Source organism: Podarcis melisellensis (assembly GCF_964234715.1).
Source record: "Podarcis melisellensis genome assembly, chromosome: 11".
Classification (NCBI taxonomy): domain Eukaryota; kingdom Metazoa; phylum Chordata; class Lepidosauria; order Squamata; family Lacertidae; genus Podarcis; species Podarcis melisellensis.
In genome coordinates, this window is record NC_138543.1 from 30067773 (window position 1) to 31221205 (window position 1153433).

The 1153433-nt window shown below is 41.6% G+C and overlaps 5 protein-coding genes and 6 long non-coding RNA genes across 36 annotated transcripts in view; 5 read left to right on the plus strand and 6 right to left on the minus strand.

The window, feature by feature from the left end:
- Positions 1-7614, plus strand: part of MEF2C (myocyte enhancer factor 2C) — a 160060-nt gene extending 152446 nt beyond the window's left edge. For 11 of the 14 annotated variants that reach the window (XM_081930179.1, XM_081930186.1, XM_081930175.1 and 8 more), the window contains one exon: positions 1551-7614. In XM_081930179.1, coding sequence (XP_081786305.1) covers positions 1551-1872 — 322 coding nt within the window. In that variant the 3' untranslated portion in view covers positions 1873-7614. The remainder of the gene's footprint in view (positions 1-1550) is intronic. The other 3 variants (XM_081930178.1, XM_081930176.1, XM_081930177.1) reach the window with 1 other exon arrangement.
- Positions 7615-23917: 16303 nt separating this feature from the next.
- On the plus strand, positions 23918-587768 carry LOC309380349. Of its 7 annotated transcripts, XR_014172848.1 has the most exons (6): positions 35560-35789; positions 50216-50264; positions 140815-140933; positions 146762-146880; positions 156644-157218; positions 587706-587768. It is a non-coding gene; the product is annotated as an uncharacterized lncRNA (long non-coding RNA). The 7 variants fall into 7 exon arrangements; XR_014172847.1 differs by lacking the exons at positions 35560-35789; positions 146762-146880 and adding an exon at positions 23918-24569 and having other exon boundaries at positions 140815-140929; XR_014172849.1 differs by lacking the exon at positions 146762-146880 and having other exon boundaries at positions 35561-35789; positions 140815-140929.
- Positions 50970-54358, minus strand: LOC309380365. The gene is made up of 2 exons (XR_014172881.1): positions 54247-54358; positions 50970-52521 (listed from the first exon to the last, which is right to left on the minus strand). It is a non-coding gene; the product is annotated as an uncharacterized lncRNA (long non-coding RNA).
- TMEM161B (transmembrane protein 161B) lies at positions 216111-243865 on the plus strand. The gene is made up of 12 exons (XM_081930172.1): positions 216111-216766; positions 223362-223465; positions 225244-225327; positions 225875-225972; positions 227058-227214; positions 230416-230567; positions 231687-231747; positions 233935-234075; positions 235807-235920; positions 237588-237762; positions 238601-238697; positions 240014-243865. The coding sequence occupies exons 1-12, from the start codon at positions 216764-216766 to the stop codon at positions 240289-240291; spliced, it is 1464 nt and encodes a 487-aa protein (XP_081786298.1). The 5' UTR covers positions 216111-216763; the 3' UTR covers positions 240292-243865.
- On the minus strand, positions 364339-446648 carry LOC309380362. 5 transcript variants are annotated; one of them, XR_014172875.1, is made up of 6 exons: positions 446534-446648; positions 401416-401530; positions 400613-400713; positions 396444-396552; positions 366311-366389; positions 364339-364421 (listed from the first exon to the last, which is right to left on the minus strand). It is a non-coding gene; the product is annotated as an uncharacterized lncRNA (long non-coding RNA). The 5 variants fall into 5 exon arrangements; XR_014172878.1 differs by having other exon boundaries at positions 364372-364421; positions 366230-366389; XR_014172874.1 differs by lacking the exon at positions 396444-396552.
- On the minus strand, positions 482680-493655 carry LOC309380371. Of its 2 annotated transcripts, none has more exons than XR_014172887.1 (3): positions 493518-493655; positions 486351-486469; positions 482680-482780 (listed from the first exon to the last, which is right to left on the minus strand). It is a non-coding gene; the product is annotated as an uncharacterized lncRNA (long non-coding RNA). The 2 variants fall into 2 exon arrangements; XR_014172888.1 differs by lacking the exon at positions 493518-493655 and adding an exon at positions 486941-487916.
- CCNH (cyclin H) lies at positions 496922-506748 on the plus strand. Its single transcript, XM_081930229.1, has 9 exons — positions 496922-497178; positions 498221-498343; positions 500048-500121; positions 501052-501262; positions 501457-501620; positions 502647-502717; positions 504506-504617; positions 505640-505700; positions 506586-506748. The coding sequence occupies exons 1-9, from the start codon at positions 497062-497064 to the stop codon at positions 506616-506618; spliced, it is 966 nt and encodes a 321-aa protein (XP_081786355.1). The 5' UTR covers positions 496922-497061; the 3' UTR covers positions 506619-506748.
- On the minus strand, positions 507412-555192 carry RASA1 (RAS p21 protein activator 1). The gene is made up of 25 exons (XM_081930143.1): positions 554744-555192; positions 539791-539943; positions 537946-538081; positions 536397-536467; positions 534550-534667; positions 533258-533289; positions 531781-531833; positions 530230-530380; positions 526061-526139; positions 524849-524969; positions 522964-523120; positions 520917-521004; positions 518583-518660; positions 517671-517828; positions 517307-517383; positions 516395-516567; positions 515942-516101; positions 515639-515781; positions 514611-514726; positions 513941-514027; positions 512955-513022; positions 511767-511855; positions 510313-510390; positions 508912-509046; positions 507412-508242 (listed from the first exon to the last, which is right to left on the minus strand). The coding sequence occupies exons 1-25, from the start codon at positions 555184-555186 to the stop codon at positions 508159-508161; spliced, it is 3048 nt and encodes a 1015-aa protein (XP_081786269.1). The 5' UTR covers positions 555187-555192; the 3' UTR covers positions 507412-508158.
- On the plus strand, positions 555310-557605 carry LOC309380353. The gene is made up of 2 exons (XR_014172861.1): positions 555310-555435; positions 556110-557605. It is a non-coding gene; the product is annotated as an uncharacterized lncRNA (long non-coding RNA).
- Positions 587769-589752: 1984 nt separating the features above from the next.
- On the minus strand, positions 589753-600548 carry LOC309380373. Of its 2 annotated transcripts, none has more exons than XR_014172890.1 (3): positions 600449-600548; positions 598381-598442; positions 589753-589824 (listed from the first exon to the last, which is right to left on the minus strand). It is a non-coding gene; the product is annotated as an uncharacterized lncRNA (long non-coding RNA). The 2 variants fall into 2 exon arrangements; XR_014172891.1 differs by lacking the exon at positions 600449-600548 and adding an exon at positions 600212-600271 and having other exon boundaries at positions 589777-589824.
- Positions 600549-675075: 74527 nt separating this feature from the next.
- On the minus strand, positions 675076-678387 carry COX7C (cytochrome c oxidase subunit 7C). Its single transcript, XM_081930885.1, has 3 exons — positions 678219-678387; positions 676231-676361; positions 675076-675183 (listed from the first exon to the last, which is right to left on the minus strand). Exons 1-2 carry the CDS (start codon positions 678291-678293, stop codon positions 676245-676247), a joined length of 192 nt encoding a protein of 63 aa, XP_081787011.1. The 5' UTR covers positions 678294-678387; the 3' UTR covers positions 675076-675183; positions 676231-676244.
- Between the last annotated feature and the right edge of the window lie 475046 nt (positions 678388-1153433).

Below are 1153433 nucleotides of genomic sequence, written 5' to 3' on the forward strand. Positions count from 1 at the left end.
GTCTCTTTAATTGAAACGAGTGCTTTTGAATTCTTATCTTTCATTTACTCTCACGACACTTCTATAAGGTTTGTCAGGTTTGAGGTTTTATTCAGAAGTAGAGCAGTGGGTGTGACAGAATAGTGCCATTGCTGACAGCAGTATCGACATACGTTTCTTCACACATACACACACACACACAGCCCCATCCCATAGCAAATTATCATCAAATTGGTTTTGTCATACTGGTTTTCAGTACACTTCAAGCTGAAATCAGGACAGCCTGATCCCTCCTCTGAAGAGGCAGGCAAAGAGTAATTCCACAGATGTAATTTCTGTTGTGGGGCATGTTGGCTGTTGCCCGTGACACCACTGGAACACAGTAGTTTTACAGCTTTGTGTGTGTGTGTGTGTGTGTGTGTGTGTACACGTAAGTTCATGAGTGTGTGTGCGTGCACACACAGACACACATTTTTTAAAGTAACTATATAGATATAGGCATAGGGATATAGATGTTATTTTCCTAGGCGCCATTTTTCACTGAGCACACAAACCCTCTTTCCACCACTAATAGTCTACATCTGCTGTATTTTTAATTTTGTTTAAAAATAGCAAACCTTTCCCTCCATAGCCCACCCCACCCCCTTTCCATTTGTATGGTTATTGAGCTTCTGAAGCAGGACTTGGGGATAGGGCTGTCATCATAGAAAGGGGGAAATTATTTTTAAAATGTTGGAAGAACCTGAGATAATAACCCAGTTTAAAAGTAATGCTAAAGCATCGTTTATGAGCAAGGCCTGGGCTTGCATGCTTCTGCCTCACCTCTACTCCAAGTTCTGGTTACTTTAAACTATGATTTCTTGAAATACAACAAGCTGGAGGAGGAGAGGAGGGAAAGAGTCCATGAGTCCAAGGCTCGCTGGTGCTCATTCATGTAAACCTTAAACCATAGTTTAGCATTACATCTGAACCACCAGAGAATTTTCCGAGAACTTTGTTGAGCAAGGATTTAAATCTCCCCCTCCCACATCCAGGTTAATCTTTTGAGTGCACTAGAGAGTACAGAGTGCGGATCCCTCTCGCTGTTCCTGGAAAGTGTGGTCTGAGTTTTGACCTTTCTTAATTTGCCGCATCCTGGCTCGAACCTCTTCCCAAAGCGGCCACAGTGATTTGCAGTTCCAACAGGCATCAAGGCGTTCACGAGGTCAAACGGCCCGGCGGGGCAGAGCCGCAACACTAGCTTCCTGGCAGCAGCCCTGCTGCCACTTCCTGAGAAAGGCTCGAGGGAGGCTAGAGCTGTGCGGACGCACCAGTGGCACCAATCCCACATTCCCACAAGCGAGCCCACACAGCCTTGACCTCCCCACCGCTGCCAGAGAGTAGGGTTATGGCTCTACCCCTGCAATGGGGCCACTTCCACCTCTGTAAATAATATCACCCCTTGCCCTCCTCACTTCCTGGCATGCCCCGGTCTCGGCCTCGAGTCTTTGAGCTGTTGTTTTGTGTTACGTGTGCATTTCCGGGGGGCTCTGCCTCCTCAGTCTGTAACTGGGTTTCCTTTCCTCCTACAGAGCTTGCACTAGCACTCATTTATCTCAGAATGCAAATCTCTCCCTGCCTTCTACTCAAAGCCTCAACATCAAGTCAGAACCTGTTTCTCCTCCTAGAGACCGTACCACCACACCTTCGAGATACCCACAGCACACGCGTCACGAGGCGGGAAGATCCCCTGTTGACAGCTTGAGCAGTTGCAGTAGCTCGTATGACGGAAGCGATAGAGAGGATCACCGGAACGAATTCCACTCTCCCATTGGACTCACCAGACCTTCGCCGGACGAAAGGGAAAGCCCCTCTGTCAAACGCATGAGGCTGTCTGAAGGATGGGCAACATGATAACATTATTAGCTATTAGGGTTTTTTTTTCCTTGCAGTGTGTGTGTGCGTGTGTGTGTGCTATACCTTAATGGGGAAGAGGGCGGGTGGGAGGGGGTCGATATGCATTATATGTGCTGTGCGTGTGGGGGCGGGGGGGGGGGAAAGTCAGGTACTCTGTTTTGTAAAAGTACTTTTAAATTGCCTCAGTGATACCATATTAAAGATAAACAGCAATGCTGAGATAAGCTTCGCACTTGAGTTGTACAACAGAACACTTGTACAAAATAGGTTTTAAGGTTAACTTCTTTTCACTGTTGTGCTCCTTTGCAAAATGTATGTTACAATAGATAGTGTCATGTTGCAGGTTCAACGTTATTTACATGTAAATAGGTGGAAAAAAAGAGAAAAAAAGGAAACTTTTTTTGCCCAACGGTGGCAGATCTTTACTGAGAGAGAAAGCAGCTGTTATGCAACATATAGAAAATGTACAGACGTTTTGGGAGACCCAGAAATTGGGTGACCAAGTAAACAAAGAAAAAGGATGGTCACCTAATATATCTGAAATGCACACAAATATGTTGGCGTATTATTGGAGTATGGCATTTAAAAGTGGACCATACTTGTAAAAAAAAAAAAATTAGTTTGAGGGCTAACCTATTTAATTTTTAAAATTCTGGGTCTGCATCACTTATTAAATAAAAATATAAAAATATGTAAATTACATTTTCCTTATTTTCATATTAAAAAGTAAGACAGAGTTCGCAAAGCATTGTGGCTTTTTGTAGTCTACTTAAGCCAAAATGTGTTTTTTCCCCTTCATAGCTTCGCCAATATTTTAAACATCCCTGAAAGAAACATAAGGGGATTTTTTGTTTTTGTATAGAAAGCACTACCCTAAGCCATGAAGAACTCCATGCTTTGCTAACCAAGATAACTGTTTTCTCTTTGCAGAAGTTTTGTTTTTGAAATGTGTATTTCTAATTATATAAAATATTAAGAATCTTTTAAAAAAAATCTGTGAAATTAACATGCTTGTGTATAGCTTTCTAATATATATAATAATTATGGTAATAGCAGAAGTTTTTTGTTATCTTAATAGTGGGGGAATTATATTTGTGCAGTTGCACATTTAAGTAACTATTTTTTTCTCCTTTTGGTTTTTCTTTTAATCTGCATACATTTTACAGAATCAGTCAGCTGTTGAAGGCTAATCTGCAAAAGATTAGATTTCCCCCCCTTCCTCTAGCAGCCCATATAATTCTAATCCACCTGCCATCAGTTTTCTGATCCATTGTATATACTGATCAGCTCCATCCTACTGATCTACACATTTGAGGCCCTCTTCTTACTTTATTTATGTCTTGCGTAACTTGTGGCTTTCTGCAAATATTGATCACAACATGATCTGGCTCAGCTTGGCCTTCATTCCATAAATCCATCAAAATTGGCATCCTCATCAGATTTGCTCTGATTTGCAACCTGGAGGGAAAAAAGAAAGAAAGTTTAGGGTAGCATCCTTCAAAGCATAGACATCCATGGTGGGAGAAGGCAAAGGAGACAGTTCCCCACCCCTAAGAACCATAATATCCTGATCCTCAGCTTTTTGGGGTATTTTTTAAATATTAAGTTTAAAGCATTTTTAGGACCTGAGATAGGAGGCAAAATGAATAGGCACTTTTCTCTTTTTTGTGAGAAACTAGCCAGCTCCGCATTTCATATGCTTTTCCATTGCCACCGCCACCCTAGAAAAATTCCTTCAGACTCCCATGCTTCAAAGTGAAGTGGAAGTAAATATAAAAATCCAATAAGGAGTTACCTAAAAGGGGAGGTGCTATCCCAAGTGTAACTGTCTTTTAAACCCAAGGAAGGTTACGTTACCTCAGAAATGTGATTTGGCATGCAAGTGTGGAATATCTCTTCCAGCTTAGACAAAAATAATGGAGGACAGGAACAGCAGCACACCAGTTCTAAAGCTCATTGCAAAGATGACTTGATGGAACCCAAGGCCTGATATATATATATATGCATATACATCACTTGCAGCACAGTCTTTAGTGGAGATTACTGCCAGGTAAACGGGGTATAGCATGACAGTCTTGGTCATGCATCATTATGGTGACTCAAAGCAGAATGGGTGATCCATCTGCAGTGAAAAGTATTGCATTTGTGTTGGGATCTTTACTTAGTCTCGTGTTGCAGTCAGAAAGTGATGAGCGTGCAGGTCTGACCCAGCAACCTGAGTAACAGGAGCTGACTGTTCCGTTCAAGAGCAGTCATGTTTTGCACTGCCTTTGTCGCGAGCAGACAAGATGTCCTTAAATCCCAATCAATTGCTTCATCAGTTTTAGGCATCCCACAGTTTCATGACCATGCAAACAGAATAGCCATGTTGTGCTATTTCCAAACCTTCATTCCACCATCACCCCAATATGGAGGAAAGCAACTGCAGTTGTTAAGCAGAAACATGTCCCACAGGGGAAAAGTGAAGGACCTCTTCTCTACCCGCCATTTCTGTTTTGATGGCTGCCTCTTGAGACTTCTTTTCTTTAAAGAAAAAAAAATTATAATGTTAGGAGGAACTTACACCTGCATGTAGCATTGAGTTTGTCCCTTATGAAATGACATGTTTTGTTAAGCAGAAATAGCACTGCGCGAATGAGAGCGTCATGCATCTTTTCCTTCTCGTGTGGGACTTCAGTGGCAAGTGATTGGTAGTTAATTCATTTTCTTTCTTTTAAAATAATAATAATCCTGAGACTGAGGCTTGTTAGGAATCCAGTCCCTCTATTCCCAGATGTGTGTGTGATGGTGGTGAGGCTCTATGTAGCTTCTTGGTAGGATAAGAAAGGCACTCTGCAAACAGGTCAAAACACCCTTTGTCTTCATCACAACTTACTGTATTTGAGGCTTGACATGGGACATTCCAAACAAGCCCTGCATATCAGCCTTGCTGAGCTCTGCAAGCGATGCAGCACATATTCTCAGTTGGGAAGGAGGAATACGAGTTAGAAAGCCAAGTACTGTAAACTTCTTGTACTTCAGTGACATAAGTCAGCTGGTGCTGCTGCTGTTCCTAAATTATCCCTACCTCCCACATAGCTATATTGCCAGTATAAAGAAGAGTGGAGAGAATGGAGGACCTCCTATCCTTTATTACCTGTTAATACACACTCTTGCTGTGCACTGCTCATTAGTCAGCAATACTTTTTCAGTGTCACAAGCGAGAATTGCACTATGACATGTATGCAAAACATCCATCTTACATTGGACCAATGCTGATGTAGATTCATAGGTTTAGTAGACAGAGGTGAACTGTTTAAGCTTGGTTTACGCCACCCATCGCAAATTGTAACATGCTTTTGTTGACGCTTAACAACCCCCAATAATAGGCATGAACAACATAGGTGAAACTTCCCATTTTTTTCTCATATCATGAATGTTACTCTAGACCTATTTGCAGGTATACATTTGCACCTGTGTCTCTGCCTACTACCACAGCTTGTAGCACTGCCGTTTGGGGTGATGAGCTGGTTCAACAATTGCTTGGTCCCATCCTAAGTATTTATTGGCTGGCACAGAAAATCTTAGGAGCATGCTGAGACCACATATTCCAAGCACAGAAAAACAGCTGATCATGCATCATTCTTACACGTGATTTACAAAAGATATGCAGGCATTAAAAGAAAGTGAGAATGGGGCAAATAATTGATTTTTTTCAAGACATCTGCCAAATTATATCCCTCACCTTGACATATAACAATAGTCACATTCTCCATTTGGGAACTTTCAACTTAGATGTGTCTTAAATATGCAAATATGTCACAATTGTACCTTGTCGTTGAAACAAAATGAGAGGGAGAGAGAAACAATATTTGGTTTTTCAGTATTGTTGGAAGTAATTTGTCAATGGGGCTGATGGGGTCAGTCTTCTGAGTTTGAAGAATAGCCATATGAATAGTTTACCGTACAGCTGCCTCAGCTACACAACAAGGGTGGGGGGGAGATAACACTTGAGCTTCTGAAGAGAAGTGGGTGTGTAATGTTAACTTACCGCATTGTACCTGTGTGCAAGTAGGTAACAGTGTAAACAAGCTCATGCAACTAAGCTAGGCAATCTCTTGCAGTTAAAACCTTGGTTTTTATACAGCCACAGAACTGAATTGTGTGGAAATAGACGTGTTTTCGCTCCTCTTTCCTCTACTGAGCTAAAGTGAAGTATAGGGGCAAGAAGTGAGGGTTAATTCATAATTGTAAATGGAGTTAATTAATAAAGAAGCACAACTTTTAATTGTGATGTCGCTTTCTAGAAACTTTAACTGTCTATCTTTAACTGTTCCTTTTATCTGTACCTTAACCATCTATTGCATTTGCAAAGCTACTTTAGGGGCTTATTGTGTGATTCCTTTATATTTAAGCAGTTTGGGGCAGCGCCCCAAGAATGGATTAAGATTTACTTCAACCCAGGCAGTACAAAGGTATAGGCAACGTGAGATACCTTAAGAGGAATCTCCTCCCTTTCTTGCTGATCCTTATTTGGGAAAGCCTTGTCGATGACGTTATTAAACCTAATCGCTGGTGACAATGATATGATATACACAATCTGCACAAATTTGTATATTGTATGCATTGATGCCTTTCCCGGTGAAGTCTTTTTAATCATTTCAATGTTTTTTCAAAGTTGTTTTTTGTAACCAAATGGTTTCTATTTTCCCCGGAAGCGGAATTTAAAATTTTTTAATGATTAATATAAAGATATCTGCTGTTTCTCAGAGCTTTTTTCAGGCAAAGCTAAAAGCAAGAATAAAACAACTGCTACGCTGTTTGCAAGAATGTCAAGAACCCCTTTTTATTGTTTGCATTTGTCTTAGGCCCATCTTCCCTAGTAGACACAACATATGTGGTTTTGGTTTCCTTTCTCTTCTCCTTCCCCCAGAAGGCAAATGCTTTGTCTTTGTTTCCCAAAAAGCCACTTGAAACCTCAATAAAGGCTGTTGCCTAAACACAGCATACTTCATCTGCTCCCGTTTTATGCCATCTGCAGTGACGTCCTCACTTCTGTGGCCTCCATTTCCCGGCATTGCAGGTCCCGTGAAGGAGTGGTGGGACATTGGGGTCGGTTGAGAATGCTTCACTGTTAGCTAATAACAGGCTTTTGTGAATATACTTTAACCAAAGATGTGGAGCAATCCAAGTGTTGAGTTCCATACATCCTGTATCATGTTCCATGCTGGATTATGAGCATAACCAGGTCATTTGGCTTCACCATCCCATCCCTGTTCATCCCTCAGACTGACCCATGCCTCAGTGTCATTCAAAGAGGTCAACCCCATGACAGATGAAACCCCCAGCATCGATGCTCTCTGTGGAGCCACTGACATCAGCTCACATTGCACCACAAAGCATTTGACTTGGATTGCTTCAGATGATTTGCTTCTGTTTTCTTTTCCTGGGGATTTGTTTTGATTAAATCAGCGATAATTAAGAAATCATCCTGTAAATGGGGGCATACGAGCATTTTGCAAGAAATATTAAACTTAAGAGGCTCACAGCGGCATAAGCTGGACTTTGTCGCCACTAGATAACAAGACATTATAACCAAGTTAAAAATCACATCTGTGAATCTCAAGGGACTTAATTCAGCTGTCTGTAGTGAACAATAAATAAATAAAATGGGAAAATTTCAAATGTTTCTCCTGCTGGAAATAAGGTATAATTTGTATTTTGCAGCCGAATCAGTAAAGTTACTGGCTTTCTTAGTGATACAGTGTCTCTGGTGCATTTTTTAAAATAATCATAATAATATAATTATAATAATTAAATAATGCTCTGCTACTCAGTTAGACATTAATGTAAGCTCAAGACCTGGAGTCCCTGCCTAAAGCTTCCAGAGGTTTTCAACCTTTTCGAGTTGACGGTTCCCTTGACCAACTACATTATTTCTGCAGCTCCCCTGTAGGGAAGCTTGCTCCGAGTCTCAGAAGCTCAGTTATGTTGCCCTATGCCTGCCAAGCTGTCAGCCCCTCACCCCTTTTTTTGACACCCTCCCTTGTGGTTTCATCAGCCTCCTCTCCTCTCCCCTCTCCTCCAAGGCCACCTCGGCTCCCGGCAACCAGCACCCCCTGGCCGGCCCCAAAGGCATGATTCGCCTGGAGAACTAGTAGCCAGGGCCACTGCAACAAACAGCTGTGCAAGCCTCTGGAAGCGGAGACTTGAGAGGGCACCAGAGGAGGGAGGGGAGGAATAGAGGCCAATGTGGCCTGCGGCGCACCTGACCACTATTCAGAACCACTGGCTTAACCCACAACAGAAGAAAAGGGATGATTAGACCATTAAGGACAAATGGTGCCCTGGAGATCATAAAGCTAGAGGGGAGGAACTGACAGCCTTTGGGTCACCTGTGGCTCTTAACTGAAGTTCATAAATCCATCTGCATGGAATTAGTTCACTTCAGGTTTTCTGCAAGTGCTTGTTCAGACCTGTTTTAGTGGAGGGCAGGAAAGCGGGGCAAAGCCAAAACAAGTGGAGGGAGGGGACGCACATGAAGCGAGAAAGAACAGTCTGCAGTGTTGCAATTTCCACCCACATTTGACTAGTTCAGCCTACCATGAGTTGACTTTTCTCGTAAATCAGTCTTTCGTAGGAAAACAGTTCTGTCTTGAAGCTAAAAGCAGGATCTTCAGATACGGATATGGCAGTTAAAACACAGAAACTCATCAAAATATGTTATTGTTTTCAGGGTTGGGGAACCTTTGGCCTCCTAGATGTTGGACTACAGCTCCCATCATCCCTGAATGTTGGCCATGCTGGCTGGGGTTCATGGGACATGTAGTCCAGCAACATATAGAGGGCTGAAGTTTTCCACACCACCCGCTTCATATGCTGTATGCTATTGGAACAATGCAGAACACTTAACATTTCAGTAGGTTGGGTCAAGCCCAGAAGCATCTAACATAGCAATGGTGAAGCCAAACAATCATGAATCTCTGCCTGGATGGGAGACCACTAAAGCCCCAAGTAAGCAGTTCTTGGCTGTCTAAGGGAAAAGTAGGCTATAACAAGCATGGTTCTTGGCATAGCCTTCTTTCCTGTTAGGCATGCTCTAGCACAATATGATTTCTGTGTTAACCAGGTGATTAGATGAGATGACCTACGAGACCCATTCCAGCTCAGTCGTTACTTTCATTCAAGATTCTTCTTTCCATTTCCCTCCCATACTGCTGAGCTCCCAAGAAAGGAGTTAGCAGCCAAGTCTTTCTGCAGATAACATTTCTAGGGCAGTTTTGTGAATGCAAAATCTGTGCAGAACCAAGTGAATCACATACTTATTTGTGCACTTTCTGTGCATCGTTGTACTCATCAGAATCAAGAGTTAAGATCGTAAGACACACCTTCCTGGATCTGACAAAAGGCCTTACTAGTCCAGCATTCTTTGTTCACTGGATACTCAGCAAGAAGCCCACCAACCACAGCACTCTTCGACTCATCATCTGCAGCAACTGATATTCAGAGGCAGTGACTCATAACATTGACTAAGCAAAAGTATGAAGTAGGCCCTCCTCCTTGAGGTTTCTACCCCTTTTTCTTATTAAGGTCACAAAGAGGCAAGGGCAAACTCTGTGGCCTAATAAGGCAATATGGCATTCACATACCCTTCAACATTTTTCCAGTGAAAATTGAGACATCCTATTCCATACCCTCCAACATTTCTCCAATGAAAATAGAGACATCTCCTCCAACATTTCTCTGATGAAAATAGGGATGTCCTATTTGGCACCAGCCAACATTTCTTTGATGAAAATAGGGACATTCTAAGTCATCTAAGGAAGAGCAGGACATTCTGGGATCAATCAGAAACCGGGACAGTTTCTGTAAATCTCAGACTGCACTTGGAAAATAGGGATACCTGGAGGATTTTCATTCACAGCCAGATAGCAGAGGTCAGATATCCCTGCATATTCCCTTGCAGAGGTCCCTGGAATAATTATTATTATTATTATTATTATTATTATTATTATTATTATTTTAAATTAAATTGCTATACCACCATTCATCCAAAGATCAGGGGGGCAGTTTACAATATAAAAACACAAAATAGCATAGCAATAAACAAAAACAATTCCATTTTTGTGTTGCTGCCAATCAGACCTTTCCTGGTGGAGGCACACAAAGAAGGGCCTCAGATTATGATCACAGGGTCTTGGTCAGTTCATATGAGGAGAAGCAGTCCTTGAGGTATTGAGGTCCTGAGACATTTAAGGCTTTATAGGTCAAAAGCAGCACTTTGAATTAGGCCCAGAAACTAATTGGCAGCCAATGCAGTCAGGTCAGGATTGGCATTCAGTGCTCAAATTGTCTTGCCCTGGTGAGCAACCTGGCCACTGAATTCTGCACCAGCTGAAATTTCTGAACCATCTTCAGAGGCAGCCCCTTGTAAATTGTGTTATAGTAACGTAACCTAGATGTTACCAGAGCATAGACAACAGACGTTAGGCTATGCTTGTGCAGATAGGGGCACAGCCACCAGCCAAAGCTGATGGAAAGCACTCCATGCAGTTGAGGCCACCTGAGCCTCAAGCGACAGCAATGGATCCCAAAGTACACCACCTCCCATCCAGCCAGTCTAGGGAACCTCCTGCTAATGGTGCCTCAGCCTTATCTGGATTGAGCTTTGTTCAGTTTATTGGTTGCCATCCAATCCATTACTGGACTGGCGCATACACTGCCACACCTGCAGATGTAAAAGAGAAATACAGCTGTGTGTCATCAGCATATTGCAGACAATGTACTCCAAAACTCCAGATGACTCCACGCAGCAGTTTCATGTAGATGCCAAACACCATGGGGGATGAGGAGCCCCACAATGAAGACTCCACAGGGCCTTCCCCAAGCATCATCCTCTGGAAACAACCATCCAAGTAGGACCAGAACCACCACAAAGTGGTGCCACCCACCTGCAACTCGGACAGCCGCTCCAGAAGGATACCATAGTCATTGATATTGAAACCCACTGAGAGGTCAACAAGAATTAACAGGGATACATTTCCTCTGTCTCTTTCCCAACAGAGGTCATCATACAAGGCGACCAAAGCAGCTTCTGTGCCAAAACCGGACTTAATCCCAATAGAAGTTGATCTAGTAAATCAGTTTCCTCCAAGAGCACTTTTCCTTGCCTTTTCCAATTCCTCCCCTGTTCTGCCATTGATATCAGAAGAAGAAAAAAATCACTACATGCCCAACATCTGATTAGGGAGGCTGTAAGACTTCTTTCTTTCCCTCCCCATTTTGTAACTACACTCCTTTTTGTAATTAAAGACCTCGTCCTTTTCTTTGTTGAAATCACACTCCCTTCATTACATTTGTTAAATTACGCTGGGTATCTTACAGTCACGTAATCTGCGGGGGTTAGTGGGGCATCTTGGCGGGTGAGTGACAGATGGAAGCTGCCAGGAGTGGCCATTGTGGTCGGCTCACCTGCTGCCACCACCATTCACTTTGGAATGAATAGAAATTGAATGGGACACGTTCATTTAGAAATAAATGCACATCCCTAGATCTGACTTTTTTCAACCTGGTTTGACATACTTGCATTGGGTAAATCTAGGAAGTGGCAAACCATGATGGAGAAACAGGCTTGGGCATATGGCAAAGCAGTTATATGACAGGTTCACCATCTGCTTAAGCTTATAGAAATCAGCAGAATCAAACACTAAAGCTTTTTTCTGAACCGTTCCAATTTAAACTGCAGGGATGTGTGTGTTGCATATTTGGGAGGGGAAAGCATATTGGGAGAGATAATTTGAAGACTTGATATACATCTTCCACCCGCAACACACGCAAGCATTTATGGGCCCTTTAAAAAGTGCAGGATCCACCAGCAGTTCTTAAATGGCTACAGTAATGTTTAAACCAAGGGTGGAAAATGAGTCGCCTAGTAGAAGCAGTTGGACTACATCTCCCATAGTCCTTGAGCATTTGCAATGCTGGCTGGGGCTGGAGTCTAGCAACATTGTCATGGAGCCAGCTGGTCAGTAAATCACACGGCTCAAAGCTGGAGTTAACTCTTTATTAGCGAAACATGATCTTCACAGACTTAGCTGAGTTTCAGGCCTAATGAGCATGGCAGCTTATGCCCTCCACGCAATCAGTCCCAACTCCTGACAGCCATCTCCTACATGTCTCCTCCTCTCCAGGGCTTCTTCCAAGCTATAGGAGACTGTGCCTGCATGCAGCCTGACTTTGCTCCTCCCTTTTCATACCCCGTCTGGTTCTGGGAGTCAAGAGGGAGGGGAGCCTGGACTCTTCACCAGCCAGACTCATCTCTACCTCTTCACCTCCCTCCTCCCACTCACCTGCTTCAGCTTCAGCTTCTGCTTCTGCTTCTAATTCTTGACTTCTCTCTGCCACAGACTCTCCCAGCTCACTAAGCCCTGTGAAGGGGTTTTCAGCTTCCAGCATCTCCTCTCCTCCCTCTGACCACTCATTGTTGCCCCACCACCACTCCCTGGGCTCTGAGCCTTCTTCCCTCGGGGGTTCCCCAGCTCGTCCTTCCCCCCCATTCTTCTGTGTCCAACCACTCCATGACAGCAGACAGAGCATCTGCCATGTGTGGAAAACTCCTGGTTCAATCCCCAACATCTCCAGGTAGGACTGTAAGAGACCTTTGTGTGGAACCCTGAAGAACTACTGCTGCCAGCCAGAGTGGGCAGTACTGCTCTAGATGGGCAAATAGTCTGATTCAGTATGAGGCAGCTTTCTATGTTCCTATTCAAGCATCTGCAAGAAAATGCACATTTCTCCATCAATTCAAAAAGATGGTTTGTTCATACTCTTTCATCATTACATTCTTATGAATCTGCATCAGCCTCTGCCGCTTTCTGCACTTGAAATGGTTAAGCAACAATATTATACAGATTTTGTGCATTGCGGTTCATTGATGGAGTTGTCCAATTCTTTAATACTTGAATGCCTCTGCTAGTTCTCTGTAATTGGAACACATGGCCCTGGCAAAGCCCCTTTTCTTTAAATCCTGCTATTGCATTATATTGCACCTGATGTGACCTATTGTTTTCTGTGCTGGGAGGAGCTGTTCAGCTGGGCTTTAATGACCATCAGTCGTCTCTTTTTTCACAATGGCTGCTCATTTCTTGGGTTTCCAGTTCCCTCTGATTACCATGTTTGAGGATGTGTCATCTAATCAGAAAAAAAAGGAAATTAGGGGGGAAACATAATAGGAGTTAAAGAGGGTTCCGCAACCAGATGCAAATGAATGCACTGAAATGTTCAGAGGCTCCATTATCAAGAAACCGTGCTGGAAAGGGTTTTTACAAGATAATGAAACCATGGCAAGGAACCAAGTGATGATCGGAAGCAACTGATTCAAAAAAGGATGCCAACCTCTCTGCCTTTCAATGCCCCAAGTCACAACATTAAGCACAAAGATGAAACCACGCGAGTGAGGGACAAACCCTCTTCACTTGCCATCTTGGTTGGGCTTTTAGGCTTGGTTTGGAAAGGGGGAGCAAGAGGGAACCAAGTGTGGGGAAAAGAAGTATGAGAAGGACCTCCCACCCTTTGCTTTCCCCACTTGGTGACTTTGCAGAGCAGGAAGAAGCAATGGAGCTGCCTTGTCCAGTCTGAGTCATGAGCATGGCAAGACCTGAGAGATGGAGAGACTGCAGGCGTATCAACATGAATAAAATATGGGAGGGGGCAGGTAAGCCCTGCCTCCCATAATTGATCACAAGACATGGCACACACATACCATTGGAATGGCAATGTCCATCAATTTTGGGGGGGTAAGCCCCTCAAATGTTTTATTTGGGAGGCTGAAGGGACCTCGACCCTTAGGCACTGGCCCAGGTTTATAGCATCCTGGAGGACAGCATGACTGACTAACAGGCTGGTGGAAACCCTGCCAGTGTGGTGTAGTGGTTAAGAGCAGTGGACTCGTAATCTGGTGAACCGGGTTTGCGTCTCCGCTCCTCCACATGCAGCTGCTGGGTGACCTTGGGCCAGTCACACTTCTTTGAAGTCTCTCAGCCCCACTCACCTCACAGAGTGTTTGTTGTGGGGGAGGAAGGGAAAGGAGAATGTTAGCCGCTTTGAGACTCCTTCGGGTAGTGATAAAGCAGGATATCAAATCCAAACTCTTCTTCTTCTTCTGAGCCAATAACACTCCTGAGCAGCATGAAGATGCACTGCAACATATTGTTGTTGGTCCCTCTGGTTGGAGCCTGAATTTCCGTCTCCCAAAAACAGCACATCTCCATGGCAAAGCTTTGGCTCACTTGCTTCTTCTGCAATTCCCTTTCTCAGAGGAGGCAGTAGGAACTTCTTTTCTTTTCCCAGCACAGATACCTGTCAACGTGGAGGGGGGGAGGCGGGGGGATGTGTGTGTTGTGACATTATCCCACTGTTTGTATTATCTCCAGTTCCCGAGTTTAGTGTTGCCGTAATGCTGCACCAGCTCTGAGTCAAATCATGTGCTTTTCTCAGTGTGCAGTTACATTAATAGCCTTCTGTTTTGATAGATTTGCAAAGGAAAAACTCGAGCCTGGTAATAATCTTGAGAAGCCCGATTCTGCCCTCACTCTCCTGGGTTCAGCTCCCAGGGGACAGCAGAGTGATGGCTGAGTTCACTGCAGCTTCTGCATTGACTCCTTTTCTGTCTAAGACAGTGACTTATCCTGGTTTGCACATTACCAACAGGGAGATGGTTTGGCACTGCAGGGACACAAGCAAAGCAATGCCAAAGGCCCTGGGGTTTGCCTGGCTTTTTTCTTTCTTTTTTACTTCAAAGAAGTAGGAGAAGGACTCTAAGGTTTATTGTTACAGTGGGCATTTTTAAAGCTATTTTTCATCTGGTTATTTTAATATACAAGATGAAAATAAATTACAACACAGGAGAAGACAAATGCTTTCTGTATGAATTAAGTTGATCTAAGGACACCAATTAATTTATTTTGGTGCCCTTAAAGGTAAAGGTACCCCTGACCATTAAGTCCAGCCATGGACAATTCTGGGGTTGGGGCACTCATCTCACTCTACAGGCCGAGAAGCAGGCATTTATCCACAGACAGCTTCCGGATCATGTGGCCAGCATGACTAAGCCGCTTCTGGCGAAATCAGAGCAGCGCACGGAGACGCCGTTTACCTTCCCGCCAGAGCAGTACCTATTTATCTACTTCCACTTGACGTGCTTTTGAACTGCTAGGTTGGCAGGTGCAGGGACCGAGCAACAGGAGCTCACCCTGTCGCGGGGATTCGAACCGCCGACCTTCTGATCGGCAAGCCCTAGGCTCTGTGGTTTAGAACACAGCACCACCCACATCCCTCAAGGTGTGAAAATTATGGGGAAGTTTCTCAAATAACTGTTTGTTTGTTTTTTGTTTGTTTGTTTGTTTGTAAAAGTATTTGTATACCACTATATCATTAAAAAATCTCTAAGTGGTTCACAGCAATAAAAACATAAAAACATTTAAAAAAATAAACAGCTAAAAACAGACATCAAGTAACCATTGCAGAAGGATGTATTCTTAATTGCCTGTGAAGGAGCCAACTCCTAGAGGCCAAGGTACCTTTACTCCTGCCTCCAATAAAATATTTGAGGAGGCTGGGCCTTACCAAAGTTGATGGACATTGTCATTCAAATAGTGTGTATGTGTACTGTGACTGGTTGTGTAGGGTGGGGTTTACCTGCAAACCCCCCTCCCTCCATGTTTTATTCAAGTTGCCACCTCCAATTGCCTGCATAGGCCTGGTGGGATAGAAAAGTTTTCAGTAGGCACAGAAGACATCTACGGAATCAATATTCATCTTTGGATGAAGGTTTTGTTATTATTGAATTTGTTATTATAAATCTAATAATAATAAGAACAATAAATTCCACAGGACAGAGCCAATGACTTTAAAGGCTCGATTTCTCATTGTTATCAAACAAGCTTCACCAACTCAGGGAGTGACAAGTGATGTTCCTGCAGATGATTTGACTTTTGGTTTCTGCTCTTGTTATCATGGTTGGTTTATTGTGTAAATATATCTGATTTTGCTTCTCTAGTTTTACTTTAAGATATCTGAAGCAGCCTTGAGTGGCATTTATGCCTTGAAGGGCAGGGTGCTTGTTTGTTTGTTTGTTTGTTTGTTTGTTTGTTTGTTTGGCATATTGATTACTCACCATTCACCCGGGGGGGGGGGTTACAGCTTGAGAAAAAGAATAAAATACAATAGACAGTAAACAAGTAAAACAACAGCCAAAAATTATAACCAGAAAGCAAACAGAGAGGCAGAGGGCTAGTTTAAGGGAAAGTAGAGGAGGGCATGTGGAACAGCCAGCTCTATCCTTGGGTACTATGCTGCCTTTCCACAGTATCTGCTACCTAAAGCAGCTGCTTCACTCTGCCTAATGCTAGGGCCGGGACATAAACATATAATGTGCCTGGGATTTCTTGCAAGATAAAAATGTCCAGAGTGGGTTTTTTTTCCCCTTAGATCAACATAAATAGCTGCTTTATAAATAAATAAATAAATAAATACAATATGCATATAAAATAACATTCAACATTCATTAAAACAATATAGAATAATATTAAATGTCAGCATTTCAAAATTAAACAGAAATCCACTCAACAGTTACAATAAGTAATTTCTAAACTCCAATCAATAAAATAACAGCAAACCAGAGTGCACAATAACACAATACAAAATGAGAAGCAGAGACTGGAGGGTGGAGCAAGGCCGGTAGGAGGAGGCCTTGCCTGATGGAGTCTCTCCCCTCACAGTTCTTCCTCCAGGCACAGCTTTCTTATGAGAAGACCCAGGGCCGGAGGGTGGAGCAAGGCAGGTGGAAGGAGGCCTTGCCTGATGGAGTCTCTCCCCTCACAGTTCTGGTTTTAAATCTGGTTTGTAGGATAAAATATTTCCTCCCAAAGGTAGCACTGAAGAAATAGGTTTTTTAGGTTTGACTTTTTATATATAAGTCCATACACTATATAATCCACAACCCAGTTAAATCAAACCACTTGCATTTACATGAGCTTTCTCAGTGGGCATCAATGGGATTAAAATGTTTTGAATCCAAGTATTTTGGTTTCACTGCATTGTATGCTGGCTTGCCAGTTAGCTACAGGCACCTCCTTATAATGGAAACATGATTCTCCTTACATAAAAGAAAGTCATTTTGGCTTCCTTTGTCAAGCTCACATTCACCATTTCCTTCTAAAGGAAAATGGGACTTTTTTCTTCTTCTTTTAACAGAACCATTTCTTAGCAACCTGAGTATACCGGGGAGAGCAAGGCAGGCAATGAAACTTTCGGCTCCATCCTTGCCAGTATTTTCCTCTTCTTCTTCTTCTTCTTCTTCTTCTTCTTCTTCTTCTTCTTCTTCTTCTTCAGTAAACATTGCCTGCAGCAAAATGTCAGCTCTCCCTAACAAACAATCAAACCAGATGCAACCGACATTCACAAACAGGCTGTCTGACAAGTGTGCCCTAGTGATTCATGCAGCAAATTTGGCATCCAAACAGCCAGACAAGCTGTCTCTATTGACATCTGCTCCTGTTCAGCACATGAGTTATCCTCATGGGCTCTCTCATCTCCAGATATTCCAGTCCCTGAGACCACGACTCATTCCTCCTCTCCAGCAGGCCCTCCATTATCCACAACTGGGACATCATACACACTGCTGAGTTTGCCCCACTGACACCTAAATGCACAACACACTTTACAAAACACCACCATAACTTTCAAATCAAGGAATGTTCCTCGTGGAACTAGGGAGAGGTTGAGCATTGCCAAGAGATGCCATTTGGGGCTGGTTCCATGGCAGGGGTACGAAACATGACAATGACGATGGACATTCATTTATATTGCATCACCAATGTACATGGCTCTGCAAATCTACCCCCAAAGGGCATACAATCCAAAACAACAAATTAAAAATATATTAATGAAATCAGTAGTTTAAAATGTACAACTTTTCAGAACGGCATTCTTTTCCAGGCAAACGTCTGGGGCCACATGGCAGTGGTGGGAGGGTCAGATACAAAAGTGAGTGGAGGAAAAGCCAGTTAGAGTGTGGTGCTGATAACGCCAAGGTTGCATGTTTGATCCCCGTAAGGAACAGCTGCATATCCCTGCGTTGCAGGGGGGTGGGATTATTATTGTTTATTTATTTATTTATTTATTTATACATACATACATACATACATACATACATACATACCCTGCCCATCTGGGCGGCTCCCAACAGAATATTAAAAACATGGTAAAACATCAAACATTAAAAATTTCCCTGAACAGGGCTGCCTTCAGATGTCTTCTAAATGTCAGGTAGTTGTTTATCTCTTTGACATCTGATGGAAGGGCGTTCCACAGGGCAGGCGCCACTACCAAGAAGGCCCTCTGCCTGGTTCCCTGTAGCCTCACATCTCACAGGGAGAGAACTGCCAGAAGGCCCTCAGAGCTGGACCTCAGTGTCTGGGCTGAACGATGTGGGTGGAGACGCTCCTTCAGTATAACGCTCATTAGCCGCAAGCAGTCCAGCAAGCACAGAAAATGGTTATCATCAATTCAATTGGTCTTTATTTACAAAAGCATACATCCAAAGTGGTTCTCTCACAACAGATGTCCTAATCTGAATCAGTGCTCCGCCCTCAACAGGAACAGCTCCAAAACCCCTTACGCCTCTTCTGCTGGGTCCTGGGGGGGCCACGTTCCTGACATTCAGGTATACAGGGCCGAGGTCATTTAGGGCTTTAAATGGGACTAGATGATCCTCAGGGTCCCTTCCAACTCAGCGATTCTATGATTCTGTGTTATCTTTGTACAATAGGCTAGTTTTGTGACCCTCACCCCCTCTCTCTATTCTCCACCCAAGTTAAGCAAGAGGTATTATCAGGGCTTAGGGACACATTCCAGCCAGGCAAAAACACTCAAAGAGGCTGTGCAAAGCAAGGCGGGTGAGGGTCTGGATGAGAAGGGTGTGGGGTTGGATGAGAATCCTGAGGGTCAGCTGGAGATGCCCTCAGGCCTGAGGCTTCCCACCCTGTTCTAGGGTTCTGGGTCCTGAGATCCCTTTGTGATGTTTCCCCTAATGTATGCCCAAAGGTGGCTAAGTGGCTGGGATAGTAGTAGTAGTAGTAGTAGTAGTAGTAGTAGTAATACGTATCTTAACATAGGGTTGCCATACATCCGGAATATCCCAGACATAGCTGAGATTCAGCTGTCTGTAACAGCACCCAGGCAGAAATCACAAATTTCAAAAAAAAAAAAACAACTTTTGTGTCTGGATTCTCACTTTTGGAAATATGGCAACCTTATCTTAACATGGCGGGTGATTTCTTCCAGAAACAGTGAGTACTAACTTAAAGCCATGAACAGCAAACACCTATTTTGTCAATTTCCTTCCAGGAGTAAAAGGGGAGACGTTTTGCTGAGGTAACTAAGGGCCACCATTTTTAAACCTGCAAACAGGATCTGCAGTGGATTAAGAGCCCCTAGTTAATACTAAATCTCAATCCCTAATACAGGTAACTATTTGGTCTACAGCAGCAGGTGCCATTTTGCTCCCAACTGCAGCCCACCCTTTTGGATAAATCCACTCTGTCTCAGCACTACTGCAGTGGCTACTCAGAGGCTACTAAACCTGACAGCTAAGCTCCACCTTCACTGTAGGAGGCAGTCTGTCTATCTATGACTACCAGCTGCTGGGAGTCACAGATGAGGAAAGTGACCCTGAGTACCTGTCCTGTTTGTGGACTTTCCATGGGTATCTGGTTATAAAGCACTGACACTGAGCATTAAGCAAACAACATTGACTTTAATAGAATAAACAGTCCCTCAGATTGTTCCCAACAACATAGGTTACTGAATATTCATACACCAACACATAATGAAATCATTCTAGGTGAAGTATGAGGTTGAATATATAATGTATATAGAAGTGGGAACTGCAAAAAAAAAGTTGTGTGTAGTGCTATCATTCAGGGTTCCTGCCCACTAGCCATGCCCTATTCTAGGGTATTCAATTTTGTTCCCGCCTCTTATTTCCCATTCTAACCCCCACCCCCACCATGGACAGTCAGCATTCAATGATAATTGGGCATGATCATTCATTGTGAGGCTGCTTTGGGGTCTCCCCATTAGTTTTTCTTTCTAAAGTATTTTGCACTTCTGCAGAAACTGGGGCTCTCCTGAGCCTACTGATATTTTCCTCTTGGGCTTGGCTGGTGCCACTGTGAGTTTGCCATTAGTATAGCAAATTTGTCATGGCACACATCAGTTTATTTACTCAGCCCTGTCTTCCAAGGGCAGGAGTGTGTGTGTGTGTGTGTGTGTGTGTGAGAGAGAGAGAGAGAGAGAGAGAGAGAGAGAGAGAGAGAGAGAGAGAGAGAGAGAATCTTTGTGTGTTCCATAATGTAGTTCAGTTGAGATGTTTGCATCATCTTCTGTGTTTAGGAATTGTGGACAGGAGAGATCGAGCAGACCAGCAATGAAGGCTTGGGTCTAGAAGAGGACATCCTGTTCCTAGTAGAACAACATGTGTTTTAGGAGCTGAAAAAGAGCAACAGGAGAGGCTTCTCCCATCACTGTGTCCCCAAGCTGAGTGCCTGCTGGCTGTGCAGAGCTCTTAAAAAGCACAGAGTCTTTGTTGGGGAAGAAAGGTGGTGACCTTACCTGTTGCTGTGCTCACTGACTTTGTAGGAGATCATCTGAAATCAACCTGGAAATCAATTGGGCAATACTAATCATTCCTGCTGTGATTCCTGCATCTCAGGGCATTGGACCAGATGACCCTTTGGGTCCCTTCCAATTCTATGATTCTGTAATGGGCTTCAGTGCTGCTGTCGGGCACCCCGTTCACTCTGCAAAACCAGGAATCCCTTAAACACGTGGCCTGGAACAAGGGTTGTTGTTTTAAAGCTAATCACATCCAGGCAACACATTTCTCCAAACATTTCCCAGCTATCCATTTGCTGGAGGAAGGCAAAATGGGGGGTTAGGTTGTCACCTTTCACCTTTCCCTGCCAGAAGTGCATGGTGGTTTAAAAAACAAAACAAAACAAAACATGTGCATTACAAACAGACCTTCAACAGGCGCTGCTTTTCCCCACCATTGTATCTCTTGGCTAGGAAGGTTGCGCTGGTGAACCATTGCCTAGTGTCCTGAAACTAGGAAAGTCAGAGGAAGCATCTGTGAAGAACGGGGTGGCAGAAAGAAGGATAACGATTGTGTCCCTAAGAAATTAAGTGCCCAGCCTGTGACATAGTCTGAAACCAGTCAACACAGCAACCTTGCAGGAAGTAAGTGGGCCTAGATGGGAGACTGCCTGGGAAGTGTGCCCTGCATAGTCCCCATAGGAAAGATGAGGCTATAAATTCATCATAAAATTCATGCAAATATAATCCTAACATTGAAGATCTCCCTGTGCTGCCTCCACTCGGTCCAAAATGGGCTTTGCATCATTTGGATTTCAGCAGGTTTGTGTTCACCTGGAAATGCTAACAGACTTCAGCTGCTGTCTGGTGCTGAGGGCTTGCAAGCTGCTTTCTCACCCACGTGGCTTGAGCATCCAGGAAACCCCTGCGGTGTGGAAGTGACGGAAGCTTTTCCTGTTGTGTTAAAACAAAAAACAAAACAATCCCATTTATTTATTTATTTATTGTGCATCCCTCTTCTTACTAAAGGTCCATCTTTCTGGCCATTTTTTTCACTCTGCCCTTCCGCCTTCTCGATTCGTTGAGCTACCTTCTTCAGCCTTGTCTTCCCAGGCGCTCCTCCACTCTAATTCCCATCTTCCCCACGGATGATGGGAGTTGGCGTCCAACCACATCCGGGGAGCCAAGGATACAAGGCGTCTGGACTGGAGACCGATGGCTCATCCTCACAATCACCATTATTAACCGATTTCACTTTAACAACTTTATTTTTTCTTACCTGGGTTATATGTTCGCTCCCTCCCTTTTTCCAAAGCCTCCAGGTCCGTTCCTCCAGAAAGCTTTCCGTGGAAGCGCTCTACTTTTGCGTCCAATAATAAACCGAGAAGACAGACCTTGTCGAACTGTCTTTATCCAAGTGTCTAGGTATTTTGCACCCAAAATGTACAATACTGTTGTGTGTTATACTGGATACATAGGATGCTCTCATGCAGGAAAGGGGGGAGAGAGGTGGTTTCCGTTTGATTCCTACATTGTTTCAGAATACAATCACAGAATTGTAGAGTTGGAAGGGACCACGAAGATAATCAGGTCCAACCCCCAGGAATGCAGGAATCTTTTTGCTCAACGTAGGACTCGAACGCACGACGCGGAAATTAAAACTCTCAAACTGTACCAACTGAGCTATCCCGGAAAGAGAGAAGAGGGGTAGGCTTCAACATGGAAATAGTTCAATAGTTGGGAGTGCAAATAATTTGGGGAAGCGTGAAGTTTTTTGGGATACAGAGTATCGTGGAACATGAGGACTAGAGACTTAGGATTTCTCCTTCATTCCCCGTCGCTGTTAGGGATTCGTTTGTTTTTAGAGGAACTTTTAAAGGCTTGGCTTTGCCTTTCGGTTTAATCACAATTTCATTTGGGCGCGGTTAAAATAGGCACCTGCGCGAATCCAGAAGGGGAACGCGGATGGACAGAAACAACAGGAAGCTGCGGATCCTGAACAGGCCCGGAGGATTCCTTTGCAAGAAATCATTTTGAGAAGGATCGCATCCCTGCTCAATTCCCCTGCCTGCGCGTCTCGGTGTCTTTAGCGCACTGCGGAATCGGGGAAACTGAGCGAACAATATGATCGAATAATGTCCATGGCTATTTTGGCTGTCGATCCTAATTCCAGTGCCACCAAATTTCTGGAAGAAACTCGTGCTTGTGGGAACTCACGCGGGCAGAATCGCCCAACCAAAAATCGGCCACTTTTTGAAAGCCCCGTTGGCTTTGGCGAGAGAATTAAAGACCGTCTGTCCCAATAGGACTTCAGAGTGCGTAACGTTAACTGGATCGCGCCCTTGCAGAGTAAATTCTGCTACGGCCAGAATTTCTTCACATGAAGACTCGTGGAAGTACTTTCCATGGCGGCTTCTTTCAAAATCCAGCTTTTTTTTTTAGGCTACAGTTCTGAACGCGCTTGGCTGAGAGTAAACAAGGAGATTTGCTTCCCAAGAAACGGGCATAGGATCGAACTGCGCGGGTCTCGGCCATCCCCGCTGGATTCAGTTGAACTACTGTATCTGCAACGCGCCCGTTTAGAACTTCTGACGTTGTTTTATTTTGCTTTCTTGTTTTGTTTCTTCTATTTCAGCATGCTTGGCAACACTAAAATCATTGTGTCGTTATTCCGCAACACGCCCATAAAATCAATCGCAGAAGCAAAGGTATTAAAACAAGACGAAGTAAACATAACGAGATTAATGGGAGCCATCTGTGTAAGTCTCTCCTTTAGTCTGTCACCCTGGCCGGCACCTTACATTTAAACACATTTACAGCGCAATCCTGTTTATTCAGATATCCACTGTTTTTAAGGTACGTGGGTGTATAGGATACCCAAGGAAATGAGTTGGGATTTCTATGGAATTCGCTCCCGCAAGAGGTATTGATGACACCCAACCTGGGTGGCTTTTAAAGAGGGTTAGGCAAATCCATGGAGGAGGATGCCATTAATGATTCCATAGGGTCAGAAGCAGCAGGAATGCTTCTGAGCGCAAAGTTGCTGGGAATGGCCGCTGGGGAGAGGGCTCCTGTGTTGGGGTCCTGCTTGGAGGCTTTCCATGGGCATTTGTGAGAACAGGACGCTGGGCTAAATGGTTCATTGACCTTTCCCTATGATATTGGACAGGCACAGGATTGCGCTGTGAATTGGCACGTCCTGCTAAGCTCAGCGGGACTTCCTCCCAAATACATTTTCTTATGGCAGAATCGCAACTTCAGCGTATCTGGGCACAAGCGTACCAACCTGAACAAAATTTTGTGTGTTGTGGGGGGGGGGAGACCCAGGTAAACCCCGCTCCACATAATCGATCACATGACACGCTGCAATCACACTATTTGAATGGCAATCAATGCCCATCAACTTGGGAGGGGGCCCCTCAGATATTGGGGGGGGGCGGAGACCCCTTGGCCCCTAGGAGTTGGCTCCTATGTCTGGGTGGGAAATGTGTTGGCTAAGGACCGGAATAACCAAATTGCTATGTTTGTTCAATCCGGTGTGGAGTTTCAAAGAGTTATTGCTAAGCTTGCCTCTGTTGACCCAAGATGCCCGCATCTCCCCGTTTCCTCCCCGTCAGTGGCTCTGAGCTTGTGAAGCTGCCTTAGCCACAATTCGAATCGTTGCAGGACTCTTTGGTGCAACATCGCATCAGCTCGAGTTCCGGCTGAAAACTTTCTCGGGGAGAGACGCGCAGTTGAGACGACCTGAGCGTTTTGTTCAGCCAGTTTCCTTGCCTCGGTTCTTCAGGCGTGCATGGCCTCAATTTGCCACTAGAGGTCACTGTCCCATCGCAGTCTCGCTCTCGCTCGCTCTCCCCAGTTCCACCTCCCTTCACTCTTAAACTCAAATTAGCACAGTATTAATTAACGCTGTAGTCTATCAACCGGCTTTCCACAGCACAGTGCAAACGCAGGGTATGTGTAGAACAAAGAAAAAAACTAATTCTTGACTTATTTTCAAATGACACCAAAAAGCCCCATCGTCATTCACAAAACTGGAGGCGAGCGTCCGAGTTTCCAAGGTACAGTTCCTTCTGTCTTTTATAACTTGGGGTCTTAATTTCCTTGCGATGAACTCTCTTCTCCGCGTGCATGTTTCCAAGGTGGGAGGGGGCAGAAGGAGAACGGACATTTCCCCCTTGAATTCTCTCTTGTGCCGGAATATAATTCTCTTCCTCTAACCAGCCTGATTTTACTAAAATAATAATAATAATAATCTCGTTTCCTATTTAATAATCTACATTGGAATGAATAAGAATACTTCAATTATCTCAGTGTTAGGCTTTCATCCCCCCCTTCCCCAAGATGGGCTTCATGTTTCGGTTTTAGAACAGCATGTATGAAGAAGAGGGAAGAGAGTAAAGTCTTCTGGGAGACTAGATTTTTGCCCCAGATAGCTGGCAATCTCTTCAATTGCATGAATGAAGAGGGGTTTGTTTTTAAGGAGCAGAGATAAACAGAACAAAGATACTGTAATGGAAGTAGGAAGTGAAGGTTTTTTGTGGGGGGAGTACGCATTTTTTTCAACATAGACATTATACTGTACTGTACTCAGGAACCCTCCCGACGCTGTGACCTTGCCAGATTTCCTTTTATTTTCTGAGTTTTTTGTACGTCTTTTCGTCCGCTGTGAAAAGGCCCGGTCGGTTTGTATTTGCAGCTTGTTCCTGTTTAGACAAACGCCAAGTGTCATTGACCAGATCTCCCACCAGACCTGCCCTGATGGAAAGGGGTTCTATTCGGAAGCGAATAGATTTCTTCTTTTCTCCCTTTCCTCTCCCAGGACCAATTTTACCTGTCTGCTAGGAGGGTGTGTTTTGAAGCACCGGTCGCTTCTCTCTCTCTCTCTCTCTCTCTCTCTCTCTCTCTCTCTCTCTCTCTCTCTCTCTCTCTCTCTCTCCAGCTCTCCCTTCCTATAGGCCGGGAGATTTCGGGAGGAGGGAAGCCATTCAGCGGCGGAAGCGATTAAGTGGGGATCCATCATCGCTGCGCCAAGGGCCGAGCTGCCTGAGCGGCGGGCGGCGGTCCCCAGGGTGGGGCGGCGGGTGACTGGGGTCAATGACTGGTCCCTCGTAAGTTCATTCGCATTTCCATAGGGGAGCAAAGACATCCGGATGTCAAGCACTCCGAGGGGACGGGCAGGGCTTTGGTGGTCCTTTGTTGGGGAGAAAGGCCCAGGGTCAAATGTCATCCTGCTTCGCCTCCGCCGCCACCCCGCCCCCGAGCGCTCTCCTCAGCCGGGCTGGGCATTTTAGGCGCCCGCCTGGCTCTGCGCCCTCGTCGGAAGCTCTGGCTGGCCTGGAGGTGCTCCGATGCTCAGAGAGGGGCGCACCTTCCAGGCTAGCGGGCCGATCCTGTGCTCCCGGGGCCGTGGAAACTGCCTTCGGCCATCCCACCACCTTCCACACCGGCCCGAGTCATTCGGCTTTCCCCTTGAAGCCCGGTGCATTTCCTTGAAGGTGCCCCCGTCGATTTCTCAGCCACAGATTTCTTGCTTACAAGAGCCTGTTCCGCGTTACAATGGCCGCGCTGTGGAGCGGGGTGGGTGTGGGTGGGTGTGAACGCGGCAGTCAGCTGGAACACCGCCCGTAGGGCTTAATGGGCACAGGATCGTGGGCAAGCTACTCAACAGCCTGGGGGAGCAAGACACGCATACACACCTCACTCGCTTCCATCCCGGCTCTTGAAAGGAAAAATAAAACTGAGCCCGCAAATCAGAGCGTTATGTAACAGGTTTGGCACTGCGATCCCTACCAATAGGGATGCAGGAGACTTCTCCCCACGACGGGGTTACCTGCAGCTCAGCCGTGTAAGGGTAGAGAGTGCTTCTTGGCCGTGTGAGCGCGGTGGGAGGACACGCGTCAGTGGCAGGGATGGAGAAGGGGAAGAAACAGGGAAGCGATCCTCCTATCGCGCCCAAACACAGACACTTATTTGGCACCGACGGCAGCTGGGAATACTCCCTCCAACACAAACATACACATACACGCCACCTTTCAGATTCACATTTATTTGCCCACGGATACAGCGTTTATAGTCAGAAGAGCTTGGCTGTGGTTCTGGGTTGAAGTAGGCAGCGTTGAGCCAGATCCTGCAAAAATCCAAACGGGTGGCTGTTCAGTATGAAAGCCAATGCAGTCCCTTGCAGGATTCACCTGTGTGCCCGTGACTCACCAAGGCTTGGTCTCTATGATAGAGAAGGAGAGAGAGCGCGAGGAGAACTGGTACCCAAAAGTAGCTTTGATGGCTGGGAGCTGGGGAGGAGGGCTCGTTCACCTTCATCCTAGCACTTAAAGGCATCTTTTTCTCTCTCCTTTTCCAACGCCCGCGGAAAGAGTCGCCCGTCTCCCACACGCGATTCGAATCCAAAGCGTTTCCCTTCACTGGAGCGCGCAAACCAAGCGTCTATCGGCTTGCGTCCTTCAGCACGACTGAAAGCGCTTTTGTTTGTGTTGATTGCTCCTTCTTTTTTCCACTCTTTGAAAACACTCCCGACTGGAGGGCTTTCCCCTTCCCCCCGGTAGAATTCAGGATGCCATGGGGTCCTTTTCGAGAACAAGTTTGCCATGATCCGAGCTACCCAGGGGATAGGCGCGCTGAGTCCTTAACGCGGAGGTCCCAAAGGATGCCATTCACAAACATCTCTCGCGCGAGAGCGCTTGCGCTTGGAAACGACTTATGCCTCGATCCTAAATGCAGTTTATGAAGCCCCGCTGACTTCAACAGATCTCACGTCTAAGTGGAAGCGCTTAGCGCGCCGCAATTTTAATGGCACGCTTTTAACCCCTCCAAAGTTCAACGGAATCGTTTCGTTTTGTTTTTAAGCCTTTGCACGGTCCCGATCCAAATGGGTTCGTCTTGCACCTCTTATTTCCTCAGAGTTAGGCTCGTTTCAGCTGCATTTTCGCTCCTGGTGGGTAGGATAGAGGTATGTGGTTTAAGATAGGGGCTTAGCCCGTTTAGGAATTGAGCTCCCAAAAATCAGATGGAATCTTTATATAGAATTCTTACTAGAGGACGATAGTGGCAAATATGTCACTAAAATGAAACAAGCTGCGGGGTGGGGGGGTGTCTTCACGATTTTAAAACAATCAAAAGCGTCCAGCAATAGACTAATAAGACGCTGGTTCTTTATTGGCTAGTCAATATCCCTTGGAAATTTCTGAAGGGATTTTCAAGGTAGCGTTTTGTAGCCCCCAGAGTTTGTGATACTTCCGCTGTCACTAGGGGAAAACAAAACAAAACCCCAATTTCGGCAGCTTTGCATAAACCAGGAGTGGCCTTGCTTTAGAGTTATTATGGATCTCATGTTTTCTTTTGTGATAACTGAGCAAGGCGCAGCCAGGTAAGTCCTGCGCATTTTCACCCTGGAATATGTCCCAATTGATCAATGGGAGCACTAACTCTAGTAGTAAGCGCGCAGGTGGTTGTAGCTTGAAAAGCTTTTTTAAAAAAAGTTAATAAAAACATGACATTTATTTATTTGTTTGTTTTTCTTAATGAATTATTTTCGAAGCAGATTGTTCCTTATGGAAAAATTTTGAACTTAAAGTGGAGCGTACACAGAATCCTCAAAAGAGAGTAGTCACCCCAAGAAAGTGGCAAAATGTTTTCCCAAGGTAGAGAGGGTCATAAAAGTTTCCACTAATCTAGAAATAAGGGGGAAATGAAACTCTGCAAAGGTTTTTAAAATGATTTATGCTGATTTTAGCCTCCATTTTTTTATTTAAAAAAACACCAGCTCCCCAAACCCTTCCTAGATACTGTAATTATCACTGATGCTCAATACAGAGAAAGGCAAACTTTGTATAGCCTGTTCCCATACATATCCTTTCAAAAGTCCCATTGAGTTCAATCGACCTTATTTCAGGTAAGTGGGCACATGACTGCAGCCTTAAGGTCCCCGTGAGTTCAACCCCACTGAGTTGGATATTGTTTATGTTTTTATTATGGTGTGAGCCGCTTTGGTGTTTTTTCAGTTTGTTCTGGGTAAATGAAAAGCGGTATAAAAATCCTTTTGATAACATAAAACAATACATCTGAGATCATCACATGTTTAACATTTCCCCCATTAAACTAAACTGGACTTAAATATTAAATTTGAACTTGATATTGTCTTGTGTTGCTGTTGTTGAAGGGGACCATTGGAAGGAAGTCATGAAAGAGAATGGAATAATAATAACGTCTCCCCATTGAAGTTTCCTGTGCAGCTTCCGTTCATTTCAATGGGACTTGCGCAAGAGATCTTTCTGCTGCTCTGTAGTCCGATATAACCAAATATATTTTTTGTTTTTCCCGTTTTAAAAAGAATTTTGAACCCTGTGTGCCCTTGTTAATGGTTTTAAAAAATCTGATCAGCAGTTAGGTTTGGGCCATCATCTCTAGCTCCTCTGCTTCTAGGTAAATAACTCTGACGTCCAAGCAGGCAGGAGATATCAACAGAAGTTGTGTGACCTGCACCTTGATGCTCGCACCCATTTACTTCTGAGGAAGTCCTAGGGAGTTTAGCTGACTAGCCCCAGAAACACAGCCCCAGATAATCACATAAATGTAGCATGTGAAGTCAGCGGGGCAAGGAACCTAAAAAATCTCATTAGGCAGAAGCATATGCATTGAAGCCGATGATTGCCTGTGTGGTTGGGTATAATCATTCTGCTGCAATGGGACCTGATCGATGTTAATCCTAATTCTTCGGTTTAACTGATAAATTGGGTTAAGGTTGTCGCGGGTAGCTATGTAAGCAGTTTGTTTTCAGTTCAGCTGAAATCAGTGAGATGTTTTCTCCATCTCTGCACCGTGACCAAGATGTCCCTCCTTGACTGGTTCGTATGGATGCAACTGTAGCCCAGAAGCCAGCTACTTATTTCAGTGAAACGAAAGGTGGGGGGAGTAAACAACTAAGGTATTGGTCCATAAGAAAAACAAAAAACCTCAAAATCCAGAACTGGGCAATATATTTATTAGGACCAACCGAAATGTCACAAAATAATGAGCAAACCTTCGAGTTCTCCGCACGAGTTTCGAGTTACACAAAGCAATGGGAGGGCGGGGCGACGAGGAAGGACAATACGAAACACGACACGCAGATTGGGCAGGATCTTGTAGCCCTGAGGTCTGCGCTCAGACTTAGTGTCTGTTACATACCGCAAAGTTACACCAAGGTTTCTGAAATAAAGACCTCATGTCAGATTCCAGTTTGTCTGGTTTTTGGTTTATTTACATATAAACCGCCTGAGATCTATGGATGGACTACTACTACTACTAATAATAATAATAATATCATAAAGCCCAGCTGTAACTCAGATCTGTTAACTTTAAACAAAGCTCTTATGAGAATTAGTGAGGTTTATCAGAAATAGTTAATGAGAGTCCCTAAAGCACTCATAATGGTACCCCCATATATCACTGAGGATGCAGTCTGCAGTTAACAGACCAGATTGCTTCCAGTTTCATTTAAGGCAGTTTAGTCCTGACAACTCTGTACCCGAGCTTTTGACAATGGGTGGGTTTGGGGGGCGGGTTGTGCTTTATTTTGACAGTTGACAACAAACGTTTAGACTGGGGAAATGTTTCATACTAAAAAAGAAAGAAAAGAAAAGGTTTTTTTAAAAAAAAATAAAAAAGTACAAAGGTAATTTCGAACTCCATCCGAATGAAATATACCATGTAATTGATGGTCCACAGTATGAAGTCAGTTAATTTAGTCATTTGGCAATTTTATGGACAATAGAAGGAAAAATTACTCTGCTAATTCCTGGTTTGAATAATAATGGACCGAAATTTTACATGCTTCAGATTATGGCACATTATAAAACAATATGCAGACGATTGTTCTCCAGAAGTTTCTCATAGTCGCATTAAGTTGATTTTCTTTTCATTTAGTGAAATCTGGCCCCAAAATATAATTTAAACGATGTTCCCAGTTTTGTTTTGACATTAAAAACTTTATGTTTTGGAGAACATGTTTAAATTATATTACTGCAGAAAATAGATCACTACATTTAAAAAACATAATTAAGTGCACTTTGCATAAAGCCAGATTTATTATACATATTCTATTTAAATTTAACCAGATTATGTGGAAGACTAAGGGCCTAAGACACAATCCACTGGGATGTTCTCATCGCAAGCCCCATAGAAATGAATAGGGCTTGTGCAGGAGAACTTCTCAGTGGATGGATCTTCAAACAAAGCAGTTTATCCTCCGTTTATGAAACCAATTGTATAATGAGTTCAGAATCTCTCTAAAAGAGTGGGGGGTTGTGGCACCCTGAAGAATTTATTGTAGCACAAACTTTCCTGGACTAAAGTATACCTTTCCAGGTGAGTGGTACACAGAGAGGGGGGGGGAGAGAGAAATGTACACTGAAAGCCCTTGCTGGATCAGACCTATGGTCTGTCTAGTCCAACATCTGCTTCCCACCCCCTTGGCCAACTAGGTGTATCTGGGATGAGCAATAGGGCATGAATGCAATAGCCCTATTTTTGTGTAGATATAGTAAACCGTGGGGCAAAGGCGAAGAAATGCAAGTAAGTCAATTTTTTCCTGCAAGACTCAAATCTATGCTAAATAAGGACACAGTGACGATTTGCAACACCAATGATTCGCAATGATAGTAATGATCAATAAGAGTAGTAATTGGGGTATTAGACCCACGCAAGATCATTAATACCATCCAGAGTGCACGGAAGTCAAAGTTACTGAGAGGGGCAGATCGGCAAAGCGAGTAATTTAAGAAGGGTGTACTGGTCAACTGGAAATTCGTTCGCTTGTTAGCAAGCCCCACTAACCTCATAGGACTTGCTTTCTAAGCGAGACTGAAATGGAATTAAATCTGAGCAAATATGACTGGGGAATGGGCGGGCTTAAGCATGTTTCGAGCCTCCACCAAAGAACCACATGTGTACCTTGATCCTAAATACATTACAGTGGTACCTCTGGCTACGTACTTAATTCGTTCCGGAGGTCCATTCTTAACCTGAAACTGTTCTTAACCTGAAGCACCACTTTAGCTAATGGGGCCTCCCGCGCCGCCGCCACGCAATTTCTGTTCTCATCCTGAAGCAAAGTTCTTAACCCGAGGTAATATTTCTGGGTTAGCGGAGTCTGTAACCTGAAGCGTATGTAACCTGAAGCGTATGCAACCTGAGGTACCACTGTATTTAAAAGGAGATTGTCTTGACACTGGATTAATTTCCAAGTAATGCATTGAGGACTAGAACTTTACACCCTCTCCCAAAATCTGGTTTTAAATCCCGCCTCCTGCCTCAACCACGTTCCAGAGTCCTAAATATGATTACTTGCAAGTAACTGCTTCTCAAATCCGCCTAACTCTCCACTAAATAAATACATCTAGGATTAAGGTGCTAATCTGATTAAAAGGAAGGGTTAGGTTTAACTGGTTTGCTGTATATCGGATTGAATGAGGCGAACCACTCTATTCTGTAGCTGAGTAACAACAAGAATTCGGATTTGCAGGATGCACTCTAGATAGCGCACTGAAAGCGCGCCATCCTTCAAGCGCCATTACCTGGAAGGCGTTCTGATTAGTCATCGTTTGAATAGCGCTTACGCGGTAGTTTTAACCTGCTGGTTAAAGCGGGGCGTGTTGGTTCCCGGTTTTCATTCAGGCATTAACTCATTTGGAGCAGCCCTAGGTAAGCCAATATGGCGATGGACAATTTGCTTGGGCCTGGCATCAGATATCCATAGATAGAATCAGATTGCACTTGTTAAGCTCAGCCGGCTCCCAGGCAATGTTGGAGAAATAATGCAGCTGCAGCTTCCTTTAAAAAAAGCTAGTTGGCTTTTGGATTACTGCACAATGCAACGAGTGTTTACTTGGAAGTAAAAGTGTCATTGTAGCCAGTGGGTGTACTCACAGGTAATAGAACTGCAGCGCAAGTTTGACATATCAGTGGTATAAAACGAATAAAATAGGGTAGGGGGATATCTGGAACGTGTTAGGACCACGGCACTAAGAAACAACTGTATAAGGTTATAGTGGAGTTTTATGTTTTAGTAAAAGATTATTGAGTTATTACAACATATGCCTGATAGAGAGATCCTATGGCTGGATGTCTGCTCTGAAGTCCCATTCAGTTCAATGGAACTTATTCCCAATAAACGAGAATCCTGTGTACATTTAGGAATAAGCCTCAGTGAAGACAATAGGACTTACTTCAGAGTAAGCAACCATAGGATCGGGCTGAACATCCATCCCATTGAAATCAATGGGACTTAAAATGTGATTAACTGACCAGATAAAATAAATGAAGTGCCTTGAGGGCTTATAAATAATAGATTTCATAGGCATAATAAATAATATTATATTACAACTACGTACTTGAGATCAATAGGAATTACTTCCAGCTGTGTTTAGGATGGAAGTGCCAATCACGTGTTTGTTATAAATGGTCTCTGTTAAAATATGCTGTGTCTGTGAGACTTCCTAGTAAAAAGCCATTTTGTTTCACGGCATTTATAAAAAGAAAACACATTTTATTTCTCTCGACTTTAACAATTCTGTCTTTATACACACAACTTGGAAGTCGCGTTGATTTAACACTTACTTCCAAGCCTTGCGTTTAGGACCAGGGACGAAGTTCTTCAATACAGTGTCTTGTAAATGCCAGTCTATAATTTGAGGCAGGCGAATTCACTAACTCAATCCAAGACGACGGAAATACTAAAGCTGCAATTCTACGCACGTTTGCCTGAAAGTAAAATCCATTTAAACCCCACCCCACCCGTGTAAATATGTTTAGAATTTGAATGTAAAGCACCTCGTCATATCTCCCATCATGCACGTGTTCACATCTCTATTTACGCAGCCCTCGCTCCGGCACATAATACCGCTTACATAACTTCATGCCAGCCACCGTCTCCCCCTTGTGCTCGGCGCACCAGTTAAATATTATCTGCCCAATCATACTGGGGCAGAGTTTGCATTAAAAGAGGAGAGGATTATCCCGCTGCATCGGATCTTGTGTAAACTGTGGACAGACTGCTGTAGATGTAACAATTACAACTGCAGAAACGGGGTTATTTTCAAGGAGGCCTGAGTCAACTAATGTAAGCTGTACCGTGTTGTGTGTGTGCGCGCGCGCAGGTTTTTTTTTTAAATGCCTATTAGTCTTCTGTAGAAGCACCGCTCACTTTCAGTTCATGCAGAAAATCAAAAAGGCAATTAGCGTGTCTACAATGGCGAGGCTTTTGTGCCTGCTTTCTAAAAGTGTGTGAGAGAGAGGAAGAGAGAAAACGAAATTCCATTCAGAGATCAACCTGTGCGCACAAGAAATCCTTGGGATACAGTGCGAATCTTTGACATTTGTCTTACGTACACACCTTTCCTTTCAGGGAAACGGCTAATTCTGCGATCCTAGGTGAACTTCTCGAGTTTAATGCCACGTTCCTCTTTCAAGGATGCAACAATCGGGGCAGTGGAAGGAGCATAGGCGTAGCTAGGCTCTTTGTTGGGGGGGGGAGAACCTCAGTTAGTTAGTTAATTATTATTTTTATTGATTTATTTGATTGGCTACATCCATGGGAAGGAGAAGGGCGCTACTAAGCGGACATGTTAGGAGCACAACGCCAGCCTTCGAAGCGATGGTTTCCTCCATCCTTCAGGCACCGATCCGGCCCTCAAGTTGAACTGGCCACATCCGCGAGAAACCAGTCTCCCGCTTCTGAGGCCGTTCTCTCTTCCCCGGTTTAAACTTGGGAGAGACCCATTCATCTCTTTCCCCTCCCTCCCCCGCCACCCATTTGGTTCCCTCCAGGATAGAGAAGAAAGGTGGCGAATGGGTCTTCTCAGGGCTCGCAGACTCGCCCGAAGACCCTCCTACCTAAACAGGTCCAGAGCAAGTCTGGGGGACACGGGGAGGGGAGTCTGAAAAACGCGCGCTCCGTGAAGCAGGCGGCTCGGGGAATGTCTCTCGGCAGGTTGTCTGCTCTGGAACGAGAAAGGAATCTAGTTTATGCGCAAAATAAATCCGAGGCTGAAATGAGCTAGGAGTGGGGGACGACTAGGCTATCTCCCGCAACACGACTGTGTTATTACGCATATTACTACACAGTAGCTACTCAGGCGAGGATCCATTCTCTCGAACCCAGTTCGTCGGGCGATAAAGATCCCCGGGCTGAGAGAAAGAGCGAGTTCCCCCGGGGAAATGTCGGCATGGGCAGGATATGGAGACGAAGGTGTGTGTGGAGAAGGCGGGAGACGCGAGTCTAGGCAGGAGCTGCGCGACGCCGCCCTCAGATTCGAAGCAGCCTCGCCTGTAGCGGAGAAGAAACCCTGAGGGGATGAGAAACGCGACGCCAGGCTGGTTTTAGTCCCTGAGGCGGATTCCCGTTGGTTTCGCTCACACAGACTAACAGGGAGAGTTTTAGGCAATTTGGCCTGAGGGAAGAGACCGAGTCTAAAAAGATGGAGGGGGGTTGTTCTTATTTTAAAAACTTCCTGAAAAAGAAAAACAAGGTAGAGACTGAAACAGGAAGCTGTGGTGTAGGGAGAAAAAGGAATCGAATCTGTCCGAAGGGTTTCTTGGCGCGCCTCACTGAGGAAAGCTGCCTGAGAACGCATGGTGGGAAAAACAAGGGCCGGAAGGCGAGCTGTTGGCGGGAAGAGCCCGCCACTGCCTGCTGCCAGCCTGACCTCCATTTTAAAGGCCCCCAGTGCCAAATACGTTGACTTGACAATAAGTCCCGTTATTTCAGTGGGACTTGAGTAACCGACTTCCACGAAGGACATGTGTCACAGCCCCTTCTGGCACTAGGCGGTGGTGCTTTGAGGTTTCGTCAAACAGGACCGGATGCTTCCCGTGGCTTCCCGATTCCTCGCGCCTGCGTTAAAATTGGCCGGCTGAGGCGCCGTGCCCGGTTTCCCTTCTCTCCCCCACCCCGCCCCGCCCCTCCGCGAGAGCTATTTGGTCCTGGAGGGGAGGGGGGCTACGGAGGGGGCGTCGCGTCCCAGCAGCCCAGTTAAGGGGCAGCCCCAAAGCCACCTCCCCTAGCCGCTCCACCTCGCTCTCTTTCAGGCGCGCGCGCGCACACACACGCACACGGGCTCTTGGCTCGCGCTGAATGAACAGCGCTCGGTTCGCAAAAGTCAGTCACAAGTATAAGCGCAGGGGGCGGGGTGCCGTCGAGAGAGGCGCTGAGGAGACGCCTGCGAAGGCCGCCGGCTCGGGAGAGCGCCTTGGCCGACGCCTGCGCCGCTCATAGGGCCGCTGCTGAGGTGAGTTACGGGGAGCTGGAGGGAGAGCGAGCGGAGGCGGGAAGCGAAGCCTTTCGCCCTGCTGTGGCGCCAGCCCGAGCAAGACTCGGCGTCCTTTTCCGGGCTCCTGAGGGGAAACTCGTGAGGGTGATAATAGAAGGGAGAGAGGGAGCGGCGGCGACGGGACGCCGACTATTTCAGCAGCGCCGGAGAAGAGGGGCGAAGCAGACGAGCGGCGGGTCTCCATCTCCCGCTCCTTTCCTTCCCGCGCTTTGCACCCTTGAGGCAAGAGCTCCGCTCAGCCGCTCTAGAATCCCCGAGGGGGCGGGGACTTTAGAACGCTGAGGACTAGCTGGCTGACATTATTTTACCATTACTGTACTATTATTATTCGATTCCTCCCGAGCGAATGTGAGCGCCTTTCCATTTCTTTGCTGTTAACGAAGCTGTTTCTGCAGAAGAGGGAGGGGAGAAATACTCATGCTAACGCGAATACAAATAGATCCCGAAGTTCGATCATCAGGTGGCAACCTACCTAGAGGGTTAAAACAAAAAAACTCTACCAAACTGAACTCCCGTGGCCTTTTGGGAATTTCTGTGGGCATTTATTGCCACTTCTGGGGTCAGGGATGGAAGTGACGCACTTTCCCCCCTAGGCAGGGGGATCTGAGGTGGCATGACAGCCCTTCGAAAAGGCCAGGCGGTGTTCGAGACCAATTTATTTCTTTATTTTAAAAAGAAAGAAACAGGAGGAGGAGGAGGCTATTTCTCAGGGCGTGTTGTTTGCGGGGGGAATGTCCTTTGCTGTGACGCTGGAAAGGGTTGGCACTTGTTGGCTGACAGGTGTGTAGACAATTGGCTCCGTGGAAAAGGAGACCAGTTCTCGCCTGGTTTGGGTCCTGGCTTCCCCACCAGCGGGGCCTGGCACTGGGAGCAAGCAGACCAACCATTACCAAAGGCCTCCAGCTTCATCCAGCTCTTGGAAACTCTTGAGCTGGCCGCCAAGCGGGCTCCATTGAACCACCCCGCATCAGCTCTTGCATAAAATATATTATTATAAATCTATCCTAGATATTAGCTTTAAGCCGGACTGATCCCTCTGTTCCATATTAATTCTAAATATTAATTCTTTTCTGTTTTCTGCTTTGTTGATAGACCTGTGGATCTCCTAAGGGATGATGATTGGGGGAGAAATCAAATTGTTTTGTCTTAACTGGGCTGTGGAAGACTGCTATCCACAGGCCAGTTAACCAAAGGCCTCAGTTTAGGAGTTCTGTCTTTACTTTCGTTTAAGTGCAGCTCCAAATACATTCGGCAGTGGCTGATACACTTCCAGCTGAACTTGTCAGAAAATGTGCTCCCAGATGCCAGGCCAAACAAATTTAATAGTTACTATAATGCTGTAATACCGATCAGAGGACCTTTAAGGGAATTTACTTCCAAATGGGCGTGCTTGCGATCGGGATGCAGCCTCAAGTATTCTGGATTAGCTGATAAGTAGATTGGTGTGCCAAATTTTGTTGGCAGAATTTAGCCTGGGAATTGACTTTTTTTTTCTGGGGCGGACTGTGCAAAGATGTTTTAATGAGGCTGGGAAGGGGAGGGGGAACCTTTTGAAAATGGCTGCAGAGCCGGCCACTCCCAGGGAGTTATGCAATAGGCCCACCGCATCTCCGGAACTAGCGCCAGCAGAGAGAGCTCTGCACACCGTCAGCTCTGGACTAATCGGCTTGTTTCCTTTCATTGATTAGCACTCAAAAAGCGTGGACAGAAGACGACCAGATTGGGGTCGGGGCGGGGTGAGTGGATTTTGAAGATGACATTTTAGGACAAAAGGTCAGGCCGATTCGTAGTGCCACTGACTAACCTGCGTTTCCTTGTTCAATCTGTATCTTAAAAAAGAAGAGAGGAAATGTATAAATTGTCTGGAAACCGTTCTATCCGTTTAAGGATTCGTGCAAGCAATTAAGAAAAGAGTTGCAATCTGGTAGTGCTAAAATACCTAAAATGTGAGGGAAAGACCAGTCTTTTATTTTAAACATTCGCAGGTGGATTTTTAATTTAATGTGTGTATAGCATATTACAATAACTGCATTCGCTAATTCCCGAATGATTTTGCCATTGCCATTGTTATTTTGTTTTAAAAGCAAGCATAGCAACAGCAGTTTTCTACACTTACTAGAAAGGGGAAGGAAAGGACTGAGTCAGTCTGATCCACACAACCAAGCTAAGCCGAAATTGTTGGATTTAAATCGGTTTGCGCTCTATGGCAGACACCAGACTTGATCAGCTCCAGTGCATAGAATTGCTTGGGACTGTGTTGTGGACCAGGCCGAGAACAACTGCAACCGTTTCCATTTCTCCCCCCGCCCCCCGCGGGCCAAGTCAGTGTGTTTAGCTATGTCCAGAAGGGAGTAAAAGCACGTATTGGCACTACATCTGCCTTGGAGAATTGCGGTTAAATGACACCCTACCCTTATTCTAGGAAATTCAGTGTTGTATAACGGGTGGAGAAATCCACGTTTAAATACATGTGCCGCAACGCTGCGCGTGTTTCCTCGGAAGTACATTGGACCGCTTTCAGTAGTACTTACTTCCTAGTAAGACTGCCGAGGACTCCAGCCTTTGACATGCAAGAACAAACAACAAGAAGAACCGCAAATTAAAATAAAAATAAAAATTGACCCACCCAGCTCGCTGCGGCTGCAAAAAAACTTAATTTTCTCCTATCCCTGTTTCTTTTATTTATTTCTTTTAATGACCCTAGGTGTAAAAAAGGAAAGAATAAATGAAAAAGATTTATTTATGAATAGGTGTCCAAGACATAAGATATACTTTCTCTCTCTCGCTTGCTCTTAAACACACGCACACGCTTAATTAACTGCTGAAATAAAGATATGAGCGAAATGGCTTCTTGTTCCAAGCATAGGTACTCAGCTACCTGCTGCAAGTCCTGCGTATTATTATAGGCCTCCTTTTGTCTACCCAATTACTTCGCTGCTCTTTCTGTCCCTGAAATTAAGGATTCCCCTTTCAAAGACGAGCTCGACCCTTTTTTTCCGGGTGGTGGCGGGGCGCTCAAAAAGATCCAATGAGGAAACCTCGAAGTTGCCTCCTAGCAGAGAGCAGGAAGATACTGTCCCTTAATGTTACCTTCCTCGGGCTAGTGAAACAGAGCCGCTTCTGTCAGCGAGCTAAGAAGTCATCATACATTCAAAAAGCCCTCAGGGGAAATATATTTTTAAAGGGGGAAGTCGCTCCTCCCTCCCCACCCTTCCCCAGCCATCTAGAGCAGCGGCAGAGGGTCTACCTGGCCAGATCGTGGGCCTGGCGACGGGGAAGGAGCGAGGCAGGCGAGCTCTGTGGGCAGTCAGTGCTCCCGGCTCTGCGCATCCGCGGCGTCCTTTTCTGCCTTCGTAAGAGAGCCCAGTTAAGGATTTCTAATTGCTTTCTAATTTCGGATTAACCTAATCCTTTATGATTATCGTTTAAAGAAGAGGATTGTCAGCGTTCAGTGGTCTAGCTTGGAGTTTTGATTCGTTTACTTGCTTCCCCAGAGCAGACTAGTTCTGGAAGACCCAGTATTGCACGATTACAGTCCATTGAGTCTCCCTGAGCGTTGGTGGTTATTTGTGGCTATATCTCTCTATCTATGCTATCTATTTGGATGATTGTGCTAGGGCTGTGTTTCCTGGAATTTTAAGAGTGGCTGAAATCTAGTTGCGAAGGTGTTAAATACAAGTGCTGGGTTCCCTACCCCCACTTTCCCCCCTCTTTGTTGAAGATGTTATATCAGGGAGACTAGCGCGATCTTAGCTGTTTAAACGCTTCTTTTATTCAAATACACTCGCCCCCTCCATCCTTCCCACCACCCTTTGGATTTGTGTGGGCAGCCAGTAGGTGTCGCTGTCCCCCCGCTGGCCAGAATAGGGTAGCCAAGAGCCATTCAGGGGCAAGGAATGCTCTGCCTGGTCCTTTCCCTCCAGGGATCCATTAAGGCTGCAAATAGCCTCAAAGTGACAGACAGCACTGGCTCACCTCTCGCACTTGACCATCCTACCAGGACGGGGCGCGCGAAAGTTGTGTCCGTTTAGCTGAGGCATTTTCTGGAAGGCCTCTTCCTCTACTTAAATGGGCACAAGCAATGGATGGGCCGAGCGAGAGAAATCCAGTGTCGGGGATCACCGTCCGCCCCCCACCCCGTGCGCCATCTACATCCAGATTTTAACTTGGTCTCTGCACAATATAATCGCTGCCTCCGTCCAGCCAACCATCCAATTGGTAAGAGAGAGAAAAGGGCCTAATGGAAATAACCAAGGAAATAACAGATCACATCAGATTTTAGAAATTTTTAAATTTTAAAACCCGGTGCTGAATTAGGGAGAAGTAACCATAATAAAAAAAAAACCCTACCCAGATTTAGAAAATAAAACTACTCTGCTACTGGGGGAATATGTGGGCTGACGCTTCTTCTGGAAATGTTGGGCTGCAATCAAATCCGCATTGGCTACTTTACGCATGTGAGCCTGACCTTAACCGTGTTGAATACTCTCAGTGTTATTGACTCACCTAAATGCTTTTATAACAAAGAGCTTTGCCCACGTCTACACCCACACACCCACACCCACACCTTTCCCCAGCCCTCATCCTCTACGGAAAACTAGTTCTCAATTATCTGAAATCCATATTCATTTCCAGACTATTAAAAGCTCTACCCCCAGCTCCTCTTGCCTTCTGCCTTGAGATGTCATGCAAGAGATTATTAATAAACAGGAGGCTGGGATTTTATTTATTTTGTAATCTTTCAGGAAGAATCCTTATCCCCCCCACGAGGTGTTTTAAGCGTGCCTTTTACACAAGACTCGATCTCAATTTATGAATTGAAAAGGGGGGAGGGGGAGGATTCGGGAGAGAAATGTTAAGCTAAATTGGAGATGATTGGCATAGTGCATTTGCATTCGGAATGTATCTCATTTCAGTGGAAATTGTTCTTAAAAGCGTGCAAACAACGCTGTGGGCTACGAATGTGCTGTGGTTGTTGTTGTTGTTGTTGTTTTTAAAGTTCTGCTTCCAGATCTATATAACACACCTCCCCACTTTGCAAAATCTAAAGAATCCTAAAAATTGCACGTTTTCATACGTGAAGTGTTTCTATACGTGTCTCACCATATCGAACGTGTCTTGCGAATACGTATCGCAGGTTTAAAGGGCGGGGGACCTCGAGAAAGATAAAAGCAATGAATTTGCTTTTTGGTTTTAGAGATCCCACTAAATTGAAACGAAGAAAATATTATTTGGAGCATTTTCTGTTTTTCTGACCCAGTGCTTAAATTATGAAAAAAGTGGTCCTTGGCTATATAAGACTTGGCAGGAGGGGTTATTATGAACGGGGCGGTCGTTATCTAACGTTTATCCATGGGCATCGCATCGCTGTGTATTTGGGGTGCAATCCTAAACGAGAGCAATGTGCGATACGATATAATGGTGGTCGTGGGCGACTCGCTACTTATTGTTCGCGCCGTCATGGTTCGCGTTTTCGTGGCATGTGGCACAAGACGAGGCAGCTGTCCCTTGATCTCCCTGGGGCCCAGGCACTTGAGGTGCTGTGGGTGGGGTGGGATGGGGTGGGTGGGGGCGAAGAGGGAGACGAGGAGAAGAGGGGAGGGGCTGCGAGATGCAGGAGGGCCGTGGAAGTGGCCTTCACAGCGAGAGCAGCGTGCGAAGGAGTTGGGATTTGTGCAGATTGCGAGGCTCATTCAAACGCCGCCCGCTGGTGCTGCGATTCGCAGGGACTCGGCCTCCATATGGTAATTTTAGCAGGGCAGGGGGCGGAGGTGTGTGGGGCGCGCGCGTGTGTGCCTGTGTGTGTGTGCTTGTGTGTTGGAGTGGGTTCCCGACTAGCAGCTAGTAGCTAAGCTCGGACAGAGCACGGGCACCGAAGGCAGCGGACGCCACTCTGCACCTTTCTTGCAGCGACAGCATCCACGGAGCCGTCGACCCCAGGGTAGCAGGAGCCAGCGGGAACGGGAGAGAGCTGGGGTTAGCAGGAAGCAAGACATCGCATGGACCTCGGTAGGGACTTAAGCATGATAACGACACCTAGATCGAGGTGTGTGTGTGTGTGTGTGTGTGAGAGAGAGAGAGAGAGAGAGAGAGAGAGAGAGAGAGAGAGAGAGAGAGGGGAAGAGCGCACTTGTAGGCATGGGGTAGACGCCCAAGCAGATGCCTGCGATAACAGATCTGCTCCTTGAATGGACACATATTTTACTCCCACGTATGTATCCTTCGTGTGCGGCGATCCTCTTTAGATCTCTGCAGGACTTAGAGCTATAGCCAGCTCAGATGGTTCACGTGGTTTAATTAGTCACTCGAGGAGGTTGGGATTGTCTCAATCAGCGAAGTGTCCCCAATGTTCTATGTAAATGGCCAAGTCGACTGGCAGTCGGTGCTGTTGCTGGAGCCATATATATATATAGGCTCTTTCTATATATAGCTGAATATATATATATATATATATATATATATATATATGGCATGTGGCGAGCATACTCACCTAAATGTATTGTTGTGCTCTCTCTCTCTCTATGTATATATATAGGTAAGAACTAACCTAATGGAGGAAGAGTGTCTGGTGCCCCCCTTCCCCCTTTAATGTTTTACGTGTCGCCATCTGACCACTTTTTATTGGGTGACATATCATATGAGCACTTTAGTGTAGGGCACGTAAAACTGGAGATGAAGGTAGGGCTGAACATGCCATAAGACTGCTCAAAGAACTAAAGTGAGCAGCTCGGGGAAATAGATGCTGCATACCACAAAAACGAAAAATTGCTCTCCTGAGCCTTTCTCAAAACATATGCATGGCTGGCTTTGAGGAGAGTTAACTTTCACCCTATGCCTGTGTGCAGGTAAGTCATTCATGCTGTGCCTAATTACCTATGCATGTGCTTTGGCTTACTTGGCTTTAAATAGGTATGTGATGTAAGTGTGCGTTCATTGTTCTTTTGGGTGTGAACCCTGCGTTATTTTAAAGACGTGTATAGATTACAGGGAGAGGGTGAAGGAAATGTTTTATTTGTAAACAGGATCGAACTATTTAAAAACAAAAAACACCGAACTCCAAATAAAATGTCTCTCAAATAACCTAATATTTTAAGATAGATCTAGGCCCCTCGGCTTTCGAGCAAACAGAAAAGCATTCGCATAATAGACACTGATTTGAAACAGCATATCAAATGCATTGTCGCTCAGTAAAGCGGTGCTTGGCTTTAAGCCAAGCAAGTTTTAAACGAAATGCAATACATTACTAATGTACCGCAGCTAAGATAGAACATACAACATGGTTGAAAATGTCTTCCTTAGATAAAGCTCTCCCTCACCTGGGTCTGGGCACATTTTTAAAGAGCGTATTTGAAAATTAAAGGTTCCCGGAGCCAAAACAGAAATAAATGTTCATACAAGGCAGCCTACAGCACTTTAAACTGTCCCTATTATGCAAGCTTCGGTTTTGCTCCGCCCTCTATTTTATTATATTGCTCATGATGAGGTTACTAATCAAACTTTTGAATCTCCGGTTGCTGCCATTATCGTCGATCAACATAACATGCAAGTATATATTATATTTTTAAATATAGAAATCCAACCAACCGACCTCTCCTCTTTTTTATTTTTAAAGAGGCTCCTGACGCTTGAAAAAAATTGCGTTAGGAACAATGTCGGTACATATTTTGTAAGCCCTATGGAAAAGGAAGAAGCAGGGAGCAAAATTGCATCTATAGAGCAGCGACGCGGCAGAATAGAGGTATTGCCAAATCATAAACAAACAAAAAATATTATTTTTTAAAAATGTTTTGTTTATATAAAGAAAAGAAAAGAGAGAGAAAGGCAATCCAAAGACCGTAACTTCCAGTAAATGTTTTAAAAATGCAAATCTACCTTTACATATGCATCAGTATGAAAAATAATACCCGCTGGAGCCAACCGGAGCAGCAGCAGGAGGAGGAGGAGGAGAGCAGAATGGCGCAGCGTTGATTATGCAGAGAGAGAGACGTCTGGGCTGTGCCGGAGCCTCCGGGTAACCTGCTCGGCTTCTGCGGCTTCTTCTCCCAGCAGCGCTGCGCGCAGGCCGGCTCCCTCGGTTGGCGCCAGGAGCCGATCGGCAGGAATCTCATCCCCCCATGTTTTAGCAGATCTTGGCCATTTGGGCTTTTGCTTGTTTGGTTTGGTTTGGTTTTTTTGGAGAGGGGGGCAGTTGCTGCTGCTGCTGTTGTTTTAGGACGAAAGGCTTGCTTTGGTGAGCTCAGCTTTTTCTCTCTCCCACCCCCGCCCTTCTTCATCATCTTCTTCCTTTTTTTGCGTTCCTTTAATTAAAATCTTCAATGAAAGGAGGCGATCGCTCCGGGAATCTACAGTCTCTTCTTCAAGCGGCAGGATTTGCATATTTTTTTAATGCCCTAATTTCCTTGATGTATGTAAATGTAGCCGGACGTACAGTAAGACTCGAGCTGACGTCAATGGACGTGACCTCGCTGCTAAACCTTGAACGTGAAGCTGGGATGAGGGAAAGCGGAGAAGGAGGGAGGAGAGCGAGAGAAACGGGGGAAAGAGGAGGAGGAGGAGGAGGGGGGAGGGAGAGAGAGAGAGAGAGAAAGAGAGAGAGAGAGAGGGGGGGGGGAGAGAGGGAGAGGGAGATGCGAGAGAGCAGTAGCTGCTGCTGCTACTGCTGTGCAAACAGAAACGGCGGAGACGACCGGAAGATGCAAAGAGACAGCCAAAGACCCGGCGAAGACTCCTAGTCAGATATCGCCAGCTCTCTCTGCCTCCTTGTACAGCACTGTGCGAGCCTGGCAGCATCTCCCTCTAACAAAATAAACATTTGCATAACCCCTCCGCCTCCCAATATATTCCCTCTCTTGATAACAAGAAAGCAAATGCAACGTGTGTGTGTGTGTGTGTGTGTGTGTGTGTGTGTGTGTGTGTGCATGCATGTATGTAGGGGAGATGTCCCCAGTAGACCTATTTTTCTCTCCTCATCCTCCCAATGCACAGCTCTCTGAAGTGGTGATACAAAAGTGGGGGTGCAGCGACTGCTTCTCCTCTCCAGAAGATCAGGGGCTTCAGAGAAGGACCATAGCCAGCTATGAATGTGCCACTTACCACGCCAGCTTACGTGTGTTGCGTAGTACAGTGGTGTTGTTTTGCAGTGTGAAGGGAATGCCGATGGCACGTATGTACACAAAGAGGAGGAGGAAGAAAGAGTGTGAAAGAGAAGAGGGAGAGAGGAGACATTCATGGCCCCTATATGTATGAAGGAAGGAAAAGAGAAAGGCGAGGACGACTAGGAAAAGCACAGGGGTGTAGCTAGATCACCTGTGAACTTGTAACCTTTGGCAATTCAACCTGATCATCATGCAGTTTTTCTGCGGGCTCAGATGCCGAAGTCAACCTTGAACATGGCCTTCTTTTGGCTTTACTGTATTCTGGTTTGCAGCCAGAGACTGAATGTATGGATAACCCGGATTCCTGCAGTCAATTCTGCACTGGACTTTTTTATTTTTTATTTTTGGAAGAAAAAGGAGCTAAAGAAGTGGTGTGCGGCGTGGTGGAGGTGAGAAGGATGTCTGGAACTCTTGCTTTCCCGGTCCCCTCGCCTGTCATCCCTTCTCGTTCTTGTTAAACACAACAATAGTATTATTTGATTCGCAAGCGCTAGGTCGAGTTTTCTCGAGGATGGCCCTATACTTGGAGCCTATCCAGCTCTGGGGTTTTTTGAGAGAGGGGACGAAGACCCTCTTCAGTCAGCGTCACCTGGCTCCCTTTCCACCATCCAACCCGCAAACCATCCTTTCGACGTGGTCCACCATGGCATTCGCTTCCGATTCTGCCAGGGCCTTTTGGAAAGGTATAAGACAGCCGAAGAGGCAAACGAGCGCCTTCCCCTTAATCCTCCATCCAGTGATTCACCTGTATTAAAATATCGAGGCAGCCTTGACAGTTAGAAGCTATTTGGGCTCCGTATTGTGCAGGAGAGCAATACGTAGCCCATGGAACATTCTGTCCCTGCTTGCTACAGAGAGAGGTGCCCCTGTGCAAGATACAGATATATCTATATCTATCCCCCGAATAATGTGTTCTTTCTCCGCTCTTTATTAGGCTGGGGCAGGCAGCTAAGCAACAGCCAGAATACTGCCGTGGTGGGTGTGTAAAGAGGAGGCAATGGCAGCCATTGACGAGAACACGAGTGACAGCCTCTCCTTAGGCTACATTTGGCGGGAAAGTTGCTGCCAGAGCAGAAAGGTCTGTGCTTTCAGACGGCGCCTCTCCCTCCTTGGGTTTCTCATTAACGGCTTCCCCGTCCCCCCCCCCCACCTCCCGGCAGCCCACATTTCCATACGAGATGCTCATTTGAATCTGTGCCCCCTCCCTTCGCCTGGCTCCACCCCTGCAAGCCTCCCCCCCTCTCTATCCCAGACACACGTCTCCAACACGCAGCTGTGGACATCTCGCGACACACCTACAAGCGACACCCAACGGCCTCTCAGACGCAGCCCTGCTGCTGGGGAAACGTGTCCACATGCAAACCTCGTCGGGAAGGAGACGCACCAACCGAAGCGCTTCTCTCCCAAGGCGCGGAATCCTTAGCAACGCCCCAGCACACCCTGGCCATACTCACAAGTCAGTATTCCTGTATGCACTCTGAGCACCCGAAATCACACAAGGGGCTAGCCTTCTCCGTTGCGCAGCCCTACACCCGTGTCCTAGGACACAGACGCACACGCGCTCGCTCGCATCCTATTGCACTGAAACTTGCGTGTATAGGGCGCAACCTGCACCCGCGTTCTTCCAAATGAACCGTACTAGGGCTCATTCTCTTGCCAGCCTCTGTGAGCAAGGGGGACGGGTGCCCTTTCAGATCCTTCTGCGCCGAAGACATCAACTCGAGCAGCCTGGTGCCGTTGGCTTTTACCTAAAAAGCGTTTAAGAAAAGGAAAAGAAAGCCGATGTTGAAGTACCGGCAGCCCAGGCAGCCCAAGTGTTCGACAGAGTCCTGACCTACCGCGGAAGAGCACGGAGCAAGTTTACAAAAAACTCAGATGGCCATGAGTGTTTTGCAGAGAAGAAGGCAACAGCTTAAACTCACAATAGCTCGGTTGCCTCAAGAATTGAAGAAAGAAAGAAAAGGAGTGAGAAGGGAAGGCAGGCAGGAAGGAAGGCATAGAGAGCAACTCTATTCTTCGGAAGGAAACATTAAAAAGAAAAATCGTGAAAGTGAAAAGTTTTTTGTTTTGTTTTTAAAGGCGGGCTCTTGATGCAAAGGCAGTTTTTAAAAAAGAAAAGAAGAATTCCACGCAGAAATGCATATTTCCCTGCTCTTCCACCACAGGGAAATGTAGCCATTGCTCCCGTTTAGGCTAGACATTTCTAATTTGTTCCGTCTGTCAGAAAAGGGCTGGGAGAGGGTTTGGTGCAAATTCATTATCTCTGGCAACGCATAACGTATAGCAGGGATTGAAAAAGACCGTGGCAATGGACGAACAATAGGGCTTCAGTTCGCGAGCAACAAAAGCGTTGGGGAAACTGGTTGAATTTCAGAGCACGTCCTCCTTTCCAGAGAGGGCTGGGCTAGACCTCGCCAACCCCCCCTCCCGCCCCCGTTTAAAAAAAAAACTTGCAGAGTGGCTCACACATACAATACTTCACTTTCTACTCTGGCGCTTTGTGCAAGCTGTATTGGGAAAAGAAAACTGTTTGTTTAAATCCCCTCTTCATTCTCACCCCCCTCTGGATGGAAAAGGACCCATTTTAGAATCCAGTCGTGCAAGTGTTCTACGATGGAACTTTAAAAAGCCAGTTATAAATAGAGATGACGAAAGGGATGATCCGAATCTTGGGAGACTTTGAAACTGCTTTCTGCGATTTAAAAGGAAGTTTTGGCTAAGGAATCCTTGTTGCTTGCCGAAGATTCCACCACATTCACCTAAGATCTAGGATCAGACTGTCCTTCCCCCCTCCCTCCCCCCCCATCTGTTGGAACGAGAAGAAACGAGAAAAAGTAAGTATATCTGCCGACTTCTCACGACTAGCCTTCTTTATAAACTAAATGTGGGGAAACTGGGAAAGGAAGAGAAAGTGTGGACTATAGGAGAACTTTATGCTACAGTTCATCTGATTCATGAGCGGTGTGTGTGTGTGTGTGTGTTACTCTGAACGTGAACTCCATCGGTGTCTGTGTCAGGTTCAGGGCTAGAAAGAGGAAGAGTGAGATAGTTGCTTCATTGAACAGGTTGCATTGTTAGAGCTCCCACTGACTTTCCCTGGAACCTAGGAGGAAGATCAACAGAAGTGGAGAGCTTTATGGGTTAACCGGAGAGCTTCTGATGATTTTGGACGTGTGATATGAAACCTGTTGGCGTTGCAGGCACTTCCTCGGGACGAGGGGACTATTAATTAGCACACAGATTGACAGCGAAGGAGGGCGGAGGAAGAGAGAGAGAGAACAGTGAAAAATGGGAAGAGAAAGTGTTCGGTGAAATTAACTCTGGCTGCACATTTGCTTATTTTAGAGAAGGGTGCAAGGGAGGCGTTTTCTCACAATGTATTTAGATCCAAACTTCCCGACTTAGCAACTCCCTTTGATCCCCGCAACTTGGACTTTTGTGGCTATACCAATTGAAAGGTATATTATTTACTTGCATAAGGGTTGAAAAGAGTGAGGAGAGCTGTTGTTGTCGTGTCTTACATCTAGAGAAGCAGTTCTTTCTGTAACTTCAAATAGGCATGACTGGTGAAATAATGTCTAATGAATTCCTAATTTGAAACTCATTCCGTACTTGGACTGCCAAATTTATAAAGAAAGTAGTGTAATTAAATTTATGGCACCGTGAATTTGCCTCGCAAGTGTATGTGGATTTATTTACCTTGGCATTGTTTGCAAGGAGCTTTCGAGGTGTAGATTAGAAGTCGTTGGCAACGTTGTCATTGGTTTTGCTAGTTCTGAATGAGACGCTCAGGTTGTGGGTTCGAGAGCGCCTGCGAGGAGTGTGATAGCTTGGGAGAGTTGCGAACAGCTCCATGCACAAGTCAGTTAAGGCCCAAATCCTGTACAAGCTTACTTGGGAGTAAATCAATGGGGCTTGCCTTAAGCAGACACACACACAGGTTTGCGTCGTAGACCGACTTAGGTGATAGGTTTTGGAGTCGATGTCGCCCTTGGATTTGAGTCGGTTCAGCTAGCTTTGGGTTCTAGATCGGCCTAACTCCCAGATTGCCTGGCTTCGCTGAGCTGCCGGAGTCTTGGAAGATCCAAAGCACAGGTTGCTATTAAGCCGGTGGAGTTTCGCCTCCGCGCTCTCTCCTCCCATCCACCTTGAATGCTACTCACTCTAAGCACACCCAGTTCGCCAGCTCCGGCGCGGAACAAAGTCGAGAACCATGTATTTATGCAAGGGGACTCATTTTTTTAAAAAAAAAGGTGGGAGAGGAGACTGAAGAAGGATACCCAGTATATTCAGGGAAAAGAGCAAATAGTGCTTCTCCTCGTCCTTTTTTATTTTTTTTTAAACACACGTGATTGATTGGGAGTAGCATTAAGACACCCCCTTTCTCTCCCCCCTCCCTTTTTGGCTGAAGTGATTAACACCATCCTGTGATGCAAAGAAGAGGGGTGGAGTGGGGGTGGCGAGAAGGAATACATGCACGAGCACTGCTCTTCTTTGAGTAAATCTGTAACCAGCCTAAGTCTGTTTAGAGCCAAGTAGCTCCGTGAAGCCAGCCGCGATCTGAACCTGCGAGGCTTGAAAACCCAGAGAGAGAGAGCGCGTTTTGCATATTTTGAAAGCGGAGGCTAGGTGGAGCCTCCGACCTTTATTAAGCAACTGGCAGCCTACAGCATGTAAATACAGACGCCTCTGCCTTCCCTGCCTCCCACCCCACAAATCAAGCTATTCTTATAATCTCAGTTTAGAAATTCGGCCTCCCTTCTCTCATATTCTGGGCTTTCTATCCCAGTTTACCACTGAGGATATATACATATATATCTAAAATGAAATATTTAACTCTTCTGACACCAGAAAAGAACATACACCCCTGGTTTTCTTTTCCTGTTCAGTATATAGATTCATCTTAAGAAAATAATATTAGCAGCTCTTTGGAAAATGCAGTTTGGAGCCACGGGCCTCAATCCATCAAGAAGTTCTCCTGAGCAGCCCTCATGACGAGAGCTGGTGCAGGCAGCAGGATAATGCCCTACCCCAACACATTAATTTTCATGGGGGTTGCGCAGGAGAACTTCCTGGAGGATTTTGCCTCTAGGATTCAGTGGATTGGCTGATCTGCTGCTGCTGCTATACAGGCCTTGAGTCAGAATGCACTTGCACAATCCATGAATAAACATAAATATTTATTTTTAAATGATCGTTCGCCTCTCTCTCTTTTTGTCTATTTTCCAGAGCCAGACAGAAAGCGACCATCAAATGGAGTGACAATCAGCACATAAAGGTAATCCCTTTTAAACCTAATGATTAAATTAAGAAATGTACGTGGCTGCCGAATAAGCAACAGCACAAAAAATAGCAAAACATTTGCCTCTGAGAGACATTTTCAGACCCTTTACCTTTCGCACCCTGGATATTAGGTGTGGCAATACTGCAGACATGGTAGTGAATATATTGTTTGTGGAAGGTACAGCAGGTATAGAAACCAATATCAGGATTGCAATAAAAATCCAAGCAGGTACAACGAGACTTCTTGGGGCATGCAGATTCGAGGAATAAAATGACTTTACACGGGGCTCCAAAGAGAGGATTGCAGTTTACGTTTAAGGCTGCAATCCAGTTTCCTGTGAGTAAGTTCCATTGAATTCAATTGGACTTACTTTTTAGTAGCCATGTGCAGAATTGAGCTGTAAGTGAATTATCGAAGAATCAGGGATTGGAGTGTGTGCTCTTCAGTCTCGGGATTATGGGCATCCTTTCATGGGAGCCTAGTGGGCTTCCTATATAGACACCCCCTTCCCTACTATGAAACCGGAGGACTTGTCCCGAAGGCAGAATTTTGGTTCGTAGGAGGTGCAACAGATAAGATCCACTCGCAGGTTAACAGCGCTTGTTTATTCCAAAGGAACCCCTTGCAGGATTCTCCGCCTTTACGTCACAACCATCTGGAGACCCATAAAGAGATTAGAAAACAAGCATGGCAATCACATCCAAATCTACAGGCCATTTATTAGAGAGCCTAGTTAGAGTTCAGGATCTTTCAAATAACGCAGATTGCTTTAAAATGGCGATTCCATCGTTCTCGGTGAATTTTTATTTTAAAATAAGGCTAACCCACTTACTGGAAATGCCTATAATGAAAAACAAAACAAAACCCAGCAACATGGCGGTGTGGGCAGTTTAGCATTGCCAAAGGCTGCATCTCCTGCTTAACCAAATGCGGTTTATTTTAAGGACATACGGAAGTGTAAAGAATACCTGGAGAGAACAATTGATTCATAGGCACTGTAGACATTCAGAGACGTCAGGGCTTTTCTACGCTGCCTTAACAACACCTTAGTCTTAAACACACGTAATTGGAAATCCCATTGAAAGCAACTGATAATTCTTCCATGTGAAGACATTTAGAATAACGTGTGGATTTCCTAGACACCTGCAAAGCAAAGGAGAAGCAGGAGGGCGATCCTTTCTGTGTTTAATGATCAGCAAGGTCATCATTGTGACGTTAGCTGTTTTCACGTCATGAGGGCTCCAAAGGCTATCGATCTGCAAAACGACACAGGTGTGTTTCTTGATCTACGTGGTAACTGATAGAGGAAAACAAGTCATTCTCTTTTTAAGTGCAGGAGGTGAATAGTAGCAGAAGTCCCATTGAATTCAATGGATCCTGAAGGCAGCGTCAAAATAAATAAGAGCCAAGGCTTGACTCCTTAGCCAACTTCATTTTAAACGCATTCAGGCGCGTGTACACACGTGTTATATATGCCAATATGTATAGCATGCCCAGAGAGACCTCACGTTATCTGAATGTTCTTGTCTCTGATTTTAATGCATCAGCTCATAAGCCTGGTCTGTTATAGCACATGCCCGATCATTCGCACTGCTGCCTCTAGCTACTGCGAAATAAAGTGGGGGGGGGCAGGGCTTTGTTCTGTGTATCTGCCAATTCAAAGAAGCTCATTAGACTTCTACAGACCATCAGAATGAACGTGTATCTTTATACATATTGCTGCTCAACTCACTAATGCCGCTGGTACCCATGCAGCCTCAGATGGTTTAAAAAAAATAAAAGCGCAGCTCGCTGCACTGTACATAGGAATCCTCACCATTTTGTTCTGTCTGTGGAAAAACAGAGGCATGGCCTTCTCATGTCGTCTTATATAACATGACACTGACGCCGTAAGCATGGTTTACCTGACTATGGCATTTCACGATGCATAATTAACAATACAGGGAGAACACTGAATGAAAACATTTGTGGCTTGAGTGCATCGTCAGTTGTGAAGGTGCTTTGTTTTTGGAACATTTATAGGTAGCATCAACCTAGGAATCATTTCAATCAATTAATCGGGGACTTTGCCTTGCCATTACTTTATTTTGCTTTCCTTTTGCCTGTATATATGGCAGCATTCATCTTTAGCCGTTGACAAGTCTAATTTCGAGTATTGAAAGTAGACATTGGGAAAGCAGACATGTCTCGCTCCACAAAACCCCACAGATTTCGCCCTTCAGGGTAGTGACAGGCATGCAGGTTAGATACCCTGGAAAACACACAAGTATAATGCAAGCACGTTAATATGGTGATGATGGCTGGTTGTGGTTGGTGTGTGGGTGTGGAGTGCACATACACGTAGGTATCGCACACAGGCGCGCGAGCACACACACATACACAAATGTTGCCTTTTTTATATGTGAAGGAGAAAATAAATGCTAACTCATGCAGGTATGGCACATTGTAGGAAATATGCCTTTTTAAAATGCACTCTGAAGACTGTCCTCTAAACAATCCTGGACTATATTGAACAGTATAGTATATATTGTTTCCTTTTGCCCTTAACATACTATACCTTAACATGCAACAGCAGGACTCCTGGTTCCTTTTGGAGTGTGGGGGCAGACATAGCTCTGCTGAGTGTTTAAATATAAACTGCCAAGCGGTTGAAGTGCATTTATTAATTTGATCAGTAAGCAGCGCAGCTCTCTGCCGTGAGATTCATTGTTTCCCATATAATCAAGAGGGCCTGTAATGTTTGCACTTTACACTAGGAAGAATATATAAAATCTCCCAGTCCGAATTCTATAGCAGGAATTCACAGGGTAATGTCCCTTATGCCTCTTTCTGAATGCCTGCTCCTTTTTGCCTTTTGGGAGGTTAGGGGAATGGGGAGAGGCTGAACAGGGTGTTTATGAACCTTTCAGGATGGAGGGCTTCCCTAGGCATACTGCTTGCCATTGCCATCAGCAGCGGTAGGAAGTTTGAAAAACAACCCAGAGTACATTTTCGCTGTGTTTGGACACATCTTCAAATGAAACAGATGCATTAAAATTGGAAAGGAAAGCCGCATGTTCGCTTGCGCTGCGCTGTCCAGAGCTGGGAAGGGTCAAGGGAAAGACGGGAGAAATGTGCTATGTGTGAAAAGGGCGAGCGGGAGCGCGCGTCGGTTGGAGAGGGGGATTTGCTGGAAACAGAGAGCAGCTCGGAAAGGAAGAGAGGGAGCGAGGCTTGAGCAGCCTGCTCTTTGCAGCATCCACCCCCCTCCTCCCGCGCGCGTAAACTGCGTTGTGCAACCTCCACGGTGCAAGTAGCACTGGCGGAGAGGGTCTTGTAGCCCCCGAGCAGGGAGCGAGAAGTGAAGCCATTTCCAAAGCGCCAGACGGGCAGAGCGAATTAGCAATGCAATGGCACCTCTGCTCGCGCTGCGTAAAGACGCGCGTAGATTCCCAGTCCCAGAAAGCAGGCCCTGCTTTAAGCAGTCATCGCAGCAGCAGCGAGCCGCGAGTGCCTGGCTCAGTCACACACATCTCCCTGCACAGCACATGCAGAGTCTGCCAGAAGAGAGAGAGAGATGCAGGCAAAGGCGCCTCTCCTCTCCTTTCCCCACCCCGCCCTATTTCCATGCCGCTCCCCGCCTCCCCCGACCTGAAACGCTTTTATCTGTCCTTAGAGAGAGATTCCTCCCAGTCTTTGGATATTAGAGAGATCTGCGCTAGCAACGGGGAAGGTAAAAGGCCGCGATATATATATATATATATATATATATATATATATATATATATTTCCCGCCCCCTCTCTCTCCTCCCGGTAGCGCTAGAGAAGGCGATCCTGTGCTGGTTGGGAGAGTAGGAATGATGTTCCGAGGGTGCTGCTGCCGCTGCTGCTGCCGCCGCCACCGCTCTTCCCCATGGCGCGGAGGGGGCAGATCGCTGATCGCTCATGCATAGCAATAACCGGGTGTACTTGAGCTTCCTCGTGACATCATCATTACCTTGGTCTCCCGCGGTCCAGGACCTCTGACCTTGCCGGGCTGGTCAACATTTTTTGGCACTGCAAGCCCTCCAATGATAGCCCTTTTCTCCTTCTTTCAGACCGGGGGCAGCAGCAGCAGCAAGCCAGCCAGCCAGCCAGCCAGCAAGACCTGCAGCTCCTCATGGGCAGCAGCTTTGGGAATCCTGAGAAATCGTGGATCTGCCAGGTTGCTTCCTCCCCCAACTCCCCTTCACAACCCGCAAGATATTTGCTGCCACCATTTGGTTAAAATAAGAATTTTTAAGAGCGCTCTGATGCATAATCCGCAAAAGGGATCAGGAGGGAGAGCTGGATCCTCGCACCACCACCACCATCATCTTGTCAATTTCTTCTGAAATGGGAGACACTCCCACACCCCCTGCTTCCTCCTTGCTCTGCGCTGGAAATTGCCGATGGCTTTACATCTTTATAGAGGCTAAAGACTTTTCACGAGAATGAAGCAATTTACAATGCAAATAGAGGCCTGTGGAGGGATGGATGCTTCGCACTCTTAACAGCTTGATGCACCTTAATAGCTGGTTTTACTTTCTGATATTAAACAGATGAATAGTTGGTCCATCGCTGCCGGAAATCGCTGGCTTTAAAGGAGGGAGAAAGAGAGAGGATGGGGGTAAAAGAGAAAGAGACAAGAAAAGTTCGGAATAAAACTTTGAAGGCGACGGATCTACTTGGGATGTGGTATTAGAAGCACACACAAGTCCAAACACTGTGAAGCAGGTGACAATTGCGCTGAAAGGATGAATATTTTAAGGCACGGCTGGTGTTCTTGGAGAAGTCTATTTGCAGAAACAATCTGGATTCTAGAGAAGGAGGGGCGGAAAAGACCCTCCAGTCGACCTCAGAGCATATGAGGGAAGCGAGTTGTTATCTTTGGTTATCTAGCTGTATGAGTGTGTTGGTCTTCATAAAGCTAGATAACCGAAAGTAAAAACTCCTTCATGATCTTCGTGCTGCACAAGGAAACGAGAAACTCCAGCAAGAGACAGACCCAGCCATGTCAGGAATTCTTATTGAATGGCACCTTTTCTACAGCTCAAGGCGAGAGAGAGAGGACGAAATTCAGTGACATACGAGTGCCAAATCTTTCTGTACATGTATACATGTACAAGATGACAGGCACAGGATGATGAAGAGTAAACCATACGCTGCAAAGAGGATATGGTGCTCATGGTAAACAAATGCATGTGCAAGTTTTTGCTGTTCTGGGAGGTGGAGGATGATTAAGTTAGTACTTTAAGTTCTGATGTAATTGTTTTCCAGCGGTTGCACGCTTCTTCAGAAGCAAGTTCCATTGAGTTCAATGAAACTTACTCCTGGGTAAGTGTGTACAAGACTGCAGTCTTTGCTAAACATTGAGAAACGATTAGCATGTGTTTGGAAGCATAATGCTGTGGCCTGTGTGCTTTTAAAGTATTTATAATTTATTTTTAAGGGTGTGTGTGTGTGTGTGTGTGTGTGTAGGGCCAAACTCTGCCTGTGAGACTTTTAAAAGTTTTGTAGTGTTGCTGGGTATGCTGTTATTCCAAGAGACGAAAGCCAAAGCCTAAAATAAAAAATAAACATTTGGATTGAAGAATAAGGCTAGGTTAATCATTTCGGTCTACTAAGGATTTGGTAGAGTTCCACAAAACTGAGGGGGGGAAGAGCAAGGTGAAGGTTGATTACTATTACCATTGCTATTATTATTTTTTAAAAAATTGGGGGGGGGGAATCCACCAGCCGACCAGTCTTCTATTCAAAATACAAGCACAGATGCTTCTCTGTTCCAAAAGGGTTTCCTTGAGGAAGCTACTGAAGCAGAAAAACGTGATGGAGACGAGACTGCCTCCGCCCTTGTCAAAGTGTTAAAAAGTAGTCTGTGTCTTATTCTGCGTCTAGTATTAGAAATGAAAGTGACATTTACGCCAAAACCCACGTGTGCGCCTGCTCTCTTCTTGTTTAAGGATGATCAGATCTATCCAGGAAACTGCTCAGGCATCTCAAACTGAAATAATTAGGACGTATATAGACCTGACCAAAAGAGAGAGAGAGAGAGAGAGAGAGAAGGCAAGGGGGTGGGGAATCTGAGGGGTCTGGTCTTGCCTAATTGATTCCGTTAAACGGAATGCCTGAGATGTGAACGGCTGGACGCTCCCATTCCCACGCTCGGGGGCAAGTGGCAAAGCTATGGGCCCGGCAGCCTATGACAGACAGCCCTGTGGGGGTTGCCTATGAAAAAAACATCAAGTGCACCACACCAGACTCATCTCCATCCCTTAAGAAAGTGGAGGCATTTCCCACCCACAGCCATCTGCAGGCTCCCAAGTGGGGACCCCAACTGTTCTGTAGCTGCAGACTGTCTGTTTCTGTTAATTCTATAACCACTGTTTCAGCTACTCATAATCAAATGTAGCTTTGCTTCTGAGATGGAAATTTTCTACAGTGAAGCTCACAAAAGAAAAGTGGTGGGAAGCAAGGTGTTTATATATTTCCTTGGCAAATCCTCTCCCTCTCTGCAAAACACTCCCCTCCCCAATATTTAATTTTAATTTTAATTACTGCACTTTGCAATTTTTGATTTTTTAAAAAAAGAAATTATATTTAAATCAGCTTGTTTTGGAAGTGCAGTCTTTGCCCCTGGGATGCTCCCAAGATAAGAAAGCAGACTCTTTATTTCTGATAAACTTCAGAGCCACCCTAGGCCAGAATACACCCTGTGCATATGTGTGTGCATGTGTAACACATGTGATAGCAAATTCCTATGTGTTTTTAATCAGCATATAAGCCCCATTTAAGCCCCAGCATATAAACTTGCAGCCAGTTATGACATGCACTTGGCATTTAAAAATAAAATAAAATAAAAGCAAGGATGTGGCTTTAAATTAAGGCACCGTGGCCTGCAGACATAAATGATTTTGCAAGAGCTTAGTTTTAAGGAGCTTAGCTTGTTACAGTACTTTGCGCTGAATTTTGGATGGCGAGACTGTTTACAAAAGAGCCGTTTTTGGCTGCTGTGCACGTGCCAGAGTTTACTACTCTAGTGACCAATGAACAGTCCCCTTGTTTATTTACTTTGGAAGTTCTGTTTGTGTGACCAGCCTCTCATTGTTAAGTGCCTAGCTGCCTTCCCCCCTCTTCTTTACTGCATGTCCAGGGGTGCTGTTTACCTAGGGTCATTGTCTACTACAATTAACATTTACATTACAAAGTGTGTAGTTTTCTTAAAGAGGTTCAATTAAGGTAACAAGATGTTGTCTGGGGAAATCTTTTGATGAGCAAAAAACAAAAACAAAAAACCCTAGTGGAGTGAAATTACTTTTACTTTGTGAAATGAGATCTTATTTACCTCTTGGTCCTTTTCTGTACATTTGTTAAGGAAAGCACCTAAGGATTCCCCCCCCCCTTTATGATATAATTCTGTGTTAGCCATTGTCACATCAGAATTGTTTTGTACCCTGCTAATGTTACATGAGTATCAATCAATAAAATACATTTTAATGTTATTTTTTTATTATTTATTATTTCTCTTCCACTGATTTGACACAAAATAGGTTAAGTCCATTTATTCATTATTATTTTTACTCCACATACTGTCAACCTATAACAATTGTGAGAAAAGTTCAGTTTGGTTTGTGATTTACAATATTTCAGTCAAAATGATTTTGTGGCAGTAAGGTGATATTTCTTTTGAGAGCTTGAAATAGCCTGCAAACATAAAGCTTAGTCCACAGAAGTATAAATATAATCTGAGCAGGCCTTTGATGGCTAGCTTTAACACTGGAAGAGCCCAGATCAAATTTATTTAGCATACCATTGCATTGTAAAACAGTTGGGAGTGAAGTTGCAGGCTTGCGTGAGTATGCATGTTAACTAGTGGGAACCAGCCTCATTCTTTTTTGAAAAGAGAGCACCAGATTGCTCTGCAAGGCCAATGTTAAAAAGGCAGCTGAATTTAACACCATCTGGAAGAAAAGATCCCTTCACGACTTTCTCACACCGTCAGACAAAACTAGTGTCTCTTGTTCTGAGCCCTTGTCTATGCGGCCATACAATACTGAGTCATTATACTTTTGCTGAGAGAAAATTTGAGAACACAATATGGGTAACCAGTGAATGACCAAGTTTCATTGTGCCCGCTTAAGTCGATTGAAACCTACGTCTAGAGCCATGAATGGCAGTATTGTTTTCCTCACTAGGGCTATGCTAAATGTCAGCACAGTGTAAAGAAAAACTTGAAGTCTGCAAATAACTTACCAGATCTCAATTATAATATTTTCCCACACTAGAACTAATATCATTGCTAGGCTGTACAATGCACAACATAACAAAAAAGCAACTAAAAAAAGGGGTCTTCATTTAAAAGTTATTTCAGGCAAGCAAACTCCCCCCCCCCCTTTCTTTCTTCCCAGTTTGGGAGTTTGAATTGCTGAGGTAGAGCCTGGGTAATCCTTTCTCTAGAAGTTCAAGTTGCAAAACTGCTTCTCAAGTAATCTAGAAAATAAACAGCATATACAGTCTGTATTCTTAAAAAATGTTTCAGCTGGCTGGTTTCATAGTAATGATAGCCTAGAAAGTTTGCTGTGGTTAGCTCTCCAGTTTACTATATTTAGGACTTCTCTTTGAATATTAATCAGTTTGAGCTTGACAAACAACACAGTGTATGTGAGAGGAGCTTTAATGAGGAATTACAGGGGCTTGCCCATACAGGATTGGGTGCCACAATAGTGCTTCACAATGAAATACTTTGCTTTCTTTGCTTTAAGAAAATTTATAATGATAACTTATAATGGACCTAACCAGTTCAGCCTTTGATTTAGCATTTAAAAGGGGCAATTGGTGAAATTTAAAAAAATAAATCAGTAGTTTGTGATGTTATACATAATTATGCTGCTTTTGTTTTAATTCTTACTCTCTCCACTATTTTGTTCGCCATTAAGTTTTATTGTATTTTTTTTCAAAAAACCCCACAATTTTGTTGAGTATTCCAGCTATCAACACCATGAATTATAAAGGACTAATTAACTAGATGAATAGTAAAATGTGATCATAATGGATTACAAAATACTGTTGGTTGAGAGGAAGGGGTGGCAGTATCAAAATGGTTTACCAAAAATTAATAGTAAAATGTTTTCTTTTCTTAGTGTTGTATCCAGCTATGCTCTACTTGGGTTGACCCATTGAAATTAATTGACATGACTAACATGGGTACATTCATTTCCATGGGTCTGCTATGAGTATGATTTATATTGAATACAACCCTTAACAATTATGGGTTAGCCATACTCAAAGTACACCCATTGAAATTAATGGGCATGGCTAACTTTGGTATAGTCATTTCAATATGGGTCTACTCTACTTGAGTAATAATGATTTTTAAAGATTTTGAACATAATTCAGTTATTGAACTTCCAAGAGTGAATGGCACTGACCAGAGTCCTCAATTCACTAAGGTTGCAATATTATACTCACTCAAAGGTAAAGGTAAAGGTACCCCTGCCCGTACGGGCCAGTCTTGCCAGACTCTGGGGTTGTGCGCCCATCTCACTTAAGAGGCCAGGGGCCAGCGCTGTCCGAAGACACTTCCGGGTCACGTGGCCAGCGTGACATCGCTGCTCTGGCGAGCCAGAGCCGCACACGGAAACGCCGTTTACCTTCCCGCTGGTAAGCGGTCCCTATTTATCTACTTGCACCCGGAGGTGCTTTCGAACTGCTAGGTTGGCAGGCGCTGGGACCGAGCAACGAGAGTGCACCCCGCCACAGGGATTCGAACCGCCGACCTTTCGATCGGCAAGTCCTAGGCGCTGAGGCTTTAACCCACAGCGCCACCCGCGTCCCTTATACTCACTCACCTGAGAGTAAATTCCATTAGAATCATTAGAGTTTACTTTTGAGTAGACATGTATAGTATTGCTGTTCACTGGAGTAAGCTATTTCAGCTGTAGGCCCCAAATTAAAAAAAAAATGCATAATAACTAGCCAACAACAGCCAACATTTTTTTTAAATCAACTGTAGGTCTGGGTACTCAAGGGAAGGTCTGAATGAACAAGTAGAGAACTGGACCACAAAGTTTGTGTTTCTAAATATTTATTCGGAAGTATGATCCATGGAACCAGTGGAGTTTATTTCCACATAAAGGAACATAGAACTAAGGGGTTCATAGGGTGTCATAAGAGCCTCTCCATTGGCTAAAATAATAGTTGTCATCTGTACATTTTGGGTTATTTTAAACAAACATTTCATAAACATCTTTAATTTTACTCTGTTGCTTAATCAGTGTTTCTCTGTCAAGGAAATGGGGGATTTACTGGGATTTCTTGCCTGTTTCTCATTTAATTAGGGTGGGGCAAGAGGGAGGTTGTGAAGGAAACAAACAGAAAGTAACCCTAAGAAGAAAAGGACATTCACATTTTGAAAATGCACATTATTTTTTAAATGATTATCTAAACTGACTGGGAGTGCATTTCACAATACCAACACATGTATATTATTTACCTTTTGATAATGATGATGGATTTTTGACATCTTAATACATTTCAATTGCGTGGGACTTAATTTTCTAGTGAAATATGCCAGTAAGAGTTTCTTTTATGGACTTTGCCAAGACTGAAGTTTAATCCAAGACTCATAAATTGCTTCCAGCAGCAATTTACTGTTAACCTCAATGTAAACAGGGTTATGACTCTATCCAGGACTCTCTCCGACTCTGTCCAGTTCTTTGTCTGAAGTACCTGTATGGAAGTTGATGTGCAGTGCAATCTTATGTATGCTTACTCATAAGTAAGTTCTCTTTAGTCAGATGGAGCTTATTCCCAAGTGAGCAGGCACAAGGCCTTAGTCCCATTAGCTGCAGTGGAATTACACAAGATTACATCCAAGTCTTCCAGCTTTGTAGTTTAGGCTGCAAATCTGTTTTTTGTTTTAATGCACAGTATGTTTAAATCAGGAAGACCTTCTTTAGTCACAGATTTTAGTGAGTCGAGGGTCTGATCTGTTTCAGGCACTATGTAGAGATCCACAGATCACAGGAGGGACACCTTAGCTTGGGAAGTTCCCAGGGCAGTAACCCTTTCTAGTCTGTTACCCCAAAGACAACAGCATACAACCTTGTGGCACCTTACAGACTAATTCTTTTGTCATGGCATAAGCTTTTGTGGACTGCAGACTACTCCATCAGTTGCATTAAGTGCTATTCTGATACACACACAAACACTTTGTGGGGTGGGATTGTAAGCAGTGATAGTCCAGGCAGTGACAATTGTGTTATTAATATTATTGGTTTTCATGTTATGGTTCTGCTATTATCCTAGGTGGGTATAAGCAGAAGCCTTTCTTGGTTCGTGGCTCTGGTTCCCCTTTCCAAAGCTAGCTGCTCTCCTGGATAGCCCAGAGGAGTGAGGGCTCTGGCTGGAACAGAGAGCCGTGTTGCTGTTGTTGCTGCTGAGCCTGACTCCATGCTGGTCGTTCCCTAGCACCGTGCAATGTGATCTTAGTGCAGCCCTTTATGAAAGATGCCGAAGATCATTGAGGGCAGGGAGGAGGTGGACAGACAGGCAGTTGGCCTGCTGAATTCCTGCCGCTTGTTGCTTAATGACCTGAGGCTACAAGAAGAGAAAGGAAGGGGGGGTGAGAGTTACCTGCAAAGATGCTCAAAACCAAACCAAACCAGCACCAGACAAAAGAGGAAGGAAAGTTTTTTTTGCTGTTTTTTTGTATTATTATTACTGCTTTGTTTTGGTTTTTTAATCCCTCTCCTGAGCTGAGAATATCAGATTACTGTATTCTGATGCTTGTGTGCATTTTTCTGGGGAGAAGGCTAGGCTAGTTCAAAAGAAGGTGCACTTGACTCAACCGTTTGAGGACGGATGCTGCTGCTGCTGCTGCTGCGAGGACTGGCGTAGCAATGGCAGCGAGCGGGCCGCTGGGCAGTACCAGGCTGCTGTGTGACAAGCACCAGTTGCCTCTCAGGCGCGAACAGTGATTGGTGTTTCCCGGGAGACGGGATGGCTGATCTCCTAGGCTGGCGCGCACTCTCTCCTCCCTCTGGTGCAGGCTCTGCCTCTGCTAGTGCAATGCAGCGTCTTCCCTGTCCTCTGCCTTGTCAGGTTAGGCATGTCAAAGTTTCCCACCCCCACCCTGTGCTCTCTCCCTCTCCCTCTCTCTTTATGCCCTTAGGTTGCTGGCCTTCCTTTTACCAGCCACTTCCCTTTGCAAAGGAACTCGGTTTGCACTGAATGTATTACTTTCATCTTTAGTTGCTCCATCACCACGACCACCGTCATTTTAAACACGCAGTTTAAACACCACCACCACCGTCATTTTAAACACTCCATGTTAAGGGCAAACTAAGGCCCGGGGGCCGGATCTGGCCCAATCGCCTTCTAAATCCAGCCAGCAGATGGTCTGGGAATCAGTGTGTTTTTACATGAGTAGAATGTGTGCTTTTATTTAAAATGCATCTCTGGGTTATTTGTGGGGCATAGGAATTCGTTCATTATTTCCCTCCCAAAAAATATAGTCTGGCCCCCCACAAGGTCTGAGGGACAGTGGACCAGCCCCCTGCTGAAAAAGTTTGCTGACCCCTGTTCTAGTCCTCCGATGAAGATCTTACAAAAGCTGTACCCTCTTCCCATTACATATCCCTGCAAAGTTACTGGCAGTTATTGCTCCTTTTGATTTGTTACTCTGTGAAAATCACCTCCATAGTTAGATGGGGTGGCTGGGTTGGGTGGTGGTGGTGGGGAGAACTTGGCACTTCTCATCTACATTTCTTTCATCCAGTAGCCACAGAGTAACATCTTTCTTTTGGTGGCATCAAGGAATCACTGCAATGTGGAGTCTTTAATAGCACCACGGAAGCAAACTGGCTTTAATGGTAGTGATGTTGTTTGGTTAGATTGTCAGTTTTTAACACTGCTTCATTGGTTAAATTCCTCTTTGGAGATTCTTCTTTTTTTCAGCCAGCTGAAAGCTTTGGCATAGACATGTAAAACATTTCTGATGCTATATAGGGATGTACACAGGTGTTTTGGCTTTGTAGTCATGTTTTTCAGAATGCAAGCCTTCAGTCCTTCTGCTTGCATGACAATCTAACACATTCTTAATAACAATGAAACGTCAGATAGGTTTTTAAAATTGAAGTTTCTAGTCCCTAGGACTGTACCCGTTTCCCAGCAAGCTGTAACATTTACAATTTGTTCCACTCATGGAGGGAATAACACCTACATATGTAGTTCTCTCCCTCCTCCAGTCTTTGCAAATTGTAGTCTGCACTGGCTAGCTGCACCTTTGTTGCTAGGTACAGTAAAACATGTCTAGAGGTGGCTTTAAAAAATTCCGTGTCTTAAGTACTCACTAAAGCCAGTTAATAACATCATGCATGGACATTTAAACTTGTTGTAAGTTCCAGAGAGGATTAGAGGGAAATCATGCTGTGCGCAACTAATGATACCATCTTAACTCTTCAACTGGGAGTTAAATCCACCCACCTCAGTGTGGCATGGAGACTGCTTTCTCCCATGCCAATAGGCCAAAGAGGAAGCGAAGAAAGAACTTGACTTCAGTTTAAAGAGAAAACCAGTCAAAGAGCATAAGAGGACAAGTACACATTTCCTTCTGGTTTCAATAGGGCTGGCAGATTGCAGCCTTCAATGGATGTTGGTCTGTTACAATAAGTCATACACCTGCTGAATTTGTCAAAGCAAATGTTTTACTTACACTGGCAACAATGTTTTGTTTCTAATGACTAATTGACTAATGTTGAGTGCCCAGGATATGGGGAATGCTAAATTTCTTATTCTAGAGGCAGCTGATGAGCTATAACTTGGAAAACTACCTCAATGGGCTTTCTAATAAGTTGATGAAGAAGCCAGAGTTGTATGTGTCTGTGTATCCTTAATTAGTCAAGGTCTGGAATATGGAAATAATACTGTTATTTAAGGAACTGTTGACATCAGCAGGGTCTGTTATTGTGTATATTCTCTGTTTGTACAGTGTGCTTTTGTGAGCTTGTTTATTTTATTGAAAAACAGACACTATAGAAACATACTTCTTTTTAAAAAGTAGCATTCTAATACCTGCTGGTATCCAGCTCTATTGCTCAGTGTTACCTGTTTTTAATTATAGTGGCTGGTTGGCTTCCAAAATGTTAAGAGATTCTGTTTGCAAAATAGGTAGAGGCTCCGGAAATGGTTCTACATTGTACAGATCACATACAGAATTATATGGCCATCTGTACATGCTGCATGCTGGAATAGTTCATACATTCTCAATTCCTCCATCTTGTGAAATTTTTTTATACTTACAAGTAACATTGCATGTATTCACAATGGTCCATGCTTAGAGAGAAGACAGTTATTTTTAGTCTTGACTAATGTATGCATATGTGAGTAAATGCCTGTGTGCATAAATATGTCCAAATGTGTATTCTGGCAAATAGATAGACATGCAGCTGTTGCTAAAATTAGAGGCCTATGTTGTTAAGAAGTAAGCAAACACTATAATAGGAACTAACTACATAAGTATTTCATTTCACATTACAACTGGAAAACACATCAATTGCTCCATTTTAAAAAGAAAGTTTGGGGAGCAATTTGCACATTGACCCCACAACTGCTCTGCAAACCAAAGACAGGCAAATTAAGTTGCTTATCGGTAACAACAGCCAGAGTCCTCAATCCACAAATACATATTTATTGGGAGGACATTTGCTTCCACTAAATGTATTTCAGGTTGGGATGTTAAGAAGACAATCCATATCACCCTGAATTCAGCAACAAAGATCCCACTGATTGGAATAGTTGCAGACTGAATCCCATGTATCTGGAAATTAATGCAATGTATTAGATCACTTTGTGTACTTTATGTCAATAGCATCCATTCTATGTACACATTGAAAATATGCCTGGAGGGCAGCACATAGGTTTAGGTATGGGACGATTGCCAGGTATTATTGGCCGTGTTGGCAATTGTACCATAATACTTGTCTAAGCACAAGCCAAAAACAACAAGGAATCTTGCAATTCCTTAAGGACTAGCAATTTTCATTATGCCAATATTGTTTCAGTGCGGTGTTAGCTAGAAAGAAGGAGGTGGTAGATCCTCTTGAGTATCATTGATCTCTTCTACCATCATTCTCTTACCATATTGTATTAATAGAACATGCTTGCTTACACTATTGAACCTTTTAAAACAGAAGATAATATATGTCATGAAGACACCACATGTAAATACAGTGGTACCTTGGGTTACATATGCTTCAGGTTACATACGCTTCAGGTTACAGACTCTGCTAACCCAGAAGTATGGTAGTGCTTCAGATTAAGAACTTTGCTTCAGGATAAGAACAGAAATCGTGCTGCGGCGGCGTGGCAGCAGCAGGAGGCCCTATTAGCTAAAGTGGTTCTTCAGGTTAAGAACAGTTTCAGGTTAAGAACGGACCTCTGGAACGAATTAAGTACTTAACCCGAGGTACCACTGTAACAAGAAAGCATTTCCTAAAATATAAAAAGGCCATAACTCAGTGGTAGAACACAGAGAGCCAGTGTGGTGTAGTGGTTAAGAGCGGTGGACTCATAATCTGGGGAACCGGGTTCGCGTCTCTGCTCCTCCACATGCAGCTGCTGGATGACCTTATCTGAAGTCTCTCAGCCTCACTCACCTCACAGAGTGTTTGTTGTGGGGAAGGAAGGGAAAGGAGAATGTTAGCCACATTGAGACTCCTTCGAGTAGTGATAAAGCAGGATAACAAATCCAAACTCCTCCTCCTCCTCCTCCTCCTCCTCCTCCTCCTCCTCCTCCTCCTCCTCCTCCTCCTCCTCCTCCTCCTCTTCTTCTTCTTCTTCTTCTTCTTCTTCTTCTTCTTCTTCTTCTTCTGAAAGTCTCAGGTTCAGTCCCTGGCATCTACACTTATGAAACTCTGCAGAGCTACTGTTAGTCCATGTGGGCAATGCTGAGCTAAATAGACTGAAGGTTTGACTCAGTCTAAGGCAACTTCCAAAAAATGGCATAGGAAAAGCTAGTTTATTTTATTGTTCTAAATCCACATCCATCCATTGGCAAAGCATTTCTAGCATGGCTTACAGAAAGATGGTTTACAGCAAGTATAGTGTCATGAATTTTAAAGCAAAACACACTTTCTTATGATTGTCCAGTGCAGAACAATATTCACGTAAAAAATAATTCGGGTTATAAAAAAAATTGTTATTAAGAGAAGACATGGTCCTATGGTTTCCTGTAATTCAGATCTGAAATGCACCATCTATCCATGAGATTCTTGGAGGGAGGATGGAACGTATCTGCACAAATAACTCAATGTTCAGGAACAATTGTGAACTTACTGGAAAAAATGAAAAAAGGGGGGAGTACTTTTCAAAAATGCCACCTGTAATCTGAGCCACTTTGGAGGATAGGAATTATTGGACCATTTAGGTTCCTCCATCTATAGGTACAAAATTACTTCCTTGTAGGAATGGATATAGAACTACATTCTTCAAGAATATCTGATCAAAAAGTCTTCTCTTGTCTCAATTTATGTGACTCAATAGATGCATGTGACTAGAAATGAATTATTAGGGTATGTTAAAGGAGAGACCCAGAAAAATATTCTCTCCCTCTCCTTCCACCTATTGTTTCTCTCATTCCATTTTTTCTACCTATTTATTTATTTGGTTAAGGGTTAATTCTATATACCTGCAAGTAAGCTCCACGAAGCTCAATTAGATGTAATTCCAAATAGACCTTGATAGGATTGCACCTGTGTTTCTTCTGTGATTTGGTCATCCTGAGGTTGGGCTCTGGGAGATTGAGCAGGCATCTGGAAGGCTCCTGCAGTTTTATGAGAAAAGGTTGGACAGGTCAGGGAACAGAAAGCCTGCATTTATTATAGATCAAAGGTTTTGGTATTGTTTGTTATATTTCACATTTTATTTGTTTATTAAATCTTTATCCTGCCCTACCTTCCAAATGAGTCCAGGTTGGCAGGTGCTACAGAACAGAGCTAGCAACTATTTTGATGTACACATTGAATATTAAACAGATGGAACGCCATCCTAAACACATTATCTGGAAACAAATCCTATTGATTTTAAAAGGATTAATTTTTGCATGCTTGGGGATGGAGCATCTCTAAGATGTTTATGGAAGTATATATTCAGTCAGTGCTCAATGGGACTTCAACAGCATCATGCCCAGTGTTGTTTTGTTTTGTTGGTTTTAGGTCACTGAATGAACCAGATCGAACACAATGGCTTTAGAATGGCAGAAATATAAAAATTTATGCCATTATCATCTCCATAGTATTTAAAATGGAGTGTTCCTGGAAAATCATGTTAAACTTCAATGACCTACAATAATTACATACATAGTACAAATAATGTCGATTATTGCAATTATTGCAATGTGTTGTACAGTGGGCTAGAGACTGCAGTTGGTGCAAAGTAGGGCTACCAGGTTGTTAGCTGGCGCTGGTGATTTGATCATACCAAGGCACTGCTTTGTTAGTTGCACTGGCTCCCAGTCTGTTTCCTGCTCAGTTCAAAGTGTTGGTTTTATCCTTGTACGTTCCTAATGGTTTGAGACCGCCATGCCTGAAAGATCACTGTCTCTCAGATACATCCACCCAAACAATGAAATCCTCTTCAGAGGCCCCATTCCAGGTGCCTTTGCCAACTAAAATGAAATGTGTGACTACCAGAGAGAGACTTTCCTCATTTGTAGTTGTGGAAGGTTCTCCTGCCACCTTCTTTTTGGTCATTTTGGCACCAAACGAAAAGGGTTTTTAAAAAATTTTCCCAGGTTTTTTTTGTGTTTTTTTTAAAAAAAAACAAAACTGAAAAAACCTGTGCTCATAGTGTTTCAAATCATTTCATATATTAATTATCTGCATATATTAGTAATCTGCTTTTATCCTTCACTTTGCTGGTGAATTTTAAAGCTAGAAATGTGCTGGAAGTGGTTATTTTAGGCTATCGTGTCTTTTAATTGCATTTTATCAGTTGTGGCATTATATTAAATATTTGTGGCATTATATTAAATATAGTAAAAATAGAGCAACGCTAACTCTAGCCAAAGGCCAGTTGAGGGCTGTTTGGAGGACTCTGCACCACTCTGGAGGCACCAGTGTGGTGTAGTGGTTAAGAGCGGTTGATTTGTGATCTGGTGAACCGGGTTTGCATCTCCGCTGCTCCACATGCAGCTGCTGGGTGACCTTGGGCCAGTCACACTTCTTTGAAGTCTCTCAGCCCCACTCACCTCACAGAGTGTTTGTTGTGGGGGAGGAAGGGAAAGGAGATAGTTAGCCGCTTTGAGACTCCTTAGGGTAGTGATAAAGCGGGATATCAAATCCAAACCTCTCCCTCCTCCTTCTCCTCCTCCTCCTCCTCCTCCTCCTCCTCCTCCTCCTCCTCCTCCTCCTCCTCCTCTTCTTCTTCTTCTTCTTCTTCTTCTTCTTCTTCTTCTTCTTCTTCTTCTTCTTCTTCTTCCTGGCTGGTCCACCCACACCAGAAGCAGCTCTGGTATACCTATAGAAAACTCCACGGGTGTAAATATACCACTGAGGGGTGGGGTTCAATGCAGAGCAGTTCAGAGGATTCAAAAGGCATGTTAGGGGCATCCTCAGGACTCTCTCATGTCCCAAAAGTCTTTCAGATCAGGCTCCGTAACTCTGTAAATCCTGAGTGGCTTGGTTAATTTACCTCCCATTTAAATCAGAAGGAACAAAAATCATAGCTAGCTTCTTCCTTGACTACAGCAGTCTAGCAGAACTTTGGAAATAGTGGCATTTAACCACTCTCTATCCCATTTAGGATTACTCTATAAATATGGTAAACAAACAAACAAACAACTATTTACTCCTGAGGAACATTCCATAATGTGACATATCTAATATGAGGCACGTTAGCCCAGTCTCCAACTATAATGAGCTTTGGGCCTTTGCTTTCACTTTTAACTTTGATTCTTGATTAAAAAGGAGCTGATGTATTTCAGTAGCACCTAAACTGGCTTAAATCCGGTGGTGGTGGCTTGATTGATTTGTGGTTTGAGTTATAAATATTTATGTCTTTGGCTTAACGGGTTTGTGGATTGGGCTGTTTGCCCGAATCATCTGGAAAAAAGCAAAGTGTTTTTCAGAGTACCCTAGTTATTGACTACAGCTCAGATCTCTTCTAGTATTTTAAAAAAAAAAAAACGATAGTAGAAAAACATTGCCTCTGCTAGTTCTCTCCCTAATAGTTCTGCATAAGAAGCAGAAAACAATACGGGCACCTTCATCATTTAAAAATGATTCATCAAATACAAGGGATATTAGAGATTCCAGCATCTTGTATATGATATTGCTACATTATTAAGTCAATCTAATGCTTAAGTCATTATCACACTCATGGATGTCTTTCTGATATCTCTCCAGTCCACTGGATTTTGAACTGTGATTATGCAAATTATTTTTTTTTACTGATAAATAAATTACTCTAATTGTAGTTGAAATACCACTCAAATTCTTAAGACCATTGCATCTAAATAATATATTATGCATTACTTAATTATTTATCAGGACTAATTTAAAATAACTGTAGGGCAAATCATACATTTATTTTTGAATTGCACGCCCCAAACACACACACGCATGCAACACCAGGTACAAAGATGTTTTGGATGGCAAAATGATTGGGGTGGGGTGCAGCAGAGAGAAAAGAGGAAGTCTTTTTTTTTTAACATGACCCAGTTGTTTGGCCTAATAATATTGCTAGGCATGCCAATGCCATAGCCTTCATACTAGCTTATTATGTGTGAATTAAAGAGGAATGGTATATAATGCATGAATATGAGGTAGGCACAAGTAATAGACAGTAGAAGAGAACTGATTCTCTCATCATCATCATCTGCTTAACTGGCACATGGGAAATATCATATTGCTGCCAGAATTTGGACCAAATGTGCATACAACAAGTAAAATAATTAAATATATATATAATTTTAATTTGCCATTCAAAATCAAATGCAAAAAATGCACAAACAGCTTTGCTGACATACTGTATGTGAATAGGACCAATGCTTTCAGAAAGCTAATTTCTCTACATTTTTCGTTTGGAAAACTTACATAAATCCGAATGTTCACATATATTGTCACCATTGTATCATGTAATCATATTCTAGGAAGCAACACAACATTTCCCTCCCTTCCTATTTCTCCCCCCCCCCTTTCTGACCCCACCCTGCATAAGCTGCTAATGAAATACTGGAGATTGATTGCAGCGAGCTTGCAAGGGCATATTTACTGTACCATATATAGTAAACCCCATTTGGTGCATTAGCATTTAGCCATTTTATGCAAATTTAGTGAGAAAATGACTCATGTATATGATTTAATATGCATCAGCGATAACTCGGAACATCCTTATATGAAGAAATTAAAAATTCATTACGGAACTAGACTGGTGTTGCTACATGGTTAAAACATTATTAAAGCATATTTCAGTATTTTGCTTACACTAGTGTTCTCATCATGGTGCCACCATCTCATGACAAAGACCGCAGAAGAGAAAACATTCAACTTAAAATGTCTGCTGGCACACATCGCTGGATTTGTGTGTCACTAAACAATGAACGCACATAGCCTCGAATACCAACTATTTAATTAGCACTTTTGCTAGCCATGCATAGAAAAACAGCTCATTTACATGCATCATGCTTAACAATTATTCCCATAAAAGCCACCTTTTTTATATATATCCTAGCATGCTAATGTAACACCGCATGGAAGGGGAGGGGGAGCGTTATTCGTTTTAAAACCTCAAAATGCAAGGATCTGATTAAAACAGACAAAAATCACGATATTTCCATGGGCGATACAGTTCAATTATTTAATATAACCATCTATGTGCCATAAAAGGCTGGATACAACTAATAATTAAGACCTTCAAAGGGCAACAGAAAACCCTGTAACAATCGCCAGTTTAATTAAAGGCTATTATTATAAGCCTCTTGGATGTACAGTTATATTGAATGACAAGTGGCGATACGAATTTCTTATTGTAAATATTGGGAGAAACTGCTGCAATGTGTAAATTAATCTAGCAAAAATATTACGCTTGATAATTTGGAGAGGGTGGGAAGACTTACATATTTCCATGTTGTTGAAATTTTGAATTATTCTGCTTAAATTGTTTCTTCAGGTGCATTCAGTAAGACAGGGAAGTTACTGTTGCATGATGCTAGCCCATGTAAACATATATATCAATACGCAACAAAACAAGGCATTGGTAAATACAGCTGCTTCAGTATATATAATCTGGCATGTTAACCCTGTCAAAAGAGATTGGAATTGTAAACAATTCACTTTACAAAGATAAAATTCAGAGAAAACTGATCGACAAAAAACAGTATGTGCATTATTGCTGGCAAATAACACACTTTAGGGTATTTATTTTGTGCTAGTGGGCCTTGTTTATATAATCTTAAATTTTATATTATAAAGATGCAATACACACTTAATTTAGAATATCACTGAACTCATTGGGGCTTACGTCTGAGTAGAAATGTGTAACATGGGGCTGTACATGTATTTAGATAGGGTTCACATAATGGTTTGTTTCCATTGGGCCTAGAATGCATAGAATCATAACAGTTTATCACTTTCCTTTGCATTAAGTATGCAGACTTTCATAATCCACCAATAGATTATTCTGATACATGACACATATGAAACCTTTATATTGCAATTGCCCAGTTCTGTAGTTAAATGTTGCTTAATTAAATGCAGCATTAAGAATTTGCAGGTATATGGAGTTAGAATAGCTGAAATACTTGGCTTTCTTTTGATAATTAAATAAAGCAGCAAGCAGTTTATATGAGAGATTTGCCAGAAATTTCAGAGGAAAAATAATGAAAGAAATTTACATGCTTAATAAATGGAAATCTGATTTCATAGAACACTGTTTTCATAAATGCTGTCTTGCTTATTCATTGCAAAAGACCAAAAGGAATTTTTAAAGGGTGTTAGGATGAATTTTTAATCTAGAGAAAACATCGTATGATCTAAATATACACAGTGAGAGTTTTTTGACCCAAAATAACAAAGGATTACATTCCATGACTCTTGGGAATGTCCCCTAATTCATAAGAATAGCCAATTTATAAGGATCATTCCATACTCTGTGTTTTTCCTACATGGGTGTATACTCTTAGATGTGAAGATTATGTAGTATATTTTAGCACTTCCAATGAAAATACATTTATCAAAATACGATCACCAGATGTGAAAATGTACACAGGTGCAGATAATGTCATATGTGAAGCAGCCTTAAACAGACCTTTGACTAATACCTCATATTGGAATAATCATGTTTAGAATTCATATTTTTTTCAAATATTTTTTCCTCCAAATACTGTGGTAAGCAGGTAAACAGCACATATTCTGTATAGTATATAGAGGTGAGTGGGACTGTGAAATTCAATGTGTAGAGCAGAGGTGGCTAAAGCCCAGCATGAGGGTCTGATCCAGCACCCCCACCCCACCCCATATGTTTTCCTGTGTCTACAAGAATTCACTGATTTTAGGGCAGCAGAAGCATCAGAAAAGCAAAACAAAACCCTTTCAAAAGGAAACACAGGGATGGGATGGGCTTCTCCACCCAGAGTCTTGTTGGGAATGCAAATCCTGATTATCAGATCAAACATTTGATGAATGGGGACAGGAGAACCTGCTCCTCAAATTATCTGCATGGATCAGCTGAGGTAGGAGGCTGTGTGTCATGTGTTTGCTGAATGACTCACAGTTGTATGTGTTTGTTCAATGTACATTTGTATGTGTGCATGCAAGAGTGTGGGATAGCGAGACCCAGTGTGGCCTGATGCCAATTGGGACTGCCAGAGTGGGAAGCTAGGAGACCCATGGTAGGCTGAGTCAGAGTCAATGACAGGAAGAGCCACAGTCATTCTATTTTTGTCCCCATCCTCCTCTCTACTGAGGTCTGCAGAGGTAGCAATAAGACTAAAAAGGAGGAAGCTGGCAGCAGACAATGCCAATGCCCTGACCAGATGTAAGGAAGAAGGCAGACAGGTGGGGGCTGGCTTAGAGTAGACTGTGTTGGATGGGGCAGTGTTCTATTCACCTCTATTTTCTTGGCATCTGTCTGTCTGAGGAGACAATGGAGGAGTGTGTTTTGAGGGTGAAGTCAAACTGTTGGAAGGTTACAGCACCTGCTGTGGCTGTAGAGACCACTAAGAGAGAGACAGAGACATTTTTTTGTTGCATTTGGGGCAGATGAAGGTTTCCAGTTTTGCTGCTGCAGGTGCACCATGGCGTTTCTTCTCTCTGCAGTCATTTCTCCTCTGGTCACTGCTATGGATGCACAACCTGAGACTCTGTGTCTCATGGCACTGTGGTCATCTACAAGGGATTTTCCCACACAGCAGGGTTGATGCTGCCAGCTTTACAAGAAAAGAAAGGTTTTCTTTTCTTGTAAAATTCAATAAAAATTATATATATAAAAAAGGGAAAAGATGCTGCCAGCCTTCATGTCATGTAAACAAGCATCCATGGGCCAACCATTGCTAGCATGTGGACCTCAGAGAGCTGGCCAGGAGTGAACCCTTGCACCAAAGAATAATAATAAATAACTTCCTTGGTAGAGAGCTTAGTGGTGGACCTGTCTCATAGCATTTCTGTGTGGGTAACAATAATAAACATTGTAAAGCACATGGCAGTATAAATGATAAATAGTGATACAGTGGTACCTCAGGTTACATACGCTTCAGGTTATATACGCTTCAGGTTACAGACACCGCTCACCCAGAAATAGTACTTCAGGTTAAGAACTTTGTTTCAGGATGAGAACAGAATTCGTGCTCCAGTGGTGCGGCAGCAGCAGGAGGCCCCGTTAGCTAAAGTGGTGCTTCAGGTTAAGTACAGTTTCAGGTTAAGAACGGACCTCCGGAACAAATTAAGTACTTAACCCGAGGTACCACTGTACCAGTTGCTGGAAAACACAGGAGGGGAGAGTGCTCTTGTGCTCAAATCCTGCTTGCTGGTTTCCCAAGGCAACTGTTCGACCAGTGCGAGAACAGGATATTGGAGTAGATAGGCCATTGGCCTGATCCAGCAGACTCTTCTTATGATGCTGTGTTATGATAGTGTATACAGGCAAGATAAGAACAAATATTTATGTGCTTAATGATGTGGGTTTCTTTTGGTGATGATGCGGTTAGAAGACTTATGCCAAAGGATACTTACAACCCCCAAAGGGTATGGTCTAATTCTTGCATTGTCCATCAGTGCAAATAATTGCCAGTATGCAGGTGCAAATGCTTCAGAATGTATGTTGTATAGCTGTGGTCCACAACACTGTGAAGGCTCCAGTCCTAAGTATACTTGCTTGTAAGCATGTTCCTCTGGAATGAATGGGAGTTGCAGGTAGGAGTCCAATGCTAGAAGGACCTTCAGGTCTGAGGGTGGTTGGATGCTCCTGTATCTTTCATGGTTGTACAGAAAAAGGAATTTCAGCAGATATAGCTTGCATGACATGTTACACCTGCGGAAATTCGCTATTTTACATAACAATTGAAGGCACAGAAGCCTTGCCCTACAACTCTGATCGTATGAACGTTCAATTAGGAACAACCCCACGTGTTTTGCAGAGGCTTTTTTGTAAATTCCTTTAAGATCACAGCCTTAGGGTGTTTCCACTGGCAATTCTAAGAAGGCATTCCTAATTTGTAAATCAGTAAAAGAGCTACATTCACCAGAACATAATACAATTTAAAGATGGCTCTCTTCTGCTTTTTATAATAACATTCTGAAGCTACACATGGGAGCCTAACAGATGTTCATAGTCAAAAAAAAAAAAAAGATCTCCCTTATGAATATGCCCTTACTTTACTGATAAACAAATGGAATGGATGGGAATGTGTTAAGTCTTAGTTTGTTCAGGGCACTGATTGCACCCTTACTTAGGGTGCAGTGGTAGCACAAAGCTACCATTAATAGCAGGAGATGCCCAAAGCTTGCCTTTGAAAGCAGCATTTGGCCTTACATGGAAAAAGGTGTGAGTTTGATTGGTGCAAGGGGGAATACCTTGAAGCAGTGAATGAGGTGCAGCTGAGCACTGGAAAACACAGGCAGGCTATCACCACATATTTCCTAATGACGAAGTACGTCATTGAAATGGCTTCTCAAAGGGAGCAGCAGAAGCTCTGTTCTTGCATCATTAAAATCTAGAATCGTAAGAGAATCCAACAGAAAATAATCTATGATACAATGCTGCATAGAAAAAGATGGAGCAGATCACAATTTTGTTCCATTTTTTAAATGGATCTTTGTTTTTAAAAATAAAAAAAATGGAAAAGAAATGAAAATACACTTTGAGCTTGCTTTTCAGATAAAGCCTTGATGTTTTAAGAGCATCCTTCAGGGCTAATTTGCATAGTGGTTTGAGAAACAGCACTGATGAATGCCTTGCGTGGCAGTATTCCTGCCCAGGTACCATCATGGGAGTAATGGAAATACAAACATAGGTTTGAAGTATAAATTTAAAAATCAGAAATGAAAATGACTGGTTTAAGATGCACAGGCTTATGCTGTATATCCCAAGGGTGTAATTATATTTGACACAGGTACATTATTCCCCTTTATTTGACACAGATAGATAAGAATTGTCTATGCTGTTTCGACTGTATCATACAAAGCAGCACATTAAAACTTTCTTTTTACAAGAAAAGGTGAATTCCAAACATAGCATAAGGAAGTCATATTAATAAATTAAACACATTTAAACATACACTTTTCTGGAGCCATAGGTTACATGCATTTGCTCCTATTCTTCTTTTTTAATAGAAGAACACAGCAAAACTGCACAGCATTTAAGGAGAAAAGACAAAGACCTGTATAGGTGCAATTGACCAAGAACTGTTTCCTTACACCTTCACTTTAATGGGTTTTTCACAGAAACTGTACCCCCTTGATAGTTACAAACAGCTTCAGTACTATGTAATATATTATTGATTTAGAAACTTAGAAACCAGACATTATTAATTCTGGCATGAAACTGTAAAGAATTAAGAAGCTAGGATGTTATAGTAAATTTGAACCAGGGACACTGTGGTTCAAATTTTCACTCATCCATGAAGTTCATTTTTGGTGAATCTCTTAGTCAAATCTACCTTGCAAGGTTGTTAAAATGATAAAATAAGATCCCCTCCACGTGTGTTGCCCTGAGTTCCTTGGAGGAAGGGCTGGGTATTATTGGAATATGTAATAATATAAAGGCTTACACTCTTGCTCATAGTTGCCTGGCATTTAATTTAATTTTTGCTAAAATCCTAAGGTCCACCAATCAGAGTCAGGCAAAAGTTAGAATGGGGCAGAATCACACTTGGGCATGACCTCCCTATATATGAACCCATTTGCATCTGTGTTACTAATGATGAGGGATATTATAGCAGCCTGATTTGGAGAAAAGGGGAGACTAAAGCCTTTGTTATGTTGCCATTATTAAACAACAGAGAATCAGAAGTCCCTGCTGATTTGCAGAAGTCCCTGCAAATCATTTAGTGATCTACCAGGAGAAACTGACCTATCTCCTGCCTGCTGCCCTAGTGTAGATGTCCCAGTTAATTGAGTCAGATACCAACCATATATCATAGAGACACCACAGTCTCTGCTGTGCCTTATTCCCAAAAGGAAACACAAACCCTGCGTAAGCACCTGGAAGCCCTGAAGTCTCTCACACTGCACGGTGGAGATTGGGGTGGCATGTAACAGTATCTTCACTTATTTCTGCATATCTAGCTGATCCCAGACTGCTAGGTCTCATCAAGCTGCTGACTGTCCACCTACTTCTCATTTCCATTTGACTGTTTCCTTCCTGCAATTCTTTCCCTGATGCCTCATCCTTTCTTGCCTCGTATTCCTTGCTGCTTCTCATTAGCAGATGTGCAGGCTTCTGAAAGGACTGGGGCCGGGGATCGCAATTTAGTTCTGCAGCCTCCATGCACATTTTAACCTTCCAAATATGTGCTGCTGTTTGTGGGCTACAAGCCAAATTCACAGGGGTGTTTCATACGGTTGTTCACATGTTTCTAAACAGATATCAGCTTCAATTGATGGAGGTATCATGGGATGGAAAATTACAGACATATGAATTCCTACTTTTCATTGGAATTCCAATGAGAAAGTATTTAGGAACAAAATTTGAAACAAGATGCACAGAAACCTGTTTCAATGTGGCATTTCCAATTGTTGATAATTGAAATGGAGTGTTAGCTTTATTCAAACAGCTTTCCCTACATGTATAGTATTATTTTCATCAGGAGAAAATAAAGGTTAGATGCATCACTTTGACCAAGGATGGAGAACCTGTGCCCATCCAACTGCACAGCTCCCATCATCCCAAGCTGGCATGGCCAATGGTCAGGTCATGCAAATTGTTGCCCCAAAACAACTGGAGGACCAACTATTTCCCATTCTAGAGTTAGAACATACCAAGGCAAAATGTGACTTTTGGGCTACATTCAGCAACTTTGAGATGCATGGCACACACTGTATATCAAATTTAGGGCAGTTGTATGACCACCTAAACTCATAGCAGCCAGTGTTTTGAGTCAATTGCATTGGCTCTCGGCTAAGTTGTCACAGGTCAGCACACACGGAAGACTGTGTGGATTGATTTTACATTTGACTGCATCTTAGGACCAAACTAAATGTTACACTCAAATGCAATGGTTCATTCTTTAGGAGAAGGCAGCTCCAGATGGGGGCAGTTTCCAGCAAAGAAATGGCAGCTGGGAGGTGATGTTTAACATTTCCCAGCTTTTCCACTATAACGCCACCCCATCCCTGCAACTGCTTTTCCTGTTGCAGGTTTCCATATGTTTTTCAACAATAAGCATGCACTAGAGCTCTTGTGGGGCAGAGAAGCCGCTTTAAGCTGAGGGAACTACAATCAAGGTCAAGCAGAACTTAGTTAAGTCTTGCCCAAGAACTTTTTTCTGAAAATGTAGCATGGCGTGTATCACAGGACAAATGAGCTGAAGAAAGAAAGAAACTGTTGGTCCTAATGGTGCAGCACCAGCATGTAAACTACAATATTAAATAGCAAATGATACTCAGAAATAGTCACCAAGTTAAAGGTGATGTTTTGGCTGCTAGGCCTTCTTCAAGCCATGAACTAAAAATTGATATTTTTCTGTTTTTCTTCAGCCTACAGAAGACCCAAAAGACAAAGTGTTGCCTTTAACCCTTTTCAGTATTTTAGTATGTATTTTAAAGACTAGAAGGGTGTTGCTGGGGCAAAAGAAATGAGGTACTGAAAGATCAGAAGAAAACCATCATTATTTTCCTCACCTAAAGAAGCTCTGAGAGCCTCACCCACAGAGATATTCTAAATTCAGTATTCTGTCTAGTGATTCCACGAGAAAATAAGTCAGGCAGTAGCTGACTTCACAAAGCTAAGTTCTGAATGTAAGCATTATATCTATTTTTATTGTTACATGCCCTCTTTCTCTCCTGAATAGTCAGAAGTCTTGGGGTAGCACCATAGGATTGAGTTTCCTATGGATGTAAGAAAGCTGGAGACTTAAGATGCCCCCCCCCCCATACTTGCTTTATTTACCACTATACAAGCTGAGAATAGTGAAAGGAAGTGCAGACTGATAAGCAGGCAGCAAAGTTGCTTTCCAAATAAAGTCCCTGCAGCCCATGACTTAAGCCAACTCCCAACTTTCTGTCCCTGATTCTCCTAGTTCAGACTACTGAACTTGCAGTTCCCTCCACCAGCACTGATGAATGTCATATTGCAAAGACTAGGTCTATCAAGTAGGAGCCCCATGGTACAACACACCCCAAACTGACAATGAAAGGTGATGTACGTATGGAGTAATTTCACTGTTGTAAATAGCATATATTTATAGCACAATCTTATACATACCTACTCAGAAGTGTGTATAGAAATGCAGCCTCAAACTGTCATCAAAGTAAAACTCAAGCAGGTTACTTTGCGTACAGTCTACCATGTGGATTTTATAGGGTCTCCAGTCCTTTTAATAGACCTTGCATGGAAGCTGGGCATGATTTAAATTGAAATGTGGGTTGCTCAGCACCATGCAATGCAATGCAATGCAATACATATCTTAATTAGATTTCTTTTTCAATTTTGATTTTCAGATGTTGCATTATAAACACCAACTGCTCTGATGGATTTGGGCGGGTTATAATAAAGAACCAATATAGTTTATTTCACTTATACCCTGAAATAAGTATATTTCTTATTAGTGAACTCTTCATATAAGTCCTGTTACGTAACATACACACTAAAAAGTTCTGCTAAAAATGGGCTTGCTATTGACAGATATGGCCTTAGGCATGCACAGAGTGTGACATTCAGAGTGTAATGTATGAAAGTCTTAAACACAGAGGCTGCTTCTTGCCAGGCTTCTGAGAATGAAGTGACAGATTCATAAATTGTGAGCTTGGAATATAAGTGAACTTCCTCACAACGGCAAGTAGTATTGTTCAGCATCATACTAAGAGCAAAGCCTCTTCCTTCTAAGCACTTAAATTGTATTTTTGTTCAGTGCAGTACAAAAGAATTTGATAATTGATCACTAAGGAAGCTGATGAGAGAGAATGCCTTTGCACCTAATATAATTACTTTATCTTTGCCTGTGACAATAAATAGAGTGGTATGTTGACTGAGGAGTATGAAATGAAAGACTGGAGAATTGAGGGCTATGTTTTTGTTCTGAAAATGCAAAGCAAAATGCAGTTAGTAGCATGTTTGTAAACAAGACATTGGCAAGTGGTTAGGAATCCCATTCTCCATTACCATGCATGAGAAACTGGACTTGCTCCAGGCAAGTTCAATTGGAATAAAAGTATCCCCCTTTCTATTTAGGCCATTAACTGTTGGAAGGCTCCTCACTGTCCAGGAGGCTGAACCCTGGGTGAGGTATAAGACCTGTAGCATTCAGGGAGGAAAGAATTCTACCTCAGGTTAGAATAATTCCTTCTCTAGAGCCTTCAGGGGAAGATACACTAATTCGCCCCATGCTGTATTTATGCTGCACAGGTTTGGCAAGGATATATATTAGGGGAGAAGCCTCAGGACATAATACAGCAAGGGAATGGCTTCCAGTTTCTGGATATGCAGACTATATTCTGAGATAGAGACTAATGCAAAACTATTTACATATTGCATTTATTGCTGAAAACACAATCCAATTAGTCACTATGGACAAAACAGCACAATCCTGCATATAACTATTCAGAAGTAAACCTCACTGAGTCAAATTCAGCTTATTCCCAGGTAATTGTGTATAGGATTGCTGATTAAGATCATGATCCAGCCAAAAGTTAAACATTTTGAAGTCCTAATGAGTCCAGTGGCAGAAAGGAGATCCAATGGGATCCAGAAATGTTTAAGTTTGGCTGGACCATACCTCTCTCAATATAGTCCTTTATCTTTTGCATACTTGAAAGAATTAGAAGATAAACAAAACAGTGAAACCTCATAATTATTTCTTCTTCTTTTCTTCTTTGGTACCTACCTTTACTTCAATAAGTGTTATGAATGAGGATATGGATCCCAGTATTTTTTTAGAAGTGCAAAGGAAGATAGCTCAAGAAAGCTGATTTTCTGATGAGAAAAATTCCTCCTTACACCATCTAACATTCACAGTATCACCATCTTGAAAGAGTGTAGAAGTCTCCAATAGGTAAATAATGCAAACAAAACTTCCCAAAAGACAAAAAGAAGATGCTGGAATTGGGATCTTGAATGGACCTCTCCTTTGAGAAGAACTGGGCATCCAGTTTCTTAATATCTATTAAATATGTGGCAGGACAAACTACTTCCTGTCATCCTATTGAATTTAGTGAAGTCTTTAGAAATTTCAGCTTTGATGTTTGGTTATTATTCCCATGCCTGCTTGAATCGCTCTGCTTTGGACGTTGCCCCAGTCTTTCCACTCAGTAGGGAGAAGAATAAAGTTCTAGATGGCTCTATCTAGATGAACAGAGAAGCAATGTATTATAATCTGTCCATTTTGTACAGCCTTTGGATTATTTTGATGAGATTACAGTTGATCTCTGTTTCTACATGCCCATGATCACCTAATAGCAAACCTTAGAACTGTAACTGCTTAGTGACCTGGCACATTCTATAAGCTACTTACAACATACATTTCTAGAGAAAAGGACTTTTTTCCTAGGCTGAAGGTTGCTAAGTTAAATTCATCTCTTTCATGTTTAAACTGGTTGTTCCATGTCTTTTTTTGTCACTCATTCCCTTGGTGCATTAATCTACCTGTAAAATGACTCCAAGATTGCTCTCAGTTCTGCTCTGAATTTCGTACTGTTTTTAATCTTTTGTTTTGCTTGCAAGTTGCTTTGAATGGGCACTTGCCTAGAAAAGGGACCTAAAATATAATTTAGATACATACATACATAAATCTGCTTTAGATTCTGCTTTGTATTTCCCCAGGTATATCATAGAGGATCTTAGGGCTACCCTTCTAAAATTGCATCTGAAATGTTAGCATCTTCTCTACCTTCTTGAGGGAAGGTTGCTACTATCTAGCACAACTTGTCAGCTGCTACATAGTGGTTTGAGCTGTTAGTCCCTAGCATGCCATATCTCTTTCTAGTTGAAGCCGGTAGCTATTAGGCATTTAGTGGAAAGAGAACAGACACACTTTTAAGTGTTAACAGCCCAATCTTATGCATGTATTCAGTGGGACTTATTCCTGAGTGCCATGGAACAGCAGCCTTAATGCATTTTTCTTTCTCCTTCAGCTGCCATTGCTTATTCCCAATCTCTCCCCTGAAATAATATACTTTCCTTTTGACTTGCTGTTGGGAGCATCTCATTGTTTAACAATGGGATCATTCTGTAGTCTGGTATTCCTAGGTAAGCTTAAGAAGAGCTCTGTTTGTTTTTGTTAGAATGGCAGCTACCTGTCCTTAAATGAAGTATAAACACATTTTGAATGTGCACTCTGCTAATTCCTTGTGGTCATTCATGTCATTCACATTGTTACTGATTATTACTATTTTTACCAGTGAATCCATTTTCATTTCCAGATGGAATTGTGCTTGCTCAGAAGCCATATAAATTTCCCTTGTTTTGGCAAGAGAACCTCTGTTTTGAATAGTACAGTTTTGTTGCTGGTGTTCTGTGTGATGGTAGAGGCCATTGTGATGATGTAGAGAATCTGTGAATGCATTCACACTTGGAATATTTCCGTTCATTTTCTTGCCACAGATCCCCGAGACAAAGAGCTCAAGCTAATGTTTTGTTTCAGAAGTTGTGTGCCTCATTGGTTAAGCGAGCTGTACGGGCAAACTGCACTTTTGGTTTCTTGCCCAGGAACACACAGTGTCCTTGGATCATGGCCTATGCAGCATGTTTTGCCAAAATATATTTCAGTTTAGCTGGATGTTGTGGGTGGAGAATTACAGCACAAGCTGAAGCTGAACAAAAGGCTCCCTAATGGCTTGAGTAGGCGCTAACCCCAACACAATGACCACTTTGTCATCCCACTCATGCAATATCAAAATACAATAGTGACCAAAGAAATCAGTAGTCTGATTAGGGTGTATTAAAATACCTGTGGCTCCAGTGAAATGAATACAAAATATCAAATAATGCTCAGGCCAAAATATACAAACACCTGGCATTACCACTACAATAACCCAAAATGTGGAGGGGTTTTTATGTGTGTGTGTAAAAAACGCTTTGCCCCATGTCATCTTTCCACCTCTTTTCTCAGTAGGATATAAGCTGTTTTCCTGAAATAGATTAGTGGAAAACATCACTTACTGGTAGCTCTCTTTTCTTACTTTTCTTCTTTTGCTTAAGGGTTCATTTCTGATTAATGAGGAAGGGCAGGGAAGGGTGTGCTGCAGGCATGGTTGCTCTGTAGGTTCAAGAGGGCATTGAATAATAATGATGGCGATCATGATAATATCATAGAAATCATCATCACCATATTGAAAGTTTTCAGTAAGGAAGTAAAGAGAAAGAAATGAAAAGAAACAAAACCCTATAAATTTTAAAAGGGTCAGTGTTCACAAAACTGCTGTGCCTGGCAATACCAAATAATTTGTTACTTGGGAAATACTATCACCCCTTTTACCAAAGTGCTCAGGGTGATCTTGAGGTGGAGAATGAAATAAGAGAGGCAGCCAAATAATAAGTATTGCAGTAAATGATTACTGAATTGTCCTCATATTGACTGGTTGTGACAAAGAAGAGGTACATTTTTTAGGTAGTGCTTAGAATAATTGGCCATGGAACTGATGAGAGGGGGAGCCTTAAATTTAATCCTAAATACTGCCCTAGACCAGATGTATCTGTTGAACTGATTGGAAACAGTGACCACAGGGCTATCAGGTTCAGTTTATATCTAAGTGAACAATTGCTAGGGAAAACAAAAAAAATTCCTTCCAGGGAAGGAATTGCTAGGGAAGTTTAGCACAACCACGTTTGGCTTCAGAAGAGAACAGTTCTGAAAAATGAGGAGACTGGTGAAAGTGAAAGTAAAGAAATGCCAGCAGGCAATAAGGAATGCAAAATAAAGAAAATAATGTGAATGGCATATCTAAAAATATTAAGACAAACAATAAACATTGTTGAAGTACATCATGAGCAAAGCTAAGGTAGTGGTTGTACTTTCGGATGATAAGATTGCTAAAGGTACTCTAAAAGAGGATTAGATCCCAGAGAGGCAGAATCAATTCTTTGCATCTTTATTCACTGCAGAAATGTAGGGTACATGTCTGTGTCTGAACAGAAATTTTCAGAAACAGAGCCTGAAGAACTGAGGCAAATTGCGGTGATAAGAGAAGATGTTCTAGGCCTTACTGAGAGATTCCCCACCCCACAAAATCAGTGGATTGGGATGCTATCCATTTAAGAGTTCTTAAAGAACTCAGATGTGAAATTTTGGATCTTGTAACAAAAATACGTAATTTAGAGACTCAGAAGGTTTATACCAAGTTGGCACATATTATTCAGTCATATTGACACTGGCAGTGGCTCATCCAAGATTTCAGATGGGGACATTTCCAGCCCTATCTGGAAATACTTGGGATTGAAGCTGCTCTACCACTGCTCCTGCCAACCTAGCCATTTGAAAGCATACCAGTGTGAGCACATAAAATAGGTACCATTGCGGCAGGAAGTAAATACAGTGATACCTCGGGTTAAGAACTTAATTCGTTCTGGAGGTCCGTTCTTAACCTGAAACTGTTCTTAACCTGAGGTAGCTAATGGGACCTCCCACTGCCCCCGCTGCATGATTTCTGTTCTCATCCTGAAGCAAAGTTCTTAACCTGAGGTACTATTTCTGGGTTAGCGGAGTCTGTAACCTGAAGCTTATGTAACCCAAGGTACCACTGTAGTGTTTCTGTGTGCTCCAGCTTCTGTCACGGCGTCCCATTGTGCTGTACATGACTTGCTATATGTATAAAGTTTAGATGAACAAAACAACCATGAACAGGTAAAACCGTACAGAAACTTTCTCACTTCTCTGGGTCATGTACAACAATCCATCATGGAATACCTCTTACCCCTCATTCTAGCTATATGGCATCAATACCAGCCATCAGATACACAGAGCTTTGAAGTTCCCTTGTGTTGCTGTTGCTTTTTAAATGCTCTTTTAGACTATTCTCACTGAAGTCATTGGAAATTTGGTACAGGCATCCCCAGACAAAATTTGCTGACAATAGCTAAAGGCTCCTCAAAGTGGAAGCTTTTGTATAAAGTAATAACAAGGGGATACAATAAAATGCACTAAGACGGTTACCTAAATTGTTCTAAGATTGTTCTTTAAAACCCCTGTGAAACTTGATCCTCAACCTAGTTAAAGCAGAATATGGATTTAGGCTGTTTTAGTTCAACAGACTTCAACAGGGCAAAAATGCCTCAAGTCCTGATAACTTGAGTTAAATGGATTGTATGATTCCCTGCCCTTCATATCTAGGAACCATCTAGTATGTATTATTTGTAGGGTGTGATACTCTTTAAAGCTCAGTTGCTGCTTGTTCCTTTTAAAATGAAAAGGGGCTAATCAAAGGCTAGGGGCCCAAGGAAGACTCAACCACTCCAAAGGCATAGGAAGAGCATTTTTATATTATTTTAAGAACTTTAATTCAAAAGTATTACAGGAAGAAACAGATATAGCAGACTGAGAGCACATCTTCCTTTCCTGGTTTTCCCTCCTTAGTCCTTTACAAAACTCAAACCTCACACAAATGTGCTAGAAAGCAGCAACCTGGCCCACCCACTTGCCAATTTATCTTTGATATTGCACAGCAATAAACTCTTAGGCATGGCTCTGAGAAGGTTATTGTTTCATCCCAATAGGCGCCTATGGGAATAACGCCTGCCTGTTTTGCCAGATGATGCATAGTGCTCTTCCCCTAGTTTAAGTGGAGTGTGGGAGTGGCCAACAGCTCAGTCCTATGCATGCTTACTTGGAGGAAAGGCCCATTGAATCAATATAGCTAACTCCCAAGTAAGTGTGTATAGGAGTGTAGTCGAAAAGGGCAAGCTGTAAACCATGAATTTGCAAGGTGGCCTGAAACAAGCCGTTCTATTTCAGTCTCTGCTCTCCAACAGCAACACGAGGATAATAATTTCAACCTACTTTACAGGGTTGTTGTAAGAATTACCAGCTAACTGGAATAGTCTAACAGAGTAGCAGTGCCTGGGCTGAGAGAGCACAGTGTGGAAGATTCTCTGCTGCATCTGCAGCCCTGCTGGATCCAGCTAGCCAGTGTGGCAGAGACGGGGCAGTTATTCCACCTATTCTGCTGCACCAGCTCTGGACTAGCATTGTAGGCTCATCAGGTGATGGGCCAACTTTGGATTCAGAGAACCCATCACCTGTTTTGAGGCCAGGATCATGTTGACAGTAGCATGTGCTTTGCTGCACTTTTGGTAGATGTAATGTAATGTAATGGAGCCCACCCTGCCATCAGACATCAGCAGAGGGACACACTGCCATTGAATCCTAACCCCCACTGGCAGCACAGATCAGAGGCTTGGATTGCACTGTAAATTTCTGTATACAAACTAAGAATTGTTATCTTCAGTTTGGCTCTACAACACCCACCTCTAAAAAAATTAGCAAAATGTGAGACCTTAATATAGGGTATTAAGGAGATTTAGAATATAGGCAGTTTCTCATTAACAGGCAGAAATTAGAAACATTTATTTATTAGTTGCTTATCCTGTTTTTCATAAAGCACAGCCCAAATGCATTTACATCAAAATATCACACAATAAAACAAAATAAACCAGAAAAAATGAGCAAAATAAATATGAAATATATTAAACAATTCCAGTGATAATTCATAAGAACAAAAAGAGCACAATACAAACAGACCGATCTGGAAACAGCGGCCTCAAATCATACTGTCTGAAAGGCCATCTGGATGAGCCAAGCTTTGTTCTGGCATCTGAAAGTCCACAATGTGTTCAAACTTCACGGGTCACCCTAAGGAGGATGTTCCATTAAGTGGTGACACATTTCAATAGGCACTGTTTCTGGCAGATACCACCAGAACTTGGTCTGTAGGGGCTCATGGAGAAGGACATTAGAAATTAAAGACTTCTCCCTAGGGGACATATGTGGGAGCAAGTTGTCATCATGGTTTTCAGAACATAGGCCATTTCTATGTTTAAAAGTCAAAACCAGCACCTTGAATTAGTCTGGAAGCACTTAGGGACTTGGCACTGTTTTTACAAAATTGGAATTATGCATTCTGATTGAAAGCTTTCAGCTCAATAATCTGGCAGGTAGGGTGGGGTTGTTGTTGTTGTTTGCAACAGCTGAACTTTTCAAACACTTTTCAGAGGCAGTCCCATTACAGTAGTCAAGTCTGAAGGATCTTCAATCATGAATAATCTCAGGAAAAGGTGAAGCCAGTGCTTGGGCAAAAAAATGGTGAATGCATTCCTGGTCATCATCACAATCCAGCAATCTAGGTACAGTACATCGGGTTCAGGCCCATGCCCATGCTGTGAACCTAAGGACTAGGACCACATGCATACATAAGTTTATTTGTATGCTGCATTTCCACAGTTCAAACCATGCTCAAGACAGCTTACAACACCATATCTATATCTATAAGTACAGCACAACAAAAGTAGTTGTAAACAATAAATAAAAAGGTAAAGGTGAAGGACCCCTGGCAGTTAAGCCCAGTCACAGACGACTCTGGGGTTGTGGTGCTCATCTCGCTTTATAGGCTGAGGGAGCCAGCGTTTGTCCGCAGACAGTTTTTCCAGGTCATGTGGCCAACATGACTAAGCCGCTTCTGACGAAACCAGAGCAGCACACAGAAACACTGTTTACCTTCCTGGCAGAGTGGCACCTATTTATCTACTTGCACTTTTTGGCGTGCTTTCAAACTGCTAGGTTGGCAGGAGCTGGGACCAAGCAACGGGCCCATCATCACTCCATCATAGGGATTTGAACCGCCAGCCTTCTGATCGGCAAGCCCAAGAGGCTCACACAACCAAACTGAACCATTTCCACACAAATCACAACAAAATCTCAAGTAAAGGCACAAAAGGCCAACAGGAACAACAGAAATGCTCAGCAAATCCTACCACACAACGCCCCAGTGCAAGAGTCCAAGACAGCCTGCACTCTTAGTCCCATATCTGATGCTACCCTGGCCAACAGTACTTTATTTATTTGATTCCATCTCATCAGGATTAAAATTCAATATGTTCTACTCCATTCAGTCCCTCACAGCTGAGAAGCAACAGTTGAGGGTTCCCTGTACCTCTCTAGGGTCTGATGGAAATAAGAGAGAGCTGGATGAAGTATGGAATGCAATTCCAAACTATTGACTATGTGTTTCCCAACCTTGGGCCTCCAGCTGTTTTCGAACTACAATTCCCATCATCCCTGACCACTGGTATTGCTAGCTAGGGATGATGGGAGTTGTAGTCCAAAAACAGCTGGAGGCCCAAGGTTGGGAAACACTGGACTATGAACTTACTTGTGAACTCACTACCATCCTCCTCCTTGTCTATGCAGCTCAAGATACAGATTTCTGTGTAACGTGAAGGGCTGCAGCACAATGGTAGATCATCTGCCTTGTGTGCAGAAGGTCAGAGGTTCAATCCCTAGTGCCTCCCTGTAGGGCTGGGAATGTCCCCTGCTTGTAGGACTGTTGTCCATCAGTGTAGACAGTAATGAGCTAGATGGTCCCATCACTCAGTATATGGCAGCTTCCTATGTACCTTCTCAGTGTTAAATAATGGCTTCTTAGGATTTGAAAGTGAAGCTACTGTATCATGTCTATCCATCAATGCTGAAATAGACATTGGTATTTTTCGTTCTTCTTTGGCCTTTCTCCCTTTGTTTGTACCCAGTCCAAGAGGCTTTCTTTGTTTACCTCTTTTTCTGTAATTATGTCCCCTGTTTCCAAAATTAGTGCAGATTAATTCAATAAAAGCAGCAAACACAGGCCAACATAAATATGCAAAAGCCGTGTTATCCAGTCCATAAGCAGGGAGAAAAGAGTGTATGCTGCAAGATACATTATTTAAAATATATTCCAATTGTGACAGGAATCACAGAACCAGTATTATAGTGCATTTTATGTATACTTAATCGTCATAAAAAGCAGTAAAATGTGAACCAAATTTACAGCCTTGAATATTATAAATCATCTGAAGGATCATTTGATCTCCGCATACATATTCAGCAATATGGTGTGTTTTTTTAAAAAAAGTATGGGCATTTGAGAAGTGCCCCACATCTTCAACCTCAGGTCAATCAATGCCTTCATAAATGGAGAGCAGCACACACAATAATATTTTACTCATCATCATATACTTAAATGAAAGCACTAAGATCCAGTTAGACCTACAATCATGAGACCACACAATTTATATTTTTCTGTGTGCTATATATCTATTTATCTATTTAACGTTCTATTCCAGAAGCTATTGAGAAGTTCATTGCTGTAATCTGTTTTATCATGTGTAAAAGGTAAGGTGCAGTCTTCAACCTAGGTCTGATGTTTGCAGACTTGGCCATGGTATTTCAAGCTCCTTCAAGTCAAGAGAAATGGTTTAATCCTCCACTGTGAAGTTGGAAAAAAATAAGATCAGATATGGCTCTGTTTTACATTTGAGTAGGAAAGAGTAGGAGCAGGGACCTATGCAAATGTGAAACAATGCCCCTTCATTAAATAAGAAATCATCTGCACACAGAACACTAGATTTGACGGAGAAAAGGAGGTTAGAAGCCCACTCCCTGGTTTTCTATGTGAGAAGATTTTTCTGTGTGGAGGTACATCCAAACATATGAGGCCCAAAGTGAAGTAGTAGCGTAACCAAGGCACAGATCGACACACTAGTCCATTGTCTGTTCACCAGAAAGTCCAGGACTGGTTAGTTGCAATGGTACCCAAAATAATTTTGTATTTTTGTCCTAATATGCTCACTGAAAAGTCAAACACTCATATTAATATTTTGTCCATAAGTACAGTTTTCAGTAGAATTCCCACAGCAATGTACAGCAGTGCATTGCTCACTCCAACTGTTATTGAACTGAGAGGTAAGTAATTTCATAACCAGAGTTATTGGGTTGCTCCATATCTTTGGACATTGCTGGAAACACTCTGTTTTTTTGTAACCCACAGAACAAAGTGTTAAGGAAAGGATTGTTTCACTGTAATCTTAGACAGGTTAAGTGGCATAACATGTTTTCTTCCCTATTCTCTAAATAGATACATATACACTTTTTCAGACGAATGAACAGGCTGCATTTTGCATTTTACTTTAGTGTATAGGGAGAAGCAATGTTGAACAAGTAGTTTGCTAATCTACAAGTTTCAGGAAGTCCTTCCCATGCCTCCGCCATATGACATTCATGGCATTTAATGACTGGACATGAAGGAGGGAAGGGATCCATTCAGTTTAAATTAAATTTTTTTAGGAATATGCTCTAGTTTACATGAGTTTTGTAATCTAGCTGGAAAAACGATCTGCAGAGTATCCTCCCAGTTCAACACTTCTTGTCTAGGTTTGATGTTTCTTATAGTCTGTAACTCCTTGGGGATATACAAGGTGGCCCAAAAGTAAGTATATTGCTTTAGAATCCACTTTCTTTGTTCTTGACTCAAATTCGCTGTCACCACCCACAATATCAGTATAGATACCAGCCTGAAATTTAACTGCCACTTGTGTGTCAGTTGTGTAAAGGTAAAAAGTAAAGGACCCCTGGACGGTTAAGTCCAGTCAAAGGCAGCTGTGGGGTTGCAGCGCTCATCTCACTTTCAGGCTGAGAAAGATGGTGTTTGTCCACAGACAGCTTTCCGGGTCATGTGGCCAGCATATCTAAACCACTTCTGGCACAACAGAACACTGTGATGGAAACCAGAGCGCACGGAAATGCCATTTACCTTCCCACTGCAGTGGTCCCTATTTATCTACTTGCACTGGCATGCTTTCGAACTGCTAGGTTGGCAGAAGCTGGGACAGAGCAATGGGAGCTCACCCTGTCAAGTGGATTTGAACCGCCGACCTTCTGATCGGCAAGCACAAGAGGCTCAGTGGTGAGCCCACATGTGTAGCTGAAGTGATGCAGCCTGGACACAGGTACAAACTGTAGCATAGAGACTAAGGTATGAATTAGGAAATCTCCAGCATTGATCTCACAAGGTGGCCTGAGGTAATATGGGGATAATCTGTAATATGGGGATAATAATACCTGTCTGCCTTAATATAAGTGTGTTTTCAATACAGTTGTACCTTGGAAGTTGAACAGAATCTGTTCTGGAAGTCCGTTCGACTTCCAAAACATTCGAAAACCAAATCGTGGCTTCTGATTGGCTGCAGGAAGCTCCTGCAGCCAATCAGAAGCTGCGGAAGCCCCATCGAATGTTCGGGTTCAAAAAGAATGTTTGTAAACCAGAACAATCACTTCCGGGTTTGTGGCGTTTGGGAGCCAAAATGTCCGAGTTCCAGGGCGTTCGGGATCCAAGGCACAACTGTACTCAAAAGTGCTAAAAAGATGTGCAGACCTAAGTGTACAAAAGGCAGCAGTCTTAAGAAGTGTTCACATATGTGCAGGTATATGCAGCAATGTAGCATCACCACCCAGAATTCACCCAGTCTACAAAAAGATAACTATGTGCCAGAATTTTGTAACATTTGCAATTTTGTAAGATCTGCAACCCATCTCAATATGTTTCCCCATATGTCTGCTTCCACAGGTTGTGTGTTTCTGTGCATGCGTGCATCCCAACCATTTGGGTAGACAAGTGTGGTACCCATAGATCAAATGATATACATTTTATTGCACACAGTATATAGAACATAGTAAATGAGTATAGAATATGAGACTTCATTGAGTTCAATTTAACACGAACTGTAGCCACAGTATACTGAAGTCTTCATTTGTAAAGAATTTTGACCTTCTACTTGGCCACCACATGTTGGTCCAGATTATTTTTTGAGTGGTTGCTTTGAAACCAACGAGGGGAACATCCAACAGTGTTTGATAGCACCGCATACTAAGGCCGCTCTCAAATCGAGACAAAAATTCAGGCAATGCCAATTTGTAAAGCAAAAGAAACCAGCAAAAATAAGAGAGCAAGGGATAGGAACAGCATCTGTTAGGCACTGCAAAAATGGCTGTGTGTTCTTTTTGTGATGCCCTCTCCTTCTGAATAATCAGTTTTAGTTGGCACTAGCTGTTTTTGCTCTTGTGGCAAGGCAGCAAGTAGGCACAAAAGCACAGGAATGGAGGCTTGATGAAGGCCCTGGGCTTCTGTCAGGAAAGAGCAGGATCCAAAGAAGCTAAAGTGCTGCAGGGGGCTTTCTCACTGGGGGAATAGATAAATGAGATCTGCAGCGATCTCCTGAATTCACTGCTGAGTTGCCTTTCTCTTGCCTGTGCAAACTGCTGCACCTCTTGACTTACCTTAAACACCAGCCCTAATTGTCATAGCACAATATTTTGTTGATTAATACTAGATTCAAGTAGTATTCATCCATTCCCTCCCCTCCCTCTCATTATATATAAGGATGTGGTGCATGCACACGAAAGCTTATACTGCACTCAGTTGGACTCTAAGGTACTAATTATAATTTTAAAATTATTTTGGAAGGATTCTTTTAAAGACTTTCTTAGATCATATAACTTTTTTTGAAGGGTTGATTCTTTTAAGGGAGTTTCTAGGTTTTTAAGAAGTGTCTTTTTAACTTTTTAAAGAATTGTTTTAATTTATTTTGTTGATTAATGTTACTCTTTCAATTTCCTTCTCTCTCTCTCTCTCTCTCTCTCTCTCTCTCTCTCTCTCTCTCTCTCTCTCTCTCTCTCTCTCTCTCTCATGTTTCGATAAGGAATCATATTCACATATTTTCAATGTGCTCCTAGAATTGTCAGCTCAACTGTATGTTCAGATGTCAGCAGTGGCCAGGGCTGTCTTTTACCATCTTAGGATATTATGCCAGCTGCACTGTTTCTTAGAGATGATGGACACCGCCATTCATGTTTTAGCAACAAACAGATTGGACTGCTGCAATATGATCCACACAATGCTACCTCTGAAAAGTTTTTGGAAACTTAAATTATGGTGCCTATAGTCCATTGGTATTTTGCAGGAAAGATTCAAGCACATACTGGGAAATGTGGGTTAGTAAAGTGACAGAGAAATGCACTGATGTGTAGGATGAATGAATGATCCACAGGGAAATGTGTAAAGAACCCACAAAAAGATCAGGATGAATGCTCATTGAAATATAACCTACCCGCAAACAAATCAGAACAAAAACTTGATGTAACCAGGTATAATCTAGCTTCTGCGTAAACTACATATATATTACTTTGTGTAAACAAATCAGCATGAATGCTCAATAAGTAGGCCAGTAGTTCAAAATACAGCCAACTGAGGGGAGACATTCAGAGCATATCAATCCAGTATTGTATCACCTCACTGGTTACCAATTTGCTTCTGGGCTCAGCTGAAAGCCTTTGTCTTGATCTTTAACATCTTAAATAGAGGGAAATCAACGATGTCTCAAAAATCATCTCTGTTCATCCATACCTGTCTGAACGCTTAGGGAGTACAGCAACTGAAGAATCAAGAAGCAAACAAAGGTTAGTGTAAATGCAGAATGACACATGGCTCTTAATTTCAGTGAAGTATATTTCACTGAAATCAAGTGTTAATGGGTCCATCAGTAGGGCATGAAAATCTTAATCTCAGGGTTGTGGGTTTGAGCCCCATGTTGGGCAAAAGATTCCTGAATTGCAGAGGATTTCTCTATACGACCCTCGTGGGCTCCTCAAACTTTACAATTCTAGGATTCTATTTGTTTTAACACTGTTCATTTCAGATCACTTTAACTTGCTTGGTTGCTCTGGGCCCATTGTTATTATTGTATCCTGGAATAACTACCCTAGAACTCACTTCAGCTTCTGATTTGCTTACACACTCAAGGATAAATTGGAATGAAGCCTTGCTGGCAGCCAGCGCATTCCTTTCATCCCAGGATACTTGGTCACATAAACCAATATTAGATTTGTGGGTGGAGATGACTGTTCTATGGATAAACACAGTGCCTTTAAATGACCTTAATTATCAAGACATGTACCTATCACACAGGCATTGAAATTCCTTGTTTTTGTAGATAGGAGTGTTACCTCAAGGCAGTTTTGGAGCAGTGATCTCTGGATCTTGACAGTGTAAGTAATCCATATTGCAGAGAACGGTAGTCTTCCCAAGTATTCTAAATCTTTTCTAATTCAGATTGTCTGGGATACCAAATTAGGGGAATTGCCAACACAGTATCGCTAAATGAAAAGAGAGGTAAGGAAGCAACCGTTGCTTTCAAGGGTCTCTCTTCATTGCTCTTAACCTCATAGCCATTGACCACATAAATACGATATTGAAGTGAGACAAGAAACTGTTATTTTGAGATAAGTGATTGGGTAAACATGTCTGAGTTATCTATGGGCAGTATTTCATAAGCGCTGAAGTTCAGAGAGAAAATAATTTCCTGCAGATGAATTGCAACCTTTATCCATTGTTCTTGCAAGTGGGTTATCTTGCATGATATCTATTGTGGATTGTACAACTTTTGCACTTGTATATTATTGTTAACAATCTTGATTACTGAAATCCCTGAGCAAAATAAAAATAAAGCAAAGTGAACATTGCCAGAGGGAACCTACATTATCTTTGTTTTGAGGGAATATTTGTTCTCTTTTACATTCTGATCTTAGGGACTGGCATAACTGCCATGCTTTCTGTTACCTTAGCTACAGAAGCATCCCACTGAGGGAACAACAGGGAGTCGGTGTGTTGCCTGTTGATTTTAATCCCTTTATAGCAAAGATGTTTCATTATATCAATGAGCTAAGTTTGTATTGACATACCTGGTTCATTGGTGGCCAATGTATTATGACTTATCCAGCAGCAGACAGTTATAGCTCCATTGCACCACATATTTTGACATTCTGTTCACCTAGTAACCTTTGTACTGAACCCTACTGGTTTCATCCCACTGTTATACTCCCAGCATTAGTCTATGAAATGATTACTCAATTATAAGAGAACCTATAGGCGCAGTAATATACCATTCATCTGAATCCTCCACATTTTCAGAAATCTTTCATCCTTGTTTAGGAATTATTCTGTATTCAGCTAGATTTAAATAAGAGGTCCTACTGTTTGACCTAAAGTAAGCTAAAGCTCTTTTGCTGGAGTCTGTTCAAGGTCACATTGTGTTACCACCACTACTCACAGTAGCCCTCAAAGCTGAAAACTGGCATCACCTGGGTTTGGGCTGGACATACTGGGGCCGAGCAGGACATAATGACTTTATTGGTCCCTCTTGGCCTTATGATCCTATGAGCTTGAGTAAAGGTTCTTGCTTTTGGGGGTGGAAGGGAGAATTCAAATTAAAATGCAAGCAAATACTCTGCGGCTTATGTACTATTTTAAAGGTAGGTGTATAAAACATACGGCGTGTAGTACTGTATTATAGTGTACATTTGGGGGCTTGTTAAATAGAGCTGTTATTGAAGCTTTATATAATGTGTGTTGTGGACTGCTAACACCAAAAAGATGCTATTTTGCATTTTGTTATAAAAAAAACCATATTTATTCTTCATTCTGATATAGTTCTTGTGAATAGGAAATGTATTCATATAGCAATTTCCAGAGGGGGTATTCATGTTAGTCTGTTGCAGCAAAATCAACCCGAAAGTCTCGTGGTACTTTAAAGATGAACAACTAACTGTATTATGCCATAAGCTTTTGTGCCCACAGTCCCCTTCATCATATAAAGTTAAACCAAAATACTTGAATTCAAGTTGATTTTGGCTTCATCTTGACACGTTGCTCAAACACCCACAAAACAGATTTAAGCTGCACCCTGAACCCATTTATCTGCAAGTAAGCCCTTCAGGAACTCCACACGGGCTTACTTCTGAGTAGACACGCATAAATAGTCAAATTGTTGGTGATCTGGGCACTGTTGCTGAAATTTGCTGGCATGGGTAGGTAGCTTTGCTTTGAGAGCAGGCAAACCTTGTTTTCTAGCATATCATTGTTTCTCTTCCAGTTTAAACAAGCTGTTCTGTGTCTGCCCTGAGGCATAAGAAGAGGTTCAGTGAAATACATCAGTCTGGTGACAAGGTCCAAAATAAACATTACAAAAGGACTCCACATGGTACTCCCTGACATCCACATGGGTGCATCACTTGGAAACTTGCAATGTGTGAACTGAGCTCTCACTGAGGACTCAGCTACATTGGCAGAGAAAATATGCTCTATATGCATTGTTTATGCACTCTAACAATGTGACACCAGAGGGTGCTGTGGAGTTCTGTTTTTGCTAACCCGATATCTCATACAAAGTTTGCAACACATTTAACTGAAGCACCTCTTTGATGTGCCTAGATCCAACCTGCATACAATCACAGGTTCTTGGGAACAGTTTCATTGGTTGCAGCAGCAGACAGATGTTCATCCTCAAATTTGGAGGTTGCTATCAGGAAGCCATATCTGTGCCTGTGGGGATGTTTATTATGAAGGGAAGAGATAAACTGCACTGTATGCACATATCCCAAATTTATAAGAAAGTGTGGTTTTAAAATACAGTACAGTAGTACCTTGGGTTACATACGCTTCAGGTTACATAGGCTTCAGGTTACAAACTCCGCTAACACAGAAATAGTACCTCAGGTTAAGAACTTTGCTTCAGGATGAGAACAGAAAACCTTGGTTCCCGAATGGCTCCGTTTTCAAACGTTTTGGCTCCTGAACGCCAAAAACCTGGAAGTAAATGCTCCAGTTTTCAAATGTTTTTCAGAAGCTGAACATCCAATGCAGCTTCCGCTTGAGTGCAGGAAGCTCTTGCAACCAATCAGAAGCTGCGCCTTGGTTGTTGAACGTTTCAGAAGCTAAACAGGCTTCCAGAACGGATTACGTTCAACAACTGAGGTTTGACTGTACATGTCTATTCAGAAGTAAGACCAACTGAGATCAATGGGACTTACACTTTATTTATTTATTTATTTAATTTATATGCCACCCTACACCCAGAGTTCTCAGGACGGTTCACAGAAAGGTCACAATATATAAAATCAAAATAAAAAGAACAACCCAATACAACAACAACAATCTTTATTATGGTCCAGAGACCCAACAAAACATTACAAATCAATACACAGTTCATACAGTCTACCTCCAGGTTAATCAAGCATTTTGTTTAGAATATAGGGCTCATTTGTTCTTGCAACAACCCAATACAGTCATACCTCAGGTTGAATGTGCTTCAGGTTGAGCGCTCATGCATGCGCAGATGCTCAAAATGACATCACGCGCATGCACAGAAGCGGCAAAATGCATTCGATTCAGGATGCTGACGGGGCTCCGGAATGGTTCCTGTTCGCATCTCGAGGTACCACTGTAATGTAACACCCTCCCACACACACACTTGTTTAAATATGCATAGTTAAGAGTGGGAAATTCATTCATCATAAGAGACAGTGTGGTGCAATGGTTAGAGTGTTAGACAAGGACCTGGGACACTAGCGTTCAAATCCCCACTTGGCCCTGAAGATCACTGGGTGACTTTGCTTCTCAGTCACTGCTTCTCAGTTTAAGCTACCTCACAGGGTTGTTGTGGGGATTTCTTGAGAAGGAGCAATCCATGTACGTCACCCGAAGCTCCTTGGAGAAAAAGGTGGCATATGAATACAGTAAGTAAATAAACACGCACACACACACACACACACACACACACACTAAAAGGTAAATTGTTCTATACCACTATTTCCCCCCCACGAGATAACAAAGACATAATGCAGAAAGTTAAAAAAACAATCTTAGTTACTTTTAATTTAGAAAATGGTAGAAATGTTTTATTTTTTATTTTAAAAATAGTGATTTGGAATTTCAGATCAGAAGATGACTAGCAAGCTCTTTTCTGCGGAGGGACAATTGAAATGGCTGCTTGGGATGATTCTTAGCGTAAGCCCAGGGTGAGCCCTTCTCTGCCAGTCTAAGGTAATTCTGACGAAAGGCAAGAAATCCAAAGTGATGTATGTCTAGCTGGTTGTGTGTTGACAGTGGCAGGCCTGGCAAAAGTCCCGCCTGCCTGAAGCCAAAAGAACAGGGAGAGTGGATAAACCTAGACTCCATCACTGCAAGGCACAATAAATGCAAGCTTCTTTTTCACAGGTTTTCAGTTGGGGGACTAGACATAGTAGATAAACCCTCATCATGTCTTCCGATAATGTACAGAAGTTACTGGGAAACCAAGTGTGTAGTTAGTCATGCTAAGCTACTCATCTAGTGCAATAAATCTGGCCAGTAAACAAAATCAAGGAGTAAAAAGAAAGTACAATCAAATGCTAGAGCTCTGTTTAAATTTGAATGAAAAACCTTTCAAGCTAATTACCCTTTTTTTAAAAAAAAAACTGCTACAAAAGAGAGGTTTATTTACTTCTTTTTTTAAAAAAAAGATTTGATAACATACAAGCCTGCAGAAAGAAGCTGCTCTTGCCAACACATGGCTTAATCTGTTTCACCAGAACATTGGTGCACATTGGAGTGTACATCAATTATGGTCTTTTCCTTCAGAACTGCACTTGTGTAATAGAACAGTAGAATCTGGTCCACCGGGACAACAACTCTCATTTCAGAAATGTACAATTGCACACTGTGGCTATTAAAATCTAGCTGTTTCCTTAAAAAATGTGCTTTCAACATATTCTCTGAATTGCTTTAACCACATAACAGCAGAACATGCAGTGAGGTCTGAGGTTTATCCTGCTCTGTCTGAGGCGGCTTCCTTGGGGTTACATAAATTATGTATACTCCCTTCACTTTATATAACGGCCTAGTCCCTGAAAGATATTAATTATTATGTAATAACTTCCCCTAATTGTTTCTCCCCTTTGAGTATTTTAAAAAAAATCAGTTGCATTGACAATAGTGTGAAGGAGTAAAAGATAATTAATGGCTGCTAAGTTGTCAGCAATGCAAAATAAAATACTTGGTCTCTGCTTTTAATTCTTGAGAGGGAGAGCCAGAAGTATTTTAGTGTTTTTTGGGGGGGGGTTCCTTTTATAAGGGGAAACTGTAAGTTTGACGGTGATAATGAGTAAGGAGTGATCATTAGATTATTTATAAACACAGCTTCACTAAGGTGCCGGGAAAATAATACATTAGCACATTATAGATCTTAGTACAATTCCATGCACACCCGAGTGTTAATTGGAAATTTGTAACTACAGGACTGAAAAGCTGGGCCACTGCTATAGATATGTGTGTGTATTCATGGACACAAGAAAAAATAAAAGACAAAATAGGCATGAAAGAAAATATCAGGACTGTTAATGACAACAGCAAAATTTCAGCTTCTTCGGCCATATCTATCCTAGAATGATCTCCATGCAGGGTTTTAATAGAATATGGAAAAGAAAGGTAGAACTGAATGTCATCAACATACTGGACTTCCCCCAGCAATTTCATATAGATGCTAGAAAGAATGGGGTACAATATGGAGCCAGTTCCTCACCAAAGAGGTACAAATTTCCTGCATAGCATTTGTGATGCCTAAACCTGATGGAGTAACATAAATAAGTCTGGCAAATGCTTGTGTAGCAATGGGTGAGAAATTTGTTTGGCTCGCTGTTTACAGTGGATCAACCTGATTCAGAACCCCCAAACTTGATTGCAGATCAGAACACATTTTGGGGGCTCAAAGAGGGATCACACAAATGCATAGTTTACATAAAAGACACATACAAAATGTGTATTTGAAGCATGAATTGAGTGGAAAGAATTGAAAGCTGTGGGTTTTAAATTTAAAATGTATGTAAAATGTACGTAACACATATTTCATGTAAAAAGTGGTATACAAACACTTTCAATTTCATGCACCCACACACAAAAGGGAGAGAACAGACTAGTGATTGAGCACCAGCAAGATTGTAACAGGATGGAATTAGATGTCATGGACTGGTTGGAAGCAGAGAAATGGTGGGAAGAACTAGCTGGGGAACCACCAAGGGAAGAAGGCTCAGAGCCCAGGGAATGGTGATGGGGCAATGATGATTGGTCAGAGGGAGAAGAGGGAGAAGACTGGGAAGAGGATGTGTCAGAAGCTGAAGTGGTAACAGTTAAGTGAGCTGGGAGAGTCTGTGGCAGAGAAGTGTCAAGAATCAGAGGCAGAAACTGAAGCTGAAGAGGGGGAGGAGGGAGGTCAAGAGGCAGAGATGAGTCCATCTGGTGAAGAGTCACTAGTGTCTCCTCCTCCTGTTGTGACAAGCTCCCCACTGACTTCCCCTCCCTACCCACTTCCAGAACCAGGAGAGGCATGAAATGGGAGGAGCAAAGGCAGTCTGCATGCAGGCACAGTTTCCAATTGCGAGGAGACATAGATGGCTGTGGGATGGCGGGGACCTTTACTCTCGCAACTAATTGCATGGACAAAGACCTACAGGGAATGAGCTTCTGTAGTCATTGGGCCTGACACTCAGTCAAGTCTGTGAAGATTGTGTTTTTGCTAATAAAGAGTTACTGCCAACTTTGAACCGTGTGATTTACTGACTGGCTCACTCTGTGACAACTGTACACTCAGGCAAGTGGATGCACTCACAAGGAAGTGCCCTTGCTCATTTTAGTCCTATACTGATGTTTGCATGTGTATACTGCAGCTGTGTAAAAACTAGCACAAGAAGAAAAAGGAACAAGGGGTGTCAAAATAAAAAAGGTAATTAAATAGGTTAAGGGGAACAATGTGGACACAGCTGTCAAGGAGGGAGTCGCTTTCCCAAGTCCTCCTTCCAAGCTGCTAATCAATCACACGCAGGCACTGAATGGGTTACCAGGTTTTATTGGCTTCTTTTCTGGCACCAGCTACAGAACATCAAACAGCAAGTCTAAAACACAGCATGTTCTCTTTCTCCCCCGGGAGGTTAACATGCAGATTTATAGGGGCTGGGGGATGTTGGCAACTAGACAGCCCCATCACATGCTCCCACCTGAGGAGGCTAATTCTTATCACCTGCCTGAGGGGCCCCACACAGCAGTTCTTGCTCGCAGGATCACTACTTCATGACATCTTTCTTTTCTCTGAAGATGAAATTCTAGATGTTAGAATTTTCATCTTCAATTAGACTGAACCACAAACAATATATTTACCAGTGGTTTTTTTCCGGGGGGAGAGGAGCAGGGGTATGCATATCCTAAATATTTTGTGAATCTAATGGGAGAATTATTATTTTTTAAAAAATTAGTTTCTTCTCTAGCGTGGTGAATTGTCAGTTCCATTGCTACCCCCGATGGCAGCCTCATTTTCTGTCACAGTGTTAGAAAACACTCAGACAGAATGAGAGTACCCCTAAACATTTTTTTAAGAAAAAAAAGCACTGATATTTACTCTAACAATACTAAAACCAATGATAACAAAGCAAATAAGTTGCAAAACAAAACAAGAAATATCCATAATACTACAACTTTAAAACACACCAGTTAAAATCAACTTTAATCCTCATAGATTCTAGATAAACAGTCAGCAACTTTCACAATCAAGGTGCTGAAGACTCCCACATTACTTCACTACTGTGACCATCTCACTTCACTATGATTCTCCTCTGCCTTGTGCCTTTTAAACCTATAAGGAGACTCATAATGTTTTTGGTCAGAATTCCACAAATTATCTGTCACGGCCCAGAGATAATATTATAGTTCACAGTTATGTCCCTACGTTGAGGTAGAGTAATTTCTGTGAGCTTGGTTCTCCCCAGTCTAACATCTCATTTTTGCCAAACCATCAAATCAACAGTTAGTTCCTTTTTTCCTTATTACATTTTTTCTGGAACTGAAGAGACTTAAATAACTCACTCTGCAAAGTAATGAATCAGTATTTCCACAAGCAGATCCATCCAATTCTTCTCTGGCTAGGTAAAATAAAAAGGTGCATTTATTTTAAGGGGCAGAAGAAAATATACAGAATGTCAAGGGAGATTCCACAGGGAGATTGTGCTTAAATGACTGCAAAGAGCAATATACGGTAATGCCTGTGCAGTCTTCTCTGCCAATCAGCTAAGCTCAATAATTTCTTGAGAATTTGTATGACCCTATGCTAAATTGTGGTGTATCCCCAAAGAACAGCTTCAGATGGGACCTCATTATATGATTATGATTTTAGTTGTGTGGGGTTTTTTAAGGAACAATAGAGGAGTTATATCATGCATGGCTCTGCTAGTTTGACAGTTTGGAAGAGAATGAAAACTACAGCTGTTGGAAAAGCTTCTAAGCCACCTTCAATTAAAAATGTTTTAGCTCAAGTTGAAACCAATAGCATATTTTTAGGTAGTCAGATCACCTACAGATAACAAGACACATGCTTTCCATGGATATTATCTTTATCAGTTTTATGCTGCACAGCTCTTTCCAAGGCCAGTTCCCATCCCAGTAGAATTTGCATTAATTCTTCACTTCTCACACACAGTTCTGTGCCCTGTTTGTTCTACTAAACCTTGGCTTTTCTGCCAAGCAGAAACAGGCTTAATTTACCAACTCTCCAGAAAAAAAGTTAATTAACTAGCTAATCAACTAAGCTGTACACATAACCAGCAATTCCAAAGCAGGATTGCTTCCCAGCTAACACAGTGTTCTACAGAAGACAAAAGTGTTGGGTGTCTGACATCAGTTACTACTAGTTCAACTTCAAACTTCAAACGAAAAATACTGCTGCCTGCTAAGCACCCCTTAGCCCATCAAGCCACATTATCAAATCTAGCCTGGAGCTTTGGGTCCTTAGATCCAAGACTCAAAGCTGCTTTATTTTCTGTGATCCAGGTGCTGTCCAAAGCTACCTAAAAGAACGGGGAAAAAGGAAAAAACAAACTATCACAGATGGTTTTAGCAACAAGTGGTAGCTTCTTTAGCTGTACTTCAAGACAAAATGCCCCTTTTGCTCATGATCTTGGCCAGGCTATTTCCTGCCGGGTTACATCTGGTACGACATATTCTATACCCTCCAACATTCCTCTTATGGAAATCAGGAAGTGAGCCTTTCAGTGCTGTGCTCAACGAGGAGGATGAGATGGCACTCACAACCAGCGCTGGTGCTTGCAGTGGTGCCATGTTCTTGCACAAGTCAGCTGGCTCCCAGGAGAGCATAGCTCATCTTCCTCCCTGAACCACCCAGAGTGGCTTGGGGAAACCCAGTCAGATGGGCGAGGTATAAATAATAAAATTACTACTACTACTCAGAGCCATAGCTAGATGATCTTGTGCCCCTGGCAGAACTGTCTAGATTGCACCCCCTAGCCACGGACAAATTAGCTCTTCTTTCTGCCTCTCCTCCACCCCACCCCCCATTCAATTCACCCTCTATTTAAAACCTTTTCTTATAAGGCAATAATCAATATTTTTATTTATAGACATATTTATGTACATATTTTAAAGCCAATTTTGTGGGAGGACCTTGCCTGTGCCCCTGGCAGGGGCCCACTTTCCCACCCTCTAGGTATGGCCTTGCTGCTGCTGCTGCTACTACTACTACTACTACTACTACTACTGAATAGGACATCTCTATTTTCATCAGAGAAATGTTGGAGGCTACGGCATTGGCCTTGATGTCAGAGGCTGAACTCACCCTGCTTGCAGACAGCCCCTCCTTGGCCTCACCATAGGATCCTGGGTCCATACCCTCTTACAATTTGGTGTAAGGCTGGGTCTTCCTAGTCCTCCTTTGATGAGAAGCTCCATAGTTGAAGCAAGATAACTACATTTCCCCCTCTATATTTTTCCTTTCCCTCCCTCATTTTACCAATATTCTCTTCTCTTTCCATCTTTCTCTGTTATTTTCTCCTTCTTTCCTGCCTATCTCTTCCTGTTCTCTTTCTTTAAGAGGTAGGCAGGGTCCCAGTTGCTTGTGTAATAGGCAAAGCTTAGAATAACCCCTAGACACTGCAGACATTGGATGTTGTCTTGACTGAAGCTCAGTATTGAGCCATGAACATATCTTGCAGCTTCTGAACTTCTTCAGAATAAATGGAAACTGGATCTAGGTAGTTTTCAGGATCAACTACAAGACAGGACAAAAAAAGAAAGAAAGTTCACAAGGAAAACTTAGCCAGAATATGCTGCTGAGCACTGTGTGACTAGACATTTTCACAACTTTTCAAGCCCTCTGCAGATAGCAGAAACACATTTGCCAACTGTTCAATAGTATAATTCTTGAGAACACCTACAGATGTTATCAGCAGTGTTGAAAGTCTCACCTTAAATTTCTGTGACTCTGGGAGTCCAAGTTTTGAAGCTATATGAGGCAAACCTGCGTGGAAGAATGTGTTAAAAAATGATGTGCAGTTACCATAACTGAAAGTGAAAACTGTAATCTGGAATCTAAACAGCAATTCTGTGTATATTTGTGTGCAGTCATGATTCTATGCAAGCTTGGAAAAATACACATAATGCAGAATATTTTTTCAACTGGAGTGCCACAGGCTTCCCTTCTCACAATATGTGGTGGTTCCATTTAGCTTCCACAGCTAACAGCTGTTAAAAAGACCAGAAATTCATCAATTCATTTTTTAATCCCATATGCACATGGTTTCTTAGAAGACTATTGATACTCACATGGTCTCCAAATAGATGGCTGGCATTGTCAGAACTGACCCCACAGTTCATTGCGCATGTGAGCAATCCGCTACTCAGATGCATGAATATGGGAGTCTTGTAAGCAGAACCCTTTTGAGAGTGCAGTACCTTAACCAAAAAGAGACCCGCAGATGGAACTCTTCACAGATGGAGCCAACTTACTTGCAGTGTAAGTTATAATATTTCAGGAAGCACATAACTCAGGGTTTTTCTAATGTTTGCTGATATGCCTTATTGAAATAAATGTAGATGTAGATGCCAGTCAATTTAACAGTTACATTGACTCAGAGGTTTAAGAGAAAGGAGAGGCTCCAGGTGCCAGATCTCAGTGTGCCAAGTTGCCCATGAGAGAGACAAGAGTTCTGAACTTACCTCTTCCCACCCAAGACAGCAGGTGAGGAGGCGTCTTTTAAAACTGTATCTGTATTTCAGCTTCCTTTTGCTGGGATTATTAATAGAATTGTTTGATTTTATTAAGTGCCTCCATTCTTTTTCAATTCTAGACACAAAGAAGCTTCTTTTTTATGGCAGATGCATCAATCTGAAATGCAGAAAGCCTTTAGAAAAGAACTAGGGAGCCTGTGGCCCTCCAGATTTTATTGGGCTTTTAACACCCATCAGCTCACGTCAGTACAGCCAATGATGGGACCTGAAGCTCTGGAGGGTTGCATATATCTGACATGTTTTTGAAAATTTTAAATTGATGTTTTAGATCAAAGCAATCTGAGTCTAGCAACCTTGATATGCAAAGCAAAAAGCTGTCAGGACTGCATGCACAGAATACGACAAACTACATCTCTTGTGATTAGCCTCTTGTGATTGGGCCCATTTTCTGTTGTATTCCCTGGGGCTTGAGAGTAAGGCTAGAATGCTCAGAATCGGACATTGTTCATCCTCTAAGTCTGTGGTTAACAGAAAGTGCCAACAGGGTTGTGGTGTGTCTAGCTGAGCCATACACTCTATATAACCTGTACCTTTAGAGTCTACAGACATGGGCAGTGGATCACATGTCATGACCAGAGGATCTTCAGTGTTGCCCTTTCATAATACTTTCACCTCTGAACAGGCTATGGCATCCCACCATTGAGAGCTGTCCTGTTCTGCTTTAAGGTCAAAGAAAAGATAGAGCTCAGATTAAAAGATAAACCCATTCTATTTCTCCTTCTATTCAACCATCATAAAGGTACACTGCACATTTCAAGGGACTACTTTTTCAAGATCCTAATAGGTATAACAGATTGGGCTATCTAACATGAGTGCTACATTACCTGTTTGTGACCTATTGCTTACATATATGTTACATGATTAAAATGTGCTAATGCATAAAACACATTGGGAGAAATTTGGCAATTGCCAAGTGCATCAGTTGAGATCGTGGAATTTAAATGGTTAACTGGGCATCTAAATACCATTGATATCAACGGGACTTGAAACACCCTAATTTTCTCTAGATTGTACCCACAGACACCAAGTTTGATTTTTCTAGAAAACGTTAAACATATGCATTTTAAATTGCGTGTATAATTGTTGCCAATAGTATTTGAAGAGGATGTATCTGGCCTAGTTAAGATTGCTTTATAGTGCATCCACATATGCCAGATAGATGAACCATCCTTTAAACACTCAGAAAAATTCCATTCTTCAGTGTACCACTTGCTTTGCGCGCGTGCCGTATTCCATATCTATAGAACAAAGGCTATCTGCATAACTACCACATGGAAGCAGAAATCAGCAAAATTACAGTGTGGAAGGGGGGGAGATGTAGAATACGATAGTCAGTATAATGACCAGGGTGTATGGAATTTAAATGTTTAATGCTGCACATTCAGACTCATTTTTTCTGCAATCCTTTTGAACAGACTGAGATTCCTGGAAGGACAGGAAGAAAACATTGTCATTTGGATACATGTTGGTGTATATACTGTATATATTTGTATGCACAGTTTGCAAATATGTATCTTGTGTATCTCTGAATCTGAATAGAGATCGATGCAATAATTAGCAGCTTGGGAAAGTAAGGAAAAAGAAGCCTCTGCCAAATGCAAATCCTGCATTTATTTATTTATTTGCTAATGCACTGACTGAATGCCAGCTTCCTATTTCCCAGCCATGATGGAAACTTGGAGTACACAATAGAATCGCTGCAAAAATGTGAATTACAAAAATGCACGCATATCTTACTGTGCTATCTTTTCTCCCACAGCTCTCAAATGAGTGTCTTCTAAAAATAGCTACCTACTGTAATTGGTATATTTTACACACACACACACAGAGAGAGAGAGAGAGAGAGAGAGAGAGATAGAGAGAGAGAGAGAGAGAAAATATTCACCCAAACGATACAATCATGCCAAAGCTGGATTCCTTAGTTCCTCCTCCTCCTATTTAACATATATTTAGTGCCCAGTGCCTGCTCCACTCTGTAAATGAACATTTTATAAATGTTATAAATGTCATTTAATAAGCTCTGTGCCCAGCATATGTTGCAATGCAACTGCCTTTGCTAACTGTGTGAGTATTTTATTCATCCTGAATGTATGACGCTTTGGCATCTTGCATCAAAAAGAATGCATGTTCTGTATGCATAAATCGAACTGCTTTTCCAAATTAGTGCTACTGGGTCAAATAAATTAATGCACAGTCTTGACAAAATGCCTCATTAATATACAAATGTAAATTGCAGAGAGATTGGGGGGGGGAGTCAGTTAGCGGGATGTATATTAAGCCTGCGATGTGATTGCAAGACCTTTAGTACTTTGCAGAATCTTTGGTATTGCAAGTCATATTAAGATCACTGTTAGTGTATAAATGGGTAAGTACATACATATTTGTAATATCAAGCCCCTAGCCTGTAAATATTAAGCAAATAAATCATTGGTGAAATTTATGAAACAACCCCCCCCCCACGCCAATTTGACAGTGAAACCACTATGCAAATATCCATTTCATGCTTGTAATGTTGACTGAAAAGCTCTCTGAAAATTAACTATGAATGGTTTCTTTTGAACTGATAAACCCTTTCTTCAGTGGAAACCAAAAGAAATGCTGAAATGAATAAGTCTTTCTTCAGCATGTTAACCCTTTTGTGAAATATTTAAATGTTGTTAGTATGTGAGTACTGAGCTTAATCAACAAAATTGACTGGATTTATGAACTTTTCCCTTCCAAATGCATTTGCATATACCCAGGCATACACATGTACATAAATCCATTTTATTACAGCCATTTTATACAAACTGAACCTTAAGTAGCCGAAGTACTAAAAAAGCCAATCAAACTACTCTTCATATATCTGCAAGTCCAGAAACCTCTTAAAATCCTCTCTTCTAAAAAAAAAGAAGAGGAAGAGGGAGAAGAAAGAAAAGGGGAGGTAAAAACAAACCAACCCGGAAGCCCTGATAAATTATGAGAATGTAGACAATATTGCAGAATATTTGCTAGTTGCATTTTTATTCTTATTTGAAATTTCCACAGGAACATGGGCATGACAGTAATATAAACTACAGAAACAGCGGAGGAGGGGAGAGAAGTAGAACACAGGGACTTGTAAATAAATCCATGAATATCAAGAAGCAGAGATGCTAAGATTATGCATTTTACCACTACACTTCTGTGCTTGTAACCCATAAGGCCAGACATTTGTAAGATGCAGAGCTGCCAGAGAGAGATTGGGAGGGAGGGAAGGAGGGAGGGGAATGGGGGGAGGGACAGCCAGACACAATGAAGCATAATGGCATTCCTGCATGTCTAATAGCTTAAATATGCCATGCCTCACTATATCCACACATTGTGAGTAATGTCAAAGAATCAGTTAATATTTCATCAATAGTTTACTTTTGAATTAAATACTTTTACAAAAAGGGAGATTAGTAGTTTTGAGTGAGAGAAATGAAATGATTAGAGTTAACAATATCCCTCAAGTGCAAGCAAAGCTCTCTGTAGAACTCGCACGTTTGTGCCAATCATAAACACTGCCTTTTTATTATGTATATGTGGCCATGCCAGGCCTGTGTGTGTGTGCGCTCACGTGCCTCAGATATTAGGCAAATGAATGCAGATGGCTTCAGCATTATCCCCCCCAAAATACATGGCTATATATTTCCAGTGGAAAATGCAGCTATTAGCTGCCATGTTTCTCTCCAGATATTGCTAGAACATATGGGTTTTTCTATGGAAGTGGAAGGTGAGGCGGTTGTTTGTTTGCCAGTATGTTGATTGGGCAGAGACTCTGCCTTTAACAAAGAATGATCGGATTGTCTTAACAAAGAAGATGAAGGCACTATGTGTTGCATACAATAGAGTAGCCACCTCCCAGATCTCTTCAAGCCACAAGTATATGTACAAGGGAGTCCTGAGTGGCTTTTATTTCCAGTGTCTTTTGTAAGCTTTTTGGAGAGCGCCCTTTTACTTCCTTCCTTCCTTCCATCCTTTCTTCTCCTTTTTTCACCCTTCCCCTGCATCAAACGTCAAATTAATTTGCAGGGTGCTATTACTGATATTTTCCTTTGGTTCGTGATTTTCTGCGAAAGGCAGGCAGCTGAGACCAAGTCTTAGGATGGGGAGGGGGGAGGGGCAGGAGGAGAACCCGCCGCCACTCTGGTGTGCCAGCCAGCGTCTATAAGCAGGTCTGCCTCTATTTTGACAGCAGGCCAAAGAAACCTCCAGACCTCATTTGCATCCTGAAGAATATCCAGGATTAAATGGAACTTATTTTCATACGGGATTTAGATCTGACATTTATTATTCGGTTCGCAGACCTCTTGAAGGAAAGTTTGTTTTCCACTTAGAGATGATTCTCTCTCTCTCTGTCTCTTTTTTCCTTCAAAAGATAAATAAAGGTTGGCTTAGAAGTAGCAGTAAATAAATATCTCCTTGGTAATTCTTAGGAATTTATCTTACATGATCGCAAGACAGATGCTTGCCATTAAATTATTACATTTTGCTTCTTAGCATCCAAAAGAAAACTACCTACCGCATCCAGTCTCTGTCATTTGTAATATGTGGCCATTTAATGCGAGAAGCTTATTTCCTGTAAATAAAAATGGCAGTAGGATTTTTAACAGCAAATTAAAACAAGAGTTTGAATGGGAGTGATAAATTAAATGTCTGAAAGTATTTCATTTTATACCTAATTTGCCTGGTTCTCGAATCTTTTGTGTGGTTTCATTAATTTTTCCAGCTAACTGTACATTAGTATTTTTATTACACAATCTATGAATTATTGGGTTTCACCCTTGTAAACTGAGTATACAAGATATTTCTAGTTTGTTTGTCATTGTTTTTTAGATCAAAAATATTTTGGTAGTGCAAAACGTGAAAAGTGATTTAAAGTGTTTTACTGAGGTTCAGTGAAGCAAAACTTTACTTTTAATTACCACATAAAGGGGTGTGCTTGTTTCTTTGTGCAACCCAATGTACGAATCTCTTCAGCTCCATATATATATATGGATTCCCCTTTGGACATATGATACTATTCTCTAGGATGGAGATGCCCAGGGTTCTGTGGAGCTAGCTGGCACACATGGGCAAATTACCTGCAACGCAATTGGTCAGTTAGTTAGGTATTTTTATTTCTTTACTTGATGGGGGGAGCAGCCTCCCCCCCCCCCGGCTATGCCCACGATGGCACATGCCTTTCACCTTGCATATTGTGCATACATCACTCCCCCTGTAGAGTACTAGCGCCATGCATTCAGCTGCATCCTCAGTGAAAGATAATGAGCACAATTAATACATCGACAAAGATAGTCATTGTTGGTTTTCTCATTGGTGGGTCACTGGGAGGGCGAGGGGCAAGGCAGTGGGGCAGACGGTGTGCTACAAATGCACCAATGGAGCGAATGGGGCACTCCTGCTCATGTGTTTGCACCACGCTAACCTCCCTGCTGCCTCGCCCTCCCTGTCTTAGTGAGCAACAGCAGTCAGTGGAGACAATACTGAGCTAAATGGACCAGTGGTCAGACTCAGTATATGGCAGCTTCCTGTACTCCTAAACATGAACACATTTTAGGGGAGGGGGGATTTAGGGAAAATATTAAAAGTACAGTTAAAGCCATCCCTATAAAAGACAAGTGGCTACTTCCAGGAATTAGAGGTGCACAGCAACACCAACCCCAAGAAAAGGCAGCATCTCTGAAGCTCCAGAAGTTCTTCTGTTAACCATTTCCAAAAACCTAGGCACCCTTTTTCTTTTTCTCTAGTTAAATTCAACACTTCCATCAAATCAAAGCCTAGGGTTGCTCTTTTAGTCTCTCATTCCAGATAGCTCAGTTGGTTAGAGAGTGGTGCTCATAATGCCAAGGTCACAGGTTCGATCCCTGCATATTCCTGCATGGCAGGGAGTTGGATCAAATGATCCTCAGGTCCCTTCCAATTCTGCAATCCCAAGATTCTATGATTCCAGATGCTGCAGCAGCTTGGAGGAGCCAGCTGTCATTGGGGCCCATTAATCAGGACACTACTGAATGCAGGACCAATTCTACTGTGAGTGATAGACTAGTATAGCATATTGCAAAGTTCAGGAGTGTCCAGCAGTCAGAGATGGATTTAAGGCAGTGCAATTGGTACTTTGCACTGGGCATTGAGCTGAGAGGGGCACTGCATGGTGCCACAACCAGTGGCGTAGCGTGGGAGGTGCTGGGGGGGCGGCCTCACCGGGCACAACATCTGGGGGGCACTCGCACTCGCAGCTCTCTGCCCCTAACTGGCTCACTTAGGGTTAGGGGGCGCAAATTACTTGCCTTGCCCCGGGTGCTGACAACCCACGCTATGCCACTGGCCACAACTATGACGTAGTGCACACACAGACTGGATGTAGAGAGGCGGGGGGCCTCAAACTTTGGACTCGTACAGCACACTGCTGAAATTTGAAAGACCAACATATTCTGTAGCAGATCTTAAGGTGGCCACATGCCAACTAAATAAAGTTTCAGAAGCAGACTCCAAGGTGAAGCTGCCAAGGCAAAATTTATTAGCCAACCTGACACTTGGAAATTTGGTCTCAACAAATCCTTTCTGTTGGCTTGCTTGCTACAGAAAGTATTGCTGCCTCCTTAGGTGTTTATTTACACTATTGATCTAGCTGTACCTATTCATCATCAATGTCTGCTAGTCTGGAGTGAGCTAACTGGATCTTATTTGTTTGATTAAAATCTGCATAGTTCTGTAACACACGTACAAACTATCTATTGCATTTTGGTCCCTCGTTGTGAAAAACCCCAAACATTGCAAACCCAACTTTTAAAACATACCCCTCCCTCCCTCCTTCCCTTAGCTTCTAGACAAACCATAGATCAGTGGTAGAGTACATGTTTTGCATATAAAACATTTCTGGGTTCAATTCCTGAAATGCTGGAGGATCACTTGCAATACTGAGCTAGTCCTGTGCTCCTAGGACAAGGTGGGCAAATTTCAGGTTTTGTTGAATGTAGTGTTTGTCTCCTCAAGGTTTACTAGCCACAACTAGGTGCAAAAGAAAGGCAGAATGAAAGAGCAGGGTGCTTCTGAACACATTGTGCATTTAAAGCATACCCAGTGCCCATTTAAAGCATACTACTTCCCCCAAAGAATTCTGGGTACTGCAGTTTCCCTTCGCAGAGCTACAGTTCCCAGCATCCATATCAAACTACAGTTCCTAGGATCCTTTGGGCAAAGTCAAGTGCTTTGAATGTGCATAGGATGTGTTTTAAATGTTCTCAATATGAGAACAGAACTGAGCTCACACTCTCTTCATGCTGAAGTTCACTCCCGATTAACCCAAGGATCGCTGCAGTTCAGTTGCATTGCCTGCTTTGCAGGGGGTTAGACTAGATGACCCTCAGTGTCCCTTGCCAATCTATTTCATATCATCTATAGACCTACCCATAAATCCAGATTTCCTTTATGCGCAGTCCTGTCCTAGCTGATCGCTTCATGAATCTGACAAGGTGGTTTCTCATCCATAAATGTTTTTGCCACAATAAATGTGTTTATCTTTAGGGTACAACAATACTTTGTAAAATGTGATAGGAGGGCTGATTTGCTGTTTGGACTTGTACTACCAAAGTGTAAATGTGTGTGTGCTCACATATTTCTCTTAACGGTTACCTTGCCCTTTCTCACCATCTTGCCTCATCGGAGTATTTAGCACCTGCATGGATATTCTACTAAATAGATTGCTAAGGGTGAAGACAGGTGCAACATAGTTAGATCAGCAGGTACAGGATGGAAGCCGCCTCATTGCATTCATTTTTTTTTTTAAAAAAAATAGTGATTCCTTTCCAAGAGTGAGTTCTAAAAGTTGGTTTTGCAGGTTTCCCCCAGAAACTGGCTGGATATAGAACTGACTGACTGATGCCCATGAGTTGACCAAATGCCTCCCCCACAATCAGTTTTGCACTTCTAAAAAAAGTCAGATTTTCAAATTAATAAGAAGGTAAACAGATAAGCAAATAACTGTATATGCAGTGCTAAAATAAAACCCTACACCAGCTACCACCAGCAGGAGGACCACTGGAAGTAGCCTCCTGTTCGCTTGGGTGAAGGTTGGACATCTGTTGCAGTGGAGGACCCCACCCTACCACCAGCAGAGCTCCTCTCCACCAGTGGAGGCCAGCAGGGAGGGGCTGCACTTCAATGCAACACACACCCCAGCCATCAACATGGTGGAGTAAGGATTGCTTCCTAGTTATGTCTTTAGTCTGTCAGGAGAGAGACAGGGGAAACGTGTCTCTGCTAATTCTCCTCGACCTCTCAGTGGCTTTCGATACTGACAAACCTTGGTATCCTTCCGGAGTGGCTGAGATGGAGGTGGAGATGGTTCCGGTCCTACTTGGAGGTCTGTTTCCAAAGGTTAATGCTTGGAGAATGCTCTTCAGCCCTGTGGAGCCTTCAATGTAGGGTTCTTCAGGGTTCAATTTTATCCCCTATTCCAGTGGTTCCCAATTAGCTAAATACTGCGGACCCCCTGTTTTTCAAAAGCCAAGCCATGGATGTTGATACCTCCGGTTTTTGTTATGTGAATGGTGCCATTCACCACTCTGTGTGACTTCCAACATATATAAAAACATATAAAACATTGAACATTAAAAAACTTCCCTATAGAGGACTGCCTTCAGGTGTTTCCTAAAGGTTGTGTACCGTAGTTACTTTCAGACTCAGCTTGGACTAAATGGAATGTTAGGGTCTCTCCCAATCCTGTGACCATGACAGCGATCACAGAAGGCCAAGCTGGTAGGGCAAAATTAGGCTGATAGATTTGTTGTGAGGAAGAGCGTCAGCCAAGTGCAGGTGATTTGTTGCCAAGGAGGACAGAACTATTAAAGTCCAGCCCAGCTCAGTTCTGCATGGGGACTGGACTGAGTCCATCCTGTTCCACGCAGGTTTTAAAGGGCAAATCCTTTAAAAGTTCAACAAAGGCTCAACAAATGCTAATCAAAAGGATTAAGGCTCAAAAAGAATTACATTATGTCTCAATTCCAGGTAGAAATGTTACAGATTTTACATGTAAATGAAGTTTCAAGCAATGAATTCCACCATAAAACCAGTGAGAATTTCAAACTGATTGGATAGATCTGATTCATTTCAAAAACCTACACTTAACATGCCCACTTTTCTACTTTGTCTTTGTAGCCTATCGTGACGTCAAACAACATACATAGAACAACAGAGGCTTAATTTTTTCCCTAAGGCAGTAAATCATCCTTCTTAAATCATGACAGCCTATGATTTTTTTAAGTTAAAATCTGACTTTTAACTAATGACATTTTAAACAGTAATATGCTAGTAGAGAGCTTTGTTGGAAGGAATATTTTTTTGTGGGGGGAACACCCCTGAATTTCATTCTAGTTTTTGATTATTTCAAAGAGCAAGATAATATTTTAAAATACTATGGAAATAAAACCATAAGATATTTGTCACTCTTGTTTAAATTGATGTGTGCTGCTGTCCTATAAACGTCACATTAGATAACCCTGGAAAATTACCATAGATCTCCATATTTACCCATATTCATGATGCTCTTTTGCATAGGACTAGTCGCTAGCTGCCTGTACTTAGGTGGGGAGGAGGGGGAGAATAACCCAGTGATTTGACAGACTGAAATTATTACCAGCATCCTAGAAAAAGACGCAGCAACTGCTCAATTTTGTTTGGTTTATCAGAGAAAAAGAAAAGCCCTAGTAGTAATTATATAAATGGAAATGTTCTGCTACATATTGTGCCATAGAATGTTAACAAAGATAAAATGCTAAGAAATGTCAGCGAAAGTTTGAATGTGCTTCTTTATTACGGGAAAATTTAGACACTAGAAATGGAAAAGTAAAAGAATATTTTCTCCCTAATATAATCTGTTAGGCAGCATTTCCAGCAGAAGATCGACACAGTGAGTTCTTACATGATACAGACAAGCTGAGTGCAAATTATATTAGGCCCTCCGTTGTTCCTGCAATGACTATGAAGCCTGTCCTAATGATCCCGTAAGCTGCCAAAAGACTATGGGCGCAATCCACCAGGAAGGTTGCTAGGAGCGAGCCCCATTGAAAGGAATGTCAGCTGTGCAAGGGCACTGCTGAAACCCCTCATTTCAGCGGGGCTGGTGCAGAAGCAGCTCTGGGTGGATTGTGCCCTCGGAGTGATAGCCGTGTTGTCCTGTTTGTGGCTCAATAGCTTTTTGTGCTGAGGCAGAGAGCAGAGTTAATCAGGGGCTCGAAAAGTAATTATCGGAAGAGTTTGGGTAGTACAAATGCTTGGGTAAACAGCGATTGTTCTTTCCACAAAATTCCGAATGGAAACAACAATGCTGGCATTGTCCTCCCCTTCTCATTAAGGGGATTCAAAGATGGAGCTGAGCACTCTGAAGCGGATGGGAAACTGACAGGGAAACTGTACTCTGAACGAATCTCTCATGATCCCACTACAACAGTCTCTGGCTTTTGGCATCAGCCGTGCCAGCTGCATTGGGAGAAGCCAAGCCTGTCATACCATCTTCTCATCAAATCCTCAATATACAGGGCAAAAGCATAGTTAGAGCTTAATGAAGAAACAAATACAAAAGGCAAGATTAGGCCTTGTTAACACTTGCATTCATTTGTCCTTATAAAAACCCACACCAAAGGGTTTTCCTTGGGAGATATGGTCCTTGTTTTTCTTCTAAAAGATCAGCAATATTGGCGAGGCCTTATTTTCATAAATGCTCTCTTGTTTTCTTGTTTTCTTAATTTCCTCGTCGGTTCTCGCTGTGGCTGTGCAAATATTAGGCAGTAAATTGCTTTTGCCAAAAATGACATTTAAAGCGGTTCCACCAGTGACAACTGGCCATAAAGATATATGTTAACATAGTTGAGTCAGCCAAACAAAAAAAATTGTTTACTCTTCCACTGTAAGTGTTTTTTTTTCTTTATGATTTCCTTACATGCTTTACTGATGCAATAACACCTTCCTGGAAATGGTTATGGGGAACTTTATCTGTTAGGAGACAAAAAACAACAACAAGAGCTCCCAATCAAGGAGACTTGAAAATGAGCTGATGCTGCATTTGCTCAAACACAGCCCTGTCACCATTAAGGAAGGATGTATGTATGTATGTATGTATGTATGCATGTGTCTATCTATATCTATCTATCTATGCCTCCCTTGTTCTCTTATAATGGCAATAGAGCCCACCTGAGAGGTGCTGGAACTGAGTTCTGGCTGAAAAAAAGCCCTCTGTCTATCTATATCATCTATCTATCTATCTATCCTCTATCTATCTATCTATCATCTATCTATCTATCATCTATCTATCTATCTATCTATCTATCTATCTATCTATCTATCTATCTATCTATCTATCTATCTCTATCTATCTATCATCTATCTGTTTGTCTATCATATCTATCTATCATCTATCTATCTATCTATCTATCTATCTATCTATCTATCTATCTAGTGGTGGCATCCCACCCAGATCGCACTGCTGGGGGCGGTGCACTCCCCCCGCCCCCTCTTCCTCCACCAGTCTGTCTGTCTATCTATCATCATCTGCATGTGCATATGTATATGAATACAGTGGCACCTCAGGTTACAAACGCTTCAGGTTACAGACTCCGCTAACCCAGAAATAGTACCTTGGGTTAAGAACTTTGCTTCAGGATGAGAACAGAAATTGTGCTTTGGCAGCACGGTGGCAGTGGGAGGCCCCATTAGCTAAAGTGGTACTTCTGGTTAAGAACAGATCTCCAGAACAAATTAAGTTCTTAACCCGAGGTACCACTGTATATGAATATAAAAAGCAGACTTATTCTGAGTGACCACTGGTCTGTCTAGCTTAGTTGCCTGGCAGTGACGCACAGACATGGAGCTCTCCCAGCCCCACCTGGAGATGCTGAGGAATGAACCTGGGACCTTCTGCATGCAAAGCAAATGCTCTGCCTCTGAGCTACAGCTTTTCCCCTCAGCTGGGGGGGGGAGGGGTCTCTGGACTGAGCTAAATTTAGTGCTCATTTTAGACCAGGGGTGCTGTACAGGGGAACTGAATGCAGCCTAGCATGCTGAATATAGGGGTTTTCTAATTTCATCCTGGCATTGGGATAAAACCACATACAACAACTTGATCCATGCACAGATTGGGTTCTCTAAAGCGAAGCTGTTCTTTAAGACAATCTGGCTGGAGACTTTTCTGCATCTTCCCGCCAACCTTTAGGGTCACCGTATTTCAAAAAGTGAAAATCTGGACACGAAAGGTAGGGTGTGTGCTTTGGCCAAAGAGGTTGAGCTTTTTTTTTTGCCAAACCGCAGAAAAATGCAGTTTTTTAGCTCTCTCTTTTTTTGGCCAAAACAACACTGCTGACATGGCTTGCCATACGTCCAGATTTTCCCAGACATTATTCCAATTTCTGCCCAGACACTGCTACAGTTTTTGAGTTATGTCTGGGAAGTTCCAGACGTATGGCAACCCTACCCACCTTGTTTGCTGGGCACATAACCCTTGGCGCTTGATAAATATATTCAAGACACACACACACCCCGTGGAGAAATGGTTGGAGGGAAATCAGTGAGGTATTCCCTCTCCCCGCCATTGCTCCACTCAAAAATCATAGCTTGAGGTTGCTTTAGGTACTTCTTCACAGGGCACATGCCTAAACTTTGGAACTTGCTCCCACGAGAGACAGTGATGGCCACCAACTGGATGGCTTAAAAAGAGGATAAGACATGGAGGATAAAGCTAGTAATGGTTCCAGCCACCAGGGCTATGTTCCAGCTTCACTATCAGAAGCTGTATGCCTCTAAATACCAGCTGCTGGGAATAGCAGGTGGGCAGGATGGTGTTGTGCTCAGGACCTGCTTGTGGTCTTCTTATAGACATCCGGTTGGCCAATGTGAGAACAGGATGCTGAGCTAGAGGTGCATTTGGTCTGATCCAGCAGGACTGTTCTTGGGTTAGAAACAAACAAATGACAATTTTAGGGGAAAGAGACATGTGAATCTGTGTCAGATCGAGTTTGTGTCTAAGGCCAAACTGCACATTATATGTAACATGTGAAAAGGTGATGACACTGCCCTTTTTGCACAGGAAAAGCTGCTTCTGGAAGAAACAACTGAGATCAGACAAGCATTGTGGGGAAACTTTTTCTTTTTCTTTTACACCACTGATTTAAAATGGAAGCTTATTTATTTATACACAACTTTCAAAAATCCATAAAAAGCAACTATACCAAAAGGAATTATTGTGAAAAGAAGAAATATTTAGGAGCATGTGCCATATTTGGTCATTGCTCACTGCACCATATTACCAAAGTCTGTCCCTGGTGGAAAGGAAGGGAAAAGAATTTAACTTTTGTCCAAACTGCATTTCCAGAAATGAGTGTTTTCATGTGTGTGTGTGTGTGTGTGTGTATGCAAAGAAAATGAGCCCTTGGCTACTGTTATGTATGTAAGACAGTATTTACTGTAAAACTGCAATTAGTTACACCACTGATTTAAAATGGAAGCCTATTTATTTATACACAACTTTCGAAGAAACATCTCCACAAAGTGGAAATCTCTCTCTCTCTCTCTCTCTCTCTCTCTCTCTCTCTCTCTCTCTCTCTCTCTCTCTCGTGTGTTTGCATGCATTGCAATCTTTCTTCAGAGGGCAGTTGCTTGGCACCTAAGTGGCAATAAGACCAGGCTGGCTTCCTTAGGAGGAGTTCCACAGATGAAAACCCTCTCTCCCTGGTAACACTTGTCTCAGTTCTTATGGTGGAGGTACTCAGGGAAGGGCATTGGCCAGTGATCTTGAAGTATGGCAGATTGATAGAGGAAAAGGCATTTCTTTGTCATAAAGCTTAATGAAGTTAGTCCTGAAATGGATGATGCAGCAGAATAGGCACTGCTGCACATCACGTGATGTCTTCGAGTTCTTTCAATACACATATTTGCACAATTTATGTAAACAATCTCAATATAAAACATTTATATTTGCAAGGGTATTTACTAATAAGATTTGTGAAAGGGGCATTTGAGTCCTTATTCCACTAAGCAGTTTACAAAGCATAATTTGTTTGTTGAAAACCTACATTAACAGGTGGATGCAAGTGCATAGACAAACAGCGACAATCAAATGCCATTGTAAATGTAGTTTTCTACAAAGATCGCCACATATATTGAAATGTAAGGGCTCCAGAATATTTGGAATCATTGCAGGTTTCACATCAGTAGTAGTCCACATGGTAGTCTGGCTTAGGTTCTGCTTAGCTCGACAGGGCTGGGATGGCACAGGTGGATTAGGGGAGCACAACCAGTTTGCTCGCTACAACAATGACTTAGAATGGAAGGTGAGAGGCAGGTGTGTGTGCTGAATCTTGGCGTTGCTTAAATTTTAAAATCCAAAGTCTGGCACGGTGGGGTGGGGGTGGAGTAAGATGGTGGTGAGTACCTGTGTGCATCTGTGGATAAGGTACGTTGCATGTGAAAGGAAAATGAGATAACCAATTACAGGAGAGGCATAAAAATACTTTGAGAGGCATGTGGAAGGAAAAATATTAAAGAAATTCATTTGGAGCTCAGCAAGCAGAGCATGAGATCTTGATCTCAAGGTTGTGAGTTCAAGCCCCACATTGGGCAAAGGATTCCTGCATTGCAGGGGCTTGGACTACTAGATGATTCTCACAATCCCTTCCAACTCTACAATTCTTTGAAAACTGCCTTATCCACTTAGAGATTCAGGATCAGCATTTCCTGCCTAAAATGGGGAGGCTGAGTCTCAATACCTCCAGAGCAAATATGTCTGAGCTCATTGTGAGGAAAGCTGAACTATGGAACTCCTTACCACAAGGAAAACACTGTGGCAAAGAATTTAGTTATCTCCAAAGAGTGACTGGATGGCAATAGAAAATAATGTCAGTAACTGCCTACTGATTATGTCAAATCATGCCTCCATCTTTTACCATATTGCGACTAGATCTGGTTCTGAACAACTATTTTGTGACTAGTGTGCCTCTGTAATTTTCAATCATTTCAAGTTGGATCTGGAGAACCCCGGGGGTAGACTAATATTCTTTCCACTTTTCAGTTGGGAGGGGGACAAAAACTGGCAAAGTTCTATGCAGAGAGAGATCGAAGCCAATTTCAAAATAGTTGTGTTAAATGATTATCATTATAATATCTTATTAGTTTTAGAAATGTTGATGCAATTATGATTTGTATTCTGAGAAGTATATATTGTTTCAATTGTTGTGTCTTATGGATAGTAAGCCGCCTTGGGCATAACCTCTTTTGGAAAGATAGCATATAAATAAACTGAAGCTGGTGATTAAAAGGGCTTTTATTGCCTTTGCATTGTAGGAGATCAGAGGATGAGAAAATAGTGATTTGCTTAAGGCCCCCTACGCCATAGTTGAGGTGAGAGTTGACCCAGAAACTTCCTAGCTCTCAAAGGAACGGATATAGGTTTTTTTTATTACTGTGATGCAACCACCATTTTAAAATGTACTATGGGTTCCAGTTAACCACCACCCTAATTTCAGAAATAGTTTTTTAATTTCCAAGAGTTCCAGCTCACGCCAATATGGTTGAGAGCCAGGGTAGGCAACTGATTAGAATGATGTTTTATTTTGTGCACTTATTTAGCTGCTTTGTTTTGTCTGTGTGGAATACCTAGTTCATTTGGCAAAAATGAACAGAACACCCACAAAGATGAGTGAGCACCCCCAAATTTGATTCAGAATGGATTCATGTAGTATAATCAAATTTGGTAGCAAAGCTACAGGGAACCAGGCAGAGGGCCTTCTCGGTAGTGGCGCCCGCCCTGTGGAACGCCCTCCCATCAGATGTCAAAGCGATAAACAACTTAAGAAGACATCTTAAGGCAGCCCTGTTCAGGGAAGTTTTTAATGTGTGATATTTTAGTGTTTTTTGGTTTCTATGGAAGCCGCCCAGAGTGGCTGGGGAAACCCAGCCAGATAGGCGGGGTACAAATAATAAATTATTATTATTATTATTATTATTATTATTATTATTATTATTATTTAGATATACCCAGAATCAGCTTGTTTTAAAGTCAGGCCCATTCTGAGCTTCAGATCTTCTCCTCTTCCAGTGAGACTACTGGGAACCAACATAACCAGAGGCCTCCCCAGTCCAACATCATTGTGAGCTGAGAATAATCTAAATGATACCTCTCACCCACTAAGATTTGCAGCTAGAGAATCAGAATGTGCTGCTTGACACAATAGCTTCACATCATCACTTCATGGCAAAGCCATGCTTGTTGGATCAAGCTTTTTTTTCTGTTATCATCATTATCATTATTTATTAAATTTGCATACCACCTTTCATCCAAAGATCACAGGGGGGTTTGCAACATAAGAATACAAAATTAGAACACAAAACACGTAATAAAACATTAACAAACAGAAACTAATTACCCCTTCCCACAAACACATTTAAAAAGCCATCAATTGTTTAATCCATGAGTAGGCAAACTAAGGCCCAGGGGCCGAATATGGCCAATCGCCTTCTAAATCTGGTCCACGGATGGTCCAGGAATCAGCGTATTTTTACATGAGTACAGTCATACCTCATGTTACGGATGCTTCAGTTTACGTGTTTTTGGGTTGCAGACTGCAGGAAACCCGGAAGTAACGAAATGGGTTACTTCCGGGTTTTGCTGCTCGCACATGCGCAGAAGCACTAAATCACACTTTGTGCATGTGCAGAAGCACCAAATCACGCTGGCACCTGCACAAATGCAGCACTTCAGGATGTGAATGCTGCGGGTTGCGGACGTGCCTCCATCACAGATTATGTCCACAACCCAAGGTTCCACTGTAGAATGTGTCCTTTTATTTAAAATGCATCTCTGGGTTATTTGTCCATTTGGAATTCTTCCATTTCCCCTCCCAAAAATATAGTTTGGCTCTCCACCAGGTCTGAGGGGGACAGTGGACCGGCCCCCTGCAGAAAAAGTTTGCTGACCCTTGGTTTAATCATCCACACATTTATTCAGTTTTAAGTGCCATTGAGATCAGTGGAACTTACTCCATTGTGTGTGCAGGCCATTCCACAAGTTAGTTTAGTTAAACTTTCTGATTAATGTTAGAAAGCAGCCTGGTTCTACATGTGAGTGTGCTATCAAATACATCCTGGCAATCACCCACCAACCAGTAGCACAATGTAGGGGGAACAGGAGATCAACAATAGCTGGCCCTCCAGATTCTGTTAGACAGTTACTCCCATCATCCCTTGTATTGGCCAGACTAGGTTGGACTGGAGTCTGGAGGACCACAAATTCCCCACCTTGGAACAGGGAGAAGCCATGCCTGTGACCTACAAGTCTTGCTTGTTTCTTGTATATAAAGATGAATCTGCTGGATCAGGACAATGGCTCATCTTCTAGACCAGCATCCTGTTCTCACAATGGCCAGCCAGATGTCTGGGGGAAGTCTGCAAGTTGGACATGAGCGGAACAGCACCCTGCCCACCCGTGATTCTCAGCAACTGGTATACAAAGGCAACATGTCTCTGACAGTGGAGGTAGAACATAGCCATCATGGTTAGTTGATAGCTTTGTCCTCCAACTTCTAGTATTATGTGATCATGAAGGCTAGCACAGCCTTGTGCCAACAGCAGTAACAGTGAGACATTATGGTTCGTTTTCTGAAAGGGGATCAGTAGCAAAACAGCATTGGGTTGTTATTTGCAGGGTGCATCCAGACTGTCAACATTTTCAGGTGGGATTCAATCATGTTGAAATTAGGCCGTGAACTTATTGTTGACTTGGAGGTCTTGCACAACAAACCCATTTCCCCCAAAGATCAGACTTTTTTTGATGTATGGAAAGTGATGGGAAATGCACTGCAAAGTGTGAAATGACACTTGCTGGCAAAATGTCTGTCTCAGCTCGGTTGACTGTAAGGCAATGCTTACATTCTTAGGTCAATCTTTCTCCAATCAATTCTTGCTTCATAATATAACCGAAAATATTAAAGACACACTATAGGTGTCCTTAAGGAGAAATCATTGGCGGTTTTATTGAGGGGGTAGGGAAAACAAACACTGCATTGCTAATATAATTAATTTTCCCAAGAACATTTTAACAGATCCTAAATTATTTTGAGCAATAATCAGCACCTGGTATGTGATGCAAGGCAGAAATCAGGCGACAGAAAGCCTGTCACATAGCAGAGCAGCTTGTGCCTCTATGGCTGCACATGTTGACGCTAACCATTTGATCAGCGGTGACTGGCTTTGTTTTGTTTTGTGTTTTCTGTTTTGTAAATGCCACCGCAAGCCCAATTAAAATGCAAAGCATCTCGGCCGTACCATTACTAATAAGTGATGCAGGGTTTCAGGATATGGCAAAAATGTCAGTTGAAGCTAAGCCTGGGGATTGAACAGTGGTAATGAAAGGTGGTGCCATAGGCCCAGCTGCAGCGCCTGTGTCTACTGTATATGGAATCACTGGAATGGCAAAACCAGTTTAGGTTCAAGGTCGCTGCTGACATTCAGCTGTCATGGCTTTATTGTCTGCATGCCTTCTCGCCATCGAAACATTCAAGAGTACTTTATAGCAACCACAAAGAACCAGTCAATTGATACCATTACACTTCATGCACACATAAGCCACAAGCCTGTTCAGAACTGTTGATACAGTCTAACATTTATTCATTAGCCGCACCATTGAAATTGCAACTTGCCAAACCTCACTTCTAACAACGTAAATGTACTTGTTTAGCGTAAACATTTAGCTTTGTCTTTTTTCCCTTCAGATTTTGCACAGCCTTCCCTAATTGAAAGAACATAATCTGCATTTTAATGCCAGGCTGTTTGTGGCCTATGGAGAGAGAGAGAGAGAGAGAGAGAGAGAGAGAGAGAGAGAGAGAATCACCTTAGAAGATTTCAACTATTTGTGACTATAATAAATGCATGCAGGTAAAGAGAGATTGTATAGATACATTAGATAAGATGCATATGTGCAGGGAAAGAAGGGGTATTTATTTAGTTGGAGAGTGCCATAGAAAGCCAATTGCTCAGAAATGAAATAAGAGTCTGGGGTGAAAAGGAGGAAAACATAAGCTTGGGTCAGGGAAGAGGCAGTGATTAGCTCCATTGTTAGGGGCTGTTTGAGCTTCCTTGGGTCTAAAGAAAAAAAATCACTAATGAATCTATTGAAGCTTGCCAGAACTTTGTGTGGAAGACAAGTTAAGTTATGGTGCTTCCCTAAGACGTGGTAGTACAGCATGTCGATACAGAAAACAGAGCATGTGTCTGTATTCAACACTTCAACACAGAACCCAGAAACACCTTTAAGGCTTTTTTTATTTTACACATATACTATGTTCCTAGGCACTTCTCCTTATAATGGGAAAGAAAATGAGCAATAACCTACTAAAGCCTTTTTTTTTTAAGGAAAGCATGAAAACTAGTAAACATAAGTTCAGATCCACAGTCCAGGTGCTAATCAGTGCAAGAAGGGAAATATATATATATATAACACCATATATATATATATATATATATATATATATATATATATATATATAACCAAATGTTTATTGGGTCAGGTTTCCTATTCACAGCTACAGGATGATTGTTTAATGCAATTTACATTGAGGCTAGTTTCCTTTTATGGCTTTTCAGTGTTAGTTGTTTATTTTTCCAAATCAGCCTGATTATTAACAAATACCGGTACCTCCAGGCAATAAAGAATGCAGAGCTCTTCACTTTAAGTTGCAATATGAGTCAGCACATCAAACGTCACATTGGGGATGTAATTCTACATACACCTGATAGTGAGTTGTCCCTTTGCATTCCATGGGACTGCTAAGAAACATGCTTAGGATTTCACAGTTACCAGTAATTATTTTACCTGGTGAGATGTGTGTGTGTGTGTGTAATATTCCATTGTTATCTGTATCAAATTTTAGTGGATGTGAAATGCACTAGAAGATACTATAAATTGAAGCTCTATTATCACAGAAGAGGTATAGCAGAAACAGGGGCAGAGCAAACGTCTTATGCACTGTCCTTACAACATGTCTCAGTTTTGATGGGTGGACCACCTCTCCAAAGGTTATAAGGTTGCTGAGAGACACAACAAGGGGGCCAATTAGTGTCAATTATTATGGTGTTTGGGAGTCAATGAATACCTCTCCTTGATCACATTTTGACCACTTGATCCAGCATCCTAGAAGTGAATGTTTGGTACAATCTACAGCCATTTATTCAGAATGGTGTTGCTGAAATTCTCATGGAGGGATATGAGGATAGACTGTAGTCTCACTGTCTGGTTGTTTATAGCCCCCCTGTGTCTCACTTGATTCCTGCCATTCTTTTGTTGTTATTGTTGTTTTTTGTTTAAACCTTAAGTCTTTTTTTATAATTGCAAGGTATCACCCCAAATGCAATGCAATGCAAGGTATCACCCCAAACATGCGAAAGTCCTTTTAAATAGGGGAAAGTAGAATAAAGCTCTTGTTTTGGAAAATATCAGACTATCCACATGATTATTTGGACATCAAGAAAAACCTGTGACTACAGTCCAGAATGTATAAAGCAAGTGAAATGATCTTTGCAATCTGTTCTCCACCTAGTTAATGAACTACTGCAACACATCAAGCTCATAGTCACACATATCTTACCTGTGCATGAGTTCACTTTGAAATGTCTGAAGCGGTTGAATATAACTGCTTGGGAAATGTATCCAAATATTGTTGTCAAGTGCATAATGTGTTGTTGTTTTTCACAGTCAAAGACAAAGTTTGCACATAGACATTCTTTCACTGGCATCTGACTGAGGACAAGTTGTCTGTCAGTGTGATGATTAAAAGTGTAACAATATACAAGAGACCCAACTGGTTGAAGTGACATCTTTAATTGGGCGAATTTATATTGAGAAAGGGGTTAGCAAGCTTCCAGGTAACAATCAACTAAGCATATACTGAACTACACATCCAGCAGAATGGAAATGTAGCTGATGATGCATGGGTCGTTAAGATGCTGCATGGCATTTTAATATTGATTTATTGTTTATTTTACGTTTACACCCCTCCAAAAGAAACCCTGACAACACCCCTGCCAATCTGAGGCTGCTTCAAGTTTGTGAAGATCGATTTTACAGTGCAGCACTTTTTGCAAGGGTAGAGGAGCTTGGAAAGGGTTGCAGCTCAAGGAAATAATGCAGGCTTTGTGTGCGAAAGATCCCAGGTTCAATCCAAGTGGCACTGGAAAAAGAATCGTATCTGAAACCCACTTGCTGAAGAACAATCCCATTGGTTTACATCAGATCCGGAATGAGCGGGTGATGGGCTGCAGCTTGAAATTTGCTTTGTTATTTAAATTTCATACAGATATTGTTAAGAAGGAGGCTTTTCTCAGTGCCTAGACTCCAGCCACCCACAGCACACTTACCACTGGAAGCATCACTTGCATTGATGGAACTTGTTCTGCCAAAGTCTTTTGAGGGATCCACATGATGCTGCACTGCTAGTGTACTCTTACATTAGATCAATGGTTTGTTGCCATCTTGAATTTACTACAAAAAAATGAGATCTCTTTTATTTTAGATTGATCACGATTAAGCCAAAAGTAGGTGCATTCATTGTTTGTTTGTTTACAAAAATTCTCACGGTGAATCTTTTATAACAGATAACCAACGTGACAACTTTAGCATTTTAAGGCTTGTTTATTGTTTGGCTTGTTGATGTTTACCAAAGGAGACACTTCCTTTCAGGTCCAGTCCTTAGAACCTCAGGGCTCTCTTTTAGCCACTCCAGCCTAACAGAATTAAGGCTGACATGTTTCGAGTCTATTCCTTTGTGAAAACAAACATAAAACAAGGGCTCGAGCTTTCTAACGAAGCTCTTGAGCCGGGCAAGCCTCAAACTTTTCCCCCTGTTCCTTTTACACATCTGTATATATACGGTATATATATATACATGAAGACTATCAAAAAGAGGGGTGCAACTGGATAAATCAACATGAATTTGAAATCCACTGCAGCACATTAAATGGTGGAGTCTCACTGAAAGAGAGGACGACCCTGCGGCTTCTTGCCGTTTGAAGCTAATTGTTTTGGTCAGGATGGAAACGTCTGGAAGTCCAGTGCAGTGTCCCACCAGCAAGGCTTCAGTAACTGAGCTGGCCTGCAGAGAATGAACCCACTTTGTAGCGACACAGCGGGCTCAGACACCACCTATTCTGCTCTCCAAACTGTCATGCATAACAACTTTATTGTGCTAAATTGAACTTGAAAGCAACCAAAGGCTATGAGAAGGAGACGCTATGAGAAAAGCATGCTGTCAGTGCTGGCAAAGGCTGACCTGGAAAGGAGGCTCAGAGACAGGAGAATAAAAGATCAGGGCCCATGAACACAGCATATTGTTTCATTTTAAAGTATGATTCCCATACCAGAGAAAGTAGCAAATGTGATGTAAATTTATTTAAATAGATTCCGCTGCTAAAAAGTTTGCCAGCCGCTCTTAGCCAACTTTCCCAGCTCTCTGATTCGTTACATACAGTGGGAATATAATGACATATAGTCATCATTGTAACAGCTTCTTTGCAGGGGCACAATGATGATTAATAGCTAGCAGCAAATTTTCACATGGGCTCTAAAGCACTATAGCACTAAGCAGCCAAACACTCCCAAATCCCCCTTTTCTGTTCCACTGAAAAGTCCTCTCCTTGTACCTTGCAGATATGAACAAAGCCTATCTTAATTCCAATCAGCTTTTCCTCATTCAAAGAGACCTTCTCTTTTTCATAATTGATTCATGTGCATTTTTAGTCTTTCAACCAAGCCTGAGCTATTTTTCTCCTTTTCTGTGTACTTTTCTGGTAAGCAGAATCATTTAAGCAATAATTTGTTTTATTCTTTTTTAAAAAAATAATAATAATCTGCTGAATAGATTTTGCTTTGATTAGTTTGAGATTATCATTATTTTTAAAAAGTAGAGTAATACCATACTGAAGAAAATAACTCTTCACTTTCCGAGTTATTTGAAATGTGTTACCTTAGAACTCTGAGGTAGCAGCTCAGAGTAAAACTCTGGCAAAGATAAGTCAAAGACTTGAGTGCAACAACAATGCATTGGCTCTATTTATTGTGCCAGCCCTTATTCCCATGAGAGACTTATAGCTGAAACTGTGGAACATAGACCTTTGAAGGGGGAGGGAATTATTTAATAGACAAAAGCAACTTTGAAGGTATTTCAGTTTTGTAAGTTTATTTTATTTTTATTTTTTAAAGGCTGCCTGAGTATTTCGGAATTACTTGATCTTCTACACTACAGGTATCTTCCAGTTATCACAGAAATGATGTGTGCTACTGCTAAAGGCTAAATTTTGCACTCACATTTCAATGGTTTTTACACTTGTATACAGCTCACTTCTGGGACTTACTTCCTATTTACTTCTGTACAAACATGAAATTATAGCCTTTTAAGGTTATGATTTTCTGTCTCCTCCTCACAGGATAGTTCCATTTAACAGAGGCATTTTGAAATAAAGTGGTTTGAGGATTACTGTATCTTTTTCTAATCCAAGTGTGGATACACCTTATTAATATTAAAGTAGCAAACAGATTTTAGATGCCAGCCCATCTCTTACATTTCTTCCTGTGTATCTGCTGTACAGTGTGGTCCAAATACTAAATCTGTTACAGTACTTTATTTTAAACACATAACAAAAGGGATTGGCTAGAGTGCTTGAATTTAAATCAGTTTCTTCCTGCTTAAGGTCTGTGGGACCGAAGGCTATGATCATAAGCACAGTGATCTGGAAGCAAGTTCTGTTTAAATCACTGGGAATTACTTCTGAGAAAATGGTTTTAGGCATAAATTAGCTGGAATCTGACCATCTTCAGTTTACACTGTTAATGCAACACTGTTTATGAGCAAGGTCCATGATGTGAAAAACAGAATTAACGTACCTAAGAACTCTATATGTGGTCAGTGTTTTTATTTATATTTATGATTATGAATTACATTCTAGATAGAAACACAATCCAGTATGATTTTAATAGCCATTTTCCCCCTGCTGATGCATCTAAAAGATGAGCCACTAAGGTTCAGATACAGATAATTTGTCTGGCCATGAATCTCTATGGGCCATTTAGGGACATCTGGCTAGTCTAGACAAGAAGGGTGTCTTGTCAGGTAATTAGCATACAACAAGGAACCTGCCCAGTCAGATGCTGCGCTGCAGTTGTATTCACCATATATCTGATGCAGTATGAGTGATAAGGACAGCATACAGGGCCCAATCCAGACAATTGTAATTGGGAATGCAGCCCTGTGGGATGCAACCCAGAAACAGACATGCTTGAGTCCCACTGATGATTTAAGCATTCCTACATTTCCCTGTATTGCATCCATAGAGTCATAAGAATACAGGAAGCTGTCTTATGCTGAGTCAGACAATTGGCCCATCTTGTTCAGTACTGTCTCCACACCTCTCCAGGATTTCAAGCAGGAGTTTTTCCCAGCGTCACTTCGGATTGAACCTGGGTCCTTTTACAGGCAAAGCATGCATTCTAGCACTACTGTCCATAGTTTACGATATCACATACCCTACCAGTACACTGCAGGCCACATTTGAGCTGCATAAATTTAGCAACCACTCTCTATTTGAGCAACTTGCCTTGTAATTAGATTTGTAGTACCTGATTTGCTTCTCTCACACATATCTCCAGCAGTGTTACTCAGCTGAGTTTAGTACAGCTCCTCCTGATTAATGTGTATCTATATATGAAGGGAAACAGGCCTGTGGGGGTTTTTGTCATGTGGTATAAACTCTCAATGAAGTGGAAATAATAGTGCAAAGCTGGCTTTTTAGCTGCAACCAGAGTGTGTCGTGGCTTTTACTTCACTGGGAACCAAGCTACACGGTCATATCTTGCAGAGAGCTCTCTCATGGCTCATATGAGAATTTTTAGTTCATCATTTTTTTTCTCCCCATTTAAGTTGCTCAGAATTGGTTAAATATATATATTCCTCCTAATATGTACTGTGCAAAGGTATGCTGATAATGCTTACATTAGTCGTTGAACACAAAATATTACCTGCCTGACAGAAGCAAAATCCTGAAACTGCATATAGATGAAGGTAAATCTCTTCATTGGTTTATGGACCCAAAGTTTTCAGACAGAGTAACAAATTTAAATGATGTCCCTGGGTACGAAGTATTGCATTCAGGTGTCTGTGGTAGCTGTAAAGTATGTAAAAATCTTATGCAGCCAGAAAACTCTGAACTGAATACACACTAAGCAAGAAAATGTGTAGCATGCATGCATACACTCTTGATGCCTCCTGAGGTGTAGATGAATAACTGACATAAGGGGCTCAAAATCTCAACGTAAGCACACCCAACACATTCTTGTTGCCTGATGTACCTTCTGAGGGAGAATAAACCAATCCTCCTCCTACTTTGATTGGTGCATGCATAGTCAGAAAATACAGTACACAATTTTCAAATTCAGTGCACTTTCACATGAATGTGCAAGGAACACACACACAAATGCAGAGCATAAAAATGATTCCTTATGCTACATGCTCAACATGTGTACTATCCTGATGATGTATACAAGTGGACAGCATCCATTTGGGATAATGTATATTAAATGGTCAATGCATGTATTCTCTATTTGGGGATTATTGTGGGGGAAACATAGGACAATGCTGTGGAGACTGTATATTAGCACTGAGCCTCTTGGGCTTGCTGATCAGAAGGTTGGCGGTTCGAATCTCTGCAACGGGGTGAGCTCCTGTTGCTCTGCCCCAGCTCCTGCCAACCTAACAGTTCAAAAGCACGCCAGTGCAAGTAGATAAATAGGTACTGCTGTGGCGGGAAAGTAAACGGTGTTTCCGTGCATTCTGGTTACTGTCATAGTATTCCATTGCGCCAGAAGCGGTTTAGTTATGCTGGCCACTTGACCTGGAAAGCTGCCTGTGGACAAACTCTGGCTCCCTTGGCTTGAAAGCGAGATGAGTGTCACAAACCAATAGTCGCCTTTGAGTGGTCCAGGTGTCCTTTACCTTACCTTTCACCTTACCTATTAGCAAGGCAACACATTAAATGGCCTAACTCTTTAGGAACCTCAGGATCCAGGGTTTGATTTCTCCATCCTGCCTCTGATACATATCATCTTATTTGTATTGTATCTATGACATAGCATTATTTTTGCATATCTTGGTCTGAATAAATCCTATAAATAAATAAATATATAAAATGAGAACCACACAGCTGATCAGGACACATGCTACCTCAGCAAACATCATGCCAGTCTGTCTGGTTGCTAAGCAACACCTCCACCTCTCCCACTTGGCTAGTTGACTTTAATGCTAACTTAATTAACACTCTAATTGCACATGGGATGATCTCTGCTGTTGCACTTCCAACAAAAACACTGGTACCTTTATGCAGCTAGAGCTAAGCTGCTAAAATGATCCACTCACACAACTAAGCTTCTGGGCACTTATCACTTGCTGAACCCAAGAACTATGGGCGGATATCCAATGCACATAAGAATGCTCAATACTAGCACAGATGCCATTTTCTCACACAGCATTCCTTTCAATGAGATGCATGTTTGAATGCCTTCTCATTTGGCCTGTGAGGCCATTTGGGGAAAGCCATGCCCACTTGGTTTGCACCTGACATCAATCAATCATTTCAGAACCACTGGGCAAAGCACTTTGCCTGTCTTCATGTTTGGCCAGCTAATTATGCCAGGTGACGGACAGGTGAGTTGCCTCGCCCACCTGCCAAAATTGGCCTGAAGGGATTGGGGACAGATAAGAGAAACTGGCTAGTTAATATTAACTCTCTGCCTCTGCAAGTTGCGTGGCAATGCCCCAGGTCCCCCACAATTCCCTAAGATAATAAACACACGGACACCAATATTTTGGGTTAATGGGATAAATTAGGCCACAACTTAGGTTACAGATGTGAGCGGTTTGGCTTAGGCATTGGGTGAAACCAGACTATATCCTAATGACAATCTAATAACACCTTAAAGACTAACAGGTGGGAGAGGGGTGAGGGTTAGTGTGACATCAGCTTTTATGGACAAGCAAGTGTCACCATCTTCATCACATGAAGTGGACTCTGCTCCATGAAACCTTAGTGCCCAAAGTGTCACAGGAATCTTTACAGCTAACTCTCTGGAATATGATTGTAGAGCAACTCATAAGTTCAGGATGAAAGGAAAACAACGTTAAGTGGGGAACCTCCTCTTGAAATGTCTAATATCAGATACTTCCTTCCAATCACGCCAACATTCCAGACCTTGAAAAAACAACCTACAGAGCTCATTCAGTCCTGTATTTCTCCTCTTCTTTTTCCACTCTCAGTTACAAAAGAAAGCAATTGAAGTCTCACCTGGATAGTAGTCAACACATTTTGCTTTTCTGTTTGGAGATGCCCCTGTTCACCTGGCAATCCCCTTCCAGCAAAGCAGGTTGAATAAGGCAGTAATCCCATACTACTTACCTGGAAGTAAGCCCCACAGAATTCAGTGGGACTCATAGATCTATTTCCTTTTGAAATAGGTAGCTATTCATCTGATTTCAATCACAACCCTTTTTCACTTTCATATACTCATGGCAGTTTTTTGCCCTTTTGTTCTTTTAAGATGCTTGGACATAATTTTTTTTTATTTTTTGCCCTTTAAGACTCATACTTGCAAGTTAATATCTTGCCTCAGACTTTTTTTGTTATTTGTGATAAATGAAAAAAAAAGTTATTATTAAAGAGATGTTGCTATTTGAGGCTCTAAGTAGAAGAATAGCTTCAACTTTTCCTGACTAATTTTGGTGTACTTTCCAAGTGTTTGATTTTTTTGCTTTTGTGAAATTTTAGAGATACGGTTTCTTCCAAGATGCAACCTTCAATAGTCTTTATTGTTAAGGATGTAACCAGATGCTCTGCTAAAATGTTAGGGTCACTCAGTGGAAAGCTCTTTCTTTCTCTCTCTCTTATTTAAAGGGAAGGTAGGTGGGTGGGTAAGGTCAAAGCTACAGCGTTCCTTTACTTTGTCAGCAGAAGAAGTAATCTGGATGTATGTTTTAGAAAAATCTCACTCCGAGCACAGAAATAAAGCCCAAGCTAGAGCTGGTTTCAAATTTAATATCTTTCATTGAAATCTGGGTCTTTTGAAATCCAATGCAAGGTAGAACTCACAAGGTGGGATTTTTTTTTTTATTGTAAGGATTAATTGCATTTCTTAGCTCAAGTCTGGATAAGCTCATATACATCTTTTCCACTTGACTTGTGCCTTTGCACATGATATAAGCTACTGTCACATGTTTCGGAATACCTGATCTAGGTTTAAAGCCTGGTATATAGGTTTCAGTGCGCCAAACATTAACTTTTCTTCCCTTAATGTGATTTATACCAATTAAGAAGGAACTTGAGCACCCTTTCTAGGAAAGTCTGACAGTAATGGATATAAATGGTATAGTAAGATTGTAATTCAGGTATTGCTGTTGGGCTTCCGTGGCATTATTTTTTTCCTAAGGTGAGTGTTTGGTCTTATGTTAAATCTCTGGTACAATGTTTAGATACCCCTCCAGTCTCATTTCAGATTACTTCTGTCACACTTCTCAGCCCCAGTCAGATTTGATGCAGTTGTATTTTCCTCTCCAGTTCTGATTAGTTTTTAATTAACTCTGGTGCACTACATCTATATTTCCCCCTTGCTGTGAGTTGGATAGAATAAGTAGGATTAGAGTGAAAGGGGCACTGCCCCACTAACTTCAGTCTGCCAACCCCTGCCCATCTGCCTTCTTACAATCAATTTGGAAGACAGTGCTGCCCAGCAGCTTCCTTCTCCTAATAAATCCGTAGAGAGAAAGGTGGGGACATAACTAGAATCAGTTGGCTCGGACTGTCATTGGCTCTGGCCCCACTTACTGTTGGTCTCCCTTCAATCTGTCTTTCCAGACCTGTTGGGCACCAACCACAGCCAAGTAGCAGCCTTCCAGTTGTTATCCCAGAAATATGAGGTGGCATATAGAAAAAGTTGGGGCTACAGCAGCGAAGATGACGGCAGATACTTCTGCAGGGACCAGGTCCCTGGGCAAGCAGGTACATTGGGAACAGCTCCTGGGGCGGCATTATAAAGCCAGTTTGCCTGCCCTGGGGGCAGGGCTGCCCCCGAAGGGGTGACACCAAAGGGGGTCATCCTTTTCAGGTGACCTTTTGAGGGTGGGATGAGGGTGTGGGATAGCCCCCCTGCATTAATCTGTAGTTGTTTTAACTTGTATTGTATTGTTAGCTCTTTTTTTAGTTAAGTTATTTTGTTTTAAGGGGGGAGGGCAGGGCTGTCTGTGAGGGGTCCCCAGGCAACAGAATGGCTGGGGCAGGTTCCACTAGGGGGGGTGCACTGGGACACCCAATCTCAATGATCATGGGTAGGAAGAGGAGTTAGGGCCAGACCATGTCATTACTGAGGAGGCAGGTTTAATCACTGAAGACTATCGCTACCTCCAGCTCTAATCCTGACCAGAAGGATACAGGAATCAACAAGGCTGAAGTGCTTTCTAAGCTGCCCAATTTGTTCTCCTGCTTCACTATTCAGTATATTTTAAAAGTTTTAATTTTGCCTTTTTTATATAAGTGGATTAAATTTGCAGACATTAGGGATAAAGCCTAATAAACTACAGGCAAATAGGTCCAAGGGCTTTTGTACTGAACACCTTTAAAGTTCTCTCTCTCTCTCTCTCTCTCTCTCTCTCTCTCTCTCTCTCTCTCTCGTACCTTGGGTTAAGAACTTAATTTGTTCCAGAGGTCCGTTGTTAACCTGAAATTGTTCTTAACCTGAAGCACCACTTTAGCTAATGGGGCCTCCTGCTGCTGCCGTGCCACCAGAGCACAACTTCTGTTCTCATCCTGAAGCAAAGTTCTTAACCCGAGGTACTATTTCTGGGTTAGCAGAGTCTGTAACCTGAAGCATTTGTAACCTGAAGCATTTGTAACCCAAGGTACCACTGTATATATAATGTTTTTATAAAAACAAAACAAAAGTGAAGGCAAAATTGGATGAAATTTGCAGGCCTTCTTATGCCTTCTGAAAGTATTACCGGTAATCCTGCCAGGATAGCTGCAGTGGTGCCTCCCCCGCAAAAAAAGGGATAGCTGTTACAGGTTTAGAGTGAGTAAAAAAGAAATAACTTTTTCTCTCTTAGTCAGTGTTTTCAGTATTTTCTGGATAATTTGTCTGAAAATTGCAGACACAAGAGAGGTTCCCCTGGTAACTTGCTAGGAATAGGTCCAGGGGCATTTGTGCTAGGCACTTTTAAGTTGATTTGGGGATGAGGAAAACTAAAATGAATTTGTTTTCTGAGTAAAACCACTCTCTCTGATTACAGGCATATCCTGTCAGTCACAAAGAACTTTTCCTCTACCTTCTTCCCATTGTGTCATTTGCTCTCCCTTCTCCCATCACTCCATTACTTCATATATGGTAAGCTTAGAGACACTACTTTCACTTTTAGTAGATGCTTGTTTGCACCACAAGGTACTTCAGGGGTCCCTGTTTCAACTCATGCCATCTCATCAGATCCTGCTTTACCTCTGAAAGGCCCCCAAACTCTCTGTACCCCTACTTTGATACTGAACCTGATGCACACACCCTGCTTTTTACACTTTGGGTTGGGAGAAGAAATATAATTTGGTGGCAGATTGAATAAGGAGGATAACAGAAAGGAAGAAATCAAAGGTATTTATTTACTTCATTTATTTATCACCCAATTAACAATGTTCTCTGGGCAGTTAACAATAAAAGACAATAAAAACTCTAAAAAAAAAAGGAAGCCAACCATTTACAAAATTAGGTAACTAACTATAGCCTGCAGCAGCAAACTATAACTTAACACAGAAGAGCCAAGAAAACTGAATATCTTAAAATGATCTTCAAACACAGGTAGATAAAAAGCTCTTACCCTGGAACTGAAAAGACTATAATGTCGGTGCAAGGTGAGCTCTTAGGAGGAGGGAATTCCACAATTGATATGCCACTGACCATACATCATGTGGTGAGGGCATACAAAAACAGGCTTCCAAAGAAATGTTTAGGTTCCAGATAGGTGAGCAGGTCAGATCAAGGCTTTATGCCTGGTGAATAGGAAGGGTTATGATGCCAATTGATTCATAGAGTAATAAAGGAAAAGTCAGTTTTTGAGAAGAGAATATTAGTAACGGACATAAACACAGAGCAACACATAAAAGCACCTTTTCACCAAAAACTTGCTCTATCCCTTGTGCTTCTGGAAATGCTAGGCATTGACAAATTTGTCAATGCTGGTACAGTGGTACCTCGGGTTAAGTACTTAATTCGTTCCGGAGGTCCGTTCTTAACCTGAAACTGTTCTTAACCTTTAGCTAATGGAGCCTCCCGCTGCCGCCGCACGATTTCTGTTCTCATCCTGAAGCAAAGTTCTTAACCTGAGGTATTATTTCTGAGTTAGCGGAGTCTGTAACCTGAAGTGTATGTAACCCGAGGTACCACTGTATTTCTTATTTCTGCAATCTGAAATTGCACTGTTTCTGCGTCAGTTTGCACATCCTTTCCTTAAAATCCATACAAAAATTTCAATGCATTTGCATGCCCTTTCCTCTTAATCTGCTTATTCTGCACACAATTTTGCCAAATATATCCATTTTTGTAGAATGTACTGAGAGGCCCTTCCATGAGGTACAAAAATGCAAGTGTAATATAATGCAACATCTTTGGCCAAGGCCAGGAATGGAGAACCTATGGCCCTCCAGATGTTGTCAGACTACAACTCCCATCATCCTGACAATTGTCTATGCTGGGTGGAGCTTATGGGATGCCACATCTGTGGCAGCATGCCCCAAAAATCCAAATCAGCACCACCCTGCAACTATATCACTATAAATGGTAAGTGTCAGGGGTTCAGGAGTGGAGGCACAGGGGAAGGAGGAAGCGGAGAGCGAAGGGGAACAATCCGAGGGCAGTGTAGGTGAGGAAGACAGTGGGGCAAGAGATTCCATGAGTCTGTCCAGTGATTCGGAAGATTCACAGAAGGGGGCACCGATAGCCAGAGCAAGGGGGTTCCCGGGAGGGAGGCACCAGAAGCAAGGAACCAGCGGTGACTCCCAGAGCAGCAGCTGGAGATCGGGACCAAGTTCCCCACCAGAGCGTAGCGGGGGGGAAGAGTTCCAGGTGTCAGGACCGGTTTCCACTCCAGGGGAAAGAGAAGATGAGTCAGGGTTGACCACGCCCCTGTCACTGAGTGAGGGAATAGAGGGGAAGTCAGATCCAGTTAGCCCCCCCGAAGGAGGGAGCAGTGAAAGGAGAAGTGTAACGGTCAGGAGGAAGGTTACCGGCTGGGCGCGCGCGCCAAGTTCAAATGCACAGGCGCGCGGGACAGCCGGGAGTGCAGACTGGGAGCCAGGTCCTAAAGCGCGCCGGAGGCAGGGGGAAGAATCCGGGGACTCATCAGCATCAGCATCAGAAGAGTCCAGAAAGGGCAACACCCCAGCGGGCAGAAGGACCCAGAGGAGAAAGGAGCAAAGGAGGAGGTGGAGCAAGGCTAGGGTCTTGAACTGGTGTCTGGGGGGAGGAGATTCAGACGGAGCTTCAGCGGTCTAGGGTTGAGATGTAGAGCTGCGCGCTGCAGCTTTGGAATCGAAACTGAACCTTAATAAAGACTTTTGTATATAACAAGAACTGGCGTTGGTCCTCTGTGAGCTGGGACCTTGGGCAGCTCTGACAGTAAGCATTTAAAATCTTACAATGAGTAACAACACAATCTTAACCATTGCACCACACCTGTTTGGATTCTTTTCCACCCAGGATGGCTACCAAGTCCTTTAAGTACTTAGCAAAGCCCTTGCAAGGAGACCATGCAGGTAGAAATTTTAATAGATTGCAACCAAATATTGTGTCAATCAGACATCACCATTCTTAGAGCCTTAAAAAAGTTCTAGCAAAAAGCAAACAATAACGGGAATATAGGAATTTCATTTATTTCTCTCAAAATACAGTTATTAACAGAAAAGTCTATGTCAAAGAATAAGATTCTTCTGCTACATACTACTAACATTGCAACTGCTGCTAAGATACTATATATACCCCCTTAACTGCTACATTGCTTAGATCAGAGGAGCCGACCTTCTTCAGAAAATATAATACAGATAGCACAAGGCAAACATATGTCAGAGATTGAAAAGCTGCTACTTGTTGAGACAGCAAAGTGTTCAATTTCTCTAGATAATTCCACCTGTCAGCTAATCATGAACACAGGTTATTGAGCATCCAATCTGAATTTTTAACTGGAAATAAAATAATAAGGAATGCTGGGTTTTTAATGTTAAAAACACTTTCTGTTTTCAGACAATGCTTTTTAAATATTACTTCCAGGGAGGCAGTAGAACTTAAGTACTATATCTGAAACCTCCCCTTTTCTTCTCTCAAAGATAAAAGGTGGAAATAAAATAAAAAGACAAATACCCAGTTCTGATCTTTCTGTTAACTAAACAATTTTAATTGCTGTTTATCTAGGTTCTTATATGTTTGATTCCCTAAATTTGATTTCATAAACCTCTCCTGTCATTACAGTGCTGAGGTGGAGAAATTGTCCCATCTCAGCGCTGAGTAGAGAGAAAAGAATTAATCTGTCCTCTCAGCTCAGCGCTGAGATGAAGAGATCCATCCCTTGCCCCCTCTCTATATGAAAGAGAGTGTGTGGAGTGGGTTCAAACTTGAAGATCAAGCAATCAAGAGAGGGCAACAGAAGACCTTCAGAAACCAGAGGATGGTGGGATTTCTGCCAGTATAAATTATTCAGGTCACTTTTAGAATGGGACAGCATCTCAGATTGGTACTAACCCACAGGAAAGAAGCAGTAGAAGTGTATCATCCAGGTATCACACCTTCACTCTTGTTGTTGTTGTTGTTTAGTCGTTTAGTCGTGTCAGACTCTTCATGATCCCATGGACCAGAGCACGCCAGGCACTCCTGTCTTCCACTGCTTCCTGCAGCTTGGTCAAACTCATGCTGGTAGCTTCGAGAACACTGTCCAACCATCGCGTCCTCTGTCATCCCCTTCTCCTTGTGCCCTCAATCTTTCCCAACATCAGGGTCTTTTCCAGGGAGTCTTCTCTTCTCATGAGGTGGCCATAGTATTGGAGCCTCAGCTTCACAATCTGTCCTTCCAGTGAGAACTCAGGGATGATTTCCTTAAGAATGGATAGGTTTGATCTTCTTGCAGTGCATGGGACTTCTCAAGAGTCTCCTCGAGCACCATAATTCAAAAGCATCAATTCTTCAGCGATCAGCCTTCTTTATTGCCTTCTTTATGGTCAGCTTCTTTATGGAAGTGAGAGCTGGACCATAAAGAAGACCACCTTCACTCTAGAGCAGTATATACATAGGTATGTTGATCATATTGAAAGAAAAGCGATTTCTCGTCAGAATGTTTGCTAAACTGTTTTCTGCTCTGTTTCCTTTCACAACTGAAATTCCCCATCTCTTGAAAAAAGAGACACAAAACCCACTTTTTTGCTATAAAACCTGGTTTTCACTAGAACTGTGTGTAAAAGACCTCTCAGATTATTCACCCTATTCATGAGAAGAGGAACTGTAGAAGCCATTTCATTTAATTCTTTCAGGAAGAAGATAAATATTCAAATTTTGGCAGGGGTGGGCGTGGGTGAGGCTTACCAGTAACGGTGTAGTAGTACAGCTTCTTAGTTTTGGTTTTCCTCCTGAGAGGTTTTTTTGTTTGTTGGCACTGCCAAGCTGGTATCCTGGCAACCATTTTCCATTCTCCACAATGCCTGTGGCCTACCATTATTCTGTGGTATTGTGAGGGGGAAATGGTGGAGAATATTTGGAGAAAATTCTGCAAAGTGGTCTTCTTTTTCTAGGGTGTTGAGAAAACAAAAGTATCAGAAATTTGTCAGGGGGAAAAGGGCCTCCCATGAATTTCAGCTCAAATCTAGTCTCAGCCAAATTAAAATCTGGCCTCATAAATCCATAGTCCTTCAATTTTTCACCTCTCAGTGTTGAAAGGAGTTGGAAATTTGAAATCATACTTGCCAGTTATGAAAAAATACAGCAGTTTTAATTAACATTTTGTACCTGTGACAATCTCTTGACAAATGGAGAAAAAAAAGAATTGTTTGCTGCTCTCTTCAATCTATTGGATGTTCCTTTATTTGTTCTTAGTTTAGATGTTGTTGTCTGTAATGCCATGGGCTAACAGAAGTAAAACGCCCTTTAGGGAATTATAATTTGCCACCATAATTGTTGTTAAGGCAGCAGAGAGCATTGTTGGCTGCCCACTCTCCACCTTAGAGCAGATTTATGCCACAAGGTGCCATAGGAAGGCACTGGACATAGTAAAAGATCCATCGCATCCTGGTCACTGTCTCTTTGAGCTCCTGCCATCGGGACGGAGATACAGGACGATGATGACAAGAACGAGCCGTCTCAAGAACAGCTTCTTCTCCAGAGCGATCTCGGCCCTGAATGGGAAACCTGGACTTTGAAAGTCAACTAATCTTCCTTGCTGTATTATATTATATTGTTTTAATTAGTGTTTTTATAGTTGTTCTGATTTTGAGTGGAGTGCCCTATCTGGGTGGATGGAGCAGCCAAGTAATTTCGTTGTCCCTGAGAGGGGGCAATGACAATAAAGATATTATTATTATTATTATTATTATTATTATTATTATTATTATTATTATTATAGACCTACATACAGAATTAAAATTTGCTTGGATTTTGGGGAGATAAATACTTTCTGGGAGCCCAACAATGTTGTTTTCTTGCCTATGCTGTTTTGTTTGTTGATGTATTCTAATTGTTGCTTTGAGATTCATCATATTTTACCATGTTGGAACCACCCTGGGCTCCTCTGGGAAGAAAGGGAAGCATATGAACATAGTAAATAGTAAATAACCTAAATCCTTTACTCTTTCAGGTGTATGAAACTTCCATTCTAGAGAAAGCTGGTGTTCCATGGTGACCAACGATGTAATCCCATGCATGTCTGCTCAGAAGTAAGTCCCATTGAATCGCGTGGGACTTATTCCCAGGTAAGTGTGTATCAGATTGCAGCCTTAATGACTGCGATTAGATGGTTTAGGCAACGCCCTGTGCCTCAGTCACCTCTGTGCAGTATCAGGGTAATAATAGTGAGGTACCTAACAGCGCTATTGTAAGGTGTATTGAAATTGTGCATGTGCAGCTACCGAGCACTCTAAAATGATATATAAATTATTATTATTACCAAAAGAGATACAAACGAAAGTAAACTAAAATTGTGCTTGAGGAGAATAATAGTGAAGATAATAGGCTCGCTGACAGAGGTAAACACATATAATAGTTGACTCATGCATTCTTGAATGCTTAGCTAATTGTGCTAAGGAACAGGAATTAAACACACACAAAACAGAATGTTGGAGACACAGAATCCTGAATGACATGTGATTATATTTACATAGATAATGAGACAATAAATGTAAAAAATAAAGGTATTCATTTCATCTTTCATAATTACCTGGAAAATGTTTAAATTAATAACATTCATTGAGGAACAGAGAAGAAGTTATAGCAAATGCTTTATTTTGAATTAACTATGAAGGATTCTTGCAACAGGGCTTTGTATATTCTGCTCTGGTTTGGATTTACTGAATAATTTAAGTTCATTTCTGATGTGAGTTTCAGAAAATAGACAACTCTTTTCATTTCTATCTCAAATCCTAGGTTGCTGTTGTTTTAATGTATTTCAACCTTCAAAATGTTGTACCAGCGTACAGAAATACCTCTATATTGGCAGGCAGATTCAGAGCTGTGGTTGCCACTATTTTCACAGGAATGTTCTTGGAATTTTATATTTTCCTGCAATGTAATGTTACCATTCTGGTCAATGGTTTCCATTCAGGTAGGCAGGGAGTGCCCAGAACACAAACTACATGTTGGAACCAGTGTTGAATATAGTGCCATTAATGTCAGTAAAAGTGGGTTCCGAGTGGGAGTGTTTGGAATTGTGGTATAAACTGATTTGCTACAGCTACTCTTTCCATGAGTTGTGGAAGTGTCCTTGGTTTGTGTAACTGACCATGAACAAGGGACTTTTTTGTATTTTTGGAATTTATAGGAGTCTGGGAGTAGCTACTTATATCTATGACCTGGAGCAGTGGTATATAATTTAGTTTAAACAAGACCTTCCTTACCTGCCCAATTGTAAGCAGTGAGTAACTGATTAGTTAATACTATGAACTATTACGTCTGAGTAATAAATATGAAATATAAATGATTCTGCCATTTAAGATTACTAACTGATCATTTCTGATGAGGCTTTCAAATGAAAAGAAGATGATTTAATACCGAATACAGTCTTCTTGATGTTACCCTCTTTTAAGTCATTAACATCTATTATCTACAAATTTAGAAGTCTCTAAGTAAGCTCCATAGACCTTAAAGCTTCAAAAGAAATTAAAAAATTTAAATTGCCATAATTATGGGGCCAATAACCCTTTCCTGAGAGAAACCCCCAAGGAAGGAAGTAAAGGGGATGAAATACTCATGTCATTTCATTTGCTAAGATAATTCTCTAATTGCTCTGTGAGATGATTATAGTTGGATGGGGCCATCCACTGTTATGAAGTAGGCCACGGATATAATGTCTTCCCATAATGCACCCAAAGAAATGGAGGACTTTAAAGCTGCAGGCTGCTCATTCCTCCAAGCCAGAGAAAGAGCAGAGATGTTGGGCTAGAAAGAGCCCTGGTGGCCATTTCCTTCAGCTTCCTAACATGGAAACCTGCATATCTTGACCAAACAGCCCACAAGATCCAAATTTAGTAGAAGTGGAACAGGCGACCTGCCATGGCTAAGGAAAAACTTGGTGAGAAAATAATTTGGAAAGGCAAATAATATGATTGGGAGAAAGTACCTTATCCCTCCCAAATTACACTGCAAAGCAGCATATATCCAGTTTCCGCAAGAGAAAAATGACTGAGTCTCTAAGGCCACTTGATTTTGCCTGAGACAATGAATGAAGCCCAATCTTACTGGTTTTAGCAGCCAATACACAAGGGCCACCATGAAGTAGACTTGAATGTGTGCTGGATTGTGGCCCAGTATTTTAAAACCATACGATTTCCTGTAATTCATTGGAAAAACAAGGTTATCTGTTTCCATAACAGATCTAGTAAGTCTGTGTCAGAAATTTTACTGTATTGGTTAAAATCCATTTTCTGATCCTTTTGATTGACAGAAAATGTAGCCCTCTATTCTACCAATTTCCCTAATATATGCTCATTTTGCTAGAACAACCAGTGCCCCCAATAACAATTTTCAACTACAGCTCTTTTAATATGTGTCTATAGATAAGCAATTATATCCTTTAGGCTACAATTCTAAACACACTCAGTAATAAACCCCATAGGACACTGAAGGGTTTACTTCTGAGAAATTATTAATATAATTGCTATTTGATAGTGAATTAATATAATGCAGGATCTTTAAATTTTTCCTTTAAGCTGCAATCCTATATTTACTTACCTGGGAGTAAGCCCTATTAAAGTCTGTGGGAATAGGCCTATATTGAACTATACTGTAATAAAGTTTGGTTTATTTTTTTAAAGTTTTTGCTATATCCTTTCTGTCTGAGCTGCATATAAGAAAATTATTTGTGCAGAACCAAGTGTCACTAGTTCATTGCAATCATAATGTTTAAATTAAACCCACTAAAAATTTTAATATATTGAATTTTAAAACAATTTTTAATAAAATTCAGCTGTGCAATTGTGTATATGTCTACTCAAAACCTGCAGTGCAATTGTGTATATGCAGTGCAATTGTGTATATGTCTACTCAAAACCTAGCACCACAGACTTTTGTGGTCCCTGCTACCAGGTAAACTGCAGCAGATTATATAACATGTTCATGTGATGTTCTGTTTTTAGGCCAGGACTGTAACACACATTTTGGCAATGTAACATAATCGTTTAAGTAATTTGGTTTCTTGGCTTCTGTGTTTAATATCATTACACTTAGGTTTTTCATCATATTAATATAGAAATCCAAGTTTTTTATTAAATTTTGTGGTGCTCACTTTAAACCAAAGGGGTATGTTATTTTTAAAAAATATTTATTAAAATGGGAAAATCTTGTATTTTATCAGAAATGTCTTAAACTGCTGTAGGTCAGCCCTTTGATGTTAATATTGCTCCTTCCTTTTATTCAAAATTATGTGAATGCTTTTGTTCTAAAACAGTAATTCTGAGATAGAAAAACCAGAACTATCATATTACTATATCCAACTTATATGGTATTTTTCAATAAATAAATAACACACATAGCTTTATTACAGTCCATAGACCCAAAATAAACAGTGCAACAATAGTATATATAAATCCCAGAGTCTACACAGTAACCCTGCTCTCTTTAGTTAGATTAGTTGTTGTTGTTTTAAAAAAATGATTTACTGGCACATGGTGCATTGCAATATTTGGATAATATGAACAGGACAGTAGCATACGTTTTCTACTTACTCTTTCTGCTTTGTTTAAAAACATAAAATCAAAATGTTTTGTATGTTGAAACAGTGCCAGTTCCCATCGCTAACTTTGTCCATAAAAGTAGCAGGGGTGGAGGGGAGCGAAATCCTTTATCTAAACTCTAACTGTATCTGCTAAATATTTGCTAACTGCCCTAAAACTGAAGTAGGGGGGGCAGGAATCCCAAAGGCAAAGTAACAATGAATACAAACAATACTGGTCAGCTGCATTTGTTGCATGTTGTTTGAATGAAAACTAATTTATCACTTCTGAAATAAAAAGCTGTTTATTCCTGTGTTCCACTGTCTCTAAAAATCTTTACAATGTATCCGTTGAAGGGAAAAAAGTGAGAAACTGTACTGCTATTAGCATATGAATAGTTGACACATGAAATTGGTTGTACAATAACAGAAGGACATTTGCTGTTGGTGTGTGCACATAGACAAAGCAGCCATTTTGGGGGGGGGGGGAATGGTGTTGGGGTTAACTCTTTGCCTGTCTGTCTGGTTTCACACTATTGCTTTGATAAGGATAGCCTTGGAGAAGGCATCAAAACACTGGGAATATATGTGTATCTTTCTATCTATCTACACATAAAAACACACACACACAGCTTAAGTAAAAAAACAAGACGGAAAGGCAAACTGCTGCATTATTTCTCCACATATAGTGGGGGGGGGGGGAGGAAATGTGAGAAAGGAGAAGAGAAAGCTCTATATAACTGCATCTGTGCATTTGCATTTCTGTACCTCCCAACTCCCAAGTGTGGCGAGGAGGGCAAAGTCAGCTCATGTGGAGAGTGTCCAGGAATGAAACATTGCCCTGCCTGCACACACTTTTTATTTCATGACAACAACATTGTGGTCCTTGGGTCAGATGTGTGAAACTATTTCTCAAAGAAGCTGCATACATAATTGAGGCCCAATGACGGGTTCTCAGCGAAAGTTGCCAGGCTACATTCATTTAAAAAGCAGAGCCATTTGTTATCAAATTTAAATTAACTCTCTTCACACTGAAGCTGAAAGCAGCCTTTTTTTTATTAAAAGAAAACCTGGAGAGAGACTGTGAGCAGTAAATAATTCTCCCCCACAACCAGCACCCCTCTTCCAATAACAGGTGATACCCTTAATTGGACTTTAAAAACAACAATCTAAGAATATTGATTTCTGGTAGCATGATTCTGATGTCACTTGGAGACAGTTCATCACATTTAAATTCCAATCTAATTTAACCAGGTAAAACAGGATTAACAACTTAGCCTTCGCAAAGTATAAATATCTCAAGGTGCTGTGATTGTCTCTGAATTAAACGTGTTAGCTGTATATTATTCCACAGGTATATAAAGAGAGTGTGAAAGAGAACATTCACAAAGGCTAGGATGCTAACAGAGCGATTCTAATATGATTCTCAGGTTGATGAGATTTCATGATAGAGGAACCTGCCACTTCTTCAACCCTCCTGACTTACTCCAGCCACAGAAGGTAGCAATGTAAGTCTTTGTCTAGCTCCCACCCCCTTCCAGCGACACCGATGGGGTGCGGATGGCTGCTGTAGCTCTAGGGCCAGTGTGGTTCATCACCATTTTCAGGACCATGTCAAAGGAGCTTTGGATCCTATGGAACCAAGACTCCCCACAACACATTCCTAGAGCACCACTTTTCACCCCAACACGCACCATGAGCAGTGGAGTGATGGTGATGGATCCTGAGGACCATGAGCAGTGGAGTGATGGTGATGATGATGGAAAAGGAGGTCCAGCAAAGGGGAGAGCCCTTTGCTGGACCTCCTTTTCCACCTGTGGACCACTAGGGAGAGCGAGCTTCACAGCACCCAGCTGCCCTCCTTGGGAGCTTAGGGTTGTTCTCTTAGGCTGCTTACATACCTAGGGGTAAGCTTATTGAACTCAATGAGACTTACTTCTAAGTAGACATGTATAGGATTACACAGCCAGTTGCTCTTCTCTTCACATGAGAAGGGTGATTTCTGCCTGTTCTTCCAGCATCTGACACACCCCTACACCATTTCCAAGCACCACCAAAGTCACAAGAAGGACATAAAATGGCTTGGGGGTGGGGGTTAAGGAAGTCCTGTACTCTTCTGTGACTGTGAAGTCTGTTGCATTCACCAAATGATTTTTTTCCACTGTGTATCAATATAACTGGGCTACTTTTATTCATTTTAGAAAAAGGAACCTCATGCACAGCAATCTGTGGTTTTAACCTTAGAGAATTATTTTATATTATTTGTCTTTGTTTACATAGATGCCCGTATTGAACTTACCTGTTATATAAAAGTAGTAGATTCTTGATGATAAGTTGTGTTCATTCTAATAAATTCTAGGATATGTCTTTTGAACCATAGCCTGAGGCTGCAGTCTTATGAATCTTATACACTGCTATCTGGAAGTAAATCCTGATGGGGGTTTTCTTCTGAATGGGCATGCATAGGATTGTGGTTTAGAACACTGGATGTAGACGTTGGTAAGAAATTGCATGCCATGGCACATGTGTCTGCATAGGTAAGGACGGAAAAGTTTTGAATATTTCAACACTTGATTATTATTATTATTACAGAATATAAAAGGTTTAAAAGAATCAAGATATGCATAGAACCATAAAATCATGAGTTCACACTTACTCATAAGTATGCAAATATGCATGTGGTGTCAACTAAGATCAAATTCGGCATTCAAATGTGCTACAAAAGCAGACTCTGATATTCATAGGCTCCCAACAGCTGTGAACAGGGCCTTTGCCAATGCTACAAAATGGGTACAGTACATTTTCAATGATAGAGTGCCAGCATGGGTCTTTGTCACATGGGAAGCCTTCAAGAGTCCTTGGGAGACAGTAAGCTCACTGAGCTATTCCTGAAGAAAGAGCTGAAAGATTAGGATCAGCACCCAAGAGAAAAAGGCTCATGAGAAAGGGCTTAAGGCAGCAAGTCATTTCCACAACCAAGATCTGAACTCATCTACTCAGACTTCAGTCATCAGTGTCAGATCTGAAAACTGTCACATATGCAAAGCCCATACATACATACATACATACATACATACATACATACATACATATGCACTCTGAAAGTATTCCTTGTAAGGTGTCCATGCTTCTTTAGTGTTCCATTTAACTAAATCAAAATCTATGAGTAATTGACCACAGTCGTAAACATCTCAAACAAAGCTATAGGCCCCACTGAGTTCCGCTGGGTTTTACCTCCCAATGCTACCTGGAGCTCATTAAGAATATTCTTTCTAAATTGCTGATTATGCAATAAAATGGTCAGACAAGTTACATGGTGCTGTAGAGACATAGATATTCAAATTCTTAAAAGTGTTATGTGTGTTTTTTGTGTGTGTGTATCCTTACCTGAAGAACGGGACGTGGGTGGCGCTGTGGGTTAAACCACAGAGCCTAGGACTTGCTGATCGGAAGGTCGGCTCCCATTGCTCGGTACAGTACCTGCTCCTGCCAACCTAGTAGTTCGAAAGCACGTCAAAGTGCAAGTAGATAAGTAGGTACCACTCTGGCGGGAAAGTAAACGGTGTTTCCATGTGCTGCTCTGGTTCGCCAGAAGTGGCTTAGTCGTGCTGGCCACATGACCCGGAAGCTGTACGCCGGCTCCATCGGCCAATAAAGCGAGATGAGTACCGCAACCCCAGAGTCGGTCACGACTGGACCTAATGGTCAGGGGTCCTTTACCTAAAGAAAGTTATACATGTTCCTTCACAAAAGATAAGCACGATCTTGAGAAAAACTAGTCACTACTCAGACTGGAAGCAACGGAACGATAATGAACATTTCTATGGATTTCAACTGGCTCTCTTGATGGATATCAACAGGGAAGTCCATGCTTTACATGCAGAAGGTTACTGGTTCCAGTGCTATTTTTCTAGAAAGAGAGGTGCTGGAACTCACCATGGACGTCTCCCTTGTTCTCCTCTAATGGTAATGGTGCCCACCTGAGAAGATCCAGAACTGAGTTCCAGTGAGTTCTGGCTGAAAAAACCCTTGCCTGGTTCCACCCTTGGTGTCTCCTGGTAGGGCTGGAGAAAGACTTCTGCCTGAATCTCTGGAGAGCCGCTGCCACTTAGTGTTGGACTAGTGTTCAAATGGACCTACATAGGGTCAAAATGGATGTGACATTAAACAGGAGGCTGGCTCTTGTGTACTTGGCTTTTGTTTACTAAATTGTCGCTCTAAGTGCAAAATCTGGATTGGGACTTCAGCATGGGGAGAGATTGATGCAAACCTTTGCCCCTACCACAGTTTTGATTTGAGAAACTACTGCTTTATATGTTTAGAACTGTGTTATGAGAAAGCTCTATGATCTTTATTTATGGCTTTATTCATATAAATCAGATATCTAGCTTCTAGCATCTAGCATATTTATCAGAAACAAATCAAACCTGTTATAAAAGTTGACACAATCAAGAGTGACCTAAATTTTGCATTTTGTCTAATCTTTGTTTCAAAAAAGGCCACATAATTTTAATTCAAAGTAGGTAAATTCCAAACACATTTCTTTCATCTGGAGTTACTTGTAAGTCTTTTATTTAGGTCTGCTATGAGATTTTGGCTGTAAGAATCCTTTTTCCTGCCTTTGGTAATAACAAGGGTAGAGGCAATCCACTGGGAAGTTCTCACAAGGATGCCCTATGGAAATGAAGGGGACTTGTATCCCATTCATTTCATTGGGTCTCGTACAAGAGAACTTCCCAATGGACTGCATCCATAGAAAAAAGGTTAATTGCCACTTTCAATTTACAATGTGCTTGGCACCTAGATTCTGGACCTATTAATTTGCTTAGCAAGATCTGAACTTGACTGACCTAATGGACCATACATGCTCTCTCAACTTGCATTATTAAATATTGTTTAATAATTATATATATAGATATTGATCTCATTGGAGTACATCTCACCATTTTCAGTCTGTTTGCAGATGTACACCTTAATAAATGAAATAATATATGCAAAGATTAGTTTTAATTAAAATATATATCAAATCTAAGCAAGAACAATGCAATTATACACACGCACATCAAATGCACATCCTCTCACCACTGCATATTAGTTTAAACCCACAGCCATTTGCTTATTTAAAGCTCTTAGCAGCTAACAATACTACAAGCCTAGCAAATCCTACCAGGCACTCTTTCAGAATCTTTATTTACTAGTGGAAGTAATGTACCTTACTTGTGTATCCATGACAACAGTGTAACATGCCAGAGCAATACTAGAGTTTTCCTTGCAACTGCAATATGAGATTAAAAGTAAGAGGCTAAATCTTATTAAATAGCAGAAGCTTTTCAAAAGATAAAACATAAAGTTTATGGGAGCATATGATAGTTGTTCATCATAATATATTTGTGCCATTTTCTTTCTTCTGTTAGGTCTGGCCCATTGATCGTAAACAGCACTGAATAGTGTGTGCAATGCATGCCGGCAAAGATACAATTTAGCAATTCCTACCTTAGATTTTTGCATCAGGAAAAGGTAGTTTCACAAAGTTAAAGGTGAATTGTTAACAATACAGGTTTGAAAGAGTATTAACTGGGATAATTCTGCAGTTTGTTGTTGTTGTTGTTGTTGTTGTTGTTGTTGTTGTTGTTGTAAGGCTTTCTCCAGGCCAAAGTTTATTTCATTATCGTACCAAATACTTTGATTAAAAGTTGTTTTTGAGCCAATGGATTAGTCCATATTTTTGCCTTGCTCTATTTATAAATTCTTTTGTGCTGTCTACAAATTTGTCTTGGCCGTGTTACTGATATTAAGTGATATACATACAAATTGAATTCACCGTATGAAGGTACATGTGGCAGAATGTGTTTAAATGAAATAGAAAATTCATCATGAACGAAGTCTCAAGATTTAGTAACATGGCTTTAGAAAATTTAATTATTTTCACTACATTACTCTAAAGCAGGAATAAACAGCATGAGGCCCTCCAGATATTTCTGGACTATCATTCCAATCCTTCTTGGCCATTGGAAATGTTGGTGGATTTGATGGGAGCTGGAGTCGAATCTAGAGAGCACTATGTTGACTACCTGTCAGGGGTGCTTCCCAGCCAAAGGAATGCACACGACAGATACTTAAATATTTATTTTCAAAAAGTTGCTTGTACAGCTCTGGATATCTATGTACATCAATCTAATGGCTTGGCACCTATTCCCAAGTCTGCATCCTATGGAGCAGTTGCAGCAACAGGTGACCATTCCCCCGCCAGCAGTTTATATACCTTCCCCCGATGGGCTGTGTGCATGCAGCCAGAGACTGTGTCTGTGCAGAAACTTCCTCCACTCCTCCCTTTTCAATTCCCTCCAGGTTCTGGGGGACAGTGGTGCAAGAGAGGGTGGCACTTCACCTCCCTGACCTGCTTCTTCTGACCCATCCTGTGCTCCACCCTCCAGCTCTGAAGCTTCCCCTGCCTCTGATTCTTGACTTCTGGCTGCTGCAGATCCCCACAAAGATTCACTTCAGACTCCAGCCCCCACTTCCCCCGGTGCACACTCATCAGCGTCCTGCTAACACTACCTCTGCTGTAAACAACTCTTATTTCCACACCAGTAGATTATAATTTTTTGGTGATATGTCTTGAAGCTAATACCTCAGGCCAATTCACTGTAGACAGGATGCTTCCAATAGCTAGCATTAAAAAGTGAGAATGGTCAATAAGGCACCATATTCTCTTGCCCTTCCAGAAACAGCTATGGCTTATATGTCTGCAACCATGCTTTATACCACTGGTGGCCAAATTTGGCCCTCCAGCTGTTTTGGGGACTACAATTCCCATCATCCCTGACCACTGGTCCTGTTAGTTAGGGATGATGGGAGTTGTAGTCCAAAAACAGCTGGAGGGCCAAGTTTGGCCACCACTGCTTTATACTAACTAGGGTCCCTACTGTAACCAGATTTGGAAACCAGTGTTCTGTGACTTCTCCTGAAGTCTTAATGGTAGTTAGACCTCAGTATCCTTATGTCAGAACCAGATATTTAAGTTACAGTGGATGGTCTGGGGCAAATTTGTGGGAGTTTTTCCCCACATAAATGTAGGGTGCACTTAGACCTCCTATGATTCTGTTTCTCTAGCCACCATTAATGTATAACCTTTCATTTCCAGATTTGGGGTTTTGTTGTTTTTTTAAAAAAAGTGTTCATTCTTCACAGCAACTCAGTTGTAAAATTGTTAATTAAAGTCAGAGCTAAATAGGTACAGAGAATGTATGAAACGGCTTAGTCTTATTTCAAGTCATTAAAATGAGAAATTACTGTACCAAATATTTTGAGAAAGGAGAAAGAAAAACACAGCATCAAGATTGTGTGTGTGTGTGTGTGTGTGCTTGTGTGTGTGATTACTCTCAGTTTTATGCAGTATTGGAGCTGCTACCTCCCCACTAGTATCTGTATGGGTCATTGAGGGGGAATTAGACTCCCATACAGCCACTGTTCCCTTGCTTGTAGGCACCGAAAGCAAGCACAGTGAGGTCAGAAAAGGCGGGGTGTTTTTCTCTGTGTCACATCATTCTGGATTCTTTAGTCATTAGCTTACCGCAGTTTTGTTCCTAGGGTTAAAAGTTAAAGCAGAAACTTGGGACATCTTCCCATTACATCACATGTACATATTCAGACAGTAAAAAGTTATACTTCTGCTCTCAGCTTAAGAAGGTAGACTTACTCCAGTCCCTCGTTTCAGATGCCTCACTTTTCTTGCAAAGCTAGCAGTAAATCTGCTTCCACATTCACAAAGTCAGCTCCAAAGTTGGTTCTTAAATCAGCTTACAGAAACACACATCTGAGGAGATGGCATATAGCTCTGTCTGAAGGGAGAAATTTTTAAGCATTTTAAACGATGGAGCTCCACTTCTGGCACTTTGCATTATGTATTTATTGAAATATTTGCACCATGTTTTTCTGTTCACATATGGGACCTGTATGGCAACTCGCAATCAGCACTTAACAGAATAGCAGTAAGAGAGCAGTTAGTGAAATAATGCAGAGATGCAGAACAGCAGATGAAACACATCAACTGGCAAAAAAAAAGGTTTTAAAAGTGAAAAATAACTTAACTATATACTTAACTATAACAAAACATTCCAGAACAGGAAACATCTCACTTAATTTATTGTATTGGTATGGATAATGAGCAAATGAATAGATAACATTTGACTTTAATACATCTTTGTGTCAGATTATCATTAGAACAGAAATTAATATTCCCCATGGTACTCTCCTGCTTATAAACATGATATGGATTGTTGTATGCATTTAAGTCTCCTTGCTTTCAGGACCAGCCCTACCATTAGACAGAGGGAGGCAGCTGCCTCAAACAGGAACAGTGGGCAGAGTTAGGGGGCAGAGTTGTGTGTGGCATATGTGCCCTGCCCTAAGCTAGTCATTGATCTCAAGTACACTGCCCTATTTACAATGTTGAAATAAGATTCAGCTATTCGTCCAGTTAGCTTTTGTACATGAAATGAGGAGAAGTGCCATCTTTTTATATATTTTTATTTTTTGCCCTAGGTGGTAGAATGTATTGGGCCAGCCCTGCATTCTTTTATTTATTGAAATTGCTCTGTATTATAAATACCACAATATACTCTACCTAGGGTCCCTGGAGCAGGCCTGGCTGCAGCAACAGCAAGATGACAAAAAAAAAAAGCACTCTTTAGAAATTCAGAAACTGGAGCAGTTTTGAAACTTTTCATTATTTCTACCAAAGAACATTTGTTTATTGATGTTGCCGCTCTGTCACTTTCTAAACTTTCAATCAGAACTACCAGCTCAAAAAAACCTCCACATTATATTTTATTTAACGGATGGCTTATCTTAATTATAATGGCTATCAAACCATGATCCAGGGATCTCTTGTGCTTTGTGGTATACTTGGCTAAGTAGAAGCTTCACACTTTTCTCCTTATTTTCAACTTATATTAGGGGCTTAAATTACAATATAATTTTTGTATGTCGCATAATGCTTCATTTTGGTTGGGAATTTTAAAAAAAGAAAAAAAGATGAGGTAATCCAGTCAACTAAAAGACACTCGTATTTAATGCATTGCTTCTTCAACATCTTTAGATAGATGCACGTTTGTTTTCATTCATCTAATCTATCATATATGTCACAACTCTGCAGTGAAAACTGGGCACACTCTCTAGATGCAGCAAGGACAAGAGTGTTGAAATCCATACGTGTTGTCCACCCATACATATGTTGTCCAAAGATGGATAATAATAAGTGGAGAGACAATACAGGTTTCCTTCCAAACTATATATATATTTAAAAAATCATTTGAAGGTAACTGAAACCTAGAGGAGCCCAGTTTAGGAATTACAACTTTATGGTGATTTTTTTTAAAAAAACGTGTCTTTAAGACTGAAACATCATTGAAGATTCATTCTCAATTATAACACATATTTTACTATAGTTATTTTTCCCAACATAAACAGAGTGAACTTTATAACACACATACACACATAGCCAGCTCAATACATTTGGCTCCCTGAGACAAACCACAAGATAGGGATGGACAGATCCATCAATTTCATTTTGTCTCATTTTTTGAAATATTAAGTTAACTTCACCACATTTCCACATCAGTTTGTGATTTATTTTTTAAGTCCTCAGGAAAAAATCACCAACATTTCTGTGCACATTTCTCTTCATATACACTTTCCAGCAAGTCATAATGCATTTGTATATGTAATTTCCATGAATTTGTGCATTTTTATGCAAACTTTCCCAGTAACACAGAATGGAGACCTGTAACACAGAATATGGAGAAGTGTAAATTTCAAAGGAAAGCTATGTTTTGGTTCACACATTTGGTTTTGCATGAGGAATGGCCTTCAAAACTAGGTTAACCACATAGTATTTATTTGCGGTGGGGCAGAGACTGTCTGGCACCAGGTTATTTCAGGTTCGGATGATCATGTTAATGATGGTGTGAAGGCTTGCACCCCATAGCCTTATGTAGTGGGGTGGGGTGTCACAAGCATTGTGTTGCATGGACTGGTGTACTTCTCACCCACAAACATCTCTCCAGATAGCCAGAAATCACATTACCAATTGTCAGCTTGATTTTCTACAATGGCAGGTGCAGAGGCTTCTGCTTAACCTTGCACCAGATCTAACAGCCGTCTAGTCAACACAAGAGGTCCAAAGGAAGAAGAGTTGGCACATACTACAGATTGCAGCAAATCATATGCATATGTAACATAATATGTGCATGTTTTTATGCACATTCACACACACACACACACACACACACCAGTATCTTATTCTTCCTAACACAATATTGTTTACTTGGCTTTGCTATGGGGTGAGAATTTTATTATTATTATTATTATTATTATTATTATTATTATTATTGTCAGGGTTTCAGGGAGAGAAGGGCAGATGGGGGAGGAGACAGAGAGCGAGGGGGAAGAATCCCAGAGAGATGAGGAGGAGGATGACAATGACCAAAGGTCGTCCATGAGTCTGTCCAGTGAGTCAGAGGACTCCCAAAAGGGAGCCCCCCTGGTCAGACCAAGGGGAGCCCAAGGGGGGAGCAATCAGGAGCAGGGGAGCGAGAGGAGAGCCCCCAGTGGGAGTGGGAGATCGGGGCCGGTTTCTCCGCCGGAACGGAGTGAAGGGGGTGGAGTTACCAGTGTGTCAGAGGGAGCAGAGCAAGAAGGAGACAGGGGGAGGAGATCGGAGCAGGGCGCTCTGCCGGAAGGGGCGGAGAGTAGCACCGGGAGCAGTGTAGCGGTCGAGAGAAAGGTCAGAAGCGACGTACGCGCGCCAAGTTCAAATGTGGAGGCGCGCGGAAGTGAGGAGAGCCCTGGGGAGGAGCCCGGCCCCAAAGCGCGAAGGAGGGGGGAAGAGGCGTCAGAGGATTCAGCCTCGGGCAAGTCCCGGCGGGAGGGAACCCAGGGGGGCAGAAAGACCCTGCGGAAGAGGAAGGAGAGGAAGAGGTGGTCCAGCACAAGCCTCTTAAACTGGTGTAGAGGCGGTACCGACTCAGAGGGGACTTCAGCGGTCTAATGTTACAGACGTAGAGCCACGGAGATGGAATGTAAAAGCAGCAATGCTCTTCAATAAAGACTTTTGTAAATAAACTGGATTGGACTTGGGTCTCTTGTGAGCTGGGACCAACGGGTGGCTCTGACAATTATTATTATTATTATTATTCTCCTCCTCACCTCAGACTACCCCTTTCACTCACCGCATTAACATGAGCGTTTATCCTGGCAAACAGCACAAGAAGATCAATACAATATTACAATAACTGGTTCTTTATTTTCCTATTCATTTTCCAATGCTTAATTAGAAGGAACATCTGCTGGTGTGTGTTTTTTCCCTTGCCTTTTTATGTTTTCTTCTCTCTCTGTCTTTCTGCCTCTCTCATTCCTCCTCTCTTCGACTTTGTCCTCTCCTTGTTCTCTCTACCCCCAGTTTCGCCCTCCCTGCTCATTTGAGCCTCTCTCTGTATTGTGATTTGAAAGTATGAATCCAAATCTGAATCCTGGTTGGACATGTAAAGGGCTCATGAAAATCCAAAACTTTTACGGGAATAAACGTTTAGGGAGGAATTGAAATTACATTGGTTGTGAAGCAAAGGGGAAAGGGAAACATTGACAAATTAAATGAGAATGAAATAATATGCACTGATAAGTTGGTTAAACTAATTTTATTGATTGACAAGGTTGAAAAAAATAATAAAATGTAAATTTAAAGATACACGGCTAGATAAAAGGACAAGTTGATTACTTTTATTTATTTCATTTATGAATCACTATCCATAAAATAACTGAATAACACCTCTGACCTTCATGAGTGTTGGCCGCATTGTACACCCAAGCAACTTCAAATGTGATGGCATATTTGTATTTGACTAAATTTCCAAACAACAAATAAACTTGGACAGATTTTGTCTTAGTTTGCTCAGTATTCAAAAGGTTGCCATCTTTGATACCAGTCTTGAGTTGATAGTTTACGGTACTTGCTATTCAATGTAGTACCTAACTTTATCAGAAAGATCAGTGGAGTTCTTCACACCTACCTGAAAAAAATAAATAGAACAGATATTGGATTTGTTTTGTTTTGTTTTCTTCAATATATAAAGTAGGTAAGCAGTACCAAAGATAACACCTTGTGCATGGATCATATCTTAGACCTACGTGAAAAAGAATTGTATGTTCATGGACATTTGTCTTAAACAAAAGGTTAAATTCTAACTACTTTTTTTTTTAACAGATGGAGCTTCTTCAGGTCTGCAGAAGTTTGCCTCTACCGAATGGAACAACATTTTCCGCTGCTGGGGCTAGATTTTGGATCAAGTATATTGGAAAATAACAGCAAGCAAACCAGCGTTTGCGAGGATTTAGATACTGTATTCATTGGGAAAGCAAACAAATAAATCTGGATGGCAGTCAAAACAAAATATGCTTTAATTCAGGAACTTGTATGTGCAGTACTGTGTGAAAATATCTGTCTTCACCTTCCTGACAAGCAGATGGCCCAGGGCTAGCTCGGGCACCAGCATCAGTGGCCTACTTAAGAGGGGGAGAGAATATTGCATTTAGTCTCCCATAAGCCTCCCCCCCCTCAAAAAAAAAAAAGATAGTTGGTGCTTTCAAAGTATATGAGTCCAACCATCTGCCCAAGACTATTTCACAGCCCTTATTCAAAGTGTTGGTGCTGACCTTTAAAGCCCTAAATGGCCTCAGCCCAGTATACCTGAAGAAGCATCTCCATTCCCATCGTTCAGCCCAGATACTGAGGTCCAGCTCCGAGGGCCTTCTGGTGGTTCCCTCCCTGCAATAAGTGAGGTTACAGGGAACCAGGCAGAGGGCCTTCTCGGTAGTGGCCCCCACCCTATGGAACACCCTCCCATCAGATGTCAAGGAAATAAACAATTACCTAATTTTTAGAAGACATCTGAGGGAAGCCCTGTTTAGGGAAGTTTTTAATGTTTGATGTTTTATTGTTGCTTTGTTATTATTAATAATATTCTGTTGGGAGCCACCCAACCAGTTGGGTGGGGTACAAATTATTATTATTATTATTATTATTATTATTATTATTATTATAGAACTGATCAGGAAGCTGTCTTGCTACCAAGTCAGCCCATTGGTCCACCTAGCTTACTACTGTCCGAATTTAAACTGATACACTCTAATCTGATACAAAAGGCTCCAGCTTCCAGGGGCATAGCGTGGAGGACAGGGGACCGTAGACCCGGGAACATGATTTGGAGGGGGCACAAACCAGGTGCCCCCACGCAGGAATCCCCATCCTACCCTGCCTGCTGCCGGGCGTCTTGACTTAGTTGTTTTCATTTCAATCAGTATTTCCAGATGCTATTCATAGGGCATTTGGTCTGCACGCCTTCACACATGCTCAAACCACAAATAGAACTGTTTTAGTGTGGGTTGCAACAAACATACTGTGCATCTTTTCTGCCCTGTTTAGATTGGGCTTTTTTTTTTAACTTGAAACACTAGCTATAATCATGTTCAAAGAAAGCCCTCCCTCTGCTCAAAATAAAGGAGGGGAAATCATCTTATAAAGACAGCATCACATGAGAACTGGGCTTGACTCCTATGTCAACGTGCTGAGGATCAAAATACAAGACTGCATCCGTGTTTGCGAACGACATAAGCATCTGAAGGCAAGCACAATTGTCCTCATTATGCAGCCTCCCAGCCGTCCCCTATGCTGATGCCTGATATCTCACCATATTTTCATATTCAAACAAAACACTTGGGGAGGCGTGCGGGGAGTGCTTGCCCGTTGCACGAGCATCCACAGATGAGAGCGCGATTGAGAAATGTGCCTTATTCTGCGCCCATTGCAGCCAATCCCACTGCTGAAAGCAATAACTTAGAGGAAATGAACAAATATGTTTTGAGGAGATGGAATTTGTTTCATTAGCAATGTTTACATTAAATTAAATTTTAGCAAGAGGAGTCATTTGCAATATTGGCATCCCTGTTTTTTTTAAAAAAAGAAAACTGCCTGGAACACGTGGAAATTGTCAACCAACCCGGAAGCTACTTTTCATATTTTGTTATGCAGCATTTTTTTTAAAGTAAAATAAAATAATAGATTATATTTTATTCTGAAATGGAGTGAAAAATACAGTCAGCAAAAACAGATTCACACACAAGACAATATAAGAAGATCACAAAATGAAGAAAGGAAGACATCAATTACAACCATCCATAGCATGCCATGCTTGGGAGAGAAACAGCTCCCCAAATACGGGTTGTGGCCAACTAAGTTTCACTCAGAGTAAGCCCATTGAAATAAATAGGCTGCAATTCGTCCATTAATTGCAATGGGCTCTATTCTGAGTAAGACCAATGTGGGTTATAACCTTGTATCATAAGGGAGTGAAAGATCATGATAATTAATATTGTTGTGCAGTGCTTTATTAATTTAATAACATTTTTTAGAAAATGCCATTGCAATGCACTTCATCCCAAATATTCTTTCTGTCTTCTGTTTGTAGTGATCTTCATATTTTTGTTATGCTTTATTTCTAGGAGTCATTATATAATACCTCCTTGCCTTATTTTTATGTGGTGTAATCTTTTTGTTAAAATGTAAGGCTACATTTGAAAAATTAGAGAAAAGCTGGTTTTTTAAATTAAATAAATCAAATTTCAAATATAATTAGTTTATTAGACTGTTTGTCAGTTTGTGGTTGCTCTTTTTTTTTTCTTTCTGAAACAAACTTCATACTGTAACAGTAACTGTACAGGTTCCAATGAAGATGTAGAGTTATATTAAAGAAACTTTGCTTACAAAACACATGAGCTTAGTGAGTCTATATTTGATTAAAGAAAACTGGACCATTGGAATTGCTAATTAGGAACACAGGTAGTTGCCATCTACTCAGTTAGGCCCTAAAATGATCCTTTGTGGGTTTTGTCAGCACAGCTGGAGTTCCTCCAAGGGTGCTAGTGCCCTGGCAGCTGACCTGAGGGAGCTACATACTGGGGATCCTATTTTCAGTTCATTGAGTTATGTGGTAGAGGAAAGATAGGATAGAAACATAATAACATTAATCAATAGGTAATCAAGGGATGGCTTATGGTCTGACTTGCTATAGGAACACAGAGCCAGCTGCTGGCATTCAGGTCCTCTAAACCAGGGTTTTCCAACCTTGAGTCTCCAGCTGTTTTCAGACTACAAATCCCATCATTGCTGACCCCTGGTCTTGCTAGCTAGAGATGATGGGAGTTGTAGTCAAAAAAACAGCTGAAGTTCCAAGGTTGGGAAACACTGTTCTAAACTACTGGGGGGCCACACTGCGTATTTGCATGGGCAAATTTGTTCTTCAAACTGTGGGTTGTGTTTTGCCACGGAGAAATATATTGTCATAAATTATCAAGCTCCATTATAAAGAAAATGGTTTCATTTAGCAATAAGGGCTTCACACGTGTGGAGCACATGTACTCAGGAATAGCACAGCAGTACAGTGGTACCTCAGGTTACAGACGCTTCAGGTTACATACACTTCAGGTTACAGACTCCTCTAAGCCAGAAATAGTACCTCGGGTACTATTTTGCTTCAGGACTTTGCTTCAGGATGAGAACAGAAATTGTGCTCGGGTGGTGCAGCGGCAGCAGGAGGCCCCATTACCTAAAGTGGTGCTTCAAGTTAAGAACAGTTTCAGGTTAAGTACGGACCTCCGGAATGAATTAAGTACTTAACCCGAGGTACCACTGTATTGGAAATGAACTACTTATAAGTGTCATAGTTCCCATTACACATCCCCCACAACATGGCAATTTTCAACAACAGGTACACTGTGCGTTTGTCACTCATGGGCCAGCCCAAGGCTAAAGTTATAACACCTCTGGACCCCAATGGGCTCTTCAGCAGGCAGGCAGCAAAGTGCCCTGGCAAAATAGGCTTGGCTCCATGCTGCAAGTATATCTTGCTGTTGTAATTGCTCGCACTACACTAAACATTTAATATGCTAGGTGAAGAACGAACCCATGGCAAAACAATGCACATGTGCAAACACTGGTTCACATTCAGCCACTGGAGCATTTGTGACAGCATGCAGTTCACCGCTGCCCAAGGGACGAGGCTGGCAGCAGTGGCCACAGAGAGGCAACAGGGTGCTCCCTTGCAGCTGCCACTGCTGCTGTTGCAGCTCAGGATGAGCTTCGGCTCGTCCTCCTCCCTGAGTTTGGCTGGGACAGTGCTGGTGGGGGAAACAGGGACATTCTGGGATCAAATCAGAAGCCAGGATGGCTTTTATAATTCCAGGACTAACCCTGGAAAATAGAGACATTTTTATGGTAGTTTGTCACGTGGTATTTTGTCGTGGGCTGACAGGGTTTTCTTGCTCCAATCAAAGCTGGATTACCAAAGAGGCAGAGAAGGCAGGACACCTTTTAGGGGCCCTGCAACAATGGATTGAAATAAATACGGTTCATTTTGTGTAATAAAATTGGTTTATTAAAATTATTGGTTGATAGAATCAAAAACGTATTAGGTGATGTTTTGTGAGCTCCCCCCTCCACCCCTGCCAATATTTCAACTTGCTAGGGGCCTCCACAGGGTTTAATCCTGTACTATGTACATGGATTCAGTTAATAGGAAGTGTGATGCTGCATCAAATTTGTCATCCATAGCATGCCCCAATTTGGATACATAGTATCCATCACTACAACATGGAATAGTTAACCTTCACTGGAGGCCAGAATGGGCCATAGTCTTGTCATGAGCTCAAGACTACATCTGCCCATTCCTCTTCTAGTATTTTAGGCTGTAATCCTAACCCCATTTACCTAGGAGAAAGCCCCGTTAAAGTCAAAAAGTTACTTCTCAATAGACATATAGGATCAGGCTGTTAAAGGCCTTTCAATCACCTAGATTGATAAGACTGTTGGTGCTTTTTCTTAATGTAAGATAGATCAAACTGATCCATCCTTAAGGAAATCATCCCTGAGTTCTCACTGGAAGGACAGATCCTGAAGCTGAGGCTCCAATACTTTGGCCACTTTATGAGAAGAGAATACTCCCTGGAAAAGACCCTGATGTTGGGAAAGATGGAGGGCACAAGGAGAAGGGGACAACAAAGGACGAGATGGTTGGACAGTGTTCTCGAAGCTACCAACATGCGTTTGACCAAACTGTGGGAGGCAGCGGAAGACAGGAGTGCCTGGCGTGCTCTGGTCCATGGGGTCACGAAGAGTCAGACACGACTAAACGACTAAACAACAACAATGTAAGATGTTTTGTATGGGTATGACAATTTGCAAAAGCCATAGGATGCTTCATTATAAGAAGCTGGCTGTCAAAGCAAAGTATAGCACAAAAATCAGCAAAAAACCCACCAAACATCTCTTGGATGGTGTATATATAATATTGATTTTCAGTTTAGTAAGAGGACGAAGGGAATTTCAGAAGCATCAAACAGTATCTAATCTGTTTAATGACTGCACTCATTTCCCTTTTGTGCCATTCTTGGGTGTGAGCCAGTCTACAAAGCACTTGCTGTGGGTGCTTTCTGTTATTTTTGTCACACTGCAAGTAGATCAAAGAGTTAACCAAACCTCCCTGCTCTGAAAGGTCATTTCCAAACTAAATGCAGCAATTCAAAGTGGGAAATGGAATGTGTGCCAAGGAGATGTTTAATGAAGTAACATTCGAGCTGTATCCTTTCAAGAACATTTGTGGAATTGTTTGATTGCCGTAGAGTACACAGGAAACAATAAACCTACACAGCGCTAACAGGGTCTCTGATGGTTACATTTTGCTGAAAAGCTGCCAAACTACTTGGAATTATAAGTACAGCCGAGGCTGAATTATCTCATATGCTAGAAATTTCACCACATATTCTGCATAGCAGTATAGTTGGGGGGAGGGGGGAGAGAATTTATTTTGTGGCTTAAATACTCAAATACAATTAACCTGCCTATTCATGTTGAACATTACACATCTATTTAAATAGCATTAAGCATACTTCTTAGGGTACATTCTCACGATACCATTATCCCACAATATGCTGCTTCCATGAAGTCTGAACCAAAAATCAGCTCCTGCTGCAACTGATGGACCTTGCTGCGAGCACACACTGCATTTCTTATGAGCTTATGTGAGTTGAGTGAACAGGAAAATGCAGCACGATGCGTTTCACACACATCGCATACTAGGCATTGTGGGTTAGATGCAGAGGATTATGGAGGCAGACCCAGTTGTAGCATAGTGAATTAATAAGAATCCTTTCCTTGGAACATGCATGGCTCACTTGCTCAAGCACTGACAGTTGCCTCTTGGACTGCAAAGAAACAGTGATTCAACAATAACAGCTGTGAAACTGATCAAGTAATTTGAGGAAGAAACAGTGTCATTAAATTGCCCCACCCTGATATTGTTTCTCTGAATCATTTAGCATGCTTACTTTGGGAGTAAGTTCTAGTGAATTCATCGGACAAACTTCTGAATAAATATGCACAGGAAGAATTATTATTATTCATATTACAGTATTACCCGGCCCATCTGGCTGGGTTGCCCCAGCCACTCTGGGCAGCTTCCAACATATGTAAAGACATAATAAAGCATTAAACATTTTTTTAAAGCTTCCCTAAACAGGGCTGCCTTCCGATGTCTTCTAAAAGTCAGATAGTTGTTTATTTCCTTGACATATGACATGAGGGAACAATGGGGGTGGAGATGCTCCTATACAGGGCTGAGGCCATTTAGGGCTTTAATCTCTAAAATTAATCTCTGTAGCTCTAAAACTTTTAAAAATTAATCTCTAAATCTCTATATTACACCCCTCCAAAAAAGGAAAGGAAAGGAAAGGAAAGGAAAGGAAAGGATGGTACATCTTTTAGACCTTCAAAAAAACCATATTTAGGTTTTGCTTTTATGCAAGATGTTCCCATATGTAAAGACTTTGAGACATGAAAAAATGTTTTCCCTTCTGGTTTAGGATTAAAAGTAGAGTTGCAAGAAATGGCAAAGCTGTGACTTTAAATTTGTAACAATTCTGGTTTACTCCCTATCTTTTCTTTGGATGGGTAATATTTAGCACTACACCTCATAAATAAGATGAGCTGCTAGGGAAGGATTTAGCCTATCTATGGTGGAATCTACAGACATATAAAAACTGTTCTGAAAATGCTTTTTTTTAAAGCATTTTTTAAAAAATACATCGAATTTTCCATAAGGCTCACCATCACCATCTAGTGTCACATTGTATATTGCACTTAAAACATACTTAAAATGTTTTATTTGCAGCTGTATAGCTGAGTCCTGTGAATATGTTTCTCTATAGATACTCAGCTAGGTGCTGCCAGAGATAAATGAGGCACCTTTATAATTACGGGAGCCATTTTGAATTTCTCAAAATCCAAACCTGAGAACAGAATTATCTAGCAAAACAGAATGATGGCTGGTGTAGACATTTGTGAATTATATAGACATATGTACCCGGTTGCTAGAGACTATTCTTCCAGATATCTAGAAGTAGCACTCATGATTGATCTACCACCAATTGTTCAAATACTGTATTTGCCAGGTGGGATATGCCAATGAACTTGTAACGAAGAGTGACCCACAATTTGGAGAGGATTTCACCCACTTTGCAAAGAAACATAATTTTAGCCATAGTACAGCCACCACCCCATTCACTTTATTGTGGTCAGTACAACTGCCTTCCTGCCAAACAATTTCAACTTGTTCCAAAAATATCACCAGAACAATGCAGACAGTTTCAAGGGTGCACAAAATGGTTGAGAAATAGTCCATCTCAGTACAGCCGTTTTGCCTCCAGGTGTACACTGTTCACCCCTACTTCTCTGACAGTTTGGATGGGCCAGACAGCCACAGATTGTGCAAGTATAACGAGTCAATATGTAATTCAATATGGCTTTAAAATTATGGAATTGGAATACTAATGGCATGAATGATAAGAAGAAACGAAATAAAATTGAACAAGTCTTAAAAAAGAACATTATATGCCTATAAGAAACCCACATGGCAAGGAAACATAGAAAAATTTTGATCAATAAAAGACTTGGGAATGAATTTATATCTTCAGACAAAGAGAAAAAAGGGGGGTTGTTTTATACATTATAAACAAAATTGAATCCCAACAAATATTTAAAGATGAAGAAGGAAGAATTATAGCAGTGCAGATCAAATGACAAGGTGAAAAGTTAATAATTGTCGGGATCTATGCACCTAATGGAAATAAAACTGATTTCAATAAAGCTCTGGAAGAAAAACTATTTGAATACATGGATCAGAAAATTATAATAATGGGAGAAATGAACGGAGTGGTTTCACTGGAAATGGATAGATTAAGAGAAGGAACAAACAAAAAAGGGAAACTACCTAAGACTTTTTTCACAATGACTAAGAATTGCAATTTGATTGATATTTGGAGACTTAGACACCCATTGGAAAAACAATTTACGTATTATTCAGAACCGAATCAGTCAATGTCAAGAATTGACCAAATATGGGTTTCAAATTAATTGACTTCAAGAATCCAACAAATTGAAATACAACCTAAAGTAATTTCAGATCACAACCCAATAAAATTGGAACTAAAAGGTTTGGAAGAAAGAACTTTTAGATGGAGAATCAATGATTATCTGTTGGATGACCAGAAGATTATAGAAAAAGCATAAAAGAAATTAACCGAATACTTTATGGATAACATCAATAAAGGTACAAAGATGAACATTGTTTGGGACGCAAGCAAAGCAGTCATGAGAGGATTTTTTTATTCAGCAGAATTCATTGAAGAATAAAAACAGGGGGAAAGGGGAAAAAGAAATTTTAAAGCAGATTATGGACAATGAGCAAAAACTAATAAAAAACCTCAATAACTTAAAAATCAAGCAAGAAATTAAGATTCTACAAACCCAATTTGCAATGATAATAAACAAAGAAGTAGAATGGAACATTAAAAGGTTAAGACAGAAAAACTTTGAATTTGCTAACAAATCAGGGAAATGGCTTGCGTGGCAAATTAAAAAGAGAAAGGAGCAGAATACAATCAACAATATTATTGTAAATGGTGAAGAGACATCTAATCCGAAAGAAATAAAGGAATTTTTTGATTTCTACAGACAACTATATAGAAATAAGGAAAAGAACAATATGAAGAAAATAGAAAGATTTTTAAAAGATAAAAAGGTGCAGAAGATCCCGACAGAACAAAGAGACCAGCTGAACACCCCAATCAAAACTGATGAGATTAAAGAGGTTATAAAAGAATTGAAGAGGGGAAAGGCCCTGGGACCAGATGGATTTACATCAGGCTACTATAAAGAAATGAGAAATGTTTTGATGATACCATTGAAAGAAGTTATGAACAATATTTTAAAAGTAAGAGAAATTCCAGAAACGTGGAAAGAAGCATTCATCACTCTGATCCCAAAACAAGATTATGATTTAACTCAAGTTAAAAATTATAGGCCTATTTCATTGCTGAATACGGATTATAAAATATTTGCGGGAATTTTAGCGAAGAGAATGAAAATGATATTGACAAGAATCATCCACAAAGATCAAGTGGGTTTCCTGCCAGGCAGACAAATGAAAAATAATATAAGAAATATAATTAATATTTTGGAATATCTGACTGCCAGGAATGAGAAACAAGCGGTATTAATGTTTGTGGATGCAGAAAAGGCTTTCGATAATATAGTATGTGTCAGGGAAAAGAATTAGAGGATACCGGGAACAATCTCCACTGCTCAGTACTGAGTCCTCCTCAGAAGACAGAGAAGAGGATAGTGAGTCTGGGGAGGAAGGGGTGCTTCAGAGAGAGGGGGATCCACGTCACAGGGAAAGACGGAAGGGCCTGAGCCGTTGGTTGTGTTGGTCTCGAGGGAGAGGGAAAAGAGAAACTAGTCAGAGCAACGCGTCATGAGAGACGGATTGCTTTGTTTATTCTGCATGTAATCTTGTCAGAAGGAAATAATGAAAGGAAATTATGGCTTGCTGCTGGGAGTGTTTTCTCTGCTAAGTGCAGCAACGCGTGCAGCTGGCTAGCTGACAGTATGGGATTTTATGTTGAAAAATTTGGAATATATGGATGTGGGGAAAGAGTTTTTCAATGGAATTAAGGCAATATATACAGAACAGAGAGCTAAACTGATAGTCAATAATGTAATTACGGAAGATATAAAAATATCTAAAGGGTTGTCTGCTCTCACCACTGTTATTTATAATGGTCCTAGAGGTCTTTTTAAGTATGATTAGACAAAACAGATCAATAAAAGGGGTAACAGTAGGTCAGAATGAATATAAAGTTAAAGCCTTTGCCGATGATCTGGTAATTACAATTGAAGAACCAATGGAAAGTGTAAAAGTAGTACTGGAGGAGATTAAACAATTTGGAAAAGTGTCCGGGTTTAGATTGAATAAGAAAAAAACAAAAATGATGGCTAAAAATATGGAGCAAAATACGATAGAAACAATGCAACAAATGACAGAGATAGAGGTGGTGAAAAAGGTAAAATACTTGGGAATTTGGTTAACGCCTAAAAATATTGACCTGTTCCAGAACAATTATGTACAGGTTTGGAAAGGAATAAGGAACGATCTGGAGGTGTGGGGTAGAATGAAACTGTCCTTTTGGGGCAGAATTTCTACGATAAAGATGAGCATGCTTCCAAAGATGTTATTTTTATTTCAGACTTTTTAAAGACTTTTTAAAGAATGACAAAGAGCGATTTCAAGGTATATCTGGCAGCGGGGAAAGCCAAGAATAAAATATAAGTTACTAACGGATGCAAAAGAAAGAGGAGGCTTTGCCCTGCCAGATATGAAATTATGTTATGAAGCAGCATGCCTATGTTGGTTAAAGGAATGGATAAAATTAGAAAATAAGGAATTATTAGACTTGGAAGGATTTGATAACAGATTTGGATGGCACGCATATTTATGGTGTAACAAAAAGAAAGTTCATAATGGTTTTGGGAACCACATCTTCAGGAATTTGTTAATAGAAGTATGGGACAGGTATAAAAATCTATTGGAACCAAGAGTACCACATTGGTTATCTCCGTTGGAGGTTATGAGTGTAAAGAAAATTAATATGAGAAGTAAATGGATTACATATGGTGAAATGGTAACTAAGGAAGAAGGAAAATGGAAATTGAAACCATACAAACAAGTTAAGGAGTATGTATATGATTGGTTGCATTATTTCCAGGAAAATGAAATGTTTAAAAAAGATATAAAAGAAAGTGGTTATGGAGAAAAAGATTCAAAGTTTCAAATAGATATAATAAATAATGAATGTAAAAATTTGTCAAAAATGTATAAGATATTATTGGAATGGTATACGAAATATGAAGAGGTTAAATCGGTAATGATACAATGGGCCAAAGACCTTGGGTATAATATCCAATTTGATGATTGGGAAAAATTGTGGAAAGAAAATTTAAAATTTACTGCATGCATGGTATTGAAGGAAAATGTGATGAAAATGTTTTATAGATGGTACATCACACCAGTAAAATTAGCAAAAATGTATAAGACATGTAATAAGTGTTGGAAATGTAAAGAAAAAGAAGGGGCGTTTTATCATATGTGGTGGGAATGTAAGAAAGTGAAGAGTTTCTGGGTGGCAATATATAATGAATTGAAAAACATGTTAAAATATACTTTTGTAAAGAAACCAGAAGCTTTTCTTTTAGGGATTACAAGAAAAGAAATAAGAAGAAAGGATTGTAAACTCTTTCAGTATGCAGCTACAGCAGCAAGAATTTTATTGGCCCAGAAATGGAAACAAGAGGAAATACCGACGATACAAGAATGGAGAATGAAAGTGACAGACTATGCGGAACTGGACAAACTAACCGGGAAAATTAGATACAGTGGTGCCTCGCAAGATGAAATTAATCTGTTCCGCGAGTCTCTTCATCTTGCGGTTTTTTCGTCTTGCGAAGCACGGCTATTAGCGGCTTAGCGACTATTAGCGGCTTAGCGGCTATTAAGAAAAAGGAAACAAACTTGCAAGAACTCGTAAGACGTTTTGTCTTGTGAAGCAAGCCCATAGGGAAATTCGTCTTGCGGAACGACTTGGAAAAATCTTTCGTCTTGCGCGTTTTTTGTCTTGCGAGGCATTCGTCTTGTGAGGTACCACTGTATGTGAGAAATCAATAGCTTACCGAAGACTGGGAAAAGTTTGTGGAGTATCTGAAAAATGTGTGTGATGTGCAAACAACGCTAGTGGGGTTTCAAGAAGCACTGTAAAAGTTAAGATGTATTGTCAAAAAGAAATAGAAGGGGGAGGGAAGACAAATGGCAATATATTGAAGGGAATGCGTACGGAAGAATAACTATGGATGATTACCAGAGCAGCTGAAGGAAGTCCAGAAAAGATCAAATTTGTTAAAAAATTGGATAAAATTGTATAATTTTGTTGGAAAATTAATAAAAAATTATTTTTTTAAAAAACAAACAAATCTGTGTCCAGGGCAGCCGTTTACCAGCTCCATCTGGTATGCAGGCTGAGACCCTGTCTGCCTGCAGACTGCCTCGCCAGAGTGGTGCATGCTCTGGTTATCTCCTGCTTGGACTACTGCAATGCGCTCTACCTGGGGCTACCTGTGAAGGTGACCCGGAAACTACAACTAATCCAGAACGTGGCAGCTAGACTGGTGACTGGGGGCAGCCGTCGAGACCACATAACACCGGTCTTGAAAGACCTACATTGGCTCCCAGTACGTTTCCAAGCACAATTCAAAGTGTTGGTGCTGACCTTTAAAGCCCTAAATGGCCTTGGTCCAGTATATCTGAAGGAGCGTCTCCACCCCCATCATTCTACCTGGACACTGAGGTCTAGCACCGAGGGCTTTTTGGCGGTTCCTTCACTCCGAGAAGCTAAGTTACAGGCAACCAGGCAGAGGGCCTTCTCAGTAGTGGCGCCCTCCCTGTGGAACGCCCTCCCACCAGATGTCAAAGAGAGCAACAACTACCAGACTTTTAGAAGACATCTGAAGGCAGCCCTGTTTAGGGAAGCTTTTAATGTTTGATGTATAACAGTATTTTAATATTTTGTTGGAAGCCACCCAGAGTGGCTGGGGAAGCCCAGCCAGATGGGCGGGGTATAAATAAATTATTATTATTATTATTATTATTATTATTATTATTATTATTATTATTTCAAGTCTGCGCAACCAGCACATCTGCTAGTGCTCACCTTCGTTTCTTTGCTACATTGCCACTGCATCACTGGGCCATGTCACAGCACCAATGTGTTCTGGAACTTTTGCAGATGGAGGCATAGGACTATTTCAGGCCTGAACACAGCTGAAAGCCCAGCACAGTTTCCATTTGTCAAACAATAAACATTTAGAAATTGTTCAGTGGTGGTCTTGAGAAAGAACTGCACTGAGCTGACCAGAAAGAGCTCAGGGTCTGGAAATTGAAAGTGAGCACCCAGGTGTATGGGCAATAGCTGTTTATGCCACAATGAGTGGCATATGGATTAGGGAGTATATGTCAGTGCTTAATAACAGTCCTATCTGGAGATGCCAGGGACTGTGCTTTACCACCAAGCTATAGCCCTTGCCCGCAGGCTGATTAGGATCGGTTTCCATTCGCTTTGTCCACCAATGTGGAATGAAGGTGAAAGCCAGCTAAGAAAAACGTCGATTCTCTGGTGTCTGAGGAATATCAATGCACCGTTCGAGAACCCAGAGGGTGGCTTAAAAAGGAAATATTTCAAAACCTATTGAATCAGAGGCGTATAAAATGCCTTCATCTATGCACACAGGACATAAATGCAGTTATAATTTGCATTTAAGAGGAGACATTTAAGAGCAGACATTTATCCTGACAGAACCCACTCCCTGTTTTGTCTGCTCGTGCAGTGAGATACAGTGCAATGCCTTCTGCTGTGTTTTGTAAATTTATTGCTAAATATTTGCTTGGAGGAGGGTGCGCAAAACAGGCTACTCCATATCTTCCCATGATAAAAAGAGAGGTGGACAGGCAGAAGTTCAGTTGGGAAAGGTGGTTCCATATAATCCTTGCACACCTCTTATCATGACGATGGAGATACACATCGAGTTGTACATTCACAAATCATGGCAGTACATGCACTCAGTGGGGAACCACAACCCTAAACACAAAATCAAACCTTGTCCATCAAGTCCAACATGTATACTTAGAAGCATCCTACTTCATTATCACACCCTTGGAAAAAGGAGTGAGTTGCCAGGATATGGCAGCCCAAAACTGTGCTTGAACATTTTCAAACATCAGATTTCACGCAGATATCCACCAATGCCAATCCACCAATATTGGTCAATGCCAATAAAACCGAAGAGACACTATAGGAAATCTACACTATACTAAATGATTGTCCTATATCAAGGAGCAGAAGAATAAAGGCACATCTATAAAGCCAGATTTCCAAGCCTGCTGATCCTGCTGTCTCTAGTGATACATTCAGGAAAAAAGCTGGAGGAATCACTTTTTCTGTTGCCAGGAATCCTTTCTGGGAAAGTTCATTTTAGGGCTTATAACATATAGGAAGCTACCTCACACCATGTCAAGCTGCTGGTTCATCTAGCTCAGCATTGTCTACCCACATCTGGAGGGCCCTGGGTTAGCCATACCTAGTGCACTCTGACAACAACTCTCCAAATTTGCAGGTAGGACTCTTTGCCAACTATGCTTTGAGATGCCAGGTATGCAGAACAAGTGCTTCATCATTGAACTATGATCTTTTCCCTTAAAACAAGCTTCTACATCATCTATAATCCCACCAAACCATGTCAATTTATATCCTTATACTGGTAAATAACTTCTGAGACTTTTCAGGGTTTTCCTGTGCATTTTACATTAAAATTTTTATTTGCAGGTTCGACATGATTTATTGTTCCTGTTTACCATTGCAGCTGGATTAGAATAGCTTCTGACTTGCCCCAGCATATATGTCTGACCCCAAGGAGGAAGGGCATTACTTGCTTTGTATATTACTTTCCTTAATAATTCCTTATGGTGAAATCAGGGCTTTTTTCAGCTGGAACTCAGTTCCGGCACCTCTCAGGTGGGCGCCATCAGCATTATAAGAGAACAAGGGAGGCGTTCATGGTGAGTTCCAGCAACCCTTTTTCTAGAAAAATAGCACTGGGTAAAATAATGCTATTTTGACTTAAGGGGCTGCTCATTGTTGATCCCCCAGTCACAATCAACAGGAAACAACAAAATAGGCAGGACACTTTCAGTCAGTTGAGTGAACCTCTGCTGAACAGGACAAAGTTACAATATAGAAGCACCTTGGCCATGGAGAAGGCAGAAGATAACATAGTAAGTGCATTGCAGAACCTCCTTTTTAATCTCACTTCTATCTAATTACAGAAAATCAATGCCTCAGCAGTGCTAAAGGTCTCTAGTGTAAATGCAACCTGAATGAAAGTCAGTGCAGGCCAACGAAAACGTGGCCTCCTAGGATGAAAGGCTGGCATGAAAAAGCCCTGCATTGCACCAAGTCAGCAAAATATGGTACAGTCCTTACCTCACAAATATGTGCCAGAGAGAGAGATGTAGCCAGGGTTAGTATAACTGAAAGTGTTGGCTAGATCCATTTGTAGTGTAAAATATACTAGGAAGAAATGTTCACAAAATATTCACCCCATTTTAAAAAAACCTGATATCCTTGTTTTTAACTCTGGCTTCTCTATGTAGCCTAATAATTATGAAGATAATAATGTCTTGGTTTTAGTTAATTCTGTAGAGAGTGGTGTTAAAAGAAGAAGAAGCCATTTCTATTTAATCCAGTTAGTTCTTCTGCCTTCCTTCTCATATGCTTCATCCTTTTCTGATTCTGAGGAAAGGGCATCATCAGGGCTGAGGTCAGAACCTGGCATCTGTCAGTAGCTGCAAGGGGTCTCATAACCACTGATGCCAACCACTGATGCCTGCCCTGGAACCTCCTTTAACTTTATTTATTTTAATTTATTATTAGGCCTGCTGCTCTGAGCCACACTAGTTCCTGGGGCTAGTCCACAAAGAAAACTACCAAAAAAAAAAGTTTTGACTTCCTTGGTTTGGCAGCCAAGTATGGCCACCATTATAATTTCTCACAATCTCCTGGAGTGATGCTACCTCATGAGTGCTGTGGGAGATTCAAACAGAAGCTAGCCCAGCTCCCTGGCTCTGCTAGGAGCACACCTAAAAGCATTGGTGCTGCCACTGCTTCCCACAAGGCCACTACTTGATCAGCCACCAAGATACAACGGAGGTGAGAGAGGAAGCCCAACATTCTACCAACAGTAAGATAGGGATCTGAAAAGATTGCTTTGCAACTGAGAGAAGAATGCTAATACGTTACTTTAAAATGTTGAGGAGAATAATCAACATCAAATCTGCAATTCTTACATGGTTTTACGTGGCATTTCAGATGTGGTGAAGTTACCCAAAGCTTTATTTCAAATGCAGTTTTTTTCCCTCTTTTTATTTATTTATTTATTTATACAACAAGGAAAAAAAACACACAAAAAAACACAAATACCAAATTACACACAAATTACAAAAATAACCATAAACACATAATTTTCTTGGCAAAGAATAAAACATCTATTGGTCTTAACACTAAAGACCCAACTTCCCGTCTATTCCATATTTCAAATTCATATTACTTATTGCCAATACACATTTCAAATGCAATTAAAAGAAGGAGCAAATACACACAGTGAGACACAAATAACAGTGTTTGTGTGAACCCTGTCTTTAAAGGACTTATGACCTGATTTGGAAAACTCCACTTCATACAACTGGCAATGATATGATTGCTTGAAACAAGACAGTAACTTTTTTAGAGGGTCAGAGAAATCACAGAGTATTTAAGGCTAAACAAATTCTGATTAGCCCATCTGTATTCATACATACGGTACATTTAATGGGAAGTGTAAAAATATTGTGTGTGAAAGGTGCTTATATGTCAGGTCTCATGCTAATTTATGGGATCCAAGTTGTGCAATTATGAAATTATGATTTTATTATTGTCATCATAAAAGAACACCCCACCTACAGGAGTATCAGAAGTCAGGAAATGATTTAATTACAGAATGCACTGGTTTACAAAGCTAACCTCAAACCAATGGGCCCTCTACCTTCTCTGTCATGATCTGTATTATAACAAGAGGGGTTTGCTTATACATTTGTTTGTTTGCTTGCTTGTTTGTTTGTTTTTCTGTCTTCCTCCTGACAGATAAAAAGTGTTTCTCTAAATGAAACACCTGTATAGTCACTGACATTTCAAGCAAGGCAGTAGAGGAAGTCCTTGGAAGATCCACATTAAGCATAATTTGATGAGGCAATGATAAACGAAACCATATTTAAATAATAAAGAAATAAAACATTTATGCAAGCATTTGAAATAATGGCTCTCTAGGTCTTTGAGAACCCCCACCCTTAACTCAGTTGCATGCAGAGTCCTACAGGTTCCTCAGCCAGCATGATACGTCTTCCAGCTAGATATAAAATCTACTCCATTTTTCTACCTTTCTTTGCATTACATACACATCTGCAGCTGCTATTCAGGAAAGAGGGTGGGAGGGAAACCAACCCTTAACAATTCTTTTTATAAAAAGAAAAGAAAAAAGCCCAACACCAAACAACACTTCATTATATTTTAATTCTACACCACAGCACATTAAAATGAAAAGCATTGGCACCTTGTATTAACTGATGAGCTTTCCAGAAATTGTCATAATTGCGTGCGGGGTTTTTTTAATGACTTTTGTGTAAAATACCTTTGGTGGCGCGAGATCAAAGGAAAGCAGTGTTGCCTGCAACAAGATGATAATTCAGGTAAACACCTTCAATAGTAAAAATGCAAATGTTTCAATGAGATGGATTTTGCTTCCATTTTAGGTTTATTTTTGGCTGCCAAAGAAACAATTTCAAATGAATTCCATGTTTTTCTGTAACATAACCTCCTACCACTCAAAAAAAATCCAAACATACCTATAATCGAAGAGGAGGTAGAAAGATTGAAATCCTAGAGAATGCCTCTTAATCTCAGGGTTGTGGATTCCAGGCCCACGTTGGGCGAAAGATTTCTACATTGCAGGGGATTGGACTAGGTGGTCCCTTCCAACTTTATGATTCTATGATTTACCTGGAAGCAAGTCCAAATTGGACTCCTTCTCTGCAGACATGCATAGAATCGGACTGGTAACCTAGATCTCCAATGTTTCATTTTAGTCATGTTTTCGAGAAGGTACAGCAACAAGAAAGGAAAGACTCAAAGACATGAGTATCACCAGAACTATCTAGAAAAACCAATTCAATTATAACTAATCAAAACAGTGTCAGAATGCAGTTCCCCTTCTACAGCCAATACCGACAGCCAGTTCTTTCCGTGCAAAATGGACAACACAGAGCATTAATCTGCTCTCACTAGCTAATCCATCCATTTATGATAGGGGCAAAGGTGAACTTTTAAAACACTAGAAGTCCAGTACAGAGCTCCTCTGTATCGCAAATGGATTTGAGATGTGTGTGTGTATTATAGAGCCATGTTCTGAGCAGGTCGGAATAAAATGAATTTCTGTGGACCCCATTCACTGTGATGAGAAATCTAAAAATGACAGTAGCTAACCCCTGTTTAGGCCAATGTGAATGAAATTTACAAGAGCCACTCCTGAATGGAGTGAACTTGCCAAATTGCAGACAACTGGGTCCACAGTTTTTGTGGTCCAAGAAAGAGTGATTTGCATTTCCCCATAATCCCTTGAGAGGAAGGAAAACTGGGATTGTCTCTTGCTCACCTCACCTCTTAGTTGTCTTAGGGGTGTGTATTTTTGCATGTACCTTTAAAAAAAAAAAACCTTTCAACTTCCTTTCCTTTCTGGTACTTGTATCCTCTGACAGGATTTGCAACATTAAACTGTCCAAAATGTAGCCTGTGGTGTTCCGAAGACTTCTGGATCTGTTTGGGGTTTTTTTAGCTAAAGCAGAGCAATTTGTTATTTTTTAAAGCCTTTAACTTTTATTGTTGTTGTTTCCTTGCAAAGGGAGAGGGGAAGTTGTCTGCATTATATTGCTTTTGCCAACTGCTCTAATCCACACTGGAGGTGCAGGCCTTAAAAGGCAGAGCACAAATCCTGTAACAAATAATTAGATGATCACAGTCTGTGTCAAAAGCGACAAAAGCACAGGCTGCAATCAAGCACACTGTGAGGGAAGCAGTGGGCTAGATCCAAAGCTTCTCTTCCTCTGACAGAAGAAGCTTCCTCTAACTGAGGAAGGGGAGTATGAGAGCCAATTTATTGACAGCTTTCCTGATAATATTTATTACTTCATGAAACAGATCTGAATCAAGCAAACAGGTCCCTGGTGAGGCAGAAAATCATGAAAAGATCCCTCCTGGATATGATGAACCAGCTTCCTGTTCTTCTTGTGGCCAACCAGATTCCTATGGGAAGCATGACAGGAGCGCAACAGTATTCTCCCCCACTTGTAGTTCAACACAAATGTTCAAGTGGGGGCAGGAGTCAGGGTGACTAGCTCAGCATTTCCCCCAAGGATGCATTCACAGATACATTACATGACCCATGCTGTCCTTCCCAACAATACCACGCCACCTTTATTCTCCATAAATTCCTTCTGTGTAGCTGCATCTCCTCAACTTCGTATTCAGGTGTTCTCATTTATTGGGCTAATGGTATTCTGCCAACCTGTTACCTGCCATTTTGGATTAAAACAGATCTATAATAGATCTCCAGCTATGGATATAGTAGTGTATCACACAGGTGGTGGCACTGTGGTCTAAACCACTGAGCCTCTTGGCCTTGCTGATCGGAAGGTTGGTGGTTTGAGTCCCCAAAATGGGATGAGCTCCTGTTGCTCTGTCCCAGCTCCTGCCAACCTAGCAGTTCGAAAGCACACCAGTGCAAGTAGATAAATAGGTACTGCTTTGGTGGGAAGGTAAACGACGTTTCCGTGCGCTCTGGTTTCCATCACCGTGTTCTGTTGTGCCAGAAGCGGTTTAGTCATGCTGGCCACATGACCCGGAAAGCTGTCTGTGGACAAATGTGGGCTCCCTCAGCCTGAAAATGAGATGAGCATCACAACCCCATAGTCACCTTTGACTGGACTTAACCCTCCAGGGGTCCTTTACCTTACCTTAGTGTATCATTTCAAATCTGTGCATAGGAGATGAGGTCCCTTCGGCCCTTCCTCAATAAAATATTTGAGGAGCCCCCCAAATAAATGGGCATTGCAATTCAAATGGTGTGTGTGCTACGACATGTGATTGATTATGTAGGGCAGGCCTTACCTGCCCACCAATATTTTATTCAAATTGGCACTCCTGAATCTGTGGGTGTAGCCATGGCTTAAACACGAACCCACATCAGCCTATACAAGCAGCTGGTCATTGAGCTTGAAGTCCCCCATCCCTACTGAGTGTTAGTGTTATATTTCAGGCCTGCCTGATCCTACTATGGATGCTATCCTCAAATCTACACCCATCTCTTTGCTACTGTATCTAGAAAATGTTTCTGATGTCTAGAGAGATCAAACATATGTTAAAGCATATTTCAGACACACATGCCCTTGGGGCAATTTGGATAAGCTCTTCAAAGGGGAAGCCCATCTTAAAAATTCAGCAAAAAGCCATCATGATCCTGTGGGAAAAAGAGAAATAATAACGAAATCCGGCTCCTGAAAAACACGTATCCATTTATCACCAATCCACCAGGAGAATCACACTACATCATTTAAGAACTGCAAAAAAGAAGAAGAAAAAAGAACCACATTTATCCCTATTTCCTAACTACTTATTTACTTTTGTGTCACATGTGATGGATCTTTTCATTTCACATGAATACAGAGTTTTGCCACTTAAGGATACAAACTATGCAATAATATGACGGCACAAAGAAATAGGAAAGTTCTGCTTCAAGTGCATTTATTTACTTAAAATATTTCTAAGTCACCCTTCAGCCAATGGATTTCAGGGCAGTGTACAATAATGATAATAAACACTCATACAATACTAGTACAATAAAAACAACATCCTTCATAACTGAGAGGCAGCAAAACTGGAAAAACTAAAAGACGTAAGGCAACATTTAGAAATATATCTGAAGCTGCTGATGACAGAGAAGTGAAAAATTACACCCTAGCAGAACATGAAATAGAAATACAAAAATTCTGACTCAGAGAATTCCACAGAGCTAGATATTCATTACATGCCTGCACTGGTGCTGTGCTGAGATCTGCTCTCCAATTTCATGAAAGTTTTCTTACCCTGCAAAAGAGGTTTCCATTTTTCTGCCTCATTCCCAGAGCACTTTAGTATTTCAATGAATGTGACATGAGATCTTTGGGGGCACGATGTGTGTTTTTTCAAGTTCTCTGCAGACTCCCTGGCTGCCCACACATCCTGAACTGGGGGGGTGGGAAGTGCCCCATTAGTAGGAGTTAACTCATGGTGTCTTCTCCTAGGCTATAATTGAAGTGTAGGCATCTAGGAAGGCTGAAGAGCACAGACCACTTTTGAGATGATGAGCAGAACAAAATAAAGAACACTTAGAAACAGCCACCACCACCTCAGAAATATCAAAAGTGTTATGAAAATCCCACCCATGAAAATTTCACAGGAATTTCTCTCCCCTTTGATAATTTTAGAATGCAATTTCTTTTGATGAGAAAAAAAATATCAGGATAACATTTCAGCACTGCATTAGTCTACAGCAAGGCTAAAATCCTAGACACACTTACCTGGAAGTAAATCCCACTGAACTTGGTGGACCTGTATAGGTTTGTACTGTACAATATTTAAGAACAGTAAGGGGGGGATCCACAGTAAATACGGTAATGACATAAAAAACCTAGTTTTGATCTCTCCACTACCCACAATGTAGCTGTCAAGTGGGGGCTGTAAAGAAAGATATATAGGAGCATATTACAGAGAATAGGTATATAGGAAGTTGTCTTATACAGAGTCAGACCATTGCCCTATCTAGCTGAGTGCTATCTACTTTCTACAATGACTGGCAGCGGCTCCCAGAGTTTCAGATAGGGGTCCTCCCAAACTATCTAGAGATACCAGGAACTGAACCCAGGACCTTAGCTCTACCACTGAGCTAAGGCCCTGTCCTGGAAATATATACGGTATCTGGTTTCAAATTTTAAAACAGAGTTTGCAGCTTTGGCAAGAAGAAATATTCTTGCATTGCAGCAGGTTCGATTCCAAGATCCATGGTTTTACCTTCCAGCTCTTCAATTGTATGATTCTGTCATTCTATGAAATAGTAATTTGTAATGTACCAAAAAATGGGGGGAAACTATGCATGCACCCATTAACAAATCTTTCAGGAACGCACAACCTGAGTTAACACACAGTTTAGCTATTATCTACCGGTAGCCAAGACTTTTAGTCATTGGCTAATTTGATATGATGTCACAAAAACCTGGAAGTCAAAGCTTTCATCTTCATTTGGAAATGGGCAAAATATATAGTAATATTCCATAATTTCAATAAGATACATATAAATTGTTTAGATTTGGCTTTTGTAAATAGCAGTGCTGGTGCACATTATTGCACATTGGACAAATATAAAAAGATATTCGGTACATTATGATTTCACGAGCAGCTGCTGCTCCCATTCCTTGCATATTCATTAGCAACTTCTCATCTCACAAACTAGCTGAACTGGGGAGTCATTTCAAACAAGCAGAAAGAACATTCACACACCTTAATAGCATACTCACAGCTGTTAGACAGAAACCCAGTTTATCATGTCATAATTTGATTGCATGCAATGGTCCATCACAAATCGCATGATATGCAACCTACGTCTATCTGAGGAAGGTACCTGGTCCCATTTCTTCATTCACAGACAGTGTGCTTTCTCAGGTAAACATTCTGCATGTTAACCATCACATATCAATGCACTTGCCAACAAGTTGGTTCATTTTTGTGTGCCCTCAATCTTTCCCAACATCAGGGTCTTTTCCAGGTAGTCTTCTCTTCTCATGAGGTGGCCAAAGTACTGGAGCCTCAGCTTCACGATCTGTCTTTCCAGTGAGCACTCAGGTCTGATTTCCTTAAGGATGGATAGGTTTGATCTTCTTGCAGTCCATGGGACTCTCAAGAGTCTCCTCCAGCACCATAATTCAAAAGCATCAATTCTTCGGCGATCAGCCTTCTTTATGGTCCAGCTCTCACTTCCATACATCACTACTGGGAAAACCATAGCTTTAACTATACGGACTTTTGTTTGCAAGGTGATGTCTCTGCTTTTTAAGATGCTGTATAGGTTTGTCATTGCTTTTCTCCCAAGAAGCAGGCGTATTTTAATTTCGTGACTGCTATCACCATCTGCAGTGATCATGGAGCCCAAGAAAGTAAAATCTCTCACTGCCTCCATTTCTTCCCCTTCTATTTACCAAGAGGTGATGGGACCAGTGGCCATGATCTTCGTTTTTTTGATGTTGAGCTTCAGACCATATTTTGCACTCTCCTCTTTCACCCTCATTCAAAGGTTCTTTCATTCCTCCTCACTTTCTGCCATCAAGGTTGTGTCATCTGCATATCTGAGGTTGCTGATATTTCTTCCACATTGGTTAGTCTGATTGCTGAGCAAGCCTCACCTGGAAGCTCTTAAAGGGTTCAGAGAGTGCCACATTACTTGCTCTGTCTGACCTATTGTTATTAAGAAGCCTCCCTCTGGGGTTGGAGTGCTGGGATGGTTTAACAGCATTTCCCAACTTAAGCCAGAGCTGCATGGTGGAATCCAGTTTCTCTTGTGCAACTGAATCTTGGCAGAGCAGCAAATCCTATCAGGTAACTGTTAGCCTAAACATACAAGTGAATCTGCTCCATTTCATGCTCTTCCAACCTTTAACTGTGATGAAAAATGCAAAAGTCTGAATGTTTTACAGATTGTATTGGTCCAGCCAACTGTTCAAAAAGAAATCATTTAATCTGCTCTGCCCCCTTTTTCCTTGGGGCCCAGAGCAGCTCCAAACTCTTTCCACCTTGCCTCTTTTTCTTTTTTAAAAGTGGAATTTTCCTCATCCACTTTCCAAGCAAGCTCTAGACTTAGCTCAATTGATGCCAACTGATAAACTACATTACTCTCTCCCTAGAAATGTAGCCCCAAAGTGTGTGTTTTATCACGATGAGAAAGAAAGAGATAAAAAGAAGAGTAAGTCATTTCCTTTAGGAAATCATAACATGTAGTGGGGCTGGGGCGGGGGGAAAGAAACACAGGAAAATAAACTTAAATGGAATTGTAATCCCCAAAGAAAACTCTTCAGTAATGCTTCACTCACAGCTGATAGCTCACAAACATGTAAATCATTTTATCTATAAATAACTCAAGATTCCAATAAATCAGGTAAAGACAGTTTTGGTTAACTTAAACAAGCAGGATTCTTAAAAGAGAGTTATGGAAAGTTAGGCATTTGGGCTAGGCTGCTCAAGACATTTGGCACCTGAGACAAACCACAAAATGGTGCCTCCTTCTCTACCAGGGAAGAAGGGGTGAGTGAAGATTTCCGTCAGGAACAAGGGGGAGAATAATTGATTTATTATTATTATTATTATTACTATTTATACCCCGCCCATCTACTGGGTTGCCACAGCTACTCTGGGTGGCTTCCAATATATATAAAAACATGATAAAACATCAAACATTAATAGTAACAATCTGATCCAATATAATTGGATCACAATAACTTTAAAATAAGCAACTTACATCAAATAAAGCAATATTCAACAACCCATTAAAATCTATAGTAAACAGTACAATTAAACATCAGCAAATGAGAGTTTACACTTATCAGTTATGATAAAGAATTAGAAAGCTATAATCAATAAAAATAATACCAAATCACAATGCATAAAATTCCACAGAACCTACAAAAACATGTAAAAGGATCGAACTGAGAAACAAAGAAACACAAGTTGTAATTTATTTATTTTTAAAATATCCCTGAAGTCCTCTCTTTCCAGCTGCTTCTGCTGTACAGTGGTACCTCGGGTTAAGTACTTAATTCGTTCCAGAGGTCCGTTCTTAACCTGAAACTGTTCTTAACCTGAAGCACCACTTTACCTAATGGGGCCTCCTGCTGCTGCCGTGCCACCAGAGCACAATTTCTGTTCTCATCCTGAAGCAAAGTTCTTAACCTGAAGCACTATTTCTGGGTTAGCAGAGTCTGTAACCTGAAGCATATGTAACCTGAAGCATATGTAACCTGAGGTACCAATGTACTCAAAATCATAGTCTGGGGAAAGCTCCCTGGGCTGGAGGGTGAGGCAAGGCAGGTGAGCAGATTGCCTGCTGGCAGCAGAAAGTCTCACTCGCCTCACCTACACTGGGATCTGCTGCTGTTGTGGATCCTGCCGACCACCTCACCTTGCCTCATGAGTGGGCCAGCCCTTCTCAAGGGTACAGAAAAAGTGAAGGGGCTCTTTAGAATGCAGGGTCTTCCTATTTCTCCCCCCCCCCCGCAAGATATCAATGCGTGCCAGCCACACCTCCCAACAGCTGTGCCAACTTGAGCAAAATATATGGGGGGGGCAGGTAAGCTCTGCCCTCCATAACACGGTGCATCCACATCATTTTAGACTAGCTGTCTTTCTAACATGCAAGGAGATTTTTGGCAAAGACCACATTCTAAAAATGGGAAAATATTTAAAAGGTATTATGACCTAGTCCAAACAGATGCTGTCTAGAAAAGCACTGTATTTAAACCGGCTCTTAATGCTTCTGAATTCAATGGGGCAAGGCCTAATCTTAGCTACATTTACTTAAAAAGAAACCATTACTTTGTACATATCATATGATTAGGGGAAACCTGGACTGATCTTGGCGATTACTCAGTCTGTACATGATCTTGGCATGATCTCATTTTGTTAAAGCTTGTTATGCTGGGACTTATTTGTGGGAATGTTCAAGGTGGCAGGACAGAATATATTGTTTATTAAAATCCTTCCTAAAATCCTTGCGCTAGCAAGTTCCTTTATGTAGCAGGGTTACATTTCCCTTTTTATATGCACAGCAGATAGTGAGAGGCTCACACGAGCCTGCAACCAGCTATTATACAATTCGATCTGTCTCAGATTGAATTGTGCATTCCTGGTAAATTCCCTTTTATCCCTCTTAAAAGAATAAAGACACAACAATCTTATTTAAAATCAATAAAATAAGTTTACTCACATCAGTTCACAGTTGGCTTCCTGAAGGGAGACTTAGTTACAAATATGTACATGTGGATCTACCCCATATGGGGGAATAATCCCAGTGCTTCTGCTAGCTGAGAGCTAGAAGAGCAGTCCTAGCTAGAAGTTGGTCAAATGAAGAATGAAGTCAAAAAGAGAGAGGAAGGTGCGCTGCGTGACTCGTCCTTTTGTTACCTAGACAGGTTAGGTCACGCCCACCTTCTATCACATGCAAAAGGAAGGATGCTCCAGCCAGGAGGAAGAGGAAAGTTTCAACTGGCTGGACCAAACATTCCCTCACATGTCTCCTCTAGCATTACAAGGAATGTTGTACTTGACTGCCTCTCATGGATCACATCCCACATTATTATTATTATTATTATTATTATTATTATTATTATTATTGATGCTGTATCAAGCAGGGGTGCTGGTACCCAGCAGAGTTGAAGTCACAGTTCCCCACAAAAAGAAATCTGCTGTGGATTCCAGCAACCAGTTTCTGCCAAGATAGCACCACATATCCAAAGGAAGTGCATTGCTTGATGGGCCTACATGGGCAGTACAGTTCTTTCCCCATCCACCATGGCAGGCATATCATTCAAATCTCATTGAATCGCTGCTGGAACATCGTGTATTCACTTTGCTATCAGCATGGCGTGGTCCTCTCAGCAGAGACCTGTCTTACGTGCAAGTTGTGAAGTGGAAGGATACTGCTGTGCTCAGGTGCCCGGACCATATTGCTCACAGAGGTAGTGTGGCGATGATCCCACAGTAAAGCAGTTTGAACCATGCCGCTGGTTTGTACACCAACAAAATATGCCAGCTCTACTTATACATATAATGTTACATTTTGAATTTATTAATAAGGCAAATAAATAAAGATTGCAGCCAAAAACACATGGATATACTGTAAATTATACATAAGAATCATACAAAAAGATAAAAACTTGACCTGTACAATAAATTTAACATACATAAAACACAGAATCTTAGATCTTGGGTGAACATATAATAACAGCTACAATTACAGCAATAAGGCAGAATGCTTTCTTCTTCTTTTGCATTGTTAAAAAATATTTTGTCTTTCTTTAAATTGTAATTTTATGTTGTGAACTGCCCTGAGATCTATGGATAAAGGACAGCATACAAATTTAATAAATGATAATTTTTAATTAATAATAATAACAATAACAACAACAACAATAATAATAATATACCAATGCTCAAATCCCCACTGATTTTTTTAAAAAAAACAAAGCAATAAACAATGAAACATAAGATGAAATATGTAACATTTCAGCTTAACTATACATAACATTGTGCTGTTTGTGGTGACAAAGAAGGGGAAATATTTTGAAAAATCATTTAAATTCTTTGGAAGGGATAAATGGACTTTTTTCTATATAGGTGCCGAACTGTATATTTATTGTGTTCTGGGTCCCTTCTAACTCTACAATTCTATGATTCTATGGTCATTACAATTTTTTTAAATCCCCAAAGGTGGAAGAGCATGGAACTGAGCAATAAAAATCCACATATGGAGATCCATGTGAAAATATACACACACATGCGCATGAAAGCGCACACACACACTATGAGAACTATGACCACATGTACATAAGAATACCCATTTGGATTGCAGTACTCCTTCACTTCAATTGGATGCGCCACATTTGGATGTACATCCACATTTTGGTGCAAGAAGTGTATCTTTGGAACTCCCTGCCTATTGACCTTAGGCAGGCGCCATCACTGTATTATTTTAGCTGCCTGTTGATATTACATTTCATTGTGTTTCATTGTTTTGAGGCATTTTAAGCAGTTTTTAATTATACTAAATATGTTCTTATTTTATTTTTAATAGTATTATTATTACATATATATTTGCCACTCTGGGTTCATTTGACAGAAAGGGCAGGATAAAAAATCTGATAGATAAATAAATAAAATAACAGAATTTTCTCTGCCAATGCCCAGTTTCTACTTGGGGAAAACAAATATAAGGATATTTGGACTTTGTGGGTTCACCTCCTTCACTTTGCACGGGCTGAGTTTTCTATGGCTGCTTTTCTTTGGACTCACCATGTTACTGTTCCAAGCCATTTCTGTATTTCAGTTATTATTTTCAGCCCTCAAACTGCAGCCATAATTCTGCTCCCAGTTAAGTTGCCCAACATGCCACAATATGCTGTAAATCATTCTTCTGACTCATGTATCCTATCCAGCTCGGTACAATGAGTGAAATAATCTGGGTTTTCTCCCCCACTGCACAAAAATGGCTCAGATCCTAATTGTCCACAGCAGGGGGCGATTGTGCTAACCCCTGAAGGAGATGGCAGGATGAAGAACCATAACTTTTGAAACAACATGGAGTCCTGCATTTGCCCACGGGTCAAAGCCAAAAATGCATGCTTCTTTATACATTGGAATTTCCTTCCCCACTGGTAACCTCTACTGTGACCTCCAAGATGCAGTCTCTTTCAACTGAAAAAAGTAAAGTTGGTTCTTGCACTCCTCAGAAGGTAGAAACTGAAATTTATGTCAGATAAAAGTGTGGAGGAGGAAGGTAATTGTGGTATGATGCTGTCTGAGTTCTGAACTGCAGTTCACTAGGAGCTAATCCACACTAGATTAATTCCAAGTCTACATGCTTTGCTGTTACTGCTTTTTTGTGAGAACTCAACAGAATTTACAAGACTTTACTCATAGAATCGTAGAGTTGGGAGGGACCACAAGAGTCATCACGTCGAACCCCTGCAATGCAGGAATCTTTCACCCAATGTGGGGCTCAAACCCACAACCCTGAGATTAGGAGTCTCATGCTCTACCAACTGAGTTTAATCTCAGAGGCCCCTGACCCCTTTTAAAGCTGTACTAGCATCACGCTTTCCCACTGCATAATCCTCTGCCACTGTGATAAGCCACTGAATTTCAAATCCGCATGGACAGGACCAATCATGGAGGTTAGGGATTGGGCATTCCCATGTCTCTTGGCTAGCTGGAGCCAGTGGCACTTGGCATCCATCATGATCAAGGAAGGACAGAGTTTTCCCCATCCCTGGTGGACCTCCCAGCCACTGACCCGACCAGAAGAGTTGGAATAAGAATTTACAATCTCTTCTCTTAAAAATGAGAAAGGATGGCATATGACAGTTCTTAAATTAGATTTTAAAAAGCTTCTGTGGTCAGATGATGGAGGAAATCACTACTCATGATGGTTATTTCTGTTCATGCTTTTGGAGTCCATCGCCCTATGGGGCTGGTGGCCACAGAGACTGTCCATTCTTCAGAATGCTCATTGCAGTAAAAATTGGCAGCATCCTAGCCAACAATAGGAACATAGGAAGCTGCCTTATACAAAGTCAGACTGATGGTCCATCCAGCTCAGGACTGACTACACTGATTGACAGTGGCTCTCCAAGGATTCAAGCAAGGTTTTCTCCTCAGCCCAGCATGAAGATGCTGGGAATTGAACTACTGAGCTATGGCCCTTTCCCAAAAATATATCAACTAGTGTAGAGTTCTGGCACTGCAGTCACTATTCTGACTCTGCCACGGGTGGCGAGATTGTGGCTACAGGTCCCACTGTCTCTAGTGGTCATGCCAGCTAGGACAGATTGAGTTGGAGGTCCTGAAACATTTTGAGGGTCACTGGTTGCCCATCCTTGGTGTATGCCACGCTTGCTGATAAGAACCAATGTGGTCCCCTGAACAGTGTGCCAAAAAGGCCTGGGCTCAAATCCCACAATAGTCACAAGGCACATTGGATGGCCTTGGCCCAGTAACTCTCCCTCAACCTAACATACTTCAGAAGAGTCTTGCAAAGATAACATGAAACTGAAAGCCATGAATGCCTTGCTGGTGCCATTTGTTAATCTTCTATCTCAAGGGGCTGAAAAGAATGGAGGACAGTTATTTGTCTTTTCCTGAGCCAAGAACTGCCTGGATTTAGGGGTGTCTGAGCTGATATAGCTCTTGCTTTGCTTGCCACACCCCTGTAAGAGATCTGCTCAGCTTTTACATTTGTAAGTGAAGAGATTATTACAAACATGATTAGTTTTTAATGTGCTCTCTCTCTCAAAAGGAAACTGACCTGAGCCTGAACTGCTGAAGCCCTTGGCTGAGCTGATCATTGATTGCAGCATGGAAAAGTAAAACATATAAATAAGATTCTTTCTGCTCAGCAAAAGAAGCACATTTGCTTTTTCATTTTTTTAAATTAATTTGTGGGGTTTTGTTTTTTTATGAACATACCTCCTTTATTCCCTGGCTACAGAAGATCTGTGCTAGGGTTTTATAGGTGCATGCTGTGAACCATTTATTTTTATTTGTTATTTTTTTAAAAAAAAATAATGACCACATAGACACCTTTAAAAGATTTCCTTATTTGGAGGTATTGTTTGGTCTGTCAAAATGCAAAACTACACTGTATGTCACACCGCTCTACATTTCCATGCTATGATCTTATTTGGCCAAGAAGGAAAAAAGCATTCCGACTTCTAAGAAATCATCCAAGACTCATTTATAATCCATGTGGCTTTATCTTCTAATTCTAGCAAATCACATTTTAATTACAGGGGAAATAAAAATCGTAACATGTTTTTTGTACATGATGTGTATGCTGCATGTGTAATATCTGAACATGTGACACTATATGGATGGGCTGGGCTTTTATATGCTTAATGCCAATGAAGATTTATAAAAGCAGCAAGGTTGCAGGGATGTTTATGTTCAGATTCCATATGCAGGTTTTATGTCATACATTCAAGCATTACAATAAAGGGGGGGGAGAACAGCTGATACACAAAAGGGGCCGTCTAGACAGTACCCCATCAGTCTGGCTAAATTTGGTGTTGGCATTCCCAAAGGGACTGTAATATAATTGTTCTGTGTCTGAATCCATTCCCCCTGTCAAACACCATCACAAACAATAAATATACATTCTCTTTCCTATAACAACAGGCCCCAACTGTACAGCTGATAGGGAGAGTGCTGCTACAAAAGCAGCCTTTAAAACAAAACAAATAAAAGCTAAGCAAGTTTTGCCATTTCTGGGAGAAATGTCACACTGTTTATGAAATAAATAATAATAATACCCAAGGAAATTGCTTAATTGACCTAATGAAATTGTAAACTACTTAAAAGGATCCTTTTAGACTACATAAAAATCTCTACTCTATGTGTCCCCCCGCCCAACGTTTATTAACCTCCCAAAGAAAATTTAACACAAACTCAGAGATGTGAAAGTGTAATGATGGACATGGATCGTAAATTCTAATGAACAAAAAAAAATCTAATGAAAAGGAAAAAGTGATAATAAGCAAAAGCACGGAAAAATATAAATGTCATTTCATAGTTAAAAATAGCCTCTCCACCTTTCCTGAATTTCTTTAAAGACATACAGTCTTATATAAAATGTTAAAGATTCAATCTTTGAAAACAGAAGATGGGGATAATTTAATATATTTTTGGACAACAGCATTACACTGGAATATGACTATTCCTGGATACTTAAAAACAAGAAAAACCAAATTAAGATTGTCTCATGTTACAATACTTTACAACAATTTCTGCAAAAGGTAATAATATAAATATATTAAAAAGTGGTGGCTTTGGGATGACTCTTCCTCTTTCTAAAACAAAAGTAAGGATGACAGTCCTAAGCTTAAAAGTGGATTCTGCTGGTTTAAGGAAACCTCTAAGTACAGCAAAATCCTACTCAGCAATTAAGTTCAACTGAGTTCAGTGGGTCTTGCCCTCTAGGTAGGTAGATAAATTTGCAGTCTAAGCATGCTTAGTATATGTTTGCTGCCTGAATCTGGTAACCAAGGAATTCCTTAAGATCACAAAATTTTAAAATTCTGCTTCTGATCACACTGCTTTCCATCGACACAGAAGCCGACCTGTATACGTTTAAAAAACCATTTTCAAAATACTGTTTACCAATTTTCAGCATGTAAGGCATGCTGTATCCTTTAATTATTTAGATTAGAAACATACATTCTTTGGTTTGAAATCCATACAGTTCAAAAATAATAGGACATGACATCACTGGCTCTCCTACATGGCTTCTGATGTGATTGTGACTACTCATTGGAAAAGAACAGAAAACAGCAGCAATGTTGTACTAAACCTCTTCACTTGGAACAGAAGACAAATAGCAGAATTGAACCCCAAATAATGGAGTTCCACCAAAGTCCAGAAAAAAATATTGCCAGCCAGTCTCTTTCTTTTCCCTGTTCCTATCATACAAGAAGACTACAATCAAAGGGAGGGTGTGTGTCAGTCCAAGGAAAAGAGAAATGGACTGGCAATATTTCCCCCCTGGAGATTGTTGAAACACCAATCCTATCTGGAAGACACACATTCAACTACAGCCTTTATTTCCAAAATAACTTACATACAACCATTAGTTATATATTTCTTTAAAAATGAATTTGTCTATTTATTTTTTTAAGAAAAGAAACAAAACAAAAACCCAACCCAACGTGATTTGCAATATGAAGAAATTAAGAACAATAAAGACACAGCCAGGGTGAAACCAGCAAAGTTCATGATAGGACAGGTATCGAAAGATGTATCAAAATACATCACTATCCATAAAGATCCAGATTCAAATTCTGGAGAGAACAGAAACATCTCATAGCATACCAAGGGCTTGAATTATGTGGGGTAAGGCCGGGGGTCCTTAACGAAATCCACAAGGGCCCCTTAATCCACCACCCCATTTTAAAAAACCAAATCATGGTTATCCTGTACACTTCAAGAAGAGTGGCTAGGGGGGCTGTTATGATAGGAGCTAAGCAAATCCTGCCGCCTATAATTTGAGCACTGCATGCAGTAGCAAGGCAGCTTAGTAAGACTCTTTGGGGAGGCTGGTCCATAGAGAAAGTCCCACCTTGTGCAACTCTAGATCTTACCTCGTAAGAGAAAGACACCCACAGGCAAGCCCCTCCCCATTAGTTCTTAAAGAACAGGAAGGCTTATAAGAGCACTGTAGACCATAGATTTATCTGATATGGAGAACTATTGCCAGATGGAAGGCCTAAATATTAGTGGATTATACATGTTCCCCAGTATTAAATCCAAAACACTGAATAAAGGGGCAGAGTAGATGAAGTACTGGCCCAGAGAGACCTAGATTCAAATCCCTGCTCTGTTACAAAACTTGCCATGGCCAGATGAAACTCAGTCTCAACCTAAGCTACCTCACAGTTTATGAGAATAGGGCAAACTGCTTTAGGGATGTGATTTGTCATATTTTGGGGAGGTGTTAGCTCTCACCCCTCACTCTGAATGATCTTGCAACTTAAAACAAACCAACTGAAACTTTGTAAGGAACACGGTCCTTCTCTCCCACCCATCTTCGAATACTACACAGGGACTACACTATCTAATCCATATTATCATAAGCAGCCCAAGCCATTCCCTTCATGTCTAGACACACATCAAAAATTGCATACTTGTCGAATGACACCTTTACCAACAAACACAGGAAAAGAGAAGAAAAAAGGTGTGGTGGGGAGGTGAGCTACTATCTGAAGGGGGAAAGAAGCTTTTAAAAATATCCAGATCTGTGTTTATTTATTTATTTATTTATTCTTAAACTAAATAAATTGTTTATTTCTTTATTCTTAAAAGTACAAATTATTTAAATTTGTGAAAGCAAACAGTTGCTGCATCATGCACCATGGCCCTTTCCACAGTCTTTCAGCTCTGGCGGGTGGGATAAAAGCCCACAACCCAGTACCTTCCAGGTACCTCTCTCCCAGAAGCTGTTTACAATTAAGCTCTATGAAAATGAGATGCTTGAATTGTATTTAAAAGAGCTGGACTATTAGGAGTGGCCTGCTGACTCTCTCCTCCTTTACCCTGCCCCTTTACAAGATCTTGCAATGGGGATGTCTGTATGGAAAAATAATGCAAGATTTCCTTGAGATCTATTGGGGCGGAGGTGGGTGGGTGGTGGGTTGTTGTGGTTTTGCTTTTTTAAAAAATGCCCTTTTCTGTGTTATTTCTGTGAGAGGTAAATCCTTAGAGGTATGTTAATTTTATTTTATTTTTCCTTTAAGGAGGGAGAGTGAGAGAAAGAAAGAAAAAACAGGGAAAAAACCAATGTTTGGGATGGAGTTCTTTTCAGCTAGCAAATGTCATTATGGATTGGCACAATGTGGTACAACAGAGGAAAGGGAGGTGTGTTTCGCATGGGCCTGCGTCCCGGCTGCTGGTTCTTGTGGCAGAGAGAGGAGTGGCATCTGATGCTGTTGACTCAGAAATTGCTGGGCTTCTGGTTTTTTTGTTTTTGTCTGCCTGGGAGTGAGAGTTGAGGGGGGGGGGGAGAGAGAGAGAAGGAGGGAGGGTAAACAGTCTGGAATTTCAGGTTCAGGTTGGAGTGCAAGGAAAGGGATTGTTGCTCTGTGTGAATGCATTTTGCTGATCGCCACTCTGGGTGCTGCAGTTCAAGGGGGGGGGGAGTTAAGGCGGGGAGGGGAGGGGAGGGGAGAGGGGGTCGCCCTGTCTGCAGCTGCCCCTCTCACACTTGAATTCAAAAAGAACTTAAAAAAATCGGAGAGGGAGGAGAGAAAATCCGTGAATACCTCTCCCCAATAAGAGATGAGGCATATTGAAAACTATATTAAATTACCCTGATTAACAATTTAACCACGAACAGGGGAGCTTTGGGAGAGCTCTATAGGCAGGGCTGAGGGCTATTCATGGCAACAGCTCAGAGGTCGAAAGGGTTCTGAAGTTCACAGGCTCAGCGCTTTTGTTATGCTAACAGACAATCTCAAATCAGCTGCCTAGTGGAGTGTGAAATATAAATGATTCCTTGAGAACTTCCAATAAGTTGTCACTCTTGCTCTCGCCAAATACCAGGACAGGCTGCACATTTCCTAGCCGGCCCCTTTTCAGCCACGTCCCGGACGGGCCAGCCAACGCGCAGCGATGAATGAAGGCCTTTGTAGTTTTCCCAGGGAACATTGCTTAACGGGCCCGCCAAGTCTGCGTGGCCTTCTAGCGCGAGAAGATCCTCAGGGGCACTTGGGTTTGGACCAGTCCGTGGAAACTGAGGGCGGGGGGGGGGGGAATCGCGAGAAAATTTGCCTAGGGTGACTCTCCTTCCCCGCCTCCTTTTAAATTCTCTGAAGGCGGGGAGACACGCATACGGAGCTGGATAATAAAAGTTTCCAGGCACGGCAGGCGGCCCAAACCCATTAGCAACAGCTTGAACCCTGGAGTGCCTGCGAACTAGACCCTTCAACCTCCTCACCCTGAACCCAGACAAAGCCCAGGCGAAGATTTACGGGGTCTGAAACTGCTCCCCGCCACCCCCCACCTGATAATCCACTGCGATCTGATTTAGGGTCACCTTGTTCCCCAAGGGCGCACCGTGGCCACCCGATCTGAAGCAGCCACCGTCCAACAAGCCAGCTGCATACGTCTGCGGGTTCAGTTTGTGCAGTTATCGCAACCCCAGAAGTCTCAGCTTGAGTCTGGCTCTAGGGATTTTGTTTCCTTCCTTCGGGATCAGCCCGGAACCCAGCAGAAATGATATATATATATTATATCATCTCCAATTCTAGGATTCTATGCGGCTATGCCCCTTTTCTCTGTCTCTTTCTACCACGCTTTGCCACCAACTGGTGGACAAGTTGGTGGGAAACCCTGGAAGAAAGAGACAGAGAGCGAGTTAATTATCTTTATAAACAGGGAGAAAATTAATCCGCGCCGGGGTGGGATCTCGTCTAACGCGAAGGATGGAGGCGGCAGAAAGCGCGACGCGGAATTTGGAGACCCGGGTTGGGTGAAGGAGCGCCTGGCGCAGACGGGTGTGGCCGAGACCTGGGGAGTTTAAATCTAGAGCCATGTTTACAGGAGCGCAGAACCTATACAAGTTGTGTCTTGTGTACACACAAAAAATAAAGGGAAAGAGAGGGCGCGCTGGAGCAGTTGCACTCTTTTCTATCGTTCTCGAAACCTCAGCTCACCTTTGGTTTTAGTACTCGCCCCCTGCTCTGAGACGTCCAGGGAAAGTTCACATGCGTGGTTAGGTCTCTAAGGGTCAGGTCCCTGCTCAGGGTCAACTGCCACCACTCCCGTGTTATTGTTTTTAAATCTATAGGCACAAGCAGCAGTTTTACTTCTGCAACTCCTTCTTTCCCAAAGTTGTTGTCTGCTCTTTTACCGGATAATTAAAAATCTTAGGGGAAGGGAGTCCTTTCCGTATATTTACGGAGAATGTTAAGAATCAATAGTCCATTTTCAAAAAGCTTTCTCTGTGTATTTCCCCCTCCAAGGTAGATTTCTTAAGTTGCATATACCAACCATTTCACTATAAAAAGATCACCCCCCCCCACAGGGTCACTTGCGGGCATATTTTACAGTGGGAAAATTCTGAACAAAGTATTTATTTATTATTATTTTTTAGTAGTACGTAGTAGTATTCTTCAGGAAAAGAGGGGGAGAAAATAATCGGCGATTGTCTCCATATAGCTAGAGTTCTTCCATAACCTGCTCTTTTAGGTTAATTTACAAGTTGCTGTCAATGATGTCCTTATCAGTAGCTGAACGTCAGCGGCTCTTTCAGGGACTGTTTTTTCATTGATAAATACCTCCACATAATAATGGTTAATAATATTACCGGTGAGACTTTCGAGACTTCATTTTTAAATCAACTTAAGGATTATGAAACGAGAATTCTGGCATATGTGTGCAGACAACAGCGTTAGTTTAATACCATGATTGTTCCTTAATACAATTAGGAGGCCAGAATTCCTTTAGGATGGCTGCTTTTGCAGATGTTCCCACTAACCATTTCCAATACTTTTAAGTCACTGGAAGATTAATGATCCAAGGTGCAGGAATCGACACCCAGCTTGCAGTCCTTAACTCTTTAACTAGGGAGTGCAAGTTCTACAGACTTCCTTCTGAGTAAACACGCATCTCCCAAATATTGCCTGCGTAAAATAAGCATTATTAACTCTTCGTGTTCTTCTCTCTTCCTCCTTCCTCCCCCCTCCCCTCCCCAACGTGGGAAACTATTAGCTTAACTATAAAATAAATCCTTCGACGACACATCATGCAGCACAAAACTTAATCTGGAAGAGTGAAGCGTTTCACCCTCTTCCTCACTCTCGACTTGGAGAAGAAGCATCTGAAAGTCTGCTGAAAAATCAAAATGGCTCATCAGCTTTGGGCTATTCTCGTTACATATATTTGCTTGTAGTAAATAAACCTCAGCTCACACTTGCGCCATTGTACAGTATGCAGATCTCTAAATGAAAGCAGCTACATTACAGCTGTTGTAGCAACTGCAAGGATTCCCTCTCTAGTAGGAAAGGGAAAAGGCAGGTTTGCTATGGACTATGAAAGGGCGGGAAGATAAGACCTGATACACATTAGTATCTTCCGGGCTAATTAAGCAGATAGAAAAAGTCATAAGGGGGGTAAAAAAAAAAGGGACTGGGAAGACGACGAAGACAAAATGACACCCACAAGATGGCTGCCTTCTCATTCTCTCTCTCTCGCTCTCTCTGATGGTAGCCTAATTTCTACCCACAAATTAATTTGAAGACATTGTTTAGCAGTGCATTAAGCAATCCAAAAAGAAGGAGGCCGACTGCCCTGAAAGATCTGGATCGCTCCCTGCACATAATATCTCGTGTATTGACATTTTCCCTTTGCATTTACCAGAAAGGTACACTAAAAGGTGTAGTACTGTACACATCTCTCATTATGCTAGGCTCTCTCCACGCCTCTGTATGGGGTTGATAATGGCAAACACTCCAACGCAGGGGAAGAGTGAGCGAGCGTGCGCGCGCAGGAGAAATCAGGGCTTTTGCAAAAAAGGAAGAAGCTGGAATAAAGGAATATAGCGGAGAGAGACAGAGATGACATCACCCTCTCTCTTTTTAAAAAGGAGAGAAAGAAGAGGGTTAAACAGCGTGCTTCTTTCCTTAGATATACATTTGCATATCTGATCTGACGAACTCATCGCCCCTTTGCTTAAACCTACAATTATGAAACGTCTCCCCCCTTTTAAAACGTGCTGGCTTTTTTATTATAATTATTGGCAACTCTTTCTGCAGCACGGTTTCGGAGGTAGGGTTAAGGACTAAATCCAACGTCGATGCCAACCAGTGAGTTAAGCAATTAAAAAGAAAAAGATAGATATTGGGGGGGGGACACCACTGTAAATAGTTGCGTTGTGCGTGTGTGCTTTTAAAAGACCCCCTTTCACTAAAACAGAGAGGTGAAAAGGTTACTCCGGGAGCTGACACTGGCGACGAAAACAAAGGCAACAGTTCAGTTCCAATAGGAAATATAATAAAACCTCCTTTATCTAAAAGCCATCAGGGACAAGCACCCAATGCGAGTTAACAAGCAGGAACTGATAAGATAACATTTATATGAGGTCAGAAGTCAAATGCCAGTCAAAGGCATTTAACCTCTTGGGTCATCAGTAGGAATAGTTAAAACACATAGATGGTTATTTATCGGATTTTGAAGGTACCTGATCATTGAGGGAGGCTTAACGGGATGATTCAGCTAATGAGGATTTATACAAGGAGGACGTTGTGGTCGTTAACATTAAGTCTAACACTAACACTAACACACACACACGCACGCACACCCCTCCATGCCTTTCATTCGTCTTAAAAAAAGAAAGAAAAAGGGGGAAATGTTTCCTTCTGGAAGTCATAAATCTTGACATCCACGCAGGCAGATCAATCACCAAAACGTTAAGATTTGTTTTAAACAGGATCACAGAGAGACACCCCACGCCAAGCAATGCTCTGAATCTCCTTAAAATCCTCGTGAACGATTTGACAAGTAAGCAGGCGAAGATGGGACGTTAGTAAGAGGGGATCTTCTGTACGCATGACCCCCGTCGAAGTTCTCAGAAAACAAGATAAAATCGAATCCTGCTAGAGAAAAGAATGGCCAACTCTTGCCACGTTATTTCTAAAATTCTTTTTTCATGCATGCACGATTCCAGAATATTTAACTCTGCTTAATAACACACTTGTTCCTAATGGGGGGGACTTTCCAATTATTATTATTATTATTATTATTATTATTATTATTATTATTATTTTGTCCTCTTATATATTTACTATTGCAAGTCCATTATGACAGACAAATCTACGCTTAAACGAGCATTTTGGAGGTCCCGTTTAACCGAAATGAAGATAAAATATACAAATCAATTCATCTAGCGAGGGGGGGGGGATCAGGTTGCAAGGCCTTTCCAGGCCTGCTGCTTCTGTAACCAGGGTTTGCACAAGGCACTATATAGACGAAGCACATTGTGGATTGCAAATGCTTTTAAATATTTATCAGAAGCATTTTATCGCCAGATTTCAAATGACACCTGAAGTGCACTCACCTTTATTGACAATCTCTGTTCTGAAAGTCCATTTGCTTCCCGAAAGCCCCCCAAGCACAACAAAGAGGACAACCCGTCTCCATTCAGTTAATGTTTAGGGAGGGAGGGGGAAACCCTCGGCAACCTTAATCAGCATGCTGATTGCATCGTCAACTAACAAATAATTTACTACTCCGAGCATTGCATTCCATTAAAAGCTCATTAAATTTTCTGTTCTCCAATGGGAGCTTTCCCTTTCCAACTGCATGCTTGGGCTCGGAATTATCACTTATTCAATTTTCGCAATATTTCAGCCCCCCCCCCCCACATCCCAAATCATAAGTGAACGTTTCAAAACCTATAGCTGCTAAACACATAATGATCCGCGCAGCTTTGCCCCTGATCCAAAGATATTCGTGATTTTACTGGAGAAACGGTGCAAAGAACCAAGGCGATGCTTTGCTGTTAAGAGACTCCCTCACCTGAGATTGTGGCAAGGTGAGGACTGTGAAAAGTGGACAGGGGTTGGTCGTGGATTAATGATTTGACAAGCTGGGTCCCTATCCCAGGCAGGGGTCCCCCACTTCAACTGCAGCTGTAAATCCTGCAAGGATCCTTTCCCCCTCCTTTTTTCTGTGCAAACTGAGGATCCCGCCCGCCTTGCAAATTGCTCATAGACAGCCAGTGTGTGAAAGGAGTCAACTTACTACCTTGCTCAACCTGAGTGGGGAATTTAGTTCATATGTCCGGAGGCTGGGGGTGGGGTGGGAGGAGGAGGAGGAGGGGCCTCCACATTCTCTCTCCCCTCCTCCCCCCCCGCACCAGCCTTGTCTAGTAAACTACACATAATGATTATATTTAATAAGTAAAAGGCAATGAAATGTCAGCTCCCAAATTAACATGCATTTGGGCTTGCTAATTGTGCTCGCTGCAAAATTTGGGTCATTTTGCATGAGTGACTCTAATAGAGGGGCTGAGATTGCCATGGAGCGGGGTGGATTCCTGATTCCCTGCGCTAATCTTGAACTCCCTGATTGTGTCAGGTGCAGTTCTGTCTGCTCCAGCAGCTGGCTCATCCTCATCAATGCAAATAAGGCAACTCCTACAATCAAAGCCTCGTGAGTCGAAAGCCTGATTGCTGAGGGCAGGCGAACACACACACACACACACACACACACACACACACACACACAGGCTCTCAAATCAGGCTAACTGACAAGACAACTGCAGTGTCCCGCCAGTTCAAAATTAACCAAAACAAAGGAAGCGGCCTCTGGTTTACTCTTGTGAAGATGTGTGCGCATCTATTTCTGGAAACGCAGAGCTTGATCTTTTCCTGGATGTGGCCAAAGAGCCTCCTGAACTTGAATCAAGTCCCTACAGTTAGAGACTTTGGAGTGCCCTTGTCAAACACACACACACACACACACACACACACACCCAAGCAGCTAGTCCGTTCTGGGTAGAGAACGGTGTTTTCAAAGGGAAGCGTCTGGTGGGTCTCTAAGTGTCCCTCCCTCTCTGCGTGTTCTCTCTCCAGGGGCGCGCGGGTGGAAATAAAACGCCTGCTGTTTTCACAGGTGATTCAACTTGACTCCGACGGCACCCTTTGCAGCAGCTTCCCGGAGGGCGTTGCTCTGTTAAAGAGGCAAGACGACACACGCGAGAGAAAGGCCCGCAATACCCTGTCTTGATTCTCCAGCGAGGGAAGGCTGCCGAGCGGAGTTATTTCTGGAGAGAGAGAAGGCCAAGCTGGGGCTACTATTATTGTCGATATAGTCTCCGAGAGGCATTAGGTTCTCCCACCCTGGAGGCTTACTTTCAGCGATCGATGCCCTCACTTTTAAGTTTCCCAGTCGGACCAGCTCCCCCATTCTAATTTCCCAGTTCCAAAAGCTTAGAATAGCTCACCGCTTGCATTAAGCAACCCACAGTGTAGCGACCGGAATTCTGCAAGCTAAACTTGGACTGTTCCTTGGGGAGAACGGAACCATTGCCGTGTTAATACAAAAGCATATTCGTTCACCTCTTATATTGGGGTGCCCGTGTTGGGCATACGGGACAAGACCTGTGGCGCAGCTTCACTCCCACCAGAGAGATTTTGTATCTTTTGGCGGCTACAGGACGGCCAGTAATTCAACAGAGGCAACTATTTCTGACACAGAAGTTCGCAAAGTTCTATTTGGGGCCGTTTCTTTTTATCCTATCTGGTACGGGGAGCAAGTGCAGGTGCCTGTACGGGGGGCGGAGTTCATATCTCATGCACCAAAAATTAAATAATTGGGGATTAGCAGTGACGGTTAGTGGCAATTTTTGGGTGCTGAAAGTCGCACGGTTAGAATCTGCTGGTTTTCTCTCCCTTTCTCTCTAAATTCATCCATGGCAATCGCAAACCACTGGAGGAAAAAGTGAAAATAACGGTCCCGCTTTCCAGGCTCAGAAAAGGGGGGAATGAACTTTGCTCCTCCATTTCTCTGGCTATGTTCGAAGTGATTGACAAACCCACGAGGTTGCAAGTTCTGCGCTGCAAGACCAGCCGTTTCCGCTCCATGCTTGAAGTTATGCAAACTCTCACTCATGGTATTTAAAGAACAAAAACAAAAGCGAGAGAACAAATAAGATCCATCTGTAATCCTAATGTCATCGCTGCTCCCAGCAATATTCCCCCCACCGCCCTTCCTTTTACTCGCACACTTACTTTTCCTATGTGATAGATTTAACAGGCATTTCTCTAAAAAGGAGAAGCGGTATCTGCCAAATGACTAGGGTTGCAGCGTTTAGTCAGTGAATCAGTTAGATTAATTGATTAAAACAATTTTTGATCAAAGTGCCTCCAATTAATCAGGCAGTAGAGGCTTTTAAATTGCTAATTATTTTGCATACACGCACTTACGAAGGCCGTCATCTGATGTAAGGAATGTTAATCGATTAACTGCATTTCTTTTGTGGCTCAATCGATTGGCTAATTGATTATCTGCATATATATGCATATAGGAAACCAATTCGTTTATTTTAAAGGGTGTGGTGTGCTTACTTCCGCTGTCCTAAAATGCCACATCAGGCTTCTCAGACATCAGGCTCACACTCTGGAGTGAATACCCCTTTGGGTGGCGGGTTGTCATATTTAATTTTTATATGTATTAAAAACAAGGTTAAGCTTTTAAGAATCTGAGTAATTGGGGACATTTTTTCTTTTTTGAAGTGCATCTAGCACATCTTGTCCTAAGTGCTATAACTAAGGACTGGCCTACATATGCTGCACAGTGAGATGGAAATAAGGTGACAGAGCAAACTGTACTTCAGGCTACAGGTGGAAAACCACGTGTGTGCACGTTCCCCTGCCTGCATAGTAAAAGGGCTGGGTGAGTGAGGCTTCTTGGCTTCGTGTGATGAAATGACACTTGTCTTCTGCATTTCTTTCTTTGTAACATATCTCCCCTGAAGATATGGAGGTATCCTCAGGCCCAGGCTCACCATACAACATCCTGGGGCAGCTGCTGAAGACCTGCAGAGCCCACAGCTGACGCATGTCCCCAAGCCCTTCTTGAAAAAGCAGCTGGTTCAGGTAGCTGCCAGTTAAATGTCTCCCAATGCACTGGAATGGTGTTAACAATGGGGGCATTGTAGGAAACTGAAGTGGTGGCTTCTACCCACCCAGTGCTAGAAGTTCTAGCACCACGTAAGCCCACCAGGGCTCATTGAGGCAAGAGGGGAACTAACCAGAGAATGCTTTGCTAAGACTCCCGCACCTCAAAAAAATAAAAATAAAATCTGAAGTTGGCTCTGTATACCAGAATAGAAGGCAGTGTGCACATTCAGGATCCTATTCTAGTTTTCAAGTTTAAACACCAGCTTAAGCCCTGCATCCTTTATTGAGGGGGGCAGTCAAGGTATAAAACAGATCTTAATGTGGTATGCTTTTTGAGCACTGAGATATATATATTTAGGACAGGCATCGCATAACAAGACTGTTGTGCCCCTTTCTCTCAATGCGAAGAAAGATGGGAAGATGGGATTTATAGTTCAGCAACATTTGGAGAGCCACAGGTTCCCCTCCCCTGACTAAGACTTGCCCCAGCCCACCTTCCACATCTGCGCTGCTTTCTCACTTCTGGGATTCGGGCATCAGTGTCTTTTTTTGCAGTCACGTAGCATTGCCCAAATTTCCTCGGCATAGGAGCTGCTGGGAGAGAGAGAGAGCCTTGTGGGCTGTTGCTGCTCAACTCAGTGAGGAATGGATGTGGGGTAACAGAAACATAGATGTAGGAAAGGGAGGAATGAACTGAGAGACTGGGAGGAAGAAAGAGGTAAAAGAAAATAGGATAGCTGAAATGTGATTGTGCAAAAGGAACTGGGGGGGGGGGAGTAGGAAACAGTTTATCTTCCATGAATTTGTCTATCAGTGGATGAGTAGGACGAAGAAGAGGAGGAGGAGGAGGAGACTAGGGCCCTGTGGAACTTGACATCTTTCCGCAGGGCCTGCAAGACAGAGCAGTTCCGCCTGGCCTTTGGTTTGGACTCAGTCTGACCCTTATGTTTCCCTCCCCTTCTGGTTTTGATCTATGGGCTACTATTAAAACGAGGCTGCATTTTAAATTGTATTTTTAACCTGTATTTTAAATTGGTTCTCTCCCCCCCCCCCATTATGTTTTTATTGTAATTTTACTGGTGTTAGCTGCCCTGAGCCCAGCTCTGGCCTGGGAGGGCGGGGTATAAATTATTATTATTATTATTATTATTATTATTATTATTAGTAGTAGTAGTAGTAGTAGTAGTATTTTATTTATACCCCGCCCATGGGGCTGGGTTTCCCTAGCCACTCTGGGCAGCTTCCAACAAAACTTTAAAATACAATACAGTCAATCCTCGAGTTGAATGTGCTTCGGGTTGAGCACGTTCGAGTTGTGCTCCGCAGCAACATGGAAGTAACGGCGCGTATTACTTCTGGGTTTCGCCACTCGCACATGTGCAAACGCTCAAAATGACATCACGCGCATGCGTGGTAGCAGTGAAACACGATCCGCGCATGCGCAGACACGCCGTTGCATCTTGCGTTCCCTTCGGGATGCGAACGGGGCTCTGGAACGGATCCCATTCGCATCCCGAGGTAGCACTGTAATTCAATGGCTCTGTTCTCTCCCCAGGGTTGGAAGGAGTATGCTTCTGAATACCAGTTGCTGGAAATCTTAGGAGGCCATAGTGCTTTTGTGCTCAGGCCCTGCTTGTGGCCATTGTGAGAACAGGATGCTGGACTAGATGGGTCATTGGGCTGATCCAGCAGGCTCTTCTTATGTTTTTAAAAGGTACAGAGAGGTAAGAAACAAACAGTAGCAACAGAAGGAGAGAAGAGAGATCTCTATAGGGTTTAGAGAAGAAAAGAGTAAAAGGTAAAGTTAAAGGGTAGGATGAGCTAAAAACATACTGTACAGTGGTACCTCGGATTACAGACGCTTCAGGTTACAGACTCCGCTAATCCAGAAATAGTACCTCGGGTTAAGAACTTTGCTTCAAGATGAGAATAGAAATCGTGCCTTGGTGGCGGGATTAGCTAAAGTGGTACCTCAGGTTAAGAACAGTTTCAGGTTAAGAACAGACCTCCAGAACGAATTAAGTTCTTAACTCGAGGTACCACTGTACTCGGTTTAAATTGACAAACATTCCATCTTCAAGATGGTGACGTAGCCTTCAAATTGAATATAAAACCGGTTCTTAGAGTGATCAGAGTAGCACACTTCTGCTTTAAGACAAAACTCTTCATTTCAAGGTTCAAACAAAAATCCGTGATGCCCTTTTGAAGAAAACATACATGTGTTGGAAGAATTCACCCCACCCCCAATCTTGCAATTTTACTAGAGAATAGAAAGGGAAGTTAAAAGCAGCGAAACTAACATGATTTCCCCATAATATTATCAATTTCACTGGAAGCCACTGATGAATTGGCATGATATTAATGGAAACCAATGAAATTAATGGAAACCAATGAATCACTGGATGAGGGAGTTGCTCTCCCTCTCATCTATGTATTTATCTATCATGTATTATCTATTTCATATTTCAGCAGAAATCTATAAGCGATTTACAAATCCCAACAAAAAAGGAATTAATGTAAGAAATACAATACAAATCCCATTCAAAACCAAAACTATTACTACTAATTAATAAAAATTCTATGGTTTATGTAACATAATTTGAAAAATACTGTATCTCCAAATGATGCATGTAAGTAAAACAAATTTTGTATTCACCTCTTCCAAAACGTATCTAAATACATGAAAATGCAACATAATTATAATATATCACAAAAATCTCATAAATATTACATACACACCATACATAATACAACCATCAAACCATTCACCTACAGTATGCATTCACACTACACAGAACTACACAGTAAAATGATCAAAGTCTCCCTTCTACACAGGGAGGAGATGCTAAAATGTGAAAAAGCTCAAAAGTGTCGAGGAAGAACTGAGTGAAGCATTAAAAATCCTTCAAAAACCATTTGTCATTATCATTTCAGGTTTCTAGCCCCTAAAAGTGTGGGGTATAGGTTTGATGAGAGCACTCTTTAATTCCCTGGTTAGGAGAAGTAGAAGAAAACCTTCACTGTTTTGTTTTGTGAGTACGCAGGCTTACATTGTTCTGATTGATAGATTTATGGAATTGTACTGTACTTTGATGCATATTTTGTTGTTTTAATATGCTGTTCACCACTTTGGGGGCCCCTGAGCTGGAAAGCAGCAAATGGCAATAATAATAATAATAATAATAATAATAATAATAATAATAATAATAATAATATTTTAAAAATGTGCTTGAGATAAAACTCTTCAGTGATGTCACAATAACTGCTAGGAGGTTGATATGTGTTTGCAAATCCATCTTCTTACATTGTGTGTTAATTGGTTTCCAGCCTGCTACAACAGTATTTAAAACTGCATTTCTATCATTTGCAGAATTCAATAGCAGCAAAGAGATTCAAAAGTGCTGGAAGGGGCAGGTGTGAAACCTGTCCAAGCTTTCTCTGTCAACTTCCTGCTGTTGGCAACAGTAACAGATTAACATGGCTAGCTGCACCTCTGGAATTAGCAAAAACTGTATCTGGCTGTCTATCTAGCAACGTGCACAGTCTAGATAATATATCTAATATCTGGATCACAATGTACTTGAATTCTAAGAAGCTCTCTGAAATGCTAATTGCAGCTGTTTCAAACCTAATTAATATTCCACAACATTTTTAATTTTTTTCTCCCTTTTTCTCCCTTTTTGCTCTTTAATTTTTTGGGGATTATTTTTATAGCAAAGGGACATGTTGACCATTTCCTGTGCTGATTAAATTGAACTGTGCTGGTTTTTGCTTCATCCTCATTTTAAAAGTGTTTTCAGTGATTGCAATTAGTAAGTTTTAAATTGGCTAGGTGAGGATTTTACATAAATTAAATGGATGTAGTAATTTATTAAATTGGGAAATGAAAACATTATAATGTATACTGATCTGAAGTGCCAACTGGTACAAAAACACCTTTTCCCCCTCTAAGTGCTAGGACACAAAAGCCTTACTTTTTAAAACAGAAAGTTTGTGCATAATAACGAAGGGACGACATTTAAATGGGAGAAAACTCTTCCTTCATTGAATTGTAGGTGAATGATGATTTCTACTGTCCATTCATTATAGTTTAGAATCTGCTTTGTTTGTGGGCTTTACTATTCATGTCACATTAGGACTGAAGTTGAATAGGAGGGGGGAGAGAGAGGAGGAGGCAAGAGAGACCAGCTGACAAGTGTGTTGGTCAGAACAGGGAAGCATCTTGAGCCAACAAACTGAATGACACTTGCCTTGGCATTCTGAAGACTCATATTTGTCTCCAGGTCTGCATTTGGTAGTAGACGTCATTATTTCACAGTAACCTGTCTGGAAACCAAGCCTTATGAGGAACAGTTGAAGGAGCTGGGTAGGTTTAGGCTGGAAAAAGAGGAGACTGAGAGTAATAATAATAATAATAATTTATTATTTGTACCCTGCCCATCTGGCTGGGTTTCCCCAGCCACTCTGGGTGGCTTCCAACAAAGATTAAAAATACTTCAAAATGTCATGCATTAAAAACTTCCCTGAACAGGGCTGCCCTCATATGTCTTCTAAATGTCAGGTAGTTGCTTATCTTTTTGACATCTGATGGGAGGGCGTTCCACAGGGCGGGCACCACTACTGAGATGGCCCTCTGCCTAGTTCCCTGTAGCTTTGCTTCTCGCAGTGAGGGAACCGCCAGAAGGCCCTCGGCACTGAACCTCAGTGTCCGGGCAGAACGATGGGTGATGGGGGTGGAGACGCTCCTTCAGGTATACTGGGCCGAGGCCATTTAGGGCTTTAAAGGTCAACACCAACCCTTTGAATTGTGCTCGGAGATATGATAGCCATCTTCAAATATCTCAAGGGCTGTCTCATGGAAGAGAGAACAAATTTGTTTTCTCCTGCTCTGGAGGGTCAGACTCGAACCAAGGGCTTCAGGTTACAAGAAGGGCAATTCTGACTAAATATTAGGAAGAAATTTCTGACAGTAAGAGCTGTTTGGCAGTGGAAGGGTCTCCCTTGGGAGGTTGTGGACTCTCCTTCCTTGGAGGTTTTTAAGCAGAGGTTGGATAGCCATTTTCCATGATGCTTTAGCTGAGTTCCTGCATTGCAGGGGGTTAGACTAGATGACCCTTGGGGTCGTTTCCAAATATATGATTCTATGATACCTGTTGGTTTTGTGGACTTCATTCTGCTGTCTGAGCCCTCATTTGACTCACAACTCTGCAATGCCCAAAGGGCAATCCTGATGTTGTTGACATAGACTGGGTTGTAGTGAGTGTGTTGTGACTTTTGCACTTAACCACCACCACATCTCTGTTCTGTCCACGCACAATGTATTCAGTAGGACAGTGACACAAAATAAATACTGTTGCATTAGCCAGAGCTTCTGCACCAGCAGCCGCCTTGCTGTTTTGCTGCATCGGCGACTTGCAATGTTGCATTTGACAACAGACCACACAGCAATGAGATGAACTGGGTGTGTGTGTGTGTGTGTGTGTGTGTGTGTGTGTGTGCGCGCGCTGGAAGGGCAGACTTATACAGAGATAAGCTATACTTCTCAGCCCCAGAAAGGTGGACGATAAACTTGTGCATTTAAAACTCAATAGTAGTGCAACTTAGAACCAACTAAAATGACACAAAGCTGTGAGTGAGGTTTCATGTTTGGACAAGCTTGCTACTTTGTCATGTTTCAGTTGGTCCTGCTAAAGATAGGGTTGGGTACAGGCTACAAGTTACATAAATCATATACAGTACAGTCCATTCTTAACCTGAAACTGTTCTTAACCTGAAGCACCACTTTAGCTAATGGGGCCTCCTGCTGCTGCCGCACCGCCGGAGCATGATTTCTGTTCTCATCCTGAAGCAAGTTCTTAACCTGAGGTAATATTTCTGGGCTAGCAAAGTCTGTAACCTGAAGTGTCTGTAACCTGAGGTACCACTGTAAAAACAATCATGAACTAGACAGTAAACATAATCAGAGCATTTCAAACTTGCTTTAAGCTACAGCACTTGCCTTAAAACAATGAAGAACCTGCACTAAATACTGCAAAGAATGGTAAGTCTTTACTTGGCAGCAGAATGATAAATGTGTTTGTACCAAGCTTCCAAGGAGAAGGGCATTCCACAAATGGGGTGTCACCACAGAGAAGGTCCTTTAATTAGAGGACTGTCCTCTGCAAAGTAGGGTACTTGGCTACCCAGGACCCAAACTCCTCCTACTTATTTTTATGTCAGTCCATCAGCTTTCAGAAGCCTTAGTTCTCTACTCCGTATGATTAATGTTTCTTACTGAGAGAAAATGTCACAGGGCTTTCTGTGTTCCTGCTCCACATATCTTCAGATCTTAACGGTCCTCTCAAGTATTCTATTTCTCAAGAAAGGAACAGGGGGAGGAGAATGTGTACATGCCACTCTAAGAGAAAGTGCTTGGATTCCTGCTTCTTCTATTTAGCAATTGTATAGCGCTAAACAGTGTAACAGTGGCAGGCTTACAGTTCTGACTTTACATATTCATGGCTCTTCAGAAACGGGGGTGCCTCCTGAGAGACTAAAGAGGAAACAAGGCCATGTTTGCACACTTCCCTTTTCTGTATTTGTCCTTTATCCAGACTGGGTGGAGGTGGGGAGGAGAGAGAGATGTGGTTCATACCCAAGAGGCAATCCACAATTCTTTGCTCTGTGTCTAATGCCTAATATCACGGGTAGGCAAACTAAGGCCCGGGGGCTGGATCCGGCCCAATCGCCTTCTAAATCTGGCCCGTGGACGGTCCTGGAATGAGCGTGTTTTTACATGAGTAGAATATGTCTTTTTACTTAAAATGCACCTCTGGGTTATTTGTGGGGCCTGCCTGGTGTTTATACACGAGCAGAATGTGTGCTTTTATTTAAAATGCATCTCTGGGTTATTTGTGGGGCATAGGAATTCATTCATCCCTCCCCAAAAAAATATAATCTGGCCCCCACAAGGTCTGAGGGTCAGTGGACCGGTCCCCTGCTGAAAAAGTTTGCTCACCCCTGCCTAACATGCTTACAGCACAGGAAATAGTTAAGGTTCAATCTTCCGTTCTGCAGTGGGAATCCTTAAATTTGCATTTACATTCTGCAATCCCTGTTAGGCTGACTACACATTCCTTCACACATTTCTGCATAAAATACAAGGGAAAGAAGTGGTGTAGTGTTGCCTGCCTTTTCTGGCTGGGCTCCTGTGTGACAAGAAGCATACTGTAATTTCAGGTTAGCTAAAGCTCCACCTGTTGAACTTCTGCTTCATCAGAAACATGTCGTCCATCACAAGGGTGATGGGGTAGATGTGCACCTGTCTGCTCCCTTCGCAAATAGGGTTCTTTCACCAAAAGGAGTCCATGGGGGAGGAGAGAAGGAACCTGCTCTTCCCTCACCTCACTGTGTCTTGCTCTTTTATTCTCCTAACCCCCCCCCCCGCAAATTTGGCTCTGATACTGGAAGTGAGCCAAGAAGGGAGAAAATTGCTCCAAGCAATGGAGCACATTTCACTTCTTCTTCCCATAAAGCACACAGCATTGCACTGCCAGTCAATTAGATGTTTGCACACATTGATTCAAAATCATTCAACTAAGAAGGCACCTCATTTATCTGGCAACAATTCTTCAATACTTTTGAATGTATTTTCAGTGTGTGCTAGTCAGGTCTATGCTGGGGAATAGAGGAATTTGTTTTATGATTTGACCACCTCCATCTGTATTACATTGGCTTCTAACTTTGCACTCGCACTGGACTTTTAATTTTTTTTAAAGTCACTTCAGGACTTTTGCGGGAAGCGATAAGCCATATTAACTGAATTATTATTAATTAATGTTGTTATTATTATTTAATTTATTATTAGCAGTAATAATAATAATACAAGCTGAAAAACTGTATTTCTCATGACAGACATCCCTCTTGCCTCTTTCAAGATGGTGCCTGCTGTGTCATGTGCTGACAGTCTCCAAAAACAAAGTATGCATTTTTCTTCACAACCACTGCTACTTCTATGCAGAGGCCTGGATATTTAATTTATTCTTAAATTAATAGTCATACAATTAATCAACTAAGATTTCTTTACTTGGGTGACAGCCCTCACCTGAAGAGAGAAGAGTTTTAAAATCCCAGAGCTCATAACTGAGTTTGTTGAAATTCCCAGGATTATTGTCAGAGTCATAACAACAATTAGTACTCAATTATTAAGTCCCTTCTCACTTTTAAAGGATGTTGAGTAGAAAAAAGAAGGTATAATGCTTTTGCAATCCAGAAAGAGTAGCTGAAAATGGTAGATCTTTATAAAAAGATGGTGTACACCTAAAATGAGCTGCATTGTAATGAGCAATGACAGAGACAGGAGAGCCATAGCCATAGGCCTAATTTCACACAGCCCTTGACTTAATTTTATGCAAGTCACAAGGAGAGGGGGGGAAAGTTGAGAACATCATCCCCTTACACTGTATTCTCTCACACCTTAGGAGAGAGAAACTATGAAGGTGGTGATCACCCTCAAGAAAGATAAATTCTGTAGGGTGGGGTGGCTCTGGGGAATTCATTTTCAAAAGGAACTAGTTCTATCTAGTACAAGAAGGAGCTAATTCCAGTTCATTTTTGTCCAATTACAAAATGAATCAGCTTGGTTCACATTCATCCAAATTATCCTTGGCAACTCTCCCTGCCCCTCAGGATTCAGAATGTTGCAAACTGCTCTGCTGAAGTATAAGACTAAGAAAACATCAAAGCATGCACAGAGTGAAATAGGAATTGTTTTATTTATTTCCCTCAACAATTAAGATTTTGAAGCTTCAAGGACCAAAGAGTCAAAGAGATTTTTTTTAAAAAACATACACACATGTAAGAGAATGAACTTAGAAGATGAACTAGAAATCATCAAAAGTTCTATTCCAAAATGAACTTAATTCACATTAAATTCACCTGGCAATTATGAGAGCTGCTTTAGGGTATAATTGTTGTCATGCCTGTGTTCTTACTTACAACCAATCCAGAGAATGAGTCTGCCTGTTAGCTGCCTGCTCTTTGGTCTTAGTGTTGCTTTTGTAGAACTTGGCACGGAGGACAGGGACAAATCTAGAATGATTTGACTTTGTTTTGGTTTTACCTGCAATCGGTCTCCTTGCTTTCTGCCCTGCCAAATAAGATTCCAGTGTGACAGCAGCTGCTGGTCTGCTGCAAGAAGCTGCTAATCAAAATCTGAGGTTTCAAAAGAGGCTTAAAAATTACAAACTCCTTGTTGGTCCTCAGCATTGCAGTGGGCCAACACCAGTATTATCATGAGTTTCCTTTCCTAAACGGCTGTCTCTATTCAAGCTTCACTTTTGTAAGCTTTGACTTTTTATTTTCAGGCAGTTGTAAGTAATAGTTCACCTGTTTACTCTTCTAGCCAAATGCCATGACAAACTTATAGCAATAGTATTAATAAAATAATACAGAGCATGCATCCATCATATAAGCCAACATTCATGATGGTACAAGAGAGAAGATATCAGAGACACCAACAAGTTATGTCTCCTGGGTTTGTTTGTTTTTTGCAGCCAGTGCATGGAGGGCCGCTCTGTGTTACAAAGCTGCTGTTGTGTCTCAAAAGAAAGCAAAGCATTTCTGCTGGGTTGTACTGCTTGCTTGTGTGCACAAACATTTCAGAAAGTAACCCCTTAGGCCTCTATATAAGGGGCAGGCTAATAGATAATGAACAGTGTATTCCACTTGAGGTTGACCACAAATACTGTCTGCATACAGACTGTGGTGGGCATCACTTGGAAATGCAGCTCAATAAAAACATTTCTTAAGAAAACTGGTGTTTGGTCAGATAAAACGCTTTGTTCTCAGGAGTGGATACCAAGGGGTAAAGTTGGTGTTCCTAATTAGTTGCAGGTACCTTTTGGATTCTATCCAGAATAGCCAATCCCTTAGTTGCCACTTATTCAAGGTCAATGTAGAGTTCAGTTCTCAGTCCCAAAATCCCTTTAAAATCCATGTTCAAAAGTTTGGCACTTTCTAAAATGCACCTTCTTATTGGATGAGATATTTGCCAGTTCAGAATATGGTGGGCCATTGAGCCTATGGCTGAAAGTGTGAAGGGTTCTTAATTTCATCATTTAGATCACCCACTTACCGGTACTTTCCTATCCAGTTTACCTATGGTTAAGCTGTGGTAGCTTAAATTATTGTTTTATGTGTGTTAGATTTCCTACCCATTATTCATTTCCTATAATACCCTATTTCTAGATAGTCAAGGAACTGTTCAGCCACGACCTTCCGTGAATTCCAGGACTGTAGGAATTCACCATAATCATTACTTCCATTTCTGAAGTTCATGTGGATTCTTAATGGCACCATCTGTGCACAAGAGGAAGAAAGGTAGCAGCAGATCCTAAGTTTTGCAAAAGTATAAAAATACTCAGAAAAAGACTTTTATGGGACCCTCAAAACTGCCCTATAAGGATTAAATGTACTCACTTGAATGTGGAGTGAATGTTGGGAGATGAGAATGAGGGAAATGGAGTATCTTAGGATAGAGCTTCACTGAGTGATTCAAATACTGAAGAAAAATACTCCACAGTATGGTATTTTGTTGCAGATCTCACTTGTATATCCTCACAGAACTAAACGAGGTGATGTGCCACGATTCCCCGCCCCTACCCAGCCTAACCATTTGAAAATAGAAGGACCCTGCAATTTTTGTTCCCATCTATCCAAAAGGAGGCAGGCTTTCAGTATCACTTAGCAAAGGGAAACATACAATTTCATTGATCACTTTACATATCAGCAAGCGCATAAAATGACACTTATTATGCAGAGAACAGAGTTCTTCACATTTTTACCTTAGGCCTACTTTGGATTCACATTAAGGCACACATGGGCCTAGCTGAAAACTTGACAGGCCTCACTATTCTCTGTGGGTTTTTAAAAATTTGAACTTAATATTCTAAGTACATGTCCTGTATTTAAAAAGTGACCCAGATTCTGGTGTAATTGCTGAAGTCAACGAAACTGCACCAGGGATTATTTTCCTCTTAGTATTAACAACTCTGCTTTCTCTGTAATCTGCCTATATCAAGATATTTCCAAGGTTTCCTCTGTTTGAACCAGGGTGAATAGTCAGCCATATAATAGCACTTGCAGAGAGACACACAGTGAGTAATAAGTACAAACAACAAAAATCCTCACTAGCTTTTATTCTATGATCAGACATCATCACTTCCAGCTAATGCTATAGAAGCAATGACAGACTTTACTATTGGGTATAAACAAAACATAATGAGCATCTATGGGACACCACACAACTCCCACCAGTGAGGAAAGACCTTCATAATTCACATGTTGGTTTACCACTTCAGTTTATTTAACTCTGTCATTAGGTAGCAATTGTGTCCTCAGCTGAAAGTGGCAACTGCATGTTTCTGAAGCACTGAAAGCATAAAGGGGTCCCACCTGTGTACTTTCAATGGGAATGGGGAGGAGATAATTTAATACATTATGCATGCGCGCTGGTGTTCTAGCATTATTCTTTAGTCAGAAGCCAGTATAGGTGAAAGCAACAAACTGACCCCTTTATACTTCCACACGTTTGAATGACCCCTGAAGTCTGGCCCTTTAATTGATGAGCTGGTCTTCCTGCTTCAGACAAGACAGAAGAATAGGAAACTCATCATCTGACCTTGCTATCCCACCCTGACCCTTGCTGTTCCCTAAGCGTCAGCGGTCTTTCAGCAAAGAAAAAAGCTGTTGCTTGAAGCTCATGCCCTGACATTTATTCAACCTAGGTCTTTTTCTTTCTGGTTTGCAGAAAGCTTCACATATCTGAATGCCCTTAACACATTATAAATATGACACAGGGATTCTTCTACTTGCACTATATAATATAAAGCCTGCTTTGTGGACATGTGTTTCACATATACTTTCTAGGAATCTCATGAATTAGGGTCTTTAGACATTCCCAACAATTTGTCTTGGTGGATTTATTTATAAAAATATTTATATACTGTTCCATAAAAAAAACAACCCATAAGAGTCGATTACAACAGCCATACATAAAACCATACAATAAAAACCATATTATTATTATTATTATTATTACATATTTATTTATACCCCATATTTTCCCATGATGGAACTCAAGGCTGCCATATAAACATTTAAAAAGCAGAAATCAGCTAAGTGTTATGGAAAGATGTATTATTAATTGACTGCATATGCCTGGCAGAATAGAAAAGTTTTCAGCAGGTGTTTAAAGGCTGAAACAGGTGCCTGCTGAATTAGCAGAGTATTCCACAGGACTGGGCTGATGACACTAGAGAATTAGGTTTGTTGGGTCTAGTCCTTCCTCTGCCCACCTTCCTAATGTTTTCCAATCTTCAGAGAGTAGCTGGAAGTGGGGAGGCAGAAAAAATTCCTCCTTTCCTGCCACTCTGCAGTTTTAATCTTAGGTGCAGCACTGCACCCAGAGCTCAGAAACTGCTCACATTAATGAAATTCCCTGTTGCAAAATGCACCTAGAACAATGGGAGTTTCAAACACTGGCCTCAAGGTTACCATCACATGGACTACAGTGGTCAGGCTATGCCTGTACAGCAGTCATTGGTGAACTAGACAAAGCTGGTAAAAGCAAGTCCTAGCCCAGAGCTTTGAAAACTGTATGTTGAGACATATTAGTGTGTTAGCTGCAGTGTGTAGGTATGTTGCGTGAATGCTCCCCACACTCTTCCTGGGGCTGCAAAGGGGTTAGTTTAACCTCCAGTTTGCTAGTAAAACTGAATTACTGCGACATGAAATGATGCATGGCTAAACAGTGTGTCACCAACAGGAAATGTTTGGAAAGCTCTGTCCTAGCCACAGAGAACACTCTTGTATCCAGGAGTACCCCTAAGCTACTTGCTCCTTCAGAGGAAGAGCATCCCCATCCAGAACCAGTAATTTGCCCATCCCCTCAGACATGGAACTACCCACCCAAAGAATCCCCATCTTTCCAGGAGTCAAGCATTATTTATTTGCCCTGATTCAGCCCAGCACTGCTTTCAAACGCCACTGAGATGAGCAACTTTACAAAGTATTCTAAACTTTTCCCAGCAGTTCCCAAGCACTCCCTTTGCAAAGTTAACTGAAGACATTTTTAAAACCATATAAGCTCGACTCGACTGTCTCTTAGGTTTATAAGCTAGTAGCTAGCGTGCCAACAATTCTTAAGCTGCAGATCTTGGTTTTCCTGTACAGATAGAAGGCAGTACTTTTGTACCCATCCATATATTTGGAGCAAACTTCATGGCTGCTTCAGGAGCTCACAACCCAGACTGGGCCTATGGCATTTTTCAAAAAAATTGTTTTCAGGTAGTTAACTTGCTCCCAAGCCTCAGAACATACTGTAGTTATTTTGTTCATTACAGTAGTTCCCCATGAAAGAATGGATTGATTTTCAAATTCTGTTTCTGACCTGTGTGACCTTGCAGTGGTCAAGTTCCTGTAGACTTGAATAATCACTGTTCCCTACCTGTCCAGCAGGAGCAAGTTACTTTTAATCATTTGCTATTATGTCTGAACACTATGAGAATACAAAATCTTTACACAGGATGCACTACAACTCTAGAATTCTGATTGTTTCTCAAATAAAAATGATCCTTATACAAAAGAATCCATTAGTTTGTACAGATGGGTAGGACCAACACATTCTAATTGTTCTGATCACATTCTTATACTAATACAGATTTCATAATTGTTTTCATTTAATATTTTTGTCATTAATGATATTTCTGCAACTAACCTCCTGGGATGTACAGTATTAGAGAAATATAACTCATAAATCCCATAAAGGCAGTATGTTGTGGAGCATGAACAGCTACTGTGGGATAAAAACAGCACTGAGTACTGAAATTATGTGCAGTGTGCTTTGGAGATGGAAACCTGCTACTTCTTTAAAGCAAGGGTTGGTTAGAAAACCTGTACAGTACATTGCCAGACAAAAAAAAAAGTAATGACCATATCTTTCATCTCAGAAATCGAAGGATAATATCTGCAACTGTGACATCCTAAAATTTAGTTGTTGTTGATATGCAGAAGGCTTCTTTTAATGTTACTACATTGAGGTTTTCATGTTGTTGTATCAACATTGCAATTACCAACTGATTTTACAAGCTTAGTTCTGTTATGGTATCCCAGTAATGCTACACATAACTGTAACATTGGCTGAGATGTATGCTAAACCATTTTAACAGAGATATGGCAGAAAGCTAGCCTATTAAATTTAAATCTATTATAGGGCAGCTAATTGAATCTTTTGGCTGATTGTGTGTGTTGGCTTTGGAGAACTGCCACTGATATAATTAAAAATGCTGGTCCAGGTGACTCAACACATGCCCTCCTGGTATGCACTCTGCTTTTTTCCAAGCCAGCATACAGTATTTCCTCATTTCCATCATTTACTGGTTAACAGGTTTTGTTTTGTTTTGGTTCTTAAAATGTATCCATATCCTTAAAATTGGTGGTTCTTAAAATGTATCCATATCAGAAATGATTTTGTAGCAAATGTGACATTTACACCTCTGCAATTGTTAAAAAAGTGTTTCGGTTTGTGGAATTTGGTAGCTTCCAATTACAGTATGAGGTTCTTTTTCACTCCTGGCCTACCAAAGTGCAAAATGGAGCATATTTCAGAACACTTATGGGCTCTTCTTTACTGGGCTGGCCTTTGAAATTCAGAGTTAATTTGGAATGAATAGGGGGAAATGGATGGGGAACTTGTATGTGCAAGCGTGTGGGGGAGATGTTTTGGATCAGGCCTTTGGTATCGGTGGACAATATACTTAAATAGAGAGAGGAGTGAAAACACAGAACAGCCTAGAGAAATCTAGCTCCCAGGGTTCCAGCTGAGATGACTTTTTGTTACCCAACTGCCACCACAGGATTATCAAAAGCTAGGTTGCCCTGAGGAAATAAGAAAGGTTCCCGATTGCAGAGCCACCACCAAAAAGGCTCTGTACTTGCCAACGTAACCAACTTCACCAGCAGGAACACAAACCAGACCTCAGACCTGGATCTTAGATTATGACCATGGTTAATTGCAGCAAGGTAAGGTAAAAAGGTAAAAGACGTCTGGACGATTAAGTCCAGTCAAAGGCAACTATGGGGTTGCGGTGCTCATTTCGCGTTCAGGCCAAAGGAGCTGGCATTTGTCCAGACAGCTTTCCAGGTCATGTAGCCAGCACGACTAAACCGCTTTTGGCACAACAGAACACCGTGACAGAGTGCACAGACTTTGATTTAGGCCTAGAAAGCCAACACAACTGGTGCAAATAAGTGGTGCCACATCTTTAGGCCTTCTGGCTACCATTGGAGTTGCCTTCAGAGGTAGCTCCATAGAAAACACATTGCCTTAGTCCAGTTTTCTCTCCCCCTCTCCCTGCGCCCATCCAAACTGGCTGGGGGGCTGGCGGTATTGGGAGAACCCCCAGAACACCTCAAGGGAGGAAAAGAGGGGAGGTTGTTCCATCAGCTCAAGCACTTCTGCTTGCCTGATGAAACCATCTCCTAAGTACTACACTGAATCCCTTCCATAGCATTCTTCAGCCACCAAATGCCTATGCAAACAGGAATGTCATCCTAGGATGGAGAATAGGCCAAGCGGGGGCTGTGCGTGCATGCATTTTCAGCTGCGAGCTGAAGGAAACAGGAGGCTTGAGTTTCTCTGCAGGCTAAACCCCACAAAGCTGTGGTTTGGTAGGTGGCTGGGCTCCCATTAAAACAAGAGCTGTTGGAGCATCCATGCTGTAACTCCTTCCACCCTATGCTAGCCAGGATGCACACCTGTGGATCCATATATCCTAAAGACCCCCCAGTCTCTACTGATTTCCATTCCCTGGAAACCAAACCTGGGTAAGTGCTGGAGCCTCTCGGAGATTGGGCTGAATGCAACAGTATTATCCTTGCTCGTTATTTTCATTTCGATTGTAAGCCACTTTGTATATTTTTTATAGGAAGGTGGAATATGCTGCTTTATTATCTTTATGTGGTGCAGGCAATTCTACTGAGGAGTGGGTGAGGGGCTTCCACATTTCTCTCGCGTCGAAGCAGCTAGAATTGACACACAAACACACACACTCCTTATATATATTCGCGACTCGGCAACCAGAGATGAGCTCGTGCAATAATTTTGGTGTCCGCGTTAAGGAGCTGGGAGGCTCGCGGTTCTGCACGGGTGGAAGCAACGCGCGCTGAGGCTCCTCGGGCGGGAAAGAGCCTCCTCCTCCTCCTCCGCGGCCTTAGAATAACGGCAAACGTAGCAGGCAGCATGCGCGAGCCGCCCCCAACCGCCTTTCGCCTCCGCAGCTCGCGCGAGACTCCTGACGCACCTCCCTCCGCTCCTTCCCCGGCACGAGACATGCCAGCCAAAACTTCCGGGTGTACGCACTTTCATACCAGGCGGCGGTTGGTTATAACGATGCGTGCGCACTCAGCCGCCGTTGGCGCTACTCAGGGCGGCGCATGCGCTAATTGAATGCGCCACTCCGGTAGTCAAGTCTTCCCTCCCTCTCCCCTCATTGACTATGTCTCTTATCTTGCTCTCGTTATTTGTCCATCTCTTCACACCGTTTTAAAAAGCCTAGCTTTTGCCAACAATCCTTGTGCTTAGATACCTATGAGTAACCGTATTAAGGGGGTTTTTGGGTTGGACGGACAGCGACCTGCAATACACACAGATAAGAATCGCAAGCGAGAGGCGTCCCCGCTTCACCTCAGACTATTTTTCTCGGACAGCAGAAAGGGCGACTCTGGTGACCTCCCATGTCACGTGACAGGGCTCCTGCCCTTGCAGCCCGGCATCGGGATGCCCTCCCTTGCGCCTGATAAAACAAATAATTCAAGAACAGCATCTTATGGGCGAAATGCATTCCCTTTCCGCTTAGAGCCTCGGTGTGAAGCAATTGCATCTCCACCGCGACAGGAATGCGGCGAAGCGGTGCGCCGCGAACCGAGAGGCTCTTCCTTTTTCAGGCGGATCTTCAGGGCAGCCCTGCTCGGGGTCCTTGTTCACCTGGGTCCCGGCGTGACCTCTGCAGGCTTTGGGAGGCGTGAGCCGGGCATTAGAAACCGGCGTTAGCTGGCGAGCGGGGTTCCGAGCGGCACCGGAGCCTCCCCGCGAGCATTCTGCGCTTCTCGGCTCGCGCGGGGAGGATTTATGAGCTGGGTGTGGGGAGAGCCCGCGAGGCGGCGGCGGCGGAGGCTCCTGGGGCAGCATGGTGAGTCTCTGGAGGGTGAGACCTCGGAGGGGAGAAGAGAGGCAGGGAGAGTTGGAAGTTCTTCGTAGAGCCGGCTGGCCCTTTTAGGGCTTTCGGGACAAATCTTGTTTTTGAGGGCGAGGGCTGAAGCCGGAATAGGGGTGTCTGTGTGTGGGGGGGGGGGGAGAGGTCGGGGGTGGGGAAGCTGTGGGCCTCTGGATGTTGCTGAACACCACCTTCTGTCCGCGCCAACCAGGATGGCCAGTGACTAGGGGTGATGGGAGCTGTACCCCAGCAACATCTGCAGGGCCACAGGTTCCCCATCCCTGTTCGGAAACGAAGGCCGGGCCTTCGGATGCTACAGACCTTATGGACGTCAGCCCATCTTCTGCCCAACTGCCTATTTGGGGATGTGAGGTTGCCTGTTTTCAAATATCCGTGTGCAACCTCACAGGAGGGCAGTGGTGGCCACCAACTGGGATGTATTTAAAAGAGGACCGAGCAAATTCGTGGAGATGGGAGTTATCAATAGCTACTGAGGCAGCGAATGCTTTTGGGTGAAGGTCTTGCTTGTGGACTTTCCACAGGCAGCCGCTTGGCCACTGTGTGAACAAGATGCTGGGCCAAATGGAGGCAACTGTGCTAATCTAGTAGGCTCTTCTTAGGTTAACTTGGGGAAGCTTGGCTCCATGTGTTCTCCTTTTTCCAGTGTGGGTGGACTTTCTAGGTGGGGTGGGTGAGGCCTAGTTTCATCTGACCAGCCAGGGCCCAGGCCTGCTGATAAGCCATTGTTCCTGTTGAGGTGTTCCTGCTCTTCATTTGTGATTCAGGGACAGTCAATTGATCAAGCTCAATGGAATGCATAATGTATGTGTGCACTGAAAACAAAGAAGTCACCAAGTCAATGGATATAGTCAACCTGAAACTACAAATTTATCCAGATTTCCAGCTATTCTAATATATACCCTATGAAAAAATATAGTTGGGTTTTATTTGCTTGTTGAGAACTGATTTGGCTGAGTCTAATCCATTTCTGGTAATATTGCTGTTCTTAAATATAAGCACAAGCTGTTAGGCTGGATAAGAAGGGCATATAAACATGCTGAAATAGCAATTCCACCTCACCTGCTTCTGTGATGAAAGGTAGTTGTCTCCTTGTACCATATTTGAAAATTTCACTTGGAAATATACATAAGTATGAGAATGAGCACTGGTGGCATTGGTACAATTTGCGGGGGGGGGGGGGTTGTCTGCAGATGGCACCTGTGATAGTAGTATGCATTCCAGATTACAGTGACCCAACCTGTGTTGTTTCAGTGACCTGCAAGCCCTTCTGTGAAACTTCAAAGAAAAACAATCAACTTCACATATGTGTTTCAAATCACCCTGAATATCACTTCTTACACTCCATTACCTAGGTTTGCCACCAAGCATACACTGAGTCATGGTGTCCTATGAAATCTCTGCTCTTTCCCAACTGTATTTGTGTGATGTGTCATATATGTATTTTGCAAACGTATTTGCCACATTCACACCATGTAAGCTTTACATGTACACCTAAAAATATTAGTGGAAAATGAACCCAAGTGTATATGGGATTAAATACTATTAGTCATATAGTTAAGTGGAATTGCCATACCACTGAAACTGGATGCCTCAACTGTTGGGAAAGGACAGCTATCAACCACTTAAGCACATTGCTTGTGACCTTCCAAAAGCACCCATTTATCTGCTGTTGGAAAAAGAATGTGGTATTGCTTCCAATCTAGTGATGAAAGTCATTATTTATTTATTTATTATTTTTATAGTATGCTTAAATATGTTCTATAGCATTAAAAACAATAAAATTCAATAAATTGCAAAAAAAATCCAAAACAAAAAATCAACAAAGCAGGATGTAAAACAAATAAAAACATGCAGTATGCTAGAGTTCTTCATTGTAATTTCAGGTGTATTGTCCTTCAGTTGTCAACTTGAAAGTGAGAACTGAGACCTTAGTTATCCACTGAAAAGTATTTTTTGGTACTTTTTGAGTAAAACCCTGCAATAAACTGGATTCTCCTAATATTAGGCCAGCACTGGTGAATGTTTCCTGAAACATGGTATTGTGACCAGCTGAGTGGATGCCCACTGATGTAGATCTGGAAGGGAAGGGGTTCTCTTCTTATGTTAACCTTATGGTTTGAAAATCACTGCTGCACATCTCTTTTCTAGTTTGCTGTTTAGACCAGGTCCTGTATTTCAACATGGCTCATTCCATGCTAGTGTTGCCCTGTTGGGGAACTGGGGTGATCCTGGCATGGAAAGGAGCAATATTTTCAACTCCCTTTCACATGGCCCGAAGCTTCTGAAACCACAGAAGAGATGCAAGAAGGAGCCAGGCTGCAAAGAATCCCATGCTGTTGAGACTGTTGAAAGAGCTTTAGAATTTATACTACATATTATCTTTAGGGGCAAAACTTCTTAATGTAGGCATGATAAATGTTGCATGAGCTATATCGTACTTTAAGAACCTCTTAGCCAGTGGTGTTTGAGAAACTAGGTCACTAAGCAGCAGTCTTCTGAACTACTTATTATCTTCCATTGATTTAGACTGTGGGAAGCAGCCTTGTACAACTGGAACCTAGTGAATCCTGCTAGGACCTGTTTAGTTTCTGTTTTCAGCCTGGACTTGAGGATCTGTTGCATTTCAGCAGAGCAAGGATGCCAGCTCCCAGATTTCCAGCTCTACAGTGCCATTGGTTGCTACCCATGCTATGAGTTAAATTTGTATATAATTTATATAATAGATTTACATTTTCTACCTTTTGGGGGCAGTGGGAGTGTGGTAGACCTGTCACACTTCATCATTAGGAAGAGAAGCAGAACACTCCTAAAGTTTAACACTGAATACTCCTGTTCACGCACCTTGACACACAAATATTGCCTGCAAATGTATCTCTCTCTAATGCTTATATGAGATCTAATTACGGTATTTTTTGCTCCATAAGACGCACCTGACTATAAGACACACCTAGTTTTTAGAGGAGGAAAGGGGGAAAGCCCTGTTTTTTGGGGGATCAGTTCACAGTTGTGCAGCTTCTTTTGCAAAGGGGAAAAGCCCCTTTTTTGAGGATCGGCTCAAAGTTGTTGAGCTTACTTTGCAAAGGGAAAAAGTCCTATTTTTATGGGGTTCAACTCACAGTTCTGCAGATTTTTGAGGAAAGGAAAGGGAGCCATTTCTACAGTTTCCAGATATATAATCTAATCAGCCGGTCACATGTCGCTGGAGAAACAAACAGCCTCCGTCTGCAGAACATTCAACAATGGAGGCCTGGGCAAGGGGGCGGGGCCGGAAAGGGAGCCAGCGATCGACCACACAATCACGCCAAACAAGACGCCATAAGACGCACAAACATTTCCCCTTGCTTTTTAGGAGGAATAAAGTGTGCCTTATGGAGCGAAAAATACGTTAAGTCATAATCAGAGTAGATTCATTGAAATCAATAGCCTGATTTAATTTAATTGATTTCAGTGGGTATATTCTGAGTATGGCTAATGTTGACTTTTGTCCTCTGTATCTTTGTGTTATATTCATAATCTCTGCAAAAGAGATGGATGGATCACGTGAATGGAATATGAGTATATAGAGAGTTGATCTTTCATGACCTTGTATGCACAGTGAGAATGTACGCAAGCCTGAGACTTGTTCTTGTGCTCTGCTTCATGTGGTGCCCTCCAGATGTTGCTGAACTACTACTCCCATCATCCCATGACCATTGTCTATGCTGGATGGAGCTGATGGAAATTATAGTCCAAGAACATCTAAAGGGTACTATGTTGTCTACCCTTGATGAGGAGAAGCTGTATGAATCAACCCTGAAATCTTAAACTCAAGAGTACTTAATGTTCCTAAAGGGTTGGTGCTTATAGTGAAGCTGTTGTTGTTTTTGTTAGAGAAGCTACTAATGCTACATTGGAAACAGTTTTGAAACTGAGTTTCAAAAGCAGCGTCCCAAATCAGCTCTGTAGTCATGTTATTTCTAAAGAGCAATATAAAAATCTGATAAATAGTGCTGTTGTGCTCTGCATTTCAGCTTATACATTTCTCTCTCTGTTAACCTTGTTTCCCCCCTAGATCATGTCTTCCATATTTAACCTGTTTTGTCAATTGCTCTATGCTTACCACTTATCACAATGCCTTATCAGAATGTGGTTCCAAACTGTCTGACCTCTAGATATTGTTACAATGCAGCTGCTAAATTCTATTCAAAACAAAGTGCTGCAGCAAAAGTAAATATTAGGCATAATTGTGTGCAAACAATTTTCTTGCCCTTGAATAAGTTATTTCCTGGGGGCCTTTTATAGTCTGACTGTATTATGGTCACTATTTTTCCATGAAATCTCAGACTATGATTTATTATAGCACTGGGATGAAAAGTGTATACTATAGATTTACGCAATAGTAATGTGTTTGGTAAGTAATAAAGTGATGTTTAGCAATTGGTCAGCCTTGCTTTTTACCAATATTTTCAGAAAACATGGATTGCCGACTTGGGTATATAAGATGCTAAAAGCATCTTGGGCAGTTTTCTCACTGTGAAGTAAAATGTTAGTCTTCTGCTTCTCAGATGGTGCACTATGCTTGCCTAGCAGTTTTTTTTTAATTCCAATATGCAGAAACTTGAATGTGGGTTCCAATTTCCACATTAAACTAATAATTTCTAACTGGTGTTGGTTGCCAAATACCAGATATACTCGAGTATAAGCTGACTTTTTCAGCACATTTTTAATGCTGAAAAAGCCCCCCTCAGCTTATACTCGAGTGAGGGGGGTGGCAGTGGCAGAGGGATGAGCAGCCCGAAAGGAGTCTTTTCTCGCCGCTTTTCCCGCTGCTGCCCGCCTCTCGCAAGGGCAGACACAGGAGCCGCGGTTGGGAGAGGCGCTGCTCTGCGCTCCACTGCACTGCACTGTGCCTCTCCCAACTGCGGCTCCTATGCCTGCTCTTGCAAGCGGCAGAGGTGGCGGCGGAGGGATGAGTGGCCCGAAAGGAGTCCTTTTGGGCTGCTCCTTCCTCCTCCTCTGCCTTTGCCGCTGTCGGTGGTGGTGGAGGAGGAATGAGCAGCCCAGAAGAGCCTTTTCGGGCTGCTTGTTCTTCCTCCGCTGCTGCTGCCACTACCAGGGTTGTGGTGTGGTGAACCGGCTTATATTCAAGTCAATACGTTTTCCCAGGTTTTTTTGCTAAAATTAGGTGCCCTAGCTTATATTCGGGTCGGCTTATACTCAAGTTTATACAGTAAATGTGTGTGTGTGTTGTTGTTTTTCCTGCTGCATCACACTGTTGATTCATGTTAAGCTTGTGGTCCACCAAGACCCCTAGATCATTTTCACATGTACTGCTGGCAAGCCAGGTGTCTCCCATCCTATATTTATGCATATGGTTCTTCCTGTCTGTGCAGGAAGTTTTTGTTTTGCTGTCTTTAGAATTGAGATGCAACTTTTATGTGGATGGGGTGGGATGTGCATTCTCTGTCTTGCACTGGTAAATGGAGAACTGGAATGTGAATCTGATGTGTGATATGGGATGGTGCTTCGGGAACATTTTGTGTGTGCATGCTTTCCTTTGTTAGCTGGAGAGCCTTTCTGGCTCTGCCCACTGTGTGGCCCCTGGAAGATGACCATCTTTGAATTCAGCCCTTGAACCAAAAGAGTTTTCGCACCAGATATTTAGTCTCTGTTTTTTTCTTTGTTTTACTTCTTATTCCATATCTTTACTTCTTATTCACCCAACATAAATTTCTAAAGGCTTATAGGTATAAGACTTTGTGATGGAAATTACCACATGTATTCTAATTATGCAAATTCATCACTACAGTGTTTCACAGACCACATTTGAAAGTATTATACTCACAACCTCTTTATTTTAGGCTGCAGGCTGGATATGCAGGTGTACAGCATGGTAGCATGTAACATTTCTCATTATTTTTTTTTAAAAAGCTTTATTTATAAAATTGTTTTATTTATGAAATTGTCATTTTTATAGTTCAGTTGCTTTGAAATATTTTATAGGAAGTGATTCATAAATGGTAATAAATGCAATAAATATGTGGGGAACAGACTTGCCATGTGCCCAGGAGCAATGGTCAGTCACTCTCTTGAGTTTCCTATAGTAGGCACAGGTGCATCTGGGCTTCTGCATGTATTATGAATCAGCTCTAAATATCCAGTTTTTAAAGATAAAAGAGAGAATGGACCCAAGTCTGGAAGCTGTGACTTGTTTCTGACAAGTGACTAATTGTAAGCTTGGCCCAGGCAGGGTAAGAATTTGAACTGAGCATTCTCTGTCCCCCTTTAAAACACATTTTAAAAAGTAATGTTGGCGGTTATGTAATTTATTTGATCTTCAGAAATAGTGTGCTACAATGGAAAAACAGCTAGATGTGTGCTTTCTTTCCTAGAAAGCCGTATTTCTGAATCCTTTATCAATGCCTTTATGGAGGGATTAGGACAAACAGTCGTAAGTTCACAGTTACAAAAACAACCCTGCAGTATATAAAGGTTCATTTCAGAACTGTAAGCTTTGAAATATAAAAAAATGTTCCGGCATGTTAACATACATTGGCTTATTCCTCCACAGGGTGTGATAGGTGTGCAGCTGGTGGTTACCATGGTGATGGCTAGTATTATACAGAAGATCATACCTCACTACTCTCTGGCACGATGGCTTCTCTGTAGTGGCAGGTAAGATAAGGGCAACAAATTGAACGTCTGACAAAGTGGGTTCTAGCCCATGAAAGCTTATACCATAATACCACTGATAAGACTGTAAGGTGTTGTTGTAATTGCCCAATTCTGTAATGCATTTCCGTTTACCTAGAAACAAATCATAGTGATGTGCAGATCTTGAAAGTTTGGCTTTCAGTAGAATAGTCACTTTCAATCTTTTAAAGTCATTTGGAGATTTATCACTGTACTGTAACTTCAGATGAAATTGAGTAATACGTGGTATGCTTAGTTATACTACTGTGTATCTTAATGAACATAACTCTTGGCAGGGTTCTTGTTGCAGACTATTCTGTTCCATCTAAGTTCCTCTTAATCCTGTGGCAACATATTTCTTCCTTAAGTGCCTGTAATAAAATACAGTTCCTCCTATAGTTGAAATACTAAGTTGAAAATGAAGCAAAGAAGCGGGATAGTTTATTCACAAAACAAGCTGTTGTTAGGGGCAAGTATACTATTTGTGATACATTTCTTAGTGATCTGGATCACAATAGTTCAAGATTAGTCATAAATTTCCATTTGGATGTGTTCTTTTCTTTGTGGGTTGTCTTGTCAACAGATAGTTGTGAAAAAATGGTGAAGTATTAGCAACATAATCCCCTAGCTTGCAGACTATTCTGATACAAATGTTCTGAAATTCCAGATAGCAAGAATTAATCTTTTTTTTAAAAAAATATTCCCATATTAAAAAAATCAGTTAAAGATGTTGATTAAATAATTCCACACCTAGTTCAAACGAAATCACTTTAAAATGTGTGATGCCGAGGTGTTCAGCTGATTGGTTTTACAAGTAATAACTAATGGTTTTCCCATTCACCTTAAATTATTTCTGTTCCGAAAAAGGGTGAGTTGATTATTCAAGTAAGGATTGTATGAGCCAGGTGGCTGCATGGGAAATGCAAGGAAGGATTGTGGGAGCTGGTACTCATCACCAGTAGTTGCTTGTTTTAGACAATTGCTCAAATATCTCACTAGAGAGGACAGGTAGAAGCACAAATTAGGCAGGGGGGTGATATAGTTGCATTGACCTTTGCTTGGTGTTAAAACAACAGCATTTTGTTGGTCCATCATGGACGCCTATAGAGATTTTTACAGCTGCTCCTGGGTATTCATGGGGACTGTCATAGAATATTGGAAGTCCTGACATTAATTTATCTGCAGTAGTGAAAATATTGCATGTTGCCAGTGGTTATTTTTGCATAGCAACACAACCCTTTTTCTGTTTTGTTCTGAACTCTTAATAACCAAGTTACTTAGAATGTGGGATTTTGGTTTCAGAAGCTGTTTGAAAGGATGAAAATGTTGAAAATGTAGGCAAATGGTGAAAAGGTGGGGTTTGGGCAGAAATGAAGAGTGTGATTGCTTTGCCCCCCCACCTCCAGTCACCAGAGGCTTGTGGTAGTCACTGTGTGCTTTTAAAACTATTTTTGAACCTCATTAGTTGAGTCACAGCACTTTTAAACTGATATCTTAGAAGCTCCTTGTGTGTGTTTCTGTAACATAGTAAGCTACTTTTTTGAAACCTCGATGTACAAAAGTGACACCAGTTTGGAAGCTCATCCTGATAACTGGGGCTATCTACTACAGGGCAACATTTATGTAAGGAAGTATGACATATGATAACATCAGCTTGAAATAAGGAATTTTGTGAATGAACAAGAAAACAAATTATTTTATATTTAGTCTGACAAACACCTGTATTTCTCTTGATACCTGCTTCTTCAAAAACCTGGTAGCTTGCGATGGTATCTGCATCCCACAGAAGAAGAATTACGTATTCTTGCCGGGAAACAACAAAAAGGAAAAAGCAAGAAAGATAGGTAAGTAAGCAATATGAGCCCATCACTGTTTTTCAACCTCTGTCTCCTAGCTAGAAAATGGGGATGACTATTTGCTATTCCAATTAGTCTTTGAAAATGAAGAAAAATACTGTTCTACATATGGAAAACTGGATGGATGGATGTGCACATCTGCCCCCCAATACACATAGAATAGAATAGAATCTCTAAGGTATTTGCCTTCTCTCCACCATTATCCCCATATTGAGTATGGCTTATAAATTTTGTTTGTTTACTGTAGGAGTGGCTAACTCTCCATTTGCGGCTCTGATCCAAACCATTTTTCTCCCTCCCTCCGACTCCACCAACTTTAGCTGCACCCTGATGCTAAATAAATCTCACACACACACACACACAGAGAGAGAGAGAGAGAGAGAGAGAGAGAAAGAGAAAGAGAAAGAGAAAGAAAGAAAGAAAGAAAGAAAGAAAGAAAGAAAGAAAGAAAGAAAGAAAGAAAGAGAGGAAGACCTGGTAACTTTGATGGCACTCAGCATATGGAATCGTTTTTATGATGTGTCTCTCTTTACAGGAAATATAATGGTCATATTGAAAACAAACCACTAACCATTCCTAAAGACATTGATCTTCATCTGGAAACAAAGTCTATTACTGAAATAGATGCATTAGGTAAGGGTCTGAGACCATTATAAACTGTATGGTGTCACAATTGTGTATTCTTTAATCCTAAATGTATGGTGTTGTTCAAAGAGAGCTAGATAATTCTTAATTCCAGGTTTGTCCAGGTACTTTCTTGTAGAACAAACATTTTCAAAGGTGCAAATTAGCCTTTTTTGAATTTCAAATCTGGCCCCTGTTTTAAAAGCATCTAGTTTCTAAACAATGACTTGCAATTTTAGTGGAGAACTTGGGAGGTGAAGGGTAAGCTCATTATAGGTGTCCCTAACTTTGCGTAGTAAATTGTGTAAGTTGAGAAATGAATTCCATGTAACAACCATTATTTGTTTTACAGCCAATTTCAAATAAATCATGAAGGGAGGAAGCTATTTTAAGTTTTACATTGGAAAGATTTACTTCACTTTGAGCATCAGTGCATGTTGGAGGAGGACTTTCTGATGGCATACAGAAAGGGCTCCAATCAGCATCATTTTAGAGAGAGAAGACCCACTATACATTGCAGGCTAAACTTAAAGTTTTTAAGCTGTCCCAAGATGATACTGATATCAAACTGGTCATGGTAGTTCTCATAGAGTTATGTATTTGATGGCAGGTAGAACACATACTTTGCATGGATGCAATCCTGATCAGTCCATGGCATCCTCAGATAAAACGTCTGTGGTTGCAGAGCTGGGGAACATCCCTGTTTGTGATCCTGGCAAGCCATTGCTAATCAGAGTGGACTGTATGAGACTGGATGGACCAGTAGTGTAGCTAGGTATAATAAAGCAGTGAATCCATTTGAACTGGATTCAAGGAGCAATATCCTCCTTGCCAGAAAGCTTGTGCCTTCTATTTGGTGTATCTGGATATTCTAGCTATTTTCGCATTTTGTGATTGGTCTTCTAGTAATCTAATTATAGTTGAAAGTTGTTGTTGGTTTTTATTTTTTTAATTTTTAAGAAAACAACAATGAAAGGTTGATAACTGCAGTTCATGTATGGACATCCTGGGTGTATTTGAAACTCTAGGAACCACAGATGCTAAAAATGTTATCCACTTGTATTTCAGTTACTAAGTAACCATTTATATTTCAGCCTTGCATTATTTTCCTGAATATCAGTGGCTGGTGGACTTCACAGTTGCAGCTACAGTGGTATATTTGGTTACTGAAGCCTACTACAGCTGGGTGAAGCCCTCACAAGAAATGAATATCAGTATAGTCTGGTGTCTGCTTGTTCTGGCTTTTGCAATGTATCCTTTTACAGTGTCACAACTGTTCTGTATGACTGCTTAAAAGAAGATCTAATGTTCTGTGAAACACGCAGGAGATAATTTGTTGCTTTTAATTGAATCATAGGAAGTCTTATGGTAGTGTTCATCTAAAGCATGCATAATTCATTCTTACATAGTGCATTATTCTGTATGAAAGAATTTTTCTTTGTCCAGAAGCATAGCGAACATCTACAAGACATGCACAGTACTGTGCAGCAATGCTAAGCTTCTGCTTGCTGGTCCTGGCAGTGGTGACTGGATAGTACCAAAGAGGTGTTTAAAGAATGCCAAAACAGTCTTGCATGGCCTGCCTATATTTTGCAGAGACAGAGTAAGTTGCAAATAAGTTGTTGAGCCTCACGCCAAGCCTCCCTACTCTGTCTTGTTCTGGATATTTTTGGCTTTAAAAATGACTTTGTATGTTTTAGGTCTACACAGCATTCTTTGTCAGGCTGGCTTCTGTTCACAGTGATAAGATTTGTAAGAAGGCTGAGTAAATACCCTTGCTTTCTAATGTCCCCCCCCCCCCCCGTCTAGTGCTAGTGATTGGCATTGCTGCTCAGGTATTGATAAATACTATTTAATGATTTGTTTGCTGACATAAGTAAAATAAATAATATTTCTAGTTTTAGGTTTCAGATTTTCTGCAAGATGCTGGTTTTAATGTCTTTATTGTAAGATATGTTAACTAAACAATGCACTATAAAACTGTCCAATTTATGAACTCTTTCAAGGGCATGGCTGTAAAATCTTAGCCTAGATCTTGCTTTGTAATTATTTGCATAGGGAGAGATCCAAAATTGTAACATTTTGTTAGACTCTAAATACAAACTTGTACTAAATAATTGGACTGCAACAAAATTAGGGCTTCTGCCTACAGCTGCCTATATTGCACAGCATGCAGCAAAAGTCATAGTTATGAATAACATATACTAAAAGGAGCACTTGTGTTCAGACTGCTATTGTAGAAGAGTACCACCAGCAGCAATCTATATATAGCTCTTTTTCTCTCCTTTGTAAAAAGATCTCAGCATGTGCCGGCCTCTGCTTATCTGCAGGCTTGCTGTCAAAGAGGAGACCCTGCAAAAATACTGCAGCATTTAGGGTAGGGAATGAAAAAAAGTCAAATTGCTGATTGCTATCTCTTAGTTGCATAGATTGTCCTAAAAACTATTATTTTGCATTCTCTTGAAGCTTTAGACATGCTTTAACTTAAGACATTTGCTAACTTTGAAAAAGGATGGCACTGCATTATCTACTGGAAAGCTCAGTCGGTTAGAGTGTGGTGCTGATAATGCCAAGGTTCCAGGTTTGATCCCCATAAGGGAGATCTGCATATTCCTGCATTGCAGCGGGGTGGATTAGATGATCCTCAGAGTCCTTTCCAACCCTATGATTCTATGCTGCCTACACCCACCCACACTCACAACCTCTCATACTGTATGGAATGAGATCTCCATTGAAGAGTTTTGTGCACTAGTTTGCATCTCTTGTTCCTGAAATCTGTCTTCTGAACCATAACTTACCCACCCCAAAAACCCAGATGGATATATGGGCAAAAAAATATGAAGAATCTGACAGCTCTCAAAAGGTGGTGGCACCAGTTGTATGGTGGCAGCCTTCTTTGTACTCCAGTCTGGAAAACTCCTACAGCTTCTGTACATTGTCACATAATTAAGAAAACAGACCATTGCTGCTTCTATAACAAGTGCTGGTCAAACAGCTTTCTGAAGAGAAGCTTCATAATGAGTCTAAACTGGCTGAAGCAGAGGAGGCAGAGTTCACTGCAAGATGTTGGTGTCTCTTGAGCTGATAAAGTCAAATGAAACAAAATATTCACAGTGTTCCTTGTACGTGGATAGCAGTTTAATCAGTGTAGTTCATGGCTAAAATAATATTTACCTCTACGCTATGAATCAAATAAATGCCCAATGCATACTGATATGTGCTTTGGGCATTGTTGACTAATGAATCCACAGGCCATAGAGTGTATGTACATTCAAATTCTGATGTACATTATATTAAGAATCAGTATGGATTGATACAGTTAATAAGTGCTTGTTTGTGCTCTTAAAAGTGTTGCTTCAATAGCGATATGTCTGCATTAGTTGACTAACAGTCAGTACTGTATTATGTTCTTGATTTTCTTTTTTTAATGAAAACTCATTATGTTATTTAAACTATTTTAAAGTCTTTTAGAAACTGATGATAGTGTGATTAATAGAGGAAAAATGATTGTGTGATCATGTTATCAAGTCATGTTTTTGTGTTCAACTTCTGCATACAATTTGTTAAATTCTGGAGTTTCTGATCAGAAAGGCTGTAAGCTTTAATATCCTAATATCTCAATTTAATTCCAGCTTCCTTTAAAATAAGTGAAATTAATATTTAACTGTACAAAAAGCTTGTTTGGTTTCTACAAAATTGTTGGTTTTGGATGTAACTTGAGAGAAATCAAACTTTGTTAAGCGCAACTCCTTTTATACTTCATTTCTGAATAAATCCTTGGTGTAAATACATCTCTTTAATAGGTAAACTGGAAGTTGTATCTAATTGTGTCTCTCTGGTGATGGGAGGCTCGTTGTTTCAAAAGTGGCTTCCATTAGTGGTAAGGGGGGAGGGGGGAGTTGGTTTTAATTTATACCCTCTGCAGCACTCAATCTACTCCAGGGAGTTTGGAGACCCTTAGGAAAACCGGGAGTCACGCAGGGGATGCCCCTCCCCTCACAAACCCTTCCACCAGTGGAAACTTCTGCTGAATTAAGCATCCTTCCATCAGCAGAGAGAAATATACAATTAGATACAAACCAGGATCTGAGCAGCTAGATGCACTATGTAGGGGTGCATCTAGGATTTTATTTATTTTTATTCTGATCAGCAACCCTTCCCCATTCCATATCATTAACTTCTTTTGGTTGAACTTGCCTCTGTTTGAAGAGGAGGGGACCATGTGGCTTATTGGAGCTATGTCCTGATGATAAAACATAAGCCAAATTCCCTTTGGGCATATGGAACTAGTTGTCTGATTTTTTTGTAATAAGTTTAGTATGTGTTGGCATCACTGTGTTTAAACAAATCCATTCAGCTATGCTTTCTTCATATAATTTTCATCATAAGCTACTTTTTGGCTAATTTACGGATTGTACAAAACTGTTCTTTTCCTTAACTATTCTTATGTAGCAAAATATTGTTTTCATTAACTGCACACTACTTCAAAGTAGAAGAGGGAGGTGAGCGATCCGTCTGCGTAACCTTTGGCTTCTTTTTCTTTGTCAAAGCCATGACCATTCTGATAGTAACAGAAAATTATCTAGAATTTGGACTCGAATCAGGTAAGACCTTAAAACGTTCTGTTTGGGCAACATTAATGTCATTTAGTTGGGTCCAGAGAAATGTTTATACAATATTTATCTATTTCCAAAATTTATAGATTGCTATTCACCACCGGTCACAAAACGATTTACAGAGCAGTCCATATAACAACTCACTGATCAAATAATTTGGTGTTTAAAACAATAATAAACACAGGGAAATTATAAAGTGGGCATAATACAACTTCTTTTAAATGCGTGCTGGAATTGAAAGGTCTTTGTCAAGGAGACCAGTGGAAGGTGACTTTTTGATCTGGCAATCCCCAAGCCCCACCCCCCCAACCCTTGGGCCCTGCCAAACGGGTAGGATGTGGAACAGGAGGAAGGGGGGATAATGTAAAATCAGGTGGAAATACTTGTGCTGCTCTGGTTCGCCAGAAGCTGCTTAGTCATGCTGGCCACATGACCCGGAAGCTGTCTGCAGACAAACACCTGCTCCCTCAGCCTATAGAGCGAGATGAGCGCTGCAACCTCAGAGTCGCCCACGACTGGACCTAATGGTCAGGGGTACCTTTACCATTACCTCTACCTTCTGTGTACAAGATCTCTCATAGAAAGTGGTTCTACAAAATTTCCAGCACTAACTTTTTTCTGCTCGGCACTGACACATCACAGCACACCATATACTGACCTTTGAGGAGGCAAGGTTCAGCCCAGTGTGTGCTTTACAAACAGATTCTTTCTCAAAATATTTACTACTCTTTTGCCTACTTCTAACCTTAGCTTGTTTTCATTTCTTCAATTCTTTCCCCATTACTGCAGTTGCCTGAAGTACCTCTTCTAGAAATTGGTTATGCTCTTAGGTTGTAATTTAGGCCCATTAAGATCAACACTGTTGACTTCACGTGGATATAGATTGCACTCTTAAAAAGAAGACACAGTCTGTTCACCCTTAAGAGAACATACAAATAGCTGAGAGATATTTTCCAAGGCCTCACCTGTTCATAATTGAATTAGAGCATTCTGACTGGCGAATGCAGAAAAACCTGGCTAACATTTGAAAATTGCCTCTAAAATGTTTTGTGTTGCTAGTGTTCTGAGGTTCTGCGTTTCACCTTGTGCAAAATTTTCCACATGCAGGCTTCTCAAATTTTTCAGAAAGTGCTGTGCAGTTTTTTGAAAAGCAAGGCTTGGAATCCCAGTAAGTATAACGAACAACTATGTAGAGATGTGTATTGTTATTACTGGGTTCTGTCCAACTAACTTTTACTCAGAAAGGACCCCCTGAAATTAATGGCTATGATTAATTTAAGGCATTCATTTCAATGGGTCTACTCTGAGCAAAGGCTAATTGAATACAACCCATTGAAATGTTATCCATGCTCTCCTTTTAGTTGAATTTTGTTTGTATTAAGGTTCTTTAATTCACAGGAGCACATGGGACAAGGGTTTCAAGCCCAACAAAGCCTTTCACATTCTGTTCATGACAGTAATTCTTTGTATACCTCAAACTGCTTCTGAAACTGTTGGGTACAGCTTCTGATGTGGCACGTGAGAGCTGCTCTTGAGAGAAAGTAAAGGTTCTAATGGACTTTAATGATATGGGTCCTGTTGCAGTAGGACCTCATATTCCTGAATACCGCATTCCTGATGTACCAGACCACGCTTTCTGTTTTTCAGTTACTCCTTTTGAATTTGTAGAAACTTCAAAAGCCTGTGAATCAAATGTTTTTGAAATGGGAGTTCATAATTTGCAACTCCACATTTTTAGAGGAAAGGTGATGAAATGCAAGTGAGAACAGGGCTCCTGTCCTCTTTTTTAATTATTGAGTTTAGTTGCATAACTAGCTGCAGTTGCTGAAATTTCTTATTGTATTGGAACTCTGTCTTTTTCTTGAGTCATGGCGGCCTGACTTCAGGAACGGACCCCGTTCGCATCCAGAGGTACCACTGTATTTTGTTGGAAGCCGCCCAGTGGCTGGGGAAACCCGGTCAGATGGGCAGGGTATAAATAATAAATTATTATTATTATTATTGGCTGAATGGCAGGCGAACAAGACTCAAGAAAAAGACAGATAGCCCTGTTCTCATGAGTGTGACGTTATTTCGAGCGTCTGCGCATGCGCGAGCGGCAAAACCTGCAAGTAACACGTTCCATTACTTCTGGGTCGCCGCGGAGCGCAACCCGAAAACCCTCAATCCGAAGCTACTTCAACCCGAGGTATGACTGTATTAAAATACAATAGTCTGTCAAACATTAAAAGCTTCCCTAAACAAAGTAATATCTAACTAATTCTGACCACTGTAGCCCTCCCCAATCATGTTTTTGGTGTTCTTCCCCTGCCCAAGTGCACACAGATTTTTTGGGTACTTTTGTAAACCTGGAGTTTTCCCCAAACTTGCTCCTGTTACCTCTCTCTTCTGGGTGTGATTCATCATGTTGCCTATATAAGTATATAAGTATCCACAAATGGAGAAAGAGTTTTCAATTAGTCTATAGCAAGAGTGGGCAACTGGATCTGGTGGACAGGCTAGCGCCACCCCACCCCAAACACCCATCAATCATCGAATGTCAGGTGACCTATTTTATCTACAATGGGGCTTGCAAAACACTATATACAGCACTCTGCAAGCCCTTATAACTGGTTGGTTGTTGAGGCTTGCAAAACACAATGCAATCCTACTTTTAGCCCAGTTGCATCTTTCCCTGTATCTCATATGAGGTTATGTGTAGGTATGGTTTGGTCAAAATGGCCTGGCAGGACAAATTGGAATATCTGGCAGACCTAATTTGATCCATGGGCTAGAGGTTCCTTACTACTGATACATTGATGTTGACACACAGAGTTGCACACATGCACCTGCTATTCCTCTCCTGTAAAAAACAATGAACAACCCATTATTGGGCAGCAAGTACCAAAGGAACTTTTGCATAAATGACTTGATATCTCAGAAGACACTTTTTTACTATTACAGTCATACCTCTTGTTATGTTTGCTTCAAGTTGAGTGTTTTCAGGTTGTGTCCTGCGATGACCCGGAAGTACTGGAAAGGGTTACTTCCAGGTTTTGCTGCTCACGCATGCACAGAAGCGGTGAATCACGGGACGCGCAGACGCAGGTTGCGTTCTTCTAATGTTGCGAACAGGCCTCTGGAACGGATCCTGTTCACAACCAGAGGCATCACTGTATGCATCCTGCAAGAGTAGATTGGTTTAAAATTTCTGATTTTCAGTAATAAGTTTATTTCTTAACAGTTGGAAGGGAAATATGGCTTTTGTTTGCTTTTTTGTTTTCCTTTGTCATGTTATATAAGAGCAAAATATATACCATGTCCTTAAAATGTTGGAAAAGTTGACCATTGTTTCCCCTTTTCCCTTTTTTCTTAGGGGTCCTGTTTCTAAACTAACCTTCAAATTCTTCTTGGCTATCCTTTGTTCGTTTATTGGTGCTTTTTTGACATTCCCTGGATTGAGATTGGCTCAGATGCATCTGGATGCTTTGAGTTTATCAACTGAAAAAATCACCCAGTAAGCCACGTCATGTAGAACTTTGCTTAAATCTGCCAGTAGTAATATTTGGGCAGCACTTTTTCTTTTTCCTCAGCTAAAATACCAATTCATAACCAGTTTTCAGTGTACAATAAAAGTCAAGGAAGGGCTGAAAAAGTCAAGGAAAGTTGTAGCAATTGTTCTGCACGCAGAAAGTTTCAGATTCAGTCCCATGCATCTCCATGCAGCGCTTGAAAAGATTCCTTTTTGAAACTCTGAAGAGCTGCTATTGATTGGTGTAGAATGTACGGATCTAATGGGCCAATAATCTGACTCTGTATAAGGCAACTTCCTATTTTCCTAATGAGAATATGGCTAAACCATCTATTAAACATTTTAAAAGAAGAAAAGGTAGGGGTGAGGAGAGGAGGAAAACGCGACCTGTGTTCAGAAGTCTTAAAGGTGAATACCCGGTACAGTTGAATATCTGAATAGAGCACATTTATTCAGTGAGGAACCTGGCATAGTGCAGGGGAAGTGGCCTGTGCTGTCTTAAGGCACAGCGGTGGCAGCTCCAAATTGTGTGTGATATCTGAGACCCCAAGAATGTTCAAGAATGCTGGACAGGAATAATAACATCATGGTTGCCTGTGCCTGTAAGCAACCTTGCTGCTGCATTCTGAACAAGCTGCGAATGATGGAGAAGCACTGTTGGAAACCCCTATAAGAGGATTAACAGACATTTAGTCCTGTGGCTAACCCAGAGATAGGTTGCAGTGACGGGTCAGCCTGGGAAGTAGTTTAGGGACATTATGCCACTGTGAAGAATCCTCAGACGACTTGATCATTGGATATGCTCATAGAAAAGTCACGGAAAAAGATGATGCCCATAAATTATACTTGATCTGCTGCCTTCTGTTGGGCCCCATTCACAAGCAGAAAAACCCAAGGGAAAACATAAGTTTCATACCAGCTACCTCTTTCTACTTGCATTGCCTTAGTGCTTTCAAATTGCAGAGATGTTGTTTGCTAACTAAACAGTTTATCTGTTTCAAAGTTTCCTTCTCTACTGTCTAATCAACAAATGTGCTACTTTAGAATAACAGTAACTGAATTATATTTTGGTTCATTAATAAATTTGGGAATCAGGTTTGGTGTGTGGATTAGGGGTGAAGCTGTGCATTCATTGGAATTCCCTACACTTAGCTTGACTGTCAATGTAATAGACTGAAATATCTGTTTGGGAAGCCCAAAGCCCAGTGAGCCTGCCAGAGAGTGGGGGGCATTCCTGAGCACATAGCTAACTCATATTCATGCTATCGAGACTTTTTGGGCTTCACTGTTGCACTGTGCAACTGGATAGTGAATCTTACAATATAATCTAAATTGAAAATTTGGTAGTGGCAAGCAAGCTAGAGCCATTGTGGGTCTTCCTCCTGAAGAAATGATGATGATTTATTAAATTTATATCCTGCCCTCCATCTGTAGATCTCAGGGCGGTTCACAACATAAAAATACAAGATCTCCCCCCATATACAAAATTCATATTAAATACAAGAACAAAAACAAACTAACAACCTCACCCAGGATTGAATACAGGAGCTCCAGCATTTTCAGTGACATTTTGAAAACCACCATCCTAGCAGATAAAACAAATGTATCAGAAGGGCTATGAGCTAGTTTGTATGTATTTTATTTTATTTTCAACACAGCAGTTTGAAAATGCAGTTATTATGGTGCATTAATTTTGTTTCTCTATTTAACTTTCAGAACTCTGCTGCATATAAACTTCCTGGCACCCCTCCTGATGGTCTTATTGTGGGTAAAACCCATTACTAAGGACTATATAATGAATCCCCCATTGGGAAAAGAGAATGTGCCTTTGTAAGTTGTTCTTGAAAATCTACCTTGTAAAATCTTACCGTACATGTACCACTTTGTACAGGGACACGGGTGATGCTGTGGGAAATCACTGAGCCTCTTGGGCTTGCTGATTGTAAGGTCGGCAGTTCAAATCTCTCTGACGAGGTGAGCTCCCATTGCTTTGTTACAGCTCCTGTCAACCTAGCAGTTCAAAAGCATACCAGCACAAGTAGGTAAATAGGTGCCACTGCGGCATGAAGGTAAACGGCATTTCCATGCGCTCTGGCACTTGTCACGGTGTCCAGAAGCCATTTAGTAATGCTGGGCACATGACCTGGAAAAGCTGTCTGCAGACAAATGCCATCTGCCTCGGCCTGAAAGCAGAGATAAGTGCTGCACTCCATAGTACACTTAACCGTCCAGGGCTCCTTTACTTTTATCTTTTTTACTTTCTAAACCATTATAGCTCTGTTGAGTGGAAAGAGGACAACTTAACAATTGCCCCAGCTTTAATACTTGGAATTTTGATCTTTTTTAGTACCAAGGAATATAACATATATTATGGTAGCTTGCTATTCATTCTCTTCTAATGGTTTAACTTTGATGGTAGTAACATAGAGAAAGGCGGCCACTGGAATCAAGAAAAGGCATTGGTTAATGTTATCAAACAGAACCTACTCCTTGGTCTACAGAGATCTCAACTATTAATACCACTATATTCCCTATATAACTGCAACGGAGGCAGCTGCTTATGTAAATCACCGAGAAACTGTAATGCAAAGGATCTATTGATCTTTAGGCATTGGGGAGAAACTTCTGAAAGTTAGCTATAACCACTGCGTGCACAAAAATTGTTATATTTTAATATGCAATGTTCTTACACATCTGCTATGAATTCTTTGGTAAATACAGATGGCAAGGGTCTATATTTGGTGCCTGTCCTCCTGGCACCTTCAAGCAAATCTTGCTTTGCCACTTCATAAAAATGTTTATATTTAATTTCATAACTGTCACTGGGAGGTGGGGAGGAAGTGTTTAATAATAACTTAAGAACTTGCTTGTGAGCATAAATGGCACCATTTTATAGCTTGTCTAGCTCTCTGTAACAATGAAACGAGCTCTGGGCTTGGATAGGATTTTTTTAGCATGAACAACATACAGAACAATTTGGAAGATTTCTTGTAATTGCTTGACATTTAATAGAACTGTGGCATGAGATAGAATGAGAATGAGACTGCAATACAAAGCCCAAAGCAGTAAAAAGACCAAATATCCTGTCCAGTAAACTGCATAAATTAAAACGTCAGTATTAATTATCTTCTGTTGCATCCCTCCCTGTAAAAATACACTGAACATATTTTTGTCCTTCTCTTTGACAAGGGAAAGGAAAGACAAATGTGTCAACTCATTTATTTACTTGAGTACATATTGCACCCAGTATCTAAAAATCTCTGAGATAGGAATGCTAACTATAAAGTAGTAGTAATAAGAGATTTTCTACACTCCTTCTCCTAAAGGCTTGTGACCATCAACATCTCTGTATATTCCATTGACACTTGAATGTTTTCACTCTGTAGTGGAATTGTTTCTTTCAGCACTCCATCTTGTACAAAATGGAAAGTATGTGCTTAGTACAGTGTAGGATGTCCTTTGGAAAATCACTGCATCCCTTTTTCTCTAATCTACAGAATGTCAGAAGCAACATTTGATACTCTCAGGTTGTGGATTATAATTCTCCTGTGTGCTTTGAGGTTAGCCATGATGCGTAGTCATCTCCAAGCCTATCTTAATTTAGCACAGAAATGTGTGGATCAAATGAAAAAGGAAGTTGGCAGAATAAGTACAGTTGAACTACAGAAAATGGTAAGCCTGCCTGAAAGAATAATAGTGTGTATAAAACAAATGAAGTAACTAATGATATATTTAGACTCATGATATATTATATATATTTAAATTCATTTGTACAGTACTGTCCCATCTTGTATTTATAGTGAACCTGAAATGTTATCTGGAATCATGGTACTGTGACTTTAGGGACATTTAAACCTAATATTTTCTGGCAATAATTACTTCTTGCTTTTCATTAGTTCTGAAGGATATTACTGCAATTCTAATGGTTAGTTGATAGAGCAATTCATGACATTGTAGGAGGGAAACAGTTGTTATCAATGAAAATGGCTGTTTTGATTGAAGGCTAAAAGACAATGAAAGTTGCAATCAGCAGATCTATGTTTTTTTGCCTTGGAGAAATAGTTCAGTGCTATGGTAGTGGGAGTCCCTTTGATTTTCAAGGGGTAATACTACTTTAACCAGACGAGTACATGAATGGTAAATCTAATCCTAATGTAAACTATATACTTGCTTTTAGGGAGTGTTTAGGACAGAAATAGCAAACAGATTTCAAAGGGATCACTATTAAAATTGCATGGGTTTTCAGATTGTTCTGTTCAGTGTTGTGATTTACTCATTTACTCTATTTTGATACTATGTATGCTTTAGATTTCAGCTTGTGATTTTGTTACTGCATTCTTTCTTGTAAACTGTTCAGAAGGTTTTTCTGTTAAGTGATAGATAAATTGTACAAAATAAACTGCTTCTAGACTACTTGATAATACCAACAACTGTGCTTAATTGCTTGCTATGTGATAGTCATACTGCCTTGGCTTGTGCACTGAGTTACTCGATCTTTTTGTTAACTTAGGTGGCCAGAGTGTTTTATTACCTTTGTATAATTGCACTTCAGTATGTGGCGCCTCTGGTTATGCTGCTTCACATGACTCTGCTGCTGAAAACTTTAGGTAAGATGTATCCAATAGAGAAAAGAATCTGCTAAGTAATGCTGTTTTCTAAAATGGTATTATTTTGTTAAGTATTCTGGGAAGAAATGGCAAGCCAAGATGTTGAGGCACAACTGCTTGACAAGCATTCCTGCATGCTTCTGTGTACGTAGCTCTTATCTCTGTTGCAAATCCAGGAATAACTGGCAGGATGTGCATATATAAGACAGCTTGCAATTAGGGCAGTTCTTGCTCAACAACAGCTGAAGAGATTCAAAATACGCTTGTTGGGCATAGCATATTACACTCCCACTGCCTCCCACCAATAAGTGCTGTTCTTGCTAGAAGGTATAAATCAGTTCTTAGAGACACAAAGTTTGTTCAATACAAAATAATTTTCATTGGAAACTAGAGTTGGGAATAAGGTGAGCAGATGTTTTGGTCATTACTTGTAAAACTGTAGGACAGAGAAACAGCATTTCTTTATTAGTCTTCTCTCTGTTATTTATAAAAAAAAACTTTCACGTCACTATTCATAAAAAATATCAGAGTGGTTTATAATAATAGTATATAAAACCATACAGTAAAAACTGTACTAAAAAGTTAAAATCAGAAATCAGTTAACTATTGTGGAATTCTTAATTTTCTGAATAGAAAGGTTTTCAGCAGGCATTTAAAAGTTGAAACAGAAGGCGCCTCTATTGGTAGAGTGTTGCACAATAATGAGTTGATGAAACTAAAGGCTTGGTTTCTTGTTGTTGTCAAATGAGCCTTTCCAGCTCAAGGAACAACCAACATCATTCCTGCAGACGATATCAGTGATTGAGCTGGGATATAGGGGTTTAGGCAGTTATCTTGAGGTACCTTGGACCTAAATTATTCGGGGTTTTATAAATTAATACAAGGACCTTGAACGTGGCTTCATATTAGATGGGTAGCTGGTGCAGAAGTTTTCCCCTTCCCAAGTCATGTATTCTTAATTTCTGAATGGTGCATGCTGTCCTAAATTTTATATCTCCAAGCTCAGGCTTTGCACACTAAAAACAAGAAGAAAGTATAACTTGTGATTTTGGAACTTGCACATTTGACTTCAGGGGAGATGTGCAAATTCCTGTTTCATCTGTTGCTGAGAGCACAAAAAAAGGAAATTAAGTTTGTATTGAGCAAAACTGCTTTGTGCATCTTGGGAGTCAGGTGGCTTCCATTTTATTACCTTCTACAAACTGGTACAGCTCTTTACACCATGAGCACTAGACATATCCTTGCTTATGGACATATAATTAAAAATGATCAGAGAGACTATAACCCTTAACATCTGTCTTGTTTTCCTCCTGTAGGTAACTATTCCTGGGGCATTTATCCAGAAGCTACTTCAGATTTACCAGTGGAGAGCAGTCCACTGAGCAATTCAGTAAACTCTGAATCTTCATCTGATGATGGAAAGGTGAAGGTAACTGTAATACAGCTAACAATGGCACTGGCTAGCCTGAAGAACATTTTCACTCCACTCTTATTCAGAGGACTTCTGTCCTTCCTCACTTGGTGGATTGCTGCTTGTCTCTTTTCCACAAGCCTTTTTGGGCTGTTCTATCATCAATACCTAACAGTGGCATGACCTAACAAGTTCAAAGCTAGGAAGCCCATGTGCCCAAAGGAGACTGAAGAAAAAATGGAAGAAATAACACGACAAAGTCTTTTTCATAAATGCTTTCTCCATGTTCCGGGCAATTGTTGGGTAATGTTGGAAATCGCAAACGAGTTTGTAACTTTGTTACCTAAAGTTGTAGGTAACTGCTGAATTGTTTTTGGACTGCTTTGAAATATGTCGGAAGTACCTTCTGTTTTGGTGAACTTCGTGCTGCCCTGAAAACACTGTGTTATTCAGTCATTGATTGGCTGATCTTAGTGGTGTTAAGGTACTAGGGTTAATAGTCACTGCATAGAAAATGGAACGTTCAACTGAGCCATATAAGAGGGTTGGAGAAGTTATCCTGTTGGCAAAAACATGGGTGACTTTTCTACTGAAGAGCAAAGTCATCCAACAGGACAAAGAAATACTGTATATTACAGTAAAGGAAGCTGTTTCAAAAGAGTTTATTGTAAATAAAATGCATGGACTCAGCAAGCATTTGTGCTAAAGGACTTGTTTACATATTACAGTAAGGGTATTGTATTGCAATATTGTGTCACTTGGTTACTTAATGTATGAATGTTCAGGAGTGTGCAGTTGTCAGACTTTAAAAGCATTTCACTCTTTGAGCACTCACATACTTGAAACGCATCTTTTAGTGGTTATAATGGAAGAGCAGTAAGTCGTAAGACTGCAAGACTGTATGTACCTCACTCCTGCACATTCATGTATTAGAACTATGCAAAGTGGTATAATATGCTGAGGCTTCCACAGCATATGTGAGGCACTGTATCCTATAATGTAATGTGTCAGGAAGTCCTAAAGAATTTTCATATTGTAAAAGTAAATATATTGTTGCAGTCTTAATAGTCTTTAAAAAAATAATAAATGGCCATATGACTCCTTGGACGTATTGGTGCTAATATTTATCCACTTAGATCCATTTGGGTTTTACTGTTTTGAAATTAAGACAGATTTCATTGGATTCACAAGAAAGGTTGACACTAATCAAAGTCTCCTAAACTTATTTTACTATGTGTGTATAGTTAATAGATCACAATAGGTGAAAATATTGAAATTTCCCTATGAATGTGTACTGCAGGACAGACAAGCTTGGCAGAATTAATAAGGGTTATGCTGTGAAAAGATCCGTCAATGCCTTTAATTATAAGTAATCATAGCTGCAATGTCAATGAAAGCACTGTAGTTCAGGAGTAGCCAGTGAGATGCTCTCCAGATATTATTAGACTCCATCTCCCGTCAGCCCTAGCAGCATGGTCAGTGATCAGGGACTATGGGAGTTAGGAGTTCAACAACATATTGAGGATACCGAGTTGGTTCTAGAATTGCTCTGCTCTAGAATTGTAGTAGATTTTGTAATTTTCAGTGAGCCACCTGCCCTGCCTGGCTATTACAATCTTGTTATAATGGATGCAGATTCTAGATGGTGTCAGCGTACATTGCTCTGTTGTGGCCACCTTTTTGCTATGGCACATATAATACTGTATAGCAGTAGCTGCTGTCACCAGACTATTAGCACCCTAGAATATGGTACCAAGTGCAATATGACAGCACCATGGATCACTGTATCACACTCATGCAATAATTGCTATGCCCCGTCCTAAGTGTTCAGCTGTCGCAGTAGCTGTTGGGACTATGTTAAGAAACTTTGCTAACCCAGGTGAAGAAACTCCAGCTAAAGCTTTTCATTTACTTGTCTGTATATTCTATTTCGGTTGACAATGTCCATTTGGAAAGATAGAAACAGCAATTGTTCGTAAAACTGATTTTTCTAGCATTTTGCTTGTTTTTGTTTCAGGAACTTAACTGGGCATTCATATAGATAAGGTGGAAGGATTTCTTACTGTAGCATGAGAAACAGCAATTCACAATAATCTTAACAGTTCCCTCTACTAGTGTAAACTTGAAAACAGGAACTTCTAGACAATTTGCCTTAGATACTTCTGCCTAACCAAAAAGGCAGTATTTCCCAAATGCCAGGCTCACCTTCTAAACTGACTGTTTCTTCATTGTACCGCTTTTGTTGGACCTTAAACTTAATTCATTATACAAGCCTTGGTTCTCTCTCTGTGTGCGCGGATAGACACAGCACATAGAAACCTGAGAATTGCCTTGTGGCATCAAACTTGTCATCCACATGCCTCCAAGAGGTTCGCAATTAAGGCATGATGGAGACACCTGTCCCTTTTTGGTTGATCACGTAATATGGAGGTTTCATTTCTCTGCCTTAGATTCTACACACTTCTGCTTTTCTACTTCAGCTCCAGCCTGTTGTAACTTGGCCTGGAATGTCAGGGACTTGTAACATTACCATCATTTGAGAAGAGTAGTTAAGGCCTAAAACGGTACATTGTCACCTTCACTGCTGGTGTTTATGCACTTTATTCAGACAGAGAATGCTGTTAGGATTATAAATACTGTATCTCAAAGGTGATTATGCTGGTGTAGAGTAGTTAAAAGAATGAGTCCAACTGGTGGCTTATTGACCATAACAGAGTCACACCCTGACCTAAAGGGAGCCATACCTGTAGTGTCATCACTTGTACTTAAAAGAGAGAGAGAGAGAGAAGAGAAAGATGAATGTCTACCATCAAAAATTGGAATTCATTCCCATTAGCAGGGTGCATTTAAAGGACTGCAGGTCTGAAAACACCAAAGCTTAAGATTAAGAACCACAGAAAGAACTGGACAGAACAATGGTGAATGGTAGTAAAACTGATTTAAACATCTCTTGTACATCTCATTCTGCTAGTAATTATAAACCTGACCAGCTTTTTATAGGTAGGCAAGGTATTTGTGTAAAGTACTCAAGTGTTTCATTCATAGTCCTGGCTTGCATGTAATGCTTTGACAAACAATGACTTAGTGGAAATGTGCGGGTTGCCGGAGACAAGATTCTGACTGCTTTTTTCCTCCAGTCCTGGTGCTTCCATTTTGCTGTGAACTAAAACATAGTTTGGCTTAGCATCACATCCAAATGCAGGCTTGTGGTTTAACACAAGATGTAGCCGAGTTTTATTTTGTGGCATACCATTCATGATTTGTCTGAAGAAGATAAACCACTAGCCCAGGTTCATATGTAATGCTAAACCCTAACTATGGCTTAGCTCGCAGCCACAGGACTGGAAGAGGAACAAAATGGGTGCATCCTTCTCTCCAGGATCCCACACATTTGCTTGTTCTCACTAAGACTTGAAACCTTTTTATGAAGTGCCCTGGCAGGCTAACACTTTGTCAGTGATGCTGTGTAGACTCAGTGTTACTAGAATACCGTGTTACTAGAATACTTTACTTTGACTCTTTGTATGAAAAGTGCATGTGTACTTAAGCTTTGCACAACTCACATCTGAACATTGCAAAGGCTGGTGATGTACAGACAGCATTCATTTGTTTAAGGAGAAGGAAAAAATCAGAATCCAAACAGTTGTTCTGTTCTGAAGTGTGGTATCCAGCCCAAGGGCTTAAAACCAAAAAATTAACACAGTTAGTTAGTTTAAATGGTAGTAGGGTTTTATGGAATTCTGAAGGATGCATTTTTTTTAAATAATGGCTTGGATCCTAACACAAGCAAGTGAAAATCTACAATCACACAATGGAGCTTTCTTATCTCTCACCTCCACTGCAACCACTTGTGCCTGAAAAGCCACTTTTGAGGCACAAGCTCCTCAAATATTATGGTACAGGAGACTGCGGCAATAGAAATGGGGGGATATCACTTTGGCTTGCACAGTTGCACTTTTGGATCCAAATCATTATATCAAACTTGGCCTGAAAAATATGGGTGTCCTGTGATGGCTTCTACAGCATTGACCATCCTTCTGAAAAACAGCTGTTACTAAATAAATAAAATATCTAGGTTATAGTGATGCTGATATGGTTCACCCCAAGAATGTTGTTTTTCTGCACATAAATGTTCTCATCAAGTGATTTCACCATGCAACTTGCCTGCATACCAGAGCTTCCGCACTCAAGTTTCATAGAGAGGGGGTAGCTCTGTGTATGTGAAGGAATGTGCACCAGTGCCTCGATCAAAGTGAATGGGACAGCTTGCTTGCATAGGATTTCCACATGCTGATTGGAGCATACTGAGCGATCTCGTGCCCGTTTGTGCTATTGCACTTCCGATATGTATATGTGAGCTGGAGAACATGAAGCATGGAAAAAAGATTGCGAAGGAAGGAAACAGTATGGAGAAAAGCATTCTAATAATTGGGGCTATCAACAGTGGCTGAAACCCAGGTCTGTCTTGATAAAAATACATAAAAATTGGATTTATTTTTTAAAAAAATGCAAGTTCAAAAACAATCTCTGTTTAAAGGTATAGATCTTGCATTTGCTTGAATCTCTGATGTGACACACTATATAAATAACCCTTTCCATGCAGTTGATGCCTTTAGGTTGTCTTTAAATGCTTGTTAAGCTATGATACTTCACAACAATTTCAAGTAGAATTAGAACTGGCAACTTTTCTGGCTTTTAACAGGTGTATCTATTTCTTCATCACTGCACCACCATTTTTGCAGAAACTTTGCCAGATGAATTTCTCCTTGTCATATAATTGGTTTAAACATAAGAGCTTGCTGGGGAAGAGGTGGATGTTGGCAACAGTGAAATACAGAATTAATCTTTCATTGCTTCATGATACTACTATACTTTTGCCTGTGACTAAGCTTGCAAGGCAGATTAACTTCATTTTCTAAAAATGTTGGGGGTAGCATAAAATTATACACCTGAGATCATTAGAAACCAATGTCTTTTTTAAAAAAACAACTTTCTTTTTTGTAAAATGCAGAACCTATAGAAAAGATACTTTAAATTTTTCAGTACCATAGAGCAAGAACTATCTAATCCTTAAAAGAAACCCATTACTTAAGCATCCCTGACCATCCAACTTGTTTAAAATGCTCTAAGGAAGAAGAATCTATTGCCTTATGAGGCAATGTGTTCTGCTTTTGAACACTGTTAGGTTTCTTGTGAAACTTGAACCCATTGGTTTGAATTCTACCCTCTCGAGCGCTAGAAAACAGATTTGATCCATCTGTGTGTCGGATAATGTCATCTTTGACATCCTTGCTGTGTGATCTCTTTAGAAGTGGTTGGTAAATTGGAACATGGTAGCAATGATAGTTTAAGATAGACATTTAAGGCAGGAGTCACCTAACTTTGTCAGTGGAAGCCATGAACAAGGACTTCTGTTTGCAGAATGGCGTCCCCCCCCTCCTCACACCCCCAGAAGAGCGGACAAGGGGAAGAGAAGGATGATCCTTTCATTTGGCAAGCTGCAATGCTTGTGCAGATGAAACATTAATCATAGTGTGATATCAACTTAATATTGTATGGTTTCAACTTTATCTTGATCCAATGCAAACACATCTGAATGGCAGAAAACCTTCTTAGAAGTTGTGCCTTTCTGGGCTGTTGTGTGATAAAACCAAAAAGTAATATGAGAATTAACTTTTTGGTCCCAGGTAAGAGAAAACAAGTTACACACATAAACCAAGAGACTGGACTAGTCACTAATTTTAAGTGCAGCTCTAAGTCCTGAATACAGTAACTGGAAGAAAGTCTCTCAGTGTTACGTGAAAGTAATCATGTTTAAGTCTTCAGCTTCTTATATCCAACAGACATCTCTATCTTCTTGGCTAACTGTTATTTTCTCAAAACCCACACACAGCTGGAGAATTCAGATGAGAAATGAGCTTCCATATTTATTTATTTATTCATTTATATATAAAACCTCCTTTTTAGTGGATCAGTTTACAAATCAAAGTGCAATGCTTGTAACTGGAACTCCATAAAATTAAGATTGTGCTGAAGGAAGCCACCCCCCTTTCAAGGGGGGAAAAAGTCTCTTCTATACTTTGTCCATCTCTCAGTTCATTGCCCAATGCAGTTTGTGTAATATTCCAGTGTCCATAGGGTAGGCTATACTTCAAAACCAGCAGGAAGTAAGAAGGTATATGCAAAAGGTGGGGGCCAGAGACCTCTTCTATAACCTACAAATTTTTACACCATGTGTAAAGAAATCGTATTGCTTATTGCTATATTTTATGCCTGCAAATAAAAGCAATATATTAATCTGCTTTATATTTCTGCATGTCAGGCAGCACTTTACTAATAATGGTGGGAAAGGATAAGAGGTAGTTGTAATAAGGCTTGTAAACTGCTCTGTGCTCTGCAAGTGCTATAGAAATTATATCCCATTCAGTCTGTGTTGATACCAATGTAGTAAACACTGTGACTCAAGATTTGCTTTTTGTATAATTCGTCAAAATATTCTAGGAGGAGCCGGATTCTACAGTCTTCTCTGAAATGGGTTGCTGGCTAAGCACCAGCCATACTGGATTTATATGAATGTTAATGCCTACTGTGGATAGCAGTAATTGCATCAATAAGTTTGCCTCTGCAAACTATCACTTCAGCTGGTGGGAAGCAATATCAATTACGCTGAATTTACTAGGCAATAGAATGTTCTTAGTACTGTAATGTTAATGTTCACTGTAACTTGACCATTTAACCTGTTCGTTTGTTCATACTATACACGTGGACTGTTACTGTATCTGTTCCTATTGAATTGCCCAGATCAGAAAAAGGCAATTTATTCAAACCAAAGATCAATAAATATGTTGTGGTGTTGACTTCTTTTTGTACATGTAGAATGGATACACCTGCTTGGTCTCTAAGATAGTACCATTATTTGATTTGTCCTGTTTCAAAGCCCTTATAAATATATTTTATGCATAGTGAATATTTACGGGCCAAATCCTTAACAAAAGGCATTGCTGTTTCGCAGAAGTTTTCTCAAAATAATCATGTGCTTGGCACCCTGAGATCAATTGTTGTTGTGCTTTTTATTTCTTTGGAGACTAGCAAAATAATGCTTAAAGAGGGAGTTGGGAACTTAGGAAAAGGACCCAAAAGTGCAACTGGAGTCCACAGAGGAGGTATATGAAACCTTGTTGGGAGTTCTGTGCTATCAATATGTTCCCATGCTTTCCCTACTTCCTTATTTTTCCAACTTCATGGTAGTACACTTTGTGGAATTTGAAAGGAACCATATTCCTTTGAGGGTTGTGCTGTGTGTGTGTATGTGTGTGTGTGTGTGTGCTTGTTGCTAAAGTAGTCTGCCTATACCTTTGAGATATCCAGTTGTTTTTTGTTTTTTTAAAGACAGTATCAAGCTATTCCAGTGTGTGAGAGTAGCTTTGCCATTTTTATGGACTGGGGGGGGGGGCAGGATTTGTCTCATGGATAAGGTGTGTGTGTGTATATATAATCTAATGTAAAAATATAAAAAGCAAAATATAAGAATCTAAGTTATAGGTTGGAAAATATAAATTCTATAAATGTTACAACTGGGCAAATGCATGAGTTTTATGAGGTGCTGATCACTGAAGTACTATAGCCCACCCCAAAGAGTCACAGCCTCCATGACTGCACATCCCCTCCATCGAAGAATCTGTATGCTCTGCTCTACCTCAGCTGAAATTTATTTTGAAGTAGGGAAACTGTACTCAGGGTCCAGTTCATCCAACCACTTTTGTTCTCCAGTATTGTCCTTATGAGAGAAACCTGTACCTTACTGTGCCACAGGGCTAGCAGGTGTGATAACTGAGAAGATCAATTGCCTAAGGTAAATTTTGTTTTTGGTACCACACACTCTTTTATGTCTTATCCAGCCCAATCTCTCTAGTACAGTGGTACCTTGGTTCTTGAACTTAATGCGAATCCATTCGACTCTCAAAACCGTTCAAAAACCAAGACGCGGCTTCCGATTGGCTGCAGGAGCTTCCTGCACTCGATTGGAAGCCATGTTGGACATTCGGCTTCTGAAAAACATTCGCAAACCGGAACACTCACTTCCAGGTTTGCGGCGTTCAGGAGCTGATTTGTTCCAGTACCAAGGTACCACTGTACTATAATTGTCTCCAGAGCCCAGTTTGGGGGCAGGAAAGCCAGGGAAATAGTTGAGTGCCTACCCCATAAGTGACAACTCCCCACTAGCATCTATTGAGCAGCTGAAATAAAGACGCATGACAGATGGCCATCCAACCTGTGCTTTAAAACCTCCAAGGAAGGAGAGTCCACAACCTCCCAAGGGAAACCATTCCACTGTCAAACAGCTCTTACTGTCAGAAAAGTCTTTCCTGATGTTTAGTTGGAATTTCCCTTCTTGTAACTTGGAGCCACTGGTTCGAGTCCTACCCTCCATAGGGTAAAGAATAAACAACAGCAACAACTGTAAGTGAAGCAGAAGAAAAGCAAGCATTAAAAACTCTTTCTGTCCCAGGCTAAAAGCCTGGGGAAAATAAAGAGATCCTGTCCAGGCAGTAATATAGTTGTCAGGTGAGCCTCTCTGACGAGAGCTCTCAAAAAATGGGGCACCACCACTGAGAAGGCCCCTCTCTGTTCACCACCCACCTCACAGCAGGCAGTGGAGGCACTTTTCTCACCCACTGTGAAGTTTGACTCACCCTAGCAGGCAGGCTGGGAATATGGGCCACGGTAGCAGTGGGGGATGAGAGAGACGATCTTCCTACATAATCCTTCTCTGCCCTCAAACTGTTAAGGGCCATCCAGAAAGCACTGCTGAGCTTATTGTATCTTCCACTGATGCCTAGGGCTGCCTCTGCAATTCAGCAACGAACCTGCCGTATATTTCATTCCAGCTATTCAGCTATGAAGGATTTCCTTTCCTTACAAGCCCATGGGATCCCCACAGGCTTCCTTAAACTGGCAAGCACAATGCAAGCTTGGGTGCCTAGGTGGAACTATTTGGGTGGGTGGGGGGAAGGTGAGGGAGGAAGGGAGGAATTTTTTTTTATTAGCTTTAATAATCAGGAAAGGGAAATTTTAATTGAAGTGCTTGCAATTCAACTGACAGGTTGAGCGTGCCTTTTGATGCTAAAAACGGTTACAAAATTAGTGTGAAATACTTCGTCTCAACTCAGTCACAAAAAAATGGGGGTGGGGGTGGGAGAGGAAGTAAGCACATTTAAAAATTGATTAGTGCTGCACGAAGCTGTTCTCCAGAGATTTGAACTCTTGTGCATATGCCCTCCGAGCTATCTGGCTCGTTGCTGCCTTTGCCCATTTAGTCTGCAGCTGCCTCACCTTGTTGGTTTGTGCTGACCTAGTTTATCTGATTACTAGCATTGGCTATGGCAGAGAGCATTGTGGGAGGAGGGAGACCTTGTCCCTAGGACCCCTCTGGCCTCCAGCTCAGCAGTTTCCTGGGTATTATGATGGACCATCTTTGGGGCAGAAGCTGATTTGTGGGGTGAACTGGGCTGAGTTTTCCAACACAGGGAAAGAAAGTTTGTCCTGTTTACACATTTTGCAGAAGTCGAATGAAAGAGGCTCTTAAAACCATTCAACAGATGAGATGTGTTTTGGTTTTATTTTAAGCAAACATGAGGGACTCATGCATAACATACACATGGTATGACACATGCAGCTTCTACTTGCCTGCTTGTATAGCATGTTGGGAGATTTTGGTATTACTGCCGGCTGTACAACTTGGTATTGGGCTGTAAGACAGTATTGTGCATTATTTCTGCACACTGCTGAACTAAAGAAGCAGAAGAAGGGGTGGTGGAGGTGAGCAGGGCTGAGTGATATATCAATATACAGTAACATCCAAAACCAGTTTGATGTCCATATAGTGATATTGGTTTAATAATTTTTGGCCCAGCAATATATTGTGAATCATGGTGGGTGTGTGGGTGGGTGTGTGTGTGTGTGCTGTGCAAAAATCAGAATGTGGGGAAAACTGTGAAGCAAGCCAATGCTTCTCTTGATTCCTGCAGCCCCTGTTAACCGCTGGGCTCAGCTCTCCCCTGCCTCAAGCAAGGAGCAGTGAATCCCAAGAGCAGGCACTGAGAAAAATCACAATGCAGGAAAAACCATGAAGCCAGCCAATGCCTCTACATAGCTCCATCCTTATTTCAGGCATTGTGATGTATTTGTAAATAGCGATGTTTAGCTGGTGATATATCATGATGTTGAAAAACCAGATACTGCCCAACCCTAGATGTGAGCATGACCTGGGGGTAGATGTCAGCCATAACCACATAACCTTGAACAGCATCCACGACTTCACATTCAGGAGAAGTTAGGAACATGAGAAGCTGCTTTATACTGAGTCTGACCCACTGGTCTATCAAGCCCAGTGTTGTCTACACTGAGTGGCAACAGGTTTCAGACAGGGAGTCTCTCCCACCCCTACCTAGAGATGCTGGATGTTGAACTTGGGCCATTTTGCATGTAGAAGAGATGTTCTGCCACTGAGTTATGGCCCCTTGTATTACAGGAATTTGTTAAGATACCTCCTTCCATATTTGCTGTAGTGTGTTGTGTTGTAATAGGTCCATGGAAACACCTCATGGACCTGACTTAAACATCATATAGTATTTTGCCTATTGGACAGATGATTACAATCCCTTAGCCAGTCACAGAAAATAAGAATAAATTGGGTGTTCAAGAGCTTGGGTCCTAACTAGGCTTCTGCTGGCAGGAGCATCCCAAGCACTACTCCACTCATGGGATGCTCCCACCACTGAAATGGTTGTGATGGTGCTGGGGAGAGGGGACTCAGCAACTCCCCTTTCCCTTTCCTAACCCTTGCGCTCCATGAAACTCTGCTCTGGGGGGTTGTTGGACCTGAGCTGCATGAGAGGTGACTTGGGAGGATGAGAGGAAACCATAAGAAGAGCCCTGCAGAACCAGGCCAATGGCCCTTCCAGTCAAGAATTCAGACGCCTGCGGGAAAGCCCAAAAGCAGGAGCTGAGGGCAACAGTGCTCTATTGGTGATTCACAGCAACTGGCATTCAGGGACATACTGGCATTGCCTTCTCCTGCCCCCCCCCCCCAATTTGCTGGTATGATCCCTTGCTAGATCTTGATGCTGTCTGTGAATGGTGGGAGGCTTTCCATTTGCAAACACCAAGTTGGAATCCAAGCCATTATCTCTTGAAAACTTGCTGCATTCTGATGACTTCTGCATCTAAACATGGAGATGGTGTGTGGGATGCACATGCGCGACTATCTTATTTTGACCGGGTTTTTTTGTGTGTGTGCTCGGTGAACAAGAACAACAACAAGGTGTACATGTGCGCGCCTGAGGCAATACAGAACAATTTCATTCCTGAAATGGAGGAAGCTGATTACTGTCATTTTGATGCTGTGCCTTTTTATATACATTGGTGGTGGTATGGAAAGACACTGGCTTGGAGCACGGCGTACTTTAGAGTGCTTTGAAATTGTTAAAGAACTACACATTTTACAAAGTGCTCCATTTTGCTGCTGACTCAAGTAGCATGGAAACCAGTGAACTGGCTGTTGTGTGCACAGAAAAGCTCACTGCCAGATGAAGAACTCCAACTCCCAGCTCAAGTTTCTGCCAAAGGCTTTAATGCATGAATCAGATGGGCTCATGGGCAAGGTACAGGTTTCAAGGTGTAGTAGGGACACAACAGGTATATAGATACATGGCTAAGCACAAGCTAAGCTGTTGATCCAACAAGTGACATGCCCCCTGCACCTTCCTTTTGAAGAGCAGAGCAGGCACAGCTCTTAGCACGGCAAGCAAACAGTGTCCTGGGACTCTGGGCAAGCAAACAGGCACTCCTTCAGGTGGGTTGGATTTGCAAGATTTGTTCATGCTGGCATCTTTTTGTCCATGGAGATAGACCTGGTGTTGGTGCCAGCGCAGGATCAGATTTACTCTCAGTTGCCACCCTTGAAGAAGGAAGCTCCTCACTGGCAGAAGGAGTCACTGAGTGCAGCTCCACAGCAGGAGAAACCCGAATAGGGGTTTCTGCTGTCACCAAGCCACTTGGTCCCTCCTCTGGATTCAGCCCTCTATTCCCTGGGCTACTAGATTCTTTGCTAGGCTCAGACACTTCTTGGGGTCCTGATATGCTCTTTCCTCTCCTGCAAGAAGCTTCCCCAGAATCAACCAGATCCAAGTCTCTGATCTCCTCCCATTCCTCCTCAGGATTGGACCATCTCCTCCATGACACCTCCCACAGGGCTTGTGCCAAGAAGAGTTGCTCTGTCAGATAAGGAAATAATGACATAGCAACTATTTGTTAGGGAACTAGGCGCCATATGCATTTTTAGTTGGTGCTGTTCCTAAGGGGTAGAATAAAATATGAGGGGGGATCTTTACAGTCGTACCTTGGAAGCCTTGACTCCCTGCAGCCAATCGGAAGCTGCGCTTTGGTTTTCAAATGGTTCCAGGAGTCGAACGGACTCCCAGAACGCATTCTGTTCGAAAACCAAGGTATGACTGTAATTTAAAAGCTTGTAATAAATAACCTTTTTAAACAGGTCTGCATGAGCTTCTCTATTCTAACCAAAACGAGTTGATTCTCATGAAGCTTAGAAGTTAGTTTTAGAGCAGGACTGGGAGAGATGTGGTCTTTCAGATGCTGCTGAACTACAGCTCACATCATTCCTGACCATTGGCTTTGCTGCCTGGAGCTGATACAAGTTGGAGCCCAACAACAGCTGAGGGGCCACAGATCTTCCATCCCTAACTTAGAACAATTCTGTGAGGTAGGTTAAGTTGCTTTGGGTTGCCTTGGGCAATATAAAGTGGCTAACACATTTAATAAAAAATAATGATCACAGATAACCCACTGAGCCAGTGCTGAGCAAGGCTTTTGTCTCTGAACCTAATACTTCCATCTTAATAGCCAGGGATTTTTTCAGCTGGAACTCAACTTCAGCACTTCTCAAGTGGGCACCATTGCCATTATAAGAGAACAAGGGTTCATGATGAGTTCCGGCACCTCCTTTTCTAGAAAAATAGCACTGTTAATAGCATAGCTACAGCAGGCATGGTTAACCTCTTGCCAGGGGGCCTCTTTCAGGCTCCCAGGTAACTTTTTCTGTCCTCTCTGTGGGAATGGTGTAGATACTAGGAGAGGATATATTGATTTAATAGTATCCTTCCTAACTCACGCTAGTGAGTCATACAGCAGAATGCATTCCCCAATATATAGCAGAAAGCTAGCTGGTAGTTTCATTTGAATCTTTTTACTTATGCAATCCAATCTGGCTTTGTTCAGATTGGAGTATATTCCTGGTAAGACCCTTTTGTTTCCCTCCTAAAAGAATAAAGACACAAGTGTCTACCTTATATGTACAGTAATAAGAAGTTTTCTCTCATTCAGTTCAGGGTATGATCCCTGAAGGCAGGCAGAAAAGGGGTTGAGTTCATCCCATATGGGAACTCATCCCACATGCTGCTGGCTGAGAGCCAGCAGTGCAGTCCAAGAGAGGTCAATGGAATCAAAAGAGGAAGGTGGCTGTATGACTGGACCTTTTGTGGGGTCTGCCCACCTACCTGGTCACATGCAGGGGGATGGTGCTCCAGACCAGGTGGAACAGGAAGTTCAGCTCGCTAGATCAGCATCCCCCTGCCTGTGTCCACTCTAGGCAAACAGAAAGTGTTGTACTTGACTGCTTATGTTACATCCCACACTCTCCCCACAAACCCACCAATTTTGGTGGGGGTGGCAAAAATATAGTTTTGAATGAATACACAGTGCTGGAGTAGGCAGAGAGGTTTAAGTCTCTCTTCCCATCCCAGCACCTCAATAGGGAAACAAATCACCCCTGCCCAGTCTTCAGATGAATAATTCGGCAAGGGGTGATAACTGTACCCCTTCCATGGCTGATCAGAAAAAACCAGCTGGCTGCTGGTGGTTGAGTGCCTCTGTTATGTGTGTCTCCTAGTGAGTGCATGCAAGAACCACTGTTCTTTTGGCCTCACACCCCCTGGCATGCAGCTGCTGGAGAATTGGTAAATGCAATCAAAAAGGTTAGCCATTATTGAGCTATAGGCTGACTTTGGCTCTCATGACCAGAAGTTTGCAGGGCATATCCTCCACCAGGCTGATCTCACTATCCACTAGTTATGTTTGCTGGTTGCCATTATACAGACTAATCTTTTGTGCTTGTTGAATGGGCCACATTTTAAAGCTTTTTGGATCTGAATGTTGAAAATTGCTGCAGTTTCAAGGAAGACAGAGATACTTGGTCATTTGCTATGTAGGAGGAAGAGATTTTGAAATTTTGAATTCAAAGTGCATTGCTTTTACTTTAAATCTTTCCAAAGAGATTTTTGGAGATGACTACTGACACAGCTTATGCTTTTAAAGTAAACGGGGACATTTGAATGTATGTGTTTTTCTCCAGTTATCATTCTTTGTCTTTGCAGGCTGCTGTACAGCAAGTATATAATAACACTTGCCACCTTATCTTGTATTCAAGATCTTTGCAAGTGTAAAGAGACTGCCTATTTTCTGTGCTCTTTAGAAAATGTGGTCTTCTCTTTCTATCACTCAGATGCCAAGTAATTATTTAAAAAGCCCAACCCACACTGCACCGTAATTTAGTACATAGCTCACCTCCTAATTTTTCAACAACATAACTTTTCATGATAAACACAAGTATTGTTTTTACATCTTCGAAGGAGGAGGAGCCAGAGATGTTCTTGCACCAGAGGCAAAATGGTCCTCTAGTGCTCCCACAATGGTGCAGCAAACTCCATAAGGAGTCTCCTTACAGTGGGGCTGTGCATTGGCTCCTTCCTTCAGGAAAAGCCAGGGCAAATGCCTGTCACACTGCAGGATGGGAGAGAGAACTCCTTCCCTTGGCAGAGCTTTCCACCAGTCCCTTTCTGCCCCTTGAGCCCAGTGAGACCAGCTGCAAAGCTGGATGGTGAAATGGGGCAGGCACTCCTTGGGGAGGTGCTACCTGAGGTGGCTGCATTACCCAGCCTCATAGGCAGGCATCTCTGCTTTCCAGCAAACACCTTCCAGTTCAAGGCATGGAAGGCAAGACAATGGCAAGGGAAGTGCTTGGAAGTTCTGTTGAATAATGTTTGAAAAGTTCCGTTTCTCCAAACCTAAGCTTCCACACTCCAAGTGGTTCTTGGCAAAGTAACCAAGGAGTTAGAAAGTAAAAGCATTGCTACAAAAGTTGGGCACCACTCCCATGCTCTGCTGAGCGGTAGCAAGATTCTAGGGGGTTCCAAACACTCTCCCAGGATCTGTGTTCCTTTGAGAATCAAGATGTGGTAGACACTGCCGTAGTTTTAAGAAATATGATTTATGCACATATTTATACCTTCAGTCTGCATGGAGGGAGACCATAACTTACGCCATGGTCATCTCAAAAAGTGCTTGTTCCTTACAGCCATGGAGTCCAAGGCATCTCTCCCAGCCTGCCTCCAGCCAGCCTGCCTAAGATGGACCTCTCTCTTTGTTCTTCCATCTTCTTCCCAGCACACCTTGCTCAAGACACTCTTTTACTGTCACTTCACACCGGTTACACTGGCATCCTCCCAAATCTCCAGTCTCCATTCGCACCTCAGGGCACGGAAGCCAGTTCTCAGGGGCCTTGATCCCAACTGGTGATGAATTGGCAAAGCATGAGGAGTAAGAGGAGCACTTAAGAAGGGACAATTACTTTCTGTAGTGAGTTACTCTCTCCCAGAATATTAACACATTGTGATTAAAGCTTTCTAACATTTATGCATTTTTTTCATTGTTCTCGCTACTACTTGTTCTTCCAACCATCTGCATTATATCAGTTCAGGCTTCTAGTGCACATGGTTAAGGGCATTAAAAACAACAACCTTCCATGTTCTAATTTGCATTTTGTGTCAAAGTCTGCCCTATCAGTGGTTAAGACACACTGGTTCCTCTGCTCTTCTTCTTACCCTACAAGCTCTTTTGTCCAACAAGATAAACAAATTGTCTGGATGGCACTGTGAGCAGCATGGCTGAATATCTATCAGCCAATCAATATTTATTGCTAGCTTCACCTATCCAATTTTCTCCACATTAATTTATACAGTATATAATAGGAATGCTTTTAAAAAATGCAAAGGAGAGCTGTCTGCTATCCTCCACCACCCCTCGAAGAAAAACAGAATTTAAGCAAAAGCGGGTGGTGCTGTGGGTTAAACCACAGAGCCTAGGACTTGCCGATCAGAAGGTCAGTGGTTCGAATCCCGCTGTTGCTCGGTACCTGCTCCAGCCAACCTAGCAGTTCGAAAGCATGTCAAAGTGCAAGTAGATAAATTGGTACCGCTCCGGTGGGAAGGTAAACTCCGTTTCCGTGTGCTGCTCTGGTTCGCCAGAAGCGGCTTAGTCATGGTGGCCACATGACCCGGAAGCTGTACGCCGGCTCCCTCGGCCAATAAAGCGAGATGAGCACCGCAACCCCAGAGTCGGACACGACTGGACCTAATGGTCTTTACCTTTAAGGGTTGATGAGTAGCTAAATGTGACATCTATCATGATGACATCCTGGATTCTTGTTCTCACTATGGTCTAAAACCCAAGTTGTGTGCATCTCATTTTACTCGAGTAGCACTCATCCTGCTTCTCTAAGCACTGAGATCTTCAAAGGGTGTAGCACTTACCGGTACTTACCTAGGTTTGGTTCACTTTGAGAGGAGATCATTGGAGGCTTATAGGTACTTTCCAGTTTTTGCATTTTGTTACTACTATAGAGGCTGTGTATAGATAGATGCCCAGCTTAAATACTCCCCTCTATCCACTTTTTGCATGCCATGCCTTATTTTATAAACTTCTCTTGTGTTGCTTCTACCTGCCTTTTCTCTAAGCTAAAAAGTCTCAAACGCTGCAATCTTTCCTCATAGGGAATCTTGCTCCATCCCCTTAAACATTTGGCTTGCCCTTTTCTGAAGTTACAATATCCTTTTTGAGCTGAGGCAACCAGAACTGAACACACCAAAACAGTTGCACCAAAACAGTTTCCAAATTTTGCCCTTCTTCCCCACACAATTTCCTCATTTCAAATGTTACTATAGCAGAACAGACATGTTGCCCAGATACAATATGAGCTGGGTCTAATACCTGTGGAAAAATGGGGTGGCCAAACTTATTCTCTGCGCCTTGGGAAGTGTGGCCTTCACTGACAGGGCAAGGTGCTGAAAAGTTTCCCTTCTATGCATGTCCACAGAAACTTGTAGGCATGCACGTTGTGTCTGTAGGAACAGTATTCATCAGCATAGCCAAGGGAGAAGGTAGCACTAAGTAACCAGGTTATATTTAGTGCACTTTCCTAGCAGTGCTTTTACCACTCTGCTAGCGTTCCATCTGTATAACTTGTCTACCAAAGGGAGATGGAAAGCTTTTTACAAAAAACACCTGCCATTTATGCAGCCTAGTGCTTTCCAAGTCCAAAAGCACATTATTTACAGATTTTTCATATTTTTTTATGAAGCCCAAGAATAAAAACCATCCATTAGAAAGATTCAGCTGAACTAAAGCTGAATAACTCACCCAGTCTTTCAGGCTGTTTGATAAATCTTAACACAGGAATTCTCATGAATTAGTTTCAGTGTATACTCTGGTCCAAGTGCCATCCTAAATCCAGATTCATAACACTTGCTCGGCTATGAAGATTGACTGCCCTAGGTAATCCAGCAAACTCTAAAATGGACAGTGGAGAGCAGGTATGCTGCCTTGAGCTCCTAAAGGTAGGATATAAATGTAATACTTATGCCTTGTTCAACTAAATATTTACCAGTACTAACCATTAGCTTGGATTGTGATCAGTGATTGTCTGTGTGTGTGTGTGTGTGTGTGTGTGTGTGTGTGTGTGTGTGAATAGTTTGTTTGCTTTCTGTGTTATGGTTTGTTTTCCTTTATTTTTATGACGTTGCTAAATTATTCTGGAAACTGTTTAGTCATGCTAAGTGAAAAGCTGCTTGTAAATCATTCTAACTAATAACAATAGAATTGTTATAAAATTTAATAGCAATTCTATTGTTAAAACAAAAAAAATTCCTTCCAGTAGCACCTTAAAGACCAACTAAGTTAGTTCTTGGTATGAGCTTTCGTGTGCATGCACACTTCTTCAGATACACTGAAACAGAAGTTTCCAGACCTGTAACTAATTCTATTGTTATTAGTTAGAATGATTTACAAGCAGCTTTTCACTTAGCATGACTAAACAGTTTCCAGAATTTTATCAGCATTTTATTTTAATAAGGTAATATACATTTTAGAATATTTTATTCTTAATGAATTATTGATGCATACTTTATTTATAAAATTAGTCTTGGGTACATTCACTTGTACCCTGTTCTTAGTTTCTGATTCGATTTTGTGTATTGTATCCAGCATGTTGTACCCTCATCCACCTTCTGGATGAAGGGCAGTTTACATGGCTGATGATAGATGATAGATAGATAGATGATAGATAGATGATAGATAGATAGATAGATAGATAGATAGATAGATAGATAGATGATAGATAGATAGATGATAGATAGATAGATGATAGACAGATAGGTAGCTCAGGGCAGCATACTTGACATCCCCCCTTGTCTGTATTTATTCTCACAACAACCCTGGAAAGCATATTATGTTTTTATATATGTTAGAAGCCACCCAGAGTGGCAGGGGAAACCCAGTCAGATGGGTGAGGTACTATTATTATTATTATTATTATTATTATTATTATTATTATTAGCTAGGCTAGCCCAAGACCACCCAGTGAGCTTCATGGCAGAGTGGAGATTTGAATGTCCATCTTTCACATCCTAGTCTACACCACGCAAGCTCTCATTGAGTGTCCTGACCCTGCGAGGGGCCACAGGAGAGTGCTGTTAAGTGAACACCTCCCATGTTGTAATAGACATGGTCATATTTTGTCTGATAATTTGTGCTCATAAACTACGTTTCTTTGCATGTGATAAAATAAATACATGATAAGATTAATATTAGGGTGCTTTCCAATTAAGCATTACTCAGAGCAGACCCACTGAAATTAACGAACATGACTGAGTTAGGTCTACTAATTTCAACAACTCTTCCCGGAGTAAAACTTAACTGAATGCCACTTAACTGAGGTTCATCTCCAGTCTGCAAATGGCCACTGAAAGAGACGAAGGGTCCCCATAAAGCTATTCTGAACTGTGTCTCTCGCCAAGAGTTTCTCACAGTTACCTCAGACTTGGGCTTCATATACCAGAGCAACGTATTCTTTGACTGCACTCTTCCCAGCCCTTTCCAAAAGCACAGGATTCTCACGCTGAAGACCTTTCCCATGAACTTCCACAAGCCTTTGCATTTAGCCAAACAAAAAGTTTCCCAATAGCCTGAAGAAGGCGGCTCCTCTCTCCTTCGGTTCACACAGCGCCTGTAGACCTACAATGCAGCCTCCTCTGACCTGCTTCATCTCTGCAAGCTAGAGTTGCCATGCCTGTTAGAATGGGTAGCTATGAAAAGCCTGTCTCCCATAATAGCCTGCTAAATCTTTTCCTTAAGAAAGTAATGATTGCCAACACAGGGAAGCGAAATAGTTTTCATTAGTGTCCTGTGGGTGAAAGTACACATCTACTGGGATCCTAATTCATTCAATATCAAAAAAATGAGATAATAGTATTTATTTAAAGCAAAGAAATTGAAAAGACTCTTACATGATCTGTGTCTCTTGCAGTAGCCAAGTGACTGGACCTTTTTTAAAATGACCGGCTGAATTTCAAATCCATACCTTCTGACATTGTGCTGTGAAAATTGTGCTTTGAAAATGGCTTTGTGCTGTGAAAATGGTTCCAGGATTATTCAAAAGTGACTGAATTTGAACCAGTTTCCACTTCTATGCCCATTTGCTTGCAATTGTCCTGTTGATTTCAGTGGTGCCTGTGTTCATATATGTTCACTCCATGTGCAGTCCATAACCCATCAATGGCAGTTGTGCCATTGACTTCAGTAGAATAAACCTACATTTCCATCAGACATCACCTCTGATGGTGAGTCCAGAAAGAAGAATAACAGCAACCCTTCGTATCTGCATCAGATAAAAAAGAAAAATAAACCCAGAAATCTGGGGTGAGAAAGTAAGGGGGCATGAAATATTAAGGGCAGGCACAGCAATGAGGCCCTGCTTCCGATTGAATCTGTGATTACTCTACATTCATGTAGCACATGGATAGAACTACAGTGACCAAATCCATCCAACGAGTTTCATGGTTTAACATCACCCTTGAAAGTGAACCAAGTATAAAAAATGGGGACAAAGTTCAAAATAGATATGCAATTCATACACCCACAGAGTCGATTTCTCCCCTGAACCTTGTACAAGCTTTTATTTTATAATGAGCACTTTGACAATCCAGAAACAAGTATTAGATTAATAATTGGTCACATTTTTTAAATTAATTGCTAACATTGTGGAATGTATTATTACCAGAGCAGTCAAGTACAACATTTTCCTGTTGCCTAGAATGGACACACAGGGAATGCGGCTCCAGATAGGGACTTCCTGCCATACCTGCTCTGGAGCTTCCTCCCCCTGTGTGTGACCAGGGTAGATGGGTGTGACCCTAGCTGACCAGATCAAATGGCTGGCCATGCAACCATCTCTCTCATGGACTCTTGGACTCTTGCTCCCCTGGCACTTAGCAGCGCACAGCTCAACCTTCACATAGGATGGAGCCCACAAGCAAAAAATTTGAGATGTAGCTCAGGCTTCTTCTCACTGTAACGACAAGATAAAGCCTGTCTTCAGATTACTGCTGTGAACTGAATATGAGTAAAACTTTATTCTTACTTTTAAAGAAGACTGCGTTGTGTTGTTATTATTTTAAGAGGGAAATAAAAAGGGAAACTTACCAGGAACAAGCCAGGCTGGATTGCTTAATTAAAGAATTCTAACGAATCATCAACTTGCTTCCAATAAGTTGCAAAGGGAATATGCTCTGCTGTTTACTCACTAGCGTGAGTGAGGAGGGATAATATCAAAACAATATATCCCCTCCTATCTTCCTTTAACATTCCCACAAACCTTAACAGAATTATTCAAAGTAGCTTGATAAAGGCAACCATACTAATGCAATCCAGTCAAAGTTGGGCACATATTGGACTTCAATCGTACTGTCTCTTACTTAGCTCCACTGAAATGAGTGGACTCTACTTCTGAATAGTCATGGATATGATCAGACTCTGCATTGCACAGATTTCATCAGAGAAGTCACCCATGTGTAAATTCCATGTAAGACTAGATCACACCCATCACTAGTTGTGGTGGTGTTTGGTATCACTGATGAAATGGGTAGAGATGAAAAAGCTGAAATAATAATAATAATAATAATAATAATAATAATAATAATAATAATAATAATAATATAGATGGGGCTGTTGTTTCTGGGTGCCAGAAATTTGGGTGCAGATATTCTGGATGGAGTTGCAGTCCTCCTAAAAGATCAGGTTTGCAATTCAGCAGTGCCTTTGATGTCATAAGTAATTCTGCATACTAAGAGACAGTGGCAATGGGAAGGAGTGTGCTTTATCAGCTTTGGTTGATATGCCAGGATGGCCTTCTCCAGAGAAACTGGAATTAATGCCTTAGTTATGTGGGATGTGTAACACATAGCAGTCAAATACAACATTCCTAGAGTAGACATAAAAGGGGATGTCTGGACCAGCCAGTTGGAACTTCCTGTTTCCTCCTGGGCTGGGACAGACTTCCTCTGCATGTGACCAGAGGTGGGCGTGACCTCACCTATGCAGGTAACAAAATACCTCAGGGGAGGCAGCCATCTCTCTTTCTGACTCCATTCCTCGAAGAAGCAACATCTTCTTAGCCTGAGATGCTCTCTTGGCTTCCAGACAAGAGAGGACAAAGAAACTATCTCCTTATGGGATAGATTCCAGGTGTATATATTTTGTAACCTAAGTCTGCCTTCTGGGATCCATCTGTGAACAGAATGTGTGTGAATAAACTCTTTTATACTTTTATACAAGACTGTGTCATGTCTAATCTTTTTAAGAGGGAATAAGGGGAATTACCAGGAAACTTATTTTAGAGGCTTAAACAAGCCTGGCAAAGATGTTATCTGCTGCACAAGTTTAAAAAGGTGAATGTTATTCTGCTAAATTATAGAACATGTTAACACAAGTTTGGAAGGATATAATTAAACAATATATCCTCTCCTGCCTCCCTGAACATTCCCACAAGTTACAGCCAAACTAGATTACTATAATGTGTTGTATATGCAGCTGCCTTTGAAGATAGCCCAGAAGGATTACTTGGTTCAAAATTCAAATACAGTGATACCTCGGGTTAAGAACTTAATTTGTTCTGAAGGTCTGTTCTTAACTTGAAACTGTTCTTAACCTGAGGTACAGTACCACTTTAGCTAATGGGGCCTCCCCCTGCTGCTGCACAGCCACACGATTTCTGTTCTCATCCTGAAGCAAAGTTATTAACCCGAGGTACTATTTCTGGGTTAGCGGAGTCTGTAACCTGAAGCGTCTGTAACCCGAGGTACCACTGTACCAGGGTTTAAACTGGGGTCCATAGATTAGACCATATAATTCTAAGTGATCTCCATTGGTTACTAAATTGTTCCCATACAGAGTGTTGGTTTGCCCTTTAAAGCACTAGCTGGGACAAGGAGAACTAAAGAACCTGCTCCCCCATCAGAGTTTGCTCAGGAGTTAAGATTGGCACCAGAGGACCTACTCTGCATTCTTCCATTGCTTTTAGATATTGGGTGAACTTGCTTGAGAAATGTCCTTGTCCATAGTGTCTCCTAGGGATGGGGGAGAAAGGTGGTTTTGATGAAAACCTACGTAATTCATACTTTATATAATAATATGTGAACCGAGTTGTATTCAACCTCTGAGAATGCCAATTAAAATTAATGGACATGACTAACAAAGGTATATGGATTTTGTTGGGTCTACTCTGAATCAAACACAGTTGACTGCAACCCAGAAACACAGCTTACCTTTGAAATTCACAGTTCTCCAAATTTTGTGACACACTAAGATATGTGGAGGAAAGTGTTCCTAAAGCATATACTAGTGAAAACATGTAATATATTTAGACCACCATCCAAGTTCTCATTATATTAGGGGAAATGTATTTATTAGTAAAATTGCATACAAAATGTCTTTATTAGGAGATATCTGCATTGAAAAGCTAGTGCTGAGATAAACTGAAATCAACAAGTTCATCCATCCTTAGTGTCACCTTGATTATGAACCACCCTCACAGGGAAGTTCTACCCAACTCCACCTTTGTATATCTTTCTGAAAGACAGTTAAGGCTTAATTATTTCAGCAGGCTTTGGGTGTCTATGGATGCTTTAATTGCTGTTGCTATGTTGATCCATTTGTTTTGTATGTCATATTAATATAGTGAGCAGAATTTTTAAAAATAATAATAAATGCTCTACTACGCTATTAGATCAGAGTTCATTATCCACTTTGAATAACTTATCTAGAAAAGTGGGATAAAAATATAGTGAAATAAATATTTGTTTAAACAAAGAACCAGTCTAATATGAGTGTCGGTTACAAAAGTTGCATTAATCTGACTTTATAGTTTAAATTGCAGATTATTCCTCCCTCCAGGGATTGGATATTTTCATTTATGGGATGTAAAGCAGATAAAAATTCTGAAGTGCAGATGCTTTTCATACAACCTTTTTCCATAGGCACAACCCTTAGAAAACTATACAGCATAAAAGGATTGTTTAGCAGGGCAGATATTCTGACCCTGTTTCCACCCTGTTTTGCCCTGCTCTGCTTATCTATCATTTCACCTGTTGAAGAGTTCTGTAGGGACTCAAAAGCTTGCTCACTATTTTGGGACATTTCGGTTGGTTCAAATAAACAGATTCCCCCCCCCCCATCCAAAATAGAAATGGCATTTTAGCCCTTAGTGATGCTTGGTAATATAACCTACTTCTGCCTCTGTTTTGCTTATTTAATGACTCTCCTTCTGGGGGCGGGGAATGTCTGGCGTGGACAGGATTGGCAAAAAGCACCCCAGGAGATGACATCACAGTCCTTGCTAAGAAATGGGTGTTGGTGCGTCCTTCGTCTTCCGATACATCACTGATGCAATGTAACCCTTTTGCCCCAACTCTGTCCAAGTCTAATATCCTTAGTCCACCGTTCAACACATGCCTAGACTGCAATTCTAGGCACCGGGCAGACTCTTGTCAGCACAGCAGCGCTCACTTTTGAGCACACTCGTGCAGGACAGCTGTGTTAGATTTTGGATATGAATGTACGTGAAGAGGGAACACTTCTTAAAAAAAGCTTGTGCTTTAAATCAAACTCTGCCTGAGCTCACCCCTTCCTCCAACCTGCTGCGTTTTCACCCTTCGGATGGTGTTTCCTTCGCACGGTGCAACTTTACGCACGAAACAGATACCTTCTCCGAGGGTGATGTAGACAGATAGTTTCCCAAGAGCAAATCAGTGAACATACAAGAAGTAGAAAAACTATTCTACTGTGCTAAATAAATGCAGGGCTTACTCAGGAGTAGAAGCACGTAGGCTATAGACATTTTGTAGGCTTGCCCTGTTAATTTGACAGAGGTTTCTCCACTTCGTTCCTTAACAGGGTTTTGCTGCGAAGTCCTCATTTCTATGAGGCTTACTTTCAAGTCAGAGGCTTGACGTTTCGCGGGTCCATCTTCTGACGTCAGCGAAGATATTTTCCCTCCCAAGGGAATTCGAGAACTAGAGCAACACGATCCCAGGGCGGGGCACTTTCTTCTTCTTGGAAATTAGCTGAACTGCAGCGGGATCCTACACGAGTCTGCTCAGAAGTAAGAAAGACCCTCGGAGTTCAGCGGGACTTATTCCTAGATAAGGGTGAATAGGATTGCAGCCTTAGAGTATACTATATTTCGAAGGAGCAGGACATCAGTTCAAAATCAGATAAGGGTTTTCCTTTCTTTTCAACCTCCGGTTTCATTTAAACATCATTATTTGGAGCAAAGAAGCAGCAAGCTATATTTCCACTGTTCATAATTTGGGATGACGAGTGTTAAATAAATAAATAAGGCACATTCTATCCAACTTCAGCGACTTCAAGTCTCAATGATGTCAATGGGGCACAGCGGGAGCCTCCTTAACCCTCGACAGGGCTTAAAGGTGTTTGACTTTGGCTGGATCTTGACCACTGTTTTCACCCATTGGACATATTAGCTCGGTTTGCAGCCCACTTAAGCCGAAGTATTGGCCCTTAAGCAAGTTTAAATCTGGTTGGTTCCTGCGGGACTGGCGTGCCATGGAAAGCAATGGGACTTCCTTCAGAGCCCTGAATTGTTGAGAAGCAAAGGCATACCTTCATGACTGAATCCCTTTGCGATTACAGATCCACGTGTCGCGATTTTAAGCAAACATTGTTATTCTCAATGGGGAGTTGTTTGGGTAAATCCTACACCTTCGCTTCCGGAATCCGCAAACGTTTGACAGGAATACTGTAACTCACTTCCTTAGTGAGAGTGATGAAGGCAGAAATATGTCCCTGCCTGGGAGTTTATCCCATTGAACTCATAGTAGAGCTTTCCTCTGAATCGACGTGCATAGCATTGCACGGTAACTTTCCAATCCTAAAAGCCTGGATTTGGAAAACAATGGTGCTGATTTCTGGAGAACGTGGCTAGAAGGGAATTTGCTGAGAAACCACAGGGAAACCTCTCGCCCTAACCCTAGTGATGCACCCCACTTCACCCCCAAATCCTTCAAAGTAAAGATGCATTTATTCCAGTGGAATCTGCTGCCAACGCGGAGTGCACTTACCTGGCTCTGATGGTTTATACTGACAGCATTGGCACATAACTTCTCAGGAAATGGGTACACGTGTCTACTCGGAAGTAAGCCCCACCGAGATGGCACAGGACTGCCGCCTTAAGAAGTTTTACTGTGATTTCGAACTGACTAGCTGCAGAAGCCCCATTAATTCACAGTCCACACGTAAATGTATTCAGAAGTTATTTAGCTATCCTTATATTATTTTATTTGGCACGATCCACACTCGATATATCCTATCTGCATGCCTTGAATCAGGAGGACCCATATTTACTTCTGACCCTCCCTCCTTCCCCTCCCCCACGCAAGGACCGATCCTCAAGCAGTTAAGTCGAAAACCTTGGCATTTAAACACTGATTCCATCGTTTTGAATCTGGGCACGTCCAGCTGCTTAACTAGACTGCGGATTCCAATAACGGCGATGATTCCTGAAATTACTTATAATTGTCTACAACACGCTTGAGAGGCAGCCAGAAAACAAAAACAAAAAAAACCCCACCGCTTTCCTGAACCAATCTCTTCCTGCCCCATTCACCTCGGCATCACTCGGAAGGGAGTTTAGTGATATTTACTCCCAAGTCAGTGTTTACTCGGAAAATTGCACGGAAGAGAATTCAACGGGATTCACTTCCAAGTAAAATATGTGATTGCAGCCAGCCCGGATCTCTCTGAGTCTGAGCTGCAGGAAAGTGTACCAACAGAACTCAGAACAGAACTGCAAACCCAGGCATATTTCTTGACCTCGGGGATCGAAAGCAGTGGAAGTTCCTTCCAAGATCACACGCCTGGGTTTGGGCTGCGGGTCAAGGAAGGATCCCTTTCACCTCACAAGGGGGATTTGGACCCCTCCTCGTTCGAGTTAAGCCTCATTCCTGTGGCTTCTCTTATCAGCACCGGCTGGCTGAGTGCATCAGAGGAAACCTTCAAGGGCTATTTAAACGCGGAGACCACTTGGCTCCATGCTCTGTTTGGGTCATCAGTGGGACCTGAAAGAGAAAAGCGAGCTGCTTTGGCAATTGTACTAAGGCTATACAAGTACCGCAGAGGTAGCTTTGTGCGGTGGTCAGAGGGTAGGACTCGAACCTGAGACACACGGGTTCAAATCCCTTGACCAGCCGTGGCGCTCTCTGGGTGACCTCCCAGGTATTGTCCCTTAGCCTTAACATACCTCACATCATGAGCGTGGGGGTGGGGTAGCCGTCCTTCCTAAATCAATTCAAATAAATAAAAATAATAACTAATTGAGGTTCTGCCACCCTAACAAAACCCTGCCCCCCCCATGGCTGTTGTGAGAATATAAAATAATGGGCAAAGAGAGTACCCTCATGGTTGACAACATTTTCCATTCTTAAAAAGGGAATTCATTCAAGGGGTTGGGGATGGCCGGAAGAGATCCCCCACACACAACACATATCCTTGAGGCGCCAACTCCCTCCGCCACCCCTTCTCATTTGCGAGGGGTCCAAATTCGGTTGCTGCCAGGGAGCCGCAGAGCACAGAAGTGGGCACAGTCTTTCTCCTCAGCCTGCCCCCAACTCCCCAAATCCCAGCCCAGCTGAAAGATTAGTTTAGCAACAACAAAACAGGCAGGATGCTCATTCAAAAGACGAAATCTCAAGGCGATAAAAGAGAAGCATGTTCTCTTAACTCATGTTTGCTCAGCATCTTGATGTCTTTTGCGGACGAAAAAAGAAGGAACTTCTCGTCTAACTTCAGCACCTCCGAAGGGTGACAGCAACCTGGCTGCCAAGTCTTTGCAAGCGCGATACTGCGGGAAGCTCAAAATAGGGGGTGATTTCACCGGCAAATTATGCAGGTCTAGAGAGGGTTTTTCACATCCAGTGATGGGTGGACCGTGGCTGCTGGCTCCGATTTTGTCTCTAACCGGGTAGGTTGGGCGACAGAAAACTTTGGAAAGAAAAGCCCTAAGGAACTTTGTTGCTGAGTTAAATGGAAACAAGTGGAAATCTGTAATCAAGAGATCGAGAAGTAGCGCTATGCGATATAATATCTCAGTTCAGTTATCTGCAATTATCTACAGCCCTCCGACATTTTTTAAAAAAGAACAACATTGGAGCATCTTGACATAAAAACAAATCACCGCAAAAGTTATAATGCAAACTGATATGGTGCCTTGATCCTAGTTAAATGTCCTATCATTAATGCATTTACTCTGAAGTAAGTCACACCGGACTTATCCCCTGATAAATGAGTTTAGGATTGCAGTAACAAAATGCTAGTGTGCTCAGAGCGCAGTCTTACTCAGATTTACTTTGGGAATAAGCATCACTGTATAAAGTTGGATGTAATTCTGAATAATAATTACTGTGAATAAATCAACGTATAAATAACGAATTTGCCAATGGGGTGGAAAAAGTATGTTAAGAACCACTTTGTTGGGGGACAAAATAATTGTGGTGATTGCCACTGTTAATGTAAAAAATTGCAAAGAAAATTTATAATGATACATCAAATGTACACGAAACAGACAAATTTAGGGGTCAAGCTGTTTTATCTAGTTTTCCAACCGATCAAAATATGCTTGCTTTTTCCTGTGAGTCAGTAACAATTTCTCACCTCTTTACTCAGGATTAATGTTGCAATCCTGTACATTTATATTCCAACCTAAATCTCAATGGTTTAATCCTAGTTTACTCCCAGGTAAATAGGTATAATAATAAAGTCTAAATCCCACGTAGAGCGTAGCCCAAGTAAGAGCACAAATGTACACACATTTATTCAAAAGAAAGCGTGATTAAATTAAATGGGGCTTACTCCCAGGTAAGGCAAGCATAGGATCCAATCATCCCGACGACCCCATTCCAGAAGTAAACGACACAAGACATCACTGGATCATGCATAAGAACATGGGAGGTTTCTTCTGCACCATCCATTGGTCTATCCAGCTCAGTACTGTCTTACACTAGTTCTCCAGGATTTGGGGTAGGGAGTGGCCGGAATTTGAACCTGGGACCTTCTTAGCGCAAAGCAGATCCACTGTTACTGAGCTACGGCCCTTCTCCTTATTTAGACGGAAAGCGCTTTGCAAAGAGGCACTTTGCTGCGCTCCTAAGCGCACCCAGCTTTGAAGCAAGTGACCCTTGTATCAGCCCGGGGGTATTTTTCAAGCAAAGCTGTAGTCTGAAGGACCACCTGCTTGGTGGGAGGAAGCTCCATTGAGGGGACTGGCTGACTCCCGAAGCAGCAGCTTAGGATCCCCCAGCTCGCCTGCGACCTGTTAAAGAGTCCCCTTCCAAACTAGGATGACGTCGCTTGTTGGATCGTCAGCGCGTGGGTCACCTTCCACACCACATGCTCACCTGACAAGGACCGCCCTTGGATTTGCTCCTCTTGAACGATGCCCCTTAAAGGATGCTTGTCACTTTGAAAGCTGATGGGGAACCCTTCCCATTTCCTATGCAAAAACTGTTCCCTAATGGTCACTTAAAAAAACACAAACCTGTTCATTTTTAAAAGAAAAACCTAATACAATTAGATAAAAGACGGTAAAAGCAAAGCGCCATTCATTTCAATGGAAGGATGCCAAGCACGTGCTTCACTCCCCCATTGAAATCAATGGGACTTCAAAGCGATTGACTTTGGCTGGATCGTTTCCAGCTGTGAAGCTGCATTTATCACTAATAATTAATAAATCGCCTCATTGTAGGAGAGATTTAAATGGAATTTTATTTCGAGCAAGGGCGGTAATTCGAATGACCTTTGGAACCGAAAGCCACTGTCACTCCAGACTCAAAGCCACGTTGAACCTTTCAATGAACCTTTCTTACATGTGAAATGCGTTTAGGATCCCTGTTTGACTTGAAACTCGCCTGCGTTAGGCGGAATAGGACCTCCCTTGAGGTGGCACACTTCAGAGGATGACAGGTTGGGAATAAAAAGGTGTTATGAGGAATCAGGGCGAAGTGGGAGGGAATGTAGAACTGGGATGATAATGGGACGAATCTATAGCATCACCTGGAAATGTATGCGTTGCTTCCACGCCTATCCTATATACATAGCAACACAGACAGGGAGACATGTGAACCCCAAACCCTGATCCTGTTTGCTGTGCTCAAGCAAAAAGAGCCCCGCAGGAGGGCGAAAAGGCATAAATAAATGCGCCCAATATCTGGGTCTCCCAGCTACTCCCACAGCTTATCTTGCCTCTTCCATTCTTTCGCTCGGAAACCGTTTTAGCGGGAGAGGGAAAGTTCAATATTTGAACAGAACTGTTAATAAAAAGGCAATTCTTGTCACGGAAGTCTGTTTAATAATTCCAAAAGCATTCCCCCTCCCTCTGTATAGGAAACGCAGCCAGCTCGATCCACAAGCCACTTCAGCCGCTGCTCTTGGGCTGAGGCTGCTTGACAAGTTTGTGGCCCGATCCCTGTGCATGTTTACTCGGAAGAAAAGACCCCGTCTGTTCAACGGAGTTTGCCCCCCCCCCCATCTGCATAGGATTGTAGTCTTAGACTGATAGGGTTTAAAATTCATTTACTTCCTCCCTCTTTTTCGAGAAAACCACCCCCTACTTTTCTACGGTCTGTTCCAAAATGCTAAAATCAACGTGTAAATATGTCCTCCGGCGATGCCCTCAAGTCTAGCTGTTTCCTTCTTGCCTGCGCTTCTGCAAAAGTATCTTTTTGCCTGCGGTAGCTCAGGATGAGCGAAGAAACCAGCTAGTATAGCACTCTTGCTTCCCCTCCCCCCTGCAACAGATTAAGAAAGCTGCTTTTCATCGTATTGCGACAAAGCAAAGGATCGCACCATTACAGCCGAATCCTAAATAGCGCGATCCGAACATGTTTCAATGAAACTGTGAGACACATGTGAAGGAAGCGGTGACTTCTGATTTATTACATTTTTATTCCTCCAAGAAGCTCAAGGAGCCGTAAATTATTTTTCACCCCCCCGCCATTTTACTCACATAACGACCTTCTAAGGAAGAGTTCAGTTGGCCCAAGGTCACAAGTGAGCTTCAAGCTTGTGTTGGGATTTGAACCCATGTCTCCCTCTAATCTTAGTCCGGAACTCTAACCACTACACTGCACTGGGGCTCCACTTTTGAAATCAGTGGGCTTAAAAAATGGTTAAAGATCGGCTGCATTGTGCCCTATGCTGGAGAAACGAGTGCAATTCTATATAGCTTTGTGAGTCCTATTGAGTTCAATGGAGTTTACCCCTCCGGCTGCACTCCTAATCACATTTGCTTGGGAGTAAGACCAAACTGAACCCAGTGGGACTTATTTCCGAGTAATCAAGCTGTACGACCTCTAATATTAATAGGGATCTGGAGCTCTATTTTTTAATTGACCTTACTTCCTAATGGAATGTCTTCCCTTGAAATCCATAGCGCGTAAGCGTGCATTCACTTTTTGCATACAGTATTTGGCCGCTTCCTTCCTATCGGTTTTTTTTATTATTGTTTTGACCCCCAAGCATTGCATTGTTGCAAAATAACATGCATGCAGGAATCCATGTTTGTAATCTGTTGATGCAGTTACACTCTTGATTGGGGGTGGGGAGCCTTCAGTGGCCATGGACTGTGTACAAAATGACAGGCATTGTGGGAATTCTGATTTCTAAGAAATTTAGCAATACCTGCAACTTGGCGGCGGACCTCAAACGAGGAGCTTTGATTGCATTTTTATGCCTGCATCTGCGCGCATGCCCACTGTGTCCATAGCGGGCGCTGTTTTAAGCGTGCTTGTGACTGTAATGATAGATTTCCCTTGCTTCTCATTCGGCATCACCGACGCACACACCTTATTTGCTGGCTCCGTCTACAGGGGAATTATTTACATAAGCTTATGAGCACCCTCACATACTTTGAAAAGGGGGTGGTTTCAGACGTGGAAGCCGTTCACTGGCTTGCTGTTCCCCTATTAATGCTTTCTTGGCAAACGGGATCTTTGGCATGGGAGACGCGTGCGAAGGGACAGCAACATTGGGGTACCGCTCCCCCTAGTGGCTACGGCGAGCATCGCCCGCCTCCCGGTTCCTTTTCGTTTCGGTGCGAGCAACGCCCTTTGAAACAAATAAGAGGGCGGCGGAGAGGGTGGGGGACGAGCCCCCTTCTTGACACGCCCTCTTTTCCAGCAACCAATCACTAGGGAAAATGCAAATCGACTCATGAGCGTTCGCGTACACCCGTTGGCTTGCCCCTCCCCTCGCTGCTAAAGCTGCTTGCGGATTAGGTCAATGCACGGGAGTCTCTTTCATGAAAACGTTCGATAAAGCCCCTTCCTCTCATTGCAACTCGCTTAGGTACGCGCCGTCTCACCGTCTCTTGAATGAGGGGAGGGGAGTGCGGGGGGGGGACGTTGCTAGGCTCGACGACGTGATATGGAAGGTCAAGTTTCTGTCGTGTTAAAGGATAGAGGCTGCAGCCTTTCCTAAAATATCTTGAGTTGGGAGGGGGCGACAGGAGGCGCCTTCCTTCCAATATGTACCCGTTTTGGAGTTAGCATATCCTGTACGTATTCCAATAGCGAGATTATGATCTGGGAAGCAAATACAGACTGCTAGGTGCCAGCTTTTCTTAAGAGGCAGTGTGGTGCAGTGGTTAAGAATGTCAGTCTTGGACCTTGGCAGACCAGGGTTCAAATCTCCATTCAGTCATCAGGCTCACCGGGTTGACCTTGGACCAGTCACAGCTTCTGAGCCTTGTTGTCTGGATTAAATGCCCCAGAGAACTATGTACATCACTTGGACATCCTTGGAGAAAAAGATGGGATATAAAAGCAATAACAAATAAATAAAGAGGTTTCTAGTCATCATGGTTGGGATAACTGCCCTGCACACTTCTCCGTCATGAATGTAGCCTGGATTTATTTTAGGGGGGCAGGCTTTATGTTAGGGGGGCAGAACCGAGTTATTTGTGACACAATTGGTCAGTTAGTTAAGTATTTATTTATCCACTTGATTGGGGGGGCAGCTGTCTCCCCTGCCCCCCCAGCTATGTCCATGTTCTCTGTCCCTGTCCTGCCCCTCATTCCCCCCTTTTAAAAGTAAAGACCAGTTAAAACTTTTTAAAAGTAAAGACCAGTTAAATATTTCCAAATGATTAAAAAAATCTTATTTAGGGAAATACAATAAATTATGCAAGTACTTTTAATTTGTGCAATTTATTGTGATAGCAGAATTTGGGTTTCCAGCTGGGAATGTTGAGCTTTTCTTGTGCATGCACCAGATCAGCAGGCTTTCCTGCTATGCTGCAAGAGTGAAATAATCACATCCTGAAGCATGTGTGCTGCATTAGCAAACAAAGGGAGTTCTATAACTAGGTTGACTCAGCAGCTTCTCACCAGACTGCTATATGTGGTGCTAATGGGATATTGCTGCCCTTAGGTATTAAGCAGAGAGGCTCCTTCCTGTAGCTTGTGTATAGTTCCTAGTGCTGTTTGGAAATGGTACTTGCTAAGAATGAAGAGAGTCGGCTGATTTTTTAATTCTAGTGTTTTGCTCATCTGTTTAAGGACAGTTCTCGTTTGCTTTGCATAATGTCAACAGATCTCCCCAGTGAATTATATTTCTTTTACAAGTTGGGACTCTTAATATCAACTCTCAGGATGTGAACAACACTGCCTATGGCTTGGTCCCTTAAGAAGATGCGTTCTTCTGCAATCACGATTAAAACATCCCATTTCTTTGTGAGATGCAACAGCCTTTTAAACTTACGCTGCCAGTCTCCCTCCCACTCCCACGCAGGGTTAAAGAATTCTCCTGCTTTTGTTCGAACTGGTTTCCAGCTCTGTCAGAGATGTACTCTCTGGTTGGTTAAACACTTAGACTGCAATTAAACAAAAAGTGAGGTTTGCGTAAGATAATCGACTGAAATAGGCCTGAGCACGCTTATGCCACGCTTATGCTGGACTAGTGATATCTTAGCCACACATCAAAACATACAAAGTACTGAATACATTTTCATGTTGTTCCTAAATGTTTATTAGCATATGTATTATAGTTTGGTGTTGGGGAAGAGCCAGTGTGGTGTAGTGGTTAAGAGCGGTAGTCACATAGTCTGGGGAACCGGGTTCGCGTCTCCGCTCCTCCACATGCAGCTGCTGGGTGACCTTGGGCCAGTCACACTTCTTTGAAGTCTCTCAGCCCCACTCACCTCACAGAGTGTCTGTTGTGGGGGAGGAAGGGAAAGGAGATTGTTAGCCGCTTTGAGACTCCTGAAGGGGAGTGAAAGGTGGGATATCAAATCCAAACTCTTCTTCTCTTCTTCTTCTGGGTGCCCCATCCACGCAATGACAAGACTATTAATTCACTAAATCCCAAGAGCATGATGCATCTGCCTATGTGGTGTTCTGCATACAGTTTACTTATGTTCAATCCCTTTCCTTCTATTATTCTTCCCCAAAACAGACAGCTGTCCTTATGGGAGGACTGCACATATCTGCAAGGACTTCAGGGATGAGAAACTCGTGGCTCCCCAGATGTCATTGGACTCCAGCTCCCATCAGCCCCAGCCAGCATGACCAATGGTCAGGAATGATGGGAGCTGACTCCTAACAACACCAGGAGAGTCACAGGCCCCAATTCCACCTTAGTTGTTTTTTAATTATCAGTACTAATTTGCATATGAATGTTTTGTCTCACAATGCAATCCTATATGTCTCCCTATGAATCCCATTCAGTTCAATAGGACTCGCTCCCATAGTGTTAGGGTATCAGCCTAATTTACTGATGGATATCAATTTAACTGATGGGTGCATTAAAATAGGATAGAGAGGCAAATTTGCCTGTAGAGGATTGTGTGTTTTCTGCCTTTGAAAGAAGAAAACCTCCTTTGAAATGATGATGGGTCAAACCCAAATCCTCTGAGCCTAAGCTGTTTTGAATGCTTTGGGGAGTCAAAAGGACACCACTTGGAATCGGACACAGGTAGGCATGCCTATATAGCCCATTCCTATGAATGATTACACAGAAGCAAAAGCATTGGTACTCACTCCCCACTAAAGTGCCAATAGGTTTGCATACTTAAGCTCACTGAAATGCACGCTGGATTGTGGCTGTTACCTACAAGTTGCTGCAACTTCATTTAATCATCATCATCATCATATTTATTATTTGTACCCTGCCCATCTGACTAGGTTGCCCCAGCCACTCTGAATAGAGAACCAAAGGCTGCTCTTATGAGACAGCTCCACCCCCACATGCTGAGTTTCCCTGAAGATCCATTATTAAACCTACCAAAATAGTTATTCATGCCCAAGCGACATCAATCATTGGGGCTGCACAATGCCTGACTGTAAATTATAACATTATCTATGAGCAGAATGATGATAATAAGAATAATGAAGCTCAAGTCACAATGCCAGGAGGCCAAGATCCTCCTCTTGATCTGTCAGATTTGTTTTGCGGCATGAAAGGCCTGGTTTCTTCCATCCCAAGCTCAGACATCATTAGAACTGTCACGGGCTTCCAGCAGGACCGGTTGATATCACTCAGAACGGCAGTTGTTTCTGCTGTTTGGAGAGCCCGGCTGGAGAAGCAGTTGCCAGGGTACAAGCGCTGCAAGCATTCTCCTTCAGCCTGACATCCCGGTGAGCTGTCCTGCAATTGCCCTCTGTAAGTCACAACACGAAGTAAACTGCTGTCAGGGAGATGAAAGACCCCTTTCCTCTCATCTCTCCACTGCAAAATTACTTCAGTGCCACACTGTATTTTATGTCAACACACACACACACACACACACACACACACACACACTCCTTATGGTCCCCCCCCCATCTCAAAATTGAAAAGGCAAAAGAAAAGAAAAGATATAAGTACATTGTTCCCTGAATTCCTGACGTTCAGTGTAACCTAGCAACTTCTTGCCACAGCAATACAGCAGAGTGGGAGCATGGATGCAGTACATTCATGCAGCCAACAATACCGTGTCGTCTCTGTAGATATTTTTTGAGGTGAAACGCGTCCTTAATCGCTTCCTTAATTTCAGCAAGGATGGGACCCGCCTCGGCTTTCACACCGCTTTGCAAACGTGCATGCTGATTGTGTCGTTTTGTGAGGGTGGCGGTGGTGGTGTTTCTATTCAGAGGCTCCCTCCTTAGCCTCTCTCAGTTGCAAAGGGAATCTGGAATTTTCCCGTCACATACGGCTCACAGCCTGCAGCAGATCACAAGCTGGGACTAGGAGAATATGCTCAGCGGCACATTTTCACATTGTGACAAATGTGCAAGTTCAAAATGTACTTGCAAGAAAGAGGGGAGGGGCTGGTGGTTTGCTAAATCAAGAGATTGTGGTGCACGTTGTTAACAAACAAATGTTGGGCGAGGGCCAGATCCGGCTGACTGGGAGATTGGTTGGTCAATGAGGCCTCCATTCTTTCTAGACAAAGAACTTCAGCAGAGCCCTATGAGTCAGGGTCAGGTAATAGAAAACCGTGAGAGAAGAATAAGTAGTGTTTGGTAGAGCAGGGCGGGGACCTGTGGCCCTGTCAGGGATAATGGGTGGTGGACTCCAGCAACATCTGGAAGAGCACCAGTTCTCCAACTCTGTGGTAAGAGTCTTGCCAAGTGAGCAAAGGCCTTTCAATGTTCAATGATTCTGGCCATCTGATCTAGAGTATTTTCATAGAATCATAGAAAATTAGAGTTGGAAGGGAATCTAAGGGACAGCTAATCCAACCCCCTGTAATTCAGGAATCTCAGCATCTGCAGAAGTCCCTGCAAAGAGGCATAGGTTGGATATAAATCACTGCTTCAGGCAGTGCAGATGCTAATAGAAACAATTAAAGCCCAGCTCTGGAACATTCTGCTTTACCCAGCTATGGCTCTTCCTCTCTCTTTTGTACAGAATCACACAAATATAGGAAACTGCCTAATACTGAGACAGACAGCTCAATGGTAATTGGCAGCAGATGTCCAAGATTTTCAACGGGGTGTGTTCCAAGCCCCAACTGGAAATGTTTTGTATGTAAGGCAGATGCTCTACCACTGAACTGCTGTCCTTCATTACCACATACAAAGGGGAGTACGGCAGACATGCTTGGAAAGAAGCATCAAGTGGAATAGCCATAGTTATATGGAGCACATCTGAATGCCCTCACAGACTCCAAACTCCCTGCCTATATAAATGTAGCAGGCGCACCTGTGTCAAGTGCTTCCATTCCACCCTCAAGCTTCCCATATTAAGTGGGAAGATCACAGGAAGCTGCTTTCTCCTGCGTCACACCTGTGGTCTGTCTAGTTCTATCTTGTCTATATTGATTAGTAGTTGCTCTCCAGAATCTCAGGCAGGGGTTTCTCCCAGCCCTGAATGCATCTTCAAGCCTCCTCAAGCCTCCTCAAGACTGGGAATGACTGTGGTTTCTAAGCACAATGTGTGAAAGCAAACACACATACAAACCCCTTACTACTTAATGTAGGAATGTTGGGGATGGATTTTGTACAAGGGGGGGGTTCACATCCTGGGGGGGGGGAAGCTGGCATGTACTCACCTGCTCCTATCCCACTGTTTATTTCCCTCCCATGCTGTTTGAATGCACAAGGAGGGCTTTAGAATTGGCCTAAACTGGGAAATACTTCCTCAAGCAACTCCTCTGTCGTACAGCTGTACTCGGTGGAATTATTCTAAGATAAATCATTTCAGTTTAAAATGCACTTCCCATCTTGGTAATCTGAAACTGGTTTCATCAGTACCATGCATAGCCTGATTTGTAAATATTAGTTCACTAACTTGATTTTTGAACAAAGGGGAGACCAAAGAATATTAATAGAAGCACACAGCTCCGAGTGAAGCACTGAAGAACAGAAATGGAAAACCTGATCTCACAGTTCGGGAATGCTCTCATCACCATGGTGAGCAGGGGCTTCCTTGCAGTCTTGGTTCAAGGTTGCCTTCAGTTCTCTATGCCAACAGAGAGTTTTCCAGTACTGGAAGGATACTCAGGAGATCAATTAAGGGCCATGGAGAGGCAGAAAGCAAACAGAAGAAAGCTTTTTTAATTTTATTTTAAGTATGATTATCGGCTTATGCTGCAATGTTTACTCTTTGTCTCTAAGTAAAGGTAAAGGTACCCCTGCCCGTACGGGCCAATCTTGACAGACTCTAGGGTTGTGCGCTCATCTCACTCTAGAGGCCGGGAGCCAGCACTGTCCGCAGACACTTCCGGGTCACATGGCCAGCGCGACGAAGCTGCTCCGGCAAACCGGCACCAGAGCAGCACACGGAAACGCTGTTTACCTTCCCACTAGTAAGTGGTCCCTATTTATCTACTTGCACCCGGGGGTTCTTTCGAACTGCTAGGTTGGCAGGCGCTGGGACCGAGCAATGGGAGCGCACCCCGCCGCAGGGATTCGAACCGCCGACCATGCGATCGGCAAGTCCTAGGTGCTGAGGTTTTACCCACAGTGCCACCCGTTTCCCCTACAAAGAGTCTTTGTCTCTAGGTGCACAATATTTTTAATGCCACATCTTTCCACAAGTGTTTATTTCATATAGCTATAATATGCAAGACTGTATTTTTCTAATTGTTCCTTTCAACTTTTCAATTTGGGGTGTGTTTGTGTATAAAACAGTAGAACAGAGATGGGAAATTTTTAGCCCTCTAGGTGTTGTTGAACACCGATCAATCCTAGGCAGCATGGCCAATGGTCAAGCATGATGGGAGTTGTAGTCCAGCAACCTCTGGAGGGTCACAGATTCCTCACCCCTGTAGCAGAACCTTGATGAGTTCTTCAGCTCTGTATTTCTTTGACTGAGCATGCTGTGGTTCTGAACTAGTGTCTAGAAGCCACAGTCAGATGGATGAAGTTTAACAAGCTGAATCTGAGTCCAGACAAGAGAAGACAGAAATGGTGTGGTTGGGAGGTAGGTGGATTTGGGAGGATGGCATTTACATGTATGCCATGCAAGGCTTAATGACCCACCAGTCATGAAGCCGTTTATTGTCTCTCTGCAAAAAAGAAGAAAGCAGCAGCAGGAAACTCCTGACATGTACAATAAGTCCAGTGCCACCTAGTGACTAGGTCATAGAACGACACTATCCACACAATGTATATGTTGCTTTATCAGAGCCTGCTATTTTGGATAAGAAAGGGGCAGCAGTGATGAGGAATGCTTCTTTTCACCTATGCTTTATATGCTAAAAAGGATTGCCTAATTTGTGGCACATTTGTATATTTCCCCTGTTGCTTTCAAGGCCTCTTGAGTTCTTCCCACCACCACTGCTCCCTGTCTACTTCATTATGAATTGGCAAGGGTGGCTATATTTTTCTCCCTTTGAAAAGGACCTAAACCTGGAGGAGGACGTTAAAAAAAGGAACACTTCTTTCCCACTTCCTATTTCAGCTCTATCTACTTTGCAAGGCTCAGACTGGTAACCGAACAGTAGCAGGCCTGAAAGCAGAGCAATTGAGAGGGTGGGAGGCAAAGGAAGGCAATCTGGGAGGCTGCAGGGGGTAAAGAACATTGAGTGGTGGAGGTGGGGGGGGTAGTGGAATGTCGGGGGGAGAGATTCGAGTGCTGTGGAGAGAGGGGGCACCTGCAACAGAAGTTACATCCTCTTGAAATGGCATGATTATTCCCATGGGTCCCAGGAACACAACCCGATCTCCAAAGTTCTCGCACACCAGCCTCTCAAACACCCATTTTTGTCTACCAGGAACACAAAGAGACATGGCTATGAATGTAAAACTGTGACATTTTAGCCCTTACTGCCAGTGACAATCAACCCTACCTATTTCCCTTCAATAAACTTCACCTTTCAGACTTACTCCCCGCATTTTACAGGCTTCTGCTTAAGCCTGTTGATAATAAAAGTGTGATAAGTAAATATCTCTCAGGGTGATCCTGAAAGAACTGGGCCTTCTGCTGAGTAGGAGGAAAACCTTTTCATTAAGCCAGTTGCTACTGGCGGCCTGACAAGATGGTAAATATTATTGCTAGTGCAGTATGCCATGGTGATCCTAGGAGGGCGGCGGGGCTGAAAAGCACAAATACAATGTGCAGTCTGTCTGGTATATGGCCAAAGGCTAGTCTTAGCTCTGAAATCAACTCCATTCTGTAAAGAAGAAGAAGAATACATTTGGCTTTGCAAGATTCCTAGTGTTTTAGAAAGCAGGGGTCCTGCATGCTCTCTCTCTCTCTCGCTGTGGCAAGTTTTGAAATCGAAAGCAGCACCTGACAAGAAAAAGAAACATTTGGGTTTTTGTATCAAAGTCACACAAAAGTACAAATAGGAATAAAACCCAGACCACCCATGGCGAGAGTGTTCTCGTTAAAGCTACCGTCAACTGACCTGTGCACCAGAGGTTTTCTGTTGCTGAGGCAATGGGATGTAGGTTTGAACTAGACTATCACAGCCTGGATTTCCAAGAATCCTTGGGGGCAGAAGTTCATAAAACATATATTTCTTTCTTTTGTGTGGAAAAAAATAGTCTCCATTGAAGCTGACACACACACACACACAAGCACATGGGGATATATATATAAAATAAATCAGATAACTGAAAGCAGCTAATGACAGTATTCTTCAGTGCTAATGTCATATTGAGAGTATTTAACGCAGAGATGATGATCTATGAAACACTAAACTAATATTCCTGTTGCTTTTGAGATGACAAAGGGTTTGCAAAGCCTGGCAAAAATAGAATAGTGACAAATAAATGCATAAATGGAGGATTTGGAGGTATGAAACGTATATTAGGGCTTTGCTATATATCTGAAAATAAAATAATATTGTAAGTTAGACAAAATCTGACCAAAAAAGACCTATACATATTTCAATATGTATGCTGTGCCCTCTAAAAATACTTACAGTATGACTGGCCTGGCCTTAAAGCTGATTTGACTTGTAGCAGGCCATGACTGATTCACTGCAGAGTTCTTGACAGTCAGCTGGACTGGAGTGATAGTCTATGGAGGAGCAGAATGCCTTATTTTGATCTGTGTTTTACAACATTTAGTTACAGTATATTGATGACCCTGCACTGGCAACCCCATTGCCAGCATTAGAACCAGGTGAACCCCAGACATTCTCTTTAGGGAGGGAATCAAAGCTGTGGAGAGAAACCTCATGATACCAAGAAGCTTGTCAAAAAAATTTATTCTGCCACTGAGTAGGTTGGGAATTCTATTCTAAAGTAGCCACAGTAAAAAATGAAGCAAGGCCATCTTTCTTTTTTCTCCAAACAAGGGTGAGATTAAATATCAAGGGTACGCACAAATAATGATTTTATGGGTCCAATGTGTTTTGAAAGACTCTTCTTCATGGGCACTTAAAAAAGTGGACCACTGTGTTCTCTGTGGCGATCCTGAATGCGGCAGCTAGACTGGTGACTGGGAGCAGCTGCAGGGCAGCGGCATAGCTGATCAGGCACCTAGGGTGGTGCGTGTGCCCTGCGCCCAGGGGTGGGGCCAGTCGCCCATGGGGCGGGGTGAGCCGGGGCAGGATGCTCCGTGGGGCCTCCAAGGAGTCTGCCTGCCTCCTCCCACTCAGCCGCTCTACAGCTGAGGGGGAGGCGGTGGGCAGACCATTTGAAGCATTGTGGAGCCTGCGGGCACCCAAGCCACCGCGTCACTCCCAGGAGAGACATGTGGCTCGGGCACGCTGCAGGCCCTGCAGTGAGTGCCACCCACCATTTTGTCACACCCCTCAGTGGTGACACCCGGGGGAGCTGCCCCCATTCCTCTGCCCCTGCTGCAGGGACCATAACACACCGGGCCTAAAGGATCTTCACTGGCTCCCAGTATATTTCCGAGCACAATTCAGAGCATTGGTGCTGACCTTTGAAGTCCTATATGCCTTCAGCTCAGTTTACCTGAAGGAGTGTCTCCACCCCCATCATTCAGCCCAGACACTGAGGTCCAGCTCCGAGGGTCTTCTGTTGGACTCCTCACTGTGAGAAGTGGTTACAAGGGCCTCATCAGAGGGCCTTTTTGGCAGTGGTGCCCTCCCTGTGGAACACCTTCCCACCAGATGTCAAGGAAATAAGCAACTACACAGCTTTTAGAAGACTCCTGAAGGCAGCCCTGTTTTAGGTTGTTTTTAATGTTTTATTAAACTGGAGCTGGGGCTGGGAAGCACTTAACCTCTGTGAACTGCAGAATGTTTTAGTAGGCAAACAATTGCAATGGAATAATGGGCAGGTAAAAACACCACATCATAAAGTTAGGCAGACCCCCTCCCCAACCCCTGCCAAAATCAATTTATTACATCAATCCCTGTCCATAAACAGTTTTTCAAATGGTGGTTCTCGACAATTGTCTTCTGATGCATTCGTTCTGAAACGGAAGAAAGAAAAATAAGAAAGCAAAATAATTTTTCTGAAAAGAAACTTCTTTTAAGCATCCATCACATGGGACCACTGAACCCACCAGGAAGAGTGTTTCTGCTTTCTCAGGCTCTCACTTCATTTGAGATAAGAAGCAGAACTTCGTCCTGAATCCCTTGCCTTTGTGTTTGTATCACTGTTATTTCTCTAGGGCCGTATTTAATTGTCTGTGTCTACCTGGATTTTGCAAACACCAGCTCTCCTGCACAGTTTGGTGCTTGCTGGGAACAGAAATGCAACTGCCAGGGATGTCCTGCTTCAGAGAGAAGGCAGTTGCTCTCCCGCTGCGCTTGGGTTTAGCAATGTTGATCTTATGCATTTATGACCTCCCTTTGATTATTGTAATTCCTGGTATCTAGGCATGAAGCTCTTGACCTTACAACAGTAAAAACCACTCCAGAACACTTTCTTCACGGGCTCCCTGCCAAACAACACATCAAATTGATGGTTTTAGACCTTATCTTAGACACACTCTATGGGGTATTAGTGTGGCGGGCTGGCTCACCATGTGTGAGCATGACCTACAAAACAGCTACCTTCCACTGCAACAGCAGAAATGTCAGTCTTAAGATTTCAATGTGTGCAGGAGATACAGAATTTTCCCAGCAAGAGCATCTTGAATCTGGAAGGCACACCCAGGAGAGGTGAGAATGGGAACAAACCGCAGCATAGAAAATATGGTGCACTTAACTGTACATTTTGTGCACATACTTTTAATGAAGATGAGGGTTGCCAAACGTCACTGCAGTTCAGGGTGTGTATATTTTTTTTGCATACTCAGAAATAAAGCAACCAAAATTCTGCACCCAAGTACCTCAAATCCAGTGCTAGTCAAAAGCGGAATTCTACAAGCGATGCACTCTAAGAAAATTTATCCCAGGTGGGATTCACCTAACAAATTCCACTTTCACAGCAGAGCTTCTCCCACCATGTGCCTCCCTCTCTCCTTAAATTGGCTCTGGGTAGGGGGCCAAGAGAACCCCAGAACAGGATGCAGGGGAGGAGGTGCAATTCCTGCACTGATGGAATGATCAACTTATGGTGCTGTTCAATTCCTCCCCCAGATGTTTTGACATCATTTTAAAAAACCATTTCTGCTAGCCACCCGACAACTTCAATGGACTTTAGGCTTGCCTGCATAACAAAGAGGTACTGATTGCAATTTGATTGGATTTGGATTTGATATCCCGCTTTATCACTACCCTAAGGAGTCTCAAAGCGGCTAACATTCTCCTTTCCCTTCCTCCCCCACAACAGACACTCTGTGAGGTGAGTGGGGCTGAGAGACTTCAGAGAAGTGTGACTAGCCCAAGGTCACCCAGCAGCTGCATGTGGAGGAGCGGAGACGCGAACCCGGTTACCGCTCTTAACCACTACACCACACTGATTCTCTCATGCCACTTCAGGAGCTGAACATCGTTCTGGCCCTAGGATGGAAACAACCAGAGGTCAAACTGCTAGCCGTGTTGTACATTAAAACCAGTGGCGGATTTAGCAGGGTGTCACTGGTTTGCCAGCACCTGAGGCTCAGCCGAGAGGGTGCCAAAGAGGGCGCCACAACAATGACAAGCAGTGGCTGTTGGACTAGAGAGAACTTTGGTCTGTTCTATTGGGATCTTCTTGTTATGTTATGCATGGCAATAGGCTCTTGGAGGTGTGTGCATGCCTAATTGCCATATGGGAAGGGGGAATTTTGACAGGGATGGAAGGGAAAAAGGGAAAGAGGGATAAAAGGGATAAAAGGGAAAGGGATAAAGGAATATAACAAAAAGGAGAGAACTGGAACACTGGGCATTATAATGGTGCATGCAGTTGGAAGAAATTTAAGGACTATCTACAAAAATATTGTAAATTGTTTGAATGTTAAGAAAGATGTAAGATTAGCAATAACATGGTTCCAACAAATTAGTTATAAGGAATATGAATTTAAATGCAATTGAAAGAAAAGACAAATTTTGGATTAATAGTATGCTAAAACTAAGTCTACGAAAGAGTGATCTAAATTTTCTAAAATTTGAGATTTAATATTGGAAAATTACATTATATGAATTGAAACATGTTGATAAATTGCTGGCAAAATTTAAGAGTTTGGAATGCAGGAACAAGAGTTGTGAGGAAGTCCAATGATGAGAATGAAATGTAGATATTGGAAAATGCTATGTTACTATGTATGTCGTTTATTGTTTAAACAAAACTTTAATAAATATTATTATTATAAAAAAAATGGTGCATGCAGCTTTGTGCCTGGGGCTCTCTTCACACATTCAAATGGAAGGGTCATCAATATTTTGGGGTCTGTGTGCTGACTTGCAAACGGGAGAATAGTTGTGGGCACCACACACACATTGCAACCAAACACACAGCAACCTCTTCTATTGCCTAAAGACAGAATGCTTCTTCAAGCCTAATTTCAGCAGGGGAAGGGGACACTGTGGGCACCAGGGAAAGTGTCTATGGGCCCATGTGTGCACCAAGGCACCAGATTGGAGGTCCCTGCTCTAATGAATGTGTGTAGTTTGGGAGATGAACCTGCTGCGAGGCTGTTGCTCTCTTAATAATACATGGAAATGACTACTATCAAAAGCCACTGAAATCAACTGACAAAAGGTGACCGAAGAGAAGATCGGAAAATCTCCCACTGATGTGCTTCACTCCCTCATTTTAATGAGTTTGGTTGGTTTAATTTTGCATCCGTTCTCTGCACTTGGTCCTAAACTTGCATCATTTCGTTATGTCAGAGGGTTTTCTTTCTTTCTTTTTGCCTTGCAAGGATTATTCCAATCTCTTGTATGGAAATTTCTTGAAAGATGGATGTGAAAATTTCTGCAATATTTCTGCCCTCTCTGTGTTTGAAAGCTGATTTGTCAGCGTTTGTATGTTATCTGAATTTATGTGCAAGCAAGTAAAGAGCAGGCAGGGGTTTTATTAGTACACCCAGAGAATCATCCTAAATCTCAGAACAAATGGCACAGATCTCTGAAATTTTGCTAGGCTTTCGCAATCTGTGCTGGCTGGCAAATACACTGACAGTGAGCTTTCAAAAGTAATATTGTATCATTTCTCTCCACCCTCTCCTGAAGCCTACGTTTTCCATACTCCGTTAGAAACAGTCATTTGTTTATTAAATATCTTAAAACGGTGGATGGTGAACACAAAGTTATTGGATAGATTTCTCTAATTCTTTAAAAAAAAATCTAATTCATTTTACTAAAATTAACTAATTCATTAACTAAAGTAGTTTTCATGGTGGTAAATACCAAGAACTAAAACATTCCGTTACTGAGTGCACAGTTCTGGGGAATAACAACAGAGAACTGAAACCAAAGGCAACCACCATTTTGACAGCTTTTGCAGCAACAAATTCGGCCATGGTGGTTCCTGACAATTCAAAAGGCACTCAAAAAGTAGACTGATGGTTCATCGTTCATGTATGTCATTTATTGCAGGCATATTTTGTGTGCTCCCCCACTCCCAGCTCCTTTAGTCAAAGGTAACATGTTCATACCAGGGATACACGGCAACATTTTGTTTGGGGTCCCCATGGACTCATAATAATGATAACCTCCACAGGTCCACAGGATGAGCTTTCATCCTGATTTGCTTGCACAAAATTTGTGGGGAGGTAAGATGGCGTCCGCTATTTATTGAGCATCCATCCTTATTTGTTTGTAGGGACGTTGTGCCAAGTTGCATCTCAAACTTTCCAGCGCATTTCCCCATTGTTTTCCTTATTGTATGAAGTCCACTCTTTGGGAGGAAAGCAGGAGCCCTCGTTGTGCAAGGGTGCCAAATCAACTTTAATTGTGCAATCTGAGTTTGCCAGTTTGTGATTGAATCTCACCCCGAAACAGTGACAGTCCAGAAACACCCTTAGCTGTCACAGGCCATGCTACAGCAACACTAAATTCAGATACATCAATTTCACTCCTGCCTTGACAGCAGTCATGAATGTTTTCCAATGCCGAAGTAGATCAGGGCTGTAGCTCAACATGAGTGAGACTTTCAAACCATGGGGGGGGGGGGAGTGTTGAGATTTATGTGCCAGTGTCAAGATTTTATTTCCTTCACCAAGTATAACACTTTTCTTACAGACTGTGTGGGTTGCGATGTGAATGGCCATCAGTATGAACTTATGGTCAATGTACTTCAAGGGAACACCTCTTTGTCAGAATACTGGTTCAATCCAATTTTATTAAGTTATAGGAGGATTTTTAAAAAAGAAGTGTGTGCATGTGCACACACAAAATATAATATGAAGTTATATCTGAAATGGCTATAACCCAGATTTTTTTGTGTGTGTCATGTGATTCTGCTGAACATTGTTGCTTGGCTCTGAGTAGCAGGATAGTTTTAACACAGTGGCTCATGGTCAGGATAGTTTGGAAACCGTGGTATTTTTCTAGAAAAAGAGGTGCCAGAACTCACCACAAACATCTTCCTCATTCTCTTAGAATGGCAATGGCACCCATCAGAGAGATGCTGGAACTGAGTTCCTACGAGTTCCCCCTGAAAAAAATCTCTGGATTGGAAGCATGGCTGCACTGTGCTGGCCCCAGCCAGAAATGCACATGATTTGTTCTCATTGCAAAGTTTTGAAAATTACAGGATATAGTGCCCCATTGTTTCCTCCTTCTTTCCCCCTCTTACAGAATCACAAAGAAGGGAAAGGACACCCAGTTCAACACCATGCACAAAGGCTAGTCCAGTGGTTCTCTGGGCCACCCTTTCAGAATAAAAATTTGCTTGCACCACACTGATTTTTTTTAATTGATAAGGAATACACTGGAAAACAAAAAGAAACAACTTCTATCAGGGCTGAGTTGATAACATAGAATAAAAGTACTTTATAAAATGATCAAGGGACACCCAGAAAGTATAAAACATTGCAGCTACATAAGAACAGGAATCATTCCCAAAATATAATATTGCTTGTCGTTGAAACTTCCCACCTCACTTGCCACAGCCTCTACTGCCACACCCTTTGAGAACCACTGTTTTAGTCCATCCATGCCCACCACCAGCCTATCCTAACCAGACCTGTACAGAGAACAGGTTTTGTTAAAAGCAACAAAGCTGCTATCTTAAAAAGGGCTGATTCTGCACTGATGTGAGTTTGCTGTGAAGCCTATGTGGTTTTCATGCCAGCAGACCACAGTGCCGCATTGCTGGCATATGCCTGCAGGTCTAATGTTGTTACTCTCCATGAATACTCTTTTTATTCAGTTGTCTCCTCTTTCTGTATTATGCCTCCTGATACAGCCTTCCTTTATGCCTAATCTGCCATGCTCTGATCTGGACACCCTCTGTTCTGTACAAATTTTATGTTCCTCTATGTCTGCATGGAGGTAGCTGTATAACAATGTACATTTTAAACCAATGACATTATAAATCGCCCCTTAAAAAAATCTGCCCAGTGTTAAGGAGGGAAAAATGGCCGTGCTTTGTCTGTTGGGTGAATGCCGTTCATTTGAGAAACCTATACAATATTGACTCAATAGCTGCTTCAGTCTGGTGGGTAGAGTATACAACTCCCAGTGATATAATGTTTTAGTTCTCCTTCTCTGTCTCTCCCCACAATGGAATCGGTGCAGATCAAATTGCCAGATTCAACTGTGTGTTTCCTTGCATTTGTCCATTTGTGTAAAAATCTGAACAGTTTTTTAAACACAGGGTACTTTGTATTTATGAGCTTAAATATTCTCGCCTTTTCTCTTCTACCATTCTTGGGAGCTGCTGGAAAGGGGGAAAGTGAACAACTAAACAACACACACAGTGTATATCACGTCTCATTGAAATGCAGCGAGTGTTGTCTGCATCTTAATTCTATTAGAGCATGGACAATGGATGTATTTGTGTTAGTTACTTTCCCACTTTGAGCTTAAACAAACCAGTCAATGGAAGTCTGGGTGGCAGCAGAATGACATGCTGTGGATGACGATGCAGTCAGCAAAATGCTAAATGAAATGTTTGTCCCTCTTCCCTCCCTGTCCCACCCCACCCAACCCCAATATAGAACTCCCCCTTCCCCCCTTGTCTCTCATCACTTTTCATCCAGTTGGAATCTGTGTGTGTGTGTACATGGTCTGAAGGGTCATGTGCTGCATTTTGCTTTTGTGCTGTCGTCTGGTGAGAAAACCCCCCAACAATCCCAAATGTGCCCCATTTTCAAAGGCTACCTGAATCAACTGATGAACATTTGTTCTGCTTCTCCAATTAATATGCCTTATTGGCTGACTAAAGGTTCTAGTTGACAATGGTTGCTGGGTTGAATGACATGCTGTAATTCTCCAGCCAATGCCACTACAGGCTTTCCCCCCATGGATACGATTAGTTTATCATAGTGCATATATATATATATATATATATATATATATATATATATATATATATATATATATATATATTTTGTGTGTGTGTTGGGGGGGGGGTCCTTAGCCTTTCTGATTATAGAGCAGCTCCAGTTATGGACCTGTCTTGATTGTGCCACCCATCTGTTGTTTGTGAGAATACTTTTCCCTAAAGGGAGATGGTTATATACAGGCAGAAAGTACCACCTGTCTATTTGTTCCCCAGATTTCTCTCTCTCTTTCTCTTTAAGCTATTAATCAATGCTATTGGGAGGTTCCTAGAGGAAAACCTGAGGATTATGTGATTAACTTACTTGTCTTTCTGAAAACTGATATTCACAGGTAAGGAAAACTTGTTTTCAGGATTCACAGAATCAAGTGACAGAAATATCATCTGTTTTCTTTCAGGTAGTCCTTTATGTCGTGATGAGACAAAACTGAAATTTTCGGAATACCAAGCTGCATATTAGTTATTAAATAGAATTTCTCTTGCTTTTGAACAAAACATCATTACCGAATCCTATTAAGATGTGAGCAATTGAAGTTAAGCTTGACGTATGTGAGTCATTTGCTCCACAGAAGAAAGTAAGAGTTATAATCTGAATTGGCACTCCCAAGCTCAGAGCAACATGGAAGAAAAGAGGACGGGAGAAGGTCATGTTTGAGAAGATGTCACTTCATTTGTCACTCACAGTGTTGGGCTTGATTCAAAGGAGAGATGGTTTTGCCACCAACACCGTGACACAGGGAAATCAAAATTCCTTTTTGCACTGTAGAAATGTGGGCTACTTCTGCATCTAAGTAGTGGGTGGGGTCATGCTTCTGAACGCAACAAAACTTCCCTGCATGTAATTAACAAGGACATTAGAGAAAAGGGATAAATGTAGCTCAGCTTTCACCAGCTGGGTGTCTCCAAATGTTTTGGACTACAACTTGCATTTTAATTCTGGTTTTAGCTTATTGGTTTAATTTTTTTATTGTTTTAAATGGCTGATTTTAACTCTTTACTGATAATTGTACAGTCATACCTCGGGATAAATATGGTTCAGGATAAGTAGCGGCAACCCGGAAGTAACGGAGTGCGTTACTTCCATGTTTCGTCACTTGCTCATGCACCGACGGTCAAAATGACGTCATGCGCAGAAGCGGCGAAACGCGATCTGTGCATGCGCAGACGTGCAGTCGCGGCTTACGTTCTATTCAGTATGTGAACGGGGCTCCGGAACGTATCCCAAGGTACCACTGTATTGTTTTGTTCTTTTTCTAAACTGCTTTGAGATTTTTCCTACAACAGCAGTATCTACATTTTATGAAGTAACTGAATGAAATAAACTTAGTCCTGTCTTTCATGCTGAAGGTTGTTCCAAAAGGAGGGGCTGCATAATGGCCGCTTACCATGTGAGTGGTGGTTGAGGCCCGATGCTGCGCCCCCCAGCTCGTCCCGCTGTGCCATACCATGTTTCTGTTGCGGTGGTGCCCCCCTCGGCTAGCGCGGGGACTCATGGGTTGCTGCCAAGCCCTCTACTCAAACAAGCCAATCCATGCTGACTTGGGGGAGGTGTGGCTTGGGGAGTGGACCTGGATGAAGCAGGCTTCACTCAGGTCCTCTCCCCGGCTATTTATCCCAGCCGGCTCTGCAGCCTGAACTGCCTTGTATTAAAGCTCTTGCTGTGCCGTTTTCATCCTTCGCTGAAATTCACTCCATCCCAAATCACACAGAATAAGGAACAGTCCTTCTGCAATCTCGTTCGCTGAGGCAGTAAGATTATTCACAGTTTGGAGTTATTTAATGTCTTTTGAACAGAAGGTTTCGAAAAGCTGCTCTCTCCCTTTTAAAAAACAGTTCAAAATCGCACCACAGCCAAGATTTCAGAAAGAAAGACTATTTATACATCAAACCAAAAGGCAAATTACATATTTTGTGTTTACAAATTCCAAAGCATTAACTGTGTGTTGTTCGTTGCACTTAAGCTTTGAGATAATGCATCAGGAACAGCAGCCAGCGTGATTTTATAGAAATGTAAGAGAAACCAGCAAAGAGGTTCTTTTGAAACTTGTTCTGCCCTATCAAGATATGATTAGCTGTGATACCACAGCCTCTCACACCCCTCAGGGCTGCATTTGGCCTGGTGGACACAAATGGTTCAAGTTTAGGATAAGTCCTTTGAAAAGGTTGACACCTGTCGTACTTTATGCGAGCCTCCCCTGCCATCTAATGGAAGGTGGGTGGAACCAGAGAGGGTGGGGCTTTTTAGGAACATAGCACTGAATTCAACCAACCCCTTATAGCGTAGCAAATTACAGTAACCACAGGTTTGTTTCCATTCCAGTCGAACAGAGACAAAACCTTCAAGAGAGCTCGTAAATTAATCAGTTTATTTAAGTACATTAACATGGTATGTTCAGCAGCAGGCTTATTTTATTTATTTATTTAGTAAGATTTATGTACTGCTTGGGGTGTGTGTGGAAAAACCTTCACGGTTTACATAAAATGGTATGGCACATTCATTACAAAGAGCAATAAAAAGACTTTGAAAACTGGATAAACTTCATAAAACAATCAAAACATCAATAAAATCAGCAGATTTTTAGAAACAAATGTACATAATAAAATTACATTTCTGGGTAAGTTTGCCTAAATACCGGTAAGCACACAGAAAGAGAAACAGGCCTCTCCCATGTAGCGGATATGTCTCCTGTTTGCATTAAAGGGTGAATTTCTTCTTTTCCACAGGAATCAGAGAATGGATATAGATCAGATCTCCTCAAGCACCCAAGATGATGTTTGATTTTTGGTTCAGTAGCGATGCAGAGAATGGATCTATTTAATGTATAAAACATACAATAGTCTATTTTTAACATTTGCAATCCAGTATGCAAAAATGTTAGAGTACTAGACTAGGACCTGGGAAACCAGGGGAAAAACAAACTCCTCCCCCTGTATCCTTTTCAATTTGAGACGGACTGTTTGGTGATTTACCTAATCTGTGCTAAGATGCCAAATATTTTCAGCATATTGGAACATAGGAAGCTGCTTTACCAAATCAGACAAGTAGTGCATCAACAGAGATATACTGTCCCAATCTAGGGAATTAAAAGCACCACTCTATTCTGCCTTGGCCAGACCACACCTGGGGTGGATCTACACACAGGGGGAAAATGCTATAAATAAGTCAGAAATTAGATCGTTATAACAGGAAAAAAAACCCCAATGTGAAATTGCATAGGAAGGTTTTCTGCTCTACAGTGCCATCTGGTGTCACAGTGTTATAAGGCATATAAAATGCTGCTTCTTTACTAATGTAGCTGATTCCCTGGAGTACTTCATCTAGTTCAGAGTGCCACAATTTAAGAAGGATGTTGACAAGCTGGAATGTGTGCAGATGATCAAGGGTCAGGAATCCAAGGCTTATGAGGAATGGTTGAAGGAGTTGGGTATATTTAGCCTGCAAAAGAAGAGACTGGGAAGAGATATGGTAGCCACCTTCAAATATCTAAAGGGCTGTCACATGGAAGATGGAGGAAGCTTGTTTCTTTGTGTTCTGGAGAAAAGCTTGTTTTCTCCTGCTCATGCAAGACGGGGATTGAGGGGTGCATGGCTGCCACGTCCCCACACCGCCCTCCTTGAGCAGCCTTACAAGGCTTGGATCCAGGGGGCCATGCCACTCGGGACTGGTTTTGCTCCAGTGGTGGGCTTGCATGATTTCGGGAAAGGTTCCCCAGGCTGCTGGTCTTCAGATATTTTGGGCTACAACTCCCATCAGCTCCAGCTAGTCCAAATATCTGAAGGATTTTCTTTTTTATTTGTAAAAACAAGATCTACTCATTTCTGCTGTATTGGTCAACGTTGTCTGCTCACAACTTGTGACTTACCAAGCCAAGCACGGTTCATTAACCATTTGTTGTAGCCTCCTGACTGCTTGGCAATCTCCCATCAGTTTGTTTTTGTAACTCTAAGCTGATAGGGAAAAACCCATTGAAGTTTGTTAAATGAAGGGGTATTGTTCAACGGTAGAAGGCAGAAGCTCCTCACTGAATGGGCGGAGCTGCTAGACTATCTTCCCAGCAGGTGGGAGTGTACTATGCTGACCTCCCTGACACCTTGCTGCTCTCCCTCCCTGTAAGGAAAGTGACCCACCTGCTGGGAAGCTAATGTTGTAGCTTCACTTCACCTGCTGAGGCGCTTCTGGGAGGATATATGCCCAAGGCCTAAGTTCAGTCTCTGGCAACTCCAGGTAAGTACTGGGAGAACTGCTATCTGAAACCCCAGAAATTTGCTACTAGGCAATGCAGATAACACTGAGAGAGGTGGGCACATGCTCTGATGGGATAAAGTATCTCCAGATGTTCCTATGAGAACCTAGTGGATGGCTTTGTTTAGACACCAGCCATGTTTGCATGTAACAATAAATCACCAATCCTGGCTTAATAAATCCTTGTGGGAATCAGCAACATGCCGGCACACCCAGTTTTTGCTCCTGCTTCAGTTCTCCTTTTTCACAAAGGGAAGCAAGCAAGGAATGGACAGCGTCACATGACTTTCAAACTTGGGAATCTGGTTTGCTGCTCCCAGAAAAGCTAGAATTTCTTGTTGTTGTCTGTCTTGAGTGACAATGGAGTGTGCCTCTGGGGGTTGTATTAGCAGCCAAAATGACAAGACCACCCCCCGCCTTTGTGGATGTGGTCCAAAGAACAGCAGAGCAATATGTTTGGCACCAACTTGGCTGTGGGATTTGCTGGAAGGAGACGTACAAGACATCATCCAACCATTTTAGGGTACCAAAACAGGATCCTAAAAGTAATGACTTTAAAATCACTTTGAATTGTGCTCAGAAACAAGTGGAAGCCTGTGGCAGCTAAACACTAGCACTGTTCAAGTGTGCTGCTCACATGAGGAGAGGGAACGGCAATGAGAGCACCAAACTCTGCCGGCTGAATGTTTGCTCGTTCTCCATGAATTGGAGGGTGAAGTCTGAAGCAGGGAGCCTCTTCTACATGTGGAAGCTCACTGCATGATTCAGAACCCCAGAACAAAATGCAGTTCCTATAATTCTTTGTGTGTGAGGGTGGAAGCTTGGACTGTTTAAAGTGGTATGTCGGCATCCATCTGTCTCAAGAGACAATGGAGTGCACCTCCAGAAGTGAAGTTGAACTACTGGGTTAGCAGCACAAAGGTGACCTCCCCGGGCCTCAAGCCTGGGCAGTGTATATGGAGATCCTGGGCTGCCCATCTGACAAGACCTCAGCTACACTGATGCAGTGGCCCAAAGGAAAGCAGAGCAAATCAATACATTGGGCACCTGCTTGGCTGCAGAAGTTGCCAGAATAAGACATGCAAGGCACCATCCAACCGTTTTAGGGACTCTACTCTGGATTTGTGTAGAGCTGCTGCACTTTTAGAAATGAAACTGGAAAATTGACATAGCAACAGTAGATAAATGAATCAGATTGTCATTCTGGTGCAAAATATTCACATGGCACCAGCTACAGTTAAGTCTAAAATGACGAAAACCTTGAAAAAACCCACATAAAAACCAAACAAATTTCCAAAACACTGAGGATTCCATTGACTTCTTAAAAATCAAAATCAGCTTTTTTCACACCTTACTTGTCTTTTACCACCAATACCAATTGACCATTAATTAAACCTTTGCTTTGGAAATGATTTAAGATTTTTTAATGTAGAATTCGGTTGCAGAAGACAGGGCAAAACATATACCAAAGTGCTAGTTATAGCCCTCAATTAAATCAAACTAATTTTGAAGTAGACTGAAGCAGCTGTCATGTAATTGAAATGTACATAACATTTTGTTGATAATGCTCTTGTTTTTGATACGAATGATGAAGCTCTAGCCTACGCAAGGCATGAGTCTCAAGTTGAATATGCTGGTTGTAGACAACCAAGACTTCCCAAATGCAGGCTGCCAACTACACAAAGAGCAAAGTTTAGTCAAAGTTCATTGGAAGGTCACCCACCAAGTGAAACCATCAATCTAGAAAACCTCTGAGTAACCTCCACATACTTCCAGACAGGATCTGGCTTCCTTTTTGTGCTTATTAGAGCATGCAACAGTTAATTTGTTCTAAATAGAAAATTAAACAGTCATGTAAAGAGTTATATTAGCGACTATAAAGGAGAACGTCGTGGGCATTTATGAGGTCAGCTTGGAATTCCACGGGATTCAAGTATATTTTAGAAAGGTTATGTGGATGAAACAAAGTTCTCCTCTTGAGATGGAGATCTTTATCAGCAGTAAGACTCTGAACAATGAATATGCATCTTGGTTTTAAAATTGATTTTCCTGCTCCTTATAAATGACAGGACAGACACATATAGCAGAATGAGTTGGAAATGAGACGGCTAAATGGATGGCAACAGTTCAGCTTATAGGCACAGTAGCCAGTGTGCTGTAATGGTTAGAGGGTTAAGCTTAGGAAGGTCTAGGGAGACCTGGGTTCAAATTGTTGCTAAAACCTAAAGTTTACTGGACAGCCTTGAGCCAGGTGCGCTCCCTCTCCCTCTCGTTCTCTTGGCCTCACAGATTTCCTGTAAATATAAAAGGGAAGTAAACCATTATACATCACAGGTCAAAAATTTTATCTTTGTAAGCCAGCATTATTTAGGGTAATCTTTATCGTTTCCAATGAAGGCTACTTCCAAGTCCATACCCTGCAATTGTCCTGGAAAAACAGAACTTCCCATTTTGATTGTGGTGATCTTGTGCAATTTCTCAGAGTGATCCCCCCCCCAAAGCTGCGATCTTGCATGGTGCCCCAAAATGCACATTTTTGGGTGCTGTGCCTGGGAAAAGTGCCTTTGTGTGTGTGTGGGGGGGGGACCATGGTGCCAAATCATACGAGATCACAGCAACCAAAATGCACGATAATAAATGGGAAGATGGCATCCCAGATTATGGCTTCAAAGTGTTGGAGGGTATGCAAGTCCCAACTCTTCCTAGATGCTGTTCCAAATTTAGACATACCCAGCAAAGCCCTTTGGTTCCTGTACACACGGATACTTAGAAACACCAGTTACTGTGTTGCACGCCCTGTGAGAAATTCTTAGAGCCCTCCCCGTGTCTCTAGGCTGAGGATGGAGAACATGTGGCTTTCCAGATGCTGTTTGACTCCAACTCCCATCTTTCCTGACGGTTGACCATGCTGGCTCTGTCTTATGGGAGTTGGAATCCAACGGCAGCTGCCTACAGGACCCCATGCCTGTGCAAAGCCTTTCCATGCGCTTCCTCCCAAAGCCAAGCTGGTCAGCAGTATTTCCCCTCAGGATTGTGTCAGGCCATATCCTTTCAATGGCAGTGCCTATCAGGAGGTTACATACATGCAACATAAGCATTCTTCCAAAGGAATATAAACATATCTTTAAAAAAAAATCTACATGAAGGGCAATTAAGTGGTCTACATTCATACACAGAGTGGCTGAGGGACAAAGAAAGGGGGAAAGAAAGGAAGAAAGGAAGGAAGGAAGGAAGGAAGGAAGGAAGGAAGGAAGGAAGGAAGAAAGAAAGAAAGAAAGAAAGAAAGAAAGAAAGAAAGAAAGAAAGAAAGAAAGAAAGAAAGAAAGAAAGAAAGAAGCAAATACATAGGCTGCTTCTTTTCTTGAAGCTTGGTATGTCTTCTAATCTAAAAACAGAAGTCAGGTTATTTGAATATGCAATTATATATCTAATTATTCAGGTGTTGTACCTCTCCAGCTAATAGCAGCATGAATAATCCACAGTGATACTTGTAATGTGCAATGATGATAACACCTCTGATATTTGCTGGCTCAGCTTACATTCTCTTGCTTTTGTGGGTTCTAAAATAATTTTTGCACAGGAGATTTAACCCTTCAGATAATGGAAATACACAAAGCCAATTGTGGGAATCACATTTATGTTTGTAAAGTCAGCACAGTGGTACCTCGGGTTACAGACGCTTCAGGTTACATGTTTTCGGGTTGTGCACCATGCCGAACCCAGAGGTACCGGAACGGGTTACTTCCAGGTTTTGGCACTCGCACATACGCAGAAGCACTAAATCGCGCTTTGCACATGCGCAGAAGTGCCAAATCATGACCCGTGCATGTGCAGACGCGGTGCTGTGGTTTGCAAATGCTGTGGGTTGCGAATGTGCCTCCCGCACGGATCACGTTCGCAACCCGAGGTCCACTGTATCGCTATTGGATTTGAAATAGTTTTTTTAAAAAAATAATAATAATAGATGCAGTAGTTTTAACTGTTTTTATATATGTAATGGTTTTTAATTGCTTTTCATATATGCAATTGTTCAACTGTTTTATTAATATATGCAAGAGTTTTTTGTATTGTGAAATTGCTTTAAAGTGCTTTAAAGAAAATGATTCATATATAATATAAATGATAGTTAGATCTGTAAAGAGGGTGAGAAGTATTGCACAGAGCCCTAGAATATTATTCAGACTATTATTATTATTATTATTAACATTTCTAATTGATCGTTTTTACAAAAAGTAACTGAAAGCAACTTACAGTATAGTACAAATATAATATAGAAACCTAAACAGAATAAAAACTTAAAGAACACATGCATATTTTTTTTAAAAAAGGCAAGTTTAATGCAACCCACTCAACTAAAAGTAGGCAAGGAAGAGGCCACAAATATATGCCAAACCCTCCTAAAACCTGGGTAAAAAGAAACATTTCTGCTGGTACCCAAAAATAGTTAATAATGAAAGCACCAGAAGTGTCTCCCTGCTGGTGAGCTGCCCACCATTAAATATGGCAGTTTAGGAACAGAAACTGTTTAATTGTGGCAAAGTAGAATGTCAAAGGCTTATTGTGTTCACAGTACAGAGAGGGAAAAAATAGGTCCCCAAATTCATGTTGGGGTTTCAGTCCCAGGTCTGAAAAGGTTATAGTGAGTGTACAAAGTGAAGCCGATGGCTACATAGATTGCACTATTCTGATAGAAGACATAATGGGTTAGTTAAACAAATCTATCAAAGTGACAGACACATCACTTATGATTCAGCATTCATGTGAAATTCATGGACCTCTATCAGGATTTTATTTTATTTTTTAAAATTGGCTCATCAACAAGAAAATAATGTATGCAGATTTTGTATCTAATAGATGTCCAGACTTTGGCAAATAATAATATTATTCAGAACAAACCATAGGAACATGAGAACCTGCTTTATACCAGGTCAGGATACTTGCAACATCTAGCCCACCATGGTCTGTTCTGACTGATTCTCCAGGGTTTCAAGTCAAGAAGTGCTGGATGTGCCCTGATCCCCTTAATGACAAAATTCCAGGGACTCAATCTGGAACATTCTGTAGGCCAAGCATAACACTGAGCTATGGCCATCTCCAAAGCTATAAACATTGTAACTGAGTTGCTGGATGAATTTCCAGAATGAAAGTGGCCAAGGCTCCTTCAACTTGAGTCCTCATTTATTTCAGTAGAGCTTGGTTAGAGGTTAGGGTGCAGGCAGACTGGGCCCACAATTGCTACCCTGCTAATATTCACATGTCACTCTAGCACCGGAAAGAATTCTAGTACAATCAGTCCAAGACCCATTCCTGGGCCACTGTAATCTAGGGTGGGTTTTTATTATTATTAAATGCGCTACATAGCACATAATGAATGCTGTTCAAAGGAAAAAGCTGAACCAGCTGGGTACACAAAACAAAAAATCTGCAGGATTGATCCTTTTAAAAATGCTAGCTTTGAGATTGCCTTTAATTTCATATCCCAGAGCAGGAAATCTTGTACATTAAATAAACATTACAGTATTTTTACTGCTTACTGTTAACTTCCCCTTTTGTGATATGTAAGTTGTCCAAAAACCTTTAGTTGAAATAAAAGCAGCCACAGGGTATTCCCAAGGCTATAATTTCACTGAGGATTTCTCTGATGTCACAAACCAAAGAGCTAAGTTGAGCTGTTTAGTCAGAGGAACCCCGAGATGAAAATTACATCCTTGTAACACACAGCAGGGGACTTTTTATACATTAACAGCCTTAAGTGAGCCATCTCTGATGATTATACCTTCTCTAAAGACTCTGGGTTCCAGAAAAATGGTTTTCATACCTACAAAATAAGTATTTATTTCATCTATTTTTACCATTCTGTCCTTGAATGAAGAGCTGTCTCTCCCACTGCCCCCACTTCCCCTTAGCCAAGGAGGAAGCAGGAGTGTTACCCAGCTTAAAATGGGATCACGAGAAGAAGATGAGAAAGAAATGTTTGACTACTTGGAGCTTTTAATCTGGAATGGATAAATTTTTCAAAGTCCTGTCTCAATAGTCACACATTATCCTTTGCTGATATCTGTGTTGTCAGGATAATCTTATAATTCCGACAAAGATACCGACCTCCGAGTATGCATATTGCATATAGGGAAAGCTGTCATAGATTCTCCGTGTTTATATCTATAGGATCTCCAGCCTAGGTTGTCTAATGGATTCTAGTAGTAATAACCAAAACTTGACCTCCCAATCCTCCACGTACATATAGGTGTTGTGGTTTTTTTTTTTAAAAAAAAAAAGTATAAGAGACTGAGCCCTCAATGGTTCAAAGCTATCTTTTCTAAGATACAAATACATCTTGGGATTTTTAAAAAATACTAGCCAGTGCTAAATAAATGTATCTTCAGAACAGTGAAACTGCTGCTTCTGCTTCCCTGCTGGTCCTATTTCTTCTATAAAATATGGGATTACAGTGGTACCTCAGGTTACAGACGCTTCAGGTTACAGACTCCGCTAACCCAGAAATAGTGCCTCGGGTTAAGAAATTTGCTTCAGGATGAGAACAGAAATCGGGTGGCGGTGGCGTGGCAGCAGTGGGAGGCCCCATTAGCTAAAGTGGTGCTTCAGGTTAAGAACGGACCTCCAGAACGAATTAAGTTCTTAACCCAAGGTACCACTGTATATGTACTGCGTCTACCCCAGCCTCTCAGTGTAGAATCAGAAAGCTAATATGGTAGCAGCAAGCCATGCTTACAAAAGAACAAAAATCAGTCCAACCTGGAGCACAAGAAACACATTAAAAAGGCAATGAGGTCGGGGATAAATGTGGACAACTTGCTTATCATTTTGCAGAGTGATTGCCATACGTCTCCATTAGCCAGAATTTCTAGTCTGGCTGTTGAATAGGCATTACACAAAATCTTCACTCCCCACATCTACGCCCCGCTTACATACAACAAGCCTACTGGAGACTTTTGCTTTCCTGAAACATCCAATGTATTTATATGAGTCAAAGTACATGAGAACGTAAGATGGGCCTGGTAGATCAGGCCAATGGTTCATTTAGCTCAGCATCCTGTTCTCACAGTGGCCAACCAGATGCCTGTGGGAAGCGTGCAATGACCTCTTTAACAACACCACCTCCAGTACTTCCTCCCCTGCCCTTCTTATAGAGTTTATATAGAATTGTGTCCCACTGGATCTGCCATTTTATCAGACTTCTGTTCTGCCCACTATATCAATGCCATCCTCCAAGGCCAAGTACAAGTAGGCATGTAGATGACCAGTCAAATGGCCAGCCATAGTGACTGCAATCCTATACCCACTTATTCACTGGGGCTTACTTCTGAGTAGAAATGTAGAGGATTGCACTGGGTGATGCCCAACATAAGTCATCCTTAGAGTAGACCCACTGAGAATCCTGCGTTGCAGGGACTTGGACTAAATGATCCTTGAGGTCCCTTCCAATTCTATGATTCTATGAAATCCTATTGATTTCAGTGGTCTATGAATCAATTTTGATTCTCTCAGTTTCTCATTTTTTCTTTTTTTTTGTTCTGCACATTTCTGCATCAATTTGCAAATTTTCTTTTTAAAAAACCCTCCTGAAAATTATCTAGCATTTCAAGATGATTTTCTCCCATTAAACCCAGTTTTGCACGGTGTTTTGACAAGCATGCACCCTTTTGCAAGCAACCTCTCCTAACAGCATGCATTTTGTGCTCTGTTTTCACTCATGGTTTCATTTTTATGCATGCTTCCCCCAAATAGATGCATTTTTATTAACACCGATTGGTTGGCGTGCTGCATCGCAAAATTCAGATAGCTGCGAATTTTGAAAGATGGCTGCGTTGTGATACTCAGACTTTCAGAAAATGCGAATTTGAAAAATTCAGCTTTAAAACGGGAACTGAATCAAATTCCATCCCACTCCTGATATCAAACCTTCTCCCTCTGCAACTCCTCCCCCCCCAGGAATTTTAAAGCTAGATAACAAATGCAAGGCCCCAATACCACTTTCAATCTTATACCTACTTACCTGAGAGTAAGCCCTCCTGAACTCAATGGAACTTACTTCTGAGTAGATGTGTATAACATTGTTCTATCTCTCTATCTATCTATCTATCTATCTATCTATCTATCTATCTATCTATCTATCATCTATCTATCTATCTATCTATCTATCTATCTATCTATCTATCATCTATCTATCTATCTATCTATCATCTATCTATCTATCTATCAATCATCTATCTATCATCTATATCTATCTATCTATCTATCATCTATCTATCTATCTATCTATCTATCTATCTATCATCTATCTATCTATCTATCTATCTATCTATCTATCTATCATCTATCTATCTATCTATCTATCTATCATCTATCTATATCTATCTATCATCTATCTCTATATCTATATCTATCTATCTCTCTATCTCTCTATCTCTCTATCTATCATCTATCTATATAGAGAATAGAGATAGAGAAACACCCTCACAACATGAACAAGCGTGACGACACATCCCGCTTGCCAGACATCTGGAAATTAGCCCTCCCCACAAAAACTGACACCAGATCCAGAGGCACACAGAACGCCATCACCAATCAACCACACCAGACCCAAACCCAGACCCTCTCCACAGATAAATTACAGACACCATCCAGTAGCCAAACCATGGTGGCACCTCCGGATGCTGCACCCCCCTGCAATCCCTACACAGATCTGGCTGACACAGGCCACAAAACCACAGCTCGCCCCTATACACGAAGCCAAGCCAGAGCACAACTAAGTGCAGTACAGCCATCTTCTCAGAAAAACTCTTCACAAAGTTCAAGAGGTCAAGACACAAAGACTTTAGCAACTAATCCACACCTAATGACCCACCTAAGTGGTACTCAGGATATCACTCAAGAAATCACTCAAGATATCCCTCAAGTAATTAAGGAACAAAAGAAGAAAAGGCACACTAGCCTGGGAACTTCCTCTCTGCCCAGAACATTGGAGGCTATACACCACACCCCCTCAACAGTATTTATAGGAACTCAAACACTGAGATCCTGCTCTGTTCCAGTAACAAGAAGCCGAAAGCACCAGCCTGAAGATGACGAGTGAGACCTCGTCGAAACGTCGCCTAGACACCCCAACTTTTACACGGGAAGACACCCGAGGACACCAAAACCTGCATCTATCTATATCTATCTATATCTATCTATCTATCATCTATCTATCTATCTATCTATCTATCATCTATCTATCTATCTATCTATCTATCTATCTATCATCTATCATCTATCTATCTATCTATCTATCTATCTATCTATCTATCTATCATCTATCATCTATCATCTATCATCTATCATCTATCATCTATCATCTATCATCTATCTCTATCTATCTATCTATCATCTATCTATCTATCTATCATCTATCTATCATCTATATCTATCTATCTATCTATCTATCTATCTATCTATCTATCTATCTATCTATCTATCATCTATCTATCTATCTATCTATCTATCTATCATCTATCATCTATTATCTATCTATCTATCATCTATCTATCTATCTATCTATCTATCTATCTATCTATCTATCTATCTATCTATCATCTATCATCTATCTATCTATCATCTATCTATCTATCTATCATCTATCATCTATCTATCTATCTATCTATCTATCTATCTATCTATCTATCTATCATCTATCTATCTATCTATCTATCATCTATCTATATCTATCATCTATCTATCTATCATCTATCTATCTATCTATCTATCTATCTATCTATCTATCATCTATCTATCATCTATCTAATCTATCATCTACCTGATACTCAAATAGAAACAGTTAGCAATTTCCCTGCTAGGTCTAGTAGACACACAAGCAGCGACAGCATGCTTTCCAAAGAGTCTAGCAGGATTTTTTTTTTTTTGTAATGAAGGAGAGTGAGATTCGAAATGCAGGCTCAGGGAAAAAACAGAGGTGTTTCCCATCAGCCGAGAGCAACTCCCACTTCTGTCACGCAACCCTGTCCATAATTGACGCAATTAGCTTGCTGTTTAAATCTCACACATGATCATGCTATTTTCCCCTGTGTGTTTGAAGGGTGGGGTGGGGGGCGATTACGGGATGGAACTCGGCGAGTGTGAAACAAAATAGTTAAGTTGGGCTTCGGGAAAGAAAAGAAGAAAGAAAGGAAGAAAGAACTCCTGTCCCATCTGTCAAATTGTATGTATGACATCATCAGATATTCTGCACTTGTTTGCAGCTATTCAGGCCAACCCGCCCTGCAGTCTAAGCATTGTGTTTGAGCTCTTTTTTGCAGGGTCAGCGGGCTGGAAAATTACCACATGCTGTCAGAGTTAGCTCAGCCAGGTCTTGTTATCGTTGTTTCCAAGGAATCCATTCATTCCTTTATTTTACATATTGGGCAGACGTCCTGAAACTGAGGCTTGGGCCGTACTAACTTGAAGGGCCAAACGTTAATGGGTCTCTATTGTTTGTGGAATAGTGGTGCAATACGTGGGAAAAAATACCCAGACAGCTCCCTGACATTGGTTTAGGACCTGTAGACTCAGGGGGTAGCCTGAGAAGAGCTTTTATGTAAACAAGACTTGGGTAAACAAAAGCTGTCTTCTGTGTCAATATTCATAACCTCTTAATTTTTTCTTCTTCTTTTACTCCCTCCGCCCCCCTGAAACACAAAAGTGTTGTTGTTGGGTTGTTTTTTAAAAAAGCAAAGGACCCGTATGTATGGTAATGTATGGTAGTGTTCATGGATTTGTGTGCTTATGTTTAAATTAAGAAATACCTGTTTTAAAATGCCACCCGTTTCAAAGTGATCTTTCTCAAATATGAAATCCCAGCTGACAAGTTTCATCTGGAATTTGCCTCACGATATTTTGTGGCATATAATGAATTGATGACTGGGTGTCTTCAAGGTATGACATCCCTCCCATCCAAGCCAGATTTTGTTTGGAAGCTGACAAGACAGGATGTGTCTTTTTAATGGTAATTTGCCAGCATTTAGAACTTTGAATAATTGATTATATACATTTCAATTATTTGCTTTCTTAAAAAAAACGGAAAGATAAATGTCAATGTTCTTACGAATTGTAGGAAATTATTGTGAACAAAAGCAATTTCAGCATTTAAGTACCCAACTGGATCAAAATGAGGGGAGAATTTTTCACCGGTAGGAACTGTTCATCCCCTCTACCTCCTGTTTCTTCTATTAATTTAGTATTGCCCTATGGGCAATTTTGTACTGCCCCCAGATCTTGAGATTAATAATAATATGGGACACATTTTAAATTCCCTGTAGTTTTAAGTTACTAATGAAGAAGTTGTATTTCCAGATGCAAGAGAAATAAGGCTGGTCAAATCACATTTAGGAATAGCAATTTCAAATGTCAGAGGTGACAATATAATCTTATGGTCAAACATCCATACCATTCCTACCTGTTTTGCCTACTTATCAGCAGTCCCTGTAAAATTCTCACCACAAAAGTCTGCTGCCCTCTAGATATTTTGAACTATAATCCCTTCAGCCCAGTTGGCATGGTCAATGCTCATGGATGATGGAAGTTGTAGTCCAGAACACCTAAAAGCTACCTGGTTGGGGGAAGTTGATTTAGCTCAATTTAAATAAAGACCACCTTCTCCAGCAATAAAGTCATGCAGCATCTACCTCTCTTTTCCATCCCATGTCAACTGCTAAAGACTCTCCTCCCTGAAAGAGAGGGGAGTGGTTGTGGACGGGAGCCCGAGCACTGCTCCTAGCAGGGGGCGTTGCCCCCTGCCTCCAGCTCACCTGGCTGGCACTCACACCCCCCCGGTGACCGTCCAACCAGGTGCCATGGGGGGCGTGTCCAGCAGCCTTTATGCTGCAGTGCCAGCCTCCCCCCCGGCCTCATTTCTCTTTGTCGTCCTGGGCGAGTCACCCACCCTCCACTCCCTTTGAGTTAGGGCTTAGGTCATTGGCCTTGCGATGGACCTTAGGTCATTGGTCGCCCCGGTTGCCCGGGGGGCCTGGTAGGAGTTTTTCCATTTGGCATTAGGCTTTTTGGTTTTTTCGCCTACCTCGTAGCAATCGTCACAACTTTTTGGTGGTATTGGTGGGTAGGTTAGGCATTGGAATAATGTGTTGTGGTGTGTTGAAGTGCTAGGTGTGGCCATCGCCTATGCCTTCAATTTCTAGGGGTATTCCGTTAATGGAATCTGGCGGTCGTGTATTCCGTCCGAAGCCTGCTTGGCGGGAGGCCATGGCACGACCCTCGGTGACATCAGGGGTGAGCCTATAGTTGGATTAGCATCAACTGGTGATGAACCCCTGGTGAATAAACCCACTTGTTTCGCGATGAAATGCCTAAGCCAATACCTTTTCATTGCTGTAATCAATAAAGTTGTGTCCTTTTCTAGCCCATTAACCTTATATCACGTGTCCCTGTGTCTTCATTTTACTTCGCGGGGGTCAGGTCCTCGAACCACAACTGCTAGATATACACAGTAAAACAATATCACAGTGAAGTAGTAGCTATTTTAGGAGAATAACTGATAAAGTTACTTCCACATCTAGAATTATTTTTGTGACAGCAGCCTAACAAACTATGTTCCTATTTGCCCAGTCCTTTGGGGTGATGATAAACTAACTGAGCTTACATCAGCACAGAGGAACAAGTTGTCTGTAGATGAGATTATGACTCTCTAATGGAAACACACAGCATATAAGAACACGATACTTAGACTACTTAGAACTGCTGAAAAATTAATCTGCAGTGAGGGTGTCCATTTCCTTTCGCCTTAGGCTTAATTGTCCAATCAGACCACACCATCTTTTCGTAGGGACTCAAAGAAGGCTGGAATGAGTTTGACCTTTGAACATGCCACTCAAAATACGGTATTTATTGCAGGTGTTGGTTTTCATCCTTTTAGGATATATATTGTGCTTCAAGGCATTTCAGATACATCATCATGGTTTTGTTTTTTCGTTATTTCTTTGCGCTTGAGAGCACTTGCTCAAGTGGCTGAGCTGTGGTCAAATTAAAAGAGGCAACTTGCCTGGCAAGGTGGAGCCACATTACCTTTCTGACAAGAATGTTGCTATCTGTTACAAGGAGTAAGAGAGGGAGGTTGGAAATGGCAGGGAGGTTGGTGTGGTGTGAGTGCACCGGTGAGACCATTGGATCAGTTCTGCTGGTGCAGCTACACTGCACTGCACTGCCCACCACCTGGTCCCTCCTCATACCTCCCTCCCTTTCTCCTCTCCCTCCTGGTAAACACCAGCAGTGACATACGTGCCAGGAAGGTAGCATTGCGACTCCCATTGAGTGACCATTTCTGCATACTCAGACCAGGGAGATTCAGATTTAGATCTTCACTCAGTTATGAAGCTCACTGAGTCAGCACTTAGGTTGTTGTTGTTTAATCGTGTCCGACTCTTTGTGACCCCATGGACCAGAACACGCCAGGCACTCCTGTCTTCCACTGCCTCCTGCAGTTTGGTCAAACTCATGTTGGTAGCTTCAAGAACACTGTCCACCCATCTCATCCTCTGTAGTCCCCTTCTCCTTGTGCCTTCAATCTTTCCCAACATCAGGGTCTTTTCCAGGGAGTCTTCTCTTCTCATGATGTGGCCAAAGTATTGGAGCCTCAGCTTCAGGATCTGTCCTTCCAGTGAGCACTCAGGGCTGACTTCCTTCAGAATGGATAGGTTATAGCACTTATAGTCTTACTTATCTCACAGGGTTGTTATAAGGATAAGATGTGGTATGCCTGCATCTCTGTGTGAGGAGAACAATGAACATCACCTTGAGGCCCTTCAAAGTGGCTGTTGAGTGCTTGGGGAACACAGCATAATGGACAGGTGGGCAGGATCTGTCAAGCATCTGATGCCATAATGATGGCAGGTGATTGAAAGGTGGGTTCCCTATATAGCTATGATAGTTGGCCCATGAGGTGGAACCAGATAAGGATCTAGCCTGCCTGGCCAAAAGGATTCCTCATCCTTGCCGTAAGGCCTCACCTGAAACATGTTTCAGGTAAGAAGAGTTGTTAAAATGTACTGCCCCACATTCAGGTCAGTCCCTTCATTCCTTTTTGAAATACATTCAAAATTTCAGCTAAGATTATTTCTGTCTCATGGTTAATTTTAAATCATTTCTTTCTTCAGATGGCATTAAGAGCCAATTGAGAACTTTATTTTTTTCATGAAATAATGTGTGTCAGTGCTAGACTTCTTAAGCCAAACCCTCCAAAGCAATCATCATAATCATATTGTAAACCCCTTGATAATTTCATCTGTATGTATGAAAGATTCCCTGTATGTATGAAATGTTACGTTAAAATAAATATTAGAATTTAACCTTCTTAGACTGACTATAATCTTCAAAAGAAAATCTATCAGGGTTTAAAATGAATATCTTGAAGTAAAATGGGAAGAAAAATGGGAAGGAGTAAATAAACGTCTATAAATAAATAATTTCATTCATTTTTCGATTTAATTTGTGCTTTCTTTTTCATCTTTTGCCAACACGAAAGAAAGCACATGCAATGTCTGCATAATAACTGAGATAATCATTATGCACGGGTTGCATTAATAATGCTGGGCATGATTCTGCCAAAGCTGAGCACTTTTAAGTCTCCTTAATTCCAATGGAAGATCTACTCTTATGCTAAACTTTCTCCTACTGACAGTTTCTCCTACTGACAGTTGCAGGATTTGTGCTTAACTTTGGTTGGATGGTGGGGATTATTTTATAGATTTCAGTTTAGATTGCTTACATTATCTATTCCCACAGATACAGGGCCATTTACAGCCTGTTGAGAAAAGAAACATCTACAGTATCTAAAATCTATCATCAAGTAATCTATCTAAAAACAATGTGGGCTGAGATTGGCATGGTTGGATACATCAGGGCTTTTCAGACCTTCTTCCTATTGCAGCCCCTCATATTCACCAAATAAAAGCCTGGGGAACCTTCCAGACTGGCATCTGAACAGACAATGGACAGAAGTTGGAGGTGAGAGTCATCAAATGGGCTCCTTAACTTCCAGGTGTTTTAAAGTCAGATTTTGGTGGACTCTTCTTCGAGTCTTAAAGGAAGATTTGAGGGTTTTTGTTTTTCAATGAGTGCTGAATTCAGGTACTGAGGTAGTAGAGCACATGCTTTTCATGCAGATGGTTCAGGGTTCAATCCCTGGTGTCTCATGGGAAAAACTCCTGCCTGAAATCTTGGATAGATGCTGATAGTCAGTGTCAACAATAATGAGATAAATAGATATAGACTGATTTGGTATGAGGCAGCTCCTTATATTTCTGTGTCAAGTGTTTGTTTGTTTCTCCACTCCAGATCCTGGGTTGAAACCAAAAAGATAATTCATAATAATAATAATAATAATAATAATAATAATAATAATAATATTTACACCCCACCCATCTGCTGGGTTTCCCCAGCCACTCTGGGTGCCTCCCAACAGAACATTAAAAACATAATAATAATAATAATAATAATAATAATAATAATAATAATAATATTTTCTTTATATCCCGCCCTCCCCAGCCGAAGCCGGGCTCAGAGCAGCTAACAACAGTAAAACGATAAAACGATAAAACATTTTAAAATCATTTCATTATAAAATTAATCCCAATTAATAAAAGATCAAACATTAAAAACTTCCCTAAACAGGGCTGCTTTCAGATGTCTTCTAAAAGTCAGATAGTTGTTTATTTCCTTGACATCTGGTGGGAAGGTATTCCACAGGGTGGGTGCCACTACCGAGAAGACCCTCTGCCTGGTTCCCTGTAACCTCACTTCTCGCAATGAGGGAACTGCCAGAAGGCCCTTGGAGCTGGATCTCAGTGTCCAGGCAGAGCGATGTGGTGGAGATGCTCCTTCAGGTATACGGGGCTGAGGTCGTTTCAAGCAGAAGATCCTCACACAATATAATTCAATTTCTGGCAAACCTTGGGAAAAGACTTAGGAGCCACCCTTCTCTCTCGAACAAGTAAGACCATCTTGGAGAAAGTGCCCTAAATTAGCACAAACATTTATTAGAGGAACATTGTTAACATGTTGGAAACATGTTCTCTCAGCCATGTTCTCTCACGTTGCATTAATATCCCAGATATTTAGCATTTGATTTCCCTAACAAGATATCACTGTGCAATTGTTTCAGCAATTTTCATATCAGATTAGTGAATTCCATGACTAACACAACATGACGTTAACATGAACATAGTTAATAGAACATGACAAAAATGCTGGCATTTTATTTGTGAATTCGCTGTCTTCTTGACCACTTTGGAGTTTGCATCCTGCTTCTCAGGATTTTGGCAGAAACCAAAACTGAATATATACATTGAAATCCAATTAAAGCCTTGTATTTTTACTCCTTGTGCAGAGATGCTTCACATGTTATGTTATGAGCATAGGTTCACTCACATCTTTGTATACCTGGGTGAAACGGAACAAGGAAGTGCACAGATTTAATTAATGACCCTGCCAATATATTCCATGTATTCTAGCAGCCATTTCAGTTTATGGTTGGTGAGAGCCAAATTCCACTATGCGCCACATATTGCATATCTCCAGTCTGCTTTGCATGCAGAAGGTCCCATAAGGTCAATATAAGACTGCTTCTTCTGTTCCTTTGATTAACCCCAAACACATGCAGCATGTGAATCAGCCCTTGTTCAGTTGAGGAAAGAAACAGCAAATGCAGGAGGAAACACCAAGAATTGTTATGAGCTAGTATTCTAATATGTAAGATTTAAGGGATAAGGTTTTTAAAAGGTAGATTTAGCATGAATACTGATCAAAATTCAAAATAGATTGTGATAATTTTCTCGGTTAAGTGCTGAAAGTTCCACTTTCAAAGCCAGGCTGGAAGGGGGGAAAAAAAACCCAAAGCACTGGAATCTAGAGAGATAATCCTGCATTTAAAAGGAGGATAAAAGAGATAACCTAGGTGTTTTTCTGAGCCTCTCAGATGCTATGGTTTGCAGCCAGGGTGCAAGATGGAGAGCCCAAGGGCGCTTAATGGTCTGCCAACTCCTTATCTGATGTAGAAAAGTTTTTATTGCTTTTAGAAATTTAATTATTAAAGAGGAAAGGGGATCTCCTTTTTAAAAGCCTCTGATTCTTTTGCCTTAGGCAACACTGATATAAAATGATTATTACACATCTCTTTACCAGGCTGCATTTACACTGGAGAATTGAGCTGATGGTATCTGAAATGGCTGGAAAGTGCTGGTATACCGTAGAGCTATTTTGGGTCTTAAGATGTGTGATTCAGCAGTGCTTAATTTCCGTACATTTTTCTACTGCCTTTTGAGTGATTATGTCTAGGGGGTCAGGGAGCCAAAGTTCTGCTTGTGCAAGGTCCTTCTGTCTTATTCTGGGTAAATCCCCAAGTCTCACCATGATGCTTGAAGGGTTGGCATCATTTCCAAAGGGCAAGAAAATGTGCTCAATTTCTTCAGATTCTTCTGTAGCTCAAATATCGGTCACCATATGACTACCTTGAACCTTTGATGTTTGAGTAGAGAGCTTTCTTGTTAAGCAAGTGAGTGCTCATTACTCACTTGCATAGTAAGTTACTTACCTGTAGGCCCAGTAAAGCATAAAATAAGACTAAAAGGAAAATATAGCAAAACAAAGAATGGGATTTTATCGGCATTGTTAAATAAGGCAGGGAAACAAAGCAGCCTTTGGTGACTCAAAGGCCTTGTTAGAGTGCAGAAAATACTGCAAATGGAGATCTCAAAACTGACACACATCAATACAGTGTGTTAAGTCTTTTCTGCATTGGGAGACAATGGAAGAGTGTGCTTCCGGGGGGTAAAGTCAAACCATTGGAGAGTTACAGCACCTGCTGTGGCTGTAGAGACTAATAAAGGAGAGACATGTTTCATTGCAAGTGGGGCAGATGAAGCCATTTTGCTGCTACAGGTGTTTCTTCTCTCTGCGCTCCTCCCAGTGGTCATTCAGGCAGCAATGCTTCTGACTATCAGATGCTGGAAACCACAGGAGGGCATAGTGCTGTTGTATCTGGATCTTGCTTGAGAGATTCCCCTGGGCATCTGGATGGCCACAGGATGCTGTAGTAGATGGGTCATTGGCCTGATTGAGCAGGCTCATCTTATGTTATTAAGTAGTTAGAGGGATTGTTGGTAACTTGCAGAAGTCAGTTGGTAGCTCACCACACCTCGACCTGTATGATGCACCAGCAAAGTCTTCAGAGATTTCCTGTTCCCAGCAGAAATAGCTTCTTCCAGGTTAAGGGGAAAATTCCTCTGCCACACTGTGCAAAGTAACAAAGTGCTTATTGTATCCAGTCACAAGACACAGCTAAACACTACTATCTACTCTCTCTCTCTCTCTCTCTCTCTCTCTCTCTCTCTCTCTCTCTCTCTCTCTCTCTCTCTTCTCTCTCTCTCTCTCTCTCTCTCTCGTTCTTCTGGTCCTTGAAGTAAAGATACACATGTACAAATTCACTAACACTATCACCATGCCTAGAAGAAGAAGAAGAAGAGTTTGGATTTGATATCCCGCTTTATCACTACCAGAAGGAGTCTCAAAGCGGCTAACATTCTCCTTTCCCTTCCTCCCCCACAACGAACACTCTGTGAGGTGAGTGGGGCTGAGAGACTTCAAAGAAGTGTGACTGGCCCAAGGTCACCCAGCAGCTGCGTGAGGAGGAGCGGAGACGCAAACCCGGTTCCCCAGATTACAAATCTACCGCTCTTAACCACTACACCACACTGACTCCCTAGCTAGGTAAAACTGCTGTGCAAAAAACAGCCTCATCCCCTGACTCTCACAGTTTCAGAGTCAGACGGCAAACAGTACAGCAGCAGGATTTGCAACAGGACTTAAATGAAATGAAAGCAATGCTCCGGAGATGATCATACTACCCACATTCCTGAAGAAATGGGAGGGTGAATGACTCAGCAAGTCATACGCTCAACCTCTGATCTGTTGCTATGGTAACCCAGTGCACCTGCTCTCTTATCTTTGAACATCCAGGTGTGGGTGATGTGCTCCTCAAGACATGAGACCAAGCACTGTGTAATTTAACCCATTGCTCACATTACACCAACAGGGATATCTAAAGGGCATCCTGAACTGTGTGGAATGTGTGTGCTCCTTGAGGATGGATCCAGAGATAAAATGAGTTGCCCTGAAAATCACAGGACTTAAGTTAGCCATGCCTATCTTTCCCCATTGTGTACAATAGGACCTAAGTGTAATTTAGGCTAGATTGGACCCTGTCTGTTACAGTACATTGATGGATAAAATAAACAAGATCAACAATGGGGCATATTCTACAACACAGCAGTATTGTGAGCCCTGCTTCATCCCTATGCTTGCAAAGTGCTTCTGAGATCTCGAGATCAAGTAGTTATTAAGTGGGCAAGTATTGTTACTTTTACAGTCATCAGGAAACAGTGTTTCATGGGGAGGGGACCGCACATCTATTTGCAGCTTGATTCAAGATGGGGCTCACAACTACGCAGAAGAAGAACATAAATGTTTTAAACAATTTTTTAAAATATTAAACTATGAGATCTTCTAAATCTACACTAACTGCTTTGCTGCAAGCACTGCATGTGCAATTACCTAGCACTTTGGGAGACTCCACTTCGGCATAATTCCCTTACTGATCTTCTTAGATACTGAGTATTTATACTCAACCGCACCATTTTCCACTCCACTCCAATCAGCACAGCCATCTCCTTCTTTGATGAAACATTTCTCCCTGATCCCTGGAGAGGAGAGGGAGAGAGAGAGAGAGAGAGAGAGAGAGAGAGAGAGAGAGAGAGAGAGAGAGAGAGAAGAATGCCTCCTGTGGCCACTCTCTTCCATCCAACAGTATTATGCTGAAGCAGACGAACAAACAAGAAAACACATTTTGGCATGTTGGATATATATTTTGAGGGATGTGGAGGAAGCAGTGTGCTTCAAGGCATGCTACGAACAGTTTCTGTAGCCTAGCCCCAAGGGTACCGCTTGACCTATTTGGCGTGGGATCTGATAATCCCATACAAATCCAAAAGATCTTCGTAAACTGCAAGAAACTGATGTATCTGATAGGCTTGGAGGTGCATTTGTTTCTGACCATTGCAATGAGTCTGGCCAGAGCTGACAGGCCACTTTCCATCTAAGGCTAGTTGCATTGACTTCATTTGCCAAATCTGCACTATTTACTCATAACTATATCTTGAACAGATAAGAATATTTCGAGCATCAAGCTAGGATTCAATTTATTGTTCTATTGGGCTTTCTTAAGGAAAGAAAACTTAACAAAAAAAACTTTATTTTAAAAGAAAAGAAAAACAGTTTAACCTCATCTTTAGTTTATCTCTACTGTCATAGTTCATTAAAATGATGACTGCAGCTGGGATATGTCCTGGTGATAGAAGAAGAAATTAATCTATTTAATAACCCACTTTCATAGAGTAATGCAAGACTGAGAGAACAATTGCAGCTCAAGCCAGGAGAATATTGTTTCCAAATATGGGGAGCTTGAGCATCATTGCAAATATTGGGTTTCTGCTATGTCTCTTTTTACACTTCTGAAAGCAGATGAACTGTTTGCTCAGAAATAAGCCCTGTTACATTTAGAGAGACTTTCAAATAGCTGAGTGTGTATAGGACTGAGCAGTGCTAACCTCCCCATACATTCATATAAACAACTGCATGTAAACAAGTGACCCAAGCAATCACAATATATGCCTGGGAGAAATTATTTATTTTAAAATATTTATACACTGCCATTTTTTAAAAAAAACAAACCAAGGTATGAACAGCATAAAAGTTACATCAATAAATATCAATGGCAATAAAAAAAGCAATTAATCAGATTAATAATGATTAGTAATGAATTTAACAGGCTCACCCACCAGGGAAAGCCTGGATGAACAAATGTGTTTTAATTAGGTGCCTATATTCCAGTACTGTAGACACCAGCCTGATAGTTACAGGGAGCACATTCCAAAGGGCTTGGACCCACAACCCTAAAAGCCCCCTCTTTTTGTTGACATAAGGTAAACCTCATGAGTGTGTGACCAGGCAGAGGTATATAAAGTAAGACAGTCCCAAAGATAACTTAGTCTCAAGTTGTTCAGGGTTTTATATGCTAAACTTGAGCCTGTATCATATTGGAACCTAGTGCGTGTTTTTTCATCAGTGGTGTTACATATTGTCAAAAGGATACCCCATCCTGCAAAGCTGCTGCAGCATTCTGCACCAGGACCAGTCTTAAAGGAAGCTCAATCACAGACTTGTCTGAGGAATGTGCATCAAGTTAATTGTTGCTGGTCATATCCAGGATTGTAATGTCCACACATAACATTTGACCAGATGAACATGAAGTCAAAGTGTGGGATCAGCCCTGAATCAAAGTGTGGCTTCTGAACACACATGAACACACACACACACGAGAGAGAGAGAGAGAGAGAGAGAGAGAGAGAGAGAGAGGAGTTGGTGCCTACAATAAACTTTGGAGGGTTTGTTTTTAAAAAAAATAAATTGGAAGAATATTATATGGGAATATTAAGATACCATTCCAATATTCCAATATTCCAATATTCCAATATTCCAATATTCCAATATTCCAATATTCCAATATTCCAATATTCCAATATTCCAATATTCCAATATTCCAATATTCCAATATTCCAATATTCATTCATTCATTCATTCATTCATTCATTCTCTCTCACACACATCCATTTATGCCCTACCATCATGGAACCCAAGGTGACATTCCCATGGAGCCCCTCCACCCAGGCCCAGAGAACACCCAAATCTGCTTGGCTTCAGAAAGTTAGTGGCTTCAAGTGGTTTCAGACCATACCCTGGACCTCTAGATATTTTGTAATGAGTCACAGTGGGAGAGCCACTGGAATAGTATTTTTTTTCAAGGACAACTTTTTTGAGTGGGGGTCCCTGGGGCATATGCAGGTCAGTCACTGGTGAATTAGTGTATCAAGTCTTTAAAATAGAGGGTACAGTCTATTTCAACATGCATAATGACTATTAAACTAAATTAAAAAATAAATTAATTAAACGAGGAGATTCCAATTTCAAAATCTAATAAATAAATGCTGGGGGAGGGGTTCATGAAAAGTGATTTTTTTTAAAAAAAACATTTTAATACTAGTATCACAATCCTATGCATGTCTGGTTACAAGTGAGTCCTACTGAGTTCTGCAGATGTTATTCACAGATAAGCATGTATAGGAGTGTAGGCTGCTTGTAATCTTCTACACAACTCCCTGGGAGTTCTACTGAAATCAAGTCGTAGTGAATCGGCCTGCTTTTGTGTCATTATGCATAGGGATTGCATTGTTATCCCAGTTAAGCTAGAGGAAGATGGAATGTACTCCCTCCTCAATATTCAATCCTGGTGTTGACGTATTTCAAAAAGTAACATTCCTGACACCTACAAAGTTGAGCTTTTTTTAAAGAAGACCCCAAAATTGTTGAACTTTTTTAAAGAAACCCACCAAAATTGTTGAGTGATTTAAAGCTTTTTGAGCTGTTTCAGCTGCTTTTTCTATCACATTGCCATGCAGCTGGTTCGGCAAAATTCCCCCCAACCCCATCTTTACACCTGAAAACCAGGACATGTCAGGAATTTTCCTGACGTATGGCAAGCCTATTCACTCCTTGTGAATTACCTTGAAGTTACTGATACAGGAAGGACTGAAGCAAACAGACAACAAATCATAAAGCAACCTTCTCTGTTCCCTGTACATATGATGCCTGACCTTTTGAATGAAATTGCTTAACTCAGTTTTAACCATGTGAAATGGTTGCTGGACTCACCACTTGGGACTCAACCCTTGACGCTCTTTCCATGGTGTGTTACGCAGTTATGAATTATGGCAAAATAGCATTGTTTCGATTTGCACTGCGGAGCTGACTTGGGAAAAAAGAAACAACATTGGCGCTGTTTTTTCCTTTGGGGGATTACTAAAAAGGTCTATCAAGAGCTTCACCAAAGAGCTTCCTGATCACTAAAAAGCCTCATCCTGAAGCCAGCTCTGTCAGCTGTTAGGGCTAAGTGAATATCTGTTCTAATTACAGGGGGGAAACAGACAGCATTTTTCATTAACATTATTAATAGTCATTAGACCCTTACCATCTGTCTTGGAGGCATGGATCTGATTCCTGAAGAGAAATGTCACCAGCCTGGAGCATAATTCCGAGGTTAAGGAAAACAGACCATCGGGGCTCCAACACCTCTTGTTACCAAGGCTTTTCAGTCTTGGCTCAGAAGCACATATTGATTCTGGCACACAGACTGCAACCTAGCCTTTAGATGTCAAATCTGTTACAGTGCTTCTTCCCACTATAACACAGCTCAGCTTGCCAGCAGAGAGACTTTTGATATTTGTGGTCAGCTGGGAAGGAGGCCTTTGTTGCCAAAAGGAGGATGAATTGATTTTTAATTTTACACACACACACACACACACACACACAGAGAGAGAGAGAGAGAGAGAGAGAGAGAGAGAGAGAGAGAGAGAGAGAGACTACTGGCTGGAAATGCCTTTGCTGTGGCTCAGTTGTGATGTATAACAGTAGTGATGCTGTGCAGTTGGAGAGTGGAAGCCCCAAATGAGATTTTCTGTGCTCAAGAACCAAGCAGGATTCTACAAACAGGAAGTTGCCTGTCTAGCTAAGAATTGTCTACATCAGGGGTGGGGAGCTTGGGGCCCTGCAGATGAGACTTCAACTCTCATCAGCACCAGCCTCCATGGATAGTGGTCAAGGATGATCAGTGCCGCAGTCAAACAACCTGTGGAGGTTCCCTACATCCAGGGCTTGAGACAGGAGTCTTTCTTGAGATGCCTACCTTGAAGATGCAAGAGATTGAACCCTGGGGCATTTGCATGTAAGCATATGGTGTACCACTGAGCTATGATGATGTGGCAGCCAGGGATCATCCAGCCAGTGATACAATTGCCAGGAGCAAAACTGGCATTTATCTACGATTGTGTGAATATCTGTCTGCATCACCATGGCTGCAATCTGACACCGGGGCTGTTGCATTAGTTTTCCTGGTTATAATGCTAGCACTTCTGTCCCAATTTCAAATGTTCCTTTTACATTGTGGCATTATGGAACTGAGGTTTTTTGATAGCTATACCTCCATGCTGTACTAAATTTTAAAAAGAATTGCATGTCAAGATACCACCCCAAATTTGTCACGTGAAATTATGACACAAAACTCCTGCAATTTTCAAAGTTAACAAGGTTGCAAATGGATTTTTTTTCTTCTGGAAATAATTATCATGGAAATTAGCACATTTTCTTCCTCTAGATTCCACTAGATTCCCAGAAGTGGCTTTTATGTTGTGTAAAATAATCACATAAAATTATTATGTCTACTCCCAGCACAGCAAGCACCAGAAAAGGCAGATGTGAAGTTCATCATGTTTACTCAGAAGTAAGTACCTTTGAGCTCAATGAAATTTACTGACAGATGAACGTGTATATGATTGCAACCTTAAAGTAGTCCATAAAGAAAGCTCATCTCCTAGGGATTTTGATTGATACTAAGACGATGTAGAAAACGTGACTACATTCCCCCCCATGTAAATTCTGAATGACCTCCCAAATAATCAATGTCACATGATGTATTCAGTGTTTATGCTATAAGGAACCAATGTTAGTTCCCATCCCATCTTGCCAGCTGTTTCTGCATATGCGTCACTAATTATGTGCATTAATTTGCCCAAGATTTACATGTATTAATTATGTATACAGTATGGTCACCTGCAACAATGTCTTTGGATTAAGACTTAATCCTGTTACTAGAATTTGTGAAGTGAACTTTCACTCGTCTGTGTGGTCATTATTAACTAGGACATATGAACTAGGACGCTAATGAAATATGTATTCATATTAAGAAAATGTATCATTTCCAGTTCCATAATGCCAAGGGGTGTTTGTGTATGTGTGTTTAATGGTAACATTATCAATATTTTGTCATGCTGAGCCCTGCAGAAACTGGGACTTAAATTTCACCTATCCCTGGTTCCTCAGTGAATGAATGGGTTGTACTCAACCCAGTTTTACTCAGAGTAAATCCATTAAAATGAACAACCCTAACTCATTTCTATTGATTTCAATGGATCTACTCTGAAAAGGACTTAGAGTGAATACAACTCAATATGATTCTGCTATGCTGGTCCTGATTGTGCTCTAAAATTGTGCTCTAAAAAACAGTTTTACCGGGTACATTAATTAGGACAGCTGTTTTAAGCTGATTCACCAATATTTGAGACACACATAAGGTCCTCCCCACATACTTTTTATATATGGAGAGGTAAAAATGTGCAGAAAATAGTGATTGGTGAATATCACATTTCCACACCATTATTTTCTGACATTGTAAAGTCAACATGAAGGTATGGGTCTCCCCGCTCCCTTATATCAATTTTGCATCATGAATATCCTTATATCCTCATAGAGTGTGAGCTGGAAAGTACCATCACAGGATAAACTCCAATTGCCTGTGGGTTCCCTTCAGGAAGTAGAAAACCACCTCTTAACATGTAAAAAAATATATACCATAGGCTTGTACCCATGCCTGTTTACTCTGCATCCAGCACGCTCTGGTTTGGGAAGCCACACATATATACTCCATAGTCTCCAGCGGTCTACGTTCATACCAGCTTGCCATTTCTCCTACCAGTCTTCTCGCAGCTCTTGTCTAAACTCAGAGCTTTCACAGATAAGTGGAGGCAGATTTCTGCGGTGATTTTTGTGCTCCCGGTGGAGACCAGTTTCACCAATCTCTAGGTGTGCCTTTGGCTGGTTTTGCTTTCTTGTGGCCTTTCCAAGTAATTGGTCTGAGTTTCTGGGGCTCCTTCTCTTCCTCCTAGCTGCTTTCTGTTCAACCTCCCCACCTCTGTTTTTGACTATTAAATGCTATAGAACATCAGCCTTGCCCTGTGGGGATCCCTTCCAGACAACCACTGTGCTTGGAGACAGAGAGTCAGGTTGTGTACCCACAGCAGTGACGAGAGAAGGAAGGGAGCGCAGAGAGAAGAAATGCCATGGTGCATCTGCAGCATGGAGTGTTTTATCTACCTGAGCTGCAACAAAACATGTCTTTTTCTCATCTGTTTCCACAGCGACAGCAGATGCTACAAACTTCCAATAGTTTGACTTCATCCCAAAAGGCATACTCCTCCATTGTCTCCTGAGATGGACGGATGCCAACAACAACCTGCTTCTAGGGCCTCATGTTGCGTGTATGTGGACAAATCTCTCATTGTTTGAAGCACTGTTTTCGGTAACTGTCATCACTGCATGGGACAAGGGTCTTGCTACCTAAGCAAGTCTAAGGCAGAAGGCATTAAAGCAGATGGCGCTGTTGAAAGCTCCTAAAATTATATCAGATAATTTCAAAATGCCCTTTTGAAAAGAGGTGTTCTTTTTAGGAGAGTGTAAGACCGGCAGACAGTGTGATCATTTCCATAGAAGGGCCACACAGAGTCTGGACAAGGGACAGACAATTGTTGAAATTCCTTGGAGGGACCTTTGAACAGCATCTTGCACTTGGAGTCCATATAGTTGTGAAACTGGATCCCCCCCTTTCCTTTTCTTTTTAGGTTGTGCTCTGCTCCGCCTCTCTTCTCTCTCTTTCTCGTCGTGTCATTCACTCAGCTGCTCCACGCCATGTCAAAGGTGACTGACCTTTTCCCTCGGATGACAAAAAAGCACAGGGAATGGATTGTGCTCACATAATTTGTCAGTCGGTGTTTTTAAAAAGAGATGAACAAGGAGCCTAAATGCAAAGCTTTGTCTTTGGAGTGTTGTCTCTTTAACCAGATTTTCTTTAAATTGCAATAAAGGCAGTCACTTCCATTTACTCCCAGGCCCTTTGGTACAGAGTAAACTTCCTACTAATCTTTCTTGGCTGAATTTAAATTTGATGCCTGTCTCCCCCATGCAGCCCACTGCTTCTCTTAGGCAAGTTGGAATCTCACTGATTCCCACCCCCTCCTGTCAGCAGATCCAATCCATGTTGATTTTTAAGAGAAATTTATTGAAAACCCCCATCCTGCCCCACCTCAGGTGAAGACTGCAACAAACTCTGGCCTGCAAATATTGGAAAGCTGAAGGCAGCTTCTGTAAGGCCAGTTTCCTTTGGAGAAGAAATAACTACTAATCGGGGGTGTCTGTCATTGGTTATAACAGGAGTGCATAAGTCTGTGTGCAATTCTAGACTCACACCAATGACTTAGTGACTTAGACTTCCTTGTGGAAACAGTACAAAAAGCAAGAAAGTACTGAACAAGAGACAGTACTAGTACCACATGAATATGTACATAGAATCATAGAACTGTAGAGTTGGACAGAATCACAAGGGTAATCTAATCCACACACACATCCCGGTAATGCAGGAACCTATTGCCCAATGTGGAGCTCAAACCCACAACTCTGAGATTAAGAGTCTCATGCTCCACCAACTGAGCTAACATGTTTTGCCACCATAATTCCCTGTGGGTGCATAGCCCACAATGCACACATGGAGCTTGTGCACCTGCCTGGACTTTTCTATTTATTTTAGCAAACTGGGAAGCTTTCTGTTCATAAGTGGGTGGTGGTATCTGATTGTCATCCTTCTGCTGAAGGGCAGTCTCCATCAGTGGAATGGGATGGTAGAAAAGACAATTGCTCTTCACCTTGCATCCCCCGCCTTGCATTCCAGAGGAGATCTGGGGTGTGGGGGGCTTTGTGGGGAAGGGAATCACCCAGAATTACTTTCCTCCCTGTTCTGCTGATGTATGCCTTTTGTCAGCAGAAGGGTGGTAACTGGATACCACCCAGAGTGTCTGTCTCCATTGCAGTGAGGCTGCACATGCAACATTTCTAACCAGGTTGGGGAAAAGAAATAGCAATGTGATATATATGCCCTCTTTTCACTGAAAAAACTTTAATCATATTCCATTTCTTTCCAGCATTCCGCATTAATTTCTTGTCTTCTTTAGGCAACATTTCATAACTGAGAACTACATACACAGAGACAGGCAACATGTACCTGGGCAACTGTGAATCTGTGTGTTGTGTTAACAACTCCCATGGATCTATCAAAGCTGTGAGGAGAGCATAGCTATTAATTAATGGGAGATATTACCATAACGGAGACATTGTGAGAGTCTTCATAGAGCTGTCAAAACATTAGGTGAGTTCTATGCAACTGGCATTCACATTCCTGACAAAACTGTATCTAAAATTTTGCTTTCTTCCCTTTGTTAGGCAAATGCAACAAAACAGGTTTTTGTGCCACCTACTAATCTTTTATCAATCAGGAATAAGTGTTTATGGCAAGCAAATCAAGTTTATTTTCATACCGAAGACATCTGTGAAAGCTATGGAAGTTAATCCAAAACTAAGAGCAACTTGGAGGGTGGGTGGGGAATTCAGATGTTGCTCCGATTAAATGGTGCAAAATATGTTGCTTGTCCATACTAATGCTAGCAGCATGTGAATAAGCAAACAAAATGATTGATGAACAGCCACTATCATCTGTGGAAGAGCCTGACTGCTCCTGGTGGCTCAGGATGGAGCTTTCTGAACGTGATTGTGGGAAGAGTGAATGACAACACCTTTCAAGCTAATAAAAAAATAATCTTCCGCCACTGATTCTGACCCCTCACCCAGAGATTTCCCTCTTTCTGTTTGAGAACCTAAGGAGGAAACAATTTTGGTCAAACCGTGCAACCTTGGATTTGTTTACCACACCTATATGCTGCCCAGTAATTGCTGGTTGGCTGTCAGCGGCCAGGCTGAGGAGTACTGCTCTGATGAGGAATGGTGGGAGTCTCCCCATCCCCACCCCCCTGCTCCTGACCAGGATCCTGAAGCTGCCCAGGAGCAGTGGAGCAGTATAGATTTGGAACAGTTGTTTGCAGAGGGGCATAGTTCTGAAGACCAAAGTTGGGATGAACTGAAGGGTGAACAGCAAAGTGAAGAAGAACTGGAAGATAGTGAACAGACTCTCTCTCGCTAGAAAGTGTTCCCCTTATCAGTCCAAGGTCACGTAGAGCAGATAAGGTGGCTACACAAAATGCACAGTGGTTGCGAGATCAGGTTGCAAGATGCAAAGTGATTGGGGGGAAGTGGGGGAAAACCTTAATTGGCAACACCGTCATTCCGAGAATGGCTACCTTGTTCTTTTGCTGTGATCATTAAAGATTCTTTAAATGGTAAGTGTCTCTTTTCGCTTTGTCCTGCTTATCTACGTCCAAAGGGGCGGGGGAGGCGAGTCCTCGAAGCCTGACACTGGCTTACAGTATCAATAAAATATTAAAATAAATCACCAAACAATAAACAGGAGATTTAAATAACAATATTTTAAAAAGATATAGGAGATCTTTGAAAGTCTTAAAAGACATCAGAAAATAAAATAAAAGACCTGGTACCAAAATGGCTCCAGGTGAGCCTCTTTAGATAAAGCATTCTATAAGTGGGGTGCTAACACCAAAAAGGCCCTATTCTTAATATTCACTTAGTAGCCCTCCAGGCTGGTCTGGGTATATTCTGCAAACATATTTGTTGCCACAATAATAGTGCGTTAGTAATGGATTATTCTGCTTTACTTTGTTCTGTGATACTTCTCCAAGGCATTATTGCTGTCAGGACAATAATGGGGACAAAGTGGGACAACAATAAACCAGAACATCTGTGGTATAAATGATTTCAGCAGGAAGTTACTGGATATCCACTGACACGAAATGAATCAGTGTGACTACCTCAAAATGTGTTCGGACACAAACAGTATTGAAAGTGTGGTTGTATATGACTGCCCTGATAGCATCATGTGGACAAATCATCATGAATGTGCATTTAAAAAGGATGTCTGGAAGAACCCTTGGTGGCGGCCCAGGAGAAGATCCTGTGAAGATGGCCTCAAGATCTAGGTAGGTCTATATGGAAGGATCCTTCAATTAACCTGATCCCAGGATCTCAGGGACAGCACTTTATATCCCTAGGCTGCTTCCAGACTGTTTATATTGTGTCAGTGGGGTTCATTTGCATACTAGCAAATTCATGTCATGCAATTAAAGTTGATTTGGCACTTTTGAACAACTGATCCACATTTCAAAAGAAGCAGACTTTATGTGGTAAGGAAAGTGGCAGGAAAATAAACTGGAAAGGTGAGATAACAATTGCTTGACATGATGTCCTATAACTCTCCACAAGCAAATTAGAATGAATGCCCAAGAGACAGTGGATGTCACGTAACATCCAAACAAACTTCATGCTATGAAATCAGGATTAAATAAATAAACAGGATGCTAAATAAACAGGTTGTCAAGTGACCATAGAATAAGCTGTCGGCTTTAGTAGAATTCAGATGGTCAAAGTGGAAAATGCATAACTAGAGGCTGGTGTTTTGCATCTGATTCATAGACAGGTTGAAAATTCATACCAACTTCAGCTCTGCTTCTTTCTACAGTGTCCTGCAAGATGGGCAGATGCTCCCTGCTGTGCAGTGCTCTGCATTGAACAGCTGGTGGGCAGGCGCTATAGCATATAGCAAGATGGTGCTATGTTTTATTATATGCTATACAGAGCAGAAAGACTGAAGTCAGATTTTCAGTTTAATAGGCCTGCCGTGTGTTTGGTGTGTGTAGTCAGTGATTGATAAGCTTAAGCATGTAAAATAAACAGCAAATGAAATCAAATATGTCACCCAATATACCCACCAGTCAGCCAAATGTTCCTTTCTAATGGCTTTGCATGCTGGTAAACTGTCATTTAGTCACAGGGCTTCACAAGTGACTCAGCCAAATATGACTATGCCATGAAGGCTGTCAGTTTCTACACCACTGGTCCCTAGGACATACTTTTCAGCTTGCAAAACAATTCTTTGTGGAGCAACAGAGGTCATGCTTGGCTTTCACAACATATAATGCAGAGGTTTCTTTTATTTTTGAAAAACAACAAGGTACCAAAGTTAGAATTAAGCTGTGTACACGCCATACATTTAAAGCACATGACTTTCCCCAAGGAATCCTGGGAATTGTAGTTTGTTGAAGGTGCTGGGAATTGTTGGCCTCTACCAATCTTACAGCATTAAACTGAGTAATATGGCACCACTTATATTAGACAAAAATGTGTCAGGCTCCTCACTTAAATGGGAAACATGGAATGGCTTTTGCTGGTGGTGTGTGTGTGTGTGTGTGTGTGTGTGTGTAAGGAGTGCCAAAAAAGGCCTTTAATAGTTGGGAGAAAAGAGCATTTCAAAATATAATGGGCCTATTTTAGCTAACATGTTGTCAGCGGTTAATGACTAGTGGTGTAACAGATGGCTTTGATGTAATTTCTTTTGAAAACACGAGATTACAAGCAGTTTATTGCATTCCTGTCACCAGACTGCTCCTTGGATACAGCCGAATGTCAACGAGGTCAAAGGTCTAAAGCCACAAGCCAAAGGATTTGTCATCGTTTTACAGGTCACTTGTTGCTATGCACTGGGCAGGCAGGACAACTCCATGGAGCCTACCCAATTGGCAGGATTGACTCCGTTTGTTCAGAAATCTCATAGGAAAACGTCACTTAAAATTTGATTAATATAGTTTGCATCTTTATATCCAAGTGGTCCTCCACAGAGCTCCATTAGCCATATCTAAGGCTCCCAAGTGGTCCTCCTGATCAGACATTCACAAAACCTACAGAGTAATCCTCATATGATCTGGGAAGGAGTGGAGTGGCTGGCTCACCAATGTGTCTCAAGCTCTTCCAGCTCATTCCAGCCAGGTGGGAAAAGGAGGCAATTCATTATTGCTATGCCAGCTCCAGGCTGGCAACGGCGAGGTGCACAGGAGTCATGCCACTGGTAGGATCCGCAGAGATCTGCAACCTCCAGAGCCACAAGTGCCCCACACTACAATCTTATATGTGTCTACTCAGAAGTAAGCACCGCTGAGTTGGGTTGGGGTTTATTCCTAAGCGGCTGCTTAAAAGGATGAACCACATTTACATGTATTTAATTTAACTTTTAAATAAATGGGGTTTAAGAGGATGGTCCTCATTGGTTTGAAGATATTGATAGGAGATTCAACTTTTTTTAAAGAAAAAAAAAGCAAAAAGAAAATATAGTTGGTCAAAGTTTGGCTCAACAACCTTTTTGGTATTTTGCATTCATAAGGCAACGTTAATTTAACACAAATTATCAAAATATGTAAAAAGGTGAGTGTGCTGCTCTCCTGAGAACCTGACTAACAGTGGAGTAGCATGTGGAATTCTGACAGTGGATCCTTTTCTGACACAGGTGACTCAAAAGCATTGAGGAGTATGGCAAATCTCTGTTCCCTCAAAAGATAAGATTTAGCTCACTTCACAACATTTATTTCATTCGGTTGAATTATTATTATCAAAAGGTTAATGAGAACTTAGCGGACAGAGAGGGGAGGTTCATTGCTGTTGCTCCCCTGTTGCCATTGCTCTGGTAGTGGAGAGGGCAAAAAGGGTCATGTGGAGGTCAGCTTCAGGGCGATGGGGCTGTTTAGTCTGGAACACTTATTAAGGAGCAATGAGAGGGGAACACATCACCCAAATCCAGTGTGATGTACTGCTGGACTATGACCTGGGAGACCAGGGTTCAAATAACCCACTAGGCTCACTGGGTGTGACCAGTTCTATTAGCCTAACCTACCTTACAGGACAAAACAGGTGAGGGGAAAACAAAACAGGTGAGGGGGGAGAACCAGTGCTATATTTCTAGAAAAAGAAGTGCCAGAACTCACAATGAACACCTCCCTTTCTTTCTTAGAATGGCAATGGTGCCCACCTGAGATGTGCCGGAATTGAGTTCCTGTGAGTTCTGGCTGGAAAAAAAAGCCCTGGGCAGAACCATGCAGTGGGGTAGGAAGGAGGGTGTGGTGGGTGTGGCCGCCCCAGGAAGGGGGGTGACAAAATGGCAAAAATATGTGTGTTTTTTAAAAAAGGGGGGCTCCTGGCACTTTTTTAAAAATAGTATTATTTAAAACGAGTTTAATAACTTTGTCTTACAATTAATTAACCTCAACAAGTCAACATAATATGTATTGAAACTTTGTAGTTCAGTCAACAAACGCAACGAAACGTGGCTGAACTTGACACTGTGTAATGGAGAGCGTATGGATAAGGAAGGGCAGGGGGGTGTTTCTTTCTGCCGATTCGCCAAAGTCTGTCTCTGCGGTTTGTACTCGAGCGAGATGTAAACAACCGGTGACTCATCATCACTCAACCCGCAACCAATCCTTTGCTCTGCCATGCCAGTCAGTCACCCCACGTCCTTCTGTTGACTTAGTTGTGCATTATTATACTGAAGGTTATAAGTGCTGTGCTGAATTTATTTTTGTTACATTTTTTAGTTCATTGATTCATTGTGATCATCCTCTTCTCTATGATATTGGGTTTGGTAAGTAACGTAAACGTTATAATGCCTGCTGTTTGTTTGTACTTGTACGTTAAGCCAAAACTGCAAAATTGCAAAATTAAGTAAAAAAATTCATCCATAAGAAATTCCCATTGTGAAAAAAAAGGTTTTAAGTGCTTATGCTCACAATGTTATGTAAATAAACCAGAAAATAACACTTGCAAGTGTAAGTATCTTATTTTTCCTTCTTTTAATAATTTCAATGTGTGTGGGGGGGGGGGGTGAAAAGAAATTTTCTGCACTGGGCACCACCTGACCTTGCTACGCTACTGGAAAACCATATACACCACCTTGAGCGCTTTGGAGGAAGGGAGGGCTATAAATATCAGTTAATTAATTAAGAAGTAGAGAAACGGGGGGTGGATCCCCTCACTCTTCCACCACAATTGCAGCAAGACTTTGGATTTGGTGGTTCATCTACCATGGCTACTCCCTCCTGAAAAACCCTGCAGGACTGCTCTTCTTACATTGATGAAGGGCAGTGAAGGGAATAAATCATGGAGGGGCCATAGCTCAGAGGTAGGATATTTCTTTTGCATACAGAAAGTTCCAGGTTCAGTCAGTTCATTATTGGGGCAGGGGGCCCTCTGCTGGTCTTGGGGCCCTAATAAATGCCCAACTCTGCCAACCTCTGGATTCACCCCTGAACACCCCTTTTCAGTGGTGGCTCCCCAACTGTGAAATGCTCTTCTCATGGCTTCTCATCTGGAATCTAATCTGATATGTTTTAGACATCAGGGTAAGACCTTTCCATTCATCCTTCAACTACTGTTTGATAGCATTTTAACATATCCTGCCTACATTTAAACAACAACCCTGATTTAGTGTTCCATTGTATTCTTTTTTTGGAAATCAGCTTTGAAATTGAGATGTAAAAGCCATTGTGGGTGTGTTAAAATAAATAAATAAATAAAGTTGCTCTTTTGAGGAGTTTTACACATTTTGTAAATATGTTGCCTGGATATGTTTGGAGCATGCTGCCAATTTCTATTCAAAAATGCAGTAGATGTCATTCTAATGAGAAGGGCTCATCGTGAAAATGTACAGTGGTCTCAAGGGAGCACAATTTAAATTGAGCGAAATGTCTCTCTTGGGGGGGGGGGATGTCTCACATTTTGTCGTTTGTTTCATGGCTTCCTTCTAGTCAAAGCAAACACAAACTACCGCATAAAATATCTGTTTAAAAGAGGACTTAGAGTTTCATAATATTTTTTTTTTAAAGACGCCATATGCAGAATGATGGACTATCACTTTGCAAACAATTGCACACAGCAGTATCTGTAACCCTGAATGTATACCACAGTGTTTGGGAGTTTTCAACCCAAAATAGGACAGCCATAGCCATACAACTCAATTAAACTGAAGGACTAGGATTTAAGACGATCAGTTTCAATGGCAGTAAATTAAGCACTTTCTCTTAATCTGACTCAGGAACTTCAACTCTAATGCATGGTTGACTGCGTAATAAATTTGATTTCTTTTGTGATGTATATTGATGTGACTCCTGGGGAATCTAAATTTATAACAAAATGTTATAAGACCTGAGAATTGCTTTGTATATCCTTGATAAATTCATCCTCCCTACCCCTTTAAGTCAGATTCAGGTATATGTGCAAAAACATCTACAAGATAGGGCTGACCTTTCTGGCTTGCTTTTGTTAGTAATGATACCAGTATTTTAAAGACACTTAAAAACAGCCTTCCTGGGTCTTCTATTACCCGTGTCATTTAGAGCAGGTTAGATTAGGAACACATTTACTGCTAGCTTTATTCAATGCCTATCATGTCCAGAGGAACTAGCCTAAGGGACAGAATAAGAAACCTGACCGCTGTCAGCATCCTTTTGTCCCTCCCCATATGGGGAGGACATGATTCCACAGGATTAGCCCACAATTATGTGCTCTGGACTGATCAGTTCAGTCAATTTACTGTGTAAAGTAAATTGATCCTTTGGAACAAAGGATCCTGTATTCAGCTGTTTGTACTACAGGTAGCTGAGAAAGCCGTGTGCCTCTGTAAACAGTTGTCCCTGCCCTCATGTGGAGTGGACCAGCGCCATATGGTGCCACTATGAACTTATTAACTGGTGGATTAACTCATCTCAGCATTTGGGATCCCCAGTTTCCAGCTGTGAGAATGATTGATGGGTTAACTACTGCTTCAGTCTTGAAAGTTATTTCCTCCATTTAACAGAGTCAAGAAGACAGAAAATTGCCCCCTTTGTAAATGCTAATCTCACCACTCCTTCGAACACCCAACATAACAATTTATTCAAGGCAAAGTCTTAAAATTGGTATAGTACACATCAAATGCATACTAATTAGCAATTTCTTTTGAAGGCTCTATCACTTATTAAGGGTCTCCTTTTCCATATGTTCATCATGCCCCACTTCACCCTTTAATTACAAAACAGCACTTTCTATTAATTGTGAGAAGGTACATTGTCCCTGGTATTCGTATTAAATACTACACCTTCAGAGGCCCAGTTTAGGGTCAGAGAAAAGGCCGTCATTAAAGCTTAGTATCACGGCCATCATTTTAAGCATATTCAATTTTTTCCCCTCAGTGGATGTGCTGGTTAAGGAGATTTGCTTGAAAAGAGTTTTTCTTTCAATATGTCAATTTATGTGTTCCTGTTATAGTACTACTGGCCCTAGATAAAGAGATGGTGATTACTCCACTATGGTTAAGTGGCAATTATTCTACTGTCGACATTGAGCAAGAAAGTGCACGGTTCCCACTTGGAACCACAGCTTTAAGGTCCTCTGCCCCTCTTGTTTTGTAACACCCCCCCCCGAAAAAAAATACATTGGGTCCTGTAATCAATGGAAGAAAAGTTAGTCCAAAAAAAATCATACATGAGACACTATTCATAAGAAACTGGTTTTTATTGAGGTTGATTTAAAATCAACGGCAACTAATTGCACCCTTAAGTGTGTTTATCAAATAGGCTAATTCACAGATTGGACATTTCCCAGTTAGTTATGCTATGTATGGGTTATGGGTTCACACAATAAATCTGTAAAAGGAAATACACATGTACTATCAAGAACTGATCTCATGTCCTTTTTAAATTAGAAGGAAAGATATTTCTTGAGCTCAACTTTTACACATTGACAAAATAAGCTTGAGGTTTTAAGCTTCTTATGGTTGTTGCTATCTACATCAAGAACTGGCAGAGAAACAACTGCTGGTCAATCTCTTACTTAGATAAAACTGGCACAATTGACAAAATCCTTGTCAACTGGATTGTTAATACTTTGGTTGAGTTTATTCATAGCTTGAAAAATGGAGCCATTAAATTCTTGAGTGATATTTAAATAAATATATGAAACAAGTATACAGAAACTAGATATGGCAGGATGCCTTGCTTCCCTCCCTCCCTCCCTCCCTCCCCTATTTTCCAGAAATAGTGTTCCCAGAGCATGTTTTAACTTTGCAAAAATAGCCACTGTTGTGTTGCTGCTCCATTTGCAGAATGGCTTTTGATCCTGTGGACGCACCCACTAACTAAAAAGGAGAGGTGATTTTCTTCAGTTTCTCATTCTGCCCTGTATGTCACCTTCCACGTTATTCTGCAGGGTCCTACAATCTTTGGAACAGAATTTCAGGGGGCTCAGGAGGCTGCAGTGGGAAGGTAGCATCAGTGGAAATTGCCTCCCCTAAGAATGTGAGAGTGTTAGCTGATGACTCTATTGCAGAGGGAGCCCATCGATGAGGCTGAGTGAAGCACCAGCTCAGGTAGCAGAAACACAAGAGGCAGTGCCCTGTCTGCCCTACCAGTTCTGCCACTGGAGGAATGTCCCACTCTCACTGGGGGGTGTTCCCTGGTCTTCCCTGGTGGAGAAGACAAGCAGCAGTGCCTTGAGGAGTACCCCAACACTTTCTGAATTTGGCGAGAGATTGAGCATTCCTCAAGGTGTTGCCAGTCATCTCTCCCCCCCCCCCAAGCACTTTGTGGAATGCTCCAGCTCTCACCAAACAAAGAGCTGGGGCATTCCAATGATGGTGGAAGTGAGGGGCAGATGGCAGGGGGAGGGCAGGCAGTGGCACATTCCTGTTTGACCTCAGCTGGAAAAATGGTACAGGCTTCCCCTGCTCCATTAGATCAAAAAGCTGTTCTGCAAGTGGCACAGAATTTCACCCATTGGCCTTATCAGAGAATATTGGCAGATAATTTCTCTACTATTTAAAATAACACGAATTCACATTATACAACCAAGTACTTACAACAGTGGTACAGGCTGTACAGTGGACATTATTTCCATTTGGTGTTCCTATGCTACCTTTTCTTGTTATTACTATCATTTCACTTCCATTCTCAACCAGGAAACCTCTTTTGACTGATAAGAAATCCATCTCAGGATGTACCCGTCTCCATACTCTTGTTGACATCTCTCAGGCATTCCTTGCAGATGTGGGAATGTATCTCAAGAAATTGGTAAAGAAAGGCAGACTGGGGGGAAAAATCAGCCTTCAAGGCGTGTTTGAAGGCCTGCACTGAAGTTCCATAGGGAAGGAGTTCCACAACCATGGGGCCACCATCAAGAAGGTCTTATCCATTGTCAGTGGTCATGCTCATAGCTCAGTGACTCACAGTTTCTGCTATCTATCATCTATCTATCTATCTATCTATCTATCTATCTATCTATCTATCTATCATCTATCTATCTATCTATCATCTATCTATCTATCTATCATCTATGCACACATACTTTAAAAGTTGGCTCCGTAATGCACAAAAAGATTTAAAGGGCACATATATGTAAAACAACTTTTAAAAAATGAAACAATTTTATCATGTTTAAAAGTAATCCTGTACTCTCCAAACAAGTCTAGCAAAAAAAGAACAAAACAGAAACAAAGCATATTTGTACAGTATCTGTTTTTGTTGTATCCAGTTAAATTATATCATTGAAATTAATGGACTTAAGTTAGCCAAATTAAGTAATTTCAATGAATCTACTCAGAGTAACAGCCATTTAGATTAAAAAAAAACCCCACACCATTAGGCAAACAAGAACTCTCAGAAATGAGCAGAACCATTTTTGTCAGGCTTCCAGTGCTTTTATAGCTAGGAAACACTCCACATGGAAATGTCTTAGAAGTTGTCTTTCTCTTGATTGTTCCAAAGAATGGTTTCCCTCCCTGCTCATGCCAGACCCCCTTCTTGGGGAAGAGACAAAATTACATCTGGCTGTCAATTTAGACAATGTGCCAGATTTCAACCTCTTGTATTTTGAAATGGGCCAATATTTTAAATACCCAAACCCATGGTTTAAAATGGAACTGACAGCCTCCTAACTACAGCCTAGCAAATGCTGATGCTATCATAATGAAATGTAATTAAATTGTCTCTGTCAGGGAGAGAGCTGACCAGTCATTCAATGTATATCTTATTGCTGTCATTCATTTAATTAGCTATTAGCTTCATTATCTTTAGGTGTTTTATTTTCAACCAAATGATCATACTTCTCTCATTCCTGACATAGCCTCTTTCTGTATTCATTCCTAAAGCAACTTTTTTATAATAATAATAAAAAAAAATAAAAAAAATTAGACAACCCCCGCTTCCATTTGACAAGAAGAATGTAATGCTAATCATTTTATTTCCTTTTTTAAACGCAGGACTGCCAGATTGGAACCCATAAATACTGCCTAACCAGGTGTAAGAGTAATTTCTCTCTAGAGTTTTATGTAGTTTTTTATAAAGCAGGTGTCAAAATTGACCAGTGCAGGGGTTGGCTAGGCAAAACCATCACACTCTTCCTTTTAGGCACAGGGGTCTAGCAGCAGAAGTGTGGGGCACTATGGACATCGTAACTGCAGCAGGCAGCAATGGATACTATGATGAATGGTACTGAAAGCTGCTTAGAGGTACAAGGGAATCAACAAAAGTACTTTCCACCTGTCTCTCTCCTGGTGTAGTCATCAAACAGGGGAACCAAGAACATGACGTTCTGAGGCCTAAAGCCAGACTTTCTCCAACCTGCTATTCTCCTGTTGTTTTGTCCTGCAAATCTCACCAGCCCCAGACAAATTGGTCATGCTAGCTAGGACGGGTGGTGGTTGTAGTCAGTGCTATTTTTCTACAAAAAGAGGTGCCAGAACTCACCATGAACACTTCCCTCGTTCTCTTGGAATGGCAGCGACACCCACCTGAGGCATTCCAGCAAGTTCCAGCTTGTAGACCAAAACATCTGAAGGGCACCAGACTAGAGGAGGCTATTGCTAACAGTTAAACCTGGGACCTTCTGCATGTGAAGCAGATGTGAAGCTCTGAGCTACATCCTTCCACCAAATTCCCTCCAAATTCAAATAACAGTTTCAAAGAATGATATTTCTCAGCAAGGGAGGAAATGGTTAAAATTCCCTCTCACACCTGCTGCAGCATCATTATCAGCCTGTAGCAGATGCTATTTACAGGATGGGCAAAAATGCATTTAACTGGGCTGTTAGGTGAGATCTCAAGCACCGTCTATGTGCAGGAAGAGAACCCATTTCCAAATGTCACCATCATGGTTTTTAGGACTGTTCAGTCCATTGTGTATGCCCACCATAGTAATCCACTATCCAACCAAAATAACAACAACAACAACAACAAGTTAATACTTTATCAAAAGGTGAAATGCAAACTGAAGTACTAAAGTGCTCAAGCTCCGAAATGCATGTTCATTTTGTAGCCTTTGCTAACAGTGTTGCATGAAATTGGATTCATGTTTTGATCAGGGGCACATGAATACCAAAATTCCATTCATGAATATGCATTTGGTCAATTCATCCCAACTCCATTGAAAATTTTTGCAGCTGCTGTGTGCCAACGGAATGTCAAAGGAATCACACGGCCTCTTTCACATCCCAGTTCAATTGAATCACTTGTATTTAAGCTGATTTAGTCCCACTGAACTCAGGCAGTCTTATCCTGTGGGTCCAATTTAGCTACAGTGGCACAAACAGTAGCTTAATTTATTTACCTACCTTCTGTTATGCTTTGACACTCTTACTATTTGCAGCTTGGATCTTAACTATGTGTCCTGTATGCATCTAATAAAAAATGACTGTGTTCTTTTTCTGCTTAGAACATTTATTGAACTTTGGATTTTGAAGGTGTGCTTCAGTTCTAAATCAGGCACTGAAGAGGCCTGGGGAAGGGTTTTGCATAATCTGAAAGTTTGCATCAAATTAGGGTCAAATTAGATATTATTCTAATTGTCTAGTTAGCAACCATGTCTGCTTTTTAAATAAAATAAAGTAAAATAAAATAAAAAAGGTTAGGCATCAGTGGAGACCTGATTGCCATCAGAACTCCAGAGTGTGGGTAGCAAAGTTGTACCCTTCTCTTCCTAGCTAAAATGCTAAAGAATATCTTCTCCACATTTAGGAGGTGCCAATGGAAGATTCCCCTCCCCCCAAAAAAAGATTAATTAGAGTGTGTGTGAATTTTTATTAGGATTATAGCTAAAGAGAAACAGGGGAAATCTCCCTTTCCCACACACTGCAGTCCTGATGAATATCAGCCCTCTAGTAGTAGTAGTAGTTTCCCCAGTAGTGATGTATGGAAGTGAGAGCTGGACCATAAAGAAGACTGATCACCGAAGAATTGATGCTTTTGAATTATGGTGTTGGAGGAGACTCTTGAAAGTCCCATGGACTGCAAGAAGATCAAACCTATCCATTCTTAAGGAAATCAGTCCTGAGTGCTCACTGGAAGGACAGATCCTGAAGCTGAGGCTCCAATACTTTGGCCACCTCATGAGAAGAGAAGACTCCCTGGAAAAGAACCTGATGTTGGGAAAGATGGAGGGTACAAGGAGAAGGAGACGACAGAGGATGAGATGGTTGGACAGTGTTCTCGAAGCTACCAGCATGAGTTTGACCAAACTGCAGGAGGCAGTGGAAGACAGGAGGGCCTGGCGTGCTCTGGTCTGTGGGGTCACGAAGAGTCGGACACTACTAAACGACTAAACAACAACAACAAAGTAGTAGGAGTATTTCAATAAAAAACAGGTGTGATTGCTAAACATGCAACTAAAGTAATATGTAATTTGGCCTGAAGTGGGCCAAGGAAAGGCATTACCTCAAGGCCAAACAGAATGTGATGCCCAGTTGAAGTGCAGGGGTTATTTATTTATCATTAATAGCTGCCAAGGGTGTGTGAAAGAGATTTGTCAGGCCTGCAACACACAGAGAGGCATTTAACTCTTTCCTCTACTGCCACTTACCCTACAAAAACAGTCTTCTCCCAACTCACAGCAAGTGCCCAAAGGTGCTATTAACAATTACCTTTAAATTGCACATGAAAGATTACCCAGTCAAAATCTTTTAACCTCACTTCTGCCGCTTTCCCCAGGAAAACCTGGTTTTTAATCCTGAATTGGAACAAATGGCAGTTCAGTGGTAAAGAGAGGGTCTTCATGGGGAAAGCACTAGGGCAAAAAAAGCACTCAGACACAGTGCTTTGAAGTGTGGACCTGTGTCTAGAAATGTGACACAAAAGGAAGTCTGGATGAGCCCTGATATCTAGCAATTTTTAACTGTCTATAAAATGTCTTTTGTCTATTGATCAGACTTAGAAAAACACATGCAATCAGAGGGTTGGATTTCCCACTCCAATCATTAGGTTTTTGTCTTCAGAAGTTGATAGATAGATTAGATAGATAGATGATAGATAGATAGATAGATAGATAGATAGATAGATAGATAGATAGATGATAGAGAGATGATAGACAGTCCACAGATGCTCAGAAAACAGAAAACAGATGTGGCTGGGGAGCAGTCAAAGAAACAATGGCTGTGTATGTACTAAACACCACTGATGAGCTGAGTCCCCAGAGTACATGAGACTTCTATAGAGGTGAAAGGGCACAGAATTAATGAGAAGGTCTCAACAGTGAGTGTGAAGGGAAAGGTAAGTCTGTGTTCCTGGCATTGATCTTGAATGTCCTTTTATTGGACACATTGTCCAAGGTCATCAGTTACAAGTGAAGGCATTGTAATGGTCAGGTTAAATTAAGTAGAATTCTAGGATATGCCACCCCACTAAGATACCAACTCCCCACTTCATATTCCAAAAGTTAAGGCTTTTACAAATTCTCTTGCAGAACCGTCTTGGGTAAATCATGGGGCCATATTTAATGATCAGATAATCAACTTTCCACTTTGCTTTTCCCTGGTGAAGCTAGGTATAGGCACTTCATAAAAGGTACATGACAACTCTTACACTAAGTAAAATATCTAGGGTGGATAAGTTTCTAGGTGCTGGATGTGCAACAACCAGTAGACAGATTTATATTGTGTTTGGTGAGCCTGCCCCTCAGTCGATGACACTCTGCACATGAGTAATGGCACACTTTCCTAAATAAGTGCTGTACAAGTCCTATTATGATGAAAACAGTAAGCTTAAACATTGCAGTCCTACCATGTCAAAATGTTCCAGACACTACTACTTACTCTGGTGCAATTTACACCAGATCTCTGTGCTCAGGATGCTCTCCTTGCTTGGATTTCTTACCCACTTTTCACTATAAGGTCTCAAGGCAGGTTCCAACACTTAAACACAGCTATCTTTCAAAGTTCACCTTTCCCCTGAATTTTGCAATGCAATTCTCTCACCCCTTGTGTAATGTGTTGTATTTTAGGAAACTGCTTGCCAAAAAAAATGTACATTTTAGAAATGCACATAAAAATGCATACTAATTTTAACATGGACTTAAAAAAGAATTGGAATCTCATGTGGGAAAGGGGTGGACCGAGAGATTCATCCATTCTGCTGCTTGCAGCTTCTCATAATGAGTAAGTAGTCCCAGTGCTTTTTGATGCTGTTAAAAAAAGGAGGCCCCAGTATTCATATCCTGATCAAGTGCCGTGGGTGCCAGCACAAAATGGCTGCCATGGGCACCAAAACAAAAGAGGTGATGGTAGTCCATACTAGCAAATACTGTCAAAGAAAGACCACTGCTAAGCCCAGGTTTGTTGTATTAAATGGCTCTTAGTCATAACTATTGGCTAAATTGTGGTTGGTGTGTCTAGCCTTCCTGCTGCCCAACTATCCAACTCCCTGGTCACATCTCTTTAATGACTAGCATGACATTTTAAAGCATTTATGGTGGTGGTGGTGGTGGGGTGCTGCTGTGATGAGTAGGTGTGATTTGGTCTTCTAGGATGAATTGCAGCTGAAATACATGAATTAGTTCCATGGAATAGTAATAAAGGGTAAATACAAAAAGGAGAATAGACATGCCTCTGAATCCTCAAATCTTTATCCTTGGGGATTTGGATTCCATTACAAATATTAGCAAAGATCAAGGACATTTTATTTTAAGGGCAAGTCTAATTGGAAAGGAGTTAATTCTACCAATCTGGAAGTCAGCTAAAGAAATTAAAATTGATGTGCGCAAATGTAGAGGGAAGCATTTGCTCCTTCAGGGTGCAACTTACATTTGAGCTCAACCTGAATCTCCAAGGTATCTCACTCATATATTCAGTTATATACCTGCCTCCGAGTCATGAAAATCTCCACATTACAGTTCATGAAAGTCTCTTAAGGATTTACAACTCTCATGATTTTTATCATGCCTCTCTTTTAGGTGTATTCTTAAATCCTAAATGCCTGATACCAGGTAAAACTTAGCCCCTTTATCATATTATTTTTTGATGTGGTACAGCCACGGCGATATTTTCCCTGCCATTTTCACACAGTGAACCGCATGTAGTAAGATTTGTGCCCTGAGTTGGTAAAGCTGATCAGGGCAGGGGCTGGGGCAGTCTTAAGGGCCAGGCTGCCTGTCACAGCTTTTGTACAGACATTTTCTTAAATCACTCCACACTGCAGTTGAAACGGTGTAGTGAGCTGGTTGCATAATGTGATTCATGCCGATTAGAAATCGACTCTGGCTCCCTCTTCAGCAGGAGTCTTCACTGTGTTGAAGCTGTTTCTGCAAATGGAGGGGCACATCTGGATTCAACCCATATTTTTCAACAATGTCAGTGTTCTCTTGTTTTTTGCACTTTTATTTTTATTTACAAAGAACAATACAACTACAATAGCCACACGTATCAGAACCTCACTGCAAAGTATATGCTTTATATAAGACAAGGTTGAGTCCAGCATATGATTACAGCCCTGTGATGATAAATACTTGAAATTTCAGGTCATCTGAATAGTTAACATTACCTTAGCCCAGCTGCTATAAACTGGAAATGTCAGAAAAGAAAAGCTTCAGGGTGGTTGTGTGTCCTGCTTTACAGAGCACAGTTGTCTATTTGAAAGGATGGCAGAGGGCTGTCCTTTATTTTAAATAGTCCCCTAGCAGAAGAGCTGGTCTAAGTCCAGTCTAAAAATGAAGAACCACAGGAAAGGAGAGTAAGGACAGGTTAGCCCCTGAACAGCAGATGGGCCCAGCACACAGGTCACAGTCTTCCCTGATATTTCTACTGAAATTATAGTCATTCTAAAACTGAAGATACAAGCATAAATTAGCACATGCCAGTTTTATGCAGACCTCTATCTTCTCTGGTCCTCTTTTTAAAGCAATGCTGTGAAAGCAGCCACCTTACTTGCACCAGCGTGATAAGGAGCAAGTGGTTGAAACATGTGGCAAGCCTTTCCTCTTGAAGAGGCAACGGACATCAAGTGGAGCTCATTGGAGCAGCTTACATAGATAGACCATGGTCTGTAGAACATCTCCCAGCATACCCAGTAGAGGTTAAGCAGTGAACCAGGAGGAATGCCATTCACTTCTTGATTGGGCCACGAATGCAAGTCAATATTCTCTTAGCCTCAGCATCCTCCCTGTGGAACTAATGTTGGACTACTTCATAGAGCTGTTGATAGGTTCACTAAGCTACTGTATTTGAAGTACTTAAATTCAGCTTTGTAGCAGAGGAGGCAAACTTGGGAAAAGCAGGTAAGGAATAGACCTGTGTTAAGACTGAAAATGTATCCTGTGCCATGGATGGACTTTTGCCCCTCCTCATGAACGGCACATAAAATGGTCAAAAAACAACTGCAGAATAAATTGTGCAAAGTAAGATAAATTATTCAAATGTATGTATAACTCACACAAAGCCAGTCCAGCTCTTCTTGGTGAATGTGAGTGACTGTGACAGAGTATTTTGACACACATAGAAGCAGATATAGCTGTACCCAACCTACAGGGCAGGATCTTGCAACACATCTTTACCTCTGACTTACCATGGGGAGCCATTTTGAGTAGCCTCCGAGTGGTATATTATAATTTGATCAGGCCCTTTGAGTTCTTGAGAAAACAACAAGAGGGATTTTCAAACAAAGCTAAAACTTTGCTTACTCTGCATGCCTTGCAGGAAAGTTGCAAGGCTTAGCAGGGAAGAGCGTTTTTAATTGCCTAGCAGCATTCCATCATGGAGTCTACTTTAGGCCTAGCCTTTAGTTCTTGGGCACACCTATGGTTTGAAGGATTGCAGCTGGCTCCAAAACAGGCAGCTACTGCAGTTGAGACAGAATGTGCTGTCAAGAAAAGAGGAGAGAGAGCGCATGTCCTCTGAGAGGGTCGTTCTTCTGGGTCACAGGTGAGGAACAAAAACAGCAGGGCTTAGACTCTCTAGGTAGCACATGGCTATTTATTAAGGTGGGGGGGGGGGGAGATGGCATCACAGGCTTTTGTGTCACCATTCTGAAAATGAAATGGGACATTAACTGATTCAGGTGAACGCTGCAAATGTTGCTACGTGTACCCCTAAAAATAAGATCTTTGCAAACAGACATATACCCTGCTGGTACATGCTCCAGGGATTTGGAATTTGTTGCTTCAGCCTGTACAAATAAGAGTTGGCCACTCTGCAGTGTCAGTTCTCTGTTTAAAAGGCTAGAGGTGTGGCAGCAACAGCTTGATTTTATCATGATATCATGACCTTCAGGGTCACCTTGAGTGTGAGGTTGTTGTCTGTGCCTCCTACCAGTGCTGCTTGGTTATTTAACATCAGTTGGGCATGTGCAGTACCAGGCATGAGACAACTATGTCATTGGGAGGGAGTGAGTGGGTGGGTGGGAATAGTTTTACATCCCGCAGGGTGAGAGACTGCTGTGGTGTAAAATTGGGCCCCTCCCAGGTGAGAGATGGCAAAGAAGCATCAGATAGTCTGGTGGTGATGAGGCACAAGCCAATTAGTGCTTCAAAAATTGAAAGTATTTTATACATGTATGCTAGGCAGGGGTCCTTCCTAGGCGATTGGTGAGTTGATGGAAAGAGTGTTTGATGTAGTGAATGATTATAGTGGTCATGTTGAAGAGTGTGTGAGATTGGGTGAGTGGTTCTTACAATAATGTGTGTTACAATTGTTTGAATTCTATATTATACAGGCAACTCCCCATTTAAGCAGGGACTATGTTCCGAGGCACCACACGTTTAAGTGAAATCATGTATATCTGAAACACCATCAGAAAAGCCTGCAAACACGCTATAAACCTCTGGAATCCCAAGAAAAACACTCTAAAAAACCAGCAGCACTTACCAGATGCCAAACTCTGCCAAATTCCACCACATTCACTCCTGCCAAACCTCCTTGCTCAAACTCCAACTCTCCACAGGCTTCAACAGTAAGTGCAAAGGCTCGTGGGATTGCTAAGTGCTGTTTTTGCACCTTTTCTGTCCATTCTCGGCTCTTTTAGGGCATTTTAAGCCATTTTTAAAGTCACTTCCAAGTTCCGTGCAGTGCACATATGCGTGGTCACACAACAATTGGACATGCATAAATTGGTTGTTGCCCATATTGCTTTTTTAATCCTCTCTGGTTGTATTTGTATTAATATTATTTATATGTAGGGCATTGTGTACACATTTGTCCTCGTATGTAAATTATTTGACATGATTTTTATTGTGTGTGTATGTATAGTATTTATCTGTTGTAAACTGCTTATAATGCTAAGTGGTCTATAAATGGGAAATAACAAATAAAAATAAATAACCCACATCCCATTGAAATTAAATATTTGGGTTATGTTATGTCTCAGCAGTGAATTAATAGGGGGCACATCAAAGCTCACCAGGTTGGCCTCAGAAATGAGTTCTCATCTCAGAAGAAGAAATAAACATTACAAGGTACCAAATTGATCTGCCCCTTAGATTAAGATTTGGTTTAGAGAAGAATTCCCAGCTTCCTTCCTGCTCTTCACAACTTTGCTTCCCAATGGCCTCATCAGTCCACAGGAAGAGGGAAGGAGAGAGGTCTGTCCCTTCCTTTCATTTTCCACTGCCCTCAACTTTGTTGATCAACTTTGTTGATCCTAGGGAGATATACTTCCAAGAACTCCTGGAATGGCAGATAGGGTGCTGAAGCTGAGAGCCACTTGATGGATTCAGGGCTGGTGGTGCATAGCTATACTTTTCAGCAGCCTTTGGGTTTTTTAGCTATTAGATTTATTCTTTGTGACCTCAGAGTATATTGCTTTTTTTGGCCTAGAATTTGTACTGGATGTGTCCACATATCATCTGTGCAAGGTGATGAAGCTGATCTTTCTTTTTTCTTTCTTTCTTTCTTTCTTTCTTTCTTTCTTTCTTTCTTTCTTTCTTTCTTTCTTTCTTTCTTTTTAATATTTTTATTATTTTTTTACCCAAAATTTGACATTATTCAATTCACTTTCAACAGTGATCTCTTGAATGTGTATATGCAGAAGACAGCAATAGCAGGAATCTAGTCATTCCAAGAGTGCAGCATGGCAGATGGTTTTTACCAAGAATAAAATAAAATAAATGAGAATTTTTTAAAAAACAACAACACATATATACCTGGGGGGGGGGATATCAAGGATACACAGAAATGAGCAATCTTTTCCTTTAATATGTGCCCATTTAATGCTCATGAGCCATCAGAACCATAAGATTTTATTTCCTATCTGAAAGGTGACACTTTTAAGAATATCCTTGTGTTTAAAACATTGTCTCCCTCCATACATCCAAGCATTTCTAGGTGAGATATACAAAACAACAAAATAAAACAATATAAGCACCAAAGCTGAAGGTAAAAATACAGTTAAGAGTCAGTGGTGGATATGACATGATTCATGTTTACCATTTGGGATCCAGTTTTTATTGCTACTCTTTTATCGATAAGCCTTAGGCAACCAGCCAAGCAATGAGCCGCTGATTAATATTATAGAACCACACCAAGCCTAGGCTTAGAGACTGTGTTTTGTTTTTCTCAAATTGTCTCTCTTAGAGCCAATGTTGCCTTCAGGGGCAGGATCTTGGGGCAGAAGGTGGCATGTCCCACTAAGCAGAATAAGAAGCAGGGCATGTGGAGCACAGCAACTTTCTGAAGTAAGTGAAGGAGGGAGACCCAAAAAGAGACATTTCGTCTGGAATTACTGAATGGTACCTCTTGTAAAGAGATCCTGAATTTAAGATCTTGATCCGGAATTTAAGGATGGAGGAGAAATTTGATAACATTTGGATTTAAAGGCAAACCTACCTGTCAGGGAACTGACATCTAAAGCGCCGGAGGCGCAAAGGCTCACTGAGGGTGAGAGAGCAGTAGCAGCGGAAGAGGGAACCAGTAGAGGGCGAGCAAGAACTCCAAGGGAAAGTGAGTCGGAGGGATGGCTCAGAGACGCTTCAAGCGAAACCAGTGGGGAGGTCTCAGGACCTCCTATAGGGACACCCACACCTCGACGGAAACTGTCACGCCGAGAGGCCAGACGACGTGTTTCCGTTAAGGAGCTTTTATGTTGGAAACGTTTCCGAAAGCAGCCACTTTCGGATTCTACTAGTGATTGACGCAGCCATGCTGGAGGGGCTCCGTCACAGGCAGAGGTTTGAAAGCCTGATCAAACTCTGAGGGACTTGCATTTTACGCACAAGCAGCTCATCGTCCCATCACAGCAATCCGAAAGTCTCCGAAAGCCAGCTTGTGCAGGGAGAAGCATCATGAGCAATCCAGCCGGAACCGGGGGAGCAGGAGCAGCTGGAGGAGGTCCAAGCCTGGAAGAAAGGTACAGGGAGTTGGAGATCCAGTTGGCGCTGCAAACGGCGAGGCTTGAGGAGAGGAGGGCTCAGGATGCAGAAAAGGGAAAGGAGAAAACCACCCCGCTCGCCAGAAAGGTGCCAGGATTGGTGCAGAAATTCGGGGGGGGATCCCAGGAACTATCATGCCTTTAGAACAGAGATGCAATACGCTCTAAACTTGCAGTTTGATGACTTCCCCGATGAGGAATCGCGAGTGGCGTATGTGATTGGCCATCTCGAATCCGGGGCGAAAGATTGGGTTAGACCCCTGATGGCAGCGAATAATGAGATCTTAAAGGACACGAGGAAGTTTTTTCGTGCCATGGACCTGATGTTTTCCAGCGATATTGAGCAGGGGGTGGTGCGAAGGCAGTTAATGGCTTGCCAGCAAGGAAGCAGATCTGTCCGTGAGTACTGGACTGAATTTACCATGTTGATTCACAAATTGGGGTGGGACCTATCGGCGGAGCCCATCCAAATGCTTTTCGAAGAGGGGCTTTCTTCAACCGTCAAAGATGAGCTTTCCCGGGGCCCCAGGGCGGAGTCTATGGACCAGTTAACCAAATCTGCGCTGGCCATAGGAGCGCGCCAGGAGGCGAGGGCTATGGAAAAGCGGGAAGGGAAAGGAGACCGTTGGAGGGAGTTCCGCATTCCAGACATTCCAGAGCCACCTTTCCCGCCGGCAGAGCCGATGGAAGTTGGAACAGCGCGGGCGCGCGCAGTTTCAAATCCCAGTGAAGGGCGGAAAAAGGAGGGAAAGAGCGCCAAGAGATGTTATCTCTGCCAACAGCCAGGGCACTTTGCCAGAGTTTGCCCACAAAGAAAGGAATGGCAAGGGATGGCAGGAGCTGTTGGGGGAAAGGAAGAGGAAGGCAAGGAGCAAGTAAAAGCCAACGCCTGGCTGCCACCGTTGGGGCACAGCAGCCAGGCCAAAGAGCAATGAAAGTGCCCATGCCAGAACCCCCCAGACCCGCCTTAGTGATAGAGGTGTTACTAGAACTGCCAAACGGACACCCACTAAAGGTCAAGGCGCTTTTGGATTCAGGCAGCTCCTGTAATTTCATGAGTAAGGAGTTTGCAGCTGAGCACCAGATACAGACTATCCCTTTAAGTAACCCCTTGCAGGTGACTACGACTGACGGCAGAGAGCTGTTGGGGGGAGAAGTTAGCCAACAGACTGTCCCGATGATAATGAGAGTGGCAAGGCACACCGAACAGATAGCGTTTAATGTGGCCATCCTGGGAGGAGCGCCCATCATTTTGGGGATGAGCTGGCTGGCGCTACACGATCCGCTAGTGGGCTGGCATCAGAGGGTGGTCTCCTTTGGGTCAGCGCATTGCCTAGAACACTGCAAGGAGGGGAAGGTTTCGGGAGGAGACAGAGTCACCCTAGCGGGGATGGAAGTGATGGACAAAGGGAAGGTGCCCCCGCAATACGCAGATCTGAGCAACGTATTCAGCGAAAGGGAAGCAGACAAACTGCCACCGCATAGACCCTTTGACTGTCAAATCAACCTACTCCCAGGGGCCCAACTCCCAGTAGGCAAGCTGTACGCCATGTCAGACAGGGAGATGCAGGAGCTGAGGGAGTTCATTGACAAAAACTTGAAGCGAGGTTTCATCAGAGAGTCCCGAGCGGTGGGGGGCAGCCCAGTGTTTTTTGTGGACAAAAAGAACACAGACAAACCGAGACTGGTGTGTGACTTCAGGGCCCTCAATGCAGTGTCGGAGCCCCTGGCTTTCCCTATGCCCCGAATTGATGACATTTTGACCAGAGTAAGGAAGGGAAAGATTTTTACAAAACTGGACCTGCGGGGGGCGTACAATCTGATACGCATAAGGAAGGGAGATGAATGGAAGACCACCATGTTTACCCCGTTGGGAGCCTTTGAATACCTCGTTATGCCCTTCGGTCTACAAGGGGGCTCCGCGTGTTTTCAAGCTTTTATAAACCACGTTCTGGGACCTTTGCTCTACAAGAATTGTGTGGCCTTTTTAGACGACGTGTTGGTGTATTCGGAAAATGAGGAACAGCATGTGAGGGACGTTCGAGAAGTGTTGGGCAGGCTGCAAGCCAACCAGCTGTGGGTGAAACTGGAGAAATGCCAGTTTCATACCAAGGAGGTGGAATTCCTGGGGTACCGCTTGTCAGACAAGGGATTGGCCATGGATCCAGGCAAGGTCCAAGCGGTACTGGAATGGAAGACACCGAAGACCAAGAAGGACGTGCAAAGATTCTTGGGATTTGGGAACTTTTATCGGAAGTTCATCAAGAACTTTGCCCACTTGACGGCGCCCATCACCGACTGTCTCAGCAGCAAGAAGAAATTTGTTTGGACGGCAGAGGCGGATCGAGCCTTTGAAGAACTGAAAAGGGCTTTCGCCTCGGAAGAACAACTTCTGCATGTGGATTTACGAAAACCCATGAGAGTGGAAACAGATGCATCCGACCGGGCGGTAGGGGCGGTCCTTCTTCAACCGGGGAGGAGTGCGTCGGAGTGGAGACCGTGTGCCTTCTTCTCGCGGAAGCTGAATAAGTCCGAGAGGAATTACACGGTGTATGACAGGGAACTACTTGCCATTCACGAAGCATTCCGGAGGTGGAGACATTTATTAATTGGGGCACAACACAAGGTGCAAGTGTGCACCGACCACAAAAATTTAGAGTATTGGAGAACAGCTCGAGTGCTCAACCAACGACAAGTGAGATGGGCACAGGAATTCTCCAAATTTAACTTTGAGATTTGTTATGTGCCAGGCCCAGAAAACGTCAGGGCGGACGCGCTCTCACGCAAACCAGAATATTGGGAAGGGGAGGGGGTGATCGAAGAGAGACATGTCATCCCGGAGGACCGCTGGGTGTGTGGGGCGGCGATGGTGGGGCAACGAGAACTGGTGGAGGAAACGGAAAATGATGAATATGCCCAGGATAAGCTCAGAGGTCTCAGGGGGGAGGGCGAGAGCCCCGGAGGTTTTGAGGAAAGAAATGGGGCATTGTATTACAAAGGGGCACTGTATATACCCGAAGGTGAATTGAGGGGGAGAGTACTCAGGCAGTTGCATGATAGCCCCACGGCGGGACATTTTGGGCAACACAAGACCATGTGGTTGGTTACCAGGGAATTTTGGTGGCCTAAGGTGAGGGAAGATGTAAGGGAGTATGTAAGAGGGTGTGACCAATGTCAGCGAGCCAAAGGGGAAAGAAGGGCGCTGGCAGGGTTATTAGAACCTTTACCCACACCAGAACGGCCTTGGGAAGCGATATCAATAGATTTTATGACGGATCTGCCAAGGTCCAAGGGGAAAACAGCCATCATGGTAGTAGTAGACCTGTTAACTAAGATGTGCCACTTTGTAGCATGCTCACATGCAGTCACAGCGGAAGAAACGGCGAAGTTGTTTGTGGAACATATCTTTAGGTTGCACGGGGCTCCCTCGAGGGTGATCTCAGATCGAGGCAAACAATTTACTTCCAGGTTCTGGAGGAAGCTCATGAGCTTGTTACACGTGGAAGTCAATTTTTCAACTGCCCGGCACCCTGAAACCAACGGGCAGGCGGAAAGGGCAAATGGCATTCTTCAACAATATCTTAGGTGTTATGTCAATGACAGAGAGAACGATTGGGTCGAAAAGTTGGCGTTGGCAGAATTTGCCTACAATAATGCGGAGAATGTGTCCACAGGGATGAGTCCCTTTTTGGCTAATTACGGGTGTCACCCCAGGGCATTTCCAGGGGAAGGAGGGGAGAGATGGAGCGTCCCAGCGGCTGAACATTTTGTAGAAGAGATGGAAGCCATCCATCAGCAGCTCCAGCTCAACTTAGAAAGGGCTAAGGCACAATATAAGAAGCAGGCAGACAAGAACAGAAGGGAAGGTGAAACCATAAGGGTGGGGGATCAAGTGTGGTTGTCAACCCAAGGGTTGCCGTTCAAAGGGGGTTGTAAGAAACTGAGGCCCAGAAGATTGGGACCCTTTGAGGTGATTCAGCAGGTCAACCCGGTAGCTTTCAAACTCCGATTACCCAATCACATGAAATTGCACCCAGTGTTCCACAGGTCGTTACTGTCACCATACAGGGGAGGAGGTGAAGGGGAGCACGTCAGGGGACCAGCCTTGGAAGAGAGGGAACGCCGCAACCATGTAGCGGAAATCCTCGATTCCAGGTGGAAGGGAAATCAGGTGGAGTATTTAGTGGCGTGGGAAGGGGAACCGGAGTCAGAAAACACCTGGGTAAGTGCGCAGGAAGTCAATGACGAGGTTTTAACAGAAACGTTCCATCAAAGGTTCCCGAGGAAACCTCAGCCGATAGCAAGGTTTAGGAGGGAGTATTTCGGCACCACCGATGAGGAAGAGGAAATGGAAGGGTTCGCGGAGTCGGAGTTGGAAGAGGGAGTGGACTCTGATGACGAAGAGTACCTAGAGAGTAGGAACAGCAACAAGTGGAAGGAAGTGTTCGCGACGTCGGAAGATGAGGGAGGTTCTTTCAAGGGTTTTACCTCCTCACCGCCAGTAGGAGAGGAGACGGGAGGGGGTGAAGGGGGCCCTGGAGGGGAGGTGGATGTCAGGGAACTGACATCTAAAGCGCCGGAGGCGCAAAGGCTCACTGAGGGTGAGAGAGCAGTAGCAGCGGAAGAGGGAACCAGTAGAGGGCGAGCAAGAACTCCAAGGGAAAGTGAGTCGGAGGGATGGCTCAGAGACGCTTCAAGCGAAACCAGTGGGGAGGTCTCAGGACCTCCTATAGGGACACCCACACCTCGACGGAAACTGTCACGCCGAGAGGCCAGACGACGTGTTTCCGTTAAGGAGCTTTTATGTTGGAAACGTTTCCGAAAGCAGCCACTTTCGGATTCTACTAGTGATTGACGCAGCCATGCTGGAGGGGCTCCGTCACAGGCAGAGGTTTGAAAGCCTGATCAAACTCTGAGGGACTTGCATTTTACGCACAAGCAGCTCATCGTCCCATCACACTACCTAATTCACATTTTCTGAAACTTCTTCTTTGGCGATCACTTGTAGCCGAGTAAGATTGTCTTCCATAAACACGGTTTTAACAATGAGCCCGTAAGTGACTGTGGAGGCCAATTCTGGACCCACACGTCCTTCCACAGTGGGGACATTGGTTCCCGGGTGGGAGTTGATTACAGTGTGCATTTGCCATGCGTGCCTTCCTCTTAGCACGTTTCTCCCTTGCGTTCTGAGTCCGATTGTCTTCAAAGTCCATGACACCTTTGGTAAAGGCTGTTCTCCAACTGGAGTGCTCACAGGCCAGTGTTTCCCAGTTGCCAGTGTTTAAACTACATTTTTAAAGATTTGCCTTGAGACAGTCTTTAAACTTCTTTTGTTGACCACCAACATTACGCTTTCCATTTTTAAGTTCAAAATAGAGTAGTTGCTTTGGAAGACGATAATCAGGCATCCGCACAACATGACCAGTCCAACGAAGTTGATGTTGAAGAATCATTGCTTCAACACTGGTGATCTTTGCTTCATCCAGTACACTGATATTAGTTCTCCTGTCTTCCCAAGTGATGTGTAAAATTTTTCAGAGACACCATTGATGGACTTTTTCGAGAAGTTGGCGATGGCGTTTGTAAGTGGTCCATGTTTCACAAGCATACAGTAAGGTTGGTAGTACAATAGCTTTGTAAACAAGCATTTTGGTTTCCATGTGAATGTCCTAGTCTTCAAACACTCTGCATTTCAATCGGAAGAAAGCCACACTTGCAGAGCTCAGGCGATGCTGGATTTTGGCATCAATGTTGACCCTTGTGGAAAGATAACTGCCAAGGTAGGAGAAGTGATCAACCTTTTCCAATGTTACACCATTGAGTTGGATTTGTGGCACTGCAGAGGGGTTATTTTGTTCTTGTTGGTGCAGCACTTTGGTTTTTTTGATGTTGAGTGACAGGCCAAGCTTTTGTAAGCTTCTGCGAAGATATTTAGGATGGTTTGGAGGTCATCCTCTGAGCATGCACACACTACGTTGTCATCAGCATACTGAAGCTCTATGACAGAAGTTATGGTAACCTTACACTTTGCTTTCAGCCTGCTCAGATTGAAGAGCTTTCTATCTGTTCGATATATGATTTCTACCCCAGTGGGTAGTTTCCCTTCGACAAAGTGTAGAATCATGGCAATGAAAATAATGGATAGAGTTGGGGCAATAACACAACCCTGTTTAATACCTGATCCCACTGTGAATGGTTCACTTTGAGAGCCATTGTTATCTGTGATTGTTGCTGGTATATTATCATGGAGGAGCCGAATGATGTTTACAAATTTATCTGGGCATCCAATTTTCAGAAGGACAGTCCACAGGGCATTACAACTTACAGTGCCGAAAGCCTTAGTCAGGTTGATAAACGCCATATACAGTGGTTGGTTTTGCTCTCTGCATTTTTCCTGAAGCTGTTGAGCGGTGAAAATCATGTCCACTGTCCCCCTAGAAGGCCAAAAACCATTTTGGGATTCAGGAAGGGTCACCTTGGATATTGTTAAGAGACAGTTTGCTAAGATCCTTGCAAAAATTCTGCTGGCTGCAGCTAATACAGAGATGCCTGGATAGTTTCCACAATCAGTTCTCTCACCTTTTTTTTAAAGAGATTGATAATTTTGGCATCCCTAAAGTCTGCTGGGATCATATTAGTTGGTGATCTGTCCAGCAGTTGTCGGCGCTTGTCATAGCTCTGGTAAGGAGCACATCACGTCGATCTTTAGCACAGTCAATAACATAGTCTAAGAAGTGCCAGTACTTTGACCGAGGATGCCTCCATGAAGTTTTTAATTTATTTTTCTGTCGAAAGCATGTGTTGGTAATAACAAGGTTATTCCTTTGAAATTTGCACTTTCTGAATTTTCCAATAAAGTTTCCCAGATAAGTAATGTGTACAAAAATGACACTAATGTGAAATGTGCATATAAATGCATAGATTGTTGAAAACAACGTGCAAAATGTTGAAAATAACATACAGCAGTGATTCAGCATGTGTTACTTTGGGAGTAAGGGATGATATCTAAGAATTTTTGTTGGGGTGAACTTACCAGGGGAAGTTGGGCAAAAGAGGCACTGCCAGTCCCCACCTGCCTATCTTCTTACATACAACCTGTCCAGGGAAAGGCGCTGGCTGTCACTTTCCTGCCACTCATCTATCTCACTATTGTTGATGTAGCAGGGAGACGGATGGGACCAAAATAAGGAGGCCCTGCTTGCCATTGGCCTTGGTTCCACCCACTCTTAGTCTCCTGGCCTTCCACCTTGCCTGCCTCAATCTACACCAGTCACCAGTGATCTTACCATTAAGGCAAAGTACTTTTGCTTTTTTGTTAGCTGTCCATTCACATTCTTCATTCAAAAACAAAACAAAACACGTATCCATGGGACTCTTGCTACATTCTAAGCAGTATTCAACAAACTTTCTGCTTGCACAGAACAAGGCCCTCTAGGCCCACCACACTTGAGAGCCAGTGTGGTGTAGTGGTTAAGAGCGGTAGTCTCGTAATCTGGAGAACCGGGTTCGAGTCTCCGCTCCTCCACATGCAGCTGCTGGGTGACCTTGGGCCAGTCACACTTCTGTGAAGTCTCTCAGCCCCACTCACCTCACAGAGTGCTTGTTGTGGGGGAGGAAGGGAAAGGAGATTGTTAGCCGCTTTGAGACTCCTTAAAGGGAGTGAAAGGCGGGATATCAAATCCAAACTCTTCTTCTTCTTCTTCTTCTAGCGCAACAGGACTTTTCTGCACTGGAGAGTTGGGAGAAGCTCTGAAACTCACAAGTAAGGAGGGGGCACAGAGCCCCATTGCCCAAGTGCAAGTCCTATTTTGAATAAAGTGTTCACTTCAGAGATGCACAGTGGACACACACAAAACGCATCTTTCCTGAATTGGGTGAAGCTAAACTCTTAAAAGCACAATGGCCTTTTTGATGCTTCAAGTCCGAAGGGTCTGTGGTCCACTGTGCTGTAAGAGTGTACCCTCATAATATCCTTCAGGGACCGAAGGAACTGAACAAATTACTCTTAAGTTTAATGACATACCTTATAACCCAGTTCTTCTATTAAAAACGTTTAAGATGGTTCAATTACTTAAATGGCAAGGGAGGATGAGGCATGATGACTACCTAATTTCAAGATAAGTATTGCGTTCCGAAAATGGAAACCCCAAATGATGCCACCCCAATTCTGAGCACTAGATTTGTGCTGCTCTGGAAAAAGTTTCTTTGCAGATACCATAGAAGGTAGGTTCTCTTTCTTTCTTTCTTTCTTTCTTTCTTTCTTTCTTTCTTTCTTTCTTTCTTTCTTTCTTTCTTTCTTTCTTTCTTTCTTTCTTTCTTTTAAAAAAAAGCCTACAGCAAAGTTCCAGGGTGCTGAAGGAACTTGCACTTGCACAAGTTTGTATTCTGTTGGTATGTTGGGGTGCAGCTTAATGTAGATCTGTTTTGTAAAATTCCAGATTCAGTTCTTGGAATTTCCAGCTAGGGTTGGGACTATCCCACTTTTGAAACCCCAGAGAGCTGTTGTCAGTCAGTGCAGACAGTACTGAGCTATCTGGAACAATGGTTCTGACTCAGAGGTGGTGACTGGCCCAAGGTCACCCATTGAGCTTCAGGACTGAGTGGGAATTTGAACCCTTCTTTCCCAGGTACAACACTCTAACCATTATACCATGAAGTTTTATAGATATTTGTAGACTGATTTTATGGTATCTTCTATATTGCCATCTTGTTATATTTTATGAAAGAGTGCATTTTGTTTTCAAACAAACAAACAAGACGATGGAGTGCAGAAACATTTGAAGGCATTGAAACTCTTCCTCAACCTGGATGCTAAGCATTTATTATTTTTTTTAAGAGGGAGGGTAGGAGAGAATACAATGAAGCAGAACATAATAAGCAAATCCTTTTCTGCAGTTTGGAAATAGTCTTAAAAATGGAATGGGGAAAGTGTTAATGCAAATTTAATTAGGTTAGGTCATCCTAACCAGATCTCAGTTTTCATCAAAAGCTACAGAGAAAAGTGGCTGCTCTCCCTTCGAAATGATAAAGGCTAGTGGTTCTTCACACAGCACATAGTTAAACTATGGCACCCACTCCCACAAATGCCGTGATGGATGACTTGAAAAGAGGATTAGACCAATTCATGAAGGCTAAGATTATCAGTGGCTGCTAGCCATGAGGCTATGCTCTACCTCTATGGTATCAGTTGCTGGGATCAGTGCTGTTGTGCTCAGCTTTTGTTTGTGGGCTTTCCAATGGCATTTTATTTGCCCCTTGAAAGCAGCAGACATACTATATTCTGCCTTACTCCATTTTGTCCATTCAAAACTCAAAAGGCTCTTGTCAGACAAAGAGAAAATCATAGTAGCCTTATATTAGCAAAGGTGGAGGCTACTTTTAGCTGGTGCACCAAGTATAAAAGTCTATAGAAGACAATTTGAGTGGTGTTACCTAGTGGTTTGGGAGCATGCTATTTCTCACATAAATAAATTCCATTAGTGGGTGGGAGAAGGTATGGTCATCCAATGCTAGACTCCTCCACTCAGATGGTTAAATGTGGGACAAGGAGGGACAAACCCCACAAGTAACTGTGTTGTTCAATTAGGATTCAATTTAAATGCTTGGTACTCAGCCTGATAAAAACTCTTAATTACTTTTGCTCACTTTTTGTGATTTGTTAATTGTTCCTAATCCAAGTATTATCCTAGTTGCTTTTGGAATTTTTTCACCCAGTGACCAAAAGGGCTGCTAGCATTTTCTATCTGCTTTAGTAATATTCCAGTAACATTGTACAGAATGGAACATTAGGAAGCTCCACAGGGTGTCTGAAAAGGTATCGCACCAAAGGCAGCAAGCATTTTTTCACACAATCCTTGTACGTCATTTAGCATTAAAGGAATTAAATTGGGAAGGGATGATGTGATTAGGGCCCAGAAGGGGAAATCCTTTAAAGTCCAGAGCAGATTTTAATAAATTAGGACTATCCAATTTATGACACTGCAGCACTCGTTTTTAAGAAATTCTGTCACATCCACAAGTGAAGCTTCTCCAGTTGATGGAGCCAGAGTCCTGCTGTTTTCTAACTACCAGAAAAGCAAAAGTGTGGGATTGTGCCTTCAGAACAATTGTGAAACCAAAGAATCTCATTAGTTTCTAAAACAAGAGTTCATTAGATCTAAAACAACTAATTTCAGCAGTGGTCTCCTAAAGTTTGAGGGCCATTTTCCCTCAAGAATGGCAGCAACTAGAAATGAGCTGTCAGATGAGCTTTACAGAATTTTGTCTTCTAGGAGACTCCATGGCTGCTTAGGTCTTTCACACCTTGTCGACAATTTCCTTCCTTTTGTCTCCTTAAAGCAATGTGTTGCTATCTCCTCATGTTTGCTATGGAAAAATGGTGAGGGAATCTAGAGAACTGATTTTGTTCTCAGTCCAGCACAGACTCACTATCATCTCTGAAGTCCTCAATGGCCTTGCTTACATATATCACCACCCTAATAGAATCATATATTCCAGCTTTTGTGCTTCCTTCCTCCATCTCTACCTTCCTCCATCTCTATTGTCCGAACTTCTATTGCTCTTTCATTACACATTCTTCCTTGCCATACCCTCTCTCCAAGAATGCCACCTAGAAAACCTGTGAGATGCCACCACCATCTCATTTCAAATTCTTCCTACCTTTTCTGTGAAACCTTGGCCTAACTCTTTTGCCATCATTTCATATTTGTGCGACTGATCTATTCCTTCTTTGTTATCCTCACTTCCTCCTCTTCCTCTCCTTCTGATGTGTTGTAGACTTTAAGTACTTCAGGGGCCAAGATACCCATTTCTTTAAGTACTTCAGGGCCAAGATACCCTTTTCTGTTACTTTGTAAAACACTCTGCATACTGCAGAATAACAGATACAACAAAGAGCAGTAATAGCTGTTCCCCTACTTGGCACTTCTTTCCTCTCTCCCACAGAGGACTCCTAGACTTGCTCTATTTTATGTAAGGTACTTCTAACCTGCCCTTCACCATTAAGTGATGTGCTAAAACCAACAATAAAATCAATTTAAGTCTGTAAACTGTTTATTATTGTTGCCATTAATGGTTTCTATTGATTTATTGGTTTGTTTGTTGCTCATATAGGATATTCTGTTTTTAAATGCTTGATGCTCTGTTGTGTTTTTATATATGTTGTAAGCCATCCAGAGTGGCAGGGGAAACCCAGCAAAATGGGCAGGATATAGATTTTTTAAAAACATATTATTTATTTTTATTCCTTGATACCTACTGTCTTTAGCCTGCAGCTGAAAGTTGATAAGTTGAAAGGTATCTATTAAAAAATCATGTCCATTAATAAAAAGGTCAACCTTCTTGTTATTTCCTCCTAAACTTGATCTGCCTTTTTGATGAAGCAGAAATGGTTTTGTATACCAGCAATGAGCGAAACATTAGGTATTTCAAATATGGGGAATGTTTTTTAAAATATATATATATATTTATTAGGTTTTTGCAAAAGAAAAAACACATAACAACCACAAAAGTATGGGGAATGTTTAAACAAAAACAAATACACCAAGGAACATAACAGCTAAATTTGCAGGTGCTATTGTTTTCCTCCCTTCATTGTCTAATGAGGTTAATGACCTGGGCTGTTTCTCTTCCCCAAGCCTGGAAATACTCCTAAAAAAAAAAGACTTGCAAAAAGTTGAAGTACAATTCCTCAGATCTCCTGATTTTGACAGACAATGACTCTGCCATAGAATCAAAGCCCTTCCTATCACAATAAATGTAGAAGCACGATTCTCTAGAGGTGTCCTTGGGGCACTGTGTACGTGTGCTTGTGTGTATATGTGTCAGAGAAAGAGGCAAAAGAAAAAGCAATACTGTATAGCATCCAGCACATAGAAGATTTGGCTTTACGGCAAATACAGCTGTGCCAGGGGACCCAGTTGCAACATAGTCTCATTGTGCTGTGCAGATGGTACCTTGACCTTTGAGTCTGGCTATACAATGCAGCCAAGGTTCCATCGATGCAACAAAATAAAACCATGTTTTAACTTGTTCAAGGGACAACCCGGTTGTCGAAGCGTGTTTCCTTGACAAGCACCTTCTTTTTAACACCGGCTAGCCTTTACAAAGCTGGTTATTCTATTATCTGCTAAAGCAAATTGTTATTGGTGTTATAAAAGTCTCATCTATTCCCATCCTGTAACCTCTGCTGTGTAAAAGGAAACCATTTGCCAGTGGCAACAGCTGTAATTCATTCTTTTCAAGTTATGCTATTATGGATTGTTAAATAATGTAGTTTTCAATAAAGCCACAGCTGGAAATTTTGCTTCCACAATGAGCAGAAGAAGAGCTATGCTGGATTGGACCTGGACTGTAAGTCCAGGATTCTGCTTCTAAAAGTGGACAGATAGATGTTTATGGGAAACCCATCGAAGGGCATGAAACCTACTCTTCGCTATCATATAGCAACCATGCCTGAGCATCAAGTGATGCTAGCAACAAAATGTTGTACTATATCTGAAGTCCCTAACATGGGGCTTTTCTGTTCAGGGGATCAGCCAGCCTGGAACAGGAGCCTTGCAGCACCTCCTGAGATGAAGAATTCATTTTTCTTTCCCATCCTCACTAAGGCCTCCCACTTTCTATGCTATACCACCTCAGCCAGAGGGTTTAGGTTTGGAGCTGGTGGCCAGTTCTGAATTTGTACATTTGATTGCTGTACAGTGGCAAGGGAGATGCTCTGGTGAATGGAGAAGATATGAATGAATGTTGCCATAGAGCACAGGGAGGAGAGGGATGCTTTTGCTGCTTCTTCTTTTCATTTTTTCTAAATGCAGAAACAAAACATCTCGTGGCCCGTGTGCCCCAACCTAATCCACCAGCCAGGGGTAGAGGAACCTTGTAAGCCCAAGGACCACATTTCCTTGTGGGCAATCCACATGCCAGTGATGGGCATGGCTAAAGGCAAACGTGTGTGGGCAATGGAGGTGATTCTTACCTATGGGTAGGCAAACTAAGGCCCAGGGGCCAGATCCGGCCCAATCGTCTTCTCAATCTGGCCCAAGGACGGTCTGGGAATCAGTGTGTTTTTACATGAGTAGAATGTGTCCTTTTATTTAAAATGCATCTCTGGGTTATTTGTGGGGCATAGGAATTCATTCATCCCCCCCAAAAAAATATAGTCCAGCCCCCCACAAGGTCTGAGGGACAGTGGACCGGCCCCCTGCTGAAAAGGTTTGCTGACCTCTGTTCTTACCTTTGTTCCATAGGCTACATTCCTGCCATGCCCACAGAGAGGCAAACAACCTCTTCCATTCAACTAAGCAAGAGCTCTTACCACAGTTTAATGACATAGTCTGGTACCTGAGGAGGGTAGAAGCAGGGCTGGGGTGGGTGGGTTCTGAATGGGTCAAATATATTTCTTGTGTCTGGGGTGCAAATGTGACCCAGTGGTTGTCTTTTCTCCTTCTGGGCTAGGGACATGTGTGCCTATGTATTTCCCCTCAGAGGTGAAAATGCTTTGAAGTGATGGATTCGGAAAGAAGCTGGAAACGAAAGAATTAAGTGGTCTCCCGCCTTTTCTGCTCAAACTCAGCTTCCCCAATGTTATTTCATGTGTGTGTGTGTGTGTGTGTTTCTAAAAATGTAACTGTGTACCCATTTATGCACAGCTTTGTTCCAGGCAATTTCCTTGGCGCACTCTAAACCTTCATAAGGACCCAAATCAAAGAGTAATTTGGTCTGTTCTCAATGCAGATCATGAACAGATGGTTTCTGCTGAATAAACAAATAAATCCTGGTTTCTGGACCTTTTATTTCTCTGATGAAGGCATCCACCTGCAAGTAACTTTCTGTTCTGTCTTGGGGCATGCTGTTGACAGCCTAAAACATAGCCTATAATTGATAAGAGAAGAACGCAGACGGCGAAGCCAGTCTAGATGGGACAGAGGTAGGGCCATTTGTGGGATCTGCTCCATTCATATGGTGTGTGTCTTATTTTGAGCCATACTCTCCCTGTACCCACCGTTTGCTTCCCACAAAGGTTTTTCTTCTAATATCAGAGCTCAGCTAAAGGGTGGGAGAAGAAAACATTTGAGGAGGCAGTACCTGTGGAGAACTAAGCCAGAAGCATGGGAGATTTTAGCACACCCCATCCAAGCACCTTATTTCCCTTTTATATATGGTTGAAACGAACCATGGTTTAATCAGACAGGTCTGCTGCCACCACTTCTAGTTTGGCCTTCACACACCAGCCAATATCTTGGCCAAAGGCATCACCACACTGAAAGGATTTTGAAATGACACAATTTGGCCTCCAGGAATTTCAGGCAAATCAACCATGAAAGTAAGCATGACTCCTGCTATTTATAAGTAGAAGACTTCAGAAGGTATTTGCACAATTTCTCATCTATTAGCCATGATGTCTATGCTCTGCCTCCATGGTTGGAGACAAGAATGCTTCTGAATACCAGTTGCTGGAAACCTCAGGTAGAGAGGGTGCTCTTTTGCTCAGGTCCTGCTTGAGAGAAAGATGTAGGTTAACCAATTTGTCTTTGGTACGTTTAGAAGACGCCTGCACAACCTTTTACCAACAGGATTGTTTATACAAATGAATGGCTTGCAATTGGGTGTTTACAGCATCATTCTTAAGATTTACCCCAATTCAGCAAAAGCAACACATGCACATCGGAGCTGACACATGCACATTATCTACTGGACTGGAAGCCATGCACTGGAAGAACGGCTGCAATAGGCCTGGTTCTGGGTCTCACATTGTTGTGTCCATTTCCCTTTAGTGGATCAGGAGCTCAACTTACAGCCCCAGCTGGATGCTTGGCACTGTACACTTTGAGAACAGTCACTTTTGGAGGGTGGCATGGATTCCAACTCACACCATATTTGAGCAAACAGTTGGTGCTGTTAAACCTAGAAGCATTGATTGACAGGAGAGTATGTACAGGGGTGTGCTGTGGAACTAGAATGTGACCATTGTCTTTTACAGATTAATGTTCTTCAGTGGGAATAAAAAAATCAATCACATAAGTGGTTTGGAAAAAATGTTTAAAGATGAGTCTAGGTTTATCGTTATTGCACTTCCACCACATGCAACTCCCAATATGTTACAGACTCCCTTTACAATCAGGAGAGAAAAATGTTGGAGGGCAGGGATAGTTGATAGTACTGTGACTAGGAATGGGAGGATCTGCCAAGTTTGCTTCTCTCAGTTTCTCATTTTTCCCAGTCATAAATTCAGTTCTTTACATTCTGGGAGCACATGACAAATTTTCAGCATTTTAATTCAAATTATTCCTAATAAACATATGTTTGTATGAACCTTTGGTGAATGTACACATTTTTGCAAGCAATTTCTCCATGTATAATGAATTTTTGTATATTGTTTTCAGGAATATAATCATATTTACACTACACTACACACACACACACACACACATTTTTGTAAACCTTATTCGGTTGGAGAACTGTCTCACAAAATTTAGATAAATGCTGATTTCAAAGGACTGCTGGGTGTGTTTCAGGTCTCATACTTTTTCAGAAAGTGTGAATTCAATAGATTGCCTACAAATACAAATTTATCCTCCTTTCCTAGTACTGGTGGTGCCAAATGACAGTGGAACAAACTATCTGTGGGATTGCAACAAAGCAGAAGGCTGGCATTGCTGCTGTCTCCCTCCTTTCTTGCCCAACAGCCAAATGTTCTCTTTGGTCTGTGAGTAATGGAAGAACTATCAGTAAACAGTAGCACATGTTTGGCTCGAAAACAATTGTCAGGCTCTGATATAAAGTTTAGAACAAATTTATTTCATGCTAGGGGAAGATTTGAGGCCTCATAAAACTCTTTGGTTTCAACCCAATGAAATAAGGTTAGCAAAATACATAAACTCTGATACAGCAGGGTGAAGCATGCCTTCCATCAACCGCAATTCACCAGTGGCTTTCCATGAGATATGCCACTGCAGCTCGGTTGCTTGATGCTGGTTTTGACCAAAGTTGCATCCTTACAGCTTCTCTTCCTCCTCGCCTCCTGCCCCCACTTCTTCATGCTGTATGCCAGGCTAGGGGATTGAGATTTACTGATTGCAACCATCAGTGCTCAGTATTGATGTTTCAGCAGAATCTGCAGCAAGCCACTTGAATGATAAAGACTGTGTTAGCAAGCACCAGCCTGAGACAGAAATGCACACTTGTAGAATTAAAAACAGAACCAAACCACCAGCAGATGAGCAGCAAAAGCGGGGGCGGTGGAATCAGCTTTGATGATGACTGGCCTGTATCATAGGGAGGAAAAAGCACCAGGCAGAAACACCATTTCGCCCCCACTCCTCCATTCTCTTATATTTCATACACCATTGATGTGATGCTGAACAAGTGCTATTAATCAAGCGGTCTGTAATTCATTAGGCACCACGATCTACTTGAAATGTGATATTGTTCAAAGCTTCTGTAACTGATTGGGAAGAAAGTAAGCCAAGATGAATTAGTGACTGTATTTCTAAAATCAAGGGCAAACATTAATAGGGAATAGTCATTTACTTCCTATAAACTCCCATGATAATAGGAATAATATATACAGGGCCAGCCCACCCACCTCTTCCCACTGTAGCTCCTGGTGTGATTCCCCAATCTGCTTTAGAGGGTTGAGAGACCCTCTGGAGCAAATTTGCAGAGCATAGGCAACTGCAAGAAAATGAGGAAAAGGGGGAAACTGCTTGTGCAACACTGGATAAGTCTTATGAATCTCCTCTACTGCAAAAAAAGCTAAGAAAAAGAAATAGAGTATTCCATAGACAGTGAATATGAATTCATTCATATTATCAGATCTTCTGAGTTTTTAATTGGTTTTCTTTTTGTTGTGTTTTTATCAGTCTGTATTCTGCTCTATGTGCTAGAGAAGAAACAAATGTACTGCAAATATACCAAATATACCTCTAATATCAGTGGGTGCCTGATACCCAGCAAGTTGGTTAAAATGTATAGAAAGGGATCCAAATTGTGCTGTAAGTGTTAAGAGGTTGAAGGAACCTTTATGCACATGTGGTGAACATGTAAACAAGCCAAGGGTTATTGGGAAATGATCTCTGTAGAGCTAAAAAAGATCTTAAAATTTATATTTCCCCCCAAACCCGAGACCTTCCTACTAGGCTTAACATATGATGATATCCCCAAGAAGGCACTCTGTCCCTTCTTATATGCAACTGTAGCAGCCTGAATAATGTATGCCAAAAAATGGGAGGAAAGAGAGCCCTCAACTAAAGAACAATGGCAGAACGAATTTATAGAATACATGGAGCTAGCATATATGACAGCGAAAATAAGAAACCAAATAAGAAAATTAGAAACCAATATAAGATACAGATAAGAGATGAGTGGCAATACCTGGGAGAGTACTTAAAGAGATATAATATTTAAATTAACTTACATGTAGGAATAGCAGCATGAGCAGCAGTTACTAATAATAAGGGATATTTATAGGACAAAACAGGGTAGAAGAAAAGTATACGCAGCAAAATAAGGTTTGAATCAGATGCCACGGGAGGATGGACTGGGAAGTCCTGAGAAAAGTGATTTATTATGGAAAAGTATATTCAAAAATCTGAAACAATTTTATAAAGAAAAATAAATAGTTGGCATTAAGTGGCAAGTATTTATGGGCTATTTGAAAAGAACCAGGGCAGGAGGGAAGAGTCATGGTGTTACATCTTCCTTTATACCCACTTCTCAAAGCCACTGCACTTCTGGTTCTGATGACACAGCTAGTGTGTGTCCAACATAACCAATTGAGAAGCTGCCTTGAGAAAGTCCCTTTAAAATGAATGGCCATTGTACAAAAGCAATATTTCCACATGCACTGAGAAACATGAGATTCAGGGCTGACATTACAGGTGAGTGAGCTGTGTTTTTAATCTGGGTGCCAAGCTCAAGGGGGTGCCAGTGTCTTGGTGTGACCAAGGCAAGATACCTGAGAGGTAGGTCTGGGCCCTTATCATGGACATTGCTGGGAAAGCCTAGGAAAAGGGGAATCTGTCACACTGCTAAGTTTTGCAGACTTGTGCAAGTCACATTGCTTGGCAATGCTGCAAGGCTGACCACAGGGTGGGGTGCAGCTGAAGGCACTGTTAGCCCAGGGTGCTATTTACCTAATGAATGCCGTTAAGTGGCCCTAATCCATTAGAAGAAACCACATTTATATGCTGAGGCGGGTGCACAAATGACACTTCTTTTGGAAGCAGGGTGAGACCAGCTGCCATGTTGTCTGTCTCTGAAATACTTGCAGTCAGCTACCAGCTCCTTCCGTGTAATTCCGGACAGCCATGAACCTCAAGTGGCAGAAGAAAAGCTAAACATTTTGCTTCATGAAGAGGTTTCACAAGACATCTCAAAATGCATTTGACATCAGCCCTATTGAGAAATCTCTTTTGTTAGTGAGGAGGATTTAACTGGTCCTTTCTCTCAGGTTTGTGTGTTTAATTAGCTGACAGAACAGCGAAAACAGCAGGAGCCTGAAAGCTGAGGTCTCTCTGCAACAGAAAATAAATGTGGAAGCTCACGGATGATCTGAATGTGTCAAACACTGTTAAGGAACAAAAACAGGGCAGAATTTAACTGGAGACTTGCTTACCTTCTTCCCATGGGCATGTGGTTGGTGATGCTGAGACTAGATTGTGGCCTGGTCTAGCAGGGTTCTTCTTAGGACCATTGCCTGACTATTGGAATGAGCTACCACAGCTTTTTGGTGCTCACTAAAAACATGCCTGTGATCCTGGCCTTTTGCGGGTGCTTAATTTCCAATATAACATCCTTGGGGTTTTTAACTTCCATCTATATATTGCAATTTTCATGGTGATGTCTGTACTTCTCAAGTTGCTGTTTGACGCCTTGGAATTGGATGTGAGAGGCTGTATAGAAATACTTTAATAAAATAAATAATAGAAATAAATGAGAAATTCTTTGTCAAATTACCCTCAAGGCAAAGGTGCAGTGCTATTCTTCAATGAGTTTTGAGTAACTTCAAGAGAAATGCATTTAAGCTGCAATCCTAATCAAGTTTACTCAGAAGTAAGTCCCACTGAATTAAGTGGGGTTTACTCCAAGGTATGTGGAGTTAGGATTACAGCCTCGGGCTGCTAACTACTGCTATCCATGCTTACCTGTGTAAAAATCTTGTTGAACACAGGGTTTGTGTAGGACTGGATTGTCAGAGCGCCTCGGATTGGAATGTCGGTAGAGGATTGGAATGTCAGAGTGCATTACGCACCCCATTCAACCTATCAGCAGAAATCTGATTGATTTCAATGGCTTCCTGGATCACAAATTCTGGGAGAAACCCCACCCATAGGAAAATGTGATGCAATCAAGTAATTCCACTTATCCTGCATTCCTGAGAGTATGTCCTATTGAACTCAATGTAGCTTACTTCTGAGTAGATAGGCATAGGATTGCATAGTTCTGTAGTTCCACTGCATTCCTCAATTGTTAACAGATGAGGAAACGTTCTGGAGAAAAGGAGAGAGAGCAAACCAAAAGCATCATAATTAATGCTTAACTATATGCATGGGGATAAAGGATTCCGAGCAGCTGGCCACTGAGCTATCACAACTATGGCTTGAAAATGGTGTTCCCTTATACAGTACTGAGTCAATACATTGGTCCATCTAGTTCAATATTGTCTAGGCTGATTGGCAACGATAACCCTAGGTCTGAGGCAGGAACCTTTCCCCACTATACTTGGGGAGAGGCCAGGGATGGAACCTGGGACCTCCTTCATTCAAGGCTTATGATCTACCACGGAGTTATGGCCCTTCTGCTATGCGATCCTGCCCTTAATATCAGCTGGTGAGGTACTTTTCTGGGTTATTCTGCTGACTTATTCCTGCTGAGGTCTGGCAGGTGAATAGTGGCAAATGAGCATCTTTGTGGTGGCATTGCATTTGTGGAACTCCCTCTGCGGATTGGTGCACTTGGTGTGAACACATGTGCATTCGGCGCTAGGGATGGGTGAATCCTGTCATTTTCAATTTTCTCCCATTTCTCATTTTTCCAGTTGTAACTTCAGATCTCCACATTTCCACATCAGTTTGCTTTTTTTTTTAAGTGCACATTTCTCCCAATTATGCACACCTTTGGAAAGCAATTTTTCTTACTATAATGCATTTTTTCATACTTTACTCTAGCATATGCATTTTATACACATTATTAGCAAGAGAACTGCATTGCAAAATTCAGAGAATTCAGAAGCATGGCTGTATTTTGCTTTGTGTTTGCAGCTGCTGTTTTTATTTCTTTAGGTTCTTTCCACTGAAAATTTACCTGGATCTCTTTCCCTGTTACTTGTTCTGAAAATATAATAGCATCTCAAGAGGCCTTAACAGCTTGTACAAGTACCTTACTCTTTTTCTGTGGTCGGTTTCATCAATGTGTCACATGATCATATTTGAACTGTTATCTCTAGCCAGTCAAACTTTCTGTCTTTTAAAAAAAAATGGTGTGGGTGTATGATGTGGTGGATCATTCAGTACTTCCAAAAGCCTGCTAGCTTTTTATTTCCAGGTGGGAGTGTGGCATTTTTCCTTTTGTCTTGCCTGGCGGATCTCCATCTTTCAGAATTACCCATCCCATTAAAATCAGTGAGGCATGGGCAGGATCCTGGTGTTCATCTAGGGCTTTGGATCCAGGAGATAAAGGCTGCCTCTTTCCTGACTCTGCCCCCAAAATGCCCTGTTTTGAGACCTCACACTGGCCACCACTGGCAGTAGATTCATTCCTTAAGAGATTTCCATGAGTATAGCATAGAGTCTCTGAAGCAGACAATGGACACCTCTGCCCCATCCTAACTGCCTCTGTCCAGCAGACCTGGTGGGGTTAGGATTGCGCTCTGTAATAGGATCAGGACACCAATTTATTTTGTTGATATCAAAGGTATTTCGAAGAGAATCTAGGTACCTAAATGCCCTGTTGTTAGCCACTTTGGAGTTAAATATTTCTTCTAGAGGAGCAGAATAGCTAGCTGGATAATTTCCCCCACCCTGTTCCTTTCTGTTTGAATAATCAGCCAGCAATAAATTTACTGATCTAGAGAATTTGGCGCAAAGTGAAAGTACTGTAACTTAATGATATAAAATAACTCCTCCCTCGAAATTGAAGAAGAAAGCCTACACTTTCCTTACATTATCATACATTAGTAACAATCCCAAATAATTGTAATGTATGGAAATTGGGTTTCTTGACTAGAATAACCATCTCTTCGGCATGCAAGAGTAGTGGATAAATGCTTCATCGTCTCAAGTATTCATGGAAGAGGGACTTTTAGCAAGTGAATAAAAATATATCAATGTGAAACATGTTAACTCAATGTAACAGTGTATAATTTAGCATTCACATTAAATGTGTGTTATAAAAGCATCATCAACTTTATTTTAGTTTTAACAGAGAAAATTAAATGCGCAAATTGTGCTAATGTAATGGTGTAGCTCAGAAGTGTAACAGAGAAGTTGAAAAATCAGGATCATGCTCTGCCCCCACCCACAACTCTGGCAACTTCTTCAGCAAATGCAATGGTTATTTTCGAGGGTTTAATTTAGCACTTAGCTTCATTCAAAAAGTCCCATTTTAGGTACTTAAGTGAAGGGGATATGTGGGATGCACGTTCAAATATTACCTCAATGCTGGACCTAAGAACCATCTGCATTGTTAACATTGTAGGTGGGTTACACCATTTGGGACTTTTCAGTTTAGGGAAAACAGTGAGTGAGGGGAGGACCCGGCGGAGCTGCAGACAATTACGTATGGTGTGGAGAATATGAATAGAGTCCTTTTCTCTCAAAATACTAGAACTCAGAGCCATACAGTGAAGGTGAATGTTGGAAGATACAGGTTAGACAAAAGAAAGTACTTCACAGAGCATATAGTTAAACTGTGGAATTGACTCCCACTAGAAGTGGTGAGGGTCACAAGCGTGGGTGATTTTAGGTCAGTCTCATATGCAGGCCAACCTTGATCAGAGTAGAAGTGGCCACTTCTTTCTACTCGTGCCATGGCTTATACAATAGCAGCCCTACTGCAAGAGTAACAGTGAAAGCCCAGGTTTTCTTTTTACCTTTAACTCCTTACTAGAATGTTCCATATAACTCTGATTTAAGAAGTCATTTGAGGACACTCTGCATTCCACTGTAATGAAGAGCAATATAACAATGTAACAAAAATGGGAACTCCCCAAAAGGATGTGGATATGGAATCAAAAAGTAATGGGGCAGTCAAGAGAGAGGTTTATTGAGCCAATGTGTTCCGGACCCTACTGGTCCTCCTTCAGGGAAATTAAGAGAATGAACAAGTCAACATTTAGATGTACTGCTGCTCCTTCCCTTATACTTAGGGCCTGAAATGTGCTGGATTAATAGTAATCTCTTTTGCCTCCTCCATTGCGTTTTTGCTTCTACTTCCTGTTAGGATTTTTGTTTGCTTGCTTTAAGCCTCTACAGCACTGCATCAGAAATGGAAGTGCAATGGGTAGGAATTTATGGAGTGTCAAGGAGGAAGACCTAATCATTAAAATTCTGAGCATGAAGGTCTGAGAAGGAGCTAAAGAAAACTTAGAGAATAGCAAAGGTTTGCTACATTAAAGTAGCAAAAGGGAACTTCTCTCTAGACCTATGCAATATGGTTAGAATATGGTTTCTTCCCCCCCCCCAACACACACACAAATGTGCACACACATACACACAGAGATGAGCAAAACCACTTCATTTGAGCTCTTCCGTAGGAGATGTTAATTGGCCTATAAGGAATAATCTCCCTCTGATGCACATGTGTAAATTGGCATTTAGTGAAAATTAATTAATCTAAATACAATGGTAACAACTGGAGGACATGTAATCAGATGTGGGTGGAAAAATAAGGGAGACCAATCTAGAAAACCAAGATCTTTCCTATATTTGCAGTATTTCATGAGTATAAACCTGTTTGGTTAGAAATCATGACGAAACTTTGTAACAGGAGTCCCAATTAGTGGACCAATATCTTATAGTTTCTGATAATTTTGCATACCCTGTAAAGATGTTGATGTGTCAGATCAACAACCAAGATGAACGGAAGAATTAGGCCAATTTACACCCCACTCCTCACATTATATTTGGAATGACAACGTAGTGCAGACAATCTCGAGAGGATTTCCCCCACCCCACCCCAAGTGGTGATCCACACTATGCAGATGGATAATCATGAGAAGTGCAATATATCACCCAGTTTCTCTCTGGTGCTGGAGAACTGGAAGTACGGTATGTTGGGAAAAGGTGTGATGTCACACTTTATGTGATTCATTCTCTCTGTGCTGGGAAGCATCACAAAGGAAAGGGAGGATTTGATTTATTTTTTATTTTTCATTTTTCTGAGGATCAAAGTCCAGGGGCTAATTAGCATGATCATCTGGACTGGGGAGGGGGGGGATTTCTGTGGATAAAAATGAAGTGTAAATATTACCCCCTACAGGCAGCGTGGCAAAATTGTCAAGAGATTGCATCTTCAAGTGGCCACAGTTCAATATGCAACTACTGTATCCCATCCCCGCATCTTGCGATAAGGTGGAAATATGGCATCTAGACTTGTAGTGAAGTGCTATTGTGGCCATTTAACCACAAAGGGAATCATTCAAACCACATTTGCTCAAGCCCCACCACCTCATCACTAAAAAGAGCCATGTGGTTCGGCCTGATGAATTATGCAGCTGATGGGTTTGCTGCTTGTGAGATACATGTCTCCTAAAGCACACTGAGTGCCTTAAAGGGCACACGTGGCTGTAAATGCACTCAGCTCATGTCTGCCATGGTGGTAGTGTGGGCAGGACATGCATCCTAATCAAATATTGAGTATTTGTCAGAAGATACTCTGTGGACAAGCACATATCTGTGCACATATCTGGCACATGAAGCGGGAATCATGTTTATTCCTATTAGATATCAATCCAAAATTCTTCCACTTACCTGACTGGCTTCTGGGGTGGACTGCCCTCCAGAAAAATACATAACTACACATGAATATTTTTTATTTTATGCTGACCAAACCTGGTATTCAAGCTGCAGTGGTGTTAAATACTTGGGTTGAATTCAGCGGGCTGCTTCAGTTTCACTGGTGTAAGGATGTCTGCAAGAGATGAGAACATGATTAATCAGGTGTTTACATTCATGGGTATTGAAGATGACTTTTGTTGTTGTGAACAATCTCTAATCTGTTTAAAACTTAAAGAAATTGTGAATGGTTTTCTCTCACACACCAAACTGGCCGTCTCAGAATAAAAGCATAAGAAGAGCTGGATCAGGCCAAAGGTCCTTGTCCATGGGAAGCCATAATAATAAATGAATAATAATATTTTTATTATTTATATGCCGCCCATCTGACTGGGTTGCCCCAGCCACTCTGGGAGGCTTCCAACAAATTAAAACACAGTAAGACATCAAACAAAAAATTTCCCTATACAGAGCTACCTTCAGATGTCTTCTAAAAGTCAGATACAGTGGTACCTCTAGTTGCGGACACAATCCATTCTGGGGTGCCGTTCGCACCCCGAAAAGTCTGCAACTAGAGCAGCGCTTCTGCGCAAGCGCAGAGCACGATAGAGCACTTTTGTGCATGTGCGAAGTGTGCAGAATGCTTTGCTGCGTTCGCAACCCGAAAAGCCGCAACGTGAAGCAAACGCAACAAGAGGTATGACTGTAGTTGTTTATTTCCTTGACATCTGATGGGAGGGCGTTCCACAGGGTGGGCACAACTACTGAGAAGGCTCTTTGCCTGATTCCCTGTAACCTCACTTTTCACAATAAGGGAACTGCTAGAAGGCCCTTGGAGCTAGACCTCAGTCTCCAGGCTGAACAATGGGGGTGAAGACGCTCCTTCAGGTACACAGAGCCAAAGTCATTTAAGGCTTTAAAAGTCAGCACCAACACTTTAAATTATGCTCGGAAATGTACTGGGAACCAATGTAGATCTTTTAAAAACTGGTGTCCTGGCAGCTGCTCCCAGTCACCAGTCTGGCAGCCACATTTTGAATTAGTTTCTAAGTCACCTTCAAACATAGAGCACATCACAGTAGTCCAAGCGGGAGATAACCAGAGCATGTACCACTCTGGTGAGCCAGCAAGTGTGACCTGGTTGCGACAGCATTCTCCCAACTCATGATTCCCAGAACTTATCTTCAGGAGCAACTGGCCTCTGACAATGGAGGCAGAAACATGCCCATCATGATTGTTATTGTTTATCCAGTTTGGATCCCACCAGTCCAGGGTGGCAAGGCCTCATAGTCACTGATAGTCATATCCTCCATAAATTTGTTTAATTCTCTTTCAAAGACATCCTAAGTGGTGGCCGTCACTCTATTAAATACATTGAAGGTCTTTTCAAACACTAAATGTAGATGAAGCATGTATTCATTGCAACACACACACATACACACACACACATTATCTAGACTATATTTCCCTTGATCATATCTGGAGAACAATGTCAAAATGTAGCACAACAACAACGCACCCATAAGCAAATGATGATTGCCCAAACACTCCCAAGGAAAAAAAATATTGGTCCTAATTATAATCACCGTAGATAATTGGTAGGCAATAAGGACAAGCACAATAGTTCATTACAGCTTATCCTCAATTAGTTGACGACTGTATTTCTCAGCATACATAATGTAATTTGGAAGGAAGGTGTGTCTATTTCTAGACAATGAGGAACAAAAAAACTGTGAGAGTCTTCTTTCCTCCAGAATTTATTATTTAGGTAGAGGACAGGTGCATTTAGGCTTGTTTAGGTAAGGGACAGGAACATTTTTGCAAGGAACTGGACAATAGAAGAATTAGCACATTTTTTGCACAATCTGAAAAATAAGGCTCATGAAGCTTGCACAACCACCTCCCCACACCTTGATAATTATTAATAGAAACCTAGCATGCTGTATCTTCCTTTGAAAAGTCAAATCAAATTAAAATACAATTAGCATTATAATTCAGCCAGTTCATCCTGAGTGGCATTTTAAGAAATTAAAGCTCTGTAGCTGGTATGCTATATTTATAAAAATTTGCTTAGGAAACTGTGTCAAAGAGAATCACCGCAGTTTCAGCACTAGAAGCTTCAAAACCTGCCATTGCTCTATGCATCTTTTTGTTGTTAAGAGCCAAATGCAATTACAAGTGGTTTCAACCTTCACATTTAGCTCATAATCAAAATATTTATTAATTATGTGCATTCCACAGAGAAAGCATTGCTGGATGGAAGTATTGCAACAGGCATTGAACGAAATCAAAGGTGAACACCGATAGATGTCACATGAGGAAAGTAAATAAACAGAGGCAAAGCAACTATTAGAGTTAAAAAAAAAGCATATAGATCAATCAAAAAAATCAATACGGTCATAAACATATGGTGAAAAGATAATTAATTCTTTTCTTTTGTATGTGTTCCTCTCAAAAGCATCTCGCTTTGTATGCAGCTCTTTCATGTCTCATCACACTTCTTTTTATCACTGCAGTATTTTCTATCCTTCCAAAGATTTTTATCTGTCAGATGTTTTTTGATACTAATATTTTAAACATGCAGCATGTTAGTAGCAGCAAAAGTCTTAATATACTTTCTGCATGGATATCATGAATCACCTCATTGATGAGTGCATATTTGAAGGGTTTCTCACCATCAAACATCAAAACATTTTAGCTATTAGAAAGGTGACACATATTTTTCTTTGAATGCTGGACTACTTTGCTTCATTTTCTTAATTTTTATAACTGTGCTGCTGACTACTAGGGAAAGCTTTTTATATGCTCCCCCTCCCTGGCTCTCTGTGTGCTGTTCTTTCAAATAAGTCTATTAATAATAAATACCCCAAAAGCCCTTATCTTTACATACTAGGAACAGAATTAATATTGGTATCATTATTATCTGAACAATTATTTCATTCTGCACTAATGGCTAATTTGAGAAGTATCACTTCAGAACATTTTGTTGAATCTAGCCATCACTTATTATCATGGCATAATACAATGTCTATTTGGAAATGGATTGTTTAAATCAGTATTTTTTCCCCTCGCATTGTAAACTATGCTCTGACAGAGAACTGCTGTAATTTCTGATACACACGTAAGAGTGAAAAATATGGAAAAGACCTTTACAGCTCAAGTCTATAGCTTGAGTGTGACTGAGAAACAGCACGTTCAGATTAAAAGCACTGACATTGACTTTGGTACAATGTAAGAACTTTTTTCTTCTTTTTCTTTATTATGTTATTTGCAGCTACAGTTCACAATGCATTGTGATAATAAGAGGGGGGGTGTCCTCCACTGACCGTAAATTAACACCCAATGTTATCATGAAGAGCTCCTCTAAGCTAACATATTCCAGCAAGACCAAACTGATTGTCACATAGTGAATAGCCTTGAAACACAATTGGTCTAACATCAAATATTATCTAGGTATTATCTAGGTCTAACATCAAATATTATTCTGCCTTTTTTGAACCACATATATGTTTGTAGTTTTAAAAGTGCTTTGTACTTCTTTTGAACTCAGCAACAGGTGTTACGAATATTTCAAATTTCCCTTCACTCAAATCTTGACTTGAATTTGCCACCTATAAGATTGTGGGCACAGCTTCTTGCAGTTACTGTTGCAAGATGTTGACACAGCTGTAACTGATGATGCTACCACAAATGTAAATTTGTTCCTTATATAATAGTTTGATGGTAAGTAAATAGCTTTATTTATTTATTAAGTGCCTGCATGGGGAAAAAAGCACTGGGAGGTTAGCTGGATTTAGTGCCCATTGAAGAAACTGCAATTCTCTGATTCAGTCTACTATTGTTGGTTTTAGTTTAGCTCCCTCTCAATCAATATCGAACAGGGCATGATTTAATACGGTTTTATAATCTCCAAAAAAATGGGGGGGAGGGGGTTAAAGGAGAGAGGAGGGCAGTTGTGTTATTGTCATTCATCAAAGGGGCCCTTTCACATTTCTTTGCTTTCACCTGCTGAGACCCATTTGGTCTCTTTCAAAGAGAATGCAATGACAAAATGAATGAAAAATGCAAGAATAAGAGTCCCCTTTTCTATCCAATAGTATAATCAATGGGTACTTGTTATCCCTATTGTATTTCACAGAGGTAGTTGTAAGACAATTAAATCTCGCTTCTCAGGCAAATAATTTTGGTAGTTAACCTGAAATAGCCAACAATATTGAAAAGAATGAATGCATGTGAAGCAGTGATGTAATGGGATACTGCTTTGCCAGGGATTTTTTTTTTAAAAAAACCACCAATTCTTTACAGCTTCACTAAACTACAGTATATGTGAGCTGTAATTACTGACTGATACCATCCAAATGGAAGACAGAGAGAAGTGGAACGTTCCAGCAGATGACAAAAAAGGTGAACAATTGTGATACCGTCTTTAAAATACAGAAAAGTAAAAGAAAGAGAACAGTAGCACAATACTGTATTATTTCTAAAATCTAACTGTATCTTAATAAACAGGAAATGTTTACATAGTTAACAACTATGGTGTAACAACTAATTTAGTTTTAATTCCTTTTGCACCAACCTACATTTGCACATTAATCTTTCCCTCTTCTTACTGAATTGCTTACATGTCGAAAGAAAGATTGTAATGGGTTGGAGCAACAGAACACTCGTTTTATATATTTTTTGTTATTTATACAACCTCTTTTGGAAGGTGCTCAAAGCCCTTTCCTGATCTCAATGAGTTAGAATTTACTTCACCACCTAACATATCTATAAACCTACATAAGCTTATACCTCTGTTGATAATTCTGTTCCGTCGGTCTCTATACAATTAAATACTCTAGCTATTCTTTCCCTCTGGTTTTAGTGAAACTGGTCTCAGCCCTTAACTATTTAATTCAAGCACAGTCTAGATAATTTAACCCCTATTGAATGACAATGAACAAATCTTCTGGTTCTGTCTTAATAAGTGGCTCCTGCACATTCTTGGGCCTCTTTCTTTTGTCAGGAGACTTATCCATGCACTTGATCAACCTCACATATGAGTGGGTAGCTCATAGATCAAAGATGCAGCAGTTTCCCTGATCTTCAGAATATATTTCAGAAATTTAGAAAGTATGTCCCCAATATAATTGGTGAACGTGGTGCTTCAGCATACAGTACACCAAAGCATGACATAATGCAATGTTGGGCAAGCACTGCAGTGATATTACAGTGGCTTTGAAAGGAGAGAAGACAGTGTACATTTTAGAAGCCCAAGCAGAAAATTCAGATCGCTGGAACCATGGCACACACATGGTTGCTTCAAGGTTCATATTGTGCTGATTCCTGGGTTCAGGGAAGGGAATCTGATTGAATGGAGGCTTCTGCTGGCAGATATTAGATATTGGTGAGACTTCAACTCTGATCCCATGACTCTCTGCTTCTTAATAGTAGGACACTGATTACAGTGGAACTCTAAAATCTCAAATTATGGCTTAAATTATTATAGACCTGGATGCTGGTCCCATTGAAATCAACAAGACTAATGATCCTTTACTGACACTTGCAAAGAAAACCACAAAACGCTCTATTTCATCTCCTGAACCAATGTAAGGTCATGAACTATCACATTAAAGTCACTGCTACTGGCATTTGACTCCAACTTTGATAGACAATTGGTAAATATCCACTCTAGGAGGATAGCTGTTTGAATGAATCACTCTTTCGGTATAACTAGTAGCAGATTGAGTTGAAAGTTATGTGATAGATCCACTGTATTTGTACACCCCCAAAAGTTGCTTGGGTTGCTTTTTTATAGTCTCCTGCATTCAATGTGACACATGTGTCTGCACACATACATACATACACCCTTCCCAGATGTGACAGTGCCAAGAACAATGTTGGGGCAGGAAAGGGGATTAAATCCAGGCCTCTGTTCCTCCTTCCATCAGCTGATGGAGCTATCAAAGGTGACACTGTTGACCTTCCATTTAGAAATTACATGCATAGAGATCTCTGCGCACAGAAACATCTGTAAGGATCTGTGGATCAGGACCTCTGTTTTTGTTTTTTTAAAGCACAAAAAAGAGGAAAAAATCATTATTTTTTCATCAGAGGCAACGAAAACACTGTGATGGAGGGAGTTCTTTTTTTAAAAAAAAGTACAAAGAAACATCAGTTGCGCAGTAAATAATGTGCCTGGGATTGTGGCCTCCAATGGTGCTCACGGATATTTGTTAAGAATAGCCTTCTGCACCATACAGGACTGTCATGATGGATCGAGACATGCTATGGTCTCAGTTTCATTCATCCCAACACTGGCTTTGAGTCCATGTCAGATTCTGTACCCTTCAACAAAAAATGATTGGCAGATTGTTTCAGACTGAGGCGTAGGGGACCAAGTGCTGTTGTTAGTCAAATTCTACCGTTAATTCAGTGCAGAGAAGCAAATGGGAAGAAGGATAATAGACCTTCCTTCATGTTGTGCAGCATTTCTGGCTGATACAATTGGCCCTCCAGAAAGGAACACAGTTTCTGGAGCTGCTATTGTTTTGTACAGGGAATAAATTGCATTCTTTCTGGCATTCTCCCTCTCCCTCTACCCTCCTGCCTTCTTTCATCAGCACTGTAGGGGGAAGGTAGAATTCACAAAACTAGCCCCTCATTTAGTTTTTTCCCTTTCATCTTTTCCGCCTCCGTTATCTTTTATTTATTTTCTCTTATTGTTTATTTATTATGAGATTTCTGATAACTGCCCCTTTGTCAATTAGATATCAGGGCGGTGTACAAAATGAGACCCAAGATGGTTATACAACCGTAAATAACAGCCATGAAACTGAACAGCAAACAAGCAGTCAAAACAACTTTCAGAGGCAGTAAAGAGAGACTATGCAGCTAATACACCCAGAAGACAAACAGACAAGTTTTGACCTGGCATCAAAAAAATAACAAACTTTGCTGTACTTAATGCCTAACACATTTCGTAGATTTTGGAAAATCAGTCAATCATCTATATAACTATTTATTGTTTTCTTATTTTCACAATCCTGTTCATGTTTCATTTAGCGCCGTTTTAATAGTTTTCCTGCATATTTATAATATTGTGTATTTAGTTATTGTTATATCTATCATCTATCATCTATCTATCTATCATCTATCTATCTATCATCTATCTCTATCTATCTGTATCTATCTATCTATCTATCTATCATCTATCTATCTATCTATCATCTATCTATCTATCATCTATCTATCTATCATCTATCTATCTATCGATCGATCGATCGATCGATCGATCTATCATCTATCTATCTATCATCTATCTATATCTATCTATCTATCATCTATGCATGCCAACACTTTTTGGAACTGATTCCAATATTCCTAATCAGATTCAGAAATTCAGAAAATTAGAAATCCTTGTTGCTGGCTACTTTGTCAGAGAGTAGGCATAGACACACTCTGACAAAGACAAGAGCCAGACTAGATTTAATGGCCAGTTTCATGAGTTTAAATAAGGAATTCCCTGCTTACATGGAAAGAGCTTGCCACTGCTTACATCCCTGTAATCTCCCTGCTTCCAAGTGCTTTCCCTTCACCCTCCCTGCACAGAAGCCATTTCTGGTATTGGAGATCAGTGAAGGAGGAAAGTTGTGGGAAGATCTCTGCATACATCAGACATGTACCTCCTTGCTTTCTAAACTCAGATACCTCCCCTAGGCTCCTCCTCCTTTGTGACCAATGTAGTTCTGTGTTTAAATGCAGTAAATTCCTGCATTTAACATTTAGTTTGGCCCTAGCTAACCCCAAATAAGGTTCCCTACTGACAAAACAGTACAAGTCTGCCAATAAAATCTAAAGCAAATATACTGATAGTCTCAAAACTATCAGGATGCTTTGACTCTAAGCAGACAGACTTGGAAAGAAATCCCTTTGGCTTCAGTGGGATTTGTTTGTAGGCTCACAGCTTAAAGATGCAATCCTGCACCCAGGTAGGCACATTCAAGGTCACTTTACCAGCCAGTCCCATACAATTTATGAATAGAGGTGGAGAAGCATGCATACTGTATGATTGCTGCGACTACGCAGGGTGATATGTTAGCCGGGATACACTAGCTGTGTATTTTTCAGAAATTCTGATGGCATATCTATATATTTCTGCATGGAAATTATTTCCATTCAGTGGGAGAAATGTCCTATCATTCCCACTGAAGTAGATGGTTGCAGTCCAGGTGTGTAGGTGGAAGATCATACTGGGGAGGCATATCTAAGCTGCACTGAGCCCTTTAGATGAAGAGTGCCTCACTACTTTCCCCTGGGAAAACCAGCTGAATCAGAACAAATGGCAATAGGGTTTTCTGAGGATTGGCGTTCGCTCCAATTTACCGCTAAAGGGTGGGGGAATGCAGCAGATCAAAGGCAAAACTGCTTGGGCCTATGGCCAGAAGTCACAAAACAATCAGAAAGCTGCTTGGAACTGTGTTTTCTAGGTATGGCAGAAGCAGGAGTGTATATGAGCCCTATGTCTAAATCTCAGTGGAATTCGTGCTTCTCAGTGCTCTCCATTCATGGGAAGTTCTTTGATTCAGCAGAGACTTCCATGAATGAAAGAGGAAGGGCTATGATTTCCTCAAGTTCGCTTTTCTTCTAAAGCTTTCCAAGCCACCCCTATGATATTTTGCAAAGTCTACTCTACAGCAGATGGAGAAGGTCACCAGAGACTGCAGAAGGAAAGGGAACCAGTAAATAAATGACTTACTTCCCCTACTTCTGCTCTTGGAAACTTCTGCTAGATTAAAGAGCAATCCCTGGGTGGAAATGGAACATTAGTTACAGACCAGGGTATTCTAAACCTATGGCTTACAATGGGATTTGGTTTCAACTACCTACTCATTGAATGATGCCCAGTGACAGGTCACACTTGACATGTGAGTATGTTGTCAACAATGGTTTGCAAAATAAATCTATTAAGCCTTGTTGTCAGGTAAAATTGGATCATCCAAGTTGATAAAGATCCATGGAATTTCTTCAAGGAAAAAAGGAAAAAAAGAACTAGTTCACAATCTGGCATAGTCAGATTTTAGGGGTTGCATGGGAAACTTCCCTGTGGAGAGCTGTACTCACAAAAGCTCACCTTTTCACCCTCCTAAATATGTAGGCATTTGAAATCAGGGTTCCAGAGCACTTGCTATTTGGGCTGGGGAAGAGAGGTGCAATCTCACTGACCACTCCATGTGTTGGATGGATGTACTATTGCAGATGGATTTAATCACCAGCTATTATGTTTAAAAAAATGGGGGGGGGGGTTGACTTATGGAAAAGACTTCTAGAACTTTGGTTAGTGAAAGGATGAAGGGCGGGGGGAGATTACATTAATTGCCTTGCCTAAGATGACCTACTAAGCAAACCTAGGGCTATCTGGTGTCAAAATGAGGCCACCCCTCCATCATTTACAATGCCCCCCATTGTTTTACCTTTTTTCTGAATCAGGATTATCTGCTATGAACCCATTCTGCGCATTTAACAATTTCTGCCACAGATGTGCTTTCTGGTCTTGGGCAAGTTGCTTTCAGTCCCTTTACATACAGAGCAGAAGGTAACTGGTTGCTTCTTCCAGTGTTATTTTGTAGGCCTCAGTTGAGTTCAGCAAGCTGATTTGAATTGGTTGGCTTGCTGTTCTCTGTGGACTTGCCAAAGGAATAATGGGTATTTATGTTTAGCTCTTTGGAAACTTTCTTAAGAACTACAGTTATAGAAAAAATCTTACTTAAACTTTTATCTCTGTTCCTTGAGAAAGCATTGCTTATGTAAAGGAATTCTGGAGAGGTCTGGCAGCAACCAAGCTAGGGAAGCTTTGGTTGGCTGGTGAGAGTTGTGGGACAGTCAAGCCTTGAGCACAGACTCTCTTATGAGGGAAATTGCCACTGCTGACAATCCACCAAGTGTGTTGAACCCAAACCACTTTCTTCCCAAAGAAGCCTCCTCCTGAAATATTAAATAGCTGCCTTTTAGTGTGGTGTCAGTAACGTTCAACATCAGGTCCAGAATTAAGGGTTGACATTGTTGGGCATCTGCTGAGACCCACACCTAGACATGGACCTCACTGCTGGTCACCAGGGCCTCCCTGGTCTTGGTGCTATTAAAAATAGTGGAGAATTTAAACAGCACTGGAATAGCATCAGTTAATGTGTTCATTCCCAACCCAGAGCAGAAATCTGGCAAGTGAATATGATGGATATTTACTTCCGTTGGTTTTTTAAAGTTCATAAGTGTAATGTGAGTGATGGCATTCATGACCCCTTTTCTTGATGTTCCCTTCCATTGAATTGAATGGTGTGGCCTCACATAATGGTCACATACAAATAATTGCATTAGGTTCGGCATCAGCAGATAGCAAGCCGAACAATGTTTTCGCAGAAGCCAAAGTACATTGGGCTGGAAACAGCGCTGCTTGTGGCAAATGCAAGATGCATTCATACATCCCCAGTGTTCCTCCTCTTACCTTGGCCACTTACTGACCCACTTTTCTTCCTTTGGAAAGAAGAAGTAGCGCCAGGTAACATTGCCTGTTCGCTTGCCTAAACTTAGCCTCTTAGTGGTGAGGGACAAGCAGACAGAGCATCTTGCCCAAGAATTCCCCACCACAAACACACACACATACACACATGGGTCAAAACTGATCTGGATCAGAAACAAACCCTCCAAATACTGCTGGATCACACCTCCCATCATTCCTGGCCATTGGCCATGCCAGCTGATGCTGAGTTCAGCAATATCTAGAAGCCACAGTATCCTGACCCCTAGTCTAGGTGATTCATGGATCTGGATTAGGCTGCTGCATATGAGGCTGAGTATTCATACCTCCTATGCTAATACCTCTTTTCTTAATTATTTGTTTTGTTTGATTTGGGGAAAAAACGGGGGGGGGGAATCCCAAATTTTGAGCACACCCAATGTATTGTTTAGAATCACAATTGGGTGAAATTAACAATGTCTGCCTCATTCTAAAATGAACCACACGAGAATTAGTTCAGATTCCTAGGTGGGTTAGAAAGCAGCATGCAGATCTTAACTATCCTTAAATAGAGATGCATTTTTAAAACCTCTTAGATTGTAAGAAATACATATGATACCAGTTCAAAAAAGTATAAAATGTATTATGCAGTCTCTGTATAAACACAACGATATCAGTAGCACAGGGAAATAAATTATGCTGCTCACTTTCCCAGGGTGTAATATCTTTTCTGAGCATATGTAAATTTGCTTTAAGAGGTTTAAAAGGAGTTTCTTAAAATATACTCCAAACTACAACAGATTTGTCATTCATGCACTGCTGAGCATAGAGGCTTAATTTTACTTTTTTTGCTATTATTTTAAATCAAGGCACTTATCCAAAAGATCAAAACAGCTTTTAAATGGACATTTTTGTGATGGGGGAAATGATAATATGTGTAGGAATATGGTAATTTTCCTACTGTGGAAGTAAAGATAGGTACCATGAACATAAACCTGCACCAGGAAAAATTAATCCTTCCTGCAATCTAAATAACATTGCCCAGTGAACAGAAGGGCTAAATTTGTCTTCATCAGCCAATATTGGGACTTGCCAGTATAGAAATATGCTGAGAACGCTCAGTTTCTATCTGAAAATTCAGATGAGGACTGTAATAAACAGAAAGAGTCCAAATGTAGTATTTGAAAGGAAAGGTGAAAAAAACCCTTCAGATATTGACTGTGACTCTGCAAACCAAGTTAGAAACATAGTCCCATACTCAGCGATGGAAGACTGAGCAAACTCATCTATGGACTGGCTGTATTGTTGACCCGTGCTATGTTCCGTGTGTCTTTTTTCACAAGTTGTCTGTCGACAATCTGGTTGTCAAAATATATGGAATTAAGCCAATCTAGCCCTTTGGGGAAAGGGCACGCACCAACCTTAAAGTTTCAACTGAAATGGATTGGGAATTGACCAGTTTGGAAATGATAATTTTGAACTGGGCTGTCATTTTCTCATCCTTCACAATCTAACCCTTAACGAAGAAGAAAAAAAATAATCAGTGGCAGGAAGAAAAATGTGTGCATGTGTGTGTGTGATTTCTCTGCATGCATATGCAAAATAGGCCATTGTGAGGAATGGCAAAATACATCATAACTTTATCTGTTTCCAGCACAGAATAATGTTAAGGAAAACCCGAACTATTTACTAAGCAAGGTGGCATAATGATGTTTACCCAATTAATTGTCTTAGTTCAAAGCTAATCCTATTTTTATGCTGGGCGGGGGCGACGATTGTGTGTGCTCAAATCAGGCATGAGAAGGACCCCCCCACAAAAAAGCAGGTGAATCATATGTGACTAAACAGGGTTTGGATAGCAAATATACACAAATGGTTTACCATGTGGCACTGCAGGGATGTCCCAGGGCAGTGCTCTCCCGCCATCTAGTGGAGACAGGGAGTCAAGAAAGCTTCCTAAATCCTTGAAGTCCACAAAATGCACTCAGCGCGGAGCCTAGTCAGCACTCTGGGGTGATTTGAATTTGTTGTTATGAAAAGGTGCCATAATCTTTTCCACCATGTGTGTGACCAGACAGCGATGAGTTTAATACTGTTGTAGAATAATCCTATCCCTGTCTACTCGAAAGTAACTGCTATTTTGTGCAATGGCTCCCAGCAAAGTGGGCTTGAGCCTTAGTTAAGCGTTTTAGCTTCCATATACATCAGAAACACATTTGAATGTGTCTACACATATTTATAAATGTACATAGATGTTGCCTAGGTACAGGTGTAATATTGCCCAACCCTCTTCCTGCTCTGTGTTCTCAGCCTTCCTCGACACTTTAAAGCACACTGTGAGAGAATTTTATTCCTAAGTGTACAAATAAGCATTTGAATCGCAACAAACACACATATCTTTATTTGTCCCTCCTCACAGACTGTGAGGCAACAGATTGCCACAGATCAGTTGAGTACTATACCTTAGATTCCAGCCAACTGGCACCCCAATTTAAATTCCAGCCAAGTGCAATCCAAGTGTATTTTTCAGTGTTATGTATTTACTTGGCTATCCATTCATTAATTTATTTATTCATACATACATACAATTATGAATCACTTCCGGAACTCATAATAATTTTTGAAGGTGCCTACAGTGTGTGTGTGTGTGTGTGTGTGTGTGTGTGTAGTGGTGGTGGGGACTGAGCCCTTTTCTCATCTGATCCCAGTTCTAAAGTGCAGCCCAATATCTGTCTGAACATATTCAAAGTGTCTTCTTACTTTAGAATCCCTACTCTAACAGAACTGGAACAGCTGTTCATTACATTAGTGTCTGCGAGTAGTAATGGAAGGAGAAATAAGAGTATTTCATGTTTTTATATTGTGATTTTATGTTCTAACTGCCCTAAGACCTGTAGGTACAGGGCAGTATACAAATTAATAATAATAATAATAATAATAATAATAATAATAATAATAATAATAATGTAACATATAAAGGCCTGAACAACCTGACACCGGGTTACTTGAAAGACCGGCTGCCCCTGTATAGACCAGTATGATCACTTAGATGATATGGGAATTTTTTTACACATGGCATTGCACCCTAAAGAATATCACATGGCATGGCAGATACTTAAAAATGGGCATTTGCCCCTGTATTGTGGTATGTCCCTCCCTCTGCAATATGTGAAGATTTATTTATTCATCAGTTCCTACAGACATCTTATAAAGTTGTATCTATTTTCCCAGGCTTTTCCCTGACCCTGATACTTTCTGTTCTTATCTGTTTTTATCATATTGTTTGACTGGTGTTTGTGATGTATCTGTTTTTAATCACACCATTTTATTGTTTTTGTGTTGGGCTTTTGTATACCGCCTAGAGATGCTTAAGACTTAAGGTTCAGAAAGCCTTTTTTGATTGATTGATTGATTGATTGATTGGAAAGTCACAAGTGCCTTCTTAAATTGCTGAATCATTGTGAGACTCTACATGCCCCTCTCCACATTTACGTGAAATTAGTGTTAACATATCAGGCCATCAGGGTTTTGTTTTTGTTTCATTTTTTTCAAAAAACTAAAATTGATTATTACTACTTGTTAGAATAATTGCTAGGCTGAACCCTATCACTAGCTTTTATATTAAGGGGGGGGGGAAAAGTAATTCAGTCTCAGTTGAATTCCTCCTGAACCCTTCCCACAACCAGCAAATTTAAGTGCTGGAATTAAATTTATTACCTGCTCATGAAACTGAACTACTGGTCTTAAAGTGTATTGTTGAGGCTTAAGTATCCCAATCCTAAATGCATTAACTTGAAAGCAAGCCCATATGACTCAATGGAATTTATTGAGTAAATAACTGTGATCCAGAGTGCACCTTGCTGCATTTATGGCATCTTGCCCCTCACCCTATGCCAGCTAAACAGCATTGCTCACCTATTGGAGCCGAGAGGCTGGTCTGAATCTCCTTCCAGGACAGTGACATCATCACAGTCATTAGTGCTATCAGAACAGACAACACTAATTATGCATTCAGTGCTGCTTGGGGATACATTGTGCACACTGCTCAGGTGTTGAATATGTGACATATGCAATTGGGGGAACTGTGTAGACATCTATTTCTGCATGCAGATCACTTCCACTATATCACAGTTTGTGCTTTAACACGACTGTAGGATCATCAATAACCACCCAGATTTCTAGAGCTGATTTCTGTTGTAGTATTCTTGATTTATTTAATGAATTTGTAGGTCAACCTGTCAGTAAGTATCTCCACCCTAGGCAAGTAAATGTTGTTAGAATTGGATCCTTTCCCCTTCTTTTTGCAGTGAGGAGCGTCTTTCACATTATGACAATAAAACTTACATTGGAGAGAATGAGAATACCATAGGAAAACTTGTAATTTCTGTTAGGTATCTTGCACTGGCAACATTCACACATTCTTAGGCTCTGAGAATCTCTTGTGAATGCAACTGGAGTGAAACCAGTATGGTCTTCTCCCCAGTTCATAATAATTGAGCTAGGCTACTGGCTGTCATAGAGGGACACGAGTGGTACTGTGGGTTAAACCACAGAGCCTAGGACTTGCTGATCAGAAGGTCGGCGGTTTGAATCCCCGCGACGGGGTGAACTCCCGTTGCTCGGTCCCTGCTCCTGCCAACCTAGCAGTTCGAAAGCACATCAAAGTGCAAGTAGATAAATAGGTACCGCTCCGACGGGAAGGTAAATGGTGTTTCCGTGCACTGCTCTGGTTCACCAGAAGTGGCTTAGTCATACTGGCCACATGACCTGGAAGCTGTACGCCAGCTCCCTCGGCCAATAAAGCAAGATGAGCGCCACAACCCTAGACTGGACCTAATGGTCAGGGGTCCCTTTACCATTACTGGCTGTCATAACATGAACGATGGCCCAGCAATCTGGGTGTCATGGGCTGAAACATTCTGGAACTACTTTAATCAGTTTACTGCATGTATCCTCAATGGATGCCTGGCATGGCAAACTGAAATTGAAAGTATGCGCGCAATCCCATCTAATGCAGCTTTAGCACCCATGTGCAGAGGATTCTGCAGGTTCACTAGGATTACAGAGAGGATAGCATACATTCACAAGCTCAAAATCACCTACTTGTACACATCTACTCATGCACTTTCCATATCCTCATCCATGCTCTGCACTCTGGGAAAGTTACTGTTGTGTTCTAGAGTGTAAATAAGCCACTCAGAGGGGAGACTGCCTATAGTTGCACAGACCTCCTATTTCGCTTCATGACACCTGGTATTCCATGAATGTGTGCTCTCACACATGCAGAAAACGAGATTCTACCAAACCTGTGGGAACTCACGGTCTACTCACAATAGACTGGATTCCACATCTAATATTAAGCGCATATGCATTTTTCTACCCTGCATATTCTTACATTCTGACTCATTTCTCTCTCCCCATTTTGAAGTACAGATGGAAAACTCAGATATCTGAATAAGAAGAAGAAGAAGAAGAGTTTGGATTTGATATCCCGCCTTTCACTCCCTTTAAGGAGTCTCAAAGCGGCTAACATTCTCCTTTCCCTTCCTCCCCCACAACAAACACTCTGTGAGGTGAGTGGGGCTGAGAGACTTCAAAGAAGTGTGACTGGCCCAAGGTCATCCCACCAGCTGCCTGTGGAGGAGCAGAGACGTGAACCCGGTTCCCCAGATTAGGAGTCTACCGCTCTTAACCACTACACCACACTATAGCACACAGTGCAGTTAGCTCTTACATCTTTCACACGCAAGTTCAGCATTGCATTTTTTAAAATGCCAATCATTGCCAAGAATGGAGCCGCTGTTTCTTTTTCATAATTTCTTTAATTAAGGCTGAAGCTGCTTGTGATTATTGTGCAATAATGTTCCTATTTCGTGAAACAGTTTCTTAGCTCACATGCCAAATTTATGCCCAACATGTGTAGAAGCACTGCTAAATATGCAATACAAGTAAGATAGTGTGATTGATTTTGTGATCGTAACACGTTTAAGTAGCTGGAGGAATTCACAGATCATATTCTTGGGAAGCCTCTCTTAAATCCACATCTTCATTCACTCATTAGACAAATATACACCCTGCCTTTCTTTAGGCAAAGAAACCAGAGCAGCTTACAGCAATAAACACTGTAATTATAACAAAGCAGCAGTAGCAAGACTTGATTCTAAGGATGTCTATGACCGAAAATAACTTGTTAAAAAAATGCACTTCACAAATAAGTGCATGGGTGTAGCACCCTGCCTTAGTACACTAAGGATTTGAATCTGGCACATTAAGGCAGACTGCCAGATCTCTCACCAGTTCAGAGATTTAAACCAGCATAGAAATAGGAGTGGAAGGAATGTAACACGGACTGATGGTTGAACAGAGGTGGATCCAGGTGTATATTTTTTCTAAAGGTGCTAAAGCATAATCCAGAAAAAGCTGAGCATGCTTAAATCCTGTTTAAGTAGGGTTTATGCAAATGATTTTTCAGTTAGATTCTTCTGGCTCTCGTAAAATGTAAGCATACCTAATTCTCTTTTGACCGCTTTGGGCATTTTGAAGAAGTGGCAGGAGAAGAGGAAGAAGGAGTCACATATTCATTCTCTGTCACTACTTCTCTGAGAACAAAAGAACATAAAGTAAAACAGTGGAATCCTCCAAGCATCATTATTGGGACCTGTGCCTTTTAACCTGTTTGTAAATGATCTAGAGTTAGGAGTGACCAGCTGGACCATAAAGAAGGCTGATCGCTGAAGAATTGATGCTTTTGAATTATGGTGCTGGAAGAGACTCTTGAGAGTCCCATGGACTGCAAGAAGATCAAACCTCTCCATTCTGAAGGAAATCAGCCCTGAATGCTCACTGGAAGGACAGATCGTGAAGCTGAGGCTCCAATACTTTGGCCACCTCATGAGAAGAGAAGACTCCCTGGAAAAGACGTTGGGAAAGATTGAGAGCACAAGGAGAAGGGGACAACAGAGGATGAGGTGGTTGGACAGTGTTCTCGAAACTACCAGCACGAGTTTGACCAAACTGCGGGAGGCAGTGAAAGAGAGGAGGGCCTGGCATGCTCTGGTCCATGTGGTCACGGAGAGTTGGGCACGACTAAATGACCAAACAACAACAACAAGTAAGGTGACCAAGTTTGGTGATGGTACTAAATTGTTCAGGGTCATTAAAACAAAAGAGATTGTAAAGCGCTCCAAAAGGAGTTATCCAAATGGAGTGAATGGGCAGTAAAATGGCAAATACAATTCAAGATAAACAAATGTAAATGATGTATGTTGGGGCAAAAATAAATAAATAATAATTTCACGTATATGCTCATGGGGTCTGACCTGGAGGTGACAGACCAGGAATGAGACCTTGGGGTCATAGTAGATAGCTCTATTAAGATGTTGACCCAGTATGTGGTGGCTGTGAAAATGCCAGATTCCATGGTAGGGATCCCTAGGAAAAGAATTGAAAACAAAACTGCTAGTATCATATAGCCATTATGCAAATCTATGGTTTGGAATATTACGTACAGCTCTGTACACCTCAACTCAAAAATTATATTGTATTGTAGAGGTGGATAAGGTTCAGGAAAGAGCAAACAAAATGACCTTTTGGCAACCTCTGAAGAAAGGTTGTAGGCGAGTAAGAGGCAACATGATAGAAGTTTATAAAATTGAGAAAGTGGGCAGAGAAAGCTTTACCCCCTCTCTTATTACGCTGGAATTTGTGGACATCCAAGGACGCTGAATGCTGGAAGAGTCAGGAAAGATAAAAGAAAGTACCGTATTTTTTGCTCTATAAGACTCACTTTTTCCCTCCTAAAAAGTAAGGGGAAATATGTGTGCGTCTTATGGAGCGAATGCAGTCTGCGCAGCTATCACAGAAGCCAGAACAGCAAGAGGGATTGCTGCTTTCATTGCGCAGCGATCCCTCTTGCTGTTCTGGCTTCTGAGATTCAGAATATTTTTTTTCTTGTATTCCTCCTCCAAAAACTAGATGCGTCTTGTGGTTTGGTGCGTCTTATAGAGCGGAAAATACGGTACAGTGATGACCACCAATACAGATGGCTTTAAAACAAGGATTAGGCAAATTCAAGGAGGAAAGTATTATTTTATTATTTTTTATTAGTATTATTATTATTATTATTAAATTAATAATAATAATTCTTATTTATACCCCACCCTCCCCAGCCAGAGCTGTGCTCAGGGCAGCTAACACTGAATATAAATTACAATAAAACATAATAGAAAAAAGAAGAAGAAAACAGTTAATTAAAATACGGCTTAAAATACAGCTTAAAATGCAGCCTCATTTTAGTAGTAGCCCCTAAATCAAGACCATAAAGGGAGGAAACATCAGATATTCACTCGAGCCAGCTATCCATGCTGGTCCTACATGGGCCAGCAAAAAGCGAAGAGATAATTTATATACCAAATCCCATATAAGGGATCAGAATGAATCCAAGCCAAAGGCCAGCCGCAATGGCTACATGCCACGATGTTTGTACTCTTGTCTCCATGATTGGAGGCAATAATGCTTCTGAATGAAGAGAGAGGAGGCTTTTCTCTGCCGGATATGAGATTATATTATGAGGCATCTTGTCTGTACTGGTTGAAGGAGTGGCTGACATTGAAAAATCCATATATTTTAGATTTTGAAGGTCAGGATAATAATTTTGGTTAGCATGCCCATCTGTGGTATGAAAAAAATGAAAGTACACAAAGGATTTACAAACCATATAATAAGAAAAAACTTGTATGGTATCTGGGATAAATATTAAAACTTATTTGAAGACGAAAACACCACCCTGACTTTCAGCATTAGAACCATATATAATGGAAGGATGAGTAGCCTATAGATATGTATTAAGAGAGGAGGGAGGAGAATTAAAATTAGAAGAATATAGTTCTAGATGCAACCCAGACCGGTCATAAACTGGTAATTACAATTCAGATCCCTCCACCATTGGAGTATAATATTAAACATTGTAAATCATAGTCTTGAAAGTCAGAAACTGTATATGTTCTCACAACATTTATCTATCTATCTATCTATCTATCTATCTATCTATCTATCTATCTATCTATTATAACAATAATCCATTATTAGCATTTACATCCTAATTAGCATCAAAGCAGGGATAATTTGAAAGGAAAGCAGAAGGAAGGAGCATCACATTAGCTTCATCACTTCCCTGAAGTGGAAAAGATGCTTCTCACTCATCATAATTTAAGCAAGATAACAGAGAGAGAAAAAATCTCCTTGGCTTCTAATTTAGACTTTCCAGTAAAGCTCTTCTTGTCACAATGTATAGCTTTCTTCCCTTTGATAAGGTCAGTTTGCCAAAAAGAACAAAGTGCACATGAGTAATACATTACTCAACCACTTGTATACATACATTTATTTTTCTTACCAGGTCTCACTATTGAGAAAGGTAAAGACATGGCACCATGATAAAAAGGGTCATTTAAAAGACTTCGCAGAGGCTCTGTACTGTGAAGGATTGAATTTTCACTTGAATGCCTACATTTCTACATTTCTTTCTTTGCAGAAATATTCTTGTTGAATGGCAGCCTCGGCCTAGAAGGAGGAGTTTTTATGTCACTGACCAGAATCTATAAAATATCTGTGCAAATTTGTCCCAGCAGAGGAGTAAAATTTAGTGAGAGATATTATAATATTCTAAACAAGCCTACTTGAACTCCCTCCAAGGCTGGATTTATTTGTTAATTTGAGCAAGTAAACTACTGCTCTCACTTCATTACAAACACTCTTTCTACCTGCAACACACTTGAGCAAACCTGCTCCTCTTCCTTTCAGATATTTTATTGCCATTTGCAACTGTAGCTGCCTCTGATTAGTTATCATTTATCTCTTTGGGGAAAGAATTAGCATCACACGTCATGTGCATGGAAGTTGCCAAACCAATTAACCAACTAGAAGGATAACTGTTAATAGCACCAGTTTTCCTATAACTTGATGTTGCTGGATAGCTTTGATGAACTGCAAAAGCATTTTTAGTTTGCTTTCTGTTGCCACCCTGGAACTTTTCTTTATTAGTGTCACTTTGTTTTGTATGATTCCTTGAAAACGAAGGAAAACCACCTTTTTGCTTGTATATGTTGATAATATAATTTTGGTTACTGAGAACAAACAAGAATGTACAAAAACAAGATTGGGTGCAGGCCTGGCCAGGACATAGGCATCCTGACTGTGACAAAGGTGACCTGTGTGCTTGCTTGCTTGCTTGCTTGCTTGCTTGATTAACAGCTGTTGGGAACTTCAAGGTCCCTGCTCTCCCTTCTTATGGTCTTGGTACTGGACCTGGAGACTTCAATAGAGAGCATTCCATGTCAAGAAGGAGGGTAAGTGGGCACCCTATCAAATGACAGGGCAGGAGCTACACAGTGGTGGTTTCCATTGTATGTCTCGTTCGTCCCAGACCTGCTCTCTTTTGGCCTGTATTTTGGAGCTTTATAATTTCGTAAGACTTTGGAAGAACTGGCTGACAAGTCTTATCAGTCGCTGACGTATGAGTGGATTTCATTTGCTGCTATTCTGTGCTTCTGGTGCACCAGGGTTTACACCAGCGTAATAGAGTTGGCCAGGATGCCAGAAGGGATACAATTTACAAGCTTTCTTCATTATCTGCACAGCAGGGGGTGTTCAGTCAACAGTGCAAAGGCTGAGCTGAAGTGTTCCCTGCTGGTTACCTGCTTTCAGGAATAGGGGTCGCTGTTTGGTAATACCCCATTGGTTAGCTGTCAGATTCTAGAGCTCCCTATTGATGACTGTTAGGTAATTCACAAAATACAGAGTCCATTCATAAAACACAGTGTTCATTCATAAAGCAGTAACATAAATCTCCATTGTTATATATTGGGTATATATTTCAGCGGTTGAACATATAGGTTTATGGCCATGCTGTAGTGTAGTGCTTATGCAACTGTGAATAAAAGGTGGTTGGGCTTATTGTCTCAGGGTTTTTTTGGGGGGGGGGGAGGTGATGAAACTGATTTCCAATAAGTGCACCCCCTTTATTTCCATAACTAGTCCCTGAGTCTGTACTTTGAATAGTGACACCAGGGACCTAGAAGGTGCAGGGCTTGTCATTCAAACCCCTGCACAGTCTCATCAGGACTGACCTTAAGGCAATTGGAGCAGTTTGACCCTGTGTGCTGCCCCTAAGGCCCCCCCACACACACACCAGGGCAATCTAGATGGATTTTATTTGCAGACTTTGGCTGTGAACTGGGGCCCTACCAAAAATTTCAAGTTGTGCCCCACTGCTTCAAATTGGCCCCACTGGCTAGCCCCGAGTCTCATAGTTGCTGGGCCTGAGTTGCCCTGCCCTTTCATGAAGTCTTGTGTTTGCAATTTTGGGATAGAGCAGACTGCTGCACTGAGGAGAGGGCAGGCTGGTGAAGTCCCCTAGATTTAGAGACCCGAGTTGCCCTGCCCTCACATGAAGTCTTGGTTTTGCAATTTTGGGAGAGGGGAGACTGCCCGCTGGGGAATGTGCAGGATGGCGAGGCCCCCTATATTTAGAGGCCCTAGGCCCTAGGCTTCAGCCTACTTAGCCTATACATAAATCTGGCACTGACTCCCTCCCCCCTTTTTTCTTTTTTGCTACTTATCTGCAGGGCTCTTTAAGGATCTTTGACGTTGCTCCTTGGAGAATGGTGATTTGAGAAAAAAAAACACAGTCCAATCTTTTAGGAAATGAATGTATAATGAATTGGGGAAAAAATGCTGAAAATAACTTTTCCTAAGAAACCAGAAGCTTTTCTTTTAGGAATTCTAAGTGCGGAGATCTTGAAGAATCAGATGATACTATTTATTTATGCAACCAAGGCTGCCTGGATTCTATCCCAGAGATGGAAAGAAGGCACAATTCTAACCAAGGAAGAGTGGCAGACAAAATTGATAAACTCTGCTGAAATGGCAAAACTTACAGGAAGAATTAGAAACCAGAAAGAGGCTGATTTTAATAAAGAATGGGGAAATGTCATAATTTATTTGAAAAATTATTGTAAACAATTACATTCATTGGTAGATTTGACAGAAAACTTGCAGTAAAAAATTGAACTATGGATTGGCAAAGGATTTATAACAATAGAGTTATGAAAGAGATGCAGAGGGGAAATCATTATATGAAGATCCACAAAGGGGGAGGGAAATCAAAGGGGATTTCATGTATGTAAAATTGAAAATGCAAAAGTAAATGATAAAAAATGATAAAAATATATTTAAAGCATCAGTTGCATCCTTTCAGAGAACATATGGAAGAAGGATAATAATTAATAATAATAATAATAATAATAATACCCTGCCCATCTCTGGGCGGCTTACAACTCACAGGGCATCTGCTTTGCATGTAAAATGTTCCACATCCAACTCCAAGAACCTCCAGATTGGGCTGAGAATGTCCCTTGAAACCCTGGACAAGGGTAGGTTTGACTTGCTGTAAGGCAGCTTCTTAGGTCCCTCTCGTTGAAAACTAGCAACGCAAGAAGAAAGGGTCTAGCCAGCTCTCTGTCTACTCCTCTTGTTTGTTTTTTTACCTGTATGAAGTGGTTAGGGTTTGGGGATACAGATGGGATCTCCCATTTGATGTGGTACCATCAATTTTAGCATCTCATTATGCTCCGCAAGCAGGACCTGCAAACAAATGTTGCGCTGTAGCCTTCCTCTCTAAGGGAAGTGTGCCTGTCTAGGATGCCAGCCAGCCATTCCAAACTACCCTTGCCCACCACCACATCCTGTCCTCTTCATCTTCCAAGCAGCCTGCATTCTGTGGCCAGAATGTTTATTCCTCATTTAGGCTAAGCTAGGGTTAACAGAGGGCCCACGTCTCTTTTCCTCTTTCCTCCTTCCTCTTTCCTTCTTTTACTTTCACATTCTCTCATTTCCTTAGACTGCTGAAATTAATCTATCCCCCATCATTTCTTTATTTTTTAAACATTTTGATGCTAATGTATGTCTTTGTCTTGTTGGTTTTTGCTACGCTGCTCCATTATTTGTTACTGCCACTCCATTATGGTTGGGGGGACATCCATTTATTCATGGAAGCTAGCACTTTTCTAAAGAAGGTGTCATTAGAGACTCAAAGTAAACTGTCTGTATTTATTGCTCATCATTCTACTAGCTGGATTCTTCTTTAGCCTCAAAGTCCTAGGGTCCAATTATCCTGTCACTTACATGCTTGCGAACCTAAACCTTTGAAATGGCACCAAGTCCGTACTTTGATTCATTCATGTCATTGCCTTTTAAAATATGTACCGTGTATTTCTAAATGGGGGCACACTTGATTCATTAGTCATATTCTTTTTGATGATTGTTTGTATTTCCGTTGCATTTAGATGCCTTAATCCAGATGAAAGGCTTATCCTGCTCAGTACAATGAGCATATACATAACAGAACACTTACACTACTATGATCCTACTCCCAAATGAAGCAGGAGAAGATTTGAAGATTACGAGGCAGTTTGCTGAACACTTAAAACACTTACAACAGTGTGGCCTAATTGCTCCTGCAAACTATGTACTCCAGATACACTGAAGTACCAGTGATTACAGTATGACAATGATAGGGTATGTGGCTTGAGGGTTGGGCCTTTGTAAATCCTGACCTGGAAAACTCAAATCCTTTAAAAATGATGGTATAAATGAGGGGTGTGAGTGGTCTGTGTTGTGTATGAATTGCATTTAGGTGAATGCTTTGTGTATGAGGGTGGGTCAAAGGGTTGTTTGCATGGGGTGACTTTGGTGTGGGGGACTAGACAGTGTAACAGCTATGCATGCCTGAAATGCAGATTCGGGAAAGTGCTGGAAGTGAGTTTATATGGGAGACAGAATGGATATAGACAAGGTATTACAAAGAACTTCCCCCTCCAAAAATACATAAGTAAATCCCACACCCACCGTTTTTATGTGAATTGTGCATATTTAATCTAAATTTCATGAGAGTATTTGTGCCTTTTCTATAAAATGCTGCAGATACAGACTTGGGGAGTCATATTATACCCACTTACCTGGGGGTAAGCCCCACTGAATACAGTGGGGATTACTTCAGAGTAAATATATATAGGATTACACTGTAAATCAGTTAAACTGAGTTTAACTAAATTTCAATGGGAGAAATCAGACATGGCCTAACTCAAATTCTGTTGAACTATTTGCAATGAATTTAGTCTGAATCTAACCCAGAATTGTCAGTGGCCTATACAGTGGTACCTCAGGTTAAGTACTTAATTTGTTCTGGAGGTCTGTACTTAACCTGAAACTGTTCTTAACCTGAAGACCACTTTAGCTAATGGGGCCTCCCGCTGCTGCTGTGCTGCTGGAGCACGATTTCTGTTCTCATCCTGAAGCAAAGTTCTTAACCTGAAGCACTATTTCTGGGTTAGCAGAGTCTGTAACCTGAAGTGTATGTAACATGAAGCATATGTAATCTGAGGTACCACTGTACTAATATTGGTCTTCCTTGCAGGGCTGCTGAAACGATTACTAAAATAATGACTGGCATCCAGACTTCACTTACACCAAAAGAAGGAGAGACAGCTGACACTAACTGATTCCCATTCCCCCTGCAGCACTTTCTCCTCTATAAAAATATTCTCCAGAGGGTTGGGAAATAATCCAGAACAGTCTGGACTGCCCAGAGGGGGAGGAATCACTAGAAGTCACTTTCCAATTTTCGTCAAGAGGGCTCCTCCACTGAATGAAAAGCCATTTGTGGAGGCCAAAGGATGGATGCAACCCAATGTATCTGAAGAACTTTTTCAGATAAAATATATTAAAATATTCATTGTTGTGATTATCAGAATAGCTAGTGTTCCATGAGTTTTTGTCACAGTCTATCCATTTGCCTTCCCAAACTGGTAGGCTAAAGGTCAAGAGACAGGTACATCACCTTACTTCCTTTGTGTGATTATTTCATGGGTTTGGAGTTGTAGCTCTTTGGTGTGCCTCTTTCTTAATGGTGCTCAGTATGAATGACATACTTTATCCCCATGGTCCCTGCCAGGCCTAGATGAACTTTGGAACCCGTACTGAAATTTTTCAAGTGACGATGTTGATTCTCTGCAATGATAGCTGCAGCTTAGTGCATCTTGCTACATATTTGCCTTTCTGTTCATATTTTCTTGTTTATTTAGTCATTTACTTCACTTCCTCCATTCTGCCTTCTCTCTCGCTCTACGTTTGTTTACATTCCCATTACAAGGCTCCCCTGCCTCTCCAGCTCCTGCTTGTTTTTGCAGTCACATCTTTCTACACTCTGTGCTCTGCTAATATTTATTTCTTGACCACACCATCTCCTTTTATAATATTTTATAATATAATAATCTCCTATTATTATTATTATTATTATTATCACATACAAATAGGCTTCAGCTCTCTCTAGCATCATGCCTCTTATAGCTGCATGGTTTCTCCACACATTTACTGCTTTGGCCATTATGACCATCACATCAGCAATATGATGAAATTCTCACTGTACTGTATTTATTATGACCCTTCCCTCTTTTAGCAATTCTTTGTGTGTGTGTGTTACACAGCATGCTGCGATATTAATTACTGTACTTGGACCAGTTTTCAATGGACTGTTTGGCACACACACAAGTATTGGCTCTAAAAGGACATTCCAGTACATTGCCATCTGGATCCTAGATATTTGTGTAGCTGCTGTGTTTAGCAGAGGGTGGCATGTGTAGACATAGCTACAAATGTCAGGGTCCAAGTCAACTCTGGTATGTTTCAGTTAGTAGAAATTATATAAGGTGGTTTCAGAGAAGCTGGAACTGTGATGTTCTAAAGGCCTGTAGGATAGAAAGATAGTCATCTCTACCTAGTCCCTAGCATATTACCTCTGCACATAAAATTAAGGCAGTGGTCAGCAACCTTTTTCAGCTGTGGGCCGGTCCACTGCCCCTCAGACCATGTGGTGGGCCAGACTATATTTTTTGGGGGAAAATGAACAAATTTCTATGCCCCACAAATAACCCAGAGATGCATTTTAAATAAAAGGACACATTCTACTCATGTAAAAACACGCTGATTCCCGGACCGTCCACAGGCTGGATTGAGAAGGCGATTGGGCTGCATCTGGCCCATGGGCCTTAGGTTGCCCACCCCTGAATTAAGGCAAGCACATCCCTAGTGACATTTTTTTAAGGTAGCATGTCTCTCTCTAAGCCAGCAGTTGCCACACTTAGCAACAGTATTGGTCCTCCTCTTTGAGGAGGGATGTGAATATTTTCTGGTCCTGGTATTTTTTTCTTACACTCTTGCACAAACACTAATTCAAACTATTGATTTGTTGCTATGTTCATTCCCAGGTTATTTTTTACTGGGGTTCCTTTTATCACGGAGGGGTGTGGTTTGTAATTTTAGCTTCTAGGCTACTTAATATGCAGCATGTACAAGTGGATAATCCAAAATATTTGGCGATTCAGAGGTCTGCCGAAATTGATGTGCAGCTGTCATGGGGTTTCACAACTATCAAGTTGTATGGACTTGGGAGTCTAGTGCTGCAGACCTTGGAAGCCAGATGTTGCTGCCCCTTGTGGTAAACACAAGAAGAGCCTGAGGAATCATGCCAGCGGCCCATCTTGTTCTGCATCTTTTTCCTCACAGTGGCCAACCAGATGACTGTGGGATAAGTAGTACCTTATAACAAAGTACATATGCATTTTGGGTAAAGTGTGAAGCCGGCACTGGAAATGCAGTGAGCACACAGTAAACAGGAATGTGAACACAGAAGAAATCTTGTTTCACTGCAGAGCCCTGCTTCCCTTCTGATGGAATGACAAGAGCATGGGATGGTCCCTGCATGCCTCATCTGAGTACTTACATGCAAGTGTGTTGAATGCCCAAATAACTATTCAGAGAAATGTCAACCCCAAGGTACTCCACATGATCAGTGAATACGAACCAGAGCATGGTGCTATTGGGTCAAAATTCCATGGTCTCACTCAGCAGAAAGAGCAGAGGGTCCCCTAGTCAGAGGTGGCTGGTGCACATTGAAACTGGTGGGATGAAGGTAGGGAGGCCAACACTAGGTGGAGCCAGAGCCAATGACAGGCACAGCCAACCAATTTTCATCCCCAGCCTCCTTTGTTCTGCAAGGGCATCACTGACAGGCAGTGCCACCCCCTGGACAGGATGTAAGTAAGCAGGCAAGTGGTGGGGCTGACTGAAGACAGACTGAGGTCGGTGGGGAAATGCCCAGTGGCGAAGCTGCATGCTCTGGTACTGGGGGCGGAGAGCAGGTGGGGGCATGGCTGGTACATGTCCCAGGGGCATGACATACGTCTGGGGGCATGACACGTCACCCGCGGGGGCGTGGTGTGGCATGCCATCCGCAGGGGTGTGGCATGGATCCCAGGGGCGTGATGTGCTGCCCACGGGGGCATGGTGTGTGTCCTGAGGGCGTGGGGGGTTGCCCACGCAGGCATGGCACCCAGCGCGGTGGGGGCACGATTGGGGTGCGTGGCATGTGGCTGTGCGTGGTGTGTGTTCGGGGGACAACCACGATGGTATCTCCCTTCCCAATAGTGCAGGGGGCGGTGTGCTCCCCCCGCCCCGCCCCACTTTTCTCCACCAGTGGGAATGCCCCATAAGCCCCAATGGATGCTGAGCAAAATGTTGGACCTCCAGACTATAAATCGGAGAAGAAGTCAAATGAGGTTTCTCCTGGCAGATTGGGACAAAGATATCACTGCCTTAGTAGCTTCTTTTTTAGCCACAATTTTACCAGAAAGGGTTCCCAACGAACCATCCTTTCAGGGAACAGACAGGGCAAAGCAGAATATCTAAGTGCACCCCATCACAGTGTGACCTTATTACCCTTGACAGCTTCACCCTTGTCCTTTTAATTATCCCAGTGAGTTGAAATGTTTTATACTGTGATACCAATAAAGGCATTTGATTTGATTTGCCCCAATGAATTAGCCTTCACTGCCCCTAATGAAGCAGGGCTGGTGTGCCACATTTTGAAGCAACACACATACCTACCATCTGAAATGGGCCCTCTCAAAGACCAGGATAGTCTAATATTACTGAAGTGCACCACTGGATCCAGAGCCCATTTGCACAAAGATATCCTCTTTCCGTCTTCAGAAATGCCCCTGCCCTGTTATAGAAAAGAATGATGCGGCTTCTCTCCCATTGGGTTGGGCCCTTTCAATTCATAGCCAGAGTGATTAAGATTGATCGCTAACTCTTGTGTTTTCTTACTGAAGTCAGCAGATCATCATGGATGCCCCCATTCAAGTGAATCACACCCTTAAGTGCTTTTGAAAATGTCATCCGCTCACTGTAAATGCAATTGCTGTGCCAATGTTCTTTTATAGAGCCCATTTCCAACCAGGGGCTGTGCTGTATTTTAAAAATGTGGTTGGCCAACCTAGGAACTTTACAGTACCCTGCATTTCTCATTATACTTCACCACCACCTGACTCCCAAATCTGAGAACATATCCACATACATTAGCAAGGGAGCATCCTTAAATAAGCATTGTTGCTGTACAGTTAACCGCCGTTATTTGATGTTCTGGGTGAAAACAAAAGATTCTGGCATTATTTTTCATATAGCACCATGTGTAAAAATGAAAGCACATGCTGACTTTGTAACAGCAACAATTGAAATAAATAGTATGAGAAAATGAGTGTTGACAGGAGAGCATCTTGTTCTTGTTAAATATAACACAGTAAACCACTTTGGCAAAATATTTCTCTGTCTCTCTCTTGTTTGGTCGGCCTCCAATTTGCTTCCTGAAAAGTTTAGTTAAGAGAGTGAATGCAGCTGAGAAATAGTGGCTGTTTTGTGCGTAATGTCATAGGCAGTAGCTCATTTTCAACATTGCACTTACATTTCCAAATATTCTGGGCAGGTATTATGAACCTCAATGTGTTATGTAGCTTGATCATTGCGGTCCATGCCAGTAAAAGATCAAGATTCACCTGCTGCAAACCAGCATGGAGCCCGGCATGCTTGAGCCCCATGGATTAAATGGGGTTTAAATGCACATTATAGTGCACTGTGTTATGGCCATTAAGTTGCTAGATCTTAAGACTTCAGCAAAGCTATACATTTCATTCCCTTCAATAACTGTTGTGGTTCAGATTCAAGTTTTAAAATCACATTACCTTCATTTCTTCATGACAAAATATTCCATCATGGACTAAGTGTCATGGCATAACAATGATTCCTAGAGGTCAACCCTATAAAAGTATAGATAGCTGTCTTTCTTTCTTTCCCCCTCCTCCTCCTCCTCCTCCTCCTCCTCCTCCTCCTCCTCCTCCTCCTTCTTCTTCTTCTTCTTCTTCTTCTTCTTCTCCTCCTCCTCCTCCTCCTCCTCCTCCTACTTGTACTAGAACCCAAAACATTGCATATATGGAGACAAAGCTTCTCTTGATTTTATACACACTAAAGCAGGAGTAGCCAGTGTGGTTCCCTCCTTACATTTGTTATTGGGTTGCAGCTCCCATTAGCCCCAGCCAGCATGGTCAATGGCAATGAGAGTGGTAGCCCAAAAATATCTAGGGAGCACCACATTGGCTACACCTGCATATATTAACTTGATGGGGGAGTCTGTGTCTTTCAACATAAGTTTTCAGGGAACTATAAAAGACTAGTTGTGCTTGTGGAGGGAGGTGTTATTACAGCTCTAACCTATAATCTTACAGGCACCTAGATTACCTAGATTACACTTACCGTCTTGTCGGTGAGCAGTGGTTGTGACTTGAGGTGACGTTCTACTTGGTTGATTGGAATCCACGTTTTCCCTCTCCTAACGGTCTTGTAGATGAGGTTATAGATTGGCCTGATAGACACAGAACAGAGTCCCAAACTTCTGCTACTATTTTTTCTTAAGCACTATTCCCAGGTTACACAGCTAAGGACAATAGCCTGAATGTGGACACTGCTTTACCACAAAGTTCACGACTTAATAATGAAAGAAGATTGCTGGGAATTTCAGGAAATCCTAAAACAGGACTGAATGTAATCTAGTTCCCTCCCCCTAATCCAAAACAGGCTATTCCATGAATTAACAACGCACATGCACACCACACATTAACCACACTGCAGGCTAACTCACACACATCCCCCAGTCTATAGTCTAGAATAGGAAATGATCCCTCAGACAAAAGGTGCGGCTATGATTTAAAAGAATAATATAGTAAAACAATGAAGTAATGATACAGTTTAGTCAACAGCTTTGTGCATTTTCACTTAAATGTGGATGAAATGTTATCGGAGCAACATTAATAGCAGCTCAGCAGATAGGATGGGAGTTGGGTAATCCTTAGCAATAAAAGGAAATGAGGGCAACCCAACAGCTAATTGAAATTTAATTTAATTCTTTGATTTATTTGCTTTGTCACTGGTGGGTCATCGATACAGCATGACTTATGATATTTTTGTAGGCATCCCCATAAGTTAGCAGGTCAGCTTACTGTCATTCTGAGCTAATGGGAAGAATAATTCCACAATTCCCTGTGGCACCACATTTAGCAAAATGAATCACATACTGCTTCTTCCCCCTCCCCCCTCTAAATTGTAGTTCATCAAGTGATTTATTTATGGAGCAATGTATAGTGAGTAAACAAATGCATTCACATTATTATCCCAGCGACCTTCAAATGTATTTAAAGCATGCATATAAACATCTACCTTTTCCCTTTTCCCTTTTTTAATATTTATTTAGGGAAGGAGACAGAGAGAATCAATGTCTTCCTTGTATGTTTAAGAAAACCGACAATAGTTCTGGAAAATAAAAGGGAGCTGTATTGCTGGGTGTTTAGCAAGAAGTGATTTACATACTGGAGAAGATCTTTCATGAATTACATGGACAAAGGAGAAGAGGGGAGGGGGAGGGGGAGCTTGCAATGGCTCTATACCACTGTGCATGTTGATGAATCCCTGGCACATGTTAATTAATGCCCTATTGTGCTTGGCAGCTTACCAAGGACTGTGACTGCAGACAGAATGATCCTTTCGACTAACGGAGGCTTAGTACATATATTGAAAAGGAAGGGGGAGAGATTTGTATTTATACAAGCTGTGAATTTTCCTTAGGAATAAGCCTTTTTGCTTTTAGTGCAATTAACGGCGACGAGCTGCCATCTATCACAATATTTTAACATTACTAAAATAAAACCCTACAAAGCGTGCTCAAAATCAGTACCAGAGCATGAGTGGGAAACGGTCAGCAAACATGTTCTGCCTTACATGCATGTCTAGATGCAGATACGTCCACAAAGGAATGGCTATCTGGTGCAAAGTGATTCAGCAATGGGGCATCGGATGTTGCAAAGTAACAATTCCAGGATATTTGTTCAGATTATAAGCAGATGCATTTAATTCTGTAGGATCGTAACCTTGTGTTTTCTCTCTCTCTCTTTCTTTCTTCCTTCCTTCCTTTCTGCTTGTAAATATCAGGGGGAGATTATGATAGAAAAGCTCTCTGAATAAAATTAATCATTGGGGAAGAAGATACACTGCAATTTTATTTAAATCACATATTAGTAAATTTTAGAAAGGGTAAATTTGAAATTATTATTAGGAGCAGAATTCTAACCCTGGGAATTATTTTTACGCAGTGTGGAATACAAATACACTTCCCAGACAATGAATTCAAGCAAAACATTGGGGCGGGGGGGGGGTATATTGACTACACAGTGAACTGCCAACTAATGAGCCACATGTCCATAATAAGATGCTGGCATCACTATATGGACAATACAAAATCAACATATTTTGAGAACTTTGCAAATAGTTGCAGGATAATGTGAACAGAAGGGGGGGACAGTAAAGGGGGAAAAAAGACCATCCATCCCATTGATTACTACGTTATGTCAAAGGACATTCATTTAAGGAAAATTTAGTGCCGCTAACTGCTGTAACTGTATGAGGTTATGCATTCGGAAACAGTATAACTATTAGCAATTGTGCACCTAGTCCACCAAGGTGATATAATACAGTATATCATTTTATTTCTCTCAGCTCTTCAGACAAAAATATGTGTGGCAAAAAAATGCTTGAAAAGGAAACATTATCTGCAGCAATCATAGTTTTTAGCCCGTTTCAAAGATGTTTTAAACTGAAACCGATTAATGCCCATATTGTCACATTATATTTTGTCTTACCCAGGAGCTATTTGTGGACAAACTGCAAGGAGGAGACCGGAATGCAAAATGAAGATTCCTCCCTAATCTTCGACGCATTGCCTTTATAGTGTAAGCATGGCTTCCCCATTTGTCCCCCAAGAAGGACACCGCCCCCATATGGACACATTTCCACTGGGCAAAGGAACTGTAGCACTGTGACTGTGCACCAGGTTTTTGTATTAAAGGTGCTAAATTCAATCCCAGGCACCCTTAGTTTATGACACAGACAGGAGGGCTAGGGAAGATTAGAAGGTTTAAGTGAGCCAGAGGAACCAGTGATCTCAGATGGTGCTGTACGTTTGTGTGGCTGTATGTGTGTGTGCACTAATAAAAAAATGGGGACATGTACACAAAGGGCTTGCCATATAAACACGGCCATTTACTTAAAAATCAGCTTTGTAGATTTCAGTGCAAGCTTTTCCCAAGTGTGCCAACTTCAACAAGTTGTGACACTAGCATAGGAGTTTACAATCAGAGCAAGGTTTACTTATCTATTTGTTGCACTTCTTAACCACCTTTCACAAATGAATCTCCATGTGGTTTACAAACAAGTCAACAAAATACAGATTAAAAATATAACCTATCATTGAAATAGCAATCTAAACTTCAGAACAAGAAAAAGTAGCAACAAATAGAGATTTAACTATAGAGTATATAGATACAGCAGCAGTTACTCCCCCAACTGCAGAACCTTGGAGAGTGCAATCAGCACCACCAATAGCCTGGTTGAAGAAGTCTGTTTTGACTTGGCACCAGAGGACCATCAATGTAGAGACCAGCTGAGCTTCTAGGGAGATTGAATTTCATTCTGGGGGCACCACTTCTGAAAAGGAGCCCAATCCCATGTTAGTGTACTGTGAACCATTCTCACCAACAGGACAACAAGAAGGGTCTCTTCTGCCCATTTTAGGATCCATGTTACTTGGTAAAGCAAAAGACACGGCAATGGATAATGAAGCCCCAAGTTGTTGAGTGCTTTGTCAACATTAACATCTTAATTGTGGCTTGGTGACACATAAAATATCCAGTGCAGACCACACAAAATAGGTGTACCATGATTTTTCACAGATAATTCAGACAGCATCCTAGGAGTAGCATTCTGCACATACTGAAGTTTCCAGATGGTCTTTAAGACATTACAGTAATTAAGATACTGTATTACGATACCATAACATGCAACTAGACACTCTCTCTCTCTCTCTCTCTCTCTCTCTCTCTCTCTCTCTCTCTCTCTCTCTCTCTCTCTCTCTCGGAATAACTGTAGCTGGTAAACTAGGCAGAGCTGCTCAAAGGCTCTCCTAGCCACCTAAGCCACTTGGCTTCCACTGATAATGATAGATAAAGGAAGACCACTGGGTTTTGAACCTGCTCCTTAAGGGGGGGGGTTAGGCCCCATCTAGAACAGGCCACTGACCCCAAAACTTCAAAAACTGTCAGGATTCAGCTTCATCCAGTCCTTTACTATCTTGAAGCACTGCCACAGCCTCATCTGTTTCAGAGGGCCAGGTTGGGTGTTGTCTGCTTACTGGTGACACTATGCCCCAAATCCCCTGGTGAAGGTGCCTGATGGCCTCATATGTCTATAGCAACAGCATGGGAGGCAGAATAGTGACATGCCCCCTAGTTGTGTTGAAAGGTCACAATACCCCCCCCCCCCAATATCAGACTCTGTAAGTGGTCTGGTGGTGGAGTAGAACCACTGAAAAACCATACCTCCAACTCCCAACCTGTAGAGCTTCTCCATATCTCCTGTGATACAAGTAATCTTGCAAAAAGGAGAGAGAGGAAAGAATCTGTTCTGGCTGCAGCTTTTCCTAGAGGTGGGAAGAGAAGAGAAATAGGTGTTGGCCCAAGTGTTGAAGCCATATTGCTACACCAGCATCCTCCTGCAATCCTGTTTGCTTAGTTGCTGTCCTTCCATCCACAGAGAGCTTGGACTGAGGAAGGGAGACCCTCACATGCATTGGAAATTGCTCAACCAACTGATTGTGGAAAAACGTACAATTTCACCAAAGTGCTTAAATCAATAAATCATATGGATTAATCAGTTAAAGCTTGCTGCCCTTGTTTAAATGCCCAGTTTGGGATTATAGTGCAAATGCCACTTAAAGTGAGCCTTTGAGGTCTAATAGAGAGGTGTCTCTAGGGCAGCTTTTTCAGCCCTTCCCCGGAAATGTCTCTCTGTGTCTCTAAGCAATCCTTCTCCAGCGATGAAACTGGAAAATATAATTTGTCATCCACTGTTGGTAAATTTGGCCTGGAGCTCCTCCAGTCCCATCACTGCTGTTACTAGAGATGAGTAAAGCCTTTGAATTTCAGTGGTGGATTTCACTTTTGAGGAATTATGAATTATTGAGCAGCACTCAATTTTTAATGTTTTGCTCTCAATTTCCTACAAATTATGAAGGGGTAGATTGTATTGTGAACCTAATCATTCCCTCCCTCCTCCTCATTGGCTTAAAACGCAAATGATTAGAAGCACAGTAATCTGAAGAACAGTAATGAGAAATACTAACTCTTGGTGCAGTGGATGAGTAGAAATCTTACAATCAAAAGGCATGGGAGAGGGTTGTGTGGATTAAGGAGCTGCCTCACTCATTGTTCTCTCCTGCCTGATGTCAGTGCTGAATGCTACAAAAATCAGCAAGCGCATGTTAGTTTGGTTTGAAATTTTGGACTTATCAGGACACAATGGATCTGGTGTGAACAATAATGGGTCTTGTGGCACCATAAGGACTTTAACATAAAGCTTAAGAAGAACCTGCCGGATCAGGCCAATGACCCATCTAGTCCAACATCCTCTTCTCACAGTGGTCAGTCAGATATCTGTGGGAAACCTGCAAGCAAGATTGAAGTACGAGAACACTCTCCCCTCCTGCAACTGGTATTCAGAATAATACTGCCTCTGGTTTTGTGGACTAGAGTTCACTTCCACAGATCAATCATTTTGTCATATGAAGTGGAAGTCCATTCTTCTATGATAAAGTGGAGCACCATCCATGGAAGCAGATGCCACAATAAATGCACTAGTCTTTAAGAAGCCGCAAGATCCCTTACACTTTTGGCTACAATAGGCTACCCTGGCTACCCCCCTCTGGATATCTGGTGTAAGGGATGTTTGCATCTGTGCATTTTTAAAAAAAACTCTGGATTCTGGAACCTGCTTGACCAAAACCGACTTTCTCCCTGATGACTTCAGTTTTATAACCCTTCCATTAGTCACATCAATGCAGAAACTCTCATGCCATTGATTTTGGATACAGGCCACATCTGCACTATACAGTGGTACCTCGTGTTAAGAACTTAATTCATTCTGAAGGTCCGTTCTTAACCTGAAACTGTTCTTAACCTGAGGTACCACTTTAGCTAATGGGGCCTCCTGCTGCTGCCGCGCCACCAGAGCTTGATTTCTGTTCTCACCCTGAAGCAAAGTTCTTAATATGAGGTATTATTTCTGGGTTAGTAGAGTCTGTAACCTGAAGTGTCTGTAACCTGAAGCATCTGTAACCTGAGGTACCACTGTACATTTAAGTGGTAATGATACAGTCATAGCTTCCCCCAAATAATCTTGAATGTGGCTTTTCATCTCAGTGATCAAATTAGTACATGAAATGAAAACAACTACTTATCTGGGTAAAATCCACTATATTTTTTCTTTCCCACTCTGGTGAGAATATGCACAATAGTTTGATCCCAGGGGGTTCCCACAAGCACTGGGAAATTTTCAGGCAGTGGATACAGGTTTGCAATGCACTGCAGCCACATCCATTTGTAAGAGTTGGATTTTGCAGCGAAGTAAGTGCAGAATATTTATGGCGTGCAATTTGCGTACAAGAAATGAGCGGGGGGAAATGTCTCCTGAAACGGTGCAAAAACTGGAACAGCAAAGCTGTAGAAAGAGATAACAGAGGGAAATTAAGTGGATTAAGACTTGTTCCCTGCAATAACTCTGAAGGATTCTGGCTCTTGTCCATGTGGTAAGTTACACATAAAATCAACGCAGCAAAGCTCAGGAAAGTGTTGTAATGCAAAGAAATGTGAAAAACAGAGTGACTCATTTTATCCTTCCTTGATGGTTTGTCTGGGTGAATTATCTTGGAGACTTCAGTTCTTTCACTGATGGGAAAACCACTTCCTGGGTCATCTTGTGGGTTTTTCATGCTTTTACTTACCTTTCCATCATTCATGCATCCATTCTCCCATTTTGGAGGAGAAATATCATGTAGGATCATAGAAAAACGGTCTCTTGCTATGAGCATGGCAACAGTGAGAAATCTCCATTCCATATTACTTAACGTTTGTATATCTTTCAGAATAGATCATATCACCTGTTATACATTACTTGAGTGGCCCATATGCAACATGCTTTTTGCATGCATTTCAGAGTTAAGTTTCTTTTTTTTTGGAAGAAAAAAAAAGACCCTCCCATATTTTACTACAGAACTTTCACTGATAGTCAGTTAAGTTTTCCTCAGAGCAGACCCACTAAAATTGACTAAATTAGTTTCAAAAGGTCTACTCAAACTAAAACCTAGGCTCCCATGTGCACAATACATTTAACACAGTATCATACCAGTTTTAGTAACCATGAAGTCTCCTAAAAATTATGGGAATTCTCAGCATCCTTAACAGACAACAGTTCCCAGGATTATTTGGGGGAAGTCATAACGGTTTAAAGTGGTATGGTACTGCTTTTAATGTATAGTGTAAATGGAGCTTTCATTGAATGCCACCCTTAACCCTTAATAGTTATGTTTAGTTATGATTTAGCTGTGATTTGCCCCTGAAATTGTGTGATGCTGCGTCTGATCCCTGATGACATTGGAGAGTCAATGCCAGTCGATATCACCGATTTTGAGCTAGAGGGAACAACACACTGACTCAGTATAAGTCATTTTTCTTTATTTTCTTCGACTCCTTTTCATAGCAACACTTCTGGCAAGCAGTGTCACATTTTCCTTCCTGTTGTCTGCTTGTGCTAAACTATAACATGGACAGTAAGATGTGATTTTTCACTGATTCCATTCATTAAATTTGTCAGAAATGTTAAAAGTTTTAGGGATCCTGCTTTGGATTATAGAGTTTGAAGAAACTCAGTGCAGTGGACTAGATGATGTACAATTCCGTGATTCACCAATGCAAACAGCTGTAGTATGTATGAGAAACCCTTTTCACATGATCATTGGGGTGAGGACACACAAGTGTGACTTTATGTGGAGATAAAGCAATAAGAAAACTTCCAAACTATTTGGCCTGTGAAATGTATTAACAATTTAGGAAGCAGAAACCTGGTATTAGAGAACTGGTGGCTGAAAGCACCTTAAAGACTGACCATTTTATCACAGCCCTTTTCTTTTCTTTTTTGGAAACACTTGACTAAAACATAATGCCAGCCTTTGAATTTTTAAAGGTCCCTCCCATTTCAATTCTGCTTAAGTTGCATTTATAGGCTGGTAGCTGTACATGAACAGGCACAAAAGAGCTAAGCACATTTAAATCTACTGATTTCAAAAGGTGCACACCTGTGTGCCTTATTTAGTTTTTATTGTGGGAAAACATGTATCATGGTCAGGGCCGCCCCTGTCATTAGGCAGACTGAGGCTACTGCCTTAGACAGAAGATGATTAGGGGTGAAGAGCAGTGGAGGAGTGTTGGTGGGCTGGTTTGTGTGTGCCATGTGGCCTGCTCTGTACCTCCCAAGGAAGGTTGCTGCCCTCAGGTACATTGGAGGATGCTGTCCTGTTGTCAGTGCTGAAGTCAGATTTAGCTGGCAGGACACTCAGCTTTTTCACATGAAATAGAAAGGGCATCATTTTGTCCCTTCCTTCAGGCAGCAGAATGTCTTTGGCCAGTCCTGACCAAACAGCTTTCTTTGGGGGGGGGGGGTCAGGGCGAGAAGCAGAAAGGGTTCCTCTATGTTTAATAACTGTATAGCATTTTCTGCATGAAAATTTCCCTTCCCCATACCTAATGTTTAATTAGAATTTAAATATTAGAACTATGCAAGGCCCTCAATTCAGTTTGTAGCTTGGATCAGGCCTGGAGCAGAGTGAGGCAGGGCCTTAGCAGTTTGGGTTGGCTTGTGGCTTGAACAGGATTGCTAAATTGGGAATAGGAAAATGGTGTTGCTTTCACAGCCCTAGTATTAATTTGTAAAAGTGATATATGTGCAAAGGTGGTCTGATACCATCATGATAGTTGCATTCTGTAAAGATCACAGAAATCTGTAGATAGATGAGTTTATTTATTACATTTATTTCATGGCTTTCCTCCAAGAAACTGAAGGAAACATGTGTGGATCCCTCCTCTCAATTTTATCATCACAACAACCCTGTGAGGAAAAGCTCCAGAACTAGGGTTCCTTTCACAGTACAGTATGGTTTATATATTTTAAAGAACAGTATAGAACCAGATCAGATTTACATTAAATGATAGCAGTTAAACTACTTGGGATCCTGCTGAAAGGATGGAAATTGAGTTCACTTGCAAATCTGGAAGTTGTAGACTGTATAAAATTTGATTTTTAAAAAATTATCTTGATGGGAGGTGGTTGTTTTTTTTAAAAAAAGTCATCCTATTCAGCTGTAAATTGTATCATGCATCTATAAGTAAAATTAAAGATAGAGATAAACATATTAGAGGCATCACAGCAGAATTACAAAACAATATTAAAATGGATGCACTGTGGTGAAGCAACACTAGCACAGAGTTCAAATTGAAAATGATTGGTGATCCAATCTAGAGGCATGGATAAGGAGAAGTTCATATTGGGGCATGCAGGTTGACTCATCCACAGTGACACAATTCAGTGCCAGTCACAAAGTGACACATTTGACATTTTGAAAATCTGAAATATATAAATTTTCAGCTATGCCAGGATGAAACAGAAATCTCTCCGCCCCCCCCCTCTCTCTCTCTCTCTCTGTGTTTGTGTGTGTTTAAGACCCCATTCCTTGATGGACTCATAGTGTAATCTACTAAATGCTTGTTTTGAAAGGAAATATATTAATGATTGTGCCAGGAGTACAACCAGAGGGACAAGTAATCCATAATATGCTGATGTTGGTAACAGTGGTCTCAGATACAGATATTCGGGTCTGTGTAACCAATGAGAAAGATTGCCATATACTGAATATTTTGAAAATGGTTTGCTCATTTGTTTCTTCTCTATGTGTCCAGATGGCTCTTGAGATATCATTGCCAAACTTGGCACAAGGGTTCTGGAGGGAGCTGGGGCTCAACACATCTGGAAGCCACCATGCTGGGCTACACCTGATGTGAGTTTTACATGTGTTGGGATGCAAAAGCAAAGGAAGAGCCTTGGGCTTTCAAAACCTCCATCGCAAAGTATTGGAAGACACAAGATCTACCCACCCTGGAAGAATGGCAGATGAAAGTGATAGACTATATGGAACTGGCGGAAATGACTGGCAGAATCCGGGACCAGGGAGAAGAGTTGGTGGAAGAAGACTGGAAGAAATTTAAAGACTATTTGCAGAAACATTGTAAAATTAATGAATGTTAAAATGATGTCGGATTGAAATGAAGCGGTTTTAGCAACAAGGTTAAAAAGAATATGTAAAAATGGATTGATAACAGATGAAAATATAAACCTATAATATGTTAAGGTATAGAATTAAGATAAAAACAAAGAGGGAAAGGATTTGCTGAATTAACCATGCGAACTGGAATACAAAAAAGGGAAGTGTGAGGAGGTCAGGGAAACAAGTAAATGAAATATAAGATATGAAAAGATTAATTTGTTTTTAACTGTTTTCTATTTTTTTCTATTTTGTATTTTTCTCTGTATTTTTGTATCTTTTTATTTTTTATTTTTTCTTCTTTTTTATTCTGTAACTTCTTTCTCTTTGTAAAACTTTAATAAATATCTTTAAAAAAACAACAAATCATCCTCCACCATGCCTAGAATTTTGAACATGAACTGGAGCATACAGGCATAAATATGTGTGAGGAGGATAGGCTCCGGTGCACATTCAAGACCTACAACTCAGTGGTAGAGCAGATGTGCAAGTACCCAGATTCAGTTGCTGCCATTTGTAATTAAAAGGATCTCAAAAGTAGGGCTAGAGAGTTGCTTCTACTCACACCATTGGTCCCATCTTCAAGAAGATCTACGCACAGTGAGGATAGGTGCAAACCCCCAAGAATCACTCCCTTACCCTGCCAATTGTATCATGCCAGGGCTGTGTGTGAGTTGGACCATGGCAGGAGTGGGATAATAGGGCATTTGAATAATACCAGTAGAAGCCTTGAGGAATTCAAGTGTATAGTCAGTAGTGGAAATGGAAGAAGAAGGCTGTAAGGCATATGGCAGATCTATTCCTTGATCTAGACCAGGATTTCAGAATTACTAGGCCCTAGTCAATGATCACTCCTGGACTTACAGGGAATTCTGGAAGGAAGAACACTGGTCTGTATGTAACTATGAGCAAGGAAATAAAATAGACCTCTTCATTAACAAACATAGCCTCAGTCCGGGTCCTTGATTCTAAGAGCCCCAGGCCTCTGAACTCAACAAAGGTTGCTCATGGTTTTTAAATGAATGTCCAATGACTGATTTTCAACAAGTCACTTCATATTTATGATGGCTTCAAAATGAATTATATTCAAGGAACTATGCATGATAATATATGCCAACATTTCACTGCAATTCAGGCAAGCATATGCTTGTCCACAAGTACCGGATTTTTGCAGAATTTCTTTTTCTGAATGCTAAGAATTATGCTCACAGCTTGAAATATTGGAGGTGGTTATCCAAACACTGTTGAAATATTGGAGGTGGTTATCCAAACACTGTTTCTACAGAATTAAGAATTTGGTTATAGCATACTGGCTTACTGAGGCACATTTATTATTATTATTATTATTATTATTATTATTATTATTAATTGCATATGCATTCCCACACTCACAGCATGGGAAAGAGTCTGCCCTTGAACATCCTGGCACAGAAGAGTTTGTGAAACAGAAGGGAAAACCTAGGGAAAATATATTCAATGCACCTTATTTACCTAAAACAACAAGAACAGAGTTCACAACTGTATAAAGAGTAAACACTAAGAAAGGAATGGGGAACCTTTGTCCTTCCAGATGTTGTAGAAGACCCATCAGCCCAATGGCCAGGGATAAGAGGAGCTCTAATTCAACCATATCTGGAAGACCAAAGGTTCCCCACACCAAGACTTCCTGTATTTGTCATTTAAGATAGGACTTAATAATATTATTATGATATTTTTATCCTCTATAGCAGGGTTTCCCCACACTTGGGTCTTCAGCTGTTTGTGGACTACCGTTCCCATCATCCCCAGCTAGCAGGAACAGTGGTCAGGCATGATGGGAACGGTAGTCCAAAAACACCAAGTTTGGGAAATGCTGCTCTACAGCATGGGTGAGGTATAATTTTACCCACCTCCATTACAGGAGGTGAGGCCAACAGCCCAACCTCCAGATCCTAGAGCTTCATGCAAGTCAGAAGACATAATCAGATCAATGAGAGAACAACTGTGGGCTTAGTCAAACACTGGGAAGCTGCCTTTCCAAAGCACTTGGAACCATCTGGGACCAGGTTCACATACAATCATACATATTTCACTACTGCCAAGCCATGAATGTCTTCTTCCCAAGTCCTGAAGTGTTGTGCACACTAGAAGCTCTGGATAACCTGGTTCTATCAGCTAATATCAAGAAAGGAATTGCAATATTTGCTAAAAGAATGCTTGTGACGAAGTGGAATTCTGCTAACTCCACTTTCATACAAAGAATAGTTGAAAGAGCTCCAGTCTCAGCCACTGCATTTGTGAAAGAAATGACCCTGTTTAACATAAAGGCCTTGAAAAACTACAAGGACATCTCTTCTCATATGAAAAGGATGTACTCTGTTGAGATTTCAAATACATCTGCCCCATGACCCTTTTTTCTTTTTTCCTTTCTACCATGTTGTGTTATTTCTTTAGGCTGCGTTCCAAACCCTGTTAACTCAGAAGTACATCCTGTTGACTTTAATGGAGTTTACCACCAGGAAAGAAGGGTTAGGCCCACAGTCTTAGTCATTCTAACAAATGTCCTCTGCTCCTAATTCATCTCTAGTCACACACAACAAATCACCTGCAACTAGTGGGTTGCCATCCATGCCAAACGACAAATCTAGCAAATTCTTTGGGGCACAAATGATCATCATGCTGTGACTATAGATGCCAAATCAGATGCATGTAGATGTCTCGAGGTCAGCTACGGTACTTATTTTGTTTGTTTTACATTTTATAATGAATGACAAATGAGTGCTGAATTTGTCATGCAAGGTGCTTGCTTGGCATTGTGCCACCGTTTTTGTGACTTATTGACCTTCCATTTGGAAACTGGGACATGTTAATATTAACACACACTTATTTTAAGAACATAACTGTGGGAAAAAGTAAGGTGTAAGCTTTAAAAATATATAGGAATATGTTTATTTTTAAATTGTTTAGTTCCACTGAGTTCAAATGGACTCAATCAGCTTATCTCCAGACCCAGTGCTTAATTGGGCTGCAGATCAGGATTTTAAATCCATATTCATTTTAATGAATAGCTGTAAGGTTTCCACCTGACTTTTCATTTTAAAGAAAAAGCATATGCCTAAATCCATATACTGGAGTGAAATCAGAGAAACTATCTCTCAATTTTGATTTACTCTGTACTATTAAACCAACCTTAAAAGTTCTTCCTTTAATGGAAGCATTCTACAGGATTATATTTACCCTGAACGTTAGGCATTGAGTTGACAATTTCTTTACCCCTCTGTAAACCCTTCAATTTTAATAAGATTGCTCCAGCGTAAATGAGCTGCAGAATGAGTTGTAGAATGCTGCTTATGTTAGCATGTGCATGATTTTATTTTATTTTTTGAAAAAAATAATACTAATAATAAATTACATTAAAAACACACCTGGGGGTGTTTCTATTCTATGTCAAATCAGGGAAACAAATTAAACTAAATATAAGTATGTTTCCTTATATATTATGCATCTTCAGCTCACTTCCTATTTCTGTCTATGTCACCGCTTTATGAAAATATGTATGTATGAAATTATACTTTATATATGTTCATGCACTATATAAATACACATTACACATAAATGATTTATTATAGAAATATCAGTGTTGCTAGATTACACAGCATACTAGATGAGCTGTCATTAGCATAGAAAGGATACATAGCTTCTCAACAAAAGAAAAGAATGAGTCTGCCAGAGAGTTGCAGTGGTTTAGGCGTCTGTATGTGTATGTGTGTCTTCCCCCCCCCTCCTGTATCCATCCCTGCCAATCTTTGCGCTGCCAGTAGGGAAAACCATATCCATGGCAACCAACTGTACCATTCCTACGCACATCAATGACGCCTCCAATCTAAACTGTCAAATATTCTATGCACATCATGTAAAATAGGTCTCTTTTCCTTATACCTCTGTGCCTTCAGTTTCCGTGGCTACATGTTTATGCAAATGAGAATTGTCCTTTTTCTCTCAGGTTGATTGAACGCTGAATTTGTTTTGCACCTTGGCAATGCACAGCCATGCGGCCTTGGCACCTGCTCTGCCGCGTAATTGTAAAGACTATATTAGCACGATAACTGTCCCAAAATTAGCCCGATTACACCATCTCTCCGGATTGTGCAAGGGAAAGAAATCTGAATGGGCAATAAAGACATTAAACTAGGGCCAAGAGATGGGAGTTGTGGTTAATTGGCTCTCCAGCGTCTGTAATTTCCAGAACTGAAAACCTACTATTTGATCTGGTCTCTGTGGTGTGTGTGCTTTTCTTTTTTTAAAAAGTAAGAAGGGGAGGAGGGGAATCCCTTATATTCTCAATGACAAATATGACCATTAGGAATTCTTTCTTTTTTATGCTGGAAAGTCTGGGGGGAAAATTACAAATCCCAAATGTGTGCCAAGTCTGCACTATCATATACAATTTCATTAATTCAGCAGTCACTCCCAATTCTTTCTCTGTTCCATCCTTCAACCCTGCCCAACATACATACGTGTGTGTGTGTGTGTGTGTGTGCACGCATACACACAGAACACACGCTTGTAAACAAACATAGAAAATCTCTGTTTCCTAGATAGGCTGGAAATTGGAAAGACAAACAATAAAAGATTACAACAAGGAGAGCTGGGAGAATGTTTAGTATGTGTAGGCTCAGCCTATGTAATGCTCTCTCTCACACACCCACACCCTTTGATTTTACAAGCTAGTCCACCATATGAGAATATGCTTTTTATGATGCTCTCGTGTGCAATTGGAGAGCAGCTGTGTTTCTCTCTTAGGAATTCATAGTGTACCACTTTACTGAGAACAAAACACATTGCCTTCTGCTTTTACATGCACAGGATGACCTGCTCCAAAGGTGTAGCCTTCGCTGCTTTATGTGGCATCTAGAGGTGTGCTACAAAATGCTCAGATTAGCAGGTTGTCTATGACCGAATGCTAAACACCAAGGCCCATAAGGAAAATGGTGCTACATCTCTGTGTAGATGCCTCAGAGGCTAATTCCTAGAAAGAAAGTATAGTGCCTGAGAGTCAAACATAATAAATAGATTTCATACCAGAGCCATCAATATACCAGAAGCTAGTGTAAAGAAAATGTGTGTTTTGTTTCTTCTATGCCATACTACCTATGACCAGAATTTTATTAAAGTTAGAGGGCGGGATGAGGTCAAGTACAATGTATATTTTTCCATTACAGAGAAAAATCCAATCATTAGTGACTTCAGATTCAATCCACTTTTCCAAAATCTAGCTTTCTAACAGCGTTAAAGGAAAAGGCCACCCCCGCCCCACAAATTCTTCACACTAAATGAAATGAATTAAGCTACTTCACAATACAGTGTCACATATTTGTCTGTCTGTCTGTCTGTCTATCTATCATCTATCTATATCTATCTATCTATCATCTATCTATCTATCTATCTATCTATCTATCTATCTATCATCTATCTATCTATCATCTATCTATAAAACTTCTAATGGATTGACATGACCAATGTAGCCATTTTTGATAGTCCTAAGTAATCCTACAAGCCAAACACATGTGCATACTTAAGCCATTTTTATTCCCAGAATAAATTGTTGGGTGTACATTCCACTGACAAGATCATTTTTCTGCATATCAAATGATCTGCTATTGAGTCTGCAGTAAAAATAAAAAGTTCCTTGTTTTAATACAAATTTCTGGATTTTTTGTCTAGTGTACCTTGATGAGCTGGTGCTTCAGACTTTACAATAAATTGCTAACTGAATAAAATGGCCACATAAAATAAGCCATGCAACCCAAAATACTAACCCAGACATTTGGGTTACCAATCTTTTGGGGCTAGTGGGCACATTTGTCAGTCACAAAATGGCTGGTGTGGGTTGTGCAGCATAATACAAAATGGCTGCTGGGGGTAGGCACAACACAAAATGGCTGCGGCATCTAAAAGAGCAACAACAAAAAAGAAGCGGCAGGCACACAAAATGATGCAAACATACCCCCCTGCCAATGGGAAAAGGTACCTACAACAGCCACCACTGCCTTTGCTCCTGGTACCTCTCCTTTGTTAAAAGCAGAAGGGAGAATGGGTGTTCAATTCTGGCATTTACTGAAATGTAGGCATGTTGGAATGAGAATTTCAAAGGAGGAAGCCAAGTCAGTGTAAACAGGAACTGGGTAGGAATAGCAAACAGTTGCATGCGCATTGTAGCTTTTTAATAAACTATTTGTTGAGTACTTTTGCAGGTGGCATAAGAAGGCACACTGGCATCCAGAGGTGCCAGGCTAGTGACCCTGATTTAGATGTATGTATGCTTTTTGCCTCCATATATGAAGGCCGGGGGTGGGGGCAATGTTGGCAGATATAACCTCAATTCCACTCCCTTATGTGTTTCAATTCTGACAAGAAGAACAGCTGAAATGGGCTCAAGGCTGAGGAAATTAGAGGAAACACTAAGTGAAATATGAAACAGAAACAAGTGAAACCGAGCTCGAGTCCGGGGCCAGACTCTCCCACTTCAGGGGGATGAGACTCTACAGCTAGTGGGAAAAGAGTCCTCAGATTTGGTGCTGGATAACTCTGCTTTCCCAGAAGGCTCTCATTTTCAGGAACCTGTGTCACAGCTTGATGAGATCACTCTGATTACCTCTGAGGACAGTCTTCCTTATATTGCGAGTCAACGGTTGCTGAAGCAGGCAAGGCCACTTTTATAGGAAGAGGTGTCTCTAGAAGAACAGAACTAACTTCCCACACTGGACCGAAGTCCTGTTTAAGTCTCAGTCTGGGGTTCTTTGAGACTGAAGCTGCATCTGGTCAAATGATTCTCTAGTCTAGCCTGAGTGTTAATAGGGAGCTATCCAGGGTGCTAATTGGAACTTGAAAAAGAACTCTTTTTTTGTTTTGCATTCCTGAAAACTGCCTTACTTTGCTTGCCCTCCTGAAACCCAAACTCTCATCCAGAACTTTCTGCTTGAGCTGAAGCACATCTGACTGAGACCGTCATCACCTGGGACAGAATACTATTATTATTGCTGCTGTGCATCAGAAGTTATCACCGGTGATGGAGAAACAGCAAAGAGAAACATTCAGCAGTGTAGTAATTCTGTACCATGGCTGCTGATCTCTACCAGGAATTTCTCTAGCCAGCAGGGACCAAAGCTATGCTTCATCGTGGCTTTAAAACTGGTGACCCTGGATTCCAGGGGAAAAAAGATATTCTAAAGCAATTGCTTATTGAGCTAAAAGCATGTATAGCATGCAACTGGAAATCTTCCAAGCAATCTTATAAAAAGCAGTAGATTGATAAAATTTGGGAGACCATGATTATGTGTAAACATTCTCCATAAGCACAGCAAGCAATGAATTCCATTTTTTAAAAAGTTGATGTTGAAAATGAGCTTTCCATTATGGTACCTTGGTTTTCTTAATCTTTTGCTTGAAAGACCCTCATGCTTCTGTTCACATTCCAGTCAAATATGGATGCTTATTTTTTCTGACTATGAGTCACCTCCATAACTTAAGCATCCAAGCTCCCACAATGGTTAGCAAGCCTTTCCTCAAGTTGCTTTACTATGAGTGTCCTATAAGCCCACCCACCATATATTAAGACTGAAATTAGGGGCTTTTATTTTCACTTATTTTCTCTTAATAAGTGGTTTTACTGTATTATTACATGATGTTCTTCCTGTTCGTTGCCTGTCATTTTCAACTTTATTTCAAAGTAAAACCTTCATGTGAAAAAAACAGGTACAACCAAAGGTTGCGCACACACCATACATTACACCCCCCAAAGAATACTGAGAACTGTAGATTACACCTCACAGACCTACAGTTCCCAGCATCTTGACAAACTACAGTTCATAGGACTCACAGGAGGAATGTAATGCGCTTTAAATGTCTGGGGGGGTGTTATCAAATAATTGTGTGATACTGTAAAGTAGGAATGGTCCTCTAGATGTTGTTGGACAACAGCCTACATCAACCCCAGTCAGCATGGCCACTGATCAGAGATGATCGGAGTCGTAGTCCAACAACAACTGAGGAGCTACAGGTAAACAGCAGAAAGCAAATGCATTTACTCAGCAGTAAATCTCACTATATTCAAAGAGGCTTGTTTCCTAGAAAGAGTGTTTAGGACTATGGCATGAGCTTTCATAGCCTAAACCACAGTCTATTTTGTCAGATGCTTGTAGCAGTATGGAAAATTTGTAGGTACGTATGTAAGTATGGATGCAGTCAATGAAAAACAGTTCTGTGTCATGAAACTTAAAGCAGAGGAAGTGCAAGAGATAACAGCATATGATATAATCAGAATTAGGTAACCCAGCATTATAGAAGTCTGAGAATATAGATGCTTTGTGATTCATTCAGACGTAGGTGGGCCCCGCTCCCACTGTTGCCAGAGGGCATATGGGGCACCCAACTCATGTCAATTAGTGTTCAGTCTATGTAGCTAGAAAGATAGCATTAACACCACATGGGGACAATTACTGTCCACAGTGAGAAAACCATTCATAATGCCTTTTCTACCCAAGAGGGGGAAGTATCAAATTTGCTAATGAACTCTAACTCTACAGCTTCACGTTCCAGCTTCTTTCTGAATGATTTTTCTTTGAGTATGGTGACTCCAAGGTCAGCTATAAACTGTCATGGCAAAATATAATGCTCTCCTTACTAGTCCTGAATGTTTCCAGTTCTAGTTTCTAATGTCCCCCCATTTATTTACTTGACTGTTTTGTACATATATGCCTTGTATAAAATTTGACTGAAGGAAACTAATATAAGCAAGGCCTTTGAGAATTATTTAATTCTGCAGTTGTGCCATACAAAGGGGGGGGACTCAGGCAAAACATTGCTGGTTTTATTAGACATAAAATTCATTATCCTGAGAGTTTTAGCTTTTTGTTTAAAAGGATTGTGTTTCTAGTCCTTAAGCTGGTAAGGTTTGAATGCAACCATGTGTGCAATATCTGTAGAAATCTCAGAAATCAACCAGCTGTATGTGTTTGCACTCAGCAGGTTTGCCAATGATAAAGGACTAGGTCTTCAACAAAACACTTTTTTTTTGCCTCTACCTATGATGAACAGATGAAAAATAAACTATGTAAAATAATCAATCATATTTGCATTCCCTTAATTATACAGATTGCAGAATTTGTGTAGAATTTGGGTTACCATGATGCATAATTTCTATATATTAGTTTAGTGCAAAGTATAGTGAATGTTGTTGTTGTTGTTAGAATTTTCTGAGACTTACTCAAGTAGTTTCCAAAGGGATGTATCCGATGATACTATTAGTAAAGTAGAAGCACTTCCAAGCACATCAGGTTGACTAAGCAACATGAAGTTTTTGTGGTGGTGGGGTCTTCAGCTTTGACTTAGCCAGTCCTGTTAACATTGCAACCCAACCCAGGTAAGTAAAAAGCACCCTGTTACCATTCACACCTTACATTTCACATAGAAACAATGCACACTTCTAGCAAGTTCATATGGGAGTAGACATGGGAATGTCCTCATGTAGGTCTGAAGAGTAAAACCTGGAATAATTAAAAACTGATTCCCCCTGTCTTCATTAAAAGCCTATACCTTGTTTTTGCCACATGGTGGGTTGTTCCCACAGATGTTATGTTAGTTGAAAATACGCTCCTATTCAGAGGGTGAAAGAGGCAGCACCAAGTCAACTTTCCTGGAATGTTTTATGGCCTTTCTACTCACACTGGGAATTGTACCAGGCAGATATGAACAAGATGTCACATTGGTCATTGTCCTCTTGTGCATCAACTGAGCTGCCTGCACCATATACTGTATGTCAATGCCAGATCAGCTGGGTCTTTCTGAGCTCTAACAAATGAGCTTTTTCACTAATAAGCTGCCTTGTGCATTAAGGATGCAAATTATCTGAAGTCTTGATTATATCTCATTGATCCTTAAACTGTCTGTCAGTACTTGAAAGTGGAAGGTCAATTGTTATTCTGAGCACTTGTTGGCAGAGTTAGGTTGGTGTCAGTCTCAGAGGATGCCATCCATCTATCTGCTTCCTGATTGAGACTTCTTAGTTTCCACAGCAGGTGTTAACCATTGGTGCCCTGATCCACAAACTGGGCTGTGTTCACATTCCCATTTACTGTGCACTCACTGCATTTCCAGTACTGGGTTTTTAATCCATGTTCATGTGACATCAGTTCAAATGCAGCTGTCCCCTTCACTTTGCTATAAGATACTACTGTTTGATGTGGTGTTTCTCAAGCCAGCTTCACACTGATTGGGGTCCTTAAACTGTTCCTAATTCATCTCTAGTCTTTGCATAAGGGTGAGGACCTTCCCCTCTTTAGTGCCCTCTAGTGTGCACATAAACAAAATTAATAAATTGAAATCATGCTGATGTGAACATCTGGGTGGGGGAGTTAAGGTGAGTAATGCTAATTTAGTTGTACTCTGGCCACACCCACACCATACATTTAAAGTGCTATGATATCACTTTAGATAGTCATGGTCTCCCTGCCCGCACCCAATAATTCTGTGGAATATTTTTGCCTTTTGAATGTTGTTTTATAAAAAGGTTGAAATTTATTTGAGAATGGTAAAAGAGACACACACAGAGAAAGAAAGAATTCTAGTATGCACAAAATTCAGATTTGCAGCATTAAATCAGAGCTGGGGTTTTTCCAGTGTCTCCAAAGCACAGCTCTGCTACCCCTGCCCTACAGAATGCCATTGCGATTCCAGTATGGAGTAGATACAGGCAATCTGAGTGAATTGCACTAGACAACTTTATAGCTCTGTGATTTGCTGAAAGAATGGATGGGACCGAGAACTATTTTCATCGTTTTCTGAAGTCCCAAAATATTGCATCAGGAAACAACGGATCATATCACAAAACAAAATGGAGAGATTACAGATCATGTGATCCTCCTGTCATGATTGATGCCCGCTACACCTTTTGCTCCTTGGAGGAAAGGTGAGATATAAATGTAAAAATGAAAAACAAACAAATATGGAGTAACATGTGCTTATGTGTACATCATGACATTGCTGGATATGATTTGCTGTGGATGGTATCTATAATGTGTGAGTCCTTTTATTTTTTCTTCTCAAGTAGGTCACATCTGCTGCGGGGGGTGGAGACCTGGCATTTTTGTTGTTGTTTGCCCTCAAAATAAATCCCATAGCATGGACCATTGGTATTCCTATTTTACAGATTGGATAATGATGCTGGGAAATGGTTGAATTGCCTTCAGGCTCCTTGCTGCTTGGGGATTTGAACACAGCTCTTTTGGCAGCTTTTCACAACAGACAATCAATCTATCTGCATTTCCCCTCTGACTTCAACCCATGTTATATATGTATGTTAAGATGTTAAGAGCATTTGGACTTTCAGAAATACAAGTCCCAGAGTTTTCCAGTGCACCTTTCTAGCGGCATCACCACTAGAAAAAGAGCTTTCCTTAAAAAGAGCTTGTTTTCCCCTGCTGTCAAACAAGGAAGAAATAAATCAGCAGGTGGCACATCTTTAAAACTGTAGCTTCCTTAACGCAAGGAAACATGTGTTTACCAGATTAACAATCTTTTGAGGCTTCATTCCTACAAACAGTTGCTTTCCACATGAACAGTGCAATTCTGTCTATTCTTACTCAGAAGTAAGTCACATTGAGTTCAATGGGGTTTGTTCCCAGGTAAATGGATGTATGATTGCAGTGTAACTCTTGTATCAATGAAACTGGCATGTTTGTTTTAATGTGCATAAGAGAGAAAAGGGAAAAGAAAGAGATTCAGTAAGCCCCCTATGTTCAGTAAGGCTGCTCCCTAGTACATGTGTTCAGAATTGCAGTTTTAAAGTGTTCATGTATTCCAGTAATCCCTGGGAAGCCAAGTCTGTGAAGTTCAGTAGTCCTAACCCCAGTTAAGTGTGAGTAAGATTGCAGCTTACAAGCACAATCCTACAGTTGCTTACGCAGACATAAGTATGCTTGCATTCAGGAGCGCCAATTTGGCCCCCTGACTTTGGGTGCCTGGGGCTGTAGGTGCTATGCAGCGTGCATGGCCCTGGCACTGAAATTTGTGGGTGCCCAGCCTCTTCATGGGGAATTTTGTGGGTGTTTGGGCACCCAGGGCCCCAGGGAGTTGGCACCTATGCTTGCATTCAGTGGGACTTTTTCCCAGGTAAGAATAGGCAGGCTCGCAGTCTTTGCATCATCTGTGGAAGCCCCATGGATCCAGTGTACCCCCATCGGCTCACCAATCACTCTTGTTTAACCAGGTTATGAACAGAGTGATGAGACTCGATCAACATAATCACTAAGCATGTTTGTCAGCTTTGTGTTCTCAATATTTCCTCTTGTGGTACCTTTTCACAGTCTGAACTGCCACAATCAAAATCCAGGATAGGTGACTGAAGAATTGTGGATTCTGAATCAACAGACAACAAGAGAACATGAAAAAAGATGAAAACAAAACAAAATATGCTCTGTCTGGAACAGTACAAACCCATTCAGTTTGGTAAGCGTCTTTCAATCATCACTGATATCTGTGCTTTTGTTGTTTGCTTAATTGAAGTTCGACTCTGTCATTAGCAGATCCATCTTGTGTCATTCACTGCCTTCAAATGAATTTGTCTTAAGTGTAAATGATATCCCTGCTCTTCTGGGGAAATTGCATAGCAACGAAAAAACAGTTTCTCTGCTGTCACAATTCAATCCAATCACCCCAACTTTCTTATCTTTGCAGTTCCTCTATCTGAGCTAGGACACTATCAAAAGACCAAATCTTAAAGGCCCTGCTATGACAGCTGCTTGGAAAAAGCTTCTAATGAAATGTTGATGAAAGATGAGAAATATTTAATAGAAGCAGATGTCTCTTTTCAAATCAATTCTACTCAAATCGTAACGGCATCATTTTCATAATGGTGCCAAGAGTATCAGAATTTGGCACTACAGAAACACCAAACGTATTCTCAGAATAAATTATGCAAAGCACACAAATAAATTTAGAATATTTGGGTAGCAGAGGAAGGGAAATGGTAAGAGGGACAAGAAGGTGGCCTGAGAACCCTAAGCCGAACCATGTTTGAGAGCTATTAAATTCAGTTGGGTTTACTCCCCCAGGTAAGTGGGATTAGGAGTGCAGCCTAAAGTAAGAATAGGGACAAATCACAGATATGATTTATTTGTCTATGCCTTTAAGAGGCAGTTTTCAACAGGCTACTTTTTTCTATTTCTGCCTTTACTATTAAAGTAATACTCCACAGACACACACCTGCTTTATTGGTGAACGAAGCAGAGATGTGAGTGAAAAATCAGAAGGCTGTATTTACATACTTTAGAAAGCTGACCTTAATTAATCTGCAATAAATTAAATGTGCAATGATTAAGAATGAGTGACTGATGTTGTCAGCCATTATCCATTGAAGCATAATGGACAGAATGTTTACTTACCAGAAGTCCTGCAATGTGATTTCAGAAATTTTGGGTGCATTTGCTAAGCAGCTGCCCACTTTATCATTCCATCCCAAAACAAAGGCGTGCCATGTGGGGGCAAAGCCAGAAGAGGAAGCTGCCTCTGTGGCCTCATATGCAACCTAAGCTGATCCTGCAGTGAAGACGAAGAACAGAGGCAGGAGAAGCCAGGACTGAAGTTGACAGCATGTGTGGCTTTCAAGTGTCCAAGTACCACTTTGGTCGGATAGTGTCTTCAATTAACACCATAAAGTGTGATGTAGAGGTGTGCACTGGATTTGGCCAATTCAGAATAGACCCAGATTTGGGTCTATTCAAAGAGATTCAGGCCTCGTCTGAGATAGATTGCTGTGGGTTGGATGAGCACAAGGGATCTGATGATGTAAGAAGGGAAGGGCACAAGGCAGGTAGGTGAGGCAGGCATCCCGTAAAAAGGCCAAGACGTACCACTGGTTGTGTCTTCCTTGGAGAAGGGAAGAGCCTCCAACTGTCTGACTCCTTCCTGCCTGATGCCTTGCCTGTCTCACAGGATCAACACCTCCGCTCAAGGAAAGCCACTTGCAAAGCAGCACCACACAGGACTGATGCCTCTGCACAACAGCTGTTCAACAGAGGCATCAATCCAGAGTGTTTCTTTGCAAGTGGTTTCATTGCAGAGGAACTGGCCCTTGCCTGCACACTATCAATCAGGGCTGTATGTTTAATTTGGATAGAAGAAGAAGAAGAAGAAGAAGAAGAAGAAGAAGAAGAAGAAGAAGAAGAAGAAGAAGAAGAAGAAGAAGAAAACGTAATTAACATTATCACCACCCCTAAACTAATTTAGACTATATCCAGGGGACTTCAACCTGAATGGGGGCTCCTAGATCAGAGCCCCAGGATGAATCAGAATATGTGAAGGAGAGCATGTGGCCCTCCTGATGGTGTTGGACTCCAACTCCCAGCCAGCATGGCTAAATCAGAAATTATGAGAAATAAAATCTAGCAACATATGGAGATCTGCATGTTTTCCAAACACCTCTGTTTAATCATAGCATGGTCCTTCGCCATCAGAACTTTGGGCTTCAGGTGAAGGTGCATGAGACTAATTTAAAGTAGCATTCCTCAGGCATAATCAAAGTCAAAAACTAATATCCCACTATGAAACTAGTTCTCTTTGTCTTTAGCTTCCAGGAATCTTAGCAGGCAACCAGGATAATTTCTTCACAAGATAATCTTACGAGTTTGGAGGAACATTGTCTCCAGAGACTAGCACTGCTGCTCATCACACAGGGAACAACAAACAAACCCTTACGACAGAAGGAGATCTTAGAACAGGATGTGGAATTTGCTGGTGGTTTTTATATAGAAGAGAGGCAGGTGGGAATAGTATACATCTCTTTTAGCAAAAGAATCTGGCTAGTGATCATTGATGATGCTCCACCTGACTAATGTATTAGATTTCAAGTTTTGTTGTTGTTGCTTTTTTTAAAAAAATCATTTCCTGAACTAAGTAACTATTCACAGGAGTGGACCCAAATTCATACTACTTTTTTTCTTCATCTTTAACTTTTCCATTATTTCCTTCATTTGTGAGAAGCTTAAAATGAGATGAAGAATTATTGAAAGACTTTTGATGTTCAGTTGTCAGCTGGCCAATTAGATCATAAAAGACTGGAATTTCAAGCTTTTTTTTCCTAGGTAAAAGGTTAGGATCACCATACAGGATTTTCATCAGGGTATTTCTTCCGCTGCATTTGTTTTCCAACTAGCACCAGTCATTTGTTATCATTTTTCTATCAAACACCAAAAATGGGTGTCCTGGAAATAAGATAAGCTGAAGTGGGGCAGGATAGCAGTGGGGCTTCACTTGAACATGTTCATACATTGACAAAACATGGGGGGAGGGTACATGGCGAGTCTTCTAGCCTTTCTGTAAGCATAAGAACCCTAGAACCATGAAACTAAGGCCCCATCTTCATTATGCATTTAAAGCAGTATCACACCACTGGGGTGTTAGGGGAGGGGTAGTACTTCTGGTGGGGGACACATTGTGCTCCTTCTGGGGTAGTCTGTCCACCTTTGACCCCCACCCTGCACTCAGCTCTCACCTGTAGCTCCCAGAAGCTGTCTGCATGCAACAGTGACCACACCTTGGGAGACTGCTTTGATGGGCCTGCTAAACCAGGTGAGGCTAGCTGATGCGTCTCAAATCCTCAGTGAGTTTGGGACTTGGCCTGCATGCAAAGATAGGCTCCAGTGGATTGAGCAGACAAGACCAATAGTGGGTCCAACAGTCAAGAAGGCAGCTTCTGCATGTGCTGTAGAAGGAAGTGAGGGTCAGATGGGGCTCATCAATCTAGGAAGGTAGTCCATCTAGGAGTAGGAAAACTCTTGTCCTAAACCTCCATTGCCTTGTGAGATATCTTCAGGAGAAGAAAAGGTTAAGGAATAAAACATACACAAATCTGAAGTGGAGCCCCTAAGACGGTTGGATAATGTCTTGTACTCCTCCTTCTGGCAACTCCTGCAGCCATGCTGGTGCTGAGCATTTTGCTCTGCTTTCTTTGGACCATATCAATGAGGCTTGAGAGGCAGGTCCTGTAATATGGGTAGCCCAGGACCTCCATACACAGTGCCCGAGCTTGCACCCCAGGGAGGTCATTTCAGTGCTTCAAACACAGTGGTTTGATTTCACCCCTTGAGGTGCACTCCATTGTCTCTTGAGACAGATGGATGCTGACATACCACTTTAAACAGCCCAAAACTTCCCCCCGAAGACTTATGGGAGCTGTATTTTGTTTTGAGGTTCTCAATCATGCTGTGAGCTTCCACGTGTAGAAGAGGTTCCCCACTTCAGACTTCACCCTCCACAATTCATGGAGAATGAGCAGAGGGCAGAGTTTGGTGTTCTCATTGCCATTCACCCTGCTCATGTGTAGCCTCTACATGTGAGCAGCACAGACTTCCACTTTCTGAGCACATTTCAAAGTGCATTTAAAGTCATTACTTTTACAATCCTGAATGGGTTTGGCACCAGGATGCTTGAAGGGTCATCTGTTTAGGGAATTGTTTTAATGTTTGACCTTTTATTATGTTTTTAATATTCTGTTGGAAGCCGCCCAGAGTGGCTGGGGAAACCCAGCCAGATGGGTGGGGTATAAATATCACCATCTTCTTCTTCTCCCAGATGCAGGATGACATGTATCCTCTAAATGACAGTCCTCTGTTGTGGGACAGTTCTGCATATGAAAGAGTTGTCAGTTTGAAGGGCTGTCCAATTAGGGACAACAGGGACCTTGACAAAGCTCCTCAACAGCAATGGCCATGTATTTCAAAGCTTTGCTTGAGTGCAAACCAAGCCACTCATTGAAGAATACATGGAAGACTATTTAACACTGCAATCCTGTACACATGTACTGAAGTAAGCCATATTGTAATTACATATTAGGAGTAAGGACTTAGTCCTAGGCAAGTCTTGGCCTAACTGTATACTCTAAATGAATGGATAGATAGATGATAGATTAATAGATGATAGATAGATATTATTCACACGAATATCTCAGTGGCCTATCCTGCAAATTAATACATATTCTTAGTCATAACTATAATATAAAATGGTTAATTTGATATATATCATGGGTCTGGGAGAAAAAGAAAATGGAAGGAACTTTGAAATAATTTTCCTGCTCTCCAATCCAACACAAAATTCAGGGTGGTGGTTTTTTTAAAATGCTAATATCCCTCTAATATCCCAGAAGTCCACTATTCACCCCATTCATTCTGAAACAAGCCTCAACTTGACTGGGATAAATGTGATGTGACACCCTGTATATTAAAGATAATCACATATTCCAGAGATTTCCTTTGATTCACGACCAACATAAGTCTCCTCCTTTCATAGGCTAATAATCCTCCAAAGTATATAGAAAGATTTTTTGTCTTTGTCCCTGAACTGAAAGGGCTATGTTTTAGATTCCATTTCTGATCTCCTTCATTGTCATGATTGAGTATTTCTGAGTACAGTTACACATGATGTAAATATTTCTATTTCCATGAATTTAAGAAGTGGCAGTTCTCGACAATCAGAATTGGCCACTAAAGAAATTGTGAATTTATGGTTGAAATACTATCGCAGCCACAACAGTGTGCATTTGTGTTGGACAACTAATGCTATGTAAAAAACAAGCAGACAATGAAAATGACACAGAATTAGAGCTTGCTTCTCCGAATCACCTCTCAAAATTTTGTGTTTTGTTGTTATTGTTATTCATAATAATGCATTTATACATTATGCTTTATTAAAAATACAGATATTGCCTTTTATTTTCAATTATTTTAGACTGTATTAGTGGATGCTATCATAGCCTTTAACAAGAGATGGAGCTGGGTCAACTTTTTAAACACCTCATAGGGTGGGTGGCAGTGAGATGAAACCTAATGCTTTAAGTAGGGGGAGAGGGTGAAGAAATTACCTTACTTAACTTTAGCCTGTGTGGTGTAATTAGGGTTGCCATATTTCAAAAAGTAAAAATAAGGGCATCCCGAAAAGTCCCCAGAATTGTTGAGCTTTTTTTTTTTTTAGAAAACCACCAAAAATTGTTGAGCACTTGAAAAAACATGTTTTCAATCGACTTGGGTAAGATCCAGGATATAGCGCTGCCTTTCAGAAATTCTCCCCGGACGTCAATTCTGACTTTGAAATTCCGGTAGTTTTCAGGAAAATCCAGACGTATGGCAGCTCTGGGTGTAAGAGTGTTGAACCAGAAACTGGGGAGACCAGGGCAGTGGTGGAGCTTCATGGCACTCATCCTAGGGGTGTGGTTCGCCGCCTGTGGGGGTGGGGTGCCCAGCGTGGGGGGGCCAGCCACAATGGCACTCTGGGGATAGCGCTGCTGGGGGCACTGCGCTCCCCCCGCACTCCTCTTCCTCCACCAGTGGACCAGGGTTAAAATCCTCACACAGCCGTGAAGCTCAGTGAGTTATCTTGGGCCTTCTCAGCCTCATAGGGTTGTGGTGAAAATGAAATGGGGAGGAAGAGAACTGTGTATGCCACCTTGAGCTCCTTGGAAGGAAGGTGGGTTGTAAAGAAGAAGAAGAAGAGTTTGGATTTGATATCCCGCCTTTCACTCCCCTTCAGGAGTCTCAAAGCAGCTAACATTCTCCTTTCCCTTCCTCCCCCACAACAAACACTCTGTGAGGTGAGTGGGGCTGAGAGACTTCACAGAAGTGTGACTGGCCCAAGGTCACCCAGCAGCTGCATGTGGAGGAGCGGAGACTCGAACCCGGTTCCCCAGATTACAAGACTACCGCTCTTAACCACTACACCACACTGGCTCTCAAGGTGATAAAGAATAAATAAATAAATCTTATGAGTGGCTAAGGACCTTCCTTGCTTTTTTAAACTTAAAAAAAGCCCTGCACCAAGTTGGGCAAGCCTCTCTCCACAGCTTCCTACCAGCTTTGGAAGGTTTATACTGCATCTTCCCCAGAGCATTTCAGGTAGTGTGGCCAGTAGGAAGCAGAGCCAGTCTCTCTCCATGGCTTCCCACTAGTTGCACTTCCTGTGGGACCAAGTAAGGTAAACTGCAATCTCTTTTGCTCCCTCCCATCCCCCCCCCCCAGAAACTGGGGAGAGAACTGTAGGAGATTTTAGCTCATCCTTTATTATTATTAGTCTCTCCTCATTTCCTTTCAAAACTAATTCTCCACCATGCCCTCGGTCTTCTGTTCATCATTAACCACAGCATTTCCTCCATTCCAAAAATTTCACTTCTTTCCTCAGCTTCTTTCTGTCTTTTGTATACCTCAGAAGGGAAATTCCATTAATTTTATTGGAAGTAAAATTCCAAGAGAAAGTTTGCCTTGCTTAGATCTGTTTCAATCTGCTCCGGAGCTCAGGCTTAACTGGCTAGCTCCTCAGAAAAGTTATTTCATTGGGAAGTGTTTTTATTTATTTATTTATTTATTTATTTATTTAGTCATAGCACACTGACTGTTGCAATCATTACACAGAGAGGTTGAAAAGAGCTGGGTCCGTCGTACAATAGGTGCTTTACAATTACTCATTTTGCATGAGGAATCAGTTCAGGAGCTGACAACTTGCTGAATGGCTTGAGTGGTCATACTGCCTGGAAGAGGTAACAGTACTGGGACGAGTTCTGGCAGGGGTCCTGCCAGAGCCACATTTCTTCAACTCCATTCAGAATAGTAATACCGGCAAACTTGGTTTGACATTTGGGACTGAGCTAATGTTATTTCTCATGCCAATCTATACAAATTTGTGCTAAAAGGAGGAGGCCCTCATGCACCACTAGATTAACATATTCTTTTTCTGTAGATAGTTATATTTCTCATTGAGTAATATTTTATGCCATTATTTATTTGTGTGTTCAGACCCAGAAACCTCCCCCCTAAATAAATTCACACTTGACTCAAAATTTTGGTTTGATTTTTTGGCAGAATTTAGGTCACAACTTTATTGATTACAGAAAGTGACTGGTTGCATAGGCTCTGGTTCGACTAGTTCCCTGCACCGTGGCAGGTAGCGCTGACCCAGGGTTCCAGCATAGGTCAGCCAAGGGTGAACACCTGGATAAGCGGAAAGCCGGAAACGGGCTAACTCCACCACCCAAATGTCCCCCTGGACTCAGGCATGGGCACAACCCCCTCTCAGGGGTTGACCAAACCATCAAGCCCCTGGATTCTTTTAATGGAATACCCTTCACATAGGGATGGCGAGAGCGTTCTCCCATCCCTATCGTCTGAACCAGAGCCTATCCGCAACCTTACAAGTTGTGACGTTTTGCTATGTGGCGATGAAACCCAAATGGCACCAGCCAATCAGCCAAGTGGGGAAAATTCCTGCCGTGCCCCTGTCCCAACGACAGATGACACACAACGGCATAGCAAGGTCAAGCGCAAAGCCCTAAAAGGAGGGAGAGGTGGGCGGGTGTTCTGTATGCACCGAAAGAGGAAGCTCTGGGTCACATGCATGGGCATAAATAGGTCCCTCGAACCGTTTGGACTGTGTCTCATTGGCCAGATTGCACCCAGCTTCGAGGGACCTACCAATCAGGTGTTGTGGCTGACCAATCATACCCACCCACAACACAGGGTGTCGGTTTTCCAGGTCTCACCGCAATACGTGCCCCCTTTAAGGGAGGACCCGATTTTCTTGAGCAGTTTAAGGAGGCTAACAAGAAAAAGAAGAGACTTCTACCAGTGCATTTTTTTTAAGGAAAAAGGTGCTAGCACTCACCATGAACTTGTTACAGTAAATGCCACACTTTTAACATTTGTGGGGGAAGAAAAACCAACACTGGCTTTAACCACAAGGCAGCCAGATAAGAGTACAATCAATTGCAGCTCAAAGTCCCATCACAGATGCTCAATATGTGTGCAACCATACCAAGTTCCTCTAGGTAAAGGATGAGGAACGCTTTGCCACCCAGATGTTCAGGGACTGCAACACCCATCTTCCCTGACAATGCTGGCTGTGGTTGATGGAATTTGGAGTCCAGTAACATCTGGAGGACCACAGGCTTCCCATCCCCACTCTACATGATCTGTTGGTTCCCTTGCCATCTGTTTATTTACAATGCTCAGTAGTTATACATTGTTCTTTTCACCCTGGAGGATTTGTTTTCCAGTTCTGCATTAAACTGCAATGCTACTTAGCTAAAATTAGAATCAATGGGATATGAAACTGTTGGCATATTGTGTTTTCTACTCATTGCTGAGCTTCTTTGCAGTAACAAAAGATTAAAAGCACAAAAAGTGTTAATGCAATACAGTTGAAGGTCCACAGACAAAACATTAGGCTACACCATTGTAATAATAGCAAGCATTACGGTTATCCAACTTGTGCTCTATTTGTATAATAAGAAGTATTGCTTATTGTGTGAAAGTTGAAAACAGGATTTAAATAAACACCAACACATTATTTTAAATTATTTTAAAGAAATAAGTGAGGTCCTGATATCACACCAGAAAGTATTGCTACAGTAGGATTTTAAAACATCACACGAGTCACCTTTAAACAGAGTATGGTGAAGTCATGCCACACAGAATTATTTTCTAGATTATAATTTTCTTATGTTAAGAGATAATATATGAACGGAAATGCTATATTATCATTCATGTCATTGGGGCTTCTAGAATATTTTACCTTGACAGTGGAAACTCATGATTAGCAGAAAATCAAAATTTCAGCCCAGGAAGGTATCTATCCATTTTGAAAATTTCTGTTGATTTAGCCATAATCAAAATGAAACAAAAAGGTAGCCTATACTCATAAACACTAGAACATTATTTAGAGGATATTGTGCAACACTGCATATGATGCATGGTTAAAACATGAAATAAATAAATTGTTGTTGTTGTTAATCTGTTTTTTAAAAAAATCTGTAGGAAAAGTATTGACGTTTATTTATTTATTCCATTTATGGATTGCTTCCTATGGGGCACCTCAAAGCTATTATATTTGCTCATTATGTATATATTAAGAGGAATGCAAGTTGAACCATTGTGCACATTCACTGGGCTTCTTGAAGTATGTCCATATAATCTTTCCATGAAGAGGGACCTAAGTATATTTCCCAATCAATATACATAATTTCCAAAGGGTCTTGGGGAATGTGTATCTCTCTGCTGACAGTTTTACATTCTCTGAGAAATGTGCATATTCTCTGGTCCATAGCCACAACCTCCAAGAAGCATGCCTTTTTTCCAATTTCTTGTTCAGAAGTGTGCAAGGTGTGCTCCCTGGGCTGCTCCTGTCCCACTGCTTCATGTTACATCACCCACAGCATACTGTCCCACAGAACAGCTGGGCAGTGGGTGGGTGGGGACGCCAGACTTGATTGTCATGGAGCAGTGAAGTCTAGATGTAAAAATATTTTGCTTTTATGAGTCACAGTCATCTTAGAAGAAGCATTCTCTCTTGTATGTGAAAGAGAGCAGAATGACTGTACTAATATGGTGCTGGCCATGCCAGGCAGGGCAGCAGCCAATGCCCAGGCAATCAGCAAGGAACTGTCCTCCAAGAGGAGCCTCTGATTGGCCCATTTGAAGCTGCCGTCTTTGGTGGGAAGCCAGCTCCTCAATCCCACTGACTGTATAGGAATTCCCTACCAACCTCCAGTGAGTGAATGTGTTCTGGCTGCCGGGGATGCAGGCGAGGTGCGAGGGGCCCCAACTGTTGCCCTCTGCGAAATTGGCGAGCGGCCTCTCTACTAATATGGTGCCTGCCTGAGGTTTTTGTGGTAAAAATAGTTTAATTACTTGCTTGCAAAATAAATAAAACAATTCACCCTTTTTTAATTGATCGCACTAACAGCAGTTAGCATCAGCAACAGTAGTAGTTTTGGATTGTATCCAACTGTGCACCTTTGCCAACCAAAATATTTTTTCAATCCAGAGGAGTTCTGTGTGAGCAGAAATGAGGGGAAGCCATTTTCACTGAATCTAGTGGAGCCCTTGCTCTCCAGATATGCTCCACAAGGCTGAAGAATCTTTGGAACACCATGCAAGTTGGTGTGGGGTGCTTTAAGACAAAGGTGGAATACTATAATGTAAAAATTATCTCCCTTCCTGTCCATTCACAGGAGCCAATGCTGAATCAAAGGGCCTTTTTTCAGAGAAGAGACACAGTTGGATACAATGCATCAAAGTATATAGCCTGTCAACATGTCTTGAAAAATCCCTTAAAACATTTGAATTTTGTATTGTTCTATGTTTATATTTTTGGAAATCAAATAAAAAATATAGAAAAGAAAGAAAAATCCCTTAAACCTTTGCAGCACATAAAATCTACATATAATAGTCTATCTGTAAATCAGATAATTACAGTCTTAACTTTTACTTTCACCGCTGTGGTTTTGGGGCAAAAGATATTAATTTAGATGTGAAAGTCTCTTCACCATGAAACAGATTTTCTGCTGTATAATGTTGTAGGAACCTAAAATCCTAATGTCCCTTCAATGGTGTTTCTAATGTCACAGTGTGTGATTTTACACAGGCGTGGTCATAAGACATATTTTGGCTTAAATCTACGTCCTTGAAGAAGTCTCATTGAATTGTATAGGCCAATATAGCACTGTAAAGCATGTATTTGTCCAATAGAGTTTTTTTAGACTGAGCTGTAAGATGTGAATTTCAAGTCACTCTGGGTATGATCTAGCTTCCTGGAAAAGGTGTGTGGAGGGCAGATTGCAAATTGACATGAATACTCTCACTGTAAATTCCAAGCTTTCCACAGTGAAAGTCTTCTGCTTGTTCAGAACTCTCTCAGTGTGTGCACTGGGATTTTCTTGTGCACACAGGAGATGAGGGTTTGGATTGAGGTGTCTAATATATCAAATGAAATCATGACACCTTGAGATATGTATAGATAGACAGATAGACATGCGATTGTGCCTGTCTCTCAGTATGTCTATATAAAAGTAATTATACTTTAATTGCCCTTTAACAGTTTATCATAAATGCAACACTGGTATTCTGGTCTGGTAAACTGCTGCGGCTGTTGTTATTTAGATTTATATCCCACCCTTCAAAAGGAGCCCAGCATGGTAAATACATCAGCACGAAAACTATCCATTTAAAACTTCCAAAAACAGTGACACCAAACTTCAAAAAAATATTACAAATGGCTAAAAGAAATTACCTACTCTAAAAACTACCATTTTAGGACTGTCAGGAACAGATGTTCCAGCCACTAAATACCTGCATGAACAGGAATGTTTTTAATTTTTTCCTAAAAGTTAATATTGTGGGAGATTTGACACACCTCACTAGGGAGGACATGCCACAGACAGGGAGCCACCAACAATATGGCCTTGTCACATATCATTGCCGCCAGGCCAGGGCAACCCCCAGTGGTGGCACCTCCAATAGGGCCCAATTGATTGTGGGGCCCATAAACACCAACTTGAAAGAAAAAATTGGGGGGCTGCCCCTGCTGCCCACCATTCTCTCCCCCCCCCCATCCCTGCACTCAGCAAAGTGGTCATAAGATCCCAACACTTCGCATTGGTCAATATTTTTATGGTAGCACCCAAATCTCTGCATGTGACAGATAAACTAGGAGACACTCTTCATTCTGGCTTTTTTGCTTTCCACGTTTGGACAATGTGGTCTTCACAGTTGCTTAGACTACCTTAGCAGACACAGACCACAATACAAACCTTTCTCCATAATGGTGTTAGTTCTGTTTTTAAAATACCAACAAGTGACTGAGTGAAATCTTAAACTATGGTGGTTTTTTATTTTAAAAAATTAAGGATTCCTAGGCTTAAGGTTTTATTTGAGTTTAAGTTTTATTAGCTGTCAATGTAAGATAATTATGTCAATAAAGAAATGTCACAGAAGAAGAAGTGAATGCCATGTATATCATGCACAGAACTGAGTCAAAATTACAGAGCTTTCTCTTTTGTAAAAGAGAAGCTTTGTAAAAGAGAAGAAATGAAAGGCAGAAAACCTTGGGTATATTAAAATTACCCATTGGCAAAGAGACTGCCTACAGCCCACTGTAGCTGAACTTATCCTGAGGTAAGGTGTTTTTTTAACAGATGTATTGTAAGCTTTGGTTTCAGGAACGTCGACCCTGACCACAGTAGCAAGGGCTCATGGGAAAAAGTAATAATAAGATTAATTATGGTTCTGCTTGTAATGAAAGAAGACTTATTGACAAGGAAGAGAGGATATATCTGGGACAGGTAAAATTTGAAAAAAGAGATAAAGACACTGGTGTCCAAACTCCCTTTTTTATTTTCTTTCTACTGATTTAGAAAAAGAAAGAGGGGAAAATGAGTAAATTGGGGTGGAGGCAGAATCCATGCTGCCCAACATACTAAAGCCAAACTGTGGAATTTGCAATTTGTTACATCAGGCTGCAAGAGGTCATTGGGGGGAAAAATCAGCGGGACTTTCAAAGAACTGGATATAATTTTATAAGCTTTTAACATTTGCTCTTATGTGGGTGAGTAGAATGATACAAGGGAGTTTAGACCAAATGCATTAGGCAAGGAGCTGATTACCTGCTGGGGTTAGCAGGGAACGGTATCCCATGTCATTACTCAATTGGCTAGATGGATTATGAAAGGTGTCATCGTGCATGCCTTCAGGCAACCAATGTTCCTTGGCCCTGCCAGAGGCGGATTCTACACTTAACAGACAGGAAGTAATTAGCATCCAAAGCTGAATATTACTTAAACTGATTTTTCCCTTCTGGTTTATACATTCTTTTTGAGGAGATAACTAGAACAGCTCAGAGCAAAGGGTTTAATTTTTTTTTTAAGGGGGAGGAAAAAAACCCAGGGCATTAAGCATTTTACTTTGCTTCAAACTCCCTTTTCCAAAGATCATCCTGACCAAGGAAATAAGCTACCACTTTTAACAGCCACAGAAATGTATGGTCACCATTTAAAGGCTACGACATGGCTTGCTGATGCCACTGCCAAATTAATTTCCTCTTATTCATTTAACACCCGACTCCATTGACTTCAGGAACCAAGGTAAGATAAGTCAAATCTGATGAGGCACTTACTAGAGATGAGTGTTTACCCTTCCAGCATGATAGCATCTGTATTTGAAATACTCTAGCTCTCTGTGCTAGCCTACTGTCAGACTCTATTGACAACACCCTTAATTGTTGGGTTCTCTGCATTACTGTGCTTCTCTCTCTTGCACACGTATATTTAATATATCCTGCTTCTGCTTTCAACTCATCCACAAACCTGTCAATTTCCAGATATGCTGCTCTCCCTCTGAATGTCTACATTTCTGATGATATTGAGATAACTCACACGAAAGGTATGGCATCCTATTTCAAATATGACACTGTTCAAGGCTGCCAGCCTATTTCAGGAGTTGTATGTGTATGGGTTTTTTTCTTTTTTCTTTAAAGATGAGTTTATCCACATGGAATGATATTTCAACAAAAGCATGTGGAAACATTAAGGGATGACCAACTCAATAGTCCTGGATGGCTTCCACTTACATGAACATTATTCCCAGTAGTAAATAGCGATTATTTTTATTTTCACAGCTTTAGCCTCACCTCTCCTGCACATTATTATTTCGCGTGCAGCTTCCTATACAAATTGTGGGGGAAATAATGAGTGATATTGTTTACAATAGGATTATTTTCTGGTCACTCTCATGACAGCATACTTTTTTTTTTGTTTTTACGTTTAATATAAGTGTATTGCAATCCCACACTGTTCTTCTGTTTAGCCTGGATGTCTACAAAAAGCAGGTAGAGAACATGAGGTGCAATCCACATTCCTTTGAGTCCACCATAGATTCTGTTTTATACATAATAAGCACAGGAAGGCACTCACAACCCTTTAAACATTAAAATAACAAGAATTTTATTTCATGGTTCTTTCCTTCTGCCTGCTTGTGTGGCACTTTCACCACTTAGACACTTTATATTATCATTAAAGTAAACCCACTGATGTCCCACATCACATTGAAGCACTATGGTGGCACAAATCACATTGTCCTGAATATGCCTTATGTCACATGAGAAGAATAAAACTGTTCTATAGATTCCCTTATCTAAAGTCCCTCCCAGTTTCTTATGGTGAGTTCATGCACAGTGAAGGCAACATGTATTAAGATACCCAATGTTATGTGATGTCATCACACTGTGAGGATCACTGCCTCCAGAAATGGTCATCATAGATGTGGTGTGCGCAAGTGTGGGAGATTATAAAATCCACATCATAAGGAGTTTGGCCTTACCATCAGTCTGTCAAAGACCAGTATGCTGGGTCAAGACATCGCCAGCACTCCATGCACCAGCATTGATGACCACATATTTGAGATATTTGAGGTGGTAGACAATTTTGTCTACCTGTGTTCCCTCATAACCATCAGCTTCTCCATCAGTGCTGAGCTGGCCAGGTGTACTGGCAAGGCAGCTATGGCAATGGCTCACCTTTCCCAAAGGGAATGGGAGAATGCTAACAACCAATACCAAGATGGAGGTCACCAGGTAGTGAGATGTGGGCAACTTAGAAACGTCAGCAGCGACACCTCAGCACCTTCCACATGTACTGCATCAGGAAGATTTTGGAGATCACATGGCAAGACAGAGTCTCAAAGAAAAACTGGTCACCAGTCATGAATATTTTGAAGGAAAAAGTCAACGTTTTTTCCTTCAAAGTTGCCCTTCATAGCTATTGCCATACAAATGAATGCATAGAGGAGGGATGGGAGTGGCTCAGGGTCTCAGTGTGCTATTTGAATGGCTGTGGAACCAGATCAATTCACCTAGTATAGGTTGTGATGCCAAACAGCATAGCATGGAATTATCCCCCCCCCCCGGGTGCCATTGTGCCACTTTCTGCTTACACTAAAACAATACAGAAAGGGGCAGGATAAGAATGCTGAACTGGACTATCCATAGTCCTCTAGCTCTTTTCTCCCCCATTGTCCTGCATGCTGAACAGGTTGGCTGTCAATGACTTAAAACAACTAGAGAAAAATGAGAATTTGTCTCTGCATTGCCCTCCATTTATTTTTGCATTGTCTCATCTGTCTTCTATTTATTTTTGCATTGTCCTCCATACTGAATAGGTTGCCTGCCAATGACTTAAGCCGCCCATAAACCTTCCAAAATATATCAGAATCCACACAGACCCTTCCAAATGTACAGTAAAATGAAGCATTGTATAGCTACATACCATTCTAGCCTCTTTGTTTCCCTCAGTTATTTTTGTTTGGGTCTTGTTTAAGACATAGAAGAAGACTGCTTCTTTGCAGTTATTTAAAAAGCGATTAAAGTGCACACAATAAACACAGAAAACACAAAGAGATCTTATTGGCATTTCCCTTAATTTGTGGAGGTGGAGGAACGGCCTGGAAATACTCTTGCCGACAAATTAGACAGATCTAAACAGCTGTAAAGAGAATAGCTAATTATGTGATTTAAATGACTCCATATTTATTCATTTCATGCCCCATCATGTCATATACATCTGTAATCATGTAAAGACACATCAGGGTACATTTGGAAAGCCCTGCAGGGTAATTTTATGCACAAATCCCAGAAATAATGACATTTATGAAAAGCTCCAACATAGCCTATTGTGCCGTACACATCAAGGTGGTATTACTTTCTCCATTCTTAGGGATTTTTGCCTTCATCCCATTCGAAATCATGTTCTTCCAAAGGGTGTGTGTGTGTGTGTGTGTGTGTGTGTGTGTGTAAGAGAGGGAGAGAAGGAGAGGGAGGGGGAATGGATGTTCCAGGTCTCTTCCTGCATTTTTTCTGTCTCTTAACACTTAAAAACATGGTTAATGTGGCATAAAATGTCGGAAACAGCCATTTTTAATTTTCTGGAAGTGTGGCTGCTTAATTTTAATGATCTGATGGGTGTGTGTTTTCCTGTTCCTGTGAACATTTGCAGTCTGCTTTGTCAGTTAACAATGACCATATTTTGCAACAGACATGCATAACATCTGTGTTTTCTTGATGGTAGTACAGGCACTTATATATTGCCAAAGAAAAGGAAATGGATTACCAAGAGAGAGAGAGAGAGAGAGAGAGAGAGAGAGAGAGAGAGAGAGAGAGAGAGAGAGAGAGAGAAAAGAACAAGGTGCTATAATATAAAATTTCAATCAACACGCATACATACAATCACTCACCCAATCTCACTCATTCCCATCTACACAACTGCTACAACCATTCATTACCTCAAATATTACCTCTGTCAACCACTCAAACAGAAACCACTCACACTCAACAATATTACGCCCTAAATAAAAAGGGTCATTGCCAAGCATACATGGGTAAGATACTTTAAAATATCTGAAGCACTAATGGACTCATGGTCCACACTGGCTGAACTATGTAATACTCCTCTATAAATAAATATGATACAAACCTCTATAGTGGAGATGCCTTTGAGTAGGCCATATATGTGCCTGCCACATCTGCAGTCCAGGGGTTCACTGCTATTGGGCAACTTCAAGGTCCTTGCTGTCCTTTCTTATGATTCATTGTCTTTAAATCAGACCTGGACCAGATAGCCCTTCAAAAACAGGATGCTTCAAACAGAGGACTGTCCTCTGCAAAGTAGGACACAGGACTTCCCTATCAAATTGACTGCACTAGAAAATGCTATTTTGCACTGTCTGAAATCACATTTAGCAAATTTTGGCTTTTTTGTGCATTTGAAAAAGAAAGGGAAGCTAACCTTAACTTTGATACAATTGTACATTGATTCTAGAAAAAAATGCAAAACCGCAACTGTCCTAAAGTATGGTTCTTAGGTGCTACACATTTTTTCTCTCTCTGAAAAGGTGTCTTGTGAAACTACCATTCGGTACCTCCTCCAGCAAGCCCTTCTCTTCCTCACAAATGCAAATAAACCCCACTGCAGCTGACCATAGACAACCAACCACACTCTGGGGCCCCAATCCCTCTCACAACCAAGGAAATGTAACAAGGGACTAGAAAGAGAACCTATCCAGTTGACGCTGACACAAAACCCCACACATACACTGTAAAAAAATTAAATTTCACCACCACCCCTCCTCTCACCACCCCCCTTATTCCTGACCTTATAATGTACTTGACACTAATGTATCATAGCAAATGTAACTGATCTGTAGGAAAGAATGTACAACCAGGAAGAAGAAACAAGGCATTTACTTTTGTAAACCAAAAAAAAAATCTTTAATAAAAAAGTATTTAAAAAGAAAATTTTCCCCATGATTATCAAGCATCTTTATTAGTTTAGGAAAGGAAGTCTGTTGTGCAATTAAGGGCTCAATTTCACTGACTTCAACATAAATTGTCATGCCTATTATTCTCCCTAAATGCTTGACCATGGTTGCATTGTGCTCATCATTGAAGGTCCCTCTTTATGTGCCTTTATCACGAAGTCCGGAGGGTGGCAACACAAGAATGGGCGATTGCACAAGTGGCTTCCTGCTTGTGGAATGCTCTCTCCAAGGAGGCTCGCCTGGTGCCTTTGTTACATATCTTTACATATACAGCCTTGGTCCTGTATACCTGAAGGAGCGTCTCCATTCTCATCATTCAGCCCAGACATTGAGGTCCAGCGCCAAGGGCCTTCTGGCGGTTCCCTCTCTGCGAGAAGTGAGGCTACAGGGAACAAGGCAGAGGGCCTTCTCGGTAGTGGCGCCCGCTCTGTGGAATGCCCTTCCATCAAATGTCAAGGAAATAAACAACTACCTGACTTTTAGAAGACATCTGAAGGTAGCCCTGTTTAGGTTTTTAATGTTTAAAGCTGTATTGTGTTTTTAATATTTGATTGGGAATCGCCCAGAGTGGATGGGGAAACCCAGCCAGATAGGCAGGGTATAAATAAAGAAACAAGTATTATTATTATTATTACTATTATTATTATTATTATTAAAAACATTACAGTGGTACCTCTGGATGCGAACGGGATCCATTCCGGAGCCCCATTCGCATGCTGAAGTGAATGCAACCCGCATCTGCGCGTGCGCGGGTCGTGATTCTCCGCTTCTGCACATGCACATGACATCATTTTGAGCATCTGCGTATGCACGAGCAGCGAAACCCGGAAGTAACACATTCCGTTACTTCCGGGTCACCACGGAGCGCAACCTGAAAATGCTCAACCTGAAGCTACTTCAACCTGAGGTATGACTACTATACTCTTCTCCCAGGCCTTTGGCTCATTAAACAATATATTATTTTGTGTGGAGCAGGGTATTGCCTTTGTTTGTTATTATGGTATATTTGTTTTGTATATTGTAAACCACCCTGTGATTTTTGAATTAAAGGCAGTATCAAAATTTGATTAATAATAATAATAATAATGTTCTTTTTCTCTGCATTTTATTGTTTGTTTATTTATTTATTTATTTATTTATTTATTTATTTTTGTATCGGTGTTGTTGTGATACAAGGTTAAACCTGAACTTTTGGGGAAATGAGCTCCACACTAGTTTTTAACTTCTTAGTTATAGCATAAACAATTTTGTTTGTTTTATGCCTTTTGGTATCCTCTTGTTCACTGCATCGTTAACATCTTTTTTCCCCCTCTTCTGAAACAAAAAAATTTCATGCCTGGTTTTCTAGCTAGATTTTCTGTTAATTTGTCTTTTACATAGCCCATTAGCACTCTGCATGGAGGAATAGTAAAGAGGAAGGTCACTGCCTTCCCTTTCCCTCAGCCTGGCCCTCACATCTTCGCCACCAGTGGGTTGTGGGGGAAGTTGGCTGGCACTATGTACCTCCCTGCCAAAAAATAAATAAATGCCCCAGCTTAAAATGTGGCTGCCCTATTGTCAGGGAACTGCCATCGGAGCCAGAGGCGGAGGGAAGGCTCCAGAGGGATGCCGGAGAGGGTCCCAGTAGGGAGAGAGGCAGCCCATCTGCTGGGGAAGGAAATCAGCGTAGCACCAGTGGAGAAGGGGGGCAGATGGGGGAATTGGCGAGGGGGCTCCAGGACTCCTCGCCGGAGACCAGCGGGGAGAGCATGGGTCCTCTGCTGCCCACACCCTCCTTGTGCAGAAGACTTCCGCGCAGGAAGAGTAGGAGGAGACTTGGCGTCAAAGAACTTCTTTGCTGGAAGAAGTTCAAGAAACGCCCACTGACGGATTCTGCCAGCGATTGAGACAGCCACAGGTGAGTGGCTGTCCAGACAGAAAGGGTTCACCCAGGTAGCCCAGCCAGGTGTGGCGACGATTTATGCATGAGCAACCTCTAGAACCGTTACACCTTTCTAACAAGGAAAACTGACGGCAGGGCTAAGGCCCACCCTCTCATAGGAATTTGGTTTCATTGCCCAAACTAGCACATTGAAGCCCACTTCTAAGGTGCCTACAGCCAACTGGTGAAAATCTACCTCACTATTTGGAAATCACAGCACTAGGGCTTTGGAAATCGCTAATTCAAGTGGCTTGGAGCTGAAAAAATCATGTTGAGTTTAATGTTCTTTACTGTCATCTATTGGTCTAAAGACCATCTCTGCTGAAACAACAACAACAAAATTGCAACAATGATATTGTACAGCTGAGATGCCGTCTGCCAACAGGAAATCAACGAGTGCTGTCAAAATCCCATTCAAAAACAGAATCGTAGGCCACTCTGAAATTCGCTTTGTTTCCACTGTGTCTTACTCTCCCCACAATATGCAGCGGTTCCTAGGATTTCCAGGTATGGGCAAAGTTGTAGTCATTCTCAGGCTACATTACATATTGTCACAGAAGAAGAAGAGTTTGGATTTGATATCCCACTTTATCACTACCTGAAGGAGTCTCAAAGAGGCTAACATTCTCCTTTCCCTTCCTCTCCCATAACAAACACTCTGTGAGGTGAGTGGGGCTGAGAGACTTCAGCGAAGTATGACTAGCCCAAGGTCACCCAGCGGAGATGCGAACCCAGTTCACCAGATTACGAGTCTACCGCTCTTAACCACTACACCACACAGATCTCAATAGGGATCATGCAGAAAGAACTTTGCCTAGTCGTCTTCCTATCTTTTGCTTTAGATACATCAGAGAATGTAAAGGACTGCATACAGTTCCTTCACGTCCTGTGCCACATGTAAGAGAGCCCAAGATGTGTGTCAAACTGTGAGCCATGATTGGTGCCAACGGTATGTTTATTTGCTAATGGAAACAACAGAAGCAAGAACTAAAATGACATACCCAAAGCACCACAGCAAGGGGGAACCCATTTTGGGGATTTTGAAGTACCCTACCACCCAATCAATAATTATTGATGATAAAAACACTATTTTTTTTTCATTTAGTCTGCATAAGAATCAGAATTGTCCAGAGGCAGAGAGGAAGACTAGAAATGGTCAGGCTGGGTTAGTGTGGCCCATTAACAAGTATCAATCTTCCAAATGGGAACAGAGTTTCTTATGTGGATCAATAATAGAACAAAGGCTGCAAAGTGCAATACACAACAGAAAGTTGCTACATAAATTATCAATAAAAAGTAGGCATTTCAACATGATTTTTTTTTTAAAAAAAAAGTTTTAAATGCCTCATGGAAAATCACAGTTGTGTTTTTTTATATATATAAAAAATCAAATTCTACCAACGTATATCCTATTTTATAAAGCTTTTAAAATATACATAAATAGGCAATAATTGTAATGCTGTTTTAAAGTTTTTAAAGCATTTTATCTTTTCCCTTGGTAGAAAGCAAGTGTATCACATATATATAACAATCTGTGAGATGGAAGCATTCTGCATATCTTTTGTTCTTGCAGAATTGTGCCAATACTAAGTTGAAACATTTTTTAATAAGACCTGCTCTGCTTGTGAGAAGAAAAGCTCTAATAATAATTTGAACTGTTGGTATTTAGAGTAACTGAAATTATATGAGTCTGATCAGCTATGAAAGTCTGGATATGCTAACAATTCATTCATTATGGTAAAATGCCCCCCACCCCATTACAGCTATTTTTCTATTGTTAATAATCTGTCAGCATTTTCATTTCCAATCCTGATTATCAGCAGTTTGCAGAAAAATGTCTCCAAAAGTACTCAGATTTTTGATGCTGTCAGAAGAAAATAGAGAATTTTTTTTTTGCAGAAAATTAAATGACTACAAATGCATTATGGAAGAATAAAATGGTGTGTTAATGGTTTGAGAATACTTGCTACATGTCAGTATTCCCCCCCTTTCATGGGAGGAAAAGGAGAATAAAATTCACCCAAATTTCACATATTCCATAGCATTGTTTTATTTCAAGCACCCTGGTGGCTTGCTTGTGTTAGTTAACTTGCCTTGGGTCACTAGTATTACTCTGAAAACATAAGGCCTTGTTCTCTTGGGGTATAGCGCCATAAACATCTTCAAGAAAGCGCAAGTGGTAAGTACTGTGTCAGTACTGACACATTCTTCACTCAAGTCCATGACAACTATTGAGGTTGTGCTTAAACCTTTAGAAATCCTAAAATGTGCCGTACTAAGCAGGATGCAAGAACTTTGGGCCAACATAGTATTTGTTCCTTTTCAATGGGTTTTGGGGTTGGTTGTTTTTTTGTTATATGTATATATTGTACATCACGATCCACCCACATTATGGATGAGGGAGAATTTTGGTTCAGTTCAGATTTATAGGTGAACTCATGTAATTCATACTTTCCAAAACAATACACAACCTGAGACAGTCATCCTTCAAAATTCCCATTTCACTTAATTTTTCAGGGCAGTTCTCCAGCAAACTAAAGAGTACAAAAATGCATACGGTGGGGTAAAAATTCACATTCATTCATTCAACCTTTATTGGCATGATTTGGACAATAAAAATCATAAGAGAGAGAGAGAGAAACCATGCATAAAACATTGGTAATCCAGACATATTAAACACATAAAACGTACACATAAAGACTCAGCAGTCACCACTAAGTAAAATATAAGTAGTTTCAAATTTGACTTTAAAAATCTCTGCCAAATTCACATATTAGTCAAAATAGTGGTTTTGCAAAAATGTGTACATTGGGATAAATTTCCACTAAAATGCTGGTAGATTTTAATGTGAACTTCTTTAAAAAATAAATTGCAAACCGATGTGGAAATGTGGAGAACCATATTTAAGAATGGAAAAATGAGAAACTGAGAGAAACCAAAATTGACAGATTTGCCCCTCCAGTTTTCTCTTGATCAACTGAATTTGTAAAAGTCCTATTTTCCTTAATGGCCACCCACCTGTAAAATGGAAAGCCTTATCAAATATAGGAGATCAATAAAACAATGTGTGGGACCACCCTAAACAAGTGAAGTATTTGGTTGCAACAGGAAGAACCGCAGGGGAACTATGGAATGGTCTGTTTCTGTTTCTCATTCCCACCCAGGGCATATGGCCAAATCCCTTGATCAGCTTGATTATCAGCTATTCACAGTCACATCATGCATAGAGCTAGTTAGAAGATACTCAGAAGTGAAAATTTTCCAGGAATTTTGAAGTCTTGCCCATGAGATCTATAAAGAACATCTGAACAGCAGAAAACATTTTCATGCTGAAAATTCAAGCCTTGTTCTTTCTGTATTGGCCAGACACTGTAGTCTTGGCTGGAGAATCTATGTATGTACAAAATGGGCAGCTCCTGTTCATTGTAAAATTTATTGGAGCCAGCACCTCTGTGTGGCAGAGTCTGGGATGAGAGACCTTTGTGCTCAAGGAACTTTCTTTTCCATAGCGGGCACTATGTAGCGGGGTGGGGAAGGTTTCATATAAGACTCAAAGACAAAGTGAAATAATCATCTCAGTCAATAGCCATTAACGACCTACAGTATCACAGAAGCACCATGCAAAAAAACGAAGTGAGTATATAATTGCCTTTCTGAGATTTTATCATTGTTTTAATAACACTTCCTTTTAAGAAGGGTTTTAAGATCAGATGGAATAAAGTGTTCTTTTTCTTGAAGATCCATCATCATATTTGCAATTCCAGTTCAGTTATATGGTGAAAAATCTTGCAGCATGCCTTGTGACAGAGAGTTCCAAGCCTAGCTGTTTTAGAGTTGTCTGTCAAGGCCATGCTTTTCTCCCTAAGATATATAAAGCCTGGCATTCATTCTCCTATTATTTAATGCTGTGCTTAAAAGAAGAAGCAGGTCGGAAGAGCCTTATTAATGTCAAGACAGTAATGCTAATTGCACTCTTCTTATTTCTTTGGTTTCCCCTCCCCTCTGTAATTATATTGTGAAACAAAAAATGAATATTCCCATTGATTATGAAATATGGTGCCTAAAAGCATTTAGTTCATCTCAAATGGAAAAGGCAGAGTATTGCCAAAAGGGGGATATATTGTCTCCCATATGTTGCCAACCAACCTCCAAAATTTCTGCTTTCAACCTATACAACCTTAAATGACTCAAGCCCGTTATATTTACAATCATGTATTCTCCCATAGGCCCTTCCGTGTTCAGTTAGCTTATTTATTTATTCATTCGTTTGTTTGTGTAGTTATTTTTTCAATCACTTTCTAAACCACTTAATATTTTAAAATTTTAAAATACAACATAAAAACACTAACATGATATCCTAAAATCAGAGGTTCACTAAAATGGTACCATAAAACCAGACAAGGACAGACGTTCAGAGCAGTCTTATGGCTTAGCGAAAGACCAGGCAAAAAGATGTCTTCTTACGAGATGACTGAAGCAATGAATGGATGATGCTTCACATACAGGAATTCCCTGACCATTGGCCATGTTCACTGAGGCTGATGGGAGCTTCAGTCCAACATCTGGATTGGCTACCTTGGTCTTGGTTCTTAACATTCCCCTCTACCTGATGTTTCTGTGCTCCTAGGCTGACTGAACTTCCAGCTGTGGCATCTGCTGGGTCCACAGCTACTCTGTATCCCGACCTCTCTTCCTTCTCCAGATGAAGACAGATCTCCACTACAGTGCATGTGTTTGTGTGTATATTTACTTTACATTATTCTTACCTACCCCAAACCTTAGTGATGAGGTGCAGGATGAAATTAAAAAGAACAAACTCCTAGTGAAAGCCTAATATTTAACATTGAAATATAGTTACAACTTCAGTTTATCAAGGAACTATTACCACAAACATTATCTAGTGTATTCTGGAGGTGCTTTGGGCATATTGAGCTCACTAAATTCTCCTAAACTCATGACAAAAATATTAATCATCAAACCTTATCAACGTGTCTGAATTCTAGACTGTTTTGCACGCTGTGAATTAACAGTGAAATCATGCTCATGTTTCCTTAGATGCCATGACTTTCCAGTAGCATGGATGCCCTCCATGTAACCCAGTAACTGGATGCCCTCTTCTCTTTCTCCTCCAATAAAACATGTATCAGTCTCTACAGCTACAGGGGGTGCTGTAACTCTCTAATGGTTTGACTTTACTCTTGAAGGTGCAATCTCCCACTGATTCCCAAGACAGATGCATCCCATGCATCCCAAAATTCCTTAGTAACTACATTTCAGATTATAGTGTTATAGCCAATGGTGTACTCCCACTCAAAAGTCATTGTCTTTGCTCAGTCATGCAATGGAAAGGGCTTGTACATGGGGCACTTACAAGAAAGCTCAGAATCTTTCTTCTGAGAAGGTATCACCTTCCCATATTGCGACTGACACTCTAGAGTGAATTGTAGAAGCATTCCCATTGTACTTTGCCATTTCGATTTGGAAAATGTTCTTGAATTAGGGTGATCACATTTTCATTGTAGGTTGCTGGATACAAATTTCACAGGATCCAAGTGGAATGTTTTGTTCCTGTTGCTGGCATCCGCGTCCTAAAATATTCACCTGTCTCCCTACCTGCAAAATTATCTTGCAACATGAAGATGTATAGTATCTTTCCCATTTACCTGCTGGTACAGCAAGCCTTAGGACTGGGCCGTTGGTCAGGCCAAGGTCTCACAGGTAGCTGGAACAATTTGGATTGATTCAGAGTCATAGGGAGTGTTAAAGAAACATAGAAAAATACTGTACATGTAATTTGATTAGATTTGGATGTCTAATGGGTCATATTTAACTTGTCAATCCAAGCACTATGGTGCTGATGTAGAAACTGAAGTGGAAACAAAGTGTTAATTTGCTTTGATTTTATTTTTAAAGGTTTGAATGCTTACATTATATAAAATCCTGCATACAACATTTATAATTTTTGTAGTTTATTTTTATTGATATTGAAAACAGCTATAGAGAGAGTGCACATGTACATGTTGGTGTGTAATACACGTATATAAACTGCCATAGCCACACTCTCTATTTAAAATGTCATGGTGTTTATTACAGCTATAAACATCTAATGGTTGAGTATTGAATACACGGTTGTTTATTAAATCCGACAATATTTAATTAAACAATTCTTCTGCTTTAAATATAACATTTTCTCATTTTCTGTAATCTTAGAAGGGATTTTCATTGTTCTCTTTTAAACCTTTGAAATTTCCATCAGTTTCCCTTTCAAAATTCCATGTGCTGAGAAATTGTAGCGGGGGCGGGGGGGGGGTGACATGACAAGCAGGTAATTAAATAAATGTTTTGAAATATCCTTGTTATGGAGGAACTCCATTCAGTTTGTGTCTTGGAATATGTCTTTTGATTCCATTACAACGAAGAAAGTGTAATTAAGAAAGAAAGAGAGTTGCCCCAGATAAGTAAATCAATAATAATAATAAAAAATCACCACCAAATTGATTTCCTCTCTTGGGATTTGTTTTTCTCTTAGATTCATGAGTATGGTTATTATCAGACCTGGGAAGCTCTTTCTCTATTCTCTATTCAAATTAAGCATCACATCATTAGAGATTCCTAGATAAAAGAACACACTACATCTGCACACATCTGCATTCTCAGCATCACATTACTGTGGTATACCAAGCAATTGCAATGTGTACTCCTTTTTCCGCAAGGAGCAGTGTTAAATTATCACCTAAATACAAAACATATCTTTGGTTCAAACCCACTATCAATGCCATGCTTTTACCCACAAGATTTATGACATGTATCCAACCTACCAATTTTGTACTGTTTCATGGCTAAATGAGTGGAGTACGTTTAATGCATGCGATGCAATATTCAAAACAGTGGCTGCTCTTTATTATTTCTTGCTTTAGATCTGAATGATTATCACCGGTATCCTCATTTTTGTGATCCTTCTGGATCAGAACCTTTTCTGTTAACCACCTGGTGCTGTGATGCTCTGCTCTAAACTGATTAATTTTACACAAACAGCATAACACTACAATCCCTTAACCTCAAGTGACTATAAGGTAAAATGGGAAATGGTATTTAGTGCTAACAAATGCATTGTCCTCTAATTTCTCAGGGCCCTTAGGCTTTCATTAACCCATTCCATCTTCAAAGCAATAAAAGGTCCGTTTCTTTCTCTAAATGCCATTCATAAAAACAAACAAAAACACCCTTCGTTCCGTGAATAAATACATCCCCCTGCCAAGCCCATATTGGCATACACCGAAAATTCTAATGATAAAGTACAGTAATAAAGAATATAGTGCAGGATGTAAGATCACAGTGTTTGGTAATCCATGTTGTATGAGTTCAATGGCATCTCATTTACATGTTGCTCATGTTTATGCAAGTTACTGGCAAATGCAGCAGTAGTGGCCATTGCAATCAGCTATACAGGGAAAGGCTGCAAATGGCAGCTACTGTCTACATAGTAATACATTTTTTTCCATTTAGAGACAAAAGCAGCAACCAAGATATACAAATATCTGGCAGGAAAACCCAGTACAATTTGCTTTGGGAGTGAAAACAAAAAAGAGAGAATCACATATTTTAACACACACACCCTCCTGATATGTTCAACCCAGCCTTCTTCTCCTTTTTTTTAAAAAAGGGGAAAAAAAGAAACGGCTTTTATGTTATAGGAATTCTGCTGGTGATGAAAACACCATACAGCCAATCAAACTGTGATGCTATAGAGCCATCCAAAGTAGAAGCCTAGCTAGTGTTTAAAATAACCCTGATGAATTATTCATTGAGAGTTGATGTTTATGCAAATTTCCGAAGCGTATGCCCACCTGACCGCCATGGGTTAATGATAGTAAGGGGGGGGGGCAGAAACCCAAAACCATGCATACGAAAACCAAAACCTAAAGCAAACCACCAATCTTTAAGCATTCTCCAGAACCTATATAATCAAATGATAATACTCTTTCATTAAATACATAAAAAGAATTACAACCCTTACCTGCTTAGCTTTGTAGGGCCCTCAGATTTTCTGGATGAAATAACTGTGGTGCAACCAATAAAACTGAACTGAAAAGCTGATTAAGGGCACTTACTTAATGCAAAGCCACTCACTGAATATTCATATGATGCCTGTGTTTATGCAAATTAAGGCAAAAGAAAGCCCAAGGGGATTGGTTGCCATAGACCACAAATACTGTGTACAGCAGGAAGGGGGGGGACTGAGAGAGAGAGAATGGTAACAAATAAATCTTGAAATTCATAGCTCGGAAATAGCAATGTGGAGTAGAGTAAAATATTAGAAGTCTAACATGAATTACTGTTTTAAGGAGCTTTATCTAATCATATCATTTTAGGCCTATCAGATATTTGCCTGCCGTGCAGTAATCTATAATTATCATCATTCCAAGAGGTGCTGTCAGAAGTGTGTTCAACGTTATTTATTCTGTAACTATTTATGTAAGCAAGGTCCTTAAGCATATCAAGTAGGGGGGGGGAGAATCATAATTACAACAGAACTGCTGGTGTAAGTACAGTGGGAACAAAACCCATAGGCAAATGCCACCCTTTATTAAGGGTGACTTTTCAAGCAAAATGATCCTAAAAACTGGTGTGTCAGCGGGAGACTGCCGAGGAGGGATTTAGGTCTTGACTTTTTTAATTTGGATGCAAAGAATGCTTTGTTTCCGACGTGCCTTTATTTTCTTTGATGTTCCTAGCCTGATACGTCGCTTCATTCCCCCCCCCCATCCCATTCAAAGGGCTTTTCTAGAGAGGGGAAAAACTATTTATAGATTACGTTTGAAGGCTACACCAAAAATTCTGTCTTGTTCAGGGACAGACCGTATTTGCATATGTTCTTGTTAGTAGCCCCATGATGTTAATAACATTTGATACGTTTTCAAATTGGAATGCTGCGGTGTACCAGCTCGACTGCTTTTCTGATAGGCAAGAAATGTAAGATGACACAAGGTGTTCCTCCCCTTTAGATAATTGCTTATGACTTAGCCTTACCTTTTCCATTCCAGTCAATACAAAATTCAGATTTTGATTCGATGATCGCCATTAGGAGTAAGCCATTATTAAACCTGATCACTGTTATCGAAAACTTTGGGAGATTTCAGAAACTGATATGTGCGTGGTTTGCTCCTCCTTTCCTGTTTGTGGATACACAAATAGCATTAATAGCCCCGTTTCTCAATCATTAGTCAAACGCTGTGTCTTATGGTCGCTTAAAGATTATTGCACCAGCAAACAATTTCCTACTGAGAGCCAATAATGGTAGTATGATACCTATATTCTATTTTGCTACTTTTAAAACCTGCACATCTAGTTTCCAGTTATTTCTACTGCCATCTGTTGGCATCTGGCAACACTTCACAGAATTGTGTGTACCTGGATGACTTCTATTCAAGGAAAAAGCAACTTTGGGAAGGGTGTTTGCATTGAAGAAGTGGTAGGAGGGAATGTTTGACCATTCCAACTGCTGCCACTTTTCTGTTCCAAATGTCTTTCAGTCAAGCTGTTTTCCCTCACCTGGTAGAGAGCCAGAAAATATGCTTCACCTCTTCAAATGGTACTGGAACCTCATAAAGGAGGGGGAAGCAGCAATTCACAAGTACCTCAGAAGAGCCCTACTGAATCAGACTACAATTTTATCTAGTCCAACACCCTGTTCCCCCAAAGTTTGGAGGCACCAAACAGATGCCTCCTTGAAGCCCACGCACCAGAAATGAGAGCAACAGCCCTCTCCTACAGTTGTCCCCCAGAGAGTGTCAGTTTGCATTTCTTAGCACATAAAGTATTGATCTTATGTGTTGGGATCTTTCCTGTTCTGCTTGGTTCAAGAGTGTTCTGGAAGGTTCTTGTTTGGGTTATTCCTTCTGAGAAGCTGAGTACAGCTGGTTTAAACTGCTTCTGTTATCTTTCTGTCAAGGTCATGCTGACTATAACAGTAAGGCCAGGAGGAGCCTGGGTTTCACTTACTTTCTCTTTCTATCTCTTTGTTTTGGTGTTCTGTTCTGTATGTACTTTTGTACTGTTTTATTGTTGTTAGCCGCCCTGAGCCCGGCTTCGGCTGGGGAGGGCGGGATATAAATAAAATTTATTGTTATTATTATGCTATAGTGTTAAGGTTTAGTCTTATTATAAGTATTGTAAGTTTTATTGTAAGTGCTGCAACTGGATTTTTATGCCCTGTGCCAATCCTGATTGTACTGGATTTGTGACCATTATGCTTATTGGCCTTCCGTAGCAGTAAAGCTCTGCTGGATGAAGTACAATTGCCTTTGGTCTATTTTTTTGGGAACTCTGCATCGTGTTTTTTCCTCCCCAGAAGGGAGCAACAGAGACTGATATTGAGACATAGTGCCTCTGATCCTACAGATGGCATATGGCCATCCTGACTAGTAGCTTGAAGTAGTACTATGTAGTAGTAGTAGTAAGAACTTTTTCATTTGACTGGTGGAAATTCATTGCAATTTCTGCAGCTACCCTTAGGACATAGCACACTTCTTTATAGACTGCAGGGGCAGAAGAAGCAGCTTATATCTGCCCATGGTAGGGTTGCCATATGTCCTCTTTTTCCAGGACACATCCTCTTTTTCATGAGTAGAGTCATCACGGTGATTGATAAATAAAAGTAGAACTCAGCAAATGTGTCCTCTTTTTTGCTCTCCAAAATATGGCAACCCTACCATGTATGTGTGATGATGAAGAAGAAAAACATAAGTGGGAGAAATAAGTGGAAGGGAATCATGGTGATCAAAGACAGAATAGAAGTGTGGACCCAAGGGATGCGTGCATAGCAAAAAATTAAAACACATTCAAACTGTGGAGGGGTTTCCCTCATCCTCATATTGTCTCTCATTCAGAGCCACACCCAACTTTCTATGACCCTCTCTAATCACTGTAAACAAGAAACAAAACACTGGCTAGAGATTAAGAGGCAGAGCTTTGGATACAATAGCCTTCATGGTTATCAATTGCAGGGGCACCCCAGGTCAGTGAAGGAGCGAGCCAGAAGTAAATCACACCCAGCAAGCTGGAGTTACCGTAGTTCTTTATTAGCAAAAAGAGGACCTTCACACGAGTGTCAGCCCTCATGAGCACAGCAACTCATCTCCAGAAAGTCTTACCCTCATGAAGCAGTTGCTGAGACAGAAGGTCCCTGTCTCCCTGCAGCTGCTTAGGTCCCCCATCTCCAAGGTCTTTCCCAAGCAATCTGAGACTGTGCTAACTTCTCCACACTCTTCATGCCTCTCCTGTGAACATTTTGTATGTATGCACTTTTACGTGAGATGTACAGTGGTACCTCAGGTTAAGTACTTAATTCGTTCTGGAGGTCCGTACTTAACCTGAAACTGTTCTTAACCTGAAGGACCACTTTAGCTAATGGGGCCTCCTGCTGCTGCCGCACCACCGGAACACGATTTCTGTTCTCATCCTGAAGCAAAGTTCTTAACCTGAAACACTATTTCTGGGTTAGCAGAGTCTGTAACCTGAAGCGTATGTAACCCGAGGTACCACTGTACACTTTTATGTAAAATGCATGTTTTTCAATGTGCATAATTCAATTGGAAGTTGTGTTCCTATCTGCAAGCAAGTTGGGGGCTGTCAGATCAGGCCACTCCAGTGCAAAAACTGCACCAGATGAATTCATCTTCTGCAGGTAGTGGCATCTGCATATCCTGGAGAAGATCAAACACAGAGTTAAGTGTGATTATTAGGCCCATACAGTTGAAGCAAACTATGCTGCTATGTTCAACTATGGCCCCTTTTTGAAATTACTGGGCAGATCTAGCTCAGATGTTCAAATTCATTATTAACTGCAGAACTGAACCTTAAAACTACTTCCTCTTCAAATCGAAATTCTGTCATCATAAGACCATAAGAGCCCTGCTGGATCAGATCAAAGGTCCATCTAGTCTAGTATTCTGTATTCCACAGTGACCAAGCAGATGCTGGTGGGACATGAGGACAATAGCCCTTTCCCATTTGTGTTGCCCAACAACTAATATTCAAAGGGACACTGCCTCTGACCTTATAGCTATTGCAATTGTTCTATTACCTCCCCATCTGCCTCCAGCACTCCAAAATATGGTGCAATTGCTATGTGTTTCATAAATTGTTGGTTTATAATGCTTGCATAAAATAGACTGAAATGGCACCTGTATTTCTTTCCCCGCCTCCAAAAAAGAAACAGCTTTAAAGTTAAATAACACAGAGAGAGGCTGACAAAGTCTTACTACTCCAGTCCCAGTTTTAGCAAAGGTGTGTGTGTGTGTGTGTGTGTGTGTGTGTGTGTGTGTGTGTCCTGAATGGGTGAAATATTTCTACAGTATAGTCCTGTCAATCCCTCACCTTTCAAGACTCACTAAACCAATAAAGTAAATAATTTCAAAGAACCTGGGTGGGGGAGAGAATAACCTGATCCATAAATTGACTTCTTTGTTCCCTCAATTGACTAAGTGACACTTAAGTCATCTTTAAGTGCCTGGGAAAAAAAATAAAAGGCATTTCTTTTGTGCAGCTTATGAACAATTAGGCAATTGTAACACAAGGAATGGCAAAGTGGAAAATGCATGGCAACATTGTTTTCCATATCCATCATCTTGCATCTGTTTTAATTTTCTGCAATAACTGCTAGACACGGAATAGCACACACGATTTCTGCTTTGCTTCCTAATTTGGGAGTTAAAAGCAATTTGAATTTACACTGAGTAAATGTACAGCCTGAGGCAAAAGGAAGCCCATAGAAAGTAACATGTATGATTTGAAAGGATACTATTATTTTATCTTATGCTGGTCTATGACCATAATAATGATTTGCATTGGATGGGATTGGATATTGTTTAAAGGTTTCTTTCGCCCAGCCTGCCCTCACGTTGATCATTCCTGTAAGAGCCGTCCAAAATCAAAAGGTCTTTTGTTCATCTTAATCAACATTCTGTGAACAATGGGGGAAATGTATTTGTTGCACAACAGGCACATGCAAAATATGTTAATTTTGTGCTAGGGAATATGTGATTGTCTGCTTAGTATGCACATATCTAGGGTGAACATGTATCCTCCTTTGTAGAGGACAGTTCTTTACTTGAGGAAGCAGTCCTGTCTTTGAGGAGCTGTCTGGTCAAAGCCATGCTTAAACATTGAGAAGGGAGAGTAGAATATTTTTCTACATATAGGCAACAGATGAAGGATCGGAAGTTCTCTTTTTCGCTTCTTCTTTTCTTTCTCTCTTTTTCTTCATCTTGTTTTTCGTTGTTTTTTCTGATCTGTGTTTTTATTGAGATTAGTTTTTTAGTCTTGAGATAAAGATACCTGATATTAATTTTTGTACTTTCTTCCAAATTTCAATAAAATATATTCATAGAGAAAGAAAGAAAGAAAGAAAGAAAGAAAGAGACTTGAAGTTGCCCACCATGAGTTAACACCTGGTCACAGTCTTCCTCACTATTGTCTTTCTATTTAAATGATAGCAATTGTCTCTAAATTTCCATAGAAATTAGCACATGCAAATTTATGCAAATTTATGTCTTTTGCCCTTCCAGGGAGGATGATTGTTTCTACTTTTCTGGTGATAGTTAAGCCCCATCTCACACTCTTGTTCTTCAGGAACACCTTTTTCAGGCTTGTACAAACTGTGAGCTAACATGTCCAGTGTAGCTCATCAGCTTGCGACCTGCCATGTGTTTGACAATGCCCCTTGCTGATAATACTGCTATAGTCAATGTGAGATAATATATTAAGAAAATGCAATAAATGTGTGTAACGTACCCAGGAAGAGTATTCAGATGTTGCATTCATTTTCCTAATTATAATGCTAGTTAGTGCTTCTGCTCCATTTTCTAAAGTTCCTTTCACACTTCAGTACCTGTTGGAACTGTGGATTTTTGACTGATCTACCGAGATATCATGCTAAATTTCATTGGACAATGTCACTAATCCCTACCCTTTCTGTACATGTGTTGCCCCATGATTTGTCATGAAAACAGTAGGAAAGAATTGTATGCCAGTATACTGCCTCAAATTTCATCACTTTAAATAGGGACGCGGGTGGCGCTGTGGTCTAAACCACAGAGCCTAGGGTTTGCCGATCAGAAGGTTGGCGGTTTGAATCCCCATGACGGGGTGAGCTCCCGTTGCTCAGTCCCTGCTCCTGCCAACCTAGCAGTTTGAAAGCATGACAAAGTGCAAGTAGATAAATAGGTACCTCTCCAGCGGGAAGGTAAACCGCGTTTCCATGAACTGCTCAGGTTCGCCAGAAGTAGCTTAGTCATGCTGGCCACATGACCTGGAAGCTGTCTGTGGACAAACGCCGGCTCCCTCAGCCTATAGAGCGAGATGAGCGTGCAACCCCAGAATCGTCCGCGACTGGACCTAACGGTCAGGGGTACCTTTACCTTTATACTGCCTCAAATTTCATCACTCCCACAATTTTCTGGGTTCAGAGGACTACAAACCAATTTGTTTTGAAATGGAATAACATGGAAATGAGAGATGAAAATGTGCCATATTCCATTAGTTTTCTGGAAGTTCAACTACAATGTGGAAATTAGCAGTTAGGAAAACAACGGGGAAATGGAATAAATTGCAGTGTGGATGCAGCCTGTGACAATTTTGCCATTTAATTTTTAATGACTCCAAGGACGGACCTTAATCTCACTCCTTTCCTACTTGGAAGGGACCAGGCTATAGTCCAATCACATGCCGAAAATATGAATGGCCCATCCCATTGCAGAGTTTAGAGTTGAAAGTTGCAGCGATATGCAGCAAGCTAGAGAGTCAGAGCAATGCTTGAGAACAATGTTAAATTTCTGTTTGAAACCAAGGCTGTGACTATAGGAGAATCAAGACGCTTTTGGGGTGTTAATGATGTGAACCCCTTTACTGCACACTCAGGTAAGGGGATGCAAGTGGTGCTGTGGTCTAAACCACCAAGCCTCTTGGGCTTGCTGATCATAAGGTTGGCAGTTTGAATCCACTCAAAGGGGTGAGCTCCCATTGCTCTGTCTCAACTCCTGCCAACCTAGCAGTTCAAAAGCATACCAGTGCAAATAGATAACTAGGTACCACTGCAGCAGGAATGTAAATGGTGTCTCTGTGCACTCTGGCTTCCATCACGGTGCTCCATGTGCCAGAAGTGGTTTAGTCATGCTGGTCACATGACCCAGAAACGTCTGCAGACAAACGCCGGCTCCCTCAGTCTGAAAGCGGAGATGAGCGCTGCACCCTATAGTCCAATTTGACTGGACTTAACCATCCAGGGGTCCTGCACTCTCACCTTACCTGCACATTCAGGTTGTATGTGTTATTCTAAAGCAGCAATGCGGCAGCAAGCAAAGGCTCTAGCAGCTCAGTCTGCTGCTTGTGGCTGGAAAGCCAAACAGGATGTTTGTGACTGTTGCCATGGGAACAAAGGGGCAGTCCATTCTGTACTGAGCACCGGATGTTAGCTCAGTGGGTTTGTCACATGACCTGTACAGGATGTACATGGGTGGAGTAGGAGTTTCTCTCTGTCTGTTGAAGAGAGCAGACATGTTTACTGTATGACTGCTAAAGACACAAATAAAGACATGTAGATACGTTTCTGTATGTGTCTGATTCCCCTCCCTGGGGACATGCAGGGAGCAGGGAGGAGGAGGAGCAGTTGGTGTGTTTTCCTCACAGCCTGAGGAAAATCGCCGGAACGGACCTCGCGTATGTTTTATCCTGCCGGGAGTCGCCGGAGGGAGGTCTAAGGAATTCAGCCGGTGCCTGAACAGATAGGCACATACCTCAAGACGGGCCAGAATTCCAACAGTATGTACTCTATGTGTGAATAAACCATATATAATAAAGACACCACTGTCTCTGCTGTGCCTCATTTCCTAAAGGAAACATGAAGCCAATAATTACAATAAAAACACCGCAGCACCAGCACTTTCATTAAAAACTGTCAGTTGGAATAAAGAAGTCTTCACATTCTGGCAGAAGGACAAGGAGGGAACCAGTCGAGCTTCTCCAGGAAGGGAATTTCAAAGTCTGGGGGAAGCCACCGAGAAGGCTGTCTCCCCCACCTGTGAGGGTGCCTGTGAGGGTGATGGGACCAAAAGAAGGGCCTCCCCTCAAAACCCAGGCAGGTTCGTATAAGGGAATACAGTCCTTCAGATAGCTTGGACCTAAGCTGTGTAGGGCTTTATAGGTTATAACCAGCACTTTGAATTGTGCCTGGAATTGTGCCTGGAAACAGACCAGTAGCCAGCGGAGCTGTTGTAGAAAGAGTGTCGTATGCTCCCTTATAACTATATACATTGATCACTCATACCTTAAGCAACAGCAACACCAATCCACTGGTGGTGTCCTAAAACAGCTTTTGCAGGGAGGATGTGGGGAGCATGCAACCTAGGGCATGGGTTCAAAAATTATTTTCACCGGGGAGATAAAAGAGAATGAACTGAAAATGAAACTTTTAATCTATGCAAAGATTAATGGTTCTTTCAACTTTTTCATCCAGATATATTTGACACTGCCTTTCTTCTTCTGCAATTCCATTCTCTGCTTCAACTCTTGTGAAATTCAGATTTCAATTGATTTGCTATTCCTTTTCAATGATCTTCCCCATCAGTGTTCACACAGTGTCTGCAGTTGGAATGGTCTGACTACTCTTGTGTCTGTTTGTGCTTGCTCTGGGTGTTCTTAATGCAATTTACAGGCAATATGTTCACATCCCTTCCTCCAGTTCTCAATTATCTCATATAATTCCAATTCTGGGACTATTTTGAAAATATGCCTCAAATCATGCATTATGTCTTGCTGCAAACTGACTCTCCTTTCATTCGTTGGCTCTTTTGCACTCTGCTGGCCAGTTTCCAGTTCTCGTTGTATCATTATTTTGATAAGGTTCTCTCTGCTTTCTTTGATATACAGTATTGTCCCTTTCTCTTGATTCCAAAATGTGTTTCTCAGAGGCCATGAGTGTAGTAGCAGTAGTGAAAGAGTGTTTGGTCAGAAGACTTATTAACAGAGAAATCACAAAACATCTGAACTCCCTTTCTATCCCAGTAGATATGGGGAGGGTAAAAACTGAGGAGGATGAAGAGAAGGAGCAACCTCCTTAAAGGAAGAAAGAGCACATGGTAGGCTTAGCAGAAGCAAAAAACAGAATTATTATTATTATTATTGAAGAAACAGGAGGCGATGGAGGAAAAGGAAGAGAACAGAGAGTCCTGAATGATTTATGAATTATAGGCAGAGAAATAAAACCAAGGGAAAGAGTAACATACATTAGGAGGAGAATGACCAGAACATTGGGAAAAAGCAAGAGGGAAACTTGAGGAAGTGAGAGTAACATGGCAACCCATCTCCATTGGTTATCTTGTCCTTCCAATATTTTTATTCAGTTTTAGTTTTAAATGCATCAGCTTCTCCATACCTTTCTTCTTTCTTCTTCCCCTTGCTCTCTTCATTCTTTATGTACATTTAGCTTCTTAAACAAGACTGTTCTCATTCACATCATTTTTTCTTAATTGCCCTACCTGGTACATATTTAATTTTACTCTCAGGCTTTTCCCTTCTTTGTTCTTTTCCCCTTTGCGCTCTATTTTTAATCTTAAATTATTTGTTAGAGGTTTTGGTCAGGGCCATCTTGAAATAACTTTATACAATGCCTAGTTCTAAGTGGTTTATAACATAAACAGAACTCTAGGAAGCACAGACACCAAGAGTTCAAGGACAAGAAGATAATACATTTTCTGTAGAGTAGAGAGAAATGCTTTCTGAAGACCTGTGTGTTCCAGGTTCAAGTGTTAAGAGAGGAATATATAGCAGTGTAAAAAGAAATCTCAAGATTTTTGTTTTCCCTACAGTTAATACATCAACACAATGTTGTTCTAATGTGAATGCATAAATACAGATAATATAAACTATTCAAAGTCTAGTAATTGTTATTTAAAATGGCCTTGAAAAATAGCAATTGGTTGTCTAATGCTTACCAATTAATACTGAATTGATGTTGGTACAATGAAACCCCACACACATGAGCGAGTAGAAAAATCAAAAAAGGAATTTTTTCTGGGTATCAAATGGCTGAGAAAAAGGTATTCTCTCAAAGGAAGCCTAACTCAAGCTTAGTAAGGAGAGCTGTTCTTTCCAGCAGCACACGGTGTAACAAGCACAGTTCAGCACTTGGCTGTGTAAATGGATCATCCTTGACCAGTGTTTGGAAAACCTTGCTGCTAGTAGAAACCATCACGCTAATGGATGGTTATTATAAAAGATCTTTCTTTTTTTTTTAAAAAAGTATTTTTTATCAAAAAAAATTAATAAAGAGCACATGCATTGTCTCTTTCTTCAGGTTGTGTCTACAACAGATTGGTTACATTTGTGGTGAGACATTGGTGTTATATGCTGTATTGGGCTGGAAAGAAAAAAGGGGGGCAGGAGAGGAGGGGTGGGGTGGTAAAGCTTATGTTCTTTTACTTAGTGTATGCGTGGGGGTTTCGTGTCAGCATCACTTGGGTAGGTTCTCTTTCTATTCATGATGCTACCCTTCTCACTGCAGCGGTACCTATTTATCTATAATAATAATAAGAATAATAATTTATTATTTGTACCCCGCCCATCTGGCAGGGTTTCCCCAGCCACTCTGGGCGGCTTCCATAGAAACCAAAAATACACTAAAATATCACACATTAAAAACTTCCCTGAACACGGCTGCCTTAAGATGTCTTCTGAATGTCAGGTAGTTGTTTATCGCTTTGACATCTGATGGGAGGGCGTTCCACAGTGCGGGCGCCACTACCAAGAAGGCCCTCTGCCTGGTTCCCTGTAGCTTTGCTTCTCGCAATGACGGAACTGCCAGAAGGCCCTCAACGCTGGACCTCAGCATCCGGGCAGAACGATGGGGATGGAGACGCTCCTTCAGGTATACTGGGCCGAGGCCGTTTAGGGCTTTAAAGGTCAACACCAGCACTTTGAATTGTGCTCGGAAACATACTGGGAGCCAATGTAGGTCTTTCAAGACCGGTGTTATGTGGTCTCGGGGGCCGCCCCCAGTCACTAGTCTAGCTGCTGCATTCTGGATTAGTTGTAGTTTCCGGGTCACCATCAAAGGTAGCCCCACGTAGAGCGCATTGCAGTAGTCCAAGCGGGAGATAACTAGAGCATGCACCACTCTGGCGCAACAGTCCGCGGGCAGGTAGGGTCTCAGCCTGTGTATCAGGTGGAGTTGGTAGACAGCTGCCCTGGATACAGAATTGACCTGCACCTCCATGGACAGCTGTGAGTCCAAAATGACTCCCAGGCTGTGCACCTGGTCCTTCAGGGGCACAGTTACCTTATTCAGGACCAGTTAGTCCTCCACACCAGCCCGCCCCCTGTCCCCCAAAAACAGTACTTCTATCTTGTCAGGATTCAACTTCAATCCATTAGCCACCATCCATCCTCCAACCGCCTTCAGGCACTAACACAGGACCTTCACTGCCTTCACTGGTTCTGATTTGAAAGAGAGGTAGAGCTGGGTATCATCTGCATATTGATGGACACCCAGTCCAAACCCCCTGATCTCTCCCAGCGGCTTCATATAGATGTTAAAAAGCATGGGGGAGAGGACGAAACCCTGAGGCACCCCACAAGTGAGGGCCAGGGGTCTGAACACTCATCCCCCACCACCACTTTCTGAGCACGGCCCAGGAGGAAGGAGCGAAACCACTGTATAACAGTGCCCCCAGCTCCCAAACCCTCTAGACGGTCCAGAAGGATGTTATGGTCGATTGTATCAAAGGCCGCTGAGAGATCCAGCAGAACTAGGAAACAACTCTCACCTTTGTCCCTAGCTCGCTGGAGATCATCAAACAGCGCGGCCAAGGCAATTTCAGTCCCATGGTGAGGCCTGAATCCCGATTGGAAGGGATCCAAATGGTCCGCATCCTCCAAGCGTGCCTGGAGTTGTTCAGCAACCACATGCTCAATCACCTTGCCCAAGAATGGAAGATTTGAGACTGGGCGATAGTTGGCCATACTGGCCAGGTCTAAAGATGGTTGTGCTGGTCCCGGGGGAAGGTTGCTGTTACCGTAGTCAAAGTTCAGTCCTGAGTCACTAGCCTGGAATTAGTCCACAAGGTGCGAGGCGAGGTCTGAAGCAGGGAGCCGGGCGGGGACAGGAACACTCGAAGATCAGAAGCAGGAAGCCGGGTGGGGAACAGGAACACTGGAGGAACAGGACCGGATGCTGGCCGAAACAGCTCTTCAATAACGATGTTGCTCCCGCAACCTGGGACCGGGCTGACTGGCCTTTATCTTCTCTGAGGCCAGGGGCGGTCCCGGCCCCCAGGAGCCCCGCCTCCCCTGGCCTTAAGGCGAGCACTCCTCCTGGGAGAAACCAGTTCCCTTCGCCTCTCTGCCCTAAGCCTCTGCAGTTCAGGAGAGGCTGAAGGGTTACTGGGCCCAGGGGGAGACTCACCTGAAGGCACTGAGTCCTCAACCACCTCTGGGGCCAGAATGGATTCACCTGGTGCTCCTGAGGATCCGGCCCAGGTGCAGGCTCCTCAGAATCAAGGCCCTGCCCTAGTTCAGCCGGCCCTGGAGGCGGGGACTCCTGTGCCAGCTGGGATTCCTCCGGTTCACTCTCAGAATCGGAATCACAGGCCATCACAATGGTTTTTTAAGAAGCGGTTAATGACCGCCTCTTTCAGCTGATCTGGGAATGTTCCCTCACAGAGGGAAGCATTCACCACCCCGCAGAGCCCATCGCCTAGCCCTTCCCGGCTTGCTTTTATTAGCCAGGATGGGCAAGGATCAAGGAGACAGGTGGTTGGTTTCATGCGTCCAAGCAGCCTGTTCACATTCTCGGGGGTAACGGATTGAAATTGATTCCATGCAGCTTGACCAGACAGAGCTCTAGCACTCTCCCGCCCCAGCCCTGCTCCCACGGTGGTGTCTAGCTCCTTCCGAATATGAGTGATTTTATCTGCAAAAAACTTTGCAAAATCGTTGCAGGAGATCTTGGGGTCTTTACAAGGCCCCGGTGGTAAAGGTCGTTCCGTTAAATTGCGGACCACCTGAAAGAGTCTCCTGCTACTATTTTCTGCAGATGCAATAGAAGCGGTGAAGAAAGTCTTCTTTGCCATTGCTATCGCCACTTGGTAGGCTCGACGTTGAGCTCTAACCTGTGTCCGGTCAGATTCAGAGTGAGTTTTCTGCCACTGACGCTCTAGCCGTCTCAGCGATTGTTTCATCACCCTCAGCTCCGAAGAAAACCACGGGGCTGTCTGGGCTCCATGCAATCGGAGAGGGCACTTCGGAGCCAGACAGTCGATAGCCCCGGTTAACTCTGCATTCCAGCGGGCCACCAGGGAATCAGCTGAAAAGCCATCAACATGGGATAAAGCATCCCCTACCACTCTCTGTAAACCATTTGGATCCATTAAGTGGCGGGGGCGGACCATCCGAATTGGTCCCACCTCCCTGCAGAGGGGAAGGGTCGCGGAGAAGTCCAGTTGCACCAGGAAGTGATCTGACCCTGGCACTTCTTTTGTTTCACTTTTACTTAGTGTCAGATCACCCACGTCACTAGAGGTAAACACCAGGTCTAAGGCATGTCCATGACTATGAGTTGGGCCAAACTTATTCAGGGACAGCCCCATGGAGGCCATGCTTTCCACGAAGTCCCGAGCGGCCCCTTGTAAGGTCGTGTCATGGATGTTAAAATCCCCTAGGACAACCAAACTAGGTGTATCCAGGAGAACATCTGCTACGACCTGAAGCAGCTCGGACAGGGAATCCTTGGTGCAGCGGGGAGGTCGGTATTCCAAAAGGAATCCTGTACTGCCCCTATTGCCCAACTTCCAGAACATGCACTCAGAAAACTGGGTCTTCACTGCAACCCCCCCCTCCCTGCCCACATGACCTGGGTTGCTGTGCGTAAGAGAAACCTGGTGGGCAAGCAGCGGCAAGGACAGGCCCATCTGCTTCCTCCAACCAGGTCTCTGTCACACATGCCAGGTCAAATCCTTCATCCACAATTAGGTCATGGATGGCAGTGGTTTTATTCATCATTGACCTGGAATTACACAGCAATACCTTCAGGTCATGTGGGTTTCCCCTGTTGATTCCAGTATCCATCCGGTCAAGGCCAGACCCGGAGGCAGGGATAGTCCTCAAACAATGACTAAGCCTGCGTCCTCAGTAATGACATGGTCTGGTCTTAGCGTAACTCCTCCTCCTGCCCATGATCACCGAGATCGGATGTCCCAGTGCTCCCCCCCCCCCCCGTGGACCTTGTCCCAGCCATTGTGTTGGCTGGGGCCCCGCAGCCCTGATCCCACCCCTTAAAAACAAAACACAACTATACAGAACCAATAAAACAACAAAAAACAGAAACAAAACAATTATACTAAAATTAATCCCCAACCAAATATCCATCCCACTCTCCCACCCCCAACAAAGGAAAAAAGGAAAAAGGAAATAAAAATTTAAATTGCCACCGACTGCTTGAGGACATTTTAAAACACATTAACCACTTGGAACAGGGAAGCAATGGCAGAACACTTCCTACACTTCCCCAAAAGTTTGTTCCAAATAAGGGTCTGGGCCACGCCCCCTGGGCCAGTTGGAAAAGGCCTTGGAAGGGAGCAGGCCCTGCGGTCCTCCCCACAGCCGATGGTCTACTTGCGCTGATATGTTTTTGAACTGATAGGTTGGCAGGAGCCAGGGCAAAGCAACGGGAGTTCACCCCATCGTGCAGATTTGAAGCGCCAACCTTACGATCAGCAAGCCCAAGAGGCTAGGTAATTTAGACCACAGCACCATACACATCCTACTCTGGTGCATTAATGCTCATCATAGCAATACAGCAGCATGGCAGGATTTCACTATGGTGTTCCAGCACATATGCAATCAGTAATAATAATAGTAGTAGTAGTAGTAGTAGTAGTAGTAGTAGTAGTAGTAGCAGTACCCCACCCATCTGGGTATTTATATTTGCACTTCTTTGCTTCCAAAAGGATTAATAGCAGCCACTCATATCCATTTTATTTTGTGATGCTGGGCACCTTTAATTTCTGTATTTAAAGTTGGCTGGAGGAAAAGGCTGGTTTAACTACTACTACATTTACTACTACTACTGCAAACTTGATTTCTGCCCCCCACCACCACCACCCTATTTTAACGAGAGAGTCTTAGTCACAGAATGATAGTAATCTCAACGTCTTTTCCACTTCAGATTTTGCTTTATTTCTTGCATTCGAGAAGTCCAGTAAATAACAAGTCTGTAGAAAGGAAATGGCAATACTGAGACGCAGTACAAGTGTCAAAAGCGGGGCACATAAAATTGCAAGGATAATTACCTTGAATTGTTTTAGCCTACTTTAAGAGTGTAATAAATAGGGCTATTCACATCCATTCCCTGAAGATGATATTCTTTTATAATGATGAAAGGTAGAGTATAAACCACCATTATTAATGTTATTATGACCATCTTCTATTCTTGGAGCTTTGCTTGTACTTAAGCGTTTGTGGAATGTTTTGAAATATTTTCTGTAAGCAAACATATCATTGCCACTGATCTCTCGTTGTTGTTCTCAGAGCAAGTCCTTTAGCTTCTCCAAGTAGAATTAAAGATATTCCTATCCTCTCTATTGCATAGTGATGAGTCTATTCCATTCATACCACATTTTGATTCAGTACTTTGCTTCTCATGCTTGGATGTGTTGATGAATTCTTACAGGGACCTGCTTTCAACCTTTGTCTCAGTGCCCTTCTTCGCAATCTAGTTTTTTGAACATTACAAAGAGTTAGTAAGTGTCATTTTAATTCAGTTTGTCCTTTATATATCCTTCACCCAGCCTATCTACGTACTTGTTTTCTCCCAGTACTTTTTAATTCTTCCCAAGACATTCCAGTCTCTTCTTTATTATATAAAATGATTATTGTCACTTGTTTGTTCCTTAGTTACATACACTTTTTGTCTTCAGTTAGAATAGTTACTTAGGCAGTGACACTTCCCTTAACCTACACCCACACCCCACTTTGCCCATATTGGGTTTTTTTGTGCATTTTGTTTAAAGCTGTATCCTCCCTCAATCAATATCAATTAGTTAAATTACCTTAAAGAGATTAAGGGATTAAAGTATTACATATGTTAACTGTAAACTCAATTCTGCTATTTCAAAAATGCAGGATGGCAACCAACTTCTATGGATTTTTAATTTTGGGCCAAGTTATTTTCGGTTAGGTTTGTTTGCACTGTCTTCTTACAAAAAAGTAGTAGCTGTTGTGAGGGGAAAGGGATACTTTGAAAAACAGACAGACAGACCCTTAGATCTACTTGTCTGAATTTTGGCAGGGTCAATACCATGTTGGGGGCTAAAATGTCAGCAGGTTTCATGCACCTATGTGGAGGGGAAACCCAAAGTTATGGCTGTTTTGCTTTCCCAATACAAATCTGCGAGAGGACTGAAACTTCAGTTTTTAAATATTGGTTCAGTCTTGGAGTTTAAGATGAAGCCCCGCAAAGCCATACCCTCCAACATTTCTCCAATGAAAATAGAGATGTCCCATCCCATAATGATAATTTTACTATTTACACCCCACACATCTTATTGGGTTGCCCTAGCACTCTGGGCAGCTTCCAACATATATAAAAACATAAAAAATTAAACATAAAAAATTTCCTATACAGGATTGCCTTCACACGGCTCAGGGGTTGGATAACTCCATACCCTCCAACATTTCTCCAATGAAAATAGGGACATCCTAAGGAAAAGTGGGACAGAGATCAGAAACTGAGACGGCTTCTCTAAATCAAGGATGTCCCTGGAAAATAGGGACACTTGAAGGATCTGCAATGCCCCCCATGCCCAGGAAGAATATGAACCAAACAGGGGCCCAATCTAAAGCACCAAAGTGGGATTTGAACTGAGGAGAGGGGATAGTTGCACAATTTACCTCAGTTTTCAATAATATTTTTGTTTGAAATAAACAAATTGTATACAGTAAGACTAAAGATGAGTTAAAACCATGAAATCAGAATACAATTTTAAAAAAGACACTTTCTGAGATTTTTCTCTTTCTTTTTAGTCTTCAAGAATTTTAACAGGGAAGAGGCCATCTGACCTCAACTAGAGGGGGGGTGATTCAAAAAATGGAGCCAGGGCTGTCTTTACCTGGGGGTGCAAGGGGTGTCAGGCACCGGGTGCCAAATTCGAGGGGGCGCTGGGCACCCGACGCTGAAACTGCCAAAGCTCTTAACTATTTACCTGTTATGAAATAATAAATAATTTTGATCAAGCTAGAAAAACAAAATACATATATGCCTAGGTATTACTGAAATGTATACCTACTGTTTCACTAAAGGACTTTCGACTTTGTGCACTCATTTACCAAAGACATGCGGCACCAGCAGCGGCGCTTGTCAGTTACAACGGCAGCACTTGTCAGACTCAACGAATATAAGTGTATTGTAAATAAATGAGCAAATAAAAAAGTTTGTTTCTTTTTCCTCCCTTCTTTCGTAAACAAGACATAAGGCGTAAGCGTGGTGTATGACATAAGCATAATAAAAGTTAGTTTGAGGACTAAACTAAATTTGGGGGTGCTGGGCAGATCTTTGCACCCTGGTGGTGCATATGCTAAAGACTCCCCTGAATGGAGCCCACAATTCTGAATTCTTGCAGACATGAGCTGTATACCAGAGCCACTGGGGACCACTAACTTTGTCTCCCCCTAAAGAACTCAGTGACCAAGCATAGGTATAAGGGATCAGGCTTACAGGTTTCCTTGACCCAAGTTGTTAATGACCTTGTAAATTAAATCAAGAACTTTGAACCAGGCCTGGTAGCATATCAGCAGTTAGTGCAACCTCTCAAGAACCAGAATTATGTGCTGGCAATAGTCTGTCCCTATCAACCCTCTAGCCACAGTGTTTTGTACCAGCTGGAGCTTCCAGACCTGAGCAAAGGGTAGCCTGACATAGAGCACATTGCAATAATTGTGTTGATAAAAGGCGCTTGTAGCCACAGAGGCTACCTGAGCCTTCAGTGACAAAGATGAATTCAGAAATCCTCCCAAACTCCAAACTTGTTCTTTCAAAGGGAGTGTAAACCTTTCCAAAACAGGCAAGAACCCCCCCCCACTGGAACCTTCCACTGCTCCCTCCACAGAAACTACCATGAGGAGTGGGGCTTGCTGGTATGCCAGAAATGTTTATGTACAGAAAGACAGCAATTGCTGTACTGATACAGCCATAGATGGTAGATAGGCAAGGGCTGAATTGGAAAGCATGTCCACAAACTCTCAGGAGAAGAAACAGAGGCCGCTATATAATTCTTCTTGATGGCAGAAGCGAGACAGCAAGGAAAGAGGTGGTTCTGTACTTCAGTCAAAAGCAATAATGTACTTTGAGCCTGGCCTGTGACAAATCAGCATTATTCACATTTCAGTCTCAGCCTTAATATTTTATTCTACACTAGACCAGGATGGCCCTGAAGAAAATTAAATTAGTTGCAGAGATTGTGGCCCCAAACATGTAATTTCAAGTGTCTTGGTGTACAAATTACCTGAGGGCGGTAGTTTAAACTATCAGTGGGGACTCTTTGGGCATAGTAATGTTGTCACTGCTTAGGGAATCTGCCATTAGATCCTTCCGATTTTTGGTTCACCTATTCTGTGACTGTGCTGACAGAATTTTATCATGCATAAGCACTGAAGCATGATACCATTAATCTCACAGATGTGCCAACATCACTCAGTCCAAGTGCTATTAGAAAAAAATAATAATTCTTTTATACAAGTATTTTTAACCCACTCATTACTGGTAATATTGCAAGTCAGTTAATAAAGTGGATCATATTCTGTGATACAAAAAACACACCAAAATAAGCATTCTATGGTAGTTATTTGTCATCTCATGTGAAATCATATGGAGGGGGAGGGCAGGACTAAGTTTTACAAAATAAAAATAAAAATTGGGAGTTAATTTTAACTTGTTCCACTTTCCATTTTAGCTCCTCTTTCTGAATATACGTATTCCATTTCAAGGGCCATGACATCAATATAGGGGAGGAAGGGGGGAAACTTCATAGAAGTGAGTAGATACTTCTCATTCTCTCCCTTCATCCTCTTCTTTGGGAGCCCTGAATAAACTCAGCAGAATTTACAAGGAGGGTGGGGACAGGTTGTTATTACTAACCATTATATTTTTCTGCTTTAAAAAGGCAGAGAGTACATAGTGGGGACTCAGGCCCAATTTCAGTGATGACATACTTTGATGGGACAATTAGCACCACGGATGGGGAACCTGTGGCCTTCAAGATGTTGGATTACTGGTCCCATCATCCCTGACCATTAGCCATGCTGACTGGGATTGATGGGAGCTGAAGTTGAATAATACCTGGAGAGCCACAGGTTCCCACCCTACACATTTCATTTTTCAAACCGCTTTAATATGGGTGGCATATATTCTAACTTAGGGGCTGTATGTGGTGATAGAAGACCTGTTTAAACCCTGGTTCACCCTATGAAATGTTAGCTGAAGGGTCCAATTTTTTAGAACAAAGGGGTCACATGCTGAATCCTCCCCACAATTTACCATATTTATGAGAAGGCCAAATCTGTTGCTATTTTCCTATGATTTAACTACAAGGGGATACACACAGCACAGGTTGTGATGAATGCCTCCATATCCTGAGTATGATGACATGATACCATAGCAATTTCATCAGCTATTTCAATATAAGAAGTTCTGGGAGCTCTTTCGGGCTTCTGTGGCATCACAACTATAGTATGACAGATCTCAAAGGCACCTGCCTCAGTTCCTGTCAAATTTGGAAAACTGGCAACATGCCACTATTACGTTATGATTTTATTTGATGTCTCATTTATATCTCTAGGACCACAGTGAGTATCCTCTTAGTAGCTCTTCTTCATGGTGTGCTGCTCTTGTTGGTTACTTTTTGTTATTCCAATATGTGGGTAGTGCTGTGATCTAAACCACTGAGCCTCTTATGCTTGCTGATCAGAAGGTTGACAGTTCAAATCCCTGCAATTGGGTAAGCTCCCGTTGCTCTGTCCAGCTCCTGCCAACCTAGCAGTTTGAAAGTAGGCTAGTGCAAGTAGATGAATAGGTACTGCTGCGGTGGGAAGGTAAACAACATTTCCATGTGCTCTGGCTTCCATCATGATGTTCCATTGCGCCAGAGGCAGTTTAGTCATGCTGACCACATGACCATGAAAGCTGTCTGTGGACAAACGCTGGCTTCTATGCCCTGAAAGCGAGATGAGCACCACACCCCATAGTCGCCTTTGACTGGACTTAACCGTCCAGGGGTCCTTTACATTTACCTTCATGTGCTTTTTTGTTTATGCTGGATGCCTTAGTGAACACAAAAGTGTTGTATTTGTTCTTTTCAAAAACAGAAATGTATATTTACCAGAATTAGTGCATATGTCCATGTAAGTGATTGTCTGTCAAAGTAATTTCCACTCACTTAGATTTCACACCCTAAGCTGTTTTGCACCTGACTAGTTGCATGGCTTTGCCCCCATTAAAATAGGGCTGACACGTCAACACAAAACAAATTGTGCCTGAAATTGGGACTATTAAAATTCTATGGTGCCATCAGGAAACCAATAGTGGTGCTGCACAAGACCCGTAAAGAGCACAAAAATAAAAACACATGAAATGTGATGCTCCATTCATTGTGGCATAGCTAACATTTATTTTTCAGCTCCAAGAACCTGGTTTGTATTTGCTTTGTCAGGCTATAACTTAAAAGCCAAGGTTGGAACAAACTTGCTTTTAAAGGATTTATAAAGATTTCAGAGGCAAGCAGACCATTTCGGTGACATATATAGTCCAATACTTTTCAGCTTTAAGGACATTTAGAAAACACAGTAGTCACAAGAACAAATTTACTGTGTCTGGACAATAGTTTGCAAAGGCTTTCTTTCCATGATGAACGGAGCCCTGTATCAGTTGCAGAAGAGGAAGCATATAAAAATGAAAGTCAATACCTTAATAATTTTGATTGATAATGTAGTCAAAACAGATTACCAGTGGAGACAAATGAGCTGTGTTGTTCTGGACCACAGGTGACAATAGTTGGACCATTTGGCTGAGCTTGATTTCATAGTTGTTTTGTTGTGCTACTTCCATTCACTCCATTAGTGCTTGCAGAGTAGGAATTTCCAGTGAATTGTGTCCATTTGTGTTCTGTGCTGGTCCAATATATTTTGCTGGCTGATATGAAGTAGAAGATGATTCCCTGCCCCCCGATCCACAAAAAAGAGCCAATTGGACTAGCAATTGAATTGTACTTCAGCACTGGCAATGGGACAGCATCCTCCTCTGAACCTTAGAGCAGGAGGCTAGTTGGGAGGCATCAGCGCAAGCCACAAAAGAAAAACACACAGCTCCATGCTCCCATCACCTCACCACTGTTCTCCATCCCCCAGTATTTGCCACCTGAGGCAGCCATCTCACTCTGTGTGTTTGTGCCAAAATGTGCAAAACCTGGATGACATGAAGACATATTAGATTGAGAATATTATTGTGCATTTTTAAGACAACACCCTGTATCCTTTTCACTTCTTGAACAATTAATGTGTTCAATACTTACCCAACTCCACCAGTGTTCATTCTCAAATTCACTTTTGAATTTGGATTGGTGAGAGTTTTAATTTAGACATTGGCTTTGTGGACATAAGAAGCTGGTCTGCATGGCAGAAGAAACCATCTTCCTAGGAAATGGAATCAGCACATTTTAGAAGTTATATCATGCTGAGTGAAGAATCCAAAATCCAACAAAATCTGAGTTAAGCTTCCATCACTCCTCCTTGTGATTTTCCATGGTATTTTTCTGCCATGCATCAAATTAAATAATCACAAGTCCATGATGGTAGGAAGGTGGAACAGAAACAGGACCAACATATTGGCTCTTTAGAACATTTCTACCTTGTCCTTCCGAACACAACTAGATGCCTACAGGGAACTCTGATCTAAAAGTGAGATAAATAAATGCCAATAAAACACATACAAGAGTAATTGCATCCTGATCATTCTGCAAATTTTACTAAGCACTGAGCATAGAGAAATATTGACTCTGCAGAGCAGACATGTTTGCCAATTTTATAACCTACGAATTATTCCCAAAGTATGTACCTATGGCCCTGCATGAAGTAGGTGGCATAGATTATCCTTGATAGCATATTTTTAAAGCAAGATTCCCAGCATCGCTGTTGGAATGACACGTTGCAAGAGTCAATTTACACTGCTTCTACAGTGCTACCTCAGCCACTCCTCAGGAGAGCAATAGTTTTAATAACTTCTGGGATAAGCCATTTCTTCCAAAACCAACAAGCCGAGCTTGAACACAAAATAATATTTTATGCTTTTATTTTTATAACTTCATTCCCTAAATCTTCCTTTCCCTCCATCCCTTTTCCTATTGTTGGGGTTTGATGAAAATGCATCTCACTCGGCACTATTATGATTTCAGGTCACCAATTTTAATAACTTGGGGAGAAAGAAGCAGGGTCATATCCAAGTGTGTGAAAAGGTCTAGACCAAGCATAATAAGTACTGCCTACATATCCTGTTGGAGCCCATGGGAATGGAACCATAGGGCTTAAACAAAAGGCTAGATTGCACCCAAGAGTGTTAGAACGGGTTTATAGCAAAGCTTGCAACCATCTGCATGGTTTTGAGTAGGGGGAGGGGAAAAACACATTGCCCTGTAAATGACTCTCGAGTTTGACTATTCTCATCTCTTGTTGTCCTTGGAGCTTCAAATTGACATACCTCAGGCACTTTCTCTTTGTGTCACTAAGAAATAGGCTGCTGAACATTCTAAAAAGGCTTGCCATTTATTTTTATTTATTTAAAAATATTTATGTACCCTTTTTCAGATGGAATAACGAGGCAGTGTTCTAATAATGAGACTTCCATCCCTTGGGGTTGGTACCAATTGATGGAATCTGGGCCATAGATTTATAATAAGATCTCTCTCACACACACCCCGCTTGGACTCAGAGGGGACTCACTGGATAGGGTGGATCCACTATGCTAGCTTCCCAGCAGGTGGGTCACTGTTGCTTGTCAGGAGGGGGAGAGGTAAGGCAGACGCACCAGCAGAGCCAACCCGGTGCTTCTGCAGGTATGTTTTGGCACTGTGCTGACACCTCCCTGCTACCTCTTCTCTCCCCTTCTCCCTCCTGGAGAGAAACAGAAACTCACCCATCAGGAAGCTAGCATAGCCTCTTTGCCCCACCCAATGAGCAGCTTCAGCTAAGCAGACCTGGGTCTGGTTTGTGCCTGAGTTGAAGGCCATGTAGGAATCCCATTCCTTGATAGAAGAAAGGCAAGGTATAAATGCACTAAATGAACGAATAACACTATAATGAAATTAAAAGGTAGTATTGCGCATAGGAGCCAACTCCTAGGGGCCAAGGTCCCTTTGGTCCCCCCCCAAAAAAAGATTTGAGGGGGCTGCGTCCTCCCAAAATTGATGGGCATTTCCATTCAAATAATGTTCATGCACTACATCATGCAATTGAATATGTGGGCTGGGGTTCCATCCCCCAATATTGTATTAAGTTGGCACCCCTGGTCTTGTGGTATGAAGCATTTGACCAGCAAGTGACCATCATACCAATCTTAAAAGGAAAAAGACACTGGTGCCTCAAGAAGTCTTAGGAGGCCCCATAGTATGAATTATGAAGCTCTGGTGGATAGGTTGATATGTTGGGTCTTGGGCATCATTTTGCTTTGGGACAGGGTGAGTCCCACACCCCTTTCTTAAGAGGGTGAAAATAGAAGCTGAGAGCCAAGATCAGAGGAGTGGGCTGGGACTAATCCCAGGAACTGGAGCAGGATATTTTTCTATTTCGAGAGTGAACTACCTCCGGACAAGATAACTAGAGCAGGATAGCTATATTTCCAAATGAAATAAACATCAGTCAAGCCTTCCAATGTGTAACTGAGGCTGGAACTGAATACATGCAGGAACATGAGGTGGAAATGAAGTTGGAGAATCCTGAGGTGATCAGATGGATAGCAACAAGCCAGGGAAAGGATATCATTTTTGAAAGCTTCCCTCCCTTTTTTTGTTAAAAATATATCTAAGTGAGATAAAATGCAGATCACACAGAAATCACTTTGTCACTTCACACAGCAGCAAGAATCTATAACTGCCCAACTGTGCTAATAGTCCCAAAATCCAAGGTACCTACATTTTCAGAGAAGGTCCACTGATCACAGTCCGAGACAGGGGTTTTTTTTGTTGGTGGTTTTTTTTTTTTTTTGTTAAGAGCAGCAAACCTGATCCATTGTGGCAATTCTTGTATCAACGTGTTATGTGAAATGTCTGGGTGCAAAACCCCTCCATAATCAGCTCATCTAAAGAATTATTGTTAAAACAAGTTTGAATAGAAGAGTCTGGAAGAAGCCAGGCATTTGCAAGTGGCGTCCAGGCTATTGTTACTGAAGACGAGGACCTCAAAGAAGCAATCTTCTCTAGACCATAATCTGAAAAGGAATATCTACCATCTTCATAACTTTTATGATAATTGCATATGTTTCAAATACTGAAAATCTACCTGGCAAACATGCCTGACATTTTTTTAAAGGTCACCAGAGTCATTAGAGTCATGAGCCTGAGTAAGTCTGATTAAAGTTAATAATGAATTTTGAAGTGTAGATTTACACATCATGGTAATATCATTCCTCTGTTAACAGCCTGGTGGTGTTTTTCAGTAGGATCATTGGCTTTATTTCTAATTTTCTCAGGAAGGCTGAGTCAGGGGAGACCTGGCACAAGGGTGTGCGAGTAGGAGGGAAGGGAGCATAAGCAGAGCCCAGGCAACATTGCATCCTCCATTCACTTTCATGGGAGTCTGAATGGTGCTTGGGCGGTGATGCCCATTAGCACCATGAATTACAACTGCCTATGAGAAGAAACTCCAAACCATACAAAAAACACACTCTCCCAGTGGATTTCTTCTTCTTCTGGCAAACAGCTTTTGAGAGTATTCAGTCATGAGGTTGGGGCCATACTTTCAATATTTTTCAGGTGAAACGATGTGTGAAATGTGTGTGTGTACTTAAGTGACTGGTTTGTGTCTGTGTACTTAAGTGATCTGACTGGGGTGGCATATAAAATTGTAGTAGTTGTTGTTGTTTTTAGGTGCAAGAATGCACCTAGGTGAGCTTCAGGCTTGCATGGCCTTAAATAGTTTGGAAATTTTCACTTTTTTAATAGTGAACCTCCTGCCATCATTAAAGCAGTGTTTCTCAACCAGGGGAGTGTCCCCCCCACCATTAGAAGTCTGACTGCTTCCAAAACCAATATAAGTAAAAAAATAACAATATGAAATACACAAGTATGATGTGTAATATCCAGAACGTGAGAAGATCATATGCAACTTAGAACATGATCTGCACACCATTGTGGGTACATGGTAGTTCAGCCTTTTCTCTCTGAATGGTTTGGCATGCAATACACACAGCATGGCAGTTCATCATTAATTAGTCACATGTTTATCTATGCAGTTCATTTCCATTAATTTTAGGAACTTGAAACATACCATACATTTATTGCTAATGCATATCAAACTATCCTCTGGGTGCGTGCAGAACTAGCATTCAATCCAATATCTTCTTTTAGTCACTTTTTCTGAAGACGCTACATTCAAACGTTGTCTGTCAAGACAACTCTCTGAGTATTTCCCATGCGTGCCTTTAGATTTCCGTGCTTGATTTCTTCCTTTAATCGGCTGGCGTGGTGAGGCAAGGTGGCACTGCTGCCCCCCCCAAAAGCGTTGCCAGTGCCACTTACTGGGTGTGTAGCAGGGCTGCTGTGAGACTGGAGCTGCATGAGTTCCACTGGGTTGCCTCCATTAGTGTGTCCACATAGCCTCAACTTCACTGCCACTTTGCTCTGCTCTGCACCTTCCTAGTAAGTGGCAGCAATGCCACTATTGGGAGGGAAATGCTGAGGCATCACCAACCACCTGTTTCTGTGCATGTAAAGGGATTGAGTTTTCATCAGCTGCTTCAAGAACTGGGAGACCAGATGCCCTGAAACCATTTCGCAACTTTGATATGGTACTTTCGTACCTCACTGCTTGCAGAGTGCATGGATGCATACTGATCCCCTCCTTCAGATCGTGGGATGTCTTCCATCATGGCATTTGGATGCTGCCTTCTGAACTTCATCATAAGTGAGGTTTAATCTATCAAAATCATTCAACACATCATCAGACCACTTCATTATCTTCATAGAATAAGTTGCCGACAGGTTTCCCCCGGTGCTAATTGCATTTATTTTATTCTCAGCTGTAAAATCAGTTTTCAGTATTTTTAAAGTGTCTCTATCTATACAGATGCCAATTAGAGGATTTGAAACTTGAGTGGGGTAATTGCCTGTTTTGGCTGATCTCCAGTTACTTGTGGGTAGTGTTACTATCAAAGGTAGGTGGGCAATATTAGTGTTTACTATGTCTACCTGTTGTGAACAATCCTACCTTTAATTATGTGAAGGCTTGTACATTTTCAAGATGAACTATATCTTTGCTGAACATTTTTTTGTCATTTTTATACCTTAAAGATCAACACATTGATTATGACCTAAGTGTTCATGCTCCAAACAGCATCTCTCAAACTCCCTCCCCCCATGAGCCACTTGGAAATTGCAGAGGATCTTGGCAGACTATAGTAAGCTTTTTGTTACTGCAAAACACATGCATAACTCAAAACAAAGCCACTAGCAACAAATCCATTCTCCCCACACAGTGCATATCTACCCACTTGACATTCCTGCAAGGCACAAGAGTCCCAGGAGTCAACTTGTCTCACTTTTCAAAGCTTGGTGGGTGGGCGTGTCAACTCATTGGGGACAACTCTGTTTCGTCCAAACTCTGAACTCCTTGCCCTGATCTTTGACTTCTATGAGATATCTATGAGATATCCTTAAAGGTGGGCTTCTTCTTCTTCTAGGCCAATTAAACCTGCTGTTTCCATCATGCAGTCTGAGCTTTGAGGCAGCTTTAATATGCTTCAAGACATATATATTCCTTATTTTCAGCAAAGAGCCTCTATCATCATGGTCTGAGCAGGAAAAAAATGTGGAAAATAAAAGAGGAATAAAAAGGAAAAAGAGGAATTTCATTCTATGGCTGAGAGCTCGCAACTCAACAAGTTTATTTTTAAGTAACAGTTAACATTTAAACACAGAGAGAAATGCACCATGATGGCAGTGATATCTTTTTAATCCACCACAAATTTGTAAATTAGATTTAATTGACTAAATGCAGTAGCACTTCTTTTTAAGGGAGTGAAAGGCAATTGGACCAGAACAGAAAAAATAATCTGTTTCCCCAATAATTCTCTTTGCTGCTTTCTCCTTTCTTGCCCCTTGTGCATGCTATTGTGATTAATAGCTGTATTTTTTTCTGGTGGATTTTCATATCATATTTCAGCTACAGCTTGCAAGCCACTTCCTCTGGATTGGCCTTGGAGCAGGCCCATAAACAACTGCAATAAGTTTTTGGGGAGATGGACTAAGTTTGCTGTTTGTTGGCTGCCTTGGAAGGATGCCTGCTATATATAAATTCTTGCCAGGTTTCACCACGGGACTCACAAATTCACACAAGCCCAATCCTAAAGAACACAAAGCCACCTACTCCTGAGCCAAGTCATTTGGCCCATCTCTGGCTGGCAGTGCCTGTCCTCCAGCACAGGTTTATTCCTGTTCCACCCCTACATCAGAAACAAGGGAAGACTAAAGACCTGCACTGGGAACGTGGGTGGGAGGAGACCAGCAGCCCCTCCTATTCACCAGGAGGCTGCTGTAGAGGTGGCATGGGGGGGTGTATGTGATAAGGTGGGGGCAGAGCTGGCCTTCAAGAGACGTGCTGCAGCTGTCACTGCCACCAACAAAAACCATGAATTCTGAACCGCTGCTAAATAAATCATGCAACTTCAACAGTAAATTAAATATGATTCTTATTAGCTGTAGTATACTGGAGACATTCAATCTACATTTGTACAAACCCCCCATTTCAGCAGAACTGGTAACAAGTTTACAAAGAAGTTCTGTCCCTTGAAGATCCACTAAGTTTCTTACTGGAACAGAAGGCTTGGGATGCTTGAAGCCTTGGGTTCAAATGCAGGATACAGTCCCTCAGTAACAAAGTTTGGGAGAAACAAAATTTTAAAATTCCTTCCAGTAGTATCTTAGAGACCAACTAAGTTAGTTATTGGTATGAGCTTTCGTGTGCATGCTGTGGGTGGATTTGGCTGGACTTAACTGTCCAGAGATCCTTTACCTATTATTGCATGTTCATGCCTGCCTATGTGTAGGGATGGAAGGATCTGTCAATTTCAGTTCTCTCTGTTTCTTGTTTCCCCCCAATTCAGTTTCCCACATTTCTACATCAGTTTTTAGTTAAAAAACTATATGCTTTCATTTAAAAACTAAATAGCATATATGTATGCTATTTTCACCAATATATGCATTTCTGTGCACTTTTACCTGTTATATGCATTTTCATAAACACCATTTGGTTGGAGAACTGCATCAAGAAGTGTGAATTTCAAAGGATGACCATGTTTTTGGTTCTTCTATTGTTTCGCAAAGTGAGAATTACATAGTTTTGCCTGTAAATACTAACTGAATCTAATTTCTCCCCCATCTGAACCCATGAGTGCAGAACCATAGCTAATCAGAGGAAGCAGTGCATGGATTTATTGTCCCAGTCGTGCATACTTTCCCCAGCCCTTTCATTTCACCCAGGCAAACCTCACCATTTGCCTGTGGTTATTACCCACTTCTACCCCATGGAATCCAACTGCACGGTTTAGCACATCAGCAGTGTGGAAGCAGCAGTGCAGGTGTAGATAAGATGCAAACTCTGGTGGGTTGTGATGCTGAATAACTGCCTGCAGGATGCAGATTGGATTTGCAGAGCCTACAGAAGGACCGATGCAGATTCTGTGTGCTCTATGTGCATATGAACTGATGTCGGGCTGAAGTTCTGATGAGCATGCAAAGGTCACATGCAAAGCCAGCAGCTCCATTCATTCTTTGTGCCCTCCAAACCATCTGAATAGAGCTTGAGTTGGAACTGATTCAGCTAGCAACCAACGTGCTGATATACCGGTGAGGTGTGAAATGGCAGGAGGGGGCACAGAATGTTTCAAAAGTCGGCCACTTCCAATATTGTAAAAAGATAAGTAGTTCCTCAGAAGGAAGCTCCTGAACTGTAAGGCAAGGTAATAGCTTTGAATAATAATAAAATATATTTTTTTAAAAAACAAACTTTAAACTCTTTGGTGCCCCCTACGACAGCAGGATGAGATCTTGTAACCTGGTCTTGCACAGGGAAGGAGTAGCTTGGCTTGTGTGTGTTCCGGACACCTGCAACAAAATGATAAAATGAAAAGAAAATATATTCCCCTTCCAATTCCTGTACAAAGGATGGAGAAATAAGATATAAATATTGGAAAGGCACAGTTCTGGCCAATAAATGCTCGTGATTTAACATATAATCTTTAAGCTTTCTGCTTGGGTGATGCTATTAAGGTCTTCGTAATCAACACATTCCACTTTTGCTGAGGAGGAGAGAGAACCTGAAAACATCAGCAGTTTTTTTTTTTAAAAAAGAAGAAGGTGAAAATGGCAAATAAATTAGTGATTCATTAACTAGATGATACTGACATTTTCCAGGGCCTTGTTCAAGTTCGTGTTGCTCTCCTGCTAAAGAAATCCAGGGCATGGGGGCACTCATATGGAGAACTTCAGATTTGCATGCATTTTGTTCTTTCCTTCTCTCTCTCTCTCTCTCTCTCTCTCTCCCCACCCCCACCCCCCTCCTTAACAGGATCAGTAGTAGTTTGTTTCCTTGTTTAAATTCTGGCATTAGATTGGCCACAACCTGCAGCATCACAGCAGGTGACAAGCTCACCCCATCTTAATCCCACTTCATGCTCCTTGTTAATCTATGTCTGGAGACTCTGCGGTGTCAGATTTATCTGCTGAGATTTTCAGTGTGGCCCAGAGCTACTGTAAAACTTCTTTAAAGAAAAGAGAGCGAGAGAGGGGCTCACTCCTTGATTCCCCCCCTTTTTTTGTTGCAGATCACTTGCTGGTTTTAAAATATGTAAAATCTCCACTCGCTTCTTGGTAATAAGCCCCCTTTTCTTACATCAGTGGCTAGCACCGTGGATGCTTTCTGCAAATGAGCAGGCTCTGTAATAACATGGGGGGAGCTGCAGATCTCTGTTTTTTATCATATGATTAGAACCTGCCCTGGTCACAGTAGGCGGGGCCTTCGAGGGGAAGACAATAAGTCCATAAATTCAGAGATGAGCATTGCTGTGGCGTGTGAAGCTGTGCAGGCACAGAATGTGAATAAATTATCTCCAGCTTGGTCAAAACAAGTGCCAGCAGAGTGAGGAGGAGATTAAGGAAGGGTTCCCAGGCAACAGTCATAAGCAAATACAGAATATGGTACATCAAATATTCGTGTTTGGGTGGAAATCCTCTTTCTGGGGCTGGTCTCCTGATGAGCTTTTGAACTCAAATGTAAGAATGCACAGCACTGTTCTAAGCTTTACCATTTCCTTGTGCACCAAGTTATTCCTACCCTCCCACGTGAATGATGCCTCATTTTTGTGAAGTGCTTTCAGCTTCATGGGATTCTGGAGTGTTGTTTACTAAACATGAAATTACAGCCTGCCTTCTTAGTTCCCATACAAAGAATGAAAGAGCCAGTGGGGAGAAGGTCCCCTCCCCAACTCTGCCCTCCTGTTCTGTCACCTGGCTGGACAGCATAGGTAGGCACTGAAAACAGAACACACAAACGAATGGTGTACCCCACACTCAAAATATGTTTGTCATCATGACCCACAGCCACTTTTGAAAAAGGCAAATTGCTTTGGTGTGCCTGCATATGGAATCTAGAGCAGAGAAGTTACCATTTGCCTGCCTCCGCTCTGTCACTCTGCCTCCGCTCATCTCCCCAGCTGATTTTCCAGATGAGAGTTTGGCAGCTACAAATCCCCACTTTCTTGAAGTACCCCCTTCCCCGCAATTGAAGCTGGCACTGAGGTTCTGATACACAGGTTTGGGGAACACATAGAGAATCCCCAAGCAGCTGCAAACTAAGAGGGATCTTATAAAATGTCACTTGCAGCAAGCCAACCATTTGCCTGTCTCATGTTTAAAATACTGAAAGCAAGGGAGTGTGGCTTGGCTCTTTTTAATATTTTATTGGATGTAGCAAACAAAACAAGGAACAAAACATCTTTGTTTGGGGCACCATAGGCAAGTATGCATACATTTTGGGGGGAAAGAAGATGTAATATGGTTGACACCAGCCAGAGATTGATGCTCTCCAAATTTCTACTGTGGCTGTTGGCAAATGTTCTTGTAATTATTGATTATTGGTCTAATAAACAAAGCTCCTGGTGAACAGGTAAGGTAGAATCTTTTCACCTTATGGCACTGCTACCAAAGATGAGGATACATGTCTTTTACTTTACAACCTCACAAACAATTTGGATCAACTGCTGGAAACATATGAGAGAGCTGTTCAGGGCCCTTGTATAATACGCAGGTGGTGTTTTTTAAATGTGGTTTCCTTCAAATTTGTTGAGACCAACTTGATTGGGGTTTTTTGTCCACATGTTTTTTTCACAAATCCTCATCAATATCAACCCCCAGATCCTGTTCCGAAACTTGTTTCAACCACAGAAGTGGTCTGGAGTGTATCTCTAATAATTGCTATATAAGTTAAGATACTATTCCTTTACCATGTAGTCCCAAGTTCAGTAGGGTTTGCTCAATCCCCATCAACGATTGTGTTGCATGCAGTTCTACATTTAAGGAATGTGTGTGCCCATATTTTAAAAGGAAGAACCCAAAGGGGTCCTTGACCCAGCATGTGATATTCTAGCACTAGCCGGTTTTCCTTTGCTCTAAGAATCATAAAGCTCAATGGTCTGCCCTGAAATGCGTCATAACACAATGATATATTCAGGAACCCCCATACTCCTCTATCTGGTGGACTTTAGTACATTTTCATTGCCAATATCATGGTTTTCTCTTGAAAAACAAAAATATTTATTCTACATTGCCATCTTTTCAAAAATTCTGCATGGATTAAGATGGGGAGGACCTAAAGCAGCAATAGAAACCTCAGAACTATCTTCCTTTGCATGGCTGCCATTCTAGCATTCATTGAAATATTCAGTTTCAGGCCATGTTATATCTTTCTTCATGCTTTTTAATCAAAGGACAGAAATTCAATTTAAATAAATGAGATGGCTTTCTAGGAAATCAGTCCCCATGATATCTAATGCCTTCCTATCATGGTGAGATCCAATTTTTTTTACAGCTCTTCAGTTGGAGTCTGGGACTAGGGTTGTAGAACATTATGCTAGAATTATCAAAGTTAGTCTTCAAACCCACTCCTTGAACGAAGTGTTCCAGCTCTAGTTTAAGACACTGTGTGGCTAACTCTGCCTCCTCCAGGATTATGATCAAAGTCATCTGCAGACACATTCAACTGATGTTCTTCACCCTCTCTCCAGTAGCCCATTATATCATAGAATCATAGAATCATAGAATCATAGAGTTGGAAGAGACCACAAGGGCCATCGATTCCAACCCCCTGCCAAGCAGGAAACACCATCAGAGCACTCCTGACATATGGTTGTCAAGCCTCCGCTTAAAGACCTCCAAAGGAGACTCCACCACACTCCTTGGCAGCAAATTCCACTGTCGAACAGCTCTTACTGTCAGGAAGTTCTTCCTAATGTTTAGGTGGAATCTTCCTTCTTGTAGTTTGGATCCATTGCTCCGTGTCCGCTTCTCTGGACTGATGACTTTTCACAATATTTCAGCAAAAGGCACCCATGAGTGGGTGAAGAGCAAAGCAGAAAGGGACATCTCTGTTCAGTTTGGATAGGTAGTGCCTCCATAACATCGGTGCACGATAGAGCCAAATTTTTATTAGACAGTTGTGGGGCAGCTATTTGTAAATGTTAGCCTAACTGATAGTAGCATAATACTTTTAAGTACTCTCTTTTAGCATAGGCTTCCAGTAATTTGCATGGTCTTTCTCCTTCCCTTTAATGAGGCTGGATACATACTATGCCTTTAAAGCAGTTTCAAAGCATATTTCCTCTCCTGTAGAATTCTGGGCACTGTAATAGGTTATGGGCTGTTGGGAATTTTAACTGTGTGAGGGGTAAACTGTGTGAGTGCCCAGAATTCTTTGAGGGAAAGCATGTCCTCTGAATGTGCTTTAAGGGTATAGTGTGTAACACAGCCTGAGCTACAATGAGAAGCACATTGCAGAATGGGACCAGTGGGCTATTTCGCTCAAGGTCGCCTACACTGACTGGCAGAGTTTTGGACTGGGCCTCTCTCCCAGCCCTACTTGGGGATTTCATGGATTGAACCTGGGACCGTCTGTATGAAGAGCAAATTCTCTACCACAGAGTAATAGCCCTTAACCACATAATGCAGACCTCCATGCATGCAGGTCTATGCATGTAGCACCTGGTTAACATTATTATGATATGCTACAATAAAGTCATCCTGTGGCTTCCAGCTGCATGCCAAATTTCTTCTTTTTGTAAACAAAAGTTGAGCCATTGGTGAAGTGGAATTCAGTTTGATGGGTGACAAGTTTTTATTACAAGAGATCTACACACAATTCCGACCTTACAATTGTGTCCCATATTAACTACCAACTTGCAATAATAATAATAACTGGGTTGGCACTTGGAAGGCAAACATAGAAAAAACCCTTTAGGAGGAAATATTTTTAAACTTGTCCCCGCAACTTTCTTTCGATATTCTGAAAGTTGAAATATTGTATCATTTCTCCCAGTTCTTCCCAGTATTGCCCTGCTGCTTTCAGTTTAATTGAGAAGCCTTAAGAAATCTGATGGTTCTTTATTTATTTATAGCTTGTGCTCACGTTTATGCAAATAGGGAACAAATCCAGTAGCAAGCTTTAAAAAAACCGCACACACACCACACCACACACCAGAGATCTGACTGACTAGAATTTACAAAAGAGCAATTGCAGGCCTTTAAATGCATTCTTTCAAGGGGGAAAGAGAGAGAGAACAACAGTCACAAGACAAAAACTTTGCAACACAATTGCCTTGAAAAGGCAACAGATATTTCTCACGAAATAAATACTGTCCGTTCATGTCAGCTTCCTCCCCCCCCCCCACCTCCTTTGTGTTCCAAGAAATTGCCGGTAATGAAAACAGAGCAGAGCCAATCAAATTGTTGTGTATACTTCTGCACTGTGGAAGCTGGAAACCCTGCATTTCAAGTAAGTCTGATGCATTATTCATCGCCTATGCATGTTTATGTAAATTAACAAAGGCGGAAGTGTATGGTAAGGCGGTATTAGTAGGTGAAATAATGATGGGGGGAAATACCCTGCTTAAACTGTATGTTAACAGAGATGCCATCCTTAACCTACTTCTTTTTTATTTTTTAAAGAAAGAGCGAGAGAGACAGAGAGAGTGGAATGAAGAAATTTTAATATATGGTCCTATATTTAAGAAAGATGTATAGGCACCCAGTGATACAATAAGGTTTTACAGATTGTAAAGTGTGTGTGTGTGTGAGAGAGAGAGAGAGAGAGAGAGAGAGAGAGAGAGAGAGAGAGAGAGAGAGATGCACATGCAACAGTGTTATTATTGCTAAACACATGCCAATCTAGGAGATTAGACTGTCTGAATTGAGAGCCTAAGAACTTGATAAAATAAACAACAATAACAACAAAAATGGCTTTGATGCCATTTGATGCCAGAGGTTGGGGGTGTTAAAGAAGAGGTAATTTTCTTTTTTGGCAGAAACACTGCGCAAGGTGTCATTCAATACACACACAACCCTCTTTTAGCTGGAGTGATTTGGGTAAAGGTAAACCCTTCCGCACAGACACAAAGAAGGGCTGTTTTCTCTCTCTCTCTCTGTGCTCCCCCCTCTCTTTTCAGAGAATGATAGGAGGAGGAGATAGGGGAGGAAAAGAAAGACTTGAGAGTGCAACATTCATTTGCATGAGCTCTGTACCTTGGAGTCGACTGGGCAGCCCTGTGAAGCTCACAGACACACACAGCATTATTATTTTGCAAAAGGCTTCCATGTATGCTGCATTGTGATTAGACACAAGGAAACAAGAAGTGTCCTTTAGCTATATCCTCCCCCCACCCCAGCAATTTCTTGTTAAGTCAAGCACTAGAAATCTTGCAATTTCTGGATTCTGCACAGACCCTTAATTAAATACTTCAGTATATTCCTGAATGCAGCTATTTGCAGTTATCTATTTATTTACATGTTTGTATTTTTAAAACATTTATTTTTAACCTGCTCTCCTTCTAAGGTTAGACTTCTTAAAAAAAAATCTGAATAGCATTTAATATATAGCATGAAAGCCAACACTCTGTAGTACTGAATGAAGCCAGTCAAAGTCAAACAAACCAGGATGACCATGCTTCTGAAGATGATCAGGGCTGGATTGGGTCTTCAATGGCATGTCACAGATTTCTCTGTCCTCCACAGGAGCCAAAGTAGTTTCTCTGTGTTGATGAGATAATAGTGGACAACAGGGTTGTAGTCAGAGGTGCCAAGTTGCCCCCAGATTTAAGGTGATCTGGCACACAATATTGCAACGTTTGAAGGAGGTCAAGCTTTCTTGACCCTGTCAACATTGAAGGGTCCTGGCCTCCTTCCAACAAATATTGAGGGGGCCAAAGACACCTCAGCCCCCTAGAATTGGCACACCTGGTTGTAGTCAACAAATGTTTACTTAGAGTGGGGCCCTTTGAAATCAATCACCATGACTAACTTATGTCCATTAATGTCAATGGCTTGACTCTGAGCAAAGGATAGTTGACTACAACCCAGTGTTCTCAAATTTACTAAAGAATTTGCATAATTTATAAATATTTCAAAACTGTACAAACAAAAGCTTTGCTTTTTTATAAAAAATGTAAAAATTAGTACACTAATTTAACATATAACATAGTATGACATAGTATAATATGACAAGTTCACAACACACCTTCGAAACATATGGGAGAAAGTGCCGGACTGCATAAATGTGACTGTGCAGAAAAACGTTAACAATTTCAGAGGAAAATAGTATTTTGAATTATATACCTATTGCAGGGAAGTGACAACTGGACAACGAAAGTGGATTCTATGCATCCTAACTGTGACCAACAGACTGGTATTGATGATCTGGAAGAATAAAGATATGATCCCCTTTAATCAATGGATAGACAACATGACAAAATTTGCAACATATGAACGGATTGCTTATAAACACAGACTTTGATTGGATATATTGACATTGGAATGAGTTTATACAGAATATAGTAGGTTACTAATAATCCTATGTGTATTAGGACAACAATATTACTTATATAATAATGTATAGAAGTATAATGGACTATAATGTATTACATAATAGATCTTTTTTCTCTTAATGTAATTTTTATTGTACTTTTTAGGTTCCCCCTCTTTCTTTCTTTCTTTTCTCTTTCTTCACTTTATTTCTTATAACTGAAATTGTATTAATAAATTATGATAATAATAATAATAATAACAACAACAACAACGATGATGATGATGATGATGATGTCATGGGTGTTTATTTTATATCATTTTTCCAAGCATCTTCTATTATTTTTGTAACTCTTTTTAAAATCTGTTTTCATAATATCTTGCATATAACCTTGGGACATATGTGGAAGGCAAACAATAGTACTGGTGGTAGTGAAAAAATAGTAATAATAATAGTAATAATAGTAAATAAAGCATTTCCACAACTAAAGTATTTCACATTGCAAAATAAAGACTGATGCTATCTTTTTTTTTGGCATTATATTCAGTATGAGTTAATGAAAGCTATTATCCAATTCAACAGTCATTCCCTATTTGCTGCTCCAAAAAGTGATAAATAAATGCCCTTTTTCCTGAAAATAATTTATTTTCCATCTTCTTCATTTAGTCAAACATAGCTTATTAGTTTTGCCATGCTGGCTGTATTTCACATAACGGTTGTGATGGGAAGGTGAAGAGAGACAAGTAACATGCAGTCCTCACTTCCTGTTCCCATTTGAAACCTGCCATATTGGTTTGCAGAACCATGACAGATCTAGGATGAATCTCTCTGTTCTGTATCTCTCTCGAACAATGCCCCATTTGACTGGCACTAGTATCACAGTCAAATTGGGAAACACTGAGGGACCTCTTGATATCCCATAACTTATATACTCATTTGAGAGCGATAGGAATCTTTACTGATTTGCACCTAATATATTATTAAAAAATATTGTTAAGAAATAGGAAGGATGAATAGACAGACCTTTCCCATTTTTTTATCTGTCTATCTATCTAGCAATCAATCATATGAATCCCAGGTCTTAGGCTTAGTCACCCGTGTGTCAAAGGACATAGATCAGGGGTCACCAAACTAAGGCCCAGGGGCCGGATGCAGCCCAATTGCCTTCTCAATCTGGCCCACGGATGGTCTAGGAATCAGCGTGTTTTTACGTGAGTAGAATGTGTCCTTTTATTTAAAATGCATCTCTGGGTTATTTGTGGGGAATAGGAATTCATTCATCCCCCCCCAAAAAAAATATAGTCTGACCCACCCCACCACAAGGTCTGAGGGGCGGTGGACCAGCCCACGGCTGAAAAAGGTTGCTGACCCCCTGGCGTAGATATTTGCTTGATGGTTCTGCTGACTAGGTGTGTCAACTCTGGTGATGCTGATTGGCTGTTTGGGGAAAATGATACACTGGATCCCACCCCCTGGTGAAGAAAGGTTGTTTCATGGAGCAGTACATGCATATGTTGCACAAGATATTCTCTGGCTGGGATTGGTTCATATCTGGAAAGGACCGATAGAGTAAATATATGTAAAGGTAAAGGGACTCCTGACCATTAGGTCCAGTTGTGGCCGACTCTGGGGTTGCGGCGCTCATCTCCCTTTATTGCAACATATGTTGCTCGGGGAAAGACCCACAGCTCAGTGGTAGAACACACACTTATCGGATACAGTTTCTAGATCCAGTCCGCACCCTCACTAGTTAAAATATCTCACATAGCTGGACTCAGAAGACCTTTGCCTGAGACCCAGAAAAGCCACCGCCAATCTGAGAAGATAAGATACACCCAGATGGACCAAATGCCCTATTATTCCATAAGACAGCTGCAGTTCATGTGTTCAAAACTACCACTGCATGATAAAAGAAGTCAGGTTGCAAATTTTTATCTAGCCATCTTAAATGTCTTGAAGGAGCACACTGTATGAAACAACACTTTTCCCATTTTAATTTGTTGCTAACGTATCTCCACACAAGAACCAGGGGGTGGGGGGAAAGTGCCGTTGTAGAATCTCTCTCTTGCAATTGCAAGGATTTATTTATAGATGTAATTTCTCAAAAGGCTGTTCCATGTGTAAGGATGGAATTGCTGGAAAATGCTGGCAATTATTTTGCAAGCTGTGGTTCTCCCTTGCATGGTACTATGGCGTATTTGCATACAGTGTGATTGAAAACGAAGCTCCGACACACAGGATTTCAGAAATATCAAGCAAAGGAGGAAAAACGCCAACAGATACAACAAATAAATACTGCCACATATAGATCAAAGACAGTGTTGCAACTGCTAACTATTTACTGTAGTGCTCTGAAGCTGTATTTTGATTATTTAAAATGCATTGGGGTTGTGTGTGTGTGTATGTATACATGCATGTAGTTTTGTGTGGATGTGTGTAGCATATCCATAGCAGCGAAATTATAATTTTGTAAAACCACACAGTGGGTTAACCCCAAAGATGTCCTTCCACATGTGGAATTCATCTTTCAATCACAGAAGGGGTGTTTTGCAGAGGTTGTACCCAATGGTAGTTTAGCATTACCAGAAACACTTCTGCTAGAACAAATGGTGAGACACCCCATTTCCACCCCTTCCCCTTTCCAACTGCAGCTCCTTATGCAGTATCTCCTACTGTTCCAGACAGATCCCCCAACGAGTCCCTCAATTTTGGCAATATTGATTGGCTGCTCTAGGAAAATGGGCTGACTGGACTGGGGGAACCTGGGTTGGAGGAGGAAGGAGCTCCCCTTTCTACCATGAATTCAGACACTTTGGAAAGGGGAACCAGAGATGCTGGCTTTCCCCCTCTGACCTTCCTGTGGGGGAGAAAGCTTCAGTGGGTGCTGGGGATGGCTTTGTTCAGCCAAGCAGGGGACAGAGACAACTGAATCAATGCTGGGACAAGAGGATGCAGCATTGACACCTAGCACACCAGAGCCAGCCCATCCATAAAGCAAGGTGAGGCAACTGCCTCGGGCGGCAGGATCTAGAGGAGCAGCAAATCTGGACTCCAATGAATGTTTTGCCCACTGCTGCTGCTGCCACAGTGCCAGTGACAGCAATGGTGCGCTTGAAAGTCGAATCTGCTGCCTCCTCAACATCTCCCCAATGCTGCCTCTGCAGTGGCCTCTTGGCAAAACCTGGTGGTGGGGCGTCATTTTGCAGTTCGCCTCAGGTGCCAAAATATATTGGGCCCGACCTGGCCAGATCACAGCACTGATGGAGAATGTGCTAGCAATGCTGATGTCCCCATAAGAGAATAGAGTCTTGTGAGTGAGCACACCACATCTCATCTTTAAAAAGTTGGTAGGTGGGGAGGGAAAACTTGTTGGAACACTTTCCTTGCTTCCCTCTGGCTTATTATTTCTATTACAACATGAAATGAAAATGCAAAATACATAATAAAACAAAAGCAAAACAAACCAATAACCCAAACTTCTCGTTATGATCCTGAAGCCCTGACTGCAGCCAGTTCTTCTTATGTTCTTAATACAGCAATAATTCTTGGAGTGAAAAGAATATGTATATCACACTTTGAGAACCTGCAAGATATGATATCATGGTTCAGCAATCTGGATTAAATTAACTCCAACCATTTCAGTGTGAGAACTGAAATATCTTAGGTAAGCAACAAAATTTAGGAAGAATAAAGTTAGTTGCCCTGCATACATTTTTCCAAATTTATTGATATTAATTGTAGTGTATTGTTTAAACTGCCTCCATGAGATGCAAAGCCTCATTTAATTCTTGCCCAGAAAGGAAATACCATTGAAAGTAATTCATGCAAAAACTAAAGACAAACATATTAGTCAGCAAAATATTCAGAAACTCATCAGAACCAATTACAGAAATTGTAATGCTTTCTGTCTTGCTAACTAAACAAACTGCATAGGTCAGTGGTTTTTAGATGGCATGCATTCCCCCCCCCCCCCAGACAATGATAATTGGTGATATACTTGGCGGCCCCAGATCCCACCGCAGTTGGAAGAAGAATATTAGTACATGTAACTTACTGTTTCCAAAATGTAGATCTTTTCATCAATTCCACCAATGAAGGATAGTCCAGTCTTTCACAAAGGGTGCTCCCAGACAACAACCTGTTTATTGAGCATGTATCCTGATTTGTTTTCAGGGAGGTAAGACAACAATGGCTACTTAATGGACACTTGCTGTGATTGATTCTGGGGTGCCTAGATGACACTGCACCCAAGCAAATGCTTCCCCACTTTCCTTATTGCAAAAAGACTGATCTTTGGGGAAAACATATTTGTTGCACAAGAATTCCAAATCAGCTTTGAATGTGCTACCTGAATTTGCCGGCATATGACTGAATCCCACCTGAAAATAGATTGTCTGGAAACACCCCAAGACACCAAATATTTCTCCTTCCTCCCCTATATTTATATTTACAAAAAAAAAATGTTTTCTTGTAGTCCTGAGATTCAAATTAATTTAGAAGACAACACAGAGAGATGCTTAAAAAACCAAAACAGTTTCATGCAAATGTTCTCAAACAAGCCTGAGGAAAAGGTTTGGTATCATTTCACATCTTTCAGTGCTTGCCTGCCAATGCACTTTTTCTTTTGCAGGAATAGACTCGCAGCTGCCTCTTTCAAGGGCACTATAAATGGTTTGGTTATAATGTATTTCTTATGGGAAATATGGATGGTCCCTTGAAAGAGGCAGCTGTGAGTCTATTCCTGCAATAGAAAAAGTGCATTGGTCCAAACATTCTTGCCAGTTCTCAGCAGGTTGCAGATCTCTTCTTCTGGAAAAAGGTAACATTTCTGTGTATGCTGCTTTTCATTGTTTCACTTGATAAATCATTAGATCTAAGAAAACTGATGGCTTGGATTTAGAAGATCAAAATGTTTCCTTCCCTAACTATATAGGTTGGAATCCTAACCCCTCTTACCTGGGAGTGAGCCCCACTGAATTCAGTGGGACTTGAGTAGACGTATCCAACCTAACCTATCCCTTACAGGTGAGAAAAAACAGATACAGTAGTACCTCATATTATGTAACCCTCTGGTTACGTAAACTTCAGGATGCAAATGCAGAAAAACCCGGAAGCATTTTTCCAGGTTTCTCTGCACGATGCACAGAAGCACTCTATCGTGCCGCGCGCACATGCAGAACAGGCACCTCCAGTAGCGAAAACCTCGGGATCCGACCAGAGCTCCGGAACAGATCCTGTCCGCAACCGGAGGTACCACTGTATTCTGATCTATTACACCCTTTCCTCTGTCTTTGAAATAAGTTGGGAGAGAACCTTTATGAATGGCAACTTACTATTTAAGTTCAAAATATGCAGGTATGGATGGCTTGTTAAAGTGATATATCCAAGCAAGATGCCTTCACACCCAGCACTAGTAGCAGACAAATAATTAGATCAGAACATTGTGGGCTACCTTCCCAATCATCAGTCAATCTGAGGGCCTAACTAGATGAGATGGTAGAAATGATCAGATCTTTGGTCTCTTTGCATTTCTTCAAAAACCACCAACAGCAAGACCAAAGTGCACCAGGATTGTGGTGCTGTAGAGGGAGGATTAACCTTTCACATCATACCATTTTGATGATCCAATTGTTCCTTCTCTCAACCTTCTAGTTGTCCTTGTATGGAAAACATATGACTGTATCTATAACTGCTCCAAAGCAGCAAATGGCAGCTTGAATGGGGTGAATTTACATCAAATATTGGGGGGAAAGGATAACTCTCTCCCCTCGTTTAATGATCCCAATACAATTTTGCTTCTCACATGTGGCTGATTTTTAAAGAAATGTAAAGGGAAGAGGGATCTGATTATGGATCTCCGTCTCTTTCTAGTTTGGTTCAGACTTCGACAAATTTTGTATTTTGAAATCCATGTGTAGTTATCAGATAAACCCTCATATTGTCAACATATGTGAATCATGAACTAAACGAGTTCAATGTAACAAGTCAGTTACACATATCTGAGTCGCAATGAGATGAGACTCTGAAGTTTTATAAAACTGTGCTTTCCAAAGTTTGCCTATAAATCCTCAAGCTATTGAACCCATTTTAAAATTCCTTGGGTAGAATCTGAATTGTTCATTTCAGTTTTAAATATTCAAGGTTATATTCAAACCAGCCTAATGCAATTAACAGAAGATGAATCTGAAGAGAGAGTAAAAAGCAAAGTTCAGGTAACAGATGCATAACAGAAACCTGAAGTCATGAGTCTGCTAAATATAGAACAATTATCACAATATAATTTTAGGAAATTACATAAACCAAATAATCATGTGTTAGAATCCCCTGGACGAGTTCAACACCAGCTAAGGGATGGAAGACTGCTTTTGTCAATTCCCCTTCCCACTGCAGCCCCCAATGTTGGCCCTCCAGAGCAATGTGGGAGGGGCAGGCAGAATTGGCAAAAATCGTCTCCCCACCTCCATCAGTGGGATTCCTCAAATGGATCAAAAGCCTTCTGGTGGTGGAAAGAATCTTGATCCAGCCGCATGCCTCCAGTTTTACAGTAAAATTTGGTGGTAATTTATGTAAACTGAGAAAGCTGTCAACTAAACGACCTGTCAATCCTTTCATTCCACATATACTCTGTGGATACGTGGCTGAAGCTACATAATGAGAATTGGGTTGTCTTGATTAGCATGAATGGACCTTTCTGATGGTTTTGACTGAGAAATCTGGTGAGCGATGAAAGATACAGCAAAATCACTTTAGTGAACCCCGGTGATCACAAATCTCACTCCATCCTGTTGAACGTGACACCCATCAGAACTGAGAGAAGGTCAGAGATAAAGCTAAAAGTGGTGGCAGCTTAAATTTGGCTGCAGACTGAGGCAGGAAGAGCTAAGAGGTTTCAGTTGAGGTTATCTAGATGGAAAGCAGCCTTTCTATAGTCTGGGATCCTGATGGAGGATCAGTGGTTTTGCTGCCTGTTTTTAGGCATCTCCTTGATTCCAATAGGTTATATTTGCAGATAGGTTACAAAAAATCACCTTAAGTCTCCAGTTTTCTGTGTCTTATCCTATGGAGTCTGAATACATAGCCCTGCACGTGGACCTCTTACCACTCGAAGAAGTGGGGAACACTTAAGTCCAGCTTCCTTGGTGCATTTCCTCTTCTTCCTCTAAAGTCTCTTCAACACACACACACACACACACCCTCCCATCTTATATGTGCTTAATACATTACGCAGGTGAGCGGGCAAGGGGAGATCCCTGTTGAGAAAGCAAGTTGAGGACATAACCATGGCAACAACTACAGCACCAGAGAGGACACAGGTACACATGAACCCCATTGTAATGAAGGCTACAGGGAAAATAAACAAGAACCACTTTCCGGAGAGCATGGCTCTTCAGAGGCAAGAGAGGGGAAGCCATTCCGGATAAGACAGCCTAGTTCTTCTGCACAGCTTACATGTCAGTTTGTTCACTCCTAATATATACCAGGGGAATACATACAAGCTAGCCCCAGAATGTTAAAATGAGAACTTTAATTTGGAAGGGAAAAGATGTGCTGCTGTTTGTTGCGACACCAACACCTTATTTTATTTAGTAGTATTTATATACAGTTATCATTTCCAAGTGATCTCAAAGTGGTTCTTCTGTACAGAGCTAAGAGACAAAAAGGAGCGAGGAGGGAACAAGCACAAATGTACAGAGAGGGAACAGGGAGCCTGGAAGTGCCAAGGGGGCTTTCTTCCTGAGCCTCAACATAGACTCCAGTTGCACCCCCTACCTTTTAATTAGCAGAGGTGGCCCAAGATATTTTGCTGTCTGAGAAAAAATACAATATGGTACCTCCCTTCCATTGTTCAGGAAGTGACTGGCCTCAGAGATTACTGAAACGTCATTGCTAGCAACAGGATAATACCACCCCCCAGCACCCATGAGGGCTGCTGGCTAGTTTACGGGGTGTAAGGCAGGCCATCTGACACACCTACTTCTGCCCTCCAACAGAGGGGAACAGCCAAGGAAGCAGTGCTGTTGTCACCCCTCAGCAAATGCCACCTGAGCTGGTTGCCCCCGTCTGCCCCCTTGTTGTGCTGGCCCTGGTAATTCAAGGTAAGTACACTGTGTTTTGATTCTGGATTATTTTAACCCAACTACATTTGCTCACATGGGTAAAGTGTGCAGGATTATTTATGGCCATGTTTCTATAGAACTTGCATTTTAATAGGTGCAGACAGCTGAATTTGCTCCTTCAGTGTTTCCAAGTACTGCTGAGCCTGCTCTCATAGTGCTACACGATACCCTTTTCTTTTTAGATGTGTGGGGGTGGGGTGGGACAGGCGCTAAACTAGAAGTCTAGTAGTTTCTGTACACTTTTTAGGAAATAGCTAAGCAAAACCCTCATTGGCTGTCAGTTATTGAAATAACTCAGGTAGCACATTTTAAAGGCATAAGTAATTGGATCATTTTCATTATCTCCCAAGTTTGCTTTCCAGTTCCAGTATTCTATAATTCCAGCCAAATATTCCAGCACATGTAATGCTTAATGGCAAAATAAAACATCTTCATAGACTACGAACTTTTACACATGATTGGTCAGAGCAATTGATTAATAACTTTTACAGCTAGTTATGAAAATGAGATTACAATACTTGTAAAATTAACACTGCATTTCTAATTCTCCTGCCTGTGGACAATTTGCACAACAAGCAATTCAGCCGTTCATAATTAACTAGCACATTTCAGTTTCCAGTTCAATTTTCAGTGGTGCATCTTTCTGATTCATACATTAAAACTGTGCTATTAAACCAAGCACTGAAGTTTTATTTATTTGTATTATTCCCCCTCCCCCCTTTTAATGGACTGGCACACTTTTTAAAAACAATCTTTTGCTTCTGCTACTTCTAAAACTAAGAACAGGATAACCATTGCTTTTTACAGCACTTTCATCCTAATGTGTTGAAATTGTACTTTTAGAGGCACAGATCATATGATTATGATTCAATGTTATGAATCTAGAACTTCAGATTCCCTTATAAGGCTGGTTCAGATATTTGGTATACGTAACCTACAGCCATTAGACCAGTTGCTTTTGGCTCTGCCCAGCTGTCATCAACCATTCCATCAGGTTTCAGAGCAGGGCTGTTCCATTTCCTATGGCTGCCTTTGGCACTCTCAGTATTAGCAGCCGCCATTCCATCCAGCTACCTGCACTGGTTTTTTCCAGCTGACAGTTATAACTACTTCTAGCTTTAGGAAGTGGTTTCTGAGCTTGCTTCCCGCCCCCTCCTCTCTCATGGCCTTTTTTCCTTATGTGTTGTGTCTATTAAGTTGTAAGGCTGGCTTATTACTGATTTTGGTAAGCTGCTCTGGAAGCCTTTTTGACTAGAGATCAGGGTAAAAAAAACCCAAAAACAAATCCCCACCCACTGTTGGGATACTGCCGGGGAGACAAAGGCCACCACTGCCTCCATGTCGGACTCCGGACGTCCATCGATCTCCCGTAGATACAGTATCAGCGATTAGCGACACGAGCTCCAGAAATAGATTGCCACATTCCGGGGCTGATGCACACTCTATCAGCAGAATTCACACACAGCAAAAGTTGCACTCAGGAGGGTATCATTTAGAATGTTTATTCAGCGTTGGTCAGAACAAAGAACAAACATGACTGCCTGCTAGCGTGCTCTGGCGCAGAGAGAGAAAACGAAAGCAATAGCAAACATAAACATCCTGTGAACAGGAAATACGCAGACTCTGTGACACACAAAAGCCTGCTCCCTTTTAAGGTGGAACGGAAATATCCTAACACCCACTTCACGCCTTTGTTCCATTAGTACTCAGTCCACATTTTTATATGTGCCTTCTCAGAAACAAGCCCCACTGAGTTCACTGAAATTGAATTCATTGGTACCAATTGAGGAGTCATTGGTGGTTGCCTATAGCTGAAACTATTCTGTAGTCTATAAATATAATCAGTGCTTTTTTTCTGGGGGGGACACAGTGGTACGCATACCCCTAAACATTTTGTGAATCTTTGTACTTTTGTCCATTTACTGTATTTATTTCCCCCAATTTGAACTATAAAATGGTGATTTTCTTGAGTCAAAATAAGAGTACCCCTAAACATTTTTTAAAGAAAAAAGCACTGAATATAATAGTTTCTGCATGTGTGCTGAGGGACATTTCAGTATTACTGTACTCAGTTTGCTCACATCTAAAAGCTGCATCATTTTTTAGCATTTTCTGTCACATATATATTAGTTTCAGTATTTGACGGAGAGGACCATTCAAAATCTTTTCTTCATCATTTAATTAACACCAAATGGTTTATAATCTGAGATGCAAAGCATATTTTTGCATGGGTGTTTTTATGATCTCTAACCACGGAGCAAGGAAGTGACTTGGGTCGGTGGACACACAAAGGCAATTGTGCCACAGGGACCCTAATTTTTTTGTCCAAAATTTATCCATATCCAATGGTCATTCTTACAAGCAGATTATACACAAAACTGGGCTCCAGAAGGATGATATTGATCTAATCCCAGAGCTAAAATGGGTACTCCAAAAGCTGGCAGTGGCACTACAATCTCAGAAAGTATTAGTTCTCAAGTAATAAAAATCCATTATAACACCTTGCCTACTCACCTCTTAAACATCTTTTGTCCCTTGCAGGTACAGAAGGCAAGAAGGAGAAGAGGAACAAAAGATGTGGCAGTCTTTCATGCAACCTACTCAAAATCCTTGCCTAGTTTCAAGCAACACTTTTCTTTCTTTTACTGTTTCTTTCGTTTTACTTACAGATAGGTAGCCGTGTTGGTCTGCCATAGTCAAAACAAAAAAATTCCTTCCAGTAGCACCTTAAAGACCAACTAAGTTAGTTCTTGGTATGAGCTTTCGTGTGCATGCACACTTCTTCAGATACCAAAGTGTGCATGCACATGAAAGCTCATACCAAGAACTAACTTAGTTGGTCTTTAAGGTGCTACTGGAAGGAATTTTTTTGTTTCGTTTTACTGTTTCTGTCGAAAAACTTGTATTTTTCAAACAGAGAGCAAGAGAGCGTTGTGTGCACTGGTGGAGATGCCAACAACAGATCTCAGGTTTTTGGAACTCATAGTGGGCAGGAAGGTTCTAATTAAGAAGAGGAGACAACAGCACAGCACAAATGCATCCGAAGAAGCGCAATCCATTGAGATAGATTTCAGAGGAATGAAACTGAAAGTGCTCATGTGTGGACAAAGGCACACAAATCTGCCCACTGGGCAACAACTCTAATCTGGATGAATGCCCTACTGTGAACACAGCCTAAGACAGCTATGTTCCTATAAATGAACTCTGATGGGATGGTAAAATGGGGCAGCTTCAAGAGATGATGGGGCTGCACAAAAGTAGGTCAGGGACTCCCCATCTGTGATAAAAATGAAAAAAATTTAGAGTTTTTACACCAGGCCTCTTGCCAAAGGAAAACTAATGTGCGTTTAACAGTTGCACAAGGAGAAAACCACAAAGTGAAGCTTGTCCCATTACTAAGGCCATATGCATTCCATGCCTTGTCACTTTGACAGACAAGAGCACTATCAGAAAAGAAATTTGCAATATGGAAATTCACAGGCTGTTAACCCTATAGAAACTTCCAATTTCTATAGAATTAGCACATTTACAGATACAATCTCATACAAATCCCATTGTATTGTGTTATTTTATGCACTGTGACTTACTGTTATTTTTATTGAGTATAGTTTAGCAATTATTTATTGTAATTATTAATAGTAAATTTATCTTTAATTATTGCTTGCTGATATTTAATTTTATTGTGTACTATTATATTCTAATGGATTACAGAATATTACTTGATCTGATATAAATTGTTCATTTTAAAGTTATGTTTCTACTATGACATTTCTGCATTGGATCAGATTGTTACAAGGTGTGTGATCTTTATTGTTTCTTCAGCTTGCAAACCGCCTTGTGCAAAGTAATATGGAAAGGCAATACAATTTAAACGTGAAATGAACTTCCGACTCTGAGCAGACGTGCATAGGATTGGGCTATGTGTACATACTTGTCCCTGCTGAACTGTCGCTGTTCTGTGCAGTTGTTCTCCTATTGCACTTTCAGATGTAATAACAACAACAATTGTTTTTTTAAGGCATGGATTCTAGCGTGTTTGCTCACCGCAACATCTGTTTGAAGGGTCGGAGGAAGGTTAACCGCAGCTGCAAACATATACTTAATTACCTGGGAGTAAACCGACAAAGGTCCGTATAGTTAAAGCTATGGTTTTCTAATTAGTGATGTATAGAAGTGAGAGCTGGACCATAAAGAAGGCTGATCACCAAAGAATTGATGGTTTTGAATTATGGTGCTGGAGGAGACTCTTGAGAGTCCCATGGACTGCAAGAAGATCAAACCTATCCATTCTGAAGGAAATCAGCCCTGAGAGCTCACTGGAAGGACAGACCCAGAAGCTGAGGCTCCAGTACTTTGGCCACCTCATGAGAAGAGAAGACTCCCTGGAAAAGACCCTGATGTTGGGAAAGATGGAGAGCACAAGGAGAAGGGGACAGAGGATGAGATGGTTGGACAGTGTTCTGGAAGCTACCAGCATGAGTTTGACCAAACTGCGGGAGGCAGTGGAAGACAGGAGTGCCTGGTGTGCTCTGGTCCATGGGGTCACGAAGAGTCGGACACGACTAAACGACTAAACAACAACAAACCTCACTGAACCTAATGGAGCTTGCTTCGGATTAAACACATAGAGATGAGCTGTGCAGCGCCACGAAGTTAAAACGTGTGTGTGTGTGTGTGTGTGTGTGTGTGTGAGAGAGAGAGAGAGAGAGAGAGAGAGAGAGAGAGAGAGAGAGAGAGAGAGAGAGAGAGAGAGAGAGATCAGCGTTTGCATTTATTGTCTTTGGAAAAGAGAGTGGGCAGGACTGGCAACTCTTTCTCTGCCTTTGCTGTGCGAACAAGGATCGAATTGCTAAGAGAAAAGAGGAGGAGGAAGGTTATCTTCCTCGCCTCCCAGAGAGAGAGATTACAGCCCAATCCTCTGCAGGTTTACTCAAAAATAATCCCTACGGAGATCTACGTGGGGCTTACTCTCCCCACTAAGCATCCCCAGAGTCACGCCTCTTTCACACTGTCTAAATTCCCTCTGGCTCCCACTACTAGCATTCCAACAAGGCACTCCTCCTTTGCCCCTACTGTCGAAAGACGGGATGCAACGCCGCTTTGCGCCCACACATAATCATGGCTAATGAAAAGCGGCTCTCGAGTGTAACCGGAAGTTCTCTGCACGCGTTACTCTACATTTCTATCTCTGTGGCATTGTTTGTCGTTGCCGCAGCAGCAAATACCTACTCGCCATTCTTATTAACTACAATTCCCAGAGTGCCCTCGCCTTTATGGTAAAGCGCACGCCCCCCGCTCCACACACCGGGAGAGTGCGAGGCTCAAGAGACTCGGTGCAATTGTTAAAATACTCAGGTTGCGAACTGAACGTGCTGGGAAGTCGATGTAAATAAACAGACCAGAGGCGAGGGGTTTAGAGCGGCTGCTCTTTGTTCTTGCCTCGCCGATGGCAGAGCAAATGGCAGCTTACTATCGCGATTGGGGCGTTGCTCCGCTCTGCACCCGAGACTAGCCACTCAGTAATGGGACTCAACTGAATGTAGCCATCAGGGCTGGCCCGCCCTTGGAGACAAGCCAAAGTGAGGCAACCGCCTCGGACAGCAGACTTGGCTTCCAAGGAATGCACTGCCTCAACAGCTATTTATTTCAATGGGAGAAACAGTAGGAGCCTGTTCACTCAACGTGCAGAAATCGTTCGGACTTGAAGTTCGAATCCACTTGTTTCAAACGGCCCGAGTTACCCGGCCACCCAGCTTAAAATCAAGTTGGGGTTTTTTTGTGCCTCCTGCCCCGCATATGGCGGTTCCGGAAGTGTGGAGCCAAGAATTTCTCGTACCCCTTTGGACAAAAAGCGGTTTCCGACGCTTCTGAGGGAGAGGCGCATGCCGGGAAAAAGCCGTGGAGGTGGGCTTGGCGCGGGGCACGCCGGGAGTATCACGGAGGGAGGTTCGCGGCGGAGGCGCCGACGGAGGAAGCGGCCGTCTGTCGCTGCCTCAGCTGCGCTTAGTCGGGCGCCAGCCGCCTGGGCTCACTCGGGTGCGGCGCCCTTGCCGCGGCCATGTACCACAGCAGCACGCAGCGGCGGCGCTGGACCTTCCGCGGCGAAGAGGAGCTGGTCCGGCGCCGGGCCGACGCCAACCGCAAGTTCCGGTGCAAAGCGGTGGCCAATAGGAAGGTAGGGCGCGGACTGCCCAAACGCCGAGTCCTCCTGCGTGTGATTTGTATTTGTTGTTGTTGTTTAGTCGTTTAGTTGTGTCCGACTCTTTGTGACCGCATGGACCAGAGCACTCCAGGCACTCCTGTCTTCCACCGCCTTCCGCAGTTTAGTCATGTTTGTATCTTCGAGAACACTGTCCAACCATCTCATCCTCTGTCGTCCTCTTCTCCTTTTGCCCTCAATCTTTCCCAACATCAGGGTCTTTTCCAGGGAGTCTTCTCTTCTCATGAGGTGGCCAAAGTATTGGAGCCTCAGCTTCAGGATCTGTCCTTCCAGTGAGCACTCAGGGCTGATTTCCTTCAGAATGGAGAGGTTTGATCTTCTTGCAGTCCATGGGACTCTCAAGAGTCTCCTCCAGCACCATAATTCAAAAGCATCAATTCTTTGGCGATCAGCCTTCTTGATGGTCCAGCTCTCACTTCCATACATCACTACTGGGAAAACCATAGCTTTAACTATATGGACCTTTGCTGGCAAGGTGATGTCTCTGCTTTTTAAGATGCTGTCTAGGTTTGTCATTGCTTTTCTCCCAAGAAGCAGGCGTCTTTTAATTTCGTGACTGCTGTCACCATCTGCAGTGATCCATGGAGCCCAAGAAAGTAAAATTTCTCAATGCCTCCATTTCTTCCCCTTCTATTTGCCAGGAGGTGATGGGCCCAGTGGCCATAATCTTCATTTTTTTTGATGTTGAGCTTCAGACCATATTTTGCGCTCTCCTCTTTCACCCTCGTAAAAAGGTTCTTTAATTCTGACTACAACTTGTAATCTTTGTATGGTGATGGCTCTGATTAGAGCCGTGGGTTCCAACATGGGGCATACGACCCACAGGGGGGCAATTTGATTTTTATGGGGGCAATCGAGAATGAGGTATTAGCAATTAATTATATGTCACGGGGAAGGGGCGGCAATCAGGATTTGAGAGATGCTTAGGTGGGGCATGGCCCAAAAAAGGTTGGGAACCACTGGATTAGAGTTAAGATAATTTTTGTTCTCCCACAAGGTTCAACAGACTGACCCGTTTCTTCTTGAGCCGCATGAAGAGTTGACCATTTGTAAATACTATGAAAAAAGGCTATTGGATTTCTGCTCTGTTTTCAAGCCAGCGATGCCTAGATCTGTGGTGGTGAGTTTCTAACATTCTCTTGGAGAAAGCAGTATTTGTTTTGGTTTTTAAGCTTTCTCTATTTTTGTAAAAATAGTTATGATTAATGACACTTTTTAACCAGGCCTTTGGTTGATTTGATTGACATCCTATGCCCTTTTAAAATGTGGTTCTTTTTTGGGGGGTATTGGTTTTTAAAAAAATCATTATTATATATATTGTGGTTTTATATTTTAATTTTGTTCTGTAAACGACCCTGAGACCTCCGGGTATAGGGCGGTATATAAATTATTTACACACACACACACACACATATGCATACATACTTCATTCCTCTCCACCCACTCCCCATTTTTTCCCTAAACTTTCCCCACCATTCCTCCTGCATCTAAAGTCCCTGAACTGTTATTTGTCACCAAGTAATATTTAACATTGTTTATTCACACTAGACACAGGGAAACACTCCCTCCAGATATTGTTGTAGTTCCCATCAGCCCCAGTCGGCATTGTCGCTGGTCAGGTATGATTGGAGTTGTAGTCCAGTAACATCTGGAGGACTGCATATTTCCCACCCTTCATTTATAATGCCCACAATGCCCATGCCTTCATAACTGAGCAATGCCTGTCTGCTTCTCTACACACGTATCAAGGGGCAAATATGAGCATTGTAAGGAATTATTTCACCTGGATCGCCACTGAGATGGTGTGAACATGGAAAAACTTCCCTCGAGATTTCACTCATGTCCCTGAGGTTGCCATATATACTTGCTATTCCTGGCCAGACTTGTGTGTTAGATAGAATGCCTGCAAGGGAGGCACTTTCAAAAACATCAGGTAGTGGGACCCAGCCTGCATGGGGATACCTTCATTGGAGTCTTGTTCTTGGATTCCTAAGAGTAGGAGAAATAAGTGCTAGAACTGATAAGGGGAGCCAGTTGGATTAGCCCTTCCACTGCTGGTAGCTGCTCAAACACCCAACGTTTCTGTAATAATAATCAGAATATTATTGCAAATAGCTGGGAGAAGAATGTAGCAACTGTGCTTGCCACAGCAACAATTCAACTTTCCATTCCAACTTTGTTCCCATTGCAACAAAGGGAAATGCTACTATGCTTCTTGCAGCAAAAGCCCAGGGAGGCAGCATTGGAGAGGGGGATAGGGGTCAGAAAAGCTGTCTTGTCATCCACTTGATCTCCACCGAAGGCCATGTTTCATTGCTGCCAGGATCCAGTGATGTGCACAAGCAAACAAAGTACCAACCCTGAATATTTGAAGAATGTAGCACATCTGAGGGCACTATAAAAGTTGTGGGTGTTGTGACACCTGTGGAGACTTTCTCAGGGCTACTCTTCTTTTGAGTGAAAGAGGGGCAGGAACACTAATGCAAACGAGCTTTTTAGAAGGGAAATCTAGTGACTCTGTTCAAACTGCTCCTAATAGAATCTTGAGTTTTTATAGACATCAGGTAGATTAGTCAGCACACTAATTGGAACTGGCAGTGGCCTTTGTGTTTTCTGCTGCTTATCCCCTGCTTCTGGCTCTTCTGAACTCGAATTTTCTGCTGCATAAATACACATTGGGTCAACCTGTGCACTACTTTGTTTTTCAGTTGACTTACCCAGCATATCTTGTATTTATTTGATCATGATGTGTTCTGTGTGGCAGCACAGAACAACAGCCATGCTATTTGCGTGAATGAACTTTCTGATTCTAGTTTCCTTTTAGGGATCAGCTTGCATGTACTTCAAGCGTTTTTACCTTAATAACTCAGTGATGGAGTATCATCCTCGGATTATTATGTAAGTAATGGATACCCTTGTGGTTTAATTATTTTCCCCAAGCAGGAATTTTGTTATTTTGTCTAAGGATATTGTTGCCTGCACCGTTGTAAACTATGTTTCAACATTTGAACTACTTAATATTTACAGTTGTCATGGGCAGAAAAAATCCCATGAAAACAAGCTGAATCCTACAAATGGAGTATTTTTCAATCCCAAAAATTTAGTTACTGCATCACATGAAAAAGCAGGACTGAAATCCACTCTGGTGTGCACTGGCATAATTTACACAGAAGTAGAACAGCAATGTTTTTCTCCTAGTTTATTATCATCTAAATGATAGTAAACAATGTCCCCAAACTGAATTTATCAAATGGGATGAATTTTTTATTTTATTTTTAGTTTAGTTTAGTTTAGGTAAATGAATCAGGACATAAACAGTCTCACTTTTTTCAAGCTAAAACTTGCACTGAGAAGCAGTTAAATGCCTTTCTTCTGACACATCACACATAGCTTTATTTTGGGACATTTGACCACACATTTTCCCCAAAGTTTTCTATGCCAGATTCTTTCTTTAAAAAATAATAAATGTATTGGGTTGGAATAAAAACCACAGGTTTTTCCAGCAATAAGTAATATGAGGAAGCAGACTAAAGTTCTCTTCTGACAGAGCCCACATGGTTTTGTCTGAGACATTCTATTACCCCAGTATACAATGCAGGTCAGCTCGAGGTAAAACAACTGCCCCGTAAAACTGTCACTGTCCACATTTTTTTCATTGGATATTTGCTGATAGTTTGCAAGTTCTAAACGTTTTCTAAGGATTTGGGGCTGGATTTTATATTAGAGGGAGCTTTCTCTTGTGTTTAGGTTAGGCTGTTCAAAATACTCCCTGTCTTTATATATAATGGTCTTTCTTAGAGCCAAACGTGTTTGCTCTTTGTTTTTAAGGTTAACATGTGCATTCTTGGCATGTAAAGTAGACGAATTTAACGTGTCCAGTACACAGTTCGTGGGCAACCTTCGTGAAAGTGCAGTAGGACAGGAAAAGGCCCTGGAACAGATCTTGGAATATGAGCTGCTACTTATACAGCAACTGAACTTCCATCTCATAGTGCACAACCCTTACAGGCCATTTGAAGGCTTCTTGATCGATCTAAAGGTAATCATTTTTGTTGCTTAACAAATGTACCTTAGATGGTACATTTAGATGGTATCTATTGTAAAATGTTGAAGCATTAATAGTACCAAGCACTATACTAGAGCAGATTAGTTCTTAAGTATCACAGCATGCCTGTTTGATCCTAAAATACTTGAGCTAGAAAAATGAACTCAGCAATTTTGCATATTTTCTAGACTCGTTACCCGTTGCTTGAGAATCCTGAGACCCTGAGGAAGACTGCTGATGACTTTCTCAATCGGGTTGCTTTAACAGATGCCTGCCTTCTTTATACACCATCTCAGATTGCTCTCACTGCCATCTTGTCCAGCGCATCGAGGGCAGGAATTAATATGGAAAGGTAGATAATATTCCAAGCATTGGCCATACAAATTACGTTAGTAGGTTTTTGTGCTAACGCTGTATATCCTTTCAAAGCTGTATCTGTGGTGGTGTTAAGATTTCGCGTCAACATGGATTAAGAGTTTATTGTTCAAGAATCATCCACACAGATTCAAACACTGGTGGCCAACCTGATCAGCTGCTTAACCTATAAATGTGTGGCGGAGAGAAGAAAAATAGCTTATTAAATCCTACCATTTCACTATTTAAATTACTATGTTGGGTCGTTCCCCCCCCCCCCTCAGCAATAAAAGTTGTATCAACTAAATCACTGTGGAATGATGCATTGCAGGGGTTTGGACTAGATGGTCCTTGGGGTCCCTTCCAACTCTATGATTCTATGTATGTGAGTATAGTGAAACGTTTCTTGTCTCTCCCCGCCCCCCGGTGCACCCATAAACCTGCTCTGGGGGTTCCCCCAACTCTGTCACACAGAGGGTGGTGCAGGGGGGGTAGAGGGGAACCTTCCCTGTCAATTGTGGAAGCCATTATCTGCACACAATGATTTAGTTGCATACAACCCTAAATCTTTTGTTCCTTCAACTTGTCATATGTCAGCTGCCTATAAAATGGTTACTTTTACAGCTTTTTAAAACATCTATCTTACACTATCAAAAGAAGCTCATGTTTCCAGACTACTACTTCATGTTAGAATACCATTGTTTTGCTTTTGGAAGGTTATCTTTGATTCCTGGAGGGGTGTGGGGTTTTTTTGAGAATGAAAGAAATTGCTGTAGAGAATTCTAATCATTAATTTAACTTTAGCATTTTTGACATTTGGCTTTGTATTGTTACTCTTTATAATGTGTGCCAAGTTTTTGTTTTTTTAATATACTTTGAAAAATTCCTTCCCATCACCTAACATTTAGCTAAATGTCATTCTCTTTATGGGGTGTATGTTAATGTAAGTGTTCTTCACAGATGTTCACTTTTCTCTGCATCCAAACAGTGGTACTGAGATCTAATTTTCACAATCTTTTGACAGTTACTTGTCAGAATGCTTAATGCTGAAAGAGAACAAAGCTTCCCTCTCCCAGTTACTGGATGGGATGAAATGTAAGTAAAGATTCTGAGAATGAGGTACCATGCACATCTTTATTTTAAAGTATTCTTTAAAAGGATGGAAGAGGCTTGCAAAAGCCTTTATCCGTTTGAAAGATTTATTTTATTTACTTTTCTGAATAATTGGGACACATATTTAAACTGTTAATAAAAAGAAACTTAAGTGGACATTCTTGTCCCTTCTACTCCCCTAGAAATTGTATAAAGTGATAGGAGAAAAGAAATATGGCTTAGTTCAGGGATGTGAACTAGTGACTCTCCATGTTGCTGGAATATGAGACTCATTATCCCTGAACAGTGACCATGCTGGTTGGGGCTAAATGTGAGTTGGAGTCCAAAAAAATACGGAGAGCCATTGTCTATTATTTTCTTAGCACAATTGTATCCCCTTTGCTTGTAAAACAGACTCTTAACTTCAAAGGAGGTTGCTGTAACCACCAATCAGCTGACTGTTAGTCTCCTTTGAAGACTCATTCCCATTGCCAATCAGCAATCTTCACTGTTTCATCCTTCTCCCTTGAGCCTCTAAAATCTGCTCTAGGGGGTTTAGGGATTCTCTGGAACAACTTGAGTGCTGGCACAGGAATGGGAGAATGTGCAAAAATTATCTCCATCCACATTCCATTTATGGAAGCCCCTCTGGATCAAAGAGCCTGTCTTGAATGGAGATAGTGATGGATGCAATTCAATGTCTTCTAGGTCAAATGAGACCAGAATTTTCAGCAAAGCAAGGGGAATGTTTCAAATGAAGAACAAAACTTGGTAGCTGTCTTTAGCATAAGCAAGTAAAAGGGGATATTTGATAACTTCTTCTGCCTTTGACGGTGTTCATAGCCTCTAACCTGTAGTCCAGGGCACATAAAAATGTGCATTCAGTCTTTCAGTAGACTGGTGCTTGCAAGACTGTCCTTGATAGTGCTTTTATGCTTGCATCAAACACAACACAGCCTTCAGTTGATCTGTATTTTGAAGACTTGATATGCAAAATGTGCCTGCGTCTGAAGGTTTCCCTGGGACAGTAGTGCTAACACTGCATTATCCATTAGCCTCCAGGAAATAAAAAAAACCCATAATGTGAACAACTAGTTTAGTAGAGTTCTTTACTTCACACTTTTGCTGTGTCTTGACATTCCTTAGCATAAATCCTCTAATATAAGATGACAGCTAAGAGTCTTACAAATATAATCTGAGCTTCTGTAAAGAGGGAAATAGTGTTATGTGGCAAATTTAAGCTAAGACTTTGTCTGTGGAACTTATTTCAAAGAAATCTGGAGCACATCTCAATTGTCTTTAACACTTGTTCTACAAGAGGACTTGCTTTTCATAGAAAATCTCCAAAGTATTTTGCACTGTAGTCTGGCTTTTTGAGAGCTGGGTGTACTTTTTGTTAGAATGCCCCCTCCCCAGACACACCTTTGCACAATTAATCCTGTGTGTTCATGGCTACAACTGGTCAAAATATAGTATAGCTTGGCTAAAGTGTTCCTCAGCTTCATGTACAACTCACAGCAATTAGATCATACATTCCCTGTTGTGCTGTAACCTTACATACACACACAAAGCTTTATAGCCAGGTCTGTAGAACCCAAACTAGTTGGAATGTGCCATATCTAATTGGTTGGGTTTGAGTGTGAAGATGAGAGTGTGATTAGGCTACCTATATCACTAGAATTCTTTTGGATCTACTTTTGATAATGTACATATCTTATTGGGGTTCAGATTAATTGGTATACAGTACACTTAATTAAAGCATTTTGAAAGTGTTTTATTGCTCCTTTGTAGGCATGAAAAATCTGGTAAAGAAATATGAGCTACCGCATCCAGAAGGAGTTGCTCTTCTGAAACAGAAGTTAGAGAAATGTCACAGCCCAGAACTTGCTCTTAATACAAATGTGTAAGTAACAATTTAAAGCTACATCGTATCTCAGTGCTAACTTTCCTAAAAATGATTATGACAGCATATACTGTATGAGGACCAATAAGCTAATTTTGAAGTTTGATTACCAGGAAATGCTGTGCAAATGTTATGATATAATATTATTTTATCAGAGATTTGAAGCCAGGGTCTGTTCCAGTCATTTGGTCAGTAATTTCTTCTCAGATAAGTATTGACTTGGATTCAAATAAATGTGGGTGAAAGGGGAGGAAAGTAGCAATAGAAAAAATATATAATGCTGTTCCACAAGCTCTTTTGGAAGCTAGCAGACGACTTCTTGCAATGTATTGGGGGCTGGATTGCAGTATAATAGACTGCAAATAGCATATAAATTCTAGTTGAACAAAGTGTTGAAAGTGTTTGTGCAAAGTCTTACATAAATAGAACTTCACTGTATTTGGAGTTAATCATGCAGCGCTCTTCCACTGGATCCATCTGTGAGTGGAAGAGCACCTGTTTGGATCATAACTATAGCTATTGCCCATACCTGAAGTTCACTTCATCATAAGTTACAACATATATCCATGGGTGTGGAGAACAAATGTGAACCCATGAGGTCAGTGGGAAATGAAGGGGGGGGGGGAGAGCCTGCAGTGAGTATGTTAAAGTTCAGTTGTATTGACTGTGTTTGTTTTCCATAACGTAAGCTTTAACGTAACTGTCACAAATGTGGCATACTGAACATTTTTAATCTGACCCCACCGTTTAGAATTTTATTCTACGGTATATGGATATATATGAAACAACTGAAGATAATCTGTTTAAGAAGCTGCAAGACATGGTTCTTGTAAAACAGTGATCAACAGCTCTAAGGAGCCTCTAGCGCTGAATAGTTAGTTCACTTCAAATACCAATAAAAGGTTTCAATCGTTTATTAGATGTCATACCAATTTCTCCAATATAAAATATGAAGTTGAAGAAAAGATCTTATTGGAACTGGAACATACTGTCTAATATTAGTATTATGGGGTTGGTTTTAGAAAGAAGAGAAAAGGTTATGAAGATGAAGACTATGTAACAAAGAAACCTAAAATGGAGGAGGTTAGTGGATTTGTGTACTTTTGAGTAACTGGATAAATCTGTATATGTTTGAGAACGGAAAACTTAGTTCTATATGCAAATTTATGTGCAATTGTCACAACATGCATCTTCTTGGAAATCTGCTGCCTTAAGATAATGCCAATTAACAGGGAGCACACTTTAATCTATTTTAAAATTATTATGATAATCTAACCAATTAACTGGCAGAATCTTCTAGATGTACTTTTATTCCCCTTATCCACAGTTGGCCAAATCCAGTTACCTGCTTTGCTGGTTGCAGAAGTTCATAGGAATCGTAGTAAAGATTGTATCACTGACAGAGTTGATAAGTAGCCTTGGTGGTTCGTCAGTACTACTGTACTTCCTTGACCGCAACACAGCACTGTACTGATAGTGCTGTTTGAGACTTAGGATCCTGTAAGACTTATTTGGTTCATGGGCACAATAAAGGGTGACGCAGAAATGTTTCACTAACCTCTAACCTGTCAAATGCAGTATCAAAGTTTAGCTTAATTTGTGGAAGTCACTGCTTACACTACAGCAAACAGTACATTTTCATAGGATTGGGCTGGGTTGTTTTTTTTTAAAAAAGTACATAATCTTACATCATCTGCTATTCATACAACAGGCAGCTGAATGTTTCAGGAGTCACCAGATAACGCTAAACTAGGTTGATACTTTCTTCTAAACATTGTTTATATTTGTTTTCTGCCTTACATCAAACAGGACCTTAATCCTCAATAAGGGCAAGCATAGAAGCTGAGATTGTATATTTGTAATTGTGAATTTTCCCATCAGCCACACTTGATTCATAGGGTGGGTTTTGTTTTTTTTGCACATCTTCTAACAAGTTGAAGGATTGGATTTCCTTTTTGTTTCGTTTAGGATGAATGGACAGATGATGATTTCATAGACTGACTGGATGTCTCCACTGATGAAATCCTGAATACTTAAATGGAACTTTAATGCCTGAGAACATGCTGCACATTCCACTACTGCAGTGAAAAAGATATATGACCAATGTAAATAAAGCAGTTATAGTAATAAAGTAATAAAGTAAATAAAGTGAGTGGAATATTTGAAATTACTTAAATGGTATTGCTAAAAACTGTCACTGTTCTTTTGGATTTTAATTGGCTGTAACCTGTTTTCTGGTAGCATGTTTTGGATACCAGCCAAAAGCTTAAAAGCAATGTCAAAATATCTAAAATATAAGCACCTTATATTCATAGGTATTACTTGAGATACATTGGAATTTTTTTTGAAATGCACTAGTTTCTGATATTTGTGGTGATGAGGAAAAAGTTCATCTTTGGGTTTGTTGAAGGTACTACTGGCTTAATCCTTTGGGCTCAGCCTTTGGCAGAAAAGAACATCAGGGGACAGTAGGGTACTTGCTTCATGGGTTCCTCCGGCTAGTGCTGTTTTCGCATTGTATGCAACAGGCTTAACCCCTGAAGAGGCATGGTTTGCTGACAGGGTGGGTTAGGTTGGGGGATCTTATTCTAGCCTCTTTCTTTCCACACAAAAAAAGAGCTTTATTGTTCATACTTACTAGCACTGAGACTGGATCAGAACTGATCACTGACCAAACAAAAAATAGGAAAATGCAGGCAAGACAAATCATTTTCTAATCACCTAGAGGCACTGTATTTTTCTTCTTTGGAAATATCCAAATATTGAATCACTAGGCAGAAAAAGCAGCCAGATGTATGCTATAAAACTGTTTAATAATGCATGCATGCCTAATACAATGATCAATAAATTTACTGAGTTCAAATTATTTACTGTTGTAAACATTTTTTTAAAAAGCATCATGATTTATCTGGATATACAGTCCTTGATGGAAAATTATTCAAAACAATGTGGCACATTTAAAAAAAAAAAGCTGACAAAATCCAGTCTGCATATTCTTTCAGCACAACTCTAAACGAGAGAAATAGAATGGTATAAAAAGTGTACAGCAAAGATTTCCTATCAAACTCTGGAAGCTGTAAATACAAATTAAAGTGTTTGAACAGTCCTAATATAGTTGTAACCAATCAAATTACAGTAAGACGTGTGTTCTATCCAGTTATACTTTGCTGTCAAAACATTTCCTTGGCAGTTGACTCTAATTTTATCCAAAACACAGCAAGACTTTGGCAATTGGAGGTGTTGAAATAACTTTAAAGTTCAAAGAGACAGTCACAGTATTTTCTTTGTGGAAGGTGATCTGTACACCAAGGCTCAGAGGTTGTGAAAATTGGTTCCAAGTGGAAGAAAGTGCAAGTGTCCTGCACACATAGCTTAAAGCTGTTGTTATGGTCAGTCACCAACAGGTTCTTTGTTTTGTTTTTGCATAGTTCACACATCACTGGAAATGTGAAATGTGTGTGCTATTTTTGGCAAGAGCAAAAAAGGAAGTGATATTGGTGAAAGTTGTCATGTTGGACATGCTGGAACATGCAGAAAGCTGCTACCTGATGCTGTTAGACACTGAATACTGATTTTGCTTTTGTTGAAGAAGTTCTGTAATTGCCAGCAGCTTCTTTAGCACATGCTGTTTTAAAAAGGGAGATAATTAGCACAGCAGCAAAGTTTTCCTGTATGATTTAAAATAACCATACTTGTTCCCGATTGGTTCATAGCTTTTCTTGAAATGTAAACTTATTTTATTTCCCCCTTTGTCCTTAGGATTTCCTTTCCATAGATGCAATTCATAGTTCCTGTAGCCCAGCTGAATAGCTAAACACGTTAATAGTTACTGAATAGTAAATATGTTAATTTTACCATGCTGGAATTGACTCTACAGCTTTTAATGAATCCAAGGAAAACAAGTTACTGTTTGCTATTACATAAACATTTAAATAAGTAGGTCAGGCAGCATAACTTATGCATAAATAATAATTGGAATAATTGCACTCAAAATGCACCACCACTGCAAATACTTTTCTACTAAACTGTTTCAAAATAGCTCCTTCATGTCTACCACTTTGATTGCATGCTTAACATACATTCACACTTTGTGCATTCAACTGCAGCCCTATATTTTAGTGTTTATAAGTCCTCAGGGGCCTCTAGATAATGTTGGACTCCATGAGCCCCAGTCTGCATGGCCAATAGTCAAGAGATGATGTGAGCTATAATCCAGCAGCATAGGGAGGGCTGCAGGTTAAACCAACGCTGCTGTAACTATCAGGAAACACCCTCTCTCTATAACAGGTCTTACCTGCATTGCCCCTCGCTCATTACTGAGTGTTCGAAGCTCATCTGAATGTGCCACACAAATTTCATGGAGGGCTGCTAGATCACGGGACAAGTCAGTTCTAGAGGGCTCTGTAGTGTCCGGAAGTTCAGGTACATTCTAGAGCAAGAATGATAACAATGTTTAGAACCACCTTTCATAAAACAGCACCAGGGTAGCTGAAAAAAACTTACACTGTTTACCATTCAGAGAAGGAGTGCAGCCACTACTACTCTGCTTGCAGGGAATATAACACCTAAAGAGCAATGGGAATGCTTGTTTCAAATACACAAGTGAAAATTAAACTGAACTTTGAAAGCCTGCATGATGCGTTGATGATTATCACCTGACATCTTCGTGGCCCCACCCACCTGTCAGCTTTGGCTTGCAAGGGATAGGGGAGTATGTATGCAATTTCCAGTAAAGCAGGAGTATAGTTTCTTAAGCATAGATAGAGAGAAGTGAGGCCCAGCTATGCCTACGTGGAGAAATGAATTAGTTTTTGGCTAGCTATTATAGCTCAGTGGCAAGGATGAGCAACATCCAGGCTTGGTTGGACTACAGTTTCTATCAACCTCAGCCAGCATGGCTAATGAGCAGGGTTGAAGGGAGCTGCAGCCAAGCAACATCTGGCAGGTTACAGGTACTCCAGATGTTTCTCCTTGACAAACATTGGAGAAAGGAGTGGAGCCATACCTCCCATCTCTTTGGGCAGGCCACTCTCTCAGTCCTGCCACCATCATAGGCATACATGGGAAGCCCTTCCCAGTGGCTGCTCCTAGACTTTGGAACTCCCTTCCTAGAGAGACATATACTGGCTCCTTCCACCAGCAGGTAAAGACTGTTTTATCTCAACAGGCCTTTGGGAATTGTCTGTTTCTTAAGGAAAGGGCTTTTTAATAGTGCTATGCTAATTATCTGTATTTTAATACAGTGGTACCTCGGGTTGTATACACTTCAGGTTACAGACTCCACTAACCCAGAAATAGTACCTTGGGCTAAGAACTTTGCTTCAGGATGAGAAGAGAAATCACGTGGCAGTGGCGTGGCGGCAGCAGCGGGAGGCCCCATTAGCTAAAGTGGTACCTCAGGTTAAGAACAGTTTCAGGTTAAGAACGGACCTCTGGAACGAATTAAGTACATAACCAGAGGAACCACTGTAGATTTGTTTTTTATATTGTTTCAATTCTAATAGAGTTTAATTATTTTTTACATCAATTTTCTGTCTTGTTTTATTTGTGGAAGCCACCTTGAATCCTGGTCCAGAAATGGTTGAGATATGGTTCCCAAAGCCCTCTTTTTAATAGGGTCCTCCCCCTGTATTTTCTGAAGCAGATACTTACAGTCTCTATATTTACAAAATTAAGAAAGAAAAAGTGTTCTTACCCCAAGTTCATCTAAAAACATGATCATCTGGTGCTTGTTACTCTTGATAAAAGGATTTACACCTTCCATATATGGCTCCTAAAATAAAACCACAAAATTTGTATCACTTTAATCCTCCATGTGATGGCTTCTGAATTATTCTTAATGTATTTTACACCACTTTCCACAATGCTCAAGTTGGTGTATGCTAAAACACAAATATAATTTAGACACCATGGAAAACCACAGTAAAAAGCATCACATAAGATAAAGTTGCTACAGAAAATTTAAATCCTTTTAAAGATCTGACAAAGCAGGATGTTTTACAGTTTTTATAAACTGATGACAATGTTGATACCTTCCTAACTCTGGGATAGCCAGCATTGGAGTGCCCTACAGATCATTGACCATGTTGGCTGAGGCTGGTGGAAGTTACAGTCCAATAGTATATGGAGAAAACCACACTGGCTACCCCAGTCCAAACCTTTTTTAGGAGGAGGTTCCAAAGTTTTGAGATGATAGCAGAAAGGAACCTAACCATGGCATCACCTTAAAAATCTGTCCTGGAGGAAAAGCAGACAAGAAAAGCCAGTCTGCCTCTACTGGTGAGTTGTTTCAATTGAGGATAAATGGCCCTTAATGTAGAAAGACTTCAGGCTGTGCATGGCATTCAAGGTTAAAAATCAGGATTTTAAAATGGGCATGGAAGCAAACTGGCAATTAGTTTATTTGTATTTGTAACTGTATTTGCACTAGATGCACTATGTTACTGCTGACCAAGGCAAGGTGTGACATTTTGCACCTACTTCCATGTCATTTTCAAATAAAGTCAATTAAAGAGCATCTTCCAACAGTCAAACCTAGATGTTACTGCTGAACTATTGCACAACTGTCACCCTAACACATTATTTCCATAATCTCCTTGATGGCTGTGGCTTTTCTCTGACCAGTCAGGATGAAGAAGAGCAACCACATACGGAAAGAACAAAAACTGTTATTTAAACGAGCTGTGGTAGCCTCTCTCAAACACCTTGCTAAGAATGGAGATAACTTGAGAGTTTTAAATGCTCTTTCCAAATGCTGCTGTCTGTACCGACAATATGTACTATACAAAGCTGACTCTACTGTCCTATTGTATTGAAAGGGAGCCTATTCTATGTGAACAAATGAAGCTCTCCCATACTAAGTCAGTCAATGGTTTACTTAGTCCAGTCCTGTTAACTCCAACTAACAGTGACTCTACAGGGTCTCAAGCAGTCTCTTTCCTGCCTAGCTACCAAAGATCCTTTTCAGTGGTAATGCCAAGGCGTGAATTTAGGATCTCTTGTGTGCACTCTGCTATAGCCCCTCCTGTCATTCCAGACTCATACTGACTTGTACAGGCAGAGGGGGGCATGATTACACATGTTCTTTCACTGAGAGCAAAGAACACGAGTGGGGGGGGGGTGGAATTAACTTCTAAGATTTATATTTACCTTAGCTCCAAACTCAACTAAATTTGCCAAATTCTGCACAGACTTGGCGACCAGCGTCAGTGTTCTTGCAGCAGTGGGAGAAGGAGAATCTGAGATAAACAATTTGAAAATCACAATTGATGCCAACTGAGATTATAGTCTAGTACAGCAGTTGATAACCAGACTCACTGGCAGGACAATGAAGTGAAAAATACAGATGTAAGCAGCTAAAGCACTTCCTCTCTCCCTCCTAAGGCCAATTCAAGCTCCTCACCACAACCTCAAGTGATGCACTCATAGCTGATTAAGCACAGTCCCCAAACCAGAGCACGTCCTCTTCTAAAAGAGACAAAGATCATGGTATCTCCCCTGCCAGGTAAGATAATAGGGAGCATTATTCCCCATGCTCGAGGGGGTTTAGGTGAAGAGGGAGGGGTATCATTCTGCCCAACCCTGCCCAGATCTGTTGGTCTCTACCAGTGGAGGAGCAGCAGGGAATTAAAAGTTCCAGTTGCTGTAAACAAGGGACTCAGGAAGGTTCAAAGTAGTGGTTTGAAGTTGATAGCTGATGGTTCATATGCAGACCAATCCACCACAAAATATTTAATACAAGCCCATTATCTTTCTCCACCCTTCTAATGGTTAGAGTCATGCCACATTAGCAATGCTTCTTTCTATACCAGAAGTGGGCAACCTGTGGCTTGGATGCTGGTTGTCAGGCACAGGGTGGCCCTCTGGAACTCCTCAATAGTTCTGTACCCTCACATGTGGAGTAATGCCTGTCTGCCATTTTTTCCTTCAGTGGCAGCAGGACCAACTGTGGCAGCTGCAGCAGGAAGGGATGAATTCAGCGAGGAGAGGATGGCAGCAGTGGAGGGGGCTGGCAAAGGAAATGTGTGTGTGCATGTGCATGAAAGGTAATGAATGGGTGATGGTTGAATGAAGGGAGTTAGTAGGGGTCCCAAAGGAAATTTAGCAAGCAAGCTGGCTGAGGGAAGCAGTTTCTGCCTGTGTGCATCCTTGCCCACTTTAGGCTTTGATGGCCCACCACCATTATGCAGCCCTCAACCTCTAAAAGGCTACCCATCCCAGTTCTATACTAAGCAGCCATAATTTATTCTCTCTGCAGTGTATAAGGAACTAAATACAGTCAACTTGCTATCTTAACATTATACTGTAGATGGTTTTATCAGTATCTAAAGAACTTACCTGAGATGATATTAAACATCCTTGGATTCAGAATGGCAGGGCAGATCAGCCGAAGGAAAACAAAACCACTGAAAGAGGGAAGCAAGAGCATGTCTTGACTTGATACTTGATCACAAACATCACTAAAATGTTTTTGAAAATACTGCTAAGGATACCAATGATTAATAAGAACTCTATTCGAAACTCATGGTTGTCTTTTCTCATATGGTGGCTCATGACAATTCCAATCCAAAATATTAGAGAAATAGAGGACAGCCCTGCACCTGGTATGCAGTAAAATTCTCTACTACTTGGCAGGATAATACAAAAGTCCAAAAAGATGTTCAATAGGGGAGATCTTTCACACTATCGCCTTGCCAAGGTAACAATTTATCAAGTGTGAATGGATAGTAAAATTGTAATTTGTATTCACTTAGACAGCCAGTTTACTAAGTAGCTACAAGCACTCATGGTAATTTACCACTTTGCAAATGTATCCTTCCAGAGTCTTGTGGAGTAAGTAGATAGAACCTGCCCAATTTAATAACCTCCAATATGAATCTTTGTGGTCTTAAGGACTTTAGATTCCATCAGGGTAGAGTCTTTTTTGTTTTTGCTGCTCCCTGATACAATGTAACTCCTTTACAAGGGAGGCTTGTACCACTTTCTTCTTGTTGGTATTTTGAAGGCAAGGGCATTTAATTTTTTTTTCTTAATGATCTCTGAGAACCAACTGCTGAATTCCTTTCTTTACATTGGTTTGCAAGCACTGCTTGTCTTGCTGGGTTGTAGTATTACATACTGCTTATTGCTGCCGTGTTTCTTTTTAGTTTTGGTGTGGTATTTATGAGCAACAGTATGTCTCTAGCAGTAACTACAAAACAACAATGTTCTAAACATAGTTGTTAGATGCTGAAATCAGCTTTGAAAATATGTCACCACTCTGCAGCATAACGTTCTGAGCTGCACCATCTGAAGAAAAACAACTAAAGAAGAGAACACCTTACCTAACCACTCTTGTTCTCATGGTTGTATTGGCTGGCCACTTGTTTTGAACAGACTTCTGTAAACAGCCATAAATATACCTCAACGTCCTGTCAAAATAATGCAATTAAGAACCTTAGCATATCCAATTACTTTAGATTACAATACTAAACTGTGCATTTACAGTTATGGTTCCCCATTTGTGGAATGCCTTAAAATTGGGTTACACACTAAAAATCGCTGTGGTTGGTAGAATTGTGACTCAGTCAATTTAAGCCTTTGATCTTGCAAGCCTGCAAAAGTTACCATACAATTGCTAAAATAGGAAATCGCTATTCAATTGCTACAATTCTGCAGGCACTCACACCTGTAAATGGCAAATGGCAAATGAACAGTCTCAAGCTCGCAAAACAGCAACAAAACATTTGTTGTTGTTCTGTTTTACCGTATGTCTGTTTCAGCAGTGATATTGTAAAAGGCAATTCTTGTAAGGTTGCGAATTTAAGCCACACTTTTAACTTTTCAGTCGGAATTTGGGGAAAAAGTGAGGCTTATATTCAGGCCAATACGGTATTATGAAGATTTTGGCCAAACAATAAAACTTTTTAAAAGCAGTTTTATCACAACAAAGGATGGTATAGGACTGAAATGGGAAGTTCTAAAGAGGCTTTAAAAAAATGTTGGTGAACTTACGGAGGCAATATTTCTGCAGCCATGAATATTTTCTCCACCAGCTCCGAAAGGATACTCAGCAGATGTGCTAAATTAGTATTTACATCTTCATTTTTTTCTAACTTTGAAGGATTTAACTGAAATGTAGAGCCGTAAGACATAAATGAAATATATCTTCAAAAGATAACCAGCAAAGTTTACTCAACGTAAAAACAAACAAATTTCTTGAAAAGGTTAGACTGATTGGTGGCATCTAGGACTCCTAGCTTCAGCAGCCACCACACAGGTTGTAGATCGCAAGGAATCTCTATATCACCTCAAAGCCTCAAGTAGCATACCTGTTATTTGCATGATACTTGAAATGCTGACAAAAGATAAAACCATCATTGACTACACAGTTCAAAGGCAAAATATAGCAATTGCTAGATGTGCAATGGGAAGTCAGGTTTAAAACCACTCTCAGCCACAAAGCTTACTGCACAGCCTTGGGTGATTCAGCAGTCCACACTGCACATGACGCTAAACGATATTTTAGTCTGATATGCAAGAGCAGGAACAAGTTGCAGTGAATGCAGGGCTCACACTCCTTTCCCATGGCAAGGAAGAGGAGTGCAGAAGCTCCTGCTTCCACTTTTAGTTAACCATAGCGTGCCACGTTCTCAGGACCTCGAAATGCAGCTGATACTAGATACAGCCAGTTTAAATACACCAGCTTCAAAGCATGGTTTCTGAAGATCTGTTTTAAAATTGCCATCATTAGGTCAGGATGACGTGACAAACTGCAGTTAGCCAAACCTCATTCCAGCTGTGTGGGAGGAAAAAGGGTAGTATGCAACCTGAGACTTGTTACAACTCATCCTCCTCTGTGTTTATCATATTAAACAGTGGCTTGGTGTGACCTGCAAATGCCTGACCTACATCGCAAGGTTTCTCTGTAGCTAAAATGTTGCTCTAAGCATTTTGGAGGGACCCAAGTTATACCTATTTTTCAAACATTTCAAAGATTTCTAAACTGTTTCTGGTTTAGTTCATTAGTCATAAATTCTTACCTCACAAGACTGCTTGCTCTCCATTATCTTTAAAATAGAGTCCTTTAGTGCATGGTGAACAAAACGCGTGGCTGTAGCTTTCATATACTGCTCCATAAGTGTACTTGCCAGCGTGGTGGCACGGAATAAGGTAGTGGCTTCATCTGAACAAACAAACAAAACCACCAGATATAAATATTAAATTTTCAGCTCTGTTGAATTTAAATGAGGAAATAAGATTATTGAGACACAAATGCCTGTGGACAGTGGAAATGGAGGGGAATGACCTGAAAAATCATTTTCAGTAACATACATATACTGTACCTTCCACACATATTTCCCTGTCATTTAGTGTTCGCAACAATAATGCCTCCAGTTTTTCATGAAGAAAAATCTTCAGTAAAATGCTAGCCAGCAGTGTTCGATCCTGTCCACATACGATGGATAAAGCGTAGACCACATGCAGCTCTTTTTGCAGGACCAACTGAAAAACAGAGATGGCAAAGTACTAAGTAAACAGTAACTATGAACTTACTCCAAGAGTGTACCACAAAATAAAGAGTGTAATTATTTCCTGAAATAAATAAGGTCTCCTTTCAAAGGCTATGTAATTTATGAGGGGCCTAAATCTACCTCAAACACCGTCTGGGCAAGCTATAAAAGAGCCTCTATTCTTTGGAAGAACCACCCTTGCCTTCAGGCGCTGACAGGCAATTTTTAAAGTGTTTTAATATTTATTTCAAGCCACTTTCAAATTAAAATGCAGGGACTCAATACCTCCTTAAATTCACTGTACTCTTCTTCTGGCATTATTTTCTCCATGGAATATCGTGCACGGACACGCAGAGAGCCTGGTTCAATACCTTTCAGAGGTATGTGTGAACTGAGCTGAAACCATTCATCTGTTGCCTGCCCTTTCTGTAGTCGGCTCAGTTGGCATCGCATAAACACTTGAAAGAAATATCCAGAGAGAAGTTAGTCTTTGGAGAGAATGGCATATATGAGAGTATAAGCCAAAATGAGCTTATAAAATCCACTTGCCCTGAAGATTTTTTTTAAAAAAAAACCAACTCTCATGCTGTAAGTTCTCTCAGAATGAGAAGAAGAAATGAGTTGCAATGATAATTTTCATATATAAAAAGGAGCACCAGGAAGATACCATTCACCTTCTCCGGTTTCTTAGAACACAGTATTTGCCAACAAGAGCCATTATAATTTTAAAAAGAGTTTCTAAACTACATTACATTAATTAAAGTGAAAAGAAAAAGATAACAAATGATAGTACATCAGGGAAATCAATGATACAGAAAATACAGAAAAAGCTAAATGGGTAATTCTGTCAGTTATTTATACTAATAAGAAACCTTAAGGGTTCTTGAGCACCCCATCAAATATTTTATTGCATACTTGGGCCTTCTTTGACCATGCTAGATAGAAGGGCAGTGCATGTAAAGTGCAGGTAGTGAACCACCCTCAAATGAAAGAATTCAGTACATGCTTAGAAGGTTAAGGGAAGTGCCCTTAAAAACACACATAAGTTTACAGCAGTGAAAAGCTGTCATGTTGCAACAATTTAGATACGAAAGAGATACAAACAATGACTGTTTCAACAAGTGGGATAAATATGTAAAAGAGAAATACGCTTGCACTACAACTGTAAAACCTTTTTTCAAAAATAACAGAACTTACATATATCTGGATCTTTACTCTTCTTTGTTTTGTTACTAAGAGTTATTTCAAATCTATTGATGTCAGATGAAAGATCGCTAGGGAAAAATACAGAAAAATACAATTCACATTTGTACTCCTGCTTTGACATTCTAAATTAAAATAATATTTTATTTAGATTTAATTTCATCATATAAAGCTACAACCAAAAGTCAGTCATTTGCTTTTCTACTGTACGATTAAACATCTGTGACAGAATAAGTCATTAAAAATATTCAGTTACTGTTGCCAAAAGCAAAGAAAATAAAATCATATTACACTGTCACTGAGAAGGACTTTAGATTTTTTTTAAAAATGCAACAAATTTAAGTAGCAGAAGACTTACTCAAACACAAATTCCTCTGACCACACCGGGTTCTGTCCTTCTCGTACATGCGTTTTTGCTACCTGTACACTATTCAGGTAGATATTACAGTAAGGATTAGTAAAATGTTTTGCTGGAAGTGTATGGGCTTCTTCAACATGTAGTATAAGACTGCTGACCTAGAGAGAGTATACAAAATGGAATTCAAAACTTTGTTTTATGTAGTGAGACCATGCCCAGAAGTAAATAGGTGTGGGTGCTTATTTAAGTGAGAAATGCAAACCACAACTCACTGGGTGAAGTTAAATAAAAAGAGATTAAAGAACGAATTACAGTACTATAGGAGGACTTTGAATTTAATTTCTCTTTACTATCAAATTCCTTGCTTCTATATAAGGAAGGCAGAATAGCATCCATTTTAATACCAGCAATAGAAAAACAGACCATGAACCTGTGACCAAAGTCACCTGTGCAGTTACACATATGGTTCTGACCTACATACAGTTTTTTGGATAACTTATTGAAGGTACATGGTACATTGTGGGAAGGCAGGCTTGTCCCACCCATGAAGCAGGGTGAAGCAGCCACCTCAGACGGCGGAAGCCCCCAAGAAAGTGCCTCTACAGGCGCTCCCCGCCCCCGGTGCTGATTTCTGGTGAGATCTCATGAGATTTTGATGAAATCTCGCCAGCAAATAGCACTGATACTGGCTCCACTTCAGAACTACTAACTGAAGCTGTATGGTACATTTAATGTTAAAAGTGGTAAAATCTATATGCTCATTTTGGGCAAAAAATAAAAATAAAGAAACATTATTTTATAGCATGTTTAACAAAGTAATATTTTTTATCAAAGAATGTTTGATTACTAGTATATATCATCTCAACCAACACAGAAAACAAATCCCACAATAGCCAAGATGCATTACTCTACCTGACGTAGACGTTTATTCGATGTTCCTGGACTAGTTTTTCGTAAATTGCAAAACGTTTGCAAAGCTTTCATCCAGTCCTAATAAATAATAAATTAACTTATCAATACTGTTTCGGCTAATGAAATAGCAGTTATTAAACAATTATGACCCAGTTTACTTTAAAAGAAACCCATCCACATTCATTTTCATTCTTCTCTATGTATCACCACTCCCCCAGTCATCAGTCATTAGAATCATAATCTACCAATAAACACAATCTGAATTAATAGTTAAAAGCTATTTCATTGAATATCCTGACTAAAAGTACAAAAGAGTAATTTGGGCTTATTAACAGATGAATCATACAGTGACTCTGTGCCTGAGTCTGTGATTTGAGCACACTTCAAGCAGCCTTTGTTTGTTCTCATTTACGCTGCCAATACCAAAGTTGCCTATGAAAGTTGTCCCATGTGTGATGATTGCCCCCAACTCTTGGCAATGAAATCTCCCAGCAGGAATACGTGTTCACAGGCTGGGACCCTCCTGACGACCTGGTCTAGTTCCTCGCAGAACTGGTCCTTGGTCTGTATGTCAGAGCACATAGTGGATGTTTAATATGTTAACCAGACCAGAGATGGTTGAGAGGAGGAGGGAAAGCAAGCATTCTGAGCCTCTGATCCTTGAACACATGGTTCTTCTGGATGCCATCTTTGCCAGAAAACAGTTTAACTCTTCTCTTGGATCTTGCCACTCAAAGCGAGTCTGGTATCCTGTACAGCAGCAGCTCTGTTGAGCATTTTCAGCTCACGGTCAATGATGGCTGTCTTCTGTGAGTTGTTGACCCGCAGCAGGTCAGCGGACAAGCCAGGACAAATGGTCCTGATGTTCTAGGTTTCTAGGCACTAGAGGGTTTGTTTCTTTTCCTTTTTTCCTTGGTGCAGTAGTTTGGTCTGAGTGATACTCTAAGTTCCAAGCACCCACTGAAGCAGACAGACTGTGGTGGATCAGCACTTTATTGACCAGGGGCTATCCAGCTTAAGGTGGTCGGTAGCTGACCAGTAAGTATGGACACAGGAAACTATCATGGTGCAGCTTTCAGTTGCATTTCATGGCTTTCCACTGAAATCTTGGAATCGTACTTTTCGGTGAGAGCACCCTAGCACATTACAAAGGTTCAGGATTCCCAGGGGAAAAGTAGTAGCAAATCAATTTAATTGATTATATACAATGGAACCACAACTTGAAAGAATTTTACTTATGCAATTGCAGCTTTATGCAGATTGTCAATAGATAAATAAAAGGGGGCAGGAAAGCCTTGTTCTGGAAAGCTCTTGTGAGATCTTGTGGGAACCTTCCAGAGCCCGATAAACAAGGGAGAGCTTGAAAGCTCTTTCCACTTTTCCTGGTGTAGGAAGTTTTTAATCCCTCTGCCTTGCTTACCGGGCTCTGTGATGGCCATACATGGGGTCAATATCTTGAGGGAGCCTCCTAGAGACTGGTAAGCAAGGTGAAAGGCATAAAAGCTCTTTCCACAAGGAAAGAGCTTCAAAGTCCTCCACCTTGCTTATTTATGGGGCTTTGGAAGGCTTCCATAAGATTTTGCGAGATTTCATACAGTCCCAATCTTACAAGATCTTGGAAGGTGGGGGCTGTTCTAGGGGTGGCTCTGACTTTGCATGTGCAACCCCCACAAAGCTAGCTACTGCATAAGCTGCAGTCCTAACACAGTGAACACAGCGATTCCAACATGATGCAGTAGTGTCATTTGCTGAGAAACCAACTGTCTTTGGCAAGAAAATACATAGCAGTTATCATTCCATCTGGCTAGAGCAGAGGGACAGAAGGGAAGCAGAGCCATTCAGCTGGCTCTGTTGAGACAGTCGCTGCATTTGTCTATTCCTGGCAGCAGTTCCAACAACTACCTGAACAAGTTCATTCCAGCTGGTAAATATAAACCTGAGTTTAATTTCTTTTGTAATGCCCTGATCACGCATAGAGAATCCGTATGGCACACCCAGCCAAGTAGAAAGCACAGTGACTCACATAACAGAGGATCTCCAATTTTTACTACTGACACCTTTCTGCTACAGCCACCTTTGCCATATCCTACATAATTCCAAGAATCTCCCAACCTAGAACAGCTTGTAGCGGGTATAGGTGCTACAGTGCCACAGCTGAAATGAGAAAACCTGTTCAATGAGCTCACACAAGTTTGGATCCAAACAATTTATAGTGCATGTCCAACATAAGAATGTAAGAGTGGACAATTTACAACAGCACTTTTTTAAAAATAAAAAGAAACATCCACCATAGCACTCTTTAGGATGATGTTAACTCAAGGGAAAATTGCTAACCTGTGCTTGTTCTGGAGTTTCTCCTGCAAAGTAAAAGATGTAATGCTCTTCACTAAAGTGCTGAACTACTATCTGAAAACAGTTTGGCCTATTTAAAGAGAAGAAAAACAAAATAGAACAGAATACTATTAACCGAATGGCAACATTACTACTCAGCCTTATCACACACAATTCTTCCAAATTCACAAAGGTTTGGTATTAATTTAATTTAATAGTCTCTGACCACAAACCTAATCACAGTTACTTGGGAGTAAGGACAATACGATCACATCCTGCACACAATTAACTTGCATGATTTCAACCTTACACAGTGAAAAGCCGGCCAGTTGAAAATCTGCAAATGAATTGCACGCAAGGTGAGGAGTTCTAAAGTTCACTTTGTTCTGGATTTTCCCAATGCACAAAGAGCTTACTAGGCTCTGGGATGCTTTTGTGGGAACTCAGGATGGACCTGCAAGATCTCACATAGGCTCCCTTCTCGTAGGTTAATGAGTACAGTATTCATAAGCAATATTATTATATCATTGCTGTGAATGCAAAGAGAAACCAATGCACACATCAGAGTGAATGATGTATATTCTTCTATATTAAGGAGAATATAAAACATGGACAGTGTTCAATGTGCACGGTTACTCGTCGTGAGCATACATTGTGAATGTGACTTTCAACTAATGAAGTACAGAATTGGGCTGTTTTGAATAAAGCATTTTCACAGCACATTTGGTAAATTTATTGCTACTAGTTCATTTGTTTCTTGAACAAGATATGGAGGGAGGGGGACAAAGTGCTTTAAGAAAACATGGCTGAGATGTTGAAACATCAGCAACTGGTACCAGGCCTAAACTTGGCATATTTATAGTTTATGTACAGGTAGTACACTTTTACAATAAAATTTTTTTGAAGACAATACCCCTCCACACATACACCCTTTGGAAAAGCTAAACTTTTCAATAGGTTTTCACACACAAAAAAACTTTCAAGTTTCAGTGAATGAAAAATATTTATGATAATGAATAAAGTAGTTTGTAAAAGGTAAATGCAAAGGTACCCCTGCCCGTACGGGCCAGTCTTGACAGACTCTAGGGTTGTGCGCTCATCTCACTCTAGAGGCCGGGAGCCGGCGCCATCCGCAGACACTTCCGGGTCACGTGGCCAGTGTGACATCGCTGCTCTGGCGAGCCTGCACCAGCACAGCACACGGAACACCGTTTACCTTCCCACTATAAAGCGGTACCTATTTATCTACTTGCACTTTAAGGGTGCTTTCGAACTGCTATGTGGACAGGAGCTGGGACCGAAAGACGGGAGCTTACCCCGCCATGGGGATTCAAACCACCGACCATACGATCGGCAAGTCCTAGGCACTGTGGTTTTACCCACAGCACCACCCGTGTCCCAAAGTAGTTTGACTTTTAGCAAAAAACTTTCCTTAACAATCCAAAAACCTAAATATAACAAATAGCACCCATACTAATTAGTGGCATGTTCAGGACATCAAATTGAAGGCAGAGGGTGGTATACAATATTAGGCATAGTAGGGCCAATGAAATTAATTGATTTAAGTACAGTCATACCTCGGGTTGAATGTGCTTCGAGATGAGCGCGTTCGAGTTGCGCTCCGCGGAAGTAATGGAGCGCATTACTTCCGAGTTTCGCCGCTTGCGCAGGCACTCAAAATGACGTCACACGCATGTGCAGAAGTGCCGAAACATGACCCGTGCACGCACAGACACGGGTTATGTTTGCTTCTAGATGCGAATGGGGCTCCGGAACGGATCCCGTTTGCATCTAGAGGTACCAATGTAATTTCATTTCAATGGGTCTATTCAGATTAATATTGGACATCACCAAATACATTTTACGCATAATCATTTGTAACAAGGTCACTGAGAACAAAAGAAGGAATGTTGTTAAAATTAGCCCTTTTAAATGAAAAGCAAAAAATTCTTACATGCATTTGTGTTAAGAGGGATATTCATTAACTATTCTATTAAAAAGTACCTGACTTTTATAGTTTCATGATTAAAACTAATAGCTTCTGTCTTACCTGCCAAACAAACTATCATGAACACCATAAACAGAACATACACTAAGATCGATTAGTCCTTTGGGTTTAGTGGCTCGCTTTTCACTTTCAAAATAAATAAGTTGCGCATCATTCCCCTCTAAAATAAAATACAAGTTCTTCCACCGTTTTCCTTTACCTGTAAAACAACCAAAGTAATTTAGAGATGGATGCAGAAAACACATGTCAAATCCCTGGCTGTCAGTTAACTTTCCAGGAGTCAGGCAACTAAGTAGCAAGATTCCTTACCCCACACTTTTAATGTTATGCTTTATAAACCCAAATAGAAATGAATACAAGTAAAATCCCTTTTTGTCATATTACACGATAATGTGTGTTCATATTGCCAATTAGAAGTATGCATCAAATTAGGATGAGTTCATAAACATTTGGGACTCTGAACAAATGCAGGATCTCTTCCATGCTCTCCAAAACAGAGACCTTCAAAGTGAATTGGATTCAAAACTCTGCAGGTGGTATATCTGTCAATCCTGAAACATTTCTCACCAAGTATGCCATGTAAGTTAAACACTAAGTTGAAAAGAGGAAGAGGGGAGAGCTCTTCTGTGACTAATAGGTCTGCATTCTAAACTGAGGGAATGATTTCACCACAGCTCTGCAACTACAGTGCTTTAGGACTGTAATGTTAATGTAATGTAGCACCTTGTATTTATTTTTTCTGTGCTTTTTACTAGTTCTGTTGGTAGGATTTACTTGGAAAATACTGGACATGCAAGTCCGTCTGTCTCTGTCTCATGCTGTTACAATCACTCCTGTCAAATAAACATCAGTTCTGAACTTTCTTTCTCTGACTTTTGATGTCAACCAAACAAAAACCAAGCTTGATGCTGTTTTTCATTCACCACAACTCCTTATCTCTGGCACCTATCCTTATGAAATTTTGTAAGTTACTTTCCTAGGTCCACCTCTACAATGTAGGCCATTTTCATTTTAAAAAAAAACACCATTGCCCACAAAACCATATGGAAGAAAGCAAATTCTATTTAGTTCTGTCCCCAATTGGAAAAAAGCAACTTTAAACCCATGTAACTATCTTTCTGATATTTGGCAGTTTTCATACCTAGGGGCACCTTTCTGATATATGCTACCAGAAAACAATAGAGGGGAGTGAATATTTGTATAAAAACCACAAAACTGTCAAGTCTGTCCTGCACCTATCCTTCTGAAATTTGGAGATATTCTTCCCTTCAGAAGGGGATACTATTGCTGTAAAGGCTCATTTTTAAAAAAAAAAAAATCTAACATAAAATCCACCCCCACACCAGAGATATTTGTCATAAATTTGGCAGGCTTCACCCACTCAGAAGGGGCAATAGCTGGAAAGAAAGAAAGAAAGAAAGAAAGAAAGAAAGAAAGAAAGAAAGAAAGAAAGAAAGAAAGAAAGACCAATAATACTGAGTGAAGTCTGGACATGAGTCAAACTGAGATGTCTACAAATCAGTTTGAAACAAATCGGGCTGGTTTTCAAACCATCAAATCAGGGCCTGATTCAAACATTGTGGTCTGTGAACCCCTATTTCCAAAAAAATTATGTGCCTATTCCTATAAGTGCAACACAAAAAGAAAAAAGAAAAATCACAATGGATTCAACAATTTAGAAATGCTACAAAAAAGAAATGACACTTTAGACAATTTCAGTAAGCACAAAAACACAGATGGTCTGTGTAAGACTGCTGGAATGTGGGGACTGCAAAAGAGAGTCATTATGAGATTTGTAAGCACGAGAGAGATTACTAGACTTAATACTGCCAGTGGAGCACCTTGCCATGTCCTTACAAGGACAGGAGATTCAGGTGGTACGGATCCACAGCTATTCCGAGAACACACAGTGGTTTACCACACTTACTTTTCTTCAGAAGGTATCCTTTTTTAACAATATTTTTATAGAAAGCATCTTTTGTTTTACGACGGATTGTATTATAAATTTCTTTCCCATCCACTGTGTCGTTAAGCACTTGTCCTTGATGCTGCAGAGGAAACAAGCAGGCATACATTTTCCAACATGTAACAAAAATAACTCTACAGTTTAACAACACTACAAGCTATTGTAGCATGCCATACGTGGGGCTCCCTTAAGACTGGTTCAGAAGCTGCATCTGGTGCAGAACACACTGGCTAGGCGTCTATGTAGAGCATCTTACTGCATACATAATTATTGTGTTAAAAAAAACTTGGGACCAATTGGGGGGGGGGGAGAACACCTTCTCCCAAACAGATCTACCTAAGCACTAAGATCTTCAGAGAAGGTCATGCTAGCCATGCTGTGAGCTTCAGAATTTCATCTTGGAGTGATATGGAAGCAGTCCTCTGTAGTGGAATGATCTCCCCTCTGCAATGTGGCAAGCACCAATGTTTCCATTATTTTCTAAAAAGCTATTTTTTGCACAAGCATTTCCCAATGAATGATGCCAATTTTTAACAACTCTGGTACTATAATTGTGATGTTTTATTGTTTTGTTGTTTACAGTTTTATTGTTGTTACTATTTTATTGCTGTAAACTAACTGCCTGGGGGTTTATTTTTATGTGAAAAGCAGTATAGATATGATTTTAAATAAATACATCGTTGTAAACAACATTTTCCCACAGCTTATGATAGTCCAGTCCTTTAAATGCTTCATTGGTGCCTCAAAACATTTGTTGTGAGTTCTTACACCTCCTGGGTCTACTTTTGAAAAGCAATGCTGCTTTTGAAAATTAAAAGAAAGGCAGATGTGAGCCCAAGTTGGATTAAACTAACAGATCTGTGATTACTACAACAGTATTTCTATACATTTTGCTCAGCCTAAAAGCACAACTCTTTAAGTTGCCCTGTTCGCCCCCACCCCCCGCAGAACCATCAGATTAAAAGCAGAATTAAAACAAGTTAAATAACAGAATGGGGTTAAACCAAGGGCTGCTTGGTTCCACATGACCCTTTCTGAGATGTTGTTGTCTTCTTCGGAGGTCTGCCTATAGATCTCTCTGCCATCTGAGGTGCGTAGGGCAGTGCTCTTTTTCTGGTAGTGCTCTGCATTTGAAATGCTAATGTTAATATTAGATAGAATGCAATGTCTCACCTGCATTGGAACAGGATCTTTAAGATAGTAGCCTTCAACAATTTGCTCTTTTCTATAATGCTCAATGATGTCAGCAATACTGTTAAAAACAAAAAGAAACAGGTAGCTCTGAATAAAGTAAATGCTAGTTTATAAAACTGAACATGAAATGACAGTTGAAACCCTAAACTTATTTACTTAAGAATATATTTAATAAAATATGCAATCACTGCAACTTGCTTCTAAGACTGTGCTCAGAACTGATGTAAAGTAAAAATACTTTTGCCCCAAATGTAAAAATCAAACTTTAAAACACATATTTTCTCATCCAAAAAATCAGTACCACATCAGAAGACCTGAGTATTCAGTAAACAATTACTAGTAAAGAACTCAACAATTTTAAAATAATCAGATTTTATAGCAAATATTCCAAAACATCAGAGATCAATAAACTTTCTCCATATTCAAGAAAGGGCAAAAGAGTTCTCACGAGGCTAAAAGTTCTCAGTTGCTTAGCAGTAACTCCCTATATTTCTATGAAACTATTTATTTCTAAGAGAGTAGGAATGTGAAATAGAGAAAGACCTTAACAGATATCATGAAGACTGCATTTTGAAATTATAAGTTATCATGTTATATTAAGTAGTCTTAAGTAGTGATGATGTTTTAAACAAAATCCTGTACAGTGGTACCTTGGGTTAAGAACTTAATTTGTTCTGGAGGTCCGTTCTTAACCTGAAACTGTTCTTAACCTGAAGCACCACTTTAGCTAATGGGACCTCCTGCTGCTGCTGCGCCGCAGGAGCACGATTTCTGTTCTCATCCTGAAGCTAACCCGAGGTACTATTTCTGGGTTAGCAGAGTCTGTAACCTGAAGCGTATGTAACCTGAAGCGTATGTAACCCGAGGTACCACTGTATTCCAGATACCACATAGAGTCAGGATAAAATTACATTTCGAAGGACCCATATTGAAAGAGGTCCGGAGGAAGCCTGACATTCCACATATTTTACTCTTTTATACATCACTCTTATTAAATAAATGAACAGATTGAGTGAGCATACTCTATTTAGACATTCTGTTCATTGCATTCTCAAAGTAAACCTCCACATGTAACAAAATCATAGTGAAATAACACATTTTCAATATGAAATGTATATAATGAATAGAAATGTGAAGTTCAGTCAACACAGCATTTCTGACCAGACTTATAGCTCAAATTACTCTTCCACAAATTTGTTACCCATGTACTTAAATATAATAATGTTCACGTTATTTTAGCAAATCAGAGATAAAATAAAAAACATGCTTCCAATACTTCTAACAGATTTGGTCCAATAAATTCCTTATCTCACTTGGTTTTCAAGGCTGGTATCTACCATACTTATGTAATGCTTATTTTACAATAAGAATTTTACATACTGTAAGCTTGCTTAATATTGCAATAGTTATAACATATTTACTCAAATCTAATGCACACCTTTTTTGGCCAAATTGCACTGTGAAAATTAAGGTGTGCATTAGAGTCTATGGCATATTAGACTCGAGTAAATACAGTACAATAAAGTATTTGAAGACTCATCTGAGAAGAGCTTTCTTGTTCACTAAAACATTTCTCAGTTGCCTTTTTCAAATAATCAATAATTTACAAGAATGAAAAAATATTACTCGATACTGCCCCTTTTCAAATTTAAGCTTAGTAATCAGTAAGACTGTTTCTTTAAAAAAATCCAAGAGTTCTTAAATTTACTAGGATTTAAAAAATCATGGATTCCATGACATACTAAACGTTTGTAACATAGTTTTAAAAGTTTCCTTTTACCCACACTTCTGGTTACTTTTCTTGCTAAAGAAACTGTAACCTCAAGGATTATCAATCATAAATATGATAAAGATACAATGAAACATCTCAAGAGACATAAATGTGATGAAGATACAATGAAACATCTCAAGAAACATTTGTACAACAGGAATTTTGAGGCACATAGAAAAATAAAGAAAGCAACATTACTTCTCACCAATCCATAAGACACTAATAGAAATGCATGTTCCACTCTTATTTGAAAGTTATATCAAATATAGATTACACACTATATAACCTCTGCTTTAGCACACTCTTAATGTATCATATGATAACATACTTTGTAACAAAACTTTTATAGATCTGAATAGCCTTCCAGGTACTAGAATATATTTTCTCTCTGCTTTCTAAGGTGGAAGTTCTGAATTACATAACACCACATGCAAAAGGGGGCAGGAATACAGATTTTAACTAACAAAGTGATTCCAAGAGCTACTTGGCCAGCAGTAGTTCTTTCAAAATGTAGATCAGAAAAGTATTTCTATACTTTCTATACTTTCACAGCAATTGGTGATCATAAACAAACAAGGGAGACACCTCAATGATAAAGTGACAGACTAATAAGGAAGAAATGATGTCACCAGAAAATCATTAACTCAAACCATTAACAAAATTATGATGCCCTTGTGTGGATCAAGTGTGTATTAAATCAGTAAGTGAATTGAAATTGAACTGAATAAAGTGGAATTCGTCAAAGTTCATATAGAGCAACTGATCTATAGAAATAAGTACTTTAGAAAAATATATTTTGGTGGGGATCCAAAGAGCTACTAAGATGGACCCAAGCTTGCTGGTGCACAGTGTTGCTGTTGTTGCTTTAAGTAAGATTCTCATACTGTATTACTAACCCTTTGGAAACTGAAAGCGGTTTGAAGTGCATATAGATAATCAGTTTCATCCAGAAATACCTGCAGTTGCTCCCCAATCACCCTCACCACCACCTTTTGCCAAGAAATGGGCGTTGGTAACTGGACTATAGTTGTTACATGCCATTGGGTCCAGAGTGGGCTTTTTAAGAAGTGGACATACTACTGCCTCTTTATGTAATGATGTGTTTACCATATCCTTGACTCATTCAGTCGCCCCACTATAGTTTTATGTTTTTTATCTTACTGGAAAGTTGGAGAGGAGGAAATAATGGGTTGGATCCAGAGAATGGAAGTTCTCTCACACAATGAGACTCTCCTCCTCCCACCTCCTATGCCTCTGACAACAGCTCCTGAAGATCAGGGAAGGATGCGGCATAGGGGACTGCAGCAAGAGGGGAGAACTGACATGATTCAGGGGGCTCTCTTGTAAAGCAGACTAATGAATATTATGCAATTCCAATCCTAAGAAAATAGGATTTATTTTACTGAATAACGTAGGAGAACTTTGGAATCCTGTTCCATACATGTCACGGTCTTCTAATGTAAGGCTTATACCGCCATATCCCTAACAAACTAGGTAACGGGCAAAAGATAGTTTACCTTTACAAAGGCTGCTAGCTGGATTTTCAATGAGGATGTCTGGAGGCCAGACAGATTTAATGAAGAAGGTACTCAAGTAGCTTGTATGTGGGCTATGCAAAAGGATCCAATTTTTAGCCTCACAGCATCTTCCACTTGAAGTCCTATGACAGTCCAATGAACTTCTCAGCTAGTAGAACTTGATACTTTCTCAGTCACACCAGCTGCAGGATCTCTAACCATTTCAGAAGCCAAGCTGGAAGCGAGAGAAATTCTCGGTTGGGATGGATATAAATTCCCTGGTTCAGGTTTGGCAATTTCCATCATCTGTGGGTTAGGCAACAGCCCTCTCCTTTGGAAGAGGGAGCTAAACTCATCACTACTAAGAACAGCTCTTCAGCACATTAAGCTCTAGGTTGTCATGTCTTTTAGAACTTAAATTATTAATATAAAGGCAGGCATATATTGGTGCAAAATACTGTCCATCCTAAATTTATGTTCACATTAAAAGATAGGTTCTATGTTATCCAACAAGAAAATTAAATGGTTATTTTTTCCAGAAACGTGAGATTGTTTCCCCCACTAGAATCTCTGTTATTGTATCAACAGACCAGGCTTTCTTTATAACTTATCATGAAAGGTCTCAGAAAGAAGATATATTCTTGTTCATTTTTTAAATATGCACACACAGTTTCTATTTCACTTGTTCCACGTGTTGAACTTTGAATCTCCTAAATTCATAATGAAAACTATACACGATCCAGTGTTGATTGTACTACAAAGAAAAGACAGAGTTAAACAACGATATAACAAGCAAAAAAAGTAGCAGCACACATGACAGTACCCAACTTGTAGACTATCAAGGCCTGTTCACAACTTACCTGTTATAGTACCTGCCCCCCATCATAAACTGGTTGTTTGGTGTTGGGCATATTTTAAAACGCTGTATGTTTTCACTGGTTCGAAAGTAGAGAGAGTAATCCCCAGGCGTGTTATCAGAAGGTCTCACAAGAAAACTTGACACCTGGCCAACTAATTACAGAAAGGAAAGGAAAGAACACTTAGCTCCTTACCAATATTTTACTTCCTCAGTGTTAATATAGCAGCTTTACTCAAGTTATCTGGAATTTGGTATGCAAACTAAAAATTTGGCCAGTTGCAGAAAGCCAGCTTTAACAGTTCGCACAGTGTATGGTCTGTTAATCAATACCAAGTTACAAGAATCCTTCCTGAAAGATAAGACTATCCTTACTGCAAATGATCCCTTCCATATCCTGAAGTGTACTGGCACTCAGAAACAAAACCTTTACTAATATAAGTAAAAGTGAATGTCCTTTGTGTGTGTGTGGAGGTGGTTGGAGGATGGATGGTGGCTAATGGATTTAGGTTGAATCCTGACAAGACAGAAGTACTGTTTTGTGGGGGCGGGGGTTGGGGGGACTCCCTGGTCCTGAACGGTGTAACTGTGCCCCTGAAGGACCAGGTGTGCAGCATGGGAGTCATTTTGGACTCACAGCTGTCCATGGAAGAGCAGGTGAATTCTGTGTCCATGGCAGCTGTCTATCAGCTCCATCTGGTACACCAGCTGAGACGCTACCTGCCCGCAGACTGTCTCGCCAATGTGGTGCATGCTCTGGTTACCTGCTGCTTGGACTACTGCAATGTGCTCTATGTGGGACTACCTCTGAAGGTGACTTGGAAACTACAATTAATCCAGAATGTGGCAGCTAGACTGGTGACTGGGAGTGGCCGCCGGGACCATATAACACCAGTTCTAAAGGATCTTCACTGGCTCCCAGTATACTTCCGAGCACAATATTTCCGAGCACAATTCAAAGTGTTGGTGCTGACCTTTAAAGCCCTAAACAGCCTTGGCCCAGTATACCTGAAGGAGTGTCTCCACTCCCATCATTCAACCCAGACACTGAGGTCCTCCTCTGAGGAACTTCTGCTGGTTCCCTCACTGTGAAAAGTGAAATTGCAGGGAACCAGGCAGAGGGCCTTCTTGGTAGTTGCACCCTCCCTGTGGAATGCTCTCCCTTCAAATGTCAAGGAGATAAAAGAACTACATAACTATTAGAAGATACCTGAAGACAGCCTGCTTAGGAAGTTTTTAATATTTGAGATTTTACTATGTTTTATATATGCTGTTAGCCACCCAGAGTGGCTGGGGAAACCCAGCCAGACGGGTGGGGCATAAATAATAAAATTACTACTATTATCATCATTATTACTACTATGAACTTTTATAGTAGACCATCTAAGCAAATACTAAAAATAAAATTGCTTTTATTTGCCTTAGGAATGGTTTTTTAAATCATTTTAAGCCCTGTAACAGCCTTTCTTCTTAAAATATTACGCAGTTAAGTAGTGAAGTTAATGCAGAAATGGTGTAATACATATTCTATTAAGTACATTTACACATGACATACCTGTCATCAGCAAGCCGTAAGCCTCTTGTTTAGAGATCTTCCCATGGAACCATCTTAGAGAATCGGATAAATGAGAAAATATTAGAAACACCATGCTTAAATTGGTGATCTCATCTACTTAGATTAGTGAAGAGGAACCTTTTTCAGCTTGAAAGCTTCATTACTTCATGGGTAACCTTCTGGGGATAGAATGCCAATGGCAGGCAGGGTCAATGCACAACAATAGATGCAGCTCTTACCTTTGTAGAGTAGGCTGCATTCCAGCCACGCAAAAGCCATAGTTTTTTTACAAACACACACACACACACCCATCCAGGCAAGCAACAGGCATCATCACGGTTCAAGCAGTCATCACTCTAGCACATGGAACAAAGCTGGTGAAGGGTACAGCTGAGAGATAGGGGGCCTGGTGTGGTAAGAGTCCTGAGGGCTGTACAAAGAGGCCTGCGGACTGGAGGTTCACCAATCCTGACTTACATGATAGTACACAAGTGCACTTAGGAATGACCTGTATAGAATCATAGAACTGTAGCATTGGAAGGGACCACAAGGGTCATCTTGCCCAGGCTTCCTCAACCTCGGCCCTCCAGATGTTTTGAGACTACAATTCCCATTATCCCTGACCACTGGTCCTGCTAGCTAGGGGTCATGGGAGTTGTAGGCCAAAAAGATCTGGAGGGCTGAGGTTAAGGAAGCCTGATCTAGCCCAACACTCAGCAATGCAGGAACCTTTTGCCCAATGTGGGGCTTGAAACCATGACCCTATGGATTTCTATTTTTGCTAATATGTAACAATGTTTAAATTCAGATGATACAGGTGGTATGTGTGTGCGCATTTATGTGTGTATGCATGCATGCATGCATGCACCCCACCCCACCCCACAATGATTATTCATCCCATTAATAAACATTTTCTGTAAAACCAAGTGTTGTAAGCCAGATCTGGTAAGCAACAACTCAAATGCTCCAATTCTTTGCCCTCAGTCAAATAAAATTGAAATTGCTTTCAATAACTCACTATATCACCAAACTGTTCAGGAAATATTTCAAAAACTATGGGAAAATATCCCTTGCTCTTCTTTTATCTACATTAACATATTCATATTCCTAGACATTTTAACATCCTTGTAGTTGCTATAAATCCTTTCAAAATTGTGCACATCCATTTTCAACTATTGTGTTCAGAACTGAACAGAGAAATCCAAGAAATTCTTACAAGTCTAGATTAAAGTAGTACATTTTGTCAAGGGTGTTGAAAACAATGCTACTCTCCTCACTTTAATATAGTACTGGACTTTTGGGACACAACATCAAAGAATCTTACTTATTATGTGCATCACATAATTCCTGAATATTAGGATCAACTGGAATAATGCATTTTGCATATTAAGAAATCAAGGAGGTCAATTCTAGAATAACACTTACAGTATTCAGACCCTTATGATAAGTTATAATTTATTCCAGAAGACACACTTACATTTTTCCTTCATGCGGATCTTCTTCTCGACCCTAATGAAAACATACAACTGTTACCAACACAACAGAGTGATACAGAAAACGCATTTCCTAAAGTTTACAGAATGTTGTAAGCAATATAAAAATAATTTTGAAATCTGAACCATTTCGGATTTCTGAAATTAACATGCAACCTATTAAATTTCATCACACTGTGGGATTTGCTCACAAGAAACTGTGCATAGAATTGGCACCTACAACACTAAACTATCTTATGTCTGCCTCAGAAAACAAACCATGCAACTGAAAAAGGCTTGCTCTCAACTTCCAGAAACTATAGGTAGAATGATAGACAGCTGAGTGCCATATACCCAATAAGAGCCTGCCAAGCCGTATAGAGTGTAGCATATTGTGTCAAATATCAATAACACCTTTTTCTGTAGAAAAGTTTAAAAAATAATAATACTGGAACACACCTGCAACCCTCACCACCACCCTACACACACACACACACACACACACACACACACACCGAGAGAGAGAGAGAGAGAGAGAGAGAGAGAGAGAGAGAGAACTGGACCTCCAAATCTGCACCCAGCTGTAGAAGTTTAGAAAACTACTGTCTTTTGGAAGTTTTGACATACACACAGACTCACTCTCTCTCTTTTTCTGTACCCCAAATGTCACTGATGAGTACCCTTACTGAATGGTTTCTAAGCTCACTTACCTATAGCATACAAAACAGTATCAAATTTTCAGGATTCTTCTCCCTCAAAAATTACATTAAAAATGATCCATGCTGTAGTCATGAATCTGGCTACACATATTAAATTTACTGAGTCAGTTCACACACAGTGCAAAATCATGGTCTGATAATATGAACATGAATGCTGAGCTTACATACCCAATCCCATAATGCACTCTGTTTAGTTCATTACTTCCTGATTTATAGCAAACCACAATTTACTATTGCATCTGAACTAGCAAATTATGGTTTTAACTCACCCTGAAAACCAGGATCAAACCCTAGGTTGCAGAGCAAACTATAGTTTGCCAGTCCAGATGTATACTAGTAATACCCAATTAAGGAGCATGTGCCAAAGAAGATGGAAGCATACCCAAGTCTTGATTATAAACTGACCCATAGTTGAAAATAAGAAAATATATATGATCTCCTTTTCAAGACACAGAAATAACAAACTAGAGAATCAGTTGCATTTGTTCAGTACTTTGCTGAGTAAGCCAGCTCTTACATACTTTTATTATTGTGCTTTTATCTTAATGCTAAGATACTCCTTGTATAAAGTAACTTACCACTTCCTCCACTAGGTCTTCTACTATAAGTCCTTGCTCATCCGTACGTAGGTTTGTAACCCACATCCATCCATCATCTAATTCATTGTGGACAATAAACATGTCTCCTTTAAGGAAGCTATATGTAATTAAGATAAAATTATGAAACAGATTCCCATTATACCAAGTCTGGCACATTAAGTTATACACTTACAATTATTCCCTGATTTTCTCCTACGTCTCTGGAAATTAAATGAGCTCTTCAAAATAAATTTTAGAATTATACCAGAAGATCACCAGCTTCTTAAGCAGAGAATCAAACTCAATGTGAAACCAAACACCGAAACCAGTTCAGAGAAGTTTTCTTTGAGTCATGACTTAACTTGAACTTACAAATCATTTAATTGCCTTGAACACAAAATGGAAGTGAATACCTAAATATAACTGCTTCAACAACTCAGGAGAACTTTTAAATTCTCTCTCATCCTACTGAGGAAAGGAAACTGCTAAATTTTCTGGAAACTACCGGAGAAAACGAGGGAGTGGGGAAAGAAGAGGTTTTCTGTTATTGACATTTCTTCTTTCTCCATTTATCTTCAAAGAACTGCTTGTTTCAGATGAAGGGAGAAATCCCAACTAATTAAACCAGCCTGGAAACTTTTATTTCAAATGGTCAGTTGATTATGACTGCTTTTTTATAATAAACACACACACAAAGCAAGAGCCACAACTGTATTGGTCCCTACATGGACTGTTTTATCTGTGAACCTGCTATCAGTAAAAATGAAAGGAACATGCTTGTTGGATAATATAGTTCAGAATTTTCTCCCAGGAGTAGTCATCTACAGACTTTAAAAAGTACTACGGAATCTTAAACACAAGCAAATTAGTTGCCGCTTCAGCTTTTGTCGACTACAGTCATTTTGCCAAATGCATGAAATGTTACTCTTAATTGGCAGGTTTATCAATGCACATGTAGAGAGGCAAAACAAAAAAACAAAAAACAGGAACTATTAAGAGGCGGCAGCAAGTGTGGCACATTTGTATGCAAAGCCAAATTTATCTTCTATATATCTGTAGCTATACAAAGTGTGGCACATCTATTGCTACCCATTTAATTCAACAGCCTTTTGAGCCCATTATTTATTAGTACCTTTATTCTGAAATCATGTATGCATCTATATAGATAGATAAATGTATACATACACACACACACACACCAAGAAGGAAAGCATTTCATGCATTTTACAAACCCTACAAAAGCTTCTGTTACGGTAGGTTTTTTTAGTCTCTACAGTACCACAGGTTCTGTGTTTTTAACCAGAGGATGTATGTTTTACTACTACAAACTAGCGCTCTAAACTATAAAAGTCTAGACACTAACATGCAAGGCATGGTAGCAATCAACAGGGCATGCTTCAGATTCAAGACCCCATTTAATTATCCTGACTAGTAAAACTTTTGTACACCTAATCCTCCAGGAACTTGTCCAATCCTAAAAATCATATAAAGTGGCAAGTATCAACATATTGTGTGGTATGTACTATTGAAGTATTTGTTTTTAATCTGTCTTCCTGACCATACTGAATCATCTATCAGTAGTCTTTCTTTCCACTACAGGTGAGGGGGAGAGAGAACTGCAGTATCTCTCCACTGGCCCTACTGAAAAATCTGCGACTTTTGCCTTCTCTCCACATTTTTCTATTCCAGCTGGTCATTACAAGAATGATGTAACTAAGAGCTAGTGCCTGGTTTTGCTTTTTCCTTCACCCTTCTCACTCCTTTTCCTTTCTATAGTGGTATATCAATATTTTGTACAAATAAATAATTTCACCCCACACAGGATTTGTAATTTTTATGAAATATACCTTATTTCATCTGTTTCTGGCACTTTAGTGTATGGCAGAATGGCTCGGACTCTCCTGCGGTCCTCCACTGGCTATAAAAAACAAAGATGTTCTGCTGTGATGCAGGACTTAAAATCTGGACTGAGATGTGAGCAATATGATTTCAAGACAAAATATCCACTATATCAACTAGATCATATTTTGCAGCAAAATAAGATCTCCCTAGACCGCTGATTACCTCTAATAACACAATTAGATCCAGGAGGCCAATGCCTGGATGCTTTTTAAAGTCACAATATTTAGTCAAATATTTAGACTAACTGCTTATTGAGCAATAATAAGTACAAAATATGGATCAGAGCAGAACAGAAGTCTCTTTATTTCAAGTTAATTAAAAATGGATTTAGTTTTAAGTTTGAGTACACTAAGTAGCTTTCTAGATTATGGCATAACTTGAACAGATGAAATATTGTCACTATTTGTGTTAAGATACTAACATGAATTAGTTTTGTGTGAGTGTGGCATAAGCACTAGCTTTATGGCAAAACTGTTCTGCCCTTAGAAAGTAAGCAGAACGTACTATACTGCTACTACCATATTTTTTATCATTACTTATTTTTATTCAAACGAGCTCCCATATCAGTGGTATGGGTTGGATTCAGGCTCATTTCCACTGAAGGCTTCTTCAGTTTAGGAGATGGTATTATTTTTACTAATTCCCCCTGATGCTATCTCCCACACTGTTTGAAGCATCCCTGACCCTCCAAAGAGGTTGTTCAGGAGGGGGGGGCACAAGGGACAGGTGGAGAAATTGGCAGAAATGTTGTTGTTCCCCCCTCCTCCAGCAGAGCACCCTAAGGGATTTGCCTATGGAAAATCTAGATTCAACCCATTAAATGAGATCTACCATCACTTCCATTTCCAATTTTCTACTTGTGGTCAATGTGCCCAAAGCACTCATAAGCAAACAGTAAGATCAGAGAGGTCTTTTACCAACATAAGGCTTTCGCTTCTATTCTTTTAAGATCAGGCAGGGTGGGCTTTTCCACCCTTTTGTCTCATCATTTCCCACCAGGGTGGGAAGAAAAGATGAAGGCCCTGAGCTTCAATCATGCTGAGAACTTAGATAAATGTTGTTCTTTGCTCTATAGTGCTTACCTTCTCTCCCACAAAGAAAGAGAGAGGAAGGGATGGGAGCTGATCCCCCCCAGGCTATTTGGAACCCAGCAGGATGAAAACTTTCCTCCTCTGCTTCCTGCTTTCATGCAGAGGAAGAGAGGCAAGCTGATTCATTTCAGAGGTTTCTGAACCAAGTATCCAATCGTATTTTCCAACCATACAGTGTATGTCACAGTACCAAATTATTTCTCTAATACATCTAAGTTTCTAAATAAATAATCTCTTCTATGATTGAATACTAATATATAGATTTGGATGGATCTATATAGTATCCAGTTATCCACCCAAAAATATGTAACTCATTTCACATTTCCAAATTAAAACAGGTATTTCTGTAAAGATGATTTTAATAGGAGCACAGAAATATTTGCTTAGAAAAAATAATACATACCTCTGGAGGTGCTACAGGAAACAACAATTTTTCCCCCTTAAGCAAACAAGATACATGGCTGTAATAACCTATTAGGTCAGAAAGTGAAGAAAACCGTCTCCCGCCAATATAATAGTCACCACACATTGCAATAATCCTGTTAAAAAAGATTATGACCTACATTAGTAGAAAATATTAAGAATTATAGCACGAGTAAATTCAAAAATATATACTTTGGTATTTCAGTCTTTCTGGAATGTTAGTTTTTTAAACTTGAAAGAATAAATATAAAACTGACTGTGTTTTTAGGACATTAAAGGATGTATACATATTCACACTGACAGCAATTCCGTGTGCTATCTCTGCTTAATAGAACAAAAGAGAAACCCACCTTCCTAACATTCCCAAGCCTTATTTGAACGAACACCCATCGTATAAAGTAGGGATTGGAATCTGTGGCTCTCCAAATGTTGTTCTCCAGCTCCCATCCTGCTAGCATGGTCAATGGTTAGAGACAATGGGAGTTATAGTACAGCAACATCTAGCGGGCCAAAGATTCACTTTTCATGTAATTAAGAATATGTTTCATTCAAGCCACAAATATGCTTGAAACAAATGCCGGGGGGAGGCACCCAGATAAATTTTGACTACTATTTTAGAAAGCTCCATGCACAATTTGATAAAATTAAGCCTATAAACCTAATTTAAACACTGTATTTAGAGCAGTTTCCAATTTGCCTGTTTGTGGTGTGAAGCAACTGTACTCATCAAGCAGCCAAGTGACTATAGTTTTTTAACTATGTTATTTAGAATCCATGCCAATCCCTATTGATCTGCAGATGCAGGGGGATGGCAGGTATATAATACTGAACAAATCAGTCAATGCTGGCTACCTAGAGTGGTAAGAACAGCTGCAAGCAGCCAGATGAGTCTTTATCCTCTTTTCCAGCCTTTAAGAGCTATAAGAAAGCTATCAAGCTGCAGATCAACTTAGCCCTCTGCTTCTCTGGAAGGTGGAGAATGAAAAGCTGTGAGCACTATCTCCAAAACTCAGGCTTTTGTTAAACAAAGCTACATTCAAGGCAGAGAGAGAAATGACAGCTGTGGAGCACATGGTCAATGCCATGGCAGCTGCCAGTTTCCAAACAGCAACAGCAACCCTGCCTGGCTCTCTCCGTGCTTTCAAGTTAAGACTATACAGTTTAGAAAGCCACCATTGCTTAGAAGCTACCAGCCACTTAAGTATCTACCTTGCATACTCCAGACATACATTCCCCCTCTGCAGAGGAAAAGGTAACTGCACGCCACAGAGCAAGCCACCAGTCAAATGGAAATAAGTCAGGCTACAACAGCATTTCACCAAGGAAGTAGCTCTTCACAACTCTACCTTTTAGTCCTGTTCTCTTAAGTATTGTGAAAAATGAATGGCGAGGGAGGGAATGGAATAGGGGGTGATTTAAAACAAGGAATGGTGTTGGAGCAGAGTAATAGGAAACATAACAGAGGATGAATTACAAGCTAATGCAATCTCATCTGAACTGCGGGGGAATGTTCCAGGACAAATCTTCAGTTTTTGCAGCAGGAACACAACTGGGCCCAATGGATCTGGCCCGTACCCTGCATGAATAGAACATGTGCCCAAAATTCTGTCACATATAGGGCTTCCTGGATAATCGGTACATAAAGTGTCTTCTGAAAGAAGAAAATGCCAATTCAGTTGATGATGATGCCACTTTAAATTTTTCGGGGGAGGAAAAAGAGTCTCTCACTCCAACTCATTCACAAGACACCAGCTAAGCTTCAAAACCCACACTTTAGGCATACATCTTTAAACAGCTTTTTCAACAATATTAAATCAACACTCACCTAAAGTGATTAACAACATTGGTTTTACTAAGGAATGAAAGCACAAATGATCCGGGCCTTCGATCACTCTCTCGGATAAGATAACTTCCAGGTTTCCCTGCTTGCCGAAGGCGTTCTTCTGCAATTGTTCTGTCAAGCTTCCCATGATACCATCTGGAACACAAAGCATAAAAATGTTGCATGTAAGCTTCAACCAACTGAATAAAGTGAAAAGCACGTGGATATAGATCTGGGTTAAAAAACCCCACAACTATCAGCCATGAACCATCACAGCATAGTCTGGAGCAAAGATAAACATTTATAAAAGTGAAGGGGCTCAGTTACAAGCTCTACAGAAGGCCTGTGCTGGCTGCTCCCACAGTAAGTCAATCTTCCAATGAATTTCTATACTCCCTTGGTCAGTTGCAAAAAAGACACAATTCTACAAAAGTTAACAAAACTTCCATGTATGACTTTTACTGAAGTCCTCTGCATTCATTAAAGCCTTCTAGGCAAAGTTTTTGTTACTTGGCTTCTGCATGTGGATAGTATGCCCAAGGCAGTCAAAGTCGGGTGGGGTGGGGAGGAGACTGTAAGGAAGCATTGCAAGCATAAGCAGAGCAGAATCCACAGAGAGTGGGCATTAAGTTTGGAGACATTCCAGAGAATACCTAAATGTGTGCTGTGGAAGTTGACTTTTCTTAAGCTGGCTGGCACAGGAGCCCCATGACCCTTTCATAGCGTGGAGCCTCTTCACATGGAATAATAAACAAAGGGAGCTAGAATCTTAAACAGACTGATACCAAGTAAGTTAATATGATTTAACACAGGCATTGTCTGTTTGTCTGTCACACACACAGCTCCATACAATGTTTTTGTGCTTTGTTAATCAAATGTACTCCATGCTTCATTTCTCCGCAGGATGTAAGGAGTACACAAAACCTACGAAAAGATTGTCCAAAATGGAGTTCAACTTAAAGAACAGAGTGTTCAATGAAGTAATGACCTAGAGGCTATGGAACAGACTTCCTCTATTGGGTGGAATCCAATTGGTGTGCTTGTGCTCACCAAAGGGTTTTTGATCGAGCAGACACCTCTGCTAATGGAAGAGGAAGAGAGGGGGAGTTTTGTCACTTTCCCCTACAAACCCCACCAAGACCACCTTCGACCTTGTTCTGGAAAGTCCCCCAACCCTCTTGAGTGATTTTCAGGAGGTGCTGCGGGTATGGAGGCCTGAGATTGTCTCCCTTCTTCTGTTGAAACGAAATACCTTCTGTAAATGCAAGTCCACCAACTAGATTCCATCCAACATCTCTCATGATGAGAGGTCACTAGCATAAGGTGAATCTTCTCAACAAACCGAAGATAAAGTTTGAAAATGTCCTCAAACATCAAAAGGCAACCTCCCATGCTCAAGACCATGCTGCACAGGAGATGACCTTCTAACTCTAGAGGTTACTCAAGGTAATCGACCAAGGGTGTAACACATTTCCCTAGGAAATACCACACAGTATTTTTCCCCTCCAAAGACATCAGTACAGAGTAATGTAAATGTAAGATGGTGTCAATTAAGGCAACAAACATGAAGCCATACTCAATAAAAAAGGGAGGGGGAGAAATTACAGGTCATCAAATGTGGTATGGTGCTGCCACAGGAAGAATGAATAGTAAATAGTAAACAAATGGTAAAATATTGTCACTTGTTGCACTGTCTAGCATTATCTCTTGCCCGTACCTCCTCCAATCACAGTTGCCCCAAGGCAGCCTGATAGAGGCAACAGAAAGATAGAAATAATAAATTGTTTATTTATCAATAAATTAAAGTTTAGTTAGCGACGCAGGTGGCGCTGTGGGTAAATCCTCAGCGCCTAGGGCTTGCCGATCGCATGGTCGGCAGTTCGAATCCCCGTGGCGGGGTGAGCTCCCTGCGGTCCCAGCTCCTGCCCACCTAGCAGTTCGAAGGCACCCCTAAAGTGCAAGTAGATAAATAGGTACCGCTTTCTAGTGGGAAGGTAAACGCCGTTTCCGTGTGCTGCGCTGGTGCCGGCTCACCAGAGTAGCTTCGTCACGCTGGCCACGTGACCCGGAAGTGTCTACGGACAGCACTGGCCCCCGGCCTCTTAAGTGAGATGGGCGCACAACCCTAGAGTCGGACACGACTGGCCCGTACGGGCAGGGGTACCTTTACCTTTACCTTAAAGTTTAGTCAAATATAAATAAATAATAAATAAATTCAGAACATTTGATGAGGAAGGAATCACCCAAAGAGCTACTATGCTGGAACGTTGTTTTTATTTAATGGATAAAGTTAAACCTGTACAGTGGTACTTCTGGATACACAGACCTCTGGTTGTGTATCCTTCAGGATGCGAACGTGCAAATCCAGAAGTATGTTTCCGGGTTTCGCCGCGTGCACATGCGCGTGCGCAGAAGCAGTCCCTCCGGTTGCGGAAACCTCGGGACCCGACTGGAGCACTGGAACGGATCCCATCTGCAACTGGAGGTACCACTGTATTGGGACTGATGGTTTAACCCAGGGACAGAATGAGCCACCTAATTTTGATTCCAATCGTAAATCTGCTCTGTCCAATTTTGTTTTGAAAAAAGAATGAAAAAAACCCACTTTTAAATTGTATGCATTTTGCAGGCACTTTGTACAGATTTTAGAAATGCATTTTCCTCATAACATAGGGCACCATAATATCAAGGGAAGACTTGTGCTTTCGTCCAGTTTCCAGCATTAATCACCTGTAGGAGGGTGGTGTGATACTATCTATGAATGTTGGGAATTACACTCACATTACTGAACTGGAAAACTGACACAGTCACATAGGCAAGGATCAAGCTGGGGAAACAACATGCATAATTTAATTGAGTGCAAGGCAGACCCCTTCTAGAAACAAACCCTGTTCTTTTAAAAAAATGGTTTCTGCGAGCAATTCACCTTTGCTTGATAAAGCTGTTAATGCTCTATGGAAGAAGCTATAAATGATGTGGCAAGAAATGTTACACACTAGTTTGTAATTTATTTATTAATGTTTGGGTTGTTACGAAAACTAACCAATGTGTTTGGAAAAATAACACCAGGTGGTATATTTCTCTATTCTATTCTATTCTATTCTATTCTATTCTATTCTATTCTATTCTATTTCCTATACTGCCCTTCATCTGAGGATCACAGGGTGGTTTACAATATAAAAACACAAAAGTACATACCATAGTAACAAACAAAAACAATAACCCCCACCAACAGTTTAAAAAGCCATATAATGTTTAATTAGCAAAAGGTCTGGGAGGAGAAGAATGTTTTTGCCTGGTGCCTAAAGATATGTAATGATGGGGCCAGATGATCATCCCTGGGGAGAGCATTCCACAGGCAAGGAGCCGCCGCAGAAAAGGCCCATTTTGCCACCCTCCAGACTTCTCATTGAGGAAGGGCCTCAGATGATGACTGCAAGGTCCAGCTCAGTATACATGGGGAGAGGCAGTCCTTGAGATATTGTGATCCTGAGACATTAGTATAGTATGGTATGGTATGGTATGGTATGGTATGGTATGGTATGGTATAGTATAGTATAGTATAGTATAGTATAGTATAGTATAGTATAGTATAGTATAGTATAGTATAAAATAAAATAAAATAAAATCCTGTTGTGTTTTTATTTTCTTGCATTACTCATGCAAGCATGCCTTGGGATAATTTCGGCTAAAAATTGATTGGAAAAGTAGAATAGACCATGGAAGTAGGTTATACTTTGCAAACATGGCAGCACACTGTTCAAGCAAATATCCTGAGGAAACTCCTGTAGATAACACAAATTCTCTAGAAAACAGGATATACACTGAAATGCCAGCCTTTGAAACTTTTTGTGGTAAGCAAAGTTCTTGGGGGGGGGGGTGAGGGAAGTGAGGGGCAGCTTCATTTCTGAGATATCAAAATAATACAACAGTGCTGGAAAGCTACAAAATAAGATTGGTCTTGTGACAGTTTTTCTAAAACTTAAAACATAATCCCAAACATGCTTTTGTTCAGAAACAAGTCCCCTGCCTTCAATGACACTTCCTTCCAAGCAAATATACACTAGATCACAAACTATCAGCCCAATCCTAGCCAGATATGAATCCAATAAAAGTATTAAGATAGAAAGATATATCTGATTAATACACACACACACAGAGAGAGAGAGAGAGAGAGAGAGAGCGAGCGCTACATGGCATGGAAAATGTTCACTGCTGTATCCCCACCCCAATTTTCCAGGAAGCACTGGTACCACTAGTAAATATATAACCAACATTTGAGTTTAGGGAATATACAGAAAAACTCACATATCTTTGTATCCATAATTCATAGTAGGTAATTAAAAAAATCCCACTAGTACTACCATACCTTTCCCTTTTTATTTTAGGAAATACTCTTCCTCTCAGGAAATCCAGTTTTTACCATGGGGCATGATGATGCTTGATTATGAATCTGAATATGTGTCATTTGGATATAAATATTTTGTTACAACTTAAAAGTAATTTATAAATAAAACTTTGAAATCATTAAAAACCACACTACTTCAATTTCTATTATTTTCAGCTGTTAGAATAATTATTCAATATATACAGCACATAAAATATAGCATACTTTTTATTATTAAATATGTCAAATAAGCATGCTACAACAGGGCAGAGAACAACTTTGTAGAAAATTTTCTGGGAAATCCAATTACAGTAGATGTTTGCAATGGAAACCTAGCATAGAAAAACCCAACTCTGGACTGACCCTATTAATTTTCTGGAAGGTCTCTTACTATGTCACGTAGCTAAGAACTATTCTCCATCCCACAGCCTCAGCTCCATGTAAATAACTTGAGGGATGGAAGCTACAACCTTGTCTTTTATGCTGAGCTTTGAAGAAGCAGAAGAGACTTTTTTTCTTTCACAGAAAATCTGGTACAAAGTGAAGTGAAAAGATGCTCCCTTTGAGCATATAAGGCCAATCCTGACCCGGCCAATTAGTTTCAGGGCCCAATTCAAAGTGCTGGTTTTTACCTATAAAGTCTTAAAAACAGTGTTAGAAAGTCAAATATATAAGCTAGGGGCCAAATGGCTTCTTAATCCAAGGTTACAGTCATCAAAATAGAACATCTAGTTGCCATTTTGGGGCAAGATGACTCTAAAGTCTTATTTTTCTAATGATAGACTGACTGTGATTGATTATCAGTTAAACACCTGGCTAGTTCAGACAACCTTGAGTTTGGTTAAGAATTAAGAACCCTGAGACCTTAAATAAGAAAAATCACTATCTAAGGACAATCCACATATATATTGGCCTATTCCTACCTCTTTTTCTTCATGGTGACACAGACCATTCATAATGTAAGAAAATTCTTCACAACTGTGAGCCGGGCAGTGAGGTGGGGTAAGTGAAGACAAGCTACAACAATTACCAGTAACTATAGCGTTGTCCACTGCTACTACTCAGGCTACACCGAAAAAGCATTTTGGTTCCTAAAACTGATTCTGATCGTGAATATAAAATATAACAGAATTCTATAGGATGTGGTATTAGCATATGAAAACAGTCAAGATCCAACGATCCCCAGGCATGCACCTCCAGAGAGTGGGGATGTCAAGCGCATGGTGGTGCCCAGGCATTTCACTTGGTCACAAGTGGCCAATAGTCAGGTGCAAAATGAGCCTGGCTAATTTTGAACTCTGCTTTAAAAGGTTGAGGACCACAACTCCCAAGCAATCTGAACCCTGCAATCATCATCTGAGGCCCTTCTTTGAGTGCCTCCTCCACAAGAGGTCTGGAGGATGGCAACACGAGAATGGGCCGTTTCTATGGTGGCTCCCTGTTTATGCAATGCTCTCCCCAGGGAGGCTTGCCTGGAGCCTTCATTACATATCTTTAGGCGCCTGGGGAAAACATTTCTCTTCTACCATTCTATTGCCTTTTTAATGTGCTTGTAGTGGGGGGGGTGTTGCTTTCTTTTTTCTTTTATTATGTATTTTGTGTTTTCATTTAGTATTTTTATGTTGTTAACTGCCCTGTGTTCTTCAGATGAAGGGTGGTATACAAATTTAATAAATAACAACAACATGGCAGTATTAAGAGTAAAAATATCAATAATGTATCAATAAAACTAGTTGTTGTTTTTTAAAAAACAAACACGTTTCAATATTTATTTCAATATTTAGAAATAACACCTTACTGTTTTATTCTATATGTAGCATATTTCTTCAACCTTCTCAGAACATTTTCACTCTAACGTTTATGTACCTTTAAATAGCACATAAAAATCATCTTAATATGCTTTGATCAAGTTAATAGTTAAGATAAATTTTACTGACTCTGGCATTACACAATAAACCCAGACTTGCACTAGCATGTTAGCTTGCTTTAAGTAGTTATACGCCTGCTGGTTTCTGGATAACTTTCTGCTACCTTTACCTTCTCCTTCCGGAGGAGAGGGAAAAAAATCATACACACTGTATGTGTGCCCTAAGCATCACTCTGGGGATGTGATCAACAAGCCCTGAAAGATTTCTCTGAGATGCTTAGCTTTGGCTCCCAAGATAAGCTTTTACATCGTGTTCCAAGTATAAACACTTTTCATTTATTCTTCTTCTAATGAATGCTTTGGGTTTTATAATGAAACAGTATTTCAACCTCGCCTTCTAAAAAGTTAACTTTTGTTTTGCATATTGCCTGTACCCATGTGTGCACATGTATCAACCAGAATACTCCTATATTGTAACTTTTAAAATTTATAAAAATATTTATATATCACTAATTCATAAAGAAAATATCATGGTTCACAACTGTACATAAAACCATACAATGAAAATGTTAAAATTAGAAATCAGATAACTATTCTGTAAAGATGTACTGTTCATTGCCTGCATAAGCCTGATGGAACAGGTAAGTATTCAGCAGGTGTTTAAAAAATTGAAACAGGAGGCACCTGCTGAATCTCTGTTAGCAGAGTGTTTCACATTAATGGGTTGATGAAACTAAAGGCTAGGTTCCTTATTGTTGTCAAATGAGCCTCACCAACTCAGGGGATGACAAGCAACACCCTGGGAGACTATCTCAGTGACTGAGCTGGAACGTAGGGGTTCAGGACCTATGCTGTTCCAGGCTTTGCAAATCAATACAAGAACCTTGATCCTGGGTTCAGTAGAAGATGGGAAGCCAGTACAGCGTCTCCTGTTGTCGGACAGATGTCCCCAGCAGCATGGCATTTTGCCTGGAATCAAGAAATCTCTGCCCCACAGCATCATTAGTTTGGATGACATGAGAGCCATTGGGGGAAATGTCAATTATCCCTTTATTTAGATTGTTTTAAAAAGCCTATCATTAGTGTCTTGATGATATCATATTTCAACTACCTTTAAATATTTACAACATAGTAGGTTTTCTAACACACCCACTATCTGAATTAGCTGGACCTGTTATGCGACAAGTCTAGTACACACCAGACAGACACAGGAGTTATTAGCAGTTCCACTGCTTGAAGAAAAAGATGTGATGGGGACCCACATGAAGAATACCAAGTTTAATAACTGAATAGATGTTGTTTGGTTTGTAGTAATGATTAATCAAATCCTCTGCACAAGAAGAATCCAACAACTAATTGGGCGTGGGGGGGAGGGAAGAGACAGAATCTTAACCAGCTTTCACAAACCTGGTGCCCTCCAGCTGTTCTGAACTATAATTCCAAAAAGCCCCAGCCATCCTAGCCAATGGTTAGGAATTATGGAAACTGTTTACACCAAGAGGCTCTGAGTTATATGCAATTAAGTCATACTCTGAGTAGACTAACTGAAATCAATAATTGATTGATTTCAAGCTCTATTCTGAGTACTAGTTAGCCAGAAACAAACGCCTATTTTTTAGGGTTTTCTACAGTATTTCCAATGTCCAGAAAGTACAGCAGATTTCCTGTTTCATTAGCATACATGTGCTTGCCTACTGTTCTTTTCTCACGTTGCTCTGGAAAGCAGGACTGGGAAAGAACTACTGAGTCAGCAGTAACGATTCCCAATTCATAATATAGAAACATAACCAATGGTCATCAAGAACAGGATATACAAGAGAGAAAGAAATATGCAGGAAGGGCCAGAAGGAGTTCTGCAGGTTTGATATAGTAACCTACAGCTGCCTTCTCCTGATACTGCAATAAAACATTCTACATTTAACACCGTAATTTTAAACACAGCAACTACTGAGGAAGGGCATAGTCAAGTTACATCAAAGGTTTATTTTTAAATGTTTTTATACCACTTTTCACTTAAAAATTGAAGTGCTGTACACCAAAATTACAGTAAAATCAACACCTATGCAATAAAAAAAAAAAACAAACAGTAAAATCCAAAGCAAACAAATTAAGTAAAGACTGGTATTAACTGACAGCAAAGGCTTGGGAGAATAAATAAGTTTTCAGAAGGTACCAAAAGATTTAAATATCTCAAAAAAGAAAAGAAAAAGATTAATAGCCATCAAGTTAAAATGTATTCACAAAAGTAAACAGTGCATACAGTATTTTTAAATCTTCAGTTCTTGCTAAGCAGCCTTCATTTCTTCCTCACTAAATTACTTCTGAAGGATGTTAGCAAGCAGTGGCATGCCCTAGGCAGGTGAGGAAGGGCATTTAAACAAAGAAGTTGAAACACCACTTTCAATATTATTTTTAAATATTTGTTTGTCCAATTACTTCCCATTTGTTTTGCAAACAGATATATTCTTGTCCTTGTGCTCAGTGTACTGGAAAGGGAACTAAAGTGTGCAAGGGGGGGCAGAGACTCACAAGCTAATTCCCTTCCCAACTTTCTGATCTGTGGCAGCCAGTTTATTACCACATCCGAAGTGGGCAAGCTGCAGTTTGCAAGGGAAGGAATCAGCATGCAAGTCCAAGGATCAGATTTGATGGTCAAACTATGGTTTAGATGAAGAATCTCTATGGCTCAGTTCAAATATTTACATAGATGACCAAGGATATGGTATAATATTAATTCCCCAAGCAATGACTACTCAGAAGCAGTACAACACCATGCATGTTTTGTATAAAGTTTTATTTCAGGCATGATCCTCAAAGGCAACAGGACTATTGCTAATCTGCCTCCCAGAATTTCTTTTTCTTTGTTTCCAGGGCTGTTGTGATTGAATATCTCATTCCACTCAAGGGTACGAACTATGATATCTTACTGGTAACTGAAACTGTCAAGAAGCAATAAAAGCAGCTGTATAATCGGTTTAGTTCAGAGCACTCAAAGAATAGAGTTTACCCATTTAAAACCATGTTGGGTTTTACTTTGCTGGGGCCAAAGTAGACAATATATTACAAACACCCACTGTCCTAAAATTCTAGCACAGAGAAAACTTCAAAACATAATCCTAACAGATCTCAAATACCTGCTTCATATGTTTTATTAGATTCCAGTACGGTAAATATCGTATTTTTCGCCCCATAGGACGCACAGCCCTATAGGACGCACCTAGGGTTTTTTTTGGGGGGGGGATAAAGAAAAAAAAATTATTTTCCCCCCAGGCACGGGGGAAGCCCGAGCTTTCCCCGACCCCTGCCCCCAGAACAGCCTGCTATCCGCAAGTCTAGGAAGCCGCGCTGGTCTCCCCAGGCTTGCAGACAGCTGTGTGAAGTCCGGGCGCGCTGAAGAGTCTTCGAAATGCAGGCAGCTCTGCACAACCCTCCGGAGGCCGGCGCGGTCACCCACAGCTGCGCGGAGCCCGGGAGCGCAGGCAGCTCTGCACGACCCTCCGGAGGCCGGCGCGGCTTGGCGCCGGGGTCCGGAGGGTCGCACAGAGCTGCGCGGAACCTGCAGAGCGATAGCCTCTCGCTCTCCAGGCTTCAGCGAAAGCCTGTATTCGCCCCATAGGACGCACCCACATTTCCCCTTCATTTTTGGAGGGGGAAAAGTGCGTCCTATAGGGCGAAAAATACGGTATCTGGTTGAAGGAGCAACTCTAAATCAAAACCACACAGTTCCATAAATATTTATTCTAGTTTGTATGGATTACTCTAAAACCATTACAAAACTGTGGAAAAGAAAAAAACATATGAAGCATCTCTTTAAAACATCTTGGTACCAAGTACCTAAAGGATCATGCCCAGACATTAAAGTCAGCATCTAAGGCCCTTCTGCAAGACCCTCGTAAACTGCTTTGAGAGTTTTGCCTAACAAGGTTAGAAATTTATTAAATAAAAATTATATACCAGCACTTTCAATCCATTGATCTAGCATGCATCATGGTGCAAATAACATATACAGATTGTAGCAAAATGCTACCAGAAGTGACAGCAGGAAAAGAACACAGAAAACTGAACAATATTGGAGTTAGCAGACTTCCTCTATGCAGTAAACGACAGTACAGTATATAGAACTGCACTCCTGTCTCTTTGCGGAAAAATGCAGATTGTTTTTCCCCACACCACAAAGGGCAATCTACCACTAAGCACCCCATGGGATATACCGGTAAAACAGAGCAAAAAGGACAGGCAAAAATGTCACCAGAGCCTACTCCAGCCAGACTGCCCTCCTGATTGCCACAGAATCAGCTACTACCATAGGCACTGGATGTGGGCGGGCCCTGGGTGCTCCAGCCCCCATAACATTCCCCATGAAGGGGCCGTGCGCCCACAATTTTCTGCGCCATGGCAGCATCCTCATGTGGCACTGCCCAGCCGAGGAAAGGGGCTGCAATGCTGCCACGACTCTCCTCCTCTCAGGTCAGACCTGACTCAGGAGCAGAGCTGTGGCTGGACACGCACAGCCCTGTACAAGAGAGAGGCAACGCAGCTTATGCTGCCTCTCCTCCACTCCGCCCCTGGGTCAGACTGGCCTGAGAGCAGAGCTGTGGCTGGGCGCGAGCCAGGCTCCAATGAAGTAGACTGTGGGGGGGGCTGCCTGGTTGCACACCCTCTCAAAAATGCATACAGGGCCATGGAGGGCGTGCTGACATCAGACACATGGAAAGTGAAACAGAAGGTTCTTCAGTTACTGCTTGTCAGCACTCTAAATGCAGCAGCATACCACTGGCTAAAGCAGGGGTTAGCAAACTTTTTCAGGAGGCCGGTCCACTGTCCCTCAGACCTTGTGGGAGGCCGGACTATATTTTGGGGGGGAAATGAACGAATTCCTATTCCCCACAAATAACCCAGAGATGCATTTTGAATAAAAGGACACATTCTACTCATGTAAAAACACACTGATTCCCAGACAGTCCGCGGGCCGTATTTAGAAGGCGATTGGGCCGAATCTGGCCCCTGGGCCTTAGTTTGCCTACCCATGGGCTAAAGCATACATTCTTCAGCTGAAAGAAAGGTAGTGGGGCATCTTCAGTCACAGCTCCATGGTGGAGCCTTTAGGCACTTCGGCAAGCAGTTACTGAAACCAGAATGCTCAGTGCTTCTCTTCCCCACCCTCTAAAATAGCAAGGCAGAGCTTCCACGGTTGCAGTTGAGCAATCTCCATCTTCCAAGAAGGGAAAGAAAACAGGGATGAATTGGCAGCCAGAATTTTTGGCAAGGGTCATGAGTAGATAAGGTTCCTACTTGCTCCAAACCATTTTTCCCCTTTAAAAAAGTCAGATTTTGCATACCAGCACTAACCTTTTCTATAGTTACAACTCTATGAAGAAAAACATATGAAGATCAATTTACCCTGTGAATCTTGGAAAGAGCAAGAAGACTCATAAAATCAAATGCTTGTCTGATGGCATTAAAATAATTCATGTACAGACTGATCTTATGCATCTTTTCTCAGAAACATATCCCAACAAATTTAATGAGACGTCCTTCCACATAAGTAGGATTGCAGCCTAAAACATACTGAAATCTCAATTCTACTGTAAGTCTGTATTACTATGACTGTTACATATTTTAAACATCCTTCTGAGTAATGTAAGGCAGTGGTCTCCAACCAGTCCAGGCCTGAGACTTACGTCCGATTCCCAACCAGGAGCATGCGACCCACTGTTGATTTAAACTTAAGTGTTAACCCCTCACCATATATTAGATACAACAAAAAACAGCATTGGAATGCTATTTTTTCAATACAAGCGAACCATTATTTCATGTATTATTGGTAAAACTTTTGAACTCTTTTAGTACTTGTATCCTCTTTGATTTCCGGTGGTTTTCTCTTCAGTGAAGCTTGTGGTTGAAACTGAGCAAGAGGGCAGATCATCATCACCATCTATGCCTTTCTATCACTTCCTATAACTTTCACCACCTCCTTTCCGTTTCTGTGACTAGCTGCTGCCCCTTTCTCTCCCTTCCTTCTTGCATTTCTACCCATTCTTTTTCTCACCCTATTCTACTTTAACTTGCTAGTAATACCTTTCTGTCTTTATCTCACATTCCTTTTCACTCTGCTCCCTTTCTTCCAGCTTGCGTCACCTTCGCTACACTTTAATTCACCCCTCTGTGCTCTTGCCCCCTTCTAATGGCAACCTGCTGAAGTAAAAATGAACAAAAATTCTTGGAAAAATTCATCATCCCCAGAGCCCAATAGAGGCAGCAGCTGTTTTCTGTTGCCCCTTTGTAGGATGACGATGTTTGAAGAAACTACTCTTCAGATTCTTCCACACTAAAGTAACATATAGTTGTACTTCCAAAAAAATAAAGTTTATTCCTTTTAGTTTGCAAAATCTTGGCATTTTACAATTCCTTTAAAAAAGCAATTCAATAAAACCAAATTGCATTCCAAATCAGCACTGAATATTAAACTGCAGTCTTGTGCACACTTATTTGAGAGTAAAGCTCTGTCCATGGCTGAACCCAGGGGAAGTTACTCCCAAAGAAGAGCACAGGAAGAATTGGGTTGCAAGTGGCAACAGTACAATCCCTATTCATGCACTTTAACATGGGAGTAAAAAGAAAAGCCCTGCCATGGCTGAACCCAAGAAGCCTTACTACTAGAGTAAATTCCTCAAGAAATCCAGCAATAAAACTGTAGAAACAGGAATTCCTTTCCAGACTGGAGTGTTTGTGTGTTGGAGTGTGTGTTTGTGTGTTTGTGTGTGTGAGTGGTGCCAAATTTTGACATCACACGGGGCACTGCTGAAATTTTAAAGCTCAAAGTCTGCCACTGCTCTCACAAAACTCTGTGATTCAGTGAAATTACAGAAATAATATGAATAGCCCCCTTCCAAGCTAAACAGCATGTTCCCACCAGGGAGTGGTAAGGTGAGAGCAAAGCTGGACCAGACCAGGCCAATGTGAGAAGGCTTCGCTAAGGGTTAAATGGCAGTAATAGCTTTGCTGCAACACACCTGTGGATTCTGAAGCACTGGTTGAAGACCTATTGTAGGGTGTTAAAACTAACCCGTACAAAATTTATCTTGAGTGTGCATATTTAGAATTTCTTGAAATACAGTGGTACCTAGGGTTAAGAACTTAATTCGTTCCGGAGGTCTGTTCTTAATCTGAAGCACCACTTTAGCTAATGGGGCCTCCCGCTGTTGCTGCGCCGCAGCTGCGCGATTTCTGTTCTCATCCTGAAGCAAAGTTCTTAACCCGAGGTACTATTGCTGGGTTAGTGGAGTCTGTAACCTGAAGCGTCTGTAACCTGAAGCATCTGTAACCCGAGGTACCACTGTATGTTGATGTTTCCCTTTCATTTATTTTCAAACACGCCCCCCCCCCCATGTATATATTGTGGACGTCAGCTTTTATCTGAGTAAAAAGTGTCTGAAAAGACAGGCTGTGTCATGATAGTCTGTGCCAATGGCATCAGCACTATTTTTAATGCCTTTTAAAAGGACGACATTCAGAGAAAGCAAAAAGGGTGACCACAGAAATACAAAATATGTCAGAATTCCTTTACCTCTGACAGTTATGTCAAATTAGGAATTTTAATAGCTACAACTTCTTCTAACATATATAAGCACCTGCAAAGAGTCTCTCTCTGCCATAACTAGGAAGCTCAATGACAATGCTTTGTGGAGGTCCTGGATTCAATTGCTAGCATCTCCAGATAGGGCTTAGAAAGCCAGGAAGCCATGGTAACTTGCTCCTAAGCAGAAGCACCTTCCTATGTACTAAAGGATAGCAGGGTATGAATATTTTCTATAGCTGTAAATAAAGGAGTGCAGTGGTATCTTGGTTCGACTCCCGAAACCGTTCGAAAACCAAGGCACGGCTTCCGATCAGCTGTAGGTTTGGCTACTGAAAAACGTTCACAAACCGGAACACTTACTTCCGGGTTTGCGGCGTTCGGGAGCTGATTTGTTCGACAACTAAGCTGTTTCGGAACCAAGGTACCACAGTACCTGGCAGGGTAAAAAGAAACGGAAAAGGGTCAAGATTAAAGATGTGTCCGGCATGGGGAGTGGGGATGAAGATAATTGAACGAGAGAAAATGGTTGTGAAAAATATGGCCACGCTTTTGGGAAATGTGCACTTAGAGGCACTTTTGAGAAGTGCCTTTTTTCTAGGGGTACTCAAGGGTATGCAATACAGTAGCCTTTTTTCCTAGGAAAAAAAGCACTGGTTAAAAGCCTGGCACTTACTGTAACAACTTCATGGCGAGTAACTGGCACTTTTTCATTTTTTCAAGAAGAAAAGCACTGCTTTCGAGGGCTCTGAAGGACAGCCTCCATATTTGGTGGCGAGTCGATTATTAGCATTTATTTTAGGGAGAAGGGAAAGGGTTTCTTTGGTCCCAAGTTCTCAGTTTTTCCAAGCAGAAAGCAGGCAGCTGACTAAGCCAACCGAGGAGGCTGCTTCGAAGGGGATGCGGGAGGAGAAAAAGAGGCGGGCGCAACAGGGAAACTTTCAGGAGTTGCCCGGAGTTTGACACACACGCACCAACGCCGACTTCACAACTGGGTGCGGTGCCGGGGCTGAATCAGCCGGATCCCCATTCCTGGGATTTGGGGGGGGGTGAGGAGATGAGGAGAGAGGGGATCGGGTTGGGGAAAAGAGAGAGAGGCGGAGAAGGAGAAGGAGGCGCTACTCACTGGTTCGTGGGGGGCGCGTTCAGCGGGATGGCCACCTCCTCCTCCTCGTACTCGGGCCCGTCCAGCGAGTCGCCTTCGTCCACTGTGCTCAGCCCTCCGGCCGGAAGCGGCGGCTGCGGGGGCGGCGGCAGCGGAGGGAACCCGCCGGCAGCGGTACCCCCGCCGCCGCCGCCGCCCTCCAGGAGCGGGATCGCCGCCGGCGGAGACAGGCCCTTGGACATCTCCGCAGGAGGGGCAGGCCTGGAGCCCACCGAGGGGAGCGACGCCGCGGGGCAGGCGCCGCTTGGGCCCGAGCTGCTGCCCAGGAAAGCGGCGGCAGCGGCGCTCTTGTTGCTCCGAGAGGCGGCGGCGGCAGCAGCAGCGGCGGGAGGGCAATGCCCGCTGGGCTCTCCGGCCGCTCCCGAGCCGCCCTCTTCGCCACCCGCTTCGGCCGCCGCCATCATGCTGCTCCGGCTCGCCCCACCCCTTCCCCGCCCCTGCTGCTGAGGCAGCGCGCGGCCGGGAGGAGGCGACAAAGGGACAGAGGGGGAGAGAGGCGGCGGGAGGGGGGGGCGGACGACGGACCAACGGCCTCCTTCTACCTCGGCGGGGAGGAGCTTCAGGAAAAGCCGCCGCCGCCGCCTCTTGAGGCGCTGAATGGGAACAATGGGAGCGCCCGCCCAAAGACCTCGCCGCCCGCTCAGTGCGCTGAGGTAAACACCCGGCGCGGCGTTTCGTCTCCTCCTCAACGGCTTCGCACGCGCTCGCCCGGTGGACGGACGGACGGGGGCAGCTCCTCCCTTGTTCCTCGGCTGCCACTGTCGCCCCCACCCGCTAGCCCCCCCTCCTCACGGCCGCCGCCGCCTGTTCGGAAAGCGCATGCGCGCCTGTCCCTCCAGTGAAGGTGCTGGCCGCTTTCCTCTTTGGAAGGAGGCGGCTCGGCAAGGTAGCGCTCTCTTCTTCCCTCAAGCTCTGCCTGGTGTGCCAGGAGGGCGGCCGAGGGTGGTGCCTGTCCTTATGACACATACACACACATTGCAGTGCTGCCAGGGCTCCTTGACGGCCCCGGAACTCAGCACACGTTTGCGAAAGAGGCGGAGGGACTCGGCTGCGCGACCCTCTGCGCGCGTCTACTCCGAAGTTCACTCCTGTTGCGCTCAGAGGGGTTTGCTCCCTTTTAAACTTGCTGGCCTTAGTAGATGCAGCCTGAAAAATACTTTGTAGGCATCAGCTTTCACGGAGTCGAGCCCGCCAGCACATGGATGCATGAAGCAGACTAGAGTACGCAAAACTGCCTCCCGCAGTTGTTGTTTTTCAAACTGTTTTTTAAAAAAGATATCACAAGATTATTTTTTACTGTGTTTTGTTTTCTGTTTTTTCCTGCTAGGAAAGTCAACAGCATCTCCAAGTATTCGAACCGATATCCTCTGAAGTGCCTCCGAGTCTATCGTTATACATCAACATCCATGAATAAATAACTTTATTGGCGTTTAGATGGCCGTTGTGCTCTTATCTAGCATTATTGTTTACTAGATTTAATTAGTGCTCTCAAATAGTATTCTTGAGGTTGATTTGCATTGGGAGCTGTTTTATGATGCTTATTTCATTCATGTATCTTCAGACTGAAAGTATTTAAAGGCTTTCTTTTCTTTTATCTCTACTCTTGCCTGAATAGCCTGAAACTACTCCAAATGCCACACCTTGTATTTTTAATGCATATTTATGATCAGCAAATTGGGGTGGAAAGTGGTATTTCATTCCAGATGCACCCTGTCATTGCTAAGCAATGGCATTTCCTCAATATATTTTGTGTACAGATAAATAAAGAGGAATATGATTCCAAAACCGCAAACAGAACTGCCAAACATGCAACTCTTCAAAATAGGGCAGGGTTGGGAGATTAGATTTCTGGTCTATTGGAATAATTGCACAAGAAAAGAATATTTTATAGGAAACGTTAAAGCTTAACAAGAATAACAAAACCTGCATTATACTCAGGATTAAATTATGACTTCGTATAACAAAAAGTTAATTGGGCATGAACAAAGAAAATTGAGAAATAGTGGAGGGAGGCAAAAATCTGAAGCACTCTAGAACCTGTTCCTGTACCTAGAAGATGAATTATTTTCTCCACTTGGGTTAAGTTGATGCTTATTTGTAATTTGACATGAATGGAGGAAAAGTACTGAGTTGAAAACGCCTGGCATATTACTGTTTTGGTACAAGCATGGGGATGAAATTTGTACTCTGAAAATTCTATCTGTATGTGTTTGCAGATGGATAAAAATGCAGTTTATTCTGCACCAGTGGCGCAGTAGACTCATAATCTGAGTACTTTTAGCTTTGTTGATATACAGCACCTTGAAACATTACATGTAATGTTCAACATTGCGGGGGAAATATTGTGACTTCAAACACGTTTATTTTTTTCTACTCTGCCTCCTAAGTACATAACTAGTACAGTTGTATAAAGAAAAGCATGGGCCAGTGTTCACACATGCAAACTGTAGTGCTAAAAGAAAGGGCAACTGAAGAAGCTGGGCAGACAAAACACAGCAACATGCTTCTTTCTTTCCTGTCTCCTTTTGATGTGTTAGATGCTGTCTGACCTAGATAGTGTTAGATTTTATGACAGATGTCGCAGTAGATTAACTGTTGCCCTGCTTAGTAAACAAAATAACTGTCAATTTATAAGAGCAGTAGCGGATTTTGCAGGAAGGAGGATCAGGCAAATAAAATTTGTAGGTTGGCAAATTTCAAATTCATCTAGTATTCTGGTTACACTGCAAAAATTATGCAACACAAGTTGGCATTTACTATGTTTCTTCAGTGTCAACAGAGTTCACACATTAAAAAGAAGAGGGTATCGTTAACTATACAGCATTTGAACGAATACTGTGTTTTTTCTGAGTACAGTGGTGATGCAATTGTGTCTGTCTTCATTTTCAGTCATTTCCCCTAAGGCAATTTAAAGGAATAAAAAAATATGTATTTTAGAAACTCGATGTAAACTGCAAAGGTATGGTATTGTCAGGCAGGCAACAGTGTGGATACATTTATTTACTGATTCACCGGCCCCCTTGGTTCTGCCACAGTCTACTAAAGGGTACATCTTGTGGCACCAAGTAAGTCATTTTTTTCCGCTCTTGCACCTCATTTATGGAATCACCTCCCAAATTACAAGATTGGTGCCACAGTGATGTCATTGCGGCACATGCCTAAAGTACACCATTTTCCCCAGGTCTTCCCTGGTCCTTAACATTTCACTTTGTTTGTTAAGTTGTGGGTGAACATATCAGACGACACAGTGATTCTTCAAACAGCTCTTGTTTGTTCACAGGCCAGAACAGAACTGAACTGAAAGGGTTCAGCCAGCCTGCTTATATTGAGCTCCACTAGAATGCAACAGTAACCATTTTCTGTAACTATCCAATCACTGAACGTCACTTTCGATCCCTTATTTGCATATGTGGACCTGAACTATCTACAGTATCCCCCTGCTGGCCCAGGGTGAGAACTTCAGTACATAACCAATGTTTTGGTTATTATCTGCTTTGGCTTAATAGAGTTGTTCAGAAGTGGCTCACCCAGTAGGATGGAGCTGCAACTTTCTGGCAGTCATGTTGCTGCCACTTACTGCAAAAGAGAGGAGCCAGGTACTGTGGAGGTCAGCATGGTGCAGGACCACCGATGTGTCCAAACTGCAAACTGCGAGTGCCACCTGCCCCTCTCCAATCAGCCAGTTTGCTCCAACCGAACTCATTTCTCTCTTTCTTCCCAACTTTAGCCTGGTTGTAGAATATGATTTATTGATTCACACAGCAGAGCCTGTTATGATGAAAGACAGTTTAACAAATATTTTTAAATAAGTAAAATATTAACTGGCTAGCCGCACTTTTCTTTCCAAAAAAACCCAGCACCACCTAATTTAAAACAAAAATGTTCACTCTATAACATATATGGTAGCCCAATAATATACGCAAAATAATGTAGTTCACAAAAAGTAAACAAAATACATAGCAACAGGGGTCTCCAAGCTTTTCTGGGCCCAGGGGCATGTTTGGGAATCATTGTGGATACCACAAAATGTGTGTTTTACAGAAGAAAACTGGTGATGCTCACTCCCCGACCCCCAAAGCATGCAACACAAAACACACACGTCCGTAACAGCCCCGAAACAAACAAAAGGTAAACTACCCTCAACCCAAACCAGCAAAGTCAAAAAAGCAGGTAATGCACATCCTAAAAAGAAACATTGAGGGAAATAATTCCTTCTCCCAGTAGTCAAAGTGCCCCCTCTTCCTCTCCTCCAAACTTGCCATTCAGCAACAGGAACCATTTTCCTTTGTGAAGGGTTTCAGCAGGGAACTGAATGTCAAGGACCATGCACCAGTTTTTCCGATTTCTTTGTTTCCAGTGAAGAATACTGAGCCTACATATAGCCCCCGGGGCATTCTGGGAGAAGTGAGGGGGGGAATGGGGTTGCTTGATGCCTTCACTCCACATTCCCATCAACCCAAAGCTACTCAAGGTTAAAACAAACAAACACTAAAGGGTATCCGAAGGTAGCATGTTACCCATGGGTGTCACGTTGAGTACCCCAAAAGCACAAATTTAAAATGCAATACAAAATGAAGTGGCATAAACTTTGATGTTTACATAAGATTGAGAGGCCAAGATGAAAAGCAGAAGTTTCAAGGCTTGGTCGTAGAAACATGTCTTCTTCACCTGGCACCAAAAAGACCATGAGAATGGTACCTGACATTGTCACCCATCCATACTTTTTCCTGTAGCAGCTCTTCTCCACACCTTTGAAATTCAGAAGAGTGTAAAAGATAACTTGGGGATATGGTAGATGGGTGTATTGGGGGAACTACTTTTAAATGCTGATACAGGCTTGGCATGTGTCCATGCCCATATCACAAGCACACACAAACACACACACACACACACACACACACACACATCTATCAGTGACATAAAATCTCTTCTCAGAGCATGAATTAAAAAGTTGCAGACTTATGCTCCATGTGTAATGCTACATTGGCTTTCCACATGAGAATACACACACACACACTACATATATAAGATATAAAATATAATATATGCACACTATGTGTGTGTGTTCCCTACTTTTCATTTTTGGGTTTTTTTTAGTGGGGGCAGTGGTCACTAGCACTAAGCTTGTTTGCCCATTCTGCTCTGAGAACTGCCATTATAATGAGTAAAATATATTGCCTATTAAGCCATACATTGATTGTTAGCAATATAACCACTCTGATTTACAAAGATGCATTATTTGCCTGTAGGCTTGTTTTTCTTGATTCTTCCTTTGGTTGCGTGTAAAAAATTAATGCACATACCATTATATTTAATCATACCCCTACGGTGCCATTAAACTTTCAAAGCACTAAACACTTGTGAGATGTTATTAATTATGTTACAGTTAAGTTGTGGTCCATTTACCGTTCTCTAGAGATCCAAAATGGCTGTTGTCACATGACTTCCAATATATAATGTAGAGTGCTTGACTCAATTCAGGTAGTGTAAAAATACTGTATAGCAAGAAATGAATTCTTCATGAGATGCTATTTTAAGGTACAATATACCATGAGATTTTAAATACAAACTTTACAGGGAGAACTTTGGAAAAGTAAGAGAATGTACCACTAAAAATACAATGAACATAGCAATTTGCAAAATAAATGCAGGTAAGTAGGTTATGCTGGAATACTGCTGTTTGAAAACTGAAACAATATAAAATGATTTCCTTAGCATTATGACAAATACATGTATTAACTTCAACAAGTATGCACAAGTCCATTGGCTAGGATCCAAATAACTGTAGCTTGGTCCATCTGCCTTAGAGTTCTCTTAAAAGTCTTCCCCCATGTCAAATAACACACTGCTTTTGAAAGGGGGGGGGGATCAAAAGCAGTTTGGGATATAGTACTGTATAGAGCAGGGGTCAGCAAACTTTTTCAGCAAGGGGCCGGTCCACTGTCCCTCAGACTTTGTGGGGGGGCGGACTATATTCTTTGATGGGGGGAATGAACAAATTCCCATGCCCCACAAATAACCCAGAGATGCATTTTAAATAAAAAGACACATTCTACTCATGTAAAAACACGCTGATTCCCTGGACGGTCTGCAGGCTGGATTTAGAAGGCGATTGGGCTGGATCCGGCCCCCGGGCCTTAGTTTGCCTACCCATGATATAGAGCTTTGCTTGCACTGGCAAGGAAAAATAAATCAGAAATACCTATACGTATTCCCATATCAGGATTCTGGAAATAAAAAGGGGCTTTTAAATCTGCAGCCTTCTAAAGCTAATATACAACATTTAAATACTACGCTATACCTTATGTGCTTCTTGTTATTGCCATTTATTTTTTTAAAAAAGCTTTAAAGGACTTGTGGTTGCTTACCTTATGTAGGATGCAGGGCAATACAAATAAAGGTAGATAAGATTCAGGAGAGAAGAGAAGTTTAATTATCAGACAAAGGTGATATTCTTATTTTCTTGGCATACAAGTTAAAGGAGAATACTTCCTTTCAAATGCCACTCTGTTGCAGCTGTGACTGTCCTTAATGAGTGTTTTACTTAAAATAGACAGAAACTGGGAAGGCTTAAATGGGCATGATATCAAGAAAACAGACTAACGGGGCAGATGGTGCATGTTTCCTAGAGGGGGAGGAAAATCTGTGAACGAGTCAAATTACAGCAATTAACAGAAAATAAAGAGACATGTGGGAACATTTATTATACTTTTGCAGAAAGCTCTTTCCACCCTACACACATCTATGCATGCATATATAATGGTATCTGATAGACTGGTTGTTTGTTTTTGGTATGTAACAGCTACGTTTGCCATTCTTCATCATCAATTTTTCTCTTTAATTTGATGCCCAATTTTGTGTTTTTCAGTATAAAATAATTCCTAAAGTGCAGTGTGAACGAAGAATGAAGTTTGAAATTGTACACATCTTTAAAAATCCATCAAATAGCAGCAACATTTGACCTCTTTCTCCATAATATCTAAACATAGCTCTAGCTCGACTCCCCAGTTCCGCTTTTTCGTTCAACACAATGCTTGGTCCTCCATTTAGATTCCTTCATGTTTTGCTGTATCCTACCTCTCTCACTTCCTATCTCCCACATGAAGTTATGTTTTCACAGGCCAGACTGGCTACAGCCATTTGTGTTAGAGTGTTCCCATCTGTGTTTCCAGGAACACACAAGTTCCCCAAAGAGGAGCAATCAGCCAGACGAGGCATACAGTGGTACCTTAGGTTACATACGCTTCAGGTTACAGACTCTGCTAACCCAGAAATAGTGCTTCAGGTTAAGAACTTTGCTTCAGGATGAGAAGAGAAATCGTGCTCTGGCAGCTCGGCGGCAGCAGGAGGCCCCATCAGCTAAAGTGGTGCTTCAGGTTAAGAACAGTTTCAGGTTAAATATGGACCTCCGGAAAGAATTAAGTACTTAACCTGAGGTACCACTGTATTGACCAGAGTATGGCTGTAAGAAGGCATCATTACCCATGCCACCCTGTATTTGTCTCACTCATCACTGTTTTCTGTTCTACTGAAGTGCAGCTGAGCTCTCTAGAGAGGAAAAAACAAAACATGCTGCTTCTTAAACAATCTTGGACTTGTATCAGCTTGATATGTTTTGCTCCCGGAGAAGTTCTGCACAGATAATTCCAGCAACTACCACTTCTCTCATTGGTAGCCTTAACCTCCATGAATTTGTCTAATCCTTTTTAAAGCCATTCATTGGTGGCCATCACTTCTTTGGGGAGGGAATTCCATAGTCTATGTGCTGTGTGAAGAAGTCCTGTAATTTGTCTGTCCTGAATCTTCCAACATCTAGCTTCATAAATGTCCCCAAGTTCTAATGTTATGATAGTGGGAGAAGCTTGTTTATCTATCCACCTTCTCCATGCCATGCATAGTTTATATAACTCTGTGATGTTTCCTTTTGCTCAATTTTTCTCTCAGCTGAAAAGCCCCAAACCTTTTGCTTTCCCCTCCCTCGCCTCCTCCCTTTCTGAAGGTCTTCTCAAAATGGGGAACTGTGATACAAAGCTGATGCCAAATGTGTTTTGTTTCAAAGTGTTGTGACCCAACATTCCTTTGTACTGATTAAAGACAGGAGAGATTCAAATGGTGTCTAATTCACTGGCACCTCACAGAGGCAGCGCATTCTTTTAATAGCAGGCAACTGTCTCACCATTTAAAAATAACATTAATTACGCTTGACATTTAAATTGCAATTCCAAAAACATACTTTGTGTTTCATCTTGGATTTCTGGCTTTGCCAGCTTGGGCCTATTGCATCCTTCCATTCGTATTCAGAGTTCAGTGTTTTATCAAAATACTTATGCAAGTTATAAAATCCCTTGAAAATATAAACATTACCACATTATGTATTGCTGTTCATTATGTATAAATGACAAAAGTGGCATTGGGATACTCCGAAAACACTTCACTCTTCATTTATGGCTGTGAAAGGAATGCCAGCAAGAGCAAGTTAAGCACGGTCCAAAACTGGACCAGGTAGAGAACTTCAGACCACTTCCTAGAAGAGATTTGGAGTCTCCAGTTACTGTTACATGGGGCAAGTACAGCTGGTGCTGAGCTCTATTCGTCTTCTTTTGCTTTGGAGGGGTGGTGGGGTAGTTATCAAAAAAACAAGAAGCAAGCAAACAAAACCCCACTGCTGGAGACGTATGGTGAAAAGTGGAAAGGAAAACAAAGAGATAGAAAGAGCCTTTATATTGCTCCTTCCACCCACCCTTCATTATAGTAGTAAAACTTTTATACTTTTACCCCGATTCTTATTCCTTATTGGAGAACAAAATTCCACATCTTATTAATCCTTATAGATTCCTGTAAGATGGCTCATCCCTATTCCCACTTTACAGATGGAAAGTTGAGGCCAAACTAATGGTTGTTGTTGTTTAGTTGTTTAGTCGTGTCCGACTCTTCGTGACTCCATGGACCAGAGCACGCCAGGCACTCCTGTCTTCAAAGTAATGGTACTGTTGTATATTAGAGGTATTGGCCTGACAGATATCTCAAGCAGCTTCCTGCCCCAACCCTGCAGCCTCTGATTGCTAAGAGAGAGAGAGAGAGAGAGAGAGACTGCCACAGCCCTGCTTGCAAAGTAGATGGACGTATGCAGGTGATTTGTTGCTGTTGAAGCTATTGGAAATCCTTCTGGAAAAGGACATGCTTTCCTTCATTCCCTCCTCCCCTAGCTGGGGGAGATATCACTTAAGTATCTCAGTGTTAAAGAGAACAATAGTCTGACAGTCCTAGAATGAAATTTGACAGAAGCAGAGCCTTGATGTCTTCTCTTTGAGATACCAGTGCTGGAATTAGCACTGTGAACCCCCATCCTATGCTTCACATATGTAAATAAACCTAATCTCACCATAGTTCTCCTATGACCTTCATCCCAAGAAAACAGAGCCTGGTTATATGCTGTGTCCCTGGTGTTCTCAATGCTCAAGTGGAAAAATATTCTTACTGAAGTCTCTAAGGTGTAAGCACAATTCCTTGACTACTGGTTTAATCACACTACACTATACACATGTGACCATTCTGCTATTTCTGGTCCTAAAAATACAGTGGTACCTCAGGTTAAGTACTTAATTCATTCCAGAGGTCTGTTCTTAACCTGAAGCACCACTTTAGTTAATGGGGCCTCCCGCTGCTGCTGTGCCGCCGGAGCACGATTTCTGTTCTCATCCTGAAGCAAAGTTCTTAACCTGAAGCACTATTTCTGGGTTAGCAGAGTCTGTAACCTGAAGCGTATGTAACCTGAAGCGTATGTAACCCGAGGTACCACTGTACAGACTTCTGGCCTTTGCACCAAACAGATTTTTGCACATGTTCTCTTCCACACACACACACACACACACACACACCCCTCACATTCATTCAGGATAAAAAATGAGGAAATGGCAGTAGAATGTGCAGAATAGACAAGATTAAGACAATGAAATGTTGAATCATGTATCTTAAAGAGACTCAAGTTGCGGGCATGACCTTCATTTCATCATAAAAGTGGATTCCTGGTTTCTCAAGCCACAAGCACTTGCATGCATTTAAGAAACAATTGCTAACACTACTTAAACAAGCTTTTGAAAAGAACATTTTACATTGCAGATGATACATCTAAATACAAAAAAAGATTGGGATATTTTCGAAGGAACCAATTGCAGGCGGATACCTTTCGGGTTTTGGTTCCCCCTCCCTAAAGCTGGATAAGCATTTTCCAGCCATGTATCCCACAAACTGAAAACTGTTTGAACGTTAGCCCAAAGTGGTGATGGTGATTCTCAGGACTGTGGGCTGAAGTAGCAACTTTGCTGAAGTGATCTCTGGATTGTGACATCAGGGTGCAGGCCACATCCCACCGATACCATTTGTATTTGATTGTATTCTGTAGGATTGCTTCCTAACTTTTACTCTGACGTGGTCTTTCCAAGGCAAGTACATAAATGAAATACGTAGCAAATTTAGACAGTTTTAGAGGAGATAGTTTCTGATCTGCAACAATTCACTGGCCCTGGCAAAAAAAAAAAGTTCACATTTTAATAAATTCAAGAAGCTAGATATCAATTATTGAAGCATTTTTAGGTATATCTTTATATTTATGGTAGCTTTTTATAGTTGACAGGTTATGTCCCATCTTGTAAAACACCAGTCTTTTCTCCCTCCCTGTGTCCAAGAGCAGTAATCAGGATGGTGCAAGAGTCATACAAATTCCCTGTTCACGGAAATGAAAAAGAAAAGGAGCCTTAGGCATTAAATTCACATCCTGCATTTCTCACTCTCCCTGCGAGACAATGAGGTGACAATTGGTAATATCATAATAGGTGTACTTTGAGCCATGGGTCTATCGCTCATGACACTTGCACAGTTTGAAATTTCATTCTCAGTAACTCACCGGATGGGGGGAAATGATACATAAGAAATGAAATGAGACATTTCAGATTCGAACATCCTTACGGAGGGACGCAATAAGATTTTGTACAAACATGTGTCTTCTGGGAAGTGGAAAGAAGAGTAAAAGTTATGCTGCTTGAAAATTGTCTTAAATGATGGATTTTATGATGCAAAACAGCAGGAGTGAGGAACCTGTGACCCTTGAGATGTTGCAGGTTCTTATCATCCCTGACTGATGGGAGTTGGAGTCCCACAACATGTGGAGACCTACAGCTTCCTACCACTGTTGTACACATTGAGATTTATATTTTGGATCAAGCATCCTTGCCCTTTCTTGGTTAAATTTGCAAATAATGATGATGATAATGATGGTACTGTATTGATGATGATGATAATAATGATAATGTTAATGTTAGGGGAGTCCCATCTGAGGACCTTTCGAAAAAGAGCTTGATTTAGAAAAGGTTCTACAAGGTGGCTATAGAGTGGAGTTAGATGTATCTATATTGTGTGTACTCCTCAAACCAGTGGTGGGAGGGCACTGGATGCAGAATAAACAGGAGTGTATACACAGCCTTCGATGGAAGAATGAGAAATAGGGGAAATGAAAAGGCAACCAGGAAAGGACACGCTATTGGTCAAAGATTGTTTTTGATGAAATGTCCTCTATGAGATCACATTCTAAATTCGTGGTATCCTTTTAAAATGTCCAGCAAATCTTGCCTGTTAGGCTTCACTACCTCAGAATATGTAAATAGAAACATCTGGGTAAAGGACATCAGAGAATGTCAACCATGATAACTTTGCTGCATAAAAATGAAGTATATTACGGGCAGGGATTTTTCTATTATTAATGAAAGAGGTTGCTTTGAGGAAATGTATATTTAAAAGAGTAATAGCAAAGTCATGAATTAAACAGCGGCTTAAAAGCAGGAGTCATGATGCACGATACCTTGCTACTAAAGTTTATTCACCTGGGAGTTCTAAGACAACGATCGCTGCTTTAAAAGAGGATGAAATCAGGGGGAAATTACCTCATTCTCAGTAAGCCTTATGAGAAGTGACATCCAGAAAACAGCATTAGCTAGAGAAATCCTAGCCTTTTCTTGACCTGATGATACACTTAAATGACTATTAGTTTTAATTCGTAAAGACTGTTCTCTTCATTTCAGGTAGATGACATCTACTATATGCTAGTCAGTGTTCCACACTAATATTCATTCAAAACATTCTTATTTAATAATATGTGTACAAGCAAATAACATGACAGTAAATTTAAGTCTGTCACTAGACAAAGCTGTGTTCTGTTACATGCACCTTCTTGCCACAGAAGTCTATTTTGTGCATCAAAGTTCAATAATGTGCTTGCTTTTGTGTATATTTGGAAATACAAGATTTTCAGGAGATTAGCTCTGATCCATTCACCACAGCAGGCTCTGCATGCAGAACCTCTTTCAGATGAGGCCCTGAACCTCCCAAGATGTTCAGGTGCGGGGAATCTTATGCACCTTTGCTAATCAAATTGTCAAAATATTATTCGAGCAGAGGTTATCTGATTTCAGTCATCTTCTCTCTAGATCCCCAATGCTGACAAGACAAAACAAACAAAAACCCCATTGATCACATGTTCAAAGGTAAAACTCTCATATATGCTCATAGATTCCCATTTCCTCTCCGTATGGAGATTTGAGGCACATCATATTTAAAATTAACCATGGAGATGCCTCTGAAAATGATATCCCTATGGCGAGTTCTCCCCCTCCTTGCTGTATTATCTAGGAATACTCAGCATGTGACACAGCCTGGTCACATTGTTTTATTTCCAGTAGAATTAGCCAATGGTTAACGGGAAGATTCAGAACACAATTACGCTGTGTTGCCTGGTGAACACTCCTGGGCACAGCATTTGAGATGGGGGTTGTGGGGAAGGAAATAGGTTGGTTATGCTTCAAATCAAGCCAAATTAGACTGTGACTGCTGAAAAGACGATGGATTGTTTTAGGTCTGCCTGAAAAGAAGCCAGGATGGCATTTCACACCACCCCACTTTGAACACTGCAGTCTCTCCAAGTGTCCCCATTTTCCAGGGACGTCCTTGTTTTAGAGAAGCCGTCCCTGTTTCTTATTTGGTCCCGGAATGTCCCGCTTTTCCTTAGGATGTCCCTATTTTCATTGGAGAAATGTTGGAGGGTATGGATTTATCCAACCCCTGAGCTGTCTGAAGGCAGTCCTGTATAGATTTTTGTATGTGTTGGAAGCTGTCCAGAGGGCTGGGGCAACCCAATAAGATGTGTGGGATATACAGCAAATAGTAAACTTATCATTATGGAATGGGACGTCCCTATTTGTATCAGAGAAATGTTGGAGGGTATGACATTGCCCAGAGTTTATGACAGAAAGAGGGAGAACATGCTGCTTGGATACCACATTCCTTTTTTTCTGTGTAGGAAATATGTCATCTGCAAAATGGACTTCTCTAATCTCTACCTTTTGGTGCTGTTTACAAATAGAAAGCTCCTGCTAGATTAGTCCATGGCCCACATGGTCCAGCATGCTGATCTTGAAGTGGCCAACCAGATGCCTTTGGGAAGCCGGGAAGCATGACCTGAGTGCAAGGGCCCTATCCCAACTTGTGATTACAGCGGAACCTTGGTTTTTGAGCATCTCAGAAGCCGAATGATTTGGAAGCCGAATGCCAACCACCCATTGCTCCTCATTGTTGAATGTTTCGGAAGTCAAGCAGTCTTCCGGAATGGATTGCGTTCAACATCCAAGGTTTCACCGTACCAGCAACTGGTATTCAGAGGCTCGCTGCCTCTGGCAGTGGAGGTAGAACACAGCCATTGTGACTAGCAGCCGCTGATAGCCTTATCCTACATGGCTGCATGCCATTCTTTTCTAAAGGAAATAGTTATTTTCATAAGATGTCTGAACTGTAGTTCCTGGACTTTTCCAACAAGTTGAATGACAATGGTTAAGGCATGAACAATGACATAAAAATCAACTTTAAAAGTAAAGCAAAGTAGTTTTTCCCCCAGGTAGCCTAGAAACATCTGTAGGCTAAAAAAGAAAGAAAGAAAGATGAATTCTAGGTCACTGTATGTGCCAGCCTCCCATTCATTTCCTCCAGGTTACTATCCTTTCCAGCTGAAAGATAAAAAATGATTGTCATTCTATTTGTCATATGAATGATATGTTGCTGTTTTGTCTTTTCAATTGTTCTGCTGGTCTTCATCCCTCATCTGTGGTGACATTTCCAGTGTGGGCTTGTTGTTTGATTCTCCTTCTTCACCTTTTACATATTATATTTATTGCAGGTAGAACTTTGTTTCCAGACATGTAGCGATGCTGCAACGTTTAGGCAGCCTAATCCAAGTTCTTATTGTTATTTGCATAGCACCCTCGATGTGCCTCAAGCTTTCTAGTGTAACAACAAAAGGGGGCATGTCTCTGTCCCAAGAAGCTTGCAACCTAGGTAAAAGATTGAAAATATTAAATGGGCGTGTAGAATTAATTCTTGTTAAGAAGTAAAATAAATATCATGGGAACATAGGGTTTTGGTGACAGTGACTTGGGCTTTACACCCACCCACGAGTCATTATATACCACGTATATTTAGGCACTAGGCAAAAACTTTCCTCTTTAACCTCTTTGACATCTTCCTAACCATCTGTGGCCTCTTTGAGAGGGTGGATTTTAAATATACAGTATATATTATTTTAATGTATTTTGGCCATGGCTTCTGCAATAATACAGTGGTACCTCGGGTTAAGAACTTAAGTCTGTTCTTAACCTGAAACTGTTCTTAACCTGAGGTACCACTTTAGCTAATGGGAGCCTCCCACTGCTGCTGCACCGCTGGAGCACGATTTCTGTTCTCATTCTGAAGCAAAGTTCTTAATCCAAGGTACTATTTCTGGGTTAGCGGAGTCTGTAACCTGAAGCGACTGTAACCCAAGGTACTACTGTAAATGAATTGAACTCTTAAGATCCTGATGAAAACAGTCAGAAAAAGTGAAGTCCCACCCCCCCTGAGAGGAAAAAGGGGACTCTGATTGCATGACTGGTAGTTAGGATGCTTAGATCCGATGAAAGTTTGCAAGACAGGACAGTAGCCAGGAAAATCAGCATCTCCAAATTATTTGCTTTAAAGCAGCAAAGTGAGCCATCAAATTGATGCAGAAACATTCAATTTTCAAGTTTCAGAAGATTTCCCCACAAATTTAAATATTCATTGCCTCACTTCTGCCACTTGCAACAAATGGCAATCATACAAAAGATGTGTTTCTAAAGGATTTTTGCACGGAAAGAGCTCATCCTATCACCATGTTAAAATACTGTCTTTAGGACGGATGAGCACTTCAGAGCTAGATAACTCTGAGGCTGTTCAGAAACTTTTAGCAGCTTCAGCCTTCACAGCAGGAGGGAGAAAAATAGTTTTTTATTCGGTTCACGCCTGCACTTAAAGAAGCAGAAATAATGTGATCGCTGCTGCTGCTAGATTGAGTGATAACATTCAGCTTGAAGGTGAGAATATTTTGAATTTTCTAAGAAGTGCAGGCGCCAGACTTTGACATCAATCTAAGGATATGCTGAAAGGGTAACTCTTAACCGTTTTAAAGATGTTTGCCCAAGATGGGCACATCTCATAATATACATATGTGCGATGATGGCCGGTAACATTTTGACTTGGTAGGATTGCTATTTTTAACCTTGCTGTTTTCATCACAGTAGGACTTGTACATCACTTATTTAGGAAAGCGTGCCATTACACATCTGCAGAGTGCCATTTTCTTCTCTAAAAAAACTAAAAATCAATTATTCTCTGCACATCTATGGACAGAGAATGAGCTTCACTTTAAGAGGACCCAAATATGATTTTCAGACTCCATATCTCTTATTTAGAAACTGAGCCACACCACATGACATGAGTTTTTCAAGTCATGTATTTCATCGGTTGCCAAAAAAATCTAAACACACTAAAATGTGAGGGAAACTTGCTACCAGCTGCACATAGTTTTCCTTCCTCTCATTATCCAAAGCACCTTTTGCTCTAAGTTAAAAGAAGAAAGGACTGTGACATCACCCACCCCCAGCCTCCTCGTGATCTTCACTCCTTCCATCTCAACCTTCTGGATCCCTACCCCTCACTAGGTTCAGTAGCAAGTCCCAGGTGAACGTGTGCAGGATCCCAGCCTGCCTGCAGGACTGAATGAGTCACAACAATCATTTGATCTAGCAAGGAAATGCTTCTGTTCTTTGGTCTGCGGCAGACTGACCAAGCCTTTTTCCTTCGCTTGAGTACAAAGCACTTGTTTTCTTATCTTCTGAGAAAAATAGACCTGTAAAGGAGAAAAAAAAAGGATGTGGTGTACCGCATCTGAAAATACTTCGTATTATATTTCCAGACTGCTGTATAGGTGCTGCTGTGGGTTTCTAACAGAGCTAGGCCTAATCTTTGTGCATCGTTTTCAGCGTGAAAGTTGTCATTTTCCAGGTCCTGAACCATTTGCTAACATATTACTTTTCATGTTGAGCAACAGTTGCTCTGAGTTTGGATGCTTAGGCCATAATTCTATACACACTAACCTAGAAGTAAGCCCCATTGAGTTCAATTATACTTATTTATTGAATAGGTATGAACTGGCTCTCTCCCTGCCCCCAGTTTTTCAGTAACATTTTGGGTTACTGCAGTAGCTCTTGGTGAGACTGTATCTTAGGGAAATGCAAACAAATCCATTGACTCCTACCATAGGAGTTCCACTGGGTGCACACAAACTTGCAAGAGGAAATTTTGTTCACAAATACGACTAGACGGATAAATAAGCATTTATAGGCACCAACTAGGATATTTTGTTTTAAATTATATACTTATCTTGTTATGGGCAGAAACAAAGTGTTCCATAAGCTCCTCACCCCACCCGTTTTTGCTGTTATCTGACCAACTGGGTATTGTGTGTAGAAAATCGACCGAGAAAATCCATATGCTTCCTGCTGAAGTGTGTTTCTAGGTGAAAGGTTCTGCCTTAGAAAATTGTGGAAGTGTGCATTGTACTTGTTCATGACCTTTCCTGATGAATAAATCCCCAAGGATTTGGAGAGGGGGCAGGAATCAAATACTGCATTTGAATGATTTGAGGAAAAAGCGGACAACAATGTCTAGCTAAGTGGGAAGGTATTTGAGCCCTTTAATCTCTAAACTTAAAAGCACAAATAGTGTGACTTACAGCACAACGTTAAACATGTCTATTCAGCAGAAAACCCCACTCATTTAAATTGGGCTTTCTCCCAGGCAAGTGTATGAAAAGTTGCAGTCTTATTCATTCTTTTGGAACAACTGCTTATATTTTTGTTTAGGGACACAAAAGCTTTTATTACACCATGTATTTCCCCATGGGGAACACTAAGGATTTCCTGATACTGTATATCACACACTCTCACCCCATCAATTCAGGTACCTTATTGCAAGAGTTGTTGCATTACAACAAAAAGCACCAGAACAAGTATATCTAATACTGTTTAATGAGCAGGTTGTTTGTTTTTTAACTATTCCCATCATTTCGAATGTACATCACACTACATACCCGGCAGGGTGAGGGCCCAAACTAGTGCTAACTATCCCATGTTTTGGTGGGCCAGGGGTGGCCTATGTCATGCCCTCCAGATATTGTGGACTCCCACTCCCTCAACAACGCAGCCAGCATGAGCAATGGTCAGGGACAATGGGAGTTGGTGTCCACAACATCCCCAGGACATCATGTTGACTACGCTTGCACTGGGTCATAAAAGACATATGCTGTCCTGCAAAGTGGATGCTGATGGTGTAGTGGTTAGAGTATCGGATTGGGACCTGGGAGACCAGGGTTCAAATCTCCACTTAGCCATGAAGCTGACTGGGTGGCTTTGTCTTTCAGCCTAACCCACCTCACAGGGTTGTTGCATGAATAAAACGGGAAGGAAGAGAGCCACACACACCACCCTGTGCTCCTTAGAAGGGGGGATATAAATGTAATAATATTAGATATACTTCTCAGCTGCAGTCTTATACCCCTTTAGCTAATGAGTTCGGTGGGGCTTGCATCTGAACAGAAATGCATAGGATTGTACTGTAAATATTGGGGGAACCAGAGAGGCACATCAATTTAACATAATCTCATAAAGCAGCTTTTGGGTAGCTCATCCCCTTTTGATTTTAGAGTATGTCCCACAGAAAACACTGAAGAACTGCTGGTGATATTTTGCAAATGACTTCAAGAATCTAGTGAGGTCATACCTCTCACCAATCTGTCATAGATATGAATGTGAATTAAGACTGAAGACTGGCCCTGAGAAACCATCTTAGGAACAGAATACTGAAATAAAATGACACTTCTAATTTTATGGCGAGTCTGCTTCACAGTGACAAAGAAAGCAGCAGCCATGATTTGGACGGCACAGGTCAAGGCAGAGACCAAGATGAGAGAAAATGCATTTGGGGGAGCCTTCTGCAAGCTAACATTCGCAGCCTCGCTTTGAGCAGCTCCTCTTCTTTCTCTTCAGAGCAGATTGATACAGAAGGACTGCAGAAGTGAAAGAAATTGCATGTCAGTTCTAATTACTCACAGCACACCACTAAAAGTCCAGAAATTATTGCCTGAACAAGGGTAGAAGAAGGGAAAGTAGAAGTTTATTTTAGAACCAAATTAAACTTGCTTGTACTGAGCTGGGTGTTTAAATAAAAACAAAGCACCTGATTCTGCAGTTTAAAATAAAATAAAATGGTGGTGTTAGTGTTCTTTGTCATGGAACAGACAAAGGGAGAGGGAGAGAAAGGGAGAGAAATCATTATCTTTTTTTTTTAAGGCACATAACTAACCTGTGGCCTCCTAGAGGTTGTGGGGCTATAACTCCCATGGGAGTTGAAGACCAGCGGATGGCGCTGTGGGTTAAACCATAGAGCCTAGGACTTGCTGATCAGAAGGTTGGTGGTTTGAATCCCCGCGACGGGGTGAGCTCCCGTTGCTCAGTCCCTGCTCCTGCCAACCTAGCAGTTCAAACGCACGCCAGCGCAAGTAGATAAATAGGTACTGCTCCTGCGGGAAGGTAAACGGTGTTTCCGTGCGCTGCTCTGGTTCGCCAGAAGCGGCTTAGTCATGCTGGCCACCTGACCCGGAAGCTGTCTGTGGACAAACACCGGCTCCCTCAGCCAATAAAGCAAGATGAGCGCCGCAACCCCAGAGTCAGCCATGACTGGACCTAATGGTCAGGGGTCCCTTTACAGGATAGATATCCCTGATGTAGCAAAGCTACTGATCCAGTCTCCAACTGATTGACTGTGGTCATATCTGCACCATACACATGGCTCCCTCCTAAGATTATTGGAAACTGTAGTTTGTTAATGGGAGTGTAGCTCTGTGTGAGGGTAAACAACAGTTCCCATGATTCTTTTGGAGGAAGCACTGTGCTTTGAATATGTGGTGTGGATGTGACATGCGTCTCCAGCATTTGTACCATGAATTGGCAGTACAATGGGCAGGAGGAAGGGGATCCTGGCGAGGGGTGTAGCCAGGACTGGGACACTCCGGGGCAAGCTAGGGATGGGGAAGGAAAGGTTGGTCTAGGAAGTACTCACAAGGTGATGGAGGATGATGATGGGGGATTGGGGTCGGTGCACAGGAACCAGAGCACTAGGACCCACCACCAGAGCCAGAGGGGCTCCTGTCTCCATGAACACAGTGGACTCAGAGGCATAGGGAACAGCAGGTGGGACACTCCAGGAGGTTGAGGCAGGCAAGGGCCCACAGCCGAGCTCCCTAGCTGGCCAAGTGGGGCTAACTAACTCTGGGAGGAGGGGTATGATCCCTCAGCTGGAGTAGGATTGGAACAGGTGAGGTCACCTGCCTCATCAAGCCCAGATTCTGCTTAACTATCCATATTGATGGGCCTTAGCTTGGGTGCTCCAGGATCTCTGTGGGACTGTGCTTTGGTTTGGACTTTTGACACATGGGGTGACCATGGACTTGACATACTGACTCGCTGCCAGGGAGGTCAGGGGTTCAGGACAATTTGTATGGATGGTACAAAGTTACTGGTTCAGTTTAGAAGTCACATGATAATAGCCCCTTTCAAGGCATTACATATTAGGGGAACAGAAACACACAAGAGAAGTATTTGTTACCAAGCACAATATATTTTAACTATGCATATGTAGGATTTATAGCATAATATTTTTCAAGGAGCTAAATAGAGGTTTTATTGTGATATAATTATTCAACATACGGTATTTTATCATATTTTGTCATGTATAACCAAGTATGTTTTGTGTGATGTTAGGTTGCACTGTGATTATTGTAGGGGATGTCCAAGGTACAATCAGTTCTCATCATAGGTTTTATCCATAGTGTGTTTAAAAAATAATAATTATGCATTTTACATATCTTATGACATCAGTTATACAGTTGTCGTCATTTATCTTACACTCTTTGACTTCCACACACATCCCTCCATGGGGGTCTTGTTAAGCTGCATCTCCTTAGTTACTATCCCTCTTCTGCTTATTTTTAACTGCTGCTCATATATCTAACCCCACTTGGAAGTTGTATCTGATTGTTATATTTCTTTAAATATTCGCCAAAGTATTCCCAGTCTTCTTTTATATTCGACTCATCCTGATTTCTTATCTTTGCAGTCAACATTGTTAGCTCTGCGTATTCTATTAGCTTCTTCTGAAGGTCTACTCTTGCGGGACTATTTTTTTCTTTCTACCTTTGGGCATAAATTATTCCAGCTGCTGTTATTGTGTAAAGGAAAAGTCTAAGTACTTTTTGGGGTATTAGGTTTTCTCCATTGTGTTTAATGCCTATGGATTGTATCCAATGTTACGCCTACTCAGAGTATATCCACAGAAATTAATGGACATGCCTAAGGGAGCAATCCTAAATCACATACAAAGACACAGTTCTATTTAACAACTACAAAAAGTGCTGGAAGGCAAACAACTGTAACGGCAATGCATCACTAATAAGACATTTACAATAAAGTAGAAAAAACCAGCACTGTGGTTTCAGAGCATACATTTTATCCTGGCTTATAAAGAACCATACACAAAAATAATCATTGTATTGAAGAATGCTCTAAGCAATTGGCAATGACAGCCTTCCAGGATAAGGTCCATTTTTGAAGACCTACCTCAGATGATAACTGTCAAAAACGTTCCCCATGAGGAATTGACAAACATTCATACTGCCAATGACATTAGTTGCTGAAGGAGGTAGCCACATGTCAACCCAAAAGTCACCACTTCAAAAGTGCTTCAAGGCCCTGATTGCTGTTTTCTCAGTTGGAAGGACTTTGGGAATGTTTCTCTCTCTAAATAAGCTACTAAACATAAGGCAAACAGAAATATAATTATCTCATTCTTGTCTAGAGGGTATGATGACAGAAAAAACAGTCCAAACCTTAATTCCAAGAGGATAATACCACTAAGGGTACAAAATTATTTGAAAGTTGTTGGCACCTGTCTGTCTTGAGAGAGAATGAAGTGCGCTTCTGAGGATGAAATCAAACCACTGGAGAATAATAGCGCCTGTTGTGGCTGAAATTGACCTATTTTCCCACCCCCAAATGCACTTCTATGTTTATAATTATCTGTATTATGGCTCATTTATTTATTTTTATGTGTATTTTTTCCAGCGCATCTTAGGAAGGTTGTTTTCAACCAAAGCACACTGCACTTGGGGGTATTTAAAAATTCTATATTGATAAAGATTGATTCCTTATATTTGGAGGCTCTACCTCTTCCTTTGCTTTCTTGGGGTTTTGATAAGAATATGCCCAAATATGTGTAGAATCAGCACTTAAGAGACAATTGTTTCTTCAGAAAATACTGGCTATTTTTGCATGATGGAACATCTAGTACGTTTCCTCTAATTCCTGCATCAATCACAGGCAGGAGATATAGGTTAGCACATGGTACCCTCCCTTGCCTTTCATTGGAGCGTACTTTGTAACTTTCCTGCCAATAAATTCATACTCTTCCTTTTTCCTGTTTTGGATTTTCATTGTATTAGGCTAAAAAATAAGCCTCACACTTCACAGTTTCCTTCTGTGCCCTTATAGTAATAATAATACAGCAGTCTTGTTGCCAAGTCTTGGAAGGAGATACAAGAAATGATATCATTCCATCCTTGGAGGCTTGCACTTAGAGAAAATTAGAAGAGGAAGAACATAAAAAAGGTACATTTTTTTTCATGGCATCTTTTCAAAGTGAAGATATATTGAGGGGGTTTTGTTGGTTTTAAAGCCATGTCCATTTTATGATGTATTTGTCGCTGGGAGGAAGGTTAGGCTGAGAGGAAGTGACTGGTCCAAGGTCACCAAGTGAGCTTCATAGTCGAATAGGGATTTGAACCCTGTTCTCCCCCGTCAGTCCGACACTGTAACCACTATACCACAGATAATAGATAATGAAGATGACACATTTTGAACACTTGGAAGTGCAATACAAAGGTTAAGGATTATAACAATCTTATTTCTTGAACATGTTTTTGGTTCGGTTCAGTCCATAGATCATTCCTTCTCCCATGGTGCATCTTGCAAAAAGCCTTTTAGGTTTAGCATGGCTTTTTGTTTTATGCTGCTGTACGTACGTAAGCCTTCATTTTGTTCTTCCTTCTAATTTGAAGGAAGGCTGCAAATCTAATTAAATAAATGCTTCCATAAATATATTGAACACACACACACAGTATACACATGCAGGAATTTATAAGCATCAAGGCTTTCTTTTTAAAGGAACAAAACCCCTGTGTTCTTAGGTAAAAAGCAATATATTCCATAAAGTGGTCTGAAAGATGGAAATGGAGGCCAACAACTGACACATTCAATAGAATATTACTTAGATATAATTTTAAGCAAATCCCACATCCTGCTAGCTGAAAGTCAGTTTTGAATGAATGTGGCAGGTGCTGCCTTTATAGTTATTGTGAGAGCACCTAGAAACCACACTGGATTCCATGCAATTTATTTCTATTTGCAGTTTTCGATTATTCTCTACAGGTAGAACAGTAGGAGGGAGCTGTGTGCAATCCAAATCTATTACAATCAATGGTCATTTTGCTGCTGACTGCAATGGTATGTGGGTTACATCCACTGATCTCATTTATTGAGGAGTTAGTTGGTACCATCCACTCGGAATGTGTCTCACATGAGCCATATTTAAATTAATGGGAGTTATGCAGCATCACAGCTGTAGACTTCTGTTCATTCAACAGGGTTTGTACAGGAGATGACCCTGCTGTCTTCCCCGCCTGCCTGCTTTCAACTGAGGCTGATGTGGGGATTACATTTTATTTGTGTTCCCCCCCTCCCCAGTTGTAAACTTGTTACAGACTAGATAGGGATGGGTTCATGAAAAACACTGGTGGGTCGAATTGTCTGTGTCCTCTAGAGAGGTGTTTCCCAACCTTGGGTCTACAGTTGTTTTTGGACCACAACTCCCATCATCCCTAGCTAGCAAGCCTAGTGTTCAGGGATTATGGGAATCGTAGTCCAAAAAACAGCTGGGGACCCAAGGTTTGGAAATGCTGCAATAGAGCATGTGAGGTTTTCATCATGCTTGGTTGATAATTCATTTAATACTGCCAGCTTGCTTTCAGAGAGTTCCAAGTGGTGCACAAGCAGGGCTGGTTCCACTCAGGAATATATGCCCTCTGTGGGTTCCTTCCCAGATGGTGGACCCCCAGCCATTAGCTTGTTGTTTAGTTGTTTAGTTGTGTCCGACTCTTCGTGACCCCATGGACCAGAGCATACCAGGCACTCCTGTCTTCTACTGCCTCCTGCAGTTTGGTCAAACTCATGTTGGTAGCTTCAAGAACACTGTCCAACCATCTCATCCTCTGTTGTCCCCTTCTCCTTGTGCCTTCCATCTTTCCTAACATCAGGGAGTCTTCTCTTCTCATGAGGTGGCCGAAGTATTGGAGCCTCAGCTTCAGGATGTGTCCTTCCAGTGAGCACTCAGGGCTGATTTCTTTCAGAATGGATAGGTTTGATCTTCTTGCAGAAGAGTCTCCTCCAGCACCATAATTCAAAAGCATCAATTCTTCGGCGATCAGCCTTCTTTACCTGGCAACTACTGCAGGGCACTTATTTAAGGAATATTAAGGTGGTGCCAGCCACACAGTGGGCCTCTTTTATTTCCCCGAAAGCCCCAGGGAAGTATTATGTCAGGAACTCTGAGGCGGAAAATCCTAAGTGGCAGTTGATAACTAACCTGATACAGGCGTCAACTGCATGAGAGTGTCAGGTGCAGAGAGGAGGAGGAGGAGGAAATCTTTCTTGTAGAATTAAGACGTGGGAAAAAGAACATTCCTGTTATGTAGCCGATAATGGATCTTCCACAGGCAATCTTTTCCAAACATGTGAATAGAACAACAAAAAAGATAACTGGAGATTACTAACGAGGATAACATTACCTGCTAATGAAACAATTTTTTTTTTTACATTTAGAGTTTTGATAATAGGTAACAAAAACAAATTTTCATCTTACCTTTAAATGCAAGGTGGTCAAATGTCATTCCTGTGGATAGGGATGGACATATCTGGCAATTCCCGTCTCTCTTAATTTCTATTTGTTTTCCAATCTCAGGTTTGCTTTGGTCCATTGTAATTAAAATAAAATCTACAAGAAATTTTGAATGCATTTCCCTGCACATTTCTCCTAATATACATTTTTTTAATACAGCTGGTATGCACTTTTTAATATAATTTTCACAAAAATTGTCTCCAGCATTCTTTGTCTGGAGAACTGCATTGCACAATTAGGAGTGAACATTTTAATGGCAAGGTGCGTATATTGATACTGAAACTGTGCATTTGGGACATTTATGTTCAGGTGCAAATTAAATGAATTTCCCTGCTCATGGGGCATTCCACCCAGGAGTGAAGCTTGGAGGCTGAAAGCAAGCAAGCAAGCAAGCTGCTGCTTGAAAGGGGTGGCAAGGTTTGTTTTGATTTAAAAACAAGTCAAGAGGAAAAAGAAAATCCCAGCTTGGGTGGTCTTCAACTAAGTTTTACTCAGAGCAGACTAAATGAAGTGAATGAACATGACTAAGTCAGATCCACTAATTTCAGCAGGCCTTCTCTAAGTAAAACATGGTTGAGGGTCACACCTTGTATTTAAAGGAAATAAAAAAATATTAAAATTCACACCCACATCATCCCATGAAAGGGTGAGTATTTGGCACAAGTGAAAACAAAGTTGCAGCCTGATCTTAAATAGGTAATGCTGAGTAAATTTGCTTAATTCATTTATTTTAAAATATTTATTATCTGCTCCCCCCCTTCAACGTCTTTAATCAGAGTAATGCACTAGGGTGTGTGTGTTACTGATGTGTTTTTTGTTCATGTTTTTATCAGGTATTTAGTGTTTTTATGTTGCATTTTTACATTGTGAACCACCCTGAGATCTGCGGATGAAGGGCAGTATACAAAATTTAAGAAGAAGAAGAAAAGAATACAACATAGAACCAGTAAAATGGAAGCATAAAAGAATTCAGGGAATTTGACAAATACTACTAATAATACAATAATATAACATGAAACCCGTAAAACGGAAGTATAAAAGCATACTTGAAAAAATTTAGGGAATGCTGACAGACAAAACCAGGGTCCAATCTTATAGCTCATGGAAACCCAAGCAAGAAAATATGTCCTTAGAAGATGCCTGAAGCAACCATTGGTGGCTGCTTCACATATGACAGAGGGCAAGGCATTCCACAATAGAGTGGCAATAGTAGGAAATGCCCATTTTTGGGTCACCACCCTATGAATTCTGTAGGGTGCAGTACCACAATTTCCCCCAGATGCTCCAAGTGACCATATAGTCAGTAGAAGTTGGCAGGGTGGTGTGAATGGGGCTGCATTACTAACCTGGCTTCCCAACAGTGCATGATAGTTACTGAGAGGAGGCAGGGCCAGGCAGCCGGGAGATGGACACTGTATGGATGCAGCCACGGAAATGATGGATTGGCTCCACCACTGTGCCTGCACTTCAGCAAGCTCCCACTGCCTTGCCTGCCTCCTCTGAGTTACTGGCCGTGACATGCACCCTTGGGAAGCCAGATCAGCAACACAGCCCCACCTGGGCACCCCATCAGTCAGGAGCATTTCTAGGTCTCTGAAAGAAAAAGTAGTCTTTCAGGTAACCTGCTCCTGAGGTTTTACTGTCAAGCTAGTGTGTGTAGGATAGAAATCTGGCTAGATGAATTTGTTGAGCCTATGCTTCACTTTTAGGAAGAAAAACAGGCAGAAAGAGAAATAAATGAATGTATTTTAATCTCTACAGTGATGACATCATCTAAGCACCAGTATTAATGCTGTCTAACAGTAGAGTTGCACTGATATATGCATTCTATTTCTTCCATCAGAAATAATAATGCTCTGGCTGCCTTCTTTCTTTGCCCTTTGCAAGACTCACAGATGTGAGCAAAGAGGAAGCTTAAAACATTCTTCCCCCACCCCACAGGAAAAGCTGCTTCAGCAGGTTAAAAAGGAGACTCTGCTAAATGCTGATGACTTGCACTATTTATAGACAGCCAACTCCGACAGCAATCAAATTGAGACTTACTCATATGTAGATTCATGTTGAATACTAAAAGCAGAGCTGACCCAGATGTAATAGAACAAGAACACTTCCCTACCTTCTGTGATTCAGAGAATTGTCCTTAAGTTGATGTCATTGCATTAAATTATTAAGTATTGATTTTGACAACAAAAGCAGTTTTTTTAAAAAAAAACAAACATATTTCCATTAAAGCACAGCTCATATTAATTTAAACATATTTTAATTAGTTGCTACCATAGTTGTTCTGTTAATTTATTACCTCAAATTGTTTAATAACAACTAATTCAAATAAAAATGAATTAAAACATAGTCTAAGGGTTCATCCACACTTTTGCTTGACCCATATCTTGACTATATGGTGTGCTGATGAATCCCCTCCCCCCCCCAGGCCCAAGAGCTTTTCTTGTTGTTCTGCAGCTGGGCTTTGTGAAAATCCAATCTTACCTCTGAATCAGATCTTATCAGATGCACAGCAAATTGTGAGTTATAAACAAGTCAAGCTGCTGCAGGTCCTCCACCAGCTGATCTTAGGTTGGGAATGCTACACTCAGTGCAAGACCAGCCATGGCATTTCAGATGGAGAATGGATGGGTGGAGACTCCAAATAATGGGGTAGGAGAGCTGAAAATAATGCCAATAAACTTCATGTCTGGCAACCAATGCACCCCTTTGGTTTCAGATATTACATGGGTGTTGTTGTTTCGTCATTTAGTCATGTCCGACTCTTTGTGACCCCATGGACCAGAGCACGCCAGGCACTCCTGTCTTCCACTGCCTCTTGGAGTTTTGTCAAACTCATGTTAGTAGCATTACATGGGTAGATGAGTCTAAAAAACCCGGGAGTTGGGACACAAATTTTCATGGCCCTCAAGCAGCTATGTTGGCTCATTTACTGGAAGTAATGTATTTAGGGTTAACTATGGAAGTGTACAGTATACTCAATTCTCCTAGAGGCTTAGTTTTGTCAGAATCAAGTATACACTTCTAGAGTTAACTCTACATACAATACTTCAGGCAAGTGAGCCACCATAGCTGCTAGAGGGCCCTGAAAATTTGTGTCCTGGGCTTTTTAGACTCAGCTACCCATGTACCATCTGAAACCAAACTGGTCCATTGGTTGCCAGATGTGATTCCCCCCCCCCCCCAGGTCTCCTATCCCACTAAAAGTGATTGATATATTTACAGAAAATCGTTGGATGCTGATGCTTGGGTGATTTAAAAAACAAGCAGTGTATCCATTTGTTGGAGCTACATAATGTTAGTAGCAGCAGCAACAGCCGCAGCTGCAGCAGCAGCAACAACAAATGTTGTAATTCCTTTTCCTTTTTGAGCAAAAAGTATTTGAAATCCTAACTTAGCCATGAAGTTCACTGGGTGACTTCAGGCCAGTCACTGTCTCTTAGCTTAACTTACCTCTTGGGGTTATTGTGAGTACAAAACAAATAGTGGGAAAACCACCCACCGCACCTTGAACTCTTTGGAGGAGAGGTGGAATATAATTATATAATAATGAATGTAACAGCAACAACCCATTTAAGTGTTTATGCCAGCAACAACAACCCACCCCCCAAGAACCCCTATATCCCCCTCCTCACGAGAAATCAATCTTCCCTGCACAATCAGTTTAACTTAGCCACTCTATTGAAATGCAGCAAGGTATTGAATGACAACACTTCAGCTGTGAAGCACACAGCAAACATTTCCCACCATTCCCCTGTTATATTCTTGGCATGCTCGGAGTAAAAACTACAGCAACATAATATTGGATTACCTCAACAACTATCTTACTATAATTTGTAATATAGTCATACCATTGACAGGTTGAAATAGGGAGAGGTGATGAGACATTGGAAGTCAAAACACATACAATGCCAGGCATCTTCGCCCCCATGCTTTGATTGATGCCTACCATATCTGGGTTGTTGTTTTTTACAGCGAACAAAACAAAAAACCAGTTTGGCAACTATGCTCTGAAAAGGTGCAGTTTCACATTTTAAACTGATTTAACTCATTGTTGACTTTTCTCACTTCCTGCCTTGGGCCAGCCAACCACCAGTCCAACCTGCCACACATAGCTTGTGAAGATACAGAAAGAGGTATGAAATGGCTGCCAAAGGAAATTTAACACTTGTAGGATGGACATCAGTTTTTGCTACCTTTAGCCAGAATGATGCATCTTCCTATTGCAATGAACATGTTTCTTCTGTCCCTACAGTACAGCGTCAATACTTCAACCGGTCTTAATCTGTTGTATATTCAGATGCATACATTCCACTGGTGTTCAACTAAGCTTAATCCCAGGTTGGCGTGAACATGGAACCTTTCTCTACCCATGGGGCTTACTCCTGTAGTTGGGAGTAAGCCCCATTAAATGCAAAGAAACTTACTTCGAAGTAGACATGTATACCATTGTACTGTAAATTAACCACATGCTGAATTCATTACGAGTGCCCAGACTTTAGGAGACATGCCAAACCTCTCTGCAAAGTTTTCCCATTTTGAAATATGGCAACTTAGAACATAACACAGATGAAGAGTGGAACATGAGAATAGCATGATGACTTCACTGACAAAACAATCGAAATAATATGAATAAGAATCCTAGGCTTTTCTTTCCTACCCTAACTGAAGATTTAGCTCACATAGAAATACCCCAAAGGATTTCTAAATTCCCTAGCTAAAGCACTTATTTGCTGAGCCAGTGTTGTGGGCCAAGTTTCAGTGGTCTCCAGCTGGGTGAGACAGTAGGAAAGTAGGAAAATGTGTGTGTCTGTGTGTGTGTGAAAATACATCCATGAAGTGTGTATGATACTTCCAGATGGGAGTTTATCCTGGATTCAGGGCTTCTCATGCACACAAGTTAAGCCCTATTCCCCAGTGTCCATGTGACATTGTCATAATAAAAATGCCAGCCTATCCTTTTTATCTATTTTATCCAGGCTTCCCCTTACCAGTGGTGGACCTACTACATTTTTTGGGCCCTGAAGCTTGAACTGTCATGGGGCCCCCTTCACAATAAGCAACACAGGCTGGGTAAGAACAACAACAATTTTATTATTTAGACCCTGCCCATCTGGTTGGGTTTTCCCCAGCCACTCTGGGCACTTCAAGCACATATAAAAACACAATAAAATGTCAAACATTAAAAGCTTCCTGATACAGGGCTGCCTTCAGATGTCTTCTAAAAGTTGTGTAATCCTTTATCTCCTTGACATCTGGGAGGGTGTTCCACAGAGAGGGCACTCTTCTTCAAAGGGGTTGTTCCATGACAGATCACCACAACTTCACGACATCAGTTGTAACTTTGGGATTGTTGAAATATATACAACAACAAAAATAACCAATTTGAGTCATGCCAGTCAGCAACCATGTGCTTGCATGGTGCTGACTGAGACACCCCTTGACTCTATTGCCATTTCCTGTCAGTTTCTGGTAAGCACAGGAACACTATTTCTATTTCTACTAGTTTGCTCCTTTACCAGATATTCTGATATTATATGAATACTTACACATATACACGCACGCACTGTTGGTGTTTCAAAAAATGTCTGGCTCACTGGTGGCTGTGACACTTAAGAATGTCGTGCCTCAGTTTCTGTTCTCTGAGGAAAGCAGAGGAAGAGAATAACCAGGATGTTATGTGTCTCAGAAATGTGAGGTGGATGCGGTTAAACACATCCTCACTCTGTCAGAAGCGCTGAGTTCATAACACCTTCAGAGAGCTAAAGTCTTCTGCCTCAATTTCCATTCTCTGGCAAAGAATGACGAAAATGAACTGTATCTCAGAAATGAGAGGTGAATGTGGTTTAAATTTAAGTTTAGTTTCATACCATTCTTCCCCACAGCAGGTCACGATAGGCATGCTAACTTATTATCAAAATGCATAACACCCTCAGCGTGGTGTAGTGGTTTGAGTGTCAGACTAGGACCCGGGAGACCAGGGTTCAAACACTCCTTGCCCATGAAGCTCACTGGGTGACCTTGAGCCTGTCTCTGAGCCTAGCCTACCTCAGAGGGTTGTTGTGGGGATTAAATGAGATGGGGGAGAACCATGTATCTCACCTTCTGCTCTTTGGAGAAAAAGTTGGCATGTAAAGGCAACAAATAAAAATAATAATTTAGTGTCCACATAATAACCTGAAGTATCTGTCATTTTTGGAGGTAATTTTCCTCTTTTGTTCTCTTGATTTGAGAGAGAGAGAGAGAGAGAGAGAGAGAGAGAGAGAGAGAGAGAGAGAGAGAGAGAAATAATACATCACACGACTGAATAATTGAATATATCTATCAAGGAGGAAAAGTTAATTGTGTTGATTTAAGCTTTTGAAGAGCTAGATAAAATGGCTTTGATGTAGGCTAATCCTCTGTTCCAAACCACATATTTGCTTAATAGCTTTGTGGAGAACTGTTTTTAATGGTTTTTACAAGTGCCAAAAGGCTTTCTCATTTCTTTTCACCAGTAAGACCTCTTCTATTATTAAGCCACCTGGTGGCGATATTTGACAAGGAATCAAGGCTGGACTCTTCTGGGCAACTGACTTGTAGGCACTGGCCAGGCTGCAATAAGAGATGGCTTCAGAATGCCTTGTGTGTGGTGTTGGGATTAAGCCACCTTCAGCTTTTGTGCTTACTTGGAGCTGACCTTAGACGCCATATACCCCCAAAGTCCACGACTACCCTGTAAGCACAACTTCCAATTAGATTGCTGTGTTACACGTTTCAAATTAGGTTTTAGGGAAGCTGTAACCACAGGCCTGTTCCAGGCCACTCGTAATTCAAGGCTCAGTTTCTGCAACCACTCTTTGCATGTTAAAACCAGGCTGAGTTGTGTTGACTTTAAAACATTGACCCTGCCTGGTGATTATGCCGCCGTGTCTCTGTATCACAATGTAACATTTTCTCTCTTTGATTATGGAGGTTCACAAAGTAACATCAGCGAAAGCAAAAGCATGTCTGGTCCCTAGCATGAGGAGTTTACAAACTAAATTACAAAAGACTGGAGGGGACTGAATGAGGCACACTGGCGGAGGAAGAGGAGTGCGAGGGGAGCGCACCACCCCTGGCAGTGTGATCCCGGTAGGGTGCCATTGAGGCTGCCCCCCGCCTGCGCTGGGCACCATGCCCCTGCAGGTGGCGTGCCCTGCCCCTGGGACGCGCGCCAACCCCACCCCGCCTGCTCTCTGCCCCCTGGGGCTGGAGCATGAAGTTCTGTCACTGATGAGGCAGCCACTCCAGGCAGCTTCCAACATAATAAAAACACAGCAAAACATCTAACATTAAATACTTCCTGATACAGGGCTGCCTTTGGATGTCTTTGGAATGTTGTATAGTTATTTATCTGCTTGACATCTGATCAGAGGGCATTCCACAGGGTAGGCATCACTACCTAGAAAGCCCTCTGCCTAGTTCCCTGTAACTTCACTTCTTGCAGTGGGGGAACTACCAGAAGACCCTTGGAGCTGGACCTCAGTTTTTGGCCTGTTTTATGGGGGTGGAGACACTCCTTCAGGGAAGAAGAACAGTTGCTGACTAAGTGATTTTCTATTGCACAAGAAGTTGTTGTTGTTTAGTCGTTTAGTTGTGTCTGACTCTTCATGGCCCCATGGACCAGAGCATTCCAGGCACTCCTGTCTTCCACTGCCTCCCACAGTTTGGTCAAACTCATGTTGGTAGCTTCGAGAACACTGTCCAACCATCCCGTCCTCTGTCGTCCCTTTCTCCTTGTGCCCTCAATCTTTCCCAACATCAGGGTCTTTCCCAGGGAGTCTTCTCTTCTCATGAGGTGGCCAAAGTATTGGAGCCCCAGCTTCAGGATCTGTCCTTCCAGTGAGCACTCAGGGCTGCTTTGCTTAAGAATGGATAGGTTTGACCTTCTTGCAGTCCATGGGACTCTCAAGAGTCTCCTCCAGCACCGTAATTCAAAAGCATCAATTCTTCGGTGATCAGACTTCTTTATGGTCCAGCTCTCACTTCCATACATTACTACTGGGAAAACCATAGCTTTAAATATACGGACCTTTGTCGCCAAGGTGATGTCTCTGCTTTTTAAGATGCTGTCTAAGTTTGTCATTGCTTTTCTCCCAAGAAGCAGGCGCCTTTTAATTTCGTGACTGCTGTCACCATCTGCAGTGATCATGGAACCCAAGAAAGTAAAATCTCTCACTGTCTCCATTTCTTCCCCTTTTATTTGCCAGGAGGTGATGGGACCAGTGGCCCTGATCTTCATTTTTTTGATGTTGAGCTTCAGACCATATTTTGCGCTCTCCTCTTTCACCCTCATTAAAAGGTTCTTTAATTCCTCCTCACTTTTTGCCTCGGCCCAGTATACCTGAAGGAGTGTCTCCACCCCCATCGTTCTGCCCGGACGCTGAGGTCCAGTGCCGAGGGCCTTCTGGCGGTTCCCTCATTACGAGAAGCAAAGCTACAGGGAACCAGGCAGAAGGCCTTTTCGGTAGTGGCGCCCGCCCTGTGGAACGCCCTCCCATCAGATGTCAAAACGATAAACAACTACTTGACATTCAGAAGACATCTTAAGGCAGCCCTGTTCAGGGAAGTTTTTAATGTATGATATTTTAGTGTTTTCTGGTTTCTATGGAAGCCGCCCAGAGTGGCTGGGGAAACCCAGCCAGATGGGCGGGGTACAAATAATAAATTATTATTATTATTATTGCCATCAGGCTTGTGTCATCTGCATATCTGAGGTTGTTGATATTTCTTCTGGCAATCTTAATTCCGGCTTGGGATTCATCCAGCCCAGCCTTTCACCTGATGAATTCTGCATATAAGTTAAATAAGCAGGGAGACAACATACAGCCTTGTCGTACTCCTTTTCCAATTTTGAACCAATCAGTTGTTCCATATCCAGTTCTAACTGTAGCTTTTTGTCCCACATAGAGATTTCTCAGGAGACAGATGAGGTGATCAGGCACTCCCATTTCTTTAAGAACTTGCCATAGTTTGCTGTGGTCAACACAATCAAATGCTTTTGTGTAGTCAATGAAGCAGAAGTAGATTTTTTTGGAACTCTCTAGCTTTCTCCACAATCCAGTGCTTGTTTGCAATTTGGTCTCTGGTTCCTCTGCCCCTTCGAAAGCCAGCTTGCACTTCTGGGAGTTCTCGGTCCACATACTGCTTAAGCCTGCCTTATAGAATTTTATGCATAACCTTGCTAGCATGTGAAATGAGCGCAATTGTGCAGTAGTTGGAGCATTCTTTGGCACTGCCCTTCTTTGGGATTGAGATGTAGACTGATCTTCTCCAATCCTCTGGCCACTGCTGAGTTTTCCAAAATTGGTGGCATATTGAGTGTAGTACCTTAATACCATCATCTTTTAAAATTTTAAGTGGTTCAGCTGGAATATCATCACTTCCACTGGCCTTGTTATTAACAGTGCTTTCTAAGGCCCATTTGACTTCACTCTCCAGGATGTCTGACTCAAGGTCAGCAACCACACTACCTGGGGTGTACGAGACCTCCATATCTTTCTGGTATAATTCCTCTGTGTATTCTTGCCACCTCTTCTTGATGTCTTCTACTTCTGTTAGGTCCTTTCCACTTTTGTCCTTTATTATGGTAATCTTTGTACGAAAGTTTTCTTGAACAGATCTCTGGTTTTCCCCATTCTGTTGTTTTCCTCTATTTCTTTGCATTGCTCATTTAAGAAGGCCCTCTTGTCTCTCCTTGATATTTTTTTGGAAATCTGCATTCAATTTCCTGTATCTTTCACTATCTCCCTCGCATTTTGCTTGCCTTCTCTCCCCCGCTATTTGTAAGGCCTCATTGGACAGCCAATTTGCTTTCTTGCATTTCTTTTCATTGGGACGGTTTTTGTTGCTGCCTCCTGTATAATGTTACAAGACTCCATCCATAGTTCTTCAGGCACTCTGTCCACCAAATCTAAATCCTTAAACCTGTTCCTCACTTCCACTGTGTATTCATAAAAGATTGGATTTAGATTGTGTCTTACCGGCCGAGTGATTTTTCCTACTTTCTTCAGTTTAAGCTGGAATTTTGCTATAAGAAGCTGATGATCTGAGCCACAGTCAGCTCCAGGTCGTTTTTTTGCTGACTGTATAGAGCTTCTCCATCTTTGGCTGCAGAGAATATAATCAATCTGATTTTGATGCTGCCATTTGGTGATGTCCATGTGTAGAGTCGTCTCCTGTGTTGTTGGAAAAGAGTGTTTGTGATGACCAGCTTGTTCTCTTGACAGAACTTTATTACCCTTTGCCCTGCTCCATTTTGAACTCCAAGGCCAAACCTGCCAGTTGTTCCTTTTATCTCTTGACTCCCTACTTTAGCATTCTAAAGTAGCATAATAGTGCAAAATGGCATGCAATAGGTTAACACTGTGAAACGCTTCCACCATTAAGAATAGAGTAGCTGTTCCGTTAGAGGGCTGTCACAACCAGGCATAATCCTACACATTTTATTCATATCCCAGGATTCACGGATTTCACTGACAGCAGGGCATGTCCCTGTTAATTTCACTCCCATTATGGGCCATGGGAGGGTGTTGGTGTTGGGAAGGAGGAACCAGAAATGGCTAAAAAGAGAGAGAAGAGAAATCAGTGTTACTTCCCTCCCTATCCACTGTGAGCTGCCAGGTCTTGGATGTGTTGGAACAACCTCCACTGAATCTCCTCTCACCCTATGATAGCCTATACTACAACTGCCATACGTCCGGTTTTCCCCGGACATCACCAGAAAAGCTCAACAATTTGGGGGGTGTCCTGGTTTTTACTTTTTGAAATATGGCAACCCTATCCTACATCTACTTAACTGGGAACATTAAACTAAGCATAGGAGTCAACTCCTAGGGGCCGAAGTGTCTTTGCCCCTCATAAAATAATTGAGGGGGCCAGGCCCCCACAAAGTTGATGGGCATTGCCATTCAGATTGTATGCTTGCACCATGTCATATGATGGATTATGTGGAGTGGGGTTTACCTGCTCTCCCCAATTGTTTTGTTCAAGTTGGCACCCCTGGAACTAAGTAGGGCTTGTTTTCGACCAGACATGTTGCACAGTAAGCAACAAACCATGAACTCAAAGTGGATTTTGAAAGGCTTGGCGTTTTTTAAAAAAAATAGAGGTGGAATTACATAGATGTTCTGTGAAAGGCAAATTCATGGAGGATAAGACTCTCATAGTTATGGCAACTATATACTACCTCCAGGATAACATGCCGCATGCCTTGGAACACCAGTCACTGGGAGAGGGCTGTTGTGCTTGGGGGCTTCCCAGGGACATCTGCTTGATCGCAGTGAGAAAAAGGATGCTGGACCAGACAGGCCTTTGCTCTGATCCAGTGGAGCTCTTTTTAGTGGCATTAACTTCTCTGTGGACTTTTCAGCAAATTAACAACAATAGATGAAGCGGGAGCATCACTGAGGTGTCCTTCAGATCCAAATGTAATGGGTGTTCACTGTGCCAACATTTCTCTGGATCATGCCCAGAATGTGCAGCCTTCTAGGTATGTATTGACATAAAAGAATGGCTAGAGGTGTTAGCAGCAGAAGATTCATCTGTGGAGCTGGCTCGTTAAGGGCTGGCACATGTTCACTACGAAGATGAGTGCCAAAGAACTGAGGCGAGGGTGGGGTAGTTTTCATATCGCAAAATCTGCAAAGCAAAACAGCACGCAGTGCAATTCACAACATACTTGGCTATGTAAAAAGCTGCTGAGACATCACAAATTACATTCAAAATTGCCTGCAAACAGTAAAATGAAAATGAAAAGCACAATGCACATCTTCTAGTAGTTGTTGTTGGGTTGTTGTTTTTTCACACAACCCGTTAATAACGTGGCTTTTAAGACGTGGAAAACCACAGCAATAAACTAGTTAGGACTCCTTTCCCAAGCCACTGCCAAGTGTAGCTGTAAAACAGCCATCCAACAGCAACATTTTAATAATCCGCATTTATAGCATTCTTCATGTTCAATGCTGGCTGTTTAAAAGAGTTGTAAAATGCCTTCAATGGAGAGCATTGTAGATTGGTGCAGGTGTGGCTGCGGTTGGGTGCTGCTAATGTCTGTGTGTATTGATACTTGGGGGGTTAATATATCAATGCAAAAGCCCAAAGCACCTGTAAAAATACAGAAAGGTGACGGAGCAACAAGGGGAAAGGAAAAAGAGAACTTTGTGTGGGCTTTAAGAATTGCCCTTCAGAAATGCCTGAAATGCACATGAGCCATGTAATACTGGGCTGCACATTAATATGAATCCAGCACAACTCCTAATGTTACATATTTGATAAATCTGCAGTAGAACGGCATACGGCTGCTCACAACCACACCCAATGAGCAAAGAAATGTGCCTTGTAGATTTGTACCCTTTTCTGACCCTCAGTTATCACCACAGGATACTTTACAACAGAGGTGGGAAACCTCTGGCTTATGGGCCTAAGGAGGCTCAGCATGGATCCCACTTTGCCCAGACAACACCTCCTGCCCCACACCTGACATTGTATGCTGCATGAGGTATGGAACAAGTAAGGATGCAATTGCAAAAGAAAAGAAAAAATCAGAGCTTAAAGAGCCATATACAGTTTAATCAAGCAAATATGCTGCTTACTTCCATGACATCGCATCTACATGGGGACCATATCTGCACTCAGGATGTGAGAGAAATCCATTGAAAATGGACTCTCAAGTAGATTTCCTTCTGTCCTCCCATTTGACCCCTATCACAGAATGGCCTTTTGCTATGAATGCTTCTCACCTTAGTTCTGTGCCATGAAAGTTAAAAACATGCACACAGTATTTGTAAATATAAAGGCAAATCACTTGGCTATTTACATATTCACTATTGCTGTTTTAACAGAAGGGTCATTGCTTTCCTTTGTGTTGTTAGTGGATTTTGCATGCATATTAGTTGCTACTTGCCAGAAGCAGCCTATAGGTGCTAAGGATGCAATCCTCCTCAGAAATATGACCCATTGTGCTCAGGATAGGATTAGCCTTTGGCCCTGATTTCCTGTATCGTTGAGCCTGTGTGCTCCCATATTTTGATGAGACTTTGGTCCTGATCCTTGATTGTCTTTTGGCCTAGACTTGGTCTAGACCTGTTTTTCCTTGCCTGCACTTCCTGATTTGTCCTTTGGTTCTGACTACTGGCTCTCATCCCATGTCTCCTGGCCCCTACTCCCTTTTCTTTGTTCGTTGAATGTGTATGTGAGAGAGCTCATGCCCTCCCCTCCAACTTTCTGGTGATGGAGCTGCAAAGGGAAAGGGAGAGTCATACAAAAGTGTCACCCTGTTTCTGCTGGTGGGATAACCTCATTAGCAGAATTCCACTGATAGGATACTCCCACCTAAATTAGGTTCTAAGCCATTGTTTGAGGCCTTCCTTATTCTGATTGATGCTAGGTAGGCGAGCCTTATGTCTACTTGGCTGTGGTCTAATCCTGAATGGAAATAAAGGCTGGATCCTTATGCATTTTAGCAGGTACAAGCTGCAGAACTTGCTAATCACCAAGTGTGAGTTTCTCCATATAGTTTAAGTTGCACTATTTGACTTGCAGTGTGATTAAACACTTAAAAAGGTTAAAAACTGGCAGTATTTCAGCCAGTAGAGATGAAAGGAATAATTGGCATATAATTGCAACATACATCTTTAGATTGAGAGTGTTGGAAAAGTAATAATAATAAAAAAAGAAAAGGAAAAAAACACCCCACACAAGCAACCCCCCCTCCCAGTAATTAAAGGATTTATTTTTTATAGCCTAAAACTTCTCTGCCAGAAAATCTTGTGCAGTGTTTAAATAGCCCAATTAAGGGAGAAAAAAATGCCCTTAAGCATCTAACACCTACTAAAAAATAAATTATCAATTGATTTCTTTAATTCCAATCGCAAGATGCATGATTTAAGTTCCGATGTATAATCAGCTAAAACTGATAGGGGACAAATTAAACTAAACATCATGTACAATCAATGTGAATTTCTCTTCTGCTATGAGAAAGCCTAGTACCTTCAGTGTCGAACCATATAATGAGGGGCTAGTATGCTTGCAGAGAGGACTTATGCCAGTATTGCACCCCTGTTGCAAGTCCAAGCCTCCCATTAGGTAAAGTGAGGCAGCTGCCTCAGGCAACAGATACTGAGAGAGTGGTGGCAAAATGCTGGAGGACATCGCCTGCCCTTGCATCTCCTTAACTAATCTGCTAAGCCTGCTGCCCTCAGGTGCAGTGGAGGATACTGACCTATCACCAATGCTGCAGCAATGTTCAGCTGCTAGTTCAGTCAGCTTCTGTCTGTAAATGGAATGGGGCCCCACCACCTTGTCCTTTGCTTAAGGCAGCAAAATGCCTCTGCTCAGCTTTGCACTGTTGCACCAGCGTCATATCATGACTAGGGATGGAGGAGAAATTCAGTTGAGTTCACGTACCTTAGATGAAACTACCAGACTGACAACATCCACACTCATGCCACGTGGACAGTTTTCATTGCAGCACTAGGGCCAGGAGGAGGAGAATATTTCTTCCCAGCCCAGCCCTGAGATGGAGAGGGCAGCCCTCTACTTGCCAGAGGTGCTGACTTGGCCCCAGGTTCTGGATGCCCAATGGTGCCCGTGACGTAATGTGACATCATGATGTCATGACATCACATTGAGGCGGTGGCACAGCAGTACTTTCCAAGGCCTTGCGGGGTCTCGGAGGTCACATCTGAGGTCTCGCAACACCTCTGACGTGACTTCTGATAGAAACCGGAAGTTGTGTTCCAAGGTTCACAGGGGCCTTGGACGTCATCTGGGCGGTCGCCTTGGGGTTCTCATATTAAATTTTGTGAGTGCCCTGGCACCAAGGGCCCTCTAGAGCAGGCACCTATGATACTTGCCTTGTAAACGTGCCTCTTTCCCCTCTTCTGAAGTGCCATTTTAGGAGGTTTTAACACAAAGTTTTAAGTGCTGAGTCTTTTTAGCTGTAGCACCATGAAAGATGAAGTGCTCAGTTTTGTAAAGGGTTGGCCGGCCACTTGAAGTGGTTTGATGGGCCACTTTTGGGCTGTGGCTATTCCACACACCCCCTACACACTTAACTGTGAGTGAGTCACATTGAATTCAGTGGTACTGCACAAGAGTGTTCTCTAATTCAGCTATTTAACATGCTATGCATTCTTGGAGAATTTGGTCCCATTATCAGCTCCTCCACTTCAAAACAGAATTTATTGTGGGATTGTGAAGGAAAATTTCTCATTAGATACTTCCTATCAATAAATTACTGATAATTGCAATACTTTCTAAAGGTGAATATTGGCTTTGGGGCAGACTCCAGATTCCTAATCATTCTGGACACGCTTGAGTTAGCCATGAATCTTCCAAGCTGGCTAGTATGATGGATGCACCATGGTCCCATGGGATGTAATAACAAACAGGAGGCCTTCCAAGTCTGAACTGACTGTTTCAAAATCACAATTCCATACACTGATCTCTTTCCCGTCATGTTTGCAAATGCAGAAGGTCACCAGTGAATACTTCTCCAGCTTTGCTTTTTAACATTGTCGGTCAAAATGAGATCCCTTGGATAGGTGGATATTAAATATTAACTGTGTCTGCAACTTCGGGGCTGTCTCCATGATGCAGCGCAGACATGCAATCAATACCCCTGCTCATTTATAAAGTAATTTCCCAAAAAGCTTCTCTTTGTATAGTTCCTGTATTAGAATGACTGTGCATTATTGATTAGTTTATATTCTGGAGCTTGGCAGGAGTAGAATTCTCTACCCAAAAAGTGCAAGCATTTTCTTTGTGAAAGTTCTTTGACACTATTAGATTTGCACAGTATGGAGGCTACTTCTTTCCTGGATCGAATACTCCTTACCTTTCCTTCCATGCCCTCTTTTTGGTGGTCAGGGATAGCAGGAATGCTGGTTCCTGTCAGATGTTGTTGGATTACAACTCCAACCATCCCTGGCCATTGGTCTTGTTGACTGAGCCTGATGTGAGATGGAGTCCATCAACAACTGGAGGGTACATATCACATGATGCCTGTGGTAGCTGTAAGGTCTTCCCTTTTCATTTCCCCACTCTTTTTGCCTGTTCTTACCTCCTTTATAGCTTGCAAAGAGATTTAAGGGGGGTGGGGGGGAGAGAGAGAGAGAATGCAGAAGCTAGCAACTGAAGATTCTGGAGCCATCATGTACATTACGACCTCATTCTGTGGAATGGCCTGGGGATAGCTAATAAATTTGACAAACCAGGATTCATAATGATCTCAATAAAATGAGCAGCTAGGAAGACAGCTACAGTTCAGCAATGGAGAATGAAAAGTGATATATGCAGGGAAGTAAGGCTAAATGCAGACAGAGTTGGCTTGAACCCAACATCTGGATCTCCTACTCATCTTCTAAACATCCCTAACACACCCTTTTCTTTTTTCTTACTATCTGCATTTGAAATGGGGAATGCCTCTAAGATAGTGTCAGGAATGCATATTGTGCAGAGATCTGAATTTGAACAAGTTCAAATCTTTCCAAATATTAAAACAGCTGTTTTAAGAAAGGCTTAGGTCTGGTTCTCATTCTATTTTTAGTAGCATGTCCAAGTACCAAATATATACAGGCTGCATGAAATATGAATGGAGCCTACATATTGTTGCACACCATCCCAATCTCTGAGTGGTGCAAGATTCCACACTTGCCCAGGGTTTGATTCTTTGGAATGAGGCACAGCAGAGACTGTGGTGTCATTAGGATATATGGTTTATTTACATATATTTGTGGGAATGTTGAGGGTAGTAGGAGAGGATATATTGATTAAATATTATTCTTCCTCACTCAAGCTAGTGAGCTAGTAACAGAGCACATTCCCGTGCACATTGCTAGAAGCTAGTGGATGGATTCGTTAGAACCATTTGAGTTAAGCAATCCAGTCTGGCTTGTCCAGATTGGATTGTTGCTGGTAAATCCCTTTTTAAAAACAATAATGACACAACAGTCTTCTTTTAAAAGTAATGATAAGTTTTATCTACATTCAGTTCGAAGTATGGTCCTGAAGGCAGCTTTAGCTTGTAGTTACAGAGAAAAGTCTGGATTCAACCTCTGTGAGGGATGAGCGCATGTGATGCTGGCTGAGAGCAGACAGCAAAAGGCATCAAGAAGAGATGGGATCAAGAGTGTCAAGAGGAAGATGGCTGCATGACTAGCCCCTTTATAGGCTTTGCTAGGGTCATGCCCATCTACCTGGTCACATGTAGGGGGAGGATGTTCCAGACCAGGTGTGACAGGAAGTTCTCCTGGCTGGAGCAACATTCTCCTGTGTGTCCACTCTGGGCAAACAGGAAATGTTGTATTTGACTGCTTCAGTGATATTATATCCCACAATATTTACAATCTGAGCCTATGATGGAGGGCTTCACAGCATTGACACCCCAGACGGCCTTGCTTCTCCCATAGCCACAGCCTTGGCATCAAGCAGAAATCAAGTATGGCTCTCATTCTCAGGCTTCTGCCTGCTTATTAGCCCAGCTCTCTCACACACACCCAATTCTGGCTTTTGTCCTACTAACTACCAGCCAGGTGAGGGACGGGGCCCACCCATTTGCCCTCTGGCATAAAGCCACATCCTTTCTTATACTGATGACCCATACTTAAGGCCTTGCCTGGTCCTTGCCTGGCTATGTCAGGTGCGCGTGCAGGAGCCAGGCCCTGTGACCAGGACTGGGGCCTTCCTGAGTTTGTTCTGAAGAGGCAAGGTGCAGCCTCACAGGTGAGGCTGATTGGTAACTCACAGCACCTGGTGGCAAGAGCTGGGAAGGGATATAAGGTCAGCATTTCCCTTCAGCTCTTTGCCAAAGCAACACGTCCCCTGCCTTGCTGCATTTGGTTCCTTGACTCCTTGCTCCTCGGACCTTTGACTCATGACTCCTTGCTTCCTGACCCTCGGATCCTCGGATCCTTGCTTCTTGACTCCCAGCTCTCTGACCCTCAGACTCTTGGCCTCCCGACTCCTGGCTTCTGGCCTCCTGTTCCCACCCCACCATCTTGCCTCAGGTCCTGACGTCCCCTGCCAGGACTTTGATAGCCCATGAACCGGACCGTGACAGGCTAATTCAACAATGTGATCTTCCAGTAGAGTCCGCACACAACCCAAGTCACAACACTATATAATTTATCACCTCCTTCCAAATACATATGGGTGGGCCCATGCCCGACGCTACTTGAACTTTATTTTCTATTAAAAAAGAAAAAAATCTGATAGTCAGAGGCCTTCTCGCTGCTAAATTAACTTTTGGGTGTTGCTTTTTAAAAAAGAAAATTAACTTCAGGATCCAAAGAACTATAGTTGCAAATGCTCAATGCCATTAAAAAAAATTACTTCTTCTTTTTTTTTAAAAGCAGGCCCTCATTCTTTATGAAAACCATTTTGGAAATGGAAAGAAGCTTTAAAAATGAGTGATATGATAAGGAGAACTGGTGTTCAAAATTGTTTATTCAAAGCTACCCTTGGATTGGATGCTAGCCACTATAAACAGGCTTTACTTCCTTTATTTCCATTCTTTACCAAATGCAAAATTGCACACATAAAAAAATAAAAGTCCCATATGTGCACAAATATATCTATTTCCTGAATCCTTTGCCATCCACAATTTTAAACTGGTAATTAAAAACCTACTGGACTGCTTGCATTTAAAATCCACGAGCATCCACAAAATGTATCCTGGAACACTTTCTTGGCTCAAAAGTGACCAGTGCTGTATTTGGGGATTCATCACATCTCTCATATAATTTGAAACAATAAACTGTGCATCTTAACTCTCAATATGTTGGGGAAGCCATCATGGGAGTTTAGACTATGAGGATGATTTTGAAAACCAAAACCAAAAAATACCCAAGTCATTAACTAAATAGTTTCCATCTTGTTCTCTGGATTACAGCCCAAGTGACTATAAATGTCTGTTAAAAATAATTACTTTTGTATGTGCATATGCACATGTATACATACCCATATGGTTCAATGTGGGAAAACGAGTTGTAAAATGTGTACTGTGCTCATTTAGGAAGGCAAAAAGATTAAGTTGTTAGGGAAACTATCAATAATTGCATACATGCTTAGCAAATTTGCTGGGGTTCATGGTAAATATATATATATCTAGTCCCTACATACAAGTATCCCAGCTCTTTCTCTAAGCCTCTCTCCTCCAAACACTTCATCAGGAACATTGCTAGGGAAATAAAAGATGCAGGGCACAGGCCATGACACAATTATTTTGTAATTTTATGTTGTGAACTGCTCTAAGAACTGCAGATGAAGGGTGGTACACCAATTTAATAAGTAATAATAATAAATTACATATGCAGTTTTAAATGTACACATGCAAATGTAAGTCTCTGAGCAAATTAAGATTGCATGTGGCTGGAGTCTCACTGGAATCAAGCATGAAGAAGAGAAGAAGAAGAGTTTGGATTTGATATCCCGCCTTTCACTCCCTTTAAGGAGTCTCAAAGCGGCTAACATTTTCCTTTCCCTTCCTCCCCCACAACAGACACTCTGTGATGTGAGTGGGGCTGAGAGACTTCAGAGAAGTGTGACTGGCCCAAGGTCACCCAGCAGCTGCATGAGGAGGAGCGGAGACACGAACCCAGTTCCCCAGATTGCAAGACTCTCTCTCATCACAAGATTATCCTCTGCAAATTTCATTGAAATAATGCTCCTCAAACATCATCATCATCATTATTAATTGAATTTATATACCGCCCTATACCTGGAGGTCTCAAGGTGGTTCATAGAAAAGATCAATATAAAAACCGCAATATATATAATCAAAATAAAAACAACCCAATAACACCCCCCCCCCAAAACGGAGCCACATTTTTAAAGAGCATAGGATGTCAATCAGATCAACCAAAGGCCTGGTTAAAGAAGAACGTTTTTGCCTGGTGCCTAAAGGTGTATAATGAAGGTGCCAGGCGAACGTCCCTGGGGAGAGCATTCCATAGACGGTGAGTCACTGCAGAGAAGGCCTGTTCTCATGTTGCCACCCTCCGGACTTCTCGAGGAGAAGGCACACGAAGGAGGGCCTTAGAAGATGATCTCACATTATGCCCAATATTCCTTCTCCCTTAGCAAACAAACCAAGACTGTCGCTTGACAGATGTAATCAATGGCATCTGGCATGGAATTTTTCTTTGTAGGTCTTTTAGTTGAGTTCTGCAAAACTATTGTGGTTCTCATGGGTAAATTTAATATTACTTAAATCAAATTACTATGTGGGATTAGCTTTAGAGACACAGATGCTTATTAAATCAAAGGATGCCAGACTACACTATACAACATCACTGGGTGGGTGGGTGGCATAGCTGTCAACTTACAGATTTGAAAATAAGGGACCAGCAGCCTCGGAAATAAGGGATCAGCAGCCAAAATAAGGCATTTTCCAAGCACAGGTATGTTCAACTTCTGAGCGCCTCCGAGCCAAAGGCAGAAAGCCCAGCCAGCAGCCAAACGAAGCCTCAAGCCTCAAGGAAAACCACGTCACCTCACTGCTGGGAAGCGCTGAGCAAAGGCGAGTCCCCAGGCAACACAGCCGATTTGATCAGCACAAGGCATACAAGCTCTACCCCCCAGTCGTTCTTAGACTTCTTATTGGGTGAGCAACACAGCCAAGCAACACAGTTGGAGCCTCCCTCCTCCCTGGCCGGGAAGGAGGGAGGGAGAGGAGCTGCTTCCTTTGAAACCTGGGAAATTTAAGGTACATCATCAATAAGGGACAGCAGCAGGACATGGTGCTGGGATAAGGGACTGTCCCATCAAATAAGGGACACTTGACAGCTATGGTGGGTGGGTGTGCGTGTCAAATTCCTGCATCTGTTTAAACATCTGGGCAAATTGGCGGTTTGGGTGAATGAAAATGCTACTAAATATGGTAGTGTGAGAAATGGCAAAATAGATCAACAAGGATTTCAAACTGGGACTGCGCACAGGCCCTCTTACCCGATCGAGGGCTCAATCAGGTGTTTTGGAGCATGAAAAGGCAACACACTGGTGGAAAGATGGTGGTTGAGTTGTGCTAAACCCCACCCCTATTTCCCTGTTGCCCTCCATAAGTTGAGGAATGGGAAATAGGGTTGCCATATTTTATTTTATGTCAAGTTTGTTGAGCTTTCTTGGGGGGGGGGCGTTCTTTGATTTTTTTTACCAGAAATTTTTAAATAAAATAGCCTAACTTGCCATATGTCCAGGTTTTCCTGGACATTTTGCTGCTTAAGCAATAATCCACCTGGATGCCATTTTGCTGAGCGTATGGCAGCCCTGATGAGAAACATCTCATTCAGGGGGCCTCCTGCACTTGTGGAGATCCCTGTGTGATTAGAACTCAGAATCTTCCAGAATTCTAAATTGTGTGGGGAGGAATATGGGCAGAGAACATAGGAGCCAACTCCTAGGACACTTCACACGCTCCCCCACAAAATATTTGAGCTGTCAGCCCCCCCAATGTTTATGGACACTGCCATTCAAATGGTGCACATGTGCCATGTCTTGTGATCAATTATGTGGGTGGGGTTCACATGGCTGCTCACCAATATTTTATTCAAGTTGGCCCCCCTGGAGGAGAGTGTTTAGCATGCTAGTCACTGCTCTTTCTGCATGCTGCTGTTTCACACAAGTAGAATGCTTCAAGAGGTTTCATCCTGCCATGCGGTACAGATATTTTTTTATCATCATCATTATAGCTCATCTAGCAGTGTGGTAAAGCAGTCATCTATAAACACCTATCATGCTTCACTCTACCGTTCATACCCACTGACTGTACAATTTATGTCTTCTACTTTTCTTTTTTTGGAAAATGCATCTCAGAACGAAATGCATTGAAACCTCCTTGAGATACTACCAGGGAAAGCTCCAGGCAGTGCAAGATACTATCATTGCCCTTTATTACTCTGCATCTGCAATTATCTGTGATTATTTCTAGATTTCAAAGGCCTGATTGCTCGGCCTCTATTTCTTTGAAGCCAATAGCAAACTATAGACTCAATTTTTTTTGCAGTCCTGGTCATTATCCAAGATGCTTAATATCTTCATAGACCTCTTGGAAGTATTAATTAACTTTCACCATGTAGTGTTTAAGCTCAGGATGTATAAAATTGACACAAATACTTAAAGCCTGTGAGAGCAGAAACACACAACTGTGTTTCTGTATTTCTCTATTTCAGGGATGGAGATCCCATAACTCCTCACTTGTGGGTGCTCTCGAACTCCCATCAGCCCCAGCTCCATGCATCACTAAAAAGGGGGGAACCAAAGATCTGCGGTAATTTACATAGAAATATAACTTACCCTAGGGACGCAGGTGGCGCTGTGGGTTAAACCACAGAGCCTAGGGCTTGCCGATCAGAAGGTCGGCGGTTCGAATCCCCATGATGGGGTGAGCTCCCGTTGCTCGGTCCCTGCTCCTGCCAACCTAGCAGTTTGAAAGCAAGTCAAAGTGCAAGTAGATAAATAGGTCTGGCGGGAAGGTAAACAGTGTTTCCGTGCGCGGCTCTGGTTCGCCAAAAGCAGTTTAGTCATGCTGGCCACATGACCCGGAAGCTATAAGCCGGCTCCCTCGGCCAATAAAGCGAGATGAGCGCTGCAACCCCAGAGTCGGTCACGACTGGACCTAATGGTCAAGGGTCCCTTTACCTTTATAACTTACCCTAGCAGGGAAGATTATGACCAGGAGACCTGTGTGCTTGCTCAGTCTGCTGTCCATGAACAAATGGTTGGACAACTTCAAGGCATCTCTGGTTTCTGTTCTTATGGTTTTGTTTCTTTCAATGGGACTTGTATAGGACAGACCTTCAAAAAGAGCACTAGTCTCTGTAGCTAGGGCGCATCACATGCCCACCCGAGAAGATGCTCTGCCATTTCCAGTTTGTGAATGAGGGGTGTGTGGTGACTGCATTGACAAGACTCTGAAACTGCATGCTTCTGTTGTTCTGTTCATGATAGCTGCTTCACTCTTCTCTTCCCACTCTTGGCATCTCCCAGCATTGGGCCACCAGAAGCCTTAAGCATTAGCAGAAGCTCCAACTGAAGCATGTTTGCATGCTGCAGGGCAAACCTTGAAGCTTGAGAGGCTTCCTGTCAGTCAGTGGCTTCTGCTGAGAGCAAAACAATTCCAGCAACAAACCCATATTTCATACCGAGAGAAGGAGCTGCCCTAGGCTGGGGTGGTGACTGTGAAGGTGGCAGCAGGCCAGTTCACAGAACCACTAGCTTTTCGGCTTGTCCGTTCAGATAGATTGTGCCTATGGAGAACATGCGTGCGAAGCTACATTTCATCACAATTACTGCTCTTGCTTTGATGAGCGTTTCAAGGTGGTTTCAACTAGTACAGTATTAAAATAACTCCATTCGGTTATCGTGTTGGTGCAGCACTGGAGTGAAGCAGCAGCCCTGACCTTTATTGGGCCAAATGGTTGCCAGGGAACAGCATAGTGGGCTGTGCATGACTGGGGACATTCAGTTGCCAACCCCACACATCCAGTGGACATGAGAGTGGCTGTGTCTGTGTGGGATTATTGGTTTGTTTTTGTTCTTATTTTTATTATGTATTTTGTGTCTTTTATATTTTAATTTTATGTTGTGAACTGTCTAAGATCTATGGATGAAGGATGGTATACAATTTAATAATAATAATAATAATAATAATAATAATAATAATAATAATAATAGCTACACCATGTTCACATGCAAACCAACGTATACCTGTGAAGGATCTCTATGTGCAAATGTTAGCATGTGTGTACATCATATGCTGGCTGAACATTTGACTGGTAGGAGGTATGACACATGCAGATGGAAGTGGTGGCAGGGTCGTAACTCTCAGGTGCAATCCTCTAATTCATCACCATATAAGGGGAGTTTATAGGAACATTCCTCAAGTCTGTCTGAGTTGGCAGCTTCCCACAGTGAGCAGAAGTATAACCTAAGTTCGGTTCCATCTGCACTATACAGATACTGGTTTAATCTTACCACTTCAAACAGTCATGCAGTGCCAGACTAAACCCTGTGGAGGCTCCTAGGCAGTCAAAATATTTTTTTGAAAAATTCTTTTATTTTTCATTCTCACTTTTACACTTGAAACACTAACAGTACTTCAGATACAATACACACAATTGATATTAACTCCCCTTCCATTGTTCATTTTGTTAATTTCTTTTCCACTCCATATTCTAATTTTCCCCATATCTTATTTTTCCTCAGTTTTATATTTCAATATTTCTTACTGCTGAATTTATTCTTTTACTGTTAACTTTTTAATGTGTTTACAGTAAGTTTCCAAATAATCTAAAATGCATTTCCAATCTTCTTCACATACTTTTTTATCCTGATATTTTATTTGTCAATCTTGGCAGTTGCCATACCTCCACCTGCCATTTGTCAGTATTGTATCCTCCTTCCACTTCTGAGCATACACCAGTGATGGCCAAACTTGCCCCCCCAGCTGTTTTGGGACTACAACTCCCATCATCCCTAGCTAACAGATGATGGGAATTGTAGTCCCAAAACAGCTGGGGGGGGCAAGTTTGGCCATCACTGGCATACACCATAAGGCCTGCTGTAGTTGCATACATAAAAAGAGATTAATGATCCCTAGATATACTTGCATCAATTATACTTAAAAGAAAAGAAAAATATTTTTTTTCAGCTCATTATATACAATCTCCCAGAAGTTCTTAGCCTTTTTGCATGTCCACCACATATGATACAAAGTACCTTCTTTTTCTTTACATTTCCAGCAGATATTTGATTCAGTTTTTACATCGAAACTAATTTACTCAGTGTCAGATACTACCTATATATCATTTTCATAAAATTCTCCTTCAGTGTGTAACGTGCTATAAATTTTAAATATTTTTTTTCTACAGTTTCTCCCAAGCACTCATCTCTATACTATGACCTAGATCTCTTGCCCAGTGAATCATAGTTGATTTTACCAGCTATGATTTTTATTTCCCATTCTAATAATAGTTTATACACGTTTTGGAAATCACGTTTTCTTTACCTTGGGCAGTCGAAATCTTGGACCTCCCCACTCTAGTGGGCTAACATTGAACTAAGAAAGCTTGATTGTAATCTTCTTTCAAGATAAAATCAATATTATTTTGATCTGTTGTCGCAGGACCCTTAAAAGGCCTTAAAAGGCAATGGATAGAACCCAAAGGGAACTCTCAAGAATAAAAGTTTATCCTCAGGCTGCAGCTCGTACTTCCTTCTCTCTTGCTATGCTTGACTGACAAGTACAAATTACCTACAGCCAGGCTGACTGAACTCCTGGTAGTGTTCAGTAGTTTGCATCAATTTGCACTAACCAGAAGGGCACAGAGGAGTAGGGGGCATACAATCTTAACTGTTGTAGGAGCATAACGCCGCCCGTTGGAATGTAACAGCACAGCGGGGTAAGTCTTAGTAGGAAGAGGAAATGTACAATGTAGATCATAATATTTTGTCAAAGGCATCAGTGAATGTGTTGAGAACCGCAGTGCGCACTGCAAGTTCTTCTGTTTAGTTCTATCATCTATGAAAGCTAGGGGTGCTTCCTTGTGACAACCATCCCGATTCCACGCTTTTAGTGGGTGATTGCTATTCAGATAACAATCTTCCGTCTAGGTTTGACTTCAAGGGAAATGGTTTTGGCTAGTTTGAACTACATCCAAACAAGTCAGAGGAACTCCTTTTCTCGCTTTCTGTTATTTCCTTCTCTCTCTCTCTCTTCTGCCATCTGTCCCCCTAGTTTGTCCCTCCTTGCTCCTTGCATGAAATTAGGCCAGGATCTACACACAGCGCTTGGGCCACAGGTTGTCAGCTCCCAGCCCAGAGCACCCATGCTTGCTGGGTTCCTTATCAACATATTCTCTTGTTTAGCCCTAACCTTATTCTGCTAATGAGCTATCATTGTACAGTTGTACCTTGGAAGTCGAACGGAATCCGTTCCAGAAGTCCGTTCGACTTCCAAAACGTTCAGAAACCAAAGAAAGGCTTCTGATTGGCTGCAGGAAATGGAAGCCCCCTCAGATGTTTGGGTTCCAAAGAACGTTCGCAAACCGGAACACTCACTTCTGGGGTTGCGGCATTTGGGAGTACCAAGGCGTTTGGGATCCAAGGTGTGACTGTACTACAAAAAAGCATCTAGCTAGTTCATGTGCTTTGAAGCTGGAACTCTTGTGGCTTGTACTGTAATTACGATCTCCCAATTCAGAGTGTGAGCTGTGCATGCTTATTTGGGACCCAGTTTGTATATGTTTCACCAGCAATTTCACCAGTATTTCCAGCAGTTTGAATAAAGATGGCTTGGTTTTAAAAGAAAATGTTCAATAAATAAGTAAATGTTTCTAAATGTATGTAACACACACACACACACAGTATATATACACAAAGACTCTCCTCCCTGGAAGAGAGGGGAGTGGTTGTGGGCGGGAGCCCGAGCACCGCCCCTAGCAGGGGGCGTTAGCCCCCTGCCTCCACCTCTCCTGGCTGGCGCCCACGCCCCTCGGCAGGCACCCAACCAGGTGCCTCCGAGGGGGCATGCTCAGCAGCCTTTTGCTGCAGTGCCAGCCTCTCCCCGGCCTCATTCTTTGCCGTCGTCTTGTCGCGAATCATCACAGGAAAAGTCATCGCAGGGAAGAGCTCAGCCACAAGGTTTGGAGTCGGGGGGGGTGTTCGTGTGTGTGGAGGCTTTCTGGTTCCTGGCTTGCCTTTTTAAAATTTAGGTATTATTATTATTATTATTATTATTAATTTACCGAAGACAGGAGTGCCTGGCGTGCTCTGGTCCATGGGGTCACGAAGAGTCAGACACAACTAAACGACTAAACAACAACAAAATAATTTACCATCTTTCATTTCAAGAAGAAATACCATGGCAGTTCACAAACAAATAAAAATAAACGGCAAAATAAAAAGAATAAAACAAGTTTATAAAAGTATAACTGCCGACAATTAAAATACATAGTAATACAACTACATTAAAACACCCATAATTAAAATATATAATGAACCAGCCCATTAAAACAGTATAACAACTAAGGCAACAATTGAAGCTGGAGATTCAAGTCAGGACATTAGGGCAATGTTTGTCTTCAACAGCTGCTGAGATGTCAGTACCCTACCTTCAACTCCACTTCATTGGCTGCCCCTGGTAGGGACAAGGAAATGCTCATTTTAATGAGATCAGGACAGGCAGTGAGCCACACTGCATAATATATCAGGGGTATCCAACATCCAACATCAGGAGTATCCAACAGCCAAATATTAAGAACTGCGACTCCCAGCATCCCATGCTGGTTGGAGTAATGGGTGTCATTGTCAAAAACATCTGGCTGGCACCTGTAATACTGTACTAACCTTGTAATACAGAGTAGTCAGTTTGAAATGGAGTTTTTGTTTGAGGAACCTTCCTATGTTTCTTATAATTTGTAATTTAACCGTATAAATCATTTTGGCACCTGGTTAGAGAACTTGCCTTCTTTGATCAATTTTGACAAGAGAATCCAATTCTGTCCTGAGTATCCAAACTTTGAACATTCTCCAGTGAGATTCCAAAATGCATTTTGGATAGGGAGTGCTTTCCGGTACTAAATTATTCCAGCTGGACTATTTATAGACACTTTCAAAGTGGGATTGGAATCATACCATGGGTGCAAAAAACAAAAATAAGGATTGTGGGCTTAAGGCGGCCCCCAACCCCACGCATGGGCTTGCATTCTCTGTAAATGAACTAGAATGGGAAATAGGAAATAATTGTCTCAGGAAATGGTTAGGCTGTTATAGCACATTTAACATGCTGTGTACTGATTTATTTTACGGTGCTTGTGCATATCCTGGTATATTGTCAAGATAGAAGCTGACTTTTATTGTTATGGCTGTCTGTGGTGCTGCATTTTGAAACAAGACCCAAGCGCCCTGCTTGTTTAAAAATGTTTCTTGATTGAAAAATGTGCCATACAGAAACTGACCACTTCAAAGGACACCTGAAATAAATTCCCAGTGAAGAAATATTTTCAAAAAGTAACATCTGGCACTTTTTTTGAACAGAAAACAGTTACATTTATAATCACAAGCACCGATCTATAAATGGCCCTGCATATACACACACACACACATACATACATACTGTGTGTGTGTGTGTGTGTGTGTAGACATTATAGGCAAACAAATTTCTGATGACTTTCCAACTTTATTGCATGTATACATTTTGAATGTTATGGACTTTGAACACTTAAATAACTCAGAAGAGAACAAAATACTTTGTCATCCAAAGGCAGTCAGATAAATCGCCTGTCAAAGTGAAAATGCACTCATTTCAGAGTTCTGGATGGCTCAAGTGAAGCACAGATACTGTCTCTGGCAAAAGGGAGTTTAATTTAAATAGAAATACAGCACATCTCATCCTGCTCAGTTTCCTGTCCAGGTTCTGACTGTTGGTGAATAACTTCAATTGCTTCTGCTCTCCCTTTTAAGGCTCTTTATATTTAAACTGGGCTTGGACCAGACATACATTCAAATACAGACCCCTTCCAGAGAACAGCACTTCAAACAGAAATATTTCAGAATAAAGCAGGTGTTCTGTAGGCTAATGCTAGTGCTTTTTGCCCTGATTTGACTCCTGTGGTACTTTTACACAAGGAGTTTTCCATTCAGTCTGGTTATGTTGCAATCAAGCAAGGTTGTGCTTGAAGGCCTGGCTATGTATTGTTTTCTCTCTGCATCCCAACCCAACAGAGGAACACATGACCACCATAGGAAAAGACGGCTAGTTTTACTGAAGCTTGGAGCTGGAACTTGACAGGAAGTGTGAAGGGTTCAGCAGTCCACCCACTAACTGATCCTGATTTTCTTACCCTTTGTTTCCATACAGATACAAGTTCACAGTGGCCCACAGCTGGACCCAAAGTATAGGAGTCCCTGCCAATCTACCTTCATAGTCAAGGATGCAACCATAAACAGCTTCGGTTCCTTTCCAGCTTCTGAACTAAGGCAGTTTTGAAGAGAAGCCAGGACACATCGAAGGGAAAACCAGAAACAAGAACGAAGCCAGTTGGCTCAATCAGGATTTGGGACACTCACAACTGGCAACAAGCATCTGGGCAATTAACGCCACTCCTTCCAGCTGACAGCAATTTAATTACTGGAAGAGCAGCATATAAAACTGTCATCGTGCTGTCAAGCTGCGGTACGATGTTTTTCTTATCGATCATTTCAGCTGACAATGTAATATTGGGTCCTGTTTTCAAACCAATGGGCATACAAGCTAGCAAAATGGATTCAGTTTGGATTCACAGCAAGGAGCCATGAGCAGTACCCACTTAACAGATAGAACTTTTCCAATGAAATATGGAGCAAGCATTCTAGGAGGGTTGCAGGAATGGAAGGGCTTCCTGGCCCCCAGTAACCATTGCCACTCTTGGCAAAATCTATGAGCATAAGGTGTACTTCCAGGTAAACACTTTTGAAACTGAAGCAGACCCTTGGCTAACACAACGGGCAAAATTCAGATCCCACAGTGAGGTATTGTAGTAGAAAACTATCTGCTACATTTCCATTATATCTGCCCCAGCATGAAGACAGCTCAGTGGAGTAACAAGGTGAGTGTTCCTTGTCTGCTAATCATCACTGACTTTGACACAATCATGGCATTTATTGAACAAGATCAAGGGCAGATTGAATTCAGCAGTCAACACACAGAAATTGTTCTCCAGTCAAGACATATAATTGCCAATTTTTCTGACCTAGCAGGGCTGCTTTGCCTCTAACAGGTACAACAGACAGCTGGGTAATCAGCACCTCTTTCCCCATTGTTCCGAGTAGTGATACTCATGAAATCATGAGCAGCGGGGCTCATATCCAAGCCACCTTCAATTCCCAAAAGGTGTGCCCTGTCTCTAATCCACTTCTAATCCAGGCTTCTTAAAAGTGGAATTTAGCAACTACCACTGAAATTTCTAGTCATTTCCTACTAGCACTATCCTCTTCAACATTAACATTAACATTAACATCATTAACATTAACATTAACATTAACATTAAATAGTAGTATACCCCACCCATCTGGCTGGGTTTCCCCAGCCACTCTGGGCGGCTTCCACATAATGAAACATCGAACATTAAAAATTCTCTGATACAGGACTGCCATTAGATGTCTTCTAAAGTTGTGTAGTTCTTTATCTCCTTGACATCTGATGGGAGGGTGTTCCTCAGGGAGGGTGCCACTGCTAAGAAGGCCCCCTGCCTGGTTCCCTGCAACTTCCCTGTAACTGCCAGAAGGCCCTCGGAGGTGGACCTCAGTGTCCTGGCTGAACGACGGGGGTGCAGATGCTCCTTCAGGTCTACTGGACCGAGGCCACCACCATGACTTTTACGAAGATCATAAAGGAGGGCTCAGGCCAGGCACATGCCCATCTGTTAGACTCTAAATTGAAAATAGCAGTTCTTCCCATGTTAAGGGGGCACCATTTCCAGCTTTGTGTCAGGCAGATAGACACATGTCTAGGTCCGTCCCCCTTCCATGTCTGTTTTCATCCTTCTGCTGCACGAGAGATATGCTGGTAAAGTGAAGGGATATTCTTCAGGGGGACGACAGAGGAAGAGGTGGGAGCTATGGAATCTTTGTTTCAGATGCTCACCAAACCACAGGGGCACACATGAGGATTATGCTGCTGCTGTGATTATTTATTGAAACCATGACCTTGATCTAATGAGCAGCATTATGTGGAAAGTTGGGCTCTGCTGTGTGCAGCAGCCTTTGAATACATGTCTCCTTTAAAAAACAATTACCGGTATTCTGCACAATTATTCTGCACATGGGTTTCAGAAGTAACTATCTATTGATATGGAGTTCACCCTGTTCAACAACTGATTGCACATGGGGATCTTGCCAAATTCTTATTTAAATTGAAGTCCACGTGTATGTATGAACAATGACCGCTCCCCGCATAAAACGGGGGGGGGGGCCCTTTGCGTGCACGCACGCAGCCCCTTGATCTGGAGCGGCTCCAACAGCATAGGCTTGGCTTCGCCTTCCCTCAGGTGGGATACCTGGAGGTCTCCGCCTACCTCAGTCAGTTGTCTAATCCCACCTGGGATTGCCAAGGAGACCAGGCCAGGTAGGGGAGGGACTACCTGCCCACACAACAGAGGGAGGATCTTACCTGGGAATCCTCACTTGGTTCCAGAGCTTCTCCCACCTTACCCACCCTCAGTTAATGTCTTATTTTGCAGGTTAACTTTTCTTCACAGGTATGCGGGTGCTGCTACGTCAAGGTCGCTGTTAAAGGGCCGGAAAGGAATTCCCCTGCATTGGCAGGTTTTGCCTTTCCCGTAGCAAAATGTCACAACTTTGGCGGTATCAGCCCTTGGACGGAATCCTTTAGCCTATTTTCCTCTTTGCAGTGACAATACCAGGGTTCCCCATTAAAAAGGGTTCTGAAGGGAGGCTTTGACCGTATGCCAAGAGGTCATCATTGCTCTCGCCTGTGGCGGCGGCGTAACGGGGGCGGCTATCTCTGCTTGAACATATGTTCTCCAGAGCCGACCCATCCCCCCCCCACTGGATAACCCTGATGCTCCCCAGGTCCCCGGCTGGGGACTGGGGAGGGATAACACCCAGTGCCTGAGCCAAGGTCTACCCACATTTGAAATTTAATAAAGTTGAGGCGAATTTAATCCCATAGCACGTTGTTTTGAGTCGTTATTCCACATGACGGGGGGGGGGGCGCCCAGGATCTGGGGGACTCCACCTGTCCACACAATGCTTCCCACAGTGGCAGTGTGTCAGTTATCACAATACTGTCAACCCAGATCATCCTGACAGGGTAGCAAAGGGAGATTTATTCACTAGAAGCCACAAAATAACTAAAAACTGGGTGAGAAAAAAGTTATTCCAAGGTCTATCTTGGGCTCGTGTTCTCAGACCAAAGTCAATGAGCTGTGGCCATGTGATCCTCTAACAGGGTTGAGGTCAGGGCTGCTGGGATTATTCTTGTTTGCAGACAGTGGAAGTTGTTCTGGTGCACCACTGAACATTACATTCTATGTACAAGCCAAGGAGTTTGCCAGATGGTTCATACACTAACACTGGAGACTCATGGCAGAAATTGTGCAGGAGCAACATTTGTTACTTTAGACTTGTCTGAAGAAATTGTTATTGATCGGGACATGAAGATTCAATGTGATGCCCAACTTTTCTTTTCAGATGTGTCTTACAGCACAGTGGTTACTGTGCTGTTCTAATATTAATAACTTTCAAAATCCATGATGTCCATAAACATAAAATACAGACGCTGCAAGCGTCTCTATTTTCCAGGGACACTTCCAGGTTTACAGAAGCCGTCCTGGTTTCTGATTTGATTGTGGAATGTCCCGCTTTTCCTCAGGATGTTGCTATATTCATTGGAGAAATGTTGGAGGGTATGGAGTTATCTGACACTCTAGCCATCTGAAGGCAGCCCTCTATAGGAGAGCCAGTGTGGTGTAGTGGTTAAGAGCGGTAGTCTCGTAATCTGGGGAACCGGGTTCGCGTCTCCGCTCCTCCACATGCAGCTGCTGGGTGACCTTGGGCTAGTCATACGTCTCTGAAGTCTCTCAGCCTCACTCACCTCACAGAGTGTTTGTTGTGGGGGAGGAAGGGAAAGGAGAATGTTATCTGCTTTGAGACTCCTCAGGGTAGTGATAAAGCAGGATATCAAATCCAAACTCCTCCTCCTCCTCCACTGCTGCTGCTGCTTCTTCTTCTTCTTCTTCTTCTTCTTCTTCTTCTTCTTCTTCTTCTTCTTGGAAGGGTTTTTTTAATGCTTAATGTTTTATTATGTTTTTATATATGTTGGAAGCTGCCCAGAGTGGCTGGAGTGACCCAGCCAAATGGGTGGAGTATAACAACAACAACAACCCCTATTTTCATTGGAGAAATGTTGGAGGGCATGCAAACTTTATTAACTCTATACAAAACCATGAGTCCCTATTAAAAGAAGCCACAGCTTCTCTATTGCTGAATCATTCTACCCAGAGGCCCCTTCCAGTGCCATCCAATTTTCTTAAGTCAGGCATAGGCAAACTCAGCCCTCCAGATGTTTGGGGACTACAACTCCCATCATCCCTGACCACTGGGGCTATTAGCTAACGATGATGGGAGTTGTAGTCCCCAAACATCTGGAGGGCTGTGTTTGCCTATGCCTGATTTAAGCACAATCCATTTCAAGTGTCCTCACAGTTAGTGCTGACACCAGCATAAACAGACTCTGTCTGCTTGCACTGTCCCTGAGAGCCCAGCACTCCAGTGTGCAACAGAATATATGATCCTTTTTTCCATTTGTGGGTCACAGTCCCTGATGGGCAAACTCTTAGGGGCTGTATACCTGAGGTGGGAGGGGCTACAGTTAAGTGGGTGTGGCCAGTGAAAAGTGGGCACGGCAACAGATAGGACTCTTAACTCTGTATAGTTGGTAACACAAGAACCAGATATTTCTACACACACACATACTTCCATCCTCTAAGAGGTGTTACTACAGTTCAAGGATTTGTTCCAGCCAATCAAAAGCAAAGTTACTGCATTTTCCCAGTCCATATTCTTAATGCACCTCAATAGCACAGGGTTCCTGATTGTGGGAAGGATGACAAATATGTTGATCTGAATGCATGAAGAACATCTCTTCAGCTCTTAGTTCTCAATGCATGAAAGGTCAGAGCGGAATCAGTGAAGACATGGATGTTGGAGGCTGGGTCAGTGTGCACAGCCTTTCTGTCCTTCCACACATTATTCTCAAAGGATTCAAAAGACTGCCTGAATATTGTTGATGTCTGTTTGGGTTCAGCTGGAGCAGGGAGATTCAGGAGTGAATCTGTTCCCATCCAATGGGCGTACATCAGGGGCCGGCAAACTTTTCCAGCCAGGGGCCGGTCCACCGTCCCTTAGACCTTGAGGGGGCCCGGACTATATTTTTTGGGGGGGAAATGAATGAATTCCTATGCCCCACAAATAACCCAGAGGTGCATTTTAAATAAAAGGACACATTCTACTCATGTAAAAACACGCTGATTCCCGAACCATCTGTGGACCGAATTTAGAAGGCAATTGGGCCACATCCGGCCCCCGGGCCTTAGTTTGCCTATCCATTGCATACATTGTGGATAGGATTGCTCTTTTATAGCTGGAACACAGTTTTTTTGTTTCAGGCAATCCTTTCCAAGTTTCACTTTGTAAATGCGATTTGAGGCAATTTACCATTTTAACTGTGGATATTTTCAAAGGCTGTCTCAGCCACATCTGCTATACAGCCATGCCCGTTTGACTGTGATTAATGCCAAATCATGTTCTTGTTCTTGTGGGGTTGCATTTTGAAAGAGGAGAATATTTAGCTACATTCCCCTCTAAACAGTCACACACCACACACATCCAAAACAGTTTACATGAACACACACACACCAATAATTGTAGAACAGGTTCATGAGTACATCACCCACCACCACTAAAAAATAGTTTAAAATCACAAAGGAAACAGAAATGAACAAAGATTTCATTTGTCTAAACTTTTTTAAAAGCATGCCCCCAAATTCTTATATGCTATATATGTATTTTTTTCACCCTAGCATTTAAGTGAGGTGTAATGAAATAACAACATTGGAAGTAAGATCTGTAGTGATAGATTGAGGGTTATATCACATGTTAGTCCTACTCAGAGTAGATCCAAAGGAATTAATGGGCATTGCCAATTTTGGCCCATTCATTTTAGTAGGTTTGGAACTATGTTTGGGTGGGTATATGAAGAAATTGGGAAAACGAGAACTGATGGGATAAGGCATCAGTGAAGCTAGGGATTCTTTCCTGGTTCAGATTTTGATCTGAGCCAGATTAGAACTTGAGGGCTCTAAAAACAACCCTCTCACTTGAAGTAGGTTTCTGTGAGCCCCTGAACTTTATTTCTGTGCTTGTCTAAAGAGAAATATTCTGGCATCCCATAACCATTCATTGGGAAAGGGAATCTTGGGAACAGCACTTTGTTTGCATGTATGATTCTTCTTCCATTGGGGATAGGAATGGTGGAAGTTTGCTCTCAGTTGCTTCTAGCTGGATCTGGGTATCTGCCTTAATCCTGTTCATGATCACAGTCATTTTCCAATTTAGCTATTGATGAATGCCAGCTTACCTATATGTTTACAATCAATACTTGCTTTTAAGAAGTGTGCACTCTAAGAGTGTAAATAGGCACTCTGAATATTGCTGCATTGTACTGAGTACTCTGAATATTACTAGCACTTGAGAAATACATCTTTGAGCCATAAACTAAAATTCCATATGCAGCAATTTATTTTGCATCTGCTGAGCAATACCGATATGGCTTCATACTGCATTACCGTTATAATAAACAAATGCCGCGAGTCATATTTATGCTGCTGTCAGCAGTGCTATGCTAAAAGGATATTGTAAATTGCAGTTAATGACTTTGTCACTGTTGTCTAGTAAAAGGATAAGTTTTCATTATGTACCATCACTAATCTCAAGTAGGGTGTTTTCCTTCCATATCTAGACGGTGAGTCATCACTCCATCATCAGTTAACACAAAGCTCCAATGCAGAAGGAGCTGCACTTTACCCCTTAAAGCAATTTCACACAAAAGTTGGAATCAATAAAAATTAATCAAAGGGACCACTAAAAATAGCACTTGCACTGGGACATAAATTTATTCAGTTTATACCAAGGCAGACATGATGGGCCACATGTCTAATGAAGGATAGATAGGTTGAGAAAACTGGTAAAAACACTCCAGAGAAAAGTGGTTAGGGCAGGCAAGGTTTTGCAGACATATTTCAACATCCATGTGTTTAATGAGTTGGAGCTACATCATATTACTTTGTCATTTTAAAGGCAATATTTATACCCATCTGCCAAGTTAACTCTGGGCTGATTCCAACATGTTCACTCTGAGAGTAAGGTCTCTGGCATACTGATGCCACAGCTGAGCAATGCATCTGCCTTGTGTAGCTTGCTGACCCTGTGTTAAAGGGTTTGAAGACAGATGGCAAAATTATTATTATTATTATTATTATTATTAAGATTTACATACCACCCTTCATCCGAAGATCACAGGACAGTTTATACATACAAAATGAAAACACAAAATACATATCATAGTAAGAACAGCAATAACAAAAAGAAAAGTAACCATGACCTATGCTTGTCCACCATTCAATTACCATTTCACCCAAAGGTCCCAGTGTGGAAATAATCAAAATTTTGACATCATGAAAATGATGAGCTGCAAAATAGTTCTTGGAGGTTCCTAATGAAGTAGTTCCACTAGTGCAAGGATTTCTGGCTGCACAACAGAACTCCCCATCCCTTTTCTCTTCCTGTGTGCCCACTCTGTTTTGGGGTTTTTACCTCCCTCCAAAGCAGATTTGGGGATGGTGCGGGATACTGCCCCAAAACTTTTAAATAGCTACATTTTACTCCCCCCCCCTCACATGCAAATTGCATGAGCGCAATATTGTGATATTGGTTCCATTCCAGGAAAGGTTTGGAAAAATCAGACAAATTCCAATGAAATCGATAGGACTGGCACATGTAACTTTAAATTTCTTTTGAAGTACACTACTGATCAATTGCATGCAGTACTATAAAATTAAAAGGTTCTATTGATCTAAAACAAAGTATTCATTTTCCTTCGGAGAAATTTAAATGTGTGCTGAACTCCACACTGTAAGAAAAAGGGACTTGTATGCAATTAATTCTGGTCAAATTTTGCCCTTAAATTCTTTTTAAAATGGAGTTGGGGAATAGTTTTTAAAATCTATTAATTTTATACCACCTTTTGGTAGAATCTCAGACCTACAGGTGCCAATCCTAAATACACATTCAAATTTACTTCTGAATTAACATGTCTGTGATGAATTTTGTAAAAGCTAGAGAAATTATTGTGCATTTGGATCTCCCTATCTAGCTACTTGATCTGCATTTAAAATGTCAACACTGATTTTAACATCAGTAAATTTTCCTATGCAAGACCTATCAAAGTACAATACCAGTGGCCAACAGTTATATTTCTTTTAAATATATGTTGCTTGGTTTCATTCTCTGCTTCTCCAAATTTCGTGATCCTTTCATCAGTACTGTATGTTCATTCTGATGGGAGAAGACTTATTATAATTTGAAATAAAACATGCTGCCACCAGGTGTCACTACTAGCACATTGCTGTGTGCTACTGTGATTTGACTGTTTTCCCACAGCCAAAGCTATCTAGGCATTCATTTGGGAGACTTGTTAAGTGATCTTTTGTAATGTGGGAGATTCACTGGGGTGATGCACAGTTTTATTTGTAAGAATTGATAAGTAAAACTTAACCTGCTGTTTTCTAGCAGTTCCATGTCCATCCTAACCATACATCTTTGGGATAACCAGCCCATGGTTCCTTTTCTGTCTACCTTAGAAGCTCAGAGTGTGAAGAGGTTCTGAGTTCGTTGCTCCAAGCTCAGACTACATGGCTCTAGCAAGCCTTCTTTGAGCTCCTGTACCAATAATTTAGGAACTTTCACCGCTGTAACTAAGCCAAATTTTACTTCCTGTGCAAATTTTTTCCTGAATGCTGTATGGAAAAGCACATTAATCTGACCTTTGGAAAGTCTGTAAGTTAAACCATTTTTTAACTTACCAGATGCATCATCCTTTTATGCTAGAGGAAGAGGGGAACTTTGGGAGGAACTTAAAAGGGCATATTTTAAAGGTCTAACACCCTATATTTCCATGCTTTACTGCTGCATAATTTGTGATTTTAAGTCTCTGCTGGGGTTCTCTCACCAAAGAGTGTTTGCCTCAAACCTGGATCTTGGCATCCAGGGATTTCTCCTTCTATACTTATATTTTTTTCCTTGCCACCAACAGCATACAGTATTCAGAAGTCCCAGTGACTTCCAAGAGACTTCCATGGAAGAATCCTTAGGAGGCTGCACATTTATAATTTTTGCAACTATATGAATCATCTGTGGTTTGTCCTCTGATGCTCATATCAGATGTTAATAACTTCAGCTCTACTCAGTAGAGCTATTAAACCCATAATAAAATATACACCCTTGAACATTACTATTTGCTCATGTTTATTTGCTTAGTTGAATCCACTCAACCCATCGCCACTAGATGCCAGTGTGACTCAAGGAATAAGGAAAGCTAACAGTCTAAGATGATATGCTAAGGTGAAATCATCTCAGAACAAGTTCTTTTGGCTCAGACAAATTGCTACTCCATTGTACCCTTTCAGCCAGGCACAACATCCATGCTGTTGATTTAAATACTTCAATTTTAGCCGGGATACCTTTTGTGTTTCTAGAAGTGTGCATAGAAGACCTCTCAAAATTCTCCACCCTGTTTTGCGTAGAGAATGTGGGTGAACCATTTATCCAGACAGCAGAGAAATTCTCCAACAATTTCTTGGGGGATTGTATCACTATTAGCAGTGGAACAAGCAAAGCCTTTTTGTCATCCTTTGTGTGTGGAGGTACTTCAAAAGGCAGCAAGAGCCACTGGCTACCATTTTGTATTGTGGTCCCAGGGCATTGTGGGGAGGAAATGGTAGCCACAGCAACAAAATAAATCTCAGAAATTTTCTCAGAAGAATGTGTCTTATGAGAAATTTCAGCTCAGCTCCATAGTAGACAGATGATCAGACAAAGGTTTCATCAAGAAAGCCCTTTTGCCTGCAGCACAGTGAAATGTCCCCGTTAACATGTCTGATTTTATGTAGGAAGGCAAAGGTGCTAGCTTCTCACCGCCCCCCCCTCCCATAAACGAACAGCAGCTAATACATTTGCAGCAATATTCCCTGTCAGCTAGCTAACTGGCCTTTTAAATTTGTCAGTTAGGGAGCTGACAGAGTCCTATAAAGGACAAGATTTCAGAGTATGGCAAAGATATCTATCTTCTCACAGCACATCTAAGTACAGTTATGGAGGTCTTGTGACACGATTCCCTACACAGAGAGAAATAATGGGAATACATAGCAAGAGCATTTATCCTGTACTGTTGAGAAAATACGTTAGAAGAAAGAAGAACATGGCTTAGGGTTTTGAAATTGCAAATCATTCGTTTCCTTAGCTAAGATGGTTATCATAAACAAAAAATGCAAAGCCAGTCATGGGGGGGGGGGAGCCCATCACATTCACAAAGCAAAGTTTGGCAATATATTTATTTGGACCAAAGCATGCTCTACTCAAGGCAGAAATAAAAGCTTCTCTGCCCACATAAACTTTCCTTAACACTAATTTGTTTACAGACTCCAGAGCAACTTTTTGTCTCCTCTCCTCCATGCAGATGTTTCTATAATCACTTGCCAAAATGCCCCAAAGAAAGTAAATAATAAATGACTTATTCAGATTTACTGGGGATAAAGAGTTCTGCTCTGTGCAGGAAAAACAGTAGCAGCAGGGTGGATGCTCTCAGAACAACCCCAAAAGTTGAGCACAGGCCGAATAATCAGAAGCAATTGTTTTATGTCTATTGTGGGAAGCACAATGAAGGCTTCTCCACTGAGCAGATCGGTCTCATTACAGGTCTGAGGCTGATCTGCTTAGAGAATGAATAAGCTGAAGCATTCCAAGCAAAGAATGGAGGATTTAATCTATGATTTTGAAATATACCCCTGTAGTGATTTCATGCTCTTTATTGCAGCTTGTAAAACAGTGATTGAATTGCCCCCTCAAACCTCAGGCTTTTATATACATTATTTACACAATGAGTCCCATCTGATTGGCTGATTCTGCTTCCCTCCTGGAGCCTGATTGGTCTTTGCCTGCAGGCCAATCAGTTGTTGCATTCTAGGATCCTACCAGCCTAATAGGCTGATTAACTTCCTCCTGGAGCCTGATTGGTCTTCTCCTGCATGCCAATCAGTTGTTGCGTTCTAGGATCCTACTTGCCTATTGTTCTAGGATCCAAGCTTAGTGCATAACAGATTTCCACTGAAAATAGACAAGGGAATGGGTGTGTCATGAAAAGTGTGAGCAGTGCACAACAATTTCAGTAGGGCTGCAGCCATTGCGCTATACAACTGTGGGTAGCTGTTGTATAGCAGTTGTATAGCAGGAGCAGATAAGAGGTCTCTTTGTGTGTGTGTGTGTTTGCAGAGTCACTTTGACACTTCTAAAGCTTAGAAATAATGTGGTGGTGGTGGGTAGGAAAGGTAATTGAGCAGCGATTCCATTTTTGGGAGTGGTGGATATGTAAAGACTGGTGAATTGCTGGGAACTGGCTATAGCTGACTATGGTGATTCATGTAGTCAGGGCCAGCCCAAGACATTTGGACACCTGAGGAGAACCACAAAATGGCATTCCCCATCCCACCAGGGAAGTAGGAGTGAGTGAAGATCTACATTAGGAACAAGAGGGAATAAAGACCTACATCAAGAACAGGGAGCAGGGAATCAAATCAACCTTACCCAATATTTGAAGTGGGAATCAAATGGCAGGGAGGGAAAGGGATCCGCTCTAAATCACACCAAGCGGGTGCAGACCCAGAAGATCCCAGAGGGCAGACCCTGCCATTTCCTCCCTCGCAGTGAGAGGAGATCAGCAGTGCCTCCTATTCACCAAGAGGCTGCTGTAGAGGTGGCATTGTGTGTGGCATTGGGGGAGGGGCTGACAAGGAGATGGCAGATCCAGTCTCCAAGGATTGTAGCAAAGCTGTCACTGCCAGCAGTAGGCAGTGCATACCTTGGAGGATGGATCTGCTGGTCCTGGGGATCCTGGGATCCTGGCAATTTGCCATCCTGTGCAAGGTCAACATTTGACATCCTTATGGCACTGGCTTAAGCTGGGCTTTGGCCTTGGGTAGGAAGTGTGAGGCTCTGGCAGGGTCCTACAGCCCTCCTACCTCCTTCCCAAAGCTGGGGAAGCACTTAGTTGTGTGCCCAGTGCAGCCACACCACTCACACTGCCCTAAATTCTCCTCTGGTGTCAGTTTTCCCCAGCAGTGGGAATCCTTTCCCAGCCTGGCCTGACTCTTTCCTTCTCTTTATGGGCTTTGAACCCTGGTTCCACAGAAGCCTTTCTGTTCCCTCTGTAGGCATCAAGGCAAGGAAGCTATTTGGCACATCCTTTCTACTGCCTCTTCCTTCCCTTTTTGTTGTGCCATCAGAACGGTATAAAACAAATGGGAAAGAGGTGTACTCAGTGGCTGAGTACACACGTCGCTTATTTATCTTGCAAAATGCATGCCACGTAATAAAATCTCTGAGGGGTTACTTCAGAAGCTCCATAAAAAGACAGCATCCTTCAATAAAGTTTCCTAAAAAACTTGATAAAAATGAGATAAAAACAAAAGGCAGTTGTAGATCACAAATAAAACTGAGCAGTCTATAAAGAATAAGGATAAAATAAAATAAACATTAGGAGATTCCAGGAAAGCTTGATTAAAAAAGCACTTAAAGGTAATTACTTTCTCCACCTCACAAATTACCAAAGGGAGGGCATTCTATAGGATACTAAATCATGAAGAAGGCCAGCTTCTGTGTTATCACAAAGGGCTCATCTAGACTTCCTTTTGCACCACACTTTCCTGGCACAGGTATGTACTTTAAAGCTCTATATCAGAATAGTTTTATTTTTGTCTCAGCCAAGCAGAAGCTGGGACAAACCAGGAGCTCACCCCATTGCATGGATTTGAACCACCGATCTTCTGATCGGCAAGCCCAAGAGGCTCAGTGGTTTAGACTACAGCACCACCTGCATCCTGCAGTGTTTGTAGAATGGCTACCAGGATTTCCTCAGAAGATCGTCAAGATCAGCTTGGCCTGTAACAGGGGAGGTTTCCAGAAAGCCCAGCCTAAGTTCCAAGCAGATGATTTGCATTTTTGTACTTCTCAAAAGTCATTTCATGGAAACGAATTCTCATTTTTTAAAAAAGAAAACACTAAAATGCATATTTTCAGATAACATCCATTTAAGTGTATGTTTTAGGTTAATATACTTTTAGAAGTGAACATGTTGAGATAAAATATGTATTTAAATACAATGTGTGCGTATGCAGACTTTTGATTTAAATTTCACCGATTAATCTGGAAATGGGATGGAATGGATTTATGAACATGAAAATGACATGGACCAAAAATAGACTTACCTGCCCACCACTAGTGAGAGGTCCATTGCGTCTGGGACATCTTGTTTGTGGAACTTCCTACTTTTTTTTAGGGATGGAGGGAGAGTTTGTTCACTCTGCAATTTGAAACTAACTTCTGTTTTGTTTCCTTTAAACTAGTGCTTGGAACAGAACACAGATCAGCAGTTTTGTCAGCTGATCTGCAAACCTTTCCCTTGCACAGTTCGACTGCTTACATTTTGAGGAGGGCATCTGAGAGCAGCCTTTGCCGCAAATATTTTCGTTCTCACTTTGTAGCCTAAAGCTGCTAAGCAAAGCTTCAAAGCCCAGCACCTGCCACAAGCTCCAAGAAGCACCTGGGCTCCCTTCTCTGCATGCTGTGATAACAGCCAACCTCCACCATGCCCATAATTAATTAAAGGCAAACCAGAGGCATAGCTGTGCACTGTGCATTAAGCATAACATGCAGCTTGGTCATGTGTTTTTATCTTGTTAAATCTTGCCCTTTATGTGCTACCTACAAATTACCAGTATATCTGATGCAAGCCCGCTGTTCCTTCTTTATATTTAACTGGATGGAAGATATCTAGATAGGAATACTCTGAAAGACCCTTATAGGGTGAAAAAGATTCCACACCCCACCATAGAGGAACAGCATGCTCAGCAGTGGTGGGTGAGGCGGTGCTGCTGCTGCCCATTCCTCTCCTGGCTTCCCAATATTGGGCCACTGGTGCGTTCTGAAACAGAGGGCTGAAGCATGGGGATACCACCACTATGCATAGTGGTGGAGCCGATGCAATGTTCCTTCTCTACCACACCAAACATTGCCAAACTCTCAATGACTTGCCCCTCCATTCTCCCTCTCAGTAAACACTAGTAGCCCACTGTCTTGGAGAGCCAGGAAAGCACTGTTTTTAGATGTAAACAGGTCCTGGAAGATCTCTCTTCTGTTGAATAGCCTGCCTCACTGAAACCCTCCCACTTCATAAAGGATCATTTTTTGTACACATTTTTGTACAGGTTACTTTGCTGGAGAACTGCATTGCAAAACTTGGAGAAATGTGAATTTTGGAAGACAACTGTGTTTTGGTTTATATATTGGTCTGAGAAGTGCAAATCCGTTAGTTTCTCATTATAATGCAATATTGCTTTTCTCCCCCCATCCTCAGATGTGTAACATGATAATACCACTAAGGTTGCTTTTTGTGTGGTCTTTTTAACATTTGTAGTCTTGCTGTACATTGGAACCATGCCTGTTTGTGCATTTGTTCCAACAACTCTTTTTAGCAGACCTAAAAAAATAATGCCCTCAAGAGTCCTGGCTCTCCTTTAAAAGAATCATTGAGACAAAAAGACAATTTTGACAGTCACAGAAAAGCTGGGCTTTATTTATTTCTTTATTGTCAAAATTATCACAAATCCCATTCCCACTTAATTCCTGGTCTTGCTTAAGACAACTGTGACAGGGAAGAAAATTAGGAACTGACTATCAAAGAACGATAGGAGAACAGAAAAGCTCTTCAGCGAAGCAGTGCTCAGGAAACCCTGCAGTCACGCAGCTAAGTTCTGCTTTGACAGTCTCTTGGGAGTTTCTTTAAAAAGCTTTTAGTTTGATACAATTCTTATCACATAAAGCCAGGACAAAACAAGAACAGAAAGAGACAGAGCAGTTCCTTGAAGAGAAGCAGGCCAAGGAGAAACCAGCCCCTTCCCATTGAGAGAGAGAGAGAGAGAAAAAAGAGCAGAGAAATTGCTTCTGTTTGTTTTATTTTTTTAAAGCTATGCTCCTTGATTTCTGGTGAGCCTTTTCTTCTAGCCTGTACTGTTCCATGCCCTGTTTGTTGTTAAATGGAAATGCATTCCCTTATCTAATAAAGAAGCCACATTGAATAGTGGCATTGAGGAATACCAAAATACCAAGCCGACATTTCTGAGAGTATCACGGAAGATTTACAGTTATTAAACTTACTTACAGCTCTTAAGAAGACTTCCAATGGGAATCATACACAATAAAACAGTTCCATTTTATTTCCGTTTAGGACAGATAAACTAAGAACTGGCTCATAAGATTACCTCTTTATTATGCTACAGTACAACATATCAGCTTAAACCAGGAGTGAGAACAACTCTGCTTCTGGGAAGCTTTTATTTGGTCTAAAGTTCCCTAGTTAGAATTACTGTTTTGTGTGTGGCATGTGGTGCTTTTTATCTATCTGCATTGCCATACATTTAAACAGTGCTAATTTTCTCGAAAAAGAGGTGCTGGAACTCGCCATGAATGCCTCCCTCTTTCTCTTAGAATGGCAATGGCATCTGCCTGAGAAGTTCAGGAACTCACCTGAGAGCTGCCAGAACTGAGCTCTGGTGAGTTCCCTCTGGAAAAAAGCCCTGCATCTAAAGCACTTTTATGCCACTTGAACAGTCACGGCTTCCCCCAAAGAACTCTGGGAACTGCACTTTCTTAAGTGTGCTGGGAGGAGTTAAAATACATTTCCCAGCACCATTAACTACCGTTCCCAGGATGTTCAGAGGGAAAGTTAATGTAATATAAGAGTGCTTTCGTTTTGTCCTTTCCCAGACACAGCAAACATATAATACGGCATTTATGTCCTCAAAGTATGTGTGTGTTTCAAAACAACAACAAAGTATTGCACGCAAATACAAGAATCTTGGATTGACTCAGCTCTTTGATCAGCTGTGGTAGGTCTACTGAAAGTAAGAAGGTTGCTACAGTGGTACCTCAGGTTAAGAAATTAATTCGTTCTGGAGGTCCGTTCTTAAACTGAAACTGTTCTTAACCCGAGGTACCACTTTAGCTAATGGGTACCATTTTAGCTGCTGCCGCACTGCCACTGAGCAATTTCTGTTCTCATCCTGAAGCAAAGTTCTTAATCCGAAGTACTATTTCTGGGTTAGCAGAGTCTGTAACCTGAAGCATCTGTAACCTGAAGCGTCTGTAACCTGAGGTACCACTGTACTTCTTTCTGTTGTGTGGCGGATCAAACTGGAAACCCACATAGCTGTAGCACTTAACCTCCAGAAATGTGCACAATATATTCCACCAGGAGTCTTCTTGAGTCCTTAGTTCTGGCAACTTGGGAGGAGGTATGCAGGATACGCCTTAATAAAACAAAAAAACCCCACACACCATATTAAGTAGATACATTTATTTTATTTATTAATTTCCGTTTTATTAAAATGATAAATCTGAACTCTATGCTTGAAAGAATAAAAACAGTCATATTGTAAACTGCTGGTCACTTTGCTTTATACTGAAAGGATAACAGTATGGGCCTCTTCCCTGGGAAGAACATTCCAAAGTTGGGGCACTACATCTGGAAAGGTTCTCTACCAAGTTGTCACCTGCCTCAGGTGGGCAGGAGTAGGACACCAAAACAGCAGAAGAGGTTAGCAGGGTACGGGCGCTGTTGCAGAGCAAGCAGGCAGACCTCAGCTCCAGAACCTTTTGTTTCATTTAAGAATTTAAGCACAGATTACTGCTGAGGGATGAGTCCATTGCTGTCTTAAAAAAAAAAAATTACTTGGAAGAATATTAGGGGTAAGGATAACAAGAAGCAAGACTTACACATACATATCCTTGTCCTACTTCCGTGCATATAAGACAAAGAGTAGAAACTGCAGTCTTCCTAGAAGTACCTAGACTTCAGTTTCTTATATACACAGTAGCAGCTAGTTACTGCCACCCATTTCCCCTTAATTCCAGGATGATTTTGTACAACTAGGTCACACACAGAACTTGTACAATAGCATACAATGGATTCTGTGGCTATGGAGCTTTCAACAAGTGAATGAAGCTTTCAACAAGGGTGAAATCACTGTAAAATGAATTAATGGTAGCTGGGTAGGCATCTTCTTTTCAGTGGATAGTGCCCTTTGTTTCTGTTGGGGTCTGAACTGGAAAAGAGAAGGAAAAGATGTTTTAATAATTCTGTTACGAAGAAAGTTCTGTGAGTAAAAGTTCGAATAATATTTTCATTGTTCTGGACAAAAATTTCTTCCAAAAGGAGTCAGTTCTTATGCTTCCAATTGCTTCAAACTGCACAATATTAATATTTGCAATAATGAGCCAGCAACTCATGTGAAATTAACCCAATAAACACTTTCCTTAACAATGGAGTCTAGCAAGGCCTGGAGAGCCACAAATTGTCTTGCTCCCGATAGACAGGGGCTGGCAGTGGTTCCCCAAGGTTCCAGAGAGGAGCCTGGGGATGTTTTACATGCATAGAATTTGCTACATCCTTTCCCCTAGATACAGCTGATGCCTTCCTATCAGATGTAACTGCTTTCCATTTTCAAGACTGACTAATTGATGATCCGTTTCAAACCATGTACGTTTAGCACGTTGATGAGAAGATGATCCCCATGCTTAAACAATTAATGACTTAGACAAATAGCATCTCAGGAGCACTGGCGGAGGAAGGGGTGTGTGGTGGGTGCGGTAGTGACATTGCCGCCCCGCCCCCCTGGGACACTAGCCATGGGAGGTTAGCCCTGCCCCCATGTGCACTGCTCAGGAGTGGTGGGAATCTTCTTGGATGGGTAAAAATTATTTTTGATTCAGTTTCCACTGGCCCTTTGTTCATTTAAATGTCTGCTTGCTTCCAGCTGCAATAATAATAATAAAATCTAAATTCAAAAGCCTCTCTGTTCTGAAAGCTGGGGCTTGCCGCTCCTGTTGTGTCTTTGAACACAGTCAGGGATATGAAAAATGACAGCAGTAGATTAAAGCAAATGGGAAAACAGCAAACTTCTGAAATCTAATAGGAATGTGGCACTTGCCCGTCAGAGTCATTATTACTGACACTCCTCACTGGCATTAAAACTCAAACCACATGTCAGAAACAGAGTCCTTTTTTAAACTCCACAGAGAACCTCACTTATGTTTATCTTCTGTCTGAGTGCCTTTTCTGCCCACACATTTCCCAGTATGAGAACTACTTACTGGACAGTGTGTTGGCAGGAGTGTCAGATAAAATTCAGACAGGCAGATACATGGTTTGGCTCGAGAAGACATAATAGTAGTTAATAGCATGGTTGAAGAATAGGGACAGTCAATACTGGGAGATTACAGAAACCTTTCATCTGCAGAATGGGAAGAAAAGAACTCCTGAAAAGAATGAGAGCAACATTTTTAAAGAATCTGTTTTCAGACTCTTTGGAGTAATGTTTGGAGAATTTGTCTAAGTGCACACAGCCAATTCCTCCACATCTAGTTCATCATGGAGCTATGTCTATTCAGGGTTTAAAATATGAAGGAGATATACAACTGGCAACTTCTGTACCAGAAATGGAAGTTATTTCTTAAGAGGTGATTTGGACCCCATCTGGACTCCAATTGCCCCTTTTCAGCCTTGTTCTTGTTCCTTATGTTCCAATAACTCCTTTTTGAGCTGAATCTTGGTCTTGGGTCAGGCTTGAATCCATCTACACATCAAAGTGATTCTATTTTTCTCCCCACCCTAAAAATGTAATAGTTCAGAAAAAGTGAACTTTCCTGCAAATGTCATCCAGACCCCGGGGAGGGGATGTTAGGAGACTCTCTCTCTCTCTCTCTCTCTCTCTCTCTCTCTCTCTCTGTGTGTGTGTGTGTGTGTATTGTAAAATGACATTGCTGTGGTGTTGAGCACAAACACTCCTGGACATATTTGCTTGCTCAGTCTACTTAAAGCACAGCTCTTCTGCCTCTGAATTTCATCAGCTTCTGTGAAAAGCTGCTTTTGGATTTTCCAGTCGGGAAACGGAGCAGATCCCCAAACTGCAACATCTGTCCTTGTAAGAAAAACCCCGTAGCTTTCTTTCTGAAATTCTGAAATCAAACTCCACCAATTTACAAGTATTCAAGGAATATTCAGCAAATACCTGCATACTTGGAAAATATCTGGCACATGCTCAATAACAGTATTTGCAAATTACAGTTTTGAATAATATATTTATTGTGCTTCTGTTCTGAGCAATCCCCCCCCGCCAAAGCTTAAGAAACTGTGCATTGTGCTGGTAAAAATATCTTCAATTATTTCCAGAGCTGAACTAGTTACCATTCCTCAATTAGACTGCACCCATTTGGTTCTTTCACTAGAGGTTTTGTCGGGGAAAAAAGAAAAAAAGAAAGGAAACCAAGAGCAACATGAAAAATTGATTTCAACCTTGCTAATCTGTCCAGAAACACTCCTGCTAAGTGCAAAAGGCTTTTGATAGCAACCCATGATATCAAAGTTCCCATTAAAATGTCGGCATTGCATTTAGTGCGATGAACTCCTATTTCAATAAAAATGTACGGTTTGCCACAAATATAAATGGCACCTGGGTGATGAGAGCACTGCAGAACCAACATAAAACATTAAGCCCGTTAAAATGAGATATACAGACCCTTCAAGTGTCCCTGTTTTCCAAGGACGGTCTCGGATTTACACAAGCCGTCCTGGATCCTGATTTGATCTCAGAATGTCCTGCTTGTCCTTAGGATGTCCCTGTTTTCAATGGAGATATATTGGAACATATGGAGTTACATGACCTCTAAGCCAAGGAGTTAAGTAACTATACAACCTTTAGAAGACATCTGAAGGCAGACCTGTATAGGGAAGGTTTTTTTTAATGTTTAATGTTTTATTATGTTTATATATATATATAGGAAGCCACCCAGAGTGTCTGGGGCAACCCATTCAGATGGACATGGTATGTATGTATGTATGTATGTATAGAATAGGATGTCCCTCTTTTCATCAGAGAAATGTTGGAGGGTATGTGTATAGTGCTCTAAATTAGCATATTGGCTTGGCATCTAGGTGGGCATAAGGTAATTTTATGTGCCTGCGTTATATATAGCTTAGTTTTTGTCAACTGTACCTCAGATAGTGCAGTTTGTGTTTGCATCTGGGCTGACAACAGCTTTTATATAAGTTATGCTAATATTGTAACACCACGCATTTCAGAGCCGTCTGCTTTTCATAAACCATCATTTTGTATGTCGTAAACCTCTACAGACAGCACATTCTGACAATGTATTATTGCTGTATATCTTCCACTTTGGAATGTGATACCTATCTGAGGAATTTCATTTGAATCTTGAGAAGAAGAAGAAAAGATATGGAAATATGGAAAGCAGGTAAAAGTTATGATAAAGTCATAAATGTTGTAGAGCTTGTCAACATGAATAACTTGCCGAGCAGGAAATTTATTTGTCACGTTTATGTATTTTTGTTTTTTCATTCCTTTGACTTGGGTAATGACAATTTGCCACAATAAAAGCAGGATGCTTTGCAGTCATCTGCTGGTAGGAATACAGAAGAGGGATGTTGTGCTGGGACCCACAACCAAAGAATAATAAATCCCCAGGTCCTCATGAAACTCTTGTTCTTTTGAAAACAAAAAGGGCTGAATGCAGAAAACCTTTGTGATTCCTTCTACAAATGCTAATTAGTTCCCAGTCCTTTTACCCTATTTCAGGGAATGTGAAAAGAAACGGGCTTTTTTTTTTAAAAAAAGAGACTTAATATAAAAATCAGCGAGAATAAAAAATGTTATAACTATTAAACAAACAACAGTAAATTAATAAAATGTCAGTCTTCAGCATAATTTATGCAATATGAATAAAGTAATATTTATTGAGTGGCTATTTAGATGGATATTAATTGTGAATGCATGTATGATATATACATTTTTGTGAGAAATGATTTTTTTTACTCAGTGAACTTAATGTTTATGCTGCCTACCAAAGGACAGGTAAAGCAATCACAGACACCCCTACCTCATGAAGTCATTCTACAATCCCAGTGTCACAGCAGAAAATACTTGTTGTTATACACAGTATCTGGATGTTGTTGAATGTCTGTATTTGATAGAGGAGTAGTCGGTCTTCCTTTATAAATGAGATATAATAAAAGTGTCCAAGTGAGTTAGCCAATATAGTGTAGAGGCTGCAGGGTTCAAATCCCCACGAAGCCTGGATAGGGTTGCCATATTTTGAAGAGCCAAAAAGAGGACACTATGATGACTCTCATTTTAAATACCCCTACTATATGTAGGCTATAGAAGCTGCGATATATTGCTGAGATGTGCAGGAGAAGAGAAGAGGAAGTCTCCAACTACCAGTTATGTCTGTGTCTTATCCAGAAAGTATAGCCAGAGACATTTTGGCAAATCTAAAAAATCCATCCGGACAGAAATTATACCCCTGAAAAAGAGGACATGTCCTTGAAAAAGACCACACATGGCAACCAACTCATTGGGTGACTTGGGACCAGTTGCTATGTCTCAGCACAACTTACCTTGCAGGGTGGTTGTGAAGATAAAATGGGAACCATGACTCCTCAAACTCCTTAGAGGAAAAGTAGGATTCAGAAAAAGCAAACCCGTGGGCCTTCCAGACATTGTTGAACTACAACATCCATCATCCCTTACTATCTGTCATGCTGGAGGGCACAAAGATGGGAGTCAAACAACAGAACCACATTCCCGGGGCCATATTCCAGTGGTGGGTGGACAGCCAGAGGCAAAAGTAGGCACAGCAGTTAATGCAAATGTGACCTCAGTACAGTAGGCTAGTTTACACACACACACACACACACAAAATTCTCCTTCCTCCATACAAGCAAGCAAGAAGCATTTTCAGAGCTCAAGATTTTGTCCAGAGTTTTGTCTAGGTAGCCAAACAAACTCAGGGATGGTATGAAGCAAAGTCAGTAAGGAGTGTGATCTGAGGAGAAGGGATGTGTCTGTGGAAGGGTCCCAAGGGCCATACATGGAGTCCTGGAGGGCTGTATTTGGCCCCCAGTCCTGTGGCTCCATACCCCTCCACAGGTTCCCCATTATTGTAAAAAATCTGAATGAATGAATTCATGCACACACACACACTAAAACCTGATTTGCTCACTGGACCTGGGCTTGAAATGCTTAAGCTGTGTGCTTCTCACGTTTCGAAACACACATTCTTTCTTTTTCTTCTTTCACATTAAGCAGAAAAGCCCATTTCTTTTTTAAAGCTACACTTTACAATAGGACTGACTTTTTATTATCTGTTGTTTGTCACTTCTTCTTCCAGTAAAAAAGTCTCTGCAGAAAGAAAGGTGCTGGTCCATGGCACAGTGAGCAGTAAAGTTATTATGAAGAGAAACAGAGTGGTATAAATTTGCAACATAGTGGAATGGCACCCTGAAGAAGTAATATTATTGGGACATATTGTAGCAGTTTAGAGACAGAATGTTCAGTGGGAATCAAAGATTAGCAATGGGATAAGACCAGGTCTTCAACAGGGCTTCTTCTTTTTTGTATAACCCAAAGGTTACAATCACCGTTATACCATAAACTTACTATAATATGATATTTTAAATTATCTGGCAATGCTACAGAATGTTTCCTAGTCTTTACGCTTTGAGACGAAGCTACACTTCAAGTTAAAACAAGTCTGTATAAAGGGCCAATTGCACAAAGTATGTCTCTTTAACATTTCATAAACATATGTTGTGAACAGCCATTGCACCTGACCATGCCTTATCCAGAGGTGCCCAATTTTTTTCCCCAATGAGGGCCAGATTTGATGAACATGCATGAGGGCCAACCAAAGTTGTTGAGTTGAGCTTTTTTTTAGGATTGAAGTTGCTGAGCTTTTTTTAGGATTTTACCCCAGGACATATACTGCCACGGGAGCCAGATTAAATCGACTGGGGTGCCGAATTAGGCCCCTGAAATGGACTTCAGACATGCCTGACCTACGCAAATCTGCACAGATTGCTCCATCCCACTCCATTACACACACATAGATGGCAAGCATGGAGAAAGGGGATGCAGGTCTGTGCATCTAGCCCCCACCCCCCGCAATAACACTGTTCCTCCTGTCTCCACTGTCATCGTTATGAACATAACCTCTGTGGTGGTTAGTCATCTGCATGCACAATTGCTCAGGGTTCAGAATAACACACAGGGAATAGTGTGGAAGCTGGTCCATTAGGTCCATTTTATTGCATTGCAAAAATGTGTATATTAAGCAAAGTTGCATACAAAAATGTTTATGTTGGGATGAATTTGCACTAAAATGGTTATGAATTTTCATGAGAAGTTTTTTTTTTTAATTAAAATTTCAAGCTGATGTCGAAATGTGAAGAACTGAAGGCTGGAAAAAGGACAATGTCAGAAAAACCAACATTGACAGATTTCCCCATCACTATAAGATTGCAGCCTAAATCTGCAAATTGGGATGAGTTTGTATTGCTATGAACTGACATGATTCTTCCGATCACACACTGTGGTAATGTAGTTGATTAACTATGTATTAAGGTGCCATTCTGTTGGCAGGGTTAATCAGCAAGATTATTGTTTCTACCAACTTGACCATCAGCCTATGCAGAATGTAGAACTATGTTATACATGCCCCCCCCTCCACAAAAGATACATACTTCAGCAATTAATTCACTATCTATTAACTCACTATTATGGCTAGTATTATGGACAGAACTACTTAAATTAATTGTGGAACTTTTCCCTATGAAAATTTGAACAGAGCTCTTTAGAATTCAACTTGTGAGGCCAGACTCCTTGCTCTGAGACAGAGAAAAGTCCACAGTGCACAATAATACCCTTCTTTCTTGTTGACCTTTAAGGTACATCTTGCTCAAACCTGAAGGAAGTATTAGAATTTTATTTCTGAGATCAGAAAAAAAACCCTCGCACTTTAATATATGCCTTGAATAGATCACACATGATAACTGTTCTTTGGCTAAGATTTTGCAGTGAAATTGCAAAGAGATAATACCAATGTAGCAAAATAAAATGAAGTGTTGCAGGGCGGGGGTGTAAAAGAGAGGGAACAGAGTTGAACGGAAGAAGAGGAGAAATGTAAAAATAGTAACAGGAAAATGTTGCAGCTATTAAATGTGATTGAACAGCTGCCATTAAACTTAATGGCAACACTCATCATTGTATGTTTATCAAAGAGTTGTTGCCAGATAAAATGTTCTGGAGGGGGTGGTTTGTAAATCTCAAATTTGGTAGCACATTTTCTCTTGTGGCCAAAACTGTATTCACCAGTGGCGTAGCGTGGGTTGTCAGCACCCGGGGCAAGGCAAGTAATTTGCGCCCCCTAACCCATGGATTTGCGCCCCCTAACCCGTGGATTTGCGCACCCTAACCCCCAGATGTTGCGCCCGGTGCGGCCGGCCCCCCCTGCACCCCCCACGCTACGCCACTGGTATTCACCAAGTTTCCCTGGCAGCCTACAATTATATTGCTTTCATCTTTTCTTGGGTAAAGGCTCCTTTTAAAATTCAGTGGAGAAGAAATTGTCTGCTTGCCACAACTTGAGATACATTATTGTTCCAAGTGATTTGCCAATGTACGTGTGTGCAAAAACATAGAAGGTCTTTATGACTGGTTTAAGATAAGACAGTAAAAGAGCCTCTTTCTTTTGTAAGATTTTAAAATATCAACTATTCAATTCAAAGCCGCATGTCTCATCTTCTAGTTTAATAACATGCATTTATTGTAGAGATATCATTCTTGCCTTTTCATGATCTTCTGCTTTGCAGGCATTATACAGATTTCAAAGAAACTAGGAAATCTGCAGGAACAATGCTACATTTCTGTGGAGACTGGGTACAAGTCACAGCTTACAGAGGAAGCCAATGCTTTCGACATTGTCCACAGCACAATCAGATGCTGTCTGATTGCTCAACCAGTTATATCAATTACTTTCATGGAGGATAAGGGTATCAATAATCCCTAGGCATTGTGGCTCTCCTGTGTCTCCATAGTCAGAGGCAGTAATGCTTCTGAATATCAGCTGATGGAAACCATGGGACTATGGGATGGTGGGCACAGAGTGCTCTTGTGCTCAGGTCCTGCTTGCAGGGTTTTCCATGGACGTCTGGTTGGTCAGTGTGAGAACAAGATTCTGGACTAGAAGGCCCACTGGTCTGATCCAGCAGGCTCGTCTTGTGTCCTTATGTAAAAGGGGCTTTAGTATTTTTTTAAAATACAGTTATGTGGTATGTACAACAACTGTGCTGTCCCAGTTCCAAATGTGATGCTCTGTTGGGGCCGCTGCCATGAAGTGACAGCAACCGTAAAGGCAAATATGCTAGTGAATGCTACTAATAATGGGGTGAAACAAGTGCTATGTCCTAAGAATCTCATCAATGGTTTTGGATGTGGTTAGTCTAACTTCCCTGTCCTGGTTCACATACACAAACCACTCCTTAAGCTTCATGATTCAAGATAAGCTGATTTTATATTTGCTTCCTGAATGTCATCACTGTTTTATTTTCTCTTTATATTAGAACACCCTTACCAGAAATATGCACTTAAGAGGTGTGGTATAAATATGGTTTTAAATGCTATTTGTTGAGTTCTGGAAGTCTCTGTACTTAATGGGTACCTTGGGTAATAGCCAATGAAGTTGTACCCAGAAGTGACCCACTGAATTCTGCTCAGAGTATGACTAACATTCGATATCATCCTCTGCATATTCTGCTATTAGTAGTATTAGTAATAGTAGTAGTTTCTTTCCAAACTGCCATTATGAAATACCGGTATGTTTGAAGAATGCTTCTTACAACATTGTGTGTTGTACTATGGATTGAGTTAGTACAAGGAAGACTTGGCACTGTTGCTGCAGTTCTACTCCTCGATGCCATTCCCACCCACCCTCTGCAAAATACAACACTACCTCCTTTTAAAGAAAATGCCAGCAGCTAAGCTCTCAGCATGAACCACTCATCTTTGGCTGTATCACTTCTTTGACATTTCAGAGCAGGAACTTATTTCAGAAATGTTAAGGTACGTCACAAATCACCTTTTACCTGCTGAGCCTTCCAACAAGCAGGAGTGAACAAAAGCCCCAGAAGTTATCACTCCCCAACCACCCAAACACCATGCTGATCGGTAACTTATTGATAAAGCAAAATCTCAATAACAGTATATACGGTACATTTATTTATTTATTTACTTACTTACTTACTTACTCACTCACTCACCTATTGAAAGCATTTCTAAACTGCAATGTATAAAAATGCATATATAACAGCATCATAAAAATGGAAATCTAGTAGTAGCACAGTGTAGTCTTTTGCAATTCAAGGTTGTCACCGATTTCAGGAACAGGCAGTGGCTTCACCCCCTGCAGCACCCAAAATGCCAAGCAACTGCTGTGACACCTCAAGCTCCCATGCCACCAGGAAGACCACCCCCAAACAGTGCCACTCAACAGATCTCTGTGGTGCCCTAAGTCTGGTGCGGCCTGCATCCCTCCCCTCCCCTGCCTAGCTTATGTGGGGAGGAAAGTATTTACAAAATGTCAGGAGCAACTGATGGATGATGTTCCATGTATGTCAGAGGGAAGCTTGTGGAAAAGAAAGAAAGGAATGATTAAGAAATTTGGCCAAAGACTGAATAGTTTGAAAAAACATTCTTTGCTAGTCTCTCCATCTAAACTCCTGCTATTCAGAATTTAAAGTGGGTGATTGGGGGAAGGAAGAAGGCATTGCATACATGAGGGGAAAAAACTTGCAAAGCAGTTCTTTCTCCCCCACCTGCATTTTATAAGAAGCTCATGTCGGAGAAGTCCTGCTAGCTGCAGAGCTACAAAAAGCTGGCTAAAGAAACCTGCTTTTTGCAGATCCACTACTAAAGGGACTCCTCTCAAGCCAGTCAATGCTTGTGTCTTTGGATGTGTGTACCAGGCATGCACAGCCAAGCTGAACAGGATTTAACCCCAACTTGTCTGATGTTGAGTAGAGTTTAAATCCTGCTACTTTGGCTATAGGTGGCAGTTCCCTGCTGGAACCAACATAGAATCCTGCCCTCCCACCCATCAGTTGATATCACAAGATGGACAGCTGAGTGTGGTTTTGAGTAAAACAGCCTTGTGACCAAACTGGATTCCCAAGCAGGCTAAGATTGGCCCATGGGTTTTAGGTTCTCTACCTGTGCTTTAGAGGGCTTCCACTCGTGCTTAGGATGTTTAGAATAAACTGAGGTTACATGCATGCATTTGTACACAAGTAGGCCTTGCTCATGTGATTAATCTGTATCAAGGATGATGATGTGACAGATAGCATGGGCAGAGTCTAAACATGCATAAATTTATACACGTTAAAAGAAAAAAGGTAAGGGACCCCTGGATGGTTAAGTCCACTCAAAGGTGACTATGGGGCTGTGGCGCTCATCTTTCAGGCAGAGGGAGCTGGCGTTTGTCCACAGATAGCTTTCCAGGCCATGTGGCCAGCAGGACCAAACCGCTTCTGGCACAATGGAACACCATGGCGGAAACCAGAGCAGTGCACAGAAACGCCGTTTACCTTCCCATCGCAGTGGTCCCTATTTATCTGCTTGCACTGGTGTGCTTTTGAACTGCTATGTTGGCAGGAGCTGGGACAGAGCAACGGGAGCTCACCCCGTTGCGGGGATTTGAACCACCAACTTCTGATCGGTAAGGCCAAGGGGCTCAGTGGTTTAGACCACAGTGCCACCCACATCGTTAGTTTACATGTTAAAGGTTTTATACACATACTGTATGCTTTTTGTGTGTAGTTGTACATGTGAGGGCTGCTGTGTTTGAGTTGATGCTTAGATAGCATGGCATTTGAAAATACATCTCTGCTGTGAGCAGAGGCAGTGAAGAAACAAAAGGAAAGTTAGACTATCAAAAAGGTTATTGGGTCTACTAACTGCACATTCAGAACTTTGTTACCCAGAGACCTTAAAATAGTTGATTTGTGAAACTTCTTTTTTTAAAAACCCAGTTCAATAGCTCTTTTAAACATTTATTATATGCTGACATGTAGGGATATTGATCTGAACATATTTTACCACTAAGAGAAGGTGATGTATTTAAACATCCAAAGATTTTGTTCTTAGTACACTTTTATCTATGACTCACTTTTTCCAGTACCCAGAAACTTTAATAGCTTACAATACATCACCCTTCAGCAGTTCATATCAGATATATAGTAAAATGGAGCTTTCATCTATTCTCTTACTTGGACTTGCTGGCTTTAGAGGTCTCAGTGTGGTACCTAATTAACTCAATAGGACCACTTCCATTCCTTTAAGTAGTTAATACTTGGCTCTCAATATTACCTGAATGCTCACATCAGTTTTCAGTCTCATTATGATGAAAAATCACTGCTTGAGGGTTGGATGTCAGTGGGAAACCGTGATTTGTTGGTGGCTAAGCCCATGGATGCATTTTTTTTTGTTTTTTTGTTTCATTATTCATGGCCTTGCTTCATCTTGGACATATATTGTCAAATATTGTCGATGAAAGCATCCTGAAGACAAGGTACAAATACTTTGAGTCTTTCCAAGCTCAGCTAAACTATTACAGAATTGTGTTTAGTTGTTGTGTTCTTTTGCAATATGATCCTTGGGACCAAGATCAATAGAAAAGGCAGGGATAAAAGCCTAATGTACTCCCTTCCCTATTAGTGGATAGAATGTAATTCAGTCTCATCACCATCAGTCAGTATGTGAAGGTGAGGCATATGTGACACTGATTGGATTAAAAACCTAGGAGAAAATAAGAAATCCAAAGTCCTCATGGAAATTCATCAGCATTTTAGTGTTAATTTCTCCTCACACACATATTTTTATATGATTTCACATTATTTGCACATATTTGCAAACAATTTCCACTACTAGAACACATTTTATATCTTGTTTCCACCAATTTATGCATTTTATGCATAATTTACCCTAGTACATGCATTTTTGTACACACTGCATGGCTGGAGAACCACACTGCAAAATTTTAAGAAGAGCACATTTCAAAGTATAGCTGTGTTTTGGTTCGCATATTGTTTTTTTAAAAAAAATATTTTTATTCATTTTCACCAACATAGACAATAACAAAAACATACAAAACAAAAACAACAACAACAAAACAACACTAACTAACACTAATGTGACTTCCCCAAACCTCCCCTTCACTGCATCCTTAGTTTTAAAGTGTTAATTCTTAGCAAACCTTTGTTCAATTTCAAAACTCTTTTTCCTTAAGTTTTCTCATGTTTCAAATTTAACCGCTATGATTCTGTATCTCATACCTTTTGACATTTTAACATTCCAAAATTTTACAACAATTCTTAAGATAGATTTTAAACTTCCTCCAGTCCTCTTCCACCGTCTCTCTCCTCTGGTCACGAATCCTGCCGGTCATCTCAGCCAGTCCCATAAATTCTGTCACCTTGATTTGCCATTCTTCCAGAGTAGGTAGTTCTTGGGTCTTCCAATACTTTGCCAGTAGAATTCTTGCCGCCGTGGTTGCGTACATGAAGAATGTTCTGTCTTCCCTTGGTACCGTTTGGCCGACCATGCCCAAGAGAAAAGCCTCCGGTTTTTTAACAAATGTCCACTTAAGGATTTTCTTAATTTCATTATAGATCATCTCCCAGTAGGCCTTAATCTTTGGGCAGGTCCACCAAAGGTGGTAAAAGGTTCCTTCACATTCATTACATTTCCAGCAATTATTATTGGGCAAATGATATATCTTTGCTAGCCTGGTTGGGGTCATGTACCACCTATAGATCATTTTCATTATGTTCTCTTTTAAGGCACTACATGCCGTAAACTTAATGTCTGTGTTCCATAACCTTTCCCAGTCTGCAAACATAATCTCATGACCAATGTCTTGTGCCCATTTAATCATCGCTGATTTTACTGTTTCATCCTGTGTGTTCCATTTCAGCAACAAATTATACATTCTAGACAAAATCTTAGTATTGGGCTCCAATAATTCTGTTTCTAACTTTGGCCTCTCCTTCTGAAATCCTACTTTCCTGTCTTGTTTGAACGTCTCATTAATCTGCTGGTAATGTAACCAGTCTCGGACTTTAGGTTTCAGTTTCTCCATACTCTGTAATTTAATCTTTTCACCATCATATTCTATGATTTCACCATATTTTGGCCAGTCTGGATCCATATTAAGTTTTTTTACCGCCTTGGCTTCCAGGGGTGACAACCACCTGGGGGTTTTGTTCTCCAACAAATCTTTATATCGGTTCCATACATTAAACAATGCTTTCCTGACAATGTGGTTTTTGAAACCTCTGTGCACCTTTACCTTGTCATACCATAAATATGCATGCCAGCCGAAATTATTATCATATCCTTCTAAATCTAAGATGTCTGTATTCTCAAGAAGTAGCCATTGTTTCAACCAGCAAAAAGCTGCTGCTTCATAATAAAGTCTTAAGTCCGGCAGGGCGAAGCCCCCTCTTTCCTTTGTATCTGTTAAAATTTTAAATTTTATTCTGGGTTTTTTGCCCTGCCAGACAAAATTAGATACATCTTTCTGCCACCTCTTGAAACAGTCCATTTTATCCAAAATTTGCAGTGTCTGGAATAAAAACAACAATCTCGGCAATACGTTCATCTTAATAACAGCAATTCGGCCTAACAAGGAAAGTTTCAACCTAGACCATATGTCAAAATCTTTCTTAACTTCCGTCCAACATTTCTCATAGTTATCTTTAAATAGATTCGCATTTTTAGATGTTAGATTCACCCCCAGATATTTAACTTTTTTTGTTATTTCCAAACCGGTTTCCCTTTGAAAATTCTCTTTTTCCCCCAGCGTCAGATTTTTCCCCAACACCTTTGTCTTTTGCTTATTTAGTTTAAAACCTGCCACTTGACCAAATTCTTCAATGAGTTCTAGGATCCTTTTTGTGCTGGCTTCAGGTTGTTGCAAAGTCAGAACTAGATCGTCTGCAAATGCCCTCAACTTATAATGCTTTGTTCCCAATCTTATTCCTTCTACCTGTTGGTCCCTTCTAATCATATTCAACAGTACCTCCAGGGCTGATATAAACAATAGGGGGGACAATGGGCATCCCTGTCGTGTTCATTTTTCTATTGAGATTTCGTCCATGACCATACCATTCACAATTAGTTTAGCTCTTTGTTCAGAATATATAGCACCTATACCGTTTTCAAAGTTTTGGCCTACCCCCATCCCTTGGAGATTCCTCTTCATGAAACTCCAACAAATGTTGTCAAAGGCTTTCTCCGCATCCACAAAGATCAAAACTGCTTTTCTATTAATGTCAGACTCCAACAGTTCCAGAATGTCTATAATATTCCTCACATTGTCTGACATATGTCTCCCAGGGAGAAAGCCTGTTTGGTCTTTATGAATCTCCTCTTGTAGCACTTTTTTGAATCTTTTTGCTAAAATGTCTGCAAAGATTTTATAATCCACATTTAAGAGTGATATAGGGCGGTAGTTCTTAACTTGATGTTTCTCAGTTTCTGTCTTCGGTATAAGTGAGATGAATGCTTCTTTCCACGATTCGGGAGCCTTTTTCCCCTCCAAAATTTGGTTACAAACTTCTTTCAGTGGTTGTATCAGCCATTCCTTCAGTGCCTTATAATATCTCGCAGTCAGCCCATCTGGTCCTGGTGATTTCCCCAATTGCATACTTTGGATGGCGCCCTCTATTTCTTGGTCTGTGATTTTTTCATTTAAAATCCTCTTATTCTTTTCCGGAATCTTTGATAGTCCATACTTTTTAATGAAGTCTTCAATCTCTTGTTCTTTCTTTGGCCCTTGAGCATATAGCTTCTTAAAAAAACTTTGAAAACAATTACTGATTTCATTTGGCTTATTAAGATGTTTACCTTCCACTTCGAGCGATGTCACCGTATTCAACTTTTGTCTTTTTTTCAATTGCCATGACAGGAGTTTCCCACATTTGTCTGCTGATTCAAAAGTTTTTTGCCTCATTTGTTTTATTTTCCATTCTATCTCCTCGTTCACCAGTTCCATATATTGGGTCTGATAATACTTTATTTCCCTTAAAATCTCTTTGGAATTAGGTTTAGACCTCAGTTTCTTTTCTCCTTCCTCCATTTGTTTCCAAATTTTTTCTTTCCTCGCATTCTGTTGTTTCCTCTTTATTGAATTCTGCTGGATCAGGAAACCTCGCATCACGGCCTTACTTGCGTCCCATATTATTCTTCTTTCGACATCTGATTTTAAATTTATCTCAAAGTAGTCTTTCAATGTCTTTTGGGCCTTTTTATAGATTGTTTCATCTTTAAACAGGGTGTCATTCATTCTCCATCTGAAGGTCCCAGCTGTTGTCAGTTTCATTTCCATCTTTACTGCATTGTGATCTGAACAGGTTTTTGGGCAAATTTCTATTTTCTTAACCCTCGGTGCCAGATTGCTAGAGATCCAAATTTGGTCAATCCTGGTCCAGGTCATGTTTGCTTCAGAGAAGAAGGTCCCCTCTCTTCCCAGAGGGTTCCTTGTTCTCCAAATATCAATCAAGTCCATGGTATCAGTCAGCTCAAAAAAAGTCTTTGGCAGTCTTCCATTCTTTGAAATTACTTGCCTTTGTGCTTTATCCATGTTCGTGGAGACTACTCCATTCAGGTCGCCCATCAATATTATTTTTAAGTCCAAAAAGTCCATTAAAGTCTCATGCAACTTCTTGAAGAACTCAGCCTTACCCTCGTTGGGTGCATAAACTCCTACAATCAAAATTCTTTCTCCATGAATTTGAGTTTCCACTGCCAGGAATCTTCCTTGTTCGTCTTTAAAGATCAATTTGGGTTCCAATTTTTCTTTAACATAAATCACCACACCTCTTTTCTTAACTTTGTCCGAGGAAATAAATTCCAGTCCTAATCTTTTATTTATCAGAAGTTTCCTGTTTATCCTGGCAATGTGGGTTTCTTGCAAACGTATTATATCCAAATTTTCTTTTTTCAAGATGTGGAACACCTGTCTCCTTTTTCGGGGGTGGTTCAAACCATTGCAGTTCCAACTCACAAGTTGCAGAGACATTTTTGTTATTGGGCTGCTTTCCCGCCGACTGCTCCCAGTTCTTGTTCCTCTTCTGTAGGTGTAGGGGTTAATCCAAATGAAAGGTTTGCTATGTCCGGTATTTCTCTCTCGCTTACAGTTCCTTTCTCAAAGTCCTCTAAATTTCTCTCCAAAAATTGCTCTTTGTCTTGAATTGTTTTGATCTTGATTTTCTTCCCTTTGAAGTCGAAAGACAATCCTTGTGGGTACTCCCACCTAAATGGGATATTGTGTTTTTTCAGCAGATCCGCTAAGGTCTTAAATTGGGACCTCACCTCTAAAAAGTACTTAGGGATATCTTTGAAGATCTGTATTCGGGAATTCTTGACGATCAAGGCCTTCTGGTAATGTAAATTCAATATTTTATCTCTTTCTTCCTTAGATCTTAGGCTGATTAAACAATCCCTTGGTTTTTTACCTTGTTTTCTGCCAATCCGGAAAGCTGAAGTAATTACAAATTCATCTTCTTCCCCTTCTAATTCATCAGTCCAAAATTCTTGAAACTTGTCTGTAAGAAATTCTCCCCGGTTGCCTTCTTCCTCCTCCGGTACTGATCTCAATTTCAGATTTTTATTTTTCCTCTCTAGTTCCATAAAGGCCAAAGCTGTGTCATGTTCATGAACTTTCTTTGCAATGGGTACAAATTTTCCCCTGGTGTCCTCGGCCGTGCACCTTGCGTTCTCAGCTATTTTTCTTGTTTCTGTGCTTTCTTGCACAAGACGATTTATAGAGTCTGTGTTACTTGCTATTGCTGTTGTGTTCAAGTCTAATCTTGTTGTTAGCTCTGTCAACTTTTTAGAATTATCTGTCAATTTCTTAGAGTTCTCTGTAGACTGCTTGGTTAATGCTTCTAGCGATGTATTTATTCTAAGCAATGCTTGTGTCATAGATTCCACTGATGCTGTTGTTCCCCTTTCCTGTGCAGCTGCGGCTCCTGACATGGAGCCTCTTCTTTGAGTCTGTTTTTGAGCCTGTTTTGTTTTGCTTCTTGTTGCTATCTCCTCCAGTGGATTGCTCATAACTCAAGGTCGTTCACACAGGAAGGTTTCCAGTGGAAAATCCCACTTCTTTGTCTCTGGCACAATGCAACTGTTTCTCTCTTTTAGTCCTCTAGAGCAGTGTTTCCCAACCTTGTGCCTCCAGATGTTTTTGGCCTACAACTCCCATCATCCCTAGCTAGCAAGACCAGTGGTCAGGGATGATGGGAATTGTAGTTCAAAAACAGCTGGAGGCCCAAGGTTGGGAAACACTGCTCTAGAGGGAGAAACTGTATCCAGACAATGGCAACAGCAATAGCAACCAAATAACAGGGAAAAAGTAACCCATGCAAAGTTCCATAGACCAAAGTCCAGCCAAAAGCCCTGTTCGTTACAATTTAAATACTGTACGTTTCATCCACTTAAGTCCCTATATTTTATATCCATTAGATTTAATCTTTATATCCAGCAACTTTTTGACAGTTCCCTTCAGGCGCTAGTCTCTCCGGCAGCCTGATCAGAGGTTTCGGCGGTGGAGAGCCTCACTTCTAATCCCTTTTTCCTCTGGCAGTAAAAGTTATTTTCTTCTCCTTCCCCACCTTCTCCTGCCTGTCGGGGGGGGGGGGAGTCTCTTACAAATGTCAAAAGTTCGGAAAAGTTTTAAAGAGAGATGTTTCCTTTAAAGATAGCTTGATTTTTCCCTTTGCTCAATCGGTCATGCAATTCCGGAGGGCTGACTTCCTTAATTTCTGCCTCTCCCGTTTTCAGCCTAATTTCTTGAAAAACTTTGAAAGTCCCGTTCTCTTAGTTTTGCAGATCTTACTCACGGGTATTGTTGCCAATTGGTTGTTTCAGGAAGGAATCGGCGCTCTCCGTCAATGGCGACGCGGCTTCACTCCGTAAGCTGGGTTGCGATCCTCAGCACCGCGCTCACACCCGATGCCGCTCCGTAGCCTTTAAAAAGGCTCCTTCACGGTACCGGGGGGCGCAAAGGTGCCCACCGAATCTCCTTGTTCACAGGCTTCCGCGCCTGTGATTTTAGGGGTCCCCCGCTCGCCGTAGCGGGTCAGACCCGAACTTACGGAGCAGTCCTGCCTCGGAGCTCAAGGCAAGGACCGCCATTAGACGCTGGCGCCGACCGGAAGTTTGGTTCGCATATTGTTTCAGGATGTGTGGCTTTGCCTCTGAACTGAATTTCTTCCCAATCCCTAACTGCAGAAATGAATCAGTCTAGGCCTATCGTGTGTTTTGTGAACTGGCACACACAGAAGTGAATTCATCTTTAGTCAACAACAATGAATTTTAAGATGCTCGGTCTTAGAATCTGGCAAGTTATTTCCAAATGAAGAGAACTCTGTAACCATGAGGCAGTCCATAAGGGTATGTCTTCACCCAGACTTCATGATCAGATGGAATGACACTCCATTGATATTAAGAGATGGCCGATGAAACAGCTGTTTTCTGTACTGCACAAAGGAAATGTCACATTCCAAATAAACTTCCCAGATTTTTTTCAGCCAGCTTTATGCTTTATAATACCTATGGAGCCAACATAAAGTACCTGCAGCTATATGGAAAAGAGGAACTTATGAGGCAGAACATGGAGCACCCAGGCTTTCAATTATCCTGATTCAACTGAGGCTAGCAAAAGTCGAATTACTAGTAAGAGTTTATGTTCCTGCAAGTAATAAAATAATGCTTTCTCGCATACAGTGAGCTCTCAAAGCAAATTTCAACATAGTTATATAAAATAAATGAGGTAAATAAGAAGGGAACAGATAAAGGTTCAGGCTCTTTTGCTCATAATATGAAAGTGCTTGTGTTATTTCTGAATGTGAAGTTAATAGCGCAAATGTGTTGAACTTTAAAATGCCAGGCTTGTGGGTAATGTGTGTGGGCTGCAAGAAGGAAAGGTTTTCAAAGATATTGCAGGTTGATTTGACCTTGAAAGGTTGAGGTTTTGGGGAAAATGTTATTCAACAGAAATGAAAGGAAAAGTTTTGACTTTTGTTCAAGCACTACAGTCTGTCTGGAAATCAAATCAATGGAACTCATGCAACTTTTATTGGAACATACTAATGGTATTGCTTCGCCAAAATTATATAAGAACTTGTCTTTCTGCATAGTGTATGGCTTGCTTCAGTGCTCTTGTCATCCAGACCCATGTGTTGCATGGACTTTTGGTTCCCACAAGTCAGTGGCCCTCACTATGGAATTTACTGTCGCAATATGTAGGGAAGCCACCATCTTGGATGGCTTTAAAAGGGATTATACAAATTCAATAAGGCTATATATTGCTACTAGTCATGATGGTCTGCTTCTGAATGGAGAGCACAAGTGTACAACGTGCTATCGCACTCAGGTCCTGTTTGTAGGCTTCCCACAGGCTTCTGGTTGGCCACTGTGAGCCGAGACAAGATGATGGACTAGGTGGACCTTTGGTCACATCCAGCAGGATTCTTCTTAGATTATCATTTTTTGTACACATGAATCTGTGTTGGCTAATCATTTTCTGCCAGGCTATAGTCCTGGCTGCTAGACTGCTCCAGTAGCCCCATCTACTCATGCGCAAGAGCAGGCCATCTTTTAAATTATTGCCATCTTTGAGATGTTTGTGAGGAAAAAACTATGTGTTATGAAGCAAATGAGATGCCCTTTTGCATTGTACAGTGGTACCTCTGGTTAAGAACTTAATTCGTTCTGTAGGTATGTTCTTACCTGAAGCACCACTTTAGCTAATGGGGCCTCCCACTGCTGCTGTAGCGCCGCCGCCACACTATTTCTGTCCTCATCCCAAAGCAAAGTTCTTAACCCAAGGTACTATTTCTGGGTTAGCGGAGTCTGTAATCTGAAGCGTCTGTAACCCGAGGTACCACTGTAATGTGAATGCAAGGCCATGGAACAAGTAAAGAGAACTAGAAGTGCAGGGGAATGACTAACCTTTCCTGTACCTGCTGATTATTGCCATCAAATCCCCATCCCCCCACCATTGTCACTGTTTTTCCCAAAGCCAGTTCTGGAGTCTTGCTTCAGGTAAAACAGATTCAAGACCTATGAAACTCTTTTATGCCAAGTCAGTTGTGGAAGTGGCTGGCAGAGTGGATCCATGCCACCTTGCCATCCTTCCGGCAGCAGCGCTGCTGACCACAGAGGGGAGGGAAAGAAGTGTGAGGTCAGTGTTGCATGGGTACACAAGCAGGAGCACTGGATTGGTCCCACTGCTACAACCACACAGCTGAAATCTTGCCACCACCCTTCCGTACCCTATCTCAGTAGGTGGAAGTGGCACTGCTGTTGAGAAGGCCGTAGCACACCATCTTCCCTTGGTGCTGGGCACTCATGGTCAGACCATTGTCCCATCTCAATCGGTATTGTCTACAATGGCTGGCAACAGCTCTCCAGGGTTTCAGACAATAACATTATCCAAAGAAGAAGAAGAAGAAGAAGAAGAAGAAGAAGAAGAAGAAGAAGAAGAAGAAGAAGAAGAAGAAGAGTAGTAATAGTAGTAGTAGTAGTTACAGATAGGTAGCCGTGTTGGTCTGCCATAGTCAAAACAAAAAAATTACTTCCAGTAGCACCTTAAAGACCAACTAAGTTAGTTCTTGGTATGAGCTTTCGTGTGCATGCACACTTCTTCAGATACACATCTGAAGAATGTGTTTTGTCTGTGAGGTGTTTTGTCTGTGAGGTGAGTGGGGCTGAGAGACGTCAAAGAGGTGTGACTAGCCCATGGTCACCCAGCAGCTGCATGTGGAGGAGCGGAGACGCAAACCCAGTACCCCAGATTACAAATCTACCGCTCTTAACCACTACACCACACTGGCTCACACAGTGACACCAGGAATCGGACCTGGGACTTCGTTGTGTGAGACGTGTGATTTATTACTGAGCTATGTTCCTTCCCAAAGTGATGGACAATTCCAGGGAAGAATTGGCAGGGATAGGGGGAGTTAAGCTTGTGATGTTCCCCCTTACAAAACACTCCCTGCATTTACATTGACTGGCAGACGCAGGCTTGGGAAACACATTAGCTGTTCGGCTATGATGTTCTACCTAGGTGATCTTTGCAAACTGAGACTTCATTATCCTATACTAAAATCCAGAGAATCTATTAGCTCTTATTCAGAGATATTCCTGCCCAGAAATGAGCTCTACATACCTCTGCCATGATGACTAATGCTGCCAACTCCTTTGACAGTGCTGATCACCTGTTTGGAAGAGAGAGGAGGGAATAATGTACCAGTTAGTTGCTTTTATTTGTTTCAGAGTTGAGCATTTTTTTAGATATAAGTACAAAAATTATTCTTGCCTATTTTCATTTTGCAAACTAAATATCTGATCACCTACTTAATTCTGCATTTTAAACTGTATTCCATTGGTTAGCAGTCAGTTTCAATTTCAAGAATGCAAATCAAGGATTTTCAGTTTATTACTTCAGAAGATAAGAGTCTTTCCTTTTTAATTCATATCTAGCTTTGCTAGCAAATTCGCAAATCTAAGATATTATCATACTCCTGAAAAGCATTTTTTTTTGCATTTCCTTAAGTGTGCTTCAACCTTTAGCCCATATCCTGTTCACTTGGATAGTATATTCCCATGCCGTTTAATGATAGTGCTTGGAAACTAATAGGAAACACCAAGAACGAACTTTCTTTCCCTTTAGACTTGCAATAAAGGTTCAATGGATTTTAAATACAAATAGTGATTTGTCAGGCTGGCTCTACAGAGATAAGTTGGAGGGAGGTCGTTAGTGTATGTTTAAAAGAACACAATCTAGAATGGAATCCTATTGTAAACCAATCTTCTGATTGTTCTTCAGTCCAATTTGTTATTTCTTAGCAGCACAATCTATTTTATATATAAATGAACTTAAAGTAAAATACTGATTAATCCTAAGAGGAAAGATCCATTCATTAAGATAATGTGGTTCAGGTGCTTAACAACTCTTCTGATTGTGTCCTACTATATTTGAGTTGTTATTGCTATTGACTTCACTGGGGTTGTTTGCCTTATTCGTACCATACGGGATTTCATTCAGCATTGTTGTATGCATGTTATTTGTGTCCATAGTCAATTGGGATTCTGGAACGAGATGGCTGGTCTACCTTTTGGACAAATATTGCATTTGCCAAGTCTGATCCTGCAAGATCCTGCCATTTGTTTTTGTTTTTAAATATTTATATTTTATTAAGGTAATTTCAGTTAAAAGAAATAAAGTGATACAGAAAATAAAAGAAGGAAAAGTGAGAGGGAGAAAAAAACAACACAACAACAAAGAGACACATAAAAGCAAAAATATACAAAAAAAGAAACAACATATGATATTCCCATACATTCTTGTATAAACTGGTATAGTGTTATTGTCCTAGTGCTTATGTAAATATTAATAGCCTACTACATTTTGTAAAAAGTCATTCCAAATGTTATCGTATTTATCCATACAAAGTCTGCGCCTGTAAACAGTCAGTTCCTAAATTGCCAGTGATATCATATCATCAGTCCATTGATTGAAGGGTAACATATTTTTATTTTTACAATTCCTCAATTTCAATCTCTTGGCCACCATTAGGACACAGAAAATCCATTTCTGCTGTCCCGTTGATAATTTCCATATTGCAGGTATATAGTTCAATAAAATATTATCTGCTGAAAGATTTAACTTTTTCTGCACAGTGATAGTTGGGGCATTCCCTGAGGACAATGATAGTCTTTCTTGTGCTCCTTCATTCTGAACCCTGCCTCTGCTCAACAGCTCAGATATAATTTACCAGTCTTTATCATGTATTTCAACGCATCCAGAAAGGTCTCAAACATTATGCCCAGCCTTCCATCAGGTCATACCCAGTATGTCCTAGAGCTGCAGGAAGCTCTAAGTCTCTGGATAGATCCTCTTGGGATATTGTCCTCTGATGAAGTCTTCACCAGGGCACTGCTTCTCTGGTGGTGGTGCAGCAGGTGGCATGGCATGGCATGGTGGCAACAGGGTGTGTCAACACTTCCACCTTAAGTGGTAAAATGGGACATGCTGCCCCTGTAATGACATGCTTGACATGCTGCAAGTGAATTTCTCACAGAGACTTGCCACACAAATGGCCCTGATTGAAGGAAACAGCTGAATAAAAAGAACAGCTGAGTTTAAAAATGAGAGAGAGAAAAAACAAAGTGTGAAAAGATACATATTCTGGATCACTTGACAATCATATGGTCAGTGCACATAACACAAAATCACCATCTGCCAGGGAACGAATAAAAATAAGTGGGACCAAATAATTAGAAGTTTTCAGTCAAGTACAAACCCTATAATTTATCAAATGAATTACAAAGCAGGATTTATTTACTAAAAAGGTGAATTTATTCAATGTAGTTGTGGTGAGTTGTGGTAATAAACCGAAGTGGTTTATTATTTATCATTGTTATTATTTATTATCACACCTTTCTCCCAAGTTGAGATTCAAGGCAGCCTACAACATTTAAAAACAACACTACAAAATACAATGTAATAAAATCAAACTAACTAAAAACAATAATTAAAATACATGAAAACACATTTAAAATTAGCGTTTAAAAACAGCTTGGCCTGGTGCTCAGCATCTTCTGCACCTTAATTTCCAAAAGCCTGTCTGAACAAGGTCTTAGCCTGCTGGCAGGAGGATAACAAAGAAGGAGTCTGACTAACCTCTCTTGGGAGGGAATTGGGTAATATGGAAGCAGCCACAGAAACAGCTCTCTCACTCATCACCTCCAACTATGCTTCTGATGTTGATGGCATTTACAGAAGGTGCTCTTCTGAGGAGGTTAGAACCTGAGCAGGTTTGTATACTCAAGGCTCAAGCCATATAGGGCTTTATGGGTAGTAACCAGCACTATGAATTGTGCCCAGAAATGGACCGCTAGCCAGTGAAGTTGCTTTAATAAGGGAGTAACATGCTCCCTGCAACCAGCCCCAGACAGTAGTCTTGGCTGCAGCACTGTAGACCAGCTGAAGCTTCTGAACATTTTTCAAATGCAGCCTCATGTAGAGAATGTTACAGTAGTTCAACCAGGATGTACGTAATTAAGGCATGTGTCACCATGGCCAGATCCGACAGCTCAAGGAACAGGAGCACTTTATCAGGCCCCATTCAGATTCTATGCCAGTGTAAAGAAGGAATAAGGTATGAACTACCGTATACATTTTTGCATGGGTGCCAATGGAGGATTTCCTCCCAATTCACATATTAATTTCAGAGGATGGATCACAATAGGAGAGGAAAGGGTTAAATCTCCTCTCTGCCTGCTCTGATCTTAACTTTATCAGTCCTGCTTCCAGTTGTTGTTATTCGCATTTAAAAAACCAAACAAACATTCATGTTAAATGCAAAGACACATTTAATACTGTGGCCTTGTTTGACCCGAAGCCAGCAGGCCTGCACTGAAAACACAAAGAGAAGACCAGGAGCCAAAGATGTTATAAAAGGTGACAGCTTTAATTAAATTAACTTGGGAAAGAATAGAGGACCACTGCAGGAATCAATATTTAAACCTGGCCTTAGATTTGTATAATATAATCAGTCTTTGCTTCTTGGATTGATAGAAAATTCAGTTTCAGGGGGCTTTTAGGAATTGATTTCAGCAGGCTTATAGCTGTCTAGTTAATTGTCTATTTATTCTGGAGTAAATGCAGTATCAGGAATGGTGTATATGCACCTATTTACCACATGAAGATGGACCACAGCAGCTCTTCTTGAGAGCCATTATCTTAAGCAAAAACATGTTGGGTCAATTTTCTTTGTAGTCTCCTGAGCTGTTCTATGTAAGCTGATATTGCCAGCTATTAATGCTGTTCTCAAAGCCATGTTAAAATATGATTACATTTAAACTCCGATGCTATTGTATATACCGGTACTGTGCACAGGACACAGGTCTGAAGCACTGAAAAACAGAATAAAATTTACCAGGAGCATAGTATGTATGTATGTATGTATGTATGTATGTATGTGTATATGTGTATATATATATATATAGAGAGAGAGAGAGAGAGAGAACAAAGGTGGGGAGAACAGGATGCTGGACTAGATGGGCCATTGGCGAAATCCAGCAGACTCATCTTACGTTCTTAGAATGCAAAGATATAACCTAGGGAAGATCTAACCTGCTTAAGTGCCAAGACCCCTGGAATCTTGCCATTGCTTGGCAGAGATGGGAGTGGCCTATACCAGTATGGTCCTATAAAGCAAACAGCAGCTTCGGTGATTGACTGTGACAATTTAAACGGGTAAATAACATTGGCTTGGGGAGCTTTTAACAAAATCCTCTGCTAATACCACAGCCCTGCTCTGATTCAGGACCTAATATGGTTGTCAGTACAGTAACTACTTTTTCCTCTCTCTAAAGAGCAAATTTTTAATGAAAAAAGAACTTGTGCATATTTCTCTGTGCCCCCCTCCCATAAAGCACATGAAAAGCACAGTGGTATTTTCTCTTAACTATTGTCCTTCTGGGATTTCTAACTGAATAGTGCCAGAGTATATACAAGATAACTAGCACATGACAATTCAGGTCTTTTAGATTCACCTCTGTCATTCGGGAGGACCCAAAATAGATATCGGTTTCAGATTTCCTGAATATTCAGCAATGTATTCAGCACAATTAAATCATAACTAATGAATGAGGCATGAATTGCTGCTTAAGGCCAAGGGACAACTACCCCAAAGTGTCTGGATTGTAGCAATATTATTCAGAGGTGGCACTCTGACCCTCTTCATAGGCCTCACCAACACTACAGTTGTGGAACTTAGAATTTTATGGCTTCAGACAGAGTTATTATAACTATTAACACCAAGTTATCTGCAGAATCTAAAGCTCTTCACACACAGTTAGCCATTTCAATTCTCACAATGCTTTAAATAAAGCAACAAGCAGCCCTTAGCCTCTTTGCCACAACCTTTTAAAATATGGATCACAGAAAGAGCTGGATTGTCTCTGAAATAATAACTTTTGTGTGCCTTTATTTTCCATGCAATGCTATTTTCCAATGCACTCCATGCAGAACACCTGAAATTAAATTCTAAGTAGCATTTATGAAGAGGAAGTAAATTTTAAGCCTTCACACTGACATAATTAAGGCAGATGGATAGCTTTTTATACTTCCATTCTGAATCTGAAAATGAACTTGTCCACTTTTAGAATCTTCCCCATGGTTCAAATATATGGCTCTTATTAAAGATAAATTGTAGCAAATATGCCTTTATTACCCATATGTCTACATGAAGAGACTGATGGATGAGTCTATGTAAGACCTACATAAAAATTCTTCTTGGGTAAGGTTTAACCATTAACCAGATCATTTTATTCAATCCCCAAGTGTCAAGTATAGGAAATGAGCACCTAAATAAGAACTTGTTAAGAATATTAATGATATTGTCATATTATTTTAATCAACCGGAGGAATTTTAGAATTTAAATAAATGGGCAGCGCTGTTGGGACAAAGAGTGGCAAGATATGTTACACTCTTTAGCATAAAACTTGTATTTATCCTTCATCGCCCTATACTATATGCCAGGGATGGGGAACTTGTGTTCCTCCAGATGTTGCTGAACTTCAACTCATATCAGCTCCAGCCAGCATGGCCAGTGGTCAAGCATGATGGGAGTTTGAGTTCAGAAACTTCTAGGGGGCTACAGGTTCCCTCACACCTGCTATATGCCCTGCAACACAGTGACAGTGGAACATACCAAGATAGGACTGAATCTTGGACTCCCAGGCTGTTCATGGCTCCCAAACACATCCTCAGCTGGAGCTGGCCCTGCTTCCTCTGCAAAAGCAGTGGGAGACATTGGATGTGGTGTACTGTCATCACAGATGGCTCCATCATTGGAGTGGAATGATAAATGGGCTTTTCTGAGGCTGCTGCTACATTGGGTTTGACCAAGTGACCTAGTCACACCCAGTGCAGATACAGACAAAAGAAAAGGAACAAATCATTCAGAGATACAGTGGGCAGCCTCCATCGTGGAAGGGGTCACAAGAGTGTTAAATTACCTGAGTGTTAAATTAAATCCCTGACTGCTTTTGCGTAAAGGGGGTGTATTGTTTTATTGTTTTCGTTTACTTGTGTTTTAACCTTGTATTTTTTTTATCCTGTGAACCGCCCTGATATCTTTTGATGACGGGCACAGTGCTGGATTTATGTATAAGTTAAACAAGCTATAGCTTAGGGCCCATTCTCTTGGGGGGCCCCCAAAAAAATTAATGGGGAAAAAAGCTGTATGTACTTTGATAAAATACATATTTTGTTATGTGCAAATGGCTTTAGATAGCTATTAGGTCCATAAATTACCATATAGCATATATTCAACACAAAAAACAGTGACAATTTGTTGTTGACAAAGGACAGCTGGACATATAAAGGGCCCCATTACCTTCAGTAGCTTAGGGCCTCATCAAACCTAAATCTGGCCCTGGACAGGCAGTACCGGTATATAAATCTAATAATTTTATATACTGTATATAGATATGTGTGTATGTGTGTGTGTGTGTGTGTGTGTGTTTGTGTGTGTGTGTGTGAAGTTGAATGGAAAGTGAAGCTGTTTTCTGGCAATTCCCTCCCCGCTGCATCTCCCTGCACATCCTCTTCAGAGGTTTGGGGACTCCCTACATTGTATTATAGTACACTACAACTGTAGTATAGTGTAGTGAGAGCCCAGGCATATGGCAGTTGATGGATTCAGTGAGGTCTGTGAGGTCTCTTTCACAGCTGCTTATCTGGTATTCTCACAAGGGAGAGTCAACTCCTAGTTCCAGCATGTTGTGGAGTTGCAAGGGGCTCACCCTCTATTCCTGAGGAAGCCTCACTTGACTCAGGCACCAGGACCTAGTAGATCCGGACAACAGGAAATGCTCTCCATAGACTTCTGCCTTTTCAAGACCCACATTTAACCCAAACATGCATCTGGGGAGTCATTTCTTAACCTTTCCCCACATGTTTGAATGGTGGTAGTGTTGCTATTGTGTCCGACCAGGTAGCGGATCCCGACCTACCATCTGAAGACCACTGCTCTATACCTGCCTTCCAAAACTTGGTGCCCTCAAGATGTTGCAGGGCTCCCATTAGCCAAAGGCAATGGGGCCAATGGTTAAGGATGCTGGAATTGTAGTCCAAAACTGTCCGAAGAGTACAAGGTTGGAAAAGGTCGCTCCACAAAATGTGGCTAAATAGGGAATGCTATCTAAATAGCCCTCCCTTATATCATTTCCGAATTTGTACAAGTGTCTCAGAGGAGGATGCAGTTCATACAATCGTTCCAGCATTCCCTTCATACTTTTAAGTGCCTTTCAAAATATTATTCACAACCTCTAAAAGCAGCATTTGCAAAACTATATGAGCTGACAAAATATTATCTCCTAAACGCGACGGTTTTACACTACGAATTTATTCTGCTGTGTAATAAATCACTGGAAAATGAAGCAAAGTCAAGATATAATCTTATAAGACAGCTAACATATACAGTAGTTTCCCATAAAGAACTTTTAATAAAGTGACGGAGCAAGATAAGGTGACAAAGCCTGCAGTGTTAATGCACCCACAGGAGATGAGTGTATCAGTGTCCGCATTACAGTGTAATTTGTGTGTAAACTTAAATATAGGCATTAAAGTGGTGATAATTGATAAGTTGAAACTCTCGGGTGGGTTTAAACAATACGGAAATGGCTGCTGTAGTTTTGCTTTAAGAATGAGAGGGAAATAAAGAGAACAAGTTCTCTCAGCACAAATAATCAAATCAAGCAGCAGAAATGTGTTTTAAGAGATACCAAGCATGGTCAAATCAATGGCAAAACTCTCAGTAACTTCTTGCTAAATTAATAAAAGGATTCTGGAGTCTGAACTCAGCCTAGAGATCCACTGCTGATCCATTGACTTGTTTACTAACACACCTGAACATTCAGAACAATTATGTATCTGTTCCAGACACAGGTTCCATGTATATAGGAACAATGTGTTGAGATTTTAAAATCACAAAAAGGAAAGGTAAATATCACAAAGGGGCTGTCATACTACAGTCAATAAGTGCTCTTTTAATGCAGCTTGCCAAAGATAAACTGTATGTAGCAATATTTACCATAAAAGATGTCTGAGATTGGTATGGATGATTTTATGTAAACTGCTTTGAGCACTGAATGATGGAAACGTGAGATATAAAAGTCTAAAACAAATAAATGGATGGAGGGTCAGGTTCAGCATTTATAGCCAGAAGCTGAGTGAAATTTAGTGCTGAACAACAGTTTGTGCATTTGATACGCTATGAGTACAACTTTAAGAAGCCACTTCTCTGTGATCCCTTCCACACTATACATCTAAAGCACTATCATACTACTTTAAACAGGCATGGCTTCCCCTGAAGAATTCTGGGAACTGCATTTGTTCAGAGAGTTGATAGGAGACTTCCTAGTCCCCACACGGAGCTACAATTCCTAGGGTTTCTGGAGAAGAGGGATCAACAGATTGACAGAGAATTGTAGGGATGTGGTTCTCAAGTCACAATTAAAGTGGGTTAAATCAGTCTAGTGCAACAACAAAAAAACCCCACCTTTTTGTAGTTAGGAAAATGACAGGGAAATTCAATAAAAAGTGTGGGATAATGATCAGTTGATGAGAATATCTATAACCTCAGCACAAACAAATCAGGATGAATCAGCATAAATGCTCATTGTCATATAATGTCCCCCAAACAAACCAGAATGAATGCTCAGTAAAGAGCTGAGTTCATCTAACTTCCATGTAAGCTTTGTGTAAGCAAATCAGAATGAAATGCACAATAAGCAGTTCATTTGGAGGAGCCCTATGTTGTTGATTCACACATTGTTGCTGATGTAATTATACTGCTCCCATGACCACACAATCTTCTCTGGATGTTTCATCTAGTCTAGGATGTCCTGCTGCAGGATTGGACAATGGGACAGATGATTCTTTTCCCCCATCCCCAAATGGACTTTTTGATCAGATGATACAACTTTATGAGACTGAGTAGATTTAGTTACATCCCACCCGCCCCCCCAAAAACAACACCCACACCACTTTTTATGATGATAGGACACAGCACTTGCAGGTTCATTAAAGCTGTTTAGAAACAGCAATCACATTGGCTTATATTTATATATTGCCAAAATGCCAGGGTGGCCAGTCTGTGCTAAAATGTGCAGTTTCCCCCTGAACTCTCTATAAGCAGAAATTGAACTGGTGGGATCAAGGGCGAGGTTTGCTCACGGGCACTCATTCCCACAGCAGTCTTAAATCGTCAACGTCCCTGCAAACAGTAACACTGCCATCATAACAAAAAGGCTCTTTCCCCTTTGCTGACCTCCATCTGACACAGCTGGTGTAGTGCTGCTAACTACACAAGAACATAAGAAGTGCTTGCTGGAGCAGGCCTTTGACCCATCTCGTTCACCATCCTGTTTTCACAGTGGCCAAAGAGATGTCTGTAGGCAACCCACAAGCAGGACCTGAGCACAAGAGCACTCTCTCTTCCTATAGTTTCTAACAACTGGTATTCAGAAGCATATTGCCTCCAACCATGGAGGCAGAACATAGCCGTAATGGTTGTGCTTCGAGGCCCCCAAGCCCTTCCCCTGAAAATAACTTCACACTGACATGTAATTTTAGTTTAAGTTATTGGGCAAAATTTAGGCCACAACTTTATTGATTACTGCAAAGTGAGCGGTGTTGGCTTAGGCATTGGCAACAGACTATAACTGACTCCTGCCTCTCTGGCTGGAAGTCTGAAATGGGAAAACACCAAACGAGGGAGCAACATCGATGAAGACCAACCGAAGCTCACCCCGGGGTTCCTGTGGTCCTGGCATGGCCCTAGCCCTTCAAGCAGACTTCAGATGAGATCCAGGACCCCCAAATTCCTTTACCGGAATACCCATATTCATGGAGGGACATATTCCCTTCCCACACACTTCAATAAGCCAATGCCTAACCGCCAAACCTTAAAAAGTTGTGACGATAGCTAAGGGCACTGGCGAAAACCAAGTGGCTACATCCAATCTACCAAATGGAAAAAATTCCTACCCAGCCCCTGCTCCAATCCAAAGCAAGGTCAAAGCAGCAGCACCTAAAATTAGGAAGGGAGGGCGGGTGTTCGGTAGTGTGATGCAAGTACCCCCAGTTACTCTGCGCTGCCGCTTTTATAGGCCCCAGGAATCGCGCTAACTGTCCCGATTGGCCCAAACAGCCTGGCGCGATCCTGGGGCCCAACGGTTAAGGCTTGGGCCACGTCCGGCAACAACTCTCCCAGCGGGGGTGGCTTAGGGGCCCGCGCACAACCAGGACCCTCATTTAGGAGGATCCCATGTGGGAGTCATAAAGCCAGAGGCTGAGGTTTTGTAAATACTGCAGGGGCCCCCTGACATTCCTCTGGGCAATGATTACCTTATACGGAGAGGGGAGTGTCAAGCCTTGACCGGATGAGGTAACATGAGATTGGCAAATGGCCATGCGGCTGGGCAGAACAAAGCACAATAAAAAGTTACCGGAGAGGAGAAGAAGCATGAACGAGCTGCCCTCTCATATCATGGAAATATTACTGGCTTTCTGCGTCTTTATTTTACTCTAAACAAGCACCACTTGACTGGCTGGCTCCAACAAGTGGTGCCCTCTCTGAGGCTCAATTAAAAGAAGAGGAAAACTTAAAAGAAAAGAGGCTGACTAAAGAAAGCAGTTGAGACGGACTTCAAAGGCTAAAAGGAAGCAGTGGGACGCTGACTTCAAACTTCAAGGCAGACTAAGAGGATTTTAAAAGACACTGTGAGAGGATTTTCGATCCAAGCAGTGGATATCATCGGCTCACTTCGTCCGGAAAGGATTGCAAAGCGCTTATACATCTTTAAAAAAAAGATCCCGGTGAGTCGATCCCTTTTTTATATATTGATTTTAGAAATATGGGCAGCTCCCTGTCATCTCCGCAACAGAAATTTTTAAGAGACTTAAAATTTCTCCTCTCCTCCAACAAATTGGAAGTTCCTGATGGCGATTTGATACAGCTCATTCTGGCCATCGATGAACATTGTCCCTGGTTCCCTTTTAATGGGAAATGGGAAATAAAACATTGGGATACGATCAGGACTCATTTGCATGGACATCCCAGCATAGGAATTCGAATTTTAAATGCTTGGTGCAAGATTCGTTATGCTATGGGCTCTTTATCACCAAAAAATATCTCCATGGCTGCATTGCCAACCCAACCTTCAGCTTCTTTAATTCAGCCTGCTGTCCTGCCATGTGTTCCAGCACTTGCTTTGCCAGCACCCCCAGACCCCAAGCCTCCAGACTACAGTGCCTCACCAGAGGACTCAATCCTGCAAAAATACAGTGGTCTGGTTGGAAATGACCCTGCTCTTTCAGTAGCAGAACAAGCTACCCCTTTTCAACGTGCAGTCCTTGCCTGTTCCTTATCACAGGATACCATGGCATTCCCTGTTATTGTGCCCCCTGCTGGTGCTCCAGCAGGAACTCAAGCCCAGCACCAACCCTTTGACTTTAAAATCTTGAAAGAGCTCAAATTGTCAGTTAGGACAAATGGACTTCAAGCACCATTTACACAGGCTCTTTTAGAAGCCACATTAGCCCAGCTGTTGGTGCCAGATGACATCAAGCTTTTGGCACGTACAGTTTTACCCCCATCAGCAGGTGTACTGTTTGCTCACGAATGGGAAGCTGCCTGCCGTGGTTATGCTCCAGCGTTGTTACAACAAATAAGAGGGAATAATCCTAATCTTACCCTCGCAGATGTAATGGATGCTATGATGGGGCGTGGGCCCTTTGATCAGGCTTCAGTGCAAGCCACACTGCTGCAGATCTTATTGAGGGATACTGCTCTTGCTGCTCAACAAGCAATGAGAAAAATCCCGGAACCCTCCAGTATTCAGTCTAGATGGGGTTCAATCAGACAAGAACCTAGAGAATCATATTCTTCCTTTATGGACAGGCTGATTACAGCAGTGAGTAGACAAATTGAAAATCCTGAAGCCAAACAAATAATTATCAAACAATTGGCCTTTGAAAATGCAAATGAGGATTGTAAGGTTGCGTTACAACTGATAATACACAATCCTGCCACAGACACAGCAGCTATGCTTCGCATTTGTCAGTCTGTTGGAACAGCCACCCACAAGGCCCATTTGCTGGTGGCAGCGCAAAATAAAAACCAGCCTGTGGCCACCGATACATTTCCAGCGTGGCAAACCAAGATCATTGATACCTCAGTGTGGGTAGAGTGGCCTCCACCAAAGGAAAAATCCGCAGCAATGGCACCATCTCGTTTTTGAACAGCTTATTTCTGAACAATTGACTTTCGGCCACATTGAACTGTCTTCATCCCACTGGCCCCAGCAGACAGGAACGGTTTGCTTTTACATTGCCAGTATATAACAATTCGCAGCCCACCCAGCGATATCAGTGGATTGTCCTGCCTCAGGGCATGCGGAACTCCCCTACACTTTGTCAACATTTTATGGATGAAGCATCGAAACCTTTCCACATGCGCCACCTAGAGGTGCTGAACACCAGCTGCATCTGGCAGTGTTTGCTACACCATTGTTGCCAACAGGAATCTTATATGCACAGACGGCCAAGAAGAAGACTATCTACATTATACCCCTCCAAAGAACATTTATTCAGTAATTGAATCCACATCAGACATTGTGATTAAAGGACGTTCACGTGCTATGGCTTTGAGCGGTTTTGATGTTGCATCAATTTATTTGCCTTTTTCACAGACTGAACAGCAGCATTTATTGATCACAAATGCTGCCGTGCAAATCGCCTTAGCGGATTTTATAGGTGTCATCATTTTTAACCCCCAAAGGATGACCGTTTGACATTTCTGACACAGGTCACCTATGTTTTGGCTACCCCCTTGTCTCTCACACCTCTCCCCTCTGCACTAACCCTTTTCACGGATGGAACAAGAAGTAGGGGAGTAGTGACATGGGAGGAGGGAGGAAAATGGAAATGTTTATTTACCTCTCCACAGTCTTCTGCCCAGCGAGCTGAACTAGCGGCTGTGATTCTTGTCTTTCAATCCTTTCCTACTCAACCTTTCAACCTTATTGTGGATACTCAGTATGTATATCGCCTTTTTGCTATTTTACCAATATCTTATATAACTCCTTCCTTGGATTTTGACTTATTTTCCTTGTTTCTTGTCCTGCAGGCTTTACTTCAGCACAGAGAGTTCCCTTATTATGTTGCACATCTTCGCTCCCACACATCGCACCCAGGGTATTTAGCAGAGGGCAATGCAAGAGCAGATGCAGCGTTGAAGAACATTTCTGCCTTTTCTCTATTTTCTGATCCTATACTATCTCATAACACTTTTCATCTCCCTGCGAAAGCATTGGCTAAGCAGTTTTCTATTCCCTTGGCCCAAGCAAGGGATATAGTTTCCCTATGTGCTACTTGTTCTAAATCTCAGCTGGCCGTTCCTTTTGATGCTGTCAATCCTAGGGGCACGTCTGCATTGGCGTGTTGGCAGATGGATGTCACACACACACCTGTGTTGGCTCCACTCTCCAAGGTTCACCTCACGGTGGACACCCACCCATGAGGGGGGAAACAGCTCGTCATGTGATCCAGCACACCATTCGCTGTTTCTCAGTCATGGGTAAACCTGCGCGCATCAAAACTGATAATGGTCCAGCATATATTTCTAAAACATTTTCGGAATTTTATATGTTGTGGAATATGAAATTAACTCATGGTATACCCTTTAACTCCACAGGGCAAGCGATAGTGGAAAGAGCGCACCTGACGTTCAAAACACTATTGCTTAAACAGCTTGGCGGCCGAAGCATACCAACAGCAGACATCCCTTTGGCAGTCCACCAAGTTCTTTTTGTGCTTAACCATATCTTATATCCACATAACAGGACCCGTACCCCCACTGAATTGCATTTTAGGAAGGGAGAGGCACTCCCCCGCCCCTTGGTGGTGTACCGACGCTTGCCTGATCCCGCATGGCATGGACCTGTCCCGCTGATTACGTGGGGACGAGGATACGCGGCAGTGGACGTAGAGGACAAGCCTTTGTGGGTTCCAGCTCGATGCGTGCGGCCGTGGCGAGCATCTTCAACCGCGGAAGCGCCTTCCTAACTATTTGCCTTGCCATCCTTTACTGCACCGTTATACAAGGAAGAGAAGCAGACGACCCAGTCCAGTTGAAACCACCATATTTCACCTTATCAGCTGGCAAGCCGCTGTCATCAGAATCCTACTCTGGCTGGCAGCATCCACGGCTCAGCCACTCTCGAACTATAAGAACTGTGTTGTTGAATAAGACTTTTAGGGGAGAAAATTATCATAAGATATGGAGGGATAATACTTTTGTACAAGATATGATTATGTTTACTAGTTTATTGCATGCTTCTAAATGTTCTAAATGCTTCTAAATGTTGGTTATGTATGCACATGCCCCCTTTTGCCAGCCATTCAGGCTTAATGTTTCATGGTGTGCCTGTCAATGGATCTTTTCGATTTACTAATATTATATCCCCTAAGCAAACTTTTTGGCCTCCAGTACAATTGACCCCCCATGAGCCTGCCTCCATTTGTTTTCAAATTAGAGAGGGGAAAGAATCATGGGGCATATATCCAAACTGTCAATATACATTGAAATTCATGTTTAATAGCTCTTGTTCTCTTACAGGAACATACAGTGACCAATCTCAGTCTGTAGGAGAGACACGAGTGCATGGCTATAAACTAGAAAGGAAGCCTACCATGCAGCTTGGAATCAGAATTCTTATATTCTTGGCTTCCGGATGGAAGTTGGCTTCGACATTTATTGATTTTAGTGATTATTATAGTAGTTATTTGCATTATTTTGTGTTGCTATATACAATGTATTCCTTCTTTAATTTCTATGTGTACTGCATAGTTCTCCAGTCCGCGGCCCACATCCGGTTTCACAAGAGTCGCTTATCGCACTCGATATTGGAACAGAAATATAGGCCTCTGATTAAAAAATAAAGAAAGAGGGCATGTGGGAGTCATAAAGCCAGAGGCTGAGGTTTTGTAAATACTGCAGGGGCCCCCTGACATTCCTCTGGGCAATGATTACCTTATACGGAGAGGGGAGTGTCAAGCCTTGACCGGATGAGGTAACATGAGATTGGCAAACGGCCATGCGGCTGGGCAGAACAAAGCACAATAAAAAGTTACCGGAGAGGAGAAGAAGCATGAACGAGCTGCCCTCTCATATCATGGAAATATTACTGGCTTTCTGCGTCTTTATTTTACTCTAAACAAGCACCACTTGACTGGCTGGCTCCAACAATCCCATTTAGTAGCTATGGCTATGAGCTGAGAGGAGCAGAAGAACTCTCCATCAGAGACAGGGAACCTGTGGATGAACCCAGGGGCTTGGTGTCAAAATTATACTTTGTATTAAGAAAAGATACATGAAGACACAGCTTCATTGGTCCTTGGCGGGGGGGGGGGGCTGTTTTCCTTCTGATATCACTAGGACAATCAGCCACAAAGTGTACATTAGCACTATGGTATACTTTCTAGAGGCATACCTTACAGGATACTGTTTGCACATTTTTGGGCTTTAGTGGTATTATTTACAATTTTACCAGCATATACATTGGGTAAAAAAAGAATACCAAAAGCATGTGGTCCTCAAACAGCTCATTAGTTTAGTGAACTGTGCATAGCCAGGGAGAATTATAACAAGCGTGCCTGTGCGTAGGGAAAAAATGTTATCAGTTAATAGAGCTCAGAAGGAAGCTGTTTCTTCTATAAGTGAAGGGCAAAATCCTACCTATAAAGCAAGGAACAGGGATTATATTACTTTATTAAAATTAAACTAACTCCCCATAAATCATCTTTTGTATGCTGTTTCAGAGCTAATTTTGGCCTTACCTTCCTTCAGAACTGCTGCTGCAAGTTAGGGTTCGTTTAACAAAATAATAAAATACAATCCCTATTTCCATCCTAGAGGACAGTACTTTTTCTCTAACCTGCTGATGGATTAAAATACCAAAGCAGCAGATGGGAGTTTTTAATCTACTAATTACAGTGACTGATGAGATGGAATCTTTGCTGAAATGCACAAACTAATAATATCCCCCACACCACCTTTAAGATAGGACTCAGCTATACAGTGGCAAATGTATTTTTCAAAATACAGTGGCAAATGTATTTTTTTAAAAGCATTTTCACAGAGTTTATTTTTATATATGTGTGTGTAGATTCCACCACAGTCTCTGACTAATGAGAGATGATGAAGACATTATTAACAAACAGATCATGTTTTATGTACTTTTGGATAACTCATATGGAGTGTTGGAGCATTCAACCATGTAGCAATGAAAGCAGAGAGGGAGAGGCAGAATTTGGCCACTGGCTCCACCACTGACCTCCATGTGTTGACTCAAACTTTAGAACAGAGCCTACATGGGCAGAGGTGCAGTTGGGTAATTTAAGGCTGCATTCACACAGCAGTTCATTTCACTTTCCTGACATGTGAATAACAGTTGATTTCCAAATTATACTTCAGCTTTCACATGATGTAAAAGCCACTTCTGGAAAATGAATTGAATATGGAGCATGTTTTCAATGGAAATAGTTGGTGCAAATAGTTCGGTCTGGGACTGATGGGGCCAACTGCACATCCCTTGGGAGGGAATTCCACCAAACTGAAAAGACCCTGCCTCTAGTGTTCACCACGAGTGCCTTAATGCTTCTGAGAGTGAGACAGTCCATGCTAAGTGTTTTTGGTTTTTGTATTTAATCAAGGGTGGATCTGACAGAAGACAATATACTGTTATGGAAACAAGACTATGGGTACTGTATAATCAGTGCTTTTTTTCTAGAAAAATAGGTGCCAGTACTCACCATGAAGTTGTTATAGTAAATGCCACACTTTTTAACAACAACAAAAAAGGAGGTGCTGGTTCTTCATGCCCTTGAGTACCCCCTGAAAAAAAGCACTGGGTATAATTAAGAAATTGCCTTGCAACTCAGGGCTGGATTTAGGTTTGATGAGGCCCTAAGCCTCTGAAGGTAATGGGGCCCTTTATATGTCCAGCTGTCCTTTGTCAACAACAAATTGACCTAATCGGTATCTAAAGCCATTTGCACATAACAAATAGGAGCCTACATACATTAACACAAAACACTGTTGCTGTATGTAGGTTTTATTTTATTTGTTTTAATCTTATATTTTGGAAATGTACATCCAGTTTTTTCCCCTTTAAAATTTTTTTGGGGCCCCCAAGAGAGTGGGGCCCTAATCAAAGCTTGTTTAGCTTATATGTAAATCCGGCACTGCTTGCACCTCAGGGCTCACCCAAGCATGCTGATACCTCTCGTTTCTCAGCAGCTCTTTTCGGGCTTCACTCTTGTTAGGTCTCAGCCACAAATTCTCTGATAGATGGAAGAAGGATGTTTCTTTAATATCATTCTCTGGTTTAATATAATATCTACCCATTGCCCAAGTTCAACAAATCCACTTTTTAAAAAATTGACTTTTTGCTGTTATGGAACTGATGGGGAAATGCACTGAAAAGTGTAGGATGAACAAATGATTAATAGGATTAATAGGATTATAAACACCTTGCAAGCAAAACAGGCTTAATGCTCATTGCCATATAAGCATCCCTCAAACAAAACAGGTTCAATAAAGACAAGGCGTAGTCTAACCTCTGCATAAGCTTTGTGCAAGCAAATCAAGATGAATGCTCAATAAATAGGTCACCTAGAGGAGCCCTTAACTGTTGGACATATTCATCTTTGCAGTGGCAGCCTTTCAGCTCTCAGATTTCACCGGTGTCCTGTGCAACACTAAAATTTGGCACCCCCTCCCAGTCTCCCATGTACCAGTCACACTACCCTAAAACTGCCTCTGATCTTTGAATAGCCAGCCCTAACAAATTCTAGGTACATTTTTAAACTATTCAAATGGCTTCAAATGCAAAATTTCTATATATAGATAAAAACCTTCCAGATACTTTTTCTGCAAGCATTTATGAAGCGTGCGGGGGGGGGGGGGGAGGACCTGGAAAACCAGTTTCTAGGTGGCTCTTGTCACTGCTTTCTTCCAGATTTATGTCACTTTGTGGGCTCATCATTTTTGCTGCAATGGAATAAATATTTACTGTTTGAAAAATGGGAGAGGGGGAATCATGGTACAATTTGCATGGCAATTTTCACAGAAGGTTAGGAAGCAGCCAGGCTTGCAGTCATGACCTCCCTCATTTTGGCACGTGATTGTCATTTTCTCTCCTAGGGTATGAAGCTCTTTTTGAGTAGATTGTCCTTTAATAATGGCGTGTTCACTGTAGCTTTAAATTGCCTCTTATGCAGAATCCCAGGAAAGAAAATAAAGAATGAAAAGTGGGGAGGGGGGAGCGCTTTTCACAAGGTGCTTGCAAGCTATATGTCTCCCTGCAGGGTAGATGCCTGTAAAAGGCATCTTATTAAATCACATCATAAATGACCCATGTAGTCTAGTTTATTTTAACAATAGCTAAGTAAAGAGGCATCAGGCCAAATAAATCAAAGGGAAACAAGGTAATAATTGTGTATCACTTCATATGTTCAAAAATATGGAAGTAATGATGCAAAAGTGTGATTAAAAAGAACATTATTTTACTAGCCTGGAGGACCAGCTCTTTTTTGTCTGCATCTGGAACACAATGGCCCTGCATATTTTGGTGTAATGCAGGACTAGGGCCTGGGAGATTGGGGTTCAAATTCCCACACAGTCTTGAGGCTCACTCTTAGCCTAAGCTACCTCACAGGTTAGGCGCTGGGTGATGAGTGGGTGGGGGATGGCGGGCCAAGTCTGAGTTGAGCAGCAGCGCATGTGTGATGTCATGCCCAAAGTTGGGCACGACTCACACCTCTGACAGGTGGTATGTGAAGCATGAAGCTTGGATACAGCTCATGGTCTGCCTAAGTTTGGAATTGCTGTAAAGCTAAACCATGACTTGGTTCCTGACAGTGTGGCAGCAGCAAGAGCAGGGAAGGACCAAAGTTGCCTCGATTTTCACCCCGTGCATCCACAAGCTGTAGGTTCAGCTTTAAACCATACTGGTTTAAAGTGACATACAAACTAGGCCAGTCTATGCACCTGGCAACAAAGCAAGGAGTGACTGGCCTGGCTATCTCAGTTACGGAAGAGAAAGAAGCAGCTCCAGCTCTGTGATAGGAGGCATTGGCTCGGTTTCCTTGGACTGGTGTACCTTATGAAGGTGGCAGTATTATGGTCTAAACCACTGAGCCTCTTGGGCTTGCTGATCAGAAGGTTGGCGGTTTGAGTCATGCTGGCCACATGCTGGCCAGAAAGCTGTCTGGACAAACCGCAGCTCCCTCGGCCTGAAAATGAGATGAGCTCCTCAACCCTTTGATTGGACTTCTGTCCAGGGGTCCTTTACCTTTTTACCTTATTGTATGAACCACTGCAGTTGTAAAAGGTAGTGAGCGACCGCTTTGCCATGGTGACAAGTATACACTGCTTTGATCTAAAAGGTGGTACAGTAACAAAGTTTTACTTCCTCCCAAATCAGCACCGGCTTAGTGCTGAGACTTGCCAATGTCCACAGAATTGTAGAGTTGGAAGGGGTCTTCAGACATCAAGTAGTTCTATCCCTTGCTAATGCAGGAAATCTACTATTGCAGCATCTTTTATAGGTATCCGTCCAACCCCCAGGGAGAAGGGTTCAGGGAGCATGCATGGAGAATGGGAAGCCGGGGATAATTGAGAGGGAGCTGAGAGACAAAGTGGAGGAAGCGCAGATGACAGAGAGAGCATGCATTACTGAGGGAGAAGCACAGCGGGGAGAGAGATTCTGCTCAAATCCACTGATTTGAAGCTAAGGGGAGAGTTGTGTGTGCTGGAATTTATTAGTCAGAGTTGGCTGCAGGCCTCTATTAAGTCTTTAAGCCACCTGTCTCAGACACGGCACATCTAGGGATGCTGCAAAAATACCGTGAGGTCATATTATAGGTTACACCTCCTGCTTCCTATTTGCTCCCTAGTGTTGCAAAATGATGCTATATTTTTTATTTTGAGTGTTCTGTTATGTGATAGCTCAATGAGATGTTGCCATTGCCAGCTGCACCATCCTCTCTGTTTGTCCTTTTATTCCTTTGCTCATTTGATCGCGTTGGGAGCATCGCAAGGAACTTTCTGCTAAACCAATTAACTCCCCCACTGTGAGGAAAGCGGAAGGGAGAAGAAAAGCAAAACAAAACAATAAGAAGAACAAGCAGCTATTACCAGGCCCTCTCAAACAAGGAGAGATAAACAGAAAATCTGTACATTAGACCTGCACAACTTGCAGCTCATGAAGCTGAACACATCCCATCAGACATATATGGCAGCTCACCGGGAGATCAATAAAGCTATTTTTGCTGGCTGCCTGAGACTTCAAGAACAGGAGAGCTGTCAAGCCCATGGCAGGCTATACGATGGCTAGGTTTGCACATCATGTTAAGCCATGGCTTATTTTAATCATACTTATTTTAAGCTCATTTTCTTTACCCCCGACTCCACACCTGAGCATCAGAGCTCTGTGGATTTTAATAGGCGAATGGTCTGTTAAATTATGGAAATTCCAAAATGTCCTACAAAATCTTAAAATTGCACATTCTGGGTCTAGGAGCTGACAAACGAAATTCACAGCATGCCGAGTGTTTTGGGAGCCTGCGGGGATGACAAAAGCTCAGCACAATCACATATAATTATTCTTCTCACTTGCGACTGTGAAGCAGTTTGGTGTGCATACCAGAAAGAAGTTTCAAAGGGTTTTGAAGGAGCAGTTAAAGACCACCGAGTTACAAAATACCTGGCCAAACTGACATCTAAATTGTCCTTGCACATATTGGGGATTAAGAAAAAAACCATTCATGGCCCAGGTGTGCCTGGAATTTGCAATAAAGCACAGGCCTTTGAAATCTAAGGTGCAGACCATGCCGATCACTGGGCTGCTGTCAGGACAAACTGTATTTTAATTGCTGGTTCTCAGTGCTTTTTTATGTAGTTTAATCATTGTTCTTAACTAGTTTATTTTATTTTTAAATGTGTATACTGCCCTTCATCCGAAGATGAACAGGGCTGTTCCAGACCCTCCAAGTGCCCCAATTTTCCAGGGATGTCCCTGACTTAGAGAAGCTGTCCTGGTTTCTGATTTGATCCTGGAATGTCCCACTTTTTCTCAGGAACTCCCTGTTTTCGTTGGAGAAATGTTGGAGGGTATGGAGCTATCCGACCCCCAAGCTGTCTGAAGGCAATCCTGTATAGGGAAGGGTTTTATTTTTAATGTTTAATGTCACATTATGTTTTTATACATGTTGGAAGCCGCCCAGAGTAGCTGCAACCCGGTAAGCTGAGTGGGGTATAAATAGTAAAATTATCTTTATGGAATGGGACTTTCCTATTTTCATCGGAGAAATGTTGGAGGATATGCTGTTCACAACATAGAAATACAAAATGAGAAAGCAGAATACAGTGGTACCTCGGGTTAAGAACTTAATTTGTTCTGGAGGTCTGTTCTTAAGCTGAAACTGTTCTTAACCTGAGGTACCACTTTAACTAATGGGGCCTCCTGCTGCCACTGCACTGCTGCCACACGATTTCTGTTCTCATTCTGAGGTAATGTTCTTAATCCAAGGTACTATTTCTGGGTTAGCGGAGTCTGTAACCTGAAGCGTCTATAATCTAAAGCGTCTGTAACCCAAGGTACAACTGTACAGAATAAACCAAGCCAATAACCCCTCTTTCCACAAACACATTTAAAAGGTCACTGAATGTTAATTAGCCAAAAGCCTGGCTATAGAGAAATGTATTTGCCTGTCACCTAAAGATATGTAATGAAGGTGCCAGGCAAGCCTCCCTGGGGAGAGCATTCCACAAGCAGGGAGCCACTGCAGAGAAGGTCCTTTCCTTTGTTGCTGTCCTCTGGACCTCTCATGGAGGAGACACATGAAGAAGGGCCTCAGAAGAGGATCACATTCCTTTGTTTTCATTACTTTGCATTTATAACAATGTTTTTAAATGCTGGAAGCTCCCTTGAATCCCAGTTTGGGATCCTGGTCCAGAAACTCCAGCTACTGCATACTCTCCAACACAGGGACAGCAAAATTCAGGACACAATGCAATAAGAGCAGGGAATAGATGGGTAGCTGATGCAATGATTCAAGCATGTTTCATTTATTGCAGCATTTTATGCCACCAAATAACAATGTTCTCTGGGAGGCTTACAAAGAATGGAAGTCTGAGGTATAATAATATAGAATAATAAAAAGTAAACTAAATCCAGCAACAGGCAGTCAACCGAGATAGCACAGTGAAACAGTGTTACTAAAAACATACACATTGCCAGAAAGGATAAAATACATAACCATAAAAAATGCAAAAGGGGACGCTGGCATATTGTTTTTTTTGGAGGGGGGGTTGTTGCTGTTATTGATATTAATTTTTTGCATATTGATTTTAGATCTTGTGGAAATTCTTCAATTTGATTGTGTACTTTTTATGTTTTATTTATTGTTTATGACTACCTTTGTTAGGTTCGTAACTACGTGTTTTTTCCTGTTGCAAGCCACCTTGACCATGGTTTTAACTATGGAAAGGTGGTATACAACTAAAATGATGTAGGCAGGTACCTCTCTTCCTTCCAGGTACTGGCTAGCGTTGGGCAACTTCAAGGCCCCTGCTCTCCCTTCTTAGGGTTCTTCATTTTGAAACCAGACTTGGGTTCTTCAAATTTTCCTTTGTAAAGTAGGGCACATGGACACCCTACATGCAACAACTCTGAAAATCAATCAACCCTGAAATTCATAGTTTAAAAGCTGTAACGGCCTGCATGTGGTGCTGAAAAGACTGTAAGAAGGCACAACATGAGCCTCTTGAGGGCATTAAAGAGAGCAGAGGGCCTTCTTGGTAGTGGCGCCCTCCCTGCGGAAAGCCCTCCCTTCAGATGTCAAGGAGATAAATAATTACACAAATTTTAGAAGACATCTTAAGGCAGCCCTGTATCTGGAGGTTTTTAATGCTTGATGTTTTTATTATGTTTTTAGATATGCTGGAAGTCAGCCACAGTGGCTGGAGAATCCCAGCCAGATGGGTGGGGTATAAGTAATAAAATGATTATTCTTATTATTCAGTTACTGGGGAGCCACCACCACCAAGTAGGCCTTTTCTTCATTTATCCCAGTATTGCTGTTTTTTGACCTCTGTTTGTTTTAGCAATTGCATCTGATAGCGAAGTTCGCCTAGAGCAAAAATTGTAGCAAAAATGTCTAGCACTTAAAAAAACACTGAATATGAAGTTTTAAGATGTCCAAAGCAACTTAAAATGCACATTTTTCTGCGCATAAGCTGCATTAAATTCAGTGGGTAAACTCTGCCTATATATGTCAATTGTAAAATCCAAATTGTTAATATTTCACACACCAAGCTTTTAGACTTTCCAGAAGAAGCCATTTAGACCTCATAATTTTGTATACATTTGAAAAAACGAAAACAAAAAAATGTTCCTTGAAGGTGAATAACCATATTAATATTGTTAGAGCCACCAATTCCATCGACATGCCTTGGGAGATGTATGCTATCATTTTCTACTCTGGTTAACCACGTACAGCTTGTTGATGTCCAAGTGACCTTTTCCAGGATGAGTGGAGTGCTAAGTGTGGTAAATGAGTCGCGTTCCCTCATCTGGCATGACAGATGTTTGATTTTCTTGGCATTTGCAGGAATGCACAAACAATTATGAGTGATATAGCTTATGTGCCAGGAGTAAAGCCAGCTACCTTGCATTGCACATTAGCCATCATTTCAGTATGATGAATCTGGCACTTTGTGTTGTACTCACAGAACTTTATCAGTATTTGGGAAACCATAAGCAGGGAAAATGCTGCTCTGGGAAAAGGTCGCTCCTTCCTGACTTATCATGTGCCACGAGGATGATTTAAAGCGCTTTTCAGAATCAACATTCATTGCAAGTCATAAAAAATAATAAACAAGCAGAATTCCTGCCATGTACTGCTCAGAAGCTGAACTGATTAGTTTAGCGTTGGGTGCTTGTGCAGACCATTAATTGTCCCCAAATCAGCTTCTTGCCAGTGAACACATGAAAAACTGTCACCCAGTCTCATTTGTTCATTCAGTGTTGTTGGTCATATTTATTTCTGAATATCGTGCTCTCTTGAAGGTTCACTGCAGGTAGCAATATTTACACCCTCTCTTGACAACCCAACAACAGGTTACCATGCTTTTAGCCCATTTTAGACACTCAAAACAGAGAGGTTGAGAGAGAATGGTTTGTTAGCAGTCATGTCACAGAGCCAAGGCAAACATCTCCACCCCCAACCCACTGGCGATAATCAGGATTCTGTAGCTGAACTGTTTTGGATACTTTTCCTTCCTAAAGGAGCAGATATTATTTTACTATAGAATCACAGAATCATAGGGGTGGAAGGGAACTTGAGGATCATGTAATCTTGTGGTTCCCAATGTGGGGCACACCCCATGGGGGCAATTTGATATTTTTTTTGGGGGGGGGGAATTCGAGAATGAGTTAACAGTGGATGATCTTTTAGGCTTCCTCCACGTAAATACAGTGGTACCTCAGGTTACATACGCTTCAGGTTACAGATTCTGCTAGCCCAGAATCTGTAATATTCAGGTTAAGAACTTTGCTTCAGGATGAGAACAGAAATTGTGCTCTGGCGGCACGGCGGCAGCAGGAGGCCCCATTAGCTAAAGTGGTGCTTCAGGTTAAGAACAGTTTTGGGTTAAGAATAGACCTCTGGAACGAATTAAGTACTTAACCTGAGGTACCACTATAGTTCACTTTTTGAATAATATATAACGGGGGGGGGGGGGCGTGTCAAGATTTTAGAGATGCTTAGGTGGGGCATGGCCAAAAAAAGGTTGGGAACCACTGATCTAATCCAACTCCCCGTAATGCAGGACTATGCAACTGTCCTGCATGGGAACTGAACCTACAACTTTGGCGTAATATTATTATTTATACCCTGCCCACCTGGCTGGGTTTTCCGAGCCACTCTGGGCGGCACCACACTCGAACCAACTGAGATATCATGTTTTATTTTATTTAATATTACTGCTCATTCTGGGTATTAGCAGTAGTGTTATGTGAAATTTGTTTAAATAGAAATCTGTAGCTTATTTGGCCAAATGTAAAAAGCCTCCCTCTTTGAACAAGTATTTCTACTCGTTTGTGTTGCATCTCAGCATGCAGGTAATGGATGACTCTAGTATCTAGTTACAAACTGCAACCATACCAAGGCGTTAATGGAGAGTTTTACATAATTATCCCATCTGCTTTCTACTGGGTGAGAAAACAAAATACAAAAGACTCAAAATGTTAAGTTTTGTGCCCAGTATGAACAATGGTGCCAGATGTTCTTTTTGTTTCAAACAGTTCCAGTAATCAAAGGGGCAGCGATTTTTAAAAATTGGCAACGATAAATTTCAAGGTATATCTGGCAGGGTAAGAAGCCGAGGATAAAAATTTAAGATATTGACACACAAAAGAAACAGGAGGCTTCGCCCTGCCAGACTTGAAATTGTATTACGAAGCATCTTGCCTCTGTTGGTTGAAGGAATGGATGAAATTAGAAGACACGGATGTGTTAGATCTTGAAGGTTTTGATAATAGATTTGGGTGGCACGCGTATTTGTGGCATGACAAGAAACGGGTACATAAAGGTTTTGAAAATCACATTATAAGAAGGTCTTTGATTGAAGTGTGGGAAAGATATAAAAACTTGTTGGAACAAAAAACTCCATATTGGTTGTTGCCGTTGGAGGCGATAAGTGTAAAGAAAGTCAATATGACAGGGGGTTGGGTGACATATGAGAAGTTAATGTGTAAAAGTGAAGGAAAATGGAAAATGAGACCATTTGAAGAAGTTAAGGATTATGTGAATGACTGGCTGCATTTTTTTCAAATCAATGAGATGTTTAGAAAAGATTTAAATCAGAGGGGTTTTGCTGATAAAGAATCAAAATTTCAGACAGAAATATTGAATAATTATTATAAGATTTTAGCAAAAATGTATAAGATATTATTGGAATGGTGTACGAAGGATGAGGAGGTAAAATCAGTTATGATTGACTGGGCCAAAGATATAGGGCATAATATACAAATGGAGGATTGGGAAAGACTCTGGAAAGAAGGTTTAAGATTCACTGCATGCACAGTTATAAAAGAAAATGTTATGAAAATGATGTACCGATGTTATGTAACACCTGTGAAGTTAGCAAAAATGTATAAGACAAGTAACAAATGTTGGAAATGTAAAGAAAAAGAAGGTACCTTTTTTCATATGTGGTGGGAATATAAGAAGGTAAAATGCTTTTGGGAAATGATTTATAATGAATTGAAGAAAATGTTGAAATATACATTTGTTAAGAAACCAGAAGCATTTTTACTAGGCATTACAGGTAATGAGATAAATAAGACAGAAAAGAAGTTATTTTTATATGCAGTGATAGAAGCAAGAATATTGATGGCCCAGAAATGGAAACAGGAGGAATTACTTACGATAGAAGAATGGAGAACTAAAATGATGGATTATGCAGAACTGGACAGAATGACAGGAAGGATCCGGAATCGACAAGATCAAAGATTTACAGAAGATTGGGAAAAGTTTATCCAATATATGTAAAAACTGAGTGATAATCAAATTACGTTTGTAAGTTTTAAGGAAGCTCTGTGAGGGGAAATGGTTAAAAGGGCAGAAATGTGTAAAAGGTAACAAAGGGAAGGAATGGCAGACAAATTGAGGGAAGTCAAAAAAGAGAAGATGCAATTAAGATGTATGGAACGTATAAATTTTTAAATTTTTGTATTTGAAAACCAATAAAAATATAATACACACACACACATATATATGAACAATGGTGCCAAGAAGGATAAGATCCAGGCACAAGAAAGCACATTTTCCTGCTTGCTCTCACAGGAGGGTAGCGATGGCTACCAACTTGGGTGGCTTCTGAAAGATGATCAAATTCCTTGAAGACAAGGCTATCAATGGCTATTAGTCATGATGGCTTTGTTCTGCCTCCAGTTAAGAGGCAGTACTGCTCCTGAATACCAGTTACTGGAAGGAGACAACAATGTTCCCATGCTCATATCCTGCTTGAAGGTTTCCAACAGGCTTGCTTGGCTACTGTGAGAACAGTTGGGCCATTGGTCTGATCAAGCAGTGATATTAAATTCTTGAGAATAATCTTTTGGATAATATTCTCAATTAATGAGATTATTAGATAGTTTTCATTTAAAATAGAATATTCATTTTAATGCATTGAAAATGATATAATTAGTTAATGTGCATGTTGTATAATAGTTACTCGCACTAAATAAAAATATAGAAACATCAACTGTTTAAATCAAGGCCACCTCACATTCTGTTACACATATTTGTACAGGTCTAGGTATTTTTAAGTGTATAAAGCATTAAATCTACTTTCTGTAAAAAAATCAGTGTATGGCCAAGGGTGTAAAATTGCTAAGAATAAGGTCACACCAAAATAGAAAAAAGGCTATTACATATAGTTGAGATACATACAAATACAAATGTTTATCCAATTAAATGAATAGCATTTTTAAAACTAAAAAAATATGTTTTGTAGTTCACATTTCAGAACTGCAAATGGGGAATGACACAATGCCCAGTAATTAACTAGATCAAAAAATCATTATTCATTGCTTACACTGGCATATCACAGCTCGACTTATTATTTACTAGATTTTTTAAATGTGGGTTGTAAAACTGGTTCTTACATTAGAATTTAGTTTGTGGAGGATATTCTCACCTCACATCACTAATGAAGCAGATTGTTATGTTCAGAATGTAGCTAAGACACCAGTAATTTAGCAGTTAATTTCTGGTGGCCCATCTGTTGAGAGATTTCTCATAAATTACACTTGATTACAAGGCCTATCTGATCCAGCAAAACAACTTTAAAAATTCTTAAGACAAAACTGCTTGTGAAGGGTTGCTTACTCATTTCTATGGGGGATAGCCAATGATAGTCACTCAGTGTAGACCCTTTGCAGCCAAGTCCATTGATTTCAGTGGATCTAGTCCAGGTTTGGCTTAGTTGGTTACCACTGTCGATCACTTGCCTTACTTTAAATTTAACAATTAGTAGGCCAGAAAGCAGATGAGGATTTACCTATGGAACCCATGGTGGCAATACTAACATGCAAAAAGCTCCCTACCTTAAAAACAATAATAAATGTTGGAAAAAGAATGTTTGTAGCAGAACTAGAAATGGATTTGGGCAGGAAGATTAGTTCTGGTACCAATGACAAATTCCTGAATTGTGTATGCATGCAAAGGCATCCGGTTACTTATTTCGTAGCATGTTTTACCTGAGACTGTTTTGCACATGAGTCTAGGTTGGTGGACTTCAGGGCTGCAGTAAAAAAATGAATTCTGTCTGAGGACTGCCACCCTTGATAATAGACTACAGTATAGGAATTCCAGTTTAACTGGGGTTTTTTTAGTAAGAATGCTTAATATTGCAGACCAATACATTCTCTAGGAGCAAACCATGCTGCTCTTTCTACAGTTGGGAGTGGCATACCAACACTGAGTGCAAGAGAAAAGGTCCAGCTGCAACAACTGAGACACATTGCCCACAGCTGGACCCCTATCAATGGGATCTGGGCCACTGATGAACACCCTCAAATAGAACATCATCCCCTCAGTGAAAAACTCAAGTTTCCCAGATTTATACCAGTAATTGCATATTATAGAGAAACTGAAAGGTGTGTGTATGAAGATACCAAACAGACTGAATTAAGGCAAAATATATAAGTCTCATCTCCATTTTCAATGAGGATGGAATGATTCTGCATTGTGGATTTCAATAACTGAGCAGCAAGCAAAAATAAAAGCCCACACTCTATTTTCAGATTTAATTTTTATTTACAAACACATCCAGTGTGATTAGTCTTAGTTGTATGCTTTCTTTCAGAAAAGAAAGTTGTACTCTAGATAAACTTCCATCTTCATTCTGAAAGAGAAATAAATAAGTCAGGCAGACAGAAAGCCCTTCCTTACAAATACTTTACAGTGAATTCAATAAATCAAATTGTGAAGTATACTCCAAAGGCATCATCACATACAGATCAGACTTATGCATTAACATTTCACGGAACACTGTGAAATTAGATCTGATGTGGACATTGGAAGCTGTTTTATACTAGCTCAGAATACTTATCCATCTGGTCCACTACTGTCTACCCTGACTTAACAGCAGTTTGCCAAATTCCAGGAAGAGATCTTTCCCATTAATTGCTAATCAATATCATTTCAACTGGAAATTATAAAGGCTGGATCCAGGATCTTGTGCATGCAGATGGTCCAACAACGACCCATGCCCCTGCTCTTGTTTTATATTATTATTAATGCCACAATCTTGGAGGGGAAGACATTCCAAACCCCTGGCCAGCAACAGCGGGGCTTAAAGAAATGGCATAGCCGCTGCTGCATCTACAAACCTGCCATCCATGATGACCAGCACAGAAGGTGGTGGAGAGTATGGGGAAACAGGTAAAAATGCCACTATACTATGCCAGTTCCCAGTGAAGGTGCACATATCAGGCCCATCACTGGTACATAACGGTAGAGAGCTGGTTCAGGATCAAGCTGTAAAGCCAAAGGTGCAATACCTTTCGCTTAAGTACTTTTCCTTCTTTCAGCTCAACAGCAGAGATCAAACTGCTATGAAGTTGACAAGCTTAAATATTTTGCTAGTGCTTTTAAATGAGGGCTCCCACCTTAATATTTTTTATGCCAATTCAAATCTGGATTTAATCAAAGGCAATTTATATGTGTGCAACTTGCTCTACCTGCATTACCCAGAATTTTAACTACTCACAGGAATAGTGCCTACCACTTAAAGAATAACACAGTAATATTTGTATTTCTTCACCAGCAAACAAACATTTAGTGTTAAAACAAAAATTCATAGTGTATGTATAGTTCTGCGACAATCCAAGTAATCCACTGGCACACAATAACAAATTTAGAGAGATATAAAACAAATAGTAGTAATTACCCATTATTGTATGTTCACTTCTTGAGCAGCTGGTGCCTTACTACAATAAAAGGAGCAGCAAATCCACTTCCAAAGAAGGCTGCCATCATTGCCAATAATCGCCATTTGTTTTCCACAGAAAAAGGGAGGTTCTGGAGAGAAAAGAATTTTGAAGTTCTTTTATAGCGGTGGTACCAAGTTATTAATATGCGCAAAAGCTAATTTAGCCAAGTCCTAGAAAAAGTGAAGGAAATTAAAGACTTAATTGTTCTGATCCCAATCATTATCATTTAACTGTACTCAATGTGCATTCAGCCATATTTTTAAAATGTGGCAGTGTTGGTACCAAGACAGATTTTTGCCCTGCATATGGGAAGACTTCATGTACAATTTGAGCCAGGGTATTCATTTGCTTGACTCTTAAAAGAGTATAAAGGTGTAAACAGTGATTAATCATAGGTGAGACTAAGATCATGATTTAATTGTATTTTCATGGCATTATTGCAATATCACCATTTTATTTCCCTCCCAAATGATCTTCTGTCAACTTCTTTAATAGAATTCACGAAGAGGACTAGGTACATCAGAAAGCGTTTACAGTATCATCATTATTCATACTGTTATGTTCTCATCATTTGTACCACTGGAAACTTAGCAGCCAAGGAGAGAGAATCATGTTGCATTAGCAAGAATATTGTACTATGTCAGTGCTTAAAGCCCACAAAGTGATGCATTGAGTTCAATGTCTATAGATGGGATCTAATATGAAAACTCCACAATGTTGAGATAGCTCAGTTGGTAGAGCATGAGACTCAGGGTTGTGGGTTTGAGCTCCATGTTAGGAAAATGATTCTTGCATGGGAGAGAGTTGGACTAAATGAACTTTGCTGTACCTTTCAACTCTTCAATTCTATGATCAATCTAATGAGTTAGGTGCACCAGTGGAACGTTTTGTTGGAAGTTTCTCAACCCATAGCCTTCTCCCCTGTGATAAAACTGAAGTACTATTTTGAAACCAATGAGATTTTCAAGACGTTTCCAGCAATCCCACCTAAAGTAGCCCTTTAGAGAAGTGGTTTCATATTAGCTAAGAACTGCAGAACCCCTGTTTTTCAAAAGCCAAGCCACAGACCCCCTACTTTTGAAATTTTTGATATCCCTGTTGTAGTTATTGTTATGTGAATGGTACCATGGACCCTCTGGGGTCCGAGGACCACCGACTGGGAACCACTGCTTTCGATCCATGCTAGCATACCTCCCATTTTGTACAATGCATTTGCCTCATACACTGAAGGCTGCAGCCCGTAGCCTACATGGAGCCATTTTGCCTACTGGGGAAAAATGTCCTTGTATTTCCACCCCCCCCCCCATATTGGATTACTCCTATTTTTTTTTTAACCTCAAATTAGTAAATTAGTATTTATTAAGCTGGGCTTTTTTTGGGGGCAGAGATTGCCCTTCAGTTGTTCAGATTTTTAGAGGGAAGTTAGCCAAAGTCTTTGAGCTTTGGGGGGGGGCGGGGATCACCTTTCACCTTTGCAGAGCTTTCTTTTTAGAGGGAAGTTACTGTTGAGCCTTTTTTTTTTGTTGAAGCGATCACCCTTTAGTTGTGATCTAAAGGGTTAGGTTCAGTCAAATGGGCGAGTACAAATAGCATACATTTAATAATAATAAATAATGTGGTGTTGTTGTAAGCAGCTGTAGGGCGAAGCAAGGTCCTAGTGGAAGAGCAACGGCTGGGGAACGGATTGCTATATGACCTCCGAGAAAACGAATGAAAAATAATCGCTTCGATAGAGAGATTGGGATGGAAGGGGGGATCAGCACCCCTCCCTGAAAGACCCCCCCCTCAGCCTCCTCAAACCCAAGCGCCAACCAAGAAGCACCCCCGAGACCCCAAGAGGCGCAAATACCCCAGCATGGCGGGCAGATACCTCCTAGGCCCAGGGAAGAAATTGCGGGGTGGGTGTGAGCCCCCGACCTCCCCTTTCTCCCCTGCCCCGTCCTACCTTTCCAGGCCCCTCCTCATAATGCGAACGGCGAATGGCCGAGGTGGCGAACCGGCGGACGCTGACACCCAACATGGCGCCGGGAGGACGAGCACGCACAACCGGCAGCGGAGGGAACCTGAGCGGAAACTGGCTGCCTCTTCCCTCGACACGACCTTGGCGGGAGTCACCAGGCCCAGTGCCTTATGGGAAAAGCGGAGAAGAAGAATCACGGCGGCCGAAGCGGGTAGCAAGGCTCGAAGCATCATGGGAGTTGTAGTTCGCGCGGGCTGGGCGGCGCTGAGGGGAGGGCGGAGCGACGCGGTAGCCCCGAGGTCTCGGGTAGCCCCGAGGTACGGGAGCAGAAGCGTCAAGGGTCCCGTTCGTTGTGCTTAGGCTGAAAGGCGGCTGGGGAGGCGAGAAGCCTTCAAAACAAGCGCGCCCCCCCACCCCGCCGCCGCCCTGCGATAGCTCTCCGGTTGGAGTGGGAGAGATGCTGCCCGACACGTGGCGCTGAGAGAGCGGCGAGCGCGGAGACCCTTGGCAGCTCCACGTGCTTCTTCGCTTGCAGGGCGAAGCTGCCTCTTTCTCCTTGATGCGCTTAACTTGTGACAGATGCATACTATTATTAATAAAAATGCCGTCGTTGTTTATGGGTTTATCTATTCCCCTTCACACACGCGCGCATAGCTGTCAACTTTTCCCTTTTCTTACGAGGAATCCTATTTGGAATAAAGGAATTTCCCTTAAAGAAAGGGAAAAGTTGACAGCTATGCACGGCGCATTTCAAATGAAATGCACGCCAAGGAAAAAGGCGAGGAACTACTTAAATAAAAGGCAACGGGCATCATGTCATATATTCCATCGTGTTTTTGGCGTGCATTTCATTTGACACGTGAATACTATTCATATTGGTACTATCAGTAATAACAGCAACAGTGTTGTTTTTAAATTCTATAACTTGCTTGCCTATGCATATTATTCATATTATTGTTCTCAGTAATAACAGCAACAATGTTGGGTTTTTTTGTTTTTGTTTAAAAAACCACCCACCCACAAATCACTCTATAACTCGCTTGTCTATAAAAGCCAAGGAAGAAAACAAACATCACCATCAGTATAATCATTTATTAGACTTGTTGGTCACTAGTTACCCAAAAACCTTTGAGGGTAACCTCCCAGAAGCAACATCCTTGGGGTTGTAGTAAATATGCTCAGTGAAGATGCTGATCCAGTGTACAGCAAAAAGGCAATTCCTATGCTAGGAAAGAAACTGATTATAAAACTGCCAATATCATATGCTGTAACCGCACTTGGAATACTGAGTACAGGCCTAGTCATCTCACCTCAGAAGGATATTGCAGAGCTGGAAAAGGTTCAGATAAAGGCAACCCAAATGATCAATGCGATGGAACAACTTGCCTAACAGGAAAGGTTGCAGCATTTGAGGAAAGGTGGGTAAAAGGTGACTTGATATAGGTGTATAAAATTACGAATAGTGTGGAGAAAATGGGTAGAGAAAAGTTTGGTCCTCTTCTCATTACACTAGAGCTTGTAGACATCCAATGAAGCTGATGGTTGGAAGAAGCAGGACAGGCAAAAGATGTAGTTAAAGTATGGCATTAACTCTCATAAGAACTAGAGAGTGCCACCAATGAGAATGTATTTAAAAGAGTATTAAACAAAATTATGGAGAAATAGAGCCACGATGGCTATATTCTGCCTTCACTGTCGGAGGCAGTATGCCTTTGAATACCAGTTTCTGGGAGTTGCAGGAGGGGAGAATGCTTTTGTGCTCATGTCTTGCTTGCAGGTTTTACGCGGGCATCTGGTTGGCCATTGTGAGAACAGGGTGACTGGACTAGATAAGCCATTGGCCTGATCTGGCAGGCTTTTCTTATGTTCTTAAGTGACTGTGCTCTGGAAAATAATGGTACTACATTATTAATTCCCAATAAGACCTCCTCAGAGGTATGATGGTAAATTACGTGAGAGATGCTGACAAAAATGGTATTGATTTAAAAAACGACTAGGCAGCTTCAGATGAGGAGAAAAGAGAAGCAAAACATCATGCTTAGTGAAGAGGGGGAAAATGCCGTCAACCAGCCCAAGCTAAGCACTGTTAAGCCCCGCTGATTTCATTGGAGAGAGCTTAGCACAGATTGTCCATTAAAATACTTAAAAGGATATCAGGTAATATGGACAACAGACTTTCGCCAGATCCACAGAAGGTAGCTAATAATGAAATTGGCTGAAATAAACAAAAGATAGCTCCATGTTAATTGAAAAAGGGTCAGTTAACAGTGTCCAACTGGTGTATGCAATGACAACCCAATAGTAGTTTGCATGCTGGCAGAACATCAGTGATCAAACAAACCATGGGGTCCCCAGTGCGGTCCACCAAGACCATTAGTTCACATATGACGCTGTGTATGTCTCTAAGACTTAGACTGGAACATGATACATTAATATTCTGGGGACCACAGGTCACTCTTCCTTGCAGTATTTGAATGTTCCCTGCAAGCTGCTGTTAGAATTCCAGTTTCAGCACTACCTAGAACTTAAAACAGGTGAGCTGGTGAATCTTCCTGTAACACTGCTAGACTATTCGTGCAATTATGACACAGCTGGTGCACCTGTTGGCATCTTCCATCCCGAGCACTTAATTGTTAACTTAATTGTTAATTGTTAATTGTTAATTGTTAATTGTTAATTGTTAATTAATTAATTAGTTAATTGTTAGCACTTAACTGTATGGAGTCTTACAGCTGGGGCTGCAACTCTGTTAGACAAATTGCCACTGATTAATCATGCATGCTTTATTTGATTAACCAATCAATTAAAATTGCATATGTTTGCAAATAGGTTAAAATATATATTTCTGAAGCAAGAGGCATACTTTCCTTACAGTGCACAGATGTGTCATTGCAGTTGCCCTCTCGAAAGAGCCACTTTCCCTGTAATTTAACGAAGAGAGAACTTCTCATTTTAAAACTGCAATTCGTAGAAGCATTTATATTAAAAAATAATACAATTAAAAAAATTCTGCTTCTAGTAGTTAGATTGGAAGGAATGATGCAAGCGTGTGATTGAAAAGAACATTCTTTTATTATAAGAGAGGACTAGTTTTATTTTTGTGCATATGGAAAAAAAAATGTCCCTTCATTTTTTTAGTGTAGTGGCCAGGCTAGGATATTGAAGACCAGGGTTCAAATCCCACTTAGCAAAAAATAAATAAATCACAGGGTTATATTGGCTGGTCAATGTTGTTCTAGCTAACTTACTTTGCAGGGTTGCAGTGTGGATAAAATGAAAGGTGAAACCTTTCACACCACCTTGACTTTCCTTTAAAGATGAGATAAAAATATAATTAACAAACAAATAACATGTGTTTTTAGATGTAAATCCCACTGTCTTCATTGGGACTTACTCTCAAGGAAATGTACATCAGGCTTCAGGCTTCAAATCAGGTCAAAAAGCTTTCAGACAGGACTATCTTGGTTTTAAAATGCATATCTCTTCTCAAGCCTTCCTTTATTTGCAGGTATCCAGAAGAAATCATCTTCTTCATTCAAAAACAAAATATTTGTTGAGAAAGCCTGAAGGGCTGACAATTTCAGCAGCTAATCATCCAGGACTCTCTCTGCTTCATAAAAATGAACAACATTGTAAACGATAGCTCATTGCATTTTGTATGCGGGAAGTCGTATGTGCTAACCACTGGGGTAGCAAAAGATTTTCAACCAGCTCCTGCATAGGCTAAAGTGCTACACAGAATTTCATTTCACAGCTGGACACTCTCCAGAGCTGTGTGAAACTGCCAATTTTTGGCTTTGAGCACCTGAATACAAAATGGGTAGTTTTGCAAACGCACGTTAACCACATATGCGATCCAGCTTGAGAACATCATGTAGGGAGTGAATAGAGTTTTTGCCTGCTGAATTAGCCAGACCAGACAAGTCTGAAACCTATTGCTCAAGCAGAACACCTCCATTTTCATTAGCTCCCGCAGCTTCTAATAGGACAACGTTCCCTGCTCTAAATGACAAAACAAACAAGCAACAGTGCATCCAAGTTTTCAAGCAATGCAGTATGTTAAATTGTTTGAGCCATGAATGAATCTGTACAGAAAGGATTCCCAGCCTGATCCATGGATGGAGGAAGGAGCAGCAGCAGCAGCAGCAAAATGAAGTTGCACTTCCTTAACATGAAACATGATTTCTGGTCACAGTGGTGATAAAATAAATGCAACTGGAACCAGTGGGATGAGCACACATGTAATGTAGGAAGCTGCCTTATATCAGTTCAGGCTGTTTGTACTTCCAACTCTGGCTGTCAGTGGCTGTCCAGAGTTCCAGACAAGAGCATTTCCCTTCATCTTCAGCCCGACCCTTTTAACTTAAATGCAAGGATTTACTATACTGTGCCTTAGTGGTACAGTTATCTGCTTGGTATGCAGGAGGCCCCAGATTCAATCCTAAGTATTCCCAGGTAGGACAGGGAAAGAACCCTTACTGAAACCCTGGAAAGGCACTGCCAATCAGTGTTGTCGGTATCCATCTGTCCCGAGAGACAACCTAACCCTAACCCTAACCAAGCATGGAAGTCTTTGCCAATACAGTTTATATGCACCAGCCCCCACCCTGATGCCTCTGTGGATGGTGGGAGGAAGATAATAATAATAATAATAATAATAATAATAATAATAATACCACCCCACCCATCTGGCTGGGTTTCCCCAGCCACTCTGGGTGTCTTCCAGCAGAATATTAAAATACAGTGATTCATCAAATACTAAAAGCTTCCCTAAACAGGACTGCCTTCTAAAAATCAGATAGTTGTTTATTTCTTTGACATATGATGGGAGGGTGTTCCACAGGGCGGGTGCCACTACTGAGAAGGCCCTCTGCCTGGTTCCCTGTAACTTCACTTCTCGCAGTGAGGGAACCGCCAGAAGGCCCTCGGAGCTGGACCTCAGTGTCTGGGCAGAACGATGGGGTGGAAATGCTTCTTGAGGTATACTGGGCTGAATTGTGCCCGGAAATGGAATGGGAGCCAATGTAGGTCTTTCAGGACCGGTACAACTCACAACTTGTATAACTCACAACTTGTGCACATTTAACTTGTGTGCATTCAGTTGTACAGACTGGGTGGAAATTAAAAAGGGGCTGTGCATTCAGGAAAAAACAAAAACATTTGGCAACCCTACCCCCTGCCATTGAACCTAATGCATTTTGACTATACACAATTTTGGCCTTGGGCACTATTCCCAGAACATCACCCCAGTGAAAGTTGAGTGTTGCCTGTACTCAACAGAAGCCTGCCAGCTATTTCCCTCTGTTGGAAGATAGAACTGAACATGCCACGTGGCTTGTCCTGCACTGCCTATGCCTAAAACTAGCCTGCTTCCCTCAAATGTGAAAAGGATGCTGCTCCATTGCCCATGCTGAAGTAAGATTCAACTCCCAGTCCAGCTGGCTTATGTGTGGAATGGGAGGAAGGCATCGTTTTGTCCTTGGCCTCAGCCTCAAGTAGCAAAATGTCCATTCACTCTACCTAATGGTGGCGCCATCTGGAGTGGCAAGACTGGCTTTGTGAGCCTGAAGCTACGGTTTGACATTGCATGTGAACCAAGCCAACGTCTCAAAGCCCTTTCATGGAGTAGCATCCGTAAACGTATTTGCCTGAGGTTAACAGCTTAGTGAAATGGTTTTTCAAATGGTTAAGGAATAACACCAGAATGTAAGAAGAACCCTGGCAGATCAGACCAGAGGCCTGTCTGGCTTTCTGCTTTCACAGCGATTATCCAAATGTCTACTGGAAGCTCACCAGTGGGTCAGAACTGGAACAGCGCTCTTCCACTCATGATCCCTGGCAACTGCTTCTGCTAACAGAAGTAATATGTAGTCATTATGACTACTAGCCACGGGAAGCCTAATCCCCTTTTAAAGCAATTCAAGTTGATAACCATTACTACGTACTGTGGCCGTGAATTCCATATGCAGGGAGACACATTTAAATGTTAAATCTCCTTCAATATCAGCGAATTAAAAGTTTAGTTGGCGTTTAAGTGCTGATGCATCATGGGAAATAAAGCTGACAAGATAATAACCCTTTCACTTTATATTTATTTTCTGGGCCTTGTGTGTTTATTCTTTTGCCTCCCATCGAGCATAATGCATTTGTGGAAGGCAAGACAATTTTTGTCAAATCTGTCACACTGTTTCCCAAAGAGCATTTTACTAATAATCCCAGTGTCCTTGGCGATGCATGGGGTGATAGTTGTCTCGGTGATATATGTGATTATGATAATGCTGTTTTTACCAAAATACAATTTTTGTCATCTTTAAAGCAATTTTCCCCCAACAAAGCTGAACAATTCACTCATTCAGTCAGTGGTTGCGCTGGAAACATCACATATAATTTGCCTGTACTGTGTTTCAAAGAATCTTTGCCTTGACATCTCAGATTGCCGAAAATAGCAGGCTTCCTTGTGTCTCTGGAAACAGGATGGTGGAAACTTATTCAGCACTTCAATTTTTAAGTTAATGGGTTGAGATAATGATAGCTGAATTACAAAACATCATTACATACTGTCCAGCTCAGCCTATCAACAGGTAATGCAACCATGTTTGCAATTTTGTTATCATTGTTTCAATTCATTAACATATACCTATCAATTTTGCATACTGGTGCCTATATTTATAGTGCAATTTGATTTCTGGCTTCTTTCTCCTGCCACTTTTCACACATACAGACAGAGAGCTTTTTTGGAGTAAAGAATGAGGTGCCAGTACTTGTATGTTGATGAAAACGTTGGCGGTGGCAGCACAACGTAGCTGCCACGGTGACTGTACTGGTGTGTACCATTGCAACTGTATATGTACATGTATGCTAAGGGTACTTAAATGATACACTCTCCCCTGTTATGTATGATAGTTCCACTTTCCTTAAGACCTCCATGCAGTGCACCCCAAGCAAAACTCCCGTTTCTGAACTCTAATTATGTTGCTAGTCCTCAAACTCTGATGGAAACAAGTACAGCAGAGACAAAGACTTGCTAAATAGCATGGAATAAAGAAAGATGTCGTTTGCTTACAGTGCCAATTCTGTGAATGCTTAGCCAAGAGTAAACACCACTGAACAAGGGGAACTAGATAAACAAGCGTTGCATTTCAATGCCTGCCATGTGAAGCTGCAGTCTCTTATGAACTATTTGTTCGATCCTGAAGACACTTTTGTGAAGTGGAAGAGCATGTGCTCTCTGCTTTTGGCACACTGTGTTTCGGGTTGTATAAGTTCTTCTGTTGAGAGTGTATGAAGCCTTGCCTTTGCACTTTGGCTGTGGGCTTCCCCTGGCCTGGTGAAGTCTCTGCTGGGCTGCTGTATTCGCTCTGGGAGAGTTGCAAAATTTCCCCTTTCCCCTTGATGGTCTTTTCCAGGTACAGCACACTGGAAAGTGTCGATCTGTGGCTACAACATTGCACACTGGATGCCCAAGCCCATGTTACATGGCTAGGTCGCAAGGGAATATGTTGGGACATGCCTTGGCTCATGTCTCAGACTGCGGTGATGGGCCTGCATTAGCTATTCAACTAGGCATGAACGATATGGGAAGCAGGAAAGGCATCAGCCTCACTTTTGCAGCAGTTGTGGATCTCAAGGCACCAACACACAGTGAATTATAATGCACTACTCAGTTCTTCCTGGGTTCAAGGCAGGATGTCCACTTACACATCATCAAAAAAGAGGAGAGATGTTTGTGTCAAATCTCATACACCAATTTATAAGCACCAAAGCCAATTTAGAAATAATTACTAAAGGAATACATCTCACCATAGCGGGACACACTGGGACCGGGTGCTCAGTCTGTTGCTCAGGTGCAAACTGTTGATGGGCAACTTCAAGGGCCCTGCTCCCTCTTTTAATGATTCTTTATCTTTAATCCAAACTTGGATCAAGCAGCCCTTCAAAGAGAGGACGGTCTTCTGTAAAGAATGCAGTGATCCAAACGTATGCTGTGATGTATAACCAGCACAATATTTTTTTAAAAGCCAGCTTTTGATACCTTCCTTCTCCTTGTCAGCCTGAATGAAAGAGGGCGACTTTGGCTCCCATAGAATCAAAGGGTATGAGAGGATCCTGGAAGATGTAAGCTCAATTTGAACTATGGTGATTTACAGTGGAAAACGGAATAGACACTTTTCTTCCTGAATGGTAACCATTAAAGATCAAAAGGCAGGGTGAATTTCTTAGATACATGTTTAAAGAACAGGTAACAGAATCCAGCATCAAATACAAACCATCAGGATGAAGGACCAAATGGCAAAAGATTTATACGATCTGAAGAGAAACCAAATGAACAGGTAGCTACAAATCTGATTTTTCTTAATTAATCATTGGAGTCAGGCAGATTGAGTCTCACTGTGAATGCTGTGCAAAGAGAGGCAATGCTTATCTTTCCATTCCCATGCAGTGGGTGGAACTGTGCTACTGTCACTGCTAATAGTGATTTTCTTACCAGGGAAAGTGCTGGAAAATTTCTCTTCCTGGATAAATTTGGAGAAATTCATTCGTGAATTTTCACCCTAAGGCTCCTAGCTACACAGAGAAACCAATCTGAGTTCCACCCATTGCATGGGAATGGAAAGATAAGCATCGCCTCTCTTTGCACAGCATTCACAGTGAGACTCAATCTGCCTGACTCCAATGATTAATTAAGAAAAATCAGATTTGTAGCTACCTGTTCATTTGGTTTCTCTTCAGATCGTATAAATCTTTTGCCATTTGGTCCTTCATCCTGATGGTTTGTATTTGATGCTGGATTCTGTTACCTGTTCTTTAAACATGTATCTAAGAAATTAGCAGTGACAGTAGCACAGCTGCTTTCTTCTTTTGTACATTGTTTTGTTGCTGCTGCTGCTAGTGCAGCTTTTGAGGGTGCCTCAGAAGTCAAATCTCTCTGCTCGAAGTCAGGAAAGAGCAGTTAGCACAGTAACCCCTGCATAATGGAGTACCCTTCCAGTGGAAGTTAGGTAGTGCTGAAGTAAAACTTGCTCTGAAGCTTAAAGCCCAAGAGCCTGAACTCCTCAATGTGTATCCAGCAGAGTTATTCATTCCTTACAACATCTCAGCTCAGTTCTGGAATTCATGAGCAAACCAGGGAAGCTCTTGATTAACTGATGCTAAGCTTCTTGCTTCATACCAGATTGTTGAAAACTCTTTCTCCTTACATTGCACACTTTACTGATATTGTTAATAGTAACTTTTGCATGCTGTGTTGGAGGGAACGGGGGTGTCCATTTGGTTTAATAGCTTTGTTCTGCCATCTAATTAAAATAAATATGGCAAATAAAGATCTACTCTGAGCTTTTTAATTGGACCCATTTTTCTCAGGATGAGGATAAAGGGCAATTCAGTTTCATTGGTTCTCGATCCAGCTTTTTTTTTTAGAGTGGGAAAGAGAGAGAGAAAGAAAACTAGAGGTGAAACAGATGTTCAGAAGTTGTATAGGGTGAGATCAGATGATACCTTTTGCCTTCCTCAGCTTCCTCTGGTAAGAACCATTTTACCTCCCCAGTCACCTGGATAAACTGTTCCTGCCTCAGATGCCATTAGATGTCTGTGTTCAATAAAAGGCATGCATGTGTCAAACTGCATATTCATAGGCCCAGATTCCAGATATACGGTAACTTTGGGATTAACTGCACAATATGGTCCTAAATATATTGGCTTTTTAGCATGTTTGTCCCATGCACCCAGCGGTGTTGGAATCGAGGCAGATGCGTCAGGTGGGCAGGGATAGAAAATGATCTCTCATTTCCTACTGCATGTGGGGAAATTATCCAGGTAAAACGAATAAGCAGACGCATTCTAATAAATATTTTACTAGATAATAAATATTCCAATAACTACCTAGATGGATTTTAATAGAATGTCTTGCTGGCATTCCCCGTGATAATTTACAAGATTTACAATTATTATTGCTCTTGGAAAAGCCAACCCCCCCCAAACTATATTATGTTATGGACACAAAAAGAAAGCCTTTGGAAAGATTTAACAAGTCTTTTAAAATAGAGTACCTGGCTAAAATATTGTGTGAGCTAGATGTAAAATTCAAGAGTCCTGTCATGCTTGACATTCATAAAAATAAAATACTGTGCATTGTTTGCTTTTATTATTTCTGAATGCCTAACCATTACAGGGAGAGAGAGAGAGTGTGATGCCAATTTGATTCTGGTTTCTGGACATATGTAGACTGATTTGTCCAGGCCCAGAAATAAGCACACATCCTAATCAACAGTAAATGGTAACAGAAAAATGGTAAATACATATTTATAATTTCATGCTTGCACCCACACACCCAAATATATCTGACTGTAATATTTTTTTTCTCCCACAGGCAATGCCATAATATGAGTGCCTCCTTCTCCTTGAATAGGGATGTCCCTTCCATTCCCCAAGCAGAAAATTCTAGCAGGACAAGAAGCAGTGGCCAGGTGTTGGGTGACAGACGTGTTTGTGCCACACAGCCTGCCTTGCACTTCCTAGACCAGCCTGCTCCCTTCAGTTGCAGTGGAAGATACTACCAGTGTCCAAGTATGATCCAGCTGCCAGTCTAGCCGTTGTCTGTACATAGAGTCGCAGCAAGGTGTCTTTGGTGGTTGTCCCATCCAGTCAAGTGAGAAGACCACCTGTGTAAGAATCCAGGGATTCTGAAGGTGCAAAGTGCTCACTGCTTTTATCCTGGAACCAAATTTTCAGAAGTGATCCTATGGATGAGATTTGTGCTCAAACATTAACTGTGATGCCACAAAGTTATATTGCTCTTAAACCAGGGATGTGGCTGGTTTAGAAAAGATGACAGATCAGCTGTGCTGGTCTCATACAGGACAGATGGCCATTTGGATGATGCAGGGAATGAGATGCCTTTTGCCTATATACATCAGCTTATTATTATTATGAAAAATAAGTAGCACATCCATAATGGTTTTAGACGCTCTACATGTTTTTTTTAAATAATGTTTTAGATGATTTTAAAATGTTTCATATATGAGCTTATTTTATTTTAATTTGTCTTGCCTTAACATTTTATGGTTTATCACTCTGGGCTCCTTTGTTAGGAAGGGCAGGGATTAAATTTACTAAACAAACAAATAACAACACTGAATTTCACAATGTGTTGTGTCACATCACATTACTTGTTTGAAAATATAATTTGTTTCTTGGTACCCACAAGAAAACATTTGTCTGAGTCATTCTTCTGTGGTATTTGTCCTGATAGAGTACACCTATAAATGTTGGGATGCTTCCAAGGAATCGGGGGCAATTTGCAAGCCCCCAGCTGGCTCCAGCCCACCGGCTGGTAGCGGGGCAATCTCCGGTCCTTGGCTCAGCATGAAACAGCGACCCACAGCTTCAGAAGCCTTCAGAAGCTGGAGCACGCTCTAATCAACAGAGTAATTAACATGCAACAGAAGTGGCAGGGAGAGGCTGTGTAAAGCATATTTACAGCAGTTTATTCAGCGTACACCAGGGGGGAAAAACATGTCTTCTCCCTTTCACGTCCAAGCAAGCAGCATAAGCAAAAGTTATACAGTGGTACCTCTGGTTATGTACTTAATTCATTCCAGAGGTCTTAACCTGAAACTGTTCTTAACCTGAAGCACCACTTTAGCTAATGGGGCCTCCTGCTGCTGCCGCGCCGCCGGAGCACGATTTCTGGTCTCATCCTGAAGCAAAGTTCTTAACCTGAAGCACTATTTCTGGGTTAGCGGAGTCTGTAACCTGAAGTGTATGTAACCTGAAGTGTATGTAACCCGACGTACCACTGTACACAAAACGTAAGTTCCCAGCAAGTGTAAACAGGCATGTGACACACAACAGTCATGCCTGTTCCTCTTAAGGTGGAATGGAATATTCTAACAATAAGATACTTGTAGCCGATTCAGCTGGCCCCCAAGGTTGGCCAAATCCACCTTCTCTTCCTTGGCTTCCTTGGAGGAAGAGCCAAAAAACATTCTGGGTGTAGAGGCTGGGAGAGGGCCTTAGCTATTACAGTTTGCCACAGTGGAGTTGTCACTTGCCTCAGATGGTGCCTGTGGCAATATACCAGCCATGATGGCACAGCATTTTTCTTCAATAAAGACTAATAAGACTTCAGCTTCAGGGAATTTGAACCAGGGTTTCTCTGGCCCTAGGCTAACACTCTAGCCACTGTTTCACACTGGCTCTGTTTGTTCAATAAAGTTGTATGTGTAGTTGATCCCAGTCCTGGCGCTTGTGCCTTCCTTCTAATTCCAGATACAATGAACAGTATCTGCAAATGAAAATGGCTCCATCGTGTCAAAGAGTTTTGCTGCTGATCACCTACTGCAGCCGCTCCTCAAAGGTGGAGCCTTCCAAGCATTCACACACCTCTGTATGGCACATTTAGCTTCTGACAGATCAACCCACACCATCAAACTACAAACATGTTGCAAAGCACCGGCAGCTAAGCAGAATCCAAGGGACAGTTCTAGTATAGAAAACCAGATGGTACAAACAAGTGAACTGAGACTCTTAATGAGGAGCGTTTAGGAGGAAAGCATCCATGCCTGACACTGCTTGCTCATTAACAGAAAAAGAGGGGATTGAATGAAAAGGATTAAACGGACGATCACAGCTTCACAATGATACAGGTAGGCACGAACTGGAGCTTCATCTGAGGCACAAGGATTCAGTATAAAGTAATAGCACAGAAGGCAAAAAATGCACATAGCACCAGCTTGTTGGGGTGGGGCAGTCTGATATGTAGTGGAATCCAAGTAAGCAGGAGGGTTTAACCCTTTCCTTCCCTGCTGCATTTCTGAAGAAAGTCCCAATTCTAAAGAATGACTGGATCCCTCATTCTTGTCAATAAGGATATCACCTATTAGAATGTCAACTCTCACATAGCAGAAAGGCTGGCTACTGTTTACTTGAGCACTGTGATTGTATTATTACTATTGATTTATGAATTACCAGGTGTAGAAATGACACAGGCCGTGCCCACAGTCTTTCAGTCTAAGGTTATTACACACTGGAAGGAGTGAAAAGGAATCAGTTGGTGAAAGCCAGAGTGAATAGCTGTTGAAGTAGGCCAACAGAAGGATATTTTCCCTCCTCCATCCTAGGCAATGTGCCTCACTGCTGCTAAAGTCCAGGCAAGAGGGTGGTAGCTGGACCATACAGACTGACACAAAATGCCTTGTTGCTGCCCGCTGACTCAGAGAAGAGTGGTCAGGTATAGTTGAGTCAGACAGGCTGATAGAATGGGCCTTACTCCCTCTCCCTCCCTGAAGCTGCAGAATATTAGGCCACTGATGAGATAAGCAGGCAGTATGAAATTTCATCACACCCACCCACCCCTCAGGAAATATATGGTAGTTTGCTATAACTGTATTTTATTTTATTATCCATAAATATTTGGATGCCATCAATAATCAAATTAGAAGGGACTTCACAATAATAGTGAAGACAGATGTTAGTTATGCAACCATAATACTTATTTTTTTCAGATTAATTTCCCTTCATTATCTTTTAAACAACATACAATCGAGAAAACAAAAGGCCGTACAAAGAAAAGAAAACAGCCTGAATACAAGAAACACTTGATTAAAGGAAAAGAGATGGAGGATGTGGAGACTTAAAAAGCAATTCAGTTATTGTTTCTATATGCACATCAAAGTTGTTCTTTTCCAACAGTGGAACTCAACAGATGTCTAGGTGAGCCAAGTAAGTATGAAGAAAAATACAGGTGGGATAGAGTGAAGATCAGAAACCCTGAAGGTTACTTTTGGAGATGTTCCATGTTGTGTTAGATTCATCTAATCAATAAAGCCATACCATTTTTTTTACAAAAAAATAGTTGAGCTTCAAAGTTGCCAAGACCAACATTTCCAAAGCTTACGTGACCTTTTCTTCTTTTAAAAAAAGAAACCTTGCCAAATAACTGATTTATCATAGCAGAAGCTTCCATAGGTAAGCTAGTCTATGAATATGTCAAGAAAGGGTAAACTGAGGAGTGTGCATGTGTAACATTTGACGTATGTACAACTCCAGTTTCTGACCACAGCAGTCAGTGTCCGAAATATTTATGCATGACATCAGTCAAAATCAATCACTTATCATGCCCACTGATTTCCATGAGAGAAAGTTTAGCGTGTACTTAACTCTTCTGTTGAAATCAATGGAACTTTAAAGTGCTGAACATAGTCTGGATTGTGCCTTTAGAAGGAATAAGAAAGACCATTAGGACCCCCCCCCCCGTGCTGCTAATACAAATAGGTATTAAACATGCATTAATCCCTCCACCCTGGCAACTCAGGGAATGGTTGGGACCTTGAGAATTCTCCTGTCATCCACTGAATGAATTAAAATTCCTATGAGAAAACCAGGAAAGCCTGTAACAGTTAACCTAATTTAGGCCTGTAATACACTCATGTCTCCCACCCAGAGACCTAAAGGAAAGAAATTAATGCATACTATTTGCTTTCTCCTGTTTTTCCGTTGGAGAATATTTCCTTTAGAAATCCAAAATTTCAGCTAAAAGGCTGCTTAACATTTAAAGCCCTTGTTAATAAAAAGTGCCTGGCCAGTTTTATTAACTTGAATTTAAGCACATTGTGCTTTGCATTTTTATAAGTCTAACAGGCATTGTTTGCTAATGAACGAAGCTCCATTCCATCTATACACATTTTTAAAGCTGTTATTTATGGTTTAGTCTTTCAACTGGGGCCCATTTGTTGTTGTTTTTAGTGCCGTTATATTTATGGGTTACTCTGCTAACTCTGGTGTTTGTTAACATAATACCAACAATTAAAAGCCCAGTTGGCTTTCTGCTTCTGGAAGTGATAGTCCAATGGTTTTGGTTTTCTGTTTTTAAAACCCAAGGAATGGAACTTCAGAATAGATATGGGGGTGGGGGTGAACTTGCTGTAAGAAAGCCAGTAAAAAAGCCAGATTCCTGAGGGTAATTTTGCAAGTGCAAGCTCATTCATATAAAAGCTTAATTGCTTTCATAAAAGTCCTTCTTAGGTTTAATCACTAAAAAATAAACTGTGTGCACACCACGATCCCACTGGCCTTTCTCATCTTAGTTCATTGGACACAATTTACCAGGAACATTGCTATATATGAGCCACTCCGAAATCAACAGTTGTGCCAGAAGCATGCTTTAATTATACATAAGATTTGGGATAGTTGATCAGATAGGAATATGAGCTCGTTAAAACCTTGCCTTAACTATGAATAAGTCCCACTGAATTCAGTGGGTTATGTTTCTGAGTAGGCACATTTAGAGCCAAGCTACATACCTGCCGCTCACCTGCAATGTTACTTGTGAATGTTACCATTGACTGTGGAGCCCTCTCAGATTGACTGTATTAACTGTGGACTCAGCTATATAGCTGCATATAAAACATTTTAAGTGTGTTGTAAAGTGCAATATATAAATGTGACAATAGATGGGCTATGGCAAATTCAATATATTTTTCAAAACGCTTTTAAAAGAGCATTTTCATAACATTTTTTCCTATGCGTGTGGATTCCACCTAGGAGTGAGTTCACAGTGTTAAATGGTGGATCTACTCCTATCTCTGTGAATGGTTCTGGAGGTGTTCTTGGGGGACAACTTTTCTGACCCAAGTCATTTATGTTATGGATTTGTACAGAGGTCCATCTTGTGCCCTGTGCTATTTAACATCTAGAATTCTCGATTAAGCCCTTGTAGAAGGCCATCTAGGAATTTTGAGTCAGATGTCAACAGTATAGTGATGACACTCAGCTCCATTTCTAATGTACTATTAACGTTATGCAAATTATTCCACTTTAAAATTGTATTGAGAGGATAACATATTTTAGAGCACAGTAATTGCAGATTTTAAAAAACTTTGCTGTTTTAATTGCTGTTTTAATTTGCGTATTCTGCTAATTATTAGTGCTGTGCTGAAACCTGTCCTCCCATTTCTTAAAACATTGTCTTCCTCTACAAAATAGACTTTGCTGTTTCTGTCTCATTCACAGGGCACTTCAGAATTTCTTCAGAATTTACATGGAGGCAGAGTTGAGCCCAACCTGCGTGTGTATTCTTCATCATCAGTGTGTCATTAATGTTCTGTATTGTCCATCCTGGGCAATGACATCTTCTTCTCATATATTTTGGGTGGCAGGCCAATATTTGCTTACCTACAACCTAAAACAGATTTTTAGCAGAAACGGCAGGCCAAACAACAGAGATATGGACATGGGGACCAGACCTTTCAGCAGACCCAGATGCCACTGTTGCCATGTCTACTCTGGCAACACTGTTACAGGATCTTTGACGTCCAGAACATCAAGCGTTCATTCTTTTCATCTTCCCATGTGGTATCTGCCATATTCTAATGGCAACACCCTATTGCAAGTGGCCAGTATCCAAGCAAATAATAAATGGATACAAATTTGACACCAGAAATGGCAATATCTAAAGACAAAGGATAGAACATCTTGCTGCAAGTGATCTTAAGGGGGTCATTCTTGAACAAAGAATCTGCTTGCTTTCATATGCATCCAGATAATTTTTCAGCCCATGAAAAATTGAGCATGTTCCTTATGATATAGATATTGAGTTGACCACATAGTGGATCAGTCATATAACTGATTCCCCCAGGTTGCTGATTGTAACATGTCTTGTACTTGGTATACAGGCACAGCGGTTTTTCATCAGATGATTTCATCTTAAGTATTCTTAGGATAGCACCTAAGTCTACAATCTTACCTACATACAATGGTACCTGTGAATATGCACCACTGAATATAGACATATTTTCTCCATGTAGACATACATAAGTTTGTGCTGCACACTGAACATTTTTGATAGCCAGCATCCTCTAGGTAGCTTACAACATACTTCAAATGCAATCAAAGGAACCATACTAAACTATAACTCACCAAAGATAAGTACAGCAGCAAAACTGGCCAGTAAATCAGTATACAGTTTAGACAATACTACATGTCCAGCTTATTTTGTTTTACCTGGACCCCAAGTCCATTGGGCTATGCACAAGACAAACGGACATGGCGGGGGGGGGGAGGAGTTTTATAAGTACAGGCAACAACCAATTTAGGCACATCTGAATGATACACAATCGTGCATCCTGACTGCTCCTTTTGTCTTCTTCTAGGTTTACTCCCATGGGCTATTTTACACAGTTAGGGATCACAGATTGAATGCGATAAGTAAACTTTTTTTCCTGAGTAATTCTGGTAGATCACCTGAAATGGAAGACCCTTCATAAAATTCATAACATAAAATGGTTAAAAGTGTAAGAACAACCAACTTAGGTGAGTGGTTCCAGCACAGTGGCACTCAAGCCTGTGGGGCAGAAGATGTATGCAGCATCTGAATTATATTTTTGGCAGCCAGGCTTAAATCATAATCCTGTTCTCAATTGAAAAATCCATTATTCAACTTCAGTTAAGGTGCCCTTTTGCCTGCTGAAACTAATTTTCTGTAATCAAACTGAGTAGGCCCTTTCTTTTTGGTATGAATGTATAATTTTCTTTGAAAAGGAAAGTTAATTACAAGTCTCATAATGATGGACAAATTGAGATGTATGCTACACACAGTGTTTCTGACAATATGAGTCTGACCTGACCAGCTATCAGCTCCTGTGCAGCTCTATATTTAATTCAGAACTATGAGGTTATTTAGGATCAGTAAACCAGTTCCTCTCTTTTGTTGTTGTTATTGCTGTTCAGCTCTGTAGCAAACACAGTGAAATGCAGTAAAGTTGCTAAACAGCTTAGTTAGCCACAGCCACTCTGGTCCTCAAATTGCCAATTTGGAATAATTGACAATTACGTTTTTATTGAAGGAATGAGACCCAAATGGGTCAGAATGACAATCTCCCTATTTTGTGTGTGTGGGGGGGACACACACGCAATCCCTAAATTTTCAGGAATGTCATGATGATCTCCTGTTGGGAGGAAATTACATTGTGCTGCTAGGAAAACAAAATGGGTTCCGACAAAGGTTTTCTTTAAAGCGAAGTATGGTGATTGGAGAGGTTAGAAGTATTGGTCTCAGCTGATACAACAGTAGATGCATAGATAAAGGGATATCTTATTCATTTTCAAACAATTGTGATTCTGCTCTCCCAGTGTTTTCTATGATGGAAGACGAAATTAATACCAGCTTGCTGAAGCTATTTACCATCTGTGGACCTTCCAATCTTCAAAGAAGGAAGAAGAACAAGAAGTGTAAAATTTGGATGCTTTCTCTGAGTAAGAATTCATGCTCTTATTGGCAGGCAAGGAAGATGGGGAGAAGCCACAGATAGCTTTAGGTCTGCACTGCAGGAGAAAGAGCCACCATTTGATTTCTGAGAATATAAAACTCACCCAACAAAAAAGGAGAAAGAAAAACCCAACCCAGATAAACAAGATCTGAATAGAACCAAGAAACAATCTACTGTAGGACAGATTCGGAAGAGAAAATGACAGAACACCACTTGTTGTGACACTGCTCCAATGCATCATCATGATCAATGATCTACAGCCCATTCTGGAAAATGGCACTTCCCCTGAAAAGGCCTACGGTGGCAGGCCTGTGCCTGCTTACAGGTAGCCTCACAACCTAAAAGAGCTACTCATAAGCAATAATACAAGAGAGATAAGGACATAAGGACCAGAACCTTTGGCAGACTCAGATGACCACTCTTATCTGCTTTGGCAACACTATGGCAGGACCTAAAAAATTCATCCAGCACATTGGGGGTTCATTCACACCATCATCTTCAAATGTGATCTGTGCATCATTTGCCAGAAATGCCAGGCTTGACTTCATGGAGAAGAACAAATGGACAAAAATCTGATAATAGAAATGGCAATATCTAAAACCTAGGAAGGAAACATTTCAACCCCCTACTGTAACTGATTTTAATGTGGTCATTCTTGAACAAAGGAACTTGAAAGGGAGCCTAAAGCATGAAAGCACTGAATTACAATTAATTTAGAGGTTTAATTTTGTCACCCATGACAAAGGTGTTGTTTTTCTAAACCACACTGCATGTGCTAATTAGCTGAACAATGCCCTGATACCTGCTTTATCTCCAACACCTGTTTTGTGATTGGCTACTGTTAATAAAGTAATTATCACTATGCTTTCTGCATTTTCTTTCCTTCTGGCCTCAGAGTTTACTAGCTCCCTATACACCTATAACTCAGGATAATATTTTGTGCATCTGATAAGTGGACTCCAGTCCATGAAAGCTTATGCCATAAAATATTTGTTGGGTCTTCAAGGTGTCACAAGACCCTTCATTGCATTTGCTGCAACAGACAACCATGCTATCAATTTAGCACATTTAGAAAAAAACACTCTATTTTAGAAAACATTTTAGAATTTGAATAACATTAAGAAAACCACATTTGACTTTGAGAAGTGTTGAAACCCCCCCCCCAACGCTAAGGTACCATAAACTTTTGTGGTTGTTTAGTCGTTTAGTTGTGTCCGACTCTTCATGACCCCATGGACCAGAGCATTCCAGGCACTCCTGTCTTCCACTGCCTCCTGCAGTTTGGTCAAACTCATGTTCGTAGCTTCGAGAACACTGTCCAACCATCTCATCCTCTGTTGTCCCCTTCTCCTTGTTCCCTCAATCTTTCCCAACATCAGAATCTTTTCCAGGGAGTCTTCTCTTTTCATGAGGTGGCCAAAGTATTGGAGCCTCAGCTTCACGATCTGTCCTTCCAGTGAGCACTCAGGGCTGATTTCCTTCAGAATGGATAGGTTTGATCTTCTTGCAGTCCATGGGACTCTCAAGAGTCTCCTCCAGCACCATAATTCAAAAGCATCAATTCTTTGGCAATCAGCCTTCTTTATGGTCCAGCTCTCACTTCTATACATCACTACTGGGAAAACCATAGCTTTAACTATACAAACCTTTGTCGGCAAGGTGATGTCTCTGCTTTTTAAGATGCTGTCTAGGTTTGTCCCAAGAAGCAGGCATCTTTTAATTTCGTGACTGCTGTCACCTTTTAAGGAAATATAATTAAATTCCAACTTGCCAAATTCAATCTTGTTACATCTTCCAAACCTAAGAAGAACCTTGCTGGATCCAACCAAGATTACATCTAGTCTCACAACCTGTTTCCCACAGTGGCCAACTGGATGCCTTTGGGAAGCTCACATGAAGGACTTGAAGGCAGCAATCTCTAAATCTCACAGCATCTATAATAGGAAATAATAAAAATGCATTTCTATGATCAAAATAGACGTTCAGCTTGAAAAATGCACATTTAAAGTAGGATAAGTGGTTGGAGAGATTTCTCCAAATTTGTTTCAACTCATTAAAATGCACTGTGTGTATGTATGGATGTATGTATGCATGTATTTCACCCTTCATTTGAAGATCTCAGGGTGGTTCATAACATAAAAATCCAAAATGAGGACACAAAATACACAATACATAATAAAACAGAACCCACTAATAACCACCACCCCAATACATTTCAAATCCCATAGAATGTTATTCAGCCAAAAACCTAAAGAGAAATGTTTTTGCCTGGTGCCTAAAGATATGTAATGAAGACACCAGGCAAGCCTCCTTGGGAAGAACTTTTCACAAATGGGGATACATTTCTGAAAAGGCCTGTTCTCATGTTGCCAGCCTCCAGACATCTCATGGAGGAGGCACTGAAATAAGGTCCTCAAATGCTGATCATAGGGTCCAGGTAAGTTCATGTGAAGAGAGGCGGTCCTTGAGGTATTGAGGTCCTCAGCACCTGCTCTTCCTTTGTTTGTAATTACTTCAGAAAACTTGGGAGAATCTGTTACCAAACTTGAAGGTTTCCACAATATCATTATCCCTCAAATATATGCTCCACGTGATTAAGATCTCATGGAGAAGGAGCAGGACTGAGTGCACTCATTGGACCCATGGCTTCATAGATCTTGCCAGCCCCTGCTGCAAGCTATCTAGAAACTGGTGGAAGTTCTGAAGCTGAAGAGCATGCAGACCATGCATAGGTTGTCCCTACAACCTTGAATGTGATGCACACTGGCTTTCAGATCTCAAGAGCTGTTTGGCCTTCGGACCTTCTTCTAATGCATGGACAGTGTGGGTGTTAGGCTGTGTGACATTGGGGGCAGGGTTAAAGGCATGGCTGCACATGGCCTCTTTTCCCTATGTCTGTGTCAGCGGCACTACATCCCTGCTGGGACAACTCACCTGCAACAATCAATTTAGATAGACATTGACCTTTTGTGTGTGTCGTGTAGAGTTTTCAGTGATCATACCACTTTACACAGACAGCAGGCAATTTAACCTAGAGTTGTAAAGCTACATAGGCTGTGATTTCCTTTGCTTTGCCTTCCTCTTGCTGATAGAACCAGCTGGCTTTTTTTATTTATTTGACAAGGAGCAGGAGCCGAGTACTTTCAAAAAAGAATGAAAAGTTTGACAGCCCTGTCTAAGCTCTTAACTGATGAGTTTTGTCAACCCTGCTTCTCTTTCTCGCTCTTGGTGTTGAAGGTTGGAGTCTAGGCCGGGGGGGGGGGACTTATGAAATGTTCCTCCTCACATTCAAGGAACAACTATATGGGATTGCAGAATAACTGTTTTGCGTGGGGAAATGATGGGAGAGAGGGAGGGCTGACCCTTCTCCTGCCTTCCACCTTTCTTCCCAGAGCACCTCTCTACAACTGCTTTATTTCTTCTGGAACCCAGAAGTAGCTGAGGGGAAGGAGTTGAGGAGGAAAAATGGCAAGGAGAAGGTCTCTTGCTACTGCATTTCAGCTTGGAATAACCCCATCCATTTCTACTTTAGATGCCAAACCATGCTTGGTGGGGTGTTGGAGGTATTCAAGCAGAGGTGTCCAGCCCAAAGACCACAATTGCCTACCAGGGGCCACATGCTAGAGCAGTGTTTCCCAACCTTTTTTGGGCAAAGGCACACTTGTTTCATGAAAAAAATATCGAGGCACACCACCATTACAGCCCCGTGACGTCAGCGCGCAGCGTCACGCCGGGAGGGACGCACGAAAGTGTAAGTTTCAATTTTTTCCCCTCCCCCTTGCCTTCCTTCTGTGCCAACCGCCAAAAAGCCAAGAAAAAAGCCAAGACTTTAGGGCAGCAGGTCGACACGGAAGAAGCTCCTACCTAAGGACAGGTGCGACGGCCGTGTCCTCTTCTGCCACACTTGGCAGCCCTGCCTCACGGTCGTGACTCCCACCCTGATTTCTCCCCGCAGTCTGTCCCCCGACCTCTTCTGAAGGCTGGGGGGGGGGACAAGGGCTTTTCTTCCGACCCCCAGCATTTTAAAAAACCCCGGGACAGCGGAGGACTTCTCCGCTGTCCGGGGCAATCTTAAAATGCTGGCGGGCGGCATTTTAAAATCGCCCGGGACAGCGGAGGACTTCTCCGCTGTCCGGGGCGATTTAAAAGCCCCTGGGAAGGCAGGCAGGGGGGACAAAGATTTTCGCCCCCCACCCGCCTTCAGAAGAGGTCCTGGACCTCTTCTGAAGGCGGGCGGGGGCGAAAGCCTTTGCTCCCCCCTGCCTGCCTTCCCGGGAGAGCGGAGAAAGGCAGCGCGTTTCTCCGCTGTCCCGGACGGCTTTTGAAGGCAGGCTTTTGAAAGCCGTCCGGGACAGCGGAGAAACGCAGCACGTCCTTGCCGCTGCCCCCCCGACTTGGCTGGAAGGCTGGCGGGGGGAGAAGCCTGCTCCTCCCCGTCGCCAGCCCCGCAAACTCGGGGGACAGCGGGAGAGGCGCAGCGCGCCATCCCGCTGTCCCCCGACTTGGCTGGAAGGCTGGCGGGGGGAGAAGCTTGCTCCTCCCCATCGCCATCCCCGCAAACTCGGGGGACAGCGGGAGAGGCGCAGCGTGCCATCCCGCTGTCCCCCGACTTGGCTGGAAGGCTGGCGGGGGGAGAAGCTTGCTCCTCCCCATCGCCATCCCCGCAAACTCGGGGGACAGCGGGAGAGGCGCAGCGCGCCATCCCGCTGTCCCCCGACTTGGCTGGAAGGCTGGCGGGGGGAGAAGCTTGCTCCTCCCCATTGCCAGCCCCGCAAACTCGGGGGACAGCGGGAGAGGCGCAGCGCGCCATCCCGCTGTCCCCCGACTTGGCTGGAAGGCTGGCGGGGGGAGAAGCTTGCTCCTCCCCATCGCCATCCCCGCAAACTCGGGGGACAGCGGGAGAGGCGCAGCGCGCCATCCCGCTGTCCCCCGACTTGGCTGGAAGGCTGGCGGGGGGAGAAGCCTGCTCCTCCCCATCGCCAGCCCCGCAAACTCGGGGGACAGCGGGAGAGGCGCAGCGCGCCATCCCGCTGTCCCCCGACTTGGCTGGAAGGCTGGCGGGGGGAGAAGCCTGCTCCTCCCCATCGCCATCCCCGCAAACTTGGGGGACAGCGGGAGAGGCGCAGCGCGCCATCCCGCTGTCTCCCGACATGGTTTGGAGGCTGGTGGAGGGCTTCCTCCTCCCCCAGCCCCGCAAGCTCCCAGAGCGATGCCAAAGCTGCGCGCAGCTTCGGCATGGCTCTGGGTCCCGTTCTGGGGGAGGGGGAAGCTCGGGCTCCCCCCGCCCCAGCCCCACGCCTGGCGGTGGGGGAATAAATTTTTTCCCCTTTATTCCCCCCCCCGCCAATTTTTCCCGCGGCACACCAGGCAAAGTCTCGCGGCACAGTAGTGTGCCGCGGAACACCGGTTGGGAAACACTGTGCTAGAGGTTTGCATGTGCACCTGAAGGAGTGTCTCCACCCCCATCATTCAGTCTGGACACTGAGGTCCAGCTCCAAGGGCCTTCTGGGGGTTCCCTCACTGCAAGAAGGGAAGCTACGGGGAACCAGGCAGAGGGCCTTCTCGGTAGTGGCCCCTGCCCTGTGGAATGCCCTCCTTTCAGATGTCTAGGAAATAAACAACTATCTGACTTTTAGAAGACATCTGAAGACAGCCCTGTTTAGGGAAGTTTTTAATGTATGATGTTTTATTGTGTTTTTAATATTCTGTTGGGAGCCACCCAGAGAGGCTGGGGAAACCCAGCCAGATGGGTGGGGTATAAAACAACAACAACAATTTTTATTCTTATTCTTATTCTTGCCGGGCCAAAAGCAAAAGTGTTCAGAGTAATAGGTGTGACTCTAATATCTGTACAGTAGACCACATTCCAGCAATGCAAAAGTCACAGGTTTGTATAGACATATCCCCAGCCTGCATCCAAGTAGAAAAGAAGCATTGCACAGCTAAGCACAGAGAAGAGTCAGTGAGAGGTGTGGATTTGAGGGAGGTCATAGCCCAGGAAGAATTCAGAGGGCCATACAGAGAAACCCAGAGGACCACATTTAGCCTCCAGGCTTGAGGCTCCAGGAAGCAGCATGATATTGTGCAGTTCTTTCTGAGCATTTAAATGCTGAGAAAAGCATCCTCAGGCTATTGAACTGGCATCTAACGCAAAGGACCTTGTGTTTGTGCTTAACAGAGCAAGTTGCTTTGATTCCCATTCTATTAGTCTCTTTTTATAGTTGAATGAAATTATTCACTGTGTCCTTGTTATTCTGGTATGCTGGTGTGAGTCTGTGTGGGAGTTTTCTTCCTGGGTACCCTACAAATTTCTAGGTAGAGGCTTTTAGCCAGTAATGTGTTAGAGAAGTGGTGGCTGTCTCTAGACATGTTTCCTGGCATAATGTTTGAAGTTCGTTTTAGTTTCTTGTCTTGTTTTTGAGGTTATACAAATGACAAGCTGCTTTTTACATATTTGATAGAACTGTCAGAATAAGGGAGAAGATTCTTCTAATGCATCCATAAGGCATTAGGGAAACTATCTTTTTACCTAACAATGTAGCTGTATATTATTTCATGTATTTTCAGCAGACCATTGTGTGTAAAATGTAAGAGCCCAAAAGGCAGATGCATTTGCCTTGAGATTTCATGTAAGATCAATAGCATAAAGCTAGATAGCTCCTGCTTGACTCATATAAAGAATTCACTTCTCCCTTGTCCTTCCAGTACATGGTGAGAGCCATCAGCATTCTTGAATTTATTCTAAAGTATTCCTGGAAATAGCATGATACCAAGAAACCACTTATCATGAGCTCACTACAGTGCATGGCTAATGCTTCTGCAAAAATACTTCTGACTGTGTTCAAAGGGTCTTGCTCCTAGATAAGGTTCTGCACTTAGGCAGGGAGAACCAGCTGCACAAATATAGGATGGGGAAGACCTAGGGGTCTTAGTAGACCACAAGCTCAACATGAGTCAACAGTGTGATGCAGCAGCAGAAAAAGCTAATGCTATTCTAGGCTGCATCAACAGAAGTATAGTGTGTGTCTAGATCAATGGAAGCAATAGTACCACTCTATTCTGCCTTGATCAGACCACGCCTGGAATACTGTGTCCAGTTCTGGGTGCCACAATTTAAGAAGGATACAGTGGTACCTTGGGTTACATACGCTTCAGGTTACATACGCTTCAGGTTACAGACTCCGCTAACCCAGAAATAGTACTTCGGGTTAAGAACTTTGCTTCAGGATGAGAACAGAAACCATGCGGCGGCGGTGCGGCAGCAGCAGGAGGCCCCATTAGCTAAAGTGGTGCTTCAGGTTAAGAACAGTTTCAGGTTAAGAACAGACCTCCAGAACGAATTAAATACTTAACCCGAGGTACCACTGTGTTGAAAAGCTGGATTATGTGCAGAGGAGTATGACCGAAATGACCAAGGGTCTGGACACCAAGCCTTATAAGAAACGATTGGGGGAGTTAGGTATGTTTAGCCTGGAAAGTGGAGACTGAGAAGAGATATGATAGCCATCTTCAAATATCTGAAGTACTGTCACATGGAGGATGGAGCAAGCTTGTTTTTTTCCTGCTCTGGAGGGTACCAATGGATTCAAGTTACAAAAAAGGAGATTCAGACTAAACATCAGGTAAAACTTTTTGACAGGAAGAGTTGTTTGACAGTGGAAGAGACTCCCTTGGGAGGCTGTGGACTCTCCTTCCTTGGAGGTTTTTAAACAGAGGTTGGATGTTTTAGTTGAGATTTCTGCGTTGCAGAGGTTAGGACTAAATGACACCTGGGATCTCCTTCCAACTCTACAATTCTATGAGTCTAAGAGTGCATTAGATTGCATCTAGGAGTAAGACCCATTGAATGCAGTGGTACGATTTCTGAGTGAGCATGCACAGATTTGTGCTGTAAACAAAACAAGCAAGACCATGAACATAAAGAGAATCCCAAGCCTATTGAGTCTCAGATTGCTGTAAGCAATGTGCTCTGGAATCTTGTGGTCCTGCCTTGGCTGCAGGGCTTGACCTGAGCCAGGGTTGTTTTTCAGGTCAGGACTTAAAGCAAAAAATGTGATACTAAATGTATCATCGGCAACCGTGTCAACTGGGGGTGGGGCAGTGAATGGCAGCTACAGCCCAGATCTCCATGTTTCTTGATACTGTTAATCTTCCCCTTCCCAGACATGGGGAGAAACATTCAATGTTCCCCTCATCTCAGTTGACATGACTGAGAACGGAAAGATGGATTCTTCCACCCCTCCCATGACCCTGACAAAAATTTGCTGTGGTCCTGACATCCCCTCCTACTATAATTATTTGCTAACAACACTGTTAGTGTCATGTCTAGTTTGGCCTTCAACCCTTAGATATATGGATCTTCTTTGAGCATGTAGTGGTTAAGAGCGGTAGACTCGTAATCTGGTGAACCGGGTTTGATTCCCCGCTCTTCCACATGTAGCTGCTGTGTGACCTTGGGCTAGTCACACTTCTCTGAAGTCTCTCAGCCCCACTCACCTCACAGAGTGTTTGTTGTGAGGGAGGAAGGGAAAGGAGAATGTTAGCCACTTTGAGACTCTTTCGGGTAGTGATAAAGCGGGATATCAAATCCAAACTCTCTCTCTCTTTCCCTCACAATAGACTATTCCTAAGTCAAACTTGTGAAACCCTTTGCAGACTGCAGTTTCCAGGGTAAAGCATCTGTTTTGCAACCAGAGGGTCTAATGTTTAATCCCTGGCATCTCCAAGCAAGGCTGAGAATGTTCTCTCTAAAACCCTGAAGCACCACTTCCAGTCAGCGAAGCCAACATTGAACAAATGGACCAATGGTCTGACTCTTTGTAAGACAACTGCCTCCTCAATAACCAGTCAGATGGACTTTACAACTATTGCCTGGTGTATCTAGAGCCATAAATCAGCTTGTGGTCCAGTGCAACCAAAATAGCTACTGTATTTGGTCTTGATCCAATGTATTTAGCACATGCACGCCTGGTATTTGGATCAGCTCAGTTTAATCAAATGAATAGAATGTCTTTTTCCATTTGTCAAATCTAACCATTTTTTTATATCATAGCCACTAACAACTACCTACATGTTTAAAGAAGCTTCATCTTTCAGTCCTAAAGCTGTGAACAAAACAATTATGGATGAATCTTCTGACAAAATATTGACAATAGAAAATTTGGGATGGTAGATAATTTCCAGAAGAGGGCAGTAGAGCCCAGTGTGATGCAGCCCCATCATTTTCAATGAGATAATGTTTATTTTTCACCAAATCTCCTTTGATAGATAATCTGAAAGTCTTCCTTTTCTGTTTTAGGAATGCTTTATGCAATTACACTTTAGAAAATGGTATTCCTGTACATTAGTTTCTAGGAAAGAACTGAGCTCTGTCCACTGATGCATGACAGTATTTTTAATTTAAAGACAAAGCTGACTTTAGGTGAATTATAATAACTTCCCAGGTCCCTTTTTGTTCCTTCTTTGTTTTTAGAGTTTGGCACTTCCATTTCCTTTCAGCTTGCCTCAAAATATAAGAGTGTCAATAAACTGTTACTTTCCAAGGGATGCCAGACTCCTCAAAGTTCAAGGTCAGCCAGTGTGAAGTCTTGCTTTGTATGCTAAAATGTTGGAGGCTTCATTGGCCTATACAAAGACAAACAAACCAATGCCAAATATTTGGCCACTTTCATTTTTGGTTCTGCTTATCCCCTAGTGTTCTGAACCACAGGCTCAAAGAAGAATCTCCAGCTCTAGTGCTTTTTTAAAGAAAGCTGCAAACTTACAACACAGCATGAATAGCCTCACTGAAGAGCTTCTCCCCACTCTGAGCCTAAAACCCAGCATCCCAAGGTATACAGATGACCACAGCATCAAAGCAAACCCATTGGCACATATCAAAGCAAGGAAACATAAACATATATGAGCTCATTCTCGTAACAGCTACCAATTATTTTTGGAGTTATCCACTATAAACTATCAAGATGGCATTTGCAGGCTTTCTGGAACATTTCACTTTGGTTCAACACCTAGAAAGCAAGGCTAGGCAGAACGGCTTAGTTCCACTTCAGAAATGAATGGGCAAACCTGAATTTCCACCCCCAGCTCGTTTAAATTTCAGGGTAGGTTCTGCTGTTCAATCCATTCTCTGAAGTTCCCAGACTGTGCCTGGTCACATTCCATCATAAATTCACAATCCCCGGGTGATTTAACCATCCACCCCTCATCTCAGCAAACTCTGGGAATTGTGAGGGGAAAACGGGTCTCCTGACAATTCACAGCAAACTTACCAAACTACAGCTCCCAGAATTCTTTGGGGGAAGCCATGACTATTTAAAGTGGTATTATTGCGCTTTAAATGTACAGCATGATTGTGGTCCCAGTTTTCCATTCCTATGTAAGGATGACTATGGCGCACTGACTCATTGTCAGAAAACAGGACTTTGAAGCCACTAGACTTTAAAAAGCAACCATTCAGTGGAATCAAACTGTGTTTAAAAACTGGGTAGTCAAAACTCATGGAAGGCAGAACCCCAAACAACACCAGCACCATATTTTGGGGGGCCCTTGGACAAAATGCCTCCCTCCATATTGAGGGAGCCATGAGGAGGAGCTATCTGTGGTGACCTAAGACAAAGCCAATAGTCAAGGTCAAAAAGTAACTCAGGACCAAAGGACAACCTATGATACATGAACCTGCTCTGATACAAAAGCTCTTGCCCTGTGTGGCAGAGTGGGGTTGCTGTCACTTACCATGAGAAGGGCAAGGCAGCGTGGAGGTTGGCATGGCGCAGGTACATTGACAGGAATGCTAGGCTGGTTCTGCTGATGCAGCTACACTGCACTGCCTTCCCCCGCCTTTCTGTTTTCCTCACAATAAGCCACAGTGACCCTGGTGCTGAGCAGCTTTTGCTTAGAAATACTGTCTTTCTTGAGCAAGTCTCAGTTTGAGCAGGATGCTCACCACCTATATTCCTTTCTGCCCAGGAGGATTCAGTACCCAACCTGGGCTGGCAGAGTTAGTTCAAGGCCTAAGGGTACTTTACTAAGAATCTACCACCTGCAGTTGACTCCTGTCAAGAGCTCCCAGCAGATCCTGACACCTCTGTAGCTCCATCTCCTCTTCATTGCTGTTGATATTGTTCATTCCTTCATTGTGTCTTTCTGGTCCTAATCTATGCCTCACCCCAGAGGTAGAGGCCAGACTGCAGGTTTTCCTTGGTCCAGTCACTGCTCACTTGCTTGGAGAGTATTGAGGGCAGCTGAACAGGCAGTGACAAGTGAGGAGGAGGGGGTGTTGGTGGCTCTGCAAAGGCCTCCCTGCTGGGATGTGGACCTCAGCAGATGACTGAGCATGTGAACCCCTGATGCCAGCCTTGCCTTTAAGTGGCGTGTCTGGCAGTTGCGACAATACACAGTCCAATCATGCATTCAAAACAAACATCCTTTAAAAAATATATTCCCAGTAGTACAGGGTAAATGCATAAACACTTACCTCTGTAGAGCAAAACTGAAGAATTTGCAGGTCATAGATAGCACGAAGCATGAAAACCGTTTGTCCATGACTCAGGTATTTGATTGACTTGTCATGATTCCTAGTAAGTTAATTATCATGCTTTTGAATTATGCTAATAAAATCAGCAAATTAGCTTTGACCTTCCAGCTCAGGTCAACCTTTTCTTCTTTGGCTTCTTCCATCTGGCCATTGAGCTTGTTTAGAGCAAACATCCTCCTGGGCTTAGAGTGGAAAATGGTCCAGGAAAGCAGTGTTTTGGCTAACAACACTGGGTGAAACTGTATTTTGTTCTGACTGTGTGTTTTTCTTTGCCATTCCTTTATGCATTATTTTACTGCCTCTGTACCCTAAGTGATTCTTGCCCTGTTAAACCGATTACATTAATTTAAAGGGTTTTAAAAAATAAAAATAAAACCAGCTTTTCATCAAATGGCATTTGATGCCCTGACTCAAAAGGCACACTTTAATGGTACCGTTCCATGATGTGATGATTGCACAGAATACTATTTCAATTTGTGTGGAGGGGGGAAAGCCTAAAAGGTTTTTTTGTTTACCGGCCAACTTGGCAGTGGAGCTGGAACTCTTACAAATAAGGCGTACATACATCTTGGCTGGAATTCTGCTCACAAAGTTGATTACATTTTCAAAAGAATAGCCAAATTGGGAAGAGAGAAAAAAGAAGGGGAAAATCTCTCTGAGGCTTTCAGACTAAAATTCCTGATGTCTCCCTGAAACACATTTAATTGGCTAACCTCATAATGTGTTTCTTATTCATCATCATCATCATCATCATCAGCCATACCATCTGTCTCTGCTTTACTGAAGTAATGCTAATTCACTAACACACAGCCTGATCCTACACTCAGAAGTAAGTCCCATGGAGTTGAATGAGGCTTCCAAATAAGTATGTGTAGGACAATGCATCTGATTGACCCACAATAACTCCTTGATTTTCCTTCCTCCACCCCACCCCTGGACATCTATAGTTCGCCGCCCAAATGGTTTAGTGAATATTCCAATTGCTTTCTTGAGAAAGCTCAAGGGCTTTGCAAGCATGTGATGTGAATCTTCACAAACAGTCACACAAAGTACCCGCCCATATACTCTTCTGCTGATGCCTTTCCCTCCCACTGCCCCAGGCCAGAAAACTGGCTTTGGGGCAGGGGAATTGTGGTGGCAGATACACACAAGCCCTGGCTAGGGTTGGTGTGGAAGAGGGTTTACAGACCTTGATTTGGATTTCTGGATTCTGATGTACTCTGACTTTGCCTTGTGTCAGATGACCTCTGGGATTGAGCACCTGTTTCTGTTTGAGATGCTAATTTAGCATAGGATTTTATTTAAAGAGAGAGCATCATGATCAAACAAACAAAGAATACAGCAGCTGTAGGTCTTACATATACATAAATCCCCATTGGGATAATGCACAGGATTCCATTGCATATGTGCCCACCACTGTCCCCCTGCCTTGCATACTGCCCTTTAAAACCCAGCCACCAACTCTGCTTAGGACTGAAGGAGACTTTAGTTTTGAATGCTACCCTAATAAATAATAAGCCACAAAATGTCCACTCTCTTGCTTAAGCTCTTTCTCTTCCCCAAACTACACCTTATGCCATCAGCTCCTCTGCCTGTCCAGACATTTCCAAAACCTAGTCTTGTAATGCATCATACATTACAATTATACAAGAAATCTAAAATTACTAGTAAACAACAACACCCCAACCCATTTGTATTTCAAAGATGGAGGTGAAGGAATAACAGAATAGGAACAGATCTAGAACTGAAATTCTAGAGGCAGTCTCAGATCACTTGTTTCTGCTGCGTGGTTTTCTATACTAGAATTGCCCATGGGATCCTGCTTAGTTGCCCGTGCTTTGCAACACAATGTGGGGTGACCTGCCCGGAGGACAATGTGCCACGTGGAGGTGTGAGAGTACTTGGAAGACCATACCTTTGAGGAGGGGCTGCATTATGCGATCAGCATCCCAACCCTTTGACACCATAAGGCCATTTTTCATGGGCAGATACTGTTCTTTGTTCGTGGAATTAGAAGGAAGGCACAAGAGCCAGGATTGCATAAACTACACATACAACTTTACTAAATAAAAAGAGCCAGTGTTACACTGTTAGTGTAGAGACAAGGAGACCAAGGCTCAAATCTGGTTGAGCTTGACCAGGGGTCCTCAAACTACTGTCTGCAGACCAAATATGGCCCGCTACAGTTCTAAACCCGGCCCGCCTGGCAGATCGCTCCAGACCGCCCCCCCCAGCAATGCCCGAGTCTCAGAAGCGGCCAGACGAGAAGAGTTCTGAGGTAAAAGTATGCGCATGTAACAAAGCCCTGGTACCGCAGTTGCTACTGCTGGTGCTGGCTGCTTGATAACGGCACACTGCCCCTTTAAGCTGCTGGAGGGCAGGACAGCGGCGAAGGAACCCCTTCCATGCCAGCCCTTCCCTTCCTCCCTTCCCCTCATGCCGGCTCCGTACCCGCTGGAGCAGTGCCTCACCGGCTGGTTGCCTCCTTAACGCGGCGGCCTTGGCAACCTTAAAAGTTAGGGAAGCACCAAAACAGGCAAATCAGAATCAGCAAGAAGAGAAGTCTGAATCACAACAGTTTATTGTACAAGGGAATCTCCATGTAAATAGTGGTGGGTTAAGCTTTAAAATAAAGCTCTTCACCCAAACTTCCCCAAGTTTGAAAATAAACTTCAATGCACAGACAGTCATAAGGAACAAAACATCAAAAATAACCTAGAAGAAATGACATATAAAGGTGAGGTAGAGGTAACTTATATTATTACTGATAGCGCCTGTTGTGTGTCTGTTCTGGCTATTATTTTGAAACAAGGTGGGTTTTTTTGTGTGTTTTTAAAAATATATGTATATGAAAAAGAGTATGTTTCTGGCACCTCTTTATCAGCATACAGAAATAAACAGTGCACAAAGGAAACATGTTAAAATGCATTGTTAACAGTTATACATGTGACTCACAGCGCCTACATCAAACTAGAAACAGAGTACCAAGTTTTAACCTCAATGATGATAATAATAATAATAATAATAATAATAATAATAATAATAATAATTAATTCATGTGCAGTTTGCATAGGAATTTGTTCATATTTTTTTCAAACTATAGTCTGGCCCCTAACAGAATCTGAGGGACAGTGAACTGGCCCCCTGTTTATAAAGTTTGAGGACCCCTAAGCTTGACCAATCATTCTCTCTTAGCCTAACATACGTCGCAGGGTTGTTGTGAGGGTAAAATGGAAAAAAGAGTGCACCACTGTTCAGATCTGAGAAGGCAGAATAATAGAAAAATGGAATGAATGAAATCTATTTACTGAATCAAGGACAAAATTGATTCAACAGCTGCATATATAAAAAAGCAAATAATAACTTTACCATGGCACTGTATTCATCTCTCAGAGAAAGAAACATATCTCCAGAGGAAACGAGTGATACAGGCAAGCTTTACATATACAGTATAGGTCAGTATTCCAAATCAAAATAAATGGCTAAAGTAATTACACACACACACACACACACACACACACGAGTTAGGAATATACTTCAGATACTCTGTTATATACTTCAGAGGCTCTGTTATGTGCTTTGAATGGTGGAAAATAGGCTTGCAAGATACAGGCACACTCTGTATGGTGACTGAAGAAATGAAGTGAGCGATGAATGAACTGTAGAGGTGGTACTAAATACAAATGGAAGAAAGGAAGCAAGCCTACTTGTAGCAGATGGGCCTCCTATAAATAAACTTGTGGTTAATCTCAGCTTGGCACACCACTGAGATCAGGCAGTGTTCACCATCATGGAAGCAGGCTGTTTTCATATAGTTTTATTGGCTGGAGGAGCGGTGATGCTTCCATGTCTACAGTGGGGAATTGAATTCTGAGAATGAGGCAGATTTATTTAGTGAACAAATATGAGGGAATTCCATATGGTCTCATGAAAGCTTTAAAAGAAAGAAAGAAAAACACTCTGAGCTTAAGTTCAAACTTAAGGGGGAAAGGAAATGGAATCGGTTCATTTGTCATCTTTAGAAAACGAGCAGACAGCCACTGGTAAATGATCAAAAGCCCATATAAGGTGGTAGAAACACTCTAGATGTCAATAGCATTCAGCTTCTAGACCCTTCCAGCTCCTTCCTTATACCAGACATCTATACATTTTGAGATCATACTTATGCAACTGAACAACCCCCTACTGCTGGAATGTCTGTGTAGAAGACTACTAGACTCCAAACTTTAAACACATTTGTGACTGTATGGTGAGTACTGCAGTTATCATATAGTGTACAGTTGGCTCCTATAGCCTCCAGGTGAGACAGGCAAGTTGTGGAAGAGGTGGGTTTTAAAGTCAACTGTTTCTTGATTGGCTCTGAATGTCCCTAAATATTGATCAAGATTATTTGTAATAGAGGGTGCACTACCCTACTGGATTCAGGGACAATTTGCCTAAATGAACTTTGGCCTTTGATAGCAACCCATACTGTAGGCTAGCCACAGAGTCTGAGGCAACTGTCAGCCAACTGCAGAACTAGGTTATAGAACAACAACTTAGTTTTATGTAGTCATCTTATTGAAGGGTATAGCTCATGAACTAAGTCCAAGACTCAGATTGTGTTTACAGCTAAAATTCCAGGGCTGGAATAGTGGGTGTGATAAAAGATACCCTTGCAATTTACATTCCAAATCCATTAGTGTATGTCTGAAATATTATAAAAGCTTTCTTGAGGTGACTGCTATTGGAAAGACACCAATTATTGTTGGAACAACATAAGCACTAGTTGGAAAGATATCAAAACTGTGAATGAAGAATTTTGTCATTGCTAAGGTATAAATGAGATAATTGTAAACAATTGGTTTGTATAATCAAAATGTGTAATTGGGTGGTTTTTCTTGGGTCTGTGTTCTTGCCCTCTGATTAGGTCCAAAATTAATTATTGTGTACATTCCTGAGGGGCATCCATTTGGCTACTGGGAACGACTCCTGAGGGAAAAAACCCAACTGGCTATAATTGACTATGTAATTGCTACAAACCCCAATATCTAATAGTAAAAATCCAAGTTTATATGGTTATTGGCAGCCTTCCTCTGCCCCAAATCAATGTAACCCAATGGATGTATGGTTAGTTTAATGACTCTTATAGAAGGTCAAACAGCACAGCACATGCCTGATTGCTCTCTTGCAGGGCAAGATAAATATCTGACATATTAAGAGGGGAGCGCCTTTCCCAACTATTCTGAAAGTGGGCTGAAAATTAAATCTAGCAGCACAATAGTGCAATCTGCCAAACGCTTCACTACACAGCCAGCTGTAATGTGAATCACTGCTCAGCTGGGATCAATTTTTGATGGGCAAGTAAACTGTTAGGCCCATCTATAAGATCTCATCAGTATTCAAATATCCAGATATAGTAGTAATAAAAACCCACAACCCTTCTGGATACATTGCACTCTGAACCCCACCTCTCTAGGATCATAAGTTTCATTCTTATGCAGGAGAAACTTTTATTTACTTTAAAGATTTTTAGGATGACATACTGGACAATGTCACCCCCGGGTGGCTTCTTAACCTCGCCGATTCACACTTCCAGTAAAGTGATATAAAACCACCAAGTACAAAGAGCAGCATATCAAAAAGCCAGTGAGCAGGAGCAACAATTAAAACTGTATTCAGCCCAGCATAAACAAAATCACAAAATCCAATAACCAGCACTCTAAAAACCAATATTCAAAGAAGAAGAAACAGCAAAAAAGAAGAAAAGAAGAAGATATGACATTGTGTATTTTCCCTCAAGAAAATTGCCTTCCTGTGAAGCTTGGTCTTCAACAGACCCTTTCTTAGTCCTTAGGAAATCTGTTATTCTAGTGAATTGCTATCCAGATTGGTATTCTGTTGCTCCTCATCCATGTAACCTTTGAAAAATGGTGTGTTTTTCCCCTGAATTCTCAGATTTTCTCAGTGCAGCCTGATATCTTTTGCATCACTTCTGCTGGCTACAGGAAAGACCGAGGTCAATAAAAGTAAACTAGGCACCACAGCAAGAAGCATCTTCCAAAGTGCTCGTGATGATGAATGCTCTATTGATTTGAAAAGAACAAAGGACAGGAAGAGATTCAGGCAGTAAACCAAGTCTTTTGGAGAGAGAAGAAAGCCGGGTTTGTTGAAGGCTTTTGTCTTTCTCAACCTGGGTTCAATGAATCATGCATGACTGTCGTAATGTAAAGGCGAAACAGCATATGATAATACACGCATGCCATAAATGGCATGAATGATTTTCCAGTTACAAATAGCAGCTAAGTGTGGCCACTGACAAGAGAATGGGGTGCTCCCATGGAAATATTCCCTGAAGTTGCTATTTTAGTTTGCATCAATGAGAACTTCCTGATGCAGATAGCAACTTTATGTGGGGATTTTCATTAGGTTCATGACAGTTTAAACTGTGGGATGTATCATCACTGAAGCAGTCAAATACAACATTTCCTGCCTAGAGTGGACGCAGGTGGTGCTGTGGTTAAACCACAGAGCCTAGGGCTTGCCATTCATAAGGTCGGTGGTTCAAATCCCCATGACGGGGTGAGTTCCTGTTGCTCGGTCCCTGCTCTTGCCAACCTAGCAGTTTGAAAGCACACAGTGCAAATAGATAAATAGGTACCGCTCCAGTGGGAAGGTAAACAGCATTTCTGTGCACTGCATAGGTTTGCCAAAAGTGGCTTAGTCATGCTGTATGCATGACTCCCTCGGAAGCTGTACTCCGGCTCCCTCGGCCAGTAAAGCGAGATGAGTGCCACAACCCCAGAGTCATCCGTGACTGGACCTAACGGTCAAGGGTCCCTTTACCTTTTAGAGTGGACACACAGGGGAATGTTGTTCCAGACAGGGAGGACTTCCTGTCACACCTAGTCTGAAGCATCCTTCCCCTGTGTGTGACCAGGTAGATGGGTGTGGCTCTAGCAGACCCTACAAAAGGGCTGGCCACACAGCCATCTTCCTCCCTCTTTTGCTCTTTTGCTTTTCTGCCATCTTTCTCTCTTCTGGCTCTTAGCCAGCACATGGCTCATCCTTACAGAGGATGAGAGCCACAAGGTAGAAAGTCTGAGGCCTAGCTCAGACTTTTTTTTCCTTCAAATGTAACTGTTACCACAAGACAAAGCCTGCCTTCAGAGCACTGCTGTGAACTGAATGTAAGTAAACATTACTTTTACTTTTAAACAAGACTGTTGTGTTATTATTTTGAGGAGGGAAATAAAAGGGGAAATTTACCAGGACAAGCCAGACTGGATCGCTTAACTTAAATGATTCTAATGAATCCATCAACTTGCTTCCAGCAATTTGCAAGGGAATGTGCTCTGCTACTTGTTCACTAGTGTGAGTGAGGAGGGATAATATTTAATCAATATATGCTCTCTTATTTTCCTCAACATTCCCACATAAACTTCCTGATGGCTGCTGTTTGTACATTTTGCAGCAAGTTGAAAATTCTGACATTGGCAAAGAAAAAGTGCTTTATATGCATTGTATAGGCATTATATATGCCTTACAGCTCTGGAGCCAAGTGAGGATTCCCAGGTAAGAGCCTCCCTCTATTGTGTGGGCAGGTAATCCCTCCCCTACCTGGCCTGATCTCCTTGGCAACGCTTCCCCCAGGTGGGATTGGACAGCTGACTGGGGTAGGCGGAGACCTCCAGGTATCCCACCTGAGGGAAGGCAAAGCCAAGCCTATGCTGATGGAGCCGCTCCAGATCCAGGGCTGTGCGCGTCCACGCAAAGGTCGCCCCCCGTTTTATGCGGGGAGCGGTCATTATAACATGGTGACACCAGATGGTGATGTAGACAACTTGTTTTTTTCTCATTCAAAGTTTACAATGCGTTAACTGAAACGCTTCTTTGATGTGTCTAGATGTAGCCTTAGTCAGTGGTACACCATCGGGCAATCTACTGGGCATTGCTCCTTGCCTTATTCTACTAGCAACAGAATTGCTTGCCTTAAGTAGGAAATTGATTAGACCAGAATTAGCTATGGATAGTATGCCTGTTCTCCATTATAATTATGTAATAATTTAATTATTGCATAATATGTAGAATATGAAGACAGTTCAGAAACTTCAGCTGCTGTAGAATTCTACGGCCAGGTTGCTCACCAGGGCAAGAAACTTTGAACATATTACAGTGATCCTGGCTGCCAGGATCCAACTGCACTGGCTGCCAATTAGTTTTTGGGTCCAATTCAAAGTGCTAGTTTTGACTTATAAAGCTTTAAATGGCTCAGGACTGCAACACATCAAGGACTGCCTCTCTCTCTATGAACCATGAACCTTCATCGGAGATCCTTCTTTCTATGTCTCCTCCAAGAGAGGTCTGGAGGGGGCAACACAAGAATGGGCCTTTTTTTTTTTGCAGTGGCTCCCTATTTGTGGAATGCTCTCTAGGGAGGCTTCCCTAGTACCTTCATTATACATTTTTAAGTGCCGAGCAAAAACGTTCCTCTTCAACCAGGCCTTTGCTTGATTAACATTCTATGTCCTTTTCAAGAGGGGTGTTTTTGCAAGAGGGGTGGTGGTGTTATTGGTTCTTGTGCTTGTTTTTTATCATGTATTTTTATGTATTGAACCTCTCTGAGATCTTGAGATGAAGGGTGGGATACAAAATAAATAAATAAATAATAGTAGAAGTATTGCTCAAGGCTGGTTTGTATCTGAAGAAGTGTGCATGCACATGAAAGTTCATACCAATAACAAACTTAGTTGGTCTCTAAGATGCTACTGGAAGGAATTTTTTTATTAAGAATGGGAAAGTCACTCCTTTTGTCCTAAATGAAGTATCTTCTGTATACTGACAGCATTCCTTGAAAATGTGTTGGGGATATTGTTTTGTTTTTATTTAAACAATTTATTTTGTGCTTTTGTCCTGTATTTTTATCTTGTGAACAGCCCTGAGATCTTCAGATGGTATACAAAATGTAATATCATCATCATCATCATCATCATCATCTGTTGCATGTTTTTTGTTCCTGTGATGCAGAATATCTCAGTAGTGAGTATGCCATCACACAGCGGCCAGCAATGCCTCTGAGTGGAAACTTTGGTAACCTTATCTTTGAGTGCTTATGATCTGAAACAATGAGATCCGCACTCATAGAACACCAGATTTCTCAATGATCTAGATTTGTGCTTTAGACCCGGAAGATACTGGCTGAAGCCATCAAAGTATTTCCCAAATTCCCTCAAGGGGCCATTGTTTTTCCAAAGCTGTATGCATAAGGTTAAAGGGAAATTTTTCCAATGATGTGCCTCCAGTTTTCTTAATTGAAGCATTCTGCTTCTAGCATCCAAAGCTGTGAGTGTTGCTGAATGTGGAATGGTCAACACGAGACATCTTAAAGGATATGCTTTTGAGAAACCATTATACACTGTCCTTGACAAAAATGGGCCCTTATGGGAGCACTGTGGCTCATTTAAGAGAAATCTTTTCATCTCTAGGCATATATGCAGCTGTAGTAAAAATGGGGCAAGAAAGAACTGCCATCCTTGTACTGTGCACTTAGAGAGAAAACTGCTCAACAAAGTTTCATCGAAATGTTGTCCTTTGCCAATGAAAAATAGCTTTTGACTTATGAAGGAAGACCTTGTAATGACAATATCAAAGGCAGTCACATTTTTTTGGGAACAGAGATCCCATACATCCCCAGCCAAAAAATATAGACCTGTCCAAATGTTTAACAAGTAGGTTCTTATACAAGGACACAAGTATATGTTTCATTACAGCAACTGTCAGTGCATTCGCTAAATATAACAAGTTTTATCTATAATTTTCTACACATGAGAGAGAAATGTAAGGCTCATTATTTGTTCCAAATGCATATGTTTCTGAAAGGCAGCATTTCAGCTGCAGAGCACTGCGTTCTACTTAATTATAAAACCCACTTGGTTTCAGTAAATATTTTTCTTATGCACCATGTAGCAATTATACCCATCGATTGAAAAGGAACTCTCATTTCACTAAGGGCTTCGTCAAGGCTTACTGGAAACATTTAGGTCAACTCTTGGTTTGTCTGCAGTCAGGCACTCCAATTCCAAATGGCTGACAGAGAACACAAATAATTTGACCACCCCCCCACAACATTTGGTAATGTTTGCCTCCCTTTTATTCCTCTAAACAAGCAGAAATGACCGCTCCCCACATCAAATGGGGGGGGGTGCCTTTTGTGTGGTCGCACGCAGCCCCCCGGATCCCAATATGGCTCCCCAGGCTGGATACCTGGAGGTCTCTGCCTACCTCAGCCAATCGCCCAATCCCACCTGGGGAGGCATTGCCAGGGGATCGGCCAGGTAGGGGGAGGGACTGCACTGCCCACACAACAGGTGAATCTTACCTGCGAAGCGACAGTTGGCTCCAGAGCTTCTCCCACCCTGCCCTCCCTCAGTTAAGCCTTCTTTTGCAGGTTAACCTCTTCTCCACAGGTACGCGGGAACTGCTATGTCATGGTCGCTGTTGAAGGGCCAGAAAGGAATTTCCCTGCATTGGCAGGTTTTGTCTTCCCCGTATCAAAACGTCAGAAATGTAGTGCAACCCATGGCAAGTTTTCTCCAGAAGCTCCACTCTGCTCAGAGGAAACCTACAGTCCCCAGAATTCTTTTCTGGAAAGTCATGTGCTTTAAATGTGTATTGGATGTGCTTTAAATGGATGGTGTGGCTGTATCCCAAATTCCGATTCTACAATCTTCAGAGATGTAGTTAGGTACTGCATGTGATATTTCAATTTTCTTAGAAATTAATATACAGTCACCAAGTTGTTGACCACCTGGTTAGTCCATTCCACTTCACTGCTGTGTGTTCTATTCCTTTTTCCAAAACCAGTTAGAAATAAGTACCTCCATTGTGGCCTCCACTTGGCAAATAAGAAAATATCAATGTTTTCTGGCAGTCAAAAACAGGAGATGCAGAAGGGGGGGAAAAGGTGTCAAAATACAAAACAATGAAATGAGACAGCATGCCACAAAGTAACTTCCCCATGTCACATTGGAGGATCTTGCCATTATGTCCAGTTCAGCCTATTGTAGAGACAGGAAATAACACTGGCATCAGTTCCATCCCCAGATGATAAGAAAAAGCAGCGCTCAGAAACAGAGATGAGAAATGTCCACCTCAAGTCCTAGTGGAAATGACATCTGTCTATATCTTGCATGTATGGGACTGTGCTTGTTGGTTCCATTAATTCCCATAATGCTGATATGTCTGTTTCTCAATGTTGCAGTGTTTGAGTTGTCTATAAATAAAGTCTCACTGGGCGAAATGTCTTTGGGACAGTGCTTGGGATCAGTGACTAGAAAACCAAAGAACCAAAAATCCGCCACATGGCTCTGGAAATGTCTCTTTCAAAATAAATAATATTTTATTACTTCTTTTTATTAAAACATTTAAAATGTTTTTTTTTATTATTTGTAATAAAAGGAGAAGTTGTAAAGTCCACTGCCTTATAGAGTAACCACATAAAATCCAGTCTTATCAACAGTGTGAACCTGTGCACAGAGATATGGTTTGCTTGGATGTACTAACACTCTTCAAGTACCCAAAGCACTGTCATGCAGAAGAAAGGAGTGGGGGGGACCTGCTTGTTCACACCTCTACGTGGAACAAAATTAGATGCAATGGGTTTTGAGACACAGGAGGGTAGATTTCAGGAGAAACGTCTTAAAAGATCAAAGCAGTTTGGCAATGGAGACAGCTACCTAGAGGAAGAGGGTAGGCTCTCCCAGACTGCAGAGGCTGGGAACCTATCCATTGGGAATGCTTTACTTCTTTATCCATTGTACTTCTGTTATCATCTCTGTGTTGAAGGGCAAATATATGTAGAGATTACCCTGCTACACTCATGGAGGCCAACCCACCCAATTTAGAACTCCACATAGCCAACATTCTAAATCATATAGAGCAGCCTCTCCACTTTCAGAGGTTTCTCCAATGCAGTGAAGGTGGAGTGGGAGGAATTACAGATTCTGTCACAGCACTTGCCTTCTTCATGTGAAGTAATGACTGAAAACAGCTTGTTTGAGGGGACAATTTGTGACAGGAGAAAGTGTGAGGTACCCAGGGGACTGGGCTTGCCTCATAAAAACGTGGCGTTTCATGAGTCCTCCTCTTGCTTATTACAGATGAGCATCATATTCAGTTTGCAACATGAATATTAAACAAACCAGCCCTATAAGGAAATATTTCAAGTTTGATTCCACACAAAAAAACTAATCATGTCAAATTGACGGCATCACATTTCATACTGCTTACTTCTTCCTCATGGATTACTCACATACGTAGAAGAGGCAGTGGGGCTGCACTTTTGTCCCCAACTCAATGAGGCACCACACGTTGAGCTTGGACATCTGCAAAAGGAAAGTCCCTGTGTGTAGACCTCTTTGTGTAGGTTTCCATGGGATCAGTGTAGGTTTTCATGGGGTTGGGATGGCACAGGGTTCCTATTCTTCTATGGAAGGCCATAGCTCAGTGGTGCAGTATCTGCTTTGAATGCAGACAGTCCCACGTTCAGTCTACAGCATATCCAGGTAGGGGTGAGAAGAATTTAGTCTGAAACCTTGTATAGCTGCTCCCAGTCAATGCAGACAATATTGAGCTAAATGGAATGTTGATCTTACTCAGCAACTCCCTATCTATGTCCTATGCAGGGGTGCAAGCTCATGGGGGCTTTGCTGTTTTGGGCTCCTCCTCGATTATTTTTTGGTAGTGGACCTGGTCCCCCAAATGTCCCCCCAAATCAGGAGAGGCCAAGTGTGGAGCCTAGCATGGCACATCTCCAGTAGCTGGTTCCGTCTCCTGCTGCTTCAGAGGGGAAGAAGGCTTGAAGAAGCCCCCCACTGGTGGGGGTGGAAGGAGTAGGAGTCACCAGCCATTGAAGCCATGCTGGCACCGAGTTTGGCTCTGCCCCCAGCTCCTCCTGACATCCTGATGTGGTGTTGCCCCCCCTTGCCCTCACAAACTGGAGCCTCTAGTCCTAAGTTGTTAGTTGCTTAATAATTAAAATTTTAATTTCTGTGCATGGGGCTCTGTGGGTCCACAGGTCATAACTCTTCTGCCTCTGCTCCATTTCCCTTCTAAAAGTCATTTCCCCCAGCTACTATTTGTGATAAACAGCACCTTTGGGGGAAATAGCAGCTTGCGGAGGAGGAGGGGAATTGGAGTGGGAAAATGAGTCAGGAAGGAAATGGGTAGCCCCTTCTCAGTGGTCCAAGTGGAGGGGTGGGGGCACACATTTCTTTCCCCGCCACGCAAGGAAAAAACAAACAAATCAGCCACAGCTAAGCACACTTTCAAAAAAGTGTACTAATGTAGTTTGACTTTCACTCAATGGGTTGGTTTGCAATGATCAGATGGCAATCACAGGCACAGGAAAAAGGTAGTGGCTGCAAGCAAGGCATCATATTTGCCAGCATTTATTGCCTGAGAATTGCAAACTCCTTGATCTATTCAGCCTGCAATAGGAGATGACATTTAAGACACTTTTACAGGTATGAGTCTTACAGTTGTGTAGAACATGGTGCATTATTCCTGTGAGTAAACAACCCATCTCAGAATTAGGTATGCTGTAAGTTTTCATTACAAGAAGAAAAGGTGTGGGTTGATGGGACCAAAGTGAAATGTTGAGACTGAAAAATTGCACGAAGAGTCTTTGAAACAATGCACCCAGTGCATAAACACTCGAGGGCTAGAGCGTCAGTCTCTTGATTGACGTGCTGTTGGTTTTCAGGCCAGCGAAGGATGTAGCACCACAGATAAGATTTATGTGGTTATGGGAAAGTTATTTACCCCATGAATAAGCACACCTTTCAAAGCCGGGAATGGAAACACAATTTTTGAGGAAGGAGGGAAGTTGAAGAAAATAGAGAAAAGGGGCATTTGAGCATATAAAGTTTATGGCTGCAATCCAACAGATTTGACACACAATGAGACTTTCATGCTGGCTGCTATGGGAAGGAAATGAACTCCAGGCACACATAAGACCTATTTGAGTAGTGTATTCAGTAGAAACAGAAGGGGAAGGGCCAGCAGAGAGGAGCATGCTAGCTGTGCCCCTTTGTATTGCTCATAATGGAGGATGACTCCACTAAGTGGGGAAACATCTGTATTTGTGGAGGCTCCCTGTACAATTTAGAACGTACTTTCTTCAGGGTATTAAAACATGCAGGTAGCATTGGTGGCGAAATTTGAACTTTCTGAAACATGAGAACTGAAACATACCCATCCTTTGATATTTGCACTTATCCAAATTTTCTGATGCACTTCTACAATCAGAACCAAGGAGGAGAAGAGGCCCGGAGTGTAAGGCATCTGCCTTCTTCTCCCATAAATGCATCTTCTTCAAAATTTCTCCTTCTTTTCACTCATGTCTCCTCTCTTTCCTGCCTGCCTGCCTGCCTGATGCTCCAACTTCTGGATAGCTCTTGGCTGCCCAATCCGATTTGTAGTGAACTGGGGTTGCCTTAACCCAATTCAAATGAGACCCAGGTCCATCTGAATAAGCCCAATTTGGCTCAGAATTTGGGCCTTGGTCAACTGTGGGGCACAGCACTGAAATTTATGCTTAAACTATCATTGAGGTCCCTTTGTATTTAAAGAACAGTGCAAGGAAACTCTGGTATACAGTAAATGAAACCTGTATACATTAATCACCAAAGCTGTGGGGTAATCTTCACATTACAATTACCCCAGGATGTAATTTAAATTCTTTGAAAAGAGCAGAAATTATTCCTTTTTCCTCTCCTCATCTTTTAAAGTTAGCATAGTTTACCCCCATCTATCATGTTCTTCCTCAGTGAATCAACTTTTAAAATCTTGTTTCTTCTAGTTCCATCATTCTGCTGTGTAATTGCCAATTAGAATGAAAATTATCAGACAAGCCAGATAATCAAGTTTCAGCCATCTAAAGCAACAAAGCATATTAACAACCTTCAGTGCACATGTAGGATCTGAAATAGGAGAGAATCCATCATTTGTGATCCAAAAGCTTTTTATGTGCATTCTGGACGCAACGTCGATGTTTTGCATCAATGACCTTGCAACTTAGATTGATTTCCAACATAAATGCTATTTCAGCTGTTACTTATAGACAAGACTTTGTTCTGAAGGAGACTTTTTGGAAAGACAACCTGAGTACAGTACATAGAATCCATGAATTATAAAATTGTAGCAGAAGAAAACAGCAAAAAGTTACATTGTCTAGCTACCCAATGTGACTTTTATTTTCAGTTGTACAGAACAATGGACACATAATCACTCTTTGGGTTTACAGCTACAGTGGTACTTTGAGTTACATATGCATCAGGTTACATACACTTCAGGTTACAGATGCTTCAGGTTACAGACTCTGCTAACCCAGAAATAGTACCTCAGGTTAAGAACTTTGCTTCAGGATAAGAACAGAAATCACGTGGTGGCAGTGTGGCGGCAGTGTGGCGGCAGCGGGAGGCCCCATTAGCTAAAGTGGTACCTCAGGTTAAGAACAGTTTCAGGTTAAGAACGGACCTCCAGAACGAATTAAGTTCTTAACCTGAGGTACCACTGTACTAAAAATCTGTCTGCTTCACCTTTGGGGGTACAGCGGGGGAGGTGTCTATACAGATTTGGGTGATGCAGAGGGGAGGAGGGATGGAAGCTGCTCTAGGGAACCAAATGATATAGAAGCTATTTCTAGACTGTTCCTGTTGAAACTGTTATGCAAGCTATATATGCTGAAATCCCCTCTTCTGTACTAGGAATGCATGAATCTGGCAGTTTCATTCCTCTGATTGTTACAACCTTGAATTCACCTCTCTACATTTCCACATCTGTTTGCATATTTTTTAATGCATTCATGAAAATTTATTGGCATTTCTGTGTGAATTTTTCTGTATGCCCAAGAAACCAAGTTTCCTCAACCTGGCCAAAGAATATACCACAATCTACATACACACTTTTGCAAAAGTGTTTTTGCATGTTATTTTCATGAACACATGCATTTTTATGTGTGATTTACTCTAGTAAATAAATGCATTTTTGCAGACATTACTAAGTTGGAAAAGTGCACTGCAAAATTAGGAGAACTGCGACTTTCTAAAGATGGCTGTGTTTCTGCTCACATATTGTTTTGGAAAGTATGAATTAGGTAGGTTCACCTTTAAATGTGAGCTGAATCTAATTGCTCTCCCCTTCTCTATTCTATACAGTTATCAGAGTAGGATTTCCCACACTTGGGTCTCCAGTTGTTTTTGGACATCAGTTCCCATCATCCCTGACCACTGGTCCTGCTAGCCATGGATGATGGAAGTTGTACTCCAAAAACAGCTGGAGTCCCAAGTTTGGGAAAACCTGCACTAGAGAATCAGCAGCCCTATCCTCTTTTGCAACTGGTCAAACTATCTGCATATTTGAATGGTCTCCTGTGGGGAGGAAAATCCCCACAAAGCAGCTTTTTCTGTGACATCAGTTTATGTATGTACAGAAAAGATTTTCAGTGAGTTTGAGGTGGAGCAAAAATAGTTTAACTATGTGATCTTTTTGTGTGCGTACACCAGCCTTCTGGTAAACTGGTTATCAATGTGGGCATCCCTTTAATGTAAAGGAAATGAGATGTGATAGAACAATGGGCAGTATTTTAATATTCCAGTTTGTTGTCCTAGCATTTTCAAACAGCCAGTCTAATGTATTACCACTGGTGCGCTAATTTGCTTCAGCTTGCTCCATAACCCCAAAATGGCACAAAATGTTAATAGCAGCTGATAACATTGTTGCCTCATAGCGGTTGAGTTGCAAGAATATTATATAATCAGCCACTCCACTGTCCAGAAGGTGTGCAAGGTAATCCAAACATAGCAATTACTTAATGGCACCTCTGGCAATGCCTTTTTGTGTTTGTGTTCCAACAGGATTATTTGCCTCATTACATATGCATATTGATCAGGGATGCCATTTGAAAATGTTTGTCTTTTGATTCAAACATGCTCATCAATGCTCAATTAATGGCAAAATCAAAGAGAGGAGAAAGGGGAATGGATATACTTCAAAGGATAAATTTAGGATTACTGTGGGGGCAATCCGACAATCAAATGGTCGGAACACCACCAATTTGATCAAAAAGTGCTCCAGAGAGACCTTCCAATTCAAATAATTTGTTATTTCTGTGTATCCTCTCTTGTAGGTCACTGGCAGCTTGTTCTCAAACTGCTGAAATATTTTAGTGGTAGGCTTCCAGCTGAATAAAAGTAGTTACCCATGCTAACCTTATTTAAGGATTATTATTTTTTATAGCAGCGGAGGATAATAGTCTTTAACTCTGATATAATCCTCTGGGATGGAATGTTTAAAATTCCCATAAGCTGTTTTTCATTTTCACAGGAGGAATTCCACATAAGAAAAAACGGACCTGAATCATGATGGTAGGAACTTAATTACGTTTTAGGTTTTTGTTTTTTTAATAAAAAAATCAATGTGAAAGACAGGTTTGAATATTTCTCTAATTATTACTTCAGATTCTCAGATGAGTTAAGGTCCTTTTGAAATAAACCAGAGGTTTTCCAACCTCACCTGTTTATTTTATGAATTGGTGAGTATTCCCCGCTCAAATTATGTCACAGAAGGATAGTAACATCAGGTAGGCTAAAGGGTGAACATATACCGTATTTTTCACCCTATAGGACGCACTTTCCCCCCTCTAAAAATGAAGGGGAAATGTGTGTGCGTCCTATGGGGCGAATGCAGGCTTTCGCTGAAGCCTGGAGAGCGAGAGGGGTCGGTGAGCACGGACCCCTCTCACTCTCCAGGCTTCAGGAAGCTATCCGCAAGCCCTGGGAGCTCCGTGGGAGTTCCCGTCGGGCTCCCAAGGCTTGCGGATAGCAGCCTGCATCCCGAAGCCTGGGGTGCGCTGCACAGAGCACCCCGGGCTTCATGCAGATATCAGGCAGCCCCAGAAGCTCGGGGGCAGCGGGGAGGCAGAGCGCCGCCATCCCGCTATTCCCCGACCTGGTTTGCGGAGTTGCCTGCATCCCGAAGAGAGATGCCTGCATCCCGAAGTCTTCGGGCAGATATCCACAAGCCTGGGGAGACCAGCGCGACTTCCCGCGGGCTCCCTAGGCTTGCGGATAGCAGCCTGTTCTGGGGGCTGGGGTCGGGGGAAGCTCGGGCTTCCCCCGCCCCAGCCCCATGCCTGGGGGGGGGATAATTTTTTTTCTTTATTCCCCCCCCCAAAAAAACTAGGTGCGCCCTATGGGCCGGTGCGCCCTATGGGGTGAAAAATACGGTATATCATTTTATGCTTATGAACCTATGTAAGCAAATGGGCCAAAAAGGTCATGTTGCTCCTAAGTTCTCTAAAAAGGTAAAGGTAAAAGACCCTTGGACAGTTAAGTCCAGTCAAAGGCGACTGTAGGGTATGGCGCTCATCTTGCTTTCAGGCTGAGGGAGTTGGCGTTTGTCCACAGACAGCTTTTCGGTTCATGTGGCCAGCATGACTAGACCACTGTTGGCACAATGGAACACTGTGACGGAAGCCAGGGTGCATGGAAACGGCGTTTACCTTCCCGCCACAGTGGCACCTATCTATCTACTTGCATGGTGTGCTTTCAAACTGCTAGTTTGGCAGAAGCTGAGACAGAGCAATGGAAGCTCACTCTGTCGTGGGGATTTGAACCGCCAACCTTCCAATCAGCAAGCCCAAGAGGCTCAATGGTTTAGACCACAGTGCCACCCGCTCCCTAAGTTCCTAAGTTCTCTAGGCTGCAGTGACATTCCATAGGAAAATAAAAGCCCTGCTGGGTCAGGCCAATGATCCATCTAGTTCAGGATCCTGTTCTCACTGTGGCCAAGCAGATGTTCATGGGAATTCTGTAAGGAGGCCCTCAGTGAAGCAGCGTTAGCCCCACTTCTGACAGAGCTAAGTTTTTGGTTTCTATGACTTACTAAAATACCCTGAATCTGAAGTAGCTGCATGAGACAAGAGTCCATTTGTATGTTAGGGCACACAGTTTTGATATTCAGATACTTACCAAATGGTAGGAAAATGGGGCCATAAAGATGGACTGTCAACAAATCAGTGACCAATTGTAAGCAACTGCTTCTTTCCCCAGCAGACATTGAGCTACATTCTTCCTCTTGTCTTCCAGTTCCCTTTCTTTTTATATCTTTGGGAATCCCCATCTCTATTCACAGCCTCATCTGCACCATCATCTCAGACCCCTGCTTTATCTCACACCCCTTCCCCTTAACATTATTTAGCTCATTCCTCTGGTTATGTAAGGCTACGCCAACCACATAACGGTATTATATATGGAACAGATGGGGAACCTACATCCCTCTTAGTCTTGCTGGACTACAACTCCCATCATCCCTGATCATTGGCCATGCTGGCTGGTGCTGGTGGGAGTTGGAGTACAACAGTAACTGGTTCCCTATTCCTTTTATGTGAGATGGTGTGTTTGCCCCAAACCGAGAGAATGTGCTCCGCTTTCCTCACACTGACCTTCAGTTGTATTCATGGTTATTGCTCACATCTGGATAGCCTTTGCTCCTTGCTTTAGTGTGAGGAATGCATAATAATAGGTCTGAGGTGGAAGTGATTATCAGACTAATGGCTGTGGTCACACAAAGCCACTGAGGTCTTCTTTGTTGTTTCCCTATGCAGGAGGAAAAGGGACAGTGTTGTGAACGTCCCTTTCCCAATTAAAAGATACAGGTCCACCAAACACAGACCATTGCTTCCTCCTTCCTGATATCGGTCCTAGACTGAAAGGAAGTAAAACACACAGTTTCTCCCACATGATTGTATAATCATTTGGGTAATTTGAATTAAACATATTCCAGGGAAGTAGGAAAATCATGGGACTGATTTGCAGAGAATAGCACTTCTCCTACCGCTTAGGCTGCCCTTTTGAGTGTGATGGGGGAAAGGAATTGTTCCCAGGAAGACACAGACCACTTTCCATTCACTGTTGCAGATAGGCTCAAGGTTATAACTACTATAAACAGCCAAGGCTACAGCTGAATTTGTAAGGCATGTTTACACCACAAACCTAAATCAGTTTAATTGCGGTTGCCTTCCTGCTTCTCTTGTAATGTGTGGATTCCTCTGGATGCTTTACATATACACAGGCTCCTATCCTTTAAAGTAATTACCTCGTGAAGGACTCCGCTATCTATGAAATATCTTCCACGAAGGCCAACTTTGTGGAGCTGCCTTGTCTTCCTCATGCATCTGCTTACCTTTCTCATTCAACCAGCAGCCCCTTCTCCTTCTACTTAACTAACCTGGACTCGTCCATATTTAAGGTTTACAAAACAATTGAGATATTTTCTGTCTAATTCGCCGCCACTAACATGTGGTCGGTGCTTTAAGCAGCATTAGAGTGTTGCACTAGTGCTAATTTCCCCTTTGATCATTTCAATTAGCTGGAGAAGAGAGCTCTGGCAGCAATTAGTTTTCAAGTAAATGAGGCAGCTCATTAGCTGCCAGGGATCCTTTTTTTTTGAATTTATGCTTCATTTTCATTGAAAGAATTAAAATGGTCTTAAAGAACAGAAGTTGCAGAACAGAAAAAACCCCCCAGAGAACAGAAAAACCCCCAGAGAGGTCATGAAGGCAGGTAATACTTTAACAAATCCCTGTTAGTGAGAGTTTTCCTTTGGCTGTAAGCTGCAACTGCAATAGGTCCACCACCCTCTTCAATAGGATTTCAGTGGGACTGTTACAGAAAAAGGGCTTTGTAGATGAAACTATCATCATCTAAGTCCCTCACAGTGTTTTATTTGTAATGGAATTTGCAAATATAAGGTTATTGAAATGGCAGGGATGGGGCTCTGATGCACAATTCTGAATTTGGCAAAGTAGATGTGAAGTTAAAAGACCCATCCTAATTTCTGGCTGGGGCTGATGGAGTGGCTGAGATATCGCCACATAAATCCTGCTGCTTGCACCAACCAGAGTGGAAGCTTGCTGGTAGGTGGCTCAGCCTCAGATCCAGTAGATCCTTGGCCAGCCAAGGGCTCTCTCATCACCATTCAACAAGCACCCTATTTGGGGAATTTGCACTGGTTTCGCTGGAACTGGTAAGGGTACCATCACAATAGCTTCCACCCACCCATACTTTTGCCCAGAACCCAGCTCTCTGGTGGTTGAAGCCTTTGATTCAAGTGTTGTGCTTCAACACCCTCAGATACTGATCTCCTCATTATTCAGCCCCTGTATTCAGCAGGTGTACACTCTTAATAAATACCAGTTCCAAGGGAGGGTTTTTCACATTACATCTAATGTAGTCCATGGGCAGTCATTTTCTTCAAAGCTGTATTGTGACAATGCAGTAATTATGGCTGTAAGTATACCACGGTACAGTGTAAGAAGATCTTCATCAATAAACAGACTATTGACAGAGCAGGTGCTGCTGCTCAGTTTTGCGTGTGCAAAATTTAAGTGCTGCCTGCTAGTTTCTCCCCTCATTTGTGTGAAATCGCACACATTGAAGACTTTTTCTGTACCCAGGTGAACCCTGCTGCACTGAGGCTTCTACTTATCTCTCAGCGCACTTCTGTAGTGGAGTTCCATGTAAGCAGGGAGTGTTTGACAGCATGACAAACTAGGGCAATATTCATACCATACATTTAAAGCACTGTGGCACCACTTTGAGCAGGCGGAGCTTCCCCCCAAAGAATAGGAGATGTAGTTTAAGAGTGGGAATTCTAGTTGTAATGAGGGTAATAGGGGTCTCCTGACAACTACCAACACCCTTAACAAATGATAGCTACCAGAATTCTTTGAGGGAAGCCATGGCTGTTCATAGTGCTTTAAATCTATGATGTGACTGTGGCCTAGGAAACCTCCCTGTTTGACATAGATTGGGAACCTGTGGCCCTCCATATATTTTTGGACTCCCAACTCTTGTCGCTCCAAGTGTGACTAGTGGTCAGGTATGATGGGAATTGGGAATCCAACAGCATCTGTAGGGCCACCAAATCCCCATACCTGCTCTGTGAACTATGTACCTCACATAGGGAAGAGAGGAATAACTAACAGTCCCTTGATATCAAAGTGTGCTTCCTCATCTGCATCAAACATCCCTGTATGAAGCACCATATGTATTTCTATTGTGGTGTCAAAGGATACCGTATTTCCCCATGTATAAGACTAGGTTTCCCCCCTTTAAAATAATGTCAAAAATGTGGGGGCGGCTTACACATGGGGGGCGTCTTATAGATGGAAAAATACAGTAACTCCCATAGGGTTGAAAAGGCACATTTCTTGTATTTGGAATCTTTCCATTACACACCTCTCTCTCTCTCTCTCTCTCTCTCTCTCTCTCTCTCTCTCTCTCTCTCTCTCTCTCTCTCATAGCCTTCTTTGCTTGACAGCACTGCAGTGAGTCTATGCTAGGCATGCTTATTAAAGTGATCCTATAATAACTAATTATTCACCAGTGGAAGAAGCTTATGATTTGAAAAACAAGGGATACACTTCCATTTTGCACAACTGAAGCTGCACTTATGAATTAAGCTGTAGTGTGATATTACTGGTATTGAGAATTCATGTACACACATACCTGCAGTGCTAGAAGTGTTGCACTGTATCAGAGATGGCCAATCTCTAGCCAGTGGGTTAATCTTGGCACACCAGGGGCTCCAATTTGCCTCATGAGGATATTCTCCCCACAAAAGGGTGCTCATCTGTCAATCAGCTGGCATCATTCCAATCTGGGTGGGATGTCAGTTGATAGGCGGGCGGGGGGGGGGGGCTCAGTTCTGCATAGAGGGAACTGGCATGTGCAGACAAAAACAGCAGGCTTTAACTCCCTGCTCATCAGTTGATAAGCAGGGGAATAAATTCTGCTCTGTCCCCTGATAGGGCAGGATTTAACTCTGTGCAAATCTGCTGAGTAGAGAATTAGATCTCTCTGTTCCTGCAGGCCAGCTCTGATGGGTGGGGCCACCCACCTGTCAGTCACCTGATGATTGACATGTAGGCAGTCCCACTTACATGCCAAATTTGTTCCATGGGGGTGAGGTTTTCCATGCACAAATGACAGTGCTTACCAGAAGAATCATATCTAGGAATGACAGAGTGAAAGTATCCTTTGCCCCTCAGAAATAATAATAAAAAAGTATTTTCTTGCTTCTTTGTAACAATGGAGGAGGTTCACTGGTTTTAGTAAATTATAAAGATAAATTATGTTGCCTTCAAGTGAAGAAAAATATGCAGTTTCAGCATATATTCAAAAATTGGTATCTAGACAGCTAATAAATATTAAGTTTACTATGAAAAGCGCTAAGCTTACATTCAGAATCTGGCCAACTTGAAGCGTGATAAATTATGACTTTGTCCATTCGCATATCGGCTAGAGCTTTAAATATCGAGGTAATGAAATATAACCTTTGCAAGCAAATCAGCCATAGGAAAACTATACACGAGCTTCGTGCTATCATTATTCTTTAGATATTTAAAAACACAGTATTCCTTCATTACAAACCATTTATCTTGCCTACAAAGAGGAAAGAAATGAGACTTTAATCAGTTTTGGTCCTTCAGGAGTGAGGGCAGAGAGGTGAAGCAGAGTTTATTTCAGAATCATTTTCTCACAGCATCAGACAGAAAATTGTACCACTATAGCAAAGTAAACGTATGTTTTTTCATTTAAAAAACCCCTCCGAATGTTAGACACTGTGTCTAAAAAATACTGTTTTTCAAATAGCTATTACCTAATGAATTTCTCTAGTAACAATATTTATCAAAAAGCAGTTGATGTGATCCATTCATCTTCCATAGGTAGTCTATTGATCCCTTTTTGGCTTCCTGCTTCCTTGCCAAGGGAGAGTATGGATCTTTCCAGGTGTTTTTATAGTTAGTAGTATTCATTGTTCTTTGGCTTTGTAATTTTTGAAAGTAGGCATATACAGTCATACCTCGGGCTACAGATGCTTCAGGTTGCGGTTTTTCGGGTTGTGGACCACCGAAACCCGGAAGTACTGGAACGCGTTACTTCCGGGTTTCGGCTCTTGCGCATGCACAAAAGCACTAAATCACATGCACAGAAGTGCCGAATCGCAACCCGCATGTGCACAGAAGTGCCACTGCGGGTTGCGGATGCTGTGGGTTCTGAATGTGTATCCCGCATGGATCACGTTCGCAACGCGAGCATCCACTGTACTGCATTATCATGATGATATGTGCCTATCTATCTATAAACAGAAATAGAAGCAGATATTTGGGCTAGGTTTTGTGTTTCTTTCTGTTTCTCATTTTTCCTCATCCTAAATCCAGTTCTCCACATTTCTACAATGTAAAACAGAAATGTCAAGGGTAACAAATTTAAAGAAACTTAATAATCAATCTACATATGCACAAAACTCAATAGCCATGCTTCCCATAAATGTGTTAATAAAATATGATTATGTAAAAATGGAGTTGAACCTTGTAGCAAAAAAAAAGATGGGAAGAAAAATACCAAAAAAAATCAGTTCTGCAATATCTACAATAGAGAAATCCATGAACAGGACATATTTCAAAGTAATGTCTCTACAATATATAAAGAATAAAACAATAATCTGAATGCAAGGACACCCTCTTTACAGCAAATGGGTTGTACTTATGGTGCTTCATTGCTATTCTGAAGGTAACAATAATGCCAGTAAAGGATATTCTTACAGTTCTTCAGTCATATTTTTTTTCTGTAACTGAAATGCCAGTGCCAAACACATTGCCAGTGGCCTATTTTGTTATGCAACACAATTTATGTATGACTTCAGCCAATCAAAACTATATAAACAAATTAACCAATTTTCTCCAATTGCTTAAGCTTAAAATCATTTTTTGCTCACCAGATTAGATCCAAATATCACTTTTGCTTGAGTTGGCTTTGATAGATAGGCTGAACTCATGCATAAAGGATGCTGCATAACAATATAGGCCACTGACAACGGCTAATAAGTTGGTTTTTTAAAAGTTCCCAGTATGATTCAAAGCTAGACAATAATTTGAAATTTAGAAAGATCCCCCTCTGTCCCTAGTATCCATCTAAAAATTAAATCAAGCACTATCCACAAATTGCTTTTGTTCATGAAAAGCTTTTGCTCATAAAACGTTGGGATATTTATCCCCTCTTTGCATGTTCTCCTGAGCACAGAAAGCAACTTAGTGTGGAACAAAATGGAATTCTGACAATGGAATAGGAGGTGGCAAGGAAGTGGATGCCTTGTTTTTTGCCTTGGGGAAAACACAACCACACACACACACACACACACACATATTGTGGCCAATGGCTATCTCAGGTGAATTTTAAAAAATGATTAAGAATATCAGGTGAGAAGGCAAAGGGACTGTCATGGCAAGAGAGAATAATGAATTAATCAGAAAGGAAAGATGGAAGGAAGGTTTTGATTCATCAGAAGTCTTTTATCTTGATATTTTAACGTCAAAATGCAGAATGGCTGTTCCTTCCCCTTTTCAAATGTTTTCCTAATGAACCTCAGTAGGTCTAAAAACATCCACCAAGGCAAGGTCAACAAAGATAAAATATTTCCAGCTCAGACCCAGCGAACATGCCACCCATTTTTGCATTGTACCCAAATTGACTCCATGATTGATCATGGGTGCCCAACCTGTGGCATGGGTGAAATGGCAGATAAGTAATACAAGAAGTTGAGGTTTGTTGTGTGCCTGGATGGGATTAGACTGGGTCATGATCCTGGTTATAGAATACAGTCAGGCGTACAGCGCTCCTGTGCTGCACAATTGCTTCTCTATGTGCAAACCTATGTAGGACTTTACACATAGTTAATAGATTACAGGCAAAAACTACACTGTTGGGATGTGGAAGGGTGTGTATATTTCATTGTCATTACACTGTCTTAGATAATTAATGAACATTTTGCAAAATCCACTTTTTGACTTGCAGTTGCAATTGATAGCCCTTAGGAATTTTGTCATTGTGTTTAATGGAATCACACACCTTTAGCTGGGGATATTGTGCTCAGTGCAGAGCCCTACAGGTCAAGAAGGATAAAGATGACAAAAAGGTCTCTGAGACAAATCACAGGAGGAAAAGATGGAGGAATCTGATATGGTTTAACCTAACCAAAATAAGATTAAAGGGCAGGGGAATATGCTGACAGTTCTCAAATATTTTAAAAGGATGCCAGAAAGAAGTGGGTGGAAAAATTATTCACACTTCCATTGGGGATATGACAAAAAGCAATGAATTTAAACTACAGGAAAGCTGATTTATGTTAAACTTCAGGAAAATGGAATCTCATTCCTTGAGCACTTTGAATAAGCAGAGGTTGGCAGTAGGTGTGTGCTGGTGATGCTTTAAGTATAGGATACCCTCTTTTGTTTTTATGTATTAAAAGAATTTCTAACTTGTCTTTCAGGCATACTGTCCCTCAAGGCAGCTTGCAATAAATTTTAAAACAAACAAAAAATACAGTTGCAACATACTATTAAATTAATATTATTATTCAGGATGCAATTTGATTTGTTTGTCTGTTTCCCAAATTATTTATGAAATACCATGTATTTTGCTTATATAAGCCTTCCAGGATATGAATGTGCATTGTATGAGAGTCTGTATGTGTCTGCGGATTTATGATGGCCGAGACTCTTAATTTACCTAATCCACACACACCCAAATCACAATCAGGCTTTTATTTCCCCCTAAAAAATCCTACATTAGGTTCATTATGCAAGTAATCTCCATTACATCAGTTCTATTGTTTTCCTCCATCAAAAATCCTGATATGCTAGCTTCATTTTATGTTGGAAAAGGTGGGTCACTGTATGTTTCCCACCCCTGTCTTATGTGAAGCGGTTGGTTTGGGTATTTGCAATGTTTGGCATTGCACATCCTAGGTGGTATATGGAATAATGTCAGCAGATAATGCGTTATTGAAAGATGGTCCTCATCTATATAGATATAGATATGCATTATACTGTGAGTATTCGTGTTCAGTGATCTTGGCAATCTGTAGATGGAATATAGCCTACCATGTTGTTTAGCTATAAAAGATTTTATCTCAATAAAAGGAAACAGAGTAGAAAACCAACAGATACTTCCAACTCTACGATTGTAATGTGATCAGTAATATATCTAAACTCTGATATTTTTCTGTCTTTAAGAGTTCAAATTAGTCACTTAAGCCAGGGACATTCAGCCTGGTTTTCTATCCTTTAGTGTAAATCTTCTTGAGCATTGTTTATGTACAAACTTACTTGTGCAAAGAAAATAATGATCGTAAGATTAATTTGAAGTATACGGAGCATATGCTTCTGTGATTAGTTGTAATATTGCTCATCCAAGCAGGGGGAAAGGCAAAGTAAAAGAGGGGGAAGGAGAAAAATAAATATGTATTTACAGCTTCCAATTGGAAAAAGTGTTTGGGCCTAATTAATTTAATGGTTGCACATCTGTAGATGCCTGTGAAACTCAACTGTGTAATTAATCACTCTAGAAATAGTCTGGAAGATATAAGAAAAAGTTTTCAGTGAACTAATTATTATTTGTATTAGTAGATATTTTTTTTAAAAGCTCATAGATGACACTGGCTTTCTTTATAGAGACTTATGTGTTGTGCTTGATTTATAAAATGTGGGAGAGTGTCAGGTCTAGGACTGAGAGAAGGGCATCCCCAGAAGATCTCAAAACCTGGGCAGGTTATTTTCTACTGACCAGTTACATTCAGCGTAATTTTTTTAATTTTTTAAAATAAATATTTTTATTAATTTTTACAATACAAAATTATAAGAACCTCACATACATTTTCTAACAAATACATTCTTTTTGGACTTCCCTCAGCTCTTCTGACAATCCTCCATTTTGATTCTTTCTTACGCATTTTCTAATTTTATATTGCCTTCTAATAATAACCTTCCCCCTCCCTACTCCCTTTTTTACAATATTTCTAATATTGATTCTTCACAGAGCTTCCTGCAAACCAACAAACGTTGTTTGTTCGTCACATATACTTTTCAAATAATCAACAAATTTACTCCAGTCCTCGGTGAACTTCTGGTCCCGTCGGTTTCAGATTTTTCCTGCTAATTTGTCAAGTTCTGCATAGTCCATAATTTCATTCTCCATTCTTCTATCGTAGTTAATTCTTCTTGTTTCCATTTTTGGGCCAATAGTATCCTTGAAGCTGTTACCGTGTATAAGAAAAGCTTACATTCTTTTTTATTTATTTATTTATTTTATTTATTTCATTTCCTATCTAACAGAAATGCCCCTGGTTTCTTTACAAATGTATATTTCAACATTTTTTTCAATTCATTATATATCATTTCCCAGAGGCATTTCACCTTTTTACACTCCCACCACATATGATAAAATGTTCCCTCATTTTCTTTACATTTCCAACATTTGTTACACACATTATACATTTTTGCTAATTTTACTGGTGTGATATACCATCTATATATCATTTTCATAACATTTTCTTTTAACACAGTACATGCCGTAAATTTTAAACCTTCATTCCATAATTTTGTCCATTCACTTAACTGTATATTATATCCGAAATCTTTGGCCCAATGAATCATAACTGATTTGATCTCCTCATCTTTAGTGTGCCATTCGAGCAGCAATTTATTCATTTTAGACAAAATTTTAAAATCATTATTCAGTATTTCCAATTGGAACTTCGACTCTTTTTCCAAAAAACCTTTTCCTTTAACCTCTCTTTTAAACATTTCATTAACCTGATAATAATGCAGCCAATAATTAACATACTCTTTCACTTCGTCATATGGTTTCAGTTTCCATTTACCTCTTTCTTTAATTATTAAGTTCCCGTATGTTATCCACCTCCCGCTCTATTGACTTTTTTGACACGTTCAGCGTAAAAATGGAGACAATGCACATACATTTGTAACCGAAGAATGTCTTTAATAAAAACTAATTTTTAAAAAATAAAAATCCTGGGCTGGTTCAAATCCTGAGGCAATGCAGTCTTTCAGATAGCTTGGACCAAAGCCATTCAGGACTTTATAGGTGATAGCCAGCACTTTGAATTGTGGCCTGAAACAGACTAGTAGCAAAGATATGTCTGAGGATACAGCAATGTGTAGGGCAGCTTGTCCTGCACATCTTGTCATACTGTCAGATGCAGTGGAGGACGCTGTCCTTTTGCCAGTGCTGAAGTAAGATTCTGGCCAGTTTCTGAATGGAGAATGGGGCATCTTTTACTTGGCTATATGCAGCAGTATATCTGGGGGAGGCCCAGGGGCAGGGATATAGGTGTTAAAATCTACAGTGAATACAATCTATTCTCAATAATAATCAAGAATAATAATTTATTATTGCTACCGCTACTAGAACTTAAATGCTTCTAAGTGACTGACAGAGTTTAAGACCCAAAAGTCTAGCATAAAAATACGAAGAGCATTACAGCAAAAGTTCACCAGCAGAAAATTATCATCAATAAACAAAATAAAATTCATTCCAATCCATCAAACACACAGGAGATGAGAGGCTTCCCCCCACCTTACTTAACGCCCAAAGGATGTTAATGATGGTGCCTGGCACACTCCACTAGGGAGAGCATTCCGGGCGTGGAAAGTCACAAATGAATGATGCAAACCAGGGGATATTTTGAGTTGATTTCTGACTATGCACAAGCAACTGCAGCTTGGTATATTTACCCAATGATTGCCAATCTGGGGAGACCTGCATCCAGTCTTTACCCTGTTATAAAGCTCATCATATGACCATGGAAATTTGCTTCATTCCTTTTAACATGTGCATAAAGGAATGTGCAGCACTGCTATGGAAGGTTCTTCCTTGTTCTATGGGCTTTTATTAGAGAGCCTCATACATGCAAGGACAGAGGCTCTCTACACACATCATACTGAATCAGGGGTGGAGCCTGCTTCCATGTTTTCCCTTCCCACCTAAAACTAAGGCTTACTTCAGTCTATCTTATTTCATAAGATTGTTGTGAATGGAATGGCCTTGCATGGGCCTGTCTGAGCTTCTGGATGAAAGGCAAGATAAAAATGTGATAAATAATTATTGCCAAGTAATTAATTTGCTCATTGGGCTGATGTGATAATTATTCATGCAACATAAAGTGGCCCAAGATGCAACTTAACTATAACTGTTTCAGAGGGATAATGTGTCTTGATTAAAGCCCAGTTTGAGTGAGTGCATCTTTCCTTCTATGAAACCATATGATGGAATCATTCACAAGGCTTAACATATATTTTTTGAGGAAAAGAACATGTAACTAATCTGATTGTGGATATTTTGAAAAGTGGGGAAATGATCTTCCACGCACTAATTTGCTGCATTTGCACTTCACGCTAAGACAAATCATGGCTGAGTGCAAATGTGTTGGTTCCCAAAGAGAAGATCGTAGCCATTTTGCTTATCCACAGGCTTTTTAGTTCAGTGTGGCATAGCAGCTAAGCTTACATTTGGCTTAGTGCATCGTTTGAACCCTGGACCATTGTTACAGTCTCCACAATCAGTAGCCAGTGTTATCATTACAGACTATGATTAAGGAGCAGAGGCCTTAACCACAGTCCCAAGTTTGGATGACATGCTAAGTCAGGCATCCCCAAACTCAGCCTTCAAGATGTTTTGGGACTACAACTCCCATCATCCCTAGCTAACAGGACCAGTGGTCAGGGGTGATGGGAATTGTAGTCCCAAAACATCTGGAGGGCCGAGTTTGGGGATGCCTGTGGTAAGTCAAACCTTGGCTTCAATGCCATCCCATATAAATAGTCTGCAGAGGAGCAAAGTGGTTGTGAGCTCCTTACTAGGAGCTAGAATATCTACAAGGTCATTGCAAGCATTACTCTGGCTTACCATGACATGCAAACCAGGCCGTTCTGAAGAGTCATTGTTACTACTCTGGAATATATGTGTAATGGTTCTAGGGGTTGCTCGTGCGTAAGCCGGTGCAAACACCTGGCTGGGTTGCCTGAGTGAACCTTTTCTGTCCGGACAGCCACTCACCCGTGGCTGCCTCAATTACTGGCAGGATCCGTCAGTGGACGTTTCTTAAACTTCTTCCAGCAAAGAAGCTCTTTGACGCCTAGTCTCCTCCTACTCTCTCTGCGTGAAAGCCTTCTGCGCAAGGAGTGCGTAGGCAGCGGAGGACCCTTACTCTCCCTGCTGGTCCCTGGCAAGGAGTGATGGGACCGCCTCGCCGCTTCCCCCATCTGCCCCCCTTCTCCACTGGTGTTATGCTGATTCTCTTCCCCAGAAGATGGGCTGCCTCTCCCAATCCCGGGACGCTCTCTGGAATCCCTCTGGATTTTACTCTCTCCCTCCGGCACTGATGGCAGTTCCCTGACAATATGCTTGGGGCTATTTGGCAGACTATGGTCATATTCCCTTCCACTTGAAATGCAAAGTGAAGTGTCTGAAGAATGAAAGGCTTATTTTATTTTAAAACGTTCTCAACAGAGTGGGGAATGGCTAATTTGCACTTGGCAATTCAGAGCTTTTTATTTTCAAGATACCAAGCATTTTACAATTATATTAGCATTTCTAATCTTCTGGATTTTTTTGTTTTATGTTTTGAAAAAGACTCATTTGAAGACACTATACAGCTGCTCACTTTCCACTCTCAAATAAGATTAACTATCTGAAAGCTCCAATCAATATTTCTGTTTTCATCAAATTAGTATCAATTGTGTTTTAATAAGGAGTAAAACAGAAAATCCATCGTTGTTCTTATATTGCTGACAATCAGAGTTTACATTTTACATGAGATATACAAAACCAAAGGACATCAGCTTTATCCCCCCCCTTTAAAACACATGTAAAGCAGAATCGGAAATGATAGTGGCAATCTTTTGCTTCTAGAGAGTGGTATTGATTGCTTGAGAAATACACACATATTTAATTTAAATTTTCAGAATAGATTAGGGGCCTTCAAAATAAGGACAGCACACTATGTAATTTTTAAATGTCTAATTATCTCGCACATTACAGTTCTAAAGAGGGTGTCAGGGAGGGCAAATGGTCAGGTCTTAGATGGTGGATGGGCCATGGGCTTGGGATCAGAAGCACAGCAGTTCCCAGTCATGGTGATCAAAGGAATATACAATAATTCTGTGGGCCAAATTTGGTTCACAAGTTGTAGGTTTCCCACCTCTGTCATAGTTGTACCATTTTGCACCTGATTTATATACTACTTTGGGAGTGTTTCTTTTGGGTTGTGGGTGGGGGTGGGGAGGTAGTTTATTTTATTTTAATTGTACACTATCAAAGGAGTTGTTCCACCCCTCAGAAGTGGCACCAGAATATTTAAAAACAAAACTGCATGAACATTTTTTTAAAAAAATTGTGAAGTGAAAATTCTAACTCACTAAACCCAAGTTAAACCAACAGAGCAAGTTGGCTGCTACTAACTAGGGCATCAATACTAAACACAATTACTAGTGTGTAAACTCTGTTGCACAAATTGAAGTGCACATATGGTGGGTGAGGGAACAATATATTTCATTCCTGCCAGAATAATTATAGTTACATAGTTTGTTTTGTTTTTAGTCAAGGTGTAGCACCCTGCTTGTGGTTAACGCTTAGCTGGAATGAAATATTCAACGCAGCAACAGAGAAATTAAAATAATAATTTATTTGTCAGACAAATAAATGAGAGGCTCAGTGGTATATGGTTACCAAGCTCTGGCCTGCCTCCTGCCATTATGGCCAGCACTTATATTCCCTTAATCCAGCCCCCTTTGCTCCTCCTGGGGCTGCCTCTGTTCAATCAGCCTGGTTGGATTTCCTATTGGCTGATTGCTATAACTAATCACAAAAAGATACACCCATATCCTCCTATCCTTATAAGGGAGACAAAGAGCTATATATTTGACATATAAGTAATAATATATCTTACATGGAATCTTAATTACCAGCTCACCTCTTGCCCTATTGCCTTCTAAAACAAATGTTTAATCTTACATTTTTATGTTCAACAGATGTCAAGGATCTTGAGTTCACATCAACATTGAAAGATTTCCTTCATTTAAGGTTTCTAAACAAATGCCTGACAACTATATATCAGAAGTGTTCGATGGCGTCTCCTGTCTGGCAAGGGGGGCTAGGCTCATTTGCCCCTCTGGTCTCCTATTGCAATATGACTCTATGAATCTAGCATTTCTTAAATCCTTTGCATAATTACATTTAAGCCAATATATTTAAGCTATTATATTTCATACATTATCATAGGTAGCCTTTTAAAAGAATAAAGCTTCTCAAAGTAAAAAGGAAGGAACTCAGTAAAAAACAGCTTTTAAAAAGAAACCTCTTCTGTGTACACCCCTCCTTTCACCCCCCTTTCCAGCCTAAAAATAAAGTAAAAAGAAGCTTCTTCTCCAGCCAAGTCAGTTGTCTTTTTCACTGCTCTTGGCCTTTCAACCTTAGGAAGAAGATATGGCTCATTTTACTGGGAGGCACATTGGTATTATTTTACTATTTACCCATTCTTAATTGTGTTTTTTCAGCCTTGGGGCAGCATATGTAATTTCCCCCTTTTTTATGACTTTGAGAATTGTTTTTCTACTATAAATCAATGGGGCCCTCTTGTCTTAGGAGAAAACCTCTTGCCAAGGTTTTTTCTGCCTGGCATGAAACCTTTGAAAATCTAAGCCCATTTAATTTAGGAACCTGATCAAGATATAAGCCAATATAAGTCTTGATTAAAAATGCAGTCTATATTCAGATGCCACATTCCCCCCTTTCAAGCTCAAGGACCTTGCTTACCAAGCGTCCTTGATAGCTTGATCTTCATCATATTCCTGAGGTAAAGCTCTGTATAGGGCCATGATATGAGGTAGAGTTTCATTCGAAATCATCTTGCTAATTGTACTTCTAAAACATGAGATGATACATGGCACCATACATAAAACCATTATTACTACCGTCAAGAAAAACAAGCAAGACAATAATATCCCTTTGAGTCCCGCAACATTAGGTAACCAATTGGTGAGCCATCCCATATCCCATCCTTCCCATGTTTATACTTGGACATGTGCTATATTCTCCATCTTTGTAGCCAACACACGGATTGCCTCACCATTATCAGAAATGTTAAAGCAACAGGCATTCCCTGTCAAGTTCAAGACTCCACATAGGCCTCCCTGCCTGGCAAGTACATAATCCATTCCCATTTTCAGCTGCATAATGGCGGCTCTACTTTCATCCAACTGTTGTGCAATAAGTCTCAAACTCTGGGCCGTTGCATTGGTTACAAGTTCCACTACTGCTTGCAATCGAATTATTCTGTTTAGATTATAAATAGGATCCCGTGCCCCTTGTATGAGCTCACCAGGATTCCAGGAGGCAGGATCATAATAGGCTATAATGCGCTCTGGTGGCCAATCATCAGTACCGCTCCAACTTTGGGTACTTCCTCCTGCTATACGAGAAATATCAGCATTCCTTCGTGTTCGCTTAGCTGAACTAGTGGGCATAATCCACATTGGTGGTAATACCCATCCCAGGAAACAAGTCCCACTCCATTTGGAAGGGAGTTTCTTGTATGCCCATTCTCCACATATCCACCACAACCATCGGGTCTGAGGTTTTTGGTACGTGGAGTACAGAAGGCGAAAATATCAAAAGAGGTAGAGAGTTCACAGTGCAGTATGTTAGATTGCCTTTTTCTGTCACAGTTATGTTCCACACCACTTTCCATGCATAAATAAAAGGAGGTGCACAGGGCAAGGTATTCCGAGTTCGATACGTAGTACCGTTTGCCCAGGTTTGACTATTCTTAATATAATCCCAAGTATAGTGGCAATGAGAAGAGCCTATCATGGTAGGGTCAGCTGCATCTGATGATTTATGCACACAGATTTCCCCTTGCACAGGTATAACTCGTATTGGTTTAGTTGAGTTCCAACCGGGGAAATTCTGTACTTCTGTTTGGTGTGGCATTTCGCTTACCATACCAATGGCACTTAATGGTATTGGTAATAAGGGCATACCTCCCTCTGAATCATCTGGCCCAAGAGAGCAAACAAGGCAATTAGTCCTATTTGCAACATTGGCTATCATCTCAGCTAAGCCTACCCACATATTGTGGTCATGGCGGAATCCATATTTAGCAAATTTGGTCAGATTCATGGACCCTTCCCCTTCCCAAGGGATCAGGATTAATAATAAAATCATGTTGATGTCTAGCATATGCATTCCTTCCACAAAAGATTACCTTATTGTGATAGCAAATAATTATTAGTCCCAATATAATTCCCCCAGTGACAGAAATGGGGAACCACCAAGACCAAAACATATATCCCAAGGATCCCCAATGTGTAATATCACTTATAATTGTTCCACAAGGGGGCAGTCAATCAATTGTATAAGAGAATCTTCCCGTTCACAATTGCTGGTTTAGACGCTCCTCAAGCTTCAGGCGTGCGCAGGTCAGCCAGCTTCCAGGTTGTGGCTGCAGCAGGCCGGTCGTCAAATGTTGCCCGTGACCTAACCCGCTCCCGGTAGGGCTAGATACAGGGGTTTTTGGAGAGAGTCAGTTTTAAAGGATTAGAGGGGTCACCTTTGCATGTCCAACTGCCTTCAGACTTCTTTAAACGAGAGTGATGAATCCAGGGGGTCACCTCAGCTACCTTCACCGCTGTTAGAATAGAGAGCAGGACGGTGTAAGGTCCACGCCACTTAGGTGCAAGTGGATCACGTTTCCACTCTTTCACCCATATGCTATGCCAGCCTGGAGCTGATGAATCGGCTTGGCAATGCTGCACGGCGTGTGCTTGAGGGCCCACCTGTTAAGATAAAAAAAACAAACAAACACGGGAGAGAGACAAAAACACGGGAGAGATTGCACTTGTCCCTGTGTCACATGGTCTCCTATTTGTTTGAGGTCAGTTGGAATATCCTGAACAAAGGAGGGCGGCCTCCCATACAGGAGCTCAAAAGGTGACAACTTAAGTCTTTTTGTGGGTGCGCACCGAACACGAAACAGTGTTATGGGTCAGCAAGCACATGGGGATATTAAAGCAGCCTGTGCTTTTCCTTTGCAGGCTTGGCACAGCCCGGCCTGGTCCCTGGGGTGCAGGGCCGTAAGAGATGGAGGCAGGCTGGGCCCTCTCCCTCCTGGGTGAAGCACCTGCCGGAAGCCTCGTGGCAATCATCCCCCCCCCCCCGGGGGCACACGCAACAGACACTGGGGCCAACGGAGCGTGGTGGGTTAGGGTGGCAAATGCCTCTCTGAGCTCCGCAGAAAAGCTGAACTTGCACCAGAGCCGCCTCTGACCCACATAATGGGCTATTGCCAGCTTGTATTTTAGGGAGCTGGTTTCTTGTTTTCAGCCTTGCAGCAGCAGTACCCGACTGCACACACTTAATGTGATCTCACAACAATCCTAGGAGGTAGGCCATGGTTATTCCCATTGTAGAAGAGAGGAGAAACGGAGTGATATAATGCCAGCAGTAGTATAAATATGTCCCCATACATGCACCATACAAATAAAGAGTGGACACATAGTCCTACAGATACAACCGGCCCTTTGAGGGTGACCAAACTGTTGATGCGGCCCCCGATGAATTTGAGTTTGACACCCCTGCTTTAGACATATTAGTGGGCTTCTGGCATGCCCTGCAGATGCCTTGCACAAGTGTCTGGCGGTAGGTAGTAAGCCTGGCCAGGTGAATTGCATTGTTTGGATCCCAATTAGGATCTTCCAAGGGAAAGTTGTCCTGGAGATGATGGTCAATATTATAAATATTTCCCACTCTGGCCTGCTCACGCAAATATATCTGTGCCTTTTCAATTATGTCTCTCCTTTCCTCAGTGGTGAAAAGAGTATTCAGGAGCTGGCGACAATCTGTCCAAATAGGACTATTACTATTGAGGTCACCAAGTCCATCATAGCCTGAGGTTTTTCTGCGAAAGATGGGGTGTTTTCCAATTCATCAGATCTGTAGTTGTGAATGGAATACATTGCAGGGTCGAAGTTCGAGGTGGCCGTGGTCCAGGTTGCCCATTAACCAGCACAGGCTCCTCAAGTGCATCAAATACTCTTCTAAGAGGGGCTACTACGTGACCTTTTTCTTCACTTTGCTCTAGGGGCCTCAAATCATAGGGGATGGTATTTGTCCCAAGGCGTTCTTTTAGCAGCTTTATACGCCTGGCTGTATTGCTTGCTGACCGATTAAGGTCTCCCTGTAACTTCTGTAATAATTCTCTAGGACTTGGATGTACAGGGGTTTGGGGTAGGCAATCAGTTGTTCCACTAAAAGAGACTGTAGATGGAGTTCTACTGGGACTCACAGGTGGAATAACCACTTCTGCTTGGGCTTCATTATAGGACTCCAATGCCTCCTGAAGATATTTATCATAATCTATCAAGGAATCAAGCTCTGTGACTCCACCCCCATTATTCATTCCAGTTTCTTGCCTTGGGGTTACAACTGGTGGAGTGTTTGGATTAGGCTCCCTTCGTTGTGGAGCATAGGGTGGAGGTGGAAGCACCTCTTCCTCTGGTCCCTCAAAATGGGTTTGAGTTTATTTGGCAAGATTCCTTTCCTAGCTTCGGCTTTTACAGCCAATAATTTGCATCGTTGGACTTTGCATTCCCTTATCCATGGAGGATTTTTTTTTTTTTTTTAATGTGCTCAGCCAGGAATCTATATATGAAAATTGTTCTGGGCACCCTCCAGTTTCTTTGGTGATGTTAGACCAAAGTTTGCTTACTAAATTTATATCAAAGGTTCCCTGGGATGGCCATCCAGTACTTTGTTTTGGCTACCCTAATTCACATAACGTTCTCAAGCGCTCTGGCGTCATTTTGACTCCATATGCCCCTGAGAAGGCTTTCTTAAAATTATTTAACATACATTCAAGAGGTGTATTTCCCCCTTTGAACCCCCAACTCCCATTGTATGGCCCTGTGAAGTATCCACTCAGTCACTCACACACACGCCTTACTGGGAAACGAAGTAGTACTCACTCCACACTTAGGTCAGCTACACATTGTACTTTCTCACACATGCAATGCGCTAGATACTTCAACCACACTCTACCTCCCAATCTTCCCTTTGCCCTACACCAGATCACCATCTGATGTACCCAGCCACCTAGCGTACTCAGTTCCCCTTTACTGAGACGCAGAAGTTTGATCAGGACTTCTCTTCCTCCCAATTAATTGGAGGGCCAAAACCCCTTAGTGCACTTACCCTTAGCTGGTTGCCTGTTTATTTCTCTGGTCCCCCCCGGTCCGTCGCCGTCAGTGGGCAGGGTATCAGACAGACGAGACTTCTGCGTTCCCCCTGGAAAAATTTACCAGTGCGCGCTGGGAAGCAGTTTAGAGATCCTCTCTCTTGTACCCTGTCCAATAGGGCGAAGGGGCTGCGTTCCAGCAGACCACTTATCCGAGTCGCAGGCACCATAAAATGTAGCACCCTGCTTGTGGTTAACGCTTAGCTGGAATGAAATATTCAACGCAGCAACAGAGAAATTAAAATAAAAATTTATTTGTCAGACAAATAAATGAGAGGCTCAGTGGTATATGGTTACCAAGCTCTGGCCTGCCTCCTGCCATTATGGCCAGCACTTATATTCCCTTAATCCAGCCCCCTTTGCTCCTCCTGGGGCTGCCTCTGTTCAATCAGCCTGGTTGGATTTCCTATTGGCTGATTGCTATAACTAATCACAAAAAGATACACCCATATCCTCCTATCCTTATAAGGGAGACAAAGAGCTATATATTTGACATATAAGTAATAATATATCTTACATGGAATCTTAATTACCAGCTCACCTCTTGCCCTATTGCCTTCTAAAACAAATGTTTAATCTTACATTTTTATGTTCAACAGATGTCAAGGATCTTGAGTTCACATCAACATTGAAAGATTTCCTTCATTTAAGGTTTCTAAACAAATGCCTGACAACTATATATCAGAAGTGTTCGATGGCGTCTCCTGTCTGGCAAGGGGGGCTAGGCTCATTTGCCCCTCTGGTCTCCTATTGCAATATGACTCTATGAATCTAGCATTTCTTAAATCCTTTGCATAATTACATTTAAGCCAATATATTTAAGCTATTATATTTCATACATTATCATAGGTAGCCTTTTAAAAGAATAAAGCTTCTCAAAGTAAAAAGGAAGGAACTCAGTAAAAAACAGCTTTTAAAAAGAAACCTCTTCTGTGTACACCCCTCCTTTCACCCCCCTTTCCAGCCTAAAAATAAAGTAAAAAGAAGCTTCTTCTCCAGCCAAGTCAGTTGTCTTTTTCACTGCTCTTGGCCTTTCAACCTTAGGAAGAAGATATGGCTCATTTTACTGGGAGGCACATTGGTATTATTTTACTATTTACCCATTCTTAATTGTGTTTTTTCAGCCTTGGGGCAGCATATGTAATTTCCCCTTTTTTTATGACTTTGAGAATTGTTTTTCTACTATAAATCAATGGGGCCCTCTTGTCTTAGGAGAAAACCTCTTGCCAAGGTTTTTTCTGCCTGGCATGAAACCTTTGAAAATCTAAGCCCATTTAATTTAGGAACCTGATCAAGATATAAGCCAATATAAGTCTTGATTAAAAATGCAGTCTATATTCAGATGCCACAAAGGGAGTCTCAACTTGTTATAAACTTAACATGCTTAAGCCACTAAACATGATCACATAAAAGGGAATATTTTAATATGGCCTCTATCTGATAATCTACTTAAATTAAGGTGGGCATTCTGACTTTTTCAGGGCAGTTTCTATGGTGAACAGAACTGTCACCGCAGATTCTTTCCTTCTTGGAAAAATAGCTGCAATTTGATTTCTGGTTTTTCCTCTCCTGTGATTAAATTATTAAAATGTACTTGAGCTAAGCATTTTTGGCAGCTCCAGTTTTATGTCCTAGTATTCTCCCCTCCCTGTTACTAGGTTACAAACTGAGCCGTAGGAATACAAACACAATACTTTTTTAAAAAGGATATTTCACAATTAGAGGAAACATGAAATTTATGATGTACGATCTGTGATATTCCCGACTGAGGAGTGAATGAGTCACTCTTTAAAATAGTATTTATGCATTGTTTTAGTTTTTGCTGCAGTTATACTCTACCTTTTTTCCAAAGAAGCTCAAGGTGGCATATGTTGTTTTCCTCTCCCCATTTTATGCTCACAAGAACTCTGTGAGACAATTTAAGCTGAGAGCCTGTGACCAGTGAGGATTTGAACCCTGGTCTCTTTAATGTGTCCTAGTCTGGACACATACCACTACACTGCACAGGTTAGCTGCAGTTGCTCCAGTACATGGATTTGACTTGGCATTCAAATGCAGATGTTTTGGGAAGCAATGCAGTGCAAATAAACAGCTTCCACACTTGGATCCAGATTACAATGCACCTACTTTATGCCCGCGGGTCCTGATGAAGCAAATGATAGGTACATGGAAGGCTACTTAGGCATGCTGATCTCCTGAGCTGGATTGAGACGAAGATTAATGCACAGCACCTCAGCAGGATGGTTGCTAAAGAACCTAGATGGCAGTTTCCAAAGCAATTTATTGTAATGAACAAATTTAACGCATGAGTGTGCCCTAGAAATAGTCGTCCCAAGGCAATTTCATATTCCTGTTTTTGTGAATATTTGATGCATGAATCTGCCCTAGAAATAAAAGTGTTGGGAGCAGAATACACAAAATTCAAATTAAAAAGTATTTAATCCAACAGTAGCTATGAACTCTTCAAATGTAAATGGGATTCTGTCTACTGAGGAAATGGGTGCCTAAAAAGAGGGGGGGGGGCAATATCCAGTTACAGGTTCTTCTTTCTGGATTGGAAACTGGAGGAGAGGAAATAAAAAGTTAGGATTAATACAGTGTTAAAGGATACGATGCTGTGGAAAATCTCTAGTGCAAATCCATGTACTTGAATTGGAGTTGACAAGACCATTACCATGGTTCCTTTTTCATTTCAGGGGGACTTTTGGAGAAGAACTTCCCCATGGATTGGGCTTAAAATATTTAAGGAGTTACTGAGAGGCCTAATGAGGGCCTTTCTACACTGACCTTCTGCAGTTGTGTAGTTGCTGTTTGATTAGACTTTGGCTACATTCACAAGACAGTTTATTACAGATTATTCCCCAACTGTTCATTTGAGCTTTCACACAATCTAAAACACACTTTCCAAAAACTAATGGAATATAGCACATGTTTAGCACTTACTTCCATTTCAGGAAACTGGATGCTGCATGTTGTTTAAGTGATCGAGTTATATTTATAGTATTGGAATGTGGTTTTATGGTATGTTATTATATTTGCTGTTGTTTTGCTATGCTATTATGAAATTGTTCTTGTCGTGCTTGTTGGAAATGTGTCCCTGTTTCTTTGTTGTAAGCTGCTTTGTGCATGATTTTTCATGAAAAAGTGGCATACAATTAAATGAATGAATGAATGAATGAATGAAATAATTCATTTGCAGCCCACTTAATTTGGAAAATCACCAGAGTAAAGTGATGAAATTTGGGTGGTATACCAGTTCTTTCCAGTTGTTTTCATGGGAGAGTCAGGGGGAAAGAGAAGCACACATGTGCAGAAAGGATAGCAACATTGTCTAATTGTGTTCATGGTTGTATCACATCACAGACCCTCCAAGTGTCCCTATTTTCCAGGGACAATCCCAGATTTACAGAAGCCGTCCTGGTTTCCTACTTGATCCTGGAATGTCCCGTTTTTCCTCAGAACACCCCTTTTTCATCAGAGAAATGTTGGAGGGTATGGAGTTATCCACCACCCAACCTTCCTGAAGGCAGCCCTGTGTAGGGAAATTTTAAAATGTTTAGTGTTTTATTATGTTTTTATACTGTAGTTGCCGTGAATGGGATGGCAACCTCCTTGACACCCGGACTCCCCTCTGGCCCCTGCTTCTATTTCTTGTACAGTGGTACCTCAGGTTACATATGCTTCAGGTTACATATGCTTCAGGTTACAGACTCCGCTAACCCAGAAATAGTGCTTCAGCTTAAGAACTTTGCTTCAGGATGAGAACAGAAATCTTGCTCCAGCGGTGCGATGGCACTAGGAGGCCCCATTAGCTAAAGTGGTGCTCCAGGTTAAGAACAGTTTCAGGTTAAGAACGGACCTCTGGAACGAATTAAGTACTTAACCCGAGGTATCACTGTATACCAATCCACCATCCGTACTACGGGCTGCTCATTCCTCTTCAATCCTTGGTTCAATTTGACTGCAGCCATGCTGAAATTTCTCAAATATCATTTTTCTAAGTTCCCCATGAAGAGGAATTGATTGTTAAACCACTCTGGAAATTGCTGGATGTCTCTCAGATCCCTTAACAAACTACAGCTCCCAGGATTATCTGGAATAAGTCTTGACTGTTGAAAGTGGTATCAGAGTGCTTTAAATGTACAGTATGCTGTCAATGTGCATTTAGAGATGGAGAATATTGCATTAATATTCCTTGTTATCATACTATGTGTTATGGAACTGTGGCTTTTTGACTAATACACTAAATTTCATTCACATACCTTCCAACATTTCTCCAATGAAAATAGGGACATCCTATTCAATAACAACAACTATAATAATAATCGTTGCCACTCTGGGCGGCTTCCAATATCTACTGTAGCTGAATTCTTCACTGTAGCCTCCAGTATATTCCAAAAGAACTTTTTTAAAAATGGAGATTTTATCCCTTCCACTAATCATCAGTACTAAATAAATAGCATCCCAATTACTTGGTCAGTTAGAATTTAATTATTTTAATTAGATTAATCACCAACTGTAATGCTGAAGCTTAACAAAGATGTTTTCAGTTAATCACAGAATTAAGTGACGGCATCCGCAAGAACACCACAAGGAGTGCAGCGGTTAAATTGATATTTCTGGTGTGAAGACTGAGAATGCATTTCCACACAGAAGCAACCTGTATTGAGTTCAATAGAGATGACTCCCAGGTATTCTCTGTAGTTGGTTGCTACAGTTATTCTTCTTTTATAATTCACTTATATTTTGTTTTACCAGAGAAGCCTAACAGAGTAATCTCTGATACAACACAAGGGCCAAGACAGACTTCATGACACGCAATCCAAACCCTGCGATCATCATCTGGCCTTTCTTTGTGTGCCTCCTCTGCGGGAGGTCTGGAGGGTAGCAACATGAGAATGGACCTTATCTGCAGTGGCTCCCTGTTGGTTGAATGCTCTCCCCAGGGAGATTCATCTGGCACCAATGTTGCATATCTTTAAGTGCCAGGTAAAAAACGTTCTTCTCCTCTCAGGCCTTTGGCTAATTTACCTATCTATGGCTTTTTAAAACTGTGATGGTGCAGATTGTTGTTTTTGTTTGTTACTATGGTGTATATTTCTGTGCTTTGATATTGTAAACCACCCTGTGATCTTTTGATGAAGGGCAGTATATAAATTTAATAAATAAATTCAAATAAATAAATATTGCGAGATTCGGAGGTGTTCTTCTTCACATTGTACCCCTCCCCTTTTTGTAGCTGATGGACCTCCAGATATTTTTGTACTGTCCACTCGCCTCAACCCAAGGCAGTATAGCCAATTTTTGGGTATGATGAGTATTGCAGTCCCACCATTGTTAGACCCTTGTATAACCTGAATTTGCCAATACATTGGTACCTCAGGTTACATATGCTTCAGGTCACATACGCTTCAGGTTACAGACTCTGCTAACCCAGAAATAGTGCTTCAGGTTAAGAACTGCTTCAGGATGAGAACAGAAATTGTGCTCCGGCGGCGCGGCAGCAGCAGGAGGTCCCATTAGCTAAAGTGGTGCTTCAGGTTAAGAACAGTTTCAGGTTAAGTACGAACCTCCGGAACGAATTAAGTACTTAACCCGAGGTACCACTGTATATGAATGAAATCCACTTCCAAATAGTGACCATCTGGAAACACCCTGAGTGCTGAAATCTTTTATGAGAAGGGTAAAGCCCTTGACATACCCATATGCTTGCCGGTAGCCTCTCCATGGACAGTCCTACTAATGAAAGATCTACAGCCACCTGCAGGAATGAGAGTCCTCACACCTTTTCATGGTGGTTCACTTGACTGACAGTGCAAATGAGTCTGCCAGGCTTTAGTGTTTATGTGATAGGGTGACACCAAAAAAATTGGTCAGTAATCAGTGTTGTTTTGACAGTGACAATGGCAGCATGACCATCTGTCAGCGTTTTTCTCAAATGCCTTTACCTGCAGTGAACTTTTGCTTCAAGGCACAGCTGTCTGACAGAACCAATTATCAATTTTCATGGGGGGGAAATGAAGAAAAAACTCCACCGTCTCCTGACTCTCTCCCTAATTTTCCATTCTGTTGCAGCCATTAATGCCAGTGATATAAAGACCCACACTCTACAGCAGAAATTAAAGGCTCCCCTGAATGATGTCTTTATCAGATCTGGAGAATCTTATACCTTGTTGCATGTCAGATTCCAACAGCCAAATTACAAGGTAATTTAAACTATGAATTTTAAATGGTTGATAAGCTAAAGTTTTCCAACTTGGTTACAGGAACACAGCTATAAGATTCAAATGGTACAATGGTGCCTATCTTCCCTTTCATTAGTGCCTGTAAAAAGAGCCATTTAAAATAGCAAGAAAAATTTCAAAAATGAAAAATGAATTAACAGTTTATGGTCTTTATCTTAAGCTTCTCAGTAGGGCTTGAAATTAAACTGTGTGTATGCGATTTTAATTTAGATTTTGGTACAGGGCTGCATGTTAATTAGCTTTGCAATGCAAGTATTTTATCCTCAAATTGCTTACTCTGGAGTACTCCTACAGTGGCTTTCATAAGATTTGGCAATGTCAAAACTAGCATAATTCCTCATCGGTACGGTTGCAGATTGGCTATAGAGATCCAATTGTTGCCTTGTTCTCTAATGTGACATATTAGGTGAACAGTGTAATTGATAAATCCCTAACATTTCCCCACCAATTAATACTAAGAAATTTTGTGTAGTATTTTAGTAATCCTATTTGTTTTAGTATGATAGCTGCCAGATTTTATCATTTTCACCACCTATTTTGGCCCTGATCAGGCCTTTTTAATTGGGTAATTATATTTCATTGAGTCCTCCTGAGTAATGTTTATGACCCAAATTAGGAAGCCTGTTTAATAAGAGGGCTACTTTGAGGAAATGATGGAATTTGGGATAGGGTCTTCACAACTAGCTGCCAGTAAGTCTCTGGATTAATACAGACAGAGGCCAAGGGCCCTACATGTCAAGGGTCATAGAGCTACTGGGGCTCCCCAAATAATGGCATCACCAGTGGCAGTCTCAGTAACTTCTTTTAGTTTTTAACATCTTACATAGTAGGCACACCAGGTGGAATTCAACATAGCATGGTCCGCTTGTGCAACAGGAATCCCCTTTCTTCACCCCACATGCCTCTGTCTCATTGCATGAGCAGACTTGGTTCCATGCAGACAAAAACAACAACAACACATATTTGAATCCTCCCCAGTGGTGCAGTCAGACTCACAGAACTGCATTTCACCTGCTCTCTTTAATTTCCCAGAATGCCTCTGGACCCTGTGAAAGCCCAGAGGTACTCTGAGAAATTAAGCTGGCTGGTGTGTTTGTCTGGAGCTTGCTCCAACTGTTTCTCTTCTTCTTCTCTTGGACAAAGAAAAAAACAAAACAATGGTGGGGACCACCACTACCACTTGCTAAGGAGAGATTGGCCAGACAGGTGACAAGGAAGGCAGAGAATGGATACCTTTAAAAATGTCTATTTTCAAAACTTTCCCTAGCCTTTGTGGGGTGGAGATTGTACTTCTATACCAGGGATTGAACCTTGCCACTGTAATGGCCACAGCTCACTGGTAAAGTATTACTGCATGCAGATGATTCCAGGTTCAATCTTCAGCCTTTCTAGGTAAAACTGGAAATGTTGTATCTCAAACTTTAGAGAGCTGCTGCCAGTATAGAAAATTCAGAGCAAAATGGACCAGTTTCTTATTATCTGAACCTGATGGTGTCTGCATGCAGAATAGGTCCTGACTTCCGAGCTCTGCTGAGTCCAGCCTGTGGCATTAGAATAATTAGTTTGTCCTCCTCCTGTTATGATGAAGAGTATCTAAGAAACTTCAAGAGAGCGACAAAATAATCTTTGGTGGAAGTGTTCCTAACTTCATAGAGGGATGGAATACAACTCTAAGAAATTGGACTGTATTGGACATTTACAAGCTCCTAATGCAGTTACTTCACTATGTTACTTGATTTTCCTGCTGTGGGTACTTAACTGTTGCACAGTGTGAAACATTTACTTCTTACAGAGAAGTGGCACACTAGTAATTTCTTAAGTTGTTCATTTTTTCTTCTTTCTTTCTTTCTTTCTTTCTTTCTTTCTTTCTTTCTTTCTGTCTTTCTGTCTTTCTGTCTTTCTGTCTTTCTGTCTTTCTGTCTTTCTGTCTTTCTGTCTTTCTGTCTTTCTGTCTGTCTTTGTTTTGTTTTCCCACATACCATTTCCACCTTAATTGCTAGGACTCAATTTCCTCAAGTTTTCCACTATCCAAAACAGCTCTTGTTTTCTTACGAGGCAAACTCCATGCTAGGAATCATTAGCAAAGGAATTGAAAATAAAACAGCCATTATCATAATGCTATTATACACATCTGGAAACACTGTACTATTCTGTTGTGAGTTGATAGTCTTATAACATCTGGAGGGCACCTTGACATGAGTGATAATGTAGATACATCTGAAAAGTCTAGTTCAAGGTCTGACTGACAGCTTTCACAGTGGGGGGATGGACATATTTATTTGATTTCATTTGTACACCTGCCAAAGAGAAAACTAGAAATTTTAAAATCTGCTATCAGTGTGAGTTAGAAATATAGAACTGTCATTAATGGCAGTGAATTGCCATTATTAAAGACTGGCCTCTTTGTAAATGTTTCTAATGAAGTGCTCTTGAGATTAGTTCATCGGCACCCGCAGTGGTCTAAATGCTTCCAATGTGAAACAATGATGAGCAAATGAGAATCCTATACCCAGCAGCACAAGCAGTTGTTCTGGAAACCATCTTTTTATATCAGTAGTATAGCATATGCTTTACATGAAGATCTCAAGTTCCATCTGTGGAATCTCTAGATAAGGCTATAAAAGAACCCTGTCTGAAGGCTGAAAGAGGCACTGCCAGTCCCTATTGAACAGCCTTCCTTAGACTGGTGCTTTCCATGTGTGTCTGGACTACAACTCCCATCAGTCCCAGTTAGCATGGCTAATAGTCATGGATAATGGGAGTTGTGATACCAAACATCTGGAAGGGTGGCTGGTATGGATTTTGAATTAGATGTACCAAAGGTCTGAGTATAAAACAGGTTTCTATGTTATTAAACAAGAAACAATTAAATCCAAAGCTGAGGTGAGCTCGAAATCCTTCTGAACATTCAGAAACCTTAAATATAAGCCATCTAATTTCATTTGTTTTGTCTTTATATATTCCATGTCTAAACCAATTTGAAGTAGAGAGGTGAAGCTGGAAATTATAACCTTTCATAACTGGGGAAAATAAGAAATGATCCTGTGCATCTTGCATTGCTTTGCAATTGTGCAGTATGGACCGAAGATAGTTGCCCATAGGCATATAGACCAGTACTTACTAGTTTACAAGTACCTCAACAATCAGCCAGTTTAGAACGATGTATTTTATAAGCATTTATTTTAAACTGCATAAAAGTGGTGTACTCTTGATCAAAATAAAAGTAATGCAGTACTTCATTAAAAAAAAATCTATTTTCTTGCAAAGTGTTTAACTTGGGAAATAATATCATTTTATCACCTGCGGACAAATCAAGCAGTCATCTTGGGAAAACCCTGGAAACCTATTTTGAATCATCCATGCTAAACATCAGGCATCTTAATTTAGTTTCAAGTCACTGGAGGCACAGCAGTTGAGCACAGAAAGGTGAGGGCATGTTTGGGATATGAGAGGCAAGATACACCATATCTACTGCACATGCTGAATGCCCATGCAGATGTACTACGTGGGAGGTGGAAAAGGTGGTTCTGCTATGCCTCTGGGAGAATCCTTTGCATGCAGTTGATGTTCCCTTGAGGACTCAGCCGAGTCCCAAATATCATGAAGATTTCTATAACTTTATTCCACATGGACATGAATAATCATCCCGATTATTCAAGTGATTCTTTTCCCCAAGAAGATGTTACACATAGAACATGGGTCCCTCAAACTTTTTAAACAGGGGTCCAGTTCACTGTCCCTCAGACACTGTTGGGGGCCAGACTATAGTTTGAAAAAAATATGAACCAATTCCTATGCACACTGCACATATTTTATTTGTAGTGCACAAAAAAACAGGAAAAACAAAGGAGGCAGGATTGTTACAGAACAGGTCTGTCCATGCATGCCTCTTCCCAAATGAATGCCCAGGCAGGGCAGGGAGAAACCTGCGCACTGATGGGTTTCGTCCGCTGCCTCTACAGAGCTTCCCCTGCAGCAGTCACAAGGCAGGGAGACACACAGTCCAAGAGGAATGTGGGGAAGTGTTAATTGCACACGACTCAAGGCTGACCGTGCCTGGGAGTGGGAATTAAGGGAGCTGCAGCGGGATCCAGGGTGGCGCGCCTCTCGCTTCCTGCCCCCGCGAGATTTCAGAGGAGCAAGAGGGGGAAAGGCACGCCAAGAAGAGCCTGTCTGGGGGGGGGGGGAGGAGCGAGAACCTCGGTTGGTGCCCCTCTCTCTCAGGAAGGACTCAGCCTTTGCTGCCTGGTGGCGCCCCACTTACCAGGCCCTCCAGCAGAGCCCAGCTGCGGCCAAAGTCGCAACTAGAAGGCTCGCAGGCCCCGCCTCTCCTGGTGGTGGGTACAGCATCTCAGGGTCTCGTCAGCCAGGAGGAAGAGGGCGGCCAAGCTGGGAGGAAGACGCCTTGCCATCGCCGCCACCGTGCGCATTGCATTCCCACTGTTGCTGTTGTATCTTTATTTTTATTTTATTACATTGGTACCTCAGGTTACCTACGCTTCAGGTTACATACATTTCAGGTTAAAGACTCCGCTAACCCAGAAATAGTGCTTCAGGTTAAGAACTTTGCTTCAGGATGAGAACAGAAATCGTGCTCCGGCGGCACGGCAGCAGCAGGAGGCCCCATTAGCTAAAGTGGTGCTTCAGGTTAAGAACAGTTTCAGGTTAAGTATGGACCTCCGGAACAAATTAAGTACTTAACCCAAGGTACCACTGTATTTGGTTTGGTTTGCATGCCTCAAAGGGACCTCCAATTTAGGCTGGGTGCTTGCAATGTGGGGCTGCCCCACTAAGCCGATGAGTCGGTTTTACGACTATAAAAAAAAGGAAGACAGCGGTGGGTTCTGCAATGGCTGGGTGGGCTGGGTTCAGGACCCTGGTGGCCAGGATCTGGCCCGCAGACCATAGTTTGAGGACGCCAGGCTTAGAAGCTTGTATATTTCAGGATATTGCTCACCTCTGGTATCCTCAGTGTGTCACCTGTGGGTGTGACCATGACCCTGTAACCCCGCTTCACACCCATACACTATTGAGTATGTGATTTCCATGTGCCTGCAGTGGTGGGTCTGTGCTTGGAGAAAAATTGAGGTCGATCTTTCTGTCAATGTGAGTTCAATGGAGATGTTTTGTGCTTTGGGGCTAGAACTCTGTCCCTGCCTTGCAGTCTGGATCTCACCATTTTGCCTTCTGTGAAGTGGGTGTTTTGTCAGTTGCCCACCATGGCAGCCATTTTGTGAAATGGCACAGAACCACCTGCACAGTTGCTGTAGTCCAGCAGCAAATTGCTACCCTTAGTAGAAAAATATAGAGGCAGAATGCCTTATGTGAGCCACTCCTGAAGGCACCTGATACTTTGCATCCCCTCAGACTGGGAAAATGACAATATACCCTTTGTGTGAGATAACTCACTCAATGTAGCATCTGGGGTTTATTACCAGTGACAGATTCCTTGGACCCAGTGTGAGTCTGTTTAAGCTCAACACTAAATATAACTTGTGAGATGCAGGTGGTGAATTGAGATGAGGAAAGAATAAGGGAGAGGAGAAAGCAGGGGAAGCGTTGGGTTCAGTTGCTAGGGAAACTGCTCCTTTTCAGTATGTTCTAAGTGCCAGCGCCAGCCAGGCAAGCTTCAGATGTTTGCTGGTGAAATGCCATCAGCTACAACTTTTTGCTTGAAAAAACATTAGTTTGCTTTATTTCCAAAGAGGGCTCGATGGACCTATTTGGGCCTATTTGGTGTTACAAGAATTTGCTGCAGATATTTGCTTTGTTTGTTTGCTGCCCATCTGACTGGGTTATCCCTAGCCCAGGGCCTGTGGGCCAGATGCAGCCCAATCGCCTTCTCAATCCGGCCCACGGACAGTCCGGGAATCAGCTCACAGGGGTAGACTACATATGTCCACTGGGTTGCTCCACTGGAGACATGCTCTTAGCCAGCATTGGGGAGAGGCTGAGATGATGGAGAGGGGCTGGGCAAGTGCAACCCTCCATCATATGTTTAGCAATGCTTGTTTTTGAATGCCTACCTAGGGCTATGATTTATTGAAAGACCCTTATTGGTATGTTAGCAATGCAGGAAGCTGCCTTGTACAGAGTTGAATCCACCTAGTGCAGAATTGTCTATACTGTCTGGTAGGATAGTCCTGGCATTTCCAGAGATTGCCTTCTGTAGGCAAAGCTGATGCTCAATCACTGAGCTACATCCCACCACCAGACGTCTGGAAAACTTTCACACACTACTCTTAATGCAACAATATTAGCTTGTCTAGAATGTTAAGAACACGGTGGTTATGATCCACGCCAGGATAGTGCATCTACAAATGGACCTTGAGCTTGTTTGGAGGTTCTAGCAGTGGAGCACAGCTATCGCATACCCTTGACTGAAGAATGGTACACTCCTCCTTTCTGGGATGGTTGTCCTATTCCACCGAGTGCACAGCTTTGGGAGGGATGCACATGGATCAGTGAGGGAGGAAGGGGACACCCACCTTAGCCAGATCACCTGAATCAACACTGGCGATCAACTGGGAGACAGATGTTGCAGCTCATATCCAAATAGTGCATGTGAAATTTGGGATTCAGGAAGTGTCCATCCAGCTCAATCTTAGACACTAGTGAATCAAGGAAGGGACAAGGAAAAGGAACTCGCTGATTGTGAGCTGACCTTGTCTCAAGCTTTGATTCAGTACAACAGAAAGGGGAAGAACAAGCCTACCAACAACAGCCACCCTTGCCAGATGTTGTGAAGTGTCATACTGCCATAGAACCAAACAGAAGGAGGTGGTAGAAGTTAGGATGGGGCTGTACTTGAGGATTTGCCTACACGTTGTTGTAAAGGCCATGGAGCAAACTGTGTTGGTCCAACCCTCTGCAGCTGACAAATGGTAAGCCAGTTGTCCCAGTGGAGGACAGCATTGTCGTTATATGGGCACCAGGAATCCCCTGCACCACTGAAGTAATGCACATGTTTAGAATGTGGGGGCTGAAACTTTATTTTTAAAATCTCATTAATTATATGCAAGGACAAAGCAAGCCTTGCGGCAGACACCAGCAGATGTTGTTAATCCCAAATTATGACAGCTATTTCAGCCTGGGAATTCCTGTTTTAGCGAAAATAATACAAAAGCTAACTGGTTCAAACTGTGACATATGACAAGTGTGGCTGTGAACTTTTCGAAGTCCAAACATCTGCCCATGCAGCTCTAATGGCATGTATTATACAAATAACACATAATTGGCACTGTGATAAGATTAGTGTTTGAAACTGTACAGCCGTAATACTTTCCGAGAATGGCTGGTGAAGTCATACATTTATGTCTCGCAGGCTTGAAAATCTTTTGTGTACAACATCAGCACAATCTAAGGCTCTTGGTGGAGATTACACATGAAGAAGAAACATTGGTTTTGCATGTGATTTTCACTTATATGCATTTTAACACACACTCTACACTAGTCTGTGGATCCCTGTATACCTTATTTGGTTGGAGTACTGCATCACCAGTGTCTGATAAGTGCAAATTTGGGGAGGATAGCTCTGTTACACTTTGCGTCTTGTTTTGGAAAGTGTATATCACATAGACATACTTTTAAATGTAATATTGATTGAATTTCACTCTTCCTCCACCATCCTTACATTCAAGTCTGCTAGGTATTATGGTAGGGGGGGTCTGCAACACCAGTGACCCCAACATACCCCAAAGAAGTGCTATTTAGCCAGGTCATAGTGAGCAAGCAGTTCCCTTGATTCTTCTTCTTTAAAGAGGCAGTGCAGTAATCCTAGTTTTCCACCCTGGATTTCACCAGAAAGGAAAGTCATGAAAATAGATGCCCTTTCCTGTATTCTGAAGTCCTGTTAAAGTCATACCTTGCCCTTTGACTACTTGTAGTCAAGGTCCTTGACCCCCTTAAATGTGCTCTTAGGTGGGTTTACATTTGTACATGTGTTTTCCTTTAGATTTCTCCCTTGTGTTTGAACTTCTGGTGACTCAACCCTTGCCTGTTCTCTCATTTTTCAGACACACACTGCCCTTTACCTGCCATCCATTGTCTCTCCTCTCCTCTATTTATTGATTTCAAGACCTGCTCTGTCCCATAGCATCTGCCAGGATGCTGTTAGGCCTACTCTGCCTTGGCTTCAGCCTCTCTCCTGAGTCTGAGATTTGACCCATTTATAAGCTCCTACCTGAGAGTATAATGGAACTGCTCAAAAAGGAAGAGCATTTCATTTGTGTATTTAGCAGGTGGAGGCATGCAATTCCATGTTAGAGATCATTAGGAGAGGGGCTGAAAAGAAAACTGTCAATATCACAACACAGTTATACAAATCTAGAGGGTGACCACATTGTGGTTCAATTCTGATCACTGCACCACAGAAAAAGATGCTGTAGAGATGGGGAAAGTGTAGAAAAGGACAAAATGATTAAGTGCCTGGAGTAACTCCTCTGTAAGAAAAAGGTCTCTAAATGTGGGCCTTTTTAGTTTAGAAAAAGAAAGAAAGGCAGTAATAGTTGGGTAGGTGGGTGGGGACCATGACAGAAGTATATCAAAGTCTGCATGGTGTAGAGAGATTGGATAGAGAGATGTCTTTCTCCACTTCTTATAAAACTAGACTTCACACACTTCTGATGAAGTTGAATGGAGGCAGATTCTGGATAGACAAACGTAAATACATCTTCACATAGTGCATAAACTATAGAATTTCCTACTACATAATGTAGCAATGGCCACCAATTTAGATGGTTTTTGCAGGGGATTAGGCAGATTCACCAAGGATAAGGCTATCACTGGCTACAAGTCACATGGACTATATTATCTCCAGTATCAAAGGCAGTATGTATTTGTGGGCTTCCCATAGGCGTCTGTTGGGCTGCTGTGAGAACGGAATGTGGGACTAGCTAGGTCTTTGGTCTGATCCAGCAGGACTCTTAAGTTCTTGCTGTGAAAGTGAGCCTTAATATCTAGTATTTATTTGACAAGGCATATTCTGTAAAAGAATCAAGATACTGGGAGGTATTTAGAAGACACTGCAGTGGGTGTTTAGGTCCAAAGATCAGAGCTAAATATGGTTTCATATGATATTAATAATGGTCTAATTATGGTCTCTGTTGTTATTATTACTTGGCTAGCAAGTTAGTGCTTTCTTCATGATAGCATTTCAGAAAATGTTTGACCTATAACAGACCTTTAAATAATAACCATTGAAGATGCTATACTTCTTTTTATGCATGGCTTGTTCCTTCACAATCATTAAAATCATGTATAATTATTGTTCTTTATTTAGATAAAGCCATGCAGACCTGAGCACGTGGACAATTTAAAGTGCATTTACTTGGGATTAAGTCCTCTTGAGGTCAATGGAAATTACTCTCACATAAGTATGTGTAAGATTACAGAGAGTATTTTTAAAATACATGAATAATGAGCAGCATTGTTCAAGGCAGACAAAACGGTTTTACACTGATTTTAATTTTGTATTTTATATTTAAATGCTATTTGCACACTTTCACACCTACAAATTTTGTTCAGCCGAATGCTCTGAGATGATGTGGGGGGGGGGGGTTGTATTATCACCCTAATATCTGACAAAGGAAAATGGGCATATTTGTGAAACTAATGATGGCTTCATAGTACAGTAGTGACCCATATTCTTTGGGTATGGAAGAAATAAAATGTTAAGAACCTTAAGACTTTGCATATGGTAGAACGGTTATGAGACCTGGCAGCTGTATAAAACAAACAGGATGTATAAGCAGAAGGTTTAAATTAATGATGTTGCCCTTTAAGTAATTGAAATAATCCAACAGACTTGTGTGTGTGTGTGTGTGTGTGTGTGTGTGTGTATCTATCTATCTATCTATCTATCTATCTATCTATCTATCTATCTATCTTTGGCAATAATATTTGGCTCAATACTAATTTTGGCCCGATACATGCCCATAAATAACCTAACAATTGTGCCTGCCAAATAGACATGTAAGCTACAAATTAAATACACAATAGCAATTTATACACATACTGCATTTATGTGTCTAAACTTAAGTACTCTTCACTATATCCATATGAGAAAGGGCCTTTACAGTGGTGGGCCCCTGTCTGAAATGCTCTCTGCAGAGAAACACATCAGGCACCATCATTATCAGTTCTGAGGCAGCAGGCTATGAGTTCTTTTATTCACTGAGGCCTTTGGTAACTAAGCTACCTTCTACAGTGGTGGTCAGCTTTTAGCGGGGACTAGTATTGTTCTGAAATCCATGCTTAAATTTATCGAATTATGTCTTCTACAAAGAGGCTGCTTCTTCTTTTTAAATTCATTTTCAAGGACCTTTCAATGTTCTTCAGAATTTTGGTGCATGCAGGGTTGAGCTTACTTTCACACTGTGGTGGTTTTCCACCAGGTGAGCCAACTTGGGCCCCAGGTTGCCCACTCTCGGGTGCTTATAGGAGAGCCCACCTGCAGATATCATGACACTTTCAAAAATGTGGGCAACCAGGTAGGAGGCAGAATGAAAGAAAGGACACCCATAGGCACCTTTTGGTCACCTTGAAAGTAAGCAACAAAATCTCTGCAACAAAACCCATGGGGATTTCTTCTTCTCCCTTTGATAATTTTCAGCTTCACTTTCTTTTCTCATTTATTGATAGAAAATGGTTGGGGGGGGGGGAACATGGAATCTCCCTCTGCCCCCCCAATCTCTCTCTCTCTTACTCAGTACTAGATAAAACTGATTCATGCTCCCTTTCCACTTTTCCTGTTTGATTTCTTTTGGTTTTCCTTTCAAAATTGCCTCTCAATTTAGTGCTACAGAGGCAGTTGAATAATAATGTGGAATGCTTAAACAAGAAAACATTGAGGGGGGAGGTAAGCATGATTGTGGATAAAATGGAATGCCATAAAATCCTCCTGGGTTATCATCTCAGAGCTGCCTGCATCATGCTTGTGGGGTTCCCTTACTGAAGACACATCAAGAGAATACAGGGAAGAAATGAAATAAGATGAATGAATGAAAATCAGATTATATGTTTCACAGCCAAAATTTCCACCTTCCCATGAGTGCTGAAAACACACGGCATGAAGCGAATGAGAGCAAAGTAAAATGACACAGAGAATGCCTAGCTGCTGTGAATAGCAGAAGAACCTCCAATTTCTTGCTTTGTAAAGTGATGCTGTTGTAATCAGTTTCCTCCACCCTTGGCAAATGGGAGCAGGGGCAGGGACATTCTCAATGCAATATTGTCACAGCACCGCTCTGACTATCCTATGTGTGTACATTGACCATGTGTCTGGGAACAGGGGTCATGGTTGCATCCCCATGGCATGAGGAGCGCAGGAACTCAGAAAGCCGACTTACTCAAAGTCTATCTAGCAGCTGCCATCCATAGATTCCTACAAGAAACATTCCCAGCGCTATCTAGATATGCCGGAATTTGAACCTGGGGCACTTTGACATGCAAAGCAGATGCTTTAATACTGAGCTACCATCCTTCCTGTTTTTGTCTGCCTATAAACTATAGGCACACAGATTTACATATGCAGTCAAACTGTTTTGTTTTTGGGGTCCCTAACAGTGTGTATGACTCTGTGCACATACAGTCTGTATGCATGTAGATTGAAGACATAAGTATGGGAGGGTGAGGGACCTGCTACCATGATTGTGCTGTCCCTTACATGTATTCACTATACATGTGTAAGTATATCTGAACAGTCTTGATGCCACACATTGTAGTTTTCCAGTTATTACTGGGGAAGAGAGTCAGAGTTTCTCGTGGAACTCACAGATGGGCTGCATTTGCACAGCAATGTCTTCTGTTTCCCCAGTCATTCTTTATTTCCATATTTCAAAAAGCAAACACCAGGACACTCTGAGCTTCCGTTGAGCTTTTTTTTAAAGGAACACCCCAAAATTGTTGAGAGCTTTGTTGAGGAATTGTTGAGGAAACAGCAAAATACTACTACTAATAATAATAATAATAAACAACACCACAGTTTTTTGATTGACTTGCCTAAGATTGCCTTGTCTTTCGGAAATTCCCCCTGGACATCAATTCTGCCTTTGAAATCCCAGTAGTGGCCAGGAAAATTAGGACATATGACAGCCCTAATGATTCCCTAGTTTCTGCATTATATTTGAGCTTTTATATGACCTAAAAGCTACTTCCAGAAAACTAAGGGATTAAAGTGCATGTTTGGTCTACACCTGAGTCTGGAAGGAGAGAGGGTTCCGAGGATCGCATCTCACAAAGGACTTGCTCCCCACAGATTCAAAAGCAGCCAAAATGCCATCTCTGAGTATGGTTGCCATATGTACAGAATTTCCCAGTATTCAGCCCTTGTAAACAGCGTCTAGGCGGAAATTGCTGAAATGTCTGGGAAAATGTGGACATATGGCAGCCAATGTCAGAAGTGTAGATCAAAACAAAATAAAAAAATTCCTTCCAGTAGCACCTTAAAGACCAACTAAGTTAGTTCTTGGTATGAGCTTTCGTGTGCATGCACACTTCTTCAGATACACTGAAACAGAAGTCACCAGACCCTTCTATATAGTGAGAAGGTGGGGAGGGGTATTACTCAGAAGGGTGGTGGGAATGGGTGATTGGCAGATAGCTGTGATGAGCCTGTTGACGACTCTTAACGACTGCAATAGGTCTTACTGGAAAGAGAAGCTGCTGAATTGCAACTTATTACCAAACTTAAAACCATGGAGACACCTGGTCTGAACCTTGGATTCTTATCTCATTATACATGACAAAGCCACTTTTCACCTTCTCACCCCTTGCTTTTTCCTGTAATAGCTATTGCAGTCGTTAAGAGTCGTCAACAGGCTCATCACAGCTATCTGCCAATCACCCATTCCCACCACCCTTCTGAGTAATACCCCTCCCCACCTTCTCACTATATAGAAGGGTCTGGAAACTTCTGTTTCAGTGTATCTGAAGAAGTGTGCATGCACATGAAAGCTCATACCAAGAACTAACTTAGTTGGTCTTTAAGGTGCTACTGGAAGGATTTTTTTTTTGTTTTAACCCTATCTCCGTGTCTCCTCCACACAACTTGTCCACCCCTCAGCCTGTGTGGCATCTGCCCCCCTTCTTCTCTTGCCCAAACCCTTGCTAAAAGGCAGGCCAAGCCTCATGCAAAAATGACACTTTTTTTCCCTTGTGGCGATATCACTCTCCCTGTAACCCTGGCAACCTCCTCCTCCCAATTCTGCTATTGTCTTCTGCTAACACACAGCTGGGGGGGGGGTGGACTCCATGCCCCTTCTTGTCTGACGGTTCCTGATGGCTCACCTTGTCTCAGGGGAATGACTCTGCCATCACCTGTTTTGTGCTTTGATGGCACCTCTCTCAGTCAATTTCCTGAGGAAGCTGGCTTCACTTATTTTTTTAGGCTTTGCTAAATCCACGGATCAAATCCCATATTTACTAATTTCAGAAATTATGGGGGTACGTGGCACCCAGAAATTTTAGGGGGTCCTTGCCCCCTGCAAACCCATAACAGCATCCTAGGTTCTACTCCATCTGCTGCAGTTGAGAGCTTCAGGTGGTTGTGCAAAGGTTCCCCATGACTTTTCAGAATGCTCTATTCTTTATTTGAAATGTGTAGCATAGAAACAAGAAAAATGACCACCCCACTCTAGTCTTTCTTCCTCAAAAACTTTCAGCTGACCTTACTTCTTAAGGCAAATGTGTGCATTTTTTAAGAAAGTGTGTGTGTGTGGTGAGTATGCAGGTGGCAATGCAATGTAGGATGACTCTTTTGCTCAGCTCCAAAATGAACATTTTGCTACACACTTGATTAAGTTCCCAGCTTCCTTCAGAAACAATCTTGCAACAGAAGCTTAATATGCTGTGTGGAGTGGCACCAGGCTGAGCAAACCAATATGCTTAGTACAATGACCTTATCACTTCTTGGAAAATGAGTTTGAAGACCTGTTCTGCTGAATGGCCAGAGCCCAGAAAGCACCAGGTATTATGTGTTTGCAAATATAGCTTGAGCAGAAAAGGGAATATGAGGATTTCCACAGAGCAGGTGGCTTGGGATGAAATGATTAGTTAACTCTTGAAATGCCAAAATTTCCAGGCTACCAATGAGATGTGATCTCAGTTCATGCTTACTACAAAGGCAAATTGCTTTCCCCTAGCATAATAAAAATGCTAATTGCTCATGGCTAGACCACATATAGGGCTGTCTTTGAAGACGGCTCACAAGCTGCAGCTGGTGCAGAATTCTGCAGCCAAATTGATAAGTGGGACTAGGAGGTCCAGTCATATAACATTAATTTTGCCCCAGCTGCACTGGCTTCCAATACATTTTTGGGCCCATTCAAAGTACTGTTTTTGACTTATAAAGCCTTACATGGCTTGAGCCCCAACGATACAGACCCTTTCATCATCCTCTGAGTTTTCCTTCTCTTAGTGCCCCTCTGGCAACATATGAAAGTCTACCACAAAAGAGAAAGCCTTTTTAGTAGTGGCCCTCTATCTGTGAGATGCTCTTCTCAGGGACACACCCCTGGTACTGAAACTGATATCTTTCCACTGGCCTGGGTTGCTAATTTACATATTCTGTGGTTTTCTGGGTTTTCTACTGGCTGTTTTTAATGGCCATTGTACTCAGGTTTCTGGGGGGTGCCTGAAGGTTTTAATTGGTTTAATTTGTGTATGATCACTTTTAGCCTGTGATTTTATGTAATTGCATCTCTCTCTCTCTCTCTCTCTCTCTCTCTCTCTCTCTCTCTCCTTGTCCCATGGAAATTGCCTTCAGACTGTATGGTATAAGGCAATACATAAATAATGTTGTCATCATTATCATCTTTGTAATGACTCTTCATTTTATGTATATATGACAGTCTGATTATTTATCACATATAATTAATTGAAAATGAAATTTTGTACCAAAAATTTGTCATATAAATTGAGCCTCAGGCCTGCCTTCGATAGGCACGAGGGGACACTAAAGGAACTTGTGTTCTTTGAAAAGAGTGATTCTCTTATCTTAAATTAGCTTTTCCTAGTTGTCACCATTTCCATCTTCCCCCACTACCCAGTGTGGTGAATCAGTGTTCTAACAAAGCCCTCAATAAGATTTAATGCATGGAAGTTCCAATAGTGCCAGCGATTTATTTAGGCATGTAATATATCCTGATGGCCAAGCTGCCTTTTTTAAAAATAAAAAATCCTCGTTGATATAGTTAAAAGATGCATCAGTCTTCACGGAAGTCGCTCGAGTAACTTTCATAAGCACTATATTTACTTTGAATAATCCTAAACAAAAAGTTAAGATAACTTCAGAGTTTAGATGACAGATTTCAATTTAGTCTTTCCAGTGGGTGGAATTAGAAAGCCTGAATAAAAGTAGGTATCCTATGCAGTATATAAGAAATACTTAATGGATTTGAGATTTATGATGAAAACCTTCAACAGCTCTAGCTAAAAATGTGACAGTCAAAGAAATATATTGCCTCCTATATTTGGCTTTTTCAATAGCTCTTTTTCTCAATCACATAAATGGAGTGGGAGGGGGAGGGGTGATATCTTTGCTTTAGCCAAAGTGTGAACCTCTCTCTTCCCACCCCACCATGGACAATGGCGTGTTTAATGTACTTTGGAAAAAATTCTGCCCGAGTCCATTTTTATATGAGCTGTAAACTTCATTGTAAAAGATATAATACCTCATACTGTAAAAGAAGTGGAAGTAATGTTGTGAGGCTTGAAGAAGACTTAAGAGAAAGTTTGCGTTAATTTACAACTTTTTCCCCTCCCCCCAGATTTTAATTAAACAATTACTTTTCAAATTTATGAGACATTTTACAATATTGACTCTCAAAGTGACATACATTTTAAAAGAATTTTTTTTAGAAAACAAAAACTTTTTAGGTTGCCTACAAGCTATCTAATAAAAATCCTGTTTCTTTTATTATTAAGTACACTGATTTTGATAGGAATGATGCATATACGTAAAGATTTTTGTTCAGCAAGCAAGTAGATTGTGTTGTTTCTCTTCTCCCACTACCCAATCAATACACTTTTCATATTTAAGAAATTAGGAGGCCAACTGATATAGCCATGGCTGACCTTTTAGGGAAAATATGGCTATTAATGGCTACCAGCCATGGTGACTATATTCTAGCTTTACTGTTGGAGGCTGTATGTCTCTGATTACCAATTGCTGGAAATCATAATTGAGGAGAATGCTGGTGTATTCAGGTCCTGCTTTAGGGCATCCAACTGGGATCTGATTGGCCATTGTGAGAAAAGGATGCTGGACAAGATGGACCATTGTTACATCCTCATAGTGTGACAACTTCCTTTTTAGTTCACTTTCTATCTTAATGGGGGGGGGGAAACCCTTCCCTTTTCTTCCACTGTGTGGCTTCCACTTCACACAGAAAACCCTTGTATTCTGGGTCTGACACAGCATCCTGCTCTGTTCCAAATTGGATGATTGTTATAATCAGCAGCGGCTAAGCTACTGACTTGTACTTAAATCGTGTTTTCCTGGGGAGAATAAAAGAAAGATATCTAGACAATTAGCAAGCAACAAAAACTTTGTCAGCACTGCCTTTGATGGAAAGCAGGTGAAGCAATAGTTGAACAAATTGAATACTCTTGCTATACAGATCAGCAGTTCTGGGTAGAAGTAGCTAATAAACTTAATGGAACACTTAAAATTGCTGAATTGTATCAGAGAACAATTGGCTTGCAGAAGGAAAGGAAAGAAGGCAGTATATTCTCTGACATATTTTTAACTAGCAATGCAGTACTCTCTTCCCTCACTGTTCCCTTATAGACTTTATGAGCTTCATGTGCTGAAAAATAATGGACCCAGATACCCTTTTTTTAAGGACAGGTCCTTATGCCAGACCTCCCTTCACCTCATAATAGATTTCCTATATTTCAAATTTCCCCCAGTGATATAGCGTCCCACAGGGATGGATCTTAAGGACAGACTCAGGGCAAGCTTATGCAACCAAGCCAAATTTGGGTTGAGCAAATGCATGCCATATTTAGTACACGGCGAAGCAAGAAGTCATATATCTTGTTGCAACTCAGTTCACATTTTCTATGCCACTACAGTGGTACCTCAGGTTACATATGCTTCAGGTTACATACGCTTCAGGTTACAGACTCCGCTAACCCAGAAATAGTGCTTCAGGTTAAGAACTTTGCTCCATGATGAGAACAGAAATCGCGTGGTGGTGCAGCAGCAGCGGGAGGCTCCATTAGCTAAAGTGGTGCTTCAGGTTAAGAACAGTTTCAGGTTAAGTACGGACCTCCGGAATGAATTAAGTACTTAACCCGAGGTACCACTGTACTTTTACCCGTGACTTCATAGCGATGTGAAAATGTGGCAGAATTCAGACAACTTCCAAACTATGTGTCAAAGGATCTATTACATTCACATTATTTAGTATGTGAAAGGGTTGGCAAATAAATTCAGTTCAGTTTCCATTCAAAGGTAAACCTACAAAAGTTGCACATTCCATAATAATACACAAACTGAAGCCTCCCTGGGAAGAGTGATTGATTGTTAAACCACTCTGGGAATGGTAGCTCTGTGAGGGGAATAGAGGTCCCCTAATGACTCTTAGGGCCCTTAAAAATGACAGTTCCCAAATTCCTTTAGGGGAAGCCATGGCTGCTTAAAGTGGTATGATATATAGTGGTACCTTGATTCTAGAGTGGCTTAGTCGCCGAACGAATTGGCTACCAAACGCCGCAAACCTGGAAGTAAGCGTTCCAGTTTGCAAACATTTTTAGGAAGCTAAACATCTGACGTTGCTTCCGCTAGAGTTCAGGAATACAAAAAAATAATATATTTGGGGAAAAATTGCAGAGAAATGCATATATGTGTGAAAATAACACAGGAGAAAAAAATCAATTTTTTTCTTTGCAAAAGTGGCAGAGGAAATTCTGGGGAGCCTTAAACTTCTCTTCCCCCATGCTGCTCAGCAAGAAGGAAAAGGGGTACCAAGGGTCAGGGAAAGACTAGTGAGCCAGATGGGATGCCCTGTGACCTGGAGGTTCCCCACCTCTGCTGTAGCTGGGTAAGGCTAACAAGACAATAGATATACTGCTGTACAAGTGGTTGTGGAGAAAGGATGTTTCAATATATTCCAGTTCACTTTGCTCTTGGTTTTATTTCTCTTAAATCCTTCCACACACTCAGTAGCATATGATATTTTGGGTGTTATGGTGTTAACTATGTGAATTCCATGTAAAGCAATTAATTTCACAGTTTCACAGTCATGGTGTATGCCACTTCCTTTCCCAACAGCACCTGCTAATAAAGGGTGACATTGTGGAACATTAAACAAGAGTGCCACTGAAATCAGGCAACTGGGGTTCAAAGTGAGTTAAAGCATTTTGCTTCCTTCTCTCCCTCTTTCAATCATCTTAAAAAAACCAACACTGTTTGATTTTGCTTTAAGTGTAATGGCAATCAAACAATTCAATGGCAGAGAAACCTAAGATCCTTTGAGCCTTGCTTATGTAAGATTCATTGAGGTTAGTGGTGAATTTTTCATCAGGACGTGTAGTTCAGACCTTGGCTCAAACAGCAGCATCTTTACAATCCCTTCACCTAAGAGGAATCTGAAAACTATCTATGTGAACAAAGTCAGAAGAGCACAGGACCCAACTTTATCCAAACTTGGATAAGGTCAGAACTCTTCTGAAAGTCTTTCCAAACAAAAGCATGCTCTCCTATGATATTTAAAACTTGCCTCAGTTCTATGACCTGAAGGGAGTGCTGCATCTACCATGAGATTTGTAAAAGTGGTTGTGATAAAAATCACTTTCTTCACTGCATTTTAGCAGGTGGGTATAGGTATCCATGTTCAAAATGCATGCAGATCATAAATAGTTCTGTCCCAAAAACTGCCCCAGTGTCATTGTTTTTACAGTTACCCATTGATAAATGAAAAAAAGAAAATACATTTGAAAACTATTTAAGGAGAGATAAAATTCTGGTAAGATTCTCATGGGTGAAAATGCAGGGTTTTTCTCATGCTTAGTTTTGAAGTGGCTGAGTAAAAATTAGTTTCATCCCAATGGATTACTCTGCTCTGCAAGATCTTATCAGGAGGTTCCACACAATGTCAGAATTGGGCTTTTAGTGTGGTTATACCTACCCTCACATTATATAGGCCCTGTCTCTAGTGTATTTTCAGTGTCAGTTGTCACTCTTTCATTATGTCTTCTAATTGGAGATTTTTTTATCTCAGTAAATATCTGTATTAGAGTTGAAATTGTATTTATATATGTAATTGGTTTTTTTTTTAAAAAAAAAACAACCGTCATGGATGCGATTGTTTCACATAGGTTTTTATTGGATTGTCAAGTTGCTCCAAGATGCTTCAAAATACTGATCTTTCCTTCTTTCACTCTACGAATCATCTCTCAAGTGGTCTGCACTTTGTATCTCCCCTGAGTGCCCACAATTCAATCAAAGCCCAGGAGAAGACATCATGAGATACCAGCCCGTTCAAGGGATTTTATCACAGCAGATCAGAAGTGCAGGTAGGCAGAGATGCTGAGGTATGCCGAATAAATGTTTAGCTGCCTAGCAACAATAAAGTAAGCTCAGAACCTGTACTGTCTGAAATTCTAAAGGCATTCTCAAGTGCCATGAGAATAAAGCAGGAAAATGTGGAAGCTGCTATTACAGAGGAAGAAAACTTTTGAGGGCAGAGTTTGTTTGACACAGCACTAGTTAGAAGGGCTGGTTGTGGAATTCCTGATATAATAATAATTTAATAATAATTTATTATTTATACCCCGCCCATCTGCCTGAGTTTCCCTAGCCACTCTGGTTTGTGGCCCTGATTTATAAATCTAGATTGGACCTGATTCGGGCCAGACCCAATCTGGACCTCATCCAAGCAAACCCATTTCTGAATCCAAACAATAGAAACCATACAATAGATCCATACAATAGAAAACTTTTGGAAGTCTCATTGACTTGTAGTGCTAAACCAAAAACAGCTGTAAATTTATTGCTTTCCCCCCACATGGGGCAATAAACCTTGGAGACATGGGAGTCCTCCCCCCCCCCCCCCGAGGGAACTAGCCCTGCCAAATTTTAGATAGGTACTTCTAGGGGTTTTCATGATAGAGACCTTTAAAATTTGCTTTTTCAAAACAAACAAACAACAAAACCAAACCAAACAAAACCACATTGAGACTGTGAGTTGTCAGTTGTGCCAATTGTCATTATCCTGTATTTGCCCTTTTATCAAGTTTTTGAAAACATTTGAGGTTGTATTTTTTAAATCAGGCAGCAACATGAAGATAAGGACAGGGGAATAATGCAGGTAAGGAGTCTTTTGAGGGACAGATTGTCAGCAACGAGAGAAATTTAAATATTCATTGGAGTCACAGATGAGACCCTGTCATACAGGGGATAGGCTGCTAATAATAATATTCACTATGGTTAGTAATTGATGAGTATGATAGTAATAAAATGAAAAGGCTAGGTAATATGCCCACAATGTTTTTGTCTGGCTAGCTTCTTCTTCTTCTTCTTCTTCTTCTTCTTCTTCTTCTTCTTCTTCTTCTTCTTCTTCTTCTTCTTCTTCTTCTTCTTCTTCTTCTTCTTCTTCTCCCACACATAAGAATAAAATAAAATTGTGTAAAGTATGCCATGCAAAAACTGGCTGCTTTGTATTGTCTGTGGTTACCTGTTGGAAATAATAATGTTAATAATAATAGTAAAATTAATAATTATTACCAATGAGAAGTGAATAAGATTGTGTACCACACAACGAGCTATTGTATTGCTGGCCGGCTGGTGGCTGCTTAGAAACTTGAGATCATCATCTGAAGAAGAACACCACAGAGCTGTGGCTGCTGCTATAATAGTACAGTACTTGACTGTGTAAATGTACTCACAAGAGAAACTCACAACACAAAGCACTAATAAAAACAGAAAGATAAAATTGAACACAGTGGCAAATCAACCTTACATTAAAACTGGAGCTAAAATGGAGGGGGGATATTAAGACACAGACAAGAAATAAAGTTGAGACTCAATTGGGAAAGAATAGAAAACAAATGCAAGCTGAATAAATGCCACCTACACCAACAAACACTTTCTGAGAGACAGAACTTGCAAAAGAGTACTGCAAATTATAGCTGCACCACTGCCTCCCCACCCCCGCCAGGATTGGAGAGTGTTGGGTGGTGTGAGAGCATTTTAGGTTAGCCTCCGTAAACAAAGGATGGATATACACTAATGGTTTTTAACTTTAAGGGTTAAGGAATGGTTTTAATAACCATATGGACACATGACATCCTACTGATAATGTTCATTAAAGGTAAAGGTAAAGGTACCCCTGCCCGTACGGGCCAGTCTTGACAGACTCTAGGGTTGTGCGCTAATCTCACTCTAGAGGCCGGGAGCCAGTGCTGTCCGCAGACACTTCCGGGTCACGTGGCCAGCGTGACGAAGCTGCTCTGGCGAACCGGCACCAGAGCAGCACACGGAAACGTCGTTTATCTTCCCACTAGTAAGTGGTCCCTATTTATCTACTTGCACCCGGGGGTGCTTTTGAACTGCTAGGTTGGCAGGCGCTGGGACCGAGCAACGGGAGCGCACCCCGCTGCGGGGATTCGAACCGCCAACCATGTGATCGGCAAGTCCTAGGCGCTGAGGTTTTACCCACAGCGCCACCCGCGTCCCATATATAACGTTCATTATGCCTGATTAAATGTGACAACAGAGGGCGCTGCCAAGCAACCAGCAGACTTGTTTTGGTGAAGGTAAGTAACACTTTATTTTACAAGTATGGCCTGTGATGTTTTGGAACAATCTATCTAATATTCTAATAACATTAAAGAGGTCAGTGTAGATCCAGCTAAAGTCCAGCTGCTCCACCCCAAATTACTGAGATCATTCTAGCCCTTCTCCAGCTTCCTTCCTCCCGCTTGCCTTGCCATGGAGTTCTCCTTTATGGTGTTGAAATTAGCAATGGCAACAATTTGGAGAATGTCTGTCTGTCTTTCTGTAAGACTGTTGTGAACTACAAATTGATATGAATTGTTTTGAGAGAACTCAACCTGTTCTGTGGTGATTCATAGCTGCTTTAGTCCAATCCAGACATGGCATAGATCAGCCCAATTTGGTTAAAATTTTTGACAAATCTGGAACACAACCTTATTAATTGGGGGCATATTTAAATTAAGAATGCATGTCTTAAATCACTGCTTTTTCACAGAAGTACTCTGGAAATTAGAAAAGAAAAAAGAAGATGGGATTGATGCTTCTTGCTGTAAAAACATTAAAGTGAAGTATGACTGTGTTTTTACATCATTGATGTAAAATCATATATTCATGTATCCATGCTTCATATAAAAGCACCAGCACTGAGTCTAGGAAGCATAATAGGAAGTATACTTTAGGACATTTTCCTTACAAATATTGCACGAGCAGATTTTGGATATCCAATACTTTTTTTTTGTATTAGGTCAAACCCAATAAGATTTCTGTCAATCTAGCCTCAAAGTTTCTCCAAAGAGAGACTTTGAATTGGCTCTTACTGAGAACCTCTTTGAAACACAAAACTGAAAATTACTATAAAGGTATGAATTCAATTTAATTGGGGGAAAAATAATTAGGTTTGAAGCTGGAAAAAAGGGAAATGACAAAAGTGCACCTAATGTCAGATTGCAACTTGCCACTCAGAATTCACCATAAAGGATTCTAAATTACAGCACTTAACGAGCCTCCAGATGGAAGAAGCTTGCTTTTAAAAAATCTCTTGCAATGATCAGAAGAGAGACTTCCCTCCTGTCAGACACCTATGCCTGTGTTCTCACCATATTTTGCAAAGGGCACCATGTCTATGTTCTCAGTGTTTTTTAGATTATGAATGTGGAATTACACAAATTAATTCCAATGAAGTTATAATGCTGGGAGTGACTCATTTTATATTTGGAGCTAGGCTTACTTTCAGCAAAGTAATGGATGTGGTATGTGAACATCTTTGATCACACATCTGCAATAACAACTGATGCATTAATGTATTCCTTACACTTACTTTCAGGTGTTAACAACATTCATCTTTCACTATGAGAGTTATAAATCCTGACAATCAGCGTAAAATTTGTCATAAATGCAATTTTTTCTCTCAAGAATTGTGCAAAATTAACTCTTGATTGTGCATTGTTAAACGTTATCAAAAGAGCTGTTCATAAAAAGTTTTCCTTTTATTTTTCAGTGATTATCGATGCAACTTGTGTTGCAGCTGCAGGAGTTGAAACATTTTAAATCTAATTTACTGCAAAGACAGCATCGATGCATTGAGATAAATAAGAAGATTTATTTTCAACATTTATTAGCTTCTACCATTGAGGGAGCCATTGCCCAAATCAGAATTTTAGCTGCAGACTAATAAGCAGAGCATTTAAGAACAGCAGTTTTTTGTTTGCAGATCGAGACCGGAGGACAATACAGGGATTTCACACTGTTGACAAATCCCACTAGTCAAGATCTGGAAAGGGCAGGTGTCAGTCAAACAGGAGACTACTTGTCAGCCATCACTCAGGAGATAGCTGCTGTCTAACCTTTTGAGATATGTTTATATTGTGATGCTTATTTTAAAGAATAAACAGGCTTCAAATATGGACCAATTGGTGGGTAGCAAAGCCAGAGAAAATGGCTAGAACAAATCCTGCTTTCAACCTGGCTATGATAACACAAAAATAGTGGCTTGATTTTCCCCGCCCCCATCATCATAATACTGTAGAAGAACAGATAAGCCTCCTGAAATCCTGCTGTGGCTTTGGTTTCATGTCCTCTGTCAGACTTAAATGTTGACTTGGAAATACATCATTGTTGGCTGCTTGTCACCAGGTCTGCTTCTGTGAAATGCAGGCTGCAATGCTAAACACACTTACTAGAGATTAAGCCTCAATGAAATAAGAAGGGCTTGCTTCTCAGTAAACAAGCATAGGATCACACTTTAAGTAGTCTGAGGATATTGAACCTGGGTTGGACAGCTGGAGTTTACATAAATTTTTGTGTGTGTGCTTATAGTATTATAACGAGAAAGGAGAGGGGAGGTGTTAGGGATGTTGGAGCAGTAAAGGTAAGGTAATGGTAAAGGACCCTTGGGCGATTAAATCCAGTCAAAGGTGACTATGGGGTTGCAGCACTAATTTCGCTTTCAGGCCAAGGGAGCCGGCGTTTGTTCACTTTCTGGGTCATGTGGCCAGCAGGACTAAACCACTTCTGGTGCAATGGGACACCGTAATGAATGCCAGAGTGCACAGAAACTCCGTTTACCTTCTCGCCGCAGCAATACCTATTTATCTACTTGCACTGGTGTGCTTTCCAACTGCTAGGTTGACAGGAACTGGGACAGAGCAACGGGAGCTCACCCTGTCATGGGGATTTGAACCACCAACTTTCTGATCGGCAAGCCCAAGAGGTTCAGTGGTTTAGACCACAGTGCCACCCGTGTCCAGACACACCAGTACAGACACACCAGCAGGAGTGCTGGATTGGTTCTGCAGGTGCTTTTGCACCAGACCCACCATCCCACTTCTTTATCTTTCATGCTCTTCTTCCTGGTAAGCAGCAGCATCTCAGCTATTAGGAAGACAGGTGAGTCCTGCCTGCTACCCAACCATGCTGCCCACTACTGCCCATAGCCCCTGTCAGAAGTGGTACAGCCCTTAGAGAACCATGCTATGTGCTTTTGGGTGTGTATTTCAAATTAGTTTTTTTATTATTATTATTATTATTATTATTATTATTATTATTATTATTATTATTATTATTATTGAATTTATATACCACCCTATACCCACAGGTCTCAGGGCAGTTCATAGAAAAATAATACAAGAAGTAAAACAGTGATCCGTTTCTTGAAATACAATGACTCTGCATCTGCAACTGGCAATGTAATTGAACACACTCTTCTGTGAATTAATGATTTAAAGATAAAAGAACAAATTGGCTGGCTTGAGCTTGAGTCTGAAAGTGCTAAGTAACAGTGATCACACTTTCTTTGCACTTCTCAGTTCTGTGAATATGGGGTGTTAGCAGCAGTTAGATCAGCTGAAGACAAACACAGCAAGCCTAAATTAAGCCAAATAAATGTAGACTTTAAAGGCACCATGCATTAAAAAGATTTATACCCTGCCTTTCAAGTGAATGATCCACAAGGCAGCTTACAATAAACATTAAGGACTTGAAGAGTGCATTAGACTCCAGTATCTATTATATCTTGGAGATGATGGTTATCTATTGTTAGAAGCAAAGCTGTGGAAAAGATCCCAGAGATAGTTTACTTATTTAGTTCAATTGATATTCTGCCCTTCCACCAAGTGGCACACAAGATGGCTGACATGAATAAAAGTAAAAGACTATATAACAATCAAATCAGCCATAGAAACAGCACATTAACATCTGAAACCAATAAAAAGAGTGTCCTGTTTAATAAATTACAACACTTGCAGTGACCGTATCAGGCCTAATGTCTATCAGAATAAAAATATTGCTAGTTAGTGGAAGGTCACCAGAAAGGGGATGGCCTGGCTTGGTTCCAAAGCATGATAACAGCAGCTGAGAAGAATCTGTTGAGTTCCAAACATGTTTTAGATGCTGGTGGGACAGAGAGGCAGGTCTGAAGATCTCAAAACCTGGGCAGGCTCAAATGGAATAATGTGGTATTTTAGATGACCTGGTCCCAAAACCTCTATGTCATAGACAGCACTTTGAATTGTTCCCAGAAACAGGCTGATAGCCAGTAAAGCTGTTGGGACATTGGTACAACTTACTTTGTAGAACCAGCCTTGAGAGTCCGAAGTCTGACCAATTAGGCACTCCTTGGAGTCGGTTGGGTCTGGGCAGAATGTTTTCTTGGGCACCTTCATGACTTAGGAGACAGGAGTCAGAGCCCACTCAGCATCTGACCTGTCAACAGGTGCCACCTCTGAGAGAGAAGGCTTACTAATAGGAAGAGGCACCGGAGGCAGGGGTATGATCCTTCCCTGAAAACCTGCTTGGTCCCTCTCTGGGATCCAGCTCCTTACTCTCCAGCCTGCTGTCTTCTCCACATGGCTCCAGTTTTCCCTTCCTGAGCCTGCTGTGGCACTCCAAATCTTGTTGGACTCTATCTCCAATCTTTCATGCCCTTTGGCCATGCTGGCTGAGGCTGATGTGAGTTTGAGTCAACAACCTGTGGCGTGCCACAGCTTTCCCATCCCTAATCTAGGCAGACCATTGACATGAGAGAACTTTGTGAGTAAGACAGTTCTTTAAATTCTGTGTCAGCTTCATTTTTCTGATAAGCTGTAAGGAAATGTTCCAGGGGCATTAAAGAGTAAAATCTCTTTGCAGAAACTAGCAATTGCTTTGTTAAATATCCAGTTTCTACACTTGACAAATCTGCATTCAGAACCCTTAAAGAACCTGTCACACATGGATTTACTGAATTGTGTTTGGTCTCTGGATAGGCAGTGATTTGGAATACTCCCACCCCACCCCCCAGTGATAAGGTCATTAAAGCCTAATTAATGGCAAATGTACAGATGTAATTGAAGCTTTGTTAAATAATGAAATGGGAAAATGGGGTGCTGCAAAAAACTTCTGCCTTCACACTCTCACCCTTCTGCATACACTTTTAAGGCCCTGATCAATCAGTCAGTGTTTGGTATTAAATTGTTGCCTTGTTACACTGTAGTGTACTTCTGTGGTTTTAATAACCTCAGAAAATCCATTAACTTGTTACCACTTTTCTGAGAAATGCATGTAGCTTTAATTAAACAAATATTTCATTTTCCAGAGCCTTATCCAGTGAGCACACAGTTCATAATGATGATTAGCTTTAATTAGTTTAAGAATGATTTCTGCATTGAGAACTACCAACCTTTGGAGATTTCCCATTGCTCATTTATTTTTGCATCCTTTTTATCGCATAAAAGGAAAATCTAAAAGGCAAGAAAACATTGTTTCCCCCCCTTTTCCAGTTTGTGTATACGTCCCTCCATATACTCCAATACAATCAGTTTTGTTTAAAGCCAGTTCAGTTCAGGATGCCTCAACAGGCAAAGAAAGATTGAGTTTGTCTCTCCCATAGTGACAATCATAAATCTCTGAAGTGACAGAAAAGGTTTGGTGTGTTGCTTAAATATTTATGGCGGGGATTAGGTTAACGTTCCAGCGTGTTTTTTCTTCCTCTTCTTCTTTGTGTTGCCTTGAGTGTTTTTATTGATCTTTTCCCAGGCCTAACTGTTGTTTTGGGACTGGGTAGTCAAAAGTGAGTGTTTTGAATTGTAGTTAGATGCCAAAATTCCAAAAGATACATACTCAAGAGGCAGCAAGCTGGAAGGAACAATCCTAAAATAGCTTTATAGAATGACTGAGCATGATGAACTAATAATAAAGCTGAAGCAGATAGTCCGATACATCTTCTAATTCTTCACAGAATGTATGTGAATTGTTATCAAAAGAAACAAACAGCAGTCTATATTCTGATTATCACTGTTTACCAGGGGAAGTCTCTCTTTCTCAGTAACTAGTAAATCATTTATTTTGCCTTTTGCAGAGATTTGGGGGACATTTTTTAAAAATTATGTCAGGGTGCACACACATACGTTGTGGTTATAATTCTTTAAGGAGGTATGGAACTAGTTCACTGAAGACAGCCCTCTCTTTAAAGGCACCCTCTGTTGAAGGGCTTTCCAAGTCCAAATCTGGTTAAAGATAAAGAACCACTAGAAAGGAAAACAGGAATCCTTGAAGTTGCCCATCAACACTTAAGACCAATAAGAGAGCAGACTGACAGCTAGCCACTTGGGTGCCCAGGGTGGCATATGTGCCCTGCATCTGGTAGCAGGGTGAGCTGCCCATGGGGCAAGCCAAACTGGGGCAGGGCGTGCTGCATGGAGCCTTCAAGGTGTCTGTCCACAACCTCCCTCTCAGCCACCCTACAGCTGTGGGGGAGGTAGCAGGCAGATGCCAGACCCGTGCTGCTTGAGAGACAGAGAAATGGGGGTGGGAGGGGAGATTGAAGTACCTTGATGAGCTTCCTTCACTACACTCTTCATGCTGGTAGACCCCTTGCATATAATGGATGGCATCACTTCAAAGTGCAGGTGGGATATACCATTTTTCATCTTGTCTCTGTTAATGTTTTTAAAATTCCTAAAGATAAAATCCAGTGCAACAAGGAAAGAGGTGGGGGAGGGGGTGGACAACTTATCTCCCTGAAGTGCTTAAAAATAAATAAATCCCAGTAGCATCTTATGCATTTTTGTAAACTTGGTTTGACTGCAAAATTCAGAGAAGTGCGAATTTTGAAGCATAGCTTTTTTTCAGTTCACCTGCTGTTTTGAAATGAGTAAATTGCATTTAAATGTGAACTGTAAGCGAGTATAGAATTGCAGCCCTGATCCAAAGTAGGCGGGCATAGGATTGAAGCCATATTCTGAGGTAAAGTATTTTATGTCTAATTGTGGTACTGCCAAATGTAGTAGTAATAATAGTTTGCTTATTATAAAGCAATAAGCCTTCACAAGTGCTGCCAGATGCCTAATACTGAACATAATCTGTAGCTACCTTCCAATAAGAAACTTGATTATTGGGAACTAGGCTGTGCCTGAGACAACCTGCCTCTTATCAGCTTCAGACCAAATTCAGATTTGCTGCATTATTAATAACATTACTTACAAGCAAGTGAACAAACCAAAAAGATGTAGAATGAAATGTATGCTCCCACTTTTTAAATATAGCATTATGCATGCACATTGACAATGACTTTATTTTTTTGTTTTTTTTTTAAAAGTCACAGTTTGTTCTATAAAATCAAATTCAACAGGTGCATGTGGATTTGATAGAGTGTAGTTATTATAAGATACATTTTTTAAAAAGAAGAAGAAGATCAGCAGTTTTACCTGTGCCAGTGCAGCTGTCAAGAGAAGCTGCACAATCAAGATGATTGATTAGCGGCAGGCCATAGTAGTGCATCTATTGAATTCCCTTCTCTCAGTCTCAATTGATGTGAGCAAGGGAGTCACTTTGATTTGGAGAATAATCCAGATTTAATTGAGAATGGTAAGCTTCTTGCACAGTTCATTTTTTTATCCTCACTAACCTCCATGCACTCTCTTCCCATTGCCTGTTCCCATTTCTCTCTCGCAACCCTGTGCTCTACAGAACTCTTTGATGTCTCTATCAGAATTGTCTGCCCGGCAGTGGTTGTTAAGGAGAATATGTCAGCTTCAGCTGATAGGTCATGATGCATGTTCTACTTCCAAAGCCAGCATCTGAACTCAGACAAATCATTGGAAGCAAATAGTGGCACTGTGGTGGGGTGAGAGAATTTTTAATAAAGCATCAGTTTTGAAAGCAAATAAAATTTTCCTGTTTTACCAAGACTACAATCCTATTACTTGGGTGTAAGCCCCACTGAAGTTCAATGGGACTTTTTTCTAAATAGATGTGCATATGATGAGGCCAGTGGTTTTCAACCAGTGCGCTGTGGCACCCTGGGGTACCTTGAATGATGGTCAGGGGTGCCACAATACTGGCCTCTGTCCCTCTTTCCTTTCTCCCTCCTCTGATGCCCTCTCGCATCTTCCTCCCAAAGGCTTGTTTGTTGCAGCAACAGCCCTGGTTACAAGCTCCTCAGGTGAATTATGCCTTTGGAGCTGACCAGGGGGTGCTTCCCAGGCCCCTGTGGGGCAGTGTGAGGAGGCACCTCTCTTTGGGGCAGGGCAGGGCAGCTCAGAGTCCAGGGGACTTCTAAAGAGAGGGGAGAGCAGAGGAGCTGAACGAACACTCCACAAGGGAAGGTGTCCAAAAAAGGGTGAGAAGCTGCCAGCTCTGCAGGCAAGGGGTGACATAACTGGGCTCCTGAGCCCCATGGGGGGGGGTACAGAAAGAATGTCATGGCTCAGAAAGGTTGAAAATCTCTGGACTAGGCTGTTAATTACATTTATTTCTGGGTTGTTGTTTTTTAATGAAGCACTGATGAAAATTTAACATAGTAATGATGGTCAGCGGATTGTACCTGCACTGAGAATTTTTGGTAGTGAAGTGACCTCGCAAATGTTGTATGGTGCTGAAATTTGGGGTCTGATCTGAACGCCATCAAAGTGTCAGAAACAAAGCACAATAAATTTATGAGGAGACAATTCTCTTCACCTCCTGGAATATCAGCGTCTCTTTATCCAGGTGGCCATTGCCAAAGGCAAAAATGGACTGCTCCCAGTTAAAGTACCTTAACAGACTCATATCTCTACCCTCTGGAGCATTTTCCAGCTATGTGTTATATGGAACTGGGGGGTACTAAACTGTGGATATCAAACTGTCAAAGTATTCTAGATTACTATTGTTTCCAGGAGCTGAATTCTGTTATGAACTTGGATAAGTGGCAGCTAAGGGATTGGCTCTTCTGGATGGATTTCCGAAGGGATCTGCAACTGATAAGAAATTTCTCCTTGGTACCCTCTTTTTGAAATCAGAACATTTTAGAATTAGTTATTTGATGAAACTTTTTCCACTTTCTCTAAGAGCTACTTTTACTGAACTGCGTTTTCAAATGATGCCCTCTGCAGTCCTTGATGGTCGTTACGATACTGTACGAAGATAGATTGTATATGTGGGCAACCTCAGGTAGTTTGTGTTCTATAATGTGTAGTTGTTTGTTCTGTATTTTAAAATATTTCTGATTTTATGGACTTGTCATGGCCTCTGGCTAGCACAATAAACTTATCACCAATGCCAGTTAAATGCAGTACTCACTTTATTTGCCCATGACAACCTTACTGTAGCTAAGGACTGAAGCTTCTGCAGTGTCTGGCTCAGGATTACTGGTTTAATATATCTGAAGCACCACAAATACCCCCCAAATGCTATATAAATCCAAAGTTATGCTATCATTAGCATTGCTTACATAAAAATGTGGCTCATGGAACAAGAAGCATGCCATGGACTGACTGGATGAGGAAGAGTGGTAGGAACTGCTCACCCAAGAGCCCCTCAAGGTCAATAGCATAGACCCTAGATTTTGGCGGTAGGACACTAAAGAGCTGTCCCTGGGAGCTGGGAGGTGCTAGAAGCAGGGAGTTTGAGCAATCAAGAGGAGTCAGGAGAGGAAGGGTGTTCCAGGACAGGGTTATAAGCAGAGAGTCACAGTCTGAGCAGACTCAGAGAGAGAGAGAGAGAGAGGAGTCAGAGGTTGGCCCTGCTACACAGCAAGCAGCAGGACAGCCCCAGTCCTGCTGGCTCACCTCTCCCTCTGACACCTGGATCGAGGAGAGTCCTCCACATTGCTGAGCAATGGGTCAGACAGGCCCAGAGGAGGAGCTTGCCTCCTCAACACAGCCTTTGTCTGCTTGGGATCCAGAGTGAAAGGCTAGAGGCTAGAGTGGTCAGTTTCTTTTTTTCTTTTTTCCCTTTAAATTTTTTTTAATTGGCAATTTTCACATAACAAATTATCCAAACAAATCATCTTCATTATCCCCCCATTTTTTCCCTCCCACCTCCCCAACAGACCCTCCCTCCCTCACCCCTACGACTTCCCTCAGCTCCCCTTTCTGATTCCTCAACCAATGTTAACTTCTGCATATTATAAAATTGTATGCATCCTTATATTATCTATCTACTATGTTGACCCTCAATAATTTATGTATGTTTATTCAAAACCTGCCAAGGAGTCCAGTAGAGTGGTCAGTTTCAGGAACTTCTTAGCTGGATTAAGCAAACCAGAGGACTCTGCTGTGTTGTTATTTTCTGTTAATAAAGAGCTAATTGCATTCTGTGCCTGCTGTGTGTGTGCCTGCCCTGTGGTTGACCTGGCTTGTTGACAGCTCCTTGACAAAGCATAACTTTCAGTTCCGAAAGTGCGTCTCACTTTTAGAGGTCAGCCTTCTGTCTGATCAGCTGTTGGGGAATGGTACTTTATTTGATGGGTATGCTGGGCCAAATTCAAAATAAAGAACACTACGAAGGGAGAGCAGGAGGGCAACTTATCAGCATTCCAGTATCATATCATATCATATTATATATCATATCATATTTATTATGCTACTTTGCCAAGCTCCACATAAGAATGGGAAATACCAGAGTCCAAAGGAAGACGTGGCACAATTCTGAGAAAAGGAAAGGAGTAAAAGGGAAAGTGACTATGCAGCTGCTCCTGCAGGTTTATAATAATGGAATCTTAAGTGACATACATTTGGCAACCCATTTAAAGCAAATCTAATATAGGTTGGTCTAAGAACTATACAGCTATTGGGCCAGTTAATTAGCTGCAGGCCATTTCATCTACAGGGCAATGGTCTGAATCTAGTGCAAACAAGCAGTAAATGAAAATTGTCACCACTTGATAGCTTTTAAGTGAACTCTAGTGAATGAACTTGCCAAATTAGCCCAGTTGGTAGTGGCTCGTATAACAGAAAGGAAAGGAAAGGAAAATCCCATGACAGTTGACACTAATTGGAATTCATACAGGTGGTCGTGGTAGACAGGTCAATGAATGAATGCGTTTGGAGGTTAATTCTGATCCTTAGTTTGAGCTTTCTACACATTGCCCCCCACCCCACCCCTAAAGCAGACTTGAGAGGCAAAGAGGGAGCAGAAAGGTGATGTTTATAAAATATATGAAAAAGAAATGCAACCTGTTTAGCCATATTCAGAAACTATGGGCAGGTGAGGTTTTGCAGGTTCACGGCCACAGTCTGTAACACCCCAGAGCCAAGGATGAGGAGCAAATTGTTCCCTCCCTCCTTGATAAGAGAGCACTGAGTATGTTAAGCCAATGTGTGTACCAGCCTGGCCTCACTGCCAGTGTTTACCCAGACATGCAGGTCAAGCCTGAAGAGCACCTCCCAAGCACCCAGCAAGCCAAGGCAAATAAAGGAGCTTAAGACGGGCTCTTTTGTCATAGAATTGCAGAGTTGGAAGGGACCACAAGGGTCATCTAGTCCAACCCCCTGAAATGTAGGAATCCTTTGCCCAAAGTGGGGCTTGAACCCACAACCCTCAGATTAAGAGTCTCATGCTCTACCGACTGAGCTCTACCCAACGATCTGCACTGGGTGCCAATTTGTTACTGGGTCAAGTTTAAGCTTTTACTATTCTTGTTGTTGTGATGTTTGACAATTTTGATTTATGGAGAATAATGAATGGATGTTTGTGTTGTACAGATGTGATAATGAATAATAAAGCAGGAACAAAGGGAAAAAGGGAAAAAAGTTCAAGGTTTTAATATTAGTATAAGAAGCCCACAATACCTTGGGAGCAGCTTGTTTGAAATATTACCTTGCCCCACAACTGCTTTGATCTGTGAAACTTACACATCTAGAAGTGCCATATTATGTCTGTTCTGTATCCTTTAGGAGTGTTGGTTTCTATTTCCCTCACTGAGCAGCAACTGCAGTCACAAGACATTGTTTTGCATTCCACAGTCAGAGTTACTGTTGGATTCCCACAGGAATGGGAGACTGGATGTGATGTTCACTGGTTTCCTGTTTTTCACTGTTCTCTCGGTTTCTTTGTTTGAGAGACAGTTGCTTCTCTGCTCTCACAGAGGCAAGATGCTTGTTTGTATTCTCTCAGCACAGAGTGTAAATAAAGTTAAAGAATGTAGCACATACTGCTTATCCTTCTGCTGTGTGGACTACTCTGCTTGGGCTCAAGATAAGACGAGCCTGTATCAAGATAAGATGGGCCGAAGCTGGTCAAAATCTCACAAGGAGTCCATCTCCCAGTGTGAAAGCACCTAAGCCTTGGAACTCCTTCCCTACTGTTAGGCAGATATCCTAGCTATCATTTTAGATACTTGCTCTATTTTAGAAAGTCTACCCAGACACATAATTTAGTTATGCATCACTACTTTTAGTATTTGCTAATTTTATCTGTATATTATTGATAATTATTTTATATTGTTTTATGGGTACTGCTTAGCGATTGTTTGATTAAGTGGTTTATTAAAATAAAATAAATCTTTAGATTGTTTATGGACAGCAAAAAGGACCATCCAAAATATAAATCCTTGGAGGACCTCACTTTTTACATCCCTTTATTATGAGAGCAATTCAGTTGACCCCTGTTCTGGGAAAGATTTCCCAGAAGTAAACATGTAAACACAAGGGAACCCTTGGATGCCCCTCTTGCATAAAACACATGCAATATAGTGTGAATTGTGCAAGGCATGGACCCAGGCTGTGAGTAAATACATCTAATGAATAGTTCAAAAATGGTAGGTGCTATGTTTGACATTTCCCCTCACCCTGGCAAGATAAAGGTTCATGATTAATCCAGATCCATTCAGAATCAGAAGGTGAGGTTCATCTAATGAACTCCATCAGTGGGAGCCCTGCAGCATTTTATTGATTGATTTTGCTCTAAAACTCTATATCCAGCCTAGAGTTGGGAAGGCCTGGAAACCCCCCAGAAAAAGCAGGGTTTTTCTGTCCCCCCCAAAAAAAGTAAAAAAAAAGGTGTGTGGAATATTCAAACTATATCAAACTGTCCCCCACCCCCAGTTTTTCGGGGGGGGGGCCTTTGGGAAGAAAACCCTGTTCCCCCCCCAATTTTTCTGTTTCTTTTATCCAGAGTAGGCTGGCAGCTAGAGCTTAAGATCTCCTGGAATCCTTAAGAGCCTGGAATAAGCCATGGGAATATCAAGTGATACAAACCTTTTCCCCAAATATTGCATTTCCTACCTGAGTGCATTTTAGTGTGCAGCCTGTAATCTCTCCGTGAATCACACACCCCTCAGATATTCAGAACAACACACTTAACACATTAACGGTCGGATTTTCAGAAACTGCTAATTAACAAGGCAGGATATACTGGGCAAGCATCGTTAGCTGGTAAAGCTTGAATAAAGAAAGCAAAATGAAAGGCATTCCATTTCTTTTCAAATTTATCTGAATATAGGCTGGCGTAGCAAGGATTTTTCCCATTAGAGCTCTCTTTAAGCTTTGATTTGTGTATGTTTGGTGTGTGCAGACACTTATCTATTTATATTGCCATCACAATCTAACCTACAATTTTAATAAGCCATCATGTGTATTTACATGTCGAAATGTTATTTGTAATGTTACAGCACAGCCAGCTAATGACAGGTGAGGAACATGCCTGCATTTTTAGTATTACCCTAGTATCTTCACTATGCATCATCATCTAATATTGGACATTCCAGTGGCACATTTATCCTCTTGTTGTTGCTTTCTGACCTGACTGTCACAGCATATATGAGCAATCTTGTTTCCTCAGCAAGGATTAAAACAAAACTTTCTGGAGTCAGGTCTGACATAAATAAAGCTGAAATATATGCAGGAAGCTGTATATGTAGCTACATTAAGTAGACATCGGGTGCACCGAGCCCAGAGCTCTGATGAGGATGCAAAACTCCCCTTCCAGGTCAGATCGTTATGTCAGCTACACATGACCAACTCTAGCAGGGAAGGCATTTTAATTGAGGCTGTGTGGTAAGGGCACATGCTTGGCAGCCCAGTGGTTCAAAGTTCAACTCCTGGCATCCCCAGGTAGACCTTGGAAAGATTGGAACCCTGCTTGCCAGTCAATGTAGACCAGGCATTAGAGAGAACTAGAGGGGTTCGTGGTGGGTTCTTAGAATGCCCTACAGAACTTTTATTAGAGTTGGTTTATAACTGGTATGCAGATCCTGGGCTATGTGTGAAACAATGGCTTGGATCCTAAGTTACCGTTCTGTGAACAGAAGAGATTCCAAGAGAGGCTTCTTTTAGCTGAGTGGGCCCAGGGAGAGAGATTTTCACTCACCTTTCTTGCTGCTTTTGATGCAGTTTGTAGAGAGCTTTAAGATCACTGTTCTCATTCCGCCTCTATGAAACTCCTTGTTTCTGTACTTCTGGTAGTGCAATTGTTTACTCTACAGCCTATGGTATCATGCAATCCCATGATCAATTTTCTGCTGCTGACATAACAAAGACAGAAAAATAAGATACAGTATGTGAGATGGGTACTAATAACTGATGATGAGAGTGAATGGAAAGATGGATTGGTGTTTGGATTTCTAGCCAACTCAGCACCTAACTTGCCTTAAAATATTTCAGCCAAAGAAAAGGTTATCCATGTATGTTCTCCTCAGCTGAGAACATATAAATATAAGAAGAAAATGGATATTTGCTTTGGAATATCCTACCATTGGCTTCTAAGCTATAGATATACATAGGTATATAATACCCAATAACACACACACAGATATAACATGAAATAGCTTTGTTAGCTCAAGGATTTCTGTTTGTATAAGGAAACTCCCCCTCTCTTTCCTCTCTCCACATGCCACCTATGCCCTCCCTACATGTGCTCTGGAGATTTGGAGAAAACCACAGAACAGATTTAGGGGGCATACAAGGAGATGGAGGGGAAGTTCCATTATGCAGCCAGAAGTCGAGCTGATATAAGTACTTAGTTGGACATTGCCTTGAAACTTTTGGAATATATTTTGTTTTCATAGAAATGAATTTGTTAGCAGCATGGGGTAGTAGTCCCACCATTCTGTATGTTTAGAACAAGTGCTAGAGCAGCCTTCCCCACCTTGGATATGACTAGACTACATCTCCCCATAATCATCCCCAGCCACCATGGCCACATGAGCTAAGGAGGCAGCCCCAAAGTGGGTCAATTAACTATGCAAATAGGGAATGTGTGAGGAGGGGGACCTCTGTGAGAAAGCCTGGGATAGTTGGTTTGGTTTGGGGAGTGTTACAGACAAGTTCACTTCAGCTTCAGCATTGCACTTGACCCAAAAAAGTATGTGTAATTTGACTCTTCTCTGCACAAGGAGAGTCCCACTGTGGAGGACAGTGAAAGGGCCTATTGTGTGAGTCAACAATGCCAGTCACAAGCAACAGGTTGCCCAATTAAGCCCAGAATACAGTACCACATCTAAAGCAAGCAACGCCTGCAATTCAGCCAGTGATCCCCCATTGGGAATAAATGAATTTCAACTGGCAAGCATACCTAATTGACTTAAATTTAACCCTCCCTTCCTATGAAGTTCTAGTCCATCCCATTTTAACAAAGACAAGAGCACATTGTGAATAAGCTACATTATTTGGTCACTTATATTCTTTTTACATTTCCTGAAAACTTCTCAGCTCAGAGGAACCCAGGATAATATAAAAAGGAAACCACTGAAAAGAGGTGTTCCTGTTTTTGTTTTTGGCCTCTCTGGAGTCTCGGTGAATTAATTGGTTCCAGCTGGTAGAAGGAGACAGCAAGCATTGTCCCCAGTTGTTGTTCCATAAGGAAGTCAAAATTGGTTTGGCCAACATGCTGCTACCTCAATCTCCATAGTATACTTCAAAGTTACAATGAAGAAGTCCAACTTCTTCCCTCTATCTCTTCCTCCTACCGCAGGCCAGGTAATAGCTGTGTCCACTCCCAACTCTCCTTTATTCTCTGCTGCCTGCATTTCCCCAAACTTGTGAAATAGGAAATCGGCAAGCAGCCTTCTCTCTTTCCTGGTTCATTTGCTTTCCCCATAGCAAAGCTGGGTCCACATTTTCACTTCTCTATTTCACATATATTTCAATTATGTTTGTAGAATGGTAGGAGACAGAATAATTTCACTGGACTCTCCCTGTAAGTGCCTATGGCTGAAGACGAGAGAGTTACACAGGACAGATTTAAAGCCTGGAATCACTGTACATATTGAAATCCTTTATGCAAGTGGGGAGCATTGCTCTGTACAAGGGAATTACTTGCAGAGTACGTTGTGAAGGCTCGGAGCGTTCCTTTGCTTAATGGAAGCATTATCTGGCGTCAATATGTCACTGTATCATGCCATCACTTTTTAAGCAGAACTTCCTGTTGAGCTCAGTGGGGAGTGCTGCTTAACAAATGATAGTGTGCTCTTCCCAATTAGATGAAATTTCCTTTGATCTACAAGTACTTAGCGTGTTAATAAATGGAAGCAATTTTGCAACCATAATTAAATTCAACTTATTACTGTGGTCGGTTTAATCAACAGGGCTACTACAATAAAATCTCCATGGGGGACAGAGGAGATGGAGATCTGCCATATTGCTACTTCCACCAATCAATACTCCCCGCATTTAGCAAAATTATGGTAATTGAGTTCTCCCATAATAGTTCTCTACCCACAGCTTGTGTCTGAGAAGGAGGCATTGGAGCTCACATTGGGAAAGAATATCTCGGTATACTTTTTAAAAAGCAAATTATTATCTCAATATACTATACGATTGCGTGCATGTGTTTTAAAGAAGCATTTTAGGGCTAATGTTGGTTGCCCTGGCCAATAACTTTCACCTGAATATCTAATACATGTTTAGGGAAAAAGCAAATCTAGTTCAGAAGACACAATCTGGTCTAGAACTATCGAGCACAGAATTTCATGATTACAGCAAATCAATACGGGGAATTCAGATTGCCCTTCACTACCTCTTAGCTTTCTTTGCCTCCCAGTGACAATTGAAAAAATCATGTGTGCTCTGAAGCAACAACTGGCAAAATTCCATCAAGCTTTGTTTAAACCAATTATTGTGAACATTTGTTACGAATATTCCTTATGGAGTAAGCAGCAGGATACTTGTGCACCCCTGGTTTATTTGGGAATAAAAGGAATAGGGGATGGTCCATTGCAAACTGGGTCATATTCAATTATATAAATTGAAAGGAAGTGGGATGGTTTTAGGGATGCCATTCACATCCTTCCCCACTTCAAGCTCTGTATTTCTTTCTCATGCACACCCACCCACACTCATGTAATATTTTAATATAATACAACAGTATTTAAAATGGATCAGGTATGAAAAGAACCTCTCATTCATTTTGTTCACTAGGTATCTTGAGTGTTGACATTGAGAAATATATCCATAGAACGTTAAAAAAAAACAACACACCGCAGTTTGCTCAATAATTTTATCATCAGTTTGTATAACATTTGTGAATTTTGGCAGATGAGCATATGACATTTTAATGATGACCTGAAGCTGTTAACCTCTGCATCCTTATCAGCCAGTTCTGCCTGTTTCCTAGGAGTGCAGATCAGGATTTAGCTGCATGTCACTGTACTGCTGCAGTTAAAGCCCAATCTATAAAACTGGATGTCAGAAAGCTTGCACTTTCTACCACATTTATACTATTCAAGCGGCAAGTCAATTTTTATTAAGCATACCATTGATATATTGTTCCAAGAGTTTAAAAGATGTTCATACATTAATATGTGTGATTCAACTTCCACTAATCAGTTCTTGTGCTAATTTATCTTAATTAGCACCAAAAAGCCACAATTAATGGACAAAGGTGGCTTGTGGAATTGCATTGAGAATACTCTGTGTGGGGAAGCAGTATAAGAACCCTACAAAAACCGTAACATTCAGGGGTTTTATGTCACTTTCAAGTAATCAAAACAGTTTGGATGCAAAACAATGTATCTAAAGATATATGAATGGAAAGAGGGTCATGAGAGGAAAATTTCCTGTACACCTCTAGCCACTGAGGTCATATGAGCCCATAAGTGCCAACTCCTTGGGGCCCTGGGTTCCTGAGTACCCACAAAATTCCCCATAAAGGGGCCAGGCACCCACAAATTTCAGTGCCAGGGCCATGCACCCTCCATGGCACCCGTGGCCCTGGGCACCTACAGTCACGGGGCCAAGCTAGCATTCCTGTATGGGCCTCTAATGACAGAGATGGATCTAGGGTTACCTGTATTAAGAGTATGACCCCTTCCAATTCTACATTTCTATGATTCACATATTTCCCTTTTAGAGACCCCCCCCCCCAAAATACATGTTGCATACAGGAAAGGATCAATGTCTTAGGCACCCCAGCCAAGGAAGGCACACATAGAAAAATTAATTCTGTATTGACAGAAGAACACGCAGCAACTCTGACAGTTCTCCAGATACACACGCACACGCTTCTAGCCTCTAGGCAGCAGTCTCCAGGTCTGTGGCCTGTGGAGCAGTTGCAGCAACAGTGGGACCACACTCTCTCCATCAGCATATGTACCGTAATCTGATGGGGTGTGCATACACAGCAGGAGGCTTCTCTTGCATAGAAGCAGTAACTGCCCTTCCCTCTTCTAGGAGACAGAGGGATGGAAGATGATGGAGAGTCAACTGGCCTGCCACAACAAACTGGCCTGAACAAATCCTGTGCCCATCCCTCTGCCTCTGATACATCCTGCACTCCTTCCTCTGTCTCAGACATCTCTGGCTCTTCCCCCCACCCTGACTCATATCCTGTGGGCGGCACCCCCCAAAAGAAAATGCTGGCCCCCTTTCCTGGGTCAATCCCCTGGCTCTCTGCCCTCCACATGTTTAATGATGTCTGGGGAAGGCCTGAAGACTGCTATGTCCCAAACCATACAGGAGCAAGAGCACAATGTTCAGTTTTGCCTAGCATTTAAAAAAAAATCTATTGCATAAGTTACAGCTTAACTTTGGCCTTCCTTTAACCCAAGAGAATTTTTACTTTGCAGCAAGAATATATTTTCTTCTGACACCAAACTCTAAACTTCACTTATTTAGTATGCCTGGCTAAACAAGGATTAGGTCATTAAAATGTGAGTCTGTTCCCCCTAAGTTATTCAACTTCTATTTGGTTCTACACATTAATGTTAGAGGTTAACAACTCTGTTCTATTTTAAAAATTGTCTGAATTCACTTAATGCAATGATGCATAACTTTAATTAAAGAACAAGCTCAGAAGAAATGGCAGGAAATTAACATCTAAACATGGGTGGCAAATAACCTTAAAAACAAGAGGAGAGCAGCATTTAATGGCGGTAATTATTGCTGTCAAATTTCACTTCACAACAAAAAAGAGGCTTCTATTATTTAATGGTCACTCTTCAACACACAATATAATATCCACAGCAGTCTCCTATAGCAAATTAGTATGTTTCTCAGGGAACTGTGTCAAGTATCATTTTGAAAACTATGTATGAGAAATAGGGTGATTTGATTCCTTTTGCAATTAGATTATATGAGGACAAACATTTGAATCTTAATGAAGGCAAATGGTTCTAGGAAGTTTCTTATTATTTGTTTGTTTGTTTATTAAATTTGTATACCACTCTTCATCCAAAGATTACAGGGCAGTTCACAACAAAAAAATACAAAATGAGGAAACAAAATAGATAGCAAAAACAAGAACAAAAACAAACCAATAATCCTCTCTCACAAACATATTTAAAAGGAAGTAGAATGTTAATTAGCCAAAGCCAAAGGCCTGGTTATAGAGAAAGGTTTTCACTTGGTGCCTAATAATAATAATAATAATAATAATAATAATTTATTTCCCCAGCCACTCTGGGTGGCTTCCACAAAGACCAAAAATACACTAAGATGTCACACATTAGAAACTTCCCTGAACAGGGCTGCCTTATGATGTCTTCTGAATGTCAGGTAGTTGTTTATCTCTTTGACATCTGATGGGATGGCCTTCGACAGGGCGGGCGCCACTACCGAGAAGGCCCTCTGCCTGGTTCCCTGTAGCTTTGCTTCTCGCAGTGAGGGAACTGCCAGAAGGCCCTCGGCGCTGGACCTCAGCGTCCGGGCAGAACAATGGGGGTGGAGACGCTCCTTCAGGTATACTGGGCCGAGGCCGCCTAAAGATATGTAATGAAGGTGCCAGGTGAGCCTCCCTGGAGAAGCATTCCGTGAGCAGGGAGCCACCGCAGAAAAGGCCCATTCTCATGTTGCCACCCTCCAGACATTTTGTGGAGGAGATATTTCCGCTATGTCTCTCTAGTATTTGGTCAGTACAAAGCACCATCCTGTTTTAACTTCCCACCCTCTACCAAATACAGTGGTGCCTCGGGTTAAGAACTTAATTCATTCTGGAGGTCCGTTCTTAACCTGAAACTGTTCTTAACCTGAAGCACCACTTTAGCTATTGAGGCCTCCTGCTGCCACCACTGCACAATTTCTGTTCTCATCCTGAAGCAAAGTTCTTAACCTGAGGTACTATTTCTGGGTTAGCAGAGTCTGTAACCTGAAGCGTCTGTAACACGAGGTACCACTGTAGGGGCTTGCTTTACAAACCCAGGCTACAAACCAATCTGGAATTGGATTTACAGGTACTTAAGCCTGGCAGCTGCATACCATTCTTCCAATAGTTTCTCAAAGGGCTGCTGCACTGATCTCACTTAGATGAAGTAAATATTCTGGCCTGCCTAGAGCAGGGGCAGCCCACAACTGCTGAATAAATTGCAGAGAGAGATCCGATATATGTATACCCCACTTCATACCTATACAAATAGAGGAACCAAAGGGGCACATTTTCTCCTTGGTTTGGTTGCTTCTCATACTAAAGTACAAATTATTATTGTATGCATTATCATATTGTATCCATGTGGGTGGGCTGTTCTATGAATTAAGGGCAAGGAAGAGGTTGTGTTATTCTAAATGAAAAAAGTAGCATTGTGTTTAATTAAAAGTATGATAATAGAATTCCCTAGCAAGAAAGCAATTAATATTGCCCAAGTGGTGATGGCTTTGTTATTGATAGTGCATGGTCAATTAGTTTAAAAAATCAAGAACCAAATAGATGCTGCCAAACTGCCCTGAACATGCTCTGTGGGCCTCATTTATAAAATATATCGCTGCCAGTATCACACCTGCATCATAAATTTTGTTGACCTTTAGTGTGAGGGAAACAGAATGAAGTTCCAAACTTTTGGATTGCACTTAAAGCCATTAATCTGCAGCTGCCTTCAGATTTACCAAGGCAAGATTTGAAATTACCAGTTTCCTCATGTAAACTGCGCCTTCTTCTCAGCATGCCCTCACTATTGGTCAGGAAGTCTCTAATAATCGACCAAAGTATCCCATCTCATCCAAACCAGGAAACTAGGATTACCAGGCCCTTAAACTTTGGTTTGAAGTAGGTTTGTGATCTTGACTTGTTCTAAAACTGGAAAATTTAACTAGATAAAGTAAACACTGTAACTAGTTAAAGTTAAAAGTTAGCAATTTCACTAGCTTTTAAACTTGTCTTTTTACTAGATAGTTCCCATGTCTGAAATCAAACAAGCATCACTGATTAATTTGAGTACCAAAACACTAGTTTTAGGGATCTTAATTGTGGACCAACCAAAGGATGGTTACATGGGGTCACAGGTCTGTCAGTCACCATGGGTACCTTGGCACAGTGAGGCATTCATGTTCCTCACTGCTGCTGGTTGCAGCAGCAACACTGCTGCCATTGTCCTCTTTCCTCCCTCTACTCCAGGCCCACTGGGACTAATAGGCTAGAAACCAGGACAGCCAGTAGGTGCAGCCAGAGCTAATAATATTCAGAGGCAGCAATCTCATCAATTTGATGAGAGGCAGTTCCTAGCACTGGGGCCAGGCCTGTGAGGTAAGCACAGCAGCTTGGTTCTTTTTTCAGAGTGAATGTTTTGCATGCAAATGCAAACTCATTACTTACAACAAACAGCCATGTAAAAAGACTTAGCTGTACAAGACCACATTTCTTATACTTTCCTTGAGGCTCAAAGATTTTAATTTAAATGTTGATGTGGCTTTGTACCGTAATGAATACCTTTAAAATTCATAAAATTTGGGTATATATTTCAAGCCATTAATCTTTCAGTTATAACAGAGATATCCTGGCACAATGTTTAGTGCAGTTTTTTTTCTGTATTGAATCTGGAAATGATACTGTTTTCCAGCTTTAATAGACAGACAACGAGGAATATATATTGAACTGTAATAAAGTCTCTCCCCCCCTCAACCGGCTGCACACCAATTCTACAAATCCTCATATTGGCAGACAAAAACTTTTTATCTATTAAAAATATGGGTTTAGAGTCATATTTTATCCCTCTTCAATGCCAAACAGATTTACAGAACATTTTTATTTTTTAGTTTATGCGTTCTCATTTAATGTTTCCTTTAACATTTCATCTTTGCCTACAGCCACTTCAAATCAGATGACATTTTGGTATTTGTTTCATTGACTGGCACAAATGTTTCTCCTAACATTTGAGGGGTATGTAAGCTAGGGCTAGTTTATGCTGGAATAAGCAACAGTCTTTAATTAAGAACCACAGTACTATGGGCTGATGCTGTGCTGTTTTTATTGTAATTATTTCTGTGTTTTTTATATATATCTTATACACGTGTATAATTTTAATTCTATTAATGTTTTTTTTTAATTATTGTTTTCTCCTTCCCATTTTTTTTAGCTGTTCTTCTTTTATCTGTGTCTGTCGGGGGAAAGGCAGTGTATTGGTGGTGGTGGTGGTGGTGATGGTGATAACAATAATAATAATAGACAAAGGCCACTAAAGTGTTAATGTATCTAGGCCCCTCAGGATACTTCCACCTTGCTTCATGCTTCCACTTTGCTTATGTTGTAAGCACTATTGGCTAGTGCAGTTAAGTAAAAGATACTGCTTAAAACTTTACAGCTGTTCCTGTCTTCCATTTGGTGAGATAAAAACTTACTCTGCTCATTCAGCCTCCCAACCTCATTCAGAATAATGAATGCAAATGCACCTGTAGTTTGAATTAGATCTGATTAATGTGTTGTCCTGCCAGTGTGGGGGTCAGTGAGAATCAGAAACTTAGTTTGCTTCTCAGCACTTATGTGGTCCAGAATTCATCTTGGTGTGGCTGATTGTTTAGGTACTGGACATCGGAGGAGGAATGGTGGAGACCGCTTCCCCCTACTCCTGAACCTTCCTGAGAAGAGGAGGACAATAAAGATTTACAACAGTGGTTTGCAGAGGGTCACAGCTCAGAGACAGAAGAGGGGCAAAGCTGGGAAATAATGAGAGAAGCAGAGCAGGAACAGCTGACTGACACATTATCACTAGAGAACATTGCAGACCTCCCTTCTTCCACAACCCAGCAAGCATTGAAAGTAGGAGAGCAGAGAGCCCAGAGCCAGTTGCCCCTAAGCAGACACCATAAGGGTGGGGCTGTTGACAACAGAGAAGGGATGTGGGGAGGAGATTACTCGGAACAACGCCATTACCCAAGAAGCGGCATTTCTATGTCTCTCTCTGTGAATATTGAATAAAAGACATAGGTAAGAGCTTTCCATTACTGGCAGCCTGCCTAACTGGGATCTTCTGGGAACTGGCTCTGTGCAATACAAGGAAATAAGGTTTTAAAACACACACACGGTGCTTGATGCTTGGTCTCACTGACTCACTTTGGCTATTTTCCTCATCGCCTTTTTAGAATATCTGAAGCTACTCTGGGTTGTGCCTCAGTTTTATGGAAGTGATGTATCCTTGCCATTATATCTCACGAAAAAATGAATGTGCAGGTTGGAGATCAAATCAGAGCAAATAATCTACAATGAAATAATCAGTAGAAGAAAGAAGGTAAAACTTGATAGGTTAATGATATTATTATAAAATATTAGATTTCAGAAACTTTGCTGGATACAGCATGCAGCTCCTTGTTGTTTATCATTCTATAAGATTTTAGTGCCACAGGTACCTGATTGCAATCTTATCTTCTGTGCTACAACTGTTAAATCATATTAAACTCTTCCTTTAAACTTATACATAATGTAATGTTGATCTTATCGGGGGTTGCACTATCGCTGGCTATACTTGCTGAGAAAAGTCAGCCATGTTTCAAATGGCAGTTTAAAATCTCCAGCATGAAACTATTTTTTATTTTTATTTTTTTTAGATGGTAAGAATTTGTACTGTTTGTGGAAGTTTACGCCGAGAAAGGAGAGAGGCACAAGAATGGTTATTCATGTCATTCAAAACAAAGAAGCCAGAAATGGAAATAGGAAAATCCAATTTACATTATATTGTGGGGTGGGATCATTATAGCAATGGAGGTAGGATGTTTCACAAAAAGTGGTATGTCAAAGGGCTGAGTAAGTCTAGCAGAATTTAGGGCTGTGGGACAGTGGTTTTTTTGTGGACTTGTGCAAGAGCAAATGAATGTCCATTCATTCCCCTATTTCTTAATAATGTATTACATGGAACACTGGGAAGCCACCAAAAAAGATATCCCCATTCCAGTTTCTCCTATAATCTGCAGGACTGCCATTTCTCAGTGATATGCAGACATGGCTACACAAAGTCATCACAGTCCAGCAGAGGAGATAAGGATGTGGGATTTGATAAGGAAGTGTCAATTTTGTCAGTATCTAGGTGTTGTTCATCATGAGTCACACCAAGGGTAAATTAATAGAAAGGTCTCAGATGTGGTAAAACAACTGTCCAAATATCAAAAGTAGAGCTATGCTGAACTCTGTCCTTTAGTTTCTCAAAAGCTTTCTTTCTCTATTGAAAGAAGCATCCATTTTCTGCTTCATTCTCAGGGAACTTAAGAATTCCTTTGGCATTTTAGTCTCTGTGGGGTTTTGAACTTACATTATCATTGTCAGGTGGCCAAACGTGATCTATGTTTTCTTCTTTCCAGCAAATTCCTCTGCAGGACTTGCAGCCTCCCTGGTTCCCTGAAAGAGCAAGAGAGGGAGATATTTCATAATGTCTTTGATTGAAGCACAGGGAGGCAACAGACCACAGACCACTTGCGAAATGATTTCTAGTATGTAAGGACACTCATAGACACCCCTCAGACACAACAAAAGGAAAGTAAACAAGAAGAAAATCCTGCACCCGACCTCTACATATACATTAGTTTGGCTATTTATGTACTGTTCTTAAAGCTACTTTAGCTTTATATATTGCCTTGAGGCAGTTGTAAAAGCTGTTACATAAACAACAACAACAGTGACACAACACTTTTCATGTACAAATGCATGGATCCTAAATATGAGCCAAAAACTTCCAGACAAAAACCCCTCACAGAAAGATAGGAATCTGCCTCATATCTGGTCAGGCTATGGGTCTATCTAACATTATTATTTTACATTGATTGGCAGTGACACACCAGAGTTTCAAAGCAGAGATGCCAAAGAAATGGGACACTTTGCATGGTGAACATGTGCTCTACCACTCATCAAGACCCCATCAGAATCTAACAAGTTCCTGATCAAGTCTGGAAATCAGTAATTCCCTGCCAGCACCCCCAAATCTTGCCATATCCTGCCCAGAGGGGGTGAATTTTGTCAACATCCTTCAGCTTACCTCCACCCTTAATTATGCTCTATGGAAACAGTATTTATTTATTTATTCACTTTCCCGGCTGCATCCCCAGACATTATAGCAGTGGTATTGAAGTGTCGTGTTTTTTCAAACAGAATCTGCAAGGAACTAGATAAAGCAGATGCCATTTCTAGAAGAAATGAATGCATTCTTCATGACACCATTGTCTGCCTTAGCCTGAAGTCTGCTTATTGTGTACACAGCAGTACCATAAATTATAGGGACAATGATTCCTGCATATACATGGCTCTGAGAAATGAAGCAGAACATATTGTTCCTTTGAATGGTCCCGCACACATGATTTAGAATGATGCCAGCTTCACTTTTGACAAATTACGTAGGGGAGTGCTAGTTTTGAGCATTTAGAGCTATTCATTATGAGCCAGCAGTGTTCCTACATTAAAAGGCTGCTTTGGTTTTGTTAAAACAGGGTGAATATAACTGCTCCGCCTCATAATAACAAGCTGACTCCATCCCCCCCCCATATATTTCAAGCCTGTGGGGAAGTTGAGCCTACATTTGAAATTCAAATGTAGAACGTGTGCAGTGGAAAGACCAAATATAACACAATTTAGGATACCTGTCCTTTTTCTTTTCTTTATTCTTTAACATTCCCATTTCATCTAGACGTGGGGTATCAGTGAAAGTGTACACTTTGAGAGGCCCTTGCTCAAATTGGAGCCAAAGCCCTCTCTGTAGAAAAAACTCTGTGAATGAGTATGTCTGCCAGCCTTTTGCCTCAGGGCAATCACAGGAACAACAAATCAACAGGGATGACACAGTTATGCTTGACTTGGATATCGGAATTTCGCTCTTGGCCATGACCAGAAGGAAGCTTTCAGGAACTAATTTCATTGATTTTGGTTGTACCTGGGTTTCAGATTTATTTGTTTGTCTTTTGTGTAGGTACTTTCCAAGCAGGCAGCAGTAGATGATTATTTTTGAATTGTGTCCATGTTAGACTAAAACAAGTTTAGCAGACAGGTAGAAAGATGAGCAAAATAACAACAAAAAGTACAGTGAGAAATATGTTATAGTTATTTTTTACCAGCAGAATTCAGATTGCTGACATGTTTAAAAATAGATCACAACTGGCTGTGAAAGGTGTTAGCAGAGTTGGCCCTAGTTAGACATAACCTATCAAAATATAGCCCTTACTTTCTACGGAAAAGAAAGGATCACATAATACAGAGGATGGAAACCCCATGGCTTTTATTTATTTATTTATTTATTCTGTAAGGCATGTTTTGCCAAAACCAACACATGGCAATAGTGTTAACTGACTACTGGAACATATGGTGTTAATGTATTATATTCAAATATCAAAAAACTTTACAGTTTAAGATTAAAGTTTATCTCACATTGATGCATGCTTGTACATACTTACCTGGGAGTAAGCCCCATTGACTATGGTGGGACTTACTTCTGAGTAAATATGTGTAAGATTCCAATGAGTTATTGTCAGCTGGCTAGGATTTCTTTATCTGATTTGAACATCTTTCTCCATTGTTCATTTTCAATTATATTTTCTGTTTGTAGAACAAATGCATTTTTCTCTTCTGCCTGCCGTTGTCTGTTGCCTCTATTTCAGTTCCTTATATTTTCCTTTTATTGCTTATCATATTTTTGTACTCATGGTGGATGGAGGTGGGGGGAGAGATGGTTGAAGTGTTAGAATTTTAAATAATGTTTTTTAGTATGCCAGTTTTCAGACATTTTCTTTCTTTCATTCACTCATGCTTGTCCAGTGCTTGAAATCACAGTGAAACTGCACTGACAACATCTGTTGGCATAAAGAGTTTATTACACTTTATGGATTAAATGAAAAAAATAGGCAGTTATCATAGGTCCAGTTCACCAACAGCTAAAAATGCTTAGGGACTTTGGTATTTGCAAATTCCCACATGAACTGATCTGATCCACAGATCTTAAATGGATGGACATCCACTCGATTTCTCATGTTTTCAAGAGTACTCATCTTAAAATAAAATAAAAATGTATCTGGAAATGTGTGTTTTGAAAGAAAAAGCATTATCTTTTTGAGATATGAGAGGAAAATTTATTTAAATGCAGATTTTGTGCATTTTTAAAAATAAATTGTGGAGTAATGCAGAAATTGAATGAAAAGGACTTATGAATGAGGCATGTGAAAGTGACAATAAACATCCATCCTTAGCCACAGTCTGAAAATGTATATTTTTCAGATGATGGGATGCAAGAGTTTCTTTGCTATCCCCACAGCATGTGTGTGAACCTAGGTGACAGGAATGAGCCAGGAATACATCACCCAAGCAAGCTGAAGTTAACTCTTTATTAGCTAAACCAGGATCTGCACAGGAGTGTCAAGCCAAAGGAGCACCACAACACATCTCTTGCCCTCATGAAGAAGTTGCCAAGACTGAAGCTCCCTGCCTCCCAACAACTGTGTAAGTCCCCTCCTCTTCAGAGTTTCCCCCAAGCAATCTGAGATTGGCCTGTGTGTCTGTATTTGCTCCTCCCATGTCATGCCTCTTCTGACTCTGGGAGACCAGGGAGGAGGGGAGCTAGTCGCAGCTGGAGGGAGAGACACCAGTCAGACTTCTCTCTGACTCTTGGCCTCTCACCTCACCTGCTTCAGATTCAGATTCTGGACTTTTCCCTGCCATGGACTATCCTGGCTCACTAAACCCTATTACCTCTTCAGCTCCCAACACCTCCTCTTCCTAGTCTCCTCTGTCTGACCACTCATTGTCACCCCACCACCAGTTCCTGGGATCTGAGCGTTCTTCCCTTGGTGATTCCCCAGCTGGTTCCTTCCATCAATCCTCTGCATCCAACCATTCCCTAACACAATGCCTCTGCAGATATCTGCATCAATAAGACCTGCCCATACAATCTGTCAACCACAGAAAAGATTGATAGATGCCAGTTGTGGACATAGGTCATGTTTAAGGTTCTATGTACAGTGAATAAGGTAGTTTGGAACCTGCAAGGGGGGGGGGGTTGGAAACTGGCCCCCTCGGGAAAGAGTTCTTCTTCCCAGGCACTCGGGCCTGTTACCGGTGACCTACCCTGGCTGGTATCCAGACAGACCAGGGAGGTCTTGAATGAGCGACACCTCCCTCCTGAAAGGTGCACACTCCCTTCCCCCTTGCATAAAAGGTAAAGGTAAAGGTACCCCTGCCCATACGGGCCAGTCTTGACAGACTCTGGGGTTGTGCGCCCATCTCACTTAAGAGGCCAGGGGCCAGCGCTGTCCGGAGACACTTCCGGGTCACATGGCCAGTGTGACATCGCTGCTCTGGCGAGCCAGAGCTGCACACGGAAACGCCATTTACCTTCCCGCTGGTAAGTGGTCCCTATTTATCTACTTGCACCCGGAGGTGCTTTCGAACTGCTAGGTTGGCAGGCGCTGGGACCGAGCAGCGGGAGCGCACCCCGCAGCAGGGATTCGAACCGCCGACCTTTCGATCAGCAAGTCCTAGGCGCTGAGGCTTTAACCCACAGCGCCACCTGTGTCCCTTCCCCCTTGCATAGCAGCAGGAAAAAGGAAACAGTGGGAAAAAGTAGTCTATTTCATTCTACTTTTATTCCTGGATTGTACACGGTACAAAGCATGACTTCTCTCTCAGAAACCTCCGAGTAACTCACTAACTCCTCCTGCACAGGAACAACATGTTTCATGTTACACTGAGAACACAACTCTGAGAGCAGTTTGGAACTTCCTGTCCCACGCTCAGACCCATCATGTGATGTAAACATCGTACTGCTTGTTCGCAGCTGCTGAGGACTCATATTACAACAGGGGGAAGGCTACACCTTTGTTCAAACCATAATTAATGCCTTAACATGAAGGATGCATGCTTAGGAAATTATTATCATGGTGATTTATTACATCCATATACTGACTTTTCTCTAAGCTGCTCTCGGTGGCATACACAGTCTGTCCCGCCCCCAACATTTTATCCTCACAATAATCCTGCGTGTTTGCTGAGGGTGGGAGACAGTGACTGGCCCATGATAACCATTTCATGGCTGAGTGGCAAGTTGAACTTGGACCTCACCAGTTCTAGTCTGACACTAGTAAAAGCTCATCTCCATTTTAATTGGCCCTGTGCAAGCACATGTCCTATGTGTCTAGACCTTTTTTTGCATCTATGTCTATCCTTGCCTGCTTCTTAATCAGATTCTAACAAGACAATCTAAGTAGGTTAATAAAGTTGTGTAGGAAAAAAACAACAGGAAAAGTGTGTGTAGATTGTGCCCAGTACAGGAAAAACTCCAATCTTTCACTTTGGTTTGGTTGCATGTAGATTTCTTTTAGTTATCTTCAAAAGCTAATGAACTGCAACAAAACATTAAACTTGTTCTAATTGCTTCTCTCTATTGCATCATCACCTCTGCTTTGCCAAAGGCAAGTTTGTCAGAATTGCCAGATGAGTTTAAAGAGTTGCAAGGTCTCTGGAGACTATGCCCCACTGAAAAAAGAAAAGAATAGAAAGGAAAATAAACCCTGAGCCTTGGACAGACAGGCATAAACTTTTTTGAACGGTACCAAAGGTGGAAGGTGGGAGGGAAGAAGATCAGATTAATAGATGGAATCATATTAGTGATCATACATAGCAGTGAAATTTCATTTTAGAATGAAATTCTTGTTTATCCACTGTGGTTATTGTGCATGGCTCCCTTGCAACTGAAATAAAACCCTTTAAAGAAAGCTAAATTCAGCAGGGAAAGAGAAAGCAAGATAATACAAAAGGTATATACCGTGGTACCTCTGGTTACGTACTTAATTCGTTCCGGAGGTCCTTTCTTAACCTGAAACTGTTCTTAACCTGTAGCACCACTTCAGCTAATGGGGCCTCTGGCTGCCACCACATCACCACTGCACGATTTATGTTCTCATCCTGAAGCAAAGTTCTTAACCTGAGGTACTATTTCTGGGTTAGTGGAGTCTGTAACCTGAAGCATATGTAACCCGAGGTACCACTGTAGAAGGAATTCACACAGATATCTTGCTTCTGTGCATGATGGATCTTCCTTGCTGGACCAGGGGAAATAGCAACAAATGTGGCAACCCCCAATATTTTTGGACCACCAATATTTTTGGGGTTTCCCCTCCCATGTCCAAAAAGTGTGAAGGCAAAGCACACAGCCAAACGTTGCCCCCACCAATTGCCCTTGCAAGCTGGCATCTCTGGTGGCAACCAATCTCCCAAGAGGATTACTTTTGACCATGATGTCCCTTAACCCTTAGCATGACCGCAGCTTCCAAGTGGCACTGATAGCTACAAATGATATCCATTAACGTTATGAAACAAAATATAAGCAGCCTGATTCCGCTTTGGTATAGAGCTCTTTGGGGTGCCTCTTTAGAGAAATCAGTAAGGGACAAAGAAGAGGTGGCTGAAGGAGAGCTGTTCCTTTATTTGAGTGCGCACTTTATCTGGTGAGACAAGAGCTCGATGTGAAAAATGGTATGTGCCCAGTGCATAAAGTCAATAAAATCAATAGTGGCTCTAAGGACATTAATTTGAGCTCTTGGTACTCCAATGCAAGAGGCAGCACTGAATTAAAAAAAGAAAGAAAGTAAAGCAGTCAATTTGACTCTGAATCCAGACTGATTAGAACAGCAAAGGGACCAGTGCCCAGGGCACTTTTGATGAGAATTTAATGATTGGTTAGTTTGCCTTAGGCAATTGGCTCTCCCAGCTAGTCATTAATTCTGGGGAATGCTGCTGGCTTTGATTGTTATTGTTTAATTAAAAAATATGTCAGCTATAGATGCAATGCTACAGAAGAATGTGGAATGAGTCATATGCAAATCATGGACATATTTTGAGTAAACTGACATCTAGCTGAAGTCGGGTCGCCAAAGTGCATTTAGAAACTAACAGCTAAATTCAAGGTGTATGGATCTGGAAAACTTTAATGTTGCTAACCTAATGTTGTACCTAGTATAACTAGAGTAGTGCAAAGGTGTGTGTGTGTGTGTGTATTACTTTGCCGAATGAACTGCACAGAACTGGTGCAATAATAATAATATATATAGATTTAGTGACCAAGGACAACACTGGACAGAACTTGGGCTAGCAATGACCAAAAGCATTTCAGCAGAGGATTGAGCCTGCACACCACCATCCAGCTCTAGCTAAGGGAGGAAAACTACAGTGAGACCAGCCACACACATCCAAGATGGTTAACTTGTTGTCCTCCAGATGTTGTTGGACAACAACTCTGATCATTTCCTACCATTAGCCATGCTGGCTGGGCAGAATGCACTTGGAATATAGCAACCTCTGGAGACCTACAGATTAGCCTGTGCTGACCTTTCCTGGATGGAAAGTCCATCAGTGACTATTAGTCATGATGGCTATGTTCTAAGGCAAATGTTGGAGGCAGTATGCCTCTAATTCCCAGTTGCTGGAAATCACAAGTGGGGAAAGTGATGCTGTGTTCAGTTTCTGCTTGTTGCAGCTTACTCAAAATATGTCCATGATTTGCATATGACTCATTCCACAGGTTTCTGGTTGGCCACAGGCCACATTTATTGCTGATACTAGAAAATTAGAAAAAAATATAACCATAAGACTTCATGCAATCCATTTTCATTGCTCCTCATCATGAAGCCTTTTGCACATGGCATTTTATTCTAGAATCAGTGGAGAGTGACTAGTTGTTGTTTTTCTACAAAGCATATTTTTTTGCCCTTGGAAACTAGTTCTTGATAAAGTGGTTTCATTCCAAAATTAAAAGCTCATTGCAGATTGATTCTGCGTTACCCTGTACTGTGTCCATTTGAAAACAGTTGTTGGTAATTTTTTGCAGTGGGGTGGGGTGAGGATATCCACCCTGCCCAATGACATGGGTGAGTGTATACCATGATCTGAATCACCATTGATGAAATGCACATCAAGTAACCACATTTGCCCTTGTGGGTGGTAGGATCTGGAATCAGTCTTGATTAGAAGCAGCATATTGAGGACAAGCACAGACAATTCTGGATTGAGAAAAACTACATTTTTGTGTAGTGTATACGCAGCCTTTCTGTTCAGCCTTGTTCGCATTTTCGGTTTCATGACAAATAAAACTGTGTTCCTGCAAAGCCCGAGGGATTCCTGTCTTAGGAGCAGCTGAGGTACAGCTCATGATGTAGTGGGAATGTACTACCCTATAGCTATATTCTACCTTTGGGGGCTCTGATGTGGCATTCATTACTTTGCTATTGGGACTGCCCCAGAGCAATTAAGTCTCATAGGATAATGGATTTTTCAAGAGGATGCTCATCCATTGGAACTAGCGGCAGTAGCTACTTAACTGCCATTCAGCACTGAAATGGGACAAAGAAAGAATAATAGCAGGGTGAATTTTCATCCTCCCAAGAGGCCTCTCATTCATTATTTATAGAACAATATTTTCTGATTGCTGTTCCTCTTCATTGTGAAAGAAGTAAGCTTTCATTCATCATTTCAGCTGAACTATTTGTACTTGACTCCATTATGCTTTTTACCTGCAGTTATACTGTAATGAAAGTAGGAGGCTTGCATTGTATTTTGCAGCATACAAAAAACTTAAGAAATATCTCATTGGTTCTCTTAGATATCAGAGAAGAACTAATTGTGGTTTTTTGTATTTTGCCGAGTACATTGCCGTGCACATTGTATTGCTAACTACTTGGCAATCAAGTGGTGTATGATTTTATAGTCATTTGGGCCAATTCTGTAGTTAAGATGCTGAATCCATTCTCCTGGAATCTTGAAACCAATGGCAAGGCACATGTGCTGAGCAACTGAGCCTCCCACCTCCTGTGCTAAACTTCTAGCCTTCTTAGGTAGCTGTAGCAGTAATTAAAACATCCTATATACTAATAGCAAAATCATTTTCTGAGTGCTGAATCACCATCCAAAGTTGTTGATGTACATGAAAATGTGTGTGTGTGTGTGTGTGTGTGTGTGTAAAAAAATCACCTATGAGGACTGAGCAAGCCAAGAACCTCAGAACACTCTGTGTGGTGTGTTTGTGTGCTGTATATGTGCATGTAAAGCTGGGGAGTGGAAGGTCAGAATGGAGTATTCTGGGAAAAATGTTTAATGTTTTATTATGTTTGTATATATGTTGGAAGTTGCCCAGAGTGGCTGGGGCAACCCAGTAAGATGTGTGGGGTATAAATAGTAAAATTATCATTATGGAATGGGACGTCCCTATTTTCATCGGTGAAATGTTGAAGGGCACATGGTACACAAACATAAGCAGCTCCTCTTAGGTTGGGATCACAGTCAAGAAACAGTATTTGGGTGGAACTTTATGAGGAATACAGGACTTCTACCAGAAACAGTAGCCCCATGTAAAATTCTCCCTCTCTCCCTCTGAAATTGCACATTTGATGCCATATCTTGATGTCATCTTGCAGTTAACATCCCCCAGCTCTGCTATATGCCAGGGGCCAGAAGTACTAGGAAACACATGTTATGACGACATTAGACCATGAGGAAAGTAAGAGGTGGAGCACTCAACATGGCAGCTCCATTTTTTTTTTGTTACATGTTGTCTCATTGCCTCAATAGTTATTTCCATCTAGTCACAGTTTTATTGTGTCACTTGATTTCACCCCGGCTATTATAGATGACAAGGGGAAAGGCATAGAGTTGGGCTCAGCTGAAGCTATACACTTGCTCTCTCAAAAACCACTTATATAGGTATAACTAGTTAGTCACACACATCCATGTGTGATTTGCTTCAGATGACCTGGAGGTTCGGACAGCTGGTTCTTTAGATTCCAGCGGTGGTGTTCATTCAGGTGTCAGGAAACTGTTAGTGCTATGTAGAAACAGCTGGGTTCTTCAGATTATGTTTTGCACCTTTTTGACAGTTTGCATTATTTATTTGTTTTCTCTGTACTGGCTTCACCCCTATATCATAAAATGCTGTGGTTAAGAAATGAAACAGTGGGCTGGAGACACAGGATTTTCTCTGAAGAATTCACTTCCTCACTTGCTTTAAAAATAAGAAGCTAGATTTTTCAAGGAGGCCAGTGTAAGTCTGATTCACCGCAGTGGGCTAACATGAACAACTGATTGTCTTGAGATGATAAATGATCAGATCATGGGTAAATTAACTTGTACACAATTCTGTTTTTTCAGATAGTTTTAAAAATTATGTTAATAAACAGGAAGACATGTTAGCAAGTAGCATCCAGATTTCTCATCTGCAGTGTGGATGGAAGTTACATTGTTAACTTTAGACATAGCTGGGAAATCTATGGTATCAGTGTGGTGTTCCTGAATATTTGATAGATGTGGTTCAACTTCTGACAGAGGCTCAGACACATCTGAATATATAAAACAATCATGGTTTTGGCAATGTGCAGAAGTCTCTGCTGTAGCCAATCATGCAAATGGATGTACATTCCCTCACAGACACATTATTCAGCTCTGTTCTTTACTTATCACTCCTGACTGACAGGGACGTTTGCACAGATTGCCTTTCAAATGTCCTAATTTCACTGTTTGTACGGTCTAGCATAGCTGGCCTCCAGATTTTGTTTGACTCCCAGCTCTCATCAGCCCAAACCAGCATGGTCAATGCTCAGGGATTATGGGAGTTTGGTAGAAAATCTACAGAAGGCACTAGGTTGGGGAAAACTGGTCCAGCATATCTGTTTCCTATATATTATTTTTTCCATCACTAACTTTTGTTCTTTGCTATCTCCACTTAACTTCAACTTCAGTGTTTTATTTTCTTACACAGCTTCTTTTCATTACTTCAATATTTCCACCTCTCACCCTCCATTTTTCTCTTTCTCTAGTTCCCCTCTTCCTTTCCCAAGTGCTCTCTACTTCTATACAGGTCTATATGTAGAAGAGTCAAATATAATATATCTAAACTGTGAACCTACGTTGCTTTTATACCACCATAACTCTTGTAACTTTCTCCCTGAAAGCCTGGTGTTGTCATTTTAGTTCTGGATGCTGAGAATACCATGTGACTGATTCCTAGCCACCTTGGATAACTGTCATTGGTGCTGAGTTTTATTTTGGGGGAAGGTTAAATGGCTAACTTGGTTTTCTCCTTTAATCCACTGCAAACCAAGATCCAACCCTTACCTAAAGTTTGGGCCTGGCTTGTAATGGGCATAAGTTAGTGCCACCCATATCTCTCACTGGGCTGGAATGAAATGGTTTTTGCAGCAGTAATGGCCCAGTCTATTATGACTGGAAAGCCAAAAGACTGGAGTTTTCCATTCCAGCTTGATTGAGCCAGGAGAAATGGAAAAACTTCACTTCCTGGGCTTTTTCAAAGCTTCTCAACATGTATCTAATGCTTCTTGGAAGTTTGTCACTTAAAAGATGCAGTCTCAACCATCATAGCCTAGGTTTATCTCAACCATCATTACCTCAGGTTTCCTTTTACCAGTTTACGGTAAGTTTAGAAAGTTGGAAACAGCCTCAGAGAAGAGCCAGCAGCTGCTCAGTCTTTCCAAAATCACAGAAAAAACTCTGTCTGAGAGTTCTCCAAGAATGTTCTAAAAGAGCAAGCCAATTCTGAATCTAATAGAGGAGATTGCCCATTGCTATGGGGGAACTGCAGTTCTTAGGGCTCCCTGGAAAGAGGGAATGAGTTGTAAACTAATTTGTAGAATAGATATGTCCTTAGATTTGGCATTTATACACTGCAAATTTCCAGACACAAAACCATTTGTCCACAAGCTAAATTTCCATAATGGTGAATGCTGGTACATTAGGCTGCATCTGTCAAATAGATGTGGCCAAGTAAATGCAGCACTAAAGGGATGTGATCATTTAGAAAACAATAGCATATCTCGAGCTGTACTGAATGCTGCAAATTCTCAAAGGTAGGTAATACGGGTATGAGAAATAATAAACATAATTCTAGTTAATAATTGATATAATGTGAATAATAGAGTCTAAGAGCTCTGGATAAGAAAAGAAAGAAAAATACAGATATTTTGTTTCCCTTCAACCTAATGCACGAAATATCTAACTAGTGCTCAATTGCCACTCTTCTGACCTCATGGCATTTCCCTCCCTCATGATAAAAAAAAAATTGTTCGGGAAGTGCCAGGGTTGACACGTGCCTTACATAATTATGGAAGAACTGTTAACAGCTCGTATTTAATTAGAAAATTAATGCACTGATAGTCTGTAGTCACTTTCTCATTAGCACTGTATAATACTCACACATCTAAGCTGACAGGTATTGCAGAGCAGAAGAATGCCTCATTGGAGTTCTCTCTATGTGTGTTTGCTTTTTATGGTTTTCACTATTCAGAAAGAAACAGCATCTCCCCCCCAACTATAATCCAGACTCATACTGTGCACGGTGCCTATTTTCAGCTGAGTTCTAATTTCAGGATGTACTCATAAATTAAGAACTGTGGATTTAACATTCACACCTTGAGAAGTGTTCTGTTATTTTTCTGCATGCATATATGCCAAACATTATAATTAGATAAATAAAAAATGCATCAGATTCAAATGAATCCCAAATCCTGGGTTGAAGCAGAGGGCCCTGGAGGGATGTGAGGATTGACAGAGATGAAGTGGCATAAGTCAAAGCAAGGCCCCTTGCTTTGTGAGTCTTCAATTATTAAAAACCAAAATAGCTGAAAACAAGTGTCTACTAAAAGCAGCAGCTGATCATATAAGCAATAACAGCAGGGGGGAGTGAAGGGGGAAGAGTGAGTAAACACTAGACTGGGAATAGTACAGAAAGAGAACGCTGGTGTGAATATCTGGTCAAAATTGTAATCAGGTGGAACAGTTTTACCTGGAAGGTGTTTCCCTTTTACTTCTGCCCCACCAATCAACTTTAAACGTATTTAGCACAAAATCCCCTGGAATTCTTATTCTGTAAGTTAGAAGGTTTATTTATTTTTAACTGGGCACCTCTCTTATGCCTGCTCCCCCCCCAAATACATTGCCCACAAAACACTGAGGGAGACAGACTGATTCCTTTTTTACCTATCACAAAACTGCAGTGGTTGGTGCTCCAAGAAAACCACTACATGATCTTTCTAAAATTTGGCAGACTTCATGCAATTAGAAGGGCTGAATTTGCCTGCAAATTTCATCCACTTCTGCTCTAAGGTTTTAAATGTTGTAGATGTTTCCCATTAAAAAAATACTTTAAATGTCCCCAGGACAAAAGTCCCTGGACTTAGTTGACAGAATTTCTGATTCTGAAGGGGCTACTATGCCTGCCTGCAAATTTCACCCACAAGTTATGTAATTAACATCATACAGTGGTACGTTGGGTTAAGAACTTAATTTGTTCCGGAGGTCCGATCTTAATCTGAAACTGTTCTTAACCTGAGGTACCACTTTAGCTAATTTGGCCTCCCACTGCCACCGCCGCGTGATTTCTGTTCTCATCCTGAAGCAAAGTTCTTAACCCGAGGTACTATTTCTGAGTCTGTAACCTGAAGCGTCTGTAATGCGAGGCACCACTGTAAATTATGTCATTTGCCACAACAGACAGGGAAATGAATAACAAAGGGTTTTTGTGTGGAAGATAAACTTCGCACAACAGAAATGGTGCTTTATGTAACAAATAACAGGGCAGAATAGAAAACAATGCCTTCTTAAACCCCTGTTTGTGAGAAACATATATCCACTACATAAACAAGTTTATAGCTAAATAGTGGTGGATGATCCAGATGGACTATTTATTTTATTTCTCAGCTTAATTGTAGACTTGGCACTTATTCATAAATGCAATTAGGCAGAGATGTATGAGGATACAGAGAGCTCTAATTGCAGTGTAGGTGGGTAGAAAGGTAGTGGGTGAACTTGAGGTTGCTGAGCATCAGCTCAGGTGAACTTGAGGATGTTTGTGTACTGCAGAGCTTGGATATAAATTGAAACAACATCCATTCAATCCTTGAATCCCTCTTTAGAAATATCCTAAAACAGGGAACCAGTGGCATTCCAGGTACGACTACAGTTCCCATCATCCCTATTGGCCAAGCTTGCTGGGGTTGATGGGAGTTAGAGTTCAACAACATATGGAGAGTCCCATATTTTCCCTCCTGTCCTAAAATAATTATTCAGTTACCTTTGCATTCTATCATGCACAACCATCTATATCACTGGTCATTGGCAAGTTTGAAACTTTTGCACTTATAAACACTAATGTTCATTTCTTCACTATATTGCCACTGTTTTATGCTGATGAAATAATGGCACTGAATGCACTGGAACTAAACTGGAATAAAAATGAAAAAGTAGACCATTAATCAAACTCTGGCCTGGTTTGCATAAGATTGTGTCTCTCTCTGTGTGTGTTTATGAGCCCAAGATCAATGTACTCAATATTGAAATGTACATCATAGGTCTAACTAGATTGCACTGGTGGATCAATGGTCACATTGGAGATCAGTTTTCATTCACTAACAGTTGCATAACTATGATGCTTAAATGCAAAGCTCAAACGAATACTGAAGTAATTGGTGCATATCCTGTGAACATCCTGCTATTATGCTAGAGTAAATTTACATCTATGGCTTGTGGGCTGATATTGTAAACTGCCCTGTGATCCTTGCATGAAGGGCAGTATAGAAATAATACTAATACTACTACTACTACTACTACTAATAATAATAATAATAGTACTGTTAGTAGCTTACAGAGTTCATTGGTAATTTTCTGTATTTATCTCATCCTCTTCAAATAACGGGGGCTATGGGGCCTTGGTGTTAACTTAGAATGCTTTGGCAAACAGTTGTAAATAATGTCCCTTTGCCTGCAGTGTTTGTGTAAGTAACAATTTTCTCCTTTGTAACCTCCTGTGTGTCAGCAGTTCTCTGAGATGGAACAAGTGTATTCCAATAATGCGGCTAAATGTTGCTATTTCTGAGCAGTGGTTTCCAGGTCATTGCACACAAGTGTAGCCAAGAGATGCTGGACCAGCATAAGGAGGTACATTTGAGGATGCTAATTAAGTATCAGCTTAATTGTGAATTGCCAGCCCAAAGGGTTTGATGCAGGTAATAAGTAGCACAGCATGCTGAAATAGGGATGTATGAGAGCAACTTGATGATGATGTTTCTTGAGTCACATGCTCACGATGAACTAGTCTAAAAGATGAAGGCCGGGAAGTGAAAAAGCATGGGCCACTGAAGGAAAGATGTCTTCATTAGTTTCCCTTTATCACAAGGTACCAGGCTTCTTCTGCTTCTTGCAACGTAATACATTTAAAACCTATTTAAAGTTGTAGTGCATCTGAAATTTGGAGTGAGTGGTCTCACCATGGTGAAGTCAAGGTTTGTCCACCCTGAGGCCATTGAAAGTCACTGACATCATTCCTTCATTGACATACGGGCTCCTTTTGTAAAGAGTTTGCAGCAGGGCTGGCCCAAGGACATTTTGCTGAAAAGGACAAGATGGTCCACATGTACTGAAGCCAACTAGTTCAATCTTTTTTCAACACTGAGGATGGGATAGCATCCTCCACCATACTTGAGGGCAGCAGGCTAGTGTAGGGGATGCATGACAGTACACACAGTTCCATCTTCCATCATTGGGGATCATCCAAGGAGCCCTAGAGAGATGGTCAGAGAGCTACTGCTACCGTCTGAGGTGAGGTCATAGCCTCCCTGTACTTGATGATAGGGCTTGGCCCTGACTGGCAGCCACTCACATCCTGCTGGTTCATCTCCCTTTGCACCAAACTTACATTTGCAAAATGGGTAGAACTAGGGGTGGAAAAAGTGGTTGGCCGCAGCAGAGTTGTTGCAAGCATTGTTGTTAAGTTCTCCATGTTTCCATTCCCACTGGAATGTGTGGAAATTTATAATCTGCAGTCCAATAAGCTGAGAAGCACTAGGAAGAGGCAGCAGGCTACAGCAGAGGAGAAAAGAGAAGAGAAGAGAGGCAGGGTGTCCATCAGCTCTGCTGAGAAGCCAGGTTCCTCTTTCTACCAACTGTCACCTGGCAGCAGCCATTCCACAAGGCTGTGGCAGAGGATGCAGGAGAGGAGGGAAGAGAATGGATACAGGGCCATTCCACCAGTGCAGCTAAGAAACCAGCAACTTTTGGCACCTTCATTTCCTTGAGCCTTTCCACCCAGCTGGTCATTAGAAGAACTCGTAAATAACAGAATGTAATGAAATTTTCAGGCATGGTAGCCCCTTGTGAAGGGTTGAGTGCTGCCAAACATCAGAAGGATAGCTGCTGTGGTTTTTCCACAAGGGAAACCATTATAGTATTGGCATCCACTTTTTCCCATCCACAGTCTCTATTGGTTATTATTATTATTATTATTATTATTATTATTATTATTATTATTAAAATAGATATAGTTTTTCTTCCCTTTGACACAAGTGAATACAACTTGCAGGATATTAGCTCTTCCAGAGTGGATGAAGGGCACCTCTGAAGCATGTTTAGTTTTGATTGATTGATTAATACACCCCTGTTTCACCCTGAAGGGTGCCTAGGGCATCTAACAACAGTTTCCTTCAGGCATTGGGCTTCATCCAAAGTCACTGCACACCAATATTTAGAGCCCTGTGTGATTAACTTTCCAACTTAAGGTGCCATGTGTTGAAACATGTAAAAGTAAAGATAAAGGACCCCTGGACAGTTATGTCCAGTCAAAGGTGACTGTGAGGTGTGGCAATCATCTCGCTTTCAGGCCACGGAAGCCAGCATTTGTCCACCGACAGCTTTCTGGGTCACATGGCCAGCATGACTAAACTGCTTCTGATGCAATGGAACACTGTAACAGAAGCCAGAGCACATGGAAACATTGTTTACCTTCCTGCCACAGCAGTACCTATTTATCTCCTTGCACTGCTGTGCTTTCAAACTGCTAGGTTGGCAGAAGCTGGACTGAGCAATGGGAGCTCACCCCATCAAGCTGATTCCAACCGCTGACCTCCCGATCAGCAAGCCCAAGAGGCTCAGTGGTTTAGACCACAGCCCCACCCGCTCCTTCTCTATGCATGTAGAAGAGTTTTGCCCAATATAAATATTCCTGCAATACAGGGACAGTGGGCGGTGACACCTGCACAGGATTCAAGCACTCTCTTGCTGCATGATTATGAATGTGTGCAGAATACGAATTACATAGGGCTTATATCTAATACTTGCATGTTGGCATTCATATTTTCAAATTCATAATGTTGCTTCTTGCAATGTGACCTTTCTGAGCTGCAATGCAGTAAGTTCAGTGGAGAGCCTGGCAACATTGCACTGCTTTGCACACATGCATCAAGAGAAAGGGTACAATTTCTCTCCCATATGCCAGTTTTAACATCCTGATTCTATAAAATGCTGTGCCTATGTGGGAATTCATAGGATCAGGACATTAAACATCTGTCACCTTCTTGTGTGCAAGATATATAGACTGTTTGTGAACAGTATGTGGTAGGAGTTTAAATTAAGCAGAGTTCTAAGCATTCTCAATAAATGAATATTTCCCAAAATGCAAATCTGCTATGTATTGCTTACTTTGAAGAAGGAGCTATTTCTATTCATCTTACTCTCTCAGAAGTTAAGTTATACAGATAAATAGCAAAGTGGGTTGTAGCTGTGTCTCGGCATTCTTAAATGAGGCTGATGACTTTCTTCAGCACCGTATCTTCAGTTTGATAATGGATTTTTTATGAGCTGAAAGATAAAGAAAAGTAAAGAATCTGGTTGGAACGGCTGTTCTTAAAAATGTATTTCCATTTGAAATGGAAATTCAGGCTTGAGGCCATTTGTCTTTACATGAGACTATGATTTTTTACAAATGAAGCTTTGCAGTATTAATCCAGTTAAAGCATGAATTCTTCCAGTAACTAGGAACTGAAAATAAAACCTGACCTGTAAAACGAATATTGGACAAAATAGTTAGCAAATTAGCCACCCAGCTTGCAGTGTGAAAACACATCTTGAACAAAGAAATGTATGGACAGGCTAGAGGTTTGAAATACTCATTTCATGGTGGTCAGATTTATTGCTAATCCCCATGTAAACATCTGGGGTATTTGTACGCTACCCCAGGGGTAGCCAACATTGTGCCTTGTGCTGGAAAGGGCTGATGCGAGTTGTGGAGACTGTACTGACGTATGTTATGCTCAAGCAAATATTTTTGTGAATTTCGGGAGTGGTACTGTAACACATTCAGCTGTATCAGAGGAAACAGGATCCAGGTCCCCTGCACCCCAGCAAGTGCCTTCAATGTATATAATATGCATTTTTATTGTATTATCTGGTACCTGATGCCCTGTAAAATGAAGGATTTTAGAAAATTAATCAAACCATAATTCAGTAGAAGTGAAAGGTATGGCAGAGTGAACAGATAAACCAATAAAGCAACAAAAATTTGCTTATGCTCTGTCTTCACTAGAGAAGTGAATCTGGATTTGGGGTGTATGTGGTGTAGTGGTTAAGAGTGGTAGTCTCGTAATCTGGTGAACCGGGTTCGCATCTCCACTCCTCCACATGCAGCTGCTGGGTGACCTTGGGCCAGTCACACTTCTTTGAAGTCTCTCAGTCCCACTCACCTCACAGAGTGTTTGTTGTGGGGGAGGAAGGGAAAGGAGAACGTTAGCTGCTTTGAGACTCCTTCAGGTAGTGATAAAGCTGGATATCAAATCCAAACTCTTCCTCTGACTTCCTGGCTGGTGTAATCCAGTTCCCAGATTCCTGAATGCACTTCCAAAACCTTTAGTTTTCTCTTCTAATCAGGTGGTAAAGAATTAGATCAGATGCTGAAGGGTGCTGACCAGAGAGTATGGTTTAAGACACACAATACTTAGCTTTAAATTTCATCCATGTGTCCAATACAAAAGTGACTGGTGTTAAATATTATTTATCTTTTATTATATGCCAGTTTGGAATAGTGGTTGGAGACCTGGGAGACCAGGGATTAAGTCCTCAACCAACCATGAAATTCTCTGAATGATATTGGGACGGTCAGCAACTCTCAATCACTGGGTTGTTATAAGGATATGATAAGTATAATAAATGCCATATTGATCTTCAAGAGGGGCTTCTGGGTTGGCGCCATCGCCGAATGGCGGACTCCCTCCGAGCTCCGGAGGGAGCCTGCTCGGCAGGGGCTGGGTCCTACCGTGCCGGCGACGCGGGGACCCTTAAAAACCATGGGCACTGAAACCCACGGACATGGTAACTCGGCTGGCACCTTTTAAGCCCCCCCGACCCGCGAAGGAGCCTTTTTAAAGGCTACGGAACGGGTGACAGAGGGGGGGTGGTGCTTTGAGTCCTCCGCTTCCCCTGCCGAGCGAAGCCACATGCCATTCGACGGAGAGCGCTGACTTCTTCTATTGGAAATTCGGACTTAAAGTACAACCCGTGAGTAATCGGAACTTGGATTAAAAAAGGCGATAAATTTATAAAAAATTTGGAACGAGCGGGGGAGGCGTAAAAAGGAAGTCAGCCCCCCCCGTTGTAGAGGAGCTAAAGTAAAGGACTTAACATCTAAGATCGAGCGCAACCCTATTTTGATAAAGTTACTAAATTTCGCGATGGAAAATTATAAGACTGAGCTGGAGGAGAATAGTGGAATCGAATCAAAAAGTAACCCCCCCACGGAACCTGGGAGCATTTTTGTTAGAGCGCCGGGAGAAGACAAGGAGAGGTTTTGACAGCTGTTAAAGAGCTGTCAAAGCAGAAGAACAAAAGGAACTTTGTTGCGAGGACTTTGCCGGTTACATTTGTTATAATTTGGATTTAAAATGTTTAAAACAAGGAATAATAAGTTACTATGTCTGGTGGTCGTGATCTGGAAGGGAACTGAGTTATTGCAATCCACCTAGAGGAGCTGAGGGACATTACAAGCTGTTGACATTGAATTTGAACAGAACTCTTTATCTCCTGGGAAACTGCAGAAATGGAACACTATTTTGGCTACAGCGACTTACACACTCAAAGCAGACAATAGACTTATCTATTGAAGAATGGAAGGGACTTGGCATTATGTTTTGTTCCTGAATAACAGAGCCTTTGCAGAGGAATTTAGAAGCTTTTGGAATTGGAACATTTGTGCAGGTAAACAGGAAAAGAAAAGGGGGGGGAAGAGGAGAGAGATCAACAAGAACAACAAGGACAATCAAGAATTGGACAAAGTTGGAAGCGGGAACATTTGGGACATCCAGATTTGAAAAAGTATAAAGAAGTAAAATGGAGTTTTTACTCCCAAGTATATAAAAGTCTGGATGGAAAAAATGGGCCTTTTTGAGATAGACTCCTTCCAAGATTGGACATATAAAATTAAAGACGACTGGTAAAGGACTATGGCTTAAATAAATGTGGGAGCTCCAGGAAGACATCAGATTTGATAAATATTGGGAACGCAACCGGGAAAAGGGGGAGGGAAATTTGGAATCCAAAGGGTGTAAAACTATATTTTATTTTATTATATTTTAATCTATCATGTATATTAAAGGGGAGAACGCGTGGAAGGGAACAGGTCGATTTTAGGAGGTGGGCAAATATTTTTAAATTGGGTTAATGACAATAAGTTCAAAATTTGGGATAAGAAATTGCTGAATTTATTTGTAAGAATTGGAATACAAGAGGGGGAGGGGAGGGGAAGTCTTGGAAAGATGTTATGGAAAATAAGATTTTAAATTGGGATGTTTTGTTTTTTATATTGTTATAATTGGAAATTCCTAATAAATATTATTTAAAAAAACATATTGATCTTCAAGAAGATGTTGGATACATATGTAATAATAAAGAGTGGTATTTATCTAAGTTTTACTCAGAATATTCAAATTAATGGACCTAACTTAGTGATGTTCATTAATTTCAATGGGTCTCTTCTGAGTGAAACTTAGTTGAATATTACCAATTTAATTAAATCTAGAATCTATTACACATGCTCATTCTCTGGATGTTGTTTATTTTGTCTCTAATTCCACCTTACTCTGAATGCTCCGTAGAGAGTGCAATCTGCATATAAACCACTTTTGGTTGTCTGCAGCTGGCTAAGGCCTGATCCAGCTCCTTTCTGGTTGAAGAATTGGTTTTGCTGTTGCTAGGAAATCACCAAGTGTTTACTTCTCTCTTTCTTCAAACCTAGGAAAGTAGCCATCCAGATAGGAAATTTGGCACCAGGAGATGAGAATGAATGCCAAAATATTTACAGCTGGTCCTCATTATAAACATGGGCACTGAAAAGGAAGTATATATTCTAAGCTGGAATGTGGCTTAAAGATAATTTAATTTAATAATTGAAGTTGGTTTTAAAACTTCCTCACTGCAGGGAAACTTCCAAAATTAAATTGTCTACTAAGAACTTAAGAGGAACCCTGCTGGATCAAGCCAAAGGCCCACCAAGTCCAGCATCCTATGATAACAGTAACCTTCCAGATGCCTATGGAAAGCCTTCCAGACACCATGACTCCAGCCCCTCCCCACCCCGTATCCAAGCTAAGCAGGTGCTTTCCCACTTACTATTCCCAGCAACTGGTATTTAGAGGTCTGCTTATTCTTTGGCGATCACTCGTAGCCGAGTAAGATTGTCTTCCATAAACATGGTTTTAAGTGAGTCCGTAAGTGACTGTGGAAGCCAATTCTGGATCCACATGTCCTTCCACAGTGGGGACATAGGTTTCTGGGCAGGATCTGATCATGGTGAGGGTTACACTGCCTCTGAGAGTAGAGCTAGAACATATCAGTCATGGCTAGTGATCACTAACAGCCACTCCTCCATGAGTCCCAATCTTGTGCTATGTGAAGAAGTACCTTATTCTTTTGTCCTGAATCTTTTCTGACCTGAGCTCTATTATTATGAGAGACGGAGAAAAACTTGCCCAACAAGTTAGGAATCACGGTTTTCTCAAGACCTGGGAAGCTGTTCAACAGGTTGCAATCAGCTGACCTAAATAAAATGTTGCATGGGGCCAAAAAATGAGACATTCCAGGATCCTATCAGAAGCAGGGATGACTTCTATAATTGCAGCACAACCTGGTCAAATCAGGGCAGTTAGATGGTATGACATTTGCTTCTAGAAAGTCTGTATAGTATTGATGTTCACTGCAGGGTTATCATAGCTTTTCCTTCTCCTGCCCATTCCATGAAGTTTCAGAATATCCATTAAGGGATAAGTGATTTTACATATAAAAGTTTGAATTGGTTGTGATCCTCTGGGACAAAAACTGATTTGGGCCTTTTGGCTCATTCATTGGTAGAAGAATACTCTGCAAGAAACCCTGGTTAGTGTGGGGAAAGTGCAGTCCCCTGCGGGGAGGGACCCAGAGACCCTTTGCAACCCTCTAGGAAATCTAAGGCAATCTACATGACTACTGTAGTGCAGACGTAGATAAAAACCCATTCCCTTTAGGGATGTACTAAACCTGGAAACAATAAAATGACAGATGGTAAGGAAGGAAATTGCAATAGGGCTATGCATCTGTGACTTTCTTTCCAACAGCCATCAAGATTATAGACAATTCAGCAGAAAGATAGAGTCCCATTGCAAGCACTGAGAAGGTAGCCCATGCGGAAAGCTTGCAGTAGTAGTTATAGCAGCAAGAACTCTAGTAGAACTGAATGGTTACTGCTTCAGAAGGTAATAAGATGGGCAAATATCCCTCTCACATAGTCTGTATCTAAGTGTTAGGATCTCTTTGAAGATGTGAGAATCAATGTTAAGAGAGGGGGGAATGAGTTCTGTGCCATTGAGGAGAATTGCCAGAGCCATCAGAGTGGCAGATGGATTTCTAGGGAAAATTGTTTTTCAGTGCCGACCTCCAAAGATACTCATATTTTGCAGTTGGAAACAATAACCACATTTGGTTCAAATCCCCGTGACGGAGTGAGCTCCCGTTGCTCAGTCCCTGCTCCTGCCAACCTAGCAGTTCGAAAGCATGCAGTGCAAGTAGATAAACAGGTACCGCTCCAGTGGGAAGGTTAACAGAGTTTCTGTGTGCTGCTCTGGTTCGCCAGAAGCAGCTTAGTCATGCTGGCCACATGGCCCGTAAGCTGTACGCAGGCTCCCTCGGCCAGTAAAGCGCGATGAGCACCGCAACCCCAGAGTCGTCCACAACTGGACCTAAGAGTCAGGGGTCTCTTTACCTTTTAGTTAGTGACTATGGCAGAAAAGGCAAATGGAGTGTCATGGTAATAATAAGCTTTATAAAGGTAAGTAAGTGACAATTCACTGCTCTTTAATGTTACCTCCACATCTGCTGCCTGAGGTGGTCCATTGAGGTTGCCCTTGGTAATGTTGACAGTGTTTTATCTGTCAGAGACCTCACACTGTCTGATAGTGTCAGGAAGTTTGTGTTATAACCAAGACAACCTTGTGTTGGTGTACTTGGCCACTATTTTGCTTTTAGATAACCTCAAACAGTCTGTTGTTTTGCATTTCATTTCTACCTGGTCTCACTCCTCTACAGCTCCTACCACCATATTTATGCTTCCCAATTTAGGATTAAACTTCTGAGTTCAGCCATTGAAATGGCTGAACATGGCTCTGTTAATTTCAATAGGTCAACTCTGAGAGATGCTTAGTTGAATATCAACCCATGCACTGATGAAGTGGACTATGAGTCACATAAACTTATGTTACCCTTTAACACACAAATGAGGAACTTCAGGCCCAGGGACTAAATGTGACCCTCCAAATCTCACTATGTGGCCCTTGAAACTCTCTTGAGACCACACCCCTCACCAACCCTGCTTCATACCCTGGGTGTTTTTGTGTACCTGGAATATCTCCTTCAACTCTGATCATGCCTCTTGCCTCAGGTCTGATTGGAGGTCATAGAAGAGATGCCACATGGTGTGGAAAGAGATAAGAGCAGGCACATAAACAGTTCTCTGACTTAACCATTCATCTGCTCTAGCTGAGGACACAAGACTTGTGACCTCAACTGTAGGTTATCCAGCTCCCTGCCAACCTCAGGCCCCTGATTCTTATTTTCTCCCCAGCATTCCTAAGGCAAGGTACTGGAAATCAGAAACTTGGCTGCAAAAATGTTCTCAAATTATGGTTTTGGCTGTTTTCCCCCTGCCATTTGTGTACATTCCTAATGATTAATGATTTCCTCCACATTTTTAGATGGATGTCAATGTCATCCCAACTGTTCTAGGGCTTTTAAATTTCGTATTTTAAAAATGTAATTTAATATACATTATATCTTTGTGGTATAACGATATGAAATCTATTTATCACTGGGAATTAGCTTTATGTTAGATAAAAACAAATTGAGATCATTCAAGATCATTAAGAATAATTCCATCTGGCAAGGTTTCAGTGAAACAACTGCACGGCAGGATTTCTGATGAGGCAGACTTTTTTTTATATAATGACAACATACTCTTTCATCTTTGCATGGATCCCCAGGAGGTGGGCTGTAATAATAGCCAAATGCACAATTGGGAACAAAATATGACACAATAACATTCAGGTTAGAGAGAAGCCCTATGTATGCGTTACTCAAGTGTAGGGTGTACTGATGCACAGAGCAGAGTGGGTCCATGCCTAGGGCATTAACCCCTGCAATTGGTCATTTAAAAAACACACAAGCTCACATTGAGAATTATTGCAGTTGTAGGGAGGTCAACTAGGAATGAACAAAGCTGAGTTGTACCTTGATAGTTATTCACATTCAGTATATAGTGAGTGTACAATCTGTGCACACAGTAGCTGACACATTCAAACACTTGTACATTTGTAGACATTCCTTGTATTTGTGTTCAGTCCATTGTGTAAATGAGCTTCTGAATAACACATATGATTAGCTCTACTTGAACAAGCTGCCTTCCCCCGATTTCCCCAGTTTCTCCACTTCCACTGCAGCCCACACCCAACACCTCAGGCTTTTCCCAAGAGACTTTTGAGGGGACATATGGGGCTGCAGTTGGAAGAGTGGTAGGGAAGTCACCTTGTGTGAATGTCCATATGCAAGTGCAGAATTGGACACTACCCATGGCATCTCCAATGTAAACTTATCTCTAGTAGCAGGGCTGACCTCAGAGATCCATCATCAATCAGAGTATATAGTAATTCAACAGCCTGCAAACAGGGGCAGCCCTACTGTTAGCTGGCATTAGAGGGCCATCTCACCTGTTGAACTAGCTTAACAGTGGCCATGGTGCTTCTTTGTGGGTAGCCTGGGCTGACTGTCTTGTCTAGTCATCTTCTCCCAATATGTCATAAACAGAACCATCAGGGAAGGTCTCCGACCACATGAGTAGGCAGCATTTGTTTGACTGGGGAGCAAGCAAGTACCAGGCAGAGTGGGGAGTGAGCAGCAAGGTGTTGGAGTGGAGAACAGACTGTGTTTGCTAGGTGACGTTTTCTGTGCCCCCTAGGTTACCTTGTTGCCCTTAGGTGCAGTGGAATATGCTTCCCTGAAATGGTCTTGAAGTAAAAGCTGAAGTACATTAGTTTTATGTTGAAACCAAATGGTTGCTAGCTAGGCACCATCCTGTTCTTCATCTGAGGCAGCAAAGCATCTTAGGCTGGCCCTGTATAGAGGGACTACTCTGATCCTCTATCATATTCATAAACTTTCTAATTTGGGAAGCCTTATCCAGAATACAGTTAATCTAATATATAATTTGAGCCACCGTAAACCCATTGGCTTCACTGAGACTAAATTAGCTTTAATCCATGCATTGTGTGTGTGCTATAGATTGAGCTGCCAATGATTTTTTTAAAGCATTCTTTGAAACATGGCTTTGTCATTCAGAATAATAATTTGGAATATTGTTTGGATGAAAAATGATCCCCGATATCTCAAGTTAATTTAAACATGTTTTAAGTTGGCTGACATAAGTAAATATAGAACACTACATGAACGGTTGGAGGAGGCTGTATGAGAAGCTATGGCAAATGCATATTCATTTCTTGTAATGCTTTAATGTTATTTGCTTGTAACCAGTAAATAGCCTGTCACCACAGTTCCTGAAACAACACACACCACTTCTTCATGTTTACGATTCTGTTAGAAGGCTCCCAAATTGAAACCACTAATCTATGCAACTACAAATTATTACGAAATTCAGCTCCAAACTTTGTAGCTAGACCCTGAAGATGTCCTCAAGAATATTCAAATATAGTTTTCAGTCTATGCTTTGAGGAGGAGCCAGCAATGGGAAATGCAAACACCAAATTCATTTCCGTGTGAGCAAGGAAAGTTTGCAAAAGCCTGATTCTGTGAGTTTGGGGATATGTTTGCTGTATCTAGACACAAAGCGACCACTGTTCTTTGGAATTAGAAACTGGCTGATCACCTTGCAAATCTACCAGCCATGATTGCTATGTTTTGCCTCCATGGTTGGAGGCAGTAATGCTTCTGAATACGACAGAAAACCACAGGAATGAAAAGCGATCTTGTGCTCAAGTTGTGCTTACAGGCTTCTGAAAGGCCACTGTGAAAACAACATGCTAGACTAGATAGGCCATCTCCTTACATTCTTATAGCCTGTTTACTGGTTTCCCACAAGCATCTGGTTTAGCCACAGTGGGGAGCAGGATGCTGACCTAAATAGGAAGTTGGCCTGATCCACCAGTACCCTTCTTATGTAATTCAGGAAGATCAAATATATTTCTCAAACATATCCACTTGTACATCTACATATTTAAACTTACTGTAATATGATTGGCAACACACAGAGTGACCTAAAGAGTGCTAAATCTGAGCTGGACCTCTGTCCTAGGATCTGTATTTCATGCTTGCAACTGCTAAGTCCTGGAACCTGTGGAATTATAATGACGGACCAAACATTTTTGGCCATGTGAAAGGAGCACATTCCTCACTACAGGATAAACCACAAGACGTCTGTACACACCCAGCATTTACTAGGCTTCCCGGGCAGGAACTGTGTCTTCCCAGAGGACTTTAAATCTTGACTTAAACCACCGAATCTAAGCTGAACTGCTTCTCCAAGCTCAGGAGAGAAAAAAGGAAGCTTAATAGCTTCCCATCTTGGCAGACTTTTGATGCCTAGGAGCTAGTTACAGCCACGTTTGCTCTTTTCAACTTTATCTCTTTTTTTCCACTGCAGTTTGCTAACCACAAGTGCTAGCTCTCCACCTGGCTACTTCCACAAACAAGTCATGTTTCCTTGCCCACCGCTATACATCATATTATTACATTACCTATCACCGTTTTCTCTCCTATAGAAAGGGAAACTCAGCCGTTATCTTTGTTTTCAGGTTACTGCTCTGTAATTTTAAGCAGACTCCTGTGTCTTGTTTATTTCCTTTTTACAATAATTTTACAGCCAGGCACTGATATACTGATGTACTTCTTTCTTGTTACTGACGCAGGAGATGTTTAGTGATGTCTGGAGGTTTTGTAATAGGCTGCCTCATCCTGAGAGCTTGTTTTGTTTAAAACCAATAAAAAATATATAAGGATGAGCAGGATCCACTGGAAAAGAAAACCCCTGCCATTCCCTCCTTCGCACAGTCCCATATCAAGATCTCTTTTTAGTGTCACTTTCAAGCTATTTTTTATTTTCAGAAATAAACTTGGAGTAGTAGAATCAACATCAGACACTTTCACACTGAGCACAAAGGACAAACCCGTGCAGACATTGTATGGATTTGTTGCACTCTGCATCAGAGCAGGTATTAAACAGCTTCTAGCAAGAAAGTATGAAAGCATTCCAACACAATCACACCATACCTTTAAAGCAGTGTTATATCACCTGAACAGTCATGGCTTTCCCCAAAGAGTCCTAGGAATTGTATTTTACCACCCACAGAGCTACAAATCCCAGCACCCTTAAACTACAGTTCTCAATATTCTTTGGAGGAAGCGAAGCCTATTAAAGTGGTATAAGAGTATGGTGTGGATGTGAAACAGATGATGCTTACCTGATTAAAAAGATTCACTAGGGCAAGCTTGAGAATCCTAGATTTATGGTACCAGTGTGTCACTTGATAATTTTAACCTGCATTGGGTTAAAATTACGGGAAGAGGAAACTCTTAACTTTCTACTGCATTGACTTCTATACATAAAGGGTAAGGGTTTTTTTTCTTTAAAAAAAGCTCATTACTTCCTTGCACAGATTTCAGCAGCTGCCTAATGTTTAAAATAATTCAGTTCCCCAGAGCTGCAAATAACCTGCTAATATACATCAGAAATAAGTATCTAATAATGAACTAGACACAAGAAGCCTTGTGTTTTGTGTAGGAAAGAGTCCCGTAGCATATTTAAAGTTAATATGAAATTACCATTTCATACAGAGAAAAGGGCTACAGCAGATTGAACACTCTGATTATGAACCCTACAGCCTTACTCTGGAAAACATTCACTTTATTTAGAAAAAAAGTTGAGCCATCAGGCATACATTGCATTTCCATTAAAAAAACATTTAATTCCAGCTGAGTAAAAGTTCCACAGCTGAGGTCTTTATGAATTATAATTGCTTCTTATGCAAACCTGGAAGCGCAGGGTTTCTTAGTAGTCAATTAATGCAAAGATGCATAGAAGAAGATACACGACTTATAAAGTCATGCTCCTGTCTCCTCCCCATTGGCCAGAAGGCCCTCACATGTTTTCCCCTGTGCCCTCTCACTTTGGGATTTAAATTCCTGAATCTCTTTTGCAGAAAAGGGAAGGGGGGAGGCAAACATACCCTCACTTCAAGAGCAGGAATGATATTATTCAAAATCTGCACTTCTCTGAATTTTGCAATGCAGTTTCACAACCATGTAATGTGTACAAAAATGCACCCAAAATACTGAACACATTGCTTCTGGTGGTCATGCATTCAAGCCATAGAGAATTCCCACAGAGAATTCCCTGAAGATCACCAGTTCATATACAGATCATACTTTTCTTTCCATTTGTGGTGAAAATTACAGTGGTACCTCGGGTTACAGACACTTCAGGTTACAGACGCTTCAGGTTACAGACTCCGCTAACCCAGAAATAGTACCTCAGGTTAAGAACTTTGTTTCAGGATGAGAACAGAAATCGCGCGGCAGCAGGAGGCCCCATTAGCTAAAGTGGTGCTTCAGGTTAAGAACAGTTTCAGGTTAAGAACAGGCCTCCAGAATGAATAAAGTTCTTAACCTGCAGTACCACTGTACTTTATTAAGACTTGTTGAAGGAAGTACTCTTTTATTTGTTTGGTGAAGTTCTGAGTAGCAGTTTCAAAATTATTAAGGGTTTTCTCCTCAGTTAAAGCCTCTAGCGGCAACTAAGGTGTGTGGGCAGTTTAAATTTTGAAGTGAGAATTTTGCTGGTATGCTAGTTTTTCAGAGGGGTTCACAGAAGTCATATGTGTTAGTTATGGAATATAACAGGAAAGTGCAGTAATCGGACTAGGGGTTGCCAACATTGGGGGCAATGTGGGCACATTTGGAAGTCAAGTAAGATTGTCTTCCATGAACATGGTGAGTCCGTAGGTGACTGTGGAGGCCAATTCTGGATCCACACATCCTTCCACAGTGGGGACATAGGTTTCCGGGCAGGAGTTGATCATGGTGAGTGTTTGCCAAATGTGCCTTCCTCTTAGCATGTTTCTCCCTTTCGTCCTGAGTTTGAGCATCTTCAAAGTCCATGACACCTTTGGTAAAGGCTGTTCTCCAGTTGGAGCACTCACAGGCCAGTGTTTCCCAGTTGTCAGTATTTATATTACATTTTAAAAGATTTCCCTTTAGAGAGTCTTTAAACCTCTTGTTGACCACCAGCGTTACGCTTTCCATTCTTGAATTCAGAATAGAGTAGTTGCTTTGGAAGACGATAATCAGGGATCCACACATGACCAGTCCAACGAAGTTGATGCTGAAAAATCATTGCTTCAACACTGGTGATCTTTGCTTTTTCCAGGACACTGGCATTAGTTCGCCTGTCTTCCCAAGTGATGTGCAAACAATTTTCAGAGACACCATTGATGGAATCTTTCAAGGAGTTGGAGATGGCATTTATAAGTGATCTATACTTCACAAGCATACAGTAAGGTTGGTAGTACAATAGCTTTGTAAACAAGCATTTTGCTTTCCCTGCGAATGTCCTGGTCCTCAAGTACTCTGCACTTCAATCAGGATAAAGCGGCACTCACAGAGTTCAGGCGGTGCTGGATTTCAGCATTAATGTCGGTCCTTGTGAAAAGATAACTGCCCAGGTAGGAGAAGTGATTGACACTTTCCAACATTACATCATTGAGTTGGATTTGTGGTGCTTCAGAGGGGTTGTTTTGTGCTTGTTGGTTTCTGAGAAGATATTTAGGATGGGTGGGAGGTCATCCTCTGAGTGTGCGCACACTACGTTGTCATCAGCATACTGAAGCTCTATGATGGAAGTTATGGTAACCTTATTCTTTGCTTTCAACCCACTCAGATTAAAGAACTTTCCATCTGTTCAATATAAAAAGTATAAAAAGGGGGGAAATGAAATTTGAAAGACTGGGCATCAGAAAAGTATTGGTACTAAACTGTTACAGGGTATGGGGGAGAAAACATGACAAATGAAAGAATTGGTGGGGTAAGAAAAATGATATTATACTGAATATGCATAGTTCTGAGGCTGCTATTTTTCTCTAAACAACCACTTATAATTGTGAATAATTGGAAATTTGTTTTTGATTTAATTAGCCTTATGAGAAAAATTGCCCACCGCAATACAAGATAGTAGCTAGTTTCACACAGTGAGAACTTTTTTTTAATACCCCAAATCTTCCTTTTCTTGTAGTGACAGAATGTTTAGGAAAGCAATCTTCCTGCTGGGTCTTCTGGTGCCCTCATGATGGAGCTTATGTGACTTTAAACTACTTCAGCAGAGCAATGCAATAATGAGGTCATCAGCAGTCAGGATTCTAAATCACACCTCTTACAGCGCTTGCAACACAAAGCACTTCACGGAATAATTCAGCCACTGTAGTCTAATCACATATGCCAAGTGGGAGAAAGGGAGAGAGAAAGGGAATTGGGGGTGGGGGAATTAAATATAGCCTTTGGCAAAGACTGAATGCACTTACATCTTAATATTCAAACCATGCACATGCAAAATACTCCCAGATGATGACTAACAGTACTACAGTATAAGAAATATTTGTCTTTTTGTTATGAGACAACAGAGACAGACAGGAAATCAGATGAACCTCACAGATGTGGGATCAGGCAAGGCGGAATCATAATCAATAGCAGAATAATAATGTGTGGCATGGTGAGCTCAGCAATAGCAATCCTATTGGCCTCAATCACAAGGATATGGAAAATAAGCCACACAACAATGCATGCAGAATTAGAAGGAAATAATAAAGTGGCAAATAACCTCCTGAGCACCTCCAGAGTGGATTATTAATGAAGTGAAACAGATGTTGGCCTTAGAATTGAGAAGCTGTTTCTTCTATAGCCTTTCTTTATGTTAAACAAAGTCTTAGGTGAGATTAGCAGAGAGGAAGGTGAAGCTGGTGTTCAGCAATAAACCCAACGGGATGCTTTGGACAAGCAACTCAGACTTTTCATCTTAATAAATACTGGTCTACCTCACAAAACTGAGATGTCTCACTCTGGGTATATCTACTACACATCTTTTTAACCAGTCTTTTAGTTTTAACAGTCATCTATTTTTGGGATGTATTGGGTGTTAGGGGAGGGATGGTACCTCTGGTGGGGGGAACACGCTGTACTCCTTCTGGGGTAGCTTGTCTACCCTGGGAGATGACTTCAACTGCTTGGGTAAACTAGGGGAGGATAGCTGAAGGGTCTCAAACCCTCAGTGAGTTAGAGACCTCCCCTTCATGTGAAAATTGGCTCCAGCAGATTGAGTGGACGAGACCAATAGTGGGTCCAACAGTCATGAAGGTGGTTTCTGCATGTGCTATACAGGAAAGTGAGAGGAAGATAAGGTTTGTCAACCTGGGAAAGTAGCCTATCTAGGAGAAGGAAAACTCTGATCCTAAACTTCTGCTGCCGTGCAGAATATCCCTCAGGAGAAGGAAAGGCTAAGGAGTAAACTCTACACAAATCCAGAGTGGTGTCCCTAAAATGGTTGGATGATGTCTTGTACGCCTCCTTCCAACAACTCCTGCAGCCAAGCTGGTGCCAAACATATTGCTCTGCTTTCCTTTGGACCATATCAGAGAGGCCAAGAGTGGGGCCATGTCATCTGGGCAGCCAAGGACCTGCATACACACTGCCTAGGCTTGCACCCCAGGGATGTTGCTTCGGTGCTGCTAACACAACAGTTCAATCCTACCCCTGAAGTCATACTCCATTGTCTCCCAAGGCAGACGGATGTCATCATCCCTTCTTCCAAGGGAACCTAGAAGCTGAATTGTGGTGTCTAGAGATCTCAAACAGAGAATTATCAGAAACTGCAACAAATTACACTTCCCAGATTTCTCTAGAAGAATCCATGGCAGTTCATCTGCTTTGAAACTGATATAAACTGGCAGTTTCCATACATTGTTTTAGGATTGCAGGCTCTAATACCTTTTCATGCCAAGCAATGTCACTGAAATGTGTAATTTCCTGATTTAGCATTTGAATTTATCCATCTTATCATGTTCAGCTGTTATGACTCAAGAGCCGTTTCCCCAAGAAGTTTTTCTCTAGGTTGGAATGTCAAATGAGATTCCGATCATCGGTAGAGAGTATTTAACCAGCTGCTTTGGAGAGTTCTGTATCTTTCTTTTTGTTAACCCCTTATCTTGTTGATAGCTAGGAAATGACATGAACTACAAAGCCATCTGCAATATGCACAAAGGCACAGATGTTCTTTAAGAGATTAACTATTTGCATACGATGAAACTCTCATTGATTGCTAGGAGAGTATGGTGAATAGACCTCCTGATGGCACAGCATTTTCTTGGGTGAGCATCTTTTCTATTTGAGTCAACAGGTTCTCTGTACAAAACTCTGATGCAAAAGAGCCACAACTGAGAAATACTAATTCATCAGTTACAGTTCAGAAACAAAACCAAGTACTCTGGAACTCCAAAATCTCCATGGGGTGAGATTTCATTTGAAGTGCATTTTAGAAGCATCCTCACATCAATCATGTACTTCAAGATGTGGTGATGGCCACTATATAGATGGCTTTAAAGGAGGTTTTTTTTAAAAAAAATCATAGATGGCAAAGCTATGGTTACTAGTCATAGCAACACTTTATATAAGGCTTCCATAGAAAGCCAGTATGGTGTAGTGGTTAAGAGCGTCGGACTCGTAATCTGGTGAACCGGGTTTGATTCCCTGCTCCTCCACATGCAGCTGCTGGGTGACCTTGGGCCAGTCACACTTCTCTGAAGTCTCTCAGTGTACATTGAGATACAGTGCATCTTTAAACATGTATTTTGTCTTAAAATCTGATTTTTTTCCCTCTCTCAGCCCTATCCTTCACATATTTTAAAGATCTGGATTTTAGCAGGGGTCTTGATGCAGTTTAAAAGCTACCTTTGTGGCATGGAAGCCACTTGTACATTGCAAGATCCTACCCGAACAGTTTTGTTTGAATCAAATGGGTAGGACAGCACAGATAAGCCCTTTCCACACCTGCAACTCTTCACCAATATGTTTCAGATATAGAAGAGTAATGTGGGATCTTGCTATTGTGAAACAGCTCTTATTCCACAAAGGTTGCAATGGAATCATATTTAAGTTCTCATTAAGCGTACCTAGGACAAGGCTGTTAATTGAAAGAGAGAGGAAAAAATGCAATTATAGAGCAGAATTGCCCATGAAATGTTATTAGATAGCTTGAGTCTAATGTTCATCATTAGCGTTTGTGGCTTAAGGGGGGGGGGGAATACCCCACTATCATGTCATTTTCAACTACCCCTTCCTTTCTAAAATGTGGTCATTCATTGGCCGCAAATGATCTTCTGCAATATAGTGTAGAGTTACAAGAAGATATAAATTTTAATACTTGCTTAATAGTTTCACAACTTTAATACTATTCATACTAATGATATTTTGGCAAATTAAGTATTCCATTCTGATTGACTTTGACAGACAGGTGACTCCATTCTGAGATAAAAATCATAGCTATATTCATAACAACCACATTCATATTCATTAATATTCATATGGTCATTTAACAGAGTGCATGCTTTGCATGCAGAGGATCCTAAGATCAGTCCCTGGCATCTCCAGTTGAAAGGATTGTAGGTAGAAGACTAGGGACTACTGATGCCAGTCAAAATAGACAGAATTGGACAAGGTGAACCAATGGTCTGGCTCCATGTAAGGTAGTATCACATACTAGACCCTTCCAAATTCAGTCCTGTACAGAGGTGCCACCTTCTTTGGAGGACTGAGGGGACCATACATGATGTCCCGACACTGTGTGGGAGGGAACCCTCTGAACATTGAGGGGGACTGGCCCCCTAACAAAAAAAGGTTGGGGCCCCCACAGTTCCTCGCCCCCAGAAGCTGGGGTCCTTGGTCCTGCATGTGTTAAGCAGGTAAGAACAAAACAAATACCCAAAGTTCCCTGGATCATTGCAGAAAAGTCATTGCAGTTACCAGACTTTCAGGTGACTTCCAGATGACTTGCTCATTGAGCATCCATCCTGGTTTGTTCCACAAAGTTCATTGTATGTGACTGAATCTCACCCCAAAACAGCAACAGTCTGGGAGGGCCTCAATCAAAGGAAGAGTAGGGGTGTGGCACCAATCCATTTATACATTCAACAGAAACCCCTTTCAGCTGGGGGTTTTGCAGCACAATTCCATTCTGAAGCATTCTCCATTGATTTCCCTGGGTTCCAGTCTGTAAGTGCAATCCTGTGTATGTCCATTCAGAAGGAAGTCTTCTGAAGTAAGTCTGTCTTCAACCATGTTTACTTGCTAGTAAGTGTTACAGTTTAAATCTGTCTGTGCCCATTTTGAATATACAGTCTCTAGAAATCAATACAGAAAATGAGATTTATCAGATGCTTTGCCTTTGCCTATCCATTGTCCTCACTCCTGTTCTATTATACTAATTCATAAAGCAAATCGATCCACTAAAACTGTTTTCAAAGTGCATTGTTCTTTAAAAATAGTTTTAAAAGATCTACTTGCTTCATATGTCATGATAAAAGAAGTTGAATTAGGACAATGAATCACCAAAATATACCATAAAATAAATATCATCTTCTTGCACATTTCAAAGTATGAAATCTACCCCCCCCCTCCAATTGACAGTTGTTTCTTTATTGCCAAGCAACTATGTTGCTGTTTTTTATATTGGGAATCGGGAAAGAGCAAATATTGTAAATATACATTTTTGCAGTGCTTTTTTTCTAAAAAGTTTTTTAGGGGTACTCTCATTTTACTACTCATATTGAAATACTGCTCCTCAATGAGGCCAAACTTAGATTCACAAAATGTTTAGGGGTATGTGTACCCCTGCGTACCCCCAGGGGGGGAAACCACTGCATTTTTGTTCATCTTTCTTTACCATACTTTTGCTTTGGAGCCTCTAAAGTAGGGGGAGGGGCGAAGAGTTAAAAATCAGAACGGAGGTAGATATTAAACATAATGGGTGAGATTTACCTAATGAACCCCGTCAGTGGAATCCCTGTGCAAGGACCTCTATTTGTGCAATGGGGCTTTCCCATCACACCTTCCCCGGCCTCTACATGCCCTCCATTGGCTGGAGGGAGGTATGGTTTGATCCAGACTAAGGCTGCAATACTGGTACTAAGTCCCACTGCAATCAATAGGACTTCCATCTGAATTGGCATAGTTTGAACTGTACTGCTGGTCATGCAGCTAGAAGCTGTGCATTTGGTGTTGTGGACCAAACTTGATGGAACACCCTCCCAACTGAGAAGAGAGAGGCATCCTTCTTGCCGAGCCTCAGGCGCATGACAATGACTTTCTTATTTCAGCAAGCATTTTAAGGTAGTGTTCAGGCTTATGTTCTGTTCTAAGTTGGATTTTAATTGCTTTAGTCTCTGTATGGTTTATTCTTTTGTAGATGACTTAGAAATGCTAATGATTAAGTAGTATATAAATGCAATAAATAAGTAAGTAAATAAATAAATACAATTGTTTCGAGAAGACCCATCAAAATAAGTGGGACTCAAGTCATGACTAATTTAGCTCTGATTCACTTCAATGAGGCTACTCTGAACATGACTAAAACTGGATCCAATAATTCTGATTTGGAAGCTTTCTAAACTTAAAAAAACTGTCCATATGTAAATTTGTTATTTGATTACTTTACATACCACCATGATGACTTCTAAGCAGTTTAGAAGGGCAATGTCAATTGCAAAACACACATAATTAAGATGCATAATACAACAGTTTAATCAAAACATAAAAATAAGCATTTGCAATAAAAAAATGTACAATAAAACAAGCTGATTAAAAGGAGTTAAAACCGCAATTTAAGCAAGAGATTCAAGTTAGGAGATCAGGGGAATGCTTCTCAAAATAGACATGTATTAAAGAGCTGGTGGGATGCCAGTATCAATGGGGCCTCTTGCATTTCAGCAGAAAGGCAAGCACTTATTTCACACACCCATATATAAAAACTTATTTCTCCATGTCTTAGACTTGGCAATTGCTTAACACTGTCATAGCTAACAGAAAGGGAGTTCAGCTTTTGCAGAGTGTGGCAACTATCAGCATGAGCTTAGTGTGTGTGTGTTTACCAACCCTCATCCTCTGGTAGTTTGTTTTTTTGCAGGGCAGGAAGCTGGGTCCTCTCTAAAAATATTGTTGGGACCTCCTGGTTTTATGTATGCAGATTCTCTACCCATCTGCGTACTCAGCACGCTCCCAACCAGTACACTCATTTTCCTAATAGGGGGAATCAATATTATTTTCATAGCACTATTAATGTGCACATTGCAAATTTAATTAGAAGATAGGGCTCCGCCATGCAGTGTTTAAAATCTATGGTCAGATTTGTAGAAACAGCAGAGGTGAAGCTCGGAGAATAAAATGTTTAGACAGCAAGATTGTGAGCAAATGCAATTATAAATATTTTGTGGTTGTTTCGGCTAAGTTTACAGCTCAGCTCGCAGACCAATTAAACCAAAATACTTCTGCTTAAGGCAATTTAATCCATTTGAAGCGACAGGGAATAAATAGGTTTAAACCAGTTGTTTCTGATCTTCTTTCATCGATGATGAAAGCACTACAGTGATCTAAGCAACATCTTGGGAGTTCCACCATTTTCAAGCATTCATTCACTGATTGATTTCAATGCACTGCTGAGAGTTAATTTTGGGAGGAAGTTTACAGAGAGGCAGACTTTGATAGCCGGGATTAAACAGGCCATGGAAGGACAGGCTATTAAAGGAAGTAGGCAGTTATGTACTTCCTAATAAGACCAGTCTACAGAGGATGGTTATAGCTGGAGCCAATTTTTTAAATTAGTACATTAATCAGTTTATTAATGGGTTAATCAATGTAAAAAAATAATTTGATTGACTAAAAAGGTGCCCCAATTAATGTTTAAATTTAATTTTCTTGCCAGTTATTGCAAAAAAATTGAAGATGGCAAGACAGAAAGAGCCATTCCATCCAATGTGAACAAGAAGAGGGAAATCTTCTTCTAAGATGATACCTGATGCAACAGATTTGTGCATCATCCCAAACCACACACACATCTTGGATCTTGAGCTTGCTGCTTGTGGTGCTCCTGCCAACAAAAGAGGAAATACATTTTTAAAAACTCATTCCTAGCAATTTGTGCACCCTGCTTTCTGGGACTGCAGTAAAATCAGAGACAGAGCTGGTGGCTGCAGTTGGAGGAGGACATTGGCAGAAATTGCTAGCAGGATCTTGATCCCTTCCATTTATGCAAGCACAGTTAGGATCTATTTACCCACCTTGGAACAATGTGTGTTTCTCACCAACAAATTTAATCAATTAATTAATCAAAATTCACATTATTTGATGCCTGAAATTTCTTTAAATGGGTGTTTGCCATAACTGTAATTATACTTCTTATGCTCCTAGACACTGGCATGGGTGGTCAGATGGTATGCCCACCTAGCATATCACAGCTCCCTCAGGATGATCAATAATCCAATCAGCATAGGGCAAAAGGAAAGCTCTCCACTAGAGCTACCAGGAACCTTACCATAAAACAAGGTCAATGCAAGTTCATTTGCTGTCCATTTATATTATCTGCAAAACTGTCTCTTGAGGCAGGCTGATTTTCTTTGCTTCATAGTAGGGCTGTCCTTGAAGCTGTCTTTCATACTGTTAATCCATCTACTCTGACTGGCAAAGAGTCTCCAAGGTCTCAGGAAGGTATATTTCCCATTCTGCTCAGAGATACCATTTTGAAATGGATATTGAACCTGGGACCTTATGCATGCATAAGTGTCTGCCATAAAGCCTCAGGACAGGGATGCTCTTCAGATGCTGCCAGAGGACAAGACCCATGAACCCTGGCCATGGGTCATACCGGCTAAGGTTGATCAGAGTTGTAGCCCAATGACATCTGGAGGTCACCCCAACCTTAGGTTATTTATTCCCTTCCATTTCCATTTCATTATTTCAGCCCAGTTCCTAATAATACAATTAGGCAAGGAAGGAGCAGAACTACAAGTGTCCCTTTTGAAAGAGGAATCAAATCTTTAAAGGAGATCAACATTTCACCTGTTTATAGAGGTAGGGATCAGTCTTCTCCTTGACCAGATGCTTTTGTCCAGTGCAGAGGGAAATGTTACCTGTACAAAACAAGGAGAACTATGTGATACCACTATCGCTTGACTGAGAAGGATAATTCTTGGGAAAGAAAAGTGTTAAGTACTCCTTGATATTATAAGACATGCGAATCAGTCAGAAGAAAGGGAATGACTCCTGCATAAGCTTACATAAATGTCTAACAACAACCATTATCTTTTTATATGAACACAGTGTGATATGGCAGTGACACAGAAGAACAATTCTGAATGAAACGAGACTTTTCCAAAAGCATTTTTATTAAACAATTTCAACATAACAAATTATCCATCCAAGTAATCAATTATATTATTCCCCCCATCCCTCCCTCTCCCCGCCACTGAAGACTTCCCTCAGCTCCCCTCTCTGATTTCTTTGCACATATTGTTCTCTGCAGATTATAAAACTGTACATATCCTTGCCTTATCTATCATGTATTCAACTAATAAATTTGTGGATATTTATTCAAAACCTGCCAAGGAGTCCAGTTTATTTTGTTGTCTTTTTAGGTAATTTGTAAAAAGTTCCCATTCCTCCTTAAAGTCACAGTTGTCCTTATGATGCAGTTTGCATGTCAATTTAGCCAATTCCGCATAGCTCATCAGTTTTTCTTGCACTGTTCTTTCATTGGGATTTCCTCATTCTTCCATCCTTGTGCTAGCAAGACTCTTGCCGCTGTTGTAGCATACATAAATAAGTTCTTTGTGAAATGAGACTTTTAATATAATTTGCTTTTAGAACTAACAAACAGATGTGTGTGTGTGTGTGTGTGTGTGTGAGAGAGAGAGAGAGAGAGAGAGAGAGAGAGAGAGAAAGAGAGAGGAGAGGAAAGAGATTAATCCCAGAGGTGTTACTATATTCAACAGCAGGGCAGGGGACCCTTTTCAGTCCAAGGGTCATGTTCCCTCATGGATAACCTTCCAGGAAGCATATATCAGTGAGGGGTGTTGTGGACATGGCTACACAACACTCCTTATTTCCCAACACAGGCAAACAAGAGAGGGTGTCTGGACATTTGTGACTTTCACTAAAGAATGCGGAAAGCTGTACATACCAGGCCTTCAGGGAGAAGCAACTAAGGCAGCCATCCTCATCAGTGTCTCAGGGAACGCTAGATGACAAGGGCATGGGATTTTAATGTCTACCCTAATCTCTGTACTCAACACGTATAATAGAAAAGAGCAGTATGGAAGACAACCTGCATATCCTTGTCTGGGTAAGTTTAGAAAGCTGTAATGAAGAATGCACGCAAAGCCATTATGAAGCATTTCTGGGGAGTGAGGGTTGCACGGTGTTTAAAATATTCATATATCTCCATGATGCATATTAATCAGTCTGAACTAAAAGCTAAAGCTCAGAAATAGCTTGGAAAATGTATTCCACCCAATGTGTTCTTTAAGTTTTAATGGCAACATTTTTTTCAAAGTATCATGTCCTTCTTAACTCATTGGCATTCATGGTAATTGCACTAATCATAATGAATTCATTTGGAATTAATGTGGATATCATACATACTTCCGTAAGAGATTTGCTGTAATTCAACATTAATTTAATGTGCCATTAAAGTGTGACTGTTTTAAGTCATTCCCTAAGACTTTACTACAGTGCACTGAAGATGAGAAGAGCAGAGGAGCTCCCTAGGGGGAGCTGATAATCTCAGCTAGTGACAGCCAGTGGCTTGTATCAAGGCAAGTCATCTCAAGATAACAACAGGAATGGCTAAACTGAATGTACCAGAATCATTTCAAGCGGCTAAATAGTGCATACAAGCAAAATGGTGTGTGTGTACTTTGTCCAAATTCCAGGGCATTCTGGGACCCTTCAGAGACAAACCTCAGGGGAAGACATCATGATATAATTCCCGTGGCATTTCTTTAAGAGGTGGGGAGACTGCAAATTTTTGAGAGATGTTTAATGGGGAAGCACAAACACCATCCTCAGCTAGAGCAATTTAAGCTTAATCACACACTCACTGAATGTATAAATGATTTCTGAAGGACAGAAATGTATAAATGATTTCTGTTGTTGTTGTTGACTTGACTGTTTCTGTCATGTGGTGGGGTCAAGATGAGGTCAAGAAGAATGGTCTATTGCAGGAAATAGAGAGGCAGAGTCACATTTGTTGTTGTTGTTTAGTCATTTAGTCATGTCCAATTCTTCATGACCGCATGGACCAGAGCACGCCAGGCACTACTGTCTTCCACTGCCTCCCACAGTTTGGTCAAACTCATGTTCGTAGCTTTGAGAACACTGCCCAACCATCTCATCCTCTGTCGTCCCCTTCTCCTTGTGCCCTCCATCTTTCCCAACATCAGGGTCTTTTCCAGGGAGTCTTCTCTTCTCATGAGGTAGCCAAGGTATTGGAGCCTCAGCTTCAGGATCTGTCCTTCCAGTGAGCACTCAGGGCTGATTTCCTTCAGAATGGATAGGTTTGATCTTCTTGCAGTCCATGGGACTCTCAAGAGTCTCCGCCAGCACCATAATTCAAAAGCACCAATTCTTCGGCGATCAGCCTTCTTTATGGTCCAGCTCTCACTTCCATACATCACTACTGGGAAAACCATAGCTTTAACTATACGGACCTTTGTCGGCAAAGTGATGGCTCTGCTTTTTAAGATGCTGTCTGAAGCAGAAAAAATGGAAGCCTCTTTTACAGGTGAAGACTATTTTTGAAAAATCAGAAGGCAGGTTTGGGGCACAGCACTGCTTGGAATTCCTAAATTAGTCCACATTCCTCCACTCACCCATCTGCCAAATCTACTTCATTGCCCTGCCCATTGCTAGCAAAGAATTAGCTCAAATGAATATCCTAGCACTGCTCTTGCAAGCTGTGGAATGACACGGCTAGCATTAAGATATGAAAGGAAACTGTTGTGTGTTCAACATCTTGCTGCATCATTCAAAAAGAGCTGTTTTCTTGAAAACCTACTGTAATTGGGAAGGATATTTTCCATTGCCAGGAGACTACTTTTCTCATCCACTGTTGCTATTTATCAGTTTTGGTATCAATTGCCGCATACAGATAGCAGCACAATGTGCAAAGACACTGTTCATGAGCAAGGGAGAATGTTTGATTTATACTGCATCTGTAAATGTCAGGTGAAATTTGAAATGAGGGAAAAGCTTTTGGGTTGGATTCAGGCTAAAGTTAGTTGCACTAGACTCCCATTGAAATCAATGGGATAAGTTAGTTTTGACAATACAGTTGTGCCTTGGCTCCCAAACGCCTTGGTACTCGGACGTTTTGGCTCCCAAACACTGCAAACCTGGAAGTGAGTGTTCCGGTTTGCAAATGTTCTTTGGAACCGAAACGTCCGATGGGGCTCCTGTGGCTTCCGATTGGCTGCAGGTGCTTACTGCAGCCAATCAGAAGCCGCACTTTGGTTTCCGAATCTTTTGGAAGTCAAACAGACTTCTGGAATGGATTCTGTTAGACTTCCAAGGTACGACTGTACTAAAATCCAATTAATTCATGGGGAACTACAGGGAACTAAATTACAGTGCAACCATAACCATTTCTACTCAGAAGTAAACAGGACTCTTTTACCATTTTTATTTGTTTTTAAACAAATACAAAAACCATCTAACACTTATCCCGCAGTACATCTAATGGTGTTAGTTTTATCCATTGACTCTAGATATAAACGTACACATTCAAACATATTATTTAACATAGCCTCTCCACTGAGGATATTGGGATGGTTTTTTAGAATGTGCTTAATACAAGAACAACAACAACTCCTCCTAGGGATGAAATCTCCTTGAGCTGAGTGGCACTTTTATCTACCAAACTCATGTATGGACTGCTTTGCATCCAAGTATACCAAAATGGTTAACAGAATAACAGCAAATTCTAACGCTGAAATGTCAAGAAACATATAAAATCTAAATGAAATCAACAATAAACAATGCCAATGTCTCTGGAAGCATTTTACTGTGGTTACCCTCTTCCAAAGAGTAGTCCCCATCACAGAGAAGTTCCATTTCTATGCCCATATTTACTTCTGAGTAGGGGACACAGGTGGCGCTGTGGGTTAAACCACAGAGCCTAGGGCTTGCCGATCAGAAGGTTGGTGGTTTGAATCCCCGCGATGGGGTGAGCGCCTGTTGTTCGGTCCTGCTCCTGCCAACCTAGCAGTTCGAAAGCACGTCAAAGTGCAAGTAGATAAATAGGTACTGCTCCGGCGGGAAGGTAAATGGCATTTCCATGCGCTGCTCTGGTTCGCCAGAAGCGGCTTGGTCATGCTGGCCACATGACCTGGAAGCTGTACGCCGTCTCCCTAGGCCAATAAAGCGAGATGAGCGCCGCAACCCCAGAGTCGGTCACGACTGGACCTAATGGTCAGGGGTCCCTTTACCTTAAATATACTTAGGCTTATGCACTCAATTGGCCCCCTTTACCTTCTAGCCTTCAAACATCACCTTGTGACCTTCTTCTGTGTCATCAAGATGCAAATCATTACAGCAAAGCCTGATGGCTCAGTCACTCATCTGTTCATTCCACCTTTAATGCAGAGACTACCGATGCCACACAGGTCAATAGTGCTGAAATCCAGAAACCCAAGCCTCATAAAACATTTACACCATGCCTCAAGTGGGAGCTAAAACACAGGGCGGAGAGAGTCACCGAAGCAGAGAGAGCATGACATTTTGAACTGTTATGCTGCACACTCGGTAGGAAAAGAGGTGTTTGCAAATGTGGCCAAATGAATTAATTCCCACTTACAATATTTAGAAGTTCTTGTACAAGTGTGAGATTGATGTGGGAGAAGGGGTTTCCCTGAAGTGCCCTACGTTTGAAGTGAGATTTGTTTTGATAATCATACCTCTTCAAACCTTGACAACTGAAAACCCCCTCTGGGAAAATTAGTTGGAATGAAACAGAGCTAATGTTGCAGAGCAACACTGTGAATCGCCTACCAGCACAGGTGGGAAGGAAATTAGATTCATTTCATATTTCAAGACAAACCTACCTGATTCATACTTTCCCAATGATCATGTGAACTAAAAAACTGACCTCCTTTGAAATCCGTACTTCTCTGAATTTTGTAATGCATTTCTCCAACCAATGATGTGTACAAACATGCATATGTTAGGGTAAAGTATGCACTAAAAATGCACATATTACTAAAAACAAGATTTTAAAAAATGTTTTGTATCAGGGGAAAATGCTTTGCAAAATTGTGTATGTTAGGCAAAAATGCATACACAAAATTGGTACCTTAGGAGGAATTTGCACTAAAACACTGGCTAATTTTCATGAGATCTTTTAAAAAACCCACAATCTGATGTGGAAATGTGAAGGAATGACCTTCAAACTGGAAAAATGAGAAACAGAAGGAAACTGAAATTGACAGATGCATTCATTCCTACCCAGTGCTTTTTTTCTTTAAAAAAACAACGTTTAGGGGTACTCTCATTTTCTTACTCTTATTGAAATACTGCCCCTCAATGAGGCCAAATTTAGATTCACGAAATTTTTAGGGGTATGCGTACCCCTGCGTACCCCCAGAAAAAAGCATTGTCCTTACCTCTCAGTTAGATGTGAAACGTTATCATTTTCATTGGGTCTCAGCCACGATCACACACATGCTCTAAGCTCAGAGATTTTCTTGTCTTCTCTCTTTCTCTTTTTATATCTTTATTTTTATAAGCAGCACTGTATATAAAATGACATTAGGCACTTTCTAACATACCACATTTATCTCGAGGTCAAATAAATACACGTGAATGTCAATAATAAAAATGATAAACAGTAATAATTTGTGTATATAGTACTCACTTGTCTCCTGGCACTTTCCAATGCACCATAAAATATTTGCAACATTCACAGCTTTACACAACTTAATACAATCACTTGCCACTATTAGCCTACATTTTTAAAAATATAATATAGGAAAGAAAAAAGAACTTTAAAAAACAAATCAGAAATAAAGTCATTCGGAATTTAACATTTTCTATGTATTTATTTTAAGGGTGCTATAAAGGTGATTATCTGGGTGGTACAAGTTCCACACTAAACTGTAGGCCACCACTGAGAGAGGCAATCACCTGTTGAGTTAAAAAAGGATTACAGTTTCCCTGGCGCCAGATAACTTGAGCATTGTTTCAGAGATGTAGAAAACTATGGTGCAATGCTCCGCAGTGCTGGAATACAGAAGAATGTTGATAAACTGGGAAGCATGAAGCAACAGAGTTGTTAAAAAGCTAAGATGGAGAATTCTTTGAGAAAGACATGGAATTGCATATGTTTAGCCTAGTGAGAGCAAGATAAAGAAGGTGACATAGTTTTCAAATATTAAGAAAAGACAGTAGAAAGGAGGAGCCTTTGGTCTCTTTGTTGAGAATAGAGCATGTACTGAATCAGATCATCCTAACCATCTAATATGGTTTCCCCATTTGGGGGGAGCATAGCACACCTCTATCATCAAAGCTTGTTAATTCAGTAGAACTTGCCAGCCAGTTAGTCTTGCTTGTGACAATGCTCATTCTGCTGGCCATCACTATGGCATGACCCTGTGCGATTGGGACTCCTGATCACATGGATGCCTTGGTGCGTTCAGCTGTACACCTAAAGGCTTGAGCCCTTTGTATCAATACATGGGGCTGGTTGGATGCACAGCTTCACATGCTGATAAACACATAGGCCCCAACAAGGGAACAGGGCTCACAAAAGAACTGATTTCAGCCACTCATTGCGGCATTAAGCTAACATTATTGTTTGCATCAAACTGACTGAAGATTAGCATTTGTTAGAGCTGGCGGAAAGCTGATGCGTTCAAGTACAGTGATCTTTTATTCTGAGATAAATGGCTTTTTATATAAAATACCCAAGAAATATTGCAGCCTCCTAGATCCCTTGTATTTTGCATGTTAACAGAAAAGAGAGATACACGAGCAGATGTCTGTGCATAACCTCCTGTCTTCAAGCAGATTGAATCTTTCATTAGTGCCATTTGCAAGCTATTGTATTCAGCTGACTCCTCTGTAATTTCCTTGGCGACATTTAAAGCTACATTTTATCACAGGTATAGGTGGGTGGATATTGTAATTAAATGTCTCGATACTTGACCTCTTCGGTGCTATCTTTAGGAAATTTAATTAAAATAATGGCAAAGTTGGGTCCCAAAGCATTCTTTTGATGATTCCATGTAACTTACTTTGGGAACTTTGTTACACCATCTAATTCTACCTTGGGTTTCCATCTTGTGATATTTGAAAAGAAGCAAACTAATCTCTCCCTCTATAAAGTGAGTATGCACCAAGTATGCACCAAGAGAGCAACCGATTTGGCTCAAGACATCTTGCCACCTGAACCCTAACAATTTATCTGCACTCTAATTTATGGGAACAGTAGCATAGGTGCTTTTCCAAAAATAAAATCCTCCCTTGGAATCTACCCCACTTTTTATGTAAGCCAGAATCAGATTTGATATAACAAAACAACCTCCCACAACCTGGTACCAGCTGGATGGAACTGATGGGAGTTATGGTCCAAAATTTATGGAGGGCACCAGGTTCGGAAGGCTTACATAAAACCTTGAAAGGCTGTTAAAAAGATAGCTTTTTGGCCTCAGTGAATAATATAGTCTCAAATTAAAGGCTGTATACAAGAATCTGATGGCCCTGATGGATTATCTCCTTTAATAGCCTATCACAATGTTGTAATATATTAAATGATCTAAAAACATTTCATCATTTGCATGCACTTGGGTTTTGTTTAATGGTTAAATTAGGCATCAGAGTGATTACAGAGTGGGAAAAGTGGGAAGTGTGGATGCCCTGTACTCATTAGGCATTTGCATGGATCAAATGGATATTCTGTCTGATGGAATGACTGTGAATATCATTCCAGATGAGTAATTGTAATGAGCAGGTTGATGTTTGTATTGAAAGAACGTTTTACATTTTGGTACAAAGATAAAATCAAGAAAACCATTTCCCTTCTGGAAGACATGTGTACACATAAACACAGGCAACACACCTCATTTGCTGGAGGTGTTATAAGGGAAATACTAGGGCTTGGCTTCCCAGAATCACAGAACCGAATTATTGACAGGAAATTCATCCACCTTGCAATACCAACGGTGTAAGCTAGCTGCTTGGTAGACCTCACACAGCAAAAATGAAGACCAAATCTCACAATTGCAACAGTTTCCATGGAAGCAGCGGAACACTCTCAGTATTGAAAGTAGTGCTCTTAACAGTAGGAGAAATTCTGAGAACTGGGGAGTAGCTTGGCTGAGTTAAACACATGATTCTGGGGCATGTAGTAGTCTCCAACAAGGTCACTTGTATTATTTCCTGTATAATGGTGGTATTCTTGCAAAACCTTAAAAGGGTATCATCTTTAAATATTCCCTAGGTAGGACTGTAACTCATCTCCTTTCTACCGTATTCAACAGGATGTAATAAAAAAGAGAAAAGAAACTGTGTCCAGTATATATACCATTCCAAGAAAACTAAGTTTTTCTTTTTTTTTTTTTTGCCTTGGAGGAGAAAGCTTGTCATCTTGAAACTCAAAGAATTTTTATCACATTGGGTCCGTCTGGGATATTTTTGGAGGCAATACAAGTACAAATGGAAACTAAAGCTGCGGCAACCAAAATGTTTTTTTCCCAAAGCCTCTTTACGTTGACATTTGAAAATCCCCTCTTTTTCTCAGAAACTATTTCACACACTAGGAAGACAAAGTGACTGTGTCTTCTCAGTAATGTATGTTGGAGGGCCAAGAAAAGGCATTTTCAGCTTTAAAAACTGTATCTTCATCGTCTGTAAAATTGCCCGTTTCATTTCTGTGTGGAAAATAATAAAATGAGGCTGTAAATGTAAGTGTGTGAGTGACATTTCTGTCGAGGTAATGAGGCATGACTTGATAAGCAAGATTCTCAAGAGCAGAATCCATTAAAATAAGCAGGACACATGATCGGTTCAAGCTTCATCCCATGCAAATTTGCTTGCTATAACCATGGAGCTTAAATAAATAAATAAATAGCATTGCATCATCCAGCAGAGATTTCTGGCCAAATAGTCATTAAGACGCTGCTGAGAATGATGGCCACAAGAAACAATCCATTCTGAGATGGAGTTCCGAAAAGTTAATGTAAATCAAACTACTAGAGATGCTGGTGAATTCCTCCTGAGTTAAGATAAGAACTTTGGAGGCCAATAAAAAAAACCTGCCTTAAATGAAAGGCAGACTACAGAAATGGAGCTCGGATAAAAATCTGAGCCAGGGAAGAATTCTTCTCTTCTCTCCCCCTCCCTTCATGTCACCACTGCTGCTGCCACCACCACTGGGAGAGGAACTTAATAAGTATCCATTTATTTTTCCTTGTCTAAAACAAAGGGTGTGGGGCAAACAAGAGAAAAACAACACAATTCTTCCATCCTATTGGTTTGTCCTTGGACATAGCAGCTGCCTTACATACTAAAGTATGCTCAGCTGGAGTTGCCTGCATGGGAACTGTTTGGCTTTGCCTCACCACTTTGGTGATGGGAGTGGGCTTGTGGCCAGGAGAATGATGAGAGGGGAGGTGGAAGAGCATATTGGGAAGAAATGGTAAGGTGGCATTGATATGCAGAATGAACAAGACTCCAATCCACACAGCTGAGATGGGTCTTTCTTCCTGAAAGACCACCTATAGGGCAGGAGAAGCTTTGGCTACTTGGCAGGTTAAGGGCAAAGATTGAAAAAGAAGACGAAACAGTCAAGAGTGAGGCTTCCAGAAGAAGGAAGTGGGAGGTGACTAAAAACGACAAAATGCCAGAGGAAAAATTACCGTATTTTTCACTCTATAGGACGCACTTTTTCCCCTCCAAAAATTAAGGGGAAATGTGTGTACGTCCTATGGAGCGAATGCAGGCTTCTTGGCTTCAGCGATAGCAACGCAAAGCCTCCAAAGTGCAGAGGGAGCATTCCCTCCACACTCCAGAGGCTTCGCGTTGCTTTCACTGAAGCCTGGAGAGTGAGAGGGGTCGGTGTGCACCGACTCCTCTTGCTCTCCAGGCTTCAGGGATAGCCACCTGAAGTCTTCAGAGCGCAGTGCGAGTTCCCGCTGTGCTCCGCAGGCTTCAGGTTCCTTTTGCTGAAGCCGGGAGAGCAAGACTCTCCTGGCTTCAGCAAAAGGAACCCGAAGCCTGCGGAGCACAGCGGTTCCCCCCGCCAGCCCCAGAGAGCAGGTTGAAAGGAACCCGAAGTCTCCAGAGCACAGAGGGAACTCCCGCTGCACTCCTGAGGCTTCGGGTTGCCTTCACTGAAGGCGACTGAATGCACCTTGAACGCACCTTGTTTTAGAGGGGGAGAACAAGAAAAAAAAATCTCCCCCTCTCTGCTCAACGCCCCTTCAGCAAAGCGGCAGGAGAAACGGAGCCCATTCGAAGGGGTGCTGCGCAGAGAGGGGGAGAATGGTCGGGAGAAAGCCGCAGATGTAAATGGAAAGCATGTTGAATCTATTCAAAGTGTTGGTCAGCTGCTGTTATTCTTTTTTAAAAACCAAGGTTTGCATTCATGCCACGTTAAATTGTGTTTTACATTTTAAACAACTGACACCTCTTTGTGAACCTAGCTTTATGGATCAGAAATAAAACAACAGAATTTGTACTCGTCAATTATGATGAGGGGAATTATGTACTAGCACTAGCTGTCTTTCTGTCGGTTAGCGCTGCTTCCATCTGCTAAGGGGATAGTTTCATTCCCAGTTCTCATCTAGCGTAGTTTACATACTTTGTCTGCTCTGCTCCCTGATTTTCTCAGTCACTGAGTCAGATCCTTGACATTAGTTTCGTACATGGCTTATCTGATTGCAAGACAATAAAGCCTAATCTTTTCATTAGCAAACCGAATAAGAACTGGAGAGACAATTTCAAAATGCTGGTGACAATTACGCTTGCTTCTGGAAGACGTGGACTGCACATGCCAATTTTAAAACGAGGATCTGTTCATGTGTGAAATTCTGTGTTAGGGATCTAGACAGATGTGCTATTAAATTGTAAAACGCACTCCCAAGTTCTGAAAATATAATGATGATGGTAGTTGTTGCTGCTATCTTCTATTAAACTGAAGAAGTCATTAATAGACAATTCTTTCTCCACTATGTACTTAAAATTCTACTGGCATCAGAGATACATGTGCTGTTTTTGACATCGTCTGTATCGGAAGAAGATAATACATCCTCCCTTTTTGGAAGCCACAGGCGCTCAACTTAAAAAAACAAAACAAAGCCCTATAATTTGGCAAAATTGGAAGCCAAGAATCTAACTTTCATCCAGTGATGCTTTATATCCAATAACGAAGAGATAGAAGTTATTCTAGATAAATGCATTCAAAACCAGGACCATTCTTACCTATGTAGGTGCTTCTGGTGCATTTATAGATAGTACACTTCCGAGTACAATTCAAAGTGTCGGTGCTGACCTTTAAAGCCCTAAATGGCCTTGGTCCAGTATACCTGAAGGAGCATCTCCACCCCCATCATCCAGCCTGGACACTGAGATCCAGCGCCGAGGGCCTTCTGGCGGTTCCCTCCCTGCGAGAAGTGAGGTTACAGGGAACCAGGCAGAGGGCCTTCTCGATAGTGGTGCCTACCCTGTGGAACGCCCTCCCAGCAGATGTCAAGGCAGTAAACAACTATTTTACTTTTAAAAGACAACTTAAGACTGCCCTGTTTAGGGAAGTTTAATATTCAGTTGGAAGCCGCCCAGAGTGGCTGGGGAAACCCAGCCAGATGGGCAGGGTATAAATAATACATTATATTATTATTATTATTATTATTATTATTATTATTATTATTATTGAAGTGCCCGTCTACATTAGTTTAGGGGAAGAGTGGGGCTAGGGGAGGTGAGGGAGGCAAAGGCCGAATGGAGGGAACCCCCTCCACAAAGGGGGGATTTGGGTTCATGAGTGTTCTCCCCAATCCCCACTCCCCCAACTTGTCCCATATTTTGCCCAACCAATGGTGGCAACCCTAGGGTCAGACCCTACTCTATCCTCCACCAGACTGCATGCCACCAAGCTTTCCAGTTAGCGATTATTACAACTTACATCTAAAACTTGAAATGCTTTTATTGTCATTTTAACAATAGTTTGTATTTAAGACTTTGGGCGTGCAGCTAAGGTGCTTCCCAGCCTTTCACAGACTTGGTTCTGTGCTTACATCAGGTGTGTTTTTCAGCTGAAGAACAGCATTACTTCATGAGCAATCTTTTGGGGTCCACATGCCAGAGGGCGTGTAGAGTATGAGGTAAAAAGTGGGCAGGATCCAAGGATAAAAACGAGCACAGCAGGGAATAGGCTACTCTCCAGCCATGCAAAAATCAAGGCTTTCTATAAATACATCTCTACACCTTTCATCCAAGGAAGAGACATTACCACAGTTTGACAGTACTTTTAAGCATTAAATGAAGCTGCATGCTTTGTAAGTGTACATAAAAATAACCTGAAGCAAACCTATGGGACCCCAAAGGGAAGAAAGGGTATTTTCTGAGTTGACATTCCCCATTCTAAGTTAAGATATCCATGTGGTGGGGGGGGGGGGAGGAGATTGCATGAATAAATTTGAAAGATGAATACCACTTGCTGCTTGTTATCTGTGGCCTAGCTGGTTTGGATTGCTTAAATGTAACTTTTGTGAGAAGATTAAAAAAAAGTGACAGAACATATGATAAGATAAGCTTGGAATCTGCAAGTAAAATTTTTGGGTGAAGTGAAAAAAAAGTGTAAATCTGAGATTAGAAATTATAAATTGACTTAAGATAAACTCAAGTCAAGCTAATAATACAGCAAAGGTCTGTGGTCTTATGAATTAAAGATTGCACTCAAGGAGCTTTTTAGGTAGATGATTATTCATCAGAAAATTCATTAACCTCGCATGAAATTTTCCTTCAGTTGAGGATGTTTCAGGATTTGCATTTCGTCTGATAAGTGTTAAGTGTTCAGTACACACACCAGTCATACCTACCATCTTCCACAATGATGACTGGCATTAAAGGGATAGATTCTGAGGCAGTTCTGTGACCACCTAGATATGGAAAATTAGAATGGGGCTTGTTTCCCCTTAAATTTTCCAGAGATCAATCTATAAAGAAGCCCTGACAAAAAATGTAGATCACAGGACTGTCCTCGGAGAATGTAAGTACATAGCGACTTCTCTATGTATGGCTATATTTCTCTGTGCATTTGTTTATTTAGACAATTCTATACTGCCTTTTGCAACAGTCACAAATTTTAAAATGCCAACATTAAAATTACAACAGAAAAGAAAAATGCAGCTGAAAGCCAGAGCAGGGTTAATATACGATTAACCTACTAGAAATTAAGCACCTGCAAACGCTTGGCAGCTGGATGTGTTTTATAAGCGGCAGAGGGTCGATAGTGTTGGTATTCAACTAAGCTGAGGAGAAGAGTGACACCAGTATTTAGGCTCTGATTATTGCTAAGCAAATCTTCATTGGCTGGGAAACAATCAGGAGAACCTCATCAGCCAATCTCTGTCATCTAGGAAGTCAGTAAGGGAGAATAAAGGGACCCCTGACTATTAGGTCCAGTCGTGGCCGACTCTGGGGTTGTGGCGCTAATCTCGTTTTATTGGCCAAGGGAGCTGGTGTACAGCTTCTGGGTCATGTGGCCAGCATGACTAAGCCGCTTTTGGCAAACCAGAGCAGCGCATGGAAATGCTGTTTACCTTTCCGCAGGAGCGGTACCTATTTACCGGTATTTACCGGTATCTACTTGCACTTTGACGTGCTTTCGAACTGCTAGGTTGGCAGGAGCAGGGACTGAGCAATGGGAGCTCACCCTGTTGCGGGGATTCGAACCACCGAACTTCTGATCGGCAAGTCCTAGGCTCTGTGGTTTAACCCACAGCACCACCCGTGCCCCATAAGGGAGAATATGTTCATTCAATTAACCTGGTCCTAAGTTGCCTTCATGATGCATCTTTCGATGTCAGGTGAAAACGTTTCCTCTTTGTGGATGATTAGCATTCTATTGTTCTTTTAAATGTGTTTGTGGGAGGGGGGAGTTGTGGGTTTGCTTTGTTTTGGTTCTTCCTTTACTTCCTTTGTAGTTTGGTTTGTATTTCTATGCAGTGAACTGCCCTGAAATCTTAGGATGAAGGGTGACATGCAAAATTAACAAATAAATAATACATCGTTTATATGTGAGCATAAAAACTTTAAGCCCAGCTTGGCAGTTTATTGACAGCCTGCACACCCAATCAGTAGGCTAGCAGCTGCATTTCATACTACGCTTCAGGTTACGCGTTTTCGGGTTGCACACTGCACCGAACCTGGAAGTACCAGAGCATGTTACTTTCGGGTTTTGGCGCTTGCGCATGTGAAGTGCTAAATCACACTTTGTGCATGCACAGAAGTGCTGAATTGTGACCTGCACATGCGCAGAAGAGGCACTGCGGGTTGTGAACGTGCCTCCCGCACGGATCACCTTCTCACCCCAGGGTTCCACTGTACTGTATTTACAACTTCTGGCGCAGCCTTAATGGCAGCCCCTCACAGAGCTCACTACACTAGTCCAATCTTGAAGTTACCGACATTGTGGCTCACAGTGGCATTATGAGATCATTAAACAACAATTGATCCAATGTGTTTCAGGCATTACCATGCAACCATGGTAAATGTGGAGGGGGGAATATTGAGTTGTTCCTGTTTTTATATAATTTTAATGTATTTTATGTTTTAAATTACGATTTTATCTTGTGAACCGCCCCGAGACCTGCAAGTATAAGGTGGGATATAAATTTAATAAATAATAATAGCCCATCAAATTACCCTAGTTCATTGGCAGTGTGAACTGCCACATATGGGAAAAGAAAATGTCTAATATCCAGAATGCTCTGTGGTTTTGAGGGTGCTTTTAGGTATATGAATCAATGCTGTCCCATATGATATCCGTGGATTTAGGAAAGGAGCGGGCAAGGCTGCTCCTGCACCTGACTCAGGGTTGACCATTTGTACCCCAAGTTGGTTAGTAAGGAACTAACAACATCCAAACAGAATGTGAGTCTAATAGCTGTAAAGTGACTTGCAGCAATAGAAGACATAAACAGCGGTTGTCAGAAAATACACACCGGAAGATCTATTCTGCCTGACTTGTTTCTATTTCTACACTTCCTCAAGGGTCAAAGAAATAGCCACATTTCTGTAGTAAAGTCTGACATATGGCTGGATAGGTGGTCTATACTATTTAATCCTTGGGCAAGGGTGCAACTCGATCTTCACCAGGAGAAATATATATTTTATGTGATTTCAAGGAACAGGAGTTTTAATCTTTTCCCTTTTGTTTGTTTTTTTGCAAGGAATTAGCAACACCTAGCAAAACTCTAAATTCAAGAACAGCAAAGCATAGGCCTCTCCCACAGCACTTATCTATGGAACTGGGCACCAATCTTTGGCAGGGATATTTACAAATCGTTAGGAAGTACTCATGCTCATTTGGTTTGCAACTTTTTTCAAAAAGTGCAAGTTTGGTACTATGCAAACTGAATTTTCCTCTCCTCCCTAGCTACAGCTAAGACCAATAGTGTCCTGAGCACTCTTTCCCCACACTTACTCCACTGCAACACAGACACCACACTTTATAATTGTTGTTTAGTCATGTCCGACTCTTCGTGACCCCATGGACCAGAGCATGCCAGGCACTCCTGTCTTCCACTGCCTCCCGCAGTTTGGTCAAACTCAGGAACACTATCCATCCATCTCATCCTTGGTTGTTCCCTTCTCTTTGTGCCCTCCATCTTTCCCAACATCAGGGTCTTTTCCAGGGAGTCTTCTCTTCTCATGAGGTGGCCAAAGTATTGGAACCTCAGCTTCACAATCTGTCCTTCCAGTGAGCGCTCAGGGCTGATTTCCTTAAGAATGGATAGGTTTGATCTTCTTGCAGTCCATGAGACTCTCAAGAGTCTCCTCCAGCACCATAATTCAAAAGCATCAATTCTTCAGCGATCAGTCTTCTTTATGGTCCAGCTCACTTCTTTATAATTAAGAACATTTAAAAAGACATTTTGGAAATATGCTACTGGCTTTGCATTATGAGAAAGCCTTTCAGCAGTTTTCAATGACCTGATATTGCCCAAATCCCCAGATTTTGGGGGCTCCAGGTCTGACCAGCCCCAGCCAGCATGACCAATTTTTAGCGAGTTCTAGTCCAAAACCTCTGGAAGGCATTAGTGTGGGGAAGGGTCCATGACAGAAGCTTGACATCACCTTTCTAATACAGTATTCACTGAAATGGATGGGCATCAGCTTTAAGAAAACGAATGGAAAAGTTTCATCATACCAGTCATGGAACTTATTGCCACTGAGCTCTCTAGGTGCCAATGAAATCATCCTTACTTGGCAGAAGCTGGAAAAGTGTCTAATAGACAGGCCAGCTGTTTTGTGACTCTGGTCCAACCCACTGGAAGCCAAGATATCATTTCAAGTAGTTTCACACTTTTTATGGATATCTGCAGAAATCCTAATCAGTGGTAACCTAGTTAATAGCAAGCACCTCCCCAAGGCTCTGTTCTCACTTTTAAGAACCACAGTAGTTGAAAGCTGGCAGCTGTGCTTCTAATACAAGTGGCAATTAGGGCTCTGAACTTTTAGAAGTAATCCAATTCCTAATAGACTTGGTTTAAATGCGTGGTGATGGTACTTTTTACTCAACCATTTGCCTGTTTCAAACTGACAACCCCCAATTTATTAGGCAAGCACCCTGAGAACAGCTTTAAATAGGTGATGAGAATTAACTTAATCTGACTAGATTGCCTAAGCCTCCTGGAAAACATTTACAATTGATTAAATTCATAAACATTATTTAATGCTGTTATATATCCTTCTTTGTTTCAAATGATTTGTTGGGTCTCAGCTGGCTTCCTGCGGCAGTTCGGCGAGATAGCAGGAGTTGCTTTGGCTAGATAGCTTGTGGGTGCTTCCATGCCATTGAATGGGGTTTGCAGCTGCAGAGCACATGCAGAAGGATCTTGCTGGAGTGCCTGCAGTGAAAACAGTGCTTGTTTGGGTTGCTGGACTTGATGATTCCATTGAAGGGTACAAAGCTCAGGTGGGAGTGGTGCACAAAGTTGACAGAAGCTAGTTGACAAAGCATGTGAAGTCTCTGTATGGCCTGTAGTGGTTGGTGGCTTTCCATTGTCCTGTGACTTCAAACATCATTCCCTGGTCTGGCTTGCTATTGACTGTGAAGACATATTTATATTTTATCAACTCTTTCAGGGGGCTCTCAAGACATCTGCAAGTGAAGAACTGGCTGTGTTGGCTGGTGGCAATCGAGGATTTTCTTCCACAGTTCCAGGCCCACTGGCAGCCAATAAGCTTACTTAGGTGGCATGTCATATTCTGGGTGCAGGTGAAAAGGGAAATCATCACTATCATGGCCAAACTCGTTTTCTAGCAATGATCCACAAACAGGTGGCTAGACTTTCTTTGGTGGAGTCCATGGTAATCTTTTTTGACCGTCTCTTAGGGTGTCATGTGCTGTTGTCTTTATGGTGTTTTCTGGGCAGGAGAGGAGGCAAAAGACAAGGGTGATGACTTAAACATCCCAGAAGTCTCCCAATTTTTGAACTGCTGTTCCTCGTTACTGCAGGATGCGTAGGTTTGTGAGTGTTCAGTCAGCTCTGTTTAGGGCCACTTTCTGGACAGCTGATCCTCGAAATGCAAAGTCAGCTCTGGTGAGGAGGAATGTCTTGAGTGTGTCAATCTTCTGCCAGGGAGCTAGCAGTGAGGAGTTCATCATGCCAGTCTCTGTCACAATAGCATAGATGGTTGTTTCAGAGTCTAGCAGTTTCAGAATCTAGTAAGGATCCCTAGGTGTTGGTAGACCTCCCTGTCTTCAAGGTAGACTATAGGTCAGGCAAACTCAGCCCTCCTGATGTTTTGGGACTACAACTCCCATCATCCCTGACTACTGGTCCTGTTAGCTAGGGATGATGGGAGTTGTAGTCCCAAAACAGCTGGAGGGCCAAGTTTGCCTATGCCTGCTATAGGTTCCCCAGTTACAATTTGGGTCAGCATGTCTTGAAGTTACTTGGGATTACATTTAGGATTGATCCTGCCTGCTTTGGTACATAAGATAGCTGAGTAGCATATGAACTGTAAAACTTCTGTTTCATATTTTAATTGGTGATATTATGTTGGTATTTAGAATGCACCATGGACTTGAAAGAATTCATTTGAAAGCCCCTGTGATATTTTAGCACTACTCTGCATGGCTGACTGTATATCAGTTTCCACATAAAACATAATAACTGGAAAGCCTGTTTTGAAATAAATTCTTGTGTGATGATTTATGATGTTCATCTATTCACTTGGAATGTCAAATACTTCTGGCTCTGTGTTAATTATATCAAAACATTTTATCTGCTTTTGGCTGATTTAAAAAAAGCTAAGGTAAATGGATGAAAAGAAATAGGTTTGGATAATGGCAACCTAAACATTTTAACTTAGAAATTTATTTGAATTCCATAAGACTTAGTCCCTTAAAAGTATACTTGGGATTGTAGCATATAAAGCTAGGATCTTACGGCACCCAGCAAATGTTCAGGAGTCAATATTTCATCAATGCATTTGCATATTTAATTCAACTAAGTAAAGTGAAATTCTTTCAAATATGAAGGATGTGATCTCAGCGGCGGTGCCTCAAACTAGAGGTAGGGAGAGGACTCCTTATTGACTGAGTGTCTTAAGACATCTTAAGAACCAGATAGGTGGAGCTCAAAATAGCAGAAGACCTCTTAAGAACCAGACATCTGCCCGATCGTTTGCTATTCTGAGCTTCACACAGGCTGATGCATGCTTTCAATGAGATCATGCCTGGTAAGATTGCTAGGGTGATTGGTTGGATTGCCACTGGTCTGACAGTCAACGGGTCAGGACTAGTCAGTTGCTGTTGTTGCAAGTTGCCTCTGATAAGAATAATTGTTTAATGTACCGGTACATTGAAATGGGACATATATAATGTGTCTGTATTGTATACTGTGAAGGATGGTTGAAAATTTCCATTAAGACAGAGAAAAGCCTACCTGATTCATCATTAATGGGCCTGTATCCCTGTGGCTTAGAGATGCGGGTGGCGCTGTGGTTTAAACCACAGAGCCTAGGGCTTTCCGAACAGAAGGTTGGTGGTTCAAATCCCTGCGATGGGGTGAGCTCCTATTCCTCGGTCCCTGCTCCTGCCCACCTAGCAGTTCAAAAGCAGATCAAAGTCCAAGTAGATAAATAGGTACCGCTCCAGTGGGAAGGTAAACGGCATTTCCGTGTGCTGCTCTGGTTCACCAGAAGTGGCTTAGTCATGCTGGCCATATGACCCGGAAGCTGTATGTGGACAAATGCCAGCTCCATCGGCCTATAGAGAGAGATGAGCGCGCAACCCTAAAGTCGTCCGCGACTGGACCTGTGGCTTAGTCACAAGATCATCAGCTCACAGTCACGTGAAAGGGATTGTATTTCAGGTCCATGCATATGTTCATGCAGGCATCCATGCTGGGTGCAGTGTTTCTTTGTTCTTGACTACCAAACAGAATGAATGCTTTATTCTCTATCTCTATCAATACAGCCTGAGGCTTTAAAAGGTTGCAATGGAGAAGAGACAGAGTTCTGATTTTAGCTCTGAATGCAAGTTATTTGTAAACTAGGTTATTATGCGGGACGCGGGTGGCGCTGTGGGTAAAACCTCAGCGCCTAGGGCTTGCCGATCGCATGGTCGGCGGTTCGAATCCCCGCGGCGGGGTGAGCTCCCGTCTTTCGGTCCTAGCTCCTGCCCACCAAGCAGTTCAAAAGCACTCTTAAGTGCAAGTAGATAAATAGGTACCGCTTTCTAGCGGGAAGGTAAACGACGTTTCCGTGTGCTGCGCTGGTGCCAGCTCACCAGAGCAGCTTTGTCACACTGGCCACATGACCCGGAAGTGTCTCTGGACAGCGCTGGCCCCCGGCCTCTTAAGTGAGATGGGTGCACAACCCTAGAGTCGGACACGACTGGCCCGTACGGGCAGGGGTACCTTTACCTTTTTAGGTTATTATGCCTTATGCTGGGAGCAGTGTAAGAGTTATTCAACTAAGTGAATGTAACTTTATTTGGTGTGGGTTTTTTTAGATATTTGAAGTTAAGTTCTGTGAGTAAAGCTTTTGAACCATATTTTGGGCTGAAGAATCTTTATTTCAATGCAAGAGCCAGAGTTGTTAATCCAGTGGCTTCCACAAGCGTAAAATTAATAATCTCAATAGTCTCCACCTCATTGTGGAGAACTCCCTCTCCCTCAGCAGCAGTTGCATTCCTCCCATGCTGTTGACGAGGGTCCCCTTACTTACTATAGTGACATTTTAGATAGATGGGATAGTTTCCTTGGATGAACTGTATTTCATGAATACTTCTGAGCCAATTTGAAGCACTTTCTTTTGAGTAGTCCTATTGAACCCTAATGATAATATGCAGCGAGTTATATAGAAATCACAAATTTGAGGGATTAATTACACTGCAGTTCATTTACTGATGTAAATTCTATTAGCTTATTGAATTCAATTTATTACTGCTGCTACTATGGTATTTTAAAAGAAAAATGATTGGCTATTCAGATTAGCAGTATTTTAATGAGCTAGATCTGCTTTCTGCCTTGTACACCTACATCTATAGCTCTTGCAAATGCTAAGGATGTCAAAAATACAATTAATGAATCATGTTGGTGATTACTTCATCATTTGTAATCGGCACTGGCTTCTAATAATCAAACTTCAAAAGCTGGGGCGGGGTGTGAGGGACAACACATGTGTGTGGGTTGTCTGAAGCCTCCTATGGAGTCTGATTGAGATTTTTTTTATTGTGGGGAGAATCTGTAATGCCATGTGAAAGATCTGCAGCAAATGTCTAGCACTCAAGTGCTGCATTAGCGAAGATGTACCCAAATGGGTATGATTATTTACAGGGGGGCTCCTGATTAGAAGACTGTTCGGCCCCTATGAGATTTCTAAAACTGACAATTACATTAATGTTGCAAGTACAAACGACAGAAAATGAATAAAGCTTGTCTGATTAACAACAATAAAAATTCCTTATCTAGGAAGCGTGTCAGCTGCACAAATGGAATTTAAGGCTTCTTTCTAGTTTTATAGATTTCAGTATGAAGCGAAGTGACACTGTCATGAAATCAATTAGTATATCCTGTTTTGCACCATGTTACCCCATCAGCAAATATTGTTGTAGGATAGTTTCACTTTGCCAACATTAGCTTTGATTCAGACTAGTGTTGGTTCACTGCTGAGCACTTGGGAAAAAGTTCTCCAGATGTGCTCAGTGTCCGTTCACAGTTCTCAAATATTTGATGCATGGTTGATGAAGGCAAACAACAGTTCCAAGTTAGCCCAAAACATCTGGAGGGCATGAGCTTGGCAAAGGATGGCTTGGTAAATGTCTTACCTTTACAGAAATTTATACAGCTGCTTAACACTAATGTCAAATTCTGCTCAATTGGGGCAGATTAGAGCTGATTTGACATCTGTTCCCTCATTTTATTAAAATGTGTTATTACAAAGCAGTTCACATTCCAACTGTTCACTCAGACAAGATCCAAATATAATTGTAATCTAATAGCTGTACCATATTACTAATGGTTGGTTGACCTATGGACTGCAGCTGCCTGCATTCTCCTTCCTTGACTTGCAAATGCTTTTCGAAAGCTGGCTTTTAAATGAAATGGAAATATTATGGAATTTTTCATGATGATTATTTTTTTTAAAAAAAGCAGAGGAGTTTTTAAATCCACCCATATGATATAAAAGAGAAACACATTAAACTCAGCTGAATTAGAAAGCTCAATTTGAAAGCAATATCGTTCTGCAAAACGGCACAAGTAAGCAGCAGTGTTTTCCCATCAAGACTGATCTTTCAAAATTAAGTAAGATTCATTCAGCTAACACGTCATCACAAATGCTAGTGTTCCAAGCAATACCAATGTGAATGTAAAGATGCTAGATAGTGACAAATGTGAAGGGGATGGGAGCTGAACTAGCTGACATTCTTGAGGACTTGAATTGATGGGTGGCCTTGAATTGTCTGCTTACCCTATAGGCTATTGTTACTGCCCTCGATTTGTGATTAGCTGCATCACAGAAAGAAATACCATTACTAAAATGCAATTTTGTATTCACAAATTGGGGTTGGAAGAATTAGGAATAACACTGATGAAATATACAAAGGAAGGTCTCCTGCCATTTGCTCAGGAAGGCCTAATTTAAGGCCTTGATAAGAGGCCTTAAATTAGGCCTTCCTGAATGTTAACGGAATGTTATTTGTTGTAGTTGGTGTGGGACTGGGGCCTCCTAACCACTGATCTTTTATATTGATCAGACAACGCCAGGGGAATGATGCAACTTGGGGTTGCCATATGCCCTCTTTTTCCAGGGCACACCCTCTTTTTCATGGGTATGTAAGATGAGTCGTCAGAGAAATTCATAGTTAAAAGTGGAAGTTGGTAAATATGTCCTCCTTTTTGCTCTTCAAAATATGGCAACCCTGCTAACACTATGTTTGAAGCACAGATGTGACTGAAAGTAGATATTACTGTAGGATAAAAAGCACCCTTCAGTAAGAGAAGTGTTAAGGCATTTATAAGTTCATGCATGCATTAAAAAGCGATTAAAGCACAGACCTTTATTTTTATAAGCTGTGAAACCATTCTACAGTGCTCATTCTTGTGACCATGCAGTCAGGAAGTAGGGATTGGGAAGCTTACCTGGATTTAACATTGCCACAGTTTCACTGATAACAGTGCACAGGGTTTGGTGTAGCCTATGGCAAGAAACTAGTCATTGGGGAGCGTAACTGCTCATTAATGTTCTACTTCAGGCCAAAGTGGTGGCCTCTCCTATGCGGAACTAGTGAGATTTGTGGGCCCATTATGCTGTAGACCATACCAATGGGCCCTTCAGGCAACATAGGTGGGTGGTAGCCCGACAGTCTCCTAAGCTGGGGTTGTGGGCATAGGGATCATTTTTTTCTGGTGCCCATTGGTAATGTTAGGGCAGATGTTGGGAGGACCAACAAAATGCAATGGCAGACAGGGTTACCCCCTGACTGATTGTAAGAAGGGTGGCATGTGGGGGCTGTCTGAGGACAGACTGAGGTTTGTGGGGCAGCCTCCACTGCATAGGACAGCACCCAAGACCATCTCTGGGGGAAGTGGGGCGACCATCTCCTGCTTAACCTGACTATGAATTCAATGCAGTGTCTCTCCTACTGGAAGCAAGTACACCACCTTACTGGTATGATAAAGGTCAACCCCGTCCCCACACAGAGTCTGGCCCAATTGTGCCTGTGGGTAAACTTCCTTTCCAGTCCTGATTACCTAGTGGCTGGCCTCCATCTACAGCAGTATACAATACATCATCCCACAAGTGGTAATAAAGGAAAATCTAAAGTATCACCAAAACAGGGTGGGAGGGTACAATATGATTCCTAAACACCTGGGCCCATATTTATAGTTCAAAGATGAGTGGTCTTCCCTTAGGTTCTGCACTGTCATCCTCCCTTCTGTAGAGCTCCTGCCCAGGACACCCTTTCCAAGTTTCCAGCAAGGATGGGTTGAGGATTGTAGGTGCAACCCAAACAGGGTCTCTACTCTTCCCTCCTTGCCCATGCAGGGCCACAAAACTAGCAACCTAGTCATCTCTACTCATCAAGCAGGCCACACGCTGGAACTGATCTTTGGGGCTGGCATAAATGTGATCATGCTCCCCCCTGTGGAAGTGCCATGGTCTGATCACTACGCTCTGAAAGCCAAGATTGACTTCCCGCTCCTCCTCGGGTGGCAAACCTATTTGGGCTCGTCCGCGAAAACTGATGGATCCTGATAGATTCCGACAAGCCTTGCGGGACCCTGCTCCTCCTGGTGACTCATTAGATGACCTTGTTGAGGACTGGAATAACCGGCTCTTGGCAGCCATTGATGAGATTGCGCCTAAGCGCCCTCTGCGACCCCGTCGAAACCGGGCCCCTTGGTTTACTGAGGAGCTCCGGAAAATGAAGCGGGATCTCAGATGGCTAGAGCGAGTATGGTGACGGACTCATGACGGAGCCTCAAGAACATCTTATAGGACGCTTATGAAAGCCTATGAGATGGCTATGAAAACTGCTAGGAAATCTTACTTTGCAACTTCCCTTGCATCCACAAGCTCTCGCCCGGCACAACTTTTTAGAATAATTAGATCAATAACGTCCTTAGGAAGACAACCAAATTTAAGCACAAATTCGACCCACAGCTGTGAGGCATTCATGAGCTTTTTTGCGGAGAAAGTCCTGTTGATCCACCGTGACCTCCCTGCCAATTTAGATACAGTGACTGAACTGGAGGCCCCTTGACTGACTTCAGGTCCAGTGATGGACCATTTCGATCGCATACTCCCTGCTGATGTGGATAGATTCCTCCAAGTTGGTAGGCCCACCACCTGCCTCCTTGATCCGTGCCCATCTTGGCTGATTAGGGAGTGTCCAGATGTTGCGCGGACCCCCCTGGTTGAAATTATCAATTTGTCCCTTGACATGGGGACATTCCCAGGGGAACTGAAGGAAGCAGTGGTATGTCCACTCTTAAAGAAAACTTCATTAGATCCCTTAGACCTATCCAATTACTGCCCAGTTTCAAATCTTCCATATCTGGGTAAGGTAATTGAGAGAGCGGTTGCTGAACAGCTTGGTAGGTTTCTGGAGGAAACATCAGCTTTAGATCCATTTCAGTCCAGTTTCTGTCCTGGTTTTGGGACCGAGACGGCTCTGGTTGCCCTAACAGATGATCTCTGTAGACAGCTGGATTGAGGCAGGTCAGGACTGGTGATCCTTTTAGATTTGTTAGTAGCCTTTGACACGGTTGATCATGATCTTTTGGACCACCGCCTCGCAGATGGCATAGCCCGTAACTGGCTGTGCTCTTTTATCTCTGGTCGGGGACAGAGGGTGGCACTAGGGAGGGAAATGTCGTCACGCCACTCCTTGGTGTGTGGAGTGCTGCAGGGCGCAATCCGTTCCCCAATGCTTTTTAACATCTTTATGTGCCCCCTTGCCCAGATTATCCGGAGCTTTGGGCTGGTTTGTCACCAATATGCTGATGACACTCAGCTCTATCTGCTGATGGATGGCCACACCGACTCGGCCCCGAACACATTGACCAGATGCTTGGAAGCTGTGGCTGGATGGTTTCATGGGAGCCGATTGAAACTAAATCCTTCGAAGACAGAGGTCCTATGGTTGGGTCGGGATGGCATCGGGATGAGAGACCAACTCCCTTCTCTTGCGGGGGCTCAATTAGTGCCATTGCCTTCCGTTAAGAGTTTGGGTGTAATCCTTGACGCCTCGCTTTCCATGGAGGCGCAAGTTACAGTAACAGCCAAGGTGACATTTTTCCACCTTCGCTGCATCAAGCAGTTGGTCCCTTACCTTTCCCGCCCCGACCTGGCCACAGTGATCCATGCAACGGTCATCTTCAGGCTTGACTACTGTAATTCGCTCTACGCGGGGATGCCCTTGAAGCTGTCCCAGAAACTCCAGCGGGTGCAGAATGCTGCAGCGAGGCTCCTCACGGGGTCTCTGCCATGGGAGCATATTCACCCAGTGCTTTTCAAGCTGCACTGGCTCCCGGTGGAGTACAGGGTCAGATTTAAGGTGCTGCTTTTGACCTTTAAAGCCCTTCACAGCCTAGGACCCTCATACCTACGGGACCGCCTCTCCCGGTATGCCCCACGGAGAGCCTTAAGGTCCATTAATAGCAAAACCCTAGTGGTCCCGGGCCCTAAGGAAGTTAGATTGGCTTCAACTAGAGCCAGGGCCTTTTCAACTCTGGCTCCGGTCTGGTGGAACGCTCTGCCTCATGAGACCAGGGCCCTGCAGGATCTGATTTCTTTCTGCAGGGCCTGTAAGACAGAGTTGTTCCACCTGGACTTTGGCTTGGAGCCAATTTGATTCCCTCCCTCTCTTTCTTTTTTCTTTTCCTTCTCCTCCTGCGATGAGGGTACATTTTAATATTTTAATGTTTCAATATTTTAATGTTGTATTTTTAATTTTGTTTTTAAGTTGTAATCATTTAACTTGCTTTTATTATTGCTTGTAAGCCGCTCTGAGCCCGGCCTTGGCTGGGGAGGGCGGCGTATAAATAAAAATTATTATTATTATTATTATTATTATTATTATTATTATTATTATTATCTTGTATTTAAAGCTTCATAGATTTGTAGTACTGGTAGGGACCACAAGAGTCATCTAGTCCAACCCCCATCAATGCAGAAATCACAGTTCAGTCTTCCAGTCCCAGACCTCTGGGGTTGGGGGTACATTGAAGCCTGAGTACATCAGTGCTTAAGAGGGGATATAATTTTAGTCTCTAAACTTTGCAGGGTACATTCCTAGCTTAACCTGTTAACTAGGCAAGATTCTACACTATGCAGAACTCTCCCTTATTTCAAGAATACAAACCCCGCCCCCCAAAAAAAATCCTCCTAAAACTAAGGAAATAAATAAAATGAATTGAACCTTTGTCCAGGTTTTAAAACAAAGTAAGTTATGCACATAACTCTGAAGGAAGAAAAACATCAACACCAATGTCCTCCTCCAGAGGCTAATCTAGTTAGGCAGATTAACAAGGAGTATGGAGTCAGTTAAATGACACTCTAATTTAATAAACCATTAAAGCAGAGTCACAAAAATGAAGGGCCATTGAAAGCCATCAACGCAAATCTAGTATAATAAATCAATAGATGTCCACATAGAAAGACTATATAAAAATACCCTCGAGCCAGGCTATTACATTTTTAACAGGCCACATTAATTAATAACTCCAGTCATTAACCCCTACCCATGGGAGAGCACATTTAGCTGAGAAATTAACACAATAATGCCTATTCAGTACATCCTGCATTTCAACATTATAGCTAACAGTTCACATACAGAAAACTGGTTGCTCCACAATAGAAAGCTTATCATTGGCAAGGCATTTCTCTATGTAGCCTTATCATTATGAAAATATGTCTTGTTAGTGCAATCCTACCATATCTGAATAACAAAAAACCCCATTCCTGCCAAGATGAAAGAGTTAGTACAGAAATAGAATGAATATCAGCTTTATACCAGCATGAACATTATGTCTCGTTGCTAACTACCATATCATGCAATGCTTTTAGCGGACATGGAATGTTGTTACGTAAATTCCAAATGTACAGCTGGCTGAGTGTCTCTACCCCTGTCCACACATCCACAAGAGTCAATAATACTAAAACTAACATAATGATTTTGCAGAGGGGGAGGAGGTTCATTTTAATCAGCGTGTTTATAATTGGGATAATCCCACACACACCAAAAAAATGAGAGGGGGGGAGGAGGATAGCTGCAACCTAATTCAGCTTTATAAATGCAATGTTCTGGAAATCTTGACAATGCCTACTGACTCAGTGTTAGCTCTTTCCTACAACGAATGCTGTAGATGAAAGGAGGGTCTGAAAGTCTACTAAAAACTGGTGTGTATATATGTGTGTGCGTGTGCATGTGTGTGTGTACATCATTTCTACATTGGATCAAACCAACCAGCAACAATGCAGCATTCACTTCTTGTACCTTTGGCTAGATCCAAGCAAACAATTTTATCCCACCACAGATGAATGTTCATATTAAATATTATTAAGGTTTACACAAAGAATATGACCAAAAGGTTTCAGGAATGTAATATGCTGCCCAAAGATTATAAAAGCAGAAAGAATATGCATAGACATATTTAAAATTGCATCTTTAATGATGATGGGGTATTTTTTTTTAAGAGACTAAAGTAGGCACTGTTGACCTGTGCTGTTACCAGTCAGGAAAATTTGGAAATGTTCTCTGGAATGCAGTAGTGGTTGATGCAATGGCCTAGGTAGGGAAGAGCATCACTGTTGGCTGTTGAGATGGAAAGGTATGAGGTCCAGAGAGCTCAGCAAGGTGTGGGTGAGTTGTGGATGTGACAGTAGGGACATTGGATCGGTTCAATACTGAGCTCCTCGTGCCTCACCCCTCCCCTTCTCCCTCTCAGGAAGTGGCAGGAATACTCAGTATTTGGGTTCTGACTCTTTCCTGCTGGGAACTTCTTCTTCAACTCATTACGTTCCACCCCAAGGCTTCCCCTTGACCTATAGTTCAGCCCAGTTCTTGGTGTCTGACTTTTTGTTTGATCCACAGATCACAATCCTATGAAATTGTACTCATTATTAAATTATTAAGTACACAGGAATGGATTAAGTTCGTAAACCGAGGTACCACTCTGTGTGTGTGTGTGTGTGTGTGTAAAATTTTCGGTCAATGACCAGTAGAGAAGATAAGAAGAAAACAAAACACATAAAACACAATAAAATACATCAAGTATATGTGGAGATTAAACACAATATAAGATATTAAAAAACAATGAGAAATATAAAATAATTATATTAAAATGGGGGGACAAAACAAGGTAACAAGGTATGGTGTTAATAATTCTAAAATTAAGACAAGATCCTGCGCCGGCAAGCTATTGCTGCCACACAAAAACTAACTACCTTGGCAATGATCTCAAGAAACTGGCCAGCCCAAAGCAACCACACATAGAATTGCTCTGTAAACCTACATTGGGAATAAAATGAAATAAATTAGGTGGCTGGAGGATGATTGAGCAAGGCTTGGTGGGCAAATTAAAGCTCATGGACCTGCAGTTCTGACCCTGCTTTAAAATATATAAAACAATCATCCTAATGTTGTCCCTTTTGTCTTGGTGAACATTTGTTTTTCTACTTTTCTTTCACCAACCCTTTTAAAAGGAACAGACCTTATAGTCCTTTCTTCAGTTAAACCTGGCATTCGCCCCCATTCAATGTCACTGACAGCATCTTTAATTATATCAAGGCATTCTGAGAAGAGGAGATGTTAAATTATGATTACCCGTCTCCTTCAATACGGCTGTATCACAGAGGATCACACATTATTGTCAGTCCTGTGTCCCATAAACTCTTATAGCTGGTAATTTTATTTTGGTTTCTGACAGCAGCACAGTGGTATTCTGGGTTTATTTAAACAAATGTTCAGTATCTCATGACCTTATAATGCTCCATACACTTGTTTTCTCTCAGATAAATATGAGGTTGGCTTTCCAGCCTTTGAAAACAAAGGTTTTCCGGACTTATCATGGGAGTCAGTTAGACTGTTAAAGAAAAAGCACTTTATATGCATTGTATGTGCTATATAGCATTGTGCTACCAGATGGTGATGTGGAGTCTCATTTTTCTCTACCTGTTTTCCCTGTTTAAATTTACAACACTTTACACTGAAACTCTTATTTGATGTATCTACATCCAGCCATGGTCAATTTGTGCATCATTGACATATCCACAAAAATGATGGAAAATTCAACTTGCTTAGCAGTTATAGAAATGAAACCCACAACTTCTTAGAATGAATCAGCCAACATAGTTCTTCCCAGGGCTTTCTTTTTTTTCCCAGCTAGAACTTGCCAGAACTCAGTTCCGGCACCTCTCAGGTAGGTGCCATTGCCATTATAAGACAACAAGGAAGGCATAAATGGTGAGTTCCGGCATCTCTTCTTCTAGAAAAATAGCACTCAGAATCTACAAAAGCCAGCATCTTATGGATGAGGGCAAAACCTGAATCCATGGTAACCATTGAATTCAAGTGTGGCATAATTTATATCAGATAAATACACAAATGCTTCCATTACTTGACTGGTGCCTTTCTGAACTGGGAAGGATGCAGGGGACAAATCTGGGTCACATGTGAGAGCTACTGAGCCCCAGTGAAAATATTATCATTATTAAAATGTCTATACTGTCCTTCATCCGCAGGGCAGTTTACTATATATATATATATATATATATGCAGGTTTTGGTGTCCTCGGGTGTCTTCCCGTGTAAAAGTTGGGGTGTCTAGGCGACGTTTCGACGAGGTCTCACTCGTCATCTTCAGGCTGGTGCTTTCGGCTTCTTGTTACTGGAACAGAGCAGGATCTCAGTGTTTGAGTTCCTATAAATACTGTTGAGGGGGTGTGGTGTATAGCCTCCAATGTTCTGGGCAGAGAGGAAGTTCCCAGGCTAGTGTGCCTTTTCTTCTTTTGTTCCTTAATTACTTGAGGGATATCTTGAGTGATTTCTTGAGTGATATCCTGAGTACCACTTAGGTGGGTCATTAGAGCTCTGTTCCAGTAACAAGAAGCCGAAAGCACCAGCCTGAAGATGACGAGTGAGACCTCGTCGAAACGTCGCCTAGACACCCCAACTTTTACACGGGAAGACACCCGAGGACACCAAAACCTGCATATATATATATATATATATATATATATATATATATATATATATATGACGTAGCATATATATATGACGTAGCAACAAACAAAAACAATACCCTCCCCTAACACTGCTCCTTTAACCTAAGGAGATTAAGTGCTAATCACTGAATCACTGCCTTTCTAACAACTTGTTAGATAAGTCTGAGGAGAATTGAAAAAAGAAAACACACGCTCAAGACATAGGGGAAAAAAATAGAATCATTTAGCTGTTTTTCTGTGCGTGATAAGCATTAGATTTAAATGTTTAAAACCACAGTTTACTTCTTTGCCTTAATAATGTGAACAACATGGGAAGGTGCCTTATATTGAATCAGATCATTAGTCTATTCAGCCCAGTATTGTTTAAGACTGATTGAAAGTGGCTCTCCAACCCTAACCTGAGGTGCTGGTGGAATGAACCTAAGACCTTTTGCATGCAAAGCAGATGCTCTACCACTAGCTACATCCCTTCCCTGTAGCTAGACACAGCCCTTCCCCAGAGAGAGACAGCCATAACAACTTTTTTTAATAGACTTCCAACTCTACATTTCTATGAAATAAGCAAAGAGGGGCAATTTCCTCTAACATTTCTGAATTCTCCAGCATCCCTCATGACATGCACACCCAAGTATTAGCAGTGATATTAGAGCATGAGACTTTTAATCTCAGGGACGTGGATTTGAGCCTCACATTGGCTCAAATCCACCATGTGTTTGCAGGGGATTGGACTAGGCTTCATGTGTTGCAGGGGATTGGACTAGATCACCTTTTTGATCCCTTCCAACTCCACAATTCTATGGCTCTATGAATGTTTTGTACTGATCCACATATGCACTTAAAGTTCTCAGAGAGGTGGGAAAATGCCTAGCTGTACTTCATTATGGGATTCTTTGCCGCCACAGAGGAAGCAAGGAAACACTAGAAAACAGGGCCTTCAGGTAACTCTTCCTATGTTCAGTAGTATGCAGTGGCTCATGACACAGTATAGGAGGGGAAGTTGTAGTCACTCAGGGGCACTGTGCCTGCACTGCGTTTTGAGCCCTGAAGCACAGCGTGGGAAGACAGTAGTGTCCCTCATTGTTGTTCTTACTGTAATTTCCTATCCACCCTTCATGAGATCACAGAACAGGTTAAATATGCAATATTAAAAGCAGTTAAAACAGATTAAAATCAAAGGAAGGTGTGTGTGTGTGTGTGTATTCAGGTGCCAAAGAACAGGTTAAAGAGCTGTGCCTGCAGCATCCAACTAAGACTACATAATGAAGGTGTCTTGCACATCTAGCCACCAGTCAATCATTTCTATCTTCTGTGTTGCATGTACATCCTGTGATGTTTGCCCATTGTACTTGTGCATCCTGTGATGTACAAGCACAATGGACAAACACTGCCCATATTTGTCTACCCACCACCCAAATGAACAAAAGGTAGGTCTGTCTTCATATTCTACAAACTACAAAGTGTTGTGTGTGCGCATATATGTGTCTGTGTATTGCATGTATTTCTTTGTGAAAGCAAAATAATTCTCCAGCAAAAAACTTTCCTCCTAGCAAATAAAGCTGTGGCGATACTTTTTTTTTATGTCTTGGCTTTCCCCATGCCATTTACATGTGCCCCTGCTCTACAGTACCTCTGCATGACCTCTATATTTCAGATGGCAGTTTGGTGTGGCTGGATGTCATCTTTGCATTCCTTGCATTAGGGATGTCATCAAGTTAATGACCAGAACTGATCGCAAGCAATTTCTGCTTCAAGGCTGAATCAGCTGTCAAACCTTTATTATTGCCCAGCTTTTTCTTGTTCTCCCGCTTGATAGCTAATGGCAATCCTAAATGATTTCAGCAGACCTTTAGAAAAGCAGAAGATACTGGTGGAATTCTCTTAAGCACAGAAAGTGGGCAAAGATTTTTTTCCACTCATGTGGCGTTGTTGTTGTTGTTGTTGTTGTTGTTAGTCTTGTTAGTCTTTAAGAACCAAAAGTCCCATCTAGCATCCATTTCTCACAGTGGCCAATCAGATGTCTATGGGAAGCCTTCAGGGAAGACACAAGTGCAATGGTGTTCTTCTCATAAATTGCTATACAGAAGCAAACTGCTTTTGTAGAGATAAGTGGTAGGCTCCTCTTCTGAAGGCCACAGTATTAAAATTATTTTCCACTGTATTGAATGGATTGCAAAAAGGTCACATCCTGAGCATTTGACAGGTGACATCATCTACACTGAGGTGACCAGCTTAACTCTTCAGGCTATCTTGTCCCCCATCAGGCCTCAGGCAGCTTGCCTTGAAAAGTGAACCAAACTAAAGCCATGTTTAAAATTGCATAGATTATATTAGGGTAGAGTTGTCTCCCAAGACCATAAGCTAGTAGCCAGTCTGCCAACATCTGCCTATACAGTCTTCCACGACCAACCCTATTCACATGCAAGCAAAATGAATGACTCCCCCCACCCCCCAGCAAAAGTGAGCATATGTATGATCACAATCAAGCTGCAACATTACTGACAATGTATATACAACTTATGTGTCAATGAGTAAATGAATTCAATTGTACCACATAGGATGTGTGTGTACCCCCAGAAAATATACCCTAACATAAAACTCCTTTCTGATGTTTTCTATTTAAGGTTTCTACCCACAGTCATAGTTGACAACAAATGAAATAGCAAACAATTTTCCTACTTCACTTTAATAATTGATTTCTTCCTTTTTCTCCATATCTTTGCAGCTTATATGAAGTGCCAGTTATTAGTCTCAGGCTTACAGACATCACCCATGTCTTCATATTAGCAGCTTTCGAAAAGAGGAGAAATTGATGTTGCTTCAGAAAAATATTTCTGCTTCTACAAATTAGCCATCATAAGCCTTGAACTGAATATCTGTCCGGCACATAATGCAATTACACAATGGAAGATTCCAGCAATGCTTCTTAGTCTGATAAGCTCGTTTGGTTCAGTATTTTATCTCCTTTTTGATTGATGGAACTGTGGCTTTTGGTTTTACAGTGTGTGGGGTTTTTTTAAAAAAACCTGCTCAAATTTCCTGATCAGACTATTCAGTCATTTCAGTGATTCTCGGGAGACTGTTATGGTCAGCAGAAACAAAGGAAGGCAGTCAATTAATGGAGCAGAAGTGTGATATGGAATGTAATCTGATGCATACTTGCCGTAACTGTCACAAGATAAAGATGTGATGTACAGCTGATTAGTCTTGGCTCGCTCACTGTAAAGTTTGGAATGGTGTGACAGAATACTTGCAAAGCTAGGAGAGCACAAAGAACTGACAATCTTTTACTTATGTACAATATTCCAGGAAATAAGCTTAATAAGATGATTGGCTATACGCTGTATTATTCACCACAGTGGTTCTGTGCTTAATACAGTAGTATAGCTTCAACTTTCATAGAGTTTATTTACAAAATCTCCTCTTGACTTCAGTGAAATTTACATTTGATATAAGGCTTTGAGAATGAGCTGGTATAAGAGGGACCCCATACTCTCTGTTATTGGTCAATAGTGCACCAGTATTTGGCTCCCAAAGTTTCTACCATGGACTCACTATTTGCATAGAGCTCTGTTGGATCAGGACAAAGGTCCAGCTAGCTGGATCAAGCCCAAGATCCAGCTAGTTCAGGGCTCTTTTTTCACTGGCCAACCAGATGCCTATGAGCAGCCTGCAAGCACAACATGAACACAACAACACTCTCCCCACTTGAAATTATCAGCAACTGGTATTCAGAGGCACACTGCCTCCAACAGTAGAGTCAGAATGCGGCCTTGCCCTCCATGATTTTGTCTGCACCTCTTTTAAAGCCAACCAAGTTGATGGCTTTCACTACATCTTGTGGGAGTGAATTCAACAGTTTAGCTATGTGCTGTGCATAAAAATTGGGCCTGCACCCCCCAAAAAGAGGTGAAACACTTCTACGGATTTCACCAGAGCCATAGCTAATAGTAACAAAGGAGATCTGCAATGAAAATTGGCAGCTGTGCAGAGCAGAAGCAGGCTATGCACTGCTTCTGGTCCAGGAGAGAGTGAGGGTCACCCTTAATCATGTAAACAAGGAGGAGGTTGCCAATGTGGTACCCTCCAGATCATAGCTATCAACTTCCCCCTTTTCTTGCAAGGAATCCTATTTGGAATAAGGGAATTTCTCTTAAAAAAGGGGAAACGTTGACAGCTATGCTCCAGATGTTGCTGAACTATGACTCCCAATAGTCCAACAAGCATGACCAATGGTTGAGGATGATAGGAGTTGTACTCCGAAGCATCAGGTGAGTGAAGAGATTGTTAAGGCCTTAGTGGGCAGCAGAAGAAGCCTGTAAACCAGTAAGTGTCGAAGAGGACAGCCAACATTCCTTCTCTTTCCATCTATACTGTCACTGCTCTTTTAGGCAAGGCTCCAAGGCAGAAGTGGGCAGCTTGCTTGCATCAACACAGGAGGTTCCTGTCCTCTCCCCATCCAAAAAGGGAGAGAAGAACATTTCACAAGTAATGACATTATATTGACATTTAAGGTGTGAATTTTTCAGCCCAGGAAAGTAGATAAATCAGAAATATTATTGCTTGAACAAATGAATCAAAGTCGTCATTGCTATCACTAATGACTTCTGACTGCCTTGTCAGACTTAATCTAAGATACAAAGTAAAGTAAAGATAAAGCAAAATTCAGCTGTGATTAATTTTACTTTCATGAATTTCTATTACCAGAAAGGTTTTGTCTAGATCTTAAAAAAAAGTCTAAGAAGGGGGAAAACAAGAAATAGGAGTTTTGTCGATTTCGTTTTTTGCAAAACAAGAATGCTGAATCAAAGGAGCCATTAAGTTCAGAAAATTTATGTAAATAGTGTTATGATTTCTCTGTGACATTATTAATACCTTAATACATCTTAGTAAGTTAAAATGGTGCCATCTTTGCTCTTGGAAAAGTGAAAAATACATGTGACAGCGACAGAAAGCCACTTTACACCAGTGAGTCAGGCAGCAACAGAGTGGGGGGTTTTATACAGAAAGCCAATGTCATTTATGTGCACTATGTATAAAACAAAATTTGCATTTGAAAGCAGGTAATGAACTGATCTCATGTAGCATCACACTTGTTTCTATATTTCAGTGGTAAAAATTGAGATAAACAACATGCCCGTTATGTTATGTTATTTTTTAGTTAAAGCATTCTTACTCATTCTTCAACCAAAACAATCTCCCGAGACATGTAAAAATAAATAAAAAATAGGTTCCATGTATGTGTACTCTGCTGCATGTGTCTTGGTTCCTTTTCCCTCCCGCTCTTAAGATCCTTTTGGTAACGAAGAGAGCCACTGAAGGATTGCAAAAGGGTGGTGAATAGAATTCTCCTATAAATATTCTTTGGTTTCCACTTAGCTGTCTACAAGGGAAGGGATGCGAAGAGACACACACATGTTTAAAGACCCAATAATGAGGGAGTAGAATAGGATTTTGTTTTGTTATTTAAAATGGAAAATAGCAAAGGGTGTTGCTTACCTGGGAAGAATCCATCATGATTTCTAGTTTCCATTCAGAGTTCCATTCAACTATAACTATGGTCTTGAGGAGTTAACAGAATAAAACAAAAAGACACGTGTGTAGAGGCAAGGCATATTTTAGCATTATTATGCTGACAATTTTTTCGACAATTCCCCCTCTTGTAACAACCTGGATCATTTGGGGGGCGGGGGCGGGGAGGAAGTATGTTGAATGTGTGGGTTGTTCCCATAAAATTAATACTTCTGGGGGAGTAATAACAAAAGAGTCCTTATGGATTAGGCCAAAGGCCCATGTAGTCCAGCACCCTTTTCTCACAGTGATGCCTACCAAATGCCTACATGCCTCACAAACAGAACTTGAACGCAACAGCAGTTTTCCCACTTGTGATTCTCAGCAACTGGAGGCCTCCAACAATGGATGGAAAAAACAACCATCCTAGCTGGAGGCCACTGATAACTTATCCTCTATGAATTGGTCTAAATATTATTTTAAAGCCATCCAAATTGGTGGCCAGCACTACATCTTATTTAACTTTGTGCTGTATGAAGAACCAAAGAATCCTAGCCCAGGAATCCAGAGTGTTTAGAAAGTGTAAAAGGGAAAGGGAAAGGGACCCCTGACCGTTAGGTCCAGTCATGGCCAACTCTGGGGATGCCGCGCTCATCTCGCTTTATTGGCCAAGGGAGCCGGCGTACAGCTTCCGGGTCATGTGGCCAGCATGACTAAGCTGCTTCTGGTGAACCAGAGCAGTGCACGGAAATGCCGTTTACCTTCCTGCCAGAGTGGTACCTATTTATCTACTTGCACTTTGAAGTGCTTTTGAACTGCTAGGAGCTGGGACTGAACAACAGGAGCTCACCCCATTGTGGGGATTCAAACCGCCAACCTTCTGATCGACCTGATTGGCAAGCCCTAGGCTCTGTGATGTAGACCACAGCACCACCCATGTCCCCCTAAAAAGTCCTAGAAAGTGTAAACATGGCCAAATCTTCGGAGCATGAATATCTGGTCTCCATTTCTGCTCTAGAAGTGGCAGAAATAAATTATAACCATACCATATTCCAAGAAAATAATCTAGTTCTGGTGATAAAGATCTAAAATGTAGTATATTGGTGGCTAAATTTAAATGATGCAAATGGGAAGTTAAAAGTCCAGAAAACAAGGAAATAAATAAATAAATAAATAAATAAATAAATGCAGAGGGAGGGGAGACTACCTGGAGGAACAAGATTATGAATTTCTAGCCTAAACTGTGCTTTATTATGCAATATGGTAAATCTACATAAAGTATGTCATGGAAAACACAAAAATTAATGAGCTGAGAAAATGAGAAGCCTTTTCCTACTAAGAGATGTGCATAAGGTCCCAAAGCAGATGGGTCATCAATGTAAAGATTAAAGTCCTGAGCTATCAAATATTTCTCCAAAGGACATGTCAAAGTTATTTGGAGATCAGAATAAGTAGAAGCAAGTGATCCAAGTGATTTAAAGTATTTCATGTGTATATGTGTGTGTGAGCTCCTCAGAAGTCATCATTCAATGTACAAGCAAGATGGCTGTATATTAAAAATGCATTAGAGAATCTGTTTTGACAAAAACATATGAATTCATTGTGTTATGAAGAAAGTTTAAAACAAAGCATATTTTAATTCCCTACTAATAAAAAATGAGTTGGAACCAGACTTGGGCTTAGTAGAAATTGGTTCATGCTGTACGAAGGGTCAGAAACATATTGGCTTGCTGATTCTCCCTCCTCCCTGTGCTGTACCACCACCCACAGCAGTGGAGTTGTGTGATCCTACAGTGCCCAGGGTTGGTGCATGTGTGGCTGTGCCAGAGGGGTCAGTGCGTGCAAAACAGGTGGGGCACAAAGGCTAAAGGAGCTCACAACAGCACCCCAGCCCTCACCGCCGACACCACTGGAGAGAACCCACCCTGCCCTGGAGACAAGCAGAGCCTGACTAACTGACAAGGCATTTGGTAGGCGTGAACCAGACGCCTCCAGCCCAGTTCCCCCAGTGCATAACATCCCAGTATTCCTCTCCATGAGCATTGGTTCCTCCAACACCTGGAGAGGAGTACCAGGCCATGATGGGGGCACCTGCTTCACCCCCTTAAAAAATTTGCGCCTGGAGCAATGGTCCCACTGGCATCCCCCATGCTATGCCCCAACTCACAGTTTCCCCAAATGGTTGTAGGACTCTCTGGAACAGTGTAAAAGGTGGCACTGGGAACTGCAAGGAATAGGTATGATTAGTAAAAGATAGGCTCACCACTCCCCATAGTACAGTCAGGAGCTCCACTGGCTCTGAGTTTCCTCCACAAATGGAAGAAGCTTTTCATTCATGGAGTGACAAGGCTGGGTCCAACCCTTAAGAGTTTGGATTTTTACGTATCACTCTGTTTATATTTCAGTACTCTAAAAGTAAGGAAGCAGAAACTTAGTGTTTCCTTGTTAAATGCTTATAATCACGGTAACATCTGGGTGGGTGTGTTTTGGTGGTAGTCTACTTCCAGTTACCCCTCACCCCCTAAGCATGCCACATAGATGGTCTGGTCTGGCCCAAATCATGTTGCTACCTGAAGTGAAGGAGAAGTTGCCAACTGGACTGGCCATTGAAACCGACGTCAAGACTGAGTAAAACGAATTCAAGTCACTCTTGAAATCTTTGTTGTCTTCTAATTCTTTTACAGGTGGATAACGCAACCATTAATTAGTTCCCCCCCACACACTCATTTCCTCATTTAGTGCTCCTGGATAATTCTAAATCTCATCTGTCTTCAAAGCTTGAAATTTGGATCGGATCCATTCTTGTTCCATTACAGAAACTGCTGAAACAATCTAAAGGAGTTAATAGCACACATTAGAGAGAATGAGAGTTTGATTCTATAATGCTGTTGCCAGAGAAAGCATTCTGAAATGGCTTTAATAAATAAAACCAAGTACATTTATCCTAGCTGATGTTTCGGACATTAACTAACCAGGAAAAGGTCTAAAAAGTCACCAGTGAAAAGGTAGCTTTTTCTGGGTTGATTCTTACATTATGGTAGCAGGATGGTTGTCAGTCTCCCAAGGTCACTTCCCTGCAAGACATCATATGATGCAAGCACATTACTTGCTTCTCTCATGTGACTCATCTCACTGTTCTAATCTTACCAGTTGCTTGGGATGGAGCTCTGGGGAGAAATAAGAATTTATTCCTTGTTTTTCCTCAACTATCCATGATAGACTATCTTTCTTCCTCTTGTTATCTTCCCATTCTCAAAATATATGTTGTATGCAGGAAAAATTAATTGTTAAATCATGCGGGGAAAAGGACAGAGAAAATACAAATAGCACTTCCTGTTTCTGTAGTTTGTGTTTGAGCCTGAAGTGGAATTTTTTGCTTCTTTCCCTGTGTTAAGGCAAGCTCTCAGTGCAGAGACAGAATTCCTATCTCTCCATTTCATTTGTGGACTATATTAGCTGTTGGACATGACAAATGCATTCTTCACTCTTTGATGTAAGAAAGGCTCTATTGATGTAAGAAATAAAATAAATAAAACTAGATAGTGATTTAATCTTGGTCACATTCAGTAAAAGAAAAAGTGCATTGGGCTTCTGGAACTTCAAGCTATATTGGTGAACTTCTTGGTGGGACAGGTGCTACTTACCTGTAATTGTTGTGATTTGTTTATTTTGGAATGAAACAATTCCATTTCTTCTATTTCTTAGCACATGGTTGCTGTTTTTATAATATTTTCTTGGTATAAATAAATTTGAAGCAGAATGTTTAAAAAAAAACAGAGAGAGAACTGGAAAGTCCTATTTAGAACACAGATCAATCAGATTCCTTAAGAACGTAAGAAATGTGTTCAGGGACCATTTTCTAGGATGTAATTAGTGAGATAATAACATTGCTAGACAAGCACTGTGGAATTATCTCCATTTCCACAGACTATTTCAGTAAGTAGAAATAGTGCTGACAGGAACTACAATGCAATAACAGAAAGTATATTCTGCCAAAGTGTTATTTTGTTGCTGTTTCCCCCTTGTTAGCTTACTTTGTGTGGACATTTTTAAGATGACATTATTCTCATATTATTCAGAACAGGGTTCATTGTATCAAGATACAGTGGTACCTTGGGTTGCATACGCTTCAGGTTACAGATGCTTCTGGTTACAGACTCCGCTAACCCAGAAATAGTACTCGGGTTAAGAACTTTGCTTCAGGATGAGAACAGAAATTGTGCTCCAGTGGCGCGGCAGCAGTGGGAAGCCCCATTAGCTAAAGTGATGCTTCAGGTTAAGAACAGTTTTGGGTTAAGAATGGACCTCCAGAACGAATTAAGTTCTTAACCCAAGGTACCACTGTATAACATTGTAACTTGTTACCTTCTTATGTGTACTTCTGTATCTCAAGGAAAACATAGCAGATTCTTCAAGGAGAAGATGGTAGATCTGAAAAAAGTATCTTTCCTGATGTTTAGTTTCATGGCTGTTTAGCACATAATGATGTCAGTGGTGACATAGGCATTTCTGGAATAATACATACTTATGTTCTCTGGAGTTCTCTTTGCTTAGAAGTGAAGCAGGCCCCCAGGTTGCTTTTGACATTTGTTGAAAACTTTTCTCTCAAGCATTTCTAAAGGACAGCACAATCAAACCCTACCCCTGCCCCTTAGATTGGGTGTGCATCTTGGATTAGGTGGAAATATTCTTCTACCCAACTTTCCCAGTTCAGCTGGCCTCCTGCCGGCTGCTGAATTGGTGGCAAGGGCAGGAGACATGCTGGTGGGTACTCTTTCAACCAATGAGAGCCAGCTGATAGCCCTGGAATAGGACATATCAAGGGTAGGGAGAGAACAGGGCTGAACCCACAACGAACTGCTGGGTCTACAGCTGGTCTCACAGCAGTTGCACAAGGGCATCAGGCTCAGTCCAGGCCTGGTCATTCTGCTCTCATCATCTGGTGCTATGGCTGCCACAAGCACCCAGTATGTGAATGTGGTGGTGGACCTTGCATGCTCATTGTAGCTTTGTTGCTTATGTTTATATTTTGATTGTTGTGGAATTATTTTTGTTTGTTTGTGCTGTATTATCCTGGAGCCCACTTGTGGATATGGGTCATTCAAAAAATCAAATAGACATAGTTTAAATAAATGAAATTACAAAATAAGAAAACTCCATGTCTGCTTCCTTGTCAGTGGAATAGAAATACAATCAATATATCAAAAGTGTATGGAACATCTCCAGAGTTCGATAGAAATACTCTGTATGGGTTTAAGTATTCAGAAGATGCCATCACAAATGAACTAGTAAAATGTTTTCTGGCTAAGTTAGCTACTATCCTTTGCATTTTTATCACAGAATTAAAGAATGGAAAAACTGGAATGGACCTTAAATGATCCCCTCCTGCATTTTAAGTAGGTACAATGGTAGTAAAGTCAGTGTACAGTAACTTGATGGAGTTGCTGATGGAGGGAAATGAAGTGACAGGAATTTAACAATCTCATCCCGGAAAGGAATTTATTATGTGTTATTAACAATGTACGAAGTCACATTGAAGACAATAGGGCTACTCAAGGTATTTAAATTATGTGGACCCATAAATGCTTCAGTGGCTCAAAGTCTTAAGTGGCATACTGAAGGTCATGGCATGCTGATAACTTTAACAGAGTACTGACTATTCCATTATCAGTCTAGGTAGGTAGCACACATTCTGTACTTTTACGGCAATGTAAAATGTGGAAACAAATAGTGGGAATGAAAGATTTTTTTGTCATATGTTCTGAATGTGGATGATGTGAGAACTGATTTGGTACAACCAAGATCTCCTACCCACCAGAATATACATGTATCTTTAAAGCACATAAAAGCCCAATGCATATTTGGTTAATTTAAATCACCTACAGAACTTTAATTAACAGGTTTTCACAGCTTTCAAGAACCAGGTACCCAAGAATGGCTGGTGTGTGTGTGTGATGTATTTTGCACTGAAGGAATCACAATTTGAGACATGAGCATCTCCATCTTTTCTCCTTTAGGGTCTGTGTGGCCAGGGATCAGTTACAACATTTCAGGTCCATCTTGGGACTTCCCAGATACACCTGCTCAACATAGTTTTATTGGATTTTTTGTTTCTGTTTTAAAAACTTTATTGAGTAATTAAAATATTTTACAATGCAGCAAAACAAAGAACCAAGATCTGTAATGCATGGCTGCAGCAGTATGTGGTGGACTTATGGCTGGCAGGTTCCCATCAAAATAGATTTTATTTGGTATTGCTTACATGTGGATACTCATTACTGTTAACCCTCTTCACTTTTATGAAAATAATATTCCTATTCTTTTTACTGATCCTGGATTGAACCTTTTAATGGTCTGAAATAACATATCCACATGGAAATGGTAATTCTTTGTAAATAGCCCCAGCCATATGTCTATCTAATCCATGAAGCCTTTAGCAACAAGTATCTAAGAAGTGATAACGAGGCAGGGAGGTGCTTCACAAGATTGACCTCAGAAACATGGAACTCCCCTGCTCAGCGCCTGAGGGCCCCAATCCTGCCACTCAACACCTGGCCTAGGGTGGGGTCTGAGAGGCTATATAAAGGACTGCTGCTGCCGCTGCTGCTGCGCAGAGAGGGCTCTGTTTTGTTTTGTTTTTGTTATTTGCTTAAATTGCTGTTATTTTTTACCTATGTCATTTTAAACTGTGATATTAATGCTGTATTCTTAGATTTAGATTTATGTGGAAATTGTTTCCCATTTGGTTGTGCATTTTTTTGATGTGGTTTATTTATTGTTTATGATTTTTGTAATTATGTAAATCGTGTTGTGCTGTAAGCAGCCTAGAACATTTTTTTTAACTGTGGAAAGGTGGCATACAAATAAAAAGTGATGATGATGAAAATGATGAAATTAATTTGCAATTATTATGCCATTCACACAGAGTGTCTTCACCGAGGGGTGTTTGAACATTTCTGAGAATTTTCACTCACTATAACCAAACAGAACCCAGGAGAATGAGGACAAAGCTTCTGAATAAATGTATGAAAAAGAACTTGTGGGGACCTACTTTGCCCATGGAAGTGTGATTAGAGGTCATGCAACTTGTTCATGCTTTCTCTCTCTCCATTCTGCATGCAAATTTCATCCAATACTGCAAAAAATTAAACATTATATATTTTTGTAAATATAAATAATAACCAAATTTTAAAAGTTCCCAGCATACTCCCCCCACCCTCTAGACGTGTTTCCTGTAATTTGTCAGGTTTTATATACTCTGGGGAGGCTACTATGCCTGCAAATTCCATCCATTTATGTAAAAAGAAAAACACATAACTATTTTTAAATTTCAAGATAGTGAATGGAGAGGAAACAAAGTCTCCTGTTTTTGAAGTGTCCTTGGGCCCTTATGCAAATCAGAAAGCCTCTGAAGTACTTCAGAATGAGACAAGCAGTTTTTCAAGATGAGGAATTAGGGTCCAAACCAAAATAGAATTTTTGTATTTTTATTTATTGTACTTATATACCATCTTTCCTCCCAGGTGCTAAAGGTAGAGTATGGGGTTCTCCCCCTCCTCCTTTAATCCCCACAACAATACTGTGACATAGGTTTGAATGAGAGGCAGTGGGTTGCCCAAGGTCACTCAGTAGGCTTCATGATGGTGTGAAGATATTTGAACCCTGGGCTCCCAGGTCCTAGTCCAACATTCTAACCACTGCACAACCCTGGCTTTCTTTTAGTTGGTATATATTCATAACCAATCCACTTTTAAAACACAGTGATTTAACATTTTGTTTAAACTTGGTGACTGACGTTTGCAATATGTTGTTGAACGGAGAAAACGGTGAACAACACTTGAGCCACAGAAGGGCACTTCAGTCACCTGTGATTCTGTATAAAAAGAAGGCAGCAGGAGCCAATGTGCACACATAATGATAGACAAAACTCAGAAATAAGGACTTGATCTCGGTATATAGAATGGACAGTACCAAGGTCAAGGGGAACAAAGGCATACAGAACAGAGATGAGGATATCATTTACTGTAGTGCAGGAAAGCTATTTCTATACTATGACCAGAACAATACCTTGATTAAAATCAGTCAAGGGTATTGTTGTGTGAGAAGTGATTTCAGAGATGATACAAGGCTACTTTCCTAAGCACTTTTTTTAAAAAAAGAAAGGGAGTTAGAAATGAGATGTTAGTAAGATAAATGGTTGGCAAGGTCAAGAGAGTTTTCAAAGGAGTTATAATTCTGGATATTGTAAATCTTTTTTCCATTCTGTTCTTTTTTTGCCCTACTATTTTTGCGATAATACTGGACCATCCAAAATAGAAAAAAGTAGTACCAGGTGCTTTTTGGGATAAAAATCGATTCTAACAATGTAGGCTGGTTTGGTGAAAATGTCACAATCGTGGGAGAAAGTTTCAATAAAGATGCAGTGATCTGAAGAAATGGCACCAGAGAAAAACACGAAGTTGTAGGCATTCACAAACTATCTGAATTAAAAACATAGATGGGGGGAAATATATGTTTTATGTAGATGTAGAAAAGCTAGCAGGAACAGATGAAAATTGCTTATGCTCAATGTTTGTGGGAAAGAGGGAATCAATCTATTTGCTCTCATATAGGTCCCCCCCCTCTGGTAGATGGCCACATTAATGCCTGAAGGTCTAGAGGCAGGGCCAGAGAGCATATTCTGCATTGGAATGATTTTGCCCCATCCTCATACCCAGAGTAAGGCACTCTGGGATTCTTCAGTTGACACCAATCATATATAGGGGAGCCAGCTAATCAGAAAGCAATGCAGTTTGCCTATAAAATGTGGTCCTTTCCCTTCTCTGGACTCTTTAGACTCATTGAATAGTAGAGCTGGAAGGGGCCATGAGTCATCTAGTCCACCCCCTGAAATGCAGAAATCCTTTGCCCAATGTGGGGCTCAAACCCATAACTCTGAGATTACAAGTCTCATGCCCTACCAACTGAAGTACCCACAGGGCTCTGTTTGACTTGGTAACCCTCACCCCTTGTCAGTGTGGGATTAGCTGTTCACCTATTTGGGGACAGAGTAGGCATTTATTTGGCAATTCCATTTGCAATTCACACCTGGAATCATATTTCCTCCCACATACTCCTCACCACATGGTTGATCTGGATGTGGTTGCCTAGTTTGCTCTTGAGGTTACATGTTTAGGCCTCAGCTGGGCAGGTAGTGTAGTCAGGAGGCAAAATTAAGATAGCTGGGTGAAGTGATACCTTCCCAACTTGCCATTGCTCGTCAACTCAAAGGGAGTAAGTGAGAGGAGTGTCACCTGAGCCCAGGGGGCTTCCTCCTTCTGAATGCTGGACAGAAATTTTGAGGTGAGGCAGTCAGGGAGCCCCTTTGTTGGCATTTAAAGTAGGCCAAAAATGAAAGAAGAAGCATCCATTAAGAATGCAGGGCCTGAAGTACCTTTTCACACAGTAAGTACATTATTCAATCTACAGAATTTGCTTCCACAAATTGTGGTGATGGTCATCAGCTTGGGTGGCTTTAAGAAGGGTTAGACAAACAGATAAGGCTGGCAATGGTTATTATTCATGATGGTTCTGTATTTCCTTTAGTATTCGAGGAGGTGTGCCTCTGAATAAGACCTGCTGGAGTAGGAATAGTGGTGGGAAGAGCAGTCGTGTGTTCATTGTCCTGCTTGTGGACTTCCCAAAGGTATCTGGTTGAGCACCTTGAGAACAGGTTCCAGGGCAAGATAAGCTTTTGGTCTGGTCCTAATGTTCTTAATGCTGTCTGCTATCTATCACATTTACATTTCTGTTAGGACCACTATAGCATTAAACAATACCTCGGGTTACAGATGGGTTTTTGGGTTGCGCCAAACCCAGAAGTCCTGGAACAGGTTACTTTCGGGTTTCAGTGCTTTGCGCATGTGCAGAACTCCGAAGTGCAGCCCACACATGCGCAGACATGGCACTGCGGGTTGCAAACATGCCTCCCGCAAGGATCACATTTGCAACCTGAGCGTCCACTGCATTTCGTATTATAGGAGGAGGAGAGTTAAGTATTGTTCTACAGGTATTTCTACCCTATTCTTATAATGAAAAGGATTGGGAAAACACAGAGTTTCATCAAAATTAAATATTTAATTACCATTATTCCTTTCATGTGCTCAGGAATGTCTGCATATAAGCATTTCTCTAAAGATAATAGTAAGTGCCTGTATTCTTACTTGAGGGTTATTATAGAGGAAGTGATTAAAAGAACAAAATTTGCTGAGCTGTGAGGCAGTTATCTAGGGAAAGGGAGAGATTAGAGAACATTACTGGGGGATTATAAATATCTAATAATACTAAACTAGTTTGTAATTACAGCAATGGGAGTTCAAAAACAAAACTACAGAATTAGTTAAGATAAAATAAATAAAAGGCCACTTCATGACATGGATAATCAGCTCACTAAAGCAAATCCATTGTAAATATTTTTTTTGCCCGCTTTGGCTTTAATAACATTTTTGTAATGAATTCTGGCTGTTTTTCTATGCTTCATTTAAAGTTTGCATTGTTTGGTGAGACACGTACTGGGCTTATTAAATAACAACTAACTTAACTGAGACCAGAGATGGGTGAATAAGGGGATTTCCAGTCCATCTTATTTATCCTTAATTCTGGTCTTTCCCTTTCCCACTTCCATTTGCAATTTAAAAAAAAACCTGAAGGTGTGAATTGAACATTTATTTTTACTTCTTTCAGATACACATCCCTGAATATGTTTTCTCAAAAAAAAACCTATAAGAACATAAGAAGAGCCTGCTAGATCTGTTCAATAGTCCAGCTAAACAAGGATACATTAAATATGGATTTTCCAACGTGTTTTGATATAGTTTTGAGTACTCAAGAAGGTCTTACTGTGCTAGTACCTGACCTAGCTATCCTGCCACTATGAAGGAAGATGAATGATGCATGAGCCAGGAGAGGACTACTCTGGGAGCTGTCCAACACAAGCTGAGGCAAGATCTGCCGGCAGTCTGGATCAACAGCGGAGCTGTCCAGCAGGAATTGAGTTTGAAGGGTCTGGTGAGGGACCTGCTTCATGGAGCTATTGTACTAGGAACTTTCTGGAGCTCGGCCAGCCCTTATTAGGAGCACATGCTAGTGCTTGACTCTGCTTCCTTCTAGGCTGAGGGAGAAGACCTAGATTGCCAAACTGGCAATGCATCAATAGTGTTGGGCTTTGGCGTGACGCACTCTGCACCGCTTTTCCTGCAGTGCCAGGGGTAATGGTGGAGAGTAGGGAATTGGAGTGACATGGCACTGAGTCCTTTGCTTTTACAGCCTCCTTGGGCACCATATTATCTGGGAGATAGACTCAGACTGCCAACAGGGGATATTGTCTCCTTACAATTCCAGTTTATGCTGTAGTACACAGTACCTCTCCTTTTCAGAGGAGCTCTCATCAGGCTTGAGATCTGGTACCAACAACCAGCTTTTTGAGGTGGTGGGGGTGGTGACAGGAAGCCTAGCAATGTGGAGGACCATTTCAAAATGGCATCTCATGTCTGAAGCAATACTGGTTGCTCTCCAACCTCAAATTTATGTCACTTTATGTATGTAGGCCACCCCATGGTTAAGCACATTATGCTATTGAAGTCAATGGGATTAAGCACGTTTAACTCTGTGTAATATTATGGCCAGTTGTGTTGTCAAACCACTTTGCAAATTAAACTTGTGTATACATATTAGCACACAGTCAATGCAAACATCACCTGCTTGTTCAGGAATATTAGGACATAACTTTCAAAGCGGAATATATAGATATTACCAGAATACACTTTCAAAAAAGAATTTGCCCCAAAGTAAGTGGCTTTTAATTTAATTCAAGCTTAAATTGAAGAAAGTAGGAAAAACCACTTGGGCTGGTAAGATACAATCTAAATCAAATCCCTTATGAATACACAGTGGAAGTGAGGAACAGGTTTAAGGATTTAGATTTGGTGGACAGAGTGCCTGAAGAACTATGGATGGAGGCTCACAACATTATACAGGAGGCAGCAACGAAAACCATCCCAATGAAAAGGAAATGCAAGAAAGCAAAATGGCTGTCCAATGAGGCCTTACAAATAGCGGGAGAGAGAAGGCAAGCAAAATGCGAGGGAGATAGTGAAAGATACAGGAAATTGAATGCAGATTTCCAAAAAATAGCAAGGGGAGACAAGAAGACCTTCTTAAACGAGCAATGCAAAGAAATAGAGGAAAGCAATAGAATGGGAAGAACCAGAGATCTGTTCAAGAAAATTGGAGATATGAAAGGAACATTTCGTACAAAGATTAACATAATAAAGGACAAAAGTGGAAAGGACCTAACAGAAGCAGAAGACATCAAGAAGAGGTGGCAAGAATACACAGTGGAATTATACCAGAAAGATATAGATGTCTTGTATACCCCAGGTAGTGTGGTTGCTGACCTTGAGCCAGACATCCTGGAGAGTGAAGTCAAATGGGCCTTAGAAAGCACTGCAAATAACAAGGCCAGTGGAAGTGATGGTATTCCAGCTGAACTATTTAAAATTTTAAAAGATGATGCTGTTAAGGTGCTACACTCAATATGCCAGCAAGTTTGGAAAACTCAGCAGTGGCCAGAAGATTGGAGAAGATCAGTCTACATCCCAATCCCAAAGAAGGGCAGTGCCAAAGAATGCTCCAACTACCGCACAATTGCACTCATTTCACACGCTAGCAAGGTTATGCTTAAAATTCTACAAGGAAGGCTCAAGCAGTATGTGGGCCGAGAACTCCCAGAAGTGCAAGCTGGATTTAGAAGAGGCAGAGGAACCAGAGACCAAATTGCAAACATGCACTGGATTATGGAGAAAGCTAGAGAGTTCCAGAAAGGCATCTACTTCTGCTTCATTGACTATGCAAAAGCCTTTGACTGTGTCGACCACCACAAACTATGGCAAGTTCTTAAAGAAATGGGAGTGCCTGATCACCTCATCTGTCTCCTGAGAAATCTCTATGTGGGACAAGAAGCTACAGTTAGAACTGGATATGGAACAACTGATTGGTTCAAATTGGGAAAGGAGTACAACAAGGCTGTATTTTGTCTCCCTGCTTATTTAACTTATATATGCAGAATTCATCATGTGAAAGGCTGGGCTGGATGAATCCCTAGCCATAATTAAGATTGCCGGAAGAAATATCAACAACCTCAGATATGCAGATGACACAACCTTGATGGCAGAAAGTGAGGAGGAATTAAAGAACCTTTTAATGAGGGTGAAAGAGGAGAGCACAAAATATGGTCTGAAGCTCAACATCAAAAAAACGAAGATCATGGCCACTGGTCCCATCACCTCCGGGCAAATAGAAGGGGAAGAAATGGAGGTAGTGAGAGATTTTACTTTCTTGGGCTCTATGATCACTGCAGATGGTGACAGCAGCCACGAAATTAAAAGACGCCTGCTTCTTGAAAGAAAAGCAATGACAAACCTAGACAGCATCTTAAAAAGCAGAGACATCACCTTGCCGACAAAGGTCCGTATAGTTAAAGCTGTGGTTTTCCCAGTAGTGATGTATGGAAGTGAGAGCTGGACCATAAAGAAGACTGATTGCCGAAGAATTGATGCTTTTGAATTATGGTGCTGGAGGAGACTCTTGAGAGTCCCATGGACTATCCATTCTTAAGGAAATCAGCCCGGAGTGCTCACTGGAAGGAGGCTGAGGCTCCAGTACTTTGGCCACCTCATGTGAAGAGAAGACTCCCTGGAGATGACCCTGATGTTGGGAAAGACCCTGATGTTGGCACAAGGAGAAGGGGGCGACAGAGGACAAGATGATTGGATAGTGTTTTTGAGGTTACCAGCATGAGTTTGACCAAACTGCGGGAGGCAGTGGAGGACAGAGGTGCCTGGCGTTCTCTGGTCCATGGGGTCACGGAGAGTCGGACACGACTAAACGACTAAACAACAACAACAAAGTGGCTTGTACAGGACCTAAAGCAGTTAAAAAACAAAAACAAAGAAAAAAGCTCAAGCAATTACAATGCTTCATTAAGTCCTAATCTTTATATTTACTAGCTAACTGTGTTAAGTAAACCATTTCATTTTATTAGCAAAGCATGATGTAAAAATTACTTACCTATTAGGAGGACTTTGCCCCCCACCCCAAGTTAATGCAAAAACCTCATTTGGTGCACTTTAAATTAGTTTTTCCTCAAAGAAAGGCATTCATAAGTATTTTTCTTGTTTTGCATCAAGAGTTATGCATTGAATTCACATCTGGACCATGATTACAGCAACCTTTCCCAAATAGTTATCCAAGACAAATATACTTCTTAGGTAGATGACTATAGGACCAGAATTAAGCTGATTGAGAACTAATCTCAAGAGATCCCACTACAGTGTAGTGGCTGATTCCCCCTCATGTATTTATTTAACAAATTTGTACCTCACCTTTCTTCCCTGGAGCTCAAGTTAACATAATCACTTCTCTCCCCCTTCCCCGGAATTTTATCCTTACAACAACCCTGTGAAGTAGGTTATTCTGAGAGACAGTAACTGGCCCAAAGTTAGCCAATGGGTTTCATGACTGAATGGGGATTTGAACCCTAGTTTTCCAAGTCCTAGCTCGACTCTAACCACTACACCACATTGGCTCTCAAACAGCTGATGTGGGCTTTCCAGGTTGTTGACCTCATCTGGCTTAACTTAACCAGGAAGCCTGCGTCACTTGCCCATGACTGTTTCTCTGCCCCTCAATGCTAAGTATGCCTCCTTGCAGAGAGCACTCCAAAGGTAGAGAGATCTATTACAGAGAGGGCATGTTCTCTGGTCACTACCCTCTGTGCTTCTTTTGGAGATGCAATACAAAGAGAATGGCCTCAGATGATGAAATGTGTGCCTGTGATTAGGCCCATGTCCAACTGCATATCTATATCTCTTAATGGTGTGCAGGAATTCAGCCTACACAGGTATCCATGCTTTCTAAAAGTGATCTGCTTCTAAATCTGTTCCCATCAGTCTGTGACATGTCAGCCCTGTATCAGCCTGATTCACCTTATTCTTTGGTCCCAGCACTGATAATATCTATCTATTGGGAGGACCATGCGACTGTGCACTAAAAACTGCCTTATGTGTTGCTAAGATTACATGCAGCAGCTTCTAACATATGTACTGAAAGTTCAAAATACATAGACATAGTCATATTCAGATCATAGACACTTTTTTTTCATAAGCACATACATAGTAAACAGCTGCATAGAGGTAAACTTAGCTTTGTTTCTTCTGGAGTTTGTTGTTTGAACATGGCTTCCTAATTCAAAGTTACATGCCTAGTTTTGATTGCTGAAGTAAGGCACCTCTTGACCATGGATCTCCTCCTTTGGCAGCAGTGGCACCAATGCATCACACACTTGGCAGAAACAATTATTAGGGTGTCACATGGCAGAATCATAATTCCACACTTCTGACATTTCCCACACAAAGAAATGAAATTGATTTGCAATGCATTCCTTCTGTCATTCTCTTTCACTGTGCCAAATTTATCAATGTCTTCTGTTTATCTCCTTTGTAGGAAGAAGAGGGTCAGGAAAAATAATGTGAAAACTTTTTATTGGGGGGGGGCAGTTTCATTGTAAACCAGCTCTTCTGCTGATTGTGATAAATTTGTAATTTTGTTCCAAAAGAATTGTTCTGGGACCCATAAACAATCCATTGGCCAGGCTTCTTTTTGCAGTTCACAACTCCTATTTCACATAGAGTATTCTTTTTCCACCCAGTTCAGGAGCCCTGATGAAAAGCCAAGATCCCTTAAGATTATTTATTTATTTATCTGGGAAAAATGCCCTCTCCAAGTAGTTTACAACCATGTACAAATAGGAATCCACAATACCCAACTGTGAAACCCGTTAAAGCAACTAAAATTTACCTGGGAGTAAGCCCCATTGGACTAGATAGCACTTACTTCTGAGCAGGCACACATAGAATTGCATGGTAAGCTGATCAATGCCAATGAGCTATTTGGCATGCTTTGCTGATACGACCTCAACACCTGAAGTCTGTAAAGCACATAAATTTGCTATGAAATTTTGCTGTTGTTGATTTGCCTTGATATTTACACAAATGCACTTATTTATATGCCAGACATTAAAGTGTACACTCATATGTATTCTAGTAACAATCTCACCCTTACCAGCATTAGCTTGGAAATGTTTCCTTGCATTTACTTAGAAACTGTAAACATCTCAAGCACTGAATAAAGAAGAAGGAATAGTGCACACCTCATTTCCTCTAGAGAATCTGCACTCTTCATTTTCTAACAAAAAAGCCTTTCACATGTACAGAATCATTCATGACTTCAGTCCCAAGGCACCTTGCAGTACAAGCTTTTTCTCAGCGAATATGATAATCACATACTACAGATTGGGAGAGATAGAGAAAACAAGATCTGCTCTAACACTGCTCCCTGAATGCCAAATAAATATAGCAACAATGTTGCTATACATATCTATACCTTATTGATATCTATTCAGATGGTGAGAAACAGGTAAGAAAAGGAGGCGCACGTGTCTGACTCCCATCAAGGCAGCATCATATTCTCTCTACATAAGAGGTCAAAAATACTGTCAATAATTCACAATTAAAGCATATGGTGCAGTGGAGAGCTGGTTGTTCACTCCCTTGTCCATTTATGCAGATCCTATGGCCCCCTCAGATGTTCTTGGACCCCAGTCTCCATCAGCCCCAGCTGGCATGTCCAGTGCTCAAGGATTATGGGAGCTGTAGTCTAGCAACATTCACAGATGTGGAAAACAAGAAGTGGTCTGACACACACACAACCCAAAGCATGAAAAGCAGGCAAAATAAGTTTGTTTCTTCTAGACAATTAAGACCAAAAAGTGTTGTTGTCCCTTCCTCTGACCACAACCTTACAAAACAGAACGGACAGTGCAATTCTCTGTGTATAACCCTATACTACTTAGCCCGTCTGACACTGAACTACTTCCACAAAACACATAATTTCCAGATGGGATTTCCAGCCGCAGTATGTGGTTTTCATGGAATCATAGATTTGTAGAGTTGGAAGGTACCCCAAGGGTGATCTGGTCCTAGCCCCTGCAATGCAGGAATCTCAGCTAAAGTATCCCTGACAGATGCTCATCCAATTAAAATGGAGCAGAGTCCACCACTTCCCAAGGGAGACCATTCCAGTGTCAAACAGAAAGGTCTTCCTGATGTTTAGTTGGAATCTGCCCTAACGTCCAGCCTTGAAGGCACCATTAGGGCTGTTGCTTTCATGTCATGCTGGTGGACCTACTAGAAGCACCCACTGTTGGAAGCAGGTGGGTGGATTAGATGGTCTGATCTGATCCAACAGGGATCTTATGTTCATGCCATGTCTTATATGGGAACATGGCCAGAGTGAGGATGCTGCCAGAGGCAGCATATTGTTAAAGGGCAGCATATTGTCAGTTGTTGCTGCTATTACACTTACTATTGCTGCCTCAGGCACCAAAATGTTTTGTACTGCTAGACAGGGATTCCCTGGAGAGAGGAAAGTGCATTTGAACTGGCTTATAGGACCAGGTGAAGAGATTATACTCCCTCTAGGCAGAAAACATTCAACTTCTCATTTCTGTGCCTAGCACACTCTTGTTGTGAGTAACTAGAAGAAAAAGTGCCATTAATATTCAGATTAAAAGCCAACACACTTTACTGAACAACTCTGTAATGAAATATAAAGACATTGCCATTTTGCTACCAAATATTTTTCAAAAGCTGGGAATAGTCTCAACTGCAGATGCCCTGCTTTTTTATTATTGAAACAGGTGTGTAGAAATTTATAGACTTTGGAGTGTAATTATATGCTGTTATTATGTATGACATACTGGCAGTTAAAACTGTTTTGTCAAGTCAAGTCAAGTTCTTTATTACGGTCATAGACCAGCATAAGCAAAACATCTAAATAGGTAGCATAACAGTATGAATCTAAGTGAATAATTATTAAATAAATAAGTGCAAGAACCAAACATATACATAGAATACTTAATTAGGCATAGATAATGGGTGAGTAAAAATTTATAAGAAAAATTAAAAGATCGGTTAACACAGCAATATGGGGTGGGCTTCAGAAGTCCAAGTTTACCAAGTTTACCAAGTTTTGTTGCGGCAAAAGCCAGCGACACCAAACATCACAAGGTCAAACAAAAGGGAGATCCACAAGAACATCAAGGAGAAGAAGAAAAAAGATTACACAAGGGAACTTCGCTATGTGCCATTCAACAGCAGAAATCTACGCTTCCTGATTGCTAAAGCGCAAAATTTGGCCACCTCATATGATATTGAGCCCGAGGAATCCTCCAGAAGGTATTTTCTTAGAATTTTGGGGGAGGATTCCAAATAATGCCGTAGGGGTACGAATTTTGACAAAAGCGGCAAGATAAGTCGAGCTCGCTCTTCACTATAAAATCTGCAGGACAGAAGGATGTGTGTAACAGATTCCACCCTATCAGACATACAGGGGCAGAGACGTGCATGCATCGGTACCCGCGTGAATTTGCCGTACAGCACTGCTGAGGGCATTGTCTCAAAGCGGGCTCTGGAGAAAGCCCATCTATAAGCTTCGTTAGTGATGTTAGTTAGATAAGGGGCAGCTGCAAAGTTAGGCCAAGCTTTTAAACATCTATATGTCTCCGGGAGCAGGGCGTCTTCTTGTTGTAATTCGACATCGTAAAGTCTCTGAGTGATAATTGCCTTTGCCTTGTTCTGAGTTCCAAGAAAGAGATTTTCAGGGTTTAGGCCAATTTGTTTGATCTTGTTAGTTATTTGCATAAGCCAAGGAGGATAGGGAACTGCGGCCAGGAAGCAAGGTAACAGTCCCTTAGGATTGTAATGGATTTTCAGCCAGAGGGATATTGCTTGCTCCCAGACTTTTAATTCCACTCTGGGTAGTCCTGCCTCTTGCCTTAAGACTGCATTAGGTGTACACTTTGGGGTGGCAAATAGTGATCTTAAGAATTTTGATTGTACTGTTTCAAGGGTCTTAAGGTTGACAGAGGGGCTAATTTGAGTGCCATACAGGAGTTGGGCTAAAGATTTTGCCTGAAAAACTTTTAGGGCCATCGGTAGAAAGCCAGCTCCTTTCCTTCTGAATAATCTAAGGATGGCATTTGCACTTCTTCCTGCTGATATAGCTGATGTGGTCAGGTGTGTTGACAATTTGGCATTGTAAGAGAAAGTGATGCCTAAGTATTGGAAGGTCTTAGTCTGTTCAATGGCGTTTCCCTTTACGCTCCAATTATCTTTCCTGAAGGAGCGGTTAAAATGTACAATTTTGGTTTTGGCAAAGTTAATTGTTAACAGTTCAGTGTTACATTGGTCACTAAACTTTCCTAAGGCACGTTTCAGACCCACTTTGGTTTGAGAGAGAAGAACAGCGTCATCCGCATACATTAAAACTGGTACTTTTCTGCCGTTAGAGAACACGGGGGGGTGGGTTTCGATTTCACGGCAGCATGTGACCAGGGAGTTAACATAGATGTTAAATAAAAATGGGGCTAATAGGCATCCTTGTCTAACTCCTCTTTGGACTGGGATTTCTCTAGAGAGTCTGCCGTCCTGTGCAAGTCTTATCTGGAGGGTGTTGTTCTCATGAAGCTTAATCATCAGAAGTAATAACCTTCTGTTAATACCCATATTGGCCAATTTGGCCCAGAGCCTACCCCTGGATACAGAATCAAATGCTGCCTTTAGGTCCACAAAGGCTGCATACAGTGACTTTTTCCAATGTTTCACATACTTATAGACAAAATAATCTAACACTAAGCAGTGATCAATAGTGGAACGTCCAGATGTAAACCCTGCTTGTTCAATTTCTAGTAAATCATTATGATCTAACCATTCACATAATTTTAGGCATAGATGTTTTGTATAAAGTTTGCAGATCACATTCAGAAGACTAATTGGTCTATAATTAGATGGGTCAGAGGGGTTACCCTTTTTAAATATAGGCACAATTATAGCCAGTCCCCAGTCTTTAGGGATTTCAGTTGTCTTATCTATATATGAAAATAGATTTGCAAGAACCGGGGCCCACCAGTTTATTTGCGCTTTCAGAAGTTCAGCAACAATGAAATCACTTCCTGGGGCTTTGCCAGATTTCATTTGTAGAATTAACGAAGTGATTTCAGTTTCAGATGTTGGGGGCCATGATGTATCATTGTCTAAGGGGATGTTAAGCAGCGCAGAAGGTCGATGTTCCCTAAACAGCACTTTATAGTGCTCTTCCCATGAGTTTGCAGGGATTATTGTGCCCTCGTTAGGAGCTTTGGTTTGGCTGGAAATAATTTTCCAGAAGTTGGTATTGTCTTTTTCTATTGACGCTTTTATGAGGGCCTGCCAGGTGAGAGAGTCTGCGGTTCTTTTTTTGGTTTTTAGTAACTCTTTGTAGTTCTTTTTTTTAAGTTGTAACTCTAATTTAGTGATAGGGTTAGGATTTTGCTGGAAGACCTTAAAGCATTCCCTGAGTATAAGTTTTGCCTGGATGCATTCGCGGTCAAACCATTTTTTGTTGGTAGGGGACGCATTGTGGCTAGATCTCCCGAGTCTTGACAATAGCGGTTGGAGTTTTCGGATTAATGTGTTATAATGGCCAATTGGGGAGGGCTCTTCAGTATCGTTGGAGGTCAGATCAGCCCAGAGGAGTTGACCTTCCATTGATTGTGTCCAAATGCTGAAATTGTTATTAACATAAGGGGACCATTTGATTCTGGATCTGCCTATTGGTTGTAGAACATTAGGATCAGAGGTCTGTGGGGTGAGCCCACATCTAGAGGGTTCCCAAAATTCAGTCCTTTTAAGATTTAGAGGGAGATGGTCACTTTCGGTTCTTATATCTACAGTGAATTCAATATATTCATCAAAGAGTTCTTGGGAGACAAGGATGTAGTCAATAACAGAATGCCTTAAGCCTGACCAATAAGTAAATTGGCCAGGACAGTCTCCCGAGGAGAGGCCGTTTAAAATAACAAGGTTTAATCTAAGTGCCATTAGAAAGAGACATGTACCAGCGAAATTGGTAACTGGGTCAAGTGAATGACGCCTGAATAGGGGCCAGTGTTCGTCATTAGCATTTAGGGGACCCATTCCACTTTCGTTGATTAGTTGTTCGTCTGAATGACCTAGCCTTGCATTAAAGTCCCCACCAATGATTAGGGAGGCAGAGGGAAACTTATTTGAGACAAGGAGAATGCAGTCTTCCAGTTCGTTCCAGATGTTTTTAAGATCAGTTTGTTTCATGAGTGGGGGAATATAAACATTGATGCATATGATCTTAAAGTGGGTAGAGAATATTTTCACAGCCAAAATCCATTTTTTGTCGATTTTCAATTGGGTGGGGGAGGTTCCTAGATCTATCGATACGAAGGTGCTCAGACCTCCCGCCGGTCTTCCGCCTTTGGGGCCAATTGAGGCACAGGAGTGGAAAGCAAAATAATTGTGTAGATCGAAAGGATTTTGCATCCAGGTTTCTTGGAGCAGGATGATCTTAAACTGTGATACTGTTTTGAAAATAACTTGATTTAGCTCTTTTTCTCTCTTCTCAAAAAAATCATAGAAAGTAATATTTTTGGTTTGTTTAAAAGGGAAATTTATTAAATCATACTGCAAAAAAGAAGCTTAGATTTGCTTTGATAGTATGCTGCTCTTAGAAAGCAATGATGAAGTAAGAAGCATTTGCCAGCCCTCAAATAGTGACCGCTCTCCACATTAGAAGGAGGGTGCTATCTGTGTGGCCGCCTGCAGCACCCCTGATCCTACGGGACTCCCAGGTAAGCAGTCCTGGACTGCCTCCCCAAGTTGCAAATCTGAGGTTCCCGCCTTATTCACCTCAATGAACCGATCGCGACAGGGGATGCGTAGCCAGGGGAGTAAACCAGGTAAGGGGCAGACTGCCCTCTTGGCACAAGAGGGTGTAACCTACCTGGGAGTCCTCAGTTGGCTCCAGAAGTTCTCTCGCCCTACCCTCCCTTAGTTTATGCCTTTTATGGCAGGTTAACATCTTCTTTACAGGTATGCGGACGCTGCTATGGTTTTTAATGGTTGCTGTTGAAGGACTGGGAAGGAATTTCCCTGCATTGGCAGGTTTTGCCTTCCCCGTAGCAAAATGTCACAACTTTGGGGGTTCCAGCCTTGGGTGGAATCCTTTAGTCTATCTTCCCTAAATTGGGGGGGGCATGAAGAGGTGACACAGGGCCCCCCTGTGGTGGCGAACCCAGGGTTCCCCATTAAAAGGGTTGTGTTGAGGGGAGTCACTGGCCATACAACGTTAGGTAGTCAGTGCTCTCCCCTGCATTGTGCCGAAATGGGGGGTGGGCTCTCTGCTTAAACATACGTCTTCCAGAGCCAGCCCAAAGCCCAGACAGTTTGATTAACCCTGATGTGCTCCAGATCCCTGGCTGGGGACCAGGAGGGATAAATGCCCAATGCCTAAGCCAAGGTCTTCCTACAGCTGAAAGTTTAATAAAGTTGTGGCCAATTTTAATCCCATAACACATTGTCACGAGTCATTATTCACCCCCCAAGGGTGTTGCCTGGGGTCGGGAGGTCTCTGCCTGGGCATGCAATACTTCAGTTTAGTGAAGGTTTTCTTGACCTGATCCACAAGCCAATGAAGTCAATGGGACAAAATAGTCACAAGCACCCCAAACCTGAGCCAAAACTTATATTTTAAGAACTTTCAGCTCAGCCCCAGGAGTGACATCTGCACTGATAAACTATACCAAATCCCTGCCAGTGATTCTGCTGTTCCTGGAGACAGCAGGTACAATCTAGTTAATTTCAACTTGAAAGTAATGGGATAAGAAGTAGCAAATATGAAGTGCAATTGGCTTGGAGCCTAAATTCCTGTGAGCATATCTCTACCCACAGAATGCTTCCAGTAGCAGAAGCAAGGGAGGTGGTTTGGGGTTTTCCCGCCCTTTCTGCTCCAGCACCTTTGTGTTTTCTTGTGGTGGACCCTCCACAACACTTAGAAAATGTATCTGGGAGAAAGGAAAAATAAATGGAAATCACCTCTCCCCTTCTACAATGGCAGCCTCCACAGGGTCAAAATCCCTTCCATGAATGAACAACTTAGGAGCCAAGGCATCAATTTAAATGGCATTTAGGTAGTTGTTGTTTTCTCGATTGTGCTCAATGATCACAATTTCAGTGTGTGTGTGAAGCTTGTGAAAAGCTGCTCAAGGTCCAGAAAAGTATATTTTCCTAGCACAAAACAACTCTGAGGTACATTTGTAGTCCCCTCTCTGCTGACGGGAAAGAATGAGAATAGGCTATTAAACCTGCAGACTTCGAACCACTTAGGTTTGAATGGTTTCATTAACTTCAGTGGCACTGTTCCAGAATAAATGGTCTGACAATTGCAGCTTTAGTTCTGGCTCTCCCCTCCTAGGGTCTGTGGATGCCCCTTTGGTACAATTGCAATGTGCTGTTTTCTATTCAGGGAGACTATATGGAATCAGACACTCTCCTTTACTGTCTGAGAGCTGTGCCTCTTCTTTCTAGCACTTAGCTGTGCTCCTGGAAGAAAAGAGAAGTCTTCCCATGTGCTTTACAAAGGAAGGCTCAATTCCGAATCACAGGAGGTCAAACATCACAAAGCTCGACCTTAAATTATTTTAAAGTCTAAGCCTGAATGTCAGCCGTTATTTGGAAACTGATTTATGCAAGGCCAGTTGAGGTCAAAGAATACTTTAAACTATTTCCAAGCAGCAACAAGATATTTATGACAGAAATTTGGAATATTTTTCACTAACGTGGAACATGTTGGTTCATTAGAATCTAGTGGACAATCTGCCCCATTTGTGCAAAATTCACAGTGTTAGTAAAATAATCTCATGTGCTTCAGTAAAGGTATTTTACTCAACTTTTAAGCATTCCCAATAGTATATCCAGCTTTCTCACTGGAGGCCCAGTTGGCCTTGATGACTGGGAGCTCCTTTCAACAGCTTCAGCTGGTATGACAATTGCAACCATTCCTGGACTCAGATAGCTGGATCATTTTGGTCAAGGCATTGGTAACTTCATGACTGGATTACTGCAAAACAGTCTATGTGGGGCTCCCTTAATGCTGGTCCAGTTGTAAATAAGGTACCACAAAAAGTTTAGTAGTATCTTAAAAACTAACATGTTACACAGTGGTACCTCGGGTTAATTCGTTCCGGAGGCCTGTTCTTAACCTGAAACTGTTCTTAACCTGAAGCACCACTTTAGCTAATGGGGCTTACCACTGTGCCACTGGAGCATGATTTCTGTTCTTATCCTGAAGCAAAGTTCTTAACCTGAAGCACTATTTCTGGGTTAGCGGAGTCTGTAACCTGAAGCGTATGTAACCTGAGGTACCACTGTAATGGTAAACTCAGGAAATCCTGAGCATACGCAGTTTCAAAACTCTAAGCAAACTGCAAACTCTACCCCCAGTCATGATAAACAAAAAAGAAAATTCTCTGAGCATATAAAGTTGTTTTTTGCTCACTTCCTGCCTAGAGCCAGTCACCAACTCTCAGCGTAACCTACACTAGTGGCCAGAATTGTGCAAACATTTTGGAAAAAGTGTATTTCTGAGGTTTGATGGCTCATCATAACACCACTTTTTTGGAGTAATACCATAAAATTATATATCAATGGAAAGATGATTTAATTTTAAGAATGCAATGCAGCAATCATCTGTATTCTATCAAATGTTATAGCCAAATAACCAGAAAAAGGAAGCACAACTTGCTTAGGTTGATATGCAGTAGCTTTCCTACATTTGAATGAAGCCAATGAGCACGAGTGTTTAGAGAGCCAATCAGGTGTTATGAGCCATTAAACCTCAGAAATATACTTTTGCCAAAAGGTTTCTACAATTTTGGCCACTAGTATACTTCACATGGCTGTTGTGAAGATAAAGAAGGACAAAATGGCTGTGAAACTGGGAACAAGGTTTGTATCACAGATACAAAGCCACTTCCGAGCTGGAGAGGAGGTGGGCTTGTAGGCCCACCCCTCCCACACACGCGGGGGCTGGCTCTTAGCCCCCGCGAGAACGAAGGAATCCCCGGGCGTACCTACGACTCGGCCCGCCAATCGGCAGGCTGGGGAGGCGTGGCCTAGCCCATTTAAGGCCGGCGCGCCCGGGGACCACCCTCTTTGCACCGTTCCAGCTGCCCGGAAACGGGAAACAAGGTTTGTATCACAGATACAATTTCCCCTCTTTCTATAAAGATTCACGTTTTTTCCTGTGTACACCCACCACCCAAACAATTGCAAATTAGTACAGCTCCAAGGCTTCAACCAATCTTAATCTGGCCTGTTTATTACACGTTTTATATCCTTAAATTCCAATGCAAACAAAAAATCTGCTCTCACTTTCCAATGTTCTGCACTGGAAATAAACATACCTAATCAAACGCATCTCAATCAAATATTGTTTAGGGCCTAATCTTTTTATTGAGCCTTCTGGCACAGTCACTATCTCTTTCTCTCAGGAATTATGGGATTTGTAGTGCAGCAACATCTGGAGTGCCAAGAGACAGCCACCCATGGCCTCTCCCTTTCTGGGAGGTGCTCTAGAATGCCACACAGGGACTGAGGTACAGCATGATGATGTATATCCTCGCAGCAGCAGCAGCAGCAGCAACAACAAGCAAGCAATACTGGGAAGCATGGAGAATTGGCCCCAGTGCCTCTTTCCTGTTGTTGCACATCTTTTTTCAGTTGCGTATTTGCCACAGTAGGTTTTTGTTTCCCTTCCCATTACTACAATGCTTTCCCAAAATATGTAAGCCAGAATTGCTGAGTGAGCAACTCTTTGCAAATATGTACTGATGCATGCAAACAGCTCCCTATCCTTCCTTTTCCCATTCCTTAATGTGGAGGGAACAGCATCATAACAAACCACGATATATATACAGGGAGCTAACCCTACCACTAAAGTCAATGACAAATGTCTGTAGTGTGTTTGTGTGTGTGTGAGCACAAGTGGAACTCAGGTGAGGTTATGGCAAGCCATAGGTTACTTCCTGCAAATGACTATACAGTGGTACCTCAATTTACGAACTTAATCCATTCCGGAAGTGTGTTCTTAAACCGAAACTGTTCTTAAACAGAGACACATTTTCCCTAATGAGGCCTCCTACTGCCGGTGCCCTTCCAACATTCAGATTCTGTTCTTAGACTGAGGTAAAGTTTGCAAACCAGGACGCTACTTCTGGTTTGCGGAGTTCGTAAGCCAAATAGTTAGTAAACTAGGCTGTTCTTAAATCGAGGTACCACTGTATAGGATACTTCAAACTTACAGAATTTGTTGAGAAGATTGCTATACAGTGGTACCTCGGGTTATATACTCTTCAGGTTACATACTCTTGAGGTTACAGACTCCGCTAATCCAGAAATAGTACCTCAGGTTAACTTTGCTTCAGAATGAGAACAGAAATCATGCTCCGGCGGTGTGGCAGCAGTGGGAGGCCCCATTAGCTAATAGGCTGCTTCAGGTTAAGAACAGTTTCAGGTTAAGAACGGACCTCCGGAACGAATGAAGTACGTAACCAGAGGTACCACTGTATTATTATTCTCAATAGCTAAACAGATATTGAGTTCTTTTCAAGGTTAAATGCTGTAGAATATAACTGTGAAGTTAGATTGCTTGCACAAAGCATCCACTAATATTTTTTTAAAAATAGAAGATATGCCACGAAGCAGCTTTAGTCACATGTCAACATCATATGCATATGTGATTAGCTGCACTACAAGGAGACTGGATATTACAGCATCTTTTTTCATCAAAACAAATTTAGACGACACCTGTATTCAAACTAGAGTTGAGTTGAAATTTCTCAGAAGATACTTTGTTCTGAGAAAACAACTATTTTCTTTTTTCTTTTTCTTAGCCCCCTTGAAAAAAAATGTCAACTTTGTATAATATTCCCCAAGTATTCTGCACTTTTGTGTCTGGAAGTTTGTGATGACTGTCTCTGCCCCCTGCCCCAGAGTCACAATGCCTCAGAAAGAGGTCCAGGTCATTGTGGAGGGTTGAAAACAGTGACCAGGCTGCCATCATTAGGAAAAACAAAAAAAAGTTATGTTACTATGCGCAGAATCCCTAAGAAGCTGTTGTAGAATTTCTCTTCCACTGGAGGAATTGGGGGAGATTTTCAAGAGGCCATTCGCTCCAGTTCAGATGCACATTAGATGTGTATTCAGAAGTGGGGGTTATTGTGTCAGTTTTCCTGCTTCTGTCCTGGTTTCTAATGTTCCTCTTTTCACTGCATGACCTGTTGCCTTATGGAACTGTGGTTTTTGATCAATACATTGCCATATCACATTACATTTCATTCACACCACTGGGTGTGGTGTGTCACAACAGCAGATGTCATCAGATAACGCCACAATCACCCACCCTTTATGTTCATGTACGCTTCTGTTCCCCCATGATTTACCCATGAAAAGAACTTTCTGCCAGAATACTGCCCCCAATTTTGTCCTATGATTATTATTTTTCAGTTAATGAGGTTGCAAGAAGATTTTTCTTCCCCCTGGAAAAAATTAATACTGGGATGACCACTAAATTCCAGCCAGATTTAGCAAGATTTCCTGAAGTGGCTTTTATTTCCTGTGAATGGTAGCAAAAACTGCAAACATTATCAAGTAAGGAAGCATCAGTAACAAAGTACCGTTGGAATGAAGCTTTAGGTGCACATCTGAAATATGCACATGTCCTCTGATCCAGCACATGACTATTTGAGCCCATGCATATTTCCTTATTTAGATCCAGGCAATTGTACTGCTTTTGTACTGTTCTTGAAATGCATGCAAAAATAAAGTTTCATTATTACCAGTGTGAATTAAAGCAAGATTTATCTGGTGTGCTGAGAATCCAGGCTCCTCCCTCCATCAACTGTCATCTGGCAGTAGCCACTATATCCTTCTGTTGCAGAAGTTATTCTATTTGTGCAGCCGACAGCCCAGCGATTTTGGTTCTTCCCGTCCTTGAACATTTCCACCCCTGCTGGTCCTTAGAAATCCTTGAGCTTATATCTAAGTTTGGTATTTCCCCACTCTCTCCCAAATCATTTTTCTTTTTTGTGTTGTGTTGTAAGCCTGAGGACAAGGACATGTTTGTAGGGATCTGTAAGCGATGCTGGGATCTGAAGAGTGACAAAAAACTTTATATATATGGTTAGCTCCATTGGAGTGCACAGGTTTTTAACTATATGCTTCATCTTTTTCAACTTCATTTTTGTACTGAAATTACCTTATTACTGAACATCTGGGTTGCGGTGGGTCCTTTTCAGTTGAGAGAACAAATCTTTGTTGTTCTTTCCTTAGAACCACTCATTTCAATCATATATCGAAACGTCTTGACATTAGCAAATTCTTTCCCTCAAGGCATTTTTTTATTTCTTGTGCCTTTTTTTAATTAAGCTTCCTCAAATCCCATCACATTTAGTTATCTAGGATCAGTGATGAGACGAGTCTAATTTTTTTTTTAATACCTGAAATGAGAAAGGCAAAAATGTTATTGAAGCATTGCTCAATAAATGGATTTTTTTTTAATAAAAGAGAATCATTAACTTCAAAGATCAAACATCTTTTGGGCTGATGGGAAGTGTGACACTCTCTTCTCTCCCCCCCCCTTTCATAATTCATGGAGGAACGTAAATTTTCTTTTTGGAACCTGAATAAAGTTATTAGAGGCAGCAGCAGGTATTTTATCATTGTCATCAGCAGGCAAAGGATTAATTGCTGTCACTGTTCATACTATGGCACCTTGTGGGGTACAAATTACATTTTTGTAACCTCAGGACCTTAATCAAAAACAACACGATCAAAGCTCATATTAATCTGTTGCAGCCAGCAGCCGTCGCCTTACCCATTGCAAACGGATGCAAGGTCAGCAGTGCAGACTTTTCAAAAAGAGGGAACAGACTTATCAGGAATGTGCACATGGTGTGGTCCAGGAGCAACAACATTGTGGAAATCAAGTGAACACAAAATGAAAAGGCACATTTATTTTAATGGCCTTTCAGATGGTTTGCTAAATGCTGAATCAAAACAGTTGTGTGTATTCCAACCTCCCTGGCAAAAAATCTCTCTCCCCCCCCCCCTTATACCCACCGAGCCTTATGAATCGGGCCAGCGTAGAAATGTCGACAGGACCAGAGGGAGTAATTGAACTTTTATTAAATAGACAATGGTCAAAATATTTTCCCATCCAAAATGCAGTTATACTCTTGGTGGCTAATTTCTAAAATAAGATCCGCTGAGACTTCTTTGAAGTATTATGTCATGAAGTAGATGACTTCACCTTCTCATGTTGTAATGGCAGGTGTGAGTGGGCTGGGCTGGGAGGGGGAGGCAGGGCTATTGAGCACCAACACATGTATACCAGAGAAATAATCAAGACTGACAGCTATCCAGGGACTGTACCAATTCAGAACCTTGGTGGCAGATCTCAAATATGAATGCTTCATTTTATTATTATTTTAACCTCCATGGTTATGGACATTTAGTGAATCATTGAGATGTTCAGTAAATTAGACCCCTCTCTGATATGGAGCACAGGACTGCCAAATAGAGGACTGTCATAGGTAAAAAAGGACACATGGTCATCCTAAAGGGAAGTAGACAGGATCTGCCCCATGGGACCTGTTTTCTAGTTATGCAGTAAATGAAAAGAGGTTTTCAAGTTGCTTTGCTTTCAGAAGTCAACGTGGATGACTTCCTTGATGTCATTGCCTACAAACATTGCACTCTCAGTTAAAATATCGTGAAAGCTTATTCCATCAGTGTATGTGTGTTCCTCTTCCTTAGCTGTACTCACTCCCAGGGTGAAGCAGCATTTATACACCAAGCACAATTACTGAACTCAGTGCCACTTCAAAAGTCATCCTCTTCTAGCTTGCAGCATGGTGCTCGCTCCCTAGGTGGTGGTCTTGTTGATACTGGTCAGTTTGGGGTGGCCTAGGAATTGTTTCCTCTTAGTCGCAGTTAGTCAGGGATGATAAATTTATTCGCTTACAGCAACTGATACAAATGATTGCAATGATTTGCCATATTGGCAACTTTCAAAAGGCTGGTCATAATGTTAGCAATATCAAAAGCAACACGATGGCCAGAAACAATTACAATGTGATGAACTTTATAGGAATAATTCAAAACATCAAAACTAACAAACTGAAGTGTCTGAAAGTCTCCGAAAGTCCTTAAATGAATCACGGTGCCAGACTTTACCTGGTGGAGAACAAGCTGTGAAGCTTTGTATAATCAGCAAATGTCCAATTCTGATGTCCAACTCTGAACTCTGCTGAACAGTGTTTCCAGATAACAACTACTGTTTTGTTGAATTCTTCATCAGCCAATTGGTTCAACACTTGTAAGTAGAAAGATATGTAATATCTTCATTAACCAATCCTTTTTTGAATAGATATAATGTACATGAGAATGAAAAGTACTCCGGAACAGTGCTCATGCATTTATGTAATCACTACATTATATCTATTTGAAAAAAGTTTGGTTAATGAAGAAATTACATATCTTTCTACTTAGTGTTGAACTAATTGGCTGATGAAGAGTTCAACGAAACAGTAGTTGTTATCCAGAAACACTGTTCAGCAGAGTTCAGAATTGGACATTTGCTGATTACACAAAGCTTCACAGCTTGTTCTCCACCGGGTAAAGTCTGGCACCATGATTCATTTAAGGACTTTCAGAGACTTTCAGAGACTTCAGTTTGTTAGTTTTGATGTTTTGAATTATTCCTATAAAGTTTTTCACATTGTAATTGTTTCTGGCCATCGTGTTGCTTTTGATATTGCTGACTCATATTTTGCAACACAGGGGTTGGATTGTTTGGTCATAATGTTAGGCAGGACAAAGGTAAGGGTAATAGCAGTATTAAGTAGTGGGTTGACATAGCAGCCGGCACAGCGATTTCTTCAAGTAGCTCTTTATTTTGTAAGCTGGAATAGAACTGACTCCAAACAGCTCAGCCGGCCTGCTTTTATAGGCAGCCGGCTGTCAACATTGTAACAACAACAGCCCAGAGTTCCCGCCTAAAATAGCGATGCGGACCTGAGTGAAAACTATCTACAGACCTGAGTGAAAACTATATACAGTATCCCCCTGTTGGCCCAGGGTGAAACTACACTACATAACACCCCTCCCCACCGAGATAAGGCGTTAGTTACAATCGTAATGGTTTCCTTATATACAGCACTATGCGTAATGGTTCAATTAGGCACAAAAGCATATCGGTTACATTTCCCATACTTAGACCAACAGTGATACGTGTCCAACAACATAGTCCTTTAAATAAGTTGGGCGCTTGGAAACTCTGCCAGACCGCCGGGGACTGGTAGCCAAGTCCGGAGGGCCACACAGTTCTCGCTGAGGCTGTGGTGCGACCCTAGGTGGCGTTGGAACCAACTCCCCTGGATCCGCTGCTGTGGGTGGAGCCTCTGCAAGTGGAGTGGTCTGAGTCTGTTCTGAAGCGGCTTGGTTTGGCTCCACGCTGGCAGTTTGCGAGGGAGGTGTAGGTGGGGCCTCGCCATCTGTACGTGTCTCTTCTGGAGCCGCAAGCGCAGTTGGGGGCACCTCGGTAGTGTCCAAGTCCCCAACCCTGCGCCTAAGCTGGTCTATGTGCCGTCGCCACAAGCGTCCGTCTTCGAGTGCCACCTGGTACGAGCGAGGTCCAGTGACTCCCACTACTGTGGCTGGCACCCAAGGAATGTCCCCCACATAGTTCCGGGCAAAGACCTGGTTTCCTGGGACAAATGACCGTGGCGCGTTGGCACAGCCTGGGGGTTCAGCTACGGCAAAGTCCGGGTGTAGCCGGTCGAGCGGTGACCTGAGGCGGCGGCCCATAAGCAGTTCAGCAGGACTCCTCCCTGTGGCCGCATGAGGGGTGATGTGTTGCACGAACAAGTATTCGGCAACCCGCTCATGCCAGTCAGCCCGGTCCAGGCGCGCCAGTGCCTCTTTTGCCGAGCGCACCATTCTTTCCGCTTGCCCGTTGCTGGATGGATGAAAGGGTGCCGTTAGGGCATGGCGGATGCCCAGTCCCAAAAGATACCGCTCAAACGTGCCTGACGTGAACTGCGGTCCGTTGTCAGAGACAAGGACATCAGGACACCCATGCGTTGCAAACAGGCCTCGCAGCACCCGGATGACAGCTTCGGTAGTGGTGGAGGGCATCAGGGTGACCTCCAGCCATTTGGAATAGGCGTCCACCACTACCATAAAGGTCCGGCCGTGAAAGGGGCCAGCCAGATCGATGTGCACCCTCGACCAGGGTGTCTTTGGCGTCTCCCAGGTGTGTCCCTTAGCTGCCGGTGGTGCAGGCCTCGACTCTTGGCACGCTTGACAGGCGGACACCCAGGCAGTGATGGCATCGTCCATATTAGGCCACCAGACGTAACACCGAGCCAACGCCTTCATTTTGACAATTCCCGGGTGGCCAACGTGCAGAGCCTCCAGGACGCGCTGACGGAGTCCCTGGGGAATCACGACGCGGTCTCCCCACAGCAGACAGCCGTGATGAGCTGAGAGTTCATGTTGTCTGGTTGCGAAGGGCTGGAACTCCGATGCAAAAGGCCCTTGTGGCCACCCCCTCCACACCCAGTTGAGCACCCGGCTGATGGTGCGATCCTGGGCAGACGCGGAGGCCACAGTGGCAGCCGATACAGGCGCTGCCGGAAGATCCTCAATCAGAAGGAGCAATGAAGCTGGAGCCGGGTCTTCCACAAATGCTGGAAGAGGGCAACGGCTGAGGGCGTCGGCATGGCCCATCGATTTCCCCGGGCGATGGATGAGCCGGTAGTGGTAGGCAGCCAGGAAAACAGTCCATCGCAGCATGCGTGGCGAGAGGACCGGTGGAGTTGGACGATCACCGGCGAGGAGGCCCAGGAGTGGCTTGTGGTCAGTGATGAGGTCAAAAGTCCTGCCATAGAGGTATTCATGGAACCTCTTCACTCCAGCCACAAGTGCCAATGCCTCCTTGTCGAGCTGGCTGTAATTCCGTTCCGTCGGAGATAGTGTCCTGGAAAAGTAGGCGAGCGGTGCTTCTCTTCCATCTGGAAAACGGTGACTAAGGACAGCACCGATGCCAAAAGGTGAGGCGTCGCAGGCAAGGACCAGCGGCCTGGATTCACTGTACTGTACCAGCACACTGTCTGAAGAAAGGAGAGCCTTGACCGCGTTGAAGGCCGCCGTCTCCCGATGACCCCAGGCCCAAGGCGTCTTAGTGCTAAGGAGTCGGTGAAGAGGCTCAGCCACTGTGGCTTTGTGGGGCAGGAACATGTTATAAAAGTTCAGCAGCCCCAGGAATGCCTGCAACTCCGTTTTGTTCTTTGGGGTGGGGGCCTGCTGGATAGCGCGGATCTTGGATGTGGTTGGGTGAAGGCCGGAGGCATCGATAAGATAGCCCAGGAACTCTACCTGTGGAACGGCGATCTGGCACTTCTCCCTCTTTACCTTGAGCCCGGCCTCTTGGAACCTGGTCAGCACGGCACGGAGGCGCTCGAACAGCTGCTGGTGTGAGTCTGCAGACACCAAGACGTCATCAAAATATGGTACCACGCCCGGAAGCCCTTGCAGGAGACGCTCCATAAGGCTTTGGAAGATGCCAGGAGCCACACTCACCCCGAACTGCAACCGGCGGCAACGGAATGCCCCCCGGTGGGTGACGATCGTCTGGGCTTCAGCAGTGGCATCATCGACTGGCAGTTGTTGATATGCTTGGGCAAGGTCCAGCTTAGCGAAGACCTTACCCTCACCCAGGGAATGCAGCAGGTGTTGGACAACAGGAACCGGATAAGCGTGCTGCTGAAGTGCCTTGTTGATCGTGCACTAGTCAGCGCAGATTCTCACCGACCCATCTGGCTTGACAGGCGTGACGATGGGGGTTTCCCACTTGGCGTGGTCAACCGGCTCCAAAACTCCTTGGGCGATCAGTTTGTCCAGTTGTTCGTCCACCTTAGCCTTGAGAGCAAAGGGAACCCGGCATGGCTTTAGCTTGATGGGTGCAACTTGTGGATCAAGGCTAAAGGAGATGGGCGTACCTGTATATTGCCCCAAGGTGCCGTCAAAAACCTCGGCAAAGTCTTTGACCAGACCCTCAGTCTCTGCGTTAGAGATGCAGTTGATGCCGGTGACTTCCAGGCCGAGGGCATCAAACCAGTCTAGCCCTAGGAGGCTTGGCCGCTGACCTTCAACCACCACCAACCGGAGCAGGCCCGAAAAATCCTTGAAGGCGATCCAGAACCGGCCAACGCCTACCACGGGAATGTCGTTTCCCTGGTAGTCTCTCAGGTGTACGCGGTGAGAGTCGAGTTGCCTTTTGGACACTCTGGGTACCAGTCTTTTGATGGTGCTCCATGACACGATGGACAGGGCAGACCCGGTGTCGATCTCCATGTCACATGGAGCTCCTTCAATGAGCACTGTGACGTTCAGCTTGCGTCGCGTAGGCGAGTCGGTTTGGCCAATCGTGGTTCCAGACGGGCAGCAGCAGTTGGTGAGAGCGAAACAACTTTCCTTGGCAGACTGGAGTGAAGACTTGGACTTGCGAGTCGATGAAGGGGGGGTGTCAGACGGAGCCAATCGGCAGACCTTAGCGATGTGGCCCCTTCTGGAACACTTCCTACAGATGGCGTCTCTGAATCGACACTTGGCACGGGAATGGTTGCCTCCGCAGCCGGCACATTCCGGTTGGCCCTTGGACTTCTGTTGGAACTTCCTGCGCTCCCGCTTTGTCTGGTGCACGTCATCGTCTTCACTGGAGGATGCCTCACCACTGCTGGCCTCTTCATGATGCACCAGAACTGGCTCCCTAGCAAGACGCGGGCTGCTGGACTTGCGGATCTCCTGGGCGGAGCGTTCAGCAGCTTCTGAGGCCACAGCCTCCTCAATGGCTTTCTGTAGCATGAGGTCTGGCTTGGCTAGGAGACGCCGTTGCAGATGGATGTCCCGGACCCCGCAGACGATTCGATCCATCAGGGCATCGTCTAAGTCTCGAAACTCACAGTGCATTGCAGCCTGTCGCAGGGCGGTGGTGTAGTTGTTGATTGACTCCCCCTCTGCCTGGTTCCGGTGGTAGAACGCATGGCGGGCAGCAATCTTGGACGGCTTTGGTGCGTAGTGGTTGCGGAGCTTCTCTTGGATCGTGTCCCATGGTGTTGCCTGGACTGCTTCAGGCGCAACCAATGCTCGGGCCGTCTCAAACACCTCAGGCCCACAGAGGCTGAGGAATAGGCCCCGCTTCCGATCCTTTGATACTGCTGTCAGCTCGTTGGCTTGGAGGTAGCAGTCGAACCGAGCGAGGTAGGAGTCCCATGATTCAGAGGCTGGCGCAAACGGCAGTAGAGGCACAAGTGAAGCCATGATTCCGATGCCGGCGTGAAGGGCGATGGATGGAACACAGTGCTCTAGCCAGAACAGTCAGCTCTGAATTGGTTCTGCCCAGTGATTTCGCTCAGTGATTTCGCTCTGTGATTCAGCTCAGTGATTCAGCTCAGTTCAGAGGCTGGCCGCATCTGGCTGTGCTCTGATGTCCATCCATCCCACCTTCGTCGCCAGTATTAAGTAGTGGGTTGACATAGCAGCCGGCACAGCGATTTCTTCAAGTAGCTCTTTATTTTGTAAGCTGGAATAGAACTGACTCCAAACAGCTCAGCTGGCCTGCTTTTATAGGCAGCCGGCTGTCAACATTGTAACAACAACAGCCCAGAGTTCCCGCCTAAAATAGCGATGCGGACCTGAGTGAAAACTATCTACAGACCTGAGTGAAAACTATATACAGTATCCCCCTGTTGGCCCAGGGTGAAACTACACTACATAACAAGCAGAGTCACTATGGAGTGACCTGAGGCACCTTTATGGCGACAGACAATTCTTGAGACTGCCTCCTTAGAGCCATGGGTGCAGGGAAAGGACACCATTTCGAGCCTGAATCAGCTCACCCACCTAACATTGTGGAACTGGGTGGGTGGGTGTTAGTTGGAAGGGCATCTTTCAACATTTAAAGGTGTGGTCTCTGGGGAGCAAGCATATGATGTACAACATGTAGACCTGATGGGTTAGGGCTTTGAATTCAAAGAAGAGGGATAAGCTGCCAGTTTTGGTTCACACCTTAGTTGTGGCTCCTGCACAGCATTTCTTCTTGTTTGAATCCTAAAATCATAGCATTAGAAGGGATCCTCAGGATTATCTAGTCCAAGGTCTATGCAGCTGTCCCTTATGGGGGTCAAACCTGCAACCTTGACGTTATCAGCACCATGCTTTAACCAACTGAGCTATCTAACTGTTAAACAGCTTGTTCAGATAAAGTCACACGGCTCTCTACTTTCAAGAGTTTCCCAGATTCTTAAGCATCACCTTAGCATTTTGACAAGAGAGTCATGAAACTCTCGAAGCACATTGAGACATACCGTATTTCTAAAACTCCATTTGAGGGCAAAAACTATTTTTCAACATCTCTTGTCTGAGAAATTGAGGTGAGATGAAGCCGCCATGAGTTTGTAGATATGGAGGACAATTGTTCCCCCCACTGTAATCCTGTTCTTCTTTACAGATACATAAGGAAATGGTATCAGTTCCTGGAGGAATGTTTCACATTTACTAAATGCTCCCGGAGCATCAAGATAACCATTTTAAAATGTTGAACTATTAAACGTTTTGTTGATTCATTCTTTCACCTTATTTCAATTGAGCCTTGTGACACATAATACCTTTGCCAAGCTAACAAGCTTTAGGGAAAGCCACTTACTCAAGAAATGCTGACTGCGCACGTCTTTTGTCAAATTTCAGGTTGAACACAAAACTAAGTCTGCAAAGTTTTCTTTTCCACCAGTGTTCACCAGCACCTTATGTGTGTGCAGACAAACTGAACAGGCTCTGGAAATGACCAGACTAGGCATTCAGTGACTGCTGACTTTGCAGGTAGTGACTCTGGAACCTTTCCAGTCTGCTTTTATAAAACAACCAGCATTGTTGAACAGGATTCTGAAGCCATATATGCCACCACTTCCACTATTTCCATCTTTAAAAATTAACAAGTGCTCATAAATTCATAATTTTTTTTTCCAGAGGCAGGCTGTTACCAGAATATAATCAAAGTTTTATATTTGAAATGAAAGACTTCCATCATGTTCCCATGAAAGAAAGAAAGAAATGTATTTAAAGCCCAAGGACAGAAGTATAAGCTCAGGAAAACTGTTTGTTCGGTAACGGAAGTATTTTCTTTTCTCCCCATCCCCTGCCCAACTATCTGGTGTGTAAAATATATGGACACCTTATTACTTGTAGGTGGAAAGATCCTTTTCCTGTTTCCTTTTATTAGGTCTATCCTTTATTGGAAAAAACAAAATCATCACTCAAAGCAACTTGCTTATCAGACTTTTCAAAAATAACTTTCAAACATTCTCAGTCTAATATTTATATTAGTCTATAGTTAATAATAGACCTTTTTTATTGAAGATGGTTTTTTGTGCATTAACAAATGTTTGCACTTTTAGTTATATTTTGTTTAGGCAGCAATCCTAGACCCATTTATCTGGAAGGAAGTCCTATTTAATTTAGTAGAACCTATTTCTGAGTGGACATAAGCATTTCATTGTTTTAAAGGTTGTTATTTAAGATGACAATTAGAAACAAGGCAATTATAAACCCAAATATGGATTATTATCATTTTAAAAACTGTAAAATGTGAAATGATTTTTGGAACATACACATCTACTGAAGGCATATGCCACTACAGTATAACTTCCAGCATGAAAAAAATCAATACCCTTCAACCATTCCCCCATAATCCTTCCTTCTGATTTAATCAACAGAGTGGTGAAGACCCTACTTGTGTTGGTTATCCTTGCCCATTTCTTTGGCTCATACAGACCTTAAATAATCTAGTGAAACTAGAGAGCTGAAAGTGGCTTACAAACAATAAACAACAATAGCATAAAAGTACATGACAAATATGGAATTGTACAGAATCATTAAGATTCCTCTGGAAACAATTCCCTTATGAAGGCTCTTAGGGCTGGAGGGCGGGGCAAGGCAGCTGGAAAAAGCCATAGTTACTACTCATGGCTTAAAGGTAAAATCACTGTCTGTATGATTGAGGCGGACAGTTATCTATCAATAATATAGCTGTTGGTGATTAAACAGCCATATTTCCAGCTTTTGTGCCTCCACCTTGTCTCCTGTCCTTTAAGCATAGGAGATAGTAAAGTGAGGGGGGGGGGTATAACTGTCTCCATGTAAATATTGAGGGCAGCCATGTTTACTGCCCCACCCCTAAACTCAATGACATTCTCATGCGAAAAGTGGCAATGCCAGATGCATATCCCTTCCACATATTCAAAAAAGAAACAAGTATATTGATTTGTTAACTGTACATACGTTGTTGTGTCATGACCTAAACGTGATTTTCAGCATTCACTGGTGAGAATGTCCAGAAATTCCCTATCATACCAACTGCATTATTGCTCAGGGTTTGTTCAGTGTTTGTGATGTGCAAAAGTACCACCAAGTCAATTGGTGTGCACAGGTTTAACAAAGTGGAAATACTGCCCAGTTATGAAAGATGACATGTTGCAAAATCTGAGCAGCTTCTTTAGCAGTTACTGTTGTCTTATTCATTGTGTCATTGCAGTTTTCAAATGTGCTGGTCCTGAAGGGTTAGACACTCTCAATGTCTCCACATATAACTCTTGTTTATCATTGAAACCTCCCATTGTGTTTATAAGGCACTCTTTACATTTAATATTTATGGTAGCTTTTAAAACGCAGACTAATTAGAAACTGTCACATTGTCTTCCGTTAATGTATCCCCCTACACAGCTTGAGACTGCAGGGAATGTTAATAGCTCTGAAAAATGCAGGCCTTGTGCTTTTACAAAATATAGCTGCAATGATCAACTTTGCAAAATCTTTCTTAGTCAAGATTCTTTCTTATTATTAAGTTCAGTTTTGGGTCATGAGCAACTTCCTTTTCTTTCGACCTTGATTGAGGTGGGGTTTTCCCCCCTTCCCTTTTATTGGTCAACCAGTCCAGAAAACTGAATCTGGACAAACTTCCTTGCAGAAGATAAAGTGAGAAAAACCTGGAGTCCTTGTTCTTAGTGAACTTTTTCATTAAACGATGGCTAAATCCCTAGGTGCATATGGTGAACTTGGAGGTATCTGTGGCTAGTCAGAGTGAAGTGGGATCTCTACAAGGTGGCACAAGTCAATGCAAGGTTCCTGGTTGACCCTTGGTGATCTAGGCATTAAAAAATGCTGCAGACAAGAGTAATACTGTATATCTAAGCCTATTTGGTAATCTGGCACTGGCCACAGGCCTGTTCCAGCAGCCTCCTCCTATGTTCCTAATTGTTTTCTGTTGCTTTAAAATGTGGATTTATTTGGTATTATTTGCATATATTGGTGATTTTTTAAAATAATGCTCTAAGCCACTTTTGGCAAAATATTAAGGGGTATATAAATTACCAGGAAAAAATAATAGTCCATAATCTTAATGAGGCTTCTTTCCTTCTTCCCTTTCTACCTATGTACTTTCATATTGACTTTGATTCTTCATCCTTCATTTTGGAAATGTGTTTGTGTGTCTGTGTGTGTACATGCAAGTACGGGGAGGGGGAAATCTTGGCAAATGTAATTTCTTTAAAAATGAGGGTTATGGCATCCATGGATGTTCTGAAGATGAGGGTATTTAAGCACCTTGATGAAATCCACAGCAGGGGCTGCATTCTTTATTAGTTAAAATGGTAAAATGTCAGCATGGATTGAAATTAGAATTCTTTCATATCCGCAGTCATCTCAGTTATTCTCCACCCAACTCATAAATACTTGTGAAGTGAAAATAGCTATTACTCCTGTTAATCTCGGCAGGAAATAACGTGCTCCTGCTAGTTTACACAATCTGTGTTGGTTGCTGGGAGGCAAAGACAGATGTTGTCAAAGGAGCAACAGCAGGCATTCCTTTAAGAAGCATCTGCATTAGAACTGCATGATATCCAGACAGCAAAGCCAACAAGTTTCCTTTGGTTTGGGTTCATGCCACATCAAATGGGCATAAAGGTTGAATGTGATAAAGTGCTGGAATAAATAGCTTTACAAACAGCCAATTGAATGTATGTAAGTAAGCAGGAAATTTGAATAATGTCTTGGATGGCAGTCCTGGATGAATGGCAGTCAATGGACTGAGGTTGAATCCCGACAGGACAGAAGCACTGTTTCTGGTGGACAGCGGGAGGGCGGGTTTGGGGAACTCCCTGGGCCTGAATAGGGGAACTGTGGGCCTGAATGGGGTAACTGTCAACATGCAGAGGGCCCGGAGGCAACTGACAAGCCCCAGCTGTGCCGTCTCCTTCCATCGGCCCATGCTCCAACGTAAATCAGTGACCCGGACTTCAAAAGCCAGGGCATGCTATTAGCAGAGTGTACTGTGCACACAGAATAGGTGTGAGGCTTGTGAAGTCATTCTACAGAAAAAGATTTATTAAACATAAATCAGGACAAAGAAACATGTCGTCTCTCTCTCTCATGTCGTCTCAGAGAGAACAGCAAAAGCAAAAGCTACACACAAACGGAAGTTCCCAGCATACTGTGTTGGAATGTAAACAGTCATGTGACACACAACAATTCCACATGCCTGTTCCTTAAGGTGGGATGGAATTCTCAACAGTAACTGTGTCCTAAAGGACCAGGTGCACAGCCTGGGAGACATTTTGGACTCACCACTGCCCATGGAGTTGCAGGTCAATTCTGTGTCCAGGGCAGAGCTCCATTTGGTATGCTAGCTGATACACTACCTGCCTGCACACTGTCTTGCCAGAGTAGTACATGCTCTGGTTATCTCCCATTTGGACTACTGCAATGCACTCTACATAGGGTTGCCTTTGAAGGTGACTCAGAAACTACAACTAGTGGACAAGTTGCATTTCTATCAGAGTGCTCGTCTTCATCCGTTTCAGTGCTATGTCTACTTATTTATTTGTTGCTATTGTTGTTACCAAAATCAGTGTGTGTGGGATTGTGTGTGTGTGTGTGTGTGTGTGTGTGTAATAACTGACCAGGGTGTTTGATTAGACATCTGAACTGAGAATTAGCCACCCCTGTTCTAAGCAAAATCCTGCTCTTGGTTAACCTTCATTTCAGCAGTATAATTTAGAGCAGAGGGAAGGAGTTTGTAGTTATTGTTGATAAATACATGGGAGTCAGAAATGCTTGCCAGTCTCCTGCAAATCATCCAGAAATTTGCCAGGAGACCCCAGTCTGTCTTCTGCCCACCTGTGATCTATACTGTGAAAACAAATCCTCAGCACTGGGACTTGAACAGCACTATGGAAGAAGTGCCCAAGTCATTCCGATGAAAGTAATATTGGTTTTGTTTAATATATACTCTGGCTATATATGTATACTGTGTTGTGTTAATTACAGTACAGACATAAATAACTGCTAGTATCAACACAGTCACTTCAATCTCATAAAACTTCCCCAACACTGTATAGTGAATGAACAGTCATGGCTAATTCATCCAATATTCATTAAAACTTGTGTGAATTCATTTCATATTCATGAAGTTGTCACAGAATATATATGCCCAGTGAAATTTGATTGTAGAAGCAGTGATATCCGCTGTATAATTTTAAAAAGGGTGAGGTATGCTAACCTTTCCCTGAATAATAATAGTAACAATAGTAACAAAACAACAAAAACAAACATGGTAGCTCAGAAAGAAAATGCATCTGCATCAATAAGTAAACAATTTAATAGTAAAAGCATAGTCATAGCTAGGATTATGTATAGATGTGTATAACATTGCAGTCATAATTACTTATATTTTAAATGTAGTTTTTAATATGGTTACAAAATCATAGTTCAAATTTCTGTTTTTTGTTTGCTCCCCCCACCATTTACAGACACCAAATTATTTGTAGTTACTTTATGACATGGGTATGCAAGTAGGGAGAAAATGTCTGAACTCCCTATTCAGTCTCTAGACAGACAAGAGAGGCATACACTGCTGGGAGCTAGAAATGGCAAATCTTATTCCGTCCGACCTGTGCCACTTTCATGTAGAACCATAGATTTGTAGAGTTGGAAGGAACCCCAAGGGCCAATATAGTCCAACCCCGTGCAATGCATGAATCACATCTAAAGAATCTCTGAGAGATAGCCACCCAAACTCTGTTTAATGTAAACTCTGGCTTACATATTGTAACCCATAACATTCCTTTCCATTTGGTTATCACATTATTGTGTGCCTTAAAAAAACACACAACAACCCAAACTCTTTAATTTTTGTGACACTCACTGGTGATGGGATGGATTTGGATGGGAGGCCAGGATATATTATTTATTAATTATCCTTCCTCTTACTTCAGTAAGATTAGCATCTAGTTTAGAAGAGTTCAAAATATACACCATCCTTTGCAGCTTTAACATGGAAACTTGGGACAATGCTGTGTAGCTTTCTAGAACTATCCAGGATGCTTTGGCAGACTGGAACTTCTCCTTTATTTATCCCTCTAAATAAAATAACAACACAGAAGTCTGTAATGTAAGAATATAAAAATATTGTTTACTTACATAAAGTTGCAGGCACAATTCAAGCTGAAAGTGGTGAAATATGTCAGGCAAAATATACTTCTAGATGACAAAATACACAGCTGAGATAAAAGATGGTGCCTGTACTCAGGAGCTCACAGAACATGCATCCTACCCCCAAGGTTGCAGGATGAGAAAGAGGCTGTTCCTCAGGTAGAAGGAAGTAATAAGGAGGACTAGCTTCCTATTGTTAATCTTCCCACCTGGGCAAGCAGAGGAAGTGACCTGACAGTGTGCCCTGCAGGAATCTGCAGGGAACTCCATGTGTTGCTCACCTAGCGAATGTGTAATTTTGTATTTTGACTGGAGCACCATTTTTCCATAAGTGGTGGGTAGCCAGGTGTGCAATGTCACCCTGCTTCACCACTCTGATCTAACAAAAGGTCCTGTCTCTATTCTGATATAGCTTAGTAATAATTTTTTAAAAATGATAAACTTAATAGGAAGATTGGTTGGACACCAGAGACTTATGATGCTACCCAAAAAATAGTAAGCAGTGACCATAAGGGAATGGTGACAGTTAGTTTAATAGTTCACCTGAAGATTCTAGCATTGCAAATATTTGTGTTTTCAGGCATTTCCACATAATGTACATAAATGCATTGCCTACATAAATGATGTAAATAAAACAAAAAGAAAGAAACCCAGACCAGTGATTGCATGCACGCAAGATTCTTGCATGTTGCCTTGTTGCTTAACTTATTGGTCATATTTAAGTAGCACTTTATAGTGCTGGATATATCATATATCAGCGCATTTCTGTAATCTGTCAGTGTGCGACAACCCTACAAGACTGGTTATGGTTATTATTCTAATGTTGAAACTCTGTGTGTGTGTGCATGAGAGAAGCATGACTAAGGCCTCTCTCAATAGTGATTTCATAATACAAGAATATTTGTAGTTCAGTCTCCTTGATGCTACATATACCAGTAGTCCAAACTGATGCACTTTTTAGACCACTGTAATGATTTATTTCTGAAGTGGTAAATATATTTTTAGAGTTTTCTTTTACCCTTCCAATTACTCTTATCTCAAACCACCTAAGGTAAATTTTGAATGTTTAAAAATATACAACGGTTTGCATAAAAAGTAAGGAAAGTAACCTTGAATTAAATACCTCAGGGGTAATATAATCTCAAGTAAATGACTCCAGAATGTCAGCTCTGTGGAAAGTGACTGCAGAGAACATTTTGTGTGAGCGTACATGAATATGTGTGTGCAACATAAAGCACATTGGGGAGAACAATTCAGTGTTAATGACAATACTGTGCCCTTGTGTTTACCTTCCTTTGGAAAGAAAATGGGATGCCCAACTTTATCTTGTTCAGAAAATGTCTTCAGGCTTGTTTGCTGTTTTTGCTCTTAGTTAAAATTGTTAGTTATGTACCTCAGTCAAATAAATCTATATGTTCTTAACTGTTTTTTGTTTGTTTTTTTAATGCAACCCCTGGAATCTATTACAGTTGTGTTTACTAGGCTTTCAAGAAAGAGTGGATCCATACCTGGTTCACATATTACACAGAAGCAACAAAATGTGTCATCATAGATCTCATTTGCATTTAGTGCTGAGTTTAGGTGTGCCAAAGAGCTCCATGTAGGGAACTTGCTGCTGTGTGCCCAAACTCAGAAGAATTTCTTTCCTTTTGTATCAGCTGATGTGAAGGGGGAGCAATCCTGCTTAGCGCTGGGTCCCCACTTTGTGCAGAGCTTTAAAGGCTTCTGACAACCAGACAGTGGTGGGCCTACATTTGGGGGGCCCTGAAGCTTGAACTGTTATGGGGGGGGGGCTTCACAACCAGTAACAAGGTCTGGGTAACAACTGCTATCAGTGAGTTTGTATCAGAACAGATTAACACAAATTCTACATGAGACTGCATTTTTTCGGTACCCACTTAAGTACATTCCTCTAAGGTCTTGGCCTGTGTTAAAAGGGGAGACAAAATACATTAGCCAACTTATCACAGTGCTCTACATTTACAACATCTGTGCTACTGATTCTCAACCTAGGGACTGGTGAAATGTATACAATCCCCTCCCCCACAACTGTACACGTGTGATTCAATTTGGGTCTACTAGACCCACAATTTTTAAGCAATGTGGACGAAAGTTGCTTCTGGGGCTCCTCCAGGATTAGGGGCCCTGAGGCTTAAGCTCCATTAGTTTCATAGTAGATCTTCTGCTGCAACCAGATGGTTGCTGGCTCTTTGGGAGCAGCACAAAGCAAATTTGGTCAAGCCCCACCCATATCTTTATAGCATAAGGTATCATACAGCATAATATCCACATATCTCCTCGCTCCCCAGTGTAACTGGAGGATAGGAATGCTTGTCTGCAACAACAATGGATGTAAATGCAATATAGTAACACACACACACACAACTGTAAAGATTTTAGAATTACCGTATCTCACAGATGGCTGTCAGTTTACCTCAGATTCCATTCCATTTGCAAAAATACATTTTGCAGATCACTTATAAACTCATTTATCCAGATGGCAATTAATCACAACTATCAAAATAGATTTGACAGTGCTTTACAATTGCCAAAGCAAATTTAGCGGCTTGTTGCATTATCTCCGTCTTATCATTAGCAAACAGCAATTAATTTTTGTTGTTGTTGCAAATTGGAATGCTATGGTCCTTTGAGGAGATAAGGAACAAAGCTTTGATTTGTACTTGCTTGAAAAGTGTGTCTTTCCTCACTTCTATGTTACATGGAAACAGGGCTGGTTTCAGGTTTTGCTGGATGGAGGGAGGATTTGGCAAGATGTCCCCCTCCCCTCCCTCCATCTCCTGCAAAGGGAGAGGGCACATGGTGGTAATGGCAGCCGAGTGGCGCTCCTTGCCATTGCTGATACTTGCTTATGCACTTTGGGAGAAATAGCAAAGAGCAGCATCAGCTATCACATGCTCACTCACCTTCCTTTTCCTTCTGGATGGCAGATCTTTGGCACAACAGCAAGCATCTCCAGTGGTGAGAAGAGGTATACACCACAGTGTCCACCCTCCCCAGCAGACAAAGAGGAAGAGATGTCATCAGAAGTACATAGGAACATAGGAAGCTGATGAACTGAGATGGGCTATCTAGCTCAGGATTGCCTATCTTCATGTCTCTGGTGTCTCTCCTAGCTCTACTTGAATATGCTGGAGACTGAAGCCAAGGTCTTCCTGATGCAAAACAGATGCTCGACCATTGAACTTTGCTAGTGATGAGGCATCAAGAAAGGGAACCCTGTTCTCACCACACCACTTGGATTGGCAGTGGCCTCTGCTGGTCCTCCAGTGTGGAAGGGGATGAGGGGTTTGCTAGCTTTAAGGGGTGGGGGGTTGGCAAGGAAGGGGAGCAGGAGGTCTTGGTTTTGGCAAGGGGGCTCGGTACAGGGTAGGGGAGGTTGTCAAAAATGTTGCCTGCAGAGCACCAAAGAGCCCTGAATTGTTTCTTTAATAAGCAGTGGGGAATTATTTGAGAAGCACATGCAAATGCACAAACAATTTTGCCTAACTTGATGAATAAAAAAAAAGTATCTTTGTGTTAAAGTATAATCTGCAGGAATTTTATCTGAGCCATTTGGTTCATTTATTAAGTTGAAATAACAATTTCTGACTCTCCTTATTGCCTACATGGCTGTGGTAGCTGCACATAGGCAGCATGTTTTGCTAAGTGCTGTGGAATGAAAATTGGGGATATTAAACCCAGTTTTGTTAGCCATCCAGCATGACCTGCAGTCAATTCAAATGAAATACAGTTCATGAAAAGTAGGAATCAAGTGAAATTGCTATCCAGGGATGTGAAGCATAAATGAGATTTCTGTTTGTATAGTTTCTTCCTTTGGGGGGAATGTGACAAATTAATGTGTCGGTTTACCTGACAATAACTCAGAGAACAAACCACAGGATTACAGCTATTGCACATTTAACAAGTAAGAGCCCTTGACTGCGGAAGCAGGATTTCAGTACATAAAGTTTATTATTTTAGACTAATAAACAATTACTTCTTCCTATTCTTTCATTCTTACCAGATATGATCCATATGTTTGCTAGGTTCGGACTTTGGAAGTGTGGGAATTTCATGTTCTGTGTGATGAACTCCATTATTTGAACTATTTATAATATTGGTGCAAAATAATATTACAGTATGTTAATGGTTTTTATATTGAGATTCAGTGCAGTACACTTTCTCACAAAATCTATATCTAGAAACAGACAAATTGACATGCTTATATTTCAGGATAAAAGAAATTCAGGCTGCAGGCTCTTGAAGTACCCAGGGAAATATTTTTTCATGCAAGATCTTGGTGGCCATTTTGGGTTCTGTGCTCCTGTGCTCTCTTGCCCTGGAAAAGCACTTTTCCCAGGTCTATGATCTTGCATGGCACACAAAAATGTGCACTCTTGAGTGCTATGTGAGATCTCACCCCCCCAAAAAAAATGCTTTTGGGGGCAAGAGTGAGCTGCTGGTCATGTGACTCATTGGGAGCACATCCTGGAAGATGTGCACCCCAGTTTTCTGTTGGGGAAAGTTGGATGGTATGGCTCTCTCTGCCCAACTCAAAACAGTTCCACTAGACCTCTAGTCTGGTGTGGAGCTCAATGTATCGAGAGCCCTTTTAGGCATTCTACCCATTAGTAGAGCCATCACATGATTTTACACCATGACAAGTGGGGATAGTGCTCTCCACTACAGTGGTACCTCAGGTTAAGAACTTAATTCATTCTGAGGTCCGTTCTTAACCTGAAACTGTTCTTAACCTGAGGTACCACTTTAGCTAGTGGGGCCTCCCGCTGCCACCGCCGTGCAATTTCTGTTCTCATCCTGAAGCACAGTTCTTAACCCGAGGTACTATTTCTGGGTTAGCAGAGTCTGTAACCTGAAGCATCTGTAACCTGAAGCATCTGTAACCCAAGGTACCACTGTATTCTGAAGTGGTGAGCTCTTACACTCACGGAGGCTCCCTATGTGATTGTGAATAGAATGTAAAAGGATTGTTTGTTGCTACATTTTCAGGCATGCTGCAGCACCTTTGAGTTATAAGAAAGCTATTTTAGGGCAATTAAATGAGTTTCCAAAGAAAAAGCACTTTTTGCATTTGTCAGATCTACAACACAGATATAAAATCTGCACCGGCAAGGATATAAGTTAATTTAACAATGTTCTCTTTAGTCTACTTACTTGCATTAGGATCAATTACACATGACCACACATAGTATAAAGAAAGCTGATAGGAATTCTTGCAGCTAAGGCCCAACTTTCCAATCACCCACATCCACCTGAACGAGAACAGTTGTGTCTGGTGCTCTAGCAATGAAAATAGGATGCACTTGACTCATGTCAGCATTATACCATAAGAAATCATCTTGTAGCTCTCTAGAGAGATTTCAATATGACCTTGTTGTTGTTGTTGTTTACTCCTAGATGACTTAGGCACTACATAACTACTGAAATGTATGCCCTTCATTCCCATCCCTGCCTAGCAAACAGGTAGGTGTGGTTTCTTTGAGGTGACTTGAAATCTGTCCATCAGTCGGATGTGAAGTGAGATGAGGCTGTCTTGATGTGTGCTACAGAATGATGGAAATAACCATATCTCTCTCTCTCTCTCTCTCTCTCTCTCTCTCTCTCTCACACACACACACACACACACACACACACACACACACTGCATTAAGCAGCATTTTAAGTATGAAGTAGCACTCAAAGTAGTAGCACTCAAAGTGTGTTTGTGACTGCACATTGCATGAATGAAGCCACACCAGGTTCCATTCTGGGGAATAATATTCTTGACAGGGCAAGTTACAAACATGGCTGACCAAAAAGGTCTCAAAGAGGTTGCCCCCCCACCCCCATGGCTTAAAAGTAAGAGGGAGGACAGGAAGCTAAAGGTTTCCTCAGGTCCTCACTTCCCTTTCTTTTGCAGCTGTTGCCTACTCACTCTCTCCTTGGTTACTAGGCACTATTTATTTCAAGTATCTTTCCATCCTTTTCTGTCTGGTTATGAAGCACTGATTTTGTCTTCTGCCCTAATTCTGATGGTATTCTCCTGAAGCCAAATCTGAATGAGGAAGCTACATTTCCTGTCTGGAGAGCAAAATTTAGAATGGGGTGGGGGCAGCACCCAGCAGCATAGGGGAGAGAGTGTCACTGCCAGTTAAGCATGGTGAAAATTTCCCCCTGTGCAAATGTCCTTCATTGCTGAAATGTCATTCATTGTTGAAATGCCCCCAAACTTTGTAGCTTATGAATAAGGTCATGGACTTAGGTCAGGCCATTTACACTCAGGTCTCTGTATACATGGAGAATCAAATACATTTTGTGCCCTTCAGAGACAGCTGAAGTGTTATTAAGTTCTAAATGTCAGTGTTAACTTATTGTAAATGGAAATGTTTGCTGTCACAGTGCCCCAGCTTAGTTCAATAGTTTCTCCCCTTGAGTTTTACTTTCACCTGTCTTCTAGTATCATCTGGCAACCAGGCAGTCCCACCACTGGTTTTTACACTGTATCGGCTGTACCATTGATTTGTGACAGAATTTGGGTTTTAGTTTATTCCAACAGACAGTCAGCACATAGCTTTGACTGCAGCTCTAGGCTGCCTGGTCACTGCTATGAGGTAAATATTCAGCAAGGTTCATGAGACAAGCCACAACTTTTATATTCCTGGCCCCCATATGATTCAACTGGAGTCCTTTGATTTTGCCAAGGTTCTATCCCTACTGAAGATAGTGTGGATATGTATCACAGATATTAATGGTGAATGCTATTCTCCAAGTGTCAGTCCTTGTGCTTAACACAGTGCTCTTTATGCTATCAGTGCCTCTGTATACCAAGTGCTCAGAATTGCAACTGAAGGAAGTGTGCTGTTGTGCTCAGGTTACACTTGTGGGCTTCCTATGGGCATCTGGTTGTAAGAACAGAACAGTGGACTATCTGGGCTTTTGGTCAGCAGGACGTGCCTATTGTGATGTTACCATATATGAGAGAGTGCTGGAGGGGAAATAATTAAATAGATTGCACAGACAGGACCCAGGGGGGTGGAGTCAGTGGGTCTATAAAACTAGTTCTGGGAGGAGTCTGGGAGTTAGTTCATTGGGAGTTGTGGGTGGGTAATTGGTTGGTTGCCGAGTGGGTTGGCTGGTTGGGAAAGGCAGTTGGTGATAGAGAGACAGTTAGGGCAGTTGGTCCTTGAGTGTGAGGGTGGTAGCAGAGATAGAGAGAGGAACAGTAAAGTAAGAAAGTAAAGTGGAACACTGTTTGGAATGATGTAATAGTTTTGTTTTATGTCTGAAATAAAATAAAAATTATGAATTGAAAAGCTGACTGAGACTGAAGTGATTTTACCAGGGAGGACCTGGTTGGTGGCAGTGGATTAGTGGTGTATGGGTCAATAGTCCTTGAGACGACCGGGGGCTCCGTACGAACGCCACACCTATTTTCAGCAGAGAGATTTTGGTGGGTATGCTCTTCTTATGTGGCCAAAATGGCACTATCCACAAAATAGGCTGATGTCAGCAGGCTTGGGGGAAGTATAAGAGAAGAGGAAGAAAAAGTTAAAATAGAATTGGAGAATAAAATCTAAAAGGAGGGGAGAAAACTGAAAATCTTCCCAATGAGAACTGAACATTAGGGTGGAGGGGGAATGGAATGGAATGGCTAAAGATGCAAGCCACATTCATACCATAGATTTAAAGCACTGTGATACCACTTTAGAACCTGATGATACCCTCCTAAGGAATTATGGGAGCTCTGGTGGTTAAGGGTACCGAGAAGCAATAGGAGACCCCTGTTCTTATCAAGGATCTATAGTTGGCAAAGTTCCCTGGGAAAAAGGATTGGCTGCTAAACCATTCCAGGAATTGTAGCCCTGTAAGGAAGATAGAAGGGACGCGGGTGGTACTGTGGGTTAAACCACAGAGCCTAGGACTTGCTGATCAGAAGGTTGGCAGTTCGAATCCCCGCGACGGGGTGAGCTCCCGTTGCTTGGTCCCTGCTCCTGCCAACCTAGCAGTTTGAAAACACGTTAAAGTGCAAGTAGATTAATAGGTACTGCTCCAGTGGGAAGGTAAATGGCGTTTCTGTGCGCTGCTCTGGTTCACCAGAAGTGGCTTAGTCATGCTGGCCACATGACCTGGAAGCTGTATGCCGGCTCCCTTGGCCAATAAAGCAAGATGAGCACCGCAACCCCAGAGTCAGTCACGACTGGACCAAATAGTCAGGGGTCCCTTTACTTTTACCTTTAAGGAAGATCGGGGTCTCCTAACAACTTTCAGCTGCCTCAACAAACTACAGCTCCCAGAATGCTTTGAGGGAAGTCCTGAGTGTTTAAAATGGTATCATGGTGCTTTAAATATAAGGTGTGGATGTGCCTCTGAACAGGAGTACTCTACACTGAAACTGTTTGCTGCACTTCCCACTTGAGCAGTATATTTTGGAAGTGTGGCGCATGAACAATTCACAAACAAGTCACTGTGCTCAAAAAAGAGCCTACAGACAAAACTGGCATGTGAAGTGCCCTGTTTATGGCCCAGACAACATTGGATTCTGTTTGTTTTGCTTCTTACTTTAAAATAAAATAAAAATCAAACTAATGAGATTATGGTGTAAACTGATAAGTTTGGAAAAATGAGAAATGGAGAGAAACCAAAAATGATAGTTTCATCTGTTCCTAGTTGGAAGTAGTTATAGCAACTGCTTCCCACCCCCTTCAAAACAGTATATTACTTGGAAGAGTTTCCACTTTCCTTGTTTATTGAAACTCTTCAGTCTCCACCAGCTCCTTCTGATAACTGAATAGATTGGCTTTAGGTCATAGTATTTCGGCTGTGTTTGCTTTCAAAATCTCTGATAAAACTACAACAGAAAAAGTGCCAGAGATGATACACAAAACATTTCAAAGGACCAGGAGAGTCTTACATTAAAAGCCTGGATTTCTGGCCAAAAATAACCATAGCATTCAAAGAGGTAGGCAGGCAGGCAAGCAAGCAAGCAGGCAGACCTCTACACAACCAGAAATCCTCCAAAATGGGTAGCTTCTTGGATTCTTTCAGATATTACCGTATTTCTTTGTCCCCTGTGTGATTACCTTCAATGCAGGAAACTTGTGGATGTGGCAGACTACAATTCCCACAATCTCTGAACACTGCTCATGCTGGCTGGAGCTAATGGGAGCTGCAGTTCAGCAGCCGTTGAAGTGTAATAGCCAATTGTGTGCCAACAAACACAAAAGAGGTGAAGGAGTGGGGGAGTTATTGGATATTGAATGTGTCCTGGATGTGTGTGGGAGGATGCTGTTAATAATCCAGATCTACTTGGGGTTGCTGTGACCATCCACAGTTTTACATTTCCAGGGTGAAAACTGCATACTCATTATTGTCAATAGGTGTCCTGAATGGGAAGCTGATTTGAGACTATTATTGTGGGGTTCCTCTGAAAGCAGACAAAGAGGTGTGCAAGCTGTTCCGCATTTGCAATGTGCAGCGATGATTAATTGAGCTTCTGTATGGGGAACACAGTGCACAGTTAAGCCAACTGTGGTTGCTAACATGCAGGCAATGCACAACAATGGAGGATGAGCTTTCTCATTCTGATACTCCTCCACGAGCTGCCTCTGCTCTCTCTTCTGCTCTGCCCATCTCCCGTTCTAAAGTTCTGCAATCCATTTCAGAATTGGCATGTAGACAATCTGTTACTGGGGCAACTCTCTGGTTTCCTTCCAGGTAATCTGCATCCATGAGCAATTTGACCACTGCAGCAAAGCAAATGGCAAACAAGGTTTATAGGAGTACCCATAAATTTTATGTATGTGATGCACAAGTCATGTCAACTGGAAATGCTGGATTTGGATAATTAGTCTCGGCTGATACGCACCTCTAGACACTCTGCTTGTCTTCCTTGCCAAGCTCTCACTTGTCACCACTAATCTCTTTCTTAGCCAGTGGTGATGGGGTGTTAACCAAACATGGCAATATCAACAAGGTTACTCAACCGTTCACAGTGCGATTTCTTCATAAGTAAGGATATTTAGGCAGGGTCTTCAGTAGGATCATATGGTTCAGTGAAAAGCAAGTTCAAATATTGTCACTGGAAAAATAAGAAAACGGACTAGTTTTGTTTCTAAACTGGAATGAATAGATTGCCTCTTTACTAGGCGGCACCACAAACACCTATTTGGAAACCCGTGACACATACCCTCCAACATTTCTCTGATGAAAAGAGGGACGTCCCCTTCCATAATGGGAATTTTATTATTTATACCCCACATATCTTACTGGGTTGCCCCAGCCATTCTGAGCAACTTCCAACATACATTAAAACATAATAAAACATTAAACATGAAAAAACTTCCCTATACAGGATTGCCTTCAGACAGCTCAGGGGTTGGAGAACTCTATAATCTCCCACATTTCTCCAATGAAACTAGGGACATCCTAAGGAAAAGCGGAACATTCTGGGATTAAGTCAGAAACTGGGATGGCTTCTCTAAATCAGGGACATTCCTGGACAATAGGGGCACTTGCTATAAATTCCTGTGCTGCTTTTTGGCTCCAAAGAGAACCCCCAAAGCAGTTAAAAAAAAAATCAGTGTGTGTGTATTTGTGTTTAAAGCATGTAAGTCACAATCATATATCTTGTTGGACTCTATCTGTCTTGGGAGACAATGGAGAGGTGCGCCTTTGTGAGTGAGGTCTACCTGTTGGAAGGTTGCAGCGCTTGCTGTGGCTGTAGAGACTGATGTGGGAGACACATGCTTTGTTGCATATCAAGTCATCCAGTTGTGCTGCTGCAGATGCATCATGACATTTCTTGTCTCTGCTCTCCTCCCAGCAGTCATTTCTCCCTTGGTCACTGCTATGTATACACAACTTGACTGCTTGTTTCCAGGCTGCTGTCATCTGCAAGGGATTCCCACATGGCAGGGTTGATGTTACCAGCCTTCATGTCATGTTTGCAGACATCTTTGTAATGCAGAGTTGGTCTGCTAATTAGCCAGGTGCCGGAAGCCAGCTCCTCGTAGAGCACATCCTTGGAGATCCTGCCATCTTCCATTTTGTGGACATGACCAAGATGTAATGGACAGAATGTCATTAAATTCTGGCAGAACAAAAATGGCTGATCAGCTCACCTGAAGGAAAACAGAGAAGAGGTATGTCTCATCTGCTTTGGCAAGGAATTCCCCAAATGGGGTACTACTACAGAAAAGGTCCTGTTCCATAATCCTCCCAAGCATGCCTGCCTCAGTGGCAGAACAGTCGCTCTGAAGATGGCCATAATTGACAGGAGGAGGCAAATATCCTAGTCCACAGTCATTATTTTCTGCTTTCAATGTCTGTTTCAGCTCACACTGGCATTCTCAAACTGATATCCCACCTTTACCTTTTCCATCCACTGGTCTTTCTTTCGTAGAACAATATCTAGGTGAGGGTTGCAAGTACCTAATGATTCCTTAAACATTGCGGAATACTTGTCTTGAGAATAATAATAGTAAAAAATCCTGCATCATGTTCTTTTTATTAGGAGACTACTGTGCTTTATTTCCCAGCCCTTCATTTTGTATTTGAACCATGTTCCTCATGACAAAGCCACCGCCACCCCCTAGCCAGGTTTGCTAATACATTTACAGGAGAAACCTATATTCCACCTAAATACTTTGCCCATATCCCCAGTAGCAACTGACAGGATAAATGGAAAATTCCAGAGTGGATGACAACTCAAAACAATAGATGACTATATTTTTGCCAGCTAGTTCAGTGTGTCAGATCGAAAGCTCCATTTCTCACGAAGAGGGCTTTTTACGAGGAAGACGACAGATAAATGGCTGAGACATATTGTAGAGATAACTTATAAAATCTAGTCTCCTATTAATCTTTATTCTTAAGTCACTGCATTATGGAGCATTGCAGGGAACTCCTGTCAAAGGTTTATGATAATATATGGAGCATTTGTGATTAAATGCATAGCATGTGAGGTAGACATTAAAAGTTTAATTTGAACTAAATTGCATTTCTGTCTACTGGGAAACATTACTGAGCAAAATAAGAGGCACACAACAATATACATTGATTTTGCATCATATCTTCCCCTGATGCGTTCTTTCTTTTCCCTTTACAACATAGACATGGCTTCCCTTTAAGATGGCCAACCCCCAACCTTTTTTCTTTCTCTTAATGAAAGAATCACAGTCGTGCAGACATTCCTAATTTCTTCCCTGTGCAGTGATCAAGTTACTCAATTTGCATTTCCTTCACTGATGAGTGGGGAGATGTTTTGAAATGAAACTTTTTACTTAAGGCCCCAGAAAAATCATGATTCCCCCCATCTACTCTGTGACTTCTGAATCAAGCCTTTTTGCCCTGTGCTGCCCACCCACCCCAGATTCATCAATTTCCCACAATTTTAGCTCACTGCATGATACATTTAATGTAGTATCATACCACTTCAATAGCCATGGTTTCCCCCAAAGAATCATGGGAAGTGTACTTTGCTAAGGATGCTCAGAGTTGTTAGGAGACCCCTATTCCCCTCACAGAGCTACAATTCCTAGAGATCCCTAAGAAGAGGGTGATGATTATTAAACCACTCTGGAATTGTACCTCTTTGAGGGGAATAGCAGTCTCCTAACAACAGATGGGTCCTTTCATATTGTTCTCTTAGAAACCAAGTGGATGTGAAAATAGGGTAATTGCAGTCAAGGGGAAAGGGTTTAAAGTGGGAAGATTAAATTCCCACACAATTACTCTCGGAAAACTCTCATGAGAATTTTTTTGCTTATTTGGTGTTGAATGAAACTCTATTGTTAGTTCATATTACTAGATGGAAGCAATGGGTTAAGAAAGCAGGGCTGGAAGGTGTATAGCAGCAATGGGGAGCAATTTTCAGCCAGAGGGACAGATCCAGAGCTGGCCAACACTTTGTGAACCAGTTCTGACAAGTGGGTGGGCTTTCCAACCAGCCAATCACCTGACATCAGATGACTTCAGATTATTCAGAATTCAACCCAGGAGCAGACACTTTTATTTTAGCAAACAAGAACTAATAATCTCCTTCCCACAAACACATTTAAAAGACCATAGGATGTTAATCAGTCAAAGGCCTGGTTATAGAGAAACGATTTTGCCTGCCTCATAAAGATATGTAATGAAGGTTCCAGGTGAGCCTCTCTGGGAAGAGCCTTCCACAAATGGAGAGCAAACACAGAAAAGTCCCATTCTTATGTTGCTACCCTCCAGACCTGTCATGAAGGCGGTGCACAAAGAAGGGCCTCAGATTATGATTGCAGAGTCTGGATTGGTTCATATGGAGAGAGGCAGTCCTTGAGGATTTTGCAATCCTGAGCCATTTAATATAGGTCAAAACCAGCACTTTGAATTGGGCCTGCAAACTAACAGGCAGCCATTGCAATTGGGCTAGTATTGGCATTATATTCTCAAACCGGCGAGCAAACTGTCCGCCGAGTTCTGCACCAGCTGAACTTTCCTAACTTTCTTCATAGGTAGATTCACATGCAACACATTGCAGTAATCTAACCCGGACCAGAGGTAAGAGATCCCTTACATCCAATCTTAGCACTTAGCTCTTAGAGCAGAAATCCTGACAAAACCCTCTGCACCACCTTTTCCCCAAAACGGAGTGCTAATAAGTGGCCAGTAGTTAGCACACAACACTGGATCCAGGCTGGGCTTTTTAGGGAATGGATACACCACCACCTCTTTAAATGGAGTGGCCCCCACCCCATGATGGAATGATGCATTCACTACACCCTGAACCCACCTGTTCACCCCATTCCAGTTATCCTTAACCAGCCAAGATGACAGGTGTCTGAAAAGTAGGCTTGGTTTGCCCGAAATGTCCTCACAGGCCAAATTCACTGGCCTAGCAGGTCTAATTAGACTCATGGGCCAAAGGTTCCCCACCGCTGGAGTAGAGGCCACACTCATTGCATCCTTCAGTGATACTAATATTAAAACGTTGAAAACGAATTCACAGTTTCACACAAAATTCGTTGATGGTGAAATGGACAAAGCCATTTTGCAGAAGGAACTAAAGAAAAATGCAAATTTGTCAGGGGTTCTCCCCCCAGGAAATATTGGCTCAGAACTAAGACAGGATCAAAGCTGCAATCTTGATCTGTGGAAGGTCATATCATGCCGTGAGAGGCATTAGACTTGAGGCATCAAAACAAGAGCACCGAACATAACTTTTAAAGAAAGTGAACATATTTGTTAAAAGTTATCTTTAAAGCTGGCTAGAAATATTTTGGTCCGTTTTGCCTCTTCTTCAGTTTTTGTTTTTGTTGTTTTCTTATAATTGGCAACTTTCAGTAAAGGATTTAAATGGATAATTGTTTTGTGAATAGAGGCTAATTATGTAACAGTATGCAATAAAAAACACCAGTTGAATCATTGCGATGCCAATTATGGAAACGTATTGCTGTTCCAGAAAATGTGACCTTTTCCAGCTGCTTAGTGCCTGCTATCTCTCAGCTGTGTGGAATAAAGATTTTCTTTCTTAAAACAACTTTTTACAACCAAAACAATGATGCTAATATCTTGGAACCTTAAAGTAAGAGACATGTTATATCTGTATTTATTCAGAATTGCTATTAATAAATGGCATCAGTCATTAGGAGCTGAAGCAATTTCAGTTAAAGATCACATTGAAACACTCTTTGTTCTGTGTTTGTTCAGATCTTTCTTACAAATACCAGGTTCTTCCTCCTTTCTTCTTTGCAGCTCCCTCCCTCCTTTACATGGTGGGCTTTGCTAGTTGTCCTGTTGGGGCTGATTAGGAACGTTTTTGGGAGTCCCTGATTGGCCTTTGGTATGCTTCTTTTTCACGTACTGCAAACTGTAAGGTGATTCTGATTGGCTGCCAGAATGGCATGTATGAGTATTTGGTTTAATCTGCATTCAGTACACGCAGGTGAGGAAATATTAAGAACTGGTTTGTTTTGTGCCTTAGACGTGGTTGGGTTAAAGGCACTCTTATGTTGCCTTTGGCTTGGAGAGTCCTGGAGTGTCCTTTAGGCTTGGCATGCACATCTCAGTGAATGCTGCACACCAAGGCCAGAATGCATGCATCAGGTTCACATACCCACTGTTTATATAGCATCATGGAGGAAGGGTTTTCTTCCAGTCCTTTGCTACATGGCCGGTTTGTGATTCTAAAATTCCCAGACTCCTATGATTTGATTAGTCTAGTTAATTACATTTACAAATCTTTGAGTTTTGTAATTTTTAACAAATATAACAATTTCACCATATATTATGCATTTTGAGTCATATTTAATCGGTGTGTTGGCAATTTCCTATTTTCTCAGCCATTTTTACTACAGCTAGGCTTGAATGAATAAAAGTCATGCACCATGATGCAGCTCTACTCACATGCAAAAATGCTGTCTATATATGACTAGGTGTACCAGAATTGAGATGGGGATACCAGACAACAACTATGTTTGGACTAGAGCGGAGCTGAAATTTCCCAGGAGACATTTTCTCAGAACATTTCTCATATTTTTCTTTTTATCATCCGCTTGAAAAAGAATGCCACTTGGCAGGGTTTTCTCTGAATGTTTCCCACCATTTTGTTGTGCTTTGGGCCACCATTGCCACCACTGCAACAATTGCATGGAACTCTGCTAGGTCTGGGGCAGTCTGGAAGATACAAAATGGAGACAAGGCTGCCAACACAGTCGAAAGGAAGGCACTGTCCTTCTGTCACTGCTAATGATGAGCCCTACCCTTAGCAAAGGGTTGGAGAGTTTATCTCCCCACTGGGGAAAAAATTGCAAATTGTTTCTCTCCCCAACATACACCCCAATTTCTCTGATACCAAATACTGTGAGAGATTATTGGCTTTAACTCTTATAAATTGCTGCAAGCTTTTATATTGAGAATGCCTGGTGCATATTTCCTCATTGTGCTCCTGTTCTATTGCTTTGGTTTAAGAGTGTTGCTATTGTGATTATTAAAATTATTTTAAAGAACACTGGGAATCCCAACTGGAAATTAAGGATGGATGAGGAATCCATTTAAATCAATCATTACACTGAATTTGACAATTCTGGCCTGATCAAAATTTGGCTACTTAATGTCCAAAACACGTGTGCATTGTCAGTTGTTGTTGTTTTAAACCCAAATAATTATATGCAGAATATGCAAAATATGTATATTATATGTATAAAATAGTCAAGCCCCACGGGGTACTAGGTTTCTGAATATAATTTTGTAAATATTAATACATGAGTAAGGTAAAGATATATAAGGGGCGCGGGTGGCGCTGTGGGTAAAACCTCAGCACCTAGGACTTGCCAATCATCAGGTCAGTGGTTCAAATCCCCGCGGCAGGGTGCGCTCCCGCCGTTTGGTCCCAGCGCCTGCCAACCTAGCAGTTTGAAAGCACCCCCGGGTGCAAGTAGATAAATAGGGACCACTTACTAGCGGGAAGGTAAACGGCGTTCCGTGTGCTGCGCTGGCTCACCAGATGCAGCTTGTCACACTGGCCACGTGACCCAGAAGTGTCTTCAGACAGCGCTGGCCCCTGGCCTCTTAAGTGAGATGGGCGCACAACCCCAGAGTCGGACACTACTGGCCCGTACGGGCAGGGGTACCTTTACCTTTAAGGTAAAGATAAAGGCCCTCTGGACAGTTAAGTGCAGTCAAAGGCGACCATGGGGTGTGGTGCTCATTTTGGTTTTCAGGCCAAGGGAGCCGGCAATCGTCCACACACAGCTTTCCTGGTCCTGTGGCCAGCATGACTAAACTGCTTCTGGTGCAACGGGACACTGTGATGGAAACCAGAGCACACAGAAACAGTGTTCACCTTCCCATCGCAGTGGTCCCTATTTATCTACGGGAGCTCACCCCATCAAGGGATTTGAACCGCCGACCTTCCAAGTACTTTTATACAGTTATGTGCATTGTTTTATGCATCTGATTACATGCTGGTTACTTTAGGAAACCTGAAGTGTAGTTGCGTATAACTTGTATATAATGATCCATATAATAATGTGTATAAAAATGCATGTATTATGCAAGAATTATTTGTTAAATGAAACCAGTAATTAACAACTCAACAACAAGCTCTTATCAAGATCAAGGAGTGAGACAGGAATGAGGAAGAAAATCCATGTGGTTAAGGTTAACATCAAGTTGTTTTCTCCTTACTGAAGATGTTGGATGTAAATTCAAACCGAAAGACCTGGGCTCACACTTCAGTTCCATGTAAAAAAGCCTGTTTTAAAATGAGATAATGACGAGCCAAACCATGTTCCCTTTATATTGCCACCTTGCAATCCGTGCCAAAACCAGTAAAAATAAACTCATTTTAAAAGTCCCTTCCATGTTTTCTATTAAGACTCATGTGGGCTATCAAAAATCAAGGGGCTGTCTAAATCCCTTTAAAGGAGCACTTAGAGTTTACCAAGGATAAGAAAACAGCCATTTAAAACTTTATCGTTCTGTGTCATTGCTTTAATGCTTTTATACAGCCAGATGAGGTAAATTGAACTTTCATTCAGGAGTTCACCTAACAGAATGGCTCCTCGTATTTTACTCGAGTAACCAGCAAAAAATATTGGGTAAGCTGTTCTTTATTACAATGTTCATTTTCCTTGTACTGCACTGCCCCTGGCCTTGGCACATTTCTTGTGAGCTGATGCCGGAAAATTCTCTGTGCTTGGCAGGTCAAGAATTTATGATGTGCCTCTGAGCAGCACTGAGGCAAACAGCAAAAAGAGGGGGAGACTCAACACCCCCCCAAACAAAAACAAAACTATTATCCTTACAGCACAATCCTATACCTGTCAGCTCAAAAGTAAGCCTCATTGAGTTCAGTGGAGGTTACTTCCAGATAGATGGATACAGGATTGCAGCCTTTGTTATTTCCGTTGCAGTACTGTCTATTAGATTGCACAGTAAATCTGAAATGGTAGCTTCAGATTCAAATAATGCTTTAGCATTGCTTCAGTGTCAAAGAAGCACCACCCCACTGTGATACTGAGCACAGGCACAATAGCACCACTACAGTGGTTAACATCAATAATAATAATAATAATAATAATAATAATAATAATAATAATAATAATAATTTATTATTTATACCCCGCCCATCTGGCTGGGTTTCCCCAGCCACTCTGGGCAGCTTCCAACAAGATCTTAAAATACAATAGTCTATTGAACATTAAAAGCTTCCCTAAATAGGGCTGCCTTCAGATGTCTTCTAAAAGTCTGGTAGTTGTTTTTCTCTTTGACATCAGGGGCACAGTTACCCCATTCAGGACCAGGGAGTCCTCCACACCTGCCCGCCTCCTACCCCCAAAACAGTACTTCTGATTCAGCTTCAATCTGTTAGCCACCATCCATCCTCCAACCGCCTCCAGACACACACAGGACCTTCACTGCCTTCACTGGTTCTGATTTGAAAGAGAGGTAGAGCTGGGTATCATCTGCATACTGATGAACACCCAGCCCAAACCCCCAATGATCTCCCCCAGCGGCTGCATGTAGATGTTGAAAAACATGGGGGAGAGGACAGAACCATGAGGCACCCCACATGTGATAGCCCAGGGGTCTGAACACTCATCCCCCCACCACCACTTTCTGAACACGGCCCAGAAGAAAGGAGAGCGGAACCACTATATAACAGTGCCCCCAGCTCCCAGCCCCTCTAGACGGTTCAGAAGGATGTTATGGTTGATGGTGTCAAAAGCCGCTGAGAGATCCAGCAGAACTAGGAAACAGCTCTCACCTTTGTCCCTAGCCCGCCGGAGATCATGGACCAGTGCGACCAGGGCAGTTTCAGTCCCATGATGAGCCCTGAATTCCGACTGGAAGTGATCCAAATGGTCTGCTTCTTCCAGGTGTGCCTAGAGTTGTTCAGCAACCACTCGCTCAATCACCTTGCCCAAGAATGGAAGATTTGAGAATGGGTGATAGTTGGTCATATTGGCCGCATTAAAGATGGTTGTTTAAGAAGCGGTTTGATAACCGCCTCTTTTAGAGGGTCTGGGAAGGTTCCCTCACAGAGAGAAGCATTCACCACCCCGCAAAGCCCATCACCTAGTCCTCCCCAGCTACTTTTTATAAACCAGGAGGGGCAAGGATCAAGGAGACAGGTGGTTGGTTTCACTTGTCCAAGCAGCCTGTCCACATCCCCAGAGGTAACAGATTGGAATTGATCCCACACAACTTGACTAGACAGGACTCTAGCACTCTCCCACCCCGACCCTGCTCCCACAGTGGACTCTACCTCTTCCCAAATCTGAGCGACTTTATCTGCAAAAAACTTTGCAAAATAATTGCAGGAGATCATGTGGCACATACTGAGCCCCGATGGAGCAGGTGGTTCCACTAAATTGCAAACAACCTGAAGGAGTCTCCTGCTGCTGTTTCACAGGCAGTGAAGAAAGCCTTGTAGGCTCGACATTGAGCTCTAACCCATGTCTGGTCAGCTTCAGAATGAATTATCTGCCACCAGCGCTCTAGCCGTCTCAGCGATTGTTTCATTGCCCTCAGATCCATGCAAAACCACGGGGCTGTCTGGGCTCCATGCAATCGAAGAGGGCACTTCAGAGCCAAACAGTGAATAGCCCTGGCTAACTCCACATTCCAGCGGGCCACCAGGGAATCAGCCGAAAGGCCATCAACATGGGATAAAGCATCCCCTACCACTCTCTGGAAACCATTTAGATCCATTAAGCGGCGGGGGTGGACCATCTTCAAGACAAAACAAAAGGAAAAACAGCAGTGATATCAGATCAGTCCCCACCCCAAGAAACAACCAAGCAGGTGGCAGCATTTTTGAAAACAAAAAGGGGCTTACAATGAAAAAGAATTTGGTGCTTTATGCTAAACAATTCACCAAGTACTCCTTATGTTGTGTGTTCTGTTGTTTCCTGAGTCATGCATCTCTGGAAGAATTAGCTGTAATGTTGCAAAAGCTAAAAAAAGTCCCACCCCCTGCACATGCACACAAAAGGTAAATAAAGTCATTAAAAAGAAATTATGATGGGCTTCACAATGAAAACAAAAAGTGAAGCTTTTCTAACACCTGTCCACCCCAGACTGATTAACAGCACTTAAATACAGCAGGCACTCCCGGAAAGCATGGTAAAAAGGGATCATCTAGTCTCGTGTCTGGTGATCCTCAGATTATGAGGTTGCCTTTAAAGAAGATGGAAGAGGAGCACCAACCGAAGAAATCCAGCTCTCAATAAAACACTCAGTTATCCTATTAAATTCATAGGGTCTTGTATATGTTCAAATGTCACACACACAAAGACTTGGGGCCTTACTGAAGAGATTTATTCTCTCTCAGCATTTAATTTCTCAAATGCTAATAAAGAAAAAGAAGAAGCCGCTTAATGGATGTTGTCCTAAGAATGCCGAAGAGGCGGGGGGGGGGGAGATATTGAGGAAGGAAACCCAACACAAAATGAGTTTGTGTGGAAAATGAAATGGTTTGGGCACTCTCCCTTAATTTCTAAAGGTCAGTTCACACATGCGTTTTGATCTCCGCCTGCTTACAGTCAGCTGAGTATGATTATTATTCACAAGATTTTGGTAAATAAGGGAGCATGTGAAATGGGGACACTGGAAAAGTGCATCTTAACCACTTAAATGTCAGCCCAGCAGCAATTTGGCCAGCATACATCCAGCCACTATAGAATGAATAGATGCCTAATATATTGGAGGCCCTCATTATAAATTGAAAAACTGTAACACAGCATTGCTGTTGTAGATTATATCCAAATTTGGGTCATACTGATACCGAGCGGCACATATGTTTGATTATGAATTCTGCAACAACAACCACACACACACACACACACACACACACACACATGCTTTTTAAAAAAGATGTCTTTTAATTTTTTAAAAAAAATCATTAAAGTAATCAATGGAAAACATTTCTCTTTGTTTCCCTGTGCTGCAGCTTTGCTTCTTAGATCTAATCCCATCTTTTTAATGAGAATCCAGCTCAAGATGTGTGTGATGGTTCGGAATGCTAAGTTGTTTATTTCATTGACTGCCTCAATTACTTTCTACCACTCCAGTTTGTCTTCGTTCAAAGGTTGACTGATTTATCAATAAATGTGCTTTTCTTGACAGCTGTTGTCCATTCTTTTAATCAACTCTTTTTTATTATGTTTTCCTCTCACTTCTAGATCACTGTCTGTCACACCAAGCCTATTTTATTTTTATTTTTGTAAAGTTACCATCCTGGAGGCAGAAGTCACGACTCTGGGGACCAATTTTGAGATGATGAGCTAGTTATAGCAAGCATGCCATTCATATACCACCACTGTTCTCGAAGGTGATACCCGGAGAAAGAGAGATCCAGACATTTCAGTGAGACTTGTATCCCAGTAAATGGTCCAGGATTGCAGTTTAGGGCCATCTGGACTCAAGCATCCTTGAAACAGTAGTCAAAAATATTCATTGAATAAAACTTACACTGTGAATTAGTTTGTGAACTTGAGGGGCATAAAGTCAAAATGCCTTTGGGGTGGGACAAAAATAGAGGAGCGGAGAGCTCACCCCGAAAAGCCACTTTCTCCTTACTGTTATTTTCCCTTTAAAAACAAACAAACAAACAAAACCCTGCTTTGGCACAGTAATGGCAGTGCTCCCCCCAACAGCCCCTCTGCCATGGTTTCCTCACAAAACCTGCTGTTTGTGGAATGGTCTCCCCACCTTCATTGTACACCTTTAGGTGCCAGGCAAAACCGTTCCTCTATAACTCTTATTCCTGCTTTTATTTTTATTATATATTTTGTGGTTTTTATATTGTGATTTGATGTTGTGAACTGCCCTGAGACCTGTGCATATAGGGTAGTATACAAATGTAATAAATAATAATAATAATAATAATAATAATAATAATAATAATAATAATAATATAGAATCACACTATATTGTGACTTATAATTGTAATGGAATATTACTCCAGGTGCATTGAAGGGAGTTCCATAAAACTAGGCCCATGATACCTAATGCAGGGCTCCTGGTATATTCAACCCATGGTGTATTCAACCCTTTTGCATTGACATTCAGAAAACACACATAAAAAGTAAAATGGGTTGACTATTTTATACATGAAATGATTTGCATTTAAACTTGCTCTACAGTATCATGCCAGCTTCACTTTTTTTCTATCCGTTTTCTATTGTTTTTATCCTGCTTGGAATATTATCTCTGAAGCTTGAAACACAAATTAATTTTCCCACTATACTTATCTCAAGCTTTCCTCTTTTTTAAAAAAGAAAAGAAAGAAGAAGGAACCAAAATATTACACTGATGTGTCGTTTTAATAAGTCTGCATTTGAATATAATGATATCCTGATGGATGTTAGAGATGTAGTACTACTACCCACCAGAGATTAATCTTTTGTAATAGAATACCTCGCAATTACATTTCAGCACTATTCCCAAATGATACAATGAAATGTTTATGAGAATGATTACCATTTTTAACCAATAAGCTACAAAGTAAGGAGTGCCCCCCAATATTTTCATCTGAGTCTACGCTTCAATAAAACAGCCTTTCCTGTGGAGTGGATTACTAGAGGGAAAATGTTTCTAACATTTCAACTGTAACTAAATCTAGCATGGGATTCCATTATGTTTCCTGTATTCATCTTCATAGTCATCAGAATTCCTGATTATGAGAGTTCTCAGAGGGGATGGGTCTAAGTCTTTCAATTGCCAGGTGGTTTTCTAATGGGAAATCCAAAACAATTGCCCAGAAACACTGTACAGGGAAGTTTTAATGCTTGGTGTTTTATCATGTTTTTATATTTTACAGGAAGCTGCCCAGAGTGACTGGGGCAACCCAGTCAGATGGGCTGCATATAAATAATAATATTGTTATTAAATTATTATTATTATAAGGAGTCTGACAACCAGATTAAGATGTTTTACATGCAGCATGTCTGGCCTGCTGTCTACTGTGCTGGGTCAGAAAGCAGAACTGCAGTATTTAGTTCAATTGTCAAATGATAAAAGGAAACCAGAGTCTGACTTGGTTCCTCATAGTTTTATGCCTGCTAATGGCTGACATTGCCTCTGGAATGGAACCCTGGAATGTTCTCAGGCTGGATTTGAAGTTTGATTCCTTTTGGGGCTTGGGATTTATATACCACTGGATATTTAAAGCAAGCCTGGTGAGCCTCAATATATTGTTACACTTGAATTGTGTGGCAAGGTCCCGAACCCTCCCCACTGTTGGAATAAAGACACTGGACACAAGTATTTTAGGTTAAGGGCTAAAAACAGCCACAACTTTATTGGTTACAGAATGTGAGTGGTATTGGCTTACGCATTGGAACCAAACCGATTATATCTGACTCCTGGCCGTCTGCAGGAAGTCTCAGAAGGGTTAATCACCAGTAGGGGGAGCCCTGCCGATGCTCATAAACTAGGAACTCCCCCAGGGTCACCGATAGGGGTTGTGCCATGGCCCTAGCCCCTACCTGGACTTTGGATGGGGCCATGCCCCCTCCCCCAGATTCCTTTAATGGAATATCCTTGAAATAGGAAGGGTAGGTGATGGCCACTACCTCCCCTCACCTCCAACCAAATACTCCAATGCCCAACCACAAAAACTTACAAAGTTGTGATGATTTGCTACAATGCAGGCAAAAAACCAAGTGGCTGGTGCCAATTTGCCAAGTGGAAAAAAATTCCTCCCAGGCCCTTTCAACAGGCGACCAACCGAGGTCCATAGCAAGGTCAGATGATTAAGAGCCTAACCATAGGAAGGTCGGGAGAACTGTGAGAGTGGGAAACAGAAGAAAAAGCCTGCATATGGCCGGAAGCAGGGAGGGTGTCGAAAGCCCAGGCCTGTGCAAAACAAGGCTTTGTTTGCTGGCACTGCTTCTCCAAAGGCCAAAGGCAGATTTATTGTCGATTCTGGAGCCACGAGGCACGTCTGTGGAAATCTACCCTGTTTATTTCCAACCAGAAGCCGAAAGAGGTGATTGGTCGGCCTAGTGAGTGATGCAGCTGGGGACTCCCTTTGACGTTGGGGCTAGCCACGTCCCCCTCACACGGGTCAAGCTCATGACCGGCCCACAACTCCATTTCCCTGGGGAAGGGAAATGGCTCTCCCATCAGCTTCAGTCAGCATGTCTGATTGTCAGAAATGTTGAGAACTGCAGTTCAGCAATCTCTCTCTCTCTATATCTCTCTCTCTCGCGCGCGCGTGTGTGTGTGTGTGTGTGTGTAAACATGTTCCCCAATCCTGTAATAAATGCCAAGCACTTTATTATTGGTAACATCAAAAGCTTCTACAACTGGTATCCATTTTCTACACTCCCATATTCAAGAAAATAGTTTTCTACCTGTATCCCATTAGGAAAACATCTTCATTTTTGAATCCATGTCCTGCTGTGTACTAGTGTTTTCAAATAACAAAATAGTATAGTGAAAATCAATATAGATCTCAGCTTGCAAGACTATTTGAGGGTGGTGGCTGCTGTTTTTAATGGTAGGATCATTCCTATAACTCTTCAAATATAATACAGCTATGTATCTCCTTTAGGAAATCAATACATTCTCAGCTTATGGCCAGCAAGATTCTCAAGACAGGCTACAAATGCTTACAATTGCACTCCACATATTTCGTCCTCCCGTGCCATTGTTTGTTGGAAACTGATAGTAAAAAGCATTGTGATGCTATGGCTAGTGTCACATGCCTGGCTCCATTTAATTCAGTGGGACTTATTTCTGAGAAGAACAAGCCTAACCTTTATGAAGAAGGAAAATCAACTTTAAAGAGAAGAAACATTTGAAACTACGGAAAGCATTGCCTGAAATTTCAAAGCCATGGAACATTTTTCTAGGATTTTAATCCTAGACACAAACCTACTTCTGACCAGAAATGGCATAGGATTTCACTGTAAATTACCTCCACAGATTTAGAAGAGAGATCCCTACTGATATTTTCATATAAAATATTATTTTTAATTTGGTTCATAGCTCTGATTTTTCAGGCAAACCTAGAATTCTAATATTTAAGGCATGGTTCCTTAGGGATATTTGTTTCCCTTCAAGAGATTGTTCATTCAGAAATAGTTCTGGTAGTCTGTGTTCTTGCATATAAATGGAAAGCAGCACCCAGGGCACTTATTTATTTCAAAAGTTGTTGACTTTCACAGCAAATCCTCACATAAAAAAAATGTATTCCACACCCCCCCCCCCATAATAAAAAATATAAAACATTACCCATGCAGGTCTACTTAGACGCAAGACCCATTGCATTCAGTAATGTTTACTCTTAGGTATAACCACAATACAGAGAACCACCTGTCTAAATCAAAAACATCATGAAATTTGATTTCTATATCAAACATCTGTTTAAAAGCCAGTAAATTCAGAACCATATGCACTTTCCTAAGGAGGGAATTACACGGATAGGTACCTACCGCTGAAAAGATTTGTAGCAGGGGGGTTGGGCTGGGTGTTCACCTGTATGTGGATGATATCCAGTTCTACCTCTCTTTCAAATCAGAACCAGTGTAGGCAGTGAAGGTCCTGTGTAAGTGTCTGGAGGTGGTTGGAGGATGGATGGCGGCTAACAGATTGGGGCTGAATCCTGACAAGACAGAAGCACTGCTTTTTGGGGACAGGAGGTGGGTGGGTGTGGATGATTACCTGGTCCTGAATTGGGTAACTGTGTCTCTGAAGGACCAGGTGTTACGATATGGATGCAATGCAGCTGCAAACTGCTAGCTTGAAAACAAAACATGATGGGAATGTTGGGACTGTCCATGGGAAACAGAGGGACAGTCAGTTCACAGGGCAATGCACCGGAATTAGCTCAGAGTGTAATATGAGCTCTTCCTCTTGCTCTTGTACAGGAAGTACGGGAAGTCTTTGTCACCTGACTGCTGGAATTTGAAGAGAGCAGTCATGTTTTCTGTAATGCTGCAAAGACAGAAATAAAAGCATGTAAATACGTTTCTGTCTATCTCCTTTTCCCTGCCGGGGGAGCAGGAGGGAGGGTGTGTGTTCTTCCCACGTTTGAGAAGAATCGCCTATCGAGACCTAGCCTGGATCTTGCTGGGAATGCAGCCAGGGAGGTCAACAGGAGATCAAGCCGGGTGCCTGGGAGAGTTGCCAGTTTCTCCCGATAAAGGCTTGATTTCCGACACCAGGTGTGCAGCCTGTAAGTAATTTTGGACTCACAGCTGTCCATGGAGGCGCAGGTCAATACTGTGTCCAGGGCAGCTGTCTACCAGCTCCATCTGGTACCCAGCTTGACCTTACCTGCCCGCAGACTGTCTCACTAGAGTGGTGCATGCTCTGGTTATCTCCCGCTTGGACTACTGCAATGTGCTCTACATGGGGCTACATTTGAAGGTGACTTGGAAACTACAACTAATCCAGAATGCAGCAGCTAGACTGGTGACTGGGAGTGGCCACCAAGACCACATAACACTGGTCCTGAAAGATCTACATTGGCTTCCAGTACGTTTCTGAGCACAATTCAAAGTGTTGGTGCTGAACTATAAAGCCCTAAATAGCCTCGGTCCAGTATACCTGAAGGAGCATCTCCACCTCCATTGTTCTGCCCGGACACTGAGGTCCAGTGCCAAGGGCAAGAACCAGGCAGTTCCCTCGCTACGAGAAGCCAGGTTACAGGGAACCAGGCAGAGGGCCTTCTCGGTAGTGGCACCCGCCCTGTGGAACACCCTCCCACCAGATGTCAAAGAGAAAAATAGCTACTAAACTTTTAGAAGACATCTAAAGGCAGCCCTTCTTAGGGAAGCTTTTAATGTTTAATAGGTTATTGTATTTTAGTGTTCTGTTGGAAGCCGCCCAGAGTGGCTGCAGAAACCCAGCCAGATGGGCGGGGTATAAATAATAAATTATTATTATTATTATTATTATTATTATTATTATTATTATTATTACCTTGCCAGGACAAGGATTTCTCCTTGCACAATGGAATGTTCCCCCCTCCTTTCTTTTCAGGCATTCCATACCCTCTAAAAATCTACTCTAGATTGTTAGAAGAAATCCCAGAATGGTTTCAAGGGGTACATGGGAGGAGGAAAGGAGAGAAAATTCCATTGCACAAACAGAAACCTTTGTACTCGTAGTTGCACACTATCCAGTGAAAATGGGACTTAAAACAGTTAATTCAATGGTGTTTCATTATACACAACTCACTCTGGCAAAGGGGGCAACACAAAGAAATATTAAACTAGCAATATAAACTCTTTAGGGTTTTTTAAAGATCCTTTTAACTAATGTTCTCCCCTTTTCGTCTTTTGTCTGGAAGGATACTTGACATAATTATTTTATTTGTTCCGCCCACAGATAATGAAAATGGAATTGCCTTCGAGTCTCACAGTGGATGGCTGCAATGATGGCTTGTTCAAAATAGGCCTCTGCTCTCTAAGATTACACTAATGTCAGAATTTCTTTATTCCTATTCTGCAAAAACCAGGGGTCAATGCATTAAATAGTGTAATGCATTATTTTGTAGATTGAACATCATCTTTTTTTTCTTCTTCTAGCGTAAAAACCAATTTAATGAGATAATTATCATTGACATTCATGTTTCATTTCCATAATTATTACAAGAATGGTGCCTAAGCATGTAAAGGAATTAACCTTGAGGAAGTAATTATTTGCCAAAGACATCACAAAAACTTTTAAATACATGTAAAAAGAGCTCATCAAACAAGTTTCAACTCTGCAGTTGTTCCGTTTCAACTCTGCAGTTGGGCCTTCAGCCCTCTAAGAGTGGAGTCCAGAACTAGGGTGGGAAACTTGTTTCAGTCTGACCTTGGCATCTCAGCATCTTCCTGGACACAGAGAAACAAATGTAAATTTTATCTTTGTACAGTAGGTGAATTCCAACATGCACTCACGCAACGTTTTCATTTTTCCATCCAAGCAACCAAGAGATCGAAGTTCAAGGGCACCTTCAGGTCCATGTGAAGTAGGGTTTGTGAGTGGCGTGGATTGGGAATGAAGGGTGTGGCTGAATTGTGGGTGTGGCCTGGGGAGATTCTTAAGGGCTAGATAGCAAGAGCTGCATGGCAAAATTTTGCCTCTGGGCCTGAAGTTTCCCACGTCTGGTACAGAGTTTGCTCCTACCAGTAAGGCATCCTGTGAGCATTGTTCTGCTCAGGAAATTGCTACTGGGCAAAGTGGAAAAGGTGACCTCCCATACTATTCTAGAGTTTCCCCTGAAGCAGATTGTCAGGGAACTTAGGGAGATGCAGTGAGAGGGAGGCATGGGCAGAAACTAGTTTCTTTCTTGGATCAGAAAACTTCTATAAATAAAAAGTCTCCTTCCATTTTCAGGAGGCTAGTTCTAGACCCAGATCCAAGAATTTATGCTTTTAACATGATGCAAAAACTATGCCTCATTAAGTGGACAGATGTGCTGTTATCTTCTTGCACTTTAAAGAAATATCAGGATTCAGAAGCTTAAAAATACCCTGATACACATGTGAGAAGTTTCCATTTTGAAAGGATCCTGAGGAGCTTCCAAAGTTGGGAGATCAAAGTTGTTCAGATCTCATTCATGTTAGTATGATAAGGCAAAGTGATCAAGTTCACATTTTCCAAAAAATGCTAAAGTATGCATATATTAGTGGAAATAGCGCACAAAAAAGCAATACTTTAGGAGAAACTGCTTGGCAAAAATGTGCATATTAGGTAGAATCTTTTATACAGATGTACATAGGAAGAGAAATTCACACAAATGGAGATGAATTTTCATGAGCACTTAAAAAAAGAAAAGAAACTGATGTAGAAATGCAGGGAACTGAACTTAAGTTTGGAAGAATGAAAAACAGAAAGAAACCAACACTACCATATTCTCGTATCCCTGGTTACTGGGCTTTGCATAAACTGTTGCTTTGTGTGAATTGGAGATGTGGAGAGGAGGAAGTGATTATGATGTAAATATTGGGTTGTAAGCTAATGATGAGACAGCAGAGTTCCGCTAGTACAATGGGGATTTCAATTCCTCCCCAAAATAAAATCTGTAATGATGGAGGTTGTTGTCGTTGTTGTTGTTGACATCCCCTTAGCGTTAAGGACTTGTCTATTTGAGGACTTGCCTTGGAGTCACAGAACCTAAGCAACTCCTTTGACCTTTAGTTTCAGTTGTAGCAAAGGGTCTTAGATGTCTCTAAAGCTCATTTGATAAAACAGTTCCTCATTCTTGGTGCCTGCTCTTAGATCCAGAAACATTATGAAATCTGCTCCAGGTTCTTCTCCCAATCCCCTGGAGCTGATTTTGAGGGTGTTTGGGTAAAGTGGAGGGGACAGGAGAGAGAGAGGAAGCCAGTATGGTGTAGTGGTTAAGAGCGGTAGACTTGTAATCTGGGGAACCGGGTTCGCGTCTCTGCTCCTCCACATGCAGCTGCTGGGTGACCTTGGGCCATTCACACTTCTTTGAAGTCTCTCAGCCTCACTCACCTCACAGAGTGTTTGTTGTGGGGGAGGAAGGGAAAGGAGAATGTTAGCCGCTTTGAGACTCCTTCAGGTAGTCATAAAGCAGGATATCAAATCCAAACTCTTCTTCTGTTGTCTGTTGCACCATCAGAGCTGCAATGTTGAATATAATGCTAAATTTAATTATTTTCTATTTAGACTATTGTTAATGTAAGTTTACAAAAATTCTGCCTTGGGCAAAGAATGGGAGCAGTGAGTTAAACATATATTGCTCATTTGACAAGATTACATATTCTGAGGCAATGCTAAGCAACTTAGATAACAAGAATCACTGGGAAATGATGCATTGCTTGTAAATAAAAGGCCAGCAAGCTGAGGTTTCTTCTTCTTCTTAGCTTTGTCTGGCAAATACCTTTAGATATATTTAGACTACATATAGACACACTGTGCTTTGTTATGCACATTTTTATATTATAATTTTATAACTCATGCCCATCTCTTTAATGCTGAGCTATAAGGATTTACTTCCCTGACAGCTCAGATTTCTTTCCTTTTTGTGGCGGTGGGGGGAATTGTTGGAAGTGGGCTAGAAATAGACGTTGCCAATTATTTTTACTGTAAATATATTCTGACTTCACTGAGGACACATGCTGCAACTTTCTTAACAAGGAGAGAATAAATGTTCAAAATTCCAACAAAATAATGATATCCTAGTAAAGCACAATGTTTGAGAAATAACATTTCTGATCTACCCACCTCCTTGTAAATGAGTATTGGAATCAAGCAGCTGTTCAGACTCGAATTTCTGAATTTCCACACCAGCTGCTATTCCGTTGTCTCAGTCTCCAAGTTGGATGCCACATTTTACATTTGGTCTGGCCCTCTCAAAAACTGATGAAGGAGGGGGTCAAGCTGGTGTTTGCACATGAAATGTAGAATTGTGTCCTGAATATGCACACTATTTTTCACAATCTCAGCACAACCATTCTCTCAAACCTCGTAACATTGGAATGAAATTTGGCACATATTGTTAGAAGATGGTTCTAGGTTCAGCTAATATCAGCTGAACCCGTGACCTGTTTACACAGCATGGAGGGACAAGCAAAAGATATTGGGATGGATTGATAAGTTAGCTTCTTAAAATGAAACTTATTCCATTCATGGGAAGGGAACTGTTGAATCCAGCCTAGTATAATGCAGTGTTTGTATCCAACACTGTAGTTCAATAAACATAAGCATTTTCGCTTGTGCAATGGAACATCCCATTCCTCTCTTCTCCGTTCCCTCTGTACCCCTGAACCCCCGTGCCATTACTGCTTACGTTTGTATGTTTTATCATCATCAATCTTTATTATGGTCCAGAGACCCAGCAAATCTTTACAAAGCAATGCACAATTCAGACAGCCTACCTCCAGGTTAAACAAGCATTTTGTTCAGACTTAAAGATAGGGATCATTGGTTCTTGCAACCACTGATAAAAACTTCGCCACTGCTAATGTTTGTTCAGTCTTCCAAAAGGAACCTGATATAGCGAGCCTCTGATTTTCCTGGGAAAGGTACCAGCAAGGGTAATATCAGTTCATCCCTGGCTTGCTCATATTTCGCATAGTGCAGCAAAATATGTTTCATAGAATCGATGTCTTGAACACGGTATGTTTTATGTTTGTCCAGTCCTCTTTTAAAACCATCAAAGTTGTGGCCATCCCTACATACTTTGGTAGGGAATTCCAGAAGTTAACTAAGTGAAGAAGGGCTTTCGTTTGTCCTGAATTTTCCAATATACAGCTTCACTGGATTCTCCTCAGTTCTAGAGTTATAAGAACTCTGCTCCTCTTCCTGTTTGCACCAGAGGAAATTGGGAACTTTTGCTTCTAGTTTTAAAATATTCACACTTCCCCATAATGTCAGAACTCAGAGAACTGTGATTTCTTTAATTTGTGGTAAGTTGTTATATATTTATTTATACCCAACCTTTCCATGATGGGACTGAAGGTGTTATGTGAAAACTCAGGATCAAACCATGTTTACAGCTCTTGACTTGCTATGGAAGCATCATTTAAACACCATCAAGTGTCCCATGAAAAGAATCCTGGTTGTTGTTTTTTAGGGTGTTAATGTTGTTTACTGTATTTTGAAAAAATGCAGTTGAATGTTACTTGTAAGCGGCATTGAATTTGGGCATCACCTGGAACTGTGGTTAGTTTCTTTTGATTTCCTCCTCCAGCACATGAAGGAGAGGGGGTATATGAACCATCAGCTGACTGCAGCTTGTACACTTATCCAGAAACCGTGGTTTCCCATTACATCTGAGCAGGCCTTTCAAGTTGGAATTAAGTTTGAAGGAGCACTGGTGGAAACCTCAGTGTTTAAAACACCAAGTTGCAAGTCAGCTGCTGCATACAGAATATATGGTAAATAAAAGATGCGTTTTCACATGCAGATGGACTCAATTAATAGCCCTTATGTGCACAGAAATTCACTGAAAATTATAATTACAGTCTGCATTTGAAACATGTTGCTTGCCATTACTCCATTTCAAAGTCATATAGGAAAATTTCCATTTACATTAATTAAAAAATAATCTGCTCCACAGTAAGCAAAGTGTTATGCACAGTTCCATTAGCAGGAAGATATTTATTTTGACAGTTCTGTAAAATATTTGAATCTTGCTTATCAATATAAATGGAGAGCAGCAGCCTTATATGTCAAATAATTCATTAGTCCAGAAACGTGTAACAAACACCATTTATCAAAACAGCGTTGTGCAGGAAATAACCCATGCTGTGTGTATTGAGATAACAGTTATACAATGTATATCTCTTTTTAAAAGAAATGTTATAGAAATGTGGTCTGTATTTCTTTACATACACACAAATATATATAAGTAATAAACACAAAGAGGTACATGTGTATGTTTAATGACATCTCAATTCTGCATTTGTTGATAAAAAGCAAGCTGCATTTTATGTACTACATATAAGCAAAAATATGAGAAAATTAAAGCTATCTGAGTACTGCAACACTGGTAGAACAAGGTGGCATTCAAGTGGCCAATCTGCCAAATGGAAAAATTCCTACCTGGCCCCCGTCCCAAGACAGGCGACCAACCAAAGTCCAAAGCAAGGCCAGAGGACATCTAAAATAAAGGGCGGCTGTTTGGCAGCATGAAGCAGGTGCCTGACACATGTCACGCTGCCGCTTTTATATCCCCTCACGATCACCCCCCACAAAAGTGATTGGCCAAGAAGCCAGGGTGCTCATGGTGCCACCCTGGCATGACGGCATTACTCCACCCACACCTGGGGGGGGGGAGGAAGCGGCCTGGGGACCTGCCCGCAACCAGGACCATCCTTAAATATGATCCCACTTAGCAGAAGGAAGAACAGTTGAATGTCATCCTGGTGTGAATACTTTGAACAATCTTTTTTATGTTTAACTGACAGACAGAACATTGGAAGTCCTTTTTATTTTATTTTATTTATTTTATTTTACTTGTGTTTTCTTCCTTTTCCTATTTCCTTTTTTTCTGGTGTGTCATCCATTCTGAGTCACTATTGGGATTATACACACATGAAGCTAATGGTTGGTTGGTGAAGGACCCTGTGTGATAGCCTGGGAGAAGAAAGGGAAGCTCCCAAGTGAGAGCTGGAGGGTCCACCCTTTTCTGTATGAGACAAGGGTTAAGATCCACCTTTGAGAAAGCACTCAGCATTTTCTTTACTCTTTCTCTTTTGTTTTTGTTTTCATTTAGATTAGATTGGTTTTTTTATTGTATTGTATTATGAAAAAAGCTTCAATTAAAAAAAAATTACAAAAAGAAAATGAGGCTGGTTATCGCACAATCCAGAGGCTTTGAGGAGCCAATAAAAACCTTTCTGGTAGCTGGTGGATATGCTATGGCAGGAGTTTTTTCACTGCCATTGTTGTAGCAGTGGCACTTGTGTCAACAAAAACAATGCACTGACTGGCAAGAGCTAGCCGTGTCATATTACTGCAATTTAATTCTTGCACAATGCCCCTGGGTCCTGAGAGTTGTTTCACATTCACTGCCTATCAGTAATTATCAGCCTCCAGGACTGCTGTGGAGGCAAAATGGAGTCACCCTGCATATGCTACCTTCATTTCCTTGGACGAAAGAGTTTACTTGCGTTTTGAAGAAATTCTCTGGAGATTTGATCATCAAGCTATAGCAGCAAATTGATTTTGATAATTGCACATAACAAGGCTACATTATGTAGCCTTGTTAATGAGATTTTAATTCACCAATTCATCTTGTGAATGAGTGCAAGGAGTGGTAGTCAGCCATAATGCATTGTTAGATACTGTACACTTATTAGCCAGCCCGTGGTTCATTGTTTATTCAGTCCCAGTAGGAAAACCATTTCCCCCTCCCTCCGATTTCAGATACATGTTCTAATACTCAACCAGACAAAGATGAGTTACAGTACAGTCTGATTCATTTAGTCCCCACCCCCACCCCCAGGAACATCACAAAGAACTGTGCTGTTCATCACAGGGAGTGGGCAATGGGAACACATCTCACCAGTGTGGAAATAAGTCCATTTCCAAGTACAATTCAACCTTTCATACTTGACTTGGTTTGGTGTAACACTGATGGTAGATCCATTCCTTGATCCAGATCAGGATTTCAGAAGACTTTGACACCTTGGAACATATAATAGTCTAGCAGAGCAAGAGCAGTGCTGGAAGAAAGAATACCAGCTTACATGTAGCTATGTGTAAGGAAGGAACTCCTAAATAATCCGGAAGCTGATGTTAGTCAACAGTTGTTGACAGGAGTGATGCCTCTGTGTGGCTCAGTAACCCTGTGTATGCTCTGAAGCTAGTTTAAGCTTCTGTTCACTATGCTGTTATTTGCAAACAAGTTTATTTTAACTCAGTAAAGCTTTTATTCTTTTACTGAAGAAGACTTTGCATTATTAATTTATGCTGCACATCAGTCACTGCTATGGGTACATGTTGAGACTGATTGTCTCCAGCTACTGCAGTCATCTGCAAGGGATTTTGACATGGTGGGGTTAATGTTGCCAGCCTTCATGTCACATTGCAGACATCTTTGTAACACAAAGTTGGTGCGCAAACAGGCCTGGTGCCTGAAGGCAGCTTCTTGTAGGTGGATCCTGCCTTCTTCCATTCTGTGGACACGACTAAGCTAGCATAGACATGGGTGGGCAGAAGTATCACCCACCAATTCCCCAGAAAAAAACCCCAAGCAGGGTGTTCTGGGGGCAGGGCCTTTTATTGTTCAGGACCGCATCACCAGCATATAAGAGCACTGAGATTGGTTTTGTGGCCAATTTAGGAGCATGGAACTCCGGAGATGTTAAGCTTTTAACCATGTCGTTGATATATAGGTTAAATAATGCTGGGGCTAAAATGCAACCTTGTTTAACCCCCTTGGTGGCTGGTACAGGGCCTATGAGTTGGCCATTTGTGGAGGATCTTACGTACAACACAGTATCTTTATATAGGCCATTAATCAAAAATAATAATCTTTTATCTATACTGGATGTATTCAATTTGGCCCAGAGTCTTACTCGTGAAATTGAATCAAAGACCACTATCTGAATGATAATCTTGATCATTTGATTGTCCTTTTTACCCATTGTTGTCTTTTTAATTGTATATATTGCTTGTTTTATGTTGCTATGGCCGTTGGCTAATGCAAATAACGTTTATCTATCTATCTGGGGGCAGGGAGGAGGTGGGCCATATTAAAATATTTTCCAACAACAGAACTACCAGAATTGAAGGGGAGGGGGTGGGATTAACAAATTTTGGGGGGGAAATGGATGCTTTGCTCAAGAACACAGCATGCTTTTTCATAATGACATTATTTTACACAGATTTCTTACACATGAATGCCATCAAATGTCTATTACGCTCGATTAATATTATTGATATTCCTTCCCATTTTAGTAGCTGTGTTGTACGTAAGATCTACAGACTGATCAGCCATGTGGTCTCCGTGTCTGCTTCTGGTGGCCATTTTGGTGGAGTAGCGGCTAACCTTGAAGATCTACGGACTCTGGGAAGTGTGTCCTATCGAAGCGAGTGGTAGTCTCCAAGCAATATTTCAAGCAATATTTCAAGCAAGCAATATTTCCCCAATTGTGCTGGTCCCGGGGGGAAGGTACCGTGATCGTAGTCAGAGTTCACCAGATGAGAGGCGAGGTCCGAAACAGGGAGCCGGGCGGGGAACAGGAACGCTGGGAGGTCAGAAGCTGGGAGCCGGGCGAGAACAGGAACGCTGGAAGGACAGAAGCAGGAGGCCGGGCAGGGAACAGGAACGCTGGAAGGTCAGGAGCAGGAGGCCGAGCAGGGAACAGGAACGCTGGAAGGTCAGGAGCAGGCCGGGCAGAGAACAGGAACACTGGAAGGTCTGAAGCCAACAACGACATTGCTCCCGCAACCTGGGACCGGGCTGACTGACCTTTATCTTCTTCTAAGGCCAGGGGCGGTCCCGGCCCCCAGGAGCCCCGCCTCCTCTGGTCTTAAGGCGAGCACTCCTCCTGGGAGAAACCAGTTCCCTTCGCCTCTCTGCCCTAAGCCTCTGCAGTTCAGGAGAGGCCGAAGGGTTACTGGGCCCCGGAGGAGGCTCACCTGTAGACACTGAGTCCTCAAGCACCTCTGGGGCCAGAATGGTTTCACCTGGTGCCTGCTCCTGAGGATCTGACACAGGTGCAGGCTCCTCAGAATCCAGGCCTTGCCCCAGTTCAGCCGGCCCTGGAGGCGGGGACTCCTGTGCAGGCTGGGATTCCTCTGGTTCAGCCTCTGAATCGGAATCCCAGGCCATCACACCAATATTCAGACCCAAATGTCTCAAATACATTCATTTTCCCTTCCACACAAAAAGTCCAAAAGTGGTTATCCAATTACTATTATTGTTGGATATAAACGGCCAGCCTCATATATCCAACATGCTTAAGTCTAATTAATACCACAGAGTAAGTTGTCCTGCTAGGTTTAGTTATGTCTACTTCCCCTCACTTTGGGAAAAACTAGATAATCAAGCCTATTGTTCTCTTTCAGTTTACTTGAAAATCTCAGTGTGTATGTTCTTTTCCAACTTCCCCAGGCCCACTGTGTGACCAGTGCTGGCCCCTGTCTTCAAAGTGCACACACTTCTGTCTCAGTGTAGCAATGCTTGTGAACATCCCATAGTCATTTGGTTAACCACTGTGAGAACAAGATACTGACCTAGATGTGCCTTTGGTCTGATCCAACACACCTCTTCCTATGTTTTTACTCCAGAATCTTAGATTGTTCAGTGAATTTATCTTACTTTTTCATTTACATATAATAATTCTAAACATTTTAACTAGTATCCACTGTTGATATAAACTTCTATTTGAAAGAACAAGAAGTCTGTTTCTTTAAATAAAAAACCTGGTTAAAAATAGATTTTTGCTATGGTCACAACATAGTTATTTTTCATTTGGATGCATCCATTCTGCTAACTTTCATTTGTACTTTCTGTCTACAGATTTCAAAGATCTCACCAGATGGGATTTATCAGACATGATGCATTTACCTTTGTGAAAAAACCTGCTCTTTAGTTTACTATGCTAGTGGCAGGGTGACATTACAATGTGGCAATCGGTTGGAAATGAAGCAACTTAGGAAGCAAATCAAAGACCAAAGGTCACAACAATGGAAAGAGCCTTACTAGATCAGGCAGGGGGTCCTATTTTCTACAGTCACTTAGCAGATGCCCCTGGAAAGCCCAGTAACATATTAATGACCCTCTCCTGCTGTTGTCTTGGCCCCCAACTGGTAATAAGTGGCACATACTGGGCACACTTTTGTATGTCTACTCAAAAATAATGAAAATCTGTAGGACTCACTCAAAGGCAAATGTGCATAGGATTGCAGCCAAGGCCTCTGAATGTGTTACCATGCAAAATGATGGGTAAAAGCTGCTGATAGCTTTATCTTCCATTAATTGGTCCAAACGCCCTTGAAGCCAGCTACTAAGCTACTAAGTAGAAGTGGCTGCTACATCCTTTTTATGCAGAAAAAGGGAAGGAGACATAACTCAGTGGTAGAGCACTTGCCTTGCATACAGAATGTCCCAAGTATAATCCCAGGCATCTCCATGTTGGGCTGGAGATGTTTCCTGCCTGAAACCTTGGAGAGCCCCTGCTGGTCAGTGTAGACAATAGAGAAACAGATGTTCAAAGGCAGCTTACGATATTCCTATGAATTACTAAGTTATCGTTGAGTTGTGTGAAGAAGTAAGTACTTTCTTTTCTCTGTCCTAAATTTACCATCAATCAATTTGTTGGGTGACCAGAAACTTGAATATTTTGGGAGAAGAAAATACAGTTTCTCTGGGTCTCAGAAAAATAACTTTCTTAACCGCCATCATGCCCCCTTTTAGGACCTAACTCAGATATTATGGGATGCGGGTGGTGCTATGGGTTAAACTACAGAGCCTAGGACTTGCCAATCAGAAGGTCGGCGGTTCAAATCCCTGTGACGGGGTGAACTCCCATTGCTCGGTCCCTGCTCCTGCCAACCTAGCAGTTCAAAAGCACACTAAAAAGTACAAGTAGATAAATAGGTACCACTCTGGCGGGAAGGTAAACGGCGTTTCCGTGCGCTTCTCTGGTTCACCAGAAGTGGCTTAGTCATGCTGGCCACATGACCCGGAAGCTGTACGCCGGCTCCCTTGGCCAATAAAGTGAGATGAGCGCCGCAACCCCAGAGTGGGTCACGACCGGACCTAATGGTCAGGGTTCCCTTTACCTTTAATTCAGAAGTTAAAGGTGACTTCCTATTTATTATGTTGTCGACTCCAGTATTCCAGATATGTCCGGGAAAACTCGGATGTATGGCAACCCTATTTTCGAAACCCATGATCATTTTGGTTTCCCTTTCCTGCAAATTTTACAGCTCTACAGTGTCCTTTGATTCTAAACCTAGCCTCTCCTTCCCACAGAGCAGAGGTGATGCTACCACAAGGAGATAGAGCTTACCAGGAAAAATGAAATCTAGTGCACCTAATTTAGCTTTTCAGGTTTGAATTATATGTAAACATGGGACAGAATCCATTTTTATTAGGATTCAGTTCTTATGCCTAGAACTATTTCTCTACCTCTATTCAAAATTTAGGATCTGAAACATTTATATTTGAGAAGACAGTTGCCAATTTACATTCTACATTTGTTAATCTGTGCCACAGACCCAGTTCATTTCTTTAAGACTGAGGCCTGAAGACCAATCCAAAGTTTACCAGATATGTGGAAGTCCTACCTGGGCAATTTCTTTGCCATTCATTTCAGTTTCAAGGGCAGCTCTGAGGAAGATTCCCCTGAATCAAGGACTAGATGCGACCTAGACTGAATGTTTTGCTTTAAGTGGGCATTTGGCCTTCTACATATGAGAATGGGCTCTATATTTTAATGTCATGGCAATTCTTCAATTTCTTTCCTGGACTCTTTTTCCTCCTTTTTTTGGTCAATTTATAGACCATCCTTCGAGCACAAGGCTCCTGGAATATTTCAGTTCTTTTTCCTCCTAAGATTGGTTTGTTTGGCTTTACTTTACAGAACATTCCCCCCTCCCCTGAAGCCAAAACATGATAAGAACTGCAAAATACAGCAGACTGGAGATAAAAACACACTGCAAATATTACCTTGCTTCTGAGCGATGTCTACTGCCCACAAAGTATGAACTTGATGAAATTTTAGATCGCTTTCACCATAAATTGGATGTGATTCATGAAGTGTCATCAACTCCCTCGAAAGCATTTTTTGAGCAAACAATATGCTCATCCTCATCCTCTGCTTCTGTAATAAAAGCTAAAAACCAATTTGATTGTTTAATAAACAATAAAGGAAAGGTGTCAGTTCCATTACTGCCCACGTCTTTATCTGGTACCATTATCCATTCAGGACTCATCCTAAATGGCTGATATTAATCTATCAGATCAGACTTGAGCTTAAGTAGTGACATTCAATTTGTGAAGCCAGAATGTTCTGCAGTTGATTTATCATTTACTGCTGTTGTTTTTTGTCCTCCACCTTTTCAATTCATTGCTCTGGCTGATCTCTTGTCTCCTGAACATATTAGTTAAAGCCTTATCATTTGGCTCCATGGTGCATCAATATTTTCTTCCTACCATCTCTAACATATTTCTTTAACACATGCTGGAAGAGAGATGCTGTTTACTTACAAATAATTACTCCCCAAATGAAAACTCAGTACCTTCTGCTAAACAACAAGATTTTGAATATGAATATCAAATATGCCATGGAGAAAAGGTATTTGACTGGCTGAATGCTGAACTGAATTTCCCTATAATTAAGATCTGACTCCATGCTTTATTGCTTCATATCCCATCCTCTCCTATGCTTGTCTAGAAGACAATATTGTTCTGGATGACACTGATATCATTCCATGCTTACATGCGCAGCATAATGACTGAGTTGCACATGAATAGTGAAAGCTATGCTCTGATTTACATTCCATTTAGTTGTGGCTGTTGACATGTAAAGAGCTTCAATGCATCTATATTTTTACCCATTTTGCATTAGAAAGCAACTTTGTAGCATTTGGTCTAAAACTGGAGTTGATGTTAATGTAATGGACAAATAAACACAGTTTCTGCCAGCATATAGAAGCAAAATGCATCGTTTATATACTTTTAGATGGATAGCACCCCCCCCCCCTAAACACTTTAATGGAAAGTAAATGGTTCTAATATTACTCGTTCTCCATGTTGGGGAAAAGCACACTACACTGTGTGAAGATGTGATGAGCATGTTTACAGGAGCTGTGTTCATATTCAATTCTCAAAGCATGTGGTATGTGAAGAATTATTGACAGTGTAATACTAAGCATGTTTACTCAGAAACAGGTCTAATTGAGTTCAGCAGGGCTTATTTCAAGGTAAATTGGTATAGGATTGCAACCTAGATCTTACTAATCAGATTGTTGCCTTGCTGAAGGGCATGGATTGACAAATGCAGCTCTTGGTTTAGGTAATAAATTGAACCATGAAAATCTGGTCCATAAGTCTTCTCTCCAATACTAATTCTTCTAAAGCGACTTCAGAGAGAGTAGAAAAAGGAAGGATTTAAACAGATGAGCAAAGTGGTAAGCCTTCTTTCCCCCCTCATTATATGGTATAAAACCAATATTTTTCAAAGGAACAGAGATGGGGGACATTTTATATTTCCTGCCTTGGGTGGCTATTGGGACATTTTATTTTTATTTTTTTGCCATTGCCAGCTTTAAAATAGGTTCAAGCATGGAATTGTCTCATTTAATTCCCCAGAAGGTAGGTAGATAGATTTCTCAAGGTTATTTCATGGTAGAAAAGACATCACTTTTTAAGGTAAAGCTGCAATGCTATTTCAGGTCTTCTGGACAGTAGCCAAAGAGTTCATACGAGGTACTGTAAGCTCTTCCAGTTTATTGGGGATTCCAGTCCTATTTCAGTTCATTGCATTCATTCAGTTGATTCTTTGGGTATGTCATTTATATGGACCATCTAACAGCATGATCCTAACACTAGATAAGCCAGAATGCCAGGATATTGGCTGACTGAGTCCCACAAACATCAACAGAATGACAGGTGGTTTTATCTTCTTGCTTTTTTTTAGGCTGCAAACCTACAGAGATTTTCCTATTGATAAATAAGAAATGCTAAAAAGTACGTTAATGCTGTTTTCTTCTGCAAATTGTGTTTCTTGAATTATGGCTGTGACAAGAGAGTTTGTTTCTTTAAAAATCCTTTATTATTCATTGCTTTTGTTATGTTTCCGAATGCATGTAATGCATGCACAATTTTTGTAGTGTAAGTCATTCATTCTAACTAAAAACAAAATTAGAAATCAGGAAAGAATAGCCATAAGCAGTCTTCAGTTGGCAGGTTATCGTGACCCACTTTGGGGTTCCAGTATCACCTAAAGCAGAACCAAACAAATCCATGGAAGAAGGAGGAAGAGGAGGTTCCTAAATGAATATTTGAGTTCCAGGACTGAAGGACAGAAAATTCATACACTAGGAAAAAGTAGGTGGAGCAATGGAACTTCAGTAGATTCCATTCCTGAAAGGCAAGCAAGAGGCATTATCACAATTTAATGACACATTTGGCCCCAGGGACTCTGATTTCCAGCCCCCACTCTAGAGCAGCTTATGACACAGGTCATTCATGTTAGCATCTGCCTGACTTGAGAGACAATTAAGTGTGCCTCTGGGGATGAAGTCAAACTGCTGCATCAGCAGCACTGAAGTGACCTCTCCAGGCACAAGCCTGGGCAGTGTGAATGGAGATCCTGGGCTGCCCAGATGACCCCTCTTTCAGCCTCACCAATATGTTCCAAAGGAAAGCAGAGCAATACATTTAGCACCAACTTGGCTGTAGGGACGCCACCCAACTGTCTTAGGAGCTCCACTCTGGATTTGTGCAGGGTTTACTCCTTACCCTTTTCTCGTCCCAAAGATATCCCGCAAGGCAGAGGAGGTTTAGAATCAGAGTTTTTGTCCTAGATTGGCTACCTTCCCAGGTTGACAAGCTCCAAATTCCCCTCACTTCCCTCTACAGCAGGCGCAGAAACTTCCTTTGGCTCCACTATTGTCTCATCCTCTCAATCTGCTGGAGACTGTCTTCATATGTAGGGAAAGTCCCTAACTCACCAAGCGTTTGAGACCCATTAGCTACTCTCACCTGGTTTAGCTGGCGGTCGAAGCTGTTCCCAGGGTGTGGCTGCTGTTACATGCTGACTGCTTTTAGGAGCCACAGGTGAGAGCTGAGTGCATGGTGGTGACCAAAGGTGGACAAACTACCCCAGAAGGAACACAATGTGTACCCCACCAGTGGTACCTCCCCTCCCCTAACACCCCATACACCCCACAAAATACATTATAATTCATTATAAATTAGAAAGCAGGCATGTTGGCACAAGAACAGAAAAATATGTAAAGAGAAACCACTCAACACATTCCTCCCCGTGTACAGTGTTCATTTCGTGCTGTTGTTGTTATTTACAAAGTATAATGAGCTATTGCAATAACACTTTTTAATGTACCAAAAATTATTTCAGTATATCATGTCACAAAGCACAGTTGAAAGATAAACTAAAATGAATCATCCTTCTGAGTAGGGAAACACAAACTTAGAAATTTTAATTAAAAACAAATGTGTTGTTACTTCTCCTTCACTGTGTCGTGAAATTCCACCAATGTTTCTTTAATTAAACACACTCTGATATTTTTATTTTTAATGAAATAACTCAATTACTCCAGTCTAATTCTGTATCTAGCCAATAGAGTGGGTGATCATCCAATACTAAATATCATTGTTGCATATTGTTAGATGTTTTGTGTTATAAAATCATATTTACCATTAATACATTTTCAAATACATTAATACATTTCCACTTTGTATTAACTTCAGGGTTTGATGTGCTGAAAGAATGCAGTGAATTCTTTACCAACAATGCACATCCAATGTCCCAAATGTGGTGGAGAAGTGTCCTTTGGAGTACCTCCGAACTTTCTTTTTTGTTGCACAAAAACTTCCCACTTCAACTGTCTGGTAAGGTTGATTTGATTCTTCCCTTATTCTTGATGTTTATTCCCCACATATTTCTGATGGAGATCTTCACTCACCCCTTCTTCCCTGGCCAGGGGGAGGGGGCACATATCTGTGGCTTGCCCTGACATTGTTGTAATCTTGGTCACATATTGTCATTGTACAGAAGTTAGTTCCCTCTGCCTGGCCCAAACAGGTTCAAGCTGGGGCAGTTTTATATAACCAGTCAGGATCATGGCCCCACACTTAATCCCAATTCTGGCTGACACACCCCTAGGCTTCTACATACTTTTAAAACCCTAATATAAATTAAGATGGGTTAATTTTGCATGCCATTGGTTTTGCTGAATGCTAAGCTTGGTGGTAGTTAAGTTTACAACATCTGGTAACAAAAACAATCTTTTGTTGTGTAATGTATCTTAAAGCAGTGGTAGCCAATGTAGTTTGTTCCAGATGTTGTTAAAAAAATGTATGTGAAGGAACAATTTGCGTCTTTAAGGACTTGCCTCATCTGAGACATTGTGCTGGAAAACCACAAGGCAAAGTCTGTCCTTGTGAGAGCCCATATATGATTTAAAAGCCTATTATGAACCAGTAGTACAAGGGAAACAAATAATTGAGCACCACAATGCCAGCATGAGCTAGGAAATAATATTCTAAAGGCACAGCTCCTCTAATGAGATTTCCCTTTACTATTAGTATTACATTCATCCAAGAACTGCTTCCTTATCATGAAGTACAGGAGCTCCTTATTCAGCAGGCCTGAATGAGATTTTAGTAGTGTGAAACAGCAACAAGACTGTTTTATAGATAAAAAGCAAATAGTGGTTGTTTTGTGCTTCCCCTGTTTCTCCAATCAGTAGGAAGTTGCAGAGGCAGCCAAGTCTTTTCTCTGTGTGAAGAGAGGGTATGTGTATTAGGGATGCTGCTGAATCAGACCAAAGGTCAGTCTAGAGCAGCATCCTGTTTTCCAGCTGTGGCCAGACAGATGGTCCTGGGGGGAAAAGTCCTCTATGTAGCTAGCATCCCAGTAACTAGCATTGGGACACATAATAATTCAGAATATGAAGTTGGATATATGGCTGGAAGAGCCATTGATAGACCAATACACCACAAATTTGTCCAATTCTTTTCCAAACCATCTAAGCCTGCATTCCCATTCCCGTTTATTGTGCACTCACTGGATTTCGAGTTTTGTGCTCTTAATCTGTGTCCACACAATGTTATTGAAAACGCAGATGTATCCCATACTTTCTTATATGATACAATTTTCATAACACCCCCCCCCCTTCTACACAACACCCCTGGAAATGATGCAACGTCACAACATAGCATTGTTCCAATTGTATCCTTTATAGGGATGGAGGAGAGAAAGGGTTGCTCAATGTCTGAAGGGTCAGCAAACCTTGTTCTATAAACAAATAAGGGAGAAAGAATTTTGACCTTCTTCTGCCTTGTCTTCTTGCTTATTCCTCTAGTGCCACTGGAAATTTTGCCCTCACCTTGAAGATAAGACAAGTATTCACATGTCCATTTTTTGGCCTCCCCAAGCCCTCCAGAAATGCAAAAAACCAGAGAGAGAAAAGAGCAGGATGAATAATCTGATTCACTCTATCATATTCCCATAGTTTTTGCACTCAGAGCAAGTCGCCCTCCTGGGACTGTACCACTTCAAAAGCAGATGGAAGGCTGCATGTTTGAATGATGCTCTACATCCAAAGCTGCGTGTAGGAAACCAGGCAAGAATAATTCTCCCTAACATAGCAGCTTTCTATGGCCAAGGTTGATGTGTGGTATCGTTCTGAGCTGTGAATATCATCTGCATGTGGCTAATGCCATTTGTAAAGATGCAGCCTTTGGATAAGGATTGTTTATTCCCCCCAAATCTACATCCAATCCAAAGAAAGTATGTACAGTGGTACCTTGAGTTACATGCACCTCAGGTTACATACGCTTCAGGTTACAGTCTCCCCTAACCCAGAAACAGTGCTGCAGGTTAAGAACTTTGCTTCAGGATAAGAACAGAAAGCGTGCTCCGGCGGTGCGGCAGCAGCAGGAGGCCCCATTAGCTAAAGTGGTGCCTCAGGTTAAGAACAGTTTCAGGTTAAGAACGGACCTCCGGAACAAATTAAGTACTTAACCCGAGGTACCACTGTACATTGATATTGGCAGAACTATTTTCATGAACTTTTAAAATTTCAGTTAAAAAGATATGACTATAGAAAACCTTTTGACATGAAAGAAGAGCATGCGTCTAGAATTACACAAAACTAATAATGGAATAATAATTATGTAGGCCAGCCTTACCATGAGGGAGTGTGATATAGCCATATCAGGAGGCAGATGCTGGGGAAGAGCAGTGGCAGTGCCCCTGGCCAATCTTCCTGAGACCCTTGACTCTTCCTCTTGAATTGCCAGGCCAACAGCATCCTCCTGACCCAGTATCCTGATGGCAGCAATGCTTCCTTGTTGATGGCATGTGTTGGTTGTCTTGCCTTGCCACCTTCAGGGATGGGAGAGAAATTAGTTCTGTTTTCATTTTAATGTGAGCCTGCGAAATTTGCACTTTGTGAAATAAGATGGGAACCAAGACACAGCTCTCTAGCAAAATCCACACCTATCTGAATTTTGCAGTGCAGTTCCCCAACCAAGAAATGGGCATAAAAATGTGCATATTAGTGAAAATAATGCGTAAAATGCATTCTATTGAAGAAAAACGGCTTGCAAAAAATGCATCTACTGGGGGAAATAGTTAAAAATGCATTTTTTAAAGAAACCTGCAAAAAAAAGTGTGAATTTTTATATTAACTTCTTTAATGATTGTGATGATGCAGATGTGTGAAGAAATGGAGTGAGCATGAACAAAGATGATGGTTGCCTCTGACAAAGCTGGAACAAACTCCTAATAAAACTCATTTTTAATTACAAGCATATTACAAATTTGGCGCACCAATTTGGCCCATTCTATGTACAGAAGTTACAAATCACCAGTAAGGAATATTTTGGGTACAGTTGTGTGCATATCCCTGGCAACATTTTCCCACAGGAGCTCAAGCTATCTTAGAATTCTGTAGAATGTGAGGGAGAACATCTCCTCAGTGGTAGAACATCAGCTTTCTATGCAGAAGGTCTCAGGTTGAACTCCCACTATCTCCAGATAGGACTGGAAATGTCCCCTGCCTGAGACCCTGAAGGGACGCTACCAGTCAATGTAGACAATGTATAAGTGACCAGCACTGGCCTGCGAGTGCTCCATTTGGAGAACAGCCTTTACCAAAGGTGCCATGGGCTTTCAAGATGCTTGAACTCAAAATGAAAGAGAGAAGTGTGCTAAGAGGAAGGCATGCTTGGCAAACCCTCGCTGTGATCAACTCCCATCCAGAAACCTAAGTCCCCACTGTGGAAGAACATGTGGATACAGAATCAGCCTTCACAGTCACTTACGGACATTGTTAAAACTGTGCTCATGAAAGACAATCTTACTCGACTATGAGTGATTGCCAAGAAGATGCTGCTGCTCTCCAAACACTCATTTGCCTTCCCTAGGCGCAGGCTTCCTCAAACTCAGCCCTCCAGATGTTTTGAGGCTGCAATTCCCATCATCCCTGACCACTGGTCCTGATAGCTAGGGATCATCATGGGAGTTGTAGGCCAAAACATATGGAGGGCCGACTTTGAGGAAGCCTGCCTTGGAGTGAAGTTCAGTCAGTGTTTGTTTGTGGGCTTGGCAGGGATAGAAAGACCTTGGTATACTTGTGCTTTTCTCTATCCTGCCCATACAGAACATCTACAAGGCACTATGAAGAAGGGCAAAGTGCAGTCATCTCATCTTTCACACAAACTAAAAGGAGCTTCAGAACTAAAAGTATTTGTTAAGATAAATAGGAAATACAAAGAAACTATACTTTATGAAATAATTACCCCTCCCCAAGTACAGGGATGTTTTGAACAATTATGATAAATAAGCTGATTGCTTTTACAGCTTTCTCAATCCTTTAATTATGTTCGAATGTTATTTTAAGTAATGTGTGATTTCGGGATGGTATTTTGCTAAAGGTCTTAATTAATGATTGATGCACGAACACTGAAAGTAAATGAGCATCTGTAAAGGCTTTGAAAAAAAAGAACACAATAATATACAGTGTGTGTGTGCGCGCGCGTATTATGCCTCAAGGTTAGCTGTATGGAACATTCAGAGTTAGTCCAGTCATTCATAATGTGCTGCTATCTCCAAGATCTCAGGAATTTGGCATAGAACTCCAGAGCCCCAGTGAGCAGCATGAGCAGGATGGCACCGAAATGCAACAGAGCTGGCCTAACACATTTTAAAATGGCTGAAGTAATATACATTGCCATCTAAACAGGGGGTGTTTAAGGCCATTAAGTCTGTAGACTAAAAATAACCAACTGTCAAGATATCATCCTGCTTGAAGATCATTTAAATAGAAATGTCAGAGATTGAATCTGTGACCTTATGCATGATGTACCCTAACACTGAAATATAGCCCCTCCCTTCATCCAGAATATATTCCTTTATCAAAGATGGGCTGTTTCCCCTCCTGGCTCCAGCCTTTTCCTCTCTGCTCTGATCTGTCTACTAAAAAAATCATATTCTCTATATCTTGTCCTAAAGCTAAAAACGGCTTTCCAAAAACGCTTCCCTCCCCCCACTGCCTATGATGTAAAGGCTTAAAACTAAAAAGCCAACAGTGACATTCAGATGTTTGAAGAGGGCTATTAGAGTAAAGCTGCTTAGAATTACAGAAAGTGGGGGGGGGGGACAGATGGGAAAGGAGGAACCTTAAAGAAAGAAGACTCTTTAAAGAAAAAGAAGAGAACCACACATGAGGCAGAAGGGTAATTTGGAAAAGAGCATAGAGAAGATGATAAACTTGGTAGGAAGCATCTTAAAATAAATTATAAGGCTGCATCCTGTTGTGTCACTCTGCTGATGAGATGCTCTTTGATCCAGCAGAGGATTCCATGAGCAGAATTGGTTCCTTTTCTTTCTTTCTTTTTTCTTTTGTATGGGGGTACTTTTCAGTAGTTACCCCTTCACTTTGAAGTCCACTGTTCTTCTCTCATTTCTGTTCCAGGAAGCTGGGAGAGAGTGGAACTGGGTCTGCAAGAGAAAGGAGAAATTTGTGAAAATTAACCCCCCAGCCTTTCACATATTGAAACTGCAAATTGGATCAAAGAGCCTTCTGTCGGTGGGGTTGCAGCCCTTTGGATATAGCTCACAATAGGTGGGATCCAGAGAAGCACAAACCAAGTTCCAGCCCTGCCACAGGGCTATTTCTCTGAGTCAGGAGATTATTTGGACATCTGGGAGACTGCAGCTGCAGAATGGAACAGATGGAAATGGAAGAACCTTTGTTGTGTGGTCAGAAGCGTCTTGCCCTTATGCGAGGATTCTAGTGGATTGTGACCACCATAGTAGCAGGGTAGGAATCAAGGCAGAAGATATAACTAAAAGAGGTGCTGAGAATTCATGTCTTCCCAAATTCTCTTCAATTAACACATGCCCCAAAGCAAGTACTAATATTAAGATGGATATAGAATATTATGTTCTAAGGAAGAGAAGTTCATGGGTTCAACACATTTAAAGCATTATTATTATTTATTTCAGAGAGAGCAAATATAAGGTAGTATTTAATTTTCCACTTAAAACCAATTTAAAACTGCTTAACTCTAGGAAAGTTGCCCCTGGTATGCTTAATAATTCAACCATGAGTTGTTAATAAAAATGTATAAAAGCCTCAAAGCTTAGCGCTGGTAAAGAAAAGAGCAATTGTTCAGTTGTAATGGTTGCCAAGACATTTGAAATAGCTTTTAATACTTGAACCTTGAAACAGAAGATTGTCTTAAAAGGAAGCCAAGTTTGGGAACATTGGACCAGGGTGAAGTGACTAATTGCACTGGTGGGAGCCAACAAAATGTGTCCCTCTTTCTTCTCTCTGCCCCTCTGCCCCCCCAAATCAGCTGGGGGGCTCTAGAGAACCCCAAGGATAGGATAGGGGTGAACATTCCACCTGGCATGATGAAGTGTTTGCACTGATGAAACTATTGTAATATGACAACATTGAATTCTAGCCACTGATTTTTGAGACTTAACTGGATTAAATATAAGCATTCTGGCTAACCTGTGGTTAGATTTAGGGTCGGACTAAAATAATTTCCTGACAAATCTTAGAAAATTTTCTTTTCAAATTCCTCCTGAATTATTGGAGATTCAGTCTTTCCTTGGTGGATATTTGGCAAAAATGCTCTTTCATTACATTGCAGGCAAATAGCATGGAGGCAATTTTCACTCAGCTTTTCTTTTATAATCTATAATTGCATGAAAGAGTCCATTGCATGGCAGGCACTGATTGATTTTACCATAAAATCAGCCATTGAGGGATTTTCATCTCATCAAACACATAGCAAATAGGAAGTAGGAAGGGAATCAAATACAGGATTGCATCTTCTTCAGTAATAAATTCCCCAGTCTCAAATCTTTCAGTTAATACTAAATAGAGGAAAAGCTTTACCATGTTTTTTGTATTGTTATTTTTTGTTTTTGTAGATTTTCCAATTTCTTACATTGTGAAATTTATTCAGGTTTGCATATGGAAAATTTTCTGGAACTTGATTTTGTCTTGATTCATTTCCTATGAATTGTAGTATGGTGTTTCATGCTTAAGCACATTATAGTATTAATCCATCAAAAACACAGCCTAACTATTTATGCATTTTATCTTGCTAGTTTGTCAGTAAAGGTCCTTCAGAAGTTGACAGTTCTGCCAAAGCCACATGACTATTTGGAGAAAGTCCACATTGCAACAGTCACTGATAAGTGATGGGCCCTTGCCTCCTCCACATGGATTTTGGGGGAGCTGGCCTCTTCTCTTGAAGAGATAGCCATCTGTATTGGTTTGTACAGGGAAAGTGAGTAATAGAAAAATCCCAAGGAACAGCCAGTGTCTCTATCACACATCAATAGGGCCTTCTTACCCCAAGAGACATTTGGAGGGTATTCCCCGGCCTTATATTCATATATGTAACACACATATACTGTAATAATAGACATGCCCATCAACATGAAATATCCTCCCACCTTCTCAATCTCTGGACATTTCCTCTGTCAGCTTAATTTCATTTTTCATGGAGAAGGGATGTATGTGTGTGTGTGTTTTCAAGAACTGAGGCCACATTGCCACTTGAGAGTTTAGAGAATCCCTCATCTGTTTGGAAATCCCTTGTTAATGGTGTGATCCAACTCAGAAATGCGAGATCCTTTCCTGAATCACATAAGTTCACCCATGATTCAGGATACACAAAAAGCTAATGCATACCTCATCAAACTTTTGGGTGCGATAATTTCACACTGAAATCACACTGAAATTTTTGTTTTTAATCCAGCCATTCTCTTCTCAGTTTTATGAGTTAACTTCCTGTAAGATTAATTTGAAATATATTCAATTGTGGTTAAAAATAGATATTCAACTAAATTAATTATACATTATCACCACATGTGTTTTCATCTTTTAATACTGATACCAACACTGCAAGATCCCCCCTTCTTAAATAATTGCATTCCTTCCTTCCTGATTTATTACATATAACATTCAGTATCCTAGATGGGCAATTTCATTTCATCAGGCATGGTCATGACATTGGACTTTGATGAGATACATTTCACTATGAATAGTGGCACGAGGTCAATGACATGCCCCTCAGTTTTGCTTCAGCTTTGACCTTCTGAAAGCCTGCTTAGAATTTACAAGGTGTAAAAGCTTATTCCATGATGATGGTTGAAGGACAATACTTTTTGACCTGACTTTCCAGTGGATAACAATGTATCACTTGGAAGAAAGCTGCCTCACACTTCATCTAGCATAAATCTGAAGAGAGTCTAAAACTCTCCTTTAAACTGGTCACATTTATCAAATCTTCAGTTTTCAGAATCTTTGTAATTTTCCAAGCACAGTGATTCATATTAGGTCTTAGGATGCTTTGTTTGGTATACTACTCTGGAGTATGCACTTCCTTTGCCCTTACTTCCTCTTTTAAATTTAAATGCAAATGGATACCTACAAATCCATCAGAGAAGATCCAGTTAGATCTATCACTAGCCACAATTTGGATTGGGGTCTTGACTCAGCGCTATATCATTGAGAAGCCTGCTCCCTGTCCCTCCTGAAACTTGCTAGCCATCCCTCTCGTTCAGAAGACCTTCCCTAGATGTTCAGTGAACACATGAGTTGAGAATGAGAACTAGCAATGCTGCACCAGCAGTCATACATTAGGCGTTATTGCAAACCAGGCTTCCTCTACCCTGGCCAATTAGGGTTCTAGTTTGCATGAAGGTGACCAACATGTGTACTCCTGAAATGCTTCTAGAAAAGAGGTAGGGAACTTTTTTTCAGGCAAAGGGCCACTTTACCTTGTGTCTATCAGAATAGGTGCAGACCAATCCAAATGTGTGGCCAAACCTACTCATAGGCACATATTACTCACCCACCATTCAGGTGCTTAATTCTTGGCAAGTCCGCTCAAATTCCACCATCTCTTTAATTCAGGCTTCTTGTTTGTTGTTGCAAAGTTTGAAACAGATTTTATCCAAGTGGAGCTGAACTGCACTATTTAAACGCCCACCCCCAGCTCCAAAATGCAATTGCATCCCAAAAAACTGCATGAATGCAGTTGCAAAGTGCATAAATCTCTTTTAAAAAATACATTTAACAAACCACAAGTCTGCTGAAAAATTCCCTTCCCTGCTTGCTTCGATCAGAGCCCCTTTCCATCTGCACTGACCAGCTGATGGAGTGGAGTCCATACCTGTTGTAGAAGATCATCTCTGGTTTGTTCAAATGTTTTCATTTTAGAATTATATGAGTCAATTAATCTCTGAGGCTAATTGTGGGGGAAGGTATGGGAGCTCAAATTCTGAATTCTCAAATCTGACATACTGTGTTTTGAGTGTGATTTGGGATGATCCTGCTACAACTCTCAACTCAGCCATGAATTAACTGACAAGATTTAGATAAGTCAGCCACTGTCTGGGAGACGCAGTACCTCTCCCTCCATCGGTAGTACAAGCATTAAAGAACTCACTTACCTTGCAGAGATGAGAGAGTTTCTTTATTACCATACATGAGCACCCTGAACACCAGAAAACTGCTCATATGATTTATTAGTTGCTTTATTCTGCTTCCTTGCAGACAGCCATACAAGAATAGAATGCAGATGTGCCTATCTGAATTTCAAAATCCTTTTAGACGATGTTTGACATGCAGACTTGTATCAGAGCCACACTTAGGTTTGTCAACCATGCTTCTTTTCTTAAAACCCACATAGTACTATGACAGGGTTCCTGCCAACCAAATTAGCCTGTCAAAAGGCTATGCAAGAAACTACTTTGTCCCAGGGCTCTCCAGGGGCCGAATTAAGCTTTCATGTAACAGTACTGCACTGAATGAAGTTACACAGTTGCTATTTGGTTTAACATGTTTTTTAAAGGATCAAAATACTAGAGAGGGAAGGGGAGAGTTAAAGCAAGACCAAACTCTGATGCTTTCATACAAAGCATTTTTATTTATTTTTTGCTTGAGTCTTTTGACCCAATGAAGTATTTTCTAGAAAACATTATTTTCATACAACACACATGAAAACTTTGTCACCACCTGAAAGAAACGAGAACATCCCAAATAGATGGTTGGATCAAGGCATTCTGTGTTTATGAACAGAGTGATACATATTTTATCATCTGAGCTCAATATGAATTTAAGCATTCAAATAAATGAGCCTGAAGAGTGTTCATGTAATTCCATCAAGGAAATTGTAAAGAATTGTAATTCATCCTTTGCAGCATGTAGATAATTTTAAATTGCTGTTAGCACAAACAGATTTTCCCCCATCATAGTAGTCACTGAAATCAAAGAAATATTCTAACAATTAAAGAGTCTTGGACCTTAATTAAAAACCTCAGCTTTTGAATCAGCATGATTTTCCCAATTCAATTATTTTTATTAATTTCCCCAAATGAGTCCATTTCTGTAAGGTTGTGAAGCATTTTCTCATGATAATCGTATTTTTTTTTGCAGGGGTCACAAACATGAAGTTCATTATAACTGTGATTGTTGGGGAGGGAAACATAAATGTAACCTATGCTCTTGTTTCTACAGTATTTTGATAAAACAGTAGGAATGAATAGCTTTTACCTATACTAGTCTAATGCACCATTTCTGATCTCCTCCCTCAGAAAAGAAATATATTTAATTGGAAGCAAATGCAATATTCAACTATGTTTTACTCAGAGTAGACCCACTGAAATTAATGGACCAAACTGTGAGTAAAATGTAGTTGAATAATTGGGAGATTAGAAGCATGACAGGGTCACAGCTCAAAATGGCTTAATTTGAGCTAAATTCACATTAACTCTTTTGGGGTGAGCCCACCCTGATCTGAGGCTTATCTGTTACTCCTTTCTCTGTAACTTTGATAGAACTTGAGTTACTGCATTTTTGTACAGCCATTCTAGTATCTAAAGAGAAACACACAGTGTTCAGATATACATTCAGCTTGGATGTGTATCCACCCTCCCTCACAAATCCATCTTTGTGGACTCAGCCTGATTATCTGCTACTAAAAACAAGTGCATAAATGTACTAAGAGCTTGTTTTCAAGGTAATATTACCTTGCACCTTTGTATTATAGAACAACAACTTCCTTTCTTTTTTTAGAAAGAATTTTACTGGACATCACTATATCATCTCCCAAGAAATACCGTGACAGAATTTTGACATTGCAGCATCATTTAAACAGACATTTATTGAGACTGGTTTCATTTTATTTCCATTTAGTATTCAGGGGAACATCTCCACAGGCGTACAATGACATTGTTTAGTCTTGACATTATAACATAATTTGCATAAATTTGCATAAAGTCATTAGGCAACGCTTGTGAATCACAAGCAATCATGGTATGTGTTCTGTGGTCTCACCTCAGCTGACAAAACCTATATAAACTTCATTTCATCCTGAAAGGTCATAAAGAAAACAAAACTTTATTTTTGAACTCTTTAGTAAGGGAGAGAGGGAGGGAGAGAACAGATTCACAACAACTCCCCCCCACCCAGGGAAACTCAAAAAAACATGTTGTATATTGGATAGTAGACTCTTAGACTGTCTGTACCTGATTCATTTGATGCCCATGTTCCCCCCAAATATGCCCAGTTTGGCTCTAGTCTCTGTCAAAACTAGTGCACAGCTCTACTTTGAGGGACTATAAGGGATCACAGGGAGTGGATAGGAGGGTAACTCTAATCTGAGTCAGAGAAAGATTTTGGGGTTTATTAAACCTCACTTTCCCTTTGAGGCAGAGCTGAAGTTTTAAAGACGAGAGAACTTGCTGGTATCCCTAACACAGAGATTCCTCCATGTAATACATGCATTAATCAAAATGCTTATCAATACACTAAGCTTGCAGCTCTCTCCATGCCATTTTCTAATGTCTCCTTGGCTTGTGGGATATTTTGTGCTACTAGTGCAAGATATATCTTGGTCACAGAAGTATAGTGCAGCATACAGATGGATCATGGAATATAGAAAATGGGTCATGGGAAAATTTCAGCATGCACTTGAGTATGATTGAGTATAGCTATGACTTCAACAAATCACACATTTGTCCAAACTTTGTTTGCTCACATTTCTTTAAAAAGAAAAGAAGGAAAGATAGTTTGTACATGCACTGTGCCCTCCAAGGGTCTTGATAGTAAAAAGAAAATGAAATAAATGATCTCCTGCAAGACTGTTTTATAAATAATTTGTGTTACATAGAGATGTTGTTCCATATTTCAGCTTTTACAGTATTGTTATTTTGGAAGCCCTCATGTGAATGACATGTTTTCACTACAAATCTTTCTTTACAGCAGTTTTGTGTGGTGTAAATCATTAACACTGCCATCCTGCACCCATTTACTGGGGAGTATCCCTATTGAGATCAATAGCACTTACTTCAGGATATATATTTACAGACATGCACTGTCTGTTGGTTGAAGTGCCCCTGCACAGGAATAGCTGATCACATGATAACAGCCACCATGCAGAGGTGGATAGATTAAAGCATTTTCTATATGAAGTCTATTATGTATGTAATCTGTTCCACAGCACCACATGATTCTAGAAATTTATTCTAACCTTCTATTATAAAATTTTCTGATTATATTTCATCAGCATCCCAGTTCAAACCTGATAGTAAATTTTAACAGATCCCCCACAGAATCCCACTTCATACCTTCTCACAGTGAAATATTATTATTAGGTGAGCAATATCATTGCATATGCTTCAAATACTCTCCCCTGTTTTATAGACAAAAGTACCATGCAAAACCATACTGTGTGCTCTCTGGAGCATTAATTGCATGACCTCCAAACAGGGAAGGCTCTTCAGATACAATACCAAACGGGCATTATAGTTGGGGTTTGGCATTCTGAGACTGAGCCTTGAAGCTCCTTCCTTTATTCCATCACATCTGGTGACTAGTTACAGATAGGTAGCCGTGTTGGTCTGCCATAGTCAAAACAAAAAAAAAAAATCCTTCCAGTAGCACCTTAAAGACCAACTAAGTTAGTTCTTGGTATGAGCTTTCATGTGCATGCACACTGAAGTATCTGAAGAAGTGTGCATGCACACAAAAGCTCATACCAAGAACTAACTTAGTTGGTCTTTAAGGTGATACTGGAAGGAATTTTATCTGGTGACTAATAACTTTCAGGCCTACTTTTCAGCTTACTGGTTTGCCTTTACATCCAAATATGGAAACTATAGTCTGTGCTTGACTGCAAGCCATGGTCAAACCTCCCTCCCACTAGTTTGGTGGTGTTTTATCTGAACAGCACAAGGATCATTCAGGCAATCACGCCCATAGAAAGCAGCCACATCAGTCGGCACCTAAACTGTTAATAATTAAATTACATGTTTTTAATAACAAAAGAACAAAAACGCAAGGTTTGCGTTTTATCTTTGATTTTGAAGGACGGGTTTTCAAAGAACTTCCAGATAACTCAGCCACAGTGCACATTGCTCTTGCAGGTAAAAAGAGAGATGTCTATCATCGTGCAATTAATTTATTTTGCTATCATTATAGCTTTGAGGAACAATGTCCTTTTATCATAGTTTATTCCATTTCGGAAAGATGTATTTCTCAACAGAGAGGGAGAAAGGGAGAGGGAACAGGAGAGATCATTTTTGAAAGTGAAATTGGACCTGCATGAGAAATGTACCATTAACTCTTCTTATGATCTGTGTTCTATTTACTCCAGGGAAGTCCTAATAAAACAAACAGAATGATCATTATATTTTTGTGGATTGTTAATTTCTGTAATATGCCTCCCTCCCTTTGAATACAAGTCAAAACTAGTCAAAATACCCTTGCCTATGTCCAAAAGGTAAAGCAGGCACTCATATTCTATACATCCGCTTCCCCAAGATCACCCTGTAGTAATTACATTTTTATTTGGGATGATGCAAAGTGGTGTTGCTCTTTCCCTCCCATCTTGGCACTGAGTTATTTGGAGACCAGAGAAATCCCAGTATAAATTTCACCCCTCCCAAACAGCAATTTAACTTCCTCAATGAAGAGCACCTATTGAAAGCAGTCTCTATTGAAACCAGCCTCCACCCCTGCCCAGCTTGGATCCGGCACTGATCCCTAATCTGAGTGCTGTTTTGAGAAAGGAGAGCTATCTATCCTAAGTAACAGGGAGAGAAAAGTAATGTGGTGCATTGTACCCTTTGTATGAAGCTCGCTGTTGGTCAAGTGAATGTGTTAAGAGGCTATGCCCAAATGGTTTAAATTATCCTACAATCAAAGTTCTGGTCTGCTTAAACTACAATTACTCCATCTATTTTCATTAACAATTTGGGGGTGAAAGGGTAAAACAGCATTTTTATTTTTATTTTAAATTACTTTCCTTTTTTCTCCATCAGAAAATGGAACAGTGTCTATGTAGACGGCACTCTTAGTGATACTGCTCTGTTCAGATACAAGAATGGCTTGGATTATGATTTCTTTCATTTTTAAATTGGGCTCTGCCAGCTAATTAAACAACAGTAGATGAAACATTAATTTGTTTAATCATCTAATGGAAATTCCGTGTGTTTTTTTCATACTGAGTGGATATTTGATCATTCAGTTTATAAATTATAGTTTAATATGCTGTATTAAATGTATAAAGAGCTGATTTCCCAAACCAAGGTTCCTACATATGACCTAGAGACTGAAACAGGGAAAATAAATTGTATGTCATTCCTAGATATGTAAGTTAGGAATTGAAGGGTCCCTCACATGCCCACTGGAGATGGAAGGCAGGGAACTCAAGCACTGGGTGTCACCAGAGCCAATGACAGGCAGAGCCAAATTATAATAGTTTTGCCCCAATCCTCCTCTCTACCGAGTTCTACAGTTGTGTAACATGTAGGCAATGCTTTAGATAAGCAATAGCCACATTTGGTATACTCAGGGTTTATCTACACTTCCTCTTCTCCCACTGCTTTCCAGTTGGGAAAACTGTTCTTTAGTGCTCAATCGGACCAAACAGCAAGTTGGTTTTTCTCTGGATTGATGTTTGCTCTGATTTCGAGCTAAAGGGTGAGTTTCCCCTCAGAAAGGATGGGGGCAAGGGCAAAACCACTCAAACTGATGCCTAAAAAGTGAGGGTCAAGTAGAAAACTGCTTGGATCCATGCTTTCTGAACATGGGACAAGAATAAGTGTGGACAACCACTGGGTAGCTGCTGGATTGCAGAAGCCAGAAAACTATTTGCTCCCCAATCAGCTTCTATGTCAGTCATGAAAATAAAGCATAGAACAGGAAGAGCTTTGACATTAGGCACAGAGGCATACATGCATAGTGGGTGGATGTATATCCATAGAGAAGTATAAGGTTAAAACGCAGAACTTCTCCCTTTGCTAGTTTTGAACACAAATTTCCCAGTGAGTGAAACTATGCACCATTTTCATATGACATCTTGATTAATATTTGGCAGGACTTCTGGGTCCTAGGTAAAATTGCTTGGGGGCTGAATTTGGCCTTCCAGCAGCACAGCAGTCATTCCAGCTTTAAACAACATTCTCTTGGGCAGAATCCACAAGTAATCCTTAACACTTATTGTGTTTCCTGCATCAATAAAATGCTGCTACATTATCTGCAAGGCACATTTGATTTTAAAAGAATCTTCCATTTCAACAACAACAACAACAAAACACAATTCAACTGTGTGGATAAAAATTAATGCCAGGCTGAAATTTTTCTGGCCAGTTTAACACAGCCCCTTTTGCAAATTCAGACTTCTTTTCTTTTCTTTTCTTTTCTTTTCTTTTCTTTGCACCTTTTATAGTTACAGCAATGATTTAAAAAGTTTTAGGGTGACAATTGTACTGATTTTCCCAGGACATTCCAGAATTACAGATGCCTTTCTGGCTTCTGTTTTGAACCCAGAATGTCCCGTTTCCCCCCTCCAGCGCTGCAACTGCTGAGCTCAGAGGCGGGGGTTGGGGAGCATGTGCTGGTGCTTGCAGTGGCGTCACACTGTCATAAGAGCACAGCACCAAACTCATGCATCCCAGTTTACATCAGTGGAATATTGGAGGGTATGGGACAGGGCTTATATGACTTAATTTACATCCCTGGACTAGGTGGCTGAGGCATCAATATTTTTCTTTCTCTTTTTTGTAAGGAAAATCTCAGCTCTGTAGCCCACAGCAGCTCAGAGCTCAAGCTGGTTTAAAGCGTGGCAGCACTTCATGGAAGCCCCATGTGACTCTGTAATGTTGCTGTAAGTTGGCATAGAGAGCTTTCTGCCGCTGCAAATATGCACAAGTCTTTAAAAAAAGTCTTTAAAGAGCAGATTTGCCACTAAGTTTATTCTTAGCACTTTTCAAAAGGCTTGTAAGAACCTCTGTTGGAAGGGACTTCCACAAATGTGGAGTCACTGCTAATAAGATACTCTATTTCATTCCCAGGAACTCAGTTAATCATTCAGTCATTGTATTTATAACCCACCTTTTTCTCCAAGGAGCTCCAAGTGGCATATGGTTTTCCCCCTCCTCATCCAGTCCACACAAGAACCCTGTGAAGTAGGTTAGGTTGAGAGGCAAGGAATGTAGTCTCCAAGGTCCCAGACCAACACAGTAGTGCACACAAACAGGGCCTCAAAAGTTGGTCACAGGATTCCTCTCCTCAATACATATATTTTTAAAAAATATTTTTTCTTTCTTGGTATGTGCATCTGAGTGCATGTGGATCACTTATAGGGATATCCATTCATTTCAAAATAAATACCTTCTTCCCCCACTGGAATGGATGAGGAAGCCAATCTGCGCAGGATTGCTCAACCCTCAGATCAGAACTCCTATGCCTGTAATGGATCCTTTCCCTCATTTGCTTGAAATTGGGTGGGGAATCATTTTGGTCTGGTGGGCTACATCCTCACTTCCACCCCTCTGCCCAGACCACCTTAATAGGCAGATGGGGCAGCTCACCTGATAATCACCAGCCAATTATGACAACAAAAGACAACTTTAGGTGATCAGCAACGTCAGTGAATGCACTTTAAGCACCCAATTGTTCTTTTGCAGCAATATCTGCCACACACCCGATGCAACATAGGATATAAGGCTTGAGACAGGTGGTTGTGGTTTGGAGAAAACAGGGTTATGGGCCAAATTAGGACACCTGCCTGGCCTAATGAAGCAAATGTTCACCACCACTGCCTTAATTGTAACAATTCAAATCTCAGGAGCAAGCTTCTCAGAAGAATCCCAAAGAGCCAATCCTATCCTCTCACAACATCTGGTAGGACAGCAATTAGATATCTTGAAATGGAATTTTGATCAGAGCCCTCTTTGTGGTAATCATGTGTGACAAAATCATCTACCAAATAGAAGCAACTATTGTCATTTCCCTGAAGAAATGGGAATCAAATTTGGATGTACTTGCCAAGGGAAAGCCATTACGATTAAGCAACTTCTCATTTCAGAGCAGTCAAACCTAATTTACTGAAGTGATTGGAGGAAACAACTGCAAGAGCACATTTCCTCTGAAGAGGAAGACGTTGTCAGGCACTGGAATGCCACTTGCTATTGTACATTGTTCTGACATGTAACATGATCTCAGCTTTATTTTATCCACAAAATTTGGGTGTTTGGTTCTAGTGACTGAAGAGGAATAAAAGTACCACTTGTCATCCACTTCTACTTAGCTGAGTCTGCCTAAAGGATACTTCATCAAGTTACCACATCTGAGCATGATTAATCAAATAACTAACCAATACTTTATATGTGGAAGAAACAGGATTTACTCAAAATGCATCACATGGTACTTAATTTAGTTGTACCTGGCACAACTGAAAATGAAAGTATCCTGTGCAGTCAAATCCTTCCTCAAATGGAGGAAGTGTGTGTGTGAATTTTCTACCTGCAAAGCAAGTCAGCATATTCATGTACAAAAGTACTGTAAAGAAAATATGCTCAGAAGTAAAATTGGGCCTACTCTCAGATAAGGTTAGTATCACAGCCTAAGGCTTCCATTCACTAGGACTTCGGGTATTGTTTGGGGTGTTTCGTTGGGTTTTTTGGTGTTGCCATTATTGCCATTATTTTTTGTATCTTTATTTTTAGATCTTATTATGATTTGTATGGAAATTTGGTTTTTGTACTTTTTGATGTCTTTCATTTATTGCTTATGACTATTGTTATGTTTGTAATTATGTAACTCTTCTCATATTGTAAGCTGCCTTGAGCATGGTTTTAAGTATGGAAAGGCAGCATACAAATTGTATGATGATGGTGGTGATTTAGGCAGTGATCAGGTTCAAAGCCACACCCAGTTATCTTCACCACTATTGCTACACGGTCAGACCATTCGCTAAACATAGTCATTTCAATATACATTGCTGAATAATAATCAATAAATAGTTTAATCTCTGTTTAGATAACAGAACCAAATGAGCTGCCTTGTACCAGGCCAGACTATTTATGTGTAACCCAGTATTGTCTGCTTTGACTGTCAGCAGCTCTCCAGGGCTTAGACTTGCAGAGGTCTTTCAAATCAGCTGCAACCTGATCTCTTTTCTTTTTAAAAAATGAGATTCCAGGGATTACACTGAAGGATCTTCTGCATGAAAAGCATTTGCTGTCCTTACAAATATACACAAGTGGTGGAATTCACCTAACAAACTCCCTCAGTTAAAGCCCTACTCAGGGGCTTCTACTTGCACAAAGCGTGTTCTCCCTCATGGACAGCACGAGTTGCGGTTGGGGATGACAAGACACCTCACTGTTGCTGGGCAAAAGAGTTTGGCCATCTTTAAGCAGGGGCGGGCTGTTACTGGGGAGATTTATATGTTTCCATTTATTGATTGACAGCCTTATTTGTTAAATACAATGCACGCAGCGACGAACTTCCTCTTTTCGCTGCGTGCTTCGGATCACCCGCCCTCCCTTCCCTAATTTTAGGCTGTTTGCTTGACCTTGCTATGCCTGTCATGGGGTCGTCTGCTTTGGGGCAGGGGTTTGGTAGGAATTTGGTCCATTTGGCTAATTAGTGTATGCCATTTGGTTTTTGCCTACTGCGTAGCAAATCGTCACAACTTGTAAGGTTGCGGTTAGGCATTGGTCTGGGAATTGGTTGGTGGAGGGCTATGGATTCGGCTGTGCCTGCCCCTCCAAAATGCTGCTGCTGCAAGGGTTTTCCATTAAAGGAACCCAGGGGCTCCCCATGCTTTTGTCCGAAACCCCCTGGCAAGGAGCTAGGGCCACGCAAGCCCCTGGGAGCATTCTGGGGAGAACTGAGGCATGGTTCCCAGTCCCGTCTCTCTCCCCAAGTGACTTACCCTTGCTGACTTCACGGGGGGTGCGAATGTCAGAGCTGTCCCAGTGCGGGGTCAGTTAGTGCTACCAATGCCTAAGCACCCACTCATATTGCTGTAATTTGAATAAAGTTGTGACCAAAATTATGCCAAAAACCTTAAACAAAAATTAAGTGTCAATTGTGTTTTTCTTTGGGGGGTGTCTTGGGGACCTTGACGTGCAACACTTTCCCCTTCTCCTCCCCCACCCCCTAAAATTGACTTAGGGGGGTTGCAAGAACTCCCAGAACAGCACATGGTGTGGGGCAGGGCGGGGCTCCATCTGGTAAGCTGGTATGCTTGCACAGTTGGTACATTTGTAAAAGTGTAATGTTAAATTCCACCTACTGGATATATTTTTCACATTCCTATACAGATGTCAATGAAAGGCATACACACATTATTCTTCATGTTAAAGACTGAAGATGTTCAATTCCTGTGTGTAAAGCTTCAGTTGTCCATCCTGATCTTTTTGCTTAAGGGTGTTCAACGTCCATTCAAGGTGCCAAAATCTCTCTGGGGTGATCATTAGGCACAATGATTGGCTCTTCAGATGTTCCTTCACTGTAACGTACATTAAAGACCTGTACTGAGATAACAGCCCATCACCTCCTGGAAAATGCATGAAATGTGGATTTAACAAGGAGACATTGGCAGTGATCTTGTCTCTGTGACATTTTGGAATACTGAAACTTCTGTTGCTATGACAAAGAAAAAGTCATACCATGCTGGTGGTCCCGCCTCCAATGAACGTTTGAAAGCACACTCAATGTTGCTAAAATTAAGCTGGGGGAAAAACTTTGGATCCACACCACAGGTAAGCTGATAATTCTCAAAATGTGCTTGATGAATAAGCATGTTGTTTTGCTCAGTCTAGAGTAATAAGTAATTGGAAGTCTGTAGCCTAGGAAAAAATAGAATATGGAGGTAGTATGTGTGTTCTTGGAATGATTTAACTTTGTACAGCAGAAGGAGTTATGATGCTCATCCTATCTCAGACAATGCTCACAGGTGTGTGCTTAACATGTAGCAGGCATATACCGATCTTGCTTTTCCTTAAGTAACTGCAGCATAAAGAAGCTTGATTCTCACTTCAAAGGGAGCAAATGGGGAGGGGAAGCTTATCTCATCACTCCCTCACTGGAATCAGAATAGAATTTTTAAGACTCCCACTGCTGGAAAAATCCCCACTGGTGCCAGTGAGGAAGAAAACCCGACAGACATGGCAGGGGCAGAGGCCAGAAGCATAAAAGTGAGTGAAGCAGCAGATGGGACTCCTTCTGCACAGTAGCCTACATTCCAGGCATGCAAAATTCCAACATTTCTACAGCCTTCCCCCACAAACCCCTCTCCATGAGGCAAGCAAGTGGAATGATCACAGTTCAACATTCCAACTAGGAATAAGCATTAAAGGGGGAAATAGAGCAGGATCAGTGACGGCTGTGGTTTGGGAGGCAGCTTGACCGAGAAAAAGTCCTGAGGGCCAAATAAAGAGACCTGGGGGCCACATTTGTCCCCTGGGGCTGAGGTCTATATGAATAGAAACCCCATGATTTTTCCTTCTCAACCAGGGAGATATCATTTACTTCCGCCATATATGTGTAGAGGCCTCTGCAAGCAGCATCCCTCTCAAAGGCTACCTTAAGGTATATAATGTAGGAAATGGAAATCTCCCACTCCTTCACAGTAAGCAGAGGATTGCCAGATGGTTAAGTGTGTAGACAGGCTAACTGTTGGGAATTATGGCATCACAACTCATTCTAACCAACACACAAATTTAGTCTGCTCTATTTCTAAATTTATAGCATGACAGATTGAATAATATAATGTTCTTCATATCCTGAAGATACCACCATATCAAGTTTGCAATCCAGGCATTGAAGTTATATAGAAATGCAAGGAAAATACTACTGTATTGTATTTATATCCTGCCTCTCTTCAATAAAATTCAAGGTAGTGAGCAAACTTTTCCCATCCAGAAACTGGCCACATCCAGATCTGCTCCGCTTCCTGAAGGTTACTTTATTATGTCCGTAAGGTACCATGAAACATGGCAAATAACGAAGTAACATGATTAAAAAGTTAAATATCACTCCACAGTGCAAAGGTCCCATTTTCATTATATGTACTGTTTGCTCTGAAAATTTCACCCAGCAAAAATTATAACCTTTCCGTTATTCTGAGCAATTATGCCTCTTGATTCAACTGAAGAGAACATGTTTCATTCTGAGTATATTTCAAACTAATATGGATTTTGAGGGCCTATTAAGCACAAAAAATTCATGCCCTTAAGAATTAAGAGACCTAATACTATTATTGTTATTATTCAGTCATAGTTTATTTTTGGTGAAGTGACAGGGCTGCCTGCGATTAGGCTATGTGATATACCTATCCCCACCAGAAGTGGGTGAAAGAGGAGTGACCCAGGAGGGGAAAGTGTAGACGTTGGAGAATTTGGATGAAAGCAGAAACAGCAGTGAAAATCATTGATGCTCACTTATTTGCCCCATGTTCGGAATGGAAATCAATCCATCAGATAAGATCAGTTATTTTTTTGCCAAAAATGTTATTTTTATTTCAATCAATCTCAGTGATAAGTAACATGAATTGTTTTAAAGACTGTCAGAGAGACATTTCAAGATTTATCTGGAGAGGCAAGAAGCCAATAATAAAATATAAGCTATTAACAGATCTTAAAGAAAGACGTGGCTACCCGCTACCAGATATAAAGTTATACTATGAAGCCTCTTGAAGAGGAATTGAGACAGTTTAATGACCAGGCAAAATCACTCAATGAGTGGGAAGAGCAGGACTCTGTAGGAGCAAAGTCTTAGGCAAGGAGGTGTGGCCAGGGAAGGGGTGTGGTCTGAGGTCCAACAATGAGAGCTGTATTCTGTTTCAGGGTCTTAAGTTCCCCACCCCTGTTACCCAGCCAGGGGAAACCTGTGGCTCTATTGCATTTTGGCCAGCAATAATGGAAGGATACTCTAAGGGGATACTTTTTAAATGATAGGGACATTTTTGTGTGTGAAGGGCTAAATTTCCTCAGGGTGACCTATCAGGGACTGCATCTCACAATTTTTTATTCAGCTCACATCTTGACTCGGATGAGGGGTACTGACAAATAGTGCAGCCTATCATGTGGCAACATAATATATACCCTTGGTAAATCAAAGTCAATCTTCCATAGATTCTTCAAGACTGCCCCAAAAGAGAAAAGCATACAAAACTATGTCTGCACTTCACTGCACAGAAATGCAACGACTGCAGTGTACGAGGAAAGTTCTAGCAAGTGAAATAATTGAGTAATTTATTTGAACAGATCAAGAGAGATAATTTATGTAATGATTTTGGAATGATGCAGTCTAAGCATCCAGAAGCCATCTCATTCTGGGCCTCCTTATCAAATGAAGCAGCAACGCTTAATTTCTGTTTTAACAGATTCCCCTTCCCCTTTCACAGTACATATTTAAACCTGTCAGGAAGATACATTTGTTTTGCCAACAGCTAATTAAATAAAATAGAATTAAAATAACTGTGCAACATAAATAATTCAGCAGGAAAAACAGAGTTAAAAGCAAAGCAGGTCTGTCTGGCTTTCTCCAGGTGGAATTGTCTTGACCTATATTTTACTAACTGCCTTGGAACCTTTTCTTTTTGACAGGCTCTTCTCACGCCATGCTGTTTATATGGTTGAAATAAACTCAGGCACACAATCTGCTTGCATTGTTCTCTTATGAAAATGGAAAGGGCATCACAGTGTGTACCTTAAATACTGTGTGTGAAATGGTTTGCTTATATGACTCAATTTCTCCCAGTTCCCCTCTAAACAAGCCCAGATCCAATCCCCAAGCATGCCGCAAAAACTCTTGGATAGCTGGCTCTTGGCAGAAGTAATTTTTACTGTGGATTGACACATGTACCTGGCAAGAAATATATGCTGGAACACATGCAACATGACTGCAGGGTAAGTATTCTGAACACCCCACCTTTCATTCTTTTAAAGATAGATAGACTCTAGCTCTTATGTTTGCTAATATCTTGAAATACGGATGACACAAGCCTGATGGAAGAAGAATACAACTTCTGATGGCAGGGCATGGACCTTCCCACCACTGACGGAGGCAGTATGCTTCTGACTACTGGTTGCGTGGAGAGAGTGGTGTTGTGCTGAGGCTCTGTTTGTAGGCTTCCCCTATAGGCATCTGGTTGGCCATTTGAGAACAGGATGCTGGACTTGATGGACCTTTGGTCTGATCCTGCAGGGCTCTTCTTATGTTCTCCCAAGAGAATCTTATCCATGGTTAGTTTAGTAACGTGAGTTAGGGGCATGCTGCCACAGAAACTAAATAGCTGGAGATGTTGCTAGTATGATGAACTGTAGCCTTATTGGAGTTCACTGATTGGGTCTGCGTTACTCCGGGACAGGAAGAAGGAAGTCAAATGACACCGAGTTGGTTCAAAGAAAAAGTTTATTCTGCTCTCCAGATAGCAGAAGGCACTTGCGTGGTGAGTCCACAGCAAGTCCAAAGAAATGACAAGTTTCATGCAATATATATATCCTCCAGGCACCCTCTCCCTCCTTCCCCAGCCACGTCAGCTTGTACACGCAGTGTGACATCACAGATGTTCCTGCTCCGGCACTCTTAACCATAAAAGGGATTTCCTTCCTGTACTTCTGACCATAAAAGGATCTTCCTCTTCCTACTCTTATCTGGGAAGAGGTAATCATCTCCGGGAACACGCTCTGGCATTTGTTCCCAGACTTGGGTTTGTGTGTCAGAGTGTGTCCAGAACGTAAGATAAAGCACAGACTTGTCTTCTCTCTGTCCTGTTCTACTACTGGTACAGTGAAGACCATAGTTGCCGTCACAACAGATAAAGCAGAGGGCTCTGAGCACTTGTCTATACAGCCGTGCTTTTGTTTATGCATTGAGCTCAGAGCACAAGTTAATGGATTTTAGCTAAGGAAAAATAGGGATTTTGGTGCAGTTTCAAACTGCCTGCACAGTCAGTTTTGGGTTTTGGAAACCCATTCCTTCAGAAAGAGGACATCTTTCTCCCACCCACCTTCCTTCTTTGGCTGGAGGTGATGTCATCAAAGAGGGACTACACTATGTGTGCAAAAGGAGACAATTGATGGACAGTCATGGGACCAAATCTGAAAATCCAGTGCTATAGCATTGGGGAGTTCCCTAGAACCTTAATGGGGGGGGGTAGATCTGTTGGAGCATTGATGCTGTGAACCACCATTTTTTTGCTCAACCTTTACATGTGCAAATAAAGCCATAATTTACAAAAAATGCTACACATCCATAGTAACCTCATTTAAAGGAAATCAACCCAAGGTACACACTGAACCCCATGAAACCTCTCACCACTCAGAGATAGGGGTGCACAGAGCAGCATTTGAAACTGCCAACAAAGGATAATGATTTGTTCATCTAATTAATTAATCTCTGCTTTTTTAAGCTCATGTTTTTATGTTTTTACTGCACAATAGTAACCTTCTAATATTGAATAAGGCATTCTGAATCTTTAGACCTTCTTATCCACAACTTGAGTGTTGTTTTTTTCTATAGCCTCTGTTCTCCACTTGTTATTTCTGGGGACTTTGGAGACAGCTCTTGTCAGTCATCTTATCAACCTTATTGGTCTGTCTAATTGCTTTTTGCTGATAGCATCTAGTAGCTGCCAGCCTTGAGTTATGCATAACCGAAACAACTCACTGCTGTGGTGAAAGTGCTTTGTTCTGAATTTTGGGTGAACTGCAAGGGAAAATGTTCTTTTAGCAATTGAATATGGTAATACCCTAGTTCCAAAAGCATTCCATGGAATTAGGTTTCATAGAAATCAGTGGAACTAACTTCCAAGTAAATGGATTGGTTCTGACTGAGGTGTTATAGCTACATTCAACAATACTATACTCTTTGACATTAGATCTGCCAATTAGCCCTGACATTAGCATTTCGATTTTCAGGCTCTGGAGGGGATGCTTCCCCCATCTTCAATCTCCTCATGAGCCCTGACTCCATCCTCAACCCTCCCAGACTGAGCAGAAAGGTCTGAAGGGGATTATTAAATGTGTAGAGTTGAATGCACTCAGAAGCCTCCCCATGATCGAGAAGCCTTCATCATTCGGATTCTTCATCAATATATTATTATTATTATTATTACTGTTATTATTATATTTTATTGCCAACTGTTCACCCTGAGGTCAGGTTGCAATAATTTGAAACACAATGTTAGATACAATATAAAACAACTTACACTCACAAAAATAGGCCACATCCTAAAATGTACATCAATGTGGCAGGTAAAGAGGTGTGTCTTCGCATTTACTGAAAACTGTATAATGATGTTTCCAGACATACCTCTGTGTGGAGAGAGTTCCACAACTTTGGGGCTGCCCTCATCTAAGCTGGCACCACCCACAAGCTTCTGAGGGTGACAGAACTACCAAGATGGCTGCCTCTGCTGCATGGTCTGTAGGAGGCAGTAAAACTAACATGGACACCCTGAATTGAGCTTGGAAATGAACTGACAAGCAATTAGCCAGTGCTCTTAAAAGCTTTCCACTCAATATGGGAAGGTCAGGGATGGAGTGGGTCAGGGGGTGGGATGAGTGCATATGCAGAAACTGGGAGTGGGAGTCACATGTAGAGCCTCATGCCCCCTACCCATGTTTTGATTCCCTGTTCAGGGATAAGGCCTTCTCGGGTCTACTAAAAATGTGAAATATGGAAGAGGCAACTAAATTTCCATTGGGCAGTATTTTATTTCCTAGTTGCTTTTTTATTTAAAAAAAATGAAATACTGGATGTGCCAAATTGCCACTATCTGCCTAGATCAATGGCAGTAAACATAAGTATTTATTTTGGGCAGAATAAAGAGGAAAGCATGTGCTAAGGGCAGATGTTCACTGAAGTGAAAGAAAAGAATAACGAGGGAAAACCCATTAGCTTCTAAATGAGGACCAAATTTCACACATTATTTTATTTATGTTTCCCAGAAAAAGCATGCTCCTACTCTCCACATTTAAGATGAAGAAAAAGCAGCTATGTGGAATGTGTTCTCTGAGAAATAGGTCCTCTCTATATTCATTTACTCCAATGAACATATGGATAGTGAATAACTGGCCAAAAAGAAAACCAGCTTCATTAAATTTAACAGACAAGTGTTCAAAAATTTTAAATATTCATCAAGAATTATGAAGCCATGAACCAAATAAACAATACATTGCATTAAAGCACAGTGATAGAGATCATTGGCAAAGCAGTCAGTCACTGAACCCAAGCTAATATTCCCTCCTTACCATCATATCTACCAAATTTTCTGTAAAGAGATGTTCTGGTTCTAGTTGGAAAATATCCTTTTGAACTGCATTATGGAACATGCCATGCAAAATTTCATTCACACCAGAAGGTGTGGTGTGACACAAGAATACATGCATGTTTCTGTTCCACCATGATTCACCAATGAAAATGGTGGGAAAGAAGTGTATGTCAGAATACCACTCCAAATTTCATGACATGGAATGATTCATGAAAATGGTGGGAATACTATAGCACAAAACCCCTGCAATTTTGGGGACTAACGGGTTGCAGACAGATATTTCCTGCAAGCAATTAACACATAAATAAATGCTAAACTTCTGCTAGATTTATAGAAGTAGTTTTTACATTGCATGAAAGATCACATAAAACATGGAAATTGTCAAGTAAGGGAATACTATATGTCTTGAACATACAGTGGTACCTCGGGTTAAGTACTTAATTCGTTCCGGAGGTCCGTTCTTAACCTGAAACTGTTCTTAACCTGAGGTACTATTTCTGGGTTAGTGGAGTCTGTAACCTGAAGCGTATGTAACCTGAAGCGTATGTAACCCGAGGTACCACTGTATTTCTTGGTTCCTCTATTTTTATTCTTCCATCCCAACTAATTATTGATTTAGTCAGCTTGGTAATTTCCTGTTCAATTAAAAATATCAGCTCCATATATCTGATTGATGAGGAGTCCATTATATTTGTAACTATATGCTTTTACTTAACTGGGAGTCAACAATAAAGGTACAGTTATCACAAAATAATGCACTCCTGCTGGTTCTATTGAGTGTTCTTCTTTGGCATTTGTCTGCTAGTGTCCTTGGCTGAGCAAGGCCTACCAATCACCATAACTCTGTCCAGCCTTATGCCTATGACAAATGATGTCCTAGAGAAGAACCTCTAGATCATGTGCAAACATGAAGTGTTCACCATGTTTCCTTGCTAATGCTTATGGCGATAGATGAGAACACTCTTTGCTGCCACCTTCAAAATACAGGGTGAGATTCATTTAACTTGTTGTGTGCATGGAACAGTCCACTTGTACAATGGGACTTCTTTCCCTCTCCTCCCACTATGAACCTCCACTTCCCCTAAATCTGCTTGGGAAAGTTTGGGAAACCCCGGAATAGGTTTAGGGGTGTTCAGGGGGTTAAGGTGGGAGGAGAGGGTGGAAATGTCTTGTTGTGGAAGTTGACTTTGTTTCACAAATGCATACCCTCCTTAGTACTACATTGAATTACACCCATAATCCATAGCTTCATTGTGAACCAAAGTTTCAGCTTTAAGAAACCTAGGGTTCTATAGGCCCCTCCTTTTGCAATACACTTTTGAGTCTATTATAACAGGACATAAATAACAGTCTCCATCCAAATCAGGAGCACATTCTGGATCACTTCCCTGCAGCTGCTTCAAAATTAAAGTGAGCAGTTGAAGCATACTTCTAAAAGACAGGAATGACATATGTAGACTTTGGCCCTGGGTCTTTGCAAAAATGTCTTGGGCCAGCCATGCCATAACTCTATGGAGGAAGGGTAGGATAAAAATACAAATCATATCATATCATCATATCATGTATCATATTGGCTTAGCATGCCATTATATACCTTACATTAGAAATTAATAATACGTAATAAATAATCCTGAGGATTAGTTGTAAATTCAGGAAGAATTTGTTGTTTTCTGAGTGCTTGTTAAAATAGGCTTTTGTCATGCTCAGGATTTTTACTCCAACAAAGTATTTTAATCAGACATGCTTATATTTATTCCTGCATCATTGTTAACTACTGAACATTCCTTAGCCCATGAACCTTTGATCTCACTCTTCCAATTTCTCCTAATTACCACACCAGCTAGAACAAGCCAATTTTGTTTTGTTCTAAGCACTTTGTGATTATCTTCCAGCAGCATGCATGCAGACGGAGCCAGGCTATACAAAGGCTGATAAATGAGCCATTTATTTGATACAGTAATAATCTTATTTATCAAAGGCCCATGCATTGGCAGCCTTACAGATGTATTAATCAGTAGCCTCTAGCTGAACTTCCTCAAGGTGACAACTGCCTATGTCCTTCCAGAATGCCTATTTCCTTCTGTACCGCATACAATACTTTGATGTTTGCAGTTGCCTGAGAACGGCACTGAAACCTATTGGGGGGGTCACTTCTCCCCTTCACTGGGATATTTTTAGAAAACACTGAGTGATCCTTTGGGTTTTCTCTATGTAATTCTGTATATACTTCTCTAGCAGTCTAATACAAAATGAGAGAGAAAGTAATTTTACAATTAATGGATGACTTATACATCTAGAATGTTAGGTGGTTTATCATTATGGTTTCAAATGGGCCTGGGCTTTATTAAGAGACTAGGCAAAAGACATAATATTTTATGTCAAAGTCTCTCAAGCAAGGGGAAATATAAGACCCCCAATGTTTCAATATTCCCAGATCAGAGAGGCCTTATGTTCCTTAATAAGAAAATGTGGAGAATGAAAAGATAAAATTAATTTTGAAAATTTTCATCTTTGAACAAAAAGGGGCTAATAGCTAAATTTGATTCCATATTTATGGGAATAGGGAATAAACAAGGAACATTCATGGGAAAGTGGGCAAGGTACATAGGGGCAGAAATTATGCAGAGTGGAATGGAGCTGGATTTGGGTAAAGATTTTGCCAAGATTGACAGCAGTAGACTTGAAGAAATTTTAAAGTAAAATTATATACTAATGATATTTAACTAGTGCATGCAAATGCAACACTATAGAATCTGAATGTGGCTACCCACACCCCAAAAAATTGCCACGAGCCTTATTAATATGCCCTATTTTTTTTGCAACTGAGCAGCAGCAATGCCCGGAGGGGGGGAAATACCTTGTGATGCTTATTGTGTTTTTACCTATATGGTCTAATCCTGCAGTCACCCAGGTTGCCAAGGAGATCAAGAATTTAGCATGAACTGTGCTCAGTTTCTGACTGGGTTTCTGAGCTTAGATATGCTGAAGCAATGCACCAGAATCCTAAAAAAAAACAATTTGGACATGCCTTGAGTTGACTTAAACGTCTTGGATTAAAACCCATTTGACCAACAACTCAAGGAGAATGATTAAAATCACAATGAAGAGCAGAAATTAAGATTCAGTATAGGCAGATCCTCTCATCTGAATGATCTAAACTTTACACAAGGGAAAAGTCAGACACCTCACCTTCCTAGCATAGTGCTATAAGAACATTGCATAGCCCCCATGGAACCCTCTCCAAAAATGTATGGGTCTTTTCATTAGAGCCTTCAATGTGGTATGTAGGAGCTGTAGTCAGAAGAGGATAAGGAAATCTTAGTGCTTAAACATAATTTTTTTTAAATCTCAACATTTTAAGGCCATTGGATTGCTTTGGTGCACTTTGGTTAAAACGAAAATTTCCTGACGTCTTGGTTTCCGGGTGTAAAAATGGCATCAGGGAGGATTTTTGCCAAATTGGAAAAATGTCAGGTAAAACCTGGGTATGGCAACATGATGGAAAAAGCCGTGAAAACGGCTTCAAAAGCTTAAAATCACTATTTTGGGGGAGGTTAATATTGACTGAGATCAATATTTCTCACTGAGAAAGATCCTAAGAAACTGAATCTCACATAAGGAAGAACTCACTGATCTGTATTGAAAGAGAAAGAGAACATATGTATATATTGCTGGAAATTCATACATCGAATACAAAATTCAATCAGTTGAGATATCACCGTTGAGATATTCAAAGGGCAGTTGACAAGTCATTGCATGGTCTAAAGAAACCTGCCTATTCTACAGATTATTCTCAACATCAGAGTTTCCATGTGGTACTTGATAATATCAAAGTAAATAAATAGTAAATCAAAGCATATGTAAATTTGGAAAGTGCTAAAATTTAGGAGTGCTAAAAACTGTCATAAGGACAGGCTAGTCATTCTATCAATCTCTAAACCCTTCTTAGCAATCTCAGCCCCTATATGGTTTCTAGACCTTTATGTGAACCTGTGACAGAAAAGACCACTATCTAGAAGACTTCCTATGCTCATATGCTGTATACATTATATTTTTAAAGCAAATGGTTTGCCCCTAAAGATCCTGGCAAATATAATTTACCCCTCACAGTACTACAATTCCCAGCAACCTTAAAAAAATAATAATCTGGCTGCTGCATGTTGAACCAATTCAAGTTTCTGAATTGTCTTAAATAACAGCCCCACATAGAGTGCATTGCAATAGTCCAATAGCCTAGTGCTGAACTTGGGTGTGTGAACTCATCCTCATACACCCAGCAGTGGTATACTGGACTGAGGAATTGGTTTATGTCTTAGGAGTTTGAAAACAAAGGAAGATGGGGAGGGAGGAAGTTGTCCCTAGTTTGGTAGTGTTCATATGCAGTGCAATTCATGTCAATTCAAAAATAAGCCTTGCTGAGTTCAATGGGGCTTACTTCTAGGTGAGTAAAATACCGCAGTTGAAGCTTCTTCTTTATACTTTCACAGTATTTTAACTTTTAATTAATGAGAACTGAAATCCTAAAGACAGATTTCCATTCTAATAATACCTCATGTTCAATGAATTGTCACATATTAAAGCAGAATTATCAAGAAAATGGTACTTGAATTAGACATTGAACCTTGTTTCCTCAACGCTACCATATTCAGGAAATTTATTTATTTAATAGTGTGAAAGCAATTGATGCACCAGTTTTTAATGATTAAAGAGTAGATGTTTTCCCAGTGAATACTGACCCTCCTAAACTTTTATTTGCCCCAGGAATGAAACTTTCATTGATGCTTGAACACAGGCTTCACTTTGCTGATCTTCATTACATTGAAAATATGTATTATTATTATTATTATTATTATTATTATTATTATTATTATTATTTCTTCTATAATACCCAACCTCTTGAAAGAAACAGTAGCAAAATGCAATTAAAATAAAAACATATATCAAACATTTAATTTTTTTTAAAGGCAGTTACATACCCTCACAGCTAACAGTTTCAAGGTTGCCAGGGTCTTTCATCCATCCAATGCCTATTTGAAGAGGAATGCTTTTAACTTCCTTTCGAACATCAATAATGCACCTCGCTGGGACAAGCCTTCCACACATGGGGAACTACCTCTGAGAAGGCCCTGTCACATGTCAGGGCCAACAGGGCAGCACCCAGAGGTGACACCACCAATGGGATGAGCTCCCCTGCTGATCACAAGGTCCAACATGCAATAAGGGTCGTCCTGTCTCTCTATGGTGATTAGCTGTTATGAGTCATAAACCCCGCATTCCCTCCCAGGAATCCCAGAGAAGTATAGCATCTGGGTGTAAACAGTTGTAAGATTGGGAAGTGGGTGGGGAGAGAGAGAATGCAAGGGCCTAGAATACCATGCAGTACCTCCAGCCAAACATTCTCTAACAGGATGAGATTTGATCCAAATTTCAACGAAAGAAAAAGGAGGGAAGGTAAGAATCATTCCCCATTGCATATGCACACCCCCTTTCTTTTGAAACTGGTTTGGGAATCAAATTGTAGTAGATCCAATTGATCCTGGATAGGTTTCCCCTTTCCTCTGTCTGCCACTGGAATGCCTTGTTTCAGAGCTTGATGCTGGCTGCTGCCAGCAAGGACCCCAGTGGTGGCACAAGCACGCATTTGGCTGGCAGACGGGGAACTTTGCACTTGTGGGGTGATGCTGGCATCACTCCACAGGTGGAAGCCAGCAGGAGGCTGGTAGAGACAGCTACCTCCACCCAATCCAACACCATCACTGCCCAGTACAAAGCAGGTTTGGATTGCTATGCCTATGAGAATGCAGCAGAGTAAGTAGGCACTTGTTTCGGTTGCTTGCATCCTGTTGATGCACAGCTAGCCCAAACATTTACTTTTGCAGTTATAGTCCAAGGACACATAAGATGGTCTAAGAAGCCCAGACTGTGCGAATGTCAGCTTTTGCTAGCTGAACAGTGTCATGCCCACAGATTTCAAGATGCTGTCTGTAGCACAGGCCCTAGTTCTTTCTCCTGTCAGAAACACTCACCCATTGGACTCAATCTCTGACTTTTGTCTTCTGGGTTTCTGGGGGTTATCCTGTTGTTATTCTGTCTCTTACAGCTACAATAAACCTACCATTAAAATTATGGACTGGTCATTTCTTTGTCAGAGGGCAAATTCAGCAGGGGGTCAAATACTTTCGCCCCTCACTGTAGGTGCACTGCATTTTTTTATCACAGTCAAATTCAATTTCCATTTGGTGGGCAAAAAACAAATGCTTTAAATAAATAATAATAATTATTATTTTGCTGAGCTTTGAGGAACACATAAACTCATATTATCTACTAGTACCTCCATCGCTCTTAGCATAACATGAAAGGAATGTCATTAATAACTTCAATAACGGCATGAAAAATGGATATATATTTTCTTCACTTCAACTAAATGCGATTACCTTTCCTTCCTATTTTTTTCCATACAAAAAATATCTTCAGATATAATCACAGCCACTAATTTGTGTCTTTTTTCTTTCTCATTTCTTCATTTTATTTCTTCCCTGTGATGCATATTCCCCATGGACAGTTGAAAGGAAATAATGTGGTCCATTTGTAGAACAGAGTGGCACAAAGCCCTTCTAGGGGTTTCTTCCCATGTGCTCACAGATCTCTGTCTACCAGAGTTGGCAGTAGAAGATCAATTCATACATACATAGGGTCATCTAGTTATACAGTTTCCCTCATTTTGCTGATATGTGTTGTATTGAAATTGTAGTAATTCTTTCTAAATTTACATTGTTACATATACTTTAGCACAGTGGCGTAGCGTGGGGGTGCAGTGGGGGCCGGCCGCACCAGGCGCAACATCTGGGGGATAGGGTTAGGGGGCACAAATCCACGGGTTCGGGGGCACAAATCCACGGGTTCGGGGGTGCAAATTACTTGCCTTGCCCCGGGTGCTGACAACCCACGCTACGCCACTGCTTTAGCACATGCAGATTTAAACAAATCTGCCCTATGCTTGGGCTAGCAAATCAGGTTTCCTTCCTGTGATATCTCCTGGTTGCTGGTTGCAGATTTCGCCCCAAAACTGAATTTCCATACCAATATATGTTCTAGATGTGTAACCACCCCCACCCCCCCACTCACTAGGGAGTTTGATCCATTCTTAATGAAAATACATTCCTAGGGAAGAATGATTAGGGGCTGCAATTTGTTGAAATTAAAAACCAATTCATTTTTGACATGGTGACATATCTTCTGAGTGTTTTGGCATGATAAAATAGCATCTGTTCACAAAATGAATAACAAAATATGGGCTGATCCAACAGGTGTTGATACGCAATTTACTCACGCATCATAAATGGGTTTGAATTCTCACAAGAGCATCATCTCAAGATGCCAGCCGATTCAACAATTTCATCACAACAAAGGTCCTAACGCCCTAAGAAATTATTATTTTCTTGACTGGATAATATTAATTTTTTTTTAAAAAAATACTTTATTCATTTTTTATGTTTTCAAGAAGACATATTTCCTCATCCCTTCTGTTACATCAGCAACATTCCCCAGGGGAATTTTATGCATTAAGAGTTGGAAGGAACTGTGACCATGTTATACGCATGCCAAGCTGGGAGTAGAGTGGATTTGCATGGCAGCTGCTCGTTGCCGTCTCTAAACTACTGTTAATACCATCCAAATACGAATTTATCTGGAAAAATCTGTTATAATCTCCTCCCTTGCTACTTTGTACATATTCCTGCCATTTGCCATTCACTCAAATGTCTCTGGCCTCTCTGAACTGTCCATCTCACAAAGATGAGTTTCACCTCAGCATGAGCATGGAAGAATATATTCCTATTCTTCTTTCTTTATCTTTTGAATTTTCTTGCTATTTTTGAATAGTCATAAATATTTAAGAAAATGCAGGAACTATCACAACAATTTTGCTAGTCCTATCAAAATCATTCTGGCTTCTTTCAGAATTTTTCAGAAATATCATTTGAGGCAAAACTCTCAAATTTCCTGCAAATTCAACTTCGGGGCAAATTTGGTGAGAACAAAAAATGGTGAAATTTGGAAAACCTTGCTTGCCTTGTTAAAATTAGTTTCCTCTCCTGAAACACTTTTTTCCTTTGGAGGTTTTGCTTGAACAGTATTCAGACAAGTTCAAACATTGCTTCAAATGAAGTTTTGGTTGCAACCTGAGCTATCAGTTCACTGGTTCTCTGCCTCTCTTTTGGTACAATGAACATTGTCCAGCAACAAACAGGAGCAGTGGAGCAAATTTCCCACTGACCAGTTAAGATTTTTTTCTTACAATAGGAGGGATACACTCAGTGGCTGTGCTTTATTTCAGGGCCATTCCTCCAATCTACAAATGAAGAGAGGAAAAACTCTGTGCGAAAGAAACTCTGCTGCTTTCCACTTTGTAAACATGTCTTAGGATGACAGAAGATCAATACATCACCAGCTGGATTTTCCCTTCTGTTGTGATACCACAAAAGGAAAAAAGACACTCTCAACTAAGTTAACCCTTGATCTTAGACCACCTCCCCCAAAAGTTATAAAGTCTACCAGACAGTAATGAAACAGCATGACATTTCTTTTCCCCCCCCCTTGTTGGGTCATGTGGGGTATGTGAGTTAAGAGCAAATAAAAAAGGGGTTAATATGTGCATGCTATACGGACTTATGCTAGGTCAGACAACCACTGGTCTCTTTTGACAAACGTTATCTGCCTTAACAGGCAGCGTCTCAGACAGGGGCACTTATCAGCCCTGCAACTTGAAATTCGTTAACTGGAAATGCTGGGCCATTTTGGGTTCAACCTATTAATACACAATCAGAGGCTCAGAGAGGTGCGCAAATGCCCTCTCGGAATGCTCAATCCCATTTTGTAGACATTTAAATACATTTCTCCATGGGGAGGAAAAATTGTACAACTGTTTTTTCTTTGAGGGGAGTAGGGTTCACCCTTAGCTTGTGGCAGTAGCACAGTTTCTTCCTGCCCTCATTTGATGTCATCATTGCAAGTGGGGAGATGAAACTGTTCTGGCCACAGCCGTGCATCTTTCACATTGCCCCAAGAATCATTCTGGGGTACTGTGCATGTTGTGGAATGGTGGTCACCACAGAAAATATTTGATGAGCGTTTAGCAAACTGACCTTTTCCTAGGGGGCATGAATGAGAAAAAGAAATAGCCTAAATGTTCTCAGAAAAAATGTCTTCTAAGAAATTTGAGCTCAGCTCTTGCATCAACAAAAGATAACATTTCATGCATCCATTTAAGTGGACTTAAATCTTTGGAAGCTTCTACCACAAAGAAACTGTGATTTTTAAATATATTTTTCCCTATTATTACGTTTCAACAGACTTATATTACTACTTCTCTGTAATTTCATTTAAATTATTTCAATACGGAATCGCTTTCATGAAACTTCTCACGCCATATATAGATTTAAATAGTGAATTCTGAGTGGATTTGCTGGTTTTTCAGCACTGTCTAAAAGAAACATTTTCTTCAGTCCCCTCTCTACATGCAAAGCAGATTCATCAGGAAAGATCAAATAAAATGCAAATGAGCAGGATGTGACTGGCTTAATTGTCCCAGGGTCACTGACACAAACACACATAATCATAAACAAGAATTTATGTCTTTGTCTCTCATACACACTTTAATCATTTTGGAAAACCATTGTCTAATTCTCTTTTTAATCACTTTGGAAACCATCCAAGCAAGGTGGAATAATTCAGAATTGGATTCTGTTCATTATAAAAGGCCTTTGCACATGATCTAAAATACAGTCCTCATAAACTACTTTTATGAAGCTAATTAATAAAATGATTCAATTGATAGAGTGACAGGTAGAATTATATTAAATTGATTTAATTGCTGTGGGAAAGTGTTGTGATGCTTAAAATCACAGAATTGTAGAGTTGGAAGCGATCCCAAGGGCCATCTAGTCCAACCCCCTGCAATGCAGAAATCTTAACTAAAACATCCATAACAGATGGCCATCCAACCTCTGCTTTAAATCTCAAATGAAAACTTCTTTTTTCCTATCTCTCTCTCACACAAAAATCCAAATACATTAAGCTTTCCTTGCAGGGAAGCTGTTCAATTTTTTATCATTATGGTTGTTCTTTTCTATATCTTTTCAAGGGCTAGAATATCATGAGATGGTAGATTTATATTAAAACGTTACTCTTCTGGCCACCTTCATCTGAATTCCTTTCCAAATAATTATTGCCTCTTTTGCTCCTTTTACACTTAGTGTCCATGTTTTCAGTGAGTTATCCATCATAACCGCAAGATCTCTTTCCTAACTGGTCACAGAAAATTAAGTCCCCATCAGCATATATGGGAATGTCAATGCTCACTGACAGAAAAATTGCACCCCCTGTAGTTCAGAGTAAAATATATTTGAAGACTTTCACCTAAATGTCAGAAAGTTTTGAGAACGGAGCAGTCGCCTGATGAGCTCAGCTTAGAACTCAAAATAAATGGCCTTCAATCCTTGAAATTTCCCACTGTTTTCCATGCCAGGGTAAGTTATTCTGTACTTCTTCCTCACAGAGAGCTCCCCACTGCTGTCAGTAGGGGGTTTGTTCCTGCCAAACCTGAAAGTGCACTTTCAGCTCCAGGTGAAGAGGTTCCTTAAGCAATCTGGAGAGGGCAATTTAACTTCTGAGATCCAAATAGCAGTGTGAAGGAATATGTAAACAAGCCGCAGTAGCTTAGCTGCCCAGCAGAGATGTGTGTCAATTTATGTTTTCAACCATTTTCAGTTGAGGCTCTGAATACAACGACTAATATCTGTCAGGGAATGGTCTGAATCAGAGGACTGGGAAATGCCTTCTCAGGCAGATCAGCCTGAAGAGGAGCAGGAGGGGGAAGATTACCCCACCCCACCCCCGTTTCCAGCGGTTTCATGAGTAGAGAGAGACACAGACACTGAGCAGCTTCGACAGGAGTTGCCGAGTTATGAAATAATGGAAAGAGGAACAGAAGGGAGGGAACAGCCGGCACAGATGTCATTAGAGAGTGTGGGGAACCCTCCCACCCCAAGAACTAGGAGGTCTGTCTGTATTAGAGAACAAAGGATGCAGAGAGAAGGAACTTGAAGGAACCCGTTGATGCCCAGGATGTTGCTGAGGATGGAAGAGGGAGGATTTAGAATAGCCAACTGCTCTCTTTGTGGAGAGATGTGGATTTTTGCTTGCAACCAGATGACCGAATAAAAAGGACTATAAAATATAAACTGTTTGTTAATTCTTGTCTGTGAAGTTACTGAAGAGAAGGGAAGACTCTCCATGCCCTGACAATATAATACCTGCTTTAAAATGGATTTGTGATCACAGACTGACAGGTGCAAACACAAAAGCACTTGAAATGACTGCAGGTGTTTCTGCCCAGGTTTCCCTGGACTCAAGCTACACAGCTGCAAATAAAAGGTTTTAAGTGTGCTTTAACTGCAATATACAATGTGACACTACATGGCGATGGTGAACCTTATGGAATATTCAATGCATTTTCAGAACGGTTTTTAATAAGTGTATAGATTGCACCCAGGAGCAGGAATCTCTGGAACATGGGCCAGAATCACCAGGTGCATTCTGAGGGTCTCCCTTCCTGTCTGCATTCCCCTCACAGTGATGAAACTTCTTAAAGTTTCCATTGATGTGAACTGAGTCAATTCTAGACTACCTGAAAGTGTCAAAACAGCAACAGCAGCAGCCCATCACTATAAATACAGTGAATTATATTCAGGATAGTAATCAATTCAAAGCTGCTTGGTCCAGAAAACTTTGGAAACTTTAGGGTACTGTGTCCCTACAGGGTAAGAACTGTGATTTATAGGCACTGAGGTATTATAGTGATAAATGGGCAACTTGCTTTTCCTTGAATACAAAAGGTATACAGAGACAAATGACCATTCTACTGAAGCACCTAATTTAAAGAACCCCTCTTTGAAGGCTTGCTCTGTATACCCTAGATAATAGCAGAGCATCTATGTCTATTGGATGCTGAACAATTTTGAGTTTGCTACATACCATACAACCATACCTTTAAATGGGCAATTTTCCTCCTCCTGCCCTTTATTTGCTTAAAAAAATATGCACAGGTCTATTCTATACATGTCTATTCGGAAGTTAGTCTTATTCAGTGGGACTTCTCTCCATCTCTCTCTTGCATGCTCAACACTGGCCAGTCAAGAGGTGTAGCAATTGACAGTAGAGGCAGTCCCTGGAGCCATAAGTTAGTTAAATGTAAACTGAATTGAATTTCTCCATTACAACTCTTGAGGGAGTTTTTAGATCAGACTGCTCAGTTTTGGCTTTATATTTTATTGCCACCATTTTACTTAGAAAGAAAGTGTGCTGTTGATTTGTATGTTTATTGGATTTTTGTATGTTTCTTTTGTGAACCACTTGAAGGTTGCATTCAGACACCAGGTTTATTGTGTTTGTTTCACTGACTGAAATGCTAGCACTTCTGTCCTGGTTTCTTTTACACTGCATTACCCGTTGCATTATGAAACTGTAGCTTTGTGATCAATATGCTACCATCCCATGTTAAATTTTAAAAAAGCCGAGAAGAATTATATGCCAGGATACCACTCTACGTGAGCAGCATTGACTTGAGTGTGGAAATTACAATGCAGAATACCTGTGAGTTAATGGGGTTGCAAAAAGGTCTTTTCTGGGAACAATATGGAAATGAGCACTAAACTCCCACTAGATTTTATGTTGTGCGAAAGATGACATAAAATGTGAAAATTATCAGGCACCTAAACATCAGTAAAACAAAATAAAGCACTCACTGGATGCTACTACAGCAAAGTGGCATATAAACTATATTAAATAAATAAATAACATGTTATTCTTCTCAAAGTAGGTACCTTTTCTTAAAAAAATTAACATGGAAGTATTGCTCATTGATTTCAATGAAGTTGAATATCATTGTATTTAGAATTATGCCCTAAGATACTGAATTCAACTCTTCAAGCCTGCCTGAATTTAAATATGCTCTTTTAAAAATAGGAAACATTAAGCTACTTCTTCCATCTGATTAATGTAAATCAGATTGTTTGCTTTTCACAGGAGCAGACAATGGGTCAGTATCTTTGCTTTTTTTAAAAAAAGATCTTCCACTAGTAGTTTTCCCCTAGTAGTTTATGTATCTAGATAGTACATAAGATACGTTATGACCTGTGGAAACAGAATAACCTTCTGTTGACATTTACAGAAAATGTTAAATTGTCGGGACATTGTCCTTTACACAACCCTCATTTACTGGTTTGCAGAGGGAAGAAAACTGTACTGAAATATTTGGCTTGGATGTGCCTGAGGCCTCGTACATATATGAGCTTATAGGAACATTTTTGTGGTGGAGAATTCTGAAGCAGAAATGTCTTTTAAAGGTCACAAACAACTAAGTAGCAAACCCTGCAGATAGTCTGAAGTTAAATGTGCATAATCTAAAACAGGATGTGAGGAGTTACACAGGGCTCTCATAAAACTAGGAGAAAGAACAGCAAAATGGCAGATAAAATTCAGTCGTGATGTGTGCACAGTGAAGCACACTGAGAAAAATAACACCAACTGTTCTCAGTGAGGGTTGGACAGTACATTACTTCTGCCATTCATGACAGAAACCCAGAAGTAGAAAAGAGACGGCTATTGATCTGAAAGAATAATCTATTGCAGGATTATAAGAAATTATGAGTGGGCAGGAAAAACAAATACTGGAATCAGAGACATTAAATTAAATTAAATCTTACCAGGTTAAAATAACCCCCCTACATACCAATGATACACAGTTGACTGTTAGAACATTCTTTCTAGGACAAAAAAAGTATAATCTAGTTCAGTAGAAGACCTGAAAAAGGAATTTACGATGGGGACATTAACAGCAGGTAGGAAAGTGATACCATCTCTTTTTGATGCTTGAAAGCATATACTCAGACATTAGATGCATTGAGAGCAATCCAGAGAGTGTTAAGTGTCTTTATATCATATTCAAATGTATGTGAAAAGCTTCTCCATGGCCTCCATTAATGTGGTGAACTGAATCTTGCATTCTGCTAGATTTCCAAATTGTTATATGGGGTGGTTATGGAAAATTATTAATTGCCAACCACATGGCCAGTTGAACATAACCACACAGTTATGACTGCTATGCAGACAATGGCAACCTGATTCTCATAGATTCAAAATCAATGCTGATTCATCCTGTGGCACAGAAGATCTAGATCTATGCAGACATTATGATAATGTTTAAAGCTAGAAGTTTACAGACAAGGTGTTGGATACATCTAACTTTTACTGAGAATAGCTCCATGGACATCAATGGGCACGACTATCTTAGGTCCATTAATTCACTAAATTCATCCACTAAATCCATTAATCTGCCTGGAGATATATGGATGAAGGGCGGTATACAAATATTAACAACAACAGCAACAGATGGATCTACTCTTTGTAGAGCTCACTTGGATACAATCCGGAGTACTGAAGTCTAATATATTCCTTGTACATATTCATATGGGCTGTCTTCTATCTTTTGATTTAACTGCTCTACTATTCCTTTTAATTTTAGGTCCTTTGGTGTGTATGTCCTAGTGAAATGGCTTCTCCTTTCATGCCTTTACTCATCAGTAAACTTCAGTTGAGATAATGCAATTTACTCCTGAGTGACGCAGGTGGCGCTGTGGGTTAAACCACAGAATCTAGGACTTGCCAATTAGAAGGTCGGCGGTTCGAATCCCTGTGACGGGGTGAGCTCCCGTTGCTCGGTCCCTGCTCCTGCCAACCTAGCAGTTCGAGAGCACGTCAACGTGCAAGTAGATAAATATGTACCGCTCCGGCAGGAAGGTAAACGGCGTTTCCATGCGCTGCTCTGGTTCGCCAGAAGTGGCTTAGTCATGCTGGCCACATGACCCAGAAGCTGTACGCCAGCTCCCTCGGCCAATAAAGCGAGATGAGCGCTGCAACCCCAGAGTCGGCCACGACTGGACTTAATGGTCAGAAGTCCCGTTACCTTTTTAAGGGTCAGTAGGATTGTCCTGTAGATGCAAACAACAGAAACCTTGAGTTTCAAGGATGTGATAACGTAACACATTTTACTTTGAACCTGAAGGTGTGCAAATAGCTACTCGTTTTACTTGCATAAAAGTCTATGGTTGACTCATGTCATATGATCAGTGTTTTTTTCTAAACAAAATGTTTAGGGATACTCTTGTTTTTCTACTCATATTGAAATACTGCCCCTCAATGAGGCCAAACTTAGATTCACAAAATGTTTAGGGATATACGTACCCCTGCATCCCCCCAGAAATAAAGAACTGCTTATTAATATAGTCCTTAAGGATTCTCTTATATAATCATTATATATAGTCATTATATCAGAAATAGCCAACAAATGGCAAACAATTATTAGGAGTTTTATCAATTCTTTTATACCAGTTTTGATTGTTTATTCGTTTTCATCAATATTAAAGGTAAAGGTAAAGGTACCCCTGCCCGTACGGGCCAGTCTTGCCAGACTCTGGGGTTGTGCGCCCATCTCACTCAAGAGGCCAGGGGCCAGCGCTGTCCGAAGACACTTCCGGGTCACGTGGCCAGTGTGACATCGCTGCTCTGGCGAGCCAAAGCTGCACACGGAAACGCTGTTTACCTTCCCGCTAGAAGGCGATCCCTATTTATCTACTTGCACCCGAGGGTGCTTTCGAACTGCTAGGTTGGCAGGCGCTGGGACCGAGCAACGGGAGCGCACCCCGCCGCGGGGATTCGAACCGCCGACCTTTCGATCGGCAAGCCCTAGGTGCTGAGGCTTTTACCCACAGCGCCACCCGCGTCCCTTTTCATCAATATTACCACATGTTTATTCTACCTTTCCTCTGGGTAGCATACCATTTTATATTCACAACAACCCATTGAGGTACGTTACTGTAAGAGACACTGACTGACTGACCTAAGATGATGATGATGTTGATTTATTAAATTTGTGTGCCACCCTTCATCCATAGCTCTCAGGGTGGATTACAACATAAATTTACGATACAAAACACACAAAATGCATATTAAAAAAGAACACATACAAACCAATATTTTCCCCTACTGCACTTGATAATGTTTGAATTGCCATTTTTAAACATTTCCTTCCTTTTGCTGAATGTTCAATTCAATTCTCCTGTCTTATGGTTTAATTGAAGAACTGTAAGACAGGAAACCAGGGTCCTTGAAATCAACCATCAACAATTAACACTTAGATAGGCACTTGGTCAGTCTTCTCTACAAGGGGCAGAGTACTGCAATTCTATTTGAAGCAAATCACTACTCTTCCCAAACATTTTCAAAATTATTGCATGGTAGACACAAATTATGACAATCCAACATGATGCAGTCACAGGTGTCCCCCATTCAGGTTTTTCTTTGCCCATCCTGCTCCTTCCATGTATCAAAGACCCAAAGTACCACATCCTTCTTGGTGAATGACACTTATTCCCTGGGAGTGGCAAGCACAAGGTAAGAAGAGTTGCTATGCAGTTAAAGTCCAGCTAAGGAACTGCTTCCAGAAGGATGAGAGGGTGGGGGTTCCAAAGTTCTACTCCCCCCCCACAAGTCACTTTGAGAACTTATTTAATTGAAAAGTGACTTACAAAGTAAATAAAGAGAAATAGGTACGACAGAGCTGAACGTTCATGCATGTCTGCATGAGATTAGCTAAGCATCCAACCAAAGAGACTTGAAGTTTACGCAAGAATGGTCATCGTGGGGTTTTTTTTTTTTTTTTTGCTTTTTCACAGTCATGTTCATCAATACAGAAATGTCAGTTCAATGGCAGCTGCCCTATTCACTTTAGCTCCTCATCCACATGAGGCATGAAAATAATTGAGTGCCTTCTTAGATTTAACTTCCTTCTTCCAGACTGGAGATGCTATTTGAAGCTTAACATCTTCCCTAATCCACCCAAAAGAGAGTCATGCAATGGAACAATATCACACATTCCCTTTGCTTTCATTCCTCCATCTTTCAACATTTCATTGCTAATCTTTCATGTTATTCCAAAACTGGAACTCCCTCTTGGATCATTTTAACTCTCTTTCTAAACTGGAAAGGCTGAGATTTATCAAGAAGCCGATGCTCTAGTCAGAAAGATTATCCAAATATTTATTGGTGGTGTAGTAGAGATTAATATATAAAGACTCTCCTCCCTGAAAGAGAGGGGAGTGGTTGTGGGCAGGAGCCCGAGCACCGCCCAGCAGGGGGCGTTGCCCCCTGCCTCCAGCTCACCTGGCTGGCGCTCACGCCCCCCCGGTGGCTACCCAACCAGGTGCTGCGGTGGGGGCGTGTTCAGCAGCCTTTTGCTGCAGCGTCAGCCTTTCCCTGGCCTCATTCCTCATTCCTCGTCGTCGTCCCATCACGAGGCGGCGAGCCTTTGGCTCGGGTGGCGGTTAGGCATTGGAATAATGTGTTGTGGTGTGTCGAAGTGCTAGGTGTGGCCATCGCCTATGCCTTCAATTTTTAGGGGTATTCCGTTAAAGGAATCTGGCGGTCGTGTATTCTGTCTGATGCCTGCTTGGCGGGAGGCCATGGCACGACCCGCGGTGACAGCAGGGGTGAGCCTATAGTTGAATTAGCATCAACAGGTGATGAACCCCTGGTGAATAAACCCACTTGTTTCGATCCAATGCCTAAGCCAATACCTTTTCATTGCTGTAATCAATAAAGTTGTGGCCTTTTCTAGCCCATTAACCTTATATCACGTGTCCTTGTGTCTTCATTTCACTTCGCGGGGGTCGGGCCCTCGAACCACAATTTAATGCTTTGGTCTGCCATGTTGATTCAAAATGGCATCTGGTTGTATCCAAGTTTAGATTAAAACCTGCTCCTTCATCTCAGCAACTGTTGTGCCAGGTTTGGTGATAATGTCTTCAGAGGTACACAAATGCACAGAGAACAGGCAAACCACTTTCTAAAATACATAGCAAAAAGAAAAGAGAACTAATGATGATTATTTAATTACTATCCCTCTTAAGAATGTCTATAATAAGTGTATGGAAAACTGAAGCAACAGCAGGCAACTTTTTTAAAAAATCAAAAATATACAGTTACATATAAAAATGTTCCATTGATACAAAGTTACTAAGATATATAAATGAATATCAATTTATTTTGCTTCTGGCACAGCCTCCCTCTCAGCCTCGGTGTTCTTTCCCAGGGTCCAAAACAACTCTCAGCTCACCCACAAAAGTTTTACAATGAGAAGAATTCCTGGAAACAGCAGAAATCAAACTAGTATCTCACTCTAGACTTGCTTTTTATGGGCAGGTCCGTCCAATGTGTCCCACAGCTGTTTCCCATTCAGCTTCACTCTCCACACCTAGTTCTGGGTATGACAGTTTTTTTGAGTTTCCCAGGGGGTCCAAAGGATGGGAAAACCCCCCTTCCTCTCACTGCTCTTTTTAAATCCCTACTCTCTACTCTTCCTCCAGAGCCCTGCACTCCCAGACCAGGTGGAAAAAGGCCTGCAAGACAGAGAGCAGGTCTTCCAAGACTCACAACCAAGGAGGTCAAGAATATAGTTGGAAAGGACCACAAAGGTCATCACTACTGCCATCACTACCAAATGCTACATGCCTCAGTGGCAAAAAAATGTTGACTCATGATGATAATGTATACACCTAAGAGCATGACTGTGTTCTTGGGAATATCTCAGGTGGTTTGGCATGCAAAGCAGGAAAAAAGACAAGCGATACATAACCTACATTAAGTGTCACTGCTTTGGGGCTTTTAAAGGGACCAGAACCTATTGACTGACAAATTAAAACTCAACCAGACAGTCAAGCTTAGTGATCAAATCATGGAAATTAGTTTGTACTCCTTTCAGAAACTTATGTCTTCACTCATTTCACTCCTTGGAAAACACTAATCCAAATGTATAATCCCAGTAATTCTTGTTTGCATGTGATAAGATTGTAATTAAAAGTCATGAAATCACTAGAGATTTGCAGTGTTGGTCCAAAGAGCTCTGCAGCATAAAACTGGCTTGACTGAGCCAGCAATGTTGTATTTCTATGCTGAGGTATATTTTGAGATCTACATATTTTTAATCCTTGGATATCTTTTGGATTGTTAAGAAATGGCTTGTATTCCCTGCCCCCTTCTACTTTCCAGTTAATTTTCCCCAAGACTTTGCAGCCTTCATGGATGCTTTTCTTCCTGATCTGAAAAAGCCCCATGAGAGGAATTACCTCATGGTGGTCTTTAAGTGAAGAATAGTCACCCTTGAAGGTGACAGATGGCAGACGACAAGTGAGATAATTTTAGAATGAAAAGATCCATAACTCTTTGGCCATCCCAAAAGTAAGGCAACCGTCACAAAACCCTGCACCTGACCCACAAGAATTTAACTACAACAAAAATCTCCTTCCATTGATAATTTAAAAGTACAATTTATTTTCTCATTAATTAATGGGAAGTGCTCAGAAAAAGTGGAAGAAAGTTTTGGCACAGCATAACATGTGCTGTCTGCCTTTCAGCTTCTGTGACAGCACAACAATATAGCCAATGAATGTTTATAGACTTCACAGATGTTCAAACTGTACTCACCTCATTTTGAGTTCCTCTGTGCTTTGGGGGAGGAACATTGTCAAAACAATGCTTAAATGTGTGTGCAATCAAAACAAAAAAAAAATCCTTCCAGTAGCACCTTAAAGACCAACTAAGTCAGTTCTTGGTATGAGCTTTCGTGTGCATGCACACTTCTTCAGATACACTGAAAGTTTCCAGACCCTTCTATATAGTGAGAAGGTGGGGAGGGGTATTACTCAGAAGGGTGGTGGGAATGGGAGGGGTATTACTCAGAAGGGTGGTGGGAATGGGTGATTGGCAGATAGCTGTGATGAGCCTGTTGACGACTCTTAATGACTGCAATAGGTCTTACAGGAAAAAGCAAGGGGTGAAAAATGGCTTTGTCATGTATAATGAGATAAGAATCCAAGGTCTTTGTTCAGACCAGGTTTCTCCATGGTTTTAAGTTTGGTGATAAGTTGCAATTCAGCAGCATCTCTTTCCAGTCTATTTCTGAAATTCCTTTGTAGTAAAACAGCTACTTTGAGATCTTGTATAGAATGTCCTGGGAGATTGAAGTGTTCTCCTACTGGTTTCTCTGTCTTGTGATTCCTGATGTCTGATTTATGTCCGTTTATTCTTTGGCGTAAGGTCTGGCCTGTTTGTCCAATATAGAGAGCTGAAGGACACTGTTGGCATTTGATGGCATACACAATGTTAGACAATGAGCAATTAAATAGTCCCGAGATGGTATGTGTGATGTTGTTGGGGCCAGTAATGGTGTTGTCTGGGTGTATGTGGCAGCAAAGTTGGCATCTGGGTTTATTGCAGGCTCTGGTGCCAGTGTCCGTGTTAGGTCTGGTTGTAGTATTATTGTGGGTTAGGAGTTGTTTAAGACTGGGTGGCTGTCTGTAGGCAATGAAAGGTCTTCCTCCCAGAGCTTGAGAAAGAGGACTGTAATTGTCCAGGAGAGGTTGTAGATCTCTGATGATGTGTTGTACTGTTTTAACTTGGGAGCTGTATGTGATGACTAGAGGTGTTCTGTTATTTTCTTTTTTGGGTCTGTCATTGTGTGTGCAATGGTGGGAATCGCTGGCGCGGCTGCGTTTGAGCAGCAAGCCACTCCCCCGTCAAGCTTCCCTATTGGGTGCCCAACTGGGGAGGGGCGTGGCACCAGCCCTGGAGTTGAAGCAGGGGGCAAAGCGCCCACTGCATGATAGGGGGATCATCTCCCAATCACAACCCTTCCCCCCCTGGGAGGAGGAAAGGCTTTGTGGCAAATGCACATCTAGTCTTAAACAATTGTTTAGAGATAAGAGACCTGGGAGGTACAAAGGTAAGAGATAATGGTAAAAAAAAGTCTTAGGCTAGAAATAATAGATGCTGGATGCTGTTCCTGCGAAGAAGTTCAGAGATGTAAGGATATTGGAACCACAGACAGTGAATTAAATTAACCAGATCTGGGACTGAAGAGCTCCAGTTTTCAGATCTCCCACCAGCAGCAGGAGAAGAGCAGAAGCCAGGTCAACTGCAAGGTAGGTAAAACTTTTGTTACCATCTTCCTGCTTCGCTTTGCTACGGTTCCCCCGTGAAAGCAGAGGAAAGATGCAGGGCCCTTCCTGGAGGACACTGGACCACAGATTTGCAACAGCTGGTCTTGACACCTGACTTCTGGGTGGGGTGAGGAGCTTAAGGTGGAAAAAATGTTGGTCTGATGAGAAGGATTGTTGGACTAGGTGGAGATTTGGTTCAGTTATATTTATTTGTTAATTAGTGGGCAAAATATTACACTGTTTATTATTTGAGTATGTTTTTATGGATGTTATGCTATATGAAATATTAATGTATTATATGATTCCCCCCACTTCCCCCTGCTCATGGTATTATGTATTGCATTTCTTCTTCTTCTTCTGTAAGTCGCTTGGAGACCTTTGGGTGACAAGCGAATAATAAGTCTAATAAATTATATGTATTTAAATAGGTATTTGTTTTGCCAACACAGCTCACTGTACAAGTCATACATTGCCTCGTTCTTGTGGGATGCAATCCATTGGAGCAGTCAAATGCAACATTCCTTATTTCCCTAGAGTGGGCACAGGCAGGAGGATATCCAGTCAGTGTAACTCCTGTTCCACTGGTCTGGAGCATCCTGCCCCTGCATGTGACCTGGGAGATAGGCATGGCTCTGAATGACTCCATAAAAGAGCCGAGTCATGCAGCCATTTTCTCAGTTCATCTTGATTAGTCATCTTGGTTCTTGCTGTCTTGTTGCTGCTCTCCTGCAGCCATTTTGTCCTATGTAATTTTACTGTCTGCTGGCTCTTAGCCAGCAGCCCATGAGTTCAGTCTCCATATGGGATTAACTCACAGTTCCTTTGTGTAACTACCAAGTAAAGTCTGCCTTTCAGGGATCAAATTGTCAACTGAAATGTGAGAAAACTTTTTGTTACTTTACTCAGAAAGACTCTTGTGTCCTTATTCTTTTAAAAGGGATTAAAGGGGACACCAGGAAATAATCTTAACTGAGAGATTCAAACAGAACTGCAAACTAGCTTCCAGCTATATTGAGGGGTATTTGCTCTGAAGGATAATACTTATCCAATATATCCTTTCCTACTATCTTAAACATTCTCACAGTTCTGACATTTGCTGGTATCATTTAGCTTATCACCTGATACCCATAAGATGTTCCTTAACAAAATATTTTGTGACTTTTGCATCTGTAATTGTCACATTTGACTTGCCCTACCTGTAGTTAATCAACTGTATTGAAACAGCTGTTGGTCTCCTTCTCTCTCTCTCTCTCTCTCTCTCTGCCCCCCCATCCTGTATTTCAGATGCCAAAGTACATTGGATAGGAATGATCCAATATGTGATGTGAAATGTACTCAAATGAACAGTATACAATAAAACAAGGCAGATTGCTACCAGCATAGACTCTCAAAAAGATTATAAAGTTTTTGAAATGGAGAGCATTCATGCGAATCATCGCTCTCACAGAGTGAAATAGATGACCTATACAGTCTTGCAACTAAACAGGGCAATGAATGTACCCCAAAGAGGTTTTCCAAACACATCTAGGGGAAAACATGATTGCAGCTTGGGTTCCTACCTCTTGAAGAGGAACAGCTGCTATGAACACCTGCAGTAGCCTATTAGATAGTCCCCTGGTACTGTCTTGTTGTTCCACATGTCTATGAAGCCAACTAAGCATATCATTATTATTGTAATAACAATGATTACCTTTATACCAACTGTCAAGTAAGGTACATTTTTGTGCTAAGTTCTTCTGATGGTGGCAATTTCTGTGGATGTGTGTAATATGCAAAATTCATCATCATTGCTTTATTGTTTAACCCAAAGGCCTCTTTAACAATGATAATCACTACAAATTGAACACACAGCGGTACAGTATCACTCCCGAACAATAATATAATCATTTAAGTTGTAGCTTAGTATAAAAACTCTTTACCTGGTCTAGCTGCCATACCTGAGCACTGAACTACTTTCTGGGAAACCTTCCGGTTTATACTGTTTAGTAATAAATAAATCTCAACTGGCATATCCATAAAGATAATCTGATTTAAAATTGGCTCATAAAACCTATCTCCAGTGCCCTCTGTGGCACTGCAGAGTCTGTATTGCTCCTTAGTATTCAGAGTATTTGCAGACACTGAAGCAAGTTGGATTATGTCTGGAGTGCAAATGCTGTAGAGCTTGCTGTGATGAATGTTGGAACCCTCTGAAGTCTGTTCTGACAACTTTGTAATGCACTTTAAGGATAAAATCACTCTGTTTTGTGATGACTTGGGTGCCATTGTTCTAACAGTTCATCTGAGATGCCCAGCACACCATCTAGTCAGGTGTTGTGGGATCATTTTCAGCTTTGGAAGCCAGAGTACATTGACAAGGTATTTGCAGATGTTCAGCTCTTGACCTTGCCCACCAGGGTTGATTCAAGCAAGCTAAGGAAAAGGGTGTCAGCCCAGGATATGGTAAAGTTCCCAAGCTTGGAAACTTTAGCTGGTGCTGGCAGCTGGAAACAATGTTTTGCAATGCTGCTGCCTCCAAGGACAAATTTCAGAGAGTGGCACCGAGTGACTATATCTTGTTCTTGCAACAGATATACTGTAGGGAACCAACCTGTCCTCAGCTTCCCTCTCCGCCCTTGAAATGCCATTTTTCGGGGCTTTTGGTTGGCCTTCATCAGTCTGCCCACATGTTCAGCAGGCAGCAGGGATAAGTTGGGGCTGGTGGAGTGATACACTCTCAATGGCAGCTGGCAGGAGGCTCGAGAAGTGAGGAGAGCTGAGCAAAGGGACAACTCTGCTCAATCCACCATCACCCCAGCCTCTCATAAGTGGGGTTTAGAATGCTATGTTAATGGAGATATCTTCTTAAACCTTGATATAAATGAGAGAAATAATAAGACAAGTCTTTAGAGACTCCTAGAGCTATAAATCATTCTGAGTAAAGTACTATTCAGAATATAATACAGTTGAAAATACCAAAAATCCAATATACAGTGCTTATGATTTTCAGATTCATTAACAGCTTTTTGAAGGAAAACACATGCACACTTGAATGTAAAGCATAACTTTGAGTTTTCTTTGTCTTCACAACATAGGATCTATGGTATATACATCTTCAAGTATCACCTGCTTAGAATATTTTACTTATTAGCAACTTACATAATTAGAGCATCTCTTATCCATCTCAAGATGTAATAGCTTAACAGTTCTCAGTGGTCTCAATTACTCTCTGGCAATATTGTCAATCTGTGGAAATAACAATGTATTGCATAGTTTTCCATAAATCTGAGTCTTCATAGTTACATTTCAAGACAGTTTTTTTTATGTCACTTGGGCGAATGATGCCATGATCGCGTAATGTTATAAGGAAATATTATAAGTGACTGTATTTGAATCCAGATTATTCTTTTCCATCTGCACAACATCTTATAAGAGTCCTCTTTTATTCCTTGTTAGTCTGCTGGTATGTTTTGAATCATTACCAGAGATTGTATGTTAGCATTTTGGTTGAAGAGGCATCTCCCTGCATTTTGTCATGTAATTTAAAGCATATACAGTAGTACCTTGGAAGTCGAACAGAATCTGCTCTGGAAGTCCGTTTGACTTCAAAAATGTTCAGAAACCAAAGCATGGCTTCTGATTGGCTGCAGGAAGCCCCACCAGACATTCGGGTTCCAAAGAACGCTTACAAATTGGAACACTCACTTCCGGGTTTGCGGCATTCAGGAAGAGTAGTGTGCAAGATGAACATTGACCTTATTCATTCAGTTCTCTGGGTTTCAGTGGGCTATTTTCTTTCTTTGTCAACACTTGACTAGTAACTTTATTTACCCACAGTCTAAAAGACACATATTTCTTGTACAGAAGTGCAAAGCTGAACGTAGCATGGGATTTGTATACAATTAAATACCTGGAATATTTGGAAATAATCTCTTTAAATGCCAGATTTAATAATCTCCCGACACTCTGTCACACTCTTATTTGACCAAAGCATGGCACTAGGGGAAAGCCTGGGCAGGTGGGGGCTGGCTTGGTTCTCAATGGCATAAGCAGGAGCAGGGTGAAAGTTTAGTGACCTCTCCCTAGATGGTGTTCCTCTGAGTGTATGGCTTTGCTTTATCCTGTACAGTAAGTGAATGGCTGGCTTTTTACTCATGTGGGTAAATGCATGCTACTGCCTTCTGCGACACTTCCTCAGCATGGGCAGGACCTATTTTCCTGAACCTGGGTGGTATGTTGTCTTTTAATGGGGACCCACACATGTTGCATGTATCTCTTTGTATCCCTTCCCATCATAATAATATGTATTTTGTGAGTGATTTATTAAAAACAATGGCAGCAAGGGTGCCAACTTGAATAAAATATTGGGGGGGGGAGGTAGGTAAGCTGTGCCCCACATGACATGGCACACAAACTCTATTTGAATGGCAACGCCCATCCACTTTTGGGGGCGACCTCCTCAAATATTTTATTGGGGAGCAAAGGGACCTCAGCCCCTAGGAGTTGGCTCCTATGATCATCAGGCATTTTGGATGACAAAGAATAAATATGGGTCCAGGTTAGAAAGTTATAGATGATAAAAGAGTGTTGATGTCTTCATCACATACACACACAAAAAGGCAAACGAGGGATGCATTGTTCTCACCCACTGATGATGATAATGATGATAATCTCCACCTCTTGAATTTCCAGTTTTCAAAATCCCACCATCGAAAATGAAAAAGGTATGATGAATAGTTTTCTATTGAATCAGACACTGCTGAGGTTCATAAACGGAGTCACACCAGCCGCTTTCACTGATGACTTACAATGAATGTTTAGAGTGATTCCTCCCTCTCTAAACAGCAGCATCCATTTTCATTCTTCTCTCTACGCCTGTTGTATTGAGTTTTAAGTGGTCTGTATCTTAAACAGAAAGGCAGGGGAGCTATTGTTTACATTGAACACATTTTACTACAGATGTGGAGAAGCAATCTTTTAAAACTGATTAAAGACAGGCACTTAGGGGACCGTCATGTTCAGAGCTTATTATCTCCAGCAGCATTTAGAGAAAGGGAGGGGGTAAATCTTTAAACACTGCAGTGTTAATATAAAAGTAGAACTAACAGACAAAATGTACCCAAAGTGCAAACACATCTAGCCAACACATGGCGAGGGCAATAGAAATGCTCACCCCAGGGATTTTCGCCAGGCACTTTCATTATATATTTTTAGGCACCAAGTGAAAACGTTCCTTTTCAACCAGGTCTTTGGATAATTAATATTCTACAGCCTTATAAATGTGTCTGTGGGAAGTGGGGGTTATTGTTTTGCTGTTTTGTTTTACCGGTACTTATTTATTGGTTTTATCCTGTATTTTTTTCTGTGAACCACCCTGAGATCTTATGATGAAGAGTGGTAAATAAGTAAGTAAGTAAATAAATAAGTTCAGACCCAGTCTCAATGCCCATATGCGGCCATTCTCCATGCATTCAACTGAACAATGGGAAGGCAAGACTATGGGCATGCATATACAAGTATATGGACAAAGGTTCTTCACCTAAACAGGAAACCTGAACCTCTAGGTTCTCAGTGAAATAGTTTGCGTCTCTTTGATTTATTTATTTATAAAGGTATTTATATAGCACCATCTCATACTGTATATAGTGATCATTAAAATGACTGGTTACCCTAGAAAAACTTAAATGACTGCATAGACCTGTTAGCATCACCATCATCACCACCACCATCATCATTATTATTAAATTTATAACCCACCCTTCCCAAGAAATACAGGGTGACAAAATATTACACAGAAGTAATTTTCTTCTACATATTTATTCCTAGCTGGAGGGAAAATTACTTAACAACAGGAGTTGTGCTGCAACACTCAGTATGACTCAGTATACCTGAATGTGAGTAGCTCTTTGAAGGAATCGGGTGTTTGGGAGAGAAGCTAATGGAGCAGTTTCAGTCCCCACTTCCTATCTGTTCTTCCCACCAAACAGCAGATTTTTGCATGGATGATACTCTTCCGTAGTTTTGAGTCAGGGTTAAAGGGTTTAGCAAGCTACAGAAACCATTCTGAATTTCCTTCATGTATAACATCATGCAATCAAAGGACAGATTAAATTGTAAATTCACTGTTTAAAATATTAGACTTCATTGGAGTCATGAGAGATAAGACTCTTGGTGACAATGATTACTCAGGACAACTCTAGAAATAGTCATATTGATTTAATTCCACAAAGGTTAATGGTGGACCATCAAAAAGTCAGTGATTCAGAAAGAGATAAATAATCATTCATTTTGTCTGAGCACAATGCTTCTACTTAATAATCACTTAGGATTTCTGAAAGCCAATTTGCAATGAAGGGAACATATGGCATTGTAGTTTGGTGATGTCAAGGAATATAAGACAGAGGAGGACAGGTATCATATTACAGTTACACAAATCTGGACAACATAATTCCAATAAAGTGATTGAATTGAATCAATTGCCCTGCAATTTGACACACTGTTAATCATAAATCATCTATATGCAATGTGCACTGACCACATTATTCAGTTCAGACCCCATTGGGTGCTTTGAAAAACAGCCCACCTCAGTTTGAGGCATGTCATAGGTTACCCAATTTGACTCTGAGTCTGCTACACAGCTCTCTATTAGGAAATAAAAAAGGCTCTGTGTGTGTGTGTGTGTGTGTGTGTGTATCTCCCCTTTGGATAGAAATTTATAAAATTTGCAAGAACAGTAGCACCTCCAGAGTGAATAAAGTCTGCCAAATCACAATGAAATGGATCCGGCGGTTTTTAGGCACCATTAAAGCTGAACTTTGGGTGAGCAGAACTAAAAGTACTTTGCTTTCCAGGTAAATACATTCCAACTCATTCCAAGCTTTATCTGTTAGTCACAATGGAGCTGCCCTCTTCCATCTCCTCAATGTGGTGTTTGTTTTTCCTTTCCCCATCACCCCATCCTTCTGTTATGACATTATGTTAAGCTCAGTAGACGTTACTTTTGCATTTACTTTTATCAAATACTTGTCAGCAGCATTTCTTTGATATCTGCATCTTCAAGGCACCACAAAGTACACATTTGACAAGCCCAATACGCCTCTGAGGCACCCCTGCTCCACATTGGGTTATGAGATTCACCCAAATATGATGCATACTCATTTCTTAATGATCATAATAAATTTCATATTTCACACACACACACACACACACACACATTTTGGTAAAAGCAAAAAGAGTGGAGTGTTACTGCAAAGTGAGGTCAAGGGGCCATGCAATACAAGAAAGAAAGAAAAGTATGCTGCATTAATATGCAGGGTCAAATGCAAACAGGGACCAGAAAAATAGTCCTATTGCAAAAAGTAAAAAAGTAAACTAAATAATATTGAAGTCAGATTCTTGGAACAAAAGGTGAGGTTGGGTTAAATAACATTTTGCATCCATACCTATCTGATTGCTGAAAATAATCTATAGATGTGCATTCAGTGTGCCAGTTTGGACAAACATATTTTTAACATAATAAGATGTGCACTAAATGTTTGCTTATGCCCAAATTCCCTTCATGCAAGTCGTGGTTAAACTAGGAAACTTCTAATTAATCATAGTTTCGCATTTTGTCTAAACTGGGAAACTATGATGACTAATAATAATAATAATAATAATAATAATAATAATAATAATTTTATTTATACCCCGCCCTTCCCAGGCAAAACCGGGCTCAGAGTGGCTAGCAGCAAATGTATAACACATTAACCTAAAATCAGGCAATCCATTAAAATACCGTATTTTTTGCTCTATAAGACTCACTTTTTCCCTCCTAAAAAGTAAGGGGAAATGCGTGTGTGTCTTATGGAGTGAATGCAGGCTGCGCAGCTATCCCAGAAGCCAGAACAGCAAGAGGGATTGCTGCTTTCACTGTGCAGTGATCCCTCTTGCTGTTCTGGCTTCTGAGATTCAGAATATTTTTTTTCTTGTTTTCCTCCTCCAAAAACTAGGTGCGTCTTGTGGGCTGGTGTGTCTTATAGAGCGAAAAATATGGTACATCCTAAAATCAGATCAGGATCAGAATAAAATCCAATCAGATGGCAACCTGCAGATTAGGGTTGGGAACCTTAAATGCTCACCAGGCCCAACTGCTTGTGCTGTGCTTACATGGGCCCATAAGAAAAATTGGGAGGCCACTTTCATGCAAGTTCTTATGAAAGGGGAGGGGGAGTCAGACTGAACCCCGACCAAAGGCCTGGCGGAACAGCTTCATACAAAGTCAGGATATTAAACTTACTTCAAATCATGGTTTAAGAACGTAAGATGAGCCTGCTGGATCAGGCCCACCACCCATCCAGTCCAGCATCCTGTTCTCACAGTGGCTGGACAGTTACTTATGGGAAGCTAGCAAGCAGGATTTGAACACAAGAGCATTCTCCCCTCATGTGGTTTCCATCTACTGGTTTTCAGAAGCATAGCTGCTTCCAGCTATGGAGGCAGAGCATAGCTATCAGGGCTAGTAACTGTTGACAGCCCTCTCCTCCATGAATTTATCTAATCCTCTTTTAAAACACTCTAAGGCAAAACCTACACACATATAAAAAACTGTTGAATTTTTTTTTAACGTTTTGAAAAATATATTGAATTTGCCATAGCTCACCTAGTGTCATGTTTGTATATTGCACTTTACAACACACTTAAAATGTTTTATTTGCAGTTGTCTAGCTAATTGGTGGCCATTGCTACCTCCTGTGAGCGAGTTCCATAGTTTAACTATGTATTGTGTGAAAAACTTTCTTTTATCCATTCTGAATCTTCCAACACTCAGGTCCAGTGAATCTCCACAAGTTCTAGGGCTAATGTTTTGTTCTGCTTATACCAGAAGTGGTGGGCATAGCTCTCTGTGGATGAAGCTTCTGGGTCAGGTTGCTTGCATAGCGGAGGGAATGTGTGAATGAGCTATGGTCACCAGTAAAAGGATTGTTTGTATCTCCCCTTACTAAGCCAAGATATGATTGTCAACATGGGAACTGTGAGAAGAGCTTCTCACAGGGGACATGCAAAATCTATCAAGAGCAGCATGATTCAGCTAGAGAAACTGAAGGACAGTGACATGGAGAAACTCAAACTGTCAGAATGTGCTGGGTGCTGTCAGTAGTCATCATGATACCATTTCTAGGAAGTGATAAAAAAAATGGTTCTCTTTAGAACCATTTCCCTCCTTTAAATATATCTGAGTGAAATCAAGAGCTTGCTTTTTCCATTGTTTTGTTGGAGAGAAACAGTAAAGTCCTTGTCTAACAGAAGATGAAGTGCATGGTATAAATTTGATAAATAATAATAATGAGAATTTACTGACTGTGTGGCCCCTAAGCCTTTCATGACAGACATGCTGTAGAAAAGTGCACCAGGAGGCACAGTCATGGTCCTTAGAATTGGTAGCCTTCTCACAGGCTTCTGTAATGGTGTTCCACATCACATTAGGGTAACAGAGAAGAAGGCGGGAAGAAAAGGGGAAACAGCCCCCCCTTTAAGTGTACCACTGCTTCTTTTGTTACAAGCCAGATAAAGATTCAGAAAGCTTGTGTCTCCTTTGAGGCCACCTTGTTATAATCTCCAAAAACTAATTTCTAAACCATGCTTGTGAAAATTTCCCTGGCACCACTAACATATAATTCTCGAGAAGAGCATCTGTTTATGTTCAGTTGCAAACATATGGTTAGTATTGGAATCTTGTACAAATGCCAATAAAGGTTTGAGAATATGAAAAAATGGTTACTACTGCTGAAATTGTAGGAGGGTGCTATCAAAGCTGTTAATAACAAACCAGCAATTTTACAGTTGGTAGAACAGACAGTAGAAGTTCCTATTCTCCTCCTTCACTGCAGCAGGCAAATTTCTCGCCCACAGCCTTGTTTACTCTCTGCTTCCAATGTCCCCAGTCATGCAAAGGAAACTTTTGGGCCAATGGGTGCTAGGTGGGCCAATGGTAGAATATTGTGCTTCAACACTTCAGCAGGAAGCCTTCCTTCAGCACCCTGAGAGGATAACAATAAATGGAATTTTAACCACCTGGACTTGTGTAATGTGGCTTTATACGCCAGTGTGTGACTAATTCTAACCATGAAAATTCAGTTCAGCTTTTTCACTCCCACATAGTAAAATATAATACACAGGTTTGGGTTTTCAAATGGATCACAGCTAGGATTGGGGAAAATGTTTATCCCCAGCTTTTCATGGAACTGACTAAATCACACTTTTCCAACCAATATGTGAACTGAAGCAATTATCTTTCAAAATTTGCACTTTTCTGAATTTTGTGATACAATTCTCCCACCAAACAATGTGTACAAAATGCATATATTAGGCAAAAGGTTAATGAAAATGCATGCATTAATGGGTGCGTGTGTACAAAAGTACATTATGTAAGAAAGAATACAAAAGTGTGTGTATTAGGAAAAATTCACATTCAAATGCTAATGAATTTTCCCCAAGGGTTTTTGAAAACAAACACAAAATTGCAGATTGCTGCAAAAATGTGGAGAACTGAATTTAGGATTGGGAAAATTGTGACAACCTCCACCCCACAAAATTGGCAGATTCATCAATATAAACAAAAAGAGAGAATTTATCTCCAAGATGCTGGAAGGGATTAATGTTTATCATTAAATTAGCCCCAAGCGCTTCAGTTCATGTGCCATCTTCAGGGCTTTATTCATTTGTTTCTTTATAAATTGCTCAGAAATATTCTGTTCCAAAGACCTTGCAGGGCAAAAGCTGATTTTCACTCATACATAGTCACAACATTTCTTTACTTTGAACCCTAGGGGCTTTCTAATTTCTCAGCTCCTTTTCCTCATCTAATTACTGTTGATCTGACAACACTGGAGAGTTTTTCTCCCCTTCTGATTTCTTCGCTGAGGTCCCCAGTATCAGGACACCAACAAAATAGCCTCTGTGCATCTGCTGTAGCCATGGGCGTGCCCAGGATTTTTGTTATGGGGGAGCAGGCCTTTTGTTGGGGAGATAGAATCTCATTTTGCTATGTATTTTATTGAATTTTATTGACTGGGGGTCAGCTGCCCCTCCCTGTAGGAGCTTGCCTTCTACCGAGCTCCTCCTCCAGTTGAGACCTTCGGAAGCGCCTCCAACAATAATTAACGACCTGAGCCTTTGATAAGGCTCCAAGCACGTTCCACATTCAGCAGAGTTTCAAAGCAGAAGTGGTGAGATTTATGAGCTACATGCTAAGAGTTTTATTACTAAGCTACGCAGACAGAAAAGAAATACATCCTCTCTCTGTGAGAGCAGAGAGCAACAGAAAAACAAAGGAACAGGAAACCAGTAACATCACATCCGTCTCCTGTCTTCCGTGAGACTTCCAACAGCCTGGAATGTCTCTGGAATGTAAACAGAGTCTTGTGACTCCAAGAGCACTGCACAGTGGCAACACACAGAAAACAACACTCCCTACCCACCTCCTTGGCTAAAGCCATGCACTTAGCCCATCTTAATGAGCATTTTCATATGCTGCAGGACTTTCATTTCGGTCAGCACTTATAGCCTCCTACTTTGAAGGTAGGGCTGAAAATGCCCCAAGTCCGCTCATCTCTCTTGGTGCGGTGGCATTGCTGGACGGAAGAGGCTTCACTGGGGCCCCATTGGTGGAATTCAAATGGCAGTGCCCTTTCTGATAGGTGGGGGGTATATGCCCCCACCACCTATAAGGGGCTGGATCTTAGCCTGCACCCTGCATTGGTGAATGAGGATGTAGGCTGGGATGTGGGCAGAGCCAGGGGCAGAGCCAATGAAGCCAATGGTGGACTTCCCTTGGATCTGGCCCCTGCCCATTTAAGCAGCCCACATCTGGGGCACAGCCTCTTTGTTTCTATGCTGGGTTTTCCTCCATCCCACCCACCCACGGTTTATGCTGATAGGCAATAACTTTGCTGTGGCTACATTGGTTGCCGTTCTTTACGGGGCCAGGTAGGAATTTGCCCACTGGGATAATTGGCTCTTACCCAGTGGTTTTGCTTACCTCATAGCAATTCGTCACAACTGGTTGAGCATTGGGGCAATCCCTTGTTTTGAACAGAGGGGAGGTTGTAGTTCCCTCCTGCCCTTCCATATGCTGGGGTATCCCGTTAAAGGGATCCAAGGGGGGGAGTGGCCATGTCCGTGTGCCCGGAGGGGCAGGGCCGAAGGCACGCCCCCATATGGTGGTCCCTGCGGGGGTCACCCTATTTGATGTAAGTCTTAGGAAGCCCTGCCTGGATTGCCCATGTGTCACTTCCAGTGGGTGGGCTGGAAGTATTTAGATTGCCCATGCCCAAGCCAAACCTCTTTCATCTGTATACAATAAAGTTGTGGCCTATTTTTACCCAAAACCCAGTCTTGTTGGTCTCTTATTTATATGGGATGGGGTATGGGAAGTCTGATGCCTTGTCCTGCAACAAGAAGTGTTGCAAGGGGTTCACGTTTTTTAAAAATCCTCCCTCCCTATCTTGTTGACCTACTTAAACCTGGGTCAGTCTGGATTCCTGAGGTAGGCAGTCCATATGCAGGCCCAATTCAGGGACCATAATCATGTCACACTGTGCCTAGGACTGTGGGCGATGACTGCAAGCAGACTGTTCAAGTGTCCCTATTTTTCAGGGACAGTCTTGGATTTACAGAAGCCATCCTGGTTTCTGATTTGATCCTGCAATGTCCCACTTTTCCTTAGGATGTCTCCATTTTCATCCAAGAAATGTTGGAGGGGACGTCTCTGTGTGGGTATAAAAAGAATAGCATTCCCTACACAGTACACGGCTGCTGAACTTCTTTATTTAATAAAATGCAATTATACAGTAGTTCCCCCTGGCTGGGAGCCAAAAGGAATTGTCTGCACCAAGCATCCCTCCATAGTTGACACAAATCAAACTAGTAGATGCAAGACATTTTCTACTTTCGTCCTAACTCTTTTCATATGCATCAGGCAGTAGATTCAGATTTGCTTATTTGGTGTCTAGTCATCAGACTATTACAAAAGAAAAGTTTCAAAATGAAAGTGACACAAATTGACATCAATGGAAGTTTTCTCAGACCCTTTGCATCAGTTGGGGGATATTATTCCTTACATAATCAACACGATGAAAGGGGCATAAATGAAAATGGCAGAAGCAAACAAAACAAATGGAAGAAACAGCACAGTTAACCATGACTCCTGAGCAGAACATAATGGAAAAAGAATGCACTGTACACCTTTAAAGCAAGTGCAAAAAAAACTAGCAGTAAAATGCCATGCAAGAGGATGCCATTATAAAGACTTAAAATTACAAAAAGCATAAGGGAGAAAGATTATTTTGACTGAGCGTAGTTTGATTGAAGAAGAGAGAAATGGCAGGGAAGGACACTCATAAACAGCAGATTACAGTAATCACGACAAGAAATGTGCAGAGGGGGCACAGGCATTTGAAAAGGAAAGACAAAAATGTCAGGTTTTGCTGATAATATATGGAACAAAACCTGTCCAAATTTAGTATTAATCTGATAGTATGCATGTGTGATGAGAACAATTTAGGAGAAAATAGAAATTGCTTCTAAAAAGGATGAGCTTGTGAAATTATTTAGGCCTTTGAGGTGTGGACATAACAAGAAGACTTACAGTATAATCTACACATGCTCATGCAGCAGTAACCCATTGTGTTCAGTGGGGATCACTGCCTAGGAAGTGTGTATTGTTAGGATTGCAACCACAATGAGATTTTCTTTAAGCCAGTGATGTATAGAAGGCACGGCCCTATTAGTGCCTACAAAAGAATGCAGGCTTGTCCACATCTTGCGCTGAACACAGGTGCAAGCTAGGCTTACCCGCTCTATTCCCAACTTCCTGCACTGAGGGGGTTTGCAAACACACCTGGCATCACTAGTGGTTAGTGCCCATCATGGCTAGAGAGCCCAACAGTAAGTGGAGCCAGAACCAATGACAGGCAGAGCCAACAAATTCTGATTTCTCCCTGCTGAGTTCTAGGAGGGCAACACTGAGACCAAGGAGCAGGAAGATGACAAGCAGTGGCACCCCTGGACTGGTTATAAAGAATAAGACAGGCAGGTGGGGCAGACTGAGGCTGGAGGGCAGTGCCCCGTTTGCCCTAAGGGGTCAGCATAATTTGCCCTAAGGGGGTTGGGGCTCATTTAGTAGGCAGTCAGAAGTGGTATTAACTTTCTACTTTAACCGTGCTCCCACAGTTTGATCTACTGCAGCTCTCCTCTGCTCTAAAGTTAATAAAGTTGTGGACCTAGTTACCCTCATGTCAAGTGCTTCACCTTTTTGTTCCTAGATGGAAGTGCAGAGCTAGAAAGGAATGGAAGGGGGGGGGGGTACAGGAGACACAGTGTCACAGGGATAAAGATGGGCACTCTTCCTATATCTGTGTGAAATGTATGAGGGAAGGAGATACCACAATGAGCAAGATAATCAAGTGCCCATTAAGGTAATAAGAACCAAAGCAAGCAAACAAACAAAAACTCAGCAAAATGTGTTCCTTCATTTCTTCATGAATATATTTTAAAGATTTTTCACAGGTAGAATTCCACCAGCAAGGAACCTATGACTATGCTCACGTCTTTTAATTTTTAAACATTTTCATCTTCTGTTTTATATCCCATAGTGCAGATCTTCACCCGGTGCATTGCTTTATAGCACCACTTTGCCAGCATTTGATGGCTTTCGTGCATCCAAACAAAGACGCCAATTCACAGTCCTTTGTACATTTCTGCAACTGGCCTAGAATAACAGAAAATGCTGAGACTGTGCCTGGAACGTTGCTGATGTGTCTTGGCAATGCATATTTGATAAACTGTAAAAATGTTTGCATGGGGCCACCAGCCTTTGTAACAGTTCAAGTCCATTTCCTTTTCCCAGGAAAAATTACAGGAAACTTCCCACTTGTGTACATTCGAGTCATGCACAACCTCTGACACATGTGCTATGTTTGGTGTCAAAAGGGGACATGGCAGGGGCGGAATGAGGCACAGCGTGGGTGGAACAGGGCAGACCGGACCAGAAGGAACTTACGGGTAAGTGGGGATTCTCAGGGTGTACTTCTCATTCTCAGGGTGTACTTCCAGAATACGTTTAAGAGCAGAAGGTAAATAGCAAGATTTCACAAGTATTCTAACTGTCAATCTGTTGGCATGTGAGTGGGTATGGACAAATCTATTTCTTCTAAGTTTTCTGCATCAGTTTGCAATTTTTCTCCTAGTATACACATTTTTATATGTAATTTTACACAATATGCACATTTTACATGCAGCATCCTCTCATATTTTTCTGTGCCCCCATAAATACATGCATTTTTATCCCCAATATGCACAGTTTTGTATGCATTCTTCGATTGGAAGTTCACGTTATTTATGGGAGTGCACATTAAATGGCAAATTTATCCTAACATCCCAGTTCAAAGTAATGTTACATGGCATTATTCATTCGGAACAATTCTAATACCCCCCCCCCAAAAAAAGCTTAAACCATAGGCTGCCAGATTTCTATCTCAAAAATTACAACACTGATAGATCTGTACCAGTAGACACAAAGAGCCTAATTCTTAGCCAGTGAGATCTGGAGTAACATGACTGATTTCAGTGTTGTGCCTAGAAACTGTGGAGAATGAGGTCCGATGTGTTTCCCTATGTGACTGGCAGATCCAAACCCATGCACTTGTACTCAGATGAAAGGTAATAGCTTCTTATGAATCACATCTCATCTGCCTTCAACAATTAAACTGAAAATTTGCAAACATGCTCTTGATTGTGTATGCCACTGCTTTTCTGTTCAAAGGTGGACTGCATAATGACAGTATTGAGAGCAATTTAGGAAACAGCTGTTTCCTCAAGCTTTCACACCTGCACACAATTTGACTCTGTTATTTGGGAAGGCAGTATTGTACAAAACAATACAGTGTCCACCCTGGCTCAGGAATGTCAGGCTACCTTAATTGAGTGTGGATTTTTTCAATGATTCACTGACCTCTCAGGCTGAATTCCCCTGCTCCAGACTGTGTGTAATTGTTCTGACTGTGCTCTTCAGCAAATCAAGGTGATGCAGTGAATCACTAAAGTTCTCACTCCTTACTTCCTGTCATAAACTGGCAGGACAACAGAGAGGAGAAAGAGGATCCTGGTGAGGGGTGCAACTGGGACTGGCACACACTGGGGCAAGCTGGGGATAGGAAAGGAAAGGTTGGTTGTTGTTGTTTAGTCGTTTAGCCGTGTCCTACTCTTCGTGACCCCATGGACCAGAGCATGTCAGGTACTCCTGTCTTCCACTGCCTCCCTCAGTTTGGTCAAACTCATGCTGGTAGCTTCAAGAACACTGTCCAACCATCTCATCCTCTGTCATCCCCTTCTCCTTGTGCCCTCCATCTTTCCCAACATCAGGGTCTTTTCCAGGGAGTCTTCTCTTCTCACGAGGAGGCCAAAGTATTGGAGCCTCAGCTTCACAATCTGTCCTTCCAGTGAGCATTCAGGGCCAGTAAACCATATATCATGAAGACGCCACAGTCTCTGCTGTGCCTCAGTTTTCCAAAAGGCAACATGGACCCTGTGGAAGCACTCCTGGACTCTTGCACTGCTCTACGAACAAAGACTTGGATAGTAGCTCTGCTCCCAGCCTCACATCAGCCACAGATGTATAAGGACTGCATTATACAAGCCACTGGTCTCTTAGCCCCATCTGCCTCTTGGAGCTAAAAGTACTAGTATGATTTGGACAACTAAGGCAATGTCTATGAAGAACTTTACACACTTGAAATGCATATATCTGTGTATTAATATATGGGCCATAACAGCCAAAGAACCATTTTATATAGCAAAACAGAAGTATTTGTTGGTGCAGAGCTGCATCAGGGTTAGGAAGTGGGAGCACTGCTGGCAATTAGGATTCAGAGTAATCCTGCCTCTCTCCTGTTCCATCCATGTCTCACCAAAAGCCTATTAGAAGGTGCAGGGTCATTTCAGGTTTCCAATGACTTCTGTTCTGTGTCAGGAGGCATGGCTGAATTTTAGTGTTGGGGTAAGAGAAAGATATGGCTCTGACTGGTGTGTTCTAGTCCTCACACCCTGGCCATTCCAACCCTTGCTGACCCAGAAACCACGTACGCTGAAACTGACTGGCCCTGAATTAATTCAGGGATATGGGTAATATTTAATGAAGGCTTTTAAAATTCTAATTAAACAGATGGTGGGTATCAGGGCAGGGGAAGAAGGAGATGCTGCACCTCTCCTCCCCCAAATGAGAGCAAGAGGCTTCTGTCCAGGTGTAGGACACTTCTGAAGGAGCATCTCTCAGCACTGAATTTCAACTCCTGTTCCCCAAATACCTCCACACCAGACCTCCTCATGTCCTGTTGCCAAGGGAACCGCCCAGGCCCACCCCTAGCCACAGCACACCCTCCACAGCAGGGACTGGGTCTCACTTGGGTTCTACTTGCCAGGGTTTCCCACTTGCTTCTTCCTGACCATGTTCCAGTTCCACAAGCCCTGCAGCCCTCACTTGCAGCCCAGCAGCAGCTGGTGGTCAGAGGTTGTCTGGGCAACCAGGATTTTAACCATTGTTTTCAGTCCTAACTGGAGGCATACCTACTCGTTCATAAGAACAAGAAATATACAGGGAAGTGATTTGCATTTTATACCTGATCAGAGAAACATCTGCAATATATTTGTAAGACAAACACAATAATGTCTCTTGAGAGTGCAGTGACAGCTTTTAATATCTTAATTTGACAGCTGGTTAAATTTCTTCACGAACATATCATTTCACGTCATGCACTTCTTTTCCAGCAGAATCTGTAAGAATGCTTGAAACTCACAAAGACTAAAGTAAGTATTTTTATCTGATCTCAAGCAGACAAGAAAATAAAAATAAATCACATGCTTTCCAATCTCCTGCCCACCCACTGTTACGTACATGTAAATTTTGTCATTCAGCTTTCCTTTACAGATGTGACGCCATCTGTAATAAAATATTGATTTTACCTTGAAATGGAAATGGGCTACCCATTTTGTGACAAATATTTAATTTGAGGGCAATTGATGGTTAGCAATTTGCTACTGGGCTAAGCTCAATGTGCTGTTTTGGGTGCATAAAGCGCTATACAACTTGTGGCCAGAATACCAGAAACATTGTCTCACTTCTTACATACTTAATTCATCATTGTGTCTCCTGCAGATCCTATCTTACCAGGAGGTCTGTTTTACACAGTGTGGGAATTGGGTCTTTAGTATTGTGGCACCTGCCCGTTAGAATTCTCTTCCCTTGAATATTAGACAGGCACTGTCTCTCTTGTCTTTTGGCACCTGCTGAAGACCTTCCTCTTTCAACAAGACTTCAGAGTCCTTTCCCTCTCTTAATTGTTCTTAATGTGCTTTTATTGTTTTATCATTTATTGTTTGCCACCCTACGCTCCTCTGGAAGGAAGGGCAGGATACATATTTAATAAACAACTAAATAACAGAGTTTGTTTCACTTAGACAACAAAGCTATTGGATTTTCACCTTTCTAGTATGAAACTGTGGAAGTCTACTCTTCTATACAGCCACGGAGTTGGTCAGGCTTTGTAAGCCAATGAGTACAACCTCCTGCTCTGTATAGGAAATCCAAAAAATTCATCATGCATAGGTCTTTGTATGCAGAGTCAGCCTATGAAAAATACTGATGAACTGGTGGAAACATATCAGTAGATTTACATATAAATCTACATATCAAGTACCAAATGTAAAATAGAATGAAGAGATTTACCTTGTGATACAAGAACTAGACCTGGGATTGGAGATTGGTGTTTTGTTTTGTTATTTTATACTTGGTTTATATCATACTGCTGATAAGGTACAGTCTCTGGACTCAGGAATGGCTCAGGTTAACAATCATTTAGAGATGTAGCATTAACATTTAATCTTAGCAATGCCTGCAGTTTAATCCACGACAGATCACCTCTGCTGCCAAGTTAATAAAAGTTGTGACTTTTGTTAACCCAATCTCAAATGTCTTATCTCTTTATATCAGTGTGTGGCTGCAATCGCTGAGCCATCCTCACATAAGTACATTTGACAACAGATTGGAAGGTATTACCATTGGATTTCACAAGATTACAGAAGCAAGTTTGGCACAAAGGGGTTAATATTGTGAGATGATGGATGAATGGATAGTGCTTTTTTGTAACAATGGCAATTATTAGTCAGCAGCTGACAACTTATGAGGCTTCATATTTGAAGCCTACGAGGCTCAAAATTATACAGAGTGCAAAGGAAATTAAAGATTCAAATTTCAAATACTGCTGTTAAAATGTGCAAGTTTGAATATTAATAACAGGAGTTCTAATTTAAAAATGCAGAGTAAAATGGGAAAATTCATTTACTTCAGCTGAAATATCAAGTGTGTATGAGAGAATGATGCAAACCAGAAAGTGACATGTTTATCAGGTTTTCTATATGAAACTGATTGTGTATTGTCTGGGTTCCATTAATTTCATTTCAAGTAATCTTGGTCCAGCTGGAGGATCAAACTGTTGAATCCTATTTACAAGCACCTTAAAAGACTCATCTTGTATAAAGGATATTTATACAAATGGCTTTCCAAACTATTATTCTACCAGTGCTTTTACTTATACATCATTTTACGCGGGGGTTTCATTCCCAATGCCCATATGTGTCGGGAGACATGTGCATAAGCATGTCCCACCCTGTTACGCCCTGTTACATCCCACCCCTGTTACACCCCACTCTGCCCCCGTTCGACTCCCATTATGACCTCTTCCAAGTCCAAAAGGAACCAACCATCGGTGATCGTGCGTCAATTGGATGCAACAAAAATGGTCTCCGCCTGTATACCGTCATCATAAAATTACTATCATATGAAAAAGGAAATGCTATATGCACTTTTCCTTGTTTATTTGCTCATTTTGTAAGTCAATGAAATCTTTAATAAAAAACCAATTTTTAAAATTACTATTATATGGGACTGGGAGAAATAAGCCTTTAAAGCAGTAACTCTATATAGGGATCTCCAGGAACATCAAAATAGTTTTGAGATTAAAAGGATGGAAAAGAAAATCCAAGTATGGTTCCTTCCCTTCTTTTCTTTTTTAATGGTCAATTCGTCACTACCTGTTCTTGTCGTTTTAGTACTGCTTTATAGCTGTAGCAAACTATTCTAAAAATATAGTGCTGTTGACATTTCTGCTTGTCTGAAAATGTATCTCCAGTGTGAAATAGTCATGAGTGGACCTGAAATGCCTAGTCCTTCTGGGCTTGCTTTTAAAGCTACTATTGGTATTTCAAAATCCAGCAGACATGATGTGAAGCAGACTCTTAACAATGTCACTTCTCAGGTATGAAATGAATGAACTGCATTTCTAGAGTGGCATTCACAGTATCAGGTAAAAGGGCATGGAGTTGCCACCTATTTTTTATGTTTCTGGCATGACTCCTGTGCCCTTAACAACAAGATGAGTGACGCTCATCTGTCGGTACATTTCCATGTTCCCTCAAGAAAAAGAAAAAATGTCCAGAGGTGACACTGCTGGCACACAGTTTGCTTTAAAAGAAAAACACTTTCATTATAGTTTTCCAGTGCTCTGCTTCCTCCCTGAAGGAGATAAACAAACCCAGACTATTCGCAGTCACAGTATTCCTCAGGCCATAGAAAGAAATTGCAAACTTTTCTTCACCCAGAAATATTCTTCACTTATCTGATCCTGTACGATTCATTAAAAATTGTTGTTATTCGCAGTGAATGGATGTTGTGATATTGTATGAATGTTGCCTCTGTTTGTTCTGACAATGCTCTTCTCTGTTAAGTGACGGACAACATACAGAAATTCAGCAGGGAGCTTTTCAGTTTTTCAGCACTTCTGTTTTCTAGATATGTTCTGGTGTATCATCCCTATTACACAGCTAGAACCTATCACTGTTTCTTCATACCCACATAGGTGTGGGACCTGCAAAAAAATGTTTCAGTTCACCAGCCATGTAACCTCCAGGATAGCCAATTTCATTCCAACTCCTGACATCAGCCTAGTGTCTTCCAGTCACCATCCCAGTCCATTCCACCTTTCCAAGCACCAACAGTGAGTCGAGATTTTCTGTCAGCTGTGCCAGCTTGACCCCGTGGCCGTGGTTACCTGGGGCCGTGGGTGCCATGCAGCATACATGGCCCTGGTACCAAAATTTGTGGGTGCCTGGTGCCTTCATGGGGAATTTTGTGGGTCCCTGTGCACCCAGGGCCCCAGGGAGTTGGCACCTATGCTCCCTGCAAGGAACTATGGCAGAAATATGAAAGTACATTATCAAAACAATAGAAAGCAGCATAAAAAATAACTTTCTGGTAAAGGAAGAATTTAATTAATTATTAATAGTATAATAATAATAATAATAATAATAATAATAATAATAATAATAATAATAATAATAGTTACCATACTTTCCCATCTATTAGATGCCCCCATGTATAAGACCCCCCATATTTTGGGGGGACTCAATTTTAAGAAAATGAGGTGAGGTAGCCCAAAGTTGTTGAGCCTGCCCCCCCCCATGCAACCGCGGACAAGAAACACTCCCTAGATCTTTTCCTGCACGCAGGTAGGGAGTGTTTCCCTCATGCAGCAGCACTGAGGGAAGTTGCACTCCAGCCAGCCAGCCAGCCAGTTGGCTGGAGGGCGCCTTCCCCCATGCCGTTGTGCATGGGAAATGATCCAACGAGTACTTCCCACATGCAGCAGCATCAGGGGAAGCTGCGCACCACCAGCCAGTGCCTCCCCACGCAGCTGCGGCATCTCCCCCCCCCCATGCCAATATCCATATATTAGATGATCCTAGTTTTTTGGCATGATTTTGGTGTCAAAAAAACTCATCCAATACATGGAAAAATACAGTAATTAGTAATTAATAAATGCAGGGTTAATTAATTAGTAATTAATAAATGGGGGAAGAATTCAGAAACCCACATGAAACCCAAGTTAGTTTAAAAGACAAGGATGATATTTTTTTTTAAAAAAAGCCTTCACCTGTCACTGAAAAGATCATAAAAAGGAGGTGACTCTCTCTCAGAGGCAATTCCATAGCCAGGAGTCTATTACTATCTCGTTAGCAGGCACCCTCCTCTTCTCATTTGGCCCCTGATCTTTCTCTTTCTAGAAATATAATCTATATCACCGAGTGCCAAAACAAAATCAAAACATAATATCCTGTGCATAGGTAGAACTGCAACCAGCCTACACACATTTTGAAAACCACAAATCTGAAATTTTGACCAAAAAAAGTGGAGCGACTGGTTGCTAAGCATTTCAGTTCTGATGACTAGGCCCTGCCAAGCTTATTAAAAGCTGCAATAGAGAGGCCACCTCATCCTACAATGTTAGCAAAGAGGAAGAACTTCTGGGTGTACACACTTGAAACAGGAACACCACATGATCTCAATCTGGAGGATAGTGCCAGCATCACTTCTCTTCAATAAATGAAGCCTTTCTGAACAGTCCATTCTCAAAATTCTATAATGGCCATCTTGGCAACAGCATCCTTTCATTTTTATCAGAGCTGCTGATGAACATGGAAGCTGAAATGTTTTACCAAATAAATAAAATTTCTACATGCACAATGCACAATGTTTTCATGTGGAGTAGTGCTTTCACGCCCACTTCAATTTGTAGTCTGTTACCTACTAGCTTTCATGTAGTCTGACTTAAAAGTAATTCAGTGTTGTTATGTTTACAAAAAGAGAATCTGTTGCTTCTATTAGTTTCGAACGATGAGTGCTCATCAGTCTCTGAGTGGAGTTGAAGCCTCTCATCCAAACTTGTACATTTGGCCGTAATCATATAGGAAAGTGGGGAAAAATCCCCCCTACCCATTATGAAGTTTTGATTTCTTGGGCTTTCGGCATCAGTTTTTCATTACAAACAGTAATTTCAGGGAGTGGAAAGAAAGAAACACACAGATTGGTTGACTGAACATTTTGCAGCTTTCCTAGATACCTTCAGGCACTTTTAAACTTTTTGGATTTGAGGCAGTTGAATATCAACTGAGGTATAAAGCAGGGCTTATTGAGCATTAAAGGAAAATCTACTTGAGCATTGCAAAAGGGTTTACAAGTTGATAAGTATTCTCGTTGAGTATTCATGGTAAGCTGTAGCTCCTTCATATGTGTGCACAGCCTGTAAATTGCCCATCTCCAGCTGAAGTCCTTCTTTAGGGGTTCTACTGATGTGTGAAGTTGTGATGGATGAAATTGCCTCATCTCAGTTTGTAATTGGCTCACTCTTTCCCATACTTTCCGGGGGAAGCTACTATTCCTTTGGAGAATTCCCTTCTAGCTTGGGTACATGTACACTGATGATTCCAGAGACATGCACCCAGAGCTCTGAGACTTTGGGGGCTTACTTGTTTCACACTTGGAGTTATGGGGCACTGAGGGGGTGTGAGTCAGGAAGGCTCTTTTCTTCACACAAAAGGGTATGGCATGGGAGGGGGGATAGCATGATACCCACCTCTCCCACACCCATTGATAACAAGCCTAGGAGTTAGATAGTTATTGAAGCATTTTCCTTCACATTGCTTCCTTATGCAGATCTAAAGCTATATATTTAATAATGTAGCCCTAGATTTGTCACATCTTTTGTCTTCCCTCTTTATTTCAGGCTCTTCACACAAGTAGACATGTTTTTAAAAAAGAATTATGCAACCAAATTCCCCTCACAACAAAAATAGGGTGTCATCAAACCAGTAGGGATCAGCATAGATTTGCTTTGACCAGAGAATCTTGGAAAATGTAAATACTTCCAGGCAAAGGAGGATGTTAGATTCAGGAGCTGGAATAGGAATGTATATGGGTTCCACAATACTCACAAAGAAGGGAAAAATGAGAACCCCACCCCCACTCCACAGTAATACTGCAATGCAATCAACTACAACTCAAGAGAAAGCAACCACCCAGTCTTGACCTAGGAACAGAACTAGGAAGTTGAGTCAATTATACATACTTACAAATGAAACTTTAAACCAAATAGCTCCTTGGTGAATTCTATTGGGAGATATTTCTCACACAGGTATAGGGATTATGACTGGAGACAAGCATGCAATACACTTCCAAAAGAGAATAAGCTCACCCAAAGTGGTTGATGAGCCATGCTGATGATGGGCATACTTGGAGAAAGTACAGCAATGGATTCTTAGCTGTGCACACACACCATCTCCTGATATAAATCAATTACCCAACATGAGTCCGAGTTTAGTACAGTGATACTTTTGGTTACCTCTGGATACGAATTTAATTCATTCCGGAGGTCCTTTCTTAACCTGAAACCGTTCTTAACCTGAGGTACCACTTTAGCTAATGGGGCCTCCCGCTGCCGCCATGTGGTTGCTGTGAGATTTCTGTTCCCATCCTGAGGTAAAGTTCTTAACTCAAAGTACTACATCCAGGTTAGCAGAGTCTGTAACCCGAAGTGTTTGTAACCTGAGGTGTTTGTAACCTGAGGTGTTTGTAACCCGAAGTGTTTGTAACCCAAGATACCACTGTAAAGTGTTTACATACAAGTGTAGCAGAATTTCAAAGCTAGGGGTTCTATAACCAGGCTGTGTAAGATATATTTATTTAATGAGAAAATTGTAATTGTGTCATATGTCAATCATCACAGAGGTTGATATTCAACTTAGTTTTACTCAGAGTAGACCAACTGAAATTCACAAACAGCTAAGTTTATTAAGGTCTACTATGAGTGAGATTTACTTGACCTTTTGTATATGCATGTTTTGAATGAGGCACAGAAATGCAAGCAGTGTGTTATTTGTTCAGGGAACAAGAGCATCGCCAGCTGATCAAATTCACATTATGAATCAAGTAATTACAAACATCAGCCTCATCACAAGCATGAAGTAGCAAATAACTACTCAAACTGGAGTCTTCCCCATCAAAAGAAAATGATAGCCTAGCTGTTCAATAACCTATTCAATAACCTGTTGCAGTTATTTATGAATGCAATTCCCCACCCTCCCAGGCATTGGATTTTTTAAACCACAGAAATGTTTTCAGCAAATGAACCAGGAAGGAAGAAGCCAACGTATTTGTGCTTTTAAAAGAATGCAGTCATTCTGCTAGTCATTGGTAAGCTCTTCTGCAACAGGCCTCTTAAGTCAGCACATGCCTGGCTGTTGAGGGTAGGAAAGACCATATTTATATGGATTATTATGGATGCTAACATGCCATTTTATTTTATTTTTAATCCCAGAACTTTTATTTGTATAACCCAGAGAATAGGTTGCAAACCGGGGTAATTTTAGAAAAGGAGCCATCTTCCCACGGATGCCCCAAACCCCAAGGCAAGCTGTGAAACTCAGAACAAGAAGAGCTGGCCAGTGTGAAAATTATTAACATTATATTTCATGTTCAAAAAAGACTCCAATCTGTGCAAAATTAGGCTGCTAAAATCCCCCTGAAGTCCCTGAAATTTAGACAGCATAACTCTTTTTGGAGATTTACAGCCAAAGGTCTTCAAGTGATGTTCCTTAATGAGGCTATTGGCAGTTCACAAACTTCAGCTGTCTTTGGACTTATGGATTTCTCCACAGACATGTTTTACTTACCTTTGAAATTAAGTCTACCAAAAATATGTCATTAGTACCAGTTTAGCAAAATGTATATCTAGGCATGATCTGAAAGCATTGGGCTCCGGTGCAAGACTGTTGGTGCAATGTCTATTCATAAGTAAGTCTCACTGAGGTCAATGGAATTTACTCACAGGTAACTGTGTTTAGGACTGCAGCCATCTATTTTGGAAAGTTGTTTGTTGGGCTGCTCACTATGCATTTGGACGTCTCAAAATATTGTGACCAAATTCTGCATGATGGTTCCTGAGATCAAGGAGCAGGTTTTCGTCTATGTTTTAACACAGTTGAGTGCCATTATGGAAACTTTTCCAACGTGCACTTAATTTTTTGTTTCTTAGTATTCCAGAGCAATGCTGATTATGATAATACTAGTAACAATCTGTATATTCCATTGCTGTTAAATATAGTATTTGTACTTATAAATATTTTTTGCTTTTCGTAAAGTTATACTCATTAAAGATGGATGGAGGTAACTGAAAAGTGTTGCTTAGTTAGGGATGAGCAGGTGTCCTTCACTGCAGCAGCCTTCCAGTTTAACTTGAATAATTTTTTAAAATTAATTTCAGTGTTGTGACCTGTATAGTTCACCACAATTTGTAGTTCATGCCTTCCCCCTCCCTACAAGTTAACTAATGCATGGGAGTTGATTAAAGCACCTTTAATAAGAGAAAAAAAGAATATTGACTGTGTCATCACATCAGGGTTCCCCCCACTATGATTTAATCACTGTGCATGAGCCATGTGTACACTGTCTAAACTGAAAGGAATCTGTGAATGTGATCCTGCTATGGTGGACTGCCTATGTATTGGTCCATTCCACAAACAAGTTCAAGTTATTAATTCAGATCTCTCAAATCCAGATAAAAATTTGCATGGGGAGATGAGCATCCCTAGGGTCAGGCTTTATTTGGATAGAAAATAAGTTTGTTCTTCTGAGAAGCAGCTGATTTATTCATTTCCCCCCCCCCCCCACTAGAGTCCTTGGAGGGGAGGCGGGAATCCTGTACAGCAAATACTTAATCTCCCCCTCCCCTGTTTCTGGACTCTCAAGATGCACTTAATTGATCAAAAGCCGGATTCGAAGTACCTTGTGTTAATAAGAACAAGAAGACATGCATTATTCAATAAGTTGACCTATATGCAAATAAATGCAGAGGAGAAATAAAAGTGATTTTCTATTAATCTTATCCTTCACATCACAGTAGTGTGGCATGTTCATGTAGAATCTAAGTCTTTGAAATGTAACTCACAAAATAGCACAATTTTGTTTTGTCTTTTTGCTTGCAGATGGCAGAACCTCGTTTAATGAGTGTTTGTGCTGGTCACTGCTGGAATACTAACTTGAATCCTACCTTACTTTTAGTGGCAGTGTTGCCACTGATAGTATGACTTAGATTCTATAGGTGTTCAGGATTCAGAAACTTAGAAGCATAAAGCATTCAGGAACTGAACTATTCCTGCATGCCAGTGACAGTGAATGACACAGACCACACTGAACACTGCAAAGTCCTAACAATTGTCCAACACGGAAAGTAGAATCCTAGAACTGTAGAGTTGGAAGGGACCATGAGAGGCATCTAGTCCAGTCCCCTGCAATGCAGGGAACTTTTGCCCAATGTGGGGCTCGAACCCATGTACCCAAACACACGGCATTTCTGACTGGGTCATGCCAATTACAAATTTGGTTTGCTATCATTAGCATCCTATGCGTGTTAACATAGAAGTAACCTCAACTGAGCTCAGTGAGACTTGCCTCTATGTAAATATGCTAAGTAACTGAAATGCTATCACACAGTCCTGTTGAGCCACAAGTGGTTTTCCTTCCTTACTCCTCTGGTGCTTGACACTAAAGAAATGCCAGTTGTTGTATACAACACAGGAATGACCAGAGTAGGTGGGGAAACCCAGCCAGATGGGTGGGGTATAGACAATATAGTAGTAGTAGAATTGTATTTACCCAGGCAGACACATTATGTGATCCATGAGAGCAGCAAAAAACAACAACAACAAACCACTGTACAACAGTGATGGGATAAAATCAGGCCAAATCTTTATTGACAGCAGCAGGCAGGGTAAGGATTGGTATGGCATTGGGTCCCAGGATCAGTTCATCATTCCACCCACAATCTCCATGTTGATGGAATGGATCCGCTGGGTTTGGATCACTCCAAATCTCTACGACGGGAGTCGGCCAGTGTTGAACCTTGCCGTGGTATAAGCCAAGCAAGCAAGGTCTCAATGGGGAACCAGGGTGCTGATTCCAAGAAGGCCTGATGTCTTCATTACATATCTGATGCACCAGGCAAAAATGTTTCTGCATTAACCAGCCCTTTGGCTGACTGAACATTGTATTGCTTGTTAAATGTGTTTGTGGGTGTTATTGGTTTGTTTATGTTTAATTTTGTGTATTCATTTTGTATTTTTATGTTGTGAACTGTTCTGTGATCTTCAGATAAAGGGCAGTATATAAATCTAAATAATAATAATTGAACTATGAGTGAAGAAGTACCTGCTATTATCTGCGCTGCATGCTCCAACATTCAGCTTCATTGGATTTCCATGAGTTCTAGTGTTAGGAGGAGAGGGCGGAGAAAAACCTTTCTCTTTCCATTTTCTCCATACCATGCATAATTTTATAAAATTCTTTCATATCACCTCGTACTTGCCTTTTCTTGAAACATGAAAGGTCCCAGACCCTGCAACCTTTTTTCATAAGGAAATTACTCCATTCTCTTGATCATTTGGTTGCCTGTCCTGAACCTTTTCCAATTCCATTATATATGTTTGAGATGAGGCAGCCAGAATTGTACAATGTATTCCAAATGCAGTTGTATTTTTTTCACAGCTGCTGTACATAGGATCGACATCTTCCCCCAGCTATCCACTGCAACCCCAAGGTCTTGTTCCTTGTCAGTCACTCCCACTTCAGATCCCATGAGCATATATGTGAAATTCAGGGGGTTTTTTGCCCTTGTACTTCTTTACAACTACACTTGCCATTTTGACACCCATTCATTCAGTTTGGAGAAGTTATTTTAGAGTGCTTCTCAATCTCTTTCTATTTTAAAGACTTAACAATTTAGTACCGCCAGCAGTCCTGGCGAACAGATGCTTTCAGAGCACCTGATCAAATAAGGACACACATGCATACATAAATACATAGCTTAATAATTTTCCACCACTTGATGTCACCTCATTAGCTAACAGCCAAACACAAGATGCTTGACGGACCTTTGCAGAGAAAATATGCCCAAGCAATTCACAAGGTGTGTCTTCATTTATTAACAAGTCCATTCACACTAGTTCCATATGCAAAAGAATTTATTTTTTGTATCTGATTATCTGTGGAACAGGAAAATCCAGATTAAATGGGGAGAAAGTGTGGGCTAACATTTTGATGAGGGCAACGTCATTTGAACACTCCCCTCTAAAAATCTTGCATGCATGAATAGCAGCAAATCCATAATTAACTCTCATGTAGGCAATCCCATCAAATGAGAGGAGAAACTATGAGTGTTGAAGTGATATTACAGTGCTTAAATGTACAGTATGAGTGTGGCATTTATCTTTACTATCTACTGTACTGTGTGGGGCGATAGAAGAAAATGCTTACAAAAGAAGACGATAGGTGGAATCAACATTTAAAAATCTCCAGTGGATCTACTAGGCTTTTTAAATAAATGCAGCACCTTTGCTGTAGTTCTGCAATGAAGAAAAATATATTTTGCAGGCATGTCTACGCCTGGCAAAAATCCCTAGTGGACAAGAAGTAAGCAGCAGCACAATCTTTTATGTTGCCCTTTCGGTCAAGTGAACACTATCACCTGTCTGCTGCCTTTAGGTCGTTCCCAGTCTTTGATATTCATTGGAAGAAACCACTCTTTCCCAGGAGCCCTGAACAGTTCAGTTGTTTGCTCCCAATACTCAACAGAAGAATGGCGAGCCTGTACTAAAGATTGCCCATAGCTGCTACTTCTTCTTTTTTTTACCTTACAAATGAAATAAAGCTAGACTGCTCAAGACTTCCTGCAGTTTCTTGCTAACGGTTCTGTGTTCTGCCATCCTTGTTTTAATCAAGGTGTTTGAAAATGGTAATTGTCCCTTTCTTCTTTTGCTTCACTGAGCTGGTCCACAAATGTTGTGAGTCAGTCCCATCTTTGTGGTTAGACAGAGCAACATAAAACAGAATGCAGATGTTCATATGTCATCTGAGAGTTATTTGTTACAAAAAGACACATGAGATCTTAGGAACATTTAAATTATTGCGACTCACTTAAGCATATTTTGCACTGTGCAAATTTCATATTCAGATGCAAGTATGCATTTTAATGGAGACTGATTTATTACAAATTGATAGTTTTATGCTGAAGGAACAGCAGGGATTGATTCCAGTTGCACATATTCTATGTTAAATTAATGGAATTGATTATATTTCTGTTCTGGCAGAACTTTAGATTATCGGCTGGCAGACTTCAAAGGATTTGAAGGTTGGGAGAGCATTGGAGTTCAGAATGCAAATTCATATATGATACCAGACTGAATCTTAGCGGTGACACTTAACATTTCATTCCTGTTCTTGTGACATTTTAATTGGTTTTATCATTTTGATTTTTTAAAAAAGGCCAGCCCTACCATTAGCATTAGGGAGATTGGTGGAAGATCATGAGTCAATTGCCAGGCTCCTTGGCTTTTGTTGATTGGAAAGAGGGAAGATGCATCTGAGGCAGCAAAGAGCCTTAGGATTTCCTTTCTTTATAACAGAATAGCCATGCTGACAGCTTCTAGGAGCCACAGGTGAGAGCTGAGTGCAGGGTGGGGGTCAAAGGTGGACAAACTATCTCAGAAAGAGCACAATGTTGTCCCACCTCAGGAACTACCCCTCCCCTAAATCCCCATATACCCTGACACATGTTCTCAGAAGGGGCACATCAAGCTTTACTACATCATCTTAATGTGCAAGGGAGATACACAGAGTCTGCCCATCATCTGATTTTGAACAAAGGCTTCACTTGGCTCAGACAACAAACATATTTGATTTCAGAGGGCCCTAAACTTTATAAAAAGCATCTGAAATGTTAGCACTCTCACACTCTAATTCATTTCAGAGGAAAGGGGGGGGGGAAATGTTGATTATTCAAAAACTGCCAAGTACAAAGATCCAGATGGAAATGGGTAGAATTGCTTAAAATATTTACAACACACTGACAGACTGAAACCTACAACTGTAATTTCCAATGTGGCCTGATGCCAGAAAATTAGCAAACAGCAGTGCTTAAGGAAAGGAAAGCCTCCATGTTCTTCATTTTATGATAACTTGCTTCTCTAAATATAGGCTATAAATAAGATTCCACAAACAAGCCCTAAGAGTTATCTTTAAAACAACATTTATTGCACACACAGTGATGGGATTTTAACACAGCTGCATATGGTGACTACGGGGGGGGGGGGGAGAGAGAAAGCTAGTAACAGGTGAGGAAAGAGACAAGCAGGCTTGCAATCTTCAGAACAAAATTGATAATGGATCCAAGGACTGAAAATACTTCTGGGAATGAAATTGACATGCAGAGATGCTGGAATTTACAGTGGTACCTTGGGTTACATACGCTTCAGGTTACAGACTCCGCTAACCCAGAAATAGTACCTCGGGTTAAGAACTTTGCTTCAGGATGAGAACAGAAATCGCGCGTTGGCAACGCATCAGCAGCGGGAGGCCCCATTAGCTAAAGTGGTGCTTCAGGTTAAGAACAGTTTCAGCTTAAGAACGGACCTCCGGAACGAATTAAGTACATAACCAGAGGTACCACTGTATCTCAATAGCAACTGATTTCCTGTTTTCCCCCTCTTTTACTTTATTTTGCTAACAGACACCCAGGGACTTAGCACACTGCTGAGACAGAAAAAGAGGAAATGTTCCATTTCAGAAGTGGGAGCTACTGTCCACCCAGATTTGACACCAGGTCCCAAGGGGACCTTGTCTATTTGCTAGCCCCCTTCTACACTATTGAACCCTTCATCCTATGGGCTTATCTTCTGGTGGTGACAGTGTCAGCAGCAGCAGCACTGTGATCTGCACGAGATAGTTAGTCCCATGGGAGATAACACTGACATTTTCTATAATGCCCTGATGACAGACTGTATTGCAGACATTGTGAAAAATTAAAATGGTGGGCAGTTCATGCAACCAACTACATGAAAAGGGAAGCCAGATGTCAGTCATGGGTTGTGGTGGAGCCCTTGGGCCCTGGCAGCTTTCTGTGGATACTACTAATGCTGGTCTTGTTTTCAGCCAGTCTCCAATATAATAGTTAAAAAAGCATCCTGGTTTCAAGAAGGACACACTTTTCCTACTATGTATGTACAAGACATATGTGCAGGTCCATTAGGGAACCCTCCTTTTCCAAAAAGCTTTGGAGAGCTGCTCAAACACACTACATCCAAATAAATGTTTTATTTATTTTACACAATTTATGCAATGTGCATGCAATAAAACATAACACACTATTTTTTAAAAAAGAGTACAGATATAGCCTATGCAATCGGGGAGATGGCTGAGCGCCTTTTCATGCTTATAGGTGAATTTAGTGTGCTGCCTTTTCCTAAGATTCCTTGGTGATGAATGATGGCTATGTTGTACCTTCTTAGCTGTTGCTGAGAATCACAGGCAAGGAGACTGCCGCTGCACTCAGGTCTTGCTTTTGGACTTTACATAAGCATCTGGCTGGCCACTGGCATAATAAGGTGCTGGATGAGATAGGTCTTTGGGCTCTTCATATGTTATTTTGTTGGCTTTTCAAAGTTATTCCTCTGATTAATTTCAAGGAGTAAAGCTGAGATGTTCTTTGGAAGGTTAGGGCCACCATTCTCCAAACCCTGATCCCTGAGAACTACTCCTCAGTGCTGTACATCCCTTGGAGCTGTCCCATATGACCCATCCTGTCATATGTTTCTGCTATTTCATACGTACCTTACTGGAATAGTCTAGGGTGCAATCATGCCTCTTGGTTAAAATAGGGATCAAATGTAAGAGTGGTTCAGAAGGAGCTATGGGTGATGCAGTACGTAGAGTGGCAAGCTTCTAATGTTTAATTTTAAAGCTTTTATGGGTCAATGAGTTGTTAATCCTAAAAGCTGTTTCTGAGAGCAACTTTGCAGTTATTTCCTTCTATTCCGGGAGACAACCAAGCTGTATGATTAATGGAGAATGGTTTTGATTATTGTATGATTAGATTTATCATCTCACTGTTTGTTTAGCTGATTGTCATTTTGGGAATATTCCCCTTTAAACAGTTAGTTTTTATTGTTTTCAGATATAACAAACAGAGGAACATACACACCTGCCTTGAAGACTACTGCATCTTGTCAAGCAAAGCATCCAGTATTCTACACATTGTTTCTCATATCAAACAAAAATTTCTACCATATGGATTCTTATAGGAATATTCTTATATATGCAATTAGAATTGAGTTCAATGTGAGGAATATATTTGTTTCATATTCCAGACATCCCCAAGCATTGAGTGAAATGTTTCTGGTGGCATCACTGCCTGGGTTAAGTATCCTTTCGATGTGAGCACTGGAGGCTTATGACATTTTGGTAATATTTGCTTTATTTGCATGAATGCATGCTGAGCATAAGTGGAGGCAAAAGAAAAGCAATCTTAGAAACCTGTGAATATCAGATCCCTAGAGAGCGGTTCTTGCCCTTGAGGTGCCTTCAACCAGTTCCCCATGCATGCTGTTTCATTCTCTCTCTTTTCCAAAGTGCTACCTGCTGAACTCTCTCTCTCTCTCTCTCTCTCTCTCTCTCTCTCTCTCTCTCTCTCTCTCCCACCCCCTCGCTCTCATGCACACACTTTTCCTCTTCCTCTTCCCCTTGGGATGAGTGCCACCTTCTACAAGTTCGGGGGGGGGGGAAGAGAGATTTCCAACTCTCTTCTAAAAATTTGCATCCATTGAGTAAACACCAGCCAATAGTTCTGGTCTACTATTGAGCAAATTTGCCTAATTACTGCTCCGATATCTATGGCCCTATTCAGTGTGCTCCCCTAAAAGCACATTGTTTCAATGCTGTCCATAAACAATGGTTCCTTGTGCTATCTACATATTACTGGCTAGAATCAGGCTATAAGAGGAAGAAAAATGATGGATTTATTGTTGAATCATGGACGCCAGGCTATCTCTATCAAGGCAGGATCATGCTTAAGCTGGTGGAAGGCACCCTATGAATGGGGCACTGCCTTACCAACATTGGTATGTCTTTATCAGTCCAGTGGGTGACATCCTCCTTAGTCTCAGGATTGCCCTTGTTAGGGGACAAACTAGAACTAGCTGTCTGTGCTGGTCACTGGCTCAGTCTACTGTTGGCTTCCCTGTCTTCTGCTCTGCCAGACCTAATGAGTACCAGCCACTGTCATGGAGGAAACCTACAACGTTAATGACAAAAACAAATCAGTGGTGATCTTCAGGGGGCATGCCCCCTATTCAAACCAAGGTGAACACCACTAACACAAACAGATTATTGTATGTCAGTCTTGTTTTCAAGCTTTTCCATATGTTTTCTTATTCCAGGGATGTAGCAATTAAATGCTAGTGTGTGCAAAGCAATATCCCAGGTGGTACAAGTGATTTAGCCTTTGCAAAGCCTTTGCTTCATAGGCACTGGTGCCTAAAGCCTGACACCTAAACTAGACACCATGGAAGAAAGCCTTCTGCATAATTCCAAGGGCCAGCACGAGAAGCTTGAATATGCATTTTCCTTCATTAAGAAAGACAAATGAGCATTGACTGTAAGCAACACCACGGAATTACATGAGCTTCTGATGCTTCTGTTTCAAAGTTCCTTAATGGAAGCCAGCTGAGTGTAGTGGAACTTCTTTCGGAATCACAATGCTAATGATGCTGAGATGAAATAACAATCTCTGTGTTATTCCAGACACATACTTTACTCTGTGTTTAGCCTGCTCTTCTACAGCAGATGTTTTCTTTCATTTTCTTGACATCAGGGCTTCTTGGAATACACATAACCTCTTGGCACACAGCAACTCACCAACTGAGATAACAGTACTGATTGTACTTACAGAACATGTTTTGATATTGATAAAAAGACTTTTTCCTGCTCTAGTTTATGGTACATCTTGCAAAAGAAGATGCCTTCAGCTCATACTCAAAGCACCAGAACTTCTTCATTTCTTACTGCAACAGTGTGCATCAGAACATAAGCATGCATAAATGTTCACTTTATCCTTCGTCTTTTCTGTATCTGCAGATCTAGTAGATATTTTAAAACAAGGGTGGAGTACCTCTAAAACTCCAGAGCCAATGTGGTGTAATAGTTACAGTGCTAGACTGGCTGGGGGATCCAGGGTTCAAATCTACACTTAGCCATGGCATTTACTGGGTGATCTTTGGCCACTCACTCACTCTCAGCCTAACCTACCTCACAGGGTTGTTGTGAGGATAAAACAGGGAGAACAATGCATCTTGAACTCCTTAGAGGAAAGGTGGGATATAAATGTAATTAATAGTAATAATAATGATAGACTATAACTCCTATCATCCTAGACTACTGGGTATCCTGGCTGGGGCTACTGGGAGTTGGGATCCAACAAATTCTGGAGGACTGAAGCTTCTTCAGACCTGTCATAAAATTCAGATGATTATAAATGTTTTCATTTGTTCATTCAAAGTATTTATAGCCTGACTTTGATTGATAGTCATGCCAGAGTTGGGTGCAATATACAATTAATTATAAGCAACAAAAGACACTTTAAAACACAAGCAAATACAGCTAAAACAGCTAAACAGAGGTGAAGGCCGTGGATGCTGGTCCATATGGGCAAATGGGACACTGGCCCCAACCTCAGTCTGCTCCCTTCAACCTAGTGCCAACCTAGGGATGGCACTATCTCTCCATTTCCTCCTGCATAGTCTTGGTGTTGCCCTTGTAGAACTCTGCAAAGAGGAAAATGGGGACAAGACTAGTTGTAGGTTCTGGATGTAGGTTCTGGATCCATCTACTGTTGACCTCCCTGCCTTCCACCCCACCAGTCTCACCAGCTGACTGGGACCATGTTGCATTACTGCAATAAGAACGTGCAGACTGTGTAGCTGCAGAATATATAAATTCACTCCCCAGGATTGAATTAAGAAAATATTAAAGTGCATTTGATCCAAGTCTTGGTTCTTAAACATATGATGAGCATACAATATTCAACTTATGAACTAACCAACTTCAAGTTTTGGTAGCATCACTCATTGTTATTTGTTCCTCTATGCCATGGACCCATCAGAGCTGTTTAAAGCTTACAGATCTCTTCTCTTGCTATCTTTGCTCCATTCTCTTGTATTAGCATTCTGCCCTATCAGTCACAATGTGCACAAGCCTAGCCGAAGGCTAAAACCGACATTCATTAGAAACCCCAAAAGCCTGAATAAACAGGCACATCATCACTTGACACTGAAGTGACAATACTGTTGGCATCTCATGTACTTATAAGATTCATATACAGAGCACTGTCATGGCTAAGGCTCTATCCTGTGTTATATCAAGCAAGCCTACCTGAACAGTAGAATGTGAAAAAGAGACACTGCTGACCTTGTAATATCGGCAGACTGATGTAGGGAAAGGCACTTATTTAAGTATTTAGGACTTTACAAGCAAGCACAAACACTTGGAACTGGACTCAGAAGCAAAAAGGCAGCCAGTGCAGTTGTTTGGAAATCAGTGAAATATGACCCCTTCTGGCCTGTGTCAGTCAAAACTGTGTCAGTCACACTCTGCACTAGATGAAGCTTCAAGTAATCTGCAAGGGCAGCAACAGAATATAATACATTACAATTATCCGAGCAGAAGGTTACCAGAGTATAGACCTCTGGGTCCAGGTTATCCTTATGTAGGAATTACTATAAACTGGAAGTAACTCCACCAAATCTGAAAAATACTTTTGTGTTATATATTTTGCTGGATAGTTCCTATTTGTGTCATTAACATGCTCTGCTGCGCAACATCATACATCAGTTGTGTGTTTTTGGGAGTATCAATCTGGCTTCTTCAGTGAGACACTTTCTTTCTTTTTTTAAAAAAGACTAATTAAGAGAAATGTCAGTGGAGGGGAAAGTTATCATAAGATATTAATAGTCTCCTGCTGCTAGGTAAATGCTAAGGCAATAATTGATGGAGATGAAATCATTTAATCTGATAGGTGTTGGTTCGTGGGCTGACAGTTCTTGGTGTGCCATTATTAAGTCTCCAGAAGATTGTCATTGTTGAAAAGATTTCATCCTATTTTTCAAGGACAGGCTCTCTTTGTGTTTACCTACAATCCTTTTTCCCATCCCTCTGCCTTGCACTGGTAGAATTCTCTCCTTTTTAATACGCAAAACAGCACAATTAGGCTGTGATCCATTTAAGCAGGAATTTCCAGTGATCTCATAGTGCTTACATCCACATAATAACTCAGTACTGGAAAGTAGTCCTTCATGTCTAGGGTGAATATTTTGAATTATTATTATTAATTGAATTTATATGTTGCCCTATACCTGGAGGTCTCAGGGCGGTTCACAGAAAAGATCAAGATAAAAACCACAATATATATAATCAAAATAAAACAGCAACCCAATTACACCGCCCCACAAAGAAAGACCCACATTTAAAAAGGGCATAGGATGTCAACCAGATCAACCAAAGGCCTGGTTAAAATGGAATGTTTTTTCCTGACAGCTAAAGGTGTATAATGAAGGCGCCAGGTGAACTTACCTGGGGAGAGCACTGCAGAGAAGGCCCGTTCTCGTGTTGCCACTCTCCAGACTTCTCAAGGAGGAGGCACATGAAGAAGGGCCTCAGAAGATGATCTCAGGGTCCAGATAGGTTCATAGGGAAAGAGGCGATCCTTAAGAACACAAGAAGAGCCTGCCCATCCAGTCCAGCATCCTAGACCCACAGTAGTTACCAAGATGTCTGTGTGAAACCTCTAAGCAGTACATGAGAACAGCAGCACTCTCCATGCCTGTGGTTTTCAGAACTGATTTTTTTAAAATTTAATTTTAATTATAAAAAATAATTATATACAGACTATTGGTATACAGAAGCATTAGTGCTAGTAGCTATTTGATAGCCTTAAATTTCATGAATTTATCTAATCCTCTTTTAAAGCTATCCAAGTCATCGCTGTCTCCTGATGGAGTGAGTTATGTAGTTTATCTATGAATAGTCCTTAGCAGGGTTCCATCAGTATGCCTATGACTCTATGTTCTTTTTCTTGATAGCATCTGAATTGGGAGAGGCTGCATGGGCCCTGGACTGGTGCCTGAATATAGTGGTGGGAAGGATGAAGAAAATCAATATGAGCTTCCCTCCCAGCAAGATGGAGGCATTCTGGTTTGCAGTTCCCAAGCCATCTTTCATCTCATCTCAAGAAACGCTTGCTGAGGAAAGTAATGTGGAATAAGTGACACACACCAATGTGTGCATGCACAGTCATAAGGGGCAAAGGAAAAATTCCTGCTGTATCCAAAGAGTGATGAAACTCATGTTATCCTCTTCAGAGATGGGCATTCGTCTAATGTGAACTGCTGTAGGATCTGGGAGAAGAGGGAAGAAGACCGGCATATAAGTCCACAGAAGCTCTACTTCCTTTCCCATCCACAATGCAAAGAAAAGAAAAGGAGGAATGCATTTCTGTGAAGCAGAAAGTCAGTACTGAACTCCACCCCACCCCGCTTTAAAACCATTTTAACCAAAATGTTACATGCTCACGGTTAGTTAAACTGGCTTGAATTTTTACAAATGGGTTTGGGAACCCTGCAAAATTCTCTTCCCATGCTGATGACTTATGGCTCACTAAACTGCAGCAGTCAGTTGGCAAGAGGGTAATCTAACATAAAAAAGGTATAGGTGATCAATCACAATTGTTTGATGTGGAAAAATGGAGAAACACAAGGCATGGAACATTGTGAGAAATTTAGCTTCAGGTTGTAGCTGCCTGAAACATTTCCATCAAGATCTCTGATGGATGGTCATCACCACAATATTATTTGCAGGCTGCAATCCAGGATAGAGAGTTAGGGCTGGTTAAGCCCCACTGAACTCAGGTGTGCATTGGTGTGCATAAATCCACTGTTCAATTATGGCCATACAAAACAAACTTGTGCATATAATAAGTCCCACTGCAGTCGTATATTACTTCCAGGTATTGTGTTTACACATAGGATGACTACCATTGTGTCCAGTGCAACAGTATTTGGGTGGAAGCACTTTCAATATCTCTCATCCTCTTTTAGGTTCACTTTTCCTTGCCATCCACCAAAAATTCAAACATTTCTTCCTTGGCGTTCCTTTATTATTATTATTTTTAGTAGCTTATCCCACCTTTTTTTTATATAAAGGAAGTATATGAGCTCTTTGTTTTAAATAGAAATTGAACTCTGTACACCATAGACTATCATCAAAAGCATTCGTCTGCAAGACCAGTTTGAGTGTTTTAGCTGTAATTTACAGGTCATTGACTTCTTCATTATGGGAAGCTCTTGGGTAAAAGTAGTTGCTAAGGCACCTATGGTAGCTAAGCTGCGAAGAGTGGGCACTGCAGCAGCTTGCCTGAGACTGCAGGATTTGAATATGCATTTAATAAACATTTGCATCCAGCTTGTGCTTACTAAACAAAATTAAGTCCTGCTGGGAAGAAAAACAGGAGACGGGACAAATGGAGACAGTCGACAAATTTCCCTCCATTTCAAAGAGTGATATTTCGCAACATTAAACTTTATTGCCATTCAAGACCTATAGCAGTGTGTGTGTGTGTGTGTGTGTGTGTGTGTGTGTTTTAATGATAGGAGCAGTTTTCAAAATGACAAACCTGCGAGAGTATCATAGACACCATTTAAATTCTCAGAGGGTAAAATGGGTTTCCCAAATCACTTTGTGGTTAATAGCATTGCCTGCATATATTTCATATTAGCCAACCTGTAATATCTCAGTTGGTGTGCTCTTAGTACAGGAAAAGAGTTTCTAAGTAACATAGAATTTTGCCTGTAGTCACATACTGAGACATACAAAGGATGAGCAGATATGACTAGGAAAAACCCATCCAGCTACATCATCTGTTTCTTTGTAGATTTAGAGATGTTTTCAAAGCTCATGAAAAGATATTTCTTTTACCTATCAAAGTGCATGTGCACCTAAATATGTGCTTGCTCTGCCTTTCTGTCTTTTTTCGGGGGGGGGGCAAGCATGGAGAGCAGAGATGGTGGCATCCATGACTCTTACCTAAAAATCAAAATGTGCCCAGATCGTTGCTACCTAGAGAGGTGGGGGGCATGGTTATGACTTTGCAACTAGGAGTTAGGAAGCTTATATTGAGTCAGACCTTTGGTCCACCTAGCCCAGCATTGTTGACATGGAGTGACAACAGCTTTCCAGGGTTTCAGGCAAGGGTTTATCCCAGCCCTTTCTTGAAATGCCTAGGGTTTAATCTAAGAACTTTTGCATGTGAAGCCTGTACCCTGCTGCTGAGCTATGGTCCTTTCTGATGAACATTATATTTTTAAATCTCCCAGATCAATGGACTGACAGCTGGGCTTCTGGATAGAATGTGAGGAGAAATGACATGCAATAACTTCAGCCCAAGATGAAAGACTTAATAAGACATTGAGAAATATAATAAACTATGGGATTAAAACCCATCTGTGTTGGGTATACCTGCTCATTGTGATGATGAAAGTGACTACCTTAGGCAGCAGGTGCTTTCAGGTCGGGAACAACAGCTTTTTCAAAGCATCCAGTACCGCCTCTGAATGTGCTGATTCCAGTTAGCAATAATGGCTATTAAGTGTCAATGGAGGTGTCCCAAATAGCAGATTCACTGAATTGTAGAGTTGGAAGGGATCCCAAGGGTCAAATAGTCCAACCCACTGCAATGCAGGAATCTGAACTAAAGCATCCAAAACAGATGGCCATATAACCTCTGCTCAAAAACTTCCAATAAAGGAGAGTCCACAACCTCCCAAGGGAGTCCATTCCACTGTTGACTTGCTCTTACTGTCAGATAGTTCTTCCTGATGTTTAGCTGGAATCTCCTTTCTTGGAACATGAAGCCATTGGTTCAAGTGCTATCCCTCCAGAAAAAGGAACACGACAAGGTTGCCCTATTTCTCCTTTGTTATTCATTTCGGTCCTGGAGGTGCTCTTGAATATGATTAGAGGGGACCGGTTGGTTGAAGGAATTCAGGTCGGAGCGAAACAGTATAAACTTAAAGCTTTTGCAGATGACCTGGTTTTGACCCTACAGGAGCCAGAATCTAGTACAAAAAGGGTATTACAATTGATTCATGAGTTTGGTCGGGTGGCGGGATTTAAATTAAACAAGCAAAAAACTAAGGTATTGGAAAAAAATTGACATCTTCAGAATCAGAAAGGTTTCAGAAAGAGACAGAGTTAAATGTGGTTAAGAAAGTAAGATACCTAGGGGTAAACATAACAGCCAAGAATCTGAGTTTATTTAAGGATAATTATGAAAAGTGTTGGGCAGAAATTAAAAGGGATCTAGAAGGTTGGTCAAGATTGAAACTTTCCTTGTCGGGCCGAATTGCTGCTATAAAGATGAATGTATTGCCAAAAATGCTGTTCCTGTTCCAGACTTTACAGATTGTGGATAAAGTGGAGTGTTTCGGGAGGTGGCAAAGAGATATCTCTAAATTTGTCTGGCAGGGCAAAAAGCCCAGAATTAAGTTTAAGATATTAACTGATGCTAAAGAAAGAGGGGGCTTTGCCTTGCCAGACTTAAGGTTGTATTATGAATCAGCAGCTTTTTGCTGGTTGAAAGATTGGCTGCTTCTTGAAAACACTGATGTTTTAGATCTGGGAGGTTTTAACAATGCTTATTGATGGCATGCATATTTGTGGTATGACAAGGTTAAAAGTCATAAGGCTTTCAAGAACCATATTGTCAGGAAAGCAGTGTTTAATGTCTGGACAAAATATAAAGACTTACTGGAAAACAAGACCCCAAGGTGGTTATCACCAATGGAAGCCAAGGTTCGGAAAAGACTCAATATGGAGGCCAAATGGCCGAAATATTGGGAAATATTAGAAAAAGATGGAGATAATTGGAGGCTGCAGAGTTTGGAGAAATTAAAAGATAAAATGCGAGATTAGTTACATTATGCTCAGATTAGAGAGGTTTTTAATTTGGATAAAAAGATAGGATTCCAGGTGGAAAAATTGAAGTTGGAAACAGAATTGCTAGAACCTAAGACTAAGGTACTCTCAAGAATGTACAACTTTCTGTTAAAATGGAATACACAAGAGGAAACGGTTAAATCAGCTATGATAAAATGCGCACAGGACATTGGGTATAATATCATGTTTGCTGACTGGGAAAGGTTATGGACCATCGGTATGAAGTTCACGGCATGTAATGCCTTGAAAGAAAATATTATGAAAATGATATATAGGTGGTACATGACCCCAGTCAAGCTTGCAAAAATATATCATTTGTCTGACAATAAATGTTGGAAATGTAAAGAAATGTAAATAACATGGCACCACTAAGCTAGTTGAAAAGAATATGGGTCGGAGCGAAACAGTATAAACTTAAAGCATTTGCAGATGACCTAGTATTGACCTTACAGGAGCCAGAGCCAAGTACCAAAAGGGTATTGCAATTGATTTATGAGTTTGGTTGGGTGGCGGGATTTAAACTAAACAAGCAAAAAACCAAGGTTTTGAGGGGGAAATTGACCTCTTTAGAATCAGAAAGGTTTCAGAAAGAGACAGAGGTAAATGTGGTTAAAAAAGTAAAATACCTGGGGGTAAACATAACAGCGAAGAACATGAATTTATTTAAAGATAATTATGAAAAATGCTGGTCTGAAATTAAAAGGGATCTAGAAGTTTGGTCAAGACTGAAACTTTCCTTGTCAGGACGTATTGCTGCTATTAAGATGAATGTATTGCCAAAAATGTTGTTTTTGTTTCAGACTTTGCAGATTGTGGACAAAATGGGGTGTGGCAGAGAGATATCTCTAAATTTGTCTGGCAGGGCAAAAAGCCCAGAATTAAGTTCAAGATATTAACTGATGCTAAAGAAAGAGGGGGCTTTGCCCTGCCAGACTTAAAGTTGTACTATGAATCAGCAGCTTTCTGCTGGTTGAAGGACTGGCTGCTTCTTGAAAACACGGATGTTTTAGATTTGGAAGGATTTAACAATTCTTTTGGATGGCATGCATACTTGTGGTATGACAAGGTTAAAATACATAAGGCTTTTAAGAACCATGTTGTCAGAAAAGCAGTGTTCAATGTCTGGACAAAATATAAAGACTTATTGGAAAACAAGACCCCAAGGTGGTTATCACCAATGGAGGCTAAGGCCCCGAAAAGACTCAATATGGAGGTCAAATGGCCGAAATATTGGGAAATAATAGAAAAAGATGGAGATAACTGGAGGTTGCAGAGTATGGAGAAAATAAAAGATAAAGTGTGAGATTGGTTACATTATGCTCAGATTAAAGAAGTTTTTAAATTGGACAAAAAGATAGGATTCCAGGTGGAAAAATCAAAGTTAGAAACAGAATTGTTAGAATCCAGCTCTAAGACACTTTCAAGAATGTATAACTTGCTGCTAAAATGGAATACACAGGATGAAAAGGTTAAATCAGCTATGATAAAATGGGCACAGGACATAGGGTACAACATCATGTTTGCTGACTGGGAAAAGTTATGGACCACCAGTCTGAGATTCACGGCATGTAATGCCTTGAAAGAAAACATTATGAAAGTGATATACAGGTGGTACATGACCCCAGTCAAGCTTGCAAAGATATACCATTTGTCTGAAAATAAATGTTGGAAGTGTAAAGAAGCCGAAGGAACATTCTTTCACCTCTGGTGGACTTGCCCTAGAGTGAAGGCTTTCTGGGAAATGATATATAATGAGCTGAAAAAGGTATTTAAGTATACCTTCCCTAAGAAACCAGAGGCCTTTCTTTTAGGCATTGTCGGCCAGAGGGTGCAAAAGAAGGACTGAACCTTTTTTATGTATGCTACAACAGCAGCAAGGATACTCATCGCTAAATGCTGGAAAACTCAAGATTTGCCCACACTGGAAGAATGGCAGATGCAACTGATGGACTATATGGAACTGGCGGAAATGACTGGCAGAATCCGAGACCTGGGAGAAGAACTGGTGGAGGAGGACTGGAATAAATTTAAGGACTATCTACAAAAACATTGTAAATTATATGAATGTTAAGAAAGATGTAAGATTAGCAATAATATGGTTCCAACAAATTAGTTATAAGGAATATGAATCTAAATGCAATTGAAAGAAAAGACAAATTTTAGATTAATAGTATGTTAAAACTAAGTCTCCAAAAGAGTGATCTAAATTTTCTAAAATTTGAGACTTAATATTGGAAAATTACATTATATGAATCGAAACAAGTTAATAAATTGCTGGCAAAATTTAAGAGTTTGGAATGCAGGAACAAGAGTTGCGAGGAAGTCCAATGATGAGAATGAAATGTGGATATTGGAAAATACTATGTTGTTATGTATGTCTTTTATTGTTTAAACAAAATTTTAATAAATATTATTATAAAAAAAATAATTTGATTCTGAATTGATTTTAGAATGAATTGATTTTAGAATGCATTTCAATTAAATTATTGTGATTTTATGTAAACTGTGTTACTTTTATTGTTGTTAGCTGCTCTGAGCCTGGCTTTGGCTGGGGAAGACAGGATATAAATAAAATTTTATTATTATTTTATTAAAAAAAAAGAAAAAAAAGAAAAGAATATGAAGATAAGTGAAATTTAAGAAAAGATAAATTTTGGATAAATATTATGTCTAAATTAAATATTTAAGGTTTGGATAAAAGTATCTAAAGTTAGGGACACAATATTGGAAAATTATAAAATAAGAATTGAAACAAGGTGATAAATTGCTGGTTAAAGTTTTATAAACTAGGAACGCAGGAACGAGAGATGTGAGGAAGTCCAAAAAGCGAAGAAAATATGGTTATTATAAGGTGTAAGTGTTTTTACTTCTTTCTTTTTTGTTGTTTTTTTGTTTTTTCTTCTTTATTGTATTAAGAAAATCTTTAATAAATATTTTAAAAAACAAAAACAAAACAAGTGCTATCCCTCCAGAGCAGGAGAAAAGAAGCTTGCTCAATCTTCCATGTGACAACTCTGTAGATGATGGTTACCATAGCTCCTCTCAGTCTCCTCTTTCCCAGGCTAAATATACCCAGCTCCTTCAATCATCCCTCATAAGGCTTGGTTTCCAGACCCTTGATCATCTTGGTTGCTCTCCTTTGCACATGTTCCAGCTTGTCAACATCCTTTTTGAATTGTGGTGCCCAGAATGGTCTGACCAAAGCAGAATAGAGTGGTACTATTGCTTGATCTGGACTCTAGTCTTCTGTTGATGCAGCCTAGAATAGCATTAGCATTTTTTTGCTAATGGATAGGGATGGGTAAACTTTGGCCTAGGCACTGAAGATGTTATAAGGCTACACCCCTTAGTATCTCTGTCCACTGGCCATGCTGGGTGGTGCAAATGCCAGGATTTGGCACTTTCACACCTGAAGCAACACCTTGAGGTAACAACACCTGAGTTCATTTTTAATGATACTCAGCAATGGTGACTCAATAAAGGAAAACAGCACCTTCTGTGGAATCTTTTGCCTGACATGGTCAGTTTGTGCTAAGACTGGCCTGGCTTAGTACTAAGAATTTGGAGCTACTCTCCCAAAGTAGGGTCATTTTGACCATAGTGAGATTTATAGTTTGCTTAAGCCACTGATAAGGAAGGTGGGCAGTTTACTTTATTAGCACTAATAGATAACTACTTTAGTTTTATTTTTCAAAGCATAAAGGAGAGAAGAGGTACCAGAGAGAAAATAATTGTTGTATCATTTGTATGAACTCATCCAAACTACTGTGAAGGGGTGAAAATACTGTGTTTGAGGGTTATAGAATAATGATTAGTTGGAATGTATGTGTATTTTGAGCATAGATAGTATAGATTAATCAAATACGTGAACCTCTAACACAGGCTTCCCCAACCTCGGCCCTCCAGATGTCTTTGGCCCACAACTCCCATGATCCCTAGCTAGCAGGACTAGTGGTCAGGGATGAGGGGAATTGTAGTCTCAAAACATCTGGAGTGCCAAGGTTGGGGAAGCCTGCTTTAAAATAAACAGAATCAAAAGTTGCTTACATATTATTAAATAGGTATTAATCCACAATAAGATTCTGTCAGTCAGATCCCCCCCCCCCCGACTACATTGATACTAGTATACCCCCTCAAAAGGATTTGTTAGTTTGTATACAAATTCCTTCACCAGGAAAATGTACCCATTATAATGCAGTGTGCCTCTTGAAATGTCACACCACTTTAAATACATTTTACTTAAAAGTGGAAAGAGAAATAACTTTCCAAAGTTCAGAAATAATAGTGTATCACTTAAGAGTATATCATTACAACCATCAGCTTTAAATGATGCTCAAATAAATTGCCACACAAAATCTTTGCAACATATAATTCTCCCAACAGACATTTCATGTACTTCAATTACCTTACCTTATAATCTAGGGACCATACTTCCCTCTATGCCACAGGGCAGGGGAGAGAGAACCTGTGACCCTCAAGTTGTTATTGGACTGTGGCTTCCCTCAACCCTGATCACTTGCTAAACTGGCTTGGGCTGATGGGAGCTGGAGTCTGGTGGGCCACAGGTTCCCATCTCTGCTGTAAGCTATAAATATTTTTAAAACAGGTTTTTAAAATTAAGTAATGTCTGTTACAGGGACATGGGTGGCGCTGTCGGTTAAACCACAGAGCCTAGGACTTGCCGATCAGAAGGTCAGCGGTTCAAATCCCCGCGACGGGGTGAGCTCCTGCTGCTCGGTCCCTGCTCCTGCCAACCTAGCAGTTCGAAAGCATGTCAAAGTGCAAGTAGATAAATAGGAAGGTAAACTGTGTTTCCGTGAGCTGCTGTGGCTCGCAAGAAGTGGCTTAGTCATGCTGGCCACATGACCTGGAAGCTGTACGCCGGCTCCATCGGCCTATAAAGCAAGATGAGCAGCGCAACCCCAGAGTCGGCCACGACTGGACCTAATAGTCAGGGGTCCCTTTACCTTTACTTTAATGTCTGTTACAGTGTCACAAGGAAATGGTTTTATCTCAATGACAGTAGGAAATCACACTACTTAGCTCTGGGTGTTCATCTTAATTATAATGGTGTGTGGGGTACAGCACGATATGTTATGTGTGCTTGTTTTTATTTGAAGTTGATTCTATATTTGTAAAATGTTTAGAAGCCACTTTAAACAGTATCTAATAAACAGCTGTTGTTGTTGCTGCTGCTCACCTTAAACACAGGGTTGCCAGATTCCCAGTTCACTGTGTGACAGGAAAGAAAATGTTCATAAATTTGGGACATACAACATTTGTAATCTTTTAATATATGCCAAAGAAGCTTTCGTTGAAGAAAGGTGAACTATAATCAACTCTGGTATCTGAATTATATGCAGTGAATTAAAAGTGATTTGCCCAAGCAATGTCCCTCTCCTCTTTTTTCCAGTGAACTTTCTTTTTGAGAATAATAAATACAGTACATGGAATCATATTCCTATGGCAACAAAAGACATCAATCTTTGTCTAAAACTGGTTTTGTTTCTGTTTGACAATTGTGTGCAATGACTGGTAATTCTGTGTATAAAATTCACCCCTCAGAAGTTACTCTTATGGTGGGGGAGTAGGGGTAGTTTTGCCATTTGTCATCCAAAACAAAGACCAGCATCACAGAAGTAAGTCAAGGAAGCACATTTGGAAAGTTATTAAATTTTGTGGTGCAGTGTTAGCTGTCATACTTTCTTAATGTGGTCTTATGCATATCTAGTTCAGTAAGGGCTAATGCTGATGATCACCAAGTCTCTTAGAAAGGTAGAGCAATGGGAGTGGGAAGAGTAGAGGTGAAGGATTTGGTCCTTGGGTTTGATGTAGCCTTCAAGCTACCTACTATTTATGTGGTGATAGCAAATTCATAGGCATATCTAGAGTGAATGCTTTCCTCAAGGGACGCTCTCCAGCCAAAATTAAACACAGAGAGTTAAGCACCAGCCCAGATTTCTTCCACTGAAATCATGGCACTTTAAAGTGTGTTATTTCTCTTGGATTGTGTCCAAACTGAGTTTTTGTTCAAGGTGACTTCTGTTAAACCAACATGATAATAACTCCATTTCCATATCATTGCACCACATTAGATTTAAATTAGGTTATCAGAATTTGGGATTAGGACGTGGGATTTCCATGTTTTTCATCGTCTTACTAGCAGACTCAAGAAGGACACTGTAGTAAATGTAAATGAGAGAAATGAACCCCCACACACACCAAAAAAAAAAACCCATATACCATTTTATTGCAAAGGTGTGCTAATAAGCCATTAGGGGCTTATTTAAGAATTGTTAGGTCGCATTTTTCGTTATTTGGTGCATGTGGAACTGAGAACTATAGCAAATTGTTCATTAAGGAGGAGGAATCTGTGTTCCAAATTGCTCCAATGTAGGTGTCTACTGTATATTCAGCACTTGTTCTGCTCACATGCATCACACTGATGAAAATGGATATACACACACAGTAAGCTGATTGCGCCCCGAGGCCCCCAAGCCCTTCCCTTGAAAATAACTTCACACTGACACGTAATTTTAGTTTAAGTTATTGGGCAAAATTTAGGCCACAACTTTATTGATTACAGCAAAGTGAGTGGTGTTGGCTTAGGCATTGGCAACAGACTATAACTGACTCCTGCCTCTCTGGATGGAAGTCTGAAAGGGTTAACCCCAAACGAGGAAGCAACATCAATGAAGACCAACGAAGCTCACCCCAGGGTTCCTGTGGTCCTGGCATGGCCCTAGCCCCTCAAGCGGACTTCAGATGAGATCCAGGACCCCCAGATTCCTTTACCGAATACCCTTATTCATGGACGGGCAGGTGATGGCCACACCTCCCCTCCCACACACTTCAATAAGCCAATGCCTAACCGCCAAACCTTACAAAGTTGTGATGATACCTAAGGGCGTAGGCAAAAACCAAGTGGCTACATCCAATCTGCCAAATGGAAAAATTCCTACCCAGCCCCTGCTCCAAGGCAAAGCAAGGTCAAAGCAGCAGCACCTAAAATTAGGGAGGGTGTTCAGCAGCGTGATGCAAGTTCCCTTAGTTATGCTGCGCTGCTGCTTTTATAGGCCCCAGGAATCGCACCAACTGCCCTGATTGGCCCAAACAGCCTGGCACGGTCCTGGGGCCCAACAGTTAAGGCTTGGGCCATGCCCGGCAACAACTCTCCCAGTGGGGGTGGCTTAGGGGCCCGTGCACAACCAGGACCCTCATTAAGGAGGATCCCATATACAAGACAATGGAGCACAGATAGCAGGAGGAAAAAATAAACTGCAAACAGCTTTGATGGGTCCCTGGTGTAGAGGGACAAACAACAGTGAGTGATGCTATCAAAACTTGAAAGTGGTCAGTTTGCAAGTTGACTCTTGTATGTATGAATGTATGTATGTATGTATGAATGTAGCTAGGATTTCTTTATACATGAATAGCACCTTAGTATTTTCTTAATTCAATACAAGATTGACCAAGGAGTGAATTTATATCTTCTGCATCTACATAGCTTGTTCTTCATAAACTTACAGCAGTAGAAGGTGGTTCAAGACAGTGGGAGCTGGTGCCCACTGAGACTGATGTAGTGGAAGACAGAAAGACCAGCAGTAGCTGGAGCCAGAGCCAACATCAGAAAGAGCCAACTAGTCCCATCTTCCTCCTCCCTGCTGAGTTCTACAAGAGCAACACTGTCACTAAGGACCTGACAGCCAGTGCCACCAAACCCTGAACTAGATATAAGTAAGCAAGTGGAGGCTGAATGAAGTTAGTTGAGTAGCACCCCATTTTTCAGCCTCCACTGGTCCAAGGTTTTTTTGTTTTTGTTTTGGGGGTTTTGGGTTTTTTAAAAAAACAAACAAACAAACCCACACAGTTCCCACATTTATATTCTTTTACCTATCTTAAAGGTAAAAGCCTCAAGTGAAGACATGGCGACTGCTGTGTGCTTTCAAAACAGCAGCAGAAATAACCTTGAAAATGGCACTACATGATAATTTAGAGCCATTTCCAGATATAGTAAGGGGGTGAAAAGATGGCTGCCCTCATGTGGAAGAAGCCATCTTTTTTTCTCCGTACAGACCCTGCAACAACTATATACAGTTGCATGTGCCTAGGACTAAGGGTAAACAGGAGGCTGGGGCACCTGCTTCCTAGAAAGAAAAACTTTGCAAAAGGTAAGCAACGCAGATCCCACCCACCAGGCAGAGAAGGCGCAGCTGCAAGGATTTTGCTTTGCTCCTTCCTGCCAGAAAGTATACTTGGGTGCAACTGGAAGTGGCCCTTAGATTGCAGTGCTGAAGGCAGACCCTCCAAGCATCCCTTTCTAGAGATGTCCCTGATTTAGAGAAGTCATCCTGGTTTCTGATATGATCCTGGAATGTCCCACTTTTCCTTAGGATGTCACTATTTTCATTGGAGAAATGTTGGAAGGTATGGAGTTACCTGACCCCCAAGCCATCTAAAGGCAATCCTGTATAGGGAAGGTTTTTTAAAAAATGTTTAATGTTTTATTATGTTTTTATATATGTTGGAAGTTGCCCATTATGGAATGGAATGTCCCTATTTTCATCGGAGAAATGATGGAGGGTATGTGAAGGGCAACACACTTCAGCCTCTGCTGCTAGACAGGGAATCATGGCCACTGGAAGTACTGTAAAAAGATTTGAACAACAAATGAAATATCAACAAGTATGCTATCAATGAAGATCACACTGTTAACTGTAGTCCTGAAGTGCAGGTGCTCATTGTTCATTATCAGCTATCACACTCGACTTTCAATGGAAATTTAAACAGAGCAATGTTAAGATGTCTTGTGTGTCGACACACACCCTCCCACACGTGAATAAAGAAAATTTGAACTGTAAGCAGTTCTTTTTTTAAAAGAAAGAAAGAAAAGATGTTTGAAAGACACTCAAGTATTCCATTAGAACAAGAAGGATGTCAGTGATGTCGCTATAATATCATAAATCAGGGGCCCAAATTTTATCCGTGCTGTAATTCCACTGAGTTCAGTCGAATCGCACTGGGGACTAATTTAGCTCATTATTGTCTTTTATTATGATCCATTGACAACCACATTTTAATTGCATCCCATGAAACTTTAATAAGGACAGGTTGGGAAAGTTCTGTGACCTTTGGGGAACACTGACACTATTTAAAAATTAAAAGGAGCATATTTGCCCCCCCTTTTTTCCAAAGCCAATTCAGAATGCAATTAATCAGAAGAAACAGACAAACATCGCTGTGAGCTGCAGTATTAGCAATGAGAAGTTTTCATTTGACAGATGGTCCAGAGATATATTTTGCCTCGCTGTAGCTGAGCTATTTTTGCATGAAATTGAGTTCTCCAATTGCCTTATCCGTGCCCACCATATTTCAAAGTTAGACATGGATTTATAGCCCCATTTAACCCTAATGTAATTGTTACATGTGAATTGAGAACAGGCATTCTGCTATGGATAACACATGGACCAAGCCCAAAGCAACCATTGCTTGAACTGAATTGAACCTGCACCATTAGTGCACTTTTGAAAAGTTTCTGGGGTTTTTCCCTTTCTTTTCTTTTTTTTAAAGGAAAAAAAAAACCCAAACCAAATACACACAGATAGCTGCAGACATTCTGTCAGAAGAGAAGTGAAATCGGGTGAGTTGTGGCAACAAAGGACAAACTGCAGCCATTTAGAACTCATGCTGTAATTCTGTAAAATGAAAGTAACTTCTTGCTATTAAAATGTCAGAGGCAAGACGGGCTTCAAAAGAAATGGCATGATGAAAGAGGACATCACATCTGCTCTGCCAGCCTGTACATGGAGACCAAAGGGAAGTTTCTTATTTTCCCAACAGCAAACAAACAATCAGAAAAAGATTGCAATTATTTATGAATGTGTTTCGGCCTCTCCCATCCTAGTCCTCTCCAAGTGTTTTGGATGACAGCTCTTGACCATTGGCCATGCTAGCTATGAGCTGAAGTTCAAAAATATCCCAAGGCCACCAGATAGGGGAAGTTTAAAGCCTACCACATTTGCAACCTCGAATACAACGCAGTAAACATAGGCCAGGCCCTATTGTTGTACCTCACCCTTTCCCCCGAGGACATTGGGGCAAAGGCCTGGCCAGGGCAAAGGCCTCTTATATACCTGCTGGGATTGACAAGGCATCTGACACTCACCTGAATCTCATAACTTTCCTGACAGCTGATTTGGTCTGCAGCCACAGTGTGGAAATAAAGGATGAGATTGCCTACCAGATACCAGGCACTCTACTATTCAAATTAGGCCCACTTGCATCCTAAACATGGGACTGTGGAAATGTGTGTTCCCACTTTACTAAGGGGGTCACTTGCCCTAAAAGCAAGAGTTTTCAGAGCTGTGCCGCTTTGCTTTTTGAGGCGATCTGTATCCCCTTGCTGTTCTCCTCCCTCTGATGCGGCAGAGGAGCAGCAAGGTCCTTTGGCCACTGCTGTTGCTAAGACAGTGGGAGCTGAAGTTTTCCAGCCATGGAACACCAGCCAGTTGCCTGGTCTTTTCCTGGCTAGCTGCCTCCCTCCCTCACCTCCTCCTTCTTCCAGTACAGACATTCTGCATGACCACAGGTGGACTCTTTCTCCTGCCATGGTGTCTCTCCCATGACCTCCCAGCTCCTGCCTGACCCAACATGGCTGTGTCTGACGGAGGGAGACTGTGTGTTGTGCCTGTCTCCCTGGCAGTCTCCCTCCCTCCCTCTGCAAAGTAAAAAATATGAGAGAAGGTGATGGGAGAAAGAAGAGGTAACACTTCCTTTTCGCTCAGTTACTTCATGAGGGAACATCTGTCTCTCCCCTCCTCCCTTCCTCTGTAAAGTTAGGAGAAATCAAACAGGAAAGTGAGTGGGGTGGGTGTAGGGCAGTGATGGCCAAACTTTGCCCTCCAGCTGTTTTGGGACTACAATTCCCATAATCCCTGACCACTGGTCCTGTTAGCTGGGTGTGATGGGAATTGTAGTCCCAAAATAGTGGGGGGGGGCAAGTTTGGCCATGCCTGGTGTAGGGGGTATCATGAAGAGATACTGTTTTCATCTGCTGAAGTCCCATATTGACTTCTCCTTCCACGTGTTTCATTGTGGCAACATTACACCATGCATTGCTCCATCTCTGTTGGTGGTAACGAATAATATGGAGGTATAGCAGAGAACTGCACAATGTAATGGTGTTAAGACATGGTGTAAGTTGCTTTATTTGTTTTGGGGGTAGGTGGAGCAAAGAAATCAACGTGAAGCTATCAGTATCAGCGGTAGCTTCATATATCTCACAACAAGTAGTTCTGTTTATCAGGTTTCTAGTTCTCCCAATTCCACTCCTTCTTACGCTGTGAACTAAAAAATATTAGATACATGGAATTTCAGGAATGTAGCACAAAGTCTCTGCTTTGCACTATCTATATGGCAGTTTCGGCTGATGAATAATGATGGCATAGAAAGAACTTTATTCATGTCCACTGCTTGTCTCCCTCATTTTAACTTATCAGGCTTGATTCATTGCTTAACGTTCTAGAGGGTAAATGAGATTAAATTTCCATCAATAAAAAAGAAATTAAATTAAAGCAACAAATGTGGACAGGTTTTGATTTAGTGAAATAAAAGGACCTCATATTAATCATATTTTCCCCAGGAATTCTATACTGTTCATTTTTGGAGTATTTATCTTCAGTGTACCATGAAGTATGTGTTTGTGTATGTGTGTCACTCTAGCATTGTATTGTAAGCACAAGCTTTCATAACTTAGTTATATTCATAACTTAGTTATACCGTCAGATGGGTGGGGTAATAATAATAATAATAATAATAATAATAATAATTAATAATAATAATAATAATAATAATTTGAACCTTATTTTATTTAACCTTTCTTCTTTAAGAGACAGTGTAAAAACATACATATACTATTTATGCTTTAGCCTTGCGCTGCACAGCAGGTTGGTTTGGAATGTAGACATGGGTAGATATGCCAATTTCAGTTCCTCTGTTTCTCTTTTCTCCAGTATTAAGTTCAGCTCCCCACATTTCCACATAATTTTTGGATTTTTTAATTTTTTTTTTAAAAAAACTCCACTATGTGGTGTGGAGGGAGCGACCATTCCACTGTTACCTTTGGACTTCAGGAGGTAGCAGTAGAGGTGAAGGTTAGGCTTGCAGCTTCCATTTCAATTGCCACACAGTGGCACATTCCACAGGACATTGTGGGGGAGATATGATGGCCATTTCTTCATGAAAGCTGCCACTTTCTCTAAAACGCCTCTCAGATTGGGAAATTGTGGGAAGAATAAAATGGTGGTCACTAGACCAATGGAGCTCCAGTAACTTAAGTTTTGTCTCCATTCTCTAGAATTAACCAAATCTACTAGGGTAGTCCAAATGCTCTCCTGCACTGCCACACACAAAATTGTGGAAGGGATGGATTGGGTTCAACTCGAGAGAACAAACACATATGAAAAAATACTATTAGTCCAGAATTTGGATCCATCACAACAATGTGGTCCAAATGTCCTGATTTGTACAACCACTGCTCACAAGACAAGATCATGACCCTATAGTGTAGTATATGAATAGTCAGATGCTGGAAACAGCATAAGTTTAGACTGATGGGTCCCATAGCCTGAGTCATTCTGAATCTGTGTTGTTGTTGTTTTAATGTCAAGTGAAGGTAATATGTCATTCATTTTTTTAAAAAAGCAAGGATATACAAAAGGAAACAGAAGGGTTATGTAATCATTAAGAGAATTCATCCTTAACACAGCATGAGTCTTGTGTGTTTCTACCTTCACACCTTGAAAACTTGATCTCTTCATACCACTCATCATTCAAGTGTGGTCTTTGTGTTTCTGCAACAGGGGAAATGCAGTGAGAGAAAAATACAGCAGGGAGACAGAGATTAGCTGCAAGTAGCCGCAGAAGCATGAGATCTTAATTCAAATATTGCCGTCAGGTGTTACCTGTCACTTCTGACAAAATATTGAAGTGGCAAAAAAATAAAAAATATATCCTAAGCAAAACTGGCAGATCCAAATTGAGTGGAGGTCCTGTAATTTAAAGCATCAATGTATACGTATGCTTTCATTTTCAAACAAAAGGTGATGTTCACTGTGGTGTAGAAAACTGGGAACGTGTTATACATAATCCAGAAGGCTGTTTTAACATACCAAGGTCACAGTACAGAGGAGCAAGTTTTGGAGAACGGAATGAATAGCAGCATAACTTCAGAGAGCGTACTACTGAGGAGACAAGTCACTTTTGAAACAGAGCAATGACTTGTCTCTTTGGCAACTGGGTGAGCCGTTCTCGCACTGGTACGCACACCAGTTGGGGAGATGATTGTCCAAATATAATGTCATATCTCATGAATTAAATCTATTCTAACTTTGAATGTTTGGTTTTAGCATGTTCTTGGATCTTGATAATATTTGCTTGTTAGAAGATTCAAGTTATAAGAGGAAACTTAGACCACAGAATTCATAGAACCATAGAATTGTAGAGCTGGAAGGAACCCATGGGCCATCTAGCCTAACTCTCTGCATTCCAAGAACAGTCACTTCGAAATCAAATAACATGGATTTTTTTAAAGGGTTGTTTGTATATACAGGGGTACCTCTGGTTACAGACGCTTCAGGTTACAGACGCTTCAGGTTACAGACTCCGCTAACCCAGAAATAGTACCTCAGGTTAAGAACTTTGCTTCAGGATGAGAACAGAAATTGTGCGGTGGTGGCACAGCAGTAGCGGGAGGCCCCATTACCTAAAGTGGTACCTCAGGTTAAGAATAGTTTCAGGTTAAGAACGGACCTCCAGAACGAATTAAGTTCTTAACCTGAGGTACCACTGTATTTGAAAGCTGGCTGGTAGGAAGCTTCTAGAGGTACTGTAAAGGAGGGTTCTTCAACCTTGGGTCCCCATATATTGTTGGATTACAACACTCATCATCTCTGATGATTGGTTAAACTGTCTGGTGCTTATAGGAATTGTGGTCCAACAACACCTGAAGACCCAAGGTTAAAGAACACTGCTGTACAGGAATGGCACTGAATTCTTACTGAAACTCTTGCTGTTCAGGAACTATGCCACACAGTAACTTTCTTTCTCAGCCAGTCCTTAAGACTTTGTAGGAAATGCTGATAAAGCTGTAGAGATACGTGCTGCTATTTTACAACTTGCACCTTGTCCCTATTCTTCTTAATAATCCATAATGCAATGAATTCAATAGATAATTGCAGTCCTTGAGATACAATTAAGCACAAGACGTTTAGTCTGTGTAAAAACAAAGCAGCGTCACCACCGTGGTGTGTTCTATGCATTCCTAACAGCTTCCATGTATAAAAGAAACTATATTAATGTCTGGCTCACAAAGGCAATAGCAGAGTCAGTTGTAGATGTATGTAGCAAATGAAAGTCATTTGGATGCTTTCATATGACTAGTGTAATAAGGTTGTTGGCATAGGATACCAAGGCCGCCACAGTTTATTTATTATAAATAAATTATTATTATTATTATTATTATTATTATTATTATTATTATTATTATGTACATTGTAGAACCCAAGCCCTCATTTATCATTTGCAGTGCTCCACCTGCAGATGTAAAGGAAAAAAAGAGCTGGCAACATATTCTCAAACTCCAGGACTCACAGCAATATGGAATTAAGTCAGAGGTTTGGCCATTTCTCGCATTTTCAAAGTGAAAAGCCTAGCTCGTCATCGGCAGTTCAACAGCTTCTGTTAAACATACAGCATGTGTCACAGAGGGGAAGCATCTATATTTAAAGACACTGAACCACTGCTTTAATTTCATGAATATCCATTTGTAGTTAGCTAATGTACAAATTAGAATGCATTCTCAAATTCATACGGCACAAACTGCAAAGTAATTAAATGACTTGAATTTTACATATAGCGTTATGCATAGCATGGAGATGAAAACAAGATGTTATCAAATTTTGTGACTTAATTTAGTAGCTTCTCTGAAGCCGCCACAGGACTAGCTTAACTGTCTTAGAAAAGTTCAGAAATGTTATCAGATTGTGAACATTTACTTAGATCACAGAAAATTGAGCCTTTCATAATTAAAACCTTATAATTAGTTACTGTGACATTTGATGCTCAATGCTTGTGAAGAATATATATTTATTGGTTTAGCTTTTTAAAAAAATCCAAAGATGCCATGCCAAGAAGTTTATATACTCATATGGTGAGGTAAAATTTTATCATGGTTTGTCCTGAGATTTTTTTTTTCAGGCATACAATTCTGACATTAGCAATTGCCCATAATCCATAGCAATTCCAATAATAATAACAACTATTATTATTATTATGCCTTCAACACAATAATCTGAAGGCAATGTACAATAACAACAGCAACACAACAGCTGAAAACACCAAAAACCTGATATGGAGAAAGAAAGATATGTAGATAGATGAAATAAAACATTTTTGCTTTTGGTTTTAAGCAATACCTTCAGTTTTCCTTGTCTCTAAATGATGCACAAGTAGGATGCCAACTGTATGGGTGTCACTGCGGTTTTGAAAAGCTAGTGGTTTTTTTGCTACACCTGACCCAGAAAGTCCAAAACTTGTGTTGGTGTGAAAGGCTAGAGATTAGTAGTGAATTGCTGACAGCCACCAAAGGAGTCATGCCATACATTTAAAGCATGTTTAAATCACATAGGTAAAGGGACCCCTGACAATTAAGTCCAGTCGCAAATGACTCTGGGGTTGCTGCGCTCATCTCGCTTTTACAGTTTTTCCAGTTCATGTGGCCAGCATGACTAAGCCGCTTCTGGTGAAACCAGAGCAGCACACGGAAACACTGTTTACCTTCCTGCCAGAGTGGTACCTATTTATCCACATGCACTGTCTGCTTTTGAACTGCTAGGTTGACAGGAGCAGGGACCGAGCAACAGGAGCTCACCCTGTCACGGGGATTTGAACCACCGACCTTTCGATCGGCAAGCCCAAGCGACAAAGTTTAACCCACAGTGCAACCCGCATCCTTAAATCACATAATTTCCCACAAAGAATTTAGGATTGGTGTTTGTTGAAAGTTCTAGTAAGTGTAGCTCTGTGAGGTGTAAACTCACTTTGTGGGATTCTTTGGGTTAAACTATGACTGTTGGCATTATAAATGTGCTTTAAATGTACAGTGTGAATGTGACCTCGTACACAAGCACAGCAAAGCCCATTTGAGACTTTGGCTGGACGGGGCAAAGAGGTTTCAATGGGAATCACGGAGTTTGGGGATATATTCAAGAGTAATTGTAAAACCACAGTAGCAGCCTAGTATGTTACGAGACCTTTTCATGTGCCCAGGTGAACCTGTAATTTATACTTCTATTCACAGAACTTTGGGGAACTGATGTTTTTGTTTTTGTATTGCAAAAGATATGGTTACTTTAGAAACACCAATGCTACCTTACTTATCTGGGGGGAAATGGTTACTACAAATAAATGCTATTATCATTTTGCTTGTTTAGGAGAATTAGCAAAAATTGCACAAATTACTGTGATTGAGCTATTTATTTACACAAAATAACAAACAATAAACACAATAGCTTAGTGGTTTGATATGCTGAAAAGAAAGATAAACAGCAAGATAATTTGTGGTGAAAAATTACATGGGTTTCCGAATCTTTGTGACCTGGACTATGAGCTTGAACAATTCCTAACAGAGCGATACAGAGATAGGAGACTCTATGCCTTAGATGGAATTCTGAGGTGGGCATTTAGAGTCCCAGCAGTACTGCAGGGAAACTGAAACACACTAGGTCTATGTGTACATTTACTCTCCAATGTCCTGCCATTACTCATTTGAGAAGCAATTTATACACAGTGTTTGCCAGAATCCATATCTATCCTAGATCTATCCTGATGTTTCTTATGAAGTATAGTATTTTGGTACACTTCCCCTTCTCACCAGCTGAAATCTGAATTGTCAAAAGAAGCTGGTAATGCAAAGCCATAGAAAGGGGAAAGGTTCACATGCAAATGACAGATATCTAGATCTTGCAAGAGGTGCAGGTGGGCTAGATCCATGAAATAAGAAAGGTTGAAGGAAGTGAGAGGGGTGGTATGCAATGAACGCCTGGGTCAAGGAATGGACAAGAAAGAGAAGTAGATCTTTGAGGTTCCACAGCCATAGATGTGCATAGTTGATCTGAGCACTGGAATTTCTAATGGTTAAGCAGATGCATAACTATTTTCCTCCACTGATTGCTAAAGCAATTCAATCAGTCTTCAGATGTTCTTTGCCCTATTGCCCAGGCAGGCGCATTATGTGACCCATGAGAGCGGCAAAACAACCAGACTGTACAACGGTGATGCAATATAATCACGCCAAATATTTATTGACAGTAGCAGGCAGGGCAAGGGTTGGTATGGCACTGGGTCCCAGGAACAGTTCATCATTCCACAAGCCCCATGTTGATGGAATGGATCCACTGGGTTTGGATCACTCCAAACCTCTACAACAGGAGTCAGCCAGTGTTGAACGTTGCCGTGGTACAAGCCAAGCAAGCAAGGTCTCACTGGGGGACCAGGGTGCAGATTCCAACTAGGCAGATACCGAATCCATGCATGGGTTTGCCATGGTCAATCCCCTCAGGCCTCTTAGGGGGGCTTCCTATACTATACTATGCTGATCCTGACCAATGCCATTTCCACCCTCATACAATGTTCTTCCACCTAACAAAGGAAAGCTATAATTTCACTGAGGGAAGGGCGGGAAAACCCCCCAACCAAGTGTCAGTCAGGTTGAGAGAGAAAATTCCTTTCTAGCCCTGTCAACCAATGACCCCAAATTGCTCAGTGAAGGCTCTAACCCGAGGGTAGGTGGGTGGGAAGCTCTCAAAACAAAATGGCTGTGAGATCCAGGCAAAGCAGCTTTACATAGGCTTTCGCCTTACCTCTACAGCAAGGGCTCATGGGACAGATTTTTCCCACAGAGAAGATACTGGGCAAAACCTTGCCCAGTATTTTGCTGTAATCTATAGGCCGCAGCGTCGCAGGGCAAAGGCGTCTAATGCTTATTGGGCACGGAATGGGGCTTAGGGCTCAGGCTTAGGCTATGTACACATTAGCAGCATGCAACACAGTTAATACTACTTCCCCCAGAAAGAGGGTGGTGATGTTTTCACCTGATGTCCATTACCTGATTTGTTTCCCCACACCAAACTCTCACTCACTGAAGCTGTTGACTTTGCATGTGTTGTACCTGTGCACAAAGGCTGCCTGAAATGAACACAACTGATCTTAACCATGGCTTCCATTTTATAATCAGATGGAAGCTGGTTTGAGGGAAAGTGCATCAGATGGGAATATTTCTCAAGAAGCTAAGGGATGCCTATGGATTATGACTATTGTCGTGTGTACTCAGCTTCAGACCCCTGCAGTGGGAGTGCACTGGATCCAGAGTAAATGGTGGTGTGTACACAGCCTCATGTCTGATTCCACTCTGTGTCCCTTGGTCCCCTACAATCAAGTCATAAAAAGAAAGAGCAGAGACACTACTAGGAAATGCCGAAATGTGTTTTCCTATAAAAAATCCTGCATTCTAGTCGGTGACAAAAGTGAAATGATTCATTCCTAAGAATTCTGACTAGCAAACAGTAGACCCCTAAAACACGGAGAGCAGAGAGAGGAGGCAAGGTTAAGAAAAGGGAAATGAAAGCCATTTTTAAATTACCCACTATAGTCAACAGGAGCATTTGGAATGAAGTAGCAAACTGAAACAGGTTTCTTCCAGAAAAAAATCAGACTTATTCCTAAAGGCACTAATTCTAGGTGAGTCAGGTGGCTGCTGCAGACCCCACTTTTATCACATACTGAGCAATATATAACCAGCACATTACATGATCAAGAACTAAAAAGTAGATTTTTTATTTCACTTTTTATTTTTATTTATTTATATCAGGTATGTAGTTTACTGGTTAATATTCAGAATACAAAAAATAAAAACAATTAAATTTCATCCTTGGGACCATAAATCATTTGCACAAGTACTTTGATTTCAGAAATCTTCACAGCAGAAGGGCCAAAGTTATCTTTTTTAGATCTTGTGAACTATATAATAACAGTTGTAGTTTTGATAGCCTGCAGCCTCGTTGTATCACAGCGGCTTCCCTAGAATGTTTCTCAGAAACCTGGGTGGCATTTGAATGACTGAAATGCAGAAGTTTTCATTGTCTATTTTCATTTATGGAAAGATGCAACCTTTTAACATGCTCTTTGACTCTCTTGATAAAATAATCTTACTTTGGAGTGGACACTGAACCCATTAAGGGATTAATTTAACAAGAAATAAATTTCCCAGAGGATGTTGTTATTGTTGGTTTTATTGTTTAGAGTTAAGAATGATAAAGAAGAAAGACTGGGAAAAGTTACTACAACTTCTCAGTCCTTGAGTTCTTAAGGAATCACCTGGGGTCACTACGCACAATTTTCTTTTATTAACTTTCATCATGGAACATGCTTAGACAAGGCTTCTTGCTCAGTAGAATTGATCTGCTATAGGTGATGAATATAATAAAAGGAGTTTCCAATGGCAAAGTTTTAATGCAGTTTGTTTCTTGTTTCATGGGATACTTTTTGCTTACTGAAGGTGCCTTCTCATTGCCAATCCTAGTATGAAGTACTAGGTATGAAAGGTCCAGTCTCGTTACAGAAAGTCCTACAGAACATGGCAGGAATTTGTGAGGTACTCCCACCTCACTCCCAAAATAAATCAGGCTTTTTTCTTTGAGAGTTCTTCTAACTAAGCACTTAGAAGACCTTGAAGGTGGTGGTGGGGGGGTGTCAATGGTTTATTTTTAAAGCCAATCCAGATTTCATAGTCATTCCCTCTTCCTTGCTAGCCCACTCCTTCCCAAAACTAAGAAACAAAGGGTTGTATCCACAGCAGCACATTGTCACTTGTTAAATGAGCGAAATAATTTTTGCTGGTGCAATGACACCCTCCTCCCCCAATTCTGGGGTTTGCTTCACCCTGTGAAACCATTTTGGCAAGTGGAGGAGAGGAGTGGGGGAAAGTTTTGTTGTGGAAGCATAAATCCTTATTTTGAAATGGGAGCTAAGGGTCCAGGGATTTTGCTCCCCCCTCCCCCAGCCAAAGAAACATCCCTTGCTATCCATCTACTGGTGGTCCTGCCTATTCCCATCATAATTTGGGAGGAATGCAGCGCTGATGCACAGCCCTGGTATGCAATCTGGTATGCTGCATGCATGCAATTTCCATGTTGCAGTCAATGGGATCTGAGCGTGCAAACATGAGCATGCATACCTTTATGACTTGCTCTGCGGCATTTTTGCATTTACTCTACATCCACCTTGTTTCACTCTGTAATTTGGATGTCTAAATGCATACCTCTTGGGTATTTATGGGAGTAGAGATCCTACTTTAGGGCAGGGCATGATTGTATTACTCTAAAATTTCAGTTTCAACCTATAGTGGACACTGTAAATCCATATTTAAAATAGAAATGCTTTGGGTGTCAGGGAGAGGCAAACGGGAAAAGATGAAAGGACAGAAACCAGCAGTTATAGAGAGCCGAAAGAGATTATCAGCAGCTTGTCGTCTGAAAGTGGGTCTGACGTAGAGGGGGAGGAGGATGAGCCTGGCACAAGTCAGTCGGTACACAGAGGAAGTAAGGGGAGGAGTTTTCACAGACTTGCATGCTGGATGCGGAAAAGGAAGAAGAAAGATTAGAGGCAGCAACTGCGCACAAGGGGAAGGACGCTAATTGAAATGCTGGAGATATACGTTTGAACTTTGTCAAATAAATCAAATTGTTTGGAACTGGCTGGGAGCCCGTATTCTTATCTATGGCCAGCTGGACAGCATTAAGCCTCTGACATTGGGTAAACATTTCTTTTTATTGTGAAAAGGTAACAACTGATAAAATAGCATGGTTACATATTGTGTAATGAGAAATGCCTGTTGTTATTGTCCATGGAGATTTCTTGGCAGGGATACTGGAGTGGCTTGCCGGTTCCTTCTCCAGGTGGATCACATTTAGTCAAAACTCTCCACTATGACCTGTCCATCTTGGGTGGCCCTGCACGCCATAGCTCATAGCTTCTCTGAGTTATTCAAGCCCTTCGCCATGACAAGGCTGTGAAGGGAAGAAATGGAGGCAGTGACAGACTTTACCTTCTTGGGCTCCATGTTCACAGCAGATGGTGACAGAAGTCACAGAATTAAAAGATGCCTGCTTCTTGGGAGAAAAGTGATGAAAAACCTAGACAGCATCTCAGAAAGCAGAGACATCAATAAAGATCCGTATAGTTAGAGCTATGGTTTTCCCAGTAGTGATGTATGGAAGTGAGAGCTGGACCACAAAGAAGGTTGATCGCTGGTGAATTGATGCTTTTGAATTGTGGTGCTGGAGGAGACTCTTGAGAGTCCCATGGACTGCAAGAAGATCAAATGTATCCATTCTGAAGAAAAGCAACCCTCAGTGCTCACTGGAAGGACAGATCCTGAAGCTGACTGAACAACAACAACAACAATGAGAAATACCTACATTTTCTTTTCATTCGCTTTAGTCAAAGATTGAATTTCTATGCCTAATCAACATGGGCCTTAATTGCAAATAGAATTCTAAGAGTTTTGTAATGTTTTGCAACCCGAAGCAAACTTCAGTTATGAGATAGATACACTGTATAATAAATAAGTGGCATTGTGAATGCAGTGCCACTCGAAACTCCTCATATAGCATATTAACTCTTGAATGAAAAAATGAGAGCTATAATTCTTCTCTGCTGAAACTTAAGCATTGTTTTAAAAATGTACAGACAAGGAGGTACATTTTATTTCCCATGCAATCTTCAATGTTTTTGAGATATAAAAATAAAGATGCTCAAGATAAACGTAACCAAAATTGGCAAATTAACTTTGGATTTAATTTTTAGACATATTTTTTTTCTAAAGAACAAATATAAATTCATGTAAGTCACTCCTAACTGACTAGGCTGTAGCCTTTTTCTTACTGCACAAAGTGGCAAAAATTATATGGCTTACACTAACAATTCTCTACTGTGCTAGTCTTTAAGTATAGTAATTTAAGACAGTTTTTAAAAGAGTTGTCTGAAAAGGAATATAGATTGAGAAGTTTAACTTTACGGGATAGGAAGAAGAGAATGCTGTTTTTATTCTGATGGATTGTATAATGCAATGACAAACGAGGCACTGGTCATTACTGTTATTCTTTATAGCACTTCACAAAAAAATCTATTTGCTGTTCTTATATGAATCAAAACATGATCTCAGGCTGCATGGAGAATGAATTGGACAGAATTCCACTTACTGATTTAAAAGGAACTAGGATCCATGTTTAAGTGGTCAGTGTGTTCCTTGTAAGTGTGTAAATCAATTCCATGGAAATCATTTCTTACTATTCGACTAGCTCTACATTCCCCCCCCCCCAAAGTGTCTTCATAATAAAGTAGAAATCTGATGTTGAAATCTAAGCTCAGTCAGTGAGATCCACTTCTGGCAGCCCGCTTTCTCAACAGAACACCCAATTTTATATAATTCACTTTCCGGTTGAGATCAGACAGGCCTCCTGTTGAACTTCCTTTTTTGGGGGTAAACATCTTTATTGAACATTTTCAACATAGCATACAATAAAAGCCAAACTAATCTAAAGAAAAAGAATAAAGAAAAACCTAAAGAGAAAAAGAGAAAAATAAAGAAACAGAGAGGGATGAGATTTTTAATTTTTTTTTATTACAAAAGTCCTCTATCACAATTATATCAAATCCCTTTTTCCATACACAGAAAAGTAGACCCTCCCAGCTCTGACCTGGAAGCTTATCTTTCTTCCCCCAGCTTCCCAGCCTTATCTGCCACCTTCTTGTATTTTTTCATCAATAGGGGACTTTTCTGACAGGACCTGTGCATTCTCCCGTTTGAAATATTTCTGATGTAAATTCTCTTGAAACTTAGCACATCTTGGCTTTAAGTTCTAGAAGCTGTGCATGCAACATTTGCCTTACAGTGATTGGTAGGGAATTCAGCATTATGTTTGCCATGTTTCTGTTGGTATTCTATTTCTGTTGGTATTCCTTTGGCTATGGTCCTTCCAGGACCTTAGTTCTGCTTGCACATTCTTTTTTCAGATAATGACAGGCTTCTATTTTACCATAAATAAGACATACTGGGGAAAGATTTATAGGTGTTATAAATCAAAACACCCATTTAGATCTACTTATCAGTTGGGAATTTTCGGATTCTTCCGTAGTTAATAAAGCATCTTGATTTATTCTCCATCCTGTTAATCAACATCATCCAGTAGCCTGCTTCTTCTATGTACTATTTAACTGACAGACAGAAAATCCAATTCTTCCTTAATTCCAATCTTAATAATAGTTAAAAGAAAGAGGATTCACTGACCTGATGCTCTAATTATGCGGTGCGTGGGCTTGGTGCTGTCTCCTCACTTAAGATGAATCTCCATCCATGAAAACTTCAGTCTTTGATGAGAAGAAATGTCTGCTTCTTAGCATATGAAGTTTTAACCCTAAACCCCTTTATATCAAAAGGCAGTTTTGACAACCAAGATTTGACAACCAACCTTGGTAGTCTTAATCACCACATAATTATCTCAGCCGATGGGAGTGCTGGAAGACGATGACTTAGTCCACCATTTTCCTCTCCAGAAGTCCCTATCTCTTGAACTTCCAATGCCTACTGAAAGTTCTGTTTTATTCCAGCAGGGAAAAGATGTCATTTCTGATTGTATTGTTTTAAACTAATTTTATATTTATTGTATTGTTGCATTTAATTGTGCACTGCTTAGAAACAACTGTGATTATATAGCATATAAATTGCCTAAATAGAACAAATAAGATAAACAGCCATTCCAGTGGCAGGAGCCTCATTCCTAACACTGCACAGGAGCTGGATCCAATAGACAGTGGGGGGTGGATTCTGATTCTCTCAAAAAATCTGGTCTGCAGGCAAAAATTCCTTCCTCATCTGCACCTACACTCCATCCCCACTGAGAATTGGTACTGAGATGATTGAAAGAGGGGTAGGTGAGGTTGGCATGTCCCTTCTATTACCTCACCTCAACACGCATGCACATGCAACGTGTCTCTTGCCCATGCCACCTTTCCTCCATCTTTATGGCGAACATTCAAATGATAGGGGAAAGAGATGGGATTTCTTGTGATACTCCACATATTCATAAACACAATTAAATAATGTTAATATTGGTCTTGTTTTCTTTCTTCTAAGAAAGCCAATTCCTCCTCCTGGGAGGTCAACGTTGTCATTTATAGAACCAGTTTTTGAACAGAATAATGTAATTTGATAAAGGCCACAAGATAAAATTGGTTTGCATGTGGAATATACCCAATAACATCGCTATAAATGTTACTTTGTGTAGGAGACTGACATTTAAATTATTTTTAAAATGTTATTGTTTCCCGACAGCATTTTCAGAATGCTCTCTTACATTTATTTAATCAAAATTATAAAGGTTACCATGGTATTCTTTGAGTGAAAGTCTCCTAAATACATTTCATTAATGCAAGGCAATGATAAATACCAGCAAATATGTCTCTAACCTCTTATTCATTGAATGGCTTTTCTACTTTATTATTTTTTTCTGTAAAAGGTTTGAAGTTTGAGTGCAGAGGTAAACTCATAAAAAACAAAGACTGGGATTAGATTTTGAAGAAGAAATCAGTAGTTTGCTTGAAACTAACTGTGTTCCATTTGGTTGCTTTGTTGAAAGGTCTTGGGACAATAGTTTTAACAAACAAGCTAAGCTCCATTAGGAAACAGAATTGCATCAGCTTGTGTAATCTGTTAAAGCCACCACAGGGAAATGGTTGTTGTGTTTTGAAATCCATCTTTCTTTCATGCAGCTTAATCCCCATTTTAAGAAAGGAATATAAAAGCCGAACCACCTGCATGATTATATGGGACAGTATCCAAATGACACTTTTTGTCAGTGCAAGGATTTAAGCTTGTGCACTGGAACATTCCACCTCTCTTTCCCTTCCCATGGAGCCTTTCCCCCTTCCCAGGTAGCTGGGAGAAGCCCCAAAACATAATTACAGTGGTACCTCTGGTTACGATCTTAATTCGTTTTGGAGGTCCGTTCTTAAGCTGAAACTGTTCTTATCCTGAGGCGCGCTTTCGCTAATGAGGTCTCCCACTGCATGCATGCCTCTGGTGCACAATTTCCATCCGGATCCTGAGGTAAAGTTCGCAACCAGAAGCAGCTACTTCCGGGTTAGCTGAGCTCGTAACCTGAAGCGTTTGTAACCAGAGTTACCACTATATGGGCTTTATGGAGGAGGAGAGGGACGGTGAGCTCTGTTGTGCAAGCTTAAACCTTGTGCTGATGGAAAGAATTAGCGCTATTTTGAATATAACCCACAAAGTGTCAGAAGCTAACTCTGGAAACCACGTATTGGGTGGGGGTATTTGGTGTTTTCTTGGTGTCATGTGGACAATTACTCTTGTCACACCACTGATAAAACAATGACATCCACACAGATTATGTTGTTAAATATGATGATCCCATGATGGGAGGGACTATAACCATTCAGATATTATTAGACTCAAACTCATCAGCCACAGCCAGAATGGTCAATAGTATAGGATTGTGGAAGTTGCATTCCAGCCATATCTGGAGAGCTGCAGTTTCCCCCAACTCTTTCCTAGTAAGTATCTACTAGGTACAAACTGGCATTTGGGTTATCTGGAAAGAGAATGGCAAAAGCTACCAAGAACATTCTTTCCCCATATCTTTATTTGTCAGTGTGGTATAGTGGTTAAGAGCGGTAGACTCGTAATCAGGGGAACTGGGTTCACGTCTGCGCTCCTCCACATGCAGCTGCTGGGTGACCTTAGGCTAGTCACACTTCTTTGAAGTCTCTCAGCCCCACTCACCTCACAGAGTGTTTGTTGTTGGGGAGGAAGGAAAAGGAGAATGTGAGCCGCTTTGAGACTCCTTCGGGTAGTGATAAAGCAGGATATCAAATCCAAACTCTTCTTCTTCTTCTAAATGAGATAGTATTCTCCTGCCCCCTTCATTCCATAGGTAAGTGATGACTTAAGTGCAGTGCTGAACAGGATTGCAGCCCATAGGTTCTCTCTGTGTCTCTCTGTCTCTCTGTCTCTCTCTCTCTCTCTCTCTCTCTCTCTCTCTCTCTCTCACACACACACACACACACACACACACACACACACACTATAAGCTTTAATGTTCCCAAGCACAAAAACCCTGGGCCTTTTGTTATTTTTTTTTAGATTTCTTACCCAGAGGCACCTGTCTCATCTGTCTGTGCAATTTTCAGACCAATTGCCCAGAAAACACATGGGGAGATTAAGTGTTTCCCTTTTTTTACCGACCCTAAAATTGTAAAGGCTGCCCTTGCAGGATAACTACTGCAGCTCTCCTTCTGAAATTTGGCAATTCACAGAATTTGATTTTCAAGAACAAATGCTGAAATGACACTGCAGAGAGAAATTATGCACGACTATATATATATATATATATATATATATATATATATATATATATATATATATATGTATGTATGTATATGTATATATGTATATTATAAAGAGAAGAAGAGAAATAAAATGTGACTGCTTGGAGGAATTTCCCTCTGCATTTTATCTCTCTTGAAATCACGACAAATTAAGTAGGAAATAAAACTGCTTACAGACTGGCTATAAAGGAGGATTTAAAGTAGGTAAGTGTTGGTTGTTTAGTCTGAAGATAAAGTAGGCAGCTCAATTGTCTAGTGTCATGAACCTGAGTGCTATTACATGTGTGTTTCTGTTCTGTTATCAGAGCTATGAAAACTCATCCAAGGCACTCAATAAAGGTGTTTAAATGAGGTGCTGGGATCCTGTAGCTAAATATTTCTTGTTATTTTCAGTTCAATATGTAAACTTAATTCACTTTTCCCATTCTGCCTTTCGTTCCATTGAACTCCATGGAAGTTTTTTCCAAAACATGCTTAGGATTGTGCTACAGCGTCTTTCTGTGGCCTCCTCTTCTCCCATAGTTCCTCTAGATCAGTGGTTCCCAACCTATTTTTGGCCATGACTCACCTAAGCATCTCTAAAATCCTGACCCCTCCTCACCCCCCGTGACATATAATTCTTCTTATTCAAAAAGTTAACTCCTACTCACGTGGAGGATGTCTAAAAGGCCATTATCTGTTAATAACTCATTCTCGAATTGCCCCCCTTAAAAATCAAGTTGCCCCACCAGGGTGTGTGTGCCCCACATTGAGAACCATGGCTCTAGATGAAAATCTCTTCCAACCAAAGCCTGCTTCCTTCTCAGAACCTCTGGGTACCCTTAAACTAAATGTAGAATAGAAGAATTATGTGTTGTATCATGATATTTTAAAACCATTCATTCCTATCCTCTCTGAACTATAGGATATTGTGCTAAAAAGATCAATAGAATCATATCCATATTCTCATGGTCACACACCCACACTTCTCCATAGAAATGGTTTCGGTTGACCATCCTTTAAATTCTGAATGCCAATAAACCTTCCGTACATCAATGCACAATTGCAAAGAATGAGCCACTAAATAGCCATTTGCCTTTGCATATATAATCTAGAATTGGTTTTCCTAAAATAATGTAGAAGGTTTTTTCTGTAATAAAGCAGAAGAGAAACAAGAAAACAGCCCAAGAGTGAGTGTCTCCTCTAGAACAGAGCCAATAATTAATTCCACATGACAAAACTCCCATTACTGACTATCAATTTCATTGTTAGGAAAGCAAGCATGCCTAAATTTGAAAGAATGGTACTTCAAATGAAAAATGAGCTGGTTCCCCCAGGACTCTCAGAAGACTACTGTCCTTGTAACTCAAAAGAATAGAATTTATATTTACAATTTGTTTTACATTATCATTTGACTATTACTGGTTTGAGAAAATTAAAAGGCACTCAGCCAAATAGAGTTTTCTTTGATAATAAGCTGAAAGAAGCAAAATTGATTCCCCCACACCATCACATACAAAGCCTCTTAGAGATTTCTCATCTACTGAATTCGGAGTCTCAATCATGTCTCATATGTTTCAACAAAGTTCCACAAAGGTCATAGCATTTTTTTAAAAAGATAACCACACAAACACTTCTTTGCTGATACAGATAGGTAGCCGTGTTGGTCTGCCATAGTCAAAAAAAAAAAAAAAAATTCCTTCCAGTAGCACCTTAAAGACCAACTAAGTTAGTTCTTGGTATGAGCTTTCGTGTGCATGCACACTTCTTCAGATACACTGAAACAGAAGTTTCCAGACCCTTCTATATAGTGAGAAGGTGGGGAGGGGTATTACTCAGAAGGGTGGTGGGAATGGGTGATTGGCAGATAGCTGTGATGAGCCTGTTGACGAATCTTAACGACTGCAATAGGCATTGCTCTTAAGGACTGCAATAGGTATTGCTCTTAACGACTGCAATAGGTATTGCAGTCGTTAAGAGTCGTCAACAGGCTCATCACAGCTATCTGCCAATCACCCATTCCCACCACCCTTCTGAGTAATACCCCTCCCCACCTTCTCACTATATAGAAGGGTCTGGTGACTTCTGTTTCAGTGTATCTGAAGAAGTGTGCATGCACACGAAAGCTCATACCAAGAACTAACTTAGTTGGTCTTCAAGGTGCTACTGGAAGGAATTTTTTTTTTTTTTTACTTCTTTGCTGAGATTTCCAGATTTTGTCTTCCAGCAAGGAATCTCAATTAATAGATGCACCCAGATATCTCAAGGAGAAAACACATTCACAACTAATTATTTATGAATTCAAGTTGATTTCAACGGTAGATAGGTAGGTGACTGAGGAGGTGTGCATTTTGTTCAGATGAATCCTGAAACCGAAGCCAAAATGGGCCACTTTGGAGAGATTCAGGTCCTTCTGAAACAAATATGAGTCTCTTCTGAGGTGTTTTGAAATCAGGTTGCAGTTGGACCCTTGGGGCTGTTTTGGAGCTTCCAATATCCCAGAGGATCCAGACAGGGTTAATCTGTCTCTTTAAAGTCACTACATTTCCTCAAGCTCTCCGTAGAAGGATGGTGAGGAGGGGTCACACATTTGTGACTGACAGATCTAGCCTCCAACCTGGAATTAACTTCACTGTGCCACCCCCCATCACAGTACTTTTGGGCAGGATATAGAAGGGCCCTGATTTATTTGCAGGTATCAGCTGAAGAAAAAACAAAAAGTAAAAGCCTCATTACTAATAACTCCCAATCTTCTATGCCATTTTTCCGCATGATATTTACCTTGGGTACCTCACAGAAATCCTTAAAATAGAACAAATAAACAGAGGGAGGTTAGTTTCTTTGAAAACATTAGGCTTTAGACTTCATCCCCTTGCACAAAAATCACTGCAATTGTCCTTCTGAAATCTTGCAGGCTACTTACGGGTGCCCCTACAATGTATACCATTTTCATACAAATTAACTTCAAATCACAAGGGGCTAAGCAACCCCTTTTTACCTCCAAAATTTAAGAAACCCCACCCTTACAGAAACATAGACAAATGCACACGAACACAGATATCCCTGTATGTGGCTGTCTGGAATTTGATAGACATCAGGGCCTAGAGGCTATTGAGCTGGGAAATTTGATGCAGCGGCCCAAGATGCATGTTGGGAACTGAAAATGACATGTGGCTACAGCCTTGACTGGTGCTTTGCTTTACAGTGCACAGCCTTCATAGTAAAAAAAATGTTTTAGAGGGACCCCTGCCGGCTGACAACTGGCAAAGGTTGGGGGAGCTTCGGGGTGGTCTGAACCTTCGTGTAGGGCTCCTTGGTCATGCCCCCTCAAATCTCCCAAAGGTCCTGATTGCTCGTCATGAGCAGGCAAGAGATACAGTTCCTTAAAGAGGCGCTCAGATCTCTCAGCAAACAGGCTTTCTATATTAGCAAAGGCCTCTTGATTTATGCCATGAAGAATGAGAATAAGCTCTAGGCTGATGCTAACTCAGTCTGTCTTTAAAATGGAATGGTGCCATGTCTTACTTTTTGTCAGGTCATTCTACACAAGTTAAGCCATGTGAAGAAATTCCCCTTTCACTATGATGTATAAAAGTAAACCAGCTAAAACAAATGTTTCCCTTCACTTCAATGGGCTGCCTCACTTTAGCTCACTTAGCTTCCATCCCCCTCCCCAGACTATTTATTGTGACATTCTTAAAGCACTATTTGCTGGATGTTCTCTACATCATTTGATGTCATCACAAATCTGTCGCTACTGAGCAGAAGATTAGTGCGCTGAGGGACATGACGAAAGTACTAACAGGTGCGGAACATCACGCAACCTGTATTGAGTATGGATACAATTCAAAGACTAGCAGAATAATTGCAACAGGGCTTGGAGACTGGTGTTTTCTGCAAGTGCTGAACATTAGCCTCCTGACCTACACTGCTTTATGGGGTCTTTGAAGGCCTGCTTTCTTTAGGGCTTGTTGGGGAGAGGGGAAGAAACCAGTATTTGGTTGCTAGCAGGATGCATTAATCTCTCCTATAAAATGCTTTCCTTAGCTACATATGAATCGTTTTCAAAATAAAGAATAAATGACAGGCACCGCTGTTTCTATTGAATTCTTCATTAAGTGAACATGATATTAAGAAGCAACCGTAAAGAGAAAATCCTTTATTGTATTTCACTTTTGATCACATAGAGATAATGGTCAATAATGATTTAGCCACAAGTGTCGGAAATTGATGGTAAATAAGAGCTCTACTATGAGAGCAATCGTTCCAGTTTTCCAACCTTTCTCCTATTTGTTTTTTTTGCTGGAAAGCATACAAGAATAAAGAGTCTGATCTTTCTTTGTTGAATTGTTCACAACTTTGGGGTTGGACTCAGGATGGGATAATTTCACCTTGTGTTGGTCTTGTGGTGTAATCATATGTCTGTCCCTTCCTGCAGTGCACTGATCCATTCCATTCTGTCCCACTGTATGCATTTTGGCGCAGAATTTCTGCATGCTTTTTAGGTAAAGAAGGCATTCTTGATATAACACACACAATTTTGCGGGGGAACAGTTTCACTTGCTGATGTAGACAAGGGTTAGCTGATGTGGACAAGGAGCTGATTTGCAATGCTTTGGACTACATGCTCCCCTCACTCCCTGTCCCAAGGTTTATCAAATGTAGCAGAGGAGGGTTGACTGGTGGGGTCAAGAGTGTGGTTAACACTTCACTACATGAGATGGTGGTCCCTGCTGCATTGAAAGAGGCAGTGGTGTGACCACTCTGAAAGAAACCAGCTCTGGACCCTTTGAACTGAAACAGCTATTGGTCAGTGGTAGGGCAACTACAGGCATTATTGGAAACCACAGATTATTTAGATCCATTCCAATCTACGTTCAGGCCTGACCACAGAACTGAATTGGCTTTGGTCACGCTGATGGATGACTTTTGCTAAGATTGAGATGGGGGAATGTGACCTTGCTCCTGCTTCTTGATCTCTCAGCAGAATTTCATACCATTGACCATGGTATGCCCTTAGATCAGCTCTAAGGAATGGGAAGTGGGAGCACTGTATCACAGTGGTCCGAATCCTACCTTCAGGACCAAGTCCAGGGAGTAGGACTGGGAGAAAGCCTTTTGGCCCCCTGGCAGCTACATTAGCTCCAGTGCCATTGAATGAAACCATAGGGAGCAATCATTAGGAGTGTAACGTGAGTTGCCATTTTAACTTGGTAAAACAAAGTCATAGGGCATTGGTGCCCTACCATGTTGCTGCATGGGACAAAGCAGCCTCTCCCCACTTCCCTGATCTGTCATTGAGTGTAGTACCTATGAGTGGTCAAATTAGTTTGTCACTTGAGACAGAAGGTCCCACAAATAACTTGGTGCTTCCTGACGATAAAAATACAATAATAATAAATTCAATACCCTACAACTTGTTGATACTCAAAAACAGCTGCCTGAGGCAGTTGCCTCACTCTTCCTATGGCAGGGCCATCCCTGGTCATGAAAGTGGGGTGCACATCATAGATAAATATGAATAGACACTCTTCTTAAAAACAAAATGAGAAAAGCTCCTGAGATGGGTGTTAAATTTCACTGCCACTTCCAAATTATGTCATCCCTCAGAAATGTTCTTGGTGGCATCATATTCCCTTTTCCTCCTCTGTGATACTACAGAGTTTGAAGCAAAAGTTATCCATGCAGAGCTCTTTTTGCAGTACCACTGCAAAATCTTAGCATTGGGGTAACAGAGCCTGGGCACAATCAGAAGAGATTAATCAAGTGGTACTCTTTGTGACCACATATGTATTTCAAAGCACCGAGAGCTGGCTTCTTTTGAAGAAGAGGATATTGAACCACCAGTCTGTCTGGCCTAGTATATATCTTTTCTTGTGATTTCAAGGTTTTATGTTCACATTGTGAATGGTGCAGCTCCTCATAACATCAGCTCACTTGGGCCAGGCAGAATTTAAGTATCACCCTGGCAGAGCTCTAATTGCTCTGGTTCTGCTTTAATCCAGCTAACAGATGCCATTTTATGTCAGCAGGAGACTTTTGCACATCCTGTGGTCTATTTCCTCTTTACAATGTTCATTTTATCACTGGGTCAGACCTTCACAAACATAAGATGTGCTTTCATTGTAAGGCCAATAAAACCCAGATTTCTCTCCTGCTTGGGCCTGAAATTGATTCAGCTGGCATCTTTTGCAATGCGTAGTGTTACAATAAATGTAGTTACACTGAATCTGCTTAACGTGGAAGACCATTATAATGTCCAACATTAGACATAGCCTGGAACTGATTATGAAAGGAATCAAATAATTCAAGTTAGAGCTTTAGGTCCTATTGCATATTTCAAAGACACAGAAAAAAATGCAGCCACTCCTATAAAACCCCTTTATACCAATTGCAATCAGTACTAAATAGACATAATGAGAAGTAGGGAATGAGTCATGTTCCTATTACCATTTGAAGCAGCTACAGAAAAATTGTTTGCTGGAAATCTGGAAATGCATTTGGTTCAACTTCAGTCTGTTGCTCAGCTAGTGACTAAATCACCATCTTAAACCAAGCAATACTCTTTAAAATGTGCATTTGCACATTTTTCATTGTGCTTTTGCTTTCAATGGGGTTCTCTTGAGCTAGATTCACAGGGTGTGGGTTAAGTTCTTTATGCTATAGAGCAGGGGTGTCCAACTTCTAAGAGACTGCGATCTACTCCCACTTTAAATAAACTGGCAGTGATCTACCCATTGGGTTGACCGGAGTTGTTGAGTTTTTTGGGGGCGGTGAGTCAAAGTTGTTGAGCTTTTATTATGGGAGAGGGAAGGGTCCCACAATAGACCAGGATCAACCAGGTACATCCCACAATCGATAGGTAGATTGTGATCGACTTGTTGGATACCCCTGCTACAGAGTAATGGGGAAATGAAGTACCTATGTATTATAATTTCCAAGGCATATTGCCAAGCAGTACCTCCTATTCCTCAGGAGACCACTATGGAGATGACGTTTGATGTCGGAACCGTGGGATGGATAGCCAGCTGGCTTGGCCTCTCCCTTCTCAGCTTTACCACTGCGGAGATCCATCAGTCTTCCTCCTCTGACATGCATCCGGGACTCATGCTGCTGTGCATGCAAGAGCACACATTACTCAGCAGAGTAAACACACAACAGATCAGGCTTGAGGCATGGATACTATACTAAACTACGCATTTATTATACCTAAATCAGGACAAAGAAAAACATGGTCTCTCTCCTTGTCTTTCTTCTTGGAGAGAGAGAAAAATAAAAGTAATACAGAGCAGATGTTCTGGTCACGTTCTGTCTCCCGGTTCACACAGAAAAGTTGTTTCAAAGTGTCTGCAGCTTTCTCAAAATGCCCCCCATTTTGTTTTTGGGCCGTTTATTTGCACTATTCTCATTATTCAAGCTTATGAGTGTTCTTGCATATGTAACCAAACCAAATCATACAGTTAAGGGAGGCATCAGTAGACTTAGAGAAAGCAGTGGAGACTGAACATATGCAATTGTCACAGAAGGATTTTTTTGGGGTTGGGGGAGTAGTAGGAATGAAGTGCCAGATTGCTAGCAGCATTTCCTGTTGCAAGACTTTGCTGCAGTTTTCACTTGTAAGGTGGAAGCCATCGTAGCAATTACAGGGGGCTGCAGACTGGTGCTCTTTTTAGCCTAAAGATGATGATGTTGATTGCTGTATCAGAACTGGTTCAAGATTACTACCAAAAAAACCCTAGCACCTGTCTGAACTAGAACCAAACCAGAGAGTAAAGAATTACTGATGAAAGTGAACTGCAGCTGAATCCATAGAACAAAGGTAATAATTTGGTACTCAAATTCACTTTAATGAGTATATTTGTGTAAATGGTCACTAAGTGGTTGCTGAAAACAGTACATTAACAACACAGGGCACAGAATACTGGCAGATAAAAATCTATGTAAGAGAACCAGACTGTGGGCAGGTGGTGGGAGACCTTTCATGTTTTATTGCTGGGTTGTATGTTTGAACAAAGTCTTCAGTTAGTTGCTAAAAGCAAATATGGCTATGGAATAAAGGAGCTCAGGCCAATTTACTTACTGTGTGATCTGGCTGTTTTGCTTCTCCAAATCTAATTCAGTACAGCATATATGAGTATAAAAATGAAAATGTTAAGAAGTGTTTCCTTCTTCTAGTTCTGGTTGGTGTCACATCAGAAGTTCATCTTAACAGTAAAAAGCATATAAGGAAAATGGCCATATTTTAAAAAAATACTGCCCCAGTAATTTTCATTCTGCTTAACTGTATGGAACAAGTTTTCCGATTTGCAATAAATAACCCCACTAAAGCATGAAAATGAACTCTATTTCCTTAGTAATTTGTTTTCTGAGATTGCATCTTTTTCTTCTTCTTCTTTAATGCAGCTGGATTTTTCTGGGCTTGTGTTGGAACAAACAGAGATTCCTGAACAAATTTAAAGCAATAGCTGATGTGTTTATCAAAATGATCCTGAAAATCACAAAGGACTGGAATACTATTTAGATAGTATTCCAGTCCTTTGTGATTTTCTAAATAAGCATATAATTTGTTCCTGAATTTCCAATCCTGGAAGCTGCTATGCTGAGATTAAAGTTCACATGGCCAGGTTTATCTTGGTGTCAGTGTGTGTGTGTGTGTGTGTGTGTGGTATATATATATATATATATATATATATATATATATATATATATGGATTGAATCCTATTATATAGCTGTAATGGCACACAGAAAGGATTGAACTGATATGGCTGCAGAGTAGAGCTAGCAAAAAAAAAAGTAATTTGATCAAAGAATTGTGAAATTGACCCAATAATTGAAAAAGAAAACCATTTTGTGAAATGGCTCCCCTTTCCATATTTTGTGAAATGAATCTTCACTAATTTATTTTGCTGATTCTTCAGCACATTTCTTATGTCCCATTGAGCCCAATGGGATTTCTTATTATGCATAGGAGTACACTGTTAAACTCTGATTCCTAACCCACATATAATTTATTTCTATACTTGCACATGCACGCAATAGCCACATAAAGTATGTGGCATAGAACACTTTTTAGACTTTTGGATTGCTTTCAAATAAAGCATTCTTGCAGTATTTCATTACTTCACTGAAAAGGCAACAAAGTAAAACAACACATTCTGATATCAGTGAAACAGCTTCAGAATGATTGTTGGTTTGAGCCAGCCCTTGATAAACAACTTTTGTTTTATTTCTTTACAGAAGTATTTCTATTTTGCCTTTATGCTATAATCTTCTGTCAAGATGGCACCTATATCTTGGGAGAGCCCCTAATATGCTTTTGGAAAACTCTGCAGGCATAGATGTACTAAAGACCATTTGGTAGAAAAGGGGGATGCCAGACCATGTCAGTGTTGTGTCAGGGATAGCCTTGTATCTGCAGACTCAAATGCCCCCTCATTCTGCTGGCATGCTCCCGGCAAAGGTCCAAAGCTGGAGTGGGCATGGGCAAATCTTTCTCCAAAGATGTGCCACAATCTGGGTACATCAACCAATAATGAATTTTATATTGCATCTGTCAACCGTGCCTCGGATAAAGGTGGGACATATAACCATAGCTGTCAACTGTCCCTTATTCGACGGGAAAGTCCCTTATCCCAGCGCTGTGTCCCACTGCTGTCCCTTATTGATGATGTCCCTTAAATTTCCCGGGTTTCAAAGGAAGCACCTCCTCTGCCTCCCTCCCTGCCGCCCAGGGAGGAGGGAGGCTCCAACTGTGTTGCTTGGCTGCATTGCTCACTCAATAAGGAGTCTAAGAACGACTGGGGGGGTGGAGCTTGCGTGCCTTATGCCGATCAAATCGGCTGTGTTGCCTGGGGACTCGCCTTTGCTTAGCGCTTCCCAGTGGAGAGGTGGCAGTGGTTTTCCTTGCTGGGCTGCTGCACCGTAGGAACCACTGCTTGAGGCTTTGTTTGCCTGCTGGCTGGGTTTTCTGCCTTTGGCTTGGAGGGGCTCAGAAGTTGAACATACCTGTGTTCGGAAAATCCCTTATTTTCGAGGCTACTGGTCCCTTATTTTCAAATCTGTAAGTTGACAGCTATGCATATAACAGGATCACAGTGTCTCTAAGTCTATACATTTTCTCTATCAGCAAAAACAACCACCACCTTACGGCAGCACGATGGCATAAGTGCAACATTGCCCACCTAGAGGATGCTGTGGGATGCCACCATTAGAACATTGCCTCTGATGTCATGGTTTGTCAACTGTCCCAGTGGTGATGAGGAAGAAATTTCCAGCTGTTGTTTACAAGGAACTATGTGCTCTATTTGGACCTGTGTGGCACCAACCCTCTTTTCTTGTGGCTTCCTGCTGCCTATATTGTCCTGCTCTATTGGGTGAAGAAACCCTTTCCCAGAGAGATGATGGAAATTAGCCGTCAGATGGCATTCACCAGCCATATCTGATAAATTATAAATGAATTTTATGCACTGTTGCATTTTTTGATATGATTACCTTGATGGTGACATTGTTTGCAACCTTATTGTTGTGAGCTGCTTTGCTGCTGGGAAAGTAGCAAACAAATATTAAATCAAATCGGAACATTGACGAGGGAATGCACAAGACAAATGCATTTTTCACATGCCAATTAAAAAATGCAGCCCTTTGATTATGCTATCAATTTTGAAATATTCAGGCAAATATAGGTACACAGACAGATGACAGATATAGATAGATGAGAGATGATAGATGATAGATAAAACTAATGCATAACAGCCAAATTAGTCAGACTCTGAGTAGGCCCATTGAAATGAAATGACATGAGTAACACAAATTGATTTAAGTTGCATTACTGAGTAAAAGTAAGATTGAATATTACCCAGTTTATAGACCTGATTATTATTCGGGGAAGATTAGTCTTTCTTGTTTATCAGTAAATAACTTTTTACCCACCTCTAGGGTGGTTTAGTGCCTAAGTAGCATTTAGTATTATGTAAGGCTTCTAGAAGAGTTTGTACACATCAAAATTATAGATAATATCAATGCAAGTCAAATATTTGTGCCTTCTAATTTTCACTCCAAGATGGATGACGGAGCTATCATTAAATTTACAGCAACCTGAAATTAACATTATTTATTATGCATTCAAAAGGGGGATTTCTGTGACTTTAAAGTAGTTCGGCTAATTAACTTTTGAAATGTTTTTGTTCCATTGACTGAATTCTTGTGGGACAATGGGTATGTACACTAAGCATAAGAAGTTAATTTCAAGCAGCTGTGGGTGCAAATTGCATTAACTTGTTTGCAGAGAGATTGTTTGAACTCATCTATTCAGAACAGGACTTCACTGAATGTCCACATATTTCCATTTAAAAACCAAACAAAACAGACCTGGGGATTTAAACTGTCGTACTATTCCCTTCTTGCTCTGTTCTGTTGCTACCTTGTTACCTTTTTTTCTTTTTGCAAATGATCCCTGCCCCATTTCTAGAGTAATCTCAGCCAGTCATGAACCACAAATGCATGTTCCTACATAAGCCCTATTCCATTATCTTCCCATCTATGCAATTACCATCATGTGGGGGGATACCATTGACATTCCTGCAGCGTGTGTGTGTGTGTGTGTGTGTGAGAGAGAGAGAGAGAGAGAGAGAGAGAGAGAGAGAGAGAGAGAGATCTGAATCAGGAAGCTTTCTCTGCTTGAAAAGGCTTCCCACATTATTTAGAAAATTACATGGAGGATTCTGTATTTTCTGTGAGGAATCTTATCAGGTAGAGCAGCCTTTCTGCTTCAAGAGTTCCACCCACAACATATGGAGGGGCTACAAAAAATGGCAACAGACATGTGTGAGAAAGGCCAGTAGGCTGATTCTTACTCTTCTCATGAGATAGAATTCATGCATTTGCTAGAGGAATGACTGAAAAGGTCTATAGTCAATAGGTCTATTTGATGCTGAGGGCAGATGAAGCCACCTGAGAGTGAATGATTACAGCAGCCAATTGGATTACTGAGTTTTCCCACAGGCCATGGATAAGAACTTTGAGAATCTATGAAATCTTAGCACAAAGTCATCAAATTATTCTACAGGTCACACTATTCTTTGCAATTGTCATTTTATTTGACGTCTTCCATATTTTCTCCTATTTTAGTAGAGAGGAACATAGTTGTTAAGTGTCCTAGGTATTGTATCTTTTTTTAAAAAAACTTCTTTTTATTAGTTTCAATTAGCTATACAACATCAAACCAAGACAAAACAACAACAGACAACAGAAAAGAAGAAAAACATAACAAAAGAAACACAGCGAAATAAAACTTCCAATAATTAAACAACACAGCAATAATTGACTTCCCTTCAACTCGGTTTTGGACTATATTACAAAAAGTTTTCATTCTGCAGTTTCTCTTTTTTAACCTCTGCACGTCGCAGGAGCTATATCGAGCCTACTGTGATTTTTAAATTTCTCTGCTTCAATATATGTCATAAATTTATTCCAATCATTAATAAACTTTGTACCATTTTGGTTTCTGATTTTTTTGGGTCATTTTTGCCAATTCTACATATTCAAATAGTCTAGTTTGCCACTCTTTTACAGTTGGAGGGTTTGGTGTCTTCCAATTTTGTGCTATCAATATACTAGCAGCTACAGTTGCATATTGGAATAATACCTGATCTTCTTTTTTAATTTCATCCCCAATTATCCCCAGAAGGAAGGCCTCAGGGTTTTTTTTTTACAAAGGTATATTTAAATATTTTAATTCATTATAAATAAGTTCCCAAAATTTTTTAATTACCTCACAAGTCCACCACATGTGGTAAAAGTTGCCTTCCTTGATTTTACATTTCCATCATGTTTTATCTCCGGTCTTGTACATTTTTTCCAGTTTTACTGGTATGATGTACCATCTGTACATCATTTTTTCCATATTCTCTCTAAGTGCCGTGCAAGCTGTAAATTTCATACTTTTATTCCAAAGTTTCATCCAACTGTCATACTGTACATTATACCCAAAATCTATCACCCATTTTACCATTACTTCTTTTATCTCTTCATCTTTGGTGTCCCATTCTAGCAACTGGTTATACATTTTGGATAGAATTTTAGATTTACCTTCCAGTATTTCTACCTGATATTTGGATTTTTTTTCACTCATCCCATTCTTTTTATCTTCAGTCCATAAGGCATTAATTCGGTGGAATTGCAGCCAGCCTGTTAACTTATTCCTTATCTCTTCATATGATCTAATTTTCCATCCTTTTTCTGTTTTTACTAAAAGATCTTCATAAGTCCATCTTTCACCTTCTATATTTATTTTTTTTAATTGTTAAGATGTCAATTGGTGATAACCACCAGGGGGTGTTTCTTTCAAGTAGTTTTTTATTTCTCTCCCATACCTCCAGCAATGGCCCTCTAATAATACGGTTGGAGAATCCTTTGTGGACCTTTTCCTTATTATGCCACAGATATGCTTATCTTAATTCCACCCATGCGTACTCTAGTCTTTATAGTTTTGTCTTCCCAGCATTCTTTTATTTATCATGTGATTTTGATATCCTTAGTGAGGCTAAGGGGCTTGGATCTCTAACGTAGGAGAAGTGGAATCTCTTCCCACCCAGGAATGGAAAGGTAGGCTGTCTGGTGAAGTGGAGGCCTGACAGCTTGGACATTTATTCATGGGGAGGCCTGTCAGTGCCAGAGATCAGCTCTTAAAAATCATCAGAGTTCTTCTGCCCTTTTTTTTGGTGGGGGGAGGTGGGAAGAACTCTTATAATTTCCAATGAATCTGCGGCAAGTTTGCAAGAGTTCACCCATCTCTATTCTGGATCAGCGATTTTTGTCTTTCCCTTATGACACCCCTGTCAAAACAAACAAACAAAAATGCTCAAAATGAAGGGTGTTTTTCTACAGTTCCAAAAGCATTTCGTTAAAAAATGAATCTCAGTTCAACGCTAATTCAGAAGTAACCTCTCGACTTTTGATTGTACATAGTAGCGTGGATAGGCGGAGTCCCCAGATCCTGCGCGTTATTATGTGGAATAACGACTCAAGACAACGTGCTATGGGATTAAATTGGCCACAACTTTATTAAATTTCAAATGTGGGTAGACCTTGGCTCAGGGATTGGGCGTTCTCCCTCCCCAGTCCCCAGCCGGGGACCTAGGGAGTATCAGGGTTATCCATGTGTGGGGGGGGATGGGCCGGCTCTGGAGAACATATGTTCAAGCAGAGATAGCCACCCCCGTTACGCCGCCACCGCAGGGGAGAGCAATGACGACCTTCCGGCGTATGGTCAAAGCCTCCCTTCAGAAACCCCTTTAACGGGGAACCCTGGTATCACCGCCGCAAAGAGGAAGATGGACTAAAGGATTCCGCCCAAGGCCTGATACCGCCAAAGTTGTGACGTTTTGCTACGGGAAAGGCGAAACCTGCCAATGCAGGGAAATTCCTTTCCGGCCCTTTAACAGCGACCTTAACGTAGCAGCGCCCGCATACCTGTGAAGAAAAGTTAACCTGCAAAACCTGTGAAGAAAAGTTAACCTGCAAAATAAGACATTAGCTGAGGGTGGGTAGGTGGGAGAAGCTCTGGAGCCAAGTGAGGATTCCCAGGTAAGATCCTCCCTCTATTGTGTGGGCAGGTAATCCCTCCCCTACCTGGCCTGGTCTCCTTGGCAATGCTTCCCACAGGTGGGATTGGACAACTGACTGAGGTAGGCGGAGACCTCCAGGTATCCCACCTGAGGGAAGGCAAAGCCAAGCCTATGCTGTTGGAGCTGCTCCAGATCTAGGGGCTGCATGCGTCCACGCAAAGGGCGCCCCCCGTTTTAAGCGGGGAGCAGTCATTAAGCTTCTTACACTACTACACTAAAAACTTAATGACTGCGGGGAGCAGTCATTAAGCTTCTTACACTACTACACTGAAACTTCTGAGAACAGGGAGTGGGAAGGAAATATGTTTTAGAAATCTGTGTTATAACGGCCTCCCTTTTTAAATCTGGTAGCTTTCCCCCAAATGTTTACCTCATAATATAATGTAGAAAATTACATTCACTTCAGATTCATTAAACTCATTTTTAAAAAAATATTCAGAGCTACAGCTTCTGACTGAAAGCAATTAGCAAATCTCTTGTTTACGGGTCTGTATATTTCATAACACAAATACTAAAGCTGTGAAATGGCATGCAAACAAATATATTTTCAAAAAGCAATTCTAGCTCCTGGGAAGATATATTTTTGTTAAATGCAATATATATATTACAATTATTGGCCACAGTTATTCATAGGAGTGTTCTATGAACTTAAGTATCTAAACACATTATAAAACTAGTTATCACGGAATGATTTGGAGATGAAATTATATACAAGGCAGGACACAGTTTAATAACTTTTAAAATAGAAAGAGGCCTTTACTTAAAATGATAAAGTTTGTAACCATAGGAAAAAAAGCTCCTATGGCATTTCATTAAAACAAATTTGAGCTCAAATAGCTCTACTCTTTGATTCCCCCCCTTCCCTTTATTTGGGACTTTGACCAGACTCTTATGGGTAACAGGGTAGATGATATTTGGCCATCAGATATTCTTTTCACACCGAATGTTTCCTACTATTATGTCAATTTCCAAGATAATTGCCCCACAGAGGGTAACATAGTTTGACTGGGCCCAGTACTACATAGCCTCTACCACAACATGGCCAAAACCCAGGACACCATCTTCCAGGTGTGAAATTGTATGTGAGTGATGTGACCTGCATGAGATTGTAGACCTGGAAAAAGCACTTTTTCCAGTATGCCCCAGAAATGCATGATTTGGTATGCCACATGAGATTGCAGACCTGAAAAGTGGTTTTTTGGGCACAGCACCCCAAAACCTGTGTTTTGGAGCAGAGTGTGAGACCATGGATCTGGCAATATCTTGACCCGAAATTGTGTGAGAACAAGGCATCCAAAATGGTGACCATACTCTAAGGGGGGAAATGGGACACCCCATTTTTTCCTAGGTAGTTGACAGGTATAGTACTATCATTGACTTAGCATGACACTTTCTTATTCATTTGTAGATATGACTGCAAACTTTTCAGACATATACTATAGCTATGTCATGAAGTTTTTTTTCTGGCCATTGTGTAGAGTTTCCCTTGGCTTCCCCACCATCACCAAGTAAAAAAATGTTAAATTAACATGTTACGGTAGGAAGCAAATGATGGCATTTGAGACACTGGAACAGAGCAGAATTCACTAGCACTAATGTGAAATATTTCATAAGCAAGCTACTATATAAGATTAGTTCTGCAACCACACACAGGCAGACTGCTTGGTCCCCATTAAGTCTACAAAGACATTTAAGCTGCCTAACTAGGTACAGGATTTCAGCCATTTTGGGTTCAGTGATCAGCATACTAGGGTCACTATCAGGTTTGGCGTTCAGCACGATCAGTAAAATTAAGCTACATTTATCTAGTGTCAATGCAACTTAGCATAAATGTAAGCCATTAAAGGCTCAAACAAAAGCAATGTTCCAGTACTAGCTAGAAGATTCAATTCATTTCTCAGCTTGACAAAATATCATGAAAGGGATGTTAGAGGAGTTGATGTAGCGTCACACTGTATGGAAAAAGTTTTGCATGCTATCTAAATGGCCTTAATACCAGGAGGAGGAAGCTTGAAGGAGGGGGATACAAAAGCATAAGTGATCTAAAAGCAAGACTGTATCACCAGCTGCACTAATCACATACCCTCCAAGGGTCCCTATTTTCCATGGACAGCCGCGGAATTACAAAAGCCATCCGGGCTTCTGATTTCACCCTGGAATGCCCCCTTTCTCCCGCCAGTGCCACCACCACTGAGCTTGGGGAGGAGGATGAGCTGGTGCTTGTCTTGAGTGGTGATGGCAAAGGAGCATCCTGTTGCCTCTCCATGGCTTCTCCATGGTCACCACTGCCAACCTCCTTCCTTGGGCATCTCATAGTGGCTGCTGAAGAGTGGGTGAGGAGGAGGAGAGGCTGCTGCCCCCGAGGCTCAGTCTTGTGCAACACACCAGCTCTGAGGAGCAAGCAGTGGGTAGGGCTGCCCTGGTCAGGAAGAAAGGGAGAGCAGAGCAGAGCACAAGGAGTCTTGATTTTTTAAAAAAATGCTTAGTGCATCCACATCCAATCTTGCCCCTTTCTAAAATTTATTTGTTGCTGTGTGTTTATCTTTTTGTAAATCTACCAAAGAATAAAATAAAATCAGAATTAGAGGTTGGGGGGTTAGGACAGTGCAGGATATGTGTGTTTTGTCATATTAATGATAATAATAAATTTATTTATACCCCGCCCTCCCCGGCCAGGCTCAGGGTGGCTAACACCAATAAAATCACAGTAAAAACATAATAGGGGAAAGGGGGGGGGAGAGAAAAGAAAAAAGAAGAAGAAAACACAATTTAAATTACAGGTTAAAATGTAATTTAAAATGCAGACTCATTTTAAAAAAACTGATTAATGTAGTGGTGGTAACACTCACCCTTCTTCTGATAGGAAATGCTTGGTGGCAGCAGCACAGAAATGGGGTGTGTGTGAGATGGTTTAGCTATGGGAGCAGTGAGAAATGCCCTTATATTTGTCTGAGGAATGTTGGAGGGTGTGTAATCAGTTGTTCAGGAGGGAGGGGAAACAGCAGAGCTAAATTCAGCTCCATGCTCTGCCTCTTGATCGTCATGAAAGCCCTATTCCTGGGGGATATGTGTGCAGCAGTTGTTTCAGGACTGGGTGCTCATCAGAAGGTCCTGCTCACAGGCTCTCCATAAGCAACTGGTTGACTACTGTGTGTACAAGTTGCTGGACTAGATGGGCTCTTCTTATGTTCTCAAAATAAACAGTTTCTATGTGCAGTTGCTTATCTAGGGGGAATACAAGTGCAAAAACCTGCTTCTGTGTGCATATGCCCCCTAGCTGGATCTATGTAAATGCCTAGGAAAAAGGTGTTGCTATTCTAAATTTGAATTACATTAATACATAAGATGGCATAGCAGAATTCCGACCACGGTGTGCCTCTGGGAAGGATCTCAAATGTTAAAATGCATGTACAACTAGCATCTTTCCCAGATGCACTGGAGGGAGGGAGGCAGAGTTGGTGGCTTTTAAACATTAAAAAGAAAAAAGAAGGGAGGGGAGGAATGAAAGAAAAGGTAGGAATGTAAGAACCACTATTATAAGTTTTTCCCCTTCAATGGTGCAAATCACTTTGTGGCACCCCTTCTCCCTGATTTGGGTTTTGCTCCTACCACCATCAATTTAAAAACATTAGAATCTGGGCAGACCCTGAAGTGGTGAGGTGCTACATCAGCCATACTTGAAACATGTTGATTGTGCAGGGATTTTACAATACACCCCCAAGCAGAAGAGTAACTAGAGGAAAATAAAAACTCTGCTGCCCGGAAAATATTGGTGACAAAGGCTGGAATAATGGAGTTGGATATATATTTTTATAGAGAAGAAAAGAGACAGGTGTTTGAAGGAACTGGCCAGAATACAATAACAGTGTGTGAATTTGAACTAAAGATAGTAGCACCCATTGTCCTGAGAGGAGCTGCCCAGAAAGATGGAGTATTTTCTTATAAGGCCTACATAATTAAGATTATTGCTTTGGCTACAGCGTGTAAAGACTGCATGTAATGTGCGCTATCATTTAATTGGCAGAGTTCAGCCTTCTCACTATCACCACATAGAGTTCCTGGGGACAAAGAAGTGATTAAGTGGCTGACTGTTTGTTCCTAACCATTAAAGTGAAGCACAACTGCTCAATGAGGTTATGAAGGTTGGCTCATGAAAGGTTCATAAGTGGCTTCTTTACAAGTGAGAAGTCAAAGAGCAAGGAGTTGGAATTCTATTCTTCCTGCAACAATAAAAAGCATTGCTGTTTCCAGCAACAATGTTATAGGAAAGCATATTTTGGATCAACTGTTTGTAGTGCAGGGCTTTTTTAAAAAAAAATCAATTGAAACTTCACTTGAAAGAATAGTTGGTACACCTGATATCTCTGACCAAAGGACACGATTTCTCTGATAAATGCACAGCTATAATGGCATGAAGAGTGGCTCATAGTGGTGTGACTACAGGGCATCATTACTTTAATATAATACATTCGTATTCTCTTTCAAAGGTTACAGTTGCTATCAAAGTAAGATTACTAACAATTAAATTCTGAGATGATAATTATAAGCCCACAATTGGAATACACTCTGTACTATGCATTGGACGTAGGAGTAAGGGCTGCTGGGAGATTTCACATATACACACATTTACCAGGAAAATAAGGGGAAGATCAGCCTGGCCATAAGGGGACCCCACATACCATCTCTGCCAGAAAGACTAATCTGTCCGAACTCCTAGTTACCCTGGGACTACAGAGCTGGACAGAAGCACATTCTAGCCTCATCCATTGCCAAGTGGATTAAGGGATGCTCACTTGAGTGTATGGGCGCTCCTATTACTGTATGAAACTGCCTTGAGGATAATTCCTCTTTGTAAGGCAAATACCACTGTACAGGGCAAATAGTTTATGGAGGGAGATCCTAGATATATGGGGTGGGATTCACTTAAGCAGCCCTGTCACAACAGGCCTTTTCCACCTCCCCCCACTATGCACCTAAACAAATTCTTGAATTTGGTTGGAGGGGAAATTGGGAGAATCTCCCAAGGTGAAATGCTTGTGCAGGTGGGACCTTGGTTGTAGGAAAGCATTGAATTCTACCTGTGACATTCAGTTCAGAGACATTACTGGTTACTGAGGCAGAGCCCAGGAATAGTGCTCACTCTTACCCCCCCCCCCCATGAGAGCAGTCTCCATAATTTAGGGCACATGTTTGGCTTTTGAATGGTGGGGTGGGTACAGAAGGTTTAAGACAGGTAAAAAAGTGAGAAACAACAGGATAAATAAAGTTCAGGAATACGTACAAGGTTCAGAATGTCCCCAGCTGAATAATTGAGAATTGATGAAGTACAATGGAATGTTATTGCTTGACTTTGAAGAAAGAGCAGTAGATTCTTGTTTAAGAAGCAGACACTTTTGATTTGTGCAGGAGATGCCCTCTCAGCACCAGGATGGCTGCAGCTTACCTGGGTGGTACAGAGGTGAAGCATGACTGGGATATATTTGGGGCTCAGCAGACACACTGGTTGAACCTGTTGGTGTGTCTGCACAACCTCATCCTCACCACATTCCCACAACTCTGCCCATTTAGGCTGGATTTAGGTTTGATGAGACCCTAAGCTACTGAAGGTAATGAGGCCCTTTATATGTCCAGCTGTCCTTTGTCAACAACAAGTTGCCACTTTTTGTGTTGAATATATGTTATGGTAATTTATGGACCTAATAAGTATCTAAAGCCATTTGCGCATGTAGAATGTAGGCATCCTATATATAGAAATGAGTGAACCAGTGATATTTTAGGGAGCAGGCTAGCAGGTGATATTTTAGGGAGCAGGCTAGCAGGTGGGGACCATTACTTACATCATAGGAGCCTACACAACACATCTGAAGAAGTGTGCATGCACACGAAAGCTCATACCAAGAACTAATTTAGTTGGTCTTTAAGGTGCTACTGGAAGGAATTTTTTTTGTTTTTACACAACACAAAACACTGTTGCTGTATGTAGGTTTTATTTTATTTGTTTTTTTTATGTTATATTTTGGAAATGTACATCCAGGTTTTTTTTTCCTTTAAACTTTTGGAGGCCCCCCAAGAGAGTGGGGCCCTAAGATATAGCTTGTTTAGCTTATACGTAAATCTAGCATTGACTCTGCCCCATCCAGATAAGGTGCAATGACACCATTAATCAGGAATGCTCCACCCCACAACGCGTTCTATGTTGTTTTTGTGTGCAGTTTATTCCTCAGCTTTCCCTGATTTCCCTGTTGCCTGATATGTATGGACTCGTTATCATTACTGAGTGAAAAGGCCAGCATTTTGCACATGCTCAGTGGCCTTATTGATAATATTCCCAAACTATGCCTTGCCGTTCATTGAAAATAAGTTCAAGCTGAGCTCTAGCAAGCAAATTAACGTTACATTTTCTATTTTGTTGGGTACGCACATGCTTTACTGTTCTTTAAATAAGTATATAAATCCATACAAACATCTGAGATCCATCTATACCAAACAGTGAGAGTTTATTGGTCAGTGGAGCAGAATACCAAACAACCATTAAAAAGAAAGGAAAGTTATTTGAAAGATCTTTAGACCTATGAGGAAAATGACACCTGGAAAAACAAAATAAATGAAATAGAAAGCTGTAGCTATGATCAACCATCCATAGCAGAAAATAAAGAAAACTAAATTAACTTGGACACATTTGACATATGGGCTAGGAGAAAGCAATGAAAACTTTATTCAGAGGAAAGCAACTAATTAAGCAAGGCAACATTCATACTGTTATTTGGGGTGTTAGGCTACAGGCCAAGACTCTTTTCATTCCTAAATCCAACAAGTGTTAAAAATTAATCAAGGTTTCTAATTCTTGGAATAGCCATGCTAGCCCCCTGATGAGATGATCACCTGGGTGATTGGCCCTTATGGGGAACAAAGGAAGTGAATCTGTGTGAGATAGCAAATGGGCAGCTTTCATTCAACTGGATGGTAGTTAGAAAAAGACAAAGGTGAGAGAGTTTTGCTAGAGGCAAAGCAGCAAGTTGGAGAGAGATAGAGTACTGTCTATGTCTGTTTGAATCCAAGGCTGTGACTATGGGGAAAACAAGACTTTCTTGGGGTGTTGATGCTGTGAACCCCTCCATCCTAGGCTTGTGTCCTATATCTGAGTGTAAAGAAACCGTAGATAATAAAGAAACCACAGTTTCTTCTGTACCACATTCCTGAAGAAAACACAACTCCTGGGCATAGCTGTTAACTTTTCCCTTTTCTTGCGAGGAATCCTATTTGGATTAAGGGAATTTCCCTTTAAAAAAGGGAAAAGTTGACAGCTATGCCCCTGGGTAAGCACTTGGAAACCCTGGAATCTCCAGCTGTTCAGGTATTGGAGTGGCACGCAACAATACATACAATGGTGAGCGACCATGTGAGCAAATATTTGTAGAATTAGGATGTTAAACCTGCAAATAAAATACTACTAAAAAAACACACCGGGTAACAGTTGAGAATTAAACAATAAAGTAATGTGTAATTTGTCTTACCCAAGTATTACAGTACAGTGGTACCTCGGGATAAGTACTTAATTCGTTCTGGAGGTCCGTTCTTAACCTGAAACTGTCTTAACCTGAGGTACCACTTTAGCTAATGGGGCTGCTGCTGCCGGAGCACGATTTCTGTTCTCATCCTGAAGCCCGAGGTAATATTTCTGGGTTAGCGGAGTCTGTAACCTGAAGCATATGTAACCCGAGGTACCACTGTATACTGTAATCTCTCTCCTACACAATGTGGGATAGCTTTAAAAGAGAACTAGACAAATTAATGGAGGACAAAGCTAACAATGATTACAAATAATGATGGCTATGTTCTACTCTACCACTGGAAATCATATGACTCTGATTACCAGTTGCTGGGATTCACAAGTTGGGAGTGTGCTGATGCCCTCAAGTCTTCCTTGTGGGCTGCTTCCCAGGGTTATCTGGTTGGCCATTGTGAGATCTGGATGCTGCACTGTATGAATATTTGGCGGTCTTATGATGAATTCCAAACATTGGAAGGGAAGTTTCAGACCCTTAAAATTGTTCCAGACATTTCAGCCTTATTCAGGCATTTTGCTTGCATGTAAACTAAATATGTAACTGGCGTGTGCAGTGTAGGTTTCAGCTTCCCTGCTCCAGCCCTTCAGCTGGATGCTGCGTTTTATTTTAAAGATGCCAATGGCACAGATTTTTCTGCAGGCAAGGTATTAAGAAGTGACTATTCTTTAAGGCCATAGAGAAACATGATATGACTGCTACAATAAATATGAGGCTCTAGACTGATATCGTTTTAGGCCACTTGAATCTTTTTGTTGCCTGCAGCTTTGCCTCCAGTCTAAATCTTAGCCGCTGAGCTAAAGCTTATGATACATGCTATTACTGAGTTTTCCCACAGCTGAAATCTGGATCTGACCAGCTACTTTCAAAAAGAGGATTTTCATAGCTGAAGAAAAAATAAAGATTGCAGTTGAGCTTTCATTTACCAGAGATGGATTCAAAAGTGGATTTTACAGCTTTTTGAATAGAAAATCCATATTTTACTTGTTTTTCAAGTAATGAAATAGTCTTTATTGTAATTTATTATCTCCTGGTTTTCATGTCAATGTGTTAAAAATAATAATGAACAGATAATATTCAAGTGTCTTTAACCTTCATATAATAAGATACTTTTAGAAAGCAATGCCTCCTTTCTTTTTCTTTTTAAATTAATCTATATTAAATTGGACAACTCATAAAAAGAAAAAGAAAATAGTTCAATGTGCAAACTGAAACACAGCTATCTTTTGAAACTAACAGTACTTTGAATTTTGCAATGCAATTCTCTAGTCAAAAGCACTTTATGAACATACATATACTAGGGAATGACAGGCATCACAGTTCTTATATTAGTGAAAATAATATACAAAAAAATTATATGAGGAGAAATTGCTCAGAAAAAATGTTTATGTTAAGCAACATTATGTTAAAATATGTGTATATTAGGAGATACATGCACTAAAATAGTGAAGACTTTTCATGAGGATTTTAAAATAATAATAATCATTGCAAATTGATGCAGAAATGTTACAAACTGAATTTAAGATTGTAAAAATGAGGAACTGTGAGAAATTAATGTGGAAACATTCATTCATGTCTAGGAAATCTCTCTGGGCAGTTCTGCCACTGCCACTAAGTGGTGCTGTCCATTGTACTGAATGCATCAACAAGGGTGACAGTTTTGAAATCCTTTATTTTATTGCACCTTTTATCAAATCTGAATTCTTATACTCCTTAGAGTACATCAGTTTTATTTTTATTTCTTGCAGTGCAATCCTATACAGTCCTATGCTGTATAGTGGGACTCACTCCCAGGAATGTGTGGATAGAATTCCAGCTGTAAATGTCCTATATATCCAGCAGTCCAAAGCTAAATGCACGAGTTTATCCTTTACACGGGATAATTACACCGCTTGCAAGTTGGAGAACCATTTTGTTTTCAATAGGCTTTGCAAAGCAATTTTAATTAAAATCTTGTCAATTTATCCCCTTTACTAAACATTCTTCAGTGTCCCTGAGACTTAATTTAGAGCGCTGGCAAACTTCATGAAATAAACATGTGCCGTCTACAACAATTCACATCCTAGCAGTTTACATTGTGAGCCTTCCAATGTAATCACATCAGATATGTCTGATTAGAAAGCAGTGATTAATCCAAAATAAATGCCACAGAGGGAACAATGTGATGTTTCTTTAATCAAAAGTCCAGTGTTAAATGCCAAGCCATGGAATAGGGCCCAATTTAGAGAAAGGCTGGTTTTGCACATCATGCATGCAACTGTTTCTGAATGGCTCTATTGATGTTGACTCAATCAGCATTCAAAGGTAACAGTACATGTGGGAGAATGAGAGGGGTGTTCTAATTTTCAGCTTGAACAATGTGAAATAAACCATCAGAAATAAACTACTGATACCATAATGCAGTGACCACATTTGGCATACTGTGTACAGTTCTGATCACCTCACCCTGAAAATAATACTGTAGTGATGGAAATTGTTCATAAAATGGCAATCAAAATGACTGAGGGGATGGAGAAGATCCCCTTTAAGGAAAGGTTGCAGCTTTTGGGACTTTTCAGCTTAGAACAGGGTTTCCCAAACTTGGGTCTCCAGCTGTTTTTGGACTACAACTTCCATCATCCCTAGCTAGCAGGACAAGTGGTCAGGGATGATGGGAACTGTAGTCCCCAAAACAGTTTGGGGAAACCCTGCCTTAGAGAAATGGTGATTAAGAAATGAGATCATAGAAGTTTGTAAAATTGGGCATGGTATAGAGAGAGTGGATAATCTCATGGACATCCCATGAAGCTGAATGTTAGAGGATTCGGGGCAGATAAAACACACTACTTTTGCACACAGTGCATAGATAAACTATGGAATTCACAAGAGGTAGTGATGGCCACCAACTTGGATGGCTTTAAAAGAGTATTAGACCATTTCATGGAGGGTAAGCTCTATGGCTACCACCAGCCTTGGTGGCTATGCTTTGTTCCCAAGGTTGGAGGCAGTAATGCTTTTGAACACCAGTTGCTGGAAACCACAGGAAATGCGAGTGCTCTTGTGCTCAGGTCCTGCTTGTTTGTTTCTCACAGGCATCTTGTTGGCTACTGTTAGAAAGGGCTGCTGGACTAGATGGGCCATTGGCCTGATCCAGCAGACTCTACTTCTTAGGGTCATTCTGGTTGAATTGTACTATTTGATTATTTACAGTTTCCACTGTAGGTAATTAGATTAGATAGATAATTTCCTTGTTTGAGAATGTGTCTTGTATTATAGGCTGCTTATATTATGTATAAAGTCTAGTTGTGCATTCAGGTTTCTCCCTAACTGAAGGTCATCTGACCAAATTGGTATGCTAAAATATGAGATAGATTGACTGTTGTGTGGTGAGGCAGACTTGATAAATCGCACCAGATACAAAGCAGTCTGCAATGCCTGCATCATGAAGAAGAAGAAGAGTTTGGATTTGATATCCCGCCTTTCACTCCCTTTTTAAGGAGTCTCAAAGCTGCTAACATTCTCCTTTCCCTTCCTCCCCCACAACAAACACTCTGTGAGGTGAGTGGGGCTGAGAGACTTCAAAGAAGTGTGACTGGCCTAAGGTCACCCAGCAGCTGCATGTGGAGGAGCGGAGACGCGAACCCAGGTCCCCAGATTGCGAGACTACTGCTCTTAACCACTACACCACACTGAAGGAATGACCGCCGGGTGTGGAGCACACTTCACATGCAGACAAGCCACAGCTGTCTGAACATCATGCCCTCTATCTAACCTTTGCTCTCTTAGTAGTCTACCGTGCCCTGTCTGTGACCTTTGTCTCCTTCATTATACATTGTTCAAGGGGAAAATGGCGCGATGGAAACAGGTGCCAAAATAACTTTGTACCACCCCACGATCATGTGATTGGAAGATGTGTAAAGGGCACAGTCCAAAATGTATCTGACTGGTTTTGCACATTGTGCTAATAAAAAGAGCCTCGGCAGAACTAGCTGGCAGCTTGCTTGTGCACAGCTCACCTGCATTACCAACTCCTGTCTCGTGTCCTTCACTTCAGCACCACTGTTCAGTGCCCATGATACTGGGCAGCTTTCTGGTGGTCCAGTGTCACTTGAACACTGGGCACATGGTGAAAAGATCCTATGCTTTCCTATGCCCTGATTCAAATTCTCAACACGAAAGCTGGTTTGATGGAATTGGTTTTTCATTTCTAAAGATATTTGAGCCTTCACAATAGCCATGATAGGCTGTATTTCTATATTCACTGACTCAGGAAGAAAAGTAGACATTCTTAGGATCACACTGATAGAAGATTAATCTTACTAGGGTAGAAAATCCAATTCATAAAAATTGGAGGTGTGGAGAATGGATAATTAGACTATCAATTACAACACTAGAAGTTATCGTGCAGAACTACTAAAAAAAAAACTTGATAGAATGTTCTCAGTTTTGTTTCAGGTAATTGCTATTGAGCATTTTATTTCTTCACTAAATTTGAAGGCATTTATTCAATAGTTCTGTATGCATGATGCTAACAATAGTTCACATCAAAACACTTCAGACAGAATCTTGGCTCAATCGTTTTAATAACTCAGCTTTCCCTAGAACTGTTAATTATATAGATAGTTAATGGATTGCTTGCTTCACATGACTGCACTCATTTCATTTCTTTATGTGGTATTTATTGTATGTTTAATAATAATGGACAGTCTCTCCGGGAAATATGGACTTCTTCTTTCTACATTGTGTAAGAAACTAGATGTTTTCTGCATGCCTAGGTGCTTTGAAACATTACACAAATTTCACTTCAAATGAACATTTAGGCCAAAATATCAAAATATTTTTAATAAATAGTAAAAAATCACATTTGACATATGGAGCATGCTCCATTCTCATACATAGCCCAATCAAGCTATATGCCAAATTTCTGAAAAAGAAAGTTTTGTTGGGTATCTGTTTCTAATGCTCAAGCAGGCCACCTGTTGGGAATAGACAGGTGCACCCAGCACAGCAACAGCTCACCTGGCTGAGGGCCAGCCAGGGCTCTGTTCATTACAAATGTTCTGAATGCCCATATATCAATGAAAAACTAATTGTCCCTTAGAGTTTTAAATAAACAGAATGTTTTATCTGAATAATCTCTCTCCCGTTGCATGCAAGGTTGCAACAGAATTCTCCAGCAGGCTGAGTTATAATTAATTTGACAGTGGGGTGGGCAAGCTCAGATGTATTGGTTAAATTGTTTAAAGTGTGTACATACAATGCTAGTGGTTATAACTCAAGGTCTGAAGGCTAGAAGATGAGTTGCGTCTCAGAATTACCTGGAATGGATTTTGTGTTAAAAGAAGATTAAAAAGGATCAGACTGATTCTGCATTCAAACTACAGGAAGGAAGGGAATTATTTGATTCCAAGAAATATTATGAAATTATAAGCTGCTTTAAAAAATGATATCCCCCAAACTAAAACACACAATATAATAATAATAATGATAGGGTTGAGCCAAAATGGGAGGGGTGGTTTTTGTGTGTGTAACAGTGGCAGAATCTCACAGCAAAACACACAGTGACTTTCAACATTTTTCTGGATGGTGTTGTGGAAATAGATTGAGAGCATTTAACATTTCACAGGACAGAATAAAAAATGTTGCCCTCACTCTGATTTGGCTTAATGATAGCATCACATAGTCAAGTTGATTGGCAGCTTCCAATGTAATTCTCGATTGGCAAAGATTGCCTCAGGAAAAAGCAACTGTTTCTAGACAATAGCACTGCAGCTACATGTTGGTGGGGGAGGAACTTGAAAGGGATAGCAAAGAAATATTAAGTACATTGTTTAGGAATATGAAACTACCTTGGTCACCCTGGTTGATTACCTTTATCTGGAGAGAAGTGGTGGGGCGTGTCACCTTGCTCATTCTCCTTGATCTCTCAGTGCCTTTTGATACCACCAACCGTGGTATCTTTCTGGAGCATCTCAGGGGGTTGTGGAAGCTCTGTTTCAGTGGTTCCACTCCTACCACCAGAATCATTTCCAGATAATTGTCACGGGAGGCTACTGCTTAAGCCCAAGGGAGATATCCTGTGGTGTCCTGCAGAGCTCCATCTTCTCCTCCATATTATTTGACATATATGGAAGTGGCCATTAGGAGATTTGGAGTGAAGTATCATCAATGTGCAGATGACACCCAGCTCTATCTCTCTGTATTCCAACTGCATCAAGAGAGGCAGGAGAGGTGTTTAACTAGTGCTCAGAGACAGAGGAGGCTTGGATATGGGCCAATAAACTGAAGTTGAATCCAGAAAATTCTGTTCCACCCTCAAAATGATACGCAGATTGGCGGGGTAGAAATATATTATTATTATTATTATTATTATTATTATTATTATTAGTGAGCATTTCAGAGGTAGGGAATAGGAGGGGCTACTCTTGCCAGGATCTGTTGGATCCTGAGCTAGTGTCAGTGCAGTCATACAATTACATTAGACTCAATTGTCCTGCCCCCCTAGCACCTCATACTGTAGCTGCCACAGCACCAGGGCTGCAGATGTTGTGGACTCTTCAAAGACCCATCAGTGAGGAGGGAGGTTAAGACTGCACTCTGAGTCTGCATTATGAATTGATTTGGTCTTCAGGTCCAAGCAGTTGCACAAAACAAGCTCTTGAAGTTAGCGGTGGGTGGAGGAAGCCACTCGGACGCCTGGGGCAGCATGTCCAGGGGCTGGGCAAGCTGCCAATAGGGACGGGGCGAGGGAGGGGCACACCGCAGGGCCTCCAGAGCCTTCCTGCTTCCTCCCACTCAGCCGCCCTACAGCTGGGGGGGAGGCAGCTGGCGGACCGTTTGGGCAGCGGGGAGCCTGTGCATGTCGAAGCCATTGCATGTCTCTCCTGGCTTGGGCATGCTGCAGGCCCCACGATGAGTGCTTCCCAGCATTTTGTCACCCCCCTCAGTGGTGACACCCTGGGATGCCTGCACCCACAGCACCCCCCTTTGTCTGCCCCTGCTTGAATTTTCATGCTTGGAAGGGAGGTTATGGCAATCCTTTGCTCTGACATAGCTGCCTTTTTATTAGAAGGCATGGTTTTCACTGCCACCATGCAGCTAGTTCTCACTAACATCATTTCCAACCAATATACTGATGTTTCAGTCAATTTTCTCTCTCTAAGCTATTATTGTATTTCCACGACGAGATAATATGCTTTCTCAGAGGACTGAGCCGATGAACGTGGATCCAGGTGTCCGACACCCATTTACATGATGAACATGAGTTTAACATAAAACTCTCAATGAATTGCCGTGAACATTCATCCTGGAATGTGCATCAGGAGAGATCTCATCAATATTAGAAGCAGGCAGGCTTAGGAAAGCTCACTTTCAAACAAATTGCTTCCGAGATTGCCAGGTTCACGGGCCTCTGGCTGCTTTCAAGTCAATCGAGAATTTATAAAGTGATAAAAAATGTAGGACAATAAGAAATATTACACGTAAAATACTAAATTAGCTGGACCCTAATGAGGGCCATAATTAATGCAGTAGGAATGTGTCAAGGATAGAGAATTTCTTCAGGGAGCAGTAATGAAGCGAAATGGGGCAAGCAGGTGTACACACAAGCCGTTTTCTAATGGCAGACTATATAGGGAAAACACGTTTAGGTCATTTGTGGCATATTATAACTTCAGCAAATATCCCAAAATGCTGAGTGCTATCAAACACATTTACTTATTCTAGATTTAGCAAAAGTAAGCTGTAATGCAACACAGCAAATCCTTGGGGTGGAAGAAGAGAATCCTTTGGAGGATATTGCCATGAAATTCTTGCATTCTGGTGCACAGTCTACTCAGTGGTACAATGCTTTAGCCACTGGCTGGTTCTTCCAGGTGAGTAGCAGTTGCCCCATTGAGTAGACAGGGGGCAGCACTGAGGATGCTTTAGGACTTATGGCTGTTCCGCATTTATCATTCATAGTGGTACAGTTGCTGTTTGATCTTTAGTTTTGAAGCGTGAATTTGTAGCTGATTATCTGTATCTGCTGCTAATATTAGAGAGTAGGAAAAGTTCCATGGCTGGAGTCACATCCCTTATGTGCCCTAATGTTCCTGTACGAAATGTCAGAGTTATGACTGTGTGCATGGCAATAGCCATTTCGCCATATATATATATATATATATATATAATTTTTTGTCTTCAATGCCTAGTATTGCAGAATACTGATCTTGTGGGACTATAGGAAATTAGAAGAGGGATTACATGTCTGCCTGAGCTATGGTGAGCCTTGTGACTGTGATGAAATTTTCAGGAGAAGAGGATTTATTCTAATAAGGTCCATTAACAGTTATTGTTTTGCATGTTATAGAATTGTAAAACCAGGTCCATAATGGGCTTCTTTCTTTCTCCCAGGGTCCCTGGGCAACTGTTATTTTGTATTCTCTAAGAGACAAAGCGGCACATTTATGGCAAAACCGTTGTAACATATATTGCAAATCAGCCGGTTTATTGGTACTTTGCCATGGCATTGGATAAGTTTCAGCTCCCTGTCGTCCGGTCAATTGAGCTACTACAGGCTATCATTAGAGGGACTCTCACAGAAAACCTATCAATCCAGCAGCAAGCTAAACGATCCATCAACTTTCCCCAAGCACATCTGTTGCCATATTAATGACAGCCTTGCTCACATCTGTGTTTTTGATCAGATGAAATAGCAGCCATGGATTCCAAGCAAAGCACTGAGAAATTGTCCACAGCAGCTGGCTTGGTTGCTTTTGTTCAAAGCTGTGATTGCACAGTTGCACCAAAAGAGAAAAAAACCCAAATGAAACTGAACTGGTCCTTTATGCCTATAATCAGAGAAGCCTGGAATGGCAGTGGTTGTGGAATAAGCAGAAAGCAGAAGATGCCCTGCTTGTCTCTGTGATTGGTTCTTTTCTCTTCTTTCCAGGGCTAGCCCAAGATGTTTTGCTACCTGAGAACAAGATGTACACAAACACACACCACACACAGAAGCCAACGAGTCGAATCCTACTTCAATACTAGTGATGGAATCATATCCTCCACTGTAGCTGAGGAGCTGGGCTAGACACAGTTCTGTCCCCCAAAATTTGCCACCTGAGATGGCTACTCCATTCTGTCTAATGTTTCCAGTCTATTACTACAGTACATACCATCTTTCTGGCTACCAACCCAACTCACTGGCAAAGCTAAATTTGGGGCTGCTACTGGAGCTCATTGGCCTAACATCTATTTTCATCAACTCTTGCAAACAAGCTTTGGGCAAATCAAGCCCTGGACTGCCGCAAGCACCCACTCTATATGGAGATAAACAAATCTCCTAAAATGCCAAATGTCTGGGCTTTACTCTATTTTCCCTCAGCCAAAATTAATGGAGAAATAAGTCAAAAGGCAGAAAATGTCTCAAAGAGGTAGAACAATACAAGGGAATGTGGAGGAGTGAAATTTGCTTCCCTACCCCAAATATTCTTTTTAGCATACCATGTTAACTTCCACCCTTGCCTTACAGCTGAAAAGGAACACATACTGTTAATAAACATGCTCATATCTGGTTTGTTCATCTGTCAATAGGTTTGGAAGTGCAACAGCAGGGATCAGTCTGAGCAAAACTAAAAGGTCAATTCTGTTAGTATTAAAGTCAACCAGGTAGCAATGAAGTAGAGGGGCATGATTTTTGCTCAGGTAGCAAGTGCCCTGATTGTCTGTGGGAGTGTTTCCGCTGTATATGTGGTTGAATATTTCCTTACTATAAGCAAAGACTGAGGGGAGAAAGACAAAACTTATTTCGTTAGCCTCAAATTTTACCCTGTTTTTGTTCAGTTTCCTCAGTAAAGTGCTACCAGGATTTGCTTTCTTTCTAGACTGTGTTGTTTAAGTGACTTTGCTAACAAATGCCTTATTCCTCTTCAGGCATTACCATTCTATGTGAAGAAATCATGTGGCACAGGGGAGGGGCAAGCATGCTTGTTCCATCCCCACCCGCTCATCATTATTACCTCAATTGCTGGGGGGAAGTGTGGAGCTTCCCATACCTATGAATGTTCGTCCAAGCATTTTAGAAACCTGTAAAAATCAAGGTTCTAAAACACATGAGGACCTTCCAAGGATACAGGAAGCTCTATGTTTCATTCAGTCTCCCATCCTGCTATCAGTTGAGGGTGATGGGAATAATTGTGTGGACAGACAGAGTCCCCCAAACCCTGGGCAGCCCCCGTGTGGAATAACGACTAAAGACAACGTGCTATGGGATTCAAATTGGCCACAACTTTATTATGTTTCAGATGTGGGTAGACCTTGGCTCAGGCATTGGGCATTTATCCCTCCCAGTCCCCTGCCGGGTATCTGGGGAACATCAGTGTTATCCAGTGGGGGGGATGGGCAGGCTCTGGAGAACATATGTTCAACAGAGAGTGCCCACCCCCATTATGCCGCCATCGCAGGGGAGAGCAATGATGACCTCTAGGCATACGGCCAGAGCCTCCCCTCAAACAACCCCTTTAATGGGGAACCCTGGTATCGCCACCACAAAGAGGAGGGGGCGTGGGTCACCATTGCACCCCCCCACACCCATTCAGGGAAGATAGACCAAAGGATTCTGCCCAAGGCCTGATACCACCAATGTTGTGATGTTTTGCTATGGGAAAGGCAAACCTGCCAATGCAGGAGAATTCCTTTCCGGCCCCTCAACAGCAACCTTGACATAGCAGCACCCGCGTACCTGTGGAGAAACGGTTAACCTGCAAAAGAAGTCTTAACTGAGGGTGGGCAGGGTGGGAGAAGCTCTGGAGCCAACTGACGATTCCCAGATAAGATCCTCCCCCTATTGTGTAGGCAGGTGGTCCATCTCCCTGCCTGCCTTGATCACCTTGGCAACACCTTCCCAGGTAGGATTGGGCAACTGACTGAAGTAGGCAGAGACCTCCAGGTATCCCACCTGGGGGGAGGCGAAGCTAAGCCTGTGCTAATGATACCGCATAGGATCCAGGGGGCTGCACGCGACCACACAAAGGGTGCCCCCCATTTAATGGAGGCAGCGGTCATTATGAGGGGGACAGAATGAGTGCAGTCATACCTGCTGCCTCTGCTCACATGATTTCATCACAAAATGACAATACCTCCAGAGGGCTATTGTGGTGAGATCAATTGGCCTTACATTTTGAGAACATCTGCCATAAAATAGACCATTTTGAATAGTCATTAGGGCTGGATCGAGACACTTCAAAGAAGTGATTCAGTTAAAGGTGTTGTAAACATATACAGAGAAATCCAGTAGGGAAAGACTGTTAGGATATTCTGTTCCACCTTAAAAGGGAACAGGATGTTTGTGTCACAGCCTGCGTATTTCCTATTCACAGGATGTTTCTGTTGTGTCTTTGCTTTCGTTTCTCTCTGTGTGTCTGAGACACTGAAGCAGGCAGTCATGTTTTTTTTCTTTGTTCTGACCAACGCTGAATAAATTTGTAAATATGCTGTCCTGCGTGCATCTTTCGCTGTGCATTATCTGCTGATAGAGCGTGCACCACCTCTGGAATGTGGCAAGCTATTTCTGGAGCTAATTGAATGATACTGCGTTGTCTACGGGAGATCGATGGACGTCCAGAATCGGCTTTGTATCCCAACAAAGACAGGACTCCACAGCACCATCTGGTGTCACAGTGCTAGATTGCATATACAACGCATACAAAACACTTTTTCTTTACCAATCTTATTGAGCCCTAAGGCGCATGACTGCCATTCACATTCAGTGTAAAATTCATTCCCCCACTCCCACCCCATTTTGATGCTTGCTTTGTTTTTATAAAATTAAATTTTCACAAAGGGAACAAAGGGAAACAATTTTGCTTTAAATGCACCATGGTGACATGCTTCACTTGCGCTGATGATAAACCTGCAATTTAAAGTTAAGCTACTGACTGGAGGAGGGAAAGCATTTCTGCAATGTGTCACCCACTTGCAGGAAGAATCTTCAGCGGACATTCTGACAATCTCTGATCACTATGAAGCCTGCTGTGTAAATATGTATATACACAAAAGATGTTCTCTATTTCCTGTTCTTCCTCAGAAGTCCCACTGATGTTGACTCGATTTATTCATTTCTTCCTCTTATTTCTTCCACCCCTGCAGGGAGCATGCAAAAGGTTTTCTGCTGCACGGTTTATAAAACAACATGAAATTGCTTAGAATTACATATTTTTAATCCGTTGATGTAATCATTGCAGTTTGCCATTTTCCATTATACTGTTTATTTGATCCAGTGAGCAATGGGAAAATGACTGCATTGATTTACACAGAAAATGTAGTACCCCATTAAAAACCACCTATAAAAAGAAAATAATAAGGAATTAGAAGCCTGAAGCCAGTGTGTGTGTGTGTGTGCATGGTTGGAAGAGGAAAGAAAACATGGAGAAAATTGATTAAATTAACTAGAAGCACTATGGTCTGACTCTATACAAAGCAGATCTGCATATTTAGCAGTATCACTGATCTATAGAATGACAGTATCACAGATTCTATAGAAACAGTGTAAGGATTATGTATGGCTGCACTGAAGATGAAAGAATGGCACATCTCTGGTTGGGGACATGATTAATATTAGTACGTTCAAGTCTGTCTTTCCACTATAATTCAAATTTTAAAACAGCAGTGAAATTGCCACAGTAGTTCAGGCATCAGTTGCTTCAAGAAGAGCAGAATGCTGCAGCACAATTGCTGACTGGAATGAGGCTTTGTCAGCATATCATACCTGGGCTCAGAGGTCTGCATTGGTTGCCGGTTTGCTATGGGGCCAAGTTCAAAGTGTTGCTATCAGTATATAAAGCCATTAACAACTTGGGACCAGTTTACCTATGGGATTGCCTTACTCCACATGTACCCAGTTGGACCTCTTCAGTCAGTGGAACTGGCACTACTACAGGCTCCACATAATACTTGTTCTGCATTTGTAAGAACTCAATCATTTAGCATGGCAGTGGCCACACTTTGTAACTCCCTGCCTATTGAATCAAGCAGGAGCCTTTGCTGTACTCTTTTCGGCACCTGCTAAAAACATTCCCGTTTAGACAAGCTACGTAGATGCTCTGAAAACTGAGGTAATCTTAGTCTGTTTTAGTATTTTAACCTCTGTATGTTTTAAAGTTTGGATTATCCCCCCCCCAATTTTTTATTGTTTTATCTTTCTGTTAACTGCTTTGAGGGGTTTTTTTTGGGGGGGGGAGGGTTACGCTCAAGTGGGGCATACATTTTAACGAACGAATGAAGGATGCCTGCATCAAGAGCTTCCTGTTCCTGTTTCACAGGTGATTCATTCTGAATTTGCATGTGCAAAAAATACTGGCCAGCTTTCCTCTTTACATAGTCAAGGCTCTTCATTATTTTGTGTGTGAAACACTTATGTCCAGCATTTGCTTATAGAAAGCTCAAGCTAAGAATAAAATCAGAACATAATTTAACAAGTGGCCTGGGTGATGTGGAGTGCCTTCCATCAGCTTCTGATGGTGGCCCAGCGGCACCCCTATCTGAACAGGGACAGGCTAACTTCTGTCTATGCTCTGGTAACATGTAGGTTAGATAACGGCAACAGGTTCTATGTGGGACTGCCCGTGAAAATGGTTCAGAAACTTCAGCTCGTGCAGAATTCAGCAGCCAAGCGGCTAACTGGGGCAAGACAGTTTGAGTGTTTTACACTAATCCTGACCTGATTGCACTGGCTGTCAAATAGTTTCTGCGCCTAATTCAAAGTGCTGGTTTTGACCTATAAAGCTTTAAATGGCTCAGGGCCGCAATACCCAAAGGGCCACATACCCTCCAACATTTCTCTGGTGAAAATAGGGACATCCTATTCCATAACGATAATTTTACTTTTTGTACCCCACACATCTTACTGGGTTGCCCCAGCAACTGTGGGCAGCTTCCAACATATATAAAAACATAATTAAACATCAAACTTTTTAAAAAATAAAAAACAAAAAAACTTGCCTATACAGGATTGCCTTTGGACAGCTTGTGAGTCGAATAACTCCTTACCCTCCAACATTTCTCCAATGAAAATAGGGACATCCTTAGTCAAAGTGGGACATTCTGGGATCGAATCAGAAACTGGGACATCATCTCTAAATCAGGGACATCCCTGGAAAATAGGTACAGTTGGAGGGTCTGAGATCGCCTCTCTGCATATGAAGCCACCTAGATCCTCCATTCATCATTTGAGGCCTTTCTTTGTGTGCTTCCTCCATGAGAGGTCCATAGAGTGGCAACATGAGAAGAGGCCTTTTCTGTGATGGTTCCCCATTTGTGGAATGCTCTCCCTTTAGGTGCCATTTAAAAAAAACAAGCCTCTTCTTATCCCAGACTTTTGGCGAATTAAACAATCCATGGCCTTTAAACTGTGTATGGAGCTATTTTTATTTGTTACTATGTTACACATTTTTGTTTTTTTATATTGTAAACCATCCTGTGATCCTTGGGAGAAGAACAGAATAATACAATTATTCTGCCAATAACTAAATTGGGAGTGAGGGCAGTCTAACAGCAACCTCTGTAACCCATTGATCACCGGGGCTGATTGAGCAACAACTGTTTGTTTTCTGCCCTGACTGCTCTCAGTTAAAACCTCACTGTAACAAAACAAATTCTGTAAACTTTCTTCTTCCAGAGCCTGGAAGAAGTGTCAGGGAATTCCAAATGCCAGGGAAGGAAGAGGAAGACAGTTTAGATTTACAACAGAGGGTTGTGGGAGGTTACAGCTCAGAGGCAGGTGAGGGGAAAAGTTGGGAGATAATGGGAGAGGAGGAGGAGGAGGAAGCAGCAGCGGGGTGACAGCTGATGGACATGGTGTCTGTAGAAAGCATTCCAGACCCCCTCCCAGAACCCAGCAAGCTTTGAAAGTAGGAGAGCAAAGAGCTCAAAGACAGAGGGCACGTAGGAGCACCGGTAGAAGTGACAAATGAGGAAGTGGGAGAGACAGGGGGTGGAGATTCACTTGGGACAACACCATTATCCAAGAGGCTGGGTTGTATAGCCTCTCTCTGTAATTATTGAATAAAAAAAGGCAGTAGGAAACCTTCCCTTGTCTTTATACTTTCCTGGGCAACCAGCTGGGAGCCGCTGCCAGCATCCTGACACCAAGCTTTGTTCCACTCACTCTCCAGACACCATCCATTCTACTTCATTGCCCTAAACACATTGGAAAACCCGGCTGCCCTCAAGGCTCTGCAGCACTGGAGAGGGCACTTGGGAGTACAGTATTACTGTTGTCCGTCTATTCCATCTTGCTCTTCCATAGTGAGATTGGGACCTTGACAGGAGTGCCAGAGATGCCAACAGGAAAATTCCCTCTGAGGATTCAGAGATCCCTTGGATAACAGAAGTCTCTGAGGGCAGCCCATCTTTATTTTCCCCATGCCACTACAGGTATGAACTAGTGTCATCAGAATAAATCTCCCATGGAAGTTGTTCATTTGCGACAAAGGTGCACATTTGACAGCACCACCTACAGAACTGAAAACAGCGCTCTTTGTGGTGAGAACCACAGTACATATCATATACTTTATCAACCATATGCATAAATTCAGTAGGGAAACTATGTTGCAGCAAAATGTGTCCCATTCTTCATTTTACAGCAGATTGTGTACCAGATTGTGCTACAATACGAACATTATTTTGTGAGAAAGGAAAGCTCTGCATTGAATCTTCTGACTTAATCAAAAAGGAAAGATTTTATCAGGAAGCCAAGGCCTATAAAACAACATGCCTTGGAAAAAAAGCACAGTAAATAAAAGCACAAATACAAGAGCATGCTGATAGCGGAGGAGATATATAGATATAGGTATATTGTGATTATAATCAAGGTTGCTTAAGCTCCTGTGAAATTGAATGAGCAGTTCACAGGAAGAAACAAAAGGGGAAAGAAATGTTAAAACAAAATGACAACAAAGATTGGCATTTGTTGATTTTAAACCGGATTAATAAATGCAGGCATAGATACTGGAAGACATGGTATTGCATACTCCAGGCATCAAGACTTATTGGTGTGTGCCTCTGCTAAAAGATCCCCAAATTGCTAAACTGATGTGCTCATAAAGTGTCATTTAAATCCCATGATGCCTAAGCAGTAAGTACTTATTAAAATTTAACAAAAAGTTCCACAGGGAACTTGAAATTTAAATTCCAAGGTATGCAAAGTCCATCTGCTACAGCTTTGGGTTCCATAGCTTCAGCAAACTTCTTTGACATCAGAACAGGTAAAACTCATGGCAATTGCAGCAATCATATGACTTTCCTGCTTTCAGGAGCATATCATCTAGATATTTTTTGCCTATTCATATGAACATTATATTAATGTTCTTTTTATTTTTGCATAGATCCAATCAAAAAGGTGATGATGGCGTTTGGAGCAGTGCCCATAAAGGGTTCTTTGTATGTTTCTGTGACCATAGCTCGAGTTCAGAAAAAGGGCAACTTTATTAGATACTCTCTGCTAGATTATGTCCCTGTGAAGTGTCTCGAGTGTTGCTGTCAGCTGAACTCCACATTTCTCATCTTCCTAATCACCAGCTAACAACTGAAGGCCATATATAACATTGGTTTGCCATTTGCAAGGCTTCTGTGAAATGAGTGATGTTCACTCTGACAGGAATTACAACCACAGTTTCTCAAGCAGCAGCATTTACAAGAAATATGTGCTAAAAAAAAATATCACATTTCTGCTTTTAACTACAGAGCTGACATTTACACCATACATAGCAGGGATGGTTATCGAGCAGGTAGGGACTGAAGCAGAAATAAAGGAATATGGAACACATCAGGAAGACCAAAGGAAAGATTTTTAAAATAAACAAACTTACAGGTGCAGTCCTTCTTTCCCTTTAACCACTCTCCAAAAGAAAATGCAAAGGGAAGAACAGATAATAACAGAATTTTTACACTGCTTGATTGTAAACAACAACAACAACAGCCCTCAGTATGGTATAGGATTGCAGTTTGCTTTGAAGCTAGCAAGAAATGAGCACACACATCTAGACAATGTATTTTGCAGAGTAGAAGGCCAGCAAAAATCAAGTGTAGCATTCAAACTTTTATGTATGGAATCGGAAGGATTTGCATCTCCAACAGTCATTTGTGTGTGGAATGACCATGCGCCTAAGGCCTGAATAAGCATTTTCTAATGGATTAATCTCAGTCTACTATCAGGGCTGACTTGCTTAATATTGCAAAGGGCCTTCCCCATCGTGTATTGCAGATATTAATATAGCACAGCTTGAAGCAATTGGATGCATAAAGACTGGCTCCTTTTCAAATAAAAAATGGCCAGAAACTTCATATTATTCAAAGCGTTACTAACCAGAACTTCTTCAAAACAAAACAATGATACATGCAAACATTTCCATAAGGCATATGCTTATCAAAGCATAGGCTCAGCCTCTTCTTAGAAATATATTCTAAACAGACCTAGAACCGAAGGTATCTCTCTCTCCCTATAGCCTCCATCAGCCTGCATTCCAGCCTGATGTTGTTGCTCCTCCTGGAGAAACTCATGAGCACATCTTTCTCCCACTGTGCCTGGCAACAAAAGACCAAGAGGCAACTCGCTTCAAAATGGAGATTTGCAACTGAATACCTTACAATTGTGACCTACAGTTAAACACTCAAGTGAAAGAGCAGAGAACATCAACAGTTAATTATTAACTCATCTAAACACCCAGTGAGCTTTAGTATACCTCAATGGAATTTTCCAGTGTTAAACCTTTCCTCAGTATACATACAGTCATTCTCCATTTCAGTGTGCAATTAAATATACTTAACATTGTGCAGATGTTAGGTTCCACTTATGCTTAACTTTGTGTATATCAGACCTTAATGTGTCACATCCAAATGTGTATAGGCACTTCCTGAGTTTTCTTGAGAAGGTATGGGTGTGTGCTGTTTGCAGGAGAACTGACATTTCCTCTGCACTCAGTACATGAAGGCTAATTTTTGCAATTATGCTGTACTATTATTGCCAGGCGGCTGCAGTGGGAAGATGGAATTCTTATTGGATTGACCAAATGTTTTAAATGCATTATTCCATGTTACAGTCTGTGAGAGGTACATGATATCCTTCTCGGCCAAAGTTTTCCATAGATGAGAATTACTGGCTATTGTTCCATGTGGATTGTCGTGACCTAGATGGTGAAGTTGGCACAGACAAAGTGCATTTTGGCACTTGGCATTTCTGGCAGTGCAGCAGCCATGGCGGTGGTGGGGTGAGGTGTGGGGAAGCAGCCTATGTTGCAGGATGCCCCAGGTGTTGAGAGCCTAGTGCTTCCCAGCATTCTAGCTGGACTGCATAATCTGGTCCTATATGTACTCACTGTGAGATTTTGTAGTCTCCTTCCTGTTGCAATTAGTATCTAATTTGTGCAATTAGGAACATGATATGCTGTTTGTAAGTTTGTGAAGTTGCACCCCAACTGGCAAACTCCCCCCCCCCTCAGGAATATCTGCCCAATGCCCTCTTTATTGTCTTTAAAGCAGCTGCTAAGTTTATCCTGTTCTTCTGAGCCATCCACAATTCATCATTTTGCTTTGGCATTGCATCATTGCTTTGTTTGTGCTATTTTCTTGCTTCTTAGCTGCTTGTGCTTTCTGTCCATGTTTTCATCTGCTGTTTTAAAGCAGTGTTCCTATGTATTTTTAATCACCTGCTGCTTAGCTTTTTAAAATTTATAATGCCTTTTAGTACAGACTATTTGAAGATTTTTGTGTGCTACCCTTCAATACTGCTTGGGATCAATAAAGGCAATCTTTTCTTGGACATTCCAAGATGGGAGGAACATCCCAGAATCCCTATTTGGGATGGGGGAATTTTCCCTCACTTGCTCCACCTCCACAGCCAGCTTCTCTCTGTCTGTCTCTCTCTCCACAGTAATGTCCTAATATTATTGTTCCATATCAGCAGTTTTAATGGCAGCTGTGAGGATGCCACTTGATTACCTATGTGAAAAAGGTGAAACTGTCAGGAATAGGAAGTGAAGCGTTTGTTCCATTTCATGCTATTTTATTAAGACCTAACCCATTTAATGAATATTTTGATTGTTCATGGCATCTGCCTCAAGTTTGCGTGTGGTCATGCAGGGAAGCATCCTCTTTAAATAGAGCATCTTTTTACATCTAACATTTAATCTGCCTCAGAACTTTCACAGCAAACTCCATCAGTTGACAAATCAAACAGATATTTCTTCTCCACCCTGCTAACACTGCAAGCTCAACATAGCATGCAAAACTCAAGCTGTGTCCTTTCTGCTTCATATAATCTCCTCAATAAGGAAATTCTTGAATCAAAACTCAGCTAGCTATTTTATTGATATTGCATGCATGAGGTGGAAGAGAATAGAGTGTTAACTAGGCTGTAGCTCTGTGGTGGTGCATACACATGGGAAAGTTTCTAAAACTCAAGAATTTTTCCACATGCCTGCAATGTTGTGATGGTAGCTTTGTAAAATTGGCTGAAATTTTCAATGCCTGTAAACACTCCTGTACTTTGCTTGACTGGCATTTAGGACAGGCTGGTTTTGTCTACCCACTGCCTTGTGGAATGGGGATAAGTGAAGGAGAAATCTCACATCCACAATGGCTTATGCGTAACTGAGAATGGGAGAGGCTATGTTCACCTGTTTCGGTGACATATTTTAGTTCTGCCATGAAGTAGTGAGCCTGTGAGCAGGTACCGCTGAGTGGGGCCCCTCAGGCAGGTGGCAACAATCAGTCCCTAAAATGGGAATATGTGATGGGGCTGGCTGGTTGCCAACATCCCCCAGCCCCTATAAATCTTTGAGTTAACCTGCCAGGGGAGGAAGAGAACATGCCGTGTTTTAGGCTTGCTGTTTGATCTTCTGTAGCTGGTGCCAGAAAAGAAGCCAATAAACCCTGGTAACCCGTTCAGTGCCTGCGTGTGGTTGATTAGCAGCTTGGAAGGAGGACTCGGGAAAGCGACCTCCCCCCTCTTTGACAATGGCAAACCACACTCCTGTGCTAGTAACAGTATGTGATTAGACAATCAGCTATAGAGGAGTGAGCAAGATCTTTTTGGGTGGATTCTGCAACTGGCCTAAAGAACCACATTTTTTGCCTGCTCCATTCTGCCCGGCTGAGGGTGAAATAATTATGACCTGGCTGTTATCTATGACCCAGTCATACCTGGTGCAGGTACATAAAGCTACCCCAGTGAGCACCTTGGAAGGTGAAGAGACACTGTCCTAACATACCTCTCATTACTGGCCAGCTCAAGAGGACATGGGCCCTGTTTGGGCTTGACCCAGTTGAATGCTGGCTAGCAAGGGTAGAGGGTACCCCCTTGATTTACTTTTAAGGAAAACATCAGTTGAAAGGCTCAGTTCAGCAAGTTGGCTGATCTGAGGCCTTGAACTAGGATGATATTACCTGGAAGTCTTTGAAAGTGGAGGGAGGGGAGTTTTTTGTTTTTGTTTTGTTCTTGTTTTTATCATGTACTTTGTGTTTCCATATTGTATCTTTATGTTGTAAACTGCCCTGAGATCTATGGATTAAAGGAAAGAAGGAAAGAAGGGGGGCATCATTAACTGGTTCTATAAAAAATAAATACCAGCCTATGAGCTAAGGAGCCATGGGTAGAGGGATGACAAGAGGTTCTTTTGGCCTGGGATTGGGAATGTTGGAAAATTTCAACAGAAATGGGAATGGAAATGACTAGTGCTCACCTATTTGTCCCAGGTCTGAAGCATAAATCATTCCAGCAAATACAATCAGTATTTGGTGCTGCTGTTGTTTTCAGTCCTCCACAAATGATATGTAATTGATTACACTTTTTCTATGCATGACTCTGTTTCATTTGCATTGAAATGAATATTGTGGCATGCTGTAATGATAACTTACCTAATTACGTAAAATTGCACCACAGTGCAGCCAAGTAACATTTTTGTTGGAAGCCGAACAGCAGCAAAATGGAAACAGCACTGTATGCAACCAATATGGGTCAATGGAAAGTAATGTACTCTTACATCCATACCAGGAATTGCCACTCTTTTTAGACTAGTGGGCATATTTGGATTTTTGAATGAGTGCCATAAGCACTACCCACTCTGGCTAATTCTTTCCCCTCATCCTGCGCAGATCAACTCCTAGCTACATGAGACATGAAAAGAGAGAAAGATGCACATGCACATACAGACACACTTTACTTTCCAAGAAAGAACAAGGTAATTACCATCACTGCCTCCTGACCGAGTAGGAGCAGTTCAGAGGATTTGTGGGAAACAGGGAAAGACCTTAAGGGTGCTAATGCACCCACAGACACCACATTGGTGGTCCAATTCCAGGCAACAGCACCAATAATTCAAAAACTCAACCTTTTTTTACTGTATTACTAGCCATATCCCAAAATCTTCAGTAAGCAACTGCTTTCTAGCAACCAGCAAGCCCTTACTCCATACTGGATGAACTGCTGTGATGCCACAGGTACCCAAAGGTTGATAGGAAGATGAGCTGAGCTGGGGATTGGGCTGAAAGGTGGTACTAAAAATAATAGCTAACAGAACGTTACAGGAAGCGAATGGCCAGATTTCAGCATAAAGCAATGAGAATGAACTTTCTCATGCATTTTCTCAGGCTTCCGCTTCTGCTGCATGAATAGTACTACAATCCAGTCTGATGACAAATGTATAAGGTCTAAGTGCAAGTTAACATTCCAGTATTGTTTATTCCCCAAGATACTTGTCACAACGGAAAGGCTTTTGATATATTTTTCTTCTTCCAAAGCTCATTGCCTTAGAACTTTTCTCATGAATTGCTATTGTTGTACATTACACCCAAGAGCTTCAGGAAAACTGAAATATATGCCATCACTCATTGTCAGCTTTTTGAATCTTCACAATTGCATGTTTCAACCAAGTATGTAAAACTCTTGTTGGTGGCATTAAGTGGTGGGTTATTGTGCAGCAAAACAAGAATGGTTGTCTCCTACATATGGTAATCTTCATTGTGGGGCAAGATGTAAACTATAAGGCTTTAAAAACACACACCCTGAACCCTTATTTCACTTATTTGTTTAAAATGATTGTATATTACTTACTTACTTATCAAACCTTTATTAGGCATTATGCGAATAAAACCATAGAAGAGAAAATAGCATATAAAGGCCTTGAAATATATATAAAAGGGCAGCAGTTGGCTACATACATATATATATATATACATATAGAATCAATGGTTTTCTTTGTTAACCTGCTCCTTGGAGGACTGCTACCAAAAACTCGGCTACCCCCGCCGTTACCCTTTGGTCAACGTCGGATAGGTAGAGTCCCACACATTCACCTTGCTGGGGTTCCAGACCACCCAAGAGAGGGGACAGCACGCGTTGACGGAGCGTACTGTACAATGGGCAATGAAAGAGAATATGCTCTACAGTGTCCGGGACATTCATAGAACATCTGCAGAATCTCTTGTTTCTAGGAATGTTTTGATATCTTCCCCTGACAAATGCTGAGGGAAAAACATTCAAACGGGCCAGCATAAAAGCCCTACTGTCACGGCCACCCAGGATGGGTCCCAGCTCACAAGAGACCTCACTCCGTTGCAGTTTATTTACAGGAAAAGTTTATTGAAGATTTCTGCTTCTCATACAGTTCAGCATTGTGGCCGTACGTCTGTCACGTTAGACCGCTGAAGTCCCCTCTGACTCCTCCCCTCTTCCACACCAACTTAATAGCCTGGCTCTAGACCACCTCTTCCTCTCCTTTCTTTTCCGCAGGGTCTTCCTGCCCCCCTGGGTTCCCTCTCTCCGTGACTCGCCTGAGGCTGAATCCTCTGCCGCCTCTTCCCCCCTCCTTCTGGCTTTGGGGCCGGGCTCCTCCCCTGAGCTCTCTCCACTTCCGCGCGCCTCTACGTTTGAACTTGGCGCGCGTACGTTGCTCCTGACCTTTCTTTCGACCGCTACACCACCCTTTGTTCTGCTCTCCACCCTTTCCGGCTGAACACCTTGCTCCAACCCCCTTTCTCTGTTCTCTCCTAATCCTGCTCCCTCCGAGAGGCTGACGACTCCACCCCCTTTTCTCCGTTCCAGCTGAGACGCCTCTTGCTGCGTCTGTCTTCCACTGGGCTCCTCTCCGCTTCTCCCTTCTCCTCCCTTTTGCTTGATTAAGGTAACCCCCTTTTGAGAATCCTCTGACTCGCTGCTCAGACTCGTGGATTCCCTTAGAATTCCGTCATCTTCTTCCTCATCCTTCTGCCCCTCCTCCCACTCGCTCTCCGTCTCCTCTGTCATCTCCTCCTCTCTCCCAGAAACCCTGACATCCATCCCCCCCTCGAAGCCCCCCCTTCCCCCCTCCCGCTCGCCGGGTGCAGGTTGAGGAAAACGTGGTTCTTCCGGGGTCGGTTCAGGATACAGGTTGTCCACTTCAACGTTCTCCTCTGGCAGCTCCGTATATGTGTGTTCGAACTCGGGTTCCCCACCCAAAGACATCACAGTCTCTTCCTCCATCACTGTTTCTCCTGGCGCTGCCTGCCAAGGACCTACCATCCATCTCTGACTCCATGCCTCCCTTGGCTGATCCACCCACCAACAAGGGCCTGTCTCCTCCCCCCCCAGTCTCGGATCCCTGGTCGGGCTTGTTTCGGGCGTATGGCCCTCGGGCGAGGAGAAACCCTCGAACGTGCTGTCCGACAAAGTGGGCGTGAAAAGCCAATCATCAAAATACTCCTCGGGCATGGGCTTGTGCGGAAAAAGTGCATGGAACTCCTCCTTCAACAGGGGTTCGTCCAACGCGTAACCCGGCACCCAGCTATTGGCAGAGGCCGGAGTGCCTTCCCTGGCGAGAAAATATTCAACTCCCTCCTCCCCCCATCTCGAGTCCAGTATCTCTGTGACCTCGTTAAGAGGTTCTGGTCTTGGCGATTCCCCCCTCTCAGGCGCCCTCTTACGTGGCTCTGGGGGTGCTCCTGACTCTTGAAACCTGTGTGGGGTTTTGTAGGGAGTGAGCACCGACCTATGAAAGACCGGGTGCACCCTGGAACCCTCCGGAAGGGCTAGACGAAAAGCCACCGGATTGATCTTAGCCTCAACTTGATATGGCCCTAGCTGCCTGTGTCCTAACTTCTTCTTGGCCAATGACCTGGCCGGCATCGCGTGGGCTGCTAACCACACCCAGTCCCCAACCTGGATGTCCTCTCCCGCCCTCCTGTGCTTATCGGCCTGCACCTTATACGCCTGTTTTGCCAGCTCCAAATGTCTCCGCAGCTCCTCGTGCACCTCTTGCAACTCCGCTGCAAACTGGTCGGCATCTTGAGGCCCCCCCCCTCCTGGTGCCGCAAATCTCGGGAAGGTCCTGGGATGACGGCCATTGTTCGCGAAGAAAGGCGTCACCCCGGTGGATGCGTGTTTCGTGTTGTTGTAGGCGAATTCAGCCATCGGCAGATAGTCCACCCACGCCGCAGGTCGCTGGTTGGCGTAGCACCGCAGGTACTGCTGCATGATCGCGTTGACCCTCTCCGCTTGACCGTTGGTTTGTGGATGCCTCGCCGATGTCAGGTTGATTTTGACGTGCAAGATGCCCAGAAGCTTTCGCCAGAAAGTGGAACCAAACTGGCGCCCCCTGTCGGACAAGACGGACTGCGGAAGTCCATGCACTCTGAAGACGTGATCGATGAAGAGCTTTGCGGTCTGTTCTGCCGTCGCCACCTTGGCACAAGGGATGAAGTGCGCCATCTTGGTGAACAAGTCCACCACCACTAACACCGCCGTCTTACCTCTGGAGCTGGGCAGGTCTGTAACAAAGTCCAACGCTACCCTCTCCCACGGTTGCTGCGGTGTCTCCAGCGGTTCTAGCAATCCCGCCTGCTTCTGGTGCACTGGTTTGGACCTCTGGCAGATATCACACCTGGCGACGTAGTCCGCCACCTCTCCTCTCATCTGGGGCCACCAAAAGTCTCTAGCCACCAACTCCATCGTCTTCTCTTTGCCGAAATGGCCTGCACTAGGGGCGTCATGCAATTGTTGCAGAACCTTGGCTCGAAGCTCGTCGGTGGGCACGTAAAGGGCACCCTTACGAGTCAAAAGTCCATCTTGCAATTGAAACTCATCGTTGTCTCGCGACCCTCCGCGTAGCTCCTCCATCTTAGACTGTGCAAACTGATCCCTTTGCAACGCGCGTCGCACCGCGTCCAGGTCGACTGCGATGGTAGCGCACGTCCACGCCTGCGGTGCGAAAATGTGCTTTGCTGCGATTGGAGCTGCTTCCTCCAAGTATTGCGGCTTTCGGGATAGCGCGTCTGCAATAACATTGGAGTCTCCTGGGATGTATTCTATTTTGAAGTCGAAGTCCGCGAAGAACTCCGCCCAGCGCATGTGTCGCTGGGTCTGCAACTTAGCCGTCCGCCAATACTCTAAGTTCTTGTGATCCGTGCGGACCTGCACCGTGTGCTTGGCTCCTATCAAGAAGTGTCGCCACGCTTTGAAAGCTGCATGAATGGCCAACAACTCCCTGTCCCATATGGTATAATTGCGCTCCGTCTTGCTGAGCTTCCGGGAGTAGAACGCACCCGGTCTCCAGTTGCCTTGTGAATCCTCTTGCAAAAGAACGGCCCCAACCGCTCTGTCTGACGCATCGGTCTCTACCCGCATGGGTCTGCCGGGATTCACGTGGAGCAGCTGCTCTTCGGAGGCGAAAAGACCCTTAAGCGTCCGGAAGGACCGCTCCGCTTGTTCGGTCCAGACGAACTTTTTCTTCTTGGAACTGAGGGTGTCAGTGATAGCCGCCGTCGTGTTCGCAAAGCCTTTAATAAACTTGCGGTAAAAATTGGCAAAGCCGATGAACCTCTGGACCTCTTTCCGATTTCGAGGGCTTTTCCAGTCCAACAGCGCTTGAACCTTAGCCCTGTCCATGGCCAGTCCCTCGTCGGACAACTTGTAGCCAAGGAAATCAACCTCTCTGACATCAAACTGGCATTTTTCCAACTTGGCGTACAGCCTGTGTTCCTTCAGCCTCTGCAGGACCTCCCTCACGTCCTTATCGTGATCCTCCGGCGATTCCGAGAAAATCAGGATATCGTCGAGAAAGCAGACACACTTTTTGTAGAGGAGACCTGCTAGCACGTGGTGCATAAATGCTTGAAAAACGTGGCTGCCATTTTGGAGGCCGAAAGGCATGACTCTGTATTCGTATGTGCCCAGAGGGGTGAACATGGCGGTCTTCCACTCATCTCCTTTCCGGATGCGGATGAGATTGTAAGCTCCACGTAGGTCCAGCTTGGTGAAAATCTTGCCCCTCCTGACGGTCGCTAAAAGGTCGTCAATCTTGGGCATGGGGAAAGCTTTGGGCTTAGTCAAGCTGTTTATGAACCTGTAATCCACTATAAGCCTTTTTTGGGGCGTGTCTTTCTTCTTCACAAAGAAAACAGGGCTGCCTCCCGCTGCTTTAGATTCCTGGATGAAACCGCGCTTGAGGTTATGGTCTATGAACTCCCGAAGCTCTTGCATTTCGTCCTCCGACATGGAGTACAGCTTGGCAGCAGGCAGTTGCGCCCCTGGCACTAAATCAATCGCGCAGTCGTAAGGTCTGTGAGGCGGCAACTTGTCAGCTTCCTTCTCACAGAAAACCTCCAAGAAGTCCTGGTACTTGTGAGGCACTGTTTGCACTATACCCAGATGCAACTGCTGCTCGGCTTCTCCTCCCTGATCGGTCTGAAAGCAATGCTGAGCACAATACGATGAACAAAAGGTGATCTGCCGCTGATACCACGCAACCGCGGGACTGTGCCTCTCCAGCCAACTCATGCCTAACACGATGGGCGTGTCCGATAAGTGGGTGACATTGAAACTAATAAGTTCTCGATGGTTGCCAATCTGCATCAGCATGGGAGGGGTTTGCTGCACCACTTGCCCCCCCAGCAACTTCCTGCCGTCTACCGTGACCACGTTCAGAGGCGTCGTTGCAGGCAGGAGCGCCATGTTGTGCTGCTTAACGAACTGCAGTCCCACGAAGTCGGCGTTGCTTCCCGAATCGATCGTTATTGGAACCTCGAGGAGTCTCCCATCAGGCAGCTGGAGTGTTGCTGTGAGCAGAACTGCCGGTTTGGGAGGCAAAGGGTCCACGCTCTGCGGCGATGCTGGGGGCTTGTCTACAGATCCGCCTGGCTGAGCCCCAGGAGCTCTGCTTCCAGCCAGGCACTGTCGTTTCCCTGAAGTCGCTCCCCTGGTTGCACCTCTGCTGTCACAGTTGCCAGTGCCGCAGTGTGCTTCTGGAGCCTCTGGGGGCACTCTTTCGCCATATGGTGCGCACTGTCACAGATGTAACACTTCCTGGTTCCTCTAGGAGGCTTCGCTTTGGCTGCACCAGGGACAGGGCTCTGGGATGGCTTCTGAGCCCTAGCACCACCAATCTCCATTGGCTCCTCGCTGTCCTTCCCCATTGGCGAGGGGTGCGCACGGCTGAAATCCCTGTGCACAAAAGGGAGAGTCCTCGCTTGCGCACGCGCTTGGGGCCCGTCCTCCTCGTGCCACGGACGTCCCTCATGTCGAATTCCAATAGCTAAAGCCCGTTGCACCACGTCTTCTAGGGTCTGGGGTCTGTCCCCCCTAGCGATCTCATCCTTGATGGGGGGGCTCAATCCCTCCCAAAAAAGATCTCTGACCGGTTTACTGTCCTTTGGCCAATCTAAGGCGGTGAGCAATGCAAAAAATTTAGAGTGGTATTGGCGCACAGTCGCTTTCCCCTGCCTCAGCCCGTGCATTTGACGGCGCGCAATGTCCACATCCACAGAGGATTGAAAACAAGAATCCATCGCTTTGATGAACGCAGTTGAATTGCGACGGGCCGGTCCATCTTCGCGCCACAGATTGCGTAGCCAAGCCCTGGCCTCCCCATGCAGGTGCGAAACAATGAACCCCACTTTCTCCTCCTCATCTTTAAAATCGTGACGGAGTAAATGCAGTGCATACACGACGTCCGCTCTGAAATTGGGATAGTCTTGCAAGTTGCCATTAAAATGCGGAACCAGGGCACCCCCCCGCCGTCCAAGCGCAATGCCCTCCACTCTGGATCCTGGGGCCCCCGCCCTGTCCGCGTGTTCCCACCTTGCCTGCAAATCCTGGCACGTCTTCTCCAAGTCGTCATTCTTCTTCTGCGAAGCAATGACTGCCGATGTGAGAGCGGTAACCTGATCCCGCAGTGCAACCAGCTGCTCCTCAGCGCTCATGGCTGCTCCCGTTCGTGAGCTTCGCAAAAAAAAATTTTTTGCTTTCAGAGAGGGGACTTACTGTCACGGCCACCCAGGATGGGTCCCAGCTCACAAGAGACCTCACTCCGTTGCAGTTTATTTACAGGAAAAGTTTATTGAAGATTTCTGCTTCTCATACAGTTCAGCATTGTGGCCGTACGTCTGTCACGTTAGACCGCTGAAGTCCCCTCTGACTCCTCCCCTCTTCCACACCAACTTAATAGCCTGGCTCTAGACCACCTCTTCCTCTCCTTTCTTTTCCGCAGGGTCTTCCTGCCCCCCTGGGTTCCCTCTCTCCGTGACTCGCCTGAGGCTGAATCCTCTGCCGCCTCTTCCCCCCTCCTTCTGGCTTTGGGGCCGGGCTCCTCCCCTGAGCTCTCTCCACTTCCGCGCGCCTCTACGTTTGAACTTGGCGCGCGTACGTTGCTCCTGACCTTTCTTTCGACCGCTACACCACCCTTTGTTCTGCTCTCCACCCTTTCCGGCTGAACACCTTGCTCCAACCCCCTTTCTCTGTTCTCTCCTAATCCTGCTCCCTCCGAGAGGCTGACGACTCCACCCCCTTTTCTCCGTTCCAGCTGAGACGCCTCTTGCTGCGTCTGTCTTCCACTGGGCTCCTCTCCGCTTCTCCCTTCTCCTCCCTTTTGCTTGATTAAGGTAACCCCCTTTTGAGAATCCTCTGACTCGCTGCTCAGACTCGTGGATTCCCTTAGAATTCCGTCATCTTCTTCCTCATCCTTCTGCCCCTCCTCCCACTCGCTCTCCGTCTCCTCTGTCATCTCCTCCTCTCTCCCAGAAACCCTGACACCTACGTTGGGCTGGGATTATTAATTTAGTGACGTAATTGGCTCTGCTATCTAAGATATTTAAATCATAGAATATGGGGGAGCAAATTTTGTTTACAGCTGCCATAATATTTTGTCTCTCGACATCCTTTAGTCTAGTTAGGATATTATGGAAAATGTATTGCTCATTAGAATTGTACAGGGGTTCCAGCTCGATGCCTAAAGATTCAATCTTTTTTTCGAGGTACTGATACCATCTTGATTTATAGGAGTCATTGAGCAAATCAGCGAGCAGACTTGATGGAGGGCAGCGAAAATGGCAGCGTAACCAGTACTTTATTGAGGTGGACCATGCCCAATATTCCATTGTGTGTATGCCTATTTCTGCACACATTGTTTCATATTTGATCATAGCTGGGAGTCCAAGGATACGTCTCAGAAAGCTGGAGTGGATCTTTTTTAGATCACTGTTATATGCTTGGACCCATAGCGGGATTCCATAGAGTATCTGGGATTGCACTTTTGTTTGAAATATCTGATTGGCCGCAGGAATAAATTGATTACCTTTCTGATAATAAAAACGGGCAACTGCTGATGAAGTGCACTTTGCCTGTTTTATGGCATTTGTGCGGTGGGTTGCCCACCCTAAATTGCTCTGGAATAAGATTCCCAGATACCTATAGATTTTCACTTGTTGGATTTCTTGCCCTCTTATTTTCCATTTCTCTAATTTCCAACCATTCGAGAAGACCAAAATTTTTGTCTTCTCATAATTTATAGAGAGTTTGTTGCATTCGCAGTAAAGGATCAGTGAAGATATAAGACGTTTCAGACCCAAGCTCGTTAATGATAGTAGGACAGCATCGTCTGCGTATAATAAGAGAGGAACTGGTTTCTGATTAAGTTTAGGGGCATGTGATTCTATTTTTTGAAGGTAATCTGGCAAGTCTGATAAAAATAAATTAAATAGGAAGGGGGCAAGAATACACCCTTGTTTTACCCCTTTCGAGTTAGGGATGTCTGATGAAAGGTGACCTTTGGTGTTAAGTTTGACTTGACAGGTATTAGAGGAGTGCAGATTTTGCATTAGAATCAATAATCGCTGATCAATTTTTAATTCTGCGAGTTTCCTCCACAACTTTGGGCGGTCAATTGAGTCAAATGCACCACGAAAATCTACAAAAGCAGCATATATCTTAGATTGCCTTTGGGATCTGTATTTTTCAACCAAATGCATAAGTATAAGACAGTGGTCTAGTGTAGAGCAACCTTTGGAGAAACCTATTTGTTCTTTCCCTGGTAAATTTAGATTTTTCATCCAGGTAAGGAGTTTAGATAAAAGGTGCTTGGCGTAGATTTTCCCTATCACTGATAATAGGCTTATCGGTCTATAATTCCTTGGTTCTTTTGGGTCGCCATTTTTAAAGATTGGAATAATTATTGATCTTAACCATATGTCAGGTATGATCCCATATTTATCTATGAGAGTAAACAGTTGAGCTAAGGGTTCTGCCCACCAATCTATATAGGTCTTAAATAATTCTATTGGTAGACCGTCTGGCCCAGGAGATTTCCCCGATTTGAAATTTTTAACTATCTCTCTGATTTCCTCTTCCTTTACCCTTGGCCACTCCTGGAGTTTATTAATTTTATTTTTAGTGGTTTCATTTCCTTTAAGTTCACTGTGTAGATTGTTGAATACAGATGTAAAATATTGGGACCATTTGGATTCTGCAATTGGTGGTAGAGTTAGTTGATTTTCGGCTTTCAATCCTCCGTACACTAAGTTCCAGAACGCTTTGTTGTTTTTACTCTGAATTGAGTCGAATAATTGTAGCCATTTTTGGGTTGCGTATTTCTGTTTCTTTTCGGCCAGAATGTAATGATATTTTCTTTTTTCATCAAGATAAGAGGGCTCTAGTTTAGTGCGATTATTTTTAAATGTTTGGCGCAGTTTTCTTTTTAGCTGGAAACATTCATCATCAAACCAAGGGCTAGCGCTATGTTTAAGTACCCAAACTTTAGGTGGAGTACTAAGCTCTACGAACATTTGGAAGATTTCATTATAAATTTTTGGTATATCACTGTAGAAATTAGTGGTCTTTAAGTTGGATAATACTTGTTTTCTCAGGTTGGCTGTAAGTTTTTGCCCCACTGCTGCACTCATTTCCTGGGACCATTTTAATTGGGTCATTTGTTTGTATTGAGAAGGTTCTATGATATTGTGCTTAGTTATTTTGGTTTCGTCCTTTAAGTTTATAGACAACGATAATGGCTGATGGTCGCTTTCAGTGCGCGTTCCAATTTTGAGGTCCATGATCGAATTTATGATATTATAAGGGACAAGAATATAGTCGATGACACTGCATCCTCGGGGGGAGAAGTATGTAAACTCCCCACTTCTATCGCCTTTTGTTGAACCATTCACAATCTGCAAATTAAAGTTGTTGCATAATTCAAGTAGGCGTAGGCCTTCGTTGTTTACAACCCTGTCTCTGGAGGATCGTCCTATTTTCAGGGCATGTGCGATATCATTATCAGTATTCCAATTTAGTTTGCTACATAGTTGTTCATTGTTGGTTCCCACTCTGGCATTGAAATCACCTGCTATTATCAGTGAGGCATTTGGGTATTTATCGGTCAAATTTTCTATATAAAAGGTTAGTTGTGACCAATTTTCACTGCTGGTGTTGTTTTTGGTTGGGGGGATATAGACATTTACAAGTAGCAAAGTATCATTTTTTTGGGTTAAAAGTAGAGCTTGTGCAAGTGGTAAGCATTTTTCTAGTTGCTTGATTTCAAACCCTAAGTTGTCTTTGATCATACAACAGAACCCTGCTTTCGGGCGACCCTTCGCGTTTGTTTTCAATGCGGGTTTCGTATAGGAGGTGAATCCATTGATTTTAATATCTCTAGTTGACCATGTTTCTTGTAGAAGTATTAATTCAAAGTCTTTAAGGAAGTTCATTAGGTCTGGGTCTCCGTCTTTGTTTCCCCACCCTGCGATATTCCAGGACAGCAAGCGTAGGATCCGTTTTTGAGTTAGTGGCTGGTTGACAGCATTTAGTCATTCTAGTTCTGTCATTGAGTCCAGCGAGGGATTTTGTCTTGTGCAGATACAGCCATTTGTCGCTGCTGTTCCTTGTTCCTGAGAAATTTCTGTGGTTGATGGACCATTATGGACAGTAGGACTGTTTTCAGTCTCTACTTCCATTTCTTTGGCCTCATTTGGTGTTGAACTCAATGTGTCAGGTCTATTGGAGGTCATCTTTTGTTCAGTAATGTTAGAGTCCTTTGTAGTACTTAAATAAGGGGTACCTATTTCGTTTGGAGCTAGTATTTGATATCTCAGCCAGGAATTTGTGGTCTCATTACTGGAGTTTTTCCTTGCCATTTCATATTCTAAAGGCGGCTGGATTTGAAGCTCTGCATCTATACATTTGAAAGTTCCATTAGTAGCTCTCTTTTTGACTATGCATTTTGGGGAAAGGGCTGGTAAGTGTAAAGTTTGATTGTGTATTGTTTCTACTGCATTTTGTTGACCCTGTTGGTGAATTTCGGTCAATCTGGCCTGTAACTTCATCAATTTACTGAGTATATTTATTTGTTCTTTATCTGGTAACTTGGTAAAGTTACTCAGCAGATCTTCTTCTTCTGGGACTGTCCAGTCTATTGTGTCAAGGGCGAGGTTGTTATTTGATGCTACAGTCGCATGGTTTGGGAGCTTGGATTTTTCTTGGGTGATTTCCCGGATAGCTGGCTGCGGTTTCTCCCATCTACTGGGCTCTTCCACGGGAGTAGGGCAGATGTCGGCTTCTGGTGGAATGGCCTTGTTCATCTTGTTCTGTCTTTTAGATGCAATCAACGGTCTGGGTGGTATATCTTCAAAGTGTCGGCGCGGAATAATTCCTTTCTGGGCTAAATGAGCCTTTTCCCTTAAGATTTTGGTTGGAATTCTATGGCTACCAAATCTTAGTAGTACTTTTTTGGAATATCCATCGTTAGTGAGCCTCTTGACTGCTTTTAAGTCAATGCTTCCACCCTCAAGGCCTAGAAGCAGATTTAGATGATGTCTGGCCCAGAAAGATGACTCCCAGTAAGGTAGGGGCCCTCTATATGGAAAAATGTGAAGAACAATCTCACATGGTCTCAGTATCAGGTTGATTGAGTGAGGGGGGCTTCCTCTGGTTTTTGGCTGGTTTAGAGGTATAAATTTGTATTTGTTCTGTTTATCTCCAGGGCTTGTTAAGGATGGCAAGAAGGGAGTGAGTTGCCTCCTTTCATCTGGGTTATCCAGCTTCTTGGAGATGTTTTGTAATTGTTCAAAGATTTTTTGAACTGTTTGAGCAGTCAATAGGCAGCATTCCTCCAGCAGCTCCACCTTTCTATCAATTAGTGCTTGTGCCTCGGTTATGGGAGTAGTAGCCTTGTCCTCATTTATTCCTAGGGATATTTCTTCAGTTGTCTTTCCATGTAAAGAGTTGAGGAAGGTTTTAGGAGGAGATACGTGCTGTTTTTGAGGTAGCAGGTAATTATCTAGATTACTCTGTTTGAAACCAGAGGGCTCTGTGTCAGTTTCTGTATCGAGACACCTGAGTCTTTTGGCTCTTCTCATTGCTAGATTCTTCTTAATTCAATGAGATCAGACTTCTAATAGAGTGATAAAGCGCTAAAGTTCTCAGGTCGCAATCTCGTTTAATTCTCATTCAGTCCTGGCTAGGCTGCTGCGAGGAGTTTAAAGCTGGGTCCAATTATAGCACTCCTTTGGAGTACCCCCCCCTTCATCTCTGTTTATTAAAACAACTGAGATGTTTGGGGGTCCACGAAGTTAGAGGTGGTGGGAGAGATTTGTGGTTTTATGAATTTGTGGTTTTTAGGGTTAAAAGCCCATTGGAAGTCGTTAAAGATCCTTGGATCTTGGAATAAGTTTGTCACAAGGAGTCAACGAGAAACTAGGAGGGAGTGCCTTAATGCCCGGGAGGGGATGTCTGAGAGCCTTCGTTAAAACTTCATTAACTTCATTAAGTCCCGGCACCGAGGAGGATAAGATAAGATGTTCAAAAGCACAGCGGAATAGTGAAAGGAAATAAAATCCAAAGGAAGGAGGAGAGCCAGCAACATTTAGTTAAAAGATCTCTTTGAGCTCCGATAAGAGCGTCTTACCTCGGCGCCATTTTGGAGAGGGCCAATCAATGATTGTATATAATCTTTAAAAGTAAAGACCTTCTCCCTATGGTTTGCAAAACATAATTTTATTTATTTATTTTATTTCATAAAATTTATATACCGCTTGATTGTAGAAAACCTCAAAGCAGTTTAAATCGGTTATATTTATTCCAATTAACTAAAACAGAAGCATTAAAGCATTCCAAATCAAAATAATACTGTCAGTAATATAGCTATAGTCAGTACTGGTTGACTATGGGGTGAAAGACAAAAATGCTAGCATTATATGGAGCCAGAGCGTATGCTAGGCAGAGCCAAATAATTCAAGTTTTCTCCTCATCTTCCTCCCTGCTGAGTTCTATAGTGGCAACACTGAGATTAAGGAGGAAAAGGCTAGCAGCAATGTTTGCTTATAAGAAAGATGGCAGGGGGGCAGCCAGGTGGGGATTAGCTGAAGGCAGAATGAGGTTGATGGGGACAAACCCCAGTCACTGTAAGGAATCAGCCTCTGCTGGTAACAGTCAAAATTGTAACATGACAAACCAATTAAAAGCAGACTAAAATATCCACGTGTGTAAAATCCCATGTAAAAGTAGCCAGGGAAGTAATCAAGGGTGCCGCATGGAAAAAGGCATTTGATAGGAATGAGTCCGCAACAAATAGGACCCTGTCACTTCTGCCAACAAATCTGTGGGGATATCAACAAGGCCTTTGTGGCTGATCTTAGAGCCAAGCAGATTTATGCAGGTGGACCTTCAAATAAACCTCACACTGGATACAGACTTGTGATTTGTTTTTCCTGGCGCTCCTGAGGACTAGGCAACTGGTCTTCAAACCATTATAATGTCGGCACAAACACTATTCCTTCTTTCTGGTCTTTCTATTGGAGTAAATAATTTGAGAATATTATTTTTCAAAGAATCCTGCCAGAATAGTTTGTTCAACATAATGTTGACCCTTTGAAAAGCTTTCCCTAAGCTGTTCTTGAAACTGATTCAAGTCTGAACTCTGAGTGTTTCCTAGTGTTGTGAATAATAAATTTCAATCCCCTTGAGAAATCCTGCTATATGTTTGGGAGCTAGTTCCCAACTTAAGCTTGAGAAATGTTGGGTTAAGAACAGGTTTTGCCAACCATCATATGTACATCACCTCTAAATGTGATTATAAATGATCCTTAAATGCCGACTTTACTGAACATAATCAGCTTATGCCAGCAACAAATTTGTGTTCTCTTTTTACACCCTCCTAGGATCTGTCAAGGTCAATAATGCCGAAGCTGTACATTTGAGATAGTTGCTTCTGAAGAAGAAGGGGAGAAAAGCAATCATGCAGCTTGTCAGCACGTTTTGTAATTAATCTTGAAGTGCTCTGTATATTGCGTAAACTTTGAACCAATTAAAGTATGTACTTTACTAACAAGCTGTAAATCAGAGGAAATCAACATTAGAGAAACATTGGCAACAGGAGCAGGGTTCAAATTAGTACCATAATAACAGGTATGCTTTGGCTGTAGTTTGAAACATTGTCTATTCATGTTGCATTCTACTCCCACAATGAATACTAAGAGGCTTGGCCCTCCTGAGAACTTTAAATCCTACCACGCTGCAAGCAACAAGCAGATATTAGTCTTTCTGCCAAAGAAAGTCAAAGAGAACTACATATGTATATTCCCTCTTCCCCCCTCCCTCCTTGCCTCCTCCTGGTTTTTGTAATTTTAGCATACACATAAGAAGCTGCCTAGGGACGAGGGTGGTGCTGTGGGTTAAACCACAGAGCCTAGGACATGCCGATCAGAAGGTCAGCGGTTCGAATCCGCACAACGGGATGAGCTCCCGTTGCTCGGTCCCTGCTCCTGCCAACCTAGCAGTTCGAAAGCACATCAAAGTGCAAGTAGATAAATAGGTACCGCTCCAGCGGGAAAGTAAACGGCATTTCCGTGCGCTGCTCTGGTTCACCAGAAGCGGCTTAGTCATGCTGGCCACATGACCCGGAAGCTGTATGCCAGCTCCCTCGGCCAATAAAGCGAGATGAGCGCCGCAACCCCAGAGTCGGTCATGACTGGACCTAATGGTCAGGGGTCCCTTTACCTTTACTTTAAGAAGCTGCCTTACACAAAGTCAGATTGGAATCAGCTCTCCAGGGAGTCAGACATGGGTCTTTTCCCCAACCTATGTGTGTTTGAGATCAAACCTGTACATTTTGCTTGCAAAGCTCATGCTGTACCACTGAGCAAGGGCATGAAACATTCTACAAACATTTTAAGCCCAATTCAAATTTGTCTCAAAGTGGTTACCCTCATACTAGGTTGCTGCCATGTATCAGTAAACAGAAGAATGGGTTTGTGTGTGACTTGCTGCTGTTTCTACTGTATAAATCTTATACAGTGGTACCTCGGGTTGTGAACTTAATTCGTTCCGGAGGTCCATTCTTAACCCGGAACCGTTCTTAACCTGAGGCACGCTTTCACTAATGGGGCCTCCTGCTGCTGCTGTGCCGCCGGCGCGTGTTTTCCGTTCTCATCCTAGGGGAAAGTTCTCAACCCGAGGTACTACTTAGCATTAGATATGTTTTGAGTGTATAGTGTGGATCTGCCCAAAATTAGATATTTGCTTCAAATTTCACTGAATATCAGCTCGAAAGCCTTAGTTAACAGAGACTAGACCAAATTCAAATTAGTATTGGCCAACTACGAATTCATTGCAAGTTAACAATAGACCTTTTGTTAGTTCTTGACAGTGGTGCATCATTCATGTTAGACTCAAAAGCATCTCAGATGTTGTTGTTTTCTGTACCTATTCAGGAAAGGAATAATTTCAAGTCATCCATCTTACTTGTTTTGTCGTGTGCCTTTCAATATAGCTGTTTGTTACATATGCAGACACCTACTGCCATTCATTCTGTGCTTGACAGGTTGAAAACTATGTTTAGACAGACTGTTCAATCATTTGGACCAACATATGTAAAAGTCAGGAAATATTCCAGAGGATTTTTTTAAAAACCACACAAGTTGATCAAAGAGGATTTATGCATCTTACAAAATGTGAGCCACCAGCAATTTCTTCTAGACAAGACTACTTTTCCTATGATCTAATTAATGAAAATCCCAATCCGGTCAGCGTTAAGTGCTTTTAAAGCCAATTGATTTCCATTTCCCTTCAGAAATGAGTCAAGCTCAATATTAGAAGATGTGCTCCATATTCATAAGGTTTCATCCTGATACATCCAATTGAGAAAATCTCCAAGGAACATAGGAAGCTGCCTTATACTGAATCAGACCCATTAGCCCATCTAGCTCAGTATTATCTCTACACCGAATGACAGCAGCTCTCCAGAATTTCAGACCAGGTTCTCTCCCAGCCCTACCTGCAGAGTCCAGAGATTGAACACGGAACTTTCTGCATGGAAAACAGATGCTCAACTGCTGAGTTGCAGCCCTTCACCTAACAGGACTGGCATGGGACAGACCCACACAAGAGATCTTGGAGAGCCACTGCCAGTTGAACTAGATAACATTGGGCCAGATGGCCCAATTCAATGTAAGCAGCTTCTTATCTTTTTACTCTCTTAGTAAAAATCAATGGGACTTACACATGCAAGTGAAATCAATGGACTTACAAGTGCAAGTGAAACCAATTGGATTTACACAGTGTAATTGTGTAGCATTGTAGCATTTGCTGCTAAGGATTATGGACTATAGCCATATGTTGAAAATATACTGATAGGCATGGATTTGCAGCTCCTAGTACTCTTATGTGATTTTGTATTTACCAAAAGAGACAACAAATTCGTACAGGGGATCAAATGCGAGAAACACAAAACAGGCACATGCTTTCCAAGCACAATAATTACTGTGCTTAACACATTTTGTATTGCCAAGACTGTGTAGTACACTATATTCTTTACAAAGTGTTTGTATAGCCTTTTAAATAATAATGTACATTTCATTTTTATAGCCAGACTTTTAAACATTTGGCCACATTATGAAACTGTGCAGAAGAGATCAAAGCAAAAAGTTTATTTTATCTAGCACTAAAAAATTGCATTAGTGTGAAACGATGTATGTAATTATTAAGCCACAACTTACATTGTGCCTTGGATAAAAATGAACATGACAGTCTTAGGAAGAAGAAAGAGAGGACCAATAAAAAGAGAATTTCTGGATTCAATTCAAGTGATGAAGGAAGGGTATCAAATTGCTTTATTTGGTATTTGAGTATTTTTCATTCCCATGTAGCATAGTAGAAAGAAACTCCCCAAGTAGGATTTATTTGTTTACTCAAAATCAAGATATGGTGAGGGGTAGAGAAATGGAACATTTAAAATGTGGGATATTTTAATTACAAAAAAAGAAAGCAATATCTTAGGCAATACCTTAAATAATGCCATTTCACACATGAACAAATATTATTTTTAGGTACAACGGTAGGAAACTACTTCCAGGAAATATCACTCTTGGTGACCTAGAATCATAAGCATATTTATTTGGTAATACCGTATATTTGAATGAATGCAGCTAAATAAAAATATTTAGGCTTACATGTACAGATAATTTTTCCAGACTGTATTGATATGTACAAATAATGATGGTGATGGTCATTCATATTGATATATTCATCCCAATTCTCTGAATAGTGAAGGTTTCAGGGACTTTTGTAAGGACATCACCAGGAATTATATAATAGTGGGGTTTATTTGCCTTAGCTACACTGTTATCAGTTTTGTTTTCATAGCCCCTCCCCGCAAAAAAAAACCCCACAACCACTACAACAGATATGCTTACAGAGTATCTGCAGTTCAAGACAACACAAAATGCCATAATAATATATTGCAGAAGGCAGTTTAAACAACCAGTGTAGAAAATTCATAAAACCATCGGCCTAAAGCCTGAATTCTTTATGAAGTTTTTACATGTTTCCTGAAAGCAGTGGGAAATCTGTTTATTCCTCTCTTTTCTGCTTTGGAAAGGGTGAGGGAGATGGGAGAGGGTGCATTTTTTTAAAGTCTTCTGTAAGTCTGTTGTATAATGCCAGTGTAGGGCACACAGACAATTCCAATACACAAAAGCAATGACAGCGATTGAAGCAGACTTATGAGCTAACTCTGAGATTGAGAACAGTGATGAGACATTTGGGGTGAAAGGGTTATCAAAAGATCAGTATCGAAGACTTCTTGCAAGCTCTCACATGTAAGGAAGGAGACAGGTTTCTGAGAGAGCATGTGACCTTTTACGGACCTGATTCTTTTACTATCCTTACTAATTATATGCAGAAATGTTATACAATACATATTAGGAAGCACCATATTTCAACAGCATACTTTTATAAGTCTTTTGGTACAGTTATGTCCATTCTTGAATGTGCTTATGTGCTAGTTATTTTAGGAAATCTGGAGTGTGTGCATGTATAGTATGTAAGCGGGATGTGTCGTCACGCTTGTTCATGTTGTGAGGGTGTTTCTCATCGAGATAGAGAAACACCCTCACAACATGAACAAGCGTGACGACACATCCCGCTTGCCAGACATCTGGAAATTAGCCCTCCCCACAAAAACTGACACCAGATCCAGAGGCACACAGAACGCCATCACCAATCAACCACACCAGACCCAAACCCAGACCCTCTCCACAGATAAATTACAGACACCATCCAGTAGCCAAACCATGGGGGCACCTCCGGATGCTGCACCCCCCTGCAATCCCTACACAGATCTGGCTGACACAGGCCACAAAACCACAGCTCGCCCCTATACACGAAGCCAAGCCAGAGCACAACTAAGTGCAGTACAGCCATCTTCTCAGAAAAACTCTTCACAAAGTTCAAGAGGTCAAGACACAAAGACTTTAGCAACTAATCCACACCTAATGACCCACCTAAGTGGTACTCAGGATATCACTCAAGAAATCACTCAAGATATCCCTCAAGTAATTAAGGAACAAAAGAAGAAAAGGCACACTAGCCTGGGAACTTCCTCTCTGCCCAGAACATTGGAGGCTATACACCACACCCCCTCAACAGTATTTATAGGAACTCAAACACTGAGATCCTGCTCTGTTCCAGTAACAAGAAGCCGAAAGCACCAGCCTGAAGATGACGAGTGAGACCTCGTCGAAACGTCGCCTAGACACCCCAACTTTTACACGGGAAGACACCCGAGGACACCAAAACCTGCATATATATATATATATATATATATATATATATATATATATATATAATGGAACTGGTTAAAAAAAACCTTTTGAAATCAAAGACTGAGATACACAGTGTGTGTTTGTATGAGTGGATAAGCTCAATATCAACAAACATGTTCAGAAAATTCCAGCTCTAATCTAGATCAGGGTTGATCAGGTCCGTACTGCAAATACAGGAGATCATGACATTGCCCCCCATTATACATGGTATAGTGTCCCCACCTAGCAATTACCTACCTTTAGTATTAGTACAGAGGACCTGGTGCATAATAAGCCTTCATCTCTGTGCTATGTGCATAATAATCCATTTAACATCCTAGGCTCTATTGCTTTCATTTGGCAACCCTGCATTCATTATAGTAGAATTACCTTAATGTTGAACATTGGCATTACATTCCTCCTACATATATGCACCTGTTATATTTGGCATTTGTGGAAGTGACTTTGTATGGCAACCTATTTCAAAGCAAGCATTTAGGCTTTGGCGCTAGTTTTTTTTTCCCAACAGAACAAACAAAACTGCAAGCAGATGTGTTCTCCCTTCCCCTTCAGCAGTTTGCAAAATGGACACTGCTGGCACCATTTTTCCTGCCAGGGATCATGGGACTTGCACTTCAGATCCCATGATCTTTGGAAGAAAAGCTTGCTGGTTTCATCACCACACCAACAATGCCTTCTTCAGCATGTAAACACAGGAGAAAGGAGAGAGACCTACTGGCCTCATTCAGGATTGAACTTGCTACTCTGCCCTGCCCTCCTCCCCTTATGGCAGAAGCAGATTGCAAGGTGGCATGGAGTTGTTACACTAGTTTCCTGGCAAATGGGACACTGCTTGTTACTGGAGAGGATGTGGAAAGAGGTCAGCACCATGCAAGTGCACCAGCGAAGACAATCAGACATTCCTGCTAGTGTGCTTGCACTGTGCTGACCTCCTACTTGAATGTTTGTGCCATCCATAGCAGGCAGATGCTATATTCCCAAATATGTACCCTATGTAAGGTCACATACATCTCTCTCTCTCTCTCTCTCTCTCTCTCACACACACACACACACACACACACACACACACTGATTGTGTGCATGCATGCACACACACACACACACACACACACACACACAGTGTTAGAAATTTGGCTCCCTGGGTTTTCCAGACCCTCCAAGGGTCCATATTTTCCAGGGAGGTCCATGATATAGAGAAACCATCCCAGTTTCTGATTCGATCCTAGGGTGTCCTGCTTTTCCTTAGGGTGTCCCTATTTTCATTGGAGAAATGTTGGAGGGTATGGCATTATCTGACCCCAAGCCATCTGAAGGCAATCCTGTATAGGGAAGTTTTTAAATGTTTAATGTTTTATTTTGTTTTTATATATGTTGGAAGCTGCCCAGAGTGGCCACCCGGTAAGATGTGTGGGGTTTATTTTCATCAGAGGAATGTTGGAGCATATGAGTTTTGTCATGACCCAAGGAAATTTAGAATTCTAGTACATCAAGCTACTGTGACCCATCATGTCAATATATTTAGGTTCTATGGAATTATTATTGGTGAATGTCAGCCACGAGCCAAATTCATCCTGAAAGTAATTCCAGTGAGGTCAAAGAATGAATGATGGATGCAACTGAGCAGTAAATCTTAAAAAGTCACCTACTCCATGTTCTCAGACACACTGAGATTTGAAAACCTGTTTTGTAGTTGTACAGAATTAGCAAGGATGCTATTTCAAAGTGAAATCCATTGTATGTATTTATATTTGCTAAATCCAATTGTGAACCATAATAAACAACTATGTGCAATACATTTCTGCCCCCACTGCAAACATTTTAAGGAATGGCTGGAAACATTTTAATTTGTGCAGGAATTTGGATCCCGAAGTATAGCTTGTGGTGTAGCTCTAATAGCCCTTTCCTATCCTTCTCTTCATTGTATTGTGTTGTGTTGTATTTGGTGGTTTTTAATAATATTTCTGTCATTGTTAGGTTATTCTGTTTTTTTTAAATAATTTTTTATTGATTTTCCAACACAAATTAAAAACAAAACAACACACAATACATAGACAAACAAAACATATAAACATGTATAATTTCAAAACCTTTTTTTCATAAACCTTACTTCCCAGACTTCCCCTTACCTCACCTTTTCTGCATCCCTGTTTTAAAATTTCTTCAACAACCCCTCACTCCAATTAACTAATTGCTCATTGTTAGGTTATTCTGATTTAATTGTTAAAGGCCACACCGCTGTAGTTTGGAGGAAGGGTGAGGTACAAATAAATAATATTAATTTAGATGATTAAGGATACAATCCTGTGATCCTATAAGGTATTTTGCATTCATTGAGGTTAGATCCATACACGTAAAGTACATTTGAAGCATATGGTTTCCCCAAAGAATCAGAGAATTGTAGTTTGTTATAAGATACTTGGAATTGCAGATCTGTGAGGGGTGAACTACAGTTCCCAGTATTCTTTGAGTGAAGCTATGTGTTTTAAATATATGATATGATCTCATGTCAGGAACTGGCTGGACACTGAGGAGTGGTGTCTAGATACTCACGACTGGGTACCGAAAGAAGGCGGATTCAGTGGCGTAGCATGGGGGGTGCAGGGGGGGCCGGCCGCACCGTGCGCAACATCTGGGGGTTAGGGTTAGGGGGCGCAAATCCACGGGTTAGGGGGTGCAAATTACTTGCCTTGCCCCGGGTGCTGACAACCCACACTAGGCCACTGGGCGGATTGGAGAGTGAATTGAAAGAAGGGATCAGTGATCAAGAGGAGATGAGAGTCAGAGGCAAGAGAAGCTGCAGGACTGGAGAGTGAAGAACAGGTGCAGAAGGAGAAAGAGATAGAGTGTATCCTGGTGTAGAGCATAGGCGCCGACTCCATGGGGCTTGAGGGGGCCCGAGCCCCCTCAAAAATTCGTTTGGGGGGGCTCCGCCCCCCCAATAATCTCCGGTGCCCCTCCAGCAGAGCGCCATCGCCGCCCCTCCCCCAGCCCAAAATGCACAGGGAGGGGCGAGCTGCATGCCTCCTGCCCTCCCTCCCGAGCAAAAGCTCCACCCAATTTCCTTTGGAGCTGATTAATAGGCGCAGCACGCTCTCCCCTATTCGCTCACGAGGAGGCGGCGCCACTTTATTTGCATATTCATGAGCTTATTTATTATTCATGAGCTTTCCCGGGCCCCCCCAATATTTTTTATAAGTCCGCGTCCCTGGTGTAGAGTGAAGGACTTCCACTCCTCCTCCCCTGCTCTGCTGTCTCCCAGGACCAGGCGAGGATTGAAGAAGGAGGAGCAGAGCAGGTTATACACAGACAGAGTCTTTGCCTGCTTGCGCGCAGCTCAGGTGGGGAGATACATAAGTTGAGGTCAGGGAAAGGGTTTTTCTGTTGCTGCAATGGCCTCATTGCATTGATAGCTGGGAGATGTAGGACTGATGGACATGCTTTTTCCTAACTTGTAACTGTACTTTTGACAATAAAGAGTTAATTCCTCATTCTGGACATTCCTTGCCTGACAGATGGAACAGTAGGTTCCATTTTTATCAGTGGATCTGGTTTAGCATCCTGTCCTTACAGTGACTACTCAGAGGCCTGTGGGAAGCAGTAGCACTCTTCTCACTTGTGAGTCCCAAAACTGGAAAATGGAGGCATACTGCCTCCAAGAGTGGATGTAGTCGCCAAAGCATCATTCTCACCTCATGCCCTGAGTGGAGCATTTGGTAGAGAGCAAAAGTGCTGTGACTTCACAACAGAGATAAGTAGAACTGGATGCTACTGAGAAGGAGGAAGGAACTGTTCTATACACGTGGTGACTGTTTTCGGTAGCACTTCACATCTAGATTATGGGCTCCAGGCACTTGCTGTACACCTGACGTATCATTGATTTGGGCTATATTTCAACTTTTGAGGACACTGCGGGAAGAAAATGAGTCATGCATCCATCATGGCAGTATTTCAAATGACTTGTCAGAAGCAAAAACAGACACCATGAATGGCAGACATCCAGGGAACTATCATACACTGATTAATTAATAGCCATGGCTGATCTACTGTCTGTAAAGAAGGATCCATAATCTTCTGGAACTCAGCCTGCAATGAGAATGGAATTTGCTGGGATGGGGGAAGAGGGTCATAGGTGTAAATCAATGAAATCTAATAGGACCTGATATTTTGGCCCACTGCTTTGTGAGGCAGGTGAGAATGAGTTCTATAGCTTCTGTCCCACCAAGTGTCTCCAAGCGGTGCTTGTCAACGTTGGTATGGCCAATATATGTGCATATATACACACACAAACAAACACAGTACACATAAACATATACTCAGATGGGTGGGGTATTATTATTATTATTATTAATTGAACCTTCTTTCCAGACAATTAGACCTCTTAGGCTGAAAACATAGGACTATAAATTCTGCAGAACACTCATATACACTCCTGTATCCACACTCCTGTACTCACATGGTCAGCATTTTAAAACCTCCTCACTCCAGCATTGGCACTGAGTGACTAAAAACTGTGCTTTGTTTCCATCCAGCTCAACTAAACCACTGAGGTGGGAGAAAATGATGCCTTTCATTCTTAAAGAGCAGGCCAATGGTCTTTATCTCTAATCTTAGCCCTGAGGTGCTTGGCAGCAAGATTGAGAGTAAAATATTAATTTGACTGAAAGTTGGCCTAGGGGTATGCTGAGATCACAGAATGAGTTAAGCTGCTGAGGCAGAGAGTTGTATTGGATTTGGGTGTGGTTCAGAACGGAGGTTCCATTTAGGCCTATCTCCTGCTGAACACAGTGCCTCTCTTTGTGGCTAGTAATTGGATGGGTCAGCTGTGATATTTTCAGGATGGATGTCTTATGTACTGAGGGAAATGGTAGTGGCAATAAATGCTGTCCTAATCAGAGGCAGGCATATTCAAGTTGTGATGAGGTACCGTATTGAGCTCTATACAGTGATTTCCTGTAACGCAATAGGGAAACAGTGGCCCTCCAGTTGCTGCTTGATTCCAGCTCTCATCAGCCCCAGCCAGCATAGCTCATGGTCAGGCATGATGGGAGTTGTAGTCCAGCAAGATCTGGAAGGCTGTAGGTTCCTCATCCCTACTCTATAGACATAAGTCATCTAAGACTGTGAACAAAACAGTATTTATTGAGGTAGAATTTCTATTACTCATTATCAGTGAGGTTAGTGTCACCTAACAAGACAAAAGTGTGGTGGGTTCTTATTCATGAGATATTGTTTGAAGGTGATTCAACTTTGACAGTGCACCCTGAGGAAGCTCTAGAGAGACTCATCAGCTGTTTTGCCCAAGCCTGTATGGAGTTTGGCGTCACCATCAACCTGACAAAGACCAACATCTTGGATCAGGATGCCACCAACACTCCGTGCATCAGCATTGATGACCACATGTTTGATGTGGAAGACAATTTTGTCTACCTGGGTTCCACCACAACTAGCAACTTTTCCATTGACGCTGAGCTAGACAAACACATTGTCAAGGCAGCGACAGCAATGGCTCACCTGTCTAAAAGGGTATGGGAGAAAGTTATGCTAATGACCAATACCAAGATTTGGTATTGTGTTTTGAGCACGCTGCTTTATGGAAGTGAGTTGTGGGGGTTTTATAACCACCAGGATGAAGCCTCAATGCCTTCTGTGTCAGGAATATTTGGGACATCACATGGCAGGACAGGGGACACAGGTGGCGCTGTGGGTTAAAGCCTCAGCGCCTAGGACTTGCCGATCTAAAGGTCGGCGGTTCGAATCCCTGCTGCGGGGTGCGCTCCCGCTGCTCGGTCCCAGCGCCTGCCAACCTAGCAGTTCGAAAGCACCTCCGGGTGCAAGTAGATAAATAGGGACCGCTTACCAGCGGGAAGGTAAACGGCGTTTCCGTGTGCAGCTCTGGCTCGCCAGAGCAGCGATGTCACGCTGGCCACGTGACCCGGAAGAGTCTCCGGACAGCGCTGGCCCCTGGCCTCTTAAGTGAGATGGGCGCACAACCCCAGAGTCTGTCAAGACTGGCCCGTACGGGCAGGGGTACCTTTACCTTTACCTTTTATGGCAGGACAGAGCCTCAAATAAAATGTGCTCTCCCAAGCTCACATTCCCGGCATGTTTGCACTTTTGCCTCAGCATCTTCTACACTGGTTCGGTCATGTACATAGAATGGAAGATGGCAGGATCCCCAGGGACGTGCTCTATGGGAAGCTGGCTTCAGGCATCAGGCCTGTTGACAGGCCAATTCTATGTTACAGAGATGTCTGCAAACATGACATTGGTCTCTACAGCCACAGCAGGTGCTGTAACTGTCCAGTGGTTTTACTTTACGACCAAGGACACACTCTTTCATTGCCTCTCGAGACAGATGGATGCCAGCAACGTGTCACATACACAAGTGTGGTCTGACCACAAAACTGGTAAGAACTAGTTAAGGGGGAACTAAACAATGACAGTTAAAGTGTTATATTTACTTTTGTATATATAAGGAGAGTTCTGATATATACCGTGAAACTGGGTTCAGGAAAGTTGCATGTCAGGGTGGCAGAAGGTGGTTGGTCAGAGGATGAAACAACAAAGATGACTCATTTTCCCCTATATAGGGTGTGTCCTAATGGAAAACTTTTGCAGGCTCTCCAAACTCTGTCCTGCAATGCATTACTGAATAAAGTCTGACTGATAAGGAATTTGGTGGAAGACTCCATACCTGAATTCAAAAGGGAAATTTATCTCATATTCTCCAGCTCGCACATTTAAAGACTGGGTATCTCTCTCACACATCTATGTGTTTAAATAGCCTAAGGCCAAGCCACCACCATATTTACTCCTTTAATCTAACCCAGGGTTTGAGGTTTTAAAATCATTTTTATTCCACTTCTGGAAGATACCACTCTAGTATTAATGTGGTGATGTAGACATTAACATGCAGGCCTGAACTCAGCACTGGCAGGATGACTTCTGGGTGTATAATTTATATCAGATTTTGACAGACTGTCCATGTTTATTAGTTCCGGTGAAAGAAGAACTAATCAGAAAACAATACAGCAAACGAAAATTCAAATTAAACAAGAGACAGCTGAAATGGAATAAAATGTAACTGAAAGCAAAGCAAGCCAGGATCAAAGATAACCAAAGGCTGAAGCAATCCACATGCAAAAGAGGAAGCCAGAAGCAAATTAGAGGGAGAGTGGAAAATAAGTTGTGTCTCATCTTAATTAATTGCCTTTCATCCTCTCTCATTTGTATTTGTAAGGATGCACCTAATCAGGTTTGCTATAATGACTGAGCCAAGAATATTTTTGGAAGACTGAGCCAAACATTTTCTAACATTTTCAGTGCCAATCAGGCACTCTCTGAGGGGGGGGGGCTTAAGTTTCCCCAAAACCTTCCCTCAAGCTTATTTTCTTAATCCCAGTTTGCTGTTATCCACTTGATTACAATTATTGTTTTTGTTTCTTTGAAAATAGTCCTTCTTTTTCATAATAGTGGTATTGCTCAGGCAGGTGCATTATGTGACCCATGAGAGCAGCAAAATAAACAGACTGTACCAGGGCGAACAAAATGAGGCCAAATCTTTATTGACAGCAGCAGGCAGGGCAAGGGTTGGCATAGCGTTGGGTCCCAGGATCAGTTCATCATTCCACAAGCCCCATGTTGATGGAATGGATCCGCTGGGTTTGGATCACTCCAAACCTCTACAACAGGAGTCAGCCAGCACTGAACGTTGCTGTGGTACAAGCCAAGCAAGCAAGGTCTCACTGGGGGACCAGGGTGCAGATTCCAACCAGGCAGATACCGAATCCATGCATGGGTTTGCCATGGTCAATCCCCTCAGGCCTCTTAAGGGGGCTTCCTATACTATGCTGATCCTGACCAATGTCATTTCCACCCTCATACAATGTTCTTCCACCTAACAAAGGAAAGCCACAATTTCACTCAGGGAAAGGGGGGGGGGACCAAGCACCAATCAGACTGAGAAAGAAAAAAAATCCTTTCTGGGCCTGTCAGCTAATGATCCAAAATTGCTCAGTGAAGGCTCTAACCAGAGGGTGGGCAGGTGTGAAGCTCTCAAAACAAAATGGCTGTGAGATCCAGGAAAAGCAGCCTTACATAGGCTTTCCCCTCCCCTATTCAGCAAAGGCTTGTGGGACAGCTTTTTCCCATGAGCCCATCACAGAGAGAAGATACTGGGCAAAACCTTGCCCAGTATTTTGCTGCAATCTATGGGCCACAGCGTCGCAGGGAAAAGGTTTCATGTGCTAATTGGGCATAGAACGGGGCCTATAATGTTGAAAATGCTATTTGCCCTATTGGTAACGCACTCAGTCATAGGGTGCTATCTTAGGGAGGAATCGTGACTGTGTTGTAAAGCAAAATGAATTAAATACAGAAGATCTGAGATTTGGTCCTTTAAAAAATGAATCAGGTAGCAGTTGATATGAGAAGCTGTTTCCTTCTTGCTACCAGCCAGAGTAGACAATGCTGACCTAGACAGACAAATAGTATGACTGGCAGATTCCTATGTTCTTATCCATATTTTAATGGAAGGGACATAATATAGCACATAATTTTCATGCAAAAGGTCTTCTTTCAGTCTGCAACATCTCCTGTATGATCCTCTATCCAGTAAAGCAAGAGGCATGATTGGACTTGGAGGGAAACATTCCAGCCAGCCAAAAACTCTTATGTGACCAGTGAGGAGTGTGGCCTCAGGTGTGGCTGAGGCATGGGTGTGGCCTGAGAGATTCCCTAGAACTGGAAGGGCACAGCAAGCCCCTGAGCCCAAAGGTCCCCACCCCAGGCTTCCTGTTATAGTTGCTGTTATGAGTGACTTTGCACTCCCACAGTGATCAGCCTTTGCAGCACCAAGCAATTGTTGTCATTCATCAATCCTGGACTTGAGACAGGCATTTCTTCAATTTTTGCCTTAAGAAAAAGTTGTTTCTTAAAAAAAAAAAAGAATACAGGCATTATTAAATGGAATCCCTTTTTCTTCCACTACTCACAATCTTTCCCAATCCACGGTGGCATTTGTGTCAACTTCGCTTGTGGTGTTGAATAGGGAGATAAGTTTGGTTTTATGTCAGGGCTTCGGCAGCCCAATCGCTGCTATAAATGAGAGCTAGTGACTCCATCTCTAAGCCTGGATTAAAGAGCAACTACTTTGATCAAAGAAGAAGGGGGTGAAAATCTATTACTTTCTAATGAACATAATTTGTTACAATCAAGTAGATTTGTATTATTCAGGGAATTGCAATTTTCACCATTGTTCCCGGGAATGATATATTCCTCCACAGCTTCAACCAAGAACTCAAAGATAAGAAGCTTTAAAAGTTTAATTAGAGAGGGTTTATTATTATTATTCTTAAAGATATGCAAAGAAGATTACTACTTGTGGTCTTGACAGCTACATGTGAATCCTGATGACAGCTGCTGCCTTGAGCCTGAATACTTGTTTCCTAACTTAAACCAGCAATGTTTAAGCGATTTGGAAAGATCTCTCTTTCTTGTCATTCTTTCTCAAAGTGCAGGGAATTTAGAATGTCAGCATAAATCCTACATTGTGGGTTTTGCTTAGCATCACATTCCTCTGTCTATTTAGGGTCACATTTCACTACAGGTCATGTGTAACAGCACCATGATGGAAGTAATATCAGTTCAAGGAGCAAGATAAATATGTTGGGTGCAAACAGACAGTATTCTAATGCTATCCATCATGTATCTGGTGAATCGCACTTTAAGTCCACAAAACCTAGGAGTGGATCACCTAGTGGCACAGAGCTGCAGCAATAGCCTCCCAGCAGCAAAGTCAATGCTGCTCATCAAAATGGAGAAGAGGAGGAGTAAGGCAGCGGCAAGGCTGGGCTGTGTGGATACACTAGCAGGAATGCCAGAGTGTATCCACAGGCTCATACATGCAGCACTGAACTTCCCTGCCCCTTACCCCTTCCCTTCCTGGCTGCAGTGACACCACTGCTGTGTGGTTATTATTGCAGTTCCACCACACCAGGAGGCCAGGCATGGCCAAACTTGGCCCTCCAGCTGTTTTGGGACTACAACTCCCATCATCCCTAGCTAACAGGACCCGTGGTCAGGGATGATGGGAATTGTAGTCCCAAACCAGCTCGAGGGCCAGCCTGGCCTATGCCATAATAAAGTTGTGTCTTTTTACAGTGCCAGAAGTCTCTTTGTTGATTTTGCTGCAGCAAACTCAACACGGCTACCCCTTCCAGGAGTGCATTAACCTGGGTGGCTCTGAGCCTTGTACCTGCAGGGAGAATTGGAATTTGCAAGATGTGTATTTTACAGATGAAGGATCTTCTGAAACAAGCTTCTGTTTTCTGTTCCACTTCTCTACCATAGATGTGGATACTTTTTTGAAGAGTCGCATCACAGGCCACCGCAGGAGCACTTCTGCCACGATGTCAGAAGTGCCCAGAGCGAGTGGGTTGACTTTGCATGAAAGCGACAGAATTTTCCTCCCGTTCTCATTCAAGCTATTTCTGTTACCATTCATTTTGAGCTTCAGTTGCTCTATCTTCTAAGTTTGTGCAAGAAAGACTCGTTAGCTTGTTCTTCACTCTGGCAACTATTAGATGACATTTTAGAAGCACAGGGTAGAGACTGGAGGATTTGCAAGACTGATTTAGGTCAGAGGACTAATAATAAAAATAATGGTTCAAATATGTATATTATATGGACTAGTATCATACATGCAACTGCCCATGGAAGGCAAATACTGTAGGAAGCTGCCTTAAAGCAAGTCGGACTATTCGTCCATCTAGCTCAGTATTGTGTACACTGATAGCAGCAGATTTTCATGGTTTCAGATCGGGATCTATCCCAGTCACAATTGGAGGTGCTGGGACTTGCACCTGGGAGCCTTCTACGTATGATTGGACTATAATTCCATCACGTAGCTGCAACTTTACTTAAAATCTATTTTGTTGTTGCTGTTTCCTTTATGTAACCTTAAATATCAGGAAGCTTGGATAAATATAAATGGCCAATGGTCAGGAGTGCTTGCAGTTCTAGTCTGGAAACATCTGGAGAGCCACATCCTCGGAGGTAACAGATTTGTTTTTTTTTTAATATAATTTTTATTAAGTTTATAATATACAAAATTCAAATTCCAAATACATGTTTCCATAAATCTAGTGGACTCCCCCCCTCTTCCGGACTCTGCATTCTCTGTAAAACCAAAACCTCAGCAATTTGTTGACTTATTTTAAACATAATAATATATCTTCCATTTTATCGTGATATCTGGTCTCTAGACATTTCAATCCGAACCCATTAATTTTTAGTTTCAACACAATAAAATTATTTCATTACACCACTTCTGTCTTGTTGTGCCTTATTTACCAATTCAAAGATTTACCGATACTGAAGCTATAATTTCCTAGAGAGAAGCATTTTTTAACATTCATACAATTTATAATGCTTTTTCAAATAGTCCTTAAATTTTTCCCAAACTTCCTCCGTTTCTTCTTCTCCCGAGTCTCGAATTCTGCCAGTCATTTCAGCCAGTTCCATATAATCCATCAGCTGCATCTGCCATTCTTCCAGTGTGGGTAGATTTTGTGTCTTCCAGTGCTTTGCCATCAAGATCCTTGCTGCTGTAGTAGCGTACATAAAAAAAGTTCTATCTTTCTTAGCCACCCTCTGGTCTACCATGCCCAGGAGGAAGGCCTCCGGTTTCTTGGGTAAGGTAAGTCTAAGCACCTTTTTTAGTTCATTATGTATCATCTCCCAGAAGGCCTTCACCTTCGGGCAGGTCCACCAGAGGTGTAGAAATGTCCCTTCCTCCTCTTTACATTTCCAACATTTATTATCAGACAGGTGATATATCTTTGCAAGCTTGACTGGGGTCATGTACCACCGGTATGTCATTTTCATAATATTTTCCTTCAAGGCACTACATGCCGTGAATTTCATTCCGGTGTTCCATAACCTTTCCCAGTCTTCAAACATAATGTTGTGCCCCAAGTCCTGCGCCCACTTTATCATGGAGGATTTAACAATCTCATCCTGTGTATTCCATTTAAGCAGCAAGTTGTACATTCTCGAAATTAACTTAGATTTTGGCTCAAGCAACTCTGTCTCTAGTTTCGATTTTTCCTCCTGGAAACCCACTTTTTTGTCCGCTTTAAAAACTTCCTGGATTTGAGCATAATGCAACCAATCTCGCACCTTGTTTTTTAACTTTTCCATACTCTGCAACCTCCATTTATCTCCAATTTTTTCAATTATTTCCCAATATTTAGGCCAGTGGGCCTCCATATTGAGTCTTTTACGTGCTTTGGCCTCCATCGGTGAGAGCCACCTCGGAGTTTTACTCTCCAATAAGTCTTTATATTTTGACCAGACCATAAAAATTGCCCTTCTGACAATATGATTTTTGAACGATTTATGAACTTTAACCTTGTCGTACCACAAATATGCATGCCACCCAAAAGCATTATCAAATCCCTCCAGGTCGAGGACATCGGTGTTCTCCAACAAAATCCAATCCTTCAACCAGCAGAGGGCTGCAGATTCATAATATAACTTCAAGTCCGGCAGGGCAAACCCCCCTCTTTCTTTCGCATCTGTTAGTATTTTAAACTTTATTCGGGGCTTTTTGCCCTGCCAGACAAATTTAGACATATCCCTCTGCCATTTTCCAAAACATTCCACCTTATCCACGATCTGGAGGGCCTGAAACAAAAATAGCATTTTCGGCAATACATTCATCTTTATAGCAGCTATTCTACCCAACAAGGAAAGTTTCAGTCTTGACCATGTTTCCAAGTCTCTTTTGATCTCTGACCAACATTTCTCATAATTGTCCTTAAACAAATTCAAATTTTTGGAGGTCAGGTACACCCCTAAGTACTTTACTTTTTTAACCACATTTAGTTCTGTTTCTTTTCTGAACTCCTCTATTTCAGTAGTTGTCAAGTTTTTTGCTAAAACTTTAGTTTTTTGTTTATTCAACTTGAATCCCGCCACCCGACCAAAGTCAGAAATTAATTCTAACGCTCTTTTAGTACTAGAGGCTGGCTCCTGTAATGTTAATACCAAGTCATCTGCAAATGCTTTCAGTTTATATTGTTTCTCTCCGACCACAATTCCCTGTGCCAACCGGTCATTTCTAATCATATTCAATAGCACCCCCAGGACTGAAATAAACAACAGAGGAGATAGAGGGCACCCCTGTCGTGTCCCTTTTTCAATTTTGAACTCCTCTGTCACCACGTTGTTTACTATCAATTTAGCTTTTTGTTCTGAATAAATTGCTTCTATTCCGTTTTCAAACCCCCGCCCTACTCCCATCCTTTCCAAATTTTTCTTCATAAACATCCAAGAAATGTTGTCAAAGGCTTTCTCCGCATCAATAAAGATCAACACCGCTCTTGTATTTGAGTTAATCTGTAAAAATTCCAAAATGTCAATGATGTTTCTTGTATTATCAAATAAATGTCTGCCAGGGAGAAAGCCTGCTTGGTCCTTATGAATCACTTCATTTAATACTTTCTTAAACCTACTTGCCAAAATGTCAGCAAAAATTTTGTAATCCACATTTAGGAGTGAGATAGGACGGTAGTTTTTAAGTTGAGTTTTTTCAGTTTCTGATTTTGGTATCAACGTGATGAAAGCTTCTTTCCACGTTTCCGGTGCCTTCCTCCCCTCCATAATCTGGTTACAAACTTCCAACAATGGTTGTATCAATGAATCCTTCAATGTCTTGTAATATTTGGAAGTAAGTCCATCAGGTCCCGGAGACTTGCCCAGTTGGAGGTTCTGAATGGCGCATTCAATTTCTTGGATTGCAATATTACAGTTCAGGGTTGCTCTCATTTCCTGGGGTATTTTTTGTAATCCATTAGTTGTGACAAATTGGTCCACCTCCGAGCCTTTTTGTGGCCTTTGTGAATAAAGTTCTTTGAAATATCTCTGGAAACACTTTCTAATTTCCTCGGGTTTCTGAACCATTCTCCCTTCAATCTCTAGATTTGTAACTGTGTTAAGCTTTTGTCTCTTTTTCAACTGCCAAGCCAACAACTTCCCGCACTTGTTAGCAGATTCAAAGGATCTTTGTTTCATTTGTTTAATTTTCCATTCCACCTCTTGATTTATCAGTTTCGAATATTGTGCCTGGAAAAACTTCACTTCTCTCAATACTTCCTTTGATTTAGGCCTGGATCTCAGTTTTTTCTCTCCTTCTCTTATTTTCTCCAAAATCTTCTCCTTCTTTTCATTCCAGAGCCTTTTTTTAATCGTGTTCTGCTGTATTAGAAACCCTCTCATAACTGCTTTACTTGCGTCCCAGATTGTTCTTTTTTCCACATTTGTCTTTAAGTTTATTTCAAAATAATCCTTTAAAACTTTTTGGGCCTTCTTAACAATCTCCTGATCTCTTAACAAAGCGTCATTCATTCTCCATCTGAAAGATCCGGTTGTATTTAATCTCAATTCCATTCTCAAAGCGTTGTGGTCGGAGCAGGTTTTTGGGCAGATTTCCACTTTTCTGGTCTTAGGTGCCAGCCCTCTAGTTATCCATATTTGGTCGATTCGCGTCCATGTCATGTGGGCCTCAGAAAAGAAAGTTCCTTCTTTCCCTAGAGGGTTCTTGATCCTCCATATGTCAATCAAATCCAAATTGTCAGTCATTTCGAAAAAGGTTTTTGGTAGTCTGCCGTCTTTCGTTATATTAGCACTTTGCGACTTATCCATATTCACTGAGGTGACTCCGTTCATATCTCCCAACATGATAATGTTGTTGTAATCCAAATAGTCCAGCATAGTCTCATGCAGCTTCTTAAAAAATTCCGATTTTCCATCATTTGGGGCGTATATTCCTAAAATTAAAAACTTTTCTCCTTGTGTCTGAATTTCAATTGCCAAAATTCTACCCTGTTCATCTTTGAATACGAATTTTGGTGACAAGTTCTCCTTTGCATATATCACCACTCCTCTTTTCTTAACTTTGTCCGATGAGATAAATTCTTGGCCTAGCCTTTTGTTAATTAACACTTTTCTGTGGAGTCCTGTCACATGTGTTTCTTGCAGGCAAATAATGTCCAATTGTTCTTTTTTCAAAATATGAAATACTTTTCTCCGTTTTTCTGGAGAATTCCCGCCATTTATGTTCCAACTAAGAAGCTGCAGAGACATCCTGGTCTACTTCTTAAATATCACAGTTGGGTATCTAATTTGTCCTCCGTTCCCGAAGGCTGTGGTGCCGGTCCGCCTCCAGATGGTACGGGTCTTGGTGGTAATCCCGGTGGTGGAGGCCAGGAATCTACAGCTCTCTTTTGGAGGTCCTCCTCGTTGTCGTGTAGGAACTTCTGGTGGTCCTCTGGTGTTTTAATTCTTACCTTCTTTCCTTTATAAGTGAATGATAGACCTTGAGGAAATTCCCACCTGTAAGGGATTGCGTTGTACCTTAACAATTTAGCCAAGTCTGTATATGAGGCTCTAAGGTCCAGCAGATATTTAGGAATGTCTCTATAAATTTCTGCCCTTTTGCCTTCAACTTCCAGAGATTTTTTAAAATGTTGGCCTAATATCTTGTCTCTTTCCTCTCTTGTTCTCAAACAAACCAAACAGTCTCTGGACTTGTCTTTCTTAACCGATCTTCCCAATCTGAAGGCCGTCACAATTTTAAAGTCTTTATCTTCCTCAACCCCCCAAAATTTAGAAAACAACTGCGTCAAAAATTCCTCTAGGTTGCCCTGCTCCAGCTCTGGGACGGCCCTCAGCCTAAGATTACATTCCTTACTTTTCAGTTCCACCATTGACAGGTAGGCTTGCTGTTCTCCTACCTGTCTTTTCAGAGGTCTTACTTCCCCTTTGATCTCCTCCACCTTTTTGCACGCTTGCTCAGCTTTTTGATTGGCTTCCGCAGCTAATTTGTAGTTCTCCGCCGTAGCTCCTTGCAATTTCTCAATAGCCTGAGTATGCTGGGAAACCTGATCTGTTAACTTGCTGATAGTAGATGTAGCTCTGTCAATTTTAGATGACTGATCGTCCACCTTCTTATTCAAAAGTGCCAGTTGTTCCAAAATTTGTTTCAAGACTAGATCAGTTCCTCCAGTTGCCATATCTTCTGTTGCAAGCGTTTCAACTTCTTCCTCCTGCGCCGTCAGCACAGTTGGTACCGAAGATCTACGTTGATGAGTCAACGTTGTTTGAACAAGCTGCCCAGCTCTCTTATCTTTTTTCTTTTCTTTAGCTTCCTCAGCTAAAGCTTCCTTAGCTTTAGATGCTCTTGTTTTCCCTGGGCCACTCATTCCCCAGCTGCCTCTGTTCAAGGTCAAATAGTCTTTCAATCCATGAGAAAGGCAAGTCCAGAATGTAAACAATTAAACCACAAAAAATCCCAATAAGGTACAGTTCCCAGACCTCTATGTCTCCGCAAATCCACTAGGGGGGGGGTTTTCATAAGAAAGAAAGTTTCTTTTCCACCATCAAAGTTCCTATTTCAACTTTTATAGTCCCCAAGTTCGAAAAGGAGGCTTTCAGATAGTTCTGTTTCAAAATAGTGCCACAAGGTAGCAGAAAGGTTCCAATATCAGTATTAAAGCGATAGTGTATCCATCAATGCAACAATTTGTACTTAAGAAAAAGTTTCAGCAGCCTGACAGTACTCCTTTGCAACACTGGCAGTCCGATAGCTCGGTTATCTCCTTCAATTCCACGTCACTTCACAATAGGGGGAAGATTCCTTAGCGCAATAAACCAAAAGATTTAATCCTTCAATCTTTTTAATCTCTAGAAGAACACAGTCTGTTAAT

Coding starts and splice junctions, on each gene's coding strand:
- TMEM161B (XM_081930172.1), top strand. Junction 223,466..225,243: donor TGGCTTCTCTGTAGTGGCAG/GTAAGATAAGGG, acceptor AAAACCTGGTAG/CTTGCGATGGTATCTGCATC. Junction 238,698..240,013: donor TCTGCTGCTGAAAACTTTAG/GTAAGATGTATC, acceptor TTCCTCCTGTAG/GTAACTATTCCTGGGGCATT.
- CCNH (XM_081930229.1), top strand. CDS start 497,062: ATGTACCACAGCAGCACGCAGCGGCGGCGCTGGACCTTCCGCGGCGAA. Junction 504,618..505,639: donor CTTGCTCTTAATACAAATGT/GTAAGTAACAAT, acceptor GGTTGGTTTTAG/AAAGAAGAGAAAAGGTTATG. Junction 505,701..506,585: donor AGAAACCTAAAATGGAGGAG/GTTAGTGGATTT, acceptor TGTTTCGTTTAG/GATGAATGGACAGATGATGA.
- COX7C (XM_081930885.1), bottom strand. CDS start 678,293: ATGTTGGGTGTCAGCGTCCGCCGGTTCGCCACCTCGGCCATTCGCCGT. Junction 676,362..678,218: donor ATGAGGAGGGGCCTGGAAAG/GTAGGACGGGGC, acceptor TTTTCTCTCCAG/AACCTCCCTTTTTCTGTGGA.
- RASA1 (XM_081930143.1), bottom strand. CDS start 555,186: ATGATGGCGGCGGCCGAAGCGGGTGGCGAAGAGGGCGGCTCGGGAGCG. Junction 539,944..554,743: donor AACGCGCCCCCCACGAACCA/GTGAGTAGCGCC, acceptor TTTGTGTTCCAG/ATGGTATCATGGGAAGCTTG. Junction 514,727..515,638: donor AGAGCAAGCAGTCTTGTGAG/GTAAGAATTTAT, acceptor TCTACATTTCAG/TTAAATCCTTCAAAGTTAGA.